At 37.1% G+C, this 1085805-nt stretch overlaps 6 protein-coding genes and 1 long non-coding RNA gene across 51 annotated transcripts; 2 read left to right on the forward strand and 5 right to left on the reverse strand.

Annotated features, from left to right (window-relative positions):
• Positions 1-44433: 44433 nt before the first annotated feature.
• On the reverse strand, positions 44434-45574 carry LOC124105142 (uncharacterized). The gene is made up of 2 exons (XR_006855645.1): positions 45444-45574; positions 44434-44883 (listed from the first exon to the last, which is right to left on the reverse strand). It is a non-coding gene; the product is annotated as an uncharacterized LOC124105142 (long non-coding RNA).
• An 82-nt stretch (positions 45575-45656) lies between these two features.
• On the forward strand, positions 45657-272462 carry Tanc1 (tetratricopeptide repeat, ankyrin repeat and coiled-coil containing 1). 18 transcript variants are annotated; one of them, XM_046462306.2, is made up of 27 exons: positions 45834-45864; positions 79324-79431; positions 128713-128792; positions 152269-152457; positions 184886-184990; positions 197866-197996; positions 199117-199303; positions 211664-211927; positions 216993-217115; positions 217852-218133; positions 219135-219286; positions 221605-221836; positions 223536-223702; positions 225886-226493; positions 233058-233166; positions 234019-234141; positions 241091-241327; positions 243292-243474; positions 245768-245846; positions 260879-261012; positions 262565-262688; positions 263043-263218; positions 264572-264704; positions 265894-265985; positions 267676-267822; positions 268654-268754; positions 269326-272462. In XM_046462306.2, the coding sequence occupies exons 3-27, from the start codon at positions 128732-128734 to the stop codon at positions 270770-270772; spliced, it is 5586 nt and encodes a 1861-aa protein (XP_046318262.1). In that variant the 5' UTR covers positions 45834-45864; positions 79324-79431; positions 128713-128731; the 3' UTR covers positions 270773-272462. The 18 variants fall into 18 exon arrangements, with proteins under 18 accessions (XP_058440907.1, XP_058440908.1, XP_058440910.1 ...); XM_058584932.1 differs by lacking the exon at positions 45834-45864 and adding an exon at positions 46503-46991; XM_058584931.1 differs by lacking the exon at positions 45834-45864 and adding an exon at positions 75358-75984.
• A 1377-nt stretch (positions 272463-273839) lies between these two features.
• On the reverse strand, positions 273840-318472 carry Wdsub1 (WD repeat, sterile alpha motif and U-box domain containing 1). 3 transcript variants are annotated; one of them, XM_046462321.2, is made up of 11 exons: positions 318192-318472; positions 315531-315952; positions 313486-313670; positions 308429-308521; positions 305006-305099; positions 297489-297522; positions 295759-295799; positions 295576-295682; positions 294446-294625; positions 284300-284440; positions 273840-274403 (listed from the first exon to the last, which is right to left on the reverse strand). In XM_046462321.2, exons 2-11 carry the CDS (start codon positions 315926-315928, stop codon positions 274246-274248), a joined length of 1431 nt encoding a protein of 476 aa, XP_046318277.1. In that variant the 5' UTR covers positions 315929-315952; positions 318192-318472; the 3' UTR covers positions 273840-274245. The 3 variants fall into 3 exon arrangements, with proteins under 3 accessions (XP_046318277.1, XP_046318275.1, XP_046318278.1); XM_046462319.2 differs by having other exon boundaries at positions 318066-318472; XM_046462322.2 differs by lacking the exon at positions 308429-308521 and having other exon boundaries at positions 318066-318472.
• Positions 318473-337359: 18887 nt separating this feature from the next.
• On the reverse strand, positions 337360-699194 carry Baz2b (bromodomain adjacent to zinc finger domain 2B). 21 transcript variants are annotated; one of them, XM_046462280.2, is made up of 40 exons: positions 699016-699194; positions 657023-657125; positions 626665-627023; positions 570228-570270; positions 487079-487225; positions 453948-454136; positions 448580-448744; positions 447072-447265; positions 439497-439700; positions 436987-437382; positions 423829-424438; positions 421843-422136; positions 420636-420696; positions 419752-419860; positions 419387-419488; positions 405680-405890; positions 398816-398908; positions 398646-398707; positions 394763-394828; positions 392127-392192; positions 390722-390766; positions 390448-390480; positions 388962-389027; positions 384120-384260; positions 382752-383006; positions 381662-381876; positions 379036-379110; positions 378113-378356; positions 369351-369413; positions 368029-368173; positions 357718-358364; positions 357048-357321; positions 356725-356880; positions 356239-356399; positions 351249-351559; positions 350728-350863; positions 346676-346822; positions 342906-343171; positions 342316-342459; positions 337360-338776 (listed from the first exon to the last, which is right to left on the reverse strand). In XM_046462280.2, the coding sequence occupies exons 5-40, from the start codon at positions 487221-487223 to the stop codon at positions 338623-338625; spliced, it is 6645 nt and encodes a 2214-aa protein (XP_046318236.1). In that variant the 5' UTR covers positions 487224-487225; positions 570228-570270; positions 626665-627023; positions 657023-657125; positions 699016-699194; the 3' UTR covers positions 337360-338622. The 21 variants fall into 21 exon arrangements, with proteins under 21 accessions (XP_046318236.1, XP_058440924.1, XP_046318239.1 ...); XM_058584941.1 differs by lacking the exon at positions 657023-657125; XM_046462283.2 differs by lacking the exon at positions 699016-699194 and having other exon boundaries at positions 448580-448738; positions 657023-657237.
• A 1734-nt stretch (positions 699195-700928) lies between these two features.
• Positions 700929-753710, forward strand: Marchf7 (membrane associated ring-CH-type finger 7). 5 transcript variants are annotated; one of them, XM_058584946.1, is made up of 11 exons: positions 700929-701112; positions 721977-722140; positions 731626-731821; positions 733754-733921; positions 735540-736644; positions 739709-739878; positions 745635-745744; positions 748406-748519; positions 749981-750029; positions 752003-752027; positions 752392-753710. In XM_058584946.1, exons 2-11 carry the CDS (start codon positions 721988-721990, stop codon positions 752402-752404), a joined length of 2103 nt encoding a protein of 700 aa, XP_058440929.1. In that variant the 5' UTR covers positions 700929-701112; positions 721977-721987; the 3' UTR covers positions 752405-753710. The 5 variants fall into 5 exon arrangements, 3 of the variants coding, with proteins under 3 accessions (XP_058440929.1, XP_046318257.1, XP_046318258.1); XR_006855659.2 differs by lacking the exon at positions 752003-752027 and having other exon boundaries at positions 745635-745767; positions 752392-752508; XM_046462301.2 differs by lacking the exon at positions 752003-752027.
• A 49-nt stretch (positions 753711-753759) lies between these two features.
• Positions 753760-890047, reverse strand: Ly75 (lymphocyte antigen 75). Of its 2 annotated transcripts, XM_046462300.2 has the most exons (39): positions 889851-890027; positions 884255-884626; positions 879832-880002; positions 877380-877544; positions 869103-869213; positions 861745-861885; positions 858635-858826; positions 857587-857744; positions 856134-856244; positions 854890-854978; positions 854586-854755; positions 848587-848786; positions 847036-847178; positions 839631-839712; positions 836216-836284; positions 834377-834491; positions 831172-831207; positions 830244-830419; positions 829548-829615; positions 829191-829270; positions 828354-828493; positions 826500-826605; positions 825902-826062; positions 817968-818097; positions 816660-816886; positions 812989-813154; positions 811228-811395; positions 809412-809528; positions 805570-805764; positions 803162-803388; positions 801965-802133; positions 800996-801145; positions 797635-797757; positions 796032-796199; positions 770966-771076; positions 764889-765005; positions 763875-764048; positions 761900-761926; positions 753760-756845 (listed from the first exon to the last, which is right to left on the reverse strand). In XM_046462300.2, the coding sequence occupies exons 1-39, from the start codon at positions 889942-889944 to the stop codon at positions 756643-756645; spliced, it is 5622 nt and encodes a 1873-aa protein (XP_046318256.1). In that variant the 5' UTR covers positions 889945-890027; the 3' UTR covers positions 753760-756642. The 2 variants fall into 2 exon arrangements, with proteins under 2 accessions (XP_046318256.1, XP_046318255.1); XM_046462299.2 differs by lacking the exons at positions 753760-756845; positions 761900-761926; positions 763875-764048; positions 764889-765005; positions 770966-771076 and adding an exon at positions 792295-794003 and having other exon boundaries at positions 889851-890047.
• Positions 890048-932845: 42798 nt separating this feature from the next.
• Positions 932846-1057619, reverse strand: Pla2r1 (phospholipase A2 receptor 1). The gene is given in 31 exon segments (XM_046462259.2): positions 932846-938498; positions 938500-938705; positions 938851-938883; positions 941915-942091; positions 943235-943351; positions 943818-943958; positions 945792-945960; positions 947584-947822; positions 951877-952024; positions 952481-952611; positions 953229-953346; positions 969091-969230; positions 970982-971085; positions 971572-971636; positions 976975-977132; positions 977591-977626; positions 978332-978464; positions 981253-981337; positions 984708-984853; positions 988300-988502; positions 1000700-1000869; positions 1010567-1010679; positions 1013855-1013953; positions 1015803-1015960; positions 1017499-1017693; positions 1025735-1025878; positions 1026352-1026465; positions 1029884-1030057; positions 1038575-1038748; positions 1040991-1041374; positions 1057160-1057619. Coding segments are annotated over 31 exon segments (4422 nt in total). The 5' UTR covers positions 1057281-1057619; the 3' UTR covers positions 932846-938471.
• Between the last annotated feature and the right edge of the window lie 28186 nt (positions 1057620-1085805).

The raw sequence follows: 1085805 nt of genomic DNA on the forward strand, positions 1-1085805 counted from the left end.
GCGGGAATCTCTTTTACTTCTAAATTTCCTTGTAGAATGAATCTCCTAGGTAATAAATAGAAATAAATGATGCTATTCATTTAGTGCTTTTCTATATTATCATTAGGTGGATAGCATTATTACTGTTTTCTAGATAAGAAAATATATCAATTTGCCCAATATCCCCCAATTTAAACAAAATGAATTACCTCCTTAGGTAAGTGACTGTTTTGTTCTTGTCTATGATATTCCTGAATAATACAAGAAAGATGCTGTGGCTCTAGTTTCCAGCTGTGGATTTAGAAGTTCCATGACACTATTTTCAGTTTATCAAAACCTGCACTGTCTAATATGGTCCCCAACTGCATATGCCTACCAAATACCTTAATTTAAATATGTGTAGCCCAAATTGAGATGTGCTGTGACTCTAAAATATATTCCAGGCTTTTGTTTGTTTGTTTTATACTGGGGATTGAATCCAGGGGCAATTAACCACTGAGTCATATCCCAGCCCATTTTATTTTTTATTTTGAGACAGGTTCTCACTAAGTTGCTTAGGGCCTTGCTAAATTGCTGAGGCTGGTCTGGAACTTGTGATCCCCTACCTCAGCCTTCTGAGTCATGGGGATTATAGGTGTGGGCCTGGCCACATTCCAGATTTTGAAGATTTGATACAAAGAATGCAAAGTATGCTGTTAGAAATTTTTATGTTGTTTACATGCTAAAATGATAATATTTTGGATATATTGGGTTAAATAAAATGTACCATTAAAATTAATTTCACCTCTCTCTCTACTTTCTTTAATTTCTACTAGAAAACTGAAAATTACACATGTAGTTCAAATATGTCTCTACTAAACAATATGCTGTCAGAAGGAGTTCTGCTATTTATCAATTCTATAAGCTCTGAATGGAGATCAGCCAGGTGGAAGGTCAGGTCTCAACTCCATTCTTGGGAACGTGCACTAGTGTCTCATTTTCTTCCTTTTCTTCTACTCTTTTCATATTTTCTTAGGGGGTAGGTAATCCTGCTCTTCAGACAACCTTCCAAATCTGTTCTTTATACCCCACCTGAACTTTTGAAAGTCAAAAGCCAAGAATTTGTCTTGAGTTCTACTGTGTTATTCTTACATGGAGGCAGTCCAGACATAAAATACCCTCACTGCTTCCAGAATGGGAAGATACTACTAGAGAATCAGGGAGTTTGAATGAAAGCTGTATCCGTTATTATACCAAAACATCACCCAATACCCATCATTCTATAAGCATGTTTTCCACTATAAATCTGTGTCATATACTATGGTAGAAGCTGGGATACCAAGATACATAACACTTGGGTCTTGTCCCGAAACATAGGCCTAAAGCATGATTTAAGTAAGCAGGTGCAATGAAATGTTAATGACATTGCTGCTAAAATCTGTTCAAGACACAGTAGGGTATAAGAAAAGCCCTAGACTGATCAATTCTGCAAAGGGGTAGAGATGAGCAATCAGGAAACGCAAGCGAAAGCACCGTGGAAACTGAAAAATGCTATAGAAATCAAACACTTTATTGTGCCCTGTTTTTGTGCCTAGGAGTCACTTAAACTTTCTGAGCTCCAGTTTCTAGACTAAGAATAATGTGGACATTTTGACCCATAAATTTTTTTTGTACTGGAAATTGAATTTAGCCCCTTTTTCTTTTTTAAGGCAGTGTCTTGCAAGTTGCCCAGGCTGATCTTGAACTTATAATCCTCCTGTGTCAGCCTCCATGTAGCCAGGATTTCAGGTGTGGCACCCAGATGCAGCCCCAATTTAAAAAAAAAAAATTTTTTTAGTTGTTGATGGACCTTTATTTTATTTGTTTACATGTAGTGCTGAGAATCTAACCCACATGCAAGGCAAGCGCTCTACCACTGAGCTACCACCCCAGCCCTCCAGCCCCAATTTTTAATATAATGAATGACTACTATCTCATCATCAGGAATTTTTTTTTTAAACTAGTGATCTATACTAGTTCTATTTTCTCCTGATTCATTGAATCCAGCCATTGTAACTTGGCTTACACCCCATTGTCCAAAGGTCTCCAACAGCTTCCCACTTTCTAAAGCCAATGATCTCCACTTAATTCTCATCTGACTTGACTTCTCTACAGTATAACAGGTCTTAAAATTTTTGAAAATTGTCTTTTAAATTATAGAAGTAAATTACCTGTTCTACAAAATATTCTACAAGGGGCTGGGGTTGTGGCTCAGAGGTGGAGCGCTTGCCTAGCATGTGTGAGGCACTGGGTTCCATCCTCAGCACCGCATAAAAATAAAATAAAGGTATTGTGTCCACTTACAACTAAAAAGTAAATAAGAAAAAAAGCATCTATGATGCCACAAAATAATACAACTAAAACTTTTTTTGACATACTTCCTGCTTGACTTTTTACTCAGGTATATTTTTATATCCTTATGTCATCAATGTGTATCAAGCTGGAGATTCACTACCTCCTTGAAATCCTCTTTATTTCCTGGTTTTTCCATAATTCACGCATCTCACAAATTTGAAAATATGAAAAGGAACCCTGTTTCTGATTAAATCAGTTCCACAGAAAGTGACTACACTAATGTGCAGAAAATTTTCCTAAAGTGCTTGTTAAAATTCAGAGGACTGGACACAAATCTACCTCCTCACAAACATCCTATTTCATTAGGCTCAGTCCCATTTCCTGACTTCTATAGTATCTGATCCAAAGACCATACGAAGAAACCTGCTGTTTACAATCCCTATCCCTCCACTGCAACCAACAACCAATCAACTACAAATACCAGAAAACTCCAACTGGTACCTCCTAATCATCAGATTCCACAGCAGTGGTCTAAATATCTGCATATTCTTTAAGCCCTCTGAGTGATTCTGATGAGCTGCTGCCATAACCACACTACTCTATTTGCATTTTCCTGAACACAGGATTCATTTTCAAGTCTCAGAGGCTTTGTTTGTGCCTTTCCTTTTGCCTAGATTTCCAGTCCTCCTCACATTCATCCTTACAGTCCAGGTCAAAACCCTTACAGAGGCTTCTCTTCTTACCTCATGTATTTTTCAATGCCACCCACAAATTTGTCATTTAAATGTCTACGTCTTCAGGCTGGGTGATGAGCTACTTGTATGCAAGTGTAGTGGATATACTGTGTTAGTTATCTATTCCTGAGTAACAAATTACCTAAAAACTTATTAACTTAGAACAACAATAAATATGTATGAATTCAGAGCTTCTGTGGTTCAGGAATTTGGAATCAGCTTAACTGGGTGGTTCAGCTTCAAAGTTTCTCATCAAGTTGTAGTCAAGATATAGACCAAGGGGCTGGAGTTGTAGCTCAATGGAAGAGTGCTTATGTGTGAGGCTCTGGGTTTAATCTCAGCACCACATACAAATAAATAAAATAAAGGTCCATTGACAACTAAAAAAACTATTTTTAAAAAAATGAAGACCAGGGCTACAGTGATCTGAAGGTTTGACTCAGGCTGGAAAATGCTCTTTCAAGATGGCAGACGCAAATAGCTGGCAAGTTGGTATAAGCTATGAGCAGATGGCTTCAGTTCTTCTTCATAGACCTGCTTGATGTTTTTTACAATATGGTGGCTTACTTCCTGTAGAGCATAGAGCAAGTAATACAAGAGAAAAATAATGACCTAGCCCTGGAGGTCACACATTATCACTTCAGTAGTATTCTACGGATCATACAAGCTAGTCATGACTCAGTAAAGGAGAGGCTAATACAAGAATGTAAATTTTTTTTATTGGTTGTTCAAAACATTACAAAGCTCTTGACATATCATATTTCATACATTTGATTCAAGTGGGTTTTGAACTCCCAATTTTACCCCAAATACAGAATGCAGAATCACATAGGTTACACATCCACATTTTTACATAATGCCCTATTAGTAACTGTTGTATTCTGCTACCTTTCCTATCCTGTACTATCTCCCCTCCCCTCCCCTCCCATCTTCTCTCTCTACCCCATCTACTGTAATTCATTTCTCTCCTTGTTTGTTTTCCCATTCCCCTCACAACCTCTTATATGTAATGTTGTATAACCATGCGGGTCTCCCTCCATTACCATGCAATTTCCCTTTTCTCTCCCTTTCCCTCCCACCTCATGTATCTGTTTAATGTTAATCTTTTCTTCCTGCTCTTCCTCCCTGCTTTGTTCTTAGTTGCTCTCATTATATCAAAGAAGACATTTGGTATTTGTTTTTTAGGGATTGGCTAGCTTCACTAAGCATAATCTGCTCTAGTGCCATCCATTTCCCTGCAAATTCTATGATTTTGTCATTTTTTAGTGCTGTATAATACTCCATTGTGTATAAATGCCACATTTTTTTTTATCCATTCGTCTATTGAAGGGCATCTGGGTTGGTTCCACAGTCTAGCAATTGTGAATTGTGCTGCTATGAACATTGATGTAGCAGTATCCCTGTAGTACGCTCTTTTAAGGTCTTCAGGGAATAGTCCGAGAAGGGCAATAGCTGGGTCAAATGGAGGTTCCATTCCCAGCTTTCCCAGGAATCTCCATACTGCTTTCCAAATTGGCTGCACCAATCTGCAGTCCCACCAGCAATGTACAAGTGTACCCTTTTCCCCACATCCTCTCCAGCACTTGTTGTTGTTTGACTTCATAATGGCTGCCAATCTTACAGGAGTGAGATGGTATCTTCGGGTGGTTTTGATTTGCATTTCTCTGACTGCTAGAGATGGTGAGCATTTTTTCATGTACTTGTTGATTGATTGTATGTTCTCCTCTGAGAAGTGTCTGTTCAGGTCTTTGGCCCATTTGTTGATTGGGTTATTTGTTTTCTTATTGTTTAATTTTTTGAGTTCTGTATACTCTGGATATTAGGGCTCTATCTGAAGTGTGAGGAGTAAAAATTTGTTCCCATGATGTAGGCTCCCTATTTACCTCTCTTATTGTTTCTCTTGCTGAGAAAAAACTTTTCAGTTTAAGTAAGTCCCATTTGTTGATTCTTGTTATTAACTTTTGTGCTATGGGTGTCCTATTAAGGAATTTGGAGCCCGACCCCACAATATGTAGATCGGAGCCAACTTTTTCTTCTATCAGACGCAGAGTCTCTGATTTGATATCTAGCTCCTTGATCCACTTTGAGTTAACTTTTGTGCGTGGCGAGAGGAGGGGATTCAGTTTCATTTTGTTGCATATGGATTTCCAGTTTTCCCAACACCATTTGTTGAAGATGCTATCCTTCCTCCATTGCATGCTTTTAGCTCCTTTATCAAATATAAGATAGTTGTAGCTTTGTGGATTAGTCTCTGTGTCCTCTATTCTGTACCATTGGTCCACCCGCCTGTTTTGGTACCAGTACCATGCTGTTTTTGTTACTATTGCTCTGTAATATAGTTTTAAATCCGGTATCGCTATACCGCCTGATTCACACTTCCTGCTTAGAATTGCTTTTGCTATTCTGGGTCTTTTATTTTTCCATATGAATTTCATGATTGCTTTATCTATTTCTACAAGAAATGCCATTGGGATTTTGATTGGCATTGCATTAAACCTATAGAGAACTTTTGGTAATATCGCCATTTTGATGATGTTAGTTCTGCCTATCCATGAACAGGGTATATTTTTCCATCTTCTAAGATCTTCTTCTACTTCTCTTTTTAGGGTTTTGTAGTTTTCATGGTATAAATCCTTCACCTCTTTTGTTAGGTTGATTCCCAAGTATTTTATTTTTTTTGAGGATATTGTGAATGGAGTGTTTTTCCTCATTTCCGTTTCAGAAGTTTTGTCGCTGATATACAGGAATGCCTTTGATTTATGCATGTTGATTTTATATCCTGCCACTTTACTGAATTCATTTATTAGTTCTAGTAGTTTTTTTGTAGACCCTTTTGGGTCTTCTAAGTATAGAATCATGTCATCCGTAAATAGTGATAATTTAAGTTCTTTCTTTCCTATTTTTATGCCTTTAATTTCTTTCGTCTGTCTAATTGCTCTGGCAATACAAGAATGTAATTTTTTTTTAAAAAAAATGAAAATGTTAGGGCTAGGGTATGTAGTTCAGTTGTATAGCACTTGCCTAGCATGCACAAAGCCCTGGGTTCAATCCCCAGTGCATTTTTTTAAAGGGTTAAGTTTTTAAATTTCCTTTTAAGTTATTTTAAGTTGGATTAGTATAATCAGCAACCAAGTTAGCCCCAACAAATCAGCAGAATCAGTATCTTATTCCTCATGAATTCCCTAGTACAGTAACACATTGCCTAACAACATTTTGGTCAATGATATACCACATATATGACAGTGGTCCCTAAAAATTTATATGGTCTAGAATCCAGGCACAGAGGCACATGCCTTTAATCCCAGTGGCTTGGGAGGCTGAGGCAGAAGGATCTCGAGTTCAAAGCCAGCCTCAGCAATTTAGCAAAGCCCTACGCAAATCAGTGAGACTCTGTCCCTAAAATAAAATATAAAAAAGGGCTATGGATGTGGATCAATGTTTAAGTACCCCTGTGTTCGATCCCCAGTAACCCCCCAAAAAAAGATTATATGACCATGTGATATTCAAGTGCCAAGAATTGGCAACTTGCTGAGAATACTAAATTTTTTTTTTTTTGCAGGGGGGTGGTTTTGGTACCGGGGATTAAACTCTGGGGCATTTGACCACTGAGCCACATCCCCAGCCCTATTTGTATTTTATTTAGAGACAGGGTCTCACTGAGTTGCTTAGCACCTTGCTTTTGCTAAGGCTGGCTTTGAACTCACAGTCTTCCTGCCCCAGCCTCTCCAGCTACTGCAATTATAGGCATGTACCATCTAAAATTGTGCCTAGCTATAAGAACCCTAAAAATGTTAGAACCTCCAAACTTTGGGGACATGGAAGCCCCCAAAATCATTATATTAGTCTACTGTGCAAAGAATCATCTTCCTAGAGTTCTGTGTGGTGTGATTGAATACAGAGATGGGTCAAATAAGCAGGACCACTGTGAATGAGCAACACGTTGCTCAGTGATAGGAAAATAGAAAGATAACGTGTGAGTGGACCTCCAAACACTTGACATACAGTATATGGGTAAAATACTGTTGCAGGAATAAGAGTAAATGGATGAATGACATTTATAGAATGATGGATATGGGCTGGTGGTTTCTGTCCCTTTTAAGAACCATTCTGAGAGAGGAACTCACAAAGAAAAGAGCAGATTTACAACTGCACATGAAGAGTTCAGCAAATAACTGTGCTAATAATTAGATTATCCCATGTTTTGCCCTGGCTGAGGGCCTGAGAGCAGCAGAGAAAAACATGAATGTTTTGCTGTGACTTAGGTCAACAACTTTATACATGTAAATGGTTCTTCTAGTATAGGGGATTATAGGGAGCTGTTAAAGAAGACCAAATATAGAAGAGAGGCAAGATGCCTGCCTTTTTCTTTAAAGCCTCCTGAAACTCAGCAGCTTTGTCACGTCTAGGAAAACTGTTATACACATCATCAACCAAGTGACAGGTCTTTATTTTTAATTCATCACAGAAGCCCTGCTGCCCAAATGATGTTTGACAGAAAAATCTCTTGTTGGTAAGGGGCTTTTCAGAAGCCAAGGAAAACCTCAGAATTCCTTAGTTTTCCCTCGGGTTCTTCTGGCAAGTTCTGTTTTGTTTAACCCTATAGACTCCTGTGGTGGTTCCCAGCCACATATCCACTGCTATTTTTCAGAAAGGAAACCTGGTATCTAAGACAGGTACAGCCTGGATTCCAGAGTCAGACTGCCTGGATTAAAATCATTACTTCCCCAAGTACTGGATCTGTGTGATCCACGCCAGGTCACATTTTGTGCCTCAATTTCCTCATCAGTAAGTTAGGGATACTAATATACTAATAATACCTCCTCATAGAGTTGTGGCTGAAAACAGTGCCTGGTGTACAGTAAGCCCTATATAATTTTTATATTATTGCTATTATGATTAAATAGATAAAATCATACTTCTATGAATCTTCCTTGAGTCTTCATCATTGAAGATTCTTTTCCTATTTGGCCCTCTTTGGTCTTCTTCCTTTTCACTCATTAAGTACATTTTATGGTAACTATTTATAGATCAAAAGTTAACTGGTCCAAGCAAGTTTGGTGACGCACAATTGTCAGTGTCTTTGTGGGACCTCTGACAATTCAGATCACTCAAGCCTGGCCTTCTCTACCACCAGAATCCACTGGGTGAGGAAGCCAAAAAAGTGAGTCTTGCTCTGAATTCCACATTCCAACAGGGATGAGCAAACAGGCCCAGGAATCAGGCAAACTATCCTTGTAAGCTCCATGTGCTTGAGGCTCTCTGGCCACACCCTTGCATGAAATAGTCACTCAAACCAGACACACCATTTGTCAAAGCAGGATCCAGCAGACCAGGTGACTGCATCCTGGACTAAGAGTCAGGCACAATACTAAACACAAACCCAGGCCTAGAACACCATTCTGGGCATACCCAAAATCAGCACACCATTCATATAAGAGTAAGGTGACTATGAAGGTCACGTACCTCAACAACCATGCATCTCACCAGCAAAACAGTATTTCTAACATCTATTCTGCTAAATACTAAATTTTCCCATAGAAATTCAGACAGGAATAGTTGAAGGAACTATAGTAATGAGAGATTCCAAGTCCAAGATCCTGATTAGAGCCTTTGACTGCTAACAACCCACCCCCTGCAGTATAGATTCCCCATTAGAAATGTTAATTAACAATTCCTAGGGTGAATGTTAAAACTTAACTTTTAAAGCCCACATACATATCTTGCTGTCTGAAGTATTTAAATTATGATAATAATTGTCTCATTTTGGTAAAACCCTCAAATCACTTGATTTTTTTTCTTGGCTTAGGTGCAGCCTACCTATTAATTTTGATTTTTAAAAACATTTATAGGTTTCTCATTAAAAATGAATAATTAAAACAACATCAGCTGAAAAATACTGTTTGCAAGGAAACTTCACAGCTCTTGATTTTACAATCATTGAAAAAATGTGTTTTCAGATGCGTGGGTGGATTGGAAGTAATTCTGCATGTGACTCAGGCACATCAGAGGTGACACTAAGTAGAAATCCTTTGATACCAAGCTTATCAGTGAGAAATGGTGCTCAAAGAATAGATTTTTAATGAAACAAGTGGAATTTCAAAATTTAAGTTCCAATGTATGGACGTTGACATAGAAAATCTTTTTTTTTTTTTAATGTTTGCTGGCTCTAGAAAATAAATCTTTGGTTTCTGGTACAACATCTGTGTAGCCAATGCTAAAACAGAGTTCATAGGCATGTTTATTTAGGACACACCTCACCTCTTTGCTTTTGCAATTGAGCTCAAAGTAGGTCACAGCAGGCAAAATATTAGAAGAAAATATAGATATTTATTTTTAGTGTCCTCAATGGTACATAAGTTTGGCTCCAGTTAATTGCAAAAAGTTTGGCAAGAGAGCACAGCATTTCTTGCTGGGCAAGTGAGAGAAGGCCAAAGGGAAGAAAGAGTAAGAAGGAAAGCTGTCGAAGACAGCCTGTGTCTAGTTGGAAGTGGATGGTGTGTCACTGAGCTTCTGAACTGGAGTGTTCATTTTTGTTTTTTGGTTTTGTGCTATTAGGGGAAATGAAGAAATCCTGATATTAATGAATAGCCATTCAATGGGGTGTAAGCATGAAACTATGCAACCAGCTTCCTCCTGGGGAATCCCTGCTTTGCTCTGGGTAGTGGGCTTCCTCAATATCTTAATATGTCCAACCAATTCCATAACTTCCCAGTCCCATTTGTAATGCTCAATTCTATTCGTTTTCTTCTATTCACTTTTAAATTCCAATCAGACAGACAAAACATCAATGTCAGATGATTCAAAGCGTTCTTCTCCTCCCACCCATCCCAGTACAAGTCAGTCTGGTTGGGCCAGGGAGAGAGACATGCCTATTCCATTGTGGCCATCTTTCCCTCTTTCCCAAAGGATCAGTCTAGGTGTGGAGGATGGAATGAGAAATGGGATCTCTTTACCTAACTCTTCTAGACAGGGCAGGGCAGTGAGCACTTGATATACACTGCTTCCCCTATAACTCCTGCAGACCTTCCTCACCCTCTGTAACTGCCTAAGTTGTTAGCAACTCCCCCACCTCTGCAGTGCTCTGAGACTTTCCCTGATACTGCCCTGACCAGCTCAAATGCTCAAGGACACATCCATTATCACTGAAAACAGTTTCAACACTTTCTTCCTGAGGCTGATCCAGACACATCCTTTGCTGACTTACATTCACTAAAAATTTTCAGCTTCATTCTCCCAGCTCTCACATTTTCTAGACTCCTTTAAGAATCAAGGTTCAACTCTGGGGAAGTCAACAAACATGATTTTTTTGTTTTGTTTTTGTTTTTAACTTTTTATTATGGGAAATTTATCAAGCATAAACAAAAGTAAAAAGAAGAATATGATAAACTGGCATGTGCCTACTGCTCAGCTTAACAGTTATCAACTTATGGCCAATCTTGTTTGTCTGTGTCCCTGCCTACTTCCCCTTCCAGGGAGCCAAAGTATGCCAGCTCTTTTTGTTATTTTAAATATAGCTGCAATACCATCAACACTCCTAAAAAATGAATAGCTAATTCCTGGTTATTATTAAATGTCCAATATGTATTCAGATTTCTCCAGTTTGCCTCATAAATCAGGATCCTGATATGGTTCATATGCTGTATTTGAAGCATCACTTGGATGACTCAGAGTACATTATGTTATGCCATGGGAGCAGAAAACCCCCAAATCACAGTGGTCTACAACAGCCTGTCTTATTTCCTGCTCACGTGAATTTCCATTGTGAGTCACCTCCACATCCTCTTCACTCCTGGACATGGACTAAAGAACTCGTCCCTGTTTGGGATATGCCCGCTTCCTGGCAGATGGAAATGAGGAATGCTTGAAACACATAATGACTTTTAAAGCTCCTGCCCAGAATTAGCACCATCACATCTGCTCACAGTTCACAGGCAAATCCCATGATTAAATCTGAGGCCAGGGGAGAGAACGGAAGTATAATTGTCCCACAGGAGACAGCAGCCAACGTTGGGATTAATACAACCTATATGCCTCTCAAGTCTCTTCATTTAAAAATTCCCCTTCTCAGTGTTTCTTATTTCAATTTATTAGTCAAAGAAATTGGGTCATTTGTGCTATATAGGATATCCTAGATTCTGGATTTTGCTAATTGCATCCCTGTGTTATGTTTGTTTAGCATGTTCCTCTGTCACTTCTAGTTCTTCTAAACTCAAAATGAAATATAGAAGCATAATGGGATTCAGGAAAATATTAGGACTACTAGATACTTGTTTTGCCATGTGATATCATTCAAAAATTCAAATTTTTGCTAGGCACAGTGGTACACACCAATTCTAGCTACTCAGGAGTCTGAGGGAGGAGGAGCACAAGTGAGGCCAGCCTCGGTAACTTAACAAGATCTTATCTCAAAAAAAAAAAAATTTTAAAAGGCTGGGGCTGTAACTCAGTAGCAGAGCACAATACCACCAATACCATCAGCAATACCATCAACACTCCTAAAAAATGAATAGCTAATTCTTGGTTCTCATTAAATATCCAATATGTATTCAAATTTCTCCAGTTGCCTCATTAATCAGGATCCTGACAAGGTTCATATGCTGTATTTGAAGCATCACTTGGGTGACTCAGAGTACATTATGTTATGTTATGCCTATACATTATGTTATGTTGGATTCATTACACAGTACCTCAAAAAAAAAGAATTAAAACTTTTGGCAAGGATACTTTCTAGGTGGCCATGTGGATTGTATCAGTTATTTCTTGCTGTGTAACCTATCGTCTTCAAGTTTGATATCTTAAAACAGCAATAGTCCTGTATTACCTCATAGTTTCTATGAGTCAGGAATTCAGACAGAGCACAGAAAGATAATTTGTCTCTACTTTATGATTTCTGGGGTTTAATTGGAAAACTCAAAGACTGGGGGACTGAAATCATCTGACTATTTGACTGAAACCGAAGGTTCTGTATTCCAAGTGGCCTATCACTTGGTTAGCAAGTTGGTGTTAGTCCTTTTAATGTAGACCTGTTCACTGGACTACTTGAGCATCCTCACAACATGGTAGCTGATTTCCCTCAAAGAAATTGACCCAAAAGACTGAAGTAGTATCTTTTATGACCTAATTTTACAATTAATACACTGACACTTCCACTGGGCACAAAATCAGCCCTTAGGGGCTGGGGATGTGGCTCAAGCGGTAGCGCGCTCGCCTGGCATGCGTGCGGCCCGGGTTCGATCCTCAGCACCACATACAGACAAAGATGTTGTGTCCGCCAAATACTAAAAAATAAATATTAAAATTCTCTCTCTCTCTCACTCTTTCTTTAAAAAAAAAATCAGCCCTTAACCAATAAGAGAAATGTCTACAGAAATTCATGAATACCAGAAGAGAAGGTTCATTGGGAGTAATCCTGGAGGCTGGCCCTTGTACACAGCAAATAGTTTTTTATGTCAAAAAAGAAAAGAAGGAACAATCTATCTGATGTTCTGTGGGACAGTGGTTTCTATAAATAATTTCAGATATCATAATTCCACAGAATTCAGGAGAAAAAGTAGAAGTTCCTAAAGAGAACTACTAGATTTTTTTTTTTTGCTATGTAAAGTCATATGAAAAGAGCAATCTGTTAATTCTACTGCCATTATTATTTCTTTTCATAAAAATTTTTATTTGTAGATGGATACAATACCTTTATTTTTTTTTTATGTGGTGCTAAAGATCAAACCCAGTGCCTCCCATGTGCAAGGCCAGCACTCTACCACTGAGCCACACTCCCAGCCCTATTTTTTCATTTTTTTTAAAAAAAGCCTTTTTTTTTTTCTTTCACACAGAGCCACCTTTCCTCAGAATGAAGAATCCATTTATTATCTTTTTAAGAAACTGAGTCCCACTGGGCATGGTGATGCACACTTGTAATCCTAGCTATTTGAAAGACCAAGACAGAAGGATCACAAGTTCAAGGCCAGCCTGGGCAATTTTTCAAGACCCAGTCTCAAAATAAAAAGTTTTTTTTTTTTTTAAAAAAAAAAGGGCCAGGGGTACAGCTCTGTGGTAGACTGTTCCAAACATGCATGAGGCTCTGGGTTCAATCCCAGTCACAAAAAGAGAAAAGAGAAAGAGAGAGAGAGAGAGAGAGAGAGAGAGAGAACGCACATGAGAGCAAGAGAGGTATGAAATCTCTCTCTGTTGCCCAGGCTGGCCCTGAACTCCAGGACTCAGGCAATCTTTCTGCCTTAACCTCTCTACTAGCTGGTTCTATAGGCCCACACCCCTGCACCTGACCAAAAAAAAAAAAATCCTTGTTTTATTTGCAGACCAAGGAAAACTCTCCTAAACTGCTGGTAGAAAGGTATATGGTGAATCCACTTGGAAAACATTCTATAGTGAAATTGAATATTTACAAACTCTGTTGTCCAGCATTTCCACTCCTAGTTATATTCCCTAAAGAAATGTTTAAGCAAAAGAAAGAAATAAGAGAAAAGAAATGTGTAAACATAACTAGGTGTAATGGCACACACCTGTAATCCCAGCTACTCAAGAGGTTGAGGAAAGAGGATCACAAGTTTGAGGCCAATCTGGGAAATTAATGACACCCTATCTCAGAAATGAAAAGGTCTAGGGATTGTAGCTGAGTGGCAGAGTACTTGCCTAGCATGTGCAAGACAGAAGAGGAAAAAAAGGAAAGAAAGAAAAAGGAACATGTAAACACATATACACACGTGCCAGGAGTCGTGCACAAGAATATTCATAGCAGTATGCAAGTAATGGCCTTGAGCTGGAAACAGTCCAAATGTCCATCAATAGTAGCACAGACAGATAAACTGATGTATATTCATACTGTGTGATTCCATTTGTATAAAGTCTCCAAACAAGCAATACTAAAGAATAGTACTTCAGGATGCTTTTATAGATGGAAAAAAAAAAGTTAAACAAGAGAACAAGAACTTAGTTATTAGAAAGGTCTAGTTGCATTTACCCTTGGATGGTGGAACAATTTTCCAACTCTGAAGGAACCCAGGGTGGCGACTGCTAAAGTGCAGGCAATGTTTTCTGTATTGATCTTAGTGGTAGCTATGAAGACATTGAGTTCATTAAGATGCATATTTTATATATTTTTTCCTGTGTGTGTATTATATTTCATAATAAAAAGGGAGCTTTTTAAAAGGAAAAAAATAATCTTTTGAATTAAACATTTTAGCTTTAGGGAATGTTTTTTCAAAAAAAAAAAAAAGACCATCTGTCCTTTCTCAGTTTTATCATCTCTCTCCTGGCCCTTTCTCCATATGAGTTGTCAGGGTATCAGCAAGATCTCTGTTAGTTCCATCACTGACAGCCTTCACACTAAAGCCTGTCACATGTCCCTGACTCAGTAGAACAGGAGCAATGTGGTCACACACACACACACACACACACACACTTATACACATACTCACTTATACACACAGTCCTAGAATTTCCCTCCCAATGCTTCAGGGATTCATTCCTCTTCCAGAGATGATAAGAAGAGGGAAGGAATAGCCCCTTCTCAAGAACTCTGAAGTACTCCCCATTTTTTCTTTTCTTTTGGGGGGTAACAGAGATTGAACTCAGGGAAGCTTGAACACTGAGCCACATCCCCAGCCCTATTTTGTGTTTTATTTAGAGACAGAGTCTCACTGAGTTGCTTAGTGCCTGGCCATTGCTGAGGCTGGCTTTGAATTTGCCATCCTCCTATCTCAGCCTCCAGAGCTGCTGGGATTACCAGTGTGCACTGCTGCGTCCATCTAAGTCCCCACTTCTTGATCCTAGGTCTTCAGGGTATGTACATGGTAGAGTTCCTGGCTCTTCTGGCAGCTCCAATGCCTGGGAGTGCCCAGGACTAAGAATGTGTGATGTTCAGTGCTTTAGTACTCAGAAGTATCCTTAATAGCCCACGTTGGTACTGGGCACATAATAGCACCTCTGTCGATGGAGCATTTATTTTATGCCAGGGACTCTGCTAGTTGTTTCACGTACATTATATAGTAGTTTTTTTTTTTTAATATTTTGTTTAGTTGTTGATGGACCTTTATTTTATTCATTTATTTATATGTGGTGCTGAGGATTAAATCCAGTGCCTCACACATGCTAAGCACGCACTTTATCACTAAACCACAATCACAGTCCATTGTACAGTGTTTTTGCAATATTTTGTTTCACTCCCACAACAATCTTATGAAAAAGTTGGGGAAAATCTAATTATTTCCACTTTTCAAAGAAGCCATCAAGGCTTCTAAGGCTGAGAGTTCTGTCTAAAGTTACTGTAAAGGGCTGACCACATGTCTGAATGCTTGCCTTCCCCAAGTCCCCTGGCAGTGAGGTCACCCTGAATGCTTCCTCAGACAGGGTTTGCCTTGATGGTATCTCCTGGTTCACCCTCCCCTCCACTGGCTGATTGTGCCAGAGGTGAAAAAAAAAAATGGGGCTGGGGTTGTGGCTCAGTGGTAGAGTGCTCTCCTCACACTTGCAAGGCCCTGGGTTCAATCCTCAGCACCACATAAAAATAAATAAACAAATAAAATAAAGTTATTATGTCCAGCTACAACTACAAAAAGTAAACATTTAAAAACAAATAAACAAAACCTGACTCAAGGGTAGCCAAGGTATAAGCCACAGGGCCATAGAGTGGCCTGGTGCAAAATCCCTGACAAACAGGAATGATGGTGATTAGGTAGATGTTTCAGTTATCTTGGAAATGTTTTGTGGATATTATAGGGATGATGTCATTATTAACAAGAAAGGCTAAAACTCACCAGAGATGAGAAGGTCCTGCACAGATACAATAAAGCAGTAGAAATCATCAAGAACCAGAGGGGCTGGGTGTGGTGGCATATTCCTATAATCTCAATGGCTCAGGAGGCTGAGGCAGGAGGATCACGAGTTCAAATGCAGCTTCAGCAACTTGCAAGGCCCTAAGCAACTTAGAAAAATCCTTTCTCTAAATTAAAACATAAAAAGGACTGGGGATATGGTTGAGCACCTCTGGGTTCAATCTCTGGTATGAAGAAAAAAAAAAGACAGGATGTGAGAGTAAGAGAAGTGCCTAAAACTACCAGAGTATACAAATAGAAGGTTGAAGTGTTTAAATGGCCTGGGCAGGAGTGCCAGAGACAAAAATTTCAGACGACATGTTCCCACATTAGCAAGGTGCAGCATTCCAGCTACTGAGTAGGTTTAACCCAGTCCCTGTAATTCAGTCCCCTCTCATTTTTGTTACAGTTTGAGCAACTGACCAGAATATAAGGGTAGTGATCAAGGAAGACTGAGCCTACTGGCTGTGAACATTATAACTTATTTGATTACAAGAGGTGAACCTGTTTTTCAAAAGTACTGATAGGAAAGTAACAGAGAAAAAATAAGGAAGAACCAACCTGTTACCAATCTGCTGAGAGTTTTTTGCTCAAATTGCATAGAAATCATGAATAGGCACAAAGCAGCTCTCTTAGAGTTAGCAGCTCTAAACTTTGGAGGCCAAACTGCTTTCCCCTCTTAGTGTTAGTGGTCCTCCTCATGCTGTTCTCCTGCAGCTGGAGCCCTTAGTTGCTGGAAACTCTCTGGAACTCTTCCAGGAGCTGGAGCTAGTGGCTCCTGGCAGCTCTTCATTGCTCTCCAAGACTCCCTCCTTTCTTTGACTGTTCATTGCCCTTGTTGATGCCAGTAGCCATTAGTGTTCACAGCTTTTAGTGCAAATAGCTCAGGCTGCTATTCTAGAGGTAGAAATAATGAATAGGCAAAATATAACCATCCAAAAGAGGTTTTATTACACCTTAGATTGCAGTATAAAGGGAAGCAGCACATGGATAGTCTGATAAGGGAAAGGGGAAGCTTTTTATGTAGACAAAAGCGCATGTGCAGTATCCTGACAGCTAACTGCAGATTTTCTGTTTAGTCATGGATAGAGGAAGGGCTCTGTGAGGATAAGATTTGAGACAGCTAAAGTGGTTACAGAAGGGTGGTCATCCAGAGGGGCTGTGTGGTGGAATAATCTGGGATGGACCTGTGGCTGAAGCTTGCCACAGCCAAAGCAAAATGTTTCTAAGAAGTTGTGGGGTGTCTGATGTAGCCACAGCCAGTTGTGAGGCATTTGGGGGCAGGCATGGTTGTCAAAAATGGAAGATTAAAAAGTACTTCTTAGAAAGCTTTGGGACCTTCTCTTCTGTCTCAAACACAGAAGGCTATCATTTCATTAATAAGGTAGAGAGATTATAAAAACAAGACAAAATAAGCCAGGTGTGATGGTGCACAATTGAAATCCCAGCCACTCAGGAGGCTGTGGCAGGAGGATTGTAAGTTTGAGGCCAATCTCAGCAAATTATCAAGACTGTATTTCAAAATAAAATAAAAAGGACTGAGGATGTAGCTTAGATGTTAGAGATAAAATGTTCCTGGGTTTGATTCCCCAGTGCTGAAAAACCAAAGAAAACAAGCGCCCCCCCCCCCCCCCCACACACACACAAAGGTAAAGAGGGGGAAAAACAGAATGGAAGAAATTATCAAAGAAATAATAGAATAAAAATTTCCATAACTAGATAATAAACATTTTAAGAATGCAATAAGTGAAACTAACAAACAAAAAACCATGACATATCTTCATATAACCCCAGAAACCAGGGGAAAAGACAAATGCCTAAAAGCTTCAACAAAGAAGACAGGTGACACAAAAAGGACTAGATAATAGAATGGTATCAGATTTTTCTAAATCACTTTCTAAGAATTTTGTAAAAAAAAAAAATATGTAGAAAACCTATGTTTATTACACATGTAATATAAACACATACATACATAAGTATATCACCATTTGTATATACATACAAAAAGGGCCAGAAAATTATATAACAGTATATTAACCGTGCTTACGTTTAAAGAATAGAAGCACTGTGTTTTATTTGTGTTTGTTTTGTGGTGCTGGGGATTGAACCCAGTGCCTTGAGACTGCTAAGCAAGTGCTCTGCCAATGAGCTACAGCAGCCCTTGCCCTGTGGTGGAATCCTTCAGAACTCCTCTCTTTGAAAGGTGATTCCCAATTCATTCCTCCTGAAAGTGAGTTGGACTGAATGTGTTTGTCATAAAAGATAGTCAGTTTCCTCATTGCTTTGTCTTTAGGTTCACTCACTCTGGGGAAAGTTAGCTTCCATGTTAGGAAGATACCCAAGCAGGGGTGGGGAAGTCCATGTGGTGCATAAGTGAGGCCTCCTGTCCAGCCCTCCCTTGCTAGACATGTGAGTGTGCCCTTGGCAGTGACACTTCCAGTCCCAGCCAAGGTGACCCTAGCCTCTCTGGCATCATGACTGCCACCTGTGAGATATTCTGGGACAAGATCACCCAACTAAGCCACTCTGGATTCCTGTCCCATAGAATGTGAAATAATACATGTTTAATTGTTTTAAGCTATTAAGTTTTGAGGATAGTTTATTAAATGAGTATGAACAGGAGAAAGCTGGGGAAAAACATTTTACTCTTAAAATTTTTATATTGTTCTTCATTGTTTGCATTTTTACAATTAGCATTTGTAGTAGTAGTTGTGTGTGTGTGTGTGTGTGTGTATGTGGATCAAACCAGATACTCATGTATGCTGAGTAAATATTCTACCATGGAGCTATACCCCCAGTCCAGCATTTGCAGTTTAAAATTTAAAAATCAAAGTTAAAAGAGCAGGGGCAAACTATTTCTTATTGGTGCATTATAATTATAAACAATGGTTATATATTCATACATGCACACAACATAACAATATAATTTGGCCCATATCCTTCCCCAGGTGGGTGATGAGGATAAACTTTAAGAAAAAGTACTAGCTCTTTATTTGTTGGACCTAGAAAGATTTGAAAAAAAAAATCCTTTCACTCACTAGTAGTAGTGTCTGCATATACAGAGAAACAGGCCAAAAATGTCTATTTAGTGTTCTTAGTGATATAAACTTAAGATATGACCAGTCATCGATCATTATTATGTTTTTCTGTCTGAACATTACTCAGCCATCCCTGACTTACAGAGGAGGAAACCACAGAAGGGCATTTCTCTCTGTTGCACAAATGTTTACAGTTATGTTCACAAAGGACAAAGAACCCCTTTCTGATTTTTTTTTCCCCTTAGAGAACCAGTATTTCAACTTGCGGTATTGATTAATGATAATGCCACTAGTTCAGCCATCAGTTAAGGAAGTTATAGCGCTTACCATCTGCTCCTTTTGCATCCCCTCTAAAACCTTCTTCTGGTTGCACCCATTAGAACTTCAGCATTTGTCTTTTTGTTTTTATTTTTTTATTTCTTTTTTTTTTTTTTTTAATATTTATTTCTTTTAGTTATTGGCGGACACAACATCTTTGTTTGTATGTGGTGCTGAGGATCGAACCCGGGCCGCACGCACGCCAGGTGAGCGCGCTACCGCTTGAGCCACATCCCCAGCCCCTGTCTTTTTGTTTTTAAAGTTTAGTTGTAGATGGACACAATATCTCTGTTTTATTTCTGTATGTGGTGCTGAGGATCAAATCCAGTGCCCCATGCATTTGAGGCAAGCACTCTACCACTGAGCCACAACCCCAGCCCAGCATTTATCTTTTGCTCATACCATTTCTTCTTTAACCCAATTATTTTATCTCTGTACTCCTTAGGCAAACCCAACCAATCTAGTCAGATGGCAGAGAAATATGATTGGTTGAATGACCTCCCCTGTTTACAGCAACATTTAATTCCCATGGAGCTAATGGTACCAGGGGACTGATGTCTGTGTTTTGTAGCATATATTCCCATTATCTCTTCCTCTCCACTGGAAAAAAAAAAAAAAAAAAAAACATTCTTTAGCTCTTACTCAAGTTAAAAGCCCTAGAGTTCTTTGAGTATTATACGTGCTGTTATATGGATTTTATCCATGGGCCAGATTTTGTTTAAAGTGAATATTAATCTTGACTGTTACATGAACTAAGCATCTGCAATTTTCCATATGTAATAATACCATCAAGGGAGGGAAGAGTGTAAGAGAAGAAAGAGGAAAATGTGAAAAAGAGGATGTTAGGCTATGGCAAAGGAATCTAGACGGAGACTGAAACGTCTGAAAAGTTACAGCAATTGTTCTCCTTGAATTACATCATCAACCCAAGTCAGGGTGCTTAGGGACATTTCAGTCACGGTCATTCCAGTTAACCTCCCAAGTAGTATAAAAACTTCTCACAACCTGTTCTTGTTCATTTTTAGCATCCACGCTTGATTGCTATTCAGAGAGGAACCTGACACCTATTTGACACACTTAAAATGTGTTAGCAAAACAATTCTCCCCAACATCCCCCTAGTCCCCTTGGTTAACCCAGAGTCACTACTATGATTTTGCCATATTATAATCAAGTTCTACCCTGTTTTGATTATGAAAAGCAAGGCTTTGGGGGTATGGTCTCTTTTATGGATGCATTTGGATTGTAGCGGGCAAATAGGGTGACATAAAGAACAAATAAACTGGCTCTGAAATTCCCATGCTTTTGTGGATTTATTTGGGCCTTTGATGTCTTTTTTTGTTTCTTTGTTGGAATGTTTCAAATATGCACTTAAGTCACCCATAGAAAAGGCTGCTAATGTAAATGGGCATGTGTTTGGAATGGGCTGTCATTTTAACCTTCCCAGAGATGCAAAACCCATAAAAACACAAAGGGTCAATTAGAATTACCTCTTCTGTTTCTTCTTTTAAATATGAGAGGTTGGAGGGTTCAGATTGCCCCTTCCTTCTTTTGTCTCTATTTATTCAGGTGACTTAAATTTGGGCTGTTAAAAGCGGGGAGGGTTGACCCTCAACTCTAGGACATTCCTCTTAAAATTGAGTTTTGACTTCCAGGCCCAACTGATTATTTTAAGAATACTATTTGAGTCTTTGATAGTCTATCTTCACAGTAATTTTCATTTTTAAAGAATCTATAGGAATGTAGAAATATGTAATCTGAAATGCTTGAACTCATATTGTAAATGGTCTTTTTAAATTTAAAAACTATTTTATCACAGGGCCTGGATGCATAGTTCAGTGGTAAATATGCTTAGTGCTTGTGCTAGTGAAAAACCAGCCTCTACCTTAGCAACACCTGTCCAAGGAAGGGGGCAGGACCCTTGTCCTTGGAAAGACCCACAGAGCACTCCTAGGCAGATACCCACCCTGCTGAGTTGTTTATCTACAAATAACAGGAGAGATCAGCGGCACCAGGTATCCCTGACTCAGTCAGGCTAGGTGGGGACCCATAGCAACCCCCTAGCAGCCACCAACAGCATGAGACAGAGAAATACCTGGGATGCCAGATGACCCTCCCAGTAGTTTATGGTGGTTGATAACATGTTGGGAAACCCTGTGGTTCAGGACATACTCCCCTCATGGCTTAAACCAATCAGTTCAAACGAATCGCCCTCTTGTCCTAACCAATCACCTTACCCAACTTGTTCCCGCCAGTGAATGTGCTAATCATGTTTTAGAGTTTTTTTATGATTTTCCCGTGGTGTGTAATGATTTGCTAAGAGATGCTATGATGTATGTGAAATCCCTGCCTTCCCCAAAGAGTGTATAAAACTGCTGCAAACCCTGGGCTCGGGGCCTCTCAGTGTACCAGTTGCTGTGGGCACGCAGAGGACTGAGTTAGCTCGCAATAAACACCTCTTTGCTGCTTACATCGATCTTGGTCTCTGGTGGTCTTTTAGGGGTCCTGAATTCAAGCATAACACTAGGATTCAATCCCCAACACTAAATAAATAAATATAAAAGAAAAATGGAAAAGCAGAGGGAAAAATCGTCTATAATCAAACAAACACAAATATTGCCAAGATAGACCTTCTTTCTCTTTTTCTAGTACTGGGGTTTAAACCTAGGGCCTCACACATGCTGGACAAGCACACTACCACTGAGCTACATCCCTCAGCCCTTTTAAACTTTGAGACAAGATCTCACTAAATTGCTGAGGGTGCCCTTGAACTTGCAATCTTCCTGCCTCAGTCTCCTGAGTTGCTGGCATTACACGTGAGCACCACCATGATGCCCAGCTTAAAACGGAACCTGAGGTAGGAGGATCACATGTTTGAGACCAGCCTCAGTAATTTATTAAGACTCTCTCTCTAAATAAAAAATAAAAGGACTCTAAATAAATAGGACTGGGGGCATAGTTCAGTAATAGAGTACCCCAGGGTTCAAAACCAAACTGAACAAAAAAGACCTATTTTAATAGGTTTAATAGACCTCATCCTTCAGAGTTAGATGGGGCATTGATCCATCCAAGTACCTTCATATTGGAACGTCGAAGCTAGTGTATACTAGAACCAAAAGTGTTGTGAGAGTTGACAGACCTGCAGAAGCATTTGGGGGCACAGTTTTTACTGAAGACAGGATTATATTCCTTTAGGTTTATAAAGTTTATCATTTGTTTTAGAATATAATTAGAGAAATCAAAATTTAACTATATTGTATCAACAATATAGTTAATTTTGAAGAATTTTTGGTTGAACACGTAAGGTCTTACTGTTAACTATGTAATAAAAACAAGTCACAGTCTAAAAACTATTTTAAGGATCATCCTTTCCTTGCTGAAAACTACATCCTTCACAGAAGCGGGTCAGAGCTCTGCCTGAGACTTCTAGACAGAAGCCATCTCTCTGCCATGCTTGAGTGCACACTTCACTTCAAAATGTGAGTCCCTGTCAAAATTAGTGTATTCAGAGCAACAGTAAAAAACCAAAAAACATATATAATGCTTTTAATAAATTTATCAAAATTTCCACACTCTTCAGGGATTAAAGGTAAGAATTATTTAGTGGCCAAGAGAGCTCTCTACAGTAACTGGGTGTCATCCTGGGTAATAGGAAACATTCTGAAGTGATCCCTTGAAGGTTCTTAAGGAACAGAAATAGAATACTGCTACCTTTCACTATTATGTCTGTCTGATCCACTTGGCATCACTAGTATCACTTCTCCATGATTCACTTTAGTCATTTTTGCTTCTGGTTGTGTGATGATCTCTATTGGATCCTTGGCTATCCTAATTTAGTTGGTCACCTCATTACACTAATGGAACAAGTCCCTTGGTTCTGTGGAGGACTATTTCTTAAAATAAACCCCTTTCTCCACTTTCTATCCCCCTACTCTGCCCCACCTCCCCAAATTTTTGAGGTGAATTTTCCAGTAGGAAGCCAGGGGAATAATGGAAAAAGCATAGATCTTGGAATCTAAATGAAACTGAAATCAAATCTGTATATGTGGTAGAACTCTTGTTCAAATTGCCTGACCTGCTCAAGCCTCAGCTTTCGAATCTAAAAATTGAAGTTAAACTATATCAAATTTTTATCATAAGAATTAGATAACATAAGCAATACAAAACCAATTAGCCCATGAGAGGCACTCAGTAATGCTACTTCTCTTATAGCCATTAGTGCTATTTCCTACCCTTTCTGGTGCTACCCTCCTGGCACATAGGTGGATTACACTTCATGGCCCACTTTTGGTTCTTGGTGCCCTTGGACTGGTTACAGCTAATGAAAAGTGAGCAAAAGCCATAAATACTTGAAACTGCCAGAGCCAGTTTCCTTTTGACAAAGTGACTGGCAATGTTCAAGATGGTGGCTGCTCTCTCAGTGTGGTTCAGTAGCTGTAATGAGGAACATGTCCCAGCTGACATACGAGGATGAAAGGAATGCACACTGAGATTTTGGTATTGTTCTTCCTGCAACATAACCCAGTCCATCCTGATGCTTTCCTCTTCTTCAACAACCCATTATAAGAATGGAGTGGAAGGGGAAATAATTTAATTAGTGGTTTGAGGAGATGGCTGATAGTTTCTCTGATTTTACCCTGGTCATATGGGAAAGTCACATTTCCAGACTAAAGCTAGAAATAGCATTCCTGGTTCTGGGGATGGATCCATGTTTCACTCCAAACAGAGTAGCTTGGGGAAGCAGAGATATGAGGGCAAGCTATTTATGGTGTCATTTACTAACCTCTGGGAAATTTTGAGAAGCCTTTTGGTCTTTTATGTGTTTTCAATTTACTCTTGGGTAACTTAGTGACATTTGATTCTCCCCACTCCCACCACCTAATCTTATTTAGAAAGCATTACAACGTTCCTGAGTACCAAGGAAACGAACTATATTCGTAAATAAAAATCAAAGAAAGCATCTCTTGGAAATGAACATTTCTTTCCCCCAAATAAAATTTAATTTTTGGAATAAAAACCAAGAGAGTTAAAATATTTAAATGTCCTATTCTCTTACTCCTCATAATTTTACTAGCTATGTCAATAAAGTTACCTCCCTAGACGGTTAGTTGAAGGTAGCCTAGCAGCAATAAAACACTATTCTAGAATGTCAAAATCCATTTCAACTAATGTTATTACAACCATGTCTCAGAATTAACATTTACCAGTCCTAGTTAATAATTGATAATTTTTGTACAGTATTTATCATAACTAAATTTCAGAACAATAACATGAAACTTCTTGGGCTCAATGCAAAGACAAATGGCATAATCATGAGACTTTATAGAAGAATAAAAGGTAATCTTTATGGGCTGGGTTGTAGCTCAGTGGTAGAGTGCCTGCCTAGCATGCATGAGGTACTCCTCAGCACCACATAAAAATAAATAATTAAAACAAAGGTATTGTGTCCACCTTCAACTGAAAAAACAAAAATATTTAAAAGGTAATCTTTATAAGGTATTATGATTGGCAGGGAGTATGTTGAGTGCTTAGATCCAGATTGCATCCTGCTGCAGGTAGGAAACATAACCACAGTGGCTTTGCTAACTGGAGTCCTTTTTTCTCAAGTAACAAGATGTCTGGACATGGGTAGTCTATTCCTGGCAAAGCTGCTTAGGAATGAGCCACCTCCTAGTTGCAAGGTGGCTGTTTTTCTTCCAGGCATCCCCATTCCAGACAGAATAAAAAAGGAAACAAAAACAGTGTAATATGCATGTCTGTCCCTTTTTCATCAGAATCTGCTTTCCTGAAAGCCTCTCCCCAGGGAATCATGGTGTCACTATAGCTGTAAAGGAGCCTGTGGAGGGGGATATATTTTAGCTGGGCACTTTGCCACCCCAAACAAAATCGTATTTCTATTAATAAAAAAAGAAGAATAGAATGCATCTTGGATAGGCAACTAACAACAACCTCCAGTGGACTATAAGTGCATTATTCTCTGATTTCTTTTTCAATAAATCTGTGAAACATTTACTGTTATTTCCCTGTTTTCTATATTAGGAAACTGAGGCCTAATATTTACCTAGGGTCACACAGATAGGAGGTGGCAAAACTGAATTTGAAGTTAGGCCCCCCTTTGGAAGATAATTCTCCAGGAATCACAAGAGGCAAGGATGAAAAGTTAAGCAAGTTAGGAGATTGGTTCTCCTTCAAGTATTCCAACTGCCTAATGCATTGCACAGAGAGCCAAGCCAGGGCATGGCCAAGGTCTCCTGGGCACACTGCCAGCAGGTCCCCATGGGAGGTGGTTAGGCTGCCATTCCTTCCCCGCTGTAACCACACACTCCAATAGTCCTCAGGCAGCTGTGACATGCACCTGGGTTAACTTGCTAGTGAAGCAGAGTTCATGAGTCCAAAACACTTGGCACATCAAAGGTTCTGAGAAGAGACTTTGGATGGGGGAGGGGTGGACCAAAGGTGTGGCTTTTCTGCCCTCCGTTAGGGTCTGTCTTCCAGGGATGAGGCGCTTCAGGCTGGAGAAGAGAATCAAGTTATTTTAAAGCAATAAATATTTACAAAATTTCAAATAGTCAACAAAATGCCAGGGGTTTTGTACTCACTCTGTTATCTTTATTCATTGTTTTAGTTCACTTTAATAGCTCCTGGACCTGTAGTAAAATATATGAAGTATAGCAACATAGAAGAAAGACTTGGCGCGGGGCAAGAGAGCAGCGGCACTGGGAGCCAGCCAGTGTTCTCAGGTTGTAAAATAAAATCTCTAGACCAATTGGACACTGGCCTCAGGCCATGGCAGTGATTAATGCCAGAGTTGTAAAAAAGTGCTATGTGGGAATGGTTAGCCAGGTTGCATTGTATGTGTATGAGCTGTTTTTTTCTTCAAAACAGTTTAATATGAAGCACATAATTTTCAGTTGTTTTTGGAGTCTAAAAATAAAATTAAAGACTCATTTACTTTTCTCTTTTAATTAAGAACTTAAGCAACTTTGTAGAAGAAAGAAAGCCTAAGTAACATTATACTCCAGCCAGTTACATCACTCCAAGTCTTCCCTGATCTTTGTTAATATACCTTTGTACGTCTTTACACAGGTGTGATTAGTGTAATAGACATACAATTCTGGGTTCTACTTTTTCACTTGAACTTTTTGCATGTGGGCATTTTCATACTTATTTGAAGCATATGTTTTGGAGTTTCCTTAAAGCTATAGAGTATTCTGTTACATTAGTCTGCCCTGGTTTACATAATCATCTCCCTATTGTTAGACATAAAGGTTATTTTCAAGGTTTTGCTGTTATGAATGATGCTACTTTCAACCTTTTTTTTGCATACCTTATATTTTTTTTGCTTTTAGGTTATTTCTGAAGATTATGTTCTCCAAAAGTGGCATTATTTAATCAATAGAAGAATTTATTGTCCATCACTGTGTTCTGACTTACAGTGTCATCAACAACGTATAAATACACTTGCTTTTCCACATCATTGGAAGTGTCATTTACTTATCTAATGTCTTTTAGCACCACACCTACCCCACATACAGAGCTGGGGCTAGGAGTCTGAAAACTACATTTCCCAGGTTTCCTTTCTGGCTGACTACCTGTTAGGTAATGCCATTAGAAGGTACCCGCAGAGCCAGAAGCAATAGAGCATGCCCATAATCCCAGATACTCCAGAGGCTGAGGCAGGATGATCAGAAGTTTGAGGCCAGCCTGGGCAACTTAGACTCCGTCTTGAAATCTGAGGCAGAGCCTGGTGGTAGAGCACTTGCCTAGCTTGTGTGAGACCTCAGGTTTGATAACCAGTACTACAAACACAAAATAAATAAATAAATAAATAAAAATTGCTAGTGGAAGTAGATTTAAAAAAAACAACTATAAACATTTCTTTTTCTTTTTTTTTCTTTTATCTTTTTTTTTTTAATTTTTTATTGTTGGCTGTTCGAAACATTACATAGTTCTTGATATATCATATTTCACACTTTGATTCAAGTGGGTTATGAGCTCCCATTTTTACCCCATATACAGATTGCAGAATCACATCAGGTACACATCCATTGATTTACATATTGCCATACTAGTGTCTGTTGTGTTCTGCTGCCTTTCCTATCCTCTACTATCCCCCCTCCCCTCCCCTCCCCTCCCCTCTTCTCTCTCTGCCCCCTCTACTGACATTCGTTTGTCCCCCTTGTATTATTTTTCCCTTTCCCCTCACTTCCTCTTGTATGTACTTTTGTATAACTCTGAGGGTCTCCTTCCATTTCCATGCAATTTCCCTTCTCTCTCCCTTTCCCTCCCACCTCTCATCCCTGTTTAATGTTAATCTTCTTCTCATGCTCTTCGACCCTACTCTGTTCTTAGTTACTCTCCTTATATCAAAGAAGACATTTGGCATTTGTTTTTTAGGGATTGGCTAGCTTCACTTAGCATAATCTGCTCTAATGCCATCCATTTCCCTGCAAATTCTATGATTTTGTCATTTTTTAATGCAGAGTAATACTCCATTGTGTATAAATGCCACATTTTTTTTATCCATTCATCTATTGAAGGGCGTCTAGGTTGGTTCCACAGTCTTTCTATTGTGAATTGTGCTGCTATGAACATCGATGTAGCAGTGTCCCTGTAGCATGCTCTTTTTAGGTCTTTAGGGAATAGACCAAGAAGGGGAATAGCTGGGTCAAATGGTGGCTCCATTCCCAGCTTTCCAAGAAATCTCCATACTGCTTTCCAAATTGGCTGCACCAGTTTGCAGTCCCACCAGCAATGTACAAGTGTACCCTTTTCCCCACATCCTCGCCAGCACTTGTTGTTGTTTGACTTCATAATGGCTGCCAATCTTACTGGAGTGAGATGGTATCTTAGGGTGGTTTTGATTTGCATTTCTCTGACAGCTAGAGATGGTGAGCATTTTTTCATGTACTTGTTGATTGATTGTATGTCCTCCTCTGAGAAGTGTCTGTTCAGGTCCTTGGCCCATTTGTTGATTGGGTTGTTTGTTTTCTTATTGTCTAATTTTTTGAGTTCTTTGTATACTCTGGATATTAGGGCTCTATCTGAAGTGTGAGGAGTAAAGATTTGTTCCCAGGATGTAGGCTCTCTATTTACCTCTCTTATTGTTTCTTTTGCTGAGAAAAAACTTTTTAGTTTGAGTAAGTCCCATTTGTTGATTCTAGTTATTAACTTTTGTGCTATGGGTGTCCTATTGAGGAATTTGGAGCCCGACCCCACAGTATGTAGATCGTAGCCAACTTTTTCTTCTATCAGACGGCGTGTCTCTGATTTGATATCAAGCTCCTTGATCCACTTTGAATTAACTTTTGTGCATGGCGAGAGAAAGGGATTCAGTTTCATTTTGTTGCATATGGATTTCCAGTTTTCCCAGCACCATTTGTTGAAGATGCTATCCTTCCTCCATTGCATGCTTTTAGCCCCTTTATCAAATATAAGATAGTTGTAGTTTTGTGGATTGGTTTCTGTGTCCTCTATTCTGTACCATTGGTCCACCCGCCTGTTTTGGTACCAGTACCATGCTGTTTCTGTTACTATTGCTCTGTAGTATAGTTTGAAGTCTGGTATCGCTATACCGCCTGATTCACACTTCCTGCTTAGCATTGTTTTTGCTATTCTGGGTCTTTTATTTTTCCATATGAATTTCATGATTGCTTTCTCTATTTCTACAAGAAATGTCATTGGGATTTTGATTGGCATTGCATTAAACCTATAGAGAACTTTTGGTAATATCGCCATTTTGATGATGTTAGTTCTGCCTATCCATGAACAGGGTATATTTTTCCGTCTTCTAAGATCTTCTTCTATTTCTGTCTTTAGGGTTCTGTAGTTTTCATTGTATAAGTCTTTCACCTCTTTTGTTAGGTTGATTCCCAAGTATTTTATTTTTTTTTTGAGGATATTGTGAATGGAGTGGTTGTCCTCATTTCCATTTCAGAGGATTTGTCGCTGATATACAGGAATGCCTTTGATTTATGCGTGTTGATTTTATATCCTGCCACTTTGCTGAATTCATTTATTAGCTCTAATAGTTTCTTTGTAGACCCTTTTGGGTCTGCTAGGTATAGAATCATGTCTTCTGCAAATAGTGATAATTTAAGTTCTTCTTTTCCTATTTTGATGCCTTTAATTTCTTTCGTCTGTCTAATTGCTCTGGCCAGTGTTTCGAGAACTATGTTGAACAGAAGTGGTGAGAGAGGGCATCCCTGTCTTGTTCCAGATTTTAGAGGGAATGCCTTCAATTTTTCTCCATTCAGAATGATGCTAGCCTGAGGCTTAGCATAGATTGCTTTTACAATATTGAGGTATGTTCCTGTTATCCCTAGTTTTTCTAGAGTTTTGAACATAAAGGGTGCCGTACTTTGTCGAATGCTTTTTCCGCATCTATCGAGATGATCATATGGTTCTTATTTTTAAGTCTATTGATGTGGTGAATAACATTTATTGATTTCCGTATATTGAACCAGCCTTGCATCCCAGGGATGAATCCTACTTGGTCATGGTGCACAATTTTTTTGATATGTTTTTGTATCCAATTCGCCAGAATTTTATTGAGGATTTTTGCATCTAGGTTCATTAGAGATATTGGTCTGTAGTTTTCTTTCTTTGAAGTGTCTTTGTCTGGTTTAGGTATCAGGGTGATGTTGGCCTCGTAGAATGAATCTGGAAGTTCTCCCTCTTTTTCTATTTCCTGAAGTAGCTTGAAAAGTATTGGTATTAGTTCCTCTTTAAAGGTTTTGTAAAACTCTGCTGTATACCCATCCCGTCCTGGGCTTTTCTTAGTTGGTAGTCTTTTGATGGTTTCTTCTATTTCCTCAATTGATATTGGTCTGTTTAGGTTGTCTATATCCTCCTGACTCAATCTGGGCAGATCATATGACTTAAGAAATTTATCGATGCCTTCACTATCTTCTAATTTATTGGAGTATAAGGATTCAAAATAATTTTTTATTATCTTCTGTATATCTGAAGTGTCTGTTGTGATATTGCCTTTTTCATCCCGTATGCTAGTAATTTGAGTTCTCTCTCTTCTTCTCTTCGCTAGCATGCCTAAGGGTCTGTCGATTTTGTTTATTTTTTCAAAGAACCAACTTTTAGTTTTGTCAATTTTTTCAATTGTTTCTTTTGTTTCGATTTCATTAATTTAAGCTCTGATTTTAATTATTTCTTGCCTTCTACTTCTTTTGCTGTTGTTTTGCTCTTCTTTTTCTAGGATTTTGAGATGAAGTATGAGATCATTTATTTGTTGTTTTTTTCTTTTTTTAAGGAATGAACTCCAAGCAATGAATTTTCCTCTTAGAACTGCTTTCAATGTGCCCCATAGATTCCGATATGTTGTGTCTGTGTTTTCATTAATCTCTAAGAATTTTTTAATTTCCTCCTTGATGTCTTCTATAACCCATTGATCATTCAGTAACCTATTGTTCATTCTCCAAGTGATGTATGCTTTTTCCTTCCTTCTTTTATTGTTGATTTTCAGTTCCATCCCATTACGATCAGATAGGATGCATGGTATTATCTCTACTCCTTCATATTGTCTAAGAGTTGCCCTGTGACATAATATATGATCTATTTTTGAGAAGGATCCATGTGCTCCTGAGAAAAAAGTGTAACTGCTTGATGTTGGGTGGTATATTCTGTATATGTCAATTAAGTCTAGGTTATTAATTGTGTTATTGAGTTCTATAGTTTCCTTATTCAACTTTTGTTTGGAAGATCTGTCCAGTGGTGAGAGAGGTGTGTTGAAGTCTCCCATGATTATTGTATGGTGGTCTATTAGACTCTTGAACTTGAGAAGAGTTTGTTTGATGAACATAGCTGCACCATTGTTTGGGGCATATATATTTATGATTGTTATGTCTTGTTGGTGTATGGTTCCCTTAAGCAGTATGTAGTGTCCCTCTTTATCCCTTTTGATTAACTTGGGCTTGAAATCTATTTTATTTGATATGAGTATGGACACTCCTGCTTGTTTCCGAAGTCCATATGAGTGACATGATTTTTCCCAACCTTTCACCTTCAGCCTATGTATGTCTTTTCCTATCAAATGCGTCTCCTGTAGGCAGCATATTGTTGGGTCTTGTTTTGTGATCCATTCTACTAGCCTGTGTCTCTTGATTGGTGAGTTTAAGCCATTAACATTTAGGGTTATTATTGAGATATGGGTTGTTCTTCCAGCCATATTTGTTTATTTATGTTACTAAACATGGTTTGTTTTCCTCTTTGATTATTTCCCCCCCTTTACTGTCCTACCTCCCACTGTTGGTTTTCATTGTTATTTTCCCTTTCCTCTTCCTGTAATGTTTTGCCAAGGATGTTTTGAAGAGATGGTTTTCTAGCTGCAAATTCTTTTAACTTTTGTTTATCGTGGAAGGTTTTAATTTCATCTTCCATCCTGAAGCTTAATTTTGCTGGAAACACAATTCTTGGTTGGAACCCATTTTCTTTCAGTGTTTGAAATATGTTATTCCAGGATCTTCTAGCTTTCAGAGTCTGTGTTGAAAGATCAGCTGTTATCCTGATTGGCTTACCCCTAAATGTGATCTGCTTCCTTTCTCTTGTAGCTTTTAAAATTCTCTCCTTATTCTGTATGTTGGGCATCTTCATTATAATGTGTCTAGGTGTGGGTCTCTTATGATTTTGCACATTCGGCGTCCTGTAGGCTTCTAGGATTTGGGATTCTGTCTCATTCTTCAAGTCTGGGAAATTTTCTCGTATTATTTCATTGAATAGATTGCTCATTCCTTTGGTTTGAAACTCTGTCCCTTCCTGTATCCCAATGACTCTTAAATTTGGTCTCTTGATGTTATCCCATATTTCTTGGATGTTCTGCTCATGGTTTCTTAACAGTCTTGCTGAGCTGTCTATGTTCTTTTCAAGTTGAAATACTTTATCTTCATTGTCTGATGTTCTATCTTCTAAGTGTTCTACTCTGCTGGTAGTATTCTCAATTGAGTTTTTAAGTTGGTTTATTGCTTCCTGCATTTCTAGGATTTCTGTTTGTTTGTTTTTTATAACCTCTATCTCCCTGTATAGTTGATCTTTTGCTTCTTGGATTTGTTTATGTAATTCATTGTTGAAGTGATCTTTCATTGTCTGATTTTGCTGTCTGATGTCTTCCTTGAGACTCCAGATCATCTGAAGCATGTGTATCCTGAATTCTTTATCTGACATTCCATCTGCTGCAGCTATTACCTCTTCTAACATTGAGTTGACCTGCATTGCTTGTGGTCCCTTCTTTCCTTGTCTCTTCATACTGTTCGCGTTCCTTTCTACTTGGTGAAACTGTTGTGCTATTGAATTTTCCCCCTATATATTTATATTGGTCTTGTATAGTTGCAAAGTCTCCCTCGCAGGCGCGGGCGGCGGCTCTGCCCCTCCTCCAATTGGGGCAATGTGCCTACCACGCTGGCAGGCTGCTGGGCCTGCTCTGCTGGTTGGTAGCAGGTCCGCCTACCTTGCAGGCGCGGGCGGCGGCTCTGTCCCTCTGCGGGCCGCTAGGCTTGTTCTGTCGGTGGTCGCAGTTCTGCCTACTTTGCAGGTGCAGGCAGCGGCACTGCCCCTCTGCAGGCCTCTGGGGCTGTTCTGCCAGTGGGTCGCAGGTCCGTCTACCTTGCAGGCGCGGGGGGGGGGGGCGGCTCTACCCTTCCTCAGGCCACTGGGCCTGTTCTGTCTGTCGGTTGCAGGTCTGGTCTATTCTGTTGGTGGTCACAGTTCCGTCTACCTTGCAGGCGCCGGGGGAGGGGGCGGCTCTGCCTCTCAGCAGGCCGCTGCTCCTGTTCTGCCGGTGGGTCGCAGGCCCGCCTACCTTGCAGGAGTGTTTGGCAGCTCTGCCCCTCCGCTGGCCACTGGGCCTTTTCTGTCGGTGGTCACAGTTCCGCCTACCTGGCAGGCGCGGGGGTGGGGGGCAGCTCTGCCCCTCAGCAGGCCACTGGGCCTGTTCTGTGGGTGGTCACAGTTCCGTCTACCTTGCAGGCGCGGGGGGAGGGGGCAGCTCTGCCTCTCAGCAGGCCGCTGCTCCTCTTCTGCCGGTGGGTCGCAGACCTGCCTACCTTGCAGGAGTGATTGGAAGCTCTGCCCCTCCGCGGGCCACTGGGCCTTTTCTGTCGGTGGTCACAATTCCGCCTACCTGGCAGGCGCGGGGTTTCACAAACCACTTTCTTAACTATCCAACTGCCTCCTCCTTTTTAATCAAGATTCTGCCATGCCTGGCCCTCCAACCTGTAGGGCTGCTCTGGAGACTGATTGAGAGCTAAACATTTCTTTTTTAAAAAATTTTATTTTATTTATTTATTTTGCATGCGGTTCTGAAGATCGAACCCAGTGCCTCATCCATGTTAAGCAAGTGTTCTACCACTGAGCTACAGCCCCAGTCCCCTATAAACATTTCATCAGCAAATATAATTGATTTATATATTTAAATCTCATTTTTGGATCTTTATTCAATTTTGGTGGCTTATTTTCCTGTTCTAACAAATATTGTAGCGGGTTGCCTGGTGAAAGTCAATGTCCTATAAGAGAAAGAGAGATAAAAAGATATGTCAATATCCTCTAAGACAAAAAGAAATAAAAAAAGAGAGAGAAAGAGAGATTTGATACAGATGAAAGGAAAGATGCAGACCCAGGGAGACAAGACCCTATGAAGATGGAGAGACTGGAGTTACAGTACCCCAAACCAAGAAATGCCTAAAGGCAATCAGAAGCTGGAAGGGGCAAGGAAAGATTCTTCTCAGAGCCTTCCGGGGATCAAGGAGCACAGCCCTATTCATACCTTCAGTTTGAACTTAGAACTTCCAGCCTTTGAGAAAATAAACTTCCGTTGTTTTAAGCCACCTAGTTTGTGATAATTTGTTGCAGCAGCCACAAAAACTAATACAAATATTATGTAATTTCAATATTGCTAAAGATTATATCTTTCCTTCATTCCATTTGTAGTATTTAAAGTACTACAGTAAAAGGGGAAAAGATCAAATGTTGCCATTAGAATCGGGTCTCAGAGGGGCTGAGGCTGTGGCTCAGCCGTAGTGCATATGTGAGGCACTAGGTTTGATTCTCAGCACCATGTATAAGTAAATAAATTTAAAAAAAAAGGTCTATCAACAACTAAAAAAAATATTTTTAAAAATTGGGTCTCAGATGCTTTTTTACTTGTATCCATTTCTTATTTGTTCCCACCCTTTTTAGATGAGATTTGTTGCAGGTTGTTCTATTTGTTTGTTTATTAATTTGAGATAGGTTCTCACTAAGTTGCTTAGGGTTCTAAGTTGCTAAGCAACTTAGTTGCTTAAGCAACTAGCTAAGTTGCTGAGGCTGGCCTTGAACTTGGGATCTTTCAGTCTCAACTTCCCAAGTATATGCTACCCCGCCCAGCTCCTGTTTTATTCTTTTCTGTTCTATTTTGCTGATGGTTCTAATAAATCTTATAATTAGGCCTCTGTGCCATTCACATTCAGTGGAAAAAAACTTATTAGCAGCTTATTTAGTCAAGACTCTAAAAATTAATTTATCTTTGCAAGTCTTCCAATCCTTTTCATTTTAAATCCATCTATTACCCTCTTCTCTTGACCTTCTTTTATATCCTGTTATACCAGTGATTCCCAACCTTTTTTAAAAAAAAGTTATGGCTTTAAAACAAAACTATTTACTTATTTGTACTGGGGATTGAACCGATGGCCTTTGGTGCTTTACCACTGAGATACATCTTTAGCCCTTTTTAATTTTTAATTTTGAAGGGTAAGTTGTCCAGGTGGCTTCAAACTTGAGATCCTCTTGCCTCTGCCTCCAAAGTTGCTGGGATTACAGGAATGCATCGTGGCTCCCAGAAAATCTTGTGGATTTTTTGTTTAGTTGGTTGTTTTTGTTTTAATCACCAAAAACAATCCATATTTGCCAGATGTAGAAATTTGTTGGTTTCCTTTTCCAGGTGTAGCCCTTATGTCTCAAAGCAAACAGTTAACCCTTGCACAAATGTCAGAACAGACTTCACTAACTTAAATGTCATGTTCCACACATACACACACACACACACACACATGCACACCTACTGTCTACTGTGACTAATTTAGAAGTGGATGTTGGATAGCAGATGATCCAGTCAAGGTGACTTCAGGACTCTTGCTTAGAATATTGGAACAGAAATATGGTTTTCTCCTACTGGGTGTAAACAAGGAGGCACAGAGCCCAGTTACAGTTGCCAGTGGCCACATTACATTCACAAGGGGTATCAGTGTCAGGATGTAGGATGGTGTTAACATTGTACATGGCTGAGCAGAGGATGGAAAGAAAATGGAACCTCCATGACCTTGCTGAATATCATGCAGTTTTTAAGCTCACTCTACTTGTGGTTTTGCCACTTCAGTGAGCCAAACAACTCTGTTGTTGCATAAGTCTACTTGAGCTTTCTTTCTGATTGTAGCATTATCTGGTATATCAAACAATAGTTAGCTGGGCATGGAGGCTTATGCCTATAATCCCAGCAGTTGGGGAGGCTGAGGCAGGAGAATCGCCAGTTCAAAGCCAGCCTCAGCAACAGCAAGATGCTAAGCAACTCAGTGAGACCCTGTCTCTAAATAAAATACAAAATAGATCTGGGGATGTGGCTCAGTGGTCCAGTGCCGAGTGCCCTTGAGTTCAATCTCTGGTACTAAACAACAGCCAACAACAACAACAACAACGATTAGTCATTTTTATTAAGACATGTAAATTTGAATTTTTGATCATAATAATTATTGTGATTTGTTGTGTCCTATATGCCATGCATTGCAAAATAGTTAAAAATCATCGTTAAAGTATTTCAGGGACTGAGGGAGAATGGCATAGAGGGACACCCAGAAGCAACACAATTTCTACAAACAACTTCACGTTTAATCTAAACACTTTAATTCATGAAATATCCTTCAGCTGTACACCACCACAGGGAAATTCTTGGAAGCATTAAAGGGCCTTTATTTGTGTAACCTCATACTTTCCACTGTCCTGCAGCTTCATCTCAGTGCCTTACTTGAGAAGCAAACACAAATTCCTCTGTCACATTCAGAGCAGTTTGGCCTTTGTCACAGATGCCTTGCCACTTGTAACTCAGGACTGTAGGGTCTCATCTTCTTCCCTAAACAATGTTTTCCCAATAAAGACACCTTCCTGAGAGGAATTCTTATGCTAGCTCTCAAGATAACTGCTTTCAGGTTGGGCACAACGGTGTACACCTGTAACTCCAACTATCAGGGAGGTTGAGGCAGGAGGAACACAAGTTCAAGACCAGCCTTGGCAAACTTAAGGAGACCTTGTCTCAAAATAAAAAAAAAAAAATGAAAAAGGGCTAAGATGTAGCTCAATAGTAGAGAACTTATGCATGGAATCCTGGGTTCCATCCCCAATACAAAAAAAAAAAAAAAGCCTAGCAAGCCAGGTGCAGTGGTGCACACCTGTAAGCCCAGCAATTCCAAATGCTGGGGCAGGAGGATAGCAAATTCAAGACCAGCCTCAGCAATTTAGTGAGATCTCATCTCAAAAATGAAATATAAAAAGAACCCAGATTTCCCACTCCTTGGTCTATACCCAAAGGACTTAAAAACAGCATACTACAGGGACACAACCACATCAATGTTTATAGCAGCTCAATTTACAATAATTAAACTGTGGAACCAACCTAGATGCTCTTCAGTAGATGAGTGGATAAAGAAAATGTGGTGTATATATACACAATGGAATATTATTCAGCAATAAAAGAGAATAAAATCATGGCATTTGTAGGTAAATGGATAGAGTTGGAGACTATAATGCTAAGTGAAGTTAGCTAATCCCAAAAAACCAAATGCTAAATCTTTTCTCTGATTTAAGGCTGCTGATTCATGATGATGTGGTGGTGCGGGGGCAGGGGCATGGGAGGATTAGATGAACTCTAGATAGGGCAAAGGGGAGGGAGGACAAGGGAGGGGGCATGGGGGTAGGAAAGATGGTGGAATGAGATGGACATCATTACCCTAAGTACATGTATGAAAACATGGATGGTGTGACTGTACTTTGTGTACAACTAGAGATATGAAAAATTATGCTCTATATGTGTAATATAAATTGTAATGCATATATAACAAATTAAAATTTAAAAATAAAAAAATTTTTAAAAAAGACTGGGGATGTAGCTCAGTGCTAAAGTGCTCCTGCATTCAATCACCACTAGCTGGAAAAAAAAAAGATAACCATTTTAACTTGGGGTGCAGAAGAAGTTAAATCACTTTTCAAGGGCAAAAGGAAGAACTGAGTTGTTCTGGCTTTTAAGCCACTCTGCCATTATTTATTGTAAAGACCATTATTCTCAGGGGTCTTTGGATGTTATGTTTTAATCAACATCTTGAAACAGACTTGGCTTTTGATATATTTGTCATTCTAAGTGATGATACACAGGATACACAGGACTTTTTTTTTTCTTCTCAGCATGGTTTTTCCTACTATGTATTCAGTTTTCAGCTTCCTGACTTTTTTTTTTTCCAAGTGCTGGGGAGTGATCTACTGAACTATATCCCCAGCCCAACCATCTAATTTTTAAAAATTAAACTTGTTATTTTGACATTATTTTCAATATATACACAGTTGTATACAATTATGTAGTGAGATCTCCTGTACCTTTACTCTATATCAAATACCATCTTGCAAAGACACAGTACACTACCACAAGGATAGTGAGAGTCCAGTCAAGAAATAGAATATTTCCACCACAATAAGGATCCCTGCTACTGCCATTTTTTTTTTAGTTGTAGATGGACACCATACCTTCATTTTATTTATTTATTTTTATGTGGAGCTGAGGATTGAACCCAGTGCCTCACGTGTGCTAGGCAGTGCTCCATCACTGAGCTACAGTCCCAGCCCTGCGGTTGCCCTTTTGTAACCAACCTCCCTCAGTCCTCCTTACAGTTCCCTAAACCAGTGACTGTGGCAACCACTAATCTCTTCTGTTTCTTTGATTTTATAATTTCAAGAAGGTCATTTAAATGGATCATACAGTATGTAAGCTTTTGGAATTGGATTTTTTCATTCACCATAATTCCCTGAAGTTAAATACATGTTGTGTTCATCAAAAGCTCATTCCTTTTATTGCTGAATAATATTCCGTGGTCAGCAGGTATCACAGTTTGTTTGATCATTTGTCTGTTGAAGGGTATCTGGGTTGTTTCCAGTTGTCAGCTAAAGCTGTTATGAACTTTTTATGTAAAAATCTTCATGTGAGCTGGGCATGGTGGTGCTTACCCAGCAACTTAGGAGGCTGAGACAGGAGGATCACAAGTTTCAGGCCATCTTCAACAAATTAGCGAGGCCCTGAGCAACTTAGTGAGACTTTGTCTCAAAACAAACAAACAAACAAACAACAACAACAAAAAAAAAAACCAAATAAATAAATAAGGAGAAGCTGGGGATGTGGCTCAGAGGTAAAGCACCAATGAGTTCAATCTCCAGTACCAAAACAAACAAATAACAAGGACAAAACATGTAAACACAAGTCTTCATTCCCCAGGGTCAATGTCCACAATTGCTGGTTCGTAGGTAGTTTTTAAGTTTTGGTTTTAGCTGTTTTTTTTTTTTCTCCCTAAACTCAAACCATTTTCCAAAGAGTCAGTGTCATTTTATATTCCCACCAGCAATGTATAGTGATCTAATTTCTCTGATTTTAAATAATCAGGAAAATATAGTTTCACAGATTAGACCTCCCCAATTGCTATGACAATTCTTTGCCCAACAAGATGTAGGCCTCTAATATCCCTGTTGACTCCTGGGGTGGGGTAGAGGTTGTGGTGAATTAGAAAGAAGATGAAGAGGCAAAGAGGACACTATCTTACTCTAACCCCCAGTGACTGCTGTCTTATTTTGGGTTGCTGACATCTTGTTTTAACCTGTTTCTATTGTAATTGTATCAGTAATCTCCTTCCCTTCAGGTGGTCTTTTCAAAGGCACTGAAAACCGTGAAGAGGCACTAGATTAGCTGTGAAAGCAAAAAGAGGTTTTAGAAGAGCTTGGAAATCACTGAAAGGTAGCAGGGCTTTAGCTACAGCTCACTGAGTAGTCCAATCAATCTCTACTAAGTAGCTGGTTTTTAGAGCAAACGCTCTAGGTAAGGGGTGGCTCTCTAATGAAGCCTGGTGGTTTAATTTCTCCTGATAATTACACAGTGTCCTATTTTCTCTTAGGCAGCCATGACTCCTGCAATAGCCACTGAAACAGACATGATACAGGAAGATAAAGAGGAGTAGAAGTTTACAGTTCAACAGTTTCTGCCCTAAATCTAAAATGTTCAGATCTTTAATACACTGTTAGACAGAAAATACTTCTAATTATTGTATTAAAATCCCAAGACTAGTTTTAAAAACAGCCTTCTAAGTGGGGGAATCCTTTTTACCCACACCTTTTGGCTTAGAAATAAGTGCTGCCTATTCTATGTTGCCCTTTAATGTAAATTCTATCAAATAGATTATCGGCTCATTGATAATGCCAATAGTCCTCATCCATTTGTGGATTAGGTTGTGAATTGTCAAGGTGGAAACAGCAAACTGGGCTTTAAAGTTTTTATTCTGGCTAAGCTTTCCATATTTATGTCACTCTCACCCCCCCCCCAACCAAATCTTTGATTAGGTTCTAAATTCTTAATTTGCATTTCTTTGAATAAATATGCAGCTGCAAAACACTTTTTTCTCTTTTTTTGGTACTAGGGATTGAATTTAGGGCACTCAACCATTGAGCCACATCCTTAGCCCCGTTTTGTATTTTATTTAGAGACAGGGTCTCTCTGAATTGCTTAGCACCTCGCCTTTGCTGAGGCTGGCTTTGAACTCACGATCCTGTCAAGCTGCTGGGATTGCAAAGCAGTTTTGTTTAGCACTTGGTCTCACAAATGTTTATAGGGATTGACGTTCATAATCTCACTAGTGTTTAGTCCATGCTATTTTAGAGAATTGATAGGATCATCACTAATAAATAACTAATAAGATTGTAGTGGCACTTGCAAAGAATCTCAGCAATAATTTTTTAAAGGAAACATTTCCTTTACATTACTATATGACATAATTAGGAATTTTCATATGTGGATTTGTATGAAGTAAGGCACATTTGTGTAGGATATACTACAGGTGTTCCTCTTTAACATTAACAAAGGAGAAAATATATATCTCAGTAGCTGATTCCTGACTGCTACTGTTGGAGACAAAAACCTCCAATTTGCTCCAGATGAAAATCTGGCAGCTTCACTGGAGTTACTATCTATTATTAAATCATCTTTAAGTCAGTCTTCCCCAGAGTACAAGATGAGGCATTCCGGACAGCTCTGATCAAATCTTTATTCAAACCAAAGTGGTCCCAGGTAAACAGGGAAGAGAAACAGCTTATGTTTATTAAATAAAAGTTAACTTTTGCAGAATATTTTCTAATTTATTAAATGTTTCTTTTTGCCTTATTTCATTTAATCTTCCAATAAAACTTTGAGACAGGGATTCTATGCTATCCTCTTTGTTTCATAGGTTAGGAGGACCTCAAATCTCACAAAGATCAAATGAATTCCCAGTAATCTCAAGCAGTGCCCAAGTCAGAGCTGGAGCCTGACTTCATCATGACTTCAGTGCTTCTTCACGCAAAGCTTGCCAAAAAGAGGGAAGCAACACTCCTACGAAGGAGAATATTAAAATGCATCTTTTATACTCAAATAGTCCATTTCTTTTTCAGCTATCTTAACCAGATTCAACATTTTTTTGGAGGGATTACTACCTGATAGATTAATTTTACCGTTCCTGAAGAGGGTAAAATCCTGTTTCCCAGTGAAGACCACTTTGCCACATGATAGTTCAACTAAATGTATCTTTAAAACATTAGTCAGATTGCCAGGCACGGAGGCACATGCCTGTAGTCTCAGCTAACTGGGAGTCTGAGGTGGGAAGGGTGACAAGTTCGAGGCTAGCCTGGACAATCTCCAAAACAAAACAATAAATAAAATATTAAACGGCATGCCATCTTAACCTAGATTCTCCCAGGAATTTAGTTATTCCCATATTCTTATGAAGAAATATAACCCTTTGAATCTGTCTCCCTGCTTTCTTCCCTCAGCAGATTCCTTATCAGTTTCAATAATTCACTGCCTAGCCCATATTGGATGAGTTTCTACAATATTGGCAGGCCATGTGCTAGACCTGTGGAGGGTTTATATGTCCCATGAGTCCTTTAATTTAACAGCTTCACTAACTGCATAGCAATGGCTTTCCATGTGCCTGGATGAATGTCTGCCATTAGCCCACATCTGACCATGGTATTGGTATACTGTGTGTGACCATGGATCGTTACACATGCAGGGACTGCGGAGGGGTATGTGATTTTATTGCTTTTCCCAAGTGATTTCTAACTATACTCAATTTATTTTATTGTTCTCTGTATCTTTAAAAATTCTTTTCTTCCCCAAAATGTAAAAAGGGAAAGGAAGAACCAAAGGAGAATGAATTCTATAAACACAAAAAAATTTTCTCCAAAGAAGTAAAAACACGTTGGTGTGCTGAATTATTTTGAGTATGGATTCCCTTCCTTTCCTTAGTTCCCTTTTCCGTGTTGCCTTAGTTTTTGTATTTAATTGCTACATTGTTTCAAACATTTCACTTTTTACTATACTACTCACTGGCTATGATCCTAACTTAAAATTGATTTAAAATCAAGTAATGGGGCGGGGTAGCTCACCTAGTATGTATTGAGACCATGGGTTCAATCCCCAACACTACAAGAAAATTAAAAACAGTACTTAGAAATCCAGACAAAGGAAAAAGCATACTAACATCCACAAGCACATTCTTCTCTCACTTTCTTCATCCTATTGCCCTGGTCTGTAAATTATACTGTAAAGTAACCAGTTAATTATTTCCTGTTTTATTTCACTCTGTTGAGAAAAGCTTTGTTGGCAGAATTAAAAATGGAATCTAGTTTTATTGTGTGTGTGTTTGAGGAATGCACACAGCATATAATGTTCATGTGGTCTGTATTTCCCTTTTTAATTTTTTTCTAGCTGATATAAACAGAAATGTAATAAATGAGCTTTTAAAATTGAGATGAGCAGATTCCCCCAGAATAAAAGCAAGAGGTGAGAGCTGCCCCACCCCAAATACAAACCATCATCTAATAACTAACTAAAAACATCTTCTATGTTTTAAGGAGAAAACAGAGTTTTAAAAAGCAATGAAATTGGACAGCAAGCCACTCACAACCAGTGCTCTAGAAGCAGGAAGACTCAGGGTGAGGAGGGGAGATTTCAAAGACTAGAGTTGCATGATTCTGATATCCATTTTTCAAGTTTAATACTTGTGTAATGATAAAACAAAGTGATTAAGATGCTTGTCCACTTCAGATATAAAGGAGAAAAAAATTTACCTTAAAAATTACTCAGATACTTTAATTGGATTTGAAGAATATTTGGAGGAAAAATGATTGCCTTATAACTCTTTTGCCAAGAATTATTTCACATTTAATATTATTGATTTTAATAACTAATGTTTACATACCACTTGAAAATATTAGTCCAATATATATGATACCCCTTAAGTATTACAACACTCCAGTGTGAGCAGTGTGTCCACTTAGTAGATGTGGAAGCCAAGGGCTCACAGAGCCTAAGCAGGAGTCACTAGCAAATGATGGACTATGTTTTTTTAAAGGAAGAATTCACACTACTCTTTTTTTTTTAAAAAAAATATTTTTTAGTTATACATGGGCACAATATCTTTATTTTGTCTATTTATTTTTATGTGGTGCTGAGGATTGAACCCAGGGTCTCACACGTGAGAGGCGAGCGCTCTACCACTGAGCCACAACCCCAGCCCCAGATGGACTATTTGGAACCGTCTTCCTCCAGCTCCAAATCCCATGTTCTTTATTATTAGCAAAATATACAAATAGAGATTTACTCAAACCAAATTTAAGAAATGGAAGTCTTTAGCTGCTTGGGTTTGTCAACCTATGTAGAATATACATGACATGTTTTATTTTCTTGATAACTTTACAAAACTGAATAATTGTATGGCCTCAAATTATTATTTTAGTGTACTTAAAAATTCCTGGTAATTTTTACTTTGTTCCTGATTATAGAAATAAAAATTATTTTGCTTAAAAAAGCACTAAAATTCATTTTTTGAACCTATGCTCAGGCAATACTTTACATATTAAGTGCTTAGAAAATGTTCGATGTTTTTCTTTTTTTTCAAAATTGATCTTCATGAAAGCCCCCTTTTGTTTTCTCACCCACAAATTGTTTTTTACTCTGTGTTTTGGCCTTGACTTTTCTAAAATGCACCATTTTCACCCACAACTTAAGACAGCTCTGATATTCTTAGTACAACATACTGTATGTAATGGTAGCTGTTTAAAAACTGGAGATCAGATTGTGCATAATAATATGTGTAGTTTGGATTATATAAACACTACAGGAAGAAGGAGAGACAGGGCCCTTCTATGTACAAATTTCAGATTGCTAGCTGCATGACTGTTTGGAATGTTAAGCACTCTTAACTAGGCAGTGATGAACTTACTTCTTTAATGATTGTGACTTCTGAAACTTTTTCAACTAAAAATAAAGATGCCAGAAATAAACGAATTTATACTATGTAATCTTCTACTTGCTATTTAGGAAGACCTGAGAGGAAATTTTTCATTGCCTTCAAAGTTCAATTTAAACTAAGTAATTTTATTAAAATTGGGAAATATAGCTGAGAAGAGCCAAACACAGAACAAAAAATTATAAATTTCATTCATCATTCGTTTCACCCAGTATGAATGGGTCTGAAGCAAGAAACTGTAACAGTCTATTTCCTTAGGGCTGTCTCTCTTTCATATTTCAGAGTAGACTGTTTTTGTCTTTTGTTTGTCTTTTGTCTTTTATCATGTGGTTGGTTTTGTCTTTTATCATGTGGTTTTGTCTTTTGTCTTTTATCATGTGGTTGCTGTCTGACTTTCCAGTCTGCTGGAAGATTGGAAAAGTTTTTACACATTTCATTTCAAGAGAAGTTAGTTAAGTAAAATATTACCATATTTTTTTCACTCCTTTTGGAGTGGAGAATGAAGTCAATAGCTTTCCTGGTTTACTTGGTTTGAATTTTGTTTTAAATATTTGTATCTTGCTTTGTTTCAGTAAGACCTCAAGGCTGCCGATACATTTACTGCTCAAATATCAACATAGTCATAACCAAGTCTTTGGAACTACGGATAAAAAAAAATCCAACACATTTCAGCCATCTTTTATTTATTGTAGAGAGGTTGTGTGGCCTTTTGCTTCCTGTCCCTTTCCATAAGAACTTTATATATGGACACCACTCCTGCTGGTATCTTTATATTGGGAAGCTCTGCGTGAGGTTGAAGTTTTTATGGGGGGAAACTTGTTTAAAACACAGTTGTCTTTAAAGGCGGGTTTGCAGCAGCAAGGGTAGGGGTTGCCAATAAATCCATTTATAGCAACTTCTGTATTCTCTGCTCCAGGCACACCAATGGGAGACCAGCGTGTCATTCTCTCCAGCCACACAATGCAGCAGCGATTCTAGTTGACTCTTCTGTAAGAAAGGCTAACCCAAAGGGCTTTGGGGATAGAGTGGACTGGGTCCTCCGAGCTGAATTGGTTGGTAGGATCCGGAGAACACAGGACTCCGGAATCCCTAGGCCATATTTTGACTTTTGCTCTGCTGGGAATAACAAAATATTTTGGGAGTTTAATTTACTGCCACCATCCGACACAATAATAGCATCATTGTCTGTTCTCCCCTTCCATGACTCCCTCCTCCCGCCGACTTCACGAAGTTGGCCCTTGGTGGACCTAGTGTGGACAGCAAGGCAGCCAGGGGAGGTAGAAGGAGTGCTGCAGACTCCGCTCCAGGGTCTCCCGGGTCTCTGGGGTAATAACTGATCCCCGAACGTCCCCAATTTGCTTTTGGGAAAGAAAAAGACCCAGCTGTCGAGTTGCATTTTTATACTTTCCATTTCTCTTAGCTCATTTTGTCCCCAGAAAATGAGTGTTTGTGTGTCTGTACAGTTAAGTGAGGGAGAGAAAAATCCAAGAAAGCCACACAGGCCAACCTAAGGCATTCACTGAAACTTCAGATCGGTTAATTGCTCCCATATGTCCTCCTCGCTGTTTTCAAAAGGCAGCAAAGAGGGAAGGCCGGGTCACTTTATTGATTTTTAAAAGGCTGCAAAAAAGACTATCATCCATCTCGTCCTGTCCTAGAAGGGCCCTGGCGCTTACCCAGGGGACCAGTCTCTTCCAGGGAAGCTAGGGGGCCGTCCGCAGGGACCAGGCCCCAAGAGGACCAGCCCCGAGGCGTAGCGCCCGCGCCCGGGCCCCACGGGAAGTTCGCGCGCCCTGCCCCAGCGGGTCCCGGGAGCGGCCGCAGTTCCAAGAAGGGAGGGGCGCGGGAGGCGCGGCCGGGGCGGGCGCGCGAGAGGAAGGTGCCTTCGGGAACACGCGCAAGGGCGGGGATTCGCGCTGCCAATGAGGCCCGGGTGTGGGCCGAGCGAGGCAGGGGGACGGGCTGGAGCACAGCCTTCACTGTGGCAGCTGCCGGAGCTGGAGGAGAGGCAGCCGCGAAGCGCCCAGCCGGCCGCGCCCGAAGGCCTGGCTCTGGGGGTGGGGATCCACGCCGAAGAGCTGGAAACTTTCCCGGCAGGTAACTCCCGTTGCCGGGCCTCCCTGTGTTCAGGGCAGGGCCAGCTGCCGGGGAAAGAGATTGGAGGAGAGGGTCTCCGAGAGGAGGAAAGGGTGATGAGAAAAGCGTAAAGGCGTGTGAGAAAGTTTCTGGAGCGCCCCCTCCTCTGGCGGGCACAGTCGGGAGCTTTCCGGGGATAGGCACAGACATGTTGGGCGCTCCTGGCCTTGGTCTCGGCGCCTCTGGGGAGTCGGCGCCTACCCTGCGCCGTTTCCTGCGCTCTGGACCGAGCGGGTCACCGTGGACCTGGGCTGGGTGCAACCGGGAGCACGCGGGACATGCTTGATTTTCGGGACCACCCCAGCCCCGCGCGCCTGCTAGTCACCTTTCCCGCCTCCTCCGTAGTCCAGAGCTTGGAAGGGGCCTGAGCTGCGTCTGGTACCTGGGGCGGGGAGGCGGGGGAGAGGCACGCCGGGCACCGCCGGGTGGGAATAGTCTGGGGGGCGTGGATCGGGAAGTTGCAGAGTGAACTTAAGCCTAAGACAATCATTTTGCCCCTCTTTGGGCCGAAAGTCTAGTCTTGGTTTCCGAGAACACCGCGGTCAACATATCCATGCTCTTTTCTTTAATGGGGGTGGGGAGGGTGTGAGTTACGATTAGACCTTAACGGTATTTATTTTATTGGGGAGAGCTGATAAACATGAAGATTGTACCAGTATTGTGAGCCCCCTTATTTTTTGAATGCAAGGTGGTTACTTTGTGGGTATTGAATCAGGACGCCGGGTCCTGGAGGACTTTGGGGTGCGGGGCGCAGCGCTAGGGGTGTGAGGGACTCCCGGCTTTGGCGCGGCGGCTTTCCGGAACGGCTGGCGGGGAAGGAAGCCCTAGGCATTGTGTGGCGTGTTTGTAGACAGAAAGGTCTCTGGACTGGCGTTTTCAAAACTTAAACTTATTGTGTAAGGCTCCGGGAGGAAATGCGGTGGTGGCCTGGTAGAAATGCGGCGCCGAGGTAGAGGGGCAGAGGACGCCGGGCTTGGCCACCGTCTTCTTCCAGCTGGGTCGACATACTCTTGGCAGCCTCAGATCCCGGTGTCTTCAGTGATGGGACTCGTCACAGCGCTATTTTCTTCTGTAGTCTACTGGGGGAGGTGAGGAGGGCACCTTCATCTTGAACTTGACCCTAGGAGTGGTATCGTCTGGGTGGGATACTAGGTAAAGGGAAGCTGAATCTTAGTGTGAGAAAGACCTCATGCTGCGTGTAGCAAGGAAGCTCATGGTTCAGAATCTTGGAGGAAAGGTCTCCGGACTGTTGAGGTCACTAACTCTAAAAATGCCAGACGCACCAGACTGCAGAAGTTAATATGTTTTGGAAGAGGTGGGGGTAGGAGAGGTAAGGAGAAACCTGGTTAGTTGGCACAGAAGATTGGTATTTCTCTGTAGTGGAATTGAAGGCAGTCTGCATCTCTGCTTTTGCCAGATCCGCTACTCTCCCCCCACCCCCTTCCTGGGTCGTCTTTATTCCTGCCAGGCTGGCACTCCTGTAGGGGGGAGGGGAAGGAGAAGAGAGCAGTTGTGAGGCTTCTCTGGTCAGCCTGGAGGTATTTCAGATCCGCTACTAGGAAGATTCCTGGATTTTAACAGCTGCTTCTTGATTGCTGGGAATGAAAGAATTTATGAGCGTCTGAGAGGTGTTCATTATGGTAGTACTCTGAATGTTTTACTCATCTAAACTAAGGATCTCACAAGGGACCTTTCAACAACAGTGCGTCAGTTCATGCAAAGTTTGTGTCAGCCAGAATACTTGGTGGGTGTCAGTCAAAAAGCATCATAAATATATCCCGGTAGTTTTGAAATGAAAAATATGCAGGAGGAAAGAAAGAATGGTATCTGACATCCTTCAGGACTTCCTCCTAGGGTTGTTCCTGTTACCTGCCAAGTGAATACATTCCAGGCTTCATTACTTTTTGTAATTTGAGAATAAGGGATGGGAAATAGTGTCATTGATTTTAATGGAGGCGGGAAAATCCAGAAATAAATTTAAGGTCACTTTTCATAGCTGTCTTGCAGTTGTGGTGCCACAAACTTAACTTTTGCTGGAGTTTGGAAGCATTGGTTTTCCTGCTTTCTTGGTTTAACCACCAGAATGTCTAAATTATCATAATTCATGTTCATCATGGAGCTAAACAACTGATTCATAGTCAGCCTTTTTCTGCTTCCCATAACAGCCAAAAGAACATTTTGTTTTTTTAACCACACACAATTTATTTGATGCCATAGTGGGTTTTTGATACTGGCTGATTGAGGGCACAATTTTAGAGACAATGGAATTGTCTTTATGAAATTTTCCATTTTTAGGCAACTTCTCTTTGAGTTGCTGATTAATTTTTTATCTTCCAGGAAACATTAAAACCAGTGTCCCTGGGCTAGTAGAGCTATAATCCATATTATAATGAGGGCTGCTAGAATGACTGGAGGTTAATGTTATGTCAGTGTTTCCATTAGACCTTTCTAACCCAAATGTAAAGATTTTGTTTCCGTAAAGTTGACAGTAGGATAGACAGTCTCATAACTAGAGAAATGGCTTTATTTTTGAGATGAAAAGTTTAACTTGGAAGTTACAGGAGTAAATTTACAGAAAGAAAAAAGGTGGCATGCATTCATACACACACACACACACACACACCCCACATACATATGGGGGGATTTATGAGAGTCCTTAGAATAGCTTTATTCTGAATTGTATAATTATTATTATTATTATTATTATTATTATTATTATTATTATTATTTCATACTGGAGATTGAACCTAGGCGCTCTACCACTGAGCCACATCCCCAACCATTTTAATTTTGAGACAGAATGTTTCTGAGGCTGAATTTGAATTTCAGCCCCTGCCTCCCAGTAGCTGGGACTATAGGGATACTGCCACTGTGCTTAACTGAACTGTCTTTTAAATGCATTTTTCATTGGTGGTGAAATTGTGCTATACCCCCACCCCATCTTTAAAATTTTTTGTTGTGCAAGGCTCTTAAGTTTTTCTGGAACTTGGTTTTCTCACCTTAATCATCTCTAAAATGGAATTATGTTATAATCCTAAAGTTCTGTGGCTCTTCAAGAGTTTGAGAAATGTTGGAATTCTGGAGCTGTGTTGTAATTAGGACAGTGCTAGACTTTATGAAGGGCTTTGTTACAAATTTTATCCCTGAACACTCAGTTGAGTAAACCAAGGTCCAGAAGTTAGGTCAGTTTGCCCAGTATCATCTATGAATCATAGAGTTGAACTTGAATCTAAGTCTTCTAACTTGCCCTGCTCCCTTCCCCATACCTTTTTTTTTTGTTGTTCACAGAAGTCACCTATGAATTGGCTAAAATCTGACAGACTAATGTTAACATGTGGCAGTTTCTCACAGTATTTCATTTATGGGTTATTTTGGTTTTAGAACCCTAGGGTTAACATCTATGCTTTGATGTCAGGGATTAAAAACAGTTCACTAATAATGGTAATAAAACTTCCTCCCTAGGAGAGTTTCAGAAAGTCACATACTCCGACTAATCATTTGTTTATTTTCAAGTTCTTTTTTATTAAGTAGGCTTCAGGGTCTAACATGATTTATAATCCAGATGTGTAACACAGACAGCATTCTTAAGGAAATCACTTCTCAAATCTACTTCTGTTTAGAAACAAGAAATGAACATATCACTTGCCTTTCATCTGGATATCTCTCAGACTGATTACAAAGCCTGGATCAATATTCCTTTTTAGGTGTCATAATTCTTGGGCTCTTTCTACTGATGACTGGTTAAGTCTGATTTTGCAGTAGTTTTTGAGCTAACAAAATCCTTCCTTTATGCTGTAGTTTAGTGGTAAAGAAGTAGTAGGTTGCAGGTGACCATTTCATGATGTCTCTGTTGGGACATATTTGGGAGCACTAAGTGCAGCTGTACACTCACTCTGGAAGCTGGTGTGGACTTGATTCTTTCTTCCCTCCCTTCTTCTTTGGATTGGCCCAAGGCCTTGTACATGCTAACTAAGCCTTAAGTTTAGTGAGACTCAAAAAACTTTCCAAGTTTTATTACCTTGGAGCTGCATCCCCAGCTCCCTGGATTTTCTTTAATAGGTTCAAAAATGGTATTACGTGTAAAGCTATAGACTCTTTTCTGTTTGAGCAACATATCCATCTTCATCTTTTAGAACTTACTCTTAAAGGAATATCTTTTCAAAATAATGAGCAATGGGGGCCTTAGTACCCAGTGATTGCTGTGAGGGAGGTGTGATAAATCTGAAGTTGGTGTCACTTTCTTGAGAAATGAGAGGAGAAAAGAGTATTGTGAAGCAGTATTTGCTAGTGAAGCTGAAAGACTGTTACCAGTGTACAGAAGAGGACAAGAGCCCCAGAAAGGTAGGATGGCTGTTTTTTTTTTTGTTGTTGTTGTTGTTTTTAAATCAGGGGAGTGGATTTTGAATGGGGAGCACTTTGGATGAAGAAGGCTCTTAGGAGACATTGACATGATCTTGTGGAGAGTGAAAGAAGTTCTCTTTGTTTGCTGATGGGGTTGCCCTTCTAGGATAGGAATTGTCTTTGGGAGTGTCTGCAGGTATATCTGTAATCAAGGAGAATGCTCTGGTAAGAAGAGTCCCATAGACAAGAATATTGACTAAGCTCAAGGACAAGAAAAGTGTTGCAGAGTTATGGCACAGTCCTTGGACTTTAGCACAGGTTTTGCAACTAACATGAGGGAATTTATTAAAAACCTTCTAGCTGCACTTATAGATAGATGTGAACCCAGTGTGTTCAGCTATCTAGTCTAGTGCCATGGTGACTCAGCCCCTTCCCTGCCCCACCTGGCACAGCTAGGGTTACACACCTATCTTGGATAGTGGCTCTTTACCTCTTTGGTGCGGGGTGGGGAAGTCCTTCAGAAACCCTTGGCTGTGACCTTTTCATATGAAGGTTACTCAAGCAGGATGGGACCCCATAACATACATTCTGTTGAAGAAATATGAAAAAGATCATAAATATAAGGGTGCATACCATATATTTGCACAGTTTATAGTACAGTGTATATATACTTAATGTGATGTGCTTTTCCCCTGTCGCACGTCATGCATGCATTCCCTTGTACATTCTTCTTTGGCACTGATTTTTTTTGGGGGGTGGGTACTAGAGATTTAACCCAGGGATGTTTTATCACTGAATGAATTTTTTTTTCTTTTAAATTTTGAGGTGAGGTCTCACTAAGTTGTTGAGGGTCTTGCTCAGTTGGTGAGACTGGCCTAAACTGGAGATCCTCCTGCCTTAGCCACTCAGGTTGCAGGGATTATAGGGCATATGCCACCACACCTGGCTTCTTTAGCACTGTTTTAGTGGTGGTTTAATAAATACCTTATACATGCCATCATAACTTAATTTAACAATCCATTTTGACATTTTAGTATGTTTGGAAAGAAAGATTATCAGAGCCACTTGGCTCTGATGTGATCTTTTTTTAAATCATTATATTCTGCCTATATATTTTTAAAAATATTCTTTAGCTATACATGGACACAGTAATCTTTACTATTTTGTTTATTTATTTTTATGTGGTGCTGAGGACTGAACCCAGTGCCTCACATGTGCAAGGCAAGCGCTCTGCCACTGAGCCACAACACCAGCCCCTCAGATGTGATTTTTGTCATCAATCACCACTTCCCAGCACAGTGTCCAACTTGCAGGGATACCTGGCTACTGGTAGTTCCAGAACCTCATGTCCTCAAGAAGCTGCCTCTTTGCTCTTAGTTCTAATTTAGGAAAACCCTGGAGAGAACATTGATTGACCTGGTGCCAGCCAAAGAAGAGTTACAGTTGGCAGTTCCCATTAGATTCACAAGATGGGACTGTGGGGAGACAACTTAATCCATAGGGAAGGAGGGAGGAAGATAAACAAAGGCACTGTCTTTGTTTCCCAAAGTGGTCATGACAACATACCAATGTGCCAAAGGCTGAGAACATATCTAATGTTCTTGTGATCCACATGCCTGTAGGTTGGAGAGCCGTAGAACCTGTCCACATGCTGTGCAGGACTTTGAATAGCTGTTTACACAGGGTCTTGTATAAGGGGGTATTGAATTACTACTAAAAATGTAAGAGTTGGTCTTTATTCCCACGTAGCCCATTAAACTCCCCTCTTATTGCCATGCTTTGCTCTAAGTTTTTTGAGATTAGTAACATCAATTATTAATGTTTTTGAGTGCTTGCTGATGTGGAACTAGATGTGTGAATTTAAAAAAAAAATCTGTGGATATGAAATAGTGTAGTTCTTACTTCTCCTCTTATCCTTCATACATAGGGATGATTGGTTGCCCATAAAACAGCATTCTATGTCCTGCCCCTTTTGCTTCTTGTGCTTAAACCAACAACTGTTTATTTGTGTAGGACTCAAATTGGAGCAGACCTCCGCTGGCCTCTGCCTGGTTCCAGGCTCACTTATGGCTCTAGTGGTTACATGATTCATTGGGGGCCATTGCTGTGATAATTTACTGTGTTTTACTTGCTGCTATAATTCTGCTTCTGATAAGTTTTCAATCGGCCATGACCCTTAAGGGTAAGTTGAGTGTGTCCTTTCCCAGAGGAAAAACCACCTTAAAACTGTTTTCACAATATCATACCTGTTGCCCGTGATTGGTCAGTGAATAGGTCTGTGGCACCTATTGGGTCCTGCCATAATTGAAACACAGGTAGTTAGCGCCAGAAGACTACTTGCACAGAGTGCAAAGACTGAAGATGCCTAAGACCACAATTTCTCTTTCATAACTGCTGAATTAACCAAACTTGGAAAGACCATGACTTAGGACCTCTGTGAGAAAAAAAAAACAAAACATTTTTCATAATTTAAGACAGTGATCTCTGAAGTGAAATGTGCCAGATCATCCAATATGGGAAGAAAGAAAATATTAGAACTTTTTCTAGAAAAAAAAATTAAGCCTTACTAATATTTATATGTGGGTTGACACAGATTGCCTCCTATCACTTAGGTTATGTGAGGTCACCAGAGGGAAGACTGGACACTTCACTACCTGGTGGAATTGAAATGGTACCATTCTTATTCTTGCCTTGGGTGAACTCTGTGCTTTTAGATGGATTTGTGAGTTATATTATTTAGGTTTAATTAAACTGATCCTCACAAAATGGGCAAGTGGCTTAAAAAGATTCTAGCAAAGAAATAGTACAGTCATGAAAAATGTAGAGTAATGATATACTTGATAGAGTATATGTGATTATAGAGTATATAGGAATGAGAAAACGTCTTGTCAGATTAAAAATGACTTTAAAATTTGACAAGAAGTTGGCACGAAAATTGTTTATGGGGTATTCTTCTCTTGGGACTCCTCCTCTTTGGGAGCTCTGCTTTCTTTCTATTATTCTAATAAATTCTGTTACTTTGCTGTCAAAAAATTGTATTTAGATTTGTATTAATAAATGAAAATGAAGTAAAATATGGTTTTAATCTCATCCTTTTAAAAAGTGTTTAATAGATGTATAATGTGCACGCATCTAATTCATAACTCTAGTGTTTTAATAGTACATAAATTATATACAGTTTATAACGTCTTTGAAGTGCTTAATTTTTTTCTGGATAGGCCTGCATGATCAAAAATGTTTGAGGCCACCATTTCAGACACTTTTACTCAGGTTTTTTTTTTGTTTTTGTTGTTTTAGTTGTTACTTGCAGCTGAAGGTACCACAGCTGATAGAAGGACTGGTAAAGACAGTGGCTGTCCCCATTTTTATGCTTTTTTTTTTGGTGCTGGGGATCGAAAAATACCAGTGTTGGGATTTTTTTGATACTTAACCCCTGAGCCACATCCCCAGCCCTTTTTTATTGTTTATTTGAGAAGGTCTCATTAACTTGCTTAGGGTCTTGGTAAGTTGCTCGGGCTGACTTTGAACTTTTGATCCTACTGCCTCAGCCTCCAAAGTTTACAGGTGCGCACCACCACCGTGCCAATTATTCTTAATTGGCAAGATTCTCTATGATCTGGCAAATGACTTTACATTTTGCCTCTGATGAGACTCTTTTCCCCTCCCACTACCAATACTGAAATTTTCATCCTCCTTCAAGGCTTAGCTCAAATATTGCTTTACCATGAACATCTTTTCTGATTTCTACCTTTTACATTCCCACCCTCTGTCCCCTCCCCTTACTGGGGATTGAACCCAGGGGCACTTCACTTCAAACATACATTCCTAGCCCCTTTTTAAAAAATGTGTTTAATTTATTTATTTCATTTTGAGACAGAGTCTTGCTTAGTTGCTGAGGCTGGTCTGGCACTTGTGATCTTCCTGCCTCAGCCTCCCAAGTTACTGGAATTACAGGTGTGTGCCACCAAACCCAGCAACCTACAGTTCTTAAACATCACTCTGTACCAGTTACTGTGGGTGCTTCTCTCACTTCCAGCCCTTGGTCATCTTAGGAAAGCAGAGAGCTCCAAGATTCAAATCCAAATCATTTTTATCCAAAGTGATTTTTTTTCCTCTTTTAAATTTTAAAATAGTTAATTGAAAAATGAAGATTGAATGAATTCTAGGCATATAATGTTATGGCTTGATGTGTTTTATATATTTGTGGTATTTGATTACTATTATCAAATTAATTAATGTATCCATAACCACCCATACTGTACTTTAGATCTCTGGAACTTGTTCATCTTATAAATGAAATTTATACCTTTTGAGCACCAACCTCCAGTTTCCCCCATTCTGTATCCCCTGTTTGTTTATTTGGCAACTACTGTCCTACTCTCTGCTTCTATTAATTTGTCTTTTTTAAAAAATGTTTTAGTTGTAGAGGGATACAATACCTTTATTTTATTTATTTAATTTTATGTGGTGCCAAGGAATGAACCCAGTGCCTCACACATGCTAGACAAGTGCTCTACCACTGAGCTACACCCCCATCCCAAATAATTTGTCTTTTTAAAGATTCCACATATAAGCAAGATCATGGTGGTAGTGTCTTACTTACTTCATTTATTTAGTACAGTGTTCTCCAGGTTCATCCATATTATCCAAAATGACAGGATTTCTTTTTAATGGCCAAATAATATTTCACTTTTATATCTACACTATTTATTTATCCTTTTGTCTGTCCATAGACATTTAGGTTGATTCTATATCTTGACCATAGTGAATATTGCCACAGTGAACATGGGGGCGCAGATATAGCTTCGAGTTGCTAATCTTATTTCCTTTGTCTATATACCTGCAAGTGGGATTTCTGGATTAATTTTAGCTTTTTAAGGAACTTCTATACTGTTTTCCATAATAGTATATTACCCTTGCCAACCAACACTCATATGTCTAATCTTTGTGATAGGAGCCATTCTGACATGTGTGAAGCGCTGTTTCATTGTGATTTTGATTTGCCAGAACTGTTCTGTGTGCTTTCACATGTGCTTACAGTTAGCATTGTCCTTCTTTTTGCATGGGAACACTGATGTGAGTGACCGTGAGAAGCTCCCTGGGACGATAGTGCAAAAACATTTTTGGAGAGCTGGGTGCAGTGAAGGACGCTGTAATCCCAGCGACTCAGGAGGCTGAGGCAGAAGGATTTTGAATTCAAGGCCACCTCAGCACTTTAGCAAGGCTCTAAGCCACTTAGTGAGACTTTGTCTAAAAAATAAGAAGGGCTGCAGATGTGGCCTGGCAGTTAAGGGCTTCTGAGTTCAATCCCCCAGTACAAAAACAAAAAAAAACAAAACAAAAAAGAAACAAATAGCATTATTGGACATTCCTAGGTAGGTGCAGGAAGTTCAAAGGAGAGTCTTCTTTCCTTATAGAGAAGATCAGGAAGGGTCTGACAGATGAGATATATGAAGATCTAAATGTCTATGAATAGTTAGCTGTCTGCAAGTACCACTGAGTAGAGTCATGGGAGATGCTCCTGTGATATTGGCCTGAGCATCCCTGTTGGAAATGATGGACTCCACATTGCTCAGCTGAATTGAGTTATCTGTGCTTTTATCCTTCCATGAAAAGGGTAATTAAGGGTTGACAAGTTGTCGGCTTTCAAGTTGAGCCACATTAGATACTATATGCTACCATGATGGAAAACAGATATCTCTCCAGAGTTTTGAGGGTCAAATGACGGAATGTATATGAAAATGTTTTGAACATTGGAAATCACCTCCCATAGGCAAATGAGATATCAAATTTTTTGTTATTTCCCTGTAGATATGAAACAATCTATCTCATATTTCCTTGTTGGCCATTTTTTTTGGGTGTACTTCCAAAGACTTTTAAAAACGTTATGTCTCTTAAATGGAACAGAGTACAGTTTTTCTCCAATGAACTAGAGATGTTAGTTGAAAGTTGCCAAGAAACTTAGCCATGGACTGATTACAATTTGTGATAAAGCATATCTTCTTGGAATCTGGTTGGTCAAGTACCCAAAGTACCCATTTGTAAAAATAGGACCACTTCTGATACATAAAGGTGGAAATATGGCGGGCTTTCAGGTAAATTCTGGGGAACCTTTAAGTATTACCTAAAAGACTTTCAAAGAGTTTTGGTTTCCATAGTTTTTGTTTTTACTGTGAAGCCACTAAATTATTTTGAAGTCTTTGGAGAAGGGTTGGGATACCTTTGAAGTATCTCCATATAGCTTTGAAAGTGAAAAGTTGTGTGGTTTGACAGTTTGGATGAATTTGAAATTTATCACTTCATGGATTTACAAAATGGATTTGAATAAGTAAAATGTTAACTTCATTTGAGGGCAAGTTTGTAGTGGAAATTCATATTATGGAAAGAGATTGACATAAATTAAAACATATTAACTTAACAAGTAAGCATTATTATTTATAGGTGCAAAAGACAGAAATAGTGAGTGGCTCATAAATATTGCAAATAGATGCAGTTTTGACATTTTTATCTGAAGTTCTTGCATCTTGTATGTGACTTAAGAGAACCTTACTTCAGGGTAATTTATGTATGTATAGCAGCAATTCCCAAAGTGAGTTCCATGGGAAATTGGTTATTAGGAAATTAATAGGTATTATACAGAGAAAAAAATGTTCTACCATCTATTAAGTGGAAAAAAATCTGTGTTTCCAAAGTAAACCAGTTATTTTTGTTTTTAACTGCAGGACTTTTGAACACTCTTTTGATTCATTCTGAATCCTCTTGAAGGAAGATATTCATTATTTCCCAAATGGCATGGGACTGTAGAAATTATTTTTGCAAAGCATCTTTTGGCCAGAACAATGATTACTGAGTTGTTTAATTTGTGATGATGATGATGATGATGATGATGATGATCTTGTACTGGGGATTGAACCTAGGGGTGCTGTACCACTGAGCCACATCCCTGCTTTTTTTTTTTTTATTCCATTTTGATGCAGAGTCTCACAAAGTTACCCAGGTTCTTCTTAAATTTGGGATTCTCCTGTCCCTGAGATTAAAGGTGTGCACCATTGTGTCTCACCTTTGTGGAATATCTTAAAGCAAATTCCAGATGTGTAATTTTGCATGGCTTCAGTGTGTATTTCTTTTTTGCAGTACTGTGGATCAAACCCAGGCCTGTGTATGCTAGGCAAGCACTCTACCACTAAGCTACATCCCTGGCCCTGCAGTAATTTCTTAATGTTATCTAATTGTCCCCAAAATGTCATTTGTTACTATTTTTGTTTTTTGGAACCAAGATTCAGTGAAGGTTCACATATTGTACTGTGGGTTGTTGTTTTTTTGTCCCTTTATTTAGTCTTTTTAAATGCAGAAAAATGCTATTTCACTGCTTTCCTTCCTCCTCCTCCTGACTTTTAGAAAAAAAAAAACAAAAACTTGTGGAATGTCCACTATTCTGAATTTGTTTCCTTGGTGTTGTTTACCTTGTGCCTTTGTTCCTTGTGTTTCTCGTGAACAGGTAAATTGGAGCTTAAGTTTAAAGTAATGATTAGATTCCGGTGAAATATTTTTGGTGCAATAGGTCCTAGACTATGTTGTTTTTTTTCCCCTTCCCTTTTTTACCCCCTGTGATTTGGCAACAGGCATTTTAGTTCAGCAATTCATAAGTAGCTTTATTTTTTAACGTAAAAAAGTAACATTAACATATTATTGTATGGGGCTAAGGGTGTAATGCAGTGATAGAACACTTGCTAAGCATGCATGAGGCCCTGAGTTGGATTCCCCCAAATGCAAAAAAAAGAAAAAAAAAAAAAAGAAATAATGGTAAACCAAGTGTGGTAGAGCAGCTGTAATCCTGGGAACATAGGAGGCTTAGATAGGAGGATCTTGAAATTGAGGCCAGCCTGGGCAATTTAGGGAGAATTTGTCTCAAAAAACAAACAGGGACTGGGGTTATAGCTCAGTTGGTAGTGTGCTTACCTCACATGCACAAGGCCCTGGGTTCAATCCCCAGCACTGCCAACCAAACAACAAACAAACATAAACCCAAACAAAACAAAACCTAATAGCTTTGAATTTGTTTGGAGATTCATTTTATTATTATATCAGGAGGATGCAATTTGAATTTATTCCAGTCGAGGTATAGTCAGAAGGGTATTCTCAATAGTTGGCCTGGTTAAATTGATATAAATTTTTAGTTTATTATATCTTAAGATTGTAAGCCATGTGTCTTTGGGACAGTGGCTTAGGTATTAAACATTTGGTAGTTGAATTTTATTCAGAATGACAGGGTATCTGAGTTGTAATGGTAAGATACTATTCTATAAAGTCTTACTTTTAATACAATAATTTAGGAATGTATAGTAATTTTACCAATATTGGATAAATTTTTAACAAAATATTTTTCTGATGAATTCTTATGTTAATCTAAGGAAATACATTTAAAGACACCTGCAGGGTGGTGATTTTATGTACACGTTGTCTTAGAAACTCAGACATGTAAATACAGGTTCCTATTGCTGATTTCACTAACTTAATTTGCTAAGTTTTTTCCCTTGATAACCTTCTAAGGGATTATTGTATGTCTGGGAAAAATTAAACTTAAAGGAATTTTTTGTGTGTTAATGAATAATAGCTTATTATATATAAAGTAGCTTTACATGATGAATGATAGCTATCATAAGCCCTTTGTAACACATTCTTATATTTAATCTTTTAGTTGGCAGGGACACTGTTTTATACATTAAAATTGGCCTGTTGTGAATAATTAGGCTTTGACTGGAGCAGGTACTTTGTAACTATAGCAGTATAATAAAAATATACATAGACACTCTTTCTCCCTCCCCCCACCTTGTTTTTTTTTTTTTAAATGTGATCTTGCTTTGTTGCCCAGGCTTGCCTCAAACTCCTGAGTTCAAGTGATCCTCCCTCCTTAGCATTCAAAGTGCTGGGACTACAGACACATGCCACCATGCCCAGTGCTGTCTCTTTAAAACACAAATACATGGGTATAGTGAAAAAACTTAGGACTTTGTGTGTATGGTGCTCAAACCCCAGGACTTGTGTATGTTCCACAAGTGCTCTCCCTCTGAGCTGACTGCAGCCCTAAATTCATGATCTTTGAAGCCTTCTGAACCTTAGTTTTGCCTGTGGCTCTGGCAGTTATTTTCTTGACTTGTTTCTATGTTTGTAAAATGAGGGCAGTAATTCCTGTTTCCTGGAATTTGTGCCAAGACCAAAGGTGGAACGTTTATGAACTGCTGATCACTGTGCTTGGCTCATAGGTGCTCCAGACAGAGCCTCTTCTCCCTTCTCTTCTCTTTTTATTTTAAATTCAGCTTTCTGGATCAGTTGTGGAAATGTTTATTTGTTCTGAGTCTTTTGAAAATTTGTAAGTTGTTTCAAGATAATCCCTATACTGATTGCTTATATTAAAGCAATTAGATGCCTCCAAGAGTTTTGAACAAATAGGTAGAATGGTTTTAGATGTGATTTATAGAGAAGGAACTAGAGTACCAAAAAGGGCCTTTTATTATTGACACAAGAGTATCGCTAACAAACTGTTTTTGGTTGTTTTTTTTTTGAAAATCAGTATTTTAAAAAATCCATTTACTTACTCAGACTTAGATGCCTCCAAGAGTTTTGAACAAATAGGTAGAATGGTTTTAGATGGTGATTTATAGAGAAGGAACTAGAGTACCAAAAAGGGCCTTTTATTATTGACACAAGAGTATTGCTAACAAACTGTTTTTGTTTTTTGTTTTGAAAATCAGTATTTTAAAAAATCCATTTACTTACTCAGACTGTGAGAACATGAGAAGCTTCTCAGACTTTAGTAGTATTTTGCTCGAGTGTGGTTTAGAACAATAAACTTTATTTAGATGGAGCAAGTGTGTGTACCACACTCAAGTCATATGTGCATGTTTATTATGTTATTTATGAAGCCTGCTCTTGCCAGCCAGGAGAGCAGACTTCCCTAGGGAGGTTCCATATTCAGGGGAGGGGGTGAATCCTCCTTACTGACTTTGTGCCTTATTTAGCAGTAGAACACTTGCCTCGTGTGTGTGTGTGTGTGTGTGTGTGTGTGTGTGTCCCTAGGATTGATCCCTAGCACTGCAAAAACAAACAACAACAGTAACAACAAATCCATGTGACCCGCTGTGGTGGTACACATCTGTAATCTCAGCAACTCAGGAGGCCAACCTCAGCAACTTAGTGAGACCTTGTCTCAAAATAAAAATTAGCTCAGTGGTAAAGCATCCCTGAGTTCAATCCCCAGTACAGTCCCCACCTCCTCAACAACAACAACAACAACAACAAAACCCTACAAAAAAACATGTGAAGGCAAAATTAATGTATTCTAAGTTTTGAACTGGAGATATCAAGGAGCAGTTTGGAGACTGTTTGGACACTGATGGGCCCTGCATTCTTGGTTTTTATGGGTAAACCAAATGTCCTGTCAGGTGTTCACAAGTCTTGGGGTATATAGCTTTGGATCTGGCTTGTGCAGGGAAAGGTCTCAGTAAGACACAGAGTCACACTGCTTCCTGCCCATGTAGTACCCATTCCTCTGAGAATGAGTTTGATTCCCTAAGGACCCTCAAGTCTAGCTGCACCTGAGTTTTTTTTTTTTTAAACACAGTTTTGTTTATCTCTTTCTTTCCAGAATGTTTTGTTTAGGAAGGTAACCCCCCTCAACTGTGCAACTTCACGTACCAAAAATCAAGCCAGGAGAAATCAAAAGCATGATTTCCCCCTCTGCCATTTCTATAAGGACAGTGATTGTGTTCTGAGTCAATGGAATTCATAAAGAGAGATTGCTTTCACAGGCTTTTTTTTTTTGCTTCCTTCATTAAGAGGAGCTTTATCCAGCTCAACACATAGAATATCCTTATGAGTTTGCAGAGGTCAAAAGTCAACATGAAGATATTAACTCTTTGACAAATTAGAAACTATTTTCCTATTTGCATTTGTCAAAACAAAGAGTTATGGAGGCCTTGCGTTAATTTTCACAGTAAATGCTTCTTTTTCTTTTTTTTTTTTTTCTGGTACTGGGGATTGAACCCAGAGCTGCTTTACCACTGAGCTACATCCCTAGCCCTTTTTTTATTTTTTACTTTGAGACAGGATCTTGCAAAGTGGTTGAAGCTGTCCTCAAACTTCTCATTCTCCTGCTTCTGCCTCCCAGGTTGATGACATTTCAGGGGTGCATCACCATGTCCTATTCAACAAACACTTTTTTTTTGGTGCTGGAGATTTAACCCAGGACAATGAGCTAATCCCCAGCCCTTTTTAAACTTTTTAAATTTTGAAACAGGGTCTCAGTAAGTTGCTTAGGGCCTTGTTAAATGGCTGAGGCTGGATTTGAATTTGCAATCCTCCTGCCTCAGCCTCCTGAGCTACTGGGATTACAGTTGTGTGCCACCTTGCTCAGCAACAAACACTTTGAATGCTGTCCATGTGTCCTGAAGAGTTTGAGGCCCAGCCCTGTGTCTCAGTCTGAGGAGACTAGTGCATACAGAGTATTTATGGGAGGTGCTGGGGAGACACAGGTGCCGGAGGGGGAGGAGGGGGAGGAGGGTCAGGGAACAGGGGAGGAGGTGAAGGACATGTAGAACTTTGCCAGGTGGGAAAGAAGAGAGGAGCTTTCTAGATGAAGGGAGCACAGTGAGCAGAGACTGAGAGGCATGACATACAAATCATGTTTGGGGGTTGTTACTAGAACAGACAGTGCCTGGCTTTTGGGTACAGTGGCAGGGAGGAGAGAGCCAAACTGCAAAGGCCTTGCATGCCAGGCTAAGAAGTATGGACTTGCTCTGTGAGCAAGTGATAGCTGTCAGAGGCTTTTCAGCTGGGAGATGATGTAATCAGATCTTTGTGTTGGAGCAAAGCTTTGGCAGCGGTGGTGTGGAGGAGAATGCTGTAGGGACAGATGGGCAGCAGGGCTGCTGTCTGCTAGGAGGTTTTTTGAAGTAGGTCAGGTGAGAGATGATATTTGAGGCCTGAGTTAGTGGAAGAAGAGAGTTAATGCCTTTTAGTTGAATAACTTTTTAGTGGGCATTTAAGTTGCATTAACCCATGGAGTATTCACAGAAAACTTCATGGGGTGCTATCATCATCCTCCTTTTGCAGAAAAGGAGGGGCTCAAAGCAACCTGGATCAGCTAGGATTTGAACCCATGTTGACTGCCTGTGCCTCTGTACTTTTTGTCACAAAACAAAATTTCAACAAATTGAGGTTTGAGGATCTTTTAATAACAGTTCATGAATTGGGCAGCATCCACTCTACAAAATAGACAGGATCTCTGCAGGACATGGCAAAACAAGTTAGTTTTTGTAAAGTAGCTTAAATCAAACAAAAGAAACATCACAATGCAAAAAAGCAGATTAGTTAACATCAAGTTACTTTCCTTGTATAGGTTAAAGCAGAGGGCATTTCCTTACCATGCTGCTCAGGTTGACTGAGCCCTTTTTTGATTGGTTGCTATGAGTCGGGGGTTTTTTGGAAATCCATCCTATTTGGGAATGTGACTTCTGATTTCTTGAAAGGAAGCAGGTTAGGTTTTGTTTTGGTGATGTGGAACCTTAGCATGAGTGACTCCACTTTGAATGGGTCTGTTGAGGTTTAGTGCAGGAGCTCAATCTAAATTAATGGCATCCCCAAATAATTACTTAATAAGGGGGAAATGAGGACACAAAGAAAGGGTACACCTGGGAGGTGATTTTTCAGTGAATAGAAGCTTCTTCCAGAGTAGAAAAGGAATACTTGGCAGCTGACTGACTGCAGGTAGAGAATTTCCAGACAGGCACCAGGTGTGGATGATGAATGCTACTTGAAACTGAGTTCTCTTTCAGGAGGGGAGGGGCAATGTGTAGGGCTTTCTCTGGGAGGGTAGTTGGAAATTTAGTTCTTCAAGTGGCTCTCCTGCTTTCTTGTGGACACTCCTTTAAATGAGGGATTCATCTCTTGGGTAGGCCTGGACTTAGGACTTTTGTAGGGAGGCATGGGTTTCACATGGGACCCACCCAGGACACTCAAAAAAGTGTAGATTTCCAGGCCCTGGCCATAGGTGGTGCTCCAGTAGAAGTGGAGTAGGGTCTAGGAATCTGTTTTCATCATTCTCCTAGGGTCGGTGAGGCTAGTTGTAGCAGGATCCTACATTTGCCATTGCTTGGTTCCAAATGGCCTAGGCTGTCTTAATTTTGCTTCTTTCAGGGAGCTTTTGTTATCTCCTCCAACAATATGATGTTGATCTCTGGTAAAAAGCAGCACCTAGGAAAATTGCTTAATTTTAGGAATTGGTGTGCATTTGTGTTAAATTCTGCCAGGGATGCTTTTTAGTTATTTGAATTAACATGCAAAAGTACAAAAGCAGCAGGCCTTCAAAATCAGTTTTTAAAAATATTTTTGTAGTTGTAGATGGACACAATACCTTTGTTTATTTTTATGTAGTGCTGAGGGTTAAATCCAGTGCCTCACACATGCAAGGTGCACACTCTACCATTAAGCCACAATCCAAGCCCCAGGTATTTTTTTTTTTTTTTTTTTTTTAAGTGGACCTTTGGCAAGAGATTTCTAGCAAAATTTGATTCTAGAATTTTTTTTTTTTTTGCTTATAAAAAAGGTCTGAGGAAGGAATCTGGGATGTGGAAAGTAAGGAGTTGTTGGTTTGTCTAGGGATAGACTAGGTTGTTACTGATTAAAAGTCACTGAGGGACTGGGTAGCTTCAGTGGAAGGTGAATAGCATTCATGAGGCCCTGTGTTTGATCACTGTGCGCACACACCCAACCACTCAGTTCATTCCTTGGCACCCCACTCCACACCCCAAAAGTATTCAGCTCCCTGAAATGTAAGTTTTAAGTCCAGCCAACTGTTTATTAGACCATTGGGTTGTAATCACTATGACCACCCTAAGTCCCTCTCCCCCTTTGTCATGTGTGCTTGGTGAGTGGAGACTTTGAAACCAGACAGGCTAGGTTAAGGTCTCTGTGGAGTCCCTTAATTGCACTGTGTTCCTAGGCAGATCGTACAATCCTGCTGAGCTCATTTTCTGGGAATTTGGAATGCACCTACTTCTGAAGGTTGTTTATAGAATTGGGTGGCGTAAAGTTGAAATACCTAGACTTGAGCGGGCCTTAATTTTGAGAGCTGGCGGTTGCCTCATTCCGCACAGTAGGCACCTGCTTACCTGCTGGCAGTGCAGTTAGGGCTGACTATGTGCATGGCTCACCACCATTAACTGCCTCATTCTGCTTTTCCTCCAGGGTCAGGAGGCATTCATCCACTCCTGTGTGGTTGTGTCTGATGGTAGTACACAATGGTTTTTGTTTCAGCTTTTATATCTTTTTTGTTGGTTTCTGGTTCCCCTTGGGATTTCTTTTGCTTCTTTGTCTCTCCAAGCCAGCAAAGTTTGAGTTTGCTAGCTGCTTGGGCTGTTTCCTGCCTTCTTCATTTTTCTGATGTGAAGGAGGGAGAAGTGTCTTCCTCTTAACTTCCCACCTTTGCTAAATACCGTTACTATTTCCTGTTCCAATGACAGGGCTTCTCAGCTCCTGGCTTCTTTTCCGTAGTGCCCATCCTGTTGGGGAGGGGACAGAAATGTTCTTGCTCACTGGTTGTTCAGCCATTTAACAGAAGCCAGCTGAGCCCTTCCTCTGTGCCAGGATCCATGCTAAATGCTTATTTTAAAATTGTTTAATTCAGGCCTCATAAAGATTGTAAGAGAGCAGGCTTTCTCGCTTACTGCACCCATTTTGGAGAAGAGTTTGCATCTCCCCAAGGTCTCATAGTAGGTTAACAAGTTACCCAGGTACCTCCCTCTGGGTGTTGCCCTTCTGTCTCTCCCTAGCTCACTTCCACCATAGACTTTGCAGCTGCCATAGCCAGGGGTAGACAGCTTCTGTCCAGAATTGATTAACTTTTAAATCCTCTAAAGGACATGGTCCAAAGGTCAGTTTTAGTGGTATGGAATTGGGGGGGGGGGGCGGGGAAAGACATTTGGGCCATCACTGGCTCTTCAGAGGGAGAACACACTAGTGGGATTAAGCAGGGCTATTGCAGCCATTTGAGTCTGTGCACACTCCTGCTTTTGAATGGCTCATGAAAGACACTGCCTGCGTGTGTCAAATTTGAGGGTGCTATTTCCAAAATTAATTTGTTTATAATATCCTTTCTGTTTTTCTGCCATTTAGTCTACATTCTCCAGTGCTTTTGACTGAGTTCCTGGGGGGATTATAGTGCCCTTAGATTGTCCATAATAATTATGAAGATGTGTATTCTTCAGGACTACATATTTGACCTCTTCACTTAACTCTCAGCATCAAAACATGGATGGGAACAGTGTAATAGAAAGAGCAATGATTCTGGAGCTAAGGAAACTTGGTTTGAAATTTTAGCCCTCTGCTAATGCCCTTACAGAAGTTGGATCACTTCAGGTCCTCAGCTTTTCACCTGTAAAATGAGGATCATTGCTTTCAATGAGAAAGAAGGTATTATATGTCTAGAATAGGGTTTGGTGCATAGGTAGGTACTTGCAAGTTCCCTTCTTGAGTCAATGTAGATTAAATTGTATGAAACTCTGGTAGTTAAAAAGATGAGTGTTATGGTTTCCGTTCTGGAGGAACTTAAAATCCAGTGGGCAAGGCTGACACATCTAAATTCATCATGAGGAGGTTAACTGCCAAGATCCAGGTGGAGGCAGGAGCAGAGCCCAGGATCATTTCCTCTGCCCTGAGGGTTGGAAGATCTTTTCCTTCCAAGAGAAGGTTATGCCTAATCCCTCTCTTGGAGGATTGAGTAAGAATTAACTAAGCAAGCAAGGTGGGATGGGTTACAGCCAAAACAACAGCCTGAGCAATGGGTGGGAGTGTTCAGAGCTTTACCCAGACTGGGTTGGCAAGTGAAATGCCGGAAGCAGGCTGTCCTGGGGAAAGAGCCTTGGTAGCCTGCGGGGTGTGAAGTTACCAGTGGATCAGGCTGAAGAACTTAGACTTGATTCTGTAGGGGATGGAATCAGTGAAGGCTTTTAAGTAGGGAAGGGACAGATCTGCTTCAGCATAGTGATAAGCAAGAGTGGGCATGGGTTTAGGAAGGATGGAAGAGAGGCCAGAATGTGGATAAGGTAATGTGGATAAGGTAATGACTTGAACTTGGGCAGGAGTGGGAATATAAAAAGGCAAAATCAGTAGCAATTGCTGAATAAGAATAGAGGGGCAGGAAGAAAGAGGAGTCTAGAGTACTGCTCCAAGAGTTCATTGTAAGTAATGGTGGCCCATGATGCTACAGTGGGAAGGAAGAATTCAGGGGTAGAATTAGGATCTAAATGCAAATCAAAGCTACACTGTTGTTCCATCTCACTCCAGGGAGAATGGCAGTTATCAAGACTACAAGCAACAATAAATGTTGGTGAGGATGTGGGGGAAAGGGTACACTCAGACATTGCTAATGGGACTGCAAATTGGTGCAACCACTATGGAAAGCAGTATGGAGATTCCTCAGAAAACTTGGAATGGAATCACCATTTGACCTAGCTATCCCACTCCTCGGTTTATACCCAAAGGATTTAAAATCAGCATACTATAGTGATGCAGCCACATCAATGTTTATAGCAGCTCAGTTTACAATAGCGAGACTATGGAACCAAACTAGGTACCCTTCAACAGATGAGTGGATAAAGAAACTATGGTATATGTACACATTAGAATATTACTCAGCCTTAAAGAAGAATGAAATTATGGCATTTTCAGGTAAATGGATGGAACCGGAGAATGTCATGCTAATTGAAATAAGCCAATCCCAAAGAACCAGAGGTCAAATGTTCTTTCTTATATGCAGGTGCTGTTTCACAGTAAGGGGCAGGGGAGCGGCTAGGAAGGAATAGAGGTATTTTGGATTAGACAGGGGAGTGAAGGGAGGGAAGGGGATATGGGGGTAAAAATGATAGTAGAAGATAGTAGAAGGAATTGGACATTAATGATTACATGACCTGTATATGTCTACATCATGTGCAACCATAAGAATGAGTAGTTATACTCCATTCATGTATGATGTTGTCAAAATGCATTCTACTGTCATGTATAACTAATTAGAACAAATAAAAGAATTAGGGTTTTTCCTCAAAGAAGATGAGGAGTTGGAAGCATGAGGCATTGAAGTTGCTGTGGGAATCAAGATAAGAGTTCAGCGAGAAAAAAAAAAAGTCAGGGCTGGAGATCAGAGGGAGTTTATAGATTAAAAATGCACCATCACTGATGAAATGTTAATGATACATGTAAATTTTCAGTAATGATTCGGAGGATGTAGTATTTTGTAGGACAGAAGATCAAAATGTCAGGGTCTGGAATAAAAGAAAGCCCTATTTTTAAATTATTTTTTTTTTGGTGTTGGAGAATGGACTCAAGACTCACCCATACTCTTAAGTACTCTATCACTGAGCTACATCCTTGGCTCATTTTTTTTTTTTTTTTAAATTTTGAGACAAGGCCTTGATAAGTCCCCCAGGCTGGTCTCAAACTTGCGATCCTTCTTCTTCAGCCTTCTGAGTAGCTGGGATTACAGACATGCCCTCCTGCACCTGGCAGAAGTCTTGCAAACTCTTTTGTATTGTTTGGCCAATCTCCCACATTCATGCTTTTATGAAGATTTTTTGGGGGGATGTGGGAGAAAACACTAGAAATGATTAATGTTGTACGTTATCAGGTGAAGTGGAAACCAAGTGGCAGAACATCAAAATAACCTCTGTGACGGCACTCTAATGGTATTATGCATAATTCCAAGTTGTTTGATGCTCTGACAATAATACCATTCATAGAGGTTTAAGACTTTCCACCTTTCACATACGTTATTTCAGTCAGAATTAATCATGCCTCCATCTGTGCTCTCAAGCCATTAAAATATTTTAAGAATTATAAATGTTAAATCATGCTCTGTAAAGTTTGGAAAAGGAAAGAAAAGGATAATAGGCAATTAATGCAACACCATGATTTTATTCTCTTACATTCTTTTTGTACATGTCTTTAAAAAAAAAATAGCTGAGTTTCCCCAGTTCTCCTTAGTGTTTACATAGCTGCTGTTTCGTGGAACTGCACCATGCTTCTCTGGGCTTTAATTGTGCCTTGCACTCGTGCCCTCCTGTCAGAGCCGTGTTAGTTTTCTGCATTGTTGCTCATCTCCTCCTAGACTCTTGGGACCAGGATGGCCTGTTCGTCATCAGAATCAGGCATAGAGAAAGTTTTCAGCAAATAATCCTGAAGGAACAGATAGGTGTCTGTTTGGGGCTGTGCAACATGATTGGTGGAGACAGTGGGTATCTTGGGTGGTCTTCAGCCAAGGGAAGAGTCCAGCAGTCTTCCCACGGCCACACAGCAGCTACCTTTAAGCCAGCGACCTCAAATGGGAATTCAGTTCTCCTGACCTCAGCCCAACAGTATTTCCACAGTTCTTCAAATGAGAATTTTCAATAGATTTTTTTTTAATGAGAGAGAGAGAGAGAGAGAGAGAGAGAGAGAGAGAGAGAGAGAGAGAGAATTATTTATTTTTTAGTATTTGGCGGACACAACATCTTTGTTTGTATGTGGTGCTGAGGATCGAACCCGGGCCGCATGCATGCCAGGCGAGCGCGCTACCTCTTGAGCCACATCCCCAGCCCTTCAATAGGTTTTGCCAGGGAAAGAGATGACTCAGTTCCTTTGAGAGTAAGTGATCCGGAATTTTGGCCTTTTCCAGATATTTAAGAGCTGTCGCGTGTGTTCGGGGGATGATGAACTGGGTTCATTTCTCAGCAGCACCTTTGACAAGTCTTATTGCTATGAGCAAGTTATGTCACATATCTGGGCTTTAGCTTCCCATTCTTTACTCAGTGTATTGGGACACCGACATCTTTAGGGTTATTGTAAAGTTAAGTATTAATACATATGGAGCTTTGAAGGTGGCACCTGGCACAGGGTGGGAGCTCACTAAATGCCAGTATAACTTTTTTTTCCAGTGGTTGATTAGAAAAAATAATGCCCATGATGGTAACAGTGATGAGAAAAATGAATATTTGCATCCAATGTTCAGAGGATCCATGGGGACAGTCTTCTGGAGGCAGGTTGTCAGTGTGCTACATATAAACCATTTGATCAGCAGTTTTAGAAATTTATGCCAATGAGGTAATTGTACAAATGCACCAGGTTATGTCACATGGACGTTCAGTGATGTACAGTGAGTGGGGAAAACAAATGTCTACTTCAAAAGGAGCTTGGGAGAAAACTGGTCATGCATACAGTGGAATGTTCTCTTATAACAATTAAAAAATTTTAACAGTGTCTCTATTCAGGCTGAGAGGGAGTTAAATGCAGCGACATGGAAAGGTGTCTTTCTATTGTTCAGTTGAAAAACAACAGACCACAGAATACTACATAAGGAGCTCCCCCTTATCTGGGGTTTTGCTTTCTCTGGTTTTAGGTACTTACCATCAGCCATAGTCCAAAAATATTAGTGTTTGACTTGTTTTTTTTCAATGAGGGAAAGACCACATTTATATAACTTTAATTATAGTATGTTGTTACAGTTGTTTTATTACTGTTGTTAATCTCTTATTGTGCCGTCTTTATCAATTAAACTTTATTGTAGGTATGTAAGTGTAGGCAAAAGCAGTATATATAGGCTTCAGCACTCTCCAAGGTTTTGGACATCCACTGGGGGTCTTGGGACATGTTCTAAGTGGATAAGGAGGACTGCCATATGGTATAATCACATATATGCTATATTTGTCACAGTATGTATTATATATCTATTTGACACATTTACTATATGCACAGGTTGTAAGCTAGGCATTTAAAATGGATATGTGTACATAGAAAAAGATGGAAAGGTCTTTGTGTGGTAAGATTGAATAGTTTTCTCTTTTAAAAACTACCTTATGTCATTTTCATTATTTGTATATTTTATAACCCACATTTTTATTGGTGCTTTATAGTTGTACATATTGTTACATATTCATACTTGTACACAATAGAACAATGAAATATGGCCAGTATCATTTCCAAGTATTTCCCCTTTCTCTCTTCCTTTCCTCTACTCTGCTGATAACCTTTATAGTTTCATAAGATTCCACCCTCCCCCATGCATACCTCCCCTGCCCCCCCACACACCTTTTCCTCTCTAGTTTCTATATATGAGGAAAAACATAAGCTGGGTGCAGTGGCACGTGCCGGTAATCCCAGTGGCTTGGGAGGCTGAGGCAGGAGGATTGTGAGTTCAAAGCCAGCCTCAGCAAAAGTGAGGCGCTAAGCAGCTCACTGAGACCCTGTCTCTAAAATACAAAATAGGCCTGAGGATGTGACTTAGTGGCTGAGTGCCCCTAAGTTCAATCCCTGGTATCCCCCCCCCCCCCAAACATAATGACTCTTGACCATCTGAGTTTGTTTATTTTGCTTAATATAATGTTCTCAAGTTCCACCCGTTTTCCTGCAAATGACATGAGTTCATTTTTCTTTATGGCTAATAAAATTCCATTGTACATATCTCTGTGTGTGTGTGTGTATGTGTGTGTGTATTCATACTTGCACACAAGTATATACACATATACATACATACATGCCAACTTTTCTGTATCCATTCATTCATTGATGGACACCTAGGCTGGTTCCATAGTTTGGCTATTGTGAATTGTGCTGCTATAAACATGTATATGCGTGTATCTCTATAAAATGATGACTTTAATAGTTTTTTCTTTTTTATGCTGGAGATTGAACTTGGGACCTCATGCATTATAGGCAATACTCTATCTCTGAGCTATATCCCCAGCCCTGATGACTTTGATTCTTTAAGATAATTACTGTGTAGTGGTATAACTATGTCATGTGGCAGTTCCATTCATGGTCTTTTGAGGAACTTCCATACTGATTTCCATAGTGGTTAAATTAATATAATCCATGTTTTTAATAACTCAAAGTATTTCTTTCAACCATGAAAAATAAACAGGTATATTCCCTTTCTCTTCTTCCCAAGTTTCAACTCTTTTCATTTTCTCTTTAAAATTTTTATGTTAATGTACAAAGCCCTCTTTTGAATTGTCTGAAGAGAATACATTACTTTTTGTCCTGAATTGTTTTTACCCCATCACAAGTAGCATGTGAGTGCCCACTGTGTGAATGACTGCTGAGCTTTGCCAGTGTGTTTGACAGTGCAGGAAGGGCAAGTGGCTTCATTGTACCCTCATAGGTTCTTTGGCTGGGCTACAAATTAAAACAGATTAGTAGGGGACACCCTATTTAATTACACATGCGTGGGAGTCCCATAAAATATGAAACTCAAACAAGAATCAGATCACTGAAGATAAATGATGAGAAGGTGGTATTGGGAGGAAATGTGTGGTGAATAGAGATTATCTTGTTATGCAGATAAAGTCTCTGGGGTAATAAAAGTTGTCTGGAGCAGCTTTCTTTACGATACAAATTCTTTAGTAATTTATATTTCCTTGATAGATGCACATTCTTTTACAAAAGGACAACTTCATAGAATGACCAGCTTAGAATATGCCCAAGAAGTATGTTTTGGAGTAGCTTGTTCTGATCTCCTACAGTCATATTTTGGGGTGGTGTATCCTGAGTCCCACCACAGTTTCACTCTGTCATTTAAAGAGTGTATAAATATTTAAGCCACTCTAATGAAAAACCTTTGGAGTGGTTTGGGAAGAGTATCTCTAGTACACTATAATATCTAATTTTAACTTTCCAAAGGGATTTCTAACTCTGAAGAGATTATAAACTGTCAGTGGGCCCTAACCTTTTTTATTTCATGGTTTACAGAACACAAAATAGAATTGTTTGTAGTTAACTGTAGAAGCAGAATGTCTTTTGAGGGAAAAGGGGAGAGGTGGGGAAAGGGGAGGAGAAGGGGAGTAGGTTGTAAAGGAGGGATGCATGTTAGAATACAAACTAGGACAGTTCTGGTTGAGAAGGAAACAAATCAGTTTGGAAGTCTGTTTTCAATTTGAGGTCATCATATTGTAAAAAAGTTAATTATATTTTAAATTTGCAATTTTCTTCTTAAGCTTAACAACTTAATAATCAATTTGTTTATGGATATTATTATATTTTGCTAACTTTAAGTGTTTATCTTTACTGTGTTGAGACTTGAGAATATGCTTCAGATTATAAAGTTGAAATCTGGGCATCATGCATAAATTATTTTGAAAAATAATTCCTCCTTGAGGAGGGAATCCATGAGATGTCTGTTTTTAATCTGTGGTACCTGGGGTATGTTTCAGCCTGCTTTTGAAGTTTGTTGAAACATGTAAACCCACTGTCAGTGAAAACACGACAGCCTTGCTGCTGGATCCAGCTGGCTGTGAGTTTAAACCTTGCCATTTCCAAACTGGTTGTGAGGATTTGAGGGTGACGGCATGTGTGAGATATGGTGGCCTCGTCTAAGTGTTCAGCGCAGGCTAGTTTTTCCCAAGCCCTTGAGCATAGCAGTAAGGACTTCCTGGTGTGTTGTCAGGTGGTTTGTATGAGGCTGGCCTGCAGCTCTCTCTGCTCACACTGTCTGTTATCTGTGTGAGCTGGTTGTGGAGGTGGCTGGCTAGTGGGCCTGATGTTGTGTATTGAAAATTACTACACACGGAGAGCTTTACAGCATAATGGATGGTTACTGGGTGCTTGTGTTAGTCTGTATTACAGAGCACTTTTTGTAGGGGTGGAGTGTGAATTCCAATGTAAAAATGTTAATCTTTGAAAATGCAGAGCTGGGCTCCTGATATCAGCCACTTGAGTGATATCAAGTCAGCTGGAGGCTAAACAGATCCCCCAGGTATAATCCTCCCTTTCCCACAGCACATTTTTAGAGGGTGGATTGTGAGGGAGGATGGGAGGGATACTTAGAAACTTTAATCTGAGGATCCTTGTGCACTCAGAGCTTTCACATCTTCTTGTTTCACAGGGTGGTTGGATAAAGAGAACTCTTCCAGGTGGATGAGTGTTCTTATTAATATCTGTCTCCAATCACTTTACCTCCTCCCTCTACCCCATGTAAATCTTTCCTATCCTTTAAAACCAAATTTCTTAGGCTAGCTTCCAAGGCAGCACCCAGTTTTAACCTCTTCCTTCTGCCTGTTTGAAAAAGAAGTTAGCACTACCCTGTCCCCTCTTGCCTTGGGGAGGGTCCTCGGGTGACAGCTGACCTGAGGGCTTGTGCCTTCTGTCCTGAGCCTCTCCTGCCTGGCCCACCCTGGTTGCTGTGCAGAGCTGCTGATTGCATTTTTCATCTTTGTCAGGACTGATACACTGTGTCTAGGAAGAATCCTCTGTGAGGTTTCCCACTCAGCAGTCTTCTCTTGTTTAACTTTAATTAAAAGGAAGGGGAAAAAAAGAACTTAAAAATAACTTGTTGTATGTCCTTCCTTCAGTGTTTTCTTTTCACAGACACATTAAATAACATGCCATACTTTATTTTTGCACACACATAGTGTGTATTATGTCATATAAATATGTGTTCTTCAAATGATTTATAATCATTGTGTGTAATTCATTTTCAGCTTAATAGATATAACATACTTTCCAGTTATTTACCTGTTTCTGAATTTTAAATGATACTGCAAAGAACATTGTCCTTCCTTATTGAACAACTTCCATCAGTTAAGCTGTGTTAATTTAATACAGTGGGTTTTTTAAATATTTATTTTATAGTTGTAGTTGGACACAATACCTTTATTTCACTCATTTATTTTTTATGTGGTGCCGAGGATTGAACCCAGGATCCCGTGTGTGCGAGATGAGTGTGCTACCGCTGAGCCACAACCCCAGCCCCAATAGAGTGTTTTTTTTCAAATAAATTTGTAGAATCTGTTTATCTTATTGGTATTCTAGCAATCACTGTGGTCTGATAGGACCCAGCTAAATTTCATAGGATACATTCAGATACAAATATTATTGTACTGAGCATAAAGCAGAATTTGTATACCAATAGGAAGTGGTGTAAGATATACAAATAAATGTTTAGATAAGTTAGGCACTAAAGAACTTCAGTGTATTCCAGTTAAAAAAGACACCAGCCAATAGCTGTTGTTCCTCTTTGTGTGTTTGAGAGAAAAAGAATGCGTGTGTGTGTGTGTGTGTGTGTCTTGAGATGCAGAGGGTGACAAAAGAATCTATTTATAACTGTAGGACATAGACCAGAAGAAAGATAGACTACCAGTTATGGACCTTGTTAACTTTGGAAAAATGATGTTTTGGCAAAGTCTAGAGATAATAGAAACTGTACAGTATACACCCTGTATTGTAGTTGGTAAAGTTTCTTGTGGGGCATGTGTTAACAGTTCTAAAACTGCTCTATGTATACATGGGGGTGAAACAAATAGTTAAGATGATGAGAGGGAAGTTATCGTAAGCAAGTGGAGAAGGCTGGAAGGAACCATTTGATATGGAATTAGAGTTAAGAACATCAATAAGAACTAAATCATTAGTTTTAGCTTAATATCAATGCAGAAATAAATACAGATAAGTGTGCCTGGTGGGTTGGTATATACACAGGTGTTTCCTAGATCTGTCCACTGAGAAGGCTTAGTAGAAGGACACCCCAGTAGTAACAAGCACACTCACATTAGGTTCCTGAATACCATTCTCCAATAACAGTACCCAGGATTCCTTGGAGAAATGGGTAATTATAGATCTGAAGCATCTTGCAGTGCCAGAAAACAAAGAAGTACTTGAATAACAAAGGATGTGGGCATGTCAAAAGGATATGGGAAAAAAAAATAAGGGGGAAAAAGGATATAGGAGCCAACCTCAAGGAATTCATAAAAGTCAAAGCTGGACTAATTTGGGCAACAAAATAGTGTGGTACTGCATTGTAATCCATAGTATAATTTATAAATGTGTACATTTACACTAGGAGAAGAGACTCAGAGTTTCAGATAATTTGTGTAGGTACTCTCCCTTCCCTCCTTGAATGTGGGTTCAATTTTTTAATTTAATTTTATTTAAAAAAATTTTTTTTAGTTATACATGGACACAATACCTTTATTTTGTTTATTCATTTTTATGTGGTGCTGAGGATCAAACCCAGGGTCTCTCACGTGCAAGGCGAGCGCTCTACCACTGAGCCACAACCCCAGCCCTGGGCTCAATTTTGTAACTCGCTTTTAAAGGAAAGAGAATGGAAAGGGAGGAAAGAGTAAATTTACTGTAGAGAAATCTGACAAACTCTACTTTAACCAAGCAATCCATTCACTTGGCCAGAGGTATACCATACTCTTAACTCCTGCTCCTAGCATGATGTGAGAAGGACACCTCTGAGTTTTCCCCCCAGGCCCATAACCCCACCCTTAACCATTAGAAAAACTTCAGACAAGTCCCCACATGTCCCCATTGAGGGACATTGACAAAATACCAGACCATTCCTCAAGACTGTCAAGGTCATGAAAAACAAGGGAATACCAAGAAACTGTAACAGGCTGGAGAAGAAGAAGAAAGTATGACAATTACCTACAAAGTGTGATCCTTGATTTGGATTCTGGAACAGAGAAAGGACATTAGTGGAAAACCAGTGAAACTCAAATGAAGTCTGAAGTTCAGTTTCCTTTTTTTTTCTCTTGAAGGCACCAAAAATATCACCACTCTGCAGTGTTTTATTATGAAAGCATTCACACATAAAAGTTGAAAGAAATGGACAGTGAACTTTCACATGCCCACCATCTGGATTCTGCAATTAAGATGTTGCCGTCTTTGCTTTACTGCAAGGCTACCCAGCAGCCCATCTTACTTTAAACAGAGTGTCAAGTAAGTTGCACACATCAGTACACGGATCCCTACCCCAACAAAAGAAGACAAAACCTCTTTCAAAAGTTATTTCTATATTCTCTTTGGGGTTGTTGTTCAGGACCTACCAGATGGTGACACTAGGTTTACATGTGTGCCTCATTTGATGTCAGGACAGTGAAAAGTTGGAGATGTAGGTCATATAGGCATCTTCCAAGGTCATTGCAGATGTGTGGGCAGGTGAGTATGCTTGACAGATTGGATCTATATGTGTGGGTGTTGGGGTGTTTGAGCATCCAGGAAATAATAGCTGTTTTCCTGTAACGTGGGCAGCAGTGGGGAGGCTGTGAGGCCTGGGGAGACTGGTCTGGTGCAATACTGAACTGTTAATGCTGATGTTGGAATGGGCAATGCCTGAGCATTTATCTGGAGGGAGCCTAAGGCCTACATCACCACATCATTCTTCCCTTGCCTGGGGTCCCCTGAGAAAATAGGTAGAATGCAAAGAAGAGGGACTTTAGCTCTGGAAGGGGTAGCAGGACAGATCAGCACATCCATTAGGGGAGTGTGCAGTTATGCAGAAAGGGCAGCAGTCACTCCCTGAAGGCCACAGAGCTGGGGCCGTGCCCAGAGGAAGACCTTCCAGCTGCTAACAGTAGCACTATTCAGTTTGGGTGCATAATGATTTTAAAGCTAATCAGGAACCAAAGCCTGAGGCTGGACAAACACAAATATCTTGTTGAGGGAGCAAACATCTCGATTTTGTCAGATAGGAAGTTGCTGAGAAAGGTCAGAGTGATGTAATAGTGTGCACTAAGCTTTCATCCTTAAACAGATGGGCCCCTGAGGTACCATCTGCAGCTCTCCAGGCCCTTGGAAATCACTTTCTATAAATTAAATTGTCATAAGTTAGTATGGAGAAATTAGTGAGGTAACCATACCAGAAGTAAAACCAGACAAAGGAGAGAAATTTCCACTGGAGTTACCTGCTTCCTCTTCCTCCCTTGTCTTATAAATAGATCCGAGATTTATTCTTTTGGTCAAATTCCTTGCTTAGCATATGAATATTGTTACCTCGCCCAAATAGCCATCCAAAGTAAACTTCCCTTTCTCTTCTTAGGCTCACAGATAACTGCATTTATCCCTACCTTAGCCAGTGTCAGCTGGGGATTTTTATAAACCATCTTGCTATTTTGGGTTTTCTGTTTTTGTTGAGGAAGAAGCAGTGTTTTTGGTTTTTTTTTTTTTTCCTTTCATCAAAGGAATAGTTGTTCTGGAAAGGCAAGGGCAGGGGATGTTTCTCAATCTAGATCAGAGGAAGAAAGTATATGGCATTATGTGTAAGTGGTGGATTATGGATCTTATTTGACTTTTTCTTTTTTTGGTACCGATTATTGAAACCAGGGGCACTGTTCTAGTCAATTTTTCCCCCCTGCTGTGAGCAAAAGACCTGACAAGAGCAGTTTTAGAGAAGGAAATGTTTTTTGAGCAGTTTTAGAGAAGGAAATGTTTTTTGGGGGGCTCATGGTTTTAGAGGTATTAGTCCATAGAAGTCTGGCTTTATTCCTCAGGGCTCAAGGTGAAGCAGAACCGCATGGTGGGAAGGTGTGGCAGAGAAAATCAGCTGGGGATATGGCACCAGGAAGCAGAGAAAGACTCCCCTCACCACTGACAAAGTATATACCCAACAGCACACCCCCAATAGCCTACCTCTTCTAGCCACACCCTACCTGGCATGTTATCACCCAATTAATCCCCGTAAGTGAATTAATGCACTGATTAGATTAATGCTCTCATAACCTAATTGTTTCACTCTAAACTTTCTAGTATGTGTCTCACATATGAGCTTTTGGAGGATACCAAATATTGAAACTGTGATAGGTACTTTACCACTGAGCTACATCTGGCCCTTTGTATTTTTTTATTATGAGACAGGGTCTCATTTAAGTTGCCCAGGCTGGTCTCAAACTTGTGATCCTGCCTCAGCCTCCCAAGTAACTGGGATTATAGGCAGGTGCCCATGCAACCAGCTTAACTGACATTTTTAATAAAACTTTTTTTTTGGGGGGGGTTCTAGGGATTGAACCCAGGGAGCTTTACCACTGAGTTATATCCTCAGTCCTTTTTTACTTTTTAGTGAGATAGGGTCTTGCTAAGTAACTGAGGCTGGCCTCAAATTCGTCATTCTCCTGCCCCAGCCTCCATGACTAGCCCAGTAAAACATATTAATGAAAACATTTCAGAGCAGAAGTCAGGGTTTACTGTATTCATGGCTTTGGTCCACCAGGGTGCACAGTGAGGATTTGCAGTGAATCTGTAGCTTCTGTTCTCAGGCAGGGAGACTGAGTCAGAGAAAAGACTGAAGTGCGTTTGTGGAGCGTGTGGAGGGTTTGAGAGGCAAGAGGGTCTGGCCACCAGGAGGAGGTGATTTTTGTGCTGCTTCTCAGGGGCATGGCAGGTGCAGAAGAAATGAACTGAAGCTGTCTGCCTGGGTAGGTGTAGCTGGAGATTGGAGTGCAGTAGGGAAGGTCTCTTGGAGCCTAAGGGAAAAGTAGAGGGGAGGAGCCTGTGGGTAGGTGAGGAGCAGGGGAGGAAGCTGGTGTGCTGGGGCATCAAGCCTGCTGCCTTGGCTTTCCCAGTGAAGGGGGAAGGAAGAAATAGAGCAGGATTGAGAAGGATAAAAGCTTGAAACAGTTGTTGAGGGGTATGGAAGGGACTTTCTTTTTGGCTACTGAGGGCCTTTCTGGTCTGAGAATTCTAGTGCAGTGACCTCTCTCTGTGTGGCGCTGTGATAGTCTCTCTGTGGTCTTTGGGTTTGGAATGGAGTTGAGAAGAACCTGAGTCCTGGTGCTGATACCCACAGTGTGGCCACAGGAGAGGGCTGCAGACATCAAGGATGCTGCAAGGGGTGGGGGCAAGTCAGATGATTAGCAGTGGGGTCCACGAGGTTAGGGAATGAACAAGAGTACACGCTGAAGGGCCACCAGAGAGTAAAGACCTTGGGAGAGAAGGGGTGTAAGGGCTGGAAGGATAGGAGGTCATGGTCATCAAGCATAGGCATCAAATGATGCCTCTATGAGCTGTGGCCCTGGGAATGACAGGTTAGATCCAAAAGCCTCCGAGTGGAGCCCAGGGCACCAGTCGTGGTAAGATCTGCCCTCATTCACTGACCCTGTGCTCTCTGCTTTAAGTGCTATAAACTGTCTGCTCAACCTCACAAATACATACTGACATTATCCCCATTTATAGGTGAGGCAGCCCAGGCCCAGAAAGAGGAAGAAATTGTTCCAGGTCACACAGCTAATAAAAGATAGAGTTGGGATCTAATCCAGGTGGTTCTCTGTGTTCTTGTTCCTTTAGGAGCTGACTACTGGGCAGAAGCATCTATCAAGAGAAAGGGTGGAAGAGAAACTTGTGAACTAAGGACTGCCCATTTATTCCTGGTGAATGAGAAGTTACCAAAAATAGGTAAGTGTCAGCGAAGAACTGGGGTAGAGGGTGGTAGGATTGTGAGCAGTGAGAGGCTCAAGGAGGAGAATTTTTTTTTTAACCTGTGTTAAGAAAAATAGCCTGGAGAAGACCCTCTCTGACCCAGCTCTTCCAGGTAGAGAGTGTCAAAAGTAGAGAGGAGGGGGCTGGTGTTCAGCAGGTGCAGAGTTTCAGTGGGGAAAGGTGAACGTTGTCGGTGGGTTGGTGGTGGGGGCTCTAGGACCATGTGAGTGTCCTTCTGCCTCTGAACGAGGCATATACTCAAATCATAGTTAAAACAGTAAACTTTGTTATTTCTGTTTTACCTCAATTAAAAAAATAAGAGGTGGAGGGGGAAGGGAATGATAATCACCGCCATTTACAAAACCTATTCCTAGTACAAAATGGGCACTTATTATTTGAATGTATGCTAGGGATTTTACTAAGTACTTTATGTGTATTTTCATTTAATCCTTACTTTCAGAGATGATGTAAACCCTGCTGTACAGATGAAGAATCTCAGGTTTAGAGAGATTAGGCAAGTTGCCCAAGGTCAGACATCCGGAAAAAGGTGGAGGCTGGCTTATCCCAGATCCTCCTGACTCCAGAGCCCCTCTCTGTAACCCCTGAGGACTTCAACAACAGAAAGAAGGTTCCAGAGGCTGTGGAGGAAGGGAGAGGAGGGAGAAAGTTGTTCCTAGAGGAAGGGCCTGGAATAGGGAAATGCTGGATGAGGAGATGGGGGTTGGGAGCCGAAGTCCTATGGAAGGGACTGTTCTCCAGTATTGGGACTGGGCATGTGCTGTGATGGAACTGGCAGAAAGTCCAGAGGCTTGAGGTTATAGGGAAGCACAAGGACACAGCGTGGGGGCACTTGAGATCTGCAGCAGGAGGGGATGGAGGTGTGGACTGTGTGGAGACCAGAGCCTGTTCCCCTTTCTCTTCTTCCTCCTGAGCTTCCCTTCTTCCTGCCCATCTGACTTGTCCATCAGGTCTGAAGTCAGCAACCTGATGCTGAATCAAAGTGCATCCACATGGCGGGGGGGGGGGGGGGAGAAGTCAGTGAGGAGTACTGAGTATTTTTCTGATATTGAGAGGAAAATACTCCAGCTAACTACCTGGCTTTGTAGACAGTCGGTCAACAAACGGCAGACATTTTGCAATAGGTTTTCTTTCTTTTTAGCGGGATGGTATGAAATACAGATATTAGGAATTGGATTGTTCCTGGTCCTCGTGAAGATTTTTGAGGTTGTGACCTAAAACTCCTAAGGCATGTCCAGTCTTCGTGGTGGCCTGTGGTATTTGTTTCCCCGCTGGTGGAGATGTGGGTCTGTCTCGGGTGTGTAGGTTTGGTGAGGTGTTTGTGAGGTGATCGAAGCTGTTTATAAGGGAAGTGCTCTCTGGAGAGTTCCTGTTATCATTCTGCTTCTTTGTGTTTACTTTGGATTCAGCAGGATTCTTTTATTCTCCTGCTGGTGGTTTTAAATTCTGTGCTGAAAGGCAGACTTTCTGAGCCGTGCTCTTCTGTGGTGACCGTGGAGAGCGAGGTCTGTGATTATGTAATAATTTTGAATAAGTAAAAAGATGTCTCATGGCAGATTCTGGAAGGGCAGCCTGGAAACAGCATCATTAGGGATTAAGTTGCACTGCAGTTGAATTTTGCAGCTGTCAGACGCACCGCAGTCGTCAGCTGTAACCTCCGGGTGTAAATAGACCTTCATCAGCATCATGGAAAAGTGCTGGGAGCATCCAGAGCCTGGTGGGATGCTACCATCCAAAGTCCTCTGCAGAACCTTTTTCCTGGCCGAGTTGTTCTACCCCCAGCAGCTGGCGAGATCCCTAGAGCTTTATAGCAGGGGAAGGTAGAGGGTGTTTGCTGGTGCCACATTCTTGCCAGTCTTTTAACTGATTTCCTGCCCCTTTCATCAGCTAAGAGCCATTTAGGAGCGAGGTGAAATTTGCCTTTAAAATGGACTGAGGTAATGATAACTAAAGTGGTCTTTGTTTTGGGAAATAATAATGGCTAACATTTTAATAACTGGCTATCTACCGTGACTTTGTGGAATTGTATATTGGGCTGTTTAAATAAGGGATTTTTGTCTTATCCGCTGTGTCCCTCAACAAAAAAAATGGTGCCTGCCACAAAGTAAGCAGTCCAGTGAATGAACTTACTGTAGATAAGGATTCCAAGGCACAGAGAGGTGATATTGCTGCCCAAGGCCACACAGTTAACAACTAGATGCCTTGAGAGCAGGTAGATTAAGAAAGTGGAAGTCACAGAGCGTTTGCCTTCCTGACCTTTTAATTGAAAATAGTATTGACCACCATTTTAGAGGAGACTCAGTTTTACAGGAGTAAGTTTTTCCATCTATTAATAAATACTATTTTTGAATTTTATTAAAAATATATATAATTTCATATTTAAAGATACACTGTTGTAAGGATTAAGTAAGAAAGAACTTAGAATGATATCTGGACTTTCTAAGTGCTATATGTGTTTGAAAACTTGTCTTGGGTCATTTCTTTTTTGAAGGATGTTTGATTGTTTAATTTTGAAGAAAAGACAAAAATATTTTTCAACTATGGAGATGTCTTTAAGAGTAGACCTGAATGTACAATCCACAGCATGAGAAGTTATACCCCATGTATGCATAATATGTCAAAAAATATTCTTCTGTCATGTATAACTAAAAAGAACAAGTAAACTTTAAAAAAGAGTAGACCTGGATAACAAACATAATTTAATATATGATATGAAAGCCAAGAGTGAGGTTTGACTTTGGAATAAGAATATTGTTACCATCTAAACGCTATGTGAAACAAAACAGATATGACCCAACAACTAGAATACAGCATTTTAGTTGGAATTGTTCATGGAGCACCAAAAAAAAATAGGAAAAGTTATTAGTTTTCTCTTGTATTTTGGTTGCCCCAGGGTGACCTCATACTCTTGGGCTTAAGCGATTTTTCTGCCTCAGCTTCCTGACTAGCTGGGGTTATAGATGTGGGCCACCGTGACTGCCTAGCCAAGTAGTCTTTAAACTATTTTTTTTTTTTTTTTAGTCCTGGGGATTAACTCAAGGCCTCACATATGCCAGGCAAGTCTCTACCACTGAGCTATTGCTCCAGAAAGTTCTATTAAAGCAATAGCTTTAATAGCTTTAACCTTCTTTAACTTCTTTAATCATTTTTGACATTGCAATTCTATCAGTAAAATACTTTTGCTCACACCTGAAACATTTATATATTTATAAATTATAATCACACACTTGCTTAGTAATAAGCTGTTTGCATTTTAAGATACCCAAAGATAGAAATGAAAGAATGAGACAAGTAAATATGATCAGAAATTTTCATATTTCCTGACCCTTGGAGATCATCTCCCTCCCTCTACTTTGGAGACATCTGGTTTAGAAAGATAGTAATCTAAGAGCAGGAAGCACACAACATTTATGAAAGGAGGGTTTGCTAGGTTTTGGAATGGTATGTGGATGAGAAATTGACAGAGAGGTAAACTGTCAAGCAGATTGAGTGTAGGATGATTGGGGAGTAAACCAGAAAGCTCTCCCTGGCCATCTGTCTAAAAGTGCTGATGAGGTATCACGAATCAAACTCTGAAGGATTAACATGTCCCCATTAGGACTGTCAGATCACTTCTTTGTAACTGATAATGCCGACACCGTGGTGTAGGGGAAAGTATGGTTCATACACAGATGTGCAGAAATGCTTTTATATTTGAGAGGTATTTCAGTTATTTGAAAGGAATAGATTCAAGTGGAGTGGTAAGAAAGCCAAGTTAACTATTTGAAAGTGAGAAGGTAGAAAGAAGATGAAACTCATGACTTGTGAGTGGACAGAGAATTTGACTAGGGACACGGCAGAGGCTGGCTGAGAACTCTGGAAAGGCAGGAGTAGGGTGCTTACTCTCTTTATTGTGGAAAATTTGCTGGTAAATTAGTCTGTTTCCCCACAACTAACCTAAGATTGCCAAATCCTTTGCCTGTTTCTGTATTCAAAAAAATAACACGAATGGAGACTATCAAAATAAACTATGCTCTGCCCACCTGGGGAAAGTCCTTTAGCAGAACTCCAGGGCAGAATCCATCAGCCTTGCCCCATCAGTAACCACCTCTGACCAAGTGGTAATGAGTGAGGATTCATTTGGGATGATAACTGCAGTAGGCTGATTGTCTGTAGTTTGCTGTCGATCTTGGAGACTGGGTTAACTCCTGAAATAAGTTGATGATTTCAGACAGATTTAGAATTCAGATTATTGCTGAAGAACAAAAAGAAGGTTGGAGAAATGAATGATAGATTGGCCACTTTCATTTTCACTTAAAAGTATTTAAAACAGTATTCTTAAAACTGAAAAGGTGGAATTTGAAGGCATTTCAATACTGATAAGATTTTATGGACTATTCACAAATAAAACATGTAAGTGCTGTTGGAGTATTTTAGCAGAAGCATTTCACAATCAAGAAAAAAGACTTTTCTGGAAATAGGTGGACCAGAAGGTAAAGAACCCAAAGAAATAGCAAATGTGGACCATTGGTGGGTACCTTCTAGTATTTCAGGAACTTCTTGAACAATGGGTCATATAGAGACCTAGTCTTTGGCAATATTCAATTCTGGAGAAATTTTCTTAAATGATAGTTATAATGTCATTCAGAGAACACTGGTAGTAAGTATTCCTGTCTTTAATTTTACATAAAAAAGATCTAGTCAACTTTTGTAACTTAACTGATTGATCTGTTTGTGGCTTAAATGGGGGATATCTGAGAAACTATGAAACAGTAGTTGGCCAATCTTAGAAGTGACCAAGACAGAAAATGATAAAATAAGGATATGGTGTTGCTGGGTATCCTTGAGAGAAGTGGCCTTATTGACAATGATCAGGGACCATCGTTTCTGATCCCAGAGCCACTACTAATGGGAGAGTTGCTCTTCTCATCCTTTGACTTGGAGGCCCTGGGCATGGCCAGCGGGGGAGTGGCCTCATCATTGTCTGTACAGTAAAGAAGGATCTAATACCAACATGTGACTCTAGTTTACAGATTATATTCTGCCAAATCCGATTTCAAGGATGTGGGAAGGAGACAACATTCAGAACTACATGCTTGTAGAAATGAAGAGCTTTAACATTTTTTTTTCTCTGAGTGACAATTGGAAGATACTTTTCTCATTGTATATCAAATACCTCAGTAAAAATGAAACAAAGGCTTACTGGAATAATCCCCAAAAGCCCTTACTGGTTCTGAATGAACATGTCCATTCTTAACAGATGAGGATGGGCAGGGACATTTATTTAACACTGCTCTGCTATGTGCATGGAAAGTACTTTATGAGCAATAGTCCCTTTAATCCTTCATTATATCATTTGTTCTAAGATCACACCCACTAGGTAGGAGTATCACCATTCCCATTTTACAAGTGAGGGTGAGCAGCAGCTCACTTAGTTTCTGCTAAATAAGTGACTGAGTGGCGCTGCACTGGGAATGGTCATAATAATAGTAACAGTGGTTCCTTGACTAAGTTTTGAATGAAATGAAATAAGTCAGTATTTTGGGAATTAGAATAGTTTTGTTTTCTCTATTTCTTTTTATTTTCTCACAGATGACTTAGAAGTAAAATAAACTTAGTAGAGGTAAGTTCTGTGTCTTGAAAATGAAACATTCTTTTGATTATTGGGATTTGAGGGTGGAGTCAATGACTGCTCCTTCAGTTTTTCAAGCTTTGAACTAGTTCTGAGTGATAAGTGGAAAGAAGACATAAAGAATTCAAATTGCACTTTTTTTTTTTTACTAATAGAACTAAACTTGGAGAATATGACTTAAATACTTGTAAAATGATTTCAATATGTTTTGACTTCATTTGTTTTCTGTTACAATAACAAAACATCCAAGGCCATTTAACTTATATAGAAAAGAAGTTTATTTGGCTCATGGTTTTGGAGGCTGGTAAGTGAAGTGTATGGTGCTAGCATCTGCTTGGCACCAGATGAGGGCTTTTTTTGCTGCCTCATTACATGGCAGAGGGCATCACATGGTGAAAGAGAGTAAGCATGCCAACTCAGGTATGTCTTCCTCTAATACTGTCATGGGGGCTTTACCTGCTATGACCTCATCTAACCAGTTACTTTCCAAAGATCTCTCTTCCAAATTGCATTAACAGGAGAACTTGGGGATTGACTTTCCAAGGTGTGGACTTTTGCAGGACACATTCACACCACAGCTTGGGTCCGCAGTGGCTTCCTAATTCAGTCTTGCCTGCCTGTCCCCTGGCAATGTTGTGCCATCAGGCTTCCCTCCCTGGAGTCCACTCACATACAGCCAGAGGTTTACCAGGATTTCATCATGTGGCACCCGAGAAAAATAAGGAGGGAAGACCTGGGCCCCCACCTCCAGTTTCTGTTTTTAAGCTTTGTGGATTTAGTCACAGGACTTCCAGGAACTGGAGAGTAAGAGGCCAGGAGAGGCCCAGAGAGTGAGCTCAGAGGGGTGATATCTTCATAACCTGGCCGACCCTGGGCCCCCATAGTAAATACTCTTGTTTCCCAAAGCCAGCATCATTCTGGATAAATTGTTTTCTTCTCCCTGAGATACCAGCTTTTGTAGAAATGAGGATGGATTAAAAAAACCAACACCAACCCCCACTAACCTTATTGTTGCCAAGGCCAAGACTGCTATGGTTTCTATTTTAACAAAATATTCTGGCATATCTGGCTCAGTGTTCTAAGAAAGTCACTCACTGTGTGAGTGTGCTGTTAGCAATGTCTTTCTGAACCTGAATTCGAACACACACCTTTGGAACTTCAGAATACCTTGATATTTACAGTGTTTGGGGAGATGGTGAATAGATGGAAGACTACACATAAACCAAAGCTGCCCATTTCGATGATAGCAAAAGTCTCTGCCAGGCAAGAGATCCAGTTTTAAAGTTCCTTCCCATCACACCCTGTTTTTCCCTAATAGGAATGGCAGATATTCCGACGGAAATTTTTTGTGGGCAACTGGCCTGTCAATTTCTGAAGCAACATTTTTATTCAACAACAAGTAAAGCAAATTTGCCCAGTTAAATTATTCATAAGAATTATAAAACTTGTCACTTAGAATGGATGTTGGGATATTCAGGTCATTTAGGAGGCTGTGGTTAAAAATAAAATGACCTAAATATATAGCTCTAGTTTTTTTTTTTTTTTTTTTTTTTTTTTAAGGGAAGTTTAAGCTTTTAATTTTTGTTTGACATTGGTCCTAATTCTGTTTCTATGGGGAATGTAAGTAGCTACTCTGTGTTCCAAATAAAGACAAATTCTTCTCCTCCTCTTGGTAGTTTTTCATCATATATGTAGTTCTATTTTTTAGCCAGGTTATATAAATTTTATATCTTTTTTGATACATAAGAGGTATATATGTGAATGATAAGAGAAACTAGAAGAAGCTGTGAGCAAATGACTCTTCAAGAATAACTGAAGGAAGTTGGTTAATTGTTCTGATCACTCCTTTTATACTTTAAAGGAAGGGGTAATTGAAATATGAAGTTGTCCCAGTCTGCTTTTGGGCAGTAACTGGAGCATAAAATGTTGAAAATCAATTATGTATTTCGGGAGATGAAACAGGCTGACATATTGAAGGCATATTGTGTTCTGTTTGGTGGACAAAGCAGGGTAGTTACATCATACTCCTGCAGTAGAATTGTGTCCTGAGAGGGTGACGGAGAATAGTGTGTTTAGATGGACCCAAACTTCATGGAACTTAAGAGTATTTATCACATACTATCATTGGTCTTGGGAAAAGTCTGGTCTTAAATTGGCTCAGCTTTTTTGTTGTTATTGTTGACTGATAAGCAAAGAATTTGGTATTTTTGTCTTATACATACTTGCACGTGATTTATAGTAGTGCACTGTATGTTTCTCATGGTAGGTAGGTGGTAAAATGTTTGCAGGAGTGGGCAGTGAGAGTTTGAGATTTCTCCTGGGACCCCACTGTGCCTAAAATGGTGCTGACTGTGGATTTGTGGGATGTTTGCATGGATTTGTGTTATATCCACTTGATAGAAGCAGTACCTGTGCACTGGGTTGTGTTGGCTCTGAGGTCATCACAGTTGGTAAGCAACTTATTAGTTTGGGCTTCTGTAACAAAGTATCACAAACTGGATGCCTTAATCACAGAAAATTACTGCCATGCATCCTGCCACACTCCTGTTATCCCAGTGATGTGGGAGGCTGAGGCAGGAGGATTGCATATTCAAGGTCAGCCTCAGCAACTTAGTGAGACCCTGTCTCAAAATGAAAAATAAAAAGGGCTCAGGTAGAGTGCCCCTGGGCTCAATCCATAGTACCAAAACGAAAATAAACAGCAAAACACAAAACAGAAATTTATTATCTCTGTGCTATGGTCAGTAAAAATCCAAGGTCAAAGTGTGGGTAGGGCTGGTCCTTCTGAGGCCCTATGAGGAAAGGGTGTGGTCCTAACCTCTCTTCTTGCCTTATAGGTTGCTGTATTCTCCTCGTGCTTTCCTTCTCCGCCTGTCTATGTTCATATTTCTTCTTCTTATAAAGATACCATTCACATTGGGTTAGGGCCCACCCTGACATGACCTCCTTTTAACTTGATTACCTCTATATAAATACCCTTGCTCAAAATAAGTTCATATTCTGAGGTCCTAGGCCTTGTGACTTCTGCATGAATTTGGAGGGAGATGAGCATAATTCAACCTGTAACAGAGAGATTTTGGCCTTATTTAATAAATATTTGATACATATTTATTGTTTTGTTATATGCAGCTTGGACAGGAAGCCCAAATTTTCTTGTCCAGGAATTACCTGCTCCATTCCTTAGCTTTCTGCCGGACTGGTTTATACCTGGGAGCTACTTCTTAGATGGCAGCGGTTTTGCTTGAGGCTTTTTGTCAGTGAATTTTAAAAACATTTATCTTTTCCCTGTTTGATCCTTAGAGTATAAAAATACTTGTCATTTGATGTTCACGTTGGATTTTAAGAGGATAAATTGTGCACTGTGCCTATGATCTTTTCCCTTTTCGTCTTTTTGGAACGCTTTTTTGTGCTTTCACAGGGGAAAATGATCAGTGTTTGAGGGTTTATTATATAGGACATACAGCCACGTGGGGACTTGGTGTCTTAACTGTCGGGCAGCAGTGGAAATCAAGGTGCCAGGTAGTTCTCCCTCCCTAAGTTGGGGTTGGTACTCAGTATATAATATTGAGAAATTTGAAAGATACTATACCTGTCATTTCAAATTTTCACTTATATTTAAAACATTAAAAGAATGTTTAATGCAAAAAACACTTGTGCCAAAAAAAGGCACTAGTTTAAGAAATCTCCAAGTTTCGGGAAGTTTCTTCATGGAGCTAGGTGTAGTGTGCCTGTCTCAAGCTTATAAACTCATAAAGGGTAGCCCTCCCTGTCAATGTTAGGAAATAGGTACTTGTAAGGGGATCCAAGCTGGAAGATTGTGAATACATACTAGGTTATGCCTGTTTTGTGTGTGTTTCTTAGATTAATTGCAGTTTGAAAAGTAATTATTTCACATGCATGTGTGTGTGTGTGTGTGTGTGAGAGAGAGAGAGAGAGAGAGAGGAGAGAGAGAGAGAGAGAGAAGAGAGAGATATGTCTTGGAAGGTAGTAGCATGTGGAAATGTGAAAGTAAAGACCCTGATTGGGACAGTTTAGGGCATTCTCTTGTGTATGTTGATTTGCAGCCTGGTTATCTTAGTGTTTATGTGCATTTTGAATACTGTTATAGAACAGGTGTAGATCAGAATCTCTCATCAGGGTAGCCCAGCATCCCACAGTTCAAAGGCAACCAGTTAAGTGGTGCTTGGCAGGAAGCCTCCATTTTGTGTATTTGTTGAGAGAAGAGAGAGTATGAGGAGCCTGTGTGGACATTTTGTAATGAAGGAAGAATGGCCAACTGCTGTGGACAGGTATTAAAAGTTGATCTCATCAGCCACATACTCTATTTGCTACAGATTCATTCCCAGGAGACCTCTAGATCCAAAAGAAGGGCCACTGTTGTGAAGCACAGCTGTTAAAATACTTAATATTGTTTTCTCCGAACTATTATGGGATGTACAGTATGTGGCCTTTGAGAGCATGAATTTATGGTGATTTAGAATGACTTTAGGATCATTAACATTTTACTTTTAGCAAGTAGCTAAAAGTAGGCTGGAGTAATTCCTTTTTAAAAAATGTGCTAAGATATATATATGTAACATAAAATTTGCATTTTAATCCATTTTAAGTGAATCATTTAGTGATGTCAAGTACATTCGCATTGTTTTGTACCATCACCACCATCTATCTCCAGAATTTTGTCATTGCTCCCGAAGAGAAATTCTGTACTCATTAAATAGCTTCTCATTCCCCCTTCTTCCACCCCTCTAACCTCTGTCTGTATGAATATTCTGATTCCAGGTGCCTCATGTGGTGTGTGTTCCTTTGTGTCTGGCGGCTATAGTTATCCTTAAGTTTTATCTGCATAGCTTTTGCCATATGCCATTTTCATTTTGATCATAAAATAATTTGGCAGATAACTGTAGAATATTAAAGCTCTGGGACAGAAACTTGAAACTCTTATGCCTTCTGGGGCCAGAAGGTAGTAACATCTAATATTTATAGAGCAGTTACTGTGTATCAGGCTCAGCTCCAAGCACTTAGCAGCTAATAATGCATGTACACCAGCCCTGGGAGGCAGATGCTATTACTAACACCTCAGTTTTGCAGTTGGGAAACTGAGGCTCAGGGAGACAAATTACTTGCTTAAGATAATGACATGACTGGTATTTGTTAGAGCAGGGATGCCAGCATGGTATCTGACTCCAGAGCCCACTGCTCCTGAGAGAGCTCCTGGATTATGTATGTATAGGTGCAGGGGCTGGGCAAGGGAAACAGCTGCCCAGCTGGCCAGGCAGTGAGCTGAGGGTGAATGGCAACAAGGTGGTGGTAGAAATAATTCTGCTTAAATATGCTGTGCACTGCTGAGTGGGAATGCAGGCCTGATATTGCTAAGCACTTCCATGTTCTCAAGAAAAGCTAGAAATCCTTATTCGTGAATAACCCCGAATTCTAAGTGTAGGACACCTAATTCAGTTAAAAACAAAATCAAGCAAGACCTGAGGCAGGGTCTTGCTGAGCTTTCCTTCCCCAGCTGCAAGTTTGATATCACAATTTCCAGTAAATGTGTGCTGAGCGATGAGCCTTTACAGCACTCCTGATTTCTTCCCGAGTGCCGCCAAGAGTTCACTGAAAGTCTAATTTAAAACAAAACAAAGCCAGTCGATTTTGAGAGGCTCATATCCTTTCATGTAGAGCTCCATAATTTATTGTTTCATTTTGGGCTCCTTTGATTTAACAATGCTGATTAAAATAGGGCTTTAAAGTGGTTTATTTTTTTTTCCCTCTAGAAAATGTCTCACCAGAGAAATCTGGATATAAGCTACGTGTAACACATGCAAACCTTAACCTCCCTATTTTAATACCAGCCGCCAGCATTTATGACACGCTTACTGTATCCTAACCACTGTGTTAAGGACTTTATATGCCTTCTTTCTTTTACTGTGGAGTCAATCAATCAAGAATTTGTGAATTCGTATTGAATTTTAGAATTGGAAAGAGTTGAACTTGTCTAATTCAATTTACTAACTTTACATGTGAAGCTGATCAGGGCCAACCAATTTAAGAGACTAGTCCAAGGTCATATGTCTGTTGTATGGGACATCCAGAACTCTTTAGACACAGACATCTGTTCAGCGTATAGCCGGTTTTCTTTCTTTCCTTCCTTCTCTCTCTTTCTTTCATTTTTCCTGGCCTCTAGTCCCAATTGTATATATGTATGTATGTTATTTATTATTATTACTATTATTTCAGTACTGGGAATTGGACCCAGGGGTGCTTTACCACTTAGCTACACTTCTAGTCCTTCTATAAATATTTTTTATTTTGAAACAGGGTGTCACTAAGTTGCTGGCAAATTGGTCTTGCTAAATTGCTCTGGCTGACCTTGAACTTGAGATCTTCCTGCCTCAATGAAAGGGCCTGGTGGTGCATGCCTGTAATTCCAGCTACTCAAGAGGCCAAGGCTGGAGAATTGCTCATTCAAGGCCAGCCTTGCAAATTAGGGCGACACTATCTCTATTTAGAGACTTAAGTAAGCCTTAAAAAAGACCTGGGGATGTAGCTCAATAGTAAAGCCCCTCTGGGTTCAAGCCCCAAACAAAAGAAGATGGAAGGGCAAGAGGTGCTTTAGGGTGCTCCTCTCAGCCTTTTGTAAGGCACTAGGGCAGATCCCTCATCACTTCCCAAACTGGCCCCAACTTTTCTTTTTCTTTCTGGCTCTACAGGGGATTGAACTAGGAGTGTTCTGTCTCTGAGTTACATCTCTAGCCCCTGCTTTTGATTTTATTAGACACCCAGTCTTCTAAATTGCCAAAGCTGGCCTTGAACCTATGATCCTCCTGTCTTAGACTCCCAAATAGCCTTCTGAACAGCCTGGATTACAGGCTTGGGTCATCCCTCTGGCCTCACCTTTTCTTCTTTTTTTCTTTTAAAGATAATTTTAGTTGTAGATGGACATAATACCTTTCATTTGTTTGTTTATATGTGGTGCTGAGATCAAACCCAGGGCCTCACGCGTGCAAGGCAAGTGCTCCACCACTGAGCCACAACCCCAGTAATAGAGTAGTTTCACCTTTGTTTTGGGGGATGTGCCTAAGACTCCCAGTGGATACCTAAAACCTTCAATAGTACTTAACCCTGTACTTACCATGCTTTTTCCTATATATACATGCCTATCATGAAAGAGATTAAAAATAATTAATACTAAAAAATTAATACTAGAGCAATTATAACAATATACTAGTCCTACAGTAGCTGATAATTGAGATGAATACTGACTAATATAGGTGGATAGTGTATATAGTGTGGATACGCTGGACAAAGGGATTATTCACATCCTGAGTTGGATGGCATAAGATTTCATTATACTACTCAGAACTGCATGCAATTTAAAACTTACGAGTTGCTTCTGGAATTTTCCATTTAATATTTTTGGATCATAGTTGAGGTTAACAAACTGCATAAACTTAAACTGAAATTGGGAGGATTCCATGACTATCATGTTGGATATTAAATTCTATCATATGAATTTGGAGGGACATAGATGTTTAAACCGTAACAGTTTTCTAGTATTGATGTGGATTTGCATCACCTGTTGTGTCTTTGTGAGATGCCTGGGGTTTGGAATTTCCTGTGGTTAAGAGAAGAGATCCAAACCCTTTCCAAGCACAGGGCCCCAAACTAAATGGTCTGATCATCTTACAGATAACAGTGGAAATGAGAATGTAAGGAGCACTTTTAACTTGAAACAGATAATTTTCCTATGAATGATAACAGTAACCATTACATTCATCTGAAAATTGACCTTTGGCTTATACTTTGGTAGACAGATATCAGTGGTTTTCAAAGCTCTTGTTTCTAGTGGGGAGGGTGAAGTCAGGGTTTGTACTCTTTCTCATTCAACTGAAAATCATCCAGTCTTCTCTTTTCAAATGTTATTTTCCTGATGACAAGAGTGATCTATCTTTCTGCTTGGCATATTTAAAAATAGATAAGTAATTTTATTCAGAATTTTTCTGCACACATTTAAAATAAGTGTAATTTATCTAAAGTAAATGTAATTTATCTAAATCTAATCAATGACACTGAAATTAAAGTTGATGTAATAGCTGAACCTCAGATGATTCTGCCCCCCCCAACTCAGTATACCCCTCCCATACTCAAAGATGATTTCTCTCAAGTTTAAAAAAGTAAAGATACTCCTCAAATTTTGTTGGAATGGTTAAGTCATAATATACCCATAGCGCATGCAAATTGTCAGTTGAAAACAAATTTAATAAACTTAGTCTATTGAGCAACACTGCTTAGCCTGTAAGGATCCCGCGAAATGTCGGAGAAAGAGACCACCAAGTGACCACTCATGCAATTGGCAGAAGGGGGATTTATTGAACCAGCATGCTGGGGCTCCGTGCCCACTCAAGAAGGGAAAGCAGCCCAGAGCCCCGAGCAGGGGCTGAGCACTGCTTAAGTACACTTTTTGGGGAGGGCGGAGGGCTTTGTATACATCAGAACAAATCATCATTAGGCGCGGGAAAATTGAATAACAACTCCTAAACATGATTGGTTCATTCATTGGCGGGAACAGGTCAGGCTGGAGTGATAGGTCATTCCTAAGGAGGGGGTTACATTTAAACTGATTGGTCCAGGCCCTGCAATGCCTACGTGCGACCACACAGAGCCCTTATTAAACAACCAATAGTCAGGGGAAATATTTACTGGGCAGTTCCAAGCATTGTCTCAACAGCTACAGAAATTTCAGGTTTTGCAGGTAGCACAGATACCTAACAATACCTAATCCTTTACATTTTAACTCAGACCTTGCAGCTTAGAAACTTTACAACACCCAGTCTTTTACCCTTTAACTTTTACGCTTTAACTTCAATTTCTTTTACCCTTACAAGCCCAGTCAGTCTTAAACGTGCTCAAAACACTTACCTTAGCCTACAGTGGGCAAAATTACTAACACAAAACTTATTTTATAGTGAAGCTGAGGATCTCATACATACACATGAACATTTCATAGACATGATGGGATGAATAAATAAATAAAACAAAGGTATTGTGTGCAACTACAACTAAAAAATAAATATATATTAAACACACACACACACACAAAAAAAAAAAACAACAACAACAACAAAAAAAAAACAACAACAGTATCCTAAAAGCTGCCAGCAATGCAGTATGCTGTAGAGTTCAGGTTGTAGACCTTTGTGGTCTCATGGTGACTGGAAGCCACTGCTTATTGCCTTTGCCCAGCTTCAAGAGAGAGCATATCAGACCACATTTTGCTAGCCTGGGAAAACATCCAGATATAAAATTCCAAGTGTGGTTTCTACTGAATGTATATCACTTTTGCATCATCATGAAATTGAAAATCATAAGTCAAACTGTTAGCAAAAGCTTGGTCCTTGTCCTCAATGCCAATCCAAGAATGAGGACACGGTTTTGAGAAAAAGGAAGAAGTTTTATTGCTTTGCTCGGAAAGGAGAAGCCCTGGGAACTCCTGTCCCAAAGGCTGTGATTCTGCCTATTAGCAGGAACAGGGGACTTTAAAAGAGGTGATTCAAAGGCTACATTCCATGTGTTCTCTGTTGAGTTGTAATTCACTGTTAATTGGGGAGATAGTCATTTCTGAGTTCTTCTGGTGCCATCCCCAAAGCCTGAATTATTTCTCTCTGTGGTGGTTGTGTGCTCAAGGGCAAATAATTCTGCCTCGGATGGGGAAAAAGGTAATCCTATTTTCCCAGAGATTAGAAAGGGGGAAAGATTAAGGAGGAGCAGGGAGAGAGGAAGAGAAGCAAACATGTCCCTTTAAAAAATAAGTCATAGTGGCAGAGCAGCAAGGGCTATATTCAGAGCATAAAGTGGACCACTGTTACAAAACCATCAGGAATCAAAATATTGGTGAACCCAGCATAAGAATCCAGATTATTATGACTTCAGAGTTCCTATTTTTTTGTTTCACAATATTGTCTGCATGAAAGAGAAGTGTAAGCAATACAGTCGGCCTGCATTTGAGAGCTAGGGTATGTGATATAGGCCATAAGTCAAAAATTTGAGGAAGAATGGAGAGAAGCCAGACACAGTGGTAATTTGCTCACTTGTAATCTGAGCAATTTGGGGATGCTGAAGGAGGAAGATCTCAAGTTTGAGGTTGGGTTGGCCAATTTAGGCAAGAACCTGTCTCAAAATAAAAGTTTTAAAAAGGTCTGGCAGTATAGTCCATTGGTAGAGTAGCCTTGGGTTGGATCCCTAGTACTGCAGGAACAAAATAAAACAACAGTAAAAGCTGGGTGTGGTGGCGCACACCTACTATCCCAGGAGTTCAGGAGGCTGAGGCAAGAGGAGCTGAAGCAGGAGGATTGTGAGTTCAAAGCCAGCCTCAGCAATTTAGCTAGGCCCTAAGCAACTTACTGAGACCCTGTCTCTAAATAAAATATAAAAAGAGCTGGGGATGTGGCTCAGTGGTTACATGCCCCTGGTTTCAATCCCCAGTACCAAAAAAAAAAAATCCAATGAAAAACAAAAACCGGAAAGGAGACATAAGACAACTGACAATTTTCTAAGAGATATTAATGGGGAGATAAATACCACTTTCATAATTTCAGAACAGTGAAAGAAGAAAACCCCAGATATACATGGTTTTACTTGCTCATAACCACCTTTGGTGCTTGTTCTGCTTCTATCATTGAAAACCTGAAGCCTGATGGAGGGAAAGGGACTCCTTTGATGTAGCACCATGTATCAGGGGAATGGCCAGAAGGTCACCCTTTTTCAGCTGGTGCCCTTGGTGGTCTGTGGCTGAGGCAGGAGAGGTGAGTGCCACAGACATGTACCATTACTCATTGCTTGGCAGCTTGTTATCCTGTACATAGTTGCAGGTTTTGGACCGAAGCCCTCAATAGTGTAGAATATGTGGGATGGGAGTGGGATGTGCTGAGAGCCCTGGCCAAGTAGGAATGACGAATGGCATTTTTGGTTGAAAGGTGACCCTAGCAAGCCATTGAGATGATAATGATTATGTTAAGATGCGCATTCAATTGGAGATTGGACCCCTACTGTCTGCCTAGGCCTGCTAATTTGGAGCTCTGTGGGACTCCAGGAGAGTTCCCTTTGGTTGGGGAAGTGCTGTAGGAGGGAATTCCGGAGGAGGGATTTCCTGTTGGAGTAGTGTGTCCTGGCAGCGTGGCGTGGTTCGGCATCCCCCCCCCACCCCCGGGAGCGTGTGTGGAGTGTGCTGGTGGAGTTCAGAAATAAAGTTTGTTCCTGCTTCAGTGGCTCGTGATTTGTGCCCAGTTTGGTTTTATCTTTGTCTTCACCGGCACTGGGATGAAGATAGGAATTACATACACACCTTTCTCCTAAGGTGTGCCCAAGGTCTTTTGTCTTTGACCAGGAGGCCATTTGACATAAGGCTGTGCTGGAGGTTCTGTGCATAACAAATGACAAGCTGGGGATTCTAAATAGAGGCCATGGAAGCCGGCAGGCTTGACTGCATCAGCATGGTAAGAACACAGGCTATATGGGCCTGAAGACCTTCTTAAGATCCCTTGACCAGGCACACACCTGTAATCCCAGTGGCTCAAGGGGCTCAGGTGGGAGGAGTGTGAGTTCAAAGCCAGTCTCAGCAATTTAGCGAGGCCCTGTCTCTAAATAAAAAGTGAAAAAGGGCTGGGGGTGTGGGTCAGTGTTAAGCAACCCTGGGTTCAATCCCCAGTATAAATCAGTCAGTCAATCAATCTGTGTTTTGTGAGGATACCAGGATAAGTCTTATAAATATCCCAAATATTTATCAGGGGCATAGCATATGCCAGGCCCCTGGAATATAGTGACAAAACATTGTGGTCCCTTCCTTGTTCAGTAGGGGAGCACTGTGGTTTCATAAACAAATACAGGATAATGAGAGATACATAGTGAGGTGAATGGGATACAGTAGGAGCACAGGAGAAGTTGAGGCCTCCGCTTTGGGTTGGATCCCTAGTACTGCAGTTGAAAGGGTCTTAAGGAGTGAACACAGATTGTCCAGGTGGAGGAAAGGGACATTCCAGGTATAGAGAGATCTGTGGTTTTTGGTAAAGTATCCGAAATCCAGGCAGCAACTTTAGAGAACTTTACGCCAAATGGAACAACCCAGGCCTTTTAAAAATTATCATCAAAATTGTCAAAAATAGGGCTGAGGTTGTAGCTTAGTGGTAGAGTGCTTGCCTTGCACGTGTGGGGCACTGGGTTCGATCCTCAGCACCACATAAAAATAAAACAAAGGTATTGTGTGCATGTACAACTAAAAAGTATTGTCAAAAATATGTAAGTAGTGAGGTATGTAATTAACCACCATGAAAATGCTCACCAACCAGTTTCAAATATCAACATTTTGCCAATCTTATTCGATTAAGCCCACATTGTGTTTTTTAAAAATATTATCTAGTTGTAGATGGACACAGTATCTTTATTTTATTTATTTATTTTTATGTGGTGCTGAGGATCGAATCCAGTGCCCCACATGTGCGAGGCAAGTACTCTGCCACTGAGCCACAAACCCAGCCCCCCACATTGTGTTTTTGTGGTAGGAAAAGCTTATTATTTTTTATTGCATACTTTTGAAGTGAACAATGTGATGTTTTGATACACAGTCACACACTATATAACAATACTTTGGCTGGTGGTGGACTATGTATTCCGTGGTGGGCCCATGAGATTATAATGGAGTGGAAATATTCTTGTCACCAAGTGGTGTTTTATAGCTGTTGTAAAGTTGAAGTACATACATTACTCATGGGTTTGTGTTGATGCTGGTGTAGATAAATACAATTTGCCATTTGTATAAAAATATAGCACATACAATTATACATTGTGTATAATATTTGATAATAAAAAACTATATTACTGGTTTATGTATTTACTACATATGATACTTGATAACATTTTAGACCGTTACTTATAAAAAGAAGTTTACTGTAAAACAGTAGGGCAGCCTCATTCTTCTTGTGTTTACCATCTCTTCACCCTACTCCCCCACTCCCACCCTCACCCCCACCTTTTTGGAACTCAGGGTTGCTCTACTACTGAGCTACATCCCCAGTCCTGTTTATTTTTTCTTTTGAGACAAGGTCTTGCTAAGTTGCTCAGGCTGGCCTCAAACTTGCAGCCTTCCTGCCTCAGACTTCTGGATAGCTGGAATTACAGGTGTATACCACTGTGCTCCCCTTACCGCAGATTTTGATCGGTCTGTACATTTTAGGTTTGTGTAACTATACTTTATGCTGTTTGCATGATGATGAAATAATGCATTTCTCAGAATGTCTTTCCTGTGGTAAAATTACCTAAAATATACTCTCTTCCCAAATTACCATTATGCAATATAATATTAAATGTAGTCCTCATACTGTATATTGTACACTAGATCACTAGACTTATTCATCCTAACTGCAACTTTTACCATCTTTGATCTACATCTTCCCAACTCTCCACCCCAGCAATTTAAAGCAATTCCATGTAATTTCATTTATAAATAGCTTGTGTCTCTGATGAAAATTCCCCCCATGCCATTGTCACACAATAACCAAGTATAATTCCCTAAGACTCATCAAATACCTAGTCCATATGCAGTTAACACAGGTTTCATTATATGTTAGTCAACTTTTCAACACTATAATGAAATGCCAGAGATAAACAACTTACGTGGAAAAAAGTTTTATTTTTCCTCACAGTTTTGGAGTTTCTAGTCCAAGATCTAGTAGCCCCATTGTTTTGGGCTGTGGTGAGGCAGTACATTATGTCAGGAGTCTGACGTGGAGCAAAAATGCTTACCTTGGGGAAAGGAAGCAAAAGAGAAAGGAAAAGACTGGAATTCCATAATTCCTTTAAGGTCACATCCCCAGGGACCTAAAGACCCCCTATAAGGTCCTATCTCTCAAGTGTTCCACCACCTCCCAATTGTGCTTCCCTGGGGACCAAGCATTTAACATACAGGCCATTGTGAGTCATTCAGGATCCAAAGCACATTCTCTAAGGATTCATTTATTTACCATACCTATTTTTTTTCAAGGATGTTAATTAAATAAATGGGTTTTTATCATAATACCATATTTCATTCCTTCCTTTATATGTGCTATACATTTTTTTCTGGTGTTTTTTCAAATCATTTTACTACCAGATTGGTCCCAATGGGGTGATGTGCCTTAACACTTTCTGTATTTCTTATTTTTCATGTAGTAAGGCCTTTCCTGAAATTCAGAGAACACTCAAGTTATGAGAGCTAGATTATGAATGACTTAGAGTACTCTGACCAGTTCCTCTGATTTTGCTGCAGTTTAGTGTTCAATGTTTACTCATGAGTTGGAAGTGTGGCGTTTTACGTCTTACTCCACCTCCAGCCTTTGAAAGCTGTTTCCTGGCTTGCCTTCTTGGCTTGGAATAGCTCAGGGTGATGTTTGTACAGTCTCTGGCATTAGTGTTTTGTTTTAGGATTGGGTCTGAGTTGCCCTTCTTTTTGATCCTTTGTTAGACTTCTTCTTTGGTTCTTTGTCCCCTCTTGCCTGCATGTCACTCCTTAATTATATATATGCTCACCAAGCAGCTTCCCATTTTTCCCTCCCTGCAGTGTCAGGCAACCACCATTCTATTCTGCTTCTATGAGTTCAACTACTTTATTTATCTCCTATCAGTGGAATCATGCTGTATCTGTCCTTTTGAAACTAGCTTATTTCACTTATGTCCTTAAGTTTCATTCATATTGTAGTATGCATGAGAATTTCCTTCCTTTGTAAGACTGAATAATATTCCGTTGTATGGATATACCACATTTTATTTATCCATCATTCATGAATGGATACTTAGGTTGCATCCACATTGTGGTAGTTATGAATAGTACTGCAGTTTTTTTTTTTTGGATAAAGACTTAGAAATGGGGTCATTGGGTTACATTCCTGTTTTTTTTTTAGTCATAATTAAATAAGCATTCGGTTCCTCATGGTATACAAAGTGGGTCCTCTCCTGTCTAATTGTTGGGCAGCCTCTCTCATGAGGAGTCCATATTGCTTGTGTCCATTTGCTGTGCTTTAGCATAGGTAGTTAATACCTCTTACTTAAATAATGCCTTAGTATTTTTGATGATGTCTTCAATAGCTTTGAGAATTATTTTGGAGAGAAGTCAACATTGCCCTGAAAAAGCCTTTGCTTAGTGTCACTCATAGTAGCTATGTTATTGAAAAAGCATTGATACTGCAGTTGGTTTTTAAATGACTGTGTATTATTTCTTCCCAGGAGTGAAAAAATTGCAAGGATGGAATTATCTGGATCAATTAATATGATCAAAAAGCAAAGCTATAAAACCAAGAGGGGAAAATCTTCCCATAAAATAGGGGTAGAAAGTAGAAAATACTAAAACTTTGTAGAAAATAATAGGTCTTGCAAAAATAAACCTTGACCATAAACTGAAGGTTACTGTTTCTCAGGTTATTCTGAAATGTAAGACAGTTGAGCCAGTGAGGTTTTAATGTCAGAGATTTCAGGAGTATTGATAAATATGCGCATATACACTTGGCTTTGTTAATACGAACTTGGAAGATGACTTGATTTCCTGGAAGAGAAAAAGTATGTAGTTTCATATTTGTAATTTTGATAACCAGTATCGTTGAAGCTGTTAATAAAACCTCTCTGATTTTCTTCCACCCAGGGAAGACACAGCAGCCATCGCTCTGATTTTCCTCTATTTTCACCTTAGAACTAGTGGCTTCAGCTTTATCCAAAGACAACATGGAGGTGCTGAGTTTTCAGGGACATAAGATGTTATTTTCTTTTGTTTCATTGTTGGGGTTTTATTTGGACATTTTTTGATGGGTAAGACCCAGATCTTGTGAATTATTTGTGTTCTGGCTAGAGGAGCCTCAGCTTTTTGTGATCTGAGTCATTTCCTAATGGGCCTGGAACTCCCTGTCCAGGGGAGGGGGGTGGCAGACCTGATGCCTGCAGCTGGGAGAAAATCCATGTGCCAGGAGGGAAGGGTGTGTCTTCACGGCTAGTGGTCTGGCAGATGGCTGGCTGGCTGGGGCGGTGACAGCATTAGAGTAGCCTGTCACAGCACTCCTGTTCCCTGACCTGCTTTGTCCATGTGGATTCGGAGTGACCTCCACTACACTGGAAGATCTAGGAGCAAGGCCATGTCTCTGCCCCCAGGGACTAAAAGCAGATTATCTAGAGAGGGTTCCAGGCTGTGTATCAGGACTCAGTTAGAGGGTAGGCTAGGCTTGTGCATTGCAGGAGAAAGAAGCCAAGTTATTAGATACAAGATCAGGGCCAGTGAAGCAACAAGAACAATTTGGCCAATTTAAACCTATTTCCTAGAAATTCCCACTCGTTGAGCCAGCCAGGAGTATGAATGGGAGTGAGGGTTAAGAGGTTTTAGCAGTGGGGAAGGTGCCCCAGTCCGGCTGGGCAAAATAACCGGGAGGGGACAAGCAACTTGAAGGTTGAAGCGGGAACTGCTTTATTGCAAAGGAACTTGGAAGCTGAACATACTTCTCTCCTTTATAAATTACTAGATCTCAATATTTTGTTACAGAAAACAGATTAAGGCAAGCACTTAAAGACATGACTCCAGGAACACTGTGGTCCAGGTTGCCTATGGTTTCATCGGTGGCTGTCTATGGCCAACCCTAGTGTTAGCTGTATGTTAGCCAGATAACCTGAGACAGAGGGAACTGAGCGGGAACTCAAGGTAGCGGGCACCCAAGGTAGTGGGAGCCGCTTTATTGCGGAACAGCAGAGTTATATATACCTAACTGATTACACACAGCTTAACTCAATTAGCATCATCTAGATACAGCAGTCGGCCAATAAGGAATCATCACTATCTTAATGGCTCAGTGGCATTTAAGTGAATATGTTTAAAAATAGCCTGAGCACTTCTGTGGTCTATAAAGGTATTAATTCTCCTGATTTTTAAATAAAATTGGTATAAGTGTTAGGCTTCTATGATCTATGAAGTAAGCTTCAGTTACCTTCAGATCTAATCAGTATGGAATTGAGAACCAAGAAATAAATTCTGCACTGTTTCATGAACCTGTATGAACTAAGAAAAGCATGGGTGGGCTTTCCCTTGACCTAAAGTAACCTTACTTCAAATATTTTCAAATATCATCTCTTCATAACTGATTATTAGGTGTCTATATTTAGTTCTTGATAAATAGTATTTAAAAGCACTAATTTGCTTCAGCTTTAGTAAAGAGAATATTTTAATGAATTTAACTGGTAGTTCTGTAAAATAAGGTTATAACTTACACTTTGAGGAATTCCTTGTCCAAACTGAATCAAATCTACATCTACTTCTAGAATCACAAAAGTAATTCTTGGTTTTTGTTTCAAGCACATTATTAAATATTGCTCCTCATGCTTCGAGGCCCATTCATTTTTAAGCAGGCCAAAATGACCTGCCAGGACAACCTTTCTACTGAGGTCCAGGTAGTCGGGACTTACAAGCTTGGCCTATTGTTTTCAGTGTTGACAGCCCCCCCTTCCTGTTGGGGACCGCAAATCAAGTCAAGACGGCGCCTGGCAGTTTGCCAGGAGGAGTGGTTTGTGAGGCAACGCCACTGAGCCATTAAGATAGTGATGATTCCTTATTGGCTGACTGCTGTATCTAGATGATGCTAATTGAGTTAAGCTGTGTGTAATCAGTTAGGTATATATAACTCTGCTGTTCCGCAATAAAGCGGCTCCCACTACCTTGTTTTGTTTTTGGTGTCCTTGGGCACTTTGGGGGAATTGAAAGGCTATTTAAACTATAACCAGCTGTAATATACTGTTTGGGATTTTATAAATTTTCTGCTGTCAGTCATAACCTTCTCAGGGCTGTCATTATGCCTTGATCTGGCAGTTGTTCTCCACCCTCTTAACTGACAGTGAGTGGCCTGGGAAACCAAATATTCCCTCCCCTGGGAATTGTATCTAAAAGGAGAGTGAAATGGCTGCAAAGGAGGGCCTGGGAAGAGGTGTTGGGTAGAGGTAGGGGGAGGCTGGGAATTGCTTCAGAATTGTACATAACCTTATTTACAGACTTTGGCAGCTCCTAAAACTTATTTGCTTCCTGGTTCATATGTTTTCTGGGTAAGAAGAGGTTGCAGCTTATGATTTTGTCTTTCATAGACTTCTTCAGTTTTTTTCCACTAGCAGGTAAGTCTTTTCTCCCACCCTTGCCTAAATCGGTTTTGTTGTGCAAAAGGAAAATGAAGTGTTGAATGGAGGGAAATAATATAGAGCCCTATGGAGATCTGAGGCATGACACACATCTTGTCCTCAAGAGGGATGGATAAGCATAACATGTAGTTGGGACAGAGAACTAACAGACCTGAAACTTGGAATTGGAAGTAGTTTTGCATATAGGATGAGTTCAGAGTAGGGTGATTTGAGTGAGGAACTTGGAGCCAGGATAAAGAGACCCAATTGGTATTTGAGCAAATGGTCTTGCAGTCTACATTGGAGAGACCAACTGGGAGACAAGGAGGAGGAGGTAAGTTCATAAATCCACAGGTAGAAAGTGGCAGAGATGAGGGAGAGATTTAGCAGCACATCTGAGGAACACATTTCAGGGGAAGAATTGATGAGGGTTTGTGACGGGCACAGATCGTTGTTTTGCTGGATTAAAATGCAGACTCCTGGGATTGGGGTTGTGGCTCAGTGGTAGAGTGCTCACCTGGCATGTATGAGGTGCTGATTTTGATCCTCAGCACCACATAAAAATAAATAAAGGTATTGTGTCCAACTACAACTAAAAAAATTACTTTAAAAAATAAAAATAAAATGCAGACTCCTGCACAATCAGGTATGATTGTCTGTGGTCTGGGGGGTAGTGTCCAGGAGTTCCCAGGTTGTTGTGGTATATAGATGAGGAACACTGGTGAGGGATGGATAAGGCCAAGCTGATTTACCCCAGGAGAGACAGAAGTTGGGAAGGAGCATCCAAGCTGGTCAGTGTGCTATTTGTTAATCTAGTACGGAGTAACAAGTACAGCAGGTATCCCTGAGAATTAAGGAACCGTGGGCACAGAGCTGGACTAGCAATTGAGCTGCAGCTGCTGGCTCACAGTCCTCACCTTCATCATAGCAAACAACAGAATGGCTGAGTAGATTCTTCACACATGAAAACCATCCCATTAAAGTCATTTCTCGTGCCATAAGGATTAAATAGAGGAATGTTCTGTACATATAAGCTTTGAATTGCTACCTCTTACCCCTGCCTCCACCTGCTAGAGCAACTAAATTTAATGACAGTTGCCATGTAGGGCTTACTTAGGGAAAGGCCTATTCTTTGCCTACTCCTGTCTTCTCCCTCAGGCCACACCAGGCACCTGTCTTGATGATCATCACCTGCAGGTTATCATTTACTTTACCTTCCTCCACCTCGTTGCCTGGTCTCTTTCTCTTCCTCTCTGCTTTTCTGAGGCATAAATATTTCCCACTTTATCCCACAAGAGAACAAGAGAAGCAACCTGGGAATTCATCAAGGATAATGGTTCTCAATCCATTATAATGAGAAAGTCAGGTTTACAAAATACCTGTGTTTGATTCTTCCCCTCAGATATTCTGTTTGAGAGAGAGGGAGGGAGAGAGAGAGAGAATTTTTTGATATTTATTTTTTAGTTTTCGGTGGACACAACATCTTTATTTTTATGTGTTGCTGAGGATCAAACCCAGCGCCCTGCGCATGCCAGGCGAGTGCATTACCGCTTGAGCCATATCCCCAGTCCCCAGAGATTCTGTTTTAATTTTTCTGAGCATCAAAAATTTTAAAGCTTTGGGCTAGAGTTGTGGCTTAGTGGTAGAGCACTTGCCTAGCATGTGTGAGGCCCAGATTTGATCCTCAGCACCACATATAAATAATAAAAATAAATAAAAGATCCATTGACAATGAAAGGAAGGAAGGAGGGAGGGAAGGAGGGAGGGAGGGAAGGAAGGAGGGAGGGAGGGAGGGAGGGAGGAAGGAAGGAGGGAGGGAGGAAGGAAGGAGGGAGGGAGGGAGGAAGGAGGGAGGGAGGGAGGGAGGAGGGAGGGAGGGAGGAAGGAGGGAGGGAGGGAGGAAGGAGGGAGGGAGGAAGGAAGGAGGGAGGGAGGGAGGAAGGAGGGAGGGAGGGAGGAAGGAAGGTAGGTTTGTTCTCAGGAGATTCTAATGGGTGGTGGGTATAGAAAACTTCTTCAGTATAGCGGACAGGTACAACAGTCCAAGCAGAATACTTGTCTCAAGGAAATAGAAATCTTGCAAGATTCAAAATGGAAATAAATATTTTTATTATTCATTGTGGTATTGGGGGTGGAACACGGCCTTATGCATGCCTACCCCTGAGCTATATTCCTAGCCCCTGAAATAAGTATTCTTCAGTAGTTTCCTTTGCAGTTGGGCATGGTGGTGCATGCCTTTTGTCGCAGATTCATGGGAGACTGAGGTGGGAGAATTTCTTGTGCCCATAGCCTAGAGACTGACTTGAGCAACATAGTGAGACCCTTGTCTGTAAACAAGCCCAACAAACACACTCTTTGCCACTCAAGCTCCAAATGCCTGAGGAATTCCCACAAAAGTCTCCTCCTCCCTGTCTTTCTCGTTTAAGCCTGTTTTCTATTAAGCACCAGCATTCAACATGAAGCAAAATCAAAACAGGAGCTTTCTTTTGTTTGCGTTAGGGTTTCTGTGGTCTTCTTTTCCCCTGGTTGTAGTTGAGTGTGACTTGAACTTCATGAACTCAGACTCAGTGTGGCTGAGTGGCCTTCCTCACATTGTTGAACTTTTCTGGGCCTTACATGCTAGTTGAGCAGTATTCAGAGCTGGAGAAACCTATACAGACAGAGGAATGGGACTGTCAGGTGGAGCTGGTGATGACTCGCTTGGGTCCATGAACACACACAGAGATGTCTGGGGATGCAGCTCAGTGGTGGAGCACTTGCTTAGCATAGGCAGGGCCCTTGGTTCCTATTTAGCACCACAAAACAAAACAAAACAAAAATCAAATTACACACACACAAAAAAAAAACCCCAAATAATAACAAAAAAACACAGTAGTCTTTGTTTTGTGGTCTGAGGAGGCCCAGTGCCATGTTTTTAGAATACTTCAGTGGAAAAAAAAAATGTTTTTTGGATGAATATCTCTATTAGATAAACAACTTTGAAGTCTCTGTTCATTCTTGAAAGAAAGTGGTGACGAGGAGCTAAACCCAAATAATTCTTCTCAAGAGCATTGATATTTTTTTAAGAAGTCAATTGGAAATTAGCTTTAAAAATAAAAAAGTAAGCTGGGTACCATGGTGCATGCCTGTAACCCAGCTCATCTGGAGGCTGAGGCAGGAGGATTGCAAGTTCTAGACCAGCCTGCGCAACTTATTGAGATCCTGTCTCAAAAAATAAATAGGGCAGTGGATGTAGCTCAGTGGTAGAGAACCCCTGGATTCAACCCCCAGTAACCCCCACAAAAGGCAGTGAACACTGATTGGAGTCCCCATTCAGCTGGTCTCCAGAGTCCTGTGTCTTAAATTCCATCCATATTTTGTCAGATATTACATTTTACATGGGAGTGTTTTGTGGCCTAATGCTCATTTTTTCCCAAAACTTTCTTGGGCCCTAAATATTGGCTTGTGTATTCAAAAGACCCTTGAATGAAGAAACAGGTTAGTAAAAAGTTCCATGATTTTTTTTTTTTCTAATCTGAAATTGGTTCCTAAGGACAAAAAATTGAAAAGGCATAATTTCTCTGAGTGCAGTGGGCGATCTGACTGTAGTTATAAGGAACTTCTCAAACATCACTCAGAGCTCCTCTGGTCTCATTGACCTCTCTTTTTCCTTTCTGTAATTACAGAATAAGGCTCTTAAAACCCATGTAGGACCAAATACAGAATCTAAACTCTGTGATCTCATCACCACAAAAACAGGCTGTAGGAACTGTCCTTCTCACAGGAAGCTGCCTCCTTGTCGACGTCTGTAATTTCTAGCAGTGCTTTTATAGTAGTCTTAAATTCAGAAGGGACCTTTTCCCCTGGCCCTTGCAGAGGTAGTGTTGCACGTGGGTTGGTCTAGCTGGGAAAAAGCCAGAGAGCAAGTGTGTGTATATAACCTGTTGCAGATCGAATTTGAAGAGCACACTTGTCTGTGTCCCCCTCCCTGGGGGTGGCGGGGGGAGGCAGAGGGCCTCAGAATGGTCCTGCTTTGGGCTGTGATGGTAGGTCTGGCTACTTGTTTGTTGGTTGTGGTTGAGATGCAGGAGAAGCCTGACCTTTCTATGAGGCGTGCTGTGTGAAAGGAGGCAGCTGGGAGATGAACCCTTCCTCACCGCCAGAGCTAGGTAAACAGGCAGGTGACCTTGGAAGGGTGCACAATTGGAGGACACCCTGGATATTTGAGCTGCTGTTCACCAGGTGGTGCTGTCCTGCAGTGAATGCTTAACCAAACCAGCTAGAAAGGTCCCCCAGGTGTAGGAACAGCCTGGAGTACTCAGAAGCAAGGTGATCTGAGGCTTTTTTTGAGGAAATATCCAATAATTGAATGGGGGTGACCAGCTACCTCCTGTGAGGTTCTCCTCTGTATTCTGCTCCAATGAGATCTCAGTTGTCTCTGAAGGGGTTTGATGGAGACTGGACCTGTCCCCTGAATCAGTCCCTGGTTTCCTTCCAGAGAAAAGCTCCTGTGCTGTGTTCTCATCTTTGAAGTCCTGGTGGGTAAGGGGGTGGGGACATTCTTCCACCTCCTCATTATACAGACTTACAGGCGAGGGAAAGGACTCCACCCAGTCTCTGCATGCACAAACCTATTAGTGCCTCTGCCCTGCCAAGATGGTTTTGTTGGCCCAAACGTGACTACACATGATTCCGTCCTTCCTTTTGGCAGTGTGGTTCGGCAGTGTTGCTAAGATTGACTCAGGCCAGAGCCTTGTTGTCTGTGTGTTTGTGCATGGAGAATTCCCTTGTGTTTTCCATGACAGGTGTTTCAGCAAAAGGAATATTTCCAGAGAAATAGGCTGAGTCAGTTACGGGGAGCCTCTCATTGTAATCCCAACCAGGAAGTAGGCCTTGAGCATCTGACTCTTGTTGGGATAAGAGCAGGAGGGTGGTAGTGGATCAGACCAGCCCTTGAGAAACAGGAGGGCTGTCAAGGCAGATTGAGGCAAAGGCTGAAATGTAGGTAGCAGCCTGGTGTCTTGAGTGCAGACGAAGGACCCGTGAGGTTACTTGGTGCTGAGGCTGTTTGAGTGCCTGGAGGATGACCAGTCCCCACAGTGGGAGAGAGGTGTTTCAGGGTGAGAGAAGCTGGACAGCAAAGGTGTGAAGCTGGGCAGTGTGTTTGGGAATGGTGAGTGGAGAGAGCTGGAGCTCGGAGGAGGAGTGAGGTGCAAAGGCTGGCGAGGAGGACTCGGGTTTGAGGGTTGGAGAAAGGCTCTTGGGCTCCTTAACCTTTCACTGTGGATTGGGCGACAAACCCACTGGCCTTATATAAAGAGAATCTGAGGGAGTGGAGGTAAACCTGACTTTGCATCAGTACCTTGATCAAGATCCAGCAAGTGTCAGCTTGGCTGTAGAGAGGTGTCCGCTCTTCCTACACCCTGGAATCCTTTCCTCTCCAACTCTGCTGCTGTGGGGTTTCCACTGAACTCCGTGCTGTTTGTCCCCTGGGGTGGGTGTGCTGACAGGTTTTCTTGTTCGAGTTCTCCTGCCAGCCTTCTGTGGTCTGCTTGTCTGGAGGAGCTTTCCAGGTGCCTGGAGTGAGTGAGTGAGACAGCCACTGTCTGTTGCAGGCAGGTGGAGCCTGGGGTGAGGTGAGGTGAGCAAGAGCCCGGGGACGTGCTGATGCAGGATCCGTGCTAGGACAGGTCAAGTGTTCCCAGAGAGGGTATTTTCTGAAAAAATTTGAGGGCCTGCAAAGTAAAACAGGCTTTTATTCAAAGATGATTTGTTTTTAAAAACCAACATCTAAAATATTTTTTAGTTGTAGATGGACACAATATCTTTATTTATTTTGATGTGGTGCTGAGGATCGAACCCAGTGCCTCACACGTGCGAGGCAAGCGCTCTACCACTGACCCCAACCCCAGCCCCCCAACATCTCACTCTTAAAGCACTCTTATTAATAATGTGGAAGCTCTACCACCTCCTTTCAAAGCTTTTCTAATTTTATTGTGTCCATATCAGAGGGTTTTATTTGGGTGGGGGGTGCCTTTTATATGGTGTCTAGTACTTTTCCACTGAAAACTTTAATTATCTTGTTTTATAGTTTATATGCATAGTCATACAACTGCTAAAATTTTTTCAAGTTGTTTTTTTTTGAGACAGGATCTTGCTATGCTGCCTAGGTTGGCCTTGAATGCTTGGGCTCAAGAAATAATCCTATCTCAGCCTCCCAAGTAGCTGGGACTATAAGCACGCGCCACTGCGCCTGCCTTCAGATTTTTAATAAAGTTAGACTGACTATCTCTTCTTTATCACTGTCATTCTCCTGCTCCTTGTTTCCTATGAAAAATGTTGTCAGGTTTAATTACAAGCCTCCTTCTGGCTCCCAGGAGACAAATAAGGGAGTGTTTACAACCTGCCTTACCTCTGGTGCTCCTAATAGTTGGCTTTTTGAGGTCGCATCAGTTGAAGCTGGTGGCTCCTGTCCTCTTCCTGTTAAAATATTCTGTCCTACAGACTCCTGTTAAAATATTCTGAGTTATGTCGCCCCAACCCTCTACCCCACTGGATTTCAAGGAGGAATTTGCTAGTTGTGTGTCTTTAAAAACTTGAGAAAGGTTTCTAAGCCTGGGCTGTGGCTTATGTGTAAGTTGTGAAACAGAAGTACCCACTTCAAGGGGACAAAGGGACGCTGGAGGCTCCTAGTGGGTGAGGTCTTTCATCATCCAGTCCTTTTTATTTGTGTTTCCTGTCTCCATTGGTTAGCACGGAGGACAACTCAAGTGTTCCCTTCTTTCCTACAAGGAGAGAATTAGCTGAGAAATGGTTCTCTAATCCCATGTGAAGTGAGCACAGCTTGGAGAACTGATTCAGCTGCACTCAGCTGCCCACATGAGAAACAGGTGGAAACTCCCAGGACATGAATGATTGATTGCGGGCATGAAGGCTGACCCAGGCCCTTCTGTAGGTGTTGAAAATACTCTTCCATGGAGGGCTGGGGTGGTCAAGGTTAAAGCTGCTTCCAAACCTCTGTGAGGTTGGTTAGTTGTTTTCTTTCTTTCTCTTTTTGTGGTGCTAGAGATCCACCCAGGGTCTTGCCTATGCTAGGAAGCTCTCTACCACTGAGCTACATCCCCAGTCTCCCTCTGTGAGTTCTTGAAACATCCATGTGATGTGCCTGTGTACTTTGCTATCTGTCCTGTGTGACTTGCCAGCAGGATTTAATTCTCTGCACTCACCTCTCCTACCATATCCTGCTTATCCATAAGGAACAGTGACTATATTGCTCTTTAAAACTCTGGGGGATCCTGCTGAAAGGCAAAGCTTCTCAACAGGGGCGGGGCAGGGGAGTGCATATTAGGATCTCCTGTGAAGCTATAAAAATTTAAATTCTGGGATTCACCCCACGTGTGCTGAATGAGAATTTGGGGTGGAGTCCCTGCTATGTGGTTTGTGCGTGCATGTTTTTAAATAAAGCTTAAGAGGAGATAGTGTGTATCCTCAGGTAAGATGGAGGGCCACATGTCAGATTAGTTACCAGAAGATCCAGTTAAATCTCCAGCTTAGATTCAGTGGTGCCTACAAAAAGTAAGTAGTATTTTTAGGGGAACACATCTCAGAATTCTCAAATGTCTGAGCCTTTTGCTATATGTGTCTGACTGTACTAGCTATTAATATTTGAGATGTTTAACTTTTTGAAAAATATTTGTATGTGGAGTTGACTTGAAAACAAATGCTTTCTTAGTCTGAACAGATGTTTGGGGGATTTTTTTTTTTTTTTAACTTCACCAACTAGTTTCACCAGTTTATACTGCCAAGCCAAACATTTCCTCGCACCATAATATGTATGGTAGAACCATTTTATAACTTAAAATTGCATGGGAACAACATTTTCTACAATTATAACTGTACAAAGAATGAGATAAATGACATTGAAGAGCAATTTGCTAAACTCAGCAAGAGTTAGGAGAGTTATTTTTATTTAGAAATCCAGGTGGAAATCTGCTGAAATAGACTTTTACAGGAGATTTGCATATTGAAACCAAGCCTTTCTACCTGTGCTAACAAATTTCACAAAGTTAACATTGAAACAGCAATTGAAGTATATTTTCCTTAGAGATTTATTGGACAGGATATTTATTTGGTAAGTTATCAGCTTTTCCTTCTCCAGGTTTTGTGTGCCAGAGAATTAGCTGATTTTTCTCCTTTCCTGGGATCAGGAAGTAGATAGGAATTTAATGGCAAAGATCGTGTTGAATGATTTTTGTGGTTTTTAAACATGTCTCTGTGTTGCAAATTCCCTCTCTATGAAAGAAAACCTCACAACTCATTGCTATTTGAGGTTGGTTTTGGAGAATGGTGAGGTTCAGTTTTGAAGTTAAAGAATTTTGGAGTTTAGGAGGGACCTCACAGATGGCCTATCATCCGATTTCATTTGCCTCAACAATAGAAATTGCTTCTGTTGAGGTCACAGGTGGCCTCTGATAACTGAGCCCTGTGGTCACTTTGTAGCCCTGGACATGACTTTTCTGTAGCACTTGATAGTACTGCCCATCCTCCCTTGAAGCCTTCCCTCTGGGTTCCTTTTTGTACATTAGTGACTGTTTTGCTTTTCCTTCTTTCATTTCTACCTGGGTCCTGCTGTGTCTGCCCGTATATGTTCAGGTTCTCTGGACCAAGTTCATCCTTGGTGGCTTTCTTTTTAGTCTGCTCAGCCCCTTTGGGAATCTCAGTACTTCCAAGGCTTCAGTCACTACCCACATTAATGACCCCCAAATCTCTGAGTTCACCACATCTCAATCTTTTGGACATTTCTACTTGGATGACTCATAGGCACTTTTAATGCAGGATATCGAAACTGAACTCATTTCCTCCTTAATTATCATCTGCTTCCTGTCCCTCTCCAAACCTCTCACCCCCATGTTTCCCTCAGCTTTTCCCATTTTGGTTGTTGGCTCTACTTTCTACCCTGTCACTAAAGCCAGAAATTTGTGACTCATGTTTCTCTCTTTCTTTGTCAGCCCCATATTTTAATTGGCAATTAAGTTCTATCATTTTAATATCCTAAATAAAAGTGGAAAATTTAAGTCATTCCACCGACATTTAATTGTGGGTTTTAAGACCTATAATTGGGCCTGTATACGTAGATATGAGACACTTGAGTCCATTTGTTATACACATTTTATGCTAGACACAGCCCTAGGCATTTGTCAAATATTATTTCTGATTTTCACAACTGTCCTTAGGTCTGCCATCTAGGTTCAAAGAGAGTAAGTATAGTCCCAGGATCACAGTGCAAGTAAAGAGCAGTGGAGTTGGGATTTAAACTGTGGGTTGGTCAGCCTGACTCCAAAGACTTTGCCATCATGCCACCCTGTCTTGCTCTGTTTGCATATTGCCACATGTTGTTTTAGACTTCTGTCAAGTAGGTTGACTCTGAGGGCAAGAATTGGGTCTTATTCAATTTTTTCCCTCAATCAAAATACCTTAAAAAAAAAAAAATTTTTTTTTTTTTTTTTTTTTTTTTGGCTGGGTCCTGGAGATTGAACCAGGTATATGGTATACAAGTACTCTACTACTGGCTACAACCCCAGCCCTTTTTACTTTATTTTGAAACGGCGTCTCAGTGTTGCCCAGGCTGGCTTCAAATTTTGATCCTCCTGCCTCAGCCTCTCCCACATAGCTGGGATTACAGGTGTGTCATTGTGCTCGGCTTGGAGATTATATATATATATATATATATATATATATATATATATATATATTTATTTATTTATTTTTTTTGTTTTTGTTTTTGTTTTTTTCTTATCAGTGTGGCTGTGCTTTGGATGTGGTTTTTCCCCTCCAAAACTCAAGTTGAAATTTAGTCCTTGTCTAAGTGTTGAGAGGTGGTGGACCTTTAACAAGTGATTGGGTTGCTAAAAGGGATTAAGGCAGATCTCAAGGGAGTTGAATTAGTTACCTTAGAGTGGACTGTTGTAAAGTGAACATTTGGAGGCCTCTCCCACTTTTTCTCCATGTTTCAGCATGAGACCCTCCTCAAATGGTTGCTGCCTATCGTTGGACTTCAACTTCCAGACTTGTAAGCTGAACATACTTCTCTCCTTTATAAATTACTAGATCTCAATATTTTGTTACAGAAAACAGATTAAGGCAAGCACTTAAAGACATGACTCCAGGAACACTGTGGTCCAGGTTGCCTATGGTTTCATCGGTGGCTGTCTATGGCCAACCCTAGTGTTAGCTGTATGTTAGCCAGATAACCTGAGACAGAGACAGTGGGGCCGTGCTGCTTGCCCTCAAAACCTTCTTATGAAAATCAAAGGAGGTGGCATGAGGGAAAGTGCCTTAAAATCCAGGGGCATTTTTTTGAAAAGTTGTTTAGATGTGAGAGCTGATGGTTTGGCTAGTGCGGATGAGCCTCTCTTTGTTTATAAAAGACAGCGTGTGAAAATATAAACTCTCCGGATTTCTTAAGTTCACGCTGATTAAATCATTCACATGCAGGCAGTATTAAAGACAGAAAAGGCTCTTTCAAGGAAAGACCTCATGAAAGATAGTCCACATAGAACTAGTTTTTGTTCTTAGTAAAACTGTTTTTAGAACAGAACAGGTTATGATCTATACAAACCAGATGCCACATAGGTATACAGGTGCATTAAAGCACAGTCTGCTGAAGTTTTCTTTATTCTCTTAAGCTGCTCTTGGGAGGATGGCTTTGAACCTGCTTGTGTTGTACCAAAATGAACTGTTTTGTTTCTTCTTGGGTCCTTTTGCCCTATTCTTAGGAGGACATGCTATTTTTTTTCCCCTCTTAGTAATTCCCCCTTTCCATCAGAGTTTGGTAACAAATTTAGCCTAAGGAGAAGGTCCCTTCCAATATATAAAACTAATTTGTCGTCACTGTAGAATTTGGAAATTAACTTTCTGTGTCCTACAAAATTGCATAAATTTTGGGTCCAAACAGAATATATTTTGCAGGTTGTTTTGGTTGACCCTGACAGAGAACATACCTAAGTGGTCACAGCCAGTACTGCCCACACTTGATTATCAGAGACCTAAAATGTCAGATTTAGTGAGGATTATGCTGCTCCATGATGAAAAGATTCAGGAAGAATTTGTGTGACTTGGAAGGAAGGAGACCAGTGGTCTGGGAAGCATGGATCCTGAGGAGCTGCGGCAGGAACAAGCGGGGATCCTGAGAGACAGGAATCAGAAACTGGGCTGGGGCCCAGCAGTCTGTGGCTTAACAAGCCCTCGGGTACACATCAAGGGCATAGCTAATGTTACAGAAGTCAGCCTGGACACTTCTAGAGGAGACCAATGGAGGAACAGTGGGACCGTAGTCCTTTGCTTATGACATAAGCAAGGAGGCCATAGGATGTAGACTTTTGAGCAGGAACTTGGAACATAGGTGGTGAGTGCATTTTGGAGGTGGGGAAAGAGGAAGAGTTAGCAAGTTTAGTTTTGGACACATTGAGTTTGTGCTGCCAGGGTTGATGTCAGCAAGCTGGAAATGAAGTACAGTAGTAACACAGGCAGAACTATGGAAAAGATAGTCATTAGCATGGAGGCAGCAGTTGCAGAGGGCTTTTTGATCCTTTTCCCAAGGAAAGTGGTACAGAGAAAAATGAACCAGGGATAGCGATTATGTGGGATTGAGTGTTTGATATTATGGCATCCAGCTTTTCTGTCAGAATGATGAATGAATATGTTTAGGAATACCCAATTATGTCATTTAAAATAAGACCAGATTTTCGGAGCAGCATTGCACTTTTGCCACAGTGCTATCTCTAGGCTCCATGCTATGTACTGGGGACCTGTTGTCTGCCATTTTATCTTGGGATCCAAGGAGTAGGGTGCAAGGCAAGGTTCTAGTATGTGTTTTCCCCCAGAGGAGGAAAGAAAGTGAGATGTTGCCTGCTAAGGTCTGACCCGGAGCAGGCTGCTGAGATTCTAAGTCTCAATTTCCTTCTCTGTTGAAAGAAGATAATTATAGTTCCTACCTTGATGCTGCTGTGAAGACTAAGCAAGATATCTGTGAGATATCTTCCCCTCCTCCTGCTTCTGTGGCCAGTTGTTTTGTAGAATAAAGGTCTTATATTTGTAATAGACTTACCAGGAGATAATTTTAAGAAGGCATGGTAGAAGTCTAAATTGGAGACGTGGTTTATTGTTTGCAAGGCATTATCAGCACTGGGAAATATGGGCTTCATTAGGTTTGAGAAAAGGCAGAAAGAACTTGGGAAGTTTTACTGCCTAAAAACAAGATTGATATTTTTTTAAAAAATTATTCTATATATTTAGCTTTGTTGCAGACTTGCATATTTTTCTGTAACAGAAAGATAGTTCATTGAGACCATGAAGACTTGGTGCATCTGTACGACATCTTCATTATTTGTAGAACAAGTTCACATGGACAGTCCAATTCAAAGTCATTTGAGAAACATATGTTCTGTTTTCCACTGGGTTCTAATTGGGCTGTTTTTCCTTAAACACGGCTTTTGGACCACACACTTATGTTGGGAAATACTGCTGTGCTACATATACAAGAAATGTTTAAGGAACATTTTCATTTTGCAAACAAGCTTCTGAACACCCCCCAAGGCCCTGCCCTAAGAAAAGCAATCTGTGTGTGTATGTGCAGCATGTGTGGTTTCCACGCTACTTTGCAGTACCAATTTTGTTCTTTATGTCTGAGATACCTATCATACTGTCTGTATATGTGAACAGTCTGTGAACAAAGGTTTTGCTGCAAACTCACTGAGGACTTTAGTTGAACCTTTTACTGGGTTTTAGAGAAAAAAAAAAAAAAAACCTGATGTCCATACATGGCATGTGACCTTCCTTTGAATGTAAAGATTGAACTTCATAGGTTTGGTTAAGGTTTTATGGGAGTCCTAAAAATAATATCTGCCATTTCCAAACAAAGGAGTTACTCTATAATTCATAATTCAGCTGGAGGGATTTTTCCCCCCTGTTGGGTTGGGTTTGATGTCTCCAGGTTTTTTGAGAGCTAACATCTCAGGTCTTTTAGAGTGGCACAAGGCTTGCATCTTTCTGGGAAGTTGGGCTGCTGCCACAGCTGAAATCATGAGCCAGACTTAGGTAATTTTATTAGTCTAGAAAAAGAATTGTGCTCCTGCAGCTGCTGTTGTAGTTTCTAACCATGCGAACAAAAACCATCTCAGTTACCCGAGATCCATGAGAAATTGGCGCTGGCCCAATGTAAGTCCATGTATTTTAGACTAAATTATATTTATCTTCCTGTGGGAATCCCCTGATTGAGGTGTACAGCTGGGGAATGGCCTGTTGTATGAGGCAGCGGGCTGGAGAGGTGGTGCCTCAGGTACCAACCTCACTGTGAAGGAAGCTTGACTCATTTTACTGAGACTGTAGTTGCCAGGCCATAAATATTTTTGAAAAGGGGAGTGCACCAAGAAAGCATTAAAACCAATGGTGTGTTTAAAATACTCTTGTCCCAAATATGAGATGTGGCTTTCTCGTTTTTGTATGTTGTCTTACAATGTAAGTTTCCAGGAGCCTTTCTCCTGCAGTGCCAGGCCTGATTATCGCAGATGAGTTAGTATCTTGGTGGTGATGGACGTTCTTGTTAGATAGACCTTTTACAGACTACTTTGAAAACTAATCATGGGAATTGAAATTTAATTGTTAGCCATGTTGCATATGAGGAATACCTGATCCTGTTGAAGTGTGCCAATCTATAAATGACTGTTTTGTTTTCTGGATTTCAGGGGCTCCAAAAATGGGAGAGCTACCATTACTGGAGAAGCACCCGAGCTTTTGGTACCTAAGTCTTAAGCCTGATGCTCTGGGATAGAGTCCTTAACCTTTGAGGTTATTGATTAGACTGGGTGGGAGGTATTCTGTGCTCTTGGGTGGATGGAATAACAACAGAAGAAATCACAACTTTATTTCCACTAACCTCTAGCCAAAATGTGGTCAATAAAAACACATAACGCATAACATCGGCACCTGTCACTTTGACATGTAGAAGTTACAGACTTTTGTATCACATTGTTGGAGAGAGTTTGAACAGCCATACCCATTTGTTGCTTTAAAAGCAGTTGTAATTATTAGGCCTGCTGCTCTCTTATTTGTGTTGAGAAGCATCCATTACCATCCCAACATTGCTTTTCAAGTATTTTGATGTTGGTGTTTCAATATGATTCATTTTCTTTGTTATATTCTACTCAAAAGACATTAAAAAACATGATTCTGCAATTTTGTCATATTTATTTATGTTTGCAGAGCTGGGGATTAAACCCAGGCTTTCCACATGCTGGGCAAGTGCACTACCACTGAGGTAACCCCCAGCTCTTCAAAAGCATTATTCTGGTTAGAGGTTCCAGATTACTGAAGCACCCAAGTTACAAATTTATAAAAAAGGATGGCACCCTTTTATCTTTCTTGCCTTGTTTTAAGACGGGATTTGTTAATATTTAACCTGAAACCTGGGTTTGTTAACGTTAAAAAAATCTCCTTATCACTTTTGGCTTTTGTTTTCTAGCATGACACATCTGAGTTTTGTCATCTGGAGTTCTGGTATTCCCCGTCTGGGCTGTTGGAGTCAATTAAAAATAAAGCCATCATGCATACCCTTGTGATCTGTCTCAGAGGCCCTGGTGGCAGTTCCCTATAAGATTGCTTCCTGCAACCAAATGTTTATGGCTAAAAATGGTTTCCCTTATAAATCTCAGATGAGGACAGCAATGCATATGCTTATATTTGCTTTAGCTCTGGGGAGAGGGGATGCTTGTGTGGCTTGCATGAATTTGATTCAGTTCTCCGTTGTATTATCACTGCAGGCATACCCTAATTAAATTTAGAACTTGGTGTACAAGGTTAAAAACCTACTAAGTTTGTTAGACTATGTAAAACTGCCTAGAGAAAGAAATAGAGGGCATCAGACTATTTTTTTGGCACATTCTGTCACGTCTAAACTGTCATACAATTCAGTCACTGAGAAATGGAGTGGCTTTTTGAGTTCCTCTTTAACATAAGAGGATAAGTGGCCAAGTGTTCAGAATGGGAGAAGCATTGCGCATGTGACACAAAGTTCTCTGCTGCAGATAATTCTTCCCCTTGGCGTTCTGGCCCAGCTCCCAGTGTTCTTCCCCTGTGGGCCAATGAACTCAAGAGCTCGCTCCTTTAGCATGTATTCTGTTGCATGGTGCCTCCAGGTCATAACACTGTAGTTTGAAAGAATTCAGATTAGTTGGACCCCTAGCAGAACTTGAGGGACAGATTTGAGGCATGGGGTTCTGCTCTGGGTATGTGGTCAAAAGTTAAATTTGGGGGGGGGGCATTTTGGGCAATTTCCCCCATGCGCTAATGTTTTATACTTCCTCACAAAGTCCCTGAGAACTAGTCTTTCTGGTTTTTATCCAAAAAAGGAGGCATAGCATAGAGACTGAATGTTCAGACTCTAGAGCCAGATTGCCTTGATGACCATATACAGGCTGTGTGACATTGGGCAAGTCACTAGCCTGTCTGTGCCTCTGCAAAGTGGTTGTGAGGATTAAATAACTACTTAGGTGCTAAGTACTCAGCACAGAACCTGGCAAGTGTGGTAAGGGTTGCTGGATGCACATTAAAATCATCTGGAGGAGGTTAAAAAAACCACATGGGTATTAGGAACTCCCATCCTAATGAAATTAGGTCTTGGAGAGATTATAACCTTGTTCATAGGCATTACAATTCACCAACAGAAGAGGAGGAGGGGATTTTGATGTCTTTTATTCGGGGGCATTAAGTGAAAGATTCATCTGTCAGCTACATAAGCAAGAGATTTTTCTGTAATGAATAGCTGCCTTTCATGGGGCATCTTTGAAGTTGTCTGACCATTTTCACTTTGAGGCCAGATGCAGTGCAATTTTAAAAATTTAATTCCTTTAGATTTATAAAACCAGAGTTCATTTGGCTGGCACTGATTGATTGAGTGCCTTTTAGCACTTTTGAAAAATGTCTTCAAGTTCTCTTCTCTTTTCATACTGAAAGCTTATCATTCAGACCACAGCCTTCTCTGAGGGGTTCCTTTTACTTTGGCGATGGTTTATCAGCTACTGTGACTTAATTGGTCTTGTTCATGAGAAATAAAGTCTCGCACTTAAAGTGATAGCACATGTTGGTGGAAGAGACCTGAGGTTACCCAGTCCAGCAGGAAAGGGAGCGGCAGTCCCATCAGGTGAGCCTTTGAAAGGTGATATAGCTTGCCCCAAATCACTGTGTGTGGATTGTCTCTTGTTCAGGGAGTTGATTTCCATACATCAAGAAGGTGGTCAGTTCAAGTCGGAGTTTGTAGCCCTGTTGTATGATACAAGTAGGAAGTGTAACAGGAAAGAGAAGGGACAGAGAAAATGCCATTCTCACAGTGTGGTAATTACAGAACTCAGGGCTGTAACAAGGCTTGGAATCTGGATCTTCAGGGAGGTGTACTGTGGCCCACGTTATGTGTGAGTGAGAATGAGACTGTGTTCAAGACTGTGGTCCATATTCAAACCCCAGTGTGTTCTTGAGTTTTTGTCCTCATGGCCTCTGGGACCCCGTGTTGGTGGTAGTTTCTGAGCCCTCGTTGGCTGGATGTGTGACTTCTATATTGTCACTCCGGTACAAAGCCATTTTTGTGGCTTGTACACTGTGTTTTCATGGATACTTCCTGTCTTCTCTCCCCTGAGTTCATCAAGGATTTTGGAGGCAGCCGCTCAGTACCTCAACTTTTAAGTCAGATCTGGGTTCAAGTCCCTGCTCATCCTCCTCAGTTCTGTGAGCTTTACCATCCTTTGAAGTGGTCCCACAATCCAAAATTTAAGATTCATTTAAAAGAACCAGACTCTCCAGCTTCCTGGTTTATTTGCTCCAACAGTGTTTGTTCTTTGATCTCTTAGAGATACCCTTGCTTTTCTCTCTGGCTGTTCTTCCAGGGTGTCACTCTCTTCCTGTCCATCTTGTTTCCGTGGCACAGCACTCTGAGCACTTCTGTGCTGCAGACGTTCTGATCATCACTGAGTCCTCTCATCCTCTGGGTGGTTCTTTCTTGGAGCCAAGCATCAGAGGAGGCTCCGCAGTTGCATCGTTTGGTCTGTACCCTGGTCTTGGCCTGGCCCATCCGAGCTCTTCAGCTGTCCTTTGGTCTTGCACTTGCCTTCCTCTCCTTTTCTACAGGGCTATTTTGAACCTTCACTTCTTTCCTTATTTTATTTCTTCACTGAGGAGATGGAAACATGAACTTTCTTAGCTTCCTGCCCATGTTTGCAGACATTGTTGTCTTCCTCCTCTATCTTGACTTTGTCCCTTGTTGCTTGGCAGAGTAGATACTTTGGGGACATGTGTAGAATGAAAACACTGCCATTGCTGGTGCAAGGATGAGAATGGTATGATACCTTTTCTTAGCTGTCATAGAGTCACAGCCGAGAGTCCTATAACAAATGACAGGTTAACAAGAGACGAGCTCAACAATATGAATCCAACTTTTATGTGAAACAGGGCCTTCAGAAATGAGGACCCAAAGACCCGGGGATAACTGTCCACTTTTATGCTTCGGTTTGAAGAAAGTACCGCAGCAGAACTGAGTGAACAAAAGGGTATGATGGTAATAGACTAAGGGGGGCACCCAGCAAGTCCTGTCTGTTCAGATTCTTCTTGTACTGCTTCTGTAGCTTTTTTTTTTTTTTTTATTCCTGGTGTGGGGCAGGACTCTCCTGGTATGAAAGCCTTGTGTATCAGACAAAGTGGGTCTGAGAATTTCCCTATGAATAACTCCTCCATGGAGAGGCAGGGGAAGGAACTGGCGTAATAATTCCAGCAACTGGTCTGTAATCCCAGCAATTTGAGTCTGAGGCAGGAGGATTGCAAGTTTGAGGCCAGCCTCAGCAATTTAGTGAGACCCTGTCTCAAAAGGACTGGGAATGTAGCTCAGTGGTTGAGTGCCTGTGGGTTCAAGTCCCAGTACTGCCCCCCTCAGTAAAGGGGGTGGCAGGGAAACATTAAGGGAAAATTTCTAGGTTTTATGGCTTTCTTTAGGGGAAATGGTTTTCAGTTTCTATGACTCACCTAGGAAAGGAGGAATTCTGGTTTCCCTTGGGGAAGAAAGCGAAACAGGAGAAAGGTCAGAAGGTCAGAGAGACTTTGCATCTGAAGCCTATCATTCTCCTTCAGTTCAAAGTACTTGGCAGGCCAAAGCTAGGGCATTGTTTTCTGAGCCCCAACACTAGCTCAGTGCTCATTCCTCAATTAGAAAATCAGATTGTTACCATTTTTGTCTCTTATTAGCCCCAGAGAGCCTGGGCAAGCTTCTCCGTTGCTCAGGGCTTTGCATTTTAACTGAGGATGTTGAACTTACTTTAATTCATTGAAGAATAACAGTGTTTTGAGGCACAACCATTCCTTTTGAGAATTATAGATCGATTAAAATTATGTTCCTCCATAGCCATTCCTTTTTTTTCTAATTGTTTTTATTTTTGTAGTTGTAGATGGACAGCATACATTTGTTTTGTTTATGTGCTAAGCAAGTGCTAGGCGAGTGCTCTGCCACTGAGCTACAGCCCCAGCCCTCTACAACCATTCTTGATGTTAAAGTGAGAAAACATACTGTGGGGGTTGGGATGGGGAAAGTCCTGAGGCTTCCAGAGGCTCCCAGCTGTGGGGAGCAGGTGATAAGCAGGTAAAATGGTAGAAGGCTTCTAGAAGACAGCAAGGTGAGTGTCGAGGTGGCTTGTGAAATTCTTTGCTTTTTCTAATAGAAGTGATACCTGAGTGGTCACAATAGTGATAATTTTGCAGGTATTTTGTCTCCTGTTAGGGAAGGAAGGTAAGACTTGGGTGGGAGCATATGTGAGAGGGAATTCAAGAGCCTATGGTGAGCAGGAGCTCACCACAACAGCCACTGTCCTCAGAGGCACAGCGATTATTGCCAGAAATGCTGCCCTTTGTTACTTCCTTGTCTGAGCCCATCCTGGTTTGAGAGGGAAAGTACTGATTTTAGATTTTGGCTTTTCTGTCATTGCCCCATCCCTTCTGGGTACATATTTGAAATACCAAAATAAAACCTTCCTGTAGCCAGTGCTTCAGATGTCCTCACAGAACAGATGCTGTTCTGTAAATGTCCTGTTCTTAATGTATAAACTAGATAATTTTGACCATAAAATTGCAAATTAGTTCATGGTATCAAAAGAATTCTAATTTTTTTTGGTGTGGGGGGGTAGTGGGGATTGAACTTAGGGGTGCTTTACAACTGAGCTACACCCCCAGGTCTTTTTATTTTTTTGTCTGGACACAGGGTCTCACTAAGTTTCTGAAGCTAACCTTGAACTTGCAATCCTCCTGCCTCAGCCTCCGGAGTTGCTGGGATTATAAGCATGCACCACTGCTCTCAGCAAGAATTCCTAAATTGTTAATCAAAATCTCTTGCCATTGATTTTGATTTCCTTTCCACAGTAAACTCGTTACGTTTATTTAAAGATACTTATTGCATATAAGGTACATTGCTGGTGCTATGGGGGATTTGTAGAGTTCAACCTTTTCTACCATAATTTTGATTGATAATCATATATCAGTATGAGGTGGGATACAGAATTGGAGAAAATACATCTTTTAAGTCACTGGAGCCTGGGTAGGCTTTACAGAGGAAGCAGGGTTAAAAGTTGAACTGAATAAATCCCTCCACAGTATATAAAAAATGACTTTTGTATACAGAAGAAAGTAGGTTTATTTTCCTCTAAAAATGAAATTTCTTTAAGATAGTTATAAAATGAGGACTTCTTTCAACAAAGTTGTGTAGTAATATTCTAGCAACTTTAAATGATGACTTTAAAGAGTCAGAGGTATTTGTTTAAAAAAAAAACTCTGTCTGAAACAACTTACATATATCTTACTACAGAATATTTTAATCACAGGTCAAAAGTGATTTTATCATAACAGTTTCCACCTAATTTTGAGTTTGAATTTCATGCCTAAAACTTTGCTTTAAAATTCACATTATTTATGAATGTAAATGTGCCTTCATTTTTAATGACTTAAATCTGAGGTCTTTTTGCCCAAGATAAATCTAACAATACCGAAAGAAACAGTAGAATTGGAGCTTCAGTTTATAGAATGGGTTTGAATAAAGACTGAATGATTGGGCTTTTGTGTTAGTAGAGAGTAAATTACAATTTGCTGGTACCCTCCTTCCCGGCTATGCAAGATAAGAAAACCTGAAAGCCAGTTCTTTCCTTGTTGTAATTGTTTTTCTGGATGTTTTAACTCCTTTCTGGACGAAGCCTCTGCATCCTGGAGAAGTTCCCTTACCTTTCCCAGTTGCATTGCTGAGGGACCAGGTCTGTTGATTCCTAGATTTTTTTTCTACCACAGGGGGCAGAAATGTGAGAGGGATTCTAGAATTTCAAGCATTCATCCATGGGTAGCTCCCCCAACCTCCTGGGATCTTTCAGTGTTGGAGAAGTGGCACTTACTTTCAGGGCCCTTCTGTAACTGCAAGGTTTCCCATAAACTTCAGCCAACAGTTGGGGTGTCCCCTCGCCCCCTTTTGTGTTCTGTATTTGGCTTTGTTTTCTCTTATTTGCTCTATTCTGTATTATTTATCTTGTAGGCTGCTACAGACCTACTGCCACCACCCATTTCCTTTCTTTTGGTAAACAATGGATATTGCTAATACAAAGTTCTAAAGGCAGTCCTGTAGAAGACATGCTTACAACTAGATAAATTGAATTAACTAGGTTTAAAGAAACCTTATGAACGATTAACATTAAGGATGTAAAAAATAGTTCTTAATACTTTTATGCAACATAATTTTCAGGGTTTCACTTATAAATATTACTACTATGGCTTTATTTAGTTACATAAAAGCATCTTCAGGATTTTGATCTAAGGCCAATGAATGGTTTGATGGGAGATGGTTCTTAAAAAGTATAAGAGTTATTAGGTATTTGGGATAACTGGTTTGATTTTTTAAAAGTTATTTTAGGTGTGGTTAGGAAAGGATATTATGAAATGCAGCATTTATCTTCCCTCATATTTGATTCCCTGATGTCACTTTGGATTTAACTGAGTTTACTTGCATTCCTGGTGAATGAGAATATATAGGAATGCTCTCTGTCCATTATAAAGTGTTGTAAATATTGGTTGACTGCTTGATTCAGGAGGAAATCTCTCATCTGTGTTCATCGCAGCCTGGTTAAATCTGTCAACAATATTAAGAACAGAGTATGTGCAAAGCCTGTGTTATGGCTTCTGTTTGTATGTATTAAAGAATAAACATAGTCAGTGTCCTCAGCTCTGAGCTTGCACTTGAAATTGTAGATAGGCAGTGGCAGTATGGCACTCACAAAAAGGAGAATCTTAATGCTAGTGCTCTTCTGTGATTTCAGACAAGCTATGATATTTGCCATTATGATGGTAAACTTAGGTAGATTGTGTTGTGTTTTGAAATTATCTTGTCATTTTTACCTGGGGTGATTTTAGTTACAATTTAGATGCTAATGTAATATGCTGTGCAGGATTCTGACACATGACAGAGATATGGTACCTTTTCCCCAAAACTTGATATGCTAAAGGAGAAATATCAGAAGTGAAAGTAAGCTTTTAATGGTCTATTTAACTTTTGGAGGTTTTAAGAGGAAGAGTCTGTGGCATCTGGGAAACATAGATAGGGAGTGATAATAGAAAATAAGGGCATTTAGTTGACTTCAAGTCATTAGCCTTCCAGGGGTAATGTCATATTAAAACCCCCTCACCCACCAGTGGTACTGGGGATTGAACCCAGAGGAGCTTACCACTGAGATACCTCTTCATCCCTTTTTATTTTATTTTGATACAAGGTCTCTTTAAATTGCTGAGGCTGGCCTATAGCTTGCGGCCCTCCTGCTTCACTCTCTGGGAGTATAGGCAAGTGCCATCATACCTGTCTTTTATTTTCTTTTAAATGAACTTCATAGGAAATTTTCTTCTAGTTTATTTCAGTTGCAATAACCTAGAGGTTGACCTTTCTTCTTATTGGAACTCATAACTTGATAGCCTAAAAATACAGCCCTTTACCAGTTGAGAGCTGAAGAAGCAAGAAGATCTCCCTGACTCCTCCTGCCCTTTCCCCTGAGCATTGTCATAAAGGAGGTTTTTACTTTCTTGCCTGAAAGTAGGTCATAAGACCTTCATTCCAAGGAGTCCTGCCCTGTACTAAGAGGCCAGGAAGAATCTAAACAAACAGGCCTAAGTACCTTCCTCAGTACTGTCCTGAGTTCTTTCTCATCATCTGCGTGGTTCTCCAGTAGCAACTTGATAGCTTCTGGCAGTTTCTGTTCGATGTGTGGGGCTCTAATCAGCTGGGTCTGAATTACTGTGTCTGGAAGGCTGGTTTACATCATTCTTGTTTTTGTTCTTGTTCATGACAGGACAGCGTTGACCTTTTCAGGGGAAAAGTGACAGTAGTTGAAGTTACTGCTTGAAGGGAAGTGTGAGAGAAAGCAGAGGGTGTATTTAGGGAGCCCTTGCTGGCTGCCATCACAGGTCTGCTTCATGGTGGCATTGCCACTGAAGAATTTACCTTTGTCTTATTTTTGGTCTCCTAACTGGGGTCATAAACTCAGTATTCTGAATGTCTTAAATGGATGGGAGTTGGCAAAGTGACTCCCTTTGACAAAGCTCACGAAAGCTTTTGTTTAAAGCCAGAGTACCGGTTTATTAATTTATGCCCTGAATCTTAGCACAGGTCACACAGTTGTAGTGACTGGACCAGTACACTCTCTCCCCACTGTTGGCAGCTTAAGAAAGGAACCAAATTACAGAGTCAGAACAAGGGGAAGTAGTTGTGTCACACCAATGTTTAAGAGTATCTGGCTCTGATAGTGCACTACATCCATTTCCAGAACTCTGTGGGGTGTATGTTCATAAGTTCATAGATGCTGTCAAGTGTGCTAGACAGTCTTCTTTGGAATATACAGTGTTGGCCTCTCTAGCGTTTTCTTACAGCTGCTCTTTCTAACCATTCCCTTTCAGATGGGCACAATCTTTAGATCTTTTCATAAATATCAGGTTCCAGTTATGGATGCTAGACCAGGAGTATTGGGACTTCCAAATGACTTTGAATAGCTCCATGTGGATCTTTGCTAATTTCAGAACTGAACTTTCTGGGAAGTCTTATTTTTTCCTTTCCCATGTGTGTGTTTGTGTAAGTGCATGTGTACATGTTGTAGTGGTATTAGGGTCCTTGCTTTTGCACTAGGTATAATCCGTGAGTTTCTCTAGGTAACTGAACACTTTTAGAATACAATTCAAGCTCTTTCCCCAGAGTTGCTATTTATGGAGGAAAGCAGGAACTGGAAGAAAAAAATCAGCAGATATTTAATATCCTTTTTCACTTACCTCAAGACCACAGATGTGGAAGATGCGACTATCTTGAAAACAGTTGACATGCTCCAAATCAGCAAGCAAGTTGTCTGGAACGAGACACCAAAGTCAGGGTCACCTTGTCCTTGCTGTGTGGCATGGATGTTCTGAGTGACAGGTTAGATCTGCTGCAAATTGGTACGCAGCTTCATGGACATGATGGGGCTTAGCTGGTCAGACATCCAGGTAAATACAGGCCTCTGGAAGAGTCACCACAGGTTGTACAAGGGGCTGTGGAGAAGCCTTGATGGCATGGCTGTCAGTATTTTTTTTTTTTTTAAGCCTGTAGTCTTTGCTTATTACAAACCCTGAAGCTTGATTGATTACAAAAAGAAAATGTCTGTGTGTATTAGGCATTATGTGTTTAATTTCTCCTGTCTTTTTTTTATATTACAACATTTTGCATGTTTGTTTAAAGCAGGAGAAGTTTGTTTTGCCACAGGTGCCCTATATGGAAGCATACATGCCCTCTTCCAGATTCATTGTTGGCTTTTTACTGAAACCTAGGTCTGTTCACTAGGACCCATTTAAGTAGCATTTAAAAAACAGAATTAGGCTATGAGCCACCCTCTTTGTGTGTAGACTTGTTTGTAAGGCGATTTAACCCTAATAACCACTATGGCTTTTTCCAAATTCTCCCTAAGATATTATCTTCCTAGTATCCCTCCGTTTTGTTTGTGTGTTTGCCCGAAGCTTTTATTGATCTGAGAGGAGAGTCCAGCCAGCCAGCCAGCCAGCCAGCCAGCCAGTCAGTTGAGCAGAGGAAGGCAAACCCTTGTTGGGCCTCTGCAGATTTGGATTATGGCCCTGCTGTAATTAGCTGAGTGACCCCTGGGCAAGTCCGCCTCCCAGGGTCTCTGTTTCTTCATCGATAAAACAAAGCACTTGGAAAAATAAATACAAGCCTGGGCTAAATGATAAGAAAGGTCACTCTGCTTGCTTATGTTGTGTGGTTCTGTGAATGGCAGCACATTGGGGCTCCTTATCCTTCTCAGTGAACCCCACAAAACCTCTGCTTTCCTCCAGGAGTTGAGAGGTGGAAGGGGGTGTTACTGAGGCATTTTTGAAGCATTCAAGTTAGCTAGGCAGGTTCAGGAGCCTTTTTCTACTTATCTCCTCCCTGCCCTCCACTCCCCCAGCTGTTCAAGAGCCATCTGATTGCCTTTTACTTTCCTCACTTAGTGCATCAGCAAAGTTGGGATGGTAACATGACCCACAGGATTTGCTAGTGTTTGGGGTTGTCCAGCCATCATCTGAGTTAGTGAGCGAAGAGAGAGCTGAAGGACATTAGCTTCATGATGAAATAATAGTCTTATTGTCTGCCTCTTGCTATAGGGATGGTTTCCTGTTTCATCTCAGGCCTAGGCTATTCTGTTGTGTTTACAAGCCCAAGAAAGCCCTGCTTAAAAATACAGCTCATTCTGATAAAGAATTTGATCATAATGCCACAGCCCCTTCTACATGCCTTCCTTTCCCATCCCAAAGTCTTAACTATATATAGTAAAAACATACAGGAGTGTGTGCTGTTTAGACATGTTGCCTAACACTAGGGTTAAAATGTGCTCCCCTTAATATTTGTGCTCCCCTTGTATTTGTTCTGCAAATGCTTATTATTCCATTTCAATAACTTTTCAAAATGTTTTCCTTGTGATTATTTAGTGAGTGGTACATGTAAAACATTACCTTAGGCCACAGAGTATACTTATGAACCATTATCTTTTTGACTTCATCTTCTGACATTTCCTTTTTTTGATGAACTAAGGTTGGAAGATGGTATTACCACGCCAGATATCTTATAGTAGTGTACCCAGGTTTAGCCTCAGAACCTTAATCAGATGTGGAATGCTGAGAATGCACTAGTGTGTTTTTCATAACTTACATATACAAGACAGTAAACTTCTGATCACTTCATTAAAAGTCGTTAAACATTTCTTGTGTCTTCATATTTAGTTTCCCACCAGTTTGTTAACAGGAATCTGATAAAACTATAGGTGCTTTTGTATTATCTAAGTGATCTGTATAAACACAGGTTACCACTTAACGTCAGTACACAAGTTGTATTCCATCTTTTCCAACCTTTAACTCCTCTCCCTTCCTTTTCTCCTCAGAGACCAAAGAGTGTTGAAAATGTTAAAGGCTGTGCTGAAGAAGAGCCGAGAGGGAGGAAAGGGAAACAAGAAGGAAACGGGTATGTGTTTAGGAATGGGTTGGGCAAGCACTGTGGGCAGTGTTGGGTAGCTTGGCTCAGGCCGGGTGGATGCTTCTCTGGGGAGTAGGTCAGACAGGGTTAGAACAAACAGCATCCTGGTGGCTATGAGAAACTCAATATATGCCCGAACTTTCTTGTGAAAAGTGGGACTTTGAAAAATTGAATTTGGGTTATGAACCAAATCCTCCCCGCCAGAAGTCTTTAAATGTTCATCATTTTAGCAGGTCATTCAGATCCAGAGGCAGTCAGAGTTAAAGATATTAAGGGATTTGATTTCTAGAAAGCTCTTTCCCATGTTCCACATGCAGTTGCATTTTGTATGTTTGACCAACTGTTTGTTGGCTGACTGAGTCTCATCTTTTTGAGTATCAGATTTTACTCCTAACAGGTGTACTTCCACTTACTGCCAGACTGCTAGTTTTCCTTTTGAGAAGAGCTGCTTAATTTGGCTTGGGTTTCTTTCCTGTCCATAGAGTACTGGTGCATGTGTGGTCATTGTGATCCTAATGGCATTACATGCTGAGTGATGTCTTCAAGGTTATTCTGGTGACCACTCAGTGTTATGCTCTATTTCTCTTGATAGAAAAACTGTGTGATGTCTGCTTGTTTTGTACAAGTCTGGGGGCAGGAATCAGCTACACTGAAATGTTACATTTTACTCTGTAAACTCATGTTAATCTGGTCTTGTTGGTGAATGGCTTGTTTTTTTGAGTTACTATATATCAAATAACATTTCAGTTTTGATTTCTGTTAGAGTACAGGTAAGTACTTTTTACTGAAACTTCATCAAATTATGGTTAACTCTTCAATTTGAAAGATCTTACAATGCCCTATGAGAATATTGTTAATATCTGTTGTTTCTGTACTTCTAAAAGATAGTAAATAGTCTTATAAATGTTTGGGTTATGTGGAACCTGGACAAAATTTTCTATTTATTGCTAATTATCTCTTAAACCAAGTCTGCAAAATGGCAAACTCACCTTAAAAGTAGAGCCTTTATTATAGGTTTGCTGTTAAGATTTCATTATAAGCTTCTCATTTAATGCTTGGGTAAGCAGATACAAAGAATAGAAGAAACCAGATTTTAATGATATAAACAGGAGACTGTAGTTAGCTCATAACCTTAGAAAATCAACTCCTAGCTTTGAATAATTAATTAGAATTGTTACTATGGAGAAATTTTAGTTCACATCATTTCTGTCCAGGGGTACATTCATCCTTTTCTGGGTCAAGGCCAAAATGTCTTTCTCATTAGTTCCTTGAAAGCTGGTAATTTTTTTTTTTTTTTAAGCATTGGCTCATCTGACACCAGTTCTAAAACTTTGTTCTTTAGAAGCCTTTGTAATTTCTAGCATGAAGTTAGGTCCTAAGCTGTCTGTTGGACTGGAGTTGTCAACCAGCAGGTTTTTCACTCAGGGCCAAACTCCCTACACAGTAAGGGAGTCTTTCAAAACAGACCTACCATCCTCTTTGACCAGTGCGGGGCTCATGGGAAATAACAGTATTAATGACTTCAGGCACTCGTGCCTTTCAGACAGGCCAGACGGCGAACACAGTTTGCCTTTGAAACTTTTCCAGCTTCAGAGCATGTGACTTGGGTTTATGTCTCCCTTTGGTCTTTAAGAGCAACTACTGCTTATTCTGAATCCTGTCTTCATAATAATTCCCACACTATGGCTTTTTCACTAACGTAAACCAACTTGGAAAAGCAATGGGAACATTTCTCATAAAGCATCTGTATGGTATGTGCCTGTTTGCTCTTAACTAGAATCTTGCTGTGTGAGGTTGGGAACAAAGACTGGATTTTAAATCCTGATGAACTTATGTCACAAGATGACTGGGGAAAATGTTTGAAATTTGACCATTCGTATGTTGTTCTGTACCAGTGCTCATTATATTAAGAAAAATCAGAACTAGATTTCTCTATAAATTAAAGCTGGTTAATCTACTAAGCCTGCTCTGAAACTTGGGTAATAATTTCTCCTTCAATATGGAAAAATTTTGCTCTACTGTTTCCAATTAAACCAATCTTTGTTGCAAAGACAAAAGAAAAATCTTTTGTGCTTGAACTCATAATCGTATAAATTATGTCTAAAAATTGAGTTAAGCTTTTCATCCTTTATAGATTTTCACTGGCAGTATTTTACTATATGTACTTTTATGTTGAACTTTTTTTGCGAATTTGGAAAATAGAGTTAAATTTAACATTCTTCAAAAGAAACCAAATATTTTTCAGAAGCATCAAAAAGTTGTTATCCCCCCAGCTCTTCTCTTGTACCTAAAAAGAATTATGTATCTACTTTAAAGTATTGGTAAAATGTTGGCAGGTGTTGAAACTCAAGTTATATTTTATAAGGATATTTGAAATATTATAGACAGTGTGATTTAAAGCTGTTGAAAGCCATTGAGTAAACTAAACTCCAAAAAGAGCAAAATTCTCTTTTTGTGATTGTACTTTTTTTTTTTAACTTATGAAATGCTTATAGCTGGCAAAAAGTGTTTTCTGGAGGCTATAGAGGTGTGTTGGAGAATGCAATATTAAAAACTTTAAAATGTTTTTTTCAGGAAACACATTCACCTTGTTCCCACTGTTCCAAGTGAGCTCTGTATTTCTCCTGACCTTGAGTAGACCCAAGTGATCAAAAATCGGTATTAAACCATAATGCAGGGAGAACCAGATGAGGGCATCTGGTTCTTTTCTCCCCTTTCCCTGTTCTTTTATGCTAAGACCTTGATCTAAAATAAGCATATGAGGCACTCTCTTGATTTTAAAGCTCTCCAGAGAGGTTGACAACCTTCTGCCACATATTTATTTTAACTGACCTTTCCTATCAGAAAACTTTCATGTTACTATTATTAAACTGTTACTTAATTTAAAAATTAAATACTGAGTTCTGATATCAAATCTGGAGCTTACGAGAGTTTAGAGTGGATACTAGAGGAACATAGGAAGTTGGCATCTTTTTGGTACCTTGCCACTGTTCAAAAAATATTACAGTAGCAACAAAACTTTAAGAAGAAATGCACAGACTTTATGTTGAAACAAATGATAAAACTTTATTGATAAAATCTTAAAATAAGAATGAATGGAAAGACATACCATATTTCTGAATAGGTAAATATATCATTATTTTAAATTAACTATTTTTTTCCAAAATTATCTTACATTCTATTTAATCTCCAATGAGATCCCTCCTTTGTGTTTTATTTTATTTTTATTTTGTTTTTGTGTGTGGTTTTGGGGATTAACCTTGGGCCTCACACATGCTAATAAAGTGCTCTACCACTGATCTATTATCCCACTGCCCCCCAATCTTTTGTTTTTAAATAACTTCTTTTAAAAGTGCAGTTTCAGGATTTACAGCAAAATTGGAAGGTATGGAGATTTGCCCCACACAGACATGACCTCCCCCAGTATCAACCACCCCCATCAGAGTGGTGCATATATTATAGTTGATGAAACTACATTGATACAATATTATCACCCAAAGACAGAACAAACATTGTTGTTCACTCAGTGTTGAGCAACTCATGGGGTTTGGAAAAATATAAAATATATAATGACATTGTAGTGTCATTCAGAGTATTTTACTTTTGTAAAAGTTATGTCATTTTTTTAACACTACATAAAATGCATATAAAAATTTAACTAAAAAAAAAAAAAAAAACACTTAAGAATATCCAAGGGCTGGGGATGTGGCTCAAGCGGTAGCGTGCTCGCCTGGCATGCGTGCGGCCCGGGTTCGATCCTCAGCACCACATACAAACAAACGTTGTGTCCGCCGAAAACTGAGAAATGAATATTAAAAAATTCTCTCTCTCTCTCTCTTAAAAAAAAGAAAAAAAAAGAATATCCAAGAAAAATTAGAACATGGGAGGTAGGTGCTTGTAAAAGGCTGAGCCTGGTTCACATACCTGAGTTCTAGCTGCAAGAGTGACCAAGAGTGCATAGGGATTTCTTAGCTTCCTTCTATAGGGTGTGGTGGATGTTGCTTCCCACCATCATGTGCATCTTGGAAGATTCTTCAGTTATAGATACTGCTCAGGTCTCCTCCCCTTCAAAAACTAACAAAGCACAGATATCTAGTATGGTTCGTGATAATAACTACTACTTCCGCACAGCAAGTAAATGGCTCAGCTAGTTCTTTGATTTTTTTTTTTTCTCTTCAAGAAATGAAACATAGTTTTATCTAATGTCTGCGATGTAATCACAGCTCACAGTGGATGGTGTTTGCTTTTTCTTTAGAACTTGGAGATTTGGGTCTCCCTTTTGAAGTTTAGCAGGCAAGCCCTCTTGCCTTCCCTATGGGGGAGCTGGCCCCTCTTCATCTCTGTGTCCCCTTTTCTGCCTTCTTGATATTCTTGAGTCCATAATGTTGTGTTCTCTCTCCCTCTCCTAGTTGTTCAGTTGTGGAATTAGGCCCAAGATGAGGAGAAGAGCAAAAATCTGTAAACTTTTAATTGTGGTACTGTCTCAATTAAAATGGAGACTAAGGAACAGTTCCTTAATATGCCAAATGATAACTATTTATTAGTCTTTCTTTCTGCTTGTTTTTTTTTTAAGCAGGGAAGCTTAGTTTCAAGCAATTTATTAAAAATATTTGGCCTTCACCTTTCCATCATTAAAACCCAGGTGGTTGGCTAAATACACTTGTAATGGTGTTAATTAAGGCACTGGATAGTCTGTAAGCCTGTGTGTGCACTGAATTAATCTGTTAGCTTTGCATCTAATGCTTCACTTTGAATTTGAAGTAAAAGGAAGCTGTTTGCCTCTAAAGTTTAAAAGCCATCAATGTGATTGTTAAACTTGGTATTTTAAGCCATTCCAGGCTGCAGTCTGGTTTTTAGTGGTACCTTCTAAAAATGCCTCAATACAAACGATGCTTTGTTTTATCCAGAAAATATGAAGCTGCTTTTCATTATTCTGTGCCGCATTGCCTGTTTTCTGTGGTTGTGGACTATTATTTAGGAATTTAGTGCAGTGACTATCTTGCTGAGCTATAGATGTTTGGTATCTTGTTAACAGACTCCAAAAATGTTTCCTAAGCAACAAAATAAGCAGAAATAATTTACCCTAAAGGTAATATATTTCTCTTTATCAGGGCATTAAAGCAAATTTTGCAAAATATTAGGACATGATTTAAATATAGAATGGAACTAGGCTGCTTTTTAGTGGGAGCAAGAATGTTTTGTTCCTTTGGTTTTTTTGGTTCCTTCATCAGTTTTTCACTTTGGTGTCCCTCTTACAAGTTGTAAAGTTTAGAAGAAGCGTAGACTTTGGAATTAGAAGAACCAGATTCACATCTCAGCTTGAACTTGGACAAGTTTCCTCTCCTTTCCTTTTGAGGGAACTCAGGACCTGACCCATGGACTAATTTTGTAACATCACAAAAGTACCTTACAGGGATGTTGTCAGCTTTAAATGAGAGAACCTTCTGCAGAACTGTCTAGCTTGACATTTGGCTTCTGCTTAGATAATTCATTAATCTTCTTTCTTGAGAAAACTGTGTGGTACCTTAAAGAATAAGTGAAACTCTTTAAAAAAATTTTTTTTCTTGTTCCTATTGAAGAGAAGGCAGGGCTGATTTCAGGCAAAGAGTGATATTTTAGAAACTTCTTTCTATGATTCTATTCCCAAATACCGAGCCTGCCATCTACTTTGGGTACTAAAAAGGTACTTCTCCCATCTTTATCCTTTCCTGGGCAAGCTGTGAGTCAGATGGTAGTTTAATTCTTCCTCCCTACACCCCTACTCTTTGCATTTCTGGGATTTCTTCCTCCCTACACCTACTCTTTGCATTTCTGGGATTGAACCCAGGGTCTCATGCATGCTAGGTAAGCTAGCTACATCTCCAGCCTCAAGAATAGATTTCTAAATACAATTGATAAAATTTCACCTCAACATATTCTTCATTCAAGAAGACCTTAGTATTTGGTGGGCCCTCAACTCCCATGCTTTTTGTAGTATGTTTTTAAGGAAATATAAAGGATGAAAGAGAAGAGGAAGGAAACACATACGAAGCATTTTTACATATGGGCATTCTTTACATATGGGCCATACTGGTTTCATGATGAACTTCCTGTTTACTGTGAGGCGCATATGCATGGAAAGCTTTGGAGTCAGAGGAAAGGGAAGTCAGTTGCCCTGGACCTTCTACTATGTATAGCCAATAAAACTTCCACACAACATGCCCCATGAGAGCTGTCATACAGGATGTGGCAAAACTCTCAACACTTTTTTACTTGGGCCCCCTTTTATACGTATATGTGTCAATGAAAAGGAGACTTATAATAGGGAAATTGTAGATTATAAATTTATAGTACTCTTAATTGAATCCAATATCACAAATAATTTTAAATAAATGTATTTGTCTATGAAAAAGATAGTCTTTGTATAGAGCTTCATCTCTATATAGCCGAGTTCCCATAAAAACTCTATGTATGAATTTGTTTTCTTTTTCCTTTTTTTAAAATTAGAGCTTAAAAATTACTAGATGATTTGTTTGCCCTTTGTGAAAGAGGAATTCCAAGGTTTTATTTCTATTCTACAGAAAAGTAAAAAAAAAAACCAAAAAAAAACTTGATTTCATATACCGGCAACTATAGTTCATGAGAGGGAAATTTTAAAGTAGACCTACTCTTTTCTTTCTTTCTTTTTTTTGGGTAGAGGATGTGCTATATTATTTTTCATAACAGCCTGAAGGAGGTGGAGGCTTTGACTGGGTAGGTGCCTGAAGCTGAGGAGGGTGGCCCTCAGGGGTATCCAGTGGGTGGGCCTGGGTCTAGCATAGAGCATTGACATGAGAGATTTCATTCACATCTACAGTCACGGCAGTAGAAAGTAGGATCTGTGACTCTCCACTTTCCCACATCCTCCCTTGCTTTGGTGGTTGGTTAGTCTTAATGCGTCAACCCTTGGAGTAGCTGTGTAGACTCTTTTTGAGTTCTTGTTCTATGTAGTGGTGATCACAGTGCTTCCTAGGGATGAAATACCTGAACTGATGGTTTTAATTCTTCACTCTTAGAGTGTTTGTCACAGAGTTGTCCATTCTTAAGGGAGTTTGGGAGCACAATTCTCACAAATATTGGGTATATTGTGGATTTTAATCATTGTGGCTAATTTTACAGATTGAAAAATATATTGTTTCAAGTTAGCATTTTAAAAAATTTGGTAGACCTCTGATCTGATTGGCTTGTATTCAAGAAATTCTTAGAGAAATAAAAATGAAAGCACCTAAAATGAGCTGTTGGTTGTTCTTAGTACTTGGCAGCATTCTGTCTCTGTGTACAGCCAAGAACGTGCCTTCTCTACCTGGACGTGATGGGAGCTTGACGGCTGGCGAGCTCCTAACAGAAGGCAGAGGTCATGCCAGCAACATCTCCTTAATAAATTGCTGTGTTCATTAGTACAAATTTATCTGTGGCTGCATATTCTTAGGTTATGATATGTGGGAATTCTTTCTTCAAGCCAAAATAAAATAATTAAAAATTTTCGATCAAGAAGGATCCTAGAATTTGAGTTAAATTTCAGAGGTAACAAGCAACCATCCAAACTGATATAGCTAGTTAAATACAAGAAGAAAGGATAGTTTGTTTGTTTGGTTAGTTGTTTGTACTATGTCTCTGGCTGGCCTTCTTAATTTTTATTTCTTGTACTGAATAATTATAAAGGAAAACAGCTCTAGTTAGACCATTATCCTAGACAGAAGAGGGTAGATTCTTCTGTTTATAACTTCTCCCTTTAGGGATTTTTTTTTCCTTCCTCTAGATATTTTTTTTATTTATTTATTTTTTCTTAGGAGGATTATTTGTGAGATCCTTACATGATTTTAATCTATACTCAGGTCACTAATACCTGTATTTAATTTTCTATATCTTAAAGCCAAGTTTTGCTCCATACCTATAAAACTGTTATACAATCTGAAAACCAAAGCTAAACAGTGGTATTAAGGGAAAAGTACATATATAACACCTTTCTCCTCTGCTTTCTTTTTCACTCCCTAAAGACAATTAATGTTGCTGTTTCTTATTATGATATTAGCAAGTATTTTCTTTGCATATGTATGCATAAGTACACACACATACACATATATAAAAATGTTTTACACACACATAAATAAATATATTTTACACACACACACACACACACATACACACACAGTACATATACAGATCCTTAAACCCTATATGAACTTTTTCTTGGGGGAACTTTTTCTTGAGGTATTGGGGATTGAACCCAGGGACACTTTACTACTGAGCTACATCACCAGCCCTTTTTATTTTTTATTTTGAGACAGGGTCTCACTAAGTTGCTTAGGGCCTCAATAAGTTTCTAAGGCTTGTCTCAGACTTGTAGTCTTCCTGCCTCAGCCTACTGAATCACTGGAATTATAGGCACTATGCCTGGCTCCACATGGACTTTTAAATGCATTTTATTCTATGAAATAATTACAATATTGATCATATATGTACTTTTAGATATGGATTGATTGCCATTCTGGGGAATGAACCCAGGGGCTCAAGCATACTAGGCAAGTGCCCTATTACTGAGCTGCATTCCTAGCTCCAAAATATTTTCTCATATTCACCCAAACAAATATGTAATTATGCTTTTTAAAAGCTACTCAGTATTACATTGGGCAAATACACTGTAATTTATTTTATTAGTTGTCTGTTGATGGATACTTAAGTTGTATCTTTTTGGGGATCATTATTTCAAATCTAGATTAATCTCTGTATATAACTGCCTGTGTTTTCATAAGAATAGGTATAAGAAAAATTGGGTAACAAGTTTTTTTCATTTATAACTTTTCTAGATTTTGTCAAATTGCCCTTAAAAATAGCATTAAATTTACAATTTTAACGATATATCAGAATACTTATTTAAGGATTGTAACCAAGTAGTTTCATTTTTGCTAATGTCATAGGTAAAAATTATTTTATTGTTTTAGTTAGGCAGTTTTTTATTATAAATTTAAACACATTTTTGTGTGTTTATTGACCATTTGAAACCATACTGCCTAGGTTTGTATCATGATTCCATGATTTACCAGCTTTGTGAATTTAGGCAAATTACTTAACCTCTCTGTCCCCTATGGCTCACTTAGGATTAAATGAATATTACTGGGTATGCATTATACTAGAGGTATTTGTCAATAATAACTAAAAATTTTCTCATGTTGTCCCACTTACTTATTTTTCTGTTGGGCTTAGTAGCTGTTTTCATATTTTGATAAATGGTTAAAGTTCTAAGCAAGGCATACATATCTGCTGTTTAATTTTGAATAATAAAGCCTAAAAAGATTCATGTAAATCCGCCTTTATTTTTGGTAGGATTAAGTGAAGGATTTTATATTAATTTTTAAATTCATTGTTGAAAACTGATGGGGAATTTACAAATCATTTTTCGGAGAGGTAGACTTCTTATTTCTGTTTTGAGTGTGAATTTGTTGAGAACCTTATTAAAAATCTCAGAACTGTGTGCTTAGCTCCAAGATTCTGAGGATTAGAGATTCTGGAGGGTTTGTCCCCTCAATCGATTAAATTGTTACCATGATTATTAGACTTCCAAGCAGTATCTCAAACCCCTTCCGATTTATGGAAGTAGTATTTTAAAGATAAATAAGAGCTCTTCTGGTTTGGCTTCAAAAAACTTGGGTTTGTAAAATGTACCTACTAATTTGAATGTACTTATTCTCTTAGAACAAGTTATTTTTCTGAATCCTAGTTTTCTTACCTATAAAATAAAGGTGATGATCTCCATGTTTTATGAGCAATTATGAGTCAAATGAATTTTTTTTTTAAAGAATTCATCAGGTTAAAGATGTAAGGATTTAAGAAAGAAACTACATGGTATTTTTGATTTTGGGGTTACTCATAGGGCAAAGAAATAAAGTATCCTTGCACAAATATTTAAATTTGTATCAGTAGTTTGGGATACTAAATGTTGGAGGAAACAGGTACCTTTTTCCTACTCAAAATATTAAAGAAACACAGTTAACTAGAAAATTAATTCTCTGGAGAAAATATGTAGTGGTACTTAAGAAAAGTTTCTCTGTACTGAGAGCTTATTATATATCAGTGTACTAAATGCTTATGAATAGTTACCTCACGTTTTTTTTTTTTTTTTTAAATAAAGGCTGAAGAACTAATTTAAGACTATGCAGTTACAAAGTGGCAGAGGCAGGATTAGAGACCAATTTCTGTCTCCAAAGCCTATGATCTGGGCAGTACAGTAGCCAGACAGCTTGGGTTCAGTCCCCATATTAAATTGCTTAATCTTATTGTGTTTCCATTGTTTTTTATCTGTAAAATGGATAACAACACTACTGTTCTCAGCATCTGTGGGATCCACATCTGCAGATTTAACCTACTGTTGATTGAAACTGTTCAGGAAAACAAAACAAAACATTTCATCTGTTCTGAGCATGGACAGACTTTTCCCTTGCCATTCCCTAAACAATGCAGCACAACAGTGGTTTACATAGCATTTGCATTGTACTAGGTATGCATTATACTAGAGATGATTTAAAGTATACAGGAGGATATGTGTAGGTTGCATGCAAGCACTGTGACATTTTATATAAGAGCATCCAAGCATCCTCAGATTTTGTTATCCACTGAGAGTCTTGGAATCAACGCCCTGGCCAGTACCTAGGGATTACTACCTACTCCTCGATTATTGGTTCTTATGAAGATTAAATGGGTTAAAGTGCTTATAATAGAGCCTGGATCATAGTAAGTGTCTGTAGTCATTTCTATACCATCCAGGCTCTTTGCTTTTCTGTCCCTGTCACTCTCCTGTGGACTTTGTATGGTGGCATCTTGGACATTCTTGCTTCCTTAGCTCATTTATCTGAGCTAATGTGAGGTTAAATGAGCTAATGGTGAGGGTCAGACATGACCCTCACCATTCCATCTGGTGCAGATGGAGGCCAGAGCTGTGGTGATAGGCATGTCCTTAGCAGAGTGCTCTAGGACAGTTGCAGTAAACATTCTGGGAGGGCACGCATTTGCTAGGAGAAAGGGGGGGGGCAGGGATATGAGGTGTGATGCAAGGAGCTGAAATCAGAAACTTGGACATCTTTTAAGATTTGTGTGCATTAAGAAGGGCTGGGCACGAAAGAGTTGTTCACCTTGGCTTCACAAGGTGGGGCCCTGAGGTAACTGTGCCAGGCAGTGATTCCTAACCTTTCCAGTTCACCAAGGCCCTGGTGACTCGCATTCCCACCGGAGGACCTACACATCACTCAGCATGAATGGAGTCCTAACATCTGTAATTTTGTGTGTGTGTGTGGGGGGGGGGTGTGATTTTTTGAACAGTTAGATTTGGGAACTGTTAGTATGCAGTTGATTCCTGTGTCACTGCAGGGACAGTTCCAACCAGCCATGCAAATCTGCATATAAACTCTTGGAAGCAGATTCCCCGTTATCTAGTTCTTGGCAATCCTATAAAGATGAACTTGAAATAAAGATATACAAGCAGATAAGTGAAAGTATTCCATTGCAGAAATAACAAAGGGATAGGATTTGATCAAAGTAATGTGTCAGTATATTTTGTTTGGTTCTTATGTTTATGCCTATTCCTTGTCAACATTTGCTTACTCATATACTCACACTTGCAAGTTAGATACACAAAGACTAATAGCAAATGAATATAATTTTGATGTTTAATTTACATGATGTTAGAGGGCTCTTTTCCCAGAGAGATACTCAAAGAATGAATGAGGTGAATAACTTGCATTCCATTTTATATTTGAGAAATCATGATTGGAGTGGAATGTTAATATGGTTAGCTGCAGTGAGACAATATTGACATTGTTGCTAAGATATTTTACCAGACATGTCATTGAGGCTGCTGTTTTGAAAACTGAGCAGATTTTTTTTCTTTCTTTCTTCTTTTTGGGTGGTGATGATGGAGCAGGAATATGACAAATAAAACACAGACGTACAGAAAATGTGAAGTCATCTCATTCTCTTCCTGACCGCCTATACCAGCCTGAAAAAGGACCTTGTTACACAACCACATGTACACAGTTGATTTAGTCTGCGTCTTTCCAGAATGTGAACTGACTTGGTTGTGTTACATTTTTAAATGTGTTTTTGTGGGGAAGAAACTTTACATGCTACCTAGAAACTTTAAGGTATTTTTTCCAAAATGTTTATAGATGCCATTTTCCTTGTGAGGAGTTGAAGTTAGATAAATGGTAGCAGGTCCCTTTTATTCTCTCCCTTTCTCTGGTAATGAGGCCTGCTGGCAGACAGCTTTGCTGCTGGGCCTGCCAGAGTTTGGATTTGAGTAGTTAGTGAGGGGGTGGTGTACTGGTTATGGTATTGTTCTAAAAGTCTTTTTCCCTCCACTTATTTTTCCACCCCCAAAATGTCAGCATGTCCAATATGACAGAATGTTCTTGATGATTATCATTCAAAGAAACATGACTTGCTAAATTATCTGTGGAAAACAGTCAGAATTTCTTAAGCACCAAATAGTGCTCCATGCTCAGTAGGCCTCAGTTAGGGAATCCTCCCTCTGGGGCAATAGGCTGGTGTGATGAGCTCTGACTGGAGTTGGAGTGCCAGGCTTCTGTTCTGGGTCTGCCACTTACAGGCTGTGGGACCCCAGGCAACTTACGTTAGCTTCCCCATGCCTCAGTTTCCTAAGCTGAAACAGGGAACAGAGACGGCATCTACTTCAAATGGAACAAGATGAATGACTCAGTTACTGTGTATAAAGTCCTTGGGAAGGTGCCAAGCACGTGGTAAGGGCTTAATGACTGCTAGCTTAGTTATTATCAGGGCAGATACACTCAATGAACATACATTTATAGTTCACCGGCTCTGACATGTTACTTGGGTACCTCCTTAATATAAGTTCCAGGGTAAATGTGAACTCTGGCAGTGATTGTGTGCTGGTGTGTAACTGAGAATGGTTTAAGTGGTTGAATGTCTAGGGGGTGGTAGCAGCTCCAGGCTGTCTTGTTGCTTGGGTCTGGTGGCACCTGTGACATGAGATATGAAATGTGCAGCACCATGGTCTTATTATTTTTTCTCATTTCACCTCCAAGAAAGACCTGCAGAAAAAAAAAAGTGGAGTTTTCTATATTATTAGAAATTAAGAGGGAATATTTAGGTTGTTTTTGAGGAAGTTTTAATGTTAAAAAAGTCATTAATTGGTTGAGATTGAAGGCTAAAGGCAGGGAAGTTGGAGTAAAGGCAACCAGGGTGGTGTGTTTCCTTCTAAGTTCTTTGTAGGGGAACCAGTCCAGACCTTCATTGTGAGAACAATCCACAGGGAAAACCATTGACATCAGTAAGAGCTGGCTGTGGGCAGTTCAGGCTGGCTGGAATAGGGCAAGTCTGAGCCAGATGGGTTGAATGAAAGCAGTGGGCATGGTTGGAAGTGCCTAGAAAAAAGAAAAGTAAGCCCTCCTTCCTGGGGAAATAAAAGGAGCTAGATACAGATTTATGTTTCCAATAAGTATGTGCAAGAAAATAGTGTATTTTATCTTATAAAATATTTTTGTTACAAAAACTGTCAGAAATATGTCAAACTGAAATCGGAAAGAAAGAGAAAAACCATCCATATCCCAGCCCTACTTAATAGCAACCACTGTCAACATTTTACTAAACTACCTTCTAAGCTTTTGGATGTGTGTATTATTTCCCCATTATTGTCATGTGGCATATAAAAGATTGTGTATACTGGCTTAGATGTTTATTCCACATGGTTTAAAAAATGTTGATCATATGGTAAACTGATTTTTTTCATTGTCGTTTTTGTAATTTGTTCCTTGGCAATGAAAATGGTCATTGTAGTGCTCTGTGCTTCTTTGCTTGTTTAGAGGGGTGGGTGGGGGCAGAGAAAGCTTTCCCTGTCCCAATCATGTAAAAAATGTGAGCCATTGTTAGCAAGTTCTGGCAGGGCAACATGAGCTATTATTTCAAGAGGTCACCCAGATAAGGTAAGAGATTCTGCACTGTGGGATGAAGGACATGGTTCAAAAAACACATTTCCTGAATGAGAAGGGAGTGGAGAGGGATAGTTGAATGAAGTGTTAGAAGGCTTGGGTTATAGAGTTTATTGCTTTTGGGCAGGGGCGGGGGAGGTGGTTCTGGGGATGGAACTCAGGGGCGCTTAGCCTCTGAGCCACATCCCTAGCCCTTTTTATTTTATATTTTTTAATATTTATTTTTTTAGTTATAGGTAGACACAATATCTTCATTTTATTTTTATGTGGTACTGAGGATCTATCCCAGTGCCTCATGCATGGTAGGCGAGTGCCCTATCACTGAGCCGCAACCCCAGCCCCCTAGCCCTTTTTATGTTTGACATTGGGTTTTGCTAAATTGCATAAGGCCTTGCTAAGTTGCTGAGGCTGGCTTTGAACTTATGAACCTACTGCCTCAGCCTCCTGAACCTCTGGAATTATAGCCTAAGTAGCCTATATTTCCTTCAAAAGGAAAAATGTACTGTGCATTTTCTGAACCTTTGAGTATCTCAGAATGTTTGGGGGTTGGTATGGCACATACTGGAAAACTTAGTACAGTTTTATAAGACTTAGTCATGCCCTTCTCTCCCTTAAGTTTTATAGATGTTGCTTTTTGACCTCTGGCTTGTGGTGTTGGAGAGAAGTTTTTTGGGTTGAATTGTGGTCCTCCTCCCGCGTATATATGTTGAAGTTCCAACCTTTGATACAGAACCTATGACCCTTTTGGAAAGAGAATCTTTGCAGACATAAATCCAGTTCAGAGGGAATCATATTAAAATGACGGTCTTACTGGATTAGGTGGGCCCTAACCCCATATGCCTGGTGTCTTTAAAAGAGAGGACACAGATAGTTCACCAAGTGATAGTGTAGGCAGAGGTTAAAGTGAGGAGTCTACAAACCAAGGAACCTCACTGATTGCTAGCCACACCAGGAACAGAGAAAGAAGCATGGGTAAGACTCTATCCAGATGGGCTGGGGATGTGGCTCAAGAGGTAGTGCGCTCACCTAGCATGTGTGAGGCACCAGGTTCGATTCTCGGCACCATAAAAATAAAGATATTGTGTTGGGCTGGTATTGTGACTCAGCAGCAGAGCTGCTCGCTTAGCACGGGTGCGTTGTGTCCATCTACACCTAAAAAATAAATATTAAAAAGATTTTGTGTCCAAATAAATATTTAAAAAAAAAAAAAGAATCTACCCAGAGCCTCCAGAGAGGGCACACCCCACCCCACACCTTGATTTGGGGCCTGTAGACATCAGAAGTATGAGAAAATAAGTTTTGGCTGTTGGAACCATCTAATTTGTGGTGCTTTGTTACAGCAGCTGTAGGAAACCAATGCAGGGTATCTAAGGACAGCTGGGTTCTGGTTCCTTTCAGTGTCCCCTGTGGTTTTGTGTCCTATTAAACCTTTTAAAATACTTACTCTGGATGCCTGTGATAATCCTGTCTTAAACTTTCAACTTGAAGTTTTTGGAGATGGGTCTAGGTGTGGGTCTCCCTTCAGTGCATGGTGGGCCCTTTTTGTCGGCATTCTTCAGTTCAAAAACAGTGTTTTAATTACTTTATCTTGTCTTTTTTTTTTCTTCTCAAAAACAACCTTTATTTTCCGTATGTATAATTTTTTTTTTTATATATTGTTAAAAATTTTGTCCCTTCCTCTGTATCCTGGGGGAACCTTTCAAGGTTGTTCTCTTTGTCATTGACTGGATTTTTTTTTATAGTGCTAATTGATCTTAGTCTATAGTATAGATTAATCAGAAAAGGAACACCACAGGAGGGTGTGGGAGACCAGCCATCCTGGATTCCCTCGGGATCCCCCTGTTTTGTTCTCAGTTTTCTTTGTCTGAGTGTTCAGAAAGATGTTCCGTTTCCTTGCACTAATAAACCAAGTTTTCTCAGACTCCCACCACTGATGGTTTTGGGGAAGGTTCACGGAACAAGAAATAATAATAATCAAAAGGAATCAGCCATGTGTTAAGCTTCAGGACCTGTGGGTTCCTGCAGGAGTCGCGGGGTGGAGTCACGGGAGGAGGAGAGCGTGTCAGCCTCTGCCCTGCTTGGAGAGTGGGCTCTGCTGCTTCACACACTGCAGTGTGGTTAGGCGACCGGTTGTTGCAACAGCAAAGGATGCTTCTTTGTCTTCCTTTCAGTGGCTTGGATTTCTTTTCTTTCTGGCAGTCCTTTGCTGTATGGTATAGTTTTTGTACTTGTGAGTTTTTTATTTTACTTTGTAGTTATAGACATTTTACCAGGGTGCTGGGAGAGGCTTTGCCAGGACTGCTTGCCAGATGCAGTTTTAAACTCTCGTGTTTTGACCACCTTCCCCCATCTCCAAGCTGCCCCTCCCCATGACGGGGCTATTCCTCCTCTTCCTTTGACTTCTTTATTCCTTGGTTCTGTCCTGCCTCAATATTTTTTTTTTTCTTTTAAGCCTCTACTTTCTTGGCCTTCACCCCATTCCATGCCCATTCCTGTCATTCCCACTCCCCTCGGGTGCCACCTGATGTTTTCCCAGTGTCCTATGCATCTGTAGGTGTGCCCACTCATGCCACCAACAGCAGAGACCATGAGGATTTGGAGGGGGATGGGACAGGGTGCCAACAGCAAAAACACCTACCCGTCTTTGGTGGAGCGTTGCCACCAGCCCTATAGACCAGTGCATTCTGCTCTTCTTCCTCCCATGTCTGTGTTCCGCAGCCAGCTACAGACAAGCTCACCTTTGAGCAGTAAGCACCAGCCACATCTTTGTGCATATACTTTGTGGAACAGAACTTCATTTCACTCACCCAGTTAGGCCAGAGCAGGTGGTGGCCCTTTTGCCTAAAGACCGTCAAATCTATACATGGCCCAATCCTAGGGAGTACAAATTTAAATATTTACAGAAAATATGTACACATAGAAAATGTCAACCATATACAAATGTCAACCTCCCATCTGAGCTCCCAATTGGTCAGTTCCCATTCCCGGCCACAGCCACTACTGTTGGCTCCATGTGTTTCTCTGGAGACCCTCCATACAATTATGTATGTCTATATACATTTTGTGTATGTAAACATTTGTGTATGTGCCTGCGCATATTCATATGTACATATACAATATACATATACACACTCAGGGAATGCACATTTTGAATAATGGAAGCTTTAATTTTAATCATCTGTATCATTGAGCATTCCCTGAGGTTTCTTTTCCTTTCTTTGTGATACTGAAACACAGTCCCTTTAAAATTAAAGGTAACTTCCTGATAACTGCTTTCCTGGGTCTGGAGTTTCCTCCTGCTGAAAGTAGAGGTTGAGGAGCTGCCCCTGGCTTTGGGGGGCACCAGGGAAACTGAGACCTGACATGTTTCTGACTAGCACAGCCTGGCTAAATCTACAGATATCTCATTCCTGCCTTTTGTCTTACTATACCGCCCTCTGACAAAAGCTGTTCACATCCCTGAGTCCCCAAAAGATGGAGATTTGAGACAGAAGAGATCTCTGTCTTCCTCAAGTTCTGCTTTGAATAAACCTATTTTCTTCACCAACCTTTGCTTCCCAAATTGAACGAGAGCTGAGCAGTGGAATTTTCAATAATAATTGGAACATAAACATTTCAGATCTTTTTGACCATCTTCTTGCTGTGATGGTTCTACATCCCAGCTGCATAGCAGAATTATTTGGTGAGCTTTAAAACCATTACCTGGGCCATACCAGGTAAAGTAGCCTCCTGGGCAGGACTTGGGCACCCTCCTATGTGGAGGGGCCAGGGAACTGCTGCTGTGCCCAAGAGCACTAAGCCTGGCAAAGCCATGGACCCAGTTGTTGGGTGGTCCCCCAGACCTGTGGACCTGAGTAATGTCCATATTGCTGCTAAGGAAATTTAGGATAATGAATTCCTTACTGGTGTAAGATGAACCCTTCCAGGTTGCTTTTAACCACAGCTGATCCATTATTTCATTTTTGGTCCTGGCTGAGCAGAGGAGTGGGACTTGGCTTTCTCCTGGAAGAAATGGCTCCAGGCACATCTGTGTAGTAAAAATAGCAGGACCAATGCTGCAGGAGTTAACAAATGTATAGTAACACAGGAAAGAGCAAGAAATTATTTAGGGTGCTGGATGACTAAACACCTGTATCACAGATCCACTTTGCTTGCATGGTGGGAGCATAAGGTGTGATTGAAAGAAAATTAATGATCACTGGGCCTGGGCGCCTCCCCAGGGGAGCATTCCAGGAGTGTTGTGGAACTAATTAGCCAGCCAGCACCGAACGGGAAAATAGATGAGGGAACAGGTTTCTTTTTACAGTGGCCTGTATTGCGTGTAGACCTACGTATACTATTTTTGGTTTTCCCTATTAAGTATACAGTATGACATAATGCTGAAAACGTATCTCGACAGCCTTCTCAAAAGGAAGCAGTACTGAGAAAATGGACTCTGGGTCCAGTTGCCTGGGTTCACCCTGAGTTTGGACATTTGCTGGTGCCCTTGGGCATGATGCTTGATCTGTGCCTCGGTTTTCTGATCTGAGAAGAGGGCTAGTAATAGCACCTTCTCATGGAGTGTTGGGGAAGATTAAATGAGGTAAAATAAAGAGAGCACCTAACACCTTGTCCTGGCACCCATTACATCTATAAAGCATTTATTTTAAAGTGCCCTTCTGTGGGGCTTGGGGGATGGGAGTTTCTCTGAGATCATATATTTATAAAGCACAGAAACTCTTGCATGGTGACATGTCTTAAAGGAAAAATTAATGTCCAATTAGAGAAGAAATGCCAGTGTGTTTACTCATCTGTCTTAGGGGAAAGCACATTTGTACATTTGATTCTGCAACTTGGAGTATGAGGACAGTATTTACTGATCTGTATTTAGAACCCACTGGGCAGATTTCTGAAGACAAAAGGATACATGGGTCCAATAGGCTGGGTTTTTTTTCCTACCCTGGAGGTGAGCTGCTTTCTCACCCCTTCGTGGTATTGTTTGAGAATTAGTCATGATTATATGAATGCTTTTGAAGGTTGTTTACTTGGATGCATTTTATCTGTCTTTTTGAACATACACATTTGTGATCAGTAGCTTTGTCTACAAACTACAGGATCCCATAAGACCTCAAATGCTTGAAAGTGTTTTCTGTTGCAGACAGTGCCTTCTGCAGGGTTCAAAAAGGATACTAGATCTTATGGAGGAAATTGTTTCCAATTTCCTGGTTTCTGTAGATATATGTGCATTATGTGGTTATAAAACGTTATAATGGAAAATATGTTTAAGAAACATTAGTGTGCTTGGAGGCAGGGACCGCACAAAAGATGCTGTAATACCTTTAATGCCCTAGTTAAATGTATCATACAAGCCCTGTTTTCTGGAGCTGGAGAAACAGAGCATCTTTCTCTTTCTATTGTAAGCTTCCACATTCCCCTCCCCCACCCCTGCCTTCCCAAGCCACTTCAGTGGCACGATAAATAGAAACCTTATTTGCTGCCTCTGCAGACCTGTTTACCTGAATGTCTGTGCTCACCCTTGCCTTGATCAGGTCTACCCTTTCTGAAATAGGTTTTTGCTTTCATCTCCCTGACTTCATCGCCCTCGTTTTTTTTAAAGCCGTCTCTAATCCTGCACTCCATGTACTTTAATCTGCAATGTCGGACTTTGCTATTCTGCATAGCCCCCTTTCAGCATTCATCTCCCAGATTCAGATTTTCTTTCATTGTGAATTTAAAATCCCTTTTCACAGTCTGTAATAGTGGGGAAAAAATTTAAAATATTATCAAAAGCCATTTCTGCCAGTTTAAAATGCTTTACTGGATGGCTTTATTCCCTTTGGTAATTATCTTTGCAAACTATGATTTTGACATTTATACCTCTTCTGTAGTTATATGTGTAGTTATATGTGTCCATGCAATTAACTGATTTTTAAAAATAAAAGTCTGTGTGTGTGTGTGTGTGTATGAATGACATAGTATATAACTTGCAAAACCTAAAATATTGACTATCAGAACTTTTTCTGCAAAAGTGTGTTTACCTCATACTTACTAAACTGATTTAGAAGGTATCTCTCTTGGGGATCTCCATTTCCCCCAAAGGTCTTGACTATTTGGGGTAATGAATATGTTAGATTCTGAACTGGCTGGTTGAGGGGAGATTCTGGCTGTGGCCCCTGTTCCTCCCAGTTAACACCCAGGTCCCTATCTGTGGGACTGGACTAGAAGCTCCTGGAGAGAAAGCATATTGGAGTGGATGGGAAGGTCTGTGGAGTGTAAACATTTCATGGGAAGCTGCTGCCCGTGCAGCAGGGGCAGGCCTGGTAAATCCCTGGTCTACCTTGGCGAGGATGCATTGTCCTCCTGGATTGGGCACTTGTGCTGCATCAACTGGAAAGGGTGATTGAAGTGTGTTTCCCATCCCTTGATGGAGGTGGGGAATGGAATAGGTTTCTGTTAAAAGAAAACAGCATCTATTCAAGGCTGAAAGAAATGTACCAGCCATGCTGGTTGTTGCAGTGAAATGCCTTTAATTCCTCTTAAACCTCTTTAAGCATCTGCTGCGGAATGTTAAATCAACCGGAGAATTTCTGGTGTAATGTTGTCCAGAACTAGTATTGCATTGTTCCTGTGGGCGCCCCTAAGAGATTTCCACTTTCTGCTTCTGGCTTCCTGGGATCCTCTGAGCTTTCTTTGACCTTAACCCCCTGCCCTGGTGCAGTTACAGCTAAAGCTGCAGGCTCCGGGGCGCCGTCTGCAGCTTATGAGCTGCTGGATCACCCACTTCATGCTTTGTGCCTCCTGTTCATCCATAAAACTCCTCTCCCTGCTTTGTGCCTTTCTAATAAAAAGAATGCTGGAAGTTTGTTTCTGAAAACCCCAACAGAACAGCATGTTTGGGGCAGATATTATAGCGTGATAGTAAAGTCAAGTTGAAATAGAACCCTGCTCCCCCAACCCCATCTCTAAGTCCTGTTTTTATTGTAGCCTGTATAAAACCAAAATGCTGGGCCCAGCTGCTCTGAAGGCTGCAGCCCTCATGGCTACGGCATGCTTTTGAAACTCATCCCCACCAGATCTGCAGTTAATGAAAATATTTGCTTTGCTTGATATAAACAAACTTTGTGGGTAGAATTTGTAATTAGGAAACCTTGTAATTTAAATCTCCTACCCTTCAAATTTCTCTTGTACTATATTGGACAGTTAGGTATTTAAGTCAACAAACCTTTTCTGAGGGATGAGCTTACTTTTGAAATTTCTGGTGGTGGTTTATTTATCTCTTCTTTTGTGTTCCCATCCAAATTAAGTTGCTTGAAGTCTGTTTTTTTTTTTTTTTAAACATATAGGTCAGAAATCCTTGTTAGTGGGTGGCCTGGTGGTCTGTCAGGCCACCTCACAGTCACAACACCGTTCTGTGACAAGTGATCTAAAGAGAGTCACAGAGCATCTCTCTTCTAACACAAGTGTCACCTCTTCCAGTCCCTCAGGTCCTGTGTGGGTATCCCTGGGGGCCTTGCCTGAGCCCTTTCCAAGTTCTCTATATCCCTGTGTTTCTTGTGTCAGTGTCCATGAATCAGGTGACCCAACTCTGTTCTTACAGGCGTGGCACCTGCTGGCATTCATCACTAGAGTGTCGGTGGCAGTAGGGACTGATCATGAGAACTCTGTACTGGATCAGAGAAAACAAGACTCTACTCTTGTGAGTCTCTTCAGAGCATTTGGGCATTCAGTCCTGTGGGAGTTGGCATTAGGGTACCAGCCCCAGCCCCACCTTAGGACCAGTTTCATTGCCAAAGAGAAGGCAGTAATGAAGTTTCATGCACTGGCTAATGGCCTCAGGAGGTGCAGTCTGTAAGATTCCAGGATGGCTCCTGTGATCCTGGGGTTGATGACAGTGACACCTCACAGTGCCATCTAGGGAAGCAGTGTTTGAGGGCTGTTGTCCACATGGACCATAGGAGCCAAGAGCCTGTGCTAATTCCTGCCTGCTTTCCTGTCTTGGGGACAGAACTCTTAGGCATTTGCCATGAATGATGTCCTTGTTTTTGTAATTTTAGTGAAGATTTTCTGGTGATTTTGTTTTTTCCTTCAAGTGGCAATCAGTTGAGCAATTTGTGATAAATTTTTAGTTTATCGGGTTTCTCAGAACCCCTCGGAGCATGGCTGGCCCAGCTGAGACTACACTCACCTTTCTGACTTTGCTGACTTGTCCATTCCAGAGCTCCTGGCTTTTCTGTTTGCAGCTCTGCTGGTTTTGAGTAGCCTTTGTAAGAGGCATGAACACAAACCCTGGTCTGGGGTGGAGTGACTCTCCTTCCCCATGGCTCCTAATATGAAACAAAGGGCACAGTGATGATATTTGAAACTTGATAGGTTTGGTCACATCCCTTTTTTGAGCCTTATGCACAAAGATCTGGAAAAATTGAGTTCCCACATGGCTAGACAACTTTCATTTTTCTTTTTTTTTTTTCAAATCTTGATTTTTTTTTATTTCCCCCAGAGTCGGGAGGCATGACAAGGACCAGTTGGTTGGCATTTAGCAGAGTCTGCTTTTGCTTCTGGGAAACTTTATGTATCTTTTTGATTCTACTGCCTATACTTTAGAGCTTGAAGGTGCTTTTTAATCTGCAGGATGATGATTTGCCTTCTCTCTCTGCACTTCCTCAGGTGTTTCTTAGTACAGATTAAGTGAGAATGTGATAGAGGCATCAGCCGTAGGAGGGAAGCACAGTATCTGAGTACTTGAGGACTGGCTGTATTATTATTTTTTTTTTTTTGAGAGAATGGTTCCTGCCAATATACTCCCTTCTTCGTATATTTCCTACATTGTAATTGCATCCTGTATATTTTGGAGGATCTGCAATAACCTTGTTTGTTTCCAAGGCTGTTTAAGGGTTAAGGACCAAGGAAACCTGCCTAGTATGTGAGCCATAGTTCTAGTCCTGTGATGGGTAGGGGCTGGTTGAGGTTTGAGAGGATGGACCTCAGGTTTGGGGGCATGTGGAATAGATGGGATGGGTGAGCAGCAGGGTGGGGCTCGGAAGGATTGTGGAAACAGCCAAGACCTTCCTTGGAAGTTCCTTATTGGAAAGGAGCATCAGGAAGCCTGGGAGTTCTGGAGCAGCTCTTGCATTGGACTCAGTCCCAGTGATACTCACAGAAGGCGGTCACCTTGCCCTCTTCTTAGCTGACATCAGAGCTGGTTGTGGATCCTTCATTCTATATCTAATCCTGGACCCATTGTTAGGAAGCAACTAGACCAGTAGGGTAAGGAGAGAAAGGGATCAGAGGCAGAATTCATTGATGCTTGAGTGGTAAAACTTAAATTATCTCCCAGAGGGCAAGAAGTTTTAAGAGTGATGGGGAAAGTCATTTGAAAGAAAGTCAAGTTGTATGGGCATTATACGTTAAGGCATATGGGCATTATATTTTAAAAATGTAGTTTTTAGGAATTAAATTCACATCAACTTGTAATGAATGCTGTAACCTAAGATATTATTTCTCCACTCCAGGAGGTGACTTCAGTCAAGAGACTTCTCCAGTCCCACCCCCTGGTCATGGTGTTGACGCTCCTGTGAGCCTAGCAGAGGACACCTATCGGGTGAGCTTGGCCAAAGGTGTCTCAATGTCTCTGCCTTCATCACCCTTGCTGCCTCGACAGTCTCACTTGGTGCAATCAAGATCAAACAAAAAATCCCCAGGTAAACAAGCAATAGAGTGGCATCCAAACAAGCTGTCTTGATTGCATAAGTAATAAAACGGGATCAAAGTCAAGCACACTGAATGCCTGCAGGAAATCTTCTGGGAGATTTGTTTTTTTTTTTTCTTTGTTATAGTAACTTTTGGAAGAAGGGGAAAAAGCCTACCCCCTCCCCTTTTGTTTTAAAGTATGGTTTTAGTAGACTTGTCTCTTTAGTTCAACCTCCATGTAAAGTGTTCAGACTGGCCAGGCTGGATTTTAAGAGATTCAAGATCAGTATAGATGTTAAGCACAGGTTCTGTTGGTTTCTTGCGACTGAATCAAGGAACTCTGTGGACTATATGGTACATTTGAAGGTTACAGATCTAGGGAAGTGCCGTAGGACAAGCTACCAGGCCTTATATACTGATGTGTTTTACTTGATTACATCATCCCACATTGGAACAGGTATAAAATTTAATTGTTTGTGAAAACTCAGACTTGTAAAGGGGGCAGGGGCTTGGGACTCATGGATGACTATAAGGTATCTGGACTCCCCTCACCATTATCAACTTCTTACACTCAATGTTAACCCCAACCGCCCTAAAAAACCACAGGTATTTAACTTTGAGAGATTATGATTCAGATGTGAGGAAATTCTTTCACAGATGCTCATACCAGAACCCTAACAGTTCTTTGATATTTTCAGATTTGCTGAGTATTTGTTTACAAAAGGCAGGATAATTTGGGACCTTGCTGATGCTGCACAAGCACAAAAATTCTTCTTAGTTACACACAAACATATTCAGAATTCATCTAAAATGTGCCCTGGGTCTCTGAAATTAACTAGTTATCTGTTTTTTTCTGTTTTCCCAAATGTTTGTATTACTTAAGATGACATTTGCATTATTTCTGAATTATTTAGTGGGTATTTGATTAGGAGACCAACACTCAAGGGTTTGAATGTTAGAAATGGTGCTCTGAATTTGGTGAGTGTCCAAAAATATTTTATTGTTCTAGAATTTTCTTATTTTGGATAGCATTGTTTACAATCCAGTCATTAGCTGGAACTTGGAAACCTTTTTGGTATGAAGTGATTTCCTGTGCCAAGGAATTTGACCTGTTTATCAGTATTTGGGGAAATTCCTGAAATGTCCTTGCTTCCCTCTTTGCCCTCCCCGCTGCTATATCTCTATGTCAGATGTCTTCTCTTCCTTCAAATCTTATTTCCCACACTGCCTCTTTTGCTAGGTTACCCTGGTCTGAATCGCTCTTTCTTTGTAAAAATTATGTACGGTATCTTACCTTTGCTTTTTGATCAGCTAAGTTATTTGCCCATTTTCTCTGAGTTAGTGTTTGTATTGACACAAATTCTTTGTTCTATCAAACTTTATTCAGGCTTCTGAACCTTCTCCCAGGCTCATCTGTGCATTCTATTGTAAAATCCAGTTTTAGCAAAGAAACCTGCTAAGTCAGTTTAGCGAACTGACTTACCCCCCAATCTGATCAGTTTCCTCACCCTGCACCAGCCCACAGGTGATGCCTAACCACCCTGGCCAGTATTTAAGCAAGGATCCTGTTAGGTCAGTTGAATGAGAATCCCCCACTTACTCCTAATGTTTGTAACATTCTGTGCTCCAGCTACACCCTGCTCCTTGACTATAAATTCCCACTAAACCATTCTGTATTCAGAGTTGAGCTCAGTCTCTCTCCTCAACTGCAAGATGCCACTGCAGGTGGTCCCAAAACCCACACCTGAATGAAGTGTGCCTTTCTGTGCTTTCACAAGTATCATTTGATGATTTTTTTTTCTTTAACAATATGTGCTTTGTTTATGTAATCCTTGAGGATAGGCAGGATGTCTTATCTCAGTATACCTTATGTATGTAAAATAGAGATAATTCTGAACTCATCTGTATCCTTAAGGGACCTCATTTGAAGGTAATTCCAAGTACAGAGATTTGATATTTTGGATCATGTTCCCTCTGATTGTCTGTGCTACTGCAAATGAATTGATGTTGCTTGGGCCTAGGACTAAGGAATACCTAAGAGACTACAGGGAATACTGTACTTCAGATGTGATTTTATTATTTATAACAAATTCAGTGTCTGTTTTAGTGGGACTTTGGGTAACAAGGAATGGCATGCCTATCCAGAGGGGTTTTGGGCTGTGGCCAAGGTAATCCTGATGAGACGTGTTTCCTTATATGCCCAGACCAATCAATATTAGATATTTTCAGCTTTGAGAAAACATTCTCAAGTTTTTCCTCCACAGGAATGAAATTTATTTTTGCTAAATTCTTTGTTTGGCCTTATGAATAGAAGAGAATAGTAATTCTACAACATTCAACTTTTAATGGATTGCAGAAAATATTCTCCATATTAGATGTTTTTGATCCAAATGAAATAAACAGGTATGTCTCTAACAGAGCAGCTCTTGTGTGCTGCTCAAATTTGTGTAGCAAATTAGTGTCTCACAGTGGTGATTTGGCTTCATTATCTTTGTAATTTTAATTTGAAAAGTTAGGGTCAGAGATGCTTGCTTAAAAATGGCAGTGACTCAGAATACATTAAATGATAAACAGTATTTTTTCCACAGTGTCTAATGCACAGATTTCTGATTAAACCATGTGGTTGGGAAAATAGCTGGAGCTCTAATGTTCTACCTGCCTATTTAAAAAAAAATGTTTTTTAATTGAGATATGGCTGTGAATGTTCACTGGGTTAAAAATATCCATCTATTTTAGAAGCTTGCACTGTTGCTGCTAATGATACAGTAAGTACAGTGTATCTGCAGCTCCCAGAAGGTACTGAGCCACTCCCCATCTCCTGTCTCATCCCTCCATTCCAGTGGACTGTGCTCAGACTCAGCTCTGAAATTACCTTGATCACTTTTCTGATTTGTAAGATTAGACCCTTTTCTCATTTTAAATAGAGGCCTTTTGGGGTTGTTCTTTCTTTTTTTTAATTTAAATTTTAATTTTTTAAAACAAAACCAAACCTGTTTTACTTGTTTGGATAGAAACTCTTCACTAATTGATGCTAATCAAGAAACTGTTGGAGACGGGAGCAATTATTCTATTCTAGTGAGGGTCAAATGCTATAAAACCTCTCTGAAGAAGGCACTCGGAACCAAATAACCTGTATTAATAAAAATTTGTATTATCATAATTGGTGATTAGCCTCTGGGTGTTGTATTAATGTGGCCTTACATTTTATGTGATGGAGTTCTTACATTCCACCTTAAATTGAGTTTTTTTTTTTTTTAATTTTTTATTGTTGGTTGTTCAAAACATTACATAGTTCTTGATATATCATATTTCACACTTTGATTCAAGTGGGTTATGAACTCCCATTACCCCATATACAGATTGCAGAATCACATCAGTTACACATCCATTGATTTACATATTGCCATACTAGTGTCTGTTGTGTTCTGCTGCCTTTCCTATCCTCTACTATCCCCCCTCCCCTCCCCTCCCCTACCCTCTTCTCTCTCTACCCTCTCTACTGTCATTCATTTCTCCCCCTTGTATTATTTTTCCCTTTCCCCTCACTTCCTCTTGTATGTACTTTTGTATAACCCTGAGGGTCTCCTTCCATTTCCATGCAATTTCCCTTCTCTCTCCCTTTCCCTCCCACCTCTCATCCCTGTTTAATGTTAATCTTCTTCTCCTGCTCTTCGTCCCTACTCTGTTCTTAGTTACTCTCCTTATATCAAAGAAGACATTTGGCATTTGTTTTTTAGGGATTGGCTAGCTTCACTTAGCATAATCTGCTCTAATGCCATCCATTTCCCTGCAAATTCTAAATTTTTAAAAAACCTTTTTGCCACCTTCCTCTATTTATATTTTTTCCACTGTTAGTTAGAAAATTAATTTTTTGAGTATTGTTTCAAAATTTTTGTGTTTTTCTAAATGGGGAATCTATTTTCTGTAATGAAAACAAGGACCAGCATCCATTAAAATAGTTCTGTGGCTGTTGTAATACTTTTTGGATTGAGAACTAATCAATATTTGTAATGCATCCTTTTGTCTTCCAGAGAAAAGTAAAGCCCATTTCCTGTGGTGTATTTATTTGTAATATCATTAGTTATTTCACATTTGCATTCTTTTTCCCAGATCACATTGGCCTATTATGAAACAATCAAGAGAGTCAGGCATTAATGAGACGCAGCCTTTTGAAATACTGTGGGTACAACAGAAAATGGGGACAAATGAGGGATATGGATGGAGCCTCCATAATGTAGAAATCTGAAATGCTCCAAAATCTTGAACTTTTTAAAAAAATTTTTTTAGTTGTTGATAGACATTTATTTTATTTATTTATTTTTTTGTGATGTTGAGGATCGAACCAGGTGCCTCACACATGCTAGGCAAGCCCTCTACCACTGAGCTACATCCTCAGCCCCCAAATCGTGGATCTTTTTGAGCACATACATATCATCTCAGGTGAAAAATTCTGCCCCTAATGTCATGTGATAGGTCACAGTCAAAATGCAGGCATGCCAAGAATATTGTATAAAATTACCTTTAGGTTCTGCATATAAGATGTATATGTAACATAAATAAATTTTGTGTTTTAGTCTGGATCCCACCCCCATGATATCTCATTATGTATATGCAAATATTTCCAAATCCAAAACACTTTGGGTCCCAAGTATCTCTAATAAGAGATCCTAACTCTGTATTGCTCTTCTGCTTGTACTGGCTGGTGTGGGGAGACTAGAGAGTGTGCTGCCATTTCCACTTCTGCCCAGTTCAGTTCATTTCTGTCTCACAGTTGACACACCTCATGTAGCATGTTTGAAAGCCACTCTTGCTATATCTTTAAGGGAACACTGACAGGTTGTGAGATAGAAGTCATCCTGCCTGATTCTTGGACAGTGAGTTTACGTCTGACAAGGTGCTGCCTCCCCAAACCCTGCAAGAATATTTCTTGTAGAAAATTTGGAAATCTCATTATTGACGTACTGCCAGCATTTTGATATTATCTTTTCTAGTCTTTATTTTAAACTGCAGCCTAAACCTGAGACCACATAATATAAGGGTTTTATGTTCTGCTTTTTCCCCCTTCAGATTGCATCATGAGAAATTTCCAGTTTGTTTGAACAACTTGTTATGTGTTGTCTGTGGTTTCAATGTTCTATAATTGATTTTTAAATTGATTTCTAATTGTTGGATGTTTACTTTATTTTTCATATTTTAAAAATTGCAGCATGAACCAACATGTTAATATCTTCACTATTAAATTTCTGTTATGAATTTTTTATTTTAAATTGTGGTCCAATACCTGTAAGATTTATCATCTTAATCAGTGCTCAAGCATACAGTTTAATAGTAAGTACATTTACGTTCTTGTGCAACCTGTCCCCAGAACCCCTGATAGGAATACTTTTGTCTGATAATTTTTCTATGTACCTTTGATGCCTCTTTAAGGGTGGCAGATTCCCAGCAGTGGAATCATTGAATAAAATGGTTTGCATTTGTGGAGAATCTTGATACATATTGCCCAATTCTTTCCAGAAAGGCTGTATTGATTTCACATTCTCTCCAGCATTCTTTAAGATTTTTTTTTTTTTTTTTTTTTTGAAGATAACATCTTCTGGGAACTGTCTAAAATGTATGGTACTTTGGCTGGCTGGGCTGTGGATTACTGGGGATTTTAAGAGGCTGAGAGGTCATTCTGTATCCCCCCTCTTTTGAACTTCCTGTCTGTCTGCATTTCTCAGACAATTTCCATTTTCTTTCTTTCCAGGATACTGTGTCAGGGGCATTATCACAGTTGACTCAGATCAAGTTCATGATCAGAAAATACACTCAGCTTGCTTCCAATTGTATCTGTATTTGCAGTGTCTAATGTTGGGTGAGGCTCATAGAGATCATAGTGGATCTAAGCCACTAAAACACTTCCCGTCCTGGCATCTTTGCAGATGTAGTAGCAAAGACTTCATAGTCATTATGGATCTTGTCCGAAAATTGTGCGAGTTATCAGTAGAGCTTAGTTCTCCCTCTCTGTCCCTAGCATGTTCTTCTGTGGTCAGTCTGCACCTATATGTGGTGGACAGGTGAGCTCTAAATGACAAGAGTTTATGTCCTGGTTTCATGCACAAGGGAGACTGTAGGCTGAAGGTTGTGCACATGCATCTAGGAGGCTGCTTCGGGTGTGGAGAATGATGTAGGAAGTGCACAATTCTTCTTGCACAACCATCTAGTTCTTGTCCTTGTTTTCACTTCTGATTTGCTAAGAGCACAGTTGGGATCTGACCTTCAGCAAGAACAGCTCTTCCTGGCAGGTGACTAGGACATTCCTTGTTTTTTTCCTGGAAGCTTGCATGATAGTCTTTGGTGCCCAGCTGTGAAAAGTGACACAGCATTTTCTGCTAAAAATGGTTGACTACACATAGAAACTAAGTGTATGTGTGTGTGTCTCCCCACTTTGAACCTGAGCAACTTGAGTCCAGTATTCCCCTGCCAATGAGTCCTGGTTCACTTACATACAATTTGGCTGCACCCTGGAATCACCCAGGGAATTTTAAAGAATACCAATGCCTGGGTCCTTCCTTTAGAGGTTGTGATATGATGCATATGAGGTATAACTTGGGAATTAGGATTTCTTATTTTTAGAAAGTTGTCCATGGATTCTAATATGTAGCAAATTTAAAAACCACTGATAAAGAATGTTATTGCTCATATAATTTCTACTCAATGAGAATAGTAAGTATATATGTATATATTTTAATTTTAGAAACATTTGAGGAGGAAATACATTAAAAAACAGGCAAAATTTCTGAGTGAGGAAATACATTAAAAAATAGACAAAATTTCTGAGTGAGGTGGTTCATGTTTGTAGTCCAATCTTCTTAAGTAGATCATTTGAGCCCAGCAGTTCAAGACCAGCCTGGGCAATATATATATGAGACCCTGTCTCTTTAAAACTGCATGAAATGATACAATAAATCTTGCTTCCTCCTTTACCCTGCCAAAAGCAACCACTTTTAATATTTTCTTACATTCTTTCTATAGTACGTAAACAACAATTATTCATTTTCCCATTCTCCCTAGCATTGAACAAATAAGAGGCTCCCAGTTTTCCATTAAAGAACAATGAAAGAGCATTCTTCTATGTTATTATCTAAAGACATGTGATTCTTTTCATCACATAGACTATAAAAGTAGAATTGCTGGGTCAAAACTTAATTTGGCTAACATTTTCTGTTTTTCTTACTGAATTATCATAGCTTTGTTGATATTTGTTTTAAAGCCATTGGTCAAGTATGCTGCAAAAAAATTTTCCTGTTTCATTATTTCCCACCTAATTAGGTTACAGTGTTTTATGACTCACAGAAGTTTTTCATTTTCTGAAGTTAAATTTATATTTTTTTCCATTACAATTTATCCCATTGCATTTTTAAAAAACAGCTTTATTGAAATATGATTTATATTCCTCATAACTCATCTATTTAAAGTTTATAGTTCAGTGATTTTTAGCATTTTTATAGGGGTCTGCAATCATTGCCATAGTCTAATTTTAACCAATCCCCCCCCCCAAAAAAAAACCAAAAAAACCTCAACCCTATACTCATTAGAAGTAATTTCCACATTCCTCACTACCCTTCATTTCCCTACCCCTAAGTTCTAAGCTGCTACTTTCTGTCTCTACAGATTTGCCTGTCCTGGGCATTTCCTGTAAGTAGAAACATTCTGTGTGTTCTTTTGTGAGTAGTTTCTTTTACAGAGCATGTTTTCTAGGTTCATCCATGTTGTAGTATGAATTAGTACTTCATTCTGTTTTACTACCAGATAGTATTTTATTGTACGTATTTAAAATATTTTGTTTATCCCTTCTTCAGATGATGGACAATCAGATTATTTTTGGCTGTTACAAATAATGTTACTATGAACGTTTGAATATGTATTTTTATATGTACATGTTTCCATTTGTTCTTGGGTACATACCTCATAGTGGAAGCAATGGATCATATGGTAGTTCTGTGTTTAGTGTTTTACCTCTTAAGGTGTTGCCAAGTCATTTTCTAAAATAACTGCAACATTTTACATTTCCCCCAGCCACATATGCCTTTTTACTATAGCCATCCTGGTGCAGTTTTATTTAATTGTAAGGATTTTTTATATTCTGAATACAACTTCCTAATCAAATACATGATTTGCAAATATTTTCTTCCATTCTGTGGATTCTTTTTCTACTTTCTTGATAGTATTGTTTCAAGTACCAAAGTCTTTCCTTGTTATATAGTTCAATTTTGTATTATTTTGCTTGTGTCCTTATGACCTCATGTCTAAGACTATTGCCTCATCCAGTGTCACAAAGGTAAATGCCCATGTTTTCCTCCTTAGAGTTCTGTAGTTTTAGCTCTTATGTTTTATTATTTTTCAGGTGGATACCAGTTATACCAGAACCATTTATTGAAAAGACTCTTCTGTTTCATTGCACAATCTTTGATTGACATCATTGCTGAGCCCTAAACCAGCCTTGTTGCTACACTTCCACCTTATTCATTCTCTTCCTTATGCCCTGGGTCAGAATTTTCTGCTCAGAGCTGACCCAGGGTGTGGCTTCCACCTTGTTTCATCCATCCTTCCATCTCTCCTTTGCCCTGTGTGAGGAATGACCTCCTCTTGTTGCAACACCTGTAGCACCGTGTTTTTCTTTTCCCTCTGCACAGCCCTGTATTGCCTTTCTTTGCCTTGACATTCCATGTGCAGTCTTGTCTAGAACCCTGAAAATAGGCTCTGGTCATTCCTTCAGGATCCCACCACTTCCTTTATCCTGGTGATGGGGCATAGACACATGACTGTTAGCATGTATTCTGTACTCATCAGCTCCATGTGATCAGTTGAAAACACTCATGGATACGTAAGCAATTTAGATTTAATGGTGCCTAGGAACACACCTTTCTCCATACCTGGAGAGTCAGGCACTTTATAATTAAGGTCCAGCTTCCCTCTCAGAGCTTTGCTGTCATCAGGCAGTGAGCAAGGCTAAGTGTGTCTTAAACTGAGTTTGTTGGCAGCTTCTCATCCTTGCTCTCCTCTGCCCCTGCCACACTCGTTTTCTTGGACTTTTCTCGGTTTTGCTGCCTGTTTTCTGCCGCCTGAAGTTAATGATGACTGGAGGTTTTATCCAGTCAGACTTTACAGCAGTGTCAGCTGCACCCTGTGGTGGTGTCAGATGGCAGCTGGAACAAACCCAGGGCCATGCTCAGAAATGCATGTTTTCTCTCAGAGAAAAATAGGTGGGGGCAGGGTCATGGTGGGAACCTCTTTTTGATCATTTCTGATTCGCAGAGAAACACAGAAGGCACAGAATCCCATGGAGGCCATTATACCTTGTATCCAACATTAATGAACATCAGATTAACGTAGAAACAGGCAGAAAGAAAAAGAGTGATGTTGTAGCTCGGATCCCCAAATTCGTTGTGAAACTCTTTGTTGTGTGTATGAGAGACTCAATAGGAAGAGCTGGCTGTGTTCCAGGCAGAGGGGCAAGAATGTGCAAAGCTGTAGAAAGGGGACTTCTAGAAGGAGACTGGTAAGAAGTAGAGCACCTTACCAGAGTCTTCCTGATTCGGGCCTTGAGTGTGGAAACCAAGAGGCGCCTCACCTGGGTAAGGGGCTTATCTAGAGTGGCAAGCAGGGCCACTCGGGGCACACTTTCTCTGAACAAGGATTCTGTGATACATAATTTAGGACATACCCTTCCCAGGAAAGGTGATTTTTCTCACCCCTGCCTCCACCAGCAAAGTCCTAGTTGGTGGTCCCAGGTCTTGAGTTCCCACTTTTGAAGAGCCTGAGAGAATTAATTCTCCACCATAAACCAGGAATCTTGGAGACCCTGGTTTTCCCTGAGAGAGAAGGTCCTGACAGATGTAGTCTGTCTCTCTGCCCATCTTGGGCAGGCTGGAATTGTATGTACCTCCCAGCTTGGTGGACTGGCACAGATTATACTTCCTTATCTGGGAGAGGGGTATGGTGCTTCTAAGGGGGGAGTTATGTACTTGACATGTTTGTTACCCCAAAATTTCTGTGTTGAAATCTTAGGAGGTGTGGCTTCTAGGAGGTAATTAGATTTAGGTGAGTTTATGAGGACAGAGACCTCATAATAGGATTACTGCCATTTTATATGTAGAGAAAGAGACTAGAGCTGGTTCCGCCTTAGGATCTTCCCAATGTATCTTCTTCATAAGCCTATCTCCAGACACTGGATGGGCCAGGGCCTTGAACTTGACTTCTCAGCCTTCGAACTGTGAGAAATGAATTATGTAAGCCACCTGTTGTGTGGTATTTTTTCTCTAGCATCCTGGACTGACTACAACATAGGGCAAGCAAAGACTTAAATGAGATGGAGACTGTAGCATGTCGGGCAGTTTCCTTGTAACCATCTGCCTTGGAGCCCATCTTCAGCGTCCTTCATCTGACTTGATGGATTCCTCTAGTATTGGTCTCCTCAACCCTTTATCCTCCAGTGGGATTCCACCCTCAGATCTGTGTTTTCTGGCAAGCATGTGTCGTCATGATGTGCAGCTCCGCCCTCCTGCAAGGCTTTGTACCCTGTGAATAGGATATGGAAGCAGCATAGTGCAGCCCGTTCCACCTCTAACTCTGCCACCAACTTCTCGGCTATTCATCTTCTCTTGGTTGCACATGATTGGCTTGAAGCGATTAAAATGTTATGTATGTATAATCGCCTGCGGAGGAAGCCACCTCTCGGAACTGGAGATGTGAGTGGAAAGGTCCCAGGAAGCAGTGGTTCTTGGCAGAAAAGAGAAATGTAGGTAAAGCAAAAGGGTAGGATGCCTGGTGGCACCCAACCTTGGTGATTTGTGCAGCTCTTGTGTGCTTTCTATCAAAACGAGAGACTGTGACTCTTGAAGCTGATGGAGAATAGGTGCTCCATAGTGGTCCGGGTTCGCTCACCAAGCCATAAGAACAAAACTCCAGTAGAAGTTGAGCAGTTCTGTGGTGGTCAGAGCTGTGCATTGAGAGCAGAGACAGAGATATTCCTTATGCAGGTCATCAATAAAGCCCAGACTGTAGACCAAAGCCTTTGTGTCAGAAAGCCCTTGAATATCCTTTACGTCAGTCATAAAAGCCATGCACAGACAACACTGTCTCTGGATGGAGCAGCTGGTATTTTTCTGCCATTGAAACAGATTCTATTTTACTTGAATGAGCACCGGATGAGGTAGGTGGCTTGTACATAAGGCTACACGGTATCAGAAGTATGTACCTGTATGCCAAAATCCTGTCATGTGAGGGGCCTGTGTGGGTGAGACTGGCATGGGACTAGCAGATGAGATTGCCACAGCTGGCGGCCACTTTTCCTTCTTCTATAGAGAAGGTATAGTGGGCTGCAGGAGAGGTCGCTGTGCCCAGTCACAACCTCACCACGATGATGGAAGGAGGTGTTTGAGAAGGCAGGAAGCACTATGAACGTATCTGTCTTGGACAGTTTAATGTTTCATAGGAACTCTGGATATAGCACTGGGATACTGAGGATTTTTGATAGTTGCAAGAAAATATATTGTATGCTAGGAATCTTCTCTTGTGTCAATCAGAAAACTATTGTGCACCCCAAGCTCTATAGGAAAAATTCAATAGGGATTTTCTTTATTGGAAACATTTTACTACAATTTACAACATTTTTTTTCAGTTACAGTTTTTATTAGAGCCAGATGTGTGTGAGAGATTTGAATGAATATATATGCTCTCATGTATACATTAACATTTGAATGTATGCATGCAAGAAATTCTCAGAATAAGTGACTTATTATTAAAGGTGGCTGTGAAATTTAAGCAGACCTTATCAGTATTAAGTGACCTTGAACTACAGTGTGCCCCCCCCCCCCACCTTCTCTTAGTGTTTTAATGGAAAATTCTACCTGGACTATGTAGTGTTCAGAAAGACAGGCCTGAATTCAAATCCCAAGTTCCTGTCTTGGTAGCTCTGTCTTTGGAAGTTACTAAATTAACTGTTCTGATCTTTGCTGTCTCCACCTGGAAGTGAGAATTATGTCTTTGAGAGGATTACAGGGACTGTTTGTAAAGTGCCTGGCTCCTAGGATATGCTGGAGAAACACTGCTAGTGCCCCCATGTCACACCAAACTGTGTCTAACTCCTGATAAATTGCCCCTTCTGCCCTTTGTTGGCCTCATGTATTGTCCTCTTCTGATTTTAGTCTATTTCTATGACCTGAATGGAGAGTAGAGAAAGCACCACTGTTTAAATTAGGCACTTTAAACATCTTAATTGCTAATATTTAGATTTGGGTTTGTAAATGTTGATGAAACTCTGCAAAGCAAATTGTTGATATTTGGCTTTGGGTTTGTAAATTCTGGGCATAGCTTTGTGGATGAGCTGACCCATCCACAGCTTCTGTAGGAAGAGTCTCGCCAGATACTCTATTGATCTTCATCTCCTATAATGTGTGTTTTTCCCAGCCTTACACTTATTTATTCTTGTTCCTATTATACTTTTAATTCAAAGTGGTGAAGATCAACACTGAGAACACAAGTAGCCAAGTTTGGGAGCCATGTAAGAAGAAGTTCATGAGAAAACTAGCTCATACCAAAGATTTGGGGGTTTGGGGTAGGACAACCACCCAGAATTGTCTTGAGGCAGACTTGTCCTGGCTGTAAAAAGACACCTCATGATGGCCACCTGAGCCCTATAAGGTTCTCAGCCAGGGAGAAATGATACGGGCAGGCTCCATCAAGGAAAGTGTTCATTAAATAGTTTCTGAGAACTTCATATTTACTAGATTTTAGGTTTTTCTGTATGCTTTCTTTTAGTTTGTGATGTCTTGCTGAGCAATTGAAAAGTAACAGGTCCTTTTGAAGAAGGAACAAAAAAAAAATCTTTACCTGTAGCCTGAAATCTGTGAGTCCCCTTGATGTATGGATCTGTTGCCTGCAGATTTCCCTGTGATACAAGGGGGAGGAAATAAAGACCCGTTGAGACTCTCATGTTTCCCCTGAAATAAAAAAAAAATATACAGAAGATCTCTCAAAAAAAATCACCATCTTTACTTGCATGTCAACACCCTTTGGTTGTTTTTGAGATTGACTTCCCTGTTTCTTCTTTTCTGTGGGAGATTAAGTCTTAGTGTCTGTGTCTTTTTTATGCTCTGAAGAGATCTCTCTCCCTAGCTCCCCAGACTTCTTGGCAGCCAAGTTGGCTGGAGGCTGTCCCAAGATCCCTTTCATCCTGAGAGGACACTGGAGGTGGAGGTGGTTTTTTTGAGGGGTGGTGATGTTTATTTTTCCAAACGGCCTCAGAGGCACTCTGCGTTACTCAAGTCTTTCTTTCGCTCAGTGATGTCATGAGGTTCCATAAACATTTGTTTTATGTGGGTTTACTGAGCATCAGCCATATTGGGTTCTGCGCCAGAGATGAGGTGAATAAAAAGGTAAATAAATACTTGACCCTAAGCTCTGGAAACCTCCCAGTTTAGAGAGAAACATGATGAAGGTGAAGACACTGAAGTGTCTAGGAAGTGTCATGACCTCCAGAAGAACGGAGTGAGAATCTCCTGATGGAGGCTGGGAAGGTTCCCATGTGTGTGATGCCAGGGATGGTTCTTAACGTAGTACCCCCTAGCAAACAGGAGCTTCCGGGGTCCAGTTAGGTAAGAGGCTTTCCTGTAGGGAAAGAACAGCCTTGCTGGGCACGAGGAAATGTGAGTTAGTGGGCCGGGATGGCTGGCCATCACGGGGTCTCGTGGGGTTGGGAGCATTAGTGGTGAAGATGGAAATGCATTTGGAGCCAGGAAGGGTTTTATTTATGCATTTGGCAGTGATGTCCTTTGGCTGTTTTGAAGCAGAGGCATGAAGTAGGTCTGGGTTTAAAGACATCTGCTATTTCCTACTGGCCATCTTGGAGTTGAGGAGACTGGCTGGGACTCTTGGAATGATTCAAATGAAGTACGGTGGCTTACCTGCCTGCAGTGGCAGAGGACAGTGAGTGAGGTGGGGAGTCAGAGTTTTAGTAAACTTCATCAATGCTTTAGGAAAAGGAAACTATAGGTTGTGATGATGTATTTGTACATCATTAGAGAAGGACAAAAAGGCAGAATGGATCAGGGCAGAGACTTTTTAATATAATTTTTTACAGGAAATATTTGTGTTGCAATTGGGACAGATGAACTGTCGACTGGGGGCACTGCTGCCAACTCTGCCCAACAGCCCAGAGCTCAGGAGATCTGCACCTTGGCAGAGCCTGAGCTCATCCTTTGCATGCCAGCTGGGAAGGTTGCTGAGGGTTCCAGCTTGGTTTTCTGGGTGAAGCCAGACTCAGAAAAAAAAAATTGTGCCTCATGGCTTTATATTCCCTCACTCCCAATTTAATTCTTATGGCATTTTTAAGGTAGGCAGTATTCCTGTGTTTTTGGTAAGAACTCTTAAGGTTCTGAAAGGTAAGAATATCAACCCCAGTTAGTCCCAAGATTCCAACTGATGTTCTTTCTGTTGTACCGCAAGTATAGGGACTGGTGTGATTAACCATCGTGGGGACCACTTTGACCTCCCATGTATGAAGCTCTGGGTGTTCCAAGCATTGATTATGAAGAGCACCAAAGGGTTGGTAGTACACAGCCCCAGCTCTGAAGGCTGGCCTGGCTTGAAGAGGAAGCATTTCAATAGACTCTGAGGCTGATGCTGTGAAGGTCAAGTACAATAAGGAATGAAAAGTGCCTGTTAGCTTTTGGAAATATGGTAATGACCTTTGATCAGAGCACACTTTCTCTGTCAAGGGCCAGATAACTAAATATGTTAGGTTTTTAGGGCCCTGTGGTCTCTGTTGTGACTATTTAACTCTGTCATTGTGGCACAGAGCAGCCATAGACAATACGTAAATGAATACCATGGCTGTGTTCCAGTATGTTTTATTTATAAAAACACACAGCATTCATAGTTTACCAAAACAACCTTTGCCTTAGAGGAATAGAAACTTAGCATTTATTCAATAGTTACCATGTTCTAGACACATTATAAATATTTTTAATCCCACGGTTTAGGTATCAACCCCTCTGCAGTTGACAGAGAGCCTAGGAGATTAGATAACTTTCCTAGAAGTTACACAGCTAGTAAATGTCTGGTTGGGATTTGAATTGCTCTTATTCCAAAGCCTGAGTCATCTCCACCCAGAACAATGATGGATGATACTGAAGCCATCAAGCTTTGCACGGTCCTTCAGGTGACCTTCAGTGGAACAGTGCTTTTCTGCTTCACCTGCCTCTTGTAGGGTGACTATCAAGGAGCTAAATACCTCAGTATGGAAGGTGAAGGGATTCTTCTGTATATGAAGGCACCTCTTAGTTACCATTTAAGTCTTGGGTGAACTTTGAGTTTTAATTAGGTTTTTATTTTCAAGTAGTTTTACATTTATAGAGAAGTCATAAAGAATGGTACAGAGTTCTTATATTCCGTGCTCAGTTTCCCTTGGTATTAATATAGAACATTTGTATGATACACATTTGACTCAACTAATGAACCAATGTCAGTGGCTACTAAAATCTATGCTTCGTTCATTTTTCTTTAGTTTTTACCTAATGTCTTCTTTAGGTTCAGGATCCCATCTATACCACCATGTTACATTTAATTGTCTCTGTAAACTCATCTTGGCTGTGACAATTTCTCAAACTTTCCTCATTTCGATGACCTTGACAGCTTTGAGGGATACTGGTCTGCTATTTTATAGGATAACCCTCTATTGGAATGGTTAGGCTGGAGTTAGGGACATAGAGGTGAAGTGCCCCTCTCATTACAACATGCTAACGGTATGTACTAGCAATGGGACTTGCCACTGTTGGGGTTAACCTTGATCCCCTGGCCACCGTAATGGTGGCCAGGTTTCTCCATGGTAGTTAACTTTTTTTTTTCCTTCCCTCCCTCTCTCCATCTACTAAGGAGAGTATTATACTCTCCAGAAGGAAGTCACTATGCACAGACACATGGGGTTGGGGAGTTGTGCTCTATGTCCTCAAGAGTGGAATATCTATATAAATTGGGATTTTTTTCCTGCACCTGAGATTTGTCTGTTTCCCATTTTTATATTGGTCTATATTGAAGCACTGATGAACTTTCAGGCTTGCACTTCGATACTCAGGACTAGGGCCTTTGAGCCCCACTTTGGTGCCTTGTTGACTTTTAAGTGTGGCTGAGGTCAGCTTTTTCAGGGGTTGAGTATTCAGTCTGTTCTATTGTCAGGCTTAAAATGGGGGCAGGGAGTTGCTGCCTCTGAGGTTTCATTCCTCAGGACAGATTGTTAGCCATATGTGTGTTACCTAAAACCTCAAAGAGAAAGCATTTCTGAACTCATGTTGCTAAGGAATGCAAACATTGTTACCTTGATGGTGAAGAACGAGGCGTGCTTCTGGATTTTGCCTGAAATTAGCATCGAAGCAGCGCCACCTTGTGGCGAACGAGCAAACATTGCATTTTAGGAGCAATTTGGCCTGACCTGTTAACATTCTGGTAACCAAAGTACTTTGTAAAAGAAAAATATTTCAAAGTCTGAAAAGAAAGGCTGCACCTCTGACTTTCTTAAACATGACATGTTTACACAAAAAATAAGCACTTCAAAATAAAACATTTTCGTTTCTTTTTAGTCGGGGGGAATATTATCTTTTGGGGGGCACAAGTGTTGGGGATGGAACCCAGAGTCTTGTGCAGATTAGGCAAGCACAGCTTGTTAACTGCTAATACATATCTGTGGATAAGCTATTTTTCTCACAGATTATTCAAATTATTTTATAATTGAGGTATATAAGCAGAACAGGTTGAAACTCTGAGTTTAGGGAGCTATTCTTCTTTGGTAGATTAAGTAGATTGGGGAGTTATTTTAATAGCTCATTTTTCTTTGTCCCTGACTGTTTTCACTCTCATGCCTAAGATACTTAAGTCCATGTGGAAAGGAGCCAGGTGTGTGCCAAGGTGCCATGAAGTATGGGAGCATGGGGAGGGCTGGGATGAGTGGCTGTCTATGTCCTAGAATGCTGATGTCCACTGGGGGTATCTTCAGCACCGGCAGAGATGGGGGCGTTGGTGGGATGATTTAATATGGCTGTGGTTGACTGTTGGCACGTGCTAAGCCAGATCAGCTACAGTTGGTCTAAAAAGGAAAAAAAAAGCAAAAAACAGCCCAAGTCAGTGTGCAATTAGGAATTCTCAATGTAATCGCAATCAGCTCTTAGAGTGAGGTAAGATAAAATTGTAGTTGGTTTGACCAGTAAAACAGTCTGGCATGTTTAATGTGAAGATCCTTCCCTCTGCTGTGTCCTGTACCCAGAACAGTGGCAGGAAGTCAAACAACACTGTGGAGAAGTCACAGGGCATGGGTCTCTGCAGGGGAGAATGGTAGGTATGTTGTAAGGAGGTGGGCTGTGGCCCTGGCACTTTGTCTGGCTCCTCTCAGTGATATCATGGGTTACCTATGCCATCTGTGAGTGCAGTGTGTCCCGTTCAGACTCTAAAGAGATAATGGCTAAGCTTCCAAGTATCACTTTGCTGCTGCTCTTAATGTTTGCAAGAGGTATTTCAGATAATGGAAAGCACGTGCTTTCAAGTGCAAGCTCATCACAGCAAGGTCAGAGAGGGACATGCATCCTGAGCTCACAAGCCCAGCCTACACTCTGCCCTTGCTTTCTCTCTCTATGGCCTGTTGTGAGACTCCTGGGGATTGCTAGGGGCTATTCATGGGTGGCCCAATGTACCTCTGACCATACAAGTACAATAAAATCTTGACTTCAGAGATGGTGTCTTAGGCCAGGGTCCTGTCTCTGTGCCGGTGCTGGGGATACCCAGGAATGAGTCTACTGGAGGATGATGGTAAGTGCCTAGATGCTGGCAGTATACACACTGTGGAGGCAAAAGGACTACACTAGTATGTAGAAGGTTCCAGAATCAGTTGAACCAGAACTACATGCTGGCTGACCTTGGACCTGGTTAGGAGCTGCAGGATTGGTCAGGACTAGTGGTGGACTTGGAGCTAAGGGAATGTGTTTTCTTTTTTCATCATCAGTCTTTACTTCTGTCTTTTTTTTAGATGATATAATCTTGAGCTCCTTCCATTGAACACTTTGAAGGGAAGAGATTGACTTTACCCTGGGGAGAGACCATTTTAGCATGAGCCTTTTGATGTCTGAGACAGACATTCTGTGTACATATGATAATGAGTTTCAAATTACTTTTCAGCATATTAGAGTTAAATTTTAAAACATTTTGTTCCACATGGCTTTAAGTTCAATTTACAATTCTGTATTTATAAATTTATTTAAAGTCATTTAACATAAATTTCATTTAAAGCTAAAAATTACATTCTTAAAATTGGGACCAGAGGCTACTGTCAGCTATTCCAATATGCCACATTTTTAAAAAGTTAAAATTTCTCTACTAAATATACTCTCTGATTCTACTGGAGATGAAATGTTATTCCTAAATATAGCACAGTTGTGTCAATACTTTGGGTTTACTTTATTTTAGCTCCTGTTATGAACCTAGCTTGGGTTTTAGGATGACTAGTAAGACAGATGAACTCAGGCAAGGTGAGGTTAGTGCTAGTAATTCATGTTACAGTGTTACGATTAAGTTTGGCTGCAAGTAAAGAACAGCCAACTACATAGTAGTTTAGACAAGATGAACATTTATTGCTCCCTCTGGTCAACAGTCTGGAGGTAAGGGGAGGTAGCCTTGGTCACTTCAAGTTGTCAGGGACCCAAGCCCACATCTTGGAGCTCATCATCCATGTTTGTTTCTTGGGGCTGCTGTGGCAAGTTATCACAGCTTTGGTGGCTTAAAACAGTAGAACTCTGTTCTCCCCCAGTTCTGGAGACCAGAAGCCAAAATCAAGTGTCAGCAGGTTCCCTGGCATTTGAGGCTTTGGGTAGAATCTTTTCCTTGCCTTCGGATTGGTTGCAGTACCACTCCATTCTCTACTTTATCTTCACATTGTCACCTTTTTTCTGTGCAATGGTCTGATTTCTCTCCTTTGTCTAATAAAGATATGTGCAATGGCCTTTGGGGCCTACCTGCACAATCTAGGATGGTCCCCTCATCTCAAGGTTTTTAATTTCATCACAGCTACAGACTGTCTTTCCAAATCAAGTAGCTGCATGTTTCCGAGATGAGGTCATGGACGTATGTTTGGGACCCATTCCATCAGTCCGCCAGGTTTTTTTTTTTTTTTTAAACACAAGCTCACATTGGTAGAAGACATGGCTGCATGTCCCATTCCCTGCCAAAAGGAGTGAAAAAAAGAGGCAAAATGGGACTTCTTCCAGCTGGGTCAACTTTCTTTAAACAGTCTTCCTAAAATCCCAGCACTCACTTACCTTTCATTGGCTGTACCAGAAAACGTCTAAGGCAATGGAGTACTGGTGTATAATTTTCAAAAGGCAAAAACACAATTCATTAATCAATGAGGAAACCCGTAAGATGCTAAGAACGGCTTACCTGAGAATTTCGTATTGTAGAGATTCATGTTCTCTGACAGACAAAATTAATTTGCATTGGTGAATTTTCTGTGGTTTATAGAGTTGTAAAATAGTAATTGAAAGTTAATCAAGACTGCGTACACCTTCAGAAAGATAATTAAAGCTTTTATCAAACTGTGAAGAGATGATTGATGCTGGGGCTGGCTTTTCAAGGGGTCAGAGATATTTGCCTTGGACTTGACACTTAAGGCCTTACTACAACTAGGTGTCATTAGTATCCACCCCATAACTTATTCATTCACCAGTTGAAAGACATTTGGGTAGTTTCCAGTTTGGGATTACTGAATAAAGTTTCTATAAATATGTATATTCAAGGTTTTTTTTTAAGCTTAAGTTTTCATTTCTCTTGGGTCAGTACCTAGGAATGGAATTGACAGCACGATGCAGTGTCTAACTTTATATGAAAATGCCAACTATGTTTCAAAGCAGTTGTACCATTTTGTATTCCTACAAAGCAATATGAGCATTCCAGTTGCTCTTCATCTTCACCAGCCATTTTATTATGTTTTGTTTATATTTTAACCATAAAAAAACATGGAAAAATTTTTTAGCTAATCAAAGAGGCAGGATTCTTTTTGGATTTGGTTACTTCATGCAGTATGGAGCTCAGTTCCTGCTTGCATGTGCACTGGTAGCCCATTGTCCAAGCTGGGCCCCGTTAATGGTCTCAGTGCAACCTAGGTAGGTTGTAACTAATATCCATGGCTAATCTTTTGACCTAATCTGATTAACCCATATATCCTATCCAGAGCAGCAATTCTCAGATATTTATCTATAGAAGCAGTTGGATTCTGCATCTCTCTTGCCTGTTCCTGCCTTTGGTCTTGGCACCCTGAGCACAGGTAGAAGATTAGGTTTAGATGGATGTGACCAGATGAATACTGGTACACGTGAGACTGAGGATGGGACTGAAGAAAGTTTCAGGTACTTCCTTTTGATGTCCATTTTTCTTTGTGGTGTAGGTCATGAGGCTTCCTATATAGGGTGGGGGCTGGAGTGTATGTGTATGCAGTCATAAATTTGTCCAAGGAGGACGGACTAGTCTTGACCTGGCCACAGTGGTGGAGGAGTGGGGAGCACACCTGCATAAAAATGAGCTGATGAGGGACTCAGGATTGCTCTGCTCTTGCCCTCTTGACATGGAGGACCTTCCTGGGAATTGTTGGATGGACTGGAACACATCTTTCTCTCTTGCCTCTTCTTCTATTCCCAGATCTCCTGCCTGAATTGGAAGACTGCATTAGATTAGAACAGATTTCCATAATAGCCACTATACTAAATGAATATTTGAGAAAATATATGCAAATTAAAATTTTTTGGAAGTGATTAGTTTATAGCAAATAAGTATAATGTATATAAAAGTAGAAAGAAACATTTTCTTATTGAAATACATATTTGTGCCCTGAGTACATAGAACTGTGCTAAGGGCTATAAAGAAGCCCCAAAGGGAGCAAGGTTCTCTTCCTCAGGTCACACTCCCTGTGTAGGAAAGGGAAGAGTAAGATGCTGCTTCCCACCTCCCAGAATTCTCTCCTAATGGTGCTGCCTCTGCTGCATCCTCCAGTGCTGCTCAGGGCTGCTGCTTCCTCTCTTGCTGCTGCTGCTCTGCCCAGTTTCTTAGCATTGGGCCATTGGCAGCTGTTTCCATCTTGTCTCGGTACTTTACTTTATCACAGGCTTCCTCAGGGTGTGGGCAAGGTCCTAAATAGCTCCCAGTCAGGCTAAATCTTTGATTTTCAAACTTGAATAGACATCATCTGTGTTCTGGGGTGGGGCCAAGAATGTGCATATCTGACATGTTCCAGGTGATGCTGTAGCCACTGGTCCAAGGGCCACATGTGGAGCATGACCAGTCTGAACCCTCAGGCAAAGAAAGTTCTTAAGGATCCTCATCCCTCTCTTTGGAATCAGTTACTTCATGTGGTATACAGCTCATTTCCTACTTGTGTGAATAACAGAGGAGCCCTACCCCTTATGGGTGGTTTCCCTAGTAAGAAACCCTGAAATCACCATTCCAAGAAGGTTTCTGATCTTTGTTCCAGAAACATCTCAAAATCAAGGTTTGTGGGTTGTCCATTTTTTGGGTAACTGGTTAAAAAGAGATTGAAATAATCTGAAATGCTTGGGACCAGAAATATTTCAGATTTTGGAGCTTGTAATATTTGCATATTCATGATGAGATATCTTTGGGATATCTAAATAAAGTAGGCTAAACACAAAAAATTTGTTTCATATACCACATACACAGCCATATACACAGAACCTGAAGATAATTGTGCACGATATTTTTAGTGTACTTGCTTTTTTTTTTGTACAGGGATTGAACTTGGGGACACTCAACCACTGAGCCAATCTTCAGCCCTATTTTGTATTTTATTTAGAGACGGGGTCTCACTGAGTTGCTTGCTGCCTTGCTTTTGCTGAGGCTGGCTTTGACCTCAAGATCCTCTTGCCTCAGCCTCCCAAACTGCTGGGGTTACAGGTGGGCACCACCGTGTCCAGCTTGCACTTGCATTTTGATTGACTGATTACATAAGATCAGGTATAGAATTTGCTTATGACATCATTTCTGTGCTGCAAAAATCCAGATTTTGGAATAGTTTTAATTTTGCATTTTTGGATTAGAGATGCTCAATGTATGATTTTTACAAACCTAATGAAACCAGTTTCAGGTATTATATTCTTTATGGGAAACTATAATTACTACCAAAAGTTACAGGAGGTAAGGGCCAGAGGCTTCCTCCTTATTTACTCACTACCAGGTATGAATGAGAAAAATGCTTCGCCTGAGTTCGCCCATATGGAGCTTTATCAGACTGCCACCCTGCGGCCACACAACCTGCTCCATGTGCCTGGTGAAGTCCCAGCTCTATCCTTTTCAGGGATGAGTGCTCTGAAAGCACCTTGCATCCAGTGTTTACCTGTAGTACCTAGGACAGTCTTGCAGTGTGTTAGTGTTCTATTGCTGCCCTAAGAAACTGCTACAAATGTATCAGTTTAAAACAAATTTATTATCTCAAAATTCTCTACAAGTTCAGGCATGATGTGGTACAGCTAGCTCTTTGTTCAGAGTTTCACAAGGCCAAAGTCAAGATGGAAGCCAGGTTGCATTCCTTTAAGGTTCAGTGGAAGGGACACTTCCAAATCAGTCAAGTGGGCAGAATTGAGGTCCATGGTACTGTAGAATTAAGGTCACTTTCTCCTTATTGGCCATTGGCTGGGGATCAGTCTCAGTTTTTAGAGACTGTCTGCATTCCTTAGTTTGTGGCTTTTTTTCCTTCATCTTCAAAGCCAGCAGGGTGTCCAGTCCAGAAGGGTGCAGAATCCTCACCATTTGAATCTCTCTTCCCTCCCCCTTCTACCTTCTCTCTCCTTTGCCTGACTTCTGCTTTTAAGGGTTCATAAATTACATTGGACACCCCCTGATAATTCAGGATAATTTTACTTTAAGGGCAGCTAATCAGTAACCTCAAGTCTTAATTCCATTTGCAGAATCCCTTCCCAACAGTACTGAGATTTTTGATTCAGTATTGAGGGGACCAGAATCTTAGAGTGACATCCTCAGATTCTGCCTGAGGCAGGCAGAATATTCTGGTTATCCTGCCATTTTTCATCAGGGACCTAAGTATTCCCAGGAATCAGAGATTGGCCCTGCCAGTTTGCTTATCAAGGCTCAGGCACTATTCCTACTTATAGCTCTATATTCCTGAGGGTCTGCCAGATTTTTAAACTGATTAATACAAAAGTCATAGCATGTTTGTGACATTTCTAGCCAATTCCTTTACCAATCACAGATACCATTAATTTCACCACTGAAGACAAATTTTCAGCAACCATAATGTTAACTAACAAAATTAGTAATTTAATTTAAAAGCCCATTTCTGACCTAAAATATGCTAATTAATGTAACTGCTTTTAGTTGGTGGCAAGGACAACTGACTGGCTGGCTTATAGCAATCTCTCTTTCTCTTTCTCTCTTTTTTTCTCGGTCTTTGGTGCTGGGGATTGAATTTATGGGTGCTCTACCACTGAACTATATCCCCAGTCTTTTTTTTGAGGGGGCGGGGTAGTGGGGATTGGACTCAGGGTCACTTGACCACTGAGCCACATCTCCAGTCCTATTTTGTATTTTATTTAGAGACAGGGTCTCACTGAGTTGCTTAGCGCCTCACTTTTGCCGAGGGTAGTTTTGAACTCCGGATCCTCCTGCCTCCGCCTCCCGAGCCGCTGGGATTACAGGCATGTGTCACCACACCTGGGCCCACTCTGTTTTATTTCATATTTTGATATAGGGTCACTATGTTATGGAGGCTAAATTTGAACATGTGATTTTTCTACATTGGCTCTTGAGTTGCTGAAATTACAGGCCAGCACCACCACACCCGGCTTGCAGCACCATCTGATCAATATCTCCTTTTGATCAAAAGCAAGTTAACAACTCCTGGAATCAGTATTCCAGATTAAGACAGCTAATCACCTTTAGGCAGTATATTAAAGCTACTGACATAAATTTATATCACACTGGTTATAAGGAGTTGTTTTGAGATAAACTTCACTTGTATTAAAATTTTTTTCCTTATTCATTGAATTCTTCTGGAGAACTGGGCTATGTCTTTGGGTCTTACTGGCATGTGATGGAGAGATCTGTGAAGTAAATAAGTGAATTAATGCATTTCCTTGTTTTAATGGATAATCAACCAATTTAGGTACTGTATAGGAACAGCATGACATAAAACTGCATTGAAAGAAAATGGAAAAATGACTCGTTAGTATTGTACTCATAATACCATAAATATGTCGACTACAGAAAGACTTGAAAATCTTTGTCCACATCTACGTGGCAGTGCCTTGTTGAGGGAAGCTTGGCACCCCTGGATGCACTGTTTCCCGCTGGGCTGAAGCGCAGTAATGACAATGCATGTTGCATCCTCACCAGGGCCTTGCGCACTGTGTGAATGATCAAAGGCTGTTCACCCTCCCCAGTGGACTTCTCAAAATAAAGCATTTGAAATAAGTAAAAGGCTTGTGGAGTGGTGTCGGGTAACTTTTGTATTTCATTCACCATGAGCACCTGTGGTTTTTCTTTCCCTTCTGTTTTTTGTCCCTAGAATTTTGGTTTTAGTTTCCCCAGGTCTCCCCTGTCTTTGGGTGTGGGTGAGGTCACAGTAGTTACCACTGTGTACTGACTGGTTGCCCTTCCCTCCTTGCACAACCCCAGGCCCTTGTGAGAGTGCTTCTGGAAATTTCTGGATGTCCTAAGGTGGTACATCTGCTGGGGCAGCCAGCACACTTCTCTCCCGATGCCCTGTATCAGCACCCAGTACCCTAGGTGTTTTGGGACAGAGGACTAATGCTGCCTTTGTCCCTCCCTGAAGTAGAGAGAGCCATCTTAAGCAGCATTTTTGGTTTTTATTTACAGCCCCTGCTTCTTATAGGAGAAATCCAAGTAATAGATACTGTGCTGTGCCTGAAATTGCCCTCTTCTCTGGCCAAGGCTTTCCAACTGGGTTGATTCCTTGTCATGGCCCCTCCTTCTCTCAGAATGATTCCTCCTAAGAGGCTGTCACCCCTAATAGTTTGCATCTGTGGGCAGTCCACCAGTTCTCCAGGCCTGAAGCCTTAATTAAGCCAGGTCTTCCCTGAATCAGTCCAAAATTATATGTCTTCCTAACACACATTCTCTTTTGGGTTGCAGTAGGGAGAGGAGTCAGACTTTAGAAGCTCTGTCTGGATATCTTGCTCTAAAAATCTAAGACTCAACCCAGAATGGTGGCATATGTCCATAATCCCAGTTACTCAGGAGGCAGAGACAGGAGGATTGCAAATTTGAGGCCAACTGGAAAACCAGACCCTGTCTCAAAATAAAAAAGGCTGGGGATGTAGCTCAGTGGTAGAGCCTTTGTCAAGCATGCATGAAGCCCTGGTTTGATCCCCAGCACTGAATTAAAAATAAGATAAATTTTTTTAAAAATCCAAGTCTCTGATCTGCTAGTTATTACAGTTTAGCATTTGGAATTGGCTATTAAATGACATTTGCTTTAGAGGTAAAGATTTCCCTCTCCCCAAAATCCTTACTCCTTTCCTTTTCTTCATCTTCTCAACATTTTTCAATGTGAAATGAAAACCTAGACCAGAAAAAAAATTGACAGGAACCTTTACTGTGAAAGTTCAACATACTAAAATATCCCTAAAATGATTAATAACCTAAAGCATCACTTTTCATAGTTTCTAGATGGGTGAAAAATGTAAGATCTACTTTAAATGCTGTAAGTAGCCTGAGGTATTCTGTATCCCAAATATTGCATGTATATGTATAATTATTTTTAACTGAAACACTCAGAAATGAAAAGTAACCCCTGCCCTTCTTTCACTCATTGCCTGGAGATAAAGCCCAGTTTGGTTTTTCCTTACTATCCCCCTTTTAAAAAATATTCCTTATATGGCAGTTTCTAAGCAGTAGAATAGCTGTGTGATTAAAATGTCAAAAACAGTAAGAAAACTGGCCGCTGGGGAAAGTGTATTTGGAGATTTACGTAAAGACAGAATCCTGAATGGAGAGTGCTCAGCCTTCAAGGTTGCAGAACAATGATTAAGGGCAGATTCTGGCCCCTTCCTTCCAAATGGACACCTGGCCCTTTTTTGTGATTGAAGGAGTGACAGCAGCTGTTCCTTTGCAAACGGCCTCTTGGTACCTGCAGGTTTATAGGTTTATGGCTGTTAAACATTTGTTTCTTTTTTTTTTTTAGTACATTTTTTTGTTCCTTTGAATTTTGAGAGCCCCCTTCCCCTGTATCACATAGTGTAGAATTGGTCGTGGGGACTCAGGAATTGAGATGAAGAGAGGGATCTGGGGTAACATGAAGTGGTTTTAATTTATAATTAAGAACAACCCTTATTTATATAGCCTCATCATCTGGGCAAGGCTCTGGCCATGGCCACCAGACCCCTCTGACCTGCCAGGAGGGTGGTTAGTGTGGTCTTCCTTAGAGGCCATTCTTTCTACTAGAGTATGGTCCTGGCCCTACTTCAGTGTAGTAAGGCTCCCAGGAGGCCTGTGCACAGGACAGCTGGGAAAGCTGCTTGACGCAATGCCCTTGAGGGTCAGCTGCCCAGGAGTACTGGGAGGTGAGGCATCAGCAAGGGAAACACATCTGCTCACCCTCATACCTGGAAGTCTTGTCTTGTTCTTGTCTTAAAACCTAGGGAGTAGCAAGAATATATGCTTTCTGGGCAGTGATTCTACGTATTCTGTTCAGTTTAGTATGGAAAACAAGTGGGGTTTCCTTTTTCTGTTTTGTTTTTGGTGGTTGTTTGCTTGCAGTGCTAGAGATTAACCCCGGGGGGCCTTTCACATGCCAGTCAAGGTGCTGTACCACTAAACTAGATCCCCAGCGCCCACCTAACCCCTTCTTAAGTTTGTTTTTTGTTTGTGCATATATAATCTTTTCTCTTTCTGCTGGGGATGGAACCCAGGGCCTCATGTATGCTCGTCGGGTACTCTACCACTGAGCTACACCCCCAGCCCTTGATACTGGTGGTTATCAGTGAGGAGTCCTGCTTCCTCACATGTGGAAGTTTGAACATTAGAGAAGCATGTCGAGGCAAGCATATAAAGCAGGGTTTATTTTAAAAGGGGTAACACAGACTTCTCCCCGGAGGGAGAAGGGTGTCATAGCTGGCATCCTGGTATTCCAAGAAGCAAGGTGTTCTGCCCTTTTTATACGCCCCAGGCTTCCTTTGTTCTCCTGCCCTCTTCCTCTTATCTTTCTCCTTCCTGTGTCTGTGACTAGGCCCAGGAACGCTTGGTGGGATGGCCAGAAGGTGGGAATCAGGTGGGCTGAAGGGGGAAGGGCAGGATGGAGCAGCCCAGGACACATTAATTAACAACCTATGGCTCGCTGTAGGGAGGGGACAGTTTACCCTGGCAACAGGCCTGTAGCAGGGGCAGGTTCTTGATATGGGTGGAGGAAGAGCTCTGAAGGAATTAACATTTCAGTCCTTCAGAGGACAATCTCCAACTTCTCTGATTCACTCAAATTGGCCTCCTTTATCAACCTGACTCTATTTACCTATCTATGCTGACTGCCTGTCTAATTCTGGCTTCACCCTAATTCGGAAAATTTAATCTCATAACTCTTGGTTTATGTAAACAGGGGAAATTATTTTACTTTAAAGTAGCTTATGCTAAGGGATGAATTTTGGTTTTTTGTTTGTTAATAAACAAAAAGCTGTGTGTGGAAGGGTGTTAGTACTTTTCCTTGAGTAAGGGAGTTTAGAGGAGAAGGGCTTTTCAGTTTGGGTCTCTGTTGATTAGCAGTGTAGCTGCTTCATTTAGGGGGATTTTTTTTTTTTTGTATGGGTGGTACAAGAATCAATATCACTGTGGTTTGGTGGATGGCCATTTAAGTGTCAGATCAGCACCTGGTTGATGGCATTGGGTCCTAACTGCTGTGGCCTCCGGTGTACTCACTCTGCAGCTGCAGCCTGCTCTGCTGGCCACATCCTGGACTCTGCATGTCCCTCGTCACAGTATACCCTTGTGTAGCAGATACAGTACCACTTTTCTTTCTGAGAAATGTTTCTTCTTTTTTTTTTTCTGACTCTTCAGAGTCCCTATTTGAATCTCTTTCCATTACTGTCATGCTGTCTTTCCCAGTTAGGGCCTATCTGGAGATCCTTGGCTCCACATTTGTCTGTAAGTATAGTGTGCTAAAAAGCTGATTGAGTGGGGTGTGTGTGTAGGAGATAGACCATGCTATAGCTCGGCTGTCAGGGGTCTGCCATTTCTTTTTCTTTTTTTTGTGGGGGGGGGGGTCCATGTGATCATTGACAGATCTGTTCTCTTGCTGTATTTCCCCAGAGGGGAATCCTCCAGTCTCTTCCAACCTTGTTGTATAAACTCGACTGTCTGTTCCCACAGCTGTGTGGGCAGCAGGGGGATGCAAGCATCTTGGGTGGGCCCACCAGCCTGTGCACAGAGTTTTTGTTAATCCTACTTTTCCAGTTTAGTTCTTGAGTCTTCAGGGTCTTAAAATTCAGCCTTTCCGAAGAATAAACTCAGCCTCTGGGATGACAGCACAAATGCTCTTGTCTTGGGAAGAGACTGGGGGGGTCTGACTTTTCCTTTAATACATTGGCCTAGCCTGTAGGCCTTCATAGGGCCCCAGGCCTGCGCCAGCCCCCAGCACTGCTTCCCCAGCACGCAGCTTTTGTGCTTTGCTCAGTCCCCTACTCCTTGGCAATCTGCTTCCCACTTTCAGAGGTCTGTTTCTTGCCTGTGGCCATCTTCTTTTTCCACCAATCTCTCTTAAATCCCTTTATTGCAGCTTCAGTGGTGGTTCAGGAGGGAGCAGAGAGGCAAACTAGCGTTCATCTGCTCTGTTTCATGAAAAGTACGCACAGATTCTCTAATGAGCAGTAGGGGAGAGGGGAGAATAAAACCTCTATGGCTATAAATTTATCTTGTTTTATAGCATTTTAGGTTCAGCTCTTGGTGAAAAGCAATTTAAATAAAAGGTTCAAGTTGGAGAAGAGTTGTTTATATTCACTTCATAATATTTCAACTCCTAGTAAATGTTAGGGGGAGATTGGAGACAAGTAGGATGGAGAAAAGATTTGCTTGCCTAAACAGCCGGGATCTTTGGATGACTGGGTGGTGGAAGGTTCCAGGGCTCTGGGTTTTTCTGGAATTGTATGTTTAATCTAGATTTCGTAGTGTTTTAAGTGCTGAGTTGGGGTTTATTGAGTGGACTTCAAAACTGCACAGACCAGAATTTGAATTCCTTCCTGCTTTGCTATATGTGGGCCTTGAGCAAATTGTTGAACTTGTTCAAACCTCAGTTTCCTGACCTAAAAATGGGGGAAATTATGCTCTTCTCCCAAAGTTACTAGGAATGAATGGAAAAATGCATTTAAGTGCTGGGCCTTGTGTGACCAGTGAATGCATATTTTATTTACTTTGGTCTACTCTGGCTCTCCTTTGCTGTCTGGTGTTATTTATTATTTAATATGCATGGAAACTAGATTGGCCTGGTCTATGACCTCATGAATTTTCCCCTTTTTGTGGGAGGCTCACATTCTTGTCTTTAACTTTGCAACATACTAAGGCCTGAATAAGGGGATGCTGAGAAGGGGATGGAACAGTATTTGAACCTTGGTCTGTCCAAGTCCAGAATCACTGCTCTCAAAGTCCTGACTCCTTGATGTGGATCCTTTCTTAGTGCTTGCCTCTGAGTAGAACCATCACAGACGATTAGATGGAAAGGCATGGATGCTTTCTGAAGGCTCTGGGTTCCGTGTTCCAGCTATTCATAATAACCATTTTGTATTTTCATATAAAATAGCCTATATTTTTAAGAAAGTACTTACTAGCCAGATGTGGTGGCACACATTTGAAATCCCAGCGACAGGGAGGCTGAGGCAAGAGGATAGCATGTGTAAGGCCAGTCTTAGCAACTTAGTGATCCTATCTCAAAATAAAAAATAAAGCTGGGGGTGTAGCTCAGTGATAAAGTGCTCCTTTACCTAGTACCCCCAAAAGTATTTACTATAAGAGACTCTCAAAAGTAAAAAGTATTTACTATAAGTATTTTTGAAGGATGCATTGGGTGATAGATTAAAGCCTGGAAGCAGATCTCTTTGGATTTGCTGTTGTCTCCATCCCGAAGAGTGCAGGTGAGCTCTACCTGTATCTCTAGAGCAGTAAGTATGACCACTGGTTGTGGTCTTCAGACCATAAAGGACTTTACCTCCTTTAAAAGGAAGAAGAAAGGAAACAAAGGTGTGCATAGTACGAACCAAAGTTGCACATGGTACTCCTTTGTATATTTACTGGTTCTGTTTTTCTGTCCTGCTCAGGCCTTTTCCTGGGTCTGTCTCTTCCATAGAAAATTCCATAGCAAATTCCCCCATGCATATTTATATGTGGATATATGCGTGTTTTAGATAACATCTGGATACTGAGGCAGAGTTTCCATTCCCCACTTAGAACGTATTTTCCCCTACCCTCTGTAACCATTAACCTTAAAAGAAATTCCCTCTCTGATGGGGTTAAATAAATTATGAAGACAGATTCTTGATTAATACTACATTAGTCATTTAAAAATCATGGTTTCTGAAGTTAGAAATAGCATCCTTATTTGTGAAGCAACCTCTTTGATAATGTGCTGCATCTTTAAATAGGCTACATTATCACTGGCTGGGAATTGGATTATTTTTCTAGTAGTATATATGCTTTTGCAATAAACCTTTAGATGGCAGCATCTCTCACCATAAACTATAATTTCAACAGAAGCTCACAGATGTACCTGGTGTTTGAGATAGAAGGATGCTCAGAGTCTGCCCATGTCACCCCTTCACTGTGTGAGGATGGAGAAGAATCCTGGGATGTCCACATAGTAGCTCAGGGCTGCACAGAGGGCAGAGCCACAGACCCCTCCCTGGACCTCTTTCCATCACCCCCTCCTCTTAGTGATGCAAAATGTTTCTATCACCGTGGCCTTGTTAAAATTATAAGGCAGTCACAGAGTCAAGTGGGTGTTTCTGGATCAGAAAGGAATATCGTATTTGGAAGAAGCAGATAGAATCTGGGAATTCTTTTGGCTTTTTAAGCTATTTTAATTAGGTATGACTCATATACCTGTAATTCACATATAATTCATCCACTTAAAAGTATTCAGTGCAGTTTTTATCATGTTCACAAAGTTATATAAATGATTGCCACAATTTAATTTTAGAACATTGTATTATTCCCAAAAGAATTCCCTTCGTCATCCCCCCAGGAGCCAGCGTATCCTCAATCAACCTCAGGCGAACACTCAAACCTTTCATTTCTATAGGTTTGCCTCTTCCCGACATCACACATGAGCAGAATCACATACTAGGTGGTCTTTGGTGCCTGGCTTCTTTCATTTAGCATAATTTTTAGGTTTCATGTCACAGCATGAATGGGTGCTTCATTCCTTTTATTTCCCAACAGTATTCCAGTGTGTGGCTATACACATCCTGTTTCATCAGTCAGTGGGCCTCTGGCTATTTCAAATAATGCCACTATGAATGTATGTGTACAGGTGTGAACATATATTCACACAGGAGTGGAATTGCTGGCTGTGTGGTGACTTTGTGTAACCTTCTGTGCCGAACTGTTTCGTAAAGGTCTTCATCCTTGTCCCTTTCCAGCAGCAATGAGTTGAGGGCTCCTTCTGGTCTTATTAAGAATTCCAGATCTTCTGCTGATAAGGTGGGGCCATGGGGAGATGAGACCCTCAGTTTCTCTTGTGTCCAGAGCTGTAGCTAGTCTGACTATCTGGCCATTCAGAGGTAGCTCTTTCAGCCTCCAGAAAGTCTCATCTTGTGGGCCCCTCACAGTCACTGTACGTCACCAGCCTGATAAGATGCCTTCATGCAACGGCTGCACAGAGCCTGTTGATATTACAGCTGGCTGTTTGTAGTCTTTGCCTTCCAACTTTGGAGATACCAAGCAATGAAATCATCTTCATCCCAGTTAGAGGAAAATGATATGTGTGTGTGTGTGTTCATATACATATATACATACATACACACACATTTATATATATTTTATATATATATGTATGTATGTATATAAGAAATCCATAAAACCTTCACCACAGGCTATCCAGGTTTGGACATGTCAAAATCACCTCCTTGACACACAGTGAAGACAGCTGTAGAGACTTCAGAGTGGGGGGACCAGGTTTCGTTTTTGCCAGAGTTTACAGTCTCCAAGCTGAGCTTACCCTGTTCAGCAGCCCAGACTGGATGATCACGCATCTGCTCTGAACTGTGTGTGTGTTCATGGGAAGGGAGGAGGCCGGCTCTTCCCTTAGCATATTTGGGTCTTGGTAAGGACACACGCTGTATGTTCTGAAGCTTTGTTTGCATCTGGAAAAAATTAGCCACACTTAGATCTTTCCCACTGCAGGTCCCGTCAGGAAGCCCAAGTATGTGGAAAGCCCCAGGGTGCCTGGAGATACAGTTATAATCCCGTTCCGAGAAGTGTCCAAGCCCACAGAGCCAAGTGAGAATGGTAAGGACATGTTTTCAGTGACTTCTCCCTCCTCCCTTAAGACTGTCTGGAATGGCTCTCTGTGTCTGAGGGAACCTGGAGTACCCCTGCTGGAACACTGCCCTGAACTGAATGTATTTGGGAGGATGTTTTCCTTGGGCAGTTTATAGAGATCTACTTGGCTGGTGTAAATTCTTGGAATTATATATGCAGGGTGACAATAGTTGAGTGATTGTACATGCATTAAGGGTTGGGTCTTGTTTCCTCTGAGTTTGGGGAACATGAAAAGTTAGCTAGTAGATAGCAAGATGTCTTGTTAATACTTTACCATTTTAGAATATTCAGCACCAGGCTTTAGCTGAAAAGCTGAAACTCATGCAAAGCTTATCATAGCTTTCTTAAGGGAATTTGGTAACTTTCAAAAGCCTGTATATATTTTTTTAATCTCTGAAAGTTTTCTTTAGGCGATATGGATGTAGGGACAAAAAATAAAAAATAAAAAATAAAAATCCAAATTGATTGAAACCTTTTCATGAAGACATTTTATCTTGGGGGTGGGGGGGGGGAGGTTTGGTTTCTTTGTCTAAATCCCAAAATAAGCATAACAGGCACTGTGAGCTTGTAGCATGCTGTACATTCATTAATAATTCTTTATTTTTTAAGTCAATTCAAGATTTACCTCTGTGTACTTTTCTGAGGAGTTTGCATCTCACAACTCTATAGACTTTAATTTGGGTGTTTGGATTTTACATCATTTTCCTGCAGAAACAAGAGGTTAAGATTCTTGTCCTATTTTCAGAAGCTAATTTTGCCCCGAGAGTGGACACAAGTTTATGCAGTAATGTTCAAAGAAAACTTAAGAAAGAAAATGCATCCATGTTTTCACTTTGAAATACCAGATCCTCTCCTCAGCCTCATTGTTTGAAGGGGACAGCTCTTCTGTGTTTCAACTTGCATGTGTGTTTTGTGTTTCTGTGATGTTTGGCAGGAAGTAGGATGTGGTAGGAGAGTGGAGTGGAGTGGTGATGAAAAGAGAGCTCAAAATGAGCTGAAAGGGGGGTGTTGGCAGAAGCTGGAATCAGGAAGTTTGGAATGGGTGGAGGAGGAAATGGCATGGGCACGCTGGGCCAGCAAGAGGTGCTGTTGTAGGCATCCTGGCATGAAGTCCACCCTTGTCCTTTCTGGCCAGGCCCCAGTTGTGTGGTAGAAGAGGCTCTTGCCACTGATTTGGGCAGAGCAGGGCGTGGCACTGGGTGTGTGTGAGAAGGTAGAGAATCTACTGTGGTATCTAGTGAGGATAGCCGTGACTGATGAAAGAAGTCTCTTTTGGGTGTACATTTGCGTGTGCAGACCACCTGTTCTGTCATTTCTGTTTTGTGTGTGAAAAGGAAAACAAAAATCAACTCCTGATGTGAATATCTGCCATTGAACTTCCTGAGCTGACTTCACATTTCAGATTAAGCCTGCCATCCCTGCCCCTCATCCACACCTTCCTGTCAAGTCATTGAAACCCTAGCAGATCATGGTGCTGGTGTTGTGACTGGCCAAGACACCATGGTATGACTTCCTCCTCTGTGACTGAGAAAGTTGCTGGGATTTCTGTGTAGGGGACTCCTAAGGCATGAGTGGGAGAGAGAGTTAGGATTTTTATGGCACTAGGAAAGAGGGTTATAAATAGTTACCATTGTCAACTTTTCTCCCCTTGCCCAAGGCAGAATTGGCCCCCTTTCTTGGCAAGAGGAGGTGTTCTTGGGCTTGGCTGTGGTCCGAGCTAAATTCAAGAGCAGCCATTGGCCTGGCTGGAGTGGCCAAAATTTGCATGTGTGCTCACTCCTGAGACCTGAGCTCTCTTACTCAGCCTCTTCAGGACCTTGGCAGCCAAAATTAACGCCATACACGGGCTGCACATACAGGACCTGAGGTTTCCATTTGGGCTCCGATTAAGAAACGTGGTACATTTTCATTTCTTTTAGTGTGGGTTTAGGGGTGGTTCATGATTATGGGCACATGACCTGTGTGAAGACAGCCCTGGTGCTGGCATGAGCTGTAGTAGCTACTCAGTTGGTGAGGTGGAGGTGGTGGTTGCCCAACAGAATTGAACTTGACAGTTAGCAAAGGGTGATGTGCTTTGTAACCCTCATGGAATCTTTTACATTTCAGTGGAGTGAAGACTGCCATATTAAAATATAAATTTTATGCCCAGTTCATTGAACCTAAAGGAGAGGCTTCGGAGCTAAAACTAATTGAGTTTATTAAGCCCAGGCATGTATAGACACATGATGGGCAAACTCTAAGGTTTGGGACCAGCATTGTCTGTTAAGTTTCACTTTAAAATTTGGACTTCTGCTTCCCATACTTCCTTTGGGTATTCTTATTTAAGTCTCTCTGACACTTCCCGGTGCTGTTAATAATAGCATGTCAGTATTCACCAGACTGTGGACAACAGCTCCTTGTGAAATGTCTGCTTTCATGTAGATTTGTGAAATATCAAGTTACTCCTAAATATTTGAAATAGTCTTTTCAGACTATGTTGCCTCACTTTTGCTTTGGTGGCCACGTAGCTATATCAATTTTTAATTCTTGGTTGTTTGAAATTTAAATGGAAGTAAAACAAAACCACTGAGCACTTAAGATTTGTTGATTAATTTATAAGTACTTTTGTTGATGTGTAATTTGTGTGTTAGTTTAGCCATCTGGAAAGTGGGTTCAATTACATGACCTGTGTTTTTTAATTTTTGTTGTTTTTGGAAAGCGAAGAAACTGTTTATTGACGTTTGCATTCACCTGGATACATCTTTAGGAAAAAACATGCTACCATATTTAGTATTTTTATTCTTTTGGTACTGGGGATTGAACTCAGGTACTTTAACACTGAACTACATCTCCAGTCATTTTTACTTTTTATTTGGAGATAGGGTCTCATTAAATTGCTGAGGGTTGGCCTTGAATTTACAATCTTCCTACCCCAACCTCTGAATCCCTGGGATTATAGGAATGTGCCACTGCACTCAGCTTCAGTATTTTTACATATTTTTGAAACACAGAATTTTCTACTCTGGACAGAAAAAAAAAAAAAGATTGACTTAATGAAGTATTAAATACAATACAAATCCCCCTCTTTTTTTTTTCCCCTGTTTAATGGTCCTAAAAAGCTATGTGTCACATAAGATAGGTTCTTTATAAATAAGCTTGCTGTCAATTAAAACAACATATTACTTTTTGTGGGGATATGTCATTTACCCCCCAAACAATACCTCTGCCTTAATGGGAAGGAAAAAAAACCCAAATTAGGACTCACAGCTTTATTTCTTTGAATTAAGGACAACCATCCACATTCACTTAGGGTTGCTTTAATATATCATTAGCAACTTGAGCAAGCTTTGATGAGGAGGGGTGAGAAAGTTTTTAATCTCATGAGTCATTGTTCACTGAAGATCAATCTCAGAATATGACGAAACTTTTTTTTTTTTTTCCTGGTAGTCTGGTTAGCAAATGAAATTGACCCACATGAAACAACAGAATAACTAGATGTAGAAAAGGGGGTCTTTTAAATAATGTTTAAATATTTCATTGATTACTATTTCAGACATTCAAAGATGTAGAGAATGAAAGAGATATAAAGAATCATGGCATTTATCAGCCCATCACCTAGTTAAGAAATAAAACATAACTGTGTATTTCCTCTGATCATTTTATCTTTCCTTTCCCAAGAGGTAACCTTAATTCTGCTTTATCTTTAATTTTTCAGCTTCTTAAAATGGTGACGCGCCATTTAACTAATGGCTGAATAAGATTTAGTTAGATGAGAGTTTAGAAGTGGGCATGCTTGGTATGTGTCCAGTGGGAGAGGGGCTAGAGGTGGAGAAGCCATTCATTCTATATTACCTTCGATAAATATTTTTTAAAAAAATATTTTTATACTGGGAATTGAATCCAGGGTCTTTATTGCTGTGTTACATCTCCAGCCTTTTTTTCCCCTTTAATCTACAAATGTTTTATTTACTACCTCTACTTTTAACAGAGTCTATGCACTTCTAAATATTTAAAAATACTAGATGTTTCAAATAAGGACATAAGTTTGTCCACTCCCTGCCCTTTTTATTTTTTATTTTGAGACAAGATCTTGCTAAGTTGCCAAGGCTGGCTTTGAATTTGGCTTTGAATTTTCCTGTCTCAGCCTCTCGTGTCTGTGTGTTACAGGGGTGCAATACTATGTCTGGCAATATGAATTGAATGTTTAAGCTGTGAAAGGCAGTATAATAGATGCTATTTAAGATGAGTTGTCAAGCGCCTGAGTTGGGGCTCAGTGGTAGAGCGCTTGCCTAGCATGCGTGAGGACTGAGTTCGTTCCCCGGCACTACATAGAAATAAACAAAATAAAGGTATTGTGTTCATTTAACTAAAAAAAAAAATTGTTTAAAGCTAAGTGCCTGTGATCCCAGTAACTCCAATTTTTTATTGTTGGATGTTCAAAACATTACAAATTTCTTGATATATCATATTTCACACTTTGATTCAAGTGGGTTATGAACTCCCATTTTTACCCCATATACAGATTGCAGAATCACATCAGTTACACATCCATTGATTTACATATTGCCATACTAGTGTCTGTTGTGTTCTGCTGCCTTTCCTATCCTCTACTATCCCCCCTCCCCTACCCTCCCCTCCCCTCCCCTCCCTCTACCCCCTCTACTGTCATTCATTTCTCCCCCTTGTATTATTTTTCCCTTTCCCCTCACTTCCTCTTGTATGTACTTTTGTATAACCCTGAGGGTCTCCTTCCATTTCCATGAAATTTCCCTTCTCTCTCCCTTTCCCTCCCACCTCTCATCCCTGTTTAATGTTAATCTTCTTCTCCTGCTCTTCGTCCCTACTCTGTTCTTAGTTATTCTCCTTATATCAAAGAAGACATTTGGCATTTGTTTTTTAGGGATTGGCTAGCTTCACTTAGCATAATCTGCTCTAATGCCATCCATTTCCCTGCAAATTCTATGATTTTGTCATTTTTTAATGCAGAGTAATACTCCATTGTGTATAAATGCCACATTTTTTTTTATCCATTCGACTATTGAAGGGCATCTAGGTTGGTTCCACAGTCTTGCTATTGTGAATTGTGCTGCTATGAACATCGATGTAGCAGTGTCCCTGTAGCATGCTCTTTTTAGGTCTTTAGGGAATAGACCGAGAAGGGGAATAGCTGGGTCAAATGGTGGCTCCATTCCCAGCTTTCCAAGAAATCTCCATACTGCTTTCCAAATTGGCTGCACCAATTTGCAGTCCCACCAGCAATGTACAAGTGTACCCTTTTCCCCACATCCTCGCCAGCACTTGTTGTTGTTTGACTTCATAATGGCTGCCAATCTTACTGGAGTGAGATGGTATCTTAGGGTGGTTTTGATTTGCATTTCTCTGACAGCTAGAGATGGTGAGCATTTTTTCATGTACTTGTTGATTGACTGTATGTCCTCCTCTGAGAAGTGTCTGTTTAGGTCCTTGGCCCATTTGTTGATTGGGTTGTTTGTTTTCTTATTGTCTAATTTTTTGAGTTCTTTGTATACTCTGGATATTAGGGCTCTATCTGAAGTGTGAGGAGTAAAGATTTGTTCCCAGGGTGTAGGCTCCCTATTTACCTCTCTTATTGTTTCTTTTGCTGAGAAAAAACTTTTTAGTTTGAGTAAGTCCCATTTGTTGATTCTAGTTATTAACTTTTGTGCTATGGGTGTCCTATTGAGGAATTTGGAGCCCGACCCCACCGAATGTAGATCGTAGCCAACTTTTTCTTCTATCAGACGGCGTGTCTCTGATTTGATGTCAAGCTCCTTGATCCATTTTGAATTCACTTTTGTGCATGGCGAGAGAAAGGGATTCAGTTTCATTTTGTTGCATATGGATTTCCAGTTTTCCCAGCACCATTTGTTGAAGATGCTCTCCTTCCTCCATTGCATGCTTTTAGCCCCTTTATCAAATATAAGATAGTTGTAGTTTTGTGGATTGGTTTCTGTGTCCTCTATTCTGTACCATTGGTCCACCCGCCTGTTTTGGTACCAGAACCATGCTGTTTTTGTTACTATTGCTCTGTAGTATAGTTTGAAGTCTGGTATCGCTATACCGCCTGATTCACACTTCCTGCTTAGCATTGTTTTTGCTATTCTGGGTCTTTTATTTTTCCATATGAATTTCATGATTGCTTTCTTTATTTCTACAAGAAATAGATAGAAGGGGGTAGGAAGAGACTAAGATCAGGGACAATGACAAGAAGACGAGCTCAGTAATTAAATGAGAGAATAAAGCCTCACATTGGACCAGGGTCAGGAGAAAAGAGGATGAATAGGGAGACTGTTGAGGTTGCGAGGAGCTGGGAGCCGTGGTGACAAAGGTGACAACCCCTGTGGCTACACTAAGAGGACACTGGAGGAAGGGATCCCAGGGTTTGGTTTGAGCTCAGTTTCAGGTGTGTGGACTTCAGGTGCTGGTGGAACATCGAGACTACAGTGTCCAGCCCGTGGCTGGAATCAAACTGGGCTTCAAGAAGGGGCTCACTCAGCATGTAAACTGGGTAGCCATTTGCTCAGAGGTAAGAGGGTGAGATCAGTTAGACTAGGGAAGAAGATCTAGTATCTTTTGAGAGAAGAAGACTAAGAAACATTGTTTTTTGTTTTTTGTTTTTTTTTTATTTATAAGCTATGAATAAGAACTCGGAGAAGCACCTGCAAGAGAGGTAGAAGTCACCCACCCATAAGACCTGTGACCATGGGTTTTCTCTCCATCTTAAATGACAATTTCTACTTTCTCCCTTACAGCACAGAGTTTGCAAGGTCAGAAACCTACAGGAAAATCAAAAGAGAGGATGTACGACTTAAAAAGAAAATGGAAAATAAAAAAAATATGCTTAGTAGGGCCGTTTCAGGAACACTGGGAAGGTGAATGAGTTGAAGTTACATAGATCATGATGAGGAAGTAGAATTGGTGAGCATCGTCCCTTCTTTTAATCTCAAGAAGTTGAGTAGGTAGATGGGGGGAGCATGAAAGAAAGGGTTGTGTGTGGCTATAGTTTTTACTGATTTTTTAAGAAAAGGGATTTGCTTTAACATAATTTATACTTAAAGCAGAGCTTCTCCAAATATAGGCTGTGGAATTCTAAGGTGCCCCCAAGATTCTGTCAGGGATTTGTGAGGTCAAACTCTTTTTATAATAATCAAAATCAGTAGTAAAACTTGCAATACCTGCTCTTCAAGGCAGGGGCACCAACTACCTAGTCATGGTATTTTTCACTGCCATGTACTTGCATCAGACATGATAATTCACTGAAGAATGTCCTTGACAAAGCACTAAAAATAATGAATGTTATTAAATCTTGACCCTTGAATACCTATCTTTTTAATATTCTGTGCAGTGAAGTGGGAAGTCTGCATAAAGCATTTCCGCTGCATGCTGAAGTGTGATAGGTGTCTCAAGGCAGAGCATTGTGTGATTGTTTGAATTGCAAGCTGAACTAGCCACATTTTAAATGGAACATCATTTTTATTTGATGTAATCACTGGCAAACTATGGCTATTCAGAATTGAGCGCTTGTCACACATTTTCTTCAAAAGGAATGAAATGAGCCTGTCACTTCAATTTTAAAAAAATATATAAAATAAAAACACTTCACAAGATTAGTTGTCAATGCTAAAACTTGTCAATGCTAAAACTTGACCTTTTAAATGAAAATTAGGTTTTTGGAGAAATTTGCATCTGATATGTTGAGCTTGATGGCTTCCCAAGATATTTCAGTTAAGATTTGTGATAATATTAATGAATATGATATTTTGATATAGTATAATGAAATGAGTGAACATTTTTAAGATCTTCAAAATCAACATTTTCCAATTGGTGCAAAGCAGGATGTTATAAAATCTTACATGGATAGAAGATCCATTTATTTATTTTTCATAGTACTGGGGATTGAACCCAAGGGTGGTCCTTTTTATTTTTAATTTTGAGATAGGATATTGTAAAGTTGTCCATTCTGGCCTTGAACTTGGAATCCTCCTGCCTTAGCCTCCCTCCCTGGGATACAAATATGTGCCATCTCTTCCAGCAAGATTCATTTAAGATACAAAACAAGCTAGGGTGTAGCTCAGTGGTAGAATGCTCAAGAAGCCCTGGGTTCAGTTCCCAGCTTCAAACAAAAACATATCCCAACAGAATGAGTGTAGAAACAGACCTGAGACTCTACCAGTTTTTTATTAAATCAAGTAGTAAAGATATTTGTGAAAAGGTAAAATATGTCATTCTTTCTGATTTTTTAAATTGGAAGTATAGTTGTTTTTATTAAAATGTTAATTAACTTGTCATAGGTTTTATTTTAAGATGAACTTACATTTTAAAAATTCATATTTTTAATTTCTATGATAAATATCAATAGATATAATTGTCATAAACTGAAGCTCATTTGAAGTCCTCTATAATTTTAGGGAGTGAATCCTGATATCAAAATGTTTGAGAATCTGCTGGCTTAGAAGAGAGGAAGACAATAAAAATAGAGATAAGAAAATTGATCCAAACTTTACAAGTTACCTACACTTGAGAGGATGGGCACTTAGAGCTAAGTGAGATACTTTGAAAGAAGAAATGATAAATTTTAACATCTACTACTTTGGAAGCCTGGCATTAGTCAATTGTTCAAGGTCACATAGCTAGGAAGTAGCCAGATGTTACCCATGATGCCCAGTACTCTGTGGAGTATGAGGAGGATAAGGGTGAAGAGGTCGTCTTTATGGAGTGACCACTGGCCTCCAGGGACCTGCACAGTTCTAACAGAGTCTGGTTTTAAGAAGAGGGGATCATTAGATGGTAAATGAAGCAGTTTGAGCCAAACTGAGACAGTTTGGCAATCAACAAAAGGAGGGAATTTATTGTCTTGGAATACTGAGTTCAGAAAAAGCTACTTGGGTCAGAAAGATTATAAACAACTATATTTTTAGGTAAGAAAAATTCAAGTACATCTGTAAACATGTATAAAATTTTTTTTTCATATGAACTTATGAAACCAGAAAATGAAATAATAGGAAATGTGGGCTCTTAGTGTTAAAACTGATGCAGATAATGACCAGCTTTATAGCATCCTGTGGTTTATAAGGTATTTCTGACATTATTGGTTTTGAGGCTCACCATCTATAGTAGGAAGTGAGTCCAGCACTTAACTGATAGGAAATTGAGGTTCAACACCTGAAGGGCTCAGAATCCTGTTAACATCTTCTGCAGTGTAGAAAAGGCAGGGAGGAGACTGGGAAGGGCACCAAGGTTTTGAATGTACCTTGATAGCAACTGGGGAGCTGGTCAGTTAGTGGACTGCTCCTCAGTGTTTGTGCTCCACACACAAATCCAACAGGGTCTGAAAACAGGCAGGAAGGAAGTGATTTAAGAACTTCCCTTTAGGGGCTGAGGTTGTGGCTCAGCCGTAGAGCGCTCACCTAGCATGTGTGAGGCCCTGGGTTTGATCCTCAGCACCACATAAAAATAAATAAATAAAATAAAGGGTGGTGATGTCCCTCGGCTATATATATATATATATATATATATATATATATATATATATAAAGAACTTGCCTTTACCTTTCCGTATGGGTTAGCCTTCCACAAGCGTGTGACGTTGAGGAGTCCATGAAGATTATCGGGCCAGTTGTGGTGGTGCACGCCTGTAATCCCAGTGACTTGGGAAGCTGAAGCAGGAGGATCACAAGCTCAAAGCCAGCCTGGGCAACTGAGTGAGACCCTGCCACAAAATAAAAAGGGTTGGGGATGTGGCTAAGTGGTTGAGTACCCTAGGGTTCAATCTCTGGGACCAAAAACAAAATAAAACAAACAAAAAAAACATTATTGGGAGGAATATCACTGGCCATTCTGAGCCTAACAGATTCCCAGGAAGTATAAGGTTAGCTATTCTCTCAGTTCCAAATACAGCCAACACAAATTCTTTGGAGTGAGATTTAAAGTGAAATGAGGTCTTTCTTCTTTCTAGACCTTATCCCACTGATAATGGATAAAGTATGTCCATTATTTATGAGTGACTTAATATTAACTACCTGAATGAAAATAGACTTTCCTTTTAGTGGCCTAGTACAATTTGATCTGGAGGTTATGTTGGAGTAATAATTAGCTTAAAGTAGATCATACGGCTATTCAACGCACAGTATTTGGTGAACAACTACAAAAGTAGAAATGCATTTCCATTTCCCAAGGGAGTGCACCCAGTTGAGCTCCCAGGCAACTCTTCTCTCCCAGAATGGCACTGTCATTCTTCATCCAGAGGTCCTTGTACCAGAAAGAACCGTTCAGTGAGAGAAGACTGTGCATTAGGGAAGGCAAGACGTGGATGACTTGAGGTGGATTGAGGAATTCAGACTTTTAAAGATATGGTCACTAGGATGATATTATAGAAGAGTGAATGAAATTTGAAAAAACAGGAAGCCTTTGGAAGAAATAAAACTGCAGTGGCTTAATGGATGCAAAATGATATAAAGAATGTCTCCATTCATCCTGAACCCCAGTAGGATTTGAGAACATGAATTTGGGTGTCTCAATTAAACTTAGCGGTTGAACCTGGAATTGCTACTGCTCCCTAGCTCATTGGAAGAGGGGTGATTTTTGGATAACTATTTTTTTTTTTCAGATTTTTTGTTGTTGAAAACCTGGGGAGTCTCTCAATAGCCCCAGTGTGGAGGTGGCCTTGACTCTGCTGGGGGTGGTGATGTCCCTCGGCTTCATGTAGGACCTACACAAGATCTGGGGTTTTCAAATGAGTCTCCAGTAAGCCATAGGCTGTGCCTGTGTTTGTTGCAGGGTAGGTTCTGTGACAGCTGCTTGTGTACAACTGTACTCTGCCTCCACAGCAGCTGCCAAGTGGGAGTAGTTGCTGGCTTTTTCCCCAGAGTGTTTCAGGTTGAACCAGAAGCTAGACTTTCGGGGACATAGTCACAATCATGTGTTAGTATGGAGGTTGTTTCGAAAGGAAAGGAGGTGGTGGAGTAGAGAAACCACTGAGATCTACCCCCTTACCCACTTCTTCCCCTTTCCATCTGGGTTGTATGTCCGCCTTCCAGTCCAGCTGCTACTCAAGATAAAATAGCAACCCTGCCTGAGCCTTGGGGCTTGGGAGTGGAGAGGGTAAGGGGAGGGGAGACCCATCCTATGCTGAATGGTTCAGCCTTTGGGTGTGCCTGGGTTGTGTTGATTTTGTTTGGTTCATGCCCTCTGTTCCCAAATGCCCATCTAGAGAATCTAACTGTGGTTTGAAGTCTCTGGTGGGAAGGGATCTTCTGTAGAGCAGCACAGGGGTGTGGTCCACCCGCCCTGGGTGGTTCCCTTTCCAAGAGTTGTCTGGGTCTACTGATCCCTCACATTATGTGTTGAATGCAAATAATCCGGAAACATCAGGGCTCTCTCACCCCAGAACAGTCAGTCCTTGGTTACCACAGGGCTGCAGTTTTCTATAGTCAATAAAACATACCTTAAGCTGCAAACAGCTCTTCTTCCTTCCCCAAATATTGAGAACCAGCAAGTGACTAAGTGCCTTTCCTTTCCTGAAGATACTGCCAGCCTAATTTTCCTCATAGCTGCCATTCTGGGTGCATGTCATAGCAAAACTGATATGCGAAATGAGAATAATACAGATGGTCTTCTCAAAAGCTCTGTTTATTTTAATTTTTGCAGTTCCTTACAAAGGCAAAGTTAACAGCAAACTTTGTTGTTGACATCATAGCTCAAAAGGAACATCACTGTATTGTTTTTTTCCTCATTTTGTTTTTCTAAAACCTCTACCATTATCTTCAGATTTCTACATCTAGAGAAGATGGGTTTATATATGTATGGATCTTGGTGTCTGGATAATTAAAAAACAGTAAAACACTGAGTGATTGTATTGTATGTTGTGCATTGTTTGCTCTTGAGTTTGACTTTTTGTGTAATCTCAGTGTGCTTTGTATGTGATTTCATCCCCATGGATGCTGACTTAAAAATTTGAAAGAGTCAATGGGATGATGTTGATATTTTGGCATCCATAATCAATGCTTAGGCTTTTGTTTACAAGGTTAACTTCCAGCTCAACATTTAAATTGGAATCCAATAATAAAATTATCTTAAATACAAAAGGCCAAATGACCTAGTTTCGGGAAGAACCCCAGAAAGGCCCTACTTTCCAGCATTACCTGTGGAGCATTCCGAGAATATAGGCTGATTTTTTTTTTTTTTTTTTTTTTTTTTTTTTTACATCTCCTCATGGACAACAGTGCATTGCTGAAACCTGTTTCTTGAGGACATGTTTCACTGAGTTTTTAAGTCCTTGTTTTAGTGAGGTTTCTCAGTGATCGGTGGCTTGAGTTGGAGTTCTGGTTTTGACCATTGCTGCTGCGAAACATGCAGATTTTCCACCAAGGTCTTCCTGCCCCTGCCTGGCTTAATGAGAACTTAGATTTCAGTTTTATCCCTGAATCTAAACAGCCTGGGTCTCTGCCAGTATGTCACTTGGGTTTTGCATTATTTTAGCCCCCTTGGCATTGCCCACATTGTGCCCTTTAAGGTGAACAGGAAGATACCCAAAGGGGTGTCTGAATTACCCATTCCCCCACTGGTTTGGGAATAGGAATTGCTATCAGATAACAACACTGGGTTTTTCTGGTTCAAGTTGAGTATTTCACCCTTTAAACTTGGAATTTCTCTGTTACTGTTTTCTTAACCTGTCACGGCTTCTTAATTAGAATGTACTGCTAGAGGACAAGCCGCATTGTCAAACTTGGTGCATTTTATAAAAATACACAAAAGTGCCAGACAAGCAGCTATAGTGCGAACTCATCCAGATGCGAAGCTGAAATTCCCCAGAGGGGCATCTTCATTGTTTTCTTTCTTTGTTCCAGAAGCAAAGACCGATAATGAACCGAGCTGTTCACCGGCAGCTCAAGAACTGTTGACAAGGCTGGGATTTTTACTGGGAGAAGGGATCCCAAGTGCCACACACATAACCATTGAAGACAAAAATGAAACCATGGTAATGCCCGAGGAAGACACTGCATTTCATACCTGCTCAGAGGATGAATGAAGCGATAACCAATCTTCCTTTCCCCATGAGGGGGGAAGTCATTGTTTGGTCAAATGAGTTCTGGGCTGTTGTGTATTGAAATTTATTGCAACAGTTTGTTTCTGGGTGTTTGTAGAGAGGGGGTTAGGGAAAAGCAGAGGGAGCAGAACTTAAGAAAATGTCCACATTAACCTTCTAGTCACTCCCTGGAGAATAGCAGCTACATGAATTAAAGTGGCTAAAAGAATTCCTTCATAACGATACCACTTTTATCTTTATAGCACCATTCTTCTCATCTGGCTGCTTTGGTATTTGCTTTCCTGTGCCTTTTTAGCTGTTGGGATTTGGGAGGGTCAGTGGGGTGAGGAAAAGATTTATAGGAGATGAGGCAGAGACAAAATGAGATGAGATCAAATGGCCCATCTACCGGGAAGGCGTGCCTGTCCAAGGGGACAGCAGCCAGCAGTACTCTGCTGCTTCCAAGACGTGTGCCTGTGAGCAGCAGTGAGGGGCTGGACCCCGCCCTCCACAGCCACCACCACTGTGAGGGTCTCTGTGAGGGAGGTGTCCTGGGTTGATTGAGACACAGTGGCCACCAGGCTCCTTCCCTCATCTCGGAGCCCATAAATCTTCAGGAATTGAATCAGGCTGCTGTGCTCATGAAACGTTACAAAAACAGTCCCCAGGTTTTCTGTACAGAGGTCAAATAACCCATTTGTTTTCTGCAGATTTTAAATGAGAGGAAGTCTGCCTGTTTGCCATTTCTGATTCTCTAAATTATTGCTAAGACTGCCCTTTTAATAAAAAGGAAAATCACAAAGGAAGGGAACAGAACAAAGATACTTCTCTTTTTAACATTTTGGAAGACCATATATGTATGTATGTATGTATGTATGCATATATACACACACATATACACACACATTTATATATTTATGACTATTCATGTCTCCTCCTAGAATTTAAAAACTGCCCTCTATTTTTCTTTTTTGTTTTTGTTTTTTTTAAGTTTTATTGTTTTAACATCAAAAGCGTGTGTTGAAGTGTCCTGTGTCAGCTGTGCTAACTCCTCCTTCCATTCATCTTGCAGTGCACAGCTCTGAGCCAAGGCATCAGTCCTTGCTCCACACTAACAAGCAGCACGGCATCTCCTAGCACCGATAGCCCCTGCTCAACCTTGAATAGCTGTGTCAGCAAGACGGCAGCCAACAAAAGTCCCTGTGAGACCATTAGCAGCCCTAGTTCCACCCTGGAAAGCAAGGACAGTGGAATTATCGGTAAGAAGCACACTGCTCGGTAATGTAATGGCTTGGTACTTGTCAACCAGAGCACTCACCAGGCACTTCTCAAGTGGGTTTTAGCATGGTCTGTGAAGGTCAATCTGCCAGGGTCTGCCCTGTTCTTTGCAGGCAGCACTGGGTCCATGTGCAGCTGAGAGAATGGAGGATTAGCTTTTACATTCCTTAATGTTTATTTTATAACACTGGGCTCATGGTTTAAAAAAAAAAGTCTTCCCAATCAGAGAGGCCTGAACAGTTCAGATCTGGCCTGTGAAGTTGCAAAAATTCTCCTTCCTCACTAGTCAGTTCCATCTGTTGGGCATCAGTTCCCCCTGGGGCACCTAGCAAAGCAGTGAATTCCCTGCATATTAAGAACTCTCTTCCCAGCCCAGTCTCAAAGTCACTCATCTTGAAGATAATAGGTCAGACATTATTCTCCAGAGTTTCTTATGACGGGATCTTGACCACTGTTTTGAGGCCAGGATTTTCTAAGGAAGTGTTCCCTTCACCCCCACACACCCACACCTATACTACAGGTGTGTTTTGCCTGAACCGAACTAGGTGGCTTGAGCAACATTTAATTGACTTCTTTGCACTCTTCTTTCCTTCTTGAGAAAATTAAGGATTTTGATTTATTAAGTAGTTCCTAGACCTAGGTGTGTATTAAAATCATATTGAAGAGCCCTTAGTTTTATATCCTATCCCAGACAGGCTCCCAAATGTTTCTGCAGGTGGGCTCAGGCATTTGTGGTCTCAGGTCTCCAACTTGGTGCCCTTCAGACAGCAGACAGGTGGAGCCCTGGAAGAACTAACTGTGTAGGCCTCTCTAGGCTCTAAGATTATATTTCAGTTTCACAGTGAAGCTCTCATTAGTTAATTACACCTTTGGCAAATTATGCACGTCTTTGAGGGATGTTTGTGTTTTGTTAAGGACTAAACTCCTCTTCCACATTCAGATATAATCAATAGGAAGGACATTTGAGCTCCTTATTTTCTTCAGTCACCTGCAGTTGCTTTCAAGTTTAATTTTGTTGATTGATTGATGGAGCTAGGGACTAAACCCAGGCCTTGTACTTTCTAGGTAAGTGCTTTACCACTGAGCTATACCAATATCTCCTCTTTCGAGAAAGATTTGGAAGACCAAGTCACAGGTTCATCCAGGTTGGACTTTGGAGATTGCCCCAGAGAGCCTCTGAGAGTCCTGGAAATGGGTTGTGGACTGCTTTTTTTGAAATACAATTCACCTGTCCTATTATTCACCCATTTAAACCAGTGAATGCTTTTTTCTTAGTGTATTCAGCATTCTGTAACCTTCACCACAATTGACCTTAAAACGTTTTCATCATTCCAAAAAGAAACACTCTACCTGATAAAAGTCACTTCATTTCCTCCCAATATCCCCGGTTCTAGTCATCTGGCATCCTACTTTCTCTCTCTGTAGATAAGCTTCTTGTGGACATTTCATATGAATGGAAAGTGTCTCTTATAGGAAAGTTGAATTCTTTTCACTTAGATTCAAGGCCTTCCAGTGAGTTTATTCTATTTCTATATCTCATCTGATCCCTCTTCCCCTTGTTGTACATTCTAGTTCAACAAACGTTTTCTAGCATCATTTCTGTTCTCATGCCCTGTCTCTTCCTGAGCTGTCCACCGTGGAGAGATCCTTGATATGAATTCTGCAGTAACTTAGTGACTTTTTTTTTTTTTTAGCTCTTATGAAATTTCATCTCCTTTAGAGAATTTATCTTTCTTTAAGGATTTGTCTTCTTTTTATTGTATGTTCTAATGGCATTACTCCTCTCTGATTGTAAACAAGTCAGTTTTTTGTTCTGACAGAAACACTTTTAGTAACAGAGAACCTCCCATTCCTTCCCAGCCTTCTTTCTCATTAAGATACAATGTTGGAATTTTAAAAGTATTTTAAACAGGAAAGAAAAGGTGCTGTTTTGCCCTTCAGTATTGTCATTGAAATTAAGCTGCAGGAGTTTCTTAACTAATACTTTATTTTATATAATTCAACCAACCCCAGAGTGATTCGTCCCCTTATTACCTGCTTCCCATAACTCCTCCTTCAATGTGTTTATTTATTTTCCTTCAATGTGTTTATTTATTTAAAAAAAAATTTTGTAATTGTAGATGGACAACATGCCTTTATTTTGTTTATTTTTATGTGGAGCTGAGAATTGAACCCAGTGCCTCCCACAAGATAGGCAAGTGTTCTACCACTGAACTACAGTCCCAGCCCCTTCAATGTATTTATTCTTGTTTCATTATTTAATTTCTCTTCATATGGACAGGGATCTCATTTTTGTAAGTATCTCCTGGGTTCTTATCCCAGTTTTGGGATTGAGAAATTAAGGAAAGAATGGCTGCTGGATCAAGTTGCATTGAACGAGGGAGAATTCAATTGTTTTATGAAGAACTGCATAGGATTCCAGGTTGGCTTTGTCAACCCTTTTAATATCTGTGTTTTCAGCTCTCCCTTGATGGTTATCTCTTCCTTGCATGTCACCCAAACTGCCCTTCACTCCTTGGCTCAAGATAACTTGATTCTTTTACAACTGAATATGAAAAGTGGTAGAAATTGAGTTGAAAGTGGGAGCAGTTAAGAAAGACATCGGCCGGCGAGGGTTGTGGCTCAGCAGTAGAATGCTCGCCTAGCACATGCAGGGCCCTGGGTTTGATCCTCAGCACCACATAAAAATAAATGAATGGAATAAAGATATTGTGTCCAACTACAACTAAAAAACAAATATTAAAAAAAAAAAGACGATGGCAAGTCCCTATGTCATGAAAGACCACAGCTCCGGGAGATCATGCTTGCTGCTTGTTAGCTGCTCTCCTGCAGGGGCGAGGTCCGTAGGTGGATGAGAGAGAAGCATTGTGCTGGTAACAACATGCCTCTGTTTCCTTTCCTCTGTGACCTGCAGAATTGGAACCTGTTGCCAAGGCACACATTGGTAGGGAGGAGAAGGAAGAAAAGCAAGAACTTCCTCTCTGGGTAGACTACAGCCACAGGTCTTTGAAGATGCAGCAGTAGCCAGGCCAGAGAGGGAAAAAGCTTCCTCTGCTGTTAGTTGAGGGTGCACATGTTCCATTGCCTCTCAGCAGAGTGGGTATCTATGACGCACTTGTGGTTCTGTGATTGCTGGGGTGGGGTGTGCCTTTTGCCATCTGAAGAACATGCCAATTTTGCAAGGTGTAGCCTGGGATTGTGGGCATCTTCAGTGTTTGAGTAAAATATTGGAGAGCACCATGATCCTTGCAGGCAGGGATGTAGGTGAGACATGTTGGCTGCCCACATTGGAAGGCCTGCAAGTGGCTTGTAAAACAAGCTGGTGAGGATCCATACACCATATTACATAAGGCCTGGAGAAGGGAGGAAGTGGCTTTCCATTTAATTTTCCATTTTAAGTAGTTTCAGACTTGCCAACCAATAGAGCAGGGGTTGGAATGGCAAGGGCTTTGGGGTAGGCTGGTTACAATGTGCACATAGCTGGCTCAGCATTACACACTTGGGGTAGCACGGGGCTCAAAGCAGTGTTGCATGCACATTTATTAGCACAGTTTATTCAGGGCATTTAGGGAAGATTTCAAACAGTGCTAAGCCATCCTTAAACATTCCCCGGCCTCCTCTTACTAGTCAAGCCGATTTCTGGCATGCTGATTATATTTAACCCAATAGTTTTACCCAGCAGATGCAGAGTACGGAAGCATGTGTTCCCACATGCCTGGGCAACCTCCTCAGGGCTGCCAAAGGTACCGTGTCTATGTTGCTTCAGCTGCTTAGAAGTGCAGGCCAGTGACCGTTAGAAGAAATTACTGGGCCTCTTCCAGTCTTTGTGGAGGCCAGGGTTTAATTATCTTCCCTGCTCCCTTTTCAACTTTATTATGTTATCCAGAGGGGAGTCCCACTTTATCCTATTTCAAGAGGTTCAAGTACTTCCAACATAAATGTCTTTGGAAGTATAATAATTCTGTCATGTAGAAATACTGTCTAAGCTGGATGAGATTAACTGAATTCCCTATGAATATTTTTTTTTAATTTTGTTTAAAGTTCCTTAACATTGGCATTACCTAGAAGTCAGTGTCTGATTTTCAAATTTGCAATGGGAGAAATCTTCCAAATGTGAAATGCAGCTGTACCCAATCACCATAAAATAGCTTTCAATTACTTGCTTTGAAAAAAAAAAAAAAAAAAAACTTTAAAAGAAGTATGCTTTTAAAGGTGTTTCCTCTGTGCCTGAGAAAACTTTTTTTCCTTAATGACATTCCTTTGACTGTAACTTGCTTCTGTTACAAATGGCAATCGTAAGCTGTATTAATCCCAGCTTAAAAAAATAAAGTATGTGTATTCATTGGAATGCGTACGAAAACCACTTAGGTTTTTAAAAAACAGCATTGCTGAAAACAATGGGTTTTAAAGTACTTTTTTGAGTTAAATGTCTATTTTTTATGTCCATATTATGATAAATGTTTTATATGTGATGTATTTATTTCAAGAAAACAGACTATTATTTCTCCATGTAGGAAGAAAGAGGATAGAGCCTGGATGAGAAGAAAATAACCAAAGTCAGCTTTCCTGTCAAGATTTAAAAAAAAAAAAAATCCTGTCCATTAATAATAGATGTGCTGAGAAGGACTTAGAGGTAGCAATTAGAAAATTTCTGGCTGAGGGTGGAGCCTGTTAAAAGCCAGTCCTCCCTTATGTTCCCTTTTTCTATTTTGACCTGTTGAAATTTACCATTGCTGAAGTATTTCTGCTGTGTCCTGCATCTGCTTCCTCTCAAGATGTGCTATAAAACTGCTTTGTGAAGGCAGGGTAACTCCATGTCTCCCCTACTCGTGTGTCTCCCCACAGTGCAGGTGCGTGGCCCACCTGCCTGGCTCCCAACACCTGAGCTCGAATGCGTGAGTGGTTTTCAGAATGGCGCAGTGCTGGGTTTCTGCTCTTCCACTGCCTGCCTGCCTTCCCTTCCCCATCCGTTCCTCAGGTGCTTGTCTGTCTCCTCTTGTTCAGTTTGAAGCAAGGAGGCAAGTGTAAACTTAGGGGAATATCTTTGTAGAACTGATTGTCCTATAAGACTGGTTTGCAGAAAAATATTGGACACTTGGCTAGTACCCTACTGGTGCTAGCTGGAATGTGATCATATTTGTTTTTCTTCCCAGTTGCTTAGGATATTTAAAAAAAAAAAAAAGGATTGCAAGCTGATTTTTATCTTCCCTCAGCTTTCTCCTGCCGCCTCCCAGGCTTGTAAAATGAAAATGACTCCAGAAGTAGCTTTAGATCACCTATTTCCTGGACTTTTTGTCCCCATGGAGATGATCAGATGCAGAAACACTCAGAGATGAATTAATTGCACTTTCTTTTCATTTTTAACATCAGAAATCCTGCCCTTTTGATTTTATGCTAATGCTGCTCTGTTGTCACCTGTATTGCCCTGCTTACTACAAAATCGAAATGCTTTGAAATTGATTTGGTAATAACTATTTAGAGTGTTTCAAATCTGGGTTAATATTCATTTTACTACATTGCCTGCAATTTTGAAAAATCATCCTTAATTATAGAAGTCTTTTTTTTTAATCTCTTGGGTGAAGAAAGAAAATTTTTTCTTTACATCTATAATTTGGTAATACACTCAATGTGACAAAGACATTCTTGGTGATGATTTCAATCAGCAAAGCACATGCTGTACTTTTATTCACACTGTGGTTGAATTCTTCAGGCTGTTCTATTGGTGCAGCAAACATTTATGGGTACCTAGTATGTTCCAGGAAGAGCAAGTTTGTTCAGTACTGGGGCAATAAAAATAAGGCATAGTATCTATTTTCAAAACTTGTCCACCTGTGGGACTACAAAATGATCTTGTGTCCTGTCAGTTGCTGAGAAGAGTTTAAAACATGGCATTGATTGACACCTTTGATGGAAAATAACATGCTATAGGTGCATAATAATAACCAACCACTAAATGCTTTTTCCAAAGTGTTTGGAACTTGGGGAGTCATTAGACTGTGTCAGAAGCTCCAGTGTGGGTGCATTTGGTATACAGCTATGCAAAGCTTTACCCATGCAGCATACTCTTAACAGGAAAACAGCATGTTGTTTAAATCCTTAGACTCTTTCTGGAGACTCTTCTATACTGAGTCAAACCAAGTTGGAGCAGCGTTCTTGTTGAGTAGAGGCAGGTCTAGTCCTCCTCCTCCCACGCTGCCCTGCCCCCAGCTTTTCCTTCAGGTGTTTCAAAGGGCCTGATGAATACAGCTGGGAACCATGGCTGGATCCCTGGCCTTGTGGCATGTCCTGGCAGAGCACACCTTGCGCAACATGGGCGAGCACTGAACTGGAGATTTGGTACAGAGATTTGGCTGTCACAGTCCTACACACAGGGATCCCAGTACAACTCTAGAAGGGACAGGACTGGCCGGAAGTGCCAAGCTGTCGTCCTGGGGCCGTTGCAGAAGGAGAAGCCAGTCAGCCCCAGGAGCTGAAGGTTTCCAGGGCACCCCACCCAGGATATTCCCTCTGCATTCCAGGCCAGGTAGCTTGTGTGTGTGTGTGTCTCCCCCGGGCTCCTCTTCTTGTCAGGCTGAGGGAGATTAAGAGCTGTGACTGCAGGTGAGCCAGGAACCCTGTGTGGCATGTTTGTAGGTGGGGACAGGCCTGGGCTACGGATGGGAAAAAAGCATAGTCCCACATTCTTGACCAGAAAGGCTAAGGCAGGCTGGTTTCACCCTTGTGGCCTGGCAGCCTGGATAACTATTGGGTGTGAGGGGTGGGTTCAAAGGAGAGGAGCAAGAGCTTCTGTTAGGTTGAGGGACTGGAGACTTGTCCCAGGGCTCCGTCTCTGAGCTTTCCTTTGTGCAGTGAAATGTAACCTTCTAAAGTTGTCAGTGATTGTTAACCTGTCAGGTCAAAAAAAGGTAGTCTCCACAGTAGTTGAATTTTCCTTTTTTATTCATTTCTTCTCTTTTTCCACTTTTATAAGCAACCATTATGTTCCTTTCTTGTTTGATCTTTAATTCATTTGTCCATTGTTTTAACTTTTAAATTCTTCCTGTCAACCATTAAAATGAACGTGGAGGTTAAAAAATGTTTTAAGTGCTATTTTTTATTTCTTCAGCTTTATAGGGAGGAAAATACTCTTATACTCATGATATAAGAGGCATTTAACAGATTCCTGTATCCAATTTTCTTCATACCCAGGGAATACCCTCATTTTGAATATGCAGAATGCAAACCATCTATGGAGTGGTCAAAGAAAATTAATTAATTTTTAAAGAAAATTATTTTTTCCTCTCATCCTTTAAAAATGTATATTTTTGTGTATGGTTTGTGTTGCTGTAATGGTAGTACATGTACATAATTTACAAATGTACCTGGGAGTGCATGCCCCAAATTTCTTATAAATAGTGTGGCATGATCAGCACAGTGTGGAGCACCATTCTGGGGCACACCAAGACCTCAAGTGTTGAGGGCTCTCCTGTCCGTGGTCTGTCACAGGAGTCAGCAAGTTGAGAATGACAGGGGCTTGGAACAGCCTGGAACACAGTAAGCACTGTTATCCTATGTACCTTAGGCACTGTTGTTATTTCCTAAAGACACTTATTTGTGCTTAATTTCTCCCCAGTGGATTAGAAATGCTCACGTATAGACATGTAGTAAATCAAGATTTTTCTTTCCAGTGAAAGTATGAATTAGAAAACAGAAGTCAGAGCTAAAGAAAAGATGAAGTAAGGGCTCAGGTTCATATGAGTTTATTCATTTTTCCTTTATGAAAGTTTTGTTAGTTTTATTTTTGAGTTTCCTGACAGCCAGTGGAAAGAGAGAAACATCATCAATCATGTAAGGTGATGTCTGTAAAGACAAAACTATACTCTCCTGCTTGTTGAACCTGGAGACTGACACTGCCTTGTGGGTCATCAGATTTGAGTCTGAGTCTCCTGCACTTGCACCTCTTGATTTCCCCATAGCTCCAAAAGAATTCTGTGAGTAGCACATATTTAATCTCACTGACCCTTAGTTCCTGAATGATTCTGGATGCACACTGTAATCAGTTTCTTTTCTTTCTTTCTTTTGTACCCCCTCCCGGGATTGAACCCAGGAGTACTAACCACTGAGCAACATCTCTTTTTTATGTTTTATTTTCAGATAGTCTTGCTAAGTTGCTTAGGGTCTTGCTAAGTTGCTGAGGCTGGCCTTGAACTCACAATCCTCCTGCCTCAGCCTCCTGAGCCATTGGGATTACAGGTGTGCACCACTGTACCCGGCTTATTTGCTTCTTTCTTTTTACTTCTTTAAAAAATTACTTATTTATTCTAATTTGTTATACGTGACAGTAGAATGCATTTCAATTCATGGTTCTCATATAGAGCACATTTTTCATGCTTCTAGTTGTACACAGAGTCACATCATTCGTGTCTTCATACATATACTTAGGGTAATAATGATGTCCCTCTCATTCCACCATCTTTCTTACCCCCATGCTCCCTCCTTCTCCCTCCCTCCCCTTTGCCCTATCTAAAGTTCCTCTGTTATTTTCTTCTTTTAAATTTATAATTTGATTTAGATTCCACCAAACTGCTTCCTTGTCCCTGAACCTACATTGGATTTTTTTTCTTTATTTGATTTTAAGTTTATAGTCAGTATAGAAAAAACCTTCAAAAGGTGAAGAGGAGGTGAAGCAAAGCTGAGAAGGAGAAGGAAAAAGTTTAATTGCAGAGCCTAACAATGCATTATGACTGAGTGTGACTGTTCTTAACAAGGCAGGCTTCACGAGCTGCAGGCTGTTTTTTAGTCACAGACACTTAAGGGACTCCTTTTATGTGTTGTGCATATGCAAGCAAAGAGGGCTTCAAATGTGCAGTGGGGAGTACTGGTGCTGGCTGTGCCTCCAACCACATGCAATCAATTTCTCCTGAGTCTGTCTCCCTAGCTGTAAAGTAGGGTGGATGGTTCCCAGCCTGACCACCTCTTTTCACTGGTGGTGGTGATCATGTGTGTGCCCTAATGACTTAAGAAAGTGCTTTGGAAATCTTTCATCTCTGTGCACTAACAGTCTGGTTAAATGTACTGTTACTGCAGAAGAAGATAAGACATGGTCCCTGGGGCTAAAGGAATTTTCCAGCTGCATAAAGAGTGAGAAGTAGCAAGTGTGAATCAACAAGCAGTAAGAAGTGGGGCTTAGCATTGCACGGTGAGGCACAGCCTAGTCTGATGGAAAGGCTGGCAAGTCCCTCGTGTTACGGAATCCTACATGTTGGAAGAGTGGCTGAGACCAGTTTGGGGAATAATGATGAGCCCTAATCAGCAAAAAATGGCACCTCTATCAGTTGAAGGAATAAAATGTTAGAATTTTTGAGTCATTAGGAAACATTATCCAGTCTGTGAAAGATGTCAAATAGCACTTATTTTTTAGAGATTTTTTTTTTTAAGTCTTCATTGTTAAGATATGGCCCTGGTGAAGTGGGGAGAGAGAGAGAAAATATACATTTTCAAAAGTGATTATTTAAATCAATTAGGTTTGAATTTTGGTTAGTCTAGATGAAAAATGGTTATTTTTGAGTAGCCTGTTGTTCACTGTGAAAATCGGCTTTCCTGTCTTGGAGCCTGGGGAGCTGCCCTATTCAGTGTGCTTCTTAGGTTTTTCATGGAAACGAAACCCATAGGCCTTTATCTAGTTAGTGCTGAGCTGAGCTGAAAGTCTGTTGTCTGAGCTTTAGGCTGTGTGGGCTAGATCTGGTATTCAGATCCCAGGGAGGGGTACTTGTGGGGTCAGGTGATCTCACTGGGGCATCTTTGTGGGCTTCAGAGCCTCACTGCCTCAGCGCCCTGGTCCTGGTGAGTATGAACCCTAGACCACCTCTCTAATGTGATTTCCTATGGGCAGTGGAGGGCTGCCTCTTCCTCACGATAGTCTTCTGCTCCTGACCTGGTTATGTCTTCCTTTTGAAATGGCTACCCCATCTGGGAATTCTCTTCTCAGCCAGGGTTCCTGCAGCCTGGGGCCTTCTTCACCTGTCTACTTTCTCTCACTGCCGGGATCCACGTGTTTCTACCTGTCAGATCCTGGGCACCATGTAGAGCCCTTGCTCCATGGTGAGAATTAGATAGTCAGCCTGCCTTGTAACCCCACGAACCCTGGCCAGGCTTCCCCAGTTGTCCCTAACAGCTTCCTGGGGCCCTGCAGCTGCAGCCCTGCTGTTCGTATTATTACTTGTAATAGGAAGTGGAGGGGTCCAAATTCCAGTTGCCACTTCTTGAGGTCCTGATTAGGATTCAGATTCTTGGGGCTTTGGTTCCAAAAGCAAATGAGGAAAAGCATCACTTAGACATTCTGTTTTTCACCTTACAATTTAGGAGCCTCCAAATGTGACAGCCATGACCATAAAACCAAGCAAATCACCACGAGTCTGGAACTTTCCTCTCTCATGTAGATATTGGGATAGCCTGGAAACCTAACTTATTACAGCATGTCTCAGAAAAGCATTCAGAGTTCCAAACATTGGACTTAACAACAATCTGTATTAATAAGGACTACCTATATTTATGCTTTCAACTTATTAACAGTTACCATTAATAATGAATTGCCATAAATAAACAATAAACTCATTAATAAAGCATTCCTGTAAAGCATTAGCACAGTCTCTGGCATATAGTAAACCTTCAGTAAATGTTGGCTGTTGCTGTTAGCACCACCACCATCACCTCTGGCATTTTTATGATGGAAAGAATCATATTCGCTACACTTAAGTTCATTTAAATGGTCCATTTAAAAACACAATGGCTGCAATTGATTCCAAAGAGATGGAGGTGGCTCATTAATGCTAGAACACTTGGAAATGCTTGAATAACAGTGACGGGCACCCTTGCTGTAAGATAGACCCCATCCCAAATCAGCTTAGCTTTGAACCAGTAGCAGTGAGGTTAGTGAGGCGTAGTGTGTCTGACCACAAGTGGAGTGGAAGTGTGTTCATTTGCTCTTTCACTCAGTAAGCAAACATTTGTTGAGTTGCTTGCTGTATTCCAGAGCTATACTGTCCAGAAAAGGAAAAGATCCAGTTGCCACAGACACTCTATGGAGGCTTCTACGTCATGTAGGTGGGGTTTTCACATGGTTAGATGACCAGAGGGAAATGGGTCCAGGCTGCAGTAGCAAGGACAGTCCTAGAATTGCAACAGGATGTCCTGTGGTCACGGCGAGGAAGTTGTGTTGTCTTTACTTCTGAACCTTAAAGAGCATTGTAAAAATAAAGCCAAACCCCTTTAGTCCCTTTGATCCTCAATAACTGGCTCTCCGAACCAATGCACCCGTCTGCTGATACAGCGGCTCATCGTGGTGTGTGGAAGACGCCGCGCCCTCCAGGCTGCCGGGTTCTGAGTGCACTTTGGCACTCATACCCCCGTTCGCCAGGCTCAGAGTCAGAGGCCAGGGCTGCGAAGATCCAAATAGAGAATGAGGAGACATGGCCCCTGTCCTCCAGGACACAAGCCAGCGTTAGGTCAACAGTGGGGCAGGGTGAATGGCCCAGGTGACCTGTGGTTCAAGGGGATCCCGTACAGCTCTGCATCTGTAAATTAGGAGTGGCTGTTTGTAGAAGCTGTATAGGGTGAGTATCACTTCTTTCTTTTATCATATCCCTCTGCTCTTTTGCCAAGATGTTTACAACTCCCCCCCACACTCCCCAATGTGGGTTTTCTTAGAGGCTCAGTTGTGATTCTGCATTCACGGCACACATTCCTCTGCCAGCACTTCTGCACTGGTCATGGAGATTTTTCCATTCTGTGCCACTAAAGGAGCAAGTCAAGTCGGCCTCCCTGGATCATGTTGAACAGATGTTATAAATGTTCATTTCAAGGATGAAATCGTCTGCTTGACTTCGTAATTTTTTGTTTCTGTGGATTTTCTCTGGTGCCTTTTCGGCCCTCACTGTTGTATGGCGTGCCACCCCCCCAATCCTTCCCAGGAAATGCTCATTTGAGTATAGGATACTTGGAGATTCAAAGGAATTTAATGAGATACAAGCAATTCATCTTGGTTACAGAGGGGGGATATATTATCTCCAAATTACATAGATTTACTTTAAAGTTGCAGACACTTTTAGACAGCTTTTTCATTATCTTCCTATCAGAGTTTTTTTTTTTTCCTTTCCTGTCGAGTGATGTAGCAGTTTATTTCCCCTGATAAACAACATTCTTTTAATTTACCAAAATACATTGTATGAGATATACTTTGATAAAAATCTGTGTGGACCGGAAAACTTTCCATTGATCCTGGGGAGGGCAGTGTGTGTGTTTTAACTCTCAACAGCCCCAGTTGTGCCTGGCCTCCTTCAAAGTATTTTGATCTCTCATTTCAGCCACAATTACAAGTTCATCCGAAAATGATGACCGGAGTGGCTCCAGTTTGGAATGGAATAAGGATGGAAGCCTAAGGTTAGGGGTTCAGAAGGGAGTGCTTCATGATCGCAGGGCAGATAACTGCTCCCCAGTGGCAGAAGAGGAGACCACTGGGTCAGCGGAGAGCGTGCTGCCCAAAGCGGAATCCTCAGCTGGAGATGGTCCGGTCCCTTATTCTCAGAGCTCCAGCTCGCTAATAATGCCACGGCCCAACTCAGTTGCAGGTAAGGCCACGCCTCTCCCTGGAAGGGTTCTGCTGAGCCGAGGAGCCCTGTGCTCACAGTCCTCGTAGGGGAGCCTAACCCAGATCGTGGGTCAGGCACTAGCTTCTCTAGGCCTCAGTTTACATATCCGCAAACATGATAAGGCTGTACGTAATGGTCTTCCAGTGGCCCTCTCACTGTGGAATTCTTTTCGTCTTCAACTTGGACTGTCTGACTCTTTGTATGTTACAGAAGAAAGTATACCTACTCTCCCTTGGTATTTTGTTATTTTAAGCTTGGGTAAGCTCATGAGTCTGTTGTATCTTGGTAAATAGGAATCATTTAGAGTGTAGTTGTTAATGTCAGCTCAAAGGATTTCTAATCCAACTTTTAAAAGTCAAGCCTGTTGTATAGATAAGAGGTTGAATGTGTCTGTGTATTTCAGTTGTAACAGAGCTCATAGCTTAAGACACCCTCAGTGGGAGCCAGAGCAAGGTGGAACAGCTGGGAGTCAGAGAGGAGAGAACAAATGGCAGTGCCAGTGCACAGTTGGATTGGCATTCCCTGGTCATCAGGCAAAGAGGAGAGTAGTCTGGGGCAGGTGGGGAGAGGCACTCTTCATCTAAGCCATTGTGCCTGCTTTTGAAGGTCTTAGTCTCCACCCCATGCTCTTGGGCTGAATTTAGAAGAGGAACTTATTATGGTAATTCTTTGTTACTATCCTAGCACTTAAAATGTCTCCTTTGCTAAAATGCATGGACCCAGATTCTCTCTTCCTACATCAAAGGATTTTTTCTGTAATTTACACTGCTCCTTTGGGATGTGCTAGGTCAGTCTGGCTGCTGTTGGGTGATTTTTTATGATGGAACTCTGAAGCAGCTGGTAAATAAATGGCCCTAATGGAAAAGTTCTGAGGTACAACTCTAATTCACTTTCAAAGGAAGCAGAATGGCCTTGTTCCAGAAGAGGGATTTGGTGTGTCTGCCAGAGAGAAGTGCTAGGGAGCATTGTGTGTATTGACGGATGGTTCTTCTGAAAACTTCCCTGTGCTCTCACCACCGTCCCACCCTTTAACATAATACACTGTACCCAAGGCATTTTAGGTCATATTTACCTAGTTATGATGAATGGATCACTTGTACTGTACCAGAACTTTATAGCTTCATTTTCTTCAACAAACTAACAAACTTGAATTTGATATAATTGATCTTCTTAAAATTAGGAAACATTGATGCATTGGTCTTAGTGATGTTAAAAATGCCCCATTTGGGGTTACATTTTCTGTTGGATGTTCATGTGGTCTCCTGCCATGTGAAGTGACAGAGGGTGTGAGCTGAGCTTTATGGGAATCTGCCACCCTTATAGAGCAGATTTCTGATTTCTGCTATGCTCCTGAGTTAGCTTCCTTTTGCCCTTGAGGAGGGCCTCCTGTGGAATAGGAGGATTTTCCCTCTGGGTTTGATCAGAGGTTCACTCGTTTCTCCTGTATTGCATATTTTAAAAACTAAATGTATATTTTGGAAAGAACTAGGCAAGTGCTTTACCTCATGGTACTGGTTAATAAGCTAGAATTTGTACATCTTTCTGTTCCTAAAACTGAACCTCAGTTGAGAGGGAATGGCAAGATGCTCCAAATATTATGGAAAAGAATAAGATTCTTGAGTAGACTATATGCAGCACTGTTTGTTTTATTATGAGAAGGTAGACTGCTATAAACAGGGAACACTCAGTTTTGGACAGATTTTGAAATAAAATGTGAAGGACCATACACTGGAATCACTTGAAAGTATTTGCATGCTAAGATCCATGTAAAAACAAGTAAATTGCAGTTTGGTAGAAAAGGTGTTTGGGGGATCGAGTAAGGACTGGAGAGTGATATGGGACCTGGCCCTGAGGTTGCCAGCCTTTACTGTCATTGAGCTTGCTCCAGGAACAGTGGTTATCTGTTAACTGTGTAGCACAAAAAAACTTTTTTGGGGGGTGGTGGGGAGTCAAAGATTGTAAAATTAAGTTGGCTAGGTTTGGGAGTTGTTCTGCTATGCAAAGATGTTCTTTTCAAAGGTTCTTTGTTAGAGTGGAATTGATTGGAAATGTCACATCAAATTGTATGACATGGATACTTTTTTACTTTATTAAAAAACAGGATGTTAAGCCTTTAAAGTTATATTTTGGATAACCTAGAAGTTGGATGATAGATTCTATTATTTTTGACTACTTTTTTTTCTTTTGAACTATTTTCTGTGTAGACCATAGGACACTGTGTTTAATTTTCTAGGAAACCAACAAATACGATCACCATTTGAATTCCAGTTTCCTTCAAACACTGACTGGTTATTTCCCTGGATTACTGACATTTACCTTTGATAGATTAATCCACAACTTACAGTTTTAGCAGATGTTGTTCTTTGTTCCGCTTAGAGGAGTCTTCCTTCTTTCACACTCTCTCCACCCCCCAACACTACCTCTTCCCTGCAGCATCTTGAAATGTGCTTCTCATCCAGATGTTAGTGTGTACACACACGTGCCAAGGCGAATAACTGATTTAATCATAGAGATGTTAGCAGCACATGTTTTGCAGCATGAAATTATTGCTTTACCTCTGATTCTTCTCGGTCCTGAATAGTTTTTTAGGATTGTGAAACCCTTTATTGTTAATATTGAATGTGAGTCTGACTCTTACCCTGGGAATGTCTGAGAATCCAGCCTGGGTGTGTGAGAAGGCAGGACAGTCCAGTTGCCTGCTCTTCTGGGTAGGGACACCTGTGCACATGGCTAAGCAGCTGGAGCTTCACTGCTTCTACTCTCAGGTGTCTCTGTGGCTCTGAAAGCACCTTAGAAGATAGAGGTAGCTGCAGCTTGTGGCTTGCGGCCCTAATGCCACTTTCAACTTGGCTTAGTCTCCTTTGAAGGGGAAAGTGGGCCAATCTTGGTGGAGATGCTAAGGCTGCTTTGTTGTGCACTTTGGAGCTGATGTGCTGGTGACTAGGCACCTGGGATCTCACCATGTCTTGCATCCATATCAAACAAGGGCTTCTCTTTGTAGTTCTTTATTTGGAATGTCTTCATAGTCACCTACTTTTAATTCCTTTCATTGTCATGAAATTACTGAGTGTTCTGTTGAGGGGTTGGGGAAAGAGGGAAAACAGGAAACCCTTTCTGGCTGTAGGGGTCTTTGTATTATTTGGGCTGAAGTAGCTTGTAGGACATTCGTGGCTGTCCTGGCCCTGAAGCAAGCTACAGGCTATGGCTGTGATGGCCTTTTCTGCCTAGAGGAAGATCAGTCCCAGGTCACAGGCAGGAGCCTAGAAACATGTACCTGTATGTGCCTGTAGGGACCCTGGAGAGATGAGGACTTTGAAGGGGTGGGGGTAGTTCTGTTGCCTCTCCAGGAAGTTTCACTTGCCCGGGTTATACAGGACCTGGGGGGAGCTCAAGGCTGCCATTGGATTACTCTACCTGAGGTCTCTTTGGAAGTCCTACACAAAGAATTAGCAAGTCTCTAATGGGAGAGATTTGCTTGACCCTGGCTCTGTGCAGAGTATTCACTTAAATGTTCACACAGTTTTTAATTAGGCTGTGGATGTGCACCAAAAGGGTGCAGAGCGTAAGTGTATGCTGTTATAAAGGCAGATTTCGGGTGTTTCTCTGCTGAATGGGAAGGTGAGTAGGTAGGGCATATGCTTCATTACCCTCTGAGGATGTGATGAGAGGGGACCAGGCATCACAGAGTTAGTCCTAGAACCCCCCAGGTGCTTGTCAGATGAAAGAAAGGGACGGCATGGTGTGGACAGTGAGGGGAAAAAAAGGACAGAAACCTTAGGAAGGAGAATAGGAAGAGCTTAGGATAGATGGTGCTGGGGGCAGCTGGATGCGGGGTGAGAGCCCATAGGGTCACCAGAAGGTGTTCAAAAGACAGCCCACCTGACAGTCCCTGGCTGCCTGCTCCCACTAATGCCTTCATCAGTCCTTAGAAGCCTTAGCCTTTGAACTGCAGCTCTCTCTGGTCACCTTTTTTTGCTCTGAAATTATGTGTGTATTTTATTATTCTGGAGGATAATCATATGCTAAAGATTGGCAGTACCTAATATTGGACCATTTCATCCATAAACCAAATTAGATTCATTTTATTTCTCTCATTTTGACCTAGAATGTATATGTAAATAAGTTTTTTTGATATTTTTAAGACACAAACGTATATTTGTTTCTAAGATTTACTGAGAATCAGCAAAAATATTTCACACTAGTTATTTTTATAATCCATCTAACTTGTGTGTATGTGTTAATGACTCTTATTTAAGTTTTTTAACTGGTATTTGTATGCTATGAATCTTATTGGTTTGGTCAGAAGTAAATATGACTACTTATTTCTATAATTTTAAAAAAGACACATCTATCTAATATATTTTATAATAGATTAAAATATATATGTATTTGGGCTGGAGTTGTTGCCTAGCATGTGTGAGGCCCTGGGTTTGATCCTCAGCACCACATAAAAATAAATAAATAAAATAAAGGTATTGTATTCCAACTACAACTAATATATATATATATATATATATATATATACACACACACACACACATATATATATATGCTTAAGAAAGTATTTGTACTTTTACTGTCAAGAGCTGACTTTAGTATTCCAAATATAGTGGAATTATACATGCAGAAATATGTTTATTTAAACAACAAGGTTGGAATCCCAAACAGCAGCACGCTCCCCAGAACTGAAGAGAAGAATCTAGTGCCATGCCACATGTTTATAGTAAGTACTGAAGCTTTACTGAGTGGTGCTTGAGTGTCAAGTTTCTTCATAAAAAAATTTATGGTGAAGTCTGTCTCTTTGCAGGAATAATGGAGAATTCTGGCAACCAAATCAATATAACTTTGATTTAAGAGTAGTGCTTGGGTTTTACCACTTTTCAATTAAGAGTATCTCTGGGAAAATAAACCAGAGCAAAGAAATATCCTTAAATATATATTTGGTTGAAAGTCTGAACTGAATTGCTTAGTAATTTATAACTTACAGTAGTTTAGGTACAACATTAAACTTGGCATTAAACTAAACTTCAATTTAATATTACAGCCACAAGCTCTACCAAATTGGAAGACCTGAGTTATTTAGATGGGCAGAGAAATGCTCCTCTACGGACTTCAATTAGATTACCGTGGCACAATACGGCTGGAGGTAGGGCACAGGAAGTTAAAGGTATTTATCCTTGCATCTGATATCACAGTGGATATGATGAGCTCATTCTCTGATAACCGGCAATGCAACTACCCAGATTTAAAACATGCTGTGAATTGTGTGTGTATATGGTATACAGTATCTATAAGCTATGCTAGGAGGCCCTCCTTAATAGTTTGGGCTTCTTCTTTGAAATTCATGATTAAATTGCTTCTGGGTTTAGAAAAGAATTCTACAGTGTTATTTGGAAGTGAAGGGTAATTTGGCACTCATTAGGTTTTCTGCTAACAGAGAATCAGTTTTGTTTCAGCTCTGTGAGCCATGTCAGCCACATCCTATGTCTCCCTATGTCACACAGTGGTGTGGTCAGCAGCCTCATCATGTGTGCAAAGCGCCATCATACCCAGATGAGAGCTGTGGCCTGCTGTGTAGGAAAATGTGTTTGCATTTTACTCATGAATGGGGTAGAAGAAACCTGACTTACATATGGTTGCAGATAAACCAGAGAGACATGGTTTGGCCCCTTGTATTGCTTTCTCTGTATCTGCCTTGAGTCATGAGAATAATGGAGGTAGGAGAGGACCACAAATCATTTTAATAAGAGACTATGTGGGATCCATAGGGTATAATAAGTGAGATATTACAGAAGAATTAATAAGCTCAGATTATAATTACTTAAAGACACATAAGCAATAATATCAATTTCTTAGTGTATAAAATTGACATATTTTTCTTAAAAAAAAATATTTTTTTAAAGCACGATTTGCTCCCTACAAGCCGCAAGACATTTTGTTGAAACCCCTGCTGTTTGAAGTCCCAAGCATCACAACAGACTCCGTGTTTGTGGGAAGGGATTGGCTCTTTCACCAGATTGAAGAAAACTTGAGGAACACAGAGCTGGCAGAAAATAGAGGAGCAGTGGTTGTTGGAAATGTGGGATTTGGGAAGACGGCAATCATTTCCAAGTTGGTGGCGCTGAGCTGCCATGGGAGCCGCATGAGGCAGATTGCTTCCAACAGCCCCAGTTCATCACCTAAAAGTATGTCCACATTTAAGTACTTGTCTCTAGTTTGTTTTATTAATATAAAATAGAGAAAGGAAACTGCTGTTTGAGTAGACATAAATTACCAGTTTTCCTTAAGTTGTTCCAGCAACTCTATCAGGTTTGCGATCATATGTTAAGTGAACTATCTGAATACTTCATCTGTCAGTGCGTGTCTTTAGCTACAGTCTAAGGTGCGACCAGCCTTCCCTGATGTCCTTCTGACCTGGAACCCATTTCTATCTTTATACAAGCAGAGATGGGGCAGGGAGGCCTGGTCAAGTTCCGTGGGGAGGTTTGGATCCTAAAATCAAGTGGTTGGGCTCCTTGAAAAACAATGCAGAATTATTTTGTATCCTGTTCACGAAAGCCTTTGTTTTCTATGCTGGATTTACAAGAATTATTAAGACTAAGTTGTGAGAGAGAGAGAGTAGCCAAATATTTGACTATTTCCTGCTTATTTTATGTGCAGTAAGCCCATTACAAAGAAAGTGTTTTTAAATATTGTAAACAAGAACAAGGGAGTTCTTGAGAGAGTTTTTTTTTTTTTTTTAAGACTAAAAGAATTTAATAAGGGATGCCAGATGTGGTGGCACATGCTTAAAATCCCAGCGAATCTGGAGGCTGAGACAGTTCTGGCCAGCCTCATCAACTTGGGGAAGCCCCAAGTAGCTTAGTGAGACCTTGTCTCAAAATTTAAAAAATAAATAAAAGGGCTCAGGATGTAGCTCAGTGGTAAAGCACCCCTGGTTTCAAACCCAGTACCAAAAGGAAAAAAAAAATGAATTTAATAAGGGAAACTGGAAACGATAGTTCTCTGGGTAGGGGACTTGGTCATGGGAGATGGGTAGGGGGCTGGTATGCTCATTCAGTCTCCACATTTTGGGCCATGTTCACTCATTATTGTTTTAAACACTCTCTGGAACCAATCAAGACTTCTAGTCCATATTCCATTGCACATGTGTGCTGATATTATAATGAGGTGGATTCTTCTCTAGCAGCAGATCCCACCCAGGACCTTCCTTTCACTCCATTGCTTTCACCGAGTTCTTCTACAAGTGGCCTCAATACTACCAAAACACCTTCAGGGCCTGGTACTTCTGAAAACCAGAGACCAAGAGAGGAGGCGGTGAAATACCTGGCTTCTAAGGTAACCTGCTCTTGTTTTATGAGAACCCTCCAGATACAAATTTGCTAGTTTGGTTTCCGAGAAATAAATTAGAAAAGGGATCTTAAAACAGCAATAACTGCTTGAGCTTAGCCTTTAATAAAATTGTGAGAGAGTACTCAAAAGTTATTCATGAAAATAAATACCTAAGGATGCTTGCAGTGTACTTTAATCTATCTAAAATAGTATATTGGAAGAGTTCCTCAAAGCATCAGGAGAGATTCTGCGTGCTGACCTCAAGTCCATCCTTAAAAGCACATGTCCTCTTTAATTTGCTCTGTGAGCAGGAGATGGGGAACTTTTAGCTTGACCCAGACTTCTTTCGCCTGATCTCTGTTGCCTGGGGCCTTTGGTTCCCTGTGTCCTTCTGTTGAAGTTTTCTTGTGATATTGTAAAAGAAACTTGGCTGACTTCCTCTTCCTGGATACATGGTCATCAAGGATCTTCTGCAATTTTCCTTCTGCTCCACATGCATCACTGGTTCGTGAGCTGCCTCTGGACCTTAGAGTGGTTGCATTTCTTGCCCCGATGAGCTGCTTAGGTCTCCCTCGGGAGCAATGGTGTGAGGTGGTGGAGCTAGACAATCACCAACTATGGCAGTCATGAGGGGCATCTCATAAGGATGCCCGTGGGGATGAGGTTGGTGCAGGGATTAAAACAGATGCTTCTCAGCCCTAGATTCCCTCCCATCTCAACTGCTTCTCAGGTGACAGTTGGTCAGCCCTAATGGCTCTGACCACTGGTTCACAACCATCCTCTGGTCATGAACAGGTGATCTGAGATGAGGCTTGTGGTGCAGACTTCAAAGCTACTGCTGCTACTATGATTTTTTTTAAACCCCTTTGATCATAGCCCAACTGAGAAATACATCTTATACTAGAGATCCAGTACTCGTGCAAACACAGTCACACACATAACAGAAGCAAAAGCATTACCAGTCAAAGCTCATTTTTATATCCTATAATATACTCTGGTAATTTAAATTCACTTTATTAACCTAAAAAAACTAGGCTGTTTGTGGCCCCAAATTGATTTCATGTCCTACTGTTGGGTTGCAAATTGCTTTTGACAAACACCATACAACATGACTGAGTTACCTGGTACCCTGTGGTGGTTTGCACACACTTATGGGGTCCTCACTTTTGTTTCTACTGATCTCTGTCCAGGTGAGAGCTGAAGAGCAGTTTCAGCTTTCTTCTAGATGTCAATGATATATTTAATCTAAACCAGAAGTTACCCGGTGGTTCCAGGTTGACCTGAGAAGAGCTGGTCTATGTCTACTCTTTAGTTTCTAAGAGTTCATGGCCTTGGTGTCTCATCCTCAATCTTTGGCTGGCCCTGTTACCTTGGCAGGGCATTTAACCTCTGTTCCTGTTGCCCTCAGCTGTAGGCTGACAGTTCTGAGCCTTCTTGCTGCAGGGCGTTGCAGAGCTGAGCAGGCTGGTGGTGACTCAGGCTCTTCTAAGGAACTGCACTTTACACAAGGGTTTGGCTCTTTTTCCCTTTCCCTAACTCATACCTACATGCTTCTTTTTCTCTACATACAGTATGCCTACTATTCCCAGTTCTGCCTCTGGCACTTTGTTTGGGGTCTGTCTAACAAATAACTTGCTACCACCATGGATCCATATGACAAAGGGTCACTCCTCAACCTGTAGATATTTAGGCAGCTCCTTCTCTCCTTCCATGTGCCCCTTTACATGCCAGGCAGAAACCCATAACTTGTGATTTTTCACCCTTCTGAGTTCCTGTTGAACCTGTGCAGTGGTCCCCTGAAGAAGTGTGGGTTTGGGGAGGTGTCTGAGAGCTTGAGCCCCTCCCACCAGGAGGAAGAAGCAGCTGACTTTGCAGCACGGGTTGGGTTTCAGGGCTATCAACTTGATCATCTGCTTTTTGAGGTCAGCAGAGGGTTCCCTAAAGAGGGACTCCTGCTTCTGAGGAAATCCAGTGCTGATTGCAATGCCAAGAACATTAGGGTTGCTTGTGGGATTCCTCTAAGCTAGGATAGGTTGTATACATAATTTTAATTAGCTTATATTTAGTACAGAGTTAGTTTTGCTGATTTTTGTGCTAATCAAGATGAATTTGTGGCTGCAATCAAAGGTCTGCTGAGAACTTAGTCAACCACATGATGGAAAGAGTAAACAAATCAATTAAACTAACAAATGACTCCGATCTTTGGGAATAGAAGCAGTGTAGTTTGTTATCCTGTTAAACAGGCCGAGTTGTGTTCTTTGAGGTTTTAGAAGGTGCTCTGAGGAGAGACTGGGGTGATGCTGACAGCTCTGCTTTGCCCACAGGTGGTGGCCTACCACTACTGCCAGGCTGACAACACGTACACATGCCTGGTGCCTGAGTTTGTGCACAGCATTGCCGCTTTGCTCTGCCGGTCCCATCAACTGGCTGCCTACAGAGACCTTCTGATAAAGGAACCTCAGCTGCAGAGTATGCTGAGCCTCAGATCCTGTGTGCAGGACCCCGTGGCTGCTTTCAAGAGGGGAGTGCTGGAGCCGCTCACCAGCCTGAGAAATGGTACCTCTCCGCAGACCCCAGTGCTCCTGTCCCCAGTACCAGTACAAGATGCCTGGGTGGTCCTCAGAAGGAAGAGGGTCAGCTGAGCTCTGGGGTGGCAGAGAGGATGTAGATGAATCAGTGCACATCTGGTCCCCTCCTCAGAACCAGACTCTCCCTGGGGTCCCTCCACACCCTTCAGTGGGATAGTTTTCAATGTAAGATCTCTAATAAGAATGAGCTCTCCAATTGAACAGTTGCAAAGAAGCCAGTTTCTAACTGTTGGGGATAGGAGCCATTCTTTTGACCCTCTGAAGGTTTGATATTTTGGTCTATGAAATGAACTGACAGTAGACAGATTAACAGGAGAAAAAACAAGTGAGTTTTTTAATGCATGCAGTGCATGCCATGTGGGGGAAACCTTGATGAAAGGTAACTCAAAGCAGGGACTTCAAGGCTCTGGCTTCTTTGGGATCTTCAACAAAGAACAATGAGTTTTAGAGAAGTAGCAGGATAAAGGGAAACAGTTTTAGGCTTCTGGAGGTGAAAATATTGGGAAGGTAAGCAGGAAACTAATGGTGGATAAGGGCTGGTTGGTAAGGTGGTTTCATAGATTCCTCTGGTGCTGTCTCTAGCTGATGAGGGTCTGCCCTTGTGATTAATTTCAGTTCTTCTCATTGAAACAGGTAGGGGGACACCTTTACAAATTTATGTCCCGATTTTAGGCTACAAGGTCAGGCAGAGAGCTTTTCTATACCTGCTTCTTGTCTTGAGCTCAGCTGTCCTTCCAGTCTCAGGGAGGTGTGTTCTGGTCTCCCATGTAACTCTAAGCTATTTAGATTCCTCGCTCCTTGAAGTCTTGCCTACATATTTTGGACTGCTTGGGAGCAGGGGAATGGGTAGATCATTTGGGGAATTTTCTAACATATTTTTTTTCTTTCAGGAGCCCTGCTCATTTGAGTCAAAACCTAAAGCTAATTCTAGAGGCTTCTATTTGGGTTTTTTGCCTTCCCCCAAATATTCTTTAAAGAAAGGGATGCTGGTGACAGTGTGGGCACATTAGGTTTCCATCTTTCCTCCCCTTTGCTCCTTACCGTATGAGCTGGTTACCTGCCTACATAGCACTTCTGCCAGAAGGTGCCAGAGAGAGGGATCGAGACTGATATGCCATTGTTTCTTCATTCCCTGGGCAAAAAACTGGCACTAATAAGTGTAAAACCAGACAGACTTGCAGGAAAGAGCTCTACTCTAGATATCTATAAGGTAGAGCTCTTACCACCTAGGGCTTGGGTGGAAGAGTTAGCCCTTGGTGGGGCAGGTCATTTTTTCCTTGCCTGGAATCCCTGAGGAGTTCTAATGGAGGACCCTACTGTTTTTTTCATATTTAGTCTCTGTGTTATCTTTGCTATAGACTACCCTAGTGGTACCAGTTTGTGAAGAGCTAACTGTATTATATACATGATTGAGATTCTGCTAATGTGTGTAATGCAATATGTTTCTGAAAACTGTTTTGTGAGAATTGATTTTCTTTTGGCTCTGTGCTCTGGTTTTCATTATAAATTTAATAGAAAATATGCTTCTGCAAAATCCATGTCTTCTGCCATATGTAAACCTTTTTATTTTTTTCTAACACTTTAAACTGTGCATTAAAATACACTGGGTGGTACAATATTATAGAAATGTATAATTGCTAAATTTGAAAAATTATTTTATCCTTTAGAGCAGAAAATTCCTGAAGAAGAATACATTATTTTGATAGATGGCTTAAATGAAGCTGAGTTTCATAAACCTGATTATGGAGATACACTTTCTTCATTTATTACCAAAATTATTTCTAAATTTCCTGCCTGGTTGAAGTTGATTGTGACTGTAAGAGCAAATTTTCAGGTAATAAAAGAATTCTCAATTCTCTTTATAATCCCCGTATCCCAGCTGTATAGTGATAAATACTAATAACATAAACTGTTGTAAACCATTTCACTGCTGAATTGAAAACCTATGTCAGGACATTGGAAAGTCAGTCCAAAGAGCCCTAAATGGGCAAAACACTGGCCATCGTAGCCTCTGAGGCATATTTATCAAGATAGCAGGTAAGTGTCCTACCAGTATTGACTGGTACTCGCCCTGCTTAAATGGCAGTATCCAGTTCAACTTTACTGTAATTCAGAGTGTGGGGTCGCCTGAGGTTTCTGGCTACCTGGTCAACTAGAGCAGTTCCTACTAGCAGTTATTGCCATGGGTTTACAGTGGGGCTTTGTGGGATCTGTTTGGTTTGCAGTGCTGGGGATCAACCCAGGGCCTCATGCATGCTGAGTACATGCTCTACCACTGAGCTGCACCTCCGACTCCACCTTCCTTTCTTTGAAGGAAAAATTAGGTATAAAAGAGACATTAAGGCCTATTCTGAGAGATCTGTACTTTATACAACTTTGACATGCAGCCTTGCAATGAGGTGAAAAGTGGGTTTTTTTGTTGTTCTTTTTCTATCTTCCCTTTCATTTGCACTCATTCATTTTACATTAACAATCGACTATACCTATACCATTTTCAATAAAGACATGTAGAAAACAGATTTTGACTTTTACCATTTTTTAACAATATCTATTTTAAAATGTATTTGGGTTATTCTTTTTTTTCCTTATTAAAACTTGGATTAGGGGGCTAGGGTAGTGGCTCAGCGGTAGAGTGCTTGCCTAGCATATGCGAGGTGCTGGGTTTGATCCTAGCATCACATAAAAATAAATAAATAAAGGTATTTTTTTAAAAAACTTGGATTGGATCTCAAAACACTGATTTTTGTTGTTGTTGTTGTTGTTAACTTTTTGGTTTTTGTAGTACCAGGGATTAAGCTGAGGGCTTCACACATGATAGGTAAGCTCTCTGCCACCCAGCTATACACCCCAAGCCCTTTTTTATTTTATTTTGAGACAAGGTCTCACTAAGTTGCCTATACTGGCTTCAGTTTGGCCATTCTCTTGCCTCAGGCTCCTAAGTAACTGAGATTACAGGTGTGCATCATGCCTGGCTTCATGTTTATTTTTGTGAACCTTTGATTCTTATGCTTTTCAGTCATTTTTACTCAGCATAGCTTAGGGGTACTTGGCACAGAAATGGGACTTGTGTTTTACTTCCTGGCTGTGTGAGTTTTCTGAGATTCAGTTAGCATTCATGTAAGATGGAAATGATTATACTCTGCCCTCTCCCTACAATTGCCAAACTAGAGAAGGACACATGCTTAAATACTTCAGAAGTGAGGGTGGGAAGTTAAAAAAAAATGTAACAGGTAAAAGTCCTCTCTACTGTTAGATGTTAGGCTTGTGCTTATATTTGGAATGAGGGAGACAGGGATTATGCTTGCCAGAGCTGGTGGCGATGTTTTTGGCTGCTGGGTACACAGGTGTATTTGTCTTTGTGAAAATTAACAATACTGTGCAATTAGGATTTTTGTACCAATGTATGTATATCATAGTTCAACTTATAGTTCAACTTAAAGTTTACTTAATTATCAATTTTTTTAAAATGACATGCCATATTGAAGCAATCAGCTTTTTTACCATGTGCTGTCAAGGGATATGGATTGGGGGCAGCCTCAGATTTCCTGGTTGGGTTCCTAGTCCCAGGACCTGATGCACATGTAGGGATGCCTCTTTTCTCAGGGGCTGGCTGTGTTCTTAGACATGCAGTGTTAGTTTGTTTTATCCATGTTACATAACCAATTGCACAGCATAAGGATTATGGGTATCAGATTACCTGCAGGGTCTCAGTGCCCCGCTAGGTAGAGGCTTGGTTGCCCTGTCTGTTCAGAGCTTTTTTCTCTCCTTACTTGGCTCCAAGTCCTTGATGTGAGCCTTGGGAAAGCCTTTACTGATTCTATCTCGCATCAGGATTTCTTTCACATAAGCTTTTTATCTGTACCTTATCCTATTACACGTTTTAATACAAAACAATGAGTCCCTGTAATCCATGAAAATCCTCCTTGAAAGAAAACTAGTGAACCTGGTTTAAAATGCAGCTGAAATAAAAAAAGGAACCTCTGTGGAGCAACACTGTGGGTTTTTGTCTTTTTGCAGGAAATCATAAGCGCACTGCCATTTGTCAAGCTTTCCTTAGATGACTTCCCAGACAACAAAGACATTCACAGCGACCTGCATGCCTACGTGCAGCACCGAGTGCACAGCAGCCAGGACATCCTCAGCAACATCTCCCTGAATGGCAAGGCAGATGCTGCGCTCATCGGGAAGGTCAGCAGCCACCTGGTGCTGCGGAGCCTCGGCTCCTACCTTTACCTCAAACTCACCCTGGACCTCTTCCAGAGGGGACACCTGGTCATTAAAAGCGCCAGCTACAAGGTGGTGCCCGTGTCTCTGTCCGAGCTCTATTTGCTGCAGTGCAATATGAAGTTCATGACCCAGTCAGCCTTTGAGAGAGCACTTCCGATTTTAAACGTGGCCCTTGCGTCCCTCCACCCCATGACGGATGAGCAGATTTTTCAGGCTATTAATGCCGGCCACATCCAAGGCGAGCAGGGCTGGGAAGACTTTCAGCAGAGGATGGATGCCCTCTCCTGCTTCCTCGTTAAGAGGAGGGACAAAACGCGCATGTTCTGCCACCCATCCTTCAGGGAGTGGCTGGTCTGGAGAGCAGATGGCGAGAGCACAGCCTTCCTGTGTGAGCCCAGGTATGCAGGCCACTTAGCCATACTCTGCAGGGAGCCCTGTGCCCTCGGGAGAAGGATTTCCACTCTGATCCATGGTTTTTAGTGGAAAGGCAACCCAGAATGAATAATTCAGTTTTGTTGCTTTGTTTTCTGCCCTTTGGGCAGAAGGAGGGGGCTGTGGAAAATTCTCTCCATTTCTGTACAAAAGCCTTTGACTACTGGAATTTCAGGACTCTGGTGTTTTGGTTGGAAGACAAGCTGGGTAGTGCCTGGGTGAGATTTGCTGCCAGTTGTCTAACAGATCCCCATCTCCTCCCGCCTCCCAACTTCAGCAAGGTCACATGTGGGGCATGGGACCTCCACTCCAGGAATGGTGGGCATCTCCAAGAGTGCTCATCTCTGGGTCTAGGGCTCCTTCTTGGATTTCCAGCACTGCCACTTCCCTGCTACCTCTTGAGCATGTGACACTTTGTGTCTGTGTTCCTGAAAGGGGCCTTATAATCCATCCTGCCCACCTCATTCTGTGTGAGTGGTTCAATGTGGGTCAGGCTTCCTGATGCTGGAGGGTGAGTTGGGGAGGCAAAGCTCTCTGTCTGTTGTGTGGCCTGGTATGAATTAGGATGAGAGGTGAGGCATTTGAGGGTCGGTGAGGGTGTGCCGAAGCCCTCCACTTCTGCCTGGCCTGGGCCTTCCTCTCTGCTGTCTTGAACAGCAGTGTCAGAGTCAGGATTGCTCCCTACCTCTAGTGACAGGGCTGGCAGGCTGCTAGACAGTCCCCTTAGCACAGTAGTGAGCACTGGACCAGATGTGGGGTCCAGAAATGAAGAGGTGAGTAAGAGCTGTGAGCCTTTCAGCCGTTTCCTCCCCACTCATACTGACTTCCCGTTACCTGCTGGGTATACCTGCTGTTCCATATGGTGGCTATTTTTTTCTTAGGTGACGCTAGGCTCAAGGTTGGTTGTTATCTTTTGAACCTGATTGGAGCAGCGAACTGTTAACATCCAGGTTGTTTAGCCAGACCGTGACAGCTAAGGTAACGTGTGCTGTAGTATAGCTAGCCATTTCCGATGATTCCCTAAGAAAAGTCAGACCATTTTCTAGGAAGAAAGCCTGTAGTTGAGTTTGTAGAGATACGAGTTGAAGACTTCAGGGATTTTGGGTTTGTTGCTGGGGTTTGGGGCAGAAGTAGATGGATTGTAGTCATTGGTGAACTTTGCTTCATTTTGGGTAGCGGGGTCCTTGAGTTCAGGCAGCAGAGCGGAGGGTGGTGACTACTAGTTACTATTAGTGATGGCATGCTCCTGAGTACTGCTGTGTCCTTATGGTATGCGTGGGGATGTCTCCTGGGATAGGGCCTGAGATGAGTGCAGGCAGGAGGGGTGCTGAGGCTACAGATTTAAGGAGATGCCCACTCTGGCACCATTGCTAGCCCTTTGAGTCAACGGTTTCCCAAGAACCCTGTTGTACTTGAGCTTCATTCAGCAAAAGCTAGATAACAATGTTAGAAGGAGCTTCTGAGTTCAATTCAGCAAGTTTTTGTTTTGTTTTATTTTGTTTGGTACCAGAAATTGAACTCAAGGGCACTCGACCACTGAGCCACATCCCCAGCCTTTCTTTAATATTTATTTGGAGACAGGGCCACGCTGAATTGCTTAGTACCCCTCGCTGTTGCTGAGGCTAGCTTTGAACTTGAGATCCTCCTGCCTCAGCCTCCCGAGCTGCTGGGATTACAGGGGTGCACCACTGTGCCTGGCTAAGCAACAGCTTTTGAGGTCCCACCACATGCAGATACAGAGGTTCCTGGAACAGAACCCTACCCTTTCTCTAGGGATCCCACATCGGAAGGTGGGTGAGGAGGGGAATACCATGCTGGGAGGAGCCTTGTTGCACACAGGACTTGAGGGGGAGAAACTTCCAGTGGAGGGCAGTGATTTCTGGAATGTTTCACACATGGTGACATTGGGGTAGTGTTTCTTCGCCTTTCTCACATAGTTGTGATTTTGCCCCAGTTGAGGCCAGGCATTCAGAGGCAGTGGCACTTCCCTTTTTATTTCTGCCTCTTTCTGTTCTACAAACCACCTTTCTTCTCTTAGAATCATTGTGCTGTTTGGTTTTTGTCATTTTACAGTACCAGGGGTGCTCTATCACTGACCTACATTGCCAGCCCTTTTATTTTTTATTTTGAGACAGGGCCTCACCAAGTTACCCAGGATGGTCTTAAACTTGAGATCCTCCTGCCTCAGCCTTCTGGATTTTTTTGCCTAACACATCACAGGCACTCTTCTAAGCTGTTGGGAAGTCTTAGAACTAGTGATTGTTCTTGTTTTTCACGGCAGTGCAAACCTCCTAGTATGTAAATTATGATGTTCTCACCATGCCCTCGTCATGGGACCTGGAAGTTGTTTCTAGGATACTTACATATCTGAAAACTCCCAGGGAATATCTTGGAACCTTACAGACCTGGGTTCAATTCCTGACTCACCTTCACTTCCATCCAAGCCGTCACAAATTACAGGATTTCATTCTTTTCCATGGCTGAATAGTTGTTATTCCAGGGTGCATACGTGCTGCATTTTCCTTATCCATTTACCAGTTAATGGACACCTGGATTGTTTCCATCTCTCGGCTATTACAGTAAACACAGGGATGCGGCGGTTACACACTCCGTGATGGGGTTGTGGTGGATCATAGGGTAGTTCTAGATGTTTTTTGCTTTTTGTGGAAGCTCATACTGTTTGCTGTAACAGCTGTACTAATTTACATTCTTACCAACAGTGTGCAAAACTTCCCATTTCTCCACATCCTCACCAGCACCTGTTATCTTTAGTCCCCCCGCCCACCCGCTTTCCTCTTTTTGAGGAACTGAGGATTGAACCTAGGGGCTCTCTACCACTGGGCAACATCCCCAGCCTCTTGTGACAGGATCTCACTAAGTTGCCCAGGCTGCCTCAAACTTGCAACCCTCCTGCTTCTGCTTCCTGAGTGTCTGGGATGGCAGGCATGTACCACCACGTGCCTGGCTTCAGTCTTTTTAAATAGCCATTCTTACTGAAGTGAGGTGATATTTTATAGTGATTTTGGTTTCCACGTCCCTAACGATTAACAATATCAAGTATGTTTTCATAGACCTGTTGACAATTTAATGTCTTCTTTTGAGAAATGTTTACTTGTTCTATTGCTAATTTTTTTTGGTTTTGCTTTTGCTGTCAAGTTATTAGAGTTCCTTTTATGTTGTAAATATCAACCCCTTATCAGATGTAGAGTTTCAAAATACTTTCTCCCATTCTGTAGTTTGTTTCTCCCATTCTGTTGATTGTTTCCCTTGCTGTGCAAAAGATTTTTAGTTTGACATCATTCCATTTGTCTGTTTTTGTTTCCTGTCTTATCTAAAAATCCTGCCTGGTTCCAATGTCCTGAAGCATTTCCCCTGTTTTCTTCTGGTACTGTCATAGTTTCATGTCCTCACATTTAACTCTTTAATGCAGTTTAAGTTGGTTTTCCTAACTGGTGAGAGCTAGGCTCTAACAACATTCTTCTGCATGCAGATCCCTAGTTTTCCTATCTCCGTGTATCAAAGAGGCTGTCCTTTTTCAAATGTGTTGTTGTCACCTTTGTTGAAAATCAGTTGGCCATAAATGTGTGGGTTTACTTCTAGGTTTTCTGTTCAGTTCCATTGTTTGGTCTAGGTTTTAGTTTTTATGCCAATAGCCTATTGTTTTGATTACTGTAGCTTTGTGGTATTTTGAAGTCAGGTAGTATAAGTGTCTGCTAGGCAAGTACCCTACTACTGAGCTACGTCTTTGGCCTTTTGTGTAAACATTCACAGGCTGACCCCATGCTCACAGTCTTCCTGCCTCAGCCTGCCAAGTAGTCAGGACTACGGTGTGTGCAACTGTACCCAGCTTCTGCTATGTTCTTTTTGTTCACATATTTTATATACATCTGTGTGTGTGTGTGTGTGTGTGTGTTTGTTTGTCTGTTTTACAGAGGTATTCATAGGTGATGCTGAGCACTTCTGTCTGGAGGCACATAACATCTTCATGTTCTCTGTGATGCTGGGACACATTGGTGCCCATTTCCTGCATCAACTCATTAGTGCTGCACAGGGACTCGTACTCTAGAATAGTCTGCACGGGCCTTTCCCATGCTGTTAACTTGAGGAACAAATGGGTAGGATATGACTAAGTAGAACAAGGCTATTTAAGCAGGAAGAGCTGTCAGAGACCCTGTAAGGCAATGACAATCTAGTTTGGAAGTTCTTTCATGGAATGGAGGAGTAGAAAGGGCCAACAGAAGGATGTGCCAGAGAGGATGGCCTTTTTTCTGTCCTCTGTGAAGAAGCTTTGAAGATTCTGGAGAGATTGTCTCTGTAGACAGGAGTGTGGCATGTGAGGACTGCTGTAGGGAGTTGGTGGCCTGGGATCAGAGTTGTGGTGGAGGGAGACAGCCTGGCTATCTGAGAGAGTGGGCCTGTGGAGGAGGAGCTGTAGGTGACTTCAGGGTGTCAAGTCTCAGGATTGGATTGGAGTTGCTCCCAATAAGAGCAGGAGGGCAGGGGGCAGCTTTCTCTAGGACATAGATGGGTGTGGGGTAGCTGCCTTTCCCAGGCTCCATGGGCAGGACTGACTGTAACATTGGAGGAAAAGTTGGTAGTTGAACATTTGGCGTCATTGATGAAAGGGTGTGGTGTGATCTGGTGAGGAAGTTTGTGTAAACAGAGGAAAAGGGTGTTGTACTTCAGGGAAGGAGGACAGAGGTGCCACCAAGAGGTGAAGGAAAATGAGGATTAAGAGGAAAGCCATTAAACTTTCAGCGTAGGAATAAGATCCTGCATCCTTAGGAGACCCCTTCTTTGGGATTATAAGGCGTGACAGAGGAAAGAGCCACAGCCTGGCATGGAGGATGGAAGACTTGAGAGATTTGGGGTTTCGCGTGTGGAAGCATTTTTGGTTTTGAAAACACAGGAGGAGGTTGGGACCTTGTTGGAAACATTGAGACAGTGTGGACACATGGTCCACAAGGAAGAAGAAATTGGAAATGCAAAGGAAGGCACAAGGGCCAAGTGAGGGGGCAGCTGGCCACCTCTTTGTGCCCATTGAGCCTGCTCATTGCACCATTCCTGCTGTGTTCCGTCTTGGTTACTTGTGTCTCCTCCAGTTGCCAAGAGCTCTTTGAGAGAAACACCCTGCATCATCCTCCTGTCCCACATGGTGCTGGTCATAAGGTGGACATCAGTGAACAAACCCAGAGTCATGTTGAACTGTCAAGAGCCCAGGCCCTCACTTCTCGCAGACTGTTTGTCAAACCCCTGCGCTCTCATTTACTAGCTGTGTGGCCTTGGACAAAGCACTTTACCTGCTCAGGCCCCTGTTTCCTCATGTAAACAGTGATTATGTGGAAGGGTGAGGGAGATAACGCAGACAGGTTTCTGCATCTGGGATAGAGCTCAGGCTTCATACCCGCAGGCTTTGGAACACTCATGAACTCGTGGATGCAGATTGTCTTAGAAGGGGCCACTTGGTCCCAAGTCAGCCTGGCCTTGGAGATCATGCCCTTCCCTGTGCGTGGAGACTTATTTTGCGTGTCCATCTCCTTGAATTTCTCCTCTCTAATGTGGTTTCCAACCTCTTTGAGAAGTAGGCATGCATGTGGATGAATAGGATATAAGTGATGCCTGCTTTTCATCATCTAGATTAGCTGCTACTAGGAGAATGCTTTTAAAAGTGAATATCTATATTCACATTTTGGATTTTATATGTATCATTTATCCTCTTCCTCCAGAACTACCTGCTTTTCCCTAACAGAACAGCAGTTCAAAATTGTCAGGTTGATAGATGGTGGGTGGGTGTCTTTTCCAAACAAATCGGCTTGAAGGCCCCATGTCCACAAGGAGACCGCATGAGTCCTTATAGGCAATGGTAGGGTGGCTCCTTCATCAAAGAGTAAGTGGGGCATAAGTGAATGGTGTTGGTCGATGTCCACCAAGTGCCCAGCTATAGGAAGCCCACAGGAACCCGTGCCATCCAAACCTGGAATTCTAGGCATTACGGATCACAGGCTGTTGCTGAGCATGGCTAGGTTGTTCTTTCCTTCCAACAATAAGGCCTTGTCCTTTGCTCTGGTGTTACCCCAGTGGTGGAGTAGGCGGGCCTGCAGGCCAGAGGGTTCTGCTCCATCTGTCTGTGCATCCATCCATATCCAAGAAACATATACTTACTGAGTATTTGGCACATTGCTAGACATTGTGACTATAGTGGTGACTCAGAGGAGCCCTCTTGTCTCATGGAGTTTGCATTTTTGTGACAGCATAAATCAATTATGCAGTGATAATTGATGAGGAGAGTGGGTGATTCCAGCCTTGCCCTGTACTAGTGCCTCAGAGAGGGTCACTCCACAGAGATGGGGCATCCAGAAAAATCCCTTAACATGACTCATCGAATAAGCAGCATTTGCCATCTTTAAAAAGGCAGCAGCCCACCCAGTGTGTGTGGTGGCACTGAGGAAGAGTTCTAGGGTTGCATGGCAATGTCCGTGGTGGGGTGGCACAGGACCTTTCATCATGAGCCCTTCTGTTTCTCGTTCTAGGAGCGGACACGCTCTCCTGGCGTTCATGTTCTCTCGACAGGAGGGCAAGCTGAACCGCCAGCAGACCATGGAGCTTGGCCACCACATCCTGAAGGCCCACATTTTCAAGGTGAGGCATGCACCCATAGGAGGGAGGGCTTCCTTGTTGTCTTTTGTAGTTTTGAAGATTTTGGACAGCTGTGTGAGCCATCTCAGAAGCCCTCCACAAGCCCCATCCCAAACATGACTCTCTTTCTCCCTCCCTAAAGTTGCCGTCTTACAGTCATTTCCTTGTATTTCTTTATAATTTATCACATGAGCATGCATCTGAATGCTCTGGGTGAGTATAACTTTCCCCCTTTGAATCCCTTTCAAGTTTCTTTTCATGCGGAGTTTGCCTTTATTCCCTTTTGTTTCCTTGTTATTTACTTGTCAAAGAACTTGAGTTCTTTGACCTATATAATTTCACACCACCTGGATTTCTAATTGTGTGCTTGCTTCTCAAGGTGTAGTTTAATGTGTTACTCTCGCCCCTGGATTTCCTGTCATTAGTCTTTGGGTTGACTTTACCCCCTGCAAGGTGTCGAGATGATTTTGTGGTTGAAGGGTGTCTGCAGGAAACACATGGCCTGTGCTTGCTGCTTATTTTGTGATACCATCAGCCCTTACTGGTCATGCCCGGACTCACTCATTCTTTAGGGGTTGCCTACAGTGATTCCCTAATTCCATCATTTAATCTTCTAATTCTATAAAGGGAAGCTTTCTCCTTTTCATCATCTCTCTCCCCGGGTGTGCAATTCATGTAGCAAAAACAGGGTGATTCCCTGACCCACAGTTGTAGCCAGGGAAGGCTCACAGGGCATTGTTCTTGCAAGTTACCCCGCCTTCAGCACCTGTTGTACCCTCTTGGCGACCCTGCAGTCAAACTGATGCCATGGGTAGGAAGGTTATGTTCACGGGATCTGTTTCTGGTTGTTTCCAGGGCCTCAGTAAGAAGACTGGAATCTCCTCTAGCCATCTGCAAGCCCTGTGGATAGGGTACAGCACTGAGGGTTTGTCTGCTGCCCTTGCCTCTCTCAGGAATCTCTACACTCCCAACGTGAAGGTGAGCAGCCCTCTGTCCAGGGAGCAGCATCTGGGCCTATTCCCACCTGTCGGCCCTGCCAGTCTGGCACCAGGCAACGTGAGAGGGACAGAGGAGCTTCTCATGATGCTTTTCCTCGATATCAATCGCACAATCTCTGTTAGAGGTTTAGCTTCTGCTCCAGCAGGAAGATATGGGTGGTCAGGGCTGCTCCATGAGTATGTGGTGACCATTTCAGGGCTGATGTGATAAGGAAGCAATTTACTCAGGAAATCAAAGGTCAGAGATTTCCAAGGAAACTGGATTTTTAAAATGCCTGGGTTACTTGTCTGTACTATCTCTTCGGGTTTCCAGTAAATTCAGCTTTGATGAGTGACACAAAGCAATGAGTACACAGCACACTGATGGAGGTCTCATGTGCACAGACATTTTTGACTGTGGCCAAGAGTGTCAGGTCCTTGGCTGCTGAGTCAAGAGCTGCTTCACTCCATGGTCAATGGCATTCATGTCACAGTATTCTGCTCTGCTTTTCAAGATAAATTTTCCTTCCCCAATGAATGCAGTCCAAGAATAGAAAGCGCCCAGAGGCCAAATATCTGGGTAAGGCCACCAAGAATTGTCCCTGCCTTGATGTGCCGGCCACCTGTAGAAGCTCCTCTGCAGGCCATTTGCCAGTAAGTCTGGTTATTTCCTTAGATCAGTTCCATGAAGCGATCACTGCATCATCTTTCAGTAACACAGGGATGCCCAGCCTGGTCAAGGACAAGGCAAGGCCCTGGCTCACACTTTCTGGGCATCTGACATCCACTTCTCCTCATTACCTTGGACGGGGGCAGTGTGCACCAGAGATGGAATCATGAGGGACACTCCTGGGGCCTTCTGTGCCTCTCCTCCCTACTGCCCACACACCTCATCCTCAGCATGCTCATTTTGGGCATGGGTCTGGGTCTGGTCTTGCAGAGTGCTTCCTCCATGTCTAATTAGAGGTGTGTCCTGCCCCTTCCTCACTTCTGCATCTCCCTGGTGACTTTGAGAGGTGAGTGTGTCAGAAAATTGAGGCTCCCAGTTGTTGTGGGAGGACCTAGCAGTGCTCTGAGTCTTGGGGTGACCCAGACCCTGCTGCCTGCTGTAAGACTTTGGTATGGAGTAGAGAGAGTCCACTGTCCCTGGGTGGTAGACACAGTGTCTTTACAAAGTGCCACCTCATCTAAGTGGCCTACGCCCCTGTCAGGGTTGGAAGCTGACTGGCAGAGCCTGTTGGATTTCAGTTTTGATTCACCTGCTTTGCTGGGTGCCTTTGTGCCTGCATTCAAGGTGTGGAATAGCTCATGGCACCCTGAGCTCTGTCCTGCTCCAGGCCTGATCCTTTGCAGATTATCACTCACGCTGCAGACAGCAGATCTCAGGGCTTATATCCCAACTGAAGCCTTCTGCATTTTTTTGAAGGTGGATGGGCAGGAAGCCATTCATGTAATTCAGTGAAACCAGCCCTAAACCGCTATTGCTGATGGTCAGAGGGAATGTGCTCTTTCCATGTAGTTACCCAGAAGAAAGGGGAGGATATGGCTAAGTTCAGATTTCATATAATGAAAAAGCATTTGCTTATGTGTGGTATTAGGAATTGAACCCAGAGGTTTTTTACCACAGGGCTACGCCCACACCCCTTTTTATTTTTATTTCAAGATGGGGTCTTGCTGAGTTGTTGAGGTTGGCCTCAAACTTGGAATCCTCCTGCCTCAGCCTCTCAAGTCACTGGGTTACAGGTGTATGTGACCAGACCCAACTGAGGAAGAAGCATTATTAAGAATTTTTTCACTTAGATTAGGTTACTATAATAACATTGTTTCATCTTTCCTATGATAGTTAATAGTATATCTTTTGGCTTCTCCATAATTTATAAAATTCTGAAAGAAAGAAGAAAGGCAATATGTTTTCACTACTTTAACAAATTTATGGGAACAGAAGTTACTCGAGGTGCAGAAAAGTGAGAAACATCATATTCTATTGAATATAAGTTTTTAAAACAGCAAATTAAAAGGTAGATATAATAATACAATGAGCTTGGCTCTCCAGGATTATAAACTTTTCCTTTAACATACTTGCAATTTAAAGAGTGTTCATTTTTACTTTGTTTTATACAACTCCTATGTCACCTCATCTGTACCACCCTCCAAATCATATAACTTGGCTATAAAATTGTAAGTCTTTCCATTATCCTTTTGAGTTGTTTTTTTTTTTTTAAATCTTTCAAGGGGGGATAAAGGTTTTCACAGAATCTTGAGCAAATTACAGTAATTTAAAATTATGCATGCAATTAAAGAACTTTTTTTAGAGAGCATTAAATGTTGTCATACAGGAATGAATGTCATTTTGAGAAATAATTGCAGTTTGCCACTTTGGTAAATTAAAGTGACTTGCTCTGGAATGATTACTTGATAATTTCAGAATGCCAGTGATTTCTAGCACTGCAGCCTCTCTTCACCAGGTCAGGGTCATACCAGCTTGTGCCCAGCTGGCCTGCTGAGGTTCTTGCCGTGAACACCTCCAAGCCCCCATCCAGCTGCTGATTTTCTGTTAGTGCCATCTCATAGAACTGGCACCATCCTCAGGCTGCGTACAGGAGCCAAGTCATGGTGGTTCTTTGCTCAGCTGAAGGTAGGGATGAGAGGAGAACTTACCCTAGCTGAGGACAGGCAATCCCGTCCTTCTGATTCACAATTAAGCCACTCACATTTTAAAGTTGTTGTGCCTATGTGAGCTGCCAGTATACTTAGTAAAGACACGGCAATTCCCACTTCATAGCCAAACTGGCCAGTGCCTCTCCTCTTCCTTGTGGTCATGTCTCTTTACCTATCCCCAATACCCATGCTTTTAGATAATATTGCCACTTCCAGTTGTCAGCCAAGAAGAGCACTGTGACAGTGAGTGGACATCTCCATGCAGTTGGAAAAAAAAAAAAATCCATGACATATTTCATGTTGTTACCTCCCTTAGCACCATCTCACTCAGAGCTGCTGCTTTGCTGCCATGCTCATATCAGAGGTTAGCTTTGTGCTCTGAGCTAACCTTAGCCTCACCTGCTCTGAGCCTTAGTTTCCTCATCTATAAAATGGAGATGACAAAAAAGTCTGTCTTGTAACATGATCAGAAATATCACTGTTAATGCTCTTGGGGAAATTCATGGCATTTCTTAAATGTTACTTCTATTGGTACTTCACCTTGGCTCTGGACACTGTGACTGCTGCTGCAGCATCAGGATCTTCTGATTGCCTTTGGATATTGTGAACAGGAGCTAAGGCCCCATGATTCCCTGTGAGGCACATCTACCCCCCATTCCTGCATGCAGGTCCCTGCTAGGAATAGCCTGGGTGCAACAAGGCCATGTGAGTGGGAGACCAGACCTCCAGGTCACCAGGTACCTGTGTTCTTGTCCCTTCTGAAGACTGTACAAAAGGGTGATTGTAACAATAACAATTGGTATTCTTTTAGTGCTTGGGGGATCTGAGTGCTGCCAAATACTTTATGCACACATGTATATGTATACACACACACATATATACATACTTTTTTCTGCACATTTTTAATCTTTACAACTGTTCAGTGAAGTGAAACGGTTTGTTGTTTTGAGACAGGATCTCACTGTGTTGCCCAGATTGGCCTCAAACTTGCAATCCTTCTGTCTTACCCGCCTGAATAGGAAACTAAGCTCCATGTTTCGGTTGAAGAAACTGCAATTTAGGGCAGTTGGTAGCATTCTCCGGGTCACACAGCTGGCAGGGACTGATGCAATCCCATACCATGTCTGCAGGGGCCTTTATCACTTGTGTGTTTACAGCCCTGACTGCCAACTCAAATCACTTGGGAGCTCTGGATGGCAGAACCTTCACCACAGTTAAGTCAGAATCTCTCAGGTGGGGCACAGGTGTTGGAAACTTTCAAGCTCCCAGATGGTTTCCATGTACAGCAGTGTTAAGAGCCGTGGGTTTAAGATCAACAAACTTGTAGGAGATTAAGCCGTAAAAAGACCCACAGCATTGCTCCAACAAAGGGGGATGCATTGATGAGGAACCTCTTCAGGAAAGCTCCACCCCTAAGTGTATACCTTCCAGGACCCGAGTATTGAAAGTACACCTTCCAACACTTTTAACAAAGAGAACCTGTTAGGTAGAAAGGGGTGGGAGCTGAAGCACAGAGAGGATGAGTCATTTAATAAGTCACACAGCAAGCTGAAGCATAGGGGTGAGAATTCAGACCATTCAATCCATCATTTTTTTCCTCATAGGCCCACAGGTGCCAGGAAGGGATGGGGTTGATGGGTAGAGGACAGGATAACGAGTTGGCATAGTCATCCAGGGAATTCACAAATGACTCCTGTCTGTCCGTGGTTGTCCTTAAGTCACTTATTTCTATGTATGTACATCTTCTATTTGCCTCTTGCTCTGAACTGGTTTCCTAGGCCTTGATAAAATCCCCAAGTATTCCTTTTTTTTTCCATTCCAATAATAGTCATTGAAAGGGAAATCACTTTTAAAGACTTTACTTTTACCTGGCACTTGAAATTTTAAAATACTTTTGAATTGTGCTTGAGTCTGGTGGTGTTTTTAAGAGTGAACCTGTATAGATTTGTAGCAGGAATGAATGAAATCGTTTGAGTGTCACATTAAATGTGTGTTAGGGCAGGAACACTTTTCTGATATCCCTGTTTTCTGCCTTCCTGTCCATAAGTTATGGTTGATTGCAGGAGAGTGGAGCCTGGGTTGGGTGCTGATCAGGTCCAACTAGTTGGTGGTACGTCTGATGGGGTGGGGGTGGGGGGTTGCCAGGTAGCCGGCTGGCTCCGCAGGGCCTCCTCATTATGTATGTGGCCTCTCCTTCCCTGTGTGTTATTAATGGTCCCAGTGAAGTGAAGGACCTGACTCCTGGGCCATCTCTGTCTTCAGAGGGGCTTGAGTTCCTATCTTCTTTTCTGTGCACTTGTGACCAGCATGTGGTGCAGTGAGTAGGCTAAGCCAGAGAACCGTGTACCGAGGGATAGAGAGGGCCTGGAGGCGTGCATGGGGGCAGTGGTGAAAATATTCTCAACAGGCTGGGGACTGCTCTCTGGGGTCCTGGTGTGGAGCAGAGACCCACAGGAAGTGATCCTTGGGCACCATGTCTATAGAACGAACCTTCCAGTCAGAGGAAGGAGGGCAGAAGCCCTGAGAATAGGACCTGCTTGGCCTTGTTATGGCACAGGCTTCAGGACCAGGCGACCCAGTAAGGGAAGTGAGAGGAAGTTAGAAGTCTGGATCATGTGAGGGTCGAGCTTCGACAGCAAGTAAGACATCTTCAGATTTGGGGCTCTTCTTACCTGTCGGGCTGCCATGGTGTGCTGTGGCCTCACCACCTGAGAGCATAACCTCCCATACCTAACAGCGTGACCATCTGTCAGCTACTCCAGTGGACAGGGATCACCCGAATACACTGAATTCTAGATGCCTGTCATTTTCCTGTGTCTTTTAATGATCCCCACGTGTCTCTAGTCAAATACATGACATGGTCTCTGTGGTTCTCACAGCTAATGGACAGCCCCGAGGACCTGCCAGGGTTTGGCAGAGAGAGTGATGGATGCAGGTCCCCTGAAGGAAAGTGTTCAAGGAAACGTACCAGGCATCTGAATAGGCACTGAAGGAGCCACTTCCCACCCCAACCCCACCCGACGGAGATCTAGAGATGTGAAGGAGACATTAGTATAGCTGAAATTTGCCTGTGTTCAATGAGATTTGTTGAGTTTAGTGGGCAGTGGCACGTCTGTTGTTAGTAGAAGCAACAGGTGACTTCAGCCATATCACACTGCTGACAATCCCAAGGGCATGTGAACACATCTGTACATTAGTATTTTCTTCTAGAAACACATCCTTTAAAGAAAGGGGAGTGTATTTTCTTTGGGCTTTATTTCACTGTTAACAGAAATTTCAGTTTTCTGGAGATGAAATAATATTTTTATTTAAATTAAACATTGTTTTTTTTTTAGTGTGGTCCCCAAACCAACAGTATTAACATCACCTGGGAACTCATCAAAAATGTACCACCGAGACCTCCTGAATTGGAAATCCAGAGGACAGGGGTTGGGGAGTCTGAGACTTCATGTTTTTTAATTTGTATTTTCACTTATGATAAACACACATGATAGAAATTTACCAACTTGGCCATTTTTAAGTGTACAATATATTCACATTGTTGTGCAATAAAAAAATCTCTGGAGGGGGCTGGGGCTGCAGCTCAGTGGCAGAGTGCTTGCCTAGCACATGTAAGGCACTGGGTTCAATCCTTAGCACCATATTTTTAAAAAAATAACATAAAGGCAGACTGTCCATCTATAACTTCAAAAATATTTTTTTTAATTAAAAAAATAAATCTCTGGAGCTTTTCATCTTATAAAAAAACTCTGTATCCATTAACACCTCTTCCACTTCCTATTGCTGCATTTGACTACTATAGGGACCTCATAAGTAGTAACTTTCATCTGCCTTGTTTAAGTTCTAACATCTTTAAAGCACATGTCAGGATTTTCTTTTTAAGACTGAATAACATTCCATTTTATGCACATATTGCGTTTTCTTTATCTGTTCATCTATTGGTGGGCAGTGTGGTTGCTTCTACCTCTCTGACTCTAAATGATGCCAAAGTAAACATGGATGGTAAATCTTTCTTTGAGATCCTGCGTGTGGTTGTTTGGGGTGTATACTCAAAAGTGGGATTGCTGGATCATACAGTAGTTCTATTTTCAATCTTTTTGAGGAACCGTGAGACAGTTTCCCACTGTGTCTACACTGGTTTCATTCCCACCAGTGAGAATATGTGTTATTCACATGTCCTCCTGGCTGATACTTTGCTTACTCAAGTTTGAGGTCCACTAGATTATGATGAAATGTCATTGAGATTAACTTGTATGTGAGAATTAATCTTATTGGGGGACACCATCCAACAGGTGAGCCGGCTCCTGATTTTGGGAGGGGCCAACGTGAACTACAGGACAGAAGTGTTAAATAATGCCCCCATCCTGTGTGTCCAGTCTCACCTGGGCCACGAGGAAGTTGTTACTCTGCTCCTGGAATTTGGGGCCTGCCTGGACGGGATGTCAGAGAACGGCATGACTGCACTCTGCTACGCAGCAGCTGCTGGCCACATGAAGCTGGTGTGTCTGCTGACCAAGAAGGGGGCACGGGTAAGCAGCAGCTTCCCTGCTCTGGGACAGCCAGGGCATGGGGTGGGTGGGAAATATCTGCATATTGTGGTTTGAACTGTTACTAACTAGGCCAGTCTCCCTTTGTTTGTGTATTGTCCAATCTCAATGAATGCAGAATCCTCAGCATAAATGGAGGGGCTGGACTACAGGTGTTGCCAGTTTATAATGTTGCATGGTATAGAGCAGCCTTGGGAGAGAGTTGGGCCATGTGCTGGCTTCTGAGTTGTTTCTCTGCTTAATGCTGCCCCAAAGGGAGGTCTCAGGGAGAATCCTGACCACCAGCCATGTGAGTAGGGCCATCCTTTATGAATCCTGCAGTGTTTACCTAGAACTTGGTAGCATTTAACATGGCACCATAGTGGCCTGCAAAGATTTTAATCTTATCCCATTTTATTTTGTGTCTTTTTAAAACAATATCAAGAGTTCTGTAGATCTTAGAAGCCACGTGCTTGAGCTGCCGGGAGTCACCATCTCTCTATTTGCCCACTAGGATGCTGGGCAGGTTACTGAACCCATGTGTCCCAGGCTTCCCATCTGTCAAATGGGAGTCACAGTAGCATCTCCCACAGTGCTGCTATGTGAGCACTAAATCAGCCTGTTGTCAGTAATATGAAAAAATCATATTATTAGCCAAGTTCCTTTAAAACTATCAGTGTTGATAGATTAAATGAAAAGTACATGGAGTTCCCAGTAAACTCCCTCTAGCTTTATTATAAACATTTCATTAGCAGATGTATCTTTTGAATAATAACAGATAAACCACTGATGATTGCTTTTGCATTTTTATTTAATTAGGATATTTAAAGTTCAACATCAGTACCAAAATACCCTCAAAATATTAGGTTTATAATAACTATGGAAGCTTTTTTTTTCCTCTCTCTCTCAAAAATCCGACACTTGGGGGCTGGAGAATTGGCTCAGAGGTAGTGTGCTTGCCTAGCATGCGTAAGGCCCCAAGTTCAATCCCCAGCAACACACACACACACACACACACACACACATTTGGATCATCTAAATTTTAGCTCCTAGAAGAAGGGGTATGTCTCTGGAGGCTTTGCTATGGGTGCCTCACTGCTGTGTGGTCTGCACCTTCATTCCAGGATTCAGATATCCCTTAGCTTTACTCAAAGGCTGGCAGATGGAAGCCAGTGGACATGTTGGTGGCTCTTGCAGAGCCTCTGAGTGCATGTGCAGCACTCCTCAGAGTTTGCAAGCATGATGAGACTGGGCCCTGGCTCCTCCTCAGCCCCCAGACTCCCTGGGTACAGAAGGGCAGTGGACTGCTGCCTCCTCTGGGCCTCCGTAGATGCGCACTGCTCACACTCGCCCTTTGGGCCTCCGTAGATGCGCACTGCTCACACACTCTCGCCCTTTCTGGCCAGTGGCCTCCTCTGACTTTATGCACCACCCCACTACCCCTTTTACATGCCAGCATGTCCAGAGTTTCCAGCCTGCACAGACTCCCTTTGGCCTTCCTCCTTCAGAGCTGCAGTGGCAAGATCCCTCCCTTTCTCTGGCTCCTCTGGTTCAGTGACCAAAGACCTGTTCTCCCCCACAAATTGCAGCTTCCTGTGCCAGCCTGAGAGAGCCCACCTGGGCACCCAGTTGGGAAGCCCAGGGTTTTGTCTGAGGTTTTGGTCTGTGTCCTTCTATGTGTAACCAAGAGAACTTGGAGCTCTGTGCAGTGTACCAGGGGAGTGTTTAGACAAGGAGGGTATCTTGTGATCACTAGTCCTTCAAAGGGAATCCGAGGCCCAGATCTTTGCTTTCATTACCATGCAGGAAATCAGACAAAGGTTCAGTGCTGTCCAGAAAGACGTGTTAGAATGTGAACCTGTGTCTGTTTGGAGTTTACTGGAGCCTGCACACAGCCTCTGGTGGATGTGGGTTCTCAGAGGAAAGGGGATGCTCATCTGTGCCCTTCCCCAACTCCTGCCCCCCAGGTGGACCACTTGGATAAGAAAGGCCAGTGTGCACTCGTCCACAGCGCGCTGCGAGGCCACGGTGACATTCTCCGGTATCTGCTGACCTGTGAGTGGTCAGCAGGTCCTTCCCAGCCCGCCCTGAGGAAGAGCCAAGCCCTGCAGCAGGCACTGACAGCAGCTGCCAGCATGGGCCACAGTGCGGTGAGTGAGGCTATGCTTCCTTCCTGGGAAGTGGGACGTCATAGAGCCCAGTGGGTCAGTTGCTTTGGCTAATGGGTACCGTTCACATTGTGAGCCTGTGACACATTGAAGGAAAGAGAAAAAAGAGAATTTTGAGAAGTAGCCGTTGGCTTTGACCATCTGTAAGGGCTTCTCTTGGATCACATCCTTCCTCAGTCCCATCAGCTGTGACTGGGACAGCTGGGTTGGTTCTTCCCATGCAAGGCCTCTCTCAGTGATCTCCGCTCTTCCTCCTGTTTCTTTCTTCCCCGTTCTACTTTTCCCTTTGCCCTGCCGTTTTACATTTTTTTCCCTTTAATTCATTCTTTTATCTTTGTAATCTTTTAAAAATAATCCCATGGAATCCTAGTTCTAAAATCATTCTTGAGTATTTGAGGGATTTTCAAAAATAGAACTTTAATGCTTTGGAAGCACATAAATAAGAATGCTTGTCATTCAAGCTCCTCCACTGAAGGAGAGCTTCACAGCTGCTAAGTCGAGCACTTATTTCTGGTAGATACAGTATTCCTCATTTTGAAGACTTAATTGTCATCTCCTGATCTGTGTCTTAGCTCAGTCTTTGAATTTAATAAACATTTTACTCACGCTCTTCCTTGTTTTTCTCACTCTGTATTATCTTCAGGCAATTAGAGGTGCCAGTAATTGGTAAAATTCTTTCCCCAAAATGGCTTAAAGTAAATTCGAGTGCCAAGCTGGCTGACTGACATTTGGCACTTAAACACAAGGGCAGACACACACACACACACACACACACAAGCTTGTACTGCTGGCTGTCTAATTTGGGGCATTGAAAACACATGCATAAATATACAGACAGAGTGTTAAATGCACATATCTGAAAATGTAGGTATTTTTCCTTTCTAAACGGTTTCCTAAACCTGAGTGTGTCTAAAATGTGAAAAATCAGCATTTGGGGTCCCGGGAATACCAAATGTAGATTTGGCTCTCGTCTCAACTTATGTTCACCCCTCATTTTTAAGCAGGCTGGGAAGAATATGAGCAAATATGAGCACAACAGTAACCATACCATGGAAAGAAGCAGGATTTATTCACCAAAGACTTAAAGTGTAACAGTTTCCTAATGCTGTCATGACAATGGTCACCAATTTGGTGGCTAAAATCAATACATGCTTACTCTTAGAGTTCTGGTGGCCAAAGTTCTAAAGTTAAGGTGTGAGCAGGCCACCATTCCTTCTGAAGGCCAGTCTGTTTCCTGGCTATCCTAGATTCTTGAAGCCACCTTTGTTCCTTATCTCACAGCCCTGTACTCCACCCTTAGAATATGTCACTTTAACTGTAGCTCTGTTGTCCTTCTGCTCCTTCCTCTGACTTGGATTCTGTCTGTCATCTTCTTCTGAGGACTGTTGTGGTCACATCAGATATGATAGCAGGTACACCATATAGTCTGATAATTCAGGATCATCAGCCCATTTCAAGATTGGTTATCACATCTGCAATTTTGCCATGTAAGGGAACATTTGCTAGTTCCTGGGATTTGGTTGTTACTCGGCCTAGTAAGAACGTATGAATTAGGAGGCTGGAAGATAGCTTTGACTTGTTTTCTGTTGCTCAGGGTGAATGTTGGCCCTGATCCAGGGCATGGATGTATCCAGTTCCCTGAGATCCAGCTCTCCTGCCTCCATTCCATATTGTGACCTGACCTACTCTTTGACCTGAAAATGCCCCAAAGGGAAAAGAATAATGCTGCCAAGTAGAGAAATCATTTGGACAATACTTGAAAAATTTTTGTTGTTGTTGAGAAAAAAAAATATATGTAATGTATGTGTGTGTATGTGTGTGTGTGTTTTATATATATATATATATATATATATATATATATATATATATATATATATATATATCTTGCCTAGTTTTCCTTCCTTCCTTTAAAAAAAAAATGGATTCACCATTTTCTGGTGATTTATGCAGAAACTGCACTTTATGTGATCTGCCTTGTCCTTTGTTGATTAGGCTGGCATATTTGGGTCATGTTGGAATTCATTAGAATTCTGAGTACCTAGTAATTCTGAACAATGTTGATGAAATTCACTGAGATTTTTTTTTAATTCTTCTCCAAGTGAAAGTGTGAATAGCATATGAATTATGCTTGAAAACAGTTTTCATTATATTTTCTCTCCTCGTGCAGCATGAGATAATAATGGTTAAAAAACAACATTCTCTTCTTTGATATGTGGGATATAATAAGCACCTATTGCCATGAGAACTCATTAAGTCACCTTGCCACTTCTGACAGGTGGTCCAGTGCTTGCTGGGAATGGAAGAGGAACATGAAATAGAAGTCAATGGCACCGACACGTTGTGGGGAGAAACAGGTAATTAGGCTTCCACTGCATGTAGTATGGGGCAACTCACTTGATGTTTTAGCCCCCATTGTGGCCTAATTGTCTTAAGGATGACTTGTGATGCATGTAGTCCTATTTTTATTTTATCACGAGGCATTTGAAGTTTAAAGCTTTTAAACTTTCCAAATGGTAGTAAAACTTCGCTAGAAGCATATAAAATTTGAATCATTTTCAATTAGAGTAGCAGTTATCATGCATCTGAGGAATGTCAGATGGAAATACCTAAATAAGGCATCTGGTCTGCCAGGTCTTCACTTGTCCTGACCACCTGATCTTCCTGGGACTTGTGCAGAATGAGCCGGGCAGGCACGTCCACCTCATTTTCAGGTGAATCAAAGGTGGCTCATTAGGAAGGGCTGGGGCCTGCCCTGCCTTGTAAAATGAGGGTAGAACTCAGGTTCCATGCACCTACCTAAAATACTAAACAGAACTAATAAGTCAGTTTCTATTGATCTGGGGTGTGTGTTTAACTACAATGGGGAAATGCCACAAGAAAGAGTACATTTTAATGAAGAGTGAAATTCTGATGAATGAAGATAATGCTGGTTGCAAATTTTCCATTTGACCAAATGGGCATTAGAAATCTAAAACTTTAGATTATGAATTATTTTTTAGTGAATATAGCTGGGGTGTTGAATGTGCATTTCCAGGCTGAGTTCTGTGTGTATACATGGTGTGTGATTTCCATTTCTCTTGCACAGATTTGTTTCCAAATGCTTCTAAATTACTTCCTAACAAGCCAGATGGTGGTGTGGAGAGATTATTAGCTAACTCACACTTAAGAGAAGCCTCAGAGATTTTCCTGGTGGGAGTGCAGTCCTGCCCTTGAGAGTCCCATGGCCCCCTCCAGGGCTGTGGCCATCGGCCTGGCTTCCCATTGCTCATCTGGGATTGAAGGAGGAGCAGGCACAGCCTGGGTTGCAGAGAAAGTACAGGACTCCAGATGGTGTGGACTATGCATAGTGCCAAAAGTGTGCAGACTGCAATATTGCCACTTCCTCTTTACGGAGTTCTTCACCATACTTTTAAATTGTCCTTTGGCAAAAGAAAAGTTTCCATCAAATTCCACACTGTCAGCAGAGTAGCCAAGTGGAGAACAGGACTTTACTCATGGCCAGAAAGTCGGAATCCCCCCCCCCCTTTCATTGCCTAGTTGAGCACCTTGGGACAGGTGTCTCTGTCAAATGAAGTAAATATCACCTGCCATTTAGGAGAGAGGCGACTATTAAGTGAGGTAAAGCAATCACCCTTGAGGCTGATGATGTCAGCTTCAAGAGCACTGGCCCCTAGACACTCTGATTCATGGGGTCTAGGGAGAGCTCTGTATCCTGGGTTATTTGAAGTGATTCATCCACCAGGAAAAACAGAACTGCTGCACAGAGCTGTCTGGAGTGGTGACACAGTGTGACACCTGTGAAAGATGGCCACAGTGACTGTGAGGTTAATGCTAGCCAGAGAAGCACCACATCCTTAGTTCAGAAGGGGATCACCAACCTTTAGTGTTCAAGATGATTTTTTTCTTCCTGGAATAATAATCCCAAGGACTGACTTTGAGGGCTTTTCTTTCTCTTGATGATCAGTCCTGAATTTCAGTGTCTTCTCCCTCAAGATTCTGCCAGTGGGTTGCTGGCCAAGGAGACATGTGAGACTGCAGACTTCCCCCTAATCTTCTTTATTTTAACAACACACATTTATTATCTCAGTCTCTGTAAGTCCAAAGTCTAGGCACAGCATGGCTGGGTTCTCTGCTTCAGGGTCTTACCAGCCTACAGCGTTGACTTGGGCTGTGTTTCTCATCAGAGACTCCATGCACTGAGGTCCTTGGCAGGATTCATCTTCTGACCACTGTCCCACAGGTCTCAGTTTAAAAAAAAAAAAAATACAGAATAGTTTCGTTCAGCCTGTCTCCAAAGCCTCATGTATGGCCTTTGAGGGCTAGGAAGCACTTCCAGTTTCCTTATCAGGTGAATTTAATCAGTCAAGAGGATTTCTTTGTTTTGTTTTTGTTTTTGTTGGAATGCTAGGGATTGAACCCAGGGCTTCAAGCATGCTAGGCAAGTGGTTATCACTGGGCTACATCCTCAACCCAGCCAAGAGTTTTTTTTGTTTTGTTTTGTTTTTGTTTTTTTAGTTTTGAAAGCCCTAAACTTTAAGCTGATGTTGGGCATGGTAGCTCACACTGTAATCACAGCAATTTGGGAGATCGAGGTAGGAGGATTGCAAGTTCAAGGCCACCCTGGGCAACTTAGCCAAACCATGTCTCAAAATAAAAATGAAGAGCTGGAGATGTAGCTCAGTGGTAATGCATCCCAAAATTCAATTCCCGGTACTTTAAAAAAAAAACAAGCTAAGGCAACATAAAGGGCTGTAGCTCAGTGGCAGAGCTACACTGAAAGTGTGAGGCACTGGGTTCAATCCTCAGCATCACATAAAAATGAAACAAATGAAAGCATGCTGGCCATCTACAACTATAAAAAAAGAAAATTGAAAGACAACATAAACACCATTTTTCAGGCTTGGACTTCAGGTCTATAACCCACCCACCCACTTCTCCCTGTGTTTTTCTGCGGGTTATCTTTCACTCATGTTCCTTCAAAAGTGACCAACACTTGTCTGCCTCAAAACCCTCCTCCTTTCCAGGTCTGTATTTGTCAGGGAGCTACCTTGAAATCTTGCAGCAGAAGTTTTAGATGAGAAAACATCTATAAATATGGAGCTTTATGTGAATTTAGATTCCCCACTGTCTAGAAGTTGAGATCTGTGTTTGTGATTTGGTAAGATAGGGTCCATGTTACTTCACCCCCAAACATGGGGGAGAGATCAGATGAGAGAGGCTCACAGGCAGCCTGTGGAAAACAGGAGCCGTGTTAGTGATCATATGCATGAATGGGTCACACAGCCCTAGTTGTCACCAAGCCAAATGGAAGCAGCAGCCCTGGTGGCTCTTCAGTCTGTGTGGGATGCGCTGCAGGAGCCCTTGGAAGTGAAGCCAATTGTTTGGTTGGTGGTTTCATTTGGGCTTCTCTCCTGGATCCTCTCAATGGTGCTTTGTGTCCAGTATACTCTAGACTGGCCCTTGTCTGTTGTTAGCCACAGCATAGGGTTAAGATCCCGAAAGTGAGTCCTACCTAGGGTGTGGGAAGCTGATGGAACAACTGGAAGCTTTGTGTGGATAATGCAGTTATTATTTCTCCTGGAACCCTCATATACATTTATACAAGTCTGTTCAGTGCAGATTTAGCTATGAACAGCTTGGCCTTGAGATGCTGGCTCTCAGGATCACAAAGCAGAGCCTCCCGTCTCTCTCTGACCCACCAGCCTGTCTGTGAAGGGTGTTGTTTTCTGTGCAGTGCTATCAACCTGTGCTGACACAGCTACCTGCCTGTCTCTTTTGCTCAGTCCTGGTAGGGCTGCCTCTCCCTGCCGCCACGCTTCTCCACTCTTCTCCAGGAGAGACTCTTGGGGCCCCATTGCTGAAGTGTGGTGTCCCTGTTGCTGATTGGAAGCACTGGGCTCTCCACAGAAGTGATGACAGCCGCCAGCCAGTGGGGAGGGAACATGGGCCAGTGTGAGGCCACTCATCACTCAGGCCAGGGGGAGGGGTGGTTGAGAGCAGGGACAGTCCTATGTCTTTGTGCCCTGAGGTTCTCATCACTAGTAGCGCCTGAGCCATCTCCTATCTTAGGTTCAAAGAAATGAAAAAATGTGTAATAGAGTTTGAGACATTCATCCAAAGTGGGAAGTGTATAATCTCAGGTTTATTGCAATAAACCCATAGCTTTTAGAAAACTCGCAGACTATCTCTACGGATTTTAGAGAGCACAGGGCTTCACTTTAGGAAAGCTTTCCTTTGCACCAGTGTCTGGGGCCATTTGCTTCTTGCCTATTTTCTGTCTAGAGACCAGCCCTTCAAAATCAGTTCTGTAGTTCCTGCATCTCCCCAGCCCTCCTCCTTCACTTCTTCAGTGGAGAATCAGGAAGGAAGGTGCCAGGCAGAAGAACGCTCAGAGCAGCTGCACCTGACTGACCTGCCTCACGGCTGCCGAGGCTCTTGGCTGTCTGCCGCTCACAGATTGTGTCAGATGATGGCTCGGTAGTTTCTGGGCAGCCTGAAACCCAGCACGAGCCCCTCCGATGCTTGGGTTATCTCTGTCTTGAGCATTCCACAGCCATGACAAGTCAGTCCTGGCTCCCACGATGTCCCAGCTAAATTGAGTTACTGTTTCCATGTCCATGTTTGATGTGAATCAGTCCAAACAGAAATGACCAGAGATGCTTAGCTGGTGACCTCATGCTGTGGGAATTGCCAGAGGAACTCTGTTTTCAAACTCCAGTCTGCTCTCAAGTGTGAGGGACTGCTGTGGCCAGAGCCTCCTGCTCTGAACAGAAGGGAATGGAGGCCTTTCTATCCAGGTCTGCTCTTGTGGGTGCAAACGTACTGATCCTGTCAGCGAGGCTTCCACAGGTGTCTCCTGCCACTCCCTTTGCAGTTCCCTTCCCAGGACTTACCAACAAATCTCACAGTTACTGATGCTTTTTGATAAGAGACTATTTCCCCCAAATTGTGGGCTTCATGAGGGCAGAAGTCCCTCCCTTCTCCGCCCCCCCCCCACCGTTTCTCTTTCTTTCTTTTACCTGGTCACTCCTCACATGTGACTGCCTGGTGTGGCATTGCCAGAAGGCACTCTGTGTACTGAAGGAGATGCTGTCTGTCTCTGCTGTCTATCTCTGCTGTCTGGCATGGTCACCACTAGCCACATGTGGAAACTGAGTACTTGAGGAGCGACTTGCACAATTGCATCTTTGTCTTATTTTATCATAATTTATTTAAATTTAAATATCTATTGGTAACTATTGGCCACTAAATTGGACTGTGCTTTTCTATTGCAGGGCTTGTCACATAGGTGTAGAGAAGTAGGCAAGTAGATTTAAAGAAAAGCTATGTTGTTTTTCGGACAGGCAGTGTTCATTCTGTAGAATTATTTAAGGGGAATACTTGTTGTCAGAGGCAGGAAGAGTAAGGAGCCTGGTGGCTCTTAAGGACCCACTGACCTCATTTCTTTGTGTTGTAGCACAGTCATGTCCTGCTGGATTCCAGGATGGCTCAAATGGTCTTGTCTGTGCCAAGGGCTCAGATGGCTGCTGGACTGACCACCACCTGGCATGGTGTGAGCATGACTGATGGGACAAGGTGGCTCATGCCAGCCCCATTTTTGTGTCTGTGACATCTCCCTCTCTGCCATGCCCTCATGCTGTCCTCCAGCAGCCACCCCACCCTGTCCCAGTCACCCCTCCGAGGTCTGTCTCACTGCTTCCTGGCTGGTCTTCCAGTAGGCCCAGGGCCCTGGGCTTAGAGTGTAAGACCTGACTGCCCCTGAGGGCTAAGTCAGCCCTATTTTAATTGGTGAATACTTTCCAAAGGGGCTTAGTCACTGTAAATAACCGGTTCTTACTGCCAAAGCTATTAAAGATACTTCATTTGCCTTTATTCCTAGGAAGAGCTGTTCTCTCCACTGTAGGCTGACTGCAGAGCACGCCCCCATTTACCAGTGTCTTGAGGCAGTGGAGGGCAGCAGGAACCCAGTTAGCAGGTGGGGTCCCTAGCCCAGCCTCTTCTCCACACTGGGTCAGGAAGCTGGGCAGCAGTGCTTTACGCTTTGTGACTGAAGTTTCCCCTCATCTCCTGGAACCACTTTACTTTTCCATTCCAGGGCTACTGGGCTCTGGTCCCAGGTGTACTAGGCTGTGTGTGGCTGGGCTCACCCCAGGCCATCCCAGGATGCAGAGATGGGGGTGGGTGTCTTATTGGTTTAAAAATTATTTCTTTTTTATTTAAATTTTACCTTTGTTTTTTGAAGAAAGAAGGGAGCTGTTTTTGTTAAGAATTTAAAGTACATTTTAAATTTACTGGGTAGGGTATGGTGCTTACACATACAGGTTTGAAGATCCCTATCTAAATGCTTGGTGGTTCATATTTAGAAGTTTTTCAGATTTTGGAATACTTGCATGGATTTTTCTGGTTGAGCATTCCTGATCCCAAAATCCAAAATCTGAGTACTGCATAATCAAAAACTTTTTGAGCATCATGTTGCTACTCAAAATGTTTCAGGTTTTGAATTTTGGGATTAGCAATGCTCAGCCTGTACACTACCTCTCGGGGCAGAATTTCTGGTGAGAAACTGGAAGAAAAGAGTTGTCCCATTGTTTGCTGGGACCTGCGGAGAATTCTAGCTCTTGGCCCACACATTTAGTCACGGCGACCCAGGAGACTGAGGCAGGAGGATCACAAGTTTGAGGCTCACCTGGGCAACTTAATGAGACCCTGTCTCAATATTTTTAAAAAGGGCTGAGGGTGTAGCTCAGAGGTAGAGTGCTGCCGGGTTCAATCCCCAGTACCACCACTGTGCCTCCCCCAATGTAAGAGGGATGGACTTCTGAATGCATCCAGTGGAGAAGAGCTGAGTGACTTGCCTGAACACAAGGACATTAGATTTTTTGGAGCTGAGCATCTCACTAGTACTGGTTTTGAAATCCCTATCAAGGCCTCTCTTCCTTCTCAGTGCTGGTTTAAAGAAGGTGCAATAAGATTCTTGGGTGTGGAAACCCTGTCAGAAAAGGTAGAACTTCTTGACTGTCCTTGGCATAAAAGCATGAAAAGGGGGCAACCCAGGATCCTAGTGGGTGTAGCAGAGGGGCTAGCCCAGTGAAAATTCACAAGTGTCTCTTTCCATATTTGGATATTCTCTCTTCTCCCCTGCCTCTATCCTACCGCACCCCACCCCATCTTCTTTTTTTGAGACCCGGTATAAAATTGAGTAAACTGATTTTGTGAAAATGCCCTGGTTTTTCTCTGGCACCTCACGGGGTATCCTGAACTTAATTGTGTCCTGCTCGGCCCTTGTGGAGAGAAGAACACCCAAAGCACTGGACCTGCCTTCAGAAACACGGACCTATCAGAGGCATGAACACACCTCAGCACACTTAGAAGTGACAGCTGTTTGAAGCTGCAACCTTCTAACAGATTTTTAGTACAAAATCTATGAAATATGATTTATGTTGTCCATGTTTTGGGAAATTGTTTTTAAATTGAGTTTGTTATTTAGAGCACATGTTATCTCTCAGAGGATAGGAAGAGGTTACTTGAGGTGACACATATACAAATAGGAAATAATAAAATTGAGTCTGGACTGGGCCAGCAACAAATCAGATGGCACCTCATGGTGTCATCCTGAGTGCCCTCAAGTTGAGCTGTGTTCTGGCCTTGCTGTGTCAGGTGACAAGGGTTGGAGGGAACATGGTCATTGTAGACTGTTCCTATTGTCCTTTGAGAAAGCAAAAGCATTTTCTGGAACTTTCCTTCTAAACAGCATTCATAGGCAGCTGTTTGATGAGTTGCATGTGTTTAAATATTTCCTGGAGGCAACAGTGTAGGAGTTGTGAACTCAGATGCCAGCCAGATGCCCAGCTGCTGTGTGACCTTAGGCAAGTTGCTGGACTTTTCTGAGCCTCTTCCTTGTCATCTATAATAGATAAAAATAATACTTGCCTCATAGAACTTGATTGTGCAGTAAATGAACTTGTGAATGCACAGGACCATGAAGCATCATGTAGGCAGTACTTTACAAATGCCATAGTGTATTGTTAAAATGTTAGTTTTGATTAGCAGCATGGCTCCTGGTTGATTCAACTGCCCAGGTTAAAGTGCTGACTCTGCCACTGATTCTCTTTTTGACTAGGGCAAAGGTGTTACCCTGACCCAACTTTTTTACCTCAGCTAATAGACATAAGAGGAACATCTCATTCACTGTGTTCTTGTGATCACATGAGAATTCACCCATGGTAGTTTGTACAGTGCTCACCAGTGGTATATGTTCAGTAAATTTTATATAAGGCCAGGGATGTGATAAGTTGATTGATATGAGTCAATCCATCTCCTCCCGTCCCCCCCTCTCGTAGAGACAGGATCTCCTTAACTTTCCCAGGCTGAATTCAAATTTGTGATCCTACTGCCTGAGCCTCCTGAGTGGCATGCACCACCATGCCCTGGATTATTGTTATATTTCTAATTTATGCTGCTATACCTTTGGTCTTGGTAAAGTATTAAAGTGAATATTTAAATGATAAAATCATATAGTTACTTTGCAATTACTTAAGGAAGATGAAGTCATAGGTGAATGAGAAAGAATTGATGACATGTATGAAGTCCTGTTTAGTGGCCACTCCACATTTTTTAAAGGGGTTTTTTCAGAGGTTCATGTTTGATCTTAGTCCAAGCCCAGAGACTGACAGCATGTTTTTACAGTAGAAGCTAAAACATGGTCATGGTGTTCTGTTCCCCAGATTTCGTTTCTGCCTCTCCTAGTTTTAGTCTTTCAGAGAGCTTTATAGGAATGGGGGTCTGGGGGCACATCTGAGCATTATGGTAGACTGCACCTGTTATCTATTCCTCAGAATCCCTGCCTTGGCTATGGCTAGTCCTGCTCTGCGGGACCGGGCCTGGCCTGGCCTGTGGGCACCCGGGCTCTTCTGGAGGAATTTGCCAAGTGGAGAACAGCAAGGAAGGTGTTATGAAAACTTGTTAGATTCAGAAAGCTTTGGGCCATGCTGGCTTCCCATTCATAATGTATCGGAGCACAGAGCCCTCCCAGAGAGGCTCGTGAGGCAGGAGTATCGGAGCTTAGCTGCAGAGTCCAGTGCTTGGGGGGCTTGTCTGCTGATGCAAGTGCAGTTTTTCACTAAGAACAATCTTTATTTTCATTTTGTCCTCTAAATTGTTGGGGATTAAATCAAATACCTGCCTGAGCTTTGTAGAGGTAAAGAATTTATAGGCCTTGGAAAGCATGTTCTCTCTAGTGGAAACCTTCCCCTCCCTCACAGAAGGAATGCCTAGCAGAGCGAGCCAGGAGAGTTCACTTCTGGAAAGCCTGCTCCTAGAAGATGGGGCAGGTGTATTGTCTTGCCTTAGGGAGAGGAGTGTTTTCAGTTGGAAGCCACAGGAGCCAGCCTCAGTGTGACAGCCAGTTCCAAGTGGCAGGGCAGCAGAACACAGGCCATCATCAGCCTCTAGGTACATCAGCTTCTTAAGATGGCAGGTGAAGAGTTGGAGATGCCTTTCATTCCCAGGGTTAAAAAATAATAATAAGATTCCTGATTATATTTTACTTTTTAGACAAAATAACAGAAATTTCCAACATTTCATGCATGCTGTTTGCTTGGGTTCCTTTTCTTTTAAAGTGTGTGTGTGTGGGGGGGGGCAGGTGTGTGTCCATCAAGCTTGCAATTGAGGGTCTACGTCACATCTAATGATTTTCACCTTAGCCATGATTAGATGATATTTCTGAGAACCCTGCTACTTACTACTAATATTGGCATTTTTTTTTCATTTTCTACTCATGTTTATAAAAGATAGGAAAGGCCAGTATAACAGGAAATAAATCATACAAATTAACACAAATATACAAAGAAAGCTGGTCCATTATCACCCTCTTGGTCAGCAGGAAGTGGTTCAGGTGCGAGCCATTTGTTCATGTGCTCAATTCTGGCCTTGGATGACAGTTTGGTTTTTGGTGTGAAATATACAAAGGACAGTTATTTGCCAACAGGGAGCCGCCTCTCATGCAGAGTTCAGATGTTAAAATGGGTCCACAGCAAATGAGAGGAATAATGATCTGTCCTATGCCTGGGTGGCACATCCCTGTGTGTTTGAGTGACAAGTCTGCTACAGTGTATTTTGAGCAGCCCTGTTGATGGAATGACTATGTTCCCAGCAAGTTGACAGCTGAGTTTTTGTAAATCAAATCTTTGCCCAGAGAACTTTAATATGTAAAAGATTCCTGCAAGTATCCGTTTTATGGTACAAAGAACTATTTCTCACTGATGTTTTCCATAAGTTTAGATGGCTGAGTGTCAATCAGGTTTTTCTTAAAATGAACATCTGCTGTGACAAAACTAATCATACTTTGAAGATAGTATTGCTGAGGTGAAATTTTTCAGGACTGTCAGAAAACAGTATGTGCTTTCTCAGGGATTTAATTACATAAATGCTGTCCTGTTAGGGATTTTGCAAATAAAAAGAATTCGTGTCCAATTTCAGTCCACATATTTGCATTGATTTTAGAGCTTCCATTTCATACCGGGTCCTTTCTTCAACTTGGCATTTTTCTGGCCAGAAGGCCAGGCATTGCCCAGGCAGGGTTCTCTCTTCCTCCTCCCAGAGTCCCCTCCCCTTTTCATCAGGTCAGGCAGAGTGCACTGACCCTCCCTAGAGTTGGGGTCAGCTCAGGGGCCTGCCTCTCAGCAGAATGTTTGGAATTCCTGAGCAGGGTTCTGCCCTGACTTCCTTTGCTTAAGCTTGTGGCTGACTGTTCTTCAGTTTCCCTTGTTTCCGAATATGGCATCCTGAAGTCTATAGGGCTGCTGAAATTTGAGATGCACCCTAGACTTGAGGGTTTGCAGTGATGGGCTAAAAATACTCTAACTAGAAAAAGGGAAGTCCAGGCCATCTTCTGTAAACTGGTGCCTCATTGGGAAATTGGTGCATAGAATGTGGTCTGTTTTAAGCCTGAGCAGAGTGGGCCTGTGCTGAGAGGTTCTGAATGCCCTGCTGAGAAATCTAGCCACCAGACACATAGCATGTCAGGCCACACACAGGGAAAGGAGGCTGTGGAATCCAGTGCAATCGCCACCCCACATCCTCTTGTCAGCTGCTCCCACTGGGGTTTCTCTGACGCCTCTGTAAAGCACCCAGCCCATTTTTAGTGCTGGATGTCATTTCTGATAAGCTGCTGTTGCAGACATTTTGCAGCAGCTGCAAAAGAAGTCCTGATTTAAAGACCTGTTTCTAACAGGGCTGAGGCTTGTTTACCAGGGCGGGACTGCTTCAGTCTCATCAATGGCAGCCCCACTCTTACTCTTTCCATGGAGTCCTGCACGTGCTCCGGCCCTGTCTCTGCCTGCAGTGCTCCGCATCTGTGTGTGCAGGCACTCTGGTGCGTCTGTGTCGGCCTTTGATGCATTTCTTCTCCATGTCAGTGATAACCAGTCATTGTGTTCAGCTGGGGTCTGTGTCCTTGGTGTCTGAACAAAGATTTGAGCAAGACACATACAAAGTACAGATTATTGAAGGTGGAGGTGAAAATGGCACTCCGTAAGGTACAGCAGAGTGGGCCAAGCAAGGGAGAGAGGCTCAAGGCCCAGTGTCTGGAAGTTAGTGTGTTATATGCTGAGCTGGGAGATGTTCTTTTCCCTATATGGACCTGATTAAAGACCTTGCCCCGTTTGCTCCCATTGGTTACCTTATACCTCATTAGAATATTCACCAATTTTCCCCCCACTTGTTACTTTAAAAAACCTAATTGGTGCTGAGGGTGTAGCTTAGTGGTGGAGCACTTGCCTAGCACTGGGTTCGATCCTCAGCACCACATAAAAATAAATAAATAAAATAAAGCATTGTGTTCATCCACAACTAAAAATATTTTTAAAAACACCCTAATTTAGAATATTGCCCATTTTACACTCATTGGTCATTTTAAAATGGTGGGAATTATGGTGCTAAGTCCTCAGGGGTGGGAATTGTCATGGTAATGAGACTTATCCTAAACAGGGACATGACTGGTATCCTTGTGTTGTCCTCTAGCGGTATCCTTATACCCTGCCTCCGCCATCTTGGTGTCCTGAGCTCCTGAGCAGAGGGTCCTGAGCAGAGGGTCCCCCAAGTGGAGGAAGGTTGCCAGGGAACAGCTGGCCCAGGTGGTGGCTCAACACCCAGACCTTCCGTCCCACTTGCCACTCTCAGGGTGCATGTCCACATCAATCCAGTATAGGGGAAGGAATAACTTTTTCCCTACCCTTCAGAGTGCCTAGTTGAGCACCATGTAAGACAGATTTAGAGGAGGAAAACACTTGGAGTTTAATAACACAAAGCTCGGGTACATGGGAGAGAGGTGAGTACATCTCATGGAGGTGGCTTGGACTTAAGGTTAACTACCTCTGTCCTCCAAGCCCAGGTGAGGGTGTGCAGAGAGCAGGTGTGGAGATGCACCAGGCAAGCGCAGGCAGCAAGGGCAAGGTCTACGGGGCAGCTCCTCTGGTGGTGTGGGTCTCCAGTGATGTGGTTGTCTTGCTCTTCAAGGGATGCGAGGAGGCACCCTTCCTTGGGGAGAGTTCTGTGGTGAGGTAAACTTCCCTTACAAAACTGTAACTTTGTTTTCAGAACTTCTGCCTCTGTAGCTTCTCAAAATAATCAGTATAAAAACCCTTCTGCTGAAGAGGCAGATTTGGGGGTGGCATATTCTGGTCGTCTGCAATTTGAAAGTTCCCCGAGCCCTACATTATGATGAATCCTGAACAGGGTCATCATGGCAGGAGCAGACTGAGACAGGGTTATGCAGCATGGCCGGCTGGCTGGCTTAGGCTCATCGAATGGACAGGATTGCCTCAGCCACTGGCTTCATGTGTGGGAAACCCCACCTCTGCTGCAGCACATCCATATAGAAAGGTGACATAAATGACATTCTGACATTCTATTCATTCAAGCTTTCTAAGTTTGAATGTCTGCTCCATAGGGACAGTGGGCCTGTTCACATGACACAAATAGAAGTGGCACCAGTGATCCGGATCAGCTGCACTGTCCACTTCCTTCTTTCCCGTTGTGGTTGCACCATCTTGGATAAAGTCCACATCCCTCCAGATCAGTGGTGCAGATGGCAACTGTGGCTAAAAATGGCTTCTCTTAAAGTTGTAAGAAATTCTTTGACTAGACAGATGACGGGAGATGCATTATTATAGAGACTACTCAATAACAAGTTACAGTGGTCCCGGGTGTTAATGTTCTGGGCAGCCTCGGGGTGTTGAAATTTAGCAACAGCAGATGTGGTGTAGAGTACTGCATTTATGAGACATTTTTAAATAGTTAAGATGCATTTAAAGAGTGAAATTAGAATTAAACATTTGCTGAACCTTTGGACTCTTCATAAATCTGATCTGGTTCAATCCCATAGCTGTACAAACAAGAAAGCTGAACCCCAGAGACCTCAAGGACTTGTCAAGATCACACACAGCAAATGGGACTAGCCACATTTTCAGGTCTCTTGTCCTGTGTTAAGTCCTTAACCTTCAGACTCCAGAGCGGAGGAGTCTTCTCATGTTCTGGGAGCCTTGGTGTGCTCTACTAGTCTATAGTTTAGATACGAACTGTCCTTTGAAAGCTCCTTTGTGAATGCAGGGGTGTTCAGAGGTGAAATGATTGGATTGTGAGAGCTGATCAGTCCTTCCTAATTTGAATGGGCTGCCTGGGTGGTAACTGAAGGCAGGTGGGTCACTGGGGCAACCCTAGAAGGGTGCATCTTCCCAGCACACACACACCCCACCCCTGCTTCCTGGTTACCTAAAATGGAGCAGCTTCCCTCCACTCTGCCCTCCTGCCCTGCCATGAAGGGCCTCACCATGGCCCCGGGACTGTGTGCTATGCAAGGACACTTGGATCTTTGACTTGTTTCCCAGAGCTGTCTCCTGCCTTCACTCCCACCAGGCCCAAATGAGAATTCCTGCCATTCCACACCCCATTCTCAGTTGATGATCTTGGGCCCTTTCCACAAATCCACAGGAATCAGGGCTTTGCCTTCGGAGTAGGGCCTATCCCTGTTTTCCTGTTTTCAGCCTGAGAGGTCTAGCTCACTCTCTCTCTCTCTTTTTTTTTAATATTTATTTTTTAGTTGTAGTTGGACACGATAATCTTCATTTTATTTTATTTTATATGGTGCTGAGGATCAAACCCAGGGCCTTGCACGTGCTAGGTGAGCACTCTACCGCTGAGCCACAATCCCAGCCCCGACACTCTCTCTTTTCTTAAAAAAAATATTTATTTAATAGTTGTGGTTGGACACAATACCTTGATTTCATTCACTTATTTTTTATGTGGTGCTGAGGATCGAACCCAGGGTCTCACGCCTGCGAGACGAGCGCTCTACAGCTGAGCCACAACCGCAGCCCCTAACTCACTCTCTTATGGAAGCTGGGAGTGATAGGTTCGAGGTTGCACCAGGACTGGAGCCCCAGTACCGTGCTTGGCTAAGACTAGCACCTTCCTCCCCCGCACGCCTGCTCCTCCTGAGGAGCATCCCTCCTATGCCCTCAGCCCTGTCCTGTCCTCTTGCACCATGAACAGCTCTGGCCTGGGATTGTCCCTGCTGCCTGATGTTGCCCTTTACTCGAGGGGGTGACCATCACTGCTGGGAGGTCCTGAGAACCCGACTCTGTTCTTTCCCTTCCTGCCATTTCTGTTGCGTAGACCTGTCCTTCCAATGGCAGAACCTGCACCCACAGCCCCCACGATCCAATCCCATTTTTCTCTTTTGACTTTACTTGTTAAAGTTATGCCAAGCTCCATCAGAGCAGGAGTGATGTGATACACTTGTGACTGCCTAAGGAAATTAGTTTTGTTGGGTAAGATTTGACTTGAGGAGGAGAGGCCAGGCTGGACCAACTACCGTGTTTGTGATGTACTGTATTCTGGTTATTTCTTGCTGTGAAAAAACAAAACCAAAACTTGGTGGCTCCTGAATCTACAGTTGGGGCGGGGCCTGGTGGAGCTGGGGAGGGCAGCCCACACCCTCTAAGCCAGTTGACTTTGCCAACGACCCCTCCCAGGGTGGCTCCTGTGCATGGCCGGCAGCCTGGTGCTGGCCGTGCGCTGGGAGCTCACCCGCTGCACACCACACTGCTTCTCTCCATGGGTCTCAGCACAGGGCTGCTTGGACTTCCTCAAAGCAGGACATCTGGTTCCAAGAGTGAGTGTCCTAAGGAAGTGTAATTTGCCTGCTGCTTCTTGGGCCCCAGGCACTGGCACTGCGTCACTCTGGCTGTGTCCCACTGATCACAGCTATCACAGCCCACCCAAGTTCAAGGGCAGAGAGTACCTGGAGGAGAACAAGTGTCAAAGAATCTGGGGCCCCCTCTGGTGCACACTGCTAACGGCCTCCCCTCGCCCCTTGGCTTTCTTGTAGCGCTGACTGCGGCCGCAGGAAGAGGGAAGCTGGAGGTCTGTGAGCTGCTGCTGGAGCGTGGAGCTGCCGTATCTCGGACGAACAGGAGAGGGGTCCCCCCTTTGTTTTGTGCAGCACGCCAGGGGCATTGGCAGGTACCCAGTGAGCCTCTGGATGCTTCAGAAACAATGAGTAGGGATGGGGTTCGCTATGGGGACTCATGCCACCTGTCCCCCTACCCCCAGTATGTCCCATCCTTGGCCTCTGCCCGTGTCCTCAGGGCTGCTGGATAGAAGCACACATTTGACCACACAAGACACTGAGATTAACCAGGGGAATATCCTTCCTATAATAGGCATAAGATCCATCTGTTTGTGTTTGTGGCAAGGTGCAACCTGGTGCCAGGTGTGGGGCAGGTATGTGGTCCTTGTTTACAAAATGAAGGTGTAAATGAGCAACTACTGTGCAAGACCCTTCTCCCACTCCCCACCCCTGCCTTAGAATTAGAGAGAGCCTTGAAAATGGTTCCTTTTCTAAGGAGCACAATAGAACCACTCTTTCAAGTGTGTTGGTCCAACAGGTAACCAAATGACAGGAGCTGCAGATGCACGGAAGCAATCTTTTGTGACTGTGCAGGGCCTGCTCTGTCTCTGTCAGGGGAAGGTTGAAAGCAATGGGAATGTGCCACCTTTATCACTGAGGCGAGGTGATAAATCAAGTGTCAGGGGGATCATCTGGGCCCACGGTGGATAAAGCACTTCCCTCATCATGGCATCCTGCGACATCTGCCATCCTTCTTTTCCTCCCCAGCCTTACCACCATACATGGTGTAAGGGGTTATTTCTGAGGTTAAAAGTTGCCCTTGGAGAAGGGCAAACCATCCTCCAACCCTGCATTTAGGAAAGCGTGTTGCTCGGTGTGGCAGGCCAGCTTTTTCCCAGCCCCTCCCTTGCCCCATTCTCTACTCTTGTAGGTACAGTGAGTTCCTTCAGAACCTGGGGATCTGTTTTAAGACCCCTGGAGACACCAGATTCTGAGGATGTTAAAGTCTCATATATAAAATTGCATATACTATGCAATTGCATACACCCTCCCAAGAACTTTCAGTCATCTCTAGATTGTTTATAATACCTAGTGCAATGTAAATGCTATGTAAAGTTATGATGTTGTATTGTTCAGGGGATTATGACAAGAAAAAGTCCGTATATGTTCAGGACAGGTGCAGTTGTTTTCTGAATATTTTCAGTCTGCTGTCTATGCATCCACCAGCGTGGATCCTTGGGCACAAAGGGCTGCCTCTGCTTGGCTCCAGCACCTGCTTGGGGCCCAGATGACCCTGCTAACCCCCTTAGTTATCCTCAGTCATCCTTAGTTATCTCACCTCCCCCACTGTAGCTGTCATGTCATTACTTGATTGTGATTGGCATCACTTCCTGCAAATGACTGTTTCTGCCTGGCACATGTGGTATTTGTAGATACACTAATCAACTGGGAATGTTAAAAGAGCATATATTTGGAAAAAGATTCTGTTCAAAGGAATGCAGTAGAAAGATCGTACGGTCTCCATGTACCACACAACATTCAGAAACATGGAGTTTTACAAGAAAAGTGCCATTCATCTACTTTCAAAGATTGAAGTGCCTGCTGCATAGAAAGAATGCGGCATACTATTGCAGAAAGGAGATTAATTCTGAGTGCTTCTTTCAGATCGTTAGGCTGCTGTTGGAACGCGGCTGTGATGTGAACCTGAGTGACAAGCAGGGCCGGACACCCCTCATGGTGGCTGCCTGTGAAGGGCACTTAAGCACCGTGGAATTCCTCCTTTCAAAAGGTAGCTGGCATGTTGCCCTGCGTAGATTTCCTTTGCAGGGACAGAGAGTTTCAGTAGTCCCACTCAGTACTTTTCTGCCTCCAATTTTCAGTCTTTTAGTTATGGAAATGGATCTCTCTTTGTTCTGGGAGTCTTCTCATACACACACAAGCAGAAAGAAGAGGTGGCACGGGCTGCATATCACTGCTCAGCTTCAGTGCTGACCCTTCGGCCATCAGCTTTAAAATTCGGTGCTCAAGTGACATGCTGTTCTGCCCAGCGCACCGTGTGACCGGGCACTCTGCACTGGAAGACCCTTTGCTTCTGGCCTTTGCCATGTAAGGTCCACTTTCTGTGACTGGACTTTCCTTTCAGGTGCCACCCTTTCTTCTCTGGACAAAGAGGGTCTGTCCGCGTTGAGCTGGGCTTGTCTGAAAGGCCACAGGGCAGTGGTCCAGTATCTGGTCGAAGAAGGAGCTGAGATAGACCAGACGGACAAGAACGGCCGTACTCCCCTGGACCTGGCCGCCTTCTATGGCGATGCCGAAACTGTGAGTACCCACCGGACTTTGCTCCCCTCCACCTGCAGGCCATACCAGGGGCACTGTGGGAAACAGGACCCAGAACCAAAGATGTTTCTGACATATGCCTGGGTGTGGCCTGGGTGTGTGGTGGGTGAAATTTTAATTTTCCCTTATTCTGTGATGTACAGTCCATTCCAGGACTTAGTAAATATTGTAAAGCATTTTTAAAAGCTTAGAATGACCTACTTACAACCTTGAGATACTATAGACATGCATGTGAGTATGTATACCCATGTGCATATGGAGTTTCGTTTCCTCATAGTGATCTGTGTAAATAGAATCCCTGCATTGATCCTTCAGGAAACACGTGTGAGATCATGTAGTACCTGTCTTCATATGCCTGGCCTGTTTCATTCAGTGTCACATTCTCTAGGTTTATCTATGTTGTTGCAAATGACAGGATTTCCTATTTGAGAGCAAATAATATTCCATTTTGTGCATTTATTGGTTGGTGTTTTTAAAGTAATGTGGTATTAATTGCCTAAAAATGTAAAAGGTTTTGGGCACTATCGCTATCTCTTTGCCAAATTCCTAAATCTAGTGGGGGCATAAGGGGGAAAAAAACCCTCAGTAAAGTGAGAACCAGGAGATGTCTTTCAGGGAAGAAGCTTTGTTATTGCAGGCCTCTGAGGTGCCAGAGAGTCTTCAGTGACTCTGGCCTGAGGACTCGGTGCATCTGCTGGGAGCGGGAAACCTTGTGCTGTGCAGAGGCACTGAGGTCGGGCTGGAGAGGCAGCTTGGGGCAGAGCACTTGCCTGGCATGCATGAGGCCCTGGCTTCCATCCCCGCGCACAACACACTACACACATGCACATCGTTAGAGTTCAGTGGTACGTTACAAACTGTACTTCCTGACTGTCAAAAGCAAATATTTAGTTAAATATAATTTTTAATAAGTTTTTTTTTGTTGTTGTTTTTAGTTGTAGATGTAAACTACATCTCAGTGGAGAAGTCCCACTGCTAGTTAACTGCAGGCAGAGGCGACCGTCTCCTTTCTCTGACCAGCAAGTCGGGTCAGACAGGCGGTCACACACTATGCACATGCGTGTCTCATCTGCCCATCCTCCCCGTTGTTGCAGGTAGCAAAGCCACTTCAGCAGAGAAGGCTTTAACTGTGAGCTGCAGCTCCTGTTTTTGATTGTTCATGTTAACTTCATTGCCATCCTGGGATTCCCTAATGGCCAGAGGCATCTGAAATAGGAGAAAAACTAAGATTGTCAGCCCCCAAAATTCAATAGTTTATCAACATCTGGGAGGTGGGCGAGTGGCCCAGTTCCTGCCAGGAGCTGCTTCTCAGGGTTCTGCTCTCCCCCACTGCAGGTGCTGTATCTTGTCGAGAAGGGAGCCGTGATTGAGCATGTGGACCACAGCGGAATGCGTCCCTTGGACAGAGCCATTGGTTGTCGAAACACCTCTGTCGTGGTTACACTACTCAGAAAAGGAGCCAAGTTAGGTCAGTGAACTGTGCCTCTGTTCAGCTTCAGACTTCAGAGTCCCTTAGGGAGCATGAAGCTCACCTGCTCCCAGGATGAGAAAGAGGGCACTTCCTGTCTCTCATCATTAAACATGGTTTAAGCAGCTTATGATAATCTTATGCGTGTGGGTAGAAAACAGAAGCTAAAGCTGAGGCCAGTGTGGAGTCACAGGTATTTGGGACACAATGGAGCCACATCAGGGAGGAGTTAGACTGGGCTCTAACTCTGGGGCTGGTGGAGCATCAGTAGGAACGGAAGCTTACAGGGTGATGCTGGGGAGCAGCCAAGGCTGAGGTCCTCTGTTCTACAGCAACCAGCATGGTCAGCTGGCTAGGGAGGTGGTAACCCCAGTGTGGTTTCTCTGAAGGAGAATTGGAGGGATTTCTTGGATGCATGATGGGTGCACTACTTGAACTACATATGGAGGGGCTGAGCAGGGAGAGCCCCGTCCCTAATGCTGGCTTTGACATCACACCACTGAGCCTGAGGAGGAAAGAGTAACTAAAGCATCCCTATCTTGGTTTGATGTTTAAGAACTTTGCCAAGAGCAATTCTGGGCCAAGGACTGTGATGAAAGCACCATTTGCAAATATTAAGTGGTTAATGGCACCAGGGACTCGCCTAAGCAGGGTCCCCATTTTAACTCGATTCTCCCCACAGCCCTTGAGGTGCCTAGGACTTTGCCTTCCTGCAATGCCCCAGTGCTTGGAGTAGATTGGAGAGGAGGCAGTGGCTGTGATGTAGGCCAGTGGATGGGGACAGGCCGGAGGGCTCAAACTAAGACACCTCAGAGTGGACTGTACAGAGCAGGCTGCGTGGGACTCAGAGCACCAGCCTGCCCACTGCTGGCATGATGGGTGTGTGGGGAGATTACTCTGAGGTCTGGATCAGCTGCCTCCACCTCTCAAAAGGAAGGGGTGGGTCTTAACTGCTCTGATGCCTTAGTGTCTCATTGAGTTTTTCAACAGGACAGATTGGTGCTGGCACCATTCTCCACCTGTGTGCCTAGTTCAGCATAAAATAGGTTAGAGCTCCCCCTCACCTCATGGTTGCTCGCTCCCTTTCCTCCTCCATACTGCCTTCTGGAAGCCCAAGACACAACAGTGGTTCCTGCAGTGGGGCTCCTGCTGTTTGTGTGCAACTCCTGAAAGCATGTTTGTTTTGCAGGAAATGCTGCCTGGGCGATGGCCACTTCCAAACCTGATATCTTGATTATACTTTTACAGAAATTAATGGAGGAAGGAAACATGATGTACAAAGTAAGTGGTAGCACCCTTTCTCTGCTGCAGTAACTGCCTCCAAGCAACCTTTTAGATGGATATTTATGGCCAGAGGTGTGCTTCTGCACACAGCATATGTAACTTAGTGGTAATGGAAGTTCTAAGAGATGCTAACCTGGCCTTATGCCCAGGATTTGTTTAATCTCTCAACAGCAGAATCTTAACTAGAAAGCACTTCTCTTTTGTGTCTGAGAAACATCACTTCAGAACTAATTCTTGAGGCTGAAGCTGTAACTTCCTGCCTGAAGCTGTGGAGAGTCACCTCTATCTCATCTGGCACAGCGACAGGAGGTTCCTTAGCCTTCATGTTCTCCCCACATTTGGAGCACAGCTCTGGGCACAGTATGTGACCCATGGAAAAGAACACCTGGGAGGCATTTCCAGAAGAAAATAATCATTCAGTCTCCCAAGCCTTTCCTATTATTTTATCTATTTACTTACTTTTTGCTTATGGTAGTACTAGGGATGGAACCCTTTATATTTTAGTTTGAGACAGGGTCTTACTAAATTGCCCAGGCTGACCTCAAACTTGTAATGCTCCTGCCTCTGCCTCTTGAGCTGCCACCATGCCCAGTTTTTCATAAAGATTTTTTTTTTTTTGGTAAAATGTAAAGAACCACATAGCCATATTTTAGGTTTTGCAAACCACAGTGGTACAAAACAGCTATAGATAATATGCAAGTGAAGGAATGTGGCCGTGGCCCAGTAAGAGTTCGTTTGTGAAGACAGGTGGCAGGCCAGATTTGGACAGCATGCTCTAGTTTGCCAACCCTAGGTCTAGATAGACATGGAGGCCATTTACATAGATTTCTATTCTTTTTGGACTGTAATTAGATAGAATTAAAAGATTACGAGGGAGAAAAAAATAGATTGTTACCATCTTAATCCTTTTTACTATCAGGCAGCTGTATTTGCTATGTTGTACGTTTTTTCCCTTTTTATTTTTTTAATAGTGACAAATAAATAGGCATGTAGCATGACCCAGCAGGGCTCCTGGCTTGGAATCAGTTTGAAATTGAGTTCAGAGTGTGTATTGTTGTGGCTTTGAAGTGGTTTTAATATGGATTTTGGTAGGCAATTATGTCAGAAACATCAAGCCATTTTCCACAGGCTGCGTGCCTGCTGCGCGACGGGGCTGACTGAGCAAATGGATTTCTTTAGCCTTGAAAATGATGTGGTGCTGCTCTGATTTTTAAAGCCCATGCTTTACTTCTTCCTTAAAGAGAAATTATTATTCTGCAACAAGCTCTGGGTTTATCCACAAGTCTCCACTTGCCTTGGAAACCACATCATTTTTTTCTTCTGATTTTCATTACACTTGGCCTTAAAAATATCTTCAGATGAGAGATCGTTCTTGAAATAACTTTTAATCATACTTGATAACTAAGAAGATAGTTGAATTCATTAAGATGGAAGGATATCAACTTGGCCATTTACAAACCTCTTCTTGTAAAGCCATCTTCCCCCTCGTTGTGTGACCACATGTCATGGAGGCCAGTGTGGATAAGGAGCTCGAGCATGTTTGGGCTGGTTAGTGTCCTAGCTTCTGCCCTGGCACCTATTCACCTTTCCATGGGCTGGGATGGTTTTACATGGAGGTCTCTAGGGGGTGAGAGTTTATTCTTAAAAAGGAAAAATTCCTGTGATTTTTTTTTTTTTTGAATCCTAGAAAGGGAAGATGAAGGAGGCAGCCCAGCGGTACCAGTACGCCTTAAGAAAGTTTCCTCGAGAAGGATTTGGAGAGGACATGAGACCTTTCAATGAACTAAGAGTTTCCCTTTATCTCAATTTGTCTCGATGCCGAAGAAAAACAAACGTAAGCTGAGGCCGTTATTCTAACCCAGACCTTTGGTGGTAGAACTCACATGGCAAAGGCCAGCCCTGCCACAGACCAAATCCCAGGTCTGGATCTGCTCTCTGAGTGATGTCCTTCCTTATAGGAACCTGTCCTGTAGGAAGCAGCACTGTCTGCTCTCTGACGACCACCTGTAGGTCACAGTCACTACCCATCTCTCCATATGGCAAGGGAATGCACTGGGCTTAGTTTCCTCTGCTCCCTTGAGAGAAGCAAATGCAAACCCCTCCTCTCCCCGCTTCCCAGCAGGGACACTGCCAACACTGCCACCAGTTGCCCACCCCCAGATTCAGAAAAAAGGTCCCAACACAAAAGTCTATAAAGTCTGCCTGTCTAAGGTTCCTTAGGTTTGCATAGGGAGCTTGCCAGTGACTAATTTATAACTAATTGTGGTTCACTCATGGTTAATTTGTAACTAGTAGATGTTTCAGTACTTTTTTTTTTAACTTCACCACCCCCGCCCCCTGCCCTTGCCCCCATCAGACCTGCTTGTTCCCACATTGTCACCTTCCTACTGAAGCAGACACACCTCTACCAGTGCTGATCTGCACCCCTGGCTCTACTGCTGATCTCCCTCCTGAGCCATCAGTTGCTGGATTCCTGAGCATAGTAATGGCCTGTTATTGTCTAACCTACTCTCAAACAAGACAAATGGGAAAACTAATCTTGTCCTTCATCCCCCTCTAGTTATGTCCCAAAACTCTGCCACCCTTTAGCTCAGTTCCTATGAAAGAGTTGCCTGTAATTGTTTCAGTGCTGCGTCTGACTTGTGTATTTAAATATTGACACCAGGACTTTGGCATGGCAGAAGAATTTGCTTCCAAGGCTCTGGAATTGAAACCCAAGTCCTATGAAGCCTTTTATGCTAGAGCAAGAGCGAAGAGAAATAGCAGGTACTGTCTGGGGTCACCTGTCCGACTACAGGAGCCTTTCCCCCCTGCCTTTGGAATTAAAGTTACTAGTTGAATTTGAGGAAGTTTTGCTTTATTATGGTTACTCAGATGCCTCTTGTCCCTTTGAATACTAAATTAGCATCTTCCAAGAGGCAAGGTAGTGGGTGTTACTGGTGATGGCTAAACTCCTGTTGGCTCCCAAAATCTCAGTAACTATTCCAACCCATTTGAGACTCACTGCAACACTGAGCACTGGAGTGAGTCCGTGTTTTAGGGAGGCGGCCAACCAGGGGCAGGGAGGGGAGGGAAGTGTTGTACATTCCTTCTGAGAGGTGGACATAGTGAGGGGCCAGTGGAGGTAATGTGGCGTCCACTGAGTTGCACCTACATAAGCCACACAAATCTGGGTTAGCTGAGTAACTGTGGGCTAAACAGGACCTGTTGCATGGTAAGTGGTCAGACCTCATGAAGCTACCTTTTTCTTCCTGTGAGCACAGCTACTTTATGAACAGTTATAAACAGACCATGTTCATACATGGCCTATGACCATATCTTATGTCTTCATATAAAGGCAGTTCGTGGCAGCTCTGGCTGACTTGCAGGAGGCTGTGAAACTCTGTCCCACCAATCAGGAAATCAAGAGGCTCCTGGCCCGTGTAGAAGAGGAGTGCAAGCAACTCCAGAGGAACCAGCAGCAGAAACAGCAGTGCTCCCCTCCAGCTGCACCCGGTGCCTCCGATAATGAAGATAATGAGGAGGACACCCTAACCCCTGGGTTAAAGGACCACTTTCACTTCGATGAGGCCGAAGAGGAGGAAACTTCTCCACAGGAAGAATCCATTTCCCCGACTCCCAGGTGCCAGCAGCCATCCTCGTCTGCCCCTTCCCCGTATATCCGAAACCTTCAAGAAGGGTTACAATCCAAAGGCAGGCCAGTATCACCACAGAGCAGGGCAGGAGTCAGCAAGTCCCTAAGGGAGACTGTCGCTCAGCCGGGGTTGGTTATGCAGCCCACCAAACAGGCACAGATAGTGAAAACAAACCAACACCTGGGTTCTGGCCAGTCTGGCATCAGAAACAGTAGTACAAAAATGCAGGTCTCTTGTCAGAATCCTCCTCCAAGCCCCATGCCAGGCAGGATCCCTGCAGCTCCTGCTGGGAGCAGAAACCAGCATGTAGAGGGAGCAGGTACCTTTACTGTTGGAGCTGGTTCTAGCCACTTTGGGGATCAGCTGGGCCCCAGCCAGAATGTCCAGCTGCAGCGCAGTGAAAGTGGTGCTGCATATGCTCTGCCAAGCAAGGCGAAAACTGCCGAGAGGCTCCTGTCCCATGCCTCTGTGGCTGTGGATGTAGCCCCTCCAAGCCAGGGCGGACCAGTGGGCTGCGGCGAAGCACGACACCCAGCTTCCCTCACCAGCTCAGGCTCCTCTGGTTCTCCATCTAGCAGTATAAAGATGTCAAGTTCAACCAGTAGTTTGACTTCAAGCAGTAGTTTTTCAGATGGCTTCAAGGTCCAAGGACCAGATGCTCGAATTAAAGACAAGGTTGTGAGCCAGGTGCAGAGCAGCGCCACTGAGCATAGGCCCCGCAGTACTCCATTCATGGGGATCATGGACAAGACGGCAAGGTTCCAACAGCAGAGCAACCCTTCAAACCGCACCTGGCACTGCCAGGTGGCAGAGGGGCTACTGACGGGCACATCCCCCGCTGCAGCTGGCCTGCAGTGCTCTAACTCTGAGAAGCCCTCTCTCAAAAAAGGAGGATATACCAGCCAAGCCAAAACCTGTTCTGCCTCCACCCTGAGTGGCAATGTCCACAATGGGGCCCAGGTAAAGGAGCTAGAAGAAAACAAGTGCCAAATTCCAGTCCACCGCCAAGACACGAGAGTAACTAAGAGCGTTTCTCATCTTTACCCAGAAAGTATCTCCAAGCCACCACCTCATGTCAGTAATGAAGCCCACAGGAGCCACCTCACTACAGCGAAACCAAAGCGATCATTCATAGAGTCAAATGTGTGAGCCTAAAGAGACTCATTTGTAGGATTTGGAAAAGTGTGTTGGCTCCTTGTGGTAAATAATTAAATGGTTTTTCATCATAAAAATCACTTTTTAGCCATGTTTTTTTCTTTTTTTCCCATCTAGGGTGGATCAGATGCAATTGATATATTAAAAATATAGAATAAAACTTTAATAAGTCACTAGAAGTCACCATAATAACGCTAAATAGAACTGAAAACTACAGTTAGCTTTACCCATCAAGTTAAAAATTTAAGACAGTAAAGAAGATGTCAACTTTTCTTAGGAAAATTATTTGATTTTTATCACTTTCCTCCTAGCCTTTGCTATGTGGTAAAATCATGGTACTTAACAATGGCCTTTTTTTTTTTTTTTTAACAAAAGGTTTAACTCATCATATAATATCCTAATGACATATTCTAGAAAAGATGGAATTTTCAAGTTACAGTTCCATTGAGTCAAATTCCAATTTTATTTTTACATGTATATACAATTAAAACCTGAGTGATTTCTAGCTGAATGTGTGTGACTATAAATATAGCTTATATTTTCTTTTTTGTTCTTTAAGCAAAACATGAAAGCATCCAAGTATTGTTCCCTTTATAAAAGAAGTTCTTTTAAGAGGATTAAACACTTATTCCCACGTTACGGTTCTTAATCAAAATACTTTTATAGCACCTTTTTTGAAACAATATTCATGCTTCAAGGTGTTCTAATATGTGGAAACAGTCTAAGCTCTCTGGAACCTTGATTGGTTGTCCTAAATTGGATTTGAGCTAAAATACTAAGAGCAGCATTCTTAGTAGCTAATAGATTCGGTCTCAACTGGTTCCAAACTGCTCTTATCAGTGCTAATGTTCCTTAAAAAAAACCTTCCATCATCCCTTAAGGACAGTGTTTAAGTTGGATATTTAAGGTATGGTTGGTTGTTGCTTTTGTTATACAATCATTACTTCATAGTCACATGTTGTATATATTAAATAGCCCAGCCTTATTTGAACTTGTAAATATAACTAAGTAGTTAATCTAAAACCAGAAGCAAACAATAAAACCCCAGTCATGTATTTGCATGTTCTTTGTAAATTTCATCCACGCTGGTTATTGCACTGAATGATGTATTATTATGGCATGTTAACAGTATATCAGTAACGGCACTTTATCTCATTTATATAAGAACACCTTCGAGGTGCTACTTAAGTCCAAACTGATGTATTATGCATTTGTAAAGACAAGGTACAAGAATGAACCTTGGTTCAAAGGTATTTTTATATGAAATTGTGTGCTATTGGAGGATGTTAAGATACTAGGTTAAGAGAGGTGGAAGTATATTTGTTTTATATGTTGGGATGTGAAATTTATTTTCTAGAATTGGGGAAAAGGAAGTTCTATATTTGCAGAATGTTTTAAAAATGAATAGTTAGGAAGTTCCTGTGAACATCTTTAGGGTTTTGTATGAATAGGAACTTCCTAGTGTCATTCTTCAACATTTGTTCCTGCGTGTGTGTACAGTGTGCTTTGTATAAACAGCTTTATCATTTTTATAGGCTTTCCATGAGTTCTTCTATAACTACTATAGCTTATTTATTGTTTATTATTTTCTTTAATATTTGTGAAAGTCTTACTCTTTTGTTATGTAGTTTTGTTTCTGCACAACTACTGTACTTTTCCATAAGGAATAAAGGCCATTACTAGACTTGGGTTGGCATTCAGTGACTTACTGGGTAAATAGAGCACAACAGCTCCTGCCTTGTTTTAACCTCTGCATTTCACTCTTTGCTTTGGGGTAGTACTTTTCTATACAAATACTACCAAATACATATTAAATTTCATTTTATAATTTTAGAATAAAGGTAGCAGCTTCTAGAAATTCCAAAATATTCAAGGGTCAGAGCTAGTTTTTTTGTCTGAAATAGAAAGCATGAGGAAAAGCAATCTGTATTAGTTGTCTGTTTTTGTTGGCGACAGGAGAGCTTTAATATTTTAACTCTCGGGCACTTTGGCAATACACTGAACATTGTTATGACAGTTTGTTCTTTAACACATTTGTGGTATCTTTGTTCAATGTTTGTATTTGTCTTTATAACCACATATTTCAGTTTCAAAGGAGTGAATCAGAGTGAATGGTAAGCTGTTTTATCATCATAAAATTCTAAGTTGGAATCTTAAGCCTAATATTATTTTAGGTTATTGTCTGGTAACTAGTATTGCTAGAAACCTAAGTATGTTCAGTTTTTCAAAGCTATAGAAAGTTTAAAAACAAAACTGGGGTTGCAGTTGTAGCTCAGTGGTAGAGTTCTTGCCTAGCATGTCCGAGGCATTGGGTTTAATCCAATCCACCACATAAAAAAATAAAGGTATTGTGTCCATCTTCCATTTAAAAATATATATTTTATAAAAAACTGGATAATACATAATTCTTGTCCTTGGGTACTTGGGCAGGCTTGTCTTTTCCTGTAAAGCAGTCAGTGTGTTAGTAAAATTAGTAATGCATTAAATTATGATTTTGATTTAGTCTTAGTAAAAGAGGACACTGGGTCAGTTACCCCAAGTGAAATTCCATTAGGAAGCTGTGGGTCACAGGGCACTAGCGCTGGTTCCACATAGTCCTGAACCAACATTGGGGCCTGGAAAGTCCATTGAGTGAACACCAGTCAGGATGGTGGTGGTGGTGTATTAAATACCCCAGAGTACTATGTAAAAATGCCATTGTATAATTACCCTGCAAGAACTTCTAAAAAGTCTGAATTTTAAAAGGAGGCTAGTTAGCCCCTTTGTATACTATGCAAAGTCAAATTGACTTATTCATGGTAATTTATTTTATCTAACTTGTATCTGGGTTTGAATAAAAATCCTTAGTATCCTACAAATTGAGTCCAACAAAGTTGCTTATTAAATGTCTGAAGTGATTTTCTCAATTATAAGTAATTTATAATTATTTTTTTATAAATCCTCAAGTTATCAAACAAATGGCTATTAACTAGGATATAACCATCTGTTATATAGCATTCTGATCTTTAGTTGTAAAGTGATATGACCCATACCTAACCAGAATAAATTTAAAGCACTCCAATTTAAAGTCAAAGTAAAGTTTTATTTTTTGCATTAGTACAAAAAAGATGTATAATTAAGTCCATGAATTTTAAAGAATGAAAATTGAAGATTTTTATAACTAAATTTATTTTTCCTTCTGTTTTGCTTTTAATAATGCTTGCTTAGTATTTAATTCAAATGAGATCACTGAAAATATAAATAATACAACATAACAATTTATTTATTTTTGCAGTATTGGGGATCAAACCCATGGCTTTGCACGTGCTAGGAGTGCTCTGCCACTGAGGTACATTCCCAGACCCTTTTAAAATTTTTTGAACAAGATCTCGCTAAACTGCTGTGACTGGCTTCAAACTTGGATTCCTCTTGCCTCAGTCCCCTGAGTCGCTGGGATTTCAGGCATGAACCAACGTCAGCTAATAGTTTTATTTTTGATGTGTCTCCAGCCATCGATTGATGGCCATTTTCAGAGTCCTATTTGGTGTAAGAACCACTGAAGGAAGAACCAGATTTGTCATTGGACTTGTACGCTTCTTTTTGCTGATCCAATTTTCCATTGCTTCCTTTTCATATGAATAGCCATCTTGAAAAACAAAAAGGTATACAAATTATTTGAAACGTAGGAAAGTAGATAAAGTTTCTAAAATGAACTGAGTATAAAAACTCATTGCCAAGGCCTCATTGGGTTTTAAATGATATTCCTGTCATGCTTGGACTGCTATACCAACGTAATCCCTGCCACAACTGAAATTCTAGTGTTTTACATGCATTAAGATTGGATTATGCTCTGTCACACACAGTCACCTAGAACAGTATCATTATAAACTCATAGTGCTTTATATGGTTCCTTTTGAACACTGCAACTGAGACCAGGATCCTGTCAAAAATTCAGTCATAGTGGAAAAAAAAAGAAATGGAAAGAGCTAAGTAGAGTAGTAGTAAAGAAACATTTGGCTAAAAATGAGAAGGAAAAGATTCTTAAGAATAACTAAGCTGAACTTTCTTCCATACTGAAAAGTCAGAGGAACATCTAGAGACACAGAACTTGCCCTACTCAGAACTTGACAGTAAAGAGATTTAAAATTCCCACCACCAAAAAAAAAAAAAAAAAATTCACTTTTTAATTCTGTCTTCTTGCAAACTTATTTGCCTTTACATGTGTCAAAATTGGAGTTTTTTGCTTCATTACTTTCATTTTTATATTTGTAGTTCTTTTTCTGAGGCTGACACTCTTTCCCATCTATTTGCTTTGAAATAATGGCAGTATATTACTATTTTTAAGTGTGAAATTTAAGATTTCTTTGATTCTATCATCAGGTTAAGTCCCCAGTCTAACTGAAGTACTGTGCTTGAAAATTGTTTACATGTTTTAGAAGTAAAAACTATTAAACATTCAGGAATCTTCTCTCTCCTGTCCAGTCCTATTCCTCCCTTCACATAGGTAACTATGTATATCAGTTATTGTATAAGCAAATGCAAATGCATACATTCTGCATAAAAGCTAGCATATACTCATTTGCACCATGGTATGTTCTTTTAAAAATGTTCTCCCCATTCCACCGTACTCTCCTGTACATCTGGATGGTTTCTGTTTTTTTCTTTTTATAACAGTGCTGCAGTGAACAGTCTTGAGCATGTCACTTGTATTTTTGATAATGCATTTGGGGGCGATTCCAAGAAGTTGGAGCATATTTATGTAATTTTACTAGACAGTGTCGATTTCCTTCCTAGTAGCAATGTTTATGAGAATGTCCACATGCTGTATGTCTGATGCTACAGCATCAACAGAACGTGATGTCTTATCTCATAATGTTATCAATCTTTAGGGGAGCAATGGAAGAATGGTAGGAATTTTTCTGCATGTTTGAGGCACTGGTTTTCTTTTTCCTATGAACTATAAACATTTTTGCCTATTATTCTTGTAATTGTCCTTAGGAGAAAAAAATTCTATTCAGGAGAGTTTTCCCCATTCCATCAAGGAACTTACCTACACTTTTCTTCTGGGACTGGAAAAATTTTGTTTATGTTTAGATTTCTGACCTATCTGGAATTAATTTATATGTGCAGTAGGAGAAATACAATTTTATCTTTTCCCACACAACTGTTCAATTGTCAGAATACTGTGGATTTAAAAATACTATCACTCACTAAATTTCCCAACTCACTTGCATCAACATCTGAATTTTTAAGAATTATTTTCCATTGGTTTATTTATGTGCCAATGATACAATACTTTTAGATTTTATAACATGTTCTAATAACCTAATAAGACTACCTTTCTTATTGTTCTTTTCTAGGTTTTTTGTTTTTGCTGTTCTTATTCTTTCAAGTGAAATCTAACACTCACCCTCAGTATTGCTGGGAAAAAATGTTTATAAGGATGTTAAATTTGTAAAATGAAACAAATATCTTGTTGAGTCCTATCATCTTTGTATCCAAGTATATTTTTTAGGGACGATCTGTAGTTTTCTTTATAGATCTGATAATTTTTGCATATTATGTCTAGAAGGTTTTTTTTAGAGATACATGACAGTACAGTGTATTCTGACATTATATGTACATGGAGTACAACTTATTCTAATCAGTATTCCATTCTTGTGGTTGAACATGTGGAGTTACAATGGTTGTGTATTCATGTATGAGCATAGGAAAGTCATATCCAATTCATTCTACTGTCTTTCTTATTTCCATCCCCCTTCCCTTCATTCCCCTTTGTCTAATGCAATGAACTTCTGTTCTTTCCTCCCTACCCTCTTTCTTGTGGGTTAGCATCCACATTCCAGAGAGAACATTTGGCCTTTGGTTTTTTGGGATTGGCTTATTTCATTTAGGAATGTAGTCTCTAGTTCCATCCACTTGCCAGCAAATGCCATAATTTTGTTGTTCTTTATGGCATGGTAATATTCCACTGTGTATATATGCCACGTTTTCTTTATCCAATCATCTGTTGAAGGGCACCTTGGTTGGTTCCATAGCTTAGTTATCGTGAATTGAGCTGCTATAAACATTGAAATGGCTGCATCACTACTGCAGTATGCTGATTTTAAGTCCTTTGGGTATGTACCAAGAAGTAGGATAACTGGGTCAAATGGTGGTTCCGTTCCAAGTTACTGAGGAGCCTCCATACTGCTTTCCACAGTGGTTGCACCAATTTGCAATCCCACCAGCAATGTATGAGTGGACCTTTTCCCCCATAACCTCGCCAACATTTGATATTTGCCATTGATAATTCAATGATATTTGATAACTGCCATTCTGATTAGAGTGAGATGAAGTCTCAGTGTAGTTTTAATTTGCATTTCTCTAATTGCTAGAGTGTTGAACATTTTTTTCATATATTTGTTGACTGATAGTTACTTCATCCATAAAGTGCCTGTTTAGTTCCTTTGCCCATTTGATTAATTGGGTTTTGTTTTTTTTTTTTTTTTTTTTTTTTTTTGTGGTGGTGCTTGGGATTTGAACCCAGGGCCTTGTGCATACAACGCAAGCATTCTATCAACTGAGCTATATTCCCAGCCCTGATGTTAAATTTTTTGAGTTCTTTATATATCCTAGAGATTAATGCTCTGAGATGCAGGTGGCAAAGATTTTCTCCCATTCTGTAGGCTCTCCATATTCTTGTTTCCTTTGCTGTGAAGAAGCTTGTTAGTTTGATACCATCCCATTTATTGATTCTTGATTTTACTTCTTACACTTAGGAGTCTTATTGAGGAAGTTGGTTTCTAAGCTGACTTGATGGAGATTTGGGCCTACATATTCTTCTAGTACGGCCAGAGTCTCTGGTCTAATGCCTAGGTCCTTGATCCACTTTGTTTTCTGCAAGGTGAGAGGGGTTTGATTTCATTCTGCTACATATGGATTCCAGTTTACCCAGCTTCTTCAACAACTGGTGCTATCTTTTCTCCAATGTGTGTTTATGATGCCTTTGAGATAACTGTTATTTATGTGAGTTTGTATCTGTGTCTTTTATTCTGTTCCATCAGTCTTCATGTCTCTTTGTGCCAATATCATGCTGTCTTTGTTACTATAGTTCTGTAGTAGTCTAGTACTGATCCTTCCTGCTTCACTTTTCTCGCTAAGGATTGCTTTGGCTATAGAGGCCTTTCACCTCTTTTGTTAGCCTTAAAGAAAATAAAATACTTGGGAATCAATCTATTTTGAATGTAATAGTTTTCCTAATTTCTCTTTGAACTGATTCTTCATCAGTATTTAGGAATGCAATTTATTTATGGGCATTAATTTTATATCCTGCTACTTTGCTGAATTTATAAATTCTAGAAGTTTTCTGGTGGAACTTTTTGTGTCTTCTAAATATAGAATCATATCAGCAATAAATAGGGACAGTTTGAGCTCTTCTTTTCCTATTTATATCCCCTTAATTCTTTCTTTTGCCTAATTGCTCTGGCTACAGTTTCAAAAACTATGTTGAATAGAAGTAGTGGAAGAGGGCATCCTTGTCTTGTTCCAGTTTTTAGAGGGAATTTTTATCCCATTTAGAATGATGTTGCCTTGGGTTTAACATATATAGCTTTTACAATGTTGAGGTATGTTTCTACTATCCTAGTTTTTAGAACATGAATGAAAGCTGTATTTTGTCAAATGCATTTTCTGCATCTATTAAGATAATCAGAGAAAGGTTACTGATACTCCTTTTTTTGTTTGTTTGTTTTTACTTGCTACTTTTCTAAACTCGTATTGTTTGTAGTTGTTTCTTTATTCTTTTTTGAGAAAGTAAGCAGGTGCTAGATTTTATCAAATGTGCTTTTGGCATTTACAGAAACAATCCTAAGTGCTGCTTAGCCCTGTTAAGGTACTGCCCCAAGAAGCTGAGGATTCTACATGCAGGGACAAGAATACCACAAACTCTACACCTGTTTTGTCTGCTGGCTCCTTCTCAGATCCTGCAGTGATATATCTAGAGGGAAACTGGAAAACAGAGCAAGGTTTCCTATCCTCCTTGTTCCTGCCCCTGGATTTTCATTTGCTGGGAGAAGCTGGTTACAGTCTCTCCAAATATTTTATCCTGCCCCCTTATAGACAGTAGCACCAGCTGGGCAGCTCCTCCACTCCTTAGAAGTCCAAGAACCACAACTTCTCTTTTGTCCTTCAGCCCCAGATATGATACAGTACGTGTCAAGTGCAGATACTGACAACTGTGACTGCCTTTTGCTCTTTATACTTCACATACCATAAGAGTCATCCTTTTAAGTATAAAATTATTTGATTCTTGGTACATTTCCAAGTTGTACAATCATTACCAACCACTATTTAATTCAGAACACCAATGGGGGGGAAAAAAATTGCAGCCACTAATCTATCTCTATGGGATTTGCCTGTTTCAAACATTTCATATAAATTAAATTACACAATATGTGGCATATATTTATGTATAAGCATCATGTTTTAGTACTTGTTTCTTTTTATGGCTAATAATATTCCATTGTATAGCTATACTACATTGTATCCATTCATCTCTTGATATTTGGGCTGTTTCTACTTCAGGGCTATCCATGTGAACATGAACATACACTTAGGAGTAGATTGTTGGTAACTTTTTGGGAAACTGCCAAACTTAATTCCAATTTCTGTATATCCTTTTTTCTTTCTTTTGGGTGGTGCTGGGGATTGAGCCCAGGGCCTTGTGCATGCACTCTACCAACTTAGCTATATCCCCAGCCCAAATTTCTGTATATACTTGCCAACACTTTTTTCCAGTTTTATTTTAGCCATCTTAGCAGGTGTGACATGTTTCAGTGTGAATTTATATAACTTGATATTGTGCATCATTTTACATGCATTTTGGCCATTTTTGGAAAGGTTTATGCAAATTATTTGCCATCAAGTTTAAGAAAACTTTGAGTAGGAAAATTTTATTAATTAAAAAGATGAGTATTTTGACCCACAGTGTCATATATTACCATCACACTCACCTACTACTGATAAATGATATCCATTTTAGTATCACTATGTGAAATACTGTGAGTTCAGTAATAGCTAATTCATTTGCACTGAGCTAGACTTTAAAGTGAGGGGACCCTTTAAAGAATCCCCTGTATGTGTTTAAAAAGAAGGTATACTTTCTATTTTGAAGGTTCAGAATTTGATATATCACTATTTTAGACTGAAGTATGATCAAGGTTTTTATTGTGCTTTCTCCTCCCATTGCCTATAGTTCCTCCTTTATGAAGGTCGTTGTTGTGTTTGGGATTACACAGATAGTAATGATTATGCTAAGAGTCATGGTCTCTGGTACTGTAAATGCGGTACCTTTCCAGGTGACAAGTATGCAGCCCCCTTCCTTACTACTTGCTACAACTGTCTCATTTTTAGGCTGGGTTACATAGAGGGATTATGTGTTATTAGCTAATCTCAGACTCTTCCTTTATGAATCACAGAAAAATTCTTTCATAATGGGAGCTGAATTAATAAATTTGATATTTTAGGAAGTTTTATATTTTTGATGTATTGGTTACCTTTATGCTAACATCATTTGAAAAGAAGGAACTAAGAATATTAAATTAGCTAATCAGTGAGCTTATTTAATTTTTAATATTTCCTAATCTTCATTGTTTTATAGTGTATTTTGTCACCTTTCATTGAATTTTCTTAAATGAATACTTTTTCTCTGCCAGTTTCTTACTCTACGCAATTCAGTTATCCCAAAGTAGTAAAGAAAAGGATTGTCAAGAGCTATGACAGACCACATCCCCCCCCACACTAGCATTTTTATGAATAAAAAAGCACTCAAAATATTCTAACACAAAATAATTGCATCTGACAATCTGTATTAATGACACGATTGTTTTTTAGAATCCATGTAAAAAGTTTACTGTAACTAAGTTGAGGAAAAAAACTTTAAAAAGATAATATGATAAACACTACATTCAGTATTGCTTATTTTCATTACATTTTCAAAATGACCTAAATAATTTTAAATTATTTCCATCCAGACAAGTTCTAAGAAGTAAATTTAAGAAGCTCCTGGATTATTTTAATGGACACATTCTTTAACTTAATACACTCAGATGAATAAGTTGTGGCAAAATACCACAGTCATGATACCTATTGTGAGATTTATCCATTTCCTATACTTGTGTTTCTAATAAGAAAGCAGATTGAGTGAACCTAAAAACTTCTAGCTATATTATATCTAGAAATGGTGAATAAAAGTAGCATCTTTTTGAATGAATAGCTTACTTAGCATTGAAAGATTTAAGTGAAAAATATTAGCTCAGTGGTCTGGGCTCTACTCTCTTGTCCATGGGGGGGAAAAATACTCAAACACATTGCTGCCCACTTTCCTATCCAAGAAAATGGACCAAGCACACCTCTTCTCCAGAGTTAAATGTCCTCTTCCCCCACTGGAACTCCACAGATGATACTTAATTACAATCTCAAAAGCCTCAAAAAAGGACAGCCTTAGAAAAATATACTATGAAAAAAATAGTGTATCAGACCATTGCAGGGTACTATATTTATTCATTCTGTATAACTTTGTAATGCAGGTATTACAATTATCCTTGTTTTAGAGATGAAGAAACTGTAGCCCGAATAACTTTTCAAGGTCACACTGGTATGAAATGACAGCTGGCATTCAAACCCAAGCAATGTAGCTCCAGGGTCTATGGATTCTACAAGCTAAATGGAATTTCCAGAGAAGATAAATAACTGAAATCTCAATGGGCAGGTTAGACAACTTATAGTATATTAGTAGGAAAGTCTGAAAAAAACATGTATGAGAATGTCTGAAATTGGAAGATACCTACACTCAAGATGCGTAGCATGTCCTGAGCAAAAGAAATCCATACCAAAGACATTCTTTGAAGCAAAACATAGGAATTAAACTGACAGAACACCTGAACTAAGAGAAGAGAGTGTTTCTCCAGATATAGTGAAAACAATGTAGAACAAGCAAAATGGTCAGATCAAGGTTAGAAGGTTTTAATATCATAAATTGTTACTTTCAGTGAATTAAGTTAAACAGAACAGACCTGGCAGGAATAGAAAAAGAATAAAAGGAATGCCTGACTAGTGCAAAGTTACTTTCACCCCTCATTTAACTTCCTATAATCCTAGTCAAAACATCAGATATTTTCTACTGTAACATAAAGAAATTCTAAGAAGGACTAAATGGGCAAATATGACCAAGTTAGTTTTTTAAAATTAAAAGATAAATTTACACAAGTCCACCTGAAGGCACTATATGATCAATATTTTCTTATAGAATAACATGTTGGTAAAGAGTTATCAAAACATCACAGGTACCTCCAAAATAAGTACAGTTTTTATATTAATCAGTTAAAATAACGAAATAGAAGGACACACCAAAACTAAATCAGTGCTTAGAGTACAGAAAGCCTCCATTTTTTAAATGTTTAGTGCCTATTTTTTAAAAGAATGAAACACAAATATCTTAGAAATTCGTCCAAGGCAATTGGTTCAAAAGATGTAAATACTGGTGGGATGGGATGGGGTGGGGAGGGCTCAAATGGAAAATAGAAAATTCTCCATGCCAACAGCAATTAGCCCAAATCTATCTATAATCATAAAGACACTGGTCCAATTCCACTATTTAAAGATCATGATTGAATTTTAACATGTTATATGCTGACATCAATGTTGCTAAAAATGATTTTGCAATCAAAGAGGACAGACATTTTTATAAAATGTCTAAAATTATACCCTTAACAAGGAATGAATAAACAAGGAAAATCTCAAGCTCCTCCTCACAAAAATCCTTTCATATTCTTTGATCCCATGCAGATGTTTCCCCCAAAAAAACAGCCTCAAAACTCAACCATTTGTAACTTTAATACAAAGTAATATATGCTTTTAAAGATAGGAAACTTGGAAAAATGTTTAGAGTGGACATTTACCATTTGGTCAGTGCCACACCCCCTTTTCTGAGAGAGGCCCTTCCCAATACTATCTTCCTCTTAATTCTCTACAGCTAAGAAGGCAGTCTTCCACCTCATTCCTGTAACAGATGACCACTGAGCCAGGGTTCTGGCTCAAATTAGGCCAATGAGTTCTTGTGGGGATTTTGTCAGACCGATCACTCTCAAGTGGGCAAAAACATAAAATGTAAATAAACTTTGGGACCAGTTTGTAGTCATGTTTTTCCACCATGTGGGAAAGGCACACAAGTGATTATTCAGAAGGCTCTGCACAGATAAGGAAATTCTGAATACACTACGATTCACATTTAATAAGTCAATTGCTATATCATCGAAAGCCAACTCAAGTTGAGTTTCAATTACAAACAAGAATCCTTATATACCAACTCAAAAATATATAGCCACTACTATACCCATAGTAAATTTCAGTTTGAAATTTAAAAAAGCTAACACTACAATGTTTATTATATGCAGTTGTTTTACATACCTAACATATTAACTCATTCAAGAATCTCATGAGGTAAGTACTAATATCCCCATTTTGTACATGAGGAAAATGAGGACCAGAGAGATTGAATAGTCCTCCACAGATAACACAGATAAGTAATGAAGCAGACTCAGGCAGTCTGGGTCTTCAGTGTATGTACTCGCCTTGCATAAGTGTGTTTCTTATTAAAGAATAAAAACTAAAAGAGCTGAATTTGAACTAAATGCTTTATGAATAAGAAGTCACATAAGAAAATTACAAATCAAAAAAGATGATCAAACTCAGTCTTACACAAAGAAATGGAAAGTGAAGTTGCTCTTCATGTGTCACTGAGAAAGACAAAAAACATCACTGATATCCAATCAGACAAGGAAGGGGAAGGTATAGAACTCATTGCCTCTCTAGTATAAGGAATACAGTTTCTAATATACTAATTGCACTGGGGCATACATCCCATGGAAATACCCTAAGTAATAGTGACAACAGAAACTGAGATGTCAGTACTATGGAGCTACAACAAGATTTGTAAACACACACACACCAACTAGTAGAAGAGTTAAATAAAATGTAGCAAAGCCTCAGAGGTATTGTATTGTGAGTACAAATTACATAGACTAAGTCAATATGCAGAAATGTGTAATAAAATTTGAGGTCAAATAAAACACCCCACAATGGAATATGAATTCACTAATTACAACTACGTAAAATATGTGTATATGGACAATGATTAATAATGTGGAATGTTACAGCTTCATCTTAAATTCTTTTTCTCTATATTTGTTTAAGTTTATGACAAACCCTAAGTGTTCTCAGTAGTCTAACTTAAAAATGATATCTTTATGTTCTGGCAACTATATATATGTTTTACAAGTTTAAGTAAAATCTGAAAAATCCTTTTGTCTCAATTCTGAACCTGTCCAATTTTATTATAAAATGTTCAATTGTTTACCTCAGGCCTAATGAGTTTTTCCAAAGGAAAAAAACTAGTGAGAAAACAGGAATGTTGAAAATTCTCCACATTTAAGCAAACTTTTGTCTATATTATTTGTTTAGCACATAAGCGTGCCCTGCCGACTTGGTAGGCATCACACATACCTGATGCAATGACAGGATCTTTCATAAGTTCTCTAGTTATTGGACATATAAATTCATCAGGAATTCCAGAAGAAAGGGATTTCACCTTGGTCCGGAGCTCTTCAATTTTCCTCAGCACTTTACTACGCAACCCTAGAGATTCTGAAAAGAAAGTATTCCATTAGGGCTGGATTTTTTAAAAATATATTTTCTAATTGTAGATGGACACAATACCTTTATTTTACTTATTTATTTTTATGTGGTGCTGGAGATCGAACTCAGTGCCTCACACATACGAGGCAAGCACTCTGCCACTGAGCCACAGCCCTAGCCCAAGGGCTGGAAATTTTTTTGCCGGTCCTTAGCAAAAAGATTTTTATCTACTACAACCAGGAATATTCCAACATACTGTTTTACCATATGAAAATGTCTTAAAAATTCCTTTATGAATCACTGTAATACAGAATACTTCCTGTCGGTTAAGCTATGTCAGCAGCTGGTAGTTTATTTTGAACCACCTTAGATTGTGAAAATTCAAGAATTTCAGGTGCCAGAAATTAACACACAACAAAACCAGAAAAGGTTCATTTTATTGGTTCATTTATATGACATAGGCTATGGATCTAGTTCTTATGAAAGATCCTGTCATCGCATTAAACATGCAAGGTCCTGGGTTCAATCTCCAGCACCATAAAACAAAGATTAAAAATCTATATAACAAAAAATTACTAATAACTTTGAAAGTTCAGATGAATAATTTAAAAAACCCATGTTATAATAATACATTAAACAATGAAATTAGATATATTTGCTCATTCTTATATGAAACACAATGAAAAGTCTCAGCTGCTTGTCCAAAACAGTATGCACAAATTTCATTTTTAATTTTAAAAAATCATCTCAATTTTTACTTTTAGAAGTCTAGTATAATTGATTTTAGGAAGTTTAGTGTTATTGGTTGTTTATATTTTTAGAATATATTTTATAAACCAGTTATATTTTTAGAACTGGTTGACAGTTCTACTTCAGTTTGAGGTATTTAGGGTAGGATGGATAGAAGAAAAGAATTGTATTTCAGAATGCTTCGTAGTTCCCATAAAAAGCCAAACCAGCACTATTTCTTTTGAGAGATAATTCCCCAGGGTGCTTATGCACATCTTAGGATACTTCTTATCTTATATAATCTTTTCAAGGAAGTTTGCAAATGTCCTTGGAGGTCAGATACACTCTCTTTCCCAGGCAGAAAGCAAGTTTGTTTCATAACCAGTATGAAGATGATGTTTTCCTATTGGCCTACTCTGCTAACAGTCCCCTTATAAGACTGGGGATTTCATAAGCTCAGGGTTCCTCAGCTATGACACAAACACAAATGGCTCCCATGAGGCATGGGCGGAAAGGGAATCAATCAGAACATGAAGCCCATGCCTTCAGTGCCATGAGTAATAAATGTTTAAATTTATTGGGGCTAGCTGCCCATATTTATGTTAATGTAGCAAATTGGCCTGCTGCTTAGTGTCTACCTTCCTGGGACTTTTTTAATATGTAAATTGCTAAAACCAAATTAAGGATCTCTAAAGCATTTTTTAAAGTAACAGAATCAATAATTTCTTTACATGTTGAATGATTTTGCAAAAATATTGACTCAGATAGTTTGAGATCACTATCCAGATTGAATAGAAAGCTACTCAAAAGTGCCTAAGAAGAGAAGGGTGCCTCTAAAGTCAAGTACACTGTTATCTGATCAACACAGACTTAAACTTAACAAGTCAGAATAACTCACGACAGTGCACTGAGTTCACCTCTTCCCAAGATTGGTCCATCCACAGTACCACATTTTCTGAAGATTAACTGAACTGTGTATTTTTATTTTCATCAAATAAATTGGAGGATTGAATACGAACTATAATGATAGGTCATGCACTTCAAAAGTTAAGTAACGAGGGAAATGAGAATAGAAGCGATTTAAATAGATGGGTAAGACCAACAGATTGAAGGCTTGACTGAACAAGATGTACTGAGGTGCACCTATTAGAGGTAAGATAGTAGAAAACCTCTTGTGACTAGGATCTGCTTCCTGATAATTTGCCAAGTAAAACTCTACCTCCACAGGGCTTGATTAACTCTCATGAGTGTTTCTAGAACATGTTTGTAAAATTACACAGTAAGATCTCATTTAAAGGGATAATTATATAGTTTACAACAAGAAAAGGATATAAGAGCAATTAATATTCTGAAAAAAGTATTTTCCTGTCAAAAATATTATACATGTAAATTAATATAGAGAATGTGTATATATTTGTAACACAGAATATAAGAGGCCCTAATTCAAAATTCCCCCAAACTGGGTCTTATCCTTGGATAAGTTTAGCATCATTTAAAAATCGAAGCTAGGCATGGTGACACTCTTATAATACCAGTGAGTGGGGAGGTTAAGGCAGGAGGATCACAAGTTCCAGGCCAGCCTCTGGAACTTAGACTCTGTCTCAAAAATAAAAAATAAAAAGGACTGGGGATATAGCTCTGGGGCAAAACACCCCTGGGTTTACTCCCCAGTACCACACACATACACACAGGAGTGAGATCACCTTGCTCTCGGGGGAACATTTACCAGACCATTTCCAAAGAGTTTAACCACAAATATCTCCTTTTATGGTTGGGTTTTGGGAAGAAGTACCCTAAACTTAACTGCTCAGAAAGCAAGGACCCTTACTAGCTGATGGCCAGTAAACTCTTGGTATAAGAAATAGCAGTATCTGCCTATTATCTACTATACTCCTGAAATACTAGCTGGTTTTTTGTAAAGCAAAATGGGCCACCAAATCCACCCTCCTTTCCTTCCCAAACAAAACAAAGGCAACTGGGTTGAGAATGGGAGGTGGGAAATGACAGTTTAGAGCAGATATTTGTGTACACAAATGGTCAAAAGTTCTTTCTACTTGTGCCCTTCACTCTTTCCAATTCTGTCCTATAAGGAACACTACCAAAGTAGCACAACCAGCATTAGCTAGAGGCTGGAGAACAGAACAGCACAGGAGCCTGATAACTACCATGCACAAACAGGCTGGTCTCCACTGCCCCATGGAAAACAACAGAACCCAATGCTAGTAACCTGGAAAGAAAATTTAAAAATTGTTTTTTATTTATTTTTTGACAAAAAATTATAAAATGATTAGAATGATCAACAGAAAATGAGATATAAAAGCTACCTTAGGAAAGAAATACACAACTATAGGTACAGTAGGTTTTTGGTTAGAATTTGGTGAAAGTGGTAGAAGCAGTATCATTTTAAATTTCTCTGAATCCCCACATAAAAACAGAGCAACTACACAACAAACTTATATTCCATGGACAACATTTTCAACAAAACAAGGTAGCAAGGTATCCTCATGAATCCTACAATAAAAATAGGTAAGGACAAATCACCAATATCCAGAAAAACTGTGTGGTCCACACCTGTATGGAAAGATGCAACAGGACAACTGATCAGTTTGAGAAAAGGAGATACCAAAAATGTCCAAGTACTCAATGGAAAGTGGGATGCACCAACTTAAAAGCAGCAGTTGAAATGAAAAGTTATGCTCATTCCAATAGCAGATCAGTGCACAATAACTAGGAGTTGAAGGGACTATTTCGCTTTATGTATAAATAGGAAAAATATTTAATGACATGCAGAATGACAATGTCAATAACATTCACAGTTTTAAACAAGTGAAAAATCGACATAATGAAGCATTACTAGGAACTGAAACATGAAACTTTCAAAATCTGAGGATGTGAAAACAGTTGATATGTAAAATTTAAAAAGGAATTTGTATTATAATTTTCCAATTCTGTGTTAGTTTTCCATTACTGTGATGAAATACCTGAGGTAATAACAACTTAAAAGGAGGAAAGGTTTATTTTGGATTGGTTTCAGTCCATGATCACTTGGCCCCATTGCTTTTGGGCCTGTGGAAAGGTAGAACATCACAGCAAGAGGGCATGGCAAAAGAAGCTGCTTGTCTCATGACACCCAGGAAACAAGAGAAAGAGGGAGAGAAAAAGGGGTTGGGTACAATATCCACTTCAAGGACACACCTTTAGTGATCTAACATCTTCCCACTTGGTCCCACCTATTAAAGGTTCCACCATCTCCCAGTGACACCACAGGCTGGTGACCAGACTTTTTAACATATGGACCCTTGGGGGACACTTTTCCAAATCACAGAAAATTAGGGGGAAAAAAAAAACACCTGTGTGCTTTTATGATTTCTTGGAAAGAAAAAAATCAAAACAAAGAGCAAACCTTTGAAAACATCTCATTTCCAATTAGAAATGTATGATTCTTGATTATTTGAATATAAGCATGACATATATTCCTTGGCATTTGTCAATCTAAATTTCTATCATTATATCACAACAATTCCAAATTCTTTTTTAAAAAAATATTTTTAGTTGTAGATGGATACAATATTGTTAATTATTTATTTTTATATGGAGTTGAGGATCGAACCCAGGGCCTCGCCTGTGCTAGATGAGTGATCTACCGCTGAGCCACAACCCTAGCCCAACAATTCCAAATTCTAAGACATGTTATTAAATTAGTGTTTATAAATTCATGGATTCACAGATGTCTTAAAAAGATATCCCTCTCAACATTAAGGATCTTTTGAACCTGTAATCTGTCAGGAAATTCCTTATGCAAATTTAGTACTAGATATAAGAATTTACTTCCTTAATTAATACTATGTGTCTACTATGTTTCATTAGGAATCCTAGAAAATGGCTATTAACCTTGGGTAAGCACCAGATTCAAATATTCATATGCAGTTAAGTCCCTTTATTGTATATTTACAAAAAGTCCATGGATAGAAGATTTGATAGACTGTTTAATTCCATAACAATTTTTTAAATGTCAAACAATGGATATACTACTTTGATCAATATACTTTACTTCTCAATCAACTTCCTCCATCTGTTGAATGTTAAGCAAATTCAGAATTAATTTATACTGACATTAGAACTGTTTTAAAAATTATACCACAAGGTAAAAGCAAGCAAAACAGTTATGCATTCATCAGTTTGCCTTTTACATTTATTTTCAGACCCAATTTTAATTCTCTATTAGTCCAATTTGCTGTTTTGAGAAAGGATCTGTTTTTCTTAAAATTCAAGACTAAAAGGATTCACTGTATCTTAAAATAGCACTTGAGAAGATTAAGAGTAGCTTCTTGAGCCTTTAGAATGAAGATACTTCAGGATTATGTGAAAATATAAATATAAAAACATGTAATCTGTTTACTTAATTTATTCTGTGTCTAATTTGTTGAGTTTCCCAACTTTCCAAACTCAACATAGAATCATTAGAAAATATGCAACATTTCTGTATCTATTCATGATTGTTCAAATTCATCATTAACTACCATTGAATTTGTCGTTTCATTGAACTTCTAACATATTATGGAACTTATTTTCATTGATTATCACTACTAAACCCAAGACTCATTCTACAAGAATATTTCAGGCCATTAATTTAATCCTGTAAGAATATCTTATTTTTTTATTTATCTAACAACCAAAACAGAATTCTATTTCTATTCATTTTTTATTGTGCTTTTATTTTCAAACATCCTTTTTTGAGTCTAAAATTAATTCATAGTATCAAGTACTTCTGCTGGATAAGGTAAAGATTCATTATGTGAGATTAATGAGAAATCAACTAAGATGCTAAATTTACCAGATGTTTTTTAAAATAAAAGACATCCTACAGTCTATTACCTACTCTCAGAGTGAGTAAATTATAAAGTAAAGAAGTTATTAGCAATACAAAAGTAACTCACATGATATGACCTGAACAGACAACATAACTTTTACCATCTACCCATTGTGTTTTTGTTGTTGTTGTTGTTACTGTTTTTGCAGTACTGGAGATGGAACCCAGAGCCTCACACATTCTAGGCAAACACTCTACCACTGAGCTACATCCCCAGCCTTTTTTCATTTTGAGACAGGGTCTCATTAAATAGCCCAGACTGGCCTTGATTTAGATCTTAAGTAGCGGGGATTACAAGTGTAGTCCATCTTGCCCAACCCTGTTGACTTCTTAAAAGGTTATATTTACTATTTAAAGAAAGTATACTATTGTATTTTAAAATGTTTTCTATAGTAAAATGTTTGATATTTCACTCTTCATTAGTAATAAATATTAATACAGATACCCTATTTCCCAAGCTTTGTGTTGACTAAGGTTTTACTACAGCATATTGATAAGAGTGTCTGGTTATTATGTTTATTAAAACAAGGCACTAAGACTCCCAAGTTTGCTTTTTTTAATAAGAATACAAAAGCAACTTTTACATATCAATAATAAAAAGACAAGTAATTTCTGAATGGGTAAAGGATGCTGGGCTCCATGGCGCACACCTGTAATCCCAGCTACTTGGGAGATTGAGGAAGGAGGATTGCAAGTACAAGGACAGCCTGGGCAGCTAAGCAAGACCTTGTCTCAAAATAAAAAGAACCAGAGCAAAACTGTGTTTAAATACCCCTGCGTTTAAACCCTGGTACCACAAAACAAACCAAAAATGGCACAGGAAAGAATATACATAAATGGCCAACTGGCACTTAAAAAATGTACCAGTCATTAACCATAAATAAAGCCACAATGAAATACCACTTCAAGCTACTAGGATGGCTATAAGCTAGAAGACAGGTAATAGGAAATATTGGCAAGGATAAGAAACTAGCCCCAGTGCTAATGGAAAGTAAAATAATGCACTTGCTTTGGAAAATAGTCTGTCAGATCTTCCAAGTGTTGAACATACAGTTATTGCATTCCTAATCATATAACCAAGAGAACAAAAAAAGCATACAGGCATGCAAAAACTTGTACATTAATGTTCACAGCAGCATTATAGATAATAGTCAAAAGTGGAAAAACCAAATGTCCGTCAGCTAGTGAATAGATAAACAACATGTGGTATAGTCATCCACTGAAATAGCCATAAAAAAGAATGAAGTGCTGAAACATACAAGAACATGGATAAACCTTGAAAGTATATTAAATGAAGGAAGTCAAATATAAAAGGACACATGTATTTTCAGATGCAGTGATTTACATGTGTAATCCTAGCTACTCAGCAGGGTGAGGCAGTAGGATCAAAAGTTCAAAGCCAGACTCTGCAACTTGGCAAGACCCTGTCTTAAAATAAGAAAGGTCTGGGGAAGTAGCTGAGTGCTTGTCTAGCATCTTGAAAGCCCTTGATTCAATCTCCAGAACCAAGAAAAAAAGGACATATTATATGATTTCATTCGTAAGGAATGGCCATCTAGAATAGGCAAATTCATCAAGATACAAAGTAAATTAGTGATTGCCAGGGCTTAAAGAGAGGAGAGAATAAGGAGTACTGATAACAAGTGCAGGTTTTTCTTTCTTTCTTTCCTTTTTTTTTTTTTTTTTTTGAGGGCAATGCAAATATTCTGAAATTAGATTGTGATAATAGTTGTACATCTCTATGAATATACTAAAAATCCCTGACTATTAAATCACTTAACAAAAATGAATGGAAACCTGAAAGTTACAAAGCATTGTTGAAAGAATTTAGAAGATCTGAATGAAAGAAAACATCCTATGTTTATGGATTAGAAGACTTGATATTATTAAATGCCAATTTCTAAAGTGAACTAAATATTCAATAAAATTCTTATCAAAATAGCTCTGCAAAAATTGACAAGTTGATCTTAAAACACATATAGAAAAGCAAAAGATCAAGAATAGCCAAAACAATTTTGAAAACAACAACAAAGATGGGGGACAAATACACTTCCCAATTTCATAACTTACTACAAAAGTACAATAAGACAATATGGTATCAGCCTAAGAGCAGACATATCAATGAAACAGAATTAAGATTCCAGAAATAAACATCACATTTATGAGCAACTGATTTTCAATAAGGGTATCAAAAAAATTCAAAGGGAAGAGAACCATCTTTTCAACAAAAGATACTGGAACAATTAGATATCCACACATGAAAGAATTAAGATAACCCCTATCTCACACTATATTAAAAATTAAGCCAAGCCAGGTGCAGTGGCACACCCCCATGTTCCTAGTTTCTCAAGAAGCAGGAAGCATAAAGGTTGCAAGTTCAAAACCAACCTGGGCAATTTAGCAAGACCTTGTCTGAAAATGCAATTAAAAAAGGCTAGAGCTATAGCTCACTGAAAGAGCATTTGCCTAGCTTATGGAAGGCCCTAGGTTCAATCTCTAGTATCACAAAAACAAAAACAGACCTAAGTTCTAAGTTCTAAAGCTTAGTCACAGAAGAAAACACAAGTATAAATCTTCAAGATTGGGATTAAGCAATTGTTTCTTAGATATGACACCTATAGCACAAGCAATAATTGGAGGGAGAACAGATAAATAGGATTTCATCAAAATTTAAAATTTCTGTGTACCAGTGCACCAAAAGATATTATCAAGAAAATATAAAGATAACCCACAAAATGGGAGAAAATATTTGCAAATCATATATAAACTCTCACAAAACAAAAATAAAAGACAAAAAAACATTTCTGGGCATAGTGGTGCATACCTGTAATCCCAAGTACTCAGAAAGCTAAGACAGGAGAAACTTAATTTTGAGGCCAGCTTCAGCAACTTAGCAAGACCCAAAATAAAATAAAGGACTAGGGATGTAACTTAGTGATTAAGAGTGCTCCCAAAGCATGTGTGAAGACCTGCATTCAATCACCAGTTCCACCAAAAAAAAAAAAAAAAGACGTAGGATTGATGTTTCTCCAACTAGGTATAAAAATGATCAATAAGTTGAGAAACAGATGCTCAACACCTGCTATGGTTTGAATTTTGTGTTCCCCTCCACCAAATTCATATGCTGAAATTGCCAATAAGATGGCGTTAGGAGCTGGAAATTTGGGGATGTAATTAGGGTATGAGAGTAGAGTCCTCATAAATAGGATTAGTGCCCTTATAAAAAGAGGCACAAAACAGAAAACTTGCCCCTTCCACCACGCAGAGACAGTGGGAAGGCATACATAAAGCAGGAAATAGTCCCTCAGTAGATAACAATACTTTGCCAATACAATAATTTTGGATTTTCCAGCCTCCAGAACTCTGAAAAATAAATTTACGTTGTTTATAAACTACCCAGTTTATGAGATTTTTGTTATTGCAGCCCATATGGATTATGACACATCATTAGTAGCAGGGAAATGCAAATCAAAACCTGAATCCACAAGAATGGCTACAATTTAAAAAGCAAATGAGTATTATTTAGGATGTGAGAAACCGTAACCTTCACACACTGGTCGTGAAATTGTAGAATACCACAGCTGCATAGGTAAAACAGCTTGGCAGCTCCTCAAATGTTAAGCAAAGAGTTACAATATAACTCAACAATTCAGACTAATTATCCACCCAAGAATACTGAAATGCTCAAAGATTCTTATATGATTGTTCATAACAACATTATTCATAATAGCTAAAAGATGGAAATAACCCAAATTCCATCAGCTGATGAATGGGTAAGCAAAAAGCAATAAATTCATACAATGGAATAATAGTCATAAACAGGAATGGGGTACTGATACATGATCAAATATGGATAAACCTTAAAAACATACTAAGAGGGTAGACATAAAAGGCCATGTATTATATAATTCCACTTATAGGAAAGTCACAAATAAGCAAATCCATATACACAGAAAAGATTAGTGATTCCAGGAACCAAAAAGAAAGGGGAATATCAGTGACAGCTAATGGGTTTGGGATTTTGGTTTTTTGGAAGTGATATAAATGTTCTAAAATTAAATAGTGGCAATGACTGTACAACTCGGAGAAAACACACACACACACACACACACACACACACACAAATCACTGTATTGTATACTTTAGAGAGTGAATTTTATGGTATATGAATTACATATCAATTTTTAAAATGATTTTTAAAATTCCAATTACAAGTTAGATTAAGTTACCAAAATAAATGCTATGTAACACTTTCTTTTGCCTAATCTAATAAAAATATACTCTCCTTCTAGACAAAAAAAAAAAAAAAAACCCAGACACCAGAATACTTGCTGTTATTCTGTTATGATTACTAAAATCAACCTCAGAGTAAATAATTAAAAGGTGTTTTTAAGACTGTTTTTCACTAATCTTACCAATTTTCAAATCATCAGCCAGACTTTCTTTTGTAAGACTCAACAGTTCTTTTCCATCAATGTTATTCGTCTTGAAAATACCAACAAGGTCTTTTAAACCTTGTGCACAAAGCCACATTGAGACATCCTCCTCTGACCAATCTTCAGTAAATTGCTTCAGCTGATCTTCCATGCTCTTTGCTAAACACATACACACATGAAAAGGCAAGTGAGGTTAATAATAAAGTCTTTCATAAACATTCCCACTATGAACTGCAAAGTAAATGAAAAAGTTTAAAAATTTAAATTTAAATTTAAATCCCTTTGGTCATGGCGGTACTGGGAATTGAACACAGGAATGCTTAATCACTTAGCCACATCTCCAGCCCTTTTTATTTTTAGACAGGGTTTTGCTAAATTGCTGAGGCTGGCCTTAAACTTGGAATCCTTCTGCCTCAGGCTCCAGAGTCACTAGGATTACAGGCATACAGGCATGCACCACCATGCCCAGCTAACTTTCCAAGAATTTCAAAAAATCAATTATCACTATGTATAAAGTATTATTTAATATTACTTAATGTTATATCAAATATTACTCTTTTGGAACTTCTTTTTCACTCCAGAAAAACAATTTTTCTTTATTATATAAAACTCATACCAGCAAAGGTTTTTGCTCTATCATCTATCTGAATGTCAGCACCAGCATTTTGAGTTAATTCTAACAGTGACAAAAATAAAATCCTAAATTATGTGCCAATGTTGTTTCATGCACCAAAAACAAAGCCAGCAAAATACAACTATAATTCCTATTCTGTCTTCAGGCTACATTTATCTGAAAAATTAGTATGGAGTACAAATAAACAACATACAAAACCATGGGAGGTATGATATGAGTATGCACTCAAAAGTCTTTACCAACAGTTTTAATATAGGTCAACTACATTAACACTGGCTTCTCCGATTTACCCAATTTCAGGCTCAGTAGAACGCTTGCCTGTTATGCACAAGGCACTGTTATGCACAAGGACCCCTAACACAATAAATAAAATAAGAGAGAGAAAAGGAGAATGACAGAGGAGAAAAGAGTTACTAAATGTCTGATCTCAGTAGTGAGTGGGTTAAACTTGGTTGAAAATTATTAACTTACTAACCTTGGCAATGTGTTTCCTGATCAAATTGCCAGATATTTACTGTTTTGTCCATTGAACCAGTAGCAAGTAAGAGGGTATTGGGTGCAAAGGCACATGTTGTAACATACCTAGTAAATAAAAATAAACATTACGTATCTTCTAATTTTTTAATTATATTAATACAAAATGCGATTAAGTTCAGACCTGGTATGCTGGGTCAATGTGTGAAGTATATTCTGAGTATTCTGAAAGAAAACAACAAAAACAGCTTTAATATTTTCTCAGGCAAGAGTAGTTACTGATGAAGATTCACTTGACATACATTATTTATAGTTATGCATATTCTCATATGTATTCGTAGTAGCTAATATCAGTTGGAACTTCACTCAGTGAATAGCAAAGAATGTCATTTATAACTAATAGTATTATCAAGTACTGTGGGTGTGATGGTACATGCTGTAGTTCCAGCTAAGTGGGAGGCTATGGCAACGTGATCATAGTCGAGGCCAGCCTGGGCAACTTAGTGTGATTCTGTTACCAAAATAAAATTTTTAAAAGGGCTGGATGATGGAGTGCTTGCCTCACATGCAATAGGCCCTGATTCAATCCCCAGTACTGCACAAATGCTTATTTCACTCTTTTTCAGGCACCAGCATTATTGTCTACTGACTACTTTCTTAGACGGTTTTAGTACAACAGATCCTTGGCATTTGATGATTTTTTAAAATTTATTAATAGTAACACAAATGTGTTAAATGAAAAAAATATGTTTTTGCTATAGCATGTGACTTGTACACATTGTAGAATCAGTGAATAGAAATTGTCACTTATATTTTGAATATACTTAAGTGGCCAACCAATATATAGATGTATTCAACTAGAACTTATATATATTTTACAAAGAAAATTTAATGTTATAACTTTTTTTGCAAATATAAAATATCAAAAAGTCGATGAGAGTGCTGGGGAAATAGTTCAGTGGTAGAGCATTTGCTTATCATGTACAAGGCCTGGGTGGGGCTCAACACCCAGCACCCCCCTACACACATATACACAAAGTTGATGAACTATTAAAGATCTACCTAATCTAGATTGAGTATTCTTTCCCATTTCCTTTCAGACCTTTCAGTGACTTGAACTTTTGTGTGGAGCATTAAAGTTTAGATTACTTGGCTTGACATGCTAATTGATTTGCTGGCATAGCTACTGTATAAGCTCAATCACTATAAGGTTCCATTCAACCCCAATTTTCTCTTGAATATTTTTCTATTTTTCTCAATTATATCTTTGTTATATGTAAAATCTTCATTCTTCTTCATACTCTTGGTCTTTACCCACATAGATGTATGGGCAGATCTGTGGATCCATTTTTCCAATTCCACAATAACCTGATCTTTCTTATGTTAGTGTCTCAATCTTCCCAGTCTCTAGGAATAATAGCTCACTTTCAGTTACACTCTCCAAATTCCCTGGGGTAAACATTCCTTCTTTGTTGTTATGGAAGCCTGATATAAAAGTTTAACAAGTGACAAAGTAATTTTTGGATATTGGTGCTCTTTTTTTTAATCTTTATTTTTATTTTGTTTACTTTTTTTAAGTGGTGCTGAGGATTGAACTCAGGGCCTCACACGTGTAAGGCAAGCGCTATACCATTGAGCTACAGCCCCAGCCTGATATTGGTACTCTTAAATCTGTATTTCCTATGATCAGATTTTAAAATCTGTCCATCTTAAAATAATTATTGCAATATTTAAGAGCTTATCCCAGAAATAATTCATTACTTTTCTGGTTATTTTAGCATTTGGGAGAATGTATATACTATACTATTGGGCATACTAAATAGAAGAAAACTACTTTTTCTACCATGCCTAACTGAATTTGAAGTTGTTTCACAAACATAATTAAGGTCACACAAAAGATTTTGAAATACTTACAGTATTATATATTATGACAGACTTATCCACTGATCTTTAAAAGAAAAATAAAATTAATGATGAAAGTTTCTATAAAAACAAAGTACATTTATATAATTAGTACTCTAAATCACCTTAGTGACTTTTCTAGGTTAATAAACATAAGCATTTGGAAAGCAGTCTCTTTTTGTTTATATAAATTTTTATTTTAAAAATGCCAAATATAAAATCTATCAGAAATATATATATATATATATATATATATATACACACACACACACACACATATATATATATATATACATACACTTTATTAAAACAGTATATGCTATTTATGCTTCACAGACATAAACAGAACAAGCATCTGTGATATATAATTAAGATACAACTCCATATCATGTTAGTAACCCAAAAGGAAAAGATCATTACAAAGAAAAGTTATTACTTGCTACTTAGTTGTTTCAGATAACACTGTTCTCTACCATTGATATGGTTATACCCTAATTACTAATAATGTACGTATGGCTTGGTACCCATTTTTGAAAGTATAATTCCAAACTTGGTGTTGGAATAAAAAAAAAAGATAATACAAAGAAAAACACATTATTACAACAAAGTACACAATTTTAAAACAACAGATTAAAATTTTTCTATCTGGTTATTCCTCCTTGGAAGTAGTCTTTATGCCACTATTGCGAAAAAACATATCAGCAAGACAATTGTTACTACCCTCTGTATAATATCAATATTTGTACCTAATTGAAAGGTAGTTGATTATAGCCTAACCATAGGAGTCACATCTATTGCCAAGCTTAAAATTCCTTGTTCAGTAGGCCATCCATTTGTTAATGACAGATAACTTTAGAATCCTTGCTAATAATTCCAAAATAGGAATTACAGTTTAAAATTTCAAATCTAAAATAAAATACAAGAAGATGAGAAGCACAAAATGCATTCTGGATGTAGAAAAAAATTTCAAAACAGAGTGAATGGGGCTGGGGTTGTGGCTCCATGCAGAGCACTCGCCTGGCATGTGCGAGGCACTGGGTTTGATCCTCAGCACCACACAAAATAAATTAATAAAATAAAGGTACTGTGTCCAACTACAATAAAAAAATATATATGAAATACTAGCAAGTAAAATTAATTGAGTATGTATATGTATGCTAGGCATAATTTATAGATACTTTTATTTAGTCCTAAATTCCTCAATATACAGGTTATTATCTCTAGAGTGTATAAAATTCTTAGGGTAAAATCCACTATTTCTGAGCATCCCTTAAAAAATACACTACATATTCCATATTTATCCAAAAGAATTAAAGTCAGCATATTATAGCAATTCATACACACCCATGTTCATAGCAGCATAATTCACAATAGCCAAAGTATGGACCCAGCCTAGGTGTCCATCAACAGGACAAAGAAAATGTGGTATATGTACACAATGTTTTATTCAGCTATAAAGAAAAATGAAATTATGTCATTAGCATGAAAATGGATGGAACTTGAGACCATTCAGACCAAACTCAGAAGGTCAAGGATTGGATGTTTTCTCTCATATGTGGTAGCTAGAGAGGAAAAAGGAAAAGAAAAGTGTGGTGGTGGAGGGGTTATCACATGAAAAGCAAAGGGAGATCAGTAGCACACAGGAAAAGAACAAGGGGGTAGAAGGAGGGAGTGGGAAACTGCTGGAGAGGGATATTGGCCAAATTATATTGTTATATTGTGTGTATGTACTAATATGTAACAATAAATTCCACCATGATGTACAACTATAATGTACAAATTAAAAAATGTGGAGAAAATAAAACACTACATGGTGACATTTAGCAAGAGGACAGACAGGACTGCTCAGTGTTTATCACCCCTCTGATATATCAATTTGAACAAGTATCCACAAACAAAAATACTTTCATAAGAACTACAGAAACTAGGTATCTAGCTATAGCAATGTGACTGAGAGTAAGGAGCACATTAAACATTACTTTTGAAGATTTTATTAAGTGGAAATCTGGTCAACTGAAACGTGTATGTGTGTGTGTGTGTGTGTGTGTGTGTGTTTTAATTTTAAGTGAATGGGTGATTGGGTGACGTGGCTTTTGGTTAATTGACCTAGGCCCAGTTCTACTTAAGTTTGCTGCTTCTAAATGGATGATAGCAAAAACTTCATTTGGAGCTGACTAGAACGCAGCCATGCTAAGTTTACATTAAAAATGGTCCCTCCCATCCACTTCCCATTACATTTTGTCTCAAATTCTCACTGGTGTCGAAGCAACAATTAAAAAAAAAAAACTAAAAGGAAATTTTATCTTCTGAGACTACCACCAGATAAAATTAAAACTAATTCCTCTTTGATGTATCATTTGAGAAGCAGTTCAAGAGGCTAATGCAGGAGGATCACAAGTTTGAGCCTCAGCAACTTACAGAGTCCCTATCTCAAAATAAAAAATAATGGACTTGGGATGTTGTTCAGTGATAAAGCACCCTGGGTTAAATCCCCAGTACCTGGGGAGCACGGGGAGAGGGAGGATCATCATTAGTGATCTTTATGAGCACTGCATTGGGAAGACATAAATTGTTAGTTAGTGTACAAAGGAAAAAGAAATGGACTGAGTTTTGGGAAAGGTGATCTCAAGCCTCATTCTGTTGGTCACTACTGAGTAAAAGAAGGCTGTTCATTTAAACCATGCCTGATTCATAACAATAAAACTCCAGCTAATTTACTTATAAAATAAATAAAATGTAAATAAGCATATTTTAGAGGAGAAAGAACACTCAGTTCCCATCTCTTCTAGAATAAGATTACTGGCCTCCTCCTACTTCTACTTAAAAAGAAAAAAATGACATATGACTAGAGAGTTTGGGGGTAAGATGCCATACTCAGCTGTGTGTGTGTGTGTGTGTGTGTGTGTGTGTGTGTGTGTGAGAGAGAGAGAGAGAGAGAGAGAGAGAGAGAAAGAGAGAGAGACCAATTAGCCCTTGCAAGAGAAGTCTGCAGTGGACGATGTTGCCAGAGCTCAGGAGCAAGTTAGTTGCAAATAGTCACATTATCTACTCTATCTGTGCTATTTCTTTCTCATTGGTTTTCAACTCAAGACAAAGAGGGTTTTTTGTTTTTGTTTTTTTGTTTTCTTTCCTTACAACACCACCAGGGATCAAACTCAAGACCTCATACATACTAGGCAAGAGCTTTACCACTGAGTTTCATTCCCAGACCTTTCCACTTTATTTTTGAAACAAGAACTTGCTAAGTTGCTGAGGCTGGCCTCAAACTTGTATTTCTCCTGCTTCAGCCTCCCAAGTCACTGAGATCACAGTTATGCACCACAGCACCTGGCTCTTTACTTCACCTTTAATGCTATCTCCTATAGTTAGGTCTAGCACCTTAGAATTGATTTCAAAATTTCATGAGTTTTTCTAAATATAGTATATAACGTTTGAACAAGTTTTGACAATATCTAGTTTCTCCGTCATTTCTAGTCTCTTTTTTCAGTGTTATTCCCCTATTTCTTTTTGTGTTTATCACACATCCTATGGTTAGGATGCGGTTTGTCCCTCAAGGGGTTCATGTGTTAGAGTCTTGGTCCTCAGTATGCAATATGAGAAGTGGTAGGACACCTAAGAAGTGAGGCCTGGTGGGAAGTCCTTAGGTCACTGGATACTGCCCTCAGAAGGAATTAAGGTAGTCCTTGTGGAACCCTGAGTTGGTTCTCATTAGAGCACATTGTTAATAAAAGCCTAAGCCTGACCTCTGACACTGAAATGCTGTGTAGTTTCCTCTCTTGAAATGTGACCTCTTTCTTCTACATGGATTCCTGTCATTTTGAGTCCATCTACCATACGCTCCATGTAAGTGCCATGCCCTTGAACCTCCGGAACTGCAAGCTAAATACATCTTTATTTTTTTAAATAAAGTTACCCAGACTTGGGTAGTTTGACATAGTAACAAAAAAATGGACTAATACATTTTAATCTACTCAATTTCCTGCCTCTTAGAATGTGCTTTCTGTTCACCAATCCTCCTATATTTCCATAATTAATTTTATACTGCCTTTTACATAGCCACCCATATCTATGATTGACATACTTTCCCTTTAGCACACCTTCTAACTTGCAATTCTATTCTATTCTCTATTTTGCCAATTTACTTACTTAATATTCACATACCACCATCTTATCCTGTTTTTCACTATCTCCCTCTTTCTCACATGTATCCATTCTATCTTATCAATGATTTTCAGTCACAAATGGAGTCTCTCTCATTAATAAATTGGTTTGTTCTTGTGTATCCACATATTAGGTATGGTTTAAACATGTCTGTTGATTCTTCTAAAAAACTGAAGTGCTTTTTTATTTCATCAACTTATAATTCCAACTCATTCACTTAACTGAAATATTTATCCAAATAAATAAAAAATATTCAGAAAAACATTTGAATATGACTTAGAGCAACATTATATACCAAAAAACTTAATAATATGAACTTCCATTTATCCATAATGACTGTGAAAGGTCATTTCAGTTAATGCTAGTTACCTGAAAGTCACATATATACAAACTGATAAAGAATTATAATGCTATAAAACAAACAAAAAACAGTACTGAGTATCACTTAACGCTTTTTCCATGATTCAGAAGGTAAGGAAATGTTAGGATCTTGCAGTGTTAATAGGTTGTCACCATAAGTACTAACTATTTGAAAAGGGACTTAATACATGCCTTCAAGAACACACTGCCTTGAACATCCTTCTATAGGCCCTGTTGCAACTGGGTAGAGAGCTTAGCACATTAAGACGTATACCCATCTTGTGAATTAAGCTGTTCCCTCAAAATAACAAAAGAAATCCAATTTTGTTTGAACTTTACACTGACTTAAATTCTAAGTCAAAGGAAAATTATGATTTTTGATGAACAATAATTATCTTTTGAGATAAAAGAGCCACATTAAAATAGTGGCAACAAAACTGTTTGGCTGACATATGACCAAGTGTGTTTTTTTTGTAACAAAAGTTGATTTAACATTTAAAAAATCACTGTAATTCACCCCACTAAAAGAATAACAGAAAAAAATTATGGTCATCTCAAAAGATGCAAGGAAAAATAAATAATCTGATGAAACAGAAAACACTCATGATTAAAAAATTAACAAAAAAAACCTGTTAATTGTATATCCCCCAACTACAATGATCATATCTAATAATGAAAGTTTTCCCTTTGCCTTAATCAATCAAACAACAATGGCTGTCATCACTATTTCCATTACCATAGCAGCATTAGCCAGTTCAGTAAGGCTGGGAAGATATTAACGGTATTAGAATTAGAAAGGAAAAGAAAAAAAAAAAAAAAGGAAAGGAAAAAAAAAAAAGAATTAGAAAGGAAAGGGGTTGGGGTTGTGTGGCTCAGTGGCAGAGTGCTTGCCCAGCATGTGTGATGCACTGGGTTCGATTCTCAGCACCACATATAAATGAATAAATAAAATAATGGTCCATTGACAACTAAAAAATTTTTTTGTAAATTAGAAAGGAAAGGATAAACCCACCATTATCTACAAATTTTTATACACAGAAAATCCAAAATAATAAATTTTATAGATAAATCCATTGTATTTACATATACATTTTCTTATACCAGTCACAACTTTTATAATGAGAATGACAAAACAATTAAGTGCCTAGAAATAAGTCTAATAAAAGATAAGCAGGATTTCTACATGGAAGACAATTGTTGAGGGAAACTAAGACAAATAAATGGCAAAATACGCCATATTTATGGATTATAAGACTTGGTATCACAAAAATGTCAATTCTCCCCCCAAATTTCAACTGATCAGACTTTATATAATCCCAACTAACACCCAAAGAGATTTATGTATGCGGAGCAGAGAATGGGAATCATTTGACAAATGATTCTAAAATTTACATGGAAGTGTCAGGAGCTAAGAACAGTCAAAATATAAAGCCTTATAAAGAAAGAGTGGTATTATAGCAAGGATGAACACAAAAATAGACACACTAGCAGGGTGAGAAACAGACCCACATATACATGGCACTGATTTCTAACAAGGGATCACAGTAAGTGATGATGAAAGAGTAATCTTCAGTAAATGGTCCTAGGACAAAAAGCCATATAGAAAGAAATGAAGCTACATTCCTAATCCACCTAATACACATAAACCAATTTTGTGAAAGGAAAAACAATGAAGGTTTTAGAAGATAACATGAAAAAAACATCAAGACCTCAGAACATAAACTAACAACACTAAAATTATGAAATTTGAGAAGGCAAATCTAGAAGGTGGCAAAAGACATTTACAACACATATAACCAACAATGATTCATGTGTAGAAATACACACACACACAAACACATATTTAACAAGTCAATAATAAAAAGATTGGGGCTGGGGATGTGGCTCAAGCGGTAGCGCGCTCTCCTGGCATGCGTGCGGCCCGGGTTCGATCCTCAGCACCACATACAAAACAAAGATGTTGTGTCCGCCGAAAACTAAAAAATAAATATTAAAAAAAAAATTCTCTCTCTCTCTCCCCCCCCTCTCTCACTCTATCTTTAAAAAAATAATAATAATAATAAAAAGATAACCTGTAAGATGGGCTGTGGTTGTAGCTCAGTAGTAGAGTGCATGCCTAGCATGTGTGAGGTGCTGGGCTCGACCTCAGCACCACATAAAAATAAATAAAGGTATAAAACAATACAATAATATTATAAAAAAGTTTTCTAAAAAAAGATAACCTATAAGAAAATGGGCAAGAAATATTAAAAAGCAATTCATAAAGAAGAAAATACAGGGGCTGGGGATGTGGCTCAAGTGGTAGCGCGCTCGCCTAGCATGCGTGAGGCACTGGGTTTGATTCTCAGCACCACATAAAAACAAAATAAAGATATTGCGTCCATCTAAAAAAACTAAAAAATTTTAAAACAGAAGAAAATATAAAAGATCAATAAACTTCTATCAAGTTCCAACCTCACAGTTTTGGGGGAAATACAAATTAAAACCATAGTAAGATAACCCTATGAACCCATCAGAAGAGCTAAAATTTAAAAGACCCACAATGCCAAATACAGGTTAGGATAAAAACATTACTATAGGAGTATTAATTGTTCAACCACCAGGAAATAGCTTTGGTTTTACCTCCACACAACAGAATATTATACAATCATGAAAATTAATGACTTATTATTGTAATTAAATGTAATAATATAAATAGATATTATAAGCATAATGCTGAGTAAAGGAGGCTAGACACAAAATAATTCACATGGTATGATTTGTTTTAAAACAGTTTTAAAAGAAAAAAGCAGTACTTTCTACAACCTGAGGTATTGTAGTCAGAAAAGTACACTAGAAGGAGAGGGTTTCTAGAATAGAACCAGCAATATTTGATTTCTTGACCCAAGTCATGGTTACACATGTAGGCATCACAATAATTCATCAAGCTAACCTTTTATGCTTTACGTGCTTTTCTGATTATATGTTCCATTTTATATCAAATGGTTTAAGAAAATTAAAGAGCTTACCCCGAGACTAGCATCTGCCCATCATGGGAAAAAGCACAAGCCAGAACAGGAGCACAGTGCCCACTCAGTATACTTTTATACTTTAATTCAAAGCCTGCAATTAATGAAGTGAGAAAAATTAACAAGCTGACCATGCTTAGAATTTTTAAGTCAACCCTATTTAACTTATTTATTCAATAATCTTTAAACACCTAAAATACACAAAAATTAAAAATCCTCATGCAGCTCAGATATTGACACATTTAAGCAAATAACTGGAATGCAATGTGATTAAGAGGCTTCAAAAATCTCAATAATGAATTGAAAAATGATGTGCTCAGAAAAGGCTAGACAGGGTAATTTTATAACTACCAAATTATTTTTAAAAATTTAAGCTATACCACAAACAATTTTTAAAAGAAAACATGTAAATTTTCCAAAAGACTAAGAAATCCAATGCTTATAATTTTGTAAAATCTCACATCAGCAAAACATTTTCCTATTCTGTAAGTAACAATAACCAATAATGATTTTCTTATAATTCTAACATATCTGTAACACTCCTACAGGTATGGTTAACCCTGAAATCCTTTTTATGCTTTATAGAATTACTGAAAAAAAATATCACAACTCTTACCTTTAACATAAACTAAGGAAATTCAATGTATTAGTGACAAATTATAAAAATAATTAAGAAGGTTTTATTATGTCTGATATATTTATAAATTTCACTTTTCCCACCCCAGGAGCAAAGAAAAAAGTGAAATTTATAAATATATCAGACATAATAAAACCTGCTTTGAAGTGTTAATGGTTCCTAAGGAGGCTATCAAGCATTTAATTAAACAAAAGGTTATTAAAGCAGATAAAATTTTCAAGCTCAAAACAGGAGAAAAAACTATTTACCTGGAAGAGCAGATTTGGGCATTAAAAGCACCAGTACTATGTGCTAGAAATACAGTGAATTTCAAAAGCCTTTCATTTTAACTAACACAGGAAAAATATTAAGCTATAAATCAGATGAAGACTAGAAAACTTGCAATATGACCCTAATGATTTACACTGCCATGTATACAACCATATTTCTAACTACTCCTCCCCACAAATAAGAAATTAAAATAAGATGCACATAATTTCTTAATAAAAAGGCTTTAACTATACATTTATATACTGTTACATGTACTTTGTTTTGTTTGTTATACTGGAGATTGAACCTGGGGCCTTCTACCACTGAGCTACATCCCAGAAGTTCTGAAATAGGGTCTTGCTAAATTGCCCAGGCTGGTCTCAAACTTACATCCTCCTGCCTCAGTGTTCCAAGTAGCTGAGACTGCAGGCATGAGCCACTATGTCCAGCTTGTTATACTTAAAAGTTACTGTAAAAATATTTTACAATGTGTGAAAAAAACTTTTCTTTTGAATAGTTAGTCAGGATAAGTGTAATTTTGGAAAGCCCATATACATTATTGTATTTATTGTTTCTTACCAGAATTTCACTCTGTACAGAAAGAGACAGAAGGAAGAGTTAGGAGAGACCAGAAAGTAAAGGAAATTTCATCCTCACCAATAGGACATAAACTAAAAGGATTACTACAGGCAACCTAAGAGGCAATAAATAAATTTCCACTGAAAAGGAAATGTATTTCTTTCTTAATAAGCCATTCTCAACATACTAGTATAATTATGAATGACAGAAATGTAGTTTGTGATTCAACCTAAAGCCTATTAGGTAACAAATAATAAAACAATTTGGGGCATCTGAATCAAGATGGCCAAGTGACCACAAAATTTCAGTCTCCATTAAAAAAATAATGAATAAATTAATAAAGACATAAATGTACATGGATGAAGAGAATCGGTAAGGAGGCCATCAGCAAACTAGAAAGTGAAACCAATTTTGGGAAGGCCAAAAGCAGAATAATTGATGAGGCAGTACAGAGGAATAACAGCACAGAGTACAAAGAGAGGAGGCTATAACCAGAGAAGAAAGTTATTCTATTCTAGAGAACCCCTCAAGACTTAGCTATCAGCAGCCAGAAAAAAAAAAAAAAATCAGAATGACAGATATACACTTGGAAACAAAAAAATTTAACTGAAAGTCTGCACATGAGCAATCAGTGTCTGCCTCCAGTTCCTCCCTAATCCCATCCCTCAGAGCCAACACAAAAGCCAGCTGCTTAACCTCCCAAGCAAAGTCTAAGACAAATAATGATTGCACGGAGAGCCCACAAAGACCTCCACCCTCTTTGCCTTCCACCCCTTCACCTTAAGAGCCAATTACCCATGTCTTCATCCTAAAGAGAAGCCAGCAACAACAAACGCATGGGCACAGAGTATCTGAACATTTTACTATCCAATTCCTTTTTTCTTATTTTGGTTCTGAGGATTGAAGCCAGGGGTGCTCTACCAGTCAATTATATCCTCAGTCCATTTTCTATGTTATTTTGAGAGAGGGTCTTGCTAAATTCCCAGGCAGGCCTTCAACTTGTAATCCTCCTGTCTCAGCCTTCCAAACTCTAGAATTAAAGGCAAACTCCACTGTGCCAGGCCTTACTGTTCAATTCTTAAATGGAAATAGAATACTAAGGATCACCAGCCATTTGAAGAAGCTAATATGAATGAGAAAGATCAAGGTAAGCAAAAAAAAAAAAAAAAAAAAAGAAGAAGAAAAGAAAGAAAGAAAGAAAGAAAAAAGAAAAAAAGGTCAAAGAGCAAACAGAGATGATCAGGAAACAGAAGGGTACTTAACAAAAAAAACCTACTAAATCACAGCTTCAAGATCTCACACTCATAAAAAAGATGCTATAAAGAGCAAAGATGAACTTTTAGAATTTGAAAATATGGTTAATGAGATAAAAATTCAAAAGAAGGTTAAAAGAAAATTCTCAGAATTTTTTCCAAAAAGTAAATAAACAGAATAGGAGAGAAATGGGAGAGGGTCAGGGCAGACATAGAGAATCAATTCAGGAGGTCTAGTTCAACTGTTGGGAGTTATAAACAGAGAAAAGCAGAAAGGGCATCATTAAAGAAATAACATGAAGGAAGAGCATATTCCAAAACTGAACAAAATAAGCTTCTACACTGAAAGGCTCACCTGAGGTGACAGGATAATGCAGGGGGAAAAAAAAAGCTCACATACTACCAAAACACAGTAACTACAATGAATAATTTAAAAATATGGGAGTAAAAATGTGTACAGAAATTGTTTTAAAAAATCATCAAAAGAGATGAAATAAATAAAATACAAACTGGTGAATAAGAATCTGTGTAACAGAGGTAGGGACCAGGTTAGAAGCAGCAGTGAACATCCAACTTTAAATCATATGTATATATCATTTTGATTCAAAGTTTCTTGTAATTGCTTTCAGATTACCTTAAGTAAATAGGTAAAACAGAAATCTTATTCATTTCACAAATTATGTTAGAGAAAACTTGAAAACATACCTAAGACATGGCTAAAAGAAACAACCCAGATTTTGACTTGGCAATCCTGACCACATGATGCCAATCGAAAACACTGAAGTCCTTGTTCTCCATCTGAAACAGTACATTTGTTGAAACATAAACACAAAGAATTGGGGAAAGATTTAAATCAAAAAATTTCAAAATATCCGTTAAAGAATTTCCTTTTAAATAGGTATCTTATATAATGTTAAGCCTGTAATTTCTATAATAAAATGCCTTTAAGACTATAACTCACCAATATTGAACCATTAAAGTAGGGCACATTCAGCCAGGTACAGTGATGTGCCCCTGTAGTTCAAGATACTTGGGAGACTGAGGCAGGAGGATTTCAAATTTGAGGGCAGCCTGGATGACTTAGCTGGTCCCTATCTCAAAATAAAAAGTTTAAAAAGGGATGGCGATGTAGCTCAGTGACAGAGCACCCCTGGGTTCAATTCCCAGTACTATAAAAAAAGAAAAAAAAAGTGGGGCATCTTCCAACTCAATTTTAGAGTTTATGAGTCTCCACTAATGGAAAAAATTGGGAAGAAGAATCAGTCATAAGAATATTCATGGTTTGGGCTGGGGATGTGGCTCAAGCAGTAGCGCGCTTGCCTGGCATGCGTGAGGCCCGGGTTCGATCCTCAGCACCACATACAAACAAAGATGTTGTGTCCGCCGAAAACTAAAAAAATAAATATTAAAAGATTCTCTCTCTCTCTCTCTCTCTCTCTCTCTCTCTTTAAAAAAAAATATTCATGGTTAATCATTCCCAACTTAACTATTTTCTGATATGCCAGATTTCCTTCCCTTCACTCCTCTTTGAAGTACTAGGAATTGAACCAAGATACTAGAATAGGCTAGGCAAATGCCCTACTACTTTTTTTTGTTGTTGTTGTTGTTACTGGGACTTGAAGCCAGGGGCATTTAACCACTGAGTCTCATCCCCAGTTCCCACCCCCCCACTTTTTGAGACAGGGTCTCACTAAGTTGCTTAGGTACTCGCTAAATTGCTGAGACTGACTTGGAACTTGCAATCCTCCTGCCTCAGCCTCCTAAATCGCTGGGATTACAAGCATGTGCCACTGCACCTTGCCAAATGTTCTACTTTTAAGGACATCCCCAGCTTTTTTTATTTGAGATATGATCTTGCTAAATTGCCCAGGCTGGCCTTAATTTGCAATTCTCCTGCTTCAGCCTCCGGAGAAGCTGAGATTACAGGCATGCACAAGATGCCAGCTGATAAATCTGTTCCTTAAAAGCCTATTCTGTAATTCAGTTGGAGTAACAGTAAGAATTTATTTTACATTGATTTAATCAAAGGGCAGAATTATATAAATCCAAAATAACATCAATTCAGCTCATTTTGTAGAAAGTATTATACAATTTAGGGGCAGTAATCAAATAAATTTGGAACTTTAAAAAAAAGTCACTAATTTATGCTTAGAGAATTTCAGCATATCACAATATATCTTCCAGATTAACTCACTAGAATTTCCACCTAATATCACAGATGGAGTTTCATCAGAGGCAGTTTGGCCTCATATAAAATAAAACATAATTACATAGTATTAGATTTACATATTTGGGTACATAAATTTTTCCTACAGACTCTGTCTCACTAAAAACACACATACTATATTAACTCACAACAAATTTACTTCCATTTCATTACAAGTTTTTCTAACTCCATGAGACTTCCACATTTCAAAAGCATTTTGGTTTATGCAGCACAGGTTCAGACAAGGTATAACTCTTCACAGATTATAAATGTAAGTAATTCCTGATCATTTCTAAGTCTTTCATAAGGTGAAACATTTTACCCAATAAATAATTAATGGTAACGTATTAAACTTGTTAAGACACCTATTTTTTTCATTGTTTCTTGACTAAGTAGATCCTTTGTAGTTAATTCCTAAGTTGCCATAAGTAATGAGAATTCAGCTAAGACAATCGAAAATTATAGAACATAAAACATGCCAATGCTCAATATCTAAATATAACATTTAGAATATACAGGAAAAATATTTAAATCTTAATAATAATCCAATCCAAATGTTATGGTTTGTAGATGAGGTGTCCCTCAAAAGTTCTTGCGTTAATTCAGGAATATTCAGAGGTGAAATAATTAGATTGTGGGAACTGTAACCTAATTAAGTCCATTCTACTTTGAATGGACTAACTGGTGGTAACACAATAGGCAGGTGGGGTATGGCTAGAAGTGGCAGTTCACTAGGGGCTCTTCCCTGAAAGCATGCATCTTCCCTATAGCCCCTTCCTCTCCTCTCTCTGCTTCCTGGCCACCAGGAACAATGGAGCAGTGATTTTCAACCATGCCCCTCCACCATGATGTTTTGCCTTACCTTGGGCCCAGAGCAATGACATCAGCCCACCAGGGACTAAACCTCTGAAATTATGAGTCAAAATAATTGTTGTTCTTAGAGGGGTATTTTGGTCACAGCAATGAAAAACTAACACATCAATTTTTCTTTGCCACTTAAAAACTGAAGAAATCAATTATCCTAGAGCACAAATGTGATTATTTTTCCTTATTTGAGCAAAATTTCATAAGAAGAGCCAATATGTTGTAAATTTTACAGATATTAACATACACCAAATTAACAAATTAAAATTATATGCTTTATCTTTCAAGTAAGTAGTTTCCATAAATTCCCATAATAATCACTTTTAAAGTATATATCAGTCTGCTTCAGAGAATGCACATATTAGGCCAGTATCTATTTCAACAGAAGCACTGAAGAAAGAACATAGACCAAAATGATACTGAGAGAAATGTTACTTTGAAATACACTGTAAAGATAGGATAGGGATATGCATATTGCTTCAGAATCTTGGCCTGGTTTAGTGAACCTTTCCTGACCTCAAAAATGGCTGATAGTTTACTCAAATACTAGCTACTACAATAATGGTATTTCATTGAAAATCTACTTTCAGATCACTCAGAACCAAAAAAAAAAAAAAAAAAAGAGACGAGAAGAAGAAGAAACCTAAATAGTCCCCACGTTTATATAATTTTTAACAATTCATTGAGTGCCTACAAGATACAGAGAAGAGGGCTGGGGTTGTAGCTCAGTGGTAGCATGCTTGCCTAGTATGTGTGAGGCACTGGTTTCGATAATTGGCACTTCATAAAAATAAATAATAAAAAAATAAAGGTATCGTGTCCATCTACAATTAAAAAAAATTTAAAAAAAGGTGTAGAGAAGGTACCCACAGAGATGGAAGAAATGGTTCTTGTTATAAATAAGCCATTATTCTTAGAATAAAACAGCATAAAACAATATATTAAAATAAATAAAATTAGGGAATTAATATTAATTCCCTAATAGGAGAAAAGAAAATATATTAATCTGCTACATGATGTTAAAAGACTAAAAAATTAAAAATTTCAGTGAAAAACTGAAAGAAATACTGCTCACCAATCTGTACCTTGATTTCAAGGCCTATCTACATTTCACGGCACAGTGTTCCAGCCAACATGAAGAATACAGACCCAAGCATATCTGCATGGAACTTACACGCTAATAGGAAAAATGCCATTAATCATTATCCATGTATAAACCAGGAGCAGTAGGGTTCACCTATAATCCCAGGTACTCAAGAGGCTGAAGCAAAAGAATTACCTAAGCCCAGGAGTTTGAGGCCAGCCTGGGCAATATAGAGAGAACCCATTTCAAAAATTAAAACCAAAAAAATTACCATATGATTAAATATGTAATTAAAAACTGTGATACTTTTGTAAGCACTGTGTAAGAAAAATAAAGTATACAAATAAAAGATTATATCAAAATGATAGATTGAATGCAAAGAGTAAAAGCAGGGGAGGGGTCATCTGAAGTGATTTTTCAGCTAAAGCATGACTAAAGAGAAAACCATGTGAAGGGTCACATTTAAAATCCTTGGAAAAAAGAAATACCAGTGTGGCGCTGGGGTTACGGCTCAGCAGTAGAGCGCTGGACAAGGCCCTAGGTTCGATCCTCAGCACCACGTAAAAATAAATAAATAAAGATATTGTATCCAACTACAACTAAAAAATAATTTAAAGAAAAGAAATACCAGTGTGGCAAAAGAGAATGCTAGAGGCCAAGAATGATTTAAGATTAAATTGAAATAGAATATGCAAGGTTCCTACTCGCTTTGCCCTTTGGATTTGGGACTTTATCTTACCTTAATTATATCTTAAATCATTGATGGGTTTGAAATATGGAATGCTGAAAACATACTATCTACTATCTGGACGAGTTGCTGAACAATAAGGTAATAACTAGCCATATATGGGTACTGAACATTTGAAATGTAGTTAGTCCAAACTGAAATGTGAGACAATATACACACTAGACTTTGAAGACTTATTACAAAAAGGAAAAATATTTAATAATTTCTATTATCAATTATTAAAATAATACAACAGATATATCGGGTAAAAATACATTACTTAAATTAATTCGATCTACTAGGAAATTTTTAATTTACCTATGTGGCTCTCATTACATTGCTATGGATAATACTGATCTGCAAACAAGTCTGGAGAGAGCAAAAGCAGAATTTCCATTCTCACATAGAGAATGAAAATAAAAAAGGGAAACTTTCCAATTATCTGTTTAATACCAAGAGTCTATATTCGGGAGTTTTGTTTAATCTTTTTTTTTTTTTTTAAATTAGGTTGTCAACATTTTATTTTAAAAAGTTAGTTTTTGAAAAATCAAATAAGTAAATGGGAAATGCAGCTCATTTCCAACTTTTTAACTTCACATTTCTATCTGAGTATCAATCTAGTGTATTTAAAAAATCACAGTAAAACCAATGGGGTCAAATCCTCTAACTTGCCATATTCTAGGAATCTGAATGTATTATACCAAGATAAATCATCCCTTACATATACTAAAAATAGTGTTTTTTTTTATCTAAAGAGAGAAAAGATGATTCCTCAAAAGGAACAAATTTACTAATGACAATATGAAAATGAATGAAAGGGCAAAAAGTTACACAAATTACAAACAGGAATTTCTAGTGCTTGAAAGGATAAAATAACTAACCAGAAACTGGCTGTGAAGAAAAATCGCAGCAGGTTATACCAAGATCATGTGCTTTTTCACTATGCAGACACCTCATTTTATCATCCCACACTGTTAAATCTCCACATGAGGAGCCAGTGACAAAGAGGTTTCCATTAGGAGAAAATGCACAGGCCATCAAGGAGCCATCCTTAACACTACTGCATCTGAAATAAAAGCAAAAAGGGGTGTTTTCATTTCAGAGCATCTTTGACTTTATATTACAATCTCTAACAGCAACATAATATAACAGAAAGAGGGTAAATGGCTATCACTTCAGCAAAGAGAAAGGGCAACCTGATGCCTACAGAAAAAAAAGTATCATTTATGTGTTATAAACTGAGATGTGCTTTCTAAAGTTATAGGAGGATTTAAACATCTTAAAGTGTTCAAGTGTAAATTATAGGAATATGAACCAATGTCCACATCTCTCCATATCTTTCTATTTGGCAAGCCACTATGAACACATTAAAATCTACAAAACTTTAAAAAAGAGCAATTACAATCAACAATAACCATAGCCATATTTTTAAAAAGGTAATATGAAGCCAGGTACCATGGCACACTTCTGTAATCCCAGCAACATAGGATGAGGCAAAAGATCACAAGTTCAAGGCCAGCCTAAGTAACTTACAAGACAATCTCAAAATAAAAAAGGAATGGGGATGTAGCACAATGGCAGAGTGACACTGGTTTCAATTCCCAGTACTTAAAAAAAAAAAAAGTAATATGAAACTATTTAAATGTAAAAACAAGTTACTGAGGTCAAAAGCACTTGCAACTTCTGTGTTAAAATCACCCAGACGCAATAGTAGGGCTTTTTATTTGAAAGGAAAATGTTATGAACAAATTACTATCTCTTGGAAAAAGAGGAAAGCACTATGCAGACAATATTATTTTCTCAATTAGAAAAAAATAGAATGATGAGAACTATATACATTGGGGAAGATATGCTATAAAGACAGAAGTCATCACCTAACAAGTGCAAAAAAAATTCCTTGGCTATGAGATGAATTTTATTCATATAAAATACATTTTGCTTTTATGCTTTCCCATCAAGCTAAGTGTTTATATAACACCACTTAAAACACAACAGCTTCTTAAACCGTAACACCTAAACTTAAATGAGCAACAGTTGACCTTCTGACATTTGTGCTCTGAATGACAGGGAATAAGAGAAGGGATAGGAACATTAGGTTATTTTAACTCAGTAAGAATGAAAGTCTCTGTTTTTAATGTACTTAATGTTACTTAAAAGTGTAACTTCTAGTACATTTTACACTAATATAAATAAAAATTTATGGTTTTAATTTGGTAAGTTGCAACATAATATCACTAGTGTAAATTGATTGATGTATTTTTTTTCCCCAAAAGAGTCTTTTAGGTGGGTCATGCCCTTGGCCCCACAACCCTTGCAGAAATAGTCACTACATTCTTTCTTCCAGGCTTAGTCAATCTACTCAGCAAGAATTCTAGCTAGGGAACTAGTTGTATCTCCTCAGCAGGATTTACCTACCAATACTTTACTATTGAAAAAATAAGTGACAAAAATAAGCCTAAAATTACTGAGCCTAATTCAAAAGGCTACTTTCTTTGCCTAATACTTATAGCAAAAATCTACAAAAGTCTAAGAAGATTAACCCTTACCTTTAAAAATATTGGAAATTTAAAACTCTCTCAAAGGCAAACAAAACTACCACAAGAATCATATTAAACATTTGTTTGTTTGTTTGTTTTTACTTTCAACAAATAGGTCAAAATATTATTCCTGGGGCTAGGGTTGTAGCTTAGTGATAAAGTGCTTGACTAGTATGTGTGAGGCACTGGGTTTGATCCTCGGCACTGCAAATAAATAAGTAAATAAATAAATAAATAAATAAAGATATAATAACATTATAAAAACTATATTAAAAATATATTTTTCCTTATGCTGTTTGACAACTACCTGCTTCAGAAGATCATTAAAATATTTTGCTTTCTGCTTTTTTACATCTTGCTAAAAATGAAAACGATTTAAATATTCATACCTATATGACTTGTATGACTGCGCATTCCACAAAACAACAGTTCCATCAGCTGCACCCGATGCCAAACAAGTGGAGTCTGGGGAAAACCGGCAAACCCTCACGGGGCTACCACCGGGCTGTTGCATCACTGCCAGAGTCTGTCCATTTTGAGTACTCCACAGGACAGTGGTACCATCTGTTGAACATGATGCCAAAATATGTCCTGAAGGAGAGAAACAGCAGCAGTGGACAGCATACGTGTGGAACTTCAATGGAGAGTATGGCAGTTCAGTAAAGTCAATTAAGGAGTACAGGCGAATTGTTTTGTCCAAGGAGCAAGTAGCCAAAAGGGACGAGGAGAAGGCACAGCAGTTGACATCGTCACCATGATCAGCTAGTGTGTGAATGAGTTTCACCATATTCTTTATTTAAAGTAAAACCACCTGCAATTTTTAAATAGGTAAAGATTACATAACCCTAGGAAACAAATAATAGCATCTCAAGTCAATATAAGAGTCAAAATCAAAGAATTTGCTCAAAATCAAAGAAAGAAATATATTAATATTTTTGAAGGAAAATCCATTACCTAGGATGAGGATAATTTGGAGGAACATAAAATATTTACAGGACTATAACCTCTGATGATGAGCATACCTACCATGGTCATATCAATAAAGCTCCACAACTCTTGACAAAGAACCTTGATAAATAACTTCAAACCAATTGGATGTTGAGCTTTCAAAACCTCAGGAACTTATTTCATCTTTGAAAGCCCTTCCCTAATTCTCAACATTGCCTCATTTTAGATCTCAACTCAAAAATATTCTTCACTTTCTTAACACTGTCTCAGCTGCTCCTTCCACTGGGTGGAGCTAAGGCTATTTGCTCTGCCTTTAACATGCAACTGTAGGTTTTACATAAAAAAACTAACAAAAATTAAAATTTAAGTGGCTGTGTTGAAAGCCACGTTATCGTGATTTGTCATCATGTCGGATAAAGTGTAAGGTACAAAAAACTTGAGATGAGTAACTAATTCTGAACAAGTCGAGGAAATCAAGAGTGGCAAAAAAAAAAAAAAGAGACTATACTCAAAAACAAATTTATGAATTTAAAATAAAATCTAGCCAGGCATGGTGGCACACACGTGCCTGTAATCCCAGCAACTTGGATGCTGAGGCAGGAGGATCAAAAAGTTCAAGTTTGAGACCAGCTTCAACAAATTAGTGAGACCTCCAGCAACTTATTGATACTGTCTCAAAATAGAAAAATAAAAAGAGCTAGAGATATAGCTCAGTGGCAAAGCACCCCTGGGTTCAAACCCTAGTATCACTACCATCACTAATAATGATAATGATGATGATGATGATAATAATAATAATAATAATAATAATAATAATAATATCCAAACTCCTCCCCATGACTCATAAAACCTTAAATGATTTGATTTTTGCTTGCCAACTTCTCAAATTTCAACTCCCTGGCCAAACTCATTCTATTCTTTCATTTTCATAAAGCAGTTTGCTTGAGCTGAAATAATTTCTCCTCTACTATTGGGATCCTATTGCTCACTGAAATCTCAAATTCAGTGTCCCTCCTCAGAAATGGTTACCCTAGCTGAAGTGGCCACTTTCTTAGTTAAGACATCACCCCCATTTTAATTATCAGTGTAGCAATTACCACTATCAGATATTTTGTTGAATTATTTGTCTCAAGACACTAGAACATGTTCTTGAGGAGGTATTTAATGTATCTTGCTCACTCTGTAACCACAGCAGCCTCAGCCCCTATTATGTGTTCAAATAACTATGTGTTGAATATTTTTTTTGTTAAATCCAAGTGAGTTTTAGCCTTGAAATGCTATATATGGAATATAATTAGAAAATAAAGCCATCAAAACTTTTTTTTTTTTTTTAAGTTCTTCGCAGTGGAAAAATGGTGTAGAAAGAGGCAGTATTCAGCCCTGAAGGACGAGAATAACCTTGGCCTGTAAGATTCTCTGGTCTTATTTACAGAAATCTCTACTTTAAAAACAAAGAAAGAAAATTAAAAAAAAAAATAGTCATGACTTTCCCCATCTTCATCTTATCCCAAAAGTTCAGGCTCTTTTTCTGGTCAAATAGTTTCAGAGAGGGCAGGAAGCATAAAAAATTCTGGTAGATTATCGCCTGTATTATTGCGCTGAAAGCAATGAAGATCAGGTGGTGCTTTCTGGAGAACTTCCAAATCCCAACTGTCGAGTGCACACAGGGTATTTCCCAAACTCACTCTGGCTCCCACCACTTCGTGGCACTCGGCCCCTTCGGCGGTGTGAGGCGGTACAGCCTTAGAAGCAAGGGATGGTGACCCGCTACGTAGGTCTGAAAAGCGCATTCAAGCCTACCTCTCTCTACCCGTCACAGATGTGGGCGTCCCGCCCGGGCTCAGCTGTCATGCTAACGCTACACCTCGGGGCAAACTCGCTCAGTAAGCCACGGTCGACACACGCAAGCATCCTCGTCCAATACAAACCAAACCCTAAAGGCGCCAGACACCCCTAAAATAAAGCCCGCGACTTACTTCCCTTGCACCAAAGAGTTTGCCCAACTCTTGAGCCGGCTGGCCTCTGGGAGGAGGCGGCCTCTGGAGCGTGCGTTTACCGCGCGGCTGACTCGCCCTGCTCTGGGCTGGGGCTTGCACCCGCACCTGCCAGCCGAGGCGGCACAACAGCGCGTCCCTGCCGTCGAGGTCCCGGTCCGGTCCGGTATGCTGAGAACCGATTCCGGAACACCGAATGGTTCACACGCTGCCAACAAGGAAGCACTAAGGGCGGGTAGCCGCGGCGAAGCCGGTCAGTGGGCACGGCCTCGCTCACCACGACGAACGGGAGGGCGCGGACCGTGCCGGGCGGGCGGCGCAAGTCACGTGAGGTACAGGTGAGGCCCGCAAGGCCTCAGCCCAGGGAAAATCACCGGCGGAAACAGGCCCCGCCCTCAGGGCTGCTCGGCGCATGCGTGCCCTATTGCCTCGGACTGAGAGCGCTCCTCAGTATTCTGGAGTGCGCGGTAGAGGCGAGTTCGGACTTCTGAGACTTTAGGTAGCAGTTTTTTCTCAGTTGAATGTAACACCTAATTACATTCTAAAGTACTGCCAAACAGTATTCATGAATGAATCCCTGAAATGTGCTTATGAAGGGACACCGCATCTATATGTATCCAACCTTAAAATTTTTAAATCTCCCTTTGCTTTACTATATTTTTCCAGCCTACACTGTCTTGGTTCTCCTCTGAAACTTTTCAATTGGTTTCTTCTGTTTATGCTAGTCTTCGGTGTCCTCAACGCAGTGTCCTCAACGCAGTGTCCTCTGCCATTGCCTGCATGCCTGGGTTTCCCAAAGCTGTCTGTCCTGCACTGGCTACTAAACCCCCTGACCCAGTCCTGAGGTTTCCCTACCCACCAGACTGGGCTCAGTGGCTATCCATGTATCCCCTGACCCATTGTGCATTTCTTCAGCCTTTCCCCATTGTAGACTGCGGGTTCCCATGGGTAATTGACTACACAATTGCCCTACCAGTACATTAAAATATATCAGCCCTAGGAAACCAAAGACATACATTTGAAGAGTATTAACCTAAAAATGCTCACATTTAAAGATCATGGACGATGATTGTAATGGAAGACTAAAGGGGAATGGAAAAATCAAAATTCATGATTTTGTGAAATTCTTGTGATTTTTAAATTATCAGAGTGTATCATGATTGTAGACCTTGAACACCTAATTACATTCTAAAGTACTGCCAAACAGTATTTTTCAAAATCAAGTTTGTGATCATGTAAATAATAAGGCTCTCTGTAAAAAAAATGTAGAAGATATAAATAAGAAAATAAATAGCTAATAATCACACCACTCAAAGATAAAAAAACCCTCATATATAGTTATAATATATAGTTATAATAGTTTCTTTCCTTTGCTCAGGTAAATATCAACAATTTGACAAAAACTTCTCACAAACTTCCTTTTTAACATTGGAATTTGTATCCTGAGCACTTTCCATGCTTAAAATTTCTTCATTAGCTTTATTTATTTTTTTCTAATGCCTAATATGGAAACACAGCCTGATTCATATAACATTTTCCTTATTGCTAGATGGTGGTTTCAACATTATTCAACATGCTCTTAGTATAGCTAATGCTGTATTAAACATCTTTTTACATAAATCTTTATGGTTTTGTTTTGTACATAAATATTTATCCACATTTATGAACATATACTTAGGATATTGTTATATGGGAATGGAAATACTGAGCATAACGGTGTAAAGATTTTTGCTTTTTGAGCATTACATAGTGGTTCTTGTCTCTCCATGTTCTTGTCAAACTTAAATAATACTTTCTCTTCACTAATGTGATGAGCAAACTGGTTATACTATTCTTTCAACAAAATATATGAAAGAGACCTCTGCCTACACATACCAACAGTTTAACACAATGACCTTACAGCCAATAAGGCCATCTTTGCCACCTCTTGCAGTTTCAGAGAAGGAAGTCCTACTGTAGATGATCTCTAGCCTACAAGATTGCAGTTTGGGAGATATTCTAAAATATCTTGCTAATACACTCTGTAAATAATTTATAAATTTATAAATTGAAACAATTTATAAAGATAATATATAGGAATTTTTAAAAATAGTTTTTAGTTGTAGATGTACACAATATCTTTATTTATTTTTATGTGGTGCTGAGGATTGAACCCATTGCCTCACACATGCGAGGTAGGCAGTCTACCACTGAGCCACAGAACCAGCCCCAGTATAGGAATTTATAGAGATCTTGGATCATCTTATTTCAGGACACAGAGTTCTTGGAACTTAAAGGTATTAAATATTTACATATTTTATGCATTCCTGACTTTAATTGTATATTTGTTTAATAAGAAAAATCCTGCTTCTTATAATAATTCTACTTGAGGAAGATAGAAATTTTCAATGATACATTTAAAGGAAAGCTAATTTTCAATTAGATAGTAGGCAGTACATGCTCTCAAAATACAATTGCAATGGGAACAGAATAGGTGTGAAGCAATTGGTTAGGCACTAATTAAAGTGTGTGGTCCAGGCCAGGCACAGTGGCGTACCATGCCTGTAATCCCAGCAGCTCAGGAGGATCATGAGTTCAAAGCCAGGGGTTGGGGATGTGGCTCAAGTGGTAGCGTGCTTGCCTAGCATGCGTGAGGCACTGGGTTTGATTCTCAGCACCACATAAAAATAAAGATATTGTGTCCACCTAAAACTAAAAAAATAAATATATATTTTTTTAAAGTGAGGCACTAAGCAATTCAGTGAGACCCTGTCTCTCAAGAAATTACAAAATCGGGCTGGGGATGTAGCTTAGCAATAAAGCACCTCTGGCTTCAATCCCTAGTTAAAAAAAAAAGTAGCTCAGAAGATAGAGAGAAATGATAGGCACTGGGGAAACTGAAAGATGGGTGCAGGAATGGGTCCTAAGTAAGCCAGAAGCCTGGACTTATTTAAGCTGAGGCATGAACTTAGGAAATGCCAGTTTCACAATAAATAATCAGAGAATATTGGGGTTGTTTTGCTTAACAGCAAACCTGACATCAGAGTTTCTGAAATGTTGGGAAAGGTAAAATTCAAGGTATAAAAACTCCCTTGAAGTGTTTAGTTTAAAAAGCATATTTGGTCTAACACATATGGTATATGCATTTGTATTTGCATGTATGTTATGCATTCTAAAAAGCTTTTTAAGACATGCCTGAAAATTGCCCAGGAGTTTTCTCACATCTGATGCAATAAAGCACCATCCACAATGGTGAACTCTGGGGATCTGGGAAGCAGTAACTCTGGGTTATGCTGTGTTATCTTCGAAATCATGTAATGTTCTCTCAGTTCCCCATTATCATTTGCCATTAAATAAACTTTATGCTTTCTAACTGGCCGTCTTTCCATTAAACTATCCATAGTTCTGGTGTACCAACAAAGTAGCAAGAGTTTTTTCATTGTTTTTACTTTCCAGTATTATTAATGCTTTTAAGAAAAATCAAGATGTTAAGAAGGCATTTTTTTAAATACATTTTTAGTTCCAGATGCATGATTTTGATTACCTAAAGAAGAAATTATTACAGACACTGATAAATCAAATTTAATTAATAGTTCACCTTAAGAATTAACAAATCATGCTTTCAGTTTATTGCCCATAGTAGTCTGGAATACAATATTTTGATGCTAGTCTTCAGGATCCTGTAGTATCTTGTCAATCAATTGGCCAAATAGAATTAGGTCTCTAACCAGATTATTTGGTATTAATATTTCTCCATATTTTCAGTAATGACTTTCCAACAGTTGACTGATTTTTGGCCTAAAGAAAATCAAGATAGCAGGGCACAGAGACACATGTCTGCAATCCTAGTTACATGGGAGGCTGAGGCAGGTGGATCACAAGTTTGAGGCCATCTTTGGCAACTTAGATCCTGTCTCAAAATACAGTTACAATTCCTTTAAATGTCAATTGAAGTAAGAATGAAAGCTAAAATTAATACTAAAAAAATGTAATTAGAAAAAGAGCTGGGCATGTAGGTTAGTGAGTAGAGGACCTCTGCATTCTAGGTTCAATCTTCAATATTACACACACAAACACAATTAAGAAGATCAAGATATTCCTTTAGTTTTATTTTCTTTTTGTAACTTGAAGAGGAAAAGACAATTATCAGATTTTTAAATATATAATTAAATGTCACCTACTGCAGATTATATTTTTCAAAAATGACTGAAAGAATATTTTCCATCCTATATGCTCTCCCAGAACTTTGCCACTCACGCATGAAGAAATATTGGGATTTTTGTTGTTTTGCTTGCTTGCTTATTTGTTTTTAATAAATTTGAGTTTTGCTTATCTCATGTGTAAACCTTTCTCATCTATAAAATGAGAATAAAAATACTTGATTTGCAGAGTTTCTTAGAATTAAATGACGACTCAACAATTCCGAAGAGTATTTCAGATACCTTTTATAGGATGTTAATGATTAGTTGATATTTTTAAATGAGGATTTTTATAATTAAATTTAGACATGAAGAGTTAAAGGAAGTTAAATAAGTTTCTCTACTGAAGAACTTCTTAGACTTTATTCCGCAAATATCCATAATTCTCTTAGAGGAGTAATAATTTGCTCAGCATTTCCCAAACTTAATTTGATCTTTTCATGTACTCTCTCATAAAAATTCCATGGAACACACTTTTGGAAAACACTAGATTGTGTGTATAGGAACCCAATGCATGGTAACTAATTTCTAAATTCTTTAGCATTGCCTAGAAACACTGTAGTGGATATTTGATATTTTTCCTGCAGAGCATTCTTTCCTCTTCTTGGGTGACAGCATCCACTTCTTCCTTTGAGGAATTGCTACTCTCCCATTCCATGAGATCCTAGTAGCACTGTTAAAAATGCCCTCGCTGGTACCTCCTCCCCTGTATCCCCACTATGCAATGTGCCAGGGTGAAGTATACAGTTGGTCAGTCTCTCCTAGGAGTTTGCATCTTTTTTTTGGGGGTGGGGGCTGGGGATTGAACCCAGAGGGGCTTACCCACTGAGTCACATCCCCAGCCTTTTTAATGTTTTATTATTTTTAAAAAATCTTTTTTTTTTTAAGTTGTAGATGGACACAATACCTTTATTTTGTTCATTTATTTATTTATTTTTTGTAGTGCTGGGGATTGAACCCAGTCCCTTGCACATCCTAGGCAAAGCATGTGCTCTACCACAACCCCAGCCCTTAATGTTTTACTTTGTGATACAGGGTCCCACTGAGGTGCATAGGGCCTCGCTAAGTTGCTGAGGCTGGCTTTGAACTTGCAGTCCTCCTGCCTCAGCCTCCCAAGTTGCTGGGATTACAGGGATGCACCACTACTCCCAGTAGGAATTTGTGTTTTTACAATCACCAGGATACAGGGAAATATTCTAGTTATTCCAAAGGCAGGACCTTAAAGAGGCTCTGCTGAAGTTCCTGCTGCTGAGACTGAGAGGACTGTTTCTTCCTGTCTTTTCCCAAGCTTGCTTCTCAAACTGCAGCTACAACCTCATTGTTGTCAAGGATTCCCAAACTTAATTTGATCTTTCTTTCATAAGCCAGACTGATTTCATAAGCCAGACTGATTTGGAATCTGATACAGCTCTGTGTTCTTGTCCCTTAGGCTAGTTAACTTTCTGTCACTTGTGAACAAAATACCTACCAAGAACAACTCAGAGAAAATGTTTCAGAGGCGCAGTCCATGGTTGTCTGTCTCCAAGGCAGAAGCATCATAGTGGAGGGGTGTAGCAGAGGAAAGCTGCTCAGCTCATTGCAGTCAAAGAGAGAAATGAGAGGCAGAGAAGGGGACAGGGACAGATATAGTTCAAGGCCAAGTCCCCAGAGACTACTTCCTTCAGCCACACCCCACCTGCCTACAGTTACCACCCACTATTCAAATTATTAACCCATCAAATGGATTACAGCACTGTTGAGTTTACAGCTATCATAATCCAATGTTTTCATCTCTGCACATTGCTACATTGCGTAACACATGGATCTCTTTGGGGGACATTTTTTTTTAATCTAAACCGTAACTGTTGAGAGCCACAGCCGAAGGGGCCCCAGCAAACTTCCAGCTGCCAGCTGATGATTGGCTCACAGCGGCCCCAGCAAACTTCTAGCTGCCAACTGACTCTGCGGTGATGCTCATTGGGTTGTTTCCCCACCCTTTCAGACCAGGGAGCTGCTCATTGGGGGACTTTTTTTGGCTCCACCCACACAACCCAGCCAATCGGCCTCAAGAGCAGGAGGAGTGGGGGAGGTTGAGAGGCTTGTGGAAAGCCAGTGGTGGCAGTTGGGCTCTGAAGGTTTTCCTGAAGAGCTGTGTGGTTTGGCATGTGTGTTCTAAAAATAAAGTTTGTTTCTTTTGACATGTAGCTCCTGAATTGTGCCCAGCCAGACTGCAGCACATAACATTGATGAACACCTGCTTAGCTTTACTGCCTCTCAGTTGTAGAACTTTGTCTCTTCTAGGAATTTATCCATTATCATCTAAATTATCTAATCTGTTGGCATTCATTTGTTCAGAGTATTCACTCTCCATCCGCCTTCAGTACTGGGGATTGAACCCAGGGGTGCTATATCCCCAGCCTGTATTTAAAATTTTTATTTGAAGACAGGGTCTCACTAAGTTTCCCAGGGTAGCTTCGAACTTGCAATCTTCTAGCCTCAACCTCCTAAATCACTGGGATTATAAATGTAAACCACTGCACCCAGCTCATAATATTCACTTAAAATTTGTGGAAGGTCAGTAGCATTGACCCTTTTTCATTTCTGAGTTTAGTAATGTAAGCCTTTGTTTTCTCAATCAGTATAGCTAAAGTTTTCTGTTTTGCTGATCTTTTCAAAGAACCAGATTTGGTTCTATTGGTTTTCTTTATTTTTTTGTATTATGTTTCATTAATTTTTCCTGTAATCATTATTTCCTTCATTATGCTCACTTTAAATTTATTTTGCTCTTTTTCTAGTGGAAAGTTAGGCCACTGATTTGTAATCTTTCTATATTTTTTTCCACATGGGCATTTACAACTATGAAAATTCCTCTTAAGCACTGCTTTGCCTGAAACCCATTAATAAAAGCTACTACTCCTACCACTCTGCTCTGGTGGAGAGATGGAGATAATAGCATATATACACAAGTCTGTAATGGCCCAGAATTTTACTGGGTCAAAAGCCACTTTAGCCCCTTCATTTTTCTTGGTATAGTCATGTCTTTTATCATTACACATCTTTCCTTTGAACTTAGGGTAAAATATATTGCAGTCTTTACTGACCATGACAGATCACTCCAGTTTGGTCTATTTGCTTTTCTAATATCCTCTTCATCTTTTATCATATATTCCTCTATTGTGCAACCTAGTTCTTTTCTAGGATACCTTCTTCTTTTTTAAAAAAAAATTTGTAGCTGTAGATGGACAAAATGCCTTTATTTGCTTATTTTTATGTGAAACTGAGGATCAAACCCAGTGCTTCACGAATGCTAGGCAAGCACTCTGCCTCTAAGCTACAGCCCCAGCCCTCTAGGACACCTTCTTAAGGATATTAAAGTGGCCCTATTAGGTCCACTTTTCTTCACCCTTATATTCCAATCGTTTGGTAGCCAGTCTGTGAGTATTAGTTAGGATACCCTAAGATATGATGCAGTTATAATGGAATCTAATATCTCAGTGACTTAAAACAACAAAGGTTTATTTCTTGATCCTGCTGTATGTCCATTATGAATTGGTAAGGAATTCTGTTCATCATACCTAATCAGGAACCTAGACTAACAGAACAGAAGCCATATGAACAGTAGTTGCTGTGCTAGAGGGAAAAGCAAAACTTAAATGCTTGGCCAGAAGTAGACTACATGATACTTGCATTCAGAACTTTTGGGCCTAAACTAGCTTGTCACATGGCCCCACTCAAGAATAATGAAATAGGAAATACAATCCCATCGTGTGTGTGCAGGAAGATGGGAAAATGGAAGTATTTGATTTTATGGTATTCATGACTCTACCAGATGGCAGGCGCTGTGTTCCTTTAAAGGGAATGAGATCAAAGTTAGAGAGCAGAGAAAAGCAATCTGGAGAATTACAACAAACTTCTACTTTGTATGAATCCATTGTTTTTTCACTCACTGTATTCATCTGGGATGTTTATTTTTAGGCCCTTTATTATAAACACAAGTCTCTTCAATATGTCTCAGGAAGCAACTGTATTCTATCAAAGCAACATTAGCCTTCAAAATATGATTATAATCTGACTGTATATTTCATGAAACATCATCCAATATATATGTACAAAACTAGTGTTTTCAAAGCGATCATTTCGAAAAGCTAAACATTTATTTCAGTGTAGCTGCTTTCTAAAAGATATTTAGAACACCAATTTTGGCCTTACTTTAAGAATCTGTGGCTTGGGCTGAGGATGTACCTCAGCAGATGTACTTCATAGGTGATTGTCTAAAAGTTGTGAAACCCTGGGTTTGATCTCCAGCATCACAAAATCAAACAAAAACCCAAAATGTGTGGCTCATTCTTCTGACTTATCTTCCTTGGCGAGAAGACTTTATTGGCGAAGTTTTACTGGGCATCTTTAATTAATATGTCAGACACTACGTTAAATGTCAGGTGTTTAAAAATATGAGGAACTACATCAGGCAAAAATGGCTGATCCACAACCAATAACAACACACACCCTAGTGATAGGGAATGTGAGTTCTAGTGGCTTCCAGAAACTTTGAAAGAAAAACAATTCAATTCACACAAAATGGCAAGAATTCATAAGTGTATACCAAGAGCATGAGCTTTGTAAATTTCCATAATTGCCAGCAGTTATCTAAGCGCAAAGAGGCAGAACTAGAAAATGTCATAAGAAAGTTGAGATATTACAATTTTCAGGAGCAAAAACTGGTGCTAAGCATCATGGAACTAAGCAAAGGGGGAGTTTGAGAGACAAAATGTGCCATTTAATAGGCATTGTCTGAGAGCCCCAGGAGTTGTCAGATATGGAGGTGTCATCAGCTTTGCTGTAGTGTGGAGAAGGGTGGAGTCCACCTGACCTACAAATGTTTGGGAAAAACATAGCTCAATTTCACCACATTCTCTTTTTTCCTAATTGATCCTTTTTAGTTATATATAACATTTGGATACATTTTTTGATATAGTCACAAAAACATGGAATGTAATTTGCTCTAATTCAAGCCCCTGGACTGCCCTCTACCCCATTCTCTTTATGTTGACTCTAAGCTTATCTGGTATCTTTCAGGTGATTAATTTTCTTTCCCAGATAGTGTGGCATTGGAAACTAGGGCATGGTTCCTAAGTCACTGCAAAGAGGTCTCTCCCGTTATAATTCAGTTGATATTTTAGTTTATGGTTTGACTAGAGAGATTGGTACACATTAGTAGTAACCCTGAGTCTGTCCAACTTCAAGACCCCGATAAAATCATTTCCAGGCCCAAAAGAAAGTAGGTAAGCCTTTGGGTCATATTATATTTCACTAGCCCAACCATTCCCTTCTCTAGTGGCATCATAGATTAGTGTTAACAGCATTCCCGTGGAGCTAGTTGTTCGTGAATTTGAATCCTAGGTTCTGATACTTGACTAGCTGTGTAACCAAACATTCATAAGTCTTGGTTTCCTCATATGTAAAACAAGGCTAACAACAGAACTTACCTAATGGGACTGTTCTGAAAATTAAATACTTCATATTAAATAGTATGGTGCTACGTATATGTTACCACCACTTTCTCTGTTTTAATTGCAATAGACAGATGTGATAACTGAGCAGGGAAATCATAAAGAAATGCTTTGAAGGGTTTTTAAGAAGCTCAAGGTTTGGTGAAGACAAGCAGACAGCCTGTATAAAATTTATTATGATAGATGTAATGATGGCTCTGATAGTGATAACATGCTATAGGGTCTCAGAGAAAAAACGTAACTGCCACTTGACTAGGGAGAATATTAGGGGAAGACCTAGATATGTATGATTGGAGGAAAAAAATTATACTATGTTCTAGATATCCTTGTGAGAAGAACAAATTATGCAGATAGGAGAGGATGGGGGTCATGAGTTCAAAGCCAGCCCCAACTTTGTGAGGCCCTAAGAAACTCAGTGAGAACCTGTCTCCAAATAAAATATAAAAAAGGCTGGGGATATGGCTCAGTGGTTAAGCTTCTTTGAGTTCAATCCCTGGTACCAAAAGAAAATAAATGAATAAAATAAAACTTTGATCAGTTGTGACGGTGCATACCTATAATCTCGGCTACTCAAGAGAGTAAGGTGGGAGGAACACAAGTTCAAGGATAGCCTGAGCAACTTAGTAAGACCGTGTCTCAAAAAATAAAAAGGACTGGGGATGTAGCTTAGTGATAGAGTGCTTGTCTAGCATGTGTTAGCCCAGAGTTCAATCCCAGCACAGAAAAATAAATAAATTAAAAACAAAACAACAACAACAAAAAACTTCTGTGTATCAAAGGACACACTTAACAGAATGGAAAGGCAACTCATAGAATGAGATAAAATATAAATCAAATTATGTTATCTGATAAGAGCTTAATATCTAGAATATATAACTTGTATAACTCAACAACAAAAAACAAACAACCTCATTTTAAAATAAGCAAAGAAGTTGCATAGAGATTTCTTCAAATTTGTACAAATGGTCAACAAGCACATTTTATTTATTTATTTTGGAACTGTGGAATGAAACCAGGAGCCAACTACTAAATACCCCCCACCCCTGCTTTCAAATTATTTATTTATTTTGAGACAGGATCTCACTAAGTTGCTTAGGGTCTTGATAAGTTGCTGGGGCTGGCTTTGAACTTGTGATCTTCCTGCCTCAGTCTCCCGAGTCACTGGGATTATAGGCTTGTGTCACCATACCCAACCAAGAAGCACATTTTAATGTTCAACACTGCTAATTATTAGGGAAACAAAAATCAAAGCCACATGTTATATCTCATTATTGTCTAGTAAGATGGCTACTATCTTAAAAAAAAAACTTAAATCAGAAAAATTTGTGAAAAGTTAGAGAAATTGTCATCCTTCTTTTCTTTGTATTACTTTCTGGAAAGTCAGCCTTTGTAAACTTTGACCATCTGTACTCAGTTGAGCACTGTCATGTCTGTGCTTTTGTCTGGAATATCTTTCCTTAAGTCCAAAACATACCCTCAGGCAGAAGCTTGGGTAAACATAAGACCTGCTTCACTTATTACTCTGATTTCAGAAATTGGATTCTGTGCCTGTAGCCTAGTGTCTGAAAACATTTGCTTCATATATTTCATGCAGTTGCCTCATTGCCTGGAGCAGGAGGTTCTAGTTAGTCCTGATTCTTCCTCATGTATAGAAGCAAAGTTGGCTTTCACTCTCCTTAGATTTTTTCATTCCAAAGCAATATAACTGTATCTAAATAAAGTAGAATGCATGCTCCTCCTACAAATAATCATTTTGATGTTACTTCATAATGTTACCAATGCTCAAGTAAGCTTTGGAGTGTTTTAGTAGAAAATACATACAAAGAATATTTGAGCTAACCAAGAAAAGCAGTCTTAACATGTTATGAAGAATGATATTTTTGAAGACAAATATTTGGGTCCTAACTTTAATTTACTTATTTGGGTGACAATGAATATTAATAGTATTTGTACTAGCTTTCTCATCATGATGCATCTAGCTATATCATGATAAAATGGAGGCTCTGGAGTTGTTCAGCATGTAGCCTGAAAAGCTTAGCTACAAAGCGTAGCTCTGGCTGTATCTGGATGCTTTCATCTGCCAAGCACAATGGGGCATGACTGTAATCCCAGCAACTTGGGAGGCTGAGGCAGGAGAATCGAAAGTTTCAGCCCATCTTGGGCAACTTAGTAAGACCCTGTCTTGAAATATAGAAAGGGCTAGGAATGTAGCCCAATGGTAGAGCACCCCTGGGTTCAACTCCCAGTATATATATATATATATATATATATATATATATATATATATATATATAAAAACAAGTCTTCATCTGAAACAAAATATTTCAAAATAAATGACTTTATACAATAAAATGAACCAATTATCTCACCTAGAAAAATGTTCAGAGGCAGTGTGATTCCAAGGTTAATTAACTTGATGGTTCGTGTCATAAAGAACCCAAATTCTTGCCATCTTTCCCCCTCCCATCTCCCCCATCTTCCAGAGTTACTTTTGTCTTCTTTCAGGTTATACTGCACAACTAAGTGATGGCTACAGCAGCTCTAAGCACCCTGGCCACAATCTTTTCCAAAGATGAGCAGTTATGTCCCTTTTGGACATAGATCTTCTATGAACAATTCTCCAGAAGTCTCCCAGAAGACTCTTCCTCATGTTCCATTTCCCATGATTGTATCACATGCCTCCTCTAATCAATCACTCTTAAGAAGAATGGAATTACTATGGTTGGTTTACTAATCAAACCCTAACCCTGATACATATGGACAACCAATATCTAAAAAAAAGTGGAAGGAAGGAAGAGACACACAACAGATACAGAACAGGCAATCAAACTTCTTTGGGAAAATATCTGTATAGTAAAAAGGTATTTAACTGAGGTAGGATAATACATTTGAAGTAAATCACATCTCAATTATATGTAATGTCATAGGTCAATTTTTAATTCTTAAATGTCATTATTCAGTTTTTTTCACTATCAGCTAAATTTACCATACTTGGTTGTGACTTTTAAATGTTAAAGAAAGTAAGGCACATTCGTTACAGAGATGTTAGGTTATACAGATGATGAGATGTTAAATTTTTCCTAAATTCTATCAAACCCAAAAGTTACTATATAAAACTTCCTTCAGAATTTTCCCATGCAAAGTACATTTTCTCTCTCTCTCTCTCTCTCTCTCTCTCTCTATATATATATATATATATATATATATATATTTAAATTTATATTTTAATTTTTTAAATTGTAGATGGACACAATACCTTTATGTGTTTTTATATGGTGCTGAGGATTGAACCCAGTGCCTCATATGTGCTAGGCAAGCGCTCTACCACTGAGCCACAACTCTAGCCCTGTATTAAATATATTTTAACAGAAATAGAGTACATTCTATAACTTTTGTGTATATATGAGTGGTAATGGGGCTTGAACCCAGGACCTTCACATGCTAAGTAAGTGCTCTGCTAGAATCATTTCCCTAACCCTTTTTTAATTTTTGAGACTAGATTTCAGTAAATTGCTCAGGTTGGTCTCAAACTTGTGATTATCTTGCCACAGGCATCACCATCACACTAGATATTAGCTTTTTTTTAAAAAAAAAAAAAACAATTTATCAATATTTACATTTTTAAAAATTTACTGCCCTACCACTGAGTTACATCCCCAGCCCTTTTTATTTTGATACAGGTTCTTGATAGTTGCTGAGCCCAGCCTAGAACTGGTGATCCCTCCACCTCAACCTCCTGAGTAAGCTAGAATTACAGGTGTGTGACACCATGCTTGACTACATTAAAATGTGTAATGACTGAATAGACTCTGCATTTGTTTCAAGTCACTTTGGCATTCAAAAGAATTGATATTTGGCACAATGAACATAAAAGATTGTTTTAGTTTTGCATCCAGCATTCATAATAAGTTGTAAAAAGCTTCTGTGAGTTGAAGGAATAAGTACCTAGCCTCTCAAGGCCTTTTACTATCGCCATGTAAATCAATGTCATACAACTAACTTTTGGTGACCTATGGAACTCATTGGACTTTCCTTTTACCTCAGTCCAAGTTCTATTCCCAAATCTATATAAGCCTTATTTCTCTTTATCATTCACTACTGAATTCTGCAAGATTAAAATGCATTCTTTGATATCCATTACTATGATTATCAGAACTATTTTTTAGGATATAATGGGTGTTCAGGGAGAATAAGGGTATTCTTAGAAATTTAGCTTATTAGTTTCAAAAACTGTCTCAATTTAATTTTTTTTTAAAAGAATGAATTACATACAATTTCTAGTGTACCCCATAAGGTTTTGCTTTAGGTACCCAGTAAGAACAGCCCAAATGATCTTCATGGGTATGATGGGTAGAGAAACTACAAAGAGATATCAGATACTAATTTTGTCACTGCCTCTGCCTGGATTCAAAAGCTAAGGTGCAAAGTTCTTTTTTGTGAAGGTCCAAAAAATCTAAATCAGTTTTTCCTTTAACCCTGGATTTCACCAAGTCCCTATCTACAACACTTTCAAATACTGCTTTTGCTATGATGATTCATAAATTAATGTTGGCTCCAGTAACACCACTGCTGCATTATATACTACCATGGGAGTGTAAACTGCTGTAGTTGTCTATGGACAGCAATATTGGCAAACTCATGGAAAGCTATGGTGTAATCCTCAGCACCACATAAAAATAATACACCTAACAATGTAGGGATTTTCCCCTATACATAGCTCTTAGAGAAACTGTAATCACAGTGTATTATTTACCTATTGTGTTCAAACAAATTACTCAAAACTGAGGGGTTTATAACAACAGCAAACATTTATTATCTCATGGTTTCTGTGGGTCATGAATTCAGGAATCGCTTAGCTGTGAAATTCTGGCTCATCAGGGTCTCTCAAGTTGCAGTCAAGATGTTGGTTGGGAGCCGGGCATGGTGGCACACACCTGTAATCTCAGTGCCTCAAAAGCTGAGGCAGAAGATAGTGAGTTCAAAGTAAAAGTGAGGTACTAAGCAACTAAGTGAGACCTTGTCCATAAAATACAAAATACAGTTGGGGATGAGGTTCAGTGGTTGAGTGCCCCTGAGTTCAATCCCTAGTACTAACTGCCCTCCGGTCCCCCCAAAAAGATGCTGGTTGGGGCTTCAGTCATGTTTGACTTGGGTTGAAGATCACTTCTAAGATGCATAAGTCACATGGCTAGCAAAGCTGGTGCTAGTGACTGGCTATTCCAAAGGGCTGCTAGAATGTCCTCATAATATAGTGGTTGGCTTTACCCAGAGCAATTGATCCAAGGGAACATGGTAGAATGAACAAATGTATTTTATGTCTCAATCTAGGATTTGCATGCCATCACTGCCAGATGTAGTCAAAGAGACTAACCCTGATACAATATGAGACATGAAACTAGAAGGCTAGGAATGTTTGGGGTTGTCTTGGAAACTGGCTTCCATATACAGGGTTATGTATTACAACAGTCAGTCATGCCAGTAATATAGCAGTGACACACAGTTGCAGGCAATTTAGATTTTTGTTCGTAGTGAAATTTGTAAGTAAACTGTGATATTAACTATGAGAATAACTTGCAGGAATCAAAAGTAACATTTTTTTTCAATTCAAGAGAAATACACAATAAAAACCAGTAAGATTTACAACATAATTCAATTCCCATGTTTTAAAAACCACTATCTATACATACACAAGTGCGCGTGTGGGCTCATGCATACACATACACATATTCCCATATACATATTTAAAGACATATATGGCTAAATATATACATAAAAGGTTGGCTGGAAAGACATATTAAAGATGGTTATATATGGGGGGGGGCTGGGGTTGTGGCTCAGTGGTAGAGCGCTTGCCTTGCACGCGCGAGACCCTATGGTGTAATCCTCAGCACCACATAAAAATAAATGAATAAAATAAAGGTATTGTGTCCAACTACAACTAAAAGTAAATATATTTTTAAAAAAGATGGTTATATATGGGGGAAAGGGAATTGGAGAGAAAGTAAAGAACCAAGAAAAATAAGAGAGGCTTGGCAAGAACAATGTGAAGTATGTGCTAGGAATTGAGAAGAGTAATTCATTATGTCACTTAACTTGGGTTTTAAGAAAAAAACTTTTTTTTTTTTCTGGTAGAGTTGTAATGTGACCCAAGCATATCTAAAAGAGATCTTATTGAATGAAGCAGGAGTCCTAGAAAATAAGTCCTTCTCATTTCCCTATGCTGTATTTTTAATAAGTTGCATCCCTGTGAGAAGGAAATTTCAGTTCTCATAAAATACTGTTACAGGGATGTAGAAGTTGCCTTTGCTAAATAAGTGCTGACTCTTCATTGGGCGTGCAAATGCCTTGCACAACTGAAAATGGGATAAAAGCTTGACATCTCCGATTTTATCTTGCATCTGCATCCTTCCCTACCTTAAACTTTAGGTTAGATTATTACTCCACACATAGACATCTTAATCATTTAAGGAGTATTTTTGTTAAAAGCTAGTATTCCTCCTCCTTCAAGGCTGAAGAAACCAAGATAAGAATTAATAAGATATGTTAAGGATTTGCAGGTATTTCATAATCAACCACCACCTTTTACAATATCCTGTTTCACACCACTGGAGTGACACCTTAAAGTCTCCAGTCATTGCCCTAAACTTGAAAAAAAAACTCAGTCACTGTCTTAGCTAACTCATCTTGCCTTTCTGACTTATTCTTTCTGAGTTATCCTCTCCTGCAGTCAGCTTGGAGTCCAGGAACAGATATCTCTGATAAACATGTGTAATAAAAATTACCCCCAAAGAGCAGCAACTTTCTTATTGCTTGACTAGGCTCCACATGGCCATCATTCTGATATACCATAGTTTGACCAAAACTGTTGACTCTGCATATCTCTTTCTATGCCTCAACCTTCCTTTTGTTTCTTCTCTACATAATCCCGAAGCTCTTGTCAGTACCCAGAAGACAGGGCTGAAGATGTAGATCCTGTTTCTTCTCAGTCTGGGGTGAATGGCCAACTGTGGTCTTTCGGGATCACCAGAGCCAGCCCCTACTCCCTCTGGTAAACAGTTTTCTCCCCTCATCTCCTTAGAAAGAAATTCTTTTAACAGAATACAAATCTCTTCAAAAATCTCTTCAATTTTTAAAAGATATTTAAAATGCAAATAATCTTGGGAGAAGTCATCTACAAGTTAAATTTATAATAACAAGCAAATGAAATATCAGATTTCCTTGCTGAGAATGTCTTTAATGAGAGAAGGCTGAAGTAGCAGGATTTTGAATGTCCTGAAAAGACATGGAGTACAGGGGATGAAAAAGAGGAGCACAGAGGGATGTATCAAGAACCCCAAACAGATTAGATCCTTCCTAAATTTGAGAAAAATTAGTGTTTGTAACAAATTTTATTTTGGAATTGAAAAAAGAAAAATATCACCTTGGGATGGGGTTGTGGCTCAGCAATAGAGCACTCACCTTCCACGTGCAAGGCCCTGGGTTCAATCCTCAGTATCACATAAAAATAATAAAACAACTACAACTAAAAAATAAATATTAAAAAAAAGAAAAAATAAAAATATCATCTTCACATTTGTAGTAATTAATTTGAGGTTTAGTTTTTTTTTTTTTTTTTTCAAAGCAGAGAGTAATTCTGTAATTCCCAGAATCCCTAGATTGGACTTATTAATTTTTACCTGTTATGTTCACTGCTGTTAACAACTAATATTCTGCCTATATATATTGCTTCTTCTTTCTTCTTGGGTTTAATAATAGTGGATTCTAGTCACTCCTTTGAGAGATAATCTAAATCTAAATTTGAAGGTATGCCAGTTTTTTTTTTTTTTTTTTTTTAAAGAAATTACAGGGCATTTAGATTAAAACCAAAAAGGTTCTAGTTAAATCCTAATTAACTTAACGAAAATATGTTGTGCATTCTTGCAATTATGTATGCACAATTGTTAGGATTTTTTTTTTAACTACAGTACAATAATATTGGTTTTATGGGGAATAAGTCCTAAATACTCCAGGAAACAATAGGAACCATTTATTGTTGCTAGTATGCTGCCATTAGGGCAGAATGTAAGACATTCTAAAATCCTTAACCTTATATGTTGTACTTTTCTAACAATTTTCTTTCTCCCCCCGCCACATCTGTTTGTTTGCAATTAATGTAAGTTTTGTGAAAAAAAGAATCAAAGAGAATAAGCCCAACCTTTGGCACCATGAGTACACTGAGTCATTGACATAACAAGTGACCCATGGGCATATGGTAAAAACTGTCACCTAGCTGCATTGCTTTTGGGTCAATGCCTACTACTACTTCAATAGGTACCTCTCCTTAGTTACAACAATGAAGGTATCAATCCAAAGTAGCCAGTGTTTAACCAAGCTTTCCTTTTTCTCAGAGATATCTTATTTATTTTTAAAAGAAAATTACTATTATTAGAAATTTATTTGTATATGTATTTAAGCATTTTTCTCATTTATAAGACTTTTAATCACCAGACATGTTATTATCAAGTTCCTTATGCATTACCTAATACAAATTAATATAAGCATGTATGACCCATAAGGCAAAAAAACAAAAACAAAAAACAAATTAAAAAAACCCCAAACAACAACAATAAAAAACCTTATGAAGAAGAATCCCCATGTAATCCCTGTCAGAACTAAAACCTATACTTTAAGAACTATAAGAACTAAAACCAGATATTTTATTCACAGAGCCACCTTGTTCTCTGTTCCACATGGTTATTTTTGTTTAAGCACTAGCCCCTCAAGGCATCACTGCAATATTTGCTTAACTGAAACAGACATATTTATATAATAACAGCTGATTTTCATATTAGTCTTCACAAACAATCTCAGGATTCTGGGAATTACTCTCTGCTTTGCAGCATTTTCAAGTAGGGGACATTTTCTTCAAAACTTTTATATTTTCTTCACTATTAATAGCAGTGAAGACTACTTCTGAGCTGGGGATGTAGCTCAGTGAAGAGCACCTGCCTAGTGAGCACAGGTGATACCCAGCACTGCAATGAAATAAAAAAGAAGTGGACATTATCTAAGGTCTGCTTCATAAGGCTGTAAACTTCCTGAGGACAGGTCCTGTCTTAGTTACCAATGATTCCCTGATGTCCAGCAGAAGGCCCAGCAAAGCATCAGTTCTATTTCTTGAATGACTAAATTTGTGTCTCACGGGTTATTATACTAGCTTATATAATCAATTTTTCTTATGACTGAATAAGACAGTGTTAATAGAGATATTTCTCATTTTAGAACAAGATCTTAAAAAAGTATTCTAATATTTCACATTGAAAATGTGAAACAAGAAATAAAACAAGGTCCAGAAAGGTTTACAGCTTCATGAAACTCAAAGGGTCTGTGTATACCCATCTACTTTCACCCAGCCCAGTGCTCTCTGAACCACATTCCACACACTGGTCCTCCTGTAGGACTCTGTAAAATCAAACTTTAAATTAACTGGCTTTTTGAAACCAATGTATTTTCAGGTTCATTAAGAAAAACTAAAAAAAAAAAAAAAAAAAAAACTAGTTTGTAGAAGATTTTTTTATTGTATCCGTGCCACACATAGTGAAAAATAACACTCCTAAAAAAAAAGAATGCTACCTTTTCCACAACATTTTATTTTAAATAAAACTTCAAGTACTCTTACATAAGTACAAAAAAAATTTCTGATCTATTTGCCTCCAACAGGCCACCACAACACACAGTAGATAAAACACAGTGGTTACAAATGTCTTTTAAATTTATTTCTGAGGCAAGGCAAATGGGAGGGAAATGTCTCTATGAAAAAATACTGTGTGTGTAGGAAATTGTCACGATTTTATTCCACATGGATACAAATGATTATACTTTAATTTAGGCCCTGGTGGCTTAAAATTATATAACAAAATAGAAAAATGGAAAACTAATATCCCCTACACCCTGTTTCAAAGGCAGGCACTACCAAGATTAGGGAGACGCCACAGTGTTGGTAGAGGATAATTACTGTACAAGCTGTATAGCTATCATCACCTTCAGACTAAAATAAGATGCTACAGTCCTTCTAAGGCATAAACAATAATGTCTGCAAACAATATATACACATAATACATATTTAAAACAAGACTTAATATAAACAATAATGAACAGTATATACATGTCAATCTTTTTCACTGTCTTGAAATACAATTTAACTACACAAGTGATGCAGCAACATATATATATATATATATATATATATGTATATATATATATATATATATATATAAATGTACTTGTAACTCTACAGTAAAGTTTATTTTTGGTGCTTTTATAGCACATCAGTGTAAACAGTTTAACTTGGCTTTGTTTTATATTTTAAAACATTCCTTGTTGTATTTTCAAGATTTAAAGCAATTTTCTAGTTCTTCCTTTTCACAGAAAACGAAGATTCTGGATGTGGTTTAATCATAAATAATTCATAAAATTAAATACATTCACTAAAAAATAAACTACAAAGTAAAAAAATGAAAAATAGATATTTATTGAGAGGGAAAGGAGAACCATTTCCCACATTAGAGCTCTGGTGTTGAATATTCAGTGCGATTTGATATATTTTAACTGCTATTGCACTATAACACCCTTTCCTTTGAAAATTCTTTGGGTGTGCTTCCCTGTTCTACCTAAATTAGCTGATAAATCACACAAACCAATAACCAAGGGTTTTGGTTGTCATAGGAGTGAAGCCTTTAAAAATGGTATATCTTCTGATATTTTCTGATACTTATTTTAAGGAAAAAAAAGTCATTTTGTATGTGCCTTGCACATTTATGCAAATACAGTTCACATTGCTGGTCTCATTTGTCTTTGTTTAAAAGGAAAAAAAATAAAGAGAGTATTATAACTTCAGCTCACTTTGAAAGTATCTGTCCATTTTTTTTCAAAATATTTCCTCATATTGTGGCCAGCTCTGCCTATATCAGAATCATCTTCATTAAATGTTTCACAGTTGTCAAAAACAAGCCTGACATCTACAGCAAAGGTTTCAAGGTTTGGATACCTGTAAGAAAACACATAATTAGAGACTGGTTTCATTGGTTTTGTTTTGTAAGCAAATGAAATGGTTAAAAAAGATGTAAAACAAGAAAACTGAAAGGAAAAAGGCAGTTTAGTGTAACTATTTAAACTGATACAAAGATATGTAAACACTCTTATGAATGTAACATTTAAAAATGTCATGTGTTCTAAACTATACTTGTTTATATACAGATTAAATGGAAAAAAAACTCACCCAGATTTCCCTTAAGATCAAGATATTTTTCAATTAACTGGTAATTCCTCTACATCCCATTTCCTGTTTGACTTGTGTCACAATTCTGTTACAGAACTCCTCCTACCTGACTAGTTTATTGATTCCTTTGACCAACAGTATTCACTTGTGTATTCTGTTATCCACATTCAAATGGGTTCAGTTGCAGTGAAAAATTATGTAAATGCTTCTTATGCTGTACAATTCTAGGATGTGCTACTTTGGGCTAAATCTTCCCCATTTCTCTTCTCTTTTCAAATATGATCTTTTGCTCAAGCACCCCACTCCTACTACCATCCAGTGATGGAAGTGAAACTACCACCCAGTTTCACTTTCTGTGGTTTCAGTTAGCCATGGTCAAAAGTGTTAAACATTAAATGGTAAATTCCAGAGGGAGAGAAAGAGCAAGTGTATGTTAACATAACTTCTATTATAGAATATTGTTAAAATTGTTCTATTATTATTGCTGTTGATTTCTTAGTGTCTAATTTACATAAGTTAAATTTTATCATGAGATGTATGTATAAGAAAAAGCATAGTATTATCCATGGTTTGCCCAAACATGGAAGGGGAGAATACTGTATGATGAACCAAAACAAGCAAAAACAAAAACAAAAAAACCACCCAAAGAAAAAAAACCCCAAATCCATGTGCTCTCTCTTTAACAGAGGTAATATTATGAGCGACTGCTCTCTAATAAGATAAAGAGATACTATGGCTTCAGGGCTTTTCAAGTGGATAAGCTCAATTCTCTTTCTCTGCAAGAATACTGAGATGAGAACAGAAAAATAAATATATCTGACTAAACTTATTAGTGAGAAATAAGTAGTCACTTGAAGCCATCTCTGGCCAATTCAATACATTTTGGAAGAAGGCTTTTGGAAATTTAAATATTATATTAATTATAATCTACAACAAGCTGGATACTAAAATAATTTAACCATTATAAATACCCTATGAACCACTAAAGCTCTGAGGCCATGTAAAAGTGGCTTTCTATTTCTTTCATAAAATACCTTGTACAACATTTCACTCCCTCTTTCTAATATGTTCCATACTGAAAGAAATAAAATTTATTTATCTCTGATATGCTAAAGAAAACTGAAGTCAGCCCTTATGTAACTTCATTCATTTTCTTCTTTTTCTGGGGATTATTTACTTTTTTAAAACTTGAGGTAAAGAAATTTATACAACACCAAATAAGTCATTTTGAAGTGGATAACTCAGTGGTATTTAATAGTTATGACACTATGCTACCATCACTTCTATTTCCAAAACAACATCATCATTCCAGAAGGAAAAAGTATACCAATAAGCAGTTATGCTCTGTTGCTCCTTCCCCTAGTCCTTGGCAAGCACCAGTCTTGCTGTCTCTATAGATTTACCTATTTTGGATATTTTATGTAATACAACGTGTGGAATTTTTTTATACAATGTGTGGAAATGACTTTTATAAAATATTTTAAAGTTACTTTGAGGAATATTACTCTCCTTTACACTCTTTCTTATGTAAGAAAAGGTTAATAATTAATGTAAAGGAGACCAGAATCCAGTAGAGAATTATAGGTGAGATTCTAGTTAAAAAAGAGTGCAACACTCTATTTGTACTTTTCCTTTAGAAAAGGATGGGAAAGCTAACAGAACCCAGAAAAATTCATTAGAGCAGATATTTTCTTCCCTGTGTTCTATGAACTGTCTAAAAGTTTGAAATAGTTTGTGAGTTTTGATTCCAACTCATTACTTTGGGTTTAATCGAACAACATGAAGTTAGGAGAGCCTGAATCCACAGAATTTCACCTCTCACACAGCTGTCATCACAAATAGGATTATACTTCTGACATTTACCAGGAGACTCATTCTCAAAAGCCAGTTTGATTTTGTAGCCTTTTTGGTTATTTTGTGTCAATTTCTAAGCCTGTTTGTTTTGGATATTTTGAGTTTTAGGCTGATCTTCCATCCAGGAACTGGAAGATCATGAATCAAGAGTTAATCACTTATTAAATTTTCACATGTAGATCTCCGACCTGGCTGTATTAATTATAAATTCCATTGTGCTACTGAAGTGAAGACTTATCTGACTTTTTGGCAGACAGAAAAAGCCATCTCTAGACAACAATTTCTGCTGTTTGGTTCATCTTAAAACCAACAATTTAATGTTTTTCAATGTTTCCTGTGTTTGGGAATATCCCTTCTGTAATTTTTTAAAAAAGTAAAACAAAGCAAATATAATTCTTTGAAAGGCAGTTATTTTGTCCTCAAAATAAACTGCTACAGTCATTTGTTCAATCCAGCAAATCACTTGATGTGAGAGGGATATTGAACGTTTTAAATTCTACTCAATTCTTCTAAGTGGAATATAAATCCACAAGCACAGTGATATTCACCAAAAGAATGTTATGGAAAAACTATACCACATATAGTACAGTAAAAACAAAATAATATAATATATATATATATATATATATATATATATGGTAATTTTTTCAATGTATATTTCCTTATTTCTACGTATATTTTTCTGACTTCACCTGAAGTAATGGGCATATTCTACATTAAGCTATCTGGTATGTAGGAATAAAGAAAGCAAGGGGAAAATAGGCCAAAGAATACAGCTCTGGGGATCCTGGCCATTCTCATATGGAATGTCTTTGTTCTGCAAGTGAACATTCTCATTTTTGTGGCTCCAAAGTGGGACACTGTCCTGAACCATCTAAATTACACTAATTAAGTGGTAACTCTCTGGCACAATTTTGAGATGGTCTGACAAAGATCATTAACTAAGGCTAGGAAGTCACTTTATTTTTGGGATAGAATGAAAGCAGAACATAAAATAAAGGAGAAGATTTTCTTATATATCCATAGATGGATTTTCAATATTCTCCAACAACTTATAACACTTTTAATTTTTAAAATTGCCAATGATCTCTTTCTATATGGCAATAATATGAAATATTAATTTTGTTAAATCCACATGAGATGGTGATAATATTCTATTAATGTACAATATAAACTCTAGTTTATATGTTACTTTGAAAGGTTCCTCTGATATTTTTCCTTCCCCCCTAGTCTGGTTTGTTGTCAAAAAATGGGTTTATCACACTGTTTTTATTCCTTAAATAATTTTAATTGACTTGTTTTTCATATCTAACTACCCTAGCCAAACATAAGTCCCTCTAAAAGTGGGACTTGTATGTTTGCTATTAAGTAAAATGTCTTTGACTCTCTAGGAAAATGTACAGCACATATTGGGGATTTGATAAATATTTATTGAACTGAAATGATTTACTTACTGTCCGTTACTCAGTTTCTCTCTAATTGTGGAAAAGTCCATAGGTTTCTTAATAACTTTCTTATAACCAGGTACAAGTTTCAAGTTTACAGGAAGTAGGAAAGGCCAAGCATCCTCATGAGTTTCCATTTCAGTCAGGATCATACTAAAGAAAATGATATTTGCAATCAGTATCTATACTTTAGAATTATGTTTTTATTATCATTATTTTTGGTACTAGGGATTTAACCCACTTAACCACTGAGCCACATCCTAGCCCTTTTTTGTATTTTATTTAGAGACAGGGTCTTGCTGAGTTGCTTAGGGCCTCGATAAGTTGATGAGGCTGGCTTTGAACTCGAAATCCTCTTGCCTCAGCTTCTGGAGCCACTGGGATTATAGGGGTGTGGCATCACACCCAGTAGTCTCTTTCTGCTCTCTTTTAAAAGTAATAAGTCAATGCAAATATATTAAAAAAGATAATATAGCCTTACACTTATACTATACATTTTTATATTTATAAAATTTTAGAAAGTAATTTTAATGTGGTAAAAATGTTTCTAAAACAAATAAAATGGGATGTTACATAATACATGAAAATTGAAATAATACCTGCAAAGAGCTAGGTCCTTAGAATCATCTCTTTTGGGTTTCTTAACAGAAGAAAAACTTTCTTGTTTTGATAAGTTAATAGAAGTATTTTCCTCCATTTTTCTTTTTTTGAGGTCTTTGTTTCCTCTTTTTAGTGAACTACTTGTAGATGCAGAGTCTTCATCTTCAGTATCCCCTGTTAAAGTTACTTTCTTGCTTTTCTTCGATTCATTAGACTTTTTTCCTTTGACGTTAAGTTTTTTGATTTTTATAGTTTGACCACTTGCCTAGAATTTTTAAAAAGTAAATGAAGTGTAAAAAATTGTTTATAGACCTTCTATATTAAGAAATATTAATCCTGATCTAAAGGTTATTTCTATTATTTTCAAGAGAGATCTGTGAATTTCTCCCATAATATAAAACCTTATTAATAAAGCATGAAAAGCCTATTTATCTGAAGAATTCTTAAAATTAGAATAGAACTTATCACAAGTATCCTTTAGACTAGGTCACTAACTGAAAGGGATTTACAGATGATAAAAAGGACTCTCTTAACAATACAACTGTTCTTAGACACAGGTCCCTCCTTCCCTTTCTTGCTAGAGCCAAAATTCAAAGAGGAACTTCAATAGGTCTTAGGAAAAACCTATCAGATTAAGTGTTCAAAGGTGCATATCTGTTATATTTGTATATTTATATAGTAGAAGTTGTGAAATGATGGCTCAAACTGAAACAGCCCACAGCATATGCTATTTGGCTTATAGAATGCTTGTAAGAATTCTGAATTTGTTTCCAACATTAAATTTGGGAGGACATACATAAAAATCTTGACATCTCCTGAATTATGAGAAGATCCTATAAGACTGGGCTCATGTTTCTACATGATAAAAAATGGTGGGAGTTGAGTGAATACTATTACATTTAAATGGGAACATGACTTTGTCACAGTGCCCACACTAAGGGTCCAAAAACTCTTCTGCTATTTACTTGGTTTTTGTAGGCACTATAGTTTGAAAATTCTAGTATGTGAGTCTGTGTGTGTGTACACACACATCCTTTGATTCCATGATCCTGTGATCACATTTATACATAAATAAATATATACACAGAGTATAAAAATATCTAACCCTGTTATAGGCAGAAATAACCATTTGAGGGCAAGATGTACAGTATGAATATTTGCACTTAATTATGAATTAAGTGGAAAGATATTTTTAAAATGTAACTTTTCCTCACACATCAAAAACAGATGATCAGAATCCTGTTTTTTTGTCGTAAGAAATATAATGTATAGTTTACTGCATTTAAAAAACAAAAACAAGAACAAAAGCAAAAGTCTAGAAAGCTGCATTCACACCAAAAGACTTGGATGAGATAATGTGCCTACTAATAATGTAACACCACTCTGAATGATAGCCAGAACTGTAATTTAAGAAATTTTATTAGAAAAAAAAACCTCCAACAGCCTACTGATACCAACAAGACTTAAAAACACTTATCTTTAATACATAAAATATTGAGTAGATTTTCTATAACTTGACAGTTATGAAGCTAAAAGTCATTTATGTACAGAAAGTGAAGATTACTGTTGAACTACATTTAATTATATATGACAAAATGATCAAGTAATAAGAAGTCAAAAAACAACTACTATTGAATAACATGCCACTTAGGCACTTATAAAACATGGTCTAAAATATAATAAAATTTTACTATAAACACTTTATAGAACTCTACATTTATTAAAAAAAACTTTCCCACACATGATCTTATTTTATCCTCACAAATTCCTACAAAGTAGATATAATCTCATTTTACAGATGATAGCCCCAAGTTGAGATCAGATCAAGCAGGTGGGAAAAAAAATCAGCAAAGATTGAGAAGGAACAAAAGGAGGAATAAAACCTGGCAAGTATGGAATCTGAGAAGTTAAGTGAAAAACAGTGTTTCAAAAGAATGAAGGACTGTTCAACTGTATTCACATGTAACTCACAGGTCAAAAAAGCTAAGCACTGATCGAATTTGTGGCCATGATAAGAGCTATTTTGGAGAAGCTGTGGAATTGACTAGAATAAGTTCAAGAGTGAACTGGGGTTAGAAATTGGGGCATTGTTCCTTGGCCTTTTGGCTAAGATCAAGTGTAGAGAATCAGAACAAAAAACTTTCCAAGAAATTTTCTGTGTAAAGGGAATGAGAGAGACAAGGAAAGTGGATCAAGGGAGAAGTGAAAGCAGAGGTTTTTCTTAAGATGAGAGAAAAAGTAGGATGTCAATAGATAGGTGAGATGAAGCAGGTGGAGAGGAGAAACTAAAGATGTAAAGGGAGAACTGCTGAAGTAATGTTCCTAAGGAAGTAAGAGGGACGGCCCCTGAGGCATGAGTAAGGAAACTGGCTCAGTTAGGAGCACCAGAAGCTGAGGGCAACAGGAGAGAAGATAAGGATATGAGCCCTGATGCTGAAGGATGATACATGTGCTTTTCTTCCAAAGGCTTCCATTTTCTCAGTGGAATGAGAAATAAGGTCATTATCTCAGAATGGATGGAGGGAACAAAACTGGAAATAAATCATCAGTCATTATTAAAGGCCTGATTAGCACCTTGTATTTAAAGGGCTGCATTTTGTATTTCAGGCAAAAATGTGTATGAATGTTCATATCGCATTTTTCTTATAACTAATAGGTGATAGAAAAGACAGAGTTGGATTAACTAGAATAATAGTTTATTTCATAAAGTGAGAGAGAAGTAAACAGTAAATTCAATGATTTATAATAAAATATGTAGATTATGATAATGGAATATTGACATAAGTCAGATTAGGTGGAAAGAGAGGCATGAAGGGAGAAGAGAGTGAAGAGGTCTTAAGATAAATATATTGAAGGTTCAAGTGAGATCAAAGGATTACTGGAGGACTAGAGGGAGTGAACTGGAAAGAAAGGGTACAATAGACAAATGGAAATTTGGACTTCAGTTGGAGAGGCAGTAGTCAATAACTTAAACTTGGAGAACAGTGATTGGGGGATAGAGAATACCTAACAAAAAGTCTGACCTTGAATATATGTTGATCCATAAAATTTCTTACTCCTTTACCTTTTAATTACCAAACCCATTTCTTTCTCTTTTATTGTATTGCTTCTCTCTTAATTGGTGTGAGAGTTCACAGGTTTCTATTTCAAATGTGACTAGAAAATTATGTTAAACACAGATGCTTATTACCATAAGATCTAGCAATTCTACTTTTAGGTTTATACCCAAAAGAACCAAAAACACATATTCAAGCAAAATCTTGCATGTGAATGTTCAAAGCAGACTATTTGTAGCAGCCATAAGGTGGAGACCACCATCAGCTGAAGAATGGATAAACAAAATGTAGTAAAACCATACAATGGAATAATACTTATGTCTAAAAAGGAAGTAAATAATCGATGAACTTTAAAAAAAACATTGTGGTAAGTGAAAGAAGCCAAACACTAAAGGCCGTATATTGTATGATTAAATTTATATGTAATGACCAGAATAGATAAATCCATAAGAAATAGGTTAGGGATTACCAAATACTAGGGGTAGAGAGGTACGGGAAGTTCCTGTTAACGGGTACAAAGGGTCCTTTCTGGGGTTATGAAAATGTTCTGAATTAGTGGTGGCATTTGTACAACTTTGTGAGTACAATAAAAACCACTAAATTGTTAAGATGGTGAATTTATGGTATGTGAATTATACCTCACAAAAGAAACTGCCATAAAAGTCTGCATTTCGATCTTGTTATTAAAAAGTTTAGTTCTACATTAGTCTTACCTTAGCAATGCAAGCTGGACAGAACCAGTCCCCATCTGGTATAGTTGTAATCTTGGGTCTATGGCAGTAGGTATGACAGCCTTTGTCACAGCCATCACAAAGGAGAAGTAGTTCTTCATTATCTCCTTTTCGACATATTTGGCAGTACTATAATATATGAAAAATTATTTAGAATTAACCCTCTGCTATGAATAATAGTTACTGGGATGTTATATACACCATAATTTCTCATTTATATTAGTAATGAACATTCCGCTTGCTAACAAATATACAATAGCCATACACATCTATGTATCTCTCGTTACACAGATATGGACCACATGACGGGGTGAGCAGTTCTATTGGGGTCAATGCACATTTCAGGTACACTGCAAAGAACAAAGCTAGAAGTTGAATGCCTGCACACACTTCAGAAGCATGTATACATTAACATATGAAATATTAACATGACATTAGAGCACATAAAGCAATGAATAGCTTTAATACATGGTGTTTTTAAAATGTGTTTCATTTTTTGCTTATCTTAGCATCCTCATGATATTCTGAGAAAGAAATAAGAGTTAATTTTGAAGATCAAGATTAAGAAACTTGTATTAGTATATAATTATATATAATAATAAAAGATATCCCTAGGCTTTGACTAAATTATCCACCTATGTCTTGTGATTCACTAAAAAATGTGCCCAAACCAGGAAAGTTGGAAAATTGACTGAAATCAAACATATGTCACACGAGTAGAAAATTAATTTTATGAAATGATTTCAAAAGAAAATATAGATAGAATATATTAAAGAATTTAAGAGGTCATGATTTGTTTTTTAGAACTCACAATATAATCATTTCTTCTTTATTGAAAAAATCTTTTATTACTAAGAGATTTTCTTCCATGCATACATATTTTGTATAGCAAGTTTCATAAAGGAAAAGAAGAAAAGTTAGTCAAGTAAAAACAAAAAAATAGTAAGCACTAAATTTTTTTTGATGTTTACTTCAAATTCCAGTCATAGTTGAAAGTGTCCTGTAATTAATATTTTAAAAAATGAAAACATTTAAGCTGAATTTCATTTATACTAATTTAAAGTTAACTATTTATATAACCTTAAACTTGGTTTGTTTACTTATTAATTGTTTAATTATTATTTATTATTATATCTGTCTTGGAAAGTCCAAAATAGTCAATATGTATAACAATGATAGCTTAAGAACCTTACCAAAGTACATACTATTCATGCTAACAAATATCTATCCAATACATCTACTGTGTATGTAATATTAAAATCATCAGCAAAAGCAGTAGAGTTTCATATTTCAATAAGTATCTTTTTAAAATATTTATTTTTAGGTAGACACAATATCTTTATTTTATTTTTTTAGAGGTGCTGAGAATCGAACCCAGTGCCTCACCATGCTAGGCGAGTGCACTACCACTTGAGCTACATCCCCAGCCCAATAAGTATCTTTTTTATGAACTTCCTAATACTATTATCACTAAATACTATAAGATGGGGTTAGTTATTTTGCAAAATGAGTTACATCTTTAAAACGTCTATTGTAGAAACAGAAACATCATTGAGAAATTCAGAAGATTATATTTAAATCCCTATAATAATATTAAAAAATCAGATTTCATGATGATGCGTCAATTCTGCTTTCTACAATAGATAACTAAAAATATTGTAAAGTCTGTTTTACCTCTCATGTTTGTGATTTAAAATTAATTTTGATACATTTAAAGAAAAGAGTGAGTGCTGGGGTTGTGGCTCAGTGGCAGAGCGCTTGCCTAGCTGTATTGAGGCACTGGGTTCAATCCTTAGCACCACATACAAAAATAAGCAAATAAAATAAGTTTTGAAAAATCAGTAACAACTCACAATGTTAGAGGAAAAAATGTATTAATATTTGGTTTGAATACCTGTTATTAAGAGTTAAAAATAGTGGATGTTGCCTATTATTTAACATCAACAATAGCATATTGTGGGCAGAGAATTATCTGGCAGCAAATTGACAGCTCCTTCTTTCTTGGTAAGCTAGGTCTCTGGCCAAGAGAGCATTTCTAAAAGTACTGAACACGTCAACATGTTACTTGAATTTATTATGAGAACTATTATAGGCACTGTTACCTCTTTAATTTAAGGTTATATAGTGCTTATTAATTTTTTTCTTTTGTACTGGGGATTGAACCCAGGGAGGCTCTACCACTGAGATACATCCCCCATCCTTTTTATTTATTTTTTTATTGTGAGGGTCTTACTGAGCTGCTAAAGCTAGCCTCAAACTTGCCATCTTCCTGCTTTGGCCTCCCAAGTAGCTGGGGTTACAGGTATGCACTACTGCAACTGGCTTGTTAATCTTTGAATACGAAATTCTCACCTTCTTTTAAAAGCAGTTCCAAAGCAAATAATGTTATGTTTTCCTTTCCTTCCCCTTCCCCTTCCCCTTCCCCCTTCCCCTTCCCCCTTCCCTTCCCTTCCCCCCCCTTTCCTTTCCTTTCCTTCCTTCCTATCTTTTTGCAGTGCTGGGGAGTCAAACCCAAGACCTTGTTTAGGCAAGTGTTATTCCACTGAGCTGCAGCACCAGCTTGCAAATAAAGTATTATTAGACATTTTTTTCCAAATTGAAGATTATGAGAAGTAGAGTTAAATGATGATAAAAGCATGTTAATAACATAGGTAAGGTTAATGAATTTGTGAAAATGGAAGGAATGCTTTAGATTGTAGAAAGTAAATAATATAAGAACAGATTTTATTTGTTTAGGTTTACAGCAAAATTCACCATATCATGATTATTATTTTGGTGTGGATAGAAAAAAAAATCTACAAGTTTCATTTTGATGTAAAACTCAATCTTTTTTGATAATTATCACCTATATTTCAGCAAATACATTTGTCCAACGTGACTTTAAAACTCATTTTAATAATAATTTTTAGAAGAAAAAATATTTTTACCCAGTATAAATGCTGTCAGATGAACTGAATAATATCTTAAAACTTATAGTGTATTCAAATTTGGTTGAGAAAGACCTAAATTTGAGCATATTTTACAAATTCCATTACATGTTAGGAAGTTAGGAAGAAGTAAAAAAGAAAAAGAAAAACCACACATAGAAGAAAAATGTATCTGTATAAAATATATTAGGCCTTGAGTAAGTCTAAGCATAGAGCTAAAAATGAATGAAAGAAAGATAAATTATTTAAGGATCTTTCTTTTGGGGAATGACTGTTTAAGTAAAGCCATTCATGAAAACAAATTTCAAATGTTTAAATTTTAAAGCAAATTCAAAAGTAAATGTTAAAGTGATTCATAAAAGTCTACATATATTGGATAATTCTGTATATGATATAAGAAGTAGACAAGAGGGACACTTATACATGGTTAAAAATAAGTCTCACTCCAGAATATAAATCTTTTGAATACAAAGCATTTTAGAGCCTGGGACAAAGTAGAGGCTTACTATAGGACAATAATTAATTGGGCTAATAATAACTAATTGAACTTGTACATAGAAAGTGAAAAACCAGTTTTAATCACTGTGGGAAAGACTAAAATATCTACTCTCCATATAACTATATTGGATGCAAACACATAACTGAAATTAGAGCTGTATTCATTTTGGATTTATTTATCTGAGGACTTTTTAGCATTAAAGATATGAAAACTGATAGAAAAATAAAACATTTTAGGAATGCAGTATTTATAGGTAATGTTAGCAACTGGAATGTTGACAAGAGTGAAAGGACCTTCAAAAGTATTTAGATTAACAACTGAGTGATACCAGCAGAACGTAGAAAACAACTTAAGTTAGAATTATAAACAACATCAAAAGGAGGCAGAAGCAAGATTTTAAAAAATCAAAGGTAACAAATTTAGTAGGTTCCTTCAAAAACTCAAGGAGGAAATTATTAGATTTTTATATGGTATTTAAGAATTAGACAAACTCTCTAGTACAGCGTAAATTACTGTGACAGTAGCTAATATAAAATTAAGATCTGGAGGTTGGAAAAAAACAGGACAAAGTAAATTAGTTATAGTATTTCTTAAATAAAAACACTTACAACTTTCATAATTGATTTTTCCCATGCTATTGATTTCTGTAATTGCTGAATGCACAGTGCTACCTGTGCAGCACTGCGAGCTTCTGATAATGCCCTTCTCCATACCCTGAGCCCTGGAGCAATATCCTCTTCAATTCTGCATTGAAATATAGAAAAATTAAGTAGGTCATATCCACATTTATGATCACTGAATGTGAAACAATCATCACACTGAAAGCCAAGCAATGACAAAAACATGTAACAGCCAATAAGTATAAAGTTTAAGCAACTAAATTTGATGTAGTGCACAGACTGTGGCTACGTGCCTTAAAGCTTAGTCACAACCAGGTAAATGTAAGATCACTTTGCAGGATTATCAATGCACATAACAAAAAAAAATGTTTTTACAAAGCACCATGCAAATAGCATGATCCATATGGACCACAGACATACAAGAAGATACATAGATAACAGGCAATAGAAAATAGGCTCCATTTAGCAAAGAAGCACAATAATTTTTCAAGTTAATCTCAATAACCTACCCGTCACCATCACCACTAATGGATGGTGCAGGAGCAGGGACAGTAACTGTGCCCACATTATCCAGTTTGATCTGAATGGTGGTACTTAAGGGGCTCTTCAGATACCTTCTTTCAATGTTCCGCTCCAAATCAGCCAGCCTGGTTACAGCTATATCTAGGGGGTTGTCACTCTTCCGTTCTAGTGCATTTACACTGTTTTCTTCTTCTCCAGTAAGTTCTCCATCATGCTCCTTGCACAATTTAGTAAATGATTTATGTTCAAAATATACCAAGTCCTCCCTTTCTGATGCAGGCTCTGGACACATCCAACCCTACATATCAAGAAAATAATGTCATTATGGTTTCTTCTTAAAAATGCCTGATGGGTGAATTACCTTTATTAAAAATACAGCAGCAGACACCGGCAGATATCAAGGATATTTACTAAAAGTTTTTAACCTCAGGTTTCCTAATGCTAGGTTAAAACAAGAACAAAAAAATTAAAAAAACTAAAAGAAAAGAAAAAAGGACAAGAAAAAAGAAAAATTGAAAAAGAAAATTTATCTACTTTTGACATTATGAAAGATATAATAAAAATCAGCAAAGTATTCCAAAAGATTTTAGACAAATATGCTTATTAATTTCATGGGCCTACTTAGATGGAAATGTCTCAGTGGTCTGTGAACTTTGCTTTCTGTTTTCCTACTATCCCCTACTCTTCTATGCAGGTCCTTATACTCACCATTTTCCTTTAGTTGCAGGGGCTTTGCATAAACCTTTGTCATTATAGCTTTACCCTGTTTTTTTTTTTTTTCAACTGGTTTTTAATGTACTCATCCGCAGCTTTCAAAAATTTGCTTTAACATGAAAATCCCGTGAGGGGAATTCTTCCCTGACATCCTTCTGGAAGTAAGACCCCATTACATGCTCACATAGGACCATATGATGCTCCTTAGTCTCCTCAGGTCAATTTTATAGTAGCATTACTAATCTTAGTTTTGATCTTCTGAATCAAAATCTCAAAGATTCCCCACTTTTTAACAAAGTCTCAGATCTTTTTTTTTTTTTTAAATATTTTTAGTTGTAGATGGACACAATACATTTATTTTTATGTGGTGCTGAGGATTGAACCCAGTGCCTCAGATGTGCTAGACAAGTGCTCTACCACTGAGCTGAAACCCTAGCCCCAAAGTCTCGAATCTTATCAGGGCATTGAAGTACCTCAATCTACCTTTTTTTTTTTTTCCCCATTCACACATCCTGTGCTGCAGTCAAATTTCATGATTCCTTGCTTCACAAACATGATACATTTCCTGATGCTGGTGCTCTCTCATGCTGGTTCCATTTCTTAGTACATATTCTCCAGTCTCTGACAAAACCTTAACTCAATTTCTACATGAAATCTTCCCTGAACTCTTCCATATCTCCATCAGAAGTCTTTATTTTTTAAATTCAGGTATTACTCTGTACTTCTCTATGATTAGAAGTTAATAATAGATTCTGCAATATGTATACATATCTTACCTTCCTCTTAAATACAAGCTTTCTGAGGGTAAGAAACCCTCAGAAGTTAGGTAATGTTAACCCTAACCACATTTTATTCAGTTTTGTGTTGTCTTCTGTCTGATATGAAATTGATATTTAACAAATGCATATTAAATGAAAAACATAAAAAAACTTTTAAATTAAATCTCTTTAGAGATAATTATTTTATCCTATATATTAGGATTAAGCCTCTCCCTTTTTCTCAATAGGATATTTATATTCAGAAAAGGATGGAGCCCAGGTGTGTCTCAGTGGTACAGTGCTCACCAAGGATGGAATTATGTATGATACACATGAGTGCATTAGGTATAGTTCATGTCCAATGAACTTCCTTCCCACATTCTGAAAGAGATATGAAATTATTAAATAGAGAACACCATGCAAACATAGTATATCTTGATGTCTGCAAGGCAACTGACAAAAAAAAAAAAAAAAGACTAGCATTAGAAAAGCCTAGATGGTTGAAAACTATATCCAAAAAATTTGGTAATTAACAGACCTTGTCATTTCAGAAAAGGTCCTTAGTGCCACTTCCTAAAGGTTCTACATTTGATTTCTCTTGTTTATGAATAACTTAGTTGGTTCCTATAGACCTTCAGGTAATGTGAAAGTATGCAGGAATTTTATTTATTTATTTATTTGTTCTTTTGTTATCAATGACAGTAGAATGTATTTTAACATAGCATACATACATGGAGTATAACTTCCCATTCTGTGGTTGTACATGATGTGGAGTTATGTATCCATATATGAACACAGTAAAGTTATGTCGGATTCATTCTACTGTCTTTCCCATTCCTATTCCTCCTTCCTTCTTCCCCATCCACCTACCCCAATCCTGTGAACCTCCACTCCTCCCTCCACCCCCAACCCATCTATTGTGAGACACATAAGCAGAAATTTTAATACTGTTAATGAATAAAAATATTCATATGCTAAAAAGTATACTCAAATGAAATTAATAAAAATATAATCATGATAAATTCAAATGGCAGCTTTGAAGTTTAAGCAACTAATCACAAAAATATCACATGTGACAGAAGTCACTGAAAAGTATTCTGAAAGAGGCTCAGAGGTTTTTGTTACAGTGCCTATTAAGTAAAGTATGATGTGGAGGCTAAAAGGGTGGTACAAATTCAGATTGCATTAATAGAAGTATAATGCCAGCTGAAGGAGAATAAAATTCCCATGCATGCATTTAGACATCTCTGCATACATTTATGAATACAATATTTTAAGTGGATATTGATACTGGTGCCATTCAAAAGAGAATCATGAACCTGGAAACTATTCCATAGGACTAATGACTGAAGGAATTAATTAGCTTATAAAAGAAATGACTTAAAAGAGACTAAAGGGTGGTCTTTAGAGAAATGGAATTAGACATTTTCTATACTCAACACAGATCTAGGACTAGGACTCACAGATATTTCTACAATATAAAATATTAAATTATTAAAAATATTTGTAGAAATGAATGCACCTAAGTAGACCAAGGCCACTTGCTTAACCACCTGTGCCATTGCAATGACTAGTTCCCCAGGCTAAACATATAACTATTTTTTTTTTTTTGCAAAGCGGGTGGGGGGTTACTGGGGATTAAACTCAGGGGCACTCGGCACTCAACCACTAAGCCACATCCCCAGCCCGATTTTGTATTTTATTTAGAGATAGGGTCTCACTGAGTTGCTTAGCGCCTCACTTTTGCTGAGGCTGGCTTTGAGCTCACAATCGTCCTGTCACAGCCTCCTGAGCTGCTGCGATTTCAGGCATGTGTCATCAAACCTGGCTTTATGTAACTAATTTTTAAGAAAAAAATATGAAATCCTCTACAGATGTTAAAACAATGTTTTGTGGTTAACTTCATCACTTTCTTCATCACTTGTATTCTTAGACTTTTTAAGACTACTATAATTACAATTCAACTCTTAGAATAATACAAAATAATTCAGAAGTCCTTATTGTTAGGATGTTAAGACATCTTACTTAAACAGCAAATCCCACTTAAGAACATTTAAGCAGCCAGCAATGTGAAGAAGTCCATGCACCAAAATCTGAGAATGTCATTAGGAAAATGTTTTAGGACTACCCTCTGACCAAACATAATTTTAAAAAGTTTAATGATATGCTTTCCCAACTGATGGTCAATTAGAATTGGCAAATTAGATGGAAAAAAAGCTGAAGGAAAATAGGAAACATTTTAACTAGCAAGTAGTAACTGACCACAAGAGAGAACAAAAACAGAGAAGCAGATATGATAGCTTAGAAAGTAAGGTCCTGTACACCACATTTAGTTTAATGGCAAAACCTTTTCACCTTTCCTTAGGTAATCATTATCTAATAATTGGTCTTCATACTAATGATCCTGTCACTGAGATAATTTAAATTACACTAATTATTCTCAATTTAAGAAGGCAGTAAAATGTATAGCCTAAGAGATCCAACAAACATGTTAAAAATTATGGCACTAAATGGAATAATTTTCATTTCTGCAGAAAATTAACTTCGAGGAAGAGTTCATTTGTTAAAGATGCCAGATGAATGAGGCATTTTTATATTGTGTTATAGTATCAGGAGGAGGAGACATATATATAGTTTGCTAGCATGATAATTTAAGGAAATGATAAATTTAGCTTCCCAACATTGATAACTATGTTTGTGGCAAGAAAGGGATATTTTTTTTTTTACCTCTTGAAAACTATATTTTTTGAAGGTCCTTAAAACTAATTATGAAACAAAATTTTAATTATTATGATAGTATTAGGCCACAAATTTCTCAATCTGAATAAAATATGAAATTAAGTCAAATTAGAGAGACTAAATTTTGTGAAACTGCAGATGTGTCTGCTTTTCATGTTTATTCATTATCCATTTACTTGTACAGATAACAACACCTTATTATCAATTCAAGTAACCTTTACATCCCTGTTTGCAAGACCAAAAATTCTTGCACAAAAGTAAAGCTTTCTTTCTGCCTAATCACTTCTGATCATGGCCTATGACATGGTAATACCAATTTTAAACTACATAGAGTAAAAGGCTGACATATAAGACATTTGTATCCTGATCCTATATGAAATACTACAGTAGGAATTTGATGAGATTTATTTTAGAACACTACATTTATCATGGGGAAAACGATGAATTTTGCTTGAGGTAAAGAACTCCATACCACAAATAATACCTGAATACCATTAAGGGGGTTGACAAGATCTAGTAAAAAGCATGTAGGCTCTGGATTGAATCCACATTTAGCCACTTACTTATATGACTGTTGGCAGGTTACTTACTCTGAGCCTGGTTCCTTACCTGTAAGATGGGTAAAATTAACTCAGGACTATTTTAAGAATTAAATGAGATAAAGTGAAAACATTTAGTACAGTAACTGGCATATATTAGGCATAAAATAAATATTAGTTACCTTCCATTAGCCTAAAAACCAGATTTTATTCCAAGTGAATTTTACCTTCACTTGCAAACTTGCTGATGCAACTCTCCTTTCTAGATCTTCTACCTGTTGAAGGATACTCAAGTCCATTTCCATTGCTTGTTCTTCTACTGACCAGTTTTCCACAATATCTCGTGTTACCTGGCTTTCTTCATTTTCATTTAATTCAATAATAGCAACTACATTTGAAAAGAAATTCATTTTAAAATCCACTTTATTTTCCTCTCCTCAGTGATCAGAAAGTGAATAAAATCATGTACATCTAACTTAACAATCATAAGCAGGCAGTTTACTCTAAAAAAGGAGAAACACTTTTTCTAAGAGACAATATTGTTCAGGTGCTAAAAATTATAAAAAATACTTATTTAAGAAATTTAAATAGTTACTGTTGAGCAACATTGAAAAAACTAGCAATAATAGAATTAAGACGTATCAAAATGTTTTAGGATAAAAGAATTAACTGTCATAACTATACAAGAAAGCAGAAGTCTTTTAGGCACATACCATCCTTGTTCTTGATACATGCTTGAGTAATATAATCCAAGTGTTTCTGAATTTGTTTTTGTAATGCCTTTTCTCTGATTCCTCTGAGATGTAGCACCTTGAGCAAAGTTTTCAGGTCCTCCGGGTCAATAATCCTCCACCAACCAAACTGCATTTCTAAGTCAAAATATGTAGATCTTTTACAAATATTTTGAATAGGAAATAATGGCACAAAACAAATCTAAAGATTTATTAACTACATATAAACTCACAAGAGATTCAGTTATAAGAGTCCAAAATAATAAAATACAATAAGTGGCTATAAGCCATCTTAATGTACCTACCTTCTGGAATAGGTTTTGGACTAGGAAAATCTACTGGTTTTGCTACTTCAACAGCTGCAGGTTGAGTTGATGAGACCTTTTCATTCTGAGGTACTGGAGATTCACTTTTACTTGAAGCAACATTGGAAGTCAAGAATGAATTACCATTTCCTTCAGATAATCCCAACCCTGATCCCAGAGTAGGTAAAGGTGATGTAAATGGAATATTGGAAGTAAGCACACCAGTGGACCACCCACAAAACTGAAGTCCCATCATAGACACTCCACTTTTCATCTGTAAAAACAAAACATTTTAAAGTAGATTAAGAACTTACGGAAAATGTCTAGAATCTGAAATTATTTTTCAATTCTGAAAAAAAAATACTTTCATTTATCACAGGTGGAAGAAAACTAAATACATTAGAAACAGCAAGATTAAATTCCATGTTCTTATTTTGCTTTTAGATACACCGTAACAGTAAGTTAAAAAGTAATTAAAGTGGACTTAAACACAGGTTAGAAACTGGTAGTTCTAATAAAGCTTGGAACAGAAATTCTGATTTGCTTCAGTTTTCAGGCTGTGACAGACTATATGACAGACTACTCAACTGATTCCCCTTAAGTGAAATCTTTATGGGGTCAAAGATTAAAGAAAGCAATATCACAATGAGTTTCAGTTAGTGGTACTAACCTGAAGAGGTGATACAGCAAATGGATTTAGGCCAACAGGATTCTGAGAAGATGATCCAAGAAGAGGAGCTGGGGCAGGTGAAGGTGACTTGGATGGTGGCTGAGACTGAGGAGTCACTAAAGAAGTTGACGTATCGGCATGGGTAAGTGAAGTATCATCACAAGGCGTTCTTGGCAAAAGGCTAAACCATTGTCTATTCTTTTCAGTCAGTGTTTTTAACAATTGGTCATTGGGGAGAGGACTATAGAATTTCCCTGGACCACCTGAACCAGTGTTAAACAGATTAGAGTCTGTCTTCTCCATGTTGCTTTGTGATGCTGTTGATGGAATGCTGCTCACTGAATGTTTTCCACTATTTTGATAAGACAGTGTGCACCCATTTGCACTAACATTTGGTTTGGAGGTCACAATGTCTGACTCAGGAGGCATCTTAGCTACTTCCAAAAGCTTGCTTAATTTGGAAAAGGAGCCAGGTTTCTGAAGAAACAGATTTGTGTTATCTTTTTCTTTAAGATCTTCCTTTTGCTCATAGTGATCTGTATTTGAACAATTTAAAGTATCCCCAGAAGTCTCAAACATTTCTTCTTTGATTTGGATACTTTCTGCCTTTTTAAGTTTTTCTTTTTCTTTTGCAATTTCTTCTAGTCCTACAAAAACAAAATGTGTTATGAAAATCAGTTATTCCAAGTCAAACCTGTGGTAAGCCATTCTTATAGACCGTGGCCACCATTAGAAGATGGCGCCGGCTTCCACTGTGGCCTGTGATAAACAACTCCTTTTATGGAGAATTGGCGCGCAATCCCTTCCCACCCTATGAGAAAGGTCCATGTGGCAGCTTAAGATTGGTATGCGGGAGGCTTTATTAGGCTGTGCTTGGGCGCTCGGAGGGGGGTCACTAGAAGATGATACATGAAACAAGGCCTGAATAAACTGCTGAAAGAAGAATCCTGTGTAGTGTTTTCCCTTGCCGGCGAGGGGTCGAGACACAAACCAATATTGTAATTAAATTTTATTATTTATGAAATTATATGCATAAATATTTAAATAACCTTTTCTAGATGACCTAATAATACTCTCCAGATTCTCATTTTATAGGTTATTTTTCCATTATTGGAAAATTAATAAAAGCCCTATTTCACAGAAACAATCATGAGTGACAGTTTAGTATAAAACTTCTAGAAATTCTCTGTCCTTAAGCCTATATAGCTAAAAAGAGGGCATCTTGTCAAAGAATAGTCTAATCTACCTGTTTTACTGAATAATACTCTATAAACACCTTGCTGTGTCAATATAAATTTTAATAGCTACAGAATATTCAATGGGTTACATCATAATTTAAATAGCCAATCTTCTACTGATAGACATTAATAGGTCTCAATTTTTCACCATTATTAGCAATTCTGTTATGATGAATGATCTTGTATCTGCATTTCTGTTTTTCTTTTCTTTTCTGATTTATTTCCTTGGGATAAATATGTAGGGGAAAAACTCATTGAGTGTTAAGATACATACTTTTCAGAGTTTTAAACATATATTGTCAAAATGCCCTCTACACTGTCTGGATCAAAATATACTCATACCAGATGAGAACATCTGTCTGCCTACCCTCAATGAAACTGGATGCTGTCAATATTTCTTGTCTTTGCCAATATCTAGGAGGTGAAAATCTCAGTCACATTATTTCTGATCACTAGTAAGGCTGAATATTTTTTCATAGGTTTACTGACATTATTTCTGCTTTGTGAACTTCTGGTTTATGTTTTTTTCCATCACATAAAAATAATTTATAGGAATTCCTTTAAAAATATAAATCCAGCCAGGCATAGTGGTGCATGCCTATAATCCCAGCAACTCCAGAGGCTGAGGCAGGAGAATTCCAAGTTTGAGGCCAGTTTCAGTATCTTAGTGAGGCCCTAAGCAATTTAGTGAGATCCTGTCTCAAAATAAAAAAATTTAAAAAGGGCTGGGGATGTGGCTCAGTTATTAAGCGTCCCTCCCTGTTCAATCCCTGGTAGCTAAATAAATAAATAAAAGTAAAATCCACTACTTTATTCAATATGTTTAAAAGTTCTCACATTCTCTCTTGAAATTAGTTTTTAACTGAAATTAAATCCTATACATTACACTTATATTTCTGACAAATATAAACTAACAGGACTAGATTTACTCTTATGAAAAATTCACAAGCAGAAAAAAACATGAAACAACAGTTTGCAAGAAATGGATATCACATAACAAAGCTGAAAAAATCAGTAAGCCCTATAATTGCCCCAGAACATTGCCTTGGGATAGGTTCCACATGCAACACAGAGAGGGAGAATCCAGAAGGAGTCTGGCAGACTGACTAAGGGGAGTCTTGGGAGGAAAGGGGAGTCTATTCTGGAAAGAAGAGAGCTGTCTATTCTGCAAAGAGAGAACTCTGGAGATCTGCAGAAGGATCTCTTGAGTATTCAGATGAGGAAGATCAGTACACATGTAAGGAACCCACTAGAGGTCAGGGGAAAAAAAACATATGAAAGGTTTATAGGTGACAGTGCGAAGTGTACACACAGGCTGGTAATACTGCTGTTCCTACAACCAGAATGGTAAGCCTCAAGATTCATAGGCATTAGTTACTCAGAAGGATCCTGCTTCAGTGGCAGGGGATAATTATCCTAGACTTGAGTAATGTTCTAGTTTAGCCTAACAAATTTTAAATACAAGATATGAAAGGATCAATCTTTTTCCAAGTAACTTAACTGTTGCTCAGTTTAAGAAGCTCAAGAGTATTTATAGGAATTTAAAAACATCCAACACCCCAAACAAGATAAAATCCATAATGTCTGGTGTCCATTAGAAATGTCATGGCTTTCTAGAAAGGTAGCAAACAGGGGTGGAAGAATTTTTCCTTAGAGGCAGAGATTAATTCACTTGGCAGAGTTAGAATGATCTTAGTAGCTATGCCTGAAGATGGCAAAAACATGATAAACTAAAGACGCTGATTAGTGGTTTGAAATTTGGTTCTATCCCACTTCTTAATCAGCTTAAAGACTTTCATGAGTCCTGAGGAGGAGGGTGAACTAAAAAGGGTAACAGATGCCCTGTTAGGAGGGAATACAGGGGAAACTCCACTGACTCTTTGTTATAATATATGAGGCAACTTATCACTTTAGATATGAAGCCAGTTGCTGTGAAGCCTGGCACAGAGGAGCCCGAGTATGATCAACAGCAGGAGGAAATTCATCAGCTTTTAGAGCAAGACCCTGTTAAACAATGAGCAGTCTGGGTTGACTAATAGTACTGGGGCATATGTTGCCACTCTGTTTCTGGTCTGGATGCATGGTAACAATGATAATCCATATCCCACTGGGGTGATTTCCCTGAGTCTCTTGGAATGTAATCTGAACTAGATCTACAGAGGATGTAGCTATCCTGAGACAACTAGCTGTGTTAGTATGATTATAAGACAACCCAGGTTCTGAGAGGACCAGACTAGATAACATGATGTTAGCACAGAGAATGTTGAATAACTGATTCAGAGCAGGTCTTTCTAAGTGGACAATGACTTTGATTTTATTTCTTCACCTGGGAGATACTGTTAGAAATGAAATAGTTCGGAGCTGGGGTTGTAGCTCAGTGGTTGAGTGCTTGTGTAGCACATGTGAGGCACTGGGTTCAGTCCTCACCACCAATAAAAATAAATAAATATAGGTATTGTATCCATCTACAACTAAACAACAACAACAACAAAATAAATGAAATAGTTCTTTTAGATCATTCATGTTTTGTCATAGGGCAGGAAATGGAAAGAGAGAGCTTAATTAGTGGCACAGGTTTTTACTCCAAATGAAAGAAGGAACTAAGAAGAGGATAGATTGACTAGAGTTCTTGTGATGTCTTCTTCACATCAATAAATGTTGTATTGCTCATAAACAGAAAGAATGACAAGACAGAAATTGTGGGGGTTGCCTAATTTTAGAATGTGGGAATGTGGTTCTATCCCAAAACTTGAAAGGCCCATTGAGACTATGAAAAAGAGACATATGTGGGCTGGGGATGTGGCTCAAGTGGTAGTGCGCTCGCCTGGCATGCGTGCTGCCCAGGTTCGATCCTCAGCACCACATACAAACAAAGATGTTGTGTCCGCCGAAAACTAAAAATAAATAAATAAATAAATATTAAAAAAATTTCTCTCTCTCTCTCTTTAAAAAGAAAGAGACATATGAGACAGATTATCAAATAGTTTATAGGCTCTAGCAATTGCTAGGAGAGATGGAATCATTAGATGATTAGATATAGAAGGTCCACAGGAGGATTATTAAGCTTCATTCCCACAAACCCTGTAAGGATGCAAAGAATAGAGCCAAAGAAAGTATGTTGTATCATCTGGATTCTTAATATGGGATCAGAGACAGGAATACTCATGGTCATTAGCTCTACTTCATGATTTGATTTAACTCTTTATGCCAAGCTTATTTGTTTCTAAATCTGAGTTCTTCTAAATGGAGTAAGGACGGGGCTGAGTTCCTGGTTTCCCCTCTAAGAGGTCATTAAACATACACCTCAGATCATCATGCTGGAAAGGAGAAGAGCCTCAGAAATTTATGAGACTGCTAGAAATGCAGGACTAAGTATCTATTATTCTGAAAAACAATAGATCCTTATTGAAAGAGCTCTGGAAAACTGGTTCCTCTACTGGAATTTGGGTTCAGTATTACTTAGGGTTGAAAGACTGAATCATAATCACTGTAAAAGCTTCTGGACTTATTTTTTTTTTTTGGTGCAGTATTAGGAATTGAACCCAGGGATGTGTTACCACTGAGCCACATCCCCAACATTTTATTTTTATTTTGAGACAGGGTCTCACTAAATTGCTTAGGCTGGTCACAGACTTGTGATCCTCCTGCATCAACCTCCTGAGTTTCTGGGATTACAGGTATATGTCACTGTACTCAGCTGCTTATGGACTTTTTTGTGTGAACTCTAGTTATTCCTTTATCAGACTACATTAACTGGCAAGAAAATACTGGTTATTTAAATCCCAAACAAGTAGGTCCATATATCAGCTGAACATATTTACTGTGACCTCTGCTGGTAACTTCTATAACCATTGGCCATGTATATTAACAAAACCCACCATATTTATAAGGCCTGACAACACTGTATGACAATGTTTCACCCCTACTGGAGAAAGAGACTGCATTTCTTATATAAGAATAGATTCAAGCAGGGGTAATCAGCAGCTTTATTTCAAACCTGAACAACCCTGTTTGGCTGTTTCACACTAGAAATGTAAGTATGTGTATAAGTCTCCACCAAAGAGACTCTGAAAGCATTTGTTAGTTTGTGGATATTTCACTTCCTCAAGCTGATGAATGATATATACCTTTTTTGGATGTGAAATTGCTGTGCCTCTTGCATGTGCAGACAATATACATACCATTAAGATGGAGACATTTCAGGATAGTATTCTGAAAGATGGCTCCACCAACTCCTTCAACAATGACTGGTCTGGGATTCCTCCGCCTTTTAAACTTTGAACAACTGCTTATACCTCATATAGGTCCTTCAATCTTGGTGAAGTTCTTTAGACTCAAAAGTCAATGAGCAGAAATGGAGGATTATACCTCAAAGTTTCTTTCCTCTTTTGTACTTGTCATGATTCCAATAGATGCTAAAAGGTTGTTGTGGCTTTCATATTACAAATGAATGAATGAATATACATTTGGATTCTCTCCTGCTTTCCTGATGGCACTTGCTAGCCATACCCACAAGAAGGGGAATTTTTACATTCTTACTCCAAAGAGCTCTAAATCTTTGTTGTATGCTTATTTTAAAAGTGGGAGATTTTTCCTGTAGTCCTTATATCCATAGAGCACCTCGAATCTGGAGGACACTTTTGGTGAAAATATGACAACTCCTGGTTTCATGTTAAAGTTTCTGTTCCAGAGGAAAAGGACAGACCATATGAACACTGCAGAAGATACTAATGGACTTGGGCATAAACTTGCCTGACCAAAGAAGGTGAAAGGGTGGTTGGAATGTAAGTAACTCACTTCACCTTTCTTACAGACATTAACAAACTCTGCACTCACTCAATGACATAATACAAAGCTACGACAATACTGAATTTGTCATCCTCAACCTATTTGCCTGCAGAGTACCTTCCAGATATCTACTCCAAGGTACACCACAGAAATTACTGTTATCTGGTCCTCATTTGCCTGGCCTTCTATAATTCTGTTCTTATTAATTACATTATATAAAACTCTCTTTACCTTCTCAAGTGAAAAGAAACACTCTTATCTAGACTTCCAGTGTACCCAACATCAGGGTTACTGAAAAGTGGCACAAAACTCTCAACCAAATACTTCTACTTCAGACCTCCAGTTGAGTCCAACTAATAGCATACTGGCAGTATGCTAACTCCAGGGAAAAATAAATGAGAAGTGGATAGAACATGTAGCATTAACAAGGTCAGTGATCACAGGCTAGAACTCTAGGTGCTTCCTATGTGAAAGGTAGGCTCTTCTTGCTTCCCACCTGGATATATAATACTACACACTTTAGAAGTAACTAGGAGACATTTTGTAGTGACTCAAAACCCAAAGGGTACTGTTGAACTTTTCGGTTGTGGTCTTTAGTACCAGCATCAGAGCTTCCCTGCAGGTGTAAGGGATACAGGCTTTTATTACTTTGCACAAGGACTTTTTTTCTTGAATATGCTCCTCTGAAGCAGAGGTCTGACCATAACCAGCTATCCTGGGGGGAACAATTGAGAAGCCATGGCTCTTATCTCTTAACAAATCAGCATCAAATTTTTGGCCCAAATAGTATTATATAATTGTGTAGCTCTGGACCATTTGTTGGATATAAGGCCAAATGACTCAGGCAAGCTCTATACTTCCTAATGTGGCAACATGTTGTTTGCTTTGGAATTTGGTTATGTCTCTTTTAGCACTGTCAATGAATACTGAAAGCATTATTTAAACATACAATTGAGCTGGTATGGTGGTGTATGCCTACAGTTCCAGCTATTTAAGAGGCTGACGCAGGAGGATTGCAAGTTTGAGGTCAGCCTCGGCAACTTAGCAATACTGTCTCAAAAAATAAAAAGAGATGGGATATACCCAGTGGAAGAGTGTTTGCCTAGCATATTCTGGGTTCAATCCTTAGTACTGGGGGGTGGGGACACCCAGCTGGTTCCTGTTCCAAATGAGCTACCCCAAGGGTCAGGGGGTGGACTGAAAGGGAATAAGCCATTAGTTTTTAGCTAAAGGTCATGATCCTTTCTTTCCCCCAAGACCAGCAAGCTAGCTTAGCCACTGATGTAGTTGAAAGAGGAACAACAGAATCCTTAGTCGATGTTAGCACTGTTCCTGGGCCCTTGGTATACAGACACTGGCCCTGGTATTCATACCCCTAGCTCAGGGGTCCTCTAGTATTTCTCAGAAAAATAAAGGATTTTGTATCTTTCTTAGACTGATCTAAAATGTACAATGCTATGAAAGGCAGGGGTTCTCTCTCAGAATGGTCTTCTTGCTAGTTGAATTTGTTACTGGAGAGGGCACATCCCCTGTGGAACCACTATCAAGGCTCAGGAGATTCTGTGTGCTCTGTTAATAAACTTTGTTGTTATACATGGTATAAAGTACCATATAGAATAAAAAGTAATACAAATTAGATTATAAGATTAAATAATATAAGTAAATAGTAATAATAAGTAGAGCAATGTGCCAAAATAATGTCATTATTAATTATTTGGTTTTCTAGGAGTATACACATAGTAAAAATTAGTTCCACTTAAATAAGCTGGAAAGTTCATGGAAGGGTTAGGGTTTCAGCTATATCAAAAAAGATCAATAAAATTTAGATGGCTGAAGAAAAGGCAGATTATTGTTATAATGACCAGGATTGGCCAAGCACAGTAACACAGAGACATAGGAGGAGGAATACACGTGTTGAGCAATAGTAAGTAGGTAGATTGACCAAGCTGAATTATTTTTCATTATTGTTGTTGTTATTATTATTATTATTATTGTACTGGGGAATCAAACCAGGCAAACATTTTACCACTGAGCTATACCCAGTCCTTTTTATTTTTGAGATAGAGTCTTGTAAAATTTCATAGGCTGGCCCTGAACTTGTGATCCTTCTGCCTTGGCCTCCTGAATAGCTTGGATTAAATGCTTGTGCTACCACTCCTGGCTTGGCTTAGGTGAATTTTTATTAGAGAACAGTGCAAAGATGGTTTGAAGTCAGATTGGTACACAGACTTGGATGCTAAGTACAGATTTATTACATCATCCTATAGGCAATAGGGTGTCATTCAAGATTTTGGAGTAGGTGGTGAAAGAACATAACAGAATGAGGGAATTGTACATAGAGAAATTGAGGAGGATTGTAATAACTGAGTTATGTATTGATAAAGGACTAATATCAGTATGTTGCAAAGGGACTGATAATTTCAGTATTTTGAAAGAAAAGTTGATGTCCTAGATAACTTCAGGTTCACATGCCCAGAGAGTGATGTGGCTCTTAATCAAACTGAAGAATATTTAATGGTATGGGACAGGGCTCAGATTGGTCTTGTTTAAGAATCTCAGGTGATTCTAATCAAACCAATGTAAACAGCTACTCACTTGGGCATTTCTTTATCTGTTCTTAAGCTTTAGCAGGCTCTGCACTCCAAATGACTCACAATATTTTCATTTTTATTTAGATTTCTATACTAAAACTTTTATTAAATTTCATTACAAACAACCCTTCTTCTTGACTCTGATTTTGTTTAAGGCTTCACAATTTTTTATACTGAGGATCAAGTCATCAAATTTATCTCTGATTCCACTTTTCCTACATCACCCTCAATAATTTCTTAGAGCAATCTTCAAGATCTCTTTCTTTGTTCCTGTTTCCTCTGTTTATACTTAAGTTTAGGGTCTTCCTACTTTTCAGCCAAGCTTCTGGAATGATCTCATCACTAGCTTCTCTATCCTTTCTTATTCCAATCTAATGTGTAGGTTTGCTGCCAGGGTATTTATTTTTGTGTAGTTACCCTGCCTAAATTAGTCCTCAAAGAGGTCACATCTAGAGGCAGAGATGCCCATGTGTGCCAGAAACTACAATGAAATAATAATGGTCTTGTTGCTTGTTGAATTAAGTAGGCTAGAAAACCTTTCCCTTCCTTGAGATTTTTAAGCCCTTGCTTTTATCGTTGATGGCTCTGAGCTTTTATTCTTTAATTTACAGAATGCCCCAGTATTCACCAAAGTTGCTGGTTCTGTATTGGAAAGCAAATGTACAGGACAAAGACCTAATTAGAAAGACTAAGGTTTCCCCAAATTTATTGATCAGAACAAATCAGTTTTTGTTAGATATTGGGTTTTACACAAAATTTTCATTAAAAGGTTGATTCTCCTACTAAAAGAAAAAGCTTAAACAACCGCCTTGTTTATTATTTCTACTATAATCATCTATGTGATTACCTAATCTTTTCTCACATTGGACTATAAATGCTACATGGCATGGATTATGTTTCATATAACTTTGTGCTTCCTGCTGTGCCTACCTAGCTCACAGTGGGTACTTGAAAAATATGTTGAAAGAAGTTTATGCCTCCACATACCACCATGGGTCAATTGCCACATGACAAAATTTATAAGCATTGGCATAACACTTTTGGCCCCATCAGAATTCAGACATTTGAAAATGCCCAGACATAGAGTTCTGAAAAGTTCAATATGAGAAAGTTCACTGAGCATAAATATACAGCATACTGTGCCAGTTAATGTAGCAGAAATGAAGCCAGCAAAATAGTCTAAAGGTGTATTAGGAAAGATCAGTGGTAACACAAAAATCAAGAAAGGAAGATGTGATCACAAATTTCAAATATGAACAAGATTTTGAAATGAATGAGGATTATAATAAGGACCTTAATAGAAAGTTATCTGCAGGGGTACTGTCGGGATGAATGCTTTTTGAGAAAATTAAAGAATAAGCCTCATAATTGAAAGTTTGAAATTAGAAAAAAAAGAAATCCTAGTGCAGCATCTAAAGGTTAGGCAAGATCTGTGTCCACTAAACAAGAAACAGAATACCTTATGTTTAGTGTCAGAAAGACTGACAGAAGAAAAATCAGGGGCAAGAAGGAAATATCTATCAGTGAAAGGAGCATTATGAGTTCAAAAGGAATAGAAATCAAGATTTTACAATGTTTATTAATAAAGCACGCTTGATTATGAACGGACAAAATACACTGAAAAAGTAACAGGGTTTGAAAAAATACGGTTTCTTATTTGAGATTGTACTTTGTAACAGATTAATAGTTCCTACCTTCACCACTTTCCATGCCTTCTACAAAAATCCCCCCACACTGGGGAAGAATCCAGTATCTGCGTCTGTAACGATCCTGGCCGAACATCATCGAACGTAATGAATGAGAAGCATCGAAGAGCTTCCTTCTGTACTGACTTTGTTGCTGTTAAAAAACAGTATGTATAATTACATTATGGATGCTAAAGGCTTTAAAAATTAACAGATGGGCGACTTTAAACCTATTATGATTTTAAAGTGGATAAATTTCACTACTGGGAAAAGATAGCAAAAGGTTAAATATGACATGGTTGACTTCAATTTTAGTAACATTTATAAAGACAAATTATTTTCAGGAAAAATGGAATATTTTATTCCCCTAGATTAAAAGGATAAGTTTCATTTTGTCAGGTATCTTATAGTAGATAATGCCTTAACATGTAAAACATGATCTTATATGTGATCATTTTTTTGAGCCAAAGCAAAATGGCTCAATTCTATAGATCATTAGAGAGAGGGTAAGACCAACAATACTTATATATGTAATTGACCAAGGCTATATTTGCTTATTTTTGTATTCATGCTACACATCTAGGTGACATTTGACTAAATTTTGAGATAGATCTGTGAATTGTCATTAAAATATACAGGCATCTCAATACTCATAAAAATTCATTTTTTCTTATAAAAAGTTCATTGGAAATTTCACTAATGCTATTGAAATTTGGTTTTTAATGGCAATTATATAAATATGTACTATTTATAAATCCAATGCAAATAAAATCCAAATTTTTAAATTGTAATAATTTAAAAATTATTTTAAATTATTACAAATGTAATAATTTAAAATAAAACCTATGATGCAGAAATAATTACTATGAAACTCAACTACATTTTTTAAATATTTATTTTTTAATTGTAGTTAGACACAATACTTTTATTTTATTTATTTATTTTTATGTGGTGCTGAGGATTGAACCCAGTGCCTCACATGTGCTAGGTGAGCGCTCTACTGCCCAGCCCCTCAACTACATTTTTTGAGTAATTAATTTCAAGAAATAAAGCCATGCCTTTATTGATACTTTGTACTTATATGAAGAACTGAAGAATATAGAACCTTTTCTTCACAGATTCTGATTAGGCTCAATAACAGGCTTTTAACTTTGGCATTAATATTTTTTTACATTAATATTTTAAGGTTTAATTATGAGAATTTTTCAAGAGTTCTTCATTTTAATTACAAAAAACTTCTTTTGACTTGGTAGTAAGAAAAGCTAATCCCATTCAATATATATTTTTAAAACACTACAAAAAATGGAAATATTAATCTGCAAAGTGCTTACTTTACTCAGTTTTTCAATCTGTTTTTCTAGCTCTTCAACACTTGCTGCTTGGTCACCTTCATCCTATACATAATAAAATACAATATATCATTCATCTGCTTTTAAGATATATGTATTAAATTGGACTCCCCCAATGAATGCCTTCTATATGAAAAGTACTAGCAGAAGCCCTGAGGAAAGGATTAAGACTCAGTTCTTTTTGTCTAAGCTAATAATGTGGTAAAGAGACATAAAACATTAAACAAAGCAAAACATCAAATAGTAGGGACCTTAAGTTATCAGGAGTCATGGGAGTCTAGTGGAAATCTACACAAATAGAGGCTATATCGAAAAAGTCATGTTTTAAATAGTGACTAAAGCATGGTTAAGAACTTATGAATCAGAGAAAAAAAAGAAAACATTCCAGAAAGAGTTTGACATACTATCACATGAAAACATAAGATGGAGAAGGGGCAAGATGGGTTTAGGGTCATATTGTGCAGCATTGTAAATGCCTGGCAGTGGACAACAATATAATCCTTTGAGGGAAGTTAAACATCAGAACTGTGCTTCACAAAGATTAATTGAGACATAAAGTGTCCTGGAGCAGAGAAGGACTAAAATGGGCAAAACTAGCTAGTTAACTATCATAATGACTCAAGGAAGAGAGGGGATATAGGCCTTTCAAGGGTGTAGGGTAAGAGAAATGAAGGAAAGAATATATTATGATATTAAGGTGTTACCTAGGAGATCAGAAAAATAAGGGTACTATATTAGCCAAATAAATCATCTTTAGAGTGAAGATAAATTGTTTTGAACTTATTAAGCCTTTAGAGTAAAAATAGTACCCCAAACTTTGTATATAAATAGAAAATTTCTTTATATATGAAATTTTTCATTCTAGAAAGGGGAAATAAAACAACTACCTCCAAATTATGTTTTAGAGGGAAGCAAAGAGACTACACGGGCTTTTTTGTATGTTAGTGGTACTATTTGTTATAGATAAATTATTGAATTTTTCTAAGACTATTACCTGAACTGTAAATTGGTGATAACATTATCTGTAACATAAAATTTTTGTGAGGACTAACTAAAAACAGATCTGAAAGCAACTAACAGAAATAAGATTTTTGTGAGGGCAAATTAAGAAAAGATGTAAGTAATTAACAGGGTTATTTAACAAGAAGTGCACATCTTAGTTTAAAATCTCTCTTTCTCAGGGCTGAAGTTGTGGCTCATTGGTAGAGCACTTGCCTGGCATATGTGAGGCCCAGGGTTTGATTCTCAGCACCTCATATAAATAAAGATTGACAATTAAAAAAAATACCTAAAAAAACCTCTCTCTCTCTTTTCTTTTGTGGTGCTGGGAATTGAACTCAGGGCTTTATGCATGCTACCACTGAGCTATGCCCCCAACCCCCAAATTAGGTTTTTTTAAATATATATATTTTTAGTTGTAGATGGATACAATACCTTTATTTTGCTTATTTATTTATTTTTATGTGGTGGTGAGGATCAAACCCAGTGCCTCATATGTGCGAGGCAAGCACTCTACCACTAAGCTGCAACCCCTGCACTGCCCCCAAATTAGTTTTTTTAATATTATTATTTTTTTTTAGTTATACCTGGACACAATACCTTTATTTATTTATTTTCATGTGGTGCTGAGAATTGAACCCAGGGCCTCACACATGCTAGGTGAGTGCTTTACCATTGAGCCACAAACCCAGCCCCCAAATTAGTTTTTGATGTTCATTTTTTCCCTGATGTTCATTTTCTTTCTTTTTCTTTTTTTTTTCCTTTTCTTCTGTGGTACTGAGGATTGAACCCAAGGGCACTCTACCATCCCCAGCTCGTTTTTTAAATTTTGAGAAAGGGTTTCACTAAGTTGCCAAGGCTGGCCTCAAACTTACAATTCCCCTGCCTCATCTTCCTGAGTTGCTGGGATTACAGGCATTTGCTACTGTGCCCAGATTCATAAGCATTTTTACAAAGTTCATAAGCATTTTTACAAAAGTTCATAAGCATTTTTACAAAGTCATAGTGCCCACCAACCATTCATGAATATAATATTCATGAATATATATTTCTAGATAAGTGTGGCTACCTGCTTAATAAAAGAAAATTTTAAAAAAGTTCAATAGTTTTACCATTGTTTATTATTTATGTATTCCTTATCCAAATTTAGGGGACCAAGTTATGAAGGCATTTAGGCATATTATTTATGCTAACAGTAACATAAAATCTAATTGGGATTAAAAGAAATCTTAAAACACTGACAACAGGCTCAATGACTGTTAAATTTTGACTCTCAAATAGATATTTAAATACTGATTCTAAAGTGACCTTCTGATAAATATTTGGACTAAGATATCAAAGTAGTCATGTATTGGTCAAATTAACTAAATGTAATTGTTTTTTTCCAGTGCTGGTGATAAAACTCAGGGTCTGGTACATGCTAGGCAAGTGCTTTACCACTGACATATATCCCAGTCCACAAATGTAATTTTTAAAGATTTTTCTCATGATGAAAAAGAAAGAATACATCTACAGACGTTTTATTTAAAGATTTTTGGCTAATAATCCTTATTTAAGAGACATAAAAGAACTTGAAAGAGTAGACAGAAAAGTGGGAACAACATCAAAACTAAGAACTCAAGATCTATCCCTGTTCTGGTTTCTCAAGCAAAAAAGGCCATAATTAAATTGTATACATCATCTCTTACATGCCAGCTTCTAAGGTTAGATTTCATATAGGTCTCAACACAAATCTAACAGGGAAAAAGTCCATGTTGGAAGAAATTAAGTACATGTATGAAGACAAGAATGGTGTGACTCTAAGTTGTGTACAACCAGAGATATGAAATTGTGCTGTAAATGAATTGAAATGCATTCTGCTGTCATATATAACAAATTAGAATAAATTTTAAAAAATTTTTAAAAAAGAGTGAGAAAAAAAGGGAATCATCTTCAAGACAAAGTGCTATGATTTATGTAAGGGCAATATATATTAATTGAAAGGGATCATAGGATGTCAGTGGAAAACCTCCCTGGAATTAATCCTTTAAGGAATATAACTACTGTACTGACACTCTACCTATAACTTAATCTAGAGGCCCAAACTATTTTTATAGAACTAATATGCTCATTTTATCAATCAGGTTCATTAAGTGGTCAAAATTTTATTTACTGAAATTTGATAAGCTTCTGCCAGTTCCTTATTATCAAGTATAGCTTAAATCATTTAAGGAAATGTTAATTTGACTTCTTAGATCCCAAAATATTTATTACTTTTAAAAGTCTTGAATTGTTTTTCCACATTAATAACAAGATATATACTTGCAATTAAAATTCTGTAATATATTTAGCATTCTAATTAAACACTCATTAAAAAAATAAAATACTACCTTCAAAGACATATCTTCTCTGAGAACAAATAATGATTTTGAAATAGTCTATGTATAAAGAATATATGGCTTATAAATTCTCTGCATATAAGTAGAAGCCAGGTGAAACAAACAATTTTAGTGGGAAAACTACCCAGTAGAACCCTCTGAAATCCTAATACTGGATTGCCAAATTCATGAGTGTTGACACAAAAATAATATTATATGCTGAAAGGGATACTAATTCTGTGAAAAGATGATACATTTTAGTTAGAAATGTTTTAATTCTTGCTATGGAAACAGCTCCACTTGCTAAATGAAGCAGATTACTTACAAATGGTATCTTTTGTTTGGATAATTACATTTCAGATAACCAATTACACACCTCTCCCATTATTTGTCATAGCATGAATGTATATGATCCAATGATTTAAAAAGTACAACATATGGCTGGGTGCAGTGGCATGCCTGTAGTCTCAGCTGCCTGGAGGCGGGAGATAGAAGGATTGGTCGAGCCCAGGAGTATAAGGACTAAGCAACGCAGCAAATTTGTTTAGGAAGGAAGGAAGCAAGGAGACAACATTATGAAATAATTGATTTTAGTAATGAATCTCCATGTAGTCTCCTTTTTTAGATTGGTACTCTTTATTGTAAAGTAAAATTCATTGCAATGAATTCTTGGATATGACACCAAAAGAATAATAAAAGCAAAAATAAATAAGTAGGATCACATAATTTAAAAGCTCTGGATTGTAAAAGAAACAACTAAAAAACAAAGCTAAAAAAGCAACTAACAGAGTGAAAGAAAATATATGCAAATCATGTATCTAATAAGTAGTTAATATCCAAAAAATACAAGGAACTCCTAATAATTCAATAGTAAAACAAACAAACAAAACAGACAACCTGATGAAAAAAATGAGCAAAGGATCTGAACAGACATTTCTCAAATATATACAAATAAATAATAAACAGGTATATGAAAAGATGTTCAACATTACTTATCATCAGAGAAATGTATATCAAAATCACAATGAGATATCATCACATATGTGTTAGAATGTCTATTATTAAAAAAGAAGTATTGGTAGCATTATGGAGAAATTGGAACACTTCTGCACTATTGGAGAGAATATAAAATGGTATAACCACTATGGAAAACAATATGGAGGTTCCTCAAAAAATTAAGAAGTAGAACTATTTGCAATATGATTGCATAATCCCACTTGTGAATATTTATCCATAAGAACTGAAATCAGGATCTCCAAGAGATATTTGTACTCTCACATATTGCAGCCTTATTCTTAATAGGTAAAAGGTGGAAGCAACCCAAGTGTCTACTGACAAATGAATGGATAATCAAAATATGGTATATACATACAATGAAATATTATCCTGACTTACAAAATTAATCCTGCCATATGACACATAACATGAATGGATACTGAAGATATACTAACTGAATTAAGCAGTCACAGAAAGTTAAATTCTAGATGATTCCAATCATATGAGGTATCTAAAATATTCAAACTCACAGAAACAGAGAATAGAATGGTGACTGTCAGAGGATGGTTAGGATGGAAAAACAGAGGATGTTACTATTCAACTGGTATAAAGTTTCAGTTATTCAATATAAACAAGTTCTAGAGAGATGCTGTAAAACATACCTATGGTCAACAATACTGTATTGTACACTAAAATTTTTATTAAGAGGGTAGTTCTCAAAATTTAAAAAAGGAGAAAAGTAAAATTCACTCTAGGGATTTTTATCATTCTGATTTAAGATACTATATTGGGGAGGAAGAATATATGAAAACATTTTGCATTTACGCTATTTTTACTGAAGAAAGAATTGCACAACACAATCTTGTAACTTCTTCTACATTATCCATATTTAGTCATAAATTGATTTCGTAACTTATCATTGGTCTCAACTAGATATTATTTTCACATATTCCATCAATAAATTCATCCCTCTAAACCTTCTTCCTTTATTCTCTAGCAGGACTGAGTTGAAGCAAGAAAGGCAAAGAGTTCTTTCTAGATTCATTTAGCTAAATACTCTGGCATTGAGGAATGAGAGCATGATTTGCTGAACATTGACTTCTGAGTGTCATTCTGCAGCCTTTTCATTATTCTTAGCATTTCTTTCTGGTAAAAGGTGAACTTCAATTTTTTATGCATATATGTTTTCCTGGCTTTCCCTAAATACACACAGTATACATATATCTTTATGACATTGCCTTTTCCTCTTTGGCCCACCCTTCAAAGGTAGCTTCTTCACTATGACTAAAACTTCTCCAGTATCTTTAGAACCCTATACTATTAATTCTTCTCTTAAATCTTCATTTCCCTCTCCTCATTTTACTGATTCTTTCCCTTCAACCAAAAAAGTCATCTCAAGGTGTTTCACTCCTGAAAATTCCTTGGCTTTATGTCATCCTCAAGGAACTACCTTTTTTTTTTTTTTTTTTTTTTTTTTTAATTTCTGAGGCATACTGCTTGAGACAGTCATCTTCACTTTCTAATGTTATTAACCAATTATTAGCCTGTTGTCAGGTCTTGCTGTTTTCATGAAATTGTGCTGGCATTTGTTACTAATGACCTCTGTGTTGCTAAATCCAATGAAATAGTCCTCACACTAGATTCCTGTTGTCTTAATATGATTTATCACTCTCTTCTTTCTCAAATGCTTAATTTTCTTGATTTCTATTATTATTACATGTATAGAAAAGACTAACATAGTAGGCCTGATTGCTATCCTTTGAAGGGCCTGTTTAGAAAATTGGTCCTTTGGATGGCAAATAAGAGCTTAGAATTTGGGAGGCTTCCCCCACTCCAACAGATAAGATAGACTTACTGTACCTAAACTATTTGTGCTAACAATATGGTTTATACTGAACCTGCATTTCTTTGAGTTGAGAATTTGAGCACATGCTGTTTAAAGGATATGTACATGACTGGCCCCCAATCAAAAAACCCAGGCACTGAGTCTCTAATAAGTTTCTTTTGTGAATAATAGTCTATATACATTGTTGTTGCTGGGGGAAGGAAGCCCATCCTGTGTGACTTCAATGAGAGGAAATTCTTGGAAGCTTGCACTGGTTTCCTCTGGACTTCACCCCATATGTTCTTTGTTGATCTTGCTTTATTTCCTTTTGCTGCGATAATTCATAGCCCTAAGTTCAAGTATATGCTAATTCTGTGAATTATCCTAGTGAATTATTGAACCTGGAGGTGCTCTTGGGACCTTGAATCTCTTACAGAAATTTCCAACCTTTCTGACTATTCCTTTTTGGAACAAGAAGCCCTGTGGGCTGCTGTTAAATACTGACATACATACCCTATGGTTCCAACCTCAGCCCACTATTCTATTCACTAAACTTATCCGACTATGCAAACTCTTTTACCTTCTGGTTTTAAACTATTGCTCATGTGCTAATAACATCCCAGTCCATATTCCAAGGCTGAACTTCTCTTCAGGCTTCAGGTTTCTAAAGGCAATTGACTGTTGAATTCTATACAGGTTTTTTAATCTCCCCATGTCCAAAATAAACCTATTATCATTTCCTCTCTTCAGTTATCTGGTCCCTTAAGATGCCTACCTCCAATTATCTATTTAGTCTCTACTCTCCCAAGCAAGATAGTTGCAAATAAATTTTACTCCTCTGTCAACCTACATAGGCCATCTTCATATTCTCATCCTTCTTCCTAAATGTTTACTGAATCCTCATGCCAACTATCAATACTCTAGTTTCAGACCCTTTGCAACTCACCTATTACAATATCTCATGATTGATTTTTGCTTCTCTGACATTGCTCTTGCTTATTTTTAACTCCTACAAAGCTGCCAGAGTGAGCCATTTAAAAATCAAATCTGACCATTCTGTCATTTCCTGTTTATTTATACAGCTTTCCTGGGCTCCAATCACTTTAAAAGCATAAAATCCTAGTTCTTTGTTCTTGGTGTGAGACTGTCCAGAAACTGAAGCACTTGGAATTCCCCTTACGCAAGTGGTTTCCTGCTTCTGTACTCATGCTATTCCCCTGGGCCAAGGATATTCTCTAGATTTCCCTGCAGGTTAATATCCATCCTAGTTTGTGAGCCTCACCTAATGGGTCCAGAAACCCTTTGTAGGAGTTTATTTCTCAGAAAGTCTAAATGCCCTTCCTGTATACCTGCCTAGCACATTGTAAATACCCTTTCTATTAAGTCAATTCACACACTACACTTTCTTTTTGAAAATCTTCCTCAGTAAGACTGAATGAAGAATTTGGAATTTGGGAGGTAGTTTCAAAATAGGTTCTATTTATAACAAGAACAAACTGATAGAAAACATGATTACATGACTTCTCTGAATGAATTTTCAGTGCTTTATTCATTTTGATAAAAATTACCTGGAACTACAAAAATAATAATTGGTGTTTGAAAAATTACATCATCTTCACTAAACCTGATAATACTTTTATTTATGTATTTTGGTGCTAGGGATCGAACCCAGGATGCTTTACTACTGAGCCACATCCTCATTCTTCTTTCTTTATTTTTTTAGACAGTTAAGTTTCTGAGGGTCTTGCTAAGATACTGATCCTTGCTAAGATCCTTCTGTGATCCTTCAGCTTTCTGAGTTGCTAGGATTTTAGGTGTGTGCCACCACACCAGGCTTAATTTTTTTAAATATTTGAGACAGGGTCTCACTAAGTTGATCAGGCTGGCCTCAAACTTATGATTCTCCTGCCTCATCCTCCTTATTCTCTGGGATCACAGGTGTGTACCATGTATAGCCTGACAATACTTTCAAAGGCATGATGTCTGTGCATTACAAATGTAACATAGTACGTTGACAGAATTAAAGAGCAAAATAAAAAATAAAAAATTGTTTTAGGGAAAAAATTTATTAAAAAAGAATTAAAGAGCATATGTAAAATTAAGAATCCACATAGCTCTTTGTAGATTCCTCAAGTAACTACATTTAGGATCTACTTAACAATGAGAATACATTCTGAGAAATGCATCATTAGGTGTCTTTGTTGTGTGAACATCACGAAATATGCTCGAGTAAAATGACTATGATGGCTGTTTTATATATGTTATATACAGTCAGCCATTGATGGAAATGTAATTATGCAGCACATGACTGTATATACAAAGAAAAACTATTTCATTCATTCAGTCTAAGTTGCTTTCTATATATAGGCATGCTATATACCATATACTTAACTGTCACAAAAAAAACTTATGAGATAAACATCATAATATTCATTTTCAGATGAGAAAACTGAGGCAAATAAAAGTGAAAACTATACTCAAATCAAAATCCATTTGACTCCAAATTCTATTATTTTCAATATACTATGTAGTTCATAAATCTTAAAAATTAACCTAAACTTGATTACCTCATCTTCACAGGTATCAGTCTTCTTTCCTTTTTTATCATCTTTATCTTCTTCATCCTCATCATCCTCATCAGCTTGGTCATCACTATCATCATCATCATCATCATCAAAATCACTGTCTCCTCCCTTCCTTCTTCGCTTGCGTCCCGGAGTAGGTGTACCCAAAGGATGTTGCTCTTCTCCAAGATCAATGCCACCTGAAGTGTCTCTTTTGCCTGTTTTCTTAGCATGAATTATTCTGAGCCTTTAAATTTATCAGAAAATCATATCGCATAAAAAGCTACTTTCTATACCTTTTAAAGAGTGTAATATGAGTTTTAAGCAAAAATACCTTATGGCACTTCTCTAAAGCAATATACTACTAGCAAAATAAATTAGAATTAGGAAATTTAAGAAATATGTTTCCTAAAGTACAGTCTATATTAATTTTCAAGAGTTGTTTTCATATTTTGGCAATGAGAACACATTTATAACAAGTATGAAAGCTGAAAAGAGTAATTCAAACAATGACTAAGTGATAATTCTGATCCCTATACCATGTGACTGAAAAAATTTCAATTCAAATTACTACAAAGAAACTACCCCTTAACAATGAAGTTGACTACTTTTATCATGATATTTCCTGACAAGAAGATAACAAAGTTTCAATGTTGAATAAGTTTGGTTACACACTAAAAAAGCAAAGTTTAGTTAGAAAAAAGGGGGCCATTTCAAATAGGTTCTAATAAGAACAACCTGACAGCAACAACCATCTTAGAAAGCATGATTACATGACTTCTCTGAAAGTAAAAGAGAAACTGACTTATTTACATAAACTCAATGAATCTCTAGTCCATTGTAAATTCTGCCCACATGCCTTCTACATTAATCATTGTATTTCCTTTAGAAAAAGTAAAGCAAGTAGATTAATAAAACGGACTTACTTGCGGAGTTTACCTTCTACTACCCACTTATCTCTCCTTAAGTTTGACATATAGTCAATGTTCTTGTCAATTTCACTGCCAATACAAAAGTTAAAAGATATAAATTAATCCATTTATGCAATATATTAATTTACTATGCAAATTAATATATTTTGATGAGGAAAAATGATACAATTGATTTTGTGTGTATACATGTATGTATATGTATACATTTATAAATGTATGTACATTTATGTTGAGAAAAGAGAATTTCTTCAGTAGTGGATCTGACGTTAGTATTAGAAAATTCAGTATGGTTTCTACTTTAAGCCAAGAAAGGAATTATCTACCAGTTTCCTTATAAAGACATTTGGTTTTCCAAATAATTAATATGTGATCATTTCCAAAATCAAAGCAGGAAATCAACACACATGGAGGGCTTGGAGTGTGGTTCAGTGGTAGAGCAATTTCCTAGGATGTGTGAGGCCCTGGGTTAAATCCCTAGCACCACAAAAACAAAATAAAAACCACCGGAACACATATGGATAAGGCACATATGTACCTATGTACAGATAATATCTGAATGTATGTATGGAAATATTCAAATGGAAACTAAGAATATTATGATAGCTGGTGATAAGTGAAAAATGGTGCTTTTCCTCTTTTAAGGTAGAAACCATCAGTACAAAGTTTATATTGAAATTGTGTGTGTGTATGTAAGTGTTTTACAAAGTGAAACTCAGTATTATAATTTGTTATCATGTCCATGCTTAGTGAAATTACTCTTTCATCATACTATAAAACTTATTGTCACACTCTTTTAAATAGTGACAAAAAGTAGCAAAAGTAAAGGAAATATTAATATAGCATTACTACTAAAATATGTACAAAGAACTTAAAATGTCCAGCAAAGGTAGAAATGCATGGCTCTGAATATTCCGATTGAACCTTTTCTCTAAACAGGTAAAAGAGTAAAATTATTGAAGTCTGTAAAGTGGTTAACACTAAGAACAAGATGAACATGGATTTATTCACAAATCTTGAAATGCTAGAGTATTAATATTTCATTAGTAAGAAGTATGACAGTGCAAGACTGACTTGGACATTTTTGGGGGGATACTGGGGATTCAACTTAGGGAGCTTAACCACTGAAGTATATCACAAACCATTTTTATTTTATTTATTTTATTTTTTTTGAGACAGGTTCTCATTATGGAGATTCCTTGGAAAGCTGGGAATGGAATCACCATTTGACCCAGCTATTCCCCTTCTTGGACTATTCCCTAAAGACCTTAAAAGAGCGTACTATAGGGATACTGCTACAACGATGTTCATAGCAGCACAATTCACAATAGCTAGACTGTGGAACCAACATAGATGAATGGATAAAAAAAACGTGGCATTTATACACAATGGAGTATTACTCTGCACTAAAAAATGACAAAATCATGGAATTTGCAGGGAAATGGATGGCACTAGAGCAGATTATGCTAAGTGAAGCTAGCCAATCCCTAAAAAACAAATGCCAAATGTCATCTTTGATATAAGGAGAGCAACTAAGAACAGAATAGGGAGGAAGACCATGAAATTAAGATCACCATTAAACAGGGATGAGAGGGGGGAGGGAAAGAGAGAGAAGGGAAATTGCATGGTAAAGGAAGGAGACCCTCACTGTTATACAAAATTACATATAAGAGGAAGTGAGGGGAAAGGGGGAAAAAAAACAAGAGAGAGAAATGAATTACAGTAGATGGGGTAGAAAGAGAAGATGGGAGGGGAGGGGAGGGGAGGGGAGGGGGGATAGTAGAGGATAGGAAGGACAGCAGAATACAACAGACACTAGTATGGCAGTATGTAAAAAAGTGGATGTGTAACCGATGTGAATCTGCAATATGTATACCGGGTAAAAATGGGAGTTCATAATCTGTTTGAATCAAATGTATGAAATATGATATGTCAAGAGCTTTGTAATGTTTTGAACAACTAATAATAAAAAAATAAAATAAAAAAAAGGAGAAAAAAAAAGGCTCATTTAGTTGCTGAGGCTGGCTGTTATTCTCCTGCCTCAGACTCCTGAATTGCTGGATTATAGGCAGTACTGCTGTACCCAGCTTTTACTTTTAAATGAGATTAAGTACTTTTGAAAAAAGTGTAAATTAATATAGTGACAATAATCTAAGGCTTATTAGCATACAACCAAATAATAAGGGGCTAGATAATTCTATTTTGTACTAAAGAAAATCAGGTAGTCATCTGTTCTCAAAGATGTCAAGGAAAGAAAAATTCTGAATTCCTGCATGGGTGCTAGACTGGCACTATAGCAGAATAAAATATAAAAAACTGACAGTATATAAATAATTAACAAAATTATTAAGCAAAATAGGTGACAAAGAGAATGAGTTTCACACATATATATACACACACACATATATATGTGTAGAATGATCTAATTTTTTACCAATAGACTACAAAGAAATATACTAAAACATTATTAGTGGTCATCTCTGAATGGTGAGATTGTGTAATTTTAATTTTCTTGGTGCTGGTATGTAACTTAAATTTTCTATAAGCATTTGCACTCTGTTGTAATTAGACAAATTCAAACAGAAAAAAAAAAATCACCAGAGAAGCCTGGCCATATGCTTACCTCACTACACTCTTGCTGCATGCCAGTTCATTGATCAGGAAAGCAAGGATTGAGGCTTTCTGTGCTGGAGTGTGAGCCTGAAAAGCTTTGGTCTTCAGACTTTCAGTGAGCTCAGTTTGCCCACAGTGGGCTTCCATAAAAATCTGCAAAATCTCGGACACATTGTCTCTATTCACACCAACATTCAGCAAATGCTCTCCAAGAGCTGTTTTAGCCTATAAAAATTTGGCGTTTTTATCAGTACTTATCATAACAATTTCTAACATAAAAACAGTATGATTAAAAATACTGATTTATATGTTCTAGATATTACTGACAAATAATACACTAGGGCAGAAGTTAGCAGAAGTTTTAAGACATATCTATCAAAGTTTCTTTTACTATAGTTAACTGTCTGAACCTTTTCTCAGGCTTTACCTAGACATTTTATCAGTAATGGCAGGGTGGGGAGGTTCAAAAGTATTATTATTGTTTTCTAGCTTTACAGTGTCATAGGATTTATTGCTTGGTATACTGAATAAAGAGAGGTTTGAAACAAGTACATCTGGAAGCTCCACTCTTTACAATATTATCTAAAGCAAAGCTAACCGGGAATGTATATCTTAATGAGGATTAAGATAAATTTGAAATTATTGAGTATTCACTAAGCAACACAGAGTCTTAATGTGCTGGTCTCAAGTGCCCTGATAAGCCTGACAGTTATAGTAATTGAGTGAGATAAAGAAAAATTTCAGAAGGCATACAAGAGTTCTAATTGCTTTGTGAATTATGAATTCTGTTTGTGACAAATACCATTTGGGTATTTCCTTAAATCAGCTTGGTCTTTGCCTAAAACGTAGAGGTAAAAAGAGTAATTGAGAATGGGCTACATACCTTAAGCTTTATAACCAGGTTTACACTAATGCAAACCTACATTTAACTTTGAGAGACATTATGTGAAAATAATTAGATCAGTCTATGCAATCTTCTGTTAATATGTTAGCGTTAGCTACAAATGTACTAATACTATAACTGTTTTTAAAAAATTTATGTAAATATAAATATATATGTATATATATATACATGCATAGCCACACACATTTTTTTTTACCTTGTATCCTGTAATTAGACCTGGATCACATACAGCAGCTGAGAGGAGCCTCACAAGCAAGTCTTGTACTTCACCCATGCTGTCCCCTATATTTAGTAATCCCTCTTGAAGAACACTCAGGTTTGGAACATCAATATTCACATCAAAGCCCAAAACTTTACCAAAGTTTCGTAAGAACTGTACCACCATGAGACAGTCTGAAAATGTACTTCCAGAGAGAACAAGTCCTGGAATACGAGGCAACTCTGGCAAAGGCTGAAAATAAAATAAATAAATAAATAGAATTTAAAATAACTTGAACTTAAAAAGTTATGTTCTATCGTCTGAAGTAAAATATGTTGTTATCTTTCTTAATCTGTACTAGTTTTCCCTTTGGATGGTAAATTTCCTGGGAGCTTTTCTGCAATCCTCATGGTATTAAGCAGTAAAACACAAGTAACCATCAATATGAACTTAAATCTCTGAGAAAGAGATTAATTTCAATTAACTTACATGCTGAGATGAATTACTGATGTAATTTACTAGAAGTACCATCTTCTTAACTATATGCAAAACAAAATTGATTTCTACTCAAAAGTATATCACATGTTGGTAGCCAAAAGTATTTTGTTTTTTCTAAATTTCTGCTTTTATGTGTCATAGCAATAGTACTTGTTTGTTAAGCAATATATAAGAGAAAACACGTGAGGTACTGCGGTTGGACTATTTCTTGGCTTTCAAGATGATAAACAATATGGATTCTAATAAACTATGGCTTGAATACAAATTGCTATGTATTAGCTGTATTATATTTGGCAAGTTCCTTAACCTCTCTGTGTATCAGTTTTCTCATCTGTAAATAGAGATAAATATTAGCTCAATGTGACAGTGTTGAGGATTAGATGAAACCATAGATTTCAAAGAATTTACATAAGCAGTTAGTGTAGTAACTGGCACATAGTCAACAAGCTCAACAAAGTTTAGCTACCATCACTAAAGCACCACCAGAGGTTATAAATTATAAATCCTAATTTACTTAAATGTCTATGGGGCATAGGGAAAAGACAGATCTTTCCATGCCTTAATACCTGGAAAGGACCAACAGAAACATGAAAATACTATTTGCTTCTATGATTCTTTTTTGGTGATTTTTGCAATGTTTCTACTTAAATTTAAAAAGTTTGCAGCACTCCACATATATATTAAGAACTGTCACTATCAGCACAGAAATGCCAGAAGTTTACTGGTAGCTATCCAGAAAAGGCAAATTGAACTACACTTAGAAATCTACTGCTCTAGATAAAAACTAAAGGCTTTCATAATGGCAGCTCTGACAAAGGAATCAGATGAGAAAACTGGAAAGATTAAAATTATTAATGAAATTGTTACCTTTTGATCTGCTAAGCACATATCTTCATTAGGCTTCTTTAGTTCCTTGGCCATTTCTAATTCTAATCTTCGTTGCTCTAGTTTACGTTCTTTATTTAATCTTTTCTCATCACGTTTTTCTTGCTTCAACCGTTCTTTTTCCTTAAAAAGAAAATCATGCACAAAAATTTATCTTAGCCATTATAAATGATTGGAAAAAAACTCCAGTTAAAACTTTAAAGTGATTAAAGTGTTATTATTTCCATGAACAAAATTCTCTTGGGAAGTTTAGGAATAAAATTTGGACAACATAGAAATAATGACTTATTTTGCTTTTCATTATTTTCACCCAAAACCATGTCTCAGAAATTAAAAATAAAAAGGGCTGTGGAAGTAGCTCAGTGGTAGACTACCCCTGGATTTAATCCCCAGGTGGACACACACACACACACACACACACAGAGTTTAAGAGTATATTCTAGATTTATCCTAAATAATAACAAATTAGTATGTTTCATCACAGTTTTATTTCTTCTTCCCCTCTGAAAACTAATCTTAAAAGAAAAAATTATGAATCCTATGATTAAAGAAACTCAAAAGGTACTTCTTACTTAGGTATAATTAAAAAAAAAAGAAAATAAAATGTTTTCTCTGATGTCCAGATGCTAATTCACTATTAGCAGGGAGGGAGGGAGTACGGGGGTAGAAAGGATACAATAAATCAGACATTATTACCCTATGTGCATATATGATTACATGATTCTACATCATTTACAACTAGAAGAATGAGCAGTTATACTCCATTTATGTATGATGTTTCAAAATAGTCTACTGTCATATATAATTAATTAGATCAAATAAAAAATAAAATAAACTCTGTGACTTATCATATTTTCTTAAAACCCACCAAAGTATTACATAAAAAAATTCCGTACTTACTTAAAATTAACTATCTTTAGGGAAGTTAATATTATATACATTGTCTCCTAAATCAAAATCAAAATTTTTCATTTGTGAGATAATTATAGATTTTAATAAACGTAAATTAATAGTGCTTTCCAAAAATCCTTATCAAATAACATTTACATTCTGTTGAAAAGTTAACATACATTTGTTTTTAAAGGCACTTGAATTTTAAAATAGAGGGAAGTAAAGGGAGGGAAGGGAGTATGGGGGTAGTGTAAGTACTGTTTTAGTACATTTATTGTATCTCTAACATTTCCTTTTTTGTTTAGTCTATTTTTCTTTCTTCACAGTCTAATAATTAAAGGAATTTAAAATTTTAGAATCAACAGTTACACATAAATCATTTAGAATTCTGAACTGTCCTTGCCTAAGTTTCCTAAGGTCTTCAGTTGATAGTAAAGTTTGTTCTTTTCATTAATAATAGGAAAAAAATTACAAGTCTGGGATTACTATTAGGTAGTAACAGGTGGCAGAACACGAAGCCAAAATATGCCCATTATTGACAGAGGAGAAATGATTGGGTTGTGAGTAGTCTTAATCATGGGTAAAAAACCATTAGTTTGGAATAAAAATAAGACAAAAATTATGAATATAGTATAAGGGGCAAACTGAAAGAGGTAAAATAAAAGAGCAGGCAGAGTTCAGAGCATTTGCATTGCTATGCCATGGTGAAGAGTTGGTACTTTAATACAATTATAATTAGGAATCCAGATAGAGAACCTTTTTTAAAATCACTGGCTACTCTGTGGAGAATATATGGAGTTTGAGGAAGGCAACAATAAAAGCAAGGAAACTAGGCTCTTTTATTAAAATTTAAACTAATATTTATGCACATATTTTCCTTATTTTAATTTAATATTTTATCATGGTTGCCATTTCCTTTCAAAATTACTTATATTTGATGTGGGCGGCCCTATTTAGCACCTATATTGCTCCAATGCAGGTGGGTTATTTTTCCTTTGCCGCCCCTCACTTGGGCTTTAACAGATTCTTAAAATATCTATTTTTTCTTCTTTTCACTTTTTTATTGGTATATTATAGTTGTACATAATGATGAGATTTGTTGTTACATATTTGTACATGTACACAATATAACAACATAATTTGGCCAATATCACTCCCCAGAAGTTACCTGCTCCCCTTCTTCTACCCCACAGTCCCTTTCTTGTACTGATACCTTATTTGTTTGTTTGTTTGGGTACTGGGGATAGAACTCAGGGCTTCACTCATGCTAGGCAAGCACTCTACCACTGAGCTATATCCTCAGCACTCTCCCTTCGATTTTCATGAGATCTCCTCCGCCATTTCTTTTCCTTTTTCCTCTCTAGCTTCCAAATATGAGAGAAAACATACAGCTCTTGACCTTCTGAGTTTAGCTTATTTCACTTAATATAATGGTTTCAAGTTCCATACATTGTCCTACAATTGAAATATTTAATTTTTCTTTATGGCTGGATACAACTCCAATGTATATACGTGCCAAATTTTCTTTATCCATCCATCTATTGATGGACACCTAGTCTGGTTCCATAGTTTGATTATTGTAAATTGTGCTGTTATAAATATGGGTATGCATATATCACAGTATGATGACTTTAATAGAATATCTAATTTTAATTAGTTTTGCTTATGCTGTAGCTGCCACCCTCCACTCAACCCAGATCTTACCCACCTCTCTGCAGCAGCTTTTCCTACTTTATCCCCAGGTCACAGAGTGTAAATATGAAAAAACCAATGGAAAAGGTCATGTCCTCTGAGTCTTTTGAGTGCCTCTTTCATAAAGGTATTTACTGCCTCAGATGATCTTATTCTTTCTATTTTCTTCTACCAAACAACAGTAGCCTGGAGATAATGCTCTAAGTTATTTTTATTATAATGTCTTTCTTACTTAGCTTTCCTCTCAACTAGGAAAACCCAGAATGACAAGAAATAAGTCTTCTTACTCCTTATTGTAAAAAAGAAATAGAGAAAGAGGAGGAGGAGGATTAGGAAGAGGAAGAGGAAAAGGAGGAGGACTTCTTATTCCTTCTGGTAAAAAAAGGAAATAGGAAATAAGAAGGGAGGAGGGAGGAAAGGAAGGAAGGAGTGAGGAGGAGGAGAATAGAGGCAGGGAAGAATTTACACACGTCCCCAACCAAGAATTTATCTCTTAAGGGATTTTCCAGGTCGTTTTCTTGAGCTACTAATTACTTATTCAGTTCCATCTCCAGACTGAAGGAAATTAGGTTGAGCATTCAGGATTTTAATTAATTTCATTCCCTATTTTTCCTACCATGGCACTGCTTCCAGAAGGGAATAAAAAGAGCAGCGATAACTTTCTCTTTTCCTGGACATCATTTTCAGATTATGGTTACAATTCTATGCATAGATGCATAGATTTCATTCTTATGTTAGGTGTAGAGGGACTGGATAATCAACAAATTAGGGAAAAAAAGACATAAGGAAAAATGTCCGAGCATAAATATTAGGAAAGTAACAGAAAGTGACTGCTGGAGAAAATTTAGAAGTAATCTCTGGTAGTGATTCCCACCCTGGCTATGCATCTTTCTAGGTCCACTGTACAAAGCAAATACAAATATAGTAACTAACTGTAAGTATATTATGTGTCAGGCACTGTTCTAAGAACTTTATACCTATACTAAGACAGATTCATACCCATGTGTATATCATAACAATTCCTATGAGTTAGGAATTATTACTGTATACATTTTGCAGATTAAATAAGTCATGAAAAGTTTAAATAACTTGGATGAGATCATATAGCTAGAAAATACTGAAATCAGAATCTAAATTCAGGTAATCTGACTACCCTGTCCAGGTTCTAAAACAATACATATAATATTGTGTCTACATACCAAAAATCTATCTTAAAAATATGTGCCAGAACTTGAGATGAAAATAATAAAACATAGGGCTCTCAATTCTAGATAAAACAGTATTGTTTTCCTTAATTGTGTGAATGTATGTATGTAGGTATGTGAGTATGTATGTATACCAGTGCTGAGAACTGAATTTAGGGCCTCACGCACACTAGACAAGCATTCTACCACTAAGTGACATCCTCAGTGTAATTATCATTTATTAAATATTTATCTCACTTGATGATCCCACAACCCTAAAAGGTAGGTATCATTATTTCAATTTTAAAGAAAAAGTCTGAAAAGGAAAGGCAAATTGGTGTCAAAATTAGCATGGGAATTTGAGTTTTTCAACCTCCAAAATCCTGGTTATAATGGCCATACACCTTTCTCTATTCAACAGTTCTAATGCAGAATGCTTTCCTTTGTAACATATTATTTTAATGTTTAACAGATTTCTATTAAATTCCAGTACATTTGTTTTGACATACTAAATAATTGTCTTTTTCTGAATTATTTTTCTGACATAAAGAATAATTCTGATGGCAGAAGTCCATCAGAATTAGAATTATTGGAGTTTAAATTAGCACAGACAAAATTGCCTAGGCATGCTGTAATATTAATTTTGTGACATTCTGGTTACATTAATAAGTAGCTACTTATATCCAAACTAATACCATTCAACACATAAATAATTAAAATCTCAGCCAGAAAAATTAACACATACATTGGAACCCTTTCTATTCTTTTTAAACACTGAATTATAGTGTTACTATATTTAACCTTCAGTTTGTTTATGAAAGCCAGTAAATCAGGACAAACTCATACTCTGAAAAAAATTTATGTTTGGAAGAGCTAATGCTTTGGGAAAAAATATTAATTTATAAAGTAATGTTTTATACCTTTATTTTTGTGTATTTCGTTTTGGTTTTTTTTTAAATGTGGTGTTGGGGATCAAACCCAGTGCCTAATGCATGCTCTACCACTGAGCCACAACCCCAACTCCAATAAGGTAATTTTTTTAGAAACATACACTTACTTCTGCTTTTTTACGAGCTTCCATAGCTTTCATAAGCATCATATGTTGTCGTCTTCGCTCACGTTCCTATTAGGCCAAATAAAATTAGAAAACTAACTCAACCATAGTTAATAGTTTGATTTTCAAATGGAAAACAACAACAAAACAACAACAACAAAAACAAAAACAAAAAAAAACAACTCAGTATAGCATGTTTAGCATTTATAGACAAGTCACAGTAAATACTAAATATAAGACAAGAATGGCCAGTCTGTGCATGTTTTAGTTCAGGTTTAGAAAGCAAATACAAGAACAATCAAAAGCAAAAAGGTAAAGCAATGAACATGGAGACAGTGTAAACAGAAGCATACAAGATTTACTTATGGTCAGTTGTGATGCTCCTTCAAAAGCTGGCAGAACAAAAAGCATAATGGTTGGCTGGAACAGGTCAGTTACCTTACATCTGCTATTAGAAAAACCACAAATACTTACTATAGCCAATTGAACTAAAGGTTGTATTGTTCTTAAAATTTTTAGATCAGGCAGAAATTGATCTATAATCACTTTCATGTAATGATTTTAGAATTGGTTTTATTCCATGTATAAAATCACTTTAATGATTTAATAATCACCAACAAATTAGAAAGGGTTTTTTAAAAGCTTTTATAACAATTTATAAAACTAAACTAGTATTAGTTCATACACAAACACAAATAAAATGGGATATTCTATTTACTGATGTCTGCCACTTGATGCACTGTTTAAAACCAGAAAGATGCACCATGGGCTAATAAGTATAATCTAAAATGTACAGTGCTTACCTAAGGTAAGCACTAGCTTAATTTGATAATGTCATTTTATTTTAAATTAAAAAAATCACAGATGAATGATAGCTAATTGATTTTTTTTTTCTTTGCAGCACTGGGAATTGAACCCAGAGGTACATCCCAGCCATTTAATTTTTTTTTTTTTAAATTTTGAGACAGGGTCTCGCTGAGTTGCTGAGGCTGGCCTCAAACTTGGCAGTTCTCCTGCCTCAAACTCCTGAGTTATTGGGATTATAGGTGTGTGTCAACTGCACCTGCTCTACTTGATTTTTTAGTTTAAATATATTTGTAAACATATTAGTATAAATATTTAATATTCTCTCATCAAACAAACTCAAAATTTCCATTGCACTCAATGGTAGTTTTGCATCTAGAATGATGGGAGAATACAGGTTACAACTGTCTCTAACTGTACAGTGATCCAACTTTCCCTGTGACATCAGTAATGTATATTTTTAGAGAGAGCCTTACTTAAGACTTATGCAATTCAATGAAAAATCTTGGAGATGTATCATACTTCTTTATAGACAGACAAGCAGATGTATGCAATGCACTGTGCTGTAAAGCCATGCAGCAGTATGTAATATGACAGCAGCCAGTGCTACACTTTATGCATTGCTATGACAACCATATCACAACCAAATCACAATGCGGTGTTAGATGTACAAAAATAAACATACCCATACCATATCTAGTCTATGCCTCTCCAACTCCTGGTAGAAAGAGTTGGCACAACATTATGAAACAGAAATCACAGAGTCATAAAACCAATTTTAACCCCCCCCAAAGACACCAAAATCAAAGCAAGGCAATAACTAAGTGATGAAAGAAAAACTTAAGCAGGAATTATATCAGAAATTTTAAAGAAATATTTTGAACATTTTCCCCCAAATAGATTTAAGCAAAATTATAAAACATACATTTCAACAGTTACATAATCACATGTATACAGACCTGATGCTTCAGAAGAACAGCTTGTTGTCTTCTCAATTCTTTTTCCTTAAAAATAAGAAACTTTTAATATATGAATTCTGGGAAAGATTTAGAACATGCTAAAAAGTATAAAAGTTCCTGTTTCTAAAATTCTATAGTCTTCCATTAGGTTGAACCATACAGAATTGCCAATATTCAATCATGTTTTTTCTTGTAAAATGGCAACTCAATTTCACATAGTTCTATATATTTAACATAAAGACCATATGATGCTGGAGCAAGGATTTCAACTTAAAAGTCAATGAATATCCTAACAATACACATCAACAGTGATCTACTGAACTGACTAGATTGTCAGAGCATGAGATACAAATCACACATTTAAAAAAAATAATTTTAATACATTATGTTGTAACTCTCAAATTTAGCTGATTAGAATTCTCCCCACTCCAAATATAATCTCCCCAATGTACTTATAATTAACCACAAATATTTATTTTCTATGAATAAAAGTGATAAAGACTTTGGTGATCAGATTTCTATACCCACCTATGGTTCACAACACCATCCCAAGGGGACAGGGGTTTAATGCAAATAATTCTAAGAATGTCATCAGTTTCACAATTTTTATAAAGGTAAAATCTGAATGAAATTAATATTAAGAGTAGGCATAAAAGGAGCAGACACGTAAAGAATAAAGTAACAGAGTGTTGAAAAGATAAGAAATAGGTACTAGGGATATAGCGCAGAGGTAGGGATGATTCTTATCATTTGTAAGGCCCTGGGTTCAACCACAGCACCAACCTTGCCTTCCCACCCCACAAAAAGAAAACAGTTTTCTGGTTGTTTTGAATACTACCAGGTTCACACAGCTGCCCACTTTTAGAATTTAGTTATCTGAAGTAGACAGGGTGGGTGGGGAAGGGAAAGAACATCTCTCTTATACTTCGATAAGTAAATAGTACTTATTAGTAAATAGCAGTTGATAGAATTTTGTTTCTATATGCTTTTCATTTTGGGGCTAGATATTAACAAAGATAAAGTTATATGGGGAGAATCAGATTTGGGACATAGTTTTAAACAAACATAAATGACACACAAAATCTTTTGGGGAATCATTCTTATCAAGCAAAACTATATACAGGTGTTATGCAATAATTTGCATTTCTGATTTGATGTCTCCTATTGAAAGAGCTGAAAGCATTACATAGAACCTGTATAATGAAATAAAAATACACAATGTATACATATAATATACATACAAATAAAAGCACACATTTACACATTGTATCTGCTATAATGTATTTTTAGATAGCCATTCTGAGGAAAGCTTTTTTTTTTTTAAATATATGTATAATTGATGCTGGTAAAACACATAGTTTTTATTTTTTGAAAAATAAAAACTCTGATTCTCATCTAAACTAACCTTTATTCGTTTCTCGGCCTCCAATAATTTGGCATTTGCCGCTTCTTCCTTCTTTTTCTTTTTAGCCTGTGCATGCAAAACAGGTCTCAAAGTCATGCAACAGCACCACTACAACTTGCAAATAATCTCAGACTTGAAATGAAGCTACATGCCTCACAAGGTACAAAACAATATGTAACACATATGTGGACAATTACAGATTTTTCCCGTTAATTATATTTCTAATTTATAGATAAGCATTAGGATATGCCAAAAATTATTAAATTCATAAGAATATGACAACTTTTCTTACTGTCTACAAACTTCATTAAAAATCTATAACAACTGAGTATTGGTTATCTTAAAACTTAATTACAGAAAAAATTATTTTGTCATTTTTTGTTTTCTGATTTTAAAACATCTCTAAAAAATTTAGAAAACAGGATACATATTAACTGCTAAATAAAAACTATTTCAAGAATAAATCACAATGGATATATTACTCAGCATTAAAAGAGAATATGCATACGCAGGTAAATGGATGGAGTTGGAGAATATCATGCTAAGTGAAATAAGCCAATCCCTAAAAACCAAAGGCCGAATGTTCTCTCTGATAAGTGGATGCTGATCCATAATGGGTGGAGGGCACATGGGAAAAATGGAAGAACTTTAATGGGGCAAAGGGGATGAAGAAGTTTACTTTTATAAAATGTTTATTTCTATATTGAAAGTAAATATCTAACTATAAACTCTAATAACTTTTCTAAGAGTAAAGGGGGAATGGGGGCAGGAAAGATGGTGGAATGAGATGGACATCATTATTCTAGGTACATGTATAACTGCACATATGGTGTGACGATACATCATGTACAACCAGAGAAATGAAAAGTTGTGTCGCAATTGTGTACAATGAATCAAAATTTATTCTGCTGTCATATATACCTAATTAAAATAAATTAATTAACTAATAAAAAATAAGCATACAGAATAGCAAAATTCATTGTTATCTATTTATGCATGCACACAATAATATAATTTGATCAAAAAATAAAATTCTTTAAAAAAAGAATAAATCAGTAACAATTTTAAAATGCACATGTCTTGAAATTTCTTTTAAAACTTAATTTTAAAACTTAATTTAAGATATAACCACTAAATGAAGCATTAAATCTGTTTCTCTCTATCTCACATATTGTGGTTAAATTTCAAGTGTTCTTTTCCCCGCCCTTTTTTGTTTTTACAATATCCTTTTTTAAAAAAATTATTTATTCATTCATTCATTCATTCTAATTAGGTATATATGACAACAGAATGCATTTTGATTGACTGTATACAAACGCAGCACAACCTTTCATGTCTTTGGTTGTATTCAATGTAGTGTCACACCATATGTCCTCCCCTTTTTCTAACAGGATGGAAACCTATAAATCTTTCATCAAGCACATTTTGGCCATTAAGATCATATTATTGGGCTGGGGCTGTAGCTCAGTGGTAGGGTGCTTGCCTCGCATGTGGGAGGCACTAGGTTTGATCTTCGGTACCACATAAAAATAAATAAATAAAGATATTGTGTCCATCTACAACTACAAAAAATTTTAATAAAATATCATATAATCAAATGTAAACTTTATAAATCTTAAAGTCATTAACTAGATAGTTTCATAACTATCTGATAATTAACTTCAATATACTTTAAGATAGAGATATTTTTGATTTAGGAGTTTAAGATTAATTTAAAATGGATTAGAGAACATGTATGTATTTCTAGAAGGGGTAAAAAAACAACAAAAATCTCAGCTTTCTGGACCCACAGCAAATAAAGTGGTCTATAAAGCAGTAGTTTCCTGAATAGCTGAGAAGTTATAATAATCTTAAGCATTAAAAGTTTATTTGCATTATGTTAGATGGAAATAACCTTGAGACATATGCCTGTTTAGACACAGTACACTAAACATAATTTGGCTTTTTTTTGATGACTCAGGGCAATTATTTTGAACATCGGTTATTATACTACACAGTTTGATAGAGTAATGCCTTTGGGCTATTAAGGTGTTGAAATTGCTTGCTATTCAACTAAAAGATTACAAACTCTTGCTAGGCTTTTGGGTTCCTGTATATACCAGATGGAGCTTTTTTCTATTTTCCTTTGCTGTCTTTGGCTACTACTTTCGTTGTTGACAACATGTCTTCTATCTTACTCTAGTAATCTCATAGGGAACCGAGTTATGCTAGAACCAGCAAACCATGCCAGTAAAATTGTTTCTATATTTAAAATTTAATTTTACTTTCAGAATGTTTACTTTTATAAAATGTTTATTTCTATACTGAAAGTAAATATCTGACTATAAACTCTAATAACTTTTCTAAGAGTAAAGAACAAAGGTTTTAGCAAATGAACTTTATGACAACTATATTAGGTGGTCAAAGGTCTTCCTTTATCTTTTGTCTTATTTCCTAGATTTTTACTGGTAGGATTAGATAAGCTTGCTAAATAAAGTTCAGAGAAGGTCTTACTTTATGCATTATATTTAAAGATATTTTCTGATGAACATGTTAATTTGTATAGGTGAGAGACATAGGCAATTTTTTAATTTTTTGCAGAGTTATCAAAAAACATGATTATATTACTTTAATCATATTAAATTTACGAACTCTACCTCTAGAATTTGCTGGGCTCGAAGTTCTTTTTCCATTCTGATTTGCTGTATTCTCTTAATTTTTTCCTGAAGGAAAGATTATAAAAATTTAAGATAATAAAATAAATATTGAGGTAAAATGTGTTTAACTGGAATCAAATAAGTTAAGAAAAAAAACACAAAATTATCAAATGCTGCCCAGACTGTATATAAAAATTTCAATGATTTATTACAAAATTATGTTTTTATGTTTTAAATTCATATGATTTTAAAAATGTCTCATAATCTATAAAATAAAAATGCTAAATAAATATACAGAAACCAGATAAATAAAGCTGATTAAACTTACATAGCCTGGAAATATTTATAAATATTTGTAACTGCAAATAAAAATTAATTTGAAATAAGTACAGGATAGAAAAGTAGAAAAAATTAGTGTCTTCAGAGTCAGAATACATAAACTAGTTCTGGGTTAAAGTTATTAATTGGATGATCTCGAGCAAATAACTATTCATCTATAAACCAGGATAAGGTGCTTGCCCTTTTTTACTGTCACAATTAGATAAAAAATAATTTCCATTCTAAAACTTATAGTTAAATGTTGAACAATATGATATTCCTTTTAACTACTTCAATAAGCCCATCTAAAAATAATCTGTAATACTTAAAAAATGGATTGATAACAATTTAAAAGTCTAAGGAATTGGTTATATAACACAGTTGGTATACACAATGTCTAAATTTAATGAACTGACTGTGGGTTATGTTTTATTTAGTGATCATCTAGATTTTGATAAGAACGTACATTGATTTTTTAAAATTACCTCATATACTATAAGCATACTGTTATCAATTTCATGCTCATAACTTCCACTTGAGTCCCAAAATGACACTGATGAGAATAAATGCATAATTTTCAGAACAAAAACACCTGAAATTTTCTACTTCAAATTGTATTTATTCTAGAACTTCCAGAGCAAACACATTTTATACTGCTGTATATTATAAAACTTGGTTCATTTTCCAGATGCTAGTTGTGCCTTTTGAAGATATACTTTAATATATATTTAATTTCTTTTTGATACACTGATGTTTTATTGATGTCCTACACGGGCCTACTACTTGATAATGAGATTTTAGGAATTAATATTATGATTTCAGAAGACTGATACCCTATGATTTTGCATTTTTATTCTGGCAAGCTAAAATACTTAATACTCTTTTGGTATTAAGTATTTTAGCTTACCAGAATAAAAACCCAAGGGTATCTTTCATGTTATCTACAAGTCTTAGAGAAGACTATGTTTGATCCATATCTGATATATTTATTTGGATTAGAGCTAAGTAAATCATACTCTTGAGCTAATTTTTCTGCTCTTGTCAACTGTAAGATTTTATAGTGGTATGCCCTCAAATAAGCACAAGAATACCACTGTACTCTTGTGCAAAGAGATAGGTAGACAATCTTGGGCTTATGTAATTTGGGACTTAAGTACATTTAGTCTAAAGTATTATCTTAAATATTCAAGAGATTTATATGTACTATTATTTGGCAGTGCTCTCACCAGGGATGAGAAACACAAGTAGATAAACATTATTTATGAATTATAATAATAATATAGATTAATCTTATAGTATTGAGCACTTGAAAAAATACTGAGTTGGTCACTTTACATAAAACAACTTGTGATCATTAAAAACAAACAAACAAACAGAAGTTGAAATTATATTCTTACTATAAAAGAGAAAAACTGAGATTTCCAGAGTGAATACTTTTCCTAATATCAAAAAATTACAATTATCTTACTTTACAACAGATGAAATAGAGAATTAGAGGTTAAGTAGTTCATCCAAGGTCACAAAATTATTATTACTTTTTGTGGGTATAAAGTTATATCTATAATTTTATTTTTTTTCTTTTTAAATTTTTTATTTGTTTTAATTAGTTACACATGACACTACAATGACCTTGACATATCATACGTTTGAATCAGATGGGATATAATTTCTCATTTTTCTGAGTGTGCAGGTTCCAGAATCATATTGGTCATGCAGTCACATATATACACACAGTAATAAAATGTCTATTTCATTCTACTATCCTTCTTATCCCCCCATCCCCTCCCCTCCCATCACTTCTCTCTACCTAATCTAAGGTAATGCTATTCTTTTTTTTTTTTCTCACATCTTCATACATGTATTTTGTATAACGATGAGGGTCTCCTTCCACCATCTATGCAATTCCCCTTCTCCCCCCCTTTCCCTCCCACCTCTCTTCCCTATCTAGAGGTAATCTTCTTCCCGTGCTCTTCCTCCCTACCCCATTTTGAGTCATCCCCTTATATCAGAGAAGACATTCGGCATTTGTTTTTTTGGGATTGGCTAACTTCACTTAGCATAATCTGCTCTAATGCCATCCATTTCCCTGCAAATGCCATGATCTTGTTTTTTTGTTTTTTGTTTTTTTTTTTAGTGCTGAGTAATATTCCATTGTGTATAAATGCCACATTTTTTTAATCCATTCATCCATCGAAGGGCATCTAGGTTGGCTCCACAATCTAGCTACTGTGAATTGTGCTGCTATAAACATTGATGTGGCTGTATCCCTGTAGTATGCTGTTTTTAGGTCCTTTGGGTATAGCCAAAGTCACAAAATTATTAAGTAGCTAAGCCTATATTTCAATCTAGGTTGCCCAAATCTCTAAACTCCAAAATTCTAAAATCCAAATCTGTATCAACTATCTCTAGTCACATTAGTCAATTCTTCAGGGAACCTTAGAAATAATTACATTAAATCCAAGTCATTTATTTAGCAGCTATTTACAGAGTAACACAGTTGATTTCATTTCATACTTGGAAATAACATTTAAAATTTCTTAAAGAATAATACTTGGCTACCATTTCCTCTCTGTTTTAATGTTACATGAGTTTGTGGAGGTGGAAGACTAGTTTATGCATTCAATCTTAAATGAAGCTGAATACCTTATCATTTAGTATTGTACCTATAAGGATTTTAAAATTATTTCATTTGCTCAATCATAGTCTGAAGATCTCATAGAGGAGGGATACTGCAGATAAAGAAATTCTGGATGTGCTAAAATAATGCTTTCATTATTTTTGTGCAGTAGCAAGTTTTAAGTAATTTTTGAAGCATTCAGAAGGGTAAACCTTATCATATATAACTTGAATTTAATTTTTTCTAATATTTTACATATTTTAGAACAACCAACTTTCCTTATTAAAATGTGAATGTTCAAGCAATACCTTTCATTTACCACTACATAAATTTAAAAAGCCTTCAATTGTTCAGGACGTCCACTTATACTCAAAGTACTAAGATACTAAAATACTTACATAAATTTTCTGTTTGCTAATTTTTTTGCTAAGTTTTGTTTGTTTTTTTATTTGTTTTGTGGTACAAGTGATTAAATCCAAGGGTGCTCTACCACTGACCTACATCTCTATTCCTTTTTAAACATGAGACAGTGTCTCACTAAGTTGCTGAGGCTACCATTGAACTTGTAGTCCTCCTGTCTCAAGGCTCCTGAGTTGCTGAGATTATAGGCATGCACAATCATGTTAGCTTGTAATCATTAAAAAAAAAAAAAAGAAAGAAAACAACTTAGAAATATAGAGGTAGCGCACTTACTGTGCATGCATAAGACCCTGGGTTCAATTCCCAGCACTGCAAGGAAAACCTCAAAACAAAACAAAACAAAACCTTGAAAGAAGACGACTTAATTTTAAAATGAGGTGAAATTTTAACTAATGGAAGGTGACAACTTTCTAAATAGAACACATAACAATGTGTAGTAGTTATTAAAAAAATCAAAATCAAAATAATGTACTTATATAGATCCTCCAAATAAGGACCATGTTCTAAAAGTTCAATGCATGAACATACCTGTTGTTTCATAATCTTTATCTGTTCTTTTTGCTTTCGTTTCTCCTCAGCAGCCATTATTGCTATGAGAAACCAAAGCACAGATTATCATCAGATGAGCAAAGAAGAAGCCTTTTATGAACTCCCCAACACTCACTTTTCAAATTCATGCCATCATTTATATCACCCACCTTGTTGTTTTTTAGCTTCTTTGGCAACCCGAGCCTGTTCCTGCTTTTGAAGTTTTCTCAAAAGCTTTATTTGTGCTGCTTGCCTGGCTATTTCTGAAAAACAAAAAATTTCAGAAAACATTACTAACAACTTCACATGACTGCAAACCTAAAATGCTAACTGTGAAATTAGTACTATATCATCATGAAGGGTATAATATTTAAGAAAACTGCTTATGGTTAAAAGGTACCAAGTAGGAGAGTAGTGTAGTAGAAAATGTCATGGTCATTGTCCTTAGAAATTGCCAAAATTGTAGGTTAAGAACAATAATTAGATTTCAATTGTAAAACAACAAAATACATAAAAAGAAATACCCTCAAATAAAACAGACTCTCCTCTCCAAACTTATATTTCAATGAGGTATACTAATGGTTAAATCCTTAAATCAGTGATATTCTTACTTATGAGAAAGAGAGACTAAATCTTCTATAATCAATAATTTTAAGGACAATTTACTTCTCATAATTTCCAAGAAAAAAATGTATGAACTTGGGTGGTAGAAAGGCATAAATAATGGCCCCAATTCTTCATTCCTCCCTTTAAACATGTCATTCACAATGTGACATTGCAGCAACTTCCATCAAGAAGTGGAATGTATTTTGTCCCTCAATTTTGAATTCATCTATGGTCAAGAATTAGCAGCTATAATGAAAGTAGAACCTGAAAGGGTATTTGTGCTCTTTCTACTTTTGCTCTTGTGCCTTGCCCATTACTATAAGGACATATTTGATTTAGGCTGCTAGAGAATGAGACTGACCCCACACGTGTTATGAAGTCCAGCCAAGGTCAGCAAAGCTGTTCAGTTAGCTTACAACTGATTCCACTTGCACCAGCAATTAACACTTAGCATTATATGCTACTGAGGTTTGATGATTATTTGTTAACCCACATTAATGAGGCAATAGGTATAAAGGCTATGAAATGTTACTGCTTTTCTGTGTTGGCAAACAGTCTGAATACTTCTAACTCTAGAAGTAGTGTATCATGATATCATTTTAGAAAGCACCACTTTAACACACCCACCACAGGAACTAAGCAATCCAGACTTTGGGAATGGTACCAGGAGATCAGAAATGACTAAGTGAATTATAACTCCAACAGAGAATATGTAGAATGCAGACTTTGAATCACCTCTTTAAAAGACCCCTGTTGGGAAGTGTGAATCAGGCGGTATAGCGATACCAGACTTCAAACTATACTACAGAGCAATAGTAACAAAAACAGCATGGTACTGGTACCAAAACAGGAGGGTGGACCAATGGTACAGAATAGAGGACACAGAAACCAATCCACAAAACTACAACTATCTTATATTTGATAAAGGGGCTAAAAGCATGCAATGGAGGAAGGATAGCATCTTCAACAAATGGTGCTGGGAAAACTGGAAATCCATATGCAACAAAATGAAACTGAATCCCTTTCTCTCGCCATGCACAAAAGTGAATTCAAAATGGATCAAGGAGCTTGATATCAAATCAGAGACACGCCGTCTGATAGAAGAAAAAGTTGGCTACGATCTACATACTGTGGGGTCGGGCTCCAAATTCCTCAATAGGACACCCATAGCACAAAAGTTAATAACTAGAATCAACAAATGGGACTTACTCAAACTAAAAAGTTTTTTCTCAGCAAAAGAAACAATAAGAGAGGTAAATAGAGAGCCTACATCCTGGGAACAAATCTTTACTCCTCACACTTCAGATAGAGCCCTAATATCCAGAGTATACAAAGAACTCAAAAAATTAGACAATAAGAGAACAAACAACCCAATCAACAAATGGGCCAAGGACCTGAACAGACACTTCTCAGAGGAGGACATACAATCAATCAACAAGTACATGAAAAAATGCTCAACATCTCTAGCAGTCAGAGAAATGCAAATCAAAACCACCTTAAGATACCATCTCACTCCAGTTAGATTGGCAGCCATTATGAAGTCAAACAACAGCAAGTGCTGGCGAGGATGTGGGGAAAAGGGTACACTTGTACATTGCTGGTGGGACTGCAAATTGGTGCAGCCAATTTGGAAAGCAGTATGGAGATTTCTTGGAAAGCTGGGAATGGAGCCACCATTTGACCCAGCTATTCCCCTTCTCGGTCTATTCCCTAAAGACTTAAAAAGAGCATGCTACAGGGACACTGCTACATCGATGTTCATAGCAGCACAATTCACAATAGCAAGACTGTGGAACCAACCTAGATGCCCTTCAATGGATGAATGGATAAAAAAAAAATGTGGCATTTATACACAATGGAGTATTACTCTGCATTAAAAAATGTCAAAATCATAGAATTTACAGGGAAATGGATGGCATTAGAGCAGATTATGCTAAGTGAAGCTAGCCAATCCCTAAAAAACAAACGCCAAATGTCTTCTTTGATATAAGGAGAGTAACTAAGAACAGAGCAGGGTCGAAGAGCATGAGAAGAAGATTAACATTAAACAGGGATGAGAGGTGGGAGGGAAAGGGAGAGAGAAGGGAAATTGCATGGAAATGGAAGGAGACCCTCAGAGTTATACAAAAGTACATACAAGAGGAAGTGAGGGGAAAGGGAAAAATAATACAAGGGGGACAAATGAATGTCAGTAGAGGGGGCAGAGAGAGAAGAGGGGAGGGGAGGGGAGGGGAGGGGGGATAGTAGAGGATAGGAAAGGCAGCAGAACACAACAGACACTAGTATGGCAATATGTAAATCAATGGATGTGTAACTGATGTGATTCTGCAATCTGTATATGGGGTAAAAATGGGAGCTCATAACCCACTTGAATCAAAGTGTGAAATATGATATATCAAGAACTATGTAATGTTTTGAACAGCCAACAATAAAAATTTAAAAAAAAATCTATATAACTTGATATTTTTAACTTTGTAAGCTACACATAAGGCAAAATAAAAGCTGTGATACAAAAAAAATAAATAAATAAATAAAAGACCCCTGTTGCTGCTGATGGACAGAATCACAGCCTCTGGAACAGGCTGTGTTTCTCCTTTGTTAACAAAGCAATAAAACTTCTGTATAGCATCACTATACAGAAGACATTGTTTCAAACATTGTATCTGAGGAACAACATAAAGAACCTATAAAACTATATTCATCAATAATGAATATGCATGATTGCTAGCTCCTAAATCACTTCAGCTCTATCAATTTCCACCACTTAGTGAACGCAAGCATTGTTGTGTTAAGTTTACATGATCTTCACAACTACTTTATAAAATAAGCAATGCTGCGCCCAGGTTATAAATAAAATACCTAAGGCTCACTGAAGTTAAATAGCAGAGACAAGATATAAACCCAGGTCTGTCTTTTCAGCTCCACAGTCTATCTGCTAGAACTTCTAAAAATCTTTAAGCAATATTTGAATGCCTTGAGATTTTAACTAAGAATGTAATTGCATATTCTTGTAATAAATGGTTGCTTGCTATGGATAATTTTCTGTCATGAACATTTAAAAAAAGGTGAGGAGAAGTAAAGGGTATAAGTTTAGCTTGTAAACTGGAAATGTTGATGAAAGACAAAAATGAAGCTAATGCTACTAAAGTATGTCTCCCAATATTCCAATAATTTCAACATTGAGGAAGCATAGACACTATCAAAAATTTCTGGGTCACACAAAAAGATCTCCTATATACTAAATATTTTCAGGGGAAAAAAAGCCTCTACCCTTGCATGCATACTCAGCAACCTCTAATAATATTCTTGAAGAATATAATCTCATCTATAATAATATCAGATAAACACTTCCTTCAACATTAAGAATTGAAATGAACCCTATTGAACTCCACTATAAAGGCCTGAAGATGTGCTAAATGATTCTAAAAACATTTCCTGGAAAATGTGACATAAATATAGTCTTTTGTTCCCCTAAAAGAAGCTGACTTTTAATAAAGAAATTCTGTTTTATATATATATATATGTGTGTGTGTGTGTGTGTGTGTATGTATATATATACACATACATGTATATATGTATGTTTGTGTATGAGTGTATCAGTAAACTTCAAGCTTCATAGAAGTACATAGTAATTTTTATTTTTAAGCCCTGTGGACAGAAAAACATCAAAAAATCCACCTCATATCTTTTCACTTTACTAAGAAATATACAATCTGAGTAATCATTAAAATTTATATAGCTTAAATTTTACATTTTGAGCAGCTGGAGGGGAAAATGTGAAAAGAAGAAGAAAAAAAAAAACTAGAGATACTATGGAGCAAAGAGAATGAGTTAGAGATGCAGAAAAAAATTCACCTAGGTAGTGGGGAATAAATTGCTCCCATTATCTATTCATTTATTTGGCTTCTGGTTGCTGAATATGTTACAAATAACATTTGAAATGTTAATTTGAAAAATATCTTTTATGATTTAAGAAATCACATACTGCTTTAATTTCAAAGATAAAAGTTAATTTTTGAAATAATGTTTATTTTCACTGAATTAGGGATCTTTCAGACAGAACTGATGTCTTTGGTTTTAAGACACATTTTAAAACATTTTAACATCTCTAAAAATCAATCGATGTGTTAGATAATTGGCAGCATTTTATCTTCTTATAGCTATATAATAAAATAATGGTACACTGTATACACTATATGATATCTCATGTTCTATGACATAAAAAGGACAGGTGCTATTGGATACTTTGGAAAATTTGAAATTTAATAGTATTCATCAATTAATAAGCAGGTTTATTTATACAGACTAAAAGTGATTCATTCTTGTTTTCTTTTCTCCCCAGGAAAAAAAAACATGAAAACTATACACCATACAGTTATAAAAATGATTAATAATTATTTACTGTTAAATATTCAATCCTTACATACATGATGAGAAAGAACATATATATATATACAGTTACTCCAAAATTTACAGAAATTGCAAAGTTAACCCATGGCAATGGGGGAGAAGTATGTAATAGACTAAAAATCAATTTGAAAGCTAGAAGGAGAATAAAATATTGGGTAAAAGTAGATTAACTTCTATTTTGTTACAATAAAAACATAGTTAATTTTGCAAATTTATATTTGCCATTTCAGATATAATGATATTTGTGTTGGATATACAAAGAGCCCATGTTTTAGCTATCAGTTAATTTTGAGGACTTATTTTATGCAAAACAATACATACATTTAACCATTATGCATTTTTCAGAAGAATTAATGGATTATTGAGAATATTACCTTTTAAAATTTATGTATGTTAATATATCCATTTTTTTAATCATTACTGACAGCTACCTGGCAGAGATGAAAGTCTTACAAAAAAAAAATAAAGTAAAAACTAAAAAAAAAAATTGACTAACATATTAAGGTAGAAAAAAATTTACAGGATATTAAGTTATATGGTAGGTTGTTAACTTACATACTACTGGTCAAAGTTTGAATTGGTATAGCCTTTTTAGAGACAATACTTGCCAGCTATCTACCAAAATTAGAAATGGTATGTGCAGTACATGTTTAAGTAAACATGATTTATATGTTTATTTTGTGCAATATATATTTATTAAGACACTGTGATAGAAAGGATTCACTGAAGAGACTGGTTTAATGAAGTAGAGCTACACGTGGCATCATTCACTACTCAGTGATTAAAAGACAGATTGGTTGGTTTGTAAGCACTAATACAGAAGGATTCAAGATCAATGGGAAAAGAACAAGCTGAATAGTATGACATTATAAGTATATTTATTTTAGAAATCAAGAAGGATGTAAATATGTTCGAATGTATGTCTGAATATGTGTGAACACATTCTAGAGAGTTTTTTTAAAAAACCCTCCTAATGATTCCACTAATGAGGAAGAGTAAGTGTCTTTCGTTTTACAGCATTCTGTTCTAAGAGCTTTTTTCATAGATACTTTGTTTTAAAATAAAAACAAATATGCCAATATTATGGTGGTGTTTACAATAAATAGAAATAAATATTTCAGGCATTTCCTCCAGATTTTGATGTTTATTTATAGAGAAAGTAAAAGAAGTAAATTTATGTTAGTCTTTTAAAGTAATTTTTCTTTACTAAACCTTTGTTTTACATTATCTTATGTCTTCACATGTAAATAAAAGCTTGCAAATAAAAGTTATCTATACATGTTTCTATGTTCTATGTTAAAAGCCTTCACATTTGTAAACAGTAACTAAATGCCATATCAGAACTATTTTATTTTATTCAGCCTTCTCTGTGTTATATGTAGCATGGCTTTGTCTTGATAATTTATGCATAATTTTGAATCATGAATATATCTTAGGTTATTATGAGCACTTTCAGTTTGATAAATGATACATTCTGGTGATATTAAAATACTTTTTCATATAGTTCTATTAATTGAGCATTTTGAAAATATATACTATATCCAGACTATAGGAGAACCCAAACTAAAAGACTGGTTTACTTACCAGTAATTGGAGTTCTCTGACTGAAAATTTATTCCACAGATCCACATATTTTGGAGTAATTCTCATGTACCACCTCAAGGAATCGGGAGCTGTTAAAAGGAGAATTTCCAGAAGGTTGGCACGACCTTAAGGCAAGTGCCAAGTGCTGGTTGATTCCCTTTCTGTGCAAGCCTTAATAGCTTAACACCCACATTTGTAATTCTAAACACATGGGATAGGATGTGTTTATAAGTATGGCTCTTGAAAATTTACCTAAATCAAAGAACTCCAGTTACCAGTGGGACTCCTTATTTTCTCATTTATTCTAACACAAATATCTATTATTTAGAAACTGAGAATAGTGTCATTCATTCCTAAGTACAAAAATGTAAAAAATATGTTTAGCATAATTTTTAGTATAATTAACACAGTGTTACGTACATTACATTTCTTACCTTGAGCCTGCAGTTTTCTTAGCAATTTGGCATCTGTGTTATCTAGGAATTCTGCACTGCCAACATTTGGAGGTCGACCCTTCCTACGTTTCATCCTGGATTCCTCTCTTGCTCGCTGTCTATCTGGATTTGGTGGTCTTCCTCTACGACCTTCCATTGCCCTGATTCGAGGAATGACATCCTCTTCTTTCAAAAGACACCACTGCATTCCCTTTTAATTAACATTTAATAGAAATAATATATTACAAATACAATAAAAATGAGATATCAATATGTCAGAAAATTCTAGGTAAATATTTTGAAATTTATAAAGCTTATACACATTTTAGCAATTTTATTTTTTAAAGTAAATTTAGATTTATAATTATGACTTTGGCATGGTTTTAGTATTCCTACTTAAATAACAATCTTTATTAATTAATGTATACATTTGCATCTATATCTGTAAACATAGAGAAATATATCCTTTTTCTCCCCTTTTCCAAGTCCTGGGGATTGGATTCACAGCCTCACACATACTAGGTAAGTACTCTACCAATGAACTACATCCTGAGACCTTTAAATTGCCCATGCTGACTTCAAACTTGTAACCCTCCTGCCTCAGCTTTCCCAGCAGCTGGGCTTACAGGCATGTTTCACTAGGCCTGGCTTAGAGGTATACCTTAATCACCTTTTCTGAACTATAACAACCATAAAGTTGACAGATATTTGAAAATATTAGTGATGACCACCCTTGGATTGTTCTTTTGGGTAATCAGTTCAAACAAAAGCTACCCCCAAAATAGATGAATGTTCTCTTTACAGGAATATTATAGCTAATAAATGAAGACAGGAAATAAGAGAATATAAACATTTTGTAATACTTAATGAATTAATGTATCCAAACATTGAACTTGAATGGATGCTTATCACCCAAAAGAGAGACAACCAGACCATGTTAGCCTCCTAATGAAGGCTCACACTATCATCTATAAAGTCTTACCCCTAAAATCAAAACTGCATTTGATCAAGCCTCTAGATTTAATTACTATAAGTTTAAAGAAAGACAACTGAGAGATATCTTTTACACTAACTATACAGCAAATTCTACAAATGACCTAATTTCTTCAACAAGTAAATTATGAAAAGAAAAAGATCTGTGGGAAGATTAAATTAAAAGATGTACTAAACAATTCCAATATGTGGACCTTACTTAGATATTGATTCAAATAAACAAACTGTTAGGAAAATTTTAACAAAACGATTGAAAATTTTAATAATGACATTTGATGATATCAAGAAATTATTAGTCATGTGTTAATGAAAGGAATATTGTTCTGAGAAATATGTCCATAGGTGATTTGGTCATTGAGTAAAATATACATAAACATATGGTATAACTATACATCTAAGGCATATGATATATACAAGCTTATACATATGACATAAGCTTGATATAAATGTACATGTGTGTGGGTATGTGTGTGTAGCATATTGTTTCTGGGGCCACAATGAACAAAATAACACAAAATTAAATCAAGAATAAGAGAAAATGATGCAATTAAGAGGTGAGGTAAAAATGATATGTGTAAGGGTGTCAGTGAAACAAGGGATAATATATTACATTAAATCTTTTTATAAGCAGGAGTATTCTATAAAATGACAATAAAAAGTATAGTAAATGCTCACCAGTAACATAATAATATATTATTCTATTAATATTATGCATTTTGTACAATTGTATGTGTCATTCTTTCAAATGATTGGCAGCACAAGTTTGTTTGCATCATCACCACCACAAATGCATGAGTAATGAGTTATGCTCTAATGTTATAATGGCTACAATGCTACTAGGTGAGAGAAATTTTTCAGCTCCATTATAATCTTATGGGACCACTGCAGGACTGGTGGTCCACTGATTGGAAACATGGTTATTTGGCACATGACTATATTTCAAAGCATGATAATGATACTGTGGTTATGTATGAAAAAAAAGAGTCCTTATTTTTAGAAATAAAAATGAAAAATTAACAGATAAGATGTATGATTTGCTTCACAAAAAAGACCTTGAACAGCCAAAACAATCCAGAATAAAAAGAACAATGCTGGATGCATCATAATACCTGGTATTAAAATATACAACAGAAGCATAATTACAAAAACAGCATGGCATTGACATAAAAACAGACATGTCCTAAAGGTATAGACTAAAGGACCCAGGAATAAACCCACTTATCTATAGTCATCCAATTTTCACAAAGGTGCCAAAAACATAGTTTGGAGACATGACGGCCTCTTCAACAAATGGTGCAAGAAAAATGGGATATCCACGTGTAGAATATTGAAACTAGATTGCCCTCACCCTACATAAAAATCAACTCAAAATGGATCAAATACTTTAATGTAAGATCTGGAGGAAAACAGGGGAAAGCTTCAAAATACTGGCACAGGCAACTATTTTGCTCAGGAAATAAAAGTAAGAATTGACAAATGGGATTACATAAAATTAAAAAGCTTTTGCACAGTGAAGGAAACAACAGAATGAAGAGAAAATCTACAGAATGGGAGAAAGTCTTTACTAGCTACATATCTGACAGAGGATTAATACCCAGAATATATATTAAAAAAAACTTCAAAAAGTTAACAAGAACTATTAATAACAACCAATACATAAGCAAATGATATGAACAGAGAATTCTCAAAAGAACAAGTGCAAATGACCAAAAGTTATTTAAAAAAATGTTCAATGGCTTAGGCCACCAGGGAAACGTGAATTAAAACTTCACTGAGATTCCATTTCATCTCAGTAAGAATACTGATTAATAAAAAAAAAAAAAAAAAAGTAACAAATGTAGGACAGGAGAGTGAAGGAAAATAGCCAGGTGCAGCATTGCAAGCCTGTAATCCCAGTGGCTCAGGAGGCTGAGGCAGGAGGATTAAAAGTTCAAAGCCAGCCTCAGCAAAATCGAGGTGCTAAGCAACTCAGTGAGACCCTCTCTTTAAATAAATTACAAAATAGGGCTGGGGATACAGCTCAGTGGTTCACTGCTCTTGAGTTCAATCCCTAGTACCCCTGCCTGCCAAAGAAAGGAAATCCTCACTCTGTTGATGGGAACGATAATTACTATAGTCACTATAGAAAACAATGTGAAGGTTCCTAAAAAAAACTAAAAATAGATCTACTACATAGATCTATAACACTCCTGGGGAAATGAAGTCAGCACCCAAAAGAGATACTCACATGCCCATGTTTATTATGGCAATATTCACAATAGCTAAGGTATAGAATCAATTTAGTTGCTCCTCAAAAGATAAACAGATTAAAAAATATATGGTACATATACAGAATGGAGTATTATTTAGCCAGAAAGAAGAATAAAATAATTTCATTTGCAGGAAGATGGATGAAATTGGAGGTTATCACAACAAGCAAAATTAGCCAGACAGAAAGTATTGGGCCAGGCACTGTGGCACACATTTATAATCTTAGCTACTTGGGAGGCTTAGGCAGGAGGATCACAAGTTCAAGGCTAGCCTCAACAACTTAGCAATACCCTCAGCAACTTAGAGAGATCCTGTCTCAAAATAAAAAACACTTGAGATGTAGCTCAGTAGTAAAACACCCCTGGGTTCAATCCCTAGTTAAAAAAAAGTAATACATGTTTCTTCTTATATGTGGAAACCCCAAAAAACAAAAAAAAAAAAAAAGAGAGAAAGATAACTGGAAATAGAAGACAACCTAAGGGAAGAGAATAGGGTAAAAGAGGGTGATAGGGAGGGTGGATACAATCAAATAATGACACATGCATGTATGGAAATACATCACACAGCGAAACACATTAACTGTACAATTAATATGATTGAAAATATAAGTAAAATTGAAAACAACAAAGATTTTTCTTTAACAAATTTTTAAAGTGGAGAAGGAGATAGGGCTATTTGTAAAATAATATTCAGCATAATGACAAATAGTAAAGCTGATGATAAATACATGGTATATTATTCTATGTACTTTTGTGCATATTTGAGGTTTCTCCTTATCCTCTGCCTTCTGGAGCACACACAACAACAAAATACAGCTGTGCTCTAAAAATAATTCAACTTAGTGCTAAACACAATCTGAGTCAGGTTTTCAAATATCCTGTATATGTTAATCAAAATAAAAATATATGTTTCATTACCTCACTTACAGTCTTAAATAATGTGTTCAGATACAGAAGAGGTACCCTTTTAAATAACTGACATCTTATTTCTTAACTTTTCTTTTTAAAGAGTGAATTCCTTTAGTGTATATTTAAGAAGAAATTTAAATGTACTTTTCTCTTAAAAGAACCTTAAAGTAGGAATTTTTCTTAAACATTGGGAGCAATTTAAAATAATCAAAAGTTCTTGAGTTTTATTTTATGTGATGATTACTAACCTTAGGCAAAGAATCTATCTATCTATATCTTAGTTAAAAGTTACTAAAAATACAAATACTATTACTTGCTACCGCAATGGAAAAGAGTTAATAAAACTATATTCTAAGTACTATATTTTGTTTCAGGCATTTGAGTACATTCTATATCTTAATCTTCACAACTTTCCTAACTAATACAGTAGGTTTTATTGACCTTGTATTACCATAGAAAGAATTCAAGCCCAATGAGGTACACAGACAGCAAGAAACAGAACTGTGATTCAAATCCAAAACTGTCTCATTCTGATACTATATGCTCTTGTACTACATGTACAAGATGTACAAAGATGTTACAAAGCTGTTATTATACTCGATAAGTGACTGATCAAAATATTCTGTCTTGAAAGCACAGCCAAGACTATATCTAGAAAAGACTGTCAGAAAAAATTTAATGCATATAGTCCACATCTATGTGCATAAATTAAACCTATATTAACTCTATTCAGTAATTTTTTCAATATTTATTTTTTAGAAGTAGTTGAACACAGTACTTTTATTTCATTTATTTATTTTTATGTGGTGCTTAGGATCGAACCCAGGGCCTTGCACGTGCTAGATGAGCGCTCTACCACTGAGCCACAATCCCAGCCCTTCCCTTCAGTAATTCTCATGCTAAAATTTTTTTTTTAAAATTATGAAAATTTTTTTCTAAGTATTCAAATGAAGTAAATAGGTTCAACAGTTGTATCAAGTGCAAAGAAAACCTTTGGAACAGTTTTATGATAGGGCAAGTCATGTTCACCAGCAAGGGAAGCTTTTAATTAGTTTAGGTTTTCATTTTCTATTGTGCTCTTAGAAATCAAGGCTGCATGTACCACATTACTTGAAAAATATATTGGTAACATAGAAAAGAGAGAGGCTCATAAAAGAATCTATAAACAAATCTGCATTAAGAATTAGAAAATTCATTTCAGACCAAGATTTAAAGAGTTTTATCAACTTTTCTTTTCCACATACAGTTTTCACATAGTTATTTAACTAGGAAAATATATTTGTTTCAAAAAGTGGTAGTATATGTGGGTGCCCAAAACTTACCAACAAACATAGTGATATTATTATTTACACTTTTGCCGTTGGTATTTAGAAAGTAAATACTTTCTAAAGGGATTGCATATACTAGATTACATGTGATGTCCCCTAAATTCTGGATTTCAGAAAATGAGAAAAGGATGGCATGGAAAACCTAACTTCATACTATAACCTCAATTCACTCAAGAGCCAAATAATTGTGAGGAAAAGTGAATATACTTTATCACTTGACTTATATGCTACTAGCTTTTTGGGTCAGAAATTGTATATTTAAAAAGTTAATTATTTTTCTTAATTTCTAAGATGTAAAACAGTAAATGTTTCTTGGAAATTATCTTTCCTAAGATTTAAAAGATATAGATAGGAGCTGGGCATAGTGGTGCACACTTGTAAACCTAGCATCTTAGGAGGCTGAAGCAGTGGGATCAAAAATTCAAAGCCAGTCTTGGCAATTTAGGCCCTGAGCAACTTAGTGAAGACCCTGCCTCAAAACAAAAATATAAAAAGGTTTGGGGGTTTGCCCCTGGGTTAAATCCTGGGTACCAATAAATAAATAAATAAATAAATAAAATATAAAAAATAAAAGATACAGATAAAAAGAAAATAGAAGATTAATATGATGGAGATGGTAAGAGATCAAAGTTTTGTTATATTATTATAATTCCTCTTTCAAGAGTTGTTAATTTATAGCCTTAGAAAATAACACATTTGGGGGCTGGGAATGTGGCTCAAGCGGTAGCGCGCTCGCCTGGCATGTGCGGGGCGCTGGGTTCGATCCTCAGTACCACATAAAAATGAAATAAAGATGTTGTGTCCACCGAAAACTAATAAATAAATATTAAAAAAAGAGAAAATAACACATTCACTTGTATAAATACTTCAAAGACAAAAAGTGTTTTATTTCAGAAAACTGAATAAAATAGTCAAAGTAGAAAAGGAAAATGAGATAAATATATTATAGGATTGTAACATATTATTTTAAAAAGTTTCCATTACTTAAATATTTGTTGAGGTACCTACTCTAAGGAAGGCATTACATTATCTAAAGGTGAGTTACAGAGTCCTTTCCCATACTGGAACAGTATTTTTAACAAGGACTGTAGGCTAAGACTATTCTAATGTAGGTAATTCAAGGACCACCCCATGATAAGTAATAAAATGGAAAAAGATTTAGAGGTTAGGACAGGAAGTCATCTCAATAGTCCCTGTAAAAATTATAAGGGTCTGAATTAGTGCATGGGAATTAGAGCTAGAAAGGGAGGAAATATATTGGTCTTTTGAGGGGAAAACAAACTTGAGTGGGATTGAAGATTGCCTGGATGTGAAGGAGGAAAGGTGACCAAGGTGTGCAGTAAATAATACGGAAAAAGGAAATGGTTGTGAGGTTTTCTTCCTGAACAAAGTTAAGTTACAGGATGGAGAATTATTTAGAAAAATTGGCAAATAAATTAGTTTTCTCTCTACTTTTTAGGACTTAGAGCTTAAAATAAATAAAATATTTATTTTGAATGAACTCATTTAAAAATATTTTCGGCATTCAGAAATTCAAAAGAAGAGTCACTATGAAATTTTATTTCAATATGACTTTCCTGTTTCAATATTTCTATTTGCCTACAATAATGACATTCCAAAGTATAGGTGAACATTTCATGAGCAACTGGTTTGTTTTTACCTTTCTTTCAGACAATGAATTGCCTCATTGGGTTTCCCACATTCTATTCAAGCTAGAGTCAATCTGTGGTTTAGCAGCAATATGTTTAGGTCTTAACAGTTGTTCTCAAGTCTCATTCCTGCTTCAATTTTATATCCTAGGTTGTATTTTGCTTTTGTTACTCCCATTTTGTTTGATTTTGCAAACCTGTAAACTGATTTATTTTGAAGGTAAAGCAGTATATAAGTAAAGGGAGTAAACCAGTCTACCAAAAGGTAATATACTGATCTATTTGCCAAGTTACTGAGGATTTTCTAAAAGTTTTAGTGTCACTAAGACTTTGCTGCACCAATGTTAACGTGGATTTGCAATCCTGTGCTACTAAATGCTGATTTTCAAGTTTAATATCTAAGATAACTGGTATGTCTTAAATGTTCCATGTTATATAAGTGAATAGAAGGAACTCTCTTCTACTCTACTCATCCTTTTCTAAATCAGGACCTATGTTTACCCCAGTCCTTGCCTGTAGTACTAAAATAGCTATAGTGTATGTTTTAAATCTAGATTGAGATATTTGTTCTGACAATTTTAGGTGTTAGTTATTCAGAGAATTGATTATTTACCAAACTGATTTTTGGGTATATGATTTTCAGTAAATTTAACCACAGCTTTAGTAAAGGAAGTTTTTACCTTTCTCTGAAAGTTTACTTTAAGAATTCTTTACTTTCAAGTAGTTTACATAAAACTTTCAGAATGTCATACTAAAAGGGAATGGACTTACAGGCATCCTATAGTATTTGCATTTACATTACAGATGAGAGAACTAAGTAGGTTTCAGTTTTTCAAAGCAACATAGGATGCTGAATTTCCCTGAAAAAATCTAAGAAATCTTAGGGCATGAGCAAAGCAAGGGCATCAAATATTTCTGACAATATTTGACATTTCATATTTTCAGAAAAACAGTAATATAAAAAGTCAGAATTTGTTGGATTTCCTTACGTCTCTCTTTTAGTTTAGTATTGTGTCTATTTTTAGTCACTTGACAGTTCAGAGGTAGGTAGTGAGTGCTTGATACACTATACTTAATAGCATTAGAATTAGTAATCTACTTTAGTCATATAGCTTCTTAACACTACATACTATTTTGAATATCACTTCAAAAATGTGAAAGAATAATAGCTGTCTCTAGTGGGGGAGGGGTATCATCTATTAGAAACAGTTGAGAAAGATGTGGTTTGAAACAACTGCTTCCATAAGGCTGACTTCACTATCTAGTTACTCACAGTAGGTTACCTTCTGAGAGTGATAACTTTCAATATTTCCTCTTCAGCTCCACACTTGGACTTGTCTAGCCACAAAAATCCTACCTGGTAAATCAATGACATAAATTTCTAGACTTTTAGACTTCTGGTACTGATCCTTCATGTTCTCAGTGTCCAAATGTGCCCACAGCTATGTTGCACGAGGTGTGACAGTTAACAGCAAAGAACTCTGGTTGTTGACTCCCAATCTTTTGTTCTTAATTTGAAATAATTACCAGCATTACAATTGTGCCAGAGATTTTGTGTTGACTAACTTATTGTGAAGTTTCCTCTTACATTTAATTAACAAAATCTTAATTTTAGCTGGTCAGCATCAGAATAAATTCTCCAGAACAGGGTGCTCTAAACCAATGATCATAACTTCTATTTTTCTTTAGTCTCTCCAGTAACAGTGATTTTTATTCAACTTCTGGCTTTCAACTTTTCTGCAGTAAAAAATAAGTTCACAATTTCTCTTATGGAAAAAATGCCTTCAGACAACATTTATTTGAGGGAAAAATGCCTGCCACGTTAAATATATTTGCCATAAACATTTATTAATTAAATGACTATGAAAAAAGGCTCTTTTCAGAAAGAACTACACTTTATTTTCCATATGGCATTATACCATTTGAAGAATGCTTTTTTCCCCCAAATATAACATCTTAAATAGAAAAAAAAAGCAATGATTTCAGCATTATTTTTTAATTGTTTCATCTGTGTATCTTCCTTTGCATTTTTGGACTGAGTGATTAGATATTCAACACTTGAAATGCTTCTGAAATTCCCAGGTGTTTTTTTTTTAAATGATCATAAATGTAATATTTGTGCTTAAATGTTTTTTTCTATAATTCACAAAAAATGTTTTTTAGTAGATCATTATATATTTTAAAATAATCTCTGTTACTTATAATTGAAACTTTCATATATTCTGAGGAAAATGTGAATAACTTTTATTTTAGCATTATATTTAGTTAAACAAAAAAACTATGTTTTACCAAAATCTAACTTGACCTTACTTTCTATTATTCTGACAATAAACTAAAATAAAATAAATGACAAGCATTAGGTTCAACAAGTTCTATATAATGTAACAGAACAGAAATCTGTTAAAAAGGAAAAAAAAAAAAACTCTTGGGCTGTGGATATAGCTCAGTTGGTAGAATGCTTTCCTCGCAGCACCACACCAAAAAAAAAGAAAGAAAAAAGAAAGAAAGAAATTACAGGATACCTAATTAAAGTAACTAAATAATAAAGAAAATAATTTTAAAAAAACCTCTTTATCTTATCTTATACCCTTTTCTAAACTAAAGAGGCTAAAACAGCCCACAGAACTTCATTAGAAGGTAGCTAGCCAGTATAGCACAGACTTACAGACAACATTACTATTTGTTTCATGATGTTTATCACCCCTAAAGTTAAGGTAGTAAGAAGTGTTTGATATCTATCAGTAGATGCTGAGAGGTGGCTGATTCTACAAATCTCTGACCATACTTGTGGACTGAAATAAATAAAACTGATAATGAATAGATTAAAGGCTTTTTACCCCCATATCTTAATTACTCAATTCACTTCAAATTAAGGGCTTCTTTTTTCTTTTTAGAGGTAATCATTAGATTGTTGTTCTTTGGGTAAGAATGAATTCACTTAAATGTCAATAAATGAGTTATCATACATATCACTATTTCTTTTTTTTCTATATCTTGTTTTATTTATTTTCTTATATAGTGCTGAGGATCGAACCCAGTGCCTTATGCATGCAAGGCAAGCGCTCAACAATTGAGCTACAAACCCCAGCCCTTAGTCACTATTTTCAACAAATGTTTATTGCTAAAAATTCGTATTTAATTATTATCTTAATATCAGAAACATTAAATAAAAAATGATTAATTTATACAAAATAATCATCATTTTCCATTGCAGGTATTTACCTTCTAGGAGAAATTATCTCAGTAGTTTCATCTATAAAATATAAAGCTTTGAAAGACCACTGATGCAATTTTTGAAAAGCTTCAATTAAAACTAGAACCTGCAGAACTAATAATTTTTATTGGTATATTTTAAGAGAAGAAAGAAAAACATGATGGTGAAAACATATTTACAAGTAAAATATTTTATTTGGAGACTGATTTAAAATGCTAATAGGGCTAGGATTTGGCTCAGAGATAGAGCACTCGCCTAGCACGGGCGGGACCCGGGTTCGATCCTCAGCACCATATAAAAATAAAGGCATTGTGTTGTGTCCATCTACACCTAAAAAATAAATATTTAAAAAAATAAAAGTAAAAAAAAAATAAAATGCTATAAATAAATTAAGCTGTTGACAGTGGAGCATGGCAGGCTGAAGCAGATTGATCACAAGTTCAAAGCCAGCATTGGCAACTCAGGAAGACCTTCTTAAAAATAATATTTTTATAAGGGTAGAGATGTAGCTCAGTGGTAGAGCGCCTGCCAAGCATGTACCAGGACCTAGATGCTATAGTCCCAGGATGGTGAAAACCAACAAAGAAGAGTACTAATGAATATGTAAATAAAACATATCATTTCCTATCACTCAATGGATATATAAAGCCTGGAACATTTGCGATCATTATTTACAATTTCCAACCACAAATTCTAAGCTTTATTTGAATTACAACCTGGAGAAGTATTATTTTTAAAAGATATTGTTTTTTACATTAAATACTTAATACAAAAAAATTTCAGAAAACAAAATACAAAAGAACATAAAAAGCAAAACAAAAAAATCCACTCTATTGTCAAATATTACACGCATTTTTAAAGTTTTGACACATTTCCTTTTGATCTTTTGGTATGTACAATTTTGCTTTTTGATACATTTTTAGCCATTAAATCACTAATAAAATGTGTATAAAGTTAGATACATTATAAATACATATAATTATCACTGCATGGTAGTATTTCATTTGTGCCAAACTATATTGTAGATATTGTGCAGAATTTAAACTGATCAAAATAATTTCATATGATTACTCAAACAAAAATATGTAACCAATTTTTACATAATTATACACATATCTAATTAATCATATGCTTATCTATACAAATGAAAGAAGTGCATATGGCTCTACAACTATACACTTCTCTAATTAATTTTCTAAAACACCTATTTAGATTACTTACCTGTTCTCTAAAAGTATCCTGAAATGAATCCAACTCACTCATTTATTTTAACTAAGAGAAGTGCTTTCAAAATTGCTAATATTTCCCCCTAGCACTCTGTGGAAATGTTGACAGCTGAACATATTATGATTTTAGTAATTCATCATATTTTGTTGATTGGAATTGATTTTAACAGACAATATGCATTTGAACAACACTGATTATGTTTAATAAAAAGTGAATGAATGTCAAAGAACATTCTGCTTTGGGTAATAAGGCTTTATAGATTAAGTCTAATTATCACTGATACAAAACTAAAAATCCTTTATATATTGAATAGCAATTAGCTTTACTCTTAGAGCAAAAATCTAGTGAACTTAAAAACATAAAATATCTTTGGCATAAATAAGTGAGGAGCTTATAATATGAACCAAAGATTAAAAATAAGAATTAAAAAAATTATTACCTTATGTTTTCTGACTAAAAACCTGATCCTATACATATGGATGAGTAAAATAGCACTGTGGTTGGTGCTACTTGGTGGTTGGTGGCAGTTTTAGTCTAAATTGTTGTTGTTGTTGTTGTTGTGTGTTAACAAGTAAAAAGAAAAATGAAAAAAAATCACATAATATATTTATATAAAAAAGTTAAACCTGAGGTAAATACATTTTTGTATATTAGAACTACCAATAAAGAGTCAAATAGATCTGCATACAATTTGTTCCTTAAAAAGTCATGGACAACAATGGCAGAAAATAGGTTACATGATGTATATGAAAGCATATTTTTTAGAACCTTGAGTTCTTTTTAAGACCATGTATCCTTAGAAAATCCCTAAGTCTTTTAAAATTACAGAATGGGAAAGTCTTTTCTACTTCTCTCTCTATAAAATCACTGGGTAAGAGAGGATTGAAAAGTCTTCCTATTCACAAAGAAAATACTCAATGACAGAAAAAAATTTCTTTCTGTAGATTATAATGTGTCGAAAGAAAGGTTCAATGAAGAAAGCAAATATTGGGCTGGGGCTATAACTCAGTGGTAGAGCACCTGCCTCACACGTGAGAGGCACCGGTTTTGATCCTCAGCACCAAATAAAAATGAAAAAAGATGTTGTGTTCATCTACAACTAAAAGAATATATATGCGTGTGTGTGTATGTATGTATATATAATTAAAGAAACAAATATCACCTTCAGTTGGCTGACCATTTTAACCTTTTTGAAACATTTTCATGCATATGATCTAATTTTAACATTGCCATAATTCTAGGAGGCAAGTGTAATTATTATTCTATTTGGCATATAAATAAATTAAAGGAGAACAGGGTATTATTTTGTTACTGTTGTTCAGAATCACAAAACTATTTTATGGATTAACAAGAATCTAGGTCTCATCCCTCCTTAAAAGGGGACTCCTTTCAATGGAGATGATAATGTCAAAGGAAATAATAAGCATACAAAGCACAAGTAAGGAATAAAGGGAAAACATTAAAGGAAACACACAGGAAATGAGATCTTCTTAGAAGGTTCTTTTTGGTGACTGATAGGTTGTATACTTCAAGCTCAAAGGAAACTGTGATGATAAATGTGTGTAATTAATTTAAAATTCAGTTTCTGCAGAAACATAAAAATTTCACTTCCCTAATTTTAAGGATCCTTACTTTCAAATTACAAAACTTGTGAAAGTACATCATATGGTGTGACTTAATCAAGTGGAAATTTAATTTCTTTCCTTTCAAAAAACTAAAGCATATTTATCCTCTCTTGGACTCATTTACAATAATGTGATTTTCCTATTTGCATTAGTTTAAAATTTTTTTTTGACCTTTTAGGAAGTAGTATATTTCTCCCTATATTTTACATTAACATGCAGTTACTTTTATGCTAGTATAAACTATAAAATTATAAACTATAAAATTATTGACTGAATTAATAAACAGGAAAAAGTTTACTTAAATATGAAAAAGAAGTCTGTATGTCAAAGCTCCTTGTTACTGAAACAGAGTAAATTGAGGCCTTAGTGTTTACCACAAAGTTTTATATATAGCTATATTAATTAACTAACAAAAGGCAATGCTTTGACTAATTTCAGTAGTGAAATTTACTTCGTTGAGGTTATGGTTACTACTTTTTGGTTCAAAGACTATACTTTTTAAAAAGTGGATACCTGCGGTCCATCTCTGGCTTCATAGAAGTCACCCACTCTTATTTTTGCACTGAAGCTGAAATTGTCCCTTGAGATATCCATTATTCCATTTCTGCTGAGATACTGAAAAAATCACATATTTTTCCACTTCAGGTTTTAATAATTACAACCCAGCTTTGATGTATAGCTAGCTTCAGGACACTAATGTTTTGTATATACTATCAAGGGGGCTTTGGATTTGTAGATCAACTTAGGTTAAGCATTTTAGACCCACACAAGAGAATATTTTGCATCAAAAAGTTTATGTGAGAAAGGAATGCACTTTTTCTTTGCATGAGCATGCTTAATATGCACCAAATATATGTTATTTGGTGAAAAATATGTACCTTTATTACTTCAGGGTACTGCCTAAGTTTCTTTCCACATGGAGCATAATATGCTACTTCTCCTTGAAGGCGCCCTCCAAAGTTTCTTATTCTTGTCTCTCTCTGCCAGCTACATATAACAGAAAGGAGGGTTATGACATACTTTACTTTTAACATAGCTTTCAAAAACTAAAAAAAAAAAAAGATATAAAGTATACATCTTCTTCAAATCATGAAAAATATAAAGAAAACAAAAATAAATCTCTAACCATAAAACTCAAATAATTTACTACTGAAACTATGTAGATTCAATTAAAAAATTAATCAAAGATTCAATTTACAAACATTAAACTCTATTACATTTTTTAGAAATCATAACTGGAATTAGTTTGAGCACTTAGACATTTTAGTTACATGTGTGAGAATATACAGAGTATATATTTACATCTGAAAAGCTTAAAGTGAGAAGAGTAAAGTAAATCTAGCTTTCTGTCATTTTGAGATCAAGTATATCCAATCTGAAACTTGTCATTTCTAATTAAACCATTTTAGCCAAACTCTGCTGGAGTCCCTCATTTTAAATATAGAAGCTTTCACTGTCCTTTAATTCTATCTTCACAAAATCTAACAATCTTAACTATATTCCTGTTCTCTACCTTATGACTTGTTCTTGGTTCTTTTTAAGACCGCATGATCCCACCCCTAACTCTACCATACTTTGGCACAGTATAGGTTTAATTTTAGTTTTCTGATATATTGATTTGTTTGCCCTTTGCTCTGGCTCTTCTACTATAATACTATGCAGTATGTTAACTTTTTTTGGTAATAGTAGAGAATGAAAACACATACATCAAACATGCATAAATATATGGAGGAAAACAAAAAGAAAAACCTTATTTGCATACCCATATTCCAAAGGAATACGCAGTTCGCGTTCATCTGTAACTCTTCTTCTTTTGGAATTGCCTTTAAGAAAATTCAACTAGTTAATATAAAAGACTAATTTATATTGATGACAACTTTATGACAGTTTAGAAAATTTTCTTTAAAAACATTTTTAATGACTTGGAATATTAGTGTATTTCTGAAATTTATACATGATTTTTTAATGGTTTTCAACAAAACACATTATATAAGGCAGAAAATTTTTTTATCTAAATGACAGAATCACTAGTCTTACTCTCTGAAGAAAATATAGTCCAAGGTAAAAAAAACATAGCTTTCTTCCCATCTGTTATTAAGGGAATGGCTGAAGAAGTAGGCGGGATATAACAGAGGCTTCAGAAAACCTATTTATAGTTGTTTTCTTTGAAAATATGACTTTTCTGATGCTAAAAATTTTAACTAACTGGGTCATACATTTTAAGACAATTTTATGTCCATATACACCCATGACCAAAAACACAACTAGGCATTTTAATTAACCTATGTCACCAAACAAATAGAATTATGATTATATGTAAATTTTTTCAGAGACAAAGATGAAGATTCACAAATATAAATAAATTAATCTTAAATTAGTGGGATATCATAATGGTTTGTGGTAAATGAAAGTAAAACCAGAAATTGCGAAGAAGAGAGTGAAATGAGTTAAAAGAAAACAAAATATTTTACTCAGTAAATCTATATTTTCTTAGTTATTGAATTAGAATAGACAGTGGTTTGGGAATGTCAAATGTGGAGACTTTTAATAAAGACCTCTGAAGTTTATAAAAAGTAAAAAAAATAAAGTACAAAAAAACAAAAGGATGTTAATGGAATAAGAATGTTACTAATAGAAGTGACACTGGCTACATGTTGGCAGAAACAGAATTGTCCAGGTGATATTTTTTATAAAGTATAAAAAATCCAATTATCATTTGATCACAAAAACAGAAAAGGATTCAATCAAGAACTGTCATTAATCAGATTCTTAAATTGAAAATATGGAAAAATTTAACATAGATCAGGTAATATCCTTTGAAAATACATGCTGACTTTCTTAGCCAACCTAAATAAAGTCTAGCCATAACATTTGATTCCAATGAGATCATCTCCAGACCACAGTGTAAATATAAATTCTTGCTATGGTTTGACTTCTACTTTACAATAATAAAAATAAACTGTAGGTACCAGAGTGTGGACTTGAAGTAAGTGTGGAAGAAGATGTGCCAAGAAAAGCAGGTGACTGGGATTCAGAACATAAGGCAGCAGGAGGAGAGCCTGGGGCTTTTCCTATGTGGAGGTTACGAGGTGTTGAGTGAGCTGTGAGACTGATGGAAGGGCTTTTGACAGAGGAAGTTGTTTTATTCAGTTTCAGTGAAGTTTTCTCTCCTTCAGTATCGCTATCTGATTCATCTTGGTCTTTATCATCATCATCTTCTTCTTCTGATCCTTCTGAATCTGATTCTGAATTACTATCTGATTCTGGGAAGTGAAAGAAGCACTTGGATATTATAACTAGATAATGACCAATAATTTGTACTTTGTATCCAAACAGAATAGTTCAGAGGAACCAGTATCTGTGATTGAGAATCCAAATAATCGATTTTCCCAAAGAATAAATGTAAAAATTATTATCTTATAAGCTATTAGAGAACAATGTATGGTAGGCATATAAAGCCTCAAGATTCTTCTAAAATTGTCAGTTCTATTCAAGACTTGAAATAATTCTTCTTACATGACACTATTCACATGATGAGTTCTGTTTAATGGCTTAATTCTTAATGGCCATGATGGCTTCAAAATCACTTTTAAATAAAATGGGAAACTAAGGAGAAAGAGGAAATATAATTGACTTTCCAAAGTGAGAGATTCCAATGGCTTAAGAAGCGTACCAAGTCTATGTAAGGAAGATAAGTCTAGAACCACTATTATCCTTAATTTGGGATTTGGAGTAAAAGAAAACAGTTTTCTAGGAGAGATTCTTGGTTGCTTTTGCCTTTTTGGCAGTATATGATAGTTGTTGTTCTATAATTTAAGTCTTCCTAGTTATGCAATCCTAAGTATAATGCCTCTATTCTTCCAGATATATAAAATCTATTATTGGATTAACTTTGATAAATATAGTACGTATACTTGGACTGTACCATAAAGATTTTGAGAACAACAGGACTGAGGAATTTTTTTTTTAATTTTTTTATTCGTAGTCAGACACAATACCTTTGTTTTATTTATTTATTTCTATGTGGTGCTGAGGATCGAACCCAGGGCCCTGCGCGTGCTAGACTAGTGCTCTACCGCTAAGCCACAACCCCAGCCCTAGGACTGGGGAATTCTATGTGGTGTAATACTATCTGCCTAAATTGAGGTTCATTATAAAAGTTAATTTCTAAAAGTGATGAATATTGATATTCACTACCTATCGTGCATTATTATATCCATGTATTATAAGGAAGGATTATTCTTACTCTGAGAAGTAGTTTGTTTTTAACTTATACTTTAAATTGTATAATGGACTATATTTTTCTATTCTTATTGGCTGCTACAGAATTTATAGTTAAATAACTGAATTACCAGTAACAAATCCACAGATTATGTAATATGCATTTCACTGAATTTAAAATTTTACTTTTTATTTTATATTTTTATAAACTAATCTCCATCCCCTCAAAAAAACAAACTAGAAAATGAATCAAAATTAAACTAAGGAGTCACTCCATAATCCCTTATGTTATTTAATGAATTCTATGCTATTGATGGACATTCATAGAGATTTTGATTTTTTTTTTTACTTTCTGAATGATTGTAACTAAAATTACACCTTTGTTCAAAATATGTAGTGACATATTTTAACAAGTAGCAGAAGAGATGGAAAAAAAGAGTGAAGTCCTGAGTGAAATGAAAATTAAGCAAGCTGATGAAATTGTTTAATTCATGCATCATTTATATTCACTTTAAAATTATTAATTGTTAATGTCAGATGAACAAGATGAGAATTTAAATTAAAATTTCCAATATGAATTACACTTGTATTTTACCAGCTCATTATAGAAATGCACAGAGCTATATGAAACAAAATGAATGAGAATGATATCAAGTCGTTGAATTAAGATCTTTAAAATGTTTTAGTTCACATAGAACTAGAGAACTACTTTAAAATTTAAAACGGAAAATAACCTGATTGACTGTCATCAGAGTCATCATCTTCATCATCTTCCTCATCTTCTTCCTCATCATCTTCCTCTTCATCCTCATTTGAATCTTCAGAATCTTTACTACTGGGAATGTCTGAATCTGTTCCTCTGAATTGTTCCACCAAAGATTTTGCAGGATGAGAGAGATGCTGTGGTTTTAATGTGTTTACATTATTGCTAACTGTTTTTTCCTTCCCTTGATTATGCAATATAGAAGAGGCAGAGGGAATTACAGGTGTCAGATTGCCTGGGGTTCTTCTCCCACTTGTACTCAAATTTACAGGTGAGGAAAAAGGGGTGCTGCTACTTGCAGTAGCAATATTTTCATTCATCTTACTCTGTATTTTAGTTTTGGTAGTAAGTGCTAGAGGAGCTTCTTGAATGACACTTTGAATAACTCCATTTGGTTGGTGATTACCTAAAAGTGCATTTGTCAAGAATGGATTAGGGTGGTTGTTTTCTAATGTTTGTTTTGGATATGCTGGTGAGCTAGAGGTTGCTTTTGGATTTGACAAAGCTGCAATAACCTTCTTCAGGCTCTTAGATGACTCTTGTTTCTTTAACTGTGATGGGAATGTCTGTTTATGTTGTTCCTGTTGAAATATAAGTTAAAAAATAAATTAAGATATACTATAAAAATAAAGACTGCTTTTGTTTTCAAGATCTGAAAACAACTGCTCATATGCAAATTTAAATATATATATATATATATATATATATATATATATATATATATATATATATGCTGTAAAAGGAGTGGCAGTGATAACTAGGTTGGCTGCTGAACTCTGATTAGACCTAATATATTTATTAAAACTTAGTTTTCCCCCTTGAAATATATATGCCGCTGACACCTCCTCTTTTCCTATCGTTCTCATTCTTACAATAATCCAAACCTGAAACCCTAAAATTATCTTTTTTTTTTTCCAAGTTGGCCATATTACTATGGCTTTGGATTCTTTCATTAAAATTTGCTCAAATTTAAGCCATGCCATTATTTCTTCTCAACCAACTCTCAATATATGCCACATACCAATGCCAATTTCAACTTAGATTTTCTTATTTTATTAGTTTCATGGAGAACTCTCAAATTTATAAACTCTACATTTCAGTTTAATATTTAAATTGCTTCATAATTAGGCACTAACATACCTTTCCAGTTGAATTGGACTATAAGCCAAGGCTTATGCCTAACATATTACTGCTCACACACTTGTATAACTATTTGGTCTGTGAAAAATATTCTCCTTTTCTAAATTTCAGATGGATGAAATACTGTTCATATCTAACCCAAGAAGCTTTCCATATTTGTGTCAACCTCCACTCGCCCCCCCATCCCCTGCCAAAGCACACTTTGCCTCTGTTCTTTGGGCTTCTTTATTTCCTTATATCATATGTCATAGTACTTTTAGTATATATAGTATATGCCTGTATATGCCTTAAAAAGTCTAAAGAGATAAGTTTACATTTTTTGATAAATTCCTTAGGGTAGAAACACTGTCATTTACGGTCTTTCAAAACATTACTTAGCCTCACCCTTAGTATGTATTCACAAAACAATTTCAGATTTCTGAATACATGATTTCTTGAGCAAAAAAAAATCTTTTTTTTTTTTTTTTGGTACTGGGGATTGAACTCAGGGGCACTCAACCACTGAGCCACATCCCCAGCCCTTTTTTCCATTTTATTTATATACAGGGTCCCACTGAGTTGTTTAGGGCCTAGCTAAGTTGCTAAGGCTGGCTTTGAACTTGAATCCTCCTGCCTCAGCCTCCTGAGGTGCTGGGATTACAGGCATGCACCACTGCACTTGGCAAGAAAACATCTTTGAAGCAAAGATGTAAGATACTGGGGGCTTGTGGTGTAGCTCGATGGTAGAGTACTTGCATAGCATGCATGCACAGGCACCAGATTCAATCCCCAATACTATACAAAAAAAAGATATTCAGGTGGTGGAAATGGTGGTTCAGTGTCCTGTGGGATTTGCTTTAGAGTGTCTTAAGCACATTAGTATTAGAAAAAGTAAATAGCTTAGAAAAATAACTATTTTCTGAGGAAAATTAACCCATAAAACATATACCTATAAATAAGAAAAAAATTAGCTATTAGAATCTCCTTGAAAACAATAGTCATGTAAATTACATTAATATAATTAAAATAATGTATAAAAATAAACTAAATTAAAATTACTAAAATATTTAACAGAAATGAAGTTGAATTTTTTTAACCTCTGGTAAAATTCTACATTGAAAATGACTGCTTTGAAGGAAAGATGGTGCAATGAGATGGACATCATTACCCTAGGTACATGTATGATTGCACATATGGTATGATGCTACATTGCGTATAACCAGAGAAATGAAAAGCTGTGTTGCAATTGTGTAAAATGAATCAAAATGCATTCTGCTGTCATATATACCTAATTAGAATAAATAATTAATTAAAAAGAAAAAGAAAATGATTGCTTTGAAATTAAAATCAGCAGTGTTGCCAGCATCACACTGGACCCCCCCTTGCATTCAAATCAGCAGATTTGTGATAGAATTTCACAAATGAAAATACAAATGAAATGTCACATAAAATGATTTATTAAATATTTTAAAGCAGCAGTACTAATAGTAAAGCAATTTCTGTATAAATTTCGTCACCTTATTTAATATTCTTACTTTATCAGTTTAGAAAATTAAGTTAACTCTTTAAGGCTGCCATTTTCATACCAAAGGCATTATTTCTCAAAGAGAAAGTATGTAATTAGTATTACTCAATTAATAGAATATGCAAAATTACACTAAATACTTCAATTTACCTCTTAAAAATATTTATTTTTTTAATTGTAGTTGGACACAATGCCTTTATTTTATTTTTTTTTTATTTTTATGTGGTGCTGAAGATTGAACCCAGGGCCTCACGTGTGCTAGGCGAGCACTCTACTGCTGAGCCACAACCCAGCTCAATGATTACCTTTTAGAAGGAATGTTATAGCAAAATTCTTAAAAAATACTTTTATATATATATATACAATTTAAATTTTGGGCAGAAAAGTTAGTATATTTTAATCTCTTAGAACATAATTATCATGTAATCATTTTGTAGTTTAAAAGGTTGTAAATTCTCTTTCTAAGAACATAGGACCAAAAAAAGTCATGAAAACAAGTGTTTCCTTTACATTTTAATTTTCTGCAACTGTTCTGTGCTAAAATTTTAAAGAATTTCTTCCCATTTATTTATACCTATAGATTTTCTGTAACCAAAGATTATTGCACTTATCCCAGGATAGTTATCAGTTACTGTTTTACAATATACATGATGTTCTTTGCAAGATTAGCGTGGTATGTAAAAAGAAGGAGGAGAGAGAATTGAGACCTGTATAGCAATTATTCTCTATGCTTTACAAGATCCATTTGGATGACAGTAGTACAGGAAGAGATAGGTATGAAGGTTTGTTCTACCTTTAAGCTCTTGCTTTTCCAGCCCCCACCTAAGTTAAAACTTGACTGAAATAAGACCTAACAAATTCCACTCTTGGGGCTGGGGATGTGGCTCAAGTGATAGCGTGCTCGCCTAGCATGCGTGAGGCACTGGGTTCGATTCTCAGCTCCACATAAAAACTAAGTGAAGATATGTGTACACCTAGAACTAAAAAATAAATATTAAAAAAATTCCATTCTTGGTCTATGAATATATATACATATGCATGGTGCATATGTATTTATCTGCATCACATCTACAATGTAAAGGTGTGTAAAGGAGCCAATGATAAAATAACACATGAGAAAATTATCAACTACTGAGGAAGACAAACATGTACACAGTGGGTAACATGAAACAAATAAATTTTCATAAGAAATAAAGAAACTCTATGCTAGACTGCTATAGAGAGAAAGATAAACTTATAAAAGAAGCACTTATAAAATATCCTCTATCTCAATACAAGGCACTAATAAAGAGTAGAAAACATCATTTATAATTAAATCTAATGTGAATGTCCATTCACAAAATATTTTTCATTAAACACCATTATAATTTGAAATCTGTATTATACTCTCTAAATGATTTCTAGATAGAAAGAACATCAAGTTTTTTCATCAAAATTCACGGTTTAAATTCTTTCTGCCTTTAACTTGTTAATATGATGTTAACAAGTGATTTAACCTCTGAGCCTTCATTTCTTTACCTTACATGGTTTGGTAAAGATAAATTAAGGTCATATGTGCAACCACAAGACTGGGATCCAAATTGGAATAAAATGTACTCATGTTTGTATAAATAAGTCAAATTATATTCTATTGTCATATATAACTAAAAAGAACAAAAATAAAATCTTTTTAAAAGATCATATATACAAAAACCTAGCTTTCCTACATTTATTAAGCAAGTATTTAATGACTTTCTACTAAGTAGTACATTTTATAAATATAAAATTCTTATTTGTAGAAACACTTTAGAAAACATTTGAAAAACTTAAGGAATCTATTGCAATACAAATAAATCATGATGTAGTTCCATAAATATGTTTACCTTTTTTCCTCAAATAGGACTGGGTATTGAACCAAGGACTTCACACAAACTAAGGCAAGCACTCTACCACTGAGCCACCTCCTAACCATTTTGATTTTATTTTGAGATAGGGTCTCAATAAGTTGCCTGGCTGGCCTCAAAGGATCCTCCTGCCTCAGCCTCCCAAGTCATTGGGATTACAAGCCTGCATTACCGTGTTAGGTTTAAATTCAAATTTCATAAAGTAGGCTACTACATTAATAAAAGGTTAAAACACAAACAATGTAATTTTGTTTTTTTTTAACTGGTAGAAAGTCAATAATGTGATCTTGATAATAATGCCTTTTATTTAAGCAGTGCATTATAAATTATATTCTGATACCATTGTTACGAAGTGAGACCAGCCTGTGGAGCCAAAGCAACTATGGTAGTGGGTTTCAGCTGCCTGTTCTTGCAATCTCACAGGAAGACTTTCAAAAGAGTTGCACTCACTAGTAGGTAGGAATTTATTAGACAGATAGAGAATAGATATTCAGAACAGACTGAATGGGTCATTTTAGAGAGGTAAATGAGGGTCTTACAGGTTTTTTACAGACCATACTTTCCAAGAACCCTCCCCCAGCTGAAACTGGAAGAAGCAGATGCTGAATCTACCAAGTCTCACTCCTTTGATATGGTAAGGTCCCCAGGGCCAGAAGGAGTTAAAACCTGTGAAAATTCCTGGAAGTGAAAACTTGTTTGCAACTGGTGAAATTTTACCTTTTAGTCCTAATGTATACCATAGCCCCCACCTCCACTCCCCAAAAGTTTTCTTCTTCCCAGAGCTTCTGGAAATGGAACCTTTGAAAGAATGAAGTTGTTTCCATCTTCACTTAAATCAGGCTTTTCATAAAACCCACTTTTCTACCAATTTGACTTTTAATGTCTCTGGAGCAGAGAGCATTATGGCTTAGCTTTTGTCCTCCTGTGGTCACAATGAGAATTGCCCAGTGACAGTTTTTGTTCTTGCCTGCTTTGATAAAGTTCTCTATTATCCTCAGTCCTCTAACCTATACACTCTCTTTGATGAATGTCTGATTTCCTCTGTAAGTTATCACCCTTTACTATCCTTCACCTACCCACCTGTTCATGTCCAGTTAACTTCCCTAGCATCATTAATCATTCCATGTAGATCTGTGGTTCTCAAAACTGATTATGTTTCAATCACCTGAGAAGTTCTTTTAAAATCCAGTAACGTGTAGTTCTAGAGATTCTGAAAGATATTTTTCTTAAAGTTTCTCAGATGTTTCTAATGTGACCTAGAGTTGACATGATAATGGGGACCTGCCATCAGTCAAAAGTCAAGAGGTGGGATGAATTCCCCTTCATTCAGGTGTTGGGAATGTTGGTCCTGACTTGCTTCAGTTTCTTTTCTGTGGGAGAAATTTGGTGCATGGGACAAAAGAAAGCTTGAGACAAGCTACTAGGCAGCTACTAGGGCTACTTCCCAGTGGAGAATGAAGGTCTCATGACCAAAGTCTGAACCTGACAGCCCTCAGGGGTACCAAATATCAACCACTGTCTGTCTGTTTCTGATTGACTTGACCCAGTGGTAGAGGACACCCTCACTCAATAAATCTTGGATCCTAATATGAAATCTCAGTCTAATCTGAGGTCTTTGGGAAAGAGGTGACCCATTAATCCCCAGAGCGTGAGTCAAACAATCTCTCCTTCTTCAGAAATGCTTCTACTCCAGTTCTGTCCACACTGTCCACAGGGACCCATTATGAGAGGTTCTCAAGAGTTCCCCTATCTTTTAAGATTATTCTACCTTCTCTAGACTTTCATAAGACACATTTTCTTCTGTGTTACCCTCATCTGGTATGAAAAAAAACAGAAAATCTGTCTCAATTAAAGTAAAACTGCCCCTCATTTGTCCTATTTCAGAAATTGAAATTATTTTCTTTAGTGGAGATATCACCAGAGCACTAAAAGACTTGCCTTCCACTTCAAATTGAGGGGCATAATATGAAATCATGGTCCCGAAAGTATGAGGACACCAAAGGATAAAGGCAACACTTAAGAAACTTTAAGGGTACACCCAGCTGCCAAATATCTTCTCTTAAATTAAAATAGTTATCAGAAGTTAGTTAGTATCTTCCATTCAGAGTGAGGCTTCAGCCAGAGTCATGGAAGCAAAGGCAGAGACTACTGACCCCTAGAGGCTGTGAGATTGGGGAGATGTCCGCTAGCCAAAGAGACAGTTTTCTCTGCACAGATGCCCATGTTCTTTTTATTCTCTTGCTCTTTCTTTCCTTCCTCCCTCCCTCCCTTCCTTCCTCCCTTTCTTTTTTTTTGTTCAAAGGGAAGTCTTGTCCTCAGAAGTAGGGGATGACCTAATCAAATCTGAGATAAAGGAGATACCTAATGATTTTCTGCATCTAAATCAGACTTGATTACCACCTGGGGAAATAAAAAATGATCATAATGTCCTATGCATGAAAAAACAGCTTCCCTTACTTCTTATCTTCTCTCAGATCTCTATCTCTGCAGGCTCTGTAAGCCTTGCAGAGATGGCAAGGTTTATAAGGCTTGCAGAAAACTAGTTGAGACCAAAGGTGGTGGGGGGGAGGTCACTTTTAAATCCAAGCCACTTGTGGGACCTAAATGGCTGGCTATATTATCTCCTCCTAGCAGTCTACCATGATGCTTTCAAAATAAGTTCCTCCCTAAACACTATAACATAGGCAAGGAAGATGGAATGATCTCATATATACAAATCTTCTTTACCTTAAGAATATTTAACTAAGGATTCTAGGGCTTATTCATTCTTCCAACATTCAGTATTAGAGTCAGTACTGACTCTAATCTGACCCAAAAGTGAACTCTGATCTGATAAAGATATTCTGTATGCTCCTTTACTAATTATGGCCATGTCATTTCTTTTTTAGAACTCCTGATTTTTAAAATTTTATACACACACACACACACACACACACACAGACACACACACACACACACACATATATTTGTAATGGGGATTGAACTCAGGGGCACTTGAACTCAGGGGCACCTGACCTCTGAACCCCATCCCCAGCCCTATTTTGTATTTTATTTAGAGACAGACTCTCACTGAGTTGCTTAGTGGCTCCCTAAATTGCTGAGGCTGGCTTTGAATTTGTAATCCTCTTGCCTCTACCTCCCAAGCTCCTGGGATTACAGGCATGCACCACTGCTCCCAGCATTAAAATTCTATATTTTTGAGCTCATGGTTTTATGGTAAATTCACATTTGACCCTATGTGCCTAAATTAAAATATTTTTCTAATCAGTCTTACTTTATCTAATGATAGAGGTTTTAAACTCTGTCTTTGTTAAGAGGCCAATTTTTCAAGGGTTAGCCCTCAAATACATTAAAGAATCTCCTTTTACAAAATCCTAAAAAAATACATAGACATGGTGATGTTGGGAATAAATCTGATAACCATTGAGGAAAAAGTGGCCACCTGAACCTTTGATCTCAGTGTCCACCATGGCTGTTAGACTTTACATCTAGCATTTCCATATAGCATAGACCTCTATATTTAAGTCATAATGTGAAAGTCTGATAAGCTTTAATTTCTAACGGTTGAAATCTAATCGAGGATTTAATAAACATCTGTAGTGTGCTTCCTATCTACCTACAAACAGCTACAAGAAACATGTTTCCTGTCTGTTTTATGTATGTGTGCACACCAGTGTATTGTGTTGTTAGGTCTACATATGTGCTTTTGTCCATATGTGATGTACATGATATCAGAACTGGCATATAAATAAATGAGTACTCATAAATTAAAATTTAAAAGAGAAATGGATCCAAATAATTTTAGTTCATATTACTTAAAAAGTTCAATTTAAATTAGGTAAACAGATTAAAAATATCTTTAAAATTACTAACATAAGTTTTTCTAGGTTGTCAGACAATTAATAGTTTCTATAAAATGTCTAGAATGTAATATTAATTGTTTCTAGGATTTTTCTTCAACAAGGAAGAGATAGCTAGTACTGTTAACTATACTTGTCTGATATCTTGGATTTTATAGTTAAAAATGAGTAAATTAGATTTAACTTCAACATCAATGGGATTAATTATAAATGTGTTTGTTAGAGGAGATACCTAATTAATTTACAAAGTCAATGTGGTAAAACATCAACTGCTAAATATGAAATCAAATAGGCTTGACTTCCTAAATTCCATAAGGTAATATGTTTAAATATTAAATGTATTACTTATAAATTGGTAATGAAACAAAGAGTTTAAGATTGCTTTGTTTCTGGTTCTTCATTAAAGCAAGATTACTAAGAGTTAAAGTTCTAACAGGTATAATATCCCCAAAAGTTTCCATTGGTTTTCAATTAAAATACTGCAAATAGCATAAAGTATTTCATCTTGTTAATCGGAGTAATTGGACAAATTCAGAAATTTCATAATGATTGTTTCAGAATATAAATTTTAAAAGGTATCAACAGTTAGAAGAGAGATATAAGAAGGCTCTAGGTATGGAAATATGTTTTAGTATGAAATTGGAAGGAAAAAAGAAATGTTTCTGGATGAGAAAGTGGTAATGTAAAAAATTTTACAATGTCTTAATAATTTACAGAAGGTATGTGGAGGGTAAATTTCAAAAAGTTGTGTGTAACTCAATTGATCATATATAAGGAGCATAATCAGTTAAAGTTATTTCAGGTTTTTCCCTAAGGTCAAATATTAATATACTGATATAAACCAATGTTTAATACTCTATGAGTTGAAGTAACAAACATTTCTTAAAACATTGATCTGCTCTTATCTATCAAAATTATTTCTGGTGTCAAGTTTATTCTTAACAGAAACTAGTCTTAAAGGAATTAGGGTTTGTACAACTCTGGTTAAACAACAGCTGTTATTTTAGAGTATTACACTACATTAAAGATTCTGAACTTTTCTTTGAAAGTTAAACTTGGTTAATATAAGAACATCAGTGTAAGCATGGGACTTTTACTGGCTTTTTGCCCTACATGCCAGGTATATAAGTCTTTAAAGTATAAGAACATTCTACCAAGCTGGTATACTTCAAACTAAAGTTTAAAGTAAAATAAAATTAAGTTTCTTGGTTCATAGCTATTGTACAAATTAAATATATTTTACTCTTGTTAATTTCATTTTGTATTTTCTTGTAAACCTTAACTGTTATCTTTTAGTGCCTCACTGTTCTAATATAATAGTCTAAGTTAATTTGAGATAATAGGCCATCACCGATAGGACACACAGGTTGATTTAAGGTTAACTTCCAGTACTAATACTGACCCCAAATAAATAGAAGGGGTGAATAACTAAAAAGTTATAGACATCACAGTTAAAACCCAGTATTATTCCTTTAAGACAGATGAAACTGGCCTGCTGGATGTTTAAGACCAAAGCTTAGACCCTAAAGTTAAAGAAATAAAAGGGTCCAAAAAGATAAAATAGTCAATATTTGGCTCTTGCCTTTCTGAGCCAGTTTGAAACCAGGAAACAAGGGGACTTCTCTAAGGGTTTTGTGACACTGAGCCCCATGACAGCCTAATCAGGGAGATAAATGAGATTCTGGAGAAAAGAAAACTGACCAGTGTGCATGCTGCAAAAAGGAGGGTTCATTGGAGAAGGAGACCTCCCTGACGCTTCCAAGAGAAGCCAAATGGTCAAGGAGACCCTCACACATCCTGGCAGATAGCTAAAAAAGAACTAAGAGGCTGCTCTCAAGTTCCCAAGAGTGATACCCTGAGGGAACTCAGCTGACTCTTAACAACAGATAGGAACAAGATCAATTTGACTAGCTTAAACACCCAGCAAAACAGTTATAACCAAAGTACAGCAATACCTGGACATTTGAAAGAAAAGACAATAGTTCTTTTAACAGAACTTAAAACATAACACTTATGTCAGCCCTACAGCCCTGCCCGCTAAGTTCAGAGGTATTTTTCTTTGTGAGGCTCATATTTCCCCTCCCTAACAAAAATTGGACTGGCCTCTGTATCTTGGTCTTCCTTACTGTTCAAATTGATGTTTTTAGCTAACAAACAATTTGCCTATTCTGATAACGGTACAAACCACTCATAAGAGAGCCCTTTCAGTTTATTCCCTTACTCACAGGGCTTGAGGTACCTGCCAGGATTGGCACAGGAGCAGTAGAATTAGGAATCTCTATTCGCTACTATAAAAAATTGTCAGTACAGATTATTGAAGATATCTAACAGGTTGCCAACTTCGTACTGAGTTTACAAAATAAATTGGATTCCCTGGCTTCTGTCATTCTGCAAAATTGTTGGGGCCTGTATCTCCTTACTGCAGGATGAGGTGGCCTCTGCCTCTTCCTTGGGGATGAATGTTGCTTCTGTGTTAATAAGTCAGGAATAGTAAAGGATAAGATAAGAAAGCTAAAGAAACAAGCCCCTAACCTAGCAAACATCTCCTCCTCCCCTGGATAGTAGGACGGACTCCTGGCCTGGATTTGGCCCATTATGACCCCATTCTTCTGATTATCTTATTTCTTTTCCTTCTTCCATGTTTCATTAACCATATCCAGAGGTTTCTAACAGAATATGTCTCCAGCATCTCCAGGACCGCCATCCAAAAACATGTGAAAGCTATGTTCTTCCTTCAGACTCTAGAAGATATTCTGATGATGCCCCTTTCTCAGCAGTAAGTAGCCAGATATGATGATGTTGCCCTAACTAACTAAACCCCTTTTAGAGTCTGGAATGAAGGAAATGGAAACTTACAAAACCCTCAGGGAAACAGGGAACTCAGGAATCTGACCTGTTACAATATCCTTTATCTGCCAAAATCCTCCTGATCACCAAAAATAACTGCCCAAATTAACTGACCAACTCCTCCCATGACCTGGCCCTGCTAAAACCTATAAAATTCAGACCCTTGTTGCAGCCTGTTACCATTTTCCCTCTTGAAAATGTGCCCCTCTACTGCTTAATAAAACATCACTAATCCATTGAGGTCTGTCTCCATTTATTTTTCTTTTTATATTCTCTCTCATTTGCTTTCACTGATATTATTAGTAGTAACACAGAAAGTAAAGGGCTACTACCCAAACTCTGACAGGCACCAAGAAAGCTTAGGATGGAACTGCACTCTACATAGGCCTGACTACTACAGACTAACAAAACCTGCCTTTTGTCTCACTTTACTGCCTTTTCTGCTTTAAAAGTTCTGCTTAACTTAGAGATTCCAAGTATGTGTACTTTTGAAATATTACTTTTCTTCTATCTTCCTTCAAAGCTGGTTTCGAATAATACGTATTTTCCTACCTATTTGAATCCACATATTTCTGGAGTAGCAAGCATTACAGACTAGCCTTTTCCTTTTCAGGCCTATATTGGAGATGTCCAGTTATAGTAGCATACATGAATGTTATTATCCAATGAGTAAATGCATGTTCAGCATTTAAAATACTAGATGGCAAATAATAAGCGTTCTACAAGTGTTATCTAATTATTAGGATGCTTAATATTAATATTTGTAACCAAGAGACAGGAAATTGTGTTCAAACAATATTTTTCTATTCTGGGCTGATTCTAGAATATAAAGCAGTCATTATTTAATTATTAGAATTCTATGGGACAGAAGAATGTATTAACATAAAATCAATAGCAAGGAAAAAATAAAGATAAAAATGAAGACTGAAGACTGAAGACTGACTCAGGTATTTATGTAAGGATAAGTTACGTATCACATAATTCATTAAGAAAAAATATTTTTTGAGACAGGTTTTCTCTTTTTGCCCAGATTGACCTTGGCCTTGAACTCTAGGGCTTAAGTAATGCTCTACCCCAGCTTCCTGAGTATGTCTACATCATCAGTCTTAGGAAACGATTCTTAATAAAGAAATTTTACAATTGAAATTTATGAATTCTATATTTACAGAGATAAATTACTCAAGAGTTCATGTCCTTCAAAAATAACATTGATATTTTAAAAAGGACATTAATCTTAAACAAAAGTAACTAAAGCTCATCACATTCAAACATATTTATCCTTGTTCTGGGGTTGTAGCTCAATAGTAGAGTGTTTGCCTTCCAAACGTGAGGCACTAGGTTTGATCCTCAATGCCACATAAAAATAAATCAATAAAAAAAACTATTGTGTCCATCTACAACTAAAAAAAAAAAAAAATTTAAACACTATATTTATCCTCTTACTGCTAAAACATAATGGAGTGTGGGACAGTGGAATGACATGATTATGTGCCAAAAAAATATCTTAAATACATGTATATGTGAATATAAAACCAGAGGGGGGAAAATTTGTAGTGCTGGGGATCGAACCCAGGGCCTCATCATATTGCATACGCAAATACTCACCATTAAGCTATATTCCCACCTTAAAATCAGAATATTTAATTTTCTGATATATGCATTTTATTCCTAGAGTCTCAGAAAGTACAAAAATAGAGAATTTAATTTAAATTTGCATATGAAAAATTTTAATATTTATATACAATTTGTATATTGTATATAATAAAAGCTCTTTTCTGGTGCTGGCACTTGAACCCAGGGCTTTGCATATGCTAAGCATACTCGACCATTGAGCTCTACTCCCAGTGCATTCTCTGTATTTTTCTAATAATCTTGTCAAAATCATTTTAACTCACCCGTTTAGATCGCAATTCACTGGTCAAAGAACTAGATTCTTCAGAGGTATTTTTATTCCCTGCTTTAAGAACATCAGGAGAAGGAACTATAAGTTTCATGTAAGTTTCCTTTTTGGCTTGATTTACCAAAGATAAAGGTTTCACATTGGACACCAATCCCGTAGACTGTATTACACTGGTGTGTTTGTTCACAGATTCCTCCTTTGCCTGAGAGCTTTGGAAAATAAATGGAAGCTGCTGTGACAAAACCTGAGGCTGCTTCTGCTGGGATTGGAATGATGAGTGAGTCTGGGATTCAGACACAAGAGGTAATGGCTGGTGTATTCTTTTTTCCTGGGCTTTTTCAGTTGCTTTCTGTCCATCTGCTTTTGGGTCTGAAATACCATGTAATAGCACCTGGAAATAAAATTAAAAAGACAACTTATTAACATCTATTAAGAGTATCAACGAACTCTGGATAGGGCAAAGGGGTGGGAGGTTAAGGGAGGAGCATAGGGGTAGAAAAGATGGTGGAATCAGATGGACATCATTACCCTAAGTACATGTATGAAGACATGAATGGTGTGACTATACCTTGTGTACAATCAGAGATATGAAAAATTGTGTTCTATATGTGTAATGTGAAATGTAATGCATTTTGCATATTAACAAATTGAAATAAAAAATAAATATATATTTTTAAAAAGTATCAAGCAATAAAACTTGGAGAAATTTATTTTATTTAAAACTTACTTTAAAAATTGTTCCTAGTAACTTATGATAGATATCAGACAGAAACCACTATAGCGACAAAGGGCAAATGCACTCCTGGGCCTTAACTCATGTCCTGACAGCCATTAAAAGACATATCTCACCACTGTGTTACATCCACAAGACTGGGGTTCTAATTAGAATAAGATACGTTCCATCCTTGTATAATTACATCAAAATGGACTCTATTGTCATGTATAACTAAAAAGAACCAATTTTAAAAAAAAAAAAAGATACTATAAGGGTTTTTTTCCACTTATAGCTTGCTTAGGTTTCAAAAGCTTGGTGTGTGCCTTATCCGTTCCCCTTAAAAAACCTTATCAGCTTCACAGACTATGTGAATCATTAAAGCCAGGATGTTCTGCCATAAGTCTCCCAGGAGAAACAACATAAAGAATAAAAGCTGTTGAAAAGCCACCAAAACAGCAAATTCCCAGGTCCCTTAACTTATTATTTGCTAGGATCTGTGTACTCTTTCATGTTTCATCTATGTGTTCTCTTTTTAAACAAAATTTTTGGGTGGGGGATGTACCAGGGATTGAACCCAGGGGCACTTAACCACTGAGCCACATCCCCAGCCCTTTTTATGTTTTATTTTGACACAGGGTCTCCATAAGTTGCTTAGGATCCTGCTGTGTTGCTGAGGCTGACTCTGAACTCACAATCCTCCTACCTCAGCCTCCTGAACAGGCATGTACTACTGTGTTCAGCTATGTGTTCTCTTAATAGCTACAGCAACTCATCTTTATTACAAGGTAGAGATATTTATATAGCATGAGGTGTTAATATGAAAAAATAATGTTGGCTCCAGGATCCTGTTGACCACACTTTCTTCAGAGTTAAAGTGCCCTCACAGGAAAAGAAAAACATACCTTTGTAATGTACCTAAAGCCAATTCCTAAACCTCACCACCACCCTCCCCAACTTATAAACAGCCCTTTAGCCTGAATAAACCTTAACTTTCTCCCTTCATTCAAGGAGCCATCCTGACACTGCCATGTGTCACTGCCTGTCAGTGCCATGTCTCCCTGCTTCAGAAGCTCTAATAAAAACCTTGCTGTTACCTGAACTGTTTTTCATTTCTGTAGTCAACAAATTAACTACGTTTGGCATCAGATATACAGTATAAACCTCATTAAAAATAAACTAAGGGCCAGGTGCAGTGGCGCATACTTGTAATCCCAGTGGCTCAGGAGGCTGAGACAGGAGGATCCCGAGTTCAAAGCCAGCCTCAGCAATGGCGAGGCACTAAGCAACTCAGTGACACCCTGTCTCTAAATAAAATACAAATTAGGGCTGGGATGTGGCTCAGTGGTCAAGTGCCCCTGAGTTCAATTCCCAGTTCCAATAAATAAATAAATAAATAAATAAATAAATAAATAATAGTAGTAGGAGTAGGAGTAGTAGTAATAATAAATAAATAAACCAAGGGCTAGGGTTGTGGCTCAGTAGTAGAGCACTTGCCTAGAATGTGCAAGGTCCTGGGTTCAATCCTTAGCACCACATAAAAATAAATAAATAAAGCATTTTATTTTATTCTATTTTATTTTACTAAAAAATAAAAATAAAAATAAAGTTTCTTTAAAAATAGTCTCTGTCCCCTATTCTTTTATGTGTAAAAGCAGGAAAAACAAGTGATTACTTTAAAACTATACACTTTGAAAGAAAAAGAAGAGTAAAAACGAAACCTATCGACTTTGAGAGTCAATATACATTGAGTTATTTCCAAAATATGAATATGTCCATGAAACAAATCATACCTGGTTGTTACTTTTATGTTGTGCTTCACTTTCTGAATCAGAATCATCATCTTCACTTTCTTCAATACTTTGATCTTCTTCCTCTTCATCTTCTTCTAGATCATCTGAGTCACTGCTACTAATGCCTTCACTTGAGGTGTCAGATGATGTGCCTGAATCACTATCGCTGTTGCTAGAACTTTCTATAGTTTTCTTCCTTGGTTTCTGGATAAAAACAAGGTAATTGGCAAAACTATTTTTGACAAAATTCAAGTTTCAGTAAAAGATATGTTCTTTAATTTTCAATTGATATTTTCAATATGAAAATGTCTTTTAGGAAAAAGGAAAAAGTCACATATTATACGGGTAATTGTTTAGCTGATAACTATCTGACAGGAACTCACTAATAGAAAGTATAAGCTCAGTCACATATAGAATATTGAAAGTTATCAATATAGCATATACACAGATCTACTCATTTGATTGCTATGCTTCAAAATGATGACATTAAAAAGAGCAGTAAACAAATTCATTACTCCAATTATAATATATTTGAAGTTATATATTTAGCTTTATATTTCTTCCTATAACATACAAAATACCTTATTTTTTTTTTTGGTTATGGGGATTGAACCCATGGGTGCTAAACTACTGAACCACATTCCCAGTGCCCCCCACCTTCTTTTTAATATTTTATTTTTTAGTTGTAGTTGGACACAATACCTTTACTTTATTTATTTATTTTTATGTGGTGCTAAGGATTGAACCCAGGGCCTTGAACGTGCTAGGTGAGCATTATTATCCAAAGTACATGTATAAAGACACGAATTGGTGTGAATATACTTTATATACAACCAGAGATATGAAAAATTGTGCCTTAAATGTGTAATAAGAATTCTAATGCATTCCACTGTCATATATAAATTTTTTACTGATTTAAAATTTATTTTTTAGTTGTAGTTGGACACAATACCTTTATTTCATTTATTTATTTTTATGTGGTGCTGAGGATCGAACCCAGGGCCTTGAACGTGCTAGGCGAGAGCTCTACTGATGAGCCACAACCCCAGCCCTCCCAGTCCTTTTTAAAAAATATATATATATATGTATATATATATACATATATATATATTTTTTTTTTTTTTTTGAGAGAAAGGGCCTCACTAAGTTCCTGAGGCTAGCTTTGAACTTGCGATTCTCCTGCCTTAGCCTCTGGATTCACTGGGATTACAAGCATGCACCACTACACCTGGTGCAAAACACTTTTTAGGTACCTACATATAAATGTTTGTAAGACAGAGTCCTTGGCCTTTGAGAAACTTTCATTCTAGTTGTAGGGGATGAGGGATAAACAGATGTTTAATATAAAAGAAAAGAATTCCATATAGTAATAACTGCTATAGAGTAGATAAAATAGGTTGTAAAGACTTATGGGGCTGCTTTTGTTAGCATCAAAGAATTTGTTTATATTCCATATCAGAAAAGAATAATATGGCAAATGAAGAGATTAATTTCTGGAATATTTAAGATTATGGATGTTCAAGGGGTGGCATATAGTCCTAATCCCAGTGATTTGGGAATCTGGGGCAGGAGGACCACAAGTTCAGGGCCAGCCTCAGCAATTCAGTGAGACCTTAAATAAAAGATAGAAAGGGCTATGGATGTAGCTCAGTACTAGACTACTGCTAGTATCAGTCCCCAAGACACAAACACACATACACAAAGACTATTGTAAAAAAAATAATTCAAAGCTGGTAGAAAGGTATATCAGGTCACATAAAAGGAAAGTTTTGTCTTTAAAGAACTGACAATAGTAGTGAATAAAAGGAGAAAAAATCATGAGTGAATGACAACTAACTTAGGTTTATAACAACAGAAAGGTAAAACTACTAATAGGAAGACTAAAAAGGATAAATGTTGAAATGATACAAGATAAAAAGTACAATCTATAGTTACTTAAGAGCATTTCAATGGCATTTGCTGAAAGATAAAGAAATAAAATACCAGGATGGGGTTGTGGCTCAGTGGTAGAATGCTTGCCTGGGAATGTGTGAGGCAATGGGTTCAATTCTCAGCACTACATATAAATTAATTAATTAATTAATTAACAAAGTTCCATCAACAACTAATAAAAATATTTTTTAAAAGAAGGGAAATACAGAAAAGTAGCAATATATTATAAGTTTTGGTCTTCACAGAAACAGCCCTTCATGACTACTGGGGTTGGTAATGAAGACAGTAATACAAATCTACAAAAGAAGCCAAGGTTTCAGATTATAAACTTCTACTCTCCTTTGTGCCTTCTGAAGATTGGGTTAAATGAAATAGAATGAAGATGAACAAGGAGATTTACTCTTACATTTTGCTTGCAATCACTCTGTAAACTGCTCCAAACTCATGATCTTAACGTCTGTGGAGAAGTCTATAGACATACCCTTCAATATGCACAGTAATGACCACTATCATTACTTGAGGGGTTTCTCCCTCAGAATAAAGCAGAGAAGGATGAGAAACTGAAATGGGATTAATATGGGAATAATAATAAAGAAGGTAGAAATCACTACTGTCATGTGTATGCAAAAAAAAAAAACCACACAAATAAAAAATTTGTTCAAAAAATAAAAATAAAGTATTCTACACAAGAAAAAAAACAAGGTAGAAATTTAAGGGAAATAATAACAATTAATATTAAGACTACTACTTCTTATTTGGCAAAGAAACAGCTCCTATGTTGCAACCAAAATCTGTTGTGGGTTTTCTCTTTTTCTTTCTTTTTTGTGGTACTGGGAATGAAACCCAGAGATACTCTACCACTAAGCGACATCCCCAGTTGTTTATATTTTTTCTATTTTGAGACAGAGTCTTGCTAAGTTGCTGAGGCTGGCCTTAACTTTTCAATTCTCCAGCCTCAGCTTCCCAAGTCACCAGGATTATAATTGTGTACCACCACACTGGGCCTGATGTGGGTTTCTAAGCACATATAGTGAGTCTATGGAAATCCTAAGAAATCTAAACTGAAGTTATCACTTTTGGTTTGGTAGTGGGTAGGAAAGGAAAGAAATGAAGAAGCTGCAGTGATTTAGCAAAGAAAAACCAACCATTTTAAAGTCCAAATAATCTGTGTAAAATTTTATATTTAAAGATAACAAGAAGTCTGGCATGGTGGCACATGCCTGTCATTTCTGTAGGCTGAGGCAGGAGGATGGCAAGTTCAAGGAGAGTCTCAGCAACTTAGTGAAACCCTCAGTAAAGCAAGACGCTGTCTCAAAGTAAAAAATGAAAAGAACTGGGAATGTAGCTCCATTGGAAGTTCCCCTGGGTTTAATTCCCTAATTCCCAGTACCAAAAAAGAAAAGAAAAAAAGGCATGAGAAATGGGACTACATTTCCCAAGTATGAGTACAGAGGTGTTGGTTCCCCAGTTTTAGGGTATGCAGAATCTCTTGCAAAATGTGATGACATTAGCAGATTCCTGGGTCCCACTTCTAAACAAGGCACAAGGATCACAAGTATTGAATATGATTCTGATGCAGTTGGTCTCTCCAAAGCATACTTTGATGGTATGCAAAGAGTCATACCCTCCAAAAAATGGTGAAGTGAGGAGACAAGCACGTATATTAGATAAAAAAGGAACAAATGGGATGGATATCACCAATATAATTTTCTGAGTCTGTATGAGTGAGTGTGTATGTATGTTTGTTGTATTCACACATAATTAGGTAGTATCTCTCTTTTCTCTCACTTAAAACATTTTTTTAAAAAATCTTCTTAGGTTCATTAAAAAATGATCAAAGAAGAGATTATTAATTTCCTTTCATGGGATATGGAACAGCTTCTCAAAACCTTCTCCTTGAACTTTCATTTCACTGTATACTTTTTTCTTTCAAAAACAAAATAAACACATTCAAGGCTACTATGTACCAGGCATAGTTGCCAAAGTCTCTGCAGATACAAGGTGTGAGCATAAACTCTGTCTATTGAGATAGGAAGAAAGGAATCAACAAATAACATAAATGTTTGGAGTGATAAATTCCATGAATAAAACAGTAGAAATAGATAGATAATGTGTGCTAGGAGGTGGGGGTAGGGTAATGAATTCAATGTATTCATCAGGTAGAACTTTAATGAACTAAGCCCTAAGGGAAAGCAAGCACATAAGAGAAATCATACAGACATACGAGAAGATTATTTTCAAGATAGAAGAAAGAGCAAAAGAAAAAGCCATGAGCTGGAAACATGTTTGGCATGGTCAAAAATGGAAATTCAGGTAGATTAGTTAAAGCATAGTGAACCAGTGAAAGAGTGCTAAGAGGTAATGAAGAATGAGCTACAAGATCATATAGCTCTTATAGATCATGGCAAAGCATTTATCCTAAATGGGATAGACACTACTAAAGTGATAACATGATTTCTCCCCTTTTCTTATTGTAGTAAAGAAAACATAACAAAAAAACTTTGCAATATTAACTATTTTAAACTTTAAGTTCAGTAGTATTAAATAAAAAACATTTTTAATGTTGTGTAGTCATCAGCATCATCCATCTTTAGAACACTTCATCTTATAAAACCGAAATTGATACTAACTAAATACTACCACTCCATCTCTCCCAGTCTCTGGCAATCACCATTCCACTTCTGTCTCTATGATTTAACTATTCTAAGTACATCATATAAATATAATAATACATTTTTAACTACTGTAAATAATGAACATAGATGTACAGATATCACTTTGAGACCCTACTTTCAATTATTTGGGGTATATAGCCCCAATTGGGACTGACGGATAATATGGTAATCCAATTTTAAGGTGTTTTTTTTTTTGAGAACTATTTTATCATTTTCCACAGTAGCTATGCCATTTTATATTCACTGATATATGATATTCTAAAGCCATAAAAAAATCACTTATATTTTTAAAAGACTGTTTTGGCTACATGGGACAATAATTGGTATAGAGTAAGAGTAGAACTTCTTCAATCTTGGATTGTTTTATTTATTCCTAAACAGGCTATATATATATGTTTGCATAATTTATTCTGAATTTAATTACTTAATTTAAAACATTTACATTATTCTAAAAACATATGCAGACTACATTAGGGAACTGGACTTAATCGGTGACTTTCAGTAACAACCTCTGAGATAAATACTCCATCCCCCAGATAGGGCATCAAATTTAGCTGAAGAACATTTTTTTTTAAACTATACATCAATTGAAGAAATGAAGCAAATTGTATCAAGTTTTTAATACTGAAAAATACTAGGTAGTTTTTTTCTTTTGTTCCAATGTCCTTCATCTCCATTTTATCTAAACAACAAATTTATGCCACACCTTATATTATCCAAAAGTGTTTAAGATTATGTAAAATCTTAAGTTCTAGTATGCCTCCCTTTAACAGCCAATCTTTCCATAATGTTACTTTTGCTTAGCTGTATATGGACACCATTATGGTATCCCAGAATCTCTCTATATATATTATTAAAGAGGGGCCTATTAAGTTTTAATATGTGCTCTTGGGAATAGTATTTAGTTTTCTTGGGAAGAGCATTTAGTTTAATAGAACTAATGCAGCTTAGGAACATTAATATATGTTCCTCATTGGAACTAGGAAAGGGACTTTTATATTCATTGCCTTCTAAGTCTTGGCAATGCCTTGAACTTGTAGAGGCCTGGGACATTTTAGACTTCATACTTATTAGATTTTCATACTACTTTCTAAAAGGTAGATTACTTCAAAGTTTAAAAGCATGGACACTTAACTTTCAGAAATGCATATAAAACTATGACCAATGATATATTGTCTGAGAGTTGCTTCAAAATAGCATGGGGGATCAAGAATAAGTGGCATTTCAGTCAATGTCTGACATGAAGAGACGGTGGCAGCAGCTCAGAGTTAGACCCTTGCTGCTAACCCTAATGAGAATACATTTGAAAACAAATCAAAAAGAAGAACTAAGAGTAGTTTTGAAGAGCAAAAGGTAGAGAGTAAGATCCTGAAATGTGTCCTTAGGAGGAAACAACCAAGAGTCTTTATCAGGTTTGCTCAAGTGAAAGTGGTGTGGTTTAAGGTGGAAAGAAAATGTTTGTTTTGGAGCACAAGTATAGCACTTTGAGCTTTTGTGAAGGGGTACTATTATGTTTTTGAGAGTTCCCAGATGACTTTCCTCTAAGCCCTCATGTGGGTATGCTATATTTAGGAAAATAACTATTTTCTGGTAAAGAGAACTGCAAGATCTAGAGGAAGTATCTCAATGAAATATGCTCAGCAAAAGAAAAAAAATCTTTGGGGTTTTTGTTGTTGTTTGGGGACTTTTGTTTTGTTTTTGCATGGTACTGGAGATTAGATCTAGGACCTCATGAATGCTAGTAAACCATTCATGCTATCATAGAACTACATGCCCATTCATAAACTAGTTTCTTAGGATTAAAAATTAGAGCCTAGGAGTCATGTTATTCAGATTTAAAGTTCAGAACAATGCCATCTGCAATCAATGGCAACCGAAATCTTGCTATTCTTGCTATGGTGAACCAGAAACTTCCTAAACCTTAGATGTTATGGCACAGACAATATATATTCACAGACTTTTGACTCTTCCACCTTCCAGTGGCTCTGAAAAGTGCTTTCAAAGCTCTGAAAGCAGTTTTCATAAAATGTAGAAAAGATAACTCTAATTATTATCTTTGTTTTCAAAATGTTTACAGTTGATGCCAAAGATTTAAATCAGAATAAACCATGATGTTTCAATTAAAAAAGAAATTACAGATGGCTAGGTGTGGTGGTGTACACCTATAAATCCAGCAACTCAGGAGACTGAGGCAGGAGGATCCCAAGTTCAAGGCCAGCCTCAGCAGCTGAGTGAGACTCTGTCTTGAAAAAGGGCTGGGTTGTAGCTCGGTGATAAAGCACTCCTGGGTTCAATCCCTAGTACCAAAATAGAAGTAATAACAAATGAGAGCAGACCAAATTCACTGATATTAATAGCCTATAAAGATTATAGGCTATTATATAGGCTATATTTTAGAATATATAGCTGGAATTATCTCAGCTTGGGTAAATGAAACCTAGACTTAATGGCGACCTACAGTTCATGAAGTTGAGATATTAGAGTGTTCCTGGCATGATGGGGAAAAGAGAATCCAGAACCTTGGAGTGATCAGAACGTTGAAGTGAATTTACCATGTATAATAGAATTAGATATTATATATAAATTGGTTAGAGCAGAGCTGGCACATAGAAAATTCTAAATAAATTTTAGCATGTGGGCTCAATGGCAGAGCACCTGTGTAGAATACATGAGGCTCTCAGTTCAACACTCAGCACCAAAATAATAATAATAATAATAATAATAATAACCCATTAATATTTGTATTATTTATGCTGGTGCTGAGAGTTCTAATTTTCAAGATATATACTACTATTATTATGCCATAAAAATATACATCTGCAAAAATAAGAGTTGGTAATTCATAGATTCTGGTGGTCTGACCTCTTATTTTATTTTTACACACACACACATATACATATATATATACACATACACGTGTGTGTGTGTGTGTGTGCCTATTTCCCACCTCTTTCAAAGAATAACTTACTTTATCTTTGATTTTGTCAGCCCTAGAATCCAAAGGCTGGCTTTTGCTTTGTTCCTGATTACATTTTCGATTTCCTCCACCTGAGCTTGTACTTTTAGTCTGTCCCATGGAACTTGAAGCAGTAGTGGATAGTACAGATGTGTTGACACCAATCACAGATGAGGTACTGTTTCCATTAATTGACCCATTTACACCTTGAAAATAAAAATAAACATATTTATATACTTAAATATTATTTAATCATATTAAGGAATAAATAAATGTGGATAAACAAAAAACATTATTAGTGAAAGAAGCCAGACACAAAAGGTCATATATCAGATGATTCCATCTATATAAAATATTCACAATAGATATATCATCTCTAAAGATAGAGTTCAACTGGTCACAGTGGTACATGCCTATTATCCCTGCCGCTCAGGATGCTGAGACAGGAGGACTGCAAGTTCAAGGCCAACCTCATAAACTTAGTGAGGCCCTAAGCAATTTAGTGAGACCTGTGTCAAAATAAAAAATAAAAAGGACTGGAGATGTACTTCAGTGGTAAATTGCATCTGGCTTTAAATTCCCAGTACCCACCACCATGCCAGAAGGAAAAAAGACAGTTCAAACTGGCGATTGCCAGGGCTGGGGGAAGAGGAAGGAACAAATGCTTAATGCTTAATGTGTGGGATATCCTGTTGGAGTGATAAAGTGGTTTGGAATAAGGTAAGAGAGATGATAGCTGCACAACATGGTGAATGCATTAAATAGCACTGATTTCTTCATTTTTAAAATGGGTTAATATATGCATCTTACTTCACTTGAAAAATGCTTAGAAAAAAAATAAATGTAAATATTTCCATTTTAGAGCAAATTTCCCAAACACTTGATAACAAGTCATCTAAAATGATTTTATATACATTTTTTTTTGTGTGTGTGTGGGGAGAAATACTAGCAAATACTAGCAATTGAACCCAGGGATACTTATCTACTGAGCCACATCCCCAGCCCTTTCTTAAATTTTTATTTTTAGACAGGGTCTCACCAAGTTGCTTAGTGCCTCACTAAGATGCTAAGGCTGGCCTCAAACTTGAGATTCTCCTGCCTTAGCCTCCCAAGCTGCTGGGATTACAGGTGTCTGCCATCAGGCCCAGCTAAAATCATTTAGGAGGAAAATGGAGTACTAGGATATAAGTTTTCCTATAATTATTGCGTAACTGCAGAAGTATCACATTATATTGGATGCATGTAGGAAGGTAATAGGATACAGAGGAAAAAGTAGTGAAAAGGGTTCAAATTCTGACTAAACTATATCAATATGTAAGCAGTACTTTCTTGAACAACTGTTTAAACTTGGTTGCAAAATGAGGACAATTAATGTCAAAAAATTATTGCAATGATTAAGCAAGACAATGGAAAATCATCTAGAGCAATGCTATAAGAATGTTATTGAATCTGAACTCTACTGAAAATAGGTATTAGAATGGAAGATTTATAGTACACTTCACTTATATTGATATGGGTACCTTTTTCAGGACCATTTCGATTACTTTTTCCTGAAGTTCTTGAATGGAATGAAGAATCATGATTCTGGGCTGGAGGAGCAAACAGTGGTGGAATTCCCAGTATTGGTGGAAAGAAGGGTGTTCCTGTACGAGTATGAACATCTGTTGTTCGCCACCATTCTGCACCTCAAAACCAAACAAACCAAACAAAAATATTTGAATTAACTTTCTAGCTAATGTAATGACTGCTTTCTATGTTTTATTCTTGGAAAAAAAATTCAAGTTTCTCCTTGCAACAGAATTTCTCAATACACATAGTTCTGATCATCTGACTGTAAACGGCTAATTAGAACTTGTACACTTATCACTCTTCTCATTAGGCCCGCATTCAATGATCTCTTCATGTAGTAGTTGTTTAGATTCAAGGCAAAAAGTAGGGTATTATACAGCTTTGAAAATAAAATTGAAATAATTTGACTTTTTGAAGATTTATACTACTTCTAAATTAGTAAAGAAAATATTTAAGTCTATATTAATCTATTTTAAAATCTTGGAATTTAAGCTTATACAATCTATGTTAAGAATTTCTCAAATTACTTACAATAATGGCTCTGATAAATTAGGTGGTCTAATTTATATATATATATATAAAATATACCAGACCACTGTAATCCAGTATATATCTCAAATGCATTTATGAAAACCTTAAGAAAACATTCTATAGTCAAACATAAGTATAAATATAGTAAAATTAATAAGCCCTTTCTTTTGCCTAAGAAATAACTTCTCTTTTTTTTTTGTATTTCCTTTAAAGCAATTTATTTAAAGTTTATATATTTTTTGGACATTTAATTTTTTTTATTAGTTGCTCAAGACAATACAATGATCTTGACATACATTTGATTCAACTAGGGTATGAATTCTTATTTTTCCACATGTACAGATTGCAGGATCACATTGGTTATACATCCATATGTATACATACAGCAATCCTAGTGTCAGTTGTATTCTGCCGCCCTCCCTATCCCCCTGCTCCCCCCCATCACTAGTCTCTACCCATTCTACAGTGACACTTATCTCTCTCTTTTTTTTTAAGAAATAACTTCTCAAAGAAGATTTAAAAAGTTAAAACCTTTGCATTAAAATAAAAGATTTATAAAGCTTCCCCTTAAAATTAACGAAGAAAGCTTGATATTTGTTTATACTTCTCATAAATTACAGATGTCAAGGATTATTTTACCAATATAAAATAAACATTAGAAAATCATAGTTATATAATCGATATAGATAGCCAATAAATAAATATCAATATAGATATTCAAACTATAACTCCTAGTTAAAACTTTTAGAAAGGAAAGAAGCCAAATTTTATTAAATATGTTTTTCAAGGAAGGGTGAAATTAAGAAGAGATTTGAAAATCATCCAAAGGAGAGTACTGGATTGCCCCATATAAAATCTTGGAAAAAAATCTTCACCTGACTAAACCACTAGATTTATAAATTCAGTTGTTATCTTGCAGGCTAATCTTTTTTTTTTTTTTTTTTTTTTTTTAGTTGTAGTTGGACACAGTACCTTTATTTTATTTATTTTTTAATGTGGTGCTGAGGATCAAACCCAGGGGCTCACACGTGCTAGGCGAGTGCTCTACAGCTGAGCCACAACCCCAGCCCCCAGGCCAATCTTAAAAGATTAATCTTTCTTCTTTGTTATACCCACAAGAAAATTAGAGGGAAAAACCCCACAGTATAGTGCAGGTAGAACTCAAAATTGTCAGTGTATTTTATTATATGATTTTAAAAATTATCCTAGAAATATTCTTTCATTAAAAATACAATACTTGGGCAGGAAATGTAGCTTAGTGGCAAGGCACTTGCCTAATGTGTGAGTCACTGTGTTTGATCCTCAGCACCACATATAAATAAATAAAATAAAGGTCCATTGACAACTAAAAAACATTTAAAAAAACACATACTTTAGTGATATGCACCTTCATTATCTAATGTGGAAATCGTTTTTTTTTTTTTTTTAAGTGAAAGAGGTCTAAAAAACAGTATGAGTAGAAAACTGCAAACACTATTCCCCAGGAAAGTGTTGCTAGTGAAATGACATTCATGTATATTCAACCATGCCCAAATGATGGGAACTGAACCAAAAATAACTTAACAAAATTCACCTATTGTTTAAAAAAAGAAGTACATTTAGATAGGAAGAAAAGATGTATATTTTGGGCTTGTATCAACAGTTAATATTGTCATTTATAGGTTTGAAAACTAGGTTCTACCTAGATGATGAAAAGGGACTGAGGTTTCCTCCAAAAAGTCATATCACTTACCACAGTTTGTAGTTGTAAATCTAAAAGTTGAATGGATAGGTTTCATAAACAACTAATAATAATAATAAAAGTATAATAATAATAAAAGTATAATAATAAGCCTTAAATATTTTAGACATAATCAAACTCAGAAGAAACATTAAAATTTACTTCAGAATGTCAATGGTAAATAAGTACACAGAAGAGATTAGAGAAAATAATAGGAAAATGTGTATTATAAATAATCAGACACCAGAGAGGAAAATACAAAACAAGCAAATAGGACTGGGGCTGTGGCTCAGGGGTAGCGCACTTGCCTTGCATGTGTGAGGCACTGGGTTCAAGTCTCAACACCACATATAAATAAATAAAATAAAGGTTTATCAGCAACTAAAAAAATATTTAAAAAAAAAAAAAAAAAAAAAAACAAAACAAGCAAATAAGATCAATGACATAAAAATAAAACAGTAGAACTTCTGAATATAAACTTTACAAATGTCTGATATTACTTCATAGAAAGTAATGTAATTTTCTCAAGAGACAAATTTATTTATCTTCCAAATTTAAGAAAATTTACAAACTTTACTCACAAAGTAACTTGTTGGTAAAATGAAAAATACAAAATAAGGATCACATAAATCAGCATGTGATGAATTTCTAAGCATATTCAGAAGAGGTAACAGCATAATATCAATGTCAATAATTTTCAAGTAAAATATTATAATATTTCAGAGAATATACTAAATCTCAATTTGAAACCAGAAGATGTAATAGAATTTTTTTAAAACCATACTTGAAAGAGACAGATATTTCACAAAAATTCATGGTATTATAACATTAAAATATAATGACCCAAAATTTTAAATATTTAAAAGAAAGTATCATGAAATACAATTTCACTATAAAATGAAAATAAGTCTATTATACTAATATTCATTAAATAATTTTGCATTTGCAGATCTGATCTGAAATGAAGAATGCTTTAGAAGTTCATAAAATTTAAAAGCAAATTATTTTTCACTTAAAATTCCTAGTAATGTCTTCTCTTTCATTTGCTTATGGGGTTACTTTAAAAATCTGGCAATTTGGTTACCCTTCTGAATAAAGTTAATTATAGAGAGTTCATAATTAGTTATCACACCAAATCTACAACTTAACCAAAATGAGTCCTCTAAAACCAAGCATAACCTATGCCCCTTTGCCAAAGAAATATTCTCATATAAGCGTACTTTTATCACCAAAGACTCTGTCTTGTAATTGACTGTTTATTCATTCTCTAAAGACTGTTAGAAACATAAAATATATTGGTCTATTCCTCCAAGTAACTGGACTAGTACACAGAACATAATAGATGAAAGAATAAATAGTTTATGCAGGGTGGGGAAGTTTTTAAATACTTTTTTTAAAGTGAAAGTGTCTTATTATGAAGTTCAGATGAGTGACTTTTTAAACTTGTCAACCACCATTCTAGTGCAGAAGTTATTTGATTTTAATAATATAGTAATTACACTGTGGCTTAGAAATGTTCAAAAGCAGTACTATAATAAACTGATAAAACAATAAAAATATCAGATACCAGTAACTATCTAAATTATTATTATCTTGACTTTTATTCAGCAATCTCATATTTTAGGAATATCTGTTGAATGCTTACCCTGCTAAGCAACCATATTAAAAATGGAATGAAATAAGCTCCTATTAATATTATTAAAAGGAAATGTTAAGACATAAAGATTTTGCCTAATTATTTTATTCCTCCCCATCATCCCCTCTCTTGCAAACACTGAATTAAAGAAATATGACTCAATAAATAGTACTTATACATTTAAGCATCTATCCTTTCTACATAGTTTAAAAAAGATACTTTGTTCCTTTTAAAGAAGCATAATTTATTTGTTTATTTTCATAATAAAATAAATAGGGACCAGGGACTAATCCAGGACCTCATACAAGCTAGGCAAATGCTCAACACGCACTACATCCCCAGCTCTTTTTTAAATTTTACTTTGAGATAAGTTCCTGCTAAGCTACCCAGGCTGGCTTGAAACTTGAGATTCTTCTGCCTCAGCCTTCCAAGTAGCTGGATTAAAGGATAAATAAATCACCACACCTGGCTCATTTGACAATTTACTAATCATTAAAGTGAGAAAGAGAAAACAATGATAGTTACCAATTATTCACTAATTATGTTTGCCAGACACAGATACAGCACTGAACATGCTCATTTCCTTTAATCTTCAAAGAACCATATAAGGCAGGTATTATAATTACTCTCATTTTTCAAGTAAGAGAACTAAGGCTGAGAGCTCAGATAACTTGTTCAAATGCACACAACTACTGAGCAGCAAATTCAGATTTAAATTCAGGTCTACTTTTCTCTACAACCAAACTCTAATGTTTTAAACAATTTTACATACATTAAAGCATGCATTGCTTGAAAAAATTTATTGAAGTAAAATTAATACTGGAAAATACATTCAAGTTTATATTTTTCAGGATAAAATAAATTAAAATACATTCATCCACGTTAAGCCTTAGCTAATGGTCCCCTTGTCTTGAAAATAGTGTAACTCTATAGTTGTTTTGATCAAATATGGAAAAATATAGAAATTTAAGAGTTAATCTCATCTTGATTACAAAGTGAAGAGAATTAAGAATCTAAAAGAAAAGCATAAAACTGTTCATTATAAGAACTGGACTTTAGTTTTACACTGTAAGTAATTAAAAAAAAATAAAGCTGAGAATATTTAAATTCTACACTTATAATATGTGTATTTTTCTGTATACTATATCTCAATAACATGCATCAGAAAAACCTGGTTTAATGATTCCTTTCTATGGCAAATGCCTATGTATCTCATCAAACACCTGAGCACCTAATTAACTCCTATGCCACCCAATACTTACAGGTTTTTTTTTTTGGTACATTATAAATAAGACTGAGCCAATTTTTGCATAAAAGTTTAATATACTAGGCATTAGACTATTTTTTTTGTTAAATTTCATAAACAAATTACTGCTTGAACATTTTCAAGCATTCCTCCTTTCCTTGAACACTGTTTGTAACAGATGTTTACCTGGAAAAGATGCTAGTTGGGGATGTGCGGCTAAGGCTGTGGGTGTACCAAGTGTCCCCAAACCACCAAATTCTGAATGCCCTGAGCTGGCTGAATGTAGACCAAAGACTGGGTGGCTGACCATTGGGAAGGCACTCGACACTGTGGACAGGTTAAACGGTTGATCCCCAGCTGCTCTGAATAAATGTCCTGGGAGGGAAAAAAACACACTTAAAGTTGTACTATAAAAACAGATGAGATTTATCTGATTTCAGCGTTCATAGTTAAAATTTATAATAATTTATTATTTGCTAAGTTTTTATTTTACATTTTGTTCTATATTTCTATTCTTTGAGCCCAACAGCATAAGATGTCCCTAGAAACATGAGAGTACTTTAAAAATTAAAAGTGAATGGTATAACCTTTTTTACTTTGAATATGAGATTTGAGAACCAATGTTTTAAGTAAATATTTTTCCTTAATTAAAGTTGTTTGACCTAAGAAAGTAAGGCCAATTTTCTGTTAATACATGTACATTTATATAATATCAAAATTTTTCCACATAAAAAGGAAAACAAAAACTACCTGTTAAGTTTTGAAAACCAACACAATAGGCTCAAAATATTACTGTCGTAACTCAAATTATTATATATTTTATAGACCAAAAAATTCCAGTTTCCATGTGCCAGAACTGAAGCTCTGTTCTCTATATAATACCTTTTGAGTAAGAAGAGTATCTGGATACCCAAAAAGTAGTACATTATAGCCTAATAAAACCATGCACAAGATAACATAAGGAGTTAATGAATAAACTTAGTAAGATTTTTCCAAATGGTTTCAGAGATGCTCATCAATATATAAATCATTTTTAAACTTTCTGATAGTAATACAATATTCAACTCAACAGAGTGTGATTATTTAATCTCTACCTTTACTCTGAAGAGAATCTAATGTTAAATATCATAAGACCAGTGTCATATGACCAAAACCACAACTTATTTTTCATATTTGTAGAGATTTGGCAGAAAATCTTTTTAACATTTGGAAATCTTCCTTTTACTTTCAGGAAGTAATTAAAGTTTTCTGACTTCCTACTATGAAAACAAAAATAATAGAAACCCATATGGTATCTTACAAATTCATTTTGTGAAAAATGCTATTGTGATCTGTGCTAAAATCAAATAAGGCTCCCTTATTATTTCCTGATTATGAGACCTCTTTGTGCATTCCAACAATGTTTTAAGTAAATAAAAATAAAAGTTAAAAATAGATATACTTTTTGTTATCATTTAATTGTCAACCAAGTCTCTCCTCTTTGCTTTTTTTGCTCCCTGAAAACCAAAGGACAGTCCTAAAGAAAATGTCAGCATGGACCCACACAGACTAATATACAGCTTATATTCTTTTTTAAAAAAAATTTTGTTTTAATTAGTTATACATGACAGTAGAATGCACTTTGATATATATATAAATATATATATGAGTATAATATCTCATTCTTCTGGTTGTACATGATGTAGAATCCCACCGTACATACAGGGTCATATAGTTATATATGTACATAGGGTAACAATGTCTGATTCATTCTACTGTCCTTTCTACCCCCATCCCTTCTTCCCTCCTGCTTCACTCCCCTCTACCTAAAGAAACTCTATTCTCCCCTAGCCACCAACCCCCCATCTACCCAGTTAACTTAGCATCCACATATCAGGAAAAACATTTGGCTTTTAGTTTTTTGGGATTGGCTTGTTTTACTTAGCATGAAATTCTCCAGCTCCATCCATTTACTGGCAAATGCCATAATTTCATTCTTCTTTACAGCTGAGTATATATATATGGCACAATTTCTTAATCTATTCATCTGTTGAAGGGCACCTAAGTTGTTTCCATAGTTTAGCTATTGTGAATTGAGCTACATCTTATATTTATATTCTTTACTGAAGCACTGCACTGTTGAAATAGAAGGATTTAAATGACTTTTAAAAATTTATTTATTTTCAGTGCTGGGGATTGAACCCAGGGCTTCAAGTGTGCTAGGAAAGCATTTTTCCACTGAAGCTGCATCCCCAGACCAAAAGATATAAACAACTTTAACTAAGGTTTTAATAAATTAAACTTTAATAAATTAAGTATGGTTTGTATTAGCCTATAAGGAAAAGTTCTGATTCAGTGTAGTGCTTCGATTACAATGAAGCAGTAACTAGATATCACAGGGGAAATCCTTGAAGTGTCTTTCTAAGGAAGGCCCACAGAAAAAAACTGTATGAACAAGGCACAGGCTTGGGTGACTTTTCTAAGAAGGCCAATCTTGTTTTTGTCATTTCAAAGCCTAAAAAGAAAATTGATGAATTAAAAAGAGAAAGAAGGCAGGAAGGAGGGACAGAAGGACAGACTGGTAAATTCCTACTTTTTGGTGTTATCAAAAGTTCTAGACTACATTAGCACTGAAGCTGAATTTAAATAGAGGATGCTACTGTAAAAATGATTTCCCACACATTACTAACTTTAAGACTAGTGACAGGCCACCAAAAAGACTAGGTTTTATGTTTGTTTATTGTGGTTATTTTGGCAAATTCTCAGACACCCAGCTAGTTTTTCTAGGAAGTGAGCTTGTAAATTTAAGAACCAATTTCTTTTCATTTGGGATTATGTGTAAAATCTCTGGTTCTCACCAATCATTTCAACTTCCTGACTCAAATGTGCTTAGTCAAGTGTTTTATTTATAAACATACTATAATTAATTAAATTTTCCTATTACATTTTCTTCTTTATCAATGTTCCTCATAAGCAAGTAGAACATTCCAGCTTTGGAAATTTTATAGCCATTTATAATTTCTATTTTATCAAGTAATAACTCTACAGTTATCTTTGTCAATTGTATGTATGTAACCATTATTTAATACAAAGAAATTTGTGGGGGTTAAACTACCAAAACTACACAAAATATTATAAAAATTCAGAAAAACTGAAATTATCAAGGATTGAAAACTGACTCTAAAAAAGTGATTTAAGGGTTAGGGGTGTAACTCAGTGGCAAAGTGGGTGCTTGGATTTAATCCCCTGCACCAAATAAGGAAATAAATAAGTGGCATCTGGATGCAATTGAGCACAAAATTTCAACAAAATATGGGTTTTATTCACCAGAGTCAAACAAAAACCACAAATAGAACTGTACATACAATTACATTTATGCCTGGCAACACTGCTGAGATGGGAATACAAATCAAGGTTTACTCTACTTTCTTATTCTGCTAACATTCTTGGCTAAAATAATTGAAGCAGGTAAAGCACCCATGTGACAGCTGAACACCGAGGGACTATTCCTTGTTAGTGAGAAAAGATTTACTTTTGCATTTAGTAAAGAATATTGGGATGATAGATCTCAGTGGTAGAGCTCTTGTGCAACATGTGCAAGGCCCTGGGCTTGATCCCCTGCACTGCAAAACAAAGCAAACAAACAAAAAAGAAACAAGAATACTATATTATAATGATCATAGTAATCCCATGCATTATCAGAACTATCCACACAAGAGACTTCCTCTATTATATATGGAAATCATCATACTACAGAAGTAAAACTTTTCTTTTTCAGTTTCATTACACAGTGCCTTTACAGCAAGAATCACCATCTGTGATATAAAAAGTATGCTTTTCTTTAAAAGGCTCTGTAACACTAGTTATAATTTTAGTACTGTTTACTACTACTTTATTAAAAAACACGGTAATTCCAAGTAAAATCTACCAGAATACAAGCATACCAGCATTCAAGGATACCAGCACACAAAGATGAATAAGACATAACCCCTGACCTTAAAGAGTTCATAGTTTGAACACAATTTAAAAAGTATAAGACTACTTTTATACTACTATGTATAAAAGAAGTTATATTTTAATATTACTAATTGGTACTGACATATATAGAACTCAAATAGATTTCAAACACCTAAAATACTGGCATATGAGGTCTTGCTATGTTGCACAGGACAGGCTACTCTCCAATTTGTGGGTTCAAGTGATTTACCCAATCCTGAGTAGTGGGGATTATAGAGCATGCTACTGCATTTAGCAATAAATATTTTTTGAATGACTCAGTTCACTACTCAATTCATCAGAACAATATCCGGGTGACTGACTCCAAGGACTTCTATCAGAATAGGAACTGCCTTGAGTCTTTATTTAAATTTGCAAGTATGCTTTCTTTTGCACTATGTCATCAATCCCTGATTCTGATTTTTTTGTTTTTCATTTTAATTACCACTTGGTCTTTTACTCCACTTTGATTCCATTTAGGCCAAATTTGATCCCACAAAAGTCTAACACTTCCACGATCTTAAAAATTCTTTTAAGTTAAGGATCATTTTATTCCCTTCTCACCATGACTTCTGGTCTCCCCCAGTGTCAACACTTAGCCTTATGTATAATCCCTCTCAATCCCATCAAATATCTAAATTATGTTAAAGGACTTAACTTGAATATTTGTGCTAAGTCCCAAATCTTACTTCTAGGCAAGCACTCTACTTCAGAATGCATCCTCAGCACTCCCAAAGACTTAATTCTACTTGGTCAATAAGGTGACTGAAGTTTGCTTAATCACGAAATCCCATTGATCTTTCCTTGCTTTCTTTTTTTGATACAGGGATTGAACCAAGGGGTGTTCTACCACAGAGCTACATATCCAACCCTTTCTAATTTTTTATTTTGAAACTATGTCTCCCTAAATTGCTGAGATTGCCTGAAATTTAAGATCCTCCTGTCTTAGCCTCCTGAGTGGCTAGGATTATAGGCATGTACTACCACACCTAGTTTCTGTTTTCCATCCTGATATTCTCTCTCTCTTTAATATTTTTTAGTTGTAGATGGACACAATGCTTTATTTTGTTTATTTATTTTATTGTGGTGCTGAGGATTGAACCCAGGGCCTTACACATACTAGGCAAGTGCTTACCACTGAGCTACAATCCCAGCCCCTCTTTCTTTCTTATTGAAAACCATTTTCATCCTTAAGCTCCAGGTGATGGAACTCTCTTGATGCTATTAACTTTGCATCTTTCAATAATACTGCTGCCATATTTATTGGAATTTTTCATTTTTTCCTCAAATAAGCATTCCTAAAGTTTTTATTCAGTGATCACTTTTTCCCCTCTGTGCTTTCCCATTCATTTATTTCATGTGCTCCCATTGTGGTTTTGGGGTTTTTTTTTTTTTTTGGCAGGGGAGTAGTGGAGATTGAACTCAGGGGCACTCAACCACTGAGCCACATCTCCAGCGCTATTTTGTATTTTATTGAAAGACAGGGTCTCACTGAGTTGCTTAGCGCCTCGGTGTTGCTGAGGTTGGCTTTGAACTCACAATCCTCCTGCCCTTAGCCTCCCTAGCCACTGGGATCCCACTATTTTAATCATCATCTTAAGGCAAATAAATTCTAAGCCAAGATTTTAGCTCTGTGACAGCAAAAACTAATCTCATTTTTCCAGGTATGCCCAATGCCTAGCATACTCTGAAACACAATAAGTACCTGACAAATGTTTCCCACCATTATACTTCTGGTCACATTATTTCTTCCACTTTAGAACTTCCAAACCTATACAACATGCTTTTTGACTTCTGCCATTCATAATTCTATATATTTTTACTATCTCAAAAACATACTGCCCAAGAAAAATTTGTAGATCTCCCAAATATGTTTCAGTCCTCCTTTGAATATTCATAATATATTATTCATCTGTCTTTTATAACAGCATACTAGGATATAAGTTATAAAGGAAAAAGCCATTTCATAATAATTTTTACTCTATGAAATACTGCACAAAACAAACATCAGTTGGCAGAGACAATACTTCTAATACTGCTGTGGGCATCTCCAAAAGAGTAGTTTTCAATTCTCTTGATTCTTCCTTTAAAAATACAGAATGATTCAGGAGTCAGTCAGGAGTTTTTTTGTTTTTGTTTTTTTTTTTTCTTTTCTTTTTTTTTTTTGGCGGGGCAGGGTAGGTACTGGAGATAGAACCCACAGGGAATTTACCACAGAGCTACATCCCCCTCCTTTAAAAAAAAATTTTTTTTTAAATATTAAGACAGGGTTCAATAAGTTGCTGAGGGCCTAGCTAAATTGCTGAGGCTGCCCTCAAACTTCTCATCCTCCTTCTTCAGCTCCCTGAGTTGCTGGGATTGCCTGTGTCATCATGCTTGGCAGGAGTCATTCTTTAAATGATTAAAAATATACATTTTTTTTAATTCCTAGCACCTCAAAAAATATACACACAAACACCCTTTATTTTTTCTCTGCTCGAATTCCAAAAGTTACTACTAAAGGCTCTCTGGCTCATTGGGTAATCAATGCTAATTTAATGTCTTTTATAACAGTCTATTTTGAGGTTTTAATCTTCTTATACAGTAGCAGTGCTTGCTTTGATTACATCTTTGATTCCATTGCCAAAACAATGATTGTACCCTTCAACTACCTTAAAATTTGAAGCTAATGTTCACAAAGCAATTTTGATCACAGACTATTGATGGTTTAGTGGATCCTATAATCGCTGTTAAAGTATTATATTAATAAGAAAGTAGAAAGAACCTTACATGACACAAAATACAAGTTTAATACACTTTAATAACCTCATGGCTATAAAACAAAATTATTTGAATATTATAATGCTACACTTTTGTATAAGTATATTTTTCCTATTCTGATATACTAATGTCAGTAGGTACTCTCAAATAAAACCCATACTGACTTAAAAACTCCTTACGTCTTCCTCAGAGAAAATATTTGCAAATGGAGAAATTATATAATAAAATGATAATACTTTTTAAAGACCACAGATTTAACAGATATTAACATTCAAACAGTTTCCACATTATGAATGCAAATTTTGTTAGTTCTGTTTTAACAAATAAGTAACATGTACATTTTTCATAATGAAAATTAATAAACATCTGCAATCAAAGGTTCTAAAATTATAATAAGCTGAACAATTTCAGCAGACCTTTTTAAATTCTATTAGCCAATACATATAAAAGTGATTAAAAGCAGTACACAAATGCCAGTATGTCAGTAATAAGACATGGTAACCATAAGTGCCTTTATTAATATTAATGAACAATAAGATATTTTTTTCCTCTCACAAGATCCAAATAGTATAAATACTGAACTAATGCCTTGAACCTATACCAGTGTTATAGTTTGGATATGAGGTGTCCCCCAAAGCTCTTGTCCATGTAGGAATATTCAGAGGTAAAATAATTGGATTGCGAGAGCTGTAACCTAATCAACCCATTCTAATTTGAATGACAGGCAGAAACTGTAGGTAGGTAGGGCGTGGCTAGAGGAAGTGGGTCACTGGGAGTCTGGCCTTGGAAGGGTGGATTCTTCCCCATTCCCTGTCCCTACCCCTCTCTACCCCACTTCCTGAACCCATCAGGAGCTAAGCAACTTTCCTCAACTGGGCTCTTGCCCCACTGTGTGCTGCCTCAATGTGGGCCCAGAACAATAGAGTGCTTCATCTATGAACTGAGTCCCCTGAAACCATGTGCCCCAAATAAACTTTTGCTCCTCTAAGTAGTTCTTGTCAGATATGTTGGTCTCAGCAACACAAAAACTGACTAAAACAACCAGAGAACAAAATCAACGACTAAGGAAAAGTCCAGAAATCACATTAAAACAAAATAACTGTAAGGAGTAAGTATGCTAATCAATCTATCTTTATTTATTTATTTTTATGTGGTGCTGGTAATCAAACCTAGGGCCTTGAGAATGCTACAGAAGTGCTTTACCACTAACCTAAGTCCCCAGCCCCAAACATTGAATCTTTTGAAGAAAATCAAGGAGACTATTTACTATGACAACATGTTAGTTTTTTTTTTTTTGTATGTTACAAAGCATACAAAAGCTTTTATTTTTAATCTTTCAATGCTACACAAACTTGTTGCACCATGTCTTCAAATATTTTTGATCAGTTCTTTAAAACTGTAAGCACACTTCTACAGCGTAGCAAAATCAACTTCTAGTATACAACCTGAAAATATGGATAATCATCAAAACTGAATTCAAATAAAGATCTCCTGCATACTTCAAGACCAGTAATAATGGTGTTTAACCAAGTATACTCAAAATTACTGTAAATTTAAAAAAATTCAAATTACTGGTTCACATATTAAAGCTCTTAACATTATTCTTAAATATACTAATGTTTAAACATTTTGAAACTCGAAATGTATAAATTACATAAATTTGAACTTTGATTAAAGGACAGAGTTCTACAGTTAATGTTGACAAAATATTTAAACTAATCTTCATTTTATTCCTATATTCTTAAAACATTTGAGCCAGTTAGCTTTTATATTTTAATATTTAAAAAGATACATGGAATGAAAAGCCTTTATTTTTAAGTATTTATTTTGAGATTATCTTAGACTCATGGGAGCTGCAAACATAGGGCAGAGTTCTTATATATGCTCCACCCACACTCTCCTTGTGTTAATGTCTTACACGACTACAGAACAATTTTTGAAAACAAGAAATTAACCTTAGCTGATTAACTAAAATATTTAGATTTATTTAGTTTCCCAGTAACATCATTTGTCTGTCTCAAGATCCAATCTAGGATTTTTGTTTTTTTTTTTAGTTTTCTCTATTTGGTGACAGTTTCTCAGTATTGTCTTTATTACTTGGATATATTGAAGACTACTACAGATGTCACACAATTTGGGTTTGTCTGGTGCTTTTTAATATATTACTGGGAAGTATACTCAATATACCCTTCTCAGAACAAGATACCTGAGGACCATAATATTTCTATGATGTAGTATTGGTGATGCTAATTTTGATCACTTGGTTAAATTGCTGTCTGCCAGGATTCTACTGTAAAGTTATTATTTTCTCTTTAAGCAGTATTTTTATTAGGAAATAAGTAATTAGGAGCATACACTGCCACTTTTTAACACTAAATGTAGTGAACAAGCTCCTAATTCAATATGGTAAATGACTTATCTATTTGTATCACTCAGATGATGACTGATCTTAAAGTTAAGAAGAGTTTTGTAATAAGCACTTTTGTTAGATTTAATGAAAGGATTTAGAACCCAGACACAGTGGTGTACACCTGTAATCCTAGTGACTTGGGAGGCTGAGGCAGGAAGATCACAAATTCTGGGCCAGCCTCAGCAATTTAGTGAGGCCCTAAAGTAACTAAGTGAGACTCTGTCTTATAAGTAAAAAGGGATGGGAATATATTCAGAGGTATGCTGCTCCTGGGTTCAATCCCCAGTACTATAATCAATCAATCAATCACATAAAATGATTTAGAATTCCTAGACTCAAATGCTAAAAATAAACATTCATATATACTTAAATATTGAAATAGAATTACACTTTATTTTAATAAGAAAATAGGAAAAGATGACAGAAATAATTAATTCAAAAATACTGTTTTATTTTATATTTGTTTCAATAAATAAAAACACTCAATTTTCCCAGAAATTATTAAAATTGGCACTGAAAAAACATTTCATGTGTATTAGTTTGCTAGGACTACCATAACAACATACCACAACAAAGTTATTGTCTCACAAAGTTATTGATTTCTGGAAGCTAGAAGTCTAAAATCAAGATGTTGACAGGGCCCTGCTGCCTCTGAATGTGTTAGGGAAGGATTTGTTCCATGCTTCTCTTCCAGTTTCTGACACTTTAAGAATACTTTCTATGACTTCAGATATGTTTCTCATTCTAGGCATGTCTTTGTGTCCAAATTTCCCTTTTTATAAAGACACAAGTCACATTAGATTAGGGTCTATCTACTATTCCCATTTTAATTTGATTAACTCTAAAACAACCTATTCTCCAAATAAGGCCACATTCTAAAGTATTGAGTTAAAAGTGGGATTAGGAATCCAACATGTCTTTTTTGGCGGGGAGGGCATTTTATTTTTCTTTTCAGTGTTGGAAACTGAATGCAAGCCCTCACAATGTGTACTAGGAAAGTTCTATAGCACTGAGCTATATCCCCAACCCCTTCCAAAGGAAACAATTTAACCCAAAACACTGGTTTATTTTTAGGAGTACTTAGTTGATTTCAATGCATTAATTTTCTTGAGAAATTCACTTCTGAAATTCCAAATTAAAACTACAAATTTCTGTTACATATGTTAGTCAGCCATGAATAGATGGATAGGAAGACAGTAAAGGGTGATAACTTATGAGATTAAATCAGACATGCATCAAAGAGTCCACCGGTCATAGGACTGAGAATAATAAATAACTTTATTAAAGAAGTCAAAAACAAAAGAAACTCTCATTCGCATCCTAATACTGGCCAGGGAAGGATGCTTAGTTTAGCCATAATATTCTCTGCTCCCTAGATATTCAAAGTCAGATTGATAGAAAAGTGAGTTTTATTCAAAGCCAGCTTTAGGAGAAGATGGAGGGGGGACTTCATTTTTTCTCAAAAACTCCATCTCCAAAAAGCTCTAGAAGGAAGAGAGCTCCTTTTTTTTTTTTTTTTTTTTTTTAAGGGGTGGGGAGGAAGCAGGTGAAGGCATGTATTAGGACAAAAGAAGAAATTGCACAGCTTTAACCCTTCAGAGCCTTCCTCAATCATGTCAAAGGGAGCAAGATTTCCTTCCTCCAGTATCTGCATCTATTTCAGAAAGGGGGCAGACTTCCAAGTTCAGACTCTCATTTACCTCCCTGAGGTGACCTGTTCAGTCTATCTTGAACATCTGTATGCTAAGTCTTTCTAATAAACTCCTAACTGCTACTATGTGTGACTCTTGAAATTCTTCCAGCAGACTGCAAGACCCAGTGGCTGAGATCCTGTGGGGCTATTTTAGCTCCATAGGCAGGTCTCATTTTACAACAATCTCTAACAAAAGTTAGGTAAAATAATATTTCAAAAATACTTAGTGACTTGTGATTAAACCTCTAATTTAAAAAAAAAATACTACTAAAAAAACTAGACAACTGAAATTTTGAGAGCCTCTATTTAGGATTTGTAGATACCTACAACATTGACAAATCAACTAAAAAGGAAAATTTGGCTTTATCAGTGCTACAAACTCAGTGTTACAAACTTTCCTAGTACTCAATGTGAAATTTTGGCTTTATCTACAAATCCTCCAGAGAAGGTCTCTCACATTGTCTCAAATCTTTATTAAAAACATTTAAGACATGGCTATCTTTTAAACAAGTTCTAATTAAATCCTAACTTTTGATTTTCTGTTTTGTCTTTTTTTTTTTTATACACTGCCTCTTCATTAAGGTCAACTGATCTTTTAAGATTCCTAAGCCTGTAGCTTATAATGCTAAACTTGTATTGTCGCTTGATATTACCAGAGCAGTGCATAGCATAGTCACCCCCCAATTTTTTTTTTCACTGAGGCATTTTATCTGCATATATTAATATCTCTGGAAAAATAATCCCAAGATTTTCCTTCTCTTGTGTTTTTGTCTTACTTATTCATGATACATGCTGTCAGCTGAGATTTTTGGTATAATGAAATCCAACTAAGAATAGGAACAGAGTATTCTGCCATTTTTCTAGATCTTTGAGTTGTACATCAAAGCTGGGACTGATCATTCCACACTTGTTGAATCTGTCTATGAGACTCACAACAATCTTCTCAGCTCTATGATCATCATTGATCCTATCTGCCAATGTAACCATGTTTATCATCAGAGACTGGATGATGACTTTGGAGCATGCTTAATAAAAACCTGGTGTTTGTCTTTTTTGACAGTTGTTGATGCATTATCCAGGACATTCAAGCATACCATTATGGTGGATAGAAAGAGCCAGAAAACTTATTAATCAAAGTTAACTTACTATCCAATTTTCAAGTGTTAGTTCTACAAGATTCACCTCTTTTCTTATATATTCTACGCCAGGAACTGACTGAACACATATTGATAAAGAAAACAGATATGGTTCCTGCACTTTAAATATAAAAGAAATGACAAGTAAAACAATATTAAATGTATAATTACACATTGAAAAGAGTGCTATGGAGGAAATTGATAGGTACAGGAATAGGTAATAGTGGAGCAATTACCAAGACACAATGATCAGTGGAGTCATTTCTAATTAAGATCTGTATTAGTCAAGATTCTTCGGAGAAACAGAACCAACAGGATTTATTGATTTATTATAAAGAATTGGTACATGAAATTGGAAAGAATGATGCAGGAAAGCTGGAGGCATAGTTCTGAGAGGTTAATAGTTGATGGTGTAAGTCACAGTTATGAGAGAAGATGTGTTTCCCAGATCAAGTGGTTAGGCAGAAAAGCCAAATTCTTGTCCTCTCCTCCATTTTTTTTGCTATCTGCAAATCCTCAAGAATATGAATGATGACCTCCCATTTTGGGGAGGGCAATTTGTTCTACTTAGTTCACAGATTCAAATGCTAATCTCATCTGAGAATACCCTTATCCAGAAATAATGTTTAATTGGGGCATCCTGTATCCCAGGATCAAAAGGACAAGTAAAATTAATCATCACATGGTCTTAGGACATTTAATCTGAGACAAAGCATGAGAAAGAACCAGTTTAAAGAAGATTTTTCAGAGAGAGGTAGAACAAATTTGAGATCCTGAGAAGAAAATTTTGTATCAGAAGTGATAGGCCAAAGAGGCTAAAAGATAATGGGCCAGCATAAGAACAATATCAGAAAATTTAGATGAAGTAGGCAAGTTTAGATGAAGAACAGTGTATAACCTTAAACAGGTTAAAATATGAAAAATACTCAATATGGTAGGTGAAAAGATTAATTTAATCATTCATGTAACTCAAAAGCTTTTGGAAAAGTCACATATTAAATGGAGGAGCTATACTGAAAGTTTACCTCTCCTCTCTTGATTCTACACCCTCAGGTATACCCTTCCTTAAAAGTTTAAAGGGCATCTTATGTCACAAGAGCCAACAAAAATCCTATAATGCAGTCTCTTTTGCTTTCATTAGTTGGACCTGATCATGTATTCTTAACTCACTCCTATCTAGGAAATATGATGTTTAGATTGGCTAGAATAGGTTGCAGGCTACCCCTGGAGTCAGGTAAAATTTTTTTGAAAAAATAAGTACTTTACTTTTGAGGGGACAACTTCTGGTATTAGTAGAGTAATAAAGCAGTTATAAGACTTCTAAACACATGATAATTATGAAAACTAGGTTACAAACAGAAAAAAAAAAAGAAAAAACTAAAGATACTGAAATGCATTCAAAAGCCAAAAAAAAAAAAAAAATAAAAAGGGCCAGGTGAGTTTAATCTGGAAAAACATTAACTAGAAGGCATTAGAAATCTGATTTTGTGGTTTTGAGGTCCAATAATCCTGCCTAAACCTCACAGCTTTAACTGAAGAAAGTGGCAGAAGGCCAGAATTCAGGGCTATGTTAACATCTGGAAATTTAAAGCTGGGGGAAATTCTGGCACTGAGGGAACCACAGAAAGAATAAAAAACAAATTCAGAGTTTAAACCTAGATGCAAGTACACTGTGCTTGATCAGGGAAAGACACCAGAGATACTATAAAATAGCTGAAGGAGAACACAGAAAAATATACTTGAGAGAAATCTTGAAAGGCAGAGCTACACCCAGAAGATCTATTGAGACTGATTAAGTATACTACCTTATCACAAGTAGCTCAGCTAAAAAGAAAGCCTGGTGTGACACAAAACAGAGCTCAAAGCTAGCAGAGCAGCTTGAAAGTTAGAGAGTAATCTTTTTTGTTAAACATTTATCTAGTTGTAGATAAGCACACAGTATCTTTATTTATTTTTATGTGGTGCTGAGGATCCAACCCAGTGCCTCACACATGCAAGGCAAGCGCTTCACCACTGAGCTACAGCCCCAGCCCCAGCCCCAGAGAGTAATCTTTATAAGCAAAGAACCACAGTTAAGACACCCATGTCCGACTAAATAATTTGTTGACCAAGAATTTTCACAAGCCAGAGACCCAAAGGGAACTAGCCAATGGGAAGCTAATGAAATAGAGCACAGACATTTTCTGACCACAATAAAATTAATTGGATATAAATTTCTAAAAAACCTAAATGTTGAATTTATGATTTTTCTAAATAAAGAAGAATTAACAAAGGAAAATAGAAAATATTTTATTGGAATAATAATTAAAAGACAACAAACAAAAATCTGTGGGTTGTAGCTGTAGCAGTACTTAAAAGGAAAATTCATAGCATTTAGTACATACATAAGAAAAAGACAAAGGTCCCAAATAAATTATCTAATTTTCCCTCTTAAAACCTACAAAAGATGACAATGAAATCAGAGCATGGAAAAACAGAATAAAATAATAAAAGATAAAGGGTAGAAATTAGTGGAAAAGAAAACAGAAAACTGGCTGGGAGTGGTGGTGCACGCCTGTAATATCAGCAGCTTGGGAGGCTGAGGCAGGAGGATCGGGAATTCAAAGCCTGCCTCAGCAAAAGCAAGGTGCTAAGCAACTCTGTGAGACCCTACCTCTGAATAAAATACTAAATAGGGCTGGGGAAGTGGCTCAGTGTTCAAAGGCCCCTGAGTTCAATCCTCAGTACCAAAAAGCAAAATAAAGAAAGAAAACAGAAAACTCAAAACAATTGACAGTTCATTCTTTGAAAGGACCAATAATTTGGTAAACCTTGAGTCACTTGGAAAAAAGAGAAAAAACACAAATTATGAATATCAACAGTGAAAGAGAAAACATTATTACAAATAATATAGACATTAAAAAGATAATGTAATACTTGGAACTACTTTGGGCCCATAAATTTAATGACTTACATAAAATGAACAAATTTGTTTAAATACACCAATCAAATCTCAAAGAAAAAGATAACCTGAACAATGGTTTTATATATATATATATATGCATATATATGTAATATATATATGAATTGAACCCAGGGCCTTACATATGCTAGGTAAATGATCTATCACTAAGCCATACTCCCAGCCCAGTATATTTTTTTATATTTTAAAAAGGTGAATACATGGATTAATCTTACAAAAACAACACTTCAAATAAGCAAACAAAAATTCTTCAGACTCAGATGAACTTCACTGTTGAATTCTGCAGAATATTTTAAGGAAGAAGTAATACAAAGTCTACATTTTTTCAAAAAATAACATAGGCTGGAATCTTGCAAACTCATTTTCAACAAAGAAATTTACATGAAAAGAAAACTATCAACCAATAATCCTGATGAGCACAGGTGTAAAAAAAATTACTCAACAAAATTTTGGCAAATCAAAATCCAAATATGTATGTGTGTGTGTGATTTATCTATGTTTATGCATGCCTGTATGTGTGTGTGTGTATATATATATATACATATATATATATATATATATATATATATATATATATGTATATATATATATACATATACACATATGTGTGTTTATATACACACACATGTGTTTGTATATAAAGACACACACTATGTGTGGTAATGGGGATTGAGCCCAGGGGCACTTTATCACTGAGCTATATCCCCACACCTTATTATTTTTTTATTTTGAGACAGGATCTTGCTAAATTGCTAAGGATAGCCTTGAATTTATTATCCTTCTGTCTCAGCTTCCTGAATTGCTGATATTATAGGCATGTGCCAGAGCACCTGGCTAAATCCAACAATATTTTAAAAGGCTATTACATCATGACCAAGTACACTAATCCCTGAAATGCCACACTGGCATACCATCTAAAATATATTGGTCAATGTAATTCACACCATACTAATAGGTTAAAAATGAAAAACCAGGGGCAGGGGCTGGGGCTCAGTGGTAGCATACTTGCCTGGCATGTGTGAGGCACTGGGTTTGATTCTCAGCACCACATATAAATAAATAAAATAAAGGTCTATCAACAATTTAAAAATATTTTTAAAAAATGAAAAGCCATATTCATATCATCATCTTAATAGATGCAGATAAAGCATGTGACAAAATTCAATATCAATTTAAAACAAAATACATAAAACTAAAACACCTCTCAACAAAACAGAAATAAAAGAAAGCAGATAAAGCATGTGACAAAATTCAATATCAATTTAAAACAAAACACATAAAACTAAAACACCTCTCAACAAAACAGAAATAGAAGAAAACTTTCTCAATCCTATAAAAGGCATCTATGAGAAACATACATCATATTCACTGGTGAAAGAATGAATGCTTTTCCCCTAGGATCAGATCTGTTATCACTTTTACTCAGCCTAATTTAAGAAACAACAACAACAAAAAAAAAATGGGGCAAAATATTTGAATAGGTGTATTATGAAAGAAAGCATATGAAGGGCAAATAAGCACATGAAAATCTGTTCAACACCAGTCTTTAGAGAAATACAAACTATAACTAAAATAAGACTCTATACCCACTAGAGTAGATTTAATTTTTTTTAATGACAATACCAAGAGTTAGTAAGAATATGGAGTAACTAGAACTCCCATACATTGCCTACAAGGGGATGATATCATAACCACTAAGGAAAAACATCTGTCAATTCTTACCAAATTAAACATACACGTAACATGATATCTCACAATCCCACCCCTAGGAATTTATGTAAGAGAAATAAAAACACCTGAAAACACAGGGCCTTGTAACTTGAATATTCACAATTGTCTCAAACTGAAATAATTCAATAGTTATCAATAGGTACATGAATAAACAAATTGTGACAAGTCATCAATGAAATATTAATAAGATATATTCCATGTTTGTATAAATATAGATATTCTCATGTATAACTAAAAAGAACAAATCAAAATTTAAATAAAGAAATACAAATCAATACCATGGGGGAAAAAAAGAAATGAGCTATTGCTCTAGTGACACAAGCCAATTTCAAAAGACTGAAGGAAGCCAGGCACAAAAGAATACAGAGTATATTATGTATAATTCCAGAAAAGACCAAACAATAGTGATAGAAAGCAGATCATGTATTGCCAACATGGGATGGAAGGAGAAATCTAATACCAAAAAGACAGGAAGCAACTTTTTGGGGTGATGATAATGTACAAAACCTGGGAGTACATAAATATACACATTCATTGTAGTAAATTCTTAAAATGTTAAGTTTTATTTTAAATAAATTACACTTAAATTTTTAAAAAAACCTGAAAGCGAGCAGGAGGTTTACATAATGGGCTTCACTCTGTTTTGAGAGAAATGGATTAAACCTGAACAAGCATGGAAGAGACAGGTTAGGAATGTTCTATAATGACACAGGTGAGAGATTTTGGTATAGACTAGGATGGGTGGTATAAAGACATTAAGAAGTGTTCAGAGTCAAATTTTATTCTGAAGGGAAAATCAATAAGATTTTGATGTGAGAGTAAAAAAAAAGACATCTAGAAATCATTAATTATGTCTAAAGCTACTGGACAGATAGTGGTATCTTTTAGCTAAATGAAGAAGAATTTGAGCTAAATGGGTTTTGGATGAAACCAAAGTTTGTATTTGGATGTTAAATTTATTAAGTTTGAGAGGCCTATGAACTATCTATGTAAAAGGTATATAAACGTTTAGGATCTCAGAAAGAAATTTTGGGCAGAGTCGTCTCAGTAGGTATAAATTTAATTAAAGACACAGAAATAAGAGACTTCAGGACCAAGACTTGGGAAACAAAACATTACTGAGTAAAGTAATCTGCAAAAAAACTGAATCAAATCAAAACAAACTCTAAAATCTAAACAGCAAAAAAGACAAAACAACAAAACAAAACAAACAGTAAAACATAGGAGGTTGAGAAAAAAGAGAAAAATCAAGATTGATAACACTGAAGCTAAAAAGAAAGATTTTTAAGGCATGGTCAACTGAGTCAGTTTCTGCTGAAACATCAAGGAAGATGAGAATAAGTAAAGTAAAGTGCTCATGGTATGAGTTGAGATATGCATAAAAGACAAGGAAAAGGAGAAAGCATACGTACCGATCTCTTCTGGGAAGTTGGGTTGTGAAATTTTAGCAGAAAACAAAGCAATAGCCAGAAGAATATTTGTAGCAAAAGAAGGATTTGGGGTATGTCATTTTTTTTTTTTTTTTTTTTAGGATGGACAACATTAGAGCACACTTATACACAGATGAAAATGATATTGTATATAAAGCAGAATTAATGATATGGTATAGAAGAAATGAAGTCTTTGAAAAGCCATTTATAATCTTTAAAAAGACAGTAATAGGTATTTGTTATTATCTGTGAGAGTTCAAAGCCATTTCACTTTAAGGTTTTATTATACTTGATTTAATTTATATTCTAACACAGAACAACGTATCAAACGAAATATGTACTAAGAATACATGAGTTATTATATGGACTATTAAAATAGTATTTATTTTTAAAAGAAAAGAACTGTCTCAATGGGAATAAAGCTCACAAACATGTGACCGAAACAAGTAGCACAATAGTGGGAGATATGGCAGTAGGGCTATAACCAAATGAGCTCAAAAGGGTAGATAATTGGTTCGTTGAGCATTTGCTTCAACTTTCTTTTGGTATACCTTCCTGTGATGATTTAAAAAACCCTACATTTACTAGCCTCTATTTCAGTCAGGGTTTTGGAAGTAATTTAGATTCTGCCAAACAGATTTATTAGGAAAGAATTAAAAACAGGTAAGACTGGCAGCACATGATCTAGCAAGCTGCACAGAACAGCCCTGGAGCCAGTCATGTAATTTCTTTTCTTTTTTTTTTTCACTGGGTTGCAGGCATGGATTGTATGATCATGAAGCCAATAGTTTAACAGTGGTATCTTGACAGAATGAAATAATTTCCTTAAGCAGTAACACTCTGAAAACATTCAATTAGGCTGTAATGTTTTGAAATCATTCATGGGGACCAGGGGCCAGCCATTCCATAGTTCCTTTTATTAAATCTTTTTCTGCTAAAACCAGCTTTAATGATTTAAGTTATCTCTAGTCGACTTAACCGATCTATTAACCAACAGCCCAAAAAAGGTGAGAATTCTAAAACTAAAAAGCCAATTCATTGTGTCATGCTGGCTCAATATCTAACCATCATGTACTTTTCAAAGTAATACTAAATGAAAGGTGCTATGGTTTTGATGATGTTGTTCTCCCAAAATTCATCTTAGAACTAAACCCCAATATAATAGAATTAAGAAGTAGGGCCTGTGGGAAGATGAAGAAGTAATGACAGTTCTGCACTCATGAATGGGATTAATTCCCTTATAAAAAAGGTTAAAAGGAGGTGACTTGTCTCATTTCCACCACATAAGGACATAGCAATAAGGTGTCATCTTTCAAGCTAAAAACAAGTTCTCACTGTTATGGTTTGGATATTGGTTACTGACTAAAAGTTTGTGGGTTGGAAGCGTGGCTCCCAGTGTGGCAATATTGAGAGGAGATGTAACTGTAAGAGGCAAGGCCCAGTGGAAGGTGATTGATTAGGTCACGGGGGCATTAACCTCTGAAGGGATTAATGTTCTCACAGGAGTAAGTTATTATAAAGTAAGGGCACCTTATGTGCTTTACCCCTTTTGCAAGTGACAAAATCCCTTTCTATTTCTCTGTGATGATGTAATATACCAAGGGGGGGCCCTCATCAGACACAGTGCCATACTATTTTGACTTCCCAGCCATCAGAATCATAAGCCAATTAAACTCCTATTTAAAGTACCCATCGTCAGATTGCTATTTTTGATAACAATCTAAAACAGACTAAGACACTCACCAAACACTCAATCTGGTGGTTCCTTGACCTTGAACTTTCCAACTTCTGAAACTGTGACCAACAAATTTCTGTTGTTTATAAATTACCCACTTTAAGGTATTTCAGACCAAACAAACTATGACGAGAGGGCAATACAGTCTTAAAAATATATGCATAAATTTACAGGTAAAGGAGAATTTCTTATAAAACAAAAGGCAACCCATAATTAAAATATTGATAAATTTGACTACGTAAAAGTTGGAAGTTATATTTATCAAGACAAGATAGAATAAAAAACACCATGATTTGGCACAGTGGTGCACACATATAATCTCAGAATCTTGGAGGCTGAGGCAGGAGGATCACAAGTTCAAAGTCAGCAAAGCCCTAAGCAACTTAGTGAGGCCCTAAACAATTTAGTGAGATCCTGTCTCAAAAAAGGAATGAGAATGTAGCCAGTAAGCAGCTTTCACACACTTACACACACACACTCTCTCTCTCTCTCTCTCTCTCTCTCTCTCTCTCTCTCTCTCTCTCTCTCTCTCACACACACACACACACACACAAATACCCCACAAACTGGGAAAAGATATATCCCAGACATATAAGTAAAAAAAGAATCAGCATCCAGTAAACAGAAAAACCTTGCAAATTCATTCATTCCTTCCTTCCTTCCTTCCTTCCTTCTTCCCTCCCTCCCTCCCTCCCTCCCTCCCTTCCTTCCTTCCTCCCATCCTTCCTTCCCCTTTCATTTCCTTTCCTTTTTCCTTTTTTCTCCCCCTACCCTCACCTCTTTTTCTTTCTTTCAAGGACTGGAGACAGAATCCAGGAACTCTCTACTGAGCTACATGCTCAACCCTTTATATATTTTTTAAATTCTGAGACAGTACCTCACTATGTTGCCCAGGTTAGCCTCAAACTTGTGATCCTTTGGCCTCAGCCTCCATAGATGCTGGCAGAATTTGCATGTCTTTAAGAAAAAGGTATACAAAGAATTAGAAATACCCACCAAAGCTCTAAAAGGCATTTTAAAAAAGAAAATTCAAAATGCAAAAAAAAATTATAAAAAGCTTAAAATAACTTCAATTAAATGTTTCTTCATATTCACATAGACAAAAAAAATCTAACAATACCAAGTGTCATGAATAATCTGAAATTCTAACACACAACCGAGAGAAAAAGAAACTGGTATGAATGGCAAAATTGAAAGATATATTCATAAACGTATGCTTATATGCATCAGTATCTACAGCAATTTTAGTAAAGGGCAAAAAAAAAGAAAACACTATAAAATATCTACCAATATCGATGTATGAATACATGTATATTCTATATATATATATAACAACAAAAGGATAACTATTCTTTTACCCTTTCATATATTCTCCTCCTCATTTCTCATGTCGCCCTCAGTGAGATACCAAAGTAATCTCAGGGCTTCTCTTTCTCTAAACATCCCATAAGAACCCACACCCTAAAAATATGTTTGGTAAACAGACACTTCTTAGAATATGATATATAATCAATCAATCAACAAATATATGAAAAAATGTTCGACATCTCTAGCAATTAGAAAAATGCAAATCAAAACTACTGCAAGATTTCATTTCACTCCAGTCAGAATGGTAGCTATTAGGAACACAAACAACTATAAGTGTTGGTGAGGATGTGGGGGAAAAGGCACACTCATACATTGCTAGTGGGACTGCAAATTCTTGCAGCCAATCTGGAAAGCAGTATGGAAATTGCTTGGAAAGCTGGGAATGGAACCACCATTTGACCCAGCTATCTCACTCCTCTGTGTATACACAAAGACTTAAAAAACACCATACTACAGGAACACAGTCACATAAATGTTTATAGCAGCACAATCCACAATAGCTAAACTGTGAAACCAACTTAGATGCCCTTCAGTAGATGAATGGATAAAGAAAATGTGATATATATACACAATAGAATATTACTCAGCATTAAAAGAGAATAAAATCATGGAATTTGCAAGTAAATGGATGGAGTTAGAGAATATAATGCTAAGTGAAGTAAGCCAATCCCCCAAAATCAATTGCTGAATGTTCTCTCTGATTATAAGGATGCTAATTCACAATGGGGTTGGGGTGAGGAGCATGGGAGGAATAGAGGAACTCTAGATATAGCAAAGGGGAGGGAGTGGAAGGGAGGGGGCATGGGGTTAGAAATGATGGTGGAATGTGATGGACATCATTATCCAAAGTACATGTATGAAGACAAGAATGGTATGACTCTACTTTGTGTACAACCAGACATACGAAAAATTGTGCTCTATATGTGTAATATGAATTGTAATGCATTCTCTGTCATACATGACAAATAAGAATTTTTTAAAAAGAAAGAAATGGACACCCTCCCCCCAAAATATATATATATCTATCTATCTCTTTGGAACCTTGCATATTATTCCATTTCCAATTCTCTTTCATTTAGGTCCTCCTTATTTCACACCTGAATAAATACATATACACATATATATACACACACATACATATATATAATTTAAATATAATAAGTATAAATATGAGCATATAAATATATTCATGTTCAAATACTTATATTTTAAGTATGGATATAAGGTTGTCTTTGCCTTTGGTTCTATCCCCATTGCAAACTGATACTCCAAATTCTTCAGAGCTATCATTTTCAAAGTAATGTGATCATATAAATCCATTCCTTTTGGATAAAGTATGAAAAAAAAATAATGGTTACAATTTACCAAGCACCTACTATATATAAGAACTTATTTATTCTCATAATATTATAAAGTAGGTGCTGGTATAACTATATTATTAATGAGGTATCTTGACAAGCCAAGATTCAATTTCAGGGCCTTTAGATAGCAAAGTCTTTGCTTTTAATACTGAATTATTCTGCATCAATTCCTAAGCATGCCACATAAATTCTAAATGACCTGGTCTTGGCCTACTCCCAAGCTTAACCTCGTTCCTATCCTTTGCTGTACTTAGCCCTTAGTGGCACACATATTACCAATCTACTCTTTCCTTTTTCCTTAGTTATAGAACATCTGTTTTATTCATGATAAAAATATGCTCATCTAAAACCTATTCTCCCTGGCCTTTCTTGAAGCTGACATCATCACTCACACAGTTCTGATGAAAAAGATGTAAGTAGAAATCTCTGGGTGGGGTTTCTGGAAAAACTTAAAAGGAGACAAAGTCAATTGGCATGCAACTTTTGCCTATCCCATACCCGCTCACTTCCTGGTGGATCAGCCCTCTTGTAGTTCTGAGATACCTACGTAAGCATAAAATCTCACATTTTAGAAGAAGAAATGTATAATTAGAAGGAGCCTAGGACTGTGATGACATTTCCCACTTCAGGACTGCTTACCTATGGGCTGGTGTGTTTATCTACCATGCTTTCCTACCCATAGTTAATCACTGTCATAACTAACAAATAGCCTAAATTGATCAACTTATTATTTCTTTGATATACCATAATTTGGCACATGTTTATAGAGGCCTACAATTAAGATTCATAGGAAAAGTAATCCCTTAAATTTTTAAAAGCAGACCTATTCCAGCCTCAACCAGAGTGGTTTTTAATAGTTTATCAGTTTTACATATTTTACATTTGCATAAGCTTTTGTTTGAAGAAATCTATCTTCAAAGACGGATTGAAAAGCACTGGTCTATGGTACAGCTTGACTATTATTTAAATTTTTCAAAATTCTATCTTTGTATTAGGTTGAATAATCACAAATCTCAAACAAATTCATTATGCAAAGTTTATTTGTGAAATTATGCTTGTATTCCACTCTCCATTTTTACCCAGAGACAATATGTGGAAAAATATCTGAATATCTCTGAACCTAGAATGTGGGATAGTGTGCATCATCTGAATTCTTAAACAAAAGCTCCAGTGGCAAATTCCCCATATTACTCAGGGCCAAAAACAATGTGTTTTTTTCTGAGAAACTAATATACTTAAATAGCACCAGAGTAAGGTGTTTTCTTTTTATGCTTAGCTGATAACTAGTTAAGTTTTTTGTTCAATATCTGTGGTTTTCTACAGCTGACATCTTTTTTATTTCTTAGAGCCTATCTTTTGACATTTTCATTAACTATTTTTGTTTATTGTGCTATACACATAGTGAAAGCTGTCTCAAATTCATTTTTAAGAGTATGCAATTTATTTAAAAAAATACGCATGTGTATGTGTATTCCTAATGGAAAAGAAATATTACTCTTCAGACAAGACCACTAAAACCCATATATACAAACAGTCTTAATTTTGTTTTGTTTTGATACTAGGTATTGAACCCAGGGTGCTTTATCGCTGAGCTACATCCTCAGCCCTTTTAATTTTTCTATTTTGAGACAGCAACTCACTGTGTTGCTTAGGGACTCACAAATTGATGAAGCTGGCCTCAAATATGCAATCCTATAGTTTCAGCTTCACGAGTTACTGGGATTTTAGGAATGCACCACCATGCCTGCCTTAAACTGATCTTTACTGCAGTGTTATAAATATTTTTTTAATCCAAGTTACCTCTATTATTAATGAGATATAAAATAAAACTAAAAGTTTTAATAAAACTAAAAGTGTTTTGTAAGAGGCAATTATCCAAGGCCCTTAGCATCTCTGCATGTTATTGTTGGATATGTCAAGAATGCAGGCCTTGATCACTCTTTAACTGGGCTATTCTCAAGACTATGACATTTGCAGTGAGCAACCTTAAAAGATACGGTAACAAACATCCTCCTTGCAAAGAATGAGCTTACTCTCATCAACAAAAGCACTCAATTTCTCAATTCCAATGTTCCTCAGATGTGACAGAAACCCATACATGATGGGATCTGCATCATCCCTGTGGAACTTAGGCATAGAGAACCAAAGCCAATATCATACTCATGTAGTTTTCTGTGCCATAAGCAACAGAATCTCTGATCCATGTCTTCTGTCAGCATCCAATATAGCAATAGGCTAACCTATAAGTAGGTATAATCTTGGACCTTGACAAGATATTGATTCAATAGCAAATAGGTGGTAATTCAAAGTATGAAAGCAAGTTCAACTTACATCCTATATAGCTTGAAAGAATTTCTATAGATACATCATTAATGAAGGTGACACAGAAATAAATGAAATTCTAAAACAAAATAATGTGTAATATAACAGAATAACACCAGAGATCCATGAAAAAAACTGTTGAGCCTTTGGCATTTTAAAGATGAGATTTTGGGCTGGGTTGTGGCTCAGTGGTGGAGCACTTGCCTGGCATGTATGAGGCGCTGGGTTCGGTTCTCAGCACCACATATAAATAAATAAAACAAAGGTCCATCGACAACTTAAAAAAAAAAGATGACAATTCTGCTCTGATGTCTCTATATAGCAAAAAAAAAAAAGAGAGAGAGAGAGAGAGAGATCAAATTGTTTAAGATAAAAGGATCGAGCCCATTATGAATCTTGATTTTATTTTCAAATGGGAAGATTATCAGATAATATATAAGCCAAAAACAATGAATCAAACAAGAAAAGATAAAAAAATAAACTGAGCAACCTTAAAAGACATTCTCAGTAGCCTTGGGTGGGAATAAACTATTTGAAATATGAAATACAACATTGTAAAAGTTAAAAATTTTTAAAACTCATTTTGCCAAGTGAAAAAAATATTATCATGTAGGTATTTAAAATATAATGTGTTAATAAGTGATGAACTTTTGAATAAACAAAAATTACACTTTAGACCGGGAGAAGAGGAGCAGCGGCCTCTGAGAGGCAGAGCCGCCCCCTCCCCCTGCACCGGCAAGGTAGAGGGAACTGTGACCATGCACAGAGCAGGCCCAGCGGCCTGCTGAGGGGCAGAGCCACCCCCCACCCCCCGCGCCTGCCAGGTAGGGGAACTGTGACCACGGACAGAAAAGGCCCACTGGCCCGCGGCGGGACAGAGCTTCCAATCACTCCTGCAAGGTAGGCGGGCCTGCGACCCACCGGCAGAAGAGGAGCAGCGACCTGCTGAGAGGCAGAGCCGCCCCCTCCCCCTGCACCCCCAAGGTAGAGGGAACTGTGACCACGCACAGAGCAGGCCCAGCGGCCTGCTGAGGGACAGAGACACCCCCCACCCTCCGCGTCTGCCAGGTGACCACCGACAGAAAAGGCCCAGTGGCCCGCGGTGGGACAGAGCTTCCAATCACTCCTGCAAGGTAGGCGGGCCTGTGACCCACCGGCAGAAGAGGAGCAGCGGCCTGCTGAGAGGATGAGCCGCCCCCTCCCCCTGTGCCGGCAAAGTAGAGGGAACTGTGACCATGCACAGAGCAGGCCCAGCGGCCTGCTGAGGGGCAGAGCCGCCCCACACCCCCCGCGCCTGCCAGGTAGGGGAACTGTGACCACGGACAGAAAAGGCCCAGTGGCCCACGGCGGGACAGAGCTTCCAATCACTCCTGCAAGGTAGGCCGGCCTGCAACCCACTGGCAGTACAGCCCCAGAGGCCTGCAGAGGGGCAGTGCCGCTGCCTGCGCCTGCAAAGTAGACAGAACTGTGACCACCGACAGAACAAGCCTAGCGGCCCGCAGAGGAACAGAGCCGCCGCCCGCGCCTGCAAGGGAGACTTTGCAACTATACAAGACCAATATAAATATATAGGGGGAAAATTCAATAGCACAACAGTTTCACCAAGTAGAAAGGAACTCGAACAGTATGAAGAGACAAGGAAAGAAAGGACCACAAGCATTGCAGGTCAACTCAACGTTAGAAGAGGTAATAGCTGCAGCAGATGGAATGTCAGATAAAGAATTCAGGATATACATGCTTCAGATGATCTGGAGTCTCAAGGAAGACATCAGACAGCAAAATCAGACAATGAAAGATCACTTCAACAATGAATTACATAAACAAATCCAAGAAGCAAAAGATCAACTATACAGGGAAATAGAGGTTATAAAAAACAAACAAACAGAAATCCTAGAAATGCAGGAAGCAATAAGCCAACTTAAAAACTCAATTGAGAATACTACCAGCAGAGTAGAACACTTAGAAGACAGAACATCAGACAATGAAGATAAAGTATTTCAACTTGAAAAGAACATAGACAGCTCAGCAAGACTGTTAAGAAACCATGAGCAGAACATCCAAGAAATATGGGATAACATCAAGAGACCAAATTTAAGAGTCATTGGGATACAGGAAGGGACAGAGTTTCAAACCAAAGGAATGAGAAATCTATTCAATGAAATAATACGAGAAAACTTCCCAGACTTGAAGAATGAGACAGAACCCCAAATCCTAGAAGCCTACAGGATGCCGAATGTGCAAAATCATAAGAGACCCACACCTAGACACATTATAATGAAGATGCCCAACATACAGAATAAGGAGAGAATTTTAAAAGCTACAAGAGAAAGGAAGCAGATCACATTTAGGGGTAAGCCAATCAGGATAACAGCTGATCTTTCAACACAGACTCTGAAAGCTAGAAGATCCTGGAATAACATATTTCAAACACTGAAAGAAAATGGGTTCCAACCAAGAATTGTGTTTCCAGCAAAATTAAGCTTCAGGATGGAAGATGAAATTAAAACCTTCCACGATAAACAAAAGTTAAAAGAATTTGCAGCTAGAAAACCATCTCTTCAAAACATCCTTGGCAAAACATTACAGGAAGAGGAAATGGAAAATAACAATGAAAACCAGCAGTGGGAGGTAGGACACTAAAGGGGGGAAAATAATCAAAGAGGAAAACAAACCATGTTTAGTAACAGAAATAAACAAATATGGCTGGAAGAACAACCCATATCTCAATAATAACCCTAAATGTTAATGGCTTAAACTCACCAATTAAGAGACACAGGCTAGTAGAATGGATCACAAAACAAGACCCAACAATATGCTGCCTACAGGAGACGCATTTGATAGGAAAAGACATACATAGGCTGAAGGTGAAAGGTTGGGAAAAATCATATCACTCATATGGACTTCGGAAACAAGCAGGAGTATCCATACTCATATCAAATAAAATAGATTTCAAGCCAAAGTTAATCAAAAGGGATAAAGAGGGACACTACATACTGCTCAAGGGAACCATACACCAACAAGACATAACAATCATAAATATTTATGCCCCAAACAATGGTGCAGCTATGTTCGTCAAACAAACTCTTCTCAAGTTCACGAGTCTAATAGACCACCATACAATAATCATGGGAGACTTCAACACACCTCTATCACCACTGGACAGATCTTCCAAACAAAAGTTGAATAAGGAAACTATAGAACTCAATAACACAATTAATAACCTAGACTTAATTGACATATATAGAATATACCACCCAACATCAAGCAGTTACACTTTTTTCTCAGCAGCACATGGATCCTTCTCAAAAATAGATCATATATTATGTCACAGGGCAACTCTTAGACAATATAAAGGAGTAGAGATAATACCATGCATCCTATCTGATCATAATGGAATGGAACTGAAAATCAACGATAAAAGAAGGAAGGGAAAAGAATACATCACTTGGAGAATGAACAATAGGTTACTGAATGATCAATGGGTTATAGAAGACATCAAGGAAGAAATTAAAAAATTCTTAGAGATTAATGAAAACACAGACACAACATATCGGAATCTATGGGACACACTGAAAGCAGTTCTAAGAGGAAAATTCATTGCTTGGAGTTCATTCCTTAAAAAAAGAAAAAACCAACAAATAAATGATCTCATACTTCATCTCAAAATCCTTGAAAAAGAAGAGCAAAACAACAGCAAAAGAAGTAGAAGGCAAGAAATAATTAAAATCAGAGCTGAAATTAATGAAATCAAAACAAAAGAAACAATTGAAAAAATTGACAAAACTAAAAGTTGGTTCTTTGAAAAAATAAACAAAATCGACAGACCCTTAGCCATGCTAGCGAAGAGAAGAAGAGAGAGAACTCAAATTACTAGCATACGGGATGAAAAAGGCAATATCACAACAGACACTTCAGAAATACAGAAGATAATCAAAAACTATTTTGAATCCTTATACTCCAATAAATTAGAAGATAGTGAAGGCATCGATAAATTTCTTAAGTCATATGATCTGCCCAGATTGAGTCAGGAGGATATAGACAACCTAAACAGACCAATATCAATTGAGGAAATAGAAGAAACCATCAAAAGACTACCAACTAAGAAAAGCCCAGGACCGGATGGGTATACAGCAGCGTTTTACAAAACCTTTAAAGAGGAACTAATACCAATACTTTTCAAGCTACTTCGGAAAATAGAAAAAGAGGGAGAACTTCCAAATTCATTCTACGAGGCCAACATCACCCTGATACCTAAACCAGACAAAGACACTTCAAAGAAAGAAAACTACAGACCAATATCTCTAATGAACCTAGATGCAAAAATCCTCAATAAAATTCTGGCCACTCGGATACAAAAACTTATCAAAAAAATTGTGCACCATGATCAAGTAGGATTCATCCCTGGGATGCAAGGCTGGTTCAATATACGGAAATCAATAAATGTTATTCACCACATCAATAGACTTAAAAATAAGAATCATATGATCATCTCGATAGATGCGGAAAAAGCATTCAACAAAGTACAGCATCCCTTTATGTTCAAAACTCTAGAAAAACTAGGGATAACAGGAACATACCTCAATATTGTAAAAGCAATCTATGCTAAGCCTCAGGCTAGCATCATTCTGAATGGAGAAAAATTGAAGGCATTCCCTCTAAAATCTGGAACAAGACAGGGATGCCCTCTCTCACCACTTCTGTTCAACATAGTTCTCGAAACACTGGCCAGAGCAATTAGACAGACGAAAGAAATTAAAGGCATCAAAATAGGAAAAGAAGAACTTAAATTATCACTATTTGCAGATGATATGATTCTATACCTAGCAGACCCAAAAGGGTCTACAAAGAAACTATTAGAGCTAATAAATGAATTCAGCAAAGTGGCAGGATATAAAATCAACACGCATAAATCAAAGGCATTCCTGTATATCATTGACAAATCCTCTGAAATGGAAAGGAGGACAATCACTCCATTCACAATATCTTCAAAAAAAATAAAATACTTGGGAATCAACCTAACAAAAGAGGTGAAAGACTTATACAATGAAAACTACAGAACCCTAAAGAGAGAAATAGAAGAAGATCTTAGAAGATGGAAAAATATACCCTGTTCATGGATAGGCAGAACTAACATCATCAAAATGGCGATATTACCAAAAGTTCTCTATAGGTTTAATGCAATGCCAATCAAAATCCCAACGGCATTTCTTGTAGAAATAGAGAAAGCAATCATGAAATTCATATGGAAAAATAAAAGACCCAGAATAGCAAAAACAATGCTAAGCAGGAAGTGTGAATCAGGCGGTATAGCGATACCAGACTTCAAACTATACTACAGAGCAATAGTAACAAAAACAGCATGGTACTGGTACCAAAACAGGCAGGTGGACCAATGGTACAGAATAGAGGACACAGAAACCAATCCACAAAACTACAACTACCTTATATTTGATAAAGGGGCTAAAAGCATACAATGGAGGAAGGATAGCATCTTCAACAAATGGTGCTGGGAAAACTGGAAATCCATATGCAACAAAATGAAACTGAATCCCTTTCTCTCGCCATGCACAAAAGTGAATTCAAAATGGATCAAGGAGCTTGATATCAAATCAGAGACATGCCGTCTGATAGAAGAAAAAGTTGGCTACGATCTACATACTGTGGGGTCGGGCTCCAAATTCCTCAATAGGACACCCATAGCACAAAAGTTAATAACTAGAATCAACAAATGGGACTTACTCAAACTAAAAAGTTTTTTCTCAGCAAAAGATACAATAAGAGAGGTAAATAGAGAGCCTACATCCTGGGAACAAATCTTTACTCCTCACACTTCAGATAGAGCCCTAATATCCAGAGTATACAAAGAACTCAAAAAATTAGACAATAAGAGAACAAACAACCCAATCAACAAATGGGCCAAGGACCTGAACAGACACTTCTCAGAGGAGGACATACAATCAATCAACAAGTACATGAAAAAATGCTCACCATCTCTAGCAGTCAGAGAAATGCAAATCAAAACCACCCTAAGATACCATCTCACTCCAGTTAGATTGGCAGCCATTATGAAGTCAAACAACAACAAGTGCTGGCGAGGTTGTGGGGAAAAGGGTACACTTGTACATTGCTGGTGGGACTGCAAATTGGTGCAGCCAATTTGGAAAGCAGTATGGAGATTTCTTGGAAAGCTGGGAATGGAGCCACCATTTGACCCAGCTATTCCCCTTCTTGGTCTATTCCCTGAAGACCTAAAAAGAGCATGCTACAGGGACACTGCTACATCGATGTTCATAGCAGCACAATTCACAATAGCTAGACTGTGGAACCAACCTAGATGCCCTTCAATGGATGAATGGATAAAAAAAATGTGGCATTTATACACAATGGAGTATTACTCTGCATTAAAAAAATGACAAAATCATAGAATTTACAGGGAAATGGATGGCATTAGAGCAGATTATGCTAAGTGAAGCTAGCCAATCCCTAAAAAACAAATGCCAAATGTCTTCTTTGATATAAGGAGAGTAACTAAGAACAGAGTAGGGTCGAAGAGCATGAGAAGAAGATTAACATTAAACAGGGATGAGAGGTGGGAGGGAAAGGGAGAGAGAAGGGAAAATGCATGGAAATGGAAGGAGACCCTCAGAGTTATACAAAAGTACATACAAGAGGAAGTGAGGGGAAGGGGAAAAATAATATAAGGGGGACAAACGAATGTCAGTAGAGGGGGCAGAGAGAGAAGAGGGGAGGGGAGGGGAGGGGGGATAGTAGAGGATAGGAAAGGCAGCAGAATACAACAGACACTAGTATGGCAATATGTAAATCAATGGATGTGTAACTGATGTGATTCTGCAATCTGTATATGGGGTAAAAATGGGAGCTCATAACCCACTTGAATCAAATTGTGAAATATGATATATCAAGAACTATGTAATGTTTTGAACAGCCAACAATAAAAAATAAAAAAAAAAAAATTTAAAAATCCCAAAAAAAAAAAAAAATTACACTTTAATTTAATGTATAAGCATCTCAATATAAAACCTCTACACCCTCTTTTAATAGCAAAAACTACTCCCTTTTCTTACAAGATTTCTGATGTTATTTAGCAACTTAGAATATCCCATCCTTTCTGAAACTCCCCATTGCAACTAACAAAGAATGGTGCCAAAAATATAAGTAATCAGAATTGTAAGCAATGCCAGTATCATTGATTAAGAAAAATGAGAAAAAACTACCCAGAAACCTTTAACATTTAAACAAAAAGAAAAGAAAAAAACATTTTTCTAGAAACACCACTATATTAAGGATAAAAGAAACAAATACTAAATAAGAAAGCAGATGAGAATACATTAAAAGGAGTTGACAGCAAAGGAAAGAGGAAGAGGAGTTATAAAAACAGGGAAAAAATTTACAAAAATACAACTGTTTGCAATCATTCAAAGTAATATTGGGTAAAAAATAAATTGTGGCATCACTGTCTTTTAGCAAAGCATATCATCACTGATCTTAGAATCCAGACATCATTTATGTATAAGAAAAATGTGGACAAAGTTGTTAGATTACTTGATGAAGACTATACAAGGTATACAGGAAGGGTTATACTGATTTTTAAGATATGTCATTTTAGTTATTTGGTAATCACTAAGAACATCATTCTATGATAAATTCAATGGCATCCTTTTTTATTTTATTGCTTAAAAAACAAAAATAACAGAAAATATAGTTAATAATTTGCTAGGATATTTAAGCAAATATTCCATATTTTTATGTATTATTTATAAAAAATTACAAATTTTAACTTGAAAAAAAGTAAGATGTTTATTTAGTTCAACTGTTTATAATCATGAAATAATTCTACAAGATAAAAAAAGTAAGGCTAAAATGCTTCCTGCTAATAAATGAATGAGTTAATCAAGTTTAGGGTTTTGTTGTTGCTATTTGTTCATTTGTTTTAATTTAATTTCCCATTAAGTAAATAATCTGCCTTAGTGTAATATATATCTGTGAACTGGGGTAGCTGGAGCATCTGAACGTCATTTCAAATACGAGCAACAAGATTAGGACAAAGAATCCACAGCATTGGTACTAAATCTTATTACCAAGACCTCTTCTGTATTTCTTGATTCCCTCATAGGTCTATTATTTTAAAAAAAGACTTTATACTTACTAATTCCTTAATTAACATGGTAAAACAAATTACGATATTAAGATTCAATCCCTCAAAGAGACTTTCCAGTAAGCAGGAAAAGCATGGAATAACCAAGGATATCCCAGTGAAAGATCCAGAAAAAGCAAAGAACACTAGCTGTTTAACCCAGCCATTATTCAACAGGTCAGCAGAATTCATGAGAACATTTTATTTAGATCTCTTTATTAAGAATGCAAATGATCAAAAAGATTGCATTCTAAACTTGAGTTAATAAAGGGTATTTACCACATGGGTTGATTGTAGAGCTAAGTGAAGCAGCTACAGTGGAAAGGCCACCTTTTGAAACTGCTGAAGCCACAGAAGGTGTAGAAGATGAAGTTGGTGTGGTAGAGGAGGCTGTTGAGGATGGCAACCGTTCTCCAGAATCCATATCTACAAGAGAGGGAAAAAATTGATTCTCAGTATTATAATTCTCAAAATTATTCAAAAGAACTAAACATATATAATCCCTTTGCTTACTTTTTAAATTATAAATTTATAAATATACAGTTGTCATAAAATAGGAAAAAATACTTTCATATCTTAAAAATGCTCATGTTGAGGCTAAATTTCACAGTGCAGGAGTGTTGGGAAGTTGGGTCTTCAAAAGGTGATTAAGTCCTTATGAGAAATTGATGCCTTTCTTCTGGGACTGGGCAGAAGTGAGTGAATTCTTATTTCCTTGGAAATGGGCTATTTCTTTGGAGAAGTGTAAAAGGGAAGCCACTCCATATAGTTAAGTAAGCTCTTCTGATCTTGAACTTCCTGCCTTCAGAATTGTGAGATAAACAGACCTCAATATCAGGTATTCTGTTATAGTAACAGAAAATGGACTACAAAAAATGCCAATTAATAAAATAAGTTTAAATTTTTTTTGTGTGTGTGTGTTGACAGGTTCTCACCCTAGTTTTCCATTTTTTGACTCAAGTGATCCTCTAACTTCACCTTCCCCCAAGTAATGGGGACTACAGACAACTGCCACTGCACCTGGTTTGAAATAAGTTTAATTTTAGTGTACTAAATCTCTTCTAATAGATTTACAGAGTTTTCTTATGTCCAAAAAAAAAAAACAGTGTTTTAAACAGTAATTTCCCACAAATGTGCAATACCACAAAACTTAGGAAAATTAAAATTATGTTCTTCTTCTTAAAGAATATTACTTATTCAATTGCAATATAATTCCTGTATTATCTTAAAGAATCAAGAAAATATCATATTTGAATAGAGGGCATTCTTGTCTTTTAAATCTAGATAGTAATATACTTGTTGGTCTTAGGTGTCCAAGAATCTGGCATGGTAGTCTCTAATATAGAGAGTCTCCACTCCTCCCATGCAAAAAAAAAGCAAATACATTTTTAGAGTTTTTATTGGAGTCAAGTTTTAATATGATTTCAAGTAGACTTAGCAAACCATTTATAATGACAAAATCACTTCTAAGCATATTTATTACTTCACTTAGCTAGTGTGTATACAATCTTACATGGCTTTATTGTAACAGCACATGTTGATATTAAAACTCCAGAATATAGCCTGGCATAGTGATGCATGTCTACCATTTCAGTGAATCAGGAGGCTAAGGCAGGAGGATCACAACTTAGTGAGCCCATGTTTCCATTAAAAAAAAAAAAAAAGATGAAAGGAGCTAGGATATAGAAAAAATTATCTATATATCATATGGATTTCACACAATATTTAAACACTGATCTTGTCTTATTTTAAAATAGTTCTTTGGGGACAACTTGTTAAGTTTTTCAGAGATAGTTGTTATAAAAGAGTGAGTCTAGTCTCTCAAAACTCTCTGGGTTCCTGTCTTGACATGTAATTTCTCTCTTTTGTACATATTCCTACCATGATACTATCAGTAATGATATGAGGCAGACAAAGAGGCCCTTGGCAGAAACAGTACCATGCTATTTAGATGTTTAGTTTCTAAAACTGTGATCTCAATAAATTTCTATTTAATTATAATTTATCTAACATCTAGAATTTTATTATATCTAGCATTATAATGACAGAAAACAAACTAATGTGAGGACTAAAGTACGGAAGACCCAGAAGGCAAAATAAGTAGTAAAATAAACACACAAAGACACACAGAGATATACACACATTTTTGGGGATTATTTTTCTTGAGAAAGTTATCTATAATATTTTTAAATTTATATAGATCTATCTACATAATACACACAATTGTATGTATATGCCTGAATTTTGTAATTCTACTATTGAGAATCTAATCTGTAGAAATAAAGAACCAGTAGAAAAAGATATATACACACACACACACACACACACACACACACACACTTACACAAAGTTGATTAATATAATATTGTTTAAATGAGAAATAAAATTTAGTCCTGGTAATTAGAAAGACAACTATAGCTCACTGCATATGGTTTAGGGCTTTTTTTTAGTTTCAGTAAAGGTACCATTTTCTTTTCTACTTTTGGTTCTTTTTGTTCATTTAAGTGAGAAGAGACTTAATCTTAAAAACAAGCCTATGCAGCCATTTTCCTCAGCAGTTCTATTATATTCATTATTATTCACATGTAACTGTAACTATTTTGATTTTAGACATATATATTTAGCTCATATGATCTCTTGGTAGCTAATTATTCTTCATGTGTGCAAAAGTACTACTGTCTTATACTGGTCATAAATTGTGCCCCCCCGGCCCCGGCTTATTTTCATAGGTACTTTTTTTTTAATATTTATTTTTTTTTAGTTGTAGTTGGACACAATATATTTATTTTATTTACTTATTTTATGTGGTGCTGAGGATCGAACCCAGGGCCTTGAATGTTCTAGGGAAGTACTCTACCACTGAGCCACAATCCCAGCCCCAAAATTTTCAGATTTTATTTACTATTGTTCCTGCTAAAAAGTATAAGCTTAGCTCTGAAAGTTAGTCATCTACTTTGAAAGTTAAGGCAATGCCTTTTTAATTATGAATAATACACAAAATAATCATGTAAAGTAACTTGCAACAAGGAAAGTAGTAAGGGAAAATTTGAGGAGAAACAGAATATTTATATAATATCAACATTTCTCCTCCAAAGCATTTATCAAACAAAAAGGGGAAAGAGTAACTTCACAATGTATAAACTACATCACTATAATAAAATATATCAACATCATGTATTCTCTGGTGCCCCCAAAAGAGCACATCATCTCTGTAGTATTCTTCCAAATATGTATAACCTCAGTAGAACCCTGAGAAAATACGGAAAGACCACAAACAAAATAAATTAGCAGTATTCATTAACAGTGTCAATCATGAAGGAAAAGAAGACTGACGAACATCCATACGTTGAAGACTTATGAGACAGACTCAAATATGATGTGGGATCCTAGGTTTGACTTAGAACAGAAAAAGGACATTAAGGGATGAACTGGTGAAATTCATTTAAAGTCTATAATTTAGTTAATAATACTATGAGTCAATATTAATTTCCTGATATGTATAATTTGGACATTTATACAATGGCCAGATCCATTAGTGACACTAGGGAAAATAAATGTGAACCCTGTATTTTTTTTAAGTCACAAATTATTTCCAAGTAAAAACAAAACAACAATGAGACGCACAAAGTTGGTCATATAGTAAGCACTCAAAAAATAAAAATGTATTGGAGTAAAAGAGTATAAACATAAATCTTGAAAAAACAAAAACAGAGATTATCTTGTTTTGGTGTGAAACTTGAAAATAAGTTTTTATGTGGGTGCAAAAACTGTGTCAAGAGCTTATTAACTGTAATTTCTCTGAGTTTTTAATTTATTCATCAATAATATGAATGTATATTTGGGAGGGTTAAATGAGATAATGCAGCTAAAGTCCTTAGAATCTAACATTTAGGAAGATGGCCGCTGCGCACGGGGGTTGCTGAAGTGCTGAGCGTGGTGCTCAGAGCAGCGGCTTTAATCGAGATTTCGCACAGTGTGTAAGAACCCCTTTCACCGTTAATCTGTAGCGGACCACTTTGCCAAGCAGCAGGAAGAACAAAGAGATCGAAAAAGAGACATTTGGCTCCCAGACGCTTTGCCGCCCAAAGCCGCGGGCGCTTTGCTCCCATCTGCTTCCTCTTTCGCTTCGCTCTGGGCAGAAAAGGTAAATGTGTAATCAGAAGTTAATTGTAAGTACCCTAGGTAAAGAAAGCTCAGTGCGCCCTGCCTTTTCTTTTTCTTTTCTTTTCTTTTTTTTTTTTGAATATTTTTTATACAGGGAGAGTTTGTGGATTGGGATCCTTGGCTGGGCTGTGGTTTCTGTGCCGAAAATCCACTCCGCGGGAGCCGCCATTTGCTTTCTGCCGGCTGTCTTGATGGCTATGGCTACATTGTCTGGCAGCCGCACCTAGAGGTTGGAGCTGGGCTGTGTGCCGAGCCCTGTCCTCCAAAGGCTGGACCGTAGCCTTGAGTGCCTGGGTCGCCTGTTCGCCGCTGCACCCTCGGGCAGAGCCTGCTCTGGGGTCGTTCTGCATGCCCCTGCTAGGGGACCTGTGCTTCAGAGGAGGGAGCTGGAGAGCTTCGGCGGCAGCCGCTTGGGCCCTGGGGGCTGGGCACCGGTTCTTTGGCGCAGCTACGGTCACGGATGAGCGTGGCGCCCCTGAGCGTGGCCCCGGGGAAGAGGCGATGGCGGCAGGGTTTAACTTCTAGAAATCTGGACTGGAAACAGAAGCAGAAGTTTGTATAATCCCAAGAACTTGCTTATGCCAGGAAGCTGTAAGGGCAACATGGATATCATTGAGGAGATCTAACATGGCAGCGGGCGGGGAGAGATCAAGTCTCTGACCTCTTCAACTGCGCGGGCATAGGGAGCTGTAAACTGTATAAATGCTGTTTGCCCGGGATCACTAGGCAATGCTGAGCTGACGTGGATCTGGGGTGTACAGTCTGGGCCCCTCAGAACACACACACCGAGCCCGGATTGGCTGCATCCAAGCTCTGGTTCGCCTGCTTCTCCTGACTCAGCACTAACAATCCCGCTGAAATAACTGGTTGGCCCTTAGGAACTTTCAGAGGTAAAAACCAACCGAGCCTTCATAGGCAGTGGCCACAGGATTGAAACGGGGATTGGGAGAGACAGTCAGGACCAACCCGTTGCACTGGTCACCCGGCAAAGGGAACGAACGGTCACCATTTACATGTGATACCACCTTGGCAGAGAACTGACGTCACGGGCGGAGGAGATAACTGCATTGAAACCAGCGCAACAGGGCTCCCAGGAGCAGCAGACATGGCGTGTAGCCAGTATTGTGGTGAGCGTCACAGGTGAGCGTGGCCTGGCTTGAGGAAACACAAGAGAAGGCCCTAGGCACTCAGGATTGGAGACCTGCCCAGTTTGTGAGGAAGAGCTGCTACAAAGTGATTGGTTCCCACTTAGTGAGAGGAGAAGCTTGACCCAGTGGGCACAGCTCCACCTACTGGAAGAGAAATTAATCGAACTCTATGACTGCATTTATTATTATTATTATTATCATTTTTTTTCTTTTTCTTTTTTTTCTTTCATTTTCAATTTTTTATTGTTGTTGTTCTTTAACTTTTTTTAATGTTTCTAATTTTTTTTATTTTTTTATTATTATTATATTTTTTTAATTTTAATTTTCATTATTTTTATTATCATTATTATTTTTGTAAAAAAATTTTTTTTCTTTTCTTTCTTTCTTTATTTTCTAACTTTTTTGTGTGTGTTTTGTTTTTGTTTCTTTTGTCTTTTCATTTTTCTTATTCCCCCTTCCTTGAATTCTACCTGCCTACTCTCATTCTCATTAGTGACTTCTTCCCTTCCCTTCTAATATCTTTCCTCCCAAGCATCAAATAAATTTATAAGAGTAAACAGTAACTCAGCAGTCAAGCAGAACAAGAAGTAACATGAGCAGCATAAAAAAGCAAGGAAGAAAAGGGGTACAAACAATGAAGGACAGCCTAAATATTCAGGAGGACATAGAGTCAGCAGAAAAATGGGCATATAAAGAACTCAAGGAACACCTTAGACAGATGGAATGGAACCTTAAAGAGGATACGAGACAGCAAATCCAAACAGTGAAAGAACACTTTGAAAATCAATTACATAAACAGATAAAAGAAGAAGTTAAGCATCTTTATCAGGAGATAGAGATTATAAAAAAAATCAAACAATAATTCTAGAAATGAAGGAAACGATAAACCAAATTAAAAACTCAATTGAGAGTATCACTAACAGAGTGGAGCAAGTAGAAGCCAGAACATCAGATAATGAAGACAAAATATGTCATCTTGAAAAGAGCCTAGCCAACTCAGAAAGGCTGGTTAAAAATCACGAGAGAAACATCCAAGAGATATGGGATAACATAAAAAAACCAAACGTACGAGTCATCGGGATAGAAGAAGGTACAGAGATTCAAACCAAGGGAATGAGTAGCCTGCTGAATGAAATAATTACAGAAAACTTTCCAGAAATAAAAAAGGGAATGGATATACAAATATTAGATGCATACAGGACACCGAGCACACAAAATCACAGTAGACCAACGCCAAGACACATTGTTATGAAGATATCCAATATACAGAACAAAGAGAAAATATTAAAAGCTACAAGAGACAGGAGGCAGATTACATTCAGGGGTAAACCAATAAGGTTAACAACGGATTTTTCATCACAGACGCTGAAAGCGAGAAGATCCTGGAACAACGTATTTCAAACACTGAAAGACAATGGATGCCAACCAAGAATTCTGTATCCAGCAAAATTAAGCTTCAGGTACGACAACGAAATAAAAATCTTTCATGATAAACAAAAGCTAAAAGAATTTGCAGCCAGAAAACCATCATTGCAAAGCATCTTGAGCAAAACACTACACGAGGAAGAAATGAAAAACAATAACCAAAACCATCATTGGGAAGTGCCTCTATAAAAACAGAGGGTGGGGGGAAAGCTAACCATGGAGAAACAAACTAAATTAAATAAAAAAAAAGAAGATAAATAATCAAACATGACTGGAAGTACAAACCATATATCAATAGTAACTCTAAACGTTAATGGCTTAAACTCTCCAATAAAGCGACATAGGCTGGTAACATGGATTAAAAAAACAAATCCAACAATATGCTGCCTCCAGGAGACACATCTGATTGCAAAAGACATACACAGGCTGAAGGTGAAAGGTTGGGAAAAAATATACCACGCACACGGTCCTCGTAAGCAAGCAGGGGTGGCCATCCTCATATCGAATAAAATTGACTTCAAGACTAAGTTAATCAAAAGGGATAAGGAAGGACATTATATACTGTTAAAAGGAACCATTCACCAACAAGACATAACAATTATCAATATTTATGCACCAAATAATGGTGCTGCGACGTTTATAAAACAAATTCTCCTCAAGTTCAAGAATCAAATAGACAAAAACACAATAATTATGGGTGACTTCAACACACCTCTCTAACCATTTGACAGATCCTCCAAACAAAAGTTGAATAAAGAAACTATAGAACTCAATATCACAATCAACAACCTAGACTTAACTGACATATATAGAATATATCAACCATCATCAAGTGGATATACTTTTTTCTCAGCAGCACATGGATCCTTCTCAAAAATAGACCATATATTATGCCATAGGGCAACCCTCAGTAAATATACAGGGGTGGAGATAATCCCATGCATTTTATCTGATCATAATGGAATGAAACTGGAAATCAATGATAAAAGAAGGAAGGAAAAATCCTACATCACATGGAAAATGAACAATATGTTACTGAATGATCAATGGGTTACAGAAGACATAAAGGAGGAAATCAAAAAATTCTTAGAGATAAATGAAAATACAGACACAACATATCGGAATCTATGGGACACAATGAAAGCAGTTTTAAGAGGGAAATTCATCACCTGGAGGTCATTCCTCAAAAAAAGGAAAAACCAACAAATAAATGAGCTCACACTTCATCTCAAAGCCCTAGAAAAGGAAGAGCAAAACAACAGCAAATGTAGCAGAAGGCAAGAAATAATTAAAATCAGAGCGGAAATCAATGAAATTGAAACAAAAGAAACAATTGAAAAAATTAACAAAACTAAAAGTTGGTTCTTTGAAAAAATAAATAAGATTGACAGACCCTTAGCCATGCTAACAAAGAGAAGAAGAGAACTCAAATTACAAACATACGGGATGAAAAAGGCAATATCACAACAGACACTTCAGAAATACAGAAGACAGTTAGAAATTATTTTGAAAACCTTTATTCCAATAAAATAGAAGATAGTGAAGACATCGATAAATTCCTTAAGTCATATGATTTGCCCAGACTGAGTCAGGAGGATACTCACAACTTAAACAGACCAATATCAATAGATGAAATAGAAGAAGCAATCAAAAGACATCCAACCAAGAAAAGCCCAGGACCGGATGGGTATACAGCAGAGTTTTACAAAACCTTTAAGGAAGAATTAATACCAATGCTTTTCAAGCTATTTCAGGAAATAGAAAAAGAGGGAGCTCTGCCAAATTCATTCTATGAGGCCAACATCACCCCGATTCCGAAACCAGACAAAGACACCTCAAAGAAAGAAAACTACAGACCAATATCTCTGATGAACCTAGATGCAAAAATCCTCAATAAAAATCTGGCGAATCGGATACAAAGGCACATCAAAAAAATTGTGCACCATGATCAAGTAGGATTCATCCCTGGGATGCAAGGATGGTTCAATATATGGAAATCAATAAATGTTATTCACCACATCAATAGACTTAAAGATAAGAACCATATGATCATCTCAATAGACGCAGAAAAAGCATTCGACAAAGTACAGCATCCCTTTATGTTCAAAACATTAGAAAATCTAGGAATAACAGGAACTTACCTCGACATAGTAAAAGCTATCTATGCTAAGCCTCAGGCTAGCATCATTCTCAATGGAGAAAAATTGAAGGCATTCCCCCTAAAATCTGGAACAAGACAGGGATGCCCTCTATCACCACTTCTGTTCAACATAGTTCTCAAAACACTGGCCAGAGCAATTAGACAGACGAAAGAAATTAAAGGCATGATTCTATATCTAGAAGACCCAAAAGGGTCTACAAAAAAACTACTAGAACTAATAAATGAATTCAGCAAAGTGGCAGGATATAAAATCAACACGCATAAATCAAAGGCATTTCTGTATATCAGCGACAAAACTTCTGAAACGGAAATGAGGAAAAACACTCCATTCACAATATCCTCAAAAAAAATAAAATACTTGGGAATCAACCTAACAAAAGAGGTGAAGGACTTATACAATGAAAACCACAAAACCCTAAAACAGGGAAGTAGAAGAAGATCTTAGAAGATGGAAAAATATACCCTGTTCATGGATAGGCAGAACGAACAACATCAAAATGGCGATATTACCAAAAGTTCTCTATAGGTTTAATGCAATGCCAATCAAAATCCCAATGGCATTTCTTGTAGAAATACATAAAGCAATCATGAAATTCATATGGAAAAATAAAAGACCAAGAATAGCAAAAGCAATTCTAAGAAGGAAGTGTGAATCAGGTGGTATAGCGATACCGGATTTAAAACTATATTACAGAGCAATAGTAACAAAAACAGCATGGTATTAGTACCAAAACAGGCGGGTGGACCAATGGTACAGAATAGAGGACACTATTCTATTATAGAATAGAATATATATATATTATAGAATAGAATATATTATAGAATAGAATATATTATATTATATTATATATATATATATTATATTATATATATATTATATATATTATAGAATAGAATATATTATAGAATAGAGACTAATCCACAAAGCTACAGCTATCTTATATTTGATAAAGGAGCTAAAAGCATGCAATGGAGGAAGGATAGCATCTTCAACAAATGGTGTTGGGAAAACTGGAAATCCATATGCAACAAAATGAAACTGAATCCCCTCCTCTCGCCATGCACAAAAGTTAACTCAAAGTGGATCAAGGAGCTAGATATCAAATCAGAGACTCTACGTCTGATAGAAGAAAAAGTTGGCTCCGATCTACATATTGTGGGGTCGGGCTCCAAATTCCTCAATAGGACACCCATAGCACAAAAGTTAATAACAAGAATCAACAAATGGGACCTACTTAAACTGAAAAGTTTTTTCTCAGCAAGAGAAACAATAAGAGAGGTACATAGGGAGCTTACATCCTGGGAACAAATTTTTACTCCTCACACTTCAGATAGAGCCCTAATATCCAGAGTATACAAAGAACTCAAAAAATTAAACAATAAGAAAACAAATAACCCAATCAACAAATGGGCCAAGGACCTGAACAGACACTTCTCAGAGGAGGACATACAATCAATCAACAAGTACATGAAAAAATGCTCACCATCACTAGCAGTCAGAGAAATGCAAATCAAAACCACCCTAAGATACCATCTCACTCCAGTAAGATTGGCAGCCATTATGAAGTCAAACAACAACAAGTGCTGGAGAGGATGTGGGGAAAAGGGTACTCTTGTACATTGCTGGTGGGACTGCAAACTGGTGCGGCCAATTTGGAAAGCAGTATGGAGATTCCTGGGAAAGCTGGGAATGGAACCACCATTTGACCCAGCTATTCCCCTCCTTGGACTATTCCCTAAAGACCTTAAAAGAGCGTATTATAGGGACACTGCTACAACGATGTTCGTAGCAGCACAATTCACAATCGCTAGACTGTGGAACCAACCCAGATGCCCTTCAATAGATGAATGGATAAAAAAATGTGGCATTTATACACAATGGAGTATTATACAGCACTAAAAATGACAAAATCATGGAATTTGCAGGGAAATGGATGGCACTAGAGCAGATTATGCTTAGTGAAGCTAGCCAATCCCTAAAAAACAAATACCAAATGTTTTCTTTGATATAATGAGAGCAACTAAGAACAAAGCAGGGAGGAAGAGCAAGAAGAAAAGATTAACATTAAACAGATACATGAGGTGGGAGGGAAAGGGAGAGAAAAGGGAAATTGCATGGTAATGGAGGGAGATCCTCATTGTTATACAAAATAACATATAAGAGGTTGTGAGGGGAATGGGAAAATAAACAAGGAGAGAAATGAATTACAGTAGATGGGGTAGAGAGAGAAGATGGGAGGGGAGGGGAGGGGAGATAGTAGAGGATAGGAAAGGTAGCAGAATACAACAGTTACTAATAGGGTATTATGTAAAAATGTAGATGTGTAACCGACGTGATTCTGCAATCTGTATTTGGGGTAAAATTGGGAGTTCAAAACCCACCTGAATCAAATGTATGAAATATGATATGTCAAGAGCTTTGTAATGTTTTGAACAACCAATAAAAAAAAATCTAACATTTAACAGTCATTAGCTATTGTTTTTTAATGAGTAAACATCTGCCTATATAATTACCAATGAGTATAGAAGCAATAAAAGAAAACTTAAGGTATTTTTAGGGATTATTATTGTTAAAGTGAATATTTAATAGTAATAATTACTTACATGTTATGCATACCTTTTTCATGGCATTATTTTTTTAGCCAGATAAATCTGTGTTAAGAATTTAAAATGAATACCTCATAATGTTTAGGTACCAATGTTAAGGTATGTTACAGTATCTTAAAACTTTTGGAATAGGTTGTAACACGAATATAAATGAAAAATTAATAAGTTGTAACATGAATATAAATGAAAAATTAATAATTTTAACTTGACAAAATAATTAGCCCATTGTCACATTGAGTTATTATTTATTATTAAAACGTAATATGTAAGAATAAATAAAAAGATTAAGTTATTCAGACAATTTAAAAAACATGTACTCATTAAAATAAAAACCAGGGGAGATGCAACATGGCGGCGGGCACGGAGGTATCAAGTCTCTGACCTCTCCAGCAGCGCCGGCATAAGGAGTCTTAAATCGTCTAAATGCTGTTTGCTCAAGATCACTAGGCATTGCTGATATAACGTGGATCTGGGGCGAATAGCCTGCTCCTCTCAGAACACACACCAAGCCCGTAACAGCCGAAGTCAGGCTCCCGTTCGCCTGCATCTTGCAGACAAACTGCTCTGGCTCAGTGCTAAACAAACCCGCGAAAACTGCTTGTCCGCTGAATCCTGTGGAGGTAAATACCAACTGAGCCTTCACAGGCAGTGGCAAAAGGATTGAGACGGGGCTTGGGAGGGCCAGTCAGGACCCACCCGTTGCTTTGGTTCTCTATAGGTTCAATGCAATGCCAATCAAAATCCCAATGACATTTCTTGTAGAAATAGATAAAGCAATCATGAAATTCATATGGAAAAATAAAAGACCCAGAATAGCAAAAGCAACTCTAAGCAGGAAGTGTAAATCAGGCAGTATAGCGATACCAGATTTCAAATTATACTACAGAGCAATAGTAACAAAAACAACATGGTACTGGTACCAAAACAGGCGGGTGGACCAATGGTACAGAATAGAGGACACAGAAACCAACCCACAAAACTACAAATATCTTATATTTGATAAAGGAGCTAAAAGCATGCAATGGAGGAAGGATAGCATCTTCAACAAATGGGGCTGGGAAAACTGGAAATCCATATGCAACAAAATGAAACTGAATCCCTTTCTCTCACCATGCACAAAAGTTAATTCAAAATGGATCAAGGAGCTTGATATCAAATCAGAGACACGCCGTCTGATAGAAGAAAAAGTTGGCTCCGATCTACAGACTGTGGGGTCAGGCTCCAAATTTCTTAATAGGACACCCATAGCACAAAAGTTAATAACAAGAATCAACAAATGGGACTTACTCAAACTAAAAAGTTTTTTCTCAGCAAAAGAAACAATAAGAGAGGTAAATGGGGAGCCTACATCCTGGGAACAAATTTTTACTTCTCACACTTCAGATAGAGCCCTAATATCCAGAGTATACAAAGAACTCAAAATATTAAACAATAAGAAAACAAATAACCCAATCAACAAATGGGCTAAGGACCTGAACAGACACTTCTCAGAGGAGGACATACAATCAATAAACAAGAACATGAAAAAATGCTCAACATCTCTAGCAGTCAGAGAAATGCAAATCAAAACCACCCTAAGATACCATCTCACTCCAGTGAGATTGGCAGCCATTATGAAGTCAAACAGCAACAAGTGCTGGCGAGGATGTGGGGAAAAGGGTACACTTGTACATTGCTGGTGGGACTGCAAATTGGTGCAGCCAATTTGGAAAGCAGTATGGAGATTCCTTGGAAAGCTGGGAATGGAATCACCATTTGACCCAGCTATTCCCCTTCTTGGACTATTCCCTAAAGACCTTAAAAGAGGGTATTATAGGGACACTGCTACAACGATGTTCGTAGCAGCACAATTCACAATAGCTAGATTGTGGAACCAACATAGATGAATGGATAAAAAAACATGTGGCATTTATACACAATGGAGTATTACTCTGCACTAAAAAATGACAAAATCATGGAATTTGCAGGGAAATGGATGGCACTAGAGCATATTATGCTAAGTGAAGCTAGACAATCCCTTAAAAATAAATGCCAAATGTCTTCTTTGATATAAGGAGAGCAACTAAGAACTGAATAGAGAGGAAGAGCATGAGAAGATGATCACCACTAAACAGGGACGAGAGGGGGGAGGGAAAGAGAGAGAGAGAAGGGAAATTGCATGGTAAAGGAAGGAGACCCTCATTGTTATACAAAATTACATATAAGAGGAAGTGAAGGGAAAGGGGAAAAAAACAAGAGAGAGAAATGAATTACAGTAGATGGGGTAGGGAGAGAAGATGGGAAGGGAGGGGAGGGAAGGAAAGGGGAAGGGGGATAGTAGAGGATAGGAAGGGCAGCAGAATACAACATACACTAGTATGGCAGTAGGTAAAAAAGTGGATGTGTAACCGATATGAATCTGCAATATGTATATAGGGTAAAAATGGGAGTTCATAATCCGCTTGAATCAAATGTATGAAATATGATATGTCAAGAACTTTGTAATGTTTTGAACAACTAATAATAAAAAAAATAAAGTAAAAATAAAATAAAAACCATTCAGGTATCCAAGAACCAACTACTTCAAGATTTCTGTTAGGGCCACAGTATTGAGATTTGATACCAATACTCTCATTGTGACCCCCTGTGTTAAGAATATCCCTTTTCTTGATATTTGAACATCACCAAAAAATTGGTTCTATGTGATCAAAAACCAACCCAGAATCACAAGATCAAAAAGAACTGACTATATTAACATGACTTCCCTATCCACAACATACTTTCCTACAGAAGAATATAAAAGATGTATAGTCATATCTTTTAATTCAAGGCTATTCATGAGATTATGGTTTTTAGTGTATAATTTTGGACTTCTTTATAGAAAGTTAAGCAGTTAAGCTAGGGCGAGTGATGTGTGTGTCTGTAGTTCCAAATACTTGGGAAGTTGAAGTAGGCATTCAAGGGCAGACTGAGCAACCTAGCAAAACTCCATCTCTTAAAAAATAGAAAAAAGGGGGCTGGGGTTGTGGCTCTGCGGTAGAGTGTTTGCCTACCACGTGCAAGGCCGTGGGTTCGATCCTCAGCATCACATATAAATAAATAAATAAATAAATAAATAAAGGAATTGTGACCGACTACAATTAAAAAATAAATATTAAAAAATAGAAAAAAGAAAAAAGGAAAGAAAGAAAGTTGGTTCATCAATTAGGGTAAAGGTTACTACAATTGAAAATTCACATAGAACTTTGCAATGTGATATAAATTTGTTGTAAACCATGGGAGAAAAATGTGAAGAGGAAGGGACAAAAACTGATTTGATTCATTGTAAATCTTTTCCATCACTGAAAACAGTGGTACTAAGGAACATTTGGGAGACATGTTTGATTGTAGCAATTTGTAGCTAATTGCATGGAGTAGGCATTGTAGCAACTTGTAGCTAATAGCATGGAGTAGGCAGAGGCTAGAGATACTGCTAAATACCCTACAATACACAAGACAGCCCACACTCAATAACAGAATTATCAAGCCCAAAACGTTAGTAGTGCTAAGGATGAAAAATCAAAAGTTACACTCAACTACCAAAACCTTCTTTTTAAGTTTTAATTTTATATAGCTATGAATAAGATGATTCAACCTGATTTCAAAGACCCAAAGTCAATATTTTGTCCGCATATGTCTAGAAGTATAATATTTTGCATTTTGTTCAAACTGTTTATAACAGATAGCACATAGTATGCAATTAATGTATATCATAATGCTCAAACTGGGTGACATAAATTTGCTGTATTTTACTAAAATGATAATTATCTGTAACAATTCTAAGACAAAAATCAGAATTTGTGAAAACGAAGAGCACAAAAGTTTCTTCCTTGCATGCAGATTTTATGTACTATAAAAAAATTCAATGATCAGCTGTTAATGGTAATATTATTCAAATTCATGTATTGCCAAATATTCCTTTTTTGGAATCATAGTTTATGAATACTGACAGCCGGGAGGCATAAACCTGAACAGGTACAATTAGGGAAGGTAGGACATGTTGGCCTACAAAATGTATAATTAATAAATGTATATTATCTCCCTGTTTCAGTTGCACAAATAGGTCAGTATTTAACTATATTTAATTTATAGCTAAAGGGGTTTGGGGTACACTTGCCTAGCATGTGCAAGACCTTGGGTTTGATCCCTACACTGGTGAAAAATATAAGCTCTAAAACCGATCAAAGTTTGTCAGATTAAACTGACAATCAGAAATTACTCTTAAAACAGACTTAAAAAGCTAGTTGTGCTGGTATGCGCCTGTGAGAGGAATGGCTTGAGCCCAGAAATCCAGCGTAGGCATTTAGTGAAACCCTGACTCTTTTAAAGAAATAAAAAATACAGAAATAAAAAATAAACAGAAAAAAAAAAAAAGAAAAAGAACAAGAACAGGGATAGATATTTCTCCTGGAAGAGTTTTCTTAAAGAATGAGTCTACCAGCTAACAACATCAAAAGTTGTGGAAATTCAAAGAACAAAAACAGACTCAGTGAATCCTTAGTATATATAAAGAGAGGATATATTTATATATATATTGAAATGTAATAATTATATACATATATATGTGCAATAATTAGGAAGAATATCAGGAAATAAGTCACGATGCTGCTTCTTTTGGCTTAGCAGAACAAGTAACAATTGGTGTGTATATACTTGTATACAACCAGAGATATGAAAAATTGTGTAGAGTTTAAGTCCCTTATTTTCTAACAGTTCTAACAAAGGCTTTTATATGACTTTCTTTAGATAACTTCCAGCAACTAACATTTGGACATATAATACTTCAAGACACTAAGTAGCTTAACAAAAACCGAAACCAAGCAATAAAAATTTTTCTGTTAAGGGACTTTAGGAAATAGATGAGGTGGAAATACTTTATTTGCAGACAGAATTATTCTCTGAATATAATGTGTTCATAGAAAAATAATTATAAAAATTTTATTTATCTACATTTTCAGAAAGTTATTTCTAGGAATTAAATGGTATATTGTGATCTAAAATATGAGTATATAAAATGGATTGTTTTGTCACTTGTTGCATTTTAACTACTTCTGTAAACAGTTGATTAATTACATCATCAAACAGAAGCCAACTAACAAGCAGGTACTCTGTGTTTAGTCTGTGATCTGGAATGAATTCAGATTCTCCCCAATACTAGTTTCTTTACCTAAAAAAAATTATGTAGTTGAATTAAACTATTTCTCAAGTCACTGTTGGAATTTTATAAACTTGTTGGTTAAAAAACAAACAACTGTACCAACCTAAATACCCTTCAATAAATGAATGGATTAAGAAATGTGGCATATATACACAATGGAATATTACTCAGCAATGAAAGAGAATAAAATCATGGCATCTGCAGGTAAATGGATGGAGTTAGAGAAGATAATGCTAAGTGAAGTCATCCACCCCCCAAATCCAAATACCCAATGTTTTCTCTGATATAAGGAGGCTGATTCATAGTGGGGTAGGGAGGGGGAGCATGGGAGGAATAGATGAACTCTAGATAAGGCAAAGGGGTAGGAGGGGGAGGGGAAGGGAGGGGACATGGGGTTGGAAATGATGGTAGAATGTGGACATTATTATCCAAAGTACATGTATGAAGATACGAATTGGTGTGTATATACTTGTATACAATCAGAGATATGAAAAATTGTGCTCTATATGTGTAATAAGAATTATAATACATTACAACAGGAGGCTGAGGCAAGGAGAATAGCAAGTTCAAATAAAAAAATGAATTAAAAAAAAAACAGGGCCGGTGTTGCAGATCAGTGGAAAAGCACTTGCCTAGCATGTGTGAGACACTGGGTTCGATACTCAGTTCCACATATAAATAAAATAATGGCCCATAGGCAATTAAAAATATTAAAAAAAGACTTCCTGCAAATGAGCAAATAACACACACACATGCAATTTACAATGATTAAAATATTTAACAATTTCTTTATCTATTTTCCTTCCTTTCATTGGCCTTAATTCTATCTCCAAATGTGTACCATGCTAAATTATAGATTTCTGTTAAATCTTTTAAAAATTTACTCTTGTCTTATTTATACCTCAAGAGACCTGATGATAAGAAAATAATCCAAGTGTAAAGCACTGGTTTCATACTGTTCAATAAGTAATCTATTCAGAGTATTCTTTTCTATCCAACGGATTAAGAATTCCTTTGCAATGAGATATCTGTGGGGAATATAGATATATGAGAATATTAAAGAATATTAAAGGAAGATTTAACATCTATGGATCAAGTAAGCCATAAGCATAGTCCATGAATTTAAATATTGACTACACGTAGAAATTTTCCCCAAGAACACAAAAGTTAGAAAGATAAAAATAGAGACAATGTAACTAATTCTTTCATCTGCAAATGCGAGGGGTTCCTAATAACAAGCAAAAGACCTAAAGCTTTAACTAAGAAACATAACTAAAATTCTAATTAGAATATCTAAGACAGTTCTGGTAAACAACTGAGACCAATGCTTAAGAGACTAAACAAATAACACAGAGTAGCAGATAAAATTATGTTACTTTATGTAAAATATATAGGAGCACGCAGAAGCCCAGAAAGCAAAGAGTCTAAGTACTACATAATGAACTAAATAAAAACATCCCTTTCCTGGGTTCGGTAATGCACACCTATAATCCCAGCACCTCAGAAGGCTGAGGCAAGGAGGATAGCAAGTTCAAAGCCAGACTCAGCAACTTAGCGAGGTCCTAAGCAACTTAGTGAGATTCTGTCTCTAAATAAAATACAAAAAAGGGCTGGGGATGAGGCTCAGTAGTTGAATGCCCCTGGGTTCAATCCCCTCATATAAAAATGAGACAATCCCCTCATATAAAAATGAGAGAAAGAAGAAAACACAACGTCTCCTTTAACGGAGAAGAAGCAGAACTTACAGAATAGGGCAAACAACATACTTAAAGAGGGTAAGAGGCTATGGATACCATATAAAAATAACTTTGTCTTAATGATCCCAATATTAGATTTGGCTTTCTGATATTAACTTTCCTGCTTAAAGGTTTTCAAAAGAATTTATCTTAGAAATACATTGATGTGTAGAAGTAAAGACATATGTGTAAAGGATATTTATTTCAACTTTGTAATTGCAAAATACCAAAAACATGTTTCTGTCAATAACAAATTATTAGATTTAATTGTTTTTATTATGTTACTATGCAGCTTTAAAAAAGAATGAGGTAGGTTTATACTAGTTAAGTGAAAAGAACAAGGTGGAAAAGAATTCAAAAAACAAGATTTCATTTGTGATAAAAATATATATAACAAACTGGGAACTGTATTTACTGTATTATGCAAAGGGACCAGGGGTGTATTTTTCACTGTATATCTTTTTGCCCCACTTGTTTTGCCATGTGCTTGTGCTAATGTCAGTTAAATCAATAAAAAATGTTTTTAATAGCTTATTATTGCTAGGATTACACTTGAAAATGCTTCATGCAGTTTCAAGGTAATTCCAAGTACTTTGGAATAGGGGTTATGTTTCTGGCCCATAAGACTGCTTCCATCAAAGTCTTCTTTTATGTTTTTTACATTAGAATTCTATTCCATTGAAGAAAGCGGTACATGCTTTAAAAAAAAAAAAGTTTGTAAATTACTGATCTAGTGTATATCTATTCATTCTAGTTCTTAATAACTTGCACAGCTGTTCAATCCTACATACCATGACTTCAAAATGTGAGTCCTCATCTTCAAGTATGAGTCACTTTCACTGTTTTCTGGTCTTTAACTCATGATTTCAAGCCAATGTACAATTTATCTTCAAATTAAATCTTATTCTCCATAAAAAGCATTCCTAATTCTACATTCCAAATACCCAGATCCTAACAGGTTCAAGCAATCATATCATCTATATCATGTCATCTATATACTATTCCTTTTTCAATTTCCCTGTGGCTGCTCAGTTCTTTCTTTTCTACCTTCATATTTTACAGAGTAGAACAAAAAAAGAATAGGAACAAAATAAAGTAATTATTGAATAGAATGTTTGCCTCTATTGACATTCATAATTAAGAACTTATCTGTGGGGGATGGAGAGTAACTCATTTAGGAGTCTAAAATACTAAAATAAAATGATTATTTCCCTCACAAAATCTAAAACCTACTGGCATTGAAACCATCCTCTCCTTCTTTCCTTCCTGCTAAAATGGAAGAAGCAGCCTAATTCCCTCAGACGTGGTACTGTCTTTACACAACTTACAGGGAAGCCTAACTGCATCACCCATTTCTACTCTTCTCTTCTTCCAATCTACTAGATTCTTTTCAGTTATACCTTATCTTCAAAAACAAGAAAAATCTTCTCTTTGACCCTCATTTTCATTTAGTTACGTCACTTTTTTGTACTCCCATTTTCAACTAAGATTTTTTAAACTGTCTACTCACATAGCTGTACTTTTCTATTTTGCTTTCACAATATCACTCACTCCAGTCTAGCCTTCCAAATTTATTTCTGCAATGCATTATCATATCACTTTAGGACTAGATCCCACTGCCATAATAACAAATGAAAATTAAAATCCAATCAAATAATTATGTGACTCTGCCAAAAAGGAAGTCTATGAAAAGAAGAGAGTTTAAACAGAAGGTTTTAAAAAAAAGAATGTTGATACAGTGGCATTTATCAAAATGGGGGACTGCAAATACCACTCAGATGGAAAATTCCATGTAATGGTATCTTCAATCTGGGAAGCAAATCATGAAACTAGCCTCATATGTGAGGTGTGAAATTGAAGTCCCCTATAGGCAGATGAGCATGAGTATGTCCATCCTCCACCATATATAATCCTTGTCAAATCATCTTGATTTTACTTCTATCATAAATCTAAATTGACCCATTTTTCTCCATCTCCACAGCCACCACCCTAATCAATAGTCAATGGGCAGAGTGCCTATTCTGTAAATGAATTATTACTTGTTTCCTTATATTAGTGGTGACTGCTTTTGCACCTCAACAGCAGAATACATGTGTCATACCATAATGTCTCTAAAGAGTAAACTATTATCTGATCCTTTAAGAATAAGTTTGTCATGCTGTCTGAGGAGTCCTCCGGGAGCCAGTGTGCCTTTTGACCTGCCACAGCCACACTTCTGGATGTCTGCGACTTCTGCACCAATATCCAGCTCTCAATAAGACTTCATGCCCCCAGAGTAAGCTAATTCTTCCTCCTTTGGTTCCTGCAATTGAACCCAGTGGTGCTAATCCCTGAGCCATATCCCAGCCCTTGGAGACAGTCTGGCTAAATTGTCCAAGCTTGCCTACTATTGCTGCAGTCCTCTGGGGATTACAGCCTTGAGCATGCCCACCCTGGCCCCAGCTAATTGTTCACATGAAGATAAGACTAGCATATTGAGTCGCCAGTGGGGGTAGAGAACCTTGGTCTCATGGACCCTATTAGGCTACTAGGACGCCCACTAAAGAGGACATGCAGGGGTGAAATGGGAATGTGGTTTGCCCTAGAGGCATTATTACTGGGTACCCCTAACTCTAGCCTATTTTCAATATGCCTAATTTCTAGTGGCCACTAGGTTTGACATTCATGTTCCAATTGGGGAAATGTCCAATCCCTAACCCTCAGCTACAGAGGGAATTCAGATATTTACAGACTTTTCAGTGTTGCCTGGGTTCCCTGTGCCTTTGATTTCCCCCTTTCCAAAGGGCCCCCAAGGGAGACTGGGATTGTGGGGAACTGCCAGAGGCTTAACCATTGCTGTTGGGAAGGTGGCTCCCTGCACTGGACATCCTCTGACCTGGGCCAAGTAGTTGGCATTGCAGGCAGGAGCTACAACCCAGCTGAACATTGTCTTTAATAAACTGTTTAATTGAACTCTTAAAAAAAAAAAAAAAAAAGAAGAATAAGTTTGTCAGTCCCTGCTCTATAGTCCAGGCTACTGCTAAGGTTCCTAACTGATCTTATGTATAAATTTGTCCCAGTACCCTGTCTTCCTTACTAAAATTCATTCTTCACAAAGTAATCATTATTAAAAATATAAACAATGACACTTCTTCTGTTTAAACCCTTCAATAATACTGCAATTACATTTAAGATAAAATATAAAAGCACCAACAGGGTCCACAAAGTCTCTCTACTTACCTCTTTAGAAGCATGGATAACATATACATGCATTTCCTCTTTTAACAGCTCAATAATTTTGATCAAATGAAATGAAATGAACATATCTCTTAAAGGGAAACTACAGACACACTTTTCATAATCAAGATAATTGTTTTCATGACATTCTTATTAATATGCTCTAAAAGAACTAAAAAAAGTGAAAAATTAGTTTGAAGGTTAAGATGATGAAGATGCTGGTCCTATTATTCACCTTTTTAATTTTTTCAATGTTAAAGGATTGAACCCTGGGCTTCATATATGCTAGGCAAGTACTCTACCACTGAGCTACATTCTAAACCCTTGAATTTTTGCTTATATTTATTTTTTTATAAATCTGAAAAGGAATTAAAATACAGTCACCAAATCCAAATTTCCAGTGAAACAATTTTAGTGAAGTATTTATTATGCTAGATAAAATAAAATCAATAATCAACTAGGAATACTAAAACACTTAAAATCAGTTCAAAGTTATACAAAGGGCCAAAAGAACAACAAACATAACAATGGCAAAATCACCCCCCAAAAATGTGTGTGTGTGTATGTGTGTGTGTGTGTGTGTATATATATATATATATGTATATATATATATGTATGTGTATATATGTGTATGTGTATATATATATATGTATGTATGTATATATATATGTATGTATGTGTATATATATATGTATGTGTGTGTATGTATATATATATATATATATATAAATTTTTCAATATATATATTGAAAAATTTAACATCACTGAGGAGAAACTGAGAATGTGTTTTTTCACATGTGCTACTAGTATTGACAATATCATTGCTGTTTATAACTTCAACTTATTACCACCACCACCACTACACTATTTTATTGAGAAGCTCATATTTTTCACACCAAGTACTATGCTATGTATTTTCACCCCATTATTTTAATTATACCAAGTAAACTGCAAGTGTAATTATTTTCTTTATAATTATTAATAATTTTCATAAATCAGAAGACAGACATGGACAGAATAAGTAACCTGCTTTAACGCAAAAGGTATTATACATCAGAGACAAAAGTTTGACCTCACTTCTTTCCTTTAACACAAATCATTTTGTTATAATTTGACAATATTAGAACATCATATTAAATTCTGGATTTAAAAACCTTTAAAAATAAAGGGTGAAGTAGACCAGACACTGTGGACAATTAAAATGTGTCAGAAAATAAGTTAAAAAAAAATCAGAGAAATTGGGTGTGGCTCAGTGGTACATGTACAAGGCCCTAGGTTCAATCCCCTGCACACATAAAAATGAAAATTAAAAAAGGGGAAGGATAGAATGCTCAGTGATAGAATGTTTGCCTAGCACGCATGAGGCTCTGGGTTTGATCCTCAAAACACCATATAAAAATGAAATAAACATATTGTGTTGTCCACCTACAACTAAAAAAATAAATATTTTTTAAAAGTGGGGGAAGAATGGAAGAAACATAAAAAACTCAGTTTCTAATTCAGCCTCTTCTTACTTCTGCTAAAATATCATAAAGAGCCAGAAAAAGAAAACAATAATACATAAAAATAAAAGAGCTAAGAACCCATCAAAATCTAGAATAATTTCTATAACACAACAAATAGGAAGTTGGTTATATAAACTGAAATATTTATTCAAGTGGAGATCATATAACTATTTAAAAACTTATTTTCTAACACAAATACAATAAAACATTCATGATATAAATAAAAAGGACAAAACATATAAATAGATGATCTAACTTTGTGTAAAAATATATGAATATGAATACTTCATAAAAGAAATACAATTGGTCAACAAAAACGTTCAACATCCCTAGCAATTAGAGAAATGCAAATTAAAACTACACTGAGCTTTTCATTTCACTTGTCAGAATGGTAATTATCAAGAACACAAGTAACAATAAATATTCATGAGGATGAGGGGCAAAAGGTACATTCATACATTGCTGGTGGGACTGCAAGTTGATACAACACTCTGGAAAGCAGTATGGAGATTTCTCAGAAAACTTGGAAGAGAACCACCATTTGACTTAATTATCCCACTCCTCAGCATATACCCAAAGGTCTTAAAATCAGAATCCTATAGTGTCACAGCCACACCAATCTTTATAGCAGCTAAATTGACAATAATTAAGCTATGAAACCACCCTAGTCACCTTCAACAGATGAATGGATAAAGAAAATGTGGCACATATAAACAATGGAATATTAGCCATAAAGAAGAATGAAACTATGGCATTTGCCAGTAAATCACTGGAACTGGAGACTATCCTGCTAACTGAAATAAGCCAAGCCCCCCCAAAACCAAAGGCCGAATGTTCTATCTGATATGCAGATGCTAACTCATGATAACAGGGTCAGTGGGTGGGAGGGAAGAATTAAAGTTCACTGGATTAGACAAAGGGAAATGAAGGAAAGGAAGGTGGATGGGAATAAGAAAAACAGTAGAATGAATGAATTAGACATAACTTTCCTATATTCTTTTATGAGCAGTGTAACTTCACATCATGTACAACCACAAAAATGGAAAGTCATGTATGTATGTATGTATGATATGTTATGTATGTTACACATTCTACTATCATGTATAACTAAAAAGAACAAATAAAAAATTTAAAAAACATATATATATATATATATATATATATATATATATATATATATATATTATGTGTACTAAGTGTACTAATTATGTGTACTAATTTTTAATGTAAAGAATTAGAATAGGAGGAGATATATATATATAACTTGGGGGGAAAAAAAGCCTGAAAGGAAATACACCAAAATGTTACCAATGGTTATCTCTGAATGGTGAAATTAAATGAACTGCATTTTTATTCATACTTTTCAGTCTATTCCAATTCTTTATTTTTTGTGAAAAATTTGTACCAGGGATTGAACCTAGGGCACGTAACCACTGAGCCACATCCCCAGCCCTTTTTAATATTTAATTTAAAGACAGGGTCTTGCTATGTTGCTTAGGGCTTCACTAAGTTGCTGAGGCTGGCTTTGAACTTGGTATTTTCCTGCCTCAGCCTCCTGAGCTGCCTATTCCAATTCTTTTCTTTTTAATATTTATTTTTAGTTGGACACAATATCTTTCTTTATTTATTTTTACGTGGTGCTGCAGATCGAACCCAGGGCCTTGCACATGCTAGGTGAGCACTCTACCACTGAGCCACAATCCCAGCCCCCCATTCCAATTCTTTACATTAAAATTAGTACACAGCTGGGTGCAATGGCACACACCAATAATCTCTGTGGTTTGGGAGGCTGAGACAGGAGGATGGTGAGTTCAAAGCCAGCCTCTGCAACAGCGAGGTGCTAAGCAATTCAGTGAGACCCTGTATGTAAATAAAACACAAAATAGGACTGGGGATATGGCTCAGTGATTGAGTGCTCTTGAGGTCAATCCCCGGGTCCCTCCAAAAAAATTATTATACAAAAATTAAATGCCATTATTTTTTATTTCCTGCCAAGGGGGAAAATAACCTTGAAATTTAAATATGGCAGAGGAAAAATTCTTCATCATATCATTATCAACAACCAAATAAAATCTGTCCCTGAAGACACTTCTGGAAGATGACTCACAATCATTTCCCAGGATGGTCCAAGAAGAGATGAATTAGTCACAAATCTGGAGCTTCATTCCAGTTACCATTAACAAAAAGAATCATAAAATATGAAGGGCACTAAAAATAAATAATTTTTCACTGAAGAATCAAATGTATTTTGAGAACCAATCTATTAAGAGTTATTGGCTTAGTCTAGCTTATTGTTCACTAACCAAAGGCAAGATCAAGTGATAAAGCCAATTTCCTCCTATCTGTACTTGTCCCCTAATAATGAATGGATACTTATTATCCTATGGAGAAATTCTTATTTTTTGATTCCTAATATATAATATGAGTTGCTTATTATTCAAGTTACCATGAACACACTCTTAACAAATGAAAAAACGAAGTCTCAGCAAGGAAACTGAAGCTATAAAAAAACAAATGCAAATTTTAAAAGTAGAAAATGCAATAACTAAAATTAAAAATTTACTGGGTGAACAAAATAGTAAAATGAACTTGTTGGTAGATCAATAGAAACTATCCAATCTGAACAACAGAATAAGTATTAATAAATAACAATGACTTAAGATCAAGATCTAACATTCATGTCAATAGAATCTTAGAAGGAGAGGACAAAAGAGTGTGGTGGTGCTGAAAAATTATTTGAAGAAATAATAGCTGAACATTCTCCTTTTCTGGTTAAAGAAACAAAAACGTAAAAATTAAAAAAAAGAGAGAAAGCTTCAAACTGAGTTAACTCAAGGAAAAATTTAATTCTAGACAGCAATAGACAATTTTTAATTAAGTATACTGATTTTACCAAATGAATTAAAGTTTTGAATTTTCAGGAACAGAGTTATTGCCTTTGGGAAAGAACTAGAGAAACATGAACTGATTTCCTGAAAGTTAGCTAAAACCTGGAATTACACTGTATTATTTATCTCCTATTCTTTCTTTTTAGTGACAGTTAGAAACTGACTTTGTACATTGTAAATATTTTCCTAGACTTATGAAAAAATTTCATAAGTTCTAGAGTTTAAAATAATGTATAGCAAAATCCACATTGTAATTCTTTTTGTGAGCACATTTACATATAGGTAGGAACCCTTACCTGAGAAAATGTGAATCAAAAAAGACAAAATAAATAGATGAAACATAAAGTATTCAAATCTCTTTGTTATACTTTTCAGTCCAAGCCTTAGAGAACAGACCAATATTTTATACAAAAATTAAACTACAGTTCCCCAAAACAGCAATAGAATCTGCCCAAACTTCTGTAAGGTTACTTAACATGGAGAAGTTTATTTTTTACTTATATATGACCACAGAATTCATTTTGATATAATTATACAAGCATGGAATACATCTTATTCTAGTTAGAGTCCCATTCTTATGGATGTACACAGTGGTAGGATTCACTATTTTCATATATGTACATGGGAAAACTATGTCAAATTCATTCCACTGTTCTTTTTACTTATCTCCCCTCTTCCTCCTCCATTCCCTATTGTCTAATCTACTGCATTTCTATTCTTCCCCTCCTGTGGGTTAGCTTCTACCTATCAGATGAAACATGAGACCTTTGGTTTTTGGGGACTGCCTCACTTCAGTTAGCATGATAATCTCCAGATCCACCCATTTGTTGGCAAATGTCATAAAATCATTCTTTTTTTATGGCTGACCTAAACCTCATCTTACCATAATAGAAGTCAAAATTCTCTATTATCTTTTATTGCTATCTCTTGCTAAAGACAGCTATTATTAGTATCTAATTTTTTTCCAATTTTTCCTCCCCCTGACTTGTCATCTAAATACTTCTTCTCTCCCCTTGAACTGTCTGAAAAAAAATTGTGATAGCACATATTTATTCTCCCCTACCCTTCTTCACATTAACAGAATCAAACTCAAACTACTTAGGCTGACTTTACAGATTTTTCTCACTTCTCAAAACTTGTTCCTCATGCCCCCACAATCAATGCTGGAGATAAAACTCATGCCTTACTCATGCTAGCTAGGCTCACTGAGCTATACCCCCAGCCCTCAAAATTTACTTTCTCTGTATGCTTCAGTCAAATGAACTAGTCATGAGCTGGTTCCTATACTACACTTTCCCCAAACCTGGGATCAATTCCTGTGGTACTCCTCTCCTTAACAATGTTCTTCACTCCTGCCCCATATCCACATATCAAATTCTCCCTGTTCTTCAAACCCCAGGCCAACATTACACTCCAATGATGTTTATCTGATTATCGAAGCTAAAAGTCAGATTCTAAACCCTTACCACTGTGACTAATGATAATCTGAAGAAATCAAAAGTTCCAAATTCTATCTTTTAAAAGTATCAGTGCCTCTTTCTTTGTACTTATCGCACTTTATTCTTTATTTTAATTATAAACTTGCAAAAATCTACCTAATAACCTGTAAGTTTATGGAATAGAAATCATGTATATCTTATCATATATCTCCTATAGAGACTTGGAGGAATACTTCACCCCAAATAGTTGCTTACTGTATATTTGCTGAATAAATAAAAATGTGTAGTATTTATGTGCCTTAAAATAATACATCGTATTTCAAAAGAAAAACAATGCCAGGCATGGTGGTACATGCCTATAATCCCAGCAACTCTGGAGGCTGAGGCAGGATGACCCAGAAGTTCAAGGCCAGCCTCAGCAACTCAATAAGACCCCTTCTCAAAATAAAAAAAGACCAAGGATGAAGCTCAGAAGCACCCCTAGAATCAATCTCCAGAAAAAGAAAGAAAAAAAAAATAGTAAGAAACATAGCAGTGCTATAACTATTAAGTTGTAAAATCCTGATACTGAGGCTTGTATCCTATCAAACCTATTTTAAAATTATCAAATTTTACACATAAAATAATTCAGTAAAAAATACTTGAATTTGGGCCCCACCCTGGCCTCTCCTGAAGCTCTGAACCTGCTGTGGAATAACTGGCTGTGACCTTTACCACCAGAGAGTATGTTCTGGCAAGGTAATGGGGGTGTTCGAAGTCATAATGCAGTGCCTCCATGGAGGTGTGGAAGTGTTCCAGGCCAGTTGCTTCTGGTGCCAGCTGCCTTCCTTCTCTGATTCTTCCCAAACACACCTCTCCACCTATGCATCTTTGGCACTAGAACTCCTGAATATCACTTTTCACATTCTCCCCTTCCTCCCCATATTCAAGGCTTTGGAGTCACTCTCTCTTAAAGCCAGATTAAACAGAGAAAAATAGAAAATAAAAACCTTCTATCACATTGTAAAAACAGTGAACAACCTCTTGAAGTATTTTTACCTTTATATAAAACAAGGTTTATAATTGTAAAACCTGAATACCATTAGAAAATGCACAGGGAATGTCTTTGTTAAAGTAGATTTTTTTCAATGTTTTACAGAATTACATTTTCAAAAAAAGTTTTTATTGTGAACTTGTTTATTAAAAACTTCTGAATTATGAAGCTATGCTCAAATGATAAACACAACTTCTGAATGAAAAATATTGAATTTCATTCTGTAATGACAGGTCATACACTTTCAATTCAAACTCAAAACTACAAATTTTTTATTGTATCATCAATTTTTACATTTGTAATCTTTTGTTTTTTTAAAAAAATATTTTTTACTTGTAGATGGACACAATACCTTTATTTTATTTGTTTATTTTTATGTGGTGCTGGGGGTTGAACTCAGTGCTTCACACATGCTAGGCAAGCTTTCTATCACTGAGCCACAAACCCAGCCCAAGTCTTTGGGTTTTTTTTTTTTTGTTGTTGTTGTTTAAAATATTTTTTAGTTGTAGACACAATACCTTTATTTATTTATCTTTATGTGATGCTGATGATCAAACTCAATGGCTCACCCATGCTAGGCAAGTGCTCTACCATTGAGCCACAACCCCAGCCCCAAGTCTTTGCTTTTAATCTTCAAAAATCTCAGTTTTAACTTTCAGAACTCAACACAAAATTAATTACTCATTTGATTTATGACTTATAGATAACTATAAGTTCACAAAAACAATAGCAACACTAACACAACAAACATAGTTCTTTTAATTCTCAGAATACAGTCCACTAGAGATATATAATCAAACTATAATATTGAGAAGTCATTTTAAATAGTTTTTCTCTTTGTGGTTATATCTTCAACTGGATTAAAAATATCAGGCCCACTCATTACATTTTATACCACTTTGAGGACCACATGTAACTAGACAGCAAGCAATTTTGATAAAACCAAAATCAAGGTATCCAAACAATATATAAATCAGCATTATTCAATAGGGAATCCATTAAATACATGCAGAAACTTAATTACATGAGTAAAATTTCAAGTGCTAAAGAGTACACCATATTCTAGAAAGTTCCATTGCACTGATGTAAATGATAATACCTTTTCTCAGACACTGAAATTTTCTTGCTTAGTGAGGAAGCCTAATATTGGGTAACTAGACAGTTAAAACTGTTAAAGCATGAGTTGGCAGCTATAGGGTAGATACTACCTCACTAAAGGAAGACTGATGTGCAAGAAGTTATCTGAGTCAGCAGTTTCCTCTGTAAAGGAACTGAAACTATTATTGTGCTGTATGTTTTCTTCAATGACTATATTTACCATCACCAAAATATTGGGGATTTCATTAAATGAAGATTATATGAGTTTAAAACTATTTATTTAAATGATTCACTCAGAAGATAACTTCAAATAACTCATTAGATCTTTCATTACTTCTCAAATTTCTCCACCAAAATATCCCTTGTAGGACTTAAGCGTTTTGTTCCATTTGCAACATTGTAAGTCCAGTTATTACTGGCAGAAAGAGACCAAAATATATACTTGCTATAAACTCTCAACAAATTTAGAGAGGAAAGAATTTAATATGGAGAAAAGATGACATCAAAGAAAAGGAACAGAAACAAAACATTTTTGCCTGGGTTTCCATTTGTCCTTCCAATATGCTGATGACATTCTGTATAGGGAGGACTTTAAGAGTTAAGATAAATTTGGTATTCCATATACTTATATAAATAGAACTCATATCAGAATTCTATAAGAACCTACTATTCATTTGGCAAAGCAAATATAAATAATATACAAGACACACTGGTTACCAACTCTAAAATTCTAAGTCCTTCCTATTTATTGAATTCTTTAATCCCACTTAGAGCAAAATAAGTTAAAAACTTTGAGTCATAGATCATTAGAGGTCATAAAATTCACATAATGGGATCCATTAAAAAAATATCAAGGTATTTGCTAAAGTGGTTTTGAGAAACATTTATAAGAAAGCAAAGGATTTTACAATCCCTAGTCATTCTAACTACAATTTTATAATGTTAGCATATATATATGTATATATTGCTCTACATATATGATTACTACTTTATACATACACATCTGTACATGTCTGTCCACACATTCACACATATACACTACTTTACACTAGCAGAATCTAGGCTTTTTATATAGTCCATGAATGTGAGAGCATATGTACAAAATTTATAGAATTCCTGTAGGTTTCAGGGGCATATATTCTTAACCTAAAATATAGATAAGGAATGTTAAATTAGCTGGGCACCTGGTATGCAACCCAAATGCTAGTCTTTTCCTTTGTATGCTCAACTCAATTAAGGATATCAAAGTTATTTTACCTAGACACTACAAGTGATTATACAATTACACAAAATTTAAACATTTATAAAAATATCAGATGTTTGATCTTTCAAAAAGCATTTATTAAAACATGAAAATGCTAGGTACTTGAGATGTAATGAAAGGATTTATATAGTAGGGTTGAAACCATAATAGAAACCTAATCAAAATCAAATTAAACAGATTCTTTTTTTTTTTTAAATATTTATTTATTTTTTTAGTTTTCGGCAGACACAACATCTTTGTTTGTATGTGGTGCTGAGGATCGAACCCGGGCCGCACGCATGCCAGGTGAGCGCACTACGGCTTGAGCCACATCCTCAGCCCTAAACAGATTCTTACTTGCAAGAAATTGAGCTATGTAACAGTCACCTTGGTACCAGGTATTAGAATACGGTATAGAATCAGGAGACAGTGGCCTTTTGGGGGGCTATATATGTAGATGAGCCCGGAGAGAGTAAGCAATTAAATAAGCAGTGGGAAGATATAATATTTATTCCTTATTTTCTTAATGACTAGAGAGAGGTATTTACATTAAAATCTACACATTTTCTCATACTCAGAAAATATAAAAACATGATGTGAAAGCAGAATATTTCTAAAACTAAATTTTCATATTAGAATACACCTCACTCATGCCAAAATTTTTAAGCACAGATTTATAATTGTTTTATAATAAACATTATATAACTTTATTCTCTAATGATTACATTTATGATTCATCTATACTCTCAATTTTCTTTGTTTTTCTAAACTTTTAAATTTTAATATCTACAAAGACCACATGCTCATATTTCACTCCCAACCAGAGAGTAGGAAGATCCACGATCCATTATTTTTTCCTTCTTCTTCACTCATGCTTCCCCTTTTTAATCCAGCTAATACATCAGGTAGCACTTCTTGCTGCTAATAAAATCCTTGTTCCTTAACAGTGGGCCACAATGACCCCATCCCTATGATCAAAGATGTCTGAAACATGGGGACTAGGCATGTAGGTCCGTGGCAGAGTAAATGCTTAGCAAGCAGAGGTAATGAGTTCAATTCACAGTATTACAGATATCCTCAAAAAGCTATCTGAAACAAACGTGATCCAACATATAATCGGAAATTTGTACTACGTGATATTTGCCTCTAAAAGATGCTATGATCTAATCAGATTCTTTCTCATATGGAGATTTTAACTGACAGAAACAGGGAAAGTTATTGTTGAGCTGGGTGTTCATTATGGCTGTAGGCCTAAGGAAATAATGATAGAAAGTACATGTGTAGAGAAGTTAAGTATCCCTGACTGCACAGATCAGAATTAGCTAATCCCAGTTTTTTTTCCTTAGACCTGCCTTTTTGATTTTCCTATATTCTGTAAGACTTCTCTGTAGGCTTCCAAATACCTATGCTTCTACTTGAGTTTTAGTGGGTTACTAAAGAGGGTTTCTACCAGCAATCTAAAGAGGCTGGTTAGAAAACTTCACTACAAATGTCGTGCTTATTCTTGTCTATTCTCATCACCTCACTCATGCTATTTATATTGAGACATATTCGGTTTTCTCTTCCAATAATTCAAATACTATTGTCCTTTAAATATAGACCTAACAGTCACTTTATCCACAAAGTTGTATCTGAGAAATCTTAGGCCACAACTTCCCATCTCTGAAATATAGCTTCTACACAGGAAGCTGTTAATTACATTGATTTTTTTTATTACTCTGTATTTGTTTTATGAATTCACTGCATTCAGCCTTTAGGTCTGTTGAGCCTTAGTTTCTGAAGTAATTAGGGCTGGGGTTGTGGCCCAGTGGTAGAGCACTTGCCTAGCATATGTGAGGCACTAGGTTCAATTCTCTGCACTTCATATAAATAAATAAAATAAAGGTCCATTAACAACTAAATAGTATTAATAAATAAATAAATAAATGTGATTAATTAAACTTACTTCAAAGAGTTATTATAAAGCCAGGGTCTAGCACACTTGCTTCTAGATATTTTTGTTCTAATGAGTTTAGCCAGGAAACTACAAAGAAGAAAATACCTGTACTTTCCTCAAAGATACAAGGTTGGCAAAACAGCTCAATAGAAGTCAACATTATATCTTTCATAATTTAAATGTGAGCAAAGAGAAATGTAAAATGTAAAGAGGATTTATAATTTCAAGCAGATTTCTTTCACAGGTAAATTGGAATTGAGGTTTAAAGAATACATTAGGCTATCTCCTATTAATCTGACCCTCAAAAGAATGTCATCTTTATTTTAAATAAAAATAAAATTTGAAGTTTTATTTTTAGATAAAAATGACATTTCTATTTTAGTTTTTAGATAACCAAAATATTAAAACTATTTTTCCTAAAAGTTAATACATGATTTTATAACCTTCATTATTCAAAAAACTAATTCAGACTATAACTTCCTTTTTCACAGTAATTTTGGGACCAAGATTTCTCCTTTTTGACATTGACAAGCTCCTCATATCCACGAATAAATACTACAATTCCTTTCACCATTATTTTAACTATAAAATTTAGTCAATTTATATATTATCATGCTTTCAAATATGGTCCATTCATTTTCCTCAGAATTTTTATTATTTTCTGAATTGCATACATTTGTCCATATCTTACTGTACTGACATGCCCAAATACTAATCTAATATCTATAGGTTTCATTTGGAATAATCAAGACCCTCTGTGACAATACTCAGATATTATAATATAATGCCCAAAGTATCCATCCCAAACATGTCAAAACATGGTCTCCATTAAATACATGAAACAACATTTAACAACTAAATACAGTCATACAATAAGTATGAGCCAAAATTTTTTGACTTTTTATGCAAGGTAAAACAAATTACCAATTCAATAATAAAATCATTCTAAAAATGAACATTGGAATGATAAAATATTATTCCGTAAGTATCCTTTACAAATACCTTGCTGATGATTAGAATATAGTCTAATGATAAAAACAAACAGTAAACCTACCAAAACTACAAAACTATCAGTACTTTAAATGCTCAAATATTCTACCTCAAATGTTCAAAATTGAAGAATATGTTGATTCCTCAGAAGGCTAATCAAAAAATTACCACATGATCCAGCAATTCTATTCAGAAGTATAATTCTATCCTCTAATCTTCATTATATGTTCATGAAATATGGTAACATACATTCACACAAAAATTTGTCCACACAAAAAATGTTCATAGTTATTATGTAAAAGTGGAAATGGTCCAAATGGCTATCATTTGGTGAATGGATAAATGAAATGTGTTACATGCATACAATGAACTATTATTCAAACAATAAAAAGAAATGAAGAATTGACACATGCTACAACACAGAAGAACTTTGAAAACATTATGCTAAGTCAAATAAGTCAGTAAAAAATAACCATGTGTTGCATGATTCCATTTATGTGAAATGTCCAAAAAAGAAAAATCTTCATAGTACAAAAGTAAATTAGTGGTTGCCTAGAGCTCAGGATAGGTTGGTGAAAATTGGGGAGTGATTTCCAACAGGTACTGGGCTACTTTGGGGGATGATGAAATGTTTTATTATGGTAAGATTATTCAACTCTGAATACACTAAAAACTGAATTGTATATTTTAATGGGCAAATTATATGATACAATTTATGGGATATGAATTATATCTCCATAAAGCTTTTTTAATTTTTTTAAAAGTATTTAGATCCCTGTGTGATAAAATGTTATTTGACTTGAATTGTCTCTGATTGCTATTTGTAGGCTCTAAATGCAAGACTAAATGAAGAATGTCTTTAGTATGACTTTTCATGTGTTATATAATGAGATAATACAGGAAATCAAGTTATTCACCAAACTCGGGCACTCATCTATATTTAATCTTTCAACTCCATGTTATATATATTTTCCATATTTTTATTGGTATGTTAGAGTTATACATAATGGGGGGAGTCACTTGTTATACATTTGTTACATGCACATAATATAACAATATAATTTGCCCAATTAAAAAAAATTATAGTTGTAAATGAACAGCGTGCCTTTATTTTATCTACTTATTTTTATGTGGTGCTGAGAACTCAGTGCCTCACACATGCAAGGCAAGTGCTCTGCCACTGAGCTACATATATCCCTAGCTCCTAATTTGCCCAATATTATTCCCCAGTTTCACCTATCCCCGCCGCATGGTGTATATAATTCTTAAAAATTTATTAATTCTATATCACTTGGTTTGAGAACTAACAAGTTTGTCCAAAATTATAAATAACTAAATTCTAGGTACAGTGGCACGTGACTGTAATCCCAGTTACTCAGAAAAAAGAGGCAGGAAGATTGCAAGTTCAAGGTCAGCCTTGGCAATTTAGCAAGGTCCCTGCCTCAAAATAAAAAATAAGGGCTGAGGTTGTGGCTCAGCTGTAGAGCATTTGCCTCACATGTGTGAGTTATTAGATTTGATTCTCAGTACTATATATAAATAAATAAATAGATAAAATAAATGTCTATCTCTGACAAAAAATTATATATTAAAAATATAATAATACTAACAAAAAGAAGGCTGGGGAAATAGCTCAGTAGAGTATCCCTGGGTTCAATCCCCAGTACTTAAGTACTTGCCAGACTTGTTCCACAACCTCATTCCAAAAGTCATGTGACTTGCCAGATTTTTATAACAGAGGGATTTAACAGAGATAAATAAGCCTGAAAACATAAACTATTCACTCTTATCTGAAATACCGCAAGAGCCTCCTAAGAGGTCTCTCTATTTCTCTTTCCTCCAGTTCTCTTTCATATAGACATCCGTAATTTGTTTTTTCAAGAAGGAAAAATCCTTTTAATAGAAGAATATGTTTGTGTCACTCCCATACTTAAAATCTTTTAGTGACTCTATATCCCAGTTCGTTGCTAAGCACAAAGTTCTTAATAAGCTCTGACTTCTTTGGTTCCCTTTCCCACTCACTTCTCATATATTAGATGATTAAACCTCTTGTCATTCCCAAATATATTAATTTCCCCTGCATCAAGTTGTGTGTTTGGTATATGATGTTCACTCTCTCAGATGTCCTTCTCTTATTTCCTGCCAAACTCCTACTCATATTTTCGGCCTCATCTCAGGTAACACCTCCTCTCTGGGGAACCAGTATAATTTGTGAGGAAGTCTAAGGTACTTCTCTCTTGTTACTCTTCTATATCTCTTAATTAATGCACTTAAAACATTGTACTATATGGAGATTTTGTTTTGATATCTGGCACCCTACCACACTGTGAGATCCTTGAGAAACCTTTCTTATAGCCTATAAGATCTTAGTAGAAGTTTTGAATGAAAATGCATAATAATAATCATTAACATTTATATGGAACTCTATAATTTGAAAAAAAAAGTATACACATAGATTTTCATTTTATCCTAACAGAAATCACAGAATAGGTAAGTCAGGAATTATTATTCTAATCTTACAGATAAGGAGTTCCTACTACATGTTTGTCAGGCAATGTTGCTGATGAAGCAAAAGTGACACAAAATGGAAGCAGCTAGCTTCACTGACCAGTGATTATCCTGAACTATCCAGACCAAGTCAGTGCTGATTATGCCCCTGTACTGAACATGTAGCTCACATTACTTATAAGTCAACTAAGCAGAAAGAAAACATTGATCATTGTTCTGCTATGAAGCTGAAAAATGAACCTAAATTTTGGAAACCTGGTGATTGTGTCATCATTGACACAGTTCTAGGCAAGCCCATGTATACTGAGGGTTTCTCTATTCTTCCCTGGGACATCTTGCTATTATGATATGAGACAGATAATTGCTGTGGGTGTCATCAAAACAGTATACCAGAAGGCTGCTGGAGCTGACATGGTGACCAAGTCTACCTAGACAGCTCAGGAGGCTAAATGAATATTATCCCTAACATCTACCACCCCAGTCTTAAGGAGTAGTGGAGGAACTGTCTCAAAACTATTTGTCACAACTGATCATTTCATAGTAGAAGTCTGGTTAATGATGATAATGTATCATAAAACCTTTAGGTTTTATATTTGTATTTGTTTTGTATTTGTTTTTGTGTGTCTGTGGCAATTTCATTAGTTTTATTAGTTTTTAAAATTTATTTATTTACTCTAACTTGTTATACATGACAGCAGATTGCATTTCAATTCATAGTACACATATAGAGCACAATTTTTCATTTCTCTGGTTATACACAAAGTAGAGTCATGCCATTTGTGTCTTTATACATGTACTTAGGGGTCTAACTCCAGTCAGAATGGCAGCTATTAAGAAGACAAACAACAATAAGTGTTGGCAAGGATGTGGGGGGAAAGACACACTCATACATTGCTGGTGGGACTGCAAATTCGTGCAACCAATGTGGAAAGCAGTATGGATATTCCTTGGAAAACTTGGAATGGAACCAACATTTGACCCAGCTATCCCTCTCCTCAGTTTGCATCCAAAGGACATAAAAATAGCATACTATAGTGACATAGCAACATCAATGTTTATAACAGCACAATTCACAATAGCTAAATTATGGAACCAACCTAGATGCCCTTCAATAGATGAATGGAAAAAGAAACTGTGGTACATATACACAATGGAATATTACTCAGCATTAACAGAGAATAAAACCATGGCATCTGCAGGTAAATGGATGGAGTTGGAGAATACTGTGCTAAGTGAAGTAAGCCAATCCCCCAAAAATCAAAGGCCAAATTTGTTCTCTGATATGTGAATGCTGATCTATAATGAGGATGGGAGGGAACATGGGAGGAATGGAGAAAATCTGGATAGGGAAAAGGGCGGGGGGAGGTAAAGGAAAGGATATGAGGGTAAGAAAGATGGTAGAATGAGTTTTATTAGTTTTTAAAGTCAGTAACAACTTGACCAAAAATCTATCACCCAATTTTGAGATCCATTAAAACAAAGTTTAATGGAAAAAAATTGGGGCCAGTTTGCCCCAAACATTTCCTTCATTCTATCACTCCAAACTCAACAATAAATATTAAAGGACCTAGAAGGGAGACAGACAGGAACTTGGCAACTACAATCCTAATTTTAAATAAACTCTATTTCAACTTTATTTTTCCTTCCTTCTGTTGTTCCTACCTACTTTTATTCTTTCTTATTTTTCTGATTTGACGGTTCCATTTACTATTTGTGTAAGGTGTTCGTTTTCCTTGATAATTTTATTTTTTTTGGAGGGGTGGGATACTAGAGATTGAACCCAGGGGAATTTACCACTGAGCTACATCAGCAATCCTTTTTTATTTTTTATTTTGAGGCAAATAAGTTTGCCTAAATTGCCCAGACTAGTCTCAAACTTACGATTCAAGTTCAAGATCAGTCTCAGCAATTTAGTGAGCCCATATTTCAAAATAACAAAAACGGATGGGATATAGCTCAGATAGAGTACCTTTGGGTGCACTCCCAGTAGTGGAGGAAACTTTTTTGTATTTCACTTAGTTTTGGTCCCATGAACTTTTTTTAAACTAGAGATTAAACCCAAGGGCACTTAACCACTGGACCACATCCCCAGACAATTTTACTTTTTGAGAAAGGCTCTCGCTAAGTCACTTAAGGCCTTGCTATGTTGCTGAGGCTGGCCTCAAACTTGTGATTTTCCTGCCTCAGCCTCTCAAATTGCTGGGATTATAGGAGTACACCACCTCGTTTTGCCTACTCATTACTTTCTTGCCAGATCAGCATTGTCATGATGAAAATGTTTTAACTATTTAGAAGGTCATTCAAAGTATTTAGTCCACCTCAATTCTGTGTTCAATAAACTATTGAAATTTTGCTTTCAAGTGAAAATTTATTTACCAAGAGATTTCTCTAAGCCTAACCTGTGGTAATATTACTATCAATTCCTATTTAGGTGTGGAAAAATTCACTGGACTCAAATTTATTTAAGGCAACTTGCCTCAAAAGTTTCTCCCAATCAAAAAAAAAAAATTCCATGAATTGTCAATATTCACAAAATTGTCAGCTCTTTTAAACTGCCTATGTATCAATTATTCTCATGTATACCCATTGATGAGAAATTTTAAAGGAACTTCTAATTATTCTTCATTTTGTATAGAAATTACTCTTTGATGCCCTAAACAATATTCTCATCAGGATTACCCATTATATCTGTCAGTATTGTTCAGTTCTTTAATGAATCCACAAATGTCATTCATTATTGTTTGTGGGTTTGCAATATTATAAATCCATTCTAGTAGTATTATAAATCCATTGTAGTTAGACCAAAAAGTTTCCCTATTACAATATTGCCCGATTTCTTGGATTCTAATGATCTTATCAAGCCAGTGAGCCCTGTTTTCTCCTAATTCACACTGAATTCTAGAATATATACTTTTAACATTTGTCTCAAAAACACCAATTGAAATGCCTAGTCTTCTCCCTCAGATTTAAAACTATGAAACATTAACATATATTTAGGAAAATAAATTAATATGAAATAACTAAAGAGTATATTGGAGATAATTTTCAGTTACATATAATTGAGTGAATTTACTTTATAGTGCTCAAAAACCAATCCAAAATAAACATATCTTAAACTGGGCAGAACTACATTATTTTGTGAATTAACTGTGGAAACATCAATACCATCCTTCTATAACAGAGTCTCTAGTGAATAAGATATCCAAATTCAATGATATTGTTCTATAAAATATTAAGCAACACTGGGATTACATATAACCAGAAAGTTTATTTTATTCTTTAAATTTACTTTCCGAAGTAACTATTGGTATGCGGTACATGCCTATAATCCCAGAGACTTGGGAGTCTGAGGCAGGAGAATCCCCAGTTCCAAGCCAGCTTCAGCAACCTAGCAAGGGCTGGAGATGTAGCTCAGTGGTAGAAGACCTATGGGTTCAATCTCTAGTAATGCGCGCACATGTTCTTACACATAATACATATGGCTTTCTGTTTTCCTTTCTTTTAAAAAATAAAATACAGGCTATGTCCTGAGACCAATATTCATTAAGCTTAATCCTTTACATACTTTATATGTTATAATAGAATATGTTAATACTTGATTCAACTTTTTAAAAAAAAGTTTTAGTTGTACACGGACACAATATCTTTATTTTCTTTATTTTTATGTGGTAATGAGAATTGAATCCAGTGCCTCAACAAGTGCTAGGCAAGCATTCTACCACTAAGTTATAACCTCAGCCTCTTGATTCAACTGTTGTGTAAAATAGTTTGGTGTGCCTCAAAAAGCTAAATATAAACCTGGCACAATGGTGTACATGTGTAATCTCAGCTACCTGAAAGGTTTGTGAAGGGGGTTTAAAACCAGACTGGGTAATTTAGCAAGACCCTGTCTGAAAATAAATTTTAAAACAGGGACTGGAGATGAACTCAGTGGTAGAACACTTGTCTACCATGTGCAAACTTTGGGTTCAAACCCCAATACTACCAAAAAAAAAAAAAGCAGAGACTTCAAAAAATACTTCGGGAAGACGTGAGAAGATGCCCTACAAACAGATAAATGAATAAATATGATAAATGAACATATATTTTGTTTTATTTATATATATGCAGTTGAGTCATAAAAGACAATGAAGTTCTGAAACATGCTACAACATGGTTGAAAACTTAATGCTAAGTAAAATAAATCTGACCAAAAAAGGGTCAAATACTTTAGTATTTTACTTATCAGAAATCTTCTAGGGACAAAGAGTAGATTATAGGTTAGTAGAGCTGGAAGGTAGAAGAAATGGAAAGTCATTGCTTAATGATTAGTTTCTGTTTGGGTAATGAAAAGAATTTGGAAATAGCAGTGTTGGTTGCACAACATTGAATATAATTAATGCCACTAAACTGCCTGCATAAAACTGGTCAAAACTGGGGCTATGGTATAGCTCAGTGGTAGAGCATTTGCCTAGTATATGCAACGCCTTGAATTTGATCCCTAGCACACCCCCCAAAAAATTGAAATGGCAACATTTATGTTAAATGTATTTTGCAACTTTAAATGTGAATTGTATCTTAATCTCATTTTTAATTTTTTTGAAGTTTGAAGTCCTTCACTGCTTCAAAATTTTGCACAGGTTCCTTTTCCTTAAAAAAAAACTTCCCCTCGCCCTGTTATTCTAGTGAAGTATTTTAGTTATTTATATCACTCATTCGGCAATTAATCTTATCTTCCTTTTGACATTCCTAGTGTTTTAAAATTACTGGTACATAGTTAATATTTCATTATGCTTTGCTTACAAAACAAGATTAATTGCTCAAATTATCAAATCAACAACCATATGTAATATTTGTTTGTACTTTGTTTGCCAAACTAGACTAGCAATAGCTCACACTGAGAAATCAAGACTCAGTAGCAACCTACTTCTTCAAATTAACAAAAATTTTTCGATTTTATACCTGCACAAATGTATTAAATAAAATTTTCTATAATAAATGGTAAGAGACCACATTCCAGAAAAAAATTAATCAGAATGCTCATTCTCTGAGCATTCCAATTAATCAAGGATATAACAGATTTAGTTCAGTATGATTATTAAAGATAGACAATAATGAATACTTTAAAAAGAAATTTCTAATTGACCATTTTTTTTCTTGACTGAATCAAAGACAAGAAACTATTCAAATATAACTTTTTAAATGGTGAGTAATACACAAGCATTTAACATATACACTAATATTTTCTATGCCTAAGTAGAAATATTTAGGATATAAAATTATAATCCTTAACAGAATTAATTAATATGATAATTACAGTTATTTTAGTGATAATAAAAATAACCAACTAAATTTTTCTTTTACTTAAATAATGCTTAAAATAAACATACTTAAGAGAAGTCTTTAAGGCATGATAATGAAATAGAAGACTTCAGAAAAAATAATAGAAAGGATAAATACACTTTTTAAAATTGTTGTTGTTCTTTGAAAAAAACAACATAAAAATTTTAAGAAATGGCTGGGCACAGTGTTACACATCTTTAATTCCAGTAACTGAGGCAGGAGGTCACAAGTTCAAATCCTGTCTTAACAACAAAATCCTCAATAACTTTGCAAGACTTTGTTTCAAAAAAAAAAAATTCTTTTAAAGTATTTTCTTAGTTGTTGATGGACCTTTATTTTATTCATCTATTTACATGTGGTGCTGAGAATCAAACCTAGTGCCTCACACATTTGAGGCAAGCATTCTACCACTGAGGCACAACCCCAGCCCTGTCTAAAAAAAAAAATATTTTAAAAGGACTAGGGATGTAGCCTAGTGGTAAAGAACCCCTGGCTTCAATCCCTGTTTTTGAGAAATGCATCAAAATAGCTGCACTAAAGTCACGTACTTTCAGAAACCTAGGTATATAAAGCCTAGGTAAAGTTTCTGCCCATTTTCAGAGTAAATGCTTTAAAATGAGCTATTTTAGAGTCATCAGACTACTTTTATCTACAGTAGGGTTTTGTGCTTTTTAAAATTTTATTTTTTTTAAATATTTATTTTTTTAGTTGTAGTTGGACACAATACCTTTGTTTATTTTTATGTGGTGCTGAGGATAGAACCCAGGGCCTCGCATGTACTAGACAAGTGGTCTACCAATGAGCCACAACACCAGCCCCTGTTTTCTTTTTTTGTAATTTTATTTTATTAGTACTTTTTTATGTTATATCTTTGGAAAAATATTTCTTAACTGCTATTTGTTTGATTTGTTAACTGTGTCTTTAAACACATATTATAAATGTAAACAATATTAACTCACATGAAGATTAAAAAAGTATAATTATATTTTGATTCAGAAGAAAAAATTTTAAAATTTTAAATTTGGCATTGTTACATCAAAAGTAAAACTGCTTCAAAGAACAACTATATTTATATTTCCTACTACAGTAGAACAACATATTCACTTTTACAATGAAAATACCCACTGGCATCTTAAAAATTATTACTTTTCCAGTCAGAAACATGGTTGTACAGCAAGCTCACTGGCCAAACCAAAAAGGGAAAGAAATAAAAAATAGTCTCCAAGCTGACAGAACATGAGTTAAGAATTATTATTTATTAAAAAGTTCTTATATGATTTATATTTCAGGAATTAAAATTTATACATGAATCCAACAAGTTTGGGCTGTTATTCCAAAGTTATAGCATATTAGAAAAGGAATGAAGATGATGATGATAGCAACTATAATTTTTTAAAGCATTCATTAAACATTATACATTGGGCTGGGAGCCAGGAGTAGAAGGAGTATCTGTACTAGGTAACTATAGTGAAAGCTGTACAAATGACTTGACTCCATGATTAAGAATCTATAAAATTTATGTCCCAAGACTATCACTTTGCTACAATGCAGAACAAAAATTAATGTTCAACAAGACCTCAAAATAATACAAAAATTAACATCACATACTTTTTTTTTTTTAACATAAGGAACATTATCAACAGAATCTAAAGACCTGGATTTAAATCCAGTCTTTAGCTTCACCATTTTTATTATAATGTCAGGCAAATATTAATCTGCCTCACATTCATTTTCTCTAAATATGAAATGAAATATTTATTTATCTTAGAGTGCTATGTTTAGAATCAACAAATGTAAAAGCATGCTGGTATGATACTCATGAATATAGTAGTTACTGAAATACTCTAAAAATTTGGATATCCAGAATAATTATTTCTTTGATATAAACAGTTTTTTCACTTTTTAAGTCTTATTATTTTTCAGATGCTTAGATGTTACTCTAGTTAGTAAATATGTAAAACCATAAAAATGCAAAGATTCACTTAAGTATTATAGCAAATGCTCCTGAATTCCATTACCAACTACCTCTTTGGCTGAGTAAATGCAATTCATTCTTCAATCCCAATTTAGGTTGTTATCTCCTCTGTAGAACCTTCCTATATTTCCAATTGCACATAGACATTTCAAATCTACCATATCCAAACCTGAAGTCCTGTTTCTCCATCCCCATTCCAAATATGTTCCACTTGAAAACCCAACATCATCTTTTAATTGCTAAGCCAAAACCTTATTCATCCTTTCTTCCTTTTCCTCTCACATCTACTCCATCAAGAACTATTTTGTTTTACCTTAAAAACATCCAGTTATTGATTGATTGACTGATTGATTGATTGTACAAAGTGACCTACCACTGAGCTACATCCCCAACCATTTTTTAATTTTTTTTTTTTTTTTTTTAATTTAAGACATGGTCTCACTAAGTTGCTGAGGCTGGCCTTGAACTTGTGATCCTCCTGCCTGAGGCCTCCCCAGTTGGTGGGATTGCAGGTTTTGAGTCACTGTGTCCAGATAAATCATCCAGATTTTGCTTCTCCCTAGCCACTATCTTCTTTCATTTAGATTATCATAAGAACCTTTTAACTGGTGGGCCTTGCCACGATACAGTCTATTCTCAGCATAGCAACAGAAGTGAACCTATGTGTCAGTTCAATTAAAAATATAATCCAGATCTACAGAAAGCCTTATAAGGCTTCAGTGGTCTCTAAGGTCCTCCCTTGTACTCTCCCTTCTCCCTCATTCTACTTTCCATCACAATGGCCTCCATTCATTTTAGAGCACATACCAAGTCAGGCTCCTGCCTCTTGCTCTCTGCCTTGAAGACTCCTCCTAAGGGCATCTACACAGCTAACTTCTTTGATCTTTGCTCAATATCACTTTATTTATTGTTTACTTCTAAGTCTACTATACATTCCACAAAGGTAGAGACCTTTGAAAGTTTTATTTACTGATATTTTTCCATATACATAGAACAGCACACAAAAATGTGAATTAAGTATGTAAATAAAACAATACATTGGATATTTCTCCTTTGTGCCACTTTAGTATTCTGTGCTTACCTCTCTTGTATAGTTATCACATTATACTGTAAAGAGCCTGTTAATTTTCTGCCCCTTCGAGCATTCTGTTTTGCTTTCTATTGTTATCACCTATACTTCCTTACAGGCCCAAACACTTTGGAAATACTCAGCAACATTTGATAAATTAATAAAAAATAAAACCAACTAGATCAAAGATTTAAGCACCTTTACTATCTCCATAATCTAAACACAATGCTTAAATGTATGACACTGGAGACTGAGTTCTGGATTCTAGATTCTGTTAGTGATTTTAGTCTGACTCTGGCACTTACTGGCTAAAGGACCTTGACTGCATTATTTAAATTCTCTAAAACAATTCCTTATCAATTAAAATAGAATAAATGTACCTGCACATGACATAATTATCATCAATATTAAATGATGACAGCGGGGACTGGAGTTGTGGCTCAGTGGAAGAGGCAAGCACCTAGCATGTGTGAGGAGGCACTGGATTTGATTCTCAGTATCACATATAAATAAATACAATAAAGGTCCATTAATGACAAAAAATTTTAAAAAATGATGATAGAATTAGCCCAGATGTTTGCACATAGTATGCATTTAATACATGACATCTATTACTTGTTATTACAAAAATAGATTACTTAAGTTAGTAAATTTGTAAAGCAAAGATAATGTGAAGAGTATCATTTAAATTCTGTTTGATAACTAACTAAACACAATATTTAGAATCTCCTTAGGATATAAGAAATTATATTAAAAATTACTGCGTCACCAAAAATAAACTTGATAAGCATTTTACAGAAGAAATACCTTAATTTTCAATAAAGAGGAATTCTATTTACATAATCCCAGAATATTTTTGAATATTTTAAGATGTTAGGCTCAATAATATTCTTCAATAACTACCTTCAAATTTTAAAAATTTTTAAATGATTTCTCTTATATAATCAAAATACCCAACACTAGATATTAAAAATTAAATATGGTACTATTTAGGTCACCTATACATATAGGCCTATAATATACACATATATTCTTCCTTCTACTCTGAACAATCTCATTTTAAAAAGTAAGACTTTTGAGAAAAAGTTAAATAAATTTTAACTTTTACTAAATTATCTCCAAGCTTGCCATTTCTCATTTCAGTCATGGGTCCAATTATATGTATATTATTTGGGTTATGTTATATTGATGTTGGAGCAACACTGGGAGTTCAGTTCAATTTAAAAGGCTAATGTAATAGTGTTTATTTTAAAGCTCTAAAAATTTTCTGTTATTTCTGTCTACTGTGGCTCTTAATGTCTTCCTATCTGCAGAGTCACTTATCTATTTTATAAAATACTTGTGAATTGTTTTCTTTATAGTTTGTACTACCACCAGGAAATACACATGCAAATTTTACCTAATCACTCATATGGTAGTGGACAAGAAAACTGAGGTAAGCAATTTAAATGATTGTCCCAAGACTACAGATGGAGTGACTGCCAGCTTTAGGATTAAAGCTAAGAAGCTCATTATTCCCTTCTTAAATTTTGAATACTGAACATTGTTTTTAAGTCATGATGATCTCTTAACTAAGAACACAATTTAATATAATAAAATTATTATCAACACAATATATGTAAACAGAATTATGAAATTTATTAAATAATAAAATTACTTTATCCCAGTAGTCATTGAAAAAAATTAATCTAATTTAGTCCATAAGTTATTTTTAAAATTTTGCTTAGAGTGCCAAGAAAGTAGCAGCTTAATATATTTTATCATTCTAATGTCTTTAAATATAGCTAACTTCTTTAACCAAAATCTACAATAAGTATATGAGATGGTTGGATTTAAGATATCAAACAGAAATACTTTTGCATTTTTTTTAAAAAAACCCTACAAACTTAAAAAAGGTTGTCTCTACTCTTATTATAAACTTCAACTTCAAGATATATTTGTAAGAGACCTATCAATGAAAAGACAATGATAAAAAGTAAAGCAAACATCAAATACTCTTGCATTCACAGGAGAAAAAGACAGTATAACATTAGCAGCTTACTGTGGAGAGTGGGTTTAATCAGGAAGTAGCCATTATCCTTTCGATTCAGAGCAGTGACAGCACTCCAAAACAACAAGCCGTGATATTCTTTCAGTTAAAAGGCATGAAAGAATACCTGCTATTGTGTCCTAGATTTGCTGACCCCAAAGGTCACCATATGTCTTTTATCAAAAGCTATAATGAAAACATAATCCAAGCAAGCATTTAGAATGCTCTATTTCTTGGAACACCTAAAATCTACCTAACACAACCTCTCTCTCAGTTACTCACAAAACATGGCTGTCTTATTCAGAGATTAGCAATTATTGTAATGAGATACTGTCGGAGAGGGTCAAATAGTACTTCCTGCAGTTTACACATCTTGATTTCCTGGTAAACAAACTGAAAGGCAGGTGGAGCACTTAGATCACTAGTAAACGTGAAGGCTCACGTGACAAAACTAAGGCAGGTAAAGCTGACGTCTCAAGTAATCGGTTCTTAATTTTATTAACATCAAAACCAACAATGAGAAGAATTTTGTTTCTTCCTTTTTAAAAGGGAGTTCATTCTTGACGTGAAAAAACTCACAGTTTAAAATAAAAAATGCTTGAAAACTGAGATGGTTTAAGCAGCTTTCAAAAATTAGTTTTAGTAAATAAGCTATAAAAACGAGACAAATGCTAACAAATTGCTTTAAAAACAAATAAGGATTTAAAAAAAAAAAAACCTAAGGAAAAGTCTTTAAATTTCAACTCCTTCAAGAAAGTAAATAAAAGAAATTTCTGAGTCTTAATAAAAGACCAAAATTAAAATTCTTTGCCAAAGCACACTTCCAAAATACTACTTTAAAATTTATGTAGCAGTCTTTGAAAAAAACTCAATCGTATGAATCAAAAAGTTTACATAACTTGAAGCTATTCCTTATATTATTTTAAACTTGTATTTCAAAAAAGAAAAAAAAATGGTCAACTGTGAGCACTTAAAAAAAAATTGTTAGCTTGAAAACTAAGTTTCCTTGTCCTTAGTTTTTCCTCCCTAAACTGCTCTTCTTTTTGCTCCCTAAATTTCTAATATAGTTCAATGAAGGTTGATTTAAATTAATTATGGGTATAAGACAAATAAAAACCTATGATAAACTAAGTCACTACTTTTAAAATATTTGGAGTTTTTAAAAAAATCTGTAAAAATTGCATTTCTTAAAAATTCTATGTTTATGAACACTACACCTTTGTTTTATTATAAACATAGTATGTTTTCATCTTAATGCAAAGAGCTCTCAAGACTTTTTTAACAATATAATCTTATCAAAACATTAAAATTATATTGCTTAGATTAGGTTTATAATAATTCAGTATGCAAAATAAAGTTAATGCACTAAAATAGAAAATACAACAAAACAGAATAATAATAAAATCAACAACAAAAAGAACACCCAAGCAGATAAGACTGTGCCAAGGGTACAGAATCTCTCATCACAAATACCTAATTTGTCATGAAGTATACCTTCACTATTAAATCACTGTAACACAAGTCACTAACAATCACTAATCATCACCTTTACTAAAAATGACATGTGAATGAGGGAATGTTCAGAAAACTATGATTAAGGCATTAACAGTTTCAGCTGAATTTCCTGGTCAAATTAAATAACTTATATGTTCTATAGCCACTTGGAATGCAAAAACACAATTCTTATTTCTACTATAGAAAATTTAAATTGTATTTCCTATGATATTGGTAGGTTTGATTTTGTAATTCGTTTGCCTAAACAAAACAAAAATTTAAATTAGAAAATTATTACTTTGTTTTGAAAAATCCATGATTATCTTAATTTCCCATAAAGGGCCAAAATTTAGAGAATGATGAAGAAAAATGTAGAAAGGAAGAGAAAATAAATTTGATATTTTATTTTATTCAAGGTGGCATTTATCAAGGGTTGGTGAGTTTGGATATTAAGAATTTGTAGATAAGACAAAAGGGGAGAGAAGTATATATGGCACCCTGTGAGTTATGAAAAGACTCCCTCTCTGAGCTGACAAATGAGAAAAGGGAACTCCTACCCCCACCCCATCTCCTTAGGGTATTTCAGCCAGGCACTCTTTTTAGAGCACTTTCAGCACAATTAACTGTACCTAATGATTCTATAAAGGCAAAAAGATTCAGAAAATATTCTTCTGCTCCCTGGCAAGTCCAAAAACAGGACAGATAACTCAGTAACTTAAAAAAATAACTGCACCATGTCAGTTGCTACCATGTCAACTGACATTCATCTGGATTGAACACTATTAAAATTTAACAATGCTTCACTCTGATATTCATATGAGGTAAATAGGGAGTAGCAAATCAAATCTATAGTTGGCTGAGTCTCCTTTATCTCCCCAAATTGCTAAGCTTGTGTACTCCTGCCTCCCAGATTATTTTTATGTTGTTTCCTATTTCTTCCACCACACCTCATTATCAGAACAGGTCTCATCACCTGCAGGACGTTGCTTTCACAGAATCTGACTATTTGGGCCCATAAAACTTTCTTTCTCTACGTGATTTAGTTTTATATTACTCTGTAATAATTTGGGGATCTCCTTAACTAGAACTTGGAAATTCTTCTTTTATATTACTCATTGTGAATAATAAAACACTCAGCATGTAGCAAACACTAAATTAACTTAATAGGAGCTATTAATAAACTAAGACACACACACACACACACACACACACACAACAGCTCATGTTCGTTCAACATAGCCAAGGTGTTTATTAGGATTTCATTAAGTGAACCAGAAGGCCAATTTTTACCAAACAGACAATTTCTGTGCAGTATAAAATCAACTCACATTTAATCAAATCTTGGGCTATTTGATTTCTAAGCTTGTCAAAAGAATGTCAACTATGGTGGCAATCTTTCAGAACACTATGAAAACCAAACTGATTTTGAAAACTATTGTGAGACATCAAAATGACTTACATTAAATGTCCAATACTGCTTGATCCATATTTGAACATATTAATAAGAATTATGCAACCTATTACATTTTTGTGATTAAATGAACACTTCCACTGTATAACCACTGAGATTTGTTATTTCTGAATTTCTTATTTTATGAAAGTTCAACATACATTTTTTGCTATTGCAAAAGGTAGCAGTCTTCAGATCTGCCATATGTACACTTACTTAACATTTTCTTGCAATAAGAAAAACCACTCAACATTTAAAGATGTTAGAAAGCATATGCTTAAGTAGCACATATTAATTATCAGCTTAAATCAATCAAGATTACATTGTGTTCATTTAACAAGTTAGAGGGTAATTAACATGGCTACATTATTATCCACCTCTTTTAGATGTTTACTTTAGAGAACAATAGTAGAAAATAAATCTATAATAAAAATTAAAAATGTTATTGAAGAAATTTAAACAACAAAATAATATGATTCAGTTTTCTTTCTTTTCCTTAAAAACAATTTGGTAAAAGTAAACCGAAGTCAGCTAAATGTATATTTTCAGTAATTGAAACATAATAGATACAGAGTCTGAGAGAATACAATATTCATTTTGCTGCAGAAGAACAGACATTGCATAACAATGAGATTTGCTAATGAAATCAACCATCAACCTGAAATACATATGTATTAAACCAAGACCTCAGTGTCATTTTCTTTTTGCATCGTTTGTTCTTTCTTTCATTTTTTCTCGACCTTTTCACTATTTTTGTACTTCAAATTTAAGAACTTATTGATAAAGCAGTCAAGACTATAATATTATAGTGTGCTGCTTTTTATTCATCACATTTATTTTTAATGTAAATTCCAATGGTTCTACTTCTATCGGCAGTATTAATGTACCTTAAAAAAAAAAAAAAATCTATGGATACTACCAGAAGAGACAAAGGAAGTTCCTTTCTATAGACAATTTTTGGATCAGATCTAAAAAAAATTTATCAGCATTTGCCATAAATTCCATATGAAAACTTTTCCTGTGAGTGTTCATTTAATAAGAAATAATAAAATGATAATAAATGTATTTTAAAGTCACTTTTGTAATAATATAAATCCTCTAGCACTTTCTACTGCTGATAATTATTAATTAAAATAATGTAGGGATAATATAATAACTATCAACATAAAATTGTTCTAATTTTTTAAATAAAATCATATTTTCCCAACAAAAATGTTTTACTATCTTGCTCTGCAAATATTGATTTCCAATTTCCATTTGTCAAAAATAAGTAATTCTGAGAACTTTCTTAAAGAATTATGACCAAGTTATAATTTTCTGTAAAAGCATAAAAGACTATCAATGTTTTTATATTATTTAATTAAAGTTAAATATTAATATCACCCCCAATCAATTTATATCTGTTTGAGTATAAACTATTTAATGACAGAACTAACTATCCTATTGGTTGTCTATTGACACATTTGGTTTTCAATTCCACCTGTGTCTAACCTTTATAGTATATAATTGCAACTAATTTGTGATAATAACAGTTTTACAAAAGAAAAAAATAGTACTTATACCAACTAAAACAAAGTCAAACAGAAAACGGTTTCCTATTTTTATTTTTATAAGTATGCCTTAAAACAATATCCTGCTAAAATAACAAAAAGCTATTATGAATTCTAGTTCTGTTAGAAAAGTAAACCAAGTAATTAAGAGATTCCTTATTAATTAAAGCTCCATTGACAATGTCACACCTGTCAAAATTATAAAAATCTTGGGACTGTAGGTGTAGCTCAGTGGGAGAGCACTTGCCTAACATGATGAGGCTCTGAGTTCTATGGGGTAGTGCATGAATGAATGAATGAATGAAAATACTGAAGGATAACTTTAAGCAAAGAATCACATATCCTAGAGCAATCATTAATCCATAATCCACACATTTCCCTAAAACTTAGAAACTTCTATTAAAATGGTAAAATACAAATCAGAGTAGAGAATGTCTACAAGCAACCAAAAATCTACTTTTATTAGGACAATCCTAAAATTTTATTAGCAATCCTAAAATTGGAAGGTCATCTATATTCTTGTACTCAAAGTGAAACACCAGCAATACTGAAATTATTTGTTAAAAATGTGAAATCTCAGGCCCCAGTCCAGACAAACTGAATCAGAATCGTTTGTGCATTACAGATGCTGTAACCTAAAAAATTCTTCAGTGTACTAAACATCTCTACACCAATTCCAGTAATCTCTGATAGTCTAACAACTTCTCAAAACTCCATATTAAAACACAGAATCTTCACTGGATACAGTGGCGCACACATTTGTAATTCCAGCTACAGAGAAGGCTGAGGGAGGAGGATTGCAAGTTCAAGGCCAAACCTAGGTAATTAAGTGAGATCTTGCCTCAAAATAAGAAATAAAAAAAGCTGGGAATGTAGTTCAATGATAAAGTGCTAAGGGTTAGATCCTCAATACTAGAGGACAAAACAAACAAACAGCCCCCTCAAAAAAATCCAGAATATTCAGCAAATAAACAATCTATTTGTTTTATCCAAAAGTCCATTGTCTACCATTTGCTTCATCATCTAAAGTCTCATTCAATTGACTACTGATTTGAAATCAATGATAATATAAGGAAGAAGAGCGCCAGATTAATACTTTTCTAACAAAAGTTTGGAAAATATAAAATAGATAAAACTGAAGTACTTAATGCTATCTTAGCAATGATTTAAAATTTTAGTGTGAGAGTTCTTTCTTCAAACAAAATCTTGTGAAGAAACCCAATATAGTAGAAAATAAACAAAGGGCTTTTCTTTGGGGTAAAGGAGGCACACAGCAGCTGCCAAGGCAACTCAAGAGAACCAACCAGGCCAGGTCGGGTGGTGCTTGCTTGTAGTTCCAACTTCTTGGGAAGCTAACAAGTAGGATCCAGAGTACAGTCTGCTTTGAGAAAAGGGAACTACTTAAAAATTAAAAAAAAAAAAAAATAGAAAACTTGTTAACACTAATCACATTTACTATTTATCAAAGCAAGTCATAAAGTTTATTCTGCAGTGTTTTTTTAATTTTTATTTTTAATTGTAGTTGGACACAATACCTTTATTTTGTTTATTTATTTTTATGTGGTGCTAAGGAGCTAACCCAGGGCCTCTCATGTGCGAGATGAGCACTCTACCACCAAGCCACAACCCCAGCCCTATTCTGTAGTGTTTTAAGAACACCAAATTAAAGTTATGTAATTATTTTTTCTTAATTTGAATTATTTTTTTAAATAGATCCAATTGATGAAGTTGGATAATAATGTTATCTTTGACTAAATTATTTTAATTATTAAATACAAAGCCTATGTTAAGTATTACACAACTAATAACAGATGACTGGACAAAGTACTTGACACTTAATTTCTTGGAAGGGTAAGACAAATTCAAGGAACATACCAAGTGCCATAAGAATGGTATAATTAAAGTACAATGGGAGCAAAAGGGAACTAAAGATGTCAGAAAAGGTTTCATGAAAAGGTAACATGTAAAGTAGACCTTGAAAAGTGTGTAGGAATTTGAATGGAAAAGATGGCCAGATGGGGGAATTAGGAAACGAGATATCTCAAGTGAAGAAACAACATATATGCTAAGGATCAGAAGCTTAAAAGGACTTAATATGTTCAAAGACTAGGATGAGGTGGAATGCAAGTTCCCTTATACAAGAATCATGATTTGCACCTAAAATACAATGTCAATTTAGTTATATAGATATAAAGCAGTATAAAAGCTCATTGAATATCTATTATTTGAATAAATCAATCAACAAATAATAAAAAATAATGTAGTCTGGCAAGTACATAGAGTACAAGTAAAAAATAGTGGAAGACATGGCTGTAAAAGAGGTTTAGGATTGTCGGGAGCCACTCTGGACAGGAGCTATGTATATGGCAAACAGCCATGGGCTGTGTGTGTGTGAGCTGTGAGCATCTTGAGCGCACAAAGTGGACTGGACTGATGATGCTGTTCTGTCTGGGCTGTGCACATATTTGTCCCTTTCATTTGCTCTGCCTTTGATTCCCACACAGCACATGAGATGGGCGTGGCCTTCCAAGATGTCAGTCAACCTGCTGACAGCAGGACATCAGGAAGCTAGACTCAGTCCCCTAAAACCTGATTCCTTGCCTCATATGAATGGCTTCTCCCCAATAAAAATGGGTTCAAGGCATGCTCTTTCTGGTTCTTGCCTGCCTTGCCTCCTTTATGGGAGCTGAGTCAGAGGAGCTGTCACAGAACCCAAGGAAAAAGGTATTTCTCTGTCTCTGTGTGATTATTTTGTGCCAGCCCAGTTCACCTGGAGTGACCCTGACTGCTTTAGTCTTGTGTCACAACATAGGACCTTATTGAAAATGACATTGAATACCACATTAAGGTTTTCAAAAGTAATGCTGCAAACAATGGTAAACTACTTTCATTAGAAATACTGACCTAGCAGTTTTAAGTGGGATGAACTGGAGGAGGAAGAGATTTCCAATAAGGATTGTCACAGTATTTGGTCTACTGAAATAGTTTAAGTAAGAGCAAGTGTCTGTACTAAGGTTGCACAGAAGTGTCACAAAAGAGGAGATGAATATGAAAGCTATGGAAGACAAAATGAATCACAATTGTTTTTATTTCGTGGCTGGTCAAGGTAGAGCAAGAAGTAAAAAAAGTATATTGTAGAAGTAAAATCTATTGGACATCTATAGAGAGGGAGGGAATAGAAAGGCAAAAATTAAACAAATGCTAAATATATCAAGAAATCCTTTCGCACTGGTACAATAACTGTAGAAAGATGTTAGACAACATGAAGTAAAAAGTGCATGTAGCCTATATATAAGACAGTAATTCCACTTCTGGATATGTAACCTGGAAATGTTTATATATATATATATATATATATATATATATATATATATATAAAGAGTTATGCATAAGGATGTTAATTGTGGGCTGGGGATATAGCTTAGTGGCAGAGTACTTCCCTAGCATGCATGAGACCCTGGATTTGATTCCCAACATCCTTAAAAAAAAAAAAAAAAAAAGAATGAATGAATGAAAAGAAAGAAGCTGGGAAATATTCAAGAAAGAATAAGTAAACTACTGAGACATGTTTTTATAATGAAATGCTAGGTAGCAATTAAAATTAATGAACTAGAGCTACCCATATTAACATGAATGTATCTTTAATTTACAACTTGAGGGAGGTATGTGAAGGTTTTATTTGTATTTCTGCTTATAATTTTATTTAGAACAGGATAATCCTATAGATAACAATAAAATACACCTGCAAGAGGGAGAAAATGAATGTGTCTTATGAAAGATCAGTGAAAAAAAATCTCTAAAAATGGCAGAAGATGATAAAAATCAAAAAACATGAATAAAGCCTAAAGTTTAGTAAGGAAATGAAACTTTTTTTCCCCACAGAAATGGGTAGGGAGGTAAAAATTTTAAACAATAAGTATTTTCCCCCACTTTTATTTTGAAATAACTATATTCTTTAGAGGAAGTTAAAAGAATGGTATAATGAAGTTTCATGTACCTATCACTCAGTTTTCCAAATTGTTATAACTTACATAATAATATAGATTAAATAATAAAAATCAGAAACTAACTACAAATGTGTATGTGTGAGTTCATGTAGTTTTATTACATGTACATTCATGTAAGAAACACTACCATCAAGATAACATCACCAGAAAGATCTCTCTCATATTACTCATTTATAGTCACACCCAAGCTCTTCTCCTTTACTAACTCTAACTTTTAAGTTTGTGTTTAGTTTTGTAATTTTTTGTTGTTGTTTTAATAAACTACCTAACTACTTTTCAGAGTGGTTTTACCATTTTATATTTCCAACAGCAGTCTATTGGACACTAGTTTCTCCACATCTTTGCCAGAATGTAATACTGTGATTTTTGTTTTGTTTTGTCTTAGCTGTTATGACAGGTGTCCAATGAACAAATATTTTTTCATTTGCCTAATGGCTAGTGATGATTAAACATCTTTTATGAGCTCATCTGACATCTACATATCCTCCTTGATGAAATGGCTCTTCTTGTCTTTTGCTCATTTTTTTTCTAATTGGAATGTTTGCTTATAAGTGTTGAGTTTTGAGATTTTTTTATATCCTAAGTATGATTTTTTTGTCAGATATGTAGTTTTCAAACATTTCCTCCCAATACGTAGTTTGTCTATTCTTCATAATAGGGTCTTTTGCAAAACAAATAACCATTTACTAATATTCTTCCTTTTATAGATCATGTTTTATGTGTCTATATAAGAACTCTTCACTAAGTTTTTCCCGTTTTCTTCCAGATATTTTGTGGTTTTACACTTAAAATCTATAATCCTAACAGGGTCAGAACTAGGGAAAAAGAGAAATTGATAGATCTTTTCAACTACTTACTGAAGTTAATTTGTGTATTCACTTAAAGTATTAGGCACTTAACACAGCTACAAGGCGTAGGATCTGAGAGTAGAAAAAATACAAATACGTACTTTTATTTCATCTTAAAAGTATTTTGATAGATTTATGAGTATACCCAGGAAGATCTTTTAGAGTGTTCCTGTAGAAGATTATATCTGCTCTAAACCTTTAAGAATGGAAAATTAGGCTACTTACAGAAGAAGGTTGTGTCAGGAAGTGGTAACAGCAATGAATAAAGGCAAAAGGACTGTACAATCCATTACCTACTTTAGGCAAGTATAAGTGGTTTAAATTTGGAGAGCATTAAGTATGGGAGATTGAAGCATAATTTCAGATGTAGGCAGAGGACGAATTGTGAAAGATTTCACATGCTCTGTAAATGAGATTAATTTTGTAGTGATTGAAAGCTGGTAAAGGATTTAAGTAGGTGAATAACCTAGTTGGATTTGTGATGTCAATTAAATCGTCAATGAGGTTGATGAATATGGACACAGCAAGACTAGAAGCAGAGAAACCAGTTAGCCAACTACTGTGACAGCCCAGGAGAGACATGATGCAAACCCACATTTAGGCATCACAAATACAGAATGAATAGATTGGAGAAATATTTACAGAGAGAAAGAAACATAATCTTTACTGAAAAAGCAGAAAGGAAGAGGTATGGCCTTCAGGAAAGCAGAGAAGTTACAAAATAGCTATTGTGGAAAAACACTTTTATTAACCTGTAGTTAACCTGTCTAATACAACACTTGCCAACACATGAAAAATACTAGTCCCATAAGATGCAATCTTTGAAGGAAGGATCAAATGAGTTGGAAATTCACAAAACACATTAGCACATTAAAAGATGCTCAGAAAATTATTAAAACAAAACCAATTTAACTTTGTTTAACAATAATCCTATGTCCTCCAAATTTATTTAACCATGGAATGATCTTTTCATTTAATATTCCATATAAACAATGTTCTACCAAACTACTTTGGGTACCACTGGTTTTACATAAGAGCTTTAGTTAAGCTTGGAACGCATGGTTTTTATAATCTTCTCTTTAAAAAAAAAAAAGACTTAAATGCTGGTTATGTGAAATCTCTCTGGCTTTATTTGTAATTCTTGCTTATCACTTACACAACTCCAGTCCAGCCATGCTGCCAAACATAATCTACCCTCAGTGTGCTGGCATTTACTGTTTCCTTAGAAAGAGTCCCCACTCGGAGACATGCATGCTTTGCTGCCTACTTCCTTAAGATCTTGGCTAAACTGTCATTTTATTACAGAGGCCTTTGATGACAACTCTATAACAAATGTTAACTTACACCCCCAGCACTCATGATCCTTAATTTGCTTTACTTTTCTTCATAGTATTGGTTGCCATCTAATATATTAAATATTAACTTGTTTCTTTCACCTATAGAAGGTTAGCCCTTGAGTTCAGAGTCTTTGTTTTCTTACAGTACATTATCCTTAGCACTTGTGTGTAAATAGGAACTTACTAATTAGTTGTTAAATAATTTAGTGACCATCATCTTACCTGTATTCAACAATTTATTCCATACTAAAGTGGATAATAGGTGAAATAGATACAAATCAACATATCAATAAGAATAGTGATTTCATTTATAATATGGTTCATACTTTTCATACTCACATTCTATATAAAATCTGATTAGTTTTGTTTGTTTGTTTGTTTGTTTTTGGTACTAGGGATTGAACCCAGAGGCACTCGACCACTGAGCCATATCCCCAGCACTTTTTATTTTTATATTTTATTTAGAGACAGGGTCTCACTGAATTATTTAGGGCCTTACTAAGTTCCTGAGGCTGGCTTTGAACTCCTAATCCTCCTGCCTCAGCTTCCAGCAACTCTGGATTACCACCACACCTAGCTGAGAGTAGTTTTATTGTTAACAACAACAAAAAATTATTTCAGGATTTTGGAAGCCTTTGACTCTAACTTCAAAATTTTCTCTTAATTGAAAACAATGGTAAAAATGTTGCATAATTTCATCTCTAGAAAATGCACAGACAGCATTTCAGTATAACTGTTGTTATAAATTTTTCTTTAACTGAATTCTTTAGGCACTGGCTGGCAAAAGACTACAATCTGAAGTATTAAATACAGCAAACTTCACCCTGTAAAGCAAAGTGTCATTTTCTTCAATGCTGTAATGATTCTTTTCTCTAACTTTATCAATTATCAAGTCGATTTTAGGAGTGTAATGCTTCCAGTCCTATTTTTTTTTACAAGAGCACAAAATTATCTTTATTTACCAGTCCTAATGTTAATGATGATGTTAGTCTTCAATACATGTCAGCTATTCAACTGAACATACATGACAACAGACTCTCATAGGAACACATAACCCTCTAAAAACTATTCTCACTGACACAAGCAGAAAATTTCAAAATATCTCAGTATACAAGCTACAACTATTTCTTTAAAACAGAAAAAACCTTAGTCAACACAGTATATATATAAATAATCTATACTATATACAAATGTTCCTAGACTCATAATGGGATTATGTCCCATTATACCCATTGTAAGTGGAAAATTCCATGAATAAAAGTGCATTTAATATACCTAATTTACTAAACATCATTGCTTAGCAAGATAGTACACCACAGAGTACTGTTTTTTTACACTCACATCAATAACCCATGAAAAGATCAAACTTAAGTCTCTAGTAGAGAATGCATTTTACTCTCACACTACTGTAAAGTTGAAAAATCATAAGCAGAACCACTTAAGTTAGGACCATTTATACATCAATTGGTTAATATTCATGAAATATATTTATTAAGGAATAAAAACATAGCTTGGTCATAGGTAACTTTATAATCCAAGTAATTAACCCTCCAACAAAAAATTTTCTATACAGTAGTCTAGTGACACCAGATTAAAAAAAAAAAAAAAGGCTAAATTCTTTCCAATAAAATTATCTGCAATTAGATAGTAAATAAAAGTCTAAACTTATCCACTCTCATTATGCAAGTATCATGAATAAGTAGGTGTATACAATAGTATTCTAAATTGTATTTAAAGTTAGTTTTACCTTCAAAACTAAAGATATTTTATAAGTATTTAAAAAATCTAAAAATCATGAACTAGCTAAGTGGTCATGGTTAACTTATAGCCTCTGAGCCTTAGTCTCTTCTTCTGTAAAATAAGTAGAATGTTTTAGGATTTTTTGCATATTTTCAAGATTTAATATTCTGTAATTATAAAACAAACATGTTTTCAGACTCCTTAAGTGCTTTTACTCTTGCAAATCAACAGAGAAATATTTCTGATACCAAGAAATCCAGGTTCCCTTCAAAGCTTAGTTCTTTGAAAATTAGACAATTAAATATATTTATGCTTCTACATAATAAAACACTTCAATTTGTACCAAAATGTGATGACTACTATTTATCTACTTGGGGTGAATAAAAGCTGAGGACAATTTATTAGAGCATAGAAAGAACTCCTGACTACTAGAAGGTCACAAGCCTATGTACTGTGCTGCTAGCAAAACATCTATGTGCTCCAAAGCTGCCATTTTTCTTCCTTGACAAAGACTCCATCTGCCACTGAGCCATTTACAGTTTCCAAGTCAGAATATCAATGATTTCCAACCATTCTGAAAGCCTGCTTTCACCTTGACATCACCTCTGTAATACATCTCAGCCGATGATACAAATATCCCCAACTATGAGCACGAAGCCCATGCTTTATTCACCTGATATATATTTAAGCTGCCCTCTAATGTAACATTTTTATTAATGCTAAGTTACAAAGGAACTTTAAACTATATATATTTCCTACAATTCCTGTTGCTTTACTTACATATTTTAAGCCAGATATATTCATAAAACTTTAAAACCTAAAAGATGGTACAAAGTAATTAGTTTACAATAGTGGCTTGATAACTAAAACAACAGAATTCTATCATATTTCCATTTAGTACAATCTGCTATAAAAATTATTTTTTTGAAGTGCTGAGAATCAAACCTAGGGCCATATGCATGATAGGCAACTGCTCTAATAGTAAACTACATCCCCACCCCTCAAAATTATTTTTTATAAAACATTTTATTCACTTAAAAATTGAAAACATTAAAACAATGAAGAAATGTTGATAAAGTTTCTGTTTTTGTACTCTAGCCAGTGTTCTTACTATTGCAAACAAGTGAAACCCGCTTCCCTAGCAGTAAAAGTACAACTAGAGAATTTTTCAATTATATTTTTCCCCCACTAATTTTGTTTAACAAAGCCTTGGAAGTAGATGCAACTATCAAGAACTACTAAAAACACATCTTCCATCCCTTTTAAACAAAAGCAATATATTCTTGGCCATTAATATCTGTACAAATGGAAATAAAATTTTATTTAAAATGTTACTTTTATCTGAAAGTAATTATTCTCTATAAATAAAGAATAAATTAAGGCCTATTTATGTGTAAAATATTATGGGAAGTACAAAAGAGTAAAACAAGATTTTTGGCCTCATGCTAGTAAAATAATAAATTTACTCATGAAAAAAACATCTAAAAAGACAAGGCACTTTACAGTGAGAGGAAGTGTTACAAAAAGAATTCTGGAATTACGAGGTTAGAAAACTAAGTCAACTACATTTCTGCCCTGAACCTTTCAAATACTTTTAACTTCAGGAAAACTATTAATTCAAACGTAAAGATGAGAACAAATAACATCTAAATTATCCTCTTGGTCTACCATGCTATGATAAGTGGATACCATGTGTTTAGATGTCAAAAGATTACAGACAGGACCTGACTTCAGATTTTGCACATTGTACTCCCATTAGGCCAATATTGATAAGAAAATAAGATCTAAGTTGAGCTTTAAAGGATATGCATATACATGAAAAAGCAGTGAGAATTTTCCAGAAAAGGAGAATAACACACACATAGGTGTAAAGAAAGAAATCATGATTTTAGATATGTTAATGTGGCAATGTTATCCACAATGAGTAAGAGGAGACATGATACTAGATCCAGAGAAACTACTAAGTAAACGAATACAACTATCTAAGCATGAACTGAATAGAATAGTGATGGGAATGAAAGAAAAACAAAGGATGTAAAAGATATAGAAGACAGATCACAGGCACTTTTAAGTTTTGATTATCTGGAGCCAAAGGAGAGACAGTAATCCAAAGTAATTCCAAGAGTTCATATCTTGACTGGGAAATGGTGATACTATGAAGAGAAACAAGCCTGAAATGTGATCTTTCTAAAACAATAAAAGAGAAAGACGGAATACATTAAAGGAAATAAAGTCACCTACTTTTCAGAAAAGAACACTGGACTCAATTAGACACACATATCAGAGTCTCTACCTTAAACTAGCTGTTTAATACAGACCAAGTCACTCTGAAGTTTGGGGTTTTCAAAATGAAAATACAGGACTTAAGAAGCATTTTAAAATTCTTTTTAGCTTTGGGATGGAGTTGTGGCTCAGCAGTAGAGTGCTTGTCTAGCACATGCTAGCATATGGGAGGCACTGGGCTCGATCCTCGGCACCACATTAAAAATAAATAAATAAAATAAAGATAAAAGAAAAAAGATGGAGTCATTGCCTTAAAAAAAAAGTTCTTCTTAGCTTTATATGTAACACATTATCTTAATTTTCGAACAGACTTTTAAGTTACAATCTTTTAAAATAGTTTTAATCCTGATTTAAGATTTAATATTTCGGTAAATATGAAAAGTTGAGAAATACAAAGTTCTTCATTAAAAATACAAGAAAGATTACTTTCATCCAAGAGATAAAAAAAATAACATAACTGTCACAAAACTGAAGGCATAATCTGCAATCTCAGAATTAACCTTGCACTGCTAATTCTGTGTTGGCCATTACTTGATCATTCATTAAATATCCTTTAGTAAGAGCTAGAATGAAACCAAAAGAGATACAGTTTCCATATTTAAACATATCAAAACATCAATGTTTATAGCAGTATAATTCACAATAGCTAAATTGTGGAACCAACCTAGATGACTGTCAGTAGATGAATGGATAGGGAAACTTTGGTATATATACACAATGGAACATTACTTAGCATTAAAAGAGAATAAAATCATGGCATTTGCAGGTAAATGGTTGGAGTTAGAGAATATAATGCTAAGTGAAGTTAGCCAATCCCAAAAAAACAAATACCAAATGTTTTCTTTGATATAAGGAGGTTGATTCATGCTGGGGTTGGGAGGGGAAGCATGTGAAGATTAGACAAACTCTAGATAGGGGAGGTAAAGGGGAAGGGAGGGGAAGGAAGGGGACAGGTAAAAAAAGATGGTGGAATGAGATGGACATCATTTTCCTAAGTACATGGTGTGAATATTCTTTGTATACAGCCAGAGATATGAAAAAATGTGCTCTATATATGTAATATGAATTGTAATACATTCTGCTGTCATATACTACACATTAGAATAAATAAAATTTTAAAGACCTTCATTGGTGAGATAAAAATGAATGCATATAAAAATAATCAAAAACTGCCTTTTAATGTGGACCAACCTACATACCAAGGAAATGATTTCCTAGAAAATAAATCTATACTGATCCAATCTAATTAGATCTAGTCGAATCTAATCTGAAAAATGTGGTGAACAGAAAAATATGAGAAGATTTCCTAATTTAAAAAGAGGCCACATTTAAATTAAAAGTGTTCACATTGCATATATTAATTTCACATAATTTTTCAAAGTGTTCATATTTTTAAATGATAAAATACAATGTTTAAATTTCCAATTTTAATAATAAAAAAAAGATAGGACATCTCTTAGTAAGAAAACAAAGAACAGGCCTCTGAAGATTATAAATGCAAATAATGTGTAGTAGTAGCAATCAGATTAGAATACCCAATGCCTGTAACACACAGGTAAACAATGATATTAGTTGACATGATGGTTTTGATGTTTTTACATTTTTTAATTTGTTGAAGAATAGAAGCATAAGGTGCACTGACAGCAAAATTAAAGTCACTGAAGGACATAAAATGACAACCCAGCAAATTCATTCCAAGAAGATCTTCACTAAATTCCTCAGTTGCGTTTATCTAATCAAAGATCTTACACAGCACATCAAGCTGTCTTCATTCAAAAACCAATGTTAAAAAGAGGAAATGTAATGATAATTTTTATATGACAATTCAAATGATGTAATTCTCTCTTGAATTAGGACAAAAATAAAACAAAACAATTTATTTATTGACACGGAAAGAACTTCAAGCATTAGTATGTAAAAGTAGTTTTTAACTTTAAATGTTGCCATAATGTAAAATTTTTAATCTGTGCTTAATAAACAAAATTAAAATGTGATTTTCAAGGGCTGGGGCTATAGCTCAGTGGCAGAGTGCCTGCCTCACATGTGTGAGGCACTGGGTTTGATTCCTCAACACCACATAAAAATAAATAAATAAAGATATTGTGTCCATCTACAACTAAAAAAAAATTGTTTTTAAATTTGATTTTCAAATATTATCATCATGATAGTGAAGAACTGGAAGTAACCCAAGGGTCCATTAAAAAATAAGTAGATAAATAAAATGTGAAAAACACATACATATACAGGAATATTATTCAGCCTTAAAGAAAATCTAGTAGTACATGTTATGTGGATGAACCCCCAGGACATTATGCTAAGAGAAATCAACCAGTCATAAAAAGATAATTACTCTTTGATCCCATATGCATGATGAGGTACTTACAGAGTTAAATTAATAAAAACAGAAAAATAGAATGGTAGTTGTCAGGATCTAAAGAAAAGAGGGAATGGATGATATTGTTTGATGGTCACAGATTTTCAGTTTTATAAGTTGGAAAGATTTTGGAGATGAATATCGGTGATAATTGCACAAAAATGTGAATGTACTTAAGATCACCCAAAGGTGTTTCATTTTCCTCAGTCCAAGACTCAGTTTTATGCATTTCAATGGATAAACTTTAGTCTTCTACTATATGACTGAGGCACTGCTACCTGACCGTGTTAAAAGTGAAAGAGACCTGAGAAAATTAACTGGTTAAACAGACTTTTCATGTTTAATGAATTTTAATAAACATTAGAAATTTTCATAAAGTTTTTGTATGTAGATCTTAACTGTCCCACTTCTCCCCAGAGAAATACCTAAAACTGCTTGCTACTGAGGGGTTCAAAGATGTAAACTGTCTTTTTTCTTGGTTTTGTCACTGTTAGCTGATTATTTAGTTACTTAGTTGTCTCACTCTGATAAATCAGTTAATATTCATTTCTCCAACTTCCAGAGAGTGTTGTTATTCCTCTCCTTTTTCTTTGATTATATCTATTTAAAAATCTTTTTCTATCAAACTAGCAGGGCATTAGCAGTTAGCTGAGATAAACATGTATGTTAAATCAACCGTTTTCATCAGAAGCCTACCATACTTTTCTTGAATCTCATAAAGGCTTTTCGGTGTTGAAAATTTTCTTATGTAGGAACATGCCACCAGTTTCAAGGGTTAAAATTCTGCAATTAATTTTAAAGTTTGAACACACACACTCACACACACACACACACACACACATACAGCTTTGTTAACCTCACTTGAAACTATGCTGCTGTTGCTATTTTTCTTTTATCATATCTTTTTATACTTTCTCTATATTAAATCCTTTGTACAATATCATACTATCCTTTTATTAAAATTTTATATTAAATATTTGAAATAAAATGACCCTTTCTCCTTTAGTTTCTTCAATTCTCTCAGCACACTTTTATCCTAATTTATGTCATATCCTGTACACAAATGTACTCTGCATTTTATAAGTTTATACTCTCTTTAGGTCTCTGCCTGTAGCTCATACAATTCAACTTTCTAAAACCCTTCCCTTTGATTCTTGGCCTACATATTTATAAATCACTACAAAATCAATGAATAAACAAACACATGAATAAGTGACTGAATACAGGCACACAATATATTGATTAAGTGAATGAATTGCTCACAATTTCTACCAAGGGAATTTTTGCCAAGCAAAATCTTTGAGAGTAAACAATTTCCTTTTTGACATTTTGCTTCATGTCTCTTCTCTCAATACTATAACTAAAGTATACAAAAACAAAAATAATAAGACAAAGATTGGCAGTGTATAAATTTGTTGAAGAATATCTCTCATAAATTTAACTCCGGGCACACACTATGTCTTAGTGCATTTTCCACTTCTATAACAGAAGAGCACAGACAGGGTAAATTACAAAAAAATTTACTTGGATCATGGTTCTGGAGACTGGAATGTACAAGATTAAACTGCTGTGTCTGATGAGGGCCTTCTTGCTGCATCATAACATGGTGAAGGCATCATATTGGGAGAGAGTATGCATGTGTGAGAGGTGAAACAGTGAAACTCCCCTCTTTATAACTAAATTTCCATGTTAAAGGCCTTAATAAATTGATGAGGGCAGTGCACCATAACCTAATCACCTCTTAAAGGTCTCAGCTCTTAATAATGTCACACTGACAATTAAATTTCTACATGAAATTAAACTATAGCATTTAAACCATAGCACAATGGCTTATTCTTTTCTTCCATAATATCATTTCTATTGTTTGAACAGCTAGCAAGTATTTATTGAGCATTATGCTTTCTATTTCTAAATATGTCTATCACATCTTGAACACAAAATAGTTTTATATTCTCTGAGTGCACTATAGTAGAAACATCATGGTTTTTAGTTAGAGAAACATGAATTTGAATCCTAGTGTTATGGATTTGGGGTATCTCCTTTTTTAATATTTAGTTATAGGTGGACACAATATCTTTATTTTATTTTTATGTGGTACTGAGGATCAAACCCAGAGCCTCACGCATGATAGACAAGTGCTCTACCTCTGAGCCATAACCCCAGCCCTGGGGAGAGGGGGGTATCTTCCAAAAGCTCATGTTTGAGACAATGTAGGAATGTTCAGAGATGAAATGATTAGATTACAAGAACTGAAACCTAATCAGTTAATTGGTCCATCTGATGGATTAGTAATTTGAAAGAACTACTGTACTGAGTGGTTACTGTAAACAGGTAGGGTATAGCTGGAGGAAGTCACTGGGCGCATGCCTTTGGAGGTTATATTTTGTCATTAGTGCATTGCTTGCTCTTTCTTCTTCCCAGCTATAATAAGCTGAGCAGCTGTCCTCCACTACACCCTTCCACCAGAGCAATGGAGTTGGCTGATCATGGACTGAAAACTCTGAAACCATAAACCCCAAATAAACTTTTCTTCCTCAAATCTGTTCTTATCAGGGATTTTGGTCACAGTGATGAAAAATTGACTAGCCCACCTAGTTTTGACCCTTACTAATTATGTCAACTTGGAACAGTTATTGATTGATTAGTGCTTAGGACTGAAACTAGGGGTGCTCTACCACTAGCACTCCCTGCCTTTCTTTTCGAGACAGAGTTTCACTAAGTTGCTGAGGCTAGCGTTGAGCTTTTAATTTTAATCATCCTGCCTCAGCCTCCTGAGTTGCTAGGATTACAGAAACATGCTATTACACACAGCTAGAGCATAATATAAGTCTAATAAAATGATACTTGAAAACTACCACATAATTAGCCTTCATTTTAATTCTTTAGAGGGCAGAAATTGAAAGAGTGAAGAAATTATAAAAGCAGATGAAATATATCTGTTGTGTTGAACACTGTTAAGTTTACCTATTTACTGAGAAGTAACAGGTCATAAGCAAAGATAAAAAATTAAATAACTGACTACATTTATAATGGGTAAAGTCATATCCTTCAAACATAGTAGCAATTCACTAATCATCTGTTGAAATAATAAAATAAGCAATTTACACTACAGAAATTTCAAGCTTCTGATTTCTTACATATTTCCTAGATTTGCATTTTTAAGAAATGAGGTGGTACAGATGTTAAATACAGACATCCTTAAGTCATAATTCTTGTTTTACTATTGAGTCATTGTATGACCTTGAACAAGTTCCTAAATCTCTGTAAGTCTCAATTAAAATTAGGTTATTAGGGGCCTCAGTGTAGCTGAGTGGTAGCATGTATATTTATAATGCACAAGACTCTGGATTCAATACACAGCATCAATAAAAGGTAGGGGGCATAATTATTGACAATTTAAACATACTTTTAACAGTTCATATTACTATTAGGGTAAAAAAAACCAAAATTTTTTATTTTGGTCCCATATGGCCTATATATTCTAGTTACTTAATTCATACCATAAGCTTTGTTCTCTGTATTCCAGTCACATTGGCTTTGTATTCTTTCCTTCAATGTTCTGTGTTTCTTCCCTATTTACCTGTGTAGTATGCTTACTGGAGTTTTTAGTTTCTTCAGATGTCTTATGTAACCACCTAGGATTCTTTCATTTTAGTACAAAGAACTCCCATTAGCACTTCTTATAAGGCAGGTCTACTAGTAACAATTTCCCTTTTGAAAATATGTTCAAAAAGCATAAGGAAACCATAGACAAAGAACAAAAAGAAACCAGAAAAGCAATATATGAATAAGAATATCAGCAAAGAGAAATTTTAAAAGGAAATAAACACAAATTCTGGAGCTAAAGAAAAAATGCTATACCTAAATAAAAATTCACTAGAGGAGTTACAGAAGATGTGAGCAGGTAGAAAGAAAGAACCAGCCAATTTGAAGACAGGTCAATTGAGATGATCTAATCTAAGCAGCAAAAAGAAAAAGGAATAAAGAAAAGCAAATATATTCCACGGATCCTGTGAGACACTAACAAGTGGGCCAACATAATATAGGTGTGCACAAATGAGAAGCACCCAGAGAAACAATCAATATTTGAAGAAATAATGTATATAAACTTCCAAAATATTAGGAAAGACCTGAATCTACATATTCTGAACAAAGTCAACAAAATCCATGTAGGATAAACTCAAAGTGATCCAAGACACATTATAATCAACTGCTAAATGCCAAACAGAGAATCTTGAAAACAGTAAGGAAGAAGAAACAAGGAATCTCCTATATTTAATAATTTCCACTTGAAATCATGAAGGCCAAAAGGCAGTGGAAGACCAATGAACAAGTGTTAATAAAAAAAATCCTGCCAACTAAGAATTCCATATCTGACAAAATTATACTTTGCAAATGAAAAAATTAAGACACCACTAGATTAATAAAATGCATGAGATTAACGTTAAAAGCATCTAGCACTATAGCAAAAAAGAGAAGGAGTGTGGCATAAAATGAAAAATTTAGGCTCAGTGTGATCCTGGGAAAATTGCTTAACCTCTTTATGGCTTTCTTTTCCCACTTGTAAAATGAGGATAATGATGTTCCCTCCTCATGAAGTTATTAAGGGGATTAAATAAGTTAAACCAATAAACTAATGAAGGGGTCCCTGACACATAATTAAGCACTCAAATGTTGACAATTGCTTATTATTATTGTCATCATCATCGCCATTTTTATGGGGTTTTAGAAATGTCAGTTTCTGTTTCTTTGAATTTTCTATATTTCTGCGAAGGACACACCAAATACTGAGAAAGTTATGAAACTATAATCAACAATAGTAAATTTTTATTTGCTGGAGAAATGTGGATTAGCAAAATCAAAAAAATTTATTTTAAATGCATTAATAATATTGGCTTAATTTCTGTCACTTTCTTTAGCAAACTCATTTTGTCAGAGATACTGAGTAAAAAAAGTGATTCTTTTTTTTTAAGATTGTCTCTGAGGGGCTGCAATTGTAGCTCAGTGGTAGAGTGCTTGCCTAGCACATGTGATGTGCTGTGTTCGATTTTCAACACCACATAAAAATTTTTTTAAAAAGTAATTTTTTTTTTAAAAAGAAGATTGTCTCTGAAAGAGATTCTTATCCTTTTTCTTGGTATGGATTTGTTCTTTTTATGTAAAAATCAGCCCCAAATAATTATCGTAGGTAAAACAATTTGCAATGATTCCTTAATACCAAATACATAGTCATTTTATATACATTTCTTTATCTTATAATATTTTTAAATTGTTTGTTTAAATCTGAACTCAAATAAAATCCATACCTTGGAATTGGCTTACATAATTCTAAAGTGTCTCTTAATCTATAAATGCTTCCATCTCCATTCAATGATAATTTTTAAAAAATATTTATTTTTTAGTTGTACACAGTACCTTTATTTTATTTATTTTTACGTGGTGCTGAGGATCAAACTCAGGGCCTTGCACGTGCTAGGCGAGCGCTCTACAGCTGAGCCACAACCCCAGTCCCCCTCAATGATAATTTTTGTTGTTGTTGTTGTTAGTGCTAGGGAATGTACCTGGGGCCTCATGAATGCGAAGCGTGCAGTCTACTACTGAGCTATACCTCAAGAGTTTCTTCTTAATGCTTTTATCAAAGACACAAGGTTCTTTTAGAGTCTCCCACACTTTGGATGTTCCTGATTGTATCTCCCTAGTATCACTTAATATGTCGTTCTATCTATTTCTTGTAAATCAGGCTTGATTGTATTTTGTTTTGCTTTTTCTGGATAGCTTCAAGATAGTGGTATATACTTCTGTTATCAAAGACATACTGTATTTCTTAGGTAAAATAGGGACAACAATAATGGCTAACTCAAAATTAAGAGGATTAAATAAATCAATTGGTACCATGCAAATAGTAAGCATTCCACAAATATTACTTCTTATTATACTGCATGTAGAGAATCAACAGAATTTTATATTAGATGTGAGTTTTTCACATGGTTGAAGACAACTAATGTTTTTCTTGGGTGGCTAAGTAGATGTTGATATCACTGATCAATATAAGGAATTTGTAGAGAAGGAAAGGTTTATGAGAAATCAGAAGAAAAAAAGTTCAAGTTAGATATGGATATGTTGAATTAAGTTGACTGTGGGACAGCCAGTAAAAATGCCATATAGAGAACTAGAAATAAAGGTTATATAATCTAAAAGAGAGGTCTGGGAGGCTGCAAATAAAGATCACAAGAGAGGAAAGGAAGCTTAGAGAAAGTTGTAGCTATCAGAAAAGACTACAAGACCATGTGAAGAATGTGTTGGCAGTGAATAAAGAGAGGCAGTAGCACTTAAAGAAAAGGAAATGTATACAAAAAAGACATGCCCACAAAATTATTATTATCTTTGTGTCTGAAAGAATGTTCTCCCAATAAAAGGATGTGTTGGAAAGTAAAAATATGTAGATAAGACAAGGCTAAAATGTCTTTGAAATTCAGGAATAGGTAATTCTATTTAAGTACACAATAAGAAACTGAAGAAGTCAGCAAGACAGGTGATCATTATGCTGTGGAAACACAATACAAATATACCATAACTGAAATGGAAAACTAGAAAATATACTTGCTACATTATTCTAGAGGATTTTAATTTATGTCAGTTTTACTTCCACTTAAGTGTAAAGGAATGATGTTGCCTTCAGGCAATACTTCAAAGGTAGGAGATGGTATCTTTACTTACTTTCCATATCCTTTTCTGGTTTCCTCCTGCCTCTCTCCTCTCTTCCCTGGGATCAATGCCTCTCAAACTGCCCTAAGAACAAAAACCTACATTTTTGCAAACATGCACTGTCTTACTTCCTGAAGCACTCTTGGTTATATAACCCTGCTCAGTTCCAGCCTGTCATAAAATCGTCCATTCTCCTGTGATCCTATTCAGGCATACTTCATTTTATTAAGACTTTATGTCATTGCACTACACAGATAGCTACATTTTTTCCCCCAAATTAAAGGTTTGTGGCAACCACCAAAAGCATGTGTTTGATTCTTGTGTCTGTGTCACATTCTGGTAACTCTCACATTTCTAACTTTTTAATTATTATATCCTTTATGGTGATCTGTGGTCTGTTATGTTTGATGTTACTAATTCTAGTTCTGAAGCACAATGAACTGCACCCATATTAGCCAGGAGACTTTTTTTTTTTTCTTTTTTCAGTATTTGGGATTGACGTGAAGGGAGGTCTATCACTAAGCTACATCTCCATTGTTTTTTAAAAATTTTAATTTTGAGACAGGATCTCCCTAAGTTGCTATAGCTGACCTTGAACTCGCAATCCTCCTGCCTCAGCCTCCAAAATAGCTGGGATTAGAGACATGCACCACTGTGCCAGGCAGAGTGTTCTGACTGCTCAACTGACTGGCTGTTCCTGTCTCTCCTTCTCCTTGAGCCACATACTGACTGGCTGTTCCCGTCTCTCCCTCTTCTTGGGCATCCCTATTCCCTGAAACACAGTAATATTGAAATTAGGCCAGTTAACAACCTTACAAACTTAATAAAAGGAAGAGTAAGACATGTTTTTTGTTTGTTTGTTTATTGGTACTGGAGATTGAACCCAGAGGAACTTAACCACAGAACCATATCCCCAGCCTTCATTTATATTTTATTTAGAGACAGGGTCTTAGTGAGTTGCTTTGTGCCTCACTAAGTTTCTGAAATTGGCTTTGAACTTGCAATCCTCCTGCTTCAGCCTCCTGAGAATTTTTCATTTTAAATCAAAAGCTAGACACGATTAAGTTTAATGAGGAGGATATATCAAAAGTCAAGATAGGATAAAATCTAGGCTTCTTACACCAGTTAGCCAAGTTGCAAATGCAAAGGAAAAGTTCTTGAAGGAAATTAAAGTGCTACTCCAGTGAACACATAAATGATAGGAAAGTTATTACTGATTTGGTGTAAGTTTTAGATAGATCAAACCAGCCACAACATTCCCATAAATCAAAGCCTTATCTAGAGCAAGGCCCTTCTAATCAATTCTATAAGGACTAAGAAGGGTGAGGACGCTGCAGAACAAAAGTTTGAAGCTAGCAAAGGTTGGTTCATGAGGTTTAAGGAAAATCCATCTTCCATTATACAAAAGTACAAGGTAAAGAAGCAAGTGCTTATGTGGAAACTACAGCAAGTTAAGATAACTACAAGTGGCTACACTAAACAACAGATTTCCAGTGCAGATGAAATGGATTTATATTAGAAAATATGTCACCTAAAACTTTCATAGATAGAGAGGAAATGTCAATGGCTGGCTAAAAAGCATCAAAGAACAGGCTCTTTTGTTAGGGGTTAATCCATAAAATTAAAGACAAAGCTAATTTACCATTCTTAAAATCCTACAGACCTGAAGAATTATACTAAATCTGTTTTGATTGTGCTCAACAAATAGAACAACAATGCCTGGGTGAAAGCACATCTGTTTACAAAACAGTTTACTCAATATTTAAAGCCCACTGTTGAAACCTACTGTTAAGGGGGAAAAAAAAAAACCTTTCAAAATGTTACTGATTGACAACACTGATCATCCAATTGCTCTGATGAAGATATACAATGAGATTAATGTTGTTTTCATGCCTGCCAATATACAAACATTCATTCTGTGACTCATGGATCAAGGAGGCATTGATGTCATAATGCTATAGCTGCCACTGTGATTCCACTGATAGATTTGGACAAAGTAAATCAAAAGCCTTCTGTTTAGGATTCACAATTCTATGTCATGAATAAAATATTCATGATTCATGGGAGGAGGTCAACAGTAACAAGAGTTTGGAAATTAGAAGAAAAGGAGTTCAAGTTAGATATGGATATGTTGAATTAAGTTGACTGTGAGATAGCCAGTTTGGAAGAAGTTGGTACCAACACTCATTGATGAATCTGAGGGGTTCATGTTTTCAGTGGAGACTGGAAACAGTGGTATACACCTGTAATTCCAACAGTTTGGGAGGCTGAGGCAGGAGGATCGTTCAAAGCCAGCCTCAGCAACTTAGTAAAGCCATAAACAACTCAGTGAGACCCTAAATAAAATACAAAAATTGGGGTGAGGTGGGGCATGGGCTGGGGATGTGGCTTAGTGGTTAGATGGTTCAATCCCCGGTACCCCCCCAAAAAAAAAAATCAGTGGAGGAAGTAAATATAGATGCAGTGGAAATAGTACAACTAGAATTAGAAGTAGAACCTAAAGAATGACTAAATTGCTGTAGTCTCATGATAAAACTTTAACAGATAAAGAGTTGTTTCTTATGGATGAGCAGAGAGTGAGAATCTACTCAGAGTGAAGAGGCTGTTAACATTGTTGAAATGACAACAAAGGAGAGTTGCTAGATCACTCTCAGGGTTTGAGATGATTGACTCCAATTTTGAAAGAAGTTCTACATGGTGAAAACTGCTATCAAATAGCATCAAATGTTACAGAGAAATCTTTTGTGAAAAGAAGAATCAATGCAACAACCTTCTAAGAAACTGCTACAGCCAATCCAAACTGCCGCAACTACCACCCTGATCAGTGAACAGCCATCAACACTAAGGCAAAACCCCCTACCATCAAAAAGATTATGATGCACTGAAGACACAGATGATCATTAGCATTTTTTAGCAATAAAGTCTTTTATTTTTTTGTGGTGCTGAAGATTGAGCCAAAAGTCTGACAAATGCTTACAAGTGCTTTACCACTGAGCTATGCCCCCAGTCCCAATGAAGTATTTTAAAATTAAGGTATGTACATTTTTTTAGAGATGTACATTTTTTAAGAAATTATGTTATTACACACTTAATAGGCTAAAGTATAGTTTAAACATAACTTTTTATGCACTGGAAGGCAAAAAAGAAAAAAGAAAAATTCATGCTGACTTGTTTTATTGTGCTATTTGCTTTATTTCAGTGGTCTCAAGCAGAACCTTTAATATATCCAAGGTATGACTATAAAGCTTGGCTTAGAGAAAAACAACTTAATTATCTAATTAAGGTAATTCATACACTATAAGTAATCAAAATTCTAGGGGAGGATTGGGGATATACCTCAGTTGGTACAGTGCTTGCCTCACATGCACAAGGCCCTGGGTTAAATTCTTAGCATCAAAAAATAAATAAGTAAATAAATAAAATAAAAATTCTAGGGGATATTTAACTTTAGAAAAAAGGAATCTGTTAGCTCATATGAATTTAAACTGTTAAAATATATACTCTCTCCAGCTGGGGCTATACTTTAGTGGTAATGTACTTATCTAGCATATGTGAAGCTCTGGGTTCAATCTCCAGCACTACAAAAACAAAAAACAAAAACAAATGTTATACACACACACACACACACCCCTATATTACATATATACATACTCTGTCTTCTACACATGTTCAATCTAGCTTACTTTGGGCAAATTATCAACACAAATGGAGGCAAAAATGGCTATTAATTCCTTTAAATCACACCTAAAAAGGGTAAGTTTATTGAATAAATATCTGCTGGGCCATTACTAGGTAGAAAGTATAGTGGAACTCTAATAAGACTAGAAGGTATCTTTACTAGATTGTAAGGAGTTTACAATCTAATACAGAGAACAGCAGAACACATAACTCATGCATATAAGGCATCTAAGAGCTCTATAATAATATTTCTGAAACTTAGGTTACTTGTGGAATCCTCATAAATAGAGAAAAATGTCTTGTTTATGCCTGTATTGACTGAAATTAGTTAAAATATTATATTAGTGAAACGTAGAAAAATAAAACTATGAAATATAGAAAAATAAGTTTTGTTTCCAGACCTCACTTAAACATAATACAAAACATATTTACAGGGACTGGGGTTGTGGCTCAGTGGTAGAGCACACACCTAGCATGCACAAGGCACTGGGTTTGATCCTCAGCACCACATAAATGTAAAATAAAGATATTGTGTCCACCTAAAACTTAAGAATAAATATTTAAAGAAACACACATGTACAAATATATACACAAAATCTACAAAACTAACAGATTTCAAATTAGTATCATATGATGGTTTTGCTAACACGAATCATATTCAATATGAATGTGTTGCTGACTGCTACTTTGCCATTATTTTCTGATTATATGTGGGTTTGACATTTCTATAGCCTTGTGTGCTTTGAATATTTTTAGACCCTCACCATTTCTTTCTCTATCTATAATACTTTGATTTAGCTCATTCTGATGTGATCACTTAGTACAAACAAACCATTTGCATAACCAAATCTATTTTTTAATTTTTTCTTATTAGACAGAAAGTATAAAACAAATTATAGCCCTGAAAATGCTTAGTAATTGGTTATAAGGTGGGCATCCTAGATGATCTAAGAATATGTTTATAGTATCACTGAAATTTTAAAATTCTTACAAAAACTATCTTTCACTTTGAAGAGAATTTATTTATATACTCAAGTTCAAGAACCCCAGTGTTGAAGAATATTGCTAATAACAGAAATAACAAATACTAGGAAGGGAGAAAACTGTTGGGAAATTACTTTTAACTTTGGGGATCCAGGTTTTATGGAGTATATCTGAAATGAACTGTGACATCTGAATTTATTGTCAAATATGTACATTTCCTGAAATTCCCTTTCCATATGGTTGACATTGAAAATATAAAGCTATTAGAGTAAAACAAAGACATACAGGGATATTTAGAAGTAAGGACAATGAAGAAACAAAAGTCATGAATTTCACAAACAAAAGTTGAGGAATTTCTTTTGAGGAGAAAAGAAATCAAAGATTGTAACTGCAAGCATTAGATATGATATTCTTTACACACTATACACTCTCCCTTGCACTGTGATAGAAATGTATTTAATGATGTAATTTTCTAAAATGCATTAAAAATGTATTCATGTCAGATGCAGTGGCACATACCTATAATCCAGCGACTTGGGAGGCTGAGGAAAAGAATTGCAAACTTGGAGCACCCTGAGCAAGTAGGCAAAACCCTATCTTAAAATGAAAAAAAAAAAAAAATCTAGGGATATAGTTCAGTGAGTACTTTTATAAGTTGAGTACTTTCCTAGCATGTGTGAGGCCTGGGTTCAATGCCCAGTACCAATAAATAAAGAAAGAAGAAAAAAAAAAGAAAAAGAATATATTACATAAGGAAGCATCAGGATTATCTATATTAGATTTTTTAACAACATTCATGACATGGTAATTTCAGTAAACTTTTTAAAAAAATTTTAGTTGATGGACCTTTATTTTTACTTATTTGTTTATATGAGGTGCTGAGAATCAAACCCAGTGCCTCCACATGCTAGGAAAGCGCTCAACCACTGAGCTACAACACAAGCCCCACTTCAGTAAACTTTTGATGCTATTACAACAAAAAATTTTAATTTTTGTCAAAATCCTTTCTTCTCCATTTTTTATATATTTATAGAAAAAGAACAAAAAAAATCAGATATGCAATAGGTAGTGTACAACACTCATTTTCCCATCTCTAAACAATTCCTACAGACGACACTTGTATTTCAGCCACTCCTTGACTAACATTTCTGTAAATGTACACCTCACAGCAGAAGTGTGAAGTGTGCACTGGTGTTCTACAAAGTGTAAAAAGAAGAGAATGATTTACTAGCCAGATTAAATTTCATATAACCGTAATTTATACAATATTCTCCTCTATAGTCTATGTATGTAGTAGAGTCTGTGCTAATTACAATAAGAAACCATTAAACCAAACTAGAGAGCTGGGTTTTCTTTCATATCTTACTCATGCTTCATAATTATTCCTAGACCTGTTAATATTTCATTTTTAGGCAGATATATAAAATAGGAATTCATTTAGGATTTCAGATAATAAAATCATGTGATTGTGTAACATTATACAATTTCACACATTCAAAGAAAGTTTAATCTATTTTTGCCCATTGGTATCATTTATATCTGCAACCAATCATATATAAAATATCACATGGGCTTTTAACTCCAATAATCATTAGAGGAGATGAAGTAGAGGTATATGGAAGGTTTCTTTTATCTAAATAAACATTTTAGAAATAGCAATGTAAAATAAATCTATATGAAGTAATTAAAATGGTTGCTGCATGATAATTTTGAAGCTGTTGTTCAAAAAATTCAAACTTTATAAAACATTTAAGACATATTTCATAACTTCAATAATATTTTTAACAATTTTAGATTTTTTGGTTTCCATAAAATATAGAAATTTCTATGCAGACTTTTACTTTGTGCTTAGTCACTGTTACTATATTTTACCAAAGATATTTTAAAATTGACTGTAACTCCACATTTGGTATTTAGAACAGTGGACAAATAAAAGTCAGATATTTCAGAGTAGAGTTTTTCTAGAAATGCGTAATTTTTTAATTTTTCAAATAATGATTTAACTTCTAGAGAGAACATACTGGTTAAGACACTTGACCTTGCCAAGTCTCAGTTTAGAAACCTATAAAATGTAATAATAATATGGCTTCAAAAATTTTAAAGGTTCAAATAGAAAGCACCTAGCATCTGAAGAAACAGTGAATAAATAAATATTAGCTTTGTTTTTCCTTTCTCAACACTAAAATAATTCCTAAAAATATTTAATGGAAAAGCCATAAATAATATTAAAATTAATGTTAAAACATCACTAGGCACCTGACACTTACCAAATATCTTGGTTTATAAGGGGAAAAAGTAAGGGTGTGTACATCCTTCCTACTTTCTGAACATTGCACACACTACTTCTGCTTATATATCTCTAGTCAAAAATTAGTCACATGACATCTAGTTCTAAGAGACTGAAATGATGTTTTTATTCCAGATTGATACACTAGGGAAAAACAGAAGAGGGGGAAAAGTCAATAGTATGGTTCAATTATCAGTTATTGTCACACCTGGTTATACCTTTGGTAGTTAACTAACAAGCATTTTAAATAAACAGTGGGTACACTATACAATTATATGCTAATTATTCCTAAATATCAATTATTAACTTAAATATTTGGATTGGTATAGAAAAATGTTTAAAAAATTATAAAATCTTTACAAAATTAAGGTAAAATTCATAATAAAATTACCATGGAGAAAAGGAATTAAAAAAAAAAAACAGAAAAGACCACTATAATTATTTAAAGGTGCTTTGTTACAGATTATTAAGGATGTAGTAAAATAGCAAATGAAAACATTTTAAAATAATATTACCACAATAGACACTGTAGTAATGAAATTACAAATAAACAAAACTGCATGTAAATAAATTGTATTCATACTTTTAGAGAAATAGGATTTAAATAAATTTAAGAAAAATCTATTGATTACTTTATTATGCTTTCTAATAAATGCTATTCAGAGACTTTAAATGAAATAAAAACTGATCACAAAACAGAATAGTAAAAATTTTAACACGATAAAGCACAACCAGATTGAGTCTAAATTCTCAAATTATGTAATTTTAGGCAAGTGATGATGGTATGATGAAAATCAAAAGAATTTAGTGCCATCCTCTGTAATATGTGCTTTATGAACATTATTTCATTTAATAGTCAAAAAAACTCCTGATATACAAATATATCCCTTTTTTAGAGAAGAAAAATCTGAATCTCAGATTAAGTAATTCACACAAGATTACAGCTGCTATACAAATAGCAGAGTACAAACTTTTTCTGACCCAAGTCCATGTTCTTAACTATTAAGTATACCACTTCCCCTCAAGCTCTCTAGACCTTGCTTTTCTCAATCATTTTATAAGAGGAATGGAGTATGTATAAACTGCTTTAAAGTTCATTCTGGCCTTTCAAGAAGTTGGCATTCGAGTAAGGTCTGAACCCCTTTGCCCAAATAAAATAACATTCAGTAGTTCTAGTGGCCTCTTTGCTGGAACTTACAGAAGTCAATAAAGTTACCACTAATATATGCAATGTAGAAAGTAAAAATCCATTTATTAAAACTTGTATATGAAAGGGCCACAATGTATCATAAATTTGGATGTTTGAGAAATATCCCTTATCTTTATGATTGATTTCATGTTCCTTGGTGTATCTATAAAGAAGCAAGCCATAAAGAATAAGAGGGAAGAAAGGTAATGAAAGTTATATTAAATCTCATAACAGTCCTTTTAAAATAAACCTAATATATCATTTTACATGTGAAGATGCTGAGGTACAAAGAGACTGATTTGCTCAAATCATGTAAATAGTGATATTAATACATAAATTTTATCTGGTTTTAAAAACTATGCTCCTTCCTATTCACTCTGTTTTCTGTAGTTCAATTATGAATTTTCATGTATAAATATCCTTAGTTCAATTTTAATACTGAAAAACTAAAGATACTAATTGATTTAGGATTTTCTGTAGTATTGATGATTATCAACAAGCATTTGTTGAGAACAGTATGAAGATGTATATTAAAATAAATATAAAAAACACCAAAGAATATTTTTATATTTTTATAACAACCAAGAATTAACAAAAATTATGCACAACCAAACTATTAGGGAGAAAAAAAATCATTTCAATTAGAATGATGAGGATGATTATTTTACTTTAGAGACAGGATTGTCAATAAGTTGCCAAGGATGATTTCAAACTTGAGATCCTCTTGTTCTAGCCCTTGAGTAGCTGTGAATACAGGTATGCACCACCACACCTGGTTCCAATTAAAAGATTTTAAGGGGCTTGAACTGTGGTTCAGTGGTAAAACACTTGCTTCACATGTGTGAGGCACTAGGTTTGATCCTCAGCATCACATAAAATAAATAAATAAAGATATTTTAAACGCTAAAAAGAAAGAAATTAAAGAAGAATTTAGAAGATGGAAAAGTCCCCCTTGTTAGGCAGAATTAACATTGTCAAAATGACCATACTACCAAAAGCACTATAGAGATTTAATACAATTCTGATCAAAATCCCAATGACATTCCTCATAGAAATAGAAAAAGCAGTCATGAAATTCATCTAGAAAAATAAGAGACCCAAATAGCCAAAGTAATCCTTAGCAAGAAGAATGAAGCAGGTGGCATCACTATACCAGACCTTAAACTATAGTACAGAGCAATAGTTACAAAAACAGCATGATATTGGCACCAAAACAGACCTATAGACCAATGGTACAGAATAGAGGACACAGAGACTAACCTACATAATTACAAATATGTTATATTAGACAAAGAAGCCAAAAACATATATTAGAGAAAAGATAGCATCTTCAACAAATGGTGATGAGAAAACTGGAAATCCACATACAATAAAATGAAATTAAACCCTTATCTCTCACCATGAACAAAACTCAACTCAAAGTGGATAGAGGACCTAGGTATTAAACCAGAGACACTGTGCCTATAAGAAGAAAAAGTAGGCCCAAATCTCCATCATGTTGGATTAGGCCCCAACTTCCTTAATAACTCCTACAGTTGGGCTGAGGTTGTGGCTCAGTGGTAGAGCGCTCGCCTAGCACGTGCGAGACCTTGGGTTCCATCCTCAGCACCACATATAAATAAATAAAATAAAGGTATTGTGTTCATCTACAACTAAAAAATAAATATAAAAAATGTCTCCTATAGTGCAAGAATTAAAATCAAGAATCAATAAATGAGATGGATTCAAACTAAAAAGCTTCTTCTCAGGAAAAGAAATAATCAGTGAGATGAATAGAGAGCCCACAGCTTGGAAGCAAATTTTTAACACTCACACATTAGACAGAGCACTAATCTCTAGGGTATATAAAGAAATCAATAAGTTAAACACCAAAAAAACAAACAGCCCAATCTATAAATGGAACAAGGAACTGAATAGACACCTCTCAGAAGATGATATATAATCAATCAACAAATATATTTAAAAATGTTCAATACCTCTAGCTATTAGAGAAATGGAAATCAAAACTACTCTAAGATTTCATCTCACTCCAGTCATTGCAGGGGGACTACAAGTTGGTACAGCCAATACGGAAAGCAGTATGCAGATTCCCTGGAAATTAAACCCTTATCTTTCCATATTCCCTGGAAAACTGGGAATAGAACCACCATTTCACCCAGCTATCCTGCTCCTCTGTCTATGTATAAAGGACTTAAAAACAGCATACTACAGGGACACAGCTACATCAATGTTTACAGCAGCACAATTCACAATCGCTAAACTGAGGAACCAACCTAGATGCCCTTTAGTAGATGAATAGATAAAGAAAATGTGGTGTATATAAACAATGGAATATTACTTAGCAATATGAGAATAAAATCATGACATTTGCAGGTAAATGGGAGGAACTGGAAAATATCATGCTAAGTGAAGTAAGCCAATCCCAAAAAATCAAATGCCAAATGTTTTCTCTGATATAAGGAGACTGATTCACAATGGGATCAGGAAGGGGAGCAGGGGAGGATTAGATGAACTCCAGATAGGGCAAAGGGGTGGGAGGGAAAGGAAGAGACTAAAGGGGTAAAAATGATGGTGGAATGAGATGGATATCATTACCCTAAATACCTGTATAAAGACACAAATGGTGTGAATATATATTGTATACAACCAGAGATATGAAAAATTGTGCTGTATGTGTAATATTAATTGTAATGCATTCTGCTGTCATATGTAACAAATTAGAATTTTAAAATGTTTAAATAAAAAAAGGATTTTAACATTTTTGTGAATTGTAACCTAGAGGAAAAATAGAAATTCCCCTGACATCTGAAAATTGAGGAAAAAAATATGTGTATATTGTAGAATATATAAATACCCAGTACAGCTTCAGCTCTATAACAATCTATAATATCACCCTTTCTAACCACAATATTCTACCCTTAGTTCTTAGATATCATCTCATTATCATAACTTATCTCTGACTAGTCCCCTGACCTCTCCATTTTATTTGAATAAATCAGCCCTTTTCCTGGAATCGCTTTTCTCTAGATTCATGGTCAACACTTGAACTACTCTTTCATTAGCACTCTCAACCTCAATCTGTGTTGAAATCTACCCTCTCTTCTTAACTCAAGGGACTGGAGAAAGCATCAAAACCCTGACACTGGTAAAAAGGTAAAGGTTTCGAATATCAGTCACTTATAAACATTTCAAATGAACACTTCCTAGAATTTAACTTATTAAATGTCTGATAATGCTGAATATCATGTCTCTTCCTGAAATTCTTGGATTTTGAACACTTGTAATGATACACTTCCCTCATATTCCTAAAAATAAACTGTGGGAGTCAGCATGTTTAAATTAAAAAAAAAATACAAAAACCTTTTTATCTAATGTTAATTTAAACATCTTTGATTATTAAACACTAGATACTTAATAGAAGGTTACTACACAAATATGTTAATATCTTATTCAGTTAGAGCAATGAAATTCTGATTAAGAAAAAACAAAGGCTGGAAGTATGGCTCAGAGGTAGCCACCCAGCCTCTCACATAACAGTCAAGCAAAGAGTTACAAACCAGAGAAAGCCAAAATGTCCCCTTAGCAAACTGAATAAACATGTCATAAACATGAATGAACAAAACACGATAAAGCCTTTAAAAATATCACAAAAGTTCCCCCTAATCCTGTAAAATATTAAATTTAATAAAAGTTTTCAAAAGAAATATTTTAACATAAATTCAAAGATCATCTATATGGCTTTATTCTTCTAATAATTATTTTTTCTTTACTTATTGAATAATTAAGACAGGGTTAAAGAAGTAGGTTCATTAAGTATACAATGTACTCAAAACTTATTCTTCTGCTATGTAAGATTTTTCAGAGATGCTACAAAATCTCATCACTGTAATTCAGAATTTACTAGTTAGAATTCTATAATAGGGCTGAGGCCATAGCTCAGTGGTACAGTATGTGCCTCCATATGCTCAAAGCCCTGTATTTAATTCCTAACATGAAAAAAGAATAAAAACTAAAACTTTTATTTAAAAAGTAATTTTATAGTAACATGAATGTAGGCCTTGGAAAAAGTTTACTTTTACGTAACAGATTTCCTTACACATAATAAAGATGAACACTTTTAAATAAAATTAAAGAGAAAAAATATCAGCTACTTAGGAGAACTATCCTTTATCAAACTACTTTTTATTAAGGAAACCCTTTATAAATTATTTGAATATCAAATGAAAACTGTAAGCAAGAAGCCTAAGAATTCTTTCAAGATTTTGTTTTCATAATTATTTTTACTAACATGACTGTCTCAAGCAATTTTATTTTTATATAATTTATCTATATAATATAGAGTCACCTTACATTTTTGCCACTTTTCAGTAAAAAATAAAACTAAAAAAGATGATGTTTAGAACATGAGTCACACTGAAATATACTAATATAATTATGGATATAACATCAGTTATTTTTTTAATTGTTTTTTCTTTTAATATTTTTTTTAGTTGCCAATAGACCTTTATTTTATTTATTTATATGCAGTGCTGAGAATCAAACCCAGCGCCCCATACATGCTAGGCAATCACTCTACCACTGAGCCAGAGCCCCACCCATAACTTCAGTTATATTTTTAAATAATTTTTCTTTTAAATGTTTTTAAATACTTTAAGGCAATATTTTTGAAGTATTTATCTAGAAGTATGAACTACAATTCACTGAAAATGTAAACATTCAAATGGCTGGTCAAAGAAATAATAATAATTTAAGTTGTATATATCTTCTAATTCCATTCTTACTCTCAGAGAAAACAAATCATCCTTAAAAGCCAAACAACCATTTTTGGCCTTACTGTGATCAGCGTGGTCAATCTTGTGACATCACTGTTGAGAAACCTGCAAGAGGAAGACAGAATTAGCACTTAGCTGAATCATATTTGAGTAATTTCAGAAACTAAAAGGTTTGTTTAGAACTTCTGTGTTTCTTTGATACCATACTTCATATTTAAGTTAATCTAAAATATCAGGAAACATAATTGGCATAATATGAAATAAGCATAAAATACCTGGAGTTTATTTATAGATCAGTATTTATTTCAGTATGGCATGTTATGTTTTCGTTTATAATCAGAAATAACCCTGAAGTGAACAAAATATATTTTAACATAAACTAAAGGATATTTGGGTTACAGATTGTATTTATTTTCAAGTATTTATTGAGAAAATTATTGTTTTAAATATATCACAAATGGAAGATCGGTATTGTTTGTAAATACATTTATCTCTATAATTAGCTGCTCAGTTTAGAACCAAAATGTCATATATTTAATACAGGAGAAATTGGCACATGCTAATCCTTATAAATAGATCAAAAATTGAAAATATAACTGACAAGGGTCCAATATAAACTATAAACCCAAAGGAAGTTATAAATTAAGCTATTTTCTTAGCTATTAATGACTCCCAGTTTATCCCTGCAAAATGTGGCCTTTAAAATTTTCTTTATTAACAAGGCTTAATTTAAGATGAACTCTTAAATGTTTATTTAAAAAAGAACATGTTAGCCAGTCACAGTCCTGCATACCTATAATCCCAGTAACTCGGAAGGCTGAGGCAGAAAGATCTCAAAGTTCAAAGCCAGCCTCAGCAAAAGCAAGGTGCTAAGGAATTCAGTGAGACCCTGTCTCTAAATAAAATACAAAAAGTAGGGCTAAGGATGTGGCTCAGTGACCAAGTGCCCCTGAGTTCAATCCTCAGTATCCAAAACAAGAAAAGAAACACATTGTTCAGCTTGATGGTGTTTCAAAGCCTATAACCCCAGCTACTCAGGAAGCTGAGGAAGGAAGACTACAAGTTTCAGGTCAGCCTAATACTCAAAATAAAATTTAAAAAAGGACTGGGGATATATTTTAATGGTAGAGCACTTGCCACATCATGCAAGAAGCCCTGGGTTCAATCCTCAGTACTGCAAAAAATAAAAATAAAGTAATACATTATCATTCGGTGTTAGGGTTCATAATGGACTTTCATGTTTTATTTCATCAAATCCTCAGAATAATCCCTTCAAAGAAGCAGAAAAGAAATAATTAGTATACATTTCAGGAAAAGATATTTGGAGAGGATTTATGACTTGTCTAAGAACACAAAACTGAGTTTTTCTTGGTTCCTTTTGTACCTTATATTTTCTACACTGAAAATTCATTCTGACAACTATTTTTCCTCACTCTGTCCTTTAGTACAAAATCACTGATTACTACTAGTTATCCTGTACTACTTCAAGATATTGCTCTCCAATGTTACTTGTTATAGCCTCCCTACTTCTCTTGTTTATTTATTTGTTTAGGGGGTACCACAACTCAGAGGCACTTAACCAGGGAGCCACATTCCCAGACCTTTTTATTTATTTATTTTTATTTTGAAACAGGGTCTCCCTAAATTGCTGAGCCTGGCTTTGAATTGTGATCCTACTGCCTCAGCCTGCCTAGTCACTGGGATTACAGGTGTATGCCTTGGCACCCAGCCCTATTTATTTTCTTGATGCAGTAGCAGATAAATCAGATCACAATGATCTCTTACTCAAACTACACAATGGGGTATGTATGAATGTGGTTTTTGTTTCTGGTGTTTTTTGTTTTGTTTGTGGTGCTGAGGATTGAACTCTGAACCTCATATATACTAGGTAAATTCTCTACCACTGAGCTAGATCCCCAGCTACAAAACTGCATAATAGTTTTACCCTCACTTTGAATAAACCCCACAAAATTTACTGTGGCTTATTAGGCTCTCTATTAGCTGGATGCCTGATTACATCTCCTACCAGTCTCTCCATATTGCACTCAAAGTCACAATGACCTTGATAATCCCCAAACATACCAAACTTGTCCCATTTCAGGTCCTTGACACTTGCTGTTCCCCCTGCTTAGTGCAATTTGTTCTTCATACCTTTAGAAAACTTATTATCAATCCAACCTGGTATTAAAACAAATGCCATCATCTCAGTCTCTCATTTACCACTAGACACTGTTAGCTCCAAGTTTTGCAAGGAAAGATCATAGGAACACTACTTTAGTACCTGGAACCCAATAACTACTCAGTTGATTAGTTGCTGAATGAGTAAGTGAAACAGTGCTTATAATTCCCACTGCATCTAGCACTATGCCCAGAGCTACAGAGTATAAATTAAAAACACAATACTTACTACATATTCAAGGACAATAAGCTGTAACAACTTGGTTTAATTTTTTTTTCTGTACTAGAGAATGAGCCCTAAGGCTCATGCATGCTAGCAAGGTGTGCTACAAATAAGTTTTACTATTTTTATTTTTTTAATTTTGAGACAGGGTCTTGCTAAGTTGCCCAGGCTAACCTCAAACATGAGGTCCTCCTGCCTCAGCCTCACAATTAGATGGGATTATAGCCATGCTCCACCACATACTGACAACTTGGTGTACGTTTTAAAAAGCCATTGCAGGAAGAGTTTAGGATGCTTTAAAAAAAAAAAAAAAGCAGGAGGTGGTTGGAAAGAGGGGATGTTGAATTATAAATATAAGATAATGAGGATGTAGATAGTTAAGACAACGAGTTGCAGATGGAATAGGAAATTTAAGACATCTTAAATGCAGGAAAACAAGACCTCATGCTAAATGAAGTATCAGGAACTAGGATAGCAAAGCAAGAATGAAAGATTATGTCTAAGGTTCTAATACAATGCAAAAAAACTAAAGTGAAATGCAAGAGTGAATTATGTTTTGAACAGTAAAGATGGTGTTACTATATGCCAGTCAAATAGAGATGCTTCCAAAGCAGGAAGAAATTTGGAATAATCCAATGTTTGAAAATAAGTCATGAAAACTATAGTTTAAGCCAAGAGTATGGGCAAGTTCACCAACGTAACAGAGAAAAACAGCATATCATTTGTAACTGAATAAAAAGACAAATATTCCATTTTGCTTTTGATTTTAAAAAAGTAGAATAATTAAGACAAAGTCTAGAGTTAAAATTTTATACTTAAAGCCCTAAAGCTCATATACTGTGAGTAAAATCATTCCTTCCTTATGGTAGCAATTTTTACACATGACTTACTGGGTACTTGTAATTGCATGAGGAAAAAATTTTGATGAAATTGAAATGACTCTAGAGGATAAAGCCAGACAAATATTAAAGCTTCTCATAAAATTCCTAAGTAGTTTTTACAAGCAAAAGGTAATTCTTTAAAATCATGTCAAAACTAGGAAATGTATTCAAATTACATATATAAAAAGTAATATTACATTTTATGTAAACGTAACTAATATACTGGTTATGTACTATTTCTCTACAAGTCATTATTTCAGTAAATACACACAGAGAATCTCAACTGTATTTACCCACAGAAAAACCCTACTAATGTTTGCCACCTACTAATGTGGGAAAAGAATTTTAAATTATGCTATTGAATTCTACGTATTTTCCCAGCAATTAGCACGTACTATTCTTAATTTTACCCTCACTTTGCCCCAAAACAGAGAAAGTCTTTAGGTGATCAATTTTAGTATATTCAAGTCTTAACTTTTACATGACAACACTGTAAGTACCCATATCTACAAAATAAGAATATTTATCTCTATCTAACCCACTAAAAACACTGAAAGAAATGGACACTTCTTCCCTGTTTTACCCACTATTCAATATTAACATGGAAAAAATGTTCACTAGTCCCCAAAATTCATTTAAAGTAATAGTCACTATATTTGCTTTATTGTAGGCTCTTTTTAAGGTTGGTTACAAAAAGATAAATAAAAAACAGGGCTAGGCGTGTAGTTCAGTGCTTGTCTAGTATATGCAAATCTCTTGGGTTCAATCTCCAATACCACAAAAAAAAATTTTAATAATTTTCAAAATTTACACATGAAAAATAATTTCACATATCATATGCTATTTGCAGGGTATATATAATATTGTAATCCTGAATTATAGACATGGGGGAAAAAATCACAGACTCCCCCGTACCATTTTTTGGCACTGGGATTGAACCTAGGGTCTCATTATACATGCTAAACAAGCTAGACCCCAGCCTCATAGGATGCTGCTGATTTTTTTTTCTTTCCCCTCTGATACTGGGGATTAAACCCAGAGTCAACCTGCCACTGACTATAACCCCAGTCCTTTTTATTGTTTATTCTGGGACAGGGTCTCACTAAGTGGCCCAGAGTAGCCTCCAACTTGTGATCTTCACATCTCAGCCTCCCAAGTCACAGATATTATAGGTGTGCACTACCACGCCCAGCTACAGTATACTTTTATATGACTAATATGAATAAGGAACTGACTTTTAAATATGTAGTTTTTTAATTTAACAGTTATATGTAACTTGTGGCTACTATATTAGATGGCACAACTATGTACTTTTTTTTTTCTTCCAGTGCTGGGGATTGGCCTTTAGGCATGCTAGGCAAGTTCTCTTACCATTGAGCTATACCCCTCAATCTCCACATTTATGCATTTCTCAAACAATACCAATGCTGAACTATATAATGATGTTTTTAAATATCTGAAAATTTGGGCCGGGGTTGTGGCTTAATGGTAGAATGAGTGCTTGCCTAGCATGTGTGAGAAACTCAGTTCAATTCTCAGCACCACATATAAATAAATAAAAACTTCAGACAAATGTCCATTAACAACTAAAAATATGTTTAAATTTTTGTTTGAAAATTTATTTTCTAGAGGTTGGGGGCATAGCTCATCGGTAAAGTAGGTGTATATATATATGTACAAGACCCTGAGTTCAACTCCAGCACCATCAAAAAACAAACAAATAAATAAATAAAAGGGAATTATCTCTATTTTTAACAATTGGAGGGTGGAAGGAACAGTCTCAATTCTGGTAGAATACACTCATTTCAGTAAAGTTCCAAATTTGGAGATAAATTTTTATCTTCCAATTATTTTCAGGTTTATGTTTGGCAGAGAAAAAAACAGGTTATTTTACCACAGAATACTTAATATTTATTTAATAGTATGTATGTCTTGAATTTTGGAGAACTGAGTTTTACACCTCTCCAGGTTGCATTACTATTGCCTGGTATTTAAATTTCAATTTGCTTTACTTTGTTCAGCTGTGCAGATATGCTTTAGCTTCATTTACTAATGTACTGTTAAGGACTAAAACCTCAGCTGAACACAGAAAAAAAAAAGTAAGTATATTTTATTAACAGTTTTAATATTCTTGATCATTGGAAACTTCATTTGCTACCAATTATTTTCCCTTTATTATTTAAAGTTTTAAGGAAAAAAAGATAAGCAGTTTTAATAGCAAGACAGTTTTAACTAAACATTTAACATGGTACATAAAAAAGAAGACTGCTATCTCAGTTTAAAGCAAGCATAAAAACATTAGATACTAGGGGTATAGCTCATTAGTAGTTAAGCAGTTGTGAGGCCCTAGATTCAATCCCAGAACTAAAACAAATAAATAAACTAAAATAAAAACCGAAGATATTATAAAACAAATAGATGTTTTGTTACTACTGTACCAAGCAGTTTTGCCAAGTTAGAAACACACCAATTTAAATACAATGCAACAAAGTAGACAACAGATCATTTCCTGATCTGTACAAACACTGACTACGTTGGTACCCTGGCTAAAAGCTGTTTTCCAATTTCATGAGAAAAACTTCAGATAAAATATATTTAAAAGAGCAAAAAGTGATCACAAAGAAAGTTGCACTCAGAACCAGAAGAGGTTCAGAAGCAAACTGTATAAGACAAAAGCAAAAGACAATACATTTGATGATTAGAGTGGAAAGTCCTTAGAAAGTAGTTGGCAGGTGGGCTGGCTGGGGTTGAGGCCCAGTGGTACAACAATTGCCTAGCATGATTGAAGACAAGGGTTCAATTTTCAGCACCACATACAAATAAATAAGATAAAGGTCTATTGACAATTAAAATAAATATTTTTTTAAAAAGAAGTACTGTTTACAAATGAGCTTTGGTTTGCTAAATAGTAATTAAAAATGCTAAATTTTTAACTCATCCAAGATAGAGAAAGGAAGAAAAATAAGCAGGTTGAATAGCTATGGATTCCAGTTCCAAGCAGTATTTTGGTGCATCCTACACACCAAATGCTTCCTTCCCTCAAGTTTTAACTGTAGTTCTGGCAGGGTACATAGTTAAAACACTAGACCTGCTTTTCTTTAATGTTCACAGAGGCAACCAAGGCAACTATCCCAATGATTCCTACTATTACAAATTACTTCTTGCTAAGACACAATGAAACTGATGAAAGGAATTACAGACTCTTACTCTTAAAATTGACAACTGTCTCATAAAGTTAAATAAAGTTCACATACCTGTAGAACTAACAGAAGCCAAGAGTACTTCAAAGCCATCAATTGTTAACTTTAACCATTAACTATTTTTATCAAGAAAAGCAAGGTAGTCAATGTTCTATATAATGGATAATATACTATATACATACTAAACCTAAAATATTATTTTCTTTCAAAAGAAAGCTGCCTTAAGTACTAAGCAAAACCCAAAGCAAAAACAAATAAAAAGCATGTGCAATCTCTTTAAAACTTATGAGATGATTTATCAGTATTCCAATTTTTTGTCATTGGATATAATTAAAATATATTTGGTATCTATAGTCATTCCTTGCCCAGAACTCCCAAATCCTTGAAATTTCCTGAGTAATAAGAGTGTCTTATACTTTTAAAATCACACTTAAATTTATGTTAATGAGGTGACTTAGGGTGGCCATTCCTAAGACAGCTTTAGTATAGGGCCAGTCAATATAAAGAAGGAAAAGGTTGGAACTTTTAGTGCCACCCCATTAACTTAATGAGGATCAGGAGAGGGACTAAAGATTAAATGCTATAAAAACCATAGAAGAGCAAGATTTGATGAGTTTTCAGGTTGATGCCCAAACCCACGTTAGAAGGGTGGCTCACCCCAATTCCATGAAGAAAGAAGCCCTTGTGCTTGGGACCCTTCTGGACATTAATGAACCTATGTACTTCATCTGGAGATGCATCAGCAAAACTAGTAAACTTAAGTAAAATGTCTCCTCAAGTTCTGTAAACATTTAGCAAATTATTAAACCAAGGAGGGGACCATGGGAACTCCCAGCTTATAATTATTGTTCAGAAGTTGGCAGCTGGCACCTGAAGTTGGGGCAGTCAAATCTGGGATTTGACACCAACTCCAAGTATATAGTGTCCAAATTTGAGTTAAATTGCAGGACACCTAGCTGATGTCCAGAAAGCTGAAGAATTGCTTAGTGAGAACAAATCTGTGTCAGAAATACTGTGCCTGTAGAGAAACAGCTATTTTTCTCAGCCACCTTTTTCAAACTAAACAACTCATTATCAGTAGCAGTACTTCAGGTAAAACCAGAAAACATTATAAAAGCACCTCTTATATTAGCAATTTCCAAATTACTAAAATGAATTAATTAATAATTTTATGGGCTGGGGCTGTAGCCCAGTGGCAGAATACTTGCCTAGCATGCATGAGGCACTGGGTTCGATCCTCATCACTCCATAAAAATAAACAATAAAATAAAGGCATTCTGTCCATCTACAACTACAAAAAAAATTTTAAACTAAATTTACGGGCTGGGGTTGTAGCTCAGTGGTAGAGGGCTTGCCTTGAATGACTTGGGCACTGGGATTCGATCCTCAGCACCACATAAATGTAAAATAAAGATATTGTGTCCATCTAAAACTAAAAAATAAATATTTTAAAAAATAATAACTTTACTATATTAATTATGACTTCATAATTTTCACTAATTTCCTTTCTGTAAAAAAATTACATTCTTCAAAATGTATTCTTCATTTACAACATATTCTTCATTTATCTTTATTGTCTCCTGTGACTAATTTTTTCTCTAGGGGAAAAAATTTATAATTTCCATGGGTTGATTCACAAAATTTTTAGAGAATTAACAAAAGCCTATTACATGAAGTATAGTTATAGCCAGGATGACAGTTTCACAGTTTGCTGTTGAGAAAAAACATGCAAACAAAGGACAACTGGCAGTTAGAATTGGTAAATAAAAAACAAAACAAAACATTTTTTAAGTACATACAAGCTGCCTAGTGTTCCAAACTTTACCACTCTATTATTTCAACACTAATTAGCACTTCTCAAAAATTTGACTCACTTGTCCCTAGGTTTCAATTTTAAAGCCATAAATGGGCATCCAGCAGAGGAAGAAGGTCCGCAGCACTGCCAACTCATGTTGAAACATTTCTGAGGTTATACCCCAAAATGAACCAATCACTTAGGTGAAGTAATACAATAAAGTTTCATTTGAGAATAATTAATATTGTTTTAGCTACAAGTTCCTTAGAGAATAAAATTCTATTGTAACAATACATAAGACAGGGCTTTAACCTTCCAAGAATACTATTAACTAAGTTAAAGCACAATATTTGAATCTGAAAGATTTTTATATCCAATTAGAGTTTATCTTAGTTCTATCAACAAACATCAAATCAACAGAAACTTTGCCAGTCATAAGAATGCCTTTAAAAAACAAACAAACAAACCAACCTTGTTTGAACAAGCCAGCATCAAGTCAAACATAAGCTCATAGTGTTACACAGTTTTTATGTATCATAGCTAAGAAGATAAAATTATGTTATTCTAATACAAACCTTCAAAAATCCATTTTAGAGCATATCTATGAAGACTCTTGAGGCAATTCTACCATCTAACAATACACAGTTCAAAGAAATAACTAAAGATATAATCACTAATAACAAACTCTAGATTCCAGATAATTTATACATTTTATCTGTTAAAATAACTTTCTATGACTATTTAGGGATTTAAAATAATGATTACTGCTGTGTTTTTTCCGTTAGTTCTCTTAGAACTCTTAGAATGTTTTCATCATAAATGAGAAATCTAGTTTAATGTTTTCTGGTTTAATAAGGAAGTACATAACCCTGATCCTCACTTAGAATTTTGCCATATATTCATTAGATACTCAGGCAATTTATCAGCACTTCTGTTGCTACACCATAATTATAAACTTCATAGGGACATTGTGAAGTTGGCTAATTAGGCTTATAAATTTTTTTTGAGGAACACAGATGAAAGAGAGAGGGGTGTGGCATATATACAATTAACTACTATGTACTTGATGAAAAATGCCACTTAAAAACATCTATCATCTGAGTACAATGCTATAATCCCAGGCACTCATGAGACCAAGGAGGAGGATCTCAAGGTCAAGGCCAGCTGTAACAACATAGATCCCATCTCAAAAGAAAAATGAGAAAAAGGGCTAGGGGTATACCTCTGTGATAAAGCCACCCCTGAATTCAATCAAAGGTACTAGGGGCAGGGAAAAAAAATATCTAACCACATGGATGAACCTTAAAAACATTATGTTAAGTGAAATATGACAGTCACAAATATACTATGATCCTACAAGTATAAGGTACCTAAAATAGTTGAATCCAGGTGGAAAAAGTAAAAGGATGGATTCCAGGAGTTTGGGATTTAATGAGTACAGATTTCAGTTTTAGAAAATGAAAAAAGTTTTTGGAACCCAACTTCTTCGAATAACCATAAAAGTCTAATTAAAAATAAAAAGTTCTGGAGATGGACAGCGGTGATGGCTGTACATGATATTAATGTACTTAGTTATACTTATATATGCTTTAAAAAGTCTAAAGTGATAAATTCAATGTTATATGTTACCATAATAAAAAATCAACAAGTGTGAAAATCAGATTATAAATCATAAATCAATCATAAAACTTTCTTATTCACTATTGCACTCATTGAAACATTAATCAAATCATTCTTTTGTTCATTCAGTAAATATTTACTGACTGCTTTCTATGTGGCAAGCACTAGACTGGAAAATAAACCAGTGCTAGACTGGAAAATAAACCGGTGAACAAAAAAAATCTGACTTGACAAAATTTACATTCTACTAGTAGAGATGTACAAAACAACCCGAAAGAAAAGTTATACTTTCATATAGTAAATATACCACTAACAGGCAAAGAGATAGAGCAATGGCAATAAAAGCATCCCTGAGAAGATAATTGTCCTGAAAATGAAGAAAGAATACTCTAGATAAGAGAACAGCAAGTGTCAAGACCCTGAAGTGGAAACATTTGGTGTTTTCAAAAAATGAACAGAAGGTCCAGATCAGGTGCACAATAAGTTAGAGCAGTGGGTAGAAGAAGCAGGTAGAAGAACTAGGAGGGCTGGAAAGTAGATTGGATGTTGTTCTACATATGCTGAAAGCCATGAGATGTTTTGACAAGTGTGATGTGATCTGACTTTAAAAACAACACCACTCTAGTCACTCTGTACAAAATAATCACAGGGTTGGTGGAGGGAGAGGAAAACAGAAATACCAGTTTAGGGACTCAGATGGAAATAAGGTAGCAACACTTCTGGTGAGAAGTTACTAGAGATTTGGTTGCTGATAGAATAAGAAAAGGCAGTACAATTAATAATAACGCTAGTATTCATGAGGCCCTAGGTTCAATTTGGGGAAGAAAGTCCAGGGTCCTGGTTAGATTAACTGAGTGGATGATATTGCCAAATATTGAGAGGGAGAACACTGGGATAGGAATAGGTCTGGTGGAGATGCTGGTGGTAAAAGCAGAAAGGAATCAGAGTTTGGGTTTTGGCAAGTGAAGAGAGTTTCATAACAAACAACATGATAAACTTCTGAAAAAAACTCATAACATAAAGGGTGAGAAATGACCAGTGGATTTAGAGATAAATTTATATGCTGATGACATGATCTAGAGAGAGGAAAAATGATGATGGAAAAAACTGCAGAAGCAAAATCAATAATTACTAAGCATCTAATAAATGCATAAATCTGTCCTTGCTGTTGAAAATACAAAGATAATTAATTAATATTACATGTGACTAATTAAAGGATCATATGGAAACGATATTGAAAATCATGGGGTGGAAAACCACATATAGATAATTAAATTTAAAATCTTTGGAAACAATACTATTTTATAATAGAAGCTGTCATGTTGAAAATATTATGCAAAGCAATATTGACATATGATGTGACAGCGATGCCCTTCTAAAGTATACACATGCAGCTGCACAGTAAAAATAAGCTTTTATTTGATTACACACAGTGGGATTTAAATAGCATCAACATTAGACAAAGAGTAACACCAGCAATTTTAAAAAAACATCTCCACTGTACTTTTCTTTTTCCCTCTCTACCATTGACCCATTTCCTCTTCTGCACTTTTAGCATCATCCTAGTCTCTAATTCATTAAATACTCAAAACAGGAAGCCATTCAATCATTTATACATATCTTCATCTCCAGAGTCCCCTTTACTCTACTTATTGTTTCTATTATGTTCTTCTGCCTCCCTGAAAAAGTTAAGAATTTGGAAATGATAAAGACTACAGACTAATTACTGGTATAAATTAATTTAGATAAATTATTAAAACACATTTGCATTTTAAACTTTCCCCCTCAAATTACAAGATTCTTTTCCATCTGTGTATATTTATACCATGCCCTATTCCAAAATATCAGGTAATTTACTAAGCTACATGTTATGGTTTAGATGTGAGGTTATTCCCCAAAAACTCACATGTAAGACAATGTAAAAAGGTTTAGAGGTGAAATGATTGGGATCTGAGAGCATTAACCCATCAGTAAATTAATACTCTGTTAGGGATTACTGAGTAGTAACTGTAGGCAGGTAGGGTGTGGCTGGAAGAGATGGGTCTTGGAAGCATGCCTTTGGGGTATATATTTTGTGAGCGGAACGGTGTGGTACTGAGCTGAGCTGAGCTGAGCTGAGCTGAGCCTCTTAGCTTCTGGTGCAATTTCCTGAGCTGCTTTCCTCCACTACTCTCTTCTGCCATGTAGTCTGTCTCATCTTGAGCCCCAGGGAATAGAGCCAGCCTTCTATGGAGTGACACCTCTGAAATTATGAGTTCCTAAATAAACTTGTCCTCCTCTAATTGTTCTTATCTTTTGGTCACAGCAGCAAAAATAGCTGACTAAAACTCCTATATAATAAACAAAAAGAGACAGAACTAAAAACATTGAGTGTGAGAAATGCCACAAGTGAGGTTGCTATCAAAACACATGCCACAAGACCCTGTAACCTGTGAACCAAATAATGTCTTTTGAGTTTCTCAGTAATCAGTGCAAAGAAGAAATAACTGTCATGTGCATATCATTCATAATATTTATAAGGTAAGATGTATCATTTTCTTGGAAAAAAAGCACAGTTCTTTCTTTTTTTTTTTTTTAACTGAGACCTGGAGGAAATCTGTTTTACTGAGTTTTCAAAAATAGTCTAGCAATAAATACAATGAGTTTTATACGATTATTTAATATCTGTCAGAGATGGCCAGTAGATTGGTGCTTGAACATTTCAGCAGCTAAAAAAATATAACCCAAGTATGTCACACAGTACTTTAACTCAAGGATAAGATTTGAAATTTTCAGAGTAATATTGTACATGTTTCAGGTATCTTCTTCCCTAAAATATTACAATTTTAAAAGCACAATTTTTTGAGATAAAATTCACCACTTTAACCATCATAAAGGTTATAATTAAGATAGGCATAAAAAATAATCTCCCAGATGAACTAAATGCTGAAAATGATCACATTTTTATTTATGTACATTTAGCTTACAGCTTAACCAAAAGGTATGCCAAGTCAGGTGGCACACAGCTGTAATCCTAGCTACTCATGAAGCTGAATCAAGAGGATCACAACTTCTAGGCCACCCTGGTCAACTTAGCAAAACCCTGTCTGAAAAAAATAAATAATAAATAAATAATAAAAAATAGAAAGGGCAGGGGATGTAGCTCAGTGGTAGAACAACTCTACATTCAAGCCCTAGAACTGTTTTTGTGTTTGTTTGTTTGTTTGTTTGTTTGTTTTAAAGACAATGCTAGTTTGATTCTACCAACAGTGTCCATGGGTTATGTGCCAATGCCTGAATTGCTCTGAACTAAACAAGCAATGTTCTTTAAAGTTCTAGGAATAGAAATTAAAGATACTGAAACATGTTCAAGCTAATTAACCAGATTCAATCAGCAGCTGAAATTAATAGTAAAGATGACAGGAAAAATTCTGTTTATTTATTTATTTAGTTGTTGATAGACCTTTATTTATATATATATATATATATATATATATATATATATATCAGGTGCTGAGAATCAAACCCATTGCCTCATACATACTAGGTAAGCGCTCTACCACTGAGTTACAACTCCAGTCCCAGCAAATCACATTTTTGACCCTGATATACCAAAGGAAGATTATATCTATTATATCAACATAGATACGAATATCTATGTTGCTTGTTTTTCAGTAGGTATCAAACCCAATCCTGCCCTTTCTTTCTCTGAGTGTTGTCTTCTGTCATGGGTAACACAACAAGGAAGCCCTCACCAAAAGTGGCCCCTTGACCTTGGAGAAGTAAATTCATTTCTTTACAAACAATCTAAATCTTTTTCTTTATTGACTTTACAGAAATACTTGCCCCAAGGCCCAATGATATAAGAACAAAGATATTTGTTTCTACCTGGTTTATAATAGCAAATAATTGCAATACCCAATCACCCATCAATAATTAATGATACATAATATGTACCTATATAATACGTAGAGTCATAGTATACATATTAAATACCATATATTATTTTTTATTGATTTTTTTAAATGACAGCAGAATGCATTACGATTCTTATTACAGGTATACAGCACAATTTTTCATATCTCTGGTTGCATATAAGTATGTTGACACCAACTCATGTCTTTATACATGAACTTTGGATAATAGTGTCTATCACATACCGCCATTCTTGCTAATCCCCTGCAAACCTTTCCCTTTCCCTCCCACCCCTCTACCCTATCTAGAATTCATCTATTCCTCCCATGCTCCCCCTCCCTACCCCACTATGAATTGGCCTTCTTATATCAAGAAAACATTCAGCATTTGCTTTTTGGGGATTGGCTAACTTCACTTATCTTCTCCAAAACCATCCATTTACCTGCAATTGCCATGATTTTGTTCTCTTTTATTGCTGAGTAAAATTCCATTGTGTATATATGCCACATTTTTTATTTTATTAATAACTGATACATTTGAAAAGGATTCATGAAAATTTTAGAGGCTATAGATTCTAAACTTCAAACTTACTGCTTAAGTTCAGGCTTTAGTGAAAACTGTTAAAAAATATTTAAAAAACAAAAATACACTTTTTGTTGTGTGTGTGTATATATATATATATATATATATGTATTTTTTTGTTATGTGTATATATATACACACACACATAACAAACATATATATATATTTGGCCTTTGGTTTTGGGGGATTGGCTTACTTTGCTTAGCATGCATGATATTCCCCAACTCCATCCATTTAGTGCAAATGCCATAATCTTATTCTTTTATTGCTGAGTAATATTCCATTGTGTATATATACCACAGTTTCTTTGCCATTCACCTACTGAAGGGCATCTAGATTGGTACCACAGTTTGGCTATTGTGAATTATATTGCTATGAACATTGATGTGGTTGCATCACTGTAGTATGCTGTTTTTAAGTCCTTTGGGTACAGACCAAGGAGTGGGATAGCTGGGTCAAATGGTGGTTCCATTACAAGTTTTTTTTCTAAAGAATCTCCATACTGCTTTCTATATTGGCAGCACCAACTTGCAGTCCCACCAGCAATGTATGAGTGTGCTTTTTCCCCCACATCCTCGCCAACATTTATTGTTGTCTGTATTCTTGATAACTGCCATTCTGACTAGCATGAGATGAAATCTTAGAGTAGTTTGATTTGCATTTCTCTAATTACTGGAGATGTTGAACATTTGTTCATATATTTGTTCATCGACTGTACATCTCCTTAACCTATTTATTGATTGGGTTGTTTGGTTTTTTTGTTTTGTTTTGGGTTTTTTTTTTTTTTTTTGGTGTTTTTTGAGTTCTTTATATATCCTGGAACTTAAGCGCTATACAGATTCAATGAGATTCCAATTAAAATCCCAGTGTCATTCCTTATAGATACAGAAAAAGCAATCATGAAATTCATTTGGAAAAATAAGAGACCCAGAATATGGCATGGTATTGGTATTACAGTACACATGCAGACCAATAATACAGAATAGAAGACACAGAGACAAACACAGATGAACACAGTTATCTCATACTAGACAAAGGTGCCAAAAACACACATTGGAAAAATGATAGTTTCTTCAACAAATGGTGCTGGGAAAACTGGAAATCCATATGCAGCAAAATGAAACTAAACCCCTATCTCTCACCATGCGCAAAAATCAACTTGAAGTGGATTCAAAGGACCTAGGCATTAGACCAGAGACCGTACGACTAACAGACGGAAAAAATAGGTCCAAATAAATGGTTAAAAATTGTGCTTTATTATGTAGAAGCTGCATAAAGAATTCTAATTCACGATACTGAATACAAGAAACTATTAGCATATAACTCTTGCTAAAGAATTTCTTTTTTAAATGTAGATATAATTTGAAAGCATTGTTAGCAAAGTGTACCTAAATTATGAAGGATGTCAGTTTGGTGCCTTTCATCAAACTGGAAAATATAATGAGGTCAGTTATGTCAGGAATTCTACATCTTGGTCAGTAATTTGTATTAAGATTGAATAATTGTGGGTCTGGGGCTAGAGCTCAGCAGTAGCATGCTTTCCTGGCATGTATGAGGCACTGGGTTCAATTCTCAGCACCACATGTAAATAAATAAAATAAAGTTCTATCAAAATCTAAAAAAAAATTTTTTTAAAGATTCAATACTTGTGCAAAATCACCTCTAATAATGATTATTTAAAATGTTGCATGTGTTGAATTTACTAAGGCTCAGCTTTTGTAGAAACCTATACAGATGTGGATTGAAAAGCCAGGTACAGTTGCTCATGGCTATAATTCCAGTAATTCTGGGTGATGAGGAAGGAGGAGCACAAATTTGAGGTTAGCCTTGGCAACAGAGAGACACCATCTCAAAATAAAAACAAAAAGGGGGCTGGGAAGTAGCTCAGTGGTAAAACACCACTGGGTTTAATCCTCAATATGGGGGATAAGGAACCAGTAGATTAAGATTCAAGTCCACTTATATTACTATGCTCACGGTTTGTATTCCTTATATTACCAGTGCTTCCTTCTCATCATTATGGGCTCAAAATAAAATAATAATAAATAAGGTAAAACCTGGAGGAGGAGGAGGAGGAGGAGGAGGAGGAGGAGGAGGAGGAGGAGGAGGAGGAGGAAGAAGAAGAAGAAGAAGAAGAAGAAGAAGAAGAAGAAGAAGAAGAAGAAGAAGAAGAAGAAGAAGAAAAGAAGCCTGGGAATGTAGCACAGAGATAAAGCATCTGTTTAGAATGCATAAAGCCTTAAATTCAATCTTCAGCACTACAATGGGGAAAAAAAAGGAAAAGATTAAAAAATAATGAAAAAAAAAATACAGGTAAAAGTAAAAGGCCTACTAAACAAATAGTAAAGGAAACTGTAGAAATTATACAAGCACAGGGAGACTGAATACCCACTTTTTTTTTTCCTTTTCTTTTTTTGGGCAGGCCTGGTACTGGGGATTAAAACCAAGGCACTTTTGCCACTTAACTACATCTCTAGCATTTTTATTTTGAGACAGGGTCTTGCTAAACTCCTGAGACTGGACTCAAATTTGCAATATTCGTTCCTCAGTCTCCTAAGTAGTTGGGATCACAGTGTAAGCCACTGTGATCAGGAACAATATATTTTGAATAGTGAGTCACTGAAGAAATCAGAGGGGAAACTGAAAAATTACAAATGATCAAACAAAAATGGAAACATAATATACCAGAATCTGTAAGATATACAGAAAGCAATACTAAAAAAGAATTTTATAGCAATTAGTGAGTGTTCACATCAAAAAATAAAGATCTTGGCCTAGGATTGTAGCTCAGTGGTCCAGCACTAGCCTAGCCTGTGTGAGGCATTGGGTTTGATTCTCAGCACCACATATAAATAAATGAATATAAAATAAAAGTCCATCAACAACCATATATATATATATATATATATATATATATATATATTTTTTTTTTTTTAAATAGAGATCTCAAATAAATATACATAATAATTCATCTTAAGGTCTTAGAAAAACAAGAACAACAACAAAAAACAAGTAGAGAGAAAACAACTCAAAGAATTAGCATATTTTAAAACTATTAAACCAATAAATTGGAAAATGTAGAAGAACTGGACAAATATCTGAACACATGATCAACCAAAACTGAACTAAGAAGATACAAAAAACTTAAACAGATCGATAACAAGTAACAAAATTGAAGAAGTAATAAAATCTCCCAACAACAACAACAAAACCCAGGACAAGATGAATTCACTGATGAATTTTACCAGACTTTTAAAGCTCCCCAAACTATTCCATAAAATAGGAAGGAAAGGACCTTCCAAACTCAGAATGATGCTAGTATTACACTGCTACAAAAACCTGATAAGGACACACACACACACACACACACAATATTATAGACCAATATTCGTGATGAACATAGATGTGAAGATCCCCCAAAAAATACTTGCAAATTGGGGTTGGGATTGTGGTTCAGTGGTAGAGTGCTTGCCTAGCACGCGTGAGGCACTGGGTTCGATCCCTGGCACCACATAAAAATAAACAAATAAAATAAATGTATTGGGTCGATCTACAACTAAAAAAATTTTTTTTAAATACTTGCAAACTGAATTGGAAAGCACATTAAGACAATCATATGCCATGACCAAATTGGTGTATTTCAGGGATGCAAGGATGTTTCAACATTTCAAATCAATACCGTAATTCAGAATAGGAATAGAATCAAGGATAACTATAAGATAATCTCAACAGATGTAGTAAAGGCCTGTGATAAAATTCAATATTACTTCATGATAAAAGTTTTGAGCAAATTAGTTATAAAAGAATCATATTTCAACATATTAAAAGCTATATATGACAAACCCATAGTCAATATCATACTGAATGGGGAAAAACCTGAATGCATTTCCTCTAAGATTAGGAACAACCTAGGGTGTCCAAACTCACCACTCTTATTTCAATATGATTCTAGAAAATTCAGCCAGATCAATTAGGCAAGAGAAAGAAATGAAGGGGATGTAAGTAGGAAAAAAATGAAGTCCAATTATCCCTGTTCAGTGATGATATAATTCTACTTAGAAAATTGTTAAAGACTACACCACAAGACTCTTAGAACTGATAAATAAATTTAGTAAAGTAGCAGAATACAAAATCAACACACAAGTGTCAGCAGTTTTTCTACACACCAATAATGAATTCACTGAGAAATCAGAAAAGCAATGCAATTTACAACAGCTACAATAATACTAATACTAATACTAATGATGAGAATAATAAAAACACATAGGAATAAACCTAACCAAGAAGGTAGGTTTATTAAGATTTCTTAAGATTCAAGTCCACTTATATTACTATTTTCAATGAAAATAATGAAAAAGTATAGAAAGAAATTTAAGAAGACACTAGAAGGGGGAAAGAAGTCCCAGTTCATGGGCTGTGAGAATTAATATTGTTAAAAATAGCCATACTACCCAAAGCAATCTACAAAATCAATATAATCCCCATCAAATTACCAATGACTTTCTTAACAGATCTAGAAAAAGAAAATTATATGGCAGCACAAAATACCCCAAACAGACGAAGAAATTCAGAGCCAAAAGAACAAGATGGAGATACTACTTCATTTCAAAACATATTAGCAACACAACAACAAAAGCAGCATGGTATTAGCATAAAAACAGGCATATAAACCAACAGAACAGAATAGAGGACCCATGAACAAATTCATGCATCATTAGATAACTGATTCTAGACAAAGGAGCCAAAAACATAAATTGGAGAAAAGACAGTCTCTTCAATGAACAGTGCAACAAAAACTGGATACCCACATATAGTAGATTGAAAACCACACCACTCTCTCTCACCCTGTAGAAAAATGAACTCAAAATGGATAAAAGACCTTAATGGTGTCAGGGAGCTGCCCTGGATGCAGACACCTTTAAGTCCTGATGCACCAGGGTTCTTTACAATTATTGCATGGCAGTAACCTGGGCATTTGTTACCCCAGCTCAGATAACAAGGCGTGGCTCCAGAATAGGCGTCACCTGCTGGGGTTGAGTTACACACCTGTTCTTTGCCCTTTTGGGGATAGAATGTTCCATGGAACCTCCCCTTATGCATCCCCTATATAAGAATAAAGAATTCCAGTGGTTCTCTCTCTTACGGACCCTTAAGGTCAGAGAGCTATCACAGACTTTGAAAAGGTACTTCTTTGTGTTTGAGTGTTTTTTCACTCTTAAGTTATTGGAATAGTCAGATTTTGTGAACCCAGCATAGGTCACCAGCTAGGGTACATGGCCATATAATGGAAAGCCTTAAACTCTGAAACTACTAGAGAAAAACATAGGGGAATTACTTCAAGATATTGGCACAGGCAATAATTGTCTGAATAGAACTCCAATAGTGATAAGGTAAACTGCTCGCCCCTGAGGGCAGGGTGAGAGGATGGGTAGCCATTTTAAGGTTCCTCTTTTGTTTTGCTTCACTTTTGTTTTAAGTTGCCTGTCCCTGGAGATGAGTGAGATGGAAGAAAAACCGCTCACATCTGAGGAAAAACTATTTACGTCTGAGGAACAGATAGGGAGAAAGGACGGATGCACATTTCAGGAGGATAGAAAGGCTATAATGATTTTTTGTTGTTCCATTTTTATTTCATTCTGTCTCGGTTTTGTTTGGCGTCATCTTGTTGGGTTGTATTATAGTAGAAATATGGGATCAGAAATTAGTAAAAAACAAACCGAAAGAGTATTAAGTAAATTGTTAGAGGAAGCAGGCATCCCAGTAAAATCAAGAGCAGTCAGAGCATACGTTGATACAATAAAAAAATGTAGCCCATGGCTTTTTGAGGAGGAGTTGTTGAATATATCACAATGGAACCATCATGGTGAAGATTTAAAAAGAATAGAAAAGAAAAGCCCAGGGACTCTGCCAGTTGCCACATTGCCATTGTGGACGTTTGTATCTTGTTTGCTTAGTCCAAAGCCTTCAATTCAGACAAAGGTAGAGGAAGGAGAAGACATATTGATTCAAGTAAAAGAGAAGGTCTCTCAAGTTAGTCAGAAAGAGGAAAAGATTCAAGTAAAAGAGAAGGTCTTTCGAGCTAGTCAGACAGAGGAAGGAAGTTTAGAGCAGAAAAAGGCATCAGGGGAAAAGTTACAACAAGAGACTGCTACTAACACCTTTCTATCACCAGAGGGCATAAGTGTCCAACCAACAGCACCACCTCCATATGCTGAGAGGCTCCCAACCCCCACAGTTGATAGTTGGGATCCTGAGACAGGATCTCAAATATTAACATGCCCTGTATTTGAGGCAGGAGGGCAGCAAATTCACCATGCTTTAAATTTCAAAACAGTGAAGCAGCTAAAAGAGGCTGTAACGACCTATGGTCCTCAAGCACCCTTCACTGTAAGCTTGGTCGAATCCATTAACAACTTGAACATGACACCAGCAGATTGGGCTAATATGTGTAAAGCTGTGCTAAATGGAGGACAATACCTGTTATGGAAGGTTGCCAATGAGGAATTTTGCAACGATATGGCTAGGCGAAATGCAGCAGCTGGTTATCCTCAGACAAATCTAGATATGTTGTTAGGAAAGGGACCTTATGAGGATCAGCAGCAACAAATTGCATATGCTCCTGGCGTATACGCACAAATTGCTGCAGAGGCGGTTAGGGCATGGAAGACTTTACAAGGACATGGAGGTTTACAAGGTCAATTATCTAAGGTAATACAAGGAGCTAATGAATCTTACGCTGAATTTGTAGATAGGCTTATTCAAACAGCTACCAGAGTTTTTGGGAATACAGAACAAGCAATGCCATTAATAAAACAACTGGCTTATGACCAAGCGAATCATTGGTGCAGAGAAATCATTAGACCATGGAAACATGAAGATTTAAACACATATATTAAATTATATAGAGACATTAATGAACAAGTCGTGGCAGCTGCAGTAAAACAGGCTTTAGATGCCAGAGACATTAATGAACAACGGCAAATTGTGGCAGCGGCAGTAAAAAAGGCTTTAGATGCCAGGCCAAGAACACGCTACAATTGTGAACAAACAGGACATTTTAAAAGGAATTGCCCCATAGGAGGAGGGTTTAACAAAACTAGGTATCAAAGGAGTAGAATACCGGGTATTTGCCCATGATACTGTAGAGGGAGACATTGGGCTAATGAATGCCGTTCTCAAACCACCATAGAGGGTACTCCATTATCAAAAAACGAACAAGGACCAGGTGTTTATCCACGATATCGTGGAGAAAGGCATCGGGCTCCACTGCTAAAAAATGGACAGGGGGGCCCAATGCACCGGGGCCCCAAACCACAAATATTCCGGAGCACTGGAGGAACCCAGCAACCCCATCAGGGTAGTGCCCAGGACACACTGTCCATCAGATCCCTCATCAGACAAACCAGAGGGAACGCAGGGTTGGACATCTGCGCCTCCGCCACAGCAGTACTAACTCCAGAGATGGGAATTCAAATCATTCCCACAGGGGTAAAAGGACCTCTTCCCAAAGGAAAAGTAGGCTTCTTATTGGGACGCAGCTCTTCTACTCTAAAAGGACTTATGATAAGTCCTGGGGTAATTGATCCCGATTATGAAGGTGAAATAAAAATTATAGCCAGTTCTCCGAAGGGTATATCAGTAATTTCACCAGGAGATAGAATAACACAGTTACTAATAATATCCAGCCTACATGATAAATTTTCCAGTCATACTGTAGAAAGAGGTTCCAAGGGATTAGGCTCCACAGGTATAGATTGGGCTATGCTTTCTTTAAATTTAGATTCTCGCCCCATGCTAAAACTAAATATTCAAGGACATGAATTTAATGGGCTACTGGATACAAGTGCAGACCTTAGCATCATCTCTCGTCAAGAATGGCCAAAACATTGGCCATTACAACAAGCCAGTCAAACGCTTCGAGGCCTAGGAGTGGCGACTAATCCCCATAGAAGTGCAATGGTATTAGATTGGAAGGATCCTGAAGGATGTGAAGGAACTATACAGCCATATGTATTGGATCATATTCCCGTAAATTTATGGGGACGAGATGTCCTAGATCAATTAGGTTTGACATTAACAAATAACATCAATCAAAATGCACCCACTATTATGGCTAGACAAGGTTTTAGGAAAGGAAAAAGATTAGAAAAACAAGAACAAGGTATAGCAGCACCAATACAAATAGATCAAGGAACGGACAGACATGGGTTGGATTTTCAGAAAGGGCCACTGAGACAATAAAAATTACTTGGAAATCAGAAAGACCAGTATGGGTTCCTCAGTGGCCCCTGACTAAAGAAAAGATACAAGTAGCCCATGACCTGGTCAAACAACAATTAGCAAAAGGACATATACAACCTTCTGTATCTCCCCATAATACTCCCATTTTTGTCATCAAAAAGAAATCTGGTAAATGGAGATTATTGCAAGATTTAAGAGCCATTAATAATGAGATGGTTATTATGGGACCTGCTCAACCGGGGATTCCTCAATTGTCTGCTTTGCCAAAAACCTGGTATGTTTTAGTTATAGATATTAAAGATTGTTTTTTTTCAATTCCAATTCATCCTGAGGATAGTCCACGTTTTGCATTTACTATCCCTGCACTGAATCATGAAGGCCCTGATCAGAGATATGAATGGAAAGTACTCCCTCAAGGGATGGCTAACAGCCCAACTATGTGTCAAATTTATGTTAACAAAGCCACTTAGAAATCAAAATCCTGAACTACAAATATTTCACTATATGGATGATGTATTATTAGCACACAAAGATAAAAACACATTACTAGAATGTTAGCCACACTTACAAACTTATTAAAAAATTATAATCTAGAGATAGCAATAGATAAAGTACAATTAAACTTTCCAATTAATTATTTAGGAGTTCTATTATCCTTAACCATGGTCAGTCCACCAAAAATTCAAATACGAGTAGATCAACTCAAATCACTTAACGACTTTCAAAAGTTATTAGAAGACATAAATTGGATAAGGCCTTATCTAGGTATACCAACAGGAGAGTTGGGACCTTTATTTGATATCCTAAAAGATCCATCAGATCCAAATTCACCCTGAATGTTAATGCCTGAAGCAAGAAAGGCATTAAAAATCATTGAAACATATATGGAAAATATGCATTTGGATAGAATTGATATAAGTTTGCCTTTATTATTTATTGTACTACCAACAAAAAATATTCCTACAGGAGTATTTTGGCAAGAAGGTCCATTATTATGGACACATTTATCTTATTCTCCTAACACTATTCTTACTAGGTATCCTGAGGCTGTAGGACAATTAATACTCAAAGGAATAAAAGCAGCAAAGGGAGTGTTTGGAATTTCTCCCAATAAAATTATTACTCCATATACTATGGATCAAATTGATGAGTTAGCTAATGAGTTAAATAATTGGGCAATAATCATGTGCAAATCTAATGTTTCAGTTGATAACCACTTACCATCTAATCCTTTATTGTCTTTTTGGTCATCGCATCCCGTAATTTTTCCAAAAATGACAAGAAAAACACCTATCATGAATGCTCCAAATATATTCACTGATGGATCAAATAATGGTACAGCAGCAATAGTTACACCTGATCAAACTTTTACATTTTTAGTACCCAAACAATCAGCTCAAAAGGTAGAGCTTAATGCAGTATTACAAACTTTTGTGATGTTTAAAGATTCTGTATTGAATTTATTTTCTGATAGTCAGTATATAGTTAATGCTATAGTATCCCTTGAAGATGCTGGTAGGATTTCCCCTTCCTCTACTGTTTTCTCTTTGCTTTCCACTATACAAAGTCTAATCTGGGACAGAAAAGATCCATTCTTTATAGGACATATCAGGGCACATACAGGATTGCCTGGAGCCCTTAGTTTGGGCAATGATTTAGCAGATAAAACTACACATGACATACATATTTTCTCTACACTAGAAGAAGCTATAAATTTTCATAAAAAGTTCCATGTCAATGCTAATACTTTACAAAAGCGTTTTAAAATAACTAAGGAACAAGCTTGACAAATAATAAAACAATGTCAAAATTGTGTGACCTTTTTACCACAAGTTAATCTTGGAGTCAATCCTAGAGGATTGATACCTAACCATATTTGGCAGATGGACGTCACACACTTGCCAGAATTTGGAAAATTAAAATATTTGCATGTTACAGTTGATACTTCTTCTGGATTTTTGATGGGCTCCCTTCATGCCGGAGAAAAAACTAAAGATGTTATAGCTCATTGCTTACAAAATTTTGCCACTGCGGGCGTTCCAAAACAGTTAAAAACAGATAATGCCCCTGGTTATATTTCTACCTCTTTTAAACAATTTTGCTCAACATTTGGCATTACTCATATAACAGGAATCCCATACAATCCACAGGGACAAGGCATAGTTGAAAGAGCTCATCAAACTATTAAAATGTACTTATTAAAGCAAAAAGAAGGAATTGGGAAGGGGTATATATTCCCCAAAGATAAACTTAAAATAACCCTTTTTACTCTAAACTTTTAAAATTTGGATTCATCAGGGCTTAGTGCTGCGGAAAGGCATATGTGTCCAAAAATGTACATAAGCCCAAGGTACTTTGGAAGGATATTCTAACAAGACAATGGAAAGGTCCTGACCCAGTAATTGTTTGGAGTCGGGGGTCTGTTTGTGTGTTTCCACAGGGAGAACAGCAGCCGATTTGGATTCCAGAGAGATTAACTAAGGTCCTGACCCAGTGATTGCCTGGAGTCAGGGGTCTTGTTTATGTGTTTCCACAGGGAGAACAGCAGCCGATTTGGATTCCAGAGAGATTAACTGAATCGATTTCTACAGACCAAAAAGAAGATGATTTGGCTCAAATCCATAACAGCTGATATCCAGAACTCCAGTTTGGCTATTCTTACATCTGCAACAGAACCAGGATGCTTTTTTCAATATCTATTTTATTATTGCCCTTTGCCATATCATGAAGTTCTATTTTGTTTTTTGAGCTCATACAGACCTAGGTTAATGTTTTGCTGATCAGTTCTATTTTTTTGACTATAGAGTTTTTAAACATTGCAATGGAGATTTCACCTGTAAAAAGTTATAAGGCCTTTACTATTACGTTATGTGTTGTATGTATTATATTATGTGTGCACACTTGTGTTTTGTGTTATGTTTGAATGTACGTATGTCCATATATCATATATGATGAGCGCTCATGAAAAAATGGATCCAAATATATTTTTTTTCCTCGTGATTTAAATGGTTTAATTTAAATTGGGTAAACAGCTGTTGAGGATTGTTTTAATATATGAACAAAAAAGGAGGTTAACATCTGTTTGTTTACTTTCACCTTTCCTTTTCATTATATTTAATAATTCTGTTGAAGATAAGGTACATTGTTAAGAAAATTGTTTTCTTTTAGTGCCTTCTGGAATGTTACATAATTTTTTCTTTAGCCATTATTGCCAGAATTCCTATCTTCATCCCAGTTCCGGTGAAGACAAAGATAAAACCAATCTACAGCTTCTGCAATAGCCATCACTGAACTGCTTGCAGAACTTGCCTGGACTATGTATCACTTGTATGCATTATGAACTCACCTGTATGCACTGTGAACTATCTGTTGGTGCAGCGACTTGTGGTAGTGTTGGGGTATTTTTGCTGATGATGTCATCGGTGGTACAATTTTTCCAAAAGGAGCCGTCAATTGGCTTGGTGTATCTTCCTCCCTTCTGCTTGTCATGGTCGTTCAGATAAAATTTGGGGGCCAACAGAGGTGAGGCAAAGAACCTCACCACCCCCCTGCTGGTACAAAGACCTATCTACAGGTGTGGCTGTATACTGGACCGGTAGTCAGTGACAGGTAAGATCCAATTGCAATGGTACCAACCTAAGACAGGAGGCTGACGCCTTGAGGTCAGCTCATCCAATAACGGGTAAGGACCATATGTACTATTGGACAACCTAGGGCAGGCACGGTCCCTAAGCCACATGCTTGGTGTTTAAACAGAGAGGGGGAGATGTTGAGAGCCACAGCCGAAGGGGCCCCAGCAAACTTTCAGACTGCCAGCTGATGATTGGCTCACAGAGGCCCCAGCAAATTCTAGCTGATTGGCTCCGCTGCGGTGATGCTCATTGGGCTGTTTCCCTGCCCTTTCAGACCACAGAGCTGCTCATTGGGGGACTTTTTTGGCTCCGCCCACGCGACCCAGCCAATCGGCCTCAAGAGCAGTTGGATTGTGGGAGGTGGAGAGGCTGGTGGTTGTGGGAGAGGCTTGTAGGAAGCCAGTGGTGGCAGTTGGGCTCTGAGGGTTTTTCTTGAGGAGCTGTTTTGTTTGGCGTGTATGGTTCTAAAAATAAAGTTCATTTCTTTTGACAAGTGGCTCCTGAATTGTGCCCAGCCAGACTGCGGCAGGGAATTACTTCAAGATATTGGCACAGACAATAATTGTCTGAATAGAACTCCAATACCTCCAAAACAAAACCAAGAATTGACAATAATATTACATCAAATTTAAAAGCTTCTGTACAGCTGGGTATGGTAGCACATGCCTGTAATCACAGCAACTCAGGAGGCTGAGGCAAGAGGATCACAAGTTTGAGGTCAGCCTCAGCAACTTAGCAAGGCCTTAAGCAACTTTAGTGAGATCCTGCTTCAAAACAAAAAAAAAAAAGAAGAGCTGGAGATGTGGTTCAGTGGTTATGCACCCTTGGGTTCAGTCCCCAGTACCTTCCCACCCACAAATGTTCTGTGCAACAAATGAAACAATAGATTAAAGAGTAAATCTATAAAAAGAATCTGCCAGCTAGGATCTAACAGAATAATAATAACCAGAATATATAAAGAACTCAAGAAAGTTAACAATATAAGAAAAAGTAATCCATTCAAAAACAGGTCAAATTGTCTGTTTTAGCAAGCTTTTGCATCATTGTGACCAAAATATCTGACAAGAACAACTTAAAGGAGGAAAAGTTTGAGGCTCGGAGTTTCAGTGATTTCAATTCATAGAGGGTTGACTCCATTGCTCTACGCCCAGATGAAGCAACACATCATGGAGAACCGGTCCAGTAGAGGAAAACTGCTTAGCTCATGGAAGGGTCAGGAAGCTGAGAGTAGGAGAGAGGGGTGTACCCTTCCAGGTATGGCCCCAGTGACCCATCTCCTCAAATCACACCCCACCTGCCTACAGTTACCACCAGATTAGCACATTCAAACTAGGATGGACTGATTAGGTTACAACTTTCATAATCCAGTCATTGTACTTCTGAATATTCCTGTATTAACACAGAAGTTTCGGGCGGGGGTGGGGGGACCTTACATCCAAATCAATATGATCTGAATAGGCACTTATCAAAAGAAGAAGTACAAATAACAAATAAAACAGTGATCAATATATTTAGTCATAAGGGACATACAAATCAAAACTACAACAAGATTACATCTCACCCTGGTCTGAATGATTATTGTCTTTTTAAAAAATACAAAAATAACAAGCTGGCAAAGATGTGAAGGAAAAGAAACACTTATACACTATCACTAGGAATGTAAATTAGCACAACAACTACAGAAAACAATATGAAAGTTCCTTAAAAACTAAAAATAGAATTATCATAATTATCATAATTCTATTCTCAGGAGAGAATACTACCAGGGAATATATCCAAAGAAGATGAAGTCAGTATACAAAAGTGATATCTCCTATTCATATTTAGTACAGCACTATCCACATTAGCTAAGGTTCGGAATCAGCCTAGGTTCCTATAAACAGATGAATGAATAAAGTATGGTATATAGCTGGACATGGTGGTACATATCTGTAATTCCCAGCAACTTGGAAGGCTGAGGCAAGACCCTTAGCAACTTAGGGAGAACCTAACTCAAAATTTAAAAAAAAAAAAAAAAAGACTGAGGATGTAGATCAATGGTAAAGCACCCTTGGGTTTAATCTGCAGTACCCACTCCTGTGGGGGGCGGGGAATAAAAAGAAAATATGGTATACACAATGGAGTATTATTCAGCCATAAAGAAATAAAAATATGTCATTTACAGAAAAATGGATGGAATTGCAGTACATCATGTTAGAAAAAACAAGCCAGACACAGAAAGACAAGAATTGCCATTTCTCTCATTTTTGGAAACTAAAAAAACAAAACACAATAAACAAAAAATACCCTGAAAGTGGAAGAGGGACTATTAGGGAAAGGAATAGGAGGGAGAGGGAGAAACAAGAGAGGGCAGAAAGAAGGGTAGACATGATCAAGGCACAACATATGCATTTATAAAAATGATACAGTGAAATCCAATAACTTGTACAATTAATATGTTATACAAAGTACATGTATGAAGACTTGAATTGGATGTCAACATACCTTATATATAAACATAAATACAAAAAGCATGGTATTTATGTGTATTAAGACTTGTAATGCAAAAAATAATAATAACAACATTACCTTAGATTAGGTAGAGGGAAGTGAAAGGAGAAAAAGGCAGGGGATGTGGGGATAAGAAAAACAGTAGAACGAAACAGACATTATTACTGTATGTATGTATGTGACTGTATGACCAATGTGATTCTACAATATATATACTCAGAAAAATGAGAAATTATATCCCATCTATGCATGATACACCAAAATATATAAGTGCACTCTGTCGTGCATAATTTTAAAAAATTAAACACCTAACAAAAGTATTAATAATAAAAATAAAATAAAAAATAAAGGTAGTACATGAAAGATTAAGAAGACGTATTATAGGAAGTAAGAAAAAAAGAGACTGCCTTTTATTCCCAGAAAAAGCAAGGACAAATTTTTATCTCTATCAAGAATACACAGTACATTTGAAGGCCATAAGTGCCACAGGAAAAATAAAGCAGTAAAGAATACATTTGAGCAATGGTTTGAATGAAGCAAAAAATGAGTCATAAAGTTATTTAAAGGAATAGCAAATGCAAATGCCTGAGGGCAAGAATGTGTCTGAAGTGTGTACCAGAAACAGCAAGGAGACTTGTGTAGCTGGCTCAGAGTGAATTAGAGGAGGTATACTAATAAATTATGTGAGGGATAAGATCTATGAAGAAGATCATGAAGGGCGTTGTAGGTTAATGAAAGGACTCTAAATCTTATGGGAGGATTGAGCAAAGAGGGGATGTGATCTGATTTTGGTTTTAAAAGGATCACTTTGGAAGCCATGTTGAAATAGATTTTTGGGAATAAGAGCAAGAAACCATTTAGAAGGTTACTACAAATAATCTAAGTGAGGCTGGGGATGTGGCTCAAGCGGTAGCGCGCTCGCCTGGCATGCGTGCGGCCCGGGTTCAATCCTCAGCACCACATACCAACAAAGATGTTGTGTCCGCCGAGAACTAAAAAATAAATATTAAAAAAATTCTCTCTCTCTCTCTTTAAAAAAAATAATAATCATCTAAGTGATGATAGTAACCTGTGTTTGGGAATAGGGTGATAAAAAGGGAAGAAAATTTGAATATATTTTGGAAGAAGTGTCAATACAATTACCTGATAGATTGCAAGTGCAATATGAGAGAAGTCAAGATAAAGAAAAGAAGAGTCAATGTGGGAAAGAGAATATTCTTGATGAGTAAAAGGAATGAGTTGCTATTAGCCAAGATGGGAAAGCCTGTGGAAGGAATAGATCAAGGAGAGTAAAATCAAAAGTCTGACACTGATTGTGCTAAATTTGAGATGCTAGTAGATAGATAGTTAGAGAGGTACGGAGTCTAAACTGAAGAAAAAAAATATGAGTTTACAAAAAAAAAAAATTAAGCAGCCAAGTGTGATGGCATGCCCTTGCAATCCCAATATCTTGGGAGGCTGAGACAGAAGGATTGTGAGTTCAAAGCCAGCCTCAGCATTAGCAAGGTGCTAAGCAACTCAGTGAGACCCTGTCTCTAAATAAAATACAAAATAGGGCTGGGGATGTGGCTCAGTAGCCCAGTGCCCTTGAGTTCAATCCACGGTACATAAACACACACACACACACACACAAAAAGTAAATTTGGCAGTATGTAGATATTATCTAAAACTGGCAGATTGATTGCTGAGAGAAGGAAGGAAAGAAGGAAGGAGGAAGGAAGGGAGGAAAGGAGAGGAACAATAATAACAAGAAAATTAACCAGAAAACTAAAGGAAAAACAACAAAGAAATTCTGAAAATAAAAAAAAATAGAATACTTCAAAGGCAGACAGAGTGATAAACTGTGTCAAACACTGCTAATTTTGTCAAGAAAAACAAGAATGAGAACTAATCATGAGATTAAGTTTACTGATATAAACCAGAGACAATGAGAACACTTTCAGTAGAGCTAATATGAAGCAGAAGCATGAAAGAAGCAGAGTCGAGAATGGAAAGAATGGAATTAGAAGAAGCAAATACAATTCTATTGAATGAAAAGCAGAGAATTGGTGTAGTAGTGAGGAGAACAAACGTCCAAGAGAGAATTTGGTTTTTTTATTACTAGCGTGTAGATGGTTAAAATCTAAGAAATGTAAAAATAATGATGCAGGAAGAAGAAATTTTAGTAATGTAAAGGGATTAGATAAAAACAAAAGGGATTATATTCATCCAATAAGACCCTCCACTGGAATATGGGAAGGTGAGTATGTCAGAGCAGACCTCCCAGAATGACTTCAGGGCAAACAGAACTCTTTGAGATACCTCTCAAAGATGATTTGGTTAAATAATGTGTGTGGCATTTTTTAGGTACATATGACAAAAAAGTGCAAAGGCAAAAATTTTAACAGCACTTACATATTTCTCTCCCTTTCCAATAGGCCTTTATTTTTTAATTTCACTGATTTACCTGCCTAAAAGGTCATGTTCTTTTTCTCGAATCTAGTAGAACTAGTAGTATTTTATATTGTAATTATATAATTGAATTATTACATACACCAATGAAGTGAGTACAAAAAAAGAAATATTTTCCCTTAAAATTAAATACTTCTTAAAATATGTGTAATAGCAGTTCTGTTTAAAATTAAAAATTAGTGCATCAAATTATACTTTATTGGCCAGGTGCCAGCTTGGAAGGCTGAGGCAGGAGGATCTCCAGTTCAAAGGTAGCCCTCAGCAAAAGCAAGGGTGCTAAGCAACTCAGTGAGACCCTGTCTCTAAATAAAATACAAAATAGGGCTGGGGATGTGGCTCAGTGGTTCAGTGCCACTGAGTTCAATCCCAGTACCAAAAAAAAAAAAAAAAATTATGTATAATTTTTTTATGTATAAAAAAACTAATAAAAATAAAATTAAAATTACTGTTAAATTAGATGTAAGACAACTAACTATATGAACAATCAGCAGAAAATATCATAAAAATGCACAAAGACTCTGCACCCAGAAAGTTTTATAAATAACTAAGTTCTTGTTTCACTCTAAAGAATCTGATATAAAATTTTTATTTTGGAGGTAGGTATACAAGAAAGATAATGATTTCCAATTAGAGAACGAATCCTCAAAGATTTTATGTGTTTGTGTGGGTTATTTGGTGGGGGCTTTAGTGGGGGTGATGTTAAGCTACACATACAAATCTGTGTTTGTGCCCGAAACACAAACACATAAAAAATAAATGGCAAATGAATGTGAAAGTTTTATTAAATGTTTATATTTCTTCTATCTATATGTATCTTTTTTATTATTTCTCATTTGACATTTTTGATTAAATGATTAGCTATTATCTCCAATTGCATTGGATAAGAAGTTCTTTGCTGTACATTTTACAGAAAATGCCTGGAAGCATTTTTTAAAATTTGAGAATCCATACTGAAAATATCCTAAGCAAACTGTTTAACATATTTTCTCTTCCTCTTACATAAGAGTCTTTTTTCTGATACTCAATCATCTAATAAAATCAGTCAGATATTTCCTATGTAATAGTTTTATAGCTGTAATATAGTGGTATCCTCACTAAATGACTAGGATTTTGTAGCTATGTTAAATTGCACCAGCTAGGCTGCTTTTGATTTTTTTAGTTTCCTCTCTTATTAAAAGTCTTGTCACCTGTGACACCTGCTGGCTGCCTGAATGTTAACTTAAAAATAATATTTTCAACATTATTGGTTTAAATAAATGACTCTTTTCTTTATATGTCCCCTAATGCCATATTTTTGGCAAAAGTCACTGTTGGGGGTCTGGGATTGCAGTTCAGTAGTAGAGCACTTGCCTAGCACGTGTGAGGCACTGAGTTCCATCCTCAGCACCACATAAAAATAAATAAATAAAGTATTGTGCCCATCTACAACTAAAAGTATTAAAAAAGAAAAAAAAGAACTATTTTTTAAAAAGTCATTTTAAGTATGAGTAAGGCAGATTTAATACTCAGAATGTGAGTATTTTATATATGTTAAAATGCAGATTATTATTACCATATTTACTCCACAATATCAGTTTTAACATAATATTTTTACATTAAACCTAAAAGTTTATTACTATTTAATAATTAATGGTATCTGTATTTTATATTGATATTATCATTAGAATTTTATACTGGACATGGCAAACCTATAAGTTATTACTTAACCCTTGAAAATAAGTACTTTTGTGGTGCTAGTGTACACTTAGCATGTAGAGTTTCTGTATTCATTCCTAGCACCCACCAAAATATCTGCTTTCGTTTTGTGATTTTTTGTTGTGTTTCTTGGGTTATTTGGAGAGGACTGGAGGGGGTCCAGTGGTGTTAGGGTATATATATAAATCTGATAAGTAAAAGTAATAAAATCGACTAATTCTCTAAAAATTTTAACCAAGCTACCTTAAAAGCATTCTCAACTTATCTCTAGTTGAAGCAGTTTTATTTGTGTGGGTTTTTCATTTTTTCTTTTCTTTTTCTTTTTTTTTTTTTTTGGTACTGGGGATTGAACTCAGGGGTACTCAACCACTAAGCCACATTTTATTTAGAGACAGGGACTCACTGAGTTGCTTAGCGCCTCCCCATTACTGAAGCTGGCTTTAAACTTGAGATTCTCCTGTCTCAACCTCCCAAGCCACTGATTACAGGTTTGTGCCACCACCACTGGCTAGTTGAAGCAGTTTATCAACTTCAGGTTTATAGTTTCCTTACTAAAAACAAGAAATTAAGAGTACTAGTTACTCCTCCTGTTCTATACTCAAACATTACTGGTATAAATGGTCACTTTGTTTTTGTTTTTTTTTTTTTAAAGAGAGAGAGAGAATTTTAATTTTTTTTTTTTTTAGTTTTCGGAGGATACAACATCTTTGTTTGTATGTGGTGCTGAGGATAGAACCGGGCCACACGCATGCCAGGTGAGCGCGTCTTACAGCTTGAGCCACATCCCCAGCCCCTAAATGGTCACTTTGAACATTAAAAACTTAATCAGATATCAATAAAGAACTATGAAAAATGTACTATTCAGTATATATGAGAAAATTTAATTATTCAATATAGAATATGCTTAGGCTTGCATAATATAAACTCTAAAACTAAAATAATATGATTTAATGTATAGAAGCATGTTAGATTTTCCATCGCCATTTTAATTCTACAAGGTCCTACACATCTGAAGTTCTCTACTAAGAAATGATAATCTCTGTCTCCTCCCTCAAGTATATTTTCCATAATTCCAACAGATACCTTTCTAAAATCAGAATCTCACTAAATTTATTCATGTCCCTCCTCCATTCAAATAACTTAATAACAGAAAACTTTAATGATATCCCATCACCTGGAAGTTTCTTCTTCATCTGTTTAAGCTTCATATTCCAAAATAATTTGCTAAAATTCCTCCAAAATGTGAAATTTAAAGCCTTTCCTGCTTTGCCAATCTGGGCATACTTCTATTCACTCTTCAAAATTTTCTAAAATAACAACTATTGAATCAACAAACATATATATTAACTACATATAAATGGTAAATTTAATATCTAGTATTGTTGTAACTCTAAAGATAAAAAGATGCATTCTCTACTCTGAAAGAGTTTAAAAATCTTTATAACTTTCTTATTTTTTAATTAGAGCTTTATAGTTATATGTAGTAGTTGAATTCATCTTGGCAAACTCATATGTGCATGAAATTCAATTTCAGTTCATGATCCTCCTATTCCCCCCACCATTCTTCCTCTCCTTCTCTGTTCTTCCTTATGCTACTAGACTTCCTTTCACTTTCACTAGTCTACTTTTATTTGATTAGTTCTTTTTACTTATGCATAAAAGTGAAATTCTCTGTGGTATATTTATACATGTATATAACATCACATTTTAAGAATTCATTCTGGGCCTGGGATTATGGCTCAGTGGTAGAGTGCTTGCCTCGCGCATGTGAGGTACTGGGTTGGATCCTCAGCACCACATAAAAATAAACAAACAACAAAATAAAGATATTAAAATATATATATATTTTTTTAAAAAATAATCATTCTGCATTGCCTCCCCTTACCCATCTCTCCACTCTCTGCCTCTCGATTTCCTCCTTTTCCATTATTGATCTTCCCTTTATCTTTTTTCTAGTGTCCTATCCTTCCATCCCCCTTTCCTTTATTTTACTCTAGTTTCCACATGAGAGAAAACATTCAACCTTTGAGTTTCTCAGTTTTGCTTTTTTCACTTAGCATAATTCTCCATTTCCATCCATTTTCCAGAAAATGCCATAATTTCATCCTTTATTATGGCTAAGTAGAATTCCACTGCATATATATATCACAATTTCTTAATGCATTCATCTGGCACCTGGGTTGATTCCATAATTTATTGTGAATTGTGTTGCTATAACACTGAGGTGACTGTATTGCTATAATATGTAAATTTCAGATTTCTGTAGAAAATACCAAGGAGTGGGATATCTGGGTCATATGGTGGTTTCATATCTAGTTTTTTTTAAAATACGTTTTAGTGGGAGATGGACACAATACCTTTATTTATTTATCTTTATGTGGTGCTGAGGATCAAACCCAGTGCCTCATCCATGCTAGGTGAGTGCTCTACCACTAAGCCACAAACCCAGCCCTCATCCATAGTTTTTTGAGGAATCTCCACACTGCTTTCCAGAGTGGTTGTACTAGTCTGAAGTCCCACCAACAATGTACAAGTATACTTTTCCCCAACAACCTCAGCAACATTCATTATTGTTTGTATTCCTGATAATTGCCATTCTGACTGGAGTAAGATAAAATCTTAGCATAGTTTTGATTTACAGTTCCCTGACTGCTAAACATATTGAGGCTTTATATATATATGAGAGAGAGAGAGAGAGAATTTGTTGCCCATTTGTGTTTCACTTTTTCTTTTTTTTTTTTTTTTGTACTGGGGACTGAACCCAGGGGCATTTAACCTCTGAGTCACATCCCCAGCCCTTTTTATTTTTTGAGACAGGGTCTTGCTAAGTTGCCGAGGCTGGCTTTGAATTTAAAATCCTCCTGCCTTAGTCCCAAGTCCGTAGGATTTTCTCTTTTGAGAAGTTTCTGTTTGGTTCTTTTGCCCATTTATTGATAGGGTTTTTTGTTTTTTTTTTTTTTTTGGTGTTAAGTTTTTTTACTTTTTTATATATTCTAGATATTAATTCCTTATTGGAGGAATAGCTGGCCAAGATTTTCTCCCACTCTGTAAGCTTTCCATGCTCTTAATGGTTTCCTTTGCTTTGCAGAAGCATCTCATTTACTGATTCTTGGTTTTATTTCTTGGGCTTTGGAGGTCTTGTTAAGCAACTTGGTGCCAGCGCCTATATGACAGAATGTTGACCCTATGTTTTCTTCTGGCAATTGCGACGTTTCTGGCCTAATTCCTAAGTCTTTGATCTATTTCAATTTGAGTTGTATGCAAAATGAGTAATCTTGATGACTTTCTAACACCTTACTCCTCTCTTGCTCATTTATTTAAATGCTAGGAACACATTTAATATAGTTAGCCACTGTAGATCAGGGAGATACACAAAATCAAAAAGAGAATAAAGGTACGCTGAAGTAGTAGAGCCCAGAAAGGAAATGTTTGTGAGAAACTGAATAAAATAATTTCTTAAAAAGTGGAATGGTCATGGTGCTCTTTTTTAGTGAAAGAAGAAATTATGGAGTCAAATTTTTATTAAGATAAAGAAAAATGTTATTATTAGAATTAATGTGAGGATTCAGACTGCTACCAGCCTTGGGGTTGAATGTTAGGCACTTTGTACATCATATATATATACCCAATCCATCTAGTAGGAAAAGCATGAACTGCATACTGCAGAGAGGTTCAGAGAGGCATCCCTACTCATATAGGCAGCATCTTGCCCCAAAACACCATTTATGGGTCTATCATGATCTGGATTTTTAAATTATATTAACTATTTTAAACCAACTTTCATAAAAATGAGGGGCTTCCTTCAAAAAAATTCATGGACTAAAAACACTACTAGTTAATAGAATCTTGAGAAACAATATGAAATGTCAAACCTGATGTTTCTGCTTATCAGCCACACTGTGAGGAAAAAATGATGATGTCAGTCAAAAATAATTATGAATGTAAGAAGAAATTATTTTAGTTATAGTATCTATTATTGTTAAACATCACCTTGTGTCCAATATCAATAAGGCCATCAAAATTGAATATTTTAGGATATGAGATCTTTATCTTATCCTCTTTATGAGAGCTTTATCTTATCCTCTATCTTAATTTAGATTTATTAGTATATTGTATGTCCTACATAAAATATTAGAATATTGTAAACATATAATTCATAAACAAATGTACATATACCAGTGATTCATGCTTTAAAATATTTTTACTGTCAGGAAAGCATAATCAAAATAGTTCAAAGACCATTATTATAGAAGACTTGATTCTAAAAATAACTTCAGTCTGTGGGTGTAGTTCAGCAATAGAATACATGTTTACAGCAATTCTGTGAGGTTCTAATCAACTTAGTCAGACCCTATATCAAAATTATAAAAAAGATGGTGGGGGAGGCTGGGGCTGTAGCTCAGTGGCAAAGCATCCCTGGATTCAATTCCTAATAGCAAACAAAAGAAAAGGTTGGTGATGTAATTTACCCAAAACTCATACCAAATTGGCTTGTTCCACTTCTGACAGAAACAAAAATTAAGCCCCCAACTCTATATGACAACTGAAGTAATAAAAGGAAAACAAGTGTCACTTGAGAAAACATAAGGTGTGCTAATATGTACCATCAGAGAACAAAAAGTATTTCCAAAATCTGTATTTCTGTCTCTATCGATCACTACTTTCCATAGTAAACATGTAAACTTTGGTGAAATTTCTACATCTTATGCTTTGCTCACCTGGAATGTACTTCTATTTATTCTATCCATCTAAAATTTTACCCTTTACAAGAATGTTATTTTTTGTGAAATCTCCTGGGTTCTAGTGATCCTCCTAACTTAGTCTCCTAACTAAGCTAGTAATAGAGGTCAGCAGGAACTATCTTTGAAGGTGATCAAATTTGACTAAGCAGTCATAAATTCTGATTCACTACACAAAACTCATAATCCAAGTATTACAGAGTGCCATTATCCCCCTCTTCCCATCTACATTCTTAGGTGGGCCAGATTCTCCTTTAAGCAGGAAAACTGCTAAAATGAGCCCTCAACCCTCACACACAGGATCATAGAAACTTTCACAGCAAACATCTTAACAGATTCAGAAAAAAAGTTCTAGGGCTGGGGATGTGGCTCAAGCGGTAGCGCGCTCGCCTGGCATGCGTGCGGCCCAGGTTCGATCCTCAGCACCATATACAAACAAAGATGTTGTGTCTGCTGAAAACTGAAAAATAAATATTAAAAAAAAATCTTTCTCTCTCTCTCTCTAAAAAAAAAAGAAAAGAAAAAAGTTCTAGGAGAAAACATATCCAAGCTATACTTTCTGTAGCCCAATTCACCGTCCCACTTGTTCCAAATGTTTAATTAAAACCATCAACATCTAAACCTCTAGCATAAATCATAAAACAAATAAACAAACAAAAAAGGTTTGGGAATGTAGTATAGTGGTAGACTGTGTGCTTAGCATGCTCAAGGCTCTTAAGTTTAATTCCCATCACCAACAAACAAGCAAACAACAACAACAAAAAAAAAACCCACCAACAGAAAACCCAAAACACTTAAGTGACACTGAAATAAACAAAGAAGGCCATCAAGCACTACCATATTGCCTATGCATTTAATAAAATTTAACTTCCTTTCCTCACTTAAAAAGTCTTAATAAGCTAGAAATAGATTTATACTCATTTAGTAAGACTTTTTAAATATATATAATAAATGTAAAGCCATATCATACATAAGATGAAATATAAGTATCATTTCCAAAGTCAAGAAAAAAGGTAAGGGTTTCTAGTATTAACACTGCTTTCCAGTACTAGCCAACTTAATTTTATACATTACACAGAAGAATAAAGTTATAAATATTGGAAACAAGGCAGCAAAATGATCTTTATCTATATAAGATGTGACTAAGTGTTTGAAAAAACCTACAGGATCAACTAAAAAATTGTTAGAAAAATAAGAGTTGAGCAATTCAACAAACAGTACAAATTAATAATGTTTCTGGAAAAACTAGTCATTTAGAGGGGGAAAAAAGTTGGGAATTCTAACTTCACTTCTTTTGCTTACACTTAAATTTCATCTATGAGAAAAGTAAAGTAAGACTGCCAGAAGTGGCAGCATACACCTGTAAGTCCCAGCTATTGGGGAGGCTGAGGCAGAAGGTTTACTTAAACCCATAAGTTAGAAACCACCATAGGCAGTACAGTGAGACCTCATCTCAAAACGAAAAGAAAAAAGAAAAAAAGATATATCACTGGCCACAGTGGCACACGGCTGTAATCCCCCAGTGGCTTGGGAGGTTGAGGCAGGAGGATTGAGAGTTCAAAGCCAGCCTCAGCAATGGTGAGGTGCTAAGCAACTCAGTGAGACCCTGTCTCTAAATAAAATACAAAATAGGGCTGGGGACGTGGCTCAGTGGTCGAGTGTCCCCGAGTTCAATCCCCAATACGCCCCCCCCCCCCAAAAAAAGAAAAAGTAAAACAAACCTAAAAGCCATAAATGAAAAGAATGACACATTGCTTACCTCCCACCCCCGTGCTGGGGACATGATAAAGGGTGTCCTATAGGTTAGGCAAGTACTATATCACTGAGCTATATCCCTAGCCCACACATTGGTCTTCCATACTCACATTTCTTCCAATATTCAACAACGTGGGAGTACAAAATTCTACCCTATGCATCAGAAATTGGAAGAAGGAACAGTAATAGAAAAAGGAGAAAACAAAAGTGAAAATAATCTAGCAAGTCTACTGGACCTTATTTATGTAGCTCCTAAGAGTCAGTGGTTGAATTCTCAGGAATTTTGCAACAATCCTTATAAATTAAATTACATAAATTTATAATCCATTAAATTATATTTAAGGGGTCTGGAGATGTAGCTCAGTGGTAAAGCATACATAACATGCATGAAACCCTTAAGTTCAATTCCTAGTGTCACAAAATAAAATAAGGTAATCAACACTCAAAGCTCATCACTTTGTAATATTTACTACATTTTATTATTATCTATGTTGTGGAGCTTATTTTCATCTATTATATTATAGTGGAAATATTATATAATGGTTGTGCAACTACACTTAACTCTATTCAGTGATATTGTTACAGGACATACAGAAAAGAAGAGACACTATAAATCAGGGCTCCATTCAAACACACATATTTTCCAGAATACTACTAGATATATAAAACATACTAATATCCTTTGACATGGCAATTTTACTCTAGGAATAAATGTTAAGGAAATAATTAGAATATGCACAAGGGCTTAGGTACATTCGATGCTATATTAGCCCATTACACAACGATATATGTTTTTTAAAAAGTAACTTAAAAAGCTGGATGCGGTGGCACATGCCTGTAGTTCCAGCTAGTAGTATTCAAGGCGGGAGGATGTTAAATTTGAGGCTAGCCTATGCAACTTAGCAAGGCTCGATCTCAAAAAAAAAAAAAGAAAAGTAAGATAAAATTGGGTAGTTGAATATATTATGATATGCTATTTGAAAATATTTAAAGATGTAAAAATGCTTCTGATATAATTCAAATGATTAAAAATATAAAATGCAAAACTACATAACATTTGTTAAAAAAAAAAACAGAAGAAGAAAGAAAAAAATGTATATTATTTATCCAGAAAAAAAACTGGGAAATAAAACTAGTTTTATTCAAAAAGCAACAAAGAGGGCTGGGGCTGTAGCTCAGTACCAGAGCACTTGCCTAGCATGCATGAGGCATTGGGTTCAATCCTCACCCCCACATAAAAATAAACAAATAAAATAAAGGCCTTCTGTTCATCTACAACTACAAGAAAAATTAAAAAAAAAAAAAAAAGCAACAAAGAGCCATTTCTGGGTGAAGAATTTCTGGTATCTGTTTGAACTCTCTGAAATGTCTTTCCATCAACCCTCCAATTTCACCACTTTATCCATTTTCTCATTCACCCTAATTACATTGAAAGAAACAGCCTTCCTTCTAGTTAATGTCAGTCTAACATGTATTTGAAGCCCATTTCTTCACACTTGTCAGACAATCTCTAAATTATGTCCTCTGCCCCTGTATCTTCAATTTCTTTTCTTTCTTTTTTGATACCAGAGATTGATTCCAGGGGCACTTAACCACTGAGCTACAGCCCGGTCATTTTTTGTATTTTATTTAGAGACAGGGTCTCACTGAGTTGCTTATCTTGATTTTGCTAAGGCTGGGTTTGAACTCTCAATCCTCCTGCCTCAGCCTCCCGAACCACTGGGATTACAGGCAAGTGGTGCCCAACTGTATCTTCATTATCTTTTTTTCTCTCTTTCTTCTGGGAGCTGGGATTAAACCCAAGGCTTTGTGCATGCTAGGCAAGCTTTCTACCACTGAGCTACATCCTCACCCCATTCTCATTTTTAAGATAATCATCCTCAGGTTCACATTGCCTTCCCGGAAACTGCCTGATTTCTTTCCCTTCACCTTACTAAAAAAAAAAAAAAAAAAAAAAAAAAAAAAAAAAAAAAACCTATCTAAATTCCATGTTTCTTGGGGTTTGGCCCAAACTACTCCACTGAAACTATTAGTACCAAGGTCACCAGTGTTCTTGTCTCTTAATTAACAGATTATTTATGTTCTTTCTTACCTGATATAATATTTCACTCCATACCTATGTCCCTCATTTTTATATTCTGTAAGGGAAGGATTATGACACTAACCTGCTGTTTCATTCATGTACACTTTCATTTCAATAAATAGGCTTCAACATAAAAAAATACTAGTAACATATATCAAGACTATAAAAATGGAATTTCAGACATTTGAAATTTTAATGATTTCTGTATTTAAACAAAATTTATAAGTCTTTACAGTGAAAAATACTATTGATTTTTTTTAAAAAGTCAAAGGACAAGGAATATGATTAACTGTAAGAAGGAATAACTAAATGGAAAGGTGTAGAGTTATATATACACTTGTAAATAAGCCAATGACACAAATATAAGTTAATATGACAATTTATATTTTTAAAGTGTCAAGTTATGTTCTCAAATAGTCTTAATTCAGATATCTAAAAGGTAACAGAATTACTAAGATGATAACCCTACCTTATCAAGGAAGATTATTTTTAGAATGCTCAGTAAATTTAATAAAACTATAATTTTTAAGAAAGATTACTATCACAAGAGACTGAAACAAAACTACCAAAAAAAATGCTTTAAAACACTGACCTTGGGGCTGAAGATGGAACTCAGTGGTAAAGAGCTTGCCTCATATGTGTGAGACACTGGGTTCGATCCTCAGCACCACATAAAAATAAATAAAGATATTGTGTGTCCATCTACAATTAAAAAAAATTTAGGGCTGGGGTTGTAGCTTAATGGTAGAGCACTTGCCTAAAATGTGTGAGGCACTGGGTTCCAATCTCAGCACCACATGTAAATAAATAAATAAATGAGTGAATAAATGAATAAATTTCCATTGACAACTAAAAAAAAATTTTAAAAAAATTTTAAAAGTTAACTTTTAGTTATCTAGCTCAGCATTCTTAAAATAGGAAGATTGTATATCTTACTGTACAATACAACATAAAACATGAAAATATGGTTCAGATAATAAGTCTTGATGGGAAGCTAGGCCTATTAACATGGGCAGAAAAGGACATATTTACTAGCAGAAAGGAATGCAGAATTAAATGCCATACAATAAAATAAAAACATGATAAATAACTATAAAAACTTTGGTAAAGAAGGCATTTTAAGCCTAGAAATATAAGAAATTATTTTTAAGAATAGAATTAGCAAGCTAACATATCACATTTCTGTACACAAAATATTAAAAAGCAAAATAACTGATTAAATAATAAAAATAGCAAGTACCATTAATACTTAAATAATTTAGTAGTATAATAAGTAGCTTATTATAAATACACTAAGATCCAGTGCAAAAACAGGCAAATATTAAAGATAAATCACAAAAAAGAAATATAATATGTAGTACACTAGACAGTGCTCACCCCATAGAATGCGAATTAAGATAATTTTTTGGAATTAGAATGGGTTATAAAAGATTAAAATACCCACCCAATCCAATTACGTGGTAAAATGGTGAAATTATTATATATTATTTATGAAATGTAAATTCATATAATCCTCTCAAAACCTGATATATATATATATATATATATATATATATATGTATATATGTATATATACATATGTGTGTGTGTGTATATATATGACATACATACACATATGAGAGAGAGAAGGAGACTGCCATATACATATGGAAGAGTCTTTATATATTCCTAGCCCCTGACCCATTAAATGTACTTCTGGGAATTAATCCTATTTAAATAACAGAACAACAAATTATAGGAAAAAACAGTTCACTGAAGTAGGGCTGGGGTATAGCTCAGTGAGAGCACATATGCCCTGGGTTTAATTCCTAGCATTTGGCAAAAAAAAATTTCACTGAAGCATAAAGGAAGGAAGAAAGAAATGAAGGAGAGAAAGAATGAAGGTAGGTAAGTATATGTTCTGCCACTAGCCACAGGACTATTGGAGCACAAGGAAGAATTAGAAAACCCTATGGGGAAATAGTTGGAAAGATTTTACAAAATCAACTCTTCAGAATGTTGTTGAAAATAAGCAAGAGCTGAGGATGTGGCTGTATTAGAGCACTTGCCTAACATGTGAAAGGCCCTGGGTTTGATCCCAGCAGCACAAAAGAAAAAAGAAAGCAATTTTACCAAGTAAAAGGAAAGAAACACTGGGCATAGAAGCACATGCCTGTTATTCCAGCTATTCCAGAGACTAAGGCAAGCAAATTGCAAGTTCCACGCCCGCCTGCCATGACAACTCAGCAAGACTACATCTTTAAAATAAAAAGGGCTGGGGACTAGTATGTATAATTATAATGCACCAATAAGAAAAAAAAAAATCTCTTCCAATCTTAAAAAAAAAAGGGGGGGGGGTAATGTTGGGGATGTAGCTCAGTGGTACAACACTTGCCTAGCTTCCTCCAGGGCATGTGTCAAGCCTTGGGTTCCATCCTCATTATTCAGCCCCACCACCCCCAAAAGGAAAGAAGTAAGAATTGCTGACAAGGAACATCACACGCAAAATCACTGAGCTTAGCAAGACCAACACCTATAATCCCAGAGACTGGGATCATAGCTGAGTAAGGCAGGAGGACTGCAAGTTCTAGGCCATCCTAGGCAACTTAGCAAGATTGTGTCTCAAAACAAAAGTTTAAAAGGACTGGGGGTGTATCTCATTGGTAGAGCACCCCGGGTTCAGCCCTTAATCTCTGTCTCACTCATACACAATCATGGAGTCATGAAAGTTTACACTCAGTGGTCCATAACAAGTACAGATTCATAACAAGTATTATATGTTGTAATATATTTAGAACATACTATCTTCTATCTCCCACTGATTTTCAGAAACCAGTGTTTGGCATTGGTATATATACAAAACATAATTAAAGCAATTTTACAAACAATGGAAATGCAAAGTATTATGCTAGCTGGTGTACTTATTCATCAATGTGTAATGTGATTTAACAAGAAAGAATTACAAGGGTTTAAAAAACACAAGAGGAATTGGGAGTGTAGCTCAGTAGAGCCAGTGCTTTTAGCATACGCAAGGCCCTGGGTTCAGTCTTCCCTCACACACACCATAATAAATAAACAGATAAGAATTTGCCTTAAACCTACCCATCATAAGACCATATGATGATAGGGGTTGGAGTTGTGGCTCAGCAGTAGAGCGCTCGCCTAAAGCATGTGAGGCCCTGGGCTGGATCCTCAGCATCACATAAAAATAAACAAATAAAACAAAGGTATTATGTCCAACTACAACTAAAAAAATTAAATATATTTTTAAGAAGACCATACGATGTATTAGGAAGAAAACCTAACCAATGGTAAGCAGAAAACTATAACCAATCATTGAAGTTCTCACTTTCATCATCTGAAAAGAAGGCATAAATGTTCAATTACATCAAATTATTATTACAATCATATGAAATCGATATGAATGTAAGGTAATACAATTTCCTAAATTAGCCCAACCCCATTCTCTGAATTATTACATTCATCACATTTATCCTTCTAAACATTCATGCTATTAGCCTGATCATTACCACTTTATATTAAAATTTCTTCAATAAATCACTGGTCTATTTTAATAACCTTTTTATACATTCAACAGATTTCTTCCAAACCTTTTTAAAACAACTTTTTAATCACATTGTCCTTATACTTAAAAATGTATTAGTTAATCCAAATTCCCCTTTCTAACTAACTCTATCTCCCACTATTTAGGCACATTTTAGGTAGGTAGATGTTATGATTTGGATGTGACGTGTCCACCAAAAGCTCATTTATGAGACAATTCAAGAAGTATAGCGGATTGGGTTATAAGAGCGTTAATCCAAACAGTGAAAACATTGAATTAATCCCCCTGGAGTGGTGATTGAAAGCAGGTGGGGTATGGCTGAGGAGGTGGGTCATTGGGGGTGTGCCTTTGTGGGATATATTTGGTGATCTGAGCTTAGTCTCTGTTTTCTAACCATCATGTGAATCACTTCCATCTGCCATCCTCTTCTGCCATGATGTTCAGCCTCACCTCAAGCCCCCAAAAATGGAGTTGGCTGTCTATAGACAGAGATCTGTGAAACTATAAGCTTTTCTACAATTAGTCACAGAAGTTAAAAAGCTGGCTAAAACAGTAAGTATCCCTATTTCTTCTTATTCATTCAGCTAGTCTAAGCTAAAATACCTATTTCCTCCAAGATCCAAGTCAAGTTCTACCATCTTCTTGCACCCTTTTAATTGCAAATTAATTTTTAAAAAATATTTGAGTAACATCAAGAGTAATACTTGAGCACAGAAACTATCTCTAACCAGGCTACCTTCACATAACAGTAGAGACTCTTAAAGTAAGAGTGGGTTCTAGTCAATGATAGTGTTAAAATATGATAAACATTGCATTTGTATCACAGTGCACACCAAAATACTGTCCTTCATATGTCTGACATACAGTTTCACTACCAGCATTGAAAAATATGATTTATGTAGTTGAGCCCCAAATATCATGGATGGCATACATTAGGAGCCAAGATATTTACATAAAAAATACATGCCAAAAAATATTATGAGACCTGACTACTACAACTTAGTATAAGATGTTCATGCTGGGAAAGAAACTGGAAGGGAAAAAAAATTTCCCTCTATAAAAATAGAAAAAAAATAAAATACTACAGTCTATGGATGTAGCTCAGTGATAGAGCACTCCTGGGTTCAATGCCTAGTACCAGGGAAGAAAGAAGAGAAAGAGAAATAATTCTGAGTTTCCCTTGTTCCTACCCTCCCATTTTATACATAATATGAAAATATTTACACATTCTCTAGAACAATTTTCTTCTGTGAGTTTTGGCAAGTACAACTATGAACAGGCTTTCTGGAAGGGGAAGGGTAAAGACAGTTTTCACTTAAAAGTGCAAAGCCTCTTTGCACTGCCCTTCTCTACTAACCCTTCAACTATCTACTTCAAATCCCCAAGGTAAGATTACAGATAAAGAGCGATTTTCAAAACAAGCTGCTGATGATGCAAAGGAATTCAATGTTAAATCATACTTAGAACACTATGGTCAAAAGCTCTGTAGTAACCCCTTTTTTAAAATAAAGAGGATGGATCCATAACCTCTCTTAGTTACTGTAGCTTTGCAGACCCTATTTCATTTAGCATCCTGTATGAACAACCCATAAAAGGGAGAAAAACATCATCCTGTGACTTATAGGCTGCTCCTGACTTTCTTAGATGTTCAAGATGGATTTTGCTGCTTCTCATGTCATCATAATGATTTATGTTAAAAATTACTTTTTTCACAAGGAAGATCAGAAGTATATTTCAATAACCATGTCATCATGGAAACTAGAAAACATAGGAAGTATGGCTATTCTCAAAACTTATCCTTGTGCAAGATAAAAAAAAAAGATTGTGTAAAAGATATTTTTTGTTGTTGTTGTTTTTGAAAATAGGGTCTCACTATGTTGCTCAGGCTGGTCCAAAACTCCTGGGTTCAAGAGATCCTCCTGACTCAGCGTCCATCGTAGCTGGCAGGTACTGCAACTGTACCCACCTATGTAAAAGTTTTAAAGGTTTTCTTATGACAAGTTTCATAAAAGTTAATGCTTATCACAATATTACAAATAAAGGAAGCAAACTTCATTATTATTGTACAGTATAATAAATTTCATTTTTATGTAATAATAATGAAATTAGGAAAATACTAACCACTGAAATTTATTATTGTTAGCCAAAACATTATATATAAGACTATTTTATATCTTTTTAAAATTTTTTTAGTTGTAGATGGACACAAGAACTTTATTTTTATTTGTTTATCTTTATGTTGTACTGAGGATCGAACCCAGGGCCTCACACGTGAAAGGCAAGCCTCTACCACTGAGCTACAACGCACCCATCCCCTTATATCTTTATGTTTGAATTTTTTAAAAAATCTTTCCTTGTTTTCAAACTCTCAAATGATACTTCTAATTTTAGTGCAATTCAGTATTGGCATTATTAAAAATAAGGACTACAAGTTCTGTTGCTTTTTGACCCTATGGATGTGCCTATGGTAGTCCAACTAGTCTGCCTAGAAATAATTTTATTTGTGTGTGTGTTTGTGGTACTGGGGATTAAACCCAGGGTCTCAAGCAGTCTAGTCAAGCACTCTACCGCTGAGTTACATCCCCAGCCCTAAAAGAAATAAAAATATTTTGACTCAACACCATCAAATTTCCCTTGGAGGGAAATTTGGAGAATTTCTCCACCAAGTGGAGAAAAGGGTAACAGGGGTGATTATTCACTCTGCTCTATGCTCAATATTATTAGCAGGTATGATCACACAGTAAGTTTCAAGAAAAAAAAATTTCACAAAAGCATAGAAGAAATGAAGAAGAATGGAAAACCTCACATACAACAGAAGATTTGGGATACCTCTGACCAGAAAGGGCAGTTCTGTAGGTTTTAACCTGACCTCCACAAACAAGCCTGTGATTGAAATGAATGATTAGAAACTGATTAACCCACCTTCCTCAGAGAAAGCCAGCAGTCCATTTTGAAAGCAATGGAGAAAGGGAAGGTTTCCCTGACATATTCTCTTCCTTTTAGTGGAAGAGGTCTGGGTTCAGATTATCTCAAAAAGGTTGCAGAACAACAACCCCAGATACCCAAGGGAGTAGTTTAATGTATTTTAGCAATTGGAGGCTCATATTATCCTCCCTTTGTTGGATCCTTTCTTCCTGATCTCTGTATAAAGTACTGGGTATTGAACTTAACCACTGAGTCACATCCCCAGCCCTTTTTTGTATTTTATTTAGATACAGGATCTCGTTGAATTGCTTAGGGCCTCACTAAGTTGCTGAGGCTGGCTTTGAACTTGCGATCCTCCTGTCTCAACCATTGGAGCTTCTGGTATAACAGGCATGTGCCACCATACCTGTCCAAAGTTCACTCATTCTTCTTGATCTAGTTCAATGCTCCTAAATCCAATGAGCCTTTGATAATTATTCCTACAACAAGCCATCTCTCTCCTATTCTGAATTTCCACAAACTTCTGTCTATAACTCTCCAAAGGCATGCTTAGAGACAGTATTCTGTATAACCTTGAAAAACAAAGGCAGCTGCCCCCTCTTTTCCTTAATATCGATACTAGAACAATAAAAGTGTATTAAACACCTATAATTCTCCTGTGTGGCATTAATCAATTCATTTTACAAACAAAATTTCCTAAGTTTTTTTTGTTTTGCTTAGTTACTTATAAAAAATTCAGCCCATTAATTCATCCTTTCTCTTTTCTAAATAAAATTATTTGTTGTAATTAGAACTAGAAAAGATACTTTCTTTTAGCAAAAAACTAAGAACAATTCTCAATTTGAACGATCAAGAAGTGGGGAAAACTAGACATTTAAATTTTACTTCCTTTTATTTTCTTTGCTTATTCAGTGCTGAGGTGCTAACAAGTAAGTAATACCTGAAAGGACAGTTGTTAAAGGGAGAGAGAAAAAAAAGTGCAAGGAGTAATTCACAAAATGACCAATGTAAACTCAAATAATGGCAACTTAATTGTATACATAAAATTGTGATCCTATGCAACTCAAAAGTGAAACATACACCTCGTCCTTTAATAACTGTTGAGTTTATTATTTTGAAAAAGTGTACAGGCTACTAACAGCTAGATCAAACTTGGCCATATATTCTGTTATATTACCAACATATCTAGTCAATTGTGAAACTAAGAAAGAGTAAAATACACTCTTAGGACTGGTTCTCAACCTTGAAGTGCTGAGAGATATTTAATCACGCGGCATGGAGACAAACACATGCATGTACATGTGAACCTAACACTATGTTGTGTGAAAAGTTCAATATAAATGCATTATCATAAATCACTCAGGTATCCATTTGTTTTTCACATACACAAATCAAGGCGTTGCTCCCTTCGATTCATAAAAGAATATTTGAAATTACAATTGCCATTTTTTTCCTCCCACTCTTATTGAAAACTTGGGATAGAGAGGTTTTCTCCTCTCTCCTTATAATCGCTATTGACAATGTGCAGAAAACTAGTATTGCTGGACTAACTTACACATACCTTGTAAATACTGTAAGAGGCCCCCAAAAGCAAAAGAGACTACTCATTAGATTCCTTCTAAAATTTTTAGAGTAGCTTTAATATAGTAATATCCTAATCAAATTATAAAGTTCTATCAATTTTCCTTTCTATCTTGCTTTACGTTACTCATAAACTAAAAGTACTATCACTTTTCTACTCTTAGGACTAATTACAGCTAATTAATCACAATCTATTGTTAATGCTGTTTCCCAAAACTATATATAACTTGTAAAATATAATCAACAATATTTTCAAGCCAAAAACAATTAAATTTTCTATCTATGGACAAAATCATAAAACATTACTTTCCAAAAATTACAAAAGATTGTATAATATAGGTTTGTATATTTGGTTGGTTTTGACCAAGATTAAATATATGATACATAAGACATGACCGCTTGTTTCCTTCAAAGCTTCTTCATTTTACTGAGAATTTAGTTTCAATTAATATTTTAAATTGAGGTTGTTCTGTGTTGCAAACACAGCCAAAATGAAGAGCTTCTTTAGCAGCAGTGACCAGATTTTAAACGCAGGTAGATCAATAAAAAAGGAAAGAAAAGAAAAATCACCAACAAGCACAAGCTTCTTGTGTGAGTGGAACAGTTTATAATAGCTTGCAAATGACTATGTGCTTGCTGTAACCAGCTGTTCTTAAATTATGAATATGCAACCAATTCATGTTAAAGCCAAATCCCAGCACTATTTCTACAGAGAAATCCCAGTAGTTTTGCTTGTTCTACATGTTAGCTCTGTTAAGGATACAAATAGCAGTAAGCTTCCGAACAAATAGGACCAAACTATTGGCATTTCATGCACTAGGTCCATTATCACAGCAGGGAATGTCAATCACTGGTACACTCCTATAACAGCTCAAGCAATATGACAATGATCTTGTAGGAAAAAAAAAATCAAAATCTCTGCAGCATACTCAAAGTCTTTCTGACAACCTAAGGCTTTCTTACTACAGCCAATCAGATTGTCAGACCTGATCTATTAGAAGACTTGCACTAAGCTTCAAACATTTAAAAACATCAATCATAAAAACAAAGACAGGATGCTGAATTATACAGTATTAACCTCCAGGGTTTGCATACAAAGACCATAGATTTATTTATGTCCCAGCGAGTTAAGAGCTTCAGTACACCGTTCTTTACACCAAACTGACTGCCAATTTGATGAACCTCTCTGCCCTCAGCAGGAGTGCACCATCTTTGATTAATGAGTGCATGTTTGTGGAAAAAGTGTTAAGAGGAGAAAATAGAAAAAAACACAATTATGTCTATATATATATATATATATATATATATATATATATATATATGAAGAACCAACACAACAATCATGTTCAAACGAAATGCTCTTTTTTTTTTTATGCACACATGTACACAAAGTAAAGATTTTTACCTACAAATTACTTTCGTTATTGTCTCCAATATTAAATAATATATATGTAACTAAAAGGCATTCAAAAGCCAAATTAATGCCAAATTTTATAAATTATAAAAAAATATTTTTAAAGCATTAATTTTATTTTTAAAAACAAATCAAAACTACACAATATAACAATTTATATATGTGGGATAAAAGCTTGTTTTTAACCTCATTTTTATAAAGCCTATTAATTTGAGAAAGCTGATGTTTAACTTACAAATATCTGGACTTTTAAAATATTTTACATCTCAAATTCTATTATAACTTGCCACAAATCAAGTAGCACTCAGAAGAGATTGGAAAATCATATAAATGCATTTAATTTTCCTGCTTTCAGTAGATATTACCAATAGTTTATAACTCCATATTTGTTGTAAATGAATTAAATATATTTATTACCCACAATTTCAAAGTTAATATGGTAACAGAAAAGCTTACAAAGTTAAATTCTGATACTTCTACTCAGAATTACCTTCCTTTACGAAACTAAATTCTGAAAACTCCCACTTAAATTGTAGGATGCTTATTGGTGGCTACTATATTATCTCTAAAAATAGACTAAGCATTGAAATTCCTTTGAAAATAGTTTATATTTAATGTGTAACTCAATTTATCATTATTTGGTTTATATGACTATCTGCCTTGATATAAATATGCAACAAATAAATATATTTCTTAAAAACCAAATCACAGTCTAAGGTAACAAAGATTTTCTTTTTAAGGAGTTCTAAAATTACTATACAAAAAGGCTTGAGAAAGCATATTATCCGAATATAATTCTTACTTTTAGTCAAAGTAATATATGACCTACTTAAAAGGAAAGTGTCTCCATAAACATGATTTCAGGAAATAATAATTCTAGAATCAGTCAGGGGTATAAGCATTAAAAGTTTGCTTATATTATACAGGAAAACCTTTTGATAATATTTGCCTCAGCTATATATATATATTTAATAATATTTGCCTCAGAATATATATATATTCTAACCATAAATTTCACAACTTATTTATTTTTTTAAACAAGCAAATTATTTTAAATGTTATAAATTATTTGCTTCTTAAAGAATTGTTAAATGCTTAATACATCCAACAGTCTAAAATTTTTAAAAATCAGTAAACACTGGGATAGATCAAGTCTTTTAACATAGTAATAAAACACACTATATCCTTACCATCTTATTAACTTCAAGTTTTTTACATAAATTTTTTAAAAATGTGTTTTGTCAGTTACTATTATTCTTTATTCTTCCTTTTTCCTCTTTCCCATCTTTCCTCCCACTGACCAAACCATGCAAATACTTAGAAATAAGTACAAAATACTTAGGTACCAGTGGGATAGTGACACCATTTTAGTATCACCATTTCAACTATCAATAAAAGTTATTGTAACAAAATAGAATTTTAATTTAAAAGATCACTAAATTACCAGAATAATTTAGATAAGTTTGTAAGAATTTTTAAGTAACATTTTGGCCTCCTTACAAAAGAAAATTAAAAACAAAATAGCTTATTACTCCAATAATTATTTCTCTTCTGATTGTCTCCTACAAAAAGTTTAAAAGAACACTAAACCAAATGAGTCAACCTTTATTAAATAAACAATATTTTTAAGATCTTATGATAAAAGATGTTTAATTTTATCTAATCGAAAGCCTCTTAAAAACCAAACTAGGTAATCTGATTAATCCCTCAGGAAATCAAATATATTAAAAATCATTAAACCATGATCATAACAATTTCATTTAGGAATCAAAAATCACCCTGTTACTTTGAGTTAAATCACATTCTTTCTCTTGGTAGTTCTAACAAGGACTAGTTCAAAAACTCAAAAACTAGAATTAATATCTTTTTCTTTGAGAAATCTTTAAACCTACTAGTCATCAAGTTCTAACATACGCTTTCACTAATTCAAGGAGGTAAGACAGAAACCCTGAACTTTCATACAACTGTGATATCCTACATTTGGTATAGTAACACAAAAGTAGCAACAAAGACATTAACAATTGCAGTTCAAGCTGGGAGTGACTGTTCTGTTTCAATTCAATGACACCACTAATGGCTTCTTAGCAGCTCCATGAAATCAACCAGCTGTCAAGTTGATGCATCAGAAGGAACAGTTATACACTCCCATAAGAAAAAGCAACACATCAGGATGTTTGGCAAAACATCTGCTCCTTTACACTGCAGTTCTATAATAAACATGCAAACAAAGAAATGGGAGAAAGGGCAACAGAATTAAAATTCCAAGATTTCCTTTATAGTCTTATATGCATTTTAAATGATGGCTTATAAAAAATAAAAACAAATTTCTGCAAAGTTGAATACTTTGTTATTCTAATTTTTTGAAAATGCTAAATATAAATAAATGTTCTTTTAGAAAGGCAAAAACTACATAAAATCCTTGCATTTTAAAAATTTAGAGTAAACTATATTCATAAAGTAAAATCAGTATCACAAAACTCAAAAATTAAAACTAATATATATCATTTCCACTTAATATTTAGTAAATAGTCCCAACAGCACTCTAACAAATGCATTTCCAATAGAACAGTCTAAAAATATTTTATCTTAAGTGTTTGTAAGAGTAAATGTTGTTGTTGTTCATACTAATTTAATCTAAGGCAACAGTTAAGGCTCTATTATTTGGATTTTAAAATATGTACCTACTCTTATTTCTCTTTAAACCCTTATATGAACATAATAAGTTCTCATAAATAACATCTTGTTTTCAAATCATACAATCTGATTTTCTAAAAAAAAAAAAAAAACTATCATCAGACTTAAAATAATTTTACATTCAACAACTCATTGCAAATATTTGTAAAATCTCACTTTTTTCTATTTGAAATATACAAGTGTCATAATGTTATCTAAATTATTGATTATGAAACACAGTGACAATAATATGTAGTGTTTACAATAGGTGTGAGACATCCAATGTACTTAACTACCATTTTCTTAAACTGCTTATCCTCTGTTGCTTGCCATTTATAATCTGCCAAATCTTCCAGTCCTTTGTTGCATGTATAATTTAGAACCATCTGTTCTATGTGCTTTTAACTATTTAAACATTTTTCACCTACCTACAATTCACATAAATGGCACACATTCAATTCAGTCAAGCTTTCTCTATATAGCATTTTACATAAAGCAAATTCCTAGATAAATAGCAAATAACAGAAATTGAAAACATACAGAAATTAAACACATACCGTTTACATTGAAAGTTTTTACAATTTAGACAAACATTTTTAACATATTCAGAATTATTTCTAATAGGTTTTTTTAAGTTAATTGTAGCCAATGTTTTTCTCCAACCCAGAAGACAAAGAGAATGCAAATTAAATACAGACAGTTTCATGTCCTTGTTAGAAGAGATGTAAATACGCTGACTGAAAATGACTACAGGAGACAGAATTCCACTTTCCCATTCAATTTACAGTGTCTCTTATTTATACACTAGTCAGTGAGTGTATCATTAAGTTTGATCATGTGACCAGCCCAACTTTCCTGAGGTGAAAAACTATTTTAGACAAGCAAATTAAAACACTAGTTTTTACTGTACATCTTTTCATAATGGCTGACAAAGAGTTCATAGGTAGAGATTATGAATTAAAATCTATTCTGCCTTTTACATACTAAATTTTTGCCAAAGGTTTGAATTAATAATATTTACCAAAATTGAAAAGCATTTAGTATTTTGAGATTTTTGTTAATAGTTGTTTTTCAAAATATTAAAAAAAACAAAAAGCAGAACACTTAGTTACAAAAGGGGAGCAAGGTAATCTAGTAATATATACATAAATATTAACTAATAAGCTAATTAAAGAAAAATCTATAGGGAGGCAAACAAAAAAGGGAACATGCTGACTATAAATTTGAAACAACCATAAGAAACATGTACACAAAAACTAGGTTAATGACAAAGAAAATAAAAGTTTATATCTTTTTTTTTTTTTTGCACACAATCTTCCACCTGTTACCAAACAAAATGTGCAGACTTTTGTCAGTTCATTTTGAGAGCAAAACACAAAAATAAGCCACACAACTTATCGTTAAACTGTTAAGTTAAAAGATCCTTTGAAACGGGGAAATTTGAGCAAAAAAAAAAAAAAATTTACTTTTGGGAAAATAAAGTTTACATGACGTCACTGGACCCCCTGAACATTTCCTAAACTTTGAGCCTTATCCAGACACAGTTTTGGCCTTTCTATGGCCTCCTTCCCTTCCTCAAAAATAAAAAAATAGACAGAGAGAGAGAGAGAGAGATTTGGAATAAAAATTGCCCAAGATGGCGAAACGCTTGTTGTTTAGAGGGCAGGAAAAAAAAATGGAGGATATTGTAATATACACAAAGGGATAAATTTCAACAACTCGGCCAAGGACTGCAGCTGCTTCTCTCTTTATAAGGAAGCAACACACAAAAGATAAATACAGAGGGAGAGAGAAAAGAAAAGACAATCTCTCAAACAGCAGGGCCAGCTCTGACTCTTCAAACACTTCCTTTTCCAAATCCCAATTCTGGGGTTCGTGGAACTACTTTAAGGGGAGGGGAACCGAAAAAGCAAAAGGGGGGAGGGGAGGGACAAGAAGATTACAAGAGGGAAGCAGAAGAGTTTAGAGCTGACGGCTGTTCCTGGGGAAGAACTGCTAGATGAGACCGATTCACAAACATTACTGTAGGGAAAGCAAAGCTTCTCAAACCTTCTGCGTTCTGACACAGACCTTCCCAGGTATCCAGATCTTCTCCCAATCCCACCAGCCCCACCCCCCACCTCCACCCCCCACTTATTTTCAGGAAACTCCAGACCCTCAAGCTACATAGGGAGAGAAATGAGGCCCGAATTGGGGGGTGGGATGGGGGGCAGCCGCAACTAATCAGTCCAGGAGGGAAGAAGGGGCGGAGGCAAAAAAGGGCAGCAGTAGGCGGACTGGGGGGGGGGGGGGTAATCTTGAAACTACCCCGGAGGGGAGTAGGGCAGGCGGTGGATATTCCGGGGTAGGAACCGCGATCGCAGCGCTGCCAGAGGTTGTTTTTTAAGAAGCAAAACTGTTGGCGGAGACGTGAGCGCTGGAAGTCGAAGGGGAGGAGGAAGGAGACGCGAAGCCTGGGCGGCCGAGGAGGGCTGCCGGCACAAAGGAGGCGGACTCGCGGCGGCTGCGTCTGCCCCGGCCCGGGGAGCGCGGCCCACGGCCCTAAGAGCCCGAAGTCCCGCTCTGGCAGCTAGAAATAAAGTTTACATTCTCCTGAGACCGCACCCCCAGCCTCCCACCCAGGACCGCACATCTCTGCGTCCTCCTCCCCCAAACTCCACTCGGAACTCTGAGAATCACCCCAGCCTTCCAGCCAGCACAACAAAGAGACACACCGACCGGCGAGGGTAAACAGCGGCGGCAGGGAGCAGGGCGGGCAGGGCGAGTGTCTCCAGATAAGCAACTCCGGAGTCCTCCCTGCTTGCAGGAGCGTAGTTTCTCGTTTTCTGTTTTTACCGGCTTCAAAACATTTGGAATTTTCAAGCTTCACCCGTACCCTTCACACCCGAAGATTTTTAACTCACCTTTACTTTCGAACTGAGAGTTGCGGTGGATGGGATTTTTCCTTCCCCAGATGGTTGAAGGTTAAGGTTTTTGGAATCCCCACCACCTCCTTATTTCTGTTATAATTTCTGCAAGAAAAGTATAAAGAGAGTTGGAGTGGAGGTGAGATTGGTGATCAGGAAAGCCCTTGACTCCCTCCTTCTCCGTCTTCCGCCTCTCTCTCTCTGATTAGTTCCTATCCAGCAGCAGATTGAAGCAGGAGATGATTCTTCTCAAGGTTTGTTCAGCAGCTTCACTTCTAGGCGAAGGCTTCATGAACCAAGTGACGTCAACCAACAAGGCTTCTCTCTCTCTCTCCTCTCTCTAACAATGAAAGTTGCTGTTAACAAGGGAAAAAAGAGAGAGAATTGTTTATACCATTTCAGTTCCAATAATAAATGACCTATCAGCTCCTAAAGGAGCCAAGGGAGGGAGGGGGTTGCTGCTTCTTTCCAAGAATACTGTAGCTTCGAGTTTGCATGGTTCCTTGTCCCAGGAAAAAGTTAAGAAACTTAAATGTTTTGTTTTGCTTTTAAAAGCAGACAGGACAGAAAACGGGATTGAACATTTATTTTTAAAAAACTGATTAATAGATGGCATAGCTTAACCATCTCCACCTAAACTTTTTATATTCGCAAATTCAGAATTCTGTTGAAGTCTACAAAACCAACTAAATTAATATGCCTATAATTTGTAGATGTTAGGATTCAAAAACCAAGATGCAAAATGGTACCATGGTAAAATGCTACTACCTTTACATCGGCGAGTTAAAACTGGCTGTGATGTTTATGCACTGAGTTAAAATAAAATTTACATGAAAGATGTTAAAGTAGTAAATTGTTTTAAAGATTCGTACGAACTATAAACAGTAATCTCAATCTTTTTTTTCCAGTTTCTTAGAACTTAAAAAAAAAAAAGATAGCTAACTGTAGAATTAAACACCTTTTTGAAAATCAGATTATGAGTAAAACTTGATAGCTCATTTACTCCATTCTCTTAAATATACACCCGATGTACTATTGGTCTGATCCCCACAATCTCTTCCAACTTTGTTTTTAACCTTCCACTCCCCCCACAGTTCCCACATCCTGCAACCAATCAAGTTAAACTAAAGGTAGTGTACCCTATTTATTCCCTCCCACATCCCACTCCACAGCTTCCTAAAATGATTTATTAAAGGGGGGGAAAAAGCTTACTCATGATAACACTTTATTACCCATGAAGATATGTTTAAAAAAAAAACTTCACTCATTGAGGTAGTGTTTTCTCTTAACACATTAAAATCTCAAAGTTGATAGAATTACAAATTGCATAATTTAATTTTCAGGATGAAGAACAAGTAAAAATTAAGCCACCAGAGAATAATTTGACCATGCACACATATTTTATACATACATATGATGATAAATGTATCTTAAAAGATGCTATTGTTTTATGTTTTCTCCTCAACCACTGGCTGTGATTTTAATTGTGCTGGAGGATCTTCATTAGTATTAACACATGGGGAGATTTCACAAAGCTGCTTCATTAGGAAAAAAAAAAAAAGCTGGCAGACTAGGTCTTTTTGCATGCACTGAGAATGTCAGCCTTACCTCGGTCATTTGTAACATAATAAGTGCAAGTACAATGATTGCAATGCAGGAGCTCTGGGGGAAGGGCAGAAATACTGCCTGTCTAATAGGGATATCTGAGAAGAAGCCTGCTCATTACATAGTAAAATGTATGCTAAAAATTAGTGAAGATGATGTCTCAGGAGACTGATGCTAAATAAATTAATGTGCTGATATGTTTTTAATTATTATTTTTGTAGTAGTTTATTTCATTCTCAGGATTCACATTGAGCAGCAAAGCTGTGCTACACTTATTGATTTTTTTCCCCTGCCACATTCCCGGAATACAGATTTTAATCATTTCACTACACCACACTCAGTAATTTCATTAAAAACTGGAATCTTCCATCCCCCCAAAAGCATTTAATTTCAATGACACACAATTTCTCTTTTAGCAGCAAACTGTCTCTACAGTAAAAGCTGGCCTAAGGTTCAAATGCATAATTTAATCCTGAGTTTTCCATGCTCTGCATTCCTTTCAAGCTATAATTTGAGTAACTACCTAATAACTGTAATAAGGATAATAATTTCCTTATAATATATTATTAACTCATATTTAATTAACTCAGAGGCCAAGCTCTATACATGTATGATTGGGTCAACAGTTCTACAATCTCAAAATTTATTAATAATGTTCCAGAAGAAAATAGATTAAATATAAGTAGGAATGCTAACATTAGACTTCCATCCCAAGTCATGTAAAAATGTTCCTGTATTATTCTATAATAGTGGTTATTACTCAAATAATATTTTTAAATATCTGGAAGTAAACAGTGGAATACAGTGATATTTCTGCACATAAATAAAAGTATTATAAAATTATGTTTCCTTTCTGTCCTACTGGGGATTGAACCCAGGGCCTAGACAAGTGCTCTACCACTGAGCAACTTCCCCAGCCCTGTTTTGAAACTGAGACATGGTTTCACTAAATTACTGGTACTGGTCTCTGACTTGCTATCCTATCCTCCTGCATTCAGCCTCCCAAGGCACACAACCATACCTGGCTATAATATTAATATTTTATTATTAAGTATCAGTAATGAATATTGCTGATACTTGCTCTAATCATAAACATTATTGCTGAAAATATTTAATTTTGAAAGAATAAAACAGGACCGATTGCAAAGCACCTTAATTTGAATTCTCTTTACATATTTCTCTTGAAAGTGGCATACTAAACATGTATAACTTAAGAATTTTTCTTTTATTTTGTTTAAATATCTCATAAAAATATGGTTTGATTTTTTTTGTTCCAATAATATTTTTTAACATATTGGCTTATACTTTCTCTCCTCTCTCTGCTCTCTTTCTCTCTTCTGTCTGCTCTCTGCCTCTCCTGTTCTTCCCCTTCAAACAGCCCCCCAATAAATCTCTTGGTGGAAAAAAATAAAAATATTGGCTTATAGTTGACACATTGGTTTTCCAAACAATGGGTTTTGTCAGATATGTAATTTCTATTGCCAATTTTTAGAAAAGAAACTGTGAGTGAAAAATTTGTAGTAAAATTCATTAAATTGTGGAAATATGCCTAATAACCATAAAAATAGAAATGGTAAATATATAATGAAAGTGATTAGCTACTATATAAGAATTTTTATTATGTCTTTTAGTACTATAGTTCAAAATTTTTTATAAATATATATATATATATATATATATATATATATATATATATATATATATAAATTGAAGCCACCTACATCACAAAGTTGTCTTTTTCTTGATTAAATGATAAAATGCCTACTAACAAAATAAATCTTGTCATTATGAAAAAAGTTGGAATGAAAATGATGGTGAAGGGGCTGCAGCTGTGGCTCAGCAGTAGAGTGCTCACATAGCACGTGTGAGGTGCTAGGATCAATCCTCAGCATAATATAAAAATAAATAAAGATATTGTGTCCAACTACAACGAAAAAAAAAATTTTTAAATGATGGTGAAGAACTATATTATGAATGTGCACCATTGGCTCTTAATGTCTTTTTAAGACATTTGAAAACTATTTTTATTATCATTAAGGGCACTTTGTATAATTAGAGTTTTGGAGATTTTTCTTTTTAGTTGCAGGTGTAGATAATATCATCATTTTATTTACTTATTTTATGTGGTGCTGAGGATTAAATCCAGAATCTCACACGTTAGGCAAGCGCTCTCCCACTGCGCTACAACCCCAGCCTATGGAGATATTTTTGATGACATTCTCAAAGGTGAAATAAAGTTAGATGGAAATCAATAATTAACAAAATAGTTGGTAAATGAAAAATGCACAGATATCTAAAATTCATATGTGAACTTCTAAATTCAGTAATTCAATAATAAAAGCTATGATTTTATATTAAAATAACTTCAAAAATAATTTGGTGTTATTTGGTAATTCAAATATATTAATTAATAATTTAATCAATACTTTTAAGATTAATTTTAAAAAACAATAGTATACTAAAAATTTTAAACTAGATTACTCCAAATATTTTATATCCTCTTACTTATACTTAAATTGGTTTTTTAAAATATAATTTCTTCTCTTTTTTCATATTATCATACTTGATCATTTCAGAAATTAGACTATAATCAGAGAATTGAAGAGAAAAATCAGAGTAAATAATTACTATGGTTATAAAATAATTTGGCTCCCATAGCACTTCTATCAAAATCATCTAAATCAGCACATTAAATCATGTACAGAATTGTGAAAGAACTTAATGATCAAGCAGATCTTTTCTAATTTCAGTAATAATTCTATACTTATATATATGATATATACTTTTATCTCCCACATAATTATGCCACTACTATAGACTAAATTGTTGCACTTTCTTCTCTAAAGCAGCATCTGTTTTTAGGAACAACATAGATAAGAGAGAGAGATGGTTAGATACCTAATTCATTACCAAGGAAATTGTTAATGGTTCCTCAAAGAATAAGTATTTGCCACACACAAAAGAATGTCTAGGGCAGCTGACTGCAAACAAAAACAAATGACAGATCTTAATAGTATAACAAGCTGGCCACTGTCATATCTTATTTCTGTTTCAATCACTACAGACTAATGAAGCTTTGTTTTCATTCACTAAACAAACATCTGAATGCTTACTATATGCTATGTACTGTGCTAGAGGCTGGAAAAACATAAAAAACTCACTTTCTGGTTGCTATTGAAAGTGTGAAAAATCCTAGGAGATTAGAGAACAATATAAATCACATTATACAGACACTTGTGAGAATAAAGATGGGGCAACCAATTCTGACTAGGAGACTAAAAGAGGCTTTATGAAAGAGATGTCATTTGAACTGCACCTCAAATAGAGCACTTACCAGCAAAGATGTTTGGGGTGGGGCAGAGGGAAGAAAAGTACCCTAAGAGGAAGAAACCCTAAGTGTAAATGTACAGAGTAACTAGGCCTGGTGTCCCATACATTAGTGAGAAATTGAGTATAACAGGAGTATTTAATGGAGGGTTGAGGGGAAGACATACTGTCATGACAAGAATGAAGACCATTAAAGAAGGATGGGACCTATGAGTAAAAGGCCTAATGTGCCATGGTAAGGTGGTTGAATTTATACTGAAAGCCAACAAAGGTTAGCAAAGGAGTAATATGACCAACCTTGATTTAAGGGAAATAACAACAATAGGCAGTGCAAATCATAGACTGTAGTATCAAGAGATTGTTCAATAGTCCTTTAAAAAGATGGTACAAGACTATGGCATTGGAGATTTAGAGCCAGATATTATTAAGTAAAAATTCAACCTGGTGACTAACTAAAAACAGAGAGAGTAAAGAGTGAAGGAGGAATAGAGGGATTTCTACCTTAAGGAACTGGACAAGAGCTGAAGTCATCAACTATAGTCTAGAATATGTAAAGAAAACCAAATCATAAATTAGTCTAGAATTAGAATATAACACTGTGTTCAACAGGACTTTTTAAAAATGGGATTATCAAGAAGGCCCAGTGGTACACACCTATAAACCCGGCTAAGCTTCTGCAGGCTAAGGTAGGAGAATCCCAAGTTTTTTGTTTCTTCTTTCCCTCCCTCCCTCCCTCCCTTTTAAAGGTGCCTCTGATGAACCTTTCTGTTCAAGAACACTGCCATGAGCAAAATTGATTATAAAATTTATTGGGAAAATAAAACAAGCACAGAAAGTCTTGAAAAAGAAGAGTTGGGGGGGCAATCATATCAGATATTAAATTGTGAAACCTTTAAATGTCACTTTTTACAGTAGGCACCTAAGTAAAACACCAATACAAGATAAAAAAAAACTGAGGTGTTTATGGAAGTTTAACATAGATTAAAATGTATCTCAAAGCACTAAGAAAGAGATGAACTTTTTAATAAGTGGTGTTCAGACAGCTGAGTATTCCCAAAGAAAAAGATAAATTTGGATCTGAATTTCAAAAAGATCTTTTTGAATGAATTTCAAAAAGATCAAATATTTAAATATAAAAAAATTGCACCATATGAGAAATAGAAGAAATTGTGGGAGATTCATCAATAATTAGAAAATGGGGAAAACCTTCCTTACAACACTCAAAATCAGATATAATAAATCCAAGTATTAGTAAATCTCACTACATGAAATAAAAGATTCTTATGGTTAAAAAAATAAGCAAATAAAAAACACCACAAGCAAAATATAAACACAAATATCAAATTATGAAAAAAAAAACTTGACACATGAGACAATTTAATAATCTTATGTATAAAAAGTATGTGAAACTAGAGAAACAAAGATCAACTTGATACCAAATTGGCATGAGATATAAACATATTAACAGAAAGAATACAAGTAAATGCCCCTTTAAATTAAAACATTCATAACCTTACTCACAATAAGAAAAATTCAGTATAAGGATCACTCAGATATTATTTGTCACCCATCAGATTGGCAAAAACCCAAAAGTTACAACACAGCCTATTAGTGAAGCTCTTGTGGAGAAAAAGCTTCCTTCAACCTTTTTTTCTTTATTCTTTTTTTTTGTTGTTGTTGTTTTGTTTTGTTGTTGTTGCTGGAGTACACAAAGGAAAACCCTAAAATGGCAGAATAAAGCAGTATCTAACAAAGTTATACATGTATTTATTTTGAAGTTGGAAATCTCATTTTAAAAATCTTACCAGCACTGACAAAAAATATGAAAATAGGTATTTAGGAAGCTATTCATTGAAGCACTGTTATAGAGAAGAAAAAAAAAAAAGCCTAGAAATAAGCCAAATGTCCATCCTAGAGTAATGGTTGAATTATTCAGAGTGTATCTACATAGTAAAGTACTACACAATTTTTAAGAAAGAATATAGGATGTATATGTATTATGAAGTACTAAATGGTGAAATCCAGAAAACACTGCTAAGTGAAAAGAACTGGAGAAAACTCATATATAATATGCCACCACCATTAATCTATATATTTACCTATCTTTTAAATGAAAGGATAAATTAAAACCTTCAAAAATATGGTTATCCATAAGGAGAAAAAAAGAACAGGATAGCAAAACTTAAGAATAATATGTGTATTTATTGTCAAATCTTCTTAGTAGATATGATTTGGGAACTATAAAATAATTTCATTAGAATGAATAATAATATAATAGCTTATATTAATGAGCTATTAATAATAATAGCTTATATTATTATAAAACAAAATCATGGTTAAAAGTTACAACAAAATCTGATAAAAATTAAACCTAAAGGAAATTAACTTAATTGTATATAGAATTGGTGGCAAAACCACACAAAAAAAGAAATATTCCAAATGACTTTAAAATATAATAATTAGGCCTGGTTGTGGTGGCATATGCCTATAATCCTGTGGACTAAGGAGGCCGAGGCAGGAGGATCCCAAGTTCAAGGTCATCCTCAGCAATTTAACAAGACCCTATCCCCAAATTAAAGGACTTGGGGGTTGGGGTTGTGGCTCAGTGGTAAAGCACTTGTCTAGCACGTGTGAGGCACTGGGTTCAATTCTCAGCACCACATATAAATAAACAAATGAAATAAAGGTCCACCAACATAAAAAATATATTTTTTAAAAAAATAAAAGGACTGGGGGCTGAGGTTGTGGCTCAGTGGTAGAGTGCTCGCCTACCATGCATGAGGCACTAGGTTCGATCCCCAGCACCACATAAATGTAAAATAAAGATATTGTGCCCACCTAACACTAAAAAATAAATATTAAAAAAATAAAATAAAGGACTGGGAATATAGTTCAGTGGGAAAGGGCCCCTGGGTTCAATCCCCAATATCAAATAAATAAAATAAATAAATAACAATAATTGGGGCTGGGGTTTAGCTGAGTGGTAAAACGTGCTTGCAGGTGTAAGGCCTTAGTTTCAATCCTCAGTACCCAAACACACACACACACTACACACACACACACACACACACACAAATTTAACAGTATATTCCTCAAAATGTACCCTCAAAAAGAATTTCCGACAACAACTAAAGAGCAACTTAAACTATTGTTGGTAACCATATTTTTGTGCTATTATTGGTGGTGGTGGGGTAATATTGTTGCATGCATAGTCCGAGAAGAAGCAAATGAATAAGCTGGTGTTTGGGTGAAATTAATTATGTGGGATGAAAGAGAAAAATCAATGAGTTACATAAACAGCATGTGACCCAAAAATACCTGTATCAGAATAAACCGATTACATAGTTTATATTTTTAAGTGTGTATTTCTTAGGTCTGCTCCCTGTATATGCCTAGAAAAAGGGACCAGCAAAGTAGCATAAAGCACTGAGTATCTATAGTACCCAGATTACAGTCTCTAAATACCTTTTGCCGGTGAAAATAATTCCTTGAATGTTACTGATTCCAAGTTTGGGAAAAGAAATATTCAAGATGAACTTGGAAAACCCTGACATACCATTAAGCATGAAAACTATGAAAGATTATTGGTGTCATATCCAAAGGATTCTAGGAGCCAATATGAAGAGGACAACATAAAGTGGTTCCCATTGCCAAAGATGAGAAAATTTGAACATAGTTAAGAATAACTGCAATAAATGAAACATAACAACCTTTTTTAAAGAACTATGAGTTAATTGTATTTTTTTCTTTTTTATTAGAGCATTATAATTATACAGAGCATTTAGGTTCATTCTGACAAAATCATATATGCAAGGAATTTGATTTCAACTCCCATTCCTCATCTCCTTTTCCTCCCTTCCTTTCTCCCCCTATTAACCTCCTTTCTTTTACATATAAATAAAGGTAAAATTTCCTTTGGTACTTTTATAGACAAATATAACATGATTTTGTTAAATTGACTCCATATTTCTTCCTCTTTTGCCTTCCTTCCTCCCTCATCTCATTCATCTTCTACTCCACTGATCTTGCCTGTATCTTTATAATATCCAAAACCCTCTCTAATGGCCTTCTTTCCCTTATTTTACTCTAGCTTCCATTATATGAGAGAAAACATTTGACCTTTAATTTTCTGAGTCTGGCTTATTTTATTTAGCACGATTTTATCCATTTCTAACCATTTACCAGCAAATGCCATTATTTCATGCTTCTTTATGGCTGATTAAACTCCCATGTGTATATATATACCATATTTTCTTGATCCATTCATTTATTGCTGGGCATCTGAGTTGATCCCATAAGTTGGCTATAATAAACTGTGTTGCTATAAACACTGAAGTGGCTATATCACTATAGTATGCTGATTTTAGATCTTTTGTATACAGATGACTGGAGTAGCTGGGTTATAGGGTGTTCCATTCATAGTCTTTTGAGGAGTGTCCACATTGCTTTCTAGAATGGTTGTACTCTCATTGGCCAGAGATGAGAAAATTGGAACATGGTTAAAAATAACTGTAATTAAGTGAAACGTACAATTTTTTATTTATTGATTTTTAGTTATGCATGACAGTAGAATGCATTCTGATACAATTACACAAGCATGAAATATATCTTATTCTAGTTAGGACCCCATTCTTGTGGATGTACTTGATGGTGGGATTCATTGTGATGAAACAACAATTTTAAAAGCTCATTGTTCACTTTTGAATGATGCTGGGGAACCAACTCATTGTTTTGTTTGCAGTGCTGGCTATCTAATCTAGAGCCTTGAACATGCTGGTGAGGGCTCTACCACTAAGCACATCCCTAGCCTCAACTAATTTTGAAAACTACAAAATAAGGAAATGTTGATAAAAAGTCTAATTTGAAATTGTGTATATAAATACATATGCATGTGTATATGTATATTATATAAGCATACATATATGTGTGTATACATATAAACCTTATATTTATTTATACATATAGATTATATAGATTTCAACATAGTTTTTATTTTTAAGTTTAAAAACATCATCGATAGGGGCTGGGGTTGTAGCTCAGTGGTGGAGTGCTTGCCTTGTACATGCAAGGCATTGTGTTTGATACTCAGCACCACATAAAAATAAATAAAATAAAGATAATGTGTCTATAACTAAAACAAAAAATATTAAGAAAAAAAAACATTTGGGACTGGGGTTGTAACTCAGTGGTAGAGTGCTTGCCTTGCATGAGTGAAGCCCTGGGTTCGATCCCCAGCACCACATAAAAAATAAATAAATAAAAATAAAGATATTGTGTCCATCAACAACTAAAAAATATTAAAAAAATATATCTGGCTGGGGTTGTGGCTCAGTAGCAGAGTGCTTGCCTCCTTCATGTGAGTCACTGGGTTCAATACTCAGCACCACATAAAAATAAATAAATAAAAATAAAGATATTGTGTCCATTTACAACTAAAAAAAATTTAAAAAAAAGATGGCGGAAAAAACCTAAATACAACAAGAAGAAAAATTGTACTTATGTACAGATAATATGGGAGTTAATATAGAAAACCCTATGGAAGCTACAGAGAAATTAGGAGGCTGAAACAGGGGGATCCTGAATTCAAAGAACATCAGTAAATTTAGCAAGATTTCAAATCAAGCCAATATAAATAAATAAAGATATTTTGTCCATGTATAACTAAAATTATCTAATAAAAAATCATTGATGAAGGAAAAATATCACCAGGCTGCACTAATAGTTATGGGTAAAGTTGAATACAATTTATCTGTGAGTATGGGGGCAGCAAAACAAAGCAGGAGGGCTGGGGATATAGCTCAGGTGGTAGAGTGCTTGCCTTGCATGCACAAGGGCCTGGATTCAATCCCCAGCACCACTGAAAAAACAAAAAAGGAATGTGATAACATTCTCCTTATCTGGTAAAAATGAAGCTTCATTGATATAAACTTTTTTAAAAATTGAGTAATATATAAGAAAGAGTGTTTGAAGTAATTTTACAGTAGATACATAAACTTCATATGTATGGTCTTTTCCAAAGCAATCACTCATGAAAGTCAAGGTCAAGGAAATCAAATGTTAAATTTTCAGGAATTTTACAAGATGGCTGTCATTACTTTAAAAATAAACATTTTAAAACTTAAAGTATATTAAAAACAAATCCTCAGAACTTATCACTTCTTATTTTACTCCCCTATTATCTATTCACATGAGATTATTTATGTCCATTGCAGTACAGCCAAGGGAAAAAAAAAACCAAACTATACAGTGATGTGCTACTGCCTGATTCTACCCAACTCTGTGTTCAGTGATGTCATGTAGGTAGCTTGAAATGAGCCATGGTAGCGATATTTACACTATGGAAATGTTTACAAGTCACCATTTAAATTAATGTTTTGTTGGTAGTCTAGACTTAAGAAAGAAATGAGAAAAAAATATAAATGATGTAAGCTGAAGTCACACTGTAAATAGAACAAAAAATGGAAAAATAATCTCATTTTGAAAATTATTAACAATTTAACAAGAAGTTGTTCACATCATTGATAAAAAAGTGGAGTTCTAACAATATGCCTTTGTTGTCTCACTTTCACCCTATCCATTTATGTAAATAAAAATATCAATGAACATTCATATCAGAACTACTCTCACTCAAAAACTGCAACCACAGATTGCCTATTGCTAGTGCTACAGACAAAAGAGCTTAGTAAAAATCAACTATTTTTTATTTTTTATTCTGAGACAGGCTCTCACTAAGTTGCTAGGGCCTTGCTAAACTGTTGAGGCTGGCCTCAAACTTGCAGTCTTCCTGCCATAGCTTCCCAAGTTACTGGGATTATAGGTGTCTGCTACTATGTCTGGCAGAAACGGTATTTTTTAAGATTCATGAAAAAGAATGTTATCATCTCATATCTGATTTCAAAATTCCACATAACTATCTTCCCTCTTGACAGCCAGCATGTTGTGAGTCACACATCAGAGTTTTATATTCACTGCCCATTTATTTTCACAGCATTCTAAAAAAATATACACCATTCCATTTTGAGTACAACTGTCATTACTTCTTTAATGAGTGAGTCAAGATTAGAGTTCCAGTGCAATCTATTTAATGTGATGTTTGTTCTTCCTTGTCCTGTAGTTGGTGCTCCATCAGTAATACTCCCCTGGCCACACAACATTTTCAGAAAACTTTTAAGACTCATATAACCATCACAAACCAATTTTTAAAAATCTTTTCTCTTTTTTTTGCATGGATTTTCAATTATTCAAAATGCATAAGAGGTTGGGGATGCAGCTTAGTGACAGAACATGTACTTAAATGTGCAAGACCCTGGGTTCGATCCCCAGCACCACCAAAACAAAACCTAACCAGAACAAGACATTATCAAGCGCTTCTCACCCTTGTTTGAAATGCATATAGACTTCCCAAAGCTTTACAACAAGTGTAAAACTATCTATCAGCATCCACACATGAAATAACACTTTAATATTGTTTGTCATTAGTATTATAATTTCCAAAAGTATCAAGTGCTAAAGGAATTTTGCCAGCTCAATCTGCCTTCACAATAGACATGAATATTTCTTATTTTGCTGGTTTAATAAACTTGGAAACCATGTGGTTTCTACTTCAAATACAATACCAAATAATACTTTCTTAGCTTTAGTGTATTCCATATCTTTGGAGGGACAAATAATGTAAAGCATTATTTTTGTGCTTATTCTGGAAAAGCTTCTATAGCAGCTTAAAAAGCCACTGAGTTTTTTTGTTTGTTTGTTTGTTTTTTTGTGGTGCTGGGGATTGAACCCAGGGCCTTGTGCATGTGAGGCAAGCGCTTTACCAACTGAGCTATATCCCCAATCCTACTGAATTTTATTTGAAAGGGAACCAGTGACTTTAAAATATTGCTGGCCTAAATTAATTCAAATTCTTTTTTATAACGTGTCTCCCCCTCTAGATATTCAAAGAGAGGCAATCCAAAGACATAAAAATTATCTTTTAAGAAGCAGAACAAATGACAAGAATTCATCTGGCAATAAGATAATAAAAGCTGGATTTTTAAAAATGGCAAAGCAAAATGACCACATTCTGAGCAAGTTAGCATGTTCAAAGTAAAGTGGAAGGACAATTGAGCTGGCACTTTGGGGCAAGCTTTATATGGAGCAGATTTTCTGGTAAGTTCACCCTACTCCAGGGAGGGTATATATCTTTATTTCATAGGTTGGTGACCTTGGAATTTAGATCATTCCCTCAATTCAGGAGTCCACAGGCCTCTGCTTCTGCCAAGAAATCAGCCCTTAATCTTTTACTTTCCCAATAACTGTTTCTACTTTCACATATTAAGAAAAATAAAAATGTAAGGAAACACCACTATTTCGAGTATATTAATGATGAATATCAAGGTCACAGCTTTTGAGGAGTACATACATCAGCAAATTTTCTCTCTCCTTCCTTGGCTGTTATCTTTGAAATTTATAAGACTGTACTTAGTTTTCCAGTTTTTCTGCTTTTGTGCAGCTGGGGATAGAACTTAGGACTTCAAGCAAGCTAGACAAGTGCTCTATCACTAAGCTATACCCTCAGTTCTTCTACTTAAGTTTCTTATTTTTAGCTGCTGCTGTTGAATATTTTGTATTTCTTTTTTTTTCTGGTCTTGCTGTTCTTTTTTTAATATTTATTTTTTAATTGTAGGTAAACACAATACCTTTATTTTATTTTTTTGTGGTGCTGAGGATCGAACCCAGTGCTTCACGCACGGTAGGCAAGCGCTCTACCTTTGAGCCACAACCCCAGCCCTGGTCTTGCTGTTCTTAACTTCTTTTTTCTTTTTAGATTGTCATAGTTAATATCATTATGTATCAAAGGAGGAAAATTCTGTAGCTTTTCCTACCATCTTAACACAGAAGAGTCTCTTAATTAAAAACACGTTTAATTGAGCTGGGTTTGTGGGTACACACCAGTAATCCCAGGTACTTTCAAGGCTAAAGCAGAAAGATCACAAATTTGCAGCCAACCTGGGCAACTTAGCAATATCTTGTGTCGCAAAATATAAATTTTTTTAAAAAGCTGGTGTTGTGGGGGGGACGGGTAGTCCAGTGGTAGAGCACTTGCCTTGCATGTGGAAGGGCCTGGGTTCAATCCCAAGTAACACATGCAAACCCACAGAGCTTGATTGAAAGCATGTTAATTACTTTTTAGGTGATAATGACAAATAATAAATCTAATAATCTAGAGATTTTTTTTTTGTCTCTAAGATCTGGGCTGGGGATATAGCTCAGTGGTAGAGTGCTTCCTTGGCATGCATGAGGCCCTGGATTCAATCCCTAGCATCATAATAAAAATTAATTTAAAAAAACCAAAACCCTTTATGTATTACAATACCACACCAATGTCCTTTATTTCATTTATTTATTTTTGCAGAAATACATACTGAGCACCTGCTGATTAACAGGTATACTTGTAGATACTAGGGATGAAACAGTGAAAAACAATAAATAACTGTCCTAATAGGGAATAAGCAAACAAGCAACCATATTGTATATATTGGAGTCAGCAAACATTTTCTGTAAAATAGAGTGAAGATTTTTTTTTGTGGCCTATTCATATTCATTGCAACTACTCAAAGTTGTCATTAGTGTGAGAAAGCAGCAATATAAAACATTTTAAAAAGTGGGCATATCTGAATTCCAGTAAAATTTTACAAAAATAGGTTATAGATCAGATTTGGCCCACTGGCCACAGTTTTCACACTCCTGTTATATATGATTGTAACAAATATTACACAGGGAAGTAGTTAAATTCAAATGTACAAGAAGTTCTACAGATAGTGAATAAGAACCTCACTGGCAAGTTTACATTTGAGCAAAGACTTATAAAAGGGTGAAAAAAAATAGGAACATAGACACATGGTGCAAGACCTTCCAGGAAGATGAAATAAGATGCACAAAGGTTTTGCAACAGGAGCATATTTAGTTTGTTCAAGGAACAGTAAATAACCTGATGTGGTCAAGATGAACATCAATAAAGGAGTCAGTGCCACAGAGAGTGCCAGATTCTGTAGGGATTTATAGACCATTATAAAGATTTTGAATCTTTACACAGTAGAAAACCATTGAGTGATTTTGAACAAAGAAATGATATCATCACACTTACCTTTGAAAAAGTTTTCTCTGGCTTCAATGTTAAAAATAGACTATACAGTGGAGGATGTAGCTCAGTGGTATGAGTGCTTGCCTGGCACGCATGAGGCCCTAGGTTCCAGTCCCAGCATTCCCTAATGTGCGCGTGTGCGTGCATGCACACACACACACACACACACACGCACGCGTGCGCGCACACACACACACACACACACACACTGTAGCAGAACAAGAATATAAATTAAATAACTTTGAGAGTTAATAAAAGTCCAAACAAGAGAACTTAGAATGAATGGTTATAACTGTGGTCTGAATATTTGTTTCCACCAAACTCATGTTGAAATTCTAACCTCCAAGGCAATGGTATTAAAAAGTGGGGACTTTTGGGATATATTTAGGACATGAGGGTAGAGCCCTCATTCATGGGATTATAGACCTCATAAAATAGGCCCAAGAGAATTCATTTCTTCATGTACCACTGAGAACACAGGGAAAAGGCACTATATATGAATCAAGAAATAGGCTCTCATCAGACTATAAATTTACCTATGCATTTTTTAAAAAATTTTGCTCAATATAGTCAACCCTGAACTTGAACTTGCAATCCTCCTACTCAGACTCCGGATTAGCTAGAACTACAGGTGTGTACACTTTTTTTATTTTTTAAAGGAACTTCTAGTAAAACAAAATGCCCTTACATTCCTCACCAACAATGTACAAGCAGTCCCTTTTCTTTATATCTTCATCAACAACTTTATTTTTTGTCTCCCCCCACCCCCCAGGACTGGGGATTGAATCCAGAGCCTCACATGTGAGGCAAATTTACCACCACTGAACTACAACCAAGCCCTTTTAAATTTTTTTAAATTTTAAGACATGGTCTTGTGCTAAGTTGCAAAGGCTGGATTTGAACTTGTGATCTTCCTGCCTCAACCTCCTGAGTCGCTTGGATTACAGATGTACACCCTCAAAAGGCTCTTTTGTCTTTTTGATAACAGTCATTCCAACACATGAGAGGTATTATCTCATTTTGTTTTGTTTTGCTGTAGTACTGGGGATTGAACCCAGTGCCTTGTACATATTAGGCAAGTGGTCTACCACTGAGATACATCCCTTACTCTTTATAATTTTTCATTTTGAGACAGTGTCTGGCTAAATTGCCCAGGCTAGCCTTATATATTTGATCCTCTGCCTCAACCTCTCAAGTAGACTGGATTTTGTTTTGTTTTGTTTTCTGTGGGTTGGGTTTTGTTGTGTGTGTGTGTGTGTGTGTGTGTGTGCGCGCGCTGAAAATCACATCTACAGCCTTATGCATGATAAGAATGTGCTCTACCACTGAACTATTAGCCCATTCCTCTACAAGGTGTTATTTTGGAAATTTTTTCCTAGATCACATTTCTTGAAATAATCTTAAGATTTTTCCTCTCAACTGCTTTCCTCAATTACATTGACAATTTCATCTTCACTAAGTTTCTGACTTAATATCTAGAATGACAATAGTGTCAGCATTCCCATGGTCAGATGTTTCTTCTGTAACTCCATTTATGATACATTTGAACAACCTTATCAAATTTTGGTTGTTTGCTGCACTTTTATTTTTGTGAATGTATTTTTCTGTTTCAGCGGTCAAAACAAAATACTATAGACTATGTGACTTAAACAACAGAAATTTATTTCTCACAGCTCTGGAATCTGAGAAATCCAAGATAAGGTCATGGAAAGGTCAGTTTGTTCTGAGGCCTTTTCTCCTGGCTTATAGGCAGCTGCCATCTCTCTGCAACCTTACAATATTAAAAGTGAGCTCTCTAATGTTGCTAATCTTATGAAGTGAAGCCCCAACCTTATAGTTTCATTTAACCTTAAAGACTTCCTTTGAAACCCCATATTCAAATATTAAGGGTTATGGTTTCAACATCTGAGTTTTAGGAGGACACAAGCATTTCACCCTTGGGCCCCCAAAACTCATATCCTTCTTGCATGCATAAATATGCTTAAAAAGTCTTAACTAATTCTAGCACCAATTCAAACATTTAAAATTCAAAGTCTCATCTAAATACATCTAAAATAGATACGGATAAGACTCAGGGTATCTATTCCTCCTGAAGCAAAATTTTACTCCAGTTGTGGAACCGTGATACCAATTAAGTTACATGCTTCAAAAATATGATGGTGGGACAGCTGTAGAACAGATATTCCCATTCCAAAGGGAAAAAGGGGAAAACGAGGAAGAAGTGACAGGTCCCCAGGAAATTCAAACCTTAGCAAGAAAAATGCTATTAAATCTTAAGACTTGAAAATGATCCTGTTTGGCCTGATGCCCTGCCTTCAAGGACAGGTGAATTGCTACATAGTCCAATCCTACAGAATTGAGAAATTTGAAAGCCTTTATTCATTCAGTCCTTCATTCCCTCTCCTTAGTTCAAACTGTCAGTGTTTCTGCTAGTATAATCACATCTCTATTCCTAACTTTTGCTGAGATGGCTGAATAAATCCATGAGTTACACTCATGATTTCTTTATCAAATTATTCTTCAGCCACTTCTTTAGTGTTCTTTATAGAACAAGCTTTCTCATTTTGTAAAATTTGGATAGTCTGAGTGTTTTCTAAATCTCCATGTTCTGGTTTCTTTTGCTTACTAACACCATTTCCGTCCTCTCATAATAAAATATGAGGACCCAAGCCATAATTTCTATAAATAGCTTTAAAATCTCCTCTGCTAAATGAACAATTTAAGTTATTGAATGTTCTACCTATTTAAAAGTTCTAGAAAATGTATCAGGCTAGTTCTTTGCTACTTTATAACAATCAACTTCCCTCCAGTTTCAATAACCCATTCCTTATTTCCATCTGAGACTTTACCAGAAAGGCCTTTGAATACCTAGATTTCTAACAACATTCTGTTCACAGTTATTTATGTATTTTATGTGAAGATGAAAGTTTTCTTTCTAGGTTTCTTTTCTTTATGAACCCTCACAAGAATCATGTTGAATGTTATTTCTAGCATGATAGAACTCTTCCAGCCTGTATCCATTACCTATTATTTCTAAAACTACATCCACATTTTTAGGTATTGCTAGAGCAGAACAGTATCCTACATCATGGAATCAATATTAGTATTAGTCAGCATCCTCCTAAAAAACAGAACCAATAGGATGTATGTATATATAGAAAGAGATTTAGTAACTGGTTCATGTGATTATGTAACACTTTCAAGACCTGCAGTCAGCAAACTGCAGACACAGGGCCAACAGTACACATTCTAGTACAAAGGTGGTAGGTCAAGACCCATGAAAACATGATTTAGTGTAATTCTGAAGGCAGGAAAAAATTTATGTCCCAGCTCAATATTCAGGTAAGAGGCATTACCTCTTAAAGTAAGGTTAAACTTTTGTTCTATTTAGGCCTTCAAGTGACTGGAGGACAGTCATCCACATTAGAGATAACAATCTGCATTATTCAGCCTACTAATTCAAATGTAAATCTCACAAATGCACCTGGAGCAATGACTGAGCAAATATTTAGGACCCCCCCCCCATTAATCAAATTGATACATAAAATTAAACATCACAGTCAGAAAATTCCTACTTTTAATTATCTATTTTGGTAAAACATCATATAGGTTTATCATGAAGGGCATGGAAACATGCTTTGCTCTCTGATCATAAACTGATTGATAGATGTGCAATGAAAAATCATCAGCAGCATTTAAAGAGTCATGTCATTGGTCATTGATCATATTGTATATCTTCTATAATGATTTGTGGACTGAAGGGCTAGCAACAAAGTCCATACTTCATGGAATTACAATGAAGAGTCTATGGTGAATTAAATTGGAACTGTGTGGGGCTGGGGTTGTGGCTCAGTGGTAAAGCGCTCACTTAGCATGTTCAAGGCCCTGGGTTTGATCCTCAGCACCACATAAAAATAACTAAATTAAAAGTGTTGGTGCTGAATAATGGAAAAAAATAAAAATTAAAAATAAATAAAAGCATTGGGTCCAACTACAACTAAAAAATAAATATTATTTTAAAAATTGGAACTGTGTTTTTAGGGGATAGGTGTGGTTTAATTGAACCATGCTAAAATTTGTATATACTGAAACAATGCAAAATGAAGACTTCTTGTAACTTGCATACAATAAATTGTACACATATAAAGTCTATGGTTAGGGCTGGGGTTGTGGCTCAGTGGTAGAGTGCTTGCCTAGCATGTGTGAGGCACTGGGTTCAATCCTCAGCACCATGTAAAAATGAAATAAAGATATTGTATGTCCACCTACAACTAAAAAATAAATGTTTTTAAAGTATGTAATTAGACCATTTCTGTCATCCATATATATCTATGAAACTATTAACATAATTATCCATTATCTCTAAAAGTTTCCTTATCCCTTTATACAAAATACTTTTTTATTCTTCCATGTTACCCAACTCCACAATTCAAGGCAACTATTGATTTTCTTTTCTTAACAATAGATTAGTTTTCATTTTCTAGAATTTCATAAAAAATTGAATTATATAGTAGATATTCTTTTTTGTCTGACTTCTTCCATTTGGTATAATTATTTTCAGTTTCTTTCATTTTGCTGCATATTTTAATTGCTCATTACTCTTTTCTTTCTTTTTTTGCAGTACTGGGGATTGAACCCAAGGACTAGAGCTCACTAAGCAAGCATTCAATCACTGAGCTATACCCCAAGCCTTTTTTTTTTTTTTTAACTTTTAGACAGGGTGTCACTTAGTAGTCCAGGCTAGTCTCAAGCTTGTTCTGCTCCTGCCTCAGCATCCAAGTAGCTGCCACAACAGGGAAGCATCTCCATTCCCTTTTATTGATAAAGTGTATCCACTATACAAATATAGGATTTAAATTATTCTTTAGTTGATTAACATTTGGGTTGCTCCTACTCTTTAGCTATTACAAATAATGTTGCTATGAACATTCCTGTACAAAGTATTATGCAAATGAAACACTACTTCTTTGGGGTATTTACAAAAGAATAGAATAACCAGATCACATGGAAGGAATGTACATAATATTTTAAAAATTGTCAAACTTTTTCAAAGGGTTTATTGCTGTTTTACATTCCTACCATCAGTGAATGAACACTCCAGATTCTCCTATATCCTAATGAAAACGTGAAGTGGTCTTTTTTTTTTTTTTTTTTTGAGTCATAGGTCTATAGTGCATTTCTCTAATGATTGAACATTTTTATATGCTGGTTTTGCCAGCCATCTTTTTATGTTTTTGGTGAACTGTTCAAATATTTGCCCATTTTTTAATTGGGCTATATATTTATCATTACTAAATTTTGAGAGTTTTCTTCTTTTTTTTTTTTTTTTATACTGGGAATTGAACCCAGGAGCTTTCTATCTCTGAATTATATCCCCAACTCCTTTTATTTTATTCTGAGGCTATCTCACTGAATTTTCCAGGCTGGCCTTGATCCTCCTGCCTCCTTCACCCAAGACTGGGATTGTGGTCATATGCCATCATACCCTGCTTTGAGAGTTCTGGATACAAATAATTTACCAGATAGATAATTTACAAATATTTTTCATCCAAACCTGTGGTTTGTCTTTTCATTCTCTTAAGAGTATATTCCAAAGAGTAGAATTTATTTATCATTTATTTTGAGATGGGAAGTTGCTGTTTCCCAGGCAGGTCTTGAACTTACCATTTTCTTGTCTCAGAGTCCCAAGTAGCTGGAATTACTAACTGTGTGCTACTGTACCAAACTCAGAATTTTTATTTTATTTTTTGAAGTACTGTGGATTGAGTCAGGAATGCCTTATCATTGAGCTATATTTGTAGCTCTCTTAATTTGCAGGGGTAAGGGGGCAGGTCTGGCTAAATTGCCGATGCTGGCCTCAAATTTATTAATATTCCTGCCTCTGCCTCCTGAGTCACTAGGATTATAGGTGTGCGCCACTGTGCCTGGCAGAACTTATTTTTTTATTTTGATGAAAGCAGATTTATATAAGTCTAACTTTTACAGGTCTAGATTTTATATTATTTGGATCTGAGGTGTCCCTCAAAAGCTCCAGTGTTGATGTAGGAACATTCAGGGGTAAAATGACTGAAATGTGAGAACTGTAACCTAATCAGACCATCCTAGTTTGAATGGACTAACTAGGTTGTAAATATTGGCAGGTAGTTAGAGATGGGTCACTGGGAAAGTGCCCTGGCAGAGTTTATCTTCCCTCTGGTCACTAACCTTCTTTCCTCTTTTTCTGCTTTCCAGCCACTCTGAGGTAAACAGCTTTCCTTTATGGCTACTCCTCTGCCCTGGTATTCTCCCTTGCCTTGAGCCCAAAGCAAAAAAAGTTGGCCAACCATGGACTGAACCTCTGAAACAGTGAGCCCAAAACAAACTTTTCCTCCTCTAGTTGTTCTTGACAGGTATTTTGGTTATATCAATGAAAAGCTGACTAAATCAGTGATATATATAAGAAAAATCTGTAGAAAAAACAAAAAGAATTTCTCCTTTATATATACTTTCTTTCAGAAATTTTATATTTGAGCTTTTACACTTATGTATGATTCATTTGGAGATAATTTTTTAAATATCATGGAATGTATGATGAATGTTCATCATTTGGCTTATAGATACATTTTCCTAGCTCTGGGTAGTTGTAGATGGACAGAATGCCTTTGTTTTATTTATTTCTATATGGTGCTAACGATGCAACCCAGTGCCTCACACATGCTAGGCAAGAGCTCTGCCACTGAGTTATAGCCCTAGCCCATAGTCACTTTTTGTACGTTTAAAAAGGTCATGTTTGAATACAATTACAATTCTAGGTTAATAGTTCTATCAAGTATTTTAAAGATATGGTTTTCAATACTCACTTGCATTGTTTCTGATGAAAAACTCTGCTGAGATCTATATGCTGGATGCTATATGTGTCATAGGTCTCTTTTCCTTCAGACCTTTTCAAGATTTTCTTCTAGCATTGGTTTTGAACAATTCAATAACTTATGTTAATGCAATCTTCATGTTTCTTGGTTTTGGGTTTCATGGAGCTTCTTTAGTCTTTGAATTTCAAGCTTTCATCAAATTTAGAAAAATTCAGCCAGTATTTCTTTGAGTATTTTTTCCTCCCATTCCCACCTAAGAGCAATTCAATTACAAATATATTAGGTTGTATTTATAATTTAATATAACACACATCTGTTATTTATAAAGTTGTCCCATAGTTTAGTGATGTTCTATTCATATTGTAATAATTCACTTTCCGTGCTTTCCTTTTAATGATTTCTATCATGTCTTCAAATTCATTAATTTTTTCTTCTACAACACGTAATATGCTGTTAAGGCTATATCTTGAGTTTTTCATCTTAGGCATTGTAGTTATCAGCACTAGAAGTTTGCTTTAGGTCTTTTCTGGGCCTTCCATTTTTCCACTTAACATATTCAACCGTTCCTTTAGCTTTGTTTTACATATGGAATACAGTTATAACAACTGATATCTTCATCTGCTAATTCTCCCATCCACATTAATCAGTTGCATTTAGTTCATTTATCTCTTCGAAACTGTCATATTTTCTCACTTCTTTGCATGTTTAACCATTTTCTACTAGGAGTCAGATATGTGAATTTAACCTTGTGAGATGCTAGACATTTTTTGATACAAATATTCTTGAGCTTTTTCCTGAGATATGATTGATTAGAAATAATTTGGCCTTTTCAGGTCTTTCTTTTAACATTTCTTAAAGCAGAACCATAGAAGAAGTTAAATTTAAGGCTAAGTATTTCACACCACTGAGGTAATTCCTTTTAAATATTATATCCTATGTTCCAAGAATTGCGAGGTTTTTTAGTCTGGCTGGTGGAAACAGGCAATATTTCTATTCCTTTGAGAACTTGCACACTCTTCCCTCTTCTAATGCTTTTAATGGCTCTTTCCATAGCTTCAGGTAGTTTCATCACATTCATAGCTGATAAGTGCTTTCTTAAAAACTTGAGGGGGTATATTTTGCAGATCTAGTAGTAACTCACATTGCTCCAATACTCTACCCTGTGAATTCTAGTCACCCTGACCTCAGGAACTATCAGTAATGTCTCCTCAATTGAGCCATCTCTGTGTTTTCCATTGTTCTTTCTTTTTTTGGAGGGAGTGAGGGCAGAGGAATTGAACCCAAAGCCTTGCACGGGGTAGGCAAGTGTTCTTATTACTGAACTTTATCCCCAGCCTCTCTCTGTTATCCTGTCTTGTGAAAGAGCCTGGAATGTGTTCCAATGCAGACAATAGTAGTGCACACCTTGTCTCATATTCCCTCTTTCAGGGAACAATGCCCTTTTCCACCTAATGCCTCAAGTTTTCAAAACACTTGTTTCACATATTCCTTTTCTTTTTTTACTTCTGTTATTTCAGATATAAGGGAAAATCTTTTCGTCCATCTTGTCTAAGGGAATTATTTAAAAATTCCTTTTAAAATTATAGTAATTACAGGGGCTGGGATTTGGTTCAGTGGTAGAGCGCTTGCCTAGCATGTGTGAGGCACTGGGTTCCATTCTCAGCACCACATATAAATAAATGAAATAAAGACCAATTGACAACTAAAGAATATTTTTTAAAAATATAGTAATTACAATCCCAGCACATAAAGCTTATCAAGATGCTTCCTCATCTATGTGGGGAACCATGTATCCAAGAATGCAACAAATTATTCCCATTTTTCTTATTTATAAAAGAGAAAAAATGAAAATGAATTGGTTCAGTTTTATAGCCAACTCAAAAAGCAGTAATGGATGGTTCGAGCTCATTCTGAATAATATAAACCTTGTCTCATTCAGGAGAATGCTAGAAGTCGAAGAAGAATTCCACTTTTTTTTTTTTTAATCACTGAGCCACATCCCCAGTCCATTTTATTTATTTTTAAAAATATTTTTAAAAATTTTTTTAGTTGTAGATGAACATAATACCTTTATTTTATTTTTATGTGGTTCCAAGGATCAAACCCAGTGCCTCACACATATCAGGCAGGTGCTCTACCACTGAGCTACAACCCAGTCCCCTTTTTATTTTTTATTATAAGACAGGGTCTCACCAAGTTGCTGAAGCTGGTCTTGAACTTGTGCTCTTCCTGCCTCAGAGTCACTGGAATTTCAGAATTGTGCCACCATGCCCAGTTCTATCTTTTGTTCTAATGACTAAAATTATTTTCATTTTATGAAGGAAAGCATGTGATTTATTTTTTTTCCATTCCAACTCTTTCCTTTGAGTTAGTAAAAATACCTGGTACACTATTGTAATCACTCTTCTGCCAATCTTCCACCCTACTAATTTATTTACTCATTGGCAGTACCATTGATTTTCTTGTATTGCTATGTCTTCCAAAGTACATTTGTGAGATCAGCTGAGTCAGGGTTGGTAGAACATACATTTTTTGAAGTGCATTTTGTCACTAAAATATTGTTTATTTGTCCTAAAATGCATCCCTCTAAATTATATAATATAGGGGGTTTTAATCACAAATCTAAAAGTCAATTCCAACTTGTTCTGATTTCCAGAAAACCAAGTAAAGACTACCTTAAGTTTTGATGAGAGATACTGGGTTATGCAAAACATAAACTAAGATTCTTCCCAACCCTTTTAGATATTTATATATTCTTTTAAAAGAATTATAGAATCTCTGGGTCAACTCTGTATACATACATTTAAACAAATTAAAAAACAGTATAATAGAAATGTTATAGAAATATTTTGTGTGTGTGTGTGTGTGTGTGTGTTGCTGTGGATTGAACCCAGGGCAAGCACTCTACCAAGTGAGTTATATCCCCAGCCCTAGAAATACTTTTAAAAACATTAATATCAGTGTTTATTGAATATTTGTTAGGTAAAATTTTTGTGGATTTTTTTTTTTTTTTTTTGGTGATGCTGAGGATTGAACCCAGGGCCTCGTGCATGGGAGGCATGCACTCTACAAACAGCTATATCCCTAGGCCTCTTGTGGTATTTTTAAAATAGAGAAGTTTAAAAGGACATTTTAGCCAGATATAGGGGCACATACCTGTAATCTCAGCTATTTGGGAGGCTGAGATAAGTTCATGGTCAGCCTTAGCAAATTAGCAAGATCATGCCTCAAAATAAAAAAATAAAAAGGTTGGGGCTAGGCGTGGTGGCACATGCCTGTAATCCCAGAGGCTTCTAAGGCTGAGACTGAAAGGATCATAACTTTAAAGCTAGCCTTAGCAAATTAGCAGGACCCTGTCTCAAAAAAAAAAGGGATGGATGGGGATATGGCTCAGTGGGTAAGTGCCCCTGAATTCAATCCCTGATACTAAAAAAAAAAAAAAAAGAAGAAGAAGAAGAAGAAGAAGAAGAAGAAGAAGAAGAAGAAGAAGAAGAAGAAGAAGAAGAAGAAGAAAAAGAAAGAAAGAAAGAAAGAAAGAAAGAAAAAATGAAAGAAAGAAAAGGGAAGAGAGGGGGAATGGGGATGTAGCTCAATGGTAGAGGATACACTTACCATATGAAAGACCCTGGATTTGATCCCCAGCACCATAAAAAAAAAAAAAGACATCATGCACGCTTAATACATTAATCATGGAAAAATGCAAACAAAACCCATAATGAGAAATTTCTTCTTTAGCTGGTTTGATTGCATTAATTACTCTTTGAATGCCAAACCAACCTTGCATGCCTGGGATAAATCATAAACGGACATGTTATATAGTTCTTTTGATACACTGTGATATTTGATTCATCGATATTTTATTGAAGTTTTTTTTTTTTTCATCTGTGTGCATGAGAGATGATGACCTACACTTTTCCTTTCTTGCAATGTCTGTGTGGTTAGATTTGGTTAATGCTGGCCTCACACAATGTGTCAGGAAGCATTTCTTCTGTTTCCATTTTTCTGGAAGATAGTGGGGAGACTTGGTACAATACCTCCCTTTGATGTTTTTGTACAGTTTTAAAATTTCTATTATTATTTTGTAACATGGCTTTTTTTTTTATACCAGGGATTGAAGATTGAATTCAGAGGCACTTCACCACTGAGCCACATCCCCAGTCCTTTTTTGTGTTCTATTTAGAGACAGAGTCTCACTCAGGTGCTTAGGGCCTCACTAAGTTGCTGAGGCTGGCTTTGAATTCCTGAGTCACAGGATTATAGGCGTGTACCACGGCAACCAGCTCTGTAATATGGCTTCTCAGAAGTTTCCTCCATTTTGGCATAACTTAGTAGTCAAGCAATGATGTGTCCAGAGGCTGTCTGTGATCAATATGATACAATAATACCTTCACCCTTTGACAGTTATCAGTGTACAAGTTGCAGAACACCCTCAAAGTTGCAGCTAATTCTTTAGTCTCCTTTTCTTTTCAGCTTTTGCCAGATGATCTTGGGGATTCTTAATATATGTACAATTTCCTAGTTTGCCAGGTATTGTGTGGAGAGCATACCTGAACCCTGTGTAGGTATCTCATTTTCATGATCTCCCATTAAATATCTGCAGTTCCAGCTGGAACTACAACCTCTGGTTAACAAAGATAGAAGTTTTTGCCATCGTTTCCAACCTAATTTGACAATTTTAGCTGTCAAAGACATGGATTTTTACTCCCCAATCCTAAGCACCCTTTGACATCAAATGCGATCATTTTCACAGTAGGTCAAAAGGTGGTAAAACTACCATTTTGGAGTAGGGATACAGGAATAGCTCATATGAAGAAAAACTTATTGAAACTGTGAATGACAAAAATTGCAGCAGTTTTTCAGTAATAAATGTTTCTCAATGTGTTGTCTGCTTTAGGTTAATTTTCAATGCATGTAAATAGTTGTTTTGACAATTTTCTCCACACTTCATGCTTACTTTTTGTAGAGAGGAACTGCCAACCACTTCTAACCAATGTAACAAAATCTCCCATATATTAGGCTATAATAATTTTGTACATTATTTTATTCATTATGATAAAATTAATATAACATCAATTAACCACAGTAAACATTTTTAAGTGTACAATTCAGTGGCATTAAGCTTATTAACAATGTTGTACAACTATCACCACTCCCCATTACCAGGAGTTTTTCATCAACCTGAAGAAAAACTGTACCCACTCAATAGTAAATCCATATTCTTCTTGCCCCCCACATTTGGTAACTTTGACTTTACTTTCCATTTTTTGCATTTTCCTATACTGTGTATCACATACATCACATAAAAGTGAACTCAAATAAGATTTGTCCTTCACATCTGGTTTATTTCACTTAGCATAATTTTTTTTTGTCTTTGTTTTTGTGGTATGAGGCATTGAACCCAGGAGTGCTCTACCACGGAGCTACATTTCATAGCCCTTTTTATTTTTTATTCTGAGACAAGGTCTCACTAAATTGCCCAGGCTGTTCTCAAACGTGCCATCCTTTTGCCTAGACTCCCAAGTGGCTGGGATTACAGGACTGTACCACCACAACCAGCTAGCATAATATTTGGAAGAATCAATCATGGACTATGTATCCTCTTTGTGACTGAATAATATTTCATTGTATTGATACATCAATTTTATCATATCATTTTCACTTGATAGCCTTAGGGTTATTTTTACCTTTGAGCTATTAGGGGTGATGTTTCTATGAACACTAGTATGTGACTTTTTTTTTGTGGGATGGGGTGGGGGTACTGGGGATTGAATTCAGGGGCACTCAAACATTGATCTACGTTCCCAGCCCTATTTCATATTTTATTTAAAGACAGGGTCTCACTATTTCTGAAGCTGGCTTTGAACTCTCAATCCTCCTGTCTCAGCCTCCAGAGCTACTGGGATTACAGGCGTGACTTCTGGGGGAACATGTCTTCCTTTAGCTTGGGCAGCATATATTTAAGTGTAGAAATGATGGATTTTATGGTAACTCCATGTTTAACCTTTTAAGGAAACTTCCAAACTATTTTTGCACATTTTCCACTCCTATAAGCAGTGTATAAGGGTTTCAATTTCTCTGTAACCTCTCAAAATATTGGTTATTTTTACAATAGTTTTACTGAAGTTAACCCAACCACCCCGCTTTATTGTGAATTAGCATCCACATTTTAGAGAAAACATTCAGCCTTTGCTTTTGGGGGATTGGCTTATTTCACTTGGCATGATTTTCTCCAACTCCATCCATTTACTGGCAAATACCATAATTTCATTCTTCTCTAAATCTGAGTAATATTCCACTGAATATTTTTTAAATTTATCTATTTATTTTAATCTGTTATACATGACAGCAGAATGCATTTTAATTCATATTATACATATAGAGCACAATTTTTCATTTCTCTGGTTGGACACAAAGTAGAGTCACACCATTTGTGTCTTCATACATGTCCATCTCATTTCACGATCTTTCGATCCAAGCCCTCCTCCCTTACCCTCCCTCCCCTTTGCCCTATCCAAAGTTCCTCCATTCCTCCCATGCTCCCTCCCCCACCCCCATTATAGATCAGCAGAAAACATTCAGCCTTTGGTTTTTTGGGATTGGATTACTTCATTTAGCACAATATTCTCCAACTCCACCCATTTACCTGCAAATGCCATGATTTTATTCTCTTTGAGTGCTGAGTAATATTCCATTGTGTATATATACCACAATATCTTTATCCATTCATCTATTGTAGGGCATCTAGGTTGGTTCCACAATATAGCTATTGTGAATTGGGTAAGGCAGGTATTCTTTATTCTCTCCTCCATCACCACCCAAGTCCCACTACTGGCAACTATCAATTCTGTCTCTAGATATAACTATTCTGGATATTTCATATAAATGAAAACATACAATCTGTGGCTGTTTGTGTCTAATTCCTTTCACATAGCATATTATTGAGGCTCATCTGTATTGTATCATGTATCATTACTTCACTCCTTTTGTTGGCTGAATAATACTCCATTGTATCAATATATCACCATTTGTTTCTATATTCATTCACTAATGGACATTTAGTTTGTTTCTACCTTCTGGCTATTGTGATTAGTGTGGCTATAAACATTTCTAGATAAGTATTTAAGTGTCTATATTCGATTTTTTTAGGGTACATACTTGAGTAGAATTTTTGAGGTTATATGGTAATTCTGTTTTAACGTTTCAAGAACTGCCAAACTCTTTCTCATAGTGGCAAAACCATTTTACATTCCCACTAATAAGGAGGTTTCTAATTTCCCCATATTCTCATCAATGCATTTTTTGTTTGTTTTTATTTTTACAGTAGTGAAGACTGAACTCTGGGCTCCATGCATGCTAGACAAGTGCTTTACCACCAAGCTACTTCCCCAGCCCTCAATGCTTGTGGGTTTTTTGTTTATTTTTCCCCTGCTTTTTCATTCTAGGGACTGGAGGTGTAGCTCAGTGTTAAGATTGCACACCTAGCATGCTAAGGGTTCCATCCCTAGCACAACAAAATAGACAAATCACCTAAATGAGTGGTAGGTGGTACCTCATTGTAATTTTGCTTTGATGGCTAATGATTTTAACTGTGATTTTTAAGTAGATGCTCTTTTTAAGTAGATGCTCTTTATATTTCCACCAACAACCTGAGAAGTTTCAATTTTTCATGAATATGTACTGAATTTTGTCAACTGCTTTTTCTGAATATTTTGAAATGACCATTTAAATTTACTTTGTTAATGTAGTAACATTTGATGTATTGAGGGTTGACTGAACCTTGTTTTCCTAGAATAAATCCTATTTACTCAGGATATTATCCCTTTATATATTATTTAACATGCTATTGTTTAAATTATTTTTGCATTTATGTTCTTGAGGGATATTAGTCTGAATTGTTTTCTTGATAATGTATTTGTCAGATTTTGGTGTTAAGGCTATCATTACCTAATTAATTATGTTTAACAATGTTCTCCTTTCTTCTTTTCTGAAATATTTGTGAATATTTTGAGATTTTTCTGTTTCTTAATTTTGATAAGCTGTTTTCTAAAGGAATTCATCCATCTGACTTAATTTGCTGAATTTGATGATATTAAGTTAAAAACATTCTCGGATATCCTGTAAAATCTCTTTCACTCCTTTTATTTATGGTTTTTCTTTTTCTTTTTTTCTTGCAGTTTTGGGGATTGAACTCTGGTGCGCTTTACCTCTGAGCAACATTCCCAGTATTTTGTGTTTTTTAATTTGAGACAAGGTCCCTTTAATCACTATCTCCCAAACACCATATTTATTTAGTTTTATGTATTTTATATTACTTTTATTATATATTTTAAAAATAAATACACTAAAAACTTTGAAGGACAATGTTATAATTTTTGCTTCAGTATCATCCATTGATCTTTTTATAGAATGTAAGATGATAAAAATACTTTTTTATTTTTATCCAAATATTTACCATTTCTGATGTCCTTCATTTGCTCCAGAAGATCCAACTTTTCTGTTAATATCATTCCTTTTTCACTTGAAGAAGTTCCAGTATCATTTCTTGTAGTACAGGTCTGCTGAAGACAAATTTCTCTTAGTTTTCCATATATAAAACTTTGTTAATTTTGCCATCATTCCTGAAGGACACTTCCACTGGACATAGAATTCTAGATGGACTGATTTATTGTTTCAGCTTTTAAGATGATGTCATACTGTCCTCTGGTTTCTACATTTTCTGAAGAAAAAAAAATGCTGGCATTTGAATTATTATCCATTTGTATATAAAGCATTATTTTTTTTTTTTTTTTGTACTGGGGATTGAATTCTGGGTGCTTTACTATTAAGCCACACCCCTAGCCCTTTTCATTTTTTATTCTGAGACAGGGCACTACTGAGTTGCCCAAGTTAGTCTTGATCTTGCCATCCTCTTGTCTCAATCTCCTGAGTAGCTGAGATATAGGCATGCATCACCATGCCTGGCTAAGAATTGCTTTTTTTTTTTGTAATCTACTTTCCAGATTTTGTGTTTTTCTTAGGTTTAGATGTGTCCACGCCTGCTTTTCTAAGAACAGTCCTTATGATTCTAAACTGCACCTCAGTATGCTTTATTCCTTCATTTTCTGTCCTCTAAATCTGCCTATCCTTTACTATATACTTTCTTCACTTATAAGCTGTCAACCTTAATGGTCAGAACGGCTAATTTATAACATTATTAATGTTTTATAATTCAATTGGGCCACTGATGTTACTTAGCAATACATTAATTCTCCCAAGAGACCATTCCAAATAAAAAAAATGCAAGATATAAGGTACATACACCACACACACACACACACACACACACAATTAGTAGCTATATAAGATTTAACAAACTAACTCTTGGCCAAGTAATCACGCCTATAATCCTAGCTACCTGGGAGATGAGGCATGAAGGATTGAGAGTCTGAAGCCAAACTGAGAAAATAAGTGTGAGACCCTGTCTCAAAATAAAGAAGTAAAAAGAGCTGGGGATGTAGCTTAGTTGCGAAGGGCTTATTTGTCATGTGTAGGACCCTAGGTTGTATCCCCAGGACTTCGAACAAAAAAACTCTTTCTAGAAGACACTACCTCAAATTCCTTAAAAAGGGAATCTAGAGGGGATACACACACACACACACACGCACGCGCGCACGTGTACACATACACCATGCACATATGTGTACACATACGTTTATACACACATATATACATACATTTACTTTTCATTTCATTTTATTTTTATTTTTTGGTGCTGGGTAATATACTCAAGGACTTACCCTAGTACACACTTTCCCACAGAGCTATACTCCCAGGCCTGAGAGGTACTTTAAAAATGAGTTCAGACTGCAGGGTGTGGTGGTGCATGCCTGTAATCCCAGTGATAGGAGGTTGAGGCAGGAGAATCAACTGGGACCAGCAAAGCTAAAAAGACCCTGTCTCAAAATAAAAAATAAACTAGGTGCGGTAGGCATGTCTATAATTCCAGGAGCTCAGGACATTGAGGCAGGAGGATTAAGAGTTCAAAGCCAGCCTCAGCAATTTAGCCAGGCGCTAAGCAACTGTGTGAGACCCTGTTTCTAAATAAAATACAAAATAAGGCTGGGAGATGTGGTTCAGTGGTCAAGTGCCCTTGAGTTCAATCCCTGGTATCAAAACAAACAAATAAATAATAAAATCAAAATAAAAAGGGCTGGGAATATGGTTCAGTGGTTAAGGAACCCTGAGTTCCATCCCTGGTACCAAAAAAAAAAAAAAAAGTTCACAGATGGGGATGGGGTTGTGGCTCAGTTGTAGACTGCTTGCCTAGCATATGTGAGGCACTGGGTTCAATTCTCAGCACTGTAGATAGATAGATAGAAAGAATGAAAGGCAATCAACAACTAAATAATATAGATTTTTTAAAAAAAAATCTTCACAGATAAAAGTTCCAATTTTGAAAAGAACATACAATATGGTAATTGGCAATTTCATCTATTAGACAAAAGGAACAAATTGTCTAGCTCTGTTGAACTCCTCAGAACCATGGTGGATCAGTGAACATTTACTCTCTGCTCAGAGGTACCCAGTATATTAGTCAAATTAGTAGAAATAAAGAGTTCACATATTCTTAGTAGATGATCTGATACACTTATGTAATGAATACCAAAGACTGAAGATGCTTATGCTAATATCCATTCAGATTTAGAAACATGCTTTGTTCCCCACCCCTCTACTTCTCCTGGATACAGAGTTTGTAAGTGGATCAATAAATTCTTTTATAAAACAACTAATCCAAATAATATATAAGGTTGTCCCACAACTCTTAGAATGTTTCTCTTGGGAAGTGTCCAAGAAGAACATCATATTGTCAGACTTCAGAGTAACCTAAAAATTCTTCACCTCATTTTTATCACATAGACCCTTTGACTTTTTTTCTTTTTGTCTATATGTTATCCTGTTATATTAGACATTATTATTTCATTTTCCATATAAATAACCATTCTAAACTTTGATGGATTGCTTTTCTCCCCTCCCCCCCCCGCCCCTGCTTTGGCAGATTAGTATTCTTGTGGCAAGAAAAATAGTGATTTTGCTTTAAAACATAAGACTGCTTAAAATGAATGGAAAATATCAGAATTTATGGCATACATTTCAAAAATGTTGAAAATAAAATGATATAACAATTGTGTATGTACTTAAGAATTACAATTTAGTTAATTTATATAATATACCATAAAAAATACACAAACTATAGCCTTGTAATTGCTAAATCCAAATGATCTCACCCTATATAAACAATTTTCAACAGCTGTCAATATTATCTTTTTTTTTCCCAATAAATCTTCCATGTGAGAAAGTAAGCCAAAAACAATTATACAATTTTGACTAAAATAGGAAAGATAGAAATCAGACGGCACTGCATCCTGTACAGAATCCTGGGACCTTAGAATCCTTGTGGAAATACAGGTGCCAGAGATCCCAATAAAAGTGAAGTTTTTTTCCAGGGATAAGCTGCATCTACTTAATATTTTAGAAGGAAAGGACAAGGTATAGATTCCTAACTCCTTCAGTTGCTTGAGACTCTTGGGGAATGCTTGCCAACTAATCTGCAATGTACACTTGTACAACATATACTTGCATATGTCTGGGGGTTTCCCTAGAGCAAGTGGGTTATAAAATTCTTAAATCTTTTTTTTTTAATAAATTCTTTTTAGTTGTAGTTGGACACACTACCTTTATTTTATTTATTTATTTTTATGTGGTGCTGAGGATCAAACCCAGGGCCCAGGGCCTCATATATGCTGGGAGAATGCTCTACTGCTGAGCTATAACCCCAGCCCTCAAATCTTACATCTTAGCCGGGTGTGGTGGTGCATGCCTATAATCTCAGCAATTTAGGAGACTGAGGCAGAAGATCTAGTTCAAAGCCAGCCTCAGCAAAAGTGAGGCGCTAGGCAACTCGGTGAGAACCTGTCTCTAAATAAAATACAAAATAGAGCTGGGATGTGTCTCAGTGGTTGAGTGGCCCTGAGTTCAATCCCTGGTTTCATAAATAAATAAATAAATAAATAAATAAAAAAGGGCTGGGGATGTGAATGCAGCTCAGAAGTAAAAGCACCCCTTGGTTCAATTCTCAGTACCACAAAACAAAACAAACACTCTTGCACTGGAGAAGTCCTTGGACTGAATATGGCCTGAGGATCTTTTTCTTTATGTTCAAGTCTTTGAAACTTGATGAGTGATTATTTAGCCAGTAACCATGAGGTATACACTTCTCTATTTTCTTTATAAATGGGATCAATTGATTGACTTACATAGCTAGGTATGATTTTGATAAATGGTTTATTTGTTATTTTAAAGCATCATGATGAACCTATGGCTTTTCAAAGATTCAAGTGATTCCAGTTATTGTAATCAATGGTTCTTCTTTAAGAATCTGAATTGTCAAAATTTGGCCAACAAAAGATCTTTTAAGTTGGCATTTTTGTCACAATTTTCAGATAGCTTGGGAAGTACTCTTTATGTTTTGGGGAGTTGTACTAGGAATTGATCCTAGGGCTACACGTATGCTAGACAACTAAGCCACATCCCCAGCCTGGAAAGTGTTCTTTTTCACACAATAATATCGTATAGACCAGTCTTATCTTCTCATGCTAGAAACATGGGAGTGACTATCTCAAAAAAACGCTGGCTTCCATGTGTGGGTCATTTGGAAAAGGCCAAGAAGCAAGATTCTTGAATTCAAAGGGTCTCAGTTCCATCACTAAAATGAAGTCGCAATTACAATAATATTTTAGCACTTTAAGCTTATAAATCATGTTTTGAAAAAAGTTGAAATAGTTAACATAGAAATTATTCTACTAATTTCCTTATCCAATATTTGGCTTGGATTCAAACAGGGATGGGGTGTAGGTCAATGATAGAAAGCTTGACTACTGTGCTTAAGGCCCTGGGTTAGATCCCCTACACTTCAATAACCTCACTAATTTCATGAAAATAAACACCACAGATTAACAATTTTAGAAGTCATCATTTTGTGTGTCAAGTTATTCTCTCTGTTCAGTCAGGAAGATATTTTATCAAATTCTTTGGTAACTGAAGTATAGAGGTCAGAAAGATAACACTCTTCTTGGGCTGGGGATGTAGCTCATTGAAAGAGAGGTACTCAGCATGCACAGACTTCTAGGTTGATCACCAGTACCATGAGAAAACAAAACAAAACACCCTCTTTCTCTCCAAAACTGTACCTCCCCCCAAAAAAGTATGTAACTTAGGCCTGGTGGAACTCTCATTGATGTGGGCTATACACTGCTAACAAGAAAAACATTTTCTTTCACTTTACATATTTAATTTACTTTGCTGTTAGAAAATTTTTATTAAACCATTGTTTCATTCTGACCTCCATCCAAAAAGTTTCCATTAGAACGGTCACTCATACTTCTTTCCCTATCTCTCATATGTCAGTAACCAGTTGCAGGAAATAAAAATTTCTGTTTTAAACAGAAAGAATTTTTTTTCACTTTTCTTTTTTTGGGGATGGGACAGTAGCGGTAAAAAATTACCCAGGGGTAATTTAACTGAGCTATATTCCCAGCCCTTCTGATTTTTTATTTTGAGACAAGAGTTTTACTGACTTGCTTTAGGCCTTGCCAGGTTGTTAAGGCTGGCCTTAAACTTTCCATTTTCCATGAATTTTTCTCTTTTCTCTTCTGTGTGTATGTGTGTGTGCGCACGCGCGCATGTGCGTGTATGTTTTACTGGGAACTGAATTCAGGGCCTCACACAAAATGCTCTATCACTGAGATACGTTTCCCAACCGTTTTTTTTTGAGACAATCTGAATAAGTTGCCCAGGCTAACCAAAAACTTGTAATCCTCCTGCATCAGCTTCCTGACTAGGTGGAATTACAGTTGTGTGTCACCATGCCCAGTTTTGCTATCATTTTTCTAACTTCTTAATATAGTTTTTTATATCAGAGATTTTTAAATTTTCTTCTTCTTTTGTAATATGTGCATATAAGGCTCCAAATTTTGCTCTGAGGAATGTATTGCACAAGTGTATTTGTTTACTTTAGGGATGGGGACTGAACCCAAGAACGTGCCCATGACAAGCTCTACCACTAAGCTACTCTCCATCCCCAGCACCCTCAAATTTTGATATATCTTATTTTAGTTATTATTCACTGGAAGGCAATGTTTTTCCCCCATAGTTTATGCTTTGACTCAAGAACTCTGACTTACAGCCAAACATGCCTGTAATTCTTGCAATATGGGAAACTGAGGCAGGAGGATCCCATATTTCAAGGCCAACCTCAGCAATTTAGCAAGACCCTATCTCAAAATAAACATTAAAAAGGGAGTGGGCGCTGAGAGTGTAGCTCAGTGATAACAGTGCTCCTGGATTAAATCCCCAGGACCACCAAAAAAAAGAATAAAATAAACAAACCAAGAAGCAATATATGGTTTAGGGATGGTACCTGAGTGGCAGAGCGCTTCCCTAGCATACATAAAGCCCTGGGTTCAATCCTTTACCCCATGGTTTAGTCAATCATTCTGTCTTGGTAGATGTTCAGATTGTCTTCAGTCTGTTAGTCTTCTAAATAGGATTAAAATAAATAGCCTTTTACATAAGTCATTCTTCATGTTTTTTCTGATATGCAGATGCTAATTCACAGGGGAGGGGGGGTGCCAGGGAAGAATATAATTATTTTAGGTAGAAGGGACTGAAGGAAGGGGAGGGAGTGGATAGGAAAGATAGTGAATGAAACAGACATTATCTTATATACATTTATGATTGCATGACTGATGTGATTCTATAACAAATACAATCAGAAAAAATGAGAAATTATACTCCACTTATGTATGATACATCAAAATGCATAAATGCTTTCTACTGTCATGTATAACTAATTAGAAAAAATAAAAAAAATTTTAAATAAGTCATTCTTCATATTTTACAATTAAATTATGCCATATACTCTTAAAAATGGAATGGCTACTTGAAAGAGTAAATTTATTATATATAGAAAATTAAACGCCTTTTCACAGGATAAAAAGAATTTATATTCCTGTTAGTAGTATATGAGAATGCCTGCTTCCCGATAGCCTCACCAACAGTTGAAAATTCTGCCAATTTCATAAAGTAAGAAATTGTAGGATATGAGGGCAATCTAGCTGTGACATCTGTCACCCCATTAACCGCCCGGTTGATTCAGCTGATTTGGCTGGCTAGGCAGTGTCCCCTTTCTCCCTCACCACTCCATGTGCGTCCCTCTTCAAGTTGCAAGCCCCTCTCAAAAGTTGTGAGCTCCTCCCGAAGTTGCCTGCTTGAAGAGGGCAAACTTTTCAATAGGGGAGGTCCATTCTTCAGTTAAGGGTATAGAAGTAGCTATGCTCACCTGCTAGAACCTCCAAAAAGTTCTCAAGAAATTGTATATTAGTGTACTTTTAATTCTTATCTTTTTTACTATGACTAAATTTTAGCATTTATTCTTTTGCTTAAAAGCATTTTGTTTGTTTTGTGGTGCTAGGGATGGAACCCAGGGGCTCATACATGTTAGACAAGTGCTTTACCAACATTTTGTCTTTTTATTTGAAGTTTGTTTATATCTCTGGTTCCTTTTCCCACAGAGTTATTGTACATTTTAAAATTTCTTTTCAGCAACTCCGAACATAATACATAGACAATAACTCTTATTTGTGGGAAAAAATTACTAATATTTTTCCAGTTGTCATTTGTCTTTTTAATTTTGTTTACCATGTATTTATTATGTGATATTATCATTTCTCATAAAATAATCAACAAATAATTAGATAATATGGAAGAGAAACATCTATTTAAATAGCAATAAAAAGCCTAAGGGCTGGAAGTGTGGTTCGGTGTATCTAGCATGTATGTGGCCCTGGCTTCCATCCCTAGCAAGATATCTTGAATAAAGTAAAAATAAACATGCAGAATCTTCATGAAGAAAATCTTAAAACTCCAAATATTAATAAAAGTAGATTTGAATGTAAAAACATACCTCAGTCATCAGTAGAATAATTCAACTTTATAAAGACATTAATTCTGCTAAAATGAATTCATAAATATGTGGTCCAAAAATGAACAAGTTCATTTAAAAGTACAAATCAAAAGATAAGTATGTAAATATAGCAGAAAAACCTAAAAAATAAGTAAACTTTCAATAAATAATGTTTGGATAACTGTATTGCCATCTGGGAAAAGATAATAGTTGGATCCATACTTTACACAATACACAAGCATAAACCCCAAATGGACCTGAGATCCAAATGTTAATAAACTATTCCAAAGTGAAAGAAGACACAGGTTAATTCTCCCACAGGTATCTCTCTCCCTTTTTCTCCCTCCCTCTTCTTTCCAGTGCATGCTCTACCACTGAGCTATATACCCTTAGCACTCCTATTTAGTAGGAGTACTGGGGATTGAACTGAGGGGTGCTTTATCATTGAGCTATATATATCCCCAGCCCTTTTTATTTTTTTTATTTTGAGACAGGGCCTCACTAAGTTGCTGAGACTGGCCTTAAACCTGTGAACTTCCTGCCTCAGTTTACTGAGTGGCTAGGATTAAAGGTGTGTCCCACTGCAAGTAGCCTCTTGATTTCTTTTTAATTTAGGTGTTGGGAAAAGTTTTATAAAATAGAATTAAAAATCCAGATATGCTTAAGCAAAGACAGATAAATATGATATATAAAAATAAAAAACTTGCAAAAAAACACCATAAGTTCAAAGACCAATGTCAAACTAAAAAAATATCTGCAACATACACACAAATGACAAACTAAAAAATGTATCTGCAACATACACCACAGATAAAAGGCTAATATTCCTGATACGTAAAGATCACTTAGATAATCAAGGGAATATGTCCCAAACTTCAATTTTTAAAAAGTCTTAACAGATGATTTAGAAAAATAATATAAAATAGCTCTTAAACATATGTAAATGTGTTCAGCTTCACTTTCATAAGACAAATGCAAATTAAAATGACACATTCCTCACATATAAGACCAGTTAAAAACTCAAATGTTTCACAATAAATTTGTTGATGAGGTGTTGGGAAAATAGGAATTTACCCCTTGCTGGTGGGAATACAAAATGTTATTATCTCTAAAAACAAAAATTTGGCAATGTCAAATAAAAGAACATGGGTGTTTATCTCTAATAATCCAATTTCTAGGATTTGCCATGAAAATATATCTCCACAAGTGTAAATATACATATATACAAGTCATGAATTATTTATGTTATTATTTATAATTGCAGAACTGGAAAAAAATATGTTAATAAGTTGGCTGGTTAAAACATAGAATATCAACATACTGAACATCATAAATTATGTAGCTATAAAAAAATGATGAAGGTGCTGGGGTTGTGGCTCGGTGGTAGAGTGCTCACCTTGAACCTCGCTGGGTTCAATCCTCAGCACCACATAAAAAATAAATAAATAAAATAAAGGTATAAAAAAAATGATGAGGACTGGGGATATAGCTTGATAGTAGAGCACTTGCCTAGCATACGTGAGGCCTTGAGTTCTGTCCCCAGTACCACCACCAAAAAAAAAAAAAAATCTCTTTGAACTAACAAAAAGTGATTTCCAGGTAAATTCTACATATGAGGTAAAAAAAAAAATTAAAAGAATAAAAAAGTATATATACTTAACAACTCACTTCTCTCAAAGAAATAAGACAAAGTAAGAATAATTACATGGAAAGATATATATATATCTGCATATTTCTAAAACAAAACAACACAAAAATATAACAATAAGCAAAGAAGAACATATAAAAGCACAGATGATTTCATTCTTAATTCAGAAGCTTATTTTTCCCAAATCTAGATTATCACAACATTCAAAAAGATAAACATAAGTACTTGTATGGATTGGTTCATGTTTTATTCTTTTCCAGGAACTATACTCAAGGCTTTATCGAGTTAAAGCCTAGGAGAGAGAAAAATGCTGTATTGTTTACATCCCCACCTAGTGGTCTTTAAATTTTTGTTCTACATAGTATTAAAAAAATGAATACTTCAGGGGCTGGGGCTCAGTGGCAGAACCTTGCCTAGCACGTGTGAGGCACTGAGTTTGATCCTCAACACCACATAAAAGTAAACAAATAAAATAAAGGCATTCTGTCCATCTACAACTACAAAATTTTTTTTAAATGAACATTTAAAAAATGGAAACCCAAAAAAGTTATTTGGAAAAACACAGAATGACCAAAAACTTATAGCCAGAGGGATACTATATTATCTATTCTTATTCTATTACAATTAGGAAATTAAATGGTATGTTAGGGACTATGTCAAGTCACCAGAAAAATCATGGAGTATTTTCTTGGAATGTCTTCTTTACTTAATGCTAAATAATTTAAAACATTTGTGTATCAACATTGTAGAGTAAAATGCTTATTAGGAGTATTTTAGTTTGAGAAACATAGGATCCAAACTTCTCAATCTATAGAAAAATAATCTGATGACCCAGGCAATTAAGTTACTTGATCAAGTACTCTCAACTAGACACTAATAGAGCAGTGTCAATAATGCAGATGGTTTTATACCTATTCCATTACAAAACACCATCAAAGTCATGAGACATTAAATACTAAACCCTAATGCCAAATCACAATCTGTTTTCACTTTGCAGGGTTTCTTAGAGCTTTTATTCTAATCCCTAGAACTTTCCTTTCACTCCATATTACACCATGCTTACAACCTGAAGCTAATTCAAAGTAGTATTCTACACTCTTTAAAAATATGTTCAAGGGCTGGGGTTGTAGCTCAGTGGTTGAGCACTTGCCTCCCATGTGTGAGGCACTAGGTTCAACCCTTAGCACCACATTAAAAAAATAAATAAAATAAAGATATTTTAAAAAAATACATGCAATGTAACATCATGTACATCCTTAAGAATTGGACTATAACAATAAGATCTATTCCATGCTTATATAATTATGATATCAAAATGTATTCTGCTGTCATGTATAACTAAAAAGAACCAATAAACTTTAAAAAAAAATGGTGTAACAAAATTGACTTTTGGGGGGATGGTAAATAGTTCTAGGAATTTAAAAACATTTATAGGGATTGGGGTGTAGCTTAGTGGTAGAGTGCTTGCCTAGCATGCTCAAAGCCCTGGGTTTGATCTTCAGAACTGAAACAACAAAAACATTTATAGACTCATGTAACTTCTACCACAATAAGGATATAGAACACTTCTATCAGCCCCCTCTGCCCCACAAAATCTTCTGTACTACACTTTTATCACACCGTGACTAATAACTGGTATCCACTGATCTGTTAAGGTTGGTCTTGTCAAGAGTTGCTTATAAATGTAATCACAGTATGCAACCTCTGAGAAAAGCTTCTATCATTATGCCTTGGAAATTCACTCTAGTTGTTTAAAGTATCAATAGTCCATTTCTTTTCATTGCTGAGCAATTTTCTTTGGTACAGGATATCATACAGTATTAAAGTGTAATATCATAGTTTATATATACATTCAGCCATTGAGAACATTTGAGTTGTTTTCAGTTTGGGGAAATTATGAATAGGGGAGTTATAAGCATTTAGGCTCTTTTCTAATTTTTTTTTGTTCTTAATGGAACATTTATTTTATTTTATATATATGCAGTGCTGAGAATCAAATCCAGTGCCTCACACATACTAGGCAAGCACTATACTACTGAGCCACAACCCCAGCCCTTTTCTAATTTTTAAATATAGGTGCTTTACTATTTCCTAATTCTGATATTTACATAGAATGTGATATGAAAGTGTACTTTCATACCAGTAATTTTTAAATTTTGAGACAGGGTCTTGTTAAATTGATAAGGCTGGCTATGAATTTGAGATCCTCCTGCGTCAACCTCTGAAGTAGCTGGGATTATAGGCATGGGCCATTATGCCTGGATGAGAGGGATAATTTAAATAAAAACTTTCAATAACTAATGTGATTCATCACTACTCAGGAATTAGCATTAATTATTTCCACTTATATATATAGAAAAAGTGAAATAAGATTGAATAATCAAACTGCCTTCACACAGAACATATAATTTACTTAAAAACTTTAGAAGGGAATGATGAATACTTGGGTCACTATTCCTTCTGTGCACAGCAAATATCAATAATCGTTCAAGCTGGGTGTGGTTGTGCATTCCTATAATCCCAATAACTCAGGAAGTAGGAGTACTGCAAGCTCAAAGTCAGCCTCAGCAATTTATCAAGACCCTCAGCAACTTGGTGAGAACTTGTTCTAATATAAAAAAAATTTAAAAGACTACAGTGTTATTTCAGTGGTAAAGTGTTGCTGGCTTAAATCGCTGGTACCCAAAAAACAAAAACAAAAATCATTCAAAGCTATAAAGCTTAATGTGGCCTCAGAATGCTTAATGCATAGATCTAACTAATGCAGGTACTACTACATAATCAGAACTGGGACTTCTATTGTAACACTTTTTTCATCCCTGACTTAGGAGAAATTATTTTCAGAAAACTCTAATGTCAGGCTGGGGTTGTGGCTCGGTGGCAGAGTGCTTGCCCAGCATGTATGAAGCAATGGGTTGGATTCTCAGCACTACATAAAAATAAATGAATAAAATAAAGGTTCATCAACATCTAAAAACTATTTCTAAAAACCCTCCAATGTCTATAAAAATTACAGTACTTCTAAGGAAAAAACAGTGTTCTATAGTATTCTTAATCCTGGATCTATTATGTTACAAATATGCGATTTTTCTCAATTGAGCAAGAAAAACTGATAGCATAGTTTAAACAGTCATCAATCAGAACAAACAAAATCCAAAGTATCCAAGAGAAAAGAGTATAATCTTAGCAAAAGAAGGACAAAGAGGGGAAGGACAAGAAAGTTGCAACCTATTGAGAAATTTTTTTAAAAAATTCTTTTAAGGTGCTAGGAAACCAACCCAGGCCTTTGTGCATAGTAGACAAGTTTTCTATACTAAGCTACATCTCCATCAATAAAATTCTTTTTTATCATTATATTAAGATAACTCTTCCAGCTTCCTATCTTACACTTATTGATAATACATCTGTGCTTTTATGTCTTTATACTACTTATTTGTTAAATACCAGGGTTAAATTCTAATAAAATAAGTACATAGACATGCTTCCTGTATTTCAAACAGAATAACAATGGCAGATAAATTTTAAAGTAGGAAACCAATACCTATAATCAGGTTCAAAGCTAAAATAAACATATCTGTACAAAAAACTGAAGAGTAATACAAATTAACAAATGATACCTTATACATCCTAGTGTTATCCAATCCAAAACAAGCAGAGATAGTGCAATAACTATCACTAAATATGTTATATGTGTTAATAAGGAATAGACAAAGGCTCACTGAAACTAGATACAGAAATGGTACAAGAATAAGGATATATTTATTGGCTGTTAATCCCTACTCCAAAAGAAAGCCATAGGAAGAAGATGGCGGCGAGGGGAGTCCATTGCCCCCGTGTGCCGCGTCACTGTGTGGGAGAATGACGAGTCAGGACGGATAAAGGCTATCTTGTTAGGAATTTCCAGCAATATTGGGGTGCTCCGGAAACTGGAGGAAGGATTTCCATCGCACGAGGATCGGCTACGGGGGCTCAAACGTGAGAGATTTGTCCGCACGGAGGGTCACACTGCTTATTCAGCAAATCGCCCCGTGGCTAGAGTCTGCAGAGCGCGCTGGGAAACGAGGAGATAGCGACGCAGGGATACAGCGCTGCAGATTCTGCCAGCCGTGCAAGCACCGTACTCAGTGCTGAATTCTGGGTTCGAGACGGGGGAAGGAAGCGGTCCAATTCGGTTCTCCACACCAGTCAGACCACAGAGGAGGCCAGCGGCCACCATCTTGGAGAGCTGACGTCACCATCCCTGTTTTCGACTGACCGCAGCTCATTCAGCCATAGAACAGGTAATTCAGGCTGCCATTCGCCTGCGGCTTGCAGACAGATTACTCAGGCTCAGTGCTAAATAACCCGCGGAAACTGCTTCTTGGAGCCTGCTCTTACCAGAGCATACACCGAGCACGGAGCGGCCGAGTTCCGGCTCCCGGAACTGCTCTGCCCCAGGGCTAAGGAGCCCACGGAAACTGCTTCTCGGTCCGGGTCCTGCTGAGTACTGTAGAGGTAAATACCAACCGAGCCTTCGTGGGCAGTGGCAACAGGACTGAGACGGGGCCTGTGAGGGCCGGTCAGGACTCACCCGTTGCTTTGGTCACCCGGCAAAGGGAACAAAATGTTGCCATTCGCATTGGATACCTACATTGGAAGAGATCTGATGTCATCAGAAAGCAGCCGAGGAGAGAACTTCATCAATACCGGCGGCGACAGAAACAGTTGGTCTCCTGGTAGGGAGGGTGAGTCACAGACACCCGAGTCTCTCTCGCTTTGTCGTCGAACCAGAGGGGAGGAGCCGGGCCGCCGCCCGCGCCCGGAGCAGGCCCAGCGGCTCGCTGCCGTGGTGGTCGCGTGACCCCAATTGGAGAGAGGGAGGAGCGGAGCCGCCACCCGTGCCCACAAGGTGGGCAGACCTGCGACCAACTGGTGGAACAGGCCCAGCGGCCGGCCGGGGTGGTAGGCACGTCACGTCAATTGGAGTAGGAGCAGAGCAGAGCCTTCGCCCGCGCCTGGAACAGGACCAGCGGTCCGCGGGTGTGGTAGACAAGTCACACCAATTGGAGGGGGGGCAGAGCAGAGCCGCCGCCCGCGCCTGCAGGGTAGGCAGACCTGCAACCGACAGGCAGATCAGGCCCGGTGGACTGCCGGCGTGGTACACTCGTCACTCCAATTGGAGTAGGGGCACAGCAGAGCCGCCGCCCGCGCCCGGAACAGACCCAGTGACCTGCCGGCGTGGTAGTCACAACACCCCAATTGGAGTAAGGTCAGAGCAGAGCCGCCGCCCGCGCCTGCAAGGTAGCCAGACCTGCGACCAAGCAGCAGAACAGGCCCAGGGGTCTGCGGGCGTGGTAGACACCTCACACCAATTGGAGGAGGGGCAGAGCAGAGCCGCCGCCCGCGCCTGCAAGGTAGGCAGACCGCTGCCCGACCCTGCAACGGAGACTTTTCAACTATACAAGAGCAATATAAATATATAGGGGAAAGAAACATTTCAAAAACACGACAGTTTCACCAAGCAGAAAGAAACGCAAGCAGTATGAAAAGACAAGGAAAGAAAGGACCACAAGCAATGCAGGCTAACGCAACTTTAGAAGAGGTAACAGCTGCAGCAGATGGAATGTCAGATAAAGAATTCAGGATATACATGCTTCAGATGATCTGGAGTATCAAGGAAGACATTAGACAGCAAAATCAGACAATGAAAGATCACTTCAACAATGAATTACACAAACAAATCCAGGAAGCAAAGGATCAACTATACAGGGAGATAGAGGTTATAAAAAACAAACAAACAGAAATCCTAGAAATGCAGGAAGCAATAAACCAACTTAAAAACTCAATGGAGAATACTACCAGCAGAGTAGAACACTTAGAAGATAGAACATCAGACAATGAAGACAAAGTATTTCAACTTGAAAAGAACACAGACAGCTCAGCAAGACTGTTAAGAAACCATGAGCAGAACATCCAAGAAATATGGGATAACATTAAGAGACCAAACTTAAGAGTCATTGGGATACAGGAAGGTATAGAACTCCAAACCAAAGGAATGAGCAATCTATTCAATGAAATAATACGAGAAAACTTCCCAGACTTGAAGAATGAGACAGAATCCCAAATCCTAGAAGCCTACAGGACGCCGAATGTGCAAAATCATAAGAGATCCACACCTAGACACATTATAATGAAGATGCCCAACATACAGAATAAGGAGAAAATTTTAAAAGCTACAAGAGAAAGGAAGCAGATTACATTTAGGGGTAAGCCAATCAAGATAACAGCTGATCTTTCAACACAGACTCTGAAAGCTAGAAGATCTTGGAATAACATATTTCGAACACTGAAAGAAAATGGGTTCCAACCAAGAATTGTGTTTCCAGCGAAATTAAGCTTCAGGATGGAAGATGAAATTAAAACCTTCCACGACAAACAAAAGTTAAAAGAATTTGCAGCTAGAAAACCATCTCTTCAAAACATCCTCAGCAAAACATTACAGGAAGAGGAAATGGAAAATAACAATGAAAACCAACAGTGGGAGGTAGGACAGTAAAGGGGGGGAAAATAATCAAAGAGGAAAACAAACCATATTTAGTAACAGAAATAAACAAATATGGCTGGAAGAACAACCCATATCTCAATAATAACCCTAAATGTTAATGGCTTAAACTCACCAATTAAGAGACACAGGCTAGTAGAATGGATCACAAAACAAGACCCAACAATATGCTGCCTACAGGAGACGCATTTGATAGGAAAAGACATACATAGGCTGAAGGTGAAAGGTTGGGAAAAATCATATCACTCATATGGACTTCGGAAACAAGCAGGAGTGTCCATACTCATATCAAATAAAATAGATTTCAAGCCAAAGTTAATCAAAAGGCATAAAGAGGCACACTACATACTGCTTAAGGGAACCATACACCAACAACACATAACAATCATAAATATATATGCCCCAAACAATGGTGCAGCTATGTTCCTCAAACAAACTCTTCTCAAGTTCAAGAGTCTAATAGACCACCATACAATAATCATGGGAGACTTCAACACACCTCTCTCACCACTGGACAGATCTTCCAAACAAAAGTTGAATAAGTATACTATAGAATTCAATAACACAATTAATAACCTAGACTTAATTGACATATATAGAATATACCACCCAACATCAAGCAGTTACACTTTTTTCTCAGCAGCACATGGATCCTTCTCAAAAATAGATCATATATTATGTCACAGGGCAACTCTTAGACAATATAAAGGAGTAGAGATAATACCATGCATCTTATCTGATCATAATGGAATGAAACTGAAAATCAACGATAAAAGAAGGAAGGAAAAAGCATACATCACTTGGAGAATGAACAATAGGTTACTGAATGATCAATGGGTTATAGAAGACATCAAGGAGGAAATCCAAAAATCTTAGAGATAAATGAAAACATAGACACAACATATCGGAATCTATGGGACACACTGAAAGCAGTTCTAAGAGGAAAATTCATTGCTTGGAGTTCATTCCTTAAAAAAAGAAAAAAACAACAAATAAATGATCTCATACTTCATCTCAAAATCCTTGAAAAAGAAGAGCAAAACAACAGCAAAAGAAGTAGAAGGCAAGAAATAATTAAAATCAGAGCTGAAATTAATGAAATCGAAACAAAAGAAACAATTGAAAAAATTGACAAAACTAAAAGTTGGTTCTTTGAAAAAATAAACAAAATCGACAGACCCTTAGCCATGCTAGCGAAGAGAAGAGAAGAGAGAACTCAAATTACTAGCATACGGGATGAAAAAGGCAATATCACAACAGACACTTCAGAAATACAGAAGATAATCAAAAATTATTTTGAATCCTTATACTCCAATAAATTAGAAGATAGTGAAGGCATAGATAAATTTCTTAAGTAATATGATCTGTCCAGATTGAGTCAGGAGGATATAGACAACCTAAACAGACCAATATCAATTGAGGAAATAGAAGAAACCATAAAAAGACTACCAACTAAGAATAGCCCAGGACCGGATGGGTATACAGCAGAGTTTTACAAAACCTTTAAAGAGGAACTAATACCAATACTTTTCAAGCTACTTCAGGAAATAGAAAAAGAGAGAGAACTTCCAAATTCATTCTACGAGGCCAACATCACCCTGATACCTAAACCAGACAAAGACACTTCAAAGAAAGAAAACTACAGACCAATATCTCTAATGAACCTAGATGCAAAAATCCTCAATAAAATTCTGGCGAATTGGATACAAAAACATATCAAAAAAATTGTGCACCATGATCAAGTAGGATTCATCCCTGGGATGCAAGGCTGTTTCAATATACGGAAATCAATAAATGTTATTCACCACATCAATAGACTTAAAAATAAGAACCATATGATCATCTCGATAGATGCGGAAAAAGCATTCGACAAAGTACAGCATCCCTTTATGTTCAAAACTCTAGAAAAACTAGGGATAACAGGAACATACCTCAATATTGTAAAAGCTATCTATGCTAAGCCTCAGGCTAGCATCATTCTGAATGGAGAAAAATTGAAGACATTCCCTGTAAAATCTGGAACAAGACAGGGATGCCCTCTCTCTCCACTTCTGTTCAACATAGTTCTCAAAACACTGGCCAGAGCAATTAGACGAAAGAAATTAAAGGCATAAAAATAGGAAAAGAAGAACTTAAATTATCACTATTTGCAGGTGACATGATTCTATACCTAGCAGACCCAAAAGGGTCTACAAAGAAACTATTAGAGCTAATAAATGAATTCATCAAAGTGGCAGGATATAAAATCAACACGCATAAATCAAAGGCATTCCTGTATATCAGCGACAAATCCTCTGAAATGGAAATGAGGACAACCACTCCATTCACAATATCCTCAAAAAAAATAAAATACTTGGGAATCAACCTAACAAAAGAGGTGAAAGACTTATACAATGAAAACTACAGAACCCTAAAGAGAGAAATAGAAGAAGATCTTAGAAGATGGAAAAATATACGCTGTTGATGGATAGGCAAAACTAACATCATCAAAATGGCGATATTACCAAAAGGTCTCTAAAGGTTTAATGCAATGCCAATCAAAATCCCAATGGCATTTCTTGTAGAAATAGAGAAAGCAATCATGAAATTCATATGGAAAAACAAAAGACCCAGAATAGCAAAAACAATGCTAAGCAGGAAGTGTGAATCAGGCGGTATAGCGATACCAGACTTCAAACTATACTACAGAGCAATAGTAACAAAAACAGCATGGTACTGGTACCAAAACAGGCGGGTGGACCAATGGTACAGAATAGAGGACACAGAAACCAATCCACAAAACTACAACTATCTTATATTTGATAAAGGGGCTAAAAGCATGCAATGGAGGAAGGATAGCATCTTCAACAAATGGTGCTGGGAAAACTGGAAATCCATATGCAACAAAATGAAACTGAATCCCTTTCTCTCGCCATGCACCAAAGTTAATTCAAACTGGATCAAGGAGCTTGATATCAAATCAGAGACACGCCGTCTGATAGAAGAAAAAGTTGGCTATGATCTACATACGGTGGCGTCGGGCTCCAAATTCCTCAATAGGACACCCATAGCACAAAAGTTAATAACTAGAATCAACAAATGGGACTTACTCAAACTAAAAAGTTTTTTTCTCAGCAAAAGAAACAATAAGAGAGGTAAATAGGGAGCCTACATCCTGGGAACAAATCTTTACTCCTCACACTTCAGATAGAGCCCTAATATCCAGAGTATACAAAGAACTCAAAAAATTAGACAATAAGAGAACAAACAACCCAATCAACAAATGGGCCAAGGACCTGAACAGACACTTCTCAGAGGAGGACATACAGTCAATCAACAAGTACATGAAAAAATGCTCACCATCTCTAGCAGTCAGAGAAATGCAAATCAAAACCACCCTAAGATACCATCTCACTCCAGTAAGATTGGCAGCCATTATGAAGTCAAACAACAAGTGCTGGTGAGGATGTGGGGAAAAGGGTACACTTGTACATTGCTGGAGGGACTGCAAATTGGTGCAGCCAATTTGGAAAGCAGTATGGAGATTTCTTGGAAAGCTGGGAATGGAACCACCATTTGACCCAGCTATTCCCCTTCTCGGTCTATTCCCTAAAGACCTAAAAAGCGCATGCTACAGGAACACTGCTACATTGATGTTCATAGCAGCACAATTCACAATAGTAAGACTGTGGAACCAACCTAGATGCCCTTCAATAGACGAATGGATAAAAAAAAATGTGGCATTTATACACAATGCAGTGTTACTCTGCATTAAAAAATGACAAAATCATAGAATTTGCAGGGATATGGATGGCATTAGAGCAGATTATGCTAAGTGAAGCTAGCCAATCCCTAAAAAACAAACGCCAAATGTCTTCTTTGATATAAGGAAAGTAACTAAGAACAGAGTAGGGACGAAGAGCATGAGAAGAAGATTAACATTAAACAGGGATGAGAGGTGGGAGGGAAAGGGAGAGAGAAGGGAAATTGCATGGAAATGGAAGGAGACCCTCAGGGTTATACAAAAGTACATACAAGAGGAAGTGAGGGGAAAGGGGAAAATAATACAAGGGGGAGAAATGAATGACAGTAGAGAGGGTAGAGAGAGAAGAGGGGAGGGGAGGGGAGGGGAGGGGGGATAGTAGAGGATAGGAAAGGCAGCAGAACACAACAGACACTAGTATGGCAATCTGTAAATCAATGGATGTGTAACTGATGTGATTCTGCAATCTGTATATGGGGTAAAAATGGGAGTTCATAACCCACTTGAATCAAAGTGTGAAATACGATATATCAAGAACTATGTAATGTTTTGAACAACCAACAATAAAAAAATTAAAAAAAAATAAAAGACAATAAAATCTTTTTTTTTAGAAAGAGTGAGAGAGTCAGTGAGAGAGAGAGAGAGAGAGAGAGAGAGAGAGAGAGAGAGAGACATATTTTTTTAATATTTATTTTTTAGTTTTTGTTGGACACAACATCTTTGTATGTGGTGCTGAGGATCAAACCATGCCAGGTGAGCGCGCTACTGCTTGAGCCACATCCCCATCCCCAAAGACAATAAAATCTTGAGGTTATATTCATTTATCAATTCATTTGGATGCAGTTGGTCTTTTGGGAGGGAATAAACTAGAGCCATCAATAAAATTTCCCTTGGGAAATTTGCGCTTCAAAATAGACAAAACCAGAACGCCTCCTGCTTCCAATAAAGTATGCTTTCATTATCACTGAATTTGGGGGCAAAGCAGAGTAAGGATACCTTTCCTCTGATTTTTAAAATACGCTTTTATATTTCAGGATCCTAAGCTTCCCCCTTCAGTTCTTCCCCCCCCCCCCAAAAAAAAAACTGGTTAGTTTCCAAAGGGCATCTATTGTTTCCTTTTTTTACCCAAAACTGCCTCCTTGAGTTCTTCACAAACTTGAAAGTCCTTTGTCTGTAGTATGCTGCGATCAATCAGTATTTCAAGAGAAACTTCTATGAACAATTTTAGGTCAATCATTTTAAACCTGTCACTAGCTCCTTCTCAGGTACAGTTTTTTCCAGTTAACTCTTGTTCTCCACCAAGGTTTACGCAAGTGATTGAATGGTGGCTGACTAGTATTTGGTATTATTTTCTGATTTACAGATAATTTTAAGTTGGAGCATTCTGGATAGTTTTATCTGTTCTTCTTTACTGTGTTTTAGAGGATGTATGGGGAGATTCAGATTAATTAATTAAAATGTATCTGTCATTACTTCAGCTACCCAATCTTTTAATATTTTAAAATATTTTTGTAAGTAGTTTGTTTTTCCTAGATGAAGAATTGTCAGGTTTTTAATGATCTGGGATTTGTCTACTCTACCATTGCAATGATATACTATATGTGGATAAAACTGAAAACAGCTGATCATTTGTTAATATAGTATAATTTTTTTCTGAAGATATTATACTCCTACTATAACATTTAAATATTCAAAAATCATGTATCTAATCAGAGATGACTACAGTAGAAAAAAAAGTTTCGGGTTCTCCACTACAAATTTTTTTTTTTATTTAAACATTCAAGTTAAGTAAGTAGTTTATCATTTAAGAGTATTTGGTTCACAATGTACACCAATTTTGCTTTTTTTTGTTTCATTTTTGTTTTAGAGGGGACTGAACTCAAAGGTACTCTACCACTGAGCTTAATCCCCAGCCTTTTTGATTCATTTTTTGAGAAAAGATCTTACTAAGTTTCCCAGGTTGGCCTCGAACTTGCAATCTTTCTGCCTCAGTCTCCGGTTTTGGCTGTTTTGAGGTTTGCTTACATGAAAAGAGCCTGTGGATAAAAACTAATGACCATGATACTGAAAATGAAATATAAAATGAAATTACTATATTCTTAAATATAAACATCATATATATATGATGGAGGATGGCAAGTTTGAGGCCAGTCTCAGCAGTTTAGCAAGACCCTGTCTCAAAATAAAATAAAAATATATTAATCTATACTTAACAAATTAGAATACTCATTGTATTGACATAGTTCTTTAAATTGCTGTGACTTAATATCTTTTAATTTATTCTGGGGGGCCGGGCCACAAGAACATTCCTTAGGTGTCACTACAGTGATTTCATTTTATATAAGAGTTAGATTTAATTAATGGGAATATGGAACAACTCGGTTTCCATCAGTTAAATAATATGTGATCTTAGGTAAATAACTTGCCTCTCTCAGTTTTGGTTTCTTCATATGAAATATATAACTAATTTAATCATATAAAGCCATCATAGGTTTTAGAAGAATTAATTAGTGTTTATAAAGTACTTCAAAATATCAGAATGGAAAGGCTTAATGCATATTACTAGAAATTATAATTTTGCCTAGTGTATGTTACAATGCTAACCACCAATGGTAGAACTCATTGTGGTATCTTGTGAAGCTCAGAGTTCTCCAACAATCTACTCCTCAACATAAAAATGTTTTATTATTAGAGGCTAGAGGTATAGCTCTGTGGTAGAGCACTTGCCTACTAGCATATGCAAGCCTTGGGTTCAATCCCTAACACCACAAAAAAAAATAATTTTTTTTGTTTTTGTTTTTTAACTAAAAGTTAACTGCTACTTCACATGCATAAGACTATTTTGCTCTTTCTAGAAAATGCCACTTATTTATTTAGTACATAGTTTTACAGTTTGCTTTTTCTCAATATAAAAAATACTTTAATATGAACTTCTCCTACTTCACATGTTGAGAATGTTTAGTTTAGAGTGGAGTGTGGCGGCATGGTGGTGCATGCCTATAATACTAGTGACCGGGGAGAATAAGCCAGGAGGATCACAAATTCAAGGCAAGCCTTGGCAACTTAGCAAGACCCTCTCAAAATAAAAAATAAAAAGGGCTTGGGAATGTGGCTCAGTGGTTAAGTGCCCTTGGGTTCATTCTCTGGTATCAAAACACACACACACACACACACACACACAGAGAGAAAAGAATGTTTAGTCCTTCCTATCATATTTTTATATGATAATGAGTTCATTCTTAATAATCCTCTGAATCAATGTTTTCTTTCTCTTTCTCAGTAGTTCCTAAAACCTATTCATTATTGTATCCAAAGCACTGGTAATAATTTTAATGTTTGTCATGGCTAGAAACATTTCTGATATAAAAAAGTATCTTGACTGAAGATTTATTAGCAACAAAAAAGTATTTGCTTGTCTTGAATATATTATTGGATATGGAGTATTACTAGATAATTACTACTTAACTTTTTAAGCAACTGAAAACCAAATAGCTAAGACAATAACATGTTTGCTTATTCTGTTAACATTTACTGAATACCTATACCTCGTAAGGACTGCCCTCTGGTAATTCCAGATACTAGAAGTAGCATGTGGTGACAAAGCAAAGAATATAGAAAGGAGTTAATCATACCCAGTACCCACATAGGGGCTAATAACATATAACTAAGGACAACTCTAGCTTCCCTTGTAAAACTGTGATGCCCTTTCATTTGAGGTTTTTAGGCTATATAGCAACTCAATGTTTAAGATGGCCTAAGCACATCAACACTACTATTAAAAGACTAGAGTTAGAAACAGACTTTGAATTTTCTAATTGTGTTCTTCATGAAACAGGCAATAAATTTCCGTGGATGCATGCTCTCTAATATTTTTCTCTGCACCTTGACTAATCAGTTACTCAGAATGTTACTTCTTGCCACCCATCTGAGTTCTACCCCTCTCTCTAGGTCTAGCTGTAACACCAGATCCATGAAGCCCTGTAATCCCAAGGACTAAGAAAAATGAACTGGAGGATGGCAAGTTTGAGGCCAGTCTCAGCAGTTTAGCAAGACCCTGTCTCAAAATAAAATAAAAAGGGTTGGAGCTGTAACTCAGTGGTATAGCACCCCTGGGTTCAATCCCCAGTACAAAACAGCAACAACAAAAAGAAAAAAACAAAAACAAACATATAGAAGGTATGTGTTACTATTATGGAACCACATAACATAGTAATGTGGTAGAGTATTTCCCTAACATGTGAGGCCTTGAATTCAATCTCCAGTGCTGCAAAACCAAACATAATGAAGGCATAAGGTTTCCAAAATATGTGTCCTACCAACTGAATTAAAGTAATGAATTTTTTAAAATTTATTTTAATTTTTTATAAATTTAATTCAAATCACAAACATAAGTAATCCTAAAGATTCCTATTGACTTATTTTCTTCTTTTTTGCAGTACTGAGCATTGAACCTAGGGGAACTGAACACTAAACAACATCCCTACCAGACCTCTCTCTTTTTTTGGTGGTACTGGACATTTAACCCAGGGGTATTCTACCACAGCTACACCCCCAGCCCTTCTTTATTTATTTATTTACTTATTTTAATATTTATTTTTTAGTTGTAGTTGGACACAATACCTTTATTTTATTTATTTTTGTGGGTGCTGAGGATCGAACCCAGGGCCTCGCATGTGCTAGGCGTGCTTTTCTACCACTGAGCAATAATCCCAGCCCCGCTTCCTTATTTTTATTTTGAGACAGGGTCTTGCTTAACTTGTGATCCTCCAGCTTTAGCCTTCTGAGTCACTGAGGTTACAAGCATGTGCCACCATGCCTAATTCCTATATTCCTTTTAGACAAATGTTTCTTTAAAAAGCTTTGAGAAGGCTGGGGATGTGTACCTCAGTGGTGCTTGCCTAGCATGTGGAAGGACCTGAATTTGACCCCTAGCATTACAAGAAAAGAAAAAAGGGCACAGTTGTAGCTCAGTGGCAGAGTACTTGCCTAGCATGTGTGAGGCACTGGGTTTGATCCTTAGTACCACATAAAAATAAACAAATAAAGGTACGCTATCCATCTATAACTATAAAATATTTTCTTAAAAAAGAAGTTAAAAGCTTTGAGAATTTTGCATTAATACTTTATTTGAATAAAGTATGTGAAGTTTCATGAATATACCATGAAAAAAAAGTTCTATATTTTAAATATAAGATTTTATAAACACTGTGTAACACTACCAAAAAGAAAAAAAGTACATTAAATTTGAAAAAATTAACTTGTGATAATGGTTATTTTAAAGATATTTGAATTATAAAGTATATTCAACCTAACCATTTAAATGATTTATTTAACTGGCATCTATAAAAATAGATTATTTTCTTCCTTTTAAATTCAAGGAAGATGTCATACACCTCAATTGCTATTAAAATACTCAGTATACAGGGGCTAAGGATGTGGCTTAGTGGTAAAACATTTGCCTAGTATGCATAAAGGCCTGGGTTCAATCCCCAGTAGCATCAAAAATAAATATTTAGTATAAAAAGTAAATATTTTAATCATTTTTTATTTTACTTGGTATTAAAATCTTCTATGTATTTATAGATGATAGTTTCTATTCCATTCATTATTATTTTGGGGGGTCACAATATCTTTATTTTATTTATTTATTTATTTATTATATATAGCTGAAGATCAAACCCAGTGCCTTACACATGCTAGGCAAGTACTCTACAACAGAGCTATAACCTCAGCCCCCGACTTCATTCATTATTGAAATAAAGTTTGATCATTCAAACATACTACTTTATTATTACATTAGTCCAGTTATGCCACTATAACAAAATACCACATACTGCGATTTTTAAATAAAAGAAACCTATTCTTATCGTTCTAAAAGCTAGGAAGCCCAAGATCTTCTTGTTGGCAAGATTGGTGTCTGGTAAAGGTTGCTTTCTGCTTCCCACAGGTGCCTTGTGTTGTATTCTTAGGCGGGGCAAATTGCTATGTCCTCCTCACCTAACAAAGCAGAAGGCAGTGAATCCACTCCTTCAAGTCCTTTTATAAGGGCCTTGACCTCATCCATGAAGGCTCTGCTCTCATGACTAAATCACCTCCTAAGTGCCCTACTTCTTACTACTATTACATTGGCCATTAAGTTTCAAAACAAATTTTGGGTGACATTCAGAACATATTATTTCTCTAATAACACTCAAAATTTACAAAATAATTATAAGAATAAATTCTGTCTCCTTGTAAATTTCACTTAAACAAATATTTTATACTAATGGAATAAAAATTTTCTTATTCTCATAAAGTGTTGTAATCTGTTTTCTTAAAGACACTCAAGTAAAATTTATATTAAATTTCTAGTTATATATATTTGATAGTTAAATATGTGATATAACTATGCCTAATGTTAACAAATTTTACTGACAAACATTTTTGATTAAGGAAACTATTACAACACTTACTTTTGATGTGCTAAACAGAATAATGGTTGGTCTCCAATAAAACTACAGAATAGGGGCTGGGGCTGGGGCTCCATGTTAGCACACTTGGCTGGCATGTGTGAGGCACTGGGTTTGATTCTCAGCATCACATATAAATACATAAAATAGAATAAAGGTCTATCAACAACTAAAAAAAAAAACACTACAGAACAAAATTTCTAAGCTATAACAATCAAAAAGAATATTTTATTTAACAAATGAAACCTAAATATAATTAATGTCAGTCACCAAGCTAAAAATTTATTGTAACATAAAATTTACATATATTTTCCAGTAAAAATTTTAAAACATAATATTTATAGACACAACATAGACACTATTCTTTTTTATTATTTCTTTTCTCATTAATTTTTATAAGTAATAATGAAGGCTACTCTCATAAATTAAAAAACAAAATTTGATTTTTAAAAGACATATTCTGTGTGTGTGTATGTGTGTGTGTGTCTGTCTGATACAGGTTCTCACTATGTTGCCCAGACTGGTCTTAAACTCCTATTGAAATGGTCCTCCTGCCTCAGTCTTCCAAGTAACTAGGATTTCAGGTACAAACCCTGTTGCCTGGCTTGGTCTCTTATTCTAAAGAACTGAGGACTTGTTTCTTCTGTTTTTGCTATCACTGTTTAACAAGTAAAAATAATTTGCTCACTTATCTGTATGAATTGATGGGTTACTACATAAAAATATTATTAAAAAATGTTATGAGACTATTTCACTACTAATTAAAATTTTATAATTGTGGGGAGGGGGGTGTGCTGGGAATTAAGCCCAGTGCCTCACACATGCCATGCTCTACCACTGAATTATATCCTATCCCCAGATCTATCAAGTATTTTTTAATAGTTGTTATCTGATTTTTAAAATTCTACTTTATAGTATATTCTTAAAATTGCTTTCTTACCTGCCTTATATTAATAATTCTGTACATTTCTTTCCAACTATAAATTCTTTTCCTGCATAAAGCAAGCTAAGAATGCATGCAAGGGTGATCTGTGCCAATTTTGCTATGAACAAAGCATAAATTCCACACTTGGTTCTGCTACCAAGAAAACAAAATTCTTCTAAATAAGGATTATAAAGCTGCTATTCAAAGTCTGAGAGTTTTTTTTTCCTCCCACTTTTGTTGATTTAGAAGCTAGGTGTTGTAGTATTCTTAGTCTTTTCTATATATTTATTTTTTAATAAAAGAATAAATGCTAAGTGTTTCTATGTAACTTTCTTCTAAGCATAAAGCTAAACACAGCAATTTTACTTCTGAACATTATCAAGAAGAATTATTAAATTTAACATAAAACTATTTGCCCAAATTATTTTATTTTTTAAAACATTTTTAAGAGACGTATTCTGCCAATATTTCCCAAGTTGGCCCCTATATTTCTATTTCAGCCTCCCAAACAGCTGGGACTATAGGTGAATGCCACTACAAGTGGCTTACCCAAACTTTTTCCAGGTTTTTTTAATCTACCCAATTAAAATTTTAATGCTGCTATTATTATTTTTTGGTGCTGGGGATTAAACCCAGGGTCTTGTGCACACTAAACACGTGCTCTATCACTAAGCTGTACCCTCAGCCTAAATGCTACAATGATTAATGCCTTATTTATTGAGACTGAAAATTATTAATAAAGCGTATTAAAATCCTGATAAACAACCTTACAAAAATTGTATTTTAGAACTACTCTAGTAATTTTTTTGTATTATTAGAAGTAATCATAAAATTTATGTAACAAAAAAATTTGGTTATTCACCTGAGATAATATATTCAAACATAAAATAGTCACATCAGTATATTAAAAGACTGTTAAAAGTTATGAGGTAATCAAATATTCATTAAAATGTCTTCCATATTTTCATGAATACCCTAATATGCAAATACATGTTTAAATTCTGAGTTTTGTTGTTGTTGTTGCTGTTTTCTAGTACTAGGGACTGAACCCAGGAATTGTACCATTAGGCTATAGCTCCAGGCCTTTTGTCAAACTTTTTGAGAGAGGGTTTCACTAAGTTACTGAACCTGACCACAAACTTGCCATCCTTCTGCCTCAGCCTACCGCATAGCTGTGATTACATGTGGGCACTATTGTTCCTTGCTACTAAACTCTCAATGTAAGTAACTATGTGAGATAAACACAAGCTTAAAAGAATACTTTAATGAATTTGAAAACAATGAAATAATCAATTTCCCAAGAAAAGTCTTCCCACAAATTAATGCAAAATTAATCCTATGGAAAGAAACAAAATTGTAGCCAGGAGTCGTGAAACATGCCTGTAATCCCAGAGCTGGGGAGGCTGAGAGGCAGGAGGACTGCAAGCTTGAGGCTAGTCTCAGCAATTTAGCAAGACCCTGTCTCAAAATAAAAAATAAAAAGGCTGAAGATTTAGTTCAGTGGGCCTCTCGGTTCAATCTTAGTACAAAAAAAAAAAAAAAGTACCAAATAACAAACTCTAAAAACTAAGTTAAAATATAATTTTTAAAAGTGCAGAGCTCTCAGTTTTGCAGAGGACAATATTCAAACCACGACAAATCAATAATCATCACCAAAATGCTTATATGTTATGCAAAAGTTAAGACTTATAACCACATTTTATGCAAAATATTTAAAGTATATCACCATTTCCATACTATTTATGATGTTATAATATGAAAAAAAAAAAGCATGATTTCTTCTATACTGAGCATGATACAATGGCAGACTTGCTGTTAAGAGTGGCTAAAGTGGGCTGGGCTGTAGCTCAGTGGCACAGCACTTGCCTAGCATGTGTGAGGCACTGGCTTCAATCCTCAGCACAAGTATTAAAAAAAGAAAATTAAATAAAGGCATGCTGTCCATATACAACTATAAAAAAGTTAAAAAAAAAAAAAAAAGAGAGTAGCTAAAGCTCCATGGTACAAAACTTAAAGATTGGACTCTGGGACAACAAACAGGGTTGAGAAACTAATTAATTTGATGCATGTGTGAACCTGTACAGTTTTAAAAAATGGTTGTGATATACAAAAAGCTCTAATGAGGTGTTTTTAAGTAACTGAAGTATATTCAATGGCTTTAGCAAATTGCTGATGAAGGAAAATAATAAAAGTGGAAAAAAGGAATTAAGATAATTTTAGGCAGACTGATAACCTAACATGCATTATATAATGCAAAAAGCACTTAGGCATATGGGTGATTATAGAGGAAATTCAATTATCATAGAATAGAAAGGTGACAGAATTGCAGAAAAGTATTAACAAATAAGATTCAAAAGGTAGTAACTGTTTTTTAAACAGTTTAGTGTTTGTAATGTCAAATAACATCCTTCTCAGGATACAAAAATCCAGAAATAAATTCAGTATAAATTTAAAAATTTGGGGCTGGGGCTAGGGCTCAGCGGTAGTGCACTTGCCTGGCATGTGTGAGGCACTGGGTTCGGTTCTCAACACCACATATGAATAAATAAATTAAAGGTCTATCAACAGCTAAAAATATATTTTAAAAAATTTAAAAATTTAATATATGACAAAGATAGTCTTTCTAATTACATAGAAAAGAATGAAGTATTTATAAATGCTACTGACACACCTGGCTACCTTTAGAGAACATAAAACTAGATCCTATAATGTTATTCTACATATAAAAATGAAAATTTTTTAAACATAAGAGATTAATTAAGATTACTTAATCTTGCTTTGCATAGTGGCATATGCCTGTAATCCCAGCAATTTGAGAAGCTGAGACAGGAGGATCATGAGTTCAAAGCCAGCCTCAGTAGATTAGTGTGGCACTTAGCAATTGAGCAAGACCCTGCCTTCAAATAAAATATTAAAAAGGGCTGGGGATGTGGCTTGGTTGGGTAAGCATCCCTGGGTCCAAACCCCAATACCAAAAAAAAAAAAAAAAAAAAGATTACTTAATCTAGAACACCTAGGGTACTATATAATACGATTCAGGCATAGTTAAGATTTTTTTAAACCTAAACTGGAAATCTAGAAGTTAAAAAGGAATCACAACTTTAATGATAAAAAGTGTCCATATATAAGAAAAGATAGTAAATGCAAAATCAATAGAGGTGAGAAAACACCAAGGCAACAGAATGGTAGTAAGAATTGCAAATTGATAGTAAAAGATAAATAACCAATTACAAATAAACTTTCAGAGAAGAAATACTATTGAGGAAAAAATGTAAGATGAAGATACATGTTTTCAGGTTTTTTTTTTTGCTTTGTTTTGTTTTGTTTTTGCAGTGCTAGAAATAGAACCCAAGGCCTCCTGCATACTAAGTGAATGCTATACCACTGACCTGTACTCCTGGCCCTAAATATACACGTTTACATTTTATACTGTTTATAAAATAAATGATTAAAAATCAATATATCTAAATATAAGTATTTCTGTGTATACATATCTCTATATACACACAACACACATATACACAGAGACCTTTTAAGATTATGTGATCATACAGAGAAAAAAATAGACAGATATACAGTATACAGTTTAGAGAAAAAAATAGACAGATATACAGTTTGTCAATGTAGGTTGCAAAGGATGTTTATAAAGTAATAGATCCTGGGCTGGGGTTGTGGCGCAGTCTTAGGGCACTTGCCTAGCATGTGTGAGGCACTGGGTTCTATTCCCGGCACCACATACAAATAAGTAAAATAAATTGCCCAGGCTGGCCTTGAACTTTAAAAAAAATAAATAAAGTAATAGATCTAGGCAAGAGAGCCAAATTAAAAAGGAAAAGGGGGAGGAAGGAAAGAAAAAGGGGAAGAAAGGAAAAGGACTACAATAAAATAACATGTATGATATGTAATTGCTTACATACTAATCTGTGTATTTATGTACACATGAAACAATTTAAGATAGGAAGGGAGATATAAAAACTTTTCAGAAGGAATTTACATTAGTATCCTTTCCTATTTCTAGTTTCATAAAATGTAATCTGAAGTGGCCATGAAGGCCAGTTTTTTTTTTTTTTTTTTTTTTTTTGGTTGAGGGATACTGGGGATTGAACCCAGGTAATCACTCTCCCACTCAGTTATACTCCCAGTCCAACAATTCTTGATTATCATCATTGTGAAGTTTCTATGTATATTTGTGTGGGTATGCATAAGCAAGCATGTGTCTGCATGTATTTGTCTGGACTCCATTATAAGAACAGAGGTTAGTTCAATCTAGTTTTATGGTTTACTCCAAAAATCAGCAAATGTTCTATAAAGAACCAAATATTGACTAAGATTTTTGTCTCATATTGCCTCTGTCACAACTACTCAATTCTGTTATTGCAAGGAGAAATCACCATGGATGGGCGATGGCTAATTTTATATGCCAATGTGGCAAGGTTACAGTACACAGTTACACAGTCAGTAACACTCTAGGTATTGCTGTGAAGGTATTTTGTAATTGTGATCAACATCTACAATCTGCTGACTTTAAGAAAGGAAGATTACTCTCTATAAAGTGGATGGGCCTCATCCAATCAGCCTTAAGAGCAACAAATGAGATTTCCTACAGAAGAAATTCTGTGACTGCAGTATCAACTCCTATATGAGTTCCCAGGCTGCCAGTCTGCCCTACCTAATTTTAAATGTGCAAACCCCACAACTGCATCAGCTAATTCTTTAATGTAAATCTCTTAATAGATAATGTATATGATTGATTCTGTTTTCTGGAGAATCCTATTCCATAGACAATACGTAAGCTAATGAGCATGACTGTGTTCCAATAAAAGTATTTACAATAACAGGTGCTGGGCCAGATTTGTCCTGTGTACCATAGTTTTCCAAATTCTAGTTTTATTGGTAAGATAGCTGCCTTTATTAAGGCAATATGAAAAGCACTTTCATACGGAATAGGAACTATGCCCCAGAAGTTGGGAATTTTCCCTGGTCAGGTCAGATATTCTGGAGAAACTAAGAAATGATCTTCCTATTAATTATGAGCTATAGACTGAAAGTATAAGAGCGATTTTTCAGAAAGAGTTTTGAGATGTGTTTCTTTCTTTCTTTCTTTCTTTTTTTATCTTTTTGACTATTGTTTTTGGGACTGAACGCTTTTACTGCTAACCTAGCAAACATTAACCAACTGATGTTTTGAATGCTTTGTTTTCTTTTCTTTGTTTTTGCAGTGCTGGGGATCAAACCTAAATGGTATTGGCAAGTGGTGAACAAAGATGTTTAGATACAGAAAAGAGTGTCAGTCAGTCACAAAGAATAAAAAGTTTAGCAAAGAAACGTCAAGTGGGGGAACTCCATAGATGAAAGGTAGCCATGGTGTCTAAATTGTTTAGAACGGTTCTGATTTCAGATAGTTGACTATCAAATCACTGTCTTGATTTTGAGTTCAGAAAAGAAAGGTCACTATTATCCCTACATTTATCTCTAATTCCTAGCAAAATGTCTTTGATGTAGTAAAATCTCAATACTTATTTGTTGATAATGACACAACTAATCATACTTAAACAATAAAAACACAGCCGCCTGCATGGCTACCTCCTGCACCACTACCGCCACTGCTGCTCCCTCTGATTCCACTGCTGCCACAGAAGAAACCGCTGCCCCAGATGCAACTGAAGCTGACACTGCTGCTAACTCCTGAAGATCGCCCGTGATGCTGCCCCCACAGCTGCAGTTGCAGCCACAGCTACTGCTGACCAGCTACCTGCTGCCAACAACCACCCCCACTACTGCTGCTACCACGGCAAAGAGGACTACTTCAGGGGAGACTCCAGGTTTAGTTGCAGGTGGCTGCACCCATTTTGGGACACAAGCCAGGGCCTGAGGCCTGGGTGCCAGCAGGGTTACCACCACAAGAGCTTTGTCTGGGGACACCAACTGGGACCTGCAGGTCCAGTGCAGGTGTGCCTGTGGGTTTGGAGGAGCCTGGTAACTTCTTGCTGAGAGTACTGGTAGCCCTTGTCTTGCTGCTTTATCTCAGGTTTACTCCTTTTCATGAGTATATCCCTGGTGGTCTCTCTGCAAGTAGGAGCACCACTGAGATCTCGGGACTGCAGTATGTCTGAGCCTGAAGTATCTGAAGCCCGAATTGGTGGGACAGAGTCTGGGTTTGCAAGGGCTGATCTGGCTTTGGTGATCTTGAGAGACGTCAAGAGACAGGGCTGAGAAACTGTTGAACATTGACGGAGACAGATCAACTTTCCAGCAAGATTTATTTTATTTTTTGATTCACTATCTTTCTACCATATTTGGAACAGGATGTTTTTTATGCATCACTGTGTGTAGGACAATGATAATTGAATGGTATTTTGCATTTCTGTTGAATTCTTATGTTTTTAATTTTTTTCTCTTTATTCGTATTCATCCTCTCTCATATATTTTCTTGGATATTCTTTCCAGTTTTTCTCCAACCAAAAGCCAATCTCTGTCAGCTCCTCTTCCAATCTTCCTGTGAATTTTTACTTCTAGCTTGTCTCTTCCTCTCTTACAAATATTACTTACTACATTACCTCTGTTCTCTTATCACTGAAATTGTAAATCATTTTAACAGATATTCTGTTTATAGATAGTTATTGAACTCATAATTTTGGTTTAATGCAAAAAAGCAGTAGACGACGTAGTGGGAGCTATTACGTTTAAGGCTACATATTATGTACACTGAGTGCTATTGATATTGTTCTCACCAGTAAAGAGGAAGCACTGGAAACCCTCAGGGACACTATCGGTCTACAGGGCAGAATTTATCCTGCCTTAGATCCATACTTTAAGATGGGAAAACACACTAACAGCATGAAAAAACAAGGGAAAAAAGCACCCTAAACAAACCAAGATGCTTCAACAACAGAAGCCACTGATAACACAATAAAAGAAATGTCCAAGAAGGAGTTCAGATTGTATATAGTTAAATTGATATGTGAAGTAAAGGATAAACTCGAGTGAAATCAAAGAAAAAATATAAAAAGTGAAAGACCACTTCAGTAAAGAGTTAGAGATTGTGGGAAAAAAAATAACAAGCAGAAATCCTCAAAATGAAGGAATCAGTAAACCAAATTATAAATTCCATAGAAAGCGTCACCAACAGACTAAACTACTTGGAAGACAGAACCTCAGACAATGAAGACAAAATATATAATATTGAAAGTAGAGTTGAATGTGTGGAGAATATAGTAAGAAACCATGAACAGAACATCCAAGAATTATGGAATAACATGAAAGGACCAAATTTAAGAATTATCAAAATAGATGAAAGAGTAGAGATACAAACTGAAGGAATGCACAATCTTTTAAATGATACAATAGCAGAAAATTTCCCAAATATAAAGAATGGAATAAAAAATCAAATACAAGAGGCTTAAAGGACCCCAAATGTACAAAATTACAGCAGACCCATCCCAAGACACATTATAATGAAAATGACTAACACAGAGAATAAAGATAAAACAAACCTTAAAGGCTGTGAGAGGAAAAAAAATCAAAATATGTATATATAAACCAATTCCAATTTCAACTGATTTCTCAGCCCAGACCCTCAAAGCTAGGAGGTCCTGGAATAATATATTTCAAATTCTGAAAGAAAACAGATGCCAACCAAGAACTTTATATCCAGCAAAAGTAAGTTTCAGATTTGAAGATGAAATTAAAACATTCCAAGACAAGCAAAAAATAAAAGAATTCACAACTAGAAAGCCTACACTACAGAGCATTCTCAACAAAATATTCCATGAGGATCAAATGAAAAAAAAAAAAAAGTGAAAACCAGCAAAGGAAGGATCTACACTAAAAGGACACTGAACTAAATCAGAAACTAAGACAAATCAAAAACCACAAATAAATAAAAATGACAGGGAATACAAATCATATCTCAGTAATAACCTTGAATGTTAACAGCCTAAACTTATCAATCAAAAGATGCAAGCTGGCAGATTGGATTAAAAAGCAAGGCCCAACAATATGCTATCTTCAAGAGACTCACCTCATGGGCAAAGACATTCATAGGCTGAAGGTAAAAGGATGGGAAAAAACATACCACTCATATGGACTGCGTAAACAAGCAGGGATTTCCCATTCTCATTTCATCAAAGTAGACTTCAAACCACAGTTAATCAGAAGATGCAAAGTAGGACATTTCATACTTTTTAAAGGAAGTATATATAAGCAGGACATAACAACTATAAATATTTATGCTCCAAACCATGGAGCATCTATGTACATCAAACAAAGCCTTCTTAATTACAAGAGTCAGATAGACAACAATACAATAATACTGGGTGAATTTAACACACCACTCTCACTACTGGACAGATCTTCCAAACAAAAACTAAATAAGGAAACTATATAACTAAATACTATAATCAACAATTTAGACTTAACAGACATATATAGAATATCTCATCTATCAATGAGCAAATATACTTTCTTCTCAGCAATACATGGCTCCTTCTCTAAAATAGACCATATCTTATGCCACAAAGCAACTCTTAATAAATAAAAAAAAAAAACAGAGATAATAAAATTCTAGCAGACCACAATGCAATGAAATTAGAAATCAATGATAAAATTAAAAATACAAGCTACTAGAACAAATGGAGACTAAATAATACACAATTGAATGATGAATGGATAGTAGAAGAAATCAAGAATGAAATAAAAAAATTCTTAGAGGTAAATGAGAACACTGATACAACATATCAAAATCTATGGTACACTATGAAGGCATACTAAGAGGAAAGTTTATTGCATTGAGTGCATTCATTAAAAAAATAAAAAGTCAACAAATAAATGACCTAACACTACATCTCAAAGCCCTAGAAAAAGAAGAACAAATCAACACCAAAAGCACTAGAAGACAGAAAATAATTAAAATCAGAGCTGAAATTAATGAAATCAAAACAAAAGAAACAATTGAAAAAAATTGACAAAACAAAAAGTTGGTTCTTTGAAAAAATAAATAAAATATATAAACCCCTAGCCATGTTAATGAAGAGAAAAAGAGAGAAAACTCAAATTACTAAAATATAAGATGAAGAAAAAAAAATCACAACAGACACGCCTGAAATACAGAAGATAATTAGAAACTATTTTGAAAATTTATACTCCAATAAAATAGAAAATATCAAAGACATCAACAAATTTCTAGAGACTTATTACCTATCCAAACTGAATAAGGAGGTCATACATGATTTAAACAGATCAATTTAAAGTAATGAAATAGAAAACTTATCAAAAGCCTACCAATCAAGAAAAGCCCAGGACCAGATGGATTCTCAGCCTCGTTCTACAAGACCTGATACCAAAACTAGACAAAGACACATCAAGGAAAAAAAAGTTCAGATCAATATCCCTGATGAAAATAGATGCAAAAATTCTCAATAAAATTCAAATACAAAAACATATTGAAAAGATAGTGCACCACGATCAAGTGGGGTTCATCCCAGGGATGCAGTGTTGGTTCAACAAACCGAGATCAATAAATGTAATTCATCACATCAATAGACTTAAAGATAAGACCCATATGATCATCTCAATAGATGCAGAAAAAGCATTTGACAAAATACAGCACACCTTCATGTTCAAAACACTAGAAAAACTAGGGATAGTAGGAATGTATCTCAACATTGTAAAAGCTATATATGCTAAACCCAAGGCCAGCATCATTCTAAATGGAAAAAAATTGAAAGCATTCCCTCTAAAAACTAGAACAAGACAAGGGTGTCTTCTTTCACCACTTCTGTTCAATATCATCCTTTAGACTCTAGCCAGAGCAATTAGAAAAGAAAGAAATTAAAGGTATACAAACAAGTAAAGAAGAACTGAAACTGTCACTACTTGCTGATGACATGATTCTATATCTAGAAGATCCAAAAAATTCCACCAGAAAAGTTCTAGAACTAATAAATGAATTCAGCAAAGTAGTAGGATATAAAATCAACACCCATAAATCAAATGCATTCCTATACATCAGTGATAAATTCATTGAAAGTGTAATTAGAAAAACTACTCCATTTACAATAGCCTCAAAAAATATAAAATACCTGGGAATCAATCTAACAAAAGAGGTGAAAGACCTCTACAATGAAAACTAGGGAACACTAAAGAAAGAAATTGAAAACCTCAGATGATGGAAAGATCTCCCATGCTGCTGGATAGGCAGAATTAATATTGTCAAAATGACCATACTACCAAGCCCAGTGGAGGTGGATTTGGGCAGAGAACGTGGATTTCCCCAGAACGTGATTGTAGACGGCTGGTGTGAGTTCGGGAATAAAGAGTTGCTGTTTGAATCTACAAGCTGTGTGGTGGCTCGTGATTTGTGCCCAGCCAGACTGCGGCATTTGGCGTCCTGTGCAGGGAACTTCTGAAGCTTAGAGGTAAGTGAAATTTCTCACCCTTGAGGAAGAGAGAAAGAATGGGTGAACATTTGAAAAAACAATGTGCTATTGTTTTGATTTATTTTGTTTTTATTTCAAGTTGCCTGTTCCTAGAACTTTCTCAGGCAAACTGGGGAAAATGGTTGACTCAAGGTTTGAAGTTGTTCGCCTCCGAGCAAGAAAAATTGTTAGAGGAAAGAGGCACCCCAGTAAGACCAAGAACAGTTAGGGCATATGTTGATACAATACAAAAATGTAGCACATGGCCTTTTAAAGACGAGTTATTAAGTATATCAATGAGACCATCATGGTATCCTGTAGAAAGATTTTTCTTCAACAAGAAAGAGATGGCTAGTTCTGTTTACTACATTTGTCTAAGATCTTACAGACATCTGATTAATTTACAAAGCTAAAGTGTTAAAGTATCAACCACTAAATATGAAATCAAGTACTCTTTACTTATTAAGTTCCATAAGGTAATATATTTAAACATTATGTGTTTTCATAAATTGGTAAATGGAAAAATGTTTAATATTGCTTTGTGTCTGTGTCTTTGCTAAAACAAGGTTACTAAGAGTTAAGATTCTATCACGTGTAATTTATATACAAAGGGTATAAGAAGTTTCAGTTGGGTTTCAATTATATTATTATAGTATCATAAAAACATGAAAGTCTTTCATCTTATTAAAGTGGAGTAATTTGTCTAATCAGAAATTTTATAAGAGTTGTTTCAAAATGTGAATTTATAAAAAGGGTTAACGGCTACAAAAGAGATATAAAAAGATTCAAGATGTGAAAATATATTTTAATATAAAGGTTAAAAAAAAAAGAAAGAAATGTTTCTAGATGAGATAATCTCTGTGTGGTAAAGTAAAAAAAGTTGTAAAATGCCATTTAAAAAGATTTTGAGGAAACTAGACTTTAAAAGCTTGAGAAAGGAAGAAAGAAGAAAAAGGTATTTGTACATGGCAGATTGAGACAAAGCTTCTCAATGGAGTTAAAAAAAAAAAAGCCTTTGGTTGAAGGGCAGCCATGTAAACTAACATTAAAGTGATTTAAACAGAATCTAAGCCTCGTTTAAAAGAGTGAAGTTGTAGGTGGTGAAAAAGTACATTTAAAAGTACAGTAGAGATGATAATTAAAAGGCTTTAAAAGGTTAAATTGAAGGTGGTTGAGATACCTTCATGGCGGAAAAAAAGATTGCTTTATTGCATCATTTAAAGCCTAGTTAATCTTAAAAGCATTACTTAAAAAAAAAACATGAAAATGGGAAGATAATAGGATAAAAGATATTTAGATAAAAAGATTAAAAATTTGAAGTGAAAAACTTTAAAGACAGAAGTATAGAAAGTTAAAAAGAGAAAAGATAAAGAAGATGTAGAAAGATAGAAAAGATGTAGGAAGACAAGAATTTTAAACCCACAAAATAGGAAAAAAAAAAAAAAACTTGGAGGAAAATAAGCAACTAAGGGTAAATATACAAACCTTAGAAAAAAAACTAGAAGATAGAAATAAGATAAAAAATGGTAATATCAAGTAAGGTATTTCAGATAAAAAATGCAAAAAGCTAAGACAACCATTAGATACAGACATATACTTATTAAAGCAAAAAGAGGGAATTGGAAAGGGGTATATATCCCCCAAAGATAAACTTAAGATAACGCTTTTTACTTTTAAAATTTGGATTCATCAGGACTTACTGCTGCGGAAAGGCATATGTATCCAAAAAATGTACATAAGCCTAAGGTACTTTGGAAAGATATTCTAACAGGACAATGGAAAGGTCCTGACCCAGTGATTGTCTGGAGTCGGGGTTTTGTTTGTGTGTTTCCACAGGGAGAACAGCAGCCGATTTGGATTCCAGAGAGATTAACTAAAACAATTTCTACAGATCGAAAAGAAGATGATTTGACTCAAATCCATAACAGCTGATATCCAGAGCTCCAGTGTGGCCATTCTTACATCTGCGACAGTGATTAACCAGTGATGCAATTTTTATTTCCTTGCCAGCGCACCCCATGTTAGTTGTGGTAGTGCTGGCATATCTTTGCTGATGGTGTCACCAGTGATGCAATTTTTCCCAAGGAGCCGTCAATTGGCTTGGTGTCGTGGCATTTCTGAATCCTCCTCCCTTCTGCTAGTGATGGTCTAAAATTTGGGGGCCAATGGCTGTATGCTGGACCGGTAGTCAGTGACGGATATGATCCAACTGCAGTGGTATCAACCTAAGACAGGAGGCTGACACCTAAAGGTCAGTTTTCCGATGATGGGTAAGAACCATATGTTGAATTGGACAACCTACCAGGCACGGTCCTTAAGCCACATTAACCTCACTCCCCCACTGGCACCAAGGCCAAATTTGGGGGCCAACAGAGGTGAGGCAAAGAACCTCACCCCCCCCCCCACTGGTGCATAGACCTATCCACAAGTATGGCTGTATGCTGGACCGGTAGTCAGTGACGGGTATGATTCAATTGCAGTGGTATCAACCTAAGACAGGAGGCTGACGCCTAAAGGTCAGTTTTCCGATGACGGGTAAGAACCATATGTTGAATTGGACAACCTACCAGGCACAGTCCTTAAGCCACATTGCTTGTTGTTTAATTAATCAGAAGGGGGGAGATGCTGGGAGCCATTAGCCAAGTAGGTATGACAATTTCCTTGCCAGCGTACCCCATGTTGCAGTGACATTGAATGTAGGTGACCTTGCTCAAGGACCAAGGCGGATTAGGGTGTTCCCGGTTTAAGATAATCGGGTTTAGGGCGTTCCAGGTTTAGGTTCCAGGTTTAAGGTTTAAGATTATTCCTGCTGGGAATAGGGCGTATCCTGCTGCCTGAGTTCCCCTTGAGTTCTCACGGGATTCAGACAGTATTTTTTGGGAGACAGAAGCCCAGTGGATGTGGATTGGGGCAGAGAACGTGGATTTCCCCAGAACGTGATTGTAGACGGCCGGTGTGAGTTCGGGAATAAAGAGTTGCTGTTTGAATCTACAAGCTGTGTGGTGGCTCCTGATTGTGTGCCCAGCCAGACTGCGGCATTTGTGCCCAGCCAGACTGCGGCAAGTGCTATACAGATTTAATGCAATTCCTATTAAAATCCCAATGACATTCTTCATGGAAAGAGAAAAAGCAATCATGAAATTCATTTGGAAAAATAAGAGACCCAGAATAGCTAAAGCAATCCTTAGCAAGAAAAGTGAAGCAGGAGGCATCACAATACTAGACCTTAAACTATACTACAGAAATATAGTACCAAAAACAGCATGGTATCAGCACCAAGATAGACTTGTAGACCAATGGTACAGAATAGAGGACACAGAGTCAAACCCACATAAATATGGTTACCTCAGACAAGGATGTCAAAAACATTCATTAGAGAAAAGATAGCCTCTTCAACAAATGGTGCTGGGAAAACTGGAAATCCATATGTAGCAAAATGAAATTAAACCTCTATCTCTCACTTTGCCCAAAAATCAACTCAAAGTGGATCAAAGACTTAGGCACTAGAACAGACCCTGTGCCTAATAGAAGAAAAAACAGGCCCAAATCTTCATTGTGTCAGCCTAGGATGTGACTTCCTTAACAAGACTCCTAAAGAACAAAAAGTAAAATCAAGAATCAATAAATGTGATGGATTAAGATTAAAAAGCTTCTTCTCAGCAAAGGTAATAATGATGTAAGGAGAGAGCCTACAGATTGGGAGAAAATCTTTTACCACAAGCACCTCTGATAAAGCATTCATCTCTAGTATATATAAAGAACTTAAAAGCTTAACACTAAAAAAATAATAATAATAACCCAATCAATAAGTGAGCTAAGGAACTGAAAAGACACTTCCCAGAAGAAATACAAATATATGAAAAAGTGCTCAATATCTCTAGCAATTAGAGAAATGTAAATAAAAACTACTGTAAGATTTCCTCCTCTTACTCCTGTCAGAATGGCAATCATCAAGAATAGAGGCAACAATAAATGTTGGCAAGGATGCAGTGAAAAAGGTACACTCATACATAGCTGGTGGGACTGCAAATTGGTGCAACCACTATGGAAAGCAGTATGGAGATTCCTCAGAAAACTTGGAATGGAACCAGCCTGACCTAGTTTATACCCAAAGGAAAATTATAGTGACATAGCAAAATCAATGTTTATAGCAACTCAATTCACAATAGCTAGACTATGGTATCAATCTAGGTGTCCCTCAATAGGTGAATGGACAAAAAAAAAATGAGGTATATATACTCTATAGAATATTACTCAGCTTTAAAGAAGAGTGAAATTATGGCATTTGCCAGTAAATGGTTGGAGTTGGGAGAATATCATGCTAAGCGAAATAACACAAAATCAAAAGCTGAATGTTTTCTCTATATGCGGATGCTAATTCACAAAAAGGCAGGGGCACTAGGGAAGAATAGCTTTACCTTAGATTAAGGGAGTGGGGAGGGGATGTGGGGATAGGAAAAATAGTAGAATGAAACAGACATTATTACTTTATGTATATATGTGACTACATGACCAATATGATTCTGCAACATGAAAATGAAATTATATCCCATGTATGTATGATATAACAAAGTGGATAAATGCATCCTACTGTCATGTAAAACTAATTAAAAGAAATTTGAGAATTAAAAAAGAATAAAACCAGATTTATTAGTGACCTTTATTTACTAGCATCAATAAAAATACTAAAATCTGGAATCTCTGGGGGATTGGTGCCACACTCACCTCTAATAATATCATTAGTGCTGGGAGGGGATGAAGCCATCATCTGCCAAAATCTGCAGCATTCTTGCCAGGTTTGGGAGTTCTGTAGAGAAGTTCCCACTACCAGGTCTGATTGCCATAGCTCAGGAAAATGATGCCATCATTTCTCTTGGCGTTGAATAAACTTGAAAAGATGTTTAAGGGTCCTATATGATATTAAGCCCCAGAAACACAATATTAGTGGTGGTTTAGACATGGAATGTAATAGCTAATAGTTTTGGAATGATGACTATGCTTTAGAAACTGACAGCACGATCTCATTTAATCCCTTTGACAACCTGTGAGATATAAGTATTTTTTATTAACTCCAATTTCACAGGAAGCCTAATCTTAGCAAGGTTAAAGAACTGTTCAAGATAAGGTAGTAAGAGGCATGACTAAGATTTGAATCCATGCAGTCTAATTCTTCAGGGAGAGAGAGAGAGAGTGTGTGTGTGTGTGTGTGTATTTATTTATACATCCACTGTGCTATAGGGCCACTCAAACTGGCAAAATAATTTCCTCACAAGTAATCTGTGTTCACTTTACCCGGCACTAGACATTTAATCTTCATCTCATACCCTAAAAGAGTGAAATCTGTGTCAACTTTTAACATAATCAAACATTAGCCAGGTGCCATGGCACACCCCTGTAATTCCAGGGACTTGTCAGGCTGAGAATAGAGGATGGCAGGTTTGAGGCCAGCCTCAGCAATTTAGCAACTGAGCAAGACTCTGTCTTAAAATAAAAGGACTGGAGATGTAGCTCAGTGGTACAGCAATCCCCAGTAGTGGGGAAAAAAAAATCTTCAAAATTCACAATATTTTAAAATATAGTGAAAGACAGTCTCCAAGATACAGTAAAATGAGGATGATAGACATTGATATTCCATTCCCTTCAGATGAAATGACAAATACATATAAACATCATATCCCACTTATGGAATTTTTAGGAATCAATAGATTGTTTTTAATAACATTATAATGCTGACTGCCTTAAGTATATGTCCAAGGTTCAATAAGTAACTGATCTTTACCATTAAAAATTTTGTTTAATGTATTATTCAAAATCCACATATCATCGAAATCCACACAAATTGTGGCTTTTCCCTTTAGCCTGTTCCTTTATGTATCAGTTACTTACCTCTTATTTTACATTCACAGTAGTTTTGAAAGTTTCGTCTAATTTTCACAAACCATTTGTCACAATTTCCCTCCCTTTTTATAAGTGAAATTTTACTGCAAAATCTGTTGTTACACTATCAAAGGGTAATATTATGATTTTAAACGATATGATTGTGAAAGTACCCCACCAAGGCTTCATTACCACAAGGACACCACCACAGGTGGACAAACCAAACCCTTCAAGGGTTGGCTTCAAATCAGACAGCGAGGGCAAGGAGAAGGCGGGGAGAAGGGAAGGCTGGAAAAGGCAGTGCTTCATTCAACCCGATAAACGTCCACTGCGCCACTTGCCAAGCGCTCGAAAAAGGAAAAAAAAAAAAAAAAAAAGGTGGTTTTTTCCAGTTGTGGCCCTGCAGGTTGGCCCCAGGGGGCGAGAGCCTGTGGGCGGCGACCCGGGCGCCAGGCAGTAAGGAGGCTGGCTAGGAGCTCCCTGTCAGCAAATCGAGGACGGCCAACCAGGGCCAGGCCTCCAGCGCCCGCTCCCCGCGCCCGGACACACGCACGCCCAGCCACAAGCACGCCGGCCGCCCAGCCGCAGCAGCTTACCAGTGGCGCCTCGCTGCCTCCCGGGGGGCAGCCCTTCAACGGCTGCCGCAGTCAGAGCACCACCCCGCGGTGGGGTACGTCGAGCGCGCCGGCTTCTCTCGGATTCCCGCAGCGCCGCCCCTCTCGCGAGAAGCCAGGAGGTACGCGTAGTGGGGCGGGGGGAGAGGAAGGGAGGGGCATTTAACGGTGGCGGCTGGTTCTGCGCCGGATCTGAGAAAGGGGCCGGCGCCATTGTGCTTCGCTGCGGACGACTCTGCCACGCTCAGAGGCCTGGGACTTGGAGGAAGAAGGCGGCGGTGTGGTCGCTGCCAGCACGTCGTGCCCTATACGGTGGCAGCTCGGGAGCTGGGTAATATGCTGCGTAGCTCGGACTTCTCCCTCCGGCGGAGCGGGTCCGAGGCCAGGCCGCGGGTGGGGGAGGGGAGGCCACCAAGTGCGGGCCTGGGCATAGAGGCCGCCACCTCGCCGGATGGGGTGCCGGAGCTGGGTCCCGGTGCAGGCCTCCGCCGCCGGTACCCAGTAGACCGGTGTAGGAGTTTGTGACGGGTGTAGGACAGGATTGTGCGTCTTCCATTTGGACGCGTGGTGGGCGCGGGGAAGGCACTGGTGTCCTACTTTGGCCCGGGGTGGCCCTCTACTCGGCTGGTGTCCGGAGGGTCCAACCGCGCCTTGCGAGTCTGGGGTGTCGCGAGTGAGGTATTCAGTGAGTGCGGTGTTGGCGGGGAGGGTTAGGGCTTAGCGAACCCTGCCTCGAATTGAAGAGACTTTGTCAGCCCCTTGTATTCGGTGAAGGGTCCTTAATTGACAGCTCCACTTCCTGAATATCGTGACACTTTTTATGCTGGATAATGTATTCTTCAATTGAAATACGTGGCGATATGTATTAGAACAGACCTGTTGGCCTAAGAAGTGAAAATATGGAAGGCGCGAGTAGTAGAATACTCAGATTTCGATGAAACTGCGTAGTGAAGATGAACGTAAACACACAGCAAAATACTACAGTTAATACTTTTTCCTTTGTTCCAAAGTCAATATCAATATTCAAAATCTGTGTGAGTAATAAATTCGTTATGACTGCTGTCTGATACTATTAAGCGTGGCATGTAAAATTGAATTTAGTAGGGACCCAATTTTTGTAGGACTTTTTTTTTATGATTTTAAATCTCCCCGTTTCTTATGCCCATCTTCGCCAATTCTGTCCAGTATTGAAAGGTAAGGCCTTTGAGATGAATTTTTGATTTGAGGCATAGTAAACCATTATGAAAGCAGATAGCTAGTGTTAACTAGTGATTTTTATGAGGTAACAAATTTGTTTCAGAAATGGAGGATTTATTTTATTGCTCTTTAAGTATTTCATGAAGTAAGAGTGGTGCACTAGGGTAGGAAAACCTGGTTTGAGTCAATTTTTGTCATAATTATTTAACCTCTTGAGGTTTCCTCAGGAACATTGCAGTTAAATTCAAGGTCTGTATTACAAAGGTTTTTTTAGATAAGAACTTTTAATAACTATTCTTTTAACCTAAATGGTCAACTTGCATAATCTTGGGTTATTTTCAGTGTCATGATGGGTCAGGTGTCTTTATCCAATTTAGGGTCATGTGCATGCCAAGCACCCACTGTACTACAAAGCTTTACTCCTAGCCCTGGGTCAGGTGTCTTTAATAAGAACTCCTCCTATAATAAATTCAAGTGATGTCTTTTCTTCTGCCATGTTGATAAGAGGGCTTATTTCCCCTGTAAGTTCTTCATGAAAGTGTCAACATGGACATGTCATCAGTGACTGTCATGTGTCTTTTACGCAGCTATATATCCCATCTCTTACACCTCTTCATCTTGTATATGTTCAAGAATTGCCCACATTTTAAAATATTTTTAGCAAGTAATTTTATAGTGCAAAATTTATCAAGTAATGTAAAATGTTTTGATACTGCATACTTTATTTTCTGGCTAGTAGATTAGGGCTTCTCATTACAAGAAGGAGCTTGACATAGTGCTTCTCTCCACGGCTCACAATTTAGTCATTAGACTAATATATAAAGAAACTACTATTATTGTCTTAGTGTACTTTGTAGTACTGTGGTGCTTAAATCTTGGGGGAAAATTTTACAGGAAGTATTGCTTGAACTAAGATGTGAAAGATGGCTAGGACTTTGATAAGAAAACTGCAAAGTCATGATATGGTCTGTTTTAGGAAGTGACAGTTTGCTTCCCATAGCTGAAACCTATTTCCACAGATAATTAAGTACTAGTAATAAATTAAAAAAAAAAATATGAAATACTTAAGTGAAATGCATAGGTTTGCATCAAACTTCATTTCTAAGCAATAAATTAATGTACCTTTTAACAGCTAAATCATGAAATCAACAATGGGTCACATTAGAATGATTAAAATTAAAATGGAAAAGATTTTAAGTTCATACTAAGATTACTGGAATTCACTCAAGCAGAATTTTATTATAGGGAATTAATTAATCTCAAAAGTTGCTTATTGTAAGATCAACCCAAAATGGTTAGGTGTAGGGGATAAAATTACTTTATAATTGGAGAGTTGGCTGGGTTTTGGTTTTCTCTGATCTTCATTTCTAATTTTTCTGTTCTGATATGAACTTATTGTGCTCAAAGCCAGTTTTACCTGTTCTCAAATACATTTCTTTTGACTCTACTGGTTAAACTAGATAAGTTAACACGTAGTTTTAAAATCACTATTGCTCTATGCTCATTTTTGTCAACTTCTTTAAGAAAATGCAAGGTTTGAACCTTAAAAGCTGGTTGTCACACGTTTCTCACTTTCCAGAAAGAACCCTAAAATGGTTTCCACTTCCTGAATGAAGATTGAAACATGACACCTACAGAGTAAAATCACTTCAAGAACAAGTTCTCTAATGTAGGAAACACCATAGTTATTTTTCCCATGGGGATGTTGAGACTTTTGGGGGGTATATTTTTATGCCATAAATTATATCAGCTAAAAATCAGGGATTTTTTTTTTTTAAGGCCCCAAAAGTCCTTTGCTTTCTCTCATTTTGCCATTGTTATCTTCCATGTCTCCCTGTTCACTGGAATCAACAAATAATTTCTCATTAACCAAAAAAAAAAAAAGTTTTATCCAGGATCTAGTGGTTTTTGCTGTTGTTGTTGTTTGTTTGTTTTAAACAGAAGGATAAGTAAGTATAGATAAATAATGGAATTGTAACTCTTCTGGAAGATTCTCACCTATCAAAACACATTTATGTTTTGTGTGAAACTCTGGCCTTTGTGCCACAAATTTATCATATAGTAATGTTGTGCTCTTGGCAACTCATTAACTAACCTTTCTTAATATTTAAGATAAATTTTGAGTCAGAATCTGTTAGAATCAGATTTTTCACATCGAATAATATTAGGAAAGTAAAAGTTACACTGTTAGGAAGCTTTTGTGCTGTTGATGCATAACAAACCACCTTGAAACCTAATGAATTAATAACTATTTACTGTTCTCCCCCCCCCCCCCCCCCCCCCCCCCCCGTTCGTTGTGCCTGTTGGGCAGTTCTGGTTTTGTCTGGGCTCACTTGTGTACCAGCTTTCAGTTGGAGGGTTTCCCAGGCTGGGAGGTTCAAGATGTTGTTACTCACATGTCTGGTAGTGGCTCTCAATTGGTTTCTCAGTTGGTGTTGGTTGACATCTAGGCCTTGTCCGTGTGATTTTTTTTTATGACATGGATGTCTCAGATAACATTCCAAGAGTAAAAATGGTAGCTATAAAACTTCTTAAAACCTTTTCAAATCATCACAGTGTCTCTTACAAGGCTAGTTCACATTGAGGGGGATGGGAAAATGAGACTCTGTCTTGTCCAGGGCAGACTGTTAGGATTGCATTGCAAAGGTGTTTCCATTTTATGGTGGAGGGATTTTTTTTATCCATATTTTATCCACAGTTAGACAATTTTAAGATTTTTTTTTTTTTCTGGTGACTGAACCCAGGGACACTTAACCACTGAGCCCATATCCCTACTGCTTTTTTTTCTTTTTTTTTTTTTTTGAGATAAGGTCTCCCTGAGTTGTTTAGGGCCTTGCTAAGTTGCTGAGGCTGACTTTGAACTTGAGATCCTCCTTCCTTGGCTTGCTGAGACCAGCAAGACTAGGCATTCTTATAAATGTCACCGTTGGGGTTGCTTTAAAATAATGTTGGGGGGGGTGGTAAAATAGGCAAGATTGTTCAAATGTTGATAATTGGTTTTTTTTTTTTTTTTTTTGAAAAAGTTTATTTTAGGATTTCACTGAAATGATGAACAAGATATGAACATAGATAACTATACATAACCTAAATCCTTATATGTAGTAAAAGGATTCATTTTAATAAATATTACCATCAAATTGAAACCTAAATATATTAATATACTTTATAAAATAAAGTAATATCCTCAAGGCAGAAATGGGGGAGCTTTAAATATGAGAAATATTCCTTGGTCAAGGATTTGATGGAGCTAAGCCTTACCTTAGTTCAGTTTCTCACAATTTCCTCCTGTGTAAGTTGATAGCTTTCTTTTTTTTTTTTAATTTTTTATTGTTGGTTGTTCAAAACATTACATAGTTCTTGATATATCGTATTTCACACTTTGATTCAAGTGGGTTATGAACTCCCATTTTTACCCCATATACAAATTGCAGAATCACATCAGTTACACATCCATTGATTTACATATTGCCATATTAGTGTCTGTTGTATTCTGCTGCCTTTCCTATCCTCTACTATCCCCCCTCCCCTCCCCTCCCCTCTTCTCTCTCTACCCCCTCTACTGTCATTCATTTCTCCCCCTTGTATTATTTTCCCCTTTCCCCTCACTTCCTCTTGTATGAAATTTTGTATAACCCTGAGGGTCTCCTTCCATTTCCATGCAATTTCCTTTCTCTCTCCCTTTCCCTCCCACCTCTCATCCCAGTTTAATAAATGTTGATAATTGTTGAGGACTGTTGATTGGTATGTGGAAGTTCATACCCAGGTAATCTAAACTCCACTTCATTAAGTAATTTTAATTTTAGCTCCCAATTGGTCTGTATTAGAACCAAACTTCAATTTTAAAAAAAATTTAGTTATTGATGGACCTTTATTTTATTTATTTATATGTGGTGATGAGAATCGAACCCATTGCCTCACACATGCTAGGCAAGCACTCTACCACTGAGCTACGGCCCGAGCCCTTTAATTTTTGATATTTATGACTTTGTGGTGTTTCAGTGCCAAGACTGTAAACTTGCAGTTTAGAGACAGAATGGATCAATTATTATTCTTTGAAATACTGTATAGATTTTATTATGTTATGATTTTTAGTATTTTTTTTAGTCCTGGGGATTTAACCCAGAGGCAGTTTACCACTGAGCCACATTTCTAGCCCATTTATCTACCTACCTATTTATTTATTTATTTGCTTTTGAGACAAGGCCTTGCTAAGTTGCTGAGGCTGGCCTTGAACTTGCAATCCTCTTATCTCAGCCTCTGGCGAGACTGGGATTACAGGGGTGTGCCAAATGGGGCACAGCAAAAAATGTGGGTTCCCTCCCCTCTAAGTAACATTTTCTCTTAATTAGTAAAGTAGAACAATTACATTAATGAAATTTTGGAAAGCCAAGTATGAAAGAAAAAAACATACCAGTAATGTTACCACCCAGGAATACTGCAAATGTGAATAAAATGGCTATACGTTTCCAATTTTTAAATGCACATAATTATATATGTAAGCTCAGGGAAGTTTCTTTCCTTGCAGTAAGTATCTTTTCATAAATCTGAATGACTTTAAAAGGTCTTTTTACAGTGTTAAAGACAAATTTGAAATATTGAAAAGCTAAAAGAATTTCTACTGAGTTGTTAATATGAAATTCTTAACATTGGTGGCATTGCTTAATAATTAGTATTTGCTAAGCACATGCTGTGTGTCTTCAGAACACATAATATACCTGTGAAATGGATGAGGAAATGAAGTATTACAGTAAATCTAGAGTTACATCAAGTAAGGGGCCTATTTCAAAACTTGCACTCTTAACTCATTTCTCTATGTATTGTCATAAATAGGCTCATATGCTAAAAATCAGGCAGTGCCTATTGTATTTCCTGCCACATCTCAGTTTCCTATTTTGGAAAGTATGGGAAGTGAATTTTTATTAATGCATTAATACATTTTTGTTAATGAATATATTAAAAGATAGGCAAAGACTATTAGGTGTAGGAATTAGTATTTGTTAATATGGATAAGGTTTTTTTTCTTTTCTTTTCTTTTTTAAAGCTGGTTATTTGGTTTGTGACTACTATGTGACTCTTGACAGCTGAAGAAAACCATGAGTATAGTAATGGGGCATAGTGATCTTAGAGTGACAAAAAAAAAAAAAAGGATACTTAAATAAAACCTTTGTAAGCAGAATCAAAGAAAAACTTTGGGCAGTTGCCCTGCTGTTGCTCTCCTTTTAGGAAGTCACAGCTTTCCAAAGTTGGTGAACTAAAACGCCCAAGCTCTACATGATAAGCAACTTTTGGTAGTATACAGAGAAAGTTGTACTTGTAAGGTAGGGTATAGGTGGAGCTTTGTTCCAAGTATTTTCCTACACTGCCCAAAGTTTTTGTTTCCTTTTTCATAGCTCCCCAGTTTTACTAATTAAAGAATAATTTGGGAGAAGGGAGTGCTAAGCTTACCAGATAGAAGGCATAGGTAGCACATATGCCTGGGAATAAGTAAATAAATCAGTATGATAGAAAAATCTGTCAGCTCACACTATTCTACCATGTTTTCAAACTTTACTTCCAGCATCCTCTGGATTTCTGCCTACTTCAGACAGTTCATTCTTTAAAACCAGCTTGTTTCTATTCCCAACCCCCTGGGGGGAAAAGAATATTAAAATATTTGTTCTTTATCAGTATTTTATATAATTTCTTCCTTCTCCTCCCAGTTAAAATTCTCTTCTTCTTTAGATGTACGCATCAAATCTGTTTTCTATCCATTCACTACTTGGGGCCCTCACATATTTGTCTTGGAGCCAGTGTTTCTCTTCCTATAAATTGACCAGGATACCAGTGTAGCTTCAAAATTTTTTGTTTTGTTTTGTTTTTAGTTTACCATGTTTCAAAATTCTTTATAGGTCCCAAAGCCTTAAAAATACAGCAAGCTATATATGAACATATTTTTGAGGGCAGACAAAGCTAGACAGTGTTTTGTTGGAGTTCTGTTTCTTTTCTGAAAGATGTAATTGTTTGTCCGAAACATAATTTTTTAAGTCATTAGGGTGAAAAGTAGTCCCCAAGCACCATGATAGAGATCTCCAGGGTCACCTCCTTATTAAATTACTGCTGAGCAGAGAACACAAGTGCCTGTACAATTTGGATATAATCTACTTTTTGCATTTATTAGCATCAGTGTTCTTGTTTTCTGTGCTTTGAATGGCATCCCTTATATGTTTTCTATTTTTAGTTCTTAAACATGCTTTTAGTATTTTTATGCTGCCTTCTCTTTTTCTAGTTTGTCATCAGAGGTCAACTCAAATGTTACCTCTTCTGAAATCCTCATCTTGTTGGAACATTTGACTCCCCAATCAGTGCTTCCATAACATTGAAGGTTTTTGTTTGTTTGTTTAAGTAAAGTGATTTTTCAGCAGTCTGATAGGAGTTATTTAGGTGTGAATTACTAATTATTCTAGTTGGTATTTGTTAAGCTTCTTGACTTTTCATCAGTTTCAGCCAAAATTTCTTCAAAAATTTTTGTTCTGAAGCCTTCTTTCCTTTTGTCACTCCAGTTACATGTACAATAGACCATCATTCTTTCTCTCAAACCCTCTCTTCTGTATTTGCCGTTATTTGTCTTTCTGTGCTTCATTCTACCATTTATTTCCCCATTAGCTAACATTAGTGGGGGATGTCTTTGGGTTTGGTTCTCTTTACTGTTTTGTCTCTTGATTTTTCTTTCTTTTTTCTCTTACATTTAGTGTATCTTTAAAATTTTTTGTTAAATAACAAATACTGTGAGTGAAGGAATAGAGACTGCCTTGATTAAGGTATACTCTACTTTTGCTTAAGGCTTTGGTGTGATGGGTTGAGTTGGTATTTAGTCTGTAGTTCAGCTGTGTCTGAACTTTATTTGCCTTCAGAGTATTCCATTAGTAGATTGCTACTGCTCAGTGCTTAGTGTGAGACCTAGAATCCTGGATAATATTTTTTCAGTATTCTTAAAGCCCCCTTAAGGGTCTCTGCAGTCCATATTCCACAGAGAGGTTTCTCAAAGGCTGTTATACCTTCCTCATCAGTAGACTGTTTTTCCTTCTTATATGAAGCAAAGCTGTGGTGGTGGTGGTAGGGGCAGGAGTTCTTAACTTTGTTGATATTTCTTCAGTCTTTGGGAGGCTCTGTGTTCCTGCTCCTCAGGTGGGGATTTACCAGCATTTCTGCTCTTACCTTTTATTTTATTCTAGAGTCTAGGGCATAGGAAGTTTATACCTTCCTCTTCCCCCTTGTCAGCTTTTCTCTGCCTTGTGTCAGTGGTGGATCTTGGGCAGGTTGTGTCGTGGCCACAGACCTACCTTATATCAGTGCAGAGTTCTTGGAGAAACTAGTTTTCTTAACCTTACTCCAGCAGTAGCTTTTTGCAGCCTTGAACTTGATCAGGATGTGAAACACAAATGGGTTTCTTGAGGTTCTTCTTTTAAATGTAGCCAGGTTCTTTGTGGTCAAGCTGCAGAGAGGGACCTTTCAGATCTTCTGCCTGCCCCCATTCTTGTGAAGACTTAGTGAGGGCCTGTAGAAGAAAACTTTTCCTTGAATTGGCTCAGAGTTAACTGTTTCATTAAGAAATTTTTGGCCTTTATGAATTTAGTAATTCAATAAATTTTGTTATATTCTTAGCACTTTTATGGTGGCCACCTCAGCTCTGAGGTGTACTCAAGAAACCTGATTTTATAAATTATTCAGCTTATTCTCATTGTGTTAGAGATTTGTTCTTTTTTGACTTTGTATAATGCAAAGATGGAACACTTCCCCCAATTTTGTTAGGTAAGTATTCAAGATGAGAAGTGGGGGGTGGATAGTAAATTAAATATACACATAATGTTGCCTATATTTACTGGTCAGTATTATGACACTATGAAAATTCAGTGCACATTCCATCTTTCAGTTGTCGTTTTGAAACAGCTTCCAATTGAGGTTCATGCATTTATTGCATTTGGTTTTGATTCTTCAGTTGCAAACTCAGAAGTGTGTGTGTGTGTGTGTCATTGAGTTTTTGAAGACTTGAGCAATTATCTTTTAGAATGTTCCCCATTTTGGATGTCTTATCTTTGTGTGGTCATTTATTTTAATTATGGTTATTATATATTTCAGTCTGAAATTCCTTTTTAATACTTTTTTTAGTAGTGTTCATTTTGCATTTTCCTGTTCCCTGCACATATTTTCAAGCTTCTATTTAAATTTTGTAAATCCAGTTATATCTGCCTAAATACATAACTTGGCAGACTTTGGCTACTTTTTCTTGTTCTCTCTTATGTGTCTCAATGTCCTTGTAAATAGTGCCTTATTTCAGCATATATTTAGTCATTCCCTACTTCTTGCTCTTGAAAAATAATTTGTAGAAAGAACTTTGAAGCCAGGCACAGTGGCACATGCCTGTAATCCCAGGGATTTGGGAGGCTGAGACAGGAGAATCGCGCGCAAGTTAAAAGCCAGCCTCAGCAACTGCTAGGCACTAAGCAACTCAGTGACACCCTATCTCTAAATAAAATACAAAATAGGGCTGTGGATGTGGCTCAGTGGTTGAGAACTCCTGAGTTCAATCCCTGTTGCCAAAAAAAAAAAAAAACCAGAAATAATTTGAAGCCTAGCATAAAGACATGGACCTTCAGCAAATTTTAGGTTGGTTGATTACTAGTTTGGGACTATCTTTAGCCAAATTCAGGGTTGAACTTCCATTTATATATCCAAATAACATCAGCCTGGTCTGCAAATCAGCACAGGAGCTTGTTTATTATTGGAATAACTCTTAGTCTGACGTTGTGGTTCTTTGGAGTCCAGCTTATTTTATTTTGAGTTAGTGACCTGTTAAATTTCTCACCTCGTTTGTGTCCTGAGCTTTGACATTCTTCCATGAGACTGGCAAAATGAACGTTTAAATCTGGGGCTTTATAAATGCCTTAAGGACATAAATCGTTCTTATGCTTTCATATCTCTTTGGATTCCCTTTTGCCTTCATTATTGACCTAGTAATTTGTGTGTGTGTGAGGGAGAGATACTGGGAATTGAACTCAGGAGTGCTCAGCCACTGAGGTATTAACTTCCAACCCTTTTTTTAGACAGGGTTTTGCTCAGTTGCCCAAATTTGTAATCCTCTTACCTCAACCTCCAATTCACTGGAATTAACAGGCATGCACCACTGTGCCCAGCTTAACCTAATAATTATTTTTTCATCACTTTATTGCTTTAGAAACATTGTTCTCTTATTTTTCATTGCTTTAAGAAAGGATTGTGAATGATCTGCCATTATCAAGAACTGACAATCTCTCATAGCATTTTGTATGTCTCTATTTGTCTTAATGTTATATCATGTTTGCTTATTTATATGTTCCATATGCTACCCCCACCTATGAAATACAATTTCAGGAGATAGATCTTTATTATTATCTTCATAGAGTTTAGCAGCTAAAGTCAGTACTCTTAGGTACTGAGAACTAACTTTTATTTATTTGTTTGTTTTTAGTTGTAGATAGATGCAATACCTTTATTTTTATGTGGTGCTGAGGGTGCATCACATATGCTAGGCAAGCACTCCACCCCTGAGTTACAACTTCAGCCCAGTAACTAACTTTTAAAAGTTGAACTGGAGCTAAGATGTTTTAAGATCTGATTGGAAATTAAATGGAAAAGGTAGGTTGGCATTCTGGATGGTAGGCTAAAGAATTTGGACTTCCTCTTAGTCTGTTTTGTGCTACTATATAATACCTGAGACTGGGTAATTTATAAAGGAGAAATTTGAGGCTGAGGTTGTGGCTCAGTGGTAGAGGGCTTGCCTAGCATGTGTGAGGCACTGGGTTCAACCTTCAGCACCATATAAAAATAAATGAACAAAATAAAGGCATTGTCCATGTACAAAAAAAACTTTTTAATTTTTAAAGAGATTTATTTTTTTACAGTCTAGAGACTGGGAAGTTCAAGGTTCAGGGCTACATCTGGTTAGTCGTCTTTTTGCTGCATCTTCCTATAAAAGGGGTAGGGGAAAGAATTGAACTGTCTCAAGCCTTCTTATAGTCAACATTAACCTATTCATAAAGTTGGAGTCCTCAAGACCTAAACCTCTCAGGCTCCACCTCCCAACATTGTTGTATTGGGGACTAGGTTTACAGCACACACTTTTTGTTGGGAGGTGGGGTGTACATTCAAACCATAATAGCCTTCCTTTGTAAGATGATGGAAAGCAATTGAAAATTTGCTTGGGAAATGCTGCTGTTACTGGTTGGATGAGATAAAGAAAATATGTGGTTATGAATTCCCCTTTAAAGAGAGCCTAGTATAGGATATAATTAGAGATGATCTTTGTTGGTTTATCCTGTTATCCATGTAAGTCTTGTGTGATGAGACAATCTAGGCTTGATACCAGGCCTAGGATAAGTTTGTGAGGTAAGTTTCTTTAGGTGCAGTTAACATATGACTAAGATCTTGGTGAGTTTCAAATAACACAGTACACAACTAAGTTCAGAATTCTGCATGTTGGGTAATGAAACAGAATTCCATTTGACTTTTACCTGGGCTAAGAGAAACTTTAAAGCAAAATTATTTCTATAGAATAGATGCAAATAGATTTAATGCTGTTTGTGATTGGAAATTTCTCTAAATATCCTTTGATGTAGTGTTCATCAGGCCACAAACATTAGCTTCTTTTAAAGAGCTCTGCAGACTTCCTAGGATGCTGAATGAAATTACCTGTGGAAAAAATTAGTAATTAAAGCAAACTACAGGGTGTGGTGACCCACGCCTATAATCCCAGTAATTTGGGAGGCTGACTGAAGCAGGAGGATGGAAAGTTTAAGGCCCTCAGCAATTTAGTGATTCTCTTTCTCAAAATGAGAAAGAGCTGGTTGTGTGGTTAAGCATCCCTGGATTCAATCCCTAGTACCAATAAATTAAAAAATAATGCAAACTACATTTGTGAATGGACAGACTATATAAACTGTGAAAGTGGTACAAATACTACTCTAGTTGCATATATCATCCACAATAAAAATGCCTTACTTAAGATGAGGGAAATTTATTTTGTGGTGCTGGGGATCAAACTCACAGTTTCAAATATTGATTGCAAGGTTTTTGTGGCTTTGCGTCTCATAGCCTTTATGCATTTGAAGCATGTTCTAGAAACTGGAAAGTTTGGCTTCTTATATCTGTTAATGCCTGCCTCCCCTTGCTCAGTCATAGACTTCTTCATGAGGGACATAAGCAAAGAATTCCAGTGAATTTATCATGCTGGGAGTTTAGTGAGGCTCAAAGCAAGTACAGATTAGGTGTGTTATAGAAACTGCACAACAGTCAGGTGTGCTATATGCAGATTGAGTGGTGAGATATGGTGGAGAGGCATATACCCTCTCCTGCTAAAGCTCAGGTTCCATTGTCACTTGTAAAACATGAGTTCCAAGATAAAATTCTAAAGAATTTCAGGACATCAGGCAGCAGAAATTTTAGTCAAGTACAAGGCCCACCTCTGAAGCCACCCCTGGTGACAAATTTTTATCTTATCACCAAGCACAAGGGAGAACTTGACTTTCCAATTCTGGAATCAAATCTGAATTTAAAGCTTCATTATATAACAACAGAAGGAAGCTAAGAGACCATTATGTTGAAAGATTGTACATATGAATTTTGTGCTGTGAAGTACTTGTAACTGTTTATTTAAAATATTACATTTAGGGCTGGGGTTGTAGCTCAGTGGTAGAGTGTTTGCTTCGCATGCATGAGGCACTGGGTTTGATCCTCAGCACCAAATAAATAAATAAATAAAACAGATATTGTGTCCACCTACAACTAAAAGAAAAATTTTAAAAAAATATTACGTTTAAAATATCTTCCTCTTACTGTGGTACTGTGATTTGCTCTTTATTCTTCCTTATACCTTTTACTTTATAGTGCTTATAATATTTAAATTGTGATTATTTCTGTAGTTTGTTTTTCACAGGGTTACAATTTCTTTGTAGGTACCACATCAGTATTTTCAATGTGACTCGCTCCCACCTCATCCTCTTGTTTAGCACATAGAAAACGTCAGAAAAACTATTAAGTGAAATCAGCAAACTCTTAAAAAAAAGTGCTTTATAGAACCTTGTTAGGTGGTCTGGTAGAGTTTTCCAAGGACTGCACATTATTTTTATTTATTTATTGGGCGTGCTTTTGACCTACAACTTACACAACCAAATTATATAAGTTTTCATCTAACACCTACATTGTCAAAATTCAATCAGTTTATGTAGAGGAGTTGCCAAAAATAGTTTCATACAGTATCAAATTAAATCTCTCATAGGACTTTGCCTCTTTGCCTTCTCCTAAGGGATTTGTTTGAGCAGATTTCCTACTGGGTTAGTTTCATTCTGCAAGTAAGAACTGGGTATAAATATTGCTAAAATGAACTATGATAGGCATAATTAAGAGCATTATTGTTGTTTAAAAAGCAACTGTAGACATTTACTTTTCAAAAAGCATTTTGTCTCCCTGTTTTAAATCCTTAGATCAGAAATATAGTCTTGTTTAGTATTTTCATAGCCCTCTTAATAAAATGATGTCTACTGCTTATTGTTTGTGAGCTTTTCCTTTTTTGTGCTGGGGGTTCATTTATGGGTTTTTGAATGTCAGTGTTTAAACATGAATATTCTTTCTCCTAATATATGCCTTCTTTAAATTTCCAAATTCACCTTTCTAAAAAGATTTTGTATGGCCTTTCCAAAATTGCACATAACTTATAAAAAGCTGATGATAGAAAAGATTTCTAAGTAAGGTGACCACATGCTTTATCTTTCAAACCAGGACACTTGTAAGTGACAATGTAGACAATGTTTTAATAATTATATTGGGTAATGAACATAAATTTGTTACAAGACATAAACTGGGACTGTTCTAGGCAAACGGTGAAACATTGTCATCCTACTTATAAAAAAAAAAATGGAAGTTCTGCCCCACCCTTCATTGCATTCCTATTTCTACTCTCCAAAGTTGTTTTTACAATGTTTTTCTGTTTCTTCTAGGGTTTATTTACCTCCATATTTCTTTGTAATATGTTTATACTGTTATTTCATGATTTTTAAAAATTATTTTAAATAATGCTTTTTTTTGTTTGTTTTTCACCATTGTTCTTACTTCTTCTAACCTTCATTCTGCAGTGTATTTGTAACAAAATTGATTGAATAGTCTGTGTTCATATTATTATGACTGTAAATTTTAAAAAGTTCAATACAGCTGTACCTCCCATCTTGAATGATGGCTATATTTTCTAAGGTAAAAAACTTGATTTTTGAAAATTATCTTTTGATCCTTATAGTCAGTGTGGTTTTTTCCGGTTGTACTATCTATTATCTCTGCCACATGCCAATGAAATAGTTTGCCTATGATGCAACTTTTAAAAATAGTTTACATGCTTTACCATAAACCTTCCCTTTTGTCACTACTTTTTAGGTTCTTTCATCTGATTATTTCATGATTTACACTCCCATTTTCCTAGGACATGTTCTTCATTTAGGTTCCTATGGTTGTGGGTCCTCTCACCCTCCTTTTGTGGTGTGAGGGATTTACCAGGGTCTCACCCTTGATGTTCTCTACTCCTGAACTATGCCCAGAGCCCCTTGTTTGGTTTTTGATTCATTGTGAATATATGCAGTGTGTCCTGTTCCTCCTCTCACACTTAGTTGCTAGATTTCAATTGAGGGTTAAATAAACACTTCTCACTATTACAGGCAGTATCTTGAATTTAATATTGTTAAGCTATTCTTTTTACTTTACTTTTGTACAAGATCCATTTTTCCACAGACATAGGATCTTTTCACCATTGTAAAAAACCTTTATTTCTGGTTTTATGACATTTAAAGATGGTACATTGTGTTTTAATGTTGGGCTTATTTGTTTTCTTAGATCTTCCCGAATGCTCTTTTTGGTTCTTTTTATTTTTTATTTTAAATATTTATTTTTTACTTGTAGTTGGACACAATTTCTTTCTTTCTTTCCTTCTTTCTTTCTTTCTTTCTTTCTTTCTTTCTTTCTTTCTTTCTTTTTCTTTCTTTCGCTCAGCTCTACTGCTGAGCCACAATACATACATGGAGTATAACTTATTCTAATTAGGATCCCATTCTGTGGTTGTACATGATGTGGAGTTTCACTGGTGATGCTGAGTATTCTTTTTTATTTTTATTTTTTGGTACCAGGGATTGAACTTAGGGGCACTAGACCTAACTGAGCCACATCCCCAGCCCTATTTTGTACTTTTTTAGAGACAGGGTCTCACTGAATTGCTTATGCCTCGCTGTTGCTGAGGCTGGCTTTGAATTTGTAATCCTCCCATCTCAGCCTTCAGAGCCACTGGGTTTATAGGCGTGCCCCGCCTTGTGCCCTGCTGCTGAGTACTCTTGAATCTGTTCACTGTAGTGATTTGTAACGTTCAATTCTGGAAAGGTTCCTTTATTTCTTTGGTAATTTTTCTTTCCTCTCTTTCTAATCATAGTCAAATGATACCTCTCTAGGCAATTCTGTTAATGTCTACATTTTCTACTTTTTGTTCTGCTTTCTGAGAGGTGTCCTCAAATTATAATAAATATGTTGAATTTATTTCAGTGTATCTCATTTTTAAAAGTATATCACATTTTGAATTTCTACATGCTCTTTATTATACTGATTGCATGCTCAAGCATCCTGTTCTTATTTTATAAATGATTTTGATATTTTTGAGGATAGTAATTGCCTCTCATCTCCCAAAATCTTCTCCCTGAATCATCTGTAGGCATTTTTATTTATCTATTTATTGCTTGTTTTGGTGGTGTTTTTGTTTTCACCTATATAATTTATTTTGTTTATTTTCTCCCAACTAGAATTTAAACTCATGAGGGCATGGAATTTAGCCCATTTTGTTCATTGACACATCTCCAGCATCTGAAATTATACCTAAATCGTCAATAAATATTTGTCCAGTGAACAGATGAGATTTTTAAGAGCACTGATGTGATTTTAAAGGGGGGGAGGTGCTATTTTAGGTGCACCCGTAGCGCATACTGCAGGATACAGAAGTATAGTTTATTTTTTTAAAAAAAATCTAGAGGAAGTTATAGACCATTCTTATAAAAGCAATATGAAGGGGCTGGGGCTGTAACTCAGTAGTGGAGTGCTTGCCTCACATGTACAAGGCATTGGGTTTGATCCTCAGCACCACATAAAAGTAAATAAAATAAAGGTATTATGTCCATCTACAACTAAAAATATTTAAAAAAACAAAAAACAACCAGGATGCATTCAGTAGAAATGACACTTTTAGTTTTGAATCCAGATCTTTTTTCGGATTGTGTGTTGTAGTTAGCTTTTTTGCTGCCACTTTGGTTTTTATATTGAGGCTTCCCTTGTATACCAAGTGATCCTTGATTTTTGTTTATATATCCTCTACCCCACCACATGCACAGGGGATTGAACCCTGGGCACTTTATCACCGAGCTACATCCTCAGCTCCCCTCCTCCCCTTTTTTTTTAATTTTTAAATTTTGAGGCAGGATCTCATTACTAGATTTTTTAAATATATTTTTTAGTTGTAGATGAACACAATACCTTTATTTTATTTGTTTTTATATAGTGCTGAGGTTTGAACCAAGTGCCTCACACATCATAGGCAAGCACTCTACCACCTAGCCACAACTCCAGCCCCTCACTACTAGATTTTTTTATTCTCCTGCTTCAGCCTCCCAAGTAGTTGGGATTACAGAATTATGCCACCATGCCCTCTGGATGTTTGTCTATTAGAGAGAAGCACTAAAACAGCTTATTGAAATTTTTGCTATCTAATGGACTTGTCTGTGAGATAGGCTAATCAAATGTTTGCATTCCATATGTCAAATCAATAAATCTTATCAATGGTGTTAATTATCCAAGGGTAGACTCCCTTAGTTTCCTGACAACATTATAAAAACAGGAACAAGAAAAAGACTTTGGAGGTCAAAATTTATTACATAACTTTTCCTTTATTACTTACCATTGCCTAAACTCCTGCAGAGATTGTGCATTGTAGGAGTGGGTCACCTGTAAAATCTTTATTTTCTAGTGCATAAATAGTCTGTTGGGGGAAATGGAGCTGAGGAAGAATTGGGGTTCTGCTCCAAAATTAGGTTTTAATTCAGCAACTTAACTTTTTATCCTCACACATCACTCCTTTTCCCCCTCAAATATTTTTATTGTTGTAAAATACATATACAATAAAATTTACCACCATAACTATGGTTAAGTGTGCAGATAATTGTTTCATTAAATAGATTCATAATAGGATGAAACCATTACCTCTGTCCATCACCATCTTTTTTCTTACAATACTGACATTCTGTGCTCATTAAACAGTAACTCCCCCACTCCCCTAGGGTCTGACGACTACCATTCTAATTTCTCTCTTGGATTTTTACCCCGTACATATCTCATAGACTCATAAGAGTATTTGTCTTTTTATGACTGGCTTGTTTTATTTAATGTCTTCAAGGTTGATCTTTTATGGCATATGTCAGAATTCATTCCTTTTCAAGGTCCATTACCACATTTTTCTTGTCATTCATCTGTTGATAGATGCTTGTGACTATCAACTTCTAATGTGAATAATTCTACTGTGAATATAGGCATACAAATATGTCATTGAGACCCTATTCTCTGTTCCTTTGGTATGCCATCCTCCTGCCTCAGCTTCCCAGTCGCTTGGTGTATACCCATAAGTGAAATTGCTGGGTCATAAGGTAATTATATTTTCAGTTTTTTGAGGAGCCATCATACTGTTTTCCACAACAGTTCTTTTTTTAATATAAATTTATTATTAAAAAGTTTAATTCCCTTTTATGGTAGCTTATATTTCTAAGTCTTGATAGGAAGGCTAAATGCTATGCTACCAGTTTCTGCCTCTTTCTAGATACCTGTAGTTGCATCCTCTCTGTTGAATTAATGTACCTCCCTTACTTTAGATTACCCAAATATACATTTAAATTTCTGGGGGGTTTTTTGTTTGTTTTTTAGCAGGGAGGAGGTATTGAACCCAGGGGTACTCTACCACCAAGCTATATCCCCTGTTGTTTTGTTTTGTTTTTAAATAGCATCCAACTAAGTTGTCTAGGCTGACCTCAAACTTGCTATCCTCCTGACCCAGACTCCCGATTGGGTATTACTGGCATGTACCACCAAGTCCAGCTCCATTTAAATTTTTTGCTTTACGTGATCCTTTCCATTATTATTACTTTTTTTTTCATGGTTAAAGCTTCTGATTCATTTAGTGTCGTTTTACATGGATTTTAAGAGTAGAGGGCATCATAGATGCCTAAAGATAATCTGTTATATGTTTACCTAGAAGTTTTTGATGAACTGTCTTTGATCTAAAGGATTAGATCCTATAGTATAATATACTCTTACTCTAGATTTCTTCATAGTTTCATAGTTCTAATTGATAATTAGCCTGTGTTCGTGTGCCTTTCACTACAATATAAGCCTTATGTTTTGTTGATGTTTTTGCTCCACTAACCATACCTGCTTTTTTTCCCCCTCAGTACTCAGATCAAACCCTTGGTCTCCTGTGTGTTAGATAAGTGCTCTACCATTTAGCTACATCCCCAGCACTTCACATTTTATTTTGAGACAGCGTGTTGCTAAATTGCCTAGGCTGGCCCAGAACTTGCCATCCTCCTGCATCAGCTTCCCAGTCGCTTGGTGTGTGCTACCATGCCCTCCTCTGTTCATCCTCTTTTCTGTTACTGAACCATGTTTTTAGGACGAAGATTATTGGAAAAGTAAATTCTTCTGTAATAACTTCAAGGTAGAAAGATGTGACTAATATAAAATTTACTTGATAAATTAATAAGGTTACATGCAGAAAATGAATTAGATATTTTTAACTTAAATGTTTTGAGTGTTTTAATAAAGCAAGTGTATACTTTATCCAAGATGTATATCTGATAGATGAAGTGCATTGTATTTGCCTGAATTCTAATCCACTGTCAGAACAATAAGGGGATAAATAAGTTTGACCTTGAAAATGGATAACCAGAAGAAATTGGATAGATTATTTTGAAATTCATTCGTTACTTTTTTTTTTGGTCCTCCTCCTTTTTCTTCTGAGTGTAGGCCTCCTAGGTCTCCAGAGACGACCTTCTAAATTTGTGTCTCAGAAAGTTTTAAAATGTTTTTTGTTTTGTTTTGTTTTTGTGATAATGGAGATTAAACCCATACCTTGCACATTGCTGCCTAGCTATACTGCCAGCCCTTTTAAAAATTTTATTTTGAGATAGTCTGAGCACCTTGCCCAGGCTGGCCTTGAACATGAGATCCTCCTGCCTAGGCCTCTTATGTAGCTGAGTGCCGCCATAGTCAGCAAGTTATTTTAATATGGAAAAGTTGTTCTATAGTAGTGCTAATGGTGGTGACCCAATACTGAAGATAATCCTTTGTCCATTCACATTAGAAAAGGAAAATAAATTGTGTATGCTCAAACAGTGGAATACTTTATGAAAAGTTAGTGAATTTACAACTATATGCAACAACTTAGAAGAATCTCACAAGTATAATGATGAACAAATGAAGTCAGATGCAAAAAGTGCCCATTGTATGATTCCATTTGTGCATAGCTAAAAATCAGGCATTTTCTTTCTTTACTCTTGGCATGGGTTGAAAAATATTTAGTGAAAAAGATTTAGAAATTATTAATCTAAATGGCGAAAACATTCAATTACACATTCTATATATATATTTTTTTAACATTTTGTTCATTTCTGTAGGATTTTCTTCCCTTTTTTCCATTTTTTATATAATTAGAATCAATACCATGTATGATTTTATAGTTTTGTAGGTTGAGCTTTTCCCTTAAAACATTATCACTTTCCAGTATTATTATAAACATTCTTTGGAAACATTCCAGGAAAACATTTATAGCTGGGCAATCATTTGCAAATTACTTAACCTCATTGCCAGTTTTCTTTCTTTAAAATATTTTTTTAGATGTTGATGGATCTTTATTTTATTCATTTATTTAAATGCAGTGCTGAGAATCAAACCCAGGGCCTCACATAGGCAAGTGCTCTACCACTGAGCCACAACTTCAGCCCCAGTTTTCTTTAATGTAAGAATGATAGAATACCACCACCACCACCACCCAGGCTGCTTGCAGTAATAAATAATCAGAAGATCCTTACCCCCAGAACTGGCATATAATACTCAATAATAATTATCTGCTATGGTTGTTATTATTTGTTGTAATAATTAAAAAGATCCTGTTGATGGTAAATAAAAGCAAAATATATTCATTCATTACAATTTAGCTTTTTAAAAAAAAAAATATTTACTTTTTTAGTTTAGTTGGACACAGTACCTTTATTTTACTTATTTATTTTCATGTGGGGCTGAGGATTGAACTCAGGGCCTTACGTGTGCTAGGTAGGTGCTCTACAGCTCAGCCATAACTCCAACCCTTAGCTTGTTTTTTGAGTACCTATTCTTGGTAATGGTTTTATAACTTTAAATGATTCTAACCTAGAGAAATTTTGTACTAAACAAAGTATAAGGTAGGTGTAATGTCTTAGTATAACTCTTTACCAACTGGAAACAGAATAATGATGCTTGTGTTTAAACTGATGAGGGAAAATTGAATAGGGAATGTAAGGACTTCCCAGGCATATTAAAAGGCCGAGAGCACATTGTGTTAGGGGGTTTGCAAATAGTATAATAGGTGTGAGCATTGAACACTAACAGTGAAGAATAGTAAGGCAACCATGACAAATTGATGTAGGAATTTATACAGAGACAACTTTGAGTGAAAGATGGAAACAATGTTTCTTATTGTACATCTCTGTATTTGTATGGACAGTTAGAAACCTCTTGCCTTTAAGAGAAGAGATGGTCATAATTTCTGTTTACTTTCTCAGGATGTATTTAACTTACATAGTTCTTGATTTGAGCTGATGATTAAGAAGGATTAAAAAATAAAAGTTCGCATGTTCCCAAGAGCAATTACCTCAAATTTGCATTTCACAGGAAATTGAGGAATGGAGTCTAAACCTTCAAGGATTCCAAGAAGAATTTCTGTTCAGCCCTCCAGCTCCTTAAGTGCTAGGATGATGTCTGGAAGCAGAGGAAGTAGTTTAAATGATGCCTATCACTCAAGAGACTCTTCATTTAGACTGGAGTCTGAATATCAGGTAATATCTATATTGGAATATGTGTACACACAGTCCTTTTCAGAAGTCTTTGGGTCACAGTTTATTTTTTTTAAGTTGCTGGATCTAATGCATCCTGTAATGAAAACATTATTATAGCAGTAGAAAAATAAATGACTAGTGATTTTCAGACTTTGGACTTCAGAATTATGGATGAGAGATCATGGCCTTACATAAAATACTTTCTAAAGACTTGGAAAGCTTTGTTAAAGAGCAAAACCTGAATCCTTGTCCTCTAAATAGCATACTCGTTCATCTAACTTTTTTTGAATGTTCCCAAAGTGGTGATAGAATAAGGATTATTATTAAATGTTATTTTTGAGAATATGGTTTTTAAGAATTTTGCTTTTAATGTGGGCAATTGTTAATAGTAGTTGGGCTTTCTTGTCCAGTGATAGAGTATGTGCATATCCCTAGGACCTGGCTTCAATCCCCAGGAAGAGAAGGAGGAAAGGTAACAGTCCATCCTTTTATGAAGATACTTGACATCCTTTTACGTGAATTTTGGATTTTATTTTTGTGGTTAATGACATTTTGCATTAATTCATTCATCTACTCAGTTTCCTTGGGTCCAACAGCTTATTGGGTTTTTTGTTTGTTCTAGCATGTTGGTTTTTGAAAGGGCTTATCAGTGTTATAATACAGTAGTTATAGTATAAAATTGTATAACTCTCATAAGGCATGGTTTATGGTCTAATTCAGTTGCTCATCTTTTAAATTTAAGTTCATTACATTTTGACTGAACATCTAAGTAGCATGTGATTTGCAAAAGTAATTTTAAGGTAACAATCTAAAAGAACCCATTTAAAAAATTCTTTTTAGATATTGTTTCTGTATCATGTAACGTGTAATATATGACAGTCTCATTTAATAAGAAAATTCCTGCATAGTCATCACCATTTTATAAAATGTTCAGAGTAGTCATCACCATTTTATAAAATGTTCAGAGAAAGAATGAATAAAAGTTTCTTTGAAATGCCTGACTCTATTACCCATTTTTAACTGATTTAATTGGAAATATTCACTTGATTTCATTTAAAATATTGAATGATATTGGTAATATATATTGCATTCTGTAGAATGCTGTCGTTGACTCATAAAAGGCAAAGTTTATTTTTTTCCCATTTATCTTTTCATAAAATTCTGACTACTCATCTTTAATTTTTTTTATGTAGATTATTAATGAGAAACACAAACTCTGAAACCAGGGTTGAAGTCCTTCCTCATTACTTCGAATCTGTATGATCCTGAGGAAGTTAATGTTTTTTGTTTGTTTGTTTGTTTTTGTCTATCTTCTACCTCATCTGCTTGTCTGGTTGCTAAGAGTTAAATGAATTAGTATATTGAATGAGACAAGTGCCTGGCTCATGATAAACTATATAAATGCTAGCTACTAATGCATCATTTGTTTTCTTAATATAGTAACTTTTGGGCCGGGGACTGCTGGGATTGAACCCAGGGGCACTTAACCACTGAGCCACATCCACAATCCTTTTTAAAAAAAAAAAAATTGTTCCCGGACCCCCCCCCCTTATTGGGGGGGGATATATTTTATTTAGAGATAGGGTCTCACTGAGTTGCTTAGGGCCTGATAAAGTTACTAAGGCTGGCTTTGAATTAATGATCCTACTACCTCAGTCTGCTGAGCCATTAAGATAGTATGTGCGCACCACTTCGCACAATTATAGTAATCTTTACACTATTTTATGGGACTAAAGTTTTGAATATATTTTTATAAGATTTTATACTCTTTTTTAAAAGATTTTCAAACTGTTTCCAGATTGTTCTCATTGTTGTAGATTATTCCAAAAGTTATATTTTTTATTATAGTAAACAAATGTAAAAATAAGAAAATCATTTAAATGAAATCTTAATTACTATAAAAATGACCCTACCTAAAACACGCTGGTAATAGCCTATTAATATCGAATTCATTCCGTTTTATAAATGGTCTCAACTCTGCAATTACAAAATATAGACTGGCTGAATAGATGAATTCATTTTGTTTTAGAATTTTTAACCTCTGCTGCTGGTGATTTTGAACCCAGGGCAAGCCCTGTACTGCTGAGCTATACTGCCAATCCCTCTGTCCAGAATTTTAATGTCATTAAGTACCAAAATAAAATCCAGAAATTATTTGCCAGCATCTAAAAACCAAATGAAATAAAATTTAAATCGTTTTTTTATTATTATTAATTCTTAATAATATTAGTTTAAGAAATTTGGGGGGAGGTTCATTAATGCTGACTTCAGTTGCTTTAAATTGCTTACAATCCTGTTCCCACCCCCAGCAAATTATAGTTGAGCATGGTGGCATACACTCTTAATCCCAGTGATTTTGTAAGGTGAAGCAAGAGGGTCACAAATTTGAGGACAGTATGGACTTAGCAATACCCTATCTCAAAAATAAAATAAAAAGGGCTGGGGACATAGCTCAGTGCTTACCTATTGTGTGTTAGGCCTTGGGTTCAATCCACAATACCTCAAAAAAAATTAATTACAGGAATAGTGCCAGTAATAAATCAGCTTCTTTATCATGCCTTGTCTTTTTGATTTTCTTTAAAAATGCAAACTTTTTCCTGTGCTGTAAAATTATAGTAATAGTGGCTTCTTCATGAGGTATTGTTAAGATTAATTTAAAGAAACAAGACATGTGAGGCACTCAGAACAATAGCTGCTGGAACATAGGAGGAGCCTCAGATGTTACCAGTTACATTTATGATAATTGTTATTTCTATTAGTATTGTTTTCTGGCTTTACATTAATTTCAGTGGATAATATCTATAGTATAATATTATCCAAATATTTAAATTGCATATCACATATGTTGTTTTCTTTGTCTTAAATTTACTCAGCAAACTTTATTTAATGAATGAGCCCTTATAAATGGCAAAGGAAGCACCTTTTTTTAAATTGCTGAAGTGTTCTGAACAGCTGTTCGATACATAAAACCTTATCTCAAGCACTTAGTGAATCTAAAGCTTCAGAAAGGAGGTTCAGGTCTAGGGCATGATAGATCAGTTTTAGCTATGTTATGGATAAAGTAGTATAGAAACACTTTATATAGGGATGGATATTTTTATCATTCATAATAAAGGATATGAAATCTAGAAAGATAAATAAATTATTTTCCCTTGTTACATGATTAGTATGTATGTGATGTACTGAAGCTGAAGAATCCAAGCCTTTGTGATAGCATTGTTTCTTTGGAGGTTCTAAGTTCTGAAAAATTAGTTTCCTAAATATCTTTCTTTTAGTTCTTGGCCACTTACAAGCTTGGCTTCACTTGTTCTTACTAGTGTTTCCATTACTACATCTTTAAATTTTTATCACAATTTGAATGTTGAAAACTATGATTATCCTCCCTTCTTCATAACAGAATTTTACATATTTTGAAAATAAAAGTTTAACTCCTAAAACTCATGTTGTTAAAAGTAAAATGGAGAGGCTTGGGGTTGTGGCTCAGGGGTAGAATGCTCGCCTAGCACATATGAGGCCCTGAGTTCAGTCCTCAGCACCACATAAAAATAAATAAATAAAATAAAGATATTATGTCCAACTACAACTAAAAAATAAATACTAAAAAAAATTAAAAGTAAATAAAATGGAGTATTCTGTGAATACTTAATTTCATGTGTTATATTTTTTTGCAACTTAAGCAACCACTTATACAGCTGCATTTTCTTGTTTCACTAAGAGGTTTCTTTTACTAGGAACTTTTTCTTTTTTACTAGGTTTCTTTTACTAGGAGGCTTTTGGTTCTTGTTTTGTGAACTTGGTGTGTGTGCTTCTTGGTTCTTGCTATATGTGCTTCTTTTTCTTTTTCTTTTTTCTTTCTTTTTGCAGTTTGGGGATTAAACCCAGGGCCTTGATCATGCACGACAAGTTCTGTGCCACTGAGCTATATAGATGCTTTTTTAAATGACTCATATTTTTTCTAATCTGTACATAAATTACTGTTTGAAAAATTTACACATTTTGAATAGTATGTTTTCTCCAGAATTAAATGAACCAGTGGTTTGGGGAGAGGTTGTTTGTTTGTTTTTTTACTCTACCATATTCATATTCTTTTTACGGAACTAAATCCATGCATATGTATGTAGTTAACAAGAAAATGAAATTCTTTGTGCAATGTGATCAAAAAACAATACCGAGTGAGTAAAAGTTTTAACATTGGTAGGCATTAAATAAACCCTGCAGTTTCTATGTGTTTTTGTTGTTGTTGTTGTTGTTATTGTTGTTCATATTTTTGTTTGGGGTTGTGGGGGATGGAATTCAGGGTGTCCTTCATGCTTTGCTTGCTTCTATACAGTAATATCATTTTATGATTTCCATCCATTAAGCATTTGCCAGTGGATAGCATAGATTACATTTAAAAGGTTCGTTAAGATTCTTTTTAAAAACCACCCTAAGATACCATCTCACTCCAGTAAGATTGGCAGCCATTATGAAGTCAAACAACAACAAGTGCTGGCGAGGATGTGGGGAAAAGGGTACACTTGTACATTGCTGGTGGGACTGCAAATTGGTGCAGCCAATTTGGAAAGCAGTATGGAGATTTCTTGGAAAGCTGGGAATGGAGCCACCATTTGACCCAGCTATTCCCCTTCTCGGTCTATTCCCTAAAGACTTAAAAAGAGCATGCTACAGGGACACTGCTACATCGATGTTCATAGCAGCACAATTCACAATAGCTAGACTGTGGAACCAACCTAGATGCCCTTCAATGGATGAATGGATAAAAAAAATGTGGCATTTATACACAATGGAGTATTACTCTGCATTAAAAAATGACAAAATCATAGAATTTACAGGGAAATGGATGGCATTAGAGCAGATTATGCTAAGTGAAGCTAGCCAATCCCTAAAAAACAAATGCCAAATGTCTTCTTTGATATAAGGAGAGTAACTAAGAACAGAGTAGGGTCGAAGAGCATGAGAAGAAGATTAACATTAAATAGGGATGAGAGGTGGGAGGGAAAGGGAGAGAGAAGGGAAAATGCATGGAAATGGAAGGAGACCCTCAGAGTTATACAAAAGTACATACAAGAGGAAGTGAGGGGAAGGGGAAAAATAATATAAGGGGGACAAACAAATGTCAGTAGAGGGAGCAGAGAGAGAAGAGGGGAGGGGAGGGGAGGAGAGGGGAGGGGGGATAGTAGAGGATAGGAAAGGCAGCAGAATACAACAGACACTAGTATGGCAATCTGTAAATCAATGGATGTGTAACTGATGTGATTCTGCAATCTGTATATGGGGTAAAAATGGGAGCTCATAACCCACTTGAATCAAATTGTGAAATATGATATATCAAGAACTATGTAATGTTTTGAACAGCCAACAATAAAAAATTTAAAAAAAAAAAAGATTCTTTTTAAAAATAGCTTTACCAGGTTATAATTTCACATTCCATGCACTTTTCCTGTTTAAAGTATATACAGTTCAGTGTTTTTTAGTGTATGTATGAGAGCTCTAAACCAACACCACGGTTAGGATTTTGTTTTCTTTTTTAGGTTTTTTGTTGTTTATTTTGTTTTGCTGTTGGTAGTTCCAGGAATCAAACCCAGGGCCTCATGTATGCTAGGTAAGCTCTGTACCACAAAGTTGCACCTGCAGCCCACCACAGTTAATGTTTGAACCTTTTATATCACCTCAGGAAAGAAACCCCAGATACTTTAGCTATTGCTACTCTGGTCCCCTTTTCTTCCACTAGTACTGAATAGCCATTAATCTAGTTTTTTTCTGTAGATTTCCCTATGCTGAACCTCTTTGTACATAAGTAGGAACATATACTGTATAGTCTGTGCCTAGCTTCTGTTGCTTAGCATGTTTTCAAGTTTCATCTCTGTTATAGCATATATCAGTATTTCTTTTTATTGCTGAATAATATTTCACTGTATGGTTATTCCATATGCTTTGTTTAGGAATTCATCTGCTGGTGAACATCGGGCGTGTTTCTTCCTTTTGACATTATGAATAATTTTGCTATAGACATTCATGTGCAGGTTTCTGTGTGGACTTATTTTCACTTATCTTGGGCATACACTAGGAGTGGAATTAGTTAGTCATGTAAAATCTTAGGTTCAATCATTTGAGGAAGTGCCAGTTTATTTTCCAAACCAATTGGTCTGTTTATCTTTCCCCTGAGCAGTGTTTATGAAGGTGAAGGATGAAATCTCTCTACATCCTCACCAAATCTTACCTTGCTTTTAGAGTGTAGACACTCTAGTGAATGTGAAATGGTAGCTGATTGTGGTTTTAATTTATATTTCCCTGATGATTAAAGATGTTGAGCATCTCGTCATATGCAGTTGGCCATGTGTACATCTTTGGAGAAATGCCTGTTAGCTTTTTGAGGCATTTTAAAATTTGATTGTCTTTTTTATTGAGTTGTAAGTATTCCTTATTTTGGATTCAAGTTCCCTACCTATAATGATTATGATTTGTAAATGCTTTCTCATTAAGATTTTTTTACTGTTGCACTATTTTAAGGGCATTTGTGCTGGGAATATTTTTTTTTTAAATATCCATTGAAGTAATTTTCTAAAAGTAAGTATTGATTAATACAATAACAATGGCAAATTATTTACTGATTATTCTTCCAATAAACTTCTTGTTGGAAAGGTAACCTGAGTAAGTATTATGAAGATAAGAAAAAAATGAGAATTGAATTTTATGTAGAAGAAATAGAGTTAAGAAGAAAGAGAATACCATGACTTTCGAATGCAAATCTATTTTTAGTGGGTTTTGTTTGTTTTTGTTTTCTTGTGGTGCTGGGAATCCTACCTAGTACCTTTCACATGGTAGGCAAATGCTCTACCACTGAGCTATGTCTCTACTCCTCAAATAGAAATTTAATTATTCTTAGTTCACTTCTAAATTTCATGTGAGTATTCATAGGCTGGAGGTAGCAAATGCAAAAAGAGCTGGACCTCATCAGAATGAAAAAAATTTGTGTGTATCAAACGATACCAAGAGAATAAAAAGGCAGGATGAAATAAAATATTTGAGAAAATATAGTTGTCAAGGATTTATAACCAGAATAGAACTTTTATAGCTCAACAATTAAAGCATAACCCACTTTTCAATGGGCAAACAACTTGAATAGACATTTCTCCAGAAAAATAGCCAATAATCACCATCAATCATTAGGGAAACAAATCAAAACTATGGTGAGATACCACTTAATGCTCACTGGAGTGGCTAAAATAGAAAATATGGACAATAATAAATGTTAGGACTAGAAAAATTGGAAACCTCAGAAATTGTTGTTGAGATTGTCAAATGGTACAGCTACTTTGGAAAACAGTTTAGTGTGTCCTCAAAAAGTTAAACATCAGGGTCTGGCATTGTGGCTTAGCAGTAGATCACTCACCTAGTATGTGCAAGGCTCTGGGTTCGATCCTTAGCACCACATAAAAGTAAATAATTAAAATAAAGGTATTGTGTCCAACTACAACTAAAATATATATATATATTTTTTTAAAAAGTTAAACATCAAGTTAATAACTGTGTGATCAGTTATTAACCCAAGAGAATTGAAAACATGTCTGCCTAAAAACTTGTGCATGTGTATTCATAGCACCATTGTCCTTAATAGCTCTGAACTAGAAACAACCCAAAAGCTACTTGTTTAAGCACTGTTTATGCACAAAGCAATATACTTTGAAGACATACTCACCCCCTGATTTCATTGTGCCTGAATAGTTCTAGATAGCAGGACAAAATTTATTGATACATGAATTCCCAATTTAATTGTTAAAAGAAATTAGAGGGGGCCTGGGTTTGGTTGCACATGCCTGTCATCCCAGTGATTTCAGAGGCTGAAGCAGGAGTCATGTTTGAGGCTAGCCTCTATAATTGAACAAGTTAATGAGAACCTGTCTCAAAATAAAAGTGTAAACTGTGGAACCAACCTAGATGCCTGCCCTTCAGTAGATGAATGGAGGCTTGTGGTTTCTCATATATGAAAAGCAGAAAAAGAAATTTTTATGAGAAGAGAAGGGAGACCAGTAGAGTAGAGAATGGGGATCAGGCTGAGGGAGAAGGGGAGTTAATGCACAGTGAAATTGACCACCTTATGCAGGATTAGGTAGTAGAAAAACCTGCTAGTTGTAAGTAGCATTCTTTTCAAATTTTAAATTAAAACCTTTTTAATTTTGATCTTTGGCATCCAAAGTTATTAGAACCACTGCCCAGAGGATAACAACACATAAATTATTTGGTTCTGAGATATATAATGAACTTTATTTCTTGTGCCAATTAATTCATTGTGTCTCTATGGATTATTAGGTCCAGAAGGCTTATAGGACCAAGTTAATGCTAAGCTGAAGAGTGTCATAAAATATTGATGAAATCATATCTCCATGTTCTTGAATTTTTAGCTTTGCATCTTCTTCTTTTCCATATATATACAAAGTTAATAAATTTAATTGCTAACCATGAACTGTGATAGAATGGTTTATAGACATGTTTTCTTATTGTCTGGCTATAATGTCCTCCTTCATTTGCCTGCCCAATAAACTCCTGATTTTCACCTAAGCACCTCAGCCACCTCTAAATCCTCCCCTACCTCCAGCAGACAGGCTTTTTTCTGAAAACTCTCAGCATACCTCCTATTATACTACTTACTTATTTTTATATTTATTTACATATTTTGTATTTTTATATTTATTTTTTACTTGCCTGTTTTTGGAGCTGCTTAATCAGTGAAGTAACTGGGAGTGTTTGTACATTATGATTAACATTTGTTACAAGTTTTAATTTGTATCCACATGTGTTAAAAAGGGAGCTAGGGGTTTTTAAATATTATTTTAGTTTGTTGATTCACTAGTGAAGAAATTCCAAATGCTAGGATTTATTATTTAACGTAATCATAAGTAGTGTTGTCTGACTGTATTCCTGACAGTGGGAATCAGATCAGTAATAAAGTTTTGGGGTTTTGTTTTATTTCTACTGGGGATCAAAGCCAGATATTTATAGATGCTAAGAGGGAACTCTTGCAGTGAGTGTATGTACCCCCAGCTGATAAATAAATTTTTCATTACTTTAGAAATCTCATTTTCATAGTAGGGCATTCATAATTAGTTTATGACAAAATCTTTATTAAAGGTGTTCTTGTCTACCTTTAAGAAGAAGAAACAAAGTTTCTCAGAAGATTGAAATATTTAACCACGAAAAATAATGATAGTTTTTGCTCTTCTGTGTTTCATAACCAAGTGTGTATGTACAGTTATAAAGAGAACTTGTTGTAAATGAGATTTATAACTAGCAAAATAACAATTATATTGTATAGTAAAGTGATACATGGGTAGAAGGAGATAAAAGCTAAGAAAAAAAACATATGATAGAAAATTGATACTTGTGGGAATAAATTGTCCCTTGGGAATTTATTAGAGCATTACAGGTTAAATTTAATGTTGAATGCAAGCAAGTTTTGTTTCTTTAAAACTTTTTGAACTTAATAGTCTACATCAGCATCAGCATCAGCATCACCGTTTCAATCTGCGTGGTATAGTGAATCTGAGATAACTCAGGGAGCACGCTCAAGATCACAGAATCCACAACGGGATCATGATTCAAAAAGACCTAAACTTTCCTGTACAAATTGTACATCTACCTCAGCTGGGAGAAATGTTGGAAGTGGTTTAAATGCAGTATCAGGTAAGAATTATACAATTTCTGTAGAAGTCACTGTAGATGTATTTTGAACTAAAGCCATTTATTGATCTTGGGTTTGAGAATAAGCAGATAGACTTTCATGTAAAATAATGGTTTGGAAATGTAGTGCAGTTTGCAAATTAACTCTTCATTTTGCAGTTTTTCTAAATTTGGTACAAATATCCTACAATATAAAGGATATTAACAGAGTAGTAATCAGGTTAAAAGTGTAGTAGTACTAGTAGTAGTAGTAGTAGTAGTAGTAGTAGTAGTAGTAGTAGTAGTAATTGGTTAAAAGTGGCATGCATTTATATGCTGGTTCTTATGGGAGATTAATTTTTCAAGTATTATTAGGAAAGCCAAAACTATTGATACATGTTGAAAACACCTCCTGAGCATATTTTATGGAAATGATAAACATGGTATATGAGGTTTATTTTCAGAAAATATGGAAACTGAGCCCAGTGTAGTGGTGCATACCTGTGATCCCAGCAATTTGGGAGGTTATGGTAGGAGGATTGCAAGTTCAAGGCCAGCTTCACCAACTTAGGGAGAACATCAGCAATTTAGCAGCTCAGTGATGGAATACCCCAGGTTCAATCCCAGTACCATAAAACAAAATAAGGAAACTGGAAACTCTTTAATTAAAAAATGAAGTTGGTGCTATCCTAGAAAGAATTCTGTTCAAGGAATTAGTTCTGATTCTAGCCATCTGAGTAGATGAATGGCATTAGGCAAGTTACTGGGATTAGGTAACTTATCCACAAAACTCCATGTCTGATATTTTGTACTCTTAGACACATACTTGTATAAATTGAGATCTGTTATTGAGAGAGCAAATTCTCCTCACTTATACTTCTCTAAATGAAATGTTAATGCCTGAAATTGTTGTCAGAAGGAGACAAAACTTTTGATAACAAAATTGGAGATAAAATTCTCAAAATGCTCATGGATTACTAATTGAATGAATGTAAGCAATTCATTTTTATTTTGATAGGCAGGACTGCCATGTGAAAGACACTGCCCATATGAAGAATATTAAAAGTACTATATAGGATGGGTGATGGGTAAGAGCAGATTGTCCTTAACTTTGTAGACAAACACCACTGTTGCAGAGAGATTTTTTTCTTCTGCTATATGAAGGCACAGCATTAAGTACCTAGAGCTTTTTCCCTTCATTAAGGCTGTTGGGACTACGAAAGGAAGCCAGAATTTCACAATAAATAGTAAGACAAGGTGTGAGACTTAATTTTTAATTTACTTTAAAAGGAAATTGAGTAAAATTTTGATCGTAATTGCAGTATATTAATTCTTACACTAAAGAATGAACCAAATATGGTAGCCATAAAAATGTTTCTGGGATGGGTATATTAGCTCTATGGTAGAATGTATGCTTAGTATGAGTGAAGCCTTGGGGTTCAATCCCCAGTACTCCCCAAACAAATTTTTTTCCATGATAAAATTGTGTTGTGATCTGTAATTAAAATTGCATGTCAAGATGACTTTGATTTGTTTTTGGCAGTTTCCCAACATCACTTTCATTGATTATGAATTTCTGTCATCTTTGGCAGATTAGCATTTTTTATCATGTTTACATTGTAAAATATGTTTAGGAGGAGGTGACTGAGACACTGATATCATATATAAGGATAAATTTTACTGTTAAAAGTGTGTTTATTGTTTAGCATGTGGAAGGCCTTGTGTTCGTTGCCCAGCACCAAAACAAACAAAAAGAGAATGAGTAGGAGAGAAAAAATATGTTATAACTGATTAGTTCATTAGTGAACGATGTGTTTTGCTGAATTTTGGTTGCAATAGGTACTTGTGGGGGTTCCCATAATAATTAACAGTAACCTCCCTCTATATTACAGAAGATTTATTCTTACCAAAAGTCTTAAATTTTCTCTAAAATAAAACTTCTTCAATTAATTTAAGATTCTTCTTGGAGGCATAATCAAGTTCCCAGATCTTCATCATTGGTACTTGGTTCATTTGGAACAGACCTAATGAGAGAGAGGAGAGATTTGGACAGAAGAACAGATTCCTCTGTTAGTAATCTTATGGATTATAGTCACCGAAGTGGTGATTTCACAGCTTCATCATGTATGTATGAACTTCAGTTGTTAAGTACAACTTATTTAATAATGTTGTCTTTTCTTCTTTATGTCATTATAAACAGTACAGAGGAATAAATGAATTGAATCATATGTCCTTATGTAGACTTCATAAAAAATAGCATAATGTTTCTTTCCTTGTGGGTGGGTGGTGTTGGGGATCAAACCCAGGGCATCAAGCATGCCAGGCAAGTAAGTGCCCTACCACTGAACCACATCCCCAAACCACATAATATATTTTGTTGTAATGTATTCGTTGTTTTACTTTAAAAAATATAAACAATTTACTTGAGTATTTAGAGTTTATCTGCCTTTAAGTTTGTGTTTGGTTAAATTATTCCTTTTAAGAATGCGTATGTTAAAAAGTATCATTAGGTAATTCTAGTCAGTTTGTTTATAAGATATAGTTTAATAAGTAACTACTTCTAATTAGATTCTGAAATAGCTAAATGTTGAAATCAGCTATTTTAAGTTGTAATTTAGAATTATTTAGTATAACTTGAGTATGCTTCTTTTCATTAAGTTGATGTAAAGACCTACACAGTTTACATCACTGTTATCTAGATTTAAGCGTTTAAAATATTTACCCCCAAGTAATTGAAAGGGAAAACTAGTAGTCAAAATTGACAAATTAGCAGATAGAAGTGGAGTTCGATTTACATAGAAGAGGAAAGTACATTTTTTAAAAAAAAAAAGTTTGGGTTATTTTAAGTAATCTTACTGGGGTGCTTTATTGAAGACAAATAAAAACACTGTTTTATTTCTTTGGCTTTGGTGGAAGGATCTTGAATAGACAGTATCAATGGCTTCTAGATTGGGGGATATAAAAATACAGGACAAAAATAGATTAAATCCCTAACAGTTTGTCCTTTCATGAGTCTCTATGTTTAGCACAGTAGTAATGGAGCTCTCCTATATGGTATATAGCTAACTGTTCTTCACAAAGAAAAATTCAAAACTCCAGTTAAGATATATTTTTAAAATGCAGGTGCTAGAGCTCTGTTCTACTTCAGTTCCAAGCAATGTTCCAAGACAAACTTTTTTCTAATGAGCAATCAGAAATCCAAACTGTTGTTATTAACTTAAAAGTCAAAAAATTAGAGAAATTTTAGCTATTAGCAGGGTTTGTCATAAATTTAGAAGGGTGATAATATTTACATAAAGTAACTTTTGTGTTTATTGTATATAGTATATAATCGCCCTAGGATGATTTTGCTTTTAATCATTTTAAGGGTTAGATTGTATTACTTGATCTATATAAAATTCTTTATCAGTTTAGATTTTTGGAGACTTTTCTATTATATCAGTTTCTGATAATACATTCAACTGCTTAGCCTTCATACTGCTTTTCATTAGCTCATGATATAGTCTTTCTTTTGAATTTGCAATATTGACTTGACCTGGTGGTACTTTATTTTACCAGTAGGAATAAGAAGAGAAATACATTACTGTTTTTTCTCTAATGATAGTTAAGCTCTCTAGTTATAAGACAGCAGTATTCAGCTCAAATTTAGCATTTCATTTTGCTAGCAAGTAGTAGTTAATAAATGCAACTTTAATAATATTATTTCATATAATTGGTTACCTTTCCTTCCTTTCAAAAATAGATGTTCAAGACAGAGTTCCTTCTTCATATTCACAGGGAGCAAGACCAAAAGAGAACTCATTGAGCACTTTACAGTTGAATACATCATCCACAAGCCACCAGTTGCCTTCTGAACATCAAACAATACCAAGTTATAGGGACTCCAGCAGAAATTCTTTAAGGTCAAATTTTTCTCCAAGAGAATCAGAATCTGTTCGAAGCAGTGCACATCCTGGATTTTCTTATACTTCAAGCAGAGATGAAACCCCATCCATAAGCAGTTCAGAAAGAGTTGGTTCATCTCAAAGATCATTTCAAGAATCTTCTGACAATGAAGGTAGACGCACAACCAGAAGATTGTTGTCACGTATAGCTTCTAGCATGTCATCTACATTTTTTTCACGAAGATCTAGTCAGGATTCCTTGAATACAAGATCCCTGAATTCTGAAAATTCTTACATTTCTCCAAGAATTCTAACAACTTCACAGTCTCGGAGTAATGCAACATCACCTTCTGAAGTTAATGATAATAGGGGATCTGAAGCTTCTCAAGGATTTCGATTTCTGAGGCGAAGATGGGGTTTGTCATCACTCAGCCAGAATCATAGCTCTGAGCCAGATTCAGAAAATTTTAGCCAGGAATCTGAAGGTAGAAATACAGGACCGTGGTTATCTTCCTCCCTTAGAAATAGATGCACACCTTTGTTCTCTAGAAGGAGACGAGAGGGAAGAGATGAATCTTCAAGGACAACTACCTCTGACATACCATCTAGATCTCATATTTTCAGAAGAGAATCAAATGAAGTAGTTCACCTTGAAGCACAGAGTGATTCTCTTGGGGCTACTGCCAACAGACCACAAGCAGCTGGAGCATCAAGCAGTGCCTCTACAGGTGGCTCCTCATCAGATTCTGCTCAAGGTGGAAGAAATACAGGAATAGCAGGGATTCTTCCTGGTTCCTTATTCCGATTTGCAGTTCCCCCAGCACTTGGAAGTAATTTGACCGACAACGTCATGATCACTGTAGATATTATTCCTTCAGGATGGAATTCAGCTGAGGGAAAGAGTGAAAAAACTAAAAGTGCACCTTCAAGAGATCCAGAGCGATTACAGAAAATAAAAGAGAGGTAAATCTGAATATTCATCTTAAGCTGTATAGCTAGAACAAATTAGAGAAAGAATTCTTTTTAATTGTATATGACTTCTAATAACATGGATACCTGAAATTCCTTCCCAAACATACTTATATGATGGTACTGTTTCACTTACAGATAAATGGGGAAAATTAATAATGAGGTAGGCACTTGGGGTTGTAAATTGCATCAAGAAATAATCTAATGGTTATTTTTAACCAATTTGGGATGTAGGTACAAACAGATTTTTTAAAATGTTAGTCTCTTATCCTCTTTCTTGATTAGACTTTTACTAAACGGGGTTGGCAAGAGATAATAAATCTGTATTAGTCTTTACTGAGTTTATTTTGTTTACCATTTACTGGGATCAAACCCAGATGCATGCTACAACTGAGTTACATACCTAGCCACGTCTTCCCCACCTTTTTTTTTTTTTTTTTTTTTTTTGAGATGAGGTCTTACAGAGTTTCCAAGGCTGGCTTTGGAATCCTGCTCAGACTCACTAATAACAGGGATTACAGGAATGCACCACCGCACCTAACTTTGTTTTGTTTTTGAAGCTTAAGTGTATATTGAATGTTCTTTACATATTCGGATTTATTAATAGGTGTCAGGTTTTTTTGTTTGTTTTGTTTTGTTTTGGGGGGGTGGGGTACTGGGGGATTAAAATCAGGGACACTCAACCACTGAGCGACATGACATCCCAGCCCTATTTTTGAACATTATTTAGAGACAGGGTCTCACTGAGTTGATTAGTGCCTTGCTTTTGCTGAGGCTGACTTTGAACTCAGGATCCTCCTGCTTCAGCCTCCTTAGCCGCTGGGATAACAGGCATGAGCCACTGTGCCCTGCAAGTGTCAGTTTTAATTCAGGTCTTGCAGTGTTTTTGTACGAAAGAAATCTTTTACACAACTTCTTCTATGAGCTATCTGCTGGAGGAATGTAGTAACTATTATAATTCTTGCCCTCAAGGTTAGGTTGATTAGAATGCAATATTGTACATAGAAGGCAAAGTCAAAGAGAAACAATTGGAGAAGTTGCCTCAGCTCAACAAGAGACCAGGCAGGGACTCATATGAGCTAATGCTCTGAATTTCTGGGCCCCAAGCTGAGGTTGCAAGGGGCTTTTATAGGAAATTTGACATCATTTCTTAACCATAACAACATTGGTGAGTTTTAATTCTTGGCCTGTATGACCAAAGACCATGCATAGGGAATTTATGGTAAGTGGCTCACAGGTGTAGAACAAACACTACAGCACTTGTGAGTTTTATTGGGAAGTAGCCTTCACCATAGGCAGAAGTAATGTTGTAGGGAACAGATGAGGTAGGACACCAAAGATAGCAGGAAACAGTTTAGTTGGCTACAGCCAGGTTCAGAGGGTATAGCTTTCACTGTAATCAATTAATCCCCTGAACCTTGAGTAACTAATAAAGAAGTGTTCAGTATCTGAGTGCTGGTCACTTTCAGGCCTATGGCCAAATTTAATTATTATAAGATAGAGCAACAGGAAATAGGAAGCACAACTCCGATGAACACTTTTATAGAGATTCTTTAGTCTTAAGATAATTATGGTAAAGATTTCTGGAGAAACTTAATTAAGATTTTCTGTGGAGGAGGGGGGTGCCACTACAGTAACTCAAGATAATTTGAGCTTACTTCCCTAAGAGTTGTATTTCTAATAACTAAGTCTTGGAGGTAATGGTTTAGACAACAGTTAATTGTCCTAGCAATCAAGCTATGTAGGAACATTTCTTCCCAGTTCAGAAAGTTAAAAATTATAGGCATCTGTTGGATCTCTGGCCTTGGAAGCCTGTCACAGAGATGTTTGCATTTCAGTCTCCTAAAGATAGCTATTTACAATCCAGTAGATTCAGACCCATAATTTCGCGGAGAAAGGCTGAGGGTGGGAAATGAACCCCTTCCTCAGGCTTTGGTTTTTCATTATAATGTTCTTATATTTTCATTTTATAATCAGGTCTGATATCTCTGCCACAAAACATTAGGCCTGTACCCTTTCTGGTTAGATAGTTTAAAAAGCAGCACTTTGAGGATATTTTACCACAATATGTGTCTGTATTTTCATTTTGCCTTATATATAAGAATTTTAAGAATTGATCTCCTAAGTGAAAAATAAACTTAATAGGTTAGAAAGTTAAAAGTAATACAAATGCCATATTTTCAACCTTTCTAAATAATTTATGCGTGGCTGTTTCTCTGATAAAGCTAAGGCATGAAAATTACCTAAAAGTTGTAAATCTGCTTGTTGCTTTCCACAAATCTTTTGCCAGATTCATTAGGAGACTATACAATTCAGGTTGTATTTTGGTAGCAGTTCAGCATTCAGTATTATCTGTTTATTTGCCCTTTGGTGTCAAGGTAGACTATTACAGGAATTTTAACAAAGTTATTTTGTTGTTATCAAATTACTATTCTGCATGTAAATTAAATAACATCTAAATTAAATAGCATTTGTTGACCTGACAAATGTTAATAGAAATTGTTCTGTGCTTTAAAAGTCTACCCTTGTAGAAATCTGGATGATTCAATAAGATTGCTGGGGGTGGGGAAATGGAGAATTTAACGTCTTATTTATTTTTTACTATGATCTAATACAAGAAAGTTAACAGTTGAAAATAGGTGGTTCTGCTAACATATAACTGAGAAAGCACAAGTCAATATGTGTTTATTCACTGAAATAGTCTTAAATTTGGGGGAGTGATGAGAGACAAAAATGAAGAGTATATATAAAGTGACTGTGAAAAATATGGGAACTTAAAACTGTGCTACCAAAGACATATTTACTTAAATCACTTAAAGATAAGTGGTAGAATACCCTGTTTCATTTACTTTAAAATATTTGTTATAAATTTTTATTCTCAGTGAAATTTTTTTATGATTACTGTTTATTTTTATCACTGCTTTGTTGTTTTTGTCCTTTACTTTTTCCACTTAGTATGAGGAGAATAATAATGAGAGATTAGGATTATATGTAATTGGAATGATATACTAAGATGAATTATTATTTCTGTCTTGGGAAACTGTGCCTTCTTTTCTAGCCTTCTTTTAGAGGACTCTGAAGAAGAAGAAGGTGACTTATGTAGAATTTGTCAGATGGCAGCTGCATCTTCATCTAATTTGCTGATAGAGCCATGCAAGTGCACAGGAAGTTTACAGTATGTCCACCAAGAGTGTATGAAAAAGTGGTTACAGGCCAAAATTAACTCTGGTAAGATTTACCCCTTTGTGTATTTTGTTTCCAATTTTTTTCCAAGAGATACACGTATGTATACATTTTGGCTAACAAAGTTATAATTTATTAATTGTTGAATTTAGACTTACCTAATTTTGAATTTAGACTCTTACAAAAAGTATCATAATCATTTTTTTAGAAAGAGCATTTGTCATGCTTTATAAATTTGTTTATAATAATATTTCTATGGTATTGCTACCCAACTGTTTCTTCATACATATATAAAACAATTTACAATTCCTGATGACCCTTATGTCATGTAAAATCTTTCTGAATCAAAGAAATACACTCAACATTTACCATCTGTATTTTTGAGAAAAACTCGTTTCTCATGCTGTTGTATCACTTAGCACATTAGGATAATACCTATCACAGGGTCCATTTGTTCATTGAGAACTGTTACAGAGCCAGGCACGTTTAGTAAATAAGAACAACTAGGCACCTGCTCTTGTGCGTATATTGGCTGTTAAAGGAATACCTTTCTTAGGTGAGGATATTTAAACTGATAGCTGATCAGTGAGGAACTAGCTATTCCAGAGTGAGAAGGGAATTTTTATCAGAACAGCTAGTACAAAAACTTTAAAGACGGGGATGACTTCAGTGTATGATGCTCAGTATAGCTGGTGTATAATTAGTGATGGTGGGGAAGGTGTGATACATCAGTAGTGAGAGGTCAGCAGAAGCTTTTGTTGTTGTTTTTTAGAGGGGAGGAACTAGTTACCTTTATTTTTATGTGGTGCTCATAATCAAATCCAGTGCCTCACAGGTGCTGGGCAAACACTCTGCCACTGAGCTACAGCCCTAGCCCCTTGTGCAAGACTTTTGAAGATAAATTCTAAAGCTAGATTTTTACCTAAGTATGATGGGAAGCCACTGAGGGGAAAGGAATAAAATGGTATTATTTATATTTGGCTGCTCTGTGAATAATGAATTTTAGGGAGATCAGGTGTAGAGGCAGGAAGACCAACCAGCAAGCTATTACAATAGCACTTGCTAGAGTTAGTAATGGCTATCTAGATGTGGTAGTAGTGACAATGATGATAGAAATTCATAGATTTTGATATGGTTTTGGAGGGAAAATTGGATTGGAAAGAAGCCAGAAATATAACAGATTTGGGACAGGAAACTAAGTGTTCTGTTTTGGACATTTGTATTTGTGCTACTTTTTAGGTGACCATATAAAAGTGGTCGAGTATTCTATTAGCTAGACAAGCCTGGCACTTTGGGAGAAATACTCAAAAGTTACAGTTAAGGAACCAGAAGGAAATAAATAAATAACATTTTAAATAGTCTTCTAGTGAAGGAGTTAAATATCAGAGACATAGGCCCAGGACAGTGCCCTGGGACACCCAAATATTTACTGAGAGCAAAGGAGATTTAAAGAGCAGCCTCTAGTTAGATAGGAAGAAAGCTAAGAAAATGTTATGTTGTACAAGCCTAAGGGCAGTATGATCAACCTTATACTGCTGAGGTGTCAAGTAAAGTAAGAATAGTGAAATGACAGTTGGTTTTGATAACATATAGATATCCTGATTGGTGACTTCAGTCTCTGGAGTGAGTTAGATAGGACTGAGGAGAGAAAAGGAAATTAGAAAGGGCAGACAGCAACATAGACCTCTCTTTCAACAAATTATTGCCAGGGCTACTGGAGACAGCAGCAGGAATTAGAGAATCTTAATGGGTCACAGAAAGTGTTTCAGATTGGATACTTTCAGTCATGTGTTTGAAAATCCAGTGGAGAGGGGGAAAAAATCTTTGAAAAAGAGATTAAGATGGGATCCAGAGCACAAATTGTTGAATGATTACCCTTTGAAAGAAGGGATGTTTCATTTCCCGAAAGCTATTGTTGACATCAGTTTGTTGGTTTGGTGGGAGGATGCATTGCTTTCTATATAATTGTTTCTAATTTGTTAAAGAAATATGTTTTTTTATCTGATTGTGAGACAGGTTAGGAGATTTTGAAATGTGGGCAAAATAGCATTCTAAGTCTGTATGGTAGGATTTCCAGGTAGCAGTAGTATCCATAACTATGATTTTAGGGCAGGGGGTCTAACTCAGTGGTAGAATGCTTGACTAACATGTGCAAGGCCCTGGGTTTGATCCCCAGTGCTACAGAAACACAAATTTTAAATAACATTTTAAGGTGAGACACATGCATTTTTTAAAAAAGCAGCTTTGCAGTTTCTTGGATACAGACACTGAGTTTATTGGGCTTGGATCCTTTACTTGGTAAATATCACAGAGGGTGTTAAGGGTATCATTAAGCACATAATTGTGGTATGATGTTGTAAATTTAAATCAGGAAGTGGATAGAAAATGGTAAAGTCAATGTCTTTGAGTCTTGATATTAAAGAGAGCTGCCAGACAAGTTGAAAAGAGCTGGAGTGATTAAATTGTAGGTATGCAAAATGAGAAGATGCTTGAAATGAAGATCCTAGGAGTAGTGCAGGTCAGGGTATGACCTTAAAGTGGGTACCTGAGGTGGGATCATAATGGAATCCAAAGTGAATTATTCTATGTGGATGTTGAAATAACCAAAAAATAAGTTGATAAGGAAGATGCAAGCTGGGCACGGTGGTGTACAGCTGTAATCCCAGAGACTTGGAAATGTGAGGCATAAGGATTGCAAGTTCAAAGCCATCCTCAGCAACTTAGCAAGACCCTGTTTCAAAATAAAAAGTGAAAAGGACTGGGTTTGTTGCTCAGTGGTAGTGCTCTGGGTTCAATCTCTAGTACCAAAAAAGAAGAAAGTGGGGGCTGGGGCTGTAGCTCAGTGGTAGAGTGCCTCACACGTGTGAGGCACTGGGTTCGATCCTCAGCACCACATAAAAATAATAATAATAAATAAATAAATGTATTTTTAAAAAAAGAAAGTAGCAAGTCATTTGATGAATGAGGTTTGAAAATATCGATGAGTGAGCATCTGTCCTCACTTCTTGGTTATGAGGTACAAGGGACTCTGGGATAAAAATGCCTAGAAAAGAGGATGTTTTAGTCAGAAGGCACTGTGATTCACACATAAAGGTAAAGAGATGATTCAAAAAGTCTGGTTCTTAAAAGAATTTATTGGTGTTAGACCATGAGTACTAGAGAACCTGGTAGGGTGCGAAATTAATAAATGAACATAAGTATAAGATTAGGGCCTGATAAGTATAGCTTGGTGACATAAGTAGATATGTTGTGAAGTTTGATAGCAGTGTTATTAATTTTCATATTCTGTTGGAGGAGTCAGATTACCCATTCAAGACAGATTAGGTGCCACTGGGAACTCTTTTTTTTTTTTTGGTGGTGGTGGTGGTGGTGCTGGGGATTAAACACAGGGCTTTGTGCATGCAAGGCAAGCACCCTGCCAACTGAGCTCTATCCCCAGCCTGCCACTGGAAACTTTTCCTGCAAATTTCTGAAATGTGGTTCTTAAGGAATCAGCAGAATCTTTCTTTGAAGGCGTATGAGTGGGGAAGTAGTCTACTTTATAAGCTTGTCTGAGTCCCAGGCTCTGGAACAATGCATTTCTTTTGTAGCTGCCTCTTCTCTTAGTAGTTTGGTGTTACGATAACCTTATAGGCTTAATTAGTCACTACCATGAGGTGTTATTAAGATTCATTAAGAGATTACACATGAAGTGCTTAGCATGGTTCTTGACACTGAGTAAGGGCCCAGCAATGTTAGATATTACCAAAATGAAGAACAACTTGATTCAACTTCTGATACCCTGGCAATTGGATTGTTAATGTTGAGTGTGGAGGAACATATAATACAAGTTTATTGCTTAAGAACATTGCCTTTTTGGAGTTAGACTAGACTATACTAGACTATTGTCTCCAACACTCAGCTAGCTATAGGCTCTTGAGAATGATTATATTTATTTATTTATTTATTTATTTTTGTAAGGTACTGAGGATTGAACCCAGGGGAACTCTACCCCCTGAGCTATAATACCAGTGTGTTTTCTCCTGTTTGCTTGTCCCTTTCCTGTGGAATAGCTTGCCACTTTTTTTGTTATTGTTTGGTTTTGGTTTGTTTTCTTATTAAGAACAACTCTTATTTTGGGTTCATAGATCTCCAGCCCTTTTATTTTGTATTTTTAGACAAGAGTCTTGCTGGACTTGAACTTTAGGGTCATGATAAACAAAATGCTCTTAGATTAAATCAAGTATGAGAGAAAATGATGCATTCAAGAGACTGTAAAAACAAGATACATGAGGCCAATGCCAGTATAACACAGCATGTCATTTTTACAATAAACTTTTGTTTTCATAAGCTAAAGGAGTATCAATCTTCTCCTTGACTAAACTGTGCATGATTGTATAGCAAAAATCGAATGTACTTTGTCTACAACTCATTGTGAGACATTATCATATACTTCCTCAGATTGGAATTTACCTTCCTTTTAGCTGTTTTCTTGAAAATATGCATTAGTTTAAGAGTTTTTTATACTTCTTAAGATGGGCTACTGATTACTTTCTGCAGAATCTCTAAAACCTCTAATTATTGTTTGGCACAAAACACTAAGAAATGTGAGTTGAATTTAATTTAAACATCTTATTTGTTTTTCATGTAACTTATTCTAATTTAGGACATTTTTTATTTGGAAACCCTGTTTAAAGCAAGAATAGGGAATTTACATTTTTAATTACACTAAACCTAAATTGGAGCCAGAATTTTATAATAATCAACTGTTTAATGCATTTGAAACAAATGTTTCCCTCTTTTAAAAAAATGTGTTAAAATAGATATAAAAATTTCCATTTTGACTATTTAAGTGTATACTTAAGTTGCATTTATTGTGTAACCATCACTACCATGTATTTTCAAAACCTTTTCATACCCAACACAGAAACTGTACCCTTAAAATGCCGTAACCCCCCACTCCTTCCCAGTCCCTGGTAACTTTTGATCTACTTTCTGTCTCTCTGAATTGGCCTAATGTAGATATGTCACGTAAGTAGAATCATAAAATATTTCTTGTTTTGTATCTATCTTATTTCATTTAGCAAAATGAATGCTTTCAGGGTTCAGCCATAGTGTTAGCATGTATCAGGACTTAATAATTCTTTTATAGGCAAAAGTAGCTGGGTTGGTTGGTTGGTTGGATTTGTGGTGCTGGGGATCAAACACAGGGCATTGCAAATGCTAGACAGGCACTCCACCATAGAACTACTTTCCACTCCCAAAGAGCTGCTTTAATCTGGACACAGGTGTGGACACATTTTTCCCCTGTTAGTCAGCAGGGCAGGCACATTCCTTAGAAGCCAGGAGATCTTAGTGTAGGCTATTATCTGAAAGACACTGGCCTGATTATGTAAAAACTAGCTGTTTGAGATGTTATCATTAAACTGCTTACATGGTACCTAGTCAAGATACTTGAGGAAGAAGTAGGAAGCATGGATGACATTCCATTGCCTGGCATTCCATTACCTCTTTCAGCTTCCCTCAATCAAAAGGATATGTGAACATCAAGGAGAAGAATATAGTAGAGATATTTGAATAATGGGTGGAGGCTTAAATATCATAGGATAGGACTTGACATGCACATTGGGTGTTACAGATTACTATTTTAAGAGATGTTACTGGTTTATTGAAGGAACATAATCTCTCTCCTACTATACTCTCCCCTTTTTTTCTAGTCCCCTTCTTGAAACTTTCTGCATTTTAAACCTAAAAATTAGGAGGGGAAATGTTTTTCAAGGACAGTATAAAATAAGTCTTACTTGTCATTTAATTTTTACCAGGTTCTTCATTAGAGGCTGTAACCACCTGTGAACTTTGTAAAGAGAAGTTGCAGCTTAACCTGGAGGATTTTGATATTCATGAACTACATAGAGCTCATGCAAATGAACAAGTTAGTATATTTTGCCTAATTTGGTAAGTGTCTATTCTATGCTTAAAGGACAGCTCTTGAAGAAAAGATTAAGTCATGGTCAGAAGCCCTGCATTAAACTAGCAATAATACTTTTAACATAAATCTGTTACTGCATTAGGTGTTTATAATTTTTCTGTAACTTTAAGTGAAAGGCAGTCATTGTACAGGTTTTTAATTCATCAAGGTAAAATTTGTTGTGCTCCCTAAATAAGCCTGAAAATAATAAAAACTTAGGAAAGTGGTTCCAGAATAGGCATGCCAACCTTTTTTCCCCAGAACTGTATTTGAGATGCTTAAATGATAGAATAAAGAGCTCAATATCTTTCCCTACTGAAGGAAAACTCTGGGAGCAGAAAGTATGTGTTTAAGGAGATCAAAAGGGTGACCCTAGAGCCCAACTATCCAAGTGTGGTTAGTGTATTTGTTATGAAAAGAAATAGGATGGCAAGGGAATGTATGAAGTGCTTGACCCTTCCCTGACCCCAATTTTATACGAGATGAGGTACACACAATATCAAAATAATTTTAAAGTGGACAATTCAGTGGTTTTGATACATGTTCAAAGTGATGTGCAACCACCATTTGTCTAGCTATGAAATATTTTCATTACTTTACAAAGAGAATCCTGTAGTGAATTCTATAGCCATTACCAGTTGTTCCCATTCAATCTTTTAGCCCCTGGCATCTACCAGTCTATTTAATAAACTTAAATGCTTAATCACCTTGCAGGAATTAGATATAGATACATTTCTTCTAGTTTATCAGTGAACTCTGACTTATTCTGTCCTGATCTGGACATTTCATATAAATAAAATTTTATAATATATAAGGTCTCTTGTGAATAGCCTTTATTTTTAAAATAAATCATGGAAATAATGGATACTCTTTGAAAATCTGATTAAAACTATGGATCCTCCTTTCAAAATATATAGCACAAATTCTGTATATAATTTTTAAGAATTCCCAGATCTCTTAAAAATAAAAGATCATGATTGCCTAGATTGTTTAGATCAGGCTTAAGAATCACTGATTTCTAAAGAATGAAACATTGGTGGTTTGTATAAAATAACTGCTATATTTTATAACAATTTTATTATATTCCTCTAATGAGCCAGTCGTCCAAAAAGGAAATAACTTTCAGCAATCACTTCAATCCCCAAAAAGTCTACACAGACAGCTGAGCATTTGTATTTTAAAGAACAGGGGAAAGAGTATATAGTATATATGGAATAGTGCAGGGAAAAGAAATAATTTTAAAGAATGAGTAAGTTTCAAAAGGATTCTCTCCTGCCATCTTCCTTCTTTTGATGTTCATCATTTCTCTTAAAATGAAGGCTTTGGTTTTTCATTCAGGGAGTGTTTTTATTGTTATTAAAGCACTTTAATGACTCACATTCTTACATGACTTAGAAATGTTTGGAAATACCTGGTGGAGTCATTATTTAAAACAATGACTGGTCTGATTAAGCTTCCCAGCTTTAATTTGTTTGTTGTATATGAATCATGGATTCTAGTGACCTGACAACTACCCTAATTTTAAGTGATTATTTTGATAGTTAATTTCCTCATTTTCTAGTGGCTTCATTTTTCTGCAAGGTGATTAAGCATTTAAGACTTAGTAAAAATTTTCTTGATATGTGATTTTTTTGAGTTACAAAATAAGCATTTTAAAAAACAAATTTCAAATTTCTTGAATACTCTGTAGAATCTGATAACCAAATACTTGCTAAAAATAAATACTAAAAATACACAATTATTAACTTGATGATTTAATTGCTCAAAAAAGGCACAACTTACCTTTTCACTGTTAAAATTATAGGACAAATCAGATTTTTGTTTTTTCAGTGCTGGGGATCAAACCCAGGGCCTCACACATGCCAGAAAATTGCTGTACCACTGAGCCACATTCCTATCCCTAGATGTTTTAAAAATACTAATATGATTTGTAATCATAGCTTTAAAATAACAGAACAGGGCTAGGGATATTGCTCAGTGGTAGAGCACTTACCTAGCATATTTGAGACCCTGGGTTCTGTTTCCAACACACCATACATGTGTGTACACACACACACACACACACACACATAGTTTGAAACCAAAGGACTCTTTTTACCAATTAAAATTTCTGTGTGAATGAGTTACAGTATTATCTTGTTAGTTCATTCTTATATTTTTCTGTTGCCTTCAAACTAATTATATTACACATGAAATACTTGAGCTACCAGAATAGGTATTAGTTTAGTAATATATTGATTTAGTGTAAATAAATATATTAAGCCAACATATAGCTACTTACTTTTTGTAAAAGGCAATCCATTATGAGCTTTATAAAAAACCAAAGCATTCATTCTACTATCAAATTATTTAAAAGCTAAACTTTTATATAAATCATTACACAAAGGAAGACTGAAAATAAAGAAGATAGTCACACCTGTTTGGACTTATGGCATTAGTAAAATGTTAGGGAATTATGAAGGGCAACTTTTTATTTCTTATTTTAATAGAATGGCACTGTATGCCTTACCAGGAATTAGATATAAATATATTTCCTCTAGTTTATCAATGAACTCTGACTATCGGTCACATTTTAATTTTTCCTTCTCCATTTTTCTTTTTCTCCTGTTTGCTTCCCTGTTGAAGGCTGAGTATGAGTTTATCAGCTCTGGTCTCTACCTAGTTGTGTTATTACACTTGTGTGAACAAAGCTTTTCTGATATGATGGGAAATACAAATGAACCAAGCACACGTGTCCGAGTAAGTAATACTGGAATGGGGAAGAGGGAGGGTGTGATACAGCAGCAAGTATTTGCCTTGGAAAAACAAGTTAAAAATAAAAGTATTGTAGATTTAATGAAAATTGCTGTCTTCCTTACTTCTGCACAAGCTTTATCTTCTCATAAAGCTATTTAGAGAAGGAAGTAATTTTCCAGCTCTTGAAAGTAATTGGAATATATTTCGGGGAAAAAAGGGACAGAATTATGAACACCAAGGGTATGTGTTTTTTAATATTTAAAGGGGGGGCCCTCAGTATTAACAGGTTAGGATCCTGAAATTGAACTCTAAAAGCCAAAAGAATATGGTAAATTGACTTCATTTGTTTGTTAGTACACTGTAAAAAATGATCAGCAAACTAATTTTTTAAGTGTCCATAATACAAACTAAAATATGGACTAGTTGCTGTTAACTGTGTACACTATTAACCATAATAAAACATTTAGACTAGCTGTATGTTAGGTATTTGTTAAGTAAACAATGCTGTTTGCCTCTGTATACTGAAGGAAACTTGTACTCTGTTGTCTAGGCCATTTTGCGTAGCAGGGCCTAGGGTCTCTACTGTATCTATTATTACAGAATCATTCTGAATATTAATATATTGAAATGTGTTCATAAATATATCTTTCAGACTAGTTTTTGTATAAATGTTCACTTTGTTGATTAAAAATTTAGTAGATTTTATGTTAAGGTGTAATGTTTTTATTTTGAAAATTATATCAAAAGGGTACAATTCAATGTATATAATACTCCTATTCACTTTTATCATGTGAATATTATAACAGTGAGTCTATTGAAAAATTATCATTGAAAGAACAGAGAATAAACTATCAGAAGCAACATTGAGAATTTAAACAAAGATCTCTTGACTTCTAAGTACTTCATAAATCATGAGCCCTTAGCTTTAGTTAACTCCATTAAATGATTTCTACAAGTGTCTTGACTCTTTTGAGAATGAATAAACCATGTAAAGCATGTCTGCAGAATTTATACCTTGAAAAAAACATTATTATTATTATTATTATAAGATTAAAGTGATTCTTAGAATTTTTTGAAGTATAAAATGTATCTAGAGCTATCAAATTTAGGCAGGCATATTTGAATTCATTTTGTCCAAAGAGCAAGGGTTTTGGGGGGCCCTCCCCCTTTATTTCATAATTTTTAAAAAGTATAAGAAAACCATGCCATTGGATGTAATTATTTTATTGTATGTTTCCAGTTCCAATAAACTGGTTTCTACCTCATTGATAATGATTATATAAAACATTTAATAATAACACCCTTAAGGTTATAATTTTTGATGTAGGGGGAGAAAGTCCCCTATTAAAAGGATTAAAATGATGTTTGATTTTTTTAAGTAAAAATGAATCTCCTATACTGATTCTTTCTTTAGATCCATTTGCAACATTTAAACTACTGTATTTCTTTCTGCATTGTTTCTAGTTTATTAACCTTGCAAGAACTCTTCAGGCACATATGGAAGATCTCGAAAGTAGGTGGAATTTCCCCTCCCCAGACTTGTTGAATTTACTTTTGCAAATTAAACCCACAGAACAAAACATAAGTATATAAACTCTTTTCTACCAAATTAGATCCTCATTTATAGGCTTATTAATACCAAAATGATTGATCTGGGAAATATGGGTTGGGCAATTGACACTAGTTTTTTAACAGAATTGAAATAAATTATTTATTTTAAGGTAAGGAAGGATGTAATTTTAACCACTAGCATTTTATTATAAATAAGTTATTTTTGATCACTTCAAATTTAGCACTTGTAATAAAATCATAAATTTACTAATCAAGGCATATCTCCTATTTTAGAATCCTGATTCTAAGTCCATAACAAAAGCCCTAAGGTTTTCTGTTCCTTGTTCAGGTCCTTGTGGACATTTTATGTAGATAACTCCAATCTCTTTTAAGACCACACACACCATTAGGCTTCTCTGAGTTTCCAGATGAAAGTACATAAACCCCAAATCTTCAAAGGCATTTAACAGCCCATCCTCTTCAAAGTCCAATTGCTTCATGCCTGGTGGGTACATCTCTATAACAGTTGCTCGAAAATCCAAGGTTACCCCTATTCAATATCTGCCTCTTCTACTTTTCCACCCAAAGCAAAAGATTCCCCATTCTAGTATGCTATTTGAAGTGTTTTTAACTATGTATTCACCATTTGGTTACCCATATACTCATCCTCAAAATTCTTGGAGTGTTACCTATAGTGTGTATAAGATTTTTGCATTTAGACAAAGCTCAGCATCCTTTGATAATAGTTCTCGTAAAAACCTTTTGATTTCTTGAATATTATCAGGATGTGGATTTTTCTAAGTTAGTTTACTAATTTTAAGTTTTAAAAGGGTTTCAGATAAAACTGAACAACACATTTTTATCATTTTAATTAGTATATGTGAAAATAAAGGAATCACTTGGAATTCATTTAGTGTAAATTTTTTTATGACTTCTTAGTTCTGATCCCTTATATTAGCCATTATACAAGTCTCTTTAGTTTTTTATTCTTTTAAAAATAATAATTTTATTATTTATAATCTGTAAGATGTGATGATAACAATGTTTTGGTATGTTTCCCCCACATTTCTAGGGGTTTTTTTTGGGGGGGGGGGTGTTTTTAATTCTTACTTAGAGAATTAGAATTAATTCTTTCTTAGAATTTTAATTTAATTCTTAGAATTTTAAAAATTCTTATTTAGAATATGGTTTCTTAAACATAGTCTTTTTTAAGTACTAATATTCTGAAAATTAATTCCAACTGAATTTTTTTCTCCTATGGAATTAATCCAGTAGAAAACACAAGTTTCCTATAAGGCTATTCTGTTTTTTTAGTTTGGCATTTCTTTATTGATACAACATAAAATTTAAACATAAAGACCATAGGGTTTTTTTCAGATATGAGTTGGGTATATGCTTGGTATCATTTATTAAAAATAGATTTTATCTATAAATGTTGCATACTTTTCCTGTGCTTTGCTTTGGGTGCCCTTAAATTGTGCAATATTAATACAAGAAAAGAGTACATTAAACTTTTCTGCCCTTGATAGTAGGATAGGTGTTAATTAGATTTTTATTTTTGCAGACTTTCATTTTACTTCACATGTTAAGCAATTTACAGAATACATAGTATTTTACTACCTTCCTAAAGACATTCCATGATGTTTTATGTTAAATCTTGATCTACTAATGACTCTTGAATAAACTGAGGTCAGAAATATTGCTAAAGTGATAAGTTTCTGACAGTTTAGAGACAGAATAATGTCAGTAGTAGTTGTTTAGTGAAGCCAAATCTTTTAACTTAGGCTGTGTCTATATAAAGCTTTTTGACTTACTAAATAAACTTTTTTCTTGGCATTGTATAGACATAGCATTGATGTAAATTTCAAGAACACCCATAACCTATTATTCTATGTACATTTTTTTCCATTCTCATCGGATGCATCAAACATGCAGCGGTAATAAGCCAGATTCTACTCAGGTGTGTGAGAGGACTTGCCTTAAATTCACTTTTTCTCTGATGTATTTATCATTAGTTACTATGAACACAAATTTATCTCAGAAACATTTTAGAAGATACTTTTGAACCACATTTTAAAGCATTTTCATTTTTATAAAAACTGTGTAACATCACAAAAAGATGTGGGGGTGGGGGCATTTCAGATAGGCATCACTCACAATCAAACCACCCTAACCCTGTCATGATAACTTATCATTTTGACCAAAACAGTGTACTAAATTGGGATTTTTATTTTACAAGTCATTGCTCTTCTGGCTTCATATTTACACTTCCCATTCTCATCCCCCTTAAAATCATTCTTGATCATCCTGTTTTCTTTCAACAGCTTCAGAGGATGATTCTGAAGAAGATGGAGACCATAACAGAACATTTGATATTGCCTAACTTCAGTTAAGACAAATGGATGATCTGTGAACAAGTGTTTATTAAAACTGGCAATTAAGTATGAATTAATTTTGTGGGGGGAATGCCTATTAAATATATTGACTATACGTAAAATGAATATATACATATACATGTATACATGTACATATATATTCATTCTCAAGTGTTGCTGAATTAAAATTCTGCTGGACCTTTTAACACTGGCCAGCAAATTCAATGTTTATAAAATTGGTAATCAAAAGACTTTTTCTTTTAGGTGAGTGGAAAAGTATTACCCTTGTTTTCAATATCTAAGCAGTGCCCATCAACCCTTTTTTGTGTTCTGAATAGTCATATTTATGAGAAAAGGTTTGTGTTTTAGTCTCTTGTTAGTGAGAAAAGTGGATCAAAATATGCTTTTAAAATAAAATGCCAAATGGCACCTAGTTTTCCTTTTAAAATGCCTTAAGTTGCAGTCATATTTTTAATAATCATTTACTTCCAGTGTTTTGAAAAAAAATTTTTTTAAGAATGGGAAAGAGGTTATGAAGAACATTATATTAGGTTTCCAAATTTAATTTGAATTCTAATTCACTTAGCAATAAAACCTAATTTTAAAAAAAAGTATAAGAGATGTAGAAATGATGGATAAATTTTTGTATTGATTTTCAAAATGCATATTATATTTGATAGGCCATAGTATGTGTAGTATTCCTTTTAGGAATATTATAGCTATAAATTATATCAGAATTGCCAGTCAAATGATATTTGGTTTAAAAAAAAAATTGTTACAATCTCAAGTTAATGGAATATTTTTAAATCCCACATTCAAAGTTTAAAACACTGGTTTTCAACGTGTTTTTTAGTGTTGTCACGTCTTTATAGATAAATATGATATAAATAACCAATTTGGATCCTGGTCATTTTTAACTGTTTCTTGGTAATTCTGAGCATTTATTTGATGATTAATATTTTTCACTACCTTTGAAATTCAAACAGATGAACATTACCTATTCAACATGAATGGTCTACAGTGTGGTCATGAGTTGTGTATACTTCCATAACATTGTGTTTTTCCTCTGTCAACAACTTTAGGATACACTTAAAACACCTTCAGGTGGTTTCAGATTAAATTCTGATGTTATGGCAACAAACTACTCTTTTAAAATCTAAATAGAAACCATGTAATTTCTCAAATGTGAAATGAACGGTTTGCCACACTTAGTTTGTTGGTCCTATGTAAAACCTTGGCTTGAAATAAAGTGCATACTGATTGATTCTGTTTTACAGTTTGAACTGTTTCCTTGTTGCTCAAAGAAGACTTAAGACCTTGTAGCCAAGAATTTTATTAAAATTTCACATCCCATTTCAATATGCTTCTAAAACATTTGCTGAATTCTTCCCTGTTATCTTTGCATTGCCTACTTAAAGCAAAAACACAAAATTGAAGGATACCAGTTTCAATATATTCTGTCAGTCCTTTGAGATGCTTTGGATTCAAAATATTATATTTAAATAGAATTTATTATGAAAATTGTCTTCTTCTTAACCCACAATATATTTTATTTTTAAAAAATGTCATTTTCTTATTGTTTTTCATTAACTGCAAAAACACGATATTGATAACAAGACAATGAGTCTTATAGTCATGTCAGCTTCTGCTGTTGTGTAAATTTAACACTATAGAGGAATAAACAGGAATAAGCATAGTCTTCGCTGGTTATCAGTTTTAAACTTTGAACAAAAGAGATCATACATCACTACAAAGAATGCAAACTCCTAAGACCTTGTAGTTTAAAGCTGTTCTCTCTATACTACTGCCAAGCATATGTTGTCAGGGCTGGGGATATTTACTTAGCATGTGGGAGGCCATGGGTTTGATTCCCCAGCACTGCAAAAAAAAGTAAAAAGTCATCATCAACCAGAAACAAGTTATTGAAGAAAGCAATTTCCACATTCTGAAAGTAATTAACAAGCCTGCTTTTTTTTTTTTTTTTTTTTTTGAGGGGTGTAATGGGGAACTTTGAACCCAAAGTGCTTTATTGACCTATATCCCCATCCCTTTTATTTTTTTGAGACGGGCTCAGTTTGTTGAGGCTTCCCTTGAACTTGTAATCCTCCTGCCTCAGCCTCCCAAGTTGCGGGAATTGCACAGGCGAGACCACTGTCCCTGGCCAGATATGTAAATATAATTAAGATTTAACATTTAATTACCAGGGACCTCTAGACTTGTTATAAAATGAAATCAAACATTGAAAATTAAATAATTTAAAACAGCCATTTGCAAGAGCTGGAGCCGCATTTAGTAGAAATTGTCAAAATGTGTACAGAAAATAGTTACATGAAAATTTAGTAGATTTTAGAGTAGCACTGTTCTGTTTGGACTTTCTGATGATGGAAGTGATGGTGGAAGTGTTCTTCAGTATATGCTAGCTAGTATGGTAGCCACTAACCACATGAGGTTTGAGTGCTTAAAATGTTTCGCTTTGGTGTTTTGTTTTTGTTTGTTTGTTTTAAGTTATAGATGGACACAATACCTTTATTTTATTTGTTTATTTTTTATGAGATGCAGGGGATCCAACCCAGTGCCTCACACATGCTAGGCAAGCATTCTACCACTGAACCACAACCCTGGCCTCTAAAATGTTTCTTAAATGTAATTGAAGGATTGAATTTAAACTGTTTATATTTAACTTAGGTAGCCTCCTGTGGGTAATGATCTACATATCAGATCTAGAGATCTGAATGATTGGTGGGGGTGGGTAATAAGATTGGTCTTAGTTTTTAAAGGAATGGTACAGTTAGGGTAGTATGAGTAGGAAGGAATTCCTGGCAGATATTCATTAATACAACTATAAATAGCCTATCAATTATGTATTAGAAATCTCAATCACTATATAAAATCTCAGTCTTCTATAGAGCAATAATATTGCACATGTAATGCAGCTAGTATGTTAACACTTGCTCTTTTAGTACTACATGTCTACACTGTTGATAATTTTATGTTAGGACTTTGTAGTTACTGGAGTCTTATTAACAATAGGGCCATTAATTGTGATGAGGGGTGTTTCTGACTTACAGTGGTTAGTGAAAACAAATGGTATAAACTGTCATTAGTGAAGCTGGAGATAGAATGGATCTCCCTTTAAGAAAATTACTGCTTCCAAATGATTGATCAGGTGAGGGTTATGGAGAGATTACTAGAGCTTTCAAGCTAATACAGGTAGTAAATACAGTTTCAAGTGAAACCGATACATTCTTCATCTTTTTTGATACTATTTTTTAAAATACTAAGGAAAACCACTCATTTCAACTTTCTTCAAACTCCCAAATGTTTATTTTCACCTTTGTCCTGAAATTTACAATAAATATACTGAAAACTTTGTGCATCTTCACTAGTTGTACATAGGTTTTTTTGTTTGTTTTTTAGTCTTGGCTTAGTTTTTGTCATTTTTCTCTAAATAGTGGGGACATGAGTGATTTTTATTTTCTTTTTATTTTTCCATAATTTCATATCATTAAAAGATAAAATTTCTAAATGTTTTGGGAGCATAATACCTTGAGTACATAAAGATAGGAGATCAGAAGAATCCTTAAATGGACACTATGATACCAGTGTTAATTGGATTGCCAGACTTCTCCATGAGTTTGTAGATGTAGCCATATTCTTCTTTAAAAATTTTTATAAAAGTTTAATCATTCATGATCAGTGCTGTTTCATCTAAATCATAAAATACAAATAGAGGAACTTTCTGCCAAAGTAGCCAGTATCGGGAATATTTAAATGTACAGGGTCTATTTAAAAAATGGATTGAGTCCCTAAATCACATTTATCAATAAATGAGCAAGACTGTTGAATTAAAAACTAAACTGGTTCAACTAAATGGAGAGGAAGATAGAGTAGGTAAGACAAGTAGACTGGATTATCAACTTCTTGGACATAAAGCTTTCTTTCATTCAAGTGAAAAGTTTCTGCTTTTGAAGAACTGGTTATAACCTATAAATTAAATTTAAGATCTTTCCTTTTGTAAAATCTACATTAATAATGAACTGGAAGATTAATTCTTGTCCCAATGAGTACATGAAAATACTATTACTGTTACGGAATAACCATAAAAGCTATGATATTCAATATCAAGTTTTAAATGAAAATCTTGCACAGGAATTGCTGTCAAGGCATTTGGTGTCAATCTGTTTTGACATTACCAAAAATTTAGTCAAATCCAACAGCACATTCATTTTCTTCTGCAACTACCAAAACACAGTCGTCATCATAATGTGATTGGTGTGTAGTTGAAAAAACTGTGGTGAAACCAGAATTGGAATTTCTTTTGTAGAGGTACCAAATGATTGCTCCCAAAACTGTCAGAATTACTGTACTAGCAATCACCAAAGTTGATATTAAAATGTGGTTATCTGAAAAAGAAGATAAAAGAATATATGGGAGATCAGGTTGCAAGTATTGCATTTTGGAGAATACAGTGTAATTTAATTATGTTAAGTATTTATTGAAATTTTCCCATACTGGTAAGAAAAAGAAATTACACATTAACTACTATCAAGATTTAAATTTCTTAGTTTGAAAAATGGCTGTACTTCAAAATTTCAATTAAATATTGCCGTTTCTTTACACTAACAATGATAAAAGTAGTCCACAATCCCCTTTGTCTTCCTTGGCTTTCTTTTCTGAACTAAGACTTTGCAAATTCGTATATACTGTTCTTTTGAGGAATAGTGGTATTTAAATCTCTGTTACATCAGTGGAGTTTTTAATGGTTTGCCTTTTGAAGATTTAAGATTTGTTTCACAGATGACGAACCATAAGCTGCAGTATCCTCCACTTTTGTTACCTTGCAAACATTCAGATACTATATATTTGTGTATTCCCTGAAGTTCTTTATGTACAACTTTGTAATTCTTGCCCATTTAGAACCCTTGTAATCTTCCTAAAAGAATTTAGCTTATCAAATTGAGGAGAATTTTTTGATTTAGTAGTTAGGAAGGAAATAGTTTTGAGAAGGTAACTATTATAGTTATAAAGGACTAAAAATGTGAGAATTTTTTTTTTTTTTAAGGTACTAATGATTGAACTCAGAGGCACTTGACCACAGAGCCACATCCCCAACTCTGTTTTGTGTTTTATTTAGAGATAGGGTCTCACTCATTGCTTAGCGCCTCACTTTTTTTTTTTTTTTTTTTTCTTCCTGAGTCTGGCTTTGAACTCAAAATCCACCTGTCTCAGCCTTCCAAGCCGCTGGGATTACAGGCATGCGCCACCTTGCTTGGCAAAATGTGAGAAATTCTCAGAATTATCATTTTTGTAGATGTTCCCTTTTTGGTGGTGGGGGATTAAACCAGGAGCACTTAACCACTGAGCCACATCCCCAGTCCTTTTATTTATTTATTTTGCCCTTTTTATTTTTTCTTTTTGAGACCAGGAGTAAATTGCTGAGGCCTCGAATTTGGAAATCTGCTTCATCCTCCTGAGTTGCTGGGTTTATAGGTGTGTCCCATCATACCTAGCTGCTGATGCATTTTTTATTAGCCATACTGATACTCATTATTTCAGCTTGTGTTTGTTAAAAATGGGACCTAACAGAAATAAGATTGGTTAGGTAAATCACTATGTGGGGTGGAGGTGGTGATGACTGAACCCCGGACATTGAGCTTGCAAGACAAGCATTCTACCAATGGAGCTATATCCCCAGCCCTGAATGTCACTACTTTTAAGTTTGGGGAGAGCCATTTGTATTTTTAAATTATTGACAAGATTCTTTAAAAACACATTGTAAATGTCCACAACTGAATTATTTTTAATCCTGAAATAAAATTAGTGGACACAATTTAGCAGTGTTTGGGGGTTAAGGGTGCTATATTATCTTTTTAACCTCTCCTTTGTGATCTTTTGTCTCCTGCCCCTTGTGTACTCTAGTTATAAGGCCCAAAGTACACAGTCTGCCTCTTAAAACTGCAGCCTTTTCTTGGACTAACTGTAGGTTTATGTATGGAGTGCCAGCTGTGTATATAACTTTTCCCAAACCCACTGAGTGAGCAGAAACCCAACCCCTCATGTTTGTTAATGTTGATCATTGATTATTCATTGGGATAAACTTAACTTTCCTGTCTAGTGCCTACTCGTCCTTCAAGATTTAACTCCTGTATCATTTCCAGAAGCCTTTGATAAACTCAGCTTGGACTAACCTTCCCTGACCTGTATACTTCCCCACACCATGTGCATCCTGATGTAACTCACATTTTTTTTTTTTTTTTAATGTTCTTTCCAGGGAGACTTAATTTGTGTGACTGGGAATTCCCTTTTTGCCTGGCCCTGTTTTGACCTATTAAGTTAGATTAAACTTAATGTGCCTATCTGTATGGAAGGCTTTTACTTTCTTTGGGTCTTCATTCTGCTTAAGTGTGGCCTTATCAGTGAGCTCTTTCCTGGACACCCTACAACAACAAAGCAAAATCTCCCTTCTCCATGTATCTGCATTCATCCTTAATTCTGCCTTTTAGTTCTACAATATATGTCACTGTGTGACATTCCAAATAGTTATATTTATCATTCCCATTAGAACGTAAGGTTGGAAGCAAATCCTTTTTCTGCTTTGTTCATTGCTGTCTTCAGTGACTAATTTCAGAAGAAAGCGTGGCACATAGTATTAAAATGTATCCACATCTTTAGGTAATGTACATTTACATATATGTATTTGTAGATATATTTCATGTGTATGTGTGTATTTCAAAGATAATACTCCCTGGAATCTGAAGACCACATGTTGCCAGGTCTCTACAACTATTCCAGACATGATTTTGAGAACCATTCGAGACCTACTTGCTCTTCTAAACATGTTTCAATTACATATTTTTTATTTTTTTCCAAAGTATATGTGTACCTAGCTACAAATTCGATTCTAGAAGGTACATAATGAAAAAAACAGCTCCTGCCCTAGTATTCAATATCCATTTCTTGAAGTTGACTACTGTTCTGCCTCGTGTTTCTAAAACAAAATGATTATACTGCTTTAATTTTTTAAAAATTTGTGAAATACATGTAATGAAAGCTACCATCTTAAGTGTACAGTTCTGTAACATTAAGTGTGGTTGTGTGCTACCATCCACCTATAGAACTGCAAAACTGAAACTACCTATTTGACCAGTTCCTACCTCACTCAGCTCTGGCAAATACCATTTTTGTTTCTGTTATGAGATTTACTCTGAGTACCTCATGTGAATGAAATAACATATTTGTCTTTTAGTGATTGGTTATATAACTGGTTATATGTAGCCGAATTTTCTCCCAGAGTCATGCTCAGCAACTTAGTGAGGCCCTGTCTCAAAAAAGGGAGGGGGTGGGGGTGTTGGGGTGTAGCTCAGTGATAAAGTACTCCTGGGTTCAATCCCCAGCACGCACACACACACACACTACACGGTCTTTCTATAGAAGAACGAGATGTAACTCCCATATGCCCACACGCTTAACAGTTTTCCCTTCTCTGTCATAGCAAGCCCTACATAGAGAATACACATAGTGTGTTTTAATACAAAGGACTCAAGGTCAATATTTTATTAGTTTCTTTTTTAGTAGGAAAAGGAACTGTTAAAGAATAGAGCAGAGATAAACAAAGAAAAGCAGGGGCTGGGGATGTGGCTGAAGCCGTAGTGCGCTGGCCTGGTCCGTGTGGGGTGCTGGGTTCGATCCTCAGCACCACATAAAAATAAAGATGTGTCCACCGAAAATTAAAAAAAAAATACTCTCGAAAAAAAAAAAGACTTAATAAGAAAGGCAATTAAATAAAACAGGCAAAACACTTGAATGAGCATTTCACAAAAGAGGACACAAAAAGGTGCTCAAGAAAATGAAAATGCAGTAAGATCATTCCACTTTGGGGAATGTACTCAAAATGGGAATGCAGGTCCCCAGAAGGACATGAGAATGTTTATAGGTGGCCGTATTCATATTAGTTGCAAGGTACAAATTCAAATATCTGAAAAGAAAGTGAGCAGATTGATATTTATAAAAGTACTATTAGGCAATTTTTAAAATATTGTATATGCTCAACAACAAATCTATTGAAAAACTCCTGAGTGAAAAAAAGCAAGAAAAAAGTGCATAAAGTGGAATATGGTAAAGTTAGTGATTAGTTACCTCTGGGATGGGTGGGTAATAATATTGACATTTTCTTTCAGTACTGGGGATTGAATCCAGGGGCATATTAACACAGAGCTACACCCCCAGCCCTTTTTAGGTTTGAGACAGGGTCTCACTAAGTTGCTGAGGCTGGCCTCAAACTTGCAATCCTCCTACCTCAGTCTCACAAATCACCAGGATTACAGGCATGTGCCACCACACCCAACTAAATGCTAGGTTTCTTAACTGGTAGTTACTAGTAATACATAAATATCAAGCTGTATGTGTAAGATTTGTGCATTTTACTCAGTTATACTTCAAAATATGAAGATTAAAAACTATCCAATTGATGAAAATTTTTCAGAACAGGTTCTCACATTGCAAAACTACACCTCCTATAGACCAGTAATAGTCAAAGTTGGATTCATTTTTTAATCCAGCAATTGCATTTCAAAGAACCTACAGATAAATCTGTATTTGTGCAAGGTTATTTATTGTAGCATTGTTTGTAATAACAAATGTCTGGGAACAACCAAGTGGAAGTTTGAAGCTGGGTCAATTAGGTATATACATACCATGGAAGTATATGTAGTTGTAAAGAAAGAAGATTGATCTATTTATAGATCAGTGTTGAGGACAATGTATGATATGTTAAGAGACTATATTACGGGTCATATGTCTCAGTTTGCTTATGTTAGCAAAAGGCACAAGAAGGTTAAAGAAGAAACTAAGTAAAATGATTCCCAATAAGGATAAAGATACGAAAGGGTGGACAGAGGCAGTGTTTGCCTTATACTTTGGATTTTTGAATCACGTATTACATGTCCCCTTTTTTAAAAGAATGTATTTAAGAGCTGGGGTTGTGGCTCAGTAGTAGAGCGCTTGTCTTGAATGAATGAGGTACTGGGTTCGATCCTCAGCACCACATAAATAAAAGTATTGTGCCCATCTACAACTTTAAAAAAAAAAGTCTTCAAAAAATTTTTAAAATAATGTTTTAGTAAGCCCTTAATATGAAAGCTCTATGAATTGCAATTACAACTAGAAGATGAATCTTTTTACCAAAATATGCAGTCATATACCACAAAAACACCTAATGCAGTTCCTTGGGAAAATACAATTTGGTGTAAAGAAATGTTCATTTCAAGTATAACTTATGGTTACCATATTTAAAATGTCAAATCTTATTACTAAGCTAAAAGGCTTTTCTACATTTTTATAAAATTATGTGTTACATAACTTTTTTAAAGGGGTCTATAGTCTATAGTGTATTTTAACATGCCAGAATTTTAATACTTTTTTAATTAAGGAAAAAAATTAAGACCAGAATATTACTTACCTGATAAATATTTCTTGTTATATGGGACTGAAATACAAAAGAAAACAAAATTTTAGTTGGTTTATATTATAAGATTGACTTAAACACTTTCACAGTGTTAAACACTATTAGTTTAATATTCCTATTTCTACTGCTTTGTGAATTGTCTGTGTATTGAATGTAGCTGTTAAAGATAGATACAGAGCCCTAACAAGGCAAGAACTTAGTTGGTGGACAAAGAATAGGGAAGAATAAAGAGGATTCTGGTTGGAGATTTTGTAGAGAAAAAATGTAAAATTAAACAGTCATGACTTTACCTTGTTAGTATGAATTTTCTATTTCTGATGTTTTGAATTTATCATTTAATTAAAAACTTGTTTTATATATCAATGCCCTGAAGGACAGTATATAAAAATAACTAATTTTTTAAAAATCAGATGTTTGAGTTCTATGAAACAATGACAAATATTTATGTAATCTCTATAAAACTAATTATACTCAAGAATCCTGCTGCAATAAGTTTTAAAAGTGCATAATTTTAGATGTTAAAAAAGGAAATAACCTACCAACCTAAGAGCCCTTCAATAGATGAAATGGATTAAAAACTGATATATATAGATAGATAGATAGATAGATAGATAGATAGATAGATACATATACACATACATACATATACATATATATATATACATATATATATATATATACACACACACACACGTGGGGGGGTAGAATGTTACTCAGCCTTAAAGAATGAAAATATGGCATTTGCTGGTAAATGGATAGAGCTGGAGAATATCATGCTAAGCAAAATAAGCCAATCCCAAAAAAATCAAAAGCCAAATGTTTTCTGATATGTGGATGTTAATTTGCGATGGAGTTGGTGGTGCTGGGGAAGAACAGAGTTACTTTAGGTAGAGGGGAGTAAAGGGATGGGGGGGTTAGAAAGGATAGGAGAATGAATCAGACATTATTACCTTCTGATCATATATAACTATATGACTGATGTGATTCACATCATGTAGAACCAGAAGAATGAGAAATTATACTCCATTATATACGATGTATCAAAGTGCATTCTACTGTAATACATAACTAATTTTTAAAAAGGAAATAACCAGAGCTAAATGTCTGGTTTAGGTTTACAGTTAAAGCAGGAGAGAATACTAAGGATGCAAAATGGGGGAAATGTCTGTGTCATATTTCAAGCATCCCAAATTCATATTTTGGCATTTTAAATTTCTTTACTGAGAAAGGATTTACTCTCCAGAATTTAAAAGCATAAACTCTTTACAAAATTTAACAAGTCACATGAAAATATCGTGGAAAGGGATAGTTTTGTTCACTAAAATTCATTTTAATAAATCAGAAGAAAATTTATTATTTTAATCTAAAATATATCATGAACTATAATGTCATTTCTGTTTGCCTAAATGAAGGATGTTACTTCTTGTAAAGAATCTAATTCTCTGTAAAGTTACATTAGAATTCTGGGATTATACAAACTTACTCTACACCACTGCTGCTCAATCAAATCATACACCAAAATCTTTTGGTAATTCTTTTGAAAAACAAGAATTTGGGGGCTGAGGTTGTGGCTCGGTGGTAGAGCACTCGCCCAGCATGTTCAAGGCCCTTGGTTTGATCCTCAGCACCACATAAAAATAAGTAAAAAAAAAATAAAGGTACTGTGTCCAACTACAACTAAAAAATACATATTGAACAAAAAAGAAACCATATTTTTGATCTCTTGGAAACTTTAAGCAGATAGAATTAAATTATGCCTGGTGTGCATGATCTGGCCCTGCCTGTGAAATGTAAGACAATTACATATTTAATTTCCAGGAGACTTAAAAACAAACTACCCTACTATATTCTGAATTCTTACTCCATTTATTTAATAAGAAAAGCTAATCTCATGGAAAAAAATGTTTGAAACCAGCCTTACTTTTCACATCCCTCTTAAAATGGAAAAAAGACATTCAGTCATACTTACTAGCTGCTTTACAAAGTGTTCCTTCCACAGAAGAAACTTCACAATTTCCTTTTTTCCATTCACCTGTCTTGGTGTGCAGAAAACCACAGGTGTCAACTAGATCCTCAGCATCTTCTTGGTCTTCCCACTTATCAAATGTCATATTTGAACTATCAAACCACTTGAAACTTGCATCTGTCAATTAAGGAACATTTTCAACATCATGACAGTTTTAAAATGTGTTAGAGCCAAGGTGGAAAGGTATGTAGTTGATTTTTGGTTTTCAATTTTTTGGATTAAAGTTAGAAGGAGGAATATATTCTCTCTGCAGCCACATCAGTAAAAGGTATTTATTGGGTTGGGGATATAACTCAGTTGGTAGAGTGCTTGCCTTGCATGCATAAGGCCCTGGGTTCAATCTCCAACACCAAAAAAAAAAAAAGTATTAAGTGGTTTCAGAAAAAGATCCCATTTTTGTAAGGAAAGATATTTTCATGGGAAAATTATTTTTAAGTTTAAATATTATTAACCTTAGTAATTTCTTTTGAAAATGCTTAAATAGGGCTGCAGTTGTGGCTCAGAGGTAGAACGCTCTCACCTAGCATGTGTGAGGCACTGGGTTAGATCCTCAGCACCACATAAAGTAAAATATAACTAAAAAATAAATTAAAAAAGAAAATGCTTAAATATGTCCCTTCTAGTTTTCTGTAGTGACAAAATACACATTTACATTATATAACATACAGATCATTTACTCTAACCTTATCCTATTAACTGCTAACACTAATAAGTTTTATGACTGTGCCATATTACAAAAATACTGAGCCTAGAAACATTTTAATCCAGACAAGAGAATCAACTTATCTCATTTGTCAAACACATCAAGCTACTTAGGGGAAAGCTATGTATGGTACAAGTCCTAGGTGCACACTGGAAATGCAATACCTGGATGCCCCAGGAAACATCAACTTGATCTATAAAACTGAAGAATCAAAATGCCCTAAGCTCTACAAACAGAAAAACAGTCACACTTACCATCTGTGTCATAAAACATGCCTAGGAGGATATCATCTGGGCCTTTCCATTGCTTTTTCAAAGTATTCAGTATAAAAGCATTTTCTTCTTCATTATGTATGCTTATCATGTCTGCTCCTGAAATTATTTTAAAGAGGGAGAGCATGCTCAAGAATCAGTGAAAATTACATGAGGTATAAAAAATTATGAGCTTTATTTGTTTCACTTTTACATCTTTTATAAGAGGGCTTTGGGGCAGGGGACAATAAATTTAACTACAGGACAACAGAAAACTATGAGGACCCAAATCAAAACATATTGTTAAAGAGGAAAATCAGAAACCAGACAACCTATAGCTCTATTATGAATATGAAATAAAATGGCAAACACCTTAATAGGGGAAAAATAGATCTCAGACTGTTAAAAAGACAATTTGCCTTCCCAAAGAAAAATGTAACACAAGAAACGTGAAAACTCATCTTGCTTCTAAAATATGAAAAAAAAAAAATAAGCAGAATTCCATATTAGCTAATTAAACATTTCTGGCTTTTATTGTAGAAAATAAGAACTAAAAGCAGTAGAGTAAAAGCATCAACTTTTTGGAGACAATTTGGTGATATAAGCCAAAAGCCTTAAAATAAGTATATTCTTTAACCAGCAATCTTTAATCAATATATGCTAAGGTAGTCATTGGCTCTTAAACATATAGGCAAAGTCACATGTTCAACAATACCCAAATTTGTTTTCACAAATCACAGGCACAATTAAATTGGAAATAATCTAGGATAGTTTCCCTAGTCCAGAAGCATAGTTACCAAAATGTTAACAATTAAGTACCTCAGAGTGGTGCAGTTTAGGGTGATTTTGATTTTGTTTTTAATTTTCATGTACATGATCATCTCTTATTTAAGTATGAAAAACTTTTAAAAGAAAAAATGAGACTGACAATTTAAAATACTTAATACTTTAGTCCACAGAATTCAGCAAGATTCTTTGAGTCAGTTCACCTTTTAAAAACTTGATAACTTTTTATCAGCTCTAGCTCCTATCACATGTCTGCTAAATGTCACATAGACTTTTAACCTGTTTTACCCTAGTACTTACTGCTAAAATGTGACCAAAACACCACTCAAGAAAAATCCTAAAGAGAAATATAGATCTCAGACTGTTAAAAAGACAATTTGCCTTCCCAAAGAAAAATGTAACACAAGAAACGTGAAAACTCATCTTGCTTCTAAAATACGAAAAAAAAAAAATAAGCAGAATTCCATATTAGCTAATTAAACATTTCTGGCTTTTATTGTAGAAAATAAGAACTAAAAGTTTAGTGGTTTAAGTATCCAGAGATGATGGTTTTTATTCTTTTCTTCGACCTTGTGGCAGCCTTTAATAAACTTTAATGATTTTTTTTTACACTATAACCTAATTAAATGTCGTATATACTTAAATTATTATGTCAGGCAAATAAGACACATTTTCATTTTCTTAAGTGGCAGAATAAATGCTGTGCTGAATGCATTACCAGTGACACTACCTACTGAGATATAATTTGGCTCTTTAATTCTTTTTTATGACTAATGATATGTAGCTCATATGACCAAAAGGAAAGAGTGAAAATATATATAATTTGTTATAAAGGTAAATGTTGTAAAATAAAATATTTTAGCTTTTCACAATTATTTTCTAAATGAGTAATATTAGAAAAGAAAGAAAATTAGCACATTGAGTAAAGTAGCACAAAGCACTGGGAATAGTATAAATGTAGCTATCTGTAGCCCAAAACGTAACAAGTGATTCATTTTCTATACTCCCAATGGTAAGTTTAAGAAATTATTTTGGGGGCTGGGGTGGGGCTGGGGCTCAGTGGCAGAGTGCTTGCCTACTATGTGTGAGGCACTGGTATTTGATCCTTAGCACCACATACAAAAATAAGCAAATACAGGCATGCTGTCCATCTACAACTACAAAAAAAAAATGATTTTGTATGACTGTGAAGACTTTCCAAATGTAAATATTTCTAGTAATAAGCTTTTTCTTCTTTATACATAGCAGAGGAAAAAACAATTCATGTTGATCTACTCTGCTGTTCTAAACAAAACACTACCATGTTAAAAATATGTGACAGTAATACTGACTAAATTTAGCTAGCTGTCTGATTCATCTATGAAATGGGTATTTCCAGAGTAGAAGAAAATGTATAGGATTATGAAAAAAACAGAAGGAATTTTAGCCATGTATGAAGAACTTTTAAAAAATCAAAGGCCTGATGCATGCTAGATTCTATCACTAAGCCACATTTAATCCCCTGAATTTATAAATGTGTAAGTAGAGAAAAAGACAGTTTTATTTAGATATAAGACATTTTATGAAAAGATCTGTATATACTATGCAATATTCCTAAATAGCTACTATAACTAGTTAATGGACTTCTAAATATAGCAATCAAAACTCAGGCTACAGAGCTGGGCATATAGTTCACTGGGAGAGTACTTGCCTAGCATGTACAAGGCCCTGGATTCAATTCCTACAACTTAAAAAAGAAAGGAAGAAACAAAAAACACACAACCCTTGGGCTAGGGATGTGGCTCAAGTGGTAGTACGCTCACCCAGCATGTGTGAGGCACTGGGTTCGATACTCAACACCACATAAAAATAAAATAAAAATTGTGACAACCTAGAACTAAAAAATATTTCTAAAAAACACACAACCCTCAGTGGTTTATTTTTGTTTGTTTGTTTTGTTTTTAATGCTTTTATTGTAGGTGGACGCAATACCTTTATTTTATTTATTTATTTTTATGTAGTGCTAAGAATTGAACCCCGTGCCTCATAACATGCTATCCGAGCATTGTACCACTGAGCCACAACCCTAGCCCATTATTCAATGTATTTAATTTAGTTTTGCTTAGTTTGCTAAAAAATTATTATGACTGGACTACATTTGAGTCATAGAGGAAGTAAATCAACACATTCACTTTGCTTCTGTATAGTCAACAGTTACTTAACTGAGACAAATGTTAATGCTGACGAACTTTGATTTTGTAGTTCATACAAGCTAATAAGGATATAGGAACATGCTTTCTTGACTCTCAGCCTCAATATAACTTGTTATTGAAATACATACTAATGTCTAAGTATAGCTAATAGAAATTGTTTTTTAAAAAGACAAAGTAGTGGGGCTGGGGATGTGGCTCAAGCGGTAGTGCGCTCGCCTGGCATGCGGCCCGGGTTCGATCCTCAGCACCACATACAAACAAAAATATTGTGTCCGCCGAAAACTAGAAAATAAATATTTTTTTAAAAAAAGACAAAGTAGTTAGAGAGGAAACTTCATTTTAAAAAATCTTGTAAGACCAGCCAAATTGCTATTATTTTATTCAGCTGCCTTGAAGTAAAATAATATTGGCACGTTGGAAATTTTGTCCTTTTTTCTAAGAGCTTATGCTGCACACCATTTGATAGGTAAGAATTTTCTAAGGGAAAATAATGTTTTAACTATGTGAATTAAAAACTGTTTGTTTTCATTCATTATATAATAAATGAATATGATTTTAATTAAAGTATCTTTAATACAATTTGATAGGCCTCCAAAATGTTATATTAGTGAGTTGTTAGAAATTGGTTTTTTAGGGGGAGGACACTTCTAAATGCTGGAGTTGTGATTATGCCTAAGAAAACACATAAATAGTAGAGAGTAGATTTTATACAGTAATAAAAACTATCTTTAGTAAGACCCAAGGACTCTCAAGTCACAAGCTATATTTTAGTTGAAAAAGATGCTTTCTTACAGCATAGCTTTAGTTTGAGCTAATGACTGCCAAAATCCAAAAACATGAATTGCCTCCACTCCAAGCACACCTTTAAAAACTAGGGCTGGGAGGGCTGAGATGTCACTCAGTGGCAAAGCATCTGCAAAGCCCTGGATTCGATCCCCAGTTCCCAGGTGGGGGGAAAAGTTGGGACTGGGGTGGTAGCTCAGTGGTAGAGTGCTTGCCTAGCACATGTGAGGCTCTGAGTTCGATCCTCAATACCACATAAAAATCAATAAATTAAATAAAGGTATTGTGTCCATCTACAACCAAAAAAAAAAAAAAAAAAAACAGGGCTGAGGATATAGTCAAAAGTAGAGTGTATGGTTTGCATATGCATGGTCCTCGATTCAGTCCTCAGCACCATGAAAAAAGAAAAATATTTTGCCTGGTACAGTAATATGTACCTGTAGTCCCTGCTACTGGAGAGGTTGACTAAAGAATCTCAAGTTCAAAGCCAGCCTGGACAACATAGCAAGATCCTGACTCAAAAAACAAAAGCATTTTTTAAAGTCTGAAATATATCACAATGTGAAATTGAGTGTATTTTTTTAAATTTTTAAAAATAATTGTAAATGGACATAATACCTTTATTTTTATGTGGTGCTCAGGATGGAACCACAACTCTAGCCCTAATTGAATATATATTCTAACTGAAAAACAGCCCTTTTATCTTAACTCTTCTTTACCACAGACTTACTTTGTGAGCTTATGTAATCTGACTTTTGCCCACACTGCATGCCTGCAACAGTAGTTTTGAAATAGAATAAAAAAGTGATGAAGAATTTTAAGCCTAAATCCCAACAGACCTTGATGATAATTTTAACTCATTTACAAATTATGAAAATGAAATTCAGGGAAGACAATTTGCCAACGTATTGTGTGTCAATTGGGGCTGGGGATGTGGCTCAAGTGGTAGCGTGCTCGCCTGGCATGCGTGCGGCCTGGGTTCGATCCTCAGCACCACATACAAACAATGATGTTGTGTCTGCCAAAAACTGAAAAATAAATATTAAAAAAAATTCTCTCTCTCTCTCTCTCTCTCTCTCTCTCTCTCTCTCTCTCTCTTTAAAAAGCAAAAACAAAAAACATTAACTTTGCTTCAGGAATCCTGTTTTTACAATAAGTTGATGCTGTCTTTGAATTGTAGGTTAAACCTATGTATTTAGATAAATTGATGCTATTTCCTTTTTTAAAAAATTTTTAGTTGTAGATAGACACAATGCCTTCATTTTATATATTTATTTATTTTTATGTGGTGCTGAGGACCGAACCCAGTGCCTCACATGTGCTAGGCAAGTGCTCTGCCACTGAGCCACAACCCCAGCCCAATTGATGCTATTTCTACCTGGAGGCTAGCTCTTGCCATATATCATATATCATCATCCCCCTTCAGATACTTTTGCTCTATTACTCTTGCATTTTCAGCAAGAGATGTTATTTGTACTAGTTTTCCCCTATTCCTTTCTTCCTGTGTTTTCTTAAACCCACTTCACTCAGTATTTTGTTTCAAACACTCCATAGAGATTTCTACAATCCAAATTCTAATGACATTCACATGATTGTATCCAGTGGCCACTTCCTCATTCCCATCCTACTTAATTATCAGCCACGTTTGACACAGCTGCTTATCTTCTTTTTGAATCACTTTATTCTCTTGGCTTTCAGAGGAATCTACTAGTCCTCTTAAAGCCTGGCTTTAAAGGTCCAGGATACCACACGAGCTGCATTTAATTGGTTAAAGCAAGTCAAAAAGACCAACCTAAATTCAAAGGGAGGGCAAATAGATTGCTCATACTATATGGGCGAAGGGGGAGAAAAGGAGTTATTGACAGCCATCTTTGAAGACAATAGCGAAGACAGATCCTGGGTAGGGAAGGCAATCCTCTGTGAGAGGGAGCACCAGCAATGTCCAAGTCCATGCCTGTGTGGCCTTAAACAAATAACTAAACTTAATAAAAGAAAGATAATAAACTGCTTGATAGGTTTGTTGTGATAATTAAAGCCAAGTGAAATATGAAGTGCTGAAGTACAATGCGTGGCTCAAGGTACACACATTGCATAGACTCTGACGTTGCTAAGATTCTGTCACTATTACGGACAGTATCATCCAAGTATTGTCTTCTAAATCAAGGATTACATTAAATTCTACTACCTGTGGCTTGCATGTTGTAGAAGAAGAATTGGACATTAATTCTAAGAACCCAGAGAAAAGTATGATAACATCACTTTTGAAAAGTATTAGTGAATGCTGCTAATTTGTGAGAGGGGGGGAAAAAAGCCACTTACCATGGTCAGTACACTGATTTCTGACATCCTCTATACTCTCAACTTTGATGGCTTCTTCAAGAAAAATGTAACAGCTGTCTTTGAACTGAACCCAGGCAGATGAAGGGCAGTCTATGAAAAAAAAAAAAAAAGAAAAATGCTGTTAAATAATAAGATTTAACATGAATTCCTGAAGATAAGAATATTAGATATTTAATTTTCACACACACAAAGGCAATTTCCCTTGTTAAATATTTGTTAAAATTTGTTTCTCTTCATTATACATGTGGGGATAGAGAAGTGTGTCACTGATTCTCTTCTGACTTGACAGAGCAAATTTACAAGTCTTAAGATTGTTTAGCAATTCAGACATGTAAATTGCAGCATTATTACCAAGGCAACAAAGTCTCAAGGAAGACAACCAGTTAGAATTACAGGATTCTCTTTAAAGGTTATCTTTGCAATGTGTAATCACAATTTCAAAAGTCTTAAGAGCTTTACAAAATCCCTTTGTTCAAATTATACCTCTAAGAACAGAGAACAAGTGGCAGGATTATGAATATTCAGACATTTAGTATTGCACAGGAAAACAAGATCAACATCATTATGAATGTTCTTAATTTAATACTTCATCAAATCACATTCTTTGCTAGTTCTAGGAAACAGTCATATCTTTTTGCTATTCCTGTAGGGTGGAAGAACATCTTCAACTATCTCTACCTTGGTCTCTTTTTGTTCACCATGATGATGTATATCTTTATGCCCAGGTTATAGAATGTCACTAGTTAGCATTGTAAGTAAAAGTAAGCCTGAAAGAGCTTAATTTCACTAAAACTGGAAGAAGGAATGGAATTCCTTAATTCTAGTGAATAAATGAGCACAAAGCACTATATTTCTATATTCTCTCCAGTTTATTTAAAATCACAAAGATTTTTTCCTATATAGTTTTATTTTCAAGTTCTGTGCATACTATGATTTTTTTTAATATAAAAGAGTGGAAACAAGCCTTATTACAGAGATCAGAACTTACCAGACACCTTAGCCTAAATTCAACACTTGATTTTACTGAGCTCAGAATATTCCAGAGGCCATTGGTTGTTCCCAATATTTGATCTCAGTTTCTTACAGCCCAGAGAACATACGACCAAGATAGATTATTTCCCAGTCTTCTAGTAACTTCTGGATAATAAGCAATCACAAGTGAAATGTTCAACACACAGGTCCTCCCTTCAAAGGCAAGAGTGTGCTCCTCATATCACATTTATTTCCCCACTTGCTAAATTGTATTAGCCACCTTTAATTATGTGACCAAAGGAAACACCCTAGGAAAACAAAGCAACAAGATGGTTGGGTTGTAGGTGAAGCTGTCATATCACACTCTATTGTAATGAGAGAGAAGTAAGCCATTGTTAATTTAGGTCACTCACGTATCAATTGGACAAATAACCTAAAAGGATGGACTACTTAAAATTATCCCAAAAATAAATAAATATATTCAAATTCAAAAGATGTGAACTTTTGCTGGCTGCATGATATCTTATTTAAAAGTTAAACCACCCAAGATGTACTAGGATGAGGATAAGTGTCCCAAGACACCGTTTATTTATTTATTTTTATGCAGATGGTGTTCCTTCCTGCTGTTTTATAAGCACTTCCATTATACATGTATCGACCTTGGCTTGAAATCTGGCAAGAATCTAAAACGCTCTCCCTATGGTGGCTTAAAGACAATTGGAGAGGACATTTTGGCAACAAGACCTTTTCTTTGAGAGAATTCTCATAATGAAACATTAGGAAAAAAAGCTGGCTATAAAATTAAATGTACAGTATTATCCTAAGATACAAAGAAGAAAACCCAGAAATATTTAGGACATACCAGACACTATTGTAGGAGGTAGGTTCAGAGGGCCTGAATCCAAGGCATTTGGTTAAAAAACTGTTATGGAGCAGCTAGACCCTTCAATCCCTTTTCTGAGTAAGAGCACTTGGCCATCTCAGGTCTACTATACACATTTTGCCTCTTCCTCTGAAAGCCTGGGCTTTACTCAGGTGAGAAACTTTTATTTCTTTAAATCTCCTCCCAGGCCATCAAATATTATTCTCAGTTCATCTTCAGAGGTACAGGTCATCTGTCTATACCACCTTTCCCAAGACATCATCACTGGAATTTATTTCAACTTTCCCTTGCAATTTCACCACACAGTTCTTTCTCTCTTAAGCCACCATCTTATGGCAGCATAGGGTATCAGAAAGAACAAAACCTTGAATTCAGGACAGAGGAGTTTTTATCTTGGTGGTTGTACCTTGGATAGCTTATCTTTTTTTCTGTATTTCCTTAGGAAGGTAAGGGATAAATATCTACTTCATTGGATTGTTATAGTGAACATTAGCTAAGGTGCTGCAAAATTGCACAGCACAATGTATAATACAGGGAAAGTGGTCAAAATATGTAGCTTTGGGGGGCCTGGGGTTGTAGCTCAGTGGTAGAGCACTTGCTTAGCATGTGTGAGGCACTAGGCTCAATCCTCAGCACCACATATAAATAAATAAATAAATAAACAAATAAAGGTATTGTGTGCATCTATAAAAAAAATTTTTATTTTAGTTTTGGCAACCATAATCATTCATCCAGTTTTATAACTGGTATCTTTCTCTCCTAGAATATGACTACACTGAAAACACAAAGTCTTAATTAATTTTTGGATCCCTAACACCTCAAATAGCTGTTGGACTATAACAGGGACTTTAAATACTTACTGATTAATGAATCCTCGTCTTCACCTCTATGGCTTATCATCTCTTGATCATCTTCAACTTGATTCACTGTGACATGAAACGTACTATATTCTAAAATATAACATATTCTAAAATATAACTGAACTGACCTTGCTGTCAATTCTCAATACTTTATTGATGTACTTTTTTTAATATTTATTTTTTTAGGTATAGATGGACAGAACACAATGCCTTTATTTTTATGTGGTGCTGAGGATCGAACCCGGGTCCCACCCATGCTAGACGAGCACTCTACTGCTGAGCCACAATCCCAGCCCCCAATATCGCTGTACTTTTTATTGAAATGCAACATGCATACAACACACAAACCATAAATACACAGCTTCATGAATTTTCATAAAACATACCCATACAATCATCAGCAAAATTAATCAATACATTAACCCTTCCAAAAGTAATCAACCTAACTTCTAATACCATAGATTAGTTTTGCTGGTTTTAGAATTTTATAGTAATGAAATTATACATGTTGGTACACTTTTGTGTCTGGCTTCTTCTGATAGACATTACTTTTTTATTAAATTTTTTATTTATTCTAATTTGTTATACATGATGACAGAATGCAATTCATTTCATATTACACATATAGAGCACAATTTTTCAAGTCACTGATTGTACACAAAGTATTTTCACACCATTCATGTCTTCATGCATGTACTTAGGACAATCATATCTAACTCATTCTACCGTCATTCCTATCCCTTTGCCCCCTTTCTTTCCCTCCCTTCTCTTTGCTCTATCTAAAGTTCCTCCATTCCTCCCATGCTCCCCCCATCCCCATTATGAGTCAGCATTGATAGACATTACTTTTACAAGATTTATTTATGCTGTAGTGTGTACATCAATCATTGTATCATTTCTACTATATCACTGTATGAATTTATTCTTTTGTTGATGAATATTTAGACAGTTTCTAGTTTATGGTTATTACAAGTAATGACCTTATGAGCATTCTATGCATGCTTTCTCATGAGTGTATTTCTGGAGTAAATTGTTGGGTACTATAGTTTGATCGTCCTTTCCAAAACTCAGGTCAAAATTTAACTGACATTATGATAGTATTAAAGGGTGAGACTTATAAGAGGTGACTAGGTCATGATGGCTGTGTCCTTATGAATGGATTAGTGCTGCAAGAGTGGGTTATCAAGTGAGTAGTTTCCTCATAAAAGAGTAAGTTTGCCATCCAGTCCCCCACTCTTGTATTTTTGCCTTCTGTTATGGGATGACACCACAAGAAACCCTCACAGATGCCAGCATCTTGATCTTGGACTTCTCAGTCTTCAGAACTGTGAGAAAATACATTTTTGTTTTTTATGAATTACTCCATCTGTGGTATTCCATTATACCAGTACAACAGACACATCAAGTATGCATGTGTCCAGCTTTGGCAGATACTGCCAAATGCTTTTCCAAATGTAACTGCCATTCCTATAAGAGTAAGTCATATTTTAAAAATCCAGTTTGATAATCCTTATCTTTTAATTGAAGGATTTCCATTCATATTTTATAAGTTGCTGATGAATCTGAATGTCTATATACCATCTATTTGGTATATTTTTATAAACAAATGTTTATAAAATGTCTCCTTTTTTCTTCTTTTTTTTTCCTGTCTTCTTTTTGGATTATTAAATATTTTTACATATTTTTTCCATTTCTTATTAAATATATATTCTTTGATTTTCTTCTGTAGTGAATAACTTGAAAATTACAATGTACAACTTTGACCTTTTAGCACCTAAAATAAATTAAGACTTTTACCACTTGCTGGACAATGCTAGGATCACACAATATTTTAATTTCTATGACCTCCCTTCCTTTGTGTTACTGTTTTATTACTGTTTTGCATGGTCAGTGTTCCTTTAGCTTTATTTGCTCTCTCTGTTACTCTTTGTGCCTTCTTGCATCTCTTCATTACTGAGTGGGATAATTTTCCATTCATTTGAAGAAATCTCTTTGGTGTTTCTTTCTTCTTTTTTTGGGGGGGGGAACTCCCTCAATTCATGAAATTCTATAAATGTCTTTATACTGCCTTCATGCTTAAAGGTTATTTTTGCAAATATAGAATTTTAGAAATAGCAGCTGATCTTTTATTTAAGATGTAGTTTTGTTGTTTTGGGCTTTTATCATTTCTATTGAGCAGTCAACTATCAATGTCATTGTTGCTGTTTGGCCAATAATGTCCCCTTCCTCATTGTTCTTCCCAACTCACCCCTGCTGCTTTCAAGATTTTATTTGTTTTTGGATTTTAGCAGTTTTATACTGATATGCCTACTTCTTAATGTTTTAATCCTACAAAGAATTCAATGCATTTCTTGACTCTGTGGCTTATTTTCATTGGTCACTTTAGAAAAGTCCTTGGCCATTATCCTTTCAAATAAAGCTTCTGCTTATTCTCTCTCTCTTGTCTTTCTGGGACTCAAGCTACATAAATATTAGACTTCTCACTATGTACCATATATCCCTTTTGGACTCCCTCTATTTTTCTTATACATTTTTAATACTTTGGGCTGTCCATAATATAATCAGGACTAAGGGGTAGTTGCTAACCTATTCTTCATTTATAACCTGAAGACAAAGGTAAATTTGGTTGTTGATGCTGTTAAACCATCTACTGAGCTCATGATGCCAGTGACTTTTCAGTTATAGAACTGTCAATTTATTTATTTATTTATTTATTTACTTATTTATATTGGGGATTGAACCCAGAGGCATTTTACTGAGCCACATCCCCTGCCCTTGTTTATTTGTTTTAATTTTTTAAAATTTTGAGACAGGATCTTGCTAGATTGTTGAGGCTGGCTTTGAACTTGCAATCCTCCTGCCTCAGCCTCCTAAGTTTCTGGTGTTATAGGCATGCACCACTGTGCCCAGCTTTTTTGTTTATATTTTTATAGATTCTGGGTCTCTGGTAAAATTCTCAATCTTATCACCTATATTCTTGAACTTATCATAGAAGTCTATTTTGGATAACACAATTTCTAGGTCACCTGTCCTCTATCCCTCTAAACCCTCTCTGTCCTTTGCCCCTTGGGCCTGTTTCTTGTTGTGCCTGGTAGTTTTACATCAAATGCCATACACTGTGTAGGATAAAATGTAGTGCCTCTAAATGATGTTTTCTCCTCTAGGATGGATTCTGGTAGCTATCTGAGTAGCAGAGATCACTGGAATACAATCAGGGACTGAGCTGACCTGAGGAAGTGTTGAGAGTTTGTGGATTCCAAATAAAAACCTGGATATTAACTAGAGTCTCTCTTTTTTGGTGGATTGAAACTCAAATTTTTGTCTCAATGCCATTAGAATGTCTGAAATTGCCCTGCTTTTAGCTGTTTAAATTGGCAGTTCTCCTAATGGGAAAAGTTACACAGAATGTTGGAAGTGAACTGACTTAGGAACTATCTGAGGTCTGCACACAGGATTCTCATGGAATTTTATCCAGATTTCCTAATTGTTCATAGCAAGTATATTTAATTCCCATTACATTATAACCAGAAGCAGAATTCCCTCTTACACTTTTCAACAAGTTGTCAATAATCGTTCATCTCTATCTATCCACCATCCATCCAACAAACATTTGCTGAATAACTCCTACATGTTGCTAAGACAGAACGCTCAGCGCATTAAAGAGGAGATATGTCCTAAAAGTGGTCAGTCTGATGAAAGAGTAAGATGGATATACATAAAAGGTATGAAAAGATATGATAGATATTATAAGACTAGAGAAGAAGGAGTGTATAACTTTTGGAATAAGAGAATGTTTCAAAAAGTGGGCAATATTTGAGCTAAATCTCACAGGATAGATGGGAGTTTCCATGCCAAAAGGAAAAAGTCCAGACAGAAGGAATGCCGTAAATATCACAGACAGGCATCTCGTAAGAACTCAACAAATACTTGTTGCATGAGTGAACAAAAATATAAAGACAGGATTCTCCCTCCCTCTTTCTCCATGCCACCATAGAATGTGACATATTAGGTCATGACAGAGAAAACAAGCAGTCACTTCCAGAATGAAACTCAAACTGAAAGTCATAATGGTGGCTCTCTGAATTGTAAGCTTTTATTATTTATTATTTCTCTCCCCGCCCCCTTATCCTAGTTTATTTTGATCCCTCCTGCTGCTCTTTTTTTCCTTAGCCTTGTGGAATTAAAGAAAATTGAAATGGAAATATATCCTTTTAGCATGTTTAATGACACCTGAGCATCTTTATAAGTCATTGGACATTCTAACACAGGTTGAGAAGTGCTCCCTAATGTTATTTCTAGTCAAAACTACAGATAGTATTTTCTGCTGATAACAAGTACCTCTAGAATATATAAAAATGAAGAACGTTTAAAATGCTGTTTATGTGAAATAACGCATTTCTAATTATTAGTACACAGAAATATAATCAAAGCCCAAATCAAGCAAAACAAATGACTTCTTTGTATAATTGTAGTTCTTATACTTTATGAATTAAAATGACCTCTAATATACTGGTTAAAGTATATGCTTATTTCAGTGGAAGCTCATGTGTCAATTCTCCATAAAGTGTCCAACCCTTGCCCTCCTCATACCTCTGATTATTCTGAACTACTATAGAACTTTTCATTACACTTTGAATAAGAAGCCTTTTCTGGGGGTTGGGAATGTGGCTCAGTGGTAGAGTGTTTGCCTAGCATGTATGAGGCGTTGGATTCAAGTCTCAGCACCACATAAAAATGAATAAATAAAATAAGGTATTGTGTCCATCTACAACTAAAAAAAATTAAAAAAACAAAAAGAAGGCTTTTCTGATTACAAGGACTAAATATATGTTCAGGTTACCCCTGATGATCGAGATTTATTGTAATAGGACACTATCTCAGCAAACAAGCTTCTTAGGTTTGGGGGGGGGGGTTTATTTGTTTGATTTGGTACTGGGGATTGAAGCCAGGAGCATTTTACCGCTGAACTACATCCTCAGCCCTTTTTATTTTTTCATATTTGAAGTAGGGTCTTGCTAAGTTGCTAAAGGCCTCAAACTTGTCATCCTCCTATCTCAGTCTCCTGAGTTGATGGGATTACAGGTGCGTGTTGCTGTGCCCAGCTCTCTTAAAAGTTCTTATACCAAGTCCCCTCTTGGGCTGCCTGCCTAGCTTAGAGTAGTCAGCTTTTAATTTAAGAAATTAGCCTTATTTTGATTGGTTGTGGCTAGGGTTGTACACCTAGTAGGGCACAAACCATAGGTACTTATACATGAGAACCACAAATAGTCATTCTTCTTGGAAAAGGAATTGTGCTACCCTTTGAGAGCCAGTATACATCCTAGGGCACTCATCAAATCCTGCTCTATATAGTAGTTGTCTGATACTTATCCTGTTTCTCCAATTTTATTGTTAACTGCATGACAGCAGAGACCATTACCTCATTAGTATGCTCATTAGTTACTATTGTCCTACTTTCAAAGCTGCCCTTGAACTTGTGATTCTCCTGCCCCAGCCTTGGCATTGCAGAGATACACCACCACATCCAGCTTATGCTGCTATCTTGAACATGCATAGAAGTGGGACAGTGCAGGTGGTGCACGTGAGGCTTGGGGAAAAGTCTGGTTTGGACGGCATGATCTTGGGTATGTTATTTAACCTTACTACGCCCTTTATTTTTTAAAAGGGGATAACAGTACCTCTCTGGGTGGTAGTGAGAAAGATATTCTGGGTGCTAGGGATTCCACAGTGAACTAAAAAGGAAAAAATTCCTGCCCTTATGTAGCTTATATTCTAATTGAAGCAGATACATAAAAGCAAGATGAATAAGTAAAATAATGGGTTAGGGCTGGGGATGTGGCTCAGGGGTAGAGCACTTGCCTAGAATGCATGAGGCCCTGTGTTTAATCTCTGGCACATGCGCATGCACACACACGCACACAGAAGTGTATTAACAATCTATTGCTAGTAACAAATCAGCAATTCAAAGCAAGAAACATAGCAGGTACAGTGATGCATACCTGTAATCCCAGCTACTCAGAAGACTAAAGCAGGAGAATCTCAAATTCAAGAATAGCCAAGGCAACTTAGTGAGACCTCGTCTCATAATTAAAAATAAAAAGTGCTGGGAATGTAGCTCTGTGGTTGAGTACCCTTAGGATCAATCCCCAATACCTCAAATAAAAAAAAAGAAAAAAAAACAATGATAACAAAAAACAAGAGATATTCATTCTCTCTCTCTCTCTCTCTCTCTCTCTCTCTCTCTCTCTCTCTCACTGGGAATTGAACCTAGAGGCACTTAACCACTGAGCCACACCCCCAGTCTTTTTCATTTTTTATTTTGAGACAGGTTCTCACAAAGTTGCTGGGGGCAGGTATTGAACTGGGGGCTGGTCTCGAACTTGCAATCCTCCTGTCTCAGCCTCTTGAGTTGTTCGGATTGCAGGCATGTGCCACCAAGCCTAGCAAGAAACATATCTCACAGTCTCTGAGTCAAGAATTCTGAAGCAGATACTTAGTTGGGTGACTCTGGCTTGGGGTTTTTCATAAAGTTGCAGTCAAGATGTTGGCAAGAGGGGCTAAGGCTGGATCTCAGAGGCAGAGTGCTTGCCTAGAATGTGTAAGGCACTAGGTTGGATTTTCAGCACCACATAAAAATAAATAAAGGCATGCTGTTCATCTACAACTACAAAAAAATGTTTTTTAAAAAAGGTGTTGCCAAAGGCTGTAGTCATCTGAACACTAAATTGTAGCTGGAAGATCAGCCTCAAGAAAGATCACTCATATAGATGGTGAGCTCGTCTGGCTATGGGCAGGAGGCCTCAGTTCCTCACTAGGTGATTTCTCCACAGGGGTGCTAGAGGATCCTCATGATACAGCTTCTTCCAGACTCAGTAATTCAGAGAGCAAGGTACAAGTGCAATGCCTTATATAATTCAGGATTTCTGTAATATCCTATCGGTTCTTGTATTAAGGTTTTCCAGGGAAACAAAACCAATAAAAGAGAGAGAAAGAGAGATGTAGATATATATATGACAGATACATATGGCAGGCTGGAGAACCAGGAAAGCTGGTGGTGTAATTCAGTCCTAGTCTGAGGCCTGAGAATGGTGGCGGATATTGTTGGAATCTAAAAGCCCAAGAACCAGAGATGTCTATATGATATCTGAAGGCAGAAGATGGATGTCTCAGTTCTAGCAGAGGGGCAATTTTTGTTTTATCTGGATCCTCAATAGGATGAGGCCTGCCCACATTGATAAGGGTAGTACTAATCTTCTCCAGAGACATTCTCACAGATGCATTGAGATATGTTATCTAGGCATCCTGTAGCCCAATCAAGTTTACACATAAAATTAAACTATTACAGTTATACAAGTAAGCCCTATATAATGTTGAAGTGGGCTACACACATATATGAATATGAAGAGGTAAGAATCTTTGAGGGCCATCTTAGAGGCTGGCAGCCACAGATTAAGTACTAAGGAGAAAGAGAAAAAAAGAAAAGACACAGAAGCAAGATCCTAAGTGTGGGGCTGGGGTTGTGGCTCAGCGGTAGAGCTCTCTCCTAGCACATGTGAGGCCCTGGGTTTGAATCTCAGCACCACATAAAATAAAATAAAGATATTGTGTCCATCTACAACTAAAAAATAAATATTCAAAAATAAAGATCCTGAGTGTGGTGGTAGGGGTCTGGGTTGCAATTTTACAACAGTGTCTAGAAAAGATCACATTATAAAGAATACAAAGATCTGAAGAAGCTGAAAGAAAAAGTCATATGGAGATGTAGGTTAGATAGAAGAGCAAAAATAAGGCCCCTGAGATGGGACAAAGTGATGATGACAATGATAGCTAGTTATTCAAAGATCATTGAGGAATAATGAAATCACATGTGATAAGTCTGAAAGAAAAAAAAAAAAAGCTGTACACAGAAAAGAGATTATTGCCTTCCCCCAAAACTTTTAATTGCCTTCATAGGCTCATTCCAGCATTAGCTATAACTCCAGTTAACTCAACAATGAATACTTAGGTCAGAGTGTGAGCCCAGAAACAAGCCTTAGGCATTACTCGAGATATATATTTATTTTGAGAAGAACAGTGTTAAAAAGAGGCAGGAGCCAGGCGCTGTGGGGCACGCCTGTAATCCCAGTGGCTTGGGAGTCTGAGACAGGAGAATCATGAGTTCAAAGCCAGCTTCAGCAACCTTAGTTGCTTTGAGGCACTAAGCAATTCAGTGAAACCCTGTCTCTAAATAAAATACAAAATAGGGCTGGGGATATGGATCAGCGGTCGAATGCCCCTGAGTTCAATCCCCAGTACCAAAAAAAAAAAAAAAAACGGAGGCTGGAAAACTCCTGTGAGGACAGTTGTTGAGGTTCATGCACCTCATGAGCAGAAGGCTAACCTAAGTAAGTTATCTTCAATGCTAAGTATTTTTGCTCTAATCCTGTTATAATTAAAGACCTGCCCAAAAAGCTCTCCACAAAGTGGTTTTCTATTGGTCTTATTTTATAACAGCTATCCTGAAAGATAGGTGGTTGTTAATAATGACCTAAATGACTCTTTAGGGATTTTATAATTTTATAATCCCCTCTATTAATTTAATGTGTACAGATGGGGCTGGGGTTGTGGCTCAGTGGTAGAGCGCTTGCCTAGCACGTGCAGGACACTGAGTTTGATCCTCAGCACCACATAAAAATAAAATAAATATATTTTGTCCAACTACAATTAAAACAAAATATATTTTTAAAAAATATGTACAGAAACTTAGGAATCTGATGAAAAATTTAAAAGTTATATTTAATTCTAAAAATTTCCATATAGATCCTCTGCCTAAAATTATCTGTGCTAAAAGAATAAAATGTCATATCCCAAGGAAATTTTGCATAACCAGTCAAATCTACTAAAATTCTGTTTCCTTATAAGCTATTTTTTGTTTTGTTTTTATTGATTTTTTAAACAGCCTGGCACAGCACAAGAGGAAGCAGTCCTTGGAACATGCTTGTTCTAAATATTAACATAGATAAAATAAAGATGTTCTTCTCTTTCTTTCTCAATAAAAAGACCTTTGCTCCTCTGCTATTAAGAGAGAACTGTAGCCAGGTGTGGTGGTGCACACCTGTAATTCCAGCAGCTTGGGAGGGTGAGGCGCAGGATCACAAGTTCAAAGCCAGCCTCACTTAGCAAGACCTGTCTCAAAATAAATAATAATAATAAAAAGGGCTGGGAATTTAGCTCAGTGGTTAAGCACACATGGGTTCAATACCTGGTACCAAAAAAGAAAAGAGAAAGAGAATTGCAGCCACTTATCTTCATAAGGACAGCTTGGCAGGACAGAAGAGGAGGGGCTATTTGGATTTATTGTGAATGAGTGGCTGTTCCAAGTCCCTGAGTAATCCAGAGGTCCTGTGGCTGTGCTCTCAGCTGCAAGGTCTGCGTGAATCCCAAGGGAGTTGAGCTATTCTGATACCCCTTCCCTTTTCAGCATCTCTCTTCCCAGCCTAGCTTCCAAGATTCCCACCTCCATCTTCTCCCCTCACTTTGCAGAAGAGCTGCCATGATACTCTTTCATAGAAGAGGTGGCCAGTGTTCATCTGTACCTTTCTCACTGGGCATTACTGATCTGCTCTCACAGATTCAGTCTCAAGGTTTGCTCTCAAAATCTAAAAAAACCAATCACCAAATCAATAAAATACATGTACAATAAAAAACTGTGGAAGAAAACTATTTCAACACGTGATTTTCAGCATATAAGCAAATTCTTAAAAGCTCTCAACAATGAAAGAAGTCTTAAAATAATACTTAAATTAAATTCACATTTTTTGATATTTATTTATTTATTTTAGTTTTAGGTGGACACAATATCTTTATTTTATTTTTATGTGGTGTTGAGGATTGAACCCAGTGCTCCGTGCATGCCAGGCGAGCGCGCTACCTCTTGAGCCACATCCCCAGTCCTTAAATTCACATTTTTATTGGAAGAAAAATATTAACATTTCAAAACTTACAAAAATATTCTAATGTTTAATCTGAGAGAAGCTCCCCTGAAACAACTGTGCTACCTAGAAGGGTCAGAAAATGTGGCATTGATAGATTAAGACGATTTAATGCTTTTAATTCAATTATGAGATGAGTTCATTGCAGAGGTAACATAATTTGAAAGAAAGTATAATCCAGTTATCCTCTACTTTTAAACCATTCACCACAATTTTTGACTATTTTATTATTAATTAGAATAAAGCACGAAGACACAAATCAAAACAGAAATCCACAGGACACTAAATCCCTGCTGTTCTGGATCTTCATTCTAGTAAGATAAGTAACAGGCAAGAGGACAGATGAATAAACAAAATGCATTTGAAAGTGCTTTAGTTACAACATGGAGATGGAACAGAAAAATATGGTGTTTATGGAAGGGCTTAGGAGGTGACATGAACAGAGATCTGAATGATGAAGAACGGGCAGCCATGCCAAGGACAAGTGGGAAATATTCTGTGCAAAAGGACCAGAGGTGTCAGTGTTCCCAGAAGGTCAGTGTGGCTAAACAGAGTGAATGTCAGGAAGTGTTGTAATGTAAGAGATGACGTTAGGGAGAGAGGCAGAGCCAACTCATCTAGTTTTAAAGTCATGGCAATTCAAAATGAGAAATCTAGCTTCTGACACAAAGCTTTGGATGTAGTTCAGAGGTACAGCACTTGCTTGCCTATTTAAGGCCCTGGGTTTCATCCCTAGCACAAAAACAAAAACAAAAATACCAAAACAAAAATTTATATTCACTTGTCCCATGCCATTCATGGGAATCACTGACCAAAAAAACATATGCTGATCATATACTACATGAAAAATCCATTACAGAGCTTTTAAAAGACATATCATAACTTTACTTAGAAACTGAATGTCTGGTCCACTGTGTTTTTGTTTTTGTTTTGAGTGCTAGGGAGCAAATGTAGGCTCTCACACATGCTAGGCAAGTGCTCTACCACTGAGCTACATCTCATTGTGACTTTTAAGATAATAACTAAGAACAACATAAGATTCCTTCACTAAATAAATAACCGATAAGAATAACAATGATTTCTATTTCAACATTACATTTAAACTTTAATATTATAAGAGATTTTCTGTTAAGATGTTGTCATTCAGCTAACTCTGTGATGACTTTGACAAGTTCTTTGGATACTTAGTTCTAAGCCATTCTAAGTCAAATATAATTCCTGATCTTGTCTGGATAGATTTGTGAGATACTATGATGAAAAGCATCCCAGTTATTCAGCCTTACAACATTATAATGAATGTGAATGTGCTCAGAAACCATAAACATCCAACATGGAGTAGAACTCACATGATGTTTTCCAGTTGCAATAATTACCCTGCCATTTGGATGAAATTAGCAAAGGGAAGGAAATCAAGTTGACCATGTTAATAAGCACCATCCACAGAGTTCTCACTAGTGCTCATAACAGCCCTATGAAATAGGTATTATTTCCGTGTTACTGAAGTGCAGTTAAGTTGGGTAACAAGGGCAAAGCTCATACTTTTTCTAGATTAATCTTTAAAACTGCCTGAGAGAAGCTGATTAATAGCATGAAATTATTCAACATGCACTTCTTTCTTCTAAAGCTCTCGAAAACTCTATTTATCCACACTAGACTTATAAAAGGAAAAGACCATAACTTGCCAAAGAAAAGTTTGTTTTCTATTGCTGGTCAAAACAGCTTCTCTGAAAAGGAAAGATACCAAAATATCTGGAAACTGATTCTCTTTCAAAATCTCTCTCTCTCTCTCTCTCTCTCTCTCTCTCTCTCTCTATATATATATATATATATATTTTTTTTTTTTTTTTTTTTTTTTTGACTAAAGTACAAATGTATGGCACTGCAGAGGGTGGGTTCAATGGAGTTCAGATGTGACTGCCTCAGGAGGATGAACATAAGGAGGATGTGCTATGCATAAGGAGGATTCAGAAACAGATCAGCCTTCACAGAATCTCCAGTCCAGCCTGACTTAGACAAAATAAGGTGTATGGGCTGAACTGTGAAAACTGGCACATCTTGCTCTGCTCCTCCAATAGGTAGCAGATAGCATAACTGGTCATAAATGCTGGTCCACAAAAGCTTTCAGGAGAGGAGCTTTGAATTTGTAAGCAAGTTCTAGCTGCTTACTCTGCTGCCACTTCCATCTCTGAGGGCCTTTAAAATATTCCTGCCTGTCAGCAGACTTCATAGGAAGTTATAAAAAAGGCAGTGAAATTGGTGTGTGTGGGGGGGATCTCTTGCATAATCCTTTTGTTCAAGCCAATGCAAGCATTTAGTTCTTGTTTATTTTGCTGTGTAATTCCTGGAACTGTTAAATCAATAGTGTTTTTGGATGAAAGTCTTCCCCAGAGGTTCCCCATAAACATATTTTTAACATCCCTGTGTAGAAAATTTGTTTAAGACACATATTCAATGGAATTGTCTATTTTCTTCAGGACTCATTTTGGAAATGACTAATCGTGTAATTTTTCACATGTCACTTGCACAACAGCAGATCAAATATTTTATTATTTATTTTGTGTGTGGTACTGGGGATCAAACCCAGGGACTCACGCATGCTAGGCAAGCTCTTTACCATTAAGTTACATCCCAGTCCCTTTTTATTTTGAGACCAGGCAGGTCTTGCTAACTTGCGGAGGCGGGCCTCGGATTTTGGATCCTCCTGCCTCAGCCTGGAGTAGTTAGAATTCTAGGTAAGTACCTGTGTCTGCCGCAAAGTTTTTGTTGTTTTTGTTGTTGATGATTGTTTTTAAAATCACGACTTAAGTGGAATACAACTCTTGCATGTTCACCTCCCTCTTCGATCCAGGGGTTATTTGGCTGAACCCTTTTCCTGTTTCAAAAAAACTTGAGCACCAAGCAATTGGACAAACAACTGGCGCCTGCTAAAGAGGGCCTACTCCCTCCCAGCACCCCTACCCACGCTGCGCACTAGCTGGGGAAAATCTCAGCTGCCAACATTCTCTCTTCTCAATGACCCAAATGTGCCTGAAACTACTCAGGTCGGGGGACTAAATCTGAGTCCCTCCGCTCTCCGGCCAATCAGCCTGGTTGCGGGGTGTGGGGCGGGGTCCCTCCGGAGGCCCTCCCCGCGGAGTGGGGTCTGAACTGAGGTTGTAGGCACTGGGGAAGGAGCCCTCACGTTCTCCGCCACCTCCCTTCAGGGCGCTCTCTGGAGACCCACGGAATCCCGAGAGGCGAATAGGGGGATGACCAGATAGCAGGGTCCAAGGGGGAGCCTGGAGTGTGCGTGCAGAAAAGGACGAGATGTCCCGCTCAGGTGCACCCCCTCTGGGCCGCCCCGGTGCGGGTGGCAGTGGACAGTCTCTGCTGGCTCGCTGTTCTGGCTCCCGGGCCGGGGACGGGACACGGCAAGGGGCAGCTTACCCGCGACCGTGGCAGCGACAAGGCCCAGCAGTGGCAGTAGCAGCTTGGGTAGCACGGCCCGGGGCATGACGGCGGCAAGAGCCAGAGGGCGGGCGGCAGGCTACAGCGCGCCGGAGCGGGGCGGGGGCAGTGCTTCTCGGAAGTGGAGCTGCAGTCCGGACCCCTCCCACCGCCCAGGCCGAGGGAGTGCGCTGCAGAGGGTCCCACCTAGCGCTGACCCGGGCTCTCCAGATTGCGCAAAAGGGGCTGGAAAGAAGCCTTATGGAACTTCCCTCTTCAATTGGGGGAAAAAAATAAATAAATAAAAACAACTAACTTTTTTGGGGGGGTTGAAGTAATCTCATACTTTTGAAAATGTTACAAAAATAGCACAAAGAATTTGTGTAACCCTTCGGGCATCTTCTCGAAATATTAATGTCTTATGTAACTCTAGTAGAAAGATCAAAACCAGGAAATTACCACTGATACACTACTATTCGCTAAACTATTCACAGAATTTATCAGTTTGCCAATGTCCTCTCTTTAGTGTTATTTTCCCATTCTAGGATCCAATCCAGGATCATACATTACATTGAGATGTCACATCTCCTTAGTTCTTTTAATCTAGGACAGTCTTCTTGTCATTCTGACTCTTTCCTGATGAAAACCATTTGTAAGAGTACTGGCAGTCTTGTGTAGAATAATCTTCGGTTTTGTCTGATGCTCCTCCTGATAGGCAAGAGTACCACAGAAGTGATACTTACTCAGGAGACACATGATCATTATGTCTCATTACTGGTGGAGTTAAAAACCTTTTCTGTCACTGACTCTTGGATCAAGAGGCTTTAAATTATGCTATAAACTGATTCTGTAATGTGGGTATCGATTATATAGCTATAGCTTGACCCATGAGAGTCTCTGGAGCCAAACAACACAAACCAGGGCCAATCATGCTGCTTGATTCAGCCTCATGTACTGGGAAAAAGAGTTCTGTAAAATCAAGCCTAACCTAAACAATATGAAAGCAAACAACCCAATTAAATAATGGGCAGACTGAAGAAGACATCAAAGAAGATACATAGGTGGCAAATAAGAGTAGGAAAAGATGCTCAATATCAAATGTCATTAGAGAGCTGCATATTAAAACAGAAATTAAATACTATTGCACATCTGTTAGAATGGCCCAAATCTAGAATGTTAACAATAAATCCTGGTGAAAATGTGGAGCAATAGGAACTCTTATTCATTGTTGGTAGGATTTCAAAATGGTATAGCCACTGTGGAAGACAGTCTGGCAACTTCTTACAAAACTAAATGCTCTTACCATACAATCCAGCAATCATAAATCCATGATATTTACCCAAATGAGTTCCAAACTCATATACATGAAAAAAATCTGCACACAAATTCTTGTTATCAGCTTTTGTTGTGATTGCCAAAACCTGGAAGCAATCAAGATGTCTTTCAAGAGGTGAATGGATAAACAAACTGTGATACATCCATACAATGAAATATTCTGTGCCAAAAATAAATGAGCTATCTAGCTAAGACATGGAGAAACCAATCTGAGCAGGCTATGATTCCAATTTTATGGCATTTTAGAAAAGGCAAATTATGGACATAGCAAAAATATAAAATGGTTCCCAGGGGGGCTGGGGATATAGTTCAGTTGGTAGAATGCTTGCCTTACATGCACAAGGCCATGGGTTTAATCCCCAGCACCACACACACACACAAACACACACACACACACACAAGAAAAGAAAAGGAAAATAAAAAGAAAAGAAAAAAGTTGGTTTCCAGGGCTTGACAGGGCTGAGAAAAAAAAAAAAAAGGAATGAATAGGTGGAAGACAAAGAATTTTTAGAAAATGAAACTAATTCTTTGTGATGCTATAATGTAGATCATATCATTATATATTTCTCAAAAATCCATAGAATTTACAAAACAAAGATTAACCCAATTGTAAAACAGGTCCAAGGTAGCTATAGTTAGGCTCCCTTACCAAAGCTCCCAGCAGGCTATGTTTTTAGTATATAGCCAAGGTCATGAACATCCTGATTCAGCATATGTACTCACGGTCATAAACATTTGCTTGTGAGCATGCGCCCACTTATGTAACCTGTTGGCAATGTGCCTTTCTTGTCTGATTTGTCTATTAAAAAAGGGGGGGGCTATGGAAATGGTTCAGGGGTCTAAATGGAACTGTCTGGGGGCAAAGTGGGGCTGGAGCTGGAGGCTGATAAAAGTGTCTTCTTCTACCTACTGGGATCCTGAATGTGTTTCCTAGGGTCTGATCCTTTTCCGACACCAATGTAAACTGTGGACTTCAGTTAAAAATAATGTATCAATATTAGCTTATTGATTTTAACAAATGTACCACCCTAATGGAAGATGTTAATAATAGGGAAACTGAGTGTATGTGTAAGGAAGTATATGGCAATACTTTTTGCACACCCCAAAACTAAAGTGTATTAAGAAAATCAAGTCTAGCCCTTTTCAAATCCTTTCTAGCCACTTTTATGCTTCTGATAGTCCAGTCTGAAATGGAGTGATTATATCAATTAAATTTGATCAAAAGGATCCATAAGGAGAGCCATAGAGTGTCAGATGTAGTGCATGCCATCCTCATTTACTGATAAGAAAATTGAGATCAAAACAGGGATAAGACTTACCCACGGATACATAGCAAATACAAAAAATTGAGCCACAGCCCAAGTCTTTTGCTGGATTCCCCCATGATTCTAGGTTCAGTCTGCCAAAGTTTCAAAGTCTTGCGTAACTTTTTATTTCCATTAAAGATGTCAATAATGGGTCTACATTACTAAACACAAACTTGAAAGCAAATCATTCCAAAGTTACTTGTGCATTTAAATATTGGCACATCTTGATTCCAGTTGGACTCTTGCTCTGCTAACTAGTAAAATGAATAGTTCTATGAAATCATGCAATTGAAAAAGTTCTCTTCTCCACTCCCACCTCAGGCCACAAAATATATTTATTTACATATGTATTTATTTTTTATTAGAGCTTTATGGTTATACATAATAGTTGGGTTCATCCTGACAAACTCATACATACATAGAAACAAAACTTTATTAATGAGGATTCACTGTTTTTCTTTTTTCTTTCTCAGCTTCTTAACCTTTGAATCTCTTTTCCCACCTCTTTCAGGAAACAAAAACACACACACACACACCAAAAAAAAAAAAAAAAACTGAAAAAACTTTAACCTTTCTTCTGCCTCTGACTATGGCCCATTTCTACTTCCTAAAATACTTCACACTTTCATTTCCACCATCTTCTCAAAATCTAATGTTCCCCATTTCCTAACTTCCCTTTCATGTTTCAGCTCATGTTTCCATTTGGATTGTGGCCCCACCATTCTGTTGAATTTCCACTGGCTAAGATCACCAATGGTTTCCTAATCTTTGTCTGACTTCACTTCTTAGTTCTTTAGTGATGGGATCAACATCAACTTGGTCCAACATCATACAAAAAAAGTTATTTGGACCAGGTGCAGTGGTATACTCCTGTAATCCCAGTTACTTAGGATGCTGAAGCAGGAGGATTGCAAATTTGAGCAAGAACTTGCCTCCAAGAAAGCAGGGAAGGGGCTGGGAAGGTAGGTCAGCAATAGAGCATTCACCTAGTGCGTGCAAGCCCCTGATTTCAATCCCCAGTACAGGATGAAGGCAAGGTTATGTGGCCAGGGCATTAAGCACCCAGACTCTTCAGAGGACTGATCACCAACCCACATAAGGTCCTTTGGTTTGGCATTGCTGAGCACTCCTTTGGCCTGAGATAGTAAAACATAAGTAACTATTATGCTTTGGATATGAGGTGCTTCCCCCACACACACCTCAAAGTTCCTGTTAATACAGGAATGTTCAGAGATAGATTGGGTTGTGAGAGTTTTAAGCTAATCAATTCATACTAGTTTGACTTTCTCTCCTCTAAGTTGTTCACAGTGACACAAAAGCTGACTGAAACAGTAACTGTAGCCTAAAATGGAGGGCAAGTCCTTCTCTGTGTATTTCAGCTGTGTATTTTCAGTGGGGAAAAATCAGATGAAGGGAAAAGGCTGATGAGGGAATCAGTGAAAAGGCAGGTGCAAGTAATCCAGGGCAGGGGTCGGGGGATAAGGATCTAAAATAATACAGTTGGCAACTAGAGATAACCTGCTTTTTGAGAAGTCCAATGTGAAATGAGAAAACTGCTGGCTTAGGGGACATGAGAAAAAGGATCTGAGGATGACTTCTGGGCTTCTAGCTGGGGAGACAGAATATGCTGTCTTCATATTAACTGAAAGAGGATGTAAGACACACTGGTTGGAGAAATGGAAAAGAAGTTTCTTAAATCCTGCTTGTGATTAATGTAGCTTGGGGGGAAATAGAAATATGTGTTTTCTAAATCTTTTGAGATGTAGACATAGAATGTTTTAATTTAGACTATACAGGAAATTACATACAATGGTTCAGATCATGTAGTTTTAAAAAAAATGTTGTGAGAACTAAATTTGTCTTAAGTAAGATGTTGAGCTAATTAATAACAATTAGGTCTTTGTTTCTCCAAGATGGTTTTAGGATTAAAAAAAGGCTAAGATTAAAGTATATGAACCTCTGACTTTCTCCAGAAAAAATCTCAGCAGTGTGGTCAGAATTGGGGGTTTCTAAGACTACAGTAGTCCTTTGCAGCACAGAATTGCCAGATAATGAAAATATCTTGCCCTAGAATCAGAAAAGGGAAATGCTGGGAGGGGGAAGGTGATTATTAGTATCACTTTGGTATGGGTTCCCCTGTACTTCCACTGTTACATCTATTGACTTACTTTCTAGGTGCCTGATTTTAAAAGACCAATTTTGTCAGATTTTATGTAGTAGTTGGGTTGGTGAGGCAGACTGGAATGGGTTGTCTTTTAGTTCTTTAGAGACATCTGGAACAGAGGAAATGAGGGAGGGAAACCCTTAGGGGCTTTCTGGACATGCTGAGAAGAACATTCATGTAGCTCTTCCAGTGAGTAATTGAAAATATGAACCTGGACTATGTATTGAACTATGAGCTAAGAAATGCCTCAGAGGGGAGGTGGTAGACAGGACCCACTCAAGGGAGTGCAAAGAATGGGAAATAAGTGGAGCATAGAAGGGATCCCTGATGATTCTCATAGTTGAGAGACATACTAATGAAGGAATCTCAAAAGGAAACTAAAATCAAACATCCAGAGATGTAGGAATGATTTATTCTTTAAAAAGTGCTCATAAAATTGCTAAAGAATGCATTGATTAAAATAATTGGACATTTTATTTCTCATTATAACTATACTTGTAACATAGGAAAGCCAAACTAGAGATGTTTTTGTTCAAAAAGAATCAATACTTTTACTTAAAAGATAAAACAACTTTATTATGGCATCACCACTGTATACAGCTGTACTTTTCACATCAAGTTGGTTTAGTTATTTGAGGAAACTCTAAATGACTAAAATTGTATAGATCACATGTCAAGAGAATTAAAATATAAATGATACTTCAATTAATATTTTAGGAAAATTGTAGCTATATTAAAACTGTCTTAGAAAATTATTTACAACTTTATGATAGTATAAACACTCTAAATTTAAAATAAAATCTATGTTTTGTACAAAAATACTCTTAAGTACAAATATAAGTTAAACACTGAATAAAACATTCACCATATGTAGTGGATGCTAATAATACCACCTATATTCTGGGTGGGGAAATTGAAAAAATTACCACAAATAATGTATCCTTAATCATTCAAATTTTTAAGCACTTTAGTAATAATCATAAAGTTTAGAGTCTCACTATAAAATTCTTGTTTTTTCAAATGCAAGTTAAATAATTTCCTTCATAGACTCCTCTGTTTAGCTCATGTAAAAAGATAACAGAGTAATAAAAAAATTCCTAGTCAAAAGTTGACATGCTATGTGAAACATAAATTGTAAAATTCAGTCTCATCCCTAGTTGAGTCCCTTTTATAAGGAAGTTAAATGTACTAAATTAGAAAACACAAAATACATGGCTACAGGGTACCTAATCAATCTAACAATAATGTTCTCATGACTTAGAAAATGCTAAGTACTAAATCTTCTTTAAAAGCCATTGTTTTATGAGTAATTATGAATAGAAGAAACATTTCCATATAAATGATATTGGTATGAAATATCTTTGGAGTAGTATAAGAAGCATCTTGCCAACAGGCATCATTTTGCTATATAAAAAGTAAGCATGTCTCACAGTGTAATAATTTTTCCCAAATGCTGCAACTGACTATTTTGAAACAATGTTGACATTATTTGCAGTTGGGTTTTTACTTTGAGGTACTAATTTTGCGTTATGTCAGATGCTCTTAAAAACTAAACGATAGATATGTGACCTAGTAATGTGCCAGTTTTCATTTTCTAAGAAGTTATGTTAAAAATGCCATTAAATTATATACACATCCTAGTTACCAGCCACATTCTTACAGAGATAATTCACATTATAGTTAAACTTAGCCTATTGACAATTTGGACAAGTTCCAGCTTTAAGTCCTTTCCATTCTATCAACCAGAGATAAAAGCATGGCATTTAGTGGACAACTGTGTACACCAGCATTTTAAGGAACCAACTAAAAAAGAAATTAAGACGTCTACTATGGAACATAGTAAACAATGACATTGGGGAAAATTTAAGTGGCTCATTTTTCCTAACATAGTAGTGCAAATAAGAAAACTTTTAGAAGAATTTACTCATGGAAAGAAGGAAGCATGATTTCATCTTCATTCACTCCTTGTTCATACCGAACTGATGAGAAGCCTGCCCAGTGGAAACGGTTTCTTCGGTAGAGGAACCAAATCAGACCACTGATGAGAACTAAGACACTGAGCACCGCAAACGTGATAGCTATTCCTCTGTAATCAGGGCCTGGAATAGGGAAAGGTTTGACATCGGGAGAGAGAATGTACCCGTTATTATGATTATTATGTTATTATGTTATTGTGGTTATTATATTACGATTATTATGATTATGTTTTGTTGATTTTGTTCATTAAGGTGTGGGTCACATACATAAGCCATGTCCAAATTAAAGACAATAAATATTTGATTGTATCACAGCTTGAACAAAAAATTCAAACTCATTATCAAACATTTAACGCTTCCTTTTCAAATTTATGTTTTTCTTTTCATTCAAATTCTTTTTGTTGTTATAAGAATTTTCTTCCAAAGAAATTAAATTAAAGCACTGTTATTATTTCCACTTTCCTTTACCACCACTTTTCTTTCTTTCCTTTTTTTTTGTTTTATAGTTACACATAGTTGTTGGTTTCATCCTAATAAGCATCCCAATATGCATGGAAATAGATTTCAGTTCCTTACTACTACTCTTTTGGGAGAATCACTTCTCATACATTATCCTCCCCTGGTAGCAAATTGCTAAAAACTGTAAATTGTTGTGTCTGACTTATCTAGGGCCAAATATACTATTATTTGCTTTAAAAATGATTTAAGCCTCAAGAATGACCTCATTTAGCCCCTAGCATTCCCCTTTTCTGTGTGCTGCCCATATGGGTTCATTCTGTTAGAGTTAGAATCCTGCCCATCCCCATCCCGTGGTAGGGGTGGAATCCAGGGCCTTGTGCAGCCAAGAGCCAGCATTCTGTCACTGGCCACATACCCAGCCCTGACCCATGGCTTTAAATACCTTCTCTATGTCAACATCCTGTCTCTCTCACATATTCCACTGCATACTAGAAATTTCCATGTAGCCATCTCTTCCCCATATGGACAACTCAAAACAGCCAAACACAACTCTTAATTTATAATACCCTAACCCTATAGGATTCTAACTTCCCCTGCCCTCCCATGCATGCACCTTGCCAATCTTCCAGTTGCCCCCATACCTTGCTTCCAAGTCTGTCCTGCCTCTGTTACCTTGAAGCTCTTCCTTAAGCTCTGGGCAGGCTCATTCAGCCTTAGGTGCTTTGCTGCCCTGGTTCCTCTGCCTGCTGTGCCTTCCCCTGATCTCTGCTGGGCTGACTTTTCAGATTTCGGTTTCTGTGTCTCCAGCTCTTCCCTCGTAACCTAATCTAAAGCAGCCATCCACCTAGTCACACAGTTTATAACTATCTGACATTTTCTTCTTTTGCAAAGACTGACCTGCTTGTTTATTTATCTTCTTCTACTAGACTGTAAACTCTGTGAGAAGAGGTACCTGATCTGTCTGTTCCCAGGTGCACCCCAGCATGTAGAGCAGGTCACATCAAAGAGGAGACTTATTTGCTAAATGAATGCATGCATAAAAAGATACCAAGTACCTAAAATTGGAGTTTTATCTTTAATATTTATACACCAAAATGGAAAGCTTTATGCTAGGTCTTTCTTTTAAAATGTTAATGTGAAAAATTTAGTTTTCTCCATAAATGAAGTTAAAATATTTTATAGTTATTTTATCTATTAATTCATGATTAAACTTAACTTCAAATTATGATTTCCTTCAGACACCTTGAACATTTGTAAGTATTAAATTTAGTTTTAGATTGTTTTAAAATTAATCATGAGTTTTATGGGAGTGGGGAAAAAGGAAGCAAGTCAACTTCAGAAATAGACCTTTAAGCCTTTATATATTCAAACTAAGAAATAAAATACATCTCAAAAATGTTTTCAAAGAAATTACCTCCCTAATACTCTGGTGGCTTCCATTTTTCTGAGGAAATAATTATATAAAGTTTAGATTATTTAATAGCTTCCTTTGGGATCCCTAGATGTCTTATGCATTTACTGTTTATTATAATCTATTTTTCAGGGAGAAAAGTTCTAAGACTTAATGAAGATTTTTGGATATACTTCATAAATACTTCAGGACCAAGTACAAAAACTTAGCACATAATTGGACAATACATTTATTTTTTGACCTTTTCTGAATGATTTCTTAAGGACAAGTTAGATACTTACCCAGAGGGACTTTGCAGACAACTCTTCCATAGCCACGTGAACACTCAACCTTTTTCCAAGTTTCACTGGAAGCTAACAAAATGCTACATTTTCCATCACCACTCTTACTTTTATTTTCCCATCTGACAAATGTCACTTCTGATCCGTCTAACCAATTCCAAGATTGATCTGAAGAATGACATTAAATATAACTAGATTATTGCCACTAAATTACTGGATTAAAAACATGTGGCTCAAATAACTCATTTACTTAGGATGGTGTTATCCTATGAGAGTCACTATTTAAAAATGAAATCCATTAAAAATGAACAGAAAAAAATTTAAATAAGACATTTAATTACACTTGATGTTACATTTCAAGAACTCAATAGCCATGTGGTTGGTGAATACTATCTTAATGCAGAACTGGAATATTTTCATCTTTGTAGAAAGTTCTATTGGATACTGCTATAGAACATGATGTTTTGATTAATATGCAGGGCGCATGCACATTTATCCTGTGAGAGATTTCTTGGGATCATATTTTCTCTTCTTTAGAAAATTTACTGAAAAAAGTTATGCTGCTGGAGGAGGATGAACCCTAGAAGGCTCAGGAGTCACCCCCTTGACTCCATGTTTGTTTTTTTAGCCCAGGTAGCACCACCTTGTGGTGAGCCTGTGAACACAGGATCATTAAGTCATTTAGAAGGCCAAGTTTGATTCCATTCATGTTTTTGAGAAGTATTTAATATTTTAGAATTCATATTTATTTTAAGTATTTAAAATTCAATTTTGCATAAAGTGTGAAACATACTTCCTATTCTACCAAATTTATATGCTTAACTTCTTTTTTTATCAATTCCAAGTTCACTCTAACCCTGTATTCTTTTTTTTTTTAATATTTATTTTTTAGTTCTCGGTGGACACAACATCTTTATATTTTATTTTTTATGTGGTGCTGAGGATCGAACCCAGCGCCCCGCGCATGCCAGGCGAGCACGCTACCGCTTGAGCCACATCCCCAGCCCCTCACCCTGTATTATTTCTTATTGAAAAATTCTTCTACAAATTCTTTTTAAATTAATTATCTGCAATTTTAGTAACCTATGTGGAAAAAAAATCAATATTAATTTTTTTTTGTTTTGCGGGGCTGGGGATAAAACAATTTTGATCCATGGTAGAATATCCTGAGGGAAAGGAATAACAAGAGGACCCATTTCTGAATAACAGAATTATAAGCTGCAAAATCAAGGAGTGATAGACACTAGGACTCTAAGGGAAGTAAATCATGGGTTCCTTATGGAGACACAGGACACAGCATTGCTATAGGAGAAAAAAAAAATCCTGATGTTGATTCAGGGATCTTAGGAAATAAGCCTGTAGAACAATTTTAGCTGATTCAACCTCATATTCTATTTCATTCATGTTTTCCATCATTATTAATAAATTACTTACATATTCATTCAAAATTTACAAGCCTCCAGAACAGCCAGCAGACCTAGATTATCCATCAATGAGAAACACTGACGTAGCCACCATTTGAAATTCTTTAACAGGGCTGACTTGGTATTTAGGACAAGATAGAACCCTCTCGGCACACTGCACACACAATTGTGTCACTTACCAACAGACTGTTGGGATAATCCAAGCCAGACTCTCATGGTGATGTTATTATTTTCCCTCATCAATGTGCTCACAAATTTATTCTCATTTTCATCCTCTATGGTGACAATAGTTGCAGAATGATCTGTTGAAAGAAAACAAATCGTACTGGCAAGTCATTTATTCTAAACTAGCCATCTGAATACAATATCTAGGATGAACAAGATCACTGAAAAATTCAAGCTTTGCACAGAGACTGTTTAAAAAAATCAGTACTTATGTTAAAATTTAAAAGTATTTCCAAAAATAACAGAAACATTTCTACATTGAAAATTTACATGCAGAAATTTCATATATCTTCAAAATATTTATCTGGCAATATTTTTAAATCTTAGAACTGCCTAAGAAAAATCTTTGTGTTTGGACAGGAGTCATAATAACTGGTAGAAATATGTGTCATCCTGTAGATTTTTTAGCACTCTTTCCTCAACGAACATTTGTATTAGTTTTAAATTTTCTTATTCTAAAATAGAATTAAACACAAATAGGTTTGGGGTACTGGGGAACACTGTCCCTCTGTTAATATTACATATAAATGTACTTTATCACACTTCTTGTAAGTTCCTAAAAATAGCATGGAATTGAATGAATGAATATTCTTGAAGTTTGATAGGTACCCTAAATCTACATATAAAAGAGATTCTGGTTATCACCAGCATCGGGTAAGGAACAAAAATAAGTAATAGCTACTTTTGGAACTCAGCCCCAAATTAAATCAAACAGTCCTCAACAGCAAAAAGCCTATCTGCACTTGAGCTAAAGTATTTATTTTGTAATGGGGACTATTTTAAGAGAGGACAAAGGAAAGGCTTCATCCCTTTATCAAACACTACAATGTGCAGGTGCCTTATATGTTACCTTGTTTAATATATAACCCGATAGACCATGCTGGAAGGTGTTATCACTATTTTACAGACAAGGAAACTGAGACTCAAGGAAATTAAATTGTTAAGGTTTACATAATTTATATAATTATAAAGTCCATCTTAATCTTTTAATAATAAGAATAGTGTGAGGGAGTTCACTATTTGCAGGGCACTGTGCTACCTCTGCATACATGATCTCCCTCCATACATTCCTACAGCCCAAACTACACCAACCTTTGAAGTAAGTACTATTTTCATTCTCACTGTTTGGGTGTGAAAAGCGAAATACTTGAATAACTTCCACTAAGTTAGTGGAAGTGTGTGGGAGGTGGGATTTGAACCCAGTCAATTTCAAAAGCTTAAATGCTGGGCTGGGGATGTGGCTCAAGCGGTAGCGCGCTCGCCTGGCATGCGTGCGCGGCCCAGGTTCGATCCTCAGCACCACATACAAACAAAGATGTTGTGTCTGCTGAAAACTAAAAAATAAATATTAAAAAATTCTCTCACTCTAAAAAAAAAAAAAAAAAAAAAAAAAGCTTAAATGCTTAATCCTCACACTCTGTTTACATTAAGTTTTTCTATTTTCTCCCTTAGGAGGAAGCGGCTTCTGACTTCCAGAGCATATATTCAGTTTATAATAGTTCCCATCATGTATATACATGGGTAACACACAACTGTTCCCACACAAAAGTTTCCATTATGTAGTTAAGCAGTAACTAGGAGACTTTTTAATTAAACAAGTGTCTTCATAAGAGTTAGCAAATAAATTAGCTAAATGTAATTTGCCCGGCTAAATTGCTACCCAAGGATACAGATAAATAATTTCTATCTTTAAAATATTCTAGGTGGTTGCCCTAAAAGTCATTTTACATATTAACTTTAGGCTAAATTTATTCTGAGAGGGAGACAATCATTGCTGCTCTTTCTAAAATATCTAAACCTGAGGACAAAAGTCCTATCACGGTGCTCTGAGGATGTGTGGTGATCCTATTCAGAATGATGGACATCAATCACATGCTTTGATTTTGTTATCCTGGCCAGACTAAGCTTACTTAATAAATAAGTAATGGATGATCTGTAATTTTTTATTTACTACTTAGTCAACTTTTTGAAAAAATTTGCTTCTTACCCCTTTTATTTAAGCATAGCTAGTTATATTAAAAACTATCCTATTGTCATAATTTTTACTTAACAGTTTACTTAGCTTGTTTTTGTTGTTGTTTTGTTTTGTACTGGAGATTGAACCCAGGGATGCTTAACCACTACACCACATTCCCAGCCCCTTTTTAAAAATTTTAAACTTAAGAGAGGGTCTCACTAAGTTGCTTAGAGCCTCAGTAAGTTGCTGAGGCTGGCTTTGAACTTGCAATCCTCCTGCCTCATTCTCCTGAGCTATTGGGATTACAGGTGTGCATTACCCACCCCTTTAAAAATTTTATTTTGGAGACAGGGTCTTCTTGATAAGTTGCTGAGATTGGCCTCAAACTTGTAATCCTCCTGCCTCTGCCTCCACATACTAGGACTGTACATGTGTACCACTGTGCGTGCGTGGTTCACCTAGAATTTTTTATTTACTTCTTCTACTTTTATATTCTATGTACTTATTTTCACATTGATAATTAAAATTTTTTTCTGGCTGCCTTTATTCAGGTTTTTGCCATTAAAATACACATTAAGAAATGATATGCTAACTGGAGCTCTAGCTCTTAGTCTGTATGAGATAAGAACCATAACCGAGGGGTGAAGGAAGCTGGGGTCCCTAAGCTTTCCTAAGGAAGGTGGAACAAAACCACTATTCCAACCCTGGATTGACTCTGGACTTCTACATATAAGAGAACTAGTTATTAATCCACTATTAATTTGGCTCTCAACTGCAGCCAAATATAGATGTTGTTTCCCATCCTTCTATAACAGGTATGTCATTAGAAATACAAGAATACAATACAATAATACAATAATGAGACCAAACTGTTTTCCCATATATTACTAAAAAGTTGTAAGTTTGAGATCTCTCTTTGTGGAACACCAATCCATTAAAGATGGAAGTCACATTTTAAGAAGACATTTGCATTTTGTATATAACATATACATAAAGATAAATGCTAAAGTTATAAAATTTGTAGAATGTTTATGTAATACCAAGCCAAAGATTCTGTCTAGAGAATATATTCTTATCTGCATATGAAAATACATTACGGAAGAGGAGATTCCTGGGTACATGACATCTTACACTGATAATTTTTAATGACTATTCCAAAATTGCATTGAGCTCTTACATCATAAAATACTTAACCATGTCTCTATCCACTGAGCAAATAGTCTATAATACCATTATAAAATGGTGGATACTTTAAAAATATTGTCCAAAATAAAATCATTATTTCAAATTATTTCCTTAAGAAAAATTTCTAAGAATGAAATTATTGAGTCAAAGACAATCAATGGAGTTTAACTCACCAAGTTCTGAACACAGTTGCTTGGCTTCTGAAAAACTGTGCAATGCCTGGTCAGCCATGTAACAGTGATCCCTGTACTGGATCCACTGTGACCCGTTCTCTTTTACTGTTGGACATCTTGAGGAGTATGGATAAGGGGACAGCTCTTTAGCTGTAAAAATGTTAGACACAGAAGTAATAAGGCATAGAGAAAACACTGCTTTTCCAAACTTAATTAAATGTCACTGTTGCTTTGGTGGGTAAGAAGCATCTATCTTAATATGACACAGCACAATCTATGAATACACATTATACTTAGCTTTTTGTGATAATATTTTTAAAACCTGGACAATAAAGGAGAAAAATACTCAGCCAATAAGACGATTTTAGACCAAAGTAAAAACAACTAAAAGGGCAGACTGGGAAAAGAAACAAATATAGTTGGGGTAAGCTTGAAACTACTCTGAAGGTAATAACTAAAATTCTTCCTTTCATTCTTTTAGTTGTAGGTGGACATACTGCCTCTATTTATTATTTTTATGTGGTGCTGAGGATCGAACCCAGTGCTTCACATTTGGTAGGCAAGTGCTCTGCCACTGAGCCACAACTCCATCCCCCTTGAATTCTTTTTAATTTTGATAATATAAGCCCTTTGTTTGCCTAGACACATATAAAAACTATCTTTAGAAGTCATACTCACAAGTAAAAACTTGGTAATTTGGTTTACAAACATATCAGCACAGTAAAATCTCTCTCAAGTCAAAAGGGTAGGTATGTCTTAAAATTCCCTTTAATTCCACTTAAAGCGTTTGATTTTTAATTGTGCTAAGTACCCCAAGAAACCTATGCAATGAAGCTGTGCTGTTATTGTCCATCATTAACTCCAACGGAGGAGCATACCAGAACTAAAAAGTAAATTGCCAACATCCCATTGGTGGGGTACTGATTATCTGAGTCAAGTATGTGACCTGGTTTCAGTCAGTAATCTTACCTTTTGTAGGTTTATAGCAAATAGCACCATCCTTAACAGAGTTGCATTTTTCATGTTTCCAAATTCCTTTTGGATCCAAGACCAAACAATTTCCAGGAGATTTTTGGCCTTTCCATGGGATGTAATCAAGTGCACTGCCATCAGACCATTCAAAACCTGATTCACTTCCCTGTTTTAAGAATAATGGAGACAATCTAAGCTTAGATGTATGCCTTCAAATATGACATAAAGAACAATATACATACTTAAAGAAATATTAGAATGAAATGCTAATTATTTGCTCACAAATATCACAGTTCCAGATATATACTATAGATCTGGACATATTAGATCTATATAATAAGAAATTTACTTTTGATGCAGTGATTTGGTACTTTTGCTCTGGCATTATTTAGGTAAGAATTTAAATTTATGGATTTATTTTTTTAAAGGATAAGTTTTACATAACACTTGAAATTAAATGACATTCAGTATCTTCCACTTATCATAATTACATATTTATATTCCCAATCTTCATATTGCTCTAAATATTGTTTTTTGTGTTTTATGGGTTTGTGGTTTGTGTCTGGCTACAATTTCCACATTACAGAGGCCATCAAACAGCAGGGCTAGAAAAGGAAAATACTTCCCAAGAAAATCAAAATGGAAAGACTACATTAATTAATAAAATTAAAACAATAGCACTGATACATATATCAGCAGGACATTAATCTTAAGCAGTGCTAATTTCTAGCAGAAAAGTGAAAAGAAAGTGTTCATATAAGTCCTACCTGTGTTGAGAAATTTACTGGGCAACTTACATAAATTCTTGTGTTAACATCTCAGTGAAAATATTATTACCCTGATTTTACATATGAGGAAATTGGGTTACAATGGTTAAATAAGATGCTCATGATCAACTAGTAGAAATGGAAGACAGTTATTAGTACTGAAACTCAAATTTTTCTGCTTTTACTTCTTTTTCACCAGCTTTGTAACTGGTCAGCCCCAAAGAGGCTATAGAGGTACTGTTGAGAAATGGATCCTTGGGTGCTTGGGATGGTGGCCATTTGCCCCAGTGCATTCTTCAAATATAATTTTCTACTTGTTCCATGATGGAGTTCTAGGACTTAATCTGATATTGTGCTTTGAGTTAATATCTAATGTCAAGTTTCCAACCTTCAAAGTAACAGATTTGGAAAACAAAGCAAGACTTACATCATGACTTGAGAGCCCAACCCACAGTGGAAATCCATCACGTTTTACAATATCTTCCAAGAAGACTTGGCCATTTTCATTATGAACACTTGCCAAATGACCTCCACTTTGAGAACATGTCTTTAATGCTTCATACCATGTTAGCTTTTTCTGGACAACATTATAAATACCATCTTCATATGGAATAAGCTGTGGCAATGTAGTATTATGTTCTTCTTTGTAGTCAACTGGAACATTTAAAATAAGTGTTAGTAATTAAATTTAAATTATTTCAAATACATATTTTGGATAAAATGGCATGCAACCATTTAAAAATTAAACTGATTTCAATAAGGATAGTCAAAAGCATACTTTATTTTTCTATTGTCACAGGACATATAATAGACTCTTACATATTATAGTTGTCTGGTTGATTTTTTTTAAAGGCATAAACATCGTCTTTATTTAAGAAGCTCATGTAATATTTGGAGACAGAAAACAGCAATACCTGAAATTATGACAAAACTGCTAACCACTAGGATATGAGATTGACTGCGAAGGAGAGATTTATCTGTATTCATGCCTGCTTGGAAAACCAGGTCTGGAAATTCAGGGGAAATTAAGACTAAGGAGAAATAAGTTATCTAGAAAGTAAGGAAGCGCTGAAAAAACAAGCAATAGGCAACAAAACCCCACAATGATGAGGCTATTTCAAAGGGACACTGCAGCCAAAGGAAAGAGCAAACAACCAGGAGTGCACCCTAGGACTAGAAGGTGAGGCAAAAGTAAGAATAAAAAGAAGTATGGCAACAAGGAAGTACTAAAAACAAATAATCAGAAGTAAATGAGGCATAAATAAATGTAAATATATAAATAAAATATATAAAACATAAAATAAAAAAATAAAAGATGTATAAATAAGTGACCAAATTTTAAATGGAAGAAGACAGATCTCTTATGCAGAATTCCAAGTAATTCATATAGATACTCCCTCCTCAGGAAGGTAGAGGATAACAGTCTATCCCATATGTATGGACTGCGCACAGTAACTCCTTTACAAAGAGTACAGCGTGGAGAGGAGGAAAGGCTACTGCACAGTAGAGAAACCTAATAAATACTACCTTGGGCCAAGCTACCAAGGTTAAAATCTACAGTGATAAGACATATTGCTTGTACCATTCATGCCACGATGAAAACAGCACCTTACATCTGAGGTCCCCCTACTAACTCAAAGCTCCAGTTTAATCACGAGAAAAACATCAGCCAAACCAACTAAGGGATCTTCTACAAAACACACCACCAGTGCTCCTGAAAACCGTCAAGGTCGTCAAAAACAACAAAAATCTGAGGAAACATCACCACCAAGGGGAGGCTTAAGGGATGTGATGGCTGAATGCAATGTGCCATCCTGGATAGAATCCTCAACAGAAAAAGGCATTTGGTAAAAACTAAGGAAATAATGTAGATACTTTAGCTAATAACAATGTATTAATACTGGCTTATTCATTGTGACAGATATGCCATGCTAATGACATCAGGGGTGAGTGGTTGAGATTATATATTGTGCAGCTTTTCATAAAGCTATTCTAAAATGAAAACTTTATTAAAAATGAAAAAAGAGAAGAAAATGAAGAGCTTCTTGTACCTTAAATAAAGGTACAAATATGATGCTGGATGTACTCTACACAGGGAGACAATTTAAGAAGTCCAGCCTGAGGAAAAAAATGCTTAAGGAGCAAGAATGGGAAACAGATGGGGGCTGGGAGGAGGCCTAGAAATAGGGAAGAGAGGCTGGTGTCTGAGGTTGCAAAAATTTACATGGACTCCCAGTAACTGATAAGAGAGGATGCCAGGATGCTCTTCTGCAGCACTATGAGGGGAGTTGATCAGCCAGGATGCAACTGTGATGTGCTCTGTAACAGCAGAGAGCTGAGAGCAGGTTGAGAGCTGAGAGCAGTCTTCAGCGGTGAAAATTTAAACATGCATTTCAAAATGGGTTTATTTAAGGATTAGGCAAGGTCAAGAGACATTAATTTTGCCTGGAATGTCAAATCTCTACCCAAACATTCCTTCTTATTTTCTTATTTTTTTCTTCTCCATCCTTTAAGGCCCAACCAAGTGTCACTTCCTCCCGGAGGCATTCCTTGCTTTCATTATTCCTGTTTTTGTTCAGCTCTTTTGTTTGTACCAAAAAATCTAACACTATCTTACCTACGACAAGGAGGTTAATGATGTCTCTCCGTCTACATTTTACTCCTTCAGGAAGAGGCCAGGACACCCGGGCCCCAGGCTTTCTCCTCCTCTGTAACCTGTGCAGCACCTGTCCTGGGACTGTATGAAGCTCACTGCACAGGTGCATGATTCCCACCTGTGCAGCTTCGCCTTATACTCTCCTTCCTTGGAATGGAAACCCACCTTTGCATACTTACCCATTTCAATTTTACAAGCAAGAATGCTGTGCTGGTAAAATTTGAGTGTTTCTTCAACAACATTAAAGGTCTGAATATCCCAGAAGCCGTCAGTACTCAACCCAGCCAAAAACTTGCCATTTTTTACAGTGGGTCTTCCTGCTCGCCAGTGTGTATAAGATAGCATGGTCTTATCAAACCACATCAGAGAATTATCTAGAAAGGTATATATTTTTACTATGCTTAGAGATTAAATCAAAACTTACAACAGGGTTAATATTTCAAACAACCGATTTTTCTGTCTCCTTTTCCTTCCTTCTAAAAGGTTGGATGATTATGTATATCTCTTTAAAATAGTTTCTGATTATAACAGTAAATCATGCTTATTTCTAATTTGGAAAATATAAATTATAAACATTAAGATCGAAATTTACCTATAATTCCATCCTTCAATAACTTAATGTTTTATTATTTTTTTGTGAAATATCCCTTTCTCTGACATGTATTTAATTGCAATGGAAATTAACAGCTATTTTATAAAAAATATGGATATATTACAAAATTATGACAGAAATCTTCTCTCTGGACATAAGCTCTACAGAATTATGCCTACTCCTGCTTAATGGATTTAAAGAAAGATAATAAAATTCAATGTGGAAACTATAGTTTTCTCAAAAAAATGATGCTGAACAACTGGATATCCACATGCAAAAACTAATGAGGTTGTGTCCCATGCTGTCACCACATACAAAATTAACTCAAAGGGATGGGGATATAGCTCAGTTGGTAGAGTGCTTGCTTCATATGCCTGGATTCAATCCCTAGCAACACACACACACACACACACACACACACACAAAATTAACTCAAAATAGGCTACAGACCTAAATGTAAGAGCCAAAACTATCAAACGTTTATAATAAAACACAGAAATAAGTCTTCATGACCCTAAAATATGCAAAGCCTTCTTAGACATGCACAAGTAGTGAAGGGAAAAATATATAAATCATACTACATCAAAACAAAAAAAATTTGTGCTATCATGAAAGTGATGGGAGAAAATACTGGCACATCATTTATCTGACAGGGGGTTTATATATTTTATTAGGAATTATATACCTGAGGTGTAAATCAAGAGAAATAGAAACATGTACACACAAAAACTTACACATGAATGTTCAGAGAAGCATTATTCCTAATAACCAAAAATGTAAAAACAACCTGACTATCCACCAGCTAATGAATGGAAATAAAATATGGTATACCTATAGAATGGGACATTATTTGGCCACAGAAAGGAAAGACATACTGATACATGCTACAATATGGATGAACTTTGAAAGTTTGACGCTAAAGTGAAAGAAGCCAGTCCCCCAAATATCACATATTGTATGACACCATTTATATGAATTGTCTAGAATAGGCAATTTGTAGAGACCAACAGTAGACTGGTGGTTGCTGAAGTCCTGAGACTGATAAGGAATGGGGAGGGGCGGGAAGAGAATACTAATGGGTAAGGTGTTTCTTTTTGAGACAGTGATGGCTGCACAACTCTGTGACTGCATTAAAAGCCATTAAACTATACACTGTAAGTGGCTGGATTATATGGTACAGGCATGTCTCAATAAACAGTTTCAAAAAAAAAAAAGATGCTAAGTTTGTTAAAATTATAGGCTGGAATGAAAAGTGATGCCATCATTATCTACCATACCCACTGCAGTCCTGGTCACTTCTACCTTTCACTGATTAACATCTCCCGGAGCAAGCAATACACCTAAGCATTGGCCGGCACCAAGAGCTCACACCCCAAGGCTGTGCGTATGACTTGGTTCTTACTTGTTGCTTTATAACACCTTAGTTTCCCAGTTCCTTTTTCCTTTTTTGGATCTTCAAAAGTTACCAGTTTTCTAAACAATACAACAGGCAGTGATATATTTCTGTGAGGAAAGGTCACTTTTTCACCTAGCTGGTAGTGTCTCTCAGCTGCCATATTGACTCGGTAATTCCTATTCAAGGCCCCACTGCTGAAAAATCAGAAGGTTTTAAAAACCAAAGCTCTTTTATAAGTGCTATATACAATTAAATATTCTGTAAGTATTCTAATGTAACTAAAAACAGTGACTTATGGATATTAATTAAGTCAGGAAAAATTAAATTTAAACCAAATTTAGTGTTTGGAAAAAATCCTTCTATGTCTCTTCATATGTCTATATATTTTAGTAAAATTTTTGTTACCTATACATTTTATAAAAGTTTAGATAACCTGAAGTCTTTGGATATGAAAACACTTATTTTTAAAGTGCTTTATGTGTTTTTTTATTGATTTTTTAAAAAATAAATTACAGTGGAATGCATTACAATTCTTATTACACATATACAGCACAATTTTTCATCTTTGATTGTATATAAAGTATGCTGACACCAATTTGTGTCTTCATACATGTACTTTGGATAATGATGTCCATCACATTCCACCATCTTTTACAGAACTTAGAATATGTTTCCTGTTGTTTCTGATGATATAACTACAAATAACATCTGAGTACACAATTTCAATCTCTGAATCCTGGGTTTGTTTTCTAATGCTCAATACAAGACTGTTGTTTCTTCAGTCACTTTCAGGCAAAGTCTATTCTATCATGTTTTTCTCCATTTTTTTCTTACCCCTAAAATTTAAACTGTACTCACGTGCTATTGAAGAAAAGCACTGGGCCAATTAAGTCCTACTATGATGAACTAACTCATCCTCAATTATCAGATCAAGGCTTACATATTGCTTCACAGTTTAATCTTCATTAACTCACATTTAAATAAATAAATAAACATTTAAAGAAAATGGTGGCAACCCTATCAAGCAGTTAGGTTACCAAAGAAAAAAGCATACATTTTTTAAAATGGTCAGATTTGGGCTGGGGTTGTGGCTCAGAGCACTCGCCTGCACATGTGAGGCACTGGGTTTGATCCTCAGCACCACATATAAAAAATAAGCAAATATAATAAAGGCATGCTGTCCATCTACAACTATAAAAAAAAAAGTCAGATTTGAGTAACTTAGCTTCCTTTTCTACCCTACTTCTGGCTTCTTGTCCTGTGCCCCCTTCTAGATGAAATGTATGTTTTCCATACTTTGTGCCCACAGAAAGATTTTCTTTTGTATAACTGCATAACTGTCATGGTTTTCAGTTTATCTCTGAGTAACTTTCTAAATTGGTCATGTGTCTCCTATATTAGATGCAGTGCTTTAAAATTTTCTCATCAATCAAATTTTGGATTAGTGTTGTTTAGTCCTACTTTCAAATGTTCGATTCCTCTGTAAGACCAGGGGTGTTGTTTTCCTGTTTCTTATTACCCTATGCCTACCTCAAGCCAGTGCTATAAACCCAAAGGTGAAACATTAATAAAAGTGTAATTCTGTTGTCATTCATTTCACATAGTTAGTTGAGATATAAAGTAAGTACTAGACATTTATATGTGAGTGTGGTCATTTTTAGTTAGTCTTGAGTTTCCAGAAGGAAGAGTGGAGGACAGAAATTTTTTTCCACTATTTAACTCTTAGCTTGGTGGTAAAGGTATAACAATGGCATTAGCAGAGACATAAAAACTATCTTGGTATGTGTATAAGTTAGATCAAGTACATAGTTACGCTTTTAAAAATTTTTGGCAATACTAGCAATCAAACACAGGGCCTCATACATGTTAAGCAAGGGTTTTACCACAGAGCTATATCCCCAACCCCTGTATAATTATATTTTTTGTATATTGATAAATCACATACTTTGAAGAACTAGACTTCTACAGTTTGACAAGAAGGCTATAATGAAGGGCTAATATACACAGAGAAAATTGGCAGATTTACAACTTACTTTCATAAGTTATTCCTAACATGACCCATGAAGCCATGTAATTGAAGTATAGAAGTTGTTCAAGAACAAAGTTATTCTCCTTTTCATCTCGAATACTCAACATGTGTGATTGTGAATCTGTTAAATAATAAAGTTGATAATTTTAATAATTAATTATCCAGAACATTTTATTTTGTTTGACAAATTTAGAAAGTTTTATTCCCCAATTTAATATTCTTCAAAACATATGCAATATTGAAAAATTAGAAAGACACAAAACTGAAGCTATCTCATTATACTAAAATGAATAAATTAAATATTCAAACATTTAAATATTAAATGTGGTCCTACAGTGTAGTGGAAAACTAGTATCCAAGTAAAGAATTTTAGACATTGATTCATTTAACTTTCCTCATTTAGAGCTCATCATCCAGGTGGCACAAATCCACCTACATTAATGACATATTATCAAGAGATTACTCTGTAATTTAAAAAAAGCCTTTGGCCAGGCATGGTAGTGCACATCTATAATCCCAGCAGCTGGGGAGGCTGGAAGGATCGCAAGTTCAAAGCCAGCCTCAGCAATGGCAAGGTGCTAAGCAATTCAGTGGGACCCTGTCTCTAAATAAAATACAAAATAGAATTGGGGATGTGGCTCGGTGGTTGAGTGCCCCTGAGTTCAATCCCTGGTACCAAAAAAAAAAAAAAAAAGCCTCTGATATGGACTGTAAGACAACTTCCTATTAGGGCTAAAAAAAAAAAAAAAAAAGACTACTTTTTTTTTAATCTTTTTTTTTTTTTTAAGTTGTAGTTGGACACAATACCTTTATTTTATTTGTTTATTTTTATGTGGTGCTGAGGATTGAACCCAGTGCCTCACACGTGCTAGGCAAGCACTCTACCGCTGAGCCACAACCCCAGCCCCAAAGTCTAGTATTTCAGGAAATTAGCAAGGGGCCATCTCAGACAAGATCTACATGGATAAAATTTTTGCAAACTGGTTTAAACAGAGATAAACTAGTTCATTTATGCCAGTATTAAAATAGGCTAATGGGGCTGGGGATGTGGCTCAAGCGGTAGCGCGCTCGCCTGGCATGCGTGCAGCCCGGGTTCGAGCCTCAGCACCACATACAAACAAGGATGTTGTGTCCGCCGAAAACTAAAAAATAAATATTAAAATTCTCTCTCCTCTCTCAAAAAAATAAATAAATAAAATAAAACAGGCTAATGACTTGGAGAATGTCAAACAAAAGGTTTTGGAGGACATCTGTTTTGCAGGACATCTCTCAAGACTAATGTTACACAGAGAACACTTTGGGGAATAATGGCTTGATATTTTCCAAAGGTACTTCCCACAGAGTTCACAGTTCCAAAAGTTCTGTTGTATAGAAGTCATAAATCTTCAATGGATTTCATAGGAAGTATCTCGAGTCTTGAGAGCCCAAAGTGTAAAATGTACATTTCTTTTAAGCATGGCTGTTACTCAGTGCTATTTCTAAGCTTTTGACCACTTGAACTAACCTTTTTTCACTTTTCCCTTTGTCTAGCTTGTTTGACATCCAGTTTTCTGTTCTCTAGTATTATTTCTTTTCCTTAAGATGAACCCATCTTGTTCACACATATAAAGACAGACTAGTTCTCAAATGGATGAACAAAGAAATTAATTTAATACTTGTCATTGGAACCAAACACAAAATTTTATATATTGTCATTCATAATGTGGAAATAAGGAGATAAATATTTTTAAATCAAATTACTAGTGCTAATTAGAAATATTTATAACAGTTTTTTTTTAATTAGTATGATACAAAATATAATAACAGTATAATATACTTACTCAGTTTCTGGCACTTAGAATGAACTTCATCCTGTGTTGTTGCCATATGTCTATTCTTTGTTATCATAAAATTATAGCAAGAGTTCTGAAATGATATCCACGGAGTATTTAGAACAGGAGATGGACATTTAATACTTTTGACTTGTTTGACCTCTTTTTCAGTGTCATCTAGAAAAAACAGTAAATGATAAAAATTCTAATTTTAGATGTAAATGTTAAACCCTGTTCATAGTCATTAGAACTAATTTGTAAGAAATATTTAGGAAGTCAAGTAGTAATAGCCTGGTGATGCTTGTTTTTCTGTTTATATTCAAATATTATGTATTGAAAACTGTCTTTCTGTAGGGAAGAAATTTTCTTTCCCCTATTGTAAAATATAAGAATGTAAAAAATTAGGTGTTTTTAGATTAAATGCAGTTTCTGTCTTCCTGCATTATGAAATATCAAGTACAAGGGGCCACCTTAGAGAAATTATACAAAACTATTAATTAACAAGCACTTCACTATAACTTTAAAAATTCATTTTCAAATTTTTAATTACTGACATCTCTAATTTAATTATTATTTATTTATTTTTGGTACCAGGGATTGAATCCAGAGGCACTCAACCACTGAGTCACATCCCTAGCCCTTTTTATTTTTTTTATTTTGAGACAGGGTCTTGCTAAGTTGCTGAGGCTGACCTTGAATTTGTGAGCTTCCTGCCTTGGCCTCCCGAGCCACTGGGATTACAGGCATGTGCCACGGTGCCTGGCTATAGGAACAGTTTAATGAAATAGTTGATGTTCTAACTAAGTTATTACTTTAACCAAATCAAACAGAAATATAATTTAAAATATAGCCTCTAGAAAGTCTGCTTTTTTGTTCATTTTATGAAAGGCCGTGCACTTAAGAAGATGTAAATATAGATATGCTCTACTCACAATAAATCAAATTAGCTTAATATGTAGTATAGACCATTCAGTATCTTCCCCACCTCACAATAAATTCTTTTGTCTCTAAAATAGCATGTTCTTTCTATCACAAACCCACAAATGTAGGCCCCTGACAGTCATAAAATCATTTTCCTCTAATTGGTCTAGAGGTTGTATATCTGACTCAGGCTAAATCCATCAGTCTAAGAATACAAAAAGTGAAATTCTGAAACATTAACTCATCTCCACTTACATCTATTAAGTAAAAGTTGAAGAGACACCAAACATCACTATATGCAGAGACAAGTAGGAAGTATATAAAGAACCGAGTGCAGATACACAGGGAAAAACAGGTGGAAGGGAACATCTCTGGGTTCCTGACCTCCATTCCCTAGGAGGCTCAGCTCTTTCCCTATTTCTAGGGTTCTAATTTCCCTTCTCCTTTAAGCTAGCTTGAGCTTGTCATTGCTACTTGCAATCAACTGAATCTTAACAGTGGATCATAAAAGTTTGTTAGTTGTTATGTTAAGAATTATGAAAGAATTCCAACAAAAGTAGATTTTCTAAAACAACATGAATTCAAAATATATGCAAAATGAGGCTAAAAATGGGACTTTACATGTCAATAAAGTGTTAACTGATATAAAAATGAAGATAAAAATGTTAAATAAAAACGCGTGATTTTAAAATAATTCTACTTCAATACAAATGCTTGCAACAAAATTTGTTATAAAAAGGACATTATAATTTCTTTATAATTCCAAAATCAAATTTTATAAAGCCACTCAAAATTTTACTATTGATAAGACCAATAATTTAAGCATTAAAACATTTGAAATCCACATACTTCCTGGGTAGTAGCAAATAGCACCTGGTTGCTTATCATTGCAATCAGCCGTTTTCCAGAATCCATCAGTGTCTAATATTACACAGTCTTCAAGTTGCCTGTTGTTGTCTGCCCAGCGACTAAAATGAAGAGGTTTCCCATCTGACCAACCAAAGTTGAGCTCATCCTGAAAGGAGCAGAAATACATTTCAAATGATAAAACTCATGTTATCCCTTTTGTATTACTCTTACCCTCTACTTTTAAAGGAAACATTTTAATGAAAGGAACAGAGATACATGTCACATAACACTTAGTATGTCCCAGGCACTTTTCTAAGTGTTTTAAAAATATCAACTTTCTTAACCCTCATACCAATCATGAGAGAGGTACTATTATTACCTCTATTTTACAGATGAGGGGAACTGAGGGTATGTAATGTGTGCAAAGTCATAGTGCTGGTATTCTAATCCAGGCTGCCAGTCCTTAAAATCTATGGTTCTCACCATGACACTCTGCTACCTCACATATTATCGGAACTATTGGTTGTTGGAAACCGGAAGTTAAAATGGAGTGAGAACTGCTGTAGGCAAGGATGAAAAGGTGCAGTGGGAAGAACGGCTTTGGAGGTAAGCATATCTGGTTTTGAATTCAGTTTGGTTACTTACTAGCTTTTGATTTGTGAGCCTATCTCTCCAAATTTCCATCTTCTCATCTATTAAATAGTATGACAGTTTCATGGGGCTAGTATTAATGGGATAATTAATTAGAATATGTAACCCAATGATTAGCTGGACCACAGTGCTACATAAATATTAGTTCCCTTTCTCTCTTTTTTTAAAAAAAAATTTCTTAGTTGTCAATGGACCTTTATTTTATTTATTTACATGCAATGCTGAGAATCGAACCCAGTGCCTTACACATGCTAGGCAAGCGTACTACCACTGAGCAACAACTCCAGTCCAGTTCCTTTTCTCTTAACTCCTTAGGCCTTGTAAATTTCTCACTACTGTTTGACACTTGTTTTAAAGGCAGTTTACTCCCTTATCTAGTCTGGGGTGGATAAGAAGCCTGGGGACACCTGTCTGTACATCCTGACAGGGGCCCGATCACCCACCTATCTTGAGAAAGGATTTACAGAGTAGAAGTCCAGGGCATGGGTTGTGGGGTAGAGGACCGACTGAGTTTCCCTATGGTGCCACTAGGGCACTGGGCCTTATCTAACCAATGCTGATCTGGTCCAACACTGAATCAAGCTTTCCTGAGCCCATATGCCTTGCTAGACATAGGCTCCTTAGTGAACCATAAACAGCAAACACAATCAAGCCTTAGCACCAGCTGCTTCGTTCTGAACTATTCTTGACTAGAGGTCCAATTGTAACCATAGCAACCAATTCCTAAGCCCCCAAGGCCTCAATGTGGCCTTTGGGGTGTGATTTTGCTACACTCTTACCCACACTGCCTTGCCCTCTTTCCCCTGTGCTGTACCTCCCTCAGTTCCTGGCCCTAGGCTTTGGAACCTCCATTCCTTCCTAGTAAATCATCCCACTCTCAGTCTCCTTTCTGAAAATAAGATCTCTTAATTAAAGTGACAAATATTTCCTTACTGAATTCTTGGCCTTAATTGATCTTAATCCAAACCTGGCTTTTCCAAGGGAATAACCTTTCAGCACCCACAAGGGAAGGCTGTTGTTCTTGCATTCTTAGAAATGGAAGGGCCATGAGAAGGGGGTAGTAGGTATTTTTACCTCCTTTGATCACTTCCTATAAGGATTATGCTCTTCTTATTCACTGAAAACTCCCAATATTCTTGCCTCTGGCTGACATTCTCTGTAGATGTGGATCCCTGTTCCTTCCTGACATTCCCTAAGATGGCCTGTGTCTTGCTCTGTTCTTCTGGCCAGCTAACAACTTAGGGATGTTAACCCAGAACTGCTACACTTCCAACACTGTAAACAAGCCTTGGTCAGACGAACATATCCTGTATGAATTCATATGAAAACAGCTATTCTTCACATCTGCATACTGCTCACTCCCTCCTCCACCCTTCACCCAGTGTCATTTTACTTCAGTAAAAATCTTATATTGTTACCACTCTCTTTAAAGTCTTCCAATATCTTTCCATTGCTCTCAAACTAAAGTATTATTTATTAATATCCTAAGAAATACTCTTTAAGATTTAGGGAAGGTTATGAAGATATATAATATACAGCTACACAGGATATGTTAAAATCAAGGGGAAATTAAGGAAAAGAAAAGCATAAGTGACATAAAAACAGAATAAAAAAAGAACAAAATCATTAAGTGGGAGAAGACATTATAAAACAATATGACCCCAATTGTTTTAAAAAATAAATATATACTGACAGAAAAATAAGTTGAAGGATACATATCAAAATACTAAATCACATTTATTTTTAAGTACTTGAATAACTGCAACTTTCCCGTTAAATGGTGACTTCAATATTTTTGTTTTAATATACTACATTTTAAAAATTTTCTCAAATTGAAGGCGAGAGAAACTAGGAAATGTAATAACTTATTACCACCCTTGCAACAGAAACAAAGACAGGTTTCACAGCACAGTAAACACTGAAAAGACAGCAAGTAGGGCTGGGGATGTGGCTCAAGCGGTAGTGCGCTCATCTGGCATGAGTGCGGCCCGGGTTCGAGCCTCAGCACCACATACCAACAAAGATGTTGTGTCTGCCGAAAACTAAAAAAAAATAAATATTAAAAAAAAATTAAAAAAAAAAAAAAGACAGCAAGTAAATGCTGTGAAAGAGTGGACACTGGGAGGTTGGAAAAGCAGCTCTGGCTTGATTTGGGGGTGAATTTCAGAATCCTCAGAAACCCAGAAAGTCAATTCTAAATGCTACTTTTAATTGAGCTTCTGGCAATAAGTCTTTTTTTCCCATCATTTACCAATTCTATTCTCGGTTTGTTCCAGGACTAAATTGTCTTCATTTCCATTTTCTCCATGCAGTCCTAGACCTGTCTTGGTATAGTGGCGTATACCGTGTCCAAGAAGAGAGGCATATATGCCTACAATGCTGAGAGGAATATGATAGCTTAAAAAAAAAATCCTCCATTTGACTGGAGCCAAAGCTTAGTTAGCTGCATACCAATCCCTGTTCATGTTGCATAAATGTCAATGCTGGGAATCAATAGGAGACCAGTACTCTGCTGGGCAGTGCAACAAATGAGAGGTACCCAAGTCATCTGCCCAGGAATAGGACTTGAGATGTGATACACTACTCTAATCTCTTTTTAGAATGGCTTAACTTTTCTGCCGAGTTTGAAACTGATGGAAAGTTTCCTTCAATATCATCCACAGCGCTTCCATATGCACAATCTCATCTGGTTTTTACATTCTTTTCTTCTTTCTTTCTGTTGGTTGAAGAGATATGGCAGCTCCTGAATCTAGCTCACTCTATGGCTAGAACAAATACAAAGTGCTAAAGTATTTTTATCTGCTAGAACAATTTCTTCATCTAATCAATAAGGCACTATATCTTTTACTTGTGGAAAGATCATTGTCACACACACAAAACATATATACATCAAATTTACTGGAGTCAGATTTTAAAACCTCTGGTTTTTTTTTTTTTTTTTTTAGTCTACAAGAAATGCAATGCACAATAAAAATGTCACATCTGTCATCCAATCCTTGTGGTTGGAACTGAAAACTTACGTCTTGACTGAAGAGTCCAATCCAGAAGGAAGAGTTCTGAAGGACTGCCTGCACAGCGAGGAATGCCTGTTGGTAGTCGTTGGTGATGCTCACCAGGTGCATGTTCTCCCTCAGGCACTCCTTTTGGGCGTCGAGCCACGTCAGTGTCTTTGGGATTATTTTGTACAGGTTATTAAGATACTTTACAGTTTTTGAGGTGTTCTGCAAGGGCTGTCTGTCTTCAGTGTCTGTAAAAGAAAACAATAATAACAACCATCCCACACATGCACTGCAAGACATGGGACAAGTTTTCAAATGTTTCCCTGACTAATCTGCTTTAGGTATTTCTTGACTATTTGCTTGTTTTAAGTTTTGGGGTAAGAGAATTAGGTATGTTTTGCTATGTACCTTAGGCAAAATGTCTGACCTGCAACATTTGGTTTCTAAAATCAGAACGAGATTTTGTTTAGTTGTTCTAAAAGTAGTCGGCAATAAGATTACCATTTCAGTTTGGTGCCAAATACTTCCTTTGTCTGAACTGCTTCACCAGGTAAGGTATTAAAAGTGTCCCCTTACAAAGTACCCTTACAAAGTACCCTGAAACAATGCACAAAGCCACTTACAAGAGGAGATATTTGAATTCCTGCTTTATAGTATTTATCTGAATAAGGCAGTGACTAAAAAGCGCGGGACAAATGGGTAAAGATCAATTTAGAAAAAAAAACTGCCGAAGTACAAGAAATATACTTAAGGTTCTCATTGTGTAACAATTTTTTTTTTGTTATTGTTCTTAAGTACTTGTTAAAAACTCTCTATGGTCAATGAAAAGCAATGTAATATCTTTTACAAATTATGGATAATTTCTGTTTTTAAGTACCCATTTTATTTGTGTTTGGGTTAGAGGAAGTCATAGTGATCCATTTATAGTGCTTTGTAACTTTAAAATTGGTGCTGAATTTAACAGTGAATATTTACACAGTACTGAATTACATTTAAAATATTGTTTTTTCTTCTCCTTTCCTCAAAATGAAAGCTAAAATTTGAAAAATATACCAGAGTAGAAAGAACATAATTTACCCATAACTTACACTCAGTAGACAACTACTATTAAAAAATTCCATATTATATTTAATTTTTATATTTTATTAAGTATGGGAATGCCACTTGAAAAAAAATCACATTCCATTTGAGATAATCTGCCACAATGAGGCAATATAATTTACCCATGATTATAAATTCATATGAATTCATTTATAAGATTTTTGTAAAAAAGAACCATATATTTCTAACAGCATAAAGTGCCTTAGATATCTAGATAACAATTGATACCTGAATATTTCTGACAGAGAGATACAGAGTAGTGTTCGCTGCAGGCAGTAAAATTCCACGACCCAGTGAAAGGTGACTTTGGGAGGTTGAGTATCACAGCGCAGTGGTAGTGGGACTCTTCATCAAAGAACTGAACAAAAAGGCAAATATGGACATGGGATTATTAAACTAACAGTCTGAAGATCCCAGCAAGAAAATTCTGGATTCCAAATTGGTTTTGTCCCCCTGTAAAAATATCCCATCAAGGAATTTACTGTGAAATTTCTATGAAAACCCTGATTAAACTTTCAAAGTCTAAGAAAAAAACAATTAATTTGAGAAATTAAAAAACAAAATAGTGGCAATATGGTAAGTATATCTTCCAACAGATAAAGAAAAATTATTAGATATAAAATAAAAATAGCTACAATAATACTTAACATTCTCTCAGTCTTAATAGTTCAAATAGGCAAAAACATGATTAATTAAATTTATTCAATGTTTCTGAGCTTTTTGTAATGATGAAATCTATACCTCATAATAGAGAATTCACCTTTAAGTTGGGTCCTATATGAGTCACTGCAAAAATTTCCATATATTAAGATAAAAGTTTACCTAGATTTCATTCTATAATTAATAATTTGAGACATAAAAATTATGCAAAGTATAGTGTTCCTATATTTTTTATATATTTGAAACATCACACTTACAAAAAGTTTTAAAAGTAACCTTATACCAGGGGCAAGAAATTCTAAAAAAAAAGCTACTCCATAAATATTAAACCAAAATTGAAATAAAATAATTATAATAAAGAATAAAAATTTTAAAAATCCGAAAAAGGAATATGGGCCGAACTTTTTGTGGAGGCAAATGTGTATTATTAAATGATTTCTCTTTTTTTTTTTTAAAGGAAAAGCAGACTAAAAATTCAATATAAAAAACTAGAAAATGAACAAAAAAGTAACTCCAGGAAAAGCCAGACAGGAAAATGTGGAAGTAGCATGAATAAACATGGATTGAGCAATAGGCATAAAAAGTGAAAAAGAGAGTAGAGAAAACTAATAACATGCACCTATTTTTCTAAAACCTAAATAAGAAAAAGTAAAATGCATTTAAAATACAATATGAAGACTTAAAAATACTGTATACCACTTTATTCTAATATGTTTGAAAATCTAAATGAAATAGATACCTTTTTTATATGTATTTTTTTTAGTTGTAGTTGGACACAATTCCTTCATTTTGTTTATTTATTTTTTACGTGGTGCTGAGGATTGAACCCAGCACCTCACACGTACTAGGCGAGTATTCTACTACTAAGCCACAACCCCAGCCCCAACCATTTTTATTTTTTAATAATTTTTTTCACAGTACCTTTATTCGATTTATTTATTTTTATGTGGTGCTGAGGATCGTACCCCATACCTCACACATGCTAGGCAAGTGCTCTACCACTGAGCTACAGCCCCAGCCCAAATAGATACTTGAAAAATACCAATCATAAAGGAAAACAGAAACACCAAACTGTACCAGTGATTTGGGAGAAAATTGGAAATTAACAATAATGGTTATTAGGGAAAAAAATCCTGATGTGTCTGTCAGGTACTGTGCTAAAACTTTGAAGGAATTATTCTTATGTAATCCTCACAATGAACTTAGGAGGTGGGTGCAATAGAATTGGAACTTGCAGATGGGAAACTGAGGCCCAGGAAAAATTCAATAAGCTTCCAAAGTGCAGTAAGTGGCTGAATTGGAATTAAAACCTAGTAATCTCACTTTGGAGCTGGGCCATCAACTACTGCAACAAACTCCTTTGTTATTAAAGACTGATGTCTTAAAAGGATTCTGACATTTTTGTACATAGTTCTTTCAAACTTTCAGGGAAAGATAATACCCCAGTAGTGTCATAATTCCAGAACACAGAAAAGATAGAAAACTACCTGGTTTGTCTTCTGAGGCTCACATGATCAGCATGGCTTAAAAAATTAACTCTATGAACACAGGTGAAAACATTCTCAAATAAAGTTCTTTCAAATCGAATTCAGTTAGAACAGTAAAACTATTCACTCCAAACAACTAGATTTTTTTTTTAAAGAGAGAGTGAGAGAGGAGAGAGAGAGAATTTTAATATTTATTTTTTAGTTATCAGCGGATACAACATCTTTGTTTTGTATGTGGTGCTGAGGATCGAACCTGGGCCGCACGCGTGCCAGATGAGCATGCTACCGCTTGAGCCACATCCCCAGCCCCCAAACAACTAGATTTTATGCTAAGAACATCACACCTATTATTAGGTAAAAACTATATGATAATTTCAACAGATGATAAAAAGAAGCTTTAGAAAATATAATACTTTTTCATGATTAAGAATTTGAAATAAGCTTATAATAGAATTATATATAAACATATATATGTATATGTGTGTGTGTGTGTGTGTGTGTGTGTTTGAGGCGCTAGGGATCAAACCCAGGGCCTTGAACATACTAGGCAAGCACTATACCACCAAGCCCATCAGTCAACATAATATTTTTTTTTTTAAAGAGAGAGAGAGAGAATTTTTTTAATATTTATTTTTTAATATTCGGCAGACACAACATCTTTGTTTGTATGTGGTGCTGAGGATCGAACCCGGGCCACACATGCCAGGCGAATGCGCTACCACTTGAGCCACATCTCCAGCCCCTCAACATCATATTTAACAACAAAAGACTGCAGACAATACTGTTAAGATCAAGATCAAATCCAGGGTGGTGGCTATTACTCCTGTTGTTTTCCAGAGTTGTGGAAGTTTTGGCATATGTAGGGAGGCATGAAATGAAAACGAGAGGGGTAAGTATAGAAATTAAGATAATTGTTATTTGGACTGAGGTTGTGGCTCAGGGTTTGAGCACTTGCCTCACATGCATGGGACACTGGGTTTGATCCTCAGCACCACATTAAAAAAAAAAAAACGTAAATTAAATTAAGATATTGTGTCCATCCACAACTAAAAAAAATATTTTTTTCCACAAAAGATAACTGTTATTTGCAGATTATCTAATTAGAAACCCAAGAAAATCTAGTTTTAAAGAAAAGTAGAAGAATAAGAGCATTTAGTTAGATGGATACCTATGGAAAAATACAAAAATCCCTAAACAATAGCTTTCCAAATATCAGTAGAAAAATCAAGAAAAAAAACTGCCATTTTTAATGTCAATAGGAAGTGACAGAACTCCTATTAAACGTCACAGAGTAATCTATGGGAAGACTTGAATAAATGGAGAGTATAGTATACCACATTTCTTAATTGGAATATTAATTAAAAATATATCATTTTCCCCTAAAATGTAGTCAAATTCTCATCAGGAGTTTAATTTTTGTGATTCTAAAGTTTGTCTGGAAGAATGGACATGAATAGCCAAAGACAGTTTTAATGGCATATGTAAAGGAAAACTAATCCTATTATACTTTTTAAAATATGGCAAAATTATAGTACAGTTATATGCTGTATAACACTACTTTGGTCAACCACAAACCACACATGTGACAGTGGTCCCATAAGACTGTATCAACTAGTGATGTCATAGTTGTCTTAGTTTGTGTAAGTATACTCTATGATGTTCTCTCAATGACAAACACCATTCTAAATACAGTCATGTGTTGCTGAAGAAGGGGAGGACACCCTATGAGAAATTCACATTAGGTGATTCTGTCACTGAGCAAACATCATAGAGTGCATTTGCACAAACCCAGTGGTGTATTCTATTATATGCTAAGGTATATGACATAACCTATTGCTCCTAGGCTACAAACCTGAACAGCATGTTACTGTACTAAATATTATAGGCAATGGTGACATGAGGGTATATGCATATTTAACCATAGAAGAGGTACAGTAAAAATACTGTTTATATAAAATATTAAAATTATAGAGGGAAATACCATGAATGGAGTTTACAGGACTGGAAATTGGGACAGTCAGTGAGTGAGCAGTGAAGTAAAGGTTGAGAACATGACTATACACTATTGCAGACCTTATAAACACTGTGCACTTAGGTCACACTAAATTTATAAAAAATTTCTTTCTTCAATAATAAATCAACATTAGCTTCCTATAGTTTTTAAAGTCACATACTTAAATATTTAAAAATTTTTTACTTGTTTGAGTATCATTTAACTTAAAACCCAAACACATTATATAAAATACCTTCTTTCTTTTATCTTTATTCCTTAACCATTTTTCTATTTCTAAACTTTTTTTTTCTTTCTTTCTGTGTTGGAAATAGAACCCAGAACCTCATATATGCCAGGTAAGCACTCAACCACTGAGTCACATCCCCAGGCCCTTTTGTTTTTTAAATTTAATTTTGAGACAGGGTCTCACTAAGTTGCCTAGGCTGGTTTTGAATTTTCAATCCTCCTGCCTTAGACTTCCAAGTAAATGGGATTATAGGCGTGCACCACTGCACCTGGCCATTTGCTATCCTTTCATATTACTGGAAGTGCAGTGGGTTTGTTGGCAACACCATCCACAAAGGTGTGAATAGTGTGTTGCTACAATGTTACCATGGCTATAACACACTAGGTAAGAATTTTCCAGCTCCATTACAATCTTTTTTTTTTTTTTTTTGGCAGAGGCCAGTCGGGAAGTGGTGGGAACTGAACCCAGGGCCTTCCTGCATGCAAGGCAAGCACTCTACCAATTGAGCTATATCCCCAGCCCTCCATCATAATCTTATGGGACCACTACTATATTCGTAATCTAATGTTGACTGAAATGTCATTATGTTGCACATGACTATAATATCTCATATATACACACTCTTAATATATGATGAAGTAGGCATCCTGTATTGCTTTCAACAGATGGAAGTATATTCAATAAATGATGTAGAACAAGTGGCTAAGATTAGGAAAAGGACTAGTATTCACTGACAGTATATGCAATATATCAATGTTATAATGTGTTATCAGAGAAAAAAGGCAACCTATAACACAAAACTAGAAGAAAATACAGGTATACATTTAGGTAACACATGACAAACTTTCTAATCTGAACACAGTGGAGGGAAAAAGAAGAAAGAAGACAGAATTGACCATATTCCAAAAAAATTCAAAATGTTCCAGAAATATTTATTCTGGTATTCAGACTTAAAAAACAACCTAGGGAAATATTTGTAATATATGCAAGAAGCACAGGGTGAGCCTGAGTTTATAAAAGCCAAAAAATCAATCAGAAATACAGGAAGGTTTTGACAGATAACTTTGCAAAGACTAAGAATATTCACACTTGAAACACAAATTATTATCTAATTTATGAAAGTTTATTTGAAATCAGAGGAATGTCCATGAAAATATGAAATTATTTAAGCTACAAAATTATCAAGAATTTTAAAAGGCTAATGTCATTAGAGGCAATATAGTAGAGTAGCTAAGAACCCTGGTTCTGCAGAATCTTGGACCTGGATTTAAATTTTGCTTCTGCATGCATAGGCTCCATAATCTCTGGCAGATAATGACACTCTTTATCTGTTCTCCACATTTTTAAGACAGGATAGAAATAACATACCTATTTTACACCTATTGTGCACAGTAATGAGACAATGTATGTGATATAGTAGCAGAGTGTCTAGCATATATTAATGGCTCAATACATGTTATATTATTAAAATGCTCATGAGGATAGAAGGGCAGTCAGAATATACTACTAACAGGAATATAAACTCAAACCTTTCTGGAAAGCAACTTGATAACCAGAATTTTTCCTAAATTTATCTTAATTAGGTAATCTGGATTATAAGTAAAATTTATGCACAAAGATGTTCATTGCAGCACTATTTATGATTATGCAAAATTGGAAACAACCTAATACCCAGCATTGGTTAGGGAAATAGTGGCATATCAAGAAATAATGTTTAAACATTAAAATGCTTATCAAGTAGTTTTTTTTTTTTCTTTCTTTTTTTTTTTTTTTTTTTTTTTTTGTGTGTGTACCACGGATTAAACTCAGGGGTACTCAACCACTGAGTCACATTTCCAGCCTTATTTTGTATTTTATTTAGAGATAGGGTCTCACTGAGTTGTTTAGCACCTCATGTTGCTGAAGCTGGCTTTGAACTTGAGATCCTCCTATCTCAGCCTGCTGAGCTGCTGTTTTTGGGGTTTCTTTTGGTGCTAGAGATCAAACCCTGGGTCTTGCACATTCATTGGTAATGCTCACCACTGAACTGTATTCCCAGCCCTCAAGTTGATCTCTTAATAGCACCTATAATTACTTATTATATAATACTATATGAGGAAAGTTGAGCTCATTAGTATTTATACTGTGATCTCATCTGTGCCAGGGAACCAACCTGTAGAAACAATACTGAAATATATATTGTGGTTCTCTAAATCAGGGCTCAAATATGGTAAGTCATTAAGTAGGTCATGAAATCAATTCAGTGGATTTTGGCTGGCCTTTGTGATAATAAAACAGAACAGGATAGGATAGGATAAGAAAAAAGAGTGGAATGAAATGGACTAGAAGATAATAGAAGGAAAATATCAGGATGTTCAATCTCTCAGGGTGGGTATTATTACTTGAAACTTGTGTTTTCATTCAGTACTATATCTACATCTATGTACTGGATACTGATTTAAATATATGTCTTAACATGGATTATGGCTGAAAGTTTAAAAGCCATAAAAACAAAGTTTAAATTTAAGTGGAATCAGGGTTGACTCTGTGTGTGTGTGTGTGTGTGTGTGGTGTGTGTGTGTGTGGTGTGTGTGTGTGTGTGTGTGTGTTTGCCCTTGTGTAACTTCCACATTTTCTATTATAACCAAGTCTTATTTTGATATTTACTTTGTACACTGTTAGACAAAATTCCGAATTCCCTTTGCTATCAACATCAACCTTAAACAAAGCAGCACTGTGTTAGGAAAATCAATTGATTATTATCCAGGATATATTTTTGAAACTGGACGTTCATATTAGGTTCTCAATCTTTGCCCTTTGTGAGAACAAACATGGTCTTGACTCAGCCTGTAGGTAGAACAGAAACAATGGGCAGCAATGTCCTGTTGGTGTAACTACTGTCAACACATTGCCCTCTCTCCTTCCCTTGTTTCCTATGAAAGAGAATGTCATCCAGAAAGTAAGTATATGGCTTCTATACATGCAGCTCTTCACAAAAAAATGATCACATTTTTTTGAATACATCTTTTTCTCTCAGGAAGCTGAGGTTGAGGGTCCACATCCCCTAAGTGTTAAGTAAAATATACATATTTACATCTGTTTACAACAGACTCCTGACAAGTTTACATGCTTGTTAATTAAGTACTACGGCATCTGATGCTCTTGTGAAAAACTAGGTTATCCACCTGAAGGCTGGAGTTATGAGATGCTTGTTGTTGTTCTCTTAAGGGCTTTGTTGGGCTATAATTCATACAGGATACAACTCACCCATTTAAAGTGTACACTTAATTGTTTTCAATGTATCCACAGAGTTGTACAACCACCCTGAAATCAATTTTAGAACATTTTTACCACTCTAAAAAGAAGCCCCATACTCTATAGCCATTACCCCCACCTCTTCCATCCTCCTTAGCCTCTAGCAACCACTCAGTTAGTTTCTACCTTTATCAATTTGCCTATTCCATAGGTATAATATAAATGGAATCATACAATAGGTCCTTGTTCTTTTGTGTATGTGCGTATTACTGGGAAGTGAACCCAGGAATGCTTTACCACTAAGCTACATCCTCAGTCCTTTTTTAATTTTTGAGATAGGGTTTTGCTAAGTTGCTAAGGGTCTTGCTAAGTTGTTGAGGCTGACCTAGAGTTTGCCATCCTTCTTTCTCAGCCCCCTAAATTGCTGAGATTACAGCATGCACTACTATGCCCATCTAGGTCCTTGTTTTTAATCCAATAATTTATGAGAGACTCAGGTATTTCACAAAATTGTATACATCATCAATTCAAAAAATCTTACATTTGTTGGTATACTCAGCATTCGACCAACCAGCAATGGGTGGAAGTTGCTATATGTCAGTTCTCTATCATCTGTCCATTTGTTTATCCTTTCATAGGCAGTCCAGCGCAGACCAATCCATAAACTACCTTCCATATCCGGAAGCAATGATGTAATAAAATCTGTTAGAAAGAGATTTTTTTTTAAAAAAAGCATTTGATTTATTGAAATTAAAGATAAACTTGTGCTAAAAATATCAATGAATACCTTTTGTTTAACTATCAAGATAATCTTTTATCTGCTCTATAAAAATGTACTTTAATTAAAACAAATTTTTTGAGGGGGTTCAAGGGATGGAACCCTGGGATGCTTGACAACTGAGTCATGTCCCCAGCCTTTTTATTTTTTATTTTAAGGCAGGGCCTTGCTAAAATGTTGAGGCTGGCTTTGAACTTACGATCCTCCTGCCTTAGCCTCCCAAGTCACTGGGATTATAGGCATGAACCACCATAGATGGCTAATAAGATTATTTTTATATATTAATTTCCTACAATCTCTTAAAACTTACTTTACTCCCGGATTAGAATAAAACATATTTCTCAAAAAAAATTGCTGGTACCTTGTTCACTCTGGCTCAACACTGAAGGAAGGGTGCCACCATAGGAGTGACAGATATCTCTTGCTTCGGAAAATTTAACAGACTTGGGTTTGATCTTTAGAAAGCACTGCAAACAAAGACACATATGAAGCATAAGATTACAGACACAAGAAATCTCACATAGTAAGTAAATGCCTCTCTTTTAGAGGGCTGCTGACATTCCGTCTGTTAAATATGTAAATTTGCAAAGTAGTACCATAAGGATTCAGGTTCATACTTTCAAAATAAAGAACTAAAGAATGGTCTTCAAACTATCACATTAAAAAAAAATCTCAAAGGGGGAGATATTGGGTTCCAGTTAACTTCTTAGTCACATCACTCAGTAACTCTGTGCCTTTGAACAAGTCACTTATTCTCTTTTGGTTACCTCATTTGTAAACCATTAGATAGGGTTGTTGTGACTTATAAAGTACTCAATGTTGACTAAATTATATTGTTACATTGTGTGCATGTACCAGTACATAAAAATGAATCTCACCATTACATGTAATTATAATATGCTAACAAAAATATGGAAAAAAGAAAATAAATCTTTCATTTCTTGAGTGTTTTCTATATGCTAAGCAGTTTTTGTAGTTTTGTCCATTTAATTCTTACAACAAATGGGAAAACTGAAGCACAGGAAAGTTAAGTAACTTAATACATAAGTGAAATAGCTACCAAGTGGTAAGGTTAGCATTTAGATTCTGTTCTGATTTCAAAGTCATTACTTCCCTATATCAAGAAACACATTTGAAAAGAAAGCATCTCTTTTTCTCTTGGCAGGATATTTTAATTCAATTTTATGTCAACTATGCAAATTAACCTGGTTCTAGTATGTTGGAGAATTAAACAAATTGTCCTAATTTTTAGCAGTCAGAATACACTGCTACCCTTACTAAAGATGCTTTCAGGTGTCAAATATTTTTTCTTTTTGACAATATGATCACTGGGTATGAGTGTTGTGCCCCAAATTGTGCTCCTTGCAACATCATCCTACAAAAAATTATTTTTCATCTTTCTTATAGACTGGAGTGGCCAATAAAATATAGGCAAAGTCACCCAGTCACTTCTAGAAAAGACCCTAGAGAGAAAATTTGAACTTAAGCATGAAAGCCTTATAGTAAGGATGGCAGAGCAGACACAAAGAAGCCTGAATTTGAAGACTTTAGGAGTTTCCACACCAACCCAGCTGGTTTACCTTTAAACATCTTTCATATGAGAGAATAAATGTTTTAACATACTGTAGCAATTTCTTTTTAGTAGCCAAACACATTTCCTAACACATATGTATACCAAAATGGATTATGCATCTCAAAGAGGCAGATATAGAATGCAGCATTTCCCAAACCTTTTTAATCATAAAATTCCCATTTGGAGGCAAAGTCAATGATTAATATTTTGTAGCATATGTGTAGTCTCTGAAGAGTAGTTTGGGAAATGCTGATCTTATTTGATTGTCAGATGCTGTCTGGATGCTCTCCTTGAGGGGGAAAAGAAAACAGCAGCCAGAAATTAAGTCAGTTTCTTATGTGCCATAGAGATAGTCCTGACTAGTCAATGTATTACTAACCATTGACAGATCCACTTTAGCAATTTAAGTGTTGGTAGCATCAGAATAGAAATGCTGCATTTTGAAATACCTGCATGCATGACTAACTTCAGAGTTAACTCTTGATGTCACCCATGGTTTCTGGCAACAGAAAGGATCAGGCAGGATACTGATGCATGCAGAGACGCTTAGTGAAGATGTCTGATGGGTTGGCCTTCCACCATAGGCCATAAACCAGCATGAAAGCAACCACTGTCTGTACAGTGTAGCAATTCTCTTTTTACCTTATTCTGAAAAGGAATCCAATCCCCAGAACACTGAACTTTAGCAGCAGAATCTGGACTATATTTCTCTAATGAAGAAACATTGTATTTTTCACAGATGAAAGGCAATTTGGTTGTGCAGTCTGTTGGTTTATTTAAGTCTGAGAAATAAAAAGCAAGATTGCAATGGTGAAAATTTTTCATTCAGCACATTTTAAAAACAAACGTAGTAAACAAAGGCCCTTTTAAATTTTATTTTGTGTTTTTGGTGCTGGGGATTGAACCTGTTCTACCACAGACTGAGTTAAATCCCTAGCTGCAAGAAAGGCTCTTTATATCAGTCTTTCTCAAACGTTAAAATATATTCCCTTTCTTCCCTAGCCTTCCATTATCATCCTTCCATTACCATCTGTCTTCCATTATTATTTATATTAGTAGGTTCTAACACACCAATATTGCCAGTAAAAAAAAGAACACAATTGGTATAACTACCACCCCCTTCAAAGAATGATGGCAAGAAACAGGAGGAATTGAAAGGGAAGTTTAATTAGGAGTAAGGGTTATAAACCATATTTTACAACTACTGTCTCTTCACCTTTGTAAGTGTGTCTAAATGCTTATCATTTATGAGAGTGGTAAGTTTATTCATAAATAAATACTTTAGGATAAAGGAAGTTAGATTATTCACAGTGAAAAGTACCTTTTTGGATTTGGAATTTGGGCAATTGTCATTAACAATATATCAAAATAAGATGAAGCTATCAGATACATAATTGAAATGAAAACAAGATTAAGCTAGCAACTGATCCTGAAGTTCACATATGACATGATCAGCATTAAGGTTTGGACTTAACTTACCCATAAACCAAGTCTTGGCAGACATGTGCAAGCATTCCTCCCCAAATCTCATAGGAAAGTGGTGCCAGGGATGTCGTGAGCTGAAAGTAAATAAGAGATTCAACAACTCATAAGGTAATTAGATGTTCCATTCTGGCTTTTTACTCTAAGTTATTTTAATTCTAAATTTAATATTAATGCCATTATTTTATACCACTTTTTTATTGACATTAATATGAGAAGGGACTTGGCTTCTTTAATCTAGGCAGTTTATGGATTAATATTCAAAACTACTTATAAATAGCAGTCCATTAGTCAAGGGCAATCTGGGACTGCAGTAAGTGATAAATTCACAAAGGCAGAATCAATGTCACGTACTATATAAAATGACGATCTAGTGGCTGCTCACTAGTTCTCACCCACCACTTCTGTTCATCACTTGATATCTGCAAAAAAAATAAATAAATAACCACAAACACCTATCTTTAGAGATGCTGAATTTTCAAGGAAAGTTTTGCTTTAAATATTAATCACAAATAACTTCAATTTCTAGACATTCCATTATTTGGTCTCAAAATGACATGAATCATGACTTTTCACCAAAAAGTAATTTGACAGCCCCTATTTTATATATTCACAGAACCTATTTGGGGTCTAGAAAATAGAGTTGCTGTAATTAGAAGCATACATTAATTGGACTCATACATTAAATGGGCATACAGTGTCTTATTGCAATTAATGATAAATTTTAAAATATACAAATTATTTCTCTCCCTAAAAGTTATTTTATAACTTTATTAATAAGTAGAAACAGAAATTTTAATATAAGTTCACTTCTAATAAAGTAATGAATTAGGATAATTTATATTATCTACTGATGCTCATCTCATAAACTGATATTTATTTTAAAACATTAAGCAATCTCACTTAACTTTTCAAACACTGAACAATTAATATGGATGTTGTGAGGCAAATTTACTTTAGAGGAACATTTAACTTTTGTAGATTTTGGAAGTATTTTTAATGGAATAAATATAATAAGAAATATATTTAAAATGCATTCTTTTAAATTACATTTGCTATTTTGTTTTTGATGGCTTTTAGTCCTGTAAAAGACGTTATAGTAGCAAGAAAGCTGTGATTGCTAGCACAGTACAGGACGGCTTCTTCGTAGTTCAAGTGAGGATCAGCAACAAACCAATATTCACTTCCTTCAATTATAACTGGAGGCCCATGAATTCCAGCACGCTCTAAATAAGAAGATCAGAGTTAGGACCACGCCAACCAAACTGTACCCTGTAAGTATGGGTAACGGTTAAAACTTTACAAATAGTAACTGTTTTGGTTTGGATGTGTCTCCCACAGGCTCATGTGTTAAAGGCTTGGTTTCTAGCCCATGATGCTATTGGGAGGGGTGGAACCTTTTCAGACGTGGTGCTCAGTTGGAAGTCTTCTGGTCATATGGAGGTGTGCCCTTGGAAGAGATATTAGTACTCTGGAGCCTCCTTTTTCTGTTTTTCACTTCTCAGCCACCAGGAGTAAGCAGTATGCTCCACCAAGGGCTCTCTGCTATGAAGTGCTATCTTGCCACAGGCCCCAAAGCAACAAGGCTGACAGAATATGATCTAAAACCTCCAAAGTTGTGAGCCTAAACCTTTCCTCTTTTCGAGTTAATCATATCAAGTATTTTATTACAGTAAGGGAAAGCGGATTAACACAATAACCCATCTAGATTACTGGCTCTCTCTGACTGTGGAAGTGCTAACTGCAAGGAATTAAGGATTCCTTAGCCAGTGACTCTGCCACTTTTCTGTATTCACAGAGAAGAAAAATCTAGCCTCATCGACTCATTCCACACCATCCACCCACTTTCCTTGCCTGGAGACAATTTTATTTCTCTTGAAGACATGATAGAGAAGAAACTGGCACTTAAATAATTAACGATATACACTGTCAAAAGGATAAAAGCAGCTTTTGCTAAATTTCAGTTTTCTTAACTTACCTGGATTATACCAGTCTGGTGTTTTTGGAGTGCTGCCTGTATAAAGAAGAAAGCAAGTGGCTTGAGTTTGGTATCTGATCACAGATCAGCTTACTATAAGTAGGGCCTTTTAATGTTAATTACACTGTTATGAAGGTTTATTCATTTCTGAGCAAATCATTTGATTTCAAGTTATGTCATTTAGTTGAATTTTGTAGGGCTTGTACTAAAGCTTCTTCAGTGGCAAAAGATAGACTTGCTAAATATTAATAAAGTATTCCAAGCAGTCTAGGGCTGGGGATGTAGCTCAATCGTAGAGTACTTGCCTAGAACAAGCAAGGCCCTGGATTGGATCCCCAGCATTGAGGGAAAAAATATATTTAAAAAAATATATAAATGCATATGGATAATAAAATGTACAAATCCATATATATATATAATATATCATACACACAATACGTATGTATGAATTACTAGCAGTTTTTTTGCTTTGTATTGGAAGTCAAAAGGAAGACATGGACAAAACATAGCTAATAATTAGAAAGTTAAAAATAAGTAAATGATGATGTTGTATAATTTACACAGAAGCACTAAGGGGTTTGCATCAAGGTAATCACCCTGTAGGATGAGGCTATTCAGGAACTACTTCTCTATCTAATGGAATTTGAGTTAACTGCACTGTATACTTAGGGGGTTAGAGGTTACTGACTCATGAGATGCGGTTGGACAAACTGTCAATATTGAACCTTTTGAGAAAGTGAAACAAAACTAGGAGGAAAACAATAAAAGTCAATGCAGATTCCTGAATGGAAATGGGAAATATGATATGCTTCACAGAATCATGGGCTTCACAGTGGTGTGCGGGCCCTCACACACTATGGCTGAGGTGCTTCACTAACTCCCTGAGCCTTCATTATCTACTTTATAAAAATGAGTCTACTCACAAAGCACTTGAAGACCTTGCTATCACCCCTAAAGTGGTACCCACACAGCCCCATGCACAAAGCAGTCTTCACAGGATTCTAGTTGCTTCCTTCCCCCTAGTCATACTGGCTACAGGTCACAGTGGTTTCAACTCTAAAACATAATTCACTTTATTTAATTACAGGGTAAAACAGCTGTTCTTAATATTGCTGTGGTATCGAGGCTTTAGTCATCAGATGACCCTCCTGAGAGAGGACAGCCTACACATCCAGCATCCTTGGGTTTTCTAAGTTCTCTTCAGATTGGGTAGTTTTCATCAATAGAAATGCAAATTGATTTAAAAATGAACACAGTTTCTTGTCTATGATATAGTCAAAGTCTTTTTTTATATGAGACTATGAATACATATGTGTATATAAGGTAGCAAGAAGTATAGCTGCTGTATTTGATAGTGATAATTTCCCTAAAAACATTTTTATGAATTTTATTTTTGATATTTTCTTCAATTAAAAAAAAGAATTTTTAAAAGAATACCTAGTAATCATGGCTAATTAAAATTCATAGGTTCATATCCCTTTTAGAGAAGAGGGGACTACTTAGAACCAGGTAATAAAAAGGCAAGAAGAGAAAAGGCATGGTGATTTAGGCCAATAAGAGGAAAATTTCTTTAAGAAAACCAAAAATGCCAATTAATGTAAGTTGAGTAGATTTCGGCTGCTGTGGTAAACAAGAAAAATATCCAATCAGACGAATGCAATACCTTTTAACTTAGAAAGTTAGGTACTGTCAAAGGGGAGTTAACATAACATTTAAATCTTGGATTGAGCAATCATTGATTGCTTTAAATGACTGGTAGTTGATTCGCATGATATTTAGTTATTTAGCATTTTATTTTGTTTCTGCATGGGGGAAGAGGGGGAGTTATTATTTAGATCTGTTTGGATGACTTTAGATTTGCCAAGACAGTCAGTTCCCTTTAAACTAGCACATGCTCTATCATAACATTTCCTGACATTACAGTTCTGTCATTTCTAAGTTGCCCTGGTTTCCACTCTTGGTCTGCATCTCCACCCAAACAGGAGGTGGGGGTAGCCGCTACCAGTGCAGGTGCCTTGGAGTGAGCAAGGACACTCTGTAGCAGGCTGGTAAATGCCACAAATGGGAGGCTTACCCGAATGCTTCAAACCAGAGACATTGTGCATATTGGTTGTATATATTAGTTACTTTTCCACTTCCTTAAAGACCTTCCAAACTGGTTTTCCTTTGCTCCTTTTTGAAGTTTAATCAAACAATCAGGAATAACAGGGCATAGTCCTCCCCACCACACCAGGACAACCACATCAACAAACATTCATAAGCACAGAAGCACTCTTACTAGTGCCTGACTGTCCTCTTTCATGAAAGAGACTTGCCAGTTACTGTGCCTGAGGTCATATGTGGTGGTCCTTTGTAGGAAAATAGGCAAAACAATGACTCAATCTTTGGAGTTCTTTGAGAATCTGTAGGAGGATACACCTTTAGTTGAAACAGCTACATTCAGTTCAGAAATTCACTTCCTTTGTATTTTCCATTGTGTTTACAATGTGTGCTTAAAAATAACTGGAGGGTCTGGGGATATAGCTCATTTAGTAGAGTGCTTGCCTCACAGGCACAAGGCCCTGGGTTTAATCCCCAGCACTAACAATAAAAAAAAGGGGGGGGGGGGTAAAGTCTTCTCATTTTAAATAATAATTTCCTAACATTTTCCTTGTAAAATACTAAATTAAAAAAAAATCTATTTCTCTCTGTCATCAAAGGCTCTGCTATAAATCTAAGTTCCTGAATCTGAATTTACATGAAGTATTAGCAGTTTTGGAGTTCATTGACAATTGCTTCTAAATTTTATAATAACTTGCCAAATTTTGATTTTTTTTTTGGTTCCTGCCTAATTCTTCTCCAAATTATCTTCATTTTGTTTTTCATTTTGCATCAAAATAAAAATTAGAACGATTCTCTCTTCATCTCTCCTTTTATTAAAATAATCTTTCATACCAAAATCTAATCTCCCTTAAATGAGCCTTAAATTTTGTCTTCTATACAATTTTTTTCTATGACCAAAGAGTAAGCTATTACCAAATTTCTGTAAGCTAGACTTCTTATAGGAGAGGGAGTTAGGCAGTAGGGGGGTGGCATAATATATTAATTGCACCTCACGACATGTAAAAATTACAACTGTGAACTAAAGCGGTGTCATATATACTTCTAGCTCAGCATTTGCAACATTACCATGAGAAAATCATGAAAAGGAATAGCTACCACTTACCTTTTGGAATCTGGCATACCCATTCAAGTTTTGTGTCACAAGCAAAAGGCCTCAAATAAATATATTCTCCGTCATCATAGAAATGCCAGCTTCTTCGCCATGGCCTGTATATAACCTAAAGGAGGAAAAGGATTGCAGAATATTTTGAGGTTGCTGCTGCCCTTATGAAACACTAAACTGTACAGACTGTGGCCTTGGTCCCTATTTCAGCCCTGGCACTTAAGCTTTCTGTAGAATAAATGACACATGAATGAATGGAATGTTTAAATAGTAACTGTCTGAGCAAAAGCCTTCCAAGGGGACTGAAATAAATTATAAGGCCATGTTTATGTCCAACATGTTAATTCCTGTCTCTTTTCCCCCTGATTTTATTGACAAGAAATTGTAGAATCTTGTACTTATAAAATTTGGAAAAAGATCAAGTTATAAAAGAACATTATTTCAGCAGTATTCAAGCACCAGGCTGTGACTGGAACAGATCAGAAGATGACACAGAAGTCCAGGCTCAGGGGCTATACTCCTTTATTGTTGTTCTGACATTTCTAGGATGTTTCCCAATGCCTCATGGCCAGGGTGGCTCCCTGGGAATTCCAGTCAGCCACTTCTCTGAAGTGTTTACCTTTTCTGTGCTACTTTGGGAATTCTGTACAAATGGTATGATACTATAAGAGTTTATTACAAGAAGAGTTACTTTGAAAATAGTGTTTTCCAAAGACTTTCTCAATTTTTATTGGCCCCAACCTTCCTGTAGCATTTTCTTGGGCTACAAAGTGAAGATATTAACTGGATGTGTCCTCTTTCCTTGTCTTCTTTTATTTTTTAATTGGCAGTTCTCTCGAATCTACTTCTTAGCCCTTTCCTTTTTATAATATTCATTTCTCCCCTTCAACTCCTTCAAAGTTTCTTTAATTTCAACTTATGATAGGACACATCTTACGTCAAGGTTGAATTTAAAACTATCTAAATTAAAATAGAGCATATTCCACAGACCAGTACACCTTCCAATCATATTATACAGTGGTTAAGAGTACTGGACTCAGACATGTTACCACCAACATTTCAGTCCTGTTACCACCTAACCCTGAGTAAGTTACTCAAAGCTCAAATTTCTTTCTCTACACAATAACTATGGTAATAGTTCCTACCTAACAAGGTTGTGTATTAAATTAAATAATATATATGACATGCCTTGCACAGTACTTGACTTCTAAAGGAGTCAATAAGTGTTTGCTGCTCACCATCCCCACCATCACTGCCATTACCACTGTTATTCTTTCATAACAACCCCGTTCCTGTGTGTAACCTGTATTCTGCCCATCATAGCCCTGGCCTGATGGTATCATCTGCTTGTTTGTCTTTATCTCCTACTACACTGGAAGTTCCTTGAAGACAATGACAATGTTTTGTAGCCTATCACTGTTTTATTCCCCTTCACAGATTCCCTGAACATGTCACTTATGAAATGGATAAAGGAATGCATTCTGCAGAGGTAAATGCCTAATGGGTCTTTTATGTCTTCCACTCCTATCTGCTGTATTTTGAAATTTGTCTCAAGATAAATCTTCCTCATACTCTCAGTTCATGTCATCCTCCATCCTCAGAGACTTTTTTAATTGTCCTGTTGTTATCAAAAAAATGTACAAACACCTCATCCTGGCATTAATCTAATTTCCCAATGTTGTTGCAAAACAGCATTGAAAACAACTGCCTCCCCTTCTTTCCTGGGGATCAGGCCGAAGACCTCAAACATGCTAAACATGTGCTCTACCACTGAGCTACCATCTCAGTCCCGGATTTATTTATTTACTTTCAATGCAGATTTTCCAGCACTAGACTGACCTTGACAGCAGCACAGTCTCTGATGTCATAATCTTGCTGAAACTCATTTTTCATGATAATAGTAGTTACCTGAAAAGACAAGAGAGCCTTGAGAATTTAAGAATGATGCATAAATATTTGCAATTTAGATGTAATTTAAGCAGCTTTAATAACGGAGCATGTTCATATGCAACTGAAAAAAAACAGTTTAAAAATCAGGATGCTAAATCATGAGAAGACTTAGACAATGTCATAAGTTTCTAAACAAAGGAAGGCACAGTTTCAAAAGTGGAGGTTAATGATGTAGTAATTTTACTGCTACAGTGAGAGTGCCAAGACAATGACAACAACTACTTCTTCCACCTCCTCCGTCTTCTCTTTCATGTTTTGCATATGTTAAAATGCTGGTTATTTGATCAACTAATCTCAAATATGCTCCAAATTGAAAATAAAAGTCAGGAAAAAAAAAGGTCAGGAGTCTAACATTTAGAAAGAATACAAAATGAATTAACAGAAAGGTAAGGTGTAGCAAATATTGAATATTTGAAAATTTTGCTGTTTGTGTTATTTAAAATATCTCTTCAGAATAATGTAAACATTTGAAATAATATTGGAAGATTTTTTAGGTTCCCCCCAATGAATTGTTTCTCTCAATAAAGATAATTTCTCTTTATATAACTCCTATTTTTAGATAATAAAAATAAAAGTTTCTCATTATTAAAAAAAAAAATTAAAGCCAGTATGATGTTGCACACTTATAATCTCAGTGACTTGGGAGACTGAGGCAGGGGGATTGCAAGTTTGAAGACAACCTCAGCAATTTAGCAAGGCCCTCAGTAACTTAGCAAGACCCTGTCTCAAAATCAAAAATAAAAAAGATCTGAGGGCTGGAGTTGTAGCTCAGTGGCAGAGTGCTTGCCTAGCATGTGTGAGGCACTAGGTTTCAACCTCAGCACCACATAAAAAAATAAAGGTATTGGGTCCATTTACAACTAAAAATATGAAAAAAAAAAAAAAGATTTGGGGATGTAGCTTGGTGGTTAAGGACCCCTGGGTTAAATCCCCGTTACCCTCTTGAAAAAGAAGTAAAAAAAAAAAATTATTAAAAGCAAAATAAAGAAAAGCTTTGATGAAAAAAAAAATACTTTTACTAACCAAAGATGGCCACCACATCTATGTATCTATATTTTTCTCTTTTTTGGACCATTCATAAACTATATATATTTTTAAGTAAAAGTAAATTAGAACCTTGGTTTTTTCCCCCCACTTCATATACTTCATATATGTGAATCTGTTTCCATTTCAGTAAGCATACAGCTTCACAATTTTAATGATAGTTTGGTATGTGGATATATTTATATTTTTTAATTGACAAGTAAAATTGTAATTTTTTTAATCTTATACAACATGATGTTTTAAAGTATAGGCATTGTAGAATGACTGAATCTAATTTACATATACTTTACCTCACATAGTTATCATTTTGGTGGTGAGAACACTATACATCCACTATCAGCATTATTTTTAATAACTATAATTGCCATGTTTCACAATAATAGATCTCCTGAAATTAATCCTGTTATCAGTATCTGAAATTTTATATCCTTTGACAAACATCTCCTTAATCCCCTAACCCCTGATAACCACCATTCTACTTTTCTGAGATCAAGTTTTTTTGATTCCACATATTGGTGAGATCATATGGCATTTGTCTTTCTAGCTGGCTTATTTCAATGAATATTTTCACCTCAGGTTCATCCATGTTGTTGCAAGTGGCAGGATTTCCTTCTTTTTATGACTGAATAGTATGCCATTATGTATATATACCACAATTCCTTTATCCATTCATCCACTGATGGACATTTAGGTTGATTCCATATCTTGACTATTATGAATAATGCTGCAATAAACATGGAAGTGTAACTATCTCTTCAAAATACTGATTTTGGGGGCTGGGGCTATAGCTCAGTGGCAGAGCACTTGCTTAGTACATGTGAGGCACTGGGCTTGATCCTCAGCACCACATAAAAATAAATGAATAAAATAAAGGCATTGTGTCCATCTACAACTAAAAATATTAAAAAGATTACTGATTTCATTGGAATATATACCCATAGTGCAATTCCTAGATCATAAGGTAGTTCTTTTTTTTCTTCTTTTGAGTATTACTGGGGATGGAACCCCAGAGGGTTCTTCCTCTGAGCAATATCTCCAGTCCTATTTTTATTTTATTTTGAGAGAGGGTCTTGCTAAGTTGCCTAGGCTGGCTTCAAACTTGTGATCTTCCTGCCTCAGCTTCCCTAATTGCTGGTATTAGATGTGGGCACTACGTACCCCCCACTATCTTTTGTCTTTTTGATATCAGCTGTTCTAACAGGTGTGAGGTAATACGTGTTTGTGTTTTTAGTTTGTATTTCCCTGATGATTAGTAATGTTTAGCATTTTTTCATATATTTGTTGGCCATCTGAATGTCTTCTTTTGAGAAATGTCTTTTCAGATCATTTGCCCATTTTAAGTTGGTTTATTTGTTCTCTTGCTATTGAGTTGTTTGAGTTCCTTACATATTTTGGATATTAATGCTTATTAGATATATGGTTTACAGATAATTTTTCCCATTCTGTAGGCTGTCTCCTGGTTGACTGTTTTCTTTGGTGTGCAGAACCTTTTCAGTTTGGTGTGATCCCATTTGTCTATTTTTGCTCTTGTTGCCTGTGTTTTTGGGTCATATTCCATAAATCACTGTGCAGACCAGTATCATAGAACTTTCCCTCTTATGTTTTCTTCTAGAAGTTTTGTAGTTTTGGGTCTTACATTTAAGTCTTTTAACTCATTTTTAGTTGATTTTTGTAGATGGAGTGAGATAAGGATCTAATTTCATGCTTCTGTATGTGGGTTTTCAGTGTTACCTGCACTATTTATTGAACAGACTATCTTTTCTTCACTGTGTTCTTGATTGTCAGAAATCATTTGTGTGTAAATGCATGGATTTTTTTTCTGAGCTTTCTATTTTTCCACTGATCTATGTATCTCTTTATGGTAGTACCATTTTGTTTTGGTTGCCATAGCTATATACTACTTTTTATTTTATTTTTTGAACTCAGGAATTGAACTCAGGGATACTCAACCACTGAGCCACATCCCAAGCCCTTTTTGTATTTTATTTAGAGACAGGGTCTCACTGAGTTGCTTAGCACCTCACTTTTGCTGAGGCTGGCTCTGAACTCTCGATCCTTCTGCCTCAGCCTCCTGAGCTGCTGGGATTACAGCATGCAGCACCGTGCCCAGCTAATACATTTTTGAAGTCCAGGAGTGTGATACCTCCTACTTTTTGCTCAAGACTATGGTAATTCAGGTTCTTTAGAGATTCCTTATGACTTACCTGTTGTTGAAATAAACACTACTTCTATACTACCCCAACAGAAGGTTTTAACTTACTGGTGTACGATCACTCCACTGCCAGGATCCTTGTAGGTCTGGGCTCCTTTTATTCAAACCTATCCATAGCCAACGCTGGTCACTACATAAAGAGGAAGCATTAAAATTTTTTTCAGGATACTTGGTGAAAATATTTACCATTCACAATGCTTAAAGTGCTTCAGTCATATAACTTTATTTAGACTATCTTGTCACTGATTGGAAAACACAATCTCAAGCCATATAAAGAAGTCCTTTGAGCTGAGCATGGTGGTGCACACACCTGTAATTCCAGATACATGGGAAACTGAGGATTGCAAGTTTGAGACCAGCCTGGGCAATTTAGCAAGATCTTGTCACAAAATTAAAACAAAAAAGAAGGACTGGGGATGTAGTTTACTAACAGAGCACTTGTCTAGCTTGTGCAAGGCCCTGGGTTCAATTCACAGTGCTGACAAAGAAAAGAAGCCTTCTGAAATGAAACTGAACCCTTAATATGGTGTAGCTACAGAAAAAGCAGCATACTTTTAAATAACTAATTTTTTTTGCATGAAACACAAAAATAATTCTGCTTTAAACTTTCAAGACAAAAATGTTGTGATTATTTCAAAACTTTACTGCAGGGTTTTCACATTATTTTATTTTCAAATAGAGTCAAATACAACAATGGCATTTTTAAAAAGCATTGTCTAAACACACATCTCTTTAAAAAGAACAGAACCATTTTGCTAAATTTATACTGAACAAGGTTCAAAAAATATTTTAATTTCTATTGCCCATTAAGATGAAAGTAAACAAATTTGAGTATATTTGAAGTGCCAAAGAAATATACTAGAGAGATACAATTAAACGATCACTTAAGTGATGACACATAATATTCATAAGTAGTATACTTTGATGTACGTGCTGGGCGCAACGATGACACAGAGAAGTACAAGACCTAATAATGAAGTAGTTAGGGAGACAAGATTTATATAAGAAAAGAAAATGCGATAAGACCATTGATGAGAACTATCAAATAAGCTGTATAAATTTAAGTGCTACCAACGTTGAGAAGAAGGAGAGGTCATTGTGGACTGCAGAAGCAAAGGAAACACTTTCATGAGGTTAGGAGATAGTTTTCAAAGGATGGCTAACATTTCCTTCCAGCCAAAGTCTGAAGTGTACCATGTTCAGTATTCAGATTGGCCTAGAGGAAAACAGTTAGGCATTCCAAGGAAGAATATGTACACAATTATATGCACATTTAAGTGATCCCTTTCCTCAAATAAACTTAAGCTCTAGCCAGGGAAACAGATCTGCATAAGTAGAAGTGATAAGACTAAAAAATTTTCTGTTTCCATCCCTATATGAAAATAGTTTCTAAAATTTAAGACATCATAGGCAGACCAGTTATATTCCATATAATTGTGTGTGTGTGTGTGTGTGTGTGTTAGGTATTGAGACTGAACGCAATGCCTTCTACATGTTAGCCAGGTGCTGTACTACTGAGCTAATATCCCTGGCCCCATAGTACATATAATTTAATTTTCTGTTGGTACAAGGCATCAGTGGCACATGGATAAATACATATGTCTATAAGTGAGTATATGCGTATGCATACAGAATACATATATAAATATAGTATGAATATAGATACATATTAAAGAAGGGGTAGGATCCAAATCTAAAAACTATCCCTATTCTTAAGTAGGATATGGAATATATGGAATGTACAACCACAAGACTACTGGGAAATATAATAGAAAATTTTGTAAAAATTTGTAGACCTATTGAATAAAAGGCTAGAACAAACTATTTTAATTGCTTTTCACTTTTTAATAAAATAATTGCTTTCCTTTATCTCTTTCCTTTGTTCAATATTCTTTCATAGCTTAATATCAATCAGTGCTTTTTCATCATTTTAATCCCAAGTTTTTCAACTTGTTGCAATGGAATATGAAGATTGTCCTTTTTGGTTGTCAGTGTTATATTATTTTCTTTCATAGAGGACAATCACCAATTTGTAGACTTCAGATAAATCCAGGGGAGACAACTAAGTCAGTTTAAATTTATTATCTATAAAAGGAATTTGCAGTTTGTGTCTTCAGTTAATTAGAGTTCTCCTAACAGCTTCCAAATGTCTCATACTGTCTGAGTTTTGGATTTCTACACTATAGATCTGGATAAGCACCACATACAGCGTAATTAAAGCCAGATGGCTAAAATAAAGAGGAGATTAAGTTTCCTTCCTCATACTTACTTAGCAATACAACTTCATTTCTCCCAAATCTTTACACAATATATACTTGGGCCAGGGGAATTAATGTAGAAATTTTGTTTTTCCCTAAAGTAAGCATTAGATAGTTTACCTTCTTTATGCAATCAACAGTATAGCTGGGCAGATGATCAAAGGTCAACTGCCGGGCATTCAAGAGGTTCCCCCAAGCAGCCTTTGCAGAGGCCTGTCCCCAGATTTCCAGGCTCCTGATGCCCTCACCTATTCTCCTTTCCGCCAATGGCTGCCCCTCCTCCCACTTAAAAGCTTTTTTGCTTTCAAGTTCATTTCCACATCTCAGCTGAATCTCAGAGGACAGTTTCCTACAGAAAAAGAGTTTGCCCGATTGTCCAAAAAATATTTAATCTTCACTACTTTCTGAGACTGAACTTCATTTCAACCCAGAAATTTAGTCTTCCGTTTCATTTCCAGGGATTCACTAGTGCGTCACAAATACAGAAAACAGTAGCTACTTGTGTTTGTGTGTGTGGTCCAAAGTGGAAAGCATTTTCTGAATTATAACTTGTTCCAAGTTTGATCTGCTTTAGCTGTAGCCAGATAAAGAAAGGTAAGAATAAAATGGAAATCACATCTATCATTGCAAACCTCCGATGTAGATTTCAGAAAACTGGAGGGAAAAACAGAAGTTAGGTACCTGATCATAATAGGAATCAGATCAAAATCAAACTTTCTCAATAAATTTCTTGTACTCCAGTCCAAGTATACAAACCAAGTATACAGTTTCAAGGCCTTTAGGTTAAGGAGACATTATATAAAAGGTTAATATGTGTGAGTGTGCTAAAATTCCTATTCTCAATCAAATTTCCTGTCGCATCTGGTTGCAAAGAAAAACAGTATCTCAGCCATAACCCCCAATAAATACTATTTGATGAGGGCTCTTAGTCTGCAAAGCCTTAGATTTATATCTAAATCCATTCATGCCACTTCACAGGAGGCAGTGTACACAGCAGCAATGGCATTGCAAATAAGCCTTTATTCTCTAATCCTATGACTATTTTTGCTCTACAATGGCTTTCCCTGTTGGGCTGCTATTAAGAGCTGCAAAGATCTCAGAGCCTTAATGACTTGGTGCACCATGAATCCTTTTCATTGAAATACAAATAGAGATGTGGAATTTAGATTGTGAGAAGTATAGCAGTAATCTGACTTAACTCTTTGGCATGCAATACACAATTTGGGTGGGCAATGGACTTCTTGCTGAGAAAGGTCAATTTCTGCAATAAAAGCTAATACATTCAAGGAGTAAGCTTTAGAGTCATTTTCTAATATGAATGGGTCTACTTCCTTCTTTTCCTTTAAGCCATGGCTACATTTTTGGTTCTAGAATGTTTTCTTTCTAAGTACAGCACAGGGAAACAATCTCTTTATTAATGGAATACTTATTAAGCAGAAACACAGTCTGTTGGGGGCTGGGGATGTGGCTCAAGCGGTAGCTCGCACTCACAAGGCATGCGTGCGGCCCGGGTTCGATCCTCAGCACCACATACAAACAAAGATGTCGTGTCTGTCGAAAACTAAAAAATAAATATTAAAATTCTCATTCTCTCTAAAAAAAAAAAAAGAAAGAAACACAGTCTGTTTAATGTGGTATTATTTTGGCTGCTAGGATAAGACTACAAATAAAACATAATTCCTAAAGAGATTTGTTTTCTTTCCTCTGTGCTTTTCTGTTTTTTAATTCCACATACATTATTTTTGTGATTAGAAAAAAAAAACATTAAACATAGTAATTCTGTGGACAATCATTTTATAAAAACTACATGTATAGGAATGGAAGAAAATTGAAAGCATTTACACTAAATGTTAACTATAACTGGGAACTAGGATTTGAGGTGATTCTTATTTTCTTCATTACCCTTTTAATAGTTTCCAAATTTTACATATGAACTTGTACTAATTTTTAAATTGGAAGTGCTTAAGTGTGATTAAAAAAATAAAGAGAAGTTCTTTAATTATCATTCATATTAGTGTAACATGAACACATTCCTAGTGTAATCCAGTGGGTAATAGAGGCTCTTAGCAGTCATTTCTATCACATGTGTTATTCCAGTGTTTTCCATTAATTGATTCCCACAAATACCTACACCTTTACTGCTTAGTACTTACCCATGACTCCCTGTTCCAATTAGAGTTACTAATTCTAGAATCCAGAGTTTGTTTGCATATCAGTATTTTACTACAAATGCTTTATCTAGACAGTGTGATATTGTGCGGGTCAAGCTTGAGATCTTGGGGCCATTAGGCTGCTTTGCTCAAAATTCACACTTCAGAGAGGATCAGTAGAGTGTTAAAAAAGCCATGCCCCACAGGTGGCCACCACAGGGATGTGTGTGATCCAAAGCTACACCTGAGGCTGTAGTAATTAGCCCCTGCTGAAAGTCAGGAAAGGGTTTATGTCAGTGAAAATAGAAGTTGCTAATCAGCATGATTTCAGAAATGAGCTCTCCTTAGTGAAATTTAAATTATTCAAGATATGGGGATTAACTAAAATATTTAGAAAGACTCTCACTCTTCATAAAAGGGTTCAAGGATCTTGGGAGACCAGTAGCTGTACCTTTAGAAATGGCACTAAGAGCTTGATCCCTTGTCCAGTCACTGGGTCAAGTGATTGCGGGCCTGATGCCAACTATAATGGGAATGAGAATCTGCCATTGGTGCAGAGGTTCATTTAATAATACTTTGTCATTAATTGTGATATGGCTACTGGTTTGAACTACTCTTCTATTTTTAATTCAGAAAGAACTTATATATTAATTGTATTCATTAACTATATCAAGTATATATATTAAGCCAGAAATGAATAAGAATTTTACCAGATGCATTTTTAGTGCCTATTAAGATGATCACATGGCTCTTGTGATTATTAACTCATTTGCTATTTGAGTTAATATGGAACAAGCACATATCATAAGGAGGTCAAGAAGTAATGAGTTAGGGACCCTGGCAAATTGAACAGTGACGTCACATCTCAATGGGCCACCAGCTACTCACACTGACTCATATGCAGTGTAATATGATTCATTGCCAGTTTTTTCAATTTTTAAAGAGACGGGTTTTTATTGAAATGTCTTAATTTTGTAACACTTTGTATACCCTTTCTTCCAGGAAAAGAACATCATTACTTTGGGCTGTTTTTAAGTCTCTTAATAGCAACGTAGAATTGGATACTATTATTGAACAAATTTGTATACTCAGACTTAATCAAAACAGACAATGGGTCTTTTGCCAACTTGTTTTATGTTGGATTTCATCCTTGATTATTTTATTTATTTATATTTATCTATATGGGCTCCACCACAACCTATTTATACATTCAATAGATGGACATATGCTTAAATTGTACTAAACATTATCTTCAAGCTTTAAAAATTTACATAATCAATGTTTCTAAATACGATTTCCAGGTAAAATGAGAAATTTACTATGCTTTCATTTTTTTCACAACTGTTTTAACTTTCTACATTCTAATTTTTATTTATATAAACAGTTAAAAACCTGGTGTTATTAAATTATTCTTATATTTCTCTTTCAAGACAGAGGATAAGTTCGTTCTGTCTTTATAATTATATTTATTACAACTACTTAGATTTTGGGCTAGGTTTTAATGTTATATTATTCCTTCTGATTCTTTTATAATGAAATCCCTACTCAAGTGTTTTTGATTTTTGTATTCACCTCTTAACTGGAATTTGTCTTTGAAATTTTTTTTCCAAGAAGGTAATATGGGTGGTTAATATCAATTAATTTCTTTTTTTTTTTCAATATTTATTTTTCAGTTTTCAGCGGACATAACATCCCTGTTTGTATGTGGTACTGAGTATCGAACCCAGGCCGCACGCATGCCAGGTGAGCGCGCTACCACTTGAGCCACATCCCCAGCCCCTCAATTAATTTCTTCACAAGTGAAATTAATTGGAAACTAAAATTAATATATTATAAGCTTTTTCTGCCTCAAAACTCTTTAGATATCAGTCTTTAAATATCTTCTACATTCCAAAGAAGGCTAGTTAAACTTTTTCTTTGTTTTGGCAAACTATTTTAATTTTTGCTGTTTTCCTTGAGATTTTTGTTAGATTCAAAATAATTGGGAAAATATAATTTACTCTGGTATACCCTGAATTTTTTTTTTTTTTTTTTTTTTTTTTTTAAGACAGCTTTGGGTCTTTCTTCAGTTCAGAAAGTGAAAAGAGGAAAAACATTTTGTGGAGTTGATGACCCTAATAACTATGATGTGTGCAAAGCTTAGAAATTTTTTTTCCAAGACAGCATCACCTGGCTCATATTTTTCCATATTGTCCTTAAAGACATCAGGAAAATTGACAAGGAAGGCTCCTTCTACCTCAACATTAAAATCACAATGGCTATAACTTCTATGATCACTTCCAATTTTCCCTTTCTTACTGCCCTTCCTCTATGCAGGCTTCCACCAGAGCAGCTGTACTAGCTTTCTAACTAGTTGGTCTGCATTGACCTACAGAGCTGCTCCCCTCTCTGAATGTATGTGTACGTATGTATGCATTTATATGTATATGTGTATCTGTATGCTTGTGTATATAGGAATATAAGTGGCTTATACCACTTAATTAATTTCTTCACAAATGAAGTTAATTGGGGACTAATTAACTTACTTGTTTTTTACTTATTGACTTAAACTCATTCTCTGATAAGCAAAGAAATCTCAATTTCGTATCCAAATCTTATTTTTTAGCCAAGTTGTATGATTCATTTCTCCTTGCCCACATCTGTACATTCTGTTCTCAGCACCTTGACTTGTGTTTTCACTGGCTTTTTCTATTTTACTTTTTAAAATATTACCTACCCTCCAATAATCAGCCTTCCTCATGACATTTCCCTTGATCATACCTGCCAGGAAAACTTCCTCCCTTCTCTGAATTGCCAAGGCCCCTCTTTATCTATGCTGTAGATTTTTTTTTACATACTTTTCTTAACACTGTTGTTGAACTTTACTAGAACAAAGGACAGGGACTGTGTCTCACTCATCTCTGAATCTCTCGTGGTATCTTGCATATAAGAGTGCTTGATATTGCATGACTGCTAAGCACTGGTTTTTTAAGATAATATAACATGTTAATCTGAATATTTACAAGACATCACATATAGCACAGAAGCTCATTCTAGAAATATTACCTGAACTGCTCCCTTAACCAGTGAAGGTATTCCTTGATTTCAGTCATATGACTGAAGCTAGGCAGGTGTGCTCCAAGTGCTTGGCAGAATCTTTCAGCTTCTTCCCAGTTCCTCTTTCTCACAATTCTTTCTGCATGGAATGCCTTGACAAAGTATAATGTTAATTTGTTTTCTGGCATAATCATGAAGTATTCATAGTTTTAAAGTCAATTATAGTCAAAATATTATGGGACCTGAAACTGATCCTCATAATGAAGGCACAGGAAAATCTGTGTACAATGAGTCAAGGACCCTTCATGCTCTAAGTGTCAACTAAAGGCCTATAAAGATGATCACTATTGTCAGATGTATGAACTACCTCAGTCAGGCTGGTAAACTGCTCCAACAAGATACCATGTTCTAATGCATTCCCAGGACTTTGAAAGAGAAAATGAACCAGTAGTCAAGGCTGTAAAGGGTACATAAGGAAGCTCTGGGAGAAGAATTCTGCAAAGAAGTATGCTAACAATATAATTTCGAATGCAAGCCACTAATACCTACATAAGAAGAGGACTATTTTCAGATCAGGAAGTAGCAAATAAAAGTCTGTACTGATGTGTGAACTTTCACAGAAGGCAACAAAACAAAACCTGCCATTGTGGACTGTTTCCTTGTTGTGTAATGATTAATTTTAGGTCAAAGAAATCATGATTTCAAAAAAGAAGAGAAAATGCACTGGTAGGCCAATTATTGGTCCCAATTCTTCTGTTCCCTATGATATGATGACACATTCTTGTCATGGCCTCTTTGGGGTGGAGTAGACTTCTCTGTACTTTGATGTGGGGTTTGGCGATGTACCTTTCTGTGATTAATGGGATACTAGTGTAGCTAAAGTGAGCAGAGGCCTGAGATGTGCTTATGTGTTTAGGCTTGCCTTCTTGGGCTCCAGTGATTTGCCACAAGAAACAGTCTCCTGAGAGAGGCTGCCCATTCGGCTTGAGCCCTAGAGTGAAGAAAGAGCAATAGGCCCCAAGTCATCATAGGGAGTCCCACATAGCTGACCTGCAGCTGGAAATAGAGTTGACCATTCAAACTAGATCAGTCAAACCCTAGCTGACCCCAAGATTTATGAGCCTGAGACTAAACACTGTCATTGCTACTAAGATTTGGGGTAGTATCTAATGGTTGGTTTGTGGGACTGACTGACTGAATGACCCATTTTTTTCCCATAATGAGAAGGGATGAACCTCTTTATTTGACAAGAAGTAGAGGGATACGAGAATCACAAGCATTGCATCAGCATGGTGGCAGCCCACCAACTCTCAGGAGGAGAGAAGCCAGGCAGAGGGCCAGTTCTGGCTCTGGCCCTACTCTTTGGGGGAGGACATGTGCAGAGTGTGGGATTGAAACACCTGACACCAAAGTTTCCAGATGTCCTGCCAAGGACTCTATGCTCCCAAACACTTTTTTAGGTTATATGTCTATGGCAAGGAACATAATTTGTACAAAGACATGAACTAGGATAGTGCAGAGACGATATCACTGAAGGACTGGGTGAGAATGCCGCTTTACCTTGTAACAAGAAACACCGGAGGGGAAACCATGCCAGCCTTCAGGACAAGGGCCATCAGGCTTGGGGGCTGCTTTTTCAGGCTCCAGGGGTCCAGTTATTTTCTTGCAAATTGAAAGTGCTCTGAAGCTTCTGCAGTCCTTCACCACCCACTTGCCAAGAAACTTTCCAGTTGACATAGCCACGCACCCACCTGGAGACGCTAGGGTTGAATGGGAAAGTTTAATTAAAATTTTAAAGTCCAAACATTTTCTATCATGAATTTCTTCTCTTTATTTGAGACAAAGTAGGGAGAAAAAATAAGAAAAAACAATGGAAGAAAAAGAGGAAAGAAAGATATTGTTCAGAATAATGATTATGATGGATGATGATGGTGGTGGTAGGTATTATAGAGAAGTATTGACTCCCAATCAGATACCACTCTAGGGATTAAGCTCATTAATTCTTTTTTTTTTTTTTGTTACTGGGGATTGAAAACTCAGGGGCACTTGGCCACTGACCCACATCTTGAGGCCTATTTTGTATTTTATTTAGAGACAGGGTCTCACTGAGTTGCTTAGCACCTTACCATTGCTGAAGATGGCTTTGAACTTGCGATCCTCCTGCCTCGGCCTTCCAAGCTGCTGGTATTACACGCCTGCACCACTGCACCCAGCCTAATTAACTCTGACAACAAACCAGAGGGTGGATTCTAGCCACAACTGAGGTAAGTGAGGATGAAGTAACCTGTCCAAGGTCACTCTATTAGTAAGCAGCTGGCCCAAAGCAATCTGCTTCCAAGGTGGTATCCCAAACCACTATGCTGCAGGGAAATGGTTCCAATTCGCTTAAAAAACTTTGAGCAGTTTCTAAGCAATTCAGTTCACTTCAAAATAAAACCCTGTCAGATTCAGATCCAAAGGAAGGGTGAGGACAATAAAGACAGAAGGAGGTATGTGAAAACATATTTGTTTAGTATTTATCTTATGACAGTCATAATTTTATTTGTTCATAACAACATTAAAAGATAGTTTATTTGGAATGGAACCACCATTTGACCTAGTCATTTGACCCACTCCCAAAGGATTTAAAATCAGCATACTAAAGTGGTGCAGCCACATCAATGTTTACAGCAGCTCGATTCACAATTGCTAAACTATGGAACCAACCTAGGTGCCCTTCAAAAGATGAATGGATAAAGAAACCATGGCATATATACACAATGGAATATTACTTGGCCATAAATAAAAATGAAATTATGGTATTATGGTATTAATGCCATAATATTGGTATTAATTGTTATTATTTGTAAATGGATGGAACTGGAGAACATTATGCTAAGCAAAAAAAGCCAATTCCAAAGAACCAAAGGTTGAATGTTTTCTCTGATAAGCACAGCTTATTCATAGTAAGGAGACAGTCATGGGTGGACTAGACAGAGGGAAGTGTGGGGGGGCATAGGGATACGAATGATAGTGGAATGAATTAGACATTATTACCCTATGTGCATTTATGATTACATGACCTGTGTAACTCTACATTATGTACAATCAGATGAATGAGCAGTTAATACTCCATTTATGTATGACTTATCAAAATACATTCTACTGTCGAGTGTAACTAATTAGAACAAATTTAAAAAAATTTTTTTAAAAAGGTAGTTTGAATTACCAGATTTTGTGTGTGTGTGTGTGTGTGTGTGTGTGTGTGTGGTACTAAGGCTTGAACCCAGGGCCTTGCACATGCTAGACACTTGCCCTACCACTGAGCCACATTCCCAGCCCTCAGATCTACTTTTCGAATGAAGACTAAATTACTTAACCCTAGTCATAGTAAATGAGAGGAAAAGTTGACATTTGAACTCAGATTTGTCTGGCAAAAAGTTATGCTATACTTCCTTTCCATTATAGCATGATATTGGTAGTCATGACCATGTGTCACCAATTTTGAGGGCAGTCCCAATTTCAAGTATTATTTTAATTATAAGCTTACATGATCCAATTTCAATGTTGTGAAAAATAGTTTAATTATAATTCTGCCTGAAATGAACAGAATACAAGAAGAGTCACATACACTGAAAGGAACAAGAATGACTTCTATCCCACCAAACAGAGAAGCTATATGGTCTCATATTTACCTATAGGCAACAAGAGGAACAAGGAACTCAGAAAAATAACGCCACACCACCCAGGATGGGTGTGCTGCGTCTTCCCTGTTCTGCCCACCTATCTACCTAATGGAAGTTTTTCTGACCACACAGCGAAGGACACCATGGTGGTGGCTACTTCTTGAGCCCTCTCAAACCACTGAAGCTTATCAAGGATGGATGTGACATTTATTCTAAAATGGCCGAGTCTATATTAAAGAAATCTATGTTTTACCTGCTAGAATATTTCTGATTTAAGTGAGATTTAACCAAGTTTGATGTCTGTATCCTCTGACTTTTGTAAGTAAATAAATGATTTTGTTAATATTAACAATACTCACATTGATGGTCATGACCATGTGTCACAAATTTTGTGGGAGTTCTCCATGCTCCAGTTTCCTGATTATGAAAAAATGGTCTCATTGGGATTTTAATAGGAATTGCATTAAATCTGTATAATGCTTTTGGTAGTATGGCCATTTTGACTATAAATTCTGCCTATCCGGGAGCATGGGAGACCTTTCAATTTTCTGAGGTTTTCTTCAATTTCTTTCTTTACTGTTCTGTAGTTTTCATTGTATGAGTCTTTCACCTCTTTTGTTAGATTGATTCCCAGGTATTTTATATTTTTTGAGGCTATTGTAAATGGAGTAGTTTTCCTAATTTCTCTTTCAGTGGATTCATCACTGATGTATAGGAATGAGTTTGATTTATGGGTGTTGATTTTATATCCTGCTACTTTGTTGAATTCATTTATTAGATCTAGAAGTTTTCTGGTGGAATTTTTTGGATCTTCTAGATATAAAATCATGTCATCAGCAAACAGTGATAGTTTGAGTTCTTCTTTACCTATTTGTATACCTTTAATTTCTTTCATCTGTCTAATTGCTCTGGCCAGTGTTTCAAGAACTATGTTAAACAGAAGTGGTGAAAGAGAACATCCCTGTCTTGTTCTAGTTTTTAGAAGAAATGCTTTCAATTTTTCTCCATTTAGAATGCTGTTGGCCTGGGGCTTAGCATAGACAGCTTTTATAATGTTAAGATATGTTCCTGTTAACTCTAGTTTTTCTAGTGTTTTAAACATGAAGGGGTGCTGTATTTTGTCAAATGCTTTTTCTGAATCTATTGAGATGATCATATGGTTCTTCTCTTTAAGTCTATTCAGGTGATGAATTACATTTATTGATTTCTTTATGTTGAACAAACCTTGCATCCTCGGATGAACCCCACTTGATCGTGGTACACTATCTTTTTGATATGTTTTTGTGTGAGATTTGCCAGAATTTTATTGAGGAATTTTTGCATCTATGTTCATTAGAGATATTGGTCTGAAGTTTTCTTTCTTTGATGTGTCTTTTCCTGGTTTTGGAATCAGGGTGATATTGGCCTTATAGAATGAGTTTGGAAGTGCTACCTCTTTTTCTATTTCCTGAAATAAATTGAAGAGTATTGGAATTAGTTCTTCTTTAAAGGTCTTATAGAACTCGGCTGTGTACCCATCTGGTCCTGGGCTTCTCTAGGTTGGTAGAGGGCATCTTTAATTTCATCACTTGAAATTCAACTGTTTAAATTGTCTATATCATCCTGATTTGATCTGGGCAAATCATATGGCTCTAGAAATTTGCCAATGCCTTAAATATTTTCAATTTTTTTTTTTTTTTTGGAGTAAGAATTGAAAGATCTCTAGAACAAAAAGTACAGAACACTAAAGAAAGAAATTAAAGAAGACCTTAGAAGATGAAAAGATCTTCCTTGGTCTTGGATAGGCAGAATTAATATTATCAAAATGACCATACTACCAAAAGCACTATACAGATTTAATGCAATTCTAATCAAAATCTCAATGATATTCCTAATAGAAATAGAAAGAGCAGTCATAAAATTCATCTGGAAAAATAAGAGACCCAGAATAACTAAAGCAATCCTTAGCAGAAAGAGTGAAGCAGGTGGCATCACTATACCAGACCTTAAACTATATTACAAAGCAATAGTAACAAATATTGCATGGTATTGGCACCAAAACAGACTGGTAGATAAATGGTACAGAATAGAGGACACAGAGACTAACCCACATCATTACAGTTATCTTATATTAGACAAAGGTGCCAAAAACATACATTGTAGAAAAGATAGCCTCTTCAACAAATGGTGCTGGGAGAACTGGAAATATATATGCAACAAAATGAAATTAAACCCTTCTCTCTCACCATGTACAAAACTCAACTCAAAGTGGATCAAGGACCTAGGAATTAAACCAGAGATCTGGCATCTAACAGAAGAAAAAGTAGGCCCCAATCTCCATCATATCAGATTAGGCCCCTACTTCCTTAATAAGACTCCTATAGTGCAAGAATTAAAATAAAAAATTAATAAATGGGATGGAATCAAACTAAAATCTTCTTCTCAGAAAAAAAAAATCAGTGAGGTGAATAGAGAGCCTATATCTTGGGAGCAAATTTTTACCACTTGCACACAGACAGAGCACTAATCTCTAGGGTATATGAAGAACTCAAAAAGCTAAACACCAAAAAAATAAATAACCCAATCAATAAGTGGGTTATTGAACAGACACTTCTCAGAATGTGATATACAATAAATCAACAAATATATGAAAAAATGTTCAACATCTCTAGCTATTAGAGAAATGCAAATGAAAACTTCTCTGAGATTTCATTTCACTCCAGTCAGAATGGCAGCTTTTAAGAATACAAACAATAATAAGTGTTGGTTAGGATGTGGAGAAAAAGGCACATTCATATATTGCTGATGGGACTACAAAATGGTGCAGCCAATATGGAAAGCAGTATGGAGATTCCTTGAAAAACTTAGAACCACCATTTGACCCAGCTATCCCACTCCTTGATCTACTCAAAAACAGCATACTACAGGGACATAGCTACGTCAGTGTTTATTGCAGCACAATTCACAATAGCTAAACTGTGGAACCAACCTAGATGCCCATTGGTAGATGAATGGATTAAAAAAAATGTGATATATATATATATATATATATATATATATATATACACACACACACACACACACACACACACACATACATACATATATACATACACAATGGAATATTACTCAGCAATAAAAGAGAATAAAATCATGGCATTTGCAGGTAAATGGATGGAGTTGGAGAATATTATGCTAAGAGAAGTTAACCAATCCCCAAAAAACAAAAGCCGAATATTTTCTCTGATATAAGGAGGCTAATTCATAGTCGGGTTGGGAGGGGAAGTATGGGAAGATTAGACAAACTCTAGAAAAGGCAAAGGGGAGGGAGGGAAAGGGAGGGGGCAAGGGGTGTAAAAAAGATGGTGGAATGTGATGGTAATCATTACCTTAAGTACATGTATGAAGACATGAATGATTTGAATATACGTTGTATACAACCAGAGATAAGAAAAATTATGATCTATATGTGTAGTATGAGTTGTTATGTGTTCTGCTGTTATATACAACAAATTAGAATTAAAAAAATAAATTAAAACTATGTACAAAATAGTCTCTTCTTTATTCTTACTCTCTAAGAATAACAGAAATAAACATTCAGTTTTGGAGAGTGAAGTTAAGCAAATAGATGAAAATGTGAAGTGCTTCACAATGATGCTTCTAGATTCTGTTTGAATCTTACATAGAAAAAGATAAAACAAAAACAAAACCCTCACACTGGTGGTTCTATCTCTGAGTTGTTAGATGATGGTTTTGGAGACCTGAGTTTTCTTACTTCTTTCATTGGATCATTTCATAGTCGCCGGTTCTGAGATCATCAATCCCCTCACGTTCCAAACACAAATGAAGAACACTTGGGAGGGATGCTATTTCACTACTCACTAATTCTACTCCTTTTCAGGCTCAGACACTTACCTGGTTCAAAAAAATTCCAGTTGGAAAATGTCACAGCTTGCTTTATTCCACCAGCAGTTGCCCAACTGTATTCTCCACGGGAGTCTGCATCTCTCAGGCCAGTCCAGAAGTATTTTCTGAGAGACTTGTCATACTTTTTCATCATATCATTTAGGTATTCTTGCTCAAATCTATAAAAGAAGAACCACTTTGGCAAATGTTTCACAATCACTGAATTAAAGATGCCCCATTTTCTCAGGCAGATTGTTTAGTATAAGAACTCAGAGTTAAAAGTTTACTAGTACAGGTTTACTGATGGTCACACCTGTTAGTGATGGTCAAATTGCAGTTTGTTCCAAAAGGGACCTCATCCTTGTAAATCTTGTAACAGGTTTCTCCATGTCTCTTCCAGCCCTAAATCAGAGTAGAAATAGCATCACATTGTTTCCTGCACTTGATGGTGTCCCCCTCTGACAATCAAGTTCTGCTACATTGATAACATTTACAAGTTGTGCAAACTGAGGACATGGCCAGTGAAGTCATACATGATGAGGGTGGCTTGCAACTTCATAAATGACCTCTGTAAGACTGTGCCAAACAGAAGGTGTGGCATAATCCTCTTTACCCCTAGGGCCTGGCCTACCATAAAACAATTGTTGGATTTTTAAAAATAAGTCTCAGTGGCAGAACAGCAAGGGCTATACTCAGCATAAAGTGGACACTGTTACTGAAGGGAAAGCAAGGAACGAGAGACGGGTAAACAAGAAATGAAAGACGGAGACCAGTTCATTTGTTAGAGCTGACCAATAAAGGCCATCTCTCTGTAGGAGAGAGGGCAAAACAGAAAAAAAAATTGTTGGTTGGATTATTATTATTTTTGAATTTAAGGGCACCACATCCCCAGTTTTACTTTGTATTTTATTTAGAGACAGGGTCTCACTGAGTTACTTATCACCTCACTTTTGCTGAGGCTGGCTTTGAACTCGCAATCTTCCTGCTTCAGCCTCCAGGGATTAGAGGTGTGTGCCAACCACCCAGCAGTTGAATCATTTTTCAACAGGAATAATATCAGTAGAGGAAGTAAGGATATCAGTATTTTTTTTTTTTTTAAAATTGTAGTTATAGATAGACAGAATGCCTTTATTTTATTTGTTTATTTTTATGTGGTACTAAGGCTTGAACCCAGTGCCTCACACATGCTAGGCAGCTGCTCTGCCACTCAGCCCCAGCCCAGGATATTAATATGAAGGATAGTAATCATTCACTTTTTGTGTGTGTGTGGCATTGGGGATTGAACCCAGTGCCTTGGGCATTAGAGGCAAGCACTCTACCAACAGAGCTATATCCCTAATTGTTCACATTTTTATAGAAATCCACAAAAGCATGTCTTGTTTCATTGTGTGAGAACACCAGTATGTTATGACTCCTGTCTTCTGGCTTGCTGTAATGTAAATGAACAGAAGCTACTGTCTCTTCTGTTTTGCAAATCCAAATTGTTAAGGTCTCAACTACCATCTCTAACCAAGAAGTTGTAATTCTGCTTAAGCAAAATTAAGGGATTTTACATACCTCATCTGGAGGACACATCTTATCAGATCTTGAGTCATTCATTTTTTGTCCTTTTTTCTTACATATATATTTAAGTTTCTCTTCACATGATTGGACTTTCCAGTAACCTAGCTTTTAAAATCAAAGAGAGAGATAAATATATTTGCTCATGAAAGAAATTATTTGCCACACATTTAGAACTGAGTCCACAGAGAGAAGGTTTGGCTCTCAGCCTTTTATCTCTCAGCATTGTCTCCTGGTCACAGTGTGGATGAGTTTCATTTTCCTAAAGGCCTAACAATAAAACCACCAAAGGACACTTGGCCTAGAAGTAAAAGTGAGAAGAACTTCTCCACAAACAGTTCAAGCACTCTATTCTTCCTTCCTATGACATGGCTAAAGTCTGTGCAAGGTTCAATTTGCGTGGCACATCGGCTAAGTCCCAGACTCAGTTTCCTCAGATACATAATGATGGTGGTCCAAGAGCTAGTCTTCAAGAATTCTAGAATCAAAAGTTTCTTTCAAGTCTACTTCAGTCTACACTTCAACATTGTCTCTTTAAAGTATGCCACCTAAAATTAATTTTGCCTAATTGAGCAAGTTACTTTGCTTTCTTGAAGTTAGACTTTAACAGATGAGTTGTGCTGAGGACTGGTTTTGAACACCAGAATGCTGTCTAGGTATGCCTTCTGTTCACTTTTGCTAATGCCACCTCACTTCCATTTTTGATACTCTTGTAAAGACATCTTGGATATTCTTTAAAATAGAGTATACCAGATGTGACATCTTTCCAAATATATCTTTACTACTAAAACACTTCTGAACAAAGCATTTATTGCTTCCACTTAAGTCTCTCTAGATGGCTGGGTGACACGTCATAATCAATTACAGTTTTCTGCAGGAAAGTGATATAAACAAAAATGCAGAGGTACGTATATCCTTTCTGAAGTCACAGTCTGTTTTAGGTGCTTAACTAAAGTATGTTCAATAAATATTTAGGCAATCCACAGGAGTAAGGTGTTTTTATGAATGAGTTTTTGAATTTTTACTTAAAATTAAAATATTAAAAAAGTGTTTTTAATGCCATCCTCAAACTAGAATTGATATGAAATTTGATCTGAACACAAAAAGATGGGGCTTTTCGGGTTAAATTGTGGCTACCTGCCAAATATGACACTGATGGCAGAAAGGCTGATGGAGACCCTGATCTGGGAGACAGCGGGTTATGAGAGCCACTCTGGCACAGAATCTGAGTTACACAGAGTCTCTAGATCTGCTTCAGTCAGAACAGACACTGTCAGAAAGTGGACTGACTGCTTATTTAGTAACTGCTTTTATTTCCCAAGAAAGATAGTCTATAAACTTCTCACCTTTTATTTTCTTAGCTTAAACATAAATACCATAATCAAAGGAATCTTAATATTATTATTACATATAACAGTAAGACAATAAAGACACCACAGAGGTCTCCTACCTTTCCTAAACAGGAAACACAGTTGGGAGTCTTATTATAGGGTATGTTTGGCTCATTCTCATTCCAGTATGTTAGAGTTACTTCAGTACCATCTGACCACTGAAACAAAGTTGGTCTATTGATGTTCCTAAGTCCCGTCCATATTTCTTCTTTGGCATCTAAAAAAAAAATGCTTTGTTTGGCTTTACTAGACTACATTCTTGAATATGTATATTGTTACTGATTTTTATATTCTGATATAAGTTTTAAGAGCCTTTATGGTACTGTTAAATAGCCTATTAAAATTTCAATGAGGCAGGGCTGGGATTGTGGATCACTGGTAGAGCGGTCGCCTAGCACGTGCCCTGGGTTCCATCCTCAGCACCACATAAAAATAAGTAAATAAAATAAAGATATTGTGTCCAACTATAACTAAAAAATTAGATATTTTTTAAAAATTTCAATGAGGCAGGTAGATGAACACAATATCTTTTATTTATTTTTATGTGTTGCTGAGGATTGAACCCAGTACCTCACAGTGTGAGGCAAGTGCTCTACCACTGAGCTACAACTCAGCCCTACTAGCTACTATTATTAGAGAATCCTAGGCAGAAGGTATGGTAATAGCAGTCTGTTATAGCTGTGTCTACCAGAAAATTAGCTTCCAAAAAATTACAAAAGTAAAATAATCATCACTTAGGTTTTTGGAGGAAATGAAATAGAATTTAGCTTATGAGAAGAGACAGATTATTCAATCAACCTTTTACTGCCAAATTAGTAGCCACTAGGGCATATGTGACTATATAAACCAAAATGTAATAAAATTAAATAAAAAGAATAATTCAGTTCCTCAGTTTCTCTAGCTACATTTCAAGTGCTCAAAAGCCATGTTGGATGGTGGCCAGTGTATTGGACAGCGCAGACTACAACATAGTTCCATCCAACAGAAAAGCCTGTGGACAGGGTCGTTGTAAGATTTCATTCCCACCAAGAGTCTGAAAGCAGGGATATTTTATAATGTTTAAGCCTCTAAAATGGGGTATTAAAAAAAAAAAAAAAAACAACTTACCCCTATTATGGAATTTTGTGACAACCACCTCCACATCTGCTAAAGAATGAATGCTGATTAGGTCACTACTGAAGGCATTGCATTTCTTATGTGCCTCATCCCAGGAACCAGTTTCATTTACCAGCAGATAGCAAAATCCATTATTTGGCAGCCAGCCTTCTTCACAGCGGGTATGTGAATATGTCCAAACATCTGGGAGAAAAGCAGCAATTTATATTCCAGGAAAGCTATATCTATTTTGAATCAACAACATTACAAAATTTTCTGTTTTGAATCATGAGGCTTCTGGAAAATTGGGCAATCTGATGACAGATCCTTGAGTAATATGAATTTATGTTGTACCTAATATATACCTGGTGTCATAAGAATTCCTGCAGGGATTCAGATAATGAATCATTATTATCATTACATGATGTGACTGTAATGTGACAGAAATATGCTGTGTGGCTGGGGATAGATTATTTAAGGGTATAGACACAATCAAGGGAGATATTGCCCTTAGTCCTAAAAGAAGAAAGATGTAGGTTAAGCCAGTTGCTTGAATCTTTTTCTGGTTCTGGGATTTGTTAGGTTCCCTTCCAGTCTCTGCTGTTGTAAAGATTAGCATGAGCTCAAGCCTTCTTTTCTTGTATGGCCAGCTTAGTAAGGGAATATGCATTAAAGCTCACTTTTAACCAAAGGACAGGCAGAGATTTCAGGAACAGAATGAGACATGGGCTCACTTCACACCCAAGAGACAGTAGCAATGGAAGGAAAGAGCAAATGACATCTCTGGACCTCTTCTTTCCTCCCTCTGCTAGACCGATGGTCCTTATAGAATGTGATTCTTTGTTTTGCCCGTGCTAAAACTCACAAGTAAAGGTCTAGTCTTTCTGGAGAAAAAGAGTCAGGTATAAAGCCATACAAAATACTTCTATCCTTGTTAACAAAACTAGAAAGTAGCTGGTTACTCAGACTTCACCTTCCACTTGGAAGGTTTACTGCAAGAAAACACAGCATCTTAAGAGGTTTGTTTTTTACTAAAGGATAAAAATTCAGGTTCAACTAGCCTCTCATAATTACAAGATAACTCAATTAACTTTAAGGTTCTGAATAGCGTTCATTTATTACTACTGTGTTTTACAGTTACTATAAAAGAACAGATGGAAAAATCACACATAATTGAACTTAAAACAATCATTTTCATATTCTAGTCTTTGTCTCTATGAATACATATTTTTACAAGATTAAAATGATAAGTAGGCATATCATTTTGTTCTGCTTTTTCTATTTCCTGCTGGCACAGTTATAATAAATGCATATTATTCAATCATGTGAAAACATCATGATTTACTTAATAATTGCTACTTTGAGATATTTACTTAATCTAACATCAGTTGCTCTAGCTTATTTTCATTTGTGCTGGCTTCTCTATTATGCTTTTTGTTGTATGGATTATATTTGGCTTATATTAACTTGGAAGATAAATATTCATTCCCCTTATTATCTTAAAACATTTTCCTATATTCTTTATTTCTTTTTTGGTACTAGGGATTGAACTCAGGGGCACTCTACCACTGAGACATATTCCCAGCCCTATTTTGTCTTTTATTTAGAGAACAGGGTCTCACTGAGTTGCTCAGCACCTTGCCGTTGCTGAGTCTGGCTTTAAACTCAAGATTCTCCTGTCTCAGTCTCCTGAGCCTCTGGGACTACAGGTAGGCTTGCCACCACACCCAGCTGGGATATTCTTGATAGGAAGTGTATTTTTTTTCCCTCAAAAAAAAAAAAAAAAATAGCTCAATGCTCCTTTTTGGATGACAAGAAATTTGATTGATTTTTTTCACTTCCCACATAATTCCTTAAAGCAGGACATTTAAAAATTCCCTTTTCCCCCTCCCAGTTATGAATCTGAGTTTTTCTCATTCAGTGAAGAATTAATCAAATTTCAGGTATACACTGGGCCTGGTGCTCAACAATCCAAGGTACTCTTCTTTATTCTTGTAAATACTCCTCAAACCTCCATTCCTCAAAAACTTCAGCTGGTCTCCTGTCTCTTTCCTCACACTTCCCTGAACAATCTCCTCATTGTAGATACTTTGTCCTGCACTTCTCATTTTACTGGGTTCTTTCAATTCAAAGACCTAAAGAACCAGCCTGGCATAAAAGGATAGAGGAGGTCTGGGTGTTGTGGGGCAGGGGCTGGGAGAGCCTGGGGGTATCCTGTGTCCACAGGTCTTGATTTTTCACAAAGGCATGCAATATATAAGGCCTGTCCTCATAGCAGTGGCTCTCAGACTTGAGCATGCAGGGTCACCTGGAGGGCTTCTTAAAACACAGATTCCTAGGGGCTGGGGTTATGGCTCAGTGGTAGAGCGCTTGCCTAGCATGGGTGAGGTCCTGGGTTCAATCCTCAGCACCACATAAAGATAAATAAAGATATTGTGTCCAACTAAAACTAAAAAATATTTAAAAACAAAACAAAACAAGAACATAGATTCCTAGACACCATGCCTACAGTTTCTGATTCAGTAAATCTGGGTAAGCCCTGCAATCTGTATTTCTAATGGCACAGGTGATGCCACTGTGCTTGGTCTGGTCACCACATTTGAGAACTACTGCTCTAGAGGAACAAGAGTGATCCGTGAGCAGAAATACACTTCCTATCAAGAATATCCCAGCTGGGTGTGGTGACAAGCATACCTGTAATCCCAGAGGCTCAGGAGACTGAGACAGGAGAATCTTGAGTTTAAAGCCAGACTCAGCAATGGCAAGGTGCTGAGCAACTCAGAGACCCTGTTCTCTAAATAAAATACAAAATAGGGCTGGGAATATGTCTCAGTGGTAGAGTGCCCCTGAGTTCAATCCCCAGTACCAAAAAATAAAAATAAATACCTCTGCCATCTAATGGGCATATACATATTTTTACCTGATATTCTTCATTGCCTCAACTACAGATTTTTTCATATGCAGTTGGTAATATCTAATGATAGGGTCAAAAATTAAATACTTTCCTATATTGGCAGTATCAGATGAAGGAAAGGTGGAGATAAGTATCTGAGATGGATTTCACTTGACCTCACAAAATTGCAGCTTTAAGATTTATTTGTAAGAGCAACTGAGGAAGATACCTGTTAACTCCACAGTATTATTTAATGGTTTCTTGCAGACGTATGATAGTTGAGCTTCACAGGAAATACTCTGCCACAGACCAGACTCGGCATCCATTCCAGCACAGCTTGATCCACCTATTATTAGTGCCTTTGGCATATCTTAAAAAGTAGGATTTTCAAAGAGTTAGAAGAACAAGGTTAGAATCAGGGTGGTGGTTAGAAAAAATATTTCACATTACATTTTTTGCCTTTATGAGAATTCATCATTTAGTTAAAATTTTAATTAAATTGAATTGTATAAAATGGATATTAATATATACAACTTTTCTTTCTTTTAAAATACAAGTGAGGGGGTGGATATTCTAACATATTATAGCTAATTTAAAACACAAAAATAAAAACCAAACTTGTCACTAAGAATAAAAATTTTTGCCATATATCTTGTGGCTGATAATCTCTAATAAATATTTATTGCTAATCTATATTTATTATATGATGAAAATATTAATCTATGATTTTGTAATGCCTTTAAGACCTTAAATTAAAAATTTAAAAAAATAAATTAAGGATTGGGTGTAACTCAATGATAGAATGCTTGCCTAGCATATGCAAGACCCTAGGTTTGATCATTAGTGCCACTACTAATTTATTTATTATAAATAAATATATATATATATATATTATTTAAAAAGATTAAATTATACTTAAAGACAATAGGTTGTTAATTCATTAGAAATGAGAAAATTTAGTTAACTAAAGTGACACTTAAGTACTTAACCCATTTTCCTTATATATGAACAGAATGTTTTGTACTGAAATTAATGTTAACCTTTAGGTTTTCCTTTTCTTTTTTTTAAATTTTTATTGTTGGTTGTTCAAAACATTACATAGTTCTTGACATATCATATTTCACACTTTGATTCAAGTGGGTTATGAACTCCCATTTTTACCCTGTATACAGATTGCAGAATCACATTGGTTACATATCCACTGATTTACATATTGCCATACTAGTGTCTGTTGTATTCTGCTGCCTTTCCTATCCTCTACTATCCCCCCTCTCCTCCCCTCCCCTCCCCTCCCCTCTTCTCTCTCTACCCCATCTACTGTAATTCATTTCTCCCCCTTGTTTTTTTTTTTCCCTTTCCCCTCACTTCCTCTTGTTTGTAATTTTGTATAACCCTGAGGGTCTCCTTCCATTTCCATGCAATTTCCCTTCTCTCTCCCTTTCCCTCCTACCTCTCATCCCTGTTTAATGTTAATCTTCTTCTCATGCTCTTCCTCCCTACTCTGTTCTTAGTTACTCTCCTTATATCAAAGAAGACATTTGGCATTTGTTTTTTAGGGATTGGCTAGCTTCACTTAGCATAATCTGCTCTAATGCCATCCATTTCCCTGCAAATTCTATGATTTTGTCATTTTTTAATGCAGAGTAACACTCCATTGTGTATAAATGCCACATTATTTTATCCATTCGTCTATTGGAGGGCATCTAGGTTGGTTCCACAGTCTTGCTATTGTGAACTGTGCTGCTATGAACATCGATGTAGCAGTGTCCCTGTAGTATGCTCTTTTTAGGTCTTTAGGGAATAGACCAAGAAGGGGCATAGCTGGGTCAAATGATGGTTCCATTCCCAGCTTTCCAAGAAATCTCCATACTGCTTTCCAAATTGGCCACAACAATTTGCAGTCCCACAGAGCAATGTACAAGTGTACACTTTTCCCCACATCCTAGCCAGCACTTGTTGTTGTTTGACTTCATAATGGCTGCCAATCTTACTGGAGTGAGATGGTATCTTAGGGTGGTTTTGATTTGCATTTCTCTGACTGCTAGGGATGGTGAGCATTTTTTCATGTACTTGTTGATTGATTGTATGTCCTCCTCTGAGAAGTGTCTGTTCAGGTCCTTGGCCCATTTGTTGATTGGGTTATTTGTTTTCTTATTGTTTAATATTTTGAGTTCTTTGTATACTCTGGATATTAGGGCTCTATCTGAAGTGTGAGGAGTAAAGATTTGTTCCCAGGATGTAGGCTCCCTATTTACCTCTCATATTGTTTCTTTTGCTGAGAAAAAACTTTTTAGTTTGAGTAAGTCCCATTTGTTGATTCTAGTTATTAACTCTTGTGCTATGGGTGTCCTATTAAGGAATTTGGAGCCTAACCCCACAGTATGTAGATCGTAGCCAACTTTTTCTTCTATCAGACGCAGTGTCTCTGATTTGATATCAAGCTCCTTGATCCATTTTGAGTTAACTTTTGTGCATGGCGAGAGAAAGGGATTCAGTTTCATTTTGTTGCATATGGATTTCCAGTTTTCCCAGCACCATTTGTTGAAGATGTTATCCTTCCTCCATTGCATGCTTTTAGCCCCTTTATCAAATATAAGATAGTTGTAATTTTGTGGATTGGTTTCTGTGTCCTCTATTCTGTACCATTGGTCCACCTGCCTGTTTTGGTACCAGTACCATGCTGTTTTTGTTACTATTGCTCTGTAGTATAGTTTGAAGTCTGGTATTGCTATACCGCCTGATTCACACTTCCTGCTTAGAGTTGTTTTTGCTATTCTGGGTCTTTTATTTTTCCATATGAATTTCACGATTGCTTTATCTATTTCTACAAGAAATGCCATTGGGATTTTGATTGGCATTGCATTAAACCTATAGAGAAATTTTGGTAATATCGCCATTTTGATGATGTTAGTTCTGCCTATCCATGAACAGGGTATATTTTTCCATCTTCTAAGATCTTCTTCTATTTCTCTCTATAGGGTTCTGTAGTTTTCATCGTATAAGTCTTTCACCTCTTTTGTTAGGTTGATTCCCAAGTATTTTATTTTTTTTGAGGGTATTGTGAATGGAGTGGTTGTCGTCATTTCCATTTCAGAGGATTTGTCGCTGATATACAGGAATGCCTTTGATTTATGCGTGTTGATTTTATATCCTGCCACTTTGCTGAATTCATTTATTAGCTCTAATAATTTCTTTGTAGACCCTTTTGGGTCTGCTAGGTATAGAATCATGTCTTCTGCAAATAGTGATAATTTAAGTTCTTCTTTTCCTATTTTTATGCCTTTAATTTCTTTGATCTGTCTAATTGCTCTGGCCAGTGTTTTGAGAACTATGTTGAACAGAAGTGATGAGAGAGGGCATCCCTGTCTTGTTCCAGATTTTAGAGGGAATGCCTTCAATTTTTCTCCATTCAGAATGATGCTAGCCTGAGGCTTAGCATAGATAGCTTTTACAATATTGAGGTATGTTCCTGTTATCCCTAGTTTTTCTAGAGTTTTGAACATGAAGGGATGCTGTACTTTGTCGAATGCTTTTTCTGCATCTATCGAGATGATCATATGGTTCTTATCTTTAAGTCTATTGATGTGGTGAATAACATTAATTGATTTCCGTATATTGAACCAGCCTTGCATCCCAGGGATGAATCCTACTTGATCATGGTGCACAATTTTTTTGATATGTTTTTGAATCTGATTCACCAGAATTTTATTGACGATTTTTGCATCTAGATTCATTACAGATATTGGTCTGTAGTTTTCTTTCTTTGAAGTGTCTTTGCCTGGTTTAGGAATCAGGGTGATGTTGGCCTCGTAGAATGAATTTGGAAGTTCTCCCTCTTTCTCTATTTCCTGGAATAGCTTGCAAAGTATTGGTATTAGTTCTTCTTTAAAGATATTGTAAAACTCTGCTGTATACCCATCTGGTCCTGGGCTTTTCTTAGTTGGTAGTCTTTTGCTGGCTTCTTCTATTTCCTCAATTGATATTGGTCTGTTTAGGTTGTCTATATCCTCCTGACTCAATCTGGGTAGATCATATGACTTAAGAAATTTATCGATGCCTTCACTATCTTCTATTTTATTGGAGTATAAGGATTCAAAATAATTTCTAATTATCTTCTGTATTTCTGAAGTGTCTGTTGTGATATTGCCTTTTTCATCCCGTATGCTAGTAATTTGAGTTCTCTCTCTTCTTCTCTTCGCTAGCATCGCTAAGGGTCTGTCAATCTTATTTATTTTTTCAAAGAACCAACTTTTAGTTTTGTCAATTTTTTCAATTGTTTCTTTTGTTTCGATTTCATTAATTTCAGCTCTGATTTTAATTATTTCTTGCCTTCTACTTCTTTTGCTGTTGTTTTGCTCTTCTTTTTCTAGGATTTTGAGATGAAGTGTGAGATCATTTATTTGTTGGTTTTTTCTTTTTTTAAGGAATGAACTCCAGGCAATGAATTGACCTCTTAGAACTGCTTTCAATGTGTCCCACAGATTCCGATATGTTGTGTCTGTGTTTTCATTTATCTCTAAGAATTTTTTAATTTCCTCCTTGATGTCTTCTATAACCCATTGATCATTCAGTAACCTATTGTTCATTCTCCAAGTGATGCATGATTTTTCCTTCCTTCTTTTATCGTTGATTTCCAGTTTCATTTCATTATGATCAGATAACATGCATGGTATTATCTCTACTCCTTTATAATGTCTAAGAGTTGCCCTGTGACATAATATATGATCTATTTTTGAGAAGGATCCATGTGCTGCTGAGAAAAAAGTGTAACTGCTTGATGTTGGGTGGCATAATCTATATATGTCAATTAAGTCTAGGTTATTAATTGTATTATTGAGTTCTATAGTTTCTTTATTCAACTTTTGTTTGGAAGATTTGTCCAGTGGTGACAGAGGTGTGTTGAAGTCTCCCATAATTATTGTATGGTGGTCTATTAGACTCTTGAACTTGAGAAGAGTTTGTTTGATGAACATAGCTGCACCATTGTTTGGACCATATATATTTATGATTGTTATGTCTTGATGGTGTATGGATCCCTTGAGCAGTATGTAGTGTCCCTCTTTATCCCTTTTGATTAACTTTGGCTTGACATCTATTTTATTTGATATGAGTATGGACACTCCTGCTTGTTTCCGAAGTCCATATGAGTGATATGATTTTTCCCAACCTTTGACCTTCAGTCTATGTATGTCTTTTCCTATCAAATGCGTCTCCTGTAGGCAGCATATTGTTGGATCTTTTTTTTTTTTGATCCTTTCTACTAGCCTGTGTCTCTTAATTGGTGAGTTTAAGCCATTAACATTTAGGGTTATTATTGAGATATGGATTGTTCTTCCAGCCATATTTGTTTATTTATTTTACTTAACATAGTTTGTTTTTCCACTTTCATTATTTTTTCCCTTTACTGTACTACCTCCCACTGTTGGTTTTCATTGTTATTTTCCATTTCTTCTTCCTGTAGTGTTTTTCTGAGGATGTTTTGAAGAGATGGTTTTCTAGCTGCAAATTCTTTTAACTTTTGTTTATCGTGGAAGGTTTTAAATTCATCTTCCATCCTGAAGCTTAATTTTGCTGGATACACAATTCTTGGTTGGAACCCATTTTCTTTCAGCGTTTGAAATATTTTGATCCAGGATCTTCTAGCTTTCAGAGTCTGTGTTGAGAGATCAGCTGTTATCCTGATTGGTTTACCCCTAAATGTAATCTGCTTCCTTTCTCTTGAAGCTTTTAAAATTCTCTCCTTATTCTGTATGTTGGGCATCTTCATTATAATGTGTCTAGGTGTGGATCTCTTATGATTTTGCACATTCGGCGTCCTGTAGGCTTCTAGGATTTGGGATTCTGTCTCATTCCTCAAGTCTGGGAAGTTTTCTCGTATTATTTCGTTGAACAGATTGTCATTCCTTTGGTTTGGACCTCTATACCTTCCTGTATCCCAATGACTCTTAAGTTTGGTCTCTTTATGTTATCCCATATTTCTTGGATGTTCTGCTCATGGTTTCTTAACAGTCTCGCTGAGCTGTCTATGTTCTTTTCAAGTTGAAATACTTTGTCTTCATTGTCTGATGTTCTATCTTCTAAGTGTTCTACTCTGCTGGTAGTATTCTCATTTGAGTTTTTAAGTTGGTTTATTGCTTCCTGCATTTCTAGGATTTCTGTTTGTTTGTTTTTTATAACCTCTATCTCTCTGTATAGTTGATCTTTTGCTTCTTGGATTTGTTTATGTAACTCATTGTCGAAATGATCTTTCATTATCTGATTTTGCTGTCTAATGTCTTCCTTGAGACTCCAGATCATCTGAATCATGCAAATCCTGAATTCTTTATCTGACATTCCATCTGCTGCAGCTATTACCTCTTCTAAAGTTGAGTTGAACTGCATTGCTTGTGGTCCTTTCTTTCCTTGTCTTTCCATACTGCTCGAGTGTCTTTCTGCTTGGTGAAACTGTTGTGTTATTGAATTTTCCCCCTATATATTTATATTGCTCTTGTATAGTTGCAAAGTCTCCCTTGCAGGGGCGGGCGGCAGCTGTGCTCCTCCTCCAATTGGGGTGATCTGTCTATCACACCGGCAGGCCACTGAGCCCCTTCTCCAGGTCACGTGGTCTGCCTACCTTGTGAGCAATGGCTGGACCCCTCCTCCAATAGAGATGATCTGTCTACCACGCTGGCGGGCCGCTGAGCCTGTTCTCCAGGTTGCAGGTCTGCGTACCTTGCAGGCGCAGGTGGCGGCTGTGCCCCTCCTCCAATTGGGGTGATCTTTCAACTAGGCTGGCGGGCTGCTGGGCCCCTTCTCCGGGATGCGCAGTCTGCCTACCTTGTGGGCGGCAGCTGGGCCCTTCCTCCAATTGGGGTGATGTGTCCCTGGGCCTGTTCTGCCGGTCAGTCGCAGGTCTGCTTACCTTGCAGGCGCGGGCGGCGGCTCTGCCTCTCCTCCAATTGGGGTGATGTGTCTACCATGCCGGCGGGCCGCTGGGCCTGTTCTGCAGGTCGGTCGCAGGTCTGCCTACCTTGCAGGCTCGGGAGGTGGCTATGCTCTGCCCCTCCTCCAATTGGGGTGATGTGTCCACCACGCCGGTGGGCCGCTGGGCCTGCTCCGCCGGTCGGTCGCAGGTCTGCCTCACTTTTAGGTTTTTCATTTGTCATATTTTATTTTTAAAAAGGTACCTCATTCTTCCTTTGGGGGAAAAAGATTTTTTTGGCTAAACAGGGTTTTAATCATTATAAAATTTTCCTTGTGTTATTTATTTATAATAAATTATAGCCATTATGCTATTAGTACTTGGGTGCCAGAATGGGGAGACCCCAAGGATTTGAAATATAAGGGAATATTTCTGCATTAGAGTTAAGTTGTAGATGGACACAACATGGGCAAGTCATGGACATGTCAAGACCCCTAAGGGACCCAGTATGGTTCCTCGCCAAGTGGTGGTTCTCATTCTACTCTGGTTTAGGGAAAAAAAAATCTGAGAAGTAATCACAAGATTTATCAGTTCTTGAAACTTTTAAAAGATCTCAGAGAGTGAGAAGCCCTTGTTTTCTGAAGCTTTTGCTCTATAGGCAAAATGGGTGGGGGAAGAACAATTACCTGAGTCCCAGTTGAGAAAGCTTAATGGCTTGTGATCTGACCATTCCCAGCCTCTAGCTGAGTACAGCTGATTTAATCCAATCCAGAACATTCTAGCAATGCCTTCTTGTCCTGTAAAAATTATATAATTTTAAAAAGTGATAAAATTATTTGGGTTATTATTCTCCAACTCAGATTAGATTTCAATAAATAGCAAACCTCCTGAAGGCTTTGATTGTATCAGTAATCCAGGTAGGAGAATGTCTAGGCAACAAAGATGAGTGATGTTGATAGACAACAGAGCCTCAGACCGTGGAAAAGGTCAAAGGCTGGTAAGTTCCTCAATTCTGCTTCCTGTTATCTTGTCCAACTCCCTTCTTCTAAGGTAAAAACAGACTTCTTAGAGTAGCTGTTTCACAGTCTATTTTTAACTCTCTTGTACTGATTTAGAATACTTATCAAAAGCAGTTTCTCATGTATATCTAGGTTTTGAAGATCTGATTTCATTCTAGATTGATAGTGTGATTCAGTAAGTACATATTATTTTCCAGCTATTATTTCCCTTATAAAAATTTTAATCTAAAAGAAGGAAACATACAGATCCTCCACATGGTGAACCATTTTGGAGTGGGTCAGAAATATGTATAGGATTGTATTTCACAGGGTATGGAGATATTTCACAGGGTATCGAGTATATGGCTCTGGAGTCCAAGAGAACGTTTAGGCTAGAGAAACAGAAGAGTCACACACACACACACACACACACACACACACACACACACCCATGTGTGCACAAGAGTGGACATACATTATTCAAATTTATTATTTGACAACCAGATCACATACACACAAACACAATCATGTGTGTACAAGAGTAGACTACATCATTCAAATTTATTATTTGACAACCAGATATCATCAACAAAAAAGAGAAAGAGAAGCATAGTGAGGCTGATTGCTGATATGCCATTCAACGTGCACACACCCATGAAACACAGATGTAATCATGCTTGTATGGGTCCTTGTGTGTTGGAAAAAGATCATGTGAATGATTGTAAGGATTTCCACCACTATCAAGGAAGCCAACAGCATTATTCAGAAACCTGTCAAGATCTCATCAATACATGAAAGAAGGCTAAAAAATAAATTGAAGGCCAAGTAGAAGAGATACAGCAATGGATGAAATGGTCTCTCAATAACAAACAGGATGCTGACCAACAGGAAGAGCTTTATAAAGGTTGAAATCTTTATAAATTTTTTGAATTTGTTTTCAGCAGTAAAACACTTGCTAGTGGTTTTTAATTACTCCCAGGAAATTATGTATGATTTGTTATAGATATATCTGCATTATAGATATACACAATATATATATATATATATATATATATATATATATATATAATATTGTAATATATGCGATAAGTATTATATATACATATTATACATATATACACATACATAGTTATCATATTCATGATACACACACACATACACTCTGTGTGATTTGCATATAGAAAACCCATCCACACTTTTAAGGGCTTTCAAGGACACTGCTGACTACACATAATCTTTGCTGAGGACGTCAGAACCCTAATGCCTAAAGAAGGACTTCCCTGGAACTAAAACCAAGAGAGTGGAATAGATTTCCTGGATAGAGAAGAAAGAGCAAAGAGACCAAGAGCAGTAGCCCAGATATTGCTGGGTTGAAGTGATGGGAGGAGCCTGGGAAGATGATGGTGAGGACAGAGCCTTAATCATTGCTCTACCGAGAAGCAAATGTGAGATCGGATGGGGAAATGCAAAAAGGTTTGTCTCTTTTCTCAAAGAAGCAGATGGTTAGGATATTCTAATAAGGAAGGAGAAGGTGAATACTGGGGTAGATGCCTTGAGCAGAAGGCTGAAAAGCTTTGGAGTTATCCTTCTCTTTAATCTTCTCTATAAGCATATGCAAGGGCTGCCCACACTGGCATACAAAGACTGTGAAGATTTAATCTAATATAAAATTTTCCCTATTAATAAATGCAATAGATTTTCCAACATTCCTCGGAGGTTCTGGAAACTGACATATTTCTGGTACTCCACACTGAATCACAACCCTGGTATTCTGAATTCCTTTCATTGGTTTCTACTGGGGACAGTATGGAGGACAAATCCTTCCTATTCATCCCAAATTCAATTCCATGCCTTCCACGAAGTCTGTTCCAATATCCTCCAACAGGAAGCAGTCGCTCCCTCTGAACACTCCTCTCACTTATCTGCATATGGCAAGTACACATTTACATCATGGGATTTTGTGACACAGATGTGCTCCTGATCTGCTTCAATATAGTGTAGTCTTGGTGATTTGTACTGATGACTTCACTGGAATCAGGATTTTAAAAATGTGATAGTATTGGCAAACACAAATTTACTTAAGGTGTCTATTGCTCTGTGCATGACAATGAGAAATGGATAAATTCTAAAAGTACTGGTAGGGTAATTATAAAGAATAGAGATTTATTATATGGCTTGGACAATCTGAAGCTAGAGTTTTTATTCCACACACAGTCCAGATAAGACATTGATCAACTTGAGACTGTACCTACCCGAACCTTTGCCATTAAAAGACAGATTGCTAGCATAAAATCTCATACCTAAATCAAATGGGTGTCCACTAAAGTAGGTATTTTTTTCTCTTTTTTAATATTCATTTTTTAGTTGTAGATGGACACAATACCTTTATTTTATTTATTTTTTTATGTGGTACTGAGAATTGAACCCAGGGCCTCGCACGTGCTAGGTGAGTGCTCTACTGCTGAGCCACAACCCCAGACCTTTAATTTGTTTTTAATTGACATATACTAGTTGTACATATTTTGTGTGTGTGTGTATGTCTGTGTGTGTGTGTGTGTGTGTGTTACCGGAATTGAACCTGGGGCAATCTACCACTGAGCTACATTCTCCAGCCTTTTTATTTATTCATATATTTATTTTATTTTTGAGACAGGGTCTAGTTAATTTGCTGAGGTTGGCCTCAAACTTGCAAGCTTCAGCCTCTCAAGTCACTGTGATTTCAGGTGCGTGCCACCATGCCAGGCTCAATGTGATATTTTGATACATGTACGTATCATGTAAATATACCATCAGGGTAGATAGCATAATCACAACCTTAAACATTTATCTTTTCCTGTGATAAGAACATTCCAAATCCTCTCTACCTATTTTTTTATTTTTTATTTTTTTAGTTGTAGACGGACATAATACCTTTATTTTGTTTGTTTTCTATTTTTATGTGGTGCTGGGGATTGAATCCAGTGCCTCATGCATGCTAGACAAGCGCTTGAGGAGAAGGCTGAAAGGCTTTGGAGTTATCTGAGCCACAACCCACAACCCCTAGCCAGACCCCTCTACCTAGTTGGATATATTCAATACATAGTTGTCAACTTCAGTCACCCTACTGTGCAACAGAACACCAGAACTTATCTCTCTTAACTGTAACTTTGAACCCATTGACCAATCTTTCCGTCCCCCATCTCCCTACCTCCCCACTGCTCTCTTTAGCCTTTAGTAATCACTATTCTACTTTTTATTTCTATGAGAGACTCTTTTAGAGTGCACATATGAGTGAGAGCATGTGGCATTTGGCTTTCTGTGGCTGACTTACTGCACTTAACAAAATGTCCTACAGGCTCATCCACAGTGTCACCAATGACAGGACTCCATCCTTTTGGTGACTGAATAGTATTTCAGTGTGTATAAGTAACACATTTCCTTTATCCATTTCATCCACTGATAGACATGTAGGTTGATTCCATGTTTTGGCCACTGTGAACAGTGCTGTGATCAGCACAGGGGAGCAGATCTCTCTGTGACATACTGATATCATTTCCTTTGGCTATCTACTCAGCAGTGGGATTGCTAGAGAGTTCTATTTTTTAATATTTTCAGGTACCTCCATGCCTTTTACCATAATGACTATGCTAATTTACATCCTTAATAGTGTATTCTCCTTTCTCTACATCCTCACCAGCATTTGTCCTTCTTTGTCTTTTTGATAATAGCCATTGTAACAGATGTGAGGTCTCACTCTGGTTTTGATTTGCATTTCCCTGATGGCTAGTGATGTTGAGCATTTATATATGTCTTTTGGCTATCTGTATGCCATTTGTGGATGACTATTTTTTTGGTGACAGGGTATTGCTAAGCTGCTTAGGACTTTGCTAAGTTGTGGAGGCTAGTTTTGAACTCATGATCCTTTGCCTCAGCCTCCCAAATTGCTGGGATTACAGGCGTGCACCATCATGCCTGGCTCTGTTTAGGTCTTTAGCCCATTTTTTTTCTTCATGCCGGGGATTAAAACCAGGGGCATTTAATCAGTGAGCCACATCGCAGGCATTTTAAATTTCTTATTTTAAGACAGGGTCTCGCTAAGTTGCTTAGGACCTCATTAAGTTACTGAGGCTGGCAGTGAACTCATGATCCTCCTGCCTCAGTCTCCTGAGCCGCTGGGATTGTAAGCATGTGCCACTGTATCTGTCCTTTACCCCATTTTAATCAATTATTGGGTTTTTGTTTGTTTTGGCTATTGAGTTGTTTAAACTCCTTATAAGTTATGGATACTAACCCTTTCTGAGATATAGTTTGCAAATAGGTGGGAGGCCACCTCTGAGCTATTAGCATAGCCTCTACTCAGCCTTGAAGCCAAGGAGATTTTGGTCTGGCATTGCAAGTCATTTTGTGGCTTATTACCCAAAGCACCGTGACCTCAGTCTTCACTAGGCTATAGAGGCTTCTCTGTAGCTCTGGAGTTGAGCATTACCCATTGGACTTGGACAGCCCACCCCCTGCCTTATTTGGTGAAGAATATTTTATGGAAAAGCCTTTGTATATCCCTCATATAAAAATAAAAAACACAGGCTCACTCTCTCTTCTTCCAGTGTGGAAGCAGAACACTTAAGGTCGCAGAGCTGTCCTGCCTTTGATCTCTCAAAATTATTTCTGTGTCATGTGATTTTTTTGCAATATTTTGCAGCCAACTCACTACATGCAGGAGAACACAGTTTATCTTGCCTGTGCAAGATGCAGGCGAGAAAAATTTTTTTCTCAATCTGTACATTATGAGGTGGCTATTTCTTAACTGTTCCAGAGACCCCTATTCAGACCTGAGTACACTTCTATTCCTTTTCCCACAATGAGAGACTGGCCTGATAATAGTCATGTGTCTGAAAAGAGCCAAAAAACCTCTTATAATGCATCAGAAAAGCTATAACCAGCAGGGGCCCTAATCTAGAAGTGTCCTAGCATTGGGGCACTGGTCAAAGTGGTGTAAGGTGAATAACCCCTGGGGTGGAGGCAAATTAGGAAGAATGGAAGTGTGCTGTTCCTGCTCTGGGGATTCTTGGGTTCTCTTACGTAGTAGCATAAATATGTTGGTTACAGGTCCTGGCAAGGCCAGAGATATGGAAAATCTGAGTCCCAGCAAAATCCGATGAGCACAAAGAAACCAAATATATTATCCCCAGAGAATGTGTATTCATAAAATAAAACCAAAACAAAATTAAGTCTAAAAGAAAAGTCTTTTAGACTGCATGAGACTTAACTTCAATAGGGGTGCTTCTGCATTTTTTTCTGGCAGTTGATTCCCTAGTCTCACCCCACCATTATCTACCAAAGTCAAAAGTTGTTTGGGAACAACATACTCCATTATATATGCTCTGCATAGCAACAACTCTTATCTCCGCAAGTAGATCAAGCACTTTGGTTACGGAATCTCTGATTCACATTTGTTGGCCTCATTACTTCTAGTTCAATGTTAACAAACGACTGTGTGCAATAAAGGGATTCTTTTTTTAAGCTTATTTTTATCAGTGTATTAAAATTACACATATTAGTGGGATTCATTAGGCCATATTCCTACAAGCACATTACATAATTTGATCAATCTCATTCTCCAGAACCTTTCCTTTTCCTCCCTTCTTCCCTATAAAGGGATTCTTTTTTTTTTTTTTTAATATTTATTTGTTTATTTTTTTTAGTTGTTGTTGGACACCAATACCTTTATTTTATTTGTTTATTTTTATGTAGTGCTGAGGATTGAACTCAGGCCCTCACATGTGCTGGCGAGCACTCTAACACTGAGCCACAACCCCAGCCCTAAAGGGATTCTTAATAGAAACTACTTTGGATGCTTGAGATTTAGATGTTAAAGTCCAGCTTTTTCCAGGGTCTTGGGGAAACCAGCAATTATAATTAGTCCTATTGATATGCTATTTAGCTCTCTTGCTAGAAGAGGAGCTTGGAACATTAGAAACAGATATACTTATAAATTTACTGATATCCATAAACTACGGGGAGTAACTGCTGGGTTGGGGGACATTAAGGTTTTTCACAGAACTACTGCACTTCTGTGCAAGTTAGCAAAGAAACGTGATGCATAAAGACTCAACACAACATTCCTTGTTCCAACTGCATCATCAGACGTTTGGTAGGATGGTGAGAGTCACTCTTTATACTTTCTTCCTTCACTGAAGTCATCACTTTCCCAAAGTCAATACTCTAGGAGGCTTAACTTTAGTGGCCCTTTTGATTCTCAATGATATTTTTTGTAAGGCTTTAGTGAAGTCTATAATAGAATTCCACTGCCAAACACTGACCGATTAGGCTTATTTGACAGATTTTTATTCTAAAGTTCTGATTATTCAACTCCCAGACAATAAAAGAAAAGGATAAAGTTCTAAGTAAGAAAGCAGGTCTGGATAAAGGTTTAGGCAAAAAGCATGAAAAAAGACTAGTAGACTTTCAATGATTAAAAAAAAATAAAGATATATATATATATAGTGTAAGTATTATAGCAAAAAACTAAGGGCTCTGTGGTTCCATATGTTGACATTCAAATCCTAATTCTGATATTTCTTAGCTATGTGATATTGGGTATGTTTTTTCTAAATATCAATTTCCTGATCTGATGATAAAGATACTTGCTGGGGTGTACTGATGATTAACTTCTTTGGAGAAAAAGCCTTGTTCATTGTTAGCATTTATTCAAATATTTATATTCATTATAACACAGGGACAGGATTCACCTGAAATACTTAGTAAATAGATATTTGTTTACTATATGCCAGTAAGGCTTATAGTTTTGTGCCAAAGTAAAACAATAACCTACCTCTGCTTACAAAGAACTTACAGTCTTCTAAAAGGTGAACACCCAATACAATTTGTTTTCAAGTGAGACTATTCAAATTTAGGTTGTGCTATGTATTTGTAAGTGACTTTGAACAAAATACACTTCCTTTATGATCCTCACATTCCTCATCTGCAAAATGAGCATAGCAATAATACTAGCCTCTTAGGGCTCCTATACAGCATTAAATAAGATAATGTCTGAAAACAATTTAGTAATATGTTCTAGAACATCGTTATCATATGTTATCACTATTTTTTCATTCAGAGAATAAATTATTAAAACTGAGAAACTTAGATTTTTTCTGATTTAAAAAATAATGTAAAACTTTCTGTTTATTAGCTTTTTCTTTCAAGAGTATGATGGGAAAATTTACAGAATCTTACTGGGTACATAAAAGAAGACCTAAAGAGAAAAGAAATGCCATTTTTATAAATGAGAAGACTTCATATAGAGACAGACTAATCCTAATTAATCTGATTCAACACAATTCCAATGGAAAATCTTCATAGGGTTTTCACTGAAATTAACAAGGTGTTCCTGAAATTCATATGAAAGAATAAATGATCTCTTTTAGTTTTGTGTTCTTACCTATATAATTTAAATTTTCATAATTAAAAATTCAAAAATTACCACTACCATCCTATAAACAAAACAAAATTCTATCCATTCTATACATCTGTGTTATATCCACTTTAAGATTTCTTAAAACTCTCTTTGTTTCTCCTCGAGGACTGCGAGGACTGTATTTCTCCACTTGAATGTGAGGATTTTTTACTGAGGCCATATAGTAGGATCCAACCATCTGCTTACCTTCCTTGAATTTTCTACTTTTCAGTGTTCAAAGAGCTTATTGTTCACTTTTTCAAATCCTTTTGCTTAGGTTAAGGTAGCAGTTTAATCTTCTACCCTGTTTTCTAAGTATCAATCTCTCTTTAGTCTCCATCTCAACATGTATTCTCAATACATGGAATATGTTTACATTCAGTAGTTTGGCAACTTCAGTGTTGAAGTTTAAATCCCAAAAGAAGACAGAAAAGATACACATAAAACAACACGCCTGGATATGAAAGTAGAAGGAGGAAGTGTCTTCACAATTTCAACAATTTTCTCTGCAACATGCAAGTCAAACCTACCTTGGAGGTAAGTTAATTCAGCTGCACTGCTGATGCTCAGTAAGTCAGCTCCTTGACTCTGACACGAAATGTAAGCTTCTTTCCAAGAAAGAGTTGCCTGATTATTAAACTGGTAGCAACTTCCAATCTGCTCATTCTTTTGCCAATTACCTTCACAGCCATTTTCTGTTGATAAAAGATTACTTAGTGATCATAAAGTAAAGGCATAACATTTTCTATTCCTTGGTCTGCTTACAATACTGCAATTCAATTTGCTTACTCTTAGGATGTGCCAAAGTGGAGGCTGCCATTGCTTGTTTAGACCATATTTTGATTTTTTGGTATAATGAAATTGAAGTCAGAGGACAGCAAATATTCAGGTTGATGAAAGCTGCCACTGTCCCTTTGTCCCCTATCAGCTACAATGCCATGTTTTCACCTGTGCTCCTGCTTGTCCTGTGCTTGAAGGTGGGAGTCTTAACGTGTACAGGTGTGGAATGCTCAGCTAAGGGAAAACAAGCTCACTGGAACATGGTGGGAGATGGTAGAGGGTTTGCTCACGACCTATAGAGAAACCAGTGAGTATTCAAGTGTATACACAGACATGCCATTTAAATGGCTAAGATATGGAACACAGACCATAAATATGGACTCTTATTTTGGAAACTAAGTCCAAGATTGTTCTTAATATTTTAGCAGATGGTTGAATATATGATATAACTAATATTATGTGTTTCACTATATATGAAATAATTAATATTATGTAATTTGTTATATATGAAATATTCAATATCATATAATTCACTTTATATATGCACATTTATATTACATATATAGGTATAGAAATATGTATGTGCTTTTTTAAATATACATCATATATTCTTTAGTAAATATATAAAGTAGGGGCTTGGGCTGTAGCTCAGTGGTAAAGTGCTTGCCTAGCATGTGTGAGGCATTGGGTTCGATCCTCAGCACCACATAAAAATAAATAAAGATACTGTGTGTTCATCTACAAATAAATAAATATTTTTAAAAATATATAAAGTAATGTATATTTTCAGACAAAGAAACTTCAAGCTGTTTCCTGGATGAATATATAGGTGTTGAGGGCTGGGGATGTGGCTCAAGCGGTAGCGCGCTCGCCTGGCATGCGTGCGGCCCAGGTTCGATCCTCAGCACCACATACGAACAAAGATGTTGTGTCTGCTGAAAACTAAAAATAAATATTAAAAAAAAAAAAGAATATATAGGTGTTGAGACAACTAGTTCGAAAAAATACTTAGAGTCTCTCATGTGCTCCCAACAAGAGGGGAAAAAACAGTGTAGGCTGTGTGATGTGTATCCCAGGCTCCACTTGGGGGGCTTTCCAAAGGGCTTCCCATATTATACATCAGATGGCAGCCTTGTGCACCTATGTGCTGAAAAGGCCCTTGAGATCCTCTTTTTGATGCCCTCATTTCAGAGGGGAACAAAGACCTACAGATGTTTGTAGCAGAGCTGCAGTCAAAGCACCAATCCCTTTTGTTGCTCTTTGAATGGCACACTTTGCCTCCTCAGACACTTTCCTATGACCTCCACAGCAACAAAGGTTGTGACATTTGGTGAAAACAAAATAGGAAAAATTTGTAAGAACATTGTCTAAAGGTTCATTATTGCCACTGAAGCCCTCTGATTGTAAATCTAGAACATGCTGCCAGTGGGGTGGCAGTGTGTTTGCCGTGCAATACCACCTCTGTGGCTTAGCAATCCTTGGGGTTAAGAAAACTCACAGTATTGCTTCTTTCATAAAAAGTAGCTCTGGAAGGCATATAAATTCAATAACAACCCCTCCCACCCTTGGGACCCATCAGGCTAAGGCACTGAGACACATCCCAGGCAAGGCATCAAATAGAGTGGGGTGTATATGCTGGAGAATGAGGATTAGGAATCCTGAATTCTCCACCAGGCTCCACATGAATGTGGTCTGACCCTGACAGGCCCTTCCTTCAGCCTGGGCTTGCTGCCTCTCACCTGAGAAATAGGGGTTTGCACTAGATAACCTCTAAGCTACCTTTAACATTTGAAATTCCTTCCCTAAACTACAGTTAGTTATCAATTACAACTGGAGCAAATATTGGATTTTTATATTTCAGTATATTCTTGGTGTTGAAACGCCTGGGCCTTGACCTAGGTAAGTAATTCTAAAGTACGGTTCACAAGGTCAAATCATCAGCATTAACCGGGAACTTGAAAACTATGCTTCCCTGCTCTGTTATCTTTCACTTTGTAAGCTGTCTTGGCTCTCTTCTTGACCTGCTTCCGAAAGTAAATTCAAAGCTACATTTTACTACTCTTTTTTCTTATAAATATATACTCCTTATCTAGGATAATATTTGTTGCACTTTTGAGTCATCTTGACATCTTGCTTCTCCTTTTTACCTCATATAAATGGCACTCTTCTTTCCATTCATAAAGTTCACCAGCCCACACATACCTGGTATTAAGCAGATGCCCCACTTTTGGTCATATTTATAATGTAAAGTGGTGGCACACCATGGTCCATTGTGGTCATCATCAAGAATGCAGTCATGATGCCATGTCCCATCAATTAGGAATGGAAATTCACAAGGTCTTCCATAGGAATTCCCATCTCTGGTATATACCTCTGTGGGTTGGGGAGGAAGTTGAGGAAAGGAGAATTGAAAACTGGATAATCACTTTCAGTTAGCTAATACCTACAATTGTTTCTAAAGAGATGGCTGTTTTCATTTATGGGAATACAATATCTGAATGGGGTGCACAGAGAGGAAAGAGCATGATGCTGACTGTTCACGTTTGGGCTTGAAGACTGGGGTCCCCTCTATGACTGTGGGTAAGCTTAGTTTCTGCATTCACAAATGCAGAATTTGGTAAAATAATCTGTGTAAGGATTCTTTTGTGTGACAAAGCACTAAAAGATCCTGGCTTAAGGGTCACTCTACTATGGGTGGCAGAGTACTTTATCAAAAGTGTACCATGACTGAGATAAAATTCACCTTCATTTTTTTTTTACTTAAGTGTAAATATCTTAGCAGAAAAATATCTTAGCATCATAGAGGGTGTGTATGGACTTTGGAACTACTTATGAAGTTAGATGGACAAACAACCCACTGCTTGATAGAATTGAGACTGTGGTTCTCAGAAAATAAAGGAAGAACTGCTGGGTTCCTGAGTAGATTCTTGGGGAAGAGCAAGGCACAGTAACTTATGTTAAAAAAGAAAGAAGAACTGGCTTTAATAGGGAAGTCATGAGACCAACTGGTGGCCAACAAGGTAGCAGATCTAGCTTAATATTTTAATAATTTTTCCCTAATACTCAGAGAAGTACTGAAAAAATGATTTCAACCACAAATATGCCTGGAAATGCTACAGGAAGTGCTTAATGCTTAGGTCGATAATATTTCTCTTGAAAAAGTATTTCTATAGGACACCTAACCCTGTATCTATTTCTGTTACCTTTTTCTATATTCTCAATTTGTTTAAAACCCTGGTCATTAACAGATCGAATAAAGACTATTAAATAAAGCATAATCATCAAATCTCAAGCTATTAGGGTCCCTTGAAATGTCTCACAGATTTGCTTAAAAGTGTGCTTAAGATGGTATTTGATTCTACATCCCTTATCATCCTCAAGTGTTCTATCATTCTCAAGTGTTCATCTGACTAAAGTGTGAAACTTTTTAAATTTGGAATGTATTAAGCAGCATTATAATAAAAGTACTAGGCACTTTTCTTTGCAAAAAAAAAAAATCTTTTAAGGATCATTGTTTTGTTTTCCTATATCATATAAATGGCTTTGAATTGGTTCCTTCTGTTAAAGAGTATGTTGACCTTATGTTTTATAAGGAGTCTGCTTATTATATGGTTTGTTTCTGACCACACCAAAAACTCCCAGGATTGCATGACTCGTTTCCCTTTCTATTATAATACCCAGAGGACAGTTCCCCAACACCATGACTATGACTTGTAGGAGCATATGGGTTTTTTTTTCTCTAAAACCTTTATATCTGTCATATAAAGTTCTTTCATATACATTTAAATAAAGATCATTTCTTTAAATGCTCTTTACCATAAGCCCGAGAGATCAGTATGTAATACTATGCTTGTTTGTGAAATCCCATTTTTGTGGAATAGTTAAGTAAAATGTCCAATCACTCAGCTGTGAGCAATGGGGATGAGTCTGGGCTCTCTGATGAGAGAGACATACAAGCAAAACTTTGATACCAATGGTTGTCCTCTCAGGTTTCAAGTCACATAGTATAGCTCAAAGCTGAGCTTCATTAAAAAGCTCCAAGTCACGGGCTGGGATTGTGGCTCAGCGGTAGAGCACTTGCCTCACACATAGAAACAAAGAAAGAAAATAAAGGTATTATGTCTATATACAACTAAAAAAGAAATTAAAAAAGGGCTCCCAGTCACTAAATGCTTCGGAGAAGCAAACCACCACCACCGAGGCAGTTAAAGGATGCTCACTGAGAGTTTGATTTCCACACACTTTGCTATGGCGGGAACTCTTGAATCCATGGGGTTTCTTAGCAAGACAGGCTTTCCTGAGAAGAGTCTTCTCTGAATGTGTGACTTTAGGGTGATAGCATCCTTAAGACAATAGCTTATTAGTTTAAGAGTCACAAATTTCTAAGATGAGGTGTTTACATGGAAAACAAATTTCTTCAGTAATGTAAGATAAAATAGCTTCAATGGTTAAAGAGGTTGGCAGGCTGTTGCTCAAAAGCTCAGATAGTTCACACAGTTCTACAGCTAATTCTCCACCAAAAGTCCATTCTTTGGAATGATTCACCAAACATGATCAGGTCAAGATAGCTTGTGATGTAAATTAATATCTAAGTGCTAGTCAAAAGCAGTTTACTCAAAAATTTTATACCACTAAAACTTCCTCTGATATGAACATAACTCAAACAGGAGAGGGGTTGAAGGAAGAGGCAACCTAAGACACATTATAAATAATCTTAATATATTAGAAGCAAAATCTTTTTAGACTGCAAAAGCCAAGGGAGAAATAAACACACTATATTTGGGAAATGAAATCCTGTTTTGCTTTTGGTACTGGGGATTGAACTCAGGGGCACTTCACCATTGAGCTACACTCCCCAGCCCCCTTTTAAAATGGTTTTTATTTTGAGACAGGGTCTCACTAAGTTGCTTAGGGCTAAGTTGCTGAGGCTGGCCTTGAACTTGTGATTCTCCTGTCTAGGCCTCCAGAGTCACTAGGGTTACAGCTGATAATTGCTTTAAGTTTAAGTAACCACTTTTAAGTTTAGGAGGAATCTGACTAGCAGAAACAGATTTGTTCAACTACTCAAAGGCTGGGGATTGAAGAGAAAGAAAACCCCAATCTCTAAGTCTGTATTATTTCTCCATTAATAGTGGAACCAGACTTTCTCAGAATATCTAGATCCTCACCAGAAAATAGAAAGAAGTTCCTTAGCTAGAAAGAGGGGAACTCAGCTGCTATCCTGAGTCTGTGGCCAAATTTAATTTAAAAGAGCTTTAGAGAAGGGGAAAACCTCTGCAAAGCTATGTAAGTTTTTTTAAAAAGGACAAGAGACTTTAAAAAAAAAAAAAAAGTGGCACATGCCTGTAATCCTAGGGGCTGCGGGAGGCGGAGACAGAAGGATTTCAAGTTCAAAGCCAGCCTCAGCAAAACCCTGTCTCTAAATAAAATATAAAAGAGGGGTGGGTTAAGCAACTGTCAGAAGCCTGCCAACCTCTTTAACCACTGAAGCTATTTTATCTTACATTACTGAAGAAATTTGTTTTCCATGTAAACACCTCATCTTACAAATTTGTGACTCTTAACCCTTGGGTTCAATTCCTGGTACCAAAATAATCATAATCATAATCGAAATTAAAAAGTAGGACAAGAGTAAGATAATAGAATTTAGATGATTTTATATATATTTATGTATATATATATATATATATATATATATATATATATATATATATACACACACACACACACACACACATTATTTATATATGTACATCAACATTCAAATAATTTACAGCAACATGATAAAAAAAGATTTGCTTGGGTGATAGCTAGTCACATTTAGTAGTTTAAAAAATACATCCACTTATTTTTTCTAAACTTAGAAATTCATTTTGAGACTCAGAGCAAAGACTATGGCAATATTCATATACTTATTTTTGGAAGCAACCAAGAAAAAGTTTACTCTTAAAATGTTGAATCATAGGGTTGGGGTTGTGGCTCAGTGGTAGAGTGCTTGCCTAGTATGTGTGAAACACTGGGTTTGATTCTCAACACCATATCTAAATAAGTAAATAAAACAAAGATCCATCAAGAACTAATACAAATATTTTTTTAAAAAGTTTAATCATAAATAAAAACATCAACACATGACAACCATGCCAAAAATGAAAATGAAAAACACACATGAGACTTTAAAAAATTCCCACTGTCTCAAAACCTGTAGACGAGGAAAAATACACTTCTTTTTCTTTTTTTCATTTATAACATCAACATTATTACATTTTTATCAGCAGGAAGAGTTTCCTATTAATCTAATATTTCCTTTCTCCTAGAGTTCAGCATGTCATCATAGGAGTCAGGCATCACATAGATTTCATATCCCAGGCTCATTACAATATGGCTATGTGACCTCTGAAAAGGCACTTGACCTCTCCTAGCCTTGCCCATAAAGGGGTAGGGGTGGGTCAGATACCACCGACCTCACAGGTATGTGGTAAAAATGAAACTCACAGTGCCTGGACCCAAATAGCTTGCTCACTGCCCTTACCAGCATATGACTTCATTTTTATTTGACCGTGCATATTCAGTGTCACAGTTAATAAGCACAACAGCAAATGGCTCCAAGTCCCTCTCCAGTACTCACCATGGTAAGGCTGGTCACAAAGTCTGTCCTCAGAGCCTCCTTTCTTCCAGACATCAGATGTGTTTGTACTGGCTATGGCATAGCCATCCTTTAGAGCCAACCTGTACTGGGCAGCACCATACAGAGAGTGGTGCTCACATTTCCACCACAGCATGGCATTGGAATCACAGCTGAACATTTTCAAGGAATCCGTGGGTTTGGTAATATTTAGGCCAAGGCACTTCTGGGATTGCAAATGAAAGAGCCGATGCTGGGATACCCATTTCCATAACATGTCCTTACTTCCATCACAATCCTTTGCTACTATCCAGCCAACTAGTGGCTTGATGCACTTGCCTGTGTTTTCATTGAAGATGGTGAATGGATGATTACCTGGATTAAGACAGGCAGTGAAAAAAGACATTTCAGGATTTGGAATTATGTGGCCAATGTGTCTTGCTCCCTGCTTGCTGATGATAGTTCTGAGCACTACTGGACTGCTCCCACCCTCCCAACTTGATAAACTGTAATGTCCAACACAAGGAAGAAGGACAGAGAAGGCTGGAGAGGCAGTTCAGTGTGTAGTAGAGCCAGTCTGTAGAACCAGCCTGCCTGGGCTCATATTCTGTCTCTACTGCTACTTATCAGCCATGAGATCAGGGCACATTATTTAACCAGTACTTCAGTTTTCTCATTTGTAACACAGTACCTATTTTCTACTGTGAATGTGATAAAATGAATCAATACAAGTAAAGCCGAGAGTAGTTTGGGTATTTGTTCCTGCTAGTCAGTGAAAGAACCCCCACCCCCACCCAGATCCTGTTGAATAGGATAAAGAAGCTCCTTAGTTTTCATCTTACCTAGACAGGTAGTCTGTGGTCTATGAAAAATATCCTGAGTCTATTAGGGACCCAAACTCTGTCTTTTTACACTTTTGCTAGCACGGCAGGTAAAACTAGTAGATGAGAAATCAAAGCTTTGTTCTCACTTTAAGTTCTTTCCCCAGTTTAAGTATGAAGTCAGGCCTCTGTGCTCCCCTCTTTATGGCAAGATAGTGAGGCCACACAAAAGGAGTCTTTACTTAAAGGCCACTTCCCTTTGAGCCTTCTGTGGAAGACTGATTCATTGAGGTGTTTCAGAGAGGAGATTTCTAAGAGGTCAGAATAGTGGGGTGAAGGAGCTGGAGGGAATAAAAGAGGTCTGGGTTCTGAGGATGGGGGAATGTGTGATCAGCCCTATGGGTCCTGAGGAGACATTGGGGGATTAACTGTGTGTATTACCTGGGAAGACTGGATCATGAGCTCCAGGAGTGACCTGAGCCACCAAGTTCCAGCATGTTTGGACAAAGGGAAACTGAGAAGTAACCAGTGGGAACAGAAGACCAAATCATTAGCCTTCCTGAATGTTCCCCTGGTGACCATCATGAGCTGAAGAAGACCCCAACAATGACAGCAATTAAAGTTCTGACAGCCTGGCAGAATGGGAACAGAGTAAAATTTAATTAGATTATCCTGATAAGATAGGAACGCATCGTTTTTTACACACCGAGTTTGTGGGGCAAGATACACATCTGTTATAATAAACAATAATTGAACAATTTGGTTAGTTCTTTCATAAAGAAAAAAACTAAAGTTTTAGCACAAATACTTTCATCATCATGTTGATGAAAGTAAAGCTGAAATGTTTTAGACAAGCTTCAACAATCATTATCAATGGACCATAATTCAGCAGAAGAACCTGAAGAATTTGGTTCTCAAAAGGCACTTTCATTTTGATGCCTTCTTCACAATCACTGGTTTTACTAACACCAAATGCTATTTCTGGAAATAAATCAAGCTTTAGAGTTAAAAATTCACATATCTAGGGCTGGCAACTTGAGGGGAAATTTCACAATGTAAATAATAACTATAAAGTTAAAATCTGATTACATTTTTAACTTTGGGTGGAATTTTTTTTTGTTCTAAATAAGAGCAGTAAGAGGAACAACAACCACGGGGTGGTGGGGGAACAAAACAAAACAAAAAAATCTTTAAATATTTTAATTATTTCTTCTTTCAAATTTGAATTTTAAAGCATTGCATAGGGTTGCAACTAGGTATGCTCGTTATAGCAGCATCTCTCTCTTGCTCTTTCTTTTTTGACATCCCTCGGCCATTCTCTCTGATGGTCACAGGTTGGGGGAGAATAGTCAACAAGAAAAGGAAAATGTACTCCTCTGATATGACCACTCATACTTTCTCTAATGTCCTTCTCCCACATATTCAACAGCTATGCAGATGCCTGATCTACCTTTTTCCAAACTATTTTCTCTCACCTCTTCAAAATAAATCTGGGTTCCAAAGTATAAGAAATTGTATCACAAAAAAAGAAGTCTGCTCCTCTGGAGGCATGGCCACCACCCTTGTTGGAAACTTTCTCTCATCTGTCCTGTAGTCTTGTCCTCTTTTCTGGGCACTCTGCTCTATGACACTTGACCCCAAACAGGTGATCTAGGCAAATGGCAGCTTTGCCTTCTTTTGCTTTTTGAGTTCTGTGTTTTTCAAGCTGCCCTCGTAGAATTCAATTGATTAGGTAAAAGTCTTAGTATAGCGGAAAGGCCAGTGGAACAAGGAATTAGAAGTCCTAGATTAAAACTATCAGTTAGATGGGAGAACTTGTTGAAACCACTTAGTCTCCCAGGGTCTTCATATCTCTAAACATCAGAGGAAAGCAGTGGAGTATAAGACATCTAAGCCACTTCTAGAGCAAATATCCTATGTTTCCACCAGATAACAACATTCCCATCCTTGCAAGTTTTACTAGCCTTTGCTGAATTCATCACATATTGTTCTTTTTTTTTAATATTTATTTTTTAGTTTTCGGCGGACACAACATGTTTGTTTGTACGTGGTGCTGAGGATCGAACCCGGGCCGCACGCATGCCAGGCGAGCGCGCTACCGCTTGAGCCACATCCCCAGCCCACATATTGTTCTTGAACAGATGCTCACAATATTATTATGTAACACTACTGCTAGTGGTACTTGGGGTCATTCTAATTTCACTTGTACTGGGCATGTACAGTTTGATGACAGTTTTGCTTTATAAAAATTCTTTGGAAGAGAATTTTTTTAAAATATTTTTTTAGTTGTCAATGTACCTTTATTTTTTTAATTTACTTATTATATGTGGTGCTGAGGATTGAAGCCAGTGCCTCACATATTCCAGGCAAGTGCTCTACTGCACTTTGAAAAGGTAATTACAGAGCAATTTATAAAACAAATTATTGATAGCCTTATATTTTATCTTGTTCACTTTACAACTTTACATCAGTCTTCAATGGAATTTTCATGTTTCTCTCCAAATATAAAATTGGGGCAAATCTAAAAGGCAGAGATTGATGAAAAGAAGACCGATCACTCCTAGATTCGCTTTTTATATAATTTTATATAAATACTCTAGTGATATTTGAGAGAAAATGGATAAGTAGCATTATCATAAATTGACAGTGAGTTTTTAGTATTTTTATATACATCAAAGAAAAACCATCTCTTCTTGGCATTTTCTTGTTGTTTGATCACTAAGTAAGTCCTGAATTACAGGCCCTAGAACAAAGAGCTCTGAGAATTTGGCAGAGAAGCTGGATGACAACATTTTATAACTGCAGACCAATGGAGAGGGAAATGGCTTGGGATGGCAGAAAGGATAAAGATCATGGCATTGATAATTTCAAGGGAATTTTCTCGGTTCAATGTTAAACATTTTGTGGTCTCTGCCAAGTGTGCAGAGCATACAGGTGTAATAAGAAAGGATCAGAAGTCTTGGTGTTTTAGTTTAAAAACAGGTCCTGAAGTAACATTTTGGTCCATGGCAAAATATTAGGCATCAAAAAGTCATCAAGGCCAGACTCTGTGGTGTGGACTGGTGAGAACCTCAGGAGTCCCTGAAGGATTGGTTTACTGCAAGCTGTTAGCTCTCCAAAGAGGCAAAAAAAAAAAAAGTAAACTAAGCTCTTGGAATCTCCTCAAGGACATAGAGTTCTCCTCCAACATTTGGGTGACCAAGACTACCTGCCCAAGCCTAGCCATATACATGTAATGAGGTGAATACCATCACTAGCATCCTGAAGCTGACACACTGCCAAACAAGCTACCCAAATGGCTGAGTGTTCAAAATTCCAGTGCTTCCCCTAATAAGACCACAAGTCTGGTCTGAAGGTTAGAGAAAGCCACCCAGAGCAGCGGCTAGGAGTGAGGAAATGACGCAGGGAAAAAAAAGATTTGTGGGGACCTAGTTCAGGGAGAATAGAGTTAAGCTGGGTTCTCTTTGTTTTGGGTGGCTTAGATAGAACAAGGACTGTAGATATGGTGAGAATTAAGAAAACCTTGAATTTTGTGGAGGAGACAAAACAGAACTAAGGCAGGTATATAAAGAAGCCAAGAGGAGAGCAATTGAAAGGTTAGTGTTTTCAGTTAGTTGCTGCAGTTAGATTTGGATTGTGGGGCAAGCAGAGTAGAATTCTAACAGCAATAAAGGATTGCCTTATTCATGGCTCTTCTGACCCAGCACAGAAGGCTAAAGGAGAATGGAAAAGAGTGTCAGATCAGGGTCCATTTAAAAGGCCCTTGATGTAGACAGAATGATGCCATTCTGAGAAACCTCTTACCATCTCTCTTCGAATAAAGTTTAAACCAGATAGTAACTTAGCTGCAAAGAAAGTAAAAGCACAATCAACTTCATGGTTTTAAAAAACTGTCTTGATAATCTTTTCCTTCCTCATACATGAAAGACTGTAGGAGTTGTGGGTGGGGACTGCCCAAAGAATGCCCATTATGCAGCCCAACCAAGAAACAAAGTCCTAGGCACACCCTTTGCCAAGGCAAAGAGAAAGTAAAAGCAAAGTAAAGTTGGTACCAAGGGAGATGGTGAGGCTAGCACCATTATTAGCATTATTAGCAATGGGCAAAAGTCTGTTACCTAGTGAGAGGCAGTGGGTTTCCAAGCGCTTTAGCTAGATGCCTTCGGCCTGTGTGGGCGTGGGAGAATCATTTGGTGTTGATAAGCCAATTTGAAGAAAGGGTCACTGCTCCAGGCGATGGGAGAGAGCATCACAACTGACTCTTGGTCATGGTCACTTTGGGAAAAGAAGTTTTAACCTGACTTCCTTTTTGAGGTGCACCGTGGGTGGAGGGAAGTCAGGGAATTTGTGAGAATCTTTGGGGTGAGGCGGAACCTCATCTTTGCCACTGAGGGGCTAAGGTGACCAAGGGGCGAGAGAGTGATGGGATAGCATGTAGGAGATGGGGAGCTCCATACCCCAGGGAAGCAACATTTTAGAGAAAGGTAGGCGAGAAAGGGGCAGAGAAACCTCCCAGAAAAGACTGAGCCTCCCCTCGGTAAATCCAGGTCCCCTCAACACCAGAAAGACCTTGCCCTTTCACGCCCAGTCGCGCCCTCCTCCCGGCCCCCGAGGGCAATAGAGCGTTTTCCCCGCCACACTTCCTCGTCGGTTCCAGACCCCAAAGCAAAACAACGGTGACCTGACTCGGGAGCTCCGGCCTGACTCAGGCGGAGGAAAGTCGGCAGACCTGCAGCATCGAGGCCCCCAGCGGGGGTACTTGCGGACGCGCCCGCGGTTACCTGCAGGGTCAGAAGGCTCCGCCATCCCGAAGCACCAGAGGAGCAGCATGAGGAGCCCCGCCGCGTGGCGAGGGGTCGCCCCGCGCGTCCTCATCCTGAGCGGGCCCAAGCGGTCCCACTAGGTCTTCGGTGGCACGCGGCACCCACTCCTCCTGGCGAGCCCAGCCTGCCTCGGCAGTGAAGTTGCCACTAACCACCCGGGCGCACAGGCCCCGCCCCCTCCGCTGTCGGCCAATCAGACCTGCGTCTCCTCCGTCCCGGGCGCGGTGGGGCAGGTGGGGCGCGGCCGGGCGGGGTGTGGCGGGGAGAGAGGAGGATTCCGAGGAGGCAGCTGTTGACACCTGCGAGGGGTTGCGACCGCAAGAAGGCGGGAAGTGCTCGTTGAGGGAAAGAGCCGGTGCACCGCGGCCGCAGAGTTAGGGGGTCCAGGCTCGTCCTTCTTCATCTGCAAACTGGGGAGATGCCACACTCCCTGGGAAATGGCACTGTTCTGCAGAATGAGTTGGAACAATTTAGGAATTTGCCCTCCATCCAGCGCACCGCAGTCAGAGATGACTTCATTCTAAGACTGGGCTGAAAGGCACGCACATCCCCTCCCACTCCAGACGGGGAAAACGCACACTCGTCGTGTGGCCTCTGTGGCCAAGCCAAAGAATTCAGTAGTCCTTGGCAACGTCTTGGGTATTTTGATAGTTCAAACAAAGGTGAGATAACGTACACTATAGTTTGATCCTGCAATTGCTGATTAAAAGCAAAAGTTAGCGCAGTGACTCTGTAATACTTCTAAGGATGATTTAGGTTTTTTAAAATACTTAGCCTTTCAAGCAAGCTCTTTTCTTAATAATCTCACAGTAATCCAATAGAAATGTGAAAGTCTGGCACCCAGCATCTGAAATTTCAGGTCCCATGTACTGTCTCCCTGTAGACACTGCTATCTTAAATAGGCAAAATGCCTAATTGCCTAAGATGCTTGGATGTAAATGTCTTGTATTTTTAAACCCCATGTTTACTGAGCATATGATATGTTCATGGGATGGTATCCTTCCCTGTTCCCCAAAGGTTTCTATAAGAATGTGTCTAGGTTGCCTTTCCTGATTCTAGCTATCAAGGTTTCAAACCTACTCTGGCTTTGTCCTCTCCCCAAGTTCTGGCCTTTTAGTTTCGTAGGTATAGCAAACACTTACCATTACAGAAACGTGGGCACATCATGAAATAGGAAGATGAGAAAACAACATCCGTTTCCTATTGAGCTTACTGAGTACTGGGGGGAGAATGAGGCCCATACAGTAACTTAGGGCAAAATACATGGGGAGATCAAACCAGGTTTCAAGAAAGGCACCGTGTCTATCTGGGACTTGAAGAATGGGTAGGAATTTGATCAGGTACAGTCGATGAGAGGAAAAGAGTGACAAAACAGAGACAGGAAATGTGAAGCAGGATCAGAAGACAATGAAGAGTCTAGTGCAGCTGCCTTGCAGTGTGTGTGTGTGTGTGTGTGTGTCATGAGAAAGAGAAGGGGGAACAAAAAGGAAGGAAGGAAAGCTGTTGTGGTGACAGCCTAATTGGAAAAGACAGCAGAAGGGCAAGTTGTGGCTGTTTTGTGAAAGGCCTTGATTATGACACTGAAGACTGTCCCTTTATTTACTTTATTCTCTAAGAAACAGACAGTGGAAAATTCTGCATAAGAGAACCTGGCTGGGCACCATGGCTCATACCTGTAATCTCAGTGGCTTGGGAGGCTAAGGCAGGAGGATCACGATTTCAAAGCCAGCCTCAGCAAAAGTGAGGCACGAAGCAACTCAGTGAGATTGTGTCTCTAAAATCAGTCTGGGGATGTGGCTCAGTGGTCAAGTGCCCCTGAGTTCAATTCCTGGTACCCTCTCCACCCCGCCAAAAAAAAAAAGAGAGAATCTTCATAGATTCAGCCTCCACCCCCCCCCACACACATTATAGTTGCTTGCTTTTCTTTCTGATCCTGCCAAGCTTTCAGCTCCTTGAAGTGAGTGGTGATGTCTTATTCATTATAATGTCCCCAATACAATAGGGGAAGAAGGTGTCAAGAGGAAGCTGTCATTAAATTTTGGTTTAATTAATGAAACAATTCCTATAGTCACCACCTTAGCCTGGGGCCATGTGGGCTACTGCTTGCATTATCTCATATTGCAATAGTTTCTCAATTGACCTCACTGCCAACAATCATTATCCTCTCTGGCAAGGGACTCTCTAAACACTTTACAACATGCCACTGTTCTACTCAAATCCTTTTAGTGCTATTTGTTTACAGCAGGAGTTCCCAACTGGGAGTTCAGGGGGATTGTGGACCCCTGAAGTTCTATGTAGCTTTATAAATGCACTTTTTATTTTGAGGAGTAGGGGTTCTAGGCTTGAGAGTCTCAAACCATGATACAAAAAGAAAACTTCATCCAAGATAAAGCAAGTCCCTCTATGATCTGACCCATGACTTTTTAACTTCATTTCTACATTATTCCTTGGTTCCAGTGACCTGTTTGAAACTGTCTTGCCTCTTCCTACCTCTGGCCAGATACTCATGTCGAGAGTTCTTCTTCCCGCCCCCCTTTGTCTTAGTTTTACCTTCCTGTGAGTTTCTGCTCAGGTTTCACTTTTTTTTTTTTTTTGAGAGAGAGAGAGAGAACTTTCTTTAATGTTTTATTCTCTAGTTTTCGGCGGACACAACATCTTTGTTTGTATGTGGTGCTGAGGATCGAACCTGGGCCGCACGCATGCCAGGCGAGCGCGCTACTGCTTGAGCCACATCCCCAGCCCAGGTTTCACCTTTTATATAAACCTTTCTCCAAAGGGCCTTAGGGAATATCCCTCCTCCAAACATCTGTATAATATTTTACATTTTGTTCACTTGGCATTTAATATGTATTCCCTCCTGCTAATGTTTTTCTTTAGAGACATGTATGCTTATACTCCATCTAGGTTATAGAACCTCAATAATTATTTATTGTCAATGGTGACAATAGAAAGTAGTATTCAGAACATCCCTCGGATCTCACCTTGAATATTACTGTCTCAAAGAAATCTATCTTTCTGGACTGAATAGTCTAGGTGAGCTTCCTTTGTAACAGGTGCTCAAAGCATGCCACATTTTTTCCTGTTAGCACCTAGCAACTGGATTAGATGATTTCTGTGCTTGCTCCTTTGTCTCTCTGCCTCACCAGGCTGCAGGCTCTGTGAAGGCAGTGACTATGTCTGCTTTTGATTTGTCTGCTCCTAGTACTTGGCATCATTTGCTGGATGGAAGGATAAATAAATAAATAGCAGATGTCTCATAAATGGATAGACAACAGTGTAGGCATTTAAAAGAGGGGGAAATGGGCTTGGGTGAGAGGGAGATCTTCAAGCACCGAACTGGATGTCCGTGGGTGAGTTGCATTCAAAAGATAACTAGGGAGGAAGGGAAGTGAACTTTAAGGGCCTCTGTAGTGATGCTTTTAATTATAAAATATATCCTAAGGGTATGTTTCTAGAAATGGAATTCCTGGAGTCCAGGTTATATTCGGCATCAACATTATAAGACAGTGCAAATGTATTTTCCAATGTATTCGTATGCACAAATATTCTCACTACTAATCATCTTCATCAACATATGGCATTTAAAATTTTCTGTGGTTTAGCCAGAAATGGTGGTGCACACCTGTAATCCCAGCTGCTTGGGAGGCTGAGGCAGGAGGATTGCCAGTTCAAAGGTAGCCTCAGCAAGTGAGACCTGTCTCAGACCTCTTAGTGAGACCCTGTCTCAAAATCAAAAATAGAAAAGTCTGGAGATGTGGCTTAATGGTTAAGCACCCCTGGGTTCAATCCTGATACAAAATAATAAATAAATAAATAAAATCTGTGGTTTAAAATTGTGTTGCCCCATTTTAAATTGTATTTCCCTGGTTGAACAATTTTTCTGTTTATTGGTTATTTGTTTTCCTTTTCCCTGTTCCTCCACATTTTATTTGCCTGTTTTCTGGCCCCTTTTCCTGTTAAATACATTCCCTGTCCTTTCCTGCTTTGGAAGTTTGGGAGTCTCCATTTCCCAGACTCCCTTGCCCATTGCCTACATTGCCTACAGATTAGGTGCAGCCAGTGGGAGCTCCTGGCAGGAGATGGGAGTTTGGGAAGGGGAGAAGCTGGGGGTATTCCTTTCCCCTCTGCTTTGGGAGCATATCCTGCAGAGGTTGAGGGTCTGGCCCCTGTCTGGAAGCCCTACCCTTTGTGCTCCAGTTCCCACCCAGAAACCTCTGTCCTGCCTCTGCCTTCTTTTGGGTGGTACTTTTATATGGTTCTAGCTTCCACCGCACAGCCCTGGTCCCTATGCTGAAAACATCATCTCTTCCCTACCTCTCAGTCTCCTTGGATGGCAGTAACTTCTTATTTATTTATTATACCAGGGAAAACCCAGGACTTTGCAAAGACATGATAGGTAAGCACTCAATTACTAAGCTATATACCTGGTCCTTTTGATTTTTTTTTTGGATACAGAGTTCGACTAAATTGCCCAGGATGGCCTTGAACTGAGGCCTCCTGCCTCAGCTCCCAATTAGCTGGGGTTATAGGCATTCACTACCATTCCCATATTGGAAGTAGCTTTTTGTAGTTATTTTCTGAGTAGCCACATTAGCACTTATTTTGAGCTCTTCCAACACTTTTGTAACTAATTATTTCCCCATATTAAATTTCTTCAGTGATATTGCCTAGCATGGATTTTAGTGTCCTTACTGGACTTTGATGATAATGATTCAATATATGAAATAATTGGGCTTTGAGACAGCATCCAAAATTGAATGAGACACAAACAAGAAAAACTACACATAAAGCTATTCAATCGCATAAGGAGTTGTGCTTATCAGGAGAGCCAGTGTGCGATGCATTTAAGCTGCATTAATGATGATGCCCACAGATGGTCCCAGGTGTAGTCAGGAAACCCCAGGAGGCTCAGATAAGAGTCTGGTCTAAAAATAAATTTTAAACAATTCCCATTGCACCATGTTAATAAAGGTCTACTCATATTCTGGGTCATAACTAAACTCTTGAGGACTATAGTCATAGATGTAGGTAGACCCCACAGGGCAAACATGAAGTAGTAATTTAACTACTTAAAAAACAAAAACAAAATTAAACAACTCATTATAATAAACTGAATTTCCTCCACAGGCTCTAGATTTTAGAATCCTCAGTTGAGGAGACGTTCTGCTAGTCTATCTACAGAACATTGACACAGGAGACTGGACAAGGACTGGATGTGGTTGACCTATTCACCTAATTAGCTTAGATACCAAGGAACTATAGAATGACACGGTTCCCAGAGATCTCAGAGTAGGTTCCCTGCCCTCTGCCTTTATAGACAGGGAAAGTGAGGCTCAGAGGCTCCAGTCAGCATTGTGGATATAAGAAGCATTAGAGAGGTTAGATGTAGAGTCCTGAGATTAATGGGAAGAGTCCAAAAATACCAATGAGAGCAATTTAGGGCTAGTTATCTGCTTTGGATGGGAACAGAAGTGACATTTGGGCATACAAGGAAGGGTCACAAGAGAAAGCTGGTATTGGTAGGAGTGTGTTGCAAAGATCAGTTGTATTTGGGGGTAGGAATGCATTATCTCATGCATGGTGGGAATTCTCTAGGAAACATTTTTATCACATGTGCATGCCTTGGAGAATAAGAAACATTTTTAGTAGTACAGGTGATTGTCTGGATAGGAGAAATGAGATGAAGGGACCATTTTTGACTTTGACAGAGGCATTCAGTATGTTTTGGCAAAGAGCTAAGCAGTGAGGTGATATATTTGCTTTTTACTTATTTAACTTGAAGCTCTTCCCTCAGAATTAACTAAATTCACTGTTGAAACCTGTTCCAAGAAAACAACAGTTAGAATGATAAATAATCAAATCCCAAGAGTCTTTGCTTCTCAGGGGAAATGATCAGGCTTACACTTTAAAACAAATATTTTCCCAACTTTAGCTAAAGATGAAAAAGTTTAGATTTTCTAGCTTCAGACATCAGAGTGTGATATGTCCTTTTCCCAAAGCTAATTCATAACCCACAGACAAGGTTTAGAACCACCAAAACTATTAGATAAGGCTGTGCTTAATAATGCTGAATTTTTGATTTTATAAAAATATTTTTCCTTTATTTATTATTTATTTTTATGCAGTGCTAAGGATTGAACCCAGTGCCTCACACATGTGAGGCAAGTGCTCTACTACTGAGTCACAACCCCAGCCCCAAAACATTTTTGAAGTGAGAATCTATTAAAAATTTTTAGCACTGAGAAGTACAACATTGCTGTATTTACCATGTTACCTTAAATTGGCTTTTTGTCAATTCATTAATATCTCCATGAAGTAGATGATCTAAACCTGTTTCTCTTCAGAAATGTATTAGTCAGTTTTAAGTTGCTATAACATAATACCTGAGGCTGGGTAACGCACAAGAGAAGAGGTTTATTTAGTTCACTGTTTTGGAGATTCAAGGACCTGGTTCCAACATCTGGCTGTGTCACATAGAAGTTGGCATCATGGCAGGAGCATGTAAGAAGAGGAGATCTAATGGGTAGACCAGGGAGAGGCTAAGTCTTGCTCTTTAATAACAACTTTCTCTTGAGAACTAAGCAGGGTCCCCTGAAAACTGCCTTAATTCCTTCTGAAGGCAATGCCCCCAATGATTTAATGAGTTTCCTCTGAGCCTCACTTCTTAAATGTCCCACCTTAAATATCACCTCGCTGAGGACCAAGTTTCCAACACATGAACCTTTGAGGAATATACTCAAGCCATATCCAGATCACAGCAAGGACCCAGTTCCATCTCCCCATGGGCTTCTTTCAGGGAAAGGAATGCGGCTTACATTACTGATAGGCTTAAGTTCACTGAATATGAGTTCACAGTCTCTCTAATTCTCTCTCTCTCTCACCTCATCTGTTTCTCTGCCTTGGAAGTAAAGACAAGTACAGCTTAGTACAGCTCCCTCTGTACTTGCAACCATGCTTCTTCTCTATCTAGTATTTTTTATCACTTCCTATTCATGGACCAGAGGAAGAGACACCTGAGCGTGTTTTTGAATTTTTATTTTTATTTTTAACGTTTTGCTATGGAATTGAAGAACTACACCAAAAGTAGATACAATAGTGTCATGAATTTGTTGTTCCCATTAACTTCCTTCAGCAGTTACCAATACAGGCCAATTTTGTTTCATCTCTACTTCCTCCCATACTCTGTTCCTTACAGAGTATTTTTTTTAAAGAGAGAGAGAGAGAGAGAGAGAGAGAGAGAATTTTTATTTTAGTTTTTTTAATTTTCGGTGGACACAACATCTTTGTTCGTATGTGGTGCTGAGGATCGAACCTGGGCCACACGCATGCCAGGCGAGCACACTACCGCTTGAGCCACATCCCCAGCTCCCTTACAGGGTATTTTGAAGCAAATCTTAGAGGTCAGATTTTTCATTTGCAAATACATCACTATGCATTGCTAAAACATAAGGACTTCAAAAAAACAACTGTAATACACGATTCACCTAAAAACATTGACAGTAATTCCTTAATCCTGGTAAATATCCAATCCACATTCACTTTTCCTCAGTCATAACAGTTTTGTTATTGTTTTTACAGTTTGGTTGAATTAGAATCCAAGTAAGATTTTTACATTGAGACTGCAGGATAGATATATCTCTTTAGTATGTCTTAATCTCTAGGCACCTTATCTTTCTATTTTTTCCCCTTATAATTGTGTGAGATAAAGCAAGTTTAAGAGTTTCTCATAGTTTGAATTTTGATAACTGGACCACTGTTGTATTGTTTAGCATGTTCCATTAACCCTCATATTTCCTACAAATTATACTAACCTTATGAATTTCAGATTTAATTCATTCTTAACAGCTCTTTTTCAGGTGTTGTGCTTTTCTATCATTATGTACATGATGCCATTTTTTCTCCTTGTTGTTTGATATTATCAGCCATTGATAATCTGGATCCATTCATTTATTAAGAAATGGAAAATAAAGTTATTCTAATTTTATCATTTTTTTCCATAATTTATTAGTTGAAATAATCTATTTCATCTATTTGGCTACGAAGTACAGATCATATAGGAAAAGTGGGAAAGTTGTTTTTTTTTTTTTTGAAAGAGAGACATTTTATTTATTAAACTGGGTATCAAAAAACAAAAAAACAAAAACAACAACAACAAAAACAAAAAACAACTCTCAACTCCAAAGAGAAGTACCATCTCAATCTTCTGAAGCTATTTGCTATACAATCATTTATGAAAAGATGGTCTGGAACAAAGGCAGTTCCTCAGACCAAGGAGAATTGTCTTCTAACAATAGATCAGTCCTTCCTTCCTTCCTTCCTTCCTTCCTTCCTTTCTTCTGAATAATAATATAAATAAAATATTACATATACAAATAAAGAGAAAGTTTATATTTATACCACATTTTGTTAATATCTTTGTCAGTTGGATATTGCTGGATATTTGGATTCTTTCCCGTTTTTGGCTATGACAAAACTATGCAAATTTACAAACAAGCCTGTGTGTGTATATATTTTCATTTCTCTAGATTCTTAGGAGTGGAATTGCAAGATTGTGTGATAACTTTTCAAGAGACTGACAAACTGTTTTCCAAATTGACTGTACCGTTTTGCACTTCTACCAACCAAGTATGAACGTCTCAATTTCTCCATTATTTATATATTTTGGAAATAAGGAGGTAGTTCCCTAGCATCCTCCAAAGGTGAACAGTGAGGTTTTTGTTATTTATTATCATTTAGAAATACTTGATGTTATGGTTTGGATATGAGATGTCCCCCTAAATCTCCTGTGTTAATGTACAAATATTCAGAGGCAAAATGATTAGATTATGAGAACTGTAACCTAATCAATCCATACTAAATTGAATGGACTAACTGAGTGGTAATCTTAGGCAGGTGGTGTGTGAATGAAGAAGGTGGTCCACGGGGCATGTGCCCTGGAAGTATTCATCTTCTCTGAGGCTCCTCTTCCTCTCTTTCTGCTTTCTAGCTACCATGATCAGAGCAGCTTCCCTCTGCCACACCCTTCTGCAATGATATTCTGCCTCATCTGGGCCCAGAGCAATAGAGTTGGCCAACTGTGGACTGAACCTCTAAAACTATAAGCCAAAACAAACTTTTTCTCCTGTAAGTTGCTCTCATTGGGTATTTTGGTCACAGCAATGAAAAGCTGACTAACACACTTGATATGTTTCAGATCCTTTGCAGTTATATTTGTTAATGCTCCCACTGCTTCATCCTTAGCCATGAGAGATGTGGCCCTTAGAGTTTTTCATAGTTTCCTAGTGATCTGGAATGACACCATGTTTCAACCTCAACTGATGTATTTCCTGTTTGAGACTTGAAATCACTCATACCTCTGAGTCTTTGCTTCTATTTAGTAGGAAATGTTATTTAGAGATTACAACTGGATATCAGGGATACCGCTCTTGATAATTAGGCTGTTTTTGCATCACGGATTTTGAAATTAGACAAATAGGAGTTTCAAACCTCATCCCACCACTTGTTAGAATGTTCTTAGGCAAGATATTTAATTTGAGTCTTTTTCTCATTTGAAAAAAGAATAGACAATAACACTTTGTTCATAAGACCATTGCAAACCTTAAATTGCCCAGAAGAAAGTGATCCATAAATGATAGCTATAAATATTTTATTAATCAATTAACAGAAATGTTTGTGTTATCAGAAGGGTCTCAATCTGACTAAGATAAGGAAATTGAGAATTACAGAGAATAACAAATTTGTCCAAGGTTAGATGGTTAGCAAATGGCAGAGATATGACTTAAAGTCAGGTAAGAGTCACTTACAAACATAAGCTTCTGCTTCTGCTTCTACTACTACTACTTCTTCTTCTTCTTCCTTCTTTTCCTCCTTCCTGTCTTCCTCTTTCTCCCCCTCCTCCTTGTTTCTTCTTCTTCTTTTTTTTTAATATTTATTTTTCAGTTTTCGGTGGACACAACATCTTTATTTCACTTTATGTGGTGCTGAGGATCGAACCCAGCGCCCCACGCATGCCAGGCGAGCGCGTTACCGCTTGAGCCACATCCCCAGCCCCTTCTTTATTTCTTTTTTCTTTTCTTTTTTTTGGTAGTACTGAGGATTGAACTCAGGGGTGCCAGGGGTGTTCTGCCACTGAATTATTTTCTCAGTCCTTTTTATTTTTATTTTGAAGCAGGGACTTGCTAAGTCACCCAGACTGGTCTTCAACTTGCTGCCCCCCTATCTCAGCTTCCTGAGTTGGTGAGGCCTACACCACAGGCCTACACCACCATGCCCATCCAAATCTTCTATCATAACTGTAATACCTGTGTGGAGATCAACTGAGAGGGTTCAAAATTCTTTCCCTCATAGGGGCCATGATTCATTCCCCTCCCCTCAACAGAGGCACGAAGGCTAGAGGAACTCTTCATTAAATAAAACAGTGGACGTAAGTTATTATTTGATGAACACACTATGAGGAAACTAATGGCCACATGACTTTTTGGCACATGCACAAATGTTCTTCTAAAATATACGGCTGGAAGAGAATTGCTAGATACTAAGACATATGCATACTAAGGGCGATATTCTAAATTTTTCACCCAAATCATTCCAATTTAAATTCCCAGTTCCCATTGCTCTATATAGTGTCAAAATTGGTTGCACATTCTGTTTATTGCTCATGTTTTCCTTTTTGTGAATCGATAGTTACTGTTTTGCCCATTAAAAAAAAAATCTTTTTAGTGCTTGTTGGTCTTTTTTATATTTGTTTTTAGGAGTTATTAATATATTCTGTGTATCAAACTTCAGTCAGTTATATGTATTATAAATATATTTTCCAAATTTGAGGCCTATTGTTTTCTTTATAGTTCTCTTGTTGTCTGGACATTTTAATTTGTTCAAAGTATAAATTTCTTCCTTTATGATAAATGCTTTTCACTCTTTTTAGAAATACTTCCCTATTTGAAGATAATCAAATTATTCCCCTATATTTTCTTGTAAACATTATAAATTTTTCTTTGTACATTTAAATCTGTCACCTTGCATACACATGGCTACATGGTGAGAAATAGGAATAAGTTTTTAATGTTTAGCTAATGTGTTAAGTCAGTTTTTCATCACAGTGACCAAAATACCTGGCAAGAACAACTTAGAAAAGATTTATGTTGCTTCATGTTGTGAGAGGTGTTAGTCCATGTTGGCTGGCTCCCTTGTCACTTCCCCAAATCCCCCTACCTTTGAGCATTGCTACATTAGGGATCAGTTCTTCAACACATGAGTTTTGGGGGAACATATCCAAACCTTGACAGTCACTTATTCCAACATATCCTGTCCAAAGAGACCCAAAGGGCTAGAAGGGAATTGCTAGATACTAATACATATGCATACTAAGGGCGATGTTCTCAATTTTTCAGAGTCCCTTTGTATTATGTGGACCTCTGTCATATGTATATATCCATAAATTCATGGGATAATATCTGAGACCTGTATGTAGCTTCATTAAAAAAAACTTTCCTTATCTTTGCACTAAAAGTAGCATATTTTAATGTGTTCTATCTTTAAAGTAAGTTTTAGTTTCTGGTACAGCAAGACAATTTGCTTGTTTTTCCTCTTCAAAATTATGTTGCCTATTCTTGCTCTTTTGTCCCTACGTATGAATCAGGAATTAAGGGACTGGGGATGTGGCTCAAGCGGTAGTGTGCTCGCCTGGCATGCGTGCGGCCCGGGTTCAATCCTCAGCACCACATACAAACAAAGGAATTAAAATCACCGTATCAAGTTTTATGAAAAAAACCTATTTGTTTTTTCATTGCAATTACATTTAATGTAAAGGCTAATTCAGAGGGAGATAACATCTTAACGATGCTGATCTTTCCTTCTTTGTGAACATGGTATGGCTCTTTTTTCACTTTGGCCATCTTTTTGTATCTCTCTTACTGCTGAACTGGGAGATATATAACCAATTTGGCAGTTATTTGGGTCTCATTAAAGGTTTTGGAGTGGAAAGAGTGGCATAATGAGAGCCTTGTTTTGATAGTATTGGGCTGAAAGTGGTAGCAATTTCATTGGAAAGTGGAGATACAGAAATCTATCAGGACGCTTGCCAAGGTCTAAATTTTAGATAGAAAAGGTAACAGAGCTTGGAGAGACTTTTCAGGAATTAAATAATTACTTCCTGTTGTAAGAAAAAGATATCATCAGACTTCCTGCTTCTCTTCTTAAAAATGCTTGAATGAGATCTCTGAAAAAGAAAGACGCTAAGACTTGTAGGGGTTACTTTAACCTATGGTAGAGAAAAATGGAAATGACCAGAATAAGTCCTTAGAGGATCCTATTCCATGCCTCCTTTCCATGCAATGAAAATCATACTGTTCCCTGAAGGCTAGTTCAAATAGTCTTTCATGAAGCCAACCCTGCTTCCAGCAATTAGAAAGAGGGTGCATGATGGGTTTCTCTTTGTATTATGATTATGTGCATTATATGTCCATCATCCTATGATTGCTGGTATTAAGTCTTAGGTTTTTATTCTCTACTGTCTGGCACAGTTCCTTTTAATGCAAGGAAAAGATACTGTTAGGAAACAATAAGTGATAATTTAAGGATAAAAATAAAAACCTTCATTTCTTGCTTGTGAGAGACAGGGTTTTCTTTTCTCTTCTGGATATTGGGTTTGGATCAGTGTGCTATGTGAGGTCACCATAAGTGAATCTGGATAGAATCATTATGGATCTTTCTATCCTCTGATATGTTTTGTAACTTCATTCATTATTTGGCAATTTATAACATTACTAGTATATTATGACATTTGTGTGTGAGTTAAGTAGTTGTTAAATTTATTATTTTTCTTATGGCAAAATAATTTCATCTATAAATCACCTACCAGGTTACTTTATGCAATTTGAAGAACAAAAGATAGATATCTAATAATTTAAAAATTAGAAACAGAATACAACTATATATAAAGGGGTACCCTTGCTGCCATATAAATAGTTGTAATAGATTTTTGCTTTATGGGTGGTCAGACTTCTGTGAATTACTGGAAAACTAAAGAGATATTGTTAAGGTTCTTAAATATGGCGCAACCTCACATTGCTCTTGGTGAGATGCCTTGATTTTGTGTGTTGGGATGTGTGCAATCATATGCATATCTATATATGCGTGTGTTCTCTATACTGAAGATATACTGCAGGATTTGCTTCTTATATCATTGTCTTTCCTATTTAGGGTATTGCTTTATAATATTAAGTGACATATTGTCATTCCCATTTTGGGTATAGAAAGCATTTTTGTTTCTTCAATTTGACTTTCATGATTCAAAGTGATTGCCCATACTTGCTCTCCTTTGTCAAATTTAGGCCCAGCAGGCATTAATTACCCAAATGGATATGAATGCATTTTCTGGAGAGATCTCTGGTTCTTGGCTTGTGCTTCTCATACTCCAGGAGGCTGACATGACTCATAGCCGAAGCCCCTGGTAATGGGTATGCATGCACATGTTACCATGCACTGTTCTATAGGACACTGCAACTCTGGTCACAGCTGTTCAGATCATGGATGGATCCCTGCTCAATGACAACTAGTTTCTAAGTGGCTCAGGAGAAGTGGTAACAGCCTTTTCTGAGATGGGGTTTCTAGAGGCAGGAATGGGATGAAGATTTATATGAAAGTGCCCTGGTGAAGAGAATCTGCAAATAAAATCCAGAGAGTTTTTATTGCTGTCATAGGACTCTTGAAGTAGGAAGTATTCCTAGAAACAAATTAGTGGAGTGGCGGGGGAAGGGGGTACTTGGGATGAGGAAGACAAGTAAGAAAAACAAGTGTGGAATATTAAAGGAAGTTCCACAGAAGACAACCTTGTCTCAGTTCTGCAAGAATGGATCTAGAGACAAATGGGTTACTTCATAGACAATCCCATCAGAGGTGAGGGAGCTGGGGTATTAATACTTCCATATTTGTCAATCATTGGCTAAGAGTTGAACCTGGGGGGTGTTAATTCCCAGACTCTGTCTACTCTCTGAATATGCAATAAGAGCTGGCCTCATGCAACTTTGTTTTCTCCAACAAAGAAATTAAGATGCTAGTTATTGAGAGTGAAAGTACACCATAAGTAAATGGCACAAATATCACATCCATCACAGCAGATCTGCATGGAGCCCTGCCATTAGATTCTACAGGTCTCATATGAGACAGTGCTCAGCAGGTACTATAGTGACAGTGAAATGAATCAGATCATCTCTCTTGGGGATTCTGAATATGAGTTACAAAAAGAGCTATCAAAAATTCATGAGGCAGGAGAGTCCAGGAGCAAGAAGAGGTGGGAGTTGAAGAGAATACGAGAAAAAGTGTATATATGTGTGTGCACTTGTGCACCTAGGTTTTACTCAGCTGCATTCTCTCCTTCCCTTGGGAAGTGGACTTTATTTTTTCACTGCCTTTTGTAGTGATAGAATGATGGACAACAGGCACGACTCTTCCCCAAGAACCAGATGGTCAAATTTTTGTGTTTAACTACTTATTCTGCTTTTTTGCAGTTTCTCTCTACCTATTTATGTCAAATGAGGTAGGGATTCCACTTGAGAGTACTGACTGGATTGTTGCTGAGCTCAATCTTCTGTGATTTTTCCATATGGATCACAATGTGAATTAGCGTAGAAATTAACGTGTTGGTTAGACTTTCTCACCCTCACTGGCAGAGCCAACTTCATGGTATGTAATAGGTAGCTGCCTGTGTATTTTGTGATTTGGTACCAATTCTTGGACTACTAATACCTCCTCTCTTCTTCCACCCAGGCCCCAAGTCCTCCATTTATTATGCATTTCTGTTCAGCATATTAAAGCTGTTAAAATGAAAATGTTTTCTGGAAATAACTCATATCAGTTAACAACCTGTTTAAATTCATGTGCTTGTGTATGATAATGTAGCTAAAGAATTTAGCTAAACAAAAGTTGTTCCAGAGAATAACTATTTTTTATATATATATATATATATATATATATATATATATATATATATATATATATATATATATATATATATTTAGATGTAGATGAACACACAGTATCTTTATTTATTTTTATTTGGTGCTGAGGATCAAACCCAGTGCCTCATACATGCAAGGCAAGCGCTTTACCACTGAGTTACAGCCCCAGCCCAAGAGTAACTATTTCTTACAACCTAGGATAAATCTCAAATCTGTCTCAGTAGTGACTTGCTAGAGAGAGGACTTACATCAGATAAATGTTAAATCAGCACAAGAACTGCCCACATAGTGGTATGAAAGTGGGCATTCTGTCCCCAGGCCTAGGAATAACTATGTCTGACATATTAAGAAACAGACACTAGTATTACTGTATGTATAAACATGGCTGTATAACCAATGTGATCCTGCAAACTATACACGTGGAAAAATAAGAATTCATACCCCATTTGAATCAAATGTATGATATGTCAAGATCATTGTATTGTCTTGAGCAACTAATAAAAAATAGAAAATGTACAAGTAGGTCTAGTATTAACCATCCATGTAGACAATGGTTAGGTGTAGATGAGATTGGGAAAGGGGAAAATGATTTATGAAGCTAGTACAGTAGCATATGAAAACAAAATAAAAACAAAGCAATTAATCTTGAAGCCTACTATATACAGAGCTTCAGAATGGCAGATAATGTAGTTCCTCACGAACCAATGAACTATATTTATGTCTTTGCATAGACCTTACATGCACCAGGACATCAACTTCTAGATGTAAGAGTATTTGGGATTTTCAGGAGAAATGATGATATGATGACATTAATATTTTTTAAAAACAACAGTATTCTTTAACCTTTATAGAGCAACTACTCTGTGCCTTGCTTTTCTTATATAAAAGTGGAGCTAGTAATAATACCCAGTACATAAAGTTATTTTGAGAATTAAATGAAGGAAGCACTTAGATCAGTACTCAGAAAGTATGGTGGAGGGAAACAGCTCCCAGAATAATCAGGAAGCAGAGAGAGACTCCACTCTCCAGAAACAAATATATACAAACCCCCAAGCCACGCCCCAGTTCCCACCTCTTCCAGCCACACCCTTCACTTCAGTTGCCACTTAGTTAATCCCTATCAGGGGATTAATTTCCTGATTGGATTAAGACTCTTCCAACCCAATTATTTCTCCTCTGAACCTTCTTGCATTGTCTCACATGGGAGCTTTAAGGGGATACCTTATCTAAACCATAACACACATGAACAAACATTTGTGGCTTGGTAGACTCCTTGCAATAGTTAAGACTGTTAAAGCCAGGGTCACAGCTTAAAGGAGGGCATGGTTGATTTCGTTTGGGTATGTCATGAAAGATTTTCCAGGGTAGGAGGTCATGAGGTAGCATACTGACACTGGGGTTGGGGGAGGGTGCCATAAAAGGCCTTCTAGTTGCAATATGCAGTGTCGTGAAGACATGACACAATGTAGTGCATTTGAGAGCTGTAAGTGGATGAGAACCCAGCAGTAGAGCAAGGTCTGAAAGGTCTGCCTGCTCAGCCACAGGTGATGCTGGTTGGTGAGGTGGAGCCATGGCTAGGAAGGTCCCATGTGCAGCACAAAGAAACTTGGACTTCATCCTCTGCATGCTCAGACCATTGAAGGGTTTTGAAAAGATGAAAAGATGACTCTGGAAGTTGTGGATAAATTTAAAGTTGGTAAAACTGAGAGAGCTATGAGGAAAATATTAACAGTTGTTAGGTAAGAAATGATGAGAGTGTTAACTAGGCCAGTAACAAGGGGACAGGGGAGATAAATGATTACAGAAATCTTACAAGTACATAGAATATAATAGGTTGCTATTGAAAGGGCTAGGGATATGATTATTATTTATGGTGAAATTAGATCCTCTTATTCTAAAGAAACTTGTCATCTTAATGATTATCCATCTCTGTACAATTGAGATTCTTTGAATTTCTTTTCAATTAAATACTGTGCTCAAGGGTTTTCTTACACCTTCTAGTTAAACTTGTTGTCTCCATTTAATTGAGGTACATATTAAAAAAGAGAATAGAGTCAGTAATCTCTTGATGGTCATTAGAGCTTAACTTGTATTTGCCATAATCTATCATTTCTGGAAGGTGCCATAATGAAGAATTTAGAAACACTGTCAAGATAAAAATGGAAAATTATTGAAGTATAGTGGAAAAATGGAATGGTAAGATAGTAATATGTAAGGATTATACTGATGTAAGTTAGTGAATTGCTTTATTGGAATATCAGCACTATTTGGAAAGTTGTCAATGTCATCTCATATTTAAACTATTAAGTGCATATTTAAACTGTGCAAATCACTTGCATTCATTTCATGGCTAATCAATCTAGTCTGAAATCGTTTGCCAAATAGTAATGGGATTTTCTCTTACAGCCAGATACTTAAGTCACCAGACACCAAATTATGGGATAAAAAAAAAAAATCAATGCAGCATCCCAGGTAATTACAGGCTTAAAACAATATTGTTTTGAGTTCTGGCACATATTCTCTAACAACAGATGTCTTTGTTTTGGGCCATTTTGATGATCTTGGTAACTCTAGCATGATAAACTAATGATGCAAATTATTTTTTCATTTAAATTTTACATTGTAGATGAAGCTATTGGCCTTTAGCATAACACATTTTATGTTCCAGCCAGGACCTAAATTAGAACAGTAATAGTAGAGAAGAAGAGCAGGTGACATTCTAGAATGATTGGAAAATATTACAATATCTGGAAGTAAAGTGGGAGTTGAAAAATTCCAGGCTTCTAAATTGGCAACTGGTGAGTGATAACACGGTTTGCTATGTTAAGGGATTCACAAGGAGGGGAAGACTTAAGGGAAGATCAATTCATTATTTAGATTTGATGAATTTGAGGTACCCATTGTATGGAAGTGGAAAACAATCACTAATCTTTTCAGTATGGAACTCAGGAGAGATCTACCTTGGAGTCAGAGATGTAAGCCTTAAAAGTGTTCAGGCAATGAAGTGACCAGCGTGTCCAGACAATGAAGAATTTCAGGAATACTAGCAAGTCAGAGAAGGGAAAATTGAAGAGGAGGCCTGAAGGCAGCCAAGAGCAGGTCAGAGTGGAGGAGGAAAACCATGAGACTATTACTAATAAGGAGATGGTTCAAATCAGGGTCTCTAATCATTTTTAATTATGTAGCCAATCAATATAGTTTTTTTTTTCCCCTACGGATTGAACTCAGGAACACTCAACCATGAGCCACACTCCCAGGCCAGTAACAAGGGGACAGGGGAGATAAATGATTACATTTATCTATTTTATTTAGAGACAGGGTCTCACTGAGTTGCTTAGTGCCTCCCAGTTGCTGAGGCTGACTTTGAACTTGCAATCCTCCTGTCTCAGCTTCCCAAGATCCTGGGATTAGAGGTGTGCGCCACTGTGCTGACTCAGAATAGTTTTTTTTTTTTTTTTAATATATATATATATATATACATCTTTCAATTTATATATGTTATTATTTAGATATGAAGTAAACCCCAAAAGCTCCTTTGTTCAGAGATGAAATGAGAGCTGTAACCTAATTAGTATCCTAATTAGTATTAATCCATTCAATGGATTAATATTTGAAAGGACTAAAGTACTGGTTGATAACCCTAGGCAGGTGCGGTGAAGCTAGAGAAGAAGGTGGGTCACTGGGGGTGTGCTCTTGGGGATCATTTTTGTCCCTGAACTGTGCTTCTCTGCCATTCCCTTCCACCATGATAGTCTGCCTCACTTGGGCCCAGAGCAATGGAGTAAACTGACTGTGGACTATACTCTGAAGCCATGAGCCAAAATAAACTTTTCCTTCTTGAAGTTATTCTTATCAGGTATTTTGGTCATAGTAGTGAATAGCTAAGACAGTATAGTAAATATTAATAAAATTTAATTTTAAAAAAAATGTTGGCATAAACTAAATGTGTTTTACTTGCCTAAAGATGTACATCTCTTGCATTTCAATAAGTATCTATCAGGGAGCTGTGATGACATCATCAGTGTCCACACATACATGAACTAGTCACAGTGAATTATATTATCATTATTTGTAAGTTCAAAAGCATTTAGGAGTTTAAATAGATTTGAAAGAATTCTTGTAATAAATATTAACTGAACTCTTAAATGATAAAAAAGCTCTGCACATTTAATGTGCAGTGTTTTTCCTTCTTACTGATACATAAAATAGTGGTGCACCTTATAACCAGAAGTCATGATGTTTTCTTCTCAAACCCAAATGAATCATCTTGTGTGCCACACTTTGGAGATTGGGTTCAAGAGGGAGGAGTCAATTTGAAGATATTAAATGGAATATTATTTTTAAAAGTGAAAAAATATTTGTCAGCTTTAACAACTAGGAAGTCACTGGAAGCCTTGTGGGGCAGTGTTAACCGTGGAAGAGGGCCACCAGATGGTAGAGGTTCAGGAATAAATAAGAACAGGTAGCATTAATGTACATTTAGTACGCGCCAAACACTGTTCTAAGGACTCTTCACACACCCTGAGAAATTATGATTATTCCCAATTTAATAATCAGAGACTTACAGAGTCTTAGTGACTTGTGCTACACCACACAGCTCAGTATGAAAAGGAAAGCAGAATGTGAACCTGGCCAGACCATCTCAAAAGCTAAGCCCTTAAAAAGTAGGCTAGCATTCCCAGTGGGAGGTTGATTCCCAGTGGGAGGTTGATTAGTGGAGCTGGGAATGAGTGCAGGCATCAGGCAGTTGGCCTAGGGATGAGGGCAGGATGAAAGGGAAATGGGCGAGTGTAAGAATTTTTTAAAAAAATGCATAAGAATTGAACATTCTTATAGATGAAGGGAATGAGGCAGGGAAGAGAATTTGAGGGGTTGGGGTTGTGGTTCAGAGCACTTGCCTGGCATGTGTGAGGCACTGGGTTTAATTCTCATATAAATAAATAAATAAATAAATAAATAAATAAACAAATAAATAAAGGTAAAAAGTATATATATATATATATATATATATATATATATATATATATATATAGAGAGAGAGAGAGAGAGAGAGAGAGAGAGAGAGGGAGAGGGAGAATTTGAGGCAGTTAGGCAAGAGAAATGATGTCTGATAAATCCCAAGGATCAAGAAGTTCTGCCTTAAGCTGAAGGAGGCTGCCTCCTTTGCTTTGGGGAGAACAGTAGGACTAGAAATAGCTACAGGTAATTATGTAGGTTTTATGTGTGGGAGGAGGAAGGGCACACATGGGGAAGTCCAAGTTTATGTTATATATATATATATATATATATATATATATATATATTTTTTTTTTTTTTTTTCCCCCTGTGGAGCAGGAGACAAGCCATTGCTTAGTGTGCATGTGGGATGGTGAGGAGATGGGGTAGTCAGATTGATAGGAATCTTGTTAAGCTTTAAACAGTAGCTGTGGGAGTGTGAGTTGTAGCTCTCTTGGGACCTGAGAAGCTATAAACTACTACTGACAGAAATCTGCATGATGTAGGATTTCTTTTCCTAATGATGCGTGCCAGTCTGGACCTCAGAACCAAATAGGAGAATAAATGCAAGGTTGGGATTTTACATTGTTTAGAGAGGCAATGGTTGGAGGATAGGAGGTAAGGGAGTTAAAGATTGTGAGAAAGGTGGAGAAAAACTGAAGAAAATCAAGATTATCAAAGTCCTGGGAGTCTCAATGAAGAGACTTCTGTGGTTTGACCAATGTAGAGGGAGGAGGAAAGCAGAGTTGGACCCAGGCATTTCAGCCTTTGGAAAGGACAAGTTAGCCCCCATTGTCCCATGAACAGCCTTCTAGTCTCTTCCTTTTGTGACAGGACTGTAAATTTGAAAATTAAATTTTTCAGATTCCCTTGTCAGCAGAGTTTTGGTTTAAAATTCTCCAGTGAAGGGCACTCATGAAATTTGCAAGGTAGAAGAGAAGCCATTTTTTCTTCAGTTGCAGCTGTGGGCAAACGTGGGCATTGGCAGATGGTAGACATCTGGCAAAACATGTCCTAGATACTTTGGTGCTGCAGAGAGTAGAGATCCTCAGTAGTGGTTTCTGCAAACCAGACATCTCTAAATTTCTTCAATTCCAGTGGAGGATTCCCTGATTTTTGTGCCCCATAACTTCCAGAGAATGTGTAATCCTCTAGTTTCCTATATTAAATCCCTTATACTTGACACACTTAGAGAATTCCGTTGGCTAACATATCCCCCCAATTCTCCAGTTAAGCTGGATTAAAAGCTTTCCTAGGATTACATGGGTATCAAGATGATCATGTCTGTATCCGTGGGAATATTTAGTTGTAAGTAACGCAAGTGTTAGGTAGTGAAGCCAGATTTAAAATGAGGTAGTCAGTGTAGTTAGATAAATCGGGTCTAATATCGAGTGAAATCTAAAATGGAGGCCATGTTGAGAATGAATTTCTGGAAAAGTTGAGCAACTCTTGGAATGTTAATGAAGCCCAGAAAACAGCCCCCAACAGATTTGAAGACAGCCCATCCCAAAGAAATGTTAATGAACAGCAAACTTAACTCGGAAGTGCCCAGATTACTTCTTTGGCCCACCTGTGTCCCAACCCTTCCCACCTACATTCCACCACCAAAAACTATGAAAAGGAGAACACATTCGCCCTTCAATGGATTCCACCTCTTGAGTCCCCTTCTTCCTCCGGGAGAAGTCTTTTCTGCTGTCCTTTAATAAACTTCTAATTTTCTACTCTGACCTTGTCTCGGCGTGCTTCTCTGGTGTTATTCTTCAACATTGGGGAAGCAAGTGAAGCCAGATTTAAAGTTAGGTAGTCAGTGTAGTTAGGTAAATCGGGTCTAATACCAAGTAAAATCTAAAATGGAGGCCATGCTGACAATGATTCCGGGAAACACAGGACAACTCATGGAATGTCAATGAAGTCCCAGAAAGGCCCTTAACTTAATACTACTTTAGGAACTTCAGAACAAAGAAAGTGGCTTAATGATCCTGAAGAAATTTCTTCTGATGATAGCTTTTATATTATTAAATAAGATCCTATTTTCAGTTTTGTGTGAGCAAGTTTTTCTAGTGTAGAAAGATGTAAAGGTATGAAATTTTATAAATTGTATCTTAAACTTGTATCATAATTTTAAACATCCAAACCTGGAAATTATGACTTATGGTTAAAATACCTTAGGCATGAGGTTTCTGCTCAGAATTCCAGTTTTCCCAGTTCCTTCCAGACCTCAGCCAGGACTTAAGTTGAAATGCAAATAGAAGAAGCCTGGAGCTCAGTAGGAGACAGATCTGCGGCCCAAGGGAAAAAAAAAAAAAAAAGAGTTAAAGTGTCTTTTTATGGGAACTCAAACTAGATTAAACCAAAGAGTAAATTGTATGGCATTTACTAATTACTGGCCAGTCAATTTTTTCTAGGACTTTTGCCTTTTCTTAGATTCTGTATTTTTTTTGAGCTCATGATTTTGATCCTACAGACAAGTTAATGTTTTTCTGATAAGTTCTATTTTTGATCAACTGGAGTTGTTTTTTAAACATTGCAATGAGATTTCACCTGAGAAAGCTACAAGGCCTTTACTATTGTGTTGTGTTACACTTGTGTTACATGTTGTATGTCGGTATGTCTGTATGTGTATGTCCATATATCATGCAGTGATATGACAATTGACAGATGAGGAGCACTCATGAAAAATTTAAAAAAAAAATGGATCCAAATATCTTTGATTCACGTGATTTAAATGGCTCAATTTAAATTGGGTAAACAGATGAAAGTAAAGATGTCTTTAAAATTAAGCTTATAAGTTTTTCTAGGTGTTCAAAAAGGCCCTAATAAAATGTTGATGTCTATGAAATAATCTGCCTAAATTCAAAAATTTACAAGTATTGTTTCAAAATGTGAACAGAAGGAGGTTAACAGATGGAAAAGAGAAACTAGAAGGTTCTAGATATGGATTTAATAAAGGGAAAATGTGTTTCTGGATAAGAGTCTATATGATTAAGTAATTAAGAGGGTTTAAGTAAGTGATATAAAAAAGGTCTGTGTAAGTTGGTTATAAATGTAAGTTTTTGAGCAAGTAATCTTAAAGAAATTAAACAGCTGGTTAAACAAGTACTGTTGTTTTAAAGAATTGTGCCATGTTATTTCTTTAAAAAGCTAAACTTGGTTAATGTAAAAACATCAATGTAATCTTCTAGGTATACAAGTCTGTAAGGTAGAAGTTTTAAAAGAGCATTATATCAAGCTGGTGTTCTAAAGTTGTATGGTAATTTTAGGCTTAAAAGAAAAACATGTTGGAGATTTATTTATCATTTGTGTTCTATAACTGGACTTGTTATCAATAAGATATGTAAAGTTCTACGTTACTTTTTATACTAAGATATAATTTAAATTATTTTTAAATTAATGAGAGCCTAATCTGCATAAAGGTTTTATTATAAAACACAAAAGTACTTTGCTACTTTTCTACAAAAGGTTAAAAGCTTTCAGCTTTTCTTTAATTCATGTTTTAGGTGTGATATTATATTGTGTTAGCTAATATTCATGTAAACTTGAGCAACAATTTATGTAGGCTTTGTAGAATGTTTAAAAAGCAAAGATCAGTCTCAGAACTACAGTACTTAAGATTTATGAAGAGCCCTGCCTTACCTGAGATAAGGCTCTATGTCCCATCCCACTACATGTGAAAGTGACTATGAAATAAGTAGGCTAGATTTCAGTACATTTAAAGTTTTTTGTGTCCAAAAGTTGGTTTTTGTCAAGATTACTAGGATCTCAAACAGGGGATTATAATGTATAACTCCACCAAAATTCAAGGTAGTTATTTTATGAACTAAATATGTTTTTACTCTTGATAATTTTATTTTGTAGTTTTCTTATAAATGGTCTAAAGATTGTTTTGCAGAGGTACTGCTTTAAGAACTCACAACCTGGGTTAATTTAAGATAAGGAGTTATCACCTACAGGATAGAGAGATAGACATTAAAGCCCAGTACTCTTAATATAAGGCTGTTGAAATTTATTTGCTGGATGTTTAAGATTAAGTTTTAAGATTAAAGTTAAATTAAAAGGGCCAAGAAAACCAATATTTGGCTCTTGCCTTCTGAGTCAGTCTGAATCCAGGGAACAGGGGACTTCTCCAAAGAGCTTTGCAACTCTGGGCCACATAACCTCCCAATCAGGGAGATTAAAGAGACCAGTGGAGGACAGAAAGCCAATCAGTGCATTTGCTGTGAAGAGGAGGGTCATCAGAAAAGGGAGACATCCCTGATGCTTCCAAGGGAAGCCACATGGTCAAGCAAGGCCTGGACCCATCCTAGCGCAAGTGGCACTAGCAGAACTGAGAAGCTGCTGTAAAGTTCCCCCAGGACTCCCAGGGAAACTCAGCTGACTGTTAACAATAGATAGAAACAAAAGTCAGTTTGACTTGCTTCATCTTAAACACTTAGCAAAGACAGTCAAAGCCAAAACACAGCTATTCCTGGACATTTTAAATGATAATAATAGTTAAATGTAACTTCCAAAAATAAGTAAACTGGAGGCTGCAAAAGAGATTCTCAGACAGGAATGCCTGATAACTATCAAAAAGAAACTGCCAGAGTAGTTTTTAGTTTAAGGCCTTTATCTCTAACCTACACAGGTAGGCTTAGTGTTTGCTAGTATGGTTATCCAGCCCTAATAACAGAATTAAAGGTCTCTCTATTAGACACAGAGGTCATACTAATAAAAGGATTTTGCAAGACTAGATGACATTAAATTATTAAACTGTATCTTAAGGGGAAGGACAACTGTAACCCTAAAAGTTAAATGTTGTGTTTACATTCCTGACAATTCCGGCAATGTGACAAATATCCTTAAAAATTTACATGCTCAGATAGAAGCCATGTCCTCAGCAACTTTGTCATGGGAACAATATCTTAGCTCCTGGTTCTCCAGTACTTCCTGGTGGAAAACATTGTTAGTCTCTGTCTGGCATCATACTTATTGGCATATTCCTGTGCTATGGCATTTATTGCTGCATCAATATGGTTCCAGTACTAATAAATTCTTGTTTCTCTTATAGACCACCCATCACTTACATGGCCCTCCAGCCTATTACTTCTCAATCGGACTTCTATCATGGACCACTCGATAGACCCGATTTTTAAAGGGGACTCCAAACTGCTTGCCCCACACCGTCCCTTTTTCAGCCTGAAGAAGCCAGAAGGATCTTCGACCCCTTTCCTTACAGCAGTAAGGAGTTCCCCAAATTTTTAGAGGGGGGAATGAAGCCAGATTTAAAGTTAGGTAGTCAGTGTAGTTAGGTAAATCGTGTCTAATACCGAGTAAAATCTAAAATGGAGGCCATGCTGACAATGATTCCGGGAAACGCAGGACAACTCATGGAATGTCAATGAAGTCCCAGAAAGGCCCTAGGCCAAAGTCCACCCCAAAGAAATGTTAATGGAGCCCAGGAAACAGCCCCCAACAGATTTGGAGATAGCCCATCCCAGAGAAGTGATAAGCCCATTCCAAAAAGTGATAATTAAGTCCTTCCTGCCCCTTTGGCCCACCTGTGTCCTAACCCTTCCCCCTTGCATTCCATCATCAAACCTATAAAAAGGGGAGACAACCGCACTTCCATGGATTCCACCTCTTGGGTCCCCTTCTTCCTCCGGGAGAAGTCTTTTCTGCTGTCCTTTAATAAACTTCTAATTTCTACTCTGACCCTGCCTCGGCGTGCTTCTTTGGTGTTATTCTTCAACATTGGGGAAGCAAGGACTGGTCATCGGTCAACAGCGGTAACACAAGGACTCGTCATCGGTCAACAGCGGTAACAGTAGTAGTTAGTAATGAGCAATGAAATGTGAACCAATAACAGCAGGGTCACAGCGTTACTTTGAATTGCCTTTAATGAACAATCAACTAACTTATAAAACAACAATAGGTTTACTAACCTTGAGAATAACCAAGTAGAAACAAAGGGAGTCCATTAAGAAATATGTCAAAAAAGCAAGATCAGTGGGACTAGCTGAGGTCATTGTAACATTAGGATTTATGGCCATGGAATTCTCAACGTATTTCAGAAGAAAGCTTTCTTTAGTAGCACAGATGTGTAACAGTAGTCCACTGTTTGCTTCCTGCCCTGGTCTTTCATAGCAGTGTGTGCCTTGTTTGATCTTATTGATATTTGTAGTTTAAATATAGCCCTTGCTGCTCTGCCTCTGCAACTGATTTTCAAAATGGACATGTTCCCTTCTTTTCCTGTCTGCCTACTCTTCCCTCATCTCAGGGGAAAGAGGATTACCTTTCTTCCCCATCCTAGGCAGAGTTATCTGTCTTTGAGTATATGTTCACCATAAGAACAAGTAATCCAAGCTTTGGGGATGGTACCAGAAGATCTCAGAAAGGACTATCTCCCAAATTAACAAGTGAATTACAACTCCAGAAGGAGAACATGTGGACTGTAGCCTCTGAGTCATCTCTTTAAAAGCCCCCTGTTCTTGCTGATGGGAAGAATCACAGCCTTTGGGATAGGTCTAGCAATGCAATAAACCTTCTTTTTCCTTTTTCTCAAAACTGTCCTCATTATTGGATTGGCATCAGGGACAAGGATCGCCACTGTTGAACACAGAGGTTTGTGCCTACTTGATAAATCTGTCTTGTCCCAGTGCCTTGGACTTGAAGGTGGACTGGAAAGTGAGCTTCTACCGTCCTGGCTTTTAGAACCTCAAACAAAAGGTCCAGGTTCTAGGAGTCTCACAATTGATAAATGTCTACTTGGGGGATAGTTGCCCCTGGCAAGCCTTTTTTTTTAAAGTAATACTTTTTTAGTTGTAGATGGACACACGATACCTTTATTTATTTTTATATGGTGCTGAGGATCAAACCCAGTGCCTCACACATACAAGGCAAGCACTTTACCACTGAGCTACAGCCCCAGCCCCTGGCAAACCTTTTCAATGTTCGCTGTCACCATTAAGTCTCTTTATTCTTTGGGATTCAGCTTAATCCCTGAATCTGTGTAGCTGGAAGGGTTTGCTTCCTGCCCTGGTCTTTCATAGCAGTGTGTGCCTTGTTTGAGCTTATTGATACTTGTAGTTAAAAATATTAAAGTTCCAGTTGGGTGTGGTGGTGCACGCTCGGGAGACTGAGGCAGGAGGATCTTGGAGTTCAAAGCCAGCCTCTGCAAAGGTGAGGCACTAAGCAACTCAGTGAGACCCTGTCTCTCAATAAAATACAAAAAATAGGGCTGTGGATGTGACTCAGTGGTTGAGTGCCCCTGAGTTCAACCCCTCTCCCCCATTAAAGTTCCAGCATATTTAAGGTTGAGTGAACACTGAAAGTCCATCTAATCTAATGGTCACTAGTTCATCAGCTCACTGAAATTGTGACCTATCTTATCCATATTCGTCCACCCCACAATTTCCAGCACAATACTTGCCTATGCTAAATACTTCATAAATAGTAGTTAAATTGAATTAAAGGAACCTCTCCCAGATGTGCTTGTTCTTACTGCCCTTCTCCCTGGGGGCACCTACCTCTATCACCAACGCTCTTCCTTGAAATCCACCCCTCCCGCATACTCAAGGAACTTATTCTACTCTTTTTTGGAATTTTCAATCTTTCTTTATAAATCCCTGCCCATGGGCCTGAAATGTGTTCAAACATCCTTAAACAAACTTGTGGCTCTTTCCTTGCACCTCCACACTTTTTTAAAAAATTGGTTTATATGCACCCTGCGTTTATATGCATCCTCTTACTTTGTGTCTCTCTTCTCACACCTGCCCCTCAACCCCAAGTCTGGCTTTTATCTTCCTCCCAGTGGACTGACTTTATTTCCTCTTACAGTGACCCATGATTTGGACTGCTGCTACATGAACAGTTTGCCCGCATCCTCTTTGGCCTCTGGGTTGTATCTGACACTGTGACCACATGACCACTGCTCTCTTCTCCTAATTCCTCTGCTGCCTTTCCTTCCTGGTTGCTTTAGTGAACATTTGTAAATTTCCGGGCCCCCTCTCATGTCTGTCTGGGGAAAATGTGGTCGGAGAGGGTGGGGGTGGGGAGACTGGCAAAACCCAGGGGGTGGGGGTGTAGGTCCTAGCTCTCTCCTCCCCCTCATTCCCTCCTCCTCCCTACACCTCCTCCTCCCTATGTCCTCCTCTTGTTAGGGTGCTGGCACGTGACTGGTGCCATTCAGAAGCTCCTGTGTGGGACCATCAGAAATCATTTCTGGAGGGAGATGGAAGTCTAACTATAAGTCTCCCACCCAGGCCAATGGTACTGCATCAGCCTCCGTGAGTGTCCCCTGCAGGCAGCACGGTGGTGGCAGTCTCACTAAACCCCACTCCTATGGCCTGCCTGAACTTCTCCCAGCTCACAGCAGCCAGCTTATTTGGTTTCCTCTTAACTTTCCCAGCCTCTTTCTCCAAAACTCTTACTCTCCATAAGCAAGCCTCTGCCCTCTCAGTAAATCTCTTTTCTGCCTAGGTGAGCCAGGTTAGGTTCTGTAGTTTGTTGCCAAAGATCCCTGGCTAGTTTTCCTTTCCGTCTTCCCTCCACCACCCAAGTACAGGTATTCCATACATCCATGCTCTTTCTGCTGGGAGGCTCATTTGTTTCTCAGGTATCCTTTATCACCTTTGTGCTGATTTATCCTGAAACTTTTTCTAGGTTCCTCTTTTCTCCTGAACGCTGGTTTAGTCTCGTGTTACCAAATGCACATCCCCTGCGTGACACTCTGACTTTGAAATCAACAAGGCTAACTCAGACTCTCAAACTGTCATCTTGCTAGTAATTTCTTTCTCTTCTTGGACAGACATTCATACTTTAACATTTCAGTCCCCTCCATTCCTTACATCCTCAAACAAACAGTACCAGGCTCTGTTTATTTTTCGCTGCCCGGTAACTCATATTCTTCCTTTTCTCCTTAAGGTCAGATCACAGTTTTGTTCTTGCCTATGAACAATTGTCTTATGTCCTGCTGAGGTTCTACCTTAGTTGTCCTGTGAACCATGTTGGCCCATGTGGTCAGATTAAATTTCCTAAAACATAGCTCACCTTCATCCCTTCATCGTCTCAGGAGAAAGTGGAAAGTCTCCAACTTGAACCCTCCAAAATCTACTCTTAACCTTACCTATGATTTATCCTATATGTAGGACTTAAAAAACAAAACAAAACTTAATGATTCTCAATTATGTTCCATATTTTCCCACCTACATGCCTTTGCAGGGAATTTTGTCTACCTGGAGTGCCTTTCTCTGTAGTTCAACCAAAGCCCCAGTTCAAGTGCATCTCCTCTGTAAAAGTCTACTTCCTTGTCCCCTTTTAAAGGTCTTCTCAACCTTTAATAAGCACTCAAATTATAGAAACAATTTGTTCTTTTTTCTTTCATTATTTATTTATTTATTTTACAGTAGAATGCATTTTGACATACACAAATGGAGCACTCCTTCTTGTTCCTCTGGCTGTACATGGTGCAGAGTCACACCAGTAGTATAATCATACATGTATGTAGGGTAATAATGTCTGTCTCATTCTACCGTCTTTCCCATCCTCACAGCCCCATCCTTCCCTCACTCTCCTCTTCAAACCAAAGTTCCTTGATTCTTCCCTATCTTCTCCCTTGCCCTACTTCCCTATCTTCTCTGATAAGTATCTGCTTATCAGAGAAACATTTGGCTTTGGTTTTTGTGGATTGGCTTAATTTTTCACGTAGCATGATATTCTCTAGTTCCGTCTATTTACCTGCAAATGCCGTAATTTTTCTTTTTTTTAAGTCTGAGTAATATTCCATTGTGAATAGGCACCATATTTTCTTTATCCATTCATCTGTTGAAAGGCATCTAGTTTGGTTCCATAGTTTAGCTACTGTGAATTGAGCTGCTATAAACATTGATGTGGATGTGTCACTATAGTATGCTGATTTTAAGTCCTTTATGTATAAACCAAGGAGTGGAATAGTTGAGTCAAATGCTTGTTTCATTCTAAGTTTTCCATACTGATTTCCATAGTGGTTGTACCAATATTCAGTCCCACCAGCAATGTATGAGTGTAACTTTTGTCCCACATCTTTGCCAACACTTATGATTGCTTGTATTCTTGATAATTGCCCTTTTGACAGGAGTGAGATGAAATCTTAGAGTAGTTTTGATTTGCATTTCTGTAACTGCTAGAAAGGATAAACATTTTTTCATATGTTTGTTGATTGTATTTCTTCTTCTGTGAAGTGTCTGTTCAGTTCTTTAGCTCATTTATTGACTGGGTTATTTGTATTTTTGGTGTTAAGTTTTTTGAGTTCTTTATATATCCTGGAGATTAGTACTCTATCTGATGTGTATGTGGGAAAGATTTTTTCCCATTCTGTAGGCTCTCTCTTCACATTATGGATTGGTTCCTTTGCTGATAAGAAGCTTTTTAGTTTGCATCTATCCCATTTATTGATTCTTAATTTTACTTCTTGCACTTTAGGGTCTTGTTAAGGAAGTCAGTTCCTACGCCAGCATGAGGAAGATTTGGGCCTACTTTTTCTTCTATTAGGTGCAGGGTATCTATTCTAATGTCTAAGTCTTTGCTCCACTTTAAGTTGATTTTTGTGCAGAGTGAGAGATAGAGGTTTAATTTCATTTTGCTACATATGGATTTCTAGTTTCCCCAGCACCATTTGTTGAAGAGGCTATCTTTTCTCCAATGTAAGTACTTTGCGCCTTTGTCTAGTATGAGATAACTGTATTTATGTGGGTTTATCTCTGTGTCTTCTATTTTGTACCATTGGTCTACATGTCTATTTTGGTACCAATACCATGCCATTTTTGTTACTATTGCTCTGTAGGATAGTTTAAGGTCTGGTATTGTGATGCCTCCTACTTTACACTTCTTGCTGAGGATTGCTTTGGCTATTCTGGGTCTCTTATTTTTTCCAAATGAATTTCATGATTGCTTTTTTCTAGTTCTATGAAGAATGTCATTGGGATTTTAATAGGAATTGCATTAAATCTGTATATAACTATTTTGGTAGCATGGCCATTTTTACTATATTAATTCTGCCTATCTAAGAGCATGGAAGATCTTTCCATATTCTAAGATCTTCTTCAATTTCTTTCTTTAGTGTTCTGTAGTTTTCATTGTAGATATCTTTCACCTCTAAGTATTTTTTTGAGGGTATTGTGAATGGGGTGGTCCTAATTTCTCTTGCAGTGGATTCATTGCTTATGTATAGAAATGTATTTGATTTATGGGTATTGATTTTATATCCTGCTACTTTGCTGAATTCATTTATTAGTTCTAGAAGTTTTCTGGTGGAATTTTTTGGATCTTCTAAATATAGCATCATGTTATCAGCAAATAGTGATAGTCTGAGTTCTTCTTTTCCTATGCGTATCCCTTTAATTTCTTTCTTCTGCCTGATTCAAGGACCATGTTGAATAGAAGTGGTGAAAGATGGCATCCCTGTCTTATTCCAATTTTTAGAGAGAATGCTTTCATTTTTTCTCCATTTAGAATGATGTTGGCCTTGGCCTTAGCATAGACAGCTTTTACAGTGTTGAGGTATGTGAAAACATCTTGTTAAGATGCAAATTCTTGGGCTGGGGATGTAACTCAGTTGATAGATTGCTTGCCTTGCGTGGATATAAAAAGATGCATATTCTTATTCAGTAGGTCTCTCTGTTAAGGTCTGAGATTCTACCTTTCTAACAAGCTTTTGGGCAACATTGCAGATCCCTGAAGCACACTTTGGAGCAGGAAGGCCCCAGAGAGAAGAATGCTCTTTTACTAACTGTAGGGCAAGAATGTAGGTAGGAACTTTAAATTATTTGCTTTTAATATTCTACAGTCTTTAAAGTAACCATTTTATGTCCTCAAAGACAGGGATTGGGCACAGTTCATCATTATTTTGTTTGAATACAATGACTTGATGGATTTATTTAAATTGCATTGAATACATTTCCAACATCACCTCCTTTTCTTCTCCAACCCATGGTTACCCATCCTTCTCAGTTAAGCTGTATTTCACAAGGATAAATACTGTAGGAAAAGGGGATGCCCCACCTGCAATCTGCAGCAGATAAGGATGGCCTGGTGTGTTTTAGATAATGTAGTTATTTAGTCAGTGTTCTGAAGTGTAATAAAGGGAACGCACTCTAGTTGAAGCAGAAAAGTGTTTCATGAAAAAGTATATTAGGTAGCTCACTGGATTGCCGAGAGAATCAGAGACTACACAGCAAAAGCAAGGCACAAATTAAACCAGAGCACTCCATGGCCACGCACTTTTGCATACTCTCTGCTCACTCTGAGCCATAAAGTAGTCCTGGAATATCTGCCACTCAGCTTTGTGAAAGCTGTATGTGTCTGCCACCACCCTCACCACTGTGTGGTGGTTACTTCAGTTTTGTATTATTTATCAGTATTTACTCTCTCATAATTCTGGAGGCCATAAACCCCAAATTAGGTTTCACCAGGTGGAAATCAAGGTACTGGTCGGGCTATGCCCACTCCAGAGGCAGTAGGAGAGAGTCCCTTCTTCTCTAGCTACTGGCTTTTATTGACTATGGCTGTGTCTCTAGAATCTTCCAGGTCAGCAACTTCACATTCCTCTCTGTTCTGTCTTCATATTGCCTTTTCCTCTGTGTGGGTCACATCTCCTTCTTAGAAGGAGTCCTGTGATAACATGTAGAGTCCACCTGGATAGTGCAGGATAACCTCTGCCTCCACTCATTAACTTCCCATCTGCTTAGTTCACAGACTTCAGGGATTAGGGCCTGATATCTTTGGGGGCCATTGTTCAGACTATAGCAATGTTGTTTGTTTCTGAACTGAAGTCTTACTTTACATATCTTATTAGTGGAGCTTCCTTCACCTGAGCCGCTAAGAGGCTGGGAAGGGAGCTTCCTGCTAGGAAAGGTGTTTGAAGATATCAACTACAATAGTCAACTAAAGCTTCATAAAAATGAACTTCAATATAATGAACTAGCCAGAATCTCTAAACCAGGAGAAGGTACCCATTGCTGAATGTTTTGGCCACCAAATTTCAAGACAAACAAATATCAACGTTTTATATACATAGTAATTTTCTTTGAATTGGGTGTTAGAGGAGGGTGGAACAAACAAACAAAAATGATTAAATGAGGGATAGATTTTAGAGTGTGTTCTTCTTTTGATCACAGGGAAAAAAAAAATCTATTCCAGGATGCTTACACGGCCAATTCGCTTAGATCCCATTTTTCATTAAGAATAACATTTGGGGCTGGGGCTGTGTAGCTCAGTGGCAGTGTGCTTACCTAGCATGCATGAGGCACTGGTTCAATACTCAGCACCGAATAAAAATAAACAAATAAGATAAAGACATTCTTCCATGTACAACTACAAAAAATAAAAAATAAAAAAATAACATTTGGTTATAATGTCATGGTAAATTTTATTTCCTATGTGGCCTGATGCATTTTGTTCCTGTGGTGCCTAGCACTGACCACACATTTATGAATAAGAAGTGAACAACTTCTGTGTCTTCAACCCTATAATAAATAATTGTCAAGCAAACAAGAATGATCCTTCTTGTACCTACCTCTTCCCCTGAGTGCACCTGTACTTTTCCGTATTAGCAGTGAATTTCCCAGCAACTCTCACCTGGATACCTGGTACAAATAGTGGTGCTAACTTTTACTTTCCTAACCAGTCTGTTAACAACAACAACAACTAACCAATAATCTTTGTAGATCTGATGTGTCTTAACAATGTTATAAAGAAGGTAAACATTTTCCTGCACAATGTCCATATTACTGTGGTGAAATAGTAATTCTATATACAGGAATGTGTACGTACTTAAGAGAAGGAGAGAACCATGCAAAAGATTATTGAGATTAACGTTTATAGTGTCTACGTAGCTATCTGTATAAATACAATTTGGGTTCTTATGTATAAATAATCTTCTAAGAACATTGTATTCATTGTTGACATTTTCCTGCAGGTTTCTGAGGCACACTTAAAATTCAATCTGTTTCCTTGAATGTTTTTGTGAATCTAGCAGCAAAATAAAAACTTTCTTTTAGAAGGCCTAGAATCAAAGCAACGAAAAAAAAAAATTAAAGTAGGGGGGAAATTATTTTTTTCTTTAACCTTGGTGGCTTTTTCTTTCTTTGTTGAGAGATTTTTATTCGGGAAGGGACTATAGTATTATGATATGATTGACAATGACCCCAGCTTTCCCAAACACTAACTGAAAGTTTGGAGCAAATTTCTGACACTTCTCGTGCTCCACTGCTCATTAGAAGATAAGAAAAATAACCAGGTCACTGTCTTATTCCCCAGCACCAGTTACTGTCCCCTTTCTTAGATAGGACTGGCATTTTTAGAAAAGTACATCTCCTTTGGTTCTCGAGTAGTTATGGGTATATCTGACATGACACTCACAAAATGCCTATCTCTCTTTTGTGCCCAGTCTTGATTTGATGTGACCTTTTTGGTAGGGGGGCGGGGGGAGGAAAGATGAAGGAGAACTGTAGAGGTTTTGGAAGCTTCGCTTTATGAATTAATACTTCTGCTTCAGCATAATGTTGGTATTTGATCAAACATAAAAAGCTTCACGCTTTTAATGTCCTGCTGACACCAGTATCAACAAAGCATTGAAGCGGAAGCTTTCTGGCAGCTGATTAGAGGAAGATTTTATTTCACTAGCTCTAAGACTAAGTATACCTTTTAGTAGATCTTTCTCAAGGATAAGCTACATCGTGCATTATAAATCAAATTCAAGAGCTTTATTAAAGGACCCTTGATAATTTGGTAATATATTATCACTGTTTTGGAAAGGCAATAAATGACTGCTTTTTATAGTGTAATTTAAAATAATAATATGGATTACAGTTGTGTTCAGTCATGAAAGTATAATTTAACAGTTTGGGCTTATAATAACCTTTTTTTTTTTTCCCTTGACAGTGTCCACTCTTATTTTAGTTCAAGAATGGCTTACTGGGGAATGATTTACCATGCTTGCTTTTAGAATCTAGTAGGGCTGAACATGTGTTTAATTGGAATTTTATGTTGTTGTGTTGGAAAAGCTTCATACAAAAATGAAATTGAAAGCTGAAGAATAAAGATGGCTAAACAGCGAACAATTCCAGCATCAAAAGTGTGTTCCATGTTTGCAAGCTTGCTGTGTCAGGAGGGGCTCTCCAAGAACAGGCTGGCTCACTGGAAGTGGTAATTGGAGAGAGTTTGATAAAGGTGCCAGGAGATTTAGGGAAGCCAGAAGGAATGCTGACATTCCCCCCACCCCCACCCCAGTTGCACACAGCAGAGAGACTTTGCTTACAGGCCTGAAGAGGCAAGTGGGCTCGGTATCCTAGAACCTTGAAAATGCTGGAGCTGTGGGAGAGGCAAGAGAGACCCTGAAGCAGCCCCAGCAGCCGGTGGGAGGTGTCAAATCCCCAAACTTTTTCTCCCCTGTTTGAGCTGGACCTCACTGAAGCTAGAGGGACATCCAGGGATAAGACAGTCAAAGGATCAGCCAGTCAGGATACTGGGCTTCATTCAAATAGACCTGGAGGCTAACTGATAAACATATTAATGAGCACCATCAAAGCCTGTTTCAAATGTAAAAAACTTAGAGGCTCACCTGTGGGAACACCTCTAGCCAACTCCTTTGTCCCAGAGGTGGAAAATGGAAGGTGAGAGTGAACCCAGATGGAAGTTAAAGGAAGGAGGATGGGTCACATAAAGGAGGATGGAATTGAACCCAGGTGGTAGCCAGGATGCCTTTTTCAATACCTATTCTACATAGATTTTTGCTTCCTGCTCTGCCCCTAACCATATATTCACTCCTAAGCTGGCACACCATAATGGGTTTTTCTGCTATCAGACCCCCTCCTGCATAGTGGGAGTTCTGTCTTTTCTTGATTAAATAAATTCTGCTCTGTTTACTCTTCCCATCAGTGATTGTCCATGGATTTTTATTCTTCAAAATTTCAGAGACAAGAACCCAGAGGAAGTTGGCGAAGCCAGGAATCTAGTCTCATCCTCAAACTCCAGTTTTGAAGCCAGATTTAAAATTAGGTAGTCAGTGTAGTTAATGAAGTCCAGGAAAAAGCCCAAGGCCAAAGTCCATCCCAAAGAAATGTTAATGAACAGCAAACTTGAAGATGCTGACTCGGAAGTGCCCAGATTACTTCTTTGGCCCACCTGTGTCCCAACCCTGGGCCTTCCCACCTACATTCCATCACTGAAAGAAACTATAAAATGGAGAGACAACCGCACTTCCACGGATTCCATCTCTTGGGTCCCCTTCTTCCTCCGGGAGAAGTCTTTTCTGCTGTCCTTTAATAAACTTCTAATTTCTACTCTGACCTTGCCTCGGCGTGCTTCTCTGGTGTTATTCTTCAACATTGGGGAAGCAAGGACTCGTCACCGGTCGACAGCGGTAACAGTTTCAACTGGAGGCACAAAGCAGCATGCAGAAGGGTGGTGTTTGGATATGGAGAAACAGCCAGCAAGCACACAAGACAGGGAGATGAACAAAACGGATGCCAAAAGACTTGGCATTTGTATTTGATATAAATGTGATCAATTAGGATCTAAGCTCAGTGATCTTCTAGTTCCTATTTTTCTGCTTTCCAGTCACTACAAATAAAAAGTCTCCAGTAAAATTCTCTTTGGGGACTGGGGTTGTGGCTCAGAGGTAGAGCGCTCTCCTAGCGCTCGTGAGGCACTGGGTTCCATCCTCAGCACCACATGAAAATAAAATAAAGATATTATGTCCACCTATAACTAAAATATAAATGTTAAAAAAATTCTCTTTTGACCTGGGGCTATGTGACTTTTTGTTGGTTTTTCATCTTTAGTCAAGTTGAAATGCTACTCACTGGTATTCTGTGTCTGAAGAATACAGACAATAGGCCCCAGGAAACTTCCTTTGGCTCTAACTGCTCCCCCATCCACCCTCCCGCCCTGCCCTAAATGAGCCTACCACCAAAACTCCTCCCATGACCTGGCCCTGCAAAAATCCTATAAAACCCAGATCCTTGTTCCAGCCCATTGCCATTTCCCCTCTCAAAAATGTGCCTCTCCTCTCATCCATTGAGTCAATCTCTATTTCTTTTTTCTGTTTTTATTCTCTTTCAGTATCTAGGAGCATAGAACAAAACAGAAACAACCACTTCTTGATTCTCTCTAAGGCCAAAAGTGGAAGTTTTGCCATTTATACATTTATAAGATCCTTTGAAAAAAGGATCTTATAAATGTATAAAAAAGCTTTTAATTTTTTGTTAGGTGCTCCTCTGGGGTTCCTTATTCTCCCTGTACCTCCTAGCTTCAACTCCCTGCTCACAGATCTCTGCAGGGGGCTCCTTCCCTGTTCCTCAGATCTATTTGGATCCTAGAGCATGATTCCAACTTTCTCACCTTAGGCATCTGAGATAAACGAGGAACCTATTTGCCCTTCTCCGATTTTCTGGTCTGTTTCAAAGTCCCTGGTCTACCAACCTCTACTACTGTTGGCTGTACCTTTCCCACAGTGCTCTGGGGTCAACTGTACCGTAGGCAACACAGACTACTGGTAAGCTCAGAACTGGGAATCATGAACTTAGATTCTGATTCCAACTTTGCCATGACAGCTGCTTTGGAAGTGGCCATTCAAAGGAAAGGGAGACTGAGTGGAGATGGGCTGGATCTTGAAGATCATCATTATGTTACCTCTGTTGGCCGGTGACGAGTCCTTGCTTCCCCAATGTTGAAGAATAACACCAGAGAAGCACGCCGAGGCAAGGTCAGAGTAGAAATTAGAAGTTTATTAAAGGACAGCAGAAAAGACTTCTCCCGGAGGAAGAAGGGGACCCAAGAGATGGAATCCGTGGAAGTGCGGTTGTCTCTCCATTTTATAGTTTTTGGTGATGGAATGTAGGTGGGAAGGCCAGAGGGGTGGGACACAGGTGGGCCAAAGAAGTAATCTGGGCAGGAAGGACTTCATTAACACTTCTTTGGGATGGGTTATCTTCCAATCTGCTGGGGCTGATCATTAACATTTCTTTGGGATAGACTTTGGGCCTAGGGCTTTTCTTGGGACTTCATTAACATTTCAAGAGTTGCTCGACTTTTCTGGAAATTCATTTTCAACATGGCCTCCATTTTAGATTTCACTCGATATTAGACCCGATTTACCTAAATACACTGACTGCCTAATTTTAAATCTGGCTTCAATTACAATCCCAGGACCTGGCTTATGATTTTAAACCACAGAAACTTTCTCTTTTCTTGGATAAGGTTATGTCATGCCTTGACTCAATTTAACTAAATGCCCACAGAAGCTGAGGTATGTATCACAGGGCTGATTTACGACTATTTGACCAGTGAATAAGCACCATGCACTTCTACTGGAATCATGGCAGCAAGACAGGTTCCTAGGGTCTAGACCCCCTTTCAGGTGAGATTGCCCACAACTGTGCATTCCCTATAGCAATATTCCAGAGCCACCACTGCCCCAGCAAATTCTCACACACGAGAAAGGGGAAGACATCAAATGCCAATTTACTAATTTACAATTAGAAATTCAAGGTGAAAATACACAATTAGCACAAGTTGCATGGGGAATGTAAACTCAATCACATGTCTTTTCCTTTAGTATGACAGTCATTCTGTAGAACCCTATCAGACAATCAGTCTCTCAACACTAGGCAGAACTACCCTAAGGACCTAAATCCTAACTAGGATTTTCGGTGAGCATGAATATGGAACAAAGGAAATCATGCTCATAGCACAAGGTAAGATAGTCTAATAACGTATCCATCTCACCTGAAGGATGTCCTGAAAATCCTAAAAGCCTAAAAGCTCCTAGGAGCCTTGCCTTTGGAAATCCAGGTCTCCTCCCTCCTAGACTGCAGAGAATGTTTTTCTCTGGGCTTGCTTTTGCATGGGGGCTTTCCCCTCTCACCCTCTCTCTGGGTACCTTCTTGTCTTCCTCCTTCAAATTTGTTTAAATCAAGCTACAATCAGGACAGATGGCCTAGGGAGCAACCCTCTATCTTTCTTGCTAATCTGTGCTCAGATACGCTCAGAGTTTCAGAGTTCTTTTTTATTTTTTTATTCTAATTTGTTATACATGACAGCAGAATGCATAACAATCCATAATACACATATAGAGCACATTTTTTCATATTTCTGGTTGTATACAAAGTAGAGTCACAATTGTGCTCTGTATGTGTAATAAAAATTGTAATGCATTCCACTGTTGTCGTGTATTTAAAAAATAATAAAATCAATTAAAAAAAAAACAAAGTAGAGTCACACCATTTGTGCTTTCATACATGTATTTAGGGTAATGATGACCATCACATTCCACCATCTTTTTTATACTCTTGCCCCCTCTTTTCCCCTCTCACCCCTTTGCCATATCTAGAGTTCATTTTTCCTCCCATGTTCCCTCTCCAACCCCACTATAAATCAACCTCCTTATATCAGAGAAAACATTTGGCATTTGGTTATTGGGGATTGGCTTACTTCACTTAGCATTATATTCTCCAACTCCATCTATTTACGTGCAAATATCATGATTTTATTCTCTTTTATTGCTGAGTAATATTCCATTGTGTATATATATACCACATTTTCTTTATCCATTAATCTACTGACTTAAAAACAGCATACTACAGGGACACAGCCACATCAATGTTTATAGCAGCACAATTCACAATAGCTAAACTGTGGAACCAACCTAGATGCCTGTCAGTAGATGAATAGATATAGAGTTAAGTTCTTAGGGTAAGTCTCCAGACAGGGGAAGCCTTCTGTGGAATATGACCTGACCACCTGCTGTGCCCACTGGTTCCTTCATACCTTTAACACCAGTTGGCTGTTGGTCCTCTAATACACTTATGCCAATTGTAGTGGGTATTGTAATTTTACAATTTAATTTAATTCCATAATGTAAAACAAGAGTATAAACAGAGAATTCTTTTATGGAAACAGCTAAAAGCTTTGCCAAGACTCCATATATGTGAGTACCTAAAAATCTGTCATTGAGCAAGATTAGTTTCAAATATGGAGGAAAATTACATAGATTTAAAACATACTCAGATTGGATTGTGAACAAAACTTTATGGATATGCTTTATGCATAAGACTGACTAGCAGTAATATTAAATGAATGATACTGTCCCTATGCTAAAACATTAGTATATAAATGTATATTTTTGTGTTCTAGTAGAAAATAAAATGTGTAAACTCAGTACGAATCTCTCGGTTTTTATGATCCCTTGCTATAACTGTTTTTTTGGATTCCGTTACTGAGATCCCCAGTCAGATATGAGTGCTTCAAATGCAGTGTAATATCAATATGATAATTACCATAGCTACCATCCATAAGACTACATTTTGTAACAAATATAAGTTATTATTAAATTTACTTATTAACATGCAATTGCAGATTATCTTCTAAAACCACACAAATAGGAGGACTTCTTGCTCAGCATGTCTCTTTTCTCCCTACACTTCCCTTGGAAAGTATAAGATACAGTATCCAAAAAAAAAAAAAAATAAAAAAAGATACAGTATCAACTCCAGGGAGTTTACTGAGCTGGTTTCACCAAGCTTTCTAATCCTTCCCTGTGGCCAAGAGGTGCAGAGGCATTCTCTGTTAGTGACTCCTTTAGAGTAAAAATGGAGTAAACAATTTCTTGTCTGATTAGAGAAGCCCTTGCCAAAAGATTGAAGGTGGCAATGACTTGGATAAACACTACATCTATGAAGGCATACTTTCTTCTTCTTCTTCTTCTTCTTCTTCTTCTTTTTTTTTTAATTAAGAGTACTGAAGGTCAAACTGGGGCTTCTCAAATTCTAGGGCAAGTGTCCTACCACCCAGCCCCTTGGTCTTGAACAACTTTCTCTTCAGCCTCCTGTCACAATGGGCAAAGGTGCAACTTATGCAGTCGATGGGGAGAAATAAAGAATATCCATGTGCTTCTGCCCTTTCAACGCTTTATTTACTCAAATCACTGAATACAATTTCACTCTATAGGTTCTTAATCAAGAAAATGACAATCTTTAATGCTAGGCACTGCAATAAACATAGTCAATCCATAGCAAACAATTCTAGATTAATTCTAAACACTGTAAACATTCTTAATCATGACAGGCTTACGACAGATATTGTCTCTGTATGCTAAGCTCAAGTGCCAATCTAAAGTCTCAAGCCTTAAGCTCTAAATCCAGAAGATGCACACTCACTCAGACCATGGTGATCAGGTCAGGGACCGAGGCAGGCTTCTCCTGGGGTGGAGCTCACAGTCCATTGAAGAGAGGGTCATAGGGAGAAGTTGCAGTTCTCACCAGGGTTAAGATGTGGCTGTAGAGTTTGAGAGTGGTGAGGAAGATGCAGGGGATCAGGAAAATGATGAGAAGAGTTGGGATGTCAGTCCAGGTCCTCATCAGGCTCTCCGGCATGAGGGCATCAGTGTTGGCTAGCTGAATGTCTCTTCATTTGCTCCATCGTTTATACTAAATTTTGGGGCTTCTGACCACCTTTTCAATCCTTATCAGCTGCCACTGGATTTCTTGGTGACGTCATTTGTTCTGGGGTTAAGCATCTGGTCTGGTGGTTCCCCACCCTGATTTTCTTGCCTCTCCCCTTTATGGGGCAAGGGCAACATGACAGAGACTTCATTCTGGGCTTGTCAGGATGGTGAGAAGTGACTTGTTTATGTTAGGCTCTGCCTGATGATCATATCGGAGGGCTCCTTAGGCGTGCCTGGTGAGACTGCAGGTTTCAAAGTGGAGTTGTAAAATAGAGTTGCTTAGGCTAAGACCTAAGGCCATCCTTATACCTCCATAGCACATTTTAAAAAAATATTTATTTTTTTATAGTTGGACACAATACCTTTATTTCATTCATTTATTTTTTACATGGTGCTGAGGATTGAACCCAGGGTCCCGCGTGTCCCAGATGAGCACTCTACCACTGAGCCACAACCCCAGCACATTTTTTTTTTAAATTTTTATTGTTGGTTGTTCAAAACATTACATAGTTCTTGACATATCATATTTCACACTTTGATTCAAGTGGGTTATGAACTCCCATTTTTACCCCGTATACAGATTGCAGAATCACATCAGTTACACATCCATTGATTTACAGATTGCCATACTAGTGTCTGTTGTATTCTGCTGCCTTTCCTATCCTCTACTATCCCCCCTCCCCTCCCCTCCCCTACCCTCTTCTCTCTCTACCCCCTCTACTGTCATTAATTTCTCCCCCTTGTATTATTTTTCCCTTTCCCCTCACTTCCTCTTGTATGTAATTTTGTATAACCCTGAGGGTCTCCTTCCATTTCCATGCAATTTCCCTTCTCTCTCCCTTTCCCTCCCACCTCTCATCCCTGTTTAATGTTAATCTTCTTCTCATGCTCTTCATCCCTACTCTGTTCTTAGTTACTCTCCTTATATCAAAGAAGACATTTGGCATTTGTTTTTTAGGGATTGGCTAGCTTCACTTAGCATAATCTGCTCTAATGCCATCCATTTCCCTGCAAATTCTATGATTTTGTCATTTTTTAATGCAGAGTAATACTCCATTGTGTATAAATGCCACAATTTTTTTTTATCCATTTGTCTATTGAAGGGCATCTAGGTTGGTACCACAGTCTTGCTATTGTGAATTGCCCAGCACATTTTTAATCAGGAACTTCAAAACCCTTGGTGATTCACCAAGGTGACATTTCCTGTGAAGTCCCCACTCCCCCTGACTTCTTTCTGGGAATCTTTTCTGGTTCTGTTTTCTGTTCTTTATCTCCCCTTCCCCCAGTCCCACTGTCTACCCAAGCAAGAGCCCTGCTCATTCCCACATCTATAAGTTGGGTTTCCAGCTCTGACCAAGCTCTATCCTCTAAGAAGTTAAAAAGTAAAGTTTAAGTAACCTCTGAGGACATGACCTCATAAATTGGGAGTCAGGGAGCTCCAGTTAATTCACCAAACACCATGTGAAAATAATGATAAAGTCACAATTTCAAGGTTGGGGGAGAGGCAGGAGAAAACAGAAATGGTCCTTTAATAATTTGTCATATTAAATTCAAAATATATTTATTTGAAAAATATCTAGAAAAATATACACTGAATCCAATGTAAGTATAAGACATAATGGGGGAATTCGAAAAGGGCATTTTATATTAATTTTGGAAATTAATTTCCATTAATAAACAGAAACACAGGAAACAAATTGAAAATAGCATAGGCCAGGATGATGTTGTTGTTGTTGTTTTTAAAGATATGGCATTGCTGCTTACAATTACAAGAAATGGATGATAATATTTTAAATGAGTTAACTTTGGTCCATCATGCTTACTTCATGGTGTGAAGAAAACAGCACTTGAATGACTTTTTTTCCCCTTAATTTGTTCTAAATTACAGCAAAGTGCTCTGCAAGAAGCAAGTGCTTGCGTTAATTAACTCTGAGTAAAGAAGGTCACTGGTATACAGAGGGCTCATTTTGTGGTTTTAGTTATAGATTTTCTTCTGCAATTAGAATTCATCATTAGGCATTGTAAGCACGTGCGGATTCTTGCTTTTTTATCCGGTACTTCAGAATTGGGCACATTTGTTGATTTTTCTCTAAAAACATTTAAAATGCAGCAACAATAATCGAACTGACTTATGGGATGAAACAAATGTACAACACATTTATAAGTATATCTAAAATACTGTCGTTTTCTCTGAACCTGAGTATTATTATAGCTCAATTTTTTAAATTGCATATAAACGATTGTACAGTACTTGAAATTTTACAACATAAAGAATTAACAAATCTGAATATTAGTCATTTTATATTGAATTGTGAGCATAGAGAAAAAAATTATAAATTCTGTAAATTCTTGTATATAATCCATGATACCAAAAATTTAACCAAAGCTTTAAAGAACCATAAACAGCTAAGTTAATATTTCTAAAATAGATATACATTTTAATGCTTATTTCTAATGTTCACTTAATTTTAGTTTTTTTAATGTAAGCCATTATTTTTATGCCTAAGAATTATAAGAGCCATACTACATGTTAATTATGTTGCTGATATAACACATGATATAATATAAATGAAAATTGTTTATGTAAGTTAGTGTTTGAATATCATGATGATGAACAATCCAGACTTATTTACCTCTTCTAATTCACTCCAGTGTTAACTAGGAATCACTATAAACAAGCTGACTTAAGTGGATTTAGCCACAGTATAAAGGTAGTAACATGTCATTTCTGCGATCATGTTTTCCCTGAGGATTCAAAAGTTAACAGCACACAGATTTGGTCCATCTTTTCTTTGTAGTTGGCACTAAATGAAAAAGCTGCTTTCTGATTCAAAAAGATATCAAAGAAGCTGTTTTATCTAAATGTCCTACCACTTATTAGGCTTTGCTTACCCTATTAAGTCTTTTTCTCTGCCTCTGACAGGGTTAATTAGTACCTCCCTTTTTTTTTTCTCCAGATTCTGTTCCTCTTTTTCTTGTTTGTATTACTTGAGAAGTATCCCATTGTCAAACCAATGAGCCAAATAAGTCAATGATCATAAAAAGTCTGATTTCATTTTTAGTTAAAATAGACATGTTCATACTCATCTTCACTACTCAGAAATCCAACATAGATAAAGTCAAAAGCTTTTTACCTTGATAACACACAATGTCAGTTTCTCAGCAGTATCTACACTCTCTTCATGTTGCTTTCACCAGATAGTCTTTCTAGAAATACATTCATAAGCAATAGACAGTGGATGGATGAGCTAAGGTCTCAAACAAAGGCAGTTAGCACTGCTGCTGTTCCACTGTATGATACATGTCCATTTATCAATCCAGAGTATGAACATGGGACCCAATAACTCATTTCTGACTCACTGTTTCATCCTTAACAAATGTATGAAAAGGGAAAATGTATGAAGGCAGGGAAAGACATGGGGCTCTTCAAATAAAGTTTATGATTTCTTTATTTGAAGAAACTTCACTGATACCAATATTTTGCCTTTTTATTTCTTTCTTTAGTGCCTTGGAGGAGTTTCCAAAGGCAAGCCATTGTAGCAAGATTTGGTATGAAATCTATGTTTGTAAAAATGTTTCATAGATTTTTTTTAAGGTAGGAAAAAACCATTTATACAAAGAGAAGTGGGAAAGAACCAGAGTGGTATTTTAAGTCACTTCCTATCAGGAATAACACATGAAGTTAAAATTCTAGAAACTGAGATCCTTAAAAATACCCATGGCCCTGTGTTTCTTGGAAATTTTTATGTACCATCTAGTGTGTGTCCCCAGCTTGGAGACTGTTGACTTCAAGATTATATTTCAGTAGTACATAGGGCTTAAGGGTGTAGCTCAGTGGTAGTGCACATGCTTAGCATGTGCAAGGCCTTGGGTTCAATCCCCAGTACAAAAACTAAACAAAACATAAATAAGCTCATATAAACTACATAAATCAAACGTAGATATCCAGTTAACTTACTCTGTCAGCAACAGGTAGGAGACCCATTGGAAGACTCCAAGCACTTAGGAAATGCAGGTCCATTATACAGCAGGGACCTGTACCTATAAATGGCTGCATAAAACAAAGTCCTCCTGCTAGTTCATGTAGATGTGAGTGAGAAATAAACCTTTGCTGAGCTCTAATTCCAAGATTTGGGGATTGTTAATAGTGTTTAGCCTGTCCTGACTAATTGAGTAGCTGATGTGCTGGATAGGGTTTCTCCATTGTAGGCATGAAGTGACCTTGTAGTCAAGACTGCGGTGTCCTGTGAGGGTACTGAATGGGAATCACAACCTGTTCTCAGGAAATGAGGCAGTGCCAGAGAAAGCCAGGATAGGGCCCAATCAAAGAGAAGAGATTACAAACTACTCTACCTACACCCTCCTGGCAGTTGCCAGCAGATCTCTAGGGAATGGGCCCAGACAGCTGCTCTCAGTGGATACCAGATGACACATGTCAGAGGTCAGTTATGGCCTTCTCCCCCCAGTATCAGAAGGACACAGCAACTTCCCATATATTCAACTGCCATTTTAAGGAGGGAAAAGAACTTCAAGAACAAATGTTCATCTAAAGAGATCATCTAATCCACCTTTGATGGGGCAGGGATCCTTCAACAGAAGAAACATTTAACCTAAAAGAATACTGTTGGAATCAGAAATGAAGATATCCTAACTTGGAATACTCAATATTCTTCATTACCCAGAGTTTATAAAGATACTCTGTTAGTCATAGGAAATGACTGACTTTTAAAAGGGGAGAACATATTAGTTCTGTGTGAGTTTTGACCCTACTAATCTTTTTTTTTTCTTTTTATGTTGTGACTATAAAATCTAGTTCAGATTAAAAACAGATATGAAAAAAGTTTTTAAAAGTATACATGCATTAGAAAGCACGTATACTTTTAAATATTTTAATACTTTCTATTTCTGAAAATTCAGCAATGGCCAAGAATACATGATTTGTTCAAAGGGACAGTTTCTCTGGAGATATGGCTCAGTACTAAATATCAAAATACAGAGCACTGACAAGCAATAGTTTTTTTTTTTTTCTTCAAAAGTACTTTCCTAATGACATCCTTTGTCTAATTGTTATGTGTGACTATATCCTTTGCCTGGAAGGCTAATTGGTTATAGTTTTTATCAAATCTGCAGAAAAGAGCAGAATTTTAATTTCACTTGACAGATTGTTAAATTGAGCTTTTATGCCATCTGGTTAGTTCAAGTCAATTGTTATTCTTTTGAGTCGTAAATATACAACTTCCACATTATGTATCTTTGAAAAAATGAAGTCCTAAGACAGAAAAAATTATGAAAGTCTATTGTCCCAGTGTGTAGACTACACAGCAGTAGCAAAAAACTGCTGTTGGAAGTTGTATGAACTATTTCAGTCCACTAGCACTCTGTCCTTAAGAGTATGCTCTTCATATGTGTTTGTCAAGATGGCTTTTTTGCCACTTGGAAATTCATTCATATTTTCTCCGGGAGCTCCCCCTTGTGACTAGTGGCCACCAGTGTTGAGGCAGTTGGTTTTAACAATTAAAATGCACGCTCTCAGGGAGGCCTGAAATTCCCCATTTCTGTCACAGAACTGTATTTAATTTTCCTAACTACTTACTGTTTTCTATGTATGGACTATTTGCTGGGTGCTATTAATTTTTCCTCATTGGAGAATAAGTGCCACAAACACTGAGACCTCCTTGATTTGTGTACCCTGGCTTTTTCTTCTGTTTTTTTTTTTTTTTTTTTAAGATTTTTTTAGTTGTAGTTGGACATAATACCTTTATTTTTTTAAATTTATTTTTATGTAGTGCTGAGGATGGAACCCAGGACCTGCACATGCTAGGAGATCACTCTATAAAGCTGAGCCCCAGCCCTAGCACATTGTTCTTAATAGGAGATCAGCAAACACTTCTGCAATGAGTAAACTTGTGACTATTGATATGGAGCCATTTTTCTTTGTAAGAAATTAACAAAGGAAGATCAAACCTGTGATTTTTTTTTTATTTGATGGTAGTAATTATTATTATCTAACCAAACTATCTAGCCTAACACAAGGTATCTAGATCACTAGCAGAGGGCAATTTATTTAGTGCTTCCCAATGCAACCTCTAGTCTCATTCTTATGGGACTATAATTCAGACCCTCAATTTTTCCCTTTTAAATTCAAGTTTCATATCTCTGGTTGTTGAGAAAGTTATGTATTATTTTATATATTTATAATAAATCCCACAAATTTTTAATAGTATCAAATATCAATATATTCCTTTAAGTTTATCTATAAGGTATCTTTAAATATAAAACTTGATAAGTCATTTAGCAGTTGAAAGGTTCAGAGGTTCAGGCCACATTTCAACTATGTGGTTGCTCATGAAAGTGTACTGTTCACCAAGAGCTGTACTATTTAAAGAAAGATAATTTTTCTTCCCTTTAGCTTGAGAAATCACACCTACTAAAAATTAATATATACTTGAGAGCCCAAAAATTGTTTGAAATTTAGAAATTTAGAAATAAATTAGTACTTTTCAAATCTGCCTATTAGAAATGATTGACTTAGAAACAAACAAGAAATGTAAGAAGCCTATTTCTCTCCTATATAAGTGTAGAATTTAGAAATTTGTTTTACTTCCTCTTTCTTGCTCTTTTAATGGAATGAATTTTGGTGAATGTCTCAGGAGGTACCAGCTTGGTTTTATAATACCAAAAAAAAAAATTTAGTAGGATTATATTAGTGCAAAAGCAATTATTCACATTGGTTTGAGAGTTTTCAATAGGGGTTTCTTTTAATAGTTCCTGTCTTTCTGAATAATAATCATTATATAAGTTCCCCTTTCTTAGAATGGATCACAGTTTATAATAATGAATAAATCAAACCCAACCTGATTTGATTACAATTAAAAGCCAGTAATCACTTTAACAATAGTTAAAACGGTGACACAATTCCATTCTTTTTTTTTTTTTTTTTTTTTTTTAGAGAATTTTTAATATTTATTTTTTAGTTCTCGGCGGACACAACATCTTTGTTTTGTATGTGGTGCTGAGGATCGAACCCGGGCCGCACGCATGCCAGGAGAGCGCGCTACCGCTTGAGCCACATCCCCAGCCCCCACAATTCCATTCTTATGGCATATAGTTAAAGGGAAATACAGACAGGACTCCCCCCTGCAGTCTTCTCTGCTTATCTCCAGAGCTGTGCTAGTCTCTGACTTCATTATCACTGGTCATTCTTCTCAAGGTCAGAAATGAGAATATTTTCTTCTAAATGTGTTGTACTAAAATTGGTTGCAGGATAGTAAGGATTCCGAAACGCTGCAAGTCTCCGGAAGAAGCCACTATTCTGTTTGTGTATGTAGAAGGACAGTGTGATAATCACTAGGATTATTATCAATATCAATGCAACTGCAAGAGGAATAATGCTGTGACTTGGTCCTGAATGAAGATTAAAAAAAATTTTAAAAAAAGAAAAAAGGAAAAATTTGAGTGACAATGAGGAAATATGAATCTTCTTACCTTGTTGCTTTCTATTTTATTGTTTCTAAGAAAAATCAAAATACTCCTTCCTCTCCAAACCTACCTTTTCCTGGGTGCTCCATTACAGTGTGAATATCTAAAAGAAAAGAAAAGAAAAAAAAGTTGAAATGATTTTTTTTTCTTTTAATTCAGCAAAATTATCTCATTACTTATAGCAAGGATCAGCATACTATGGCCCATGAGTCACCTGTTCTTATGAATAATGTGTTATTGGAGCTCAGCCATATTCACTTACGTATTATCTGTGACTGTTTATGAGGCAATGCCAGTGTTGCAGAGATCCTATGGCCCCAGAGCACAAAATATTTACTACCTGGAAAAGCTTAGTGGCCCTTCGTTTATAGTGATCATTCTATTATTATTAGCATTACAAATGTATGCACTGCATTCTTCTTAAAAAATTATTTTGTACATATTTTTCTTTGTTGATGGACCTTTATTTTATTCATTTACTTATATGAGGTGCTGAGAATAGGTCCCAGTGCCTCACACATGCTAGACAAGCGTTCTACCACTGAGCCACAACCCTAGTCCTACTGCATTCTTTTCTAAGCCAAAGAATTCCCATTCAGTGTGAGCACTGTGCTGCAATGGAAATGCAAGTAAAACACAGTCCCCATACATCAGGAGCTCACAGGTTCTTTTTTTTTTTTTTTTTTTTTTTTAATCTGTTGATCTGTTGTGGAGTTTATCCAGCAAGGATAACCTGTCTACATCTATGCAAGGATTTTACAGGCAGCATTTTCTCACCTCTGTGATCTCAAAAGATTTGGGAAATGAATAATAGCTCCTCCAGTAAAAAAGTGAGATAGCTCCTGTTTTAAGATTTTTACTGTAAACATATATATTTTTCAAGTAGACTACCTCAAAATTCAACCTCTGCAATTTTTGATCTAGGTAAAGATCCAAAGGAAGATATAGAGGATAATCTGGAAGAAGACGAGTGAGTGGATCGTGAGTGGAGGCGGTACCTTGAACTCTGTTTACACCTACTCACTCTGACAGACTTAAAAGAAACATCATTGTTATTACCTACCGCAAAGCTTCATTAAAAAACCTTGTTTCTATAATTTAAAAATAATGTCGCATAATTTTACATCAAATTATTAAAAACATTTATTATTCTATGTGGGTAAAGATACTTCTTAGTGAAAGATAGTTAATAGATATTTATTCTCCTGATAAAGGCAGTGGAGGCATAGAAGGAACTCTTAGAGAATTGGGACTATAACCTTTGATGTAGCTCAATTTGGACAAGCATTTTTCTCATTTGCAAAGTGGGGATTTTTAAAAATTTGTTCTTTTTAGCTATATACCACAACAGAGTATATTTTGACATATTATATACACATGGAGTATAACTTCCCATGGTTGTACGTGATGTGGAGTTACACTGGTTGTATATGAACTGTTCATATATGAATATAGGAAAGTTATGTCAAATTCATTCTACTATCTTTCCTATTCCCATCCCTTCTCCCTTCCCATAATTCCCCTTTGTCTAATACAACGGACTTCTATTCTGCCCCTTCCCCTACTTATTATGAGTCAGCATCCAAATTTCAGAGAGAACATTTATTTGGCCTTTGTTTTTTTGGGGGGGGGGATTAGCTTATTTCACTTAGCATGATCGTCTCCAACTCCATCTAAAGTGGGAATATTTTAATTGCTCCACTATCTTACAAAGTTGCTGTGAAGAATGAAAGAGGTGTCACGTATTATAAAAAGCTTTAAAGTCCTTACAGATATGAGGTACTTCTGATTTGTTCTTTCACTTTCTTTTTTTAAAAAAATACTTAATTTTTTAGTTGTAGTTGGACACAATACCTTTATTTCACTTATTTATTTTTATGTGGTGCTGAGGATCAAACCCAGGATCTTCCACATGTTAGGCAAGCCCTCTACCACTGAGCTACAGCCCAGCCTCTGATTTGTTCTTGATCTTATGTGCAGGTGGTAACTTCGGCACTTATAGCCCTAACCATGTTTCCCACACAGAATGATACTCTATTGGAGCCTCAAACATTGATGTCCACAGCAATTTTTTTTTTCTTCTTTCTCAGTGTCTAATCAGTCATGAAGGCCTGGTGAGTCTTCCCACATCACCCTTCTTTTTAATGTTGTCACTCAGGTTACAGATACTTCTCTTGACATTGAATAAGTGCGTCGTGGCAGGTGTCTACAGAGAACACTGGGTACTTTTCTCCTCTCCCATGAACTTGGCTCTTCAGCCTGAATTCTCTGTGAATGGACCTGCTTCACTGGTCAGTTTTATTTTCATCACTCCCAAACATGAGCCCCCACCCCCCACTCTAATCTAAGCTTATTGTCCATTCCCGCCTTAAGCCATGACGGGCTTTTTGTTTAAAATGCCTCTTTTCTCCTCTGTTCCATCTTCTAATAGTCTCTTCATCGTTTTTAGATTCCATAACCTTATCTCTCTGAGGTCTTATCCAGCAGCTCTGGGCATACAAATTCCTCCTTGCTGATAAGATTGTCATCTAGAAATTGATCTGATTATTATAGACAGACACCTTCTCACAGTCAATGATCTTTCTTGACATCTTACCTTAAAAATCTTTACTGTTGTTTGCAACTGACTAGAATCTTCTGACTTGATTCCTAAATTATTTTTTGATCACTCTAAGCGAGTTACTCAGGATGAAGTTAAATATGACTTTTATGACATATCATGCTTATGTCATGATATGTCATGACACAGAGAATCACTTCTACCTGTTCATGACAAATATGCCAGATACATAGAGTGTATTTTCTGAGGCCAAAGACAAACTTAACCTTCTGAGTAGCATCACCAGAATGGAGTTGGCTGCTTTACATTCTAATTCTATTTGCTTGTTGGGTTAACAGCCAAGAACAAGAGTCTTTGAATGAGTTGGTTTACAATGTTTTTTTTTTTTTTTCTTTCATATGAGAGGAAGGAGCTGAAATGTTCTCTGAGTTGTTTTATGCAGAACAAAATGATAATTCCAGAGTCTATCTGAAAACTCTCCAAATACTTAGATTTAAAAACTTGAAATGCTGAAATGGTGGGTCAACGTTAGTTAGGGTAGAATCAGTGAAGACTTACTCTCTGATTAACCCACCTGCCTCCATTTTACATATGAACCCCTTTTTTTCTTCACATGGGGTTAACTGCCACACTCCTTCGGGGACCTTCAGGGCAACACACTGGTGGGACTGGAGGTGGTCCATGTCTGGCTTCCGAATGCCCCAGTTTGATTGGTCTGTGGGTGTTCCATCAAACCATTTTATGGTTTCATCTGTGAAAATATTACTGACTTATTATACATTATATGCATTGTTTCAAACATACTAAGACTGCAATGAACCATAAAAATCGATCCCTAAGTTTAATGAGACTCTCTCCTCTGATGCATTAGCTCTGTGAGGACAGTCATGAACTCAACATCAAAGGTAGGTATTAATGAAGTTGACTTGTGAATTACCCTTTATTTATTTTAGATACATTATTCTATTTAGTACATTTAGAATATCATGTTTATTAGTGTAACAGTTTGAAACATTCCATGTAATTTCTAGCCAATTTCAAGAAATTATTGAGTAAATGAAACTAATCAATGTAAGGACACTCTTTTGAGTCCTAACCTCCAAGTCTTTATAAAATGATTTACGTTCTAAAAGAATTTTACAGTGAATGTCTTTAATAGCAAGCCAGTCATATGCCAAGGGATTAGAGGCAGTGGGAGACCATCCCATATACAGGAGGGATGCACTGACTGAAAAGAATTTAAAACTAAAACAAAACTAGCTAAAAGTTTATTTGCTTTTTATTATCACCATCTGCTAGAAACTCTATAAGGTTAGTGATTAAAATGCTCCCCTTAAGGGTAGGCTCACCCCCAACTTTGGTATACCACTGTTACAAGCTCTTTATGCTGATGAAAATAATTTTCTTTACAAGTACCTTTCAATAACCATCAATTACATAAAGAAAAGAATACCAGGCTTCCATTTTATTACAAACTCTGGTTTTTATGAGTAGCAAATAGGAATTCTAATAGCACAATTTATCACTGAAACATTTCCATAACTCTATTGTGCTTTTATAACATTTAGAAACCTGGGGCATTTTCCAGTCAGTCTGGTTTTGGTGTGATATGCTGAATACACAGTTCCAGCCAAGCATCTTCACAGTAATCGTAAAGGTAAACTTGTTGTTGTTCATTTTTATTTTTGCTATTCTGGGATTATTCCAGAGGATAAGAAGGTATAGAACAGGGTAGCAATGTTGTTTGTGGAAGAAATGGCTTCAGGATTCGTGCTATTTTTTCAAAGCAAATGTGTGCAAGGAGATTTTTCTGGCTCACAGATGCCATTATCATTAGCCCTAACAACTGTGTATTTATTCATGCCCTCTCCTTTTCTCTACCCAAATCACTTACTGTTACTATCAAATTGAGCATTCAACCAAACCATCTGGACAGAAGAACCAAACGCAAAAAGCTCTTCCAGGAGAAATGAATTTTCAGCCTCATCCTTGATTGTTAAAAGATTAGATCCTATAAAAGAGTCAAGTAGCAAATGAGCAAGTATTTGTGTCTACACATTTTAAAAATGTTGCAAAGTGCAGACTTTGAAAAGTAAAAATCTTTGTTATGAATAAAGTGATTTTGAATAAAAAGTTTAAGATAAAAGCACATTTACTAAGATTGCATTTAAGAAGTTAAAACATAGAATGTTAATTTTAGAGAACATTAAAAATTCACAATGCAAATTCATTCAAACATCTCCTTCAGAAAATGCAATATACTGAGACATCATCTCAGGTTTTCAAATTCTACACTGGACATTAAGTTGCATATATTATCTGTCCCCAAACAAGCAAATTTAATAGTATTTATTGCTTTCTATAGTTTTTGTTGCTCCTAACATCACTAAATAATCAGACAAATGAGAAAAACACATTGTTTACTGAAATGTCAAGAAGGAGCACATGAAAGAATTTTACCATCACAAAAGAATTACCTTCCTTTTTGCAAAATTCATGAGCAGCCTCAAAACTCGTGCTGTCTAGGACTGTAGAAAAACTGTAGCAATTACTTTTAAATTTTATCCAGGGAATAGATGTTTCTGAGCACAACACTGGGTGTTCAAATGGTTTTGTTTCTATGAAGAAAAACCAGTTATGATTTCAGGGTGGTGACTGGCTCCATTTATTGAGATAAACATTACATTATATTCTATGAAAGACCAAGATAAATATATGTAATAAGATTTTCATGGTAATATTCTGAAAGATAGGATTTAATGTAAATAATTACAAAACTAGGGCCAGTTTCTAGCATTTCTGGCAGAAACAATCTTTACCTAAACATAGCAGTGTATATTAATACATAGCTTAGTTTGAGTGGTGACTGGGTGAGGGGGGCTATCTTTCATGTTTGCAATTGGTATCCTAAAGGTTGGGACATCTGGAGGATGTGATTCATAGAAATAGTGACAGCTCAATGATTCTGGCAAAAGGGACTTCCAAATGTACAAAATGTGTTTCATGCAGTGCTGAATATCATAGATTTAAAAAAATCCTTCCTCACTAATAAACCTATGAGAAAAAATAATGCAACATGACATGAAATAAAACAAATAAGATACATTTTAAAAAAAGTATTTTTTAGTTGTTGATGGACTTTGTTTATTTATATGTGGTGCTGAGAATCAAACCCAGTGCCTCACACATGCTAGGCAAGCGCTCTTCCACTGAGCTACAACCCCAACCCTAAATGAGGTAAATTTGAGGGGACTTTACTTCAGAGGGCAAGCATGAGAGTTAGACTCATCCATCCTGAGATCCTGGCTCTGCCACTTACTGGCTGTGTGACTGTGGGCCCATTACCCACATTGATTCCTTTATCTATAAAAGGAAACTAACAACAATATCTTTTTTATAATCTGGGACTTTAAATTCATTAGTGCTGGATACTTCTAAAGTACTCAATGATGCATTGTTCTTTAAAAGAGAGAGATAGCTTTTATGGTGTTTCAGAAACAGAATTAATTTTTTCATATACATTTAAATATACATATATTTATTTACATTTAACTCTGAATTGTTTTGATCTAAAGTTACATATTGTGTATGCTATTTGATATAGTACCAAAAACATAAGTAAGTGTTACATTTTTGTGAAATGAGAGATTTAAAAGGAGAATAGCTAGTGCTACGGAACTTAAAAAAAATAACAAATATTTATTGAGGATTTACAGTTTGCTAAAGGTATATCAGAAGTACTTGTGAGTTTACAGAGCTTATATTTTAGTGAAATATATTTTAGCTAGCCTCTCTGCTACCTGACTTTTGGCATATATAAGCCATCTCTCTAGTTTAGGGAATTGTCTATACACACTATAGTAATAAAGGAGAAGGGACCTTTTCAAATGGGATTAACATCATATTAGAGAGTGGGGGCATGTGGCTTTTGATTCTGGTCCTGTTGATTGACAGCTGAGATCTCAGGAAGCTATATAGTGCTCTGAGTTAAGTTTCACCTTTATTGTCCTATTTTTTCCCATTTACATGCCACCCATTCTTCAAGGCTCATCTTCACTGTCATGTCCTTCAAGATGCCTTCCTTGGGCTTACGGTTGTGGCTCAGTGGTAGAGCACTTGCCTAGTATGTGTGGAGGCACTGGGTTTGATTCTCAGCACCCCATATAAATGAAATAAAGGTCCATCAATAACTAAAAAAATATTAAAAGAAGAGAAGCCTTTCTGCTTTTTCTTTTTTCTTGATAACTCCCACAACAGATGCTACCTCTCTTATCTCATTTGGTACCCATACTGGAATAGCAATTATTTGTCTTTATATCACTGACCAGACACCAGAGACTTACTAGGGGCTGAGACTTCTACTACTCATGCTCGTATTTCCTGCTCAGTCCAGCCTTGCATATAGTAGAAGCACACGTGTTATTTGTTCAGTTGAATAGAATTGTACCTACCAGTGGGCACATGACAAATGGCACCTTGCAGAAATGACTCACAGGCTGTGCTCTGCCAGCGTCCATTAATATCAGCGAAAACACAGTCACCGAAGAAGGATGACTCCTCATCTTTCCAAAAAGTGAAAGAGGATTTGGTGCCATCTGACCAGTCAAAATGAAGACCATTCTATGGAGGGAAGGTGAGCCATCACTTCCTCACCATGACTGCTGTGGTGTCACTCCGTGCCGCGAGCATCCCACTGTTCCCACAAATATCTCTGCTTCTATTCTTTTTTTTAGAGGGCCTAGAACTGCTTATGAATATGGCCTGATAAAAAGGAGTATCTACCACAAATGATATCTTTTTTTGGTTCTGAGGAATCATTGGCTTCTTGCAACCATAATTTCCTAGTAAGTAATCAGAGGGAAATAGGGTCAATACCTTGATTTTTACACCAAAATAAATTCTAGATTGATTGAAGATTCAAGCATAATGTTGAAAACATAAAAGCATTAATGAAAACTTTGCTATTTTTTTTATACTTTTGATGTGGGGAAAATCTTTCCAAGTCATACAAAATCCAGAGTCCGTAATACAAAATTTACTACATAAAGATAAAACATTCTGTAAAACAAAAAATACAACAAATAATCATAAAATATCATTCTTTTAGCTACCCCACTGACAAGGTTTAGAATTTTGATAATAGTGTTAAGGATGTAAAAAACAGAGCTGGGATGTGGCTCAGTGGTTAAGTGGGTACCAAAGTGGCCCCCAGGTACCAAAAAATCCCTGGTACCAGGAAAAAGAAAAAAGATGTAAAAGTTAGATGCAATCCTTTGGCATATAAAGTGGTGCAAATTTTTGAAAGGCAATTTGGCAGTACTTGTTAAAATTTAGTGTATTCAGCAATTTTATTTCTAGGAAATTAGCCTACCTGTACAAGAATGTTTGTTGTGCATTGTGATTGTAAAAAAGATGAGAAAAAAAATCAAATGCCCATTCTCAGGGGAATAATTTAATAAATTGTGGTGTATTCTTACATACAAATCTCAAGTGAATACTTGAGATTTTTATGTGCTTACAGGAAGGTTATAAAAACTATACTAAATTAAAAGAGCAAATTTAAGGATAGCAGACACAGTGTGATCTCATTTGTATTTTAAAAACAATGTACATATTCACTCATTATAGATGCATACGTGTATATCCATTGAAAATTTCTAGATGGCATACAAGAAACTGCTTACAACACAGGGAGTAGAACTAGGGATCAAGAGAGAATAGAATTTACTTTTCACTACTTTTATTAAAAAACAATAAAGCAAAGAACCTTATTCTCCAAATCACATTCCTAGAGGAAAATAAAAACAATGTTTAAATTTTAAGAGGTATGGAATTATTTAAAAATCAGGCAAGAAGTGTGAGCCATTTTTCTTGGTGATTCCTTAAATGTCATAAATGACCCAATTTGACCCAATTGCAGAGCTTGGGTTTAAAATGTGTTCCAGTATTTGTATGGGATGGAATTCAGATGTGTCTGGAAAATTTCAGAGACTTTTGAAGGCTATTTATTATGTCTAGAAATCAGGCAAGTGGATGTTTATCCCCAAAAGACATACACTCTTTTGTTTTCTAGTTAAGCCGCTCACAAGATTAGTCAGTTGTTTTACTAATTATTTAAATGTTACATTTACTGTTATTTCAGGGATTTTTTTTTCCTGTGCTAATTTCACTGATCCCATCATGAAGGAGGTAGACATGAAATTTAATTATATAAAGATATTCCAGGGCACTTAGGACACTTACATCTGTGGTGAACAGTCCAATCCAGTGGGCGTGTCCTAGCCGGTTGAGGACAACAGTGAGGAAGGACTGGTGATACTGGTCTGTAATGCTAACCAGCTCTGCTCCATGCATCAGGCAGGCTTTTATTGCTGCATACCAAGTCATATTTGCCTTAATTATTTTGTACGTTCTGTTTCCATATTCTAAGGTATTGGGGATTGGGTACATATCAGATGTATTCACGTGGTGTCCCGAAGTATCTACAAAAAGAACAACAACAAAATAATTTGTAGCATCTAGATGGGAAAGAAGGAGGAAAAATCTAGCATGGATCCCCGTCATGATGATCCAGGTTGACCAGAGAGTTTTTCTTCCTGAATTGACTATGTATTAAATGAGGGTACTACCTGAAAGTATATGGGATGCTAAAAATTAGAATCTTAAGGGAATTTAATAAATGAGTTTCTTCAAAATTATAAATATAGATTGCATTAATTTTGAAAGATTTCCCATTTTTGACCCTCTTTTGTCAAATAGACCACTTTTAGTAGAGCTGCCGGTAATCTCCTTGGGCAGGTTTCATTCGCTACCAACACTAGCCTAACCCACTGTTATGGCAGAAATTCACACTTCATGAAAGAGTATTAATATATATTGTGTTGTCATCAATTGCATTGCAAAACTAGTTTTACAAGTATATATTCTCAAATAAAACACTTATTACACTTTAAGACTATAAATCATTATCATATTTAGTCTATAATTTCTAAAAAGAAATTTAAAAACTCAAGTTAACAAATGCTAGAAACATACACTTCCTATAAAAAGTTACTATTAATATGTCACCTGTGAGAGTCAAGATTTATAAGTTAAAAGGGAAGTTTTTCCAGCCTGTAGTTATCAGTACTTCCCTGTTTAGCAGTGGCTATGATCATGGGGAAAGAGAGTCTTGTTTGACTTACAGATATTTCCTTTTTAATATGTGTGTTTACCTTTTTGTTTTGTATTACAGTGTGTACTAGGATAGGCTGAGTTCAGAGCAACTAAAACATGAAAACAAAATAAAAGTTTCTGCACTATACAAAGTGCCTTGAGTTTCTCTCTGTGGTTTTACAACACTTAGGGTTAGAAAGGAACATGGCCAGGTATGGATAGGTCAGAAGGTCTGGGGCTCAATCCCATTCCTCCTTCTAACTCGTTAAGAGGCATTGAGCAAATTGAACTCAAATTTCTGGTCTATGAGACATTGATATGATCTCCCTTAGAGAAGTATGAGTAGGATTCCTTGAGATATCCACATGGGATACATACTGTTATTTCTAGGAAACAGCAGGCACTCAATAAATGTTGCTTCTTGCTTCCCTTTCCTTACTTCTGGACATAACTCCTACTCTCTACTTGCTGCCCAACCCGTGAAAGTGGCAAAGTGGGAAATTGACTTTTACCTGAAACTCTTATCTCAATATAGCAACATATTGCAAAATCAAAATGAAATTAATATATTTACCAACTTGTGAAGATTTGAATTCTATTATCAGTTTATTTATTGCTAGAAGTCTGTTTGCCAGTCTCTATGCACCGTCTATGGTTATTTTTATAAAATCAATATAATAACAAAGTAGCTATTTATAAATGATAATGATTAGTGAAATTAAAGACACAAATTCTTATATATGTGGCCCAAACACCAATTTGACTGCCCCCTCAACTGAGTTATATATCTATATTTTTACACATATGAATTTCTTCCTATGTAATCTAGTCTATCAAATTTCAAAATAAGTGAATTTGAGCAACATGATCTTTCTATTCTTTCCCCTGAAAAAGTAAGATCTCTCTTGGAAGCCAAGTTCCAAATTGGGGGCTCTTAGATGTTCTTGTGGGATTTGTTTGTTTGTTTTGCAGTACCAGGGATGAACCCATGCTAGGCAAGTGCTCTACCACTGTGCTACATCCTGAACCCCAAACTAGGAGGGGTTCTTGACTTTGTCTTTCTCTTTTTATTCAGATTTCTTTGTTCTTTCAGGCAGACGAGTGATTTAGTTTCAAGCCCAAAGTGAGTACATATTTATAAGAAAGAAGAGCAGAACTTGTGTATTCATTGTAATTTGCAAGCATTTGTTAAATCAAATAGTCATAATTGAAAATACTCTATCATTCCTTAAACATGTGCTGGGAACAGTACTAAGCATTATATATGCACAGAGCATAAACGCTGAAATCAAAGTTTGCAGAAGATAAATAATTTGACAGAAGCTTGTTTACAGAGGTGGAGTAGGAAACCCTGGGTGGGGCACTCCAGGGTCTCAGTTCTCACCCACCACTGCTCTACACTGTCTAGGAAAGAACATCCCAAAATATCAGAGACAGCAAGTGATCTGAGGTTAAATTTCAAGAAAAATATCAGTGTTACAGTAGTAGAATAGAATCATTGTGTTTAACTGAGAGACATCGATCACCCTCAAGCTTGAGTGTTACTTATTTTTTTAATCATCAAGTTCTTTGTAAAATGGGGAGACTTTGACCTCTTTCATAGAATTCTTTATGGTTTTATGGCATAATGCTCATAAACCCAAGGCAAAGTGCCAGGTCCATGTTAAATGTGAACGTACATGCTATTCTGATATCATTTCTTCCCTTACAAGGGGCTTTCCATATTATTCTTGCCATTACTGATCCAGTATCTTCTTGTAGTTCCTGGCCATTGTGCCTCAGTGATAACTGAGAACCAGAAATGGAGCTTCTCTGGAATTGCTGAGGATGGGTTGATACTTAGCATCCTCAGAGAGCTCACAGGTGTGCAGGACTAAGAAGTGTGATTCATATTCCTGGTAAGCATCATAGGCTAGGCTGCCCAGATTTCCACATAGCCTGATACAAACTGCGACCATCTAGGGTGCTCTCGTACAGGGATAACTAGTGCGCAATGAAAGGAAGCTGCTGTTTCTATATTTATTACTTGGGATCACTCAAATGCATTCATGTTGCTTGCTGAACCTGTTGGCTATGTGTAACAGTGTGGTGATAAGATTTGGACGATAAATATCCCCTAAAAGTCCAAGTGTTAAAGGCTTGGACCCCAGGGTGTCACTATTGAGAGGGGGTGGAACCACTAAGAGGTAAGGCCTAGTGAAAAGTCTTTAGGTCATTGGAAGCATACCCTAGGAGGGGATTGTGGAACCCCAGTCTCTTCTTTTTCCTTTCTTTTTGCTTCTTGGCTATGAGGTAAGTGGCTTTGTTCTGGTGCATGCTTTAGCCATGATGTGCTGCTTTGAAATAGGCCCCAAGCAACAGGGCCAATCAATCATGAACTAGAACCACCAAACCTATGTGCCAAGATATACCTTATCTCTTTATAAGTTGATGATCTCAGGTATTTTGTTACACTGATGGAAAGATGATGGCTTTGGCAATTTATACCAGAAGTCATTGGGGGTTCTGCCTATTAGATCTAGAAACATACTATGCGTCATATTTAGCCACAGAGACCATTTTTAGGGTTCCAAGAAGGTGTATGAGTTGGTTTATTTCTCTGATTCTTTTCCAATGTTTTCTTGGTGACTTTTACAAAATTGCTTGAATAGATGCTGCTATGGTTTATATGTAGTTTGAATATGTTCCTTAAGAGCCACATGTTGAAGTTTCATTCTCATTAATGAGGTATGAAGCCGGTAGAGAATTTATTTGACTATGAGTTTTACAAATGGGACTTTTAGGAGATGATTAAGATTAGATGAGGTCATCAGGGTGAGCTCTCATGATTTGAATGCTGGTGGCTTTATAAGGAGAGACAGACCAGAGGGTACACTTATTCTCTCTGTCTCTTGCCATGTGATGCCCTGTGCCACCTTAAGTCTGCCATTAAGAAGGCCATTACTAGATAGGGGCCCTTTACTTGAGATCAGAACCATGGGCCAAGATAGCACTCTTTTCTTTATAAGTTAGCTTGCTAACTTTGTTATAGTACTTCATTATAGTGTCAGAAAATGGCCTAATACATACATGTAACCCAGAACAAAGCAGGACAATTCTTTAAGAGGCCAAAGTAAATGCATAAAATTAGTCACCAGTCAAGTGGTCTCTGCAGTCCTTAGAACACAACTATAGTATAGCATAGTCCCAGGGTGCTGGGGATTACATGACCATAGGTAAAGAGAAAGAATAAGTGCCTCCCACTGTTAGCTGTGGAACTGCTAAGCAGTTGTGGAAAACAAATATGGAAGATAAGGGGGCTGAGACTAAGGAAATGAAAGGAATACAAAACCATATTTTTATATATGGAATAAAAAGGAATAAGAAAAACATGTTTCTTACCTTGCATTTTTTCACAAACAAACCCATAGCCTTCTTTTCCACAATCTTCAAAATACCATTTGCCAGTGAAATGAAAATTAGGATTACTTGACAGCAAGGCACACAGAGGAATGTCTTTTTGAACTTCTGTAGTGTTATGACTTGGAATCTTTAAAAGAATATAAATGTTATAAAAATATGATAATATAAAACATTGAAATTTGTATTTAGGACATCAAAAGAGCATTACTCTCTTATTAACATTTCTTTCTTTCTTTTTCTTTTTTTTTGCAGTACTGAGGATTGAACCCAAGGCCTTGCACATGGTAGACGAGGGCTTTACCATTGAGCTACATTCCCAGCCCCTTTTTCTTTGCATTTAATAAGTCAGTTCACAAATCACTTCATAACCTCCAAAATAAACAATAATTGTAATGAGTAAAATAATTACATTTATGAAACACATGAAAATTAGGTGAAATTACATTATTAAAAATTAATATGTTAATAATAAACTAATATAAATTTAGACCTAAAAATATAGGAAGAAAAAAGCTTTAGTAAGCAAGTCTTGAATGAGAGTTCTGGCTAAAATGATTTCTACAAAATAAATCTTAAAACTTACATTTATTACATCAAATGGAGACCAGTTAGAATATGTCACAGGCTTTCCATTTAGCCATTTTTCATAATCGTTATTTTGTAACCCTATCCACACATTAGTGTTATGGCCAAAAAGATTCATAGTGATGAAAGCTGAAAGATAGGAATACATTATCTAATTTAATACCATATAAACCATTAGGGTGATCATCGAATTCTGTTTATAACTGTAATTATATTTAAATGACAGTGAAACTTAATTATGAATCAATTGTAGGAATGTGTTACTTTGTCCTTGTTAAGGTAATGGAGTTTTTTTTCTGCACTTTTGTTTGAGTTTAAATTGACAGAAATTAGCTGGGTAACAAGAAATTTTATCATGTCATTAACAAAACAATTTCCAGTGCTCATTCAATGCCTTTTTAAACAAAAGAGGATTTATCTATTGTAGTTAAGCTATAGTATATAATTACCTAAATATCAAATAAAAGTGTGTAGTTAAATCTAAAGGGATCTAAAAATCATACTGTGCAATTATAGTAGACTATACTTGAGATAATTTTAGCCATTTTGAAATGCAGATCTTATTCTTTCTATTATCTTCAAAACTCAGCAGCTTATGATCAATGCAGTACGCAGACATGTATAGATGTATCATCAGTACAATGTTTTAAATGTTGATTTGGAAACGTTAGTATGTTTTGGAACATTTTAATTAATACCTGAATAAAAATGATTATTTTGGCCTGGCTGCACCCTGAATACTCTACCTTGTTCCACCTCACTTTCAATGGCAACCAGTGTCCCCCCTGTTTCAATGCAGAAATCTTGAGCACCCATCCAGTTCTTCAGATCACTTGGGTCTTTGGGGATCCTCACCAAAAGGCACTATCAAAAAACACCAAAACAAAGTGCTCATTTCTGTAGTTTTATAAGTGAATTAAAAATTTCCCATAGATCAACCTTGAAAATTACTTGGGCAGCTGCTCCAAAGACATTAAAGTAACCATCATATCCACCTTAAAAGTGAAGAATAAGTCTTGTTCCTCTTGGGGCTAATGCCTGTGTTGACATCAGGCAGATAAGAAACAAGGATGTGTTTTGTCATGTGGGATGTCAGAGCAGTGGCCATGGATCCTTAAGAGGAGCCAGTTTGCTCACAAAGTTTGCAGTGGCAGATTTAATCTAATAAAAGAAGTCTGTGAGTGGCAAAGAACAGCTTAGCTTGAATTGATTTCCAAGCATCCTTCCTCACTTTGAGTGAGCAAGGAATACGGGGAGATGGAGCCACATCAGGTGTTTCAATTTACCAAATATTTAGAGTCAGCCATTTGGTCAGTAAGTCCATCATAAAAGCCAAAAAAGGAAAAAAAAATGAGCCCAATGGGAGGAGAAGCTAGGGCGAAACTAAGGACACCCAGGAAAAGGAGAAACAAAGGAAGGCCAGCCATCAGTGTTAAATGGAACACAGAAAGGCTATGGGATTTGGCACTGAGAGTTCATGTCTCTATCATGGTGGAGGCTTCTTATTATGGGATGGGTGAGAAATGGAGGACTGGCCTGGCTGAAGATAAGCTTTTCTTCCCCACCGCCACCCCTAAAGCTCAATGAAATTTAAAATGTTGGTAGGACTAACTGGGCTTAGGTGAGAGGGAGACACAGAAGAGAAAGGTTATAACGGAAAAGGCAAAGTTCCAGAGAAGTCAGGAGAGACTTTATGCAAAGCACAGTCCATCTAGAATTTCCTGAGAATTCCTCTCTCATGCTCAATTTGCTTATCAATGAACATAGCAACCCTAGTCTTTAGATAGGTCCGATTCCAAGATCTTGTTACTGAGACATTTCCAGTTACAGGATGATGTCACATATGTAGAAATCCTACTTGAGGGAGCATCCTTCCTATCTTGCCTTAGAACGACGACAATCCTTTCCCATCATTCTTCTAAATTCATCATTTCCCACCTGTTCCCCACCATCATATACACCTTAAAAGTGAAGAGTAAGTCTTGTTCTTCTTTGTCACACCAGAGGAATGTGACTAATAAACATTTATGGAAAAAAAAATTAGACAACAGATCCTAAAATGGTTATCAAACGACATCCTCAGGCATTCTAGATTGAGCCCAGTGGTTCTCAAACAGTTTAGCCCTTCAGGGATCATGTGACAATGTCTGAGGGTTGCCATCAACGTTGGCAGTGGAGACCAGGACAGCAGCTCCACCCTGCAAGGTTCAGAACAAGTCACTAGTCTGCAGTCAAGAACCACCTAGCTCAAAGTGTCAACCGCAGGAGACCATCCTTTTCAAAACTCAGTTCTGACATATCATTATTTTTTTGTTGCTGTTCTTTTAGTTATACATGACAGTGGAGTGTGTTTTGACACATTGTACATACATGGAGTATAGCTTGTTCTCCTGGCTATACATGATGTGGAGTTACACTGTTTGTGTATTCATGTATGAACATAGGAAAGTAATCGGACATGTCCTCCTCCTCCTCCTCCTCCTTCTCCTCCTCCTCCTTCTCCTCTTCCTCCTCCTCCTTCTCCTCCTCCTCCTCCACCTCCTCCTCCTCCTCCTCCACCTCCTCCTCCTCCTCCTCCTCTTTAATATTTTTTTTATTTTAGATGGACACAATGCTTTATTTTATTTATTTATTTTTATGTGATGCTGAGGATAGAGCCCAGTGCCTCACATGTGCGAGGCAAGCGCTGTACCACTGAGCCACTACCCCAGCCTGGACATGTCGTTCTTGAGTTTACGCTCCTCAGAGGGTTTCCATTGCTTTTAGGATGAAAACCAGAACCCCTGATCTGGCCTGAAGTTGAGTTACCAACCAAAGGAGGAAGTGTATTTTCAATTCTCCTGCTTCCCTTTCCCTTGTTTGCTTCACAAAGAAACTGAATTGGCTATAAGGAGTTTAATTTTATAACAACTATTCTTTTATCTATTTCTTTTCATTCTGCCTCTTTCTTCTAATTACAAATTCCGAAGAGTGGCACACACTAATTATTGGGAAGTCTTATCACTTAATGCGAATTCACCTTGTGTTCAGATAGTCACACTAATGAACCATTCACAAATACCAAGGAACTTCATTGGTTCCGTTAGCGCATTAAATCTCTCCAGAAAAACACTCCGTCCTCGCTCCCCACATGCTCGCTTCAGCCAGGATTGACTAGCTCGCCAGTGTGGAATGTGGCCTCCCCTTTCCACAACTTCATTGTTTCTAAAAATATAACATATTTACTAACACTCTCTGAAATGGTGTTGTTAATAATTAAAGCACAGCAGCAAGAGGCAGTACAACATCCTTAACATTGTTTACTGACTCATTTGCAAAATATGATCATCTTGTATAATGTACCTCTGATTATTGCTGTGAATTAAGGAGGTGCTATTGTTTCCCTACAATTTTCACATATAAGATTATTTTATTCATTTATTTTGGGTCTCAAAATTGTTTCTAGCTCAACATTTGGAAATGGAATTCTTGACACTGGGTGGTTCCCCAGTGTTCCTGCTGACAACTGAATGGCACAGTCAGCACACAGTAAGCCTGGGCCCTCCTAGGCATTTCACCAGCCCTCCTGCACTACCATTTGGAATTTCTGTTTTGCAAAGCACTCCCGCTTCTCCTACCCCTACTACCCCACGATCTTGGCCACCACCCTCTTAGCCCAAGTTACTAATTTTGCCTGTACTATTGCAATGGCTATCTAGCTGTTCTCACCCTGCCCTCCTCCAATCTATCCTTGGCACTGTAGCTAGAGTGATACCTTTAAGAATTTGGTCCTGGTTATGGCCCTCTTTAGTTAAAAACCTTTCGGGATTTTCCCATTCCTTTTAGGATAAAACCAGAAACTCTACAATGATATCACTTGCCTACTTCTTTTGTTTCATCTTCTATTAGCCTAGTTCTTTAGTTTCTTAACTGTTATATTTCCCCTCACCACAGGACCTTTAACACATGCTACTTTTAATGATCTTTATCTTATGACCACCTTGGTCAGGTCCTCCTATGACATACTTTTAAAGAACTACATGACTTTATCACATACATCATGGTTTTAAATGATATAGTTATTTTCCTGGCTGGCTTATTAAAATTTATTCTCCCTCTTGTCTGTAAGCTCCAAAAGAGAAAACATTGTGTGCTGTTTTTGAATTCTCACTATGCAACATAGTTAAGTGAAAGAATGGATAAAGTGTAAAGTGGGGACATGGAAAATGGTAACCCCCAAGACAATGTGCCCCAGGAGGAGGGAGGGAGGAAGGAGGCAAAACATTGATTCTTCCTCAGTAAATCCTTTCCTAGTGACAAGACAATCCCCGGGAAGGAGACATACATCAATCCTAAAATGGCAGTACCTAGAAAGAGGATAAGTGTTGATCCTTTCCCAGTAAATTCTTTTCCAATGACAGCAAAGCTACACATTAATCCTGTCCCAGTCACAATACGATGACCCCCAGAGGACAAGATAAGCACTGGGCACTGAGCTGTAAACCTCCCATCCTTGCACAGTAAAACAAGTCTCAAGGGCTGGGGTTGTGGCTTGGAGGTGAAGTGCTCACCTAGAATGTGTGGGGCACTGGGTTTGATCCTCAACACCACATAAAAATAAAATAAAGACATTGTGTCCACCTATAACTAAAAAATAAATATTAAAAAAAATCTCAAATTTTTACAATCTCTTTCCTGAATGCCCCAACTGACAAGTCACCTCTCAGTGTAACCTGTAAAACCCCAAACACCTTCTGTAACCGGTGACCATTTTCTACCCAGAAAGTGAGTATATCTAGGATATACTTGTATAGTCATTATCACTCAGTTGTGAAAAACTAATAGTCACATACAGGAATGAACAAGAAATGAATGAACGATCCAAATATACGAGCTAAACCCAAAAAGCACTTAGAAGAAAACATAGAGGTAAATCTTCATGACATTGGATTTGGCAGGGGATTCTTAGGTATGATACCAAAGCACAAGCAACGAAAGAAAAAATAGATAATTGAGTTTCATTAAAATTACAAACTTTTGTGCATCAAAGGAAATTATACAGTTAAAAGACAATCTAATGGATGAGGGAAATATTTGATAGGAATTTAGTATATAGAATATATTCAGAATTCTTATAACTCAACAATAAAAAGACAAGTAACCCAATTAAAAAATGGACAAAAAACTTGAGACATTTTTTTCAAAAAGAAGATAAACAAATGGCCAATAAGTACTTGAAAAGACTCTAAACATCATTAGCCAATAGGGAAATGCAAATCAGAGCCACAGTGAGATAACACCTCAGGTGGACTAGAATGCCTACACTCAAAAATGATAATAATAAGTGTTGACAAGAATGGGGAAAAATATAAATCCTCATACCCTGTTAGCAGAATTGTAAAATGGTTTAGTTGTTATGGCAAACCATTTATTCCTTAAAAAAACTAAACAAAGGATTACCATATGAACCAGCAATTATACTCCTAGGTATATCTCCACAAGAATTGAAAATAGGAACTTAGAAATGTACATATCAATGTTCATTGCAGCATTAGCCACAGTAGTTAAAAGGTGGAAATAACCAAAGGGCCCATCCACAAATGAAATGGATATACAAAAATATGGCAATTCATAGAATATGCAGTGGGGTATTATTCAGCTATCAAAAAGAAGGCAGATTTGATATATGCTAAAACATTAGAAGAAGCTTGAGAACACCATGCTACATGAAATAAGCCAGACAACACAGGGTGATTTCACTTAAATGAAATATCTAGAAGAAGCAAATTGAGAGAGATAGGAAATAGAGTAGAGAGGCTGGGTGTGGTGGCACACACAATACAAATGCTTTAAAAACCAATTGCCAAACATTTTAGTAAAAGACTTAGTAACACTCAGTGTCTTATTGAATATAAGTGATACAATTTTCATAATGGAATGTAAAATTTACAACTGGTAGAAAGATCCTAAAGATTGAGAAAATGGGAAATAACAGAAAGTACTAGTTACTAAAAAATAGAATACCTCAATGCTATAGTAATATATAATCTAGAAAATATTTCATAGTGCACCAATCCTACTTTATCATGGGGCTAAGCTGATGTGGCAATTATTTTTATTATTATTATAATTGAAGGCTTTATTTTTTAAAAACAGTTTTAGTTTTAGAGCAAAATTAATAGGAAAGGCACAGAGATTCCCCATAATAACCTCAGTTCTGCACATGCAGAGCCTCCCCCATGATCATGGTCCCCCACTAGCGTGGAACATTTATTACAATTGATGAACCTACATTGACCTGTAATTGTCACCCAAAGTTCACAGTTTTCACTTGGGGGTCATTCCTGGTGTTGTACATTGTATAAGTTTGGACCAATGTATAACAAGGTGTATTCCCCCATGGAATGTCATATAGAGTATTCCAGTGCCTAAAACATCCTCTGTGCTAAGCCTGTTCATTTTTTCTCTCCCCTCAACCCTTAAATTTTTTTTTTAATGTGTGGTGCTGGGAATTAGAACCCAGGATCTTGTGCATGCAAGGCAAGCACTCTACCAACTGAGCTATTTCCCCAGCCCTCAACCCTTGATTTTTAAGTTGTCTTTATATAGTTTACTTTTTCTAGAATGTCATGTAGTGGGAATAATACAGCATTGTAGTACTTTCAGATTGGCTTCTTTTACTTAGTAATATGCATTCAAGGTTTTTTTCATGTCTTTTCACAGCTCCGTAGCTTGTTTCTTTTCAGCACTGAATGATACTCCATTGTCTGGATATATCAGAGTTCTTTTTTTTTTCTTTTTAATTTTTTATTGTGGGTTGTTGAAAACATTACAAATTTCTTGACATATCATATTCCACACTTTGATTCAAGTGGGTTATGAACTCCCACCTTCACCCCATACACAGATTGCAGAATCACATCAGTTACACATCCATTGATTTACATATTGCCATACTAGTGTCTGTTGTGCTCCGCTGCCTTTCCCATCCTCCCCCCTCCCCCCTCCCCACCTCTCCCCTCCCCTCCCCTCCTCTCTCTCTGCCCCCTCCACTGTATAACCCTGAGGGTCTCCTTCCATTACCATGCAATTTCCCTTCTCTCTCCCTTTCCCTCCCACCTCTCATCCCTGTTAAATGTTAATCTTCTTCTCCTGCTCTTCGTCCCTACTCTGATCTTAGTTACTCTCCTTATATCAAAGAAGACATTTGGCATTTGTTTTTTAGGGATTGGCTAGTTTCACTTAGCATAATCTGCTCTAATGCCATCCATTTCCCTGTAAATTCTATGATTTTGTCATTTTTTAATGCAGAGTAATACTCCATTGTGTATAAATGCCACATTTTTTTTATCCATTCGTCTATTGAAGGGCATCTAGGTTGGTTCCACAGTCTTGCTATTGTGAACTGTGCTGCTATGAACATCGATGTAGCAGTGTCCCTGTAGTATGCTCTTTTTAGGTCTTTAGGGAATAGACCAAGAAGGGGAATAGCTGGGTCAAATGGTGGCTCCATTCCCAGCTTTCCAAGAAATCTCCATACTGCTTTCCAAATTGGCTGCACCAATCTGCAGTCCCACCAGCAATGTACAAGTGTACCTTTTTCCCCACATCCTCGCCAGCACTTGTTGTTGTTTGACTTCATAATGGCTGCCAATCTTACTGGAGTGAGATGGTATCTTAGGGTGGTTTTGATTTGCATTTCTCTGACAGCTAGAGATGTTGAGCATTTTTTCATGTACTTGTTGATTGACTGTATGTCCTCCTCTGAGAAGTGTCTGTTCAGGTCCTTGGCCCATTTGTTGATTGGGTTGTTTGTTCTCTTATTGTCTAATTTTTTGAGTTCTTTGTATACTCTGGATATTAGGGCTCTATCTGAAGTGTGAGGAGTAAAAATTTGTTCCCAGGGTGTAGGCTCCCTATTTACCTCTCTTATTGTTTCTTTTGCTGAGAAAAAACTTTTTAGTTTGAGTAAGTCCCATTTGTTGATTCTAGTTATTAACTTTTGTGCTATGGGTGTCCTATTGAGGAATTTGGAGCCCGACCCCACAGTATGTAGATCGTAGCCAACTTTTTCTTCTATTAGACGGCGCGTCTCTGATTTGATATCAAGTTCCTTGATCCATTTTGAATTCACTTTTGTGCATGGCGAGAGAAAGGGATTCAGTTTCATTTTGTTGCATATGGATTTCCAGTTTTCCCAGCACCATTTGTTGAAGATGCTATCCTTCCTCCATTGCATGCTTTTAGCCCCTTTATCAAATATAAGATAGTTGTAGTTTTGTGGATTGGTTTCTGTGTCCTCTATTCTGTACCATTGGTCCACCCGCCTGTTTTGGTACCAGTACCATGCTGTTTTTGTTACTATTGCTCTGTAGTATAGTTTGAAGTCTGGTATCACTATACCGCCTGATTCACACTTCCTGCTTAGCATTGTTTTTGCTATTCTGGGTCTTTTATTTTTCCATATGAATTTCATGATTGCTTTCTCTATTTATACAAGAAATGCCGTTGGGATTTTGATTGGTATTGCATTAAACCTATAGAGAATTTTTGGTAATATCGCCATTTTGATGATGTTAGTTCTGCCTATCCATGAACAGGGTATATTTTTCCATCTTCTAAGATCTTCTTCTATTTCTCTCTTTAGGGTTCTGTAGTTTTCATTGTATAAGTCTTTCACCTCTTTTGTTAGGTTGATTCCCAAGTATTTTATTTTTTTTTGAAGATATTTTGAATGGAGTGGTTGTCCTCATTTCCATTTCAGAGGATTTGTCGCTGATACACAGGAATGCCTTTGATTTATGTGTGTTGATTTTATATCCTGCCACTTTGCTGAATTCATTTATTAGCTCTAATAGTTTCTTTGTAGACCCTTTTGGGTCTGCTAGGTATAGAATCATATCATCTGCAAATAGTGATAATTTAAGTTCTTCTTTTCTTATTTTTATGCCTTTAATTTCTTTCATCTGTCTAATTGCTCTGGCCAGTGTTTCGAGAACTACTTTGAACAGAAGTGGAGAGAGAGGGCATCCCTGTCTTGTTCCAGATTTTAGAGGGAATGCCTTCAGTTTTTCTCCATTCAGAATGATACTAGCCTGAGGCTTAGCATAGATTGCTTTTACAATATTGAGGTATGTTCCTGTTATCCCTAGTTTTTCTAGAGTTTTGAACATAAAGGGATGCTGTACTTTGTCGAATGCTTTTTCCGCATCTATCGAGATGATCATATGGTTCTTATTTTTAAGTCTATTGATGTGGTGAATAACATTTATTGATTTCTGTATATTGAACCAGCCTTGCATCCCAGGGATGAATCCTACCTGATCATGGTGTACAATTTTTTTGATATGTTTTTGTATCCGATTCGCCAGAATTTTATTGAGGATTTTTGCATCTAGGTTCATTAGAGATATTGGTCTGTAGTTTTCTTTCTTTGAAGTATCTTTGTCTGGTTTAGGTATCAGGGTGATGTTGGCCTCATAGAATGAATTTGGAAGTTCTCCCTCTTTTTCTATTTCCTGAAGTAGCTTGAAAAGTATTGGTATTAGTTCTTCTTTAAAGGTTTTGTAAAATTCTGCTGTATACCCATCCAGTCCTGGGCTTTTCTTAGTTGGTAGTCTTTTTATGGTTTCTTCTATTTCCTCAATTGATATTGGTCTGTTAAGGTTTTCTATATCCTCCTGACTCAATCTGGGCAGATCATATGACTTAAGAAATTTATCTATGCCTTCACTATCTTCTAATTTATTGGAGTATAAGGATTCAAAATAGTTTTTGATTATCTTCTGTATTTCTGAAGTGTCTGTTGTGATATTGCCTTTTTCATCCCGTATGCTAGTAATTTGAGTTCTCTCTCTTGTTCTCTTCGCTAGCATCGCTAAGGGTCTGTCGATTTTGTTTATTTTTTCAAAGAACCAACTTTTAGTTTTGTCAATTTTTTCAATTGTTTCTTTTGTTTCGATTTCATTAATTTCAGCTCTGATTTTAATTATTTCTTGCCTTCTACTTCTTTTGCTGTTGTTTTGCTCTTCTTTTTCAAGGATTTTTAGATGAAGTATGAGATCATTTATTTGTTGGTTTTTTCTTTTTTTAAGGAATGAACTCCAAGCAATGAATTTTCCTCTTAGAACTGCTTTCAATGTGTCCCATAGATTCCGATATGTTGTGTCTGTGTTTTCATTTATCTCTAAGAATTTTTTAATTTCCTCCTTGATGTCTTCTATAACCCATTGATCATTGAGTAACCTATTGTTCATTCTCCAAGTGATGTATGCTTTTTCCTTCCTTCTTTTATCGTTGATTTTCAGTTTCATTCCATTATGATCAGATAAGATGCATGGTATTATCTCTACTCCTTTATATTGTCTAAGAGTTGCCCTGTGACATAATATATGATCTATTTTTGAGAAGGATCCATGTGCTGCTGAGAAAAAAGTGTAACTGCTTGATGTTGGGTGGTATATTCTATATATGTCAATTAAGTCTAGGTTATTAATTGTGTTATTGAGTTCTATAGTTTCCTTATTCAACTTTTGTTTGGAAGGTCTGTCCAGTGGCGAGAGAGGTGTGTTGAAGTCTCCCATGATTATGGTATGGTGGTCTATTAGACTCTTGAACTTGAGAAGAGTTTGTTTGATGAACATAGCTGCACCATTGTTTGTGGCATAAATATTTATGATTGTTATGTCTTGTTGGTGTATGGTTCCCTTAAGCAGTATGTAGTGTCCCTCTTTATACCTTTTGATTAACTTTGGCTTGAAATCTATTTTATTTGATATGAGTATGGACACTCCTGCTTGTTTCCGAAGTCCATATGAGTGATATGATTTTTCCCAACCTTTCACCTTCAGCCTATGTATGTCTTTTCCTATCAAATGTGTCTCCTGTAGGCAGCATATTGTTGGGTCTTGTTTTGTGATCCATTCTACTAGCCTGTGTCTATTAATTGGTGAGTTTAAGCCATTAACATTTAGGGTTATTATTGAGATATGGGTTGTTCTTCCAGCCATATTTGTTTATTTCTGTTACTAAACATGGTTTGTTTTCCTCTTTGATTATTTTCCCCCCCTTTACTGTCCTACCTCCCACTGCTGGTTTTCATTGTTATTTTCCATTTCCTCTTCTTGTAATGGTTTGGCGAGGATGTTTTGAAGAGATGGTTTTCTAGCTGCGAATTCTTTAAACTTTTGTTTATCGTGGAAGGTTTTAATTTCATCTTCCATCCTGAAGCTTAATTTCGCTGGATACACAATTCTTGGTTGGAACCCATTTTCTTTCAGTGTTTGAAATATGTTATTCCAGGATCTTCTAGCTTTCAGAGTCTGTGTTGAAAGATCAGCTGTTATCCTGATTGGCTTACCCCTAAATGTAATCTGCTTCCTTTCTCTTGTAGCTTTTAAAATTCTCTCCTTATTCTGTATGTTGGGCATCTTCAGTATAATGTGTCTAGGTGTGGATCTCTTATGATTTTGCACATTCGGCGTCCTGTAGGCTTCTAGGATTTGGGATTCTGTCTCATTCTTCAAGTCTGGGAAGTTTTCTTGTATTATTTCATTGAATAGACTGCTCATTCCTTTGGTTTGGAGCTCTGTACCTTCCTGTATCCCAATGACTCTTAAGTTTGGTCTCTTAATGTTATCCCATATTTCTGGGATGTTCTGCTCATGGTTTCTTAACAGTCTTGCTGAGCTGTCTATGTTCTTTTCCAGTTGAAATACTTTGTCTTCATTGTCTGATGTTCTATCTTCTAAGTGTTCTACTCTGCTGGTTGTATTCTCCATTGAGTTTTTAAGTTGGCTTATTGCTTCCTGCATTTCTAGGATTTCTGTTTGTTTGTTTTTTATAACCTCTATCTCCCTGTATAGTTGATCCTTTGCTTCCTGGATTTGTTTGTGAAATTCATTGTCGAAGTGATCTTTCATTGTCTGATTTTGCTGTTTAACGTCTTCCTTGATACTCCAGATCATCTGAAGCATGTATATCCTGAATTCTTTATCTGACATTCCATCTGCTGCATCTGTTACCTCTTCTAAAGTTGCGTTGACCTGCATTGCTTGTGGTCCTTTCTTTCCTTGTCTTTTCATACTGCTTGCGTATCTTTCCTGCAGGCGCGGGCGGCGGCTCTGCTCTCTCCTTATTCCAATTGGGGTGTCGTGGCTACCACACCGGCAGGTCACTGGGCCTGTTCTGGGCGCTGGCGGCGGCTCTGTTCTGCCCCTACTCCAATTGGGGTGACGAGTGTACCACGCCGGCAGGCCACCGGGCCTGATCCGCTGGTCGGTTGCAGGTTTGCCTAACCTGCAGGCGCGGGCGGCGGCTCTACTCTGCCCCTACTCCAAATGGGGTGACGTGTCTGTCGTACTGGCAGGCCACTGGGCCTGTCCCGCTGGTCGGTCGCAGATCTGCCCACCTCTCGGGCACGGGTAGAGGCTCTGCTCTGCCCCTACTCCAATTGGGGTGTCGTGACTACCCCGCCTGCAGGACGCTGGGCCTGTTCCTGGCTCGGGCGGCGACTCTGCTCTGCCCCTACTCCAATTAGGGTGGTGTGTGTACCACGCCAGCAGGCTCCTGGGCCTGATCCGCCGGTCTGTTGCAGGTCTGCCTACCTTGGAGGCGCGGGCGGCGGATCTGCCCTGCCCCTCCTACCACGCCTGCGGACCCCTGGGCCTGATCTGCAGGTTGGTCACAGGTCTGCTCACCCTGTGGGCACGGGTGGCGGTTCCGCTCTGCCCCCACTCCAATTGGGGTCACGTGGCCACCACACCGGCAGGGCCTGATCCGGGCGTGGGAGAAGGATCTGCTCTGCCCCTACTCCAGTTGGGGTGACGTGTGTACCACACTGGCAGGCCACTGGGCCTGACACGCCAGGCTGTCACAGGTCTGTTTACCTTGCAAGCGTGAAGGGCGGCTCTGCCCTGCCCCTCCTACCACTCCCATGTACCACTGGGTCGTGGGTCTGCCCACCTTGCGGGTGCGGGTGGCGGCTCTGCTCCGCCCCCTCTCCAATTGGGGTCACGTGGTCACCACGCTGGCGAGCCGCTGGGCCTGCTCCGGGCGCTGGCGGTGGCCCGGCTCCTCCCCTCTGGCTCGACGACAAATTGAGGAGACTCGGGTGTCTGTGCCTCACCCCCCCTACCAGGAGACCAACTGTTTATGTCGCCGCTGGTATTGATGAAGTTCTCTCCTCCGCCGCTTTCTGATGACATCAGATCTCTGCCATGTTGGTATCCTATGTGAATGGCAGCATTTCGTTCCCCTTGCCGGGCAACCAAAGCAACGGGTGAGTCCTGACCGGCCCTCAGCAGGACCCGGACCGAGAAGCAGTTTCCGCGGGCTCCTAGCCCCGGGCCAGGGATGTTCCGGGAGCCGGAACTCGGCCGCTCCGTGCTCGGTGTAAGCTCCTATAAGAGTAGGCTCCAAGAAGCAGTCCCCGCGGGCTCAGTTCCGGGAGCCGGAATTCGGCCGCTTAGTGCTTGGTGTATGCTCTGATAGGAGCAGGGTCCAAGAAGCAGCCTCCGCAGGCTCCGCAGCCCTGGGCCAGGGCGGTTCCGGGAGCCGAACTCAGCCGCCCCGCGCTCGGTGTTCGCTCCGATAAGATCAGGTTCTAAGAAGCACCCAGGCACTGAACCCTAGCAATCTGTCTGCAAGCCGCAGGCGAATGGCAGCATGAAATTACCTGTTCTATGGCTGAATGAGCTGTGGTCAGTCGAAAACAGGTATGGTGACGTCAGCTTTCCAACATGGTGGCTGCTGGCCTCCTCTGTGGTCTGACCGGTGTGGAGAACCGAGATGGACCGCTTCCTTCCCCCATCTCGAACCCAGAATTCAGCCCTGAGTACGGTGCTTGCACGGCTGGCAGAAACTGCAGCGCTGTATCCCTGCGTCGCTATCTCCTCGTTTCCCAGCGTGCGCTGCAGACTCTAGCCGCGGGGCGATTTGCTGAATAAGCAGTGTTACCCTCCGTGCGACAAACCTCTTGTGTTTGAGTCCCCGTAGCCGATCCTCGTGCGATGGAAATCCTTCCTCCAGGTTCCGGAGCACCCCACTATTGCTGGAAATTCCTAACAAGATAGCCTTTAGCCGTCCTGACTTGTCATACTCCCACACAGTGAAGCAGCACACGGGGGCAATGCACTCCCCTCGCCGCCATCTTCCTAAAAATCCCAGAGTTCTTATTTGTCCTTTCAGTTACTGCAGGACATCTTGGTTGCTAAATTTAGTAATTATGAATAAAACTGCTTTATCTACATGCAAGACTTCACACAGATGTTGTTTTCAACTCCCTTAGATAATTGTCAAGGAGTGTGATTATGGAATGTATGGAATGTATGGAATTATAAAAGTATAATTAGCTTTGAAAGAACATTCCTACTATTTTCCACCGGGGCTGTACCCTTTTGCATTTCCAACAGGAATGAATGAGAGTTCTGGTTGCTTCACCTCCTCATCAGTGTTTGGTGGTGTCCATGTACTAGGTTTTGGCCATTCTAACAGAAAGGCAGTGTGTTCCATCATCATTTGCAATGCAGTCCTTAAGTTCTAATATGAAGTAGACAGTGTAGGAAAGAGTAGGACTACCAGATTCAGGACAGAAAATGTGAGGTTGATTTTCAGTCTAATGCCTGTTTACTGTGAATGTTCAGAAAGGTAATACAATTATTCAATATGCGAATTGTTAATAGTAATTCTGTATCTTTTAAAAGTTCAATAGGAGGAATGCATATGAAATCATCCAACAAAGTCAGTTGGAAGCAACCTAGATGTCTACCAATGGATGATGAATGGATAAACAAAATGTGGTATATACATACAATGGAATATTATTCAGACTTAAAAAGTAAGGAAATTGTGTCACATGTTACGGCATGAACAAAACTTGAAGACATTATGCTAAGTGAAATATGCAAGTTAAAAAAAATATTGTATGCTTCCACTTATGTGAGGTATCTAAAATGGTCAAATCTATAGATTATAGAGCAGAATGGTGGTTGTCTGGGGACAGGGTGGTATGGGGGAAAAGAATAGGAAGTTATTGTTTAACGGGTGTAGAGTTTCAGTTCTGCAGGATCAAAAGAATTTGGAGATTCCTTGCACAACAATGTGAACATACTTAACACCAGTGAACTGTTTACTTAAAAGTGTTTAAAATGGTAAATTCGGCGTTATATGTATTTTACCACAGAATAAAAAAAATTAAAATTAAGTCAGTGTCAAATATATAGAGGGTGCTCAATAATTGTGTAGAAAATCCAAGTGACTTCATTTCATGAATTAACAATGAGAGGAAAATCACAAAGAAGGAGAAAATGCCCTGCCAACATAACGGAACACTCAGATTGAAAATTGGCTGTCCACAATTGAAGACCAATTTCATATTAGCATATGAAATTATGACACAGTTTGGGTTTTTTAATTCTCTAGGAGTTAAACAATTATAATTTGGGATGCATTTTAATTACTTCCACCTAAGGCCTATAAAGTTATTTTATTACAAAACATAAGGAGTGGAAGGAAAGTCTAGGCCTTAATTGAAGGCAGTATCAGAAATAATAAATCTGGTTTACAATATCCCCACTGGCGATTTTTTTTTTCTTAAATTCAATTCTGCATGGAAGTATCAGCTTTATGAGGCTCAAGATGACATTGACCAAACTAAGTTATTAGTTCATCAATTCGCAGGTATATAGAGCTCTTTGCTGATTCCAGGCAGGGAAGACACAAAAGGAGAAGACAGAGTCTGGGTCCTCTGGAGTTCACAGCTCATTTGGAGCAGAGCCTAGACACATAGGCAAGCAGGCACATGTGCACATATACGTGTGCACACATACATACTGCATATATACACATACACACTTGCACACACAATACACATACCACACATACACATACGTGCATTGCAGGTGATGAAACATTCAATACAGTGAAGGGCTGTCAAAAATAAGGACCAAACTGAGCATGCAATGAGGAGTGGTGTCAAGATTGTTTTTATCAAAGCCTTTTTAGTTGCAAAAGATCTGTTCCTAAGTGGAAAACTGTGGGAAGCCATTCTCACATGTGATTGGGCACCTCCCTGATTGGGTGTGAGGCGTTCTGGCCAAACTGTGTCAGAGCTAATCCCCACCCTCTCCAGGTGCGAGAGCCTGTCCGTGTGGGGGTGTGACTGACCATTGACCCTGAGACCAATCACTGACCCTGACCTTGGAATGCTGTCCCCCTCGACCTTCATTGGATGGAATTTTCCCCTGAATTTCTTGTTCCCCAATAAAAGGCCCCTCCCTGGCGTGCCCTCTCTCTCTCTCCTGCTAGTCCTGAGTATGCCTTGCTGCCCCACCAGGTGGTTCGAGGTGGGAGCCAGAGGGAGGGCCGTCTCAGACCTGGTCAAAGAAAAAGGTAATTGAGTCTTGTGTGTTTATTTTGATCTCACTAGTTAACTTCTATGCTACGAACCTCTTGTATGAAACCAGTGTGCTGGTCGCGCGGTTGAGAAAACTTCTCCAATCTCTTGAAAGTTGGACAAAAGCAGTTCAGATCTGATGGATAACTCATGGCTTTTTAAAGTCACCCCAACTTTTTGAATACTTTCCGAAGTGAAAAGCTACAACAGCGGCAGCTCATTGAAAACAATTTTACCTTAGAGTTAAAATATAGCCATCCTTTGGGACACGTTCCATGTTCTTTTGGTGTCTCTTTCTTCTTCTCAATGATCCAAAACTTGGTTCGCTTACAAATGCTAGGCATAGAGACTGAACAGTCTGCACTGCCCCAGAGTCCTGGAGGAGAGAGTGGGTTAGAAATGGCTCAGAAACAGTGGTGACTCTTTGTAGGTATCCTCCATGCTATGCAACTACTATGGTTTTCCAAAATTTATTATTTTAAATCTAGAAATGGAATTAAATTTAATTACTGACTGTAATGACACCAGCTAACTGGGAAAGGTGCTAAATCAGTAATTCTTAAGAATGTAAAAATTTTTGCATGCAAAATAAATAAATAAATAAACGAAAGTAACTCAACTTAAAATCCCAGAACTGATTAAAGTTCTAAGAATATTTGACTTGGGTAGAATAATACTAATAGAGTAATATTTTTGTTTTCAGATATACAGCTTCAATGAAGAGAAAAAAAGATTCCAAAACAACAGATGATCATTTCCACTTTATTATTATTATTTTTAGAAAATTCAGGTTGAACATCCTCAATCCAAAAATCTGAAATCCAAAATAATGCTCAATAAGTTTCAGATTTTGAAGGATTTCAGATTTCAGATTTTTGATTTAGGGATGTTCACCTGGCATAACCTATTCAAATAACCCAAATCCATAAAACCCTGAAATCTTAAATACTTCTGGTCCCAAGCATTACATGTAAGGGTGCTCAACCTGTATAATAATTTAGAAAAATTAATTTAGGAACTTCTAAGAAATTAGTAGTTCTCTAGTATTGACCCTTCACAAAACCAGACTCATATAAACATGTCCACTGCAAGATACAACCTCAAGTCCTTAGCTTCCTGAAAACTGATTTTAAACGTAGGAGAGTTGTTTTCAGAATAAGTGTTATAGAGTGCATTTCATTAGCATTCAAGTAATAAATTCCAGAACAGGGCAGAATGCATGCAAATTGTAAGGGCAAGTTCAGGAGTCTAGTATCAGAAATATGAGCCAAAAAGATGCTGGCTTTAAAGTAGGGGCTGGAATGCTATTTTCAATGCAGATGAGCTGCTTGTTTCCCGGACTCAAAAAAATAGCCCTTTTCTGTAGGCTATTGTGACACCTGCTGGCAAAAGCAAGCTGATTAACCACAAGTTGTTTTCTTTTCCTAACTCTCTGAAGAGGCCCTCCCACTCAGGTTTGCTTTCCCTCTCCTGACATGGGTCCCAGGTTAGTTATGAATCTGTTAGATTCCAGGATATTGTGATCTTTAATTAGAAAGTGTGGGAGGAGACAGTGGACAAGTAACCCCAAAAGCTCTGTGCTGATGAAAATAAACCAGACTTCAGCATCAGTGTGCTTTTAAATCCAATTTGTAAACCCTTGCTCTCACAAAGCATGCTTAGTCAATGCCAGGTATTTAAAGAAAAGAAAAAAAAAAAAAAGCAAAAGAATGCCGAATTGAATCAAAATGTTTGCTAGGGAAAATAGAAGTAAATTTCATAGAGGTTCAAGTTCTGAACATCTTTAGATTGGATACAAGAAATAGATAAAACATGGTTCTACATTGAAATTTCATAGAGAAAACAGATTTGTCAAGCACATTTTTTTTTTTTTAGCAGTCTCAATGGACCCATTTTTGGTGCTGTTTTGGCTCATGAGGAGGAACTTATCTAGATGTACATTAATTTCAAGGACACAAATACATAGATTAAATGGAAAGAATGTCATTAAGCCTTAAGATTATGACATTAAATACAGTTAACTGAAAAGTCACCAAATTCCTCACTGAACTGATATAATAAAAAAGGAGATTTCAAGCCTCCAGAGAAGTCTGTATTATAAACTGAATCAAGAATAAATACAATAACCTGTTATGGAAGAAATGAAGCCACATCTCTGGCTCTGATTATTCACAGATCTTTCTCTTTCTTTGTCCCAATTCTGGTATGTTATTGGTGATCCATCTCTCCAACTGTAGGAAAATTAAAAACTTTAAGGGCCTTTCATTTTACATCTTTAAGTATCATTAAGCTTTAAACAGTATTAACTCTTAACACCATTCTGGAGTTCTGGGGCATGGATTAAAGGTATAATATTTTGTTAAACTCAGAAAAATACTATTGTACAGCAAAGCACTTATAGTTAACAATATTGTATCACATAAATATTTTCTAAGAGGGTAGATTTTATTTTAACTGTTCTTATCACAAAAATAAGCAAAGAAATAGGGCAGGACAAAACTTTTTAAGGTGTGAATATGTTTATGGCATAGAATGGGGTAATGGTTTCATGGGTGTAGACTTCAAAAAATATGTCGTTGTCTAGGGAAATGAAAATTTATAAGTTAAAGATAATGTTTGAAGGTTGTTTAACAAATTGATCGCTAAGATCTAGTCTAATCATTTTGTACATAAAACTTGTCAAACAAAATTAAGTGCAAATTAATCTAGGTTCATACTGAAATTCATCGTTGGCTCTTTCTTCTTGAAGTCCAATCCACCAATTTGCACCATACTTTGATAGCTATTGAAAACAAAACAAAACAAAAAAAAATAAAGAAACTGTCAGCATTTATTCTCCTTGTTTTCCCTTTTCACCATTAAGATTAATGGAGTCGCGGCTAATAGCTTTCTAATCTTGAATACTTCACCCAATTATCTAAGAAAGAGGAACTAAGGCCTAGGATCTCGAGAAAGCCTGAAACTTCATTATTCTAAAATATTCTCCCCTCATTATGAAGGAAAATTGGAATCAAATATTGAAATCACTTTAGTTCCATACAACATGAAAACTAAATTTTCTAACTCTGTAAAAGGGATTTAAAGAGTTTATAAAAAGTAAAATAGAAGATGAATTCTTTTTTTGACTAAAAAAATTAGTGTTGTTTTCCTCTCAGTGAATTATAAAAGTTCATTGCAGATGTCACATTTATTTGAAAAACAATTCAAGATACAAAGACATCAATAGAATAAAGATTTTGAATTTTAGGTGTTAGTCTGATTGTTAAGCTTTAAACAGTATTAGCATTCAAATAGAGAGATAGAATACAGGACAAAAGAATACTACAGAATTCCAGTGTCTGACAACTAGAAAATTATCTTTATATGTTTTATTAATTTTATACCAGTTGTGATCCTTCAGTCTTAAGCACAAAAAGTATAAAATTGAAATATAATCTACATGCATGTGTGTATGCACACATAAACACACATTACAGCTGATATAATACTGGACTCATGACCTAGGGAATTATAATTTCTTCTTTATCCATAAGAAAGAAAGAGGGAGTTTCTCTGGGATCTCTGAGTCAGTATTTTTATGATGTATGTATTGTATGTTTGTGTTGAATTGGAACTTAATTTTCTATGCTAAAAATCTGTTAATTTGAAGACATATATATTTAAGTCTGCACTCGTTTCTTTTGTAAAGATGGAAATAAATTTTAAGATCTATTATTTTTCCGCATGAATTTCAGGTCATCATACAACAAAACCTAATAGCTTGCTAATATTCCAGTTTGTTAACAGGTATTTTTACTCCTTAAACAGTGTCTGCCATATCAGCAATTTGAGAATAATGCAAGGTGGAACAATTGTAATTTTGGATCCCTGAGGTGTCGTTTCGTGGACATGTTCCTACATGCTGAATTTAGATTCTCATTGTCAGACTTGGGAATGGGTCCATTGAGACTGGCTGGGAACTTAGTGGGAGAACCACAACAATTTCATTCCATTTAAAGAGGACTCCTGTGCCACGATAGTGCAAATCATGGCCTGATTGTTCACTCCCCCAATTAAGGATCTCTAAAGGGAAATGGTAACTATTGCATCTTAAGAGGCATATTGATTACCGCCTCAATTATGGTACAGTCATCTCCCACACAGCCCATCATGACCTGTTGTGATAAGGCACAAAGCTTCACAAGTTAGAAGATACCCAGACAGAAAAATCCCTGTGAAAAATGGATCTTTTGCATTTTAGCTTAGGTATAAGATCACGACAATAGAAACATTATTAATAAATGTGATATGATCATGAATTTTATAAGATCAATTGTGTTTTGTTGTACCTAGGTAACATCACATGGGAAGAGCTTACCAAAAAGATATAAAATACAACAGTCAATATATTTAATTTACTAAACTATATAAAGAGGAACAGCCTGTCACCTTTTAAAATGTTTCCATAGAAAATGGCAAAAACCAAGTTACCTTAAGGGCTTAAAATTAGATTTTGGAGGAGGACTAATGGATTTGATATATATTTGTAGGTATTTAGAAATAAAATTTAAAAATAATGATAATAGGGGCTGGGGCTGGGGCTCAGCAGTAGCGTACTTGGCTGGCATGTGTGAGGCACTGGGTTCAATTCTCAGCACCACATATAAATAAATAAAAATAAATAAATAAAGATCTATCAACAACTAAAAAAATAAAAAATAATGGTAATAGGTTGTTTTCATTTTGAAATGCAAATATTGTGTAATATAATATAAAAATGCAAATTTTGTGTTAATAATATAAAATATAATATAGCTAAGTGAACTGATGATAGGTGTTCATATCTAATAACTCTTAAGTGCTTTTTACCTAAGGCATTATCTAATTATCAAGAATACTCAACAAAGAAATACTCAAAATTCACTCTGATGGTGTCTGTGGCCTTCTATTATTCAAAATTTCAGAGAGAAAGCACTGGCTGATTTCTTCCACAAGATGGAAAGATTTTGTTAAAAAAATTTTTTTTCTTCAGATTTTAAAAACTGTATCCAGGTTTCTGGTACATAATTCTTTTATACTCCAACTAAACCTTTTTTTTTTGCAGTTCTAATAATAACTATTCATAGGAAAGGAAGCTATATAAAACACATTCACAATTTAAAAAGCATTTAGTTACTTACTCCAGTTTTTCCTACATTTATAAGATGGATGTGCCACAGAAGCAAGTGGCATGAACTCTATGAGTTTGGCTCCTATTCTTGAATAAAATAATTTCTCCTAGATTGACCCATTGCAGTAGGACATTCTTAGTTATGGGATTTCTTACTTATACATTAACAGATACCATTAATACCACCATCACCCCCACCAAGACAAAGTGGCCAACATAGCAGATATAATAATTGCTTGGAAATTTACAACCTTAATTTTTCTAATTTGATACTCTTTCCCCTTGGCCTCTGCTATAGGCTGAATGTTTGTGTTCCCCCAGATTTACAGGTTTTAAGCCTAATCCCCAAGGGCCTTTGGGAAGGTGAATAGGTAACAAGGGTGAAGTATTTATGAATGGGATTAGTGCCCTTTTCAAAGGGACCTCAGAGAGTGAACTCATCCCTTCTGTCATGTAAGGACACAGTGAGAAGACAGCTGTCTTTGGACAGGAAGCAGGTCCTCCTAAGACACTGAATTTGCCAGTGCCTGGATCTTAGATTCCCAGTCTCCAGGAATGTGAGAAATAAAATTTTGCTGTCTGTGAGTCTCCCTCCTTCAGTCTATGGTATTTTGTTATAATAGCTCAAACGGACAGAGACAGTCCTCGTTCTCCTTTCTTAGTCTCCACACTGTGTATCTTCCAATAATTTTCTTTTGTGGCACAGAAGGCTATACCCCTAAGGGCAGGTCACTTATAACACTGACAGGGCACTCTATATTCCCACAGGCATAGGTAGGGTTACAGTTTTGCTGAATAAGGCACTGCAAGGTTAGATCAGAGTCTTCAACTACATTTTGGCATTGGCTGTCACTTCTCAAACTGCTAAACCCATGGAGCCTTATATTCTCTTCTATGGGAGGTATTAACTTTGCTATCTCCACTGTCTTCCTACCTTCCCCAAATTAGGAGATGAATTAAGAGGCAAGACGAAGAGGGACAACCTACAGAAATACCCAGAAGAGGTCAGCTCTGTTGGAAAGAAGCCCTTCACTGTTCACATCTGAGACATAGCTGACAGTCACCTTTGGGAAGAGATTTTATAATGAGCATTTTAATATAGTGTAGATATTGTGCTTTTATTCACCCTGACCCTGCTGTCTGCTGTCACAGGCAGCATAGTGTAGGGTTTTTAAAAGATCTGGGTTCCTTTCCAAATGCCATGGTTTAGTTGCTATGTGTCCAAGTTGCTTAGCTTATTCCGAGTCTTAGCTTCCTCATCTGTAAAATATACTAATAATAGACTTTCCACAGAGGGCTTTTGGAAAGATTAAGTGGAATTAGATGTTAGAACTTAACCCAGTGCCTGGCTCTGTTCAGTAACTATTGCAAAATCACAACTCCTTTTGGAACGTGTACTTTGCATGTGGTAGACTGGTTTTCAGCCATTCACCTGATTTCCTGTTATCGCCACCTACAGCCAGAGTCTGGTATCTGGCTAAAGAAAAAAATGAATTTTCTGACATTGTGGTATGTGATGTGTTGATATTGAACATGACAGTTTTGGTTGGAGTGTTCCATTTGTAGCAGTAAAGAGGTGGCAAAATAGCATATGATCCAATAGTGGGAGGGTGCTGGCAGTAGGGGTTGTTCTGCTACTGAGTCTATGTGGGACGGAGTGATTGTCACCTAATCTCTGTTTCTTGGCTTTTCCATCATAAGGAGGCAGAAGTCCCAACTTGCCTGTATCTTGCTGGCTGTATGTGTAACGCAAAGGATAAAGAAATGGAAAATCTCCATGAACTGTGGGAAAAGATATTTTCCTACAAGTTCATGCTTCATTTTAACTGTCAATTTACAAAGACATGAAAAGATTATTAAAAGAGTCGGGGAGATTATGAAATATGGTTAAATTAAAAAAAATGACTGGCTTTGCTTTCAAAGGTTTCTCAGGGGAAGTTAGGAGAGAGATTTTTCCTCCTTAGAGCTGCCAATTTACTTACTGCATTCTCATTTTTAGCATCTTATTTTATAATTCTGAAAAAAATTGGCAGATCAAGTATATATATTTATCATGTGTAACATGATGTTTTGAAGTATATGTGTGTATATATATATTTACATATATATATATATATATATATTGTGTGTGTAGTATGTGTGTGTGTGTGTGTATCTCCAGCTTCTTTGTAAACTGAGACTGTCTCCTACATTTTTGTGTCATTTTTTTTTGTGTAAAATCTCACAGTGCCTGGAACATGCTCCATACTTAGAAACTCTTAACTGTAGACATGCACTGAAGACTATGCTATTCCTTGGAAGTTTATTTTATTGTTTATCAGGTCAGGTCTTGTATGTTCCTAGTTCCTCAAAAGATTCAGGCTGGTCTTTTATCTTAAGTGGAAACTGAAAACTGTAATTTTCTATGTGTTGAATCTTTACAAATTTAAAAGTCATATATTCATGTAAGATTTGAAACATCAGAACTGTCATCCCTCCACCCAATCAGGCATTCCTCATCCTTCATTTGAGCTATATTTTCCTTCATTATATTTATCCACTTATGCTTTTCTAATGTATTATGTAATTCTGTTTACTTGTATTGATTATGATCTTTCATCCCAGACTAGATTATAAACTCCATAAAGGAAGGAATTTTGGTCAGTTTTAATCACTGATGGAATCTTAGTTCCTAGAGAGCTCTCAATAAATATGTGTTAAATAATCAGTGCACTTACAAAACAATAAACTTTACTTATTCACTAACGTTGCTAATAAAAATGATGAGATGTGAAATGATTAAGCAACATAGTAAATCTCTCTAGTATTTTATCTTAATCTCTATAACTGGAAGAAAAACAATTCTCAAAAATCCATGGCTTTTACTGAAATTTAAATGAATGTCTGAAGTCAAATTAAAAAAGAAAAATCCTGTACAAGGACAGAAGAAGGTCCTAATGAGAAATTCTCAAGGTGAATTATATTCAAGTACCGCTCTTATTTTGCTGTGGATGAATTCTTGCTCATGTGCAGAATGAATTGTGAGAAGATCACTGCGCAGCCAGCCACAGACAAACTCAAAGGAGGACCACTCGGAGGCATAGGTGTGAAAAAGGTACTCTGCATCCTGATAAAAGAGCCAGGGCGCATCTGAAAGAAAAATAAACCTGCAAATGGTGCCAAATCTGTTGAGGGTTATAATACACATGATTGACCTCAAATTTGTAATCTGGTCAGGGCATATGCAAACACACAAACACAATCACAGACATGCACACATATAAATAAATACATAATTTACTTTTTTTTTGTTCTACATCATATAAGAAACTTATACTAGTATTTGAAGGTCAGGGGTGGATGATATTTTAAAATCATGTGTCATGAAAATGGAATTAAGTTATGATATTAGTCTTCAATCATATTTAATGATTTCAATTATTAATTAATCAATTAATTATTGACTTATTAATTTGAACAAATTAGCTCTAGATTTACATGAGAAAAGAGAGGCTCAATTGGAGGAAGGTGATAATATAATAAAGGTATATAATAGCACCTGGATAGTTTATAATTAGAGATTTGAGAAATGCCAAGGTAGTTCTTACCATATTGGTACCAGGGTGGAATCTTGGGTCTCACATCTGCAAAGTGAAAGCAAACCACCTTGACTGACCTTTCTTCACAGGTGTCTCTGACTCACTTCAGTCTATACATACTATAATTCACTTCACCTTAAAAAAAAATCATGTAAAAAACAGGTACTTTGTGTTGTTTGGAATATGGTCAGTTCAAGTTGCATCTTAAAAAGGAGGCTCCAGAGAATTTTCTTTCTTTTCTTTTTTTCCCCAGAGAGATTTCTGATTAAAGAAGAAAGGGCACGAATCTACTGCATGTTACATGCTGTGCTACGGGCTTCTACTTACTCATGGTCCAAGTAATCCTATTTTTTTTTTTTTTATGGTTCTGGGGATTGAACCCAGGGCGTTGTGCATACAAGGCAAGCACTCTACCAACTGGGCTATATCCCAGCCCCAAGTAATCCTATTTGCTTGTAATGTCAAAGTGACGTTTCTTTCCAACTGTACTTGCAATAATAAATATTCTGTAATATTGGCTGTTTGCCCTAATTCCCAGTGGACTAATGGCATACAGCACTGGTGGTTATCTTTCATCAGTTCCCTGTGATATATGCTTTACTAAAATAGTGCAACTTGCTCCGTCATGTGGGCTGTTGGCATTGTGGTTCAGGGTGCTTTGATTTTGAATCTCTAGATCTCTTCACTAGGGGAAATGTTATACACATTATTAGTTCAAGCATAAAGTAAAAACCTTATTAATATTTTTACCTCTTGGGATTTTGCATATCCATTCACGGCGGGAACCACAGTGTGAGGGCAGCAATGTTTTATTTGCTTTATACACAGCACAATTTCTTGCATCTTCTTCAAAATAAATACTGTCTAAAAATGAAGAGACAACCTGCAGCAGATGAAGTTTGTTATTCCTTAATGATTGAAGTTTCAGAAGATCAAAGAAGAATTCCGTGCACATAATCATTATAGATTTCTAGAGGAAGCTTCAGAAATGTTTGCGTGTCGTTCTAGTTAAAGGTTGTTCCACATTTGTGAAGAACAAGCTAATTAGTGTTTAGCATGTTTTTTCTTAAAGATGCTTTTTCTTAAAAAGGGGGCATGCGACTCCTTTCTCCAGAAGGAAGAAATCTGGTGCAAGCTTTGTTCAGAGCTAGCACTATTTTCTAACTGGCAGGATTAGTCTCACCCTGGGATCCTGGGTAAACTTCTTAGAGGCACAAGAATGAGCCAGATCTGGGCATCACCTTTGATGTTGGTTCCTTTGTGTATATGCTAAGCTTTTAGTTTCTCATAACTAAATTCTAATCCACAGCTAGCTTTTCAGTCAGGAAACTACCAAAAATTTCCATGAGTGACCACATAGGTCATATAGCTCCATAATTCATAAAGATTTAGCCTTCTCAACTATTTAATGCTTATCTGACAGAAGAGTGGATGGATCACAAGTAAAATTGTGATAAAAAATTGGAAAAAAAGGATGTGTGAAACCATTTGTAGTCCTCCTCAAATATATACAGTCATGCAACAATTTATCTGACATAAATATATTTATCCACAGGTTCAGAGAATGTTGTGAATTCATTCTGCCAGCAGGAAGTGGTCATAGGACCTCAGTCTATAGTTTCATGGCCTTTTTGTCATTGTTTTCTGAACCATAGTCTTTTCTCCTCTTATTACTAATGAATGTGTTTTAGTAAAACAAAATGAAGTATTCTCAACCTCTATGTAGCATGTTTGTTTTTATTTTTATTTTTTGGGGTACCAGGGATTGAACTTCACTTGACCACTGAACCACACATATCCCCAGCCCCACTGGTATTTCATTTAGAGACAGGATCTCACTGAAATGCTTAGCTTTTGCTGGGGCTGGCTTTGAACTTGCAATTCTCCTGCCTCAGCCTCCAGAGCTGCTAGGATTACAGGTGTGCACCACCACACCCGGTGCATGTTTGTTTTTTTTAAGTGCTGTATTGACTTTAATGCTCCATTGTTTCTTGGCCTCAGTTTCTTCATTAACAAAATAGATGCAGCTGAGTGATCTCTAAGCTGTCTTCCCACTCTTGCTCCTGATATCTTTTCCAAAGAAGCAATATTGGAGCAGAAATATTATTTTTGTTTTTTAACTAGCAAGCCTTTATCATTATTTTTGTTACCATTAGAAGCACAGATTTTTTTTTTTTTAATAAATCCCTTCCTGGCTACAAATTTGAGTTTCATCTATGTAGTGGACTTTTCTCTATTGGTCTTTACTATTTCAAAGCTTGGCAGCTGATATTTTGCCAACTAGGAAATATCATAATATTGTGGCTCTGGAGTCAGACCACCTATATGCAAATCCTGACTCTCTTCTGCATTATTCTGGGCCACCCACTCATCATTTATTGCCCACTGCTGTGAGCCATTGTGGGGATGAAATGAGATCATGCAGGAGTGCATTCAGCTCAGTTCATGGAACACTGTGAAGGCTCAACAAACAGCAGAAGCATTAAAAATTCACTGCAGGCTCTTACTAGTCTCCCTGTTTCTCAGTTGAAACTGAATAACTTGATTTTGCACATGCCCTAGGATGGATCCATTTTGGTCTTGGATATTATATGCTTCAGTATTTCCATTGCCTTAGGGAAAATGTGAGAATTCCTCATTGTACCTGAAAAGAGAACTCAGTGGTGAGTTCTTTCTCTCTCCTTCACATAGGTTTGCAAATAATGAGGCTGAATGAACAGCTATACTTCCCCCCACCCACTTCTGGAACAATTTGTTCTACCTGAGATAGAGGTGATATTTCTAAGGCTGACATTTCTGTCCTTTTAGAGTAGTGTGTCAGTCAGCTTTTTGTTGCTGTGACCAAAGAATCCAACAAGAACAACTTAGAGAAGGGAAAATTTATTTTGGCTCTTGGTTTCAGAGATTTAGACCACAGTGGGCTGAATCCAGTGCTCTGAGCCCAAGGTGAGGCAGAAGAGCATGGTAGAGGATAGCTGCTCAGTCAGGATATAGCAACCAGGAAGCCAAGAAAGGGGAGGAGGGGAAAGGGCCACAGAAAAGACACACCCTTTCCAGAGTAGACCCCTAGTGACTCACCTCCTCTAGCCTTACCCTGCCTACCTCAATTACCCAATCAGTTCACTCAAAGAAGGATGGTCTGGTTAGGTTACAGCTCTCATAATTTAATCATATCACCTCTGAATATTACTGCATTAACACAGGAGCATTTGGGGGACACCTCATATCAAAACCATAACTGTGAGATAAACTAAAAACAGTTCTCCAAAATAGTCTCCTTTTCATTGTGACATTAACAAGGGTCCCATACTGACACAGGCCCTGTGCAGGCTAGGAGGGGTAGGGTAAAAGAAACCTGGCATTATTTTACAGAATTGTTGGTTTTCTACCAAATGACTCTTCACATAGGAAATGGTTTCAGAGGACTTTGGGGGGGGAATTTTGATTTCAGAATGAGACACTATAGGCAACCTTAGAACAATCTGGTTAGTGAAGGTTTTCCAGGACCTTAAAAAAATAATTCTTTTGGTACCATAGTCCAGTGCCGTGTGTCATAGGAGACAAAGGTCATTATTTCTTGGAATCATTTAGAAAACCGACCAAGTTTACCAAGTGGTTCCAGGGCCACTGTTTTGAATTCATCTCCTTTTGTCCAGTTTGGGAAGACTTACTGGAGTTCCATCAGACCACTCCCATGAACCAGCACTTAGTGGGTTTCTTTTATTAAATCCAATCCAGAACTGCCTTTCTTCTGTCCTAAGAAGAGAAGAAACAAAAACTTTGCCTTTCTGATCAAATTTACATTATGTAAAAGGTTCAAAAAGTCTTTTAAAATATTTATATGTGCAGGAAACAGCTGATGCTACTGGCAGGATTGAACCAATCAACACAAACTGATTGAATATTTTTAATGGCAAACCCTGTGCTACAAAATGAGCTGGGATAAGATTTAGAGTCATGTCCTATTTCTCTTGGTTTGTGTGGCTTGTTCACTGATGATGTGCAGATGGAGAAAAGTTAATGCATATTGAGGACATGGGGTTCTTATCAGAAATGGTGATGCCTCAGGATAACACATGAAAGCAGGTTGGGAAGAAATTTTGGAAAATATTTTTCCTAGAGGACTTTTTACTACTTTGCTCCATATACAACATTACTATTTATACTTCTATTCTGTGGTTTGATTTTGTTGCTCTTTTGTTAAATTTTCATGTATTCTCTTGAAAGTAAATCATATCATTTCCACTTGATAAAAGGTACACAGTAGGTTTTTTTTTTTTTCAGATTACAACATAAATAATTCTGCAGCAAATCAGCCTGGGCCATGGTAGATTAACTTCAGCAGTCACCACTGGTTTAGATTTGGCAAGAAGCTCCTCAGAGAATAATCTTCCCTCCTATTAGGCAGAGTACAAATATGTCAAATCTCAGAGTACTCAATAAATCAAGCAATAAAGCCTAATTGTACAATGAACCATCTCACTAAGATAATTTTCTGAGAATAATTTTGAAGAATTAAAGATTTAAAAGATTCAGAAGTCATGGCAGATGCTTTATTTTCCTTAGTGCAGAGAAGCAAGCCTACTCTGAAGCATTGCTTCTCAAATACGTGAACTACTCTGCCTGAATAATACAAATTAAAGTCCAATGCAACTTAGAGAGTCTGAGCTGTGCCTGTCCAGTCAGTGTCCAGGTGACACGATGCAGTCAAGGTAGTGAGAAGGTGAGAATGACTGCCCTAAGGTTAAGTCAAGTCTATTAATCACCAAAATAGGCTGGAAACCCACACCTCTCTCCCCAGGCTGAGAATTTTTGTTTTCTTTCTTCACTGAATTCAGAGTTCTTCATTTTTCTTGCTATATACTTGCTCATAGAAGACAAGTTGATACTTATTTTCTCTCCATAAATTCCCTCACATTGTATAATTTGAAAATAAACACCATGCACATGATTTGACTGAATTCCCTTTGATAGTCTGGGCAAAAAATAAATAAAACATATATTATATAGTTTTTGTGATTAGATGCTGAAGATCAATGATTTGATAGATGCTTGGCATGAAATTCTACTAGAAATTATAAGTGTGAGAATTTATGTAAATAGAAATGACATAATGATATTTAATCTTAAGCTAGGAGGTCTTTTGCATGTGATTGTTTTATTTAGTAAACCTTGCCAAAATCAAAGGCAGAATATGCAAATATGTTTTGTAAGGAACTAAAGCAACAAACCATGGCATAATTTACCACCCCTCCCTTGTATCTGTGACCCCATACCTGGTTTAATAATCCAGTTTACCCAGCGGGGCACAGTGGCGCATGCCTGTGATCCCAGCAGCTGGGAGGCTGGGCAGGAGGATCACAAATTCAAAGCCAGCCTCAGCAATTTAGCAAGGCCCTAAGCAGCTTATAAAGACCCTGTCTCAAAATAAAAAAACCAAAAAGGCTGGGGATGTGGCTCAGTCATTAAGCACCCCTGGGTTCAATCTCTAGAAAAAAAAAATACAGTTAGCCACAAGTTTCTTAAATATTAGCCTCATTAAGTCTGAGTTGGCAGCTGTGATATGGGACCAGAGTGGTGATTGGCCAGGCTCTGGAACCACCGTCTCAAGTTAGCATTTCCTGTAGGGACTAGCAGTTTCGGTGGGATGTTCTCAAAAAAAAGGATTATAGGTGGGCACAGTGGCACCACATGTAATTCCATCTATTGGTGAGGCTTAGGTGGAGGATTGCAAGTTCAATGTCAGTCTGGGCAATTTAGTGGGAACCCTTCTGGAAATAAGAAAGTAAAAAGGGTTGGAGATGTATGCAGTTCAGTGGTATGTGTATGAGGTCTGGATTCAATCCTGGGTACCACACTAAAAAAAAAAAAATTAACAAAGAAAGTGCTTCCTTCTAAAAGTCTTAAATAATAATATACATAGCAAATTTCCAAGTTTGCACATTGTTTTGCAATCATATTTAGCCACAAAATATCTTTTCCCCATGGAATACTATATGAAACTAAGTGGGGGAGGTTGTCAAAACTCTCAGCTTTAGGACCAAGAATGTGGTTCAGTGCTTACCAGCATGCCCAAGTCCCTGGGTTCAATCGCCAGAACCACAAATAATAATAAAATGGAAATTGTCTTTGTCCTGTACTTCTTTCCCATCAAAAACACAAAAAGAAACGTCCACTTTAAGTTTATTTTTGTAAACACTAAAGATGAACAATTCAATAGATGTTATATATTAACTTCTTCATGGGAGTGTCTTGCAAGGAAACTTATGGGGAAGGATAGGATTTTTCTCAAAAAATAGTTTGGTGTTAACCCAAGACCATTAGATTTTTTTTTCCAATTCAAAGAATTGAATTTCTAACTCCATGGAATTCAAGATTATATAAACTTACAAATAGACACAAATAAGTGAAAGCCTCTTTCCTCAAATTTAAAATTACAGGGTTGGATTGGACTTTTTAAAAAAATATTAGGATTTTGGGGCTGGGGTTGTGTCTCAGTGGTAGAGTACTCACCTCGCATGTGTGAAGCACGGGGTTTGATCCTTAGCACCACATAAAAATAAATAACTTAAATAAAGGTATCGTGTCTATCTACAACTAAAAAAAAAAACCATCTAAATAAATAAATAAATAAATATTAGGATTTTACTAGGATTTTTTTCCCCCCCAAACAAAATCTTGAGTGGAACTCCTTTTATATAGAAAATAATTAGCAATGGCAATGGTTGGAGCTACTCTAGTGAGTCGGTGAGCAAGGACCTGGAGCTCTGTCCATTTGGCCCCCCTCTGTTTTTGGCATCCAGGACCTTTGGGATACTCAGACAACACTTTGAAAATCACTGACCTGGATATTGTTTGGCAGAAAAACTCTAAAAATCTGACTTGAGGTACACAGAAAAGATTTAAAATATCAAAACTATCATGACTATTTTCTTTGTTTTATGAAATGTGAGCTTGATACAATATAATGTGAATGTAGATTTTTTTTATCCCCCACAATTAGTGACTAGTTAGTTTTAGGTTTGAGACAAAATACTGGATTTTAAACAATTATTTGTGATACTCACCCATGAGAAGCCCTTGCTAGGAGATGGTCTATAATTTTTCAAAATTAAAAAATATTTACCGATTAAATTTTGAATGTAAAAGTTCATTCACAAAATTTTCTTCCTCAATATGGGCAAAGCTTGCAAGATGAGCTCCAAATTCTTCACAAAATGCCTCAGCTTCTCTCCATGTTCTTTTCATCAGAACTTTTTCAATATGAAATACCTGCATAATAAAAGAAAAATATTAACACAGTGGTGGATTGGGTGTGGTAGTTCACTTCTGTTTAAGAAAATAATAGTAATATGTTTTTTATTATTCTTTTCCTTCTTTTTTATCATACTGGGATGGAACTGAGGTCTTCTCCCATGCTAAGCAAACCTTTTCATTATTATTTATTGAAAGCTTGACCTAATGGAAGTATCATTTATTGAACTAGAATGTGCCTAGTCATTGTAAAACTATTGGCTCATTTTATCCTTACAACCAATTCATGCGGAGAATATGAATTAAACTCAGTTTTATAAATGAGCTAATTAAAGCTTTATGTGTGTGTGTGTGTGTGTGTGTGTGTGTGTTTTGTTGATGGACCTTTATTTTATTTATTTATTTGTGGTGTTGAGAATTGATCCCAGTGCCTCACACATGCTAGGAAAGTGCTCTACCACTGAGCTACAGCCCCAGCCCCTAACTGAAGCTTTTTATTAAAACAAACAAACCAAAATACTAAAACTTAATCTCCTATGACTTGCCTATATGACTGTTTGGCAAAAGATTAGGTAGGTTGGGCTAAGCAAGGTTAAGAATTTCCAGCCACACAGCCACAAACTGGCAGAGCTAGGATTAGACCCATGACTCCTTGCTTCCTGAATCCATGAATTTCCTTCTCAGTAGACTGCTGTCTAACAGAATTAGCTGAATGTTATGGGATGTTCCCCAAATGTGTTGAAGGCTTGGTTTCCAGCTGGGGATGCTGTTGGGAGGCCCCAAAAACTTTAGGAGACAGGGTCTAACTGGAACAGGTGGGCCACTCTGAATGTGCCTTTAAAGGGTATATTTTGTTCCTGGGTGCTTTGTCTCTCCCGTTCCTCCCAACCCCCACTCTTTTTCTCTGCTTCCTGGCAGCTTTGCTCCACTATGACCTCCCTCACAGGATGTTCTGGCTTACAACAGGCCTAGAATCAAGGGGGCCAAGTGACCATGGACTGAAACCTCTGAAATAATGAGCCAAAATAAATTCTTCCTCTTTTAAAGTGGTTTATCTCAGGTATTTTTTTCACAGCAACGAAAAGCTGATTAACAATATGATCATGAATCTGGCCAGGTATATTTATAGGGTCTTTGGGTCTTAGCTGAACTGGCAGTTGCAGTGATTTGGTTATGTCTAAAATATCTGCTATTTCTCTGCTACCTTCAGGGTAGCAGGAAGAAACTCATTGTAGGGAGGGTCTGCTTTTGGTTTTATTTAAGATCAGGGTGAGGAACTGAAGACCCAGAGCTCCTGATTCTGGGCCTCTGCATCCTCTTAATTTTAAAGACCCAGTACTAAGCCTGAACCGCTTTTGCCAGGCAGATATACCCTGCAGTCAACCTTCACCAGGCTCTGATTTGCTGAGACCAGAATGAATAGCTTTCCAAGTCCTGTGGACCACAGCACAGCCTTTCCATCTTTTAAATTATATGTCAAAACTTGCCTCCTCTGGGAACATCTTCCCGAATCACTCTAAATTCATAAATCCTACCACCATGCACATCAAACATACCATGCATTTGTTGACACATTGGGATGATATATAGTAGAGAAAGTGCTGGACCAGAGTCTCAAGACCAGGGATTTATTCCAACTTTGTCAATAAATAATTGTGATCTTGTGCACATTGTGATCTTCATCTCACTAGCCTCAGTTTACTCATTTCTAAGGTTTAACTTATTGTTCTGTGAGGTCCCTTATGGGCCTATTATTCTCTGATTTTATATGTGTATATTTAAACAGAGTGCATTCATAAGTGTTCCACGTAACTGATGAGCTATAATATCTGTGGAGTTAGAGTTTGTCTTCATCATGCTCTGCATGTGCCCAGCTACTGGAGAAGAACTTTCTTCCAGGACTTGGGGAATTTCTATTTATAGAACAAACCAAGACAAAACTACCAAATATCATGTTTCAAAATATATTTTTGACAAGAAAACTGTAGGAACTGATTTAAAGCTAGGATCTAAAGCTGATTTGCACAGACATATATAAATATATATTTTATGTAAATACATAAAAAATATAAATATATTTGAGCATCCTTAACTTAAAATGCTCTAAAATCAAAACTTTTTGTGATAGTAACACCTTTGCTTTCTGACAGTTCAATGCCCACAAACTTTATTTCATGCACAAGATTACTAAAAATACTGTATAAAATTACTTTTGGGCTATGTATATAAGTTGTATATGAAATATGAATGAATTCTGTGTTCACATTCAAGTCTCATCTCATTATGTATGTGCAAATATCATATCTAAGATATCTCATTATGAATATGCAAATATCCCCCAAATCCAAAATTCAAACCACTTTTGGTCCCAAGCATTTCCAGTAAGAAACACACACACACACATACACACACAGTCTTTTTCTTCAAACACACACATACACAAACGCACATATGCATGCATGCAATCTATACACAAACGCATTTATATATTAACTGAATGTATTAATTTGTTTTATCTTTGGTATCTGGCAAGCTGCAAAAGCTATTCTTAGTGGCAAAATTGTATTATTCCATAATAAGCACTTTTTTCACATTTTTACAAATATGGAATTGTACTATTTTAATACCCAGTGAGAACTGGCCTCTTTTATCTGGTATGTGCCTGGCAATAAGAACAATATTGACAAGGGTTTCAGTATTATATAGGATCCTAAATGACCTTGGCTAACCCAGCTCTTCCACTTCTTGATAGCAATTTGGGGGCAGAATGCAACATCCTGGGGGAAGGAGAAACTGTCCTTATTCCTCCTAGAACAGGATGTCTTGTAATGCTTTAGCCCAATAACCCAAGTGGTGTCTGAGGTCTAAGCCCACAGAGAAGTGCCTCTCTGAATCTCCAAGCTGTGGTGCAAAGTAGGGCATGTGCAGACGAGAGTCCATCTGCCCTGAGCAGTTTCCTGTGGTTTGGGAGATGGGCTTGCTAGGGATCCTAGGTTTCTGCTGTTTCTTGCAGCCCATCTGTGAATAATTAGGTTGCTTTGCCTGATTTGTTGAGTGTTCTGTCTCACTGGACTCAGACTCTGGCAGCTGAGTTTGTGCAAAATCTCCTGCCAGAGAAAAGAAACTTACTAGCAATTTATCAGGTGTTTAGAGTCCTCCCCCAGAAATGATAACCAGTGCATGGAGTTCCCCTCCCTGGGGTCAATACTGGTGCATGGTATTTCCAATTAACAGATAATCTTCATGAGGAGGCCTTTGATGTCACCAGGAATATGCCAATTTTTACTTAAAAATTATTTGAATATAAATGAAAGGATAGAGACAGGCAACAAATATTGATTAAGTACCCACTGTGTGCCAGGCACTGTTCGGGGGAAAACTAGGTGTTGGAATAAAGGAATTTGTGATTCATGGAACAAATTGAAATAATGATACTGTGAATGCTCAAGTAACCTTGGTATCACCTTGAAGCAACTGGTCAGGCCAGGCTCCGACTCCCAGTCCAAGTAGCAGGGGTGAAAGGGCCATCTTTCTTCATGCTCAGTTTTGTCCCGATTTTCGATTGGCTGCTTGCACAAGGACATGGCCTTGAACCGTCTACAGTCCTTCACTTCCCAACGACCAAGTGGACTACTGCCTCGCATGACAACACAGCCACCCCTGGATCCTATAAAGCAGAAAACAAGCATTTAAAATACCAGACAACAAAAACACTATGTGCTCAAAAGACAGCTCTTCAGAGTGTTGAATAATTGACATCTCACAATGAAGAACCCAGACAAGAACAGTAAAGATTAAAAAGGATGCTTTATTGGCATGATTATCTCATTTCTCTTTATCTCTGGAGAAAAGAAGATAGAAAAATGAGAGAAAAGAGGCTGTGAAGCCTGAAATTTGGACATTGTCTACTTTCAGCTCAGATGGCAAATCATGGGAAACTAGGAGAAGTTTCTACATGGAATGGCAATATCCCCCATAGCTCAATGCTGTGCTTTAAAATCCCATTGTAAAAAGCCAACAAATCAACGTGCATAGTGCTCATCCTCTGAGAACTAGAGTCAACAGGGAAAAATACATAAATAATGGATTCAAGGTAGACTACAAGGTACACAACAAAGAACCAAACTATCAGCCATAAACCATGGGAGAATGGAGGGAATGAGATAAATTCTTGAAATGAGAAAAAGCTTTGGGGGCAGAACAGAGGGCAGACATCAGGAAAAGCAGGAGGAATAGGTGGCTTTTAAATGAGAAGCAAAATTCAGAGATCCACCTCGCCCCCCAGCATAGTTTGCGTAGAATATTAGGAAAAGCGATAGACTGCTTAGTTATGGCCCAAACTTCATTTTTTTCTTTTAGGCTTGTTGAATGTTTTATCATAAGAACTATATTTTTGCATAGAAACAATTTGCAAATTGATTTGAAAATTTTAAGTTTGTCAGCAAAATCTCCTAAGACTGCTTAAAAAAAATCCTTCAAATTTCAGCAAAGAGGAGTAGAAAACAGTTCTATTCTAAAAATAGAATAAAAATTAAATACGAATGAACTTATTTTTTCTTGAATCCAGGGTAACCATTCTATGAACTAAATCAACATTCAACAACCACAGAAAAGTATGTATGCTGGCTAGAAAGGAGACAGAACAAAACAGACAAGAACTAGCTCTTAGTGCGAGAAACAGATTTATAAACAATGGCAATAGACACTTAGGTGGAGGCTTCAGAGGGCCAGGGCAAGCAGAGGCAGCAGTGGTGGATTCTGATTGTGACTGAGCCCCCAGCCCCTGGAATATGCAACCCCAAGGCGCCTCCAGGTAAGGACACTATGACAAAGATGGGTGGGAGGCTTCAGAGGGGTGATGGAGCCTGCCTGGAGAGATCAGTCAAGAATTTGTGGAAAGGGGTCTCTGAGCTGAGTTTTTCTGTACTAGAGATTGAATCTAGGGCCTCAAACATGCTAGGCAAGCTCTCTACCACTATGCAATATCCTAAGCCCTTGAACTGAGTTTTGAAGGATGAAAAAGAACAGAATCTTTAAGGTGGGCTTGAAAATAGCAAGCCATACCGGAGGAAGCATCTGAAGACTTGTGACAATTCTGGACCTAAAGGTACTTAAAAAACATGTAGTCACTTGGTACTAGATATTTATCTTGCTGAATTTCCCTTCAGAAGTAATGGATTCAATTTTTTGTTTTAGCTATCAGGTAACTGGCATTATCCTTGTCAACCATGTTTTGATTGTTTTATGTTCATAGAAAGATTAAAAAGAGGGAAATGAAGAATGGAAGTGAGAAGAAAGAAGATAGAGGAAAATGAACAAAGAACCTCTCATGGAGGAAAGGAACAGAGTTTGATGGAAGAGAGGAAAGAATAATGAACTGAAGAATGGATGCTTGACTTTGACAATCAAGGGTGCACACCATGCCTTAGGTATCAGGCATCATGGTGACAAGATAGTCTACAAGACACAGACTTGTGTATGTGTATCCTGATGCATCAAAGAGACCCACAGAGGTGAAAATGGCCAGACATAATAGAGGAAACAGGCTAAGTATGGCTTGATGAAAAGGAGTTGAAAAAGAAATTCGATCCATACAAAGGCCACCAGGTATCTCCACTGGCCCAGAAGAACTAGTTAGAACTAAAGATGGAGAGTTGAGGGGTAGGCAAGGAAGAGTTATAGTATGTTATTGCCTCTGCCATAAATGGAGCTCTGTAGGCCTATTGAGTCTAATTTTGGAATGTAGCTCACAGCCCAGCTGGGTCATGAGCAATATGAGAGATGGTGCGTGCTTTGTGCAATGAACTTGAACTGTGGAAATCCATAGGGAAGCCCCAAATGTAATATACTTGTGGAACTGTTCTAGTTGAAAAAGGAAGGAAAATATGCATCTTGCCTGACTCGGATGTCCTTCCTTTGAGACATCTTAGTGGAATATCCATTTATTGCATAACAGAGGTAGAAAATCTCCAAGCAAGAACTTCTGACTTGGAACTTGAGGTCTGGGGTTCTAAGTCCCAGCATAAATATTAACTTGAAATTTGAGCAGGTTAATTAATTGCAAACAAGGCTTGTCTAAAACATATGGACAATAATTTCTTTTTTTTTCTCATGGGTTTTTATGAAGATCATACAGGCTCATGTATCAAAAAGCACTCTGCAAGATAGGAATAGCCCCAAATACCCTAAGATGTTACTATTCTTCTTATGGTTATTTTCATTACAAAAACTGGGATTTTGTGATATGAGTTCTGCCTGCATGTTCAGAGAATTTTTTAAAAGTTTGAATCAGCAACTTTAAAATGTAATATACTTTTTTGTTGGTCTTGCATTTCGTCTCACTTCCCCACATCAGACAATGATTAAATAGCTTTGGTTTTAGATGCTATAGATATTCAGCTCATCTTCATTAGTGAAGAAGGAGATGTTTGTGAACCACCACAAAGATGAAAAGTGCTGCAGGCATGTTATTGGTATTCTAAAGTGGTTAACTTAATGGAACATTTGACCCAAATTTTAGAGTCTCAGCCCCAAAGAAGCAGTAAAGTGGTGTAATAAAGGGAGGCTGGGCTAAGGGAGTATTAACCAAATTTATAAGCCAATTCATGGGGATGCTTGCAAAGCCAAATCATAAGGGGAGGGATGTGAGAAAGAGTGGAGGTGGTTTTTCTCCCAGAGAAATTGTTCTTACATTTGATAGCTCTTCTCATTGGAGGAAAACTATCATTGCTTTTCTCAGTGGTGAATCTCATATTTCAGCAGACTCTCTTTACCTGCCTTAGCCTCATTTCTGTTCACATGAGTGGAAAAACATTCTATAATTAACATTCTCTAATTCACTTTTCTAGTCTCTTCCATTATCCTCCACCTCTGATGTCTCTGTTCAAATACCTAAATATAAAGCAACCAACCAAGCCAACCTGTGGCTTCAGGGCAGGAGGGGACTGTGCCAGGCAGACCTCTCTGCCTCTGAGTGAATATTTTACTTGAATCTCTCTAGTTATTCTCCCCTTCCCTGCAATAACCCTCTCATATTCTCACCTCTCAAGTCCTCTGCCCTCCCCACCTTCCCTCTCCCTCCCTCTCTCCTTATCTACAGAAAAAAGTGGAATTCTGCAGGCAGGGAAGCTGAGCTTTCATAGCTCTGCACCTCTGCCAGGCACTGTGTTATGCATTTATATGAACTTTCCCTTATTTAACTTCAGAAGCTCATTGAGGCAGCGATTAGAATCTGCATTTTGCACATGGAAAAGTTGAGGCACAGAGGTTAGTGAGTTGCCACAGGCCACATAGTAAGTGTTTAATCCAGGATTTGAAATCAGATTTACTTGAGACTATTATGAGACAATGTCAAGGTACAGAGTGGGTGGGTATTAAATAAAGAGTAAATGAATGAATGAATGAATGAATGAATGAATGAATTCTGCTCAAATTATGTTCCTCCTCCATAGAGCTCTCTCATTTCCCTGGTCATGTTTCTCTCCCTTGTGTGGTCACAGAATTTCCTTGAAGATCCACAATCACATTTTTACTTGTATGGCAATTACTTGTATGGTTCTGAAAAGACATGAAAATGTGCTCAGAAACAAGGCTGAGTTTGTCCTCATTATGTGGTTCTTCTCAGAACTCTGATGAGCCTTAGAATAGATCATCAGTCTAGCTGTGTCTGCTGACCTGGTGATGTCTGGGACTCACTATCTATAGGGCATTCTCAGGGGAACAAACTGACTTGCTCTGCTAGGATCCCATTTACCTTGCCCTTGGCAGATTTCCACTAACTTGGACCAATTGGGGCAAATGGGCCCTGAAGTTGTCTTCTTCCGCATCTAGATCTCAGTTATGCATGTTCGTAAAATAGCAATCTCAAGTGTTTCTTTCCCTCTATTAAGATTCCTATGAAACTCTCGTGTAACCTGGAAAAGCTTTTGTAATATCTTAACAACAATGTATTCACTTTTTTCTTTCCCACAGAGCAGCCTTCATTTATAATGGTATCTTTAATCTAAGTACAAAGTATATTTCAGTTTTGACCCATTAGTTTTTCCCTGAATAGAAAATATCTTATCTTCCCCTTTAATCAGTGGCAATGGTTAGTGGACATCAAAATCACCTTTCCTGCTTTACCTGAATATTTTATTTCTCTCAAAATACCAAGGGCTATAGAGTGCCTTTGTTGTTGTTGTTTAAAAAAATATATACCAGAATTTCCTGTTTTTTTTTTTTTTTTTGAGAAAGGAGAGTTTTGGAGTGAAAGAAAGGAAATACAGATAAAGGTTAAAAACCTTGTAGGTCTGAATTTGAATTGAAAGTATCAGTTATCGGTTTGAACTAAAAAAGTATTTCATGTCTCTCATACACACACACAAACACGCACACTCATACACAGACACACATCATTTATTTCCTATATCCGCCCACCAAAATGGCCTAGAAATTAGAAAAAAAAAACCCACAAATGTTTAATGAGTACCTATATGCTCAGATTGCATATGAAAATAATACCACTTCCCATTAAAATAACCAGGGTTCCTTCATGACCTGGATGATTCTAAGTCTGAGGCAGAAATTTACATCTTATCATGTTAGATAGCAAGAATGCTATCAGAGACAGTTAGCATCACATCAAGAGGACTCAGGAGGTAGTTGTTGAGGAGATCCCCATCACAAAGATGGGACAACTTGAGCACTAAAAAAGGATAATTGAAATGAACTAAAAGGGCTGGGGATATAGCTGAGTTGGTAGAGTGCTTGCCTTGCATGCACAAGGCCCTGGGTTCAATCCCCAACACCACAAAACATAAATAAAAATAAATAAAGTCAAAAATGAAAAGGTCTGGGGATGTGGTCCAGTGATTAGGCATTGGGTTTAATCCTCACTCCCTCCACCCGGGGTGGGGGAGGTTAAATGAACTAAAACATATCAACGTATCAAATATGTTTTAAAGTGCTTACTCATTAACAGCTTTAAAAAATCCTGCAAACCTCTAATTGATCAATGTTGAAAGATGCTAATGAAGAAATAATTATTTTGTAAAGGGAAAGAATTAAGCATTTATTCTGGCTTTCCTATAAAAACCATACCACAAAGTTACTAAAATACAGGCTGAGAATTTCTTTCTTATAGGAGTACTCCAACTATGAATCAAGAACCCCCTACTGAGGGCTGAAGATATTGCTTAGTGGCAGTGTGCTTGCCTAACATACTTAAGGCCCTGGGTTCGATCCCCAGAAAAACAAAATAACACAAACAAACCATAATGAATCAAGGGGCCTATGCATCGATCATCAAAAACTGCTAATAATATTCCCTCTAAAAACTGGAACAAGACAGGGATGCCCTCTTTCATCACCTCTATTCAACATAGTTCTTGAAACCCTAGCCAAAGCATTTAGAAAAAAGAAAGAAATTAAAGGGATATGAATTGGAAAAGAAGAACTCAAACTATCCCTATTTGCCAATAATGTGATTCTATATTTAGAATCCCCCCACCGAAAAAAAAAAAAAAAAAAAAAAACTCCACCAGAAAGCTTCTAGAATTCAGTAAAGTAGCAGGATATAAAATTAACACAAATAAATCAATTGTGTTCCTATACACCAATGAGGAATCAGCTGAAAGAGAAATCAGGAAAATTATCCCATTCACAATAGCCTCAAAAAAAATTGAGAATCAATCTAACAAAAGAGGTAAAATATCTCTGCAATGAACACTATAAAACACTAAAGAAAGAAATTGAAGAACACACTAAAAGATGGAAAGATCTCCCATGTTCTTGGATAGGCAATTAATATTGTCAAAATGCCCATACTACCAAAAGTGCTACACAGATTTAATGCAATTCCTATTAAAATTCAAATGATGTTCTTCATGGAAATAGAAAAAGCAGTCATGAAATTCATCTGGAAAAGTAAAAGGCCCAGAATAGTCAAAGCAATCCCTAAAGAGAAAAGTGACACAGGAGGCATCACAATACCAGACCTTAAATTATACTACAGAGCTATAGTAACAAACAAGCATGGTATTGGCACAAAAACAGACGTGAAGACCAATGGTATAGAATAGAAGACACAGAGACAAACTCATATAAATACTGTTATCTCATACCAGACAAAGGTGCCACAGTGGAGGAAAGATAGGCTCATCAATAAATGGTGCTGGGACAATTGGAAATCCATATGTAGTAGAATCAAATTGAACCCCCTTTCACCCTGCACAAAACTCAAAGTGAATTAAGAACCTAGGCATTAGAGACCCTGCACCTGTTAGAAGAAAATGTAGGCCCAATGTCAGCTTAGGAACCGACTTCCTAAATAAGACTCCTAAAGTGCAATAAGTGAAGTCAAGAATCAATAAATGGGATTGTATCAAAGTAAAAAGCTTCTTCACAGCAAAGGAAATAATCAAGAACATGAACAGAGAACCTACAGAACAGGAGAAAATCTTTACCTCAGATAAAGCATGAATCTCCAGGATACACAGAGAACTCAAAAAACTCAACACCAAAAAAACAAAACAAAACAAATAACCTAATTAAAAAAATGGGCAAAGAAACTGAACAGACACCTCACAGAAGAAAATGAAAATTAAAATGACACTGAAATTTCACTCCAGTCAAAATGGCAATTATCAAGAATACAAGTAACATTTATTTGATGAGGATGTGAGAGAAAAGGTTCACTCATACTTTGCTGGTGGGACTGCAAATTGGTGCAACCTTTCTGGAAAACAGTATGGAGATTCCTTGGAAAACTTGGAATGGAACCACCATTTGACCCAGTAATCTCACTCCTCAGTATACACCTAAAGGACTGGAAATCAGCATACTGTAGTGATGCAGCCACATCAATGTTTATAGCAGTTCAATTTATAATAGCCAAGCTATGGAACCAACCTAGGTGCCTTTCAATGGTTTAATGGATACAAAAAATTTTGTATACACAATGCAATATTACTCAGCCATAAGAAAGAATGAAATTTTGGCATTTGCCGGTAAATGGATGGAATGGGAGACTGTCATACTAAGTGAAATAAGCCAGTCCAAAAAATCAAAGACCTGTCTGATATGTGGATGCCAATCCACAACTGGGGAGGGTATGGAGGGGAAGAATAGAAGTCCATTGGATTAGACAAAGGGGAATGAAGGGAAGGGAGGGAGGATGGAAATAGGAAAGACAATAGAATGAATTGGACATAACTTTCCTATGCTCGTACATGAATACATGACCAGTGTAACTCCACATAGCGTACAAACACAAGAATGGAATCCCAATTAAAATAAGTTATATTCCTTGAATGTATAATATGTCAAAATACACTCTACTGTCAGGTATAACTAAAAAGAACAAATAAAAAAATTAAAAAACTGCTAATAACATAAAAAGAAAGAAAACTGGACATTATGCATCTCCAGACAAAACATGCAAGTGTGTGAGAAATAGTATTTCAAAATAAAATAAAGCAAAACTGAATTTGATCAGGTCTCTGATTCTGTTTAAGAACAAAAATGTTTTTTTTTTTTTTTGAAAAATAAAGAGGATAGAGTAACCCATTAGACAATATGTGTTAGACAATAAAGCATAAACTTTAGGGAAATTTAAGCCATATAATTCATTTGCATCATTAACAAATGAATTCTAAGAAAAACAAAAGATGGGTGAAGGAAGTGGGAAACAGATGTTAGGAAATCTATTAATCAATTGCAATGTGTGAACTTATTTGGATCTTGATTGAAACAAAGTGTAAAATACTCTATATAATATTTATGGGTCACTTAGAAACATGAGCATTAACTAAAGATTTATGATATTATGGAGCTATAGTTAATTATTTTCAGGTTTGATAATTGTATTATATCATGTTTTTATAAAAGATGTCTTTATTTTTTTGAAATAATTCTGAAATACTTGTGGGTGAAATGATATGATGTCTGGGATTTGCTATGAGAAAATATGGGACGTGGGTGAGGGTAAAGCTCAGACAAGAGTGAACATGAAGTTGATCATTGCTGACGCAATGGTGTATTATGCTATTTGATGAACATAATACAAAATTGAGAAAAAAGGGCAGAACTGTGATTCTAGCACAGATGGAATATTTTGCTAGTAGGACATAAGGACAGAGTCTGAGTTTATAAAAAGCTACAGGCTTCCTGTTCAGTGGTCAGTTCAGACAGTCAGTTTCTGCTGGATTAAGATTCTCATATGAGGCCCAAGATAACGGATTCTTTTTTGACAGGCAGTAAAGAAAATGTGATTTAGGGTGGTGTTTCTACAAGCTGTAATTTAAAAGAAAAAAGGGAAACACTGGAGCTTTTATTATTGCTATTTTCTTCAAAAAAGATTTACATTTTCATCTTATTCAGAGACAATTTATTCAATGTCAATCAGCATGAGCAGCCAAACTGAGCATCACAGCATTATTTTTGCTTCAGGGAAAAGAGAAAAAGAGTAGTGCCACTCAAATAAATTACAGCAGAAACTTATGAATGACAAGAAGCTCTGCTTTAGTTCCAGACTTCAGACATCTAAATATGCCCCAAGGAAGTTACCGTTAAAAACCAAAAATTTTGTCTTCTCAAAATGTATTAATTTATTTTGACAGGTATATTCCCAACAAAATTCCAAAGTATATAGAAATGATACCTGAGCTTTAATTTTTTTTTTTTTTTGTAGAATGGTGTGACATGGAACTTTACTGCTTTTTTCAATTTGATAATACAGAGTTGCAGAACCAGAAGATTGTTCTGTTGAGTGAATTGTGATGTTTCTCATTTTGGGCTATGGGAAGTCATCAGTTTCTATACAATTTCCTAAACCAATGCTTTTTTTTTTTTTTTTTTTTTTTTTGGTGAGGGGTACTGGGGATTGAACTAAGTTATATCTCCAGTCATTTTAATTTTTTGTTTTGAGACAGAGTCTCACTCAGTTGCTGAGGGTTTTGCTAAAGTTGCTGCGGCTAGCCTCAAACTTGTGATCCTCTGCCTCAGCCTCTTGAGTTGCTGGGATTACAGGTGTCCCATTTATATGCAAACACACACACAAAATAATTTGTCTTGATTACACCTTGCTTGTATCTTTAAAATGTATAATTTTTGAAAAATTAATGAATATTTTTTATAGTAGTTTTAGGTTCAGAGCAAAATGAAGTGAAAGCACAGGGAGTTCCCATATCATCCCTCTCCCCTGCCTCCTACACAATCTCCCTCACATATCACAGTGCCACATTTGTCACAATTGAAGCTACACTGACACATCACAACCACCCAATGTCCCTCTTATCCCTGTCATTTGTTTCATTTACATAGAAGCAAATATTTGATAATTATTTGTTATGTGTTTATAATTGAGTATATTGTTGCCATTATTATTTTGAACATATATTAGATAATTAAAAATGAGAAAAATAAAAGTTTTTGTTTTATCGTCACTATTTATTCCCAATGTGCTTCCTTTACATAGACCTACGTTTCTATTTCATTTTCCTTCTCTCCCAAGAAGTTCACTTAATATTTCTGCAAAGCAAGCCTACTGGAAACACATTCAATAAAATCATAAAAGATTTAAATTCTCCTTCACTTTTAAAGGATGATTTCACAAATTATAGAATTTTAGGTTGGGTTTTTTTTTCTCCCCTCAATACTTTATAAATTTCACGTTATTCTCTTTTTTGCTTGCATAGTTTCTGAGGAGCAGTCAGATTTAATTCTCATCTTTGCTCCCTCTCTGGCTTCTTCCAAGAATTTTTCTTTATATTTTTATTTTCTCAAGTCTGAATCTGATTTTCCTAGCTATAGTTATTCTGGGGGAACTATTCTGGTTGGTGTTCTCTGGGCTTCCTGGATTGTGGTTTGGTAATGACATGGATTGGGGAAAATTCTTGGTTCCTGTTGCTTTAAGTATTGTTTGTGTTCCTTTCTTTCCTCTCCTTCTGATAATCCTATTACAAGTATTTACACATTTGTAGTTGTCCCACAGTTCTTGGCTATTCTGTTCTGTTTCTTTAAAATTTTTTTTTTTCACTTCTGAAAATTTCTATGTTTACATCCTCAAACTCAAAGATTCTTTCCTCAGTGAATCATTAGCCCACCAAGGCATTCTTCTATTCTGATATATACATATAGCTCTATATAGCATTTCATTTTCACTTTTTTCTTAGACTCTCCATCTGTCTTTTGCCTTTTAGTATGCCTTGTAATGTTTTTGTTGAAAGGTGGACATAATGTACTTGGAAAAAGGAATTGCAGGAAACAGGCCTCTAGTAAGATGGTGGAAAGTATGAGTGAAAGGGAGTGTCCACATCCTATGACTTGGCCTCAGTCTTTAAATGATCCGTCCTGTGCCTCTGGACTGTGGCCCTCATCAGTGAGAGCTTCTCAGGTGTTTTTCTCTCCTCAGTGTGATAGAACAGCTGGAGAGTGCTGGAGCCGGGTAGTTCCCTTCCCTCTCAGGTAGGTTATGCTCTGATTAAACTCAAGCAGGTCAGGCTCTGGTGAGACTCTGTTAACAGAATGTTGTGGTGTATTTAAAAAAGGTTCCAGGCTGGGCATAGTGGCACATGCCTGTGATCCCAGCAGCTTGGAAGGCTGAGACAGGAGGATTATGAGTTCAAAGACAGATTCAGTAATGGGGAGTTGCAAAGCAACTCAGTGAGACCCTATCTCTAAATAAATACCAAATAGAGCTATGGATGTGGCTCAATGGTTGAGTGACCCTGAGTTCAATTCCCAGTACCCCCCCCAGAAAAAATAGAGGTTCTTTTCCTTCTCCTTCTGGTGAAAGCATGAGGAAAATTTTCTCTGATCCTCACTGTGAGGACCTGTTACAGTTTCAAGAGGAGGAACCTGTGAAAGTGTGTGTGAGCCTCCTGGGACCCGGGCCCTCCTGGAGTTTTACTCTCAGAGTTGTCTACACTGAGCCTCCAGCAACTTCATCCATTGCGGTTCAGGATTTCTAAGCCCAGCACTGGATTGAGTGGAGGTTTCTGCTGGTCAGTTTCTCTTCCAGTAAGTTGTGATCTCTGTATCCTCTGTCTCTCTCTCCAATTTGGGGGCAGTGGTTTGCTCTGTGATCTCATGTCTTTGGTGACTCTAAGAAGAATTTTGGTTTCTCAGTTTGTTCAGCTCTTTGCTTGTTAGGATGGCATGGCAACTTCTAAACTTCTTACATGCGGGGCTGGGAATTGGAAGTCTTCGAAAAGTACAGGTACTTAAACCATGTGTTCAACAGAGAAACTGTAAACGGATTTTCTTTGATCTCTCTTTTCTTTCTTTTAACCTCAGGAAGTCTAGGGAATCTTTTTTAAACAGTTAAATCTGGCTCATAAATGTTGAGGAAATATAAGCGTGTGGACAACAATCAAACCCTCCTGTAGGGTCCTGGGATTTTCCAGGGTGCTCACCTTGGTGGCTGGTCCAGCACAGAGGAGGCCCCACATCTTAGAATGTATGAGTGAGGAATCCTAACAGGATAACCATGATATTATATTCTGTGTAGCTTTAGAAAAAATTCTACACATTCTTTCTCTGCAGTAAGAGCTAGTATTTATGATTTACAGTGCAGCAGGAACTGTGTAATATTTCATTTAGTCCTCAGAGTAATTCTGTAGATACTATTGCTATCCTTAAAAATGAGGAAACATATGGAGAGATTAAGTGACTTCCCCAAATCATACAGCTGCATGTGGACTCTATGTTAGAAACTGACTATATGTTACCTCCTGCAAACGGGTGATCATTTTAGTTAACATTGGCAGTAAGAAAACATTAAGGAAGACTCAAAAGAGGTGACCAAGGGGTGGAAGGGATTTGGAACCAATAAAAGAGAAGAAAAAGTGAGGGAGAGTAGGTGCTGCAGCCCTCTCTACTCACGGGGCTGATGTGCGTTCCAGTGCGTGTACTGCACCAACTCAGACTTCTGTCCTGTGGTCTTCCAAGTGTATTCTCCTGTGTCATTTTGGTCTTGCAGAGAGATCCAAAAATAACTGTCCTTTGTTTTCACCACACTACTGATCAAACTGGTAATAAAAGCCTGTTCAAACCTTGAAAAGGGGAAAAGGAAATGGTTATATTACGTTTCTAGGCAATAAAAAAATCTCATTAAAACATAATGAAGTGCACAGAATGGCACCAGAGTAAGCATTTCTTGCTAATTCTTTAGAACACGGAGCAGGAAAATACACAGACACTGAACATTACTAATAAATGCCAAATGTCAGTGTAATTTCCAGAAATACATGAGGAGAATTTCATTCTTATAGACTTTTATAACTGTGTGTTAGTCAGCCTTTTATCATTGTGACCAAAATAAACAGCCAGAATAACTTAGAGGAATAAAAGTTTATTTTGGCTCATGGTTTCAGAGGTTCAGCTCATGGTTGACCGATACCATTGCTCTGGGCCTCCAGGGTGAGGCAGAACATCATGGCAGAGGTGTGATGGAGGCATGATGGATAGAGTCTGTTCATGGTGGCCAGGAAGCACAGAGTGGTAAGGGACACAGGGAATGAAGCCTTCCAGCACCTCCGCCCCCTAGTGACCCACCTCCTCCAGCCATGCCCCATCCTCCTAGAGTTACCACCCAGTTAGTTCATCAAACGAGGATAGCCTGATTAGATTACAGCCCTCATAATCTAATCATTTCACCTACTGCATTAACATAAGAGCTTTTGGGGAGAATCTCATATTCAAATTGTTAACCAAACTGTTTCAAGGAACAGAGGCTGACTTTGGTTTCAGAGTGTAGGTGGGAAAGTCCATGTAGCGAACCATACATTTCTTAGAGTAAGATGGGGCCTGTTTTGTGTTTAGACCACATACCACACACCATGCCATAATGTGCAGGGAGGTAGGGGCTGGCAGGAGAGAGGAGGAAGAATAGTACATTTTTCTGAATGAGCGTTTAACACTACATAGCTCACACACACCCACTCACCACACTTGCTTGGTGAGAAAAAAATATGAGTAGTAACTGTGTGTCTCCCTAATCAGTTTGTTCACAGGCACATGGAGTTCTTGGCTTATTCAAATGTGCATTTTCACTGATGATAAATTCAAGCAGAAGGAGCTACTACAAGCCAGTACATCCACTAGCATTTTCCCCAAACAGCTGAATGAATTAGTGTTCAATGATTGGTGGCAATTCTTCCTTTCCAACATGAATACATTCACACAGAAAACGCCAATGCATACCTGATAAGAATTTAAAGCTAAATTTGAAACTGTCTTGAGAAATCTATTTTCAAAATATATAAAGTTAGAAGAAATTTCCAACAGTGGTGACTTCTGGCCAGCTCTGCTGAGTCAATGGGAAATGAAGTCCTGATGAAGTTACCCAGGAACACAATGAGAAAGCAAATTAGACTTTTAAAATACTATTTGGATTTTAAAAATTTCCATGCATTCTTAACTTGCTAAGGGAAGTGAAAGCAATGGAATCGTTGGAAAACAGAGGTGTCACAAAGGAAATAAGGTGGGCGGGGGAAGAACAGAAAGAAGTAAAATTTGAAGTGACACCACTAGAAATGTTTAGTGACTAAAAACATCCGTGGTATGCATCTTTGCAGAGCTCATGGATTTTCTTCAAGCTTTAGTAAATATTTTCTGCAAATACTTTATTAACAGTCTAAATCGCACCCATTTGAAGTTAGACAAATTCTTTTGTAATTACACACAGGGGCAGAACCTTACATAAATGTGCTTCACAAAGAAGGTATATCAAGCTGAATGCTGCCTGGATGCTGTCATAATTTTCCTTATACTTTGTTGGTTTGTGTGTCATAACATATGGCCTGCATTCCTGATCCCTCCGAGGCAGCATGGCATAGTTATTGTCCCCACGTGGTGCCTGAAATTGCTGTGTTAGAGGCCAGCAAGGTACTGTGCACCACGGGTGCGATGATCAGGCACTGCTTGTTGTGCCGGTGTTTAGTCTGGGGGTGTTGTTGGTTTTCCCATTACCTTATACTGTGGCATTTATCAGATAATGCAGGGAAATGACCTTGTCTGTGAACTTGGCCTTGGGTATCATTATTCATGACAACATATTGCTTGTGTCCCCTGTTGGTTGTAGATTTATTTAGTCCCCTTTGATTTGTTATTTTATTTCTATTTATCATTGCTTGAAATAATAGAAACCTTCCGCTTTTTGAACTGGCAAGTGTATTTTTTGAAGCAGTGTATATAATACTCATACATTAAATCCTAAAGCCTTCAAGTCAAAACAAGACTGGTTTTCTTGATCCAGTTTTAAAAGGTAAAGAAATGTAACAAATGTGTCTTTCTTCTAAACAATAAAAAAAAAAACTAAAAAAAAAATTCTTTTTTTCTAAACAATATGAAGATATTAAATCTGGATAATATCTTCGAGTATCAATTTCCAGCTGGTGAAGAAGCAAGAGGTCATTTTATATTCTTTACCACTCACTATTTCAAAAACACTGATAGGGTAAAAAAAACTCTGCCTTACTGTAATATAGAAGATAATCTTTCAGAGGCTTTTCTAACCCTGTGTTTTAGAATTATTCATAAGAGAACATTCCAGAGTTATGTATTATCTGGTCTTTTTGTCTGATTTGCTGAGCTTGTTTAATTCAAATGTTGTTGGGATTTAAGGAAACAAAAATAACCAAATATAATGTACAATCTTCTGTATTATTATTTGAACCAGGATAGCAGGCTATCTCTAGGAACTGAGTAAAGTAAAAACTATTTGTCATCTTAAAAAAAAGTGGTAAAATATTTTGCTTATGTGCACCTACTTATAAAATCAAATATTCTAGGAGAATAATTCTTGCAATCAGAAAGAAATTGACTTTTCCAATTAATGCTTTAGAAAAAGTTAAGAAATCACTTGTGTTTTCAATGTAAACAAGAAAAATACATCTTGAAGTTCCATTATGTTTGCAAAAAAATTGTTCACGGTGCTAAACATTACATTTTCATTTAAAAATGCAATTTAAAGATAGCAACATATTTTTAATATGCATTGATAAATTTTTTCATTTCAGAATAAGCATTTTGCACTTTAAAAGTACATACTTTAAGAGGAGGTACTTTTTACTTAATATATAAGTGAACATTATGTTTCTTCATCAGTCTAGCAGTGATGGCTAACTGGAAAAAATTTGGCATGTAATTGGAAAAAAGGTTTCTTGTCTATGAACAACACAGCACGTAGCAGACAGCAGCACTATAATGATTGTGTTTGTATTATCCAAAATGAATTAAAAACAAAAGTAACACATAGAAAGTATAGCTTTACTTGTTAGCAAATGAAATTTAAAAAATAGTGGTTGTGTGTGTGTGTGTGTGTGTGAGAGAGAGAAAAGTTGAAGATTTCACTGGAAAGACTTGGTTTTGAACTGAGTAACTGCAATTTGCTTTCTCCCAATTACACAATTATCAACATTTTCTATGCCATTTGAAATAACAGACTTTGTTGTTGAAAAATATAAAAATGATCAGCTTCTTTTTCCTTCTTGTAAATGAAGAATGGAAATAGACTATCAATAGTTTTAAGATGGAGACACGCACCATGATCATTGTTGTCACAAATTTCTAGTGGCCTCCTGTAATAACCAGGAATGTTAAATTTTTGAAAATTGTTTCTTGAAAACTATTAGAAAACAAATGTAGAATTAAAAAACATACTTAATATATACAGAAGAAATAAACCTAGAAGAACAAATTCCAAGCTGTTAGTGGTGGTTCCTTTTGGGGAAGAGAAGAGAATAGACAGTAGGTGAAGGAGCACTGTCACTTTTTAGTCTATATTCTTGGTGTTTAATTTTTACTAATGAGAGTTTTTTTATTGTCTTATTTTAAAGTGGATAACTAAGATGTGACTTTAAAAAAATAGAACTAATAAATGAAGTCAGCAAAGTTACAGCATACAAAATCAACACACAAAAGTGAGCTGTGTTCTATAACAATGGATAGTCCAAAAAAGGAAATTAGGAAAACAATTGCATTTAGGATAGCACCTGACAGAATGACATACTTAAGAATAAAGTCAGCCAAAGAGGAGAACGTCTTGTACACTGAGAATTGCAAAGTGCTGATGAAAGAAATTAAAAACACAAATAAACAGAAAGACATTCCCATGTTCATGGCTTGGAAGGATTACTATTATTACTATGTCCATATTATCCCAAATGATCTATGTATTCAAAATAATCCCTATCAAAATCCCAGTGATTATATATATTATATTAATATATATCCTACACACACACACACACACACACATATATATGTATAATTTTTCTTTTCAGAAATAGAAGTAATCCTGAATTTCATATGGAATTTCAAGGGAACTTGAATAGCTGAAAGAATAAAAAAGAACAAAGTTGGAGGTCTCACTCTTTTTGATTTCAAAACTTATTACAATTAGAATCCAAATAAAGTCTATACTATATTTAAAAAAAACATACTACTAAGTTCAGTAATCAAAACTGTGGTACTGACACAAAGACTGACATATAGATCAATGGACAGAAAGCCCAGAGAAAACTCTTGCATATATGGTCACATGATTTTCAACAAGGGTTCAAGACTATTCATGGAGAAGGTCGGTCTTTTCAATAAATTGTGTTGGGAAAACTGGATGTACATTTGCAAAAGAATGAATTGGATTCCTATACCATTAAAAAAAAAGAACTCAAAGTTAATTAAAAACTTAAACATAAAACCTAAAAATTTAAAACTCTTAGAAGAAAATGTAGGGAAAAATTTTGTGATATTGTATATTGTTGTGACACACGACTAAACCAGTCAGGGTCACTCCAGGTGAACTGGGCTGGCACGAAATAATCACACAGAGACAGAGAGATACCTTTTTCTTTGGGTTCTTTGACAACTCCTCTGACCCAGATCCCACAAAAGAGGCAAGTGAGGCATGAAAGAGAATGAGCATGCCTGGAACCCTATTTTATTGGGGAGAAGCAGTCCAAACGAGGCAAGGGGTAGGATTACAAAGGAACAGGTGAGTGTAACTCAACCCCACTGGGTAACGCCCACTCCTGGAGCCAGGCCTCATTATCCAAGTGGAGGTAAAGTTATTGCGGGGCACAACAATGCTCAGTATCTCTTGCTTAGGACTTAAGGGTGTGTATTTCCAGACCGGTTCCTGACAGTATATGGCAATTATATCTTGGAAATGACATCAAAAGTGTAGAAAATAAAATAAGATATGGACAAATTTGGCTTCATCAAAATGAAAAACTTTTGTGCATTAAAAGCCTATATAGTGAGAAGGCAACCTACAGAATGGGAGAAAATATTTTCAAATATATATCTGATATAGGATTAATATACAGAATATATAAATGACTTCTATAGTTAAATGACAGAAAAACAAACACCCCAATTAAGAAATGAGCAAAATATATGAATAGAAGTGTCTCTAAATAAGATATACGGATGGCCAATATTGAAATGATGCTCATGCAGGGAAATGCAATCAAAGCCTCCATGAAATACCATGTCATATCTAGTAGCATGGCTATTATCAAATGCAACAAAACAACTAGAGAATAACAAATTGGCCAGAGTGTGGTGACTTTGGAACTCTGTGCATCCACTTGTACCCTGGTGGGAGTGTAAAATGGTGCTGCCACTATGGAAAACAGTATGGCACTTCCTCAAAAAATTAAAAATGGAATTATCATATGACCTGGGGATTTTATTTCTGAGTAAAAGCAGGAACTTGAATTTATATATTCATGTTCAAGGTAGCATTATTTATAATTGTCAAAAGGTGAAAGCAACCCAAATAATTACTGATGGACAAATGGGTCAACAAAATGTGGTATATACATATCAGGCTACCTTACCCTTAAAAACAAAGGAAATTCTGATGTATGCTGCAACATGTGTAAACCATGATGGCATTATTCTAAGTAAAATGAGCCAGAGTCAAAAGGAAAAATGCTCTATAATTTCACTTACATGAGGAATCTAGAGTGGTCAAACTTACTGTGACAGAAAATAGAACAGTAGTTGTCAGGAGTTGGTGGTAAGGGGGAAATGGGAGTTTTTTTTTTTTTTTTTTTTTTTAATGAGTACAGAGTTTCAATATGAGATGATGAAAAAACTCTGGAGATGGAGATGGTGGTAGCTGTACCACAATGTGAATGCACTTAACGCCATTGAATGATACACTTAAAATGGTTTATATGGTAAATTTTATGCTATGTATATTTTACCCCCCCAACACACAAAAGTTAACTGCCAGGGTGTTTTGGATATGGCAGTTGCAGGAAAATGGCAAAACTTTAAAAATACTTGAGTATAATGCATATTTAAACAGAAAAAAGTGAGACATTGCAGGATTTTTCTCTCTGGGCAAGCTTCACAAAATCAAATATCATTTGTATTATTTTTTTGCTAAATATTCCATAGCCAATTGATCAAGATTTCAACATACAAGCACCTAGACAATTATCTATGGTAACTTTGGAATTGGAGTTTTGCATTCCTGCTCTGATTAGCAGCAAAGTCACTGGGCCTGAAAAGGTTTTGTAATAGTACACCAGTAAATAAAAATCTGTTACTTAGTAATAAGGGTCTGTTTTTCTGACTTTCTCTATTCCACAAAGTGTTAAAAAGTCCTAGAGCAAGAGTGGTTGCTGGATAACAAAAGAAATAAGTAATTTGTAGCAGGTGGTTCTAATTGTGCCCATCAAACCTGTCACTCAATTGTGCAGAAGAGTGGAAAATCAATTAGCAACTACAAGCCTGGGTGCTGAAGAGTGACAGCAGTGTCTTAACTCAAACAGGAAATCAGTAATGGAAGAAAATGATTACCAAGGCTAGTGGATGCCTCTGGGTCTGAGGAGGCTTTCCATCTACCGTCCAGCCTTCTCAGACAGAAGATACTGCTGGAAAACATTCCAACATGTGTGTTACTCAAAGAGCAGTTTATTGCCTCATGGGGTCTGAATGGATAAAGACCAAGAGCCCAGCGTTCTTCCTTTTTCCAACATCCTGCTTTGGATGTGGTCTTGCCATGTAGTGCACTTATTGCTAACTGACCTGGAAGGGCTACATTTGCTCAGAGGTGGTCCTGCAGGTGTGGTTAGCAACTGGGCTGGTGGTCAGTACAAGGCAACTTGGACAGGCCTAGGTAGCTGAAATAGGGATTAAAACCAAATTTACCTCTGCCGTAGTTTTGCTTCAGAGTTGGAACACACATGAGTGTGGGCTACTGAATGTAGTTAAGCAAAGAAAAAAATCATGTTCACAACGTACACTTGTATCCAGTTTTGGGGAAACAAAACAGATTTTTCCCCCAGACACTTTTCATCATCTGTATGAGGTCCCCAAAGCATTGGTAGAATATGAAGCATCTGAACCCTAAGGCTGATTTCTGCCCTAGGGTCACTTTGGCACTGTGAACAATCTATAATGTGACTTTGAGTTCATCACTTTGTCCTGTTACTCCATCTTCTTCATTTGTTCCACATGTCTGTGTTCTCTTTCGTCAGCTGCTGTATTGCAAAAGGCACTGGACAATTATGTTATTTATCTATCGATCGATCAATCCATCGATCTACCTACCTACCTATCTAATATCTTGTTGTTGTTTTTTTTTTTTTAGTGTAGACTTTCACTTTTTTCTTTTTTTTTCCTTTAATTTTTATTGTTGGTTGTTCAAAACATTACATAGTTCTTGACATACCATATTTCACACTTTGATTCAAGTGGGTTATGAACTCCCATTTTTACCCCGTATACAGATTGCAGCATCACATCGGTTACACATCCACTGTTTTACATATTGCTATACTAGTGTCTGTTGTATTCTGCTGCCTTTCCTATCCTCTACTATCCCCCATCCCCTCCCCTCCCATCTTCTCTCTCTACCCCATCTACTGTAATTCATTTCTCCCCCTTGTTTTTCCCCCCTTTCCCCTCACTTCCTCTTGTATGTAATTTTGTATAACCATGAGGGCCTCCTTCCATTTCCATGCAATTTCCCTTGTCTTTCCTTTTCCCTCCCACCTCTCACCCCAGTTTAATGTTAATCTTCTTCTCATGCTCTTCCTCCCAACTCTGTTCTTAGTTACTCTCCTTGTATCAAAGAAAACATTTGGCATTTGTTTTTAGGGATCTTGTTGTTGTTTAATAGGGTGCATTATATTGACATTCAATAAATACTTTTTTAAATAAACTCTTGACTATTAATTTTTTGCATGGTCAGATAACATATAAAAAGTAATTAACAGCATGCCTGGTATGTGACAGGACCTCAATGAACATTAAGCAAACAAAAATTTTAAAAAGAAAAGGAAGAATGAGACATAAAAATAGATGAAACAATTATACTTATTTTCTTCAATACAGAACAATTCAACTATAATAAACAGAGGACCCTGATTTCATTGGTCAAGCTCCTGTAATGTCCAGTGTTGACTTGCTGACTAGGGACTTCTGATCCAAGGTGCTTGTGGAAGCTGCCTAGCAAGTTGGGGGGATAAAGGCTTCCTTCTGCCTGGTATCTATACCTGGGAGGGGGAAAGGCAGAACTAAAACTAATGCTGAGATACATCAAAGGTAGCATTATACCCTAAAGAAGGTCATTTAGTCTGCCACTCGATGTCAACCCATTCCCCAGTGTATTAATCCATTTATCTGCACACATGCATGCACATTCCTGTGCATTTTTTGGAGTATATACTGGAAAAGATTTCAGGACAGATGGAGGGAGTGAGGAAAGAAAGAGGGTGAGAGAAGAGAAAAAACACTGGTGACTAAGAATGTTGACTTCCAAATCAAGGGAGAACAGAGAAAGCATACAAGGTCTCTCTACAAAGTAGACAGATGCATGAAGAGTCGCTAGACAAAACCAAAGCAGTTCTCCTATTTCCTAGTAGTCAGTGGATTTTTTTTTTCATACAGATTTCCCACTACATTGCTCAGATTGGTCTTGTTCAAGTAATCTTACAGCCTCAATCTCCCAAGTAGCTGGGATTACAGGTATGTACCACCACATGCAGTTTTCAGTGGATATTTTCAAAGGTAATGGCCTTGGCACAAAAGCAAGAGACTTGTTTTGCAGGTGTCTTTCCTGTGGAACCACTGAAGAGTTCTATCCTGCTGCTTCTCTTTTAGGCATGGAGAAACTGGCCTTCCAGCCCTCACTGTCCTTGACATTGATTGTGACAGGAGGTCACCTTTGTTATGGCACATTTTATCCCCAGTATAGCATGCTGCAAATTATATGAAGAGTAAAAAGGCACAACCCTCTGCAGGATCAGGAAGACATCTGTGCACAAAGAAGTCTAAGTCTAAACAAAATAGACCTAAGAAGCAATGGGGAGGTATTTGAATACCCTCCACATTTTCACTACACTTCCTTTTCTGCTAAAGAAAGACCCCATGCAGTTTACACATATTGTGTTTAAAAAATACTTGGTAAATATTTGTTTTCCATCACAAGCAGTTAGAAGATAAAAGCCTAAATACAACCGAATATATTAGCAAAGCTAGTAATTAATAAATCTTTGTGGAAAGTACAAGTCATCTTAAATTTTACTATTTGTCATTCAAAAATCAATTTAGGAATAACATCAGAAGATTTAAATTCACCTCCATAAATGCTTTAGGTAATTGAATACCCTACTCTACAGCACACTTAAACATTTTAAGAAGCTCTGATTATGGTTAGATTTTATCATCCCAAGAGCCCTCACATCAAAGAATAGTAATGTTTCTGCTAGAAAATTTTAATTTTACCTGTTTGTAATGGTCGCAAGTGCAGGAGGACAGTAGTAACCGCTGGAAGCCTGGTCAAAGGTGCGAAGGACTGTGTCAATTTTGTAACAGAATCTACCATGTCTCTCCCATCCCTTAAACAAGAAAAGGGGAAATTAACAGTGTGTTTTATTTTAATTAAATACCAATAGGTCTTTTTTTGCATCTTCTCATATATATAACTTTTTTCTCGGACTCACTCAAATCTCTTTGAATTCTGTCTATATTTCTCCTATCTGGTGGTTCCAATAGCTATAGCCACTTTGACACTTTTAAAATTATCTGAACAAACTAGAAATTTTAATTAACTTAAAAATGCAAAAAATTTGACACAAATGAAAATAAAGGGGGAAAACATAGCAAACAAAAGACCACCAACTCTGGATCCAACCACAGTGTGACTTTTATCTATTAATATTGAATGAATTTCAATAAGTATAATGTCTCTGCATCTACTTTTCTCATCTGTAAAATGGTATAGTGTAATATTCATCGGTCTATTGTGAATCAAAAAGAATCAGTGCAGGCAGAGATCTTAGAGTAGAGCCAGGAAATCAGTATGAGCAAAGAAGAAAAGTGTCTAGATAATATTGGAGTCTTTTTTATTTTCAACTTTCTTTCATATTGATTGTTTCATGTTATCTCTTTGAGCTTAGGGACTTAAATAAAATCACCAACCAGTGGACCAGCTGAGCCTGGAACCCAATTCTGGTGCAATTGAGGATGGTCTTAGTTCAATCATGATACTTCCAAATAGAGAATGGCCAAAAAATATATACACATATATATGACAAAGATTATATTCCTAAATTAACTGGCTGGCCTTTTAGAGAGGAAGAAAGCTAATTTTAACACTCAGACAAAAATGACAAATATGTTGCTCTATGGCTTAGCCCTAGGAGCAAGTTAGGGTCACTCTGTTCTTTAAAATCACACGATACAGGAGTCATACATTCATTATATTTCAACTGAATTATCTTAGGTCTTTTTGTTTCAGTATTATTAAACCACATTGCTTAAATGCGACTTTTTTTTTCTTTTTACTTATTCACCAGTTTTAAAATACCTTTCATTTTGTGTCATGGCAATGCTTACCTGCTTTTGATGAGGCATAAAATGCTTTCTAGAATATTTCTTGGAAAGGTCTCAGTCTTGTCAATTAAAGAAAACCTTAATTTAGAAATCTGATATTTTGGTTCAAAACATTTCATGAAATGATGTGGTTCACGTGGCTCCCACATCCAGCCGTTCAGGGTCTGCTCTGAACTCACTCCCCTCTACCTCACTCCTGATCCTCTCTGTGTAACTGACAGCTCCAGAGAGACCCCTGTGAGCACTCTGTGGGCCAGGGGCAGGGAGGTTAGACTGCTTTTGTTCCTGGAAGGACAGGTGGAGGGAGGCTGACAATTTGACCTTTCTAACCAACTATTCCTTCTTTATTAGCAGTTTTTGGATCATGGGCAGCTTAGCAAAACAAAAATCCAAGAACTGAACAGCCTCAAGAAAAGGGAGGGTAAAAAGAAATGGCTGAGTAGTAACCAGGAGAACAAAACCTTTGCACTGCAAGCCCTTGTCCACATAATGGAAGAGTGGAGAGTGACAGGAGAGTCACCCTTTGTATACTCTAGCTGCCACTTCATTTCTAAACGAAGGGATGAGGGTAATAATGTTGAAGCACTTGCTTATATTGTCCAATCCCCAAAAAGTGACTCAGAGGAAAAAAATAAATCACTTTGTTTTTTTGGCTTTGAATAAGACTGATTTTGTAAATTCATGTTGCAAGGGGACACTATTTAGAGAGTTCCATTAAAACAAATGGCTAAAAGAAAGGAATCATTGGAAACCATACTCAGAGGCTGATGTAAAGCAAAAAATTATCAGGAATTTTTTCATACAACAAAAGAACTAGCCCTAAACTCAGAATCTTGAAATACTGGTAATTCTAGACAGAAAAGGGAAGCAGTAAAGTTCATATAGAGCACTCTGCTTTTTTGTATAAGAAGTTGATTGCTCATTCAGCAAAAATAAAACATGTGGAGTTGCCTGGAGAGCCACATAAGATAGAGATTAGGTCAGTGGTCAGCTATAACTAATTCAGGAACTGGAGTCCTTAGATAAACTGTTTGGTGACATGTCAGCTATGGCACATATATTATCCATCTGGAGTTTGAAGATGTAGTTTATATAAGCATTCATTAACAAATGGAACACAGTTTTTGCAGAGATGGATCACTGTTTAGTTTGAACATAAATAACTGGATTAAAGAAGAAAAGATTTAAAGTGGAGTTACATAAAAATCAGTCTGGGAATTTTAAAAAAATATTTATTTAGTTGTAGATGAACTTACAGTATCTTTATTTATTTTTATGTGGTGCTGAGGATCGAATCCAGTACCTCACACATTCGAGGCAAGCACTTTACCACTGAGCTACAGCCCCAGCCCCTGGGAAATTTTTGAGAATAACACGTAGCATGAAAATTTCCGATGAAAAAGAGGGAGGGAGCAGGGGGAAGGAGAGAGAACATGGGTGCATATTCTGAGGACACTGAGAGATCGATTTTTAAATGCAATTTTATCTCAGGGCAGTAAATAGTCAAGAAATTTTAAAGAGATAATTTTCTACCTTTTAGGTTTAAACCTAAAGTATTACATATTTTTATTTAAACTATCTAAAATACTTTGTTACTTATATTAAAGTATCTTTATTATTGCATTTCCAAATAAAGAATATATCACAAGCATGCTTTCCTCTCCATTATTTTATTCTGTTCCAATATTTAAGTCTCAGAAGGGGAAGAAGAAGGCAAGATGCTGGGTGCCGAAGTTCACTGTGACTCCAAGGAACGCATTCGCTTTCTCTCTGACATCCCATTTGAGAACTATGAAAACCATGTGTGAGAGGAGGCATTGTGCCACAGCCATTGTTTGTACAGATGGCATAACAGGATCATTTACATTTTTTATCTCAAGGAAAAAAAGAGTAGTCTTGGGTCAAAGAGCACAGCAAGACAACGATCTCTCTCAGGGTTGTAAATCCTTCAGGTGCCTCTATCTGGGAATTGTTTGGTTTGTAAAAAGTAGCCCACACTCAGGAAAGAGAGAGAAAGAAAGAGAGAGAGGGGGTGGGAAGGAGAGGAGGAATGGAGAGCAAAGAGAGGGAAGGTAAAGGAAAGGTGGGGAAGGCAGAGATTTACTTTAAATTAAGGGCAGATATATTATTCTACCTATATAGACCCTGTACCTAAATTGCAGTGTTACCCATACTTACCTCTTGACATCCTGATTCAGCATCAGGAATAAAATGGCCTGCTTTTTTACAAATGTAAAAATAGGTTTCTTCGCAATTTTTGACTTTCCAATATCCCTCCTATGGGAGAAAATGTTATGATGAATGAATACACTCTATGCTCATGCTTGTGGGCAATACCCCTTATTATGACCCAATATCTGATTAATAGCAAGTGTTTCCAGTGGGGCCATGTTTCAGGACCCTGCCTAGGAAAGGGTCATCAGCCCCTCCAGGGAGGGGAAGCCCCACTCTCTCTCCAGCATGCAACAGTTTTGATGCCCGCAATTTAGAAACGGGTTAGGAGGGAGGATACAACTGATATTTCTTGGTTGCTGCTGTGTACTAGACCTAATGTTGGGTGATTTTCATGAATTTCAATGTTTCTATCAGGTAGAAATTATTCTAATTTGAAGATTAGGCTTGATGCTTTGCACAAAGTTCTATAGTCAGTAAAAAAAATTAGAGCTAGGATTGATATCTGGGTCAGTCTGGCTTTGCATTAAGCTGCTCTCAAATTTTCTTTTAAAAAGATGGGATGGAGTAATGGTTCAAAATCATTAGTGTGTAACAGAATCACCTGGAGGGACTCCTGAAACACTGATGGCTGTAGCCCTTGATCAGATATTTCATTCAATGGGTCTGGTGGGACCTGAGGATTTGTAATTGTAAAAGGCTTCAGGTGATGGTGATGTTGCCGGTCTAAGGTCATGCCTTGAGAACCACGTGGATGGAGTCATCCCTCTGATCGATTGAGAGTGCCACTTTCTCTTCCCAACCACTTCTAAGTGTTAAATCAAAGGCTCTGCTGCTTTTATGTATAAACTTGATGCTGGGGAAATACCTGGAAGCCACTGTGAATCATCCTAGATAACATTCACATGGTTGAAATTCATGTTCAACCCCCAAAGTCCTTCTCCATCACTAAATTTTCAGAGCATCACCCAGCTCTTTATATAATAGGCTGTCTTCTCCCAGCTCTACCAACGGCTGTTCTCAGATTCCTCATGAATAATAATATAATATCTGCCAGCAGATTAAAATTTTAATTTCCCAAATGATTTTTTATTTTAATTCAAGTCAGAACTGTAGATTAAAACCACACAATTCAAATTTCAGTTGGTATTTCAGGTATACAGAATTTTAGGGGAATATGGAGCCCTTCCGTGACCTTCAGATGCATACTCTGTCAAGGGCTGACATTTTCACCTGTAAGAGCAGCACTGTCCCTCACCATGGAATCTTCCAGCAAACCATCCAATTATAGAATAGTCAGGCATACCAGAGTTGCTTAATGACTGTTGGATAGATAGATAGATGGATGAATGAGTGGTTTCGTAGGCTTTCACATTTAAATTTAGGTGTTAATCATGATTAGATAACTTGTTACATATAACGAGTATTTCATTTTAAGGCTTACTTGATGAAAATAAATGTTAATTTTTATATACCTACTACTTAAGGAAATAAGCTGTTACAAAGGGGGTTACAGAATATCCCACTTAGAGGATATTCTACCTCACTCTTTTAAAATAATACTATCTATCTAAATGTTGGCTCCTGTTCTACAAAAAAGCTAAGTGAAATATTCTTGTCAGTCTATAGGAAATGGTCATCTTAATTATATCAAAACCAATGAGTCAATAACATTTCTACTATAGGAGCATGAACTGTGGTGGATTTAAGCAGAGTCAGACCTATGACAAAGATTTAGGAGGTCACTGTTTCTCCTTCCCCCAAAGGAACTCAGAGGCACTGCATTAACATGTATAATTGTGACTGCATATGTTATGCAGGCCTTACGACACCCAACAATAAAGGTGTCACAGAAGTAAGTGTCTTGGTCTCTGCTGTGGCCCAAGTCCCTGGCATAGGAGGTCCTTGACATAGGTCCAGCAACATGTGCATTGAAAAAAACGAATCAACTTACAGATTGTTCTGCTGAGATGCATTGCTGGCTTCTATTTGGAAAAATTCGGGGCTCAAGGGCGTGCCAATTAGTAAAGATGACTGAGGAGCCATTAGACCATTCAAAGAAAACTGGAATTTTATTGCTGCTCAAACCAATCCATGTTTCGGATGCATTTTCTGTAAGAGACAATTGTAAATTACTTAGGAGATTCTATTATTTGCAAAGGTGATAATGCACTGAAGTTATTACCAAAACATACTACTTTACACGTGATTGCTTCATGTGAAGAAACCCGTTTAAGCTTCATATAAATACCTGTCTAAACTTTCCCCTCCCACAATATTCAGATCTGCTTCAAGACCTTTTAAGTGAAGCAAAGGGTGAGCTAAAGCCATCACAATGACAAAACCGAAGCATGTCAGACTCCTTGGACTCTAGCTCCTATTATAGTGAGTAAAATAGACCTGAAAATCTGGTTTTGCTTCTGCCTAGAGAAAGGGAAAAAAAATGGGAAGGTTGATTGGATTATGAAAAGGGACATTTAAAAGAAGCATTTATAATGATATCTACCTTTAATATTTTTCTCTTTTTCATCCCCCCACCCCACACAAAGGAGAAAAGGAACAAAAGCTCTTAAATGAATTAAATTGGCCAAATTATGTTGTTGTATCATGTGCATGTATGAGTATGTAACAATGGATCCCACTATTATGTATAATTATAACTCACCAATAAGAAATATGAAAAAAAATAAAATGGGAGCAATGGGTTTCTGGAAAAGTAACAAAGTATGACCGCCTAGATAGGGTAAAGAGACCCCAGGTGGTTAAGCAATGTCTAAGTGTCCTTGTGGACACAGAGGCAGCCTTAGGATTCTTTTAATCCCAAATAGAAAGGATTAGGGAAAATGACAGGAAGATTTGTGTTTTCATGCCAAAGCAAAACCTAACATTCAAAAGGTCATCAGAGTAGAGTTCTGGGGGTTTCTGGGTTTGTTTTCATTTTTAAAAATGAAATGAATGGTTTCAATGTTTTCCAGCAGGATTCCTGTGAACTATAGGACAGAGAGGAGCAGACTGGATCTGAAGGGCTGAAGGTAGAAGAGATTGGAATCCAGGAACTCACACATGACAGACTGCCTGAAAATCACCACGCCAAATAAATTATGCCTTTCTCATAACTTATACCTGAAGTTATTTCACTTAATTATTTGCTTAAGGAATTCCCTTTACATGACCAGCACACAACTACCACATAATGGCCATAAAACTAAATCATAGGTTTAGATTTTGCATTAGAAGTTTCAGAAAATGCTATTACCCCTTAAAACAATTAAAAGCCATCTAATACATATTTGGCATATGTGGAGATGTTACAAAGTTTCTGAACATGCATTTAGTAAAAATCCAATGAATTTGCATTCCTGAATACTATTGAGAACCTTTAAATAAATGTGCCCAAAACACTTTTAAATAGCTTAAATTTCTTTTCAGCTCCACTAATAAAACATTACTGCGGTCTGGGTTGTGGCTCAGTGGTAGAGCGCTTACCTCGAACGTGTGAGACCCTGGGTTTGATCCTCAGCACCACGTAACAATAAATAAATAAATTAAATAAAGGTATTGTGCCCAACTACAACTAACAAATAAAATTTTTTTTAAAAAGTTACTGCATCATGTTTCATTCTTCTTAAATCTAAGGCAAAGATACTCACCATCTCTAAGGAGGTTTACAAGGAACTCCACCTCTGCTAATGAAGCTATGTCTATTAATGTGCTATTATCAGACTGGCAAGAATGCAAAGCCTCATTCCAGGTTTTTTCTTCTTTCTGAAGTTTGTAGCAATTACGATTGTAGGGATTCCAGCCAGGCTCACAGTGGGTAGCGTGATATTTCCAAGCATCTTTATCTTTTTTCAACAAAAAGCAATGAAATTTTCCACAATTATTTTAACGTGACTTATTACTCTTTATTTAAATTGCCATCAATATGATTACTTTGAAAATGTGAAAGTCAAGATAAATGCAATGACATATAAATCGTGGAATTTTAGATCCTCAGAATTGAGAAGGGCCTAGTCTCTGATCTAGATCTAGATCTAAGGTAAAATGAATCTTAGCTCCTCATTTTCCAGATGAGACATCTAAGGAACAAAGCAGTAGGAGACTTTACAAAGATCATGTACAACAAAAGCTGAAAGTCAGGGCTAGTTAACAGGGTTAGGTATGATTTCACTGCTATCTGGGGAAGAAAACATTCTTTTAAAATTGCTTCTTGGACTCTGACAACAAGTAGAATCATAGTCCAAGAATGTAGAACATTTAGACATCATCCGGTGGTTTTCAAGCTAGGAAACGAAGCCACACAGATCCCTTTTAAAATATGGAGTTTTAAACCTCAGTCTAAAGGTACGAAAAAAAAGGTGAAGGAGGAACTTTTTCTGATGGAAGCAATAGCAGAGCCAAGCAAGAACCTGGTGTAGCAGAGCAAGATGGTGGTTGAGGGCTGGGATGCAGCTCAGGGGTAGAACGCTTGCCTGACATGTGGGAGGTGCTGGATCTGCTCCTCAGTATGTTCACTCTTGTGTGCTTGCCATGCACAGCCCCCTCACCCTCACCCCCAAGATGGAGATGAGTAAGATCCTCCAGTGATGTCTCCCCACAGAACACAAAGCTGAACAGCTATTCATGCACCAAACTCCTTCACAAGACCCAAGGAAATCAGATGAGAGACTAGGCCCTGCTTTTAGTACAACAAAATGAAAGGGCATACTGAAGAAGGCAGGAAGGAAAGTGTCACCTCTCCTCCAACTCCAAGCAGTCCGGCACATAAAGAGATGCCTCCTCCTTGGGGGAAGTAGAGAGAACCATGTTCAAGGTCTTCAACTTGAAACCCAGTACCAGGCCCACCATGGTGAAACCCTGTGACCATGGCCCCTATTGCCAGACCAGTTCCTGTGGACTGACCCCCACGAATTGTTAGGCTGACTGTCTCCACTAAGTTTCCTCCAATCTCCAACAGCAGAGCAGGGAGCAGGACTCCCTTCTTGGGGAACAGGGCATGAAAGCTAGCACAGGGCTTTGTGTTGGAGCCCCAGTGCCAGGCCCACTGCAGTGAGACCCAGTACCTCTTAGAAACTGAAGACCTCATTCACAGGCCACAACTCCTAGATAGAGCCTCTGCGTCAGCCCCAGCATCAGGTGGAGATCGGTTGAGTTTTTGCCTGCATCATCTCTGGCTGTAGAATGAAACTGGGGTACACCTACCCTCTTCCTGAGACTGTACAGGCCCCTGCAGCTATGAGATTCAAGTACAACCTAGTTTAATTCAGCCTTGGTGTCTTCCACCACCAGTCTCAGACAGCAGCTATTTTCTTTTCTTTTTTGGGGTGGGGTGAGGTAGGTGGATACTGGGGATTGAATTCAGGGCCACTCAACCAGTGAGCCACATCTCAGCCCTATTTTGTATTTTATTTAGAGACGGGGTCTCAGTGAGTTGCTCAGTGCCTCGTTTTTGCTGAGGCTGGCTTTGAACTTGCAAACCTCCTGTTTCAGTCTCCCGAGCCACTGGAATTACAGGCGTGTGCCACCTAACTCGGCTAGCCAGTTATTTTCTGAGGGCAATGCTCTCAGATAGTGTTCTAGAACTGCTTGTGAACTAGAAAGACCTACATCCCAGGGGCACAGACTCATGTTTTGGCCTGTTTCTCTGCCATCTGTGGTGGTATGGGCCTCGGAATACCCCTGAGACTGTGCAGGCCTTTGCAGCTATGAGACTCAGGTGTTACAGCTTAGTGACAGTCTTAGTGGCCAAGGGACTGCCTTCACAACACTACCTCAATCTTGGGCAGTATAATGTGCTGCAAAATGCCATTGACTGTGGGTAGGAGAGGGTGGTAAGTACAAGACTTTGCCCTAGACCTCAGTGCTAATTTGGTGAACCTTAACACCAGGCAGATCCTGGTGGGTTCATCCCCAGGCCTGCCTGCAGATGAAGCCTCTGGAACAGCTCCAGTGCCAGGGGAAGATACATGGCCTCAGTATATTGTATTTCTATTCTAGCTAATGGCAGAATGGGGCCACAAGTCCATCTCATCAATAGACAGCCCATAGAGTGAGCCTTGCTCCTACCCAATTTGTGTTGGTCTTAGTGGGCTATGGGCTCAGGGTGTGATGAAGCTTGGGTGGCCACAGGTATGACACGGGAACCCGGGGCTGGTCCATCCATCTGCCTAGGGCCAGGTAGAATCCTGCAGTGTAACCACAGGCCAGTAACTGTGGATGAGGCATCTGGGGTTATTGGTGTTCAAGAAAGACTTGAAAATGCTGAAGGGGTAGAAAGCTTACTCAAAGAAATAATAACAGGAAACTTCCCAAACCTAGAGAAGGATACAAATATCCAAGTACAAGAAAGTTAAAAGTTACCAGTCAGATTTAACTTACCAGGGCTAGCCCAAGGTATTTTATAATCAAGCTCTAAAAGGTGAAAGATGAAGAGAAGATTCTCAAAATTGCAAGAGAGACAAACAGCACATTGGAGTCTCCCAATTTACTCAACAGCAGACTTCTTAGCAGAGACCTGGTAGACCAGGACAGAGTGGCCTGAGATTTTCATAGTACTGAAGGAAAAAGAAATAAAAAGACTATCTTCTGAGGATACTGTACCCAGCAAATCTATCCATTAGAAATGAAGAAGAGATCAAGACATTCCCAAATGAAAACTTGAGAAAATACAATACTACCAGATCTATTACACAAGAAATGCTAAAGGAAGTTCTTAAAACTGAAAGAAAGAGACATTAATGAGTAAAAGTATTTATGGGAAGGTAGAAAACCTACTAATAAGAGTATATAAACAAATTCAGAATGTTCTCATATTTTCTCATATGGTAAGTATGGTGTTAAACCATTCATATCTTTAATATAAAAACTAAAATTCAAAATGTTGAAAAATAATAACTACATTAATGTGTTAAGAGATAGGCAATATAGAAAGATGTAAAATGGGCTATCAAAAAATTTAAATGTGAGGAGGAAGGGGATGTGAATGTGTACTTTTCTTAGTAGTATATTTTCTCTTGTTCTTTTGTATTTGGTTCTGTTCTGGTCTTTAAGTTGGTAAAAATTAAAAATAACTTGTTATAATCAAAAGTTATGTTTTGTAAGCCTCATGGTAACCACAAAGCAAAAATCTATAATAGACAAAACAAAATAAAAAGTGAAGAATCAAAACATACTGATAGAGTAAATCACTTAACCATAAAGGAAGACTGTAAGAGAGGGAGAAATAAAGAATTACAACAATACTAGAATACAAGTTATAAAGTGATTGTAGTAAACTTAGCTATCAATAATTACCTCAAACATAAATGAATTAAATTCTCCAATTAAAAGACATACAGTGTCTGGAGCAAAAAAGAAAAGAAAACAACAGCAACAACAAAAAACCAAGACCCAAATATACGTTGCTCACAAGAAACTCACTTTACCTCTAAGGACACATATAGGCTGAAAGTGAAGAGATTGCTATGATATGACATGTAAGTAGAATCAAAAATAAAGCAGGAGTAGCCATATTTATATAAAATAAAATAGACTTTAAATCAAAAGCAGTAAAAAGAGAAAAGGAAAGTCACTATACAATAATAAGGGGTAGCCAGGCACAGTGGCACACAACTGTAATCCTAGCAACTCAGGAGACTGAGGCAGGAGAATTGCAAGTCTGAGGCCAGCATCTGCAATTTAACAAGACCCTGTATTAAAACAAAAATAAAAAGGGCTGAGGATGTGGTTCATCAATATATGGAATGTGGAAAAACTGAAAGCTCTCTTTTTAAGATCTACAACAAGACAAAGTTGCCAATATAGTCACTTTTAGCCAATATAGTCTTGGAAGTCCTAGCTAGAGCAAGCAGGCAAGAGGAAGAAATAAAGGACAACCAAATTGGAAAAAAAGAAATCAAATTGTCAGTCTCCAGAAGACATGATCTAACCAAATAACTTTTATAACTAATAAATGAATTCAATAAAGTTGCAAGATAGAAAGTCAATCTATAAAAATGAGTAATGTTGCTTTATGCCAATAATGAATTATTTGAAAAAGAAATCAAGATAGCAATCTCATTTTCAATAGCTATCAAAAAGTCTTGAAATAAGTTTAGCCAAAGAGATGAAAGATATCTACAATGAAAATGTGAAACATTGATTAAAGAAATTAGAGACAAAAAGTGGAAAGACATCCTGTGTTCACAGCTTAGAAGAATCAGTGTTGTTAAAATGTCTGTATTGCATGAAATGATTTACAGATTCAGTGCAATTCCTATCAAAATACTAATGATATTCTTCAGAAAACTAGAGAAAACAGTCCTCAAATTAATATGGAAACAAACAAAACTCCAAATAGCCAAAGTCATCTTGAACAAAAGAACAAATCAGGAGGCATTACACTGCCTGATTTCAAGACATACTACAAAGCTATAACAATCAAAACAGCATGGTATTGGCATAAAAACAGACACATAGACCAATGGAACAGAAGAGAGAACCTACAAATCTACCCATGCTTCCATAGCCAACTGGTTTTTGACAAAGGTGCTAAGAACACACATTGGAGAAAGGACAGTCTTTTCAATAAATGGTGCTGGAAAAATATCCACATGCAGAAGACTGAAACTAGACCCCTATCTCTTACCTGTTACAAAAATAAGCTAAAAAAAAATGAAGACTTAAATGTAAGACATGAAAGTACTTGATGAAAAAAAGAGACATGCTTCAGGACTTTGGAGTGGACAAGCATTTTTTGGTTGAGACCTCATAAATATAGGAAACAAAAGCAAAAATGGAAATTACTTCAAACTATAAAGCTAAGTGAAGGAATTAATCAACAGAGCACAGAGAGAATCTACAGAAAGGGAGACATATTTGCAAACTGTGCATCTGACAAGGAATTACTATCTAGAATATAGAAGGAACTCCAAAAATTCAATTAAAAAAAACACAAACTAATAGCTTGATTAAAGTGGGCACAGTGGCATACACCTATAACCCAGCAGCACAGGAGGCTGAGACAGGAGGATTGTGAGGTCAAAGTTAGCCTCAGCAAAAGTGAGGTGCTAAGCAACTCAGTGAGACCCTGTCTCTAAATAAAATACACAACAGGGCTGGGGATGTGGCTCAGTGGTTGAGTGATCCTGAGTTCAATATCTGATTAAAAAAAAAAAAGAGTCTAGACTTTGGGCAGGGGTTGTGGCTCAGTGGTAGAACGCTTGCCTAGCATGTGTGAAGCACTGGGTTAGATCCTCAGCTTCACATAAAAATAAAATAAAAGTATTGTGTCCATCTAAAACTGAAAAAAAAAGGTAGTGGGTGTTCCTTACTCCCATAGAGCTGACAGTTGGAGATACAGAACTTAAAAAAAAAAGTGGGCAATAGATCTAAGTAGACATTTCTCAACAGAAGATATCCCAATGGCCAACAGACATAACAAAAAAAAGTTTAATATCACTAGTCACCAGGAAAATGCAAATCAAACCACAATGAGATATAGCCTTGCCCCGATAAGAATGGCTATTATAATAAAGACTAAAGACAACCAATACTTGCAAGGAGGTAGAGAAAAGGAAACCCTTGCATACTGTTGTCGTGAATGTAAATTAGTATAGCCATTAAGGAAAACAATATGGAAGTTCCTCAAAAATAAATATATAACTACCACATGATCCAGCAATCCCACTAGTGGCTATATTTCCAAAGGAAATGAAATCAGTATGTCAAAGACACATCTGTTTTACATGCTTATTGCAGCACTATTCATATTAGTCAAGAAATGGAAACAACCTAAGTATCCATCAACTGGCAAATGGGTAAAGGAAATGTGGTGAATGGAACAGAATACTAGTCAGACATAAAAAGGATGAAATCCTGTCTTTTGGAACAACATGGATGGAACTGGAGATCAGTATGTCAAATGAACTAAACCAGGCATAGAAAGACAAATACTGCATGATCTCACTCATATGTGGAATATAACAAAGTTGATCTCACCATAGTTAAGAAAAGACTGATGATTACCAGAGACCAGGGAGAATAGGTGGGGAGAGATGGGGAAATATTGATCAATGGGTGCTGAATTACAGTTAGATGGACATGGGAGGAACTGGTGTTTTTGCACCGTGAGGTAACTGTAGTTGATAATGATGTATTGTGTATTTTGAGAAACTGTAAGAAATAATTTTGAAAGTTTTACTGGGAAATGAAATTGGCCAAATTACATTGTGTGCATATGTGAATAAGTAACAATGAATTCCACTAATAAAACTAGAATGCACCAATGAAAAAAGAAATGACTTGAGGAGGTAGAGATTTTAACCTGATGTCAATGCTGTGCAAGGTGTACATGTATCAAACCATTAAAGGTTGCCCTGTTAACATGTACAATTCTTATTTTCTTTATGTGTCAGTTAAAACAAACAAACAAAAAACCCTGGGATCCCAGAAGCACAGTGTGAAGACACTGGACTGAATCATCAGAAGAATTTCTTGATCTCAAAGCAACAGCATATACTGCAAACAAACCTAATGCCACTATTCCCATTTCTGGTCTTCTAGTCTCAATTAGTAGATTAGAAAAACATGAAACAGAAGAAAGGAGGCAGGGGAATGCAGGAGGGCATAAGAAAGAATGAAAAGATGAAGAAGAAAGACATGGACAGAGAAAGGTAAAAGAAGGAAGAGACAGAGGGAAAAGGACAAAAACAGCTGGCAGCATTTTTAGGCAAATTCTTGAAAGAATGGAAAAATCCCTGTGGGGGAAAAAAACGACAGGATCCCTACCCCTGTTGTACATTATTCGCAGGCTGAGCTATTTAAAGGAGAATAACAGTTAAAACCTGATTGTAAGGGGCAATATTTAAACATGACAATTTAGCCTTTTTAAAATGTAGAGTTGTTTCTAATTATTCTTGTAATGATTCTTTTAAAAATGGTTATGTTTTTATCTCTACTTTTGAGTTAAGACATTTATTCCCACAAGAACTAAAAAGAGGTAATAGACCTTAAAGACAGAAACAATTGGGCTAGATTGTAATTTGGTATTATTTAAGTCTTAATTATACCATTTTTTGTTATTTTAGGGGGAGGGTGTTACTAATAAGAGATACAGATGTGGTACAAAATCGAGAAGGGTGTAAAGTTATAATTAAATAGGGGGAATTGGTTCTGCTGCAGAGTAGGGTGACTACAGTTGAAAATAATGCATTAGGCTTGGGATACAGCTCAGTTGGTAGAGTGCTTGCCTCGAATGCACAAAGCCCTGGGTTTAATCCCCAGTGCGCACACACACACAGACACACACATACACACACACATACACACACAATGCATTGTATATTTCAAAATAGCCAGAAGAGGGATTTTTGAATGTTCTCACTCCAAAGAAATGATGAGCATTTGAAATAAAGGATAAGCTAATAATCCCGATTTAATCATTATGCAATACATAGATGTATTGAAATATATCGAAACACAACATTCTATCTCATAAATATGTACAATTATTGTGGGTCAATTAAAAAATTAACAAAAAAGAAAATTAATGAAGTAAATAATTTGATATGTTTAATTTCTAGGGGAATCATAAATAAAACTCAAATCTAGATTAGCAAAAAAGAGCAAGCTTCTAATGCAGAATGATTAAAGAATGCAAATTTTTTAAAAAGAGGAAGAAAATGTTTGCTATGCTCAGGTTGTTTCAGCTTTTAGTAAAAGCATAAATACATCTGTTAGATTCATTGTGCTTTTGAAATTACAGATATTATCTAGTTATACATTTTTATTCATAAAAACATAAATCAGCTTTAGCTAAATTTAAATTATGAATTAACAAAAATAGAGGAATTTGAATATATTGAGAGAATAAGTAAACAACGTGCAAGAACAAGTTAAAACACTTACCAACTATTTCATGATCAGTGTGGTTTAGATATTTTTTACATATATAAGGCAAGGTGAACTCACAGTCCCTACTCCTCCAGGCATTTGACATAAATGTATTAAATACTCCACAGCGATATTCAACAAATGGATCAACGTTCGTCTCTGAAAATACAATATGTGTGTTTCAAGTGAGTTCAATACACACTGAAATGTAATTTTAGCATCTAAAGAAACTTCTCAAAGATAGTAAAGCCTATTAGATATTATGATTTTGCAGCTAAAGTCCAGACATGACAATTAAATGATTTCCCAATGATGGCAAAAGAGCCAATTTCACTTTAAAGTGAATTTTTTTTTTTTTTTTTTTTTTTTTTGCAATTTGTTGTTATTTCTAAAAACAGCAGCTGGAACCTGAACTCTAACCCACATTCTCCTGCAGCCTTAGCTAAATAGCTTACCTTCCTGGCCTCTACCTTATTTGTCTGGAAAAACTTGCCTTATAGGATATTTAGTTAGGCTAAAAAATATTTATAAGCCACTTCAAGAATAATGTCTTGTATCTACATGGGACATGCCGCTGCTTAAGGCCACAGAATGATGCCACATGTCGAAGGTAAGTAAAACACTGTGGGTACCTGTGTTCCAGTTCAGATAGGTAAGTGGGGTGCCATCAGACCACTGCCAGCCAGTGTTTTCATCCAGCTGATTCAAACCTGTCCATACTTCTACTGCTTTACCACTTATGTGCTCTGAAAAGAAAATCATGGAATTAGAACGTTTTTAATGTTATACTTCTGTCTTGTTTTCCTATTCCTGGTTCATAGAGTCATTAATCAATCTTAGTAACAGGATGGGGTTTAGGTGCTACTAAAACCCACCCTGATGCTTCAGAGGGACAAAAGCAAACCTCCACTGTCCTCAGAAACCCAGCAATCTCCTAAAGTTCACACTTGGCTGCCAGTGTTTCATTCAAGCATCCAAAAATGTTGTCCTTCAAAGGTTCTCAATGTACTCAGGGGTGCATTGTTAAGATTCTGAAGCCATCTTATTTTCAAAGGGTTCATGCATTTAAGACTTTTAGAGTGTAGATGAGGAAGTGTCCAGGGCCACTCCCAGAAAGCCAATGGAGGCAAGTCTTTAAATTTCAGAAAGTGTGCTGAAGCACAGCAGATCAGGGAAAGCCAGTCAGAAATGTGTGGCCAAGAGAAGCAGCAAAATGCAAGGGACCAGAGAGCATCCAGAGGGATCTCCATCAGGTGTGGACTAAAGCCACATGCAGTATGTTAGGGTTTAGCTATTAGATGTCTCAAGAGCTCATGTGTGAGACAGTGCAAGAAAGTTTACAGGCAAAATAATTGGGTTATGAGAACCTTAACCTAATCAGTGCATTAATTCCTGATAAGGATTAACTAGGTGGTAGTTGTAGGCAGGTAGGGTGTGGTTGGAGGAGGTGGGTCCCTGGAGGCATGCCTTTGGGGTATATATTTTGTCTTGATTGAGGAGAGTACTCTCTCTCTCTCTCTCTCTCTCTCTCTCTCTCTCTCTCTCTCTCTCTCTCTCTCTCTCTCTTTCCTGGAGCCACGTCATCAGCTGCTTTCCTCTGCTACACCTTTTCACCATGATGTTCTTTGCTTTGAACCCTGAGGAATGGAGTCAGCCATCTATAAACTGAGACCTCAGAAACTGTAAGCCCCCAAGTAAACTTTTCCTCCTAAAATTGTTCTTGTCAGGTTTTTTGGTCACAGCAGTGAAAAAGCTGACTAAAACATTTGAGGCTGCTCCCACTACTTAGGTCAGAGACAGTTTATGGCAGGCTGGCTCTGTGGCTCCTGTGGCTGACCACTGCATCACGCATCTCATGCTTTAATTTCCCAGGTTATGAGGTCAGAGTATTCACATAGCAAGTCTGCAGCATCCTCAGTGATTGCACATGGAATCTCGTCCTAATGCTGATTTAATTATTCCTTTCAATAGCACTATATGATCATTAACAGATCGAAACAGGTTTTGTGATGACAAGAAATGTATTGAAAGATGCATTGATGCCAGGTTTGGTGGCGCACGCCTGTAATCCCAGTGGCTTGGAAGGCTGAGACAGGAGGATCAAAAGTTCAAAGCCAGCTTCAGCAAAAGCCACGTCAGTGAGATCCTGTTTCTGAGTAAAATACAAAATAAGGCTGGGGATGTGTCTTAGTGGTCAAGTGCCCCCTGAGTTCTATCCCTAGTACCCCCGCCCCCCCAAAAAATGCATTGACAAAACAGGGAAAAATTTCCATAATTCATATCTAAGTAAGTGCCAAGTAATGTTTTAAAGTAATCTAATTAAAATATAAATTATTCTTATATTTTGAATGTCCATTGTGCAATTGTTTTATTAACACACATAAAGGCATTCTGCAATTTATAATCTATGTTTAAAGTTCAAAAAACCTGTCTACTTATCTTTACAACTAAATTGACCCTCAATATCGTAATAACAAACTCAAATGTAAATTCCTTTGGATATTGCTTGGCATACATGACAGCTTAGATAATTCTTTATTCCCATAGTTAATGTTCACCAGTAACTAGCAAGAAACATTAGAATATTCTCATCATTAAAAAATAGGTTAATTAGAACAGAATTCTGTCTTTATGAATAGACTTCTGTTTTCCTAAACAACTTTCAAAGTCTAATTATAGAATTGAGGAATATAAATCAAAGTCTCTGACATTTTATTTTCAAAAATAGTTATTGAAATTCAATGCATAATTCCAAATCTTCTCATAATATATTTTTGCAGTTAAGATAGATAAAACTGTAATTCATAAATGGTGTGCAAACTTTTACATAAAAACCTCCAGGTTAATAATAATTTTGGAAATTGGTGTTTTCCCCTAATATGTATGACTCACTCAAATCTGGGGGGAAGGGTAGGCATGCACTGTTTATCCATTTGTAACAATTCTTCTGGAAAATGTTACTGACTTTCAAAAGCTTTTAAGTAAGTGTGCCTCTTCTTCCATTCTGGGAATCCACTTCTATAAGCTTATAGAGAAATAATTGTGGAACTATGAACAATGAAATATGCAGGAATGGTTAATAATTGTAACAAATTAAGTAAATAAGATAATTTTATCTGTCTCTAATTAAGAGGAGATTACATAAATACATTACTGCCTAACTACACTACTAGGTAATCATTAACAATTATGATGTATACTATATATTTACAGACATGGACACATGTTTTTTATAGGTAGGCGAATGAAAAAGGCAGCTTACCCACTGTGTGCATGGTTGTTAAATGGTTAACACACACTGAGTATTCGTTATGTGTGCTGGGCACTTTTCTAAGACTTCATCTGTATTATAAGATGTAATCTCCACTAAGCAGTAGGTACTATTATTTCCTCTAGATAGTGGAGGAATTGAGGCACAGAGTGTTTAAGTGAGTTGCTTGAGTAAATCTGTTAGTAAGTGGTAGAGGCAGGATTCAATCCCAGGCAGGGAGCGCTCTGGTTCCTGCACCTATATTATGTGCAATAGCTGCCTCATACTTTCATATGATACCATTTATTCATATATGCTATGTATATCCCATGCATTTATATGTTTTTGAAAAAGGACATGGTTAACTCTGGTTTATAGAACTATAGGTAATTTTTCATTTGCTTTTCTTTCTGTATAGCTGATTTAAAAATTATTTTCATTGTCCTACATGTGTAATAAAATTTGAGAAAAAAAGTGTCAAAAATTCTTAATAAAAGTGACTAATTTTTTGACACTTTTTAATGTTTCCAAAAAAAATTTAAAGGGATTCCCAAACACATTTAATCTATAAAGAAGTAAAAGAATGATTTAGGGAATGGGTGAAACACAAGTCTCGCTTGTTAGTACAAATCCTTTGACATTTTATATTATTGTCTTATACTGTTAGTTCACATGTGTGTGTTTTTGTTTTTCCCACTAAAATGTTCAATTCTTTGGCATCTTCCAGAAAGCCTAGTATGTACTGCATGCAGTGAGTGACAGATAAACTGTTAATTAATAGAGTACTTAATAATTTATAAATGGAATTCAATGACTAATGTCTTCAGAAGAGACATTTTTGCATATGTGAACATAACTGTTAACAATAATCATTTTATCATACCAATATCAATGTGCGTCATCCACCTACTTACTCCTTATGAAATTTTCTTCACTTTCATCTGCAATACTTAATAAAGCACTTCCTTGCATCTGGCATGAAGAATGTGCCTCAGTCCAAGAGAGAAATGAAAGCAGGTTGAATTGGTAGCAAATGTGTGAATCGAGGTCCTTCTCCAAGAGAGCATCACAACCTATCTCTGTAGAGGCTGGAAAAAAATCCATTTAAAACATTCACTATAGTGTTATTTTATCCATACAGACATATATTTTTAAGACACTTTTGAATGGAATGAGTCCAACTTGCAACCTCTAAAGCTTATCTATTCTTGATTAGGTCTGTTAGATGAAAATCTGCATTGTTATTTCATTGATGTCTTACAGTTAAACTTTTTCAAGATTTACCTAAGGATATTCAAGAAATTATCAATAAAGAAGCTCTGATACATTCAGGAAAATAATAAAAACTGGTTTTAAGAGAAGGAAATAGAAGTGAAACATGGATAAAAAATAAAATCTGTATTCATTGGTGAGTAATCATTTACAGCTTTACATCAAAAGCTTTGTGAATTAAAATGTATATTGGAGACAGACACAAATGTTGTTTCAAAAGATTTTTCTCCCTAAATACCCAAGTGCTAAGTGGAATACATAGAATAGAATAGTTACATGAGTCAATAGTGAACACAAATTTTCAAATAAACATCAAGCACAGGAACCTTGATATTTGAATAGTTCTTTCAGCCAAGAGGAATAGAAGCAAAAAATCCACTTGTAAGACATTGGCCAAAGATTGCATAGTATGCCTGAAAGTAAATTTCATGAAGTATGAAATGTGGATCTGAAATCTCAAGTTTCTTGAAATAACAGAAAATGAAGACCTAGTTTGGGTACTTTTGCTAAAATGCTAAATTAAGCCCCAAGATAGAGTAAGCAGACAAAGAATTTCAGACTGTAGAAAATGTGATCCATCCGATAGCATGAATATAGCTGATGGACAGGCCACCTACTACAATCTAGAACATCCTTTCCCAATTGTGGTCCTCAGAATAAGATGAATTCAAGAGTCTCCACAAAGTAGATCCAGGCCATAATGCACATTGGTGTCCTCTGGGAAATTCCCGGTGTGTATTAGCCTATTAAAGAATGAAATGTTCTGCAGTTCAGGTAATTTTAATTCAGTATTCTTTAAACTTATTTGATGGTGAAAGCCTTTTTAGTTTCTTTTCCCCATACTTAGTTAGGTGGTTCCCTTGGGAAATGTGGAAAGTTTTTTTTCATGTTTGGTTACAACACACATTCCCCAGAACTGAGTTAGTTAATCAGAAGTTATTAAATCACATATAAATCTCAGGTTGTCTTTAGAATTTCCTGGCTGATACATGTATTTATTGAAGGGTCCAAGACTGAAGTGGGCAGAAGACAAGACTATCACAGAACAACAGATGAAGAAAAGACCAGAAAGAAAAGGGAAAGAGGGAGGGAAATTTCGTAACCATTTTGCCCTGGTGGCTGAAATTTCCCCATTGAGATGGAATCCTTAAAGACGGTCTTTAGCTAAAATGCTAGGCCTTCCCATTTTTTAGAGCTTAGTTCTGCCATGTTCATCCAGTGCGGCAGCTGAGACCAGAAGGGGGAGCAGAGAGGGAACTGTTTACTAATTAAGGGTGCAAATGATTCATGTAGCCAGATTATTTTTTTAAATGTAGATTGTCAGTCTCAAAGGTTCTGAAACAGTTGGTCTAGGGCAGGATTCAGGAACATGTCTTTAAAACATGTTTTTAAAACATGGTTTCCAAGGCAGATGCTCCAGGAAGCAAATACTAGAAAACACTGTCCTAAAGGAAAAAATTCAAAACCCTTCCTAAGGAGGGCATGTCCAAGTAGGCCTTGGCTATTAGAAGAGAGTAGAATGTTAGAAAAGCAAATCTGAGGGCTGGGGTTGTGGCTCAGTGGTAGAGCACTTGCCTAATATGTATGAGGCACTGGGTTCAATCCTCAGCAGATCTGAGAGGAAGCTCAGTCCTGGTGAGTGGGGTATCTGCTTCTCATCTGCTGCCACGGAGACTTGGCAATAAATCCTAATAAGCCTCCAGACCACAGCTAAATACATGACAAGAAAAGTTCTGCACGGCACTTCAATTGATCTCATTCCCATTTATTTATTTTTTTCCCCAAGAGTTAGTCTGGCTCTGTCAATATGACTTTGTGTAGAACCTGCCTGAATTCTACATACTCAACAGTCAAGGTTAAAGGTTTGCAGGTGATTGTGTCTGTGCTACACACCCCATGGCTCAGTTGGTGTTAGGTTTTCCTTGGTTTTGAATTCTCAAAGTTATTTGATAGAGAAACTTCAGTCAAGTATTTGCAATAGGTGTTCATATACTCCTGACGAGTCAACACATTTGTCATTGAAATTTGGTTTACCTGAAATGTAAGGATTTGTTCTTTTGTGCAGGTAGACACAAATGCTCTCTGTTTCCCTAGATGGACGGAGTGTCACTCCACAGATCTCACTGGAAGGTTGTTAAATAACAAGTCCAGGCATAGCAGTGAGCACTGTTCTGGGTGGCCCTGCTCCTCCTTCAGGACCAAAAAACTTGTTTCTCCAGTTGCCAAGGGACACCCCTCAGCATTAAACCCTCTTAAAGTGTTGCCTTGGCTGAAGAGCCTCTTTGTCCAGTGTCACTTCTCCCTTCCCTTCTCCACACCATGACTGGTCAAGGCAAGGACAAGACCCCCCTCCCAACTAGGAGCAACTTGGAAGGGACACACCGATTTGAGAACTTGGTCTAGAGGTCATCAGACTACATGATATCTACCTCTGTGCGCTTCTGCTCTCTTCCCTTCCTTTCCTCATAATCTCATCCTGCGAGGATTCCCCAGGAGACTCCCTGCATGCTAACCTCTGCCTCAGAGACTTCTTTCCAGGACCCACCTGCCACAGGCTCCTTATCTCTCTCTTTCTAAGCCACTGAAAACGCAAGACTGAAAGTTCACGTCTCAATGTGTTTAATTATTCTGGAAAAAAATTTAATCTAAGGGATAGAATCATCATCATATTTCTTTGCATATTTGGTTGTCTTTCTATTATCTTTTCTCTCACTGAATTTTGAACTCCTTGAGGGAAGTTAATTGTTTGCTAGAGATGATAGAAATCATTTGCATGATGTTGTAGGTTGGAGATCTTTCCCCTCCAAGCCACCTCTGTTGCAATGGGCTGAGGTGTTTTCATACCAACACTGATTTTACTGTGAACTATGGCAGATATCAGCCTTTCCTTGCTCTTAAGTGTGGCTTGTTTTTCTTCCCTAATAATATAGCTTTGCCCTTGTCCCAGGTCTACTGTTTCTTGTCACTTTTTAAAATTGTTGAATTTTTTAGAAAAATGAAAACTAGTACTATCAAAGCTGCTATTGAATGCCAACTTGTAAAGTTACTATTTTTTATCTCATTTTGGTCTTCCTGGACTCAGCAAATAGTTGTTGGGTGTCTGTTCCCTGTAAAGTACCCTGCTGGTAAATCTCGTTTAACAGGGTCTACAGGCCGAGTCAGGATCCTTGCAATGCACTTTTTGAATGCCTTATACATTCCTTGGAAGGTAGCTCTGATCATAATTGAAATTGGATGATACATTATGTGATTGCTTGTTGATCATCTGTTCCTCTTGATAGAAGTATCAGGAAAGCAGGAAGCATGTTCTACTTAGCCCATTCTATCCCCTAAGCTTCCTATCAGTATTTAAAGATTGTTGGGTGAAGGAGGACATGTTATCAAAGGAAGCTGAGAAGTAGTAGTCACCAAGGAAGGAAAATTAGACTGCCTGTGTTACAAAGACCCCAGGCAAAATTGTCCCTTCCAATTTTGTTATGTGTTGCTCTGTCTTTGAATATGAAGATTTAGCTCATTAGTGACTTTATGGTGCCCTATTTCAATGAAGGAGCCCAATCATCTGTCCCCTCTGTGCCTGCATCCAACAGAGGAGCATTGCCAAGAAAAGTCCTTCCACCCATCTCATTTGTCAACCATCCCTAATACTCCCTGGAAACATCACTAGCTTTCCAAGAAGCTTTCTTTCTAGCACCATGCTACCCATTTCACACCTTCCCCGTTGTCCAAACTGCTCATTCCTTCTTTCTCCTCTCCAAAGAGAAAGTCACGGCCACTAGACTGGTCTCTCTACTTTTCTCCCATCACCTAATGCAACTAATGGGCCTGCACTGTACCCTACCTCATCTCTCCTAGAGAAATTGTCTTTATCTATAAAAGGCCAATCTGTGCATCTTTGATCTGGACCCTACTTCCTTCTGACTTCTGAGAGATCACAGGGCCTTTGCCAGTTGCCTCACTTTCCTGTATTTTCAACCTCTTTTGAGATCATTTTCAGATGCATTCATAGATGGTTCAGCACCTCTCATCCTTAAAAAGCAAGAAATCACAACGAAGACAACACCACCAGTACCATCACCAACAACAAAACTCCTTACCTTGGCCTCCCTATCCCAGTTATTGCCTTCTCTCTGTCTCCACCAGTCACATACTATAATACACATATGATCTACATTTCTTCATTTCCTATATATCTAAAAACAGTTTTATTAAAATATAATTCATATACCGTATAATTCACCCATTAAAACTTTACAATCCATTGCTTTTTTCTTTTTGTATATTCAAAACATTGTGCAACCATAAATGCCATCGATTTTATTTATTTTTACTGTGCTGGGGATTGAACCCAGGGCTGCATGCTGCATGCATGTCGGATAAGCACTCTACCACTGAGCTACATCCCCAGCTCAACACCATCAATTTTAGACCAAGTTCATTATACCAAAAAGAAACCCAGTACCCATTGGCAGTCACTCCCCACTTTCCCTTCAATCCTCCTCTCTACCCCCAGCCCACAATAGCCACAAATCTAGTTTCTATCTCTAAGGTTTGACTATTTTGGACATTTAATATAAATGGAATTATAAAATATGTTCTCTTTGTGACTAACTTCAGTCACTTAGCATAATGTTTCAAGAGTTATCTTTATTGTAACATGTACCAGTATTTCTTTTCTTTTACTGCCCAGTAATATTCCACCATAGGGCTATATCACACTATATTTATGTGTTCATCAGTTGGCAGACATTTGTATTGTTTCTATTTTTGGCCTGTTATGAATTTGCTGCTATGAGTGTCTATGTACAAGCTTCATGTGGGCATGTTTTCATTTCTTCTGATTATATGCCTAATAGCAAAATGCAGAATGATAGGGAACTTTATATTTAATCTTTTGAGGAACTGACAGGTTGTGTTACAAAGAGCTATATCTTTTACAATCCTAGCAGTAGTGGATGAAGTGCCAATTTTTCTACATCCTCACTAGCATTTATTATTATCTCTCTTTTTGATAGTGGATGTGAAATGGTGTTTGAGGTTTTTGTTGAATTTTCCTGATGGCTAGTGATGTTGAGTTTCTTTTCATGTGTTTATTAGCCATTTGTAAATCTCTGGAAAAGTGTCTATCCATTTTTTAAAAATACAATTATTTGTTTTTCTATCATTAACTTGTAATAATATATTATAGATATAAGTTCCTTGTAAGATACATAATATTTGCAAATATTTTTCATAGAAAATATTTTCTATTTCCCCAGTGGAAAATATTTGCAAACATTTTCTCCATTCTGTAGGCTTTTGTCTCATTTTCCTCCTTTAGTTTTCCAGTGTTGGGACTGGAACCCAGGGCCTTGTGCATGCTAGACAAGTGCTCTACCACTGAGCGACATCCACAGCCCTTCTTTCAAGTTTCTTGATAGTGTCCTTTGAAGTGCAAAAGTTTTTTCACTTTGATGAAGAGAGATATAATAGCTTCTCTGATTCTTGTTGGAGGCTCAGGTGAAGTTGGCAATTATGCACTGACACTGGTATCAATGTGCTCTACCATGTCATTCAAGTTACTCGTCAAAATCATACCAACTGAATAAGGTTTAAGGGCAGTCAGATCATTCCAGAGGTTGGTATTCCAAAAATATCTCAAACTAACTGTGACTCTCCAGCTTTGTAGAGCATAGAACCCTGAGAGACCAAGAATGGCCCCAAATGACCTCTGAACGAACCCAGAGAGATTCCTATGCATCATGCTTATTCCTGAAGATCTTTAATCACACCCTTCACTGTGGTGTGTGTGTGTGTGTGTGTGTGTGTGTGTGTTCATCAGTATTAAGTTTTGAATTTAAATCACTTACAATCAACTTAAAAAAGAAACAACAACCTCAGCATCATGAGAAAAGATTTCCATGTGAGAAATGTGAGATGAAATGCAGAAGTATGAATCTTTCCTCTCTGTCCCATCCACTTGTTGACCCCATGGAAAGAGCTATCAGCTTGCTCAGATTTCAGTCTCTAACACATCATTTTGAGTTATGTTGGCCACCTGGAACCGAAAGTAACAAGAAAGGAAGAAACTAGAACAGCAGTTCAGCACTGTCCAAAAAAACATGCTCCCTGCTGGTTGTGGTAAAGGTCAGGAGAGGGGAATCTGGCAGTCTGTCAAGTAGAGGAAGCTTCTGAGCTGTAGGAAGCCAAGCAAAGAGATAGTCTGGGGGATGAAAAGTCCTGAGCCCCATGAAACCCAGGCTTCCACTGAGAAGATGTAATGGCTATAAGTAACAGAGCTTTTCTGAGAATCTTAAAAGAATATTATCATTCTTTTTCTCTCTTTTTTTTAAGTCACTACTATTAGATCCATGTGAAATATGTGTTAATTCTATTAGTATTGGTTCGTTTTTTTGGTTTTAATGACATCTACTGGAGATAGAAATAGAGAAGATAATGCAAGTAACGTGACATCTGGTTAAGGAATTGAGGGTGTGTAGGGATTACTTGCATGTATACCTGGATGTTAGATGGATGTGGATGGAGAAAGTTGGTGATCTGACACTTATTAAATGACAAAATATTGTCATGCTTGTAGAATAGCTAATGTCTCAAGCACCCTGCTACCTCAAACTTCCCTGCACCTCTTCATTCACATTCCAGCAGCTCGGGGGTTAATACCAGCAGTGGGCTTCTAGAACTCCAAACCCCACACTAAGATCTCTACTTGGATTGTTTAATAGCCTATACCATATTGGTTGTTAACTGTCCTAATGTCACTCTATTCATAGATGTGTGTTGCACGGAATTACCTGCATCCTATGAATTCTTTGATGATGAATTATCTGCATCAGGATCACCTAAGGCACTTGTCAAAAATGCAGATACTTGAGTCCTGAATCCTGGACTCTCTGCATCTCTAAAAGAGCAAGCACTTACATTTTTAACTATATCTCAGGTGATTCCAGAACATCTTATCAAATATAGTCTGCATTTTCTGGCATAGAGCCAACCATAGAGCCATGCCTTCCATGTAGTTGCCAAATTCTTTCAAGGGAGAATCCAAAGTTCTAAAACTCTTGGTATTCACCACTATGCTTAGCCTAGTGCTTGTTGATGGGCAATAAAGAGGAAGGACCGTTGATTGAGAGTGTATGCAGAAAAGATAAATTAAGTTTGATGATGATGGTGGTGGGAGTGGCAACCAATCCCTATGAGTGCATACTGTGTGCCAGGTGCTATAAATCCCTCAGATGGATTAACTAATTGAATCCACACAATAACCCTAATAGGTAGTGCTATTATCTCCATTTTATGACCAAGGAATCTAAAACCCAGAGAGACAAAGGGAACTTCCCAAAATCTCATTGTTGGGAGGAAACAGGACTCTAGTGTTGGCTTATCAGACTTCAAAGCCTATCCTCCTTTGTATTTACTAAGCCATATTGGCTCTTAGATTATAAAACAATTCTATACATAATTTGTAAATCAGATTCTTTGGACTTAATCTCTTCAATTAGCTTTCTTTTTAAATTTTTTCATTTCATTACATAAGTGGAGGGGAAGTAGGCATGAAAGATGAAGAGGTTCTAAAAACTATACTCTGACTTGCAGGAGCAAAGATGGAAGAAATGGAATAGAGAGAGCGGAAAGTGTATATAAATATTGTCCAATATGTAGGAACAATTAGAAACCTTTATGTTAAATAAAAATAAGATAAAAATTATAAAGCATTAATTAAAAAAAGAACTTTGCATCTGTCACTAGAACTTGAAAGTCAAGTTAAGAAGATAAAGGGATTTTGAGGCTATAGCTAGAGAATAAATAGTAAGGAAAGGGAGACAAGATGAGAACCCATTGTGGAGAAATAATGAGGGAACTGTGATTTTATGTAAAGATCATCAAGGGGCCAGTTGATGCCTGGACTTGACAATGGCCAAGACAAGCAGTATGGATGTGGGGAAATTAGGGCAGCTCAGAAGAGGCAGTGGATTGAAAAGATAACTGGGCTTTATGTGCGTTCAGATTTGTTTTGAAGTACCCTGCCGGGAAGCTGGGATTAATGAGATCACAGAGTATTATAATTTGATTCTGGTTAAAGCATCCTTATGTACTGAGCTTAATGAAGAATGGCTAATTAACATCTTTTTGAATGTAAGGGGGGAAAAAGGAATATACATCTGAATTGTTTTTTCCAAGGCAAAAAACAAGCCCCAAATCAAGATCGGGATTAATGGAATCAGGGTGCTTATTCAGACTTCAATACATCAATGCTGGTGCTTTTCTTTAGATACACATGCTTTCTAATCATCCTTGATTCATTCATGACATACAGAGAAGACTAGATTTATTCTTACTGGGATCTGGGCAAAATCCCCACTTCTCATCTCTTTCGTATCGGCTTGTGGTGGCACACCACAGCAAGTCATCTTCCCGGCCTTCCCGGGTGCATTCGTGAAACCACTGATGGTTATACTGGAAGGGAAACATGCATGGCATCCCATGGGCATTCCCTTTGATTGTATACATGTCTAGGAGAAAAAAAAATGACAAAGTCTGATAAATACAGTATTAGCATCATCTCCGCACACTGTCATCTTGTTATGCATTTTTATCAACTGAAATCCTCCTAGCTGCAGGCACTAACTAACCCTCCTGAGCCCCCGGGTCCTTATTGTCCAGTGACTGTAGAAGAGCCAGTTCCAGGCCTGGGTTCAGAGGAAGAACTGTTAAATGGTTTGCTTGTACATTCACCCACTTGTTTATTTACTACAATGGGTTGCTACGGTAGCACAGAACTTGTGAATGGATGAAAAGGAAAATTTAATGAAGATTTTACTTCAAAGTATCCGCCAGTTCCCCAATACACCAGTGTTGGTATTTAAACCTCAATGGTTTCATAGAAATTTATTAATTTATTCATTCAATAAATATTTGGTGAGCATTTAATGTACCTTGCACTGGGGATATCTTAGTGAACAAAACAGAAAAATTCCTTTTCATGAGGAGTTTCTGCTTTAGTGGGGAGAGACAAAGGGAAAGCAAAGAAACAAACATATGATAATTTCAGGTCATGGTAAGTGCCATGAAGATAAATAAAATGGGGTAAGAAGACTGTGCAAGCATGCGCAAATCTGCGTGCATGAATGTGTGTGTGTGTGTGTGTGTGTGTATGTACCAATGTAAAGTCTTCCTGAATAAGAACTGGGTAAAATGGGGGTGTTAATTGTGGAAATATTTGTGCCAGCAAAAGGAACAACAAATGTAAAGGTGTAGAGAAAGGAGTGTGTGGGGTGAATGAAGAAGAGCAAGGCGGCTCAGGGGAAGGGGTTGCAGTGAAGTCCTGGAGTGTCTGCTCCCGTAGGACTATCTGCCATGTTACTAAGGACTTTGACTTTTATTCTGAGGGTGGTGGAGAGTATGGTGAAATGTCACAGGCAAGTTTTGTAAGGGAAAGCGACAAGATTAGATTTCCATTTTTAATTTATTTTTATTTATTTGTTTATTTTATTTTTTACTGGGGATTGAATTCAGGGGCACTCAACCACTGAGCCACATCCCCAGCCCCCTCTTTTTTGGTATTTTATTTAGAGACAGTGTCTCATGAGTTTCTTAGGCCCTCGCTAATTTTCTGGGGCTGGCTCTGAACTCACTATCCTCCTGCCTCAGCCTTCTGAGCTGCTGGGACAGATTTCCATTTTTAAAGAATCTCTGGGTGCAGTGTGGCAACCAGCCTAAATGGAGAGAGAGTGATGGAGGCCCATTGGCTAGAAAGATGACCATACAGATGTGGTCTGCTGGCTGTGTTCTCAATACACTGCAATCATCCACCATCCTTTGAGTTAAGAAGGAATCAACAAAAACTTCATGACTCAGCTGGGGCTTCCTATGGTAAGGGGCATTAAGGCCACCCTTAATTTAGTCAACAGGTCCTGGGCAAAAGGGTCAGCTATGGAGATTCCCATCCCTTTCCCACAGTTGGCAGGGGCTAGACTGAGCTCACAGCACACCACCAGCCTTAGCAGTTACGTCTGTTAGGAGCCAGAGGCATTTTAGGACACAATGCTTTGGTTTCAATCCCCTGCCTTCTACTCAGAAGCATATATTGCTGGGTCTTCCCCTGTGTGCACGTGAGTTTGGGTATATGGCTAAAATACTGAAGTAAAATATTGAGTTCTTCTTTAGAACTATGGCATTTTGAGTGCTGATTTGTAGCACTTGCTTTATTGTATGTAGGAAGCCCTGAAAATGTCTTGCTCTTAGTTCTCTGTTTACTCATTCTTTGAAGCCCAGGAGATGATCTCACCTTGGGCCTTAGGAGTTCCATTCTCTGCTTCCACGGATGTTCTAGAGTCCTTCAGAGGACATGGTTTTATTGAGGCATAATTCTGCAGAGCACCATAAGGGGAGGCACCAAATCTGCTTTATTGGCTTTTGTAAACCAGGCGCCTAACACTGTGCTGAAGAATAGTTAGCACTTAACAAGTGTGTACAGGATAGATGGACGGATGGACAGGTGGATGGAGAAAGCTACAAAAGAAACAAACCCTGAGGGAAATAATTTAACTATGTGACTTTTTTGTTTTCTGTTTTAAAATGCCAAAAATAATAGAACTATAGAAGATATAAGTCCCCTGATAAATTGTGCCTCCTCACAGACCATGCTTGGTACACACAAAATAGAATGTCATTTATCATCCAGTATCTTTAGCATGACTGTTTCCTAAATACTGCATACCATCCCATGTGCACTTTGATTTAAAACATTTTTACCTTTGTGAAGATGTTCACAAATGTCCCCACCATCGGACATGTAGGAAATCCACTTATGGAGATGTTTCCTTGAGGCCACAACCATGTCGTCCTGCTTCACCTGCACCATGTACTGGAGCGGGCCGGTGATCATCTTCCTGTTACAGCGCCACCTCAAGGAAACGTAGGTGGCATCACATTCATATATGCTTAGTGGCTGCTCTGGATTAGATAAATTCAGGCCCAGGCAACCACTCCCTCCTACGTTAAAGAGGTGGTGGTTTGAAACCCATTTCCACAGCATGTACTTGTTTGGCTGTTTGCAGTTCTCCAGGGTCAGTGCAGATTTACCTGCTTGAATGCATTTCTTAAGACTCTCACTTTGGATAATGAATATTCCTTTATCTGTAACAAAAAATAAAAGATGTGGTATGTGACTTTCTTATGTAATTAACTAGTGCCACAAGGATCCCGTGTGCATATCTAAGCTGTGCTAGGTTGTAGCTGCTAGCCATTCCACATAGATCTGGAGCTGATGGGTAGGGTCTACTTGAAGGGCTTTCTTTGCATAAAACAGGAGGTTTTTGGGAGGGAAATATAAAGGACTTATTGGAGATAATGGAGACCTCTGATCTAAGACTCCCTTGGCCATAGAAGAACATAACTACCTGTCAATCATTTGGTGATACTGATGAGAGAAAGCACTCACCACAACTGGACAGAAAGTGATAATAATCAGAACAAGGGGGAGGGGCATTGGGTGTCCAGATATGTGGTGATACTTTAGGTTTTCTTCAAAGGCATGCCTGGATGTTAAGAACATGACAGCTGAGTTACTGAAATGAAAATCTCTACCACCAAGAGGATATAGGAAAGTGCTAGATAATTCCCCATGCTGGTGAAAAAACAATGCTTCTTAACATTTGCTTTCTGTGCTGGATCCATCAGGAGTAGAAAAGTGGCAACATTTTGCTTTGTTAGGAGTAGCCTGGTTGCATGGGACTATCAGCAGCAGGTAAACAGGACACTAGCTAATGCTCCATACCTAGATAAAAGACAGGTGGCTAGAACATCATGACAGTGGTAGAAACCAGAGGCCACATTGCCACGTGGAGGAAGTAGACATTTTGTGACATAGTCCTGAACTCTTCCCTCTGGAGCCAGAAGAAGGGATCTGGGTGAGTTTCCTGTGCAAAAGCTAGTGGGACCCGGCCAGGGAATATGCTAGCTCCTGCCTATTACCTGACTTAAGCTGCTGACTGGAAGTCGCCAATTGCACAATCATCATGGCTGTGTTTTCTCACAGATTTTTTTTTGTTTTCATTTTTTGAAGATGACAATCATGTCCAAGCACAGAGTATCCTGAACACAATGTCAAAGTTCAGTAAGTGCTCAATATTGACTGAACTTGCCAGTAGCTGCTGATGAGGCCCATGAATGCTGAAGCTCCCTTCTGCTCTGAAAGTCTGATCAGGGCTCTTTTGCTCTCCCCTCAGCTAAGCTCCTGTCTTAGACTTTACTTCCTGTCTGTCCTTCAGAGTTCCCAAGGCACATAGTTAGGTTCCTTTACAATGGCCAAGGTTTAGGGAGAGTTTTGTCATGCAGCAGGGGCAAGATACAGCTTTCAAGAGATTTGAAACAGTGCAGAATGAACCTCCTCATGTCTGGGCATAAGGGAAAAATGCTTCACTTTTGGTAAAGTTCTTTGGTTTCTCCAAAATTAACCTGACCAAAGAGAACTGATTTATGGTAACAAAAATTACTTAAGACACCATTAAAAAAATTGCCAATGTATTAATGAAAGCCATACCTCATTTAATAATTGATAACCTTTCTTATAGCCATGTGTTTGAGAAGTTAAATTAGTTGTCAAAAAATTGCTTTGATCACCATACATCAGAGCAAAAGAGAAGGGAGTGGCAGTGGCCGTGGTGGGTTAGTGAGAGAATAAATGGTTTTAAGGAGATTTCATTTAGATCAGGAAATTTGTTTTCCTAATGAAGGCCACGTCTGTATGGTTATTAGTAATAGTCATTCAAAATCTAATCCACCTTTCATCAACGTGATATGGACTCTGATAATTAACCTTCCTTCCAACCCTCCTTTTCACCTTTTCATGCCTGGGTAGAATGTTAACTTTAATTTCTGTTGTAATCTACTAATTACTTTCTAGCTAGCTCAGAGTTCCATTAATTTTTCATTAAAGGATAATTATTTTACTATGATGGCACCATAGCCATGTATATTTATACATTCAAATATCTCCAGATCTGGGCCTCACCCCTTAATATACCTAACTTAGGTAGGTAGAATAGCTGGTCAGTGGCTAAGAGCTATGGAGACTAGAACTGGGCAGATTCCTTGATCTCTGAAAGCAATGCCTTTCCAAAGCAGAAGATATGAGACAAACCCAGTCCATGCTTCCTAATTTTGGGGTACCATTACAATTCCATGCCAGGTGCCTGTAGGATGCAGCTTTGGAAAAGTTCTTCAGAATGTTTCATAAACAAGCACCTGGGGATTGCCTCTAAAAATAAACAGGCTACCTCCAAATATGTTAAGCTAATAAATGACCTGAGCCTATTTCCCATGAAGTTATAATAAAATCTGATCCTAAGCACTTCATAAATCCACTAAAGATAAGGGTGTTTCAAATAGACTGTGAGGAGACCCACTATAGGAATCAATATTCTGATTATTACTATATGCACATGAGTTGTCTCTAACAAAACTATAATGTGGAAATGGGCCACTAATCCTTAGTGTGTATAGTTGCTGGGTTTCAAAAAGGATGAAAATCAAATGTGGGAGGAATCAAGATTGATTATATATGTCAAGGACATCAGTTCTGCTTGAACACTGATTAAGTGATTAATGAAGTACTGCCAGAATTACTAAATCTCTTTGCAGGAAAATGTTATTATGCTTCCCTTCATAATTATAAGTTTAGGAGGAGAAGAAGAAGGATTGATTTACTAGAAGTAACTTATAAGCTAATTTCCATCCTTTAAAAAAAATCATGGGAGTTAGTGCTCCTACTTTCTACTTCTGAGCTCCTTCTAGTGGAAACCATAGATAACATACCGTAAGATAACACACACTCTTCTGAGGAGTGGGCTAAGAACGTTTCTTTGGGCAACTGTTAAACTTAAGTTTAGGAAATTTCTTTTATGACATTATTTCAATAAAATATTTCCTTCATTAATTAATTCATTCCATAAGCATTCACTATATATGGTGTTAGATATAGAGAAATTATTTGCCTAAATATCTGTCCTTTGAAACTGTATCTATTTGTTCTGAAACCATGGAAATTTTCCTATTTAATAAAAAGAAGGAAGTTCCGTTTGTTCTAAAGGAAATACTATAATTACAACTCAAGATAAGCCCTTTAAAAACAAGTGATAAAAGTCATGATCAAGAAAACAGACCAGAATTAAAGACATCTTACTGGACCCTCTGCTGATGTCATGTAAGAGGTGGACAGGGCTCCTTTCTGCGTGGGAAGTGTACACACGTTTTCCAGGGAGGACAAGACCGAACAGTGCTGAGGAAGGAATATGGGTGTGGAGACTCACTTTACCCATAAACTCAGAACCATGAGCTTCAGAGCTGGATGGGACTATAAAGATTATTTAATTGAATCATTCTTTTACTTTCATCAAATCCATTTTGTCCTAGAAGCTTTAGACTCGTATAAGTGAGGACCATGTTCAGTCCAGACATAGCTGTATTGACATGCACTCATTTGTAAGCTAGAAAGAAGAAAATGGAACTAGTATAGATTGTTGTTGAATATTTTGAAGTAGGAGACTTGAAATTTCAAACCGCCAACATGTATTGGGTACCTAATACTGCATGTGCTGGACCCCGGCAGGTGGAGGGGGCTGTGTTGCAATGCATGCCCTCCAGCCACCCATGTTCTCCCCAGCAATCACTGAAATGTATGGAAGAAATTATAACTCAGTGCCAAAATGTATTTTGACTAAGAGATAAAAGCACAACGGGGTGGAAGTAAAGGGTAAAAGGCAGTAGTTGAGTGTAGAACCGAGAATCCACCAACTGCCTCGTATTTTCATCCCACAAACACTTACCAGGGACCTAATGTTTGTAACAACAGGGGTGCACTCATGAACAAGACAGGCAAAGATCCCTGTCCTTGTCACAGTGGTCAGGAGAGTGGGGGAGTGTCAATCTCTAGAAGGAGGGGCGAGAAATCATGCAGAGGAGACATTCTGCACAGAGAATGTCACCAACGCCGATAAATGATGCAAATAATCAGCTCCTGGGTGATGACAATCTGGGGAATGAAGGGAAGAGAAGAGGGATGGGAACAGGAGGGACAGAGGAATGAATCTAACATGACTTTTCTACATACATATATGAGTACACCACAATGAATCTCCACATCAGGTACAACCATAAGACTTTGATCCTAATTAGAGTAAGATATACTCCATGTTTGTATAAATATGTCAAAATATATACTGTCATGTATATCTAAAATAAATACTCCATGTTTGTATAAATATGTCAAAATATATACTGTCATGTATATCTAAAATAAATAACATAAAAATTTAAAAAGATATTGACTGTAGTAAAATGTGAAGTCAGAAAGAGGTAGTTTGGGATCATTTTATGAAGAACTTGAATTTTGATGGGGGGGTACCAGGGATTGAACTCAGGGGCACTTGACCACTGAGCCACACCCCCAGCCCTATTTTGTATTTTATTTACAGACAGGGTCTCACTGAGTTGCTTAGCCCCTCACTTTGGCTGAGGCTGGCTTTGAACTGGCGATCTCCTCTCTCAGCCTCCCAAGCCTCTGGGATTACAGGCGTGCACCACTGTGCCCAGCAAAAACTTGAATTTTATTCAAAAATTTGTATATTCTTCTTCAGGTGAAAGGGAGCTTTGGGACAAGACATGACTGAGGCTGTGGTGTAAAAGATGAATCAGGGTGGGGAGTCATTCAACAAAAACATTACTGAGCACCTACTATGTGCCCAGCATTGTTTTAGGTGCCAAGACAATCAAAGAAGAATGACTAAGCTCCTGCCCCAGAGGAGTTCTAAATTAGGTGGGAGGAGATGGCACCCTAGCACACTTGGGGAAGAGTCTGGAGACTATTGCTGTGATCCACCTGGAGAGACTAAAGGCGTCAGGGCATTAGTGATGCAAAGAACAGGAGAGAGCAGTTAGACCTAGCCAATAGGGAGACATCACATACAGGGAAGAGGTGAGTGGATTAGGTGATGGGTAGAGTGGGATATGCTATGGTTGGGACATGGTGTGAGTGTGTCCAAGGGTTCATGTGTTGGGCGCTTGGTTCTCAGTGTGGCAATGTGATAGGATTTTTAAGAAATGAGGCCTAGTGGGAAGTAATGAAGTCACGGAGGGTGCTGCCCTTGGAAAGAACTGATGCAGTTCTCATGGGACTCTGGTTGGTTCATGTGAAAGGATTGTATAGAAAAGGTGCAAAACTGCCTCTTCCCCTCTGTCTGGCTTCCTTTCTTGCCATGGGGGATCTCCTTCTCACATGTATTTTGGCCAAGATGCCATCTGCCATAAGATACTCACCAGATAAACCTGTTTTCTTTATAAAGTCCAAGCCTTAGTTATTTCATTATAGTAACAGAAAACTGACTAATACATGATGATTCTGGAAAGGTAGTTGTAATGAATCTTTTTTTTTTTTTTGCCTTCAAGTATTCAAAAGACTGTCAGAGGCCTGCCAATCTCTATAATGCCAAGATGTCAGAATCCAAAGCCTAGGGCCAAGAGTACAGTTTGATATGTACAGTGCCAACTGGAGGTTCTTTTAGGAAGTGAACTTAGTACCCCTTCCAATACCTCTCCCTGCCTTCAATACTGTCTTCAACTTACGATAACTATTCTCTTAGTACTGGCTGATTGAAGGTTTGGAGTATTAAGTGACAAGATGAGGTTTGAACTGTTAGGCCTCCATGAAGTGTCTGCATTTTTAACAAAAAAAAAAAAAGTGAATAAAAATTGAAACAATAAAATAAAATTCCTAAAGAAATACTATTTTTTTATGGTGGCATTTTAAGCAAGCAAAGGGCTTCCTGCTATTCAATAAATTTCAACGCGATGGAGTTCACTGAATTCAACTACGTACATACAGTTGGCCTCTGTGCTGCTCTATGTTAAGAGAACTGAAAGAAAAAAGTTCAAGTGTATGGTTCATGTCAAGTGCAATGTTTAAGACAAACTATTAGGAAGCCACAGTTTACAAGCTGCAATCCAATTTCAATCGCCTAGCCCAATCCTCTGGGCTCAACCTCCTGTACTCCGTCAGCCCATGTAGCTCATGCTGGGCTCACGTACTTCCTGCCTGCAGCGTCTCTTGAGTTGGTCTGTTTTCTTGCTGTTCCTAGAGCATTTCTGTTTTGGCAGGGATGGGGCCCAAAAGTTAATGGGGAGGGCATCTCTCTGTAACCAGAAGGTGGTCAGCTTTTTCTGGAGCTGTGTCCCCCTTGTCCAGTGTCACAGATTTGGGTTTGTCACATCCCCTTCAGTGAACAATGAAGGGATGTTGTAAGCTGCAGAATCAAGTCCTGCTCACTGCTGAGTGATATGGAAAATCTGGGTTCTTCACGTGACTTTCCAATCCAGTAAATGAGGAATTTCCCATGCCTACAGGAAGTGGTACCTGCCTGGTTCTTGAAAGAACAGATCCACAGGACTAAGCAAAAAATGTTCCAGCCCTTCTGACCCTTTTCTGCATGAAATGTGCATTTTAGGTCAAATCTTCTGAGTTTTGGTGTGTCTATTAATAATCTGAAGTCTTTGAGTTTCTGTCAACTGCATTTTATTAATTAACTAAAAAGTTACAAAAGTACTTAAAAAATCTTCTCCTTGAATCAGGATGCTGAGGCAGGAGGATTGCAAGTTGGAGGCCAGCCTTAGCAACTTAGCAAAACCTTGAGTCAGAATAAAAAAGGGCTGGGATGTAGCTCAGTGGTAGGGTTTGATCCCCAGGACTACAAAATGCAAGCAAGCAAACAAAAACAGAAATAAAACAAAAGCAAAACAACCACCTCTCCTCCTCCTGTTGCAGAACATCCTTCTCTTTCCCTGTCCTAGCATTGTCCTTGACTCTGAAACTTCTTTATTCTCCTGCAGCTTCTGAACCTGGATAATCAGCAGCTCCACAGGCCCTTGGGACCCCTCTTGCTAAATCTTTTTACATGTTCTCTTCCTCTTTCTCTCTAATCTCCCCAAATCACTGCTCCAAGTTCCACGGAAGAACACAATACTCTTTCACATGTGGGAAAAATGAAACCCAGCTTAATCAGCTCCGCTGGGCTGCACTTTTGTGAGGCTTCAAATTGCCTGTTACCAGCCCCCTGTGGAAGGGTTAACCCTTTCACACTGTCCTTGCTGCTTGCATTCCATCCTATCTCCCTCTCTTTGTCCCTGGCTCTTTGCTACAACTCGCTATCTTAGCAATGCATTTTAAACCTAGTTGAAAACATTTTTCATCCTTTTAGCTTATGGTCTATTCCCCCATCACTTGGCCTTATTTAACTGGAAGGTACCCAATAGACATTGCTGATATAAAAACCATTATTCACGGTGGCTTTGTTATCATCCTATAGACAGTGTTGAAAATGTATCATCTCAGTCACCAGGGAGTCTCCGAGTTATGGCAAGCACAAGAAGACAGACATTGTTCAACATCTCACAGACGCCTGCATGTTAAAGCCCTGGGGGAAATGATGCAGAGACTAGGTCACCAAAGCAAACAAAAACAGAAAACAGCTCCACCATCAACCAAAGCAGGTCTGGAAATAATACAACATTATTGAAGGCAAAAGCGTTTACACTGAGCTATCTGTCTTAATTGCTTTGAGAATATACTTATTTAAAATATCTATATATTCACTTAATTTCTAGGTAGGAATTAAAACAAAACAGCAAAAAAAAAAAAAAAACTTTCAGTGGTAGACATATTATAATCTCTGGTGCTAGGGTTGCCCTAAGAAAGGACCATGAACTGCGTGGCTTCAATGACAAATTAATTTTCTCCCTGTTCTGGAGGCTGGATTGGTAAGATGAAGGAGTGGCAACCTTGGTTCCCTCTGAGGGCCGAGGGGAGGAGCGGGGGAGCTGCTCCAGGCCTCTCTCCTTGGCTCTCTTCTTCCTGTCTCTTAACAGAATTTACTTTCTATGCATGTTTCTCTGTCCAAGTTTCCCCTTCTGATGAGGATGCCATTCATATGAACTAGGACACTCCAATCACCCCATTTTAACTTGTTTACCTCTATAAAGACCCTATCTGCAAACAAGGTCTCATTCCAAAATCATGTTTGGGGGTTCCATCCCTCTTATTTGGACTGCCTACACGATTTGCAGGGTCCAGGATAAATTGAAAATGCGTGGCACTGGATGGACATGGGGAAGTCAAATCAATTTCTCCTTCCCATGGGCCCACAAGGGATTGCAACTTCTGTGAATACCGAGGACGGCACACACTCAGTACCTGGATGGGACAGAGGTCATGGACTCCCACTCAGTCCTCACAAAACATGAAGTGGAGCTGCCAGCTCAGGGCATGCAGCAGCCTGCCCTGAGATGCCACAGGGTGTCCAATCCCAGGCCCCAGGCCTCTGCCCCCAAACCTCTTGGCAATGTTGTTGCCCTCCGGGGTGGAAGGCAGCAGTGACTGTGGAGCAGGAATGGCAACTGAGAAGCTACCCTGGGAAGGATTTACCAGGTGGTTTTACTCAAGCCTCTGGCTTGAGTGTCATTATTCTGTTAGATTCACATAAGGCACACAAGTTCAGAGATAAGAGTTAAAAAACCAAGAGCCCAAACTACAGAGCACCAAACCCTAAGCCCTGAGTAACTATGCTGGTACATGTCCATGAAGCCCTCCCTGTTCTTATCTGAACATGATTAGCACTGTGTAAAATAAAAAACAAACAAACAAACAAACAAAAAACTTTGACGAATTACAGAGCCCTTCTCTTAGGGTAGATCTATTTGAAGCTAGAAGACTATCTGGCTTGGTTTCTTCATCTACAAATGAGGCTCTTATAAGTGCTGGTGACATAATTTTTTTTTTTTTTTGGTATATATGTGTGTGTGTACTGGGGATTAAACCCTGGGACACTTCATTGCTGAGCCACATCCCCAGCCCTTTTAATATTTTATTTTGAGACAGGGTCTTGGCTAAGTTGCTTAGGGCCTTACTAAGTTGCTAACCTGGCTTTGAACTTGCAATCTTCCTGCTTTGACCTCCTGAACCACTGGGATTATAGGCTTGCATAACTGCACCTAGCTGGTGTCATGGCATCTTGATAAAGGTGGCTTCAGTTCTTCAGTGGTAATAACAGTAAAAGCAAGCTGTGACTTTGAACATGGATGGTACCAAAGAGCAGCAAAATAAGAAAATGTTTACAATTAAAGAATCACTTTGAATTTCCTGTTTACAGTTTCATCATTGAAAATTTCTCAAGAGTAGAAGGCAGAAAATAAGAAATAGTAGAACTTTCTAAACACATTTCTTTGGAACTATAGTAGTCTGGAAAGTATCATAAATTGAAAAGCCATGGGGTCACTCATAAAAGCAGAGACCTCTTGTTTTTTTTTTTTTGCTCTGTATCATAGAACCCACGATATACAAATCCTAATCATAATCCTCAACTTTTTTGATGGGTTTATAAAATATTTCCCCCTAAATGTCTTAAGACAATATTTATAAGGTGTTCTTTTGTAATTTTATAAACAATAATATTTCTTTTCATTTTGATCAATTCAAGCTATAAAATTTATGTTCCTAGCTGTGTATTGGAGTATCTCCTAAAAAGCTTTCAAGGATAATTTCTGAAAGCAAATGGAGGGAAGTGTCTATAAATCCCTTAAATATCTTACTTTGATAGATGATATGAGGGTTTGCCACATGGGGATGAATTCAGAAGAGGTAACATAAAGGCACGGTTACTTCAGAAAACCTGAGATAAATAAGCAGATTGTTAGTCAAGGAAGAGGAGCGGAGGGGACACCTAGGCTACCCCTGCAGCTCAACCTTTCTGGTCATTGGCTGGAATGTGCACTGTGTGGTGTCAGTTACTTTGACAACCACCAATGGGAAAAGACTTCAGAACATTAATGAGAAAGAATAAAAAGGACCAGGAAAGCTGGAAATCTATTCTGATGTGCAAAGGTTCATGAGGAAAGAAGCCTGTCAGAGAAGGTGGGATTAAAAAAAAAAAAAAAAAACCTGAAGTGGGGAGATGCTGAGAGATGACAGACAGAGACAGCAGAAACCATGTCCAGATGGCTGGAGTGATTCACACCAGGAAGGGCAGCTAAGCCACTCTCTGATCATGCTTTTACTTAAATTCCAAATCTCCAGATTAAGGGAATGGCTCATTGCCTAGGGACATGGGAATTGCCTAGAACAATAAATAAATCAATAGCTCTGCACATTTCTGCTTTATGAAAATATTCACTCCCACATGTAGAACTAGTGGGTTGGAAAGGGAGGAGTTATAGAGAGCAAGTAGCTGACCTCCTGTTCCTCTTGCAGCAAGTTCAAATTATATGCTCCTGTCTTGCAGCAGGGTACAGAGTTAACTATGTCATGGGGTCACATAGTTATGGCCAGGGGTTCTCTGAACTAGTGAGTGCCTGAAAGATTGAGGACCTATTGATTTACAAATGAAGAAGGGTTAGGTATGCCCACAGAATTTTCCAAAGTTACTTAACTTTGCTTCATCTGTAAAAGGGGAGGTGTTAATACTACCTACCTTGTTGTTATGAGGCTACAATATGTGGATGTATGTAAAACAACACAGAGTAACCACTCCCCAAGTGTCAGAAAATATTAGGAGCAAAGAAGAGAGGCATTTTAACCTTTGTGTTAGAAATAGAAGCTCTGGGGGACTCGCAGGGCCACAGCTACTCGGCACTGCTGTCTCCAGGAGCTGTCTCCTCTCAGAAACCTCTCCCCCACACCAATTCCTCTTCCTTTTCTTGCCACATGGCCCCACTGTCCTGAACCACTCTTCTCCACATTTGGTATGACTTTGATAGCAGCAGGCTCTCTATTGTCTTCCCACCCTATAGTTTTTAACTTTTTTACAGATGACCCAGCACTCTAGCCAAGTGCCTTGTGTCATGACCAGCAAAACAAAATGGAATCGAGTATGAGAGAGGCAGCATGTCACAGTAGGTAAGGATATTGTTTTGAAGGACATTTTTGTTTCAGATACATATGTGTGTGTGTGTGTGTGTGTGTGTGTATTGTAGGTTCTGATGTAACATATATGTGTATATATATTTTTCAGGTTCTCATGTAAAATATACTGCTTTGGGGGGGTATGGAACACTTTACCACTGAGCTACATCACTCAGCCCCTTTTATTCTTTATTTTGAAACAGGGTCTCACAGCCTCACTAAGTTGCCTATCCTCAGGCCTTAGCATCACAAGTTGCTGGGATTATAAGCGTGTGCCATTGTGCGTGGTGCAGAATATATTTCTTATTGAGGTTTACCAAAGAGAGAGTTCTGAACTCTGGAGCTCCAGATTTAATACTGCTCTGGATGTTTGGTTCCTTGAACTTCTCTGCTGTGAGGACCTTCTTTCTCCACTTTAGTGACCACTTCTATGACCACATCTTGCATCTGGTCACTACCCAGAATGGGTTCATCTCCAAAATCTGGAATTTCCATTGAATTACCAGTACTCTTCCTATTCTGTAACTTCTTAATAAAGAAATTTTTTATTTTTAAAACTTCTTTCTTTCTTTTTTGGGGGCCCAGGGATTGAATTCAGGGGCACTCAGCCACTAAGTCACATTCCCAGCCCTATTTTGTATTTTATTTAGGGACAGGGTCTCACTGAGTTGCTTAGCGCCTCACTTTTGCTGAGGCTGGCTTTGAACTTGTGACACTCCTGTCTCAGCCTCCTGTGCTGCTGGGTTAGAGGTATGGGCCACTGCGCCCAGTTAACCCTTATTTCTTGAATCCAAACTTCCGACTCTTTGCCATTCCTACTAGAATTGACTCAGCTCAATTTTAACTTTTTAGGTGATCTCTTGTTGCCCTCCATGATTACCCTCTTCAGAACCCAAACTGACTTAAACCTAAAAGTGTGATCTAGTTCCCCTTTGTCCAAATGCATGAGGCCCTTCTCTGCTGTACCCCATCCACTCACCCAGACTTTGTTTAGAACGAATGCCACCAACTCAACTTCTCACTTCCTTATTTCTCTCAGGCTTCCAAATATAGACATATCACAGCTTCTTGTCCTGATTTTGACTCTGCTCTGAGGATCTACGCCATCCACAGCCCCTGATGAGGCAGCACCCCTGTGTGCAGCTGACATCCCTACCATGGCCAATTAGCCATGGGAAAGCCTTTAATTCAGTGGTAGAGCACAGGGATGGGCCAGCATGCTGGGAACAGTGTGACCAGCTCCTCCTAGGAAGTCAAGGGACTCTTCCCAGGAAGCGGTGGGAGCTACACATGAGAGGTCCTGAAAGTAGAAGCAGAAGAATCCAGACAACAGAAAGAACCAGCAGGAGCCACCATGTAGCCCTGAGAGAGCAACAGGAGGTAGCTGCTTCATTCCAGTGGCCAATACCCAGGTTCCAGGAGGCCTGGGTACATAGGAGAACCTATTCCTGGTTCTTCTTGAGATCCTGGGACCCTTACAACCCCAGTGACTTTCAGTGGACTTTTCCCCTTGCACCTAAAAGAGCTCAGATAGGATCTTTCGGCTCACTGAACTTCATTGTTGCTAATACATGATTCTTTTTTTTTTCACATAAAATATGCTTTACCAGGAATGCTCTCTCTCACTTCTTCCCATATGGCAACTATTTACTTAGCCTTTAGGAAAACAAATGCCCCTTTGTGAGTGTCCAGCTCCCAGGCCAGGCCCTCCTCTGCATCCCTTCTGGGCTTTGCTTATTGCTGTTATAACACCTACGGCTCTGTTTTGCAACTGTTTGTGTTTCTGCTTCTGTCTCTGGACTCTCAGCTTCTTGGGGGACAGTGTCATATCCTACACATGATTTGATCTCCCCAACATGGGGGAGCACAGAAGGTTCTGTTGGTTCAGGACTCACACCCCTACCCTGGAGCTCACTCTCCTACTGGCAGTTCCATGTACCCTAGCTCACTTTGTGACTTTGTCTGAGAGTGTTACAGGAAGGCTAGAAACTCAGGGGGCTTAGGTGCCAGGAGTGACCCTCATTCAATGAGATGGGGAGTTTGGGAGCAAACACCCCAGCTTCTGGCCCCTCAGGAGGCCACGGAGATCCACACAGGGCTCCAGAGGGTCTTTTATGAAATTGAGCCCCAGTTGCCTATAGAGGCTTCCCTTTCCTGCCTCCCTTCCTCACTCCTTACCGTACTTTCTAGAATCACCCCCCAAATAAACTACCTGCATTCCAATGAGTAATGAAGCCAAACCAAGACAGCAAAAGCACATAGTGTTTGACAGATAGCAAGGGAACAGTCAAAGTCTCCAGCTACTCCTCTCTCCTCCCACTGGCAGAGATGTCAAGAATTGCCATCCCTACCACTTCACTTTCTCTCTTTACGTAGCACCACATGCCCAAGCACCTGGACCTCACGTTCATCCACATCCTTACTCCCCTTCCTCACTGGTTGTTCAGAAGAGCCTACTCTGCTTGTCCCCAGGTCTGATAGAGCCTGGGGTTTCTCACACTCCTGCCACCAGCAAGCTGAGCACTGCTGGAGGAAACTGTCCTACTGTCTTGGTTGGGGTCAGTTCACATTTATGATATTCAACCCCCAACATGGCTTCAAAGCATTTTTCTTGTGTTCAGGTAATTTCCTGTAGCAATGACTATGCCCACGTTTCACTAGGATGCTTGGACCCTTCTTCATTCTGCTTATCAAGTTTTAGCATTTGTTAGAAGAATGGACCGGATTCTGGGTAAAGAGAAACAAACACAATATGGCCTCTTAGTATAGCCAACTAGAGGTAGGAGACAGGCTCCAGACCTACCAAGTACAGTGCTATACATGTATTCAGAACAGTGAATAATTGGTACAGGGTTGTCAACTTATCAGAATGGTCTGGACTGGCCAGAGGAAGGAGAAGCCTCAGTGACAGTGCAACAAAAGGACAACACTTGGGTAAACATTATTATTAGTTCTGTTTTTACAAAAGAGGAAACTAAGGCATAGAGAACCTAAGTAACTTACTCAAAGTCACACAGCTGGTAAATGGCACAGTGGGGTTGAATTCAGAGTCTGACTCTGACTGAAATGCATGAACTTGACTACTACTTGACATTCTAACTATTGATTTTTGAATACAAAATTATTGATGAATGATTGAAAAGTCAGCACAATGAAATCTTATCATGTCTCCCAAGGCTGGTATACTTATAATACATACCTGATCAATCAACAAATTTATATTAAATAATTCAGATGAAAAATACTATATGTATAATCTGATGTAAGTTAGTATATATCCATTATTAGAGGGTATGAAACAAAAATGAGTGAATTTTTTCTCCCAGTTGCTCTTGGATGTTAATCATGGCTAAAGGTGAATTGGTGTGGTATAGTGAACACAATGGTAAACTGAGGCACCCCAAACATGGCTAACTACACGGTAGCCGTACCCTCAGCTTCTGCATCTAAAGAATGTACAGTTGGAGTGGACAATGTTTCACTTCCTTTCCAATACTAAGACTTTACTTTTCTCTCTTTATATAGATAAAATTTTGATTTTAAACCTGTCTAGATTACACTTGAAATCCCACTGATGCAGGTGACTGGAGTCTGGGAGGTCAGTCTGGGTGACAATTACTACACACTCTTTGCTCTTTGGGACACCAGTAGTAGCATTTTCATATCTGAAGAATCTCTATGTTGACTACATGGAGCTCCTTCAGATTTGCAAACTGCACTTGCAAGGTACTGAAGGTAGCGGAGAGTACTGATTTCAGAGTGCCCTTGACTATTAAAGAGAAGGCACTCTGTAACTATCTCAGGCCAGGAATTGGGTCTGCCATATATAGAAAGGATTAGCCCATCGTGCTAACTCTGGCTCAGAGGATCATCAGCACCTGCTCTCTGTGTGGCCCAGTTCCAATTTTTGTCATGTGAGCTCTGTCTTTCCACAGAGTGCTCAGGCAAATCCCACATTTCAAAATAAAAAGACAAAATCACTGCATGGCAGACTCTTCATGGGGTTGGACTACATCTATGGGGTCTTATATGCATGCACAGGAGCAGTGTTTACTGAACTAACCAAGAAGGTAAGAGTATTTCTAACCTTTGGCCACTTTTGAATGAGTGGTGTTGTTCAACTTGTCTTGATATTTTAGTACATGAAAGAATATCTCAAAAACTATATACAAAATATATTGACAAAGCAAAAAGAAAAATGCAGACATTTATCACACCTTGTTTTACACAAAGGCAGAGAAGATGAGGCTCAGACTTTTGCTCTGGGATGTGGCTTTCTCCACCTTAGAGACGGCCCATTTCTGCAGGGGCAGGTCAGAAACCTTTCTTCAGTTCTCCTTACACGTTCCTTATTTAGTCTTACCGGTAGCACGTGCTCAATAAATGTTTGCTGAATTGATCCGTGTGTGCATGTGAATGTTTTGGGGTAACTTATTCTTCAGTGGTTCATGGATATCACAGACCCTATTATTCTACTGAGAGAAACTAAGAAGCAAAGAATAAACTTGTGCTAGCTCGTATAATTCATCTGGATCACAGAGCTCCTCTCCCCTACCTGGTCTGAGAAGAGTTAGTAAAGATGAAGTGCCCCCCCCCCCCCCATCAAAGGGCAGAACTGAAATGCCTGTTTGGGGCCACTCTGGCTAGGAGGCTAGGAGAGGAGCTCGCTTTGGGAGGGGACAAAAAGTTTATGTTTTGAAACTTTTCATACCCTCCTATCTCAGCCTGGTCTGAAAGCCTGAGACCCCCTCAGAGCTGAGTCAAAGGATTTCAGGATGCGCGGCCCTGGGAGCCAGGTGCACCCCTGGCTGTGTCAGCAAGGGGACTGCCCGGATTTCAGGGCATTGGAACTGCAGCCACGCAGCCACCACACAAACCAGCTGCCCCCGCCCGCCCACAGCATTGCCCCTCTTTTTCTCCCTCGACCATGCCCTGCTCCTGAGAGTCCATCTGCTTCCCTGGCCCTGGGGACACTCACCCTGCCACTCGAGGACCCGCTCCCGGGGGAGCGCCGCCGGCAAGCCCTCGGCGCAGGCCCGCGGCGCCCTCAGCAGCGGCAGCAGTAGCAAGGGCAGCAGCAGTGGCAGCTGCGACAGCATCGCTAACCACTGGACTCACTGAGCGCTGTTCGTGGCTCCTGCTGGGGCCGGAGCTCCCCGGCGGCACCCCGCCTGCGGCGTGGGAGGCGGGACTGCAGCCTCCTCCGCGCTCCACTCTTCTGCGGGCCTCGCCACCCCTGCCCCTCGGGGAGACCCACTCTACCACCCCTTGTCGCCGCGGTGTGCAGGCACTTAGGGCTCTGGGCTGGGAGACGGGAGGAAAGTCGTGGAGTTTTCCCCGCCCTACCCACTCGGGCTCGGGGAAGGAGGAGGAAGAGGGAGTGGACCATCTGCCCATCCCAGAAATTCCTGCCTTTGGGGTGGGGAGAGAGGAGGGGTGAGGCTGCTGGGTGCAAGTGCTCCTAGGGTTCCTAGCAGCATTCTGGTTTTGCCGGGAGGCCCAAAAGGACGTGAGAGAGAGAGAACTGAGAATCTCTGGGAACAGGAAGTCTGACATGTGGGTTTGGGAAGCCTAGGGTTCGGGTAAACACTGAGGGTTTGGCAGCCTGTGTGCTGCTCCAAGCTGCTCCCGGAACGCAGGCGCTTTGGGAGGCTCTGAATGTGGAGCACTGGAGACCCCTGGGGGCCCGTGCTGGTCTCTATCCTTCACGCTTCAGAGTAAACTAAAGGTATTTCATTTGTTGACCTTCTTTCAGTTTTAAAAGAGCCTCTACTTCCATCTCCTTTGATCCCCCATATTATCCAGAAAAATATGTCACCCTATAACTCAGAAACCTTGCCCAGAAAGGTTAAGTGATTTGCTATGATTTATTCCCCAAACCAGCAAAAGTTACTCCCTAAACTACTAGTGAGTAGGATGACCCCGAATATAGTCCAAACTGCAACCTTTCAGAGAACCAGAACACTGGAAGTACTTAATACTCGTGGGAACAAACTAAAATAACATCTATCCCAAACAGGACCTTGACAGTAAACAGGGATGAGAGGTGGGAGGGAAAGGGAGAGAGAAGGGAAAATGCATGGAAATGGAAGGAGACCCTCAGAGTTATACAAAAGTACATACAAGAGGAAGTGAGGGGAAGGGGAAAAATAATATAAGGGGGACAAAGGAATGTCAGTAGAGGGAGCAGAGAGAGAAGAGGGGAGGGGAGGGGAGGGGAGGGGAGGGGGGATAGTAGAGGATAGGAAAGGCAGCAGAATACAACAGACACTAGTATGGCAATATGTAAATCAATGGATGTGTAACTGATGTGATTCTGCAATCTGTATATGGGGTAAAAATGGGAGCTCATAACCCACTTGAATCAAATTGTGAAATATGATATATCAAGAACTATGTAATGTTTTGAACAGCCAACAATAAAAAAAAAATATAAGAGGAGGGAAGAAAGCAAAAGGGGACTTAAAAAAAAATGATGGTGGGATCTCAGAGGACCTGTCACAGCTGATGTTTAGGATGTGGTTACCTAGTCTTAGTAAATGTGGCATGAAAAGGTCAGCCCTAGAGAAAATGCCTAGCAGGGAGCAAGATTGAAGGTCACAGTGAAATAGGGAAGATCTTGGCTCATTCCTATAGGAACCTCAGAGACCCTCAGAGCTGAGGACAAAAGGGATAACATTTACCCATAGACTCATGATTCCTGTTGGTTAAGGAGGTGCTAGCATTGTTTTCCCCAGCATATTTTTGCAGCATTGTGTGACTTGAGAAGCACTGGGACTGGAGGCATCAGGTACATGGCATGGCAAAAGGAGAGGCCCAGTTAGGTTACGTCCAGGTAGTTTGAGGGGTGAGGGGACTGGGACCACTGGAGAAAGCCTCATATACAGAAAGTTAGAGTCAGAGGTGGGTTAAAAGAAAATTCCAATGTGTGTGCTCAGTCTTTAGCACGTAATTATATGTAGAAATCAGCCACCCTGCCTGAAGACATGCAGAAAAGGAATGTTTTTAGCATACCAGACCATATAGATGTCAATCACAAGCTATGTCCATCTCCCCTACGGCCTCAAGACTACATTGCTATGGGAACAGTCCCAAAGTGGGAGATTCAGCCCTACTTGAACTGGCTGGCATCTATCACAGTGGGTGGCATAATGAGGTAACAGAGTGTGACATTGATATCAATCTCTGATGAGGGGCAAGACAATGAGAATAAAGGAGAGAGACCAGGGGGAACTCAAGTGGGCATAGAAGGTCAAATATGTGCAGATAGGGTGGTGGACATTGGAGGAAGAGGCTGCCTGGGATAGGAAGAAATTATGAGAAAAATCATACAGGTTAGAATGAGAAATGCTTGTATGGAGGCAGGAGGAGGCATGCCTGGCTGGAACAAAGGGCAGCCCCTGGGACATCCTGGAAAATAAGGCCAATCACTGGGACATTGGGCTACCTTCCACTGGCTGAGGGACCCCGGGTATGTTGTTCACTTGCTGTGGACTTCAGTTTTATCCTCGGCATAACAAGGGGTGGGGGAAAGACTTCCCTGACCCATGGCAGCTACTATTCTGAAGTAGCAGAGTTTTAACTTTGAGTAGGCTAAGGAAAGGGAAACAAGTCACATTTCATTTTCAGGGCAATTAGTGTAATGAAGAGAGGTGTGGACAGCCTCCTGGCCTGCACACACTGACCCTGCATCTCCTATTCCACAGTAGAAGATTCAGAAAACAGCTACCATCTTTCATGTCTTCCTGAAGCACTGCAGCTTCAAGGTGGGTGGAAATTCGTGGTCGAGAGCTTTTTAGGCTCCATGAAACAGCATTACTTTATTCCAGCCTTGGGTTATGTTTCAAGTTTATAAGGCCCTATAGTGGAATTATTAAAAGAGGCTACTCTGCTATTTACCAGCATGTTTCTTATTCTTCTTTGGCCTTCATCTCCTGTGTAAAATGGAGAGGATAATACTTGCCAATTTTTGATAATAATATACAGTGTTGCTGTATTAAATGAGATAATGCATACATGGTGTTTGGCACAGAGTCTAGCTTGTTATTAATGTTCACTTCTGTGAGTGTATGGGGTGGGAGTCGGGTTGCGAGAATGGGAGCAAAGGAGAGCTCAGAAGCAAGACGATGGAGCTCTGGGCCACTGACAATTTTATCTCCTGCTTCCAGCCAGGAGAACACTCTCAGGGTTCTGTGCTTGCAGGTCTCTGTCCATCTTCCACTGCCCTATTTATCCTGAGTTAGGGCTAGCTATTTAGTTATCCCTCTCACATGAATGTGAATTGCTTGAGGAACTGACTCTTTTACTTCTCTTTGAATCTCCGGATCAGCACAATTCCTGGCCCTTAGCTCTCCAAGAGTCTCTGCTGAATGAGTGAGGGAAGCTAGTAAGGCAGTAAATAAGTTGAAAGGAACATAGTGTTTGGAGTTATTTGAAACTTGAGAAAAATATCAGAAGCCTGAATTGAGTTGAATGAAAATAGTGGAGGGAATGCAGGGATTTAAAACTTACTTAAGGCATGGTTTGTGGTTAAGGTCAAAATGAACAGTTTTGAATTTAGGAATCAGGGTCTCAGCAAGAAGGAGCGAGACTAGTCTGTAGTGGAGGATTACGCAAGGGACTGTTTACAAAAATATGAGAAAAGTGAAAGAACAGTGAATCACTGAGTCTCTGGCAAGTGCTGGAAGCTATCACTACTATATCTCAGCCTGAAGGAACGAGGGCAGGAAGGGATTACAGAAGCCTAGCGTGAGTTGTGCTGTTGAGACAGGGGACTTCTAATAGGACAGGACTACCCATGAAGGCTGGTAGGGAGGAGGCCAACAGAACAAACACCCCATCTGTCTTCTCCTGTCCTCTGATTATTTCCCATTGAGTCCACAGAAGTCACTTCCCAGAGCACAGAGCAGAGTGGCAAGCTATAGGCAGTGGAGTCTGGAGAGGCAAATGAAGGATATCTAACACAAGTACCTGCTGTCCATCTTTGTGCTGATGCTAAAGACACCATAAAGAACAGGGTCAAATGAGTCCTTGCCTGTGTTCACAGAGGTTGGAGTCCAGCGGGAGGAACAAGCAATGTAGTAGAGGACCATATGTGTCAGGATGTGAGGATGTATTTGAAGCTCTACCTGTGCTTTGAACGGCTTGAGGCTCTGAGAAGGCATTCAGGAAAACAGTAATATCGGCACTGGCACCTTCTTAGCTGCCTTCAAAAGTTAGTTAGAAGAATGAAAAGAAAAGCCATTGACTGGGAAAAAATATTTGCAAATCATACATCTGATAAAGAATTTGTATCTAGAATATATAAAGAACTTTCAAACTCAACAATAAGAAAATAAACAACCCAAATAACAAAAGGGGAAATGATTTGTACAGACATTTCACTCTAGAAGATGCACAGAACGCAAATAAACACACGAAATGATTTTCAAGGTAACTGGTCATCAGGGACATGCAGATTTAAATTATAATGAAATACTACTCTACACTTACTTGAATGGCTACAATTGAAAAGATTGACCATACTAAGTACTGGTAAGGCTGTGGAGAAACTGGGACTCTTATATGCTGCTCTTCGGAATATAAAGTGGAGCAATCATTTTGGAAAACAGTTTGGCACTTTGTTAAAAGGACAAAAAACATATAACTACTTTTTCATATACCTGTTAGTGTCTCTAATCATGAGGGAAAAGCAAATAAAAACCACACTGAAGGCCTGTGGTTTGATCTGAGTCTGATTTCCAGCACTACAAAAGAAAAAACAAACCACAAGAGTGAAAAGTTGTGCTCCATTTGTGTGTAAAAATTAAAATAAAAATAAACCACAATGAGATATCATTTTATACCTGTTGGATGGAGAGAGAGAGAGAGAGAGAGAGAGAGAGAGAGAGAGAGAGAGAGAGAGAGAAGGTTAACAAGTGTTGGCAAGGTGTGGAGAAAAGAGAACTCTTGTATGCTATTTGTAGGAATGTAAATTGATATAGCCTTCCTGCAAACCATTATGGAGGAAACTTCTTATGGAGGATCTTCAGTTATTTAAGAATAGAACTAGCATATAACTTAGCAGTCCTTCTGAGTATTTGCCCCAAGGATGAAATCAGTACCTCACAGAGATATCTGTGCTCCCATGTTCCTTGTAGCATTATTCATAATAGCCAAGATATGGAAACAACCTAAGTGTCCATTCATTGGATAAACAGATAAAGAAATGGTGGTGTATATACACACATGCACACATGTACACACACATACACACTTATACACACATGCACACACAATGAACTATTTATTCTGCCTCAGAGGAGATGTGGCCATTTGCAACAGCATGGATAAACCTAGAAGACATTATGCTAAATAAATAAGCCAGACACAAAAAGAAAAATACTATATGATTTTACTTACATGTGGAATCTTAAAAAAAAATTAAACAAATAGAAACAGAGTAGAATGGTGATTACTAGGAAAAGGGGGTAGAAATAGGGAGAAATAGGTCAAAGGATACAAATTGAATTGGGTAGGATGAAATCTAGACATCTAATGTACAGCATAAGGATGATAGTTAATATCGTGTTATATATTGGAAATTTGCTAAGAAAGTAGGTTTAGGTCCTTACCATACACACACTATGGAAGATGACAATATGTTAATTTGTGGCAATCATTTCACTGTGTATATCTGTGTACAAACATCATGTCATACACCTAAAATACATGCAATAAAAATAAATTAAAAGCTTCCCCAAACATACAACTCCTATATTAATTTCGTAGGGATGCTCTAACAAAGTGCCATAAACTAGATGGTGTCAAACAACAGGAATTGATTCTCTCACAGTTTCCAGTGCCAGAAGTCAGCAATGAGGTTTGGTTCCTTCGCAAGGACTGGGGGAGATCTGGACCACACCTCTCTCCTAGCTTCTGGTGGTTTCTGGCAGTCTTTGGCATTACTGGGCTTGGGGCTGCATCACTACAATCTCTGCCTCTATTGTCATGTGGCCTTCTTCCCTGTGTTTCTCTGTGTCATGACCTTCTGATAAGGACATCAGTTGGATTTAGGGTCCAACCCTAATCTAGTATGACCTCATCTTCATTAATTACAGCTGCAAAGACTATTTCCAAATAAAGTCACATTCTGAGGCTTAGGTGGACATGCATTTTGGGGGAACACTATTTGACTTAGTACAACTACCACTTGATCTAGGCACTCCATTCCTAGGTATTCACCTAAGAAAAATAAGGCATACATACATATAATTTGCACATGTATGTTTGTAGCAGCTTTATTTTTAATAGTCAAAAGCTGGAAACAACCCAAATGCCACCAAGAGATGAATGAATAAATAGTGGCACAATCATGCTTTAATTAACAATGGGATAGATTCTGAAAAACCATGTCATTAGACAATTTTGCCATTGTGTGGACATCACAGAGTAATTTTCAACTGAGATAGCTACGACATCACTAGGCAATATCTTATGGGACCACCGTCATAACAGTGATCTGTCATTGACCACCCTTTATGGGTGCATAATTGTGTGTGTGTGTGTGTGTATATATATATATATATATATATATATATATATATATATATATATATATATAATGAATAAAAAGGAATGAACTCCTGATGCATGCAACAATATGGTTAGACTTCAAAATAATTATTCTGAGTGAAAGAAGCTAGACAAAGAAAAGAAGAAACTTCATTATCCTATTTATGTGAAATTCTGGAAAATGTAAACTAACATATAACAACAGAAAACAGATTAGTGTTTGCCTAGGAATGGGAATGGGAAGCTAGTAGGAGGAGAGACTTAGCTGAGCCAACAGGGACTGTACAAATGCCCCAGACAGAAGAAATAGAGGTAAGAGTGCACATAAGGTGCTTGAGGCACTTTTGTAGGAGAGAGATTGTACATTGCATTGGGATATTCCAGGATCACTGAGGAAAGCTGGTGCCAGATCAAAATCATATTAAGAACTTTATGCTAAAGCCAACAGGAAGCCATTGAGGGGTTTCATTGTGACCACATTTACATTCTACATTTTAGAAAGAACATTCTTGTTATAGTATGGAGCATAGATGGGAGTGAGCCATTGCTTGTGGTTTGGAGGCTGCTGCAAGATTCTGGATAAACAGATGGCAGTTGTCTGGACTTGGAAGGAGGCAGGGAAAGAGGGAGAAGAGTGAACACATAGTGCATTTTCTTTAAAATAAAGGATCATCAAGTTAGTGTTTGAGTAAGAGAGGATGTCAAGAATGATGTCCCATTTCATGGCTAACCTAGTGACTCCACCCACTGAGAAACAGGTCTGAATGAGAAGGAGGGTTTCAGTTTGGGATATGTTGAGAGGCTTATGGGGTATGTAGGTAGAGATTTCCAGGGACAGTTGTATTTATGGGTATCAAAGTAAGAAACAGGCTTGAGGGGCTGGGATTGTGGCTCAGGGGTAGAGTGCTCGCCTAGTACATGCGAGGCCCTGGGTTCAATCCTCAGCACCACATAAAAATAAATAAATAAAATAAAGATATTGTGTACAGTTACAACTAAAACAGTAAACATTAAAAAAAAAGAAAAAAAAAAAAAGAAACGGGCTGGGAACATAGACTTGGGCTTGCCTGTGGTTCATAACTAAAACCATGGAAGTAGGTCCAGTTGCCTAGGCAGTATGTGTTGAGAGAGAAGAAACCCAGGAAACAACATTTGAAGGACAGCTAGAAAAGCAGGCTAAGATGGAGTTACAGACAGAATGTACTGTTCTGTAGACTGGAGGAAGAGTATTTCAAGGAGAGAACCTTCAGTAGTTTCATATGCTCTGGAGAGGCCAAAGGATTTGTGCCCTGAATTTTGGGGCAAGGAGTTGAGACCCTGGGGAGAGTGCTGTTAAAGGTCAAAGGTAGAAGACATATTGGTGGTTTGAGGATTACTAGGAGCAGAGATGACAGGGCAGACAACTCTCTCAAGTGCTTGTAGGGAGAAGGAGAAAGAGTGGCATATACGCTATGAGTATGGTTGAGAAGAGGGAGAATGTCCAGAGGCAGTTCCATCTGTGAGTATCAAGGTTAGAAACAGGCTGTGAGCATAGAAAGTTGTTGTTACTGTCGTTTGTTGGTACTAGGGTGAAACCCAGGGCCTCATGCCTGCTAGGCAAGTGCTCTACCACTGAGCTATACCCCTAGCCCCCATTATATCAAGACTTCAGCATGTCTGAGTGTTGATGGGAAAGGTCCAGTAAGAGGCAAGAGTCAAAGATCATTCTGGAAAATTCATTGAGTAAGGTCCTTAAGTCAGAGTTGTCTGGAACAAAAAGTAAAAGGATTCACTTTAGAAAGGAAGGTGGCGCCTCCCATTCAGTAGAAATGAAGGAAATAATAGTTATGGGTAGAGGTAGGTCTGTAAACTGTGGGTAGAGAGTTCACATATCTACTAGCTTCTAACTGCTCTGTGAAGGATCAGGGAAGTTCATGTGCCAGGTGAGGCTGGCTCCAATGTGGAACAGCAGAGATGGCTGCTCAGAAACATAGCTGGAAATAATGGAATCACCCAAGTGAGGTCTGGGACCAGTGAATTTATAGTGGCCAGGTGTTTTCTTACCACTGTTCAGCAGCTCAGGTATAGGCAGGAAGAAGGTGGACCTTGGGCTTCATGTAGATTGATGCCACCCAATCAGGATGTTCACATGAGGGAGCTGAAGCCATTGGCAGGGAAAAGGTTGTGGGGTGGGATCTCCAGGAGTCAGCTTGCCATCACAGATGGACAAGTGGTGTGAGGCTGAGGGATCCAGATTGCCAGTCTCCGGCTTTGTCAGTCACTAGTTCTGTGACATGGTAAGTTGTTCAACCTCCTTGTGTCTTAGTTGCCTCATCTGCAAAACTGTGACCACAGTAACAGTTCCGGTCTCATTGGCTTGCCGTGGAGACTAAATGAGTGAATACCTGAAAAGCACTTAGAACAGTAACTGACACAGTAAATACTCACTAGAGGTAGTTTTATTATGAAGCGTCACCACTGAAAACAAACCAAAGTATTTCATAGGCAAATCAAGAATGAGTAGTGATTTGGTTTGTTGCTAGGTGGAGAGAAAAGCCATCTGAGGTTGCCCTGTGCTTTCTAAGAGCTGCCATCTGGGGAGTGCTTGGCATGTGACAGGATTTATGTAGATTACACTCATGTGCAGTGGTTAGGAGGTTAAGCTGCCTAGGGGGGAATCTGCTCTGGGACCTAAGCCAAATCTCTGCACCTTGCCCAGTCTCAGTTTCCGTTCTGTAAAATGGGGTAATAGAGTATTCACACGCCTAACGATACACACAGAGCACTCTTGCGAGTGAAAATAGTGCTGATGGAATGTAGCTGTGATTATTAAATAATACCCACAACAGTGATGCCATGGGTTATTAAAGTCATTATACACTGATACAGACCCTGCAAAAGGTTAAGTGATGTATTGTTAAAGCCATGCCCTGAGCTATCCATTAACTTCATGTAATAAGCTATCTCATTAAGGGGAAACTCCACTGTTCATAAAAGAGAGTATTGGTTTATATACGACAGGGTTTTCTAATCTATTTAATACATATATTTGACACCTCTCTCACAGTCATTTATTAAACACATCTGGATGTGTTCAAAATATTATTTTACATTGTGATTTAGCAGCACTGTGGTACTCCAATAACACCCACCGTGGCTGGAGTTCTAAGAGGTGAAAAGAAGTGAAAATTTATTGGGCAAAGGACCAATTTCAGTGGTGAATTAATGAACTAGATTTTCACCTTAGTCTAAGTAGTAATTTATATCAATTTAATTCAATTAACCAGCACTCCCATTGTGTGGTACTTAGCCAGAGAGAAAGTTCCACCTCCTCAGAAGTTTGAGTTGAGTCTCTCTTGATTGGGTCTGCATGGGGTGTCCTTCTGCCCCCTGCCAGGGAGCTGAACCCGATTTCTGCATGCCTCCCCTCTGCTTCCTATATATAACCTTGTCGAGGACACACAGAGGAAGCAGGTAAAGGGGCGCTCAGCTGTACCTGCAGCATGTGTTTCTGAAACAGTAGAGTTCAGTCCTGACTGCAGCCAGAGTCACCGGGAGAGCTTCTAAAATCCACCAGCGCTCATCCCTTCAGTCCCAGAGATCAGATGCAGGTGGTCTGGGCAGGACCTGGGCATTGGTATTTTTTAAAAGCTCTTTTGGTGATGGGCTCTAATGTGCAGGCAGGGTAGAATAGCTGGGTCTGTCCTCAGCGTGTTGGGTTCTGAATAGAGAAGGCTAGAAGGCAATGCTTGGGACATGAAAATGAAGGGGAATCAACAGTAAGACTCTCAGACAGAATGAAGGATGGTTTTGGAATAATATTTTCATTTGACTATGTTGTAATTACAAAGGGGAATGCAGTAAGGCATAGGAAGGTGCAGCTGTTGAGAGAGATGTTTGCTACTGACATGAACCCCACTTTGGGAACCCATGCTACTGAAGGGTTTCCCAGGCATTGCGTACCTCCATCCTCCCTCCCTCCCTCTTTTCTTTTCTTCCTTCTTAGACTGAACCTAGGGTATTCTACCACTGAGCTATACCCCTAATTATTTTTATTTTGAGACTAGAAACTCTATTTTGTTGATAAGTTGCCAGGCTGGTCTCGAATTTATGATTCTCCCACATCAGCCTCCCAAGTTGCTGGGATTATAGGTACGTGCCACCACACCCAGCACATTGGATCTTCTGTTACCATCTGCAGGCTCTGTAACTTTCCTAGAACACAAAGCGAAAGGCTGGGGAGTAAACAGATGTTTATTTATCATCTAGTAATCATTTTCTAGTACTTTGGATAGTCCACTCCATTTAATATCCAGAAAGTATATGATAGTTTTTGTAATCACCAATGCTTCTTATAAAAATGATTAAATACAGGGGCTGACATCTTTTGATTTTATGCAAAATCTTGGAATGGAAATGGAGTCTGTGGGCATGTTGTCACCTGGAAGGAGTGGCTAAGGGAGAAAGAGGAGGCAGACACAGAGAGCAGGTTGGAACTGGTGGGTGAATAATCTTTGTTCCATTATTTTAGTTCTGTCACCTGGGTGAAATTATATAATCATGCTGAATTTCCTCCTTCATACTGAAGAACAATAAAAGTTTGCCTTGCACGGTTGTTGTAAGATGAGAAATAATGGGAGTCAAACGCTGCACACAAGCAGGTTCTACAGCAGTGCAACCACTGCTGTCTCACTGGAGGGAAACTTGTACTAAAAGATTGGATTCAGAGAACCCGAGGCGTACTCACTGTTGTCTTATTATTTTCTTACTTGCTTGGAAGGTTGGAAACTTTGTCAAGTTTTATTTCTAAGCAATTCAAAATGTTAAATCTCAGGGTAAAGGAGATAATAGGGATTAGATATGAAATAATTATGGGTCTGTGAAAGGAAACTTATAGACCAAGGTCTTCACCTACCCATATTTTAAATCTGGTTAAATATTAAAGTTCAGGGCAGCTTTCTGTGAAAAAGATCTTCAAAGCTAAGTGAATAGAGCCGTAAGCAATGGGTGAACCTATTTATGTTGCTAGTTTATGTTGCATCCAATGTGTGCTAAGAAGCTTTCCTAAAAAACAGGAACCACTGTGTTGTCAAATGTGCAGATTTTGTAAAAGGGGAAGATGTGGGTGGCTGAGTGACCAGGAGTCCACGAATGTAATCTAATTTTTCCTACATTATATTTATTAAATAATATGTAGTTTTATTTCTGCATAATTGCTTTATTTGATATTTTATTAAATACAAACAGAACCTCACCTTTTAAAAGTAGGATTGATGGATTAAATAAAAATTTTAATATATTACTAGTGAATTTAGTGATATAAAATTTTGTAAGCCCTTTGTTATAGCTGTATTGAAGTATTAAGGACAAACAATAAATTACACTTTTTATGATTTGAAAATTTGGCATACTTATATACCCAAGAAACTATTACCATAATCAAGATAATAATTCCTACTAGTCCTGCAAGTTCCTTGTGTTCCTCGGTAAGCCCTCAATTGTATCCCTCCCACCTCCGTGCCCAGCCAATTAGTGAACTGCTTTGTCACTATAGATCAGTTTGCAAATTCCAGAAGTTTATGGAGGTGAATTCATGCAGCACATACTCTATTTTGTCTGCCTTCTTTTCCTTAGCATATTTTGAGACACAGCCATGTTATTGATGCATCCATAGTTCATTCTTTCTTATTGCCAAGTTCATTATATGAATTCACCACAATTTACCCCATTCATCCATGAGTGGATATTTAGGGTGTTACTAGTGTCGTGGTTTGGATGAGGTGTCCACCAAGAGCTCATGTGTGAGACAATGCAAGAAGATTTAGAGGAGAAATGATTGGGTTATGAGAGCCTTAACCCAATCAGTGAATTAATTCTTGATAGGGATCAACTGAGTGGTAACTGAAGGAGGGTAGGGTGTGGCTGGAAGAGGCACTGATGATGTGTCTTTGGGGTATGTATTTGGAGAGCTGAACTTAGTCTCTCTCTCTCTCTGCTTCTTTTATCACATGAGCTGCTTCCTTCTGCCACACTTGTCTGCCATGATGTTCTGCCTCTCTTGAGCCCCCAAGGAATGAGCCAGCTATCTAAGAACTGAGACCTCTGAAACATTGAGCCCTTAAATAAACTTTTCCTCCTCTAGGGTTGTTATTGTCAGGTCTTTTAGTTACAGCAATGAAAAAAGCTGACTAAAATAACTAGTTTTGAGCTATTACAAATAAAGCTGTTATGAACGTACGTGTATGAATCCTCATATGGATGTGCCATTTCATTTTTGAGGGGTAAATACTGAAGAGCAGAATGACTGGATTATATAGAATTTATACACTTAACTTTTAAGGAACTGCCAAATAATTTCCCAAAAATGGTTGTATCATTTTACATTCCTATCAGTCATGTGTGAGAGTTCCAGATCCTTCAAATCATTGCCTTGATGGTTAAGCTGTGTCCCTCCAAATGATGTTGGTGTCTTAAAACCCAGGACCTGTAATTGTGACCTTATTTTAGAAATGTGAGCTTTGCAGATGATCTGGTTATGATGAGGATACTAGAGGGGCCACAATCCAAAAATGCTTTGTGTCCTTACAAAAAAGTGAAATTTGGACACATAGACAGATCTGCACACAGGGAGATCACCAGGTTTAAATGGAGATTGGTGTAGTGCTTCCATAAGCCAAAGGGTGCCAAAGATTGCAAGCAACCACCAGAATTGGGATAGAGACATGGAACAGATTCTCCCTCAGAGCTCTCAGAAGGAATCCACTTGGCCAACACTATGATCTCAAGCTTCTAGCTTTCAGAACTATAGAACAATACATTTCTGTTGTTTAAGTCACCTACTTAGTGGTGCTATATTAGGGGAGCCCTAGAAAATGAATATACTTGTCAACACTTGGTATGATCAATCTTTTAAATTTGAACAATTTTAATAGGAGTGTAATGGCATTTTATTGTGGTCTAAATTTGTATTTCTCTTATGACTATTGATTTTGCTAATGATTTTGTGTTCTTATTTGATATTCATAGATCTTCCTTGGCAGAATATCTGTTCAAATATTTTGTCTCCTCTTTTTTATGGAGTTGTTTTCTTTTTTTTAATTAATTAATTTATTTATATATGACAGTGGAATGAATTGCAATTCATATTACACATATACAGCGCAAATTTTTCATATCTTTGGTTGTATACAAAGTATCTTCAGACCAATTTGTGTCTTCATGCATGTACTTTGGATAATGATGTCCACACATTCCACCATCATTTCTAATCCCATACCCCCTCCTTTCCCCTCCCATCCCTCTGTCCTACCTAGAGTTTGTCTATTCCTTCCATGCTCCCCCTCCCTACACCACTATGAATCAGCCTCCTTATATCAGACAAAACATTTGACATTTGTTTTTTGGGGATTGGCTAACTTCACTTAGCATTATCTTCTCTAACTCTATCCATTTATCTGCAAATGCCATGATTTTATTATCTTTTATTGCTGAGTAATATTCCATTGTGTATATATGCCACGTTTTTTAATCCATTCATCTATTGAAGGGCATCTATGTTGGTTCCACAGTTTAGCTATTGTGAATTGTGCTGCTATAAACATTGATGTGGCTGTGTCCTTGTAGTATACTATTTTTAAGTCCTTTGGGTATAGACCTAGGAGAGGGATAGCTGGGTCAAATGGTGGTTCCATTCCCAATTGTCCAAGGAATCTCCACACTGCTTTCCATATTGACTGCACCAATTTGCAGTTCTACCAGCAGTGTATGAGTGTACCTTTTTCCCCACATCCTCACCAACACTTATTATTGTTTGTCTTCATAATAGCTGCCATTCTGACTGGAGTGAGATGAAATCTTAGTTTTGATTTGCATTTCTCTAATTGCTAGTGATGGCGAACATTTTTTTATGTATTTGTTGATCGATTGTATATCATCTTCTGAGAAGTATCTGTTTACGTCCTTGGCCCATTTATTGATTGTGTTATTTGTTTTTTTGGTGTTTTGCTTTTTGAGTTCTTTATATACCCTAGAGATTAGTGCTCTATCTGATGTGTGAGGAGTAAAAATTTGCCCCCAAGATGTAGGCTCTCTATTCACCTCACAGATTGTTTCTTTTGCTGAGAAGAAACTTTTTAGTTTGAATCCATCCTATTTATTGATTCTTGATTTTAATTCTTGTGCTATAGGAGTATTATTAAGGAAGTTGGGGCCTAATCTGATATGATGGAGATTGGGGCCTACTTTTTTTTCTATTAGATGCAGGGTCTCTGGTTTTATTCCTAGGTTCTTGATCCATTTTGAGTTGAGTTTTGTGCATGGTGAGAGATACGGATTTAATTTCAATTTGTGGCATATGGATTTCCAGTTTTCCCAGCACAATTTGTTGAAGAGGCTATCTTTTCCCCAATGCATGTTATTGGTACATTTGTCTAATATAAGATAATTGTAATTTTGTGGATTAGTCTCTGTGTCCTGTATTCTGGTCTACCAGTCTGTTTTGGTGCCAATATCATGCTGTTTTTGTTACTATTGCTCTGTTGTATAGTTTAAGATCTAATATAGTAATGCCACCTGCTTTACTCTTCCTGCTAAGGATTGCTTTAGCTATTCTGGGTCTCTTATTTTTCCAGATGAATTTCATGACTGCTTTTTCTATTTCTATGAGGAATGTCATTGGGATTTTGATTGGACTTGCATTAAATCTGTATAGCATTTTTGGTAGTATGGTCATTTTGATAATATTAATTCTGCCTATGCAAGAGCAAGGTAGACATTTCCATCTTCTAAGGTCTTCTTTGATTTCTTTATTTTGTGTTCTATAGTTTTCATTATATAGATCTTTCACCTCTTTCATTGAGTTGATTCCCAAGTATTTTATTTTATTTTTTTTGAGGCTATTATAAATGGGGTAGTTTTCCCATTTCCCTTTCTGAGGATTTCTCACTGATACACAGAAATGCATTTGATTTGTGGGTGTTGATTTTATATCCTGCTACATTGCTGAATTCATTTACTAGTTCTAGAAGTTTTCTGGTGGAACTTTTTGGGTCTTCTAGGTATAGAATCATATCATCAGCAAATAGTGCTAATTTGAATTCTTCTTTTCCTATGCGTATCCCTTTAATTTCTTTCATCTGTCTAATTGCTCTGGCCAGTGTTTCAAGAACTATGTTAAATAGAAGTGAGAAAGAGGGTATGTGTGTCTTGTTCCAGTTTTTAGAGAGAATGCCTTCATTTTTTCTCCATTTAGAATGATGTTGGCCTGGGGCTTAGCATAGATAACCTTTATGATGTTGAGATATGTTCCTGTTAGCCCCAATTTTTCTAGTGTTTTGAACATGAAGAGGTGCTGTATTTTGTCAAATGCTTTTTCTGAATCTATTGAGATGATCATATGATTCTTATCTTTAAATCTATTGATATGATGAATTACATATATTGATTTCCATATGGTGAACCAACTTGCATCCCTGGGATGAATCCCAGGGGTGATCATGGTGCACGATCTTTTTGATATGTTTTTATATTCAGTTTGCCAGAATTTTATTGAGAATTTTTGCATCTATGTTCATTAGAGATATTGGTCTGAAGTTTTCTTTTTATCACTTTGCCTGGTTTGGGAATCAGAGTGATATTTGCCTCACAGAATGAATTTGGAAGTGCTGCCTCTTTTTCTGTTTTCTGAAATAAATTGAAGAGTATTGGTATTAGTTCTTCTTTAAAGGTTTTATAAAACTCTGCTGTGTATCCATGCGGTCCTGTGCTTTTCTTGGTTGGTAGACTTTTGATGGCATCTTTTATTTCATCGTTTGAAATTGATCTGTTTAAATTGTGTATATCATCCTGATTCAATTTGGGCAAATCATATGACTCTAGAATAAAATATCAAATTTGTCGATGCCTTTGATATTTTCTATTTTATTGGAGTATAAGTTTTCAAAATAATTATAATTATCTTCTGTGTTTTTGTAGTGCATGTTGTGATATTTCCTTTTTCATCATGTATGTTAGTAATTTGAGTTTTCTCTTTCCTTTTCTTCATTGGACTGGCTAAGGGTTTGTCAATTTTATTTATTTTTTCAAAGAACCAACTAAAAGTTGTTCTGCCAACAAAATGTTCTGTTAATTTTTTCAATTGTTTCTTTTGTTTCAATTTCATTGATTTCAGCTCTGATTTTAATTATTTCCTGTCTTCTGCTTTTGGTGTAGATTTGTTCTTCTTTTTCTAGGGCTTTGAAATGTAATGTGAAGTCATTTATTTGTTGAATTTTTCTTATTTTTTTAAAATAGTTTGTTTTAGTTGTAGTTGGACAAAATACCTTTGTTTTATTTTTATGTGGCGCTGAGGATTGAACCCAGTGCTCCACATGCACTAGGCGAGCACTCTACCACTGAGCCACAAACCCAGCCCCAACTTTTTCTTCTTTTAAGGAATGAACTCCATGCAATGAACTTTCCTCTTAGAACTGCCTTCATAGTGTCCCAGAGATTTTGATAAGTTGTATCTGTGTTCTCATTCACCTCTAAAATTTTTTTAATCTCCTCCTTGATGTCTTCTGCAACCCATTGTTCATTCAGTAGCATATTATTTAGTCTCCAGATATTGGAGTAGCTTTTATTTTTTATTTCATCATTAATTTCTAATTTTTTTTCATTATGATCTGATAGAATGCAGGGTAGTATCTCTACTTTTTAATATTTTCTAAGAGTTGTTTTGTGGCACAGTATATGGTATATTTTAGAGAAGGATCCATGAGCTGCTGAAAAGAAAGTGTATTCACTCATTGAAGGATGAAATATTCTATATGTGTCAGTGAAGTCTAAGTTATTGATTGTATTATTGAATTCTGTAATTTCTTTGTTCAGCTTTTGTTTGAAGATCTATCCAGTTGTGTAAGAGGTGTGTTAAAGTCATCCCAAATTATTGTGTTGTGGTCTATTTGACTCTTGAACTTGAGAAGAGTTTGTTTGATGAATGTAGGGTGTATATATATATATATATATATATGTATATATATTTATTTATTTATAAATATTAAGACTTTTTGGTGTATGGTTCCCTTGAGCAGTATGTAGTATCCTTCTTTATCCCTTTTCATTAATTTTAGCTTGAAGTCTACTTTATTTAATATGAGGATGGAAATCCCTACTTGCTTCCATAGTCCATGTGAATGTTATGATTTTTCCCAACTCTTCACCTTCAGCCGGTGGATGTCTTTTCCTATGAGATGAGTCTCTTAGTCTATGTCTTTTGATTGGTAAGTTTAGGCCATTGACATTCAGGGTTATTATTGAGACATGATTTGTATTCCCAGACATTTTTTGTTTATTTTTGGTATTTAACATGACTTGATTTCTCCTCTGATTAGATTTTCTTTTAGCGTAATACCTCCCTCTGCTGATTTTCATCATTGTTCTTCATTTCCTCTTTGTGGAATATTTTGCTGATTGGATGTTCTGTAGTGCAGGCTTTCTAGTTGTAAATTCTTTTAACTTTTGTTTATCATGGAAGGTTTTTATTTCATCATCAAATCTAAAGCTTAATTTTGCTGGATATAAGATTCTTGATTGGCATCCATTTTCTTTCAGAGCTTGGTATTTGTTATTCCATGATCTCCTGGCTTTGAGGGTCTGGGTTGAAAAATCTGCTGAGATAAGAATTGGTCTTCCTCTATATGTGATCTTATTCCTCTCTCGTGGCTTTTAAGATCTATCCTTATTCTGTATGCTAAGCATTTTCATTATAATGTGCCTTGGTGTAGATCTGTTGTATTTTTGTACATTTGGTGTCCTGTAAGCCTCTTTTATTTGGTTTTCCAATTCATCCATCCAGGGAAGGATGGGAAATTTTCTGCTATTATCTCATTGGAGAGATTGTGCATTCCTTTGCTTTGCAATTCTGTTCCTTCCTCTATAACTCTTAGATTTGGTCTTTTGATGCTGTCCCATAATTCTTGGATGTTCTGTTCATGGTTTCTTACTATCTTCACTGTGAGGAATATTTTGCTGGGGATGGAATATTTGGCTGTGTGGAATATTTTCCAGATTGTATACTTTGTCTTCATTATCTCACGTTCTTTCTTCCAAGTGATCTAGTCTGTTGGTTGTGCTTTCTATTGAGTTTTTTATTTGGTTTATTATATCCTTACTTTCAAGGATTTCTGACTTTTTTTTTTTCAGAGTCTCTCTTTCTTGAAGTAATATTTTGCTACCTATATTTGCTCTCTTATGTCTTTGTTGGAGTGATCAATTTTTGCCTGTACTTGCTCATTTAGGTCATTCTTCAATTCACAGATCATTTTAATTATGAACCTCCTGAACTCCTTCTCTGACATTTCATCAACTGCACTGTCCATGGGTTCTGTTATTGTAGTATCCTGGTTTGTTTGGGGCACTTTCCTCCCTTGTTTTTTCATGTTGTATATGTGTCTTCCTTTCTTGCAGTGTGGATCTGAGATATTATAGTTTCTACCCTATATTCTTTTGGTACCCGTGCAGATTGTCTGTACCTCACCTTGATGTTGGGCTTCCAGACCCTGCTGGTTTCCCTCAATGTATGCTACTGCAACTACAGGTGGTGGCAGCAATAGCCAGGGTAACTTGAGATAATAGTGGAGGTGCCCCAAGATGGATGCAATGTCTTACAGAGATGGGGCTGAAAGGGTGGGCCTTACACTCTCTTTGATATATGTTATTCTGCTTTTGGTGTAGATTTGTTCTTCCTTTTCTAGGGCTTTGAGCTGCTTCTAGGCCCTGTCTGCTATCAAGAAGGTAGAGGCTACTGTGTGGGGAAGGCTATGATGATGACTGCAGTGTCCCAAGATGGAAGTGGGTTAGGCTTGGGCTCCCAGGTAGGGGGTGGATGAACTCAAACATACCTTGGACCTGGGTCCTGGGCAAGTTGTTGTGGATGGATCTGGCCGAGCCTGGACTCTGGAGGTAGTCTGCTGGTCGGAAGAGGTGGTTCTGTGCCAGAGGCTGGGCTCCGGCGAGTTTCTGCCAGTGGCAGGATGGACCTGGGTCTACTGTGAGCCTGGGTCCCGTGCAGGCTAGTGTGGGCGATGAGTTGTTTTCTTCTTAATAAGTTTTGAGAGTTCTTTTATATTCTGGGTGTAAGTTTCTGTTTTATATATAATTAAAAATATATTTTCTCCCAATGTGTCTTATATTTCCATTCTCTTAATATTGTCTTTTGAAGAGCAGAAGTCTTATATTTTGATAAAGTGTGCTTTATCATTTTTTTTCTTCTGTGGATGAAGCTATTGAATCCAAGGAATTTTTGCCTAGCTCAAGAAAACAAAGATGTTCTCCTATATTTTCCACAAAACACATTATATTTTTTACATTTTACTTTCAGGTCTATAGTCCATTTGGAGCTGATATTTGCATGTGATAAGGTTCACATTTTTACTTATGAATATCCAATTGTTCCAACACTGTACTGAACAAAATATCCTTTCTCCACTGAATCACCTTTTATCTTGGTCAAAAATGAACTGTCTTGCCGGGTGTGGTGGTGCGCACCTATAATCTCAGCAGCACCGGAGGCTGAGGCAGGAGAATTGTGAATTCAAAGCCAGCCTCAGCAAATTAGTGATACCCTAAGTAAGTGAGTCCTCATCTCCAAATTAAAAAAAAAAAAAGAAAAAAAATGAGCTGTCTAAATAGGTCTGTTTACGGAGTCTGTCATCTGTTCCACTTATTTATTTATTTATCTTTACATCAATACCATGTTGTTTTGATTATAGCAGTATTATTGCAAGTCCTGAAATCAGTTATGGTTAGCCTTCTAATGTTGTTCATTTTTTTTTCAAAGTGTTTGGCTATTCTAGGTGCTTTGCTTTCTCATTTGAATTGTAGAGCTAGCTTATTAGTTTCTATAAAAACTTTGCTGGGATTTTAATCAAGATTACATTAAATCATATAGCTCAATTTGGGGAAAATTGACATCTTAACAATATTCAATTTTCTGACTCATTGGATGAGAAATATCTACCCACTTATTTAGTTTTTTTGATTTTTCTCAGCAATGTTCCATAGTTTTTATTTTAATTTTTTATTTATTTTGGTTATTTAGTAGCAGGGATTGAACCCAGGGGTGCTTAACCACTGAGCAACATCCCCAGACCTTTTTTTTTTTTTTTTTTTTTTTTTTTTGAGACAAGGTCTCACTAATTTTCTTAAGGACTTGCTAAGTTGCTGATGCTGGCTTTGAACTTGCAATCTTCCTGACTCAGCCTCCCTAGCTGCTAGTATTATAGACATGTGCAACTGTGCCTGGCTGTAGTTTTTAATGTATAGATCTTTCACTTATTTTGTCAGATATATTCTTAGGTATTTCATAAATAACTTAAAAAAAATAAACACAATACCTTTATTTATTTATTTACCTGGTGCTGAGAATCAAACCCAGTGCCCCACATGTGCTAGGCAAGCGCTGTACCACTGAGCCACAATCCCAGCCCCAACATTGTTTTTTAAATTTAAATTTTCAATTTTTGTTGCTAGTATATAGAAATGCAATTGATTTTTGTATATTGATCTTGTATCCTGCCATCTTGCTAAATTCACTTAGTAATTCTAGTAGCTTGTTGTAGATTCCATCAGAGTTTCTGCACAGATAGTCATGTATTCTGTGAATAAAGATGGTTTTAGTTGTTCTATTTTAGGCTGGATGCCTTTTATTTTACTTCTTGCCTGACTGTTCTAGCTAGAATGTCCAATACTGGAAGTGCAGGTTGAATAGAAATGGTGTTTAAGAAGGGACCTGCCTTGTCTTGCTTACAGTCTTAGAGGGAAAGCTTTATGTCTTTCACCATTAAATATGTGGTTTTAGTGTTAAAACCACAGTGGTGAGATGTTTAACAGTTTAGGTTAAAACTATGATGGTTAGCTGTTTAGTGATTTAGATGTTCTTTGTCAGCTTCTATTTCTAATTTCATCAGATATTTTATCAGGAAACGATGTTGAATTTTGCCAAATACTGCTTCTGCATCTATGGAATGATCATATGATTTTTCTTTTTGGTTTGTTAATTTGGTGGATTTCTGTACTGACTTTTGCATGTTCAACAAACCCTACATTCCTTTAATCCAGATCCTGCCTTCATCTTTCCCTTCCTTGGCTCCATGAGAACATTTGCTTTTTACCAATGATGTTTTTCCTCAGGCCAGACAGTAACAAATACCAATTGTCTTGGTCCATTTTTGCAGAAATTACATCCCAGTCTATTCTAGTTTCCATAATTCTGTTTGTGGGTTTCCACATACCTCCCAATCATTTATTCAAAGATGGTCTCTTGCATTATCTCTACAAGGGGTTGCTGACCTCCATTTGTGCCCACTCTCTGAGTGATTTGATTTCCAAATCTGAGGCAGTGTGCTTTCTTCCACTCCAGGGGCTGGATAAAGGTTTGCTGAGCTTAAACCGAAAGACCTTAGGAGGCATGGAAGTGCTTTCTAAACCATCTCACACTCTCCTAGTGTGATGAAATGCTCCACCCTCTGGAATTTTCCCGGTCCTTTGCCTTTAACTGTACTCCCCCAGGGAACTGTGTGACTCACCTGTGTGAACTGCAGAAAACCTGTGCATTTCTTTTTACTAAATCTTTCTGTGTTTTGACTTGTGCATTTGATTCAGGTGAATTCCTGTTTATTAGTAAGAACAATTATTTTCAAGATAGGTTAAACCCAAATCCAACTGGTCCTGACTTGATTGCTTGAGTTTCTTTATAAAACAAAATCTGAAATCTGTCACTTGTCCTCTTTATTTATCATAAATAGCGGTGGCTTTGTTATTCCATCGACATTCTTATTTTTGCCTCTAGGTCCTCATGACCTACATCATTTCTCTTCTCCATCCCCCCAATTTTCCCAGCGCCATGCTATTTTCTCAAAAAAGCCTGTGATTTGTTTTGTGGGCTGTCCCTCTGGGAGGACTGGTTAGGGAAAGAACTAAGACACATTATTGCGAAATTATTCTTAGAATTGAGCAATGACCTCTAAGGGTCTGCAAATGCTAATTTGAGAAATGTTCCTTTAAATTGTTTTTCCTTTGTCAAGACTCATATCAAATAGTCTGCCCTTGTGTCCCAAACCTTTGCAAGCCTCAGCAGCTAGTGGGTATGAATGAAGCCTTTTTGACATTCAGACCTGAATTTGGTGGACTGAACTTCTTACCATGGTAGCCAGAAGACCTGAGGGGCTCTTTGGATGCTCCCACTCACCCCTAGTATCTGGAAATCCTCTGGGGGCACCTCACATGCCCCATAGCAACTTGTTGGTGCTCCTTTAGGCAGCTGCACAGTAGCCTCCAAATTCCCATGCTCAGTCCCATAATGCTGCCCCACTCTCCACCCCTGGACTGAGATCCTGCCTCCAGCCCCCTGAGAGTCCAGTCACCTACTGTGTTCCCTGCTGCCTGTCTCCCCTGCAGCACAGGAGCTGCTCTCCTCTGCTCCACAGCATGTGGGTCTGTCACCTGGGCCAACTTTCTTTGGCCATTTGGAAGCCTCTCCTATCTGGGCTCCCCTTGTCTCAAAGAGGCTTCCCAGGAGATTCGCTTGGGCCCCATCATTTTAGTAGGTTCGACTCAATTTATGTACCCTCTTTTTAAGGGCTGGTTTAAGAAGCCATGACCATATTTATCCAGAACCAGTGTTCTCCTCTTAAAATTTGACATTTGTTCTGAGTTGTCTCCTTCATGGTATTAGAGAACTATCTATGTTATTATTTTTCATGCGTTTCATAGTTATTTCTTAAAACTTGTCTTTTATTGTCCCTTCTCCCTTCACCAGTTTTCAAATATACCTAGACACCAACTTTGGACTTCTACTCTGTTTCCAAGAAGGCAACCGTTGAAGGCACCTAGAGGATGAATGCAGTGACCATTGTTGTCTATTATATTGAAGGTTTAATCTCTGATTTCATAAATTCCCACAACAAACCTAGGGGATAGGCAGGGATATTTGGGTAGCTCAGAATCAGGACAGGTGTGTCATCAGGTTGCTATCTGTGAAGTTCTGTGAACTTCTCAGCAGGGGACATTAAGACACAAATGTTCACCACCAGTTACTAATTCTAAGCCGAGGATATTAAATGAAAAATTTGTGCGATGGGAACGCTGCTCTGCAACTGCAGCATAAAAATTATGGGTGCTTTTCTATGACCATCTGGAACTGAAACCATTTTTAGGTTTTTGAATGAATTGTAGAATTTTATTAAAGCATGGATTTGTTGTCTCTTAAAATGAATATTAGATTTGATTATATCAAACAATGACTGAACACAATGTGGCTAAGTCCAAGAAAGCCTGAGAGGAAAAACATTGTATATTTTCTTTCTTTTTTTTTTTTGGTCATGATGACAAGCTCATATCTTTTATGGTGTTCACTGTTTTCAATCTTCTTTTATTTATATCTTTTCTATTCCATCTCTTAGTAAAAAAAAAAGATTCCAAAAAATGACTCACTTCTTGAAATCAATGAAATGGATATTTAATATACTGAAAGTAAGCAAAATATATTTAACAGTCTACTTAATTTAAATTTTTATTATCCCACTGTAATATTTATAAAATTGATAGTATTCTGTAGAGTATAATAGAATGCAGTTATTTATTACAAAAAGAGATGAATAAAAAGGGGGTATAATTTTTTGTTTAAAGAGGAGAATATGAAGTAAAATGTTTATTAATAAAAAAGATTATGAAATAATCAGTAGCATTGAAATATGCAGCTTTTGTTTTGATTTTTTTTTTTTTTTGGTAATAGGAGGTTAAAACTTAAAGGCAGGGCACTTCACAGAATGGCAGTCTAAGAAGATCTCCTTAATCAGCTCATGGTAATCAACTTCAATTTTAAAAAGACCAATTTCTGTTTGTGCCTCCAGTAGTCTGTTTGAGGGGAAAAAAAAAAAAAACAGAAAAAAAGTAAAGATTAAGGGCTTTGGAATTACCTACATTGGAGAGTTTTATATACCGCAATTATCATTTTCTGGGTACACTGTCATCATCCATACCCCTATTCCCACTCGAGTCCCTCTTCTAATTAATCAGCTGGCAAAGAAGGCTTTCTGGGCTTTGGTACCTTGTCCACTCTTTCCTTCAAGTTCTCTCAGGTAGAGCCGGCCAGGCCCCTCTGCTGGTGCTCGCTTTGCTTCCACAAGCACCAGCCCCCCAAGGGAAGAATGCCACAGGAGGAGGGAGTCTGCTGTCAGACAAAGGATTCCATCCATTTGAATATAAACAGCAGCATTTCCAGAAATGCCATTGTGCCAATGGAAGTCTTTGCTGCTGAGAGCTGATTATTTGTGCTAAGATTTCCTCCCCACTAAACAACCTAAACCTTTCCCTCGGACTCAAGATACGGAGATAAAACTTCACACATAAGTGTACAGTAGGGGGACCCATCTGATGGAAAGGGTGGCAGATGGGGCTATAGAAGAAGAACTGAGTTTTCTTTACTTGGTTGGTTAGATCCCAATGCCCTGGAAGGACCTTTATTTTGTAGTTAGATTTCATCCTGATCTTGTGGTTAAGTTTACATGGACCAGGGCAAGTCTATTACTCCATCTGGGAAAGTAAGTTACGACATATACCTCCAGGCAGATTAATAGTAGCACCTTCCTGTATGCAGAAGGGGCACAGCAGAGGTGAGCCCTCTAGGGGCTACCCAGGGCTAAAGACTGAGGAGTTTGGAGGGAGACCTGCTCTGGTGCAGATCTCACTTTTATCACTAACAAACATAGTAACTCTAGGAAAATCCCTCCAGCTTTCTAAGCCTCAGTTTCTGGAAAGTGGAGAAAAACAAAATAAGCCTCTAGGACATAAATATGATAAGATATATAATATGCTTTCATATAGTTATTATAACAGATAGTCAACAAATGGTGGCTTTTATCATTATTACATCTTCAACTGGAATTTATAAGATAGTGTACAGAGTGGTTAAGTGTATGCATTTCAGATCTAGGATGCTTTGGTTCAAATACTGGCCTCTTTCCTTGACCAAACTTTAGGCCGGTTCCTCTGAACTCTCCTCTCAACCAGGCCTCTAAAGACTTTATCACTATACCAACATAGTTTATTTTTGGGGGGGATGGGAGTTGGGGGTACTGGGAATTGAACTCAGGGGCACTCAACCACTGAGCCACATCCCCAGCCCTATTTTGTATATTATTTAGAGGCAGGGTTTCATTGAGTTGCTTAGCGCCTCACCATTGCTGAGGCTGGCTTTGAACTTGTGATCCTTCTGTTTCAGCCTCCTGAAGTGCTGGGATTATAGGTGTGCGCCACTGGACCCGGAACTAACATAGTTTTTAACAGCTCAAGATCACATCCTAGGATAACCCTAAGAGTTCTTACAGTGCCTTCCAGAGAATTCTCAAGACTGCCAAAAGAATTATGTTTATTCAGCCAAAACCTAAAGATAAGGTCTCTGTCTCTCATCCTTTATGGGAGGGCGGGAGTCTAGCTTCAGTTAATAAACACATGTGGGTTTCACATAGACCAACACCCTTCCAGCTTGTGGTTTTTTTCCACTTCCCCAACTCTTCTGAGTACCCACGCACTGCCCTCTCTACTAGCTCACTCTCCATTTAAAATGCTCAGTTGCCTTTGAACAAATGAAAATTTGAATTCAGTTCATGCTGGAATCTTTCCCTGTTGCCATAGTGTATTACTGATTAAAACCTGTCCTTATCAGTATAACTAGTGTCAGGCTACATTTGACACTCCAAAGCTTGTTAGATGTGTGTCCTGAGGAAGTCACTTAGCATCTCTGTACCTCATTTTCCTTGGTTGTAAAACAGGAGATAATGATGCCACCCTTTAGGGTGATTGTGAGCTCTGGGTGAATTAGCATTCAAAAGTACTGTATTTAGAACAATGGGTATTACCTATTTTTTTTTCTAACCTTGCAAGCTATTTAATACTAAGATATAGCTCTAAAAATAAGAAATATCTTTATGTGTATGTACTCTCTCACACACACTCCTCTATATTTAGTATAGCAAAGTCAACTTGATAGAAATAAAGACAGTGACTTTTCATCTAGTCAGTTATTGATGAACAATAGCATTTCATGATACCATATTTCTGGGTATTCACCTGGAACAGATTGATTGGTATGCAAGATGATGAATGTAAATACACTTTAGGCTGAAAAAGTGAATCCTATCTGAGTAGTAAGTTCTTTCCTAGAACACATACCTGGAAATCGCAAAGGTCATTGAAATTTCAAACGGAACAAGATCCTCTGTGAGATTTGTAAAGCTTTGTAGTTGTCGGTGACACCAAAAAATGTGTGTGGGTCCAATCCGTGCCTGGTCTCCCAGGGCCTAGCTGCAGGAAAGCTATTGGGTGGGAAATCTCTGGGGTTATGTGGCTCACTCCTGAGTTATGTGCAACCAGCAAGAAAGAATAGAAGATCAAGTTTCTCTCCTCTAGAGGGGTTCCTATTCAGATGCCTCCAAAGCATAGAGGGGCGGCATTTAGCCCCCTGTTGCTCACAGCCCAGAGGAGTCTTGGCTCAAGCTGTGGGTTGATCCCACTGCTGCCCACGCTCTTAGCTGCAGAAGCCGCATCCAGAACTCACTCATTAGTGCCTGTGCACCTCGTCCCAACTGTTCTGTTAAAGGAGCAACCGTGAAGCTACAAACACATTTTCTTGCCTTTAAGCTATGTTGAATTTGTTGGAGGATAATGAAATTTAACAAAAGGGAGCATTTCTATTTATCACATTTCATTCAATCCTTGTTTCTTTTGCTCTCTGGGGATTTTTTTTCCATTTAGATTTCTATAGAATGCGAACGATACAGAATCTTTATGAATCATCAACATTTAAATGAATGTATTTTCTAAAGGTCGACTCTCTCTTGCACTTGAGGAGTGTTATTGGTGGGATTGTTTTTTCTAGTGCCAAGTCCCTTCAAGGAGCGCTAGAAGAAATGGGCACTGAGAAGTGAAGGAGAAAAAAAAATAAATTAAAACAAGGAGGATTCTGGGTCTGATACATGCTACTTGCATGGTTTTGGGAGAGTAGGACACAATTGTTTCTGGTGTTGAAGGATCTTGAAGGGGAAACCTGAGCCAGATTAAGTCCACCAAATGGACTCTCATAGCTGAAACTCCCTTCAAGCTGGGCCTTGTCACTCTTGCTTTGAAGCTAGCTCCAGCAGGCTGTGGTGGCCAGGGAACAGCGGCCGTGGAAGGAGGAGCAGACTTGAACAGCCAGCCACCTCCCTCCCCAGAGGTCTCACTCTCAAGCTCACCCCTTTATCTTTGCTGCCCGAACTTTCTACCTTCTTCTCCCCAGAGCTTCCTGACTCCTCTCCCATAAACTCTTGTATCTTTCCTCTCTCCTCACTGGCTCAGTGCTTTTCTGTTCACATCAGGCTAACCTTCATTCTTCTTTTGAGATTTTGATTTTCTTTTTCACCTGCATCCTTTACAAGAAAAGAGTATCTGACTGAAGAGTCATCATGACCGAAAACACCCTCTGCTACCCCCCAAACCAAACAAACTTTAACATTTTATTTTCTGGGGGTAAAGGAATGAAGAGGCTCTGAAGGCTTAGGTGTTAACATTTTCTGAGGCTAACACATAACCTTTGGTAATCAATTACTTAGTGCAAGAGTAAATGGGGATCAGGTCACCTTATGTGTTAAGTATTGTGTCTAAATAAAAACACTGGGATGTCTTCTTGCAACATACCTGGCAATTAATTTCATCCAGGCTCCTGTGAGCGCAATCACTGAGCAATGGTACTAGTAACTACAAAGGCTTTCTTCCCAGAAACATAGAGCACCATGTCTACAAAATGGTATTTTAATGGCTCAGTTTAATCATCAGATTCAATTTTTAGCACATATTTATTCCTTCTCCTCCATTTGACCTTCTTGCTCTTCTTTACATATGACTATTTTGCCCTCGTGGGGCCCTTGCACTTGTGCTCACTCCCTTCCTTATGCAGGTCCCTGCCCAGGTTTCAACTCTAGGGCGTGTTCTCCAGGGCCCTGTGGAGTGTCCTGTCCAGCTCTACCTTCTGCATAGCTCTTAGGACTGCTAGAAAGTCTTAGCTTAGGGGTCCAGTAA

Source organism: Marmota monax, unplaced genomic scaffold (assembly GCF_021218885.2).
Source record: "Marmota monax isolate L192 unplaced genomic scaffold, Marmota_monax_Labrador192_F-V1.1 WCK01_AAM20220418_F8-fsc00129, whole genome shotgun sequence".
Classification (NCBI taxonomy): Eukaryota; Metazoa; Chordata; class Mammalia; order Rodentia; family Sciuridae; genus Marmota; species Marmota monax.

Coding starts and splice junctions, on each gene's coding strand:
- Baz2b (XM_058584941.1), bottom strand. CDS start 487,223: ATGGATTCTGGAGAACGGTTGCCATCCTCAACAGCCTCCTCTACCACA. Junction 424,439..436,986: donor GTGAATTGCGATCTAAACGG/GTGAGTTAAAAT, acceptor ATATTTCAACAG/GAACAACATAAACAGACATT. Junction 356,400..356,724: donor ATGTATCAAGAACAAGGATG/GTATGTGCCTAA, acceptor TTTCAAATGTAG/TTGCTATTATTGAATTAAAT.
- Tanc1 (XM_058584924.1), top strand. CDS start 45,690: ATGAGGCCCGGGTGTGGGCCGAGCGAGGCAGGGGGACGGGCTGGAGCA. Junction 219,287..221,604: donor TGAAATACCTGGCTTCTAAG/GTAACCTGCTCT, acceptor CTTTGCCCACAG/GTGGTGGCCTACCACTACTG. Junction 263,219..264,571: donor TCTATGGCGATGCCGAAACT/GTGAGTACCCAC, acceptor CCCCCACTGCAG/GTGCTGTATCTTGTCGAGAA.
- Marchf7 (XM_046462301.2), top strand. CDS start 721,988: ATGGAGTCTAAACCTTCAAGGATTCCAAGAAGAATTTCTGTTCAGCCC. Junction 722,141..731,625: donor GACTGGAGTCTGAATATCAG/GTAATATCTATA, acceptor TGAACTTAATAG/TCTACATCAGCATCAGCATC. Junction 731,822..733,753: donor TGGTTTAAATGCAGTATCAG/GTAAGAATTATA, acceptor AATTAATTTAAG/ATTCTTCTTGGAGGCATAAT.
- Ly75 (XM_046462300.2), bottom strand. CDS start 889,944: ATGAGGACGCGCGGGGCGACCCCTCGCCACGCGGCGGGGCTCCTCATG. Junction 839,713..847,035: donor TGGTTAAGGGAGCAGTTCAG/GTAATATTTCTA, acceptor CTCTTTATGTAG/TGACCAGCGTTGGCTATGGA. Junction 834,492..836,215: donor GAGACTGTGCTGCTGTCAAG/GTCAGTCTAGTG, acceptor TTCCTCCTTTAG/GTTATATACAGGCCATGGCG.
- Wdsub1 (XM_046462321.2), bottom strand. CDS start 315,928: ATGGTGAAACTCATTCACACACTAGCTGATCATGGTGACGATGTCAAC. Junction 305,100..308,428: donor TTCTTTTAGCCATGTCTTAG/GTATGTTTTCAA, acceptor CATTAATTGCAG/GCTTTGAATTAAAGTATAAA. Junction 295,683..295,758: donor ACATTGACCCAGCATACCAG/GTCTGAACTTAA, acceptor TTTATTTACTAG/GTATGTTACAACATGTGCCT.